This window comes from Cavia porcellus, unplaced genomic scaffold (assembly GCF_034190915.1).
Source record: "Cavia porcellus strain 051 isolate PalLab524CR breed Dunkin Hartley unplaced genomic scaffold, mCavPor4.1 scaffold_2, whole genome shotgun sequence".
In the NCBI taxonomy this organism is placed as follows: Eukaryota; Metazoa; Chordata; class Mammalia; order Rodentia; family Caviidae; genus Cavia; species Cavia porcellus.
This window is the reverse complement of record NW_026947485.1, coordinates 15,951,970-17,082,796: the sequence shown is the minus strand read 5'-3', so window position 1 is coordinate 17,082,796 and position 1,130,827 is coordinate 15,951,970. Positions and strand designations below refer to the sequence as shown.

The 1,130,827-nt window shown below is 39.2% G+C and overlaps 8 protein-coding genes, 1 long non-coding RNA gene, 1 other non-coding gene and 1 pseudogene across 22 annotated transcripts; 1 reads left to right on the top strand and 10 right to left on the bottom strand.

The window, feature by feature from the left end:
- Positions 1 to 100,394: 100,394 nt before the first annotated feature.
- LOC134473685 (uncharacterized) lies at positions 100,395 to 107,628 on the bottom strand. The gene is made up of 2 exons (XR_010044066.1): positions 107,232 to 107,628; positions 100,395 to 101,934 (listed from the first exon to the last, which is right to left on the bottom strand). It is a non-coding gene; the product is annotated as an uncharacterized LOC134473685 (long non-coding RNA).
- Positions 107,629 to 176,140: 68,512 nt separating this feature from the next.
- On the bottom strand, positions 176,141 to 222,428 carry LOC134472624 (ubiquitin carboxyl-terminal hydrolase 32-like). Its single transcript, XM_063234548.1, has 2 exons — positions 221,992 to 222,428; positions 176,141 to 176,603 (listed from the first exon to the last, which is right to left on the bottom strand). The coding sequence occupies exons 1-2, from the start codon at positions 222,061 to 222,063 to the stop codon at positions 176,415 to 176,417; spliced, it is 261 nt and encodes an 86-aa protein (XP_063090618.1). The 5' UTR covers positions 222,064 to 222,428; the 3' UTR covers positions 176,141 to 176,414.
- An 8,795-nt stretch (positions 222,429 to 231,223) lies between these two features.
- Arl4a (ADP ribosylation factor like GTPase 4A) lies at positions 231,224 to 233,514 on the bottom strand. 4 transcript variants are annotated; one of them, XM_005003621.4, is made up of 2 exons: positions 233,344 to 233,514; positions 231,224 to 232,231 (listed from the first exon to the last, which is right to left on the bottom strand). In XM_005003621.4, the coding sequence occupies exon 2, from the start codon at positions 232,139 to 232,141 to the stop codon at positions 231,539 to 231,541; it is 603 nt and encodes a 200-aa protein (XP_005003678.1). In that variant the 5' UTR covers positions 232,142 to 232,231; positions 233,344 to 233,514; the 3' UTR covers positions 231,224 to 231,538. The 4 variants fall into 4 exon arrangements, with proteins under 4 accessions (XP_005003678.1, XP_013007950.1, XP_005003676.1 ...); XM_013152496.3 differs by having other exon boundaries at positions 231,224 to 232,228; XM_005003619.4 differs by lacking the exon at positions 233,344 to 233,514 and adding an exon at positions 232,703 to 232,812.
- Positions 233,515 to 272,154: 38,640 nt separating this feature from the next.
- On the bottom strand, positions 272,155 to 355,684 carry Scin (scinderin). The gene is made up of 16 exons (XM_003469864.4): positions 355,399 to 355,684; positions 348,808 to 348,962; positions 344,005 to 344,166; positions 330,980 to 331,129; positions 298,306 to 298,398; positions 296,728 to 296,860; positions 296,307 to 296,395; positions 295,385 to 295,600; positions 291,960 to 292,081; positions 287,519 to 287,609; positions 283,376 to 283,546; positions 280,144 to 280,321; positions 279,775 to 279,896; positions 275,281 to 275,358; positions 273,560 to 273,620; positions 272,155 to 272,994 (listed from the first exon to the last, which is right to left on the bottom strand). Exons 1-16 carry the CDS (start codon positions 355,595 to 355,597, stop codon positions 272,867 to 272,869), a joined length of 2,148 nt encoding a protein of 715 aa, XP_003469912.2. The 5' UTR covers positions 355,598 to 355,684; the 3' UTR covers positions 272,155 to 272,866.
- Positions 355,685 to 392,800: 37,116 nt separating this feature from the next.
- On the bottom strand, positions 392,801 to 404,892 carry Lsmem1 (leucine rich single-pass membrane protein 1). 2 transcript variants are annotated; one of them, XM_003469865.3, is made up of 4 exons: positions 404,221 to 404,892; positions 399,810 to 399,941; positions 398,077 to 398,205; positions 392,801 to 393,885 (listed from the first exon to the last, which is right to left on the bottom strand). In XM_003469865.3, the coding sequence occupies exons 2-4, from the start codon at positions 399,934 to 399,936 to the stop codon at positions 393,755 to 393,757; spliced, it is 387 nt and encodes a 128-aa protein (XP_003469913.2). In that variant the 5' UTR covers positions 399,937 to 399,941; positions 404,221 to 404,892; the 3' UTR covers positions 392,801 to 393,754. The 2 variants fall into 2 exon arrangements, with proteins under 2 accessions (XP_003469913.2, XP_063094891.1); XM_063238821.1 differs by lacking the exon at positions 404,221 to 404,892 and adding an exon at positions 402,902 to 404,129.
- Positions 404,893 to 406,798: 1,906 nt separating this feature from the next.
- Ifrd1 (interferon related developmental regulator 1) lies at positions 406,799 to 427,860 on the bottom strand. The gene is made up of 12 exons (XM_003469866.5): positions 427,673 to 427,860; positions 423,582 to 423,686; positions 423,212 to 423,296; positions 422,140 to 422,264; positions 420,623 to 420,780; positions 419,196 to 419,246; positions 418,936 to 419,114; positions 418,739 to 418,847; positions 412,747 to 412,881; positions 410,039 to 410,167; positions 409,626 to 409,721; positions 406,799 to 407,662 (listed from the first exon to the last, which is right to left on the bottom strand). Exons 1-12 carry the CDS (start codon positions 427,764 to 427,766, stop codon positions 407,573 to 407,575), a joined length of 1,356 nt encoding a protein of 451 aa, XP_003469914.1. The 5' UTR covers positions 427,767 to 427,860; the 3' UTR covers positions 406,799 to 407,572.
- LOC134473681 (uncharacterized) lies at positions 423,633 to 428,013 on the bottom strand. The gene is made up of 2 exons (XM_063238832.1): positions 427,673 to 428,013; positions 423,633 to 423,686 (listed from the first exon to the last, which is right to left on the bottom strand). Exon 1 carries the CDS (start codon positions 427,966 to 427,968, stop codon positions 427,810 to 427,812), a length of 159 nt encoding a protein of 52 aa, XP_063094902.1. The 5' UTR covers positions 427,969 to 428,013; the 3' UTR covers positions 423,633 to 423,686; positions 427,673 to 427,809.
- Positions 428,014 to 550,322: 122,309 nt separating this feature from the next.
- On the bottom strand, positions 550,323 to 670,424 carry Znf277 (zinc finger protein 277). Of its 3 annotated transcripts, XR_001201292.3 has the most exons (14): positions 670,281 to 670,398; positions 633,587 to 633,712; positions 618,333 to 618,534; positions 610,490 to 610,578; positions 610,139 to 610,221; positions 585,562 to 585,653; positions 576,458 to 576,568; positions 574,450 to 574,582; positions 568,544 to 568,611; positions 566,937 to 567,033; positions 565,178 to 565,220; positions 563,388 to 563,562; positions 561,053 to 561,515; positions 550,323 to 555,376 (listed from the first exon to the last, which is right to left on the bottom strand). XR_001201292.3 is itself a non-coding variant. In XM_013152456.3 (13 exons), exons 1-13 carry the CDS (start codon positions 670,369 to 670,371, stop codon positions 561,329 to 561,331), a joined length of 1,497 nt encoding a protein of 498 aa, XP_013007910.2. In that variant the 5' UTR covers positions 670,372 to 670,398; the 3' UTR covers positions 558,796 to 561,328. The 3 variants fall into 3 exon arrangements, 2 of the variants coding, with proteins under 2 accessions (XP_013007910.2, XP_003469884.3); XM_013152456.3 differs by lacking the exon at positions 550,323 to 555,376 and having other exon boundaries at positions 558,796 to 561,515; XM_003469836.5 differs by lacking the exons at positions 550,323 to 555,376; positions 633,587 to 633,712 and having other exon boundaries at positions 558,796 to 561,515; positions 670,281 to 670,424.
- Positions 582,910 to 583,044, bottom strand: LOC111756882 (small nucleolar RNA SNORA70). Its single transcript, XR_002791270.2, has one exon. It is a non-coding gene; the product is annotated as a small nucleolar RNA SNORA70 (small nucleolar RNA).
- Positions 670,425 to 670,638: 214 nt separating the features above from the next.
- Dock4 (dedicator of cytokinesis 4) lies at positions 670,639 to 1,088,890 on the top strand. 7 transcript variants are annotated; one of them, XM_063238782.1, is made up of 53 exons: positions 670,639 to 671,016; positions 861,486 to 861,569; positions 863,862 to 863,902; positions 865,834 to 865,889; positions 869,692 to 869,788; positions 875,528 to 875,676; positions 879,923 to 880,007; positions 886,394 to 886,545; positions 910,937 to 911,018; positions 911,899 to 911,959; positions 915,435 to 915,567; positions 919,204 to 919,292; positions 936,023 to 936,148; positions 947,293 to 947,417; positions 948,521 to 948,683; positions 954,336 to 954,442; positions 968,595 to 968,751; positions 973,379 to 973,476; positions 973,583 to 973,666; positions 973,816 to 973,916; positions 976,456 to 976,537; positions 977,475 to 977,645; positions 981,940 to 982,132; positions 995,161 to 995,288; positions 997,531 to 997,665; positions 1,006,567 to 1,006,665; positions 1,015,354 to 1,015,448; positions 1,025,333 to 1,025,408; positions 1,027,240 to 1,027,340; positions 1,027,727 to 1,027,785; positions 1,035,495 to 1,035,643; positions 1,037,225 to 1,037,310; positions 1,041,975 to 1,042,001; positions 1,042,146 to 1,042,241; positions 1,043,086 to 1,043,146; positions 1,047,098 to 1,047,191; positions 1,053,213 to 1,053,361; positions 1,055,732 to 1,055,818; positions 1,057,553 to 1,057,657; positions 1,061,301 to 1,061,442; positions 1,062,552 to 1,062,718; positions 1,064,775 to 1,064,861; positions 1,071,511 to 1,071,687; positions 1,072,597 to 1,072,680; positions 1,074,340 to 1,074,459; positions 1,074,792 to 1,074,913; positions 1,075,240 to 1,075,306; positions 1,076,292 to 1,076,373; positions 1,076,546 to 1,076,742; positions 1,078,311 to 1,078,383; positions 1,080,126 to 1,080,239; positions 1,082,943 to 1,083,004; positions 1,086,293 to 1,088,890. In XM_063238782.1, exons 1-53 carry the CDS (start codon positions 670,980 to 670,982, stop codon positions 1,086,722 to 1,086,724), a joined length of 5,946 nt encoding a protein of 1,981 aa, XP_063094852.1. In that variant the 5' UTR covers positions 670,639 to 670,979; the 3' UTR covers positions 1,086,725 to 1,088,890. The 7 variants fall into 7 exon arrangements, with proteins under 7 accessions (XP_063094852.1, XP_013007881.1, XP_063094844.1 ...); XM_013152427.3 differs by having other exon boundaries at positions 670,640 to 671,016; positions 1,075,240 to 1,075,360; positions 1,076,546 to 1,076,655; XM_063238774.1 differs by having other exon boundaries at positions 670,640 to 671,016; positions 1,075,240 to 1,075,360.
- Positions 1,073,622 to 1,073,738, bottom strand: LOC111756900 (U4 spliceosomal RNA; annotated as a pseudogene).
- Positions 1,088,891 to 1,130,827: the final 41,937 nt, after the last annotated feature.

Genomic DNA, 1,130,827 nt, shown 5'->3' with positions numbered 1-1,130,827 from the left:
ACTTAAATTGCATCTACTCTTAACACCATCAAAAAAACCTTGCCAATAAAAGTAATTTATTTTCCTTCCATAACTCTCATAACACCTTTTATAGTCTTTCTTACCACGTATACCTTTTACTATAAGTACTGGGGAATAGGTTCTATTTCTCCTGCAAGACTGAAAGCAGAACCTGTTATTTCCTGAAACATTCTGGCATACTGTGCATCCCATAGTGGGAAGCCACTCAACCATTTGGAGAATGAATTGAACAAATTGCCTCATTTTCGAGAAACTGTGCAGCATTCGTATTTACTTTAGCAACATTATATACTTCAAAGATGCAAAGCAACCTGAATATAGTTTTTCAAGCAAGAAAATCAGTCAAACAAGGCTTATATTTGACTTGGCAAAGCAGCATTTCTGGGAAATCACATTGATTCAGGATCAGCAGCAGATAAGCCTGGTGTTTTTTTTACCAGAAAATTCTTGAGCAACGCACAAACATATCACATGGCCACACATCTGGCTCTGGAGGACAGACACCCCCAGATGAATAACGCTGAGGGACTAACAACTATGTGACGTGGCAGAATCTTATTTTCAGCCTTCCTCTGCTTATGTGGGCTAAGTATTAGGCTTTCTTTAATCAGATGTCTAAGCCTGTAAATTGAAGCTGCAAGATATGAGAATCTGACTGAAGGATTCATTATTGTATCAGGATTCCTGGTCAGGGAAGTGATTGTGTCTGCCCTGACATGTCAGGGATGCTGTGGTTCAAGCTTAGCAGTTGACAAATACCAGAAGCATGAAACTATAACTGATTTTCATCGTGCTTCACAAGAGGCATTCCTTTTTTTCTAAGAGAGCAGTTTACTAGATATTAGTCTTGAACAAACTTCCCTTTTACATATTCATAGTTCTAAATAACTTTAATATTTCTATTGCATAAACTTAAGGCATTAGGGGATGGGTCCAAGGAGGTACAATGCAGGTCACTCCTAGAACCTGCTCTGTGAGTTTTGTGTGTGTGTGTGTCTTCCTTAGGAGCCAGAAAAACCAGTATCTTTTCTGCGTTCTTATAATATGGGAAAATATTAATATTTATGCCCTATCGAACAAGAGAACATGTAAGTCCAAAGAGTTCTGCTTTATCGCTACTTCAAAATACAGAGAACAAAGATTCCATCTGTTCTTAAACTTAATGAGCTAAAGATCAAAGAGAAAACTATCTGAACCAGCCACATATCTAACTTCTGGCCCTATAAAAATGTGGGGGATGTGGATTATTAACTAAAGTGTTCCAGAGAAGGGCAGTAGTGCTCAGAAATATGATCCAAATTCATTCCATATAAAATTCTTTCTTTCGAAACCCAGAATGAAACCAAGGAAGACAAAAAGGATATTTGCTCTTCCAGTTAATAGCTAGGAGGTGGGATTCAGGACAACACTTTCTTCAAAACTCTCAGGGACAGTAAAGTTTGTATGTCTCACTTGGTTCATTTAAAGTGTGTTGCTGAAAAATGAATGTAAACTTCGTCTACTGCAAACATGTACTAATAAAATAAAAATAAAATCAGTTAGTGGCAAGATCAAAAGGAGACAGGGAAATTCTGATTAACTTCAGCTTGAAATAGTGTAAGAATGGCCAGCACAAGTCTCAGTTTAGACATACAGAAAAAGGCAAAAGCTTTATCCAACTTCCCAGTACACAGAATCCTCAACCTGATGAAGTGGAAGACACAAAAAAGGATGAATAAGAGATAAACCCAGAAGTCCAAGCTGTCTTGCAATTGCATGGGAAAAAGATAAAGAGAGGGTCTTGGTCACTTTCCTCATAGCTAAAGCACAATATTTGATACATACAACTGAAAGGAGAAGAGAAATTTTGTTCACAGTTTTAGTTCATGGTTGCTGAACTCTAAGGAAGAAACAGGATGGTGGAAAGGCACTATGGAAGGAAAAGTTCTCAACCCATGGCAGGCAGGAGAGACAAAGGAAGGATAGGGGATAAAAATAAACTTTTTCAGGTCATAACCACTGTTGGGAGCCACCACATTGCCGAGCCGCCGCATATAGCGATCATGCGGCCTGTGGTAAAGAGTAAAGCCTGAGTTAGATTACCCCTCCCATCGAGCACGTTAGTTTCCTGCTTACCGCGTAAACAACCCGCTCAATAATATGTTAGCCAATCAGCTTGCCTTGCTTACTTTAACATGATTGGACACTGTATCCGTATATATACTGGTGCCACCCCTGGGGGGAAGTAGAAGCCCGGAAGGAGCCGCGGAGAGCGGACCGGTAGAGGCTTCGGAGCGAAGCCCGGAAGGAGCCGCGGAGAGCGGACCGGTAGAGGCTTCGGAGCGAAGCACGGAAGGAGCCGCGGGGAGCGGACCAGAGGAGGCTTCGGCTGGGAGCGATCCCAGGGCAGGCTGTATGGAGAGAAAATAAAAGAAAAGGTTGTCCACTGCCAGACTTTGTCGTGTGTCCTTCCTGCCGGCCAGGAGCGACATCGACAAACCACAGTGAGCCTCCTCCAACAGGACCCACATCTTTGAATAGCATGATCAGCTATTGAACTCAACAATGGGTGAACCTGCTGCTGAGTACAGCACCACCATGCCCCAATCATCCTCCAAACCACATTCCATCCCTAGACTCAAGTTCATATCATCTTGTGGAATGCATTAAGTACATCTCTAAAAATAACCAAAGTCAATAGTTCCAGCACTGCTGAAATGTCAAAGCCCACAGTCTTCTGAGACTCAAGCAAATTCTTAGTGATGAGCCCCTTTAAATCAAAAAGAAAGTTAAATATAACCAACACACAATGGCAGAAGGTCAATATTCTAATGCTACGAGGGAGAAATAGGATGATTAAAAGGAATGAGAACAAAGCAAGAGCAAAATTTTTCAGGGCAAACAAATTCTGTAGCTCCATGCACAGCACCTGGAGTAAGCTGTGAGCTCCTTGGGGCTCAGACTACAGCATGTTGGTTGCAGCCCACACAACTTCTCTCTTGGTGTGGTTTTGTTCACTGCCATCAACTTTCCTTGGCAGATGTTCCATATTCCTGGCATCTCCAGTTGCCCGGGGTCTGTACTGCACTTTTAGTTTCATTCTCAAAAGCTTCACATACTGCCAGCTCAGGGGCACATAGCTTGACCTCCCATGCCTTCTTCTGAAAATCCGGGTGGAAACATCTTTGACCCCATAACTCTTGCATTCTGTATGCTTATAAAATAAGCATCACATGCATCACACTAAGGTCTGACCCTGTCTCAAGCAGAAGCCAGGCTACAGAGACTCCCCAAGTGCTATGATGGAGGAGCCTGTGAAATAAACCCCAAGGAAACAATTTCCTAAGCACTTCTTCTGCAGCAGAGCTCCCAGAGTCTCTGTTTTCAGATGAAAACTTTAAATTTTGCACTTTTGAGCTGGTGAAGTGGGGTCTTACTGAGGTATGAGATGCCTTTAAGTCATCTTTCCTGTTGTCCTGATGCAAACTATTTGGCTTCTTTATAATGCTGATCTTGTCAGCAATCATGTTCTTCTTTACCCTAACTTTACAGACACATCTAGAAAAAAAAAATTGCAAACTTTTCATTCACTGTCATTCACTCCTGGTTTTCTCTGTAGATATGGCTAAAAGCAGACTGAAATATGTATATACACTGGGCTACTTTGAAATTTGCTCCTCAGATTTATTAATTCATTGCCATTAAACTCAGTCTCCCACAAAGCCTCAGAACATGAGCAAAATGTAGACAAAATTTTGTCTTAGTGTAGCACGCAGGGCCTCAAGTCTAATTATCAGTGGAACCCTTGTTCCCAACTGAAACCTCCTGCATTTAGTTTTTACTATTCACACCTCTATCAGCATTCTTGTCTTCTGAAATCTAACCAGAATCTCCCATCAAACTTGGCTTATAATGTTTTAGGGTCTCTCTGGCTGGACTCTCCAAACTTTCCCAACTCCTCCTAGGAACCACTTCTAAAGGCTTCTGAACCACAAAATCGGGTGTAGCCACAACAACAACAAACCTTTCTTAGTATCAGTATTCTTTCTTAGTCAATCTCTTCATTCCTGTGACACAAGACCCAACCCTCACAATTTTTTAAAAATGAAGATTTCTTTTGGCTCATCATTATAGTCCATGGTTACCAGATTCCAATTCCAGGAAAGCAGAGGTGTATAACAGAAGAAAGGGTATTCAACCCATGCCAAGCAAAAAGCAGAGAAGAAAAGTTGTACATAGGAACAAGAATGCAATGTTTTGGGTCACTCCCCCAGTGACCCACCTCCAACCAAGCCCTACCTCCAACAGCATATTCAGCTACTGAACTCACTGAAAGATGAACCCACTGATGAGTGTATCCCTGCCATGACCCAATCACCACCCAAACACATAAAGCTGAGGGGTCACATTTTGCTCCCTAAGAGTCAAAACAGGACAAGGTAGAGCTCATACATGTATCCCAGAAACAAGGATGATGGGCTAAAGTATGTGATCACAGGGAAAGTAAACCCAGTTCATAAAAAGGATGCTCCTGAGCAGGACCAATGTAGTGGTTAAATTTGGTTTGCCAATTGGATTCACTTGGGATTAGTGTAGTATTAACAGTGCACACTTCTGGATATCTCTGGGTAGGTCATGGAGGGGTGACCTTAGGGTCTACATCTGGTCTTTCACCCATTCCTGTCATTGTTTCCGCACTCTGCTTCTAAGCCACTGGGAGCCAAATAGCTTTGCCCCACCATGTCTTTCCACAATGATGCTTCTACCCTAGGCCCATCTAACCATAGACTGAATTGCCTTAGAAGATGAGCCAAATTAAACCTTTTCTCCTTGTGAGTGTTGGGTATTGTGTCCAGCACCTGGGAAGATGACTAATTTAGCCAGTGTCCTCTAATGACTGCTGGTTCCTCAATGAAAGCTTGTTGTGTTTAGCTGCTCAGTAGACCCCACCACACACTTCCACCTCAAGGCCTGTGGTGTCTCAGACTTAAAGTAACCAGGCTAAAACAAGGCACCGGAACTGTGAGCCACAATAAATTTTTTAGCCTTTGAATTTTATTTTCTCAGGTATTTTGTTACAACAAAGTAAAGTAGCGTGGCATTTCATTCATTTATTTACCAAAAATATGAAAAAACAGCATTTACTGAGATACTCTAAAAGGAGTATAAGGCAGGAGTTGAACTCTCCACTGTCAGAACTGCAAAGCAAAAGCTTTCTTAAGTACTTAAATTAACAAACAGAATATTGTCAGTTACACCAAACTCCAAATATGCAGGTTGTTTCCAGAAGCACTGGAACAACTTCAACAAATATTTTCTTTGCTTTCACAAAGATAATACTTCATGAAAAAATAACCACAGAAAGAAAAATCAGACTCTATTTAGTGTTTCCTTTAGAAAATGTAAATGAATCCATTGGTGTAACAATTTGTAAAAACTGAGCTGAGATTTAATATTATGCTTCTATCCCATCTCATTATTTATGTATATATTTGTTTGTTTGTTTGTTTTGGATTGAAGATCAGACTCATGACTTTGTATTTAGCAGGCAGGCATTGTGCTGCTGTGTTGCCAACCTATATTCCCTGCTATTTTAACATTGTGTAGTGGCACCAACAAATAAGATTGAGCATAAATAGAAACAAGGAAAGAAAGGATGAGAGAAATAAATAAGAAAGAACTAAAGATGGAGTGGAGGAAGGGAGAAAGGGAAGAACAGAGGCACAGAAGGAAGGAGCAAGGGAAGGAAAAAGGCCACCGAGAGCTCTGGGCTGGTGTGACCCAGGAGCAGGAGCGCATGGCTGCCTGTCAGCACTGAGCTCTTCTCTCTCTTTTGAGTATTCTTCACACTGGGAGTCCCAGCTCCCCAAAGTAAAAAATAAATACAGAACCTCCGGTGTCTCTGCCCAAGCATTTTTTATCAGCTCCACCAAAAGGCTACAGGCCCAAGGGTGTTTATATGGAGGAAAGATCTTCGGCTGAGAACCCTCCTGGCTGCCTATCTCCTCACTGGTTCTTCCTAACATCTTATCTTGGTCCCCTGTACAAAAAGAACTATGATAAATTCCTGTGTGTTTTCTTTTGTTTATCCTTTTCCTGTGCCATTGCATTGAGGCTAGAGGAGCACACACTGTTACCTAACTCCTTCCTGCTGTGTAGGATTTCTTGAAAAATATCATAGACTTAGAATGCATGCTCTCCAGCCTCCTGCAATTTGAACACAATATTTCAGTATTTGTCCTAGTACTACATGCTGCAATGAGTACTCAATAAGCTAAGGTCAACAAAAAATAGATAATAAATCTATTTGTTACATGACATCAGATGGGTTATTTAAAGTTTGAAACACTATCCCTTCTCAGTGTTCTGTTCTGCTCCTCTCTACTTAGACTCAACCAAATAGAAATAATATAATAATTTACAATAGACGTATCTCATATAAGTGTATATACATGGATATATATATATATATGCATATATGTTACATGCATGTACATATTAAATAACATATATATCTTTGCCAATGTTTTCAGCAAACATTTGAGCAGTTTGGACGATTCAAGGGAATTCAAGCCATCAAAGTGGAAAGAAGTCCCTTTTACTTTCATGATCCTCAATTAAGGGGATCAATAAAATAGCTGTCACATTATGGAAGACCATTAAAATCTGCTAATTAGTCCAAAGTAAAGCTCTTCAAAGCTTGGGGTATATTTATTGTACTTCATTTTCTACCATTAGCAGTTAGGAAACTGAAAAGCTTTCATTTTTAATTATACTCATGTCTAATTAATGCAATACTGCCCGCGCCTTGTTTTTATCATAAAGCAGTTACACATAACACCCGCAATCACCAACAGTGGGAAGGCACCAGCATCAAGCCCTCCAGACTAAATTAGGACTCATCTCACTGAATTTGGAGCCATTATGTATCCTTGACCTCAGATGTTCTGAACTGTAGACAGTGTGGGTTAATTAGCAGTTTATAAAAACTCTGAAAAGAGAATTCTGCTATGCATGAGATAGTGAATATAAAGTATCAGTCAGCTAGGAAAATGGTTTCAGAGTCCAAAGGTTTTGCAGCAATCCTGTATTGAGGACTGCTGCTAATCCCCATACTTTACTGTGATTACATTCAAAGCTATTCTTTCATTTATATTATCTTTAGTGCTTCTCAAAAAAAAAAAAAAGAATATAATCTACATAACCCTTGAATTTTCAAATGTCTGAATGGAAAAACAAAAAAACTTTAAAAATACTTGTTGACCTTTTTCTTTCAGTAATACTATGAGCTCTAATTCAGAATTAATTTTTGAGTGTTGCCTCCCCTTTTATGCCATTTATCATAAAACACACACCACTATGCATTTAATTAACACAATCTGAAGTGCAAACTAGGGCCAAAGTGACTAGAAATACAATACTTAAGGGACATTGCCAAGTAACTCAGAAAACAAGCAAGAAAACCAACACAAGCAAAAATGAAGTATTCAAACTATAAAATGGCAATAAGAGAAAATTACCCCCTCCCTGAGTTGTCAAAGAGACTCTCACAGAGTTGTGAGAGAAGGTATCTCTAAGGTCTTTGATGAAGTCCTTGAAGATTTAGAAAGGAAAGGAGACCACAGGGACAATGATCAAAAATTACTAAGATTTTATATATATATATTCAGCTTCCAAAATGAATGTAAGTATTATATATCATAAATATATATCAATAAAAAACAAATTTAAAAAAATAAATGAACCAGCAATAAGCCAGAGTGAGGATGTATGGGTAGATGGTAGTCACAAAGACAAGGGGTTGTAAAACCCATCACATTTCTGCATATCACCATGCCACCTTTGTTATGGTCATTCTGGGAGACTGAACTCATCAAAACTCCACCTTTATCAAATCACAAAAGTTTGTCCTGAAAGTTTCACACTCAAATGTCTGAATTGTTTTTCTAACTCGTAAAAATACAAGAATCTGTGGATACATGGATTAGTTCATTTCCGCATTGCTGATACAAAATACCTGACACCAGCAACTCAAAGGGGAAGGGATATAATTAGGCTCTAGATTCAAGGGCTTCATTCCATCGTCAGCTGGGTCCCAGACAGGAACATCATGGTGGAAGGATGTGGTAGATCAAAACTACTCATTCAGTGAGGGTCAGGAAACAGAGCAAGCAACTCGATACAGAATCCAAAGCCACATTTGCATGGCCCATCCAAACACACTTGAAATTGTCCTTTACTAATCTATGCAGAGCCCAACCCAATCAAGTTGACAGCTAAGCTTACCCACCATACCTTGTCATATAATGAGGATGTGATACTTAAACTTGGAGACAGAATGCCAGCGTGAGTCCTTTGGAAGAAAACAATAATGAATTGAGCAGAGGAATGGTAATATTAGTACAGTTGCCTTATTCACCACCATGGATTATTGAATGACAAAAACAGAATAACAAAGCATTCATTATGGGAAGGAAACTGTGAGATATGTCTTTCACTACTATTACGTGTCCATTATGGGTTTCTGTACAAATTTTAACAATTTTTCTTCCTGAGGACTATGATCTTGCCTTGAGTCAGACAAGATGAGGCAGAAGTAAGGAAAAGGATCTTGCCAGCAACACAAGCCAAAGAAAAATATGTAAAAGACAGGAAGTGTAGGAGAGAAGAAATAATAAACTTTAGGGAAAAAAATGCCAAGAAAAGGTTTTTTTTTCTTCAATCTACAGACTAAACTCATAAAGTATGGTTATGTATTTAGTACTGTCCATATCAGAGGAAAACTTAAAAATGAAATCTATGAACACTAAACTAGTAATACAAGTTGTCAAAAAATTTCTAGGGACAGCTGAGTGTGTAATTCCAGCATTCCAGAGGCTGAGACAAGAGAATTGCCACAAGGTCAAGTCTAGCCTGAGCTACATAGTGAGTTAAATGCCAGCCTGAACAACGTAGCAGACTCTGTCTCAAAAAAGGAAACTTCTGGGAAATACTGGCAACTTAGATACTTTTAATTTTATATCCCCTTCAAGGACTTTTCATCTAATTATGTCACTTTCAGTTTACTATTTTAAAGCACAATATACAGTTAAAATAATTTTTCTTTTCCACTGAACCATATTTTTCGTGATACAAAATGGTACCTACCTTGTCCTTTATTTTGTGAGTTTTGTACTTTTTGATCCCATGAAAGTGTTTGTAAACACTATGCCTGTTACTCTATGGTTGCCATTGTCCAAATGTCATTTTAGTCATAATTGAAACGTTAAAAAAAAAGCAAACTTGGAGAAGCCAGATGTCACCCTGCCTTTCCTATGAGCCAGCAAACAGCCATGGACAGAGAAGAGAAGCAGGAATCAGCCTGCCCCTGCAAGCCACCAGCATGCGGGCTGGGAGGCAAGCAAAGCCCCACCCACCCCACCCTATGTACGCAATCGGCTGATTTGGAGGAATGCAGACTGGGATGCTAGCAACTGAGGCGCAAAAACAACTTAATGCTTGTACTGATTGATTTTGCAGGCCTGGGGCTGGTAGTGTGAGCATCTGTTTAGTGGTTAATGATATACAATATAGCAGCTATGGGGGATTTCCTTCTGCTGTGTTTTTGAACTCCAATATTATTCTCACTTTTGTTTTGTTCTATTTTATTGTTTTGTTTTATTTCCTTCAAAATAATAAAAAAAGAAAATAAAACCAAAACTGAGGTTAGATTAGCAAGTGCATAGCAGATCTTTCCTATTTCTGATTCAGAAATGTTATTGATACTTACCTATTATTTTATTATCCAGGAAGCTTTCTTGTAACTTTCATTTCCATGTGATTTTAATAGATAACTTTTAAAATAAATTCTGAATCAATGTAGAATATAATAATCTATGATTCAAAAGTTGAATTATGCTTAGAATGGGCTTGCCGGGCAGCATTTTGTACTATGAATTTTAATATTCACCTTAATTCAATAAGTAAATTAGCAAAAGTATATAAAAAGCAATTTTTAAAAGTAGCACATCTTTACCTAAATAAAGAAAATCAGTTGTCATTTCTATGTATCAAAGGAGCTGAAATGTAGATGCAGGTGTGTACTTACGTGTGTAAATGACAGTACTAGCATTTGTAAACATGGCTTTTGTTAAAAAAATAAGGCAATGTCTTATGACAGTTTTTCTGGAAGCAAGCAGACATTACTAAATACATATATACATATAATTTAATCTTAAAAGTTTTTTAGATTGATAGTGAAATTACACATATTTTAAAAATGACAAAGTCTGATCTGTGTGATTATATTACAAGACAGTGGTAGATTAGATACATCCTTGTGCTGTGTCAAAATATGGACACTAATCTGTTTCTTTTTTAAAAATTTTTTAATAAGTGTGTTTCAGTCTTTTAATACAGACTCAGTTTTAAGTATCTGGACTTCTGAGAAAGAGGTATTAGTATGCATAAACAGATTTTTCTTTGAAAAACAGATGATTGGATACATTAATTTTATTTTATTTTATTTTTTCAGTACCAGGGATCGAACTCATGACTGCGTGCTTGCAAGGCGGGCACTTATGCTGCTGAGCTAAATCCCCAGCCCCTAATTTTATTTTTAAAACTGTTTTGATGGTGAACAAAGCTGAACCTTTTCTTTTTCATAGATTTCATTGTTTGGCTATAGTTCTGCCAAGAAATTTTCCGATAATATGAAGAATGTTGAAATTTCTGCTCCAAGATTTTAAAACAGTTCAAGAGCCCAAATTTGTATCTTTAAATTATATTAGCATCATTTCATTGTTTGAGAACTCCATGGCACCGTCAGAGGGCTTAATGTCTTCTTATCAAGAAGCCAATAATGTTAAATAACATAAAAGCCCGAGTGACACACAAAAACGTGAACAAAATAAGCATCAATTTTGTGCAGATTTTAGTAAAAACTAAGAAACACAGTCTCAAGGGCCGAGAGCTATCAAAATATTTTCCTGGCTGAGCATGTACTGCGAGAGCTAGATTAAGGCTGAACAGACTGTGGAATATTTTAGGAAATGAAGTCCTTCTGGCTACAGCACATTGAGTGGGAGAGACAGAAAGAGATGAAGGCTAAGATATCATCTGTAGAGAGACGATGCTCTTTACCTTAGGAGCAAATGGAATCTGTTGAAGAGTTGTGGGCTGGTATGTTCAGATCAATCTGCCTAACATGAGAAGATTTGAACAACAGGGGAAAAATGGATGAGGAAACCAGACAGGAAGCTAGTGGTCTAAGAGATGAATGGAAATAGCGTGGAGCAGATTGGACATCAAAGAGGAGAGAGACCAACTCAGAAACTCTGGCTCGCCCTCCACAGAAAATGTTACCTTCGGGATGTCCATGCTTTCCATAGCAGATCAATCTTATGAGTATGCCATCGACCTTGGAATTTTTATTTATATCTTTCTAATCTTCCAACTACTACAGTTATGCCCAAGTCTGCCTTAGGTGCAGTAATGACCAGGTTTCTACGTGATCGTTTTCAAGGCTCTATCACAAGAGACTTCATCAACATATTCTGATCCTATCACTGCCTGTTTAGAAAACTTTCCAACAGGACTCTATGAGACATAAGGATTCTAATTACTTTGTGCTGTATGTTTTAAAACTTGTAACCCTCAACTTCATGTTACATCTGCGTTGAACTGTCCTAAAACCCTCTCCTCACACATTGGACAGTGTTCCTATTCGATCCCCCGCCTCGGGGTACACTATTCCCTCTGCCTGGATCACTCAATCCTTCACATGCCAGCTTCACGTGCAGGCTAAATGACTCCTACGAAACCTGCACTTCTCAGTGTCAGTGTCACTTTTGTCCTTGGGAATCCTTCATCTCTGGCCTCTATGAGTCACCTGTGCTTTGTTCTTCGTAAAACTCTGTGACTGCCACAAGATTTACCATCCTAAGTGACACTGCTCGTTTATAGTCCTAGCTTCTTGAAGGTGGAAAATGTATTTACTCATGCTTTTATGTTCTGTAGTTTGGCACATAGTAAACCAGTCAGAATATCTTGTGATGAAACACTATTTTGCTTAAATGGTTATGTTTTGACCTGCGCTGTTTTGATGTTATGCCCTCTTTTATCTCAATCTCCTTTTTAAAATTATTTACTTTTTTATTTTTATCTTTTTGATTAAGGGAAAAATAAAAAATAGCAAGATACATTATAGTAACCTACTTTGATTTCCTTTTAACATGATTTGAAACCCTGTATTGCCCTCACCATCTTGTTTTGACTGATTTTCCCCTATTCTGCTTAGCTTGATAGTACCAAGTTCGAAAGTATAGGCAACAACTGTAAAGACAATAAGATTCATTATGACACCCATTCTGGTTGACTATTATCTTCTTTTAAAGTCCTGTAATGTCTCCAATGTTTTGGTTTTATTCTTTACTGTTTTGTTCAATTTTATTATAACTGATGATATAGGCAATTCTTCTTAAGATAGCAAGAGGCAGTATGGTAATCATTGTTGATCACCTTGTATTTTGTTTTTACATTATGTATTATGTCCATCCTTTTGATTTGACTGACTCTGTTCTGATATGCTGCATTTGGTTTTACTCTCTTCAAAAAAAGTAATAAGAACTGTGGGAGTAATAAAACCCAAAATGTGTAATTGTCATTGTACAAAAGAAAAGAAAGTGCTCTAAAGGTTATAACTGCATATATGTTTAAGTGTATAAGATTGATAACCATATTACTGAGTTTTGTTGGATCATTGAGCAGAACTGTTTGCAGTCTCACTGTTTGAAAGTCCACTTTATATGCTTTAATTTTGTAACTTGAACATCTAGGTCTAAGATGAAAATATGTAATCTAATAACTAGTGATTTCTTACTGTTTATTTTTTAAATTTTGTATTACTTGTACACTTTTTCTGTTTTTTTTTCTTTTTCTCCTTAAATAAAATTTTAAAAAAAGAAAAACTTGATAAATGATGAAATACATGAATAATACCATGAAAACTAAATTTAATTGCAGATTTACTTCTTAACAGCTACACTGTCTTAGTCAACTCACCAACCAGCCTTGTAAACTTTAATTTCTGTACCCTTAAAAGTGAGATAATAAATTGGGCATGGTGGCATATGCCTATAACCCCATCACACAGCAGGCAGAGGCAGGAGAATCACTATAAGTTCCAAATTAACCTGGACCATGTAGTGAGACCTTGCCTCAAAATAAAAAATAAAAAAGAGACAAAAACACTTAAATCTGACTCAAAATTGTAGAACTGTCAATTGAAAATAAAGCAGTGAACACAATTTTGAAACTTTAAATGAATTAATATATAAGATGCACTATATTTACCTTCTTGATTACCTAGTTTCCTTTTCTGTAAAATAAGGATAATTTCAGAGATACTAGAATTTAATAGGTGCTAATAAATGGGTGAATGAGTGATACAATGAATGCCAAATAAATCTCTCTAAATTGTTTTCCTTCAGCAGTGAAACTTTGAAAGTATCTTGCTTGAGAACTTTTAAAACTTCACTACTAAAATCTTTATTACTCCATACTCTGCAAATCCTGATTGTTATCAGTATTACTCATTACACTGTAATTTATTCAACCTCAAGAACAGAAAAAGAAAACACTCTCATCTCTCCCTATTTGAAAATGAACTGCTTCTCACAAGTAAAAGCTAATGGCAAAAATACAATGCACCGTTCCTTTCCTGTGTTTTTTGTCCATTCTCTCCATCTAAACACCCTCTGTGCCTTACTTCTCTCATGCTTTCAAATATTCAACTTCTTGAAATATAACATACACCGCATAAAATATATTTGGCTAATTAACTAGCACAGCAAATATAAGAAAACAGCAGACAAAAATCATGTTCCACACAAGACACTGGCCAAATGCACAATCTAGAAAACAGTCTAAGGACAGAGGGTTGAGCTGCTCCTGCTCTGTTTGTCTGTAAAGCCAGCTTAGACATGAATTCAGCGGCATGTGTAAGGCCAGCAAGGGACTTCGACCCTGTGCTGGTGCCAGGCCTCTCCCATCAGCCACCCTCTGGTCCACCCAGTGACAGAGATGTGCTCAGTAAAGGAAGGCAGGGTGAGACACATTTCACGTGCTCCTGTCATCTCTGTTCACTCTGTGAGTGGAACTTCTTAGAAAGCTTGTAAAGACGAAAACCAACTTGCCAGTTTCCCTTTCCTTTCAGAGAAATGCCTTAGAGCACTCAGTGTTAACCACAATATTCATCACGATGCCAATTTACACATCACACTCTGTATTTCAAATTCTTAACCCAATTTTATACCTGTTTCCCACGAAACATGATTGATGTTGATTCTGTGTATAAACTACATCTTTGAATTCTCACCAGTTTCAAGAAACAATGAAAAAAATGTAAAAGAGAGAGAAAAGATGATCATCAGAGATAAAAGACTCCAAATGAACAATTTTTTAAAATGATATTTGCCATCATTATGCATCATCATGATGCATCTTTTAAAATACAGGTTCATTAAGACTCTCAAAATCCTGTAGGAGAGAAATTGTGTAAATATCTCTGTTTAGAAAAAGTCTAGATTAGCGGACTGAGATACAGGGAAAAAGAGATCCAAGAATTCCCCCTGCTTTCCCCAGGCTAGCTCCAAAGTCCACAAATGGACCCTCAGTTATTCACAAAATGCAGTTTTGTGCATTATCAGGCCTCATATGGGTTACACACAAGCTATCTTGGGAGGTGAGCTAACCTCTGTGTAAAATACCCATATATGTGTGTCTAGCTTTGTAAGACATGCATCTTTTAAATACTTATTTAATTCTGATAAAACTCGACTCACCTGGTTCAGACAGAGTAATAAATATATCAAAGGCCCAAGGATAACACCCATATTAATTTCAATATAACCTAATTAATTTAGCACATTTCTTGAATGCCACAAATTGACAATATTCCCTCAGAGAGATGGTTGAATATTCCCTTATTTTTCCCCCACTCACTTATGTTCACTCACAAAAATTGCCTCAGTACCAAATCTGCACTCCCTAAAGCGTACTCCTCTCCACCCACTAGACTGCTAACACTTACTTGTTCAACTCCTCCTCTGTGTTCTATAAAATAGCAACTTCTGTCTGAGTCTTTCATCCTCCTCTTGCTGCCCACCTGGCCTTGGCACTCTCTCCCTGGTTTCTGATTCATCATTACAAAACCAGAAAAGCCTGTCTAGCAAGCCAAGATGTTCTTTGGAAAATAAAGAAAAAAAGATTATCTTCTTTAAAGACCTGAAAGAAAAGACAGAAAAAAAACTCTGCTATGCAAATTCTTTTCTCCCAAGGAAATTCTTAAATTTTTCACCATGCAATAAGGGCAACCTTCAGTGGTGTTTGTGGTTGTAAATAAAGCTGTTTGATTTTAGGTTTTATGAGATAATTTGTATCTAGATAGAAAGTAAAACTGAAAGTGAGTAAAAGAACATTTAAAAAGTATTACACACAAAAAACAGTATGTTCTAAAAATAAATATAAAGGATGGGAAAGAAAATGAGTATTATATAAATTAGTATTAAAGACATTGAAAACTGAGAATAAGATGAAAAATTCTGGCTTCAGCTCTTCAGACACTTGCACTGAGAAGAAATAGGATACAATATCTTTGGCTTCAAGAGAAAGTGGCTGGAAACATTAGGGAAGTCAATAAATTCGGATATTAAAAGAAACATCACAATATAGTACTCTGAAACACAAGTTTTCTATTGGAAGTCGGTGACTTTTCCAACAAAGAAATAATTACAGGAATTGGAACCACTTGAAAAAGAGTATTACATACTTCACCCATGTGTGATTCTTAGTGATATAAACTGTATTTAGTATTCTTGATTTGATTTTGTTATATTATTCTTTGATTTTCCCCAAATCTTTTCCCCAGACTCAATTTCCAGAAAACCTAGATAGATTTCATGTTAATCACGTTTTGGGGGTGTTTAAATCTTCAGGCTGACATATAAGCCTTATAGGCAGATTTTATGTATATTTTATAATGAAAGTTTTGCATACAGAAACCAACACTATAGCGTTTACTTAAAGATTCTTCTTTTATTCCTGCCATATCATTGTAGTAAAAATAATTATGCAAGCACTCAGTAAAAGGAAGGACCATGAGGAGTGGGCACAAAGATGTTCGACCTCAAGAAAGACAATGCAATGAATTCATGGAACAATAAAACAGAGATCAAACTGCATGGGATCCCAGGCTCTTCCAACTGTGAACACTCAAGAGCTGGAAAAAATGAGTTACCTTATCTACAAAACAGGGAAGCTGAATTGCAAGCCACTAATCCATTTCTAGGGTGACCAGTTGGCCCCAATTTGTCTAGGACCATCCCATCTTTAACATGGAAAGTTCAGTAGCCCAAGAATCCCCTCAGGGCCAGGCAAATTGGGATGATTAACAAACAAGTACAAGGTTACACTTCTCAAAGCCACATATAAAAGCATAAACCACATTTGGATATTAAAAAAAAAATACAGGGATTTTTTTGCTTTTGGCACTGAAAAGATAAATTATTAATATTTTAAATTTATTTGTTCTTTATATTTCAATACCAAATAGCACAAAGCAACATAGAGTTCTTAGAAGGCATGCAAAGACAAAGAATATGTTGTCTTATGTGTATAACTGATAAGAATTGTTGGAAGAAGCCAAACTTTATGTATGGAACTAAAGGCTGCTTCATTATGCAATTTTATGTGTAATAATCTTTTATGAACATATAGTTGACTTAAATTTGATGATTATTAAAGGGATATAGAAAACCCTACCCACCTTGTTAAATGAACAAGTAGGAGCAACAGAAGAGGAGTGGAGGAGGAGACAGAGGAGAAGGATGGGCTGAGGGAAACAGAAATGAGAAGCATTATGGAAGTTATCAAGTACTCTTTGAACATGAGAAGTAAAATAATTCACTAATTCTTTGCTGCCTCTAATGTCTCAACTTAATTTTTTAATCTTAATTTTTTAGATAAAAAATAGTTACATACCAATAAAAGTAACTATGACTGTATAATTTTAAAAGTTTGTGATAAATTATTCAGACTATGTGAGTTAATTATTCTAACCTGTTTACATGTTTTAGCCTCACATAATTAATGAAAAGAATGTTATTTTTAGACTAATTCCTTAGAGATTAAAAAAGATCAAGGAATTTTCTAAAAACATTTACTACTTCAAATATTATTCACATGGTAATCAATGGCAAATTGTTTTTAACCTTAAGAATATTTAATAATCTTGATTATCTCGATAATACAGTGTGCTGTAGTTTGGGTAAAATTAACTTTGCATATTTATTTATTGGGGGACAGTACCTCATACATCCCAGGCAAGTGTTCTGCCTCTGAGCTATCTCCTCAACTCCTTAAAAGTTGAACAAAATCTTTTGCAATTGTCAATTCAATTCATTAAATATGAATCTTAAAAAATGTAGTAGTGTAATTTGGAAGAATTTCTCATGCATTCTTTCTTAAAAATTACAATTTTCATCTTGCACACACTGAACCACTGAATATTCACATAGTAGGCTAAAAATACATATTTTTTATCACACTAAAATGCAAGATGCTGTATGATCTATGGCTTAGATCATTAAATATGAAGCAGTTTCTTGCTTTAGATTGTTGCAATCACATATCTATTCAAATCTTTACCTGTGTCTTAATTTGTTTTCATAAATATTTGCACTGATATCCTATTATTTCTCGTGCCTGAGAATTTTCCATATTAAGTTCCCCATCTTGTCTAATATTCCACACCAAAACTAATCAAACTTGTTACCTCTTTTCTATAGGTAACAATAAAAAAGTGTTTTTTTCTTACTCCTTATCTTAAAAACCTTAGAAAATATAGTAACTCTAAGTTCTTAAAAAATATGGAAAGGACATTTATAATTCTTAAAACTAAAACAAGTTAAGCAAATGACCACCAAAAACCCCGTTCTTATTTCACAGAAGTAGTGAGATTAACAATTAATCCAATGCTACAACACCTCTTTTGCAACCATAAAAGGGAATTTGAATATATTCACTATTAGGAAACTCCATCGGCTTCATTTTATAACTGGGATAAATAAACAAGCCACAGTTGTCTGAGAAGTGACTCAGGTCCACAGTGCATGGCAATCTATTGACTACAGACTGTGGTCCCCCCCCCCCCCCCGTCCAAGTGCCATTTTTCCCTTTCCCAGAGCACATTTTCTCAAGGTTACCAATCCACTTAGCTTTTTTCCCCCCTCTAAAGACTGAATGGAAGAGTCTATTTCAAGGCTTTTAAAAACAAGTAGGTCATAGAACCAAAGCAAGACTCCAACTATGTCTGAAGGAAGATTGGAAAACAAAACTAAGGAAATTAAAAGTTTATCGGGATGGTATCTTCATTCTTCTCTTTCTGCATAGATGGGATTTCCCAGCTTCTTTCTCTTCATTGTGGGTATAGCTAACCACACTCCCAACTTTATGCGCTACAATCATGTGGCCCCACTTTGTTATCTCTCAATGGTACCTCCAATTCCTGCGAAGTAAACCTGGTTGGTTTTTTAGTTAAATTTTTCACTTTTTATTCAATTCAGTATTGCTACAGGAGGGAAAGAAAGTTGAAAGTAAAAATATTAGAGAATAAAATAGGTAAATAAAGGAGGCTCAAAGCCATGTAATTCTTACACGCTCAATATTATGATTATCTATGTGGGAGAATACGAAAAAGTTTTCCATTCTTGGCTACATTATAAACTCAACAAAGACAAATATATCTGAAATAATTAGAAAAAGCACTATGTAATTTGCAGTTGAATCATGGCATATAAATATTGTTTATGTGTTGTAAGACTAGGTATGAGGATAGATCATTTAGGATAAATCTTAATAAACAGAAAATAACTACTTAGGAATAATTCTGTTTTACTATCTACATGATGGTAAAAGAATACCAAATAATACACAACACACAGAACTAAACTTCAATAAAATAAATGATGTTATTTACTTACAGTAAGTAGCAACTGGATTTGTAAATCTATTAAATATCCATTAATATACTTCCTAACAATTCATAGCAAATTTGTACTCATCTGAAGTTACTTTGATCAGACCTGTTGATTCTTTCACCATTTAGAGTTTGTCATCTTCAGCAGATGGTAACTTTGCTCCCAGCATGCATCTGGTCCTGATTGTGCTAACATAAGGGATATGCTTTCACAGCTTTTTATTAGTGTAAGGCTCTGGGAGGATAATGATCTTTCCACTCCTAAAATAATCAACTAGATCATGAAGCATGGATCACAACAGGGAAAAGGACAGCTACATATCCCATGTTTAATTTAGTGCAATTAATTAAATAAATCTTAAAGGTTTTAAATGGCTAGGAAACACAGTATACTTGGCTCATGCTATAATGAGAACTTGTTTTTTCTGTTAGGCTGAGGAATATAACTTCATACTCAAAAAATATTTCATAGTGGTATTTTTTTTAAATCTCTGTATATATTCAACACTCCTTGATTACAAGAAATACCACTCTTCCTTTTTGAAAGGAAACACATTTTGTGTTTGTTTGGTTCATTGGTTGGCTTTTGTTTGTTTACTGTGTTTTTCTGGGTAATAGAAATTGAACTCAGGACCTCACACCTACCAGGCACTGCACAACATGTTCTGATTATATCAAAGAAAATACATTTGTTTTAAAATTGCTATTTAAGTGCTCTAGAAGCCAAGCTTGAATTTGTACATTCAAAAAATTGTATCAATTTATCAAATTATTAATCAGATTGAAGATATGATATATTCTGAATTGTAATACCAAGTGGGGTATGTCTTCTAGAACACATCAAAATGATTCTCTTGGTAGTAGTTTAATCTTCAATTTTCACACAACAATACAAAATTATTAATCAAGCTACTTCTCTAAAATGTTATACCAATTGTCCTTAAATACAGAAAGATGGTCATTGTTTTTCTTTTTATTCTGATCATATCTACTACATTTATTCCAATTTCAGTAATATAGATATAACTATTTTCTATTTTAAATGCACAATTTTAATTCTCAGACATGGTCTTTTCCTGTCACTTTTTTAGCTAATTTGTAAATTTGTATCCAATACAGTTACTAAAAATATTTTTTAAAAAATTAAAACTTAGATATTGATTCTGAACATCCAATTTCTTAATCACTGAGATGGAAAAAAGTATCAAAGAATTTTATAAATTGTTATTTTAACTTAACTTTGAGGTCATTATTTCCTGGGTAGTAAATGAATAATGGACAATTTTTACCATGAAAAAGCATTTATTTCATAGGGTATATTTCCTTGTAAGAATGCTTCTGAGTTAAGATAATCATTGAATGATTACTCTTTACTAATTTTCCTACTTATTATTACAAGTACAGCATTTTCAGTTCTTGGCAGTGGATTTCCTCTTAACGGATGAGAATCCTTTCATGAATACAATTCTTTGAATTTTCTATAGAGTACCTGAGACCCAGGCTGAGCCCCTGGTCACCTGCCAAGAGTTAAGGCACGGGAATGAAACAGACAGAGACCGAAATAACCATGCAATATGGGGTACTGGGATGGTCAAAGTCCGATGAGGACAGAGACCAAGAGGCTCTCGGTGCTGGTGCCAACTACCCTTACTGGAATTTCAACAGAAGTCATGAGCTTGGGTGGGAGGAAGGGAAATGCAGGCGCAGGCAGGGCTTGTGCAGTGGGCACAGCATTCTAGCATGTCTTCCAGGGCAGCAGCTCAAAGTTAGTAAGTAACCTGCTTAGCAGTTACTAAGGCTGTTGGTCTGGGAAAATAGTTCAGACGAGAACTGTACCTTCCTCAGCTGCAGTGTGTATCCAGGTTTGAGGCCCCAGGCATTAGAGGCTGTTTGCTGGCCTCTGTCCTGGCAAAGAGCATGGAGTGGGTTTCACCCAAGACACCAAAAGGAGCCTCTCCTGACCACCTAAGCCTTGGACTTTCTCTCTCATAGTAATATTTGCCAATTATAAAGCAATCACAGCCTTTCCTGATCAGCTTTGAGGTGGTCTCCTACAATACAGGAAAATTTTTAAAGAGATTAGCAAATTAGATAAAATTTATATGACTTCAGGTTTTCCTTTAACCACTTCACACTCTACTAAAAGTCTCCGTTACATGAGTAATGGCTACATTCGGACTCCGCTTACTTTGTAGAAGCCTGAGCGAGCCATTCAGCAAACAAGAAAATTTTTCCTTTGCTGCTTTCAAGTCTTTGTTCGGATCTGAATCTATTAGAATTCATACTTTGGTCATACTGCTGCTTTTTCTTCCAAGTTAGATCAGGTAGGCACTCCGATTATACAACTCAGAGGAGAGTTAAGGCAGGAAAATAACACACAGGATCATTTACCCGAAGTCCATCCATGTCTCTCTCCACTGATGCATGCAGCTAGCATTACCAGTGCCTGCTATGTGGCTTGCTGTGTGCTTGACCCTAAAACTGCAAAGAGAACAATTCAAGACATAATTCTGAAGCCAAGTAGAGTCAGCACTGAGGGCTACGTAGTAGGGCATAGAACACAGGCTAACCCAGGAGTGTTAAAGAAGGAGCATATAACCTAAAATCTGAAGCTTCAAACAAAACGAGCTGAAAAAAGAGTTAATATTAAAATAGAGGTCCAGGAAAGAATTAGTATGTAAGGTTGGCAGGGGAAACAGGAAAGAGGTGTAGACAGTCACGAATCAAGAGAAAACAGCGTAGTTCCTAGGGACAAATAGAAGTCCATTTGCCCTTAAGTTTGGAATTCAGGCAGGAAGTGGTCAGAGATAATGCTGGAGAAGTAAGCAGGCTGCAGATCATTCTGGGTGGTATTTGTCGTAGGAAGTAATTTGGTGGGGTTTTTCCCATTCATAACAAATCCACCCTGGGTTTACCTCAGTTTATTATATAGTTCATCACCTTAAACTCGATGTATTTTACCTAGAAACGCACGAGATCCTGCTGGAATGCTAAAAATTGCACTAAGAAATATTAAACCAGTATAAACTGCTCACCAGCCAGACTAAGCTGATTTTATATAGTAGACAATGTGTCCAGGGGTGGGTTAGTGCTGAAATTCCTTAAATCCAGAAGACTAAAGTTAGTGTGTACAGAGAATAATTATGATACAAAAAGGTCACCCAAAAGTCAGATGGGACAAGAGCATGGTAAAAGATACTTGGAAATTAAATATTAGTCAGTTCCCCCCCCCCAACAAAGAAAGATCTAGGTGTTAGAGTAGAAAAGTAAAATATATCCAAAAAATTTAGTAAAGGAGTACCTGTCTCTTAACCAGAGTTCTCCTAAAAGCATTGTTTGAGACAACTGTTTCTTGTAGATAAAAAAATTTTGGGAAATATCACTGCAGGGCCAGAAGAGCAGTAAAGGCAAAGTAAAATAGGAAAAGATGAAAAGTCCATAGAAGGATATGTTACCTAGTTGACCTCAGCTATATTTAACTGGTGATTAAGCTTGGAGAGTGGGGTGCTGCTAAGGAGAATTAGTAAAGGTATCCAGAACAGTCGGTCAAGGAGCCAAAAAGGAACCATTTATCCACTGGGTCTCTAATTAGTCAGCAATAGCTCCCTGGATATGAACTCCCTTACACATTAGACCCCCCATACAAGGGTTCCGAAAGAATCCCCAAGATTGTCAAGCACTGCTGAGTCAGAGAAGTGCCTGGGCAGAAGTGAAAGGCAGGTGTATGCATGATGCCAAAGTGCATCTCCCCAGAGCTGGGCGAAGCCTGGATAAAATTGTCTAACAAAAGTGATGCTAACATTCTGAGGTTAGACAAAGGGATTTGATATAACCAGAAATATTGACAGCCAATACAGGTGGGGAGCTTCATCCAAGAGGTACCAGTGATTGAACACAGCCATTGGCTTGGACCAGGCAGATGATTAGTGTGGGGTTCATACCAAGGAAGGGCTTGCAAGTTTATGAAATGGGGACATATGTTCTCTGGGGAGTTTGCTGTAAAAGATGCATTAAAATAAGCCCAGGAGTACATTTGCATTTAGGTGGAATTTGAAAAAATCTGATGCAAACAAGTGTAAAAAAATATGTTCAAATAGAGAAATATGTGCAGTAAGCCCGATAAGGAATAGCAAAGCACTGGCTTGATACAGCCCTTTGTGGTACCCCGGAAATAGCAGACAGCAGAGGGCACCACAGGAAGTAAACAGAGGGCTGAAGGGCAGTGTAGAGAAGATACCAGTGGGGAAAACAGTGGGGCAAACTGTTTGCTTCAAACCACTGCTTCAGCCCTAGACTGAGTGCACTGACGACGTAAGTGAACTTTGACATTATGACGCACTTCCTGACATTGCCTGGGATTTACTTGTCAGGAATTGAAGGAAGATTTGAATATCTGAAAGCATTTACTGCCCACATTAGCCAATGCCACCGATAAGATGGTTTTCTTTTCTTGTCCTTTCAATCAAAACATAAGCCATCTGAAGTAACAGGAGAGGGGGGCCTGGGAGAGGCTTTTGACAACCTGGGAACTCCTACTGTATTCATCTGTGCCTGCCGAACTGAGGCTTGCTCGGCTGTGCTTGCCCTCAGAGAAAGGCCTGTTAAACTAGAGCAGAGGGCTGGCAGACCTCACACATCACCGTCATGGCCTACTTTTGCTGCTGTGCTTGCTTGCCTGCTTGGCCTGCATGTGCTCAGGCCTCATGTCTGAATGTCACATCCTCACGGGGCCCTCATGCTGGGTATGAGTGCCAAGCCCTGCCTCATCCCCTGCTCTTGGGTTCTGTTGCAGACCAAGCCAGCTTCCCAGCTTCTCTCTGCCAAACTGAGAGAGGCCCTGCCTGTAAACCCTAGCTACACCTTCGTTTGTGCTGTTTGCTTGGGCTGCTGGTCTGGAACTTTATGTCATTGGCTGTGTTGGTAAATGTTTTATGTTCTGTGGGGCTTTTTAAGAATTAAAAGACTGTTTTATATGATGAAAAGGCGAGAAAATCACCAAATCAAACAATGAATTGGAGCATTTACCTTTCTGTGAGAAAGTCTCCGTAGTATTTGCATAGCCACAAAGAGATGCTTTACAATTAGATACAGGGAAAATAATCTGAAGTATATTTAAGAACATCTTGTAGGGCCAGGGATTTAGCTCAGCAGCACAAGCGCTTGCTTGGCAAGCGCAAGGTCATGTGTTCAATCCCTGGTACAAAAAAAAAAAAAAAAAAAGAACATCTTGAATTTTGTTGAAATTTGAGCTATTTTGAACTCTGAGTGAGAATTGAAGGGTCAGTTCAGTTTATTTGTCAACATAGCATTTAAATTGACAATTCTCTTCTTAACTTCCTCTTATAACTAATCCTCCCATTTAGAACATTGTGACATACAAGGTATCCGCTTATCAGCTAGGGCACGTGTCCTTTCTTCTGTATGTATTTTGGCCATCCCTTCCTATAAAAACTACTAGAATTAACCTACTTATCAAGGCTTCCAAATTTTTAGTTGCATCGTCTTTTTATTATACAGTTGTGATTATTATTTTAGATAAAAGTCTCATTAAATTTATGAGTTCCAAGAACTTGTCCAATGTTATGGGTTGACATTTCATGTTATTCATAGCATCTCTCAAAGAATAAATGTTTTAAATTTTTATATTGCTCTTTTGTTAAATTTATCTTTTTTGTTGTTTTTGCTTATGGTGTTATTTCTGAGAAACTATGGAACAATCCATGGTCACAAAACCTATAGATTATCATCTTTTCTTTTCTTTTTCAGTTTTAGCTAGACTACTTTTTGATTTGATATTTGTATCTGCTATGAAACTACCATTCAGTTGTATCACTTTATATATGAGTACTGAATTGTTTCAACAACACCTCTTGAACAGCCTCTGTTTCAATGAGCCACAGAGGTAATTCTAATAATGTATGTCATGTTTGGGGAACACCAAAAAGCTCCATGGTAAATATTCTCTTCAGTTACAGAAAGACCAAAGTACAGCAATGGGATGCTCCATTACAGAAAATTATTAGTGCCCTCTCAAAAATCATGAAGATCTGTCGGGGATTTAGCTCAGCAGCATAAGCACCTGCCCGGAAAGTTTGAAGTCATGAGTTTGATCTCCAGTACCAAAAAAACAAAATAAAACAAAAAAAAAAAATCATGAAGATCACTTAAGCACATATTGTATGTAACTCTACATTCATAGGCAGCAAAAGAATCAAAATAATTTTTTCATATATTCTTTCTGTATCCTTGCAAAGACAAATTAGTCTTATTTTGCAGTTCCTTATGTATGCAGCTGTTTTATTTAAGAGATAAATTTAATACTGTGAGTCAGCAAAATTCTTATGAAACCACTGGAAGACTGTTTATGCAAAAACAACAAATGTTGGGCATGTGAAAAAATACAATTTCTTCTCATTCTATTTCTTTTCGTCATTTTCAAAGAATAATGAGGGTATATTTTATAATTGAAGAAGTTGTGATGATGTGATGTCCCCCACAGCTCTATTATTATATTTTCAATCTGCCAGATTGAAAATGGATTATTTAAACTTAAATATAGTGATTGCCAAAGCCATCTGTTAAGCAACTGTGACGTTCATTAAAACAATTTTAAAATTTCTTACAATGTTTAGCATGTTGGACAGCTTCATTTAGCACCACATCACTGAAAAAAAAATAGCTTAGCCCATGTATTTCAATACTGGTACCATCAAGTGAATCTACTATATTGAAACTTAATTTTTCAATCTAATACAGTCTTAGGCAAATTTCTCAGTCAAAACTATTAGATAGACACAATGGCTTTTGCCACAAGTTCTCCCGTGATGAAAAAGGAATCTCAAAAACTGTAATTTATCCAAGGTCACAGAGCTAGAACTTGGTAACAAATTGGTCTTCAGAATCCAGAAGCCTGCTGCTTTTCACTGAGCTGGACAGTTTTGCCAAAGTGTGTTGTATTTATTTGTAATAAATCTATAAAAGTATCAAAGCAGGAAAATAGGCCCCACATAGAAATATAGGACAACTTTCTACATTCATAAATTACTTGACATAATATGCTCTACAAATCCAGTTTGCATTTTACATACACAGTTAATTGATATATATAGCAGTAACCATTTATTCCCTGAGCCAAAAATTCTAATGCAAGAAAAGGAATTCAGAGCGACAGAATAAGAGAAATGCCAGTCTCCATCTGGGCACAAAGGGAACATATTTCTCATTTATTTATCTAGGACAATCTTAATTTGCTTCTGTTGTCCAGCAAAATCACTAGCAATTTGTTCTTTACCCTGGAGACTGCACTGGGGTATCTAATGGTGCAGTGAGGTTGTCACCTCATCTGAACACAGGTAAGAGATGCACATCCTCCTCCAGGAAAGGGGTGACTACTTGGAACAGAAAGGCAGTGGGTCATGAGTGGGTGCTTGCCTGAGTCCTTTCCTGTCACTAGCTTCCTACAGGATGAAAAATATACCAGTCAAATTATTTGGGGGGATTAAGACATTGTGTCTCCTCATGACCAGAACTGGCAACAGCTTGGAATAAAATCCATTGTCAGGCATTGTTCTATGGACAGGTTGTGTATCCAAATATGATAAAATAATTACAGGCAGTCTGCAGGATAGTGAGAGTGCCTGAAAGGGCGTGAGCCATAGGTGTCGCCCTGAAGGAGCAAAGGGCATTTCATTGAGGCTCCTAATTAGTTTGAAATTAGCTGATGCAAACCTTCATTCTTCAACAAAGAATGACAAATTGGAGGACAGAGGAAAAGAAAGGTCTCAGTTTAGAATAATGGATGTTGATGACCATAGTGCTTCAAAATGCACTTGTGAGTTGCAAGAGGTGGTGCAAAACCTATAATCCTAGCAATTAGGAGGCTGAGACAGGTGGAGCCAGTCTGAGCTACACAGCAAAATCCTGGAGACAGACAGAGAGAGAGAGAGAGAGAGAGAGAGAGAGAGAGAGAGAGAGAACAAAAGCATTAATTGTGGAATCAGTACTACCTCTGCAATAGCATAGTTTAGATGGTAAACTAATCAGTGGATGACACTGCTTTCTTCAAAAGTCCTAACTAGAATACAATTAATTTCCTTTTAGAAAACTGGTAACTTCTATTAGGACATACTAATTAACTTGTTTCCCCATCTCTGAGTCTGACTTTACCCCAATAGCTCACTTAGAAAGCCAGCTTTTTTTTTCAGAAGACTAGGTTCCTAATGTTCCTAGAGAAGTAATTAGATGTTCTTCACTATGGCTACAGGCTGTTGAGGCTGAGCTGACTCAGAGGAGGCTAGTATTTACGGCTTGTAATTAGGCACACAATACAAGAAAATCAGAGTGATGAATCTACTTGTGGTGGCCAAAAGACATAAAGATGATCTATCTCGACTGAGCCTCAAAAAAAAAGCACAGCTAGCTTATTATTCATTCACTTGTTAAAAATGAGAACAAGTTATCGGGTTCCTCCTTCTAAAAACGCCAATTTTTTTCCTCTAAAGCAGCCAAGTCACAATTCCCCAAGGGAAGTTATAGCATTTGGGCTTGGTTTTCTGTAAGGCAAGTTAGGGCAGATACCAGAAGATTCCAGAAAACTGTCCTGGGACCACTCTCCCCTCCACTCCCTGTTGCTGTCTGTAGGAATCCTCCACCAGAGGAAAGCTGAATGCTTTGCTATTTCCTCTTCTCCTGCCTTCTCAGAAAGACTTAAAAAGCAGAAAGGAAAGTGGATACTTGCAGGTCTGTAGCCGCCTCCTTCAGCCCACTTTCTGTCACTCTTTTAAATTCACCAAATCTTTATCTTCTTTCCAAAGGTCACATGAATTTCCTCCCCTGCATCGTAGCTCTTTGTAAAGCTCTTTTCCTACTCGGTGCTTTGCTGTTTAAATGTACTTCTTATGCCCCAGTACTAAAATCTATACTAGCCCTCACTCCTGACACCTCTTAGAGATTGTGTGATCCAAATGGGGTGTGGTGCACCTCGGTAATGCCGGCGTTCTCAGAGGGCTGAGGCAAGAGAATCATGAGGTCATGCCCAGCTTGGACAACTGACCCTGCCTCAAAATAAAAAATAAAAGGGGCTAAGGGTGTTACTAAATGTGAGGGTCCAGGATACAGTCCTCAATACCACACACACACACACACACACACACACACACACACACACACACACCTAATGACCTCTTTGCAACAATAACGTGTTTTGTGGCATCTTTTCCCTTCACATAGTTGTCTGAAGAAATCACGATGATCTTTGCCCAGCTGAGGTCAGTACTAACATTCAATTATAAAAACAGCCAATGATGTAACACTGTGAGCCATATAATATTCTGACAGCTTTGAGTAGATTAGTACAGTCAGTCTTGTATCAGCCCTGCGTAAGGAGCTATTGATATCATTCCAATATGACAGGTATATTTGAGACAAAGAAAGGCTGTTTATGGTCCAACATGTCACAGACAGTAATAGTGTACAGTAGCCTCAATCTTCAGTGTGTGCTCTGGAGAGCAGGCTGCCCGTACTATGTCAGAAGAATATAATTTAAGTGATATATAAGCTTGCCATGCTAGAAGTCATGGCACTGTGATGCCTTTGCAATATATACATGTATTTAGATACATATCATCTACAGTGTCTCATGACTTTCCTCTTTTAACTGGCTAATAAAAAGAACAAAAAGTTCACAACATTATCCAACAAATTATGGTAGCAATGACAGACAAGAGATGGAATCTGTCTGGATCCTAAGAATAAATCTTTTTAATCTTTAAGTACTAATAAAATAGTAATAGAACTCTTTCATAGACATTTTATGTGGGCAACTCAGGAAAGTAAGAAATTATGTAAAAACAATGAAAATCTTTTCAAATTTAAATCTCCCATCAAGTCTTTCTCCTGACACATTCTAAGAGAATAACCTTATATTCTTTTTGCTCCCTTAGCCAATCTACTCAAGGCTCAAAAATGAAACAGTTAGTTTTTAAAAGGCACACTTGTATAGAAAAATGTATCAAATCTTCTGTATCACCATTTTAAAAAGTTTCATAAGGATATGTTACTTTTCAAAATTTCAAGGACTTGTTTAGCTACTACAATGACCAATATATGGAAAATTACTTATATGGTTTCAGAAAAACATATTTTTTCCTGAATGTCTTCCTTTTGGTCAAACTGTAAAAAGTGAAGATTATAAATTACGGCGATAATTATATAAAGACAAAAAAATTTCAAGTTAAACTTAGTTTTACTATGTCATGCTTGATCTCCTCCCTAAATTGTCTCATCTTCTAATTCTATATTCTTTGGGAAGAAATTTATTTAGTACACAGTGGCATTTATTTGTAAGTAGAAATGACCACATTCAATCTTAACATTAGCAAACTCACATATATTTATGGCATATCATACATCAGTTTGTACTTTTGACATTTTCATAAAGCAAAAAGCATTGAGATAAAAATATTTTTTCTCGGTTTTCCACCCACAGACTTATCTGCATGTGTTTCATAGGTATTTCCTAAATTAGCGAAATAATAGCACTGTCATTGGGCCAGATGGCCTTATTATTCTTTCTAAAATTTTATTTCTTATGTAATTTTTAACTGCATAGTTTGCCAATTTTGTAAGCCAGATTTTTATGAGCTGGGAAATAGAATCAATGTGAAATTTACTGAGTGGAGAAAAAATAGGGTTTCAGCAGAAGTTCACGATTGCTGTCGCTTGTCCAGAAGATGCCAAACATGTAACTACCGGGGACTTCTCAAAAAGCAGCCGCCTTTCTGCCAGAAGTCCAAGTCTTCTAGCAACCTACATTTTCATCCAGAGTCAAACACCTTTCAGTATTTCCTTCCTAAAAGGACAAGAAATGCAGCAAAATGAGATTTTAGAAGCGGAGTCAAAGCCAAAAACATTCAGAACACTGCAGCATCAGTCTGAGACATCCATTGACTAATGTCACATGCCCTCATCCAGCAGAAACCAAGCCATTCTGCCCACAAAAGATGAAAGCCTTTTGTGCCTGGGATGCTCATTGACTTTTTCACTCTTAAGACTATCACCAGCTCTGGTGTCTTGACTGAACATCCTCTAATAGCCTTCGAGGGTATCTATGACTTTCTCTGCTCAAAATCTCACAGATTCACTGTCTGCTGTGCCATGATGATGAGTTCAGTCTTCCATTTGGGGAGAAGTTACAGGGTGGCTGAATAGAGGAGGCCACACGTGGCCCTGCTTATCAAGAAGAACCAAAGCAACAAAGGAAAAATTCTATTTTGAGAAAAGTGATTGAGGACAAACTCTGGAAATTGAGGAGGAAGTAACAGGAAATCCTAACCAGCATGGAAAGTCAGAAAGGCAGCCAAGAGTAAAGAAAGGGTAAATAGCAACCCCAGCTTTCCGGTTGTGGGATAACTCAGCACCACCAGGAAAAGGTGGGCAGGAAAGAATCCCAGCCCCACCATGGCAGCAGACCGGCAGCCTTAACTGCACTGGAAACACATGGTCCACATAGCACTTAAGACCAACCTGGGAACGTTGGCTGGGCTGACAGTGACCACTCTGCTCCAAACAAGGAACTCATCTCGAACCTTCCCCAAGTTCCAAAACCCAAGATGTTACAACAGCCACTGCTACATGACATCCTCCTGTAGGGTCCGGCAGCCAGCCCCATGATGCCACCAGAAAACTTGGGACTTTGTGTGCCCAACTGGGTGTAGAAGGGCTCCATAGCATCCAGCAACTTCAGGATCAGTGGCAGTCATCACCATCACTCAAGTCGCACCCATATGTGCCCCACAGGAAATGGTACACAGCCTACAGCTGCAGACACAAAGTCCAGACTTCACCCACGCCTGTACCTAGGGAGCTCTGGAAGATCCTAGTTGTTTCCTGAAGCTCCTGGAAATCTGAGCGCATTACACTCACCCAGTCACCACTTGCACTCACTTACTAGGAAATAGGGAAAGTCTCTTTCAAAACTCATGGCCTTGGGAATGTGCCTCCTTGTTCCCAAGGCCATGCATCACCCACAGCTCTTCCTTGGCATCTGAGGTAGGTCCAGGCCACATCCCACAGCTCCAGAAACATAGCTACTAGTGCTCTAAACCTATGCCACCTGAACTTGCCCAGCAGGAGCCAGGAAGGTCCCCTCACAGCCTTAGGATTGCAGCAACTGTGCAAAATGTCTCAACATTAACCACACATGTCCTACAGCTCCTGGATAGGGGTAACTGACCCCCCAAATCTGGCACCACCTTCACCCACTCCATAAGCACCAGGGACAGAAGGTGTCATCTCCAGATCACAACCTTGGGACTGCAGCTCCAGGTAGAAATAAAAAAACTTCAACATCACCCATGCTTTTTCTTCAAGACCAGTTCCAACACTGTAGCTATCAATGTCACAAGCCTCAGCATTGTCAGTGTTTACCTCAAGTGACCTGGGGATGTTCTTTTCCACTGCCCACATTGCTGTACTACACACATCACAGCCACAAGACCCAGTACCATCTGCTCCCCACCATGGGGACTTAGGAAAGATCTCCACACCCTACATCTCCAGAAGCATGAATATCAGTGGCACAAGCCCAACCACTGCCAGCACGTGCCCCAGAATACCCAGAGACGCGCTCCTTCACAGCCCACAGATTTGAAGCTGCTGCTACAAAAAGACCAGCAACATAGCTCTTCTCCCTTGGGATCTGGGAAAGGTACCTCACGGAAAGAGAAAATCATGCTACACAACCCTGTAACACTTGCAGCTAAACCTTGGGACCTTGGAAAGGACTCCTTTGCCTCACACATTCTTGAGTCTGCAGTTATTGGTGCCACCGATCCCAGCATCGCACCTATTTATCCTGAGTGACCTGTAGAAGGTCCCATCCCATCTTGTGATTCTACAGCTATGACTTCTAGTGCCACAGCATTAGGAATTTCCTAAATTCATCTTGAGGAACATGGAAAAGCTCTCCTTTGTGTCATGTGTTTTAGGGACCATGGATGTTGGAATCACAATATTTGGTAGCATCTGCACTTGCCCTAAAGGACCTGGACAATCCTGTCTACATTGCACACAACCAAAGCAATGGGGGTTGCCACTCAAGCTGCAGTGCCTGAGGTACATGCATCTAGAAGCCTATGTCCATTGCCAACTTGTTCAGTGGCCTTCATGAATTCTTGAAGTCTAAAACTATTGAAGCACTCAGAGCCACTGGTGATATCAACCAAAATCAGATAAGGAACAACTGGAAAACTTAAGAAAATCAAAAATTTTTGAAACAAATGAAAATGACAACATAACATATTAAAATCTATTGGATACAACAAAAACAGGCCTGAGATAAAAGATGATTGCAATAAACGCACACATCAGATACACAGAAAGATCTCAAATGAGTTAAAAGTGCAACTCAAGAACTTAGAAAATTAAGAATAAACCAAACTCAAATTTCGTAAATAGAAACATGATGGGACACCATTTAAGGAAAAAATATTTGCATTATGGGAATTCCAGAATGAGAAGAGGAGAGGCATGGGGAAACTTTCATGACACAATAGACAGAAAATCCCAAGTTTTCAAAGAGATGACACCAAGATAGCAGAAACACAAAACACCCAAAAAAACTCAATCATGGAAATAGTAAAGTGCATAAATAAATGACTTAAAACTAGTAAGATAAATTAGAGTCATCATTCAAAAAGCCAGAGAAATAAAGATGCTCCAAACAAGTTAGATGTGTTTTTGAATGGTCACCTGGTGTAGACCCATTCAAAGAGGAAATACAGTGTTCACATGGGACTTTAGTGTCCTTAATATCACATGCACTTAGGCAAACATTTGCATTCCAAGTGGATGATTCCTTGCACAAGGAAAATACATCTTGGGAATCTTATTCTCCATTTTCCAGGCCAGAAATGTCCAGGTTTGGACATAACATTTTGCAATCAGAAGGCAGTAATCTAAAGGGAAACCTATCAACCAACAGCTGTTGACCAGTGGTTAACACCATGTCTACACTTAGAAGGAAAGAGGCAAAAGCATACTGTCCTGTCTTTCCCTGCCTTTCAGAGGACCAGGCTCTGTTAAGTGAGGCTGAATGACACCTGTGGACTGTGATGCATCCCTAGGCAGGCAGGAGGAGGACTCCTAAAAATACCTGTTTCTTCTTAGGAAGATCCAGAATTAATTGTCTACTGAGTTAGATATATGGATTGTCCCCCATGTATGTTAGTATGATTGAACCCTGAACTCATATTTCAGTGATTTTCTTAAACAGTTACAAGTTCCTAATTTTAAGAATCATTTAAATCTTCTTAAAACTGTTAGTGATTTTGTGTACTTGGTCTCCAGTAGCTTGAAGATTTTCAAACTGGATATGACTATAATTTTTCATTAAGATAACCATTGTTTTAATCATATGTGGGTGTTCTAAAACTTCTTCTGGAAATAATTAATCACTCTTAGATTTTTACTGTTAAGTACTATAAAAATTTTCCCCCACACTTAAAATAAATATATATGGCTGACATTTCTGTTTCCTTTGGTCATTATTATATTTTACTCTGTTACTTTGTAAAATAGATCATATAATAAATGTGCCTTTGAACTTGTAAAGTAAAAGTAGTTATTTTTAATCAAGGTAATACATTTACATAGTTTAGAAATAAAACATGACCAAAAAAAGTAGTCTACTGCCCCAACCCCTATTCCTAATTCCTTATCATAACTTTCAATTCTTTGAGGTTTTGTGGGTTTTTTTTTTTTTTGGTGTTTATATAAACACCAAAATGTATATACATTTTCTAAATAATTGCTCTTATTTCCTGGTTTTTGAATTTTGAGCATTATTTACTTATTTTATTCTATTCTACCTCTCTTAACATACACCCTCTCATACCACAAAAGATACATGTTTCTCGCTCCTCTAGCTTTCTAATACAATTAATTATAGCATATGTTTAAGTTAAATCCATAATCAAATTTACATTTTATGAATCTATATTTTATTAACAACTGTTGTGGAGTATAATAAAGCCACATTTGTTGTACAACTTTATTTCTGAAAAATTTATACTTTTCTCCTCTTCACCTATCCTCTATACACGTCATCAATGCACGCTAGTTGAGAAACACTCAAGGTCATATATCAAGTTAATTTGTTTCTGGGACACTTCTCGCAGGGCTCCTCTGCCCTATTACGATCTGGCCTAACTCTATCCTAAGTTACTGATTATCTACCACTGTGGGATCCACTGGCCCTCACCCTAGAAGTTCCTTTGCCTCTCTTTTGTCAGATTCCTTGTCTTTTTGTCCAAGGTTCTATGCTTTCCTCTTATTTAATGTCTTTTGTGTGAACTAATTCCAATTCTTTTAAAACTATGCCCAAAAGAAATGTAAATGAAAGGAATTTGATAAAAGTGTTTTGCAAAGTCATCACCACCCTTATAAAAACAAAGAGAGCAAGAATAACAGCGACAACAAAGAAGCACGACAAATTATCCGATGTAGAGCTTGTGGTCCTGTGGGAAAGGCTTTGGAGCAGATGCAAACGAGCCCATGAAGGATGGTGAAGGAGCCATTTCACTGACTCTACTGAGAGCCTGCTGGGCTCGCCCTCGTTTTCCTGGTTACCACAGACAGCACCAGTCTCCAGTGGAGCATGGTTTACACTTATTTTATTTTTTACTGGTACAGGTCAATATTACACAGTGGTGGGACTTGTTGTGGAATGATGGTCCATGCGTGTAGCATATCTTAATGAATTTCAAGCCAATTATACATCTCTTTCCTTCCCCTCCTGACACAGTAATCCCATTCCATCTCCAAAAGTCTATTTTGTGATTTCCTGTCATCTCTTATATATGTATTTGTTTGTTTGACTGGTTGGTTTCTCATATAAATCTTGTGATACTTGACATTTTGGTTTTGGCTAATTTTATTTAGTGTAATGGTATCTAATTTCATTCATTTTCCTATAAATATCTATGCTTCTTCATGGCTAAGCAATATTCTATTGTGTATATATTCCATATTTTTGTCCACTTATCTGTTGATGGGCTGTCTCCATAGCTTAGCTATTGTAATTTGCTCTGTGATAAATGTAATTATAGCATGCAGTCCTTCAGGAATATGCTCAGGACTGATTATATAGGTCAAAGGGCATTACTATATTTACTCTGTTGAAGAATCTCTGTGCAGATTTCTGTACTGATTGTACCAATGTACATTCCTACTAACAATGTAAGAGTTCCTTTCCCATTCATCTTCACCAGGATTCTTTGTTTTTTGTGTTTTTGATGATAGCCATACTGACCATGGTGAGATGGAATTTCAATATGGTTTTGTGTTTTGCTGGTGGTCAGAGATGTTAAACATTGTTTCATATACCTTTTGAGCTTCACAACTTCTTTTGAGAAATGTTTGTTCAGTTCATTTGCCAACCATTTTCTGGATTTACTGTTTTAGGGGTGTCAATTTTTGTTAGTTCTTTGTGTATTTTGAGGTATTAAATCTCTCAGAATTATCAAAAAAAATAGCTAGCAAAGATTTTTCTCCCATCAAGTGTTTCATTTGCCATGCAAAAGCTTTTTAATTTGATGTAGTCCATTTTTGATTTTTGATATTATTTCCTGTGCTTTTAAAGTCTTGCTCAAGAAGTCTTTGCCTGTGCATGTGGCTTCAAGTGATATCTTTCAGAAGTTTCAATGTTTCTGGTTTTACATATTTGACCCACTTTTATTTTAGTATGAGGAGAGATAGTAACATAATTTCAATTTCCTGCCTACTGATATCCAGTTTTTCCAACACCATTTCTTAAAGAGACAATATTTTATTCAGCATATATTTTGTCCCCTTTATCAAAAATTAGATGAGTGGCAGCCCATGGATTGGGTTCTGCATCTTCTGTCCAATTCCACTAGTCTACATTTCTGTTTTCATGGCAGTATCACGTATTATGTTGGTTCCTACCCTGGCATTATAGCTTGAAGTCATAACGCAGCCCAGCATTGCTCTTCTTGGTCAGTGTTGATTTGGCTATTTTGTGTCTTTTCTGATTCCATTTAAAATTCAGTATTATTTTTCCTAATTCTGTGAAGAATGTACTTTGATATATTTTATAAGGACTACATTGAATCTGCAGGTAGTTTTTAGCAACATGGCCATTTTCAGAGTATCAGTTTTTCCAATCCATAAACAAGGGACACTTTTCCATTTTCTAAAACACTGGTGCTATCCTTGAATTATATGGTATTACAAACTCATTTGTTCAACTCTTTGCAGAAAATAATATCCTCTGAGTTTAATTGTAATAACGTTTAAAAAGATATGCTTGCTACTGAATTTCTTTGGTGATATTCCTGATACGCTGCAAGAAGCCTGTGTAAGAGCTTGTATTATATAATATCTTTTAGGATGTGGAATGAGAAAGAAATTCTTTCAAAAGTGGAGATTCTCTTATTTGAAAATTAATTATAAAATCTATTTATGTCTCCTTTTTTGTTTTGGTTAATATGAAACACATCTGTTTTCGTTTCCCCCAGTAATCAGACGTATTAATTTCACCTTCAACAAAGTACAGATACAACTTGCTTTTCCTTTTTATATTTGACTAGCTTATGTAATAAATGTCTTTTCCAGTAAATTAACTCATACCCACTTTGGAAGTAGCTAATGATGAAAGAAATTACCTCATCTTCACACTGAGAATTCCTAAAACTATTTTTAAGATCCTAAACAAAACACCATATGTTTCCATAGCTGAAAAATTACATCAAAAGCCCAATGCTCATGTTATACTGTAGTAACATTTATTATCTACACAAGAGTAATCTGCTCTAAGTTTGTTTACCACTCAAATAATAAGAATTTATTTAGTTTTACCTACTTCTAGAGCATCTTAAAAATTACAGATACTCCACAAATGTGTTTTTCTAAGGACACACTGAATACTACCAATACAAACATGTAACATGCTTCCTGCATCTCCTGTCAGTCAAAAAGCTACTGTTGTAGACTATGTGTTTTCTTTTTTAATTTCCAAAAGCAAAATAGTAAAAAAGAGAACATTACAGGGTTTCACAAAAAGGAAATTAACACAAGTTAATATATTGCATATTGTTGTCTTAGAAGTATTTTTTCAGATTACAAGATTTAGGCATAAAAAGTGATCCGACAGTGAAAGCACGAACCGTTCCTTTTGATGAACTAATCGAGATTAGTGGTATAGTCATCTATTTTATATATATATATATATACATACACACATATTGTATTCCTACATATATATAATCATTTCCCTTCTTGCTTTTCTGCTTTACCCTACTCCAGTTGTTCTTTTGAGCACTTTCTTTCTCTTTCATTATCACAGCATTAGTTGTTTACAATAGGATAATCTGAAGCTATTATAGAAATGAGACAATGTTTACAACTTGTCATGAACCATTCTAGAAAAAAATACTTTTAAGACAAACACTTCAAAATTGTGTCACTTGTTTAACTTTTGCTAAGAGGACTTGGTATGAGCAGTTTGTAAACAGGTAAACTGTGCATTTTACATATTTAGCCCAGAAAGCTACAAGCAGTGTCACATAACCAGTCAGTGTCAGGCAGGTATTGCCTGTTATGTGGTGACTATCTCCCAGGTGGGTTAGCACCCACACTGAGGTTAGGCTGTAGGTACTAGTTGGGCAGGATCATTCAGCCACATCTTAGTAACAACCCTGAAGAGTTTCGTTTGCCCTGTTCATAATTTTACAGCTGAGTAAATGATCCCCATGATACACTGCACATTGCTTGATTCTTCCCAAGCTGCTTTAATTTAAAATGTATCAATCTCTCCTTCCTGCTTAATATTTGTTTTCCTGAAATTAATCTACTGCCCCAGTGGTGAGTACACTGAGTATGCTCAAGAGATGTGCTAACCCTTCAGTGGCCTGTGACTTACTGACCTGTTTATCCTTATACGACTTCCCCTTCAGGGAAGCTGGCTTGGTCGTTGCTCTTGTCCCTATGTGAAAACGCTGTTATAAAAGTTAAATATGGGAAAACATGGATGATTTTTCTTCAAAGAATAAACAGCAGCCTCCTTCACCAAGTTTTAGATTTCCTGAGAAAGTAAGCACCCAGTCTCCATATGCTTCTTTGAGGCTACCTGTGTTATTTCACTTACTCAGTCTTAGACCAAAAAAAATTTCCTGGCAGGAGAAATACCAGGTAAATCTTTCTTTTATTATTTTTTTATCCCCTCACATTTGCTGCTAAGTTTTTCACTCTATATAGGAATTGATTAAGTATTTAAAATGAAATTAATCGGACCATTTATAAATGGTGAAAATTTCAAATAGGGCAAAGAAAGAAATGCTGACCCTCTAAGGACTCAAGAAAACATAACACCGCTGCCCTTATTAGTGGGAGGGTGTTTATAAAGGAAAGAAAAACATTTCAACCTATTAAGAGGTGAGCTATCAGCGGAAAGGGTAAGAAACAAGCCACAGGAACTGACTGCTACTGTGGTAGGGAAACATGGGGTTGGAATTCGTAAGCTTGTCAGGAAACATGAAAATCCAAAGTCCTTTGAAACGCTGCCTTTTAAAAAGTACGTGAAATTCATGAGCACTGAATGAAATGTAAGCATTAAGAAACAGACTCTAAGTGAAGCATGTAAGAGCACTTTTCCTCCAATTCACTATTTTTAGTAAGGACGTTGAGATTAATTTGAGCTAAATAGATCTAAATTAAACTATGCCACAGAAAAGAAAGAGTCGTAAATGTGATTGGGAAGTATAACCACTTATCAGTTGTTGAGAGGATGATTTGAATCTAGCTTTTGAAAGTGTGAAATTATTTATTTTATCGGTACATTAAGATACACAGAGTAACATTCATCATACATCTTGCTTCTTTTTTTCCCATTCAACCTCTCTTCCTCTCTTTATTTACAAATCTTTATTTCCGTTTTTTCTTTTTCATTTATTTATGGAAAAAAAGACACAGAAAAGAAAACAAAAAGCAAAAGAGACAAATGACAACAACAAAACCAAGACAATAGCAGTATAGGTTTTCAAAACAAGATGGTAGGAATTTGACGATGGCGGTAATATTGCATATTGTTACCTCCAAAAGGATTGCTTAGAGTAACAAATATAGACATGCAAAATTGATCTGATCACACGAGTATTAATTTTTCTTTTCCAAGAATTAGTATAATTAGTATAGTCCTCCTAGCTATCTTATGTGTATATAAATATCAATGTACAATGTATATCTTTTTCCTTCTCCCCTCCTTCTTTCCTCATCCCTCCCCCCCAGTTACTTTTCCTCTTTGAGCAGTTTCCCCTTACACAATATTTATTGCAAATTGTGGATTGTATTTGCGCTTTCAGTTTCTTACAGGAAGACAATATGGTATGTATACGTGTGAGTTTGATTTATTTCACTTACAAGTATGGTCTCAAGTTGCTTCCATTTACTTATAAAAGCCTGGATGCACTCTTTCTTTATCGCTGAGTAGCACTCCACTGTATAATAATAATACCACGTGTTTTTTATCCATTCCTTAATTGATGGTTGTTTCTAAGACTTGGCTATTACAAACTGTACTGCTATAAACATGGGTACACATGTATCACTGTGGCATGATGCTTTCAATTCTTCTGGAAAAATACCCAGAAACAGGACAGCTAAATCAAATGGATCTATAATCCTAGATTTTTGAGTAATCTCCACACTGATTTCCACAGTGGCTACACTCACAGTCACAGTGGAGAAGAGTTTCTTTTCCCTCACAGCCCCTCCAACATTTATTATTGGTTGATTTCTTGATCTTAGCCATTCTTTCTGGAGTGAGGTGGAATCCTAATGTTGTTTTAATTTGCATTTTTCAAATGGCCAATGGTGCTGAACATGTTTCATATATTTATTTGCTATTTGTATTTCTTCAGCTGAGAAGTATGTATTCATCTCAGATGCCCATTTCTGGATTAGATCTTTGAATTTAGGGGGCATGATTTTATTTAATTCTTTATATGTTCTAGATAGCAGTCCTTTGTCTGAAGGATAGTTGGCTAAGATATTTTTGGCAATTCATGGGTTTTCTTTTCACTCTGTTGGAGATTTCTTTTCACATGTGGAAACTTTTTAATAAGATGATATCCCAGTTGTTGATTCTGGGAAGTATTTTCCTTTTTTTTTCCTTGTCCCTTATTGCCTTTCCCCCTTCTCCTTCTCTTTATTTCTCTTCTCATTTGAGCATTTTCTTTCCATTTCCCAATATCTACTACACATTTTGATCCTCATTTATACTTCTGATTTTTCACGTCAGAGAAACCATGTGGTATCTGAACATCTGTGCCTGATGTATTTCACTGAAGAGTTTGGTCTCAAAATTCATCCATTCAGCTAGAAATGACTCAAGTTTATTCTTGTTTGTGGTAGAGTAGAACTACTTTGTATTTTTTTAAAAACCCACATCTTCTTTATCCATTCCTCAGTTGATGGGCATTGGGACTATTTCCAACATTTAGCTATTATAAGCTGTGCTGCTATAAACATGAATGTGCATGTATAGCTGTGGTACAGTGCTATTAATTTTTAGAAGATATCAAGAAGAGGAATAGATACATAAATGGAATCTCTAGTCCTGGTTTTTAAAGGAATCTCCATACTGATTTCCACAATGTCATACCAGTCTGTACTCCCACCAACAATGAAAAAAAAGTTCCTTTACCCCCACCAGCATCTCTTATTGGTTGTTCTTGATAATAAATACTATTTCTGGAATGAGCTAGAATCTCAGAATTGTTTTAACTTGCATCTTTTAAATAATCAGTGATGTCATGCATTTTTCATATAGTCATCTGACATTTCCACTTCTTTATCTGAGAATTGTCTATTCATTTCAGATGGCCATTTTTTGATTGAGTCTTTAACTTTGGGAGTTCAAATGTTTTTGAACTCTTTATCTAATATCCTAGATATTAGTTCTTTGAGGAATAGCTGACAAAATTTTTTCCCTCATTGTAGATTGTCTTTTCACTCTGTTGGTGGTTTCTTCTGCTGTGCAAAAACTTATTAATAACATGAGATCCCAGTTGTTGATTATTTGTGGTATTTCCTGTGCAATCAGAGTTCTGTTAATAAAGTCACTGCCTACACCAATATCTTTAAGAGTTTTACCTAGTCTGTCTTCCAGCAGATTTAATGTTTTTGGTTTTAATATTTAGATGTTTGATCCATATTGAATTTATTTTAGTGCAGGGTGAAAACAATGGGTCTAATTTTAATCTTCAACATGTGAAAAGCCAGTTTTTCCAGCACAACTTACTAAAGGCTTCTTTCTTACAGTAAAGGTGTTTGGCTCCTTTGCCAAGGATAAGGTGGCCTTGTACATTTGGAGTTATTTCTGCATCTTCTAATCTGTTCTTTTCATTATGAATCTGGTTTTGTTTTTGTTTGAGGTTTTTGTTGTTATTGTTTTTCTGTTACTAATTGTGCTTTGTTTGTCGCAGCAGCTTTGTAGTGTAATCTCAAGTCAGGGATTGTGATACCTCCTGCCTTGCCTTTGTTGCCTACAATTGCTTTTGCTATTCTAAGTTTCTTCTGGTTCCAAATGAATTTTAGGTTGTTTTCTCTAGTTCTGCGATACATGCTAGTGGAATTTTGATCAGAATTGCATTAAATCTGTGTAGCAATTTTGAAAATATGTCTATTTTCACTGTATTTGTTCTTAATACCCAAGAACAAGGGATATCTTTCCATCTTCTGATATCCTCTTCAATTTCCTTTTTCAGAGTACTGTAGTCTTCAGTATAAAGATATTTTACTTCATTAGATTGATTCCCAGATATTTCATATTATTTGCATGCTATTGTGAAAGGTATTATTTCCTCCAATTTCTGTCTCAGTGAGTTTGTTATTTGTGTATGGGAACCCATTAATTTTTGAATGTTGACTGTATCCAGCTAACTGTCCTGCATTTGGTTATTAAATCTAGAAGTCTTTCAGTTGAGATTTTAGGGTCTTCTATGTTGAAATTATTTTAAAAGATACACTTGATATTTCTTGTCTGTAAAAGCCAGTAATGAAACAAAAAAAGCTTCAGTTAGAATAAGATGCAATATTTCTTCCAATTACTAATTTCAGTGTTCTGGAAAATATGCAATAGTTCAACTTGAAGTCATTCTTGTACATAGCTAACAGTCAGCTAAAAGAAGTTCAACATTTTTTAACTTTGAAGAATTTGTTCTACTTAAGGAGAAAAGACATGCTAAATGATAATCACATTTTTTTTAAAAAAAATTCAGTAGAAACAATGAAATTCTTCACGTGATGCCACTGAGACTACTGAAATCTGGCCCTTTTTTACACAAATCCAAAAATGGCTTGGTCTCACAGCACCTCCAAGGTCAACCAACCTTAAAGACTGCATTTCAAAACCCAGGGAGCTGAGCGATCCTGACAGGTTCACATATATTCTCTTGGATAACCCATTAACATTCCTACAAGAAGGACCTTATGATTTGGCCCAGGTTCAGGTAAGAAAGTGGAGCCTGCTGCAGGTTAAGGTCACATAGTATGAAACTGGCAAGACGAAGGAGGAGAACGAGACAAAGAAGCAGAGGAAGAGAAGAATAGAAAGAACAGTGGGGACGAGGGGGAGAGGAAAAGGGAGAAGGATGAGGAGCTGTCCAACTGAAAAGCCTCCGTACTTTCCAGTGTATGTTCTAGAATTTATCTCAGAATCCTACAGAACCAAGACAGAAATAACTAGAACTGGCAGAACTTTGGGGAGCCTGTTTATGAGGCCACTCATTATGGAGACTGAAATAATTCATTATATACCGATTTTAAAAATAGGGAAAGTTACATGCTATTGAGTCATTTTGTTTCACAGGGCGAGGCATGCCTGCCATATATAAATATCAGTGTATCATCTGTGTTTCCTTTTGTTTTTTTCTCGCATATTTGACTGATTGCTCACAGGCCAAAATAGCAGCATTAATCTGTTATTTTAAATTGAGCATTTATAAGTAGTAACAAAGTATCATCATTGAAAATTTGGGGATCTCTTGGGATATTTTAAAATGTCTTGAAAGACAGCTCAGGTGTTTTGCTCATCTAGCTTTCTTTCATGTTCTAAACACAAGAGTCAATCTTCTGCAAGCAGATTCTTGAAATAAAAGCATAGGTCACAAAAAGTGTACAAAGAAGTGACTTTTCTTTTGCTTGTACTACATAGACTTTGAAGAGTTCATTGATGTCAGTTCTTCAAATTCTCCATTAGTCAGGGGAAAAATTAATAAAACCATTGATGGGAGGGTGAAGACATTGTTTCAAAATGGAACATCACATCTTTGGGATATCTTCTTCTGCATGGAGAAAAGGAGATGCAACTGTACCCTTGAGGACAGGAACTTCGGTGTTTGTAATGGTTAATTTTCTCTCATTGAGACAAAATACCTATGCCCAAAATGAAGGGTAAAAAAGGTTCATTTAGTTTACAGTTTTTGGAGATTTCAGTCCATACTCAGCTATCTCCATGGCAAGGTGGTATGACTAAGGGGCAGTTCGTTCATGGAGGCCACAAGCAACATAAACAAGAAGGGCTAAAAGGGGAAAAGCATGCCTCTTTCCTTCCCTTATATTGTATTTTGGCTCTGCCCCTGGGGGAGGTGCAGCACTCATCCCACCAATCCCAGTGCTAGACAATGAACCAATCGCAAGCACTAGATTCAGCCACCTCCATAATTGCATGATGCTTAGGGGCCATCCAAACACAAACCTTAACAATGTTGAAGTTAAATGCAAAGAAGAGTCATCAGTGCCAGGCTCCGTGCTGGACACTACTGGAATTCAAAGAGGAATAAGATCTAAATTGCGTATGGAAAAACTCCTTACTTAAAAGGGACAGAAATTCAGATGATGATGATGATGATGATGATGATGATGATGATGATGATGATACCTGATTTGTTTAATTTTGAATTTATGACAATTTTGGGGAATTACAATACTGCAAAAAAATTTTGCCTACAGATATTGGTTAAATTACACAATTGAAATATGCTGTACAGTAGTATAGTATTATGCAATAAAATACACTGTACAAAAAAATCTGTAAGAAAAGAAACAGAAAATGTGAAAGTGCCAAGTTGAAATGACAATACATACTGAGGGTGATAACTTCAGCAAGCTTGGGAGAGGAGCAAGACGTGATAATGAAAGAAACTGAGACAGGTCAGTCCCGCAAAATCATCTAAATCCCACAACTGGCCTTAGGCATGTTTTGGCAGCTCTGAAGCCACATTCCAGGACAGTGGATCTCACATTAAAAATTCATGAGGATCATGAGTATGAAATAAATTGGAAGATTAAATAATATAGATTTTAAGTGAAACATTCTTACTTTCATATGTGTACACAAAACTTATTTTTAGTGTGTTTGGGGGAAAAAAGTTCTTTCTTTTTATCAGAGACCTTAACCAGAGGGTCTGAGGTGAGGCATCTGCCTTCCAGATACCACAGAGGTGAAGATGGTGCTGGATGACTGCGGAAGACACTTGGGTACACATCACCCCACCGCTTGCAAGTGAGATAACTTCTCCTGAGCTTCCGTAGCTCTAGTGTGACTTCCTGGAGGGAACTAAGAAAATAATACGGTTCCCAACACTCCTGGAAATGAATGTCAGCACTGTCTACAGGGACTGGGTGCAAGGGCTTTGGAAACAATCCCAAGGCTTGGAAAATATTTCTGCCATGTTTGGAATAGTAGTTCTCAAAATTTCTTACACATAAGAATCACTTAGGAAGACCTGCTTAGAAACACAGAAAGTTCCCCACTTGCTGATATTCAGAATCAGCCAGGCTCTATAAAGTCATAGGCTCTGCAAGTTTAATGTCACACATCAGTGATTCTCTCAAACACTAGAAAACATTTCTTTAATGACATCCTTACAAGCATTCTATACTATTAATATTCCTACCATTGTCTTGTTAGATATCATATCTGATTTATAGTAGGTCTGCCCTAAGTTACTTTAAGCTTCAATTGTACAGCCAGACACATTAAAATTCACAGGTAACACAAATAATGGATAAGTTAATCTAATTTGGTATTTTTTGCCTTCATATGCTGATCATTTGATATACAAATACTTTGCTTCTTCAGCATTATAATTATCTATCTAAAGAGTCATTTTCTTGATCACTGCCCTATAAGATTTTCAGGTAATTAGTGTGGGAAACATTTTCATTTATCACATTTGCTTCTCAGGGAGTCATGATCTCTAGCCAATTGGGGATTTGTTTCATTTGGGTGAAGGGGTGTCAATTAAGCAACCCAAGCCAATATTTAGGATCAGAATCTCAATTAGGAGCTATAAAACAAAACACAAAATGCAATGCACAGTGTCATAACTCACTTGTAAAGAAGCTTACAACATAATTAGATTGCTGTCTGCTCTACAGTGACTGTTTGTAAAGGTTGTAACTGTTACTAGAAAAATTTGAGTTTACCATTACTGTGCTAAATGAGAAGCCAGTGTCAAAGTATAATTTATTGAAAATAGATTATGAGCTCAAAAATTTATTCCATAAGCGACCTAGACTAAGAACCTAAATTGTGCACACACTACAGATGTGGTCTTTTGGGGCAGGCACAATGGCAGTAGGGCAGTGAGAACCCGTGTTCTTTCACCTGCCACAGTCTCCAGTTATCGCATAAAGAATTTATGCCAGCTGGGCAGAACCACGAAAGCAATAATCCTATCTGTCTTGTTCACGCCTCTGCTCAGTACCTAATATTGAGTCTGACATATATTAAGTATGTAATAAAACATTTGTCAAATCGTCCCCCAAAGACTTCAGAGAAGCAAAATGAGCATCATTTAGCCTCCCAGAGAGTGTCCCTGAGGGAGGAGGAGCTTATTCTCTTCTAAGAGTGAGTCTGATCTATTGGGGGGGGGGGGTCAAAACACTGTTCAGAGAAAAAGGCATCAAAATATTAGCCATCATACAGATTATTCCCTGGCATACAGCCTGGGGAAAAAAAGATTTCATTTACAGTGAATTTCACTCCAATTAATTTTATGGCAATTATGACTTTAAAAGTTTATCTTACAAACTTTACTTATAAAGTGATTTTTTTTACCAATACCATATCATTTTCCTCCACTCACTTTCAAAAAACAATACTTTGTATTTAATGCCTCATAAAAATGAATTCTTAGAATAATAATGTGATAACTTTATGGTAACTTATGTAGATTCTAAACTCTAAGTCTTTTTTCCTGTGTCACAGGGAATATATTTTATAGTAATTTATAAACCTTGATTATGTAAAGCGATCATATTTCTATTTATGAAAGCCAGAAAACTTAGACAACAGATATAATAACCTTTAAATTGAATAAAAATAATATTTGAGTAGTTGTCTTTGTTCAAGCTGCTATAGCAAAATACTGTAACTTGGGTAATTTGTAAATGACAGAAATTTATATCTCACAGTTGAGGATCCTGGGATGTCCAAGGGCTCTTGCTCGCCGTGTGTGTGTGTGTGTGTGTGTGTGTGTGTGTGTGTGTGTGTGTGTGAAAGAGAGAAAGAGAGAGACTCCAAGGTGATGTCTTCTGGCTGCATCCTCACAGAGTCCAGCAGTGAGCAAGTTCCCCTGGGGCTTGGTATCAGGGCATCAATCTTTCTGCCCTCAGGGTCTAATCTTTCCCGAAGACTCTGCCTCCTACGAGTCCCATTTTGGGAGTTAGGATATGAATTTTGGAGGGACACAGACATTGAAAGTATAGCAAAAGTGAAAAATAATAGTAATAGTATCTTTTCAAAAGCAAGCAAGCAAAACTTAATAATTAAGATAGTAGTGTAGGTCAATGATTAGGAATGTGCTTAACAGACATGAAATCCTGAGCTTAACCCACAGGACCAAAAATGTCTAGATATTGGTTCTCACAGAAAGTTAATTCAATAAAATTATAAGCTGAAATACTGGGCATTTATTTCTAGAGAGTGCGTTTTAGTATATATGAGATGAAAATTATATATTATTCCTGTTTTATGTGTCTATTGTTTTCAGCTACTTTTCTTTAAGATTTTAAAAGGATATTAGAATTTCCCTGATTTTGTTCCAAACTTGAGTTCTTCAATGGCTCTTTAAAATCAGGCAAAAATGGCTATTATCCAAGGCCTGTTACCTTAAAATTATAAACTTCCGGGCTGGCTGTCTCCTCCTGACCAAATGAGTCTCTTACATTGAGAACTGCTCTGCCAAGCACACCAGGGTAAGAAATTAATTTTTATAATTTTTGCAGAGTATAATAATAATATAACAAGAGAACAAAAAGGCATATTAATTTTGCCATTCATATTGCATATAGAAAAAATAAATGAATAGATCTAGATAATAGAAGTTGAATTTCTGAGTAGGTATAATTTAATGATAGAAATATCTGTACAACCTCTACAACCCTGATTGAGATTGAGTTCATAAGAAAATCGTCAAGATTTCTAAGAGTACTGACTCACTAAGATTTTTTCCATGCTTTACATGGCTTTAATAATTAAGACAACCTGTGGTATTTTTTCACAAATATAGAGTCAGTCTCCTTTGGAGACTTTTTAAAAAAGCAAGAATGAGCTTAATGAGTCATTGTATCCCAAGAAATTGATGCTATGTTTTAATCTTTCAAACCAGAACATTAGAAAAGACAGTACAAGGCTTGCTTTAAAACATAATCATTTACAAAATACTTATCAAAGCATTCAGAATTCTAATATCAATGACTTTGTGGAGGAAAGTGCAATACTACCTGTTATACTCTTAAAATACATTTCTCTTTGACTTTTGAAAGAGATAAGATGGACCAGTCAGATCTGCTGTGATTCTTACCTAAAAGACATGCACTGAAAATAACACTTGAGAGGCGGGGGATGTAGCTCAGCTGCATAGCAGCTGCCACACAAACACGAGGTTGTGAGTTCGATTCCTAGTACCAAAGAAAGAAAGAACAAATAAATTTGTAGCATAATTAACTAACATATTATTGTCCAAAGATTTTTGTAGATCATTATACCATGGGCTCTTAAAAAAAAAGTTTGTGAGTTAGAAGAATATGATACCCTTTGGGGGAATGTGGCAAGTAAAGATAAGAAATAACATCTTGTTCAAAAAAAGCAGGAGGGTTGGGGTGTTAGCTTGGTGGCCTGGAGAGCGCAAACTTGTGAGTTAGATCACTGGTACCAAAAAACAAAACAAAATAAAAAAGGAGCAGCTTGTTAAAGCAAATCTCAATCACTATGTTCTAACCTTTTAAAGTTACATATTAACTACTTACTCTATTCACAGCATTGAGTAACATCTATAAAAATCAAAGAAATAAATAAGCAAATAATCTTGGCTTTTCATATACCCTTATTAATTTTCACTTGATTTTATTCTTTCTTCTCTTCCATGTGGCTTCCCAACAATGAAAACACAATAGCTGTAAAAGTGAAGGACTGGATAACTTTGACAAAATATTAATTATTATTTGATTTTTAATAATGTCATATCAGTGATACTTCAAGTTTCATTTAGGAAAAAAAACATTTTAAACCAATAGATCCTAAACACTAGGACAAGAGTAGAACTCTTCCAGGTGTGCAATTAAGGAACACGTTCATTGGGATCATCAGGAAAACTGGACCTTAAGAAATAAGAACCAATAGATCTGCGACTGAAAAAAAAAGAAATATAAACCATATGATTGTGTCCTATATATAAATAATGTCCTACCATATAATTAAAAGTTCTACTGTTTAACACGGGACATTCACATTCAAAGATGATACCTAGTAAATCACTAAGGAACATCATCTGGAAAACTGTAATTGCCCTTTGTTTTAATTTAGTGTGCTAAGAAACAGCTCTACATGTTACTTCATTCCTACAAGCAATGCTACTTAGAATTGCTTGTAATTTCCCTCACAAATTCTACAAATGGAACTGTAGCCTGTTCCATAGTCATTTGAGTAGACATAAAATTCAAACTCTTGCAAAGCATAGCACATTTCTTCTTCAGTGAACTATGCTGGTTTTCCTAACAGAACAGTGATCAAGTGCTCCCCAGGAACTAAGCTTATTTCTTAAGAATAAAATCCTCATCTTGAGGCTTGTATAGGTAAATGGAGACAACCTGAGACTCTCTTCATAAGTGAAATAAATCAGACTCACATTTGTAAATATCGTATTGTCTCTCTAGTATAAAAAAATAATAAACTGAAAGAGTAATAAGATCCAAAGTGTATAATAGATACTGAGATAATGAAAGGGAAAGAAAGTGCTCTAACGGGTATACCTGTGTGTATGGTAAGTGTTCAAGGCAGGTAACCACACTATTTTTTGTTAGTTCATCAAACAGAATGGTTTATACTGTCATTGTTTGTCCACTTTTTATGCTTTGATCTTGTGAATTGAGCAATTACTTCTAAAATAACACGTAATTTATCAACTAGTGATTTCTTAGTGTTATTTTTTTGAATTTCTGTTTTATTTGTACTCTTTTTCTCTAAATAGAATCCTATTTATCTTCAAAAAAAGAAATAGAACATCTCCCTGTATATGTTTTCCACTCAAAAATTTTATCAATGTTGTTATGATTTAACAAATAAAAAATTTATTTAAATTTTTTAAAAAGGAATAAAATCTTCTGTCCAGAAAGCAAATTAACTATTTTCTCTGAAATGTTCATTCAGCAAATGACACCTCCACTGACAGTTTCTCCAAGTACACAAGAGTCCAGTTCTCCCAGGTACGTAGTACATGTGTACATCAAACAGGGAAAAAGGGCTCTGCTCATCACAGACTCTGCAGCCTGTTCGTTATTCCCAAGACACCTAAGAATATGCTGGGATGGAAACAAAATAGTAGAACCAAAAAAAAAAAAACAAGAAAAGAAGCAAAACTGTGTTTGGCAAAAACACTTCTAAAAATACAACTTCTGAAAGTTGTTGATATTTTACATCTCACTCAAATTTGAGAGGGAGAAACCTAGCTTTATATTCGATGTACTTTTTTATTTTAAAGAGGATAAAACCAAGGAAAATAAAACAGAATAAAACCAATCAAAAATAAACCAGTATAAGTGATTCAGGACTTCAAAACCTTACGAAACAGACAATACTTACCATGATGCCTTTTGTTGTCTTTAAAATAGCTACAAATGTTTTCAGACATAGTAAAAATCAAACAGAATGGAAACAATAAACTCAATGACTGCAATAAAGGACTTCAAAGCAGACCACTAGTAAATCCAAAGTAACTACCATAATATGTCTTGCTATCTTTCAAACAGCTGCTCTTGCCATCAGATTTAAGATAATTAAATAAAGCAAAAGAGAATAAAACTCAACCCAACAAAACAATGACATTGATACGGTTTCCCGGCCAGGGTCGCTTCCCGGGGAGGCCTGGACACCCCACCCTACCCCACAGGCCTGCCATGGCGCTGCCTCCCTGGGAGAGGCTTGGGTGTGCCCTCTCCAGCAGCAGCCAGGGCACGGCACTGCTTTCCAGCGGGGATCCCCTCCTGGTGGCCCCTGGTTCTCCCCCTAACCTCAGTCCCCGAACGGTGCAGTATTCAATGCACCCTGATAAAAGTATCCAACACTTAGGAGAGTGAATTGATATTGTTATTAGGAAAAATAAAGAGGGCATCATTTGCTATATTTTTGACTACCTACTAAGTAGCTAAGAACAGAAACTACTGACCGTGGTTTCTTTTTTTAATTTGTAGTAAATGGCCTGTTGTATGAGCACTGCAGGGTACTGTAAAATCTAGAAAGGTAATGTTTTAGTTCTTTTCATCTGAAACTTCTACTCCCAGTGTGTTTATTGGAAGCTTACTTCTCCCTTGATAATTTATTTTGGAAATTTAGCTTACAAATTTCTGGAGGTTAATATTCTGTGGATGGATTTTTTGGTTCTGCAAAGTCTATGTGTTGCCCTGCTTCCCATGACAATGACAAGTGAGATAAAAAGCTTTCTTTTGGCTCATGGTTTTCTGCTTTGTTCCTTGATCAGTTGACCCTGTTGCTCTGGGCCTAGGTCACACATCAGGGAGGAGAGGGAGGTTGAGAGGAAATAAAACTGCTCACCTGATCACCAGGAAGCGAAGGAGAGGAGGAGGAGCTGGGACCTCAGTGTCCCTCAGGGGCACCCCGCAGTGGTCTACACATCTCCCAGGAGGCCCCGCACCTTAGTGCTCCACCGCCTCCCAGTCACGCCCAGTTGGGCACTGAGTCTTCAACTCATGGGGCACGTGGTCCTCCATGCCCACACCACAGCTGTCAGGTGTAGCCAGAACGAGGAGCAGTTCCCTAGCTCCCGCAGCCCCTCAGCTAGCTCATTCTTGGATGGAGAAGTAACCGACAATTCCAAGACTCAGTCTCATCTAACGTCCAGAGCGGCAAGTGGGCTTCGCCTCTTTTGAGCACTCCACCTGACGGGCACTGGCTGCCCAGAGAGCCATGTTAGAGCTCCTGGGGACCTCATAAAGCCTCAGCTGCATGGGCAGACTTTTCCAGCAGTTTCACCTATCAGGTGGGAAGCATCAGGTCCTTGTCTAATACATAAAGAACTTGCTTCGAGCAGTGTGAATTTATTCCTTGCACTGAACAAACTCACTGCAAAACACAAAATCCTGTTTTTATAATCTGGTGAATACTTTAAAAGTTTGTATCCCTCAGATAGTGTTTCTCTGTAATTTGCAACTTACTATTTGAATAACAAAAAATAAGAGATAAAGCAGTAATTGATATATTTAAAATGTATAGAAATAAATCAATCAGATACTTAAATTTTAAGGATATGTAGAGATGGGCATGGTGGTATATGCCTGTAATCCCAACACTCAAGAGGCTGTGGCAGGAGAATCCCTGTGAGTTTGAGGCAAGCCTGAGCTACATAGTGAGTTCAAGGTCAGCCTGAACTACATGGCAAGATCTGTCTCAAAAAACAAAGAAACAAACAAGGTTAAGTATACAAAAAGTAAATTTATTGATATCAAACTATAGACAGGTTGTTAGTTTTCTATAATCTAATAAGGCTTAGGTGATCAATTAAAAACATTAATTCTGGAATTTACTTTCACTAAGTGGAAATCATTCAATCTTCTCTGTTAAAATACGATTTTTAAACTTTCAAATAAGTGAAATAATATATTTAAATTTTTTAAACTTAGGTAATAAACATGCAAACCAGTGTTTCTAAACCGGAGGTCATGCTTTTATTTATTTAACTTTACAGTGTTTCAGATAAAATATGGCTATGGCATTATGTAACTGCAATATTGTTATTGAAATTAACTATATAAGTACTACATACAAGAGAGGTAAAGAGATTAGAAAATTGTACAGAAAGTTTTGCTGTATTTTTCCTTAGTAAAAGCGGCGTTGAAAAATGTAATTTCAACTGTATAAATTGTAAATCCAGAAAATTGTCCTGATCTCATTTAAAGTAGAAATGTGACAGAAAACAAATCGCCATTTTTTTAATGAATGGAGGCTACACTCAGCTAATTAATAATCTCACTTCCATTAAAGTAGGTTAAGTGTGCTATTACAGTGATCATGAGTTACCATTTCTTTTGTTTAAGGGTTCCAATGGTGCAAATCCTAACTACCTGTCACTAAAAAGAGATTCAGAAATAAAAGGGATAGAAAAGGCAATAATCCAAAAACAGATGTGTCACATACTGGAGTGCCTATAAAGCTTAGTTCTGGGGTATTCATAAGAACGGTAAGAATGTTTACTAACTCGTGTCCTTACAAGGCATCCTGGTAGACATTTCCATGCAGGTTTACCTTAGTTCTCATGCAACAGCACAGCATGAGGTTCACAGGTAGGCATACTACAACATCCTATTCTCAAGATCACTCTGCCCAGCTGCTCCCCAATCAGCAATCATCATGAGGCCACCTCTCCCTGAAAACTAAATCCATAGGTACCAGTGCCAGGTCTACAGGCAAATCTGCCACAGAACCTTTAGAAACTTACTCAAGACTTTGTGATGCCCTAAGAATCCTCTCAGTAATTCTCCATGCCCATATTTCTCAATCATAATCTACTCTTCCTCAGTACAAGTGCTGTCAGCACTGACCTGCTAAGTGGAAAATCAAGTGCAAATCCAAACTTGAACAATAACAACAGAAGCAACTGATGCTCAGATTTGACATCAAAGGGGTCCTAACTGTGTGGACTCCCAGTTGCAGGATGAAAGTGGTTGGAGAGACACAGCCTAGAAATGGGAAGAAATGACTCAGTAAAACACGACCCTTGAGAAGATAATTCATTTGATCAAAGCATGGACTCTTGTTGAACCCCCAAAAAGCCTTATTCTCTAATGGACTTTATTAATTGACTGTAGGGTATGTTGGAGGTATTGCAGTAAAAATCTAAATTAAAATATAAAATTGGAAAAAATAGTCTCTTGTCAGCAGCATAAAAATACGAAAAGTAAATGAGATGATTACATAAAAGAGAAGTATAGAAACACCTTCAGATTGTTCGTGAATAAAAAGGTGTTCATTGTTATTCTTAGGAATAAACAGCCTGGAAAAACAGAACTCAACTATACAATAAAAACATAATTATGAGGCAAATAAATATGTGTCACCCCAGAAATACTGATAACCTATGGTATCAACAAAAACAATGCAGTTGAGTAGATGTGTTCAGCATTCTCCTCGTTGCTAAGGAAGAAACAAGTACGTAGCATGTAAATGCATTTTAAAATCTGTATGAGAAAATATTCTCTTGAAAGCTTACAGTGGGATAAGTATTGTTGATCTTAAAAAAAACCATAGAAGCTCCCCTTAAAGAAAATTAATTCATTAATAATTACTTATAGTCAAATACCAGACATTAGTAGAAAGAGATGGGAGTGCCACATGAATATCATATTTCCAAGATGTTTTAAAATTCTATTCATTGACATCCACATTTGTTACATTGTGCAAAATCTTAAGTTTAGTCCTGCGCACATTGTAACATGATCTAAAATCCTAGCCCACTCACATATATTAATAACTGCACTCCTCAAATTCTCTCTCTGTGATGCAGGGTATTAGCCCGATAATGGCTAAATATGGATAAACTTCTATACCAAAGCACTTCTTATGCAAGCAAACATTTTTAATTATAACATTTGTCTCCTGCATGCAAACTATGAATCTTGAAATAATAACAAAATCATTTTTCTCCCTTAAAATTTTCCTTCATGCTGTTTGTTTCTTGTTAGATTCACCAACTAAATTAGTAGCTCCCAAAGTTAAAGCCAAGACCAATTTTCCTTTTAAAGGGGATAGATTCTGTGCCATTATTTTACCATGGACAAAAACTTAATGCTTTTAACATCTGGTCATCCTCCTAAAAGATGTCGGAAGGAGGCTCAAGGAAAAAAATCATAAATCAGAGACTGTCACCCTGACCAATGCAACAACCCAAGAAGTCCCCTTCACCCAGTTACACTGGCTGTGTACAGTGCTGTCCTCTTTTATCCCTCCTTTCCTTCATTCTTCCCCTTTTCATTCATGTCTTTCTTTTGTATAGGTTTATATTCTGCTAGCGCTTTAAATATTAGAACAGGCTGCTTTATTACAACTTTATGGTATATCAAGGATGATATTCAGAATTTCAAGCTTGGTTCTAATTCATCAATCAAATATATAAATCATGAATTTTAGAATGTAATTGTTTTGTGTTGCTTTTAGAATACATACTTCAAGATCCAGAAAAATATCCCAGGATGCCAAAGAAACTGAAGGTGTAAGCTCCCAACCTATTGACTAGTGCCACGATTCTCTTCAAGGGTGGAAGCCTATATTCTTTATTTTATACTCTGTGTGAAAGATAAAAGACAATAAAATATTAGATGCTTGACAGGAAAGAAAAACCCCAGGAACATCAAATGTTGAAAAGAAATAGAGGCTGTCCCCCAAGAAACTCACCTACAGAGGGGTCACAGGAAACGTTCACACTCTCTGAACAATAATGTCTTTTTCTTTTCATTGTTTGTATAAGTGTTTCCCATTTAAATTGAGAAATGCTCCGTTGTCTTCTGGGAACCATGGCAGGGGCCCATTCTGTGTGCATCTCAGTGTCGCTGAACTTTGAAGGCGGCCATTGTGATCCAATATAAGGACATGGCTCACGTTCACCTCTGCTACTAAATTGCGTGATTTTGGGGAAAGAGCTGCTCCTGTGAACTCATTTCTTCAACATGAGAGAATGGTGATAACATTTTTGGAATTGCTGCAAGAGTAATTGAGAAAATGTGTAAATGTGCTCAACACACTTTCTGGCTCATAGCATGAAATTAATGTGTTTTTTTTTAATACTCTGCATTCAAGCACCATACAAGCCTTCCCCAAGTCTCTTCCCAAGCAATGTTTCCTCTCTGGAAATCATATGCTCAGTCTTGTTAAATAGTAAGATTTGCTCTAAGAAAGTTAACAGGTCCATGAATAATAATCAAAAATAAAGGGAGAATGGAATTTGTCTTCATCAAAAGTGTTTTATTGTTGACTAGTATAGAGTTGAAAAACCCATGTATATTAATTGAAAGGGTTAATAAAAATAATGGGAATTAGAACTCTTACAAGCTAAAGACATGTGACCTTTTCATATATATTTAGTAAGATTTAATTTCTATGACAATTGGAATGAAATTCAAAACATGCATATAATAGCAGTTGAATCCCTCATTCTGAAGGGCAGGTCCATGAACCCGTTTGTCTGCAGAACACCCAGAGGGACCTTTGTTCTAAGAAAAGATTTAACCATTGGATATGACAATGACATAAGGGAAGACCAAACTGTTATGAAGTAGCAAAGGTGGAATTTGTAATGTATATGAGTGGTCCACAAAAGATGGTAAGTCTTGCAGTACAGAATGATAAGAGACAAAGAAGCTAGACGATCAGCAAAGAAGCAACCAATGGGAAAAGAGAAGGAAACCAAGGGGCTGAGGATTTAGCTCAGTGGCATAAGTACCTGCCTTGCAAATAGGTGCTCGTGAGTTCAATCCCTGGTACCAATAAAAAGTTTTTAGAGAAGATAAACACTGCAGAAGTGGGTTTTCAGAGAATTTTTAATAATGAACCTTAACATGTTTAATTCATCTTTAAGTAAACAATCTCTTTATATATTTGGAAAATCAGAACAATCTAAAACAACTATATCTAATCAGACCCTTATCTGCTCCATGGACAGGTCTAACCCTCTCCAAGCAGTAACCTATAATCTAGGTTTTTAAGACTTTTTCTAGAGATAATTTAAACAAATATGAATACAGTCATTTTCTCTTTTATACCAGAGGTAACATATTATGAGGACCATGCTGAATCTTGATTTTTATTTCAGACATGCTTTACAGAACTTTTCATGTCAGTAGGTACTAAAGTCTTCCTTTTTTGTTTTCATAGCTGCACATTATTCTACCTTATGGAAGTGACATGATTTATTTTTCTTTTCATTGTTTAACTTGTTAAATAACAAGTTTTCAATGCATTGAAATGTGTCCAGAAAAAAAAAGAAAGAATTGTGTACAATCTTTTACAATTTCACATAACGCCGCAATGAATGCATTTGTACAAGTGACACATTTGCCAATATTTCTACAGGATAAACTCCTCAAACTGTAACTGGTCAACTGAAGTGTGTGTATCTTTACAGTTTTGATGTTTCTCGTTTTCCATTTCATAGTTACTTACGAGCTCCATCTGCTTTCTATTACTGTGAGCCTTTGGAAAAACTCTAGAATGCATGGTTGGGTTAACTCTTTTATGGGAAATTAAGTAATGGGTCAAGCAAAAGAACCGGTGTTTTCATCTTTCCTGATTGAATCTAAAATGTCAGTAACTCATGAAGTGAAGCACAAAATGCAACCCAGCTTCTAGGTGGCAGCGGGCAGTGAAGCCTTCAGGGGGGCCAGAGCAGCAGAGAAGCAGCTGCACCATCAGCTGAGGTGGGGAGAGCTGTGAAAAACATGTCCTAATCTACAAATATTCCGGAAGAGGAAGACCCTTGAAAGAGCACACAGGCTTTCTGTTTAAAGAGTACCATTAAAATAATCTCCAGATATGAGTTTATCGACATTCAATCCTTGGTTCTACACTTCTATTAATACAAATTTAAGAATCCCTTACTGCATGGAAACCTCCAGGCAGAAGGACTTTTGCCTACAAACCTTCATAGAAACATAATTCACCCTCCAGGAAATATATTCCAGAACATGATGTAAATGGCAGCAAACATGTATTTTTATGTGTGACAGATATGAAGCCTTGGGTTGCCATAATCACTAAAATGACTACAGTGTGGGTGTTTTCTTAGTAGGATGATGGCTTTATGAACATTTTAAAAAGTCAAAATCGTTAAGGGGACAGTAATGAACACCTATACAGAAAATCCTAATGCATTTTCTTGGAAAAAAGAAGATGCAGAAAAGGTAATATTAGTCAAGTAATTTGAAGTAAAATGCCTACTTCCCTGCACTCCATGCAATCAAACTAAATAAAGAGATTTAGGAAAGGTGTTGCCGAGAAGGCTTTAGAAATCTTTCCTTCCACCAGGCATGGTGGGACACACCTGTAATCCAAGCACTTGGGAGGCGGGGGCAGAAGGATCACAAGTCTGAGGCCAGCCTAAGCTATGTGACAAGTCAGGGCCACACAGGACTACGTAGTAAGACCTTGTTTCAAAAAAAAAAAATCTATTTTTCACTTTGGTATATTTAAAGCTAAGAGTTCCACAAAAGTGCTTCAAGGTTTCTATTACTGTTTGATTCAGTTTTCTTTTGTAAAAACATTTATATATTTGAGCTGCAATAAAAAGTCTTTCATAGCTAGTGTATACTAGAAGTCTTTAGTTACCAGAATTCATTAACTTATGATAGCAGGCCGATTATTTTTTTATTTTAAAGAGAAAAAAATGAAGAATAAAAATGATACAGAATTTCAAGACAAGATAATAGGAAATTAATAATGGTTAATATATTGAGTATAAAGTACTCAATATAACAATGGTTAATATATTGAGTTCAAAGTAGTTGCTCAGATTACAAGATACAGGCATATATGACTGATCAAACAATATAAATGCAAACGGTCTTGTTAATGAAATAAAAGAAATTAGTAGTATAACTATCTTAGCTATTTTTGTATATGGATATATTTTTTCTTTCCCCTTCTTTCTTTCTTCCTTTCACCCATCCCTTTTTCTTTCCTGTTAGCAGGAAATATCCATTGTAGATTTTGGATCTTACTTACTTTCTCAGTTTCTTACACAAGGGAGACAGTATGATGTTAGTACATTCGAGTTTGATTTATTTCACTTATTATGACTACTATCTCTAGTTGTAATCCATTTACTTATAAAAAGCTTCAAATTTATCCTTCTTTATAGCAGAATAGTACTCCATTATATGAAAACACCACATTTTTTTATCCATTCCTTAGTTGATGGGCATTTGTGTTGTTTCCAAGACTTAGCTATTACAAATTGTGCTGCTATAAACTGGATACACCTATATCGCTGTGGTATGATGTTTTTAATTCTTCTGGGAAAATACCCAGAAGAGGAATAGCTGGGTGGAATGGTGACTCTAACCCTAGTGTTTTGAGGAATCTCCACACTGATTTGCACAATGATCGTACCAGCCTACACTCCCACCAATAGCAGAGAGGGATTCTCTCTCTTTATCCCCAGAGCTCTAACAGCATTTGTTATTGGCTGATTTCTTCATGGCAGCCATTCTTTCTGGAGTGAGATGGAATCTCAATGCTGTTTTAATTTGCATTTCTCAAATGACCAAAGATGTTGAATATTTTTTCATATGTTTATTTGCCAGGCTATTTATTTTGTGATAAAGTTTATTTTGAATAAAGTTTATAATAAATAATTTGCCATTTCTCCACTTCTATGTGAAGTCTTATAAATATGTATCATTCAGTGGAATTGTTGTCAGTCTACAGCAGCTTTGTCTTCCGAATTCAGGCTTGAGCTTGCACTCTGAAAAAGACAAAATTGAGCACACCAAAACTCATACAATGTTTAGCTGAATACCAGGTATGGCTCCCATAAAACTGTTCATATGTTCAACCGTGGACTAATGTTCCACATAAAAGAGAAGCATATGTCTCATTCTGCTGAGTGAATTCTATTATGTGAATGATTTTAACACTTAACTGAGGTATTTCTCAAATGCTTTTTATGACTTTTTAATATTTTCTTCAGTGAAATGTTTCTTCAAACTAAAAGTCTACCACTCACTTGTTACTATGGTTACATAGACGTTATGTGTTATGGAGAAAAGCCTGAATTCCGGAGAAACTTTCAAAAATGCTGGTAATGGCCTGCGAACATAGAGCAGTGCAACAGCACTTGGAATCCGTGAAGTCCCAGGTTCTGTTCTCAGAGTTACAAAAAATATAGAACACCATTGATAGTAATATGTTTGTAGCATTTCCATTTAAGTCATAAAATGTGGGCTTTTCTGAGATAGTGATGTGTAAGAATTTCCAAGATTCACTTTACCAATCTAAAAGTCAGTGGTTATCTGTAACGAAAAGCTAGTCCAGATATATCAAATGGAATAAGATATCACTAGTGCTGTCTATCAAAAATCACACTGAATAAACACTATCATTATAGCATAGCTGCATTGTCTTCACTAACTGGCTAATAATTTTAATAATATGCCTACAATGTCTTATATAAATAAACTATGTTACAATGATTTTTGACTTTGGTTTTCAAAAAATAAGAAAATAAAAACAAACTTCTGGATTAAGTATGCAACGCAAAACAATCTCCTTCATTTCAAATTCTCTTAGAGACATGTCCTGAGATAATCTAAAACTTTTTAAATGATACACATAACACCACAAAAGGGTTTGTAAAATAATTTTAACCAAACAAAGATTTACAATGGATGAGAAATATATTCATGAACATTTAATAATTAATTCTAGCAGCTGTTAGATATTCTAACAGAGTCAACTTTGAAACTAACATATTTTATTAGTCTTTAAAATTCATGATTAGTATTATTTACAGATAAGCTGTCATAGAGAAACAATATATTAAAGTAAATAAAACCAAGCCAAAAAATTTTGTTTGTCTTGGATATCAGGTCGCCTGCATTATCTGTCTGGCTTGCTGTCTGTGTGGATAGTTAATCTCAAAGTTCTCTAAGGAAATCCACTCAAAGACCCACATTACTAAGCCATCAGCTTTACCAGTGCTGGAATGGAATGGAGGAAGTGTCACCACACCCAGCTCCAGAGAGTCTATTTTCACTAGAAAATTGTGTTCCCTCCTAAATTAACCTGGTGCTTAGCCAGGAAAGAGCCTCCTCTTCTTCTTTCAGTTCCCCGAGGATATCCACGCTTATGTGTTTCTTCTTCTGAAGGGCTAAGCCACACATTTTATTGCTCAGAGTTAGTCCCAGCCTGTTCTTGAGGTAGAGGCAACGACTCAGTTATGACTTGGGCATGGCGATCAGCTTCTATCTGAGAGCAAATTTGCAAAAAATACTTCTATAAACATATCAGGAGCTCTGCTGCCAGGATGAAGACTTTCTAGCTGCTATGCAAATAAAGCATGCAAGGTAAACTGGACAATGGGCTCCCTACAAGTGTAACTGTGAGTACCTTCACTTATTATCACAATACATAGAAATATCAAACTTTCCACTTTGATAAGCACCTATGCATAAGATCCCTTATTTATCCTTTTGTTAACTGATCTTCTCCCTATGTTTTCATTAAAAAATGAATGAGAAGAAAGCTGATAAAATAATAATGCAGATAAAATATCAAACCACCAAAAAATTGTTTTAAAAAGCCAAGAATTTAGCTCAGTAACACAAGTGCCTGCCTGGCAAGCACAAGGTCATGAGTTTGATCCCCGGTACCAAAAAAAATTTTTTAAATATCAAATCTCTCTGGTTGTATTCCAGGTTCTCATCTGATTAAATAGAAAATCAAAACCCAAAGCAGTAAAATATTTTCTCAAATCTCATAGATTTTAAAAGTATGAGTATTGTTAAAATATTTTTAGATGTTAGTCCAGATACCTTGTAATTATATAAATGCGTCACTAAAATGGTACACACAGCTAAGAAGAAATCACTCTTCTCTCCTCTTGAGTATTCAACTGAGAATTGAGCAGCAAATATGTGGAAAAAACTAAGGCTGGGGACTGAGAGAATAAATCACTCAAAAGAGTCCAATTCTCTTCCTACCTGTCAGAATGAAAAATACCTCAACATCCACAAAACCTCAGGTAAAAAGATAGAAGAGCTGTTACAGATTAATCCACTTATTGCTTCATGCTTTGAAGGCGTGAAGTGGTGATTTCCACTGAGAGGTGAAGGAAATTTAGAGGCAGAGCCGAGCTGCAGGGTCAGAGGATTCCATCTTGTCCCTTGGCTCCCTCTCTAATGAATCTATGTCTCTCTGTCTGTTTCTGTGTCTGTCCCTGTCTCTGTCTCTCCCCTCCCCATTCCCTTCCTCCCTCCTGCCTTCTCCCCTCTCCCTCTCCATGAGATGAGCAGCTGTGCTCCACCCTGCCCTCCTCCCAAGATGTTCCACCTCAGCACAAGTCTAGAAATAATGCAGCCAGGTGATCATGGGCTGAAACCTCTGAAATTGTAAGCCAAAATAAATATTTCCTCCTTTAAATTTATTTTCTCAAGTATTTGGTTGAGGCAATGAAAAGCTGTTTAGCAAAAGCACCTTAATCTTGGCTCGGTAGTAGACAAAATAGCCCAAGAATCAGCCATTACCGTTATCTTAGCTAACAAGTCTTAAAGTAAGACCCAAAAGAATCAGCTCACTTCTAACCAACCCAGAGCAAAGCTCAAAAGCATTTACAGAAAAAAATCATTTAGCACCTAAGGCATAAAATTCATACTGTCTGGATTCCAAATTTTTAGATTTTCAAAAGAAGCAGGAAAAGTAAATAAGTCATCAGTACTGATGAAAACACATGGATGTTAGTGTTAGCAGGAAAAGGGATTTTAAGAGATTATAACTGTTTTTAATATGTTCCAAAATTTAAGAGATATCTTGAAGATATTAAAAAGACACAAATTAAAATTATAGAAATAAGACCAACAGCGTGTATAACTCTCATACATTTTTGATATAGGATTTCTTCTTTGGAAAACAGCTTAGTGGGGTTTTTGTTTGTTCTAATTATTTGTTTTGCTTCAGTTTGCTGCTGTACTGGAGATTAAGCCAGCGCCTTCACACTGAGTTACAACCGCAGTTCTTTGTATTTTTTTTTTTTTTTTTTTTAATTTTGAGACACGGTCTTGTTAAATTCAACTTGTCTCAATTTGAACTTTTCTTCCTCCTGCCTCAGCCTGTTTCAGTGCTGGGATTACTGGCATGCAGCACCCAGCCAGGAAGTCTAGTGTGGCTGTGGGTACAAAATGTATCATAAAACTAAAACATTCCTCATCCTGTCATTCCGCTCCATTTGCCCAAGAGAAATAAAAGCCTGTCTCAGCATAAAGGCTTGAACATAAATGTTTGTAGCAACTTATTTCATTGTAGCCCAAAGACAGAAGCAACCTAAACATCTGGGAAATATTTAGTAAAACCTGAATGGTTTTACTGTAACTATACTATATCGATACAATGCAGCAGTACTCAGCAATAAGATGAACAACTGATTCACGATATAATGAAGAACCTCACATAACTGGGATGAGAAAAGACAAAAACTGAGAACGTAATATCTGATTCTGTATATATGAAAAACTACTGTGTAGTCACAGTAGAATCGTGGTTGGCTGGGAGGGAGATGTTGGTACGGAAGGCTACAGTGTGGGTTTCTGAAGGACAGGACAGGGAACTTCTGTGTGACTAGGATATGTTCATTAATCTGACTGAGATATTTTCAACAGGGTACACTGATGTCAAAACATGTCAACTTGCATATTTAAAAGACACGTATTACCTTGTATAACAATCATGCCTTTGCCAAATGATTAAAATATTCTAAATGAATATAATACGCTACTAATAATCAACAAATTTGTCCTGGAAGGCATTTCTAATTAAACATGGAGCAAAAATACTAGTTAAGACACTTGCTAAAGCTAAAATTGTGCACACAAAACAAAGTACACTCCACATGATGACATCTATTGCTCAAATTCTTACTTGTAACAGATTGAGGAATTTAAACATACATTTTATAGCAATATCAGATGCTAAAAGATCACCCTTAAAGATTATATTGTCATCCATGTGACACTTTGTTCTTTAAATGTTGCTTATACAATCTTGATACCTTTCATCCTATAGCACACAATTATCTAACATTGTATTTATTACTTTTCTTTTTTTTTTTTATTACTTTTCTAAGGAAAATTGTTTTATTTCAAGGAATGTTGATAGTAGTTATTGCAACATGGGTGGTTGTTATGATATCAGTTAAATTACAAGTAAAACTTACGCCAGTATTTCTGGGTAACCCTGACTATACTGTAAGACACCATGCTGTAATTTAAGACACTCTTATCTCAATCAGGAAGTTATATTGATTGTCATGAATCTTACCACATTATTTCTTTCTACATGTGTGAGATTTTGGTAAGTTTGCATATAATTCAACAAAAGAATGCAAAAGACTTAGTTTTTGAATCGCAAATAAATGAATAATTGTTTAACATTAGAAAAATGAAGAAAATGTTTTTTTTAATTCTAGTGTGAAAGCAAGTTATAATTCGATTTATGAGTCTGAAAATGAGTAACAATGATTAATAATAATTTATATATTTTCTTATTCAGCCTTCCAAACTTGTGTAGCAAAGGATTTTACAATTGATAAAAGTCAACATGATTTCATAACTCCTTCTGAAGTTTAAAAATGGCTACTTAAGGCCCTAAATTTATTATACTCTAGTGGCTCAGACCTTCATAAAATAGCTTAGATAAATTCGCTCACTTTTGTTGTTTTACTCAATCTCTGGGTCTGTCTCCTTGGATATAGACGGAGAGTCCTGAAATTGAAAGAAATTTTTTCACTACTTCATATATTTCACGATGACATACATTCTTACTCTTCATTTATGCCTCAGGTCATTTTTATTAAATTCATAATAATAACATTGATACATACATGGAAACATTCTCTAACATTATTTCATCACGATGTTTATTGTGAAACTGAAATCTGGACAAAGTCAGTTCATTCGTATGCCAAAAGGACTTGAACTTCTGTCTCTGTTGCACTCAACAGCACTTTCACGGAACACAAAACAATTATTTCATATTTTAGTCCTCATGAAAACCATGAAAGTGGTGGTATTATCCACTGCTGCCAAGAGATGAGAATGTGGAGGCTCTGAGATTCACTTGAATGACACAATTAAACAGCAAGCGCTAAAATAAGTGAGAACACAGCCGTCTTTCCTCCAATCCAACGCCGTGTTTCCTGCCATCTGCACTTACAGAAAGTTAAGCCTAAATTCAAATAAATTGCCTTCAAGGTTTTTAACTTTTTTTCCTCATCAACATCATAAAACTTACTAATATTAATATCTATTAGAAAGTCTGAAGGGCCCAGAATTTGGAAAACACACACAAAAAATCTGTGCTGCTCACACAAGTTCCTATCATTAAAATACACTTGGTTCTGCAGTATCTCTATTTCGATGAATTTCAATAAATATTTAAGTGGTGATAAAATGTTTTCAGTACAGATAATATAAAACGGTCCTTAGAACATAAGTAGAAATTATTACTCATTTTTCATTTGTTGACTAAAATTATATGTGTGGAATGTAACCCATTTCAATTTCATTCTCCTAAGGGTCACCTGGCATAATTTTTTGGAAAACAGTTTTCACTAAAGCCTTAAAATTGATCATATTAGTATTTAATAAATCCATTGCCTTACAATAAATTCATTTTCAAATGTATAATCATCATTATGTAATTTATAACATGTTTAAAGCATTTTGTTTAGTTTCTAAAATGGTGTTTCATATAAACATTTTAAAGAATTCTATTAAATAATGAATTATTGAAAAATTATTAAGAATGGGAAAATATTTCATTATTAAAGGGTCAGTTCCATCCCAGATGATTTGCTGTCTCCAATTGTACACATTCTTCTGAGGTCAATGATACTGGCATAATTCCTATTATGATAAGTACTCATCAATTTTTCTGTCTTTACTGCTTCAATAAAAATGATGGCACACTCTTAATGTGATTTAAGATTTCCTATGTATTTCATTCTTATCTGATAATCATTACTATATTGAAGATTGTGAGTCCACCATTGCTGGTTCTATCCTATTATTTTAGCTTTGCACCCTATCTTTTCACACATGGATACTTTGTACTCTAGACAGATTTTCATCTGTATTGTCTTAAACACCACATTCCGCCATTCAGGCTGCTCATCAACCATCTCTTGAGTACTGAAATCTTGTTCTGACACTTCCCGGCCTTGCTTCCTGCAACACTCTGCTAGGGAAGAAAAAAATGAAAGAAACGAACATCTGTTAATAAGAAATGTATTCTGAGCTAAGCGGTTACGTATATGAACTCAGCTAACAAAATTATATATCAGCATAGTTTCCCATTTCTACTGTGTACTTTAGTATTTTATATCAGTTTGTTAGATTGTTCTTTATAAACTGAGTTCTTGGTGCTACCACCATTATCAATTAACTCAGTTGTTCCTGTACTTTGCAATCTTTCCCAAACTCCAAAGTGGTTCTCACTCCCCTCCTTTGCAGTCATATAATCCTATTAGAAATATAAGTTCTAACACACCTACAGTAGCTTCTATTACTTGAGCAGTGTAAGTACGAATTGTGCTGAGAGCTAAACTGTCATTAGCCTAACAAAGATCTTATGGGACAGACATTACCATCATCCTCATATCACATCTGAACTATCTATGGCTGCAACAATTAAACAATTCCTCTAAGGTCACTCAGCTAGAAAACCCATGTTTATGTGACTCCAAATCATGTACTCTAGGCAAATGTGTGTTTAGAGCCCCAGATTTGCAAAGATCACCATGGCTATCCAGGAAACAACAGACTCAATGTCTACCAGTGCATGATACAGATTTCTGTAGCCTCCAAAATCTCTGAGGTGCCTGGAAGGCCACTCCCCACTGATGCCAGGGGTGAGTACAAATAAGCCAACTGCCTCTCGTATTCAACTTATACTTTGTGAGAGATTAAATTGACTTGGGGTACTTTTATCATTTATTATATTGACTCAACCTAAGTACAAAAAAGTGAATCCTAAGTCAGTGCCTCCCAAGAATTGGCCATGGTGAGACTAGGAGGAACCCACCAAGAAGCCAACTGGACAGCCTTTCTGGTAGGCTGTGCAAGCCATGCAGGGCCCAGGAAGAGAGAAGTCAGATAGCACCTCCCATGAGCTTTCTGGAAAGCTCATCAAGAACTCCCCTTGCCCTCATCCACCACCCAAGCAACCGGCTGGTTCAGAGGAGCGGCTGAAATACAAGAAGCAACTGAACACTTGTGCTGTTTGGTTGACTTTGCAGGTCTGGGCCAGCAGTCTGGGTATCTTTTGGGAGGATGGCAGTATGCAGTACAGCAAGTATGGGAGTTTCCTCCTATCTTGTTTTTGAAATCCAACACTGTGCTCACTGTTTAATTTTGTTCCAATTAAGTGTTTTTGCTTTATTCAGTGTTTTGCTTTGATTGGTTTTATTGTTTTGTTTTGGTTTTATTTTGCTATATCTGATGGAATGAACAACTATTGTGAAGATAACATGATATACTATGTACCACTGTTGTTTTCCTATTATCCTGCTTCAAAGTTCTGTGCCAGTTTCACTGCTTTGTTTTGGTTAGATTTGTTCTATTTTGTTTTCTTGGGTTTTATTATCTATAAAACAAAAAAGTGAGTCATAAAATAAAACATCCAAAGAGAAAAACAAATGTGCCTCATAAGTTAGAATTTATCTATTCATTAAAAATATTAATAAATTTACAAAGAATAAAAATACGGCTGTGTTTTACAAAGAATTTCAATATCTTTGAACAAAAGCCTCAAGCACAAACTTTCTTACTAAGAACACAATATTTTCCTTATCCTTTAATACAGAAATCCTATTGGGCTAAGGAAATTAGAATATAAAGATAACAGCTCAGCCCTCATTCCCAATTATGCCAGACTGCACATACAACATAGTTATGGAAACAGTAGACTACATATTTCAGAGTTATCTGAAGATCCTAAGACATTGACCAGGAATTCTAGGGAGTGTCTCAAAATAGGGAATCCATTTATTGCTTCTGGGAGAGAAAGAATAAATGGCAAAAGCTGAGTGTTTTAAATGAAAAGTTCTAGATCTGTGAGTACAGTTGTAAACTTTCTCCCCACGTCTCATCCATCAGAGTTTGCACATGTTGATCATCACTTTGTTTGCCTTCAAGTGCAGGCTAGTGACTTTTACCATGTTGGTTAGTAAAGCAACTCTAAATATACTCTATTTCACCCCAGACAAAATGGTTAATTCTTGCTACCCAGAGTACAAAAGCTAACCTGAATCCCATTACAGTTTCAGGGGTTGAAAGTGTAGAACCAACACTTCTCAAACCCACCAGAGCGTTGGAGAAGGAGTCAAACACCTAGGATGGGCCGTAAAGAAAGGCTAAAACTACAGCAACCAGGCCATGGAGCAATCCACAATTATGGTCAAGGCTCACCACTGAAAATCTTGTTCGTTGTTCAACTTTATGTTTATAAAGTTGTAACTTTATATTGCAAATAATGTGATCCCATGGACCTCATTGACTTTAATTCTTGGAAACCAGGAGAATTTGTCACATGACTATGAATAAGTATATGTTGCCAGATTTCTGGGCATGTTTCAGATATTGAGTTGTGATTCAAATATAGATGAATGTTTACATTTTTAGAAATTTGTCACAGTGTAAGATATGTTGCCATTAATTCTCCTCAACAGGTTCACCCTCACTTCAAACACATGTATGCTGTCATCCGTATTACTTGCTGAAACCAGTTTAAAGCCCTTTTCTGTGAGTTTCTTTTGGAGGTACCACAAAAATACAATGACTGCTGCTTCCAGGTGCCAGCCAACAGAACAGCAAGCTCTGAAACCAGGACAGTGTGTCCTCATCCACTTGACTCATCCAACTGCCATTGTGCAATTCCTGGCTCTGCCCCAAAGTCAAAACTACCACGTAAGTTAAATTCTTTGAATTGACTCAAGACATTGAGATATCCATGACAATACAACTAGTCACTCACACACACAAAAAAAAAAACTTCCAGAACTGCTCCAGAAAAGTGCAAGAATGGCAAGAAAAGTGAGATTTAAGAGAAGTCTGATGGGGAGGAGTATTTAGTAACAGTGTGCCTTTTACTGTGATAATTTTTGTTAAAGTCAAGAAGAGCATGGAGTGAAGTATTTCAGATCCTAAAGGAAAATGATTTCCAACCTAGACTGATGTAGCCTGAAAAACTGTCCTTCAAAATTGATGGAGAAATAAGATACTTCCATGACAAAGAACAGCTGGAGAACTTCATGATCACCATGCAAGCCGTGCAAAGAATACTGAAAGAGAGTTTAGATACACTTAGGAAAAAAACACTGAGCAAAGCAAACAATTAAACAGAACAGAAAGATAAAGATGCAACAGCATAATGATAACATGCTAACAATAAACCAATATATAACAGTTATAACCATTTGTGTAAATGGTCTCAATGCACCAAATAAAAGAAACAGACTGGCAGAATGGATGAAGAAACAACATCCAACCATATGCTGTTAACAAGAAACCCATCTAACCCAGACTGAAAGTCAAAGGATGGAAAACAATGCTTCATGCAACAGGAACCCCAAGAAAGGGGGGGGGTAGCTATTATGTTTGCAGACAATGTGAACTTCAAACCAAGAATGATCAGAAGAGATAAAGAAGGTCATTACATACTGGTTAGGGGAAAACTTCAAGAGGAAGAAATAACAATCTTAAACATATATGCACCAAGTTCCAGAGCACCCATTTATATAAAGCAACTATTAATGGAAATGAAAAACCAAATTAGCAACAGCACAGTTATAACAGGAGACCTTAACACACCATTGACACCAAGGGACGGATCAACCAGACAGAACATCAGCAAAGAAATAACAGAACAGAATCACACCTGTGAACAAATGGACTTGATAGACATATACAGAGTATTCCACCCAACAACATCAGAATACACATTCTTCTCAGCAGTACATGGGACATTCTCTAAAATAGACCATATACTAGTCAACAGAACATATTTAAATAAATGCAAAAGAATTGAAATTATCCCATGAATGTTATCAGATCATAGCACAATGAAACTAGAAATTAATGATACAAGATACTGCAAAATCCCCACAAACACGTGGAAACTGAATAACACACTCTTGAATAATCAGTGGGTCACAGGGGAAATTAAAGAAGAAATTAAACAAAACCTAAAAGCAAACGAAAATACAAATACAACTTACCAAAATCTGTGGAATGCAATGAAAGCTGTCCTCAAAGGAAAATTTATTGCACTGAATTCCCACATCAGGAAAACGGAACAAATACAAACAAATAACCTGATGCTATACCTCAAACACCTAGAAAAGAAGAGCAAGTCAAACCCAAAGCCAAAAGAAGGGAGGAAATTATAAAAATCAGAGCAGAAATTAATGCAATAGAGATTAAGAAAACAATCCAAAGAATCAATGAATCAAAGTGTTGGTTCTTTTAAAGAATAAATAAAATTGATAAGTCCCTAGTGGGCCTTATTTTAAAAAGGGAAGAAAAAGTTCAAATTCATGCCAAAAAGGAATGAAAAAGGTGAAATCACTACAGACTCTGTAGAAATACAGAAGATCATCAACACCTATCTTAAAAATATCTACTCTCATAGGTTTGATAATATGGAAGAGATTGACAGATTCCTAGAAACATATGAAGTAACAATGCTATGAAGTCAAGAAGATGTTAAACTGCTAAATAACCCAATTTCTATTAATGAAATTGAAAATGTAATTAAGTCCTTGCCTACAAAGAAGAGCCCAGCCCCAGATGGATTCATTGCAGAATTCTACAAGAAATACAAAGAAGACTTAATGCAAACATTCCTCAAACTCTTCAATGAAATTGAAAGGGAGGCAATCCTTCCTAAGTCATTCCTGGAAGCAAATATTACTCTAGCACCAAAACCTGAGAAAGACCCAACTAAAAAACAGAACTACAGGCCAATCTCCCTAATGAAAACAGATGCAAAAATCCTCAATAAAATATTGGCAAATAGGATGCAGCAAATCATCAAGAAGATTATACACCATGGCCAAGTGGGATTCATCCCAGGTATGCAGGGACAGTTCAACATAGGTAAATCAATAAATGTAATCCACCATATCAATAAAGCCAAAAGTAAGAATCACATGATCATTTCTATAGATGCAGAAAAAACTTTTGACAAGGTCCAACATTCATTCATAAGAACCTTACAGAAAATTGGAATAGATGGTCTTTACCTCAAGATGATAAAGGCCATCTATGACAAACCAACAGCCAGTATCATGCTAAATGGCCAAAAACTGAAGGCCTTTACCTTGAAATCAGGCACAAGACAAGGATGTCACCTATCACCACTCCTGTTTAATATAGTACTGGAAGTACTAGCCAGAGAAATTAGACAAGAGAGAAAAATAAAAGGGGTAAAGATAGGAAAAGAAGAAGTTAAATTATCATTATTTGTGGGTGACATGATACTCTACATGGAAGACACCCTAAACTCCATTGAAAGACTCCTAGATATAATAAATAAATTCAGCAATATATCTGGCTACAAAATCAATACTTAAAAATCAATAGCATTTCTATACACTAACAACAAAATCACAGAGAGAAATAAGAGAAGCCACACCCTTAACACTAGCAACCAAAAAAATTAAATATTTAGGAATTATTCTCAGAAAAGAAGTAAGAGATCTATATAGGGAAAATTATGATGCACTGAAAAAAGAAATTCAAGAGGATCTCAGAAGGTGAAAAGACATTGCTTGCTCATGGATAGGAAGAATAAATATTGTGAAAATGGCCATTCTTCCAAAATTGTTATACAGATTCAATGCAATCCAAGTAAAAATACCATCAACATACCTCTTAGATCTAGAGAAATCACTCCTAAAATTCATCTGGAACCAGAAGAGACCTAGAATAGCAAAGACAATTCTAAGCAGCAAAGGCAAGGCAGGAGACATCACAATCCCTGACTTGAAGTTATACTACAAAGCAACTTTAGTAAAATCAACATGGTACTGAAATAAAACCAGAGCCAAAGATCAATGGAATAGATTAGAAGATACAACCCCAACTACAAACAATATCTTTGATAAAGGGGCCAAACATGTTCACCTGGAGAACAATGGTCTCTTTAATAAATGGTGTTGGAAAAACTGGCTCTCAATATGCCGAAAACTAAGACTAGACCCATGCCTATCACCATGTACTAAATTAAAATCTAAATGGATCAAAGATCTAAATATTAAAACAGAAACACTAAATCTATTGGAAAACAAGTTGGGTAAAACCCTTGGGGACTAAGGGGTGGAGAGTTCATGAACAGGAATCAAACTGCATGGGAAATACTTCCCAGAATCAACTGGGATCATGTCTTATTAAAAAGTTTCTGCTATCAGAAGAAATCTCTAGCATAGTGGAAAGAAAACCTACAAACTGGGAAACAATCTTAGTGAACTATCCCTCAGACAAAGGTCTTCTGTCTAAAACATATAAGTAATTTAAAAAAAATCAGACCCCCAAAATTTAAGAATCCAATCCAAAAATGAGCATCTGAGATGAATACACAATTCTCAAATGAAGAAATACAAATGGCAAATAAATACATGAAAAATGTTCATCATCATTACTCATTAGAGAAATGCAAATTAAAACCACAGTAAGATTCCCTCTCACTCCAGAAAGAATATCCAGGATCAACAAAACTACCAACAACAAATGCTGGAGAGGCTATGGGGAAAAAGGAACTCTCCTGCACTGTTGGTGGGAGTGTAGTCTGGTGCAACCATTGTGGAGATCAGTCTGGAGATTTCTCAGAAAGCTGGGATTGGAGGTCCCATTTTTTCCAGCTATTCCACTTCTAGGCATATTCCCAGAAGAACTGAAAACATCATACCACAGTGATGTATGTGCACCCATATTTATAGCAGCACAATTTGTAATAACCAGATTTTGGAAACAACCTAAGTGTCCATCAACTGAGGAATAGATAAAAAGTTGTGGTATTTTTATACAATAGAGTATTACTTAGCTATAAAGAATGATCACATTGAGATATTTATAAATAAATGGGTGCAACTTGAGACCATACTCATAAGCGAAATAAATCAAACTCACATGTATAAATACTGAATAGTTTCCCTAGTGTAATAAATGGTAAGAATACATAAAAGTATGTGGTAATAATTCCCCATTATATTTCTTTGAAGCCTTATAATGTTTTCATTCATTAATTGGAATGATTTTATTCTGGGTTGCTTAATTTTATTGTCTGTGTTGGTATGAACAGCTATTTTGAGGCAAACAAGACATTATAATAGCTAGTGATGATTTAATATCATCTTGTTTTGAAGTCCCACCAAGCTTTTGTTCTTCTGTCTCCACCAATTTTATCACATTGCATCTTATTGGATTTCATTATATGTGATAGTATAAACAAAATATTTTATAGACAAGGAGATAATATAATAACCTTTGTTCATTTTCTGTTAGTTGATTCCGAATACCCTGTAATACTTTCTCTTGAATGATTTTACACTGTCTTTTTATGTTTGATACTATAGTATATGAAGGTATACTCAATTATTTCAAGGAAAGAGACACTATGATAGTTACTGTTATGTCAAATTGTCTTGTGGTAAAACACTATGTTTCTTAAACTGTTCTGTTCTGACTTGTTTTGTTATGTCCTCTTTTACCTTAATCTTTTTTTTTTAAAGAAAAAAAAAAAAAAACACCTCAGCTTCCCATGACACACTGTCCCCCTGCCCCAGCAGGGCAGACCCTAACATCCACACACTCAAGGCCACTGTCAGGGTGCTGGAATTCCCAGATAATTTGCTGGCAGCTGGTACACCACATGGACACTGCCTGGTGCCAAACTACCCAGGTTCTGTCCCACAGATGAGCCAGTTCTCAGGACTGCACCACAAGACAGAACAACTAAGGGAGGGAGGAGTTTGCTGTGACCTCTCTGCCCCTCCAGTGCCCACTTCAGCAGCATCATGGGAGGTTAGAGAAATTCAGGCTTCCTCATGGTTTTCACCTCTCCATGTGAGACTTCCCTTTCTCCAGTAAAACTCATCCATTAACCCACAGCATGATACAATAGGAAATTGTTTCCCAACTCGTGTGGCATGGCAGATAGAAATAGAGCACAAAAGTATGGGTTTTTCATGCCAGCCACTATTATTTACTCACTACATGTCACTTCGATTAACATTTATTAAACATTTACTAAATGCAAAGCTCTGGCTAAACAGCAATAGTACATACGAAGATAAATAATTTACTTTGATAAGTCAAAATCAGATTGTGCAGACTGAAAATCAGTGTTTTTAAAATTTTAGTAGTACATGTTTGCAGTAAATGAAGTATACATTCATCTTAGAAAGTAGGTACATGTATGTAACATAGTTTCCTTTTTCAAAAATCAGTATTTAATTAGCCATAAGAAAGCTCCTATTGAAAGGGGGAAAAGAGTGGGAGCTGCTGAGTCTAAATATCTAAAGGAAAATCTTGGAAAGCTTTGCCAAGGAAATTGATTTGAATTAAACATTGAAAAATAAAAAGAGAATAACATCATATAAGAGCATTGAAGAGTTATAAACTATCTCTGAACAGAAACACAAGACAGTTTATAGATAGATAGATGATAGATAAATGGGTAGAGGAGAAAATACATATTTCTAGAATAATGTCAGGATGTGGAAATCATGGATTGGTTGTATTTGTATATACACAGTCATATATTTCTAATAAGTGAAATACTTTTGAAAATGTGTCTCTAGGTGATTTTATCATTGTGCAAACATCACAGAGTATGCTCATACAAACCTAAAAACAGTATAGATCAGTAACTGATGGGGCCATAGTAAACACAAGATATATGAAGTTACTATAGCATAACACAAAGGCTTTCTTATATACAGCATAAATACATTCTAAACTAATGATAAAACAATTGGTGTAGTAAATATATAAACCAATAAAAATTGCTTATTACCAAGTTTACTGTACTATGAATAATTATATTATATTTTTATACAGTGGAAGCACAGTAAGTTTGTTTACATAAGCACTGCTACAAATATGTGAGTTATATTTGTATTAATGTATTTGTTCTACATTTGAATTCAATGTTACCCTGGTTATATTTCTAGGTGATAGGAATTTTTTATTCCATTGTGATCTTTTTTATTTTGAAGATAATAAAACCAAACAAAATAAAACAATATTGTCCATCAAAACAAAACACTGAAGATGATACAGGGCTTCAAAACAAGATAATAAGAAATCAATAATGGCTACCATAATATATTTTGTTATCTTTGAAATAGCTGCCCATGCCATCAAATGTAATAAAAGCAAATAAAACAAAACAGAATAAAACCAAACAATGAAAATAACACAGGGCTTCAAAACAAGATAATAGATTAACAATGGCACTGTTTTCCCTTTTCAGACATTTCCTTCCCTTTCACTTTCAAAATATCTATTGTATATTTTGGATCCCACAAACTCCTTTTGTTTTTTACACTAGGGAGACAACACAATGTTCACCCATGTGACTCTGAACCATTTAACCCAAGAGCATGATCTCAAGTTGTATCCATTTACCTACAAGAGCCTCAAAGTTATTTCTTTATAGCTGAATATCTTCCCATTATACAAAAATCCCATATTTTTCTTATCCATTCTGCAGTCAATGGGCAAGCTATCCCTACTGTTTTCTGGTTCCCTGTCACATAGAGTATTACTTTCTCTCTTTGACTTTCAGTCTACGTATTTCCTGTTGAGTTAAAAGTGTTTCTTGTATAAAGCATGTTGATGGATCATGTCTCCTGATCGACTCTGCCTGTGTTTCTTTTTATTGATGAATTGGGGCCACCTACCTTAATGACTATGGCCAACATGCACTGGCTCATCTCTGCCGTAATATTTTCCTGCTGTTAGCTCCCTACTTTTCTCCTCCATTCAATTGCTTGCACCACTTAGTGATCCCTCTCTGCCACTGTCCCTGGAAACATGGTCATTTTTTATCTCTCCAGAATGTCCTTCGGTATTTTTAGTAGGGTTGGTATGGTGATCATGAATTCCTTCAGTTATTCTGTCATGGAAGTATCTTGTTCTCCATTAATTTTGAAAGACAGTGTTTCTGGGTACATCAGTTACTGGGTAGACCAGTCTGGGTTGGAAGTTGTCTTCTTTCAGGGCTTGAAATAATTTACTCCAAGCTCTTTTTGACTTGATGGTTTGTGTTGAGAAGTCTGTCATGATTCTGATGAGTTTCCCTTTATAGGTGATCTGTTTATTTTCTATAACAGCTGTTGTGTGCTGAATATCTGAGCTCTTCACTATTAAATGTGTAGGTATAGATTTATTTTGGTTATGACTATCTGGAATTCTATATGCCTTGCTTATCTGAATAGCACATTCTTTTCCCCCATAAATAAATTTTTTATGTCATTTGTTGACCTCTGTTTTTTTTCTGCTGACATCTATCACTCTTAAATCATTTTTCTTTGTGTCATCTTGCAGTCATTGAATTGTTATTTCCTGGTTCCTTGTTATTTTTAAGAGATCTTCCCTTTCATGGTTACTATTAATTCTTTTACTATGTTTTATTGTGTTTTTCATTTCTTCTTTTACCTGAGATAGTATTTCTGTTTAATTTCTTGACTTCAGTTCCCATCATTTCAGAAACCGCAGGTGTGTAATTCCCAATGTCTTCTGTGTTTACATCTCATAGGCTTGCTTTGCATGGGTTGGAGGCCAGAAACTGCCTTTTATGTCTTAATCTTGACATTTCCCTGGGTTCTTCTGGACAAGCAGGTAGTGGAGGAATTGTAGCCAACTCTGGAAGTGTCTGGGACCCCACTCCCCACTTGGGGGCTGGTTCTCTTGCCAGTGCTGGCTACAGGTATCTGATGGTAGCCATTGGGTGAGCTGGTACAGGTCTGGCTGCTGCTTTTCCCAGCCAATGCTGGCTACCAGTAGGAAGTATCCCAGATGGTAGCAGGGCTGGCCACTACTTCCCAGGACTGAGCTGGTTACCCATTCCATTGTAATCTTACACTGGACCACTGTCATTTACGTTGTTCATCACAGACCAAAATGCTGTCCTCTTGACTTTTCAGGTCATTTATATTTCATACAAAATTTAATATTTTTTGCATTTTTTAGGCAATACAGAAACAAAAATAAATCCCTTCTTGCATAATACACTCTGAAAGAGGTTGCCATGTTTAGATTAATGTAACAATAATCATGATTAATATCACATGAACTATTTTTGGTTTAGGTCTAAATGTCCCCTAAAAGTCTCATTTGTTTGGAGGTAAGGCCTGGTCAGAAGAAGAAGGTGCTTAGGGATGTGACCTGAAAGGGTGTATTCTTGTTTCTAGTCCCTCCCTTCTCTCTTTGCTTCTTAGTTCCATGGGTTGAGCACCATTGCTCCACCGTGCTCCTCTGCCATCCCACTGCTGTCCTGGAGCTGCCCAAACATGCACTGAATCCACTGAAATGGTAAGAAAAAATAGACCTCTCCTCCTTCACACTGTGGGTTTCAGGTATTTTGTCCCAGTGATAGGACAGTATCTGTGTTAGTCACTTTTCTCTCATTGCTGAGACAAACTACACAACATCCAAAATTTAAGGGAGGAAAAGTTCATTTAGTTCACAGTTAGTAGAGGTTTCAGTCCAGAATCGTCTGGCTCCAAGACAGGGTGGCACATGGCAGATGGGCCATCATTCATGGTGGTAGAAGATACCAAAAGCAGCAAAGGAGGAGAAAGGAGAGTTAAGCCTCTTTCTGTCCTTTATACTGTATGCAAGGCACCCACCCTAGGGCAGTAGGTGTAGTATTCACACCCATAATCCCATCATTGGACCATGAAATCAGTCACAAACTCTAGATTCAACCACTTATGAAAAGCCTGGCCCTGTGATTGTATAAACCTTTGGAGGAAAATTTAGACACAAACCGTAATAGTATCTAATATAAATCATTAAAAACTGTTCCACTGAATCCAAGAAAAACCTTTTCCTTGAAAAACCAAATGCCAACATACAGTATCAAATAATTTTACCTCTTAAAAGTAACTGTAATCTATAACAGTTAAAATTAATATAAAATTTCTAAAGAGCAGCTTAGCATGCATCTACAAGCATAAACTGTTCATCAGTCTGATCTAGTAGCTCCAAACCAGAATTTTATCCTAAAAACATAATTAGAAGAATGCATTGAAATTTAACTATAAGCATAGTTGTCCATACCTAACTATAATAGCAGAACACAATTAAATATTCAATATTAGAACATGGTTAAGAATAACAACATATCCATACAACTGAGAACTATGCCTCTACTTTTTAAAATTAGATGTCTGAAGACTACTTAATGACATGTATAAATATACATCATATGGACAGGGATTCAATCTTGAACATATATGATTAACCTGATCATAAAATAGAAGAAAAGAAAAGGGAAAATGGTAAGAAAAAGAAAAGGAAACCAAAAATAAACATACATATGAAAAATATAAATAAAATACACAAAAGTTTGGTATTATCTTTGAGCTTTTGATTGCACAGGATTTTAAATTTTTGTCTATGTTGTGTAAGGAAAATTGCCTGTTGAAGTTTCTTTATACAGGATGAGTAGAATACTTTATCAAGGGAAGAGGTACACTGTTTAACAATACAAAACACTTAGAATATAAATTGACATTCCGTCTAGGAAGATGAGACTCCTCAAGGTACAGGAAGTCCCTGATTTAGGAATGAGTTCCGTAAGACAGATTCACTGGTAAACTGACAAAGTGAGGCTCACACAGTACACTTGCAGAAGTTCACAGCTCAAATGTTGTAAGTCAGGGACATCAAAATAAAAGGTATCAAAAATGGAGTAAGAGGAGAAGGGAAAGAAATAGATCAGAAATAAGGAAAGTAACAAGGCCCTGAGGAAGACGGTCTGGTATTTCCCAATGATGGAGCTGCCTGCAGAACTTTCTAAAGTTAACATACATTATTTGTACTCATTGCTCCTTGTGCTCTAGAGTGAAATCTTTGTTCTTTTATTCTGTTAAAATGTTAATAAAAGGCAGAGCAGCCTTGTCTGGGGAGAGACGGGATTAAGGATAATGAAATAAGCATGAAAGTATTCTATAAAAGGATTTCCAAGGAATCTTAGGACTCTATAAATATTAACTGTCTTTGAAAAATTTTCCCAGATCATAATGACACTCTTTCTCTGAGACATCATAAATGCACCTCTGCTGACATATACTGTATATGCACATCAGAGTTTGATTGTAAGGAAAGGCTTCTATGTTCTATGTCATAGTTAAGAGTCTATCAGTAGATTCCATAGTAAAGAAGCTTCAGGTTTTAGACTTACATTTAGAATTAGACCAAGATGCTAGTCAACCTCTCATCACTCAAAAGGAAGAAATAAGGTAGCTGGAATATGGAATTACATAAACACAGAAAGAACAAAAGAGTGTGAGCAAATATGGGGAGATTATAAAAAGTAACACACAGAAGTGGGTCAGGTTTCTGTTCTTAGTTTATACTTCTTTATAAAATGAAGTTTTCTTTGGACTCTTGAGACTGTTATATTTTTCCATGTATTCTAATGTTGCTTAACTATCTTTTGAACATTTTGTTTTGCATGTAAAATCAATTTAAGATAATACTTTTTATTTTCATGTTTTCAGAGAATTTCCATTCTTTTTATAATTAAACTATTTAAAATCTAGTTTTGGAGGCTTATAATTCATTGGATGAATTAAATCCTATGATGAATCAGACTATTTCTTACCTATCTCTGTGACTTAGCCTTAATACTGAAGTCTGAAGAATTTAGTAATAAATAGACCTGAATTATTCACCTGCCATTGAAGTAATAGTTGTTCTAAGAATCTTGTAATCAAGGACAGGTGATATAATCTAGTAAATGTCAGTTTTCTTATTAGTAAAATGGAAATACAAATGATAACTTAGGGGGAGTTAAATAAGAATAGAAAATAAAATCTTATGCAGAAAAACCTCTCCAAATATAGCTGCTACATCAGTTGTAACCATTATATTCAAATGTCCTATAAGAGACTGAATAATGGCTTCCTGAAGAGATTCACATTCTAAACCCCAGAGCCTGCAAACATGATTTTACATGGCAAAAGAAAATTGTATAGATATTGAGGAAGAAAAATACCCCTGGATTATCCAAGTGGCCCAATGTAGCCACGAGGGTCTTCCTAACAGGGAAAGTAGTAGAAAGAGATGTGGCAAAGGAAGCAATGTGAGTGATGCAGAACTCAGCCACACTCAGGGCATTCTGGTGTGCTTCAGAAGCTGGAAAAGGAAAGGAAACGAACTTTGCCTCAGATTCATAAGGAGGAAGCAACCCCGCACACAACTTGATCTTAACATTGACCTCAGACTTCCTAACATCTAAAGTATAAGATAAAAACCCAGGTTACTTTAAAGCATTAAGGTTTTTCTAATTACAGCAAAAGTCATAGAAAATTAGTATCTCCCTACCTCATCACCATAGCACACATTGTATCTTACTCTGAATGGGCTCTTAATAAACGTTTGTCAGAGATGAATCAGACACCGAGTCAGTACTATTGAAGCAAACTAAGCATTCAGGTATCTAAAAGGTAATCTAAGCATTAGCACTTTCTGTGGAACAGGTGGTCATTTTCACACTCTTGAAAATGGATATGAAAATGCTTTTCTATATATCAGATAGGGATGAGGGGAAGGTGGTAATTAACGCCTTTAAAGTATTTAGGATACCCAGTATTTTTTAGTGATGTCAGAAATCATCTCTTTTCACTTGTAATTTTATTGTGTATCACCTCTTCACATAATTATTTCTTGGGGAGTTGAATGCCCTAAGAAATTAGAGGAAGCATGGATTGTTTCGAGAAAATAGATAATATCATGAACAATATTTGTAAAGATATCAGAAAAAGTCAAAATTATTTGGCTTAAAAATCTTCCATGATCCAACATACAGAAGTACATATGTTTCATACATTTTCATGTATTCCTTAAACAATGACTAACAGTGCTTTAAAAAAAGAAAAACATGCCCTCTTAACCACCTTCTCAAAGCTTTCTAGATCTGTTTATAAGAAAAACTAACCTAGACCTTCATCCATGGCTTCTCCCTTCATATACTTCTGTATATTTTGTACCTCTTTGCTTTATTCTGTAATAGATACCACCTAATCATAATACATTAGGCTGCAATACTTTATTTTTCTCTCATATAGCAACTCTAAAATTTGCCACTTCCCTTCTAATCTCTCCTTTGCTAAGAATGATGCAGAACAATAATATGCTGATAATATACACATTCATTCAGTCACCAAAAATGTAAGTACTCAGCATTTACCAGGGACTATAGTACATACCTTATGAATTTAGTATTTAATCATATAAATAACATAAACTCATTATAAATCAAGTGAACAGTATGTTAGTACAAAAAGTCTAAATTCAGGGGATCAAAATGGCAAACTAGCAATCAGCAACAAAAGTCAGCCTGAAACTCAGAATCCAGACAACTAGGAAAAAACACGTTGGTGAAGAGAAAAAAAAGAATTAGATCTCTGGGAATATGGGAAGGAACTTCAGGAAAAGAAACTACAGAGAAGTTGGAGAAACAGATCACAATGCAAAGAAAAGAACAAAGCAGTCTGGAAGCTCATCCCAGCTCCCAAGGAGGGGAACCTGTTCCAACAGAAAACAAGATACATCCTCAGAGTTGGGTGCCCCAGAAAGAAACAGTGGACTAGGACAATAGCCCTACCCTAAGAAAAGCCTCCAGCTAGTGTTAAGTGCAAAAACAACATGGGATTTTACTCCAAAGTGAGGTTTTCTACACTGTTGGAAAGAGCTGGAGAAGGAATCCAGTGCAGTGCCTGCCATCATGCCAGACAGTGTTAAATCAGGCTGCATTACAAGCAGAGGTTGACTATTTAAAAGACTCAGACACAGAACAACTAAAAAACCTACTTCAAATTGGGGTTACCAGTGTAACAGTGCTGCAATGACTAGGTGAGAGACAGGCACAGCAGACAATCACAGAAATGATGCAGGCTCGGCTTAGACCAGCTGAGAAGTTTAAAGTCAGACCAGGAAGGACATAGTGCCACCCTTGGTGGTGAGAACCCAAGCCCAACTTGAGTGGCTCTGGAAGTGTCTGGATTTAAAAGTACTGGCATGAAATGCAGCAGTTTGCTTGAACACTTGTCTGGAGTCTCCATCACGCACAGATCAGAGGCCTGATTGCTTTCACCATCTACCATTGTAAGCAAGGACATGTGTCAGAGGTTGCTACAGCTGGGGTGAATGAACGTAGGGGCCTCCGGACCACAGGGGCGACCCAAAAACCCACAGGCCCTGTTTCAGTCAGAGGTTGTAGGAGAACAATTAGAATCATGTCACAGACTTTACATGATTATTTTATGATGGTCAAGCAGAGTTAAACACAAGAAAACGCAAGAAATCTGTCCACCACACTGAAGAGACAGAATATTCAGCCAAGGGCCTGGATCCCACAGCAATGTCCTTGAAAGAGTTCAGATGAAGACCACAGCCCATGACAGTGCCTCCCATGAGTCCAGCTGGAGGTCTACGCCAACAAAAAGGATTCCACCAGTCTGTTTTACACATCTGGGCTGGGAAGGCCCAAAGGTCAGCAGTGGAAGCTAGAAAGTCTATGCCAGTGGGGCGAAGGAGTTGAACTGGCAGGTTGAGGGTTCTCACGGGAGCCAAGAAGTCATGCTCATAATAAACACCAGGGCTGTCCTGAAAAGTGCACAGCCATCTTCAGCAACACAGAGGTCCTGAGCTCCTCCGATGGTAAGAACAGTTGAGTGCATGCCAGAAAGCCAGAAAGCCAGCATGACAAGCTTCTCCCGGAGATTAAACACATCTTCCCCTTTGGAGCCAGGAAGTGATGCTCGATGCAAGGACCAGAGCTGCCCCAAAGTGAACCATAGTCACTCTCAACAAGGTCCTGAGCTCCTCTGATGATAATGGTTGAACTCATATTGGAGAAACTAGTCATGATGAGCTCCTCCAGGAGAACCAAGGGCTCAAACAGCAACGCTTAGAGAACCCATAACCCTTAGCTCTTCTCCTCCACAACTCTATTGATACTGGCAACTTTCCCTAGGTGGGTCATCTATACTCAGCACCAATTTAATTCAGCTGGTGTTAAGCTGACCACCAGTTTTTAATCCATAACAGGCCCCAAGATGAGGCTGAGGAAACAGTGATTTGCTAGAGTCCAGAAGCATGGATCTCCATAACTTTTTCTCTATACCTATAAGTTATTTATCCAGAAGTAAGTTTTCATAAGTCATTAACACCTACCAACTTCTTTCAAATAGCCATTATATCCATACCAAATATGCACTTAATGTGTACATTTATATATTAATATAATGTTTGCTATACTGGATATTTGGTATTGTGTTACACATATTACAGAATACATTATATTTAATGATATTTTTAATAGAATATACTATACCATATAGAAGCAAAGCTGTAGGAAGTGGACAGAGATTTAAAATGTCTGTAGACTGAGTAAGCAATAGATTTAATCTAAGTCATCAACCCATTAACAAGATGTTGCTGATGTGTCCAAAATGGGTGATGTTTATGGAAGTCTTGTTTCCCAAGAAATTGCTCATTCCATTTACTTGGCTATTTTTATCTAGATAATAGACAATTACTTACTAAAGAGATTAGAAGTCATCTGTATATTATGAATCATTTATATATTAAAGCTACTCTAATGGAGTATATCATCAATCAGCAAGAGTATTAGGGTCAAACATCTATACTAATTTTGTGTAATACTGTAAGGAAAGAACTTCTTGATTCTAGTAAATCCTTTTCAGGATGACTTTTTTTTTAACTCTCAGACCTCTTCTGTAACAAAGGTCTGCAACACATATGTGAATGTTCAGACAGTATTCAGGCACTTTCAGATAGTGGGTGATATTTATCTCCACTAAATTAAAGGACTGTACAGAGAGATATCTTGTCCAGCATGCCACTATCAAATCTCAAAGAAAAAAGTAGGTGGAGAAGAGAGCACTCCATCCTAGGGGTTCCCTGAAGCAGACCTGATGTGTTAGGTCATCTTATTATTTCCTTTCTAAATCCTCAATGACATCTCAGAAGATTTTGAGAAAGCATGTTAGCATAAACAAAAGCATCCTTTAATCAATAAAGCATTTTTTCTCCTTCAGTATTTTCATTCACTTTTGCAGAAGCTCCTGCAGTGTAGCTGGAAAATAAGGTGAGTTTTGGTGAATATAACTGTGGTTCTGGTACTGGCGTCACTGGTGCTTCACTGATCAGTGGGACTATCAACTCTGGGAGTATTACCAAATTTATTGATTTGGAAGACATTTCTGTGAAAGGATTTGAAACAGAAAATCCTACGAGAGCTTTGTAGCCTGTAAAGTTGGTACTATTAGCAAAAGAAGCCATAATTCTACAGTACTTTTACAATTATTGTGCTTGTTACCAGGCATTCTTAATTACATTTGCATACCAAAAATAGCCCTGTAAAAATTAATTAAAAGAGCATACTCATTAAAATGCTTATAGAAAATATCCCAATACCTAATGTTAGTACTGCAAATATATATAAATAAAACCTAACAAAACATATATTACATACAAAGAACTTTTCCACACAGATGTTATTACACAGTGAAATTCTTTATTAAAATTCTTTATTAAAATTGTATATATCACACATGACTCAACTAGCTATAGAACTATTCCTTTACCTATACAATACCCTCAATCATTGTATATTAACAAATATAGAATTTTTACATATTCTGTTTTTAAAAACTATGAAAGTTTGATTTCCGTGAGGCACAAATTTTCTATTTTGTCATGAGTTTGTCATCATTCTAAAAGTAAATTAGTAATGTTCTTTTCAAAGACTGTTTTGGTGATTAAGTGAGATTAAGTTTCATCTGAAAGGACATGAGCAATATTGAAAAATGTTATTTTGAAGAGAACACCTGATTAAAGATGACTCTGCACTTACCTCACATGTAAAACAGAAGAGTAACGTTTCGTGATATATAACTTCCTGACATTCGAGGCTTTATGCAAATCCTTCATCTTGGGCTCTTCCGTGTGCATCCCACACACTGCGTGGCTGACATTTACAGTCTGTGCAAGCTCACGTGCTGCTTTAGGCCTGGCTGCCATTGCTCTGAAGGCTCTGCAGATTTTCCTCAGAAATGAAACCCACTGACCCGACTAACACCACCAAAAGACTATGAACTCATTATGTCTAAGGAGACCTAATAAACCAAATCAGTAATCCCTTAAACTATTTTTCTTCTCAGAAACTTTTGTTCCTAATGATTTAGCTTTGATGAAAGGTCATCCAGAATTATTTTCAACTGGGCTCTTTCAAACAAACCTAGTCTAAATGAAAGGTTTCTAAACCAGTGTTCAACTCCTCTTTCTTTGAAATTGGGTAATTTTTAAGTCTTTTTCCTAAAAGTGCTCTAAAGGATACAACTGCAAGTGTGTTTAGGGGTGTTAAATAGCTGACCATATTAATGTTTTTGGTTGGATCATTGAACACAACTGTTTGCAGTCTCTATGTTTGAATGTTCACTTTGTATGCTTGATACTGTGACTTGAGCAACTATCTCTAAGATGATAATGTGCAATCTATTAACTGGTGATTTCTTACTGGTTTTGTTTTTGTTTTTGTTTTTTTGTGGTTCAGTATTACTTGTACCCTTACACCGCTTTGTTTTGTTTTGTTTTTTGTCTTTTTCCTTTTAAATAAAATTTTTTTAAAAAGTCTTTTTTCCTGTGATTACTGAAGAAAATACTAAGGATGATCTTAACTTTCAAAATTCCCCTTTATTTTCTTACAAGTTATCCACTCCACGTTGGAAAATAACTCCACGTTATTTTCTGGACTGGACTGTTTTTCCATTTCTAATGGTCTCAGTTGTACCCCAGGTAATACATGCACTTCTGCTTTGTTTTCCTTTTCTTACTTAATGCACATTTTGCTTTGTTTCCTGTTTATTTAAAGCATGTCTTTTAAAATTCTACTTCCTGTTAGATCCTCAGATTCCAGGGATCCACATTCAGGTTTTCCTAACCCGTGGTCATCCTCGAATTAAGCATCACAAAATCTTTATCAACCTGGTCAGGAAGTGATGCGTAATAAAAATAATAGTAATTAATATATACTAGATGTTAATTTGTGTGAAATTCTCTAATAAGTGGTTTTCATTCGACTTCTAAGCTAGGTAAATTACTAGACAGGTGCTTGCTGTTAAGTATCAAAGAGATGAACAGATTAATGAGTAGATTATAGATACCATAAAATTTTCAGGATTTTCTCATTAGTATGTTTCAAAACCAGCAATCACTTCTCACTTACATTTGCTGAAGTTTTGTTACTATTCCATAAATCTGAACCAAATTTCCTGTCATGCAAACTTTCTATATCTAACTCTTAGAAAACAGTTGTGATACACATGTGAATTTTGAGAACTTGCTGGTAAAACGTAGCACTATTTGAAAGGGAAGAAGTTTCTGCCACTTTATTTTCAAAACCTCCTACCTACGGTGTGTGTATACACACACACTCTTAAATCCTACCCAGGAAGCAGGACCCTGGTACCCTAGACCTGAACAATTCTCCTGTCCCAGTAACCCGGGGGCTCTGAGGAAATAAACAGAGCTGCAATAACTGGAAATACATTACACATTGTTCTAGTTTTTGAAGCATAGGACTAGAGTCTCTAAAATAAGTCACTTACTGCTGGATCTAAATAGATACCCACCTTCTCCATAATTTAATTTCTCTACTTTAAGTGGCTGTAAAAATATCACTCCCAGCTCCCTTCTTATTTAATGTCACAGCTGCATGAAGTAACTGAGTTACTAACTCCTGATGCCCAAATCAGTTTGTCAGCCATTGTCCTGTATCTTCCAAAAGCAAACATGAAAAATGAGCTACTCAAGTAACAACATCAATATTTGTATTACTCTATTTCTCAAGTCTTTTTCCTATATGTATGGACTAAAGTTACATTTTCCAAAGCCTTCCTCATTTTATTTCCTCCCCAAAGTGGTAAAAGATGAGTTAAGCTGATAAATAAAAATTTCAAGAATATGACAAGTCAATGATGCTGCAGAATGGGCATATTAAAACTGAATTTTTAAAACCAACTTGTCATTCAACAACTCATGATTTTATGTCATCAATAATCTGCACATCTGACATTTGGAATCTTCCCTGCTTTTGAGCAATGACTCTTAAGTGACAGATGATTTTGTATCTCTGGAGACATTTGGCAATATCCAAAGATATTTTTGGTTGCTCTACATTGAAACCTTTAGTGGGCAGAGGACAAGAGAACAAGAAAGCTATTAACTATCCTACAAAGCACAATGCAGTCCTCAGTTACTAAGAATTGTCTGGCCTCAGTATATCAATGGTAACAAAGTTGATAAAGTCTGTGATTGGGGGAAGCTGGTGGCCCATGTTCAGTTAGATCCTATTGTTAGAAAACATGCAGGGAACTTAGTGAGTAGGTAGTGAGTAGATAGATAATGTCTTTCTACTTTTGCCTTAAAAGAAAGTAAAGAAGGAAGCGATGATCTGGGAGAAGATAAAATGGAGAAAATCTTGCTATATACACGTTTATCTAATTAAATCCACATGAGCACCCAAAGAAAAGGGGGTAAGATTGTGAAGTGATGGTTTAGAGCACTGGCTTCGTAGGCAGCCTCCTGTGCTCATAATCCAGCTGTTCACTCTCTGAAAGTATGACATCTGTCAGTTTAGCCTTTGTGCACCTCGGGTCCTCATCTGCCTGACAGAAATGATAATGGCATGTACCTCGTAGGATGTTGGTGCAGTTAAAACAAGTTAATTTAAGTGAAGCATCTTACAAGTGTTTGCTTTACGAATATTGTTCTCATTATTATTGTCATCACCATTATTTCATAGATCGGACTAAAAGGACTCAGAAAGATACAGCAAATAAATTATAGGGACAAATAAATTATAGGGACAGGGGTCTATGCGACCATCTGACTGCAGGCTATGAAACAGACTGATGCTAGCTTTTAAGTGGTTTTTACCTTATAAGCACTTTTAAATGTTTACTATAAGGACTATATAGTCTAATAAGTATAATTACATATCAGTAAAGGCAAAATTATAAAATTAAAATCATTCTGAACCCTATCATGATGGAAAGCAATTACCTTTGTAGAATACGTTTGTCCAGACATTATTACCATGAAAATGTTTGTTCATCAATAATTAAAGATTTAAAGTTATGATGACTACATAATATACTATTATGTAGTTATACTATAATTCAGTGTTTTATGAGGTTCGAGTCCACTTTTAAAATGTGACAAATATCCTTATATGAACACCTGTGTGTACCTTATCTGTAGGATAAATTTATCATAGAATTGCTAGGTTGATGACTGGGCACAATTACTGACTATTTTTGACATATATTATATGTTGGTTTTTAAATGAACCATATTCATTATCTTAGTCTAGAGGTGAGCTTTTAGATTTATACCATACTACGAAGTATTGTGTTTTTACAATTTTGTGATTTGAAGAAAAATTTTAGTGCAGATATTAGTTTAGTAAGTATAAAAGTTTAGTAAAGAATTACTCTGTGGTGAGTAGCTGATAAGATGTTCTAAGTAAATGAATTAGTGACTATGTTTGCTCAGTTATTCAGGAATGCAGTGTGCAATCAGTCAACATGATACCACCTACTGTATACTCTGTAGTATCAATGTATCCACATATCTCTCACATTTTTTGTGAAACAATTCATTGTATTGTTTGGAGCAATGATGCTCAGACCAAACAGAGTATGAAATTGGTCATAAAGAAACCTTAAGGAAATACAGAGGACTGGGCACAGATTTTTTAAAAGCTCCCTGGATGATGTTACCATGCAGCCCGGTTCTCGTACTCTCACCCAGGCTTTGCACCAGCCTAGACCATTAATTAGCACCTCCAAAGATAAGCATAAGCAACAGCATTTCCTAAAGTTTCACAGGAGAATACCATGTGCAGACCAGATTAAGAATCACCAAAAGAGATTTGAAATCATTTCTCTAGTCGTAAGTAATGCCCAGTCGCTCAATAGTCTTGTTCACAATTAAATAATCAATTGCACTCTGTCGGGAGCTCTACATTTACCATAGGGATGCGAAATCCAAAAAGAAACATCTTAAAAACACAAAGACATATTTCTGACTAACAAAATAAATGAAAATAGGGTATCTGTGTCTTCTAGAATAGTTAACCAATTGTATATCTATTTATTGCTTCCATGCTCTGATCGGATTATTTATTGAGTCCTCTTGGCCTGCCTCGAACCTTAGATGATTATGAAAGGCCTTTGAATTAAATCTGGGGAAGCCTTCAGACTATGAATGTTATACCCTTAAGTGGTCCTAGGCCCCAGTTATTGGTCCATTAGTATCTTACTGGCTAGATGTTAGCAGAACGAAAACAAGAGGAAAAGAGAAGATATATCTTTAGAGGACTGACTGTTCCGTGCTGAGTTTCCTGTGTGGAAAAAAATCAAAGGACTTGCAACTAATTGTGTGCAAGAGTCTTTGGCAGTGATGCCAACAAAAGCACTGGATAGTGTGTCTGCTCAAAGCAAAATACATCGAATTATGTATTCAGCAAATCCCTATTATCAGAACCTTAGTCACATGAGTTATTTCCTTTTAGTTATGCTTCAGAGGGCCCTTCCTGTGAACATAATGTCTGGCCTGTTAAACACAGAGCTGCCAAGACAGAGCCACAGGTGGCCAGGACTTGGCAAGTGATGAAACACCAGCTACACTCAACACAGCTAAAAAATGGACAGGATTTTCCATCTGGTTTTCTATACATATAGCAACCACAAAATTTTTTTCTTAGGGAAAATAGATTTACAATTAAAGGTAAGCCCAAAACATTCCCCGGTACTACCAAGCTCATACTTAAGATCTGGGAAATTTTTAAAGCAAAGTAACTGATTTAAACATCTATTTAAAGCCACTATTTTTGCTGAATAACGGGTGGCTACATTCCTTTTCCTTTTACGCTGCTAAGGATTCATCACTGATGTTTATACTCTAACTTTAGGCAAATGACATATAGAATGTGTGTAGTAGGAATTTTTCAAGTATATGGGTAAACTTTTCCTTCTGTTACACTCTAAGTCAAAATATGCAACTAATAAAATACAAAATGTTATCAATCTAGCAATACCAATTTTGCACTCATTCTCTCTTAAGAGTGTGTTCTTGGATTTCTTCATCAATCAATCTGATTCTCTCTGAGCTCCTAGGAGCCTCAAGTAAACCCAAAACTTACTGCAGTTACCTCTTTCTAATTTTATGCATACATATCAACACTATATTTCATGTCCTATAAATCATCCAAATGGATACACAAACACATATGTATGAATTATTACCACCTGTATCTGGAAGCTTATTTGCTACCTCATTTCCATGGGATTATAAATTCAGCTCCCAAGATGCAATATTTGAGAACTCAAGCCAAAGTGAGGGAAGCTGATATTATATAAACTAACCCAATGGAAAAATTTCAGAGCTCTTATTTTCTTCAACTATAAAAAAGAAATAAAATTTTATAGCCTATTGTCTCGAACTGCTAAGATCAAGTGAGCTAATTAATATACAGGCATTTTTAAAGGTGCACGATTGATATTTTGTGTCATAAAAAGAATTACTATATTTTAAAAATAAATGACTTCATAGCCAGGTGTGGAGGTGCATGCCTACACTGAGGCAGACAGAAAGATGAGGCAGGAGGATTGCCATGAGTTCAAGGCAGGCCTGGACAACATAGTGAGCTCAATGCCATCCTGAACCTCATAGCAAGGATTCTATCTCAGATTCTCCAAAAGAAATCCCCCAAAATTACCTTACAATTTAAAGAAGTCAATATAAGTTTGTCTAATGTACACTAAATTTAAAAATCAATTCTTATTCTCAGACCAATAGTCATTCGTTTTTTTTAAACACATTTATGTCTGAAAGCAACACATTCCAATCTTAGTGTGCATTTAAGATGTAAAAGTAATGCACTATCTCTGACTTAGTGCATAAGTTGACAAAATTTTGCAACAAAGATATACAGGAAGTAAACTGTTTCCTTGTTTTGGCTTTCCATTAACAAAAAAGCCTGCTTCATTATGTTCAAGGCTCGTATATAAAAACAACAATAACAGAAACTAGTACAAGACAGACCATATTTTCTGTTCTAAAACTTGACTCTGTACTCTGGGATATTAGAGGGTCCAGCTGGAGATGGTTTCTTTATTCAGCAAATCTAGATTTAACTAAAGAATGGTTAGGAAGAAAACTGACAAGACTATTAGGAGATCTTAGTGACTTTCTCGTTTCTGGGACAAACTACCCGAGACTCACAAGTTAAAGAAACAAGGTTTATTTTATCTCACAGTTTGTATAACTTCCAGACTGCAGGCAGCTGATTCCAAGACAGGGCGGCATGGCAGCAGAGAAACAGCTCATGGCGTGGCAGGCAGGAAGCAGGAAGACTTCCTTCTTATTTCCCTTTTTCTTCCATCTAGGCTGCAAACCTGTGATACCCACACCCAGGTGGGTCTTTCTTCTTCAACAAATCGTCATCCACACTCAGATCTATACTAAACCAATGATAGATAAATCTAATATCACACACCCATGACCCAGTATCATACACCATGATCCAGTCACTACCAAATACCCCTCCCATAAGCACATGAAGGTTTTGGGGTCATCTGTAGCAGAGGTTATTAGAGACAGAGGCCAAAAAGAAATTTTAACTGATTATGACTATTGAAGATTATGGTCAATTGCATATAAAATTGTGTTTAATATACTAATCATCCAAGATTTTTTGGATATTGCATATTAAGGTATAATTTATATATTAAGAAACACACAACGGAAATGTTACAAGAAAATAGCTGATAATACAAAACAATAATGTAGAACAACTTTAAGTCCTATTATAGTGAGTAAGAGTGACAGTGCAGATGACCATTTTAAGTAGTTGTTTGGCATTATCTGTTAAAACTAAAAATACTATGACCTAACAAGTCTAGTTACTCACGAACGATGAACTCGTTTTCCTTCAAAAGGTATGTGCAGCCGGGCGTGGTGGCCCACACCTGTAATCCCAACACTCAGGAGGCTGAGGTGGGAGGATCGTTGTGAGTTCGAGACCAGCCTGGGCTACAAAGCGAGCTCAAGGCCAGCCTGAACTGCATAGTGAGATCCCACCTCAAAAAAAAAAGGTATGTGCAGAGATGTAGACAGATTTATTTATAATGTTCAAAACTGTGTTTAACTCAAGTGTCCATCAACTGTAGAATGATAAATTGTTGAACAGTTATGCTACTCAGCAGTGAAGAACTTTAACCAAATCTCACAGATCCAGTGTTCATTGTGAGGGGAAATAGCCTCAAAAGAGTAAATAGTATATAAACCCTTTACATGAATTTCAGATATAGGGAAACTTAAGTCCTTGTGGTAGGGGTCACAGTATAAAGTTCACCTTTGGTGGGGGTAAGGGGTTGACATGGAGGGTACAGGTTTAACGGGGCCATCTAAGCTGCTGGAGATACTTTGTACTGGTATCAACACAGAAACATGGATCATATGATGGCTACACATGTCTATATTTTTAAAAATTAATTAACTTGTATATTTTTAGTTTTGTGCAGTGGCAGTATTGTGGCCAATGAGATGTATCCAAGGCTTGATTATTGCTTATTATGTATGTTTTTAATTGTACACAGAAAATAAAACTACCAATAGAACCATATAGCTTTAAAATAGAATATTCTGAAATATAACTCATCTAGTTAGGAAGAGATGCCAAGAATTTAAATTGAATTAATTACTGCATTTGCAGAAGAGATGTTCTATAAGTATGTGCCTTGGCAAAAGGAAAGTATCCTTAGCCTTTCTAAATGTCCCATGTTGCTTAATATAAGAGCCCATGAAAATGAGTTGGAATGATTCTAACTGATGGAAGTACTCTTCAAAAATAAACATATTTTCATAGCAATTACTTTATTTACTACCAAGTCATATTAGGTATAACCTGGGCCAGCAAACAAATTTAACTGAGAAGGAGCTGCCTTTCCAATTTGTGAAATTCTCAGACAAGTTTTATTTAAAGTATGTTATACCCCACAAGTGCTTGAAAGATGGACTTTCATAAAGAAAGCAACTGCTCAGAAAAGCACTTTAAGAGAACATGCCTGAGTAGCATGACTTCAGGAGCCTGAATCTCCAAGTCATGGGAATGGGACATGTTCTTGAGAGTCTTACTAATTCCCTGAGACAGATCCTTTTATTTGGGGGGATATAGGGAGCCTACCTACCAACTCACCTCTCTGCAAACTTAGAACTGCCCTGCCTGGGGCAGGGAGAGCCAAGCAGTACCACGATTGCTCTCACCCTTTCATTTACTGAAACAGTCCTGACAGCCTCTGCCTCCTTTAGAAGCAAGTACGAAAAACAAACTTTTCTGTTGTCAATCAGATAAGAACCAAAGAAAAATAAAGAAAACTACTGAGAACATCTGGGATGTTAAAATTCATGGAAGAAGCAAAGTAGAGAAAGACCGGAACACTCTGATCCCTTCCATGAGATGTCTTTCAATTAACAAAAAGAAAAGGCGATTGAGGAAAAGACAAAGAAAGGATTCTGCACAGAATCAGATGCTTCCACTTTTTATTATGACACCTTGACATTGGCTGATAGAGCATATGAGAAAAAAGAGGGCATTTCTGAGCAAGTTACAGAGCCAGCTCCATGGGAGAGGAGTTAAGTGACGAGGTGAGCAAGCTCAGCCTCCACCAGGAAGCAGGCTTTGTGTGTCTCCATTCAGCCTGTGACACTGCCAGCCTCGCAAAGCCCGTGCCTGCCTCTACCCCCCGCTGCAATCTCTGCTCCCCACGCCACCGTGGCCAAATGCTTGGGCTGGTTTTGGTTTTTAACAGAAAAGTAGATCCCCAGTCATTCTGTGAGGGAGGAGGGAGATGATGTTTTGGGCATGGTTCATGTACACAATAAATACATGATATTTATATAATGTAATAATATATATATTATATATATATGTAATATTTATATAATGTAATAATATTCGTATTATTACATTATAACACGTAGTGAAATAACTATGCTATTCACCATACTGCAGAACTGGCGGTAACCCTGAGCTTCTTTTCCTGCAACTAGACAGCCCCATCAGAGAGTGAGAGGAAACAGACACGCAGAGTATGTGGCTTGTGTTCAGTCTACCCTAGAGTCTCATTTTGATTGCCTGGCTCCCGACAAATCACAAGCCAGTGCCAGTCTGTGTCCTGGGATCTGGGGACCCTTGGCCTAAAGATACAGGGAAAGTGCTCTTCATGCAGAGTTTAGTCTAAATCTTTTTTTATTCAATCAACGTTCATTAATACTTAGTCTTCTATATGCAAAATAGTATATACTATTTAATACTATATTATTTAATAATACTATAATAGATCTAGGAAAAATACTATAAAGGGAAATAAAAGATCCTTTGAAAGAAAAGTAATGGAGGAAACATGAAAGGAATTTTTGAGTGATTATAGAATGATTAATTTTATATGGCAATTTGACAAAATTTATTGTACTTCACAGTTGTAAAGCTTTCAGTCCATAGTCTGCTGGCTCCATGGCAGGGCTGTGTGGCAGAGGGACAAGGCCGAGAATTACTCAGGCATGGGAGACAGGAAGTAGAGAGATCAAGGGAGAAGGAGGGAGACACGCTCTTCCAGGCCACGCACACAATGGCCCACCCATTCCCAATGGCTTCACCTTCCAGCATCGCACGGAACTGTAGACTTGTGAGTAGGCTAATCTGCTGACGAAGTCACACTATCCCCCAGATCCAGTCACCTTTCCAAAGCCCCTACTATGAGTGCGTGAGGTTTTACAGGGACCTCCATATATGCCATAAAAGTCCTTCACATAGATTATTTCATTTAGTTCTTAAAACAATTCTGTGCACTAGGTATTATTCTAAGCAGTATGCTGCATGTACAGAAACAGTATGGTGAAACAAAGTGTCTAAGCTCATTCATCTTACATAGAGCGGAGCTGGATTCAAACTCAGTGCTCCTGGTCACTTGCTGCTCAGATGAATGAGTTTACATGCAGAGTTAAGACTTCCTTTAAAAAAAAATGTGTTGTTTAACAATACCGTCTTTCACTCTGAAATAAGGATTAGATAGATCACTGAAAGCATAGTCCTAGCATGAAACTTTAGCATGATAAATTCATAACCTTTCAAATGTATGAACCAAAATTCACTTCCTGATTGACTGATTTATTGAACTATAGAAGTTCTCTTCTAATAAATTATTAGTAAACTATCAGAAACACTTTGTTGGCACTGTCTCAGCCACTACAAATGACACTCCTTAGATAAATTTACTATGTATATACACATGCTTCTGATTTATGTGTCATAGTCCTACTCCAATGTGCAGTATTTAACACAAGCATGCTTTCAATTTATCATCTTCAGACATCGTCCAGATAGGCTGTGCCACGGATATTTTGTTTTGTTAATAAAGAAAAAGTTCATCAGTATTAGATAATTTTGAACACTTAGCATGTGCTACATCAGGCACACTGCTGAAAATAACTCATGCATATTGACAATGGATTTATGAGGTATTGTGAAAGTTGCTGTCCTGCAGATAAAATCAATAAAGCAGTAGTAAACATTAAGGTCACAGAGCTAGAAAGCAACAGTGACAGATGTAGAATCTAGACTCCAGAGATACCTTTTAGCTGCTGCATGACACAGACCTTCACTTCCAGGGCCTTCAGCTTGCATCACTCATCCTTCCACTGGTACAATTAGTGGTAATTTTTCTCAGAATATATTGGAATGCAGCAATGGAATTTCTCCAAGACACAGAATAAGAGGTGGGAGTGGGCTAGAATTCTAAGTCACTGTCTATGCAGTACAAACATGGAGAAACCATGTCCCATGGATCGTTTTTTCTCCACCATATAAATCCAAAAATTGAACCCTTGGGTGACTCCATGTTCTGCCCTGCTACTCAATAGTTATAACTGAAATTCCGCACTGTGACATATAGAATAGTACAAGAGCTGACAAAACTGAGCATGGCTGTGGCTGGGAAGAGAATGGTAACAAGGATGAACATTCCCTTCTCAAGAATCGCTCCCTCTCACTTATCCAGTTGCACAACCATTAGTAATAACTCACTATTTACTACAAGATGGAGGTAGGATGGGCTAGAGAAAAGAGCAAAAGTATTGGGCTTAGACAAGCATGGGACACAGACAGGGCCCTGCCATTTACTTAATGACCACAATAAAGTGTTCCCAACTGTCTTAGTTACTTTTTACTCATCCCTGAGACAAAATACCTGAAGCCCAAAGTTGGGAAAGGAAAGGTTTATTTCTTACAGTTTTTGGAGGTTTCAGTCCACACTCAGTTGGCTCTAAGACAGGGGGGCATGGCTGGGCCGCAGGTCATGGCAGCTGCAAACAGCAAACAAGAACCAGCAAAAAGCAAGACACAACTTCTTCCTGCCATTACATCACATCCTGGCTCAACCCCTTTGTGGGTGGAGCACTGACACCATCAATCCAAGCACTAGACAATGAACCATCACAAATGCACAGTGCAAACTCATGAGGCCTGGGGGCCATGAGACACAAACCATGGCATTCCACCCCTGGCCCCCAGGACTCATGTACATCCTTTATACAAAAGACATTTAGTCCACCTCCAAGAGTTGCCAAAGTCCCAACAGTTTTAGCATTGCTGAATAATCCAAATCCCAAGTCTCCTCTAAAATATGGCAAACTCTTAAGTGTAACTCCCTGTACAAATGAAACAAGGTTAAACATTTCTGAAATGCAAAGGCACAAGATAAACATTACCATTCCAAAAGTTACAAACAGGGGAATAGAAAGCATTGGAAACAAAGCAAGTCCAACATCCAGCAGGGCAAACATTAAGTCCTAGAGTTCCATGCTCAGCATCTGAAGCAAACTGGTTGTAAGCTCCAAAAGGCTTGGATGTTCCAATACCCATGGCACTTCCAGGGATTTCAGCTCTCAAAAGCTTTTCTCTTAAATCCTCTCTGCTGGCTTTTTGCAGCTTTCCTTGGATGCGCGTTCCTGGATTTTCCAAACTTCTGGGGTCTCCACTGCACTTTTGGCTTCACCCTTATATCTTCACAAATTGCCCTCTCAGGGGCACACTGCTTGGCCTCCCAGACCCTTTGCAATCTAGGTGGAAGCCATCTTACCCTTGAACTCATGCATTTTCTTTGCACCTAAAATCAGCACCTTGTGGATGCCGCTAAGGTTTGCTGCTAGCTGGAGCAGGAGCCAGGCTTTTCTCTCTCTTGGCTGTAAGGTTCAGTTGTCTGGATCACAGGGCTCTGTTTACCTGATTGTGAGGAAAAGCTTCTCTATGTTGCTGCCATTCTAGAACCTCATGTGGCCTCTGTCACCATTCTGGAACCTGGTGCTCTGCAGCTTTCTCCTCTAGCAAATTTTTTTACCTTTGCAGTGAGGCTGCAAAGGGTAGGAACCCGATTCCTGGGATGCCCCGGGGCCACCTTTCTTATCTCTCTGTTTCCCCTCAACAATCAAAATCTCAACTCTGTCTTCACAATCCACAGCCTTCCTGGAATTTTCCTTCTGGCCAAACTCACAGCATTGTAAATTATCCTGCTGGACTCTTTGCTCTTGATTTACAATGTAAAGCTAGCTAAAAGCCTCCAACAATAGCCATGCCATAGCCTCAAGTTTCAATTGCTTTTTAATTTGTTTTTCAAGATAAATCAGTCCATTGCCCTTTATCTCAGTCTCAGGCAAAGTCTCTGGGGAGGAGCAAAATGCAGACAAACTTTCTGCTAAGCCATAACACACATCATGGGGAGTCCACCAACCAGTGCAGTCCTTCTTCCCAGCAGAAACCTCCCAAGCCTGGTCTTTACCATGAGGCTTTCTGTCAGCCTTCTGGTCTCCTACCTCTGACCAGAATCTCCTCTACAGAACAGCCTAAGCTGCTCCAGCTCGATGCATCCAGACAACATGTCCAAACCTTTCCAATCTCTGCCCACAAGCCATTTCCAAAGCTTCTCGAAAAACATGGTCAGGTATAATCACAGCAAACGACCTCACTCCTCGGTACCAAATTCTGTCTTAGTTACTTTTTACTCGTCACTGAGACAAAATGCCTGAAGCCCAAAGTTGGGAAAGGAAAGGTTTATTTCTTACAGTTTTTGGAGGTTTCAGTCCACACTCAGGTGGCTCCAAGGCAGGCAGGCATGGCTGGGTTGCAGTTCATGGTGGCTGCAAACAGCAAGCAGGAACCAGCAAAAAGCAAGACACACCTTCTTGCTGCCATTACATCACATCCTGACTCCACCCCTATGTGGGTGGAGCACTGACACCATCAATCCAAACACTAGACAATGAGCCATCACAAATGCGCAATGCAAACACATGAGGCCTGGAGGCCATACACATAAACCATGACACCAACCTTCCAGAATCTCTCTTTTCCCATTTACAAAGGAAAGATAAAAGCTAGTTTTAATTTTTTTAAGAAATTAACTGAAAGAACTGTGTAAACTTTAAAAGAACCACTCTAACATAAGATATTTTCATTATGGCCAAGCAACCAGATTTTCCTACCTTAAGTTGCTATACAAATGAATATAATATTTCACGTATTGATTATTGGAACATTTTTCTGTATAACATAAGTTATATTTCCTTGATATTTTTATTGGTAACATTATATCTTTATCTCTATATATCAATACCTAGAGCTATATTTTATCCCCCTAATAAATATTTCTTTATATTTTTATTTCCAAAATATATTTGGATTATTTAAGTTCTTTATGCTATTTATCTCTATTAGACTCAGTATTTTGACCCTAGCATCAGCATTATCTATGATATCTTTTTCTGGAAAATGTGAAAAATGTTGGGATACTAAATAAGATTGAGTGGATTAAGAACTGGTAGTCAGCTTTAACACCAGCTGAATTAAATCACCATGGTGCTGAGTGTAGATATACCCCCTGAAGAAAGTTGCCAGCATAAATAGAGACATGGAGAAGGAGAAGCTATGCGTTGGTGCATTGAGGCTTTAAGGTGTTGAAGCATTATAGGTTCTCCTACAAGTTGCTGTTTGAGCTGTTGGTTCTCCTGGTGAAGCTCTGGTCCTCACATCGAGCATTGCTTCCTGGCTCTAGCGGGGAAGACATGCTGCTTGCTCTCCAGGATGAACTCATCACACTGACTTTCTGGGATGTACTCAACTGCTTGTTGTTGGAGGAGCTCAGGGCCTCCTTGTTGCTGAGGATGGCTGTGGTGCTTTCAAGACAGCCAGCCCTGGTCTTTGTTGCGGGTATGAATTCTTGACTCCAGTGTAGAACCCTCACCCTACCAGCACAACTCCTTCACCCTGCTGGCACAGATTTCTTAGCTTCCAACATATAAGAGACTGGCGTGAGTCCTTGTTGTGGGCTCTGGATCTCCAGTTGGACTCACGGGAGGCACTGTCATTAGCTCTGGTCTTCATCTGGACTTATGTGGGACTTGCTGTGGGATTCAAGCCCTTGGCTAAATATTCTACGTCTTTGGTGCTGTGGATAGATTTCCTGCATTTTCTTGTGTTACTTCTGGGTGACCATTATAAAAATAATATTATAAACTCCATGTCCTGATTCTAATTGCTCTCCTGATAACCCCTGATTACAACAAGAGATTTTGGTGAAAATCCCTCACAAATGGAGCATTTGAATAATTTTTTCCCTAGACATTCATTATTGGGGACTTTGTACAGGTGTGTATGTCCTGGAAAACACAATGACAGCTTTGTGAAAACACAAAGCCTCTCTCCTGACTTTGTAAAATGATAATTACAGAAGCAAATAATAATGAATCAAAGAGTATTTATAAAATATTTTTTCAAGAGTCATTTATTTTTCCAAAAAATAGTTTTCTACAGACTTTACACTATAGACACTGAGTTTATAATTTAGTAACTTTTAGTTTTGTGTAAGGAAAAAAAATCATTATAGAGGTTTGAGAATTCTACTTCTTAAAAGAATAATTTTTAATGTCAATGGCTCAACAGACTGAAAATGATTTATTGTTTTAGAGAAAAATACTTTCCAGGTAAAATTTAAATGCAAGTAATAACCCCAGTGAAAAATTACTACAAGCTGACCTCCTTTTAAGAGCTTTGGGGATGCCAAATATAGGCTCTGACTATAGACTGAGGAGGCCTGGAAAGAAACACAGTGAATCAAGGTAACAGTCATCTTGGGAAGAGGGCAAGAAGATAATAAGCCCAGGGACTGTGACTAAGCTTTATCTGCAATAAAGAGATTCATTATTTTAATGCAGGGACATCTTAAGCATAACGATAAAGTTTTACCTTCATTAATTAGATAACTCATAACTTCAATTTTCCTTCTATATTGCCCTTAGTATTTTTGAAAACCACTCAGCTATAAATTCTATGTAAAAAAAGATAATGTTAGTGCATAACTACATTTTTAATATTAACAACAAAGCAAATATATAATTTTTACTTCCTTTTCATTCAACTGTGAAATACAGGCTTTGCAGTATTTTACATTGTGACCTATTTCTCACGTACTCTCTAAGTGAGGCCCACATGAAAATATTTTCAATATAGCAATACTTCTGGGATATAATATCAGTTTTAAAAAAACATGACACAAATCACTTTTGCATAATTTTTGTGTCTCTTGTTTGAGAGACACTAATTTTTCTTTAAATTTTCAAATAGAACACTTGACATCACAAAACAACATACCACCACATTTTTTATTGCAATAGTACCTCAAAAACCAAGTTTAAAACAGCACTTTTCACTACTGCTGGAGCTGAGAAGAACAACAACAAAAAGCACTTGATCTAAAGCACAATAGTCTCTAGTTTAGCTACCTGAGTACCATGATTGTTCAATAGCAGGAGCTTTCAAGATGATCAAACACTTCCATGACATCCGCGGGTAACTGTCCAAGTCCTGAAGCTTATTAGTGACTACACTGACCCTGTGGCAAAAGTACTATTTGCTATTCCTCTCTTGCTCTGCAGATTTTCTTGAGTGTGAAACTTAGATCAAACACTAATAGCTGGTAAATTTGGAGATCAGACTGTAGGAATACTTTGAAATAATAAAGTCCATGGGCATTTTAAAAAATTCAATTCATAGAAAGTTCCCTGGAATTATTTTTTACATGTTAGAAGCCTATTTTTTGCATGCGGTGTATTTTTAAAATTCCCTAGCTACTGTATTTTATATAGATGTGATTATTTATTAATCAATTTCAAGAAATTTAGTACTACTTCCAAATACCATTAAAAATACACCTGTCATATGTAAGTTAAAATCAATTTCTGGATCTAACAGAAAGTTATGATTAAGTATAGAGGAAAATAATGTCTAAGATACAAGAGTTTGTTTACTAGGAAACCATAGTTCATTTTAACTACCACTTTGGTGACTTTTAAAGGTAGCCCCTAGTGGACAAGATTAAATATCTATGAAGTAATTGCAGGACACTGTAAATGTTACAAATACTAAACAATAACATTGCTTATATCAAATTAATAAGATGCAATTAACACACCAATTTAAAACTTCCTCATGCAGAAATGTTTTTCATACATGTATATAGGTTGCACGTTCCTATGTAGTAATGACATGACTATTGCAAATAACAAAAACTTAGTCCCAAGCAAACCTCACATGTTTACATAAAATTACCATTTACCCTTTAGAGAATCATATCTTATCCTTAGCAAAATAAAAAATCACTTTAAATATCAAGTTCTAAACACTTTGCATAAATATCTTTATTCTCAAGTAACAATTACTTGAGAATCAGATAAAATCCTGGTGACTTTTTTTTAAGGAAATAATTTTTTTAAGGAAATAAAACAGAACAATAAAATGAAACAAAACAAAACAGTGATAAGACTGTGAATGAACAACACTGAGAGATTTCAAGATGATCAAATGTTACCAGGGAAATTCACAATAGTTACTACATTGTATGTTATTGTCCTCTACAGAGTTGCTCAGACTACTGGCTCTGGGCTTGCAAAGTCAACCAAACAGTACAAGTGTAAAGTTGTTTCTTTACTTCAGTTGTCATCATCTCAGCCTGTGTTCCTCTGAATCAGCCAGTTGCTCATGGTGGGGGGAGGTCCTTCTCCCCCAGCCTTCACTCTGCCTGGATGGTCTCCTTCCCGGTTACCCCAACAGGGAGAGCTGGTGGCTTTTAAATACAATTTGTGGCAATCCCAGGGTGTTTGATGGATAAATGTTTGCTTACTCAAACCATCTGTAACATTAAACAAAAAATTATAACAAGTGGAAGTTTTTATTTCAAAACATAGTATCTAAATGGGACAGAGTTTTCTGGAGAACAGTACAGTACAAATAGTTCAGAATTAGGAACTCTCTTTGATGACATATTTTTATACCAAAGTAGAAAAAAAAGGAAAATACAGTAAATAAAATAATAAAAAATTTTAAAAAGCATTAGAACTGAATGGATAGGATTTCAATTGACAATTACAACCAATTTAGCTTTACTTGTCATTTTCTGTATATTAATTTCAAATAATAATTTGCACTGAAATTAAGGATTACTCAACTTTTTAGTACCTATTTTTCTACAAATGTACAACTTATAAGACATTTCTGGGTATTTTTTGACTTCTATAAATTAAGATGAAATTACCTGGAAAGAAAGTCAAATGATAAATGATCAACAGGTGCTCAATAATGCAATAAATCCACCACTTTTTAGCAAGGCAAGAAATCAAGAATGTTTAATAACAGGGATCTTTCCCTATAAGGCCTATGGTTTTTAAGTCCTCAGGAAAGGTATATGTGATTTTATGGAAAGCTTTTCCTCTGTTACTTATTAAAAAGAGCATATTTAGGATATATACATATTTCATATAGCCACTATGCTTTCTGTTCTTCTATCATAGAAAATCACCTTGAAGTTATTTACCTGTAGTTGTGTGGTGTGCTACACAGTGCCCTGAGCCTTGACAGTACATTCAGTTCCTAGCAAAATGCATCTGGACATAGAAAAATAGTCTTCAAACAAAACTCCGACGTGGAAAAATCATGTTATCCAAATTCTTCTTTGCCTTGGACTTCAAAGGACTCCTAGATGGCATAAGCTTTTTGGAACACTAAAGGAAGAAAAGGCTTTGGCCAAGCATACAGGACAGGATCAAAGCACAATGCTACAAGGGGGCAGCAAAACGTGTTGTGCAGTCCAAGCTGGAGGCTTGAGCTCTCAGGGCGAATCACCCCACCCAGGCCTGGGCACCAAGCAAAGACTCAAGCAATGCTAACAGCGGCGGAGTGCAACCAATTCACTTAGTTAAGCATGAAGACAAACGTTTCTGTTCATTCAAAGTCAAGTAAACTGATAGATATTTTTTAATATTGTAGTGTTTTTCACCAGTAATTTTGAATGTTGGACTAATCATTCAGGTATGCCTGAGGCAAAAAAAAATCAACATAAACTTGTTTAGCTTTCAAAAATAAACTGATATTATACATATAAGATATGCCGGTCAAGTATAATTCACTGTGCTTATTTTACTTCAATATGCTATATATTTATTATTTTCATAATGGTACTATTGTTGAAATTAGTTTTGAATTCTCTTAATGAAATTTTAGACCCCTAAAGAAAAGTAGTACCATCTTTTAATACTTTCATCCTTTTAAATGAAAATATTTTTTTCACTATAAGCTAGTATCTTGCTTTTGCAAGATGTTTAAAAGAAAAAAATGTGGAAATAAAATGAAAACATCCATAATTTCTTTACTACATTAAATTTTTAACATATATTATGCCAGAATTTAGCTATAAATTTGTAATGTGAAAATAATATTTTACAAAATTATTTGATTCTATATATCTTTAATTTTACTTAATATATAATGCATGTTATATATTATACATGTACACATGGGTAATGTAGGCATAAGATACTTTTATAGTTACTTTATGATTATGTATATTGCTTTCTGTGATAATGAATATGCTTGTTAATTCTTTGTTAATATAAGTGTTTTGTTGAATGCATCTAACACAAATTACTTAATACTGGTTTTCAAATTATTTTCTGGAAAAGTCTTCTAGCATGTTCTAAATTTTGAGCATGGTAGGACTTTGGTACAGTGAAGTTAAAGCAATTATAAAGCATCTTAATTACAGGGCATTTGAGACTGTTTATATGTAATCCAAAATTGTGAATTTTCAAAAGCATAGCATATTATAACATTTCTGTACAACAAAATAAGCCATGGGAGTTTTTACATGGTAAAATTCTATGAATGTTTTAAATAACTCAAATTCTAGGATGTGTACTTCATCTAGTCACCTTCCTACTAATGGTTTTTTACACTTAATTTTATTGACCAATATTAATAATTATATGATAAACATTTTCAGATAATCATCTTTGGATGTTTATTTGATTATTTCTTGGAAATAAATTTTGAAACTCAGAATTACCTAGCTTATTTATACATTTAAGGATTTGATACATATCATCAAAGTGTCCCTAAATTTTTTATGAATTTACATTCCTCTAGCACTATTGGAAACTTTTCCCATAAGTCAACCAGCATCACTTATTTTAATTCCCTAAATTAACTTTTCTCCACTTCCTAATTAATACCATCCCTTGTGCACATAGTTAGGATACAGATGAGACGCAAGGAAGAAGTGAATCAACAGGCTCCCAAGAACTATCGTTCTCTTCTTCCCTGTTTCATTCCACGTCCCCCACACTGGTGGGCCCCATTTTGTCAATTTAATTTCTATAACACAGCTGCAAAGCCACAAGGAAGTCACACATGTCCAGCTTAAATGGCAAGATGGTCAAGTTGCAAAATAAATTAATAACAATAATTAAAATATATGCATATAATAGCGCAAGATTTTTCACTCTTTCAACCACTAAATTGAAATTGTATCATCTCTACCAATAATGCTGGGAGGAGCCCATATTTTAACAAGGAGTCTAAAGAAAGAGGGTCATGCCTCAACCATGAATTCAGGGAAAACCAGTACTATGAAAAACAGGTAATAAACTGCAGAGTGAAAAATTTTGTCTGATGAAACACAGGTAGTATATTTTAGAATACTTATTAAAGCATAAAAAGAAGAAACACTGAAAATAAACAAAACTAACTATGATATTTCCAACAAACTATAGAATAGGCACATCTGGAAAGATTAACATAGCAAATAAAACATTTAAAGATACAGAAAAAGAGCAAAACTTAAAATGCCATAAGAGGATAATATAAACAAACTCATACCAATAAAATTAAATAAAAGAAGGTTTTAGGAGACTATGAAGTAAAATTAGCTCAAGAGTTAAAAAAGAAAAACTGATAATATAGAGTCACTCTAGAAATTGAATCAGCAGGTTAATAGGTATGCGTTACATATGTACCATTGCAACATAGTTTTATTCTCGTTTCATCAAATTTATAGGAAGCAAGTTAATCCCTGCCTTAACCAATTGATCCAAATTATATCAAACAGAAAAAGATATCCAAACTGTCCTTTTTTAGCCTTTCTTGACACTAAAATCCAAATCAGACATGGACTGAACAAGAAAAGATTATTAGGAACACAGACTCAAAAATCCTGAAAAATATATGAGCAAATTATATATGACTGCATGAAAACAATTTAATATAATATGACTACAGTTTATTCAAAGAACATAAAGGTAGTTTTTGCATAGGAGAACATTACCATAATTCACTGCATTAAAATTTTAAAGGAGAAATTATTTTGATCATCAAAGTTAACACAGAATAAAATATTCAATAAGCTTTAGTATTCATTAATGCAAAACAAAAAAAACTTTTAGCAAGCCAGGGATAATAGGGAGTACATAACAGTGTGTAGCAAAAACAATTTGTGTAACATGAGAATCAAAACAAATTTGTTACTGCTAACAAATTCTTTAAATGCTAAAAATACTCTAGAGTGCGGGGAACCTGTCATTCTCACACACGTTCTTTGTGATAAAGGAACCTGGAAAATCTTCAGTATCTGCTAACCTAAGTGCATCCAATGTATGATTTGGCAATTTTCTATTTACATACAGAATGATACTGGCACACAAGATCAAAGGGGCATATACAGAGGTAGAAACTCCAACATCATTACATAATGGTTAAGAATTAGAAACAACCCAAAAATCTATAAACAGAGCACTTGCTAAATAAACAAGTATATTACTAACATATTCAATATCTCCACACATTTGGGGAGAAAATTAAAAACAAATTCTTGAGAAGTATTTGTACCATGCTATAATTTAAACTTTAAAAAGACAGTATCATGTATTTTATGATATAAATGTGCATGGAAATAGCCTACATGTGATTCTGAAAGAATCCTCACCAAACTGGTACAGCTGTCATTTCTGAAGATGGTTATGGGAGTCATGGTGAGTTTAAGCATCATCTGTAACAATTAGATGAGCCTATGTTTATATATTACATATTATTCATATATAAACACATTTTTAGTTTTTATAAGTTAATTGATGATATTTCCCAAGACTGATAAAATACTATTTGCTACATGAGTTTTTAAGGGAACATTTCCACTATGACAAGTGTTTCCTCATTTCTTAGAGAAATACTAGAGACCAAGTGATGAGACCACGCTAGCCTTATAGTAGAAGGTTAGTTACTAGAGAGATGTGTCAAAATGAGAATTAACCTTAAAATAAAGTAAACTCTGAGGAAATCTGCTGTGCCTCAGGTTTTCCTTAAACAGAGCTTTTTAATTCTAAAGGAGTGAAGATTATAATTTTCAGCTTCTTCTGTGGTTAGCATATGCAGCTACTGTATGTTCCTCAAATCTTCCTGGGGGAAAAACTCAGGATTTTCATTGTTGTAGTCCCCAGAGAGAAGCAGGGCACTCTAAGAAGATACAGGACTGGAGGCCAGCATGAAAAAAGTCCCTGCAGAGGAGAAAACCCAGAATCCTGCCATTCCAGTTCAGTGTTAGGGCTGCAAGGTTTGTCAAACCCTGATTTGCTCTGTAACTTGGTCAGGTCTTGGAGGTTCTTTCTTATTATCTGGAAAATAAGGGAGCTGGATTTATGAGCTCCTTTCCAGTGCCATAGTTTATTGACTTTACTATTAACTTTTAGCATGCATCTAGAAATACCATTATTTCTTCAAGATCTCATGGCAATAGATGCGTTGTCATGTTGGTGCACACACCTTAATCACTAACATAATTGCTAAATGTAAGTGTGTGGTTGAAAAAAACTACTTTTTGCAAAGCCACCTACAATTAGAAAATAATGTGAATGATGTACTTTCTGACAAATTTTCAACCACAAGCAGCAGGAGTATTATGCTTACATGCATTTTGATAGTTCTTCCTTTGTAAAGACTCATTTAAATAAGAGAAAATGTTTTTCAACCACTTTGTTTAAAAGCCTTTAACTGGAAATCTAAGAAAGGATTTTTGAACAAGGGTGTGGGTTACTTCACTCTCAGCATATCTGCCTTTATGTATTGTCAAAGAGAGCAGTGGTTTCATGAAGGGCAGGAACTTACCTGTCCTAAAATATTTCTTCCAAGGGCTTGTCGTGGCACTACCCTCCCCTCTTCCCTGGCTCCAAATCACCTCTGCGAATTCGGTTCATTACCAAGAAAATCAGTGTGAGTAACTGGGAAGCAAGCACAGTGAAATGAGTTGACACACGGAGCAGTGCTGAGGAAATTCTTGGGCTCTCAGAGGACAACGTGAAGTCCTGAACAGGAACACAGGGATCCCCAGGGAGTAGCACGCAGCCAACCTAGGGAACATGGGGCACAACCGAGGAAGGCAGGTGGAGCACAATGGAGAGCTTGTAAACCCTTGGCAAACTGCTTTGAGCTGAAGGAGAGACCAAGCAAGCCTCCTTGGCTCAGGTCTACACTTTGCCAGAGGTTGTAATTAATTTTAATCATTTCAAAAGCCATTTTTCTAATTTTTTTCTGCTTCACTACTTCTCATAAGCATTATTGATTCATCAAGATTAATTCCACCCCTGGTGTTTTCTGAGTTCTTTTTCTTAAATGAACAAGTTAACATCCTACAAAAGGACTTAATATTTGAAATAATCCCCATGTTATAAAGAGTGAACAAGCTTGCCAAAGTCCATACTAACCAACATGATCGCATCCTACCCACTAGGATATTAAGCGTAATCAACAGCCCAACCCCACCCTGCCTCTGTGATTGCCAAGGAAAATAAATTACAGCAAAATTACTCCCAGTAGTTACAATGCATGTAAAAGCAAGATGAAAATCTCATGACTAATCCCTAAAATAAAAGGAATTTGATGACTAGATAGACAGACATATAGAAAGGTGGTAGGGGGGCTCATATTTATTGAATTTTTGGACTGAAACTTTCTGTTGGTTGCCATAGGTAACTGAAAAAATATGCAGCTTAGAATCCAGTGTTACTCAAGTGAAGGCAAAGTTAATCTATGATGGATTGTTGTTGCTGACTTAATATCTTTGTAGTCCCAAGATAGCTGTCCAGAATCCATACAATCACACTTGAATACATAATACTGCATAAATGCTACTGACGGTGAAGATAAAAATTGATGCATTCAAACATAAAATCATTTACATTGAATTGCACCACAAAAAATTATCTCCTGAAGTCATTTTAAATGGTCTGGCCCTCAATTTGTATAGACCACCTTTATCTTATATATGTTAAACTGTATTTAGTATGTTTATTTCAATCATTAATTTTTGCATCATACAAATGTCATCATCCTCTTTCTTTAAAATTTGACAACTAAAGTTTGATCAGTTTTCAGAGTCAACTGTGTTCAAAACTGAAGGAGAAATTAAAGTGCAGTTAATAAATATATATGTCCCTTAAAAATATTTATGCTCTTTTTCTGTGACTACAAAGTTGGACATTTTGCAGTCTCCATATGTAAATGGATTAATTCTTTTTATCTGAACTTAAGAGTTTGAATCATAAATCCAGGGAAGAAAATAAAGGTAAGAAGAACTAACAAAATATATCTTACAAAAGTGGTTAAAATTACACTTATTTTTTGTTTTATTCTTGTGTCATTTCTAGTATTTTATTATTATTATTATCAATCAACTGGAGAAGCTTTCTGAATCTTGAGGTAAAATAAATCTGTTCTAAACACTTCAACAAAGAAGTGACTTTGAAATATGTATCAGAAAAAGGAATAAGATCTGTTTGGCATTACAATGTAATGAATAAATATGTTACAACCTGTTATCCAAATCATTTTTTAAATGAATGAACTTGATACATTAAAGACACATAAAGCCTTCATTTTTTTTCCAGTAGACCTTATCTGACTTCTCCTCTGTCAACACAGTTTTACAGAGAGAATGAAAACCTCAGAAGAAGGCTTTTTCCTTGTTCAGCATTCATTTATACATGTGAAAATTACACAAATACACCTATGCAAGTCAGACCTGGTGGCACATGCCTGCAATCCTAGAACTTGGGAGCCCAAGGGAAGAGGATTGCTGCAAGTTCGAGGTCTGAGTGGTCTCCAAAGTGAGTTCAAAGCCAGCCTGAACTGCATCGTGAGACTCTGCCTCAAAAATAAATAAATAAAATGACAAATATACCTATCCAGAAAGAAACTGGACAGCATCTTTCAGAAAATAACTAACTCAGTGTAGATCACAGACTTAAATGCAAGAACTAAAACTATAAATAAAAAACATATGGCATAAAGAAGTACAAAAATTTTTCATGTTTAAAAAAATTTTAGTGCATAATATATATGTGAAGAAAGAGAAAAACAATACACAGAATAGGAAAAACATTGTAAATCATATATCATACTCAAAAAAATGAAGGAGTCTTACAATTTAGTAATACAAAGACAACATCCAAACTAAAACTCACAAATACTAATTTAGTAGATATTTCTCATTAAAAGTTATAAAAAAAATCTAAGAACATGAAAATGATGTTCAACATTATTAATCATAGAGACCCATCTCACAACCATTAGGATGCTTATAATTTAACAGAAGCAGACAGTAGATTCTCGTGAGGATGTAGAGAAATCAGAACCGCAAACATGGTGAGGTTGTAAAATACTACAGCCACTTTGGAATGTAGCACGCTGATTCCTGAAAACATTAAATGTGGAGATACTACATGACAAAAAAATTGAAGTAACAAAAAGGGATCTGGGGATAGTGGGAGCTGAGGAGAGGAAGGGACGGGGAAGTAAAAAAGGACCAAAAAATACGCATATGGACCACTACCAGGCAATGAATGTGTTCATTGTGTATCACTTATACTACAGTGTAATATATCAAAATGTTGGTATTAATTACCTATGGCTATTAAGATTATGGCTAGCTTTTGCCTACTTTTTTATACAATTGTTACAAAGATCATGGACATTAAGAATGGTTACAATCAGAACAAAGGAAATTAAAATGTGTTTTCACATAGACACACACAAACATCCTCTGTACCTTTATTCACAAAAGTCAAAATTTGAAATAGTCCAACTGTCTAAAAGCTGGTGAGTGAATAAAATGTAGTTTATTCATATCTGTATAAAGAAATATTATTTTACCATAAAAAGGAATGGAATATTGATACATACTCTCATATGAATCAATCCAAAACACATTATGTTAACTGAGAAATCACAAATGACCGTGTATTGGCTGATTTATGAACTGCTCCATCTATGTGAGCAGTCCAGGCTGAGAAGGCCACTGAGACAAGAAGTTCATTAAATTATCTGCTGCTGGGGACAAGGCTGAATGCTAAAGGGCGCTGGGAATTTGGGGAATGATGAAAATGCTCTAAGATTTTAATATGATTGTGGTCATACAGTTCTGAGGCTACATTAGAATCACTAAATTCTATGTTTTGAATCATGAAGTATATGTCTGTAAATTTTCTCAATAAGTTATTTGCTTTTTTAAAAAAGCATACATTTAAAAGTACAGAAAAAATTATCCCATCATATTCTGCCTCTAAACATTACATTCTGACATGGTATTCTCAATTACACAATGTTATAAACATAGGCTCGTATTCTATTATGTGTCTGGTAACCCTAAAACTTTATTACTCCATAATGTATAAATTATTCTGCTATTCACTGTTAAGCAGGGCTAAAGACATTTGCTGTGGTATTGAAAATAAAAGACATATTTATTCCCTAATTATTGCTGGAGAAAATGGTTGAAGGAAATAAAAGAAAATTGATGTTATGGTTTGAGGAGGTATTACATTGGAGCTAGTACAGAGGTCTTTTTTTTAAATCCCCGAGTGGCATCCTACAGAGACTGGCACTAACTATCTTGCTTGCTTGCTTGCTTTTTTGTACCAGGAATCAAACTCAAGACCTCATGCTTACCAGGCAGGCACCTGCAGCCCAGAGCTAAACCCCTGGCCCTGGCACTAACTTAGCGGAGGGCACTTCTGAATGTATGCAGGCAGAAATTCACGAGCAGCTCCTTTAATTATGTTTGTATCTGTCAGCATCTCCACAAGATGCAGATTCATCCTGGCCCTGCTGGCGGGTCACTGCTTTGACCCTACAGGGAAGTGAGTTCATGGAAGAAATCTGAAAGCACAGGCCAGGAACCAAGAGTCAGGGAAGCAAGTGGACCAAAGTGCACCCTGAGTATACCCCCTTGCTTCTTTACCACCTGGTCACAGCTCCCAACGATTTGTGGCTGACATCTTTGACAGAGGAGACTGCAAGAGCTAGAGAAAACAAGCAGATCTGCCCACCAAGTATGGAATAATAAATGCTTTGGTCTTATGTCTTTATTTTACTCATCTGTGTATTTCTACCACCAAAATAAAGTGCAGAACAATGTATGTAGCAGGCCACTACATTTCTAAGAAACAAAATAAATATGTATATGAATTTGCCTAATATGCACAGAATAACTACAATCCATAAGAACTGGCTGTAGGTTGACTTCCATAAGGGGACTTAGATGACTGTGACACAGGTGAGAGGGTTGCTTTGTTTTGTTTTGCACTTTTCAGGTTATGTACTTTTAAGTAGTTGAACTATCTGACTATAATACTTGTTCAAACATAAGTTAAAAAGTTCTAGGGTGTTGCTTAGTGGTAAGAACACTAGTCCAACTTGTGCAAGTCCTTGAGTTCAATCCCCAACATGAAGAAAAACAGTTAAAATTTAAAAGGTTTACATAATACAGATGCACATATTTATACACATGTATACTTGTGTGTATGTGCATGTGTGAACATATCTGTGAAATTATGGTTTTTTTGAGTGAGAGTCATTGAGAGGAGCCAACTGTATACAATTATGACACGAGGACTTTCATGTTATCTTTCTACAGGGCCTCTCAATTGCCAGAGCCACTGTATGATGAAACATATGTGTTTGATAAAAATTTTGCCTTGAAGACAATGCAACAAATATCAAGACAGTGGAAATTAGGATAGTGGAAGTCTTGGTCATGTTGTAGATCACAAGGTGTAGATCACAATCACTTCCCAAAAATTTTCATTATCACATATATCCCTGAAACAACTCTATTTTCTTTCTGAACACAAAGCATCCACCTGAAACATTGTGAGATCCATAAGAGAATTTATGAATGTGGCTACTTATGAACTAACACAGATCAATAGCTTTCCTATATTTTAAAAGTATATAATGTAAAGAATAAACAATATGCTTCACAAAAGCAATATAACCATAAAGTAATACAGTAAATCCCTGATTTATGAACATTTGAGTTTTAAACTTTTGCAGATATGAACAGACATTACATATGGCTTTTTTATGCTTTACACTGCATATTTGTGGACTCACTTTTTCAGACCTTCAAATGAATCTGGATTATGAACTTTCTCCCAGAACGGAACTCATTTGTAAATCAGGGACTTATTCTAGAATAGGAAAGTGAACGAAAGAAAATGTTCTGAAAATGGGATTGAAGCAAAGAAAATGTTCTGAAATGGGACTGAGGTAAACAAAAGCTCAAAATTCTAACAAGGAATGCATAAATAGTAGTGAATCTTGTTCGTGAGTATAAAGATACAATGCTGTGGTGATGACAGATCCCTGTGAGTTAATACAGCACGTCAGTATGAGCACCAATAAAAATGCTAGTGAAATTTTGCATCTTTGGACTTGATAAGAACTCCATGTGGGAAGCAGAAAACAAAGAAATGGCAATACATATAGGTATGCTAAAATGGCCATGAAAAAAGCAGACTACTTTTTATCTTTTACTAAAGAAAAAATGTTGACAATACACAGTATCAGCAAAAATCTAGGAAAAAATAGGCACTGTCCCCACTGCTGGTCTGAAAAAGAATAGTGCAGCTTCTTCAGAGAGTTCTTCAACAATTCCAAAAAACCACAAATATTAATTATATTAGTCACTTTTCCACTAGTGGGACAAAATACTGACACACAAAATTTAAAGAAAAAAAGGATTATTTGCCTCAGGATACCAGAGGACTCCAAGATAGAAATGATACAGTGAAACAGGCGTGGCAAAGAAAAGCTGTTCCATGCATGGTAACCAGGAAACAGAGAGAGAAAGCTGGAGCCAGAGACGAGAATCCTTCCAGGTCACTGTCCAGGGACTCATCTCATCCAAATAGACCATCTACCCTAACAGCACATTTAGCTGTAAACTCATCAATGATCAGTACAATACCCACGATTCAATCACATCTCAAAACACATGGAAGTGAAGGGGGTGGGGCATTTTACTTCTCACCCATAACATTCTGCTCCTGGCACCCAAAGGCTCATATCCAACTCATTACCCAAAATGTATGTCTCTTATGATTGCCAAAGACTTTACATTCAATATTTCTGAAAAGCTCAAATTCAAAGTCTCAAGGCAGTCTCTTAGCTGTGAGCACCATTAAAAATCAAAAGGAAGATTCAGTATTTCCAACATGCACATTACAATGGCACGTTACAAAAGGGAGGAATATAGGGATACAAAAGAATTAGATCAAAGTAAAATAGAAACTATCAGGACAAATTTTAAATCCTGTGGTTTTAAAATCTAGGGCAGATTTTGATAAGATGTGAGCTCCAACGGGCTTAAGAAGTTGCTCTCATATGGCCTTGCCAATTGCAGCCTACATGACTGCTCTTGCATGGTGGCTCTGTTCACTGTCTGAAACTTTTACTCAGCAAATGCTTCAAATTCCTGGCATTTCCAGCTTTCTGGGAAGTTTATGGTATGTTCATCTCCCTATAACACCTTTATGTATTGCCCTCTCAGGAAAACATTGCCTGGCATCCCAGCTCATTTAAAATCTGGATGGTACCATCCATGTCCCAAAATTCTTGTTTTTCTATGTCTGAAAAAACAGTACTTTGTAAATCATGCCAAGCTCTGCCACCAGCTTGAGCAGTAGCTGAGCCCTCTTAGACCATGGCTGCAGCAGCCTCTGAGTTCGTGAATAGTTGAACTCCTGAGATACACTTCCCCAGGTGGCCCTGAATGACCATGGCACCCTAGAGCTCTGTCCTCAAAGCAGAATCTTTCCAAAGAGTTTACCTCTTTACACTCAATTCTGTGAAAGGTGGGGTCTGGCCAATTTCCATGATATCGTCCAAAATGATTTAGTATAAATTGTTTGGCTTTGTTTTAATGACATCACCTATTTTAGAAATCATGTTCTCCTTGTCACCAACTTTACTTGCACCACCTTTCTGGCAAAACTGCAACTGTTTACATCTTTCAGCTCTGCTTTGTCTACTAATGCTCTCTACAAATCTGATTGCAAGCAGCCAGCAGTACTCAAGTCACAGCCTGAACACTGGTTGTCTTAAAATTTTATCCATAAGAGCAGTCCGCCATCCCTAAACTCAGCTTCATATAAAGTCTTGGACATGGGCAAAATGAAGACAAGTTCATCACAAAATATAATAGGTATGACCTTCAGTCCATTTCCCAAGAGTCCCTGCTTCCATTTGAAATTTAGCAAGCATTGCCTTGACTATCCATCCTTCTGTCAGTATTCTGATCTTCTGAACTCGGACTAGAGTCAAACATGATTACTCTACTTACAACATTCTAAGACTTCTGCTGCTGACTTCTCCAAACCCTTTCAAATGCCTCTCACAAACCGTTACCAGTGATTTTGAAAGCATGTGGAATGGGATAGTCACACAGTCATCCCACTTCTTTCATACTCAACTTTTTTAGTCACTTTCCTATCACCAAGCCAAAATACTGACACCCACAATTTAGAAAGGTTTATTTGGCTCATGGTTTCAAAAGATTCAGTCCAAGTCTGAATCAGTGTAATAGAAGGGCGTAGTAGAGGAAGCTGCTCAATTCATGCCAGTCAAAGCAAGCTGGAAATAAGCACATGCCCCTCCAGGTCATGCCTCCATTTACCCACTCTTCTGACCAGACTCCACCTCTAAGAGCCCATTCATCTAGGAACTTATCAGTAGGTTAATCCAATGATAAGTATAACACCCCATGATTCAGTGACCTTTCCAGGTCTTCACCTCTGAATACATGAAATTTATGAGGAGCATTTTAGACCTAAACCATAACATCAACCAAAAACAGAAATAGAAGATACTCATCTCAGAATCTACTACACCAAATATTAGATAAAATGTGGGTGCCCAAAACATAAAATTGTTCAAGTAAGTAAATAATACACCACTGCTAAAAATAGATTCAAGAGTATATGGAAAAAATTCTCCAGACTAAATGTCAAATAAAAGTAGCAATACACAGAACACTGTGTATAACTCATTTTGGTTGATATAAAATTACCATTTATACATTTTTACAAGTGTTTCATTTATTTATACTAAGTAAATTGAAAGTTCTGGGAGAATGTTCAAGAAGCCACTAGCGATGGTTGCTTCTGGAACTGAGGTAGTTTTGGAAAGGCAGTGGTGGAGGGTGAATAGGAAATTGCCTTTTTGTTGTAGACACTTGTACCACTCAAATGCTTTTATCAACTGCATGTGCTTTTTAAATTAAAAATAACTATTTAAAAATACAGTGGTACTTCAGCTCACAAACTTGATTTATTCCACAATTCTGGGGAACACGTCTGCATTCATGTTCATGCAGGGAAAACAGCCACAGTCATACTGATCACTAGATCTGCAGTTCACAAATGGTAGTAAAATTTTGCCAAATGCTTCTGTCTGCAAACCAAATTGTTCAAAAGGGTTTGTGAACTGAAGTATGACTGAAAAGTATTTAACATTTGATAACCTAATAATATTAAGTTTTAGGCTACAATTTGTCATATGTTGTATTTCTGGTCACATATCTGCTTCTACCAAAGATGACTTAAAAGGTATTTTCAAGCAAGAAACACACCTGATCTTTCATGTGCCATTTCTATCACTTCAAAAGTCAAACTGAAAGGATGATGCCACTAAGCATGCCACTCAGCAGCTAATTTATGGACACTGGCTGAAATAGTCTCTTGGGTCTCTGATTGTTTAAAAAAAGTATGACTTGAGAATAGCTAATTCTGCAGAATGACTAAAGAAGAACAATTCAAAACTTCAAGTCATTGTTGTTACTCATATTTAACTGGGAAAGAGCAAGACCCACAAAAACATAATGTCCCTCCGCCTCTACTTATCCTGCAATCGTATGTACATAGAGAGTTAAAATGTGTTCAGAGTTATGCTTGTAAAGCAATAATCAAACATTAAGATCCAAATTAAGATGATAAATTGGTTAGTCCTGCTAACAAACCAAGCTTAATCCAAGCTTAAAGTTCAGGTCCATCTCCACAAAGAAAAGAAATTACTCTGCTTTTCCTATGGTTGTTTTATAAGAGCGGCACCATAGAAATCATTCTGATATAGAGACTTCTGGAACAAACTATTTGATTCTACTGCCTTAGGATTTCTGGAGTGGTCATGCCATAGATTTCAAACCTCATGAGGAATCTTCCAATAGTTAGATCCCTACTCACCTATAACACCAAAAAAAGTCTTAGCGAAGGGTATTCTAATAAAAAAAGATTATGTTTAACATAAAAAAGAAAAACAATAATAATATCCAAAAAGTAAACCACAATAAGGCGTTTATATGGTAGCAAGATAATTTATTTTATGATATTCATTTTTATTCTCTATAAATTATTTAGTATGTATATATGTTCATTTTTAGAAAAAAAATAGTGAGCTTTCAAACATTATGAGATGAAATTATGTGATGGTTTACCAAAAAGTACCATAATAGCAAGGCAGTCACCCTGGGTTCAGTGCTTAGCACTAAAGAAGAAAAAGTATCGTACTACATTTCTTCTGCTACTTTTTGATGATTCCACTTCTACATTGGTGATTCCATCTCTACATTATTTAGTTGTGAGCTGTAGTGATTTCCAAGAAGGTTAGCTCAGACCTCTTCTTTTGTACTTTCTTACACAGCACATTATGGGTGATTTATTGTGGTATCTCTCACTTCCTTCACACCGTAGGTTCCCATTTACCTGTTTTACATGTTAGAGCAATAAATAATTGAGTCCTCTCAATACTGATCCACAAAGAACCCTATAGTTAATATTCACCTATATAAAAGAACTATCAAAAAGTTACTGCATCTAATCATTATCACTATTTTAAAAGAAAACCTGATTTACTACTTGCTTACAATTTTAATTGAGTAAATGCTAGAATGTTTTACATCAAACATCCCTTTGGATGTCTACTAATATCTACGAATCCTCACCCTAGGGACAAGGGGAATGTATAAGAAATGTATTTACACATAATAGAGTAAATTCGTGTATATTGAGTAAATTGATACATTCATGTGATACGTCATGTGTTCCCATGAAGCACCTTGATCCTAGTAAAACCCATATTAAGACCACCTATTTGAACTACATGTCTGTTGACCAACAAATGTCTACTTCAACCTAAAGTTCTTATTAAAGGCTCAAAACACTTCTAAACATCTGCATATAACATAACCACAATATGTATACATAAAAGAAGATTGAAATGAAGAATCAATGAGCAAATAGATCCTCCCCAGAAAATGGAAGTTTTTTCATAAAATAGGTTTGGGAAATGGATATTTAGTAAAAGAAACAGTGATGTATTATTCTCTTTTATCATGCTGTCTTATAAAACAAACATTTCTGAAAAGTCATGCAAAAACTAATCTTTGCTCTTTGGATTATCTTATTTCACTTGGCATATACTAGGAAAGTTAGTCCTTTTCTGTGTTCTTGTATATGCTCTGACCATACTTACTTGCCTGGCAAAAACAAACTCTAGGGAATGAAGGCATACGGTGTATCCATTACTACATTTGTTCTATATTTGATTAATACAGTGTCAATCAAAAGAGAAACAACTGAAATATTGTCTCTTCTCTGTAAAACATGTACTGGTTCAAGTATATTATATTAACTGAAAAGATTGCCAGAGAAGAATAATGCATCTCCTGAAACGACTGAGATTAAATGAAAAATATAAGATAGAAAGATACTCAAAATAGAATAAAATTTTAAGCCCTGGGGAAATTACAAGTTGATATTTTTAACATAGCCTTGCCACATTCATCCATCTGTTGTTAAAGGAGAAAGAAAAACACCTAGAGGGTTTTTTTTTTTTTTAAATTCTGTTTGGCTCAATAAGTTTCTTCTTTTAAAAACTAAATTCTGTCTGGCTGCTTGGTTTTTAAGTTTGGGCCTAATAAGAAACTCAGCTGCTGAGCATCACTGCCTAACCCACACGTGGCCTTACTTCAACACCACCATCATTTAGTTCCCAAATGTTGTAGTCAGTCGAGAACAGAATAATCAGAGTCAGGACACAGAATTTATAATATTATTTTATGATGGTCACCCAGAGTTAATACAAGAAAGTGCAGGAAATCTGTCTACAACATTAAAGACATAGAATATTCAGCCAAGGGCCCAAATCCCACAGCAATGTCCTACATGAGTCCAAATGAAGACCAAGAGCCCATGATAATGCCTCCCACGAGTCCAACTAGAGGTTTAAAGCCCACGAGAAGAACTCAGGCCAATCTCTTTTATGGATCTGTGCTGGGAAGGTGCAAAGGTCAGTGGTGGAAGCTAGAAAGTCTATGCCAGCCGGGTGAAGGAGCTGTGCTGGTAGGTTGAGGGTTTTACACTGTAACCGAGAAGTCACAATCATAATAAAGACCAGGGCTGTCCTGAAAAGCACCACAGACATCCTCAGCGACACAGAGGTCCCGCGCTCCTCCAATAATAAGAACAGTCAAGTACATGACAGCCAGCACAAAGAGTTTCTGCTCGAGAGTAAACGGCACATGTCTTCTCCTCTGGAGCCAGGATGCAATGCTCGATATAAGGACCAGAGCTTCTCCAGGAGAATCAACGGCTCAAACAATAACACTTAGAGAAACTCACAATGCCTCACTTCTCCTTCTCCACATCTCTATTTATGCTGGCAGCTTTCCTCAAGTGGAATATCTATGCTCAGCATCATGGTGATTTAATTCAGCTGGTATTAACACCAATTTTTAATCCAACAACAAATATTCATTCAGTTTCCTTTTATATCTATGTCTAATCTCTTATCAAATCTCTCCAAACCAAACTGGAAAAGACCAGATACAACAGGAAGAAATGTATATTGATTTTCAATAATCCATAATGGGACTTTTCCAATATTCACTGTAAGGAATTTTAGGGAACTTTATATTCAGGCATGGCACTGAAATCAGCGAGCTCAAAGGTGAAATTTATGACAGATAAAGGGCACCATTGTAAAGAAAGATCCAAACATATTTCTATAAATGTCTTTCGGTCACTACATACATCTGTGTCCTTCCTGTGGACTTATCTTTCTGTTCTGTCTTTGGGTTTTTGCTTTACAAGTAACTGATGAAGCATTAAGCAAGACCATGGGGGAGGTTTAAATAATAACAGTTATTCAGGCACACTTCAAGTCAAAACATGTCCTACAAAACAGAACTATAAGCTTTAGAAGCCTGACATACTAACCTTCTGAACTTACATTACAGGACTTAGTCCTCTTCTCCAATTGCACTCAGTTTACATGGTGTATAAGTCAGGACTCCAGCAGGAAACAGATGGCACACTCAAATTAGGATACTTTGAGGAGGGTTTATTTACAAAAGGCTATTTACAGAGGATTGGGTGTAGGAGAATCACAATGGGTACTGCAAGAATGCTGAGCTGGTAGTCCATTCACACCCTTAGTTCCAAAAGGAGAAGGGAAGTGGTTATTGGAACCCAAAGGAGAGATTTCTCCCTGAGGAGTTTGCTTTGAAAGAAGTGACCCTTCAAGCACAGCATAAGAGCCCTAGGGGATCTGACAAACAAGTCACTCTCTTTCCTCCCCCTATTTTGCAAACCAAGAAGAAGCACAAAGGCATGGTGGTCTTGATCTCCCCCATCAACAGGGCAACATTGGGCCACCTCCCAAAAAACAAATATGTCTCCACCTCCTGCAGGGGTCCCCGCATGGCTAACCCTAAGAGTGAAAGGATAAGTTTGTAAAAGAGTCAGCTTTCTGGGGCAAAGATAAAGACAGAAAAATGAAAGTTCCATCAGAAGATACCAAACATACACGATTAAGTATAGGTGCCTACACTTGCTCTTTAATACAAAAATGTATTTGCATATATAAACTTGAATAGATTTTGCAAAAGAATTTGCTCTAGAAAATCCATACTTCCTTGATGTCTTTCATGCTCAAAATTTCCACCACCTCATTCTTAAGAGATTTAAAACTGCTGACAATCTTGACATGTTGGGCAGTATGGTAGTCAATTGAAAATAAGAAAAGGAAACTAACATTTTTCACAGTCTTTCACTTAATCTTAAAAAGGACCCTATGACTTACAATTACTATCCATGCTTTACAGATAATTTTAAATGAAAATAGTTCATATAAAGTGTTCAAGGCCACATGGAAAATACAAGGTAATCACTGAATATTTGATTCTGAAGTTGATTCATTTTTTCTGTTAGCACAGTCCTGACTGTTAACCTCCTGAAATTTAGTACTTTAAGCAAAAAAGGTTTGACCTTTTTCCAATATGAGATAGAGCAGGTAAGATTAACTAAAGATATATAATAGGAAAAAATAAATTTTCCAGGGTCTACTGTGTATCTGCTAGAATATTAAAAGGAGAATCCTGGGAGTAAAAGACATGGAGGAGTTAAGAAAGATTTGATGTCTAGGAAGAAAAGAAAACAAAACAAAACAAAACAAAAGAAAAAGAGCTCAGACACGGGGCATTTTTCCACCACCAACACCCCCATCCTGTTGAGCCAGCCCAGCCACTTCTCAGTGTCTACGGACTTTGCCCCTGAGGTTTACACGCTCCGCAATGTCTACAGTGATGCAATGCCTTAACCCTAATAATCATTTCACCTGCCTTCAATCATGCCCTCCCCCTACCTGCTGTGAGGCTGCAGCATGCAATGGGCCACTTGACTGTAGCTCATGAATGATTACCCTGAGGGCCAGTGACTCTCCTGCTGGCACCTGCCTTTTTCCACGTGTGCTGTCATAATAAAATTAAAGCACACCTACTAAGATAGGGAGGATGTTGTTCTCAAAGAGGTTACATCTTGATACTGAGAAATGAGACAGTGACTCAAGGCGGGCATAATGATTTCATAAGAAATTATAAGAAGAATGTGCTCCCCAGCTAGGGCGCTCACTTTGCATCGAGAACAAACACAGGAACCAAGTATAAGTGAGTCCTTGCTTTAAGAAGTCTGTCATCAACCACCCATACTACAAACAACACAATCCATGCCCACATCCCTTTTCCCGGAGGCAAAATGGCTGACCGGAAATGACCAGTGAGAAAGATCATAGAGATATTTTGCTCGTTTCCTTTTTTAAAGATCACACAGTGTCCTACAGTAGGCATTCAATGCTTTTTTTTTTTTTTTTTTTTTAAATTTTAAGAACAGAGCTAGAAATCTCTAAAAACAGAACACAAAGAAATAACTTCAGGGTTGGGCAGGCACTCCCTAAATTAAAAGGGAATCACCAGCCATGTTTTTATTTCTGACTCAAATTCCACAGTTGTCACAAGGCCAAACGTTCTCACAGCTTCCTCAATTTCCACACTGGATTCTGTATCACTTACTTGTGAATGTTCTTTTAACACAGCTAGCCTTCCTGCCTGAGCCATGAAATCGTTTGAGACAGCTAACTGGATAAGAAGCTTAAAATAGGATGGCCTCCATTCTTTATCAACTAAAAACTGCCAACCAGTCGCCAACTTGGGCTTCGGATATATGCAGAATCTCTCTCAAGCTATTTATATCTTCCCTACCATCCGCAGAATGATTTAACACAAAACTGACTTAAAGATATTGTAACATATCTAGTATTTTTTAGATCAATATCTAGTGTGTCTAGGCCCTCATTAAATTATTCAGATGATTCAGAAATTATGATTTTGTAAAGTGCTTGGGAAAAATTCAAAATATTATGTTTCCATAAAATTCATATATAATCATAATATACAATATTATGCAATATTTATATTAGGACCAATAGGTAGACATCTGAGTCCATGGGTCTTGAAGAAAGAGGCCCTGGTCTGAGACAGAAACACAGGTGATGTCTCTACTAGAAATTACCTGGAAATTTTTAGTAATGTCACTGAAACTCTCATGCCTCAGATACTTTCACTGTAAAAATAAAAATGTTGAACTAATCAATGTTCGAATCACATTCTGAAATGTATTCAGCTTTCTGAAAAGGTGACTCAGTGACTATTAGCAGAGGTGGCAGTTGAGTCTCCATCAAACCCATCACCATCAGAGCAGATCCATATTTTCAGATTTTGTATAAGATTTTGGTTTAAGACCCCTTCAAACTCTTGAGAAGTATTGACTACAGTGCATCTTGGATCAAATTCATTAAGTCTGAATCTTTATTTCCACCGACATATGAATGTGTCTCTGTAAAGCAAATATTACTTCTTCTGGTATATTGAGGAGTTTTTAAAAGGCAGTGTTCCCAGGAAAGTACACAGAACCATGATTATCTCATTTTGTCCTCTGAAGATGAGACAACTTATATATTTGAATAAAATTCTATAATCTTCCTTAGCTCGATGCTCTGTTACTTATATTTGAACTGTTTTAAGAGTCAGACTGTATGTTCATGTTTGTTGGGAACTAACAGTAACTGACAAACTGACATGTCTCTTTGAAATGACTGAACTCTTCCCTCAAAACACATAAAAGACACATATACACCCCCAACTTGTCTCAGTAGAAACATGGCAGCATTCAGACCACAAAACTCGATCGTAATCAAGAAGAATAAAGCGAGGTGGTAGAAACAGAGGAAAGGATTAGGAACAGAGGCTGATTTTTCTGATTCATCTCTCTCAATCAGGAGTAAAAATGGAGGAACCTGGTCCTCACTCAGTTACAGCTGCTTTGGAGGCAGCACCCGGATATGTGTGTGCAGGTAGATGGGGACAGAGCAGGGAGGAGGCACAGGAGCCCAAGGAAGAGCCCAAAAGGAGCATTTTTGCCATTAGTCCAAGAACAACGGCTGCAATTAGAAGGCCAAAAGAACTTAGGAGCCACTTGTCCCATCCTCACATCAAAGAGAGCACTGCGAGCAGATACAAGGTCAAGCCAGAATGCAAAAGAACTGAGGCACAAGAGGGTTGAAGATTTGCTGAACAGGAATTTCTTGGCCAGCTATGGTGGTGCATGCCTGTGATTCCAGCACTCGAAGCTGAGGCATGAAGACAGCAAGTTTGAGCCCAGGCTGGCTTAGTGAGACCTGGTATCACACACGTAATTTAGAAAGGGCTAGAGATTAGTTCAGTGTAAGGGTTATTTCACGTGACATAATTTTCTGGTCTGCTACACTGTTGCTGGACTGGAGTCCACAAACTAGCACGGATCCCATGGGAGATATGATCTCGTGGGTGTGGCTGTGGCTGTGTGCGTGTATACAAAAGAAGAAAGTGCAAAAGTGAACTTTTTCTCTACCATTTAAGATTCTACACCCAAATCCAAGCATACCTTTTGTTCTCCTCACTCACCACTATATGATTTCAGTTACTCTGACAATTTAATGCTTCAGTTATTAGTAGTAATTACGTATTTCAATCATTGCATGACATTTCTTTGGATAACAGAAGATGCCCTCCTGTCACATGAAACTTAAGAAAAATGCACTTTTTAAGTCATCTTCTAGAATCTTAGTCTAATTCTATCTCCTCTTAGTATATATTTTATGTTGTTTAAACTATGTCTTTCCAATTTAAATATTCCACAAAAATGCTAGCAGTGAATGGTTGATAAAATAATGCCAGTTTTTCATTAAAAAAACACAAGAACTAGAAAAGTGTTCTACTACTTCCTTAAAAAATATTTTTAAGATAAGAAAAATGTGGTCTCAGCCAAGTTCTGACTGGCACTTACATTTAAATAAGTGCATTAGCTTCTCCTCCTCTTGCAAAACAGTTTGAGAGAATATTTGCCTTCAGATGTGGGTTACATAAGCCTTTATTTATGGCCTCTAATCAGTCCTAAAAGTAAAAAGAGCTCAGACTTACCTTAGATCTCAACTGACACGCATCCAAGGGGTCAGTTATTAAGACTTTCACAAATTAAAATAAGATACGATTGGTTTTGGCAATTCATACAATTCATATATTTCCTAAAAGGAAATGTCATTATTCTCAGTATTAGTAACAGGTCTTAAGGAAAAAGCCAAAAATCACTTCAATGTAAGAAAATTAGCAGGAAACTGCCAAGCAGCTGAGTGATCTGTACCATAATGGGAGAGTGCTTAGCACTGTCTATACATATTTTCTTAGCTTGTGAACCAGAAACAAACCGGATTTTATCTACAAAGCCACAGGAATGTTATTCTTACATGATTTCTCGTATTCAAATGTAGAAGAGGTTGTAGTTTTTTTAAATCATGTAACTCCTCACAAAGATGTTGACTACCTGACAACCCGAAGCCTCAGTGGGACATCACTATGGAAGCATTCTTATCTCTATTTTTGGTAGAAATGAAAACTGAAATACTGTGCAACAGTCTGCGTCAAATTACACTCTTGCCAGTATCGCAGTGTCTAAATTAGAACTTCTAAATGGATTCCTTCAGAAACTACTCAGATCACACCATGAAAATTCAGCAATAGGACATTTGTACAATTTCAGTAGTCATTGGTGGTTCCATGACTCATTCGTGCATTTATACCTTAAATTATGCATGTTAAACATCAATGATTTTGTAACTAGATTTCAGATTTGCAATTTTATAATTGTTGATCATGAATGGATCAGAGTGTTTTATTGTTAAAGACCAGATAAAGGTCAAAAGCTCAAATTTGTGAATTTAAATAACCCATATTTCAAAGTAAAAATATTGAGCATGCATGAATATTTTAGATCAGGGTTGTCAGGAAAATGACTAAGGCACTGAAATTCATGTGTGGTATCTTTTTAGAAATTCTCTCAGGATGAACATCCATTAGAGAATGAAAGAAGAAGGATTGAGCAGAAGTTAACTTCAGAGCAGTAGCAATGTAAGTGTCCCAAGACCCAAAGGGAACTGGGGATCTAGCATGGCCTTCCAGGTAGCACCCAGCATCCACTATCATAATGAAATTTTTACAAAGTCTGTGACTGTTGAAAAAGGCATTTATGTTTAGTTTGGATAAAACAGCTTAAATTTTAGCAACTCTGGGAAAACAACATCACTGTCAGGCTCATAAATGGACATGAATGAAATAAAACCCAGGAAAAACTGAATGCAACCACTGTTGTTAAAAAGTAATGTATGAGAATCTACATCTTTAGGTCAGCACCAGTCAGGAGCCATAAGGAGGAGAACAAGAAGCCTGCCACTTCCTGTGAGAACCATGCATGAGCTACGGGAAGGACAATCAGGCTGAGAGACAAGAAAAGCCAAGATTCCTCCTGCCAACCTCCTCTGTGAACCACCAGATGAACCAGAGAGACAGGCTGAGATGATAGCTGTTGAAGTAAAATACAACATAATGCTTGTAGTGTTTAGTGTTTCACTGACTTTGCAGACCTAAAGCTGATAATTTGATCATCTATTAGAGGATAAAAATGTACGGTACAGCATCGATGGGGGATCTCCGTCAGAGGTGGTAGCCACTGTAATATCCTATTACCTTGTTTTAAAGTCCTGTACCATTTTCCTTGTTTCATTTTTATTGGCTCTATTCTGTTCTGTTTTGATTTTCCTATATCTGACAGTATGGGCAGCTATTTTGAAGACAACATAAGGCATTATAGTAACCATTGTTGATTTTCTTTTATCTTGTTTTGAAATCCTGTTCACTCGCATTGTTTTGATTTGTTTGCCTTTATTATGTTTTATTTTGCTTGGTTTTATTTCTTTTTTTAATGTGATTTTAATTTGGTTTTATTTTCTTTAAAATAAAAAATAAATTTTAAATGATGAACCAAGAAAAAAAAAAGAATCTAATCATCTTTAGTGCCATAAAAGACCCACCTAGCCATATCTTTGGACTTTGGTGTTGTAAAATCAAACTTAGGAACTTATCTGTGAGTCACCTAAGGACAAGAGCAATAAAAAGTAATCTTTGCTCCCTAAGGCTTTTTCACTTTAACCCAGTTCCTAATCTAATTCTGGAGCATAGTGTGTTCCACAGTATATAGGAGACTGCATGGATGGGAGCAGGTGGGAAGAATAGATGGAGCACACTGTATATACATTGTGATTCGACAGTGAAGACATGAAGTTCTCAGGGTCCTGGACAATCTCCTTTAACACTTGTGAGATAGAGTAACAGTTGTGTTACTTTTGAGCTCTTTTATTTTATTCTCTCTTAAAGTTGTATGTGTTAGCTAGCTCCAGAAAGACGGTGTTTAGGTGATGTCCTTTATCTTACAACAAACTAAACTCAGTAAATGAACTTTAAGAATAAGTAAGAACAAATATAAGCCATTTTCTAAAACTCATACTAGGAGTTCACAATTTGGCTTTGAAACAAAACATGTTGCTTTTGAAAAGGAAATTCACTTATCTTAAGATTACATTTATAATTTCTTGAAATATTTTCCTAATCTGAGAGGGGAAAAGTCATTTGCTGTGATGTACTAAAACAACACCTCTCAATGGAAGAATCCTTACACACCACACACACCAAACAAAAAAACAGAAACTTAACAGAACACTTGGCTCCAACATTCTAGAAAATAACAACAGGGCTGGAGATATAGCTCAGCAATACAAGTGCCTGCTGGGCAAACACAAAGTCATGAGTTCAATCCCTGGCACCCAAAAAAGAAAAATAAACATAGCAACAAAAACAATAATTGACTTTCACAAATTTTTAAGTCACAAATTGAGTCATGAATTAATTTCTCTGGCAGAAAAGTCTCTCAATTTCCACCAAGAAGTAGAGGAAGACTCTAACAGAAATTGCAGTGGTGTCAAGGAGCTTTTTTTATTGGGATGGGACATTTTTCACATTTATAAAGTAAGCTACATGTACAAATGACTTCTCAATAAAATTGTGTTAGCCCTGGTCAGACAGATGGTCCAAAATCTGCCCATCAGTAGCCTTTCCAGGTTAAAAAATTGATTTTCTGTCCCAGTGTCTCTTATCCTCAAGAACACAGATTCACACTAACAAAGATCACAGAGTACTAAGTATTTAGCATACATGCATGTGAGCCAGCAAGGTAAGATATCTCATCTTGATAGGCCAGTCAAATGTTCAGGCAGTGGCTGGACAAACATGGAATATGATTCATGCATAATCAGTGAAATCCAATTCACTGTAACAGACATAGGCTTCAATCTACACCACTGATATTTCTGAAAAATAAGCAGGAAATTTACAAGCTGGGCAGGGAAGCATCTCCCCTTAATAGAAAGTTCTTTGATGGAATTTTGGCAATAATTGTGCAATTATCCATTTTCTAGGATTTCATGACAGGTCCAGTTTGGTTAGTACAGCAGTTTACAACATAAGAGTCCTTCTTAAAAAATTATATATATATATATATATATATATATATATATATATATATATAGAGAGAGAGAGAGAGAGAGAGACAGAGAGACAGAGAGAGAGAGAGAGAGAGATAGTATAAAAATGACTATTTAGGATGACTAAAGAAACCACATGTACAAATTTTAAAAGTTGGCATATATAAAAATCACAAAATCTGCAGACACCATATCCTTGTCTGACTTTGATATTATCTGCCTAATTCGTTATTATATATTTTGATCATTTTTGCACGTGATAACCGTAAGATATTTCCACAGATGGATATTTGTCTTTCATCTAACAACACTATTATTTATCGTTACAGAGGTTTAGAAAGGGTCTCTCACATTGTTTTTGTAATGACCCACCTGTGTCTTCCTCCCGTCTCTTATTTGGTGGTAAGGAATGAAGGACTGACATCCCTGGAGAAGTTCAGCTCCTTGCTGTCACTTGCAGGAAGCCTGAGCAGCCCCACTGTCCCACCTCCCTCCTCGCCTGGGCTCCTGCAGTCCTGCAGGGAGGCCATAGAAAAGATCACCACAATCCTGGGGCCTAGCAGCCTCCCAGCTGTGACTCAGCCTCCGTCCCAATCTTTTCTTAGAGTCAGTTTTAACACCAGCACACTGTCCAGGGCCAGGATGTTGGGTGCTGGTAGCTGCGGCCCCACCTTCTGCTCCAGCACTAAACCACTGAACCCGCCCCAGTTAGAAGAGACCCGCTGCCCCTGCTCTGACAACACAGCTTTGGGGTGGGGCCGAAGCTTCTCCAGCATCTGGAAATCCTGCCCTCCTTCACTCAAGCTGCAAACACATCAGAGGGAATCAGTCCTCTTCCACAGGAGCTACCTGGGTAATGTATTAAACACAGGACTCCAGGCCTCTCCCTGAGGAGTCTGGGTCAAGGCCAAGATTGTATTTTTAATGAATGTCTCGGGGGATTCTTAAGGCTCTCTCACATTTTGGAAACAGTTTTAAGGCAACATGGCATCTCAACTTTGATGTATTGAGCACTGATTAAATACTTTAAATCAGAATAGACAATCTTATTCCCCTCACGTCAGAGTTCCTAAGGTGCAAATATGTGAGGCAGTGCATACAATGGTGGTGAAATGAATGTGTGTAAATTCATTCAAAGCAGAGTGCGGTCTGTGAAATGTGAGTGGTGTGTGGGGAGAGATTAAACGTGTTGTGTCAATGTGTATGGTGACTTTGGTGTGTATGTGTGTAGTATGTGTATGTGGTGTATGTGTGTGTGTGTGTGTGTGTGTGTGTGTGTGTGTGATCCTGCTGTGGAGTGCGTGAGTGTGGGTATGTGTGGACTGTGGCGTGTGTGCATATGTATGTGTCATGTATGAGCTATGTATGTGTGCTATATAGTTTGTGCCCATGTGGAGTGCTACAATGTACATGCATACCATGTGGGGTGAGTGTTTGTGTGTGTGTACTGTGACTATGTATGTGTGTGGAGTGATTTAGTTTAAGGTCCAAGGGAGAACAGTAAAATTTCACTAGTACATAAGAAATAAGTCCTTTGGGGGTGGGCATTTGGTGAAGGGTCGGGGGATGTTTTTTGCTCTTTTGTTTTTGTGTTTTTGTTTTTGCTTTGTTTGGGCAGTACTGGGGATTGAACCCAGGCCTTGAGCATGCCAGGAAAGCAAATACTCTACACAAGCTATATTTTCATTTTCATTTTGAGACAGGATTTCACTAAATTGCTGAGGCTTCCCTCCACTTTGTTATGATCCTACCTCAGCCTTGAAAGTAGCTAGGATTAAAGGCATGTGCCACTGAGTCCAAATACAGTATCTTAAAAAATATTCTCATTTTTACTGGAAATATATATCTCTCTTCTGAGAGAAACAATGAGATTTGAACTATACTTTCTTTATAAAGCTCTTTTTTTACATTGATAGTTTTCTCTTCTTCTCTGCATTTCTACTTATTACCAGGTTTCTGTGACTAATTGCTATTAATCTCATAATTAGGTTGAAAAAATACTAATATTGATCAAAAGAAAACTACTTAGAATAAAATTAGGAGGACACTATCCATAAACACCAATTTATTTTTTGCAGATACACTTTGATCTGATAAGCTGCAGAGCTAAACTGAAATCTTAAAAATCATAATGTAGCAATCTGCCTTTATGTTTCACTTAAAAAGCTTGACTCTTACAAATATTTGCTTGTGGCACTTCTAAAGAAACTACAAGTGTCTGTCCTTTTGCCCATTAATGATGCCCATTAATGATGAAAATGCCCATTAATGATGAAAAGTAAACCTATGAAATCATAGGTTTAAATTTTAGTTGCAATGCAATACACATTAACATATGTATGTAAATGTTTTAAAATTTATGCATACAACACTTGAAGTTATTACCTTCCATGTCACAGGAATACAAGCACATACTTCAGTAATCATTAGCCAAAACTGACTAAGTCTCTGGATTTGTCCATGAAAAGCATCTTGCACCTTCTGCTAATGACCTGTGCTCACAACAGTCTGCCATACATCTCCCTTGGCCCCAAATCTCTTTGAAGGTCCAGAGTTGAGCCATTACATAAATTCCAAGAAATTGTCAAAGCTTCCACATAGATAACAGTGCTTTCCAAGTAACCCAACCTGGTTCTGATGTGCAGTAAACATTATCTGAAGATAGCTTAGCTGCCTGGTTTATCTATGTGCAACACACAAGTCTCCCTATAGCAAATTCATGGTCACAGGCACCTGCAGTTCCAGAATGACAAATACCAAGTTCACTACATGTTAGCAGAAAGCACAATTTTTTTATGAGCCAGAAACAGCAATGCAGGGAAAGAGAAACAAGAAGCCAATTTACCCCTCCTGTGAGTCAGCGGGTACTGGGCTGGGAGACAAGAAGACATCCCCACCATCTCCCCTCCCCACCCCACTGTAAGCAACTGGCTGATTCAGAAGATCATAGGCTGAGTTGATAGCAACTGAGGTACAAAAACAACTCAATTCTTGTATTGTTTGATTGACTTTTCAGGCCTAAAGCTAGTAGTCTGAGCATCTATTTAGAGGATAACAATAAGCAATACAGTGACTATGGGGAATTTCCTTCTGTCTTGTTTTTGAAATCCAATATTCGTCTCACTGTTTTGTTTTGTTCTGTTTTATTGTTTTGTTTTCTTCAATGTTCTATTTTGATTTGGTTTTATTCTGGTCTGTTTTGTTTGATTTTACTATGTATGGGAGCAATCTTGGAGATAACAAGAGGCATTAACCATTGTTGATTTCCTATTATCCGGTTTTGAAGTCCCGTACCATTTTAACTGGTTTTGATTGGTTTTATTCTGTTTCATTTTGTTTGGTTTCATTCTCTTTAAAATAAAAATTTTTTTTTTAAAAAGTACAACTAAAATGCAAGAGGTTTCTTTTCAAGGTTTAATATGGAACATAATTTCTAGGCACTTACAAACAAATCAATCTGCTGGTTACCTTGAAGGTTAATCTGAGAGGTAAATACAGTAATTTTAATGCATTACACAAATAATTCTTACTTTGTGTTTGAAGTTGAGTGACAAGACACACATCAGGTTTGCACCAAAAGATCTACCAAAGCAGAAAATCCTTTAGATGGGAAGGATAGAAATATATATGGTTTTGTTAATAGGGCCATTGGTTTTGAACACCTGGTATTCTCTGAAAATAGCCAGACACTGGGGCATAAGTTCTGGGGAGTGGATTATGAGGGGAAAATTAGCTAGAAGATGACATTAAAGAAGTTACTGATGCTTTCAGGTAGTCATGTGATGACTATAATCACTATCAGCTAAAGTCTACAGGATATGGGAATCCCAAAATTCCTCTGGAAAATGAATTAATGGCTCAAATTAAACACATGAAACTCTAATCATTTCAAAATTAAAATTTTTCATCAATATGAAACATAATTTCATGTTTAGATATTAAAAGAATCTCATTTTGAGAAATAAAGCAAGATATAAGAACCATAAAAACTAGACTCCAGGAATTTCTTGGGACATGCCTGTGACTCCTTCTTAATCAATTTCTAAACTGTGACATTTTAATTGAGGAAGAGAAATCGATTCCATTTGTCACATTGAAACTCAAGACTGTGCTGGAAAATCTGCCAGCATGGACTTTTCAAGCCAATTCCAATTTGGCTCAAGAAAAGGCAAGCATTTAGAAATTCTAACCAAAAACATCAGGAAGAGTAGGAAAACTGTTCGTCATGTCAGCATACTCTGTGTGACAGGAACCAACATTATTATCCTTCCTTTCAAAAGAATTCCATATGCATAAAAATAAAATTTAAACACAGCTGTACCCTTTTCATTATGACAGATGTGTTTCTGAAATGTTAATCAAATATTTTAATAATTATATTTTACATGCACTAGAGCTGTAGTTTCCTGCTTTTTGTACCCTAATGACAAGTATTTATTTAAAAATTCTCTTTAAAAGAACTAAATTGGAATTTTAAAAAATAAAACAAAAATAAAAGATTTTAAATTGTATAAAATCTCTAAGATCTCTATCAGTTGATCTCTGTCGTATACTTTTTTTGGAATTGTATTATTTGACAGAGGTAATAATTATGTTTTTAAACTATTGAATCACCAAACTTTGCATATGTATTTCAATATTTTTAATTAACTTCTAAGAATTCTAATTAACTTCATATACTTGAAATATGCTGCATGTCTAATATTCTTAACTTTTTATTTTAAAATAATTAGAAACTCACAGGAGTTTGCAAAAAACAATGTACAGCAAGATCATGTGCACCCAAAGGAGACCCAACGTTAATATTTTACACCACCTTCTTACAAAATAAAAGCCAGGTAAATGTATCTTGCTACAACCATTAAGTATCTCACATTTTACAAGTTATCCATATACTTATGTGTGTGCTTAGTTCTACACAATTTCAGCATATGTGGATTCATGCAGCTACTGCTACAGTCAAGACATAAAACAGTTTATTCACTGTAAACCTTCCTGCATTAGTTCTTTATACCTATATCCACCTCTCCCGTCTCTAACCCCTAACAATCTCCACCCTTATCACTCATTATAGTTGCCTAGCAATTGTTATTAAATAGTATTTAGCAGATTACAACCTTTTGAGATTGACTTTTTCCATTCAATATCATTTCCTTATGGTTCACACAATTTCTTGAATGCATCTATAGTCCATTTTCTTTTATTGCTGATTAAAAACCTATGGGTTGGATATGCTACAATTGGTTTAACCATTTACTCACTGAAAAATACTTGGGTATTTTCCAGTAGTTAGAAATTACAAATAGAGGACTTCCGGAAGAACAAGGTGGATAGACAGCAGTAGCTACAGAGGCTGAGATACCCCACTTAAAATCCAGAAATGGTATGGTACAAGTAGTCCTAAGCAAGGGGAGATATACCCTGCCGACCCAGAAATGAACTAAGCTAAGAGAAACCAACTGGAAATCCAATCCTTTTGCTATAACAGGAACAGATTAAATCTCAGCGCCGAAGCTAGAACCTGCACCACTGGAAGCCTCAATTTGAATTTCCTGCTGCTGCTGCTGTGTCCAAATCTGCAGGGCAGGGAGAGAGACGCGCAAAAGCTCTGAGAGTGGGAATCTGCAAATGAAGTTGAGAGCGGGACTAGCAGGGAGCCCTACATCGACTTGCAGTGAGTGAGGGGAACAGGGACCCTTTCATAGATTAGGAAGCTCCAGCAAAGGACATATTGGGACCGGGCAGACTTGTAGGAACAGGGCGCTGCAGTAACTTTAGTTGCATATTCCCCTCTCAAGCAGGATTGGTGGGGAGTGCCTGGCCTGGGTGATGCCACTGAGACCCAGGCCAGGTCCCAGAGCCTGGAGGTGCATCCTAGCAGTGAAGCCTTTGGTAGGTTGACCTGGAGGGTGGGCCCAGCAGAGGCTGCCCAGGTCTGTGTCTCCCTAGTACACTGCAGTGGGCGGGAACACCTAGCAGGCGCAATTCAAACAAACTGTAACCGAAAAAAAGGAAAAAATTGGGCCTCCTACATTCGCTTGTATGGAAGGAACAAAAAGTATGGGAAGAGGAAGCAACAAGAAAGGGTCCTCAGTCCCCAATCATGAGAACACTGACCCAGGAAAGGGAAACGCAAAGGAAGACAGAAAACATGCAATATCAGACACGGCACCAATAGACATAAAGTGATATCTCCAGAGCCTCATAGACAAGTTTAAAAATGAAGTACTTAACGAAATAAAGCAAGATATAAGTAGAATAGTTGGAGAAATGCTAAGCACCGCCCAAGAAAAAACAGACAGTGGAATGGAAGAACAGGAAAAAAGGGGAGAATTGTTTGATGGAGAAAATAGAGAAAACATAGAATACATGAGGCAGGTTCAAAGAGATTACCAGGAAACTAAAAACTCTATTGAAAGCTGGCATAACAGCTTGAAAGAAACTAAGGATAGATTATCTGAATTGGAGGGCAGATTTGTAATATGGGAGCATGAAATGAAAAACTTCTCAAAAATAACAAGAAAACAAACAGCAGTAATACAAAGGCTAGAAGATGATAAGAGGATCTATAACTTAAGAATTAAAAACATAAAAGAAGAGGTAGGGACACAAACAAATGGACTACAAAAGCTATTCACAGAAATAATCCAAGAGAATTTCCCTAATTTAGCAAAAGGTAAAGATACTCAGATGTATGAGGCCTATAGGACCCCAGCCACCTACAACCCAAACAGAGCTACACCCAGGCATATAATAATCAAAATTCCAGAAATCCAATATAAGAACAATATTAAAAAACATCTGAGACAAGAAACAGATCACTTACAAGGGAACACCCATCAGAATTACAGCAGACTTCTCGGCACAAACCATCAAATCACAAAGAGCATGGGGGGAAATAATTCAAGCTTTGAAAGATAACAACCTCCAGCCAAGATTGATATATCCTGCACAACTGTCCCTAGAAATTGATGGAAAAACAAGGTGCTTCCAGGATAAAGAGGAACTAGGGGAATTTGCAACCACCAATTCAACTCTACAGAGAATACTGCAGGATATTCTAAAAAAGGAAAATACCAAGACTTCAGAAACAGTGACAGAGATGCGACAATGAATGGAGTAGAAAGCGAAATGAAGAAGACAAACTGACAACAAACGAGAGAAAGAGAGCTCAACAGAAATGAGGCAGAGAAGGTTGGATGGTAAGAACAGCTATTTTGGAGAAAACAAGACATCATAATAGCTAGTGCTGCTCATCTTGCTTTGAAGTCCCATCAAGCTTTTATTCTTCTGTCTCCATTGATCTTAACAGGTTGTATCTTATTGGATTTTATTATATGTGATAATATAAGCAAAAACTTTTATAGACAAGGAGATTATACAGAAACCATTGTTCATTTTCTGATAGTTGGTTCTAAATACCCTGTAATACTGTCATTCTCTTGAATGATTTTACATTGTCTTGATATGTTTGGTGCTACAGTATACAAAGTTATACTCAAAGATTTCAAGGAAAGAGACACTATGGTAACTACTTTTATGTCAAGATATCTTGTGGTGAAATACTATTTTGCTTAAATGGTTATGCTTTGACCTGCGCTGTTTTGTTGTTATGCCCTCTTTTATCTCAATCTCCTTTTTTTTTTTTCATTATTTACTTTTTTTATCTTTTTAATTAAGGGAAAAAATAGCAGGATACATTATAGTAACCCACGTTGATTTCCTATTAACTTGATTTTAAACCCTGTATAGCCCTCACCATCTTGCTTTGACTGATTTTCCCCTATTCTGCTTTGCTTGATAGTACCAAGTTCGAAAGTATAAGCAAAACTGTGAAGACAATAAGATTCATTATGACACCCATTTTGGCTGACTATTATCTTCTTTTAAAGTCCTGTAATGTCTCCAATGTTTTGGTTTTATTCTTTACTGTTTTGTTCAATTTTATTATAACTGATAATATAAGCAATTCTTTTTAAGATAGCAAGAGACAGTACAGTAACCATTGTTGATCACCTAGTATTTTGTTTTTACATTATCTATTATGTCCATCCTTTTGATTTGACTGACTCTGTTCTGTTATGTCACATTTGGTTTTACTCTCTTCAAAAAAAAGTAATAAGAACTGTGGGAGTAATAAAACCCAAAATGTGTAATTGTCATTGTACAAAAGAAAGGAAAAGAAAGTGCTCTAAAGAATATAACTGCATATATATTTAAGTGTATAAGATAGATAACCATATTACTGAATTTTGCCGGATCATTGAATAAAACTGTTTCCAGTCTCACTGTTTGAAAATCCACTTTATATGCTTTAATTTTGTAACTTGAACAACTATTTCTAAGATAACAATATGTAATCTATTAACTCATTAATTTCCTACTGTTGATTTTTTCTGAAATTTTGTATAACTTGTACCCTTTTTCTGTTTTTTCTTCTTTTTCTCCTTAAATTAAAAAAAAGAAATTATAAATAAAGCTGTGTAGACATTCATGTGCAAGGAACTTGATGAATATAAGTTTTCATTTCTTCAATTTTCATTGCACTATAAGGGTACAATGGCTGAACCACACAGTAAGTCCACTTTTACTTGACTAAGGACTTGCCAAACTATTTTTCACAGTGGTTTTGCTATTGTATACATTCACCAGTGATTCATGAATGAACAGTCACTCCATGATCTCACCAGCATTTGATGTGGCCATTTTTTTTTATAAATTTTCATCATTCTGAAAGGTGTATGCTGAGATCCTATCATGTGTGTTGATGTCTAACAGCCAATGATAACTGTCTTTTCAGGTGCATATTTGCCTCTCTGTATTTTATACCTATGTTTTGTCCATATTCTAAATGGCTCACAGGTTTTTAATAATGTTAAATTTTGAAAGTCATTTTAAAGTTGGGTGTTCTAGGGATAAGTCCTATTCAAATATGCATTTCATCTCAATATGTGACAGCTTTTCACTACCTTAATGGAAACTTTCACAGAGCAAAAAAGCTTTTAATTTTGGTACTATCCAATTTCTCTAATGTGATTCTTAGGAAATTTTTCATTTTCCACATAATATATGATATTAACTTCAGGTTTATATGTGAAATATTTTTATACAACAAATCCCACAAACTTTGAATTCAATGCTTAACTTTTGATATCTTGCAAATATAATCCCTGTGGATCTTTATATATCACACAATCTAAGGAGCATTTTTATTTATTATTATTATTTATTATTTTAATGAATCTGAACTGATTTATGAACTTGTTCCCCCATTTTTTTTCCATTTACTGTACTAATAAAATCTTGGAGCTGTGTGTACTAACTTGGGTTCTCTACAGGATTAGAAACAATGGAACATTTTAACAATGGAAATTTATGCAATTTTAAGAGAGGATTTATTAAACTGGCTTATACAACCAGAAGCCAATGGTCCCACTGCGGCTGTTTGCTGGAGAACTAGAGAAAATGTAGTTTGTTCAAGAAGCTGAAACTCTTCAGCATAAAGAATAACCAGTAATGTAGCTCTAGGCTGTGGCTGATGGCCTGGGAGCCCCAGGAGACTCACTAGCCTGAGTCTGCGAAGAGACTGGAGTGTGAGGTCCACAGGCCACAGCAGTGGCCATGGCAAAGACACACCTCTACTGGAGAAGAATCAGCTTACACACACCTGTAAGCTTGTCCCTCCGAGTTTTTGTTGCATCCGGACTTCCCAGCTTATTAGCAAATGCTGCTCACATTCAGGGTGGAGCTTTCCCCCCCTTATTCACTAACCTCAAGCCCATCATCTCTGAAAGCGCCCTCAGAGAAACACCCAAACGTGATTTACCAATTTCCTAGGCACCTGTCACTCCAGTCAAGTTGACAACCAAGCTTAACCATCAAAGCGTGCAAAGAGGCAGGTGCTGAGACCATCCCTGGGCAGCTACCACATTAGAGGATGAATGTCACTGGCTGATGTGAAGGTGGAAATTAAAACCAAACCTATGGCATGAAGTTACAGAGACAATCTTTAATCAGAAGATAAGAGAAAATTGAGGGATGGGGCTGGGCACAGTTCTGACAAAGACCAAGCTGGTCCCCCAAAAGAAATGAAAAGAGCACAGAAAAAGGGCTTCAGCTTGAGAAACTGAAGGGAGCATAGATTTGAAGAGATGAGCTGGCTACTAACAAGGGGCCATGGTGCCAGTGACCGGGATCCAGCTGATCATCACCTCAGCCCCAGCTTCATAGACCCAGAAGAATTTCACGATTTGAGCCACAATGTCAATTGCATCAGGCTCGCTCTGCTGGAATTTAAAGTTTCTGGCAATGGAGGCTTCTGAGTTTTGGGTGGTTTTGGTGTTTGTTTGTTTGTTTGTTTTTGGTACTGGGCATTGAACTCAGGACCTTGCACTTGCCAGATAGGCGCTAATGGAGATTTCCGAGCATAGATTAATGTCACTCTAACCTCAGTCTTGAAGGGGGATGAAATAAACTAAGTAAATTTAGAACAAATAACACTTGTTTTGGCAATTTTTCCTAAATGATTAACATCTAGTTTATGTTTTAAGGTAATATAGGATTCAAAAAAAAAGGTCAAGCTTTGGTCTACTCTTAGTTACCTACTGAGCATAGGTACACCCAAGTGAAGTCATAGTTTTTAGAAAAAGCTGCTCTTTCTGGCCGAGTGCCTCAGAAGAAACATGAATCATGCTTTTAACAAGTAACAGGTTCAGGAGGGGTTTTTATCCTTTGTCCCTGTCCCTGGTCTCTGTCTCACTGAAGCAGATTCAGGAAAGGAAGCCCAGCTTAACTCAGATGACAACATTCCCAAGATGATTCTAAAACTTGGGGGGCAAAGGGGTAATTGGGTAAAATGAGGGCAGAAATCATCTGTCAAGTGTGAAATAGGAGACTGCCCCTCTGATACATCACCTGTAAAGCAGAATGTCTTACAAGCTAAGAGAATCTGCCACAGAATGCAGTCTCTCTAAACAGGCAAAAGGTTACCTCCCGTCACACTGGGGGAAAGCACTACAGGGACCAACTGATGTTTAACAGTGAGAGACCTGAGCATAACTGCTGAGGAGAACTGTGGACTGACAGATCAGGGTTAAATTAAAACCTGTTCTGTAGTTGTTTGTGTATGGGTTAGGACTAGAACCAAAGAATCCATTTGTCTCTTGTATGAACTTTGAGAAAGCAACATTTCAAAACTAGATCCTCAGCCCCTATCACATACCCACTGAATCAAAATCTCTGATAGCATCAGGAATGGTCAGTGATTTCATTGCTCTCCCAAAGTCCGGTCATTTCTTGATTAATATAAAGTGATTTGAATCAGATTTGAGATTGTGGGTTTGTTTGTTTGTTTTTTTCGATATTAGGGGTTGAACCCAGGGCCTTTGCACTGAGCTTCTTTTCTTTTCTTTTTTCTTTTCTGTCTCTTTCTCTCTGTTTGTGTCTCTATCTGTCTGTCTGTCTGTCTCTCTCTCTCTTTCTTTCTCTTCCTTTAGACAGGATCTTACTAAGTTGCCCAGGCTAGGTTCAAACTTGCTATCCTCCTGCCTCAGCCTCCCAGAGTGCAGGAATTGCAGGTATCCACCAACACATCAGGTGGACCTGTCACATTTTTGAAACTATTAAAAACATTCTGATGTGAAGTAATCCAAAGTAAGCAAACTTCTGGAAAGGAGGCTACAATCTCTACAGACTCTTTTAGAATTAAAGGCACCAAGAGAATTAATTGGAATGATTATCCTGATTTCTTCAAATACATGGCACTCTGCTTTTATCTCTAGTTTTTTCTGTTTCCTCTATGAGGGACCGGGATGTGGGAGTGGGAAGAGGTCTTCTCAGTAATGTTTTTGTTTGTTTGTTTGTTTTTAAAGGCACCAAGAGAATTAGTTGGAATGATTATCCTGATTTCTTCAAATACATGGCACTCTGCTTTTATCTCTAGTTTTTTCTGTTTCCTCTATGAGGGACCGGGATCTGGGAGTGGGAAGAGGTCTTCTCAGTAATGTTTTTGTTTGTTTGTTTGTTTTTTGTTTTTATGGTCTGCCACCTGTATGAATGGAATTTTGACCTCTCATTGATCCTTTAGATGGAAGACATTACCACATCACACACTTAGTCACATACTTGAAAGTCAAGGTTCTTTTCATTATTACAGAATCAGTCTCTGAAAGACAGCAATTCAACTTAGTTCCTGCACCTTTTCCTAGACCACCAGAACACACTACCCTGCCCCCTGAGACACTTGGCCCTATCAGAAGTGCATATCTGAGCTCAGATTGAATTTGCCCTATTTTCAGTCATCTAAACTCCCTAACTGCTCACTTATATTTGACCTGGAAAACTTTGAACCTGGTTACTGTAAAAAAAAAAAAAAAAACCAAACTCAGTGATACATGTGTTAAATTTCAAATACAGACAGTTTTATAAAGATAAACAAGAGAAATCTGTTTTATGACTTCTAATAAATCCTTTCCTCAGTGGCAAGCACTTTTAAGTGGTTTTGGCATTTCTTTTGGATGCCTTCATATTTGCTTTTAAAAATATATGATTACTATTCTAGTCGTCTAGAGCTGCTGCAACAAATTACCACAAATGTCAAGGCTTAAAACAGCAGAAATTCACTTTCTCATAACTCTGTAGAAGATAAGTCTGAAAGGAAGATGTTGGAAGGAGTAACATGCTCTAGTCCAGGCTCCACAAAAAAGTCTTTCTCGCCTCTTGTAACGTAGCTAATTCATCTCCCTTATTTCTCCCCCCACCTCCCGCGGACGGCTTCCCTCTGTGTGTGTCTTCTCTGTGTCTGTGTTTTCTCTTCATAGAGAAATCACTTATTGGATTTAGGAAGTAATCTAATGCAATATAACCTCATTTAGCTTAACTAATGACATCTGCAAAGACACTGCTTTCAAATAAGGTCACACTCTGAGGTTCTTGGCTGCACATGAATTTTGGAGGACACTGTTTAACCCCGTTTCCTTCCATCACTTCTTCTTGGCTTTAGAAGTTGAGACATTTTCCACCAATCGCTGTAATAGCTGGGGATGACGTCACATAAACATCTGCCCCTGCCTATCTCCTTTCCACACACCGTGTGGAGCATCATTCTTGCTGCCTCCAAGGGTGACCTCAGCAACTTAAAACAACTGCACCTCTTGCCTCCATCTGCACTCAACTATTTCTGTGTGTCAACCTATGTCCTCGCTGCATTTCTTTCACAGTGATGACTCCTAACATTTATTCACTAAGTTTGAACATACGGGGTTCCATTATTATAGCCTCTCACATCATAGCAATGTGCTAGGTCTAAATGCCGTCATTCAGTAGAGAATGCACTTACATTAAATTCTGTTGGATGTCTTTTAATATCTATTAATTACATTTGGCACAACTCTTTTTTTTTTTTTTTTTTTTTTTGGTCTTTTTCCTTTTTATCGGGACCAGGGATCGAACTCACGACTGCCTGCTTACAAGGCAGGCATTTATGCCGCTGAGCTAAACCTCCAGCCAATTGGCACAACTCTTAAGGTTTACCAAGCACTCAATCGTAGTTTTTTTTTTAGTTATTATACTTTTCTTTTTCTAAGAAAGTTGTTCAAGGCTACATCTCTGCTCCAAAATGGACTAATTGTTTGCCAAATTTTTATAATTACCACCCTGATACTTCCCTTTACTGTTTGAAAGAAGACACTCCTTCCTGAATCTCATGTTTCCCTGTTTGTTTGGGTTTCTTTTGTTAAGTCAACTATACCGAGACATAATTTATACACAACATTGCACGCATTTTAATACAGTACAATAAGTTTGAGCAAAGATGCCTTTTTGAGACAAGATCTCACTCTGCAGTTCAGGCTGGCCTTGAGCTTTGTAGCCCAGGGTGGTCTCAAACTTGCAACAATCCTCCTGCCCAGCCTCTTGATTACAGGAGTGTGCTACCACATCCAGCTCAGGTTGAGCAAACATGTAAAACTGGAAAATGTATACAATGAGCAGCATCAAGATTTCCACTGCACAAAAACATTCTTTCATGATCTTAGCATTCAGCTCCTTGCACTTTCAGTCAGGTGAAACTATTTTATTTTACTACAGATTAAAGCTTTTATTCTATGAATTCACACAAGCAAAAGTATATGGTGCACATATCTGGTTTCTTTCTTTCACTCTAATAATTTTAAGATTCAATCACGTTTTTACCATATCCGTAGCTTTCTCAATTATATGCCTATGTCCAATCCAAAATACAGTCATGCCTTGGTTCACAAATGCTTCTGTTCACAAACAATTAGATAATCAAGCTGAAACATTTGGCAAAATGTTGTTTCTGTTTGAGAACGCCACAATGGGTGATGAACGTGACAGCAGCCATGTTCCCCAGAATTACAAAAAGAATTAAGTTAAAGAACTGAGGACCACTGTAATTGTGTCGCTTAACATCCAGTTAGAAATTGGCAGATTCTATTTACTTTACTGTGTTGCCACTCTCTTAATATTAACCATTCTATCTGATTACTGGCTGTCAGCCATTATGACTCTATTTTGCATTTCTCTAAAGATGAATGATGTTTACAGCCCTTTACATATATGCATTGGTCAGTTTGAATACATTTTGTCATTTTTAAAGGCAGAAGATTTATACAATCTAAAGAAAAACCAGAGTATTGCTCATTTTTAATTAGGTAGGTTGTCTTCTTGAGTTGTAACAATTCTTCAAATCTTTTAACGTTTCAAAGATACAGTATTCCCTCACATGGCTAGCCTTCCTCAGATGTTTCATTTCCCTCATTGCTGGAGTATATTTTATTGATACTTCCCAATAAAGAGAAAATGTTGGGGGAGCGAGAGAACATGGCAGACAGACAACAGCAACTACCGGAGGCTCTCTGAAAGGCTCGGCTCAGAGACCAGGAATGATGCGGACTAAGGAGACACGAACCGGTAGAGATATGCTCTGCTGACTCAGGAACAAACTGGGCTGAGAGAAACCAACTTAGAATACAGTCCTGGCGCTAAAATAGGAACAGAAAAGACTCGGTGTGGAGGCTCGACCCCGCGCCATTGGAAACTGCGATTTGGGTTTCCCGCCGCCCGGCGGCTGGCTGGCTCCACAGCGGCTCGGCAAGGAGAGACGCGCAGAAGCTCGGGAACGGGAGTCTGCGAACGGAGTCGGAAACAGGACGGACAAGGAGGCGTACACGAAAACTGACTGGTGGCGAGGTGAGTGAGAAACTGACCCCCTACCACAGTTTGACTCCAGCGGAGGACTTTCTGGGCTCGGGCAGTCCTGTAAGAGCAGGGCGCGGTGGCGACTCCAGCCACACATTCCCCTCTCGGACGGGATTGGTGAAAAGTGCCTGGCCTGTGTGACACTGCTGCCGGACTCCCTAGGCTGGCCTAACCCAGATCCCAGAGCCTGACGGTGGCCCGGAGGAGCGACTGACTCCCGCGTAGGCTGCCTCCTCCGCAACTCCCTGGTGTGCAGCGGTGGGCGGGAACAACTAGCCAGCGCAATTTGATCAGGCTGTGGCTGACAGGCAGGGAAGCCCGGCCTCCTATGTAAGCTTGCATTTTATAAGGAACAGATAATATGGGGAAGGGAAGTAACAAGAAAGGCTCCTCGGCCCCCAATTCTGAGAAACAGGCAATAGTGGACACAGCACCAATATACATTAAGCGCCATATAGAGAGCCTCATAGACCAATTCAGGAATGAAGTTATCAACGACCTGAAGCTAGAAGTATGCAGAATAGTTAGAGAAATGCTAAGCACCACCCAGGAAAAAACAGATGGTGGAATGGAAGAACAGAAAAAGAGGGGAGAATTGCTTGATGGAGAAAACAGAGAAAGCATTGAGTATGTGAAGCAGGTTCAAAGGGACTATCAAGAAATTAAGAAGTCTATCCAAGACTGGCATAACAGCTTGAAAGAAACTAAGGACAGACTATCTGAACTGGAGGGCAGACTTGTAATATGGGAGAATGAAATGAAAAACTTCTTAAAAATAACAAAGAAACAAACAGCAATAATACAAAAACAAGAAGATGATAAGAGGAGCCATAACTTAAGGATTAAGAACATAAAAGAAGAAGTAGGGACACAAACAAGTGAACTACAAAAGCTACTCACAGAAATAATCCAGGAGAATTTTCCTAATTTAGCAAAAGGTAAAGATACTCAGATGTATGAGGCATACAGGACCCCAGCTACCTACAACCCTAACAGAGAAACACCCAGGCATATAATAATAAAAATTCCAGAAATTCAATACAAGAACAGAATATTAAAAGCTGTAAGAGACAAGAAACAGACTACTTACAAGGGAACACCCATCAGAATTACAGCAGATTTCTCTTCACAAACCATCAAATCACGAAGAGCATGGGGGGAAATAATTCAAGCTTTGAAAGATAATAATCTCCAGCCAAGACTGAGATATCCTGCACAACTGTCCCTGGAAATTGATGGAAAAATGAGGTGCTTCCAGGATAAAGAGGAACTGGGGGAATTTGCAACCACCAATTCAACCCTACAGAGAGTATTGCAGGATATTCTAAAAAAAGAAAAATACAAAGAACCCAGAAATAGTGGCAGGGAGGCCACAACAAATGGAGCAGAGAACAAAATGAAGAAGACAAACTGACAGCTACTGACAGAAAAAGAGCTCAACAGAAATGAGACAGAGAAGATTGGATGATAGGAACAGCTATTTTGGAGAAAATGACATCTTAATAGGTAATACATATTTAGTACCATCTTGTTTTGAAGTCTCATCTAGCTTTTGTTCTTCTGTCTCTAATGGTCTAAACAGGTTGTATCTTATAGGATTTTATTATGTACGATAGTATAAGCAAAAACCTTTTAAAGACAAGGAGATTATACAGAAACCATTGTTCATTTTCTGTTAGTCGATTCTAAATACTCTATAATGCTGTCATTCTCTTAAATGGTTTTACATTGTTTTGATATACTTAATGCTACAGTATACGAAGTTGTACTCAAGGACTTCAAGGAAAGAGTCAATATGGTAACTACTTTTGGATCGGAAATATCTGGTGGTGAAACACTATTCTGCTTAAATGGTTATGTTTTGATCTGCCCTGTTTCGCTGTTATGCCCTCTTTTTTCTCAATCTCCACTCCATTATTTAATTTTTTATTTTTATCCGTTTAATTAAAGGGAAAAAAATAGCAGGATATAATATAGTAACCCACTTTGACTTTCTATTATCTCGATTTGAAGCCCTGTATTACTCTCACCATCTTGTTTTTGACTGAGGTTCCTCTATTCTGTTTTGCTGGATAGTATCAGGTTCGAAAGTTTAGGCATCAGCTGAGAAGATAATGAGATTCATTATAATGCCCATTCTCATTGACTTTTATCTACTTTTGAAGACCTACAATGTCTCCAATGTTTTGGTTTTGTCGGTTTTATTCTTTACTGTTTTGTTCAATTGTATTACAACTAATGATATAGGCAATTCTATTAGAGATAGCGGGAGGCATTATGGTAACCATTGTTGATCACCTTGTATTATGTTTTTATATTATCTATTATGTCCACCCTTTTGACTTGACCGATTCTGTTCTGTTATGTCACATTTGGTTTTACTCTCTTCCAAAAAAGCAATAAGAACCGTGGGAGCAATGAAACCCAAAATGTGTAATAGTCATTGTACAAAAGAGAGGAAAAGAAAGTGCTCTAAACTATATAACTGCATGTATATTTAAGTGTATAAGATAGAAAATGATATCACAGAGTTTTATTGGATCATTGAACAGAACTGTTTGCAGTATCATTGTTGGAATGTCCACTTTACAAGCTTTAATTTTGTGACTTGAACAATTATTTCTAAGATGGCAATATGTAATCCATTAACTAGTGATTTCCTACTGCGCATTTTTTTCTCCTGTAAATCTGTATAACTTGTACCCCTTCACTGTTTTTTTTTTCTTTTCTTTTCTCCTTAAATTAAAAAAAAAAAGAGAGAGAGAAAATGTTACAGTCCATGGAGGCCTAGAAACATCTTTATTTTCCCCTGCTCCTATTGTTGTTATGGCTTGTACCTAGATGTCCCTCCTGCCACGAATAGGGTCACAGTTGGGGCTTTTCAGAGGTGGCTGGATCTAGAGTATGTGATGCTAGGATTAAAGTTGTGTTGCTGGGATTGACTCATGGTGTGATGCTCCGATTAAGGGTGCCCAGCCGAGGTGTGAGTGCAACCTCTCCTCAGGTGGCTGTCCTGGATAGGGAATAAGGGACAGAAAAGGCACTGCTGTTGCTGCTGCTGCTGCTGCTGCTGCTGCTTGCTGCTGCTTTTGCTGCCTTCCGCCTGCCATGAAGTGTTTCTCCTCTGTGATGCTCCTCTGTCTGCCTCAGAGCTGGCCAACAATGAAATGAAGCCTCTACAAACTGTGAGCTACAATAAATCTTTCCTCCTTTATTGTCAGGTATTTTGTCTCAGCAACAAGAAGAGTAAGACATATGAAATTTTGATTGATTGTAGACTTCTAAGTGGAGCACTATTTTTTCAGGAGAACCTTGACTATATAATTAGTGCTGAAAACTATAATACCTGTCTGATTATTTTCCCATTTTTAGATGATACTTCTTAGTGATTTTTCCCTTCTTAAATACTTTCAGGTTTATGATGTTTCCTTGATGTTATGAGATTTTACTAATTATCTGTCCTGCTGGACTTTTCAACTACTAAACTAGACATTTAGTGGGTTCTGTCAATTTAAAGACTAATGTTCTTTGTCAATGTTTAAAAGTACTGACTATGTCTTACTATTACATTAGCTTTAGGCTACTAGGAATGGTTTATAACTTATCTGATGTGAAGATTTAATCAATAACAATTACATAAAATAAAAGAGCAATATGTTGTATCTATTATCATTTTCTGCAATTTGGTATTATTGGTAATATTATTAACATTAATACTAATCCAGTACTTTGTTTTTGATAGCATTCTCCCATGCATTTTTCTCTTTCTGGAATACCAGTTATTAATATGATGGATCTCTGGTATTTATTTTTTAGATAATTTGATCAGTTTTATCTTTAGAGATTAACATTAATGAATTAATACAATCGTGATGTGTTTTTAAAACTTTATCTGTCTGAGAGTATAGACAACTACACTGAAGATGACAAGACTCACTACAATACACATTCTGGTTTGATTACTGCCTGTTTTTGCAGTTTTATACTATATACAAAGTTGTGTTTTTATTAATACTGTTTTGTACTGATATATTCAATTATACTATGTCTGATGATATAGCCAATTCTATTGAAAATAGCAACAGACAACACAGGAACAATGGTAGAACACCTTGTACAATGGTCTTATATGTCTTTTCCATTTCATGTGTTTATAGGAATATGTTTTGTTTTGTCTTGCTTTGTTTTGTTTCTCCCTCTAATATAGAAAAGATAGAAAAGATAGAAATACGTGTTAAGACTCATGCATGTGTAGAACCTATAAACAGTTTATGAGAACTGATCTTAAGATACATGATGAAATGAACAAATACTTTGAAGAAAAAGAGACACTAAAGTACCCAGTGCTGATCCTGGAGTGTCATAATGTGACACCCAGCAATAGTATTATTCTTTGTTCAGAGTGATATTAGCCTGCTTGGGTTTATTCAATCTCAACATAATTGAAGATATGGATAACTGCATGTATGTTTAAGTGTATAGGATTGATAACCATATTACTAAGTTTTTGTTGGATAGTTGAACAGAACTGTTTGCAGTCTCACTGTTTGAAGTCCCACTTTATATGTTTCACTTTTATATCTTGAACAACTATTTGTAAGATGACAGTATGTAAACATCAACTAGTGATTTCTTACTGTTTATTTTTTCTTTGAATGTATGTATTATTTCTGCCCATTTTCTGTTTCATTTAGTATTTCTTTAAGTAAAATTTTAAAAATAAAAAAAACTTTAACTGGACTCAGTTTTCTGATTGCTCCTTTTTATTGCTCTTTATATTTGACTTGTAGGTACAATTTTCCCATAATCTAAGAATATATATTTAAGTTTTAGGGTTTGTACTTTCCTTCTTTTAAAAAAAATATCATTTAATAAATTTTCCCTTTCCTCCAAAGTAATTTTTAAAATTTGGGGGCTTTTTTGTGAGGTGGAGTTTTTTTATTGAGTGATCATGCATCAAATATATAGTAATGTTTTAGTTCTTATTTACACTTACTAAAACCCTAGAACTACTGATGGAGAGTTCTGGGTCTATCAGTAGAACTTGCTTATCAGTGCATTTGTTTAGCAAGGAGAGACGGACTGTCATGCTAGAAGACCTCAAATGCCTGAACAGGGCTTCATTCTGTAACACTGACATTAACTAATTGCACATATTTTTTTCTATTTCCTTTAAGGTAATCCCCTAATATTTTCCCCTGTGAATAAATGTTGGGTGGTGGCAGAGGTGGAGGGTATAAGAAAGATTCTTATTCTGTGCCCAGGTTGTATAACTCAAGGTAGCTTTAGATTTGCCAGCTTCCTGCCTCAGGCTCCCAACAGCTGGGATTGTAGGTCTACGCCAGCATATCCAACTCCGAGATAATTTTTCGGTGGGCAGTGTAACTATTTAGAGTTCCACTTCCTCCTCCTACCTTCCATGGTAACTGCTATTACATCCACGGTATTTTAAACAGATGAGCTCTCCACTAACTTGTAGCTCTTTTTTGCGCAGTGTGTGTGACATACTCCTCTACTCTTCAGCAAGTACCTCTTTTCCATACTCTGCCTGATTCTAGAAACTAGTAATATGCCCATGTTTTCCTCACAGTCACTTTATATTTAGCACAATAATGGTCACACGGCCACCTGGTATTACTGTGTGAGCTCACTACACTATCTGTTCTAACACCTGGGCTTTGATGCTTGTTTGCTTGCTTCTGGGTAATGTCATTTATTTACTTTTAATTTACTTCAAAACGCTGAGACTCAGTAAAAGTTGAAAGAGGAGTGCCAAAAACATTGTCACAACCCTTCCATTTCCTGCAATACATGCACATAAATGTGTCTTTTGCCAAACTTTTTGGGATTAGGCAGCACACATCCGTACACGGCTCTAAACTCTTCAAAATGAATCCTGTCCAAATGAAGATGTTATTCTATGTCGTGACATTACCATCTCCACTCTTAAGACCTCACCATTAACACACACATTATCCAACATTCCAAACCATTACTATAGTCCCCGCAATTATCAGAAAAATACCCACAATTATTGTAATCAAATTAGGTAAATATCTACTGTGCTTCCACAGAATCCTTCACCTAGAACACGCCCATTGTTCCTAATGAAACCGCATGCTTGGGAGAATTAAGGTTCTTCTTTAAAAATGTCTTTTTCTGTGTGTCTGCTTCTCTTCTAGAAGTAAGAACGTGTAGCAGTTTACTAATCTCCATCCTGAAACTTCCAAAGGCCTTTTTCTAAAAGTAAGCTCCTCCAACTATTTTCCTTCTAGATTCTCAGAGTAGTTGCCTGATCTTAATGAATCACAACCTTTCTTTAGGATCCTCGTTGTTTTAAGCATCATTAAGCCATTCTTGACTTAACATTCCTTGTAAATACGCCTAACCAAAGTCTCATTATCGATCTGCCTCTGACACCAAGACCTCCTTAGTTTACAGCTCACACACGTGCTAAAGCCCCACATTATCTTCCTCACATGCCAACAGTCTGCTGAGATCACCCCTTTTGTGACTGATCCCTGTATTTTGGCCATAGTCTTTCAAAATTATCACAGGGAGTCCACTTCACTCAGAAAATCTCACTGAACTCTTCTTTGAACAATCACGAATGGATTAGAGTTCTGGTACTTCATGAGAATTTGCAATAATTCAAAAGTTACTAATCAATCTAGTTGGTTTTGTTGTTGTTTGTTTGGTTGGTTGGTTGGTTTTATAGCACTGCAGAGAGTGAAGTCAGTAACCACATGTCTGTATTTAAAATACCTTTGAACCAATCACTGAACCATACTATGCCCTTATCCTCAAAACTAAATCTTAATGTTGGATGTAGATGGATGATTGCTTCATTTCTTGCCTAGCTCATTTCCCACTCTTACTCTGGGAATAATGTCAAGCCATATGCTCGAGAAGTAAATAATACGTTAGAAAACAAGTATCTCTATTATGACAAAACAGCAGCCACTAATGTTAATGAGATGACAGTTCCATACCCAGAAGAAAGAGAGAGAGTGATCTGGTCCCTGAGGTAAAGCTAAAAGCTTTAAGGAATTCCTTCTTCTGTCACCACGGAGAATACTTTTGACCATGGAATGAGCGGCAGTAAAATAATTTGGCACAATGAAGCCTCCCTGCATATGGTGTTTACTCAGAAGGGTGAGATGCCAAAGAGACCGTCAGCCTCAGCAAGTTGAACTGTCTCTGGCACAGGATCATGTAAAGAGCCGCCCCTGACAAAGCCCTAGTCTTTTGCGCCCATTAGACTCGGTGTGAAAGGTCTCCCTTCACTTGCCAGCTGGCAGTGGCCCTGTGTTATCCAAAAATGTGAACACCACAGCGCTGGCCTCGCGTTGCAACTGGAAACCAAAGCGGTGATTAATTATGGATGGAATGTGGCCAGGCGAGGCTGCAATTGTAATCAAAAGAGACCATGCTGAGGCAAAATAACATTTTCTCCTGCACTAGGTACCTCACAGATAGATTTATGACTACACTGCTGGTTGGAGATAAAGTAAAAATCAATCATATTATTCATAGGAGTAACATAAGCAAGTACTGGCGAAACATAAAATACACTTCCTACGATTGTGTTGTGGATACTTCATTTATACTCAGCTTTACTCGGCAGAATCACAGGTCTACAACTTTTTTTTATTTTTTTTAATGAAAGCTGAGAAATACACTATCAGCTGGCACTCTAATGGAGAGATCTGGAAACTTTTTACATTCAAAGGCTGGCTTGCAAAAATATATTACAATATTTCCTCCTTTATTGCCTTGTGCATATGTTATTGTGATAACTCGGTTGCATATCGAAATGTGGAGCCTGGAAGCAGCAGAATATCCAGAGACAACAAATAGAACAGCTTGCTAATTATGTCCATGAATAATCAAAAAGATAAAAACAATGCTATGCAGCTAAAAGCTAGAGAACATGTTTCTTTGGAAGCATGACTTAAATCTCAATCTAATTTTCTAGAGCAAGAAGCACGGTTAGCTCGACATTTCCTCAGAGAACTGGTCATTGATTGGAGGGTTAATTTGCCAGCTAAACAGAGATACTGCTACAATAAACCATAGGTAAATCAAGGAAATGTCTCATGGACCAGAACCAGTTACAATTTATCAAGTTATCTCTTGTTAAGAAAGAAAAATAAAATAGCCAAGCATAGCACATTCCTGTAATTCCACCACTCTAGGAGACTGAGGCCGGAGGATGCCAAGTTCAGGCCAAACCTGGGCAATTTAGAATTTAACAAGACCCTGTTTGCAAACAAAAACAAGCAAAAATCAAAAAGGGTTGGGGATGCAAAGGTGCTGTGTTTAATCTCCAGTACCACCCCAAACAAAAAGTTATCTCATGCACTTATGGTATACAGTTAGATATCAGAAGCAGAAATACCATGCTGTTTTTTAAAAATCTATACAGCATTTAGCACTTTAATTTCAATAATTAAAATCAAAGATGTATACCTATTTAACCCAAAACCTATGAAGTATCTAGAGAACTAGTTTCTTCATAGATTGGAGATACTTCATAGAAACTGGAGTCTGCCAGATCTTTAATTCCTCTTCCGTTTAATTCCTCTGCCCAAGTATCTATTCAATAAGAGTGTCCTGGAGGAGAGCCAGGAGATTCCAGCAAAAGAGCAAGGCTGAAAGGCACTATAGCAGAACATCGTCGCCGTCGCTGGACCAGCTACTCTACCACACTGCTCAGTCTCTGCCTCGCTTCCCCTCCCAGCCGACAGCAGTAAACACCAGACTATTCAGGTGACCAAACTCACTCTGGAGTCACAGTGTTTGCACTGAGCTCAACATTAGTGACGACAATGAGGAAAGGCACAGGCAGATGACTTAAATTAAAAAAGAAAAGCCTAAACACAAGAGCAAGGCAATTGCATTTGTGGTTGTCTACTTCCTGCTCTGGAAAAAGCTGCAGTTTGGGGTGTTGCTTCTAATTAAAGCTAAACAATAAATATTGACATAACAACAATGGCTTCTTGCAAAGGGATCTTTCAGTGTTGAGTTGCACAATCACTTTTTCTTTTCTTGGTTGTGTTGCTCCCAAAAGGAAGCAATTAGACGTTTGTTTACTTTTTAAATGCAATGTTTTACATTGGTCTATTTGAATTCAAGATTGGTTAACAAGGACACCACAAAGAGTTCCAGAAAAAAGATGCTTTAACTGTGCGTGAGAAACTCAAAACCTCACATTCAATTCCCAGTGCCAAAGAAAGAAAAATAATTAAAAATATAAATTTTAAAGGTGAATGAAGAGAAGCATCCTCACAACAGATCTTTCAAATGTGACTGTGAAAGTACCTCCTGGCAATCGTCTATAGAATTCCTTTGCTTGTGCAGAGGGAGCCACATGAAGGTGAGCACTTGTGCAAAAGTGACTAAAGTTTCCATTTCTTTCCCTGCGAGCTGATTCATTCCTTGTAATAGAATGACAGCACATCAGGATCCATTTATTGTGCATTTTCTCCTGATGTAAAAAGAATTCTCCAATATTGCAGAGTGTGTGTTTGTGTGTGTGTGTGTGTGTGTGTGTGTAAAAGTAAGCTATGTGGAAAAAAAAACACTGATACAAAAACACAGCCCCAATACTTGTCATAATGGAACACGTTATCATGATTTTGTATAAGAATGACCCTCAGATCGACAAGAACTGGCTTTACGTTACCTGGGTTCAGGCTCCTTTTGTTTTGTTGTTTTGTTTTCTAACCTTTACACTAACCTTAACCACTAACCCCAACCTTAATCCCCAACCCTAACCACTAACTCTAACTCTAATCCCTAATTAGACCATAACCCCCAAACTCTAATCTAACCCTAACCCAGATCCTGTCACCTCCTTAGGGAGCCACTAACTTTCTCTTGCTCTGAACATAAACAAAGGTCTCACCTGTGTCTCTGCACTGAAACTTAGTTTGCGTTCATGACATTGAATACTGAGTTATTTCTATGCATAGTGCCCGCCTCGCTGACCTACTGACCTACCACCCTCTACACAAATTTACTCAAAAGCGAGAGGTGACTCTTACCTGCTTTGGGGTGAATGCAGCCTGAAACCTAATAATAGGTCCCTAATTTGACAACCAATTTGTCAAATTGGTTAAACTTAAGATTTAAAATACATCTGAAGAAAAATCTCTGTGTATACATGACCAGTTCACATTGTCCTGTCATAAAAAATATATCTCGGAACACATTTGAATCTACCTAATTTTATTATCCTTTCAACATACCACTAGAAATAGCTATCAGGTTCCTGAAAAGACTAAAATTTATAGATTTATATTGTATATATATCCAATAACCTAGAAATATTGCATAGATATTCTAGTCTCTGTCCTCCGCTTGGATCTTCTGTTTTTTCTAACTTGTGTTCCTTTTCATTCATTCCTGAGCGATCTGTGCAATAGGTCAGGTCACTAGAGGAGTTTCAGGATATCCCAGACAGAAGAAGAAGGTGATATAATCTTCTAACTGCTGTATTGTACAAACGGCATTGATTCAGAGCTCACTATATGTTATTTTAGTTAATCTGAAAGCGTAAGTATTAATATCTGTTTCTACCTATAAGGAGACTGAGTCTCAGGAATTTTCAGTCACACTGAGAACTAAGCAGAAAAGTCACAAGTCAAACAATTCTTTTTTTCTGATTTTAAGCACTAAGGGATTCCTTTTCTTATGACCTTATACAGCAACTAAACTGTCTTTACTTAGGATTTTTATGGCATTTTTAATTAGATGAAAAATATTTCTTCTTTCATCAAGTACTTAGTGAGTGCCCAAATGACGGGCAGACACTGGCTTGGTACATATTGTATTAATAAGTCTTTCAAAATTGCTAGAAGGCAGAATTTTAAATGTTCTCACTACAAAGAAATGATAAATGTATACAATGATGGATGTGCCACGATTTGAGAGCACAATGTATATACATGTATCCAAACACCATGTGGGACTGGGTGTGATAATACATGCATATAATCCCAGCACTCTGGGAGGCTGACACAAAAGAAATTCAAATTCAAGTCCAACCTGGGCAATTCACCAACTTAGTGAGAACTGGTCTCAAAAGAAAAAATAAGAAGGGACTTGTATTCTAATAAGATGGAAAACACAGAAGAAATGGACAGACATATACAAATTAGGAAAACTGAATCAAGAAGTTATTAAATTTTTAAATAACCCAGTATCAGCCAGTAAAACTGAAAATGTAATTAAAAACTTATCAACAAAGAAAATCCCAGGTCCTGATGGTTTGCTGTTGAATTCCACAAGAAGTTTAGAGAAGAACTAATGCCACTGATGCTGAAACTCTTTAAGGAAATGGAATGGGAAGCAGCACTTCCAAAATCATTCCTGGAAGCAAGTATCACCCTTACTCTAAAATCAGAGAGCTCAACCAAAACTGAAAACTATAGGCCAGGGCCAGGGATGCAGCTCAGTGGCACAGTGCCTGCCTGGCAAGTGCAAGGTCCTGAGTTCGATTCCTGATTTTTTAAAAATAAAAGGGAAAAAAGGAAGAACAGAAACTACAGGCCAATAATGGACATGGATGCAAAAATCCTCAATAAGAATTCAGCAAATAATCAAATCCTCAATTAAGAGTGCAACAAATAATCAAAAAGATTATATACCATGACCAAGTAGGATCCATCCCATGGATGCAGGGATGTTTTAACATATACAAATCAATAAATGTATTATGTATTATACCACATCAACAGAGCCAAAGACAAACATCACATGATCATTTCAATAGATGCAGAAAAAGCATTTGACAAAATCCAGCACCCATTCATAATAAAAACCATACAGAAAATTGTAATAGCTGGTCTTTACCTCAATCTGATAAAAGCCATCTATGATTAACCGATAGCTAACATCAAACTAAATGGTCAAAACTGCAAGTTTTCACTTTAAAATCAGGAACAAGACAAAGATGTCCACTATCACCACTCATATTCAATATAGTTCTGGACACATTAGCTGGACCAATTAGACAAAAGAAAGAAATAAAAGGAATGAGAACAGGAAAGGAAGAAGTTAAATTATCATTATTTGTAGGTGACATGATGCTCTACATAGAAGCTCCAAAAACTCCACTAAAAGACTTCTAGATGTAAAAACAAAATTCAGTAGCATAGATGAATACAAAGTCAGCACTCAAAAATCAATAGCATTCCTATACACAATCAACAAACTCACAGAGAGAAAACTTAGGAAAACCACATGCTTCAAAATAGGATCTAAAAAATGAATACTTAGGAATTGACCTAAAAAAGGACATAAACAATCTATACATTAAAAATTACAGTACTTTGACAAAGAAAATCAAAGAAGATATCAGAATATGGAAAGATATCCTTTACTCATGGATAGGACAAACCAACATAGTGGAAATGGCTGTACTTCCAAAATTGTTAGACAGATTTAATGCAATCCCAATCAGAATACCATTAGCAAATCTCACAAAACTAAAGAAAACATTCCTAAAATTCATTTGAAAACAGAAAAGACCTAGAATAGCAAAAGCAGTTCTGGGCAACAAAGGAAAGTCAGGGGATATCACAATCCCTGACTTAAAATTATACCACAAAGCTACTGTAATAAAATCAGCATGGTATTGAACAAGAAACAGACCTGAGGATCAGAGAAGCAGAAGATGCAGACACAACTCCAAACACACTCATCTACCTTATCTTGATGTTCACTGGATGGAAAATAGCGTCTTTAATAAATGAGTGCTAGAAAAACTGACCTTCCGCATGCTGAGACTATAATAAGACACAACTATCACCATGCATTAAACTAAAATCAAAATAGATCAAAGATAAAAATATTAAAAACAGAAATGCTAAACCTACTAAAAGAGAAAGTAGATGTAAATCTTTAAGACACAGGAATAAGCAGAGACTTCATGAAGAAAACCCAGACCACATGGGAAATACTATGAAAAATCAACAACTAGATCTCATCTTATTAAACAGGTTTTTCACAATAAAAGAAATCACCAACAGAGTGAAAAGACAACCCACCCACAAAGTGGGAAAAACTGTCGCTAAGACAAAAGACTTAAGGAATTGAAAAAAAATCAGACCCCCAAAATTCAAAGACCCAATCCAAAACTGGGCCACTGAGGTGAATACACACTTCCCAGATGAAGAAATACAAATATCAAATAAATATATGAAAAAATGTTCAACATCATTGGTCATTTGAAAGATGCAAATTAAAACAACATTCCAGAAAGAATGGCTATCATCAAGAAATCAACCAATGACAAACACTGACAGGGTTGCGGAGAAAAATGAATACTTCTCCACTATTTGTGGAGCCACTGTGGAAATCAGTGAGATTTCTTTAAAAACTAGGATTAGAGGTCCCATTCAATGCAGCTACTCCCCTTCTAGAAATCTTCCCAGAGAATTAAAAGCATCGCATCACAGCAATGCATGTGCACCTGCAGTTATAGCTTCACAATTTGTGATAGCTAAATCTTGGAAATAACCCAAATGTCCATTAACTAAGGAGTGAATTTTTTAAAATGTAATCTTTTTATACAATAAAGTACCACGCAACCATAAAAAGGATAAACTTGAGATGTTTATTGCAAATGGATACTACAAGTCAAGACCATACATTTATGGCAAATGGATACAACTAGAGACCATACTCATAAGTGAAATAAATCAGACTCACATGTGTGAATATCATATTGTTTCCATAAATAAGATCCACTGTGTTTTTCACAATTGATATTGCAAAGTGGGAAGGAACTGTTCAAAAGGAAAGAGAAACTGGGGAGGGGAAAGGATAAAGGAAGGGAAAAAAGAAAAACCAAGTATGTACCTGATAGTTACACCGCTAGTTTCTCTTAGTCCATTTGAAAAGAAAGCTTTGTGCTCATATGTGTACAATTTTTCATGTCCATAGCTTGCAGTCTGAGCAAGTTCTCTGAAGATAATATGCAATGAATTAACCATCACTACTCTCCTGATATTTTGGCTTCAAATTTTTTTTTCTATATAAAATTTAAAAAAGGAAATATAATAGAGGGTAGACTTGAGGATAGAGCTCATTGAAAAAGCCCTGGGTTTAATTCCCAGAACCATGAAAAAATAAATAAAAATTCAAAAATCACACTATTCTGCATACATGGGCACAAGAGTATGTGTCACTTTTTTAAAAGTTAGGTAAAATAAAATTTGCACTGTGACCTAATCTCCAGAAACATAACTACCAAAAAAAAAAAAAAAAAAAAAAAAAAAAAAAAAAAAAAAAGCAGCAGGAGCCTGCGGTTTTGTGATTGTTTACTAAAAAAGTTATTTCTGAGTAAAACTACCAAGATCACAGAACAATTTCTTATAAACATACATCTAGGACCTTAGCCGTGACTTGATTCTTGGTTTAGTAACATAACACGAAGAATGATTTGGATCCGTTTTAGTCTATTTTAAACCATCCTCGTTTTGAAAGTTGGCACGACACTGTTTTCAGCTTGAGATCCTAAAACAACATGTATGTGTTCTCACTAGTCTATAATCATAGAAAACATTCGCAGGAAGAAAATGTTCATGCATTCCGTTTGAATAACGAAGCCCATTAGAAGCAAGGCGCGCGCCTCCACCGCAGCTGCCAGTCAACTGAAGGAATCTGAGACCTCTCCCGGCCTCGATTTTTGAACCTAGAAAACCGAACCACGAAACTTGTTCTCTCTCTCACACTCCTGCTTCCTACTCTGTACACAATGTTTATCTTGCCTCGAATCCTCTCTCCTCTGCCTTTATGCTATTATTTGGCTATTTACTTCCCACTAGTTTTTTTCTTCGGTGTGTTTAGCACAAACTTTCCCCTACGGATTCTTAACCCAGGGCCTAAGTTTAAGATATACAGATGCTTAAAACCACTGCAGATAGAATTTTTTCATTATACTTAGTAATACTGCTCCTCTTATTTGAGTCTCATACAATAGAAGAAGCTGGGGGAGTCCCTCCTTGGGAGTCCCTATAAGATCCTGGTCCACTTTAGATTGTAACACTCCACTTTGGGGGGGGGGGGCCTCCAATGTGCAAGTGCCTCCAAACAAGGACACAGTCTTCACGCTGTGTCCCTCCACCCATCTGCTACTTGCACACAGAAAGGGCACAAGATATTTGAGGAGCGGATGGGTATAGGACAGGAGGGATGAATCACATCCTTTCAGAGTGGTAACCTTAGCTATTCTGTGCTGTTCGGTAGCTCCATTCGATAGCTATAAAGGAGTAAAACTGGTGGCATAAATTATGATTAAACACCCTCTGCTTGGGAGAAATACCAAATATTAGATCTGATAAAAATAGACTATGATATGATGAACAGATTAGAGCCCCTGAGGATGGTCTGCCAGACTATTACTGCATCTCTAACCCTAATCCCAAATCGTAGCTCCTCCCCCACTGTCGCGGGGGATCACTTTTCATCACAGAGATATGATAGCTGACTCTTGCAGCTTAAAGGAAGAAGAGGTATATTTTGGCTTACAGTCTGTAAAAGTTTCAGTTCACAGTCTGTTGGCTCTAAGATGGGACAGCATGGCAAAGGAGCAGCTGCCCACTGAATGGAATGGGAGATAAACCTATTCAAATCATTCCCCCCAGACACCCACTTCCTCATAGCAAGTCAGCTATAAACCTGCATAATCCAATCAACCCTCAAAATCCGCACCTGTGAGCACATGACATCCTTGGGGGACATCTAGTTATAAACCATGACACCCACTTCACCCCAACCTGGTCCTGGAGAGGACAAATGTTCAGAGCCAAACTTGTGGAGTTCACTTCTTGGTGACCACTGTTTCCTAGAGACTGATTAGGTGTCCTTGTGACCCAGAGCAAGGCCTGGCCCCTAAACTTGACCACTGCACCTGGATTTGTTTTCTTGGTATCAATTTTTATTTCTAACAAATTTTACAATGGAAATAAAGGATCACAGGTCAAAGGACAGAAACTAATGTCTATTATATGTGTTGTATCTCCAGATGTTGCATTGCATGCTAATGAAGAGATTTTTTGTAGAATTATTTTAAAAGTTATGCAAGTTGTCCAACATTTTATAGCTATCAGATAGAAGAGTCTGGACTTGAACTCAGATCTGATGCTCTAAAAGCTAGTCTTTCCTTCTTGCAAAGGGATTTTATCTTCTGGCAGAATAGAATTCATCAAAACTGGCAGCCATAAAGCAATCTTGATGTCAATCAGTTCAGTGATTCCCCACACAACAGTATGCGTGACTGTAAGTTTTTCCTGAGTCTGTTGTCCGCTGCTCAGATAGGTCATTAAAGAATAAGAGAGTTCAGTGAGAGACACATGGTAGAAGCTTTATTCCTGCCTAGAGTACAATTTGCCTTAACTTCCAGAAGATATGTGTAGGATATCTTCAAAACAATAGGACCATCTTCCCAACACTTTCCCATTACAGTAAGTCTCTGACTTATGAACGAGTTCAGTTCCAGGAAAATGTTTCTAAGTTGGATTCATTCGTAAGACAGAGAAAGTGAGTCTTATATGCATTTGGCACAAATATACAGTGCAAAGCATAAACACACACACACACACAACACTATAGGTAAACCATTTTTACTTTTACAGTTAACTTAAAATGATGGTCCTGAGAAGTCCACAAATGGCTTTTAAAGAATTGCATGAATTAAACGACAGGAGGAAAGTCTCTTCACTTTTGTCTCCATGGTTTGCATGTCTAGCAGTCTCACCCGCATCACCACTGCTTTTCCTCTTGCTTTTGGACATCCTGGGCTCTGGCTGAGCCCCCAGGTTACTGTACACTCACACTGTACATAAGCACACAGCAGCACAACTGTGACAATGTCCAGCAGACACCTGAGCTACTTCCACGATTCGTTAACATCTACAAATGTTCGTAATGTGAAGCTCATATCTGTGAAAATTCACAGCTCAAATGCTCGTAATTCAAGGATTTAACCATAGCAGTTTATTGTTCTCAAGCAGTTTTTGTTCTCACTCTTCAAATTCTTAATTTCATTAACTCTAATTCACCATGAACCATTCAGTACCTCCCACTCAGAGTACAAATAATCCCCGTTTAATGACTGACCTCTTTAAGGACTATTCAGATTTATGGTCCATCTTTTTTGCACAGTTTTATATATCTTGTTGTTAATGTCTTTTTTGTACAGTATACCTTGTTCATATAGTACTGTAATTTTTTCTGACTATACAGTAGCACAGGTAATGTTGCTTTATGTTCTGTTACACGTTATAGTACTGCATATAAGAGTTAGGCAAAAAAGCAAAGTCATCAAGTTGGAACATCCTTTGACCATTTCTTTGTTCTGAATATTGTAATGTACATATTACATACAATGCCTCATTTACCATCCAGTTCGTTTAGCCACCTGGTCTCTGGCACGGAGCTTGGCTGTTAAATGAGGAGTGTCTGTACAACAATCCTGCTTCAAACATGTAAATATATGAGAAATGTGCTTCTTGGAATGACTCCACTATTGTGTCTACCGCACTAATCTACAATATTGTGCCTGTGACCATAATCTGCTGTTTGTCACCATTTGGAGCCTGGCATTGTTCTAATGCATGCTGGCCAGGCCCACCCTGGTAATGGTGGTACCTCCAGCAATCCTGCCTCCCGGCTGCTGGGAAAAGCATCTTAGTAACCCAAACATAGTCTTAGAAGAGGACTGTGGGTGACAGCTGTTAATGGCAAAACTGTCAACAAATAAGTAGAGGACTGGGAGCTTAGACCCAGAAAAGGATACTCATGGTTTTCTGGGGGAAGCAGCAATAGAACCAACATTGGGCATATTTGTTGCATAACTAACACAGGAAGGATAGGATTTCAATTTTTCCCATCATTACATTTCATATATCTAAGGTTATCTCAAGTATGTCTTGATCCTAAACTAAGATCATTTCATGAATAATCAGATAATTATTAACAACTTATAGTTGCTCTTAATATCAATTCTGTTTTACAGCAGTGTTTACAAATTAACTTCACTTTTTCAGGTTCATAGTTAATGTACGTCTTATTGAACAGTATGTAGCTTTTAGGGTATTTTCAGGATAATCTCTTTGCTTGTTTTCTGGTAGCTTCATATATAATAAGTTGCCTTGCTTCCTACAAAGTAGCTATACAACTTCTATCACTGCTGAAATCAGAGTAGTCATTAAACTCCTGAGACTCTGCTATGAATGTTTTTTTAACTTGAAGGATGTTGAAATGATCTATTTCTGTTCATCACGAAGGGGTGTGTGGGATTTGGCATCAGGGCCTAAAGATTTATTAAAGACTCTTTGCTGCAGTGGTATTCTGTGGTATGCCTGTAATTCCCTAGCCTGAAGGCAAGGTGTAACAAGGCTAAAACCAGGCAAATGTCTGGTTCCAAAGACAGTTCAACAGGATCTGAGAGGCAAAGATAATCAAATGGCAAATCCAAGGTCAATTACAGAGGCAGGCTAGAAGACACCAACTAATAAAGGAAGAGAATTAATAAAAACTGGATAAAAACCATGATTAAATGACGGAGCAGGAAATGGAGCTATAGAAAGACACTCCACCTTAACTCTGGCAGAGCAATTTGAAGGTTTAAGGTTCCTTTAAGATGTAAAAAGACACTTCCTCAGTTACCCAAGGCAGGGAGAGAATTTAAAAGCCACTGTCTAGGTGTGGATATGGCAACCTTTGCACTGTGAAGTTCTCGTTTCTTTATCTATAAAACACCATGATTCAGGGTCCTATTGGCACAATTGCAGGGAAACGCAGTCTATCTGGCAAGCAGGCGCTCCAGACAATGTCCCTGAGGAATGCCCAGTTAAAGAACAGGGCCCTAGCCAAACACTGACTTCTTGTCATTTTTCTTTAGCTTGATATCATTATTAAACATCATCTATTTAATAGCCCAGGAAAGACTTTTCAAAAAGTGTTGAGAATGTAGGTCGCCGTCTGTCCCTGCAGTCTCTCAGTGACTCAATTATCTGACATTCACTTGGTGCCCTTTGAATGACAACGATCATGGCAGCTGCTGGCTGAAGGGGAATTTTCCAGCCACACTTAAATAGACTGTTTATCTTCATTAGCTCTTTGTTAGGATTCACTCTGGACAATTGTAGAGGCTGTCATTCACCCAGTTCTTGAGTAGTCTTATTCCTGTTTTGTGTGGTTTTAAGGTCTGCCTAGCTATATCTTTGTTTTATTTCTTTGATGTTTAAATTTTCCTTTATATGATCGGTGTATTTTAATCCAAGTCTTTCTCTTTCATACTTTTATACCTTTAATTATAATCTATAACTACCACCTTTTACTCTGCATTCTCATTTAAGTAAGCAGCACATGTGTTTCTTAACTAGGATTCATATCACATCTGAATACCTTTGTTGGTGTGTTATAGAAGTTCTTTCTTTCCTTTGCATACAGCACAGTAAACTCTCAGGCAGAATGCTGGAACACTAAATCAGGGTAGTTAATTAACAATTTCCTCATGTAACATTTACCATTTGTAATTTGTTTGGGGCAGTGTTGAAGATAAAATCCAGGTTCATGTGCGTGCTACACCAGAGATCTACACCAAGCTATATCACCTGTAATTTTTTAAATGCCTAACAGTCTATTTTGAGTGATCTTTTTTGATCATTTAAATGATAAATCTCCTATCACGGCACAGGAAAAATGAAGAACTAACTAATAATAGAGATTTCTACTAAAAGCATGAAGGCTAACAGTTTTCTATATATGGCTGTATGGATTTCAGACTTAGAAAAGGTACTTAACAGCCTCCCATCTTTGAAATTTCATGTTGTAAGGTTGAATCAGATTCAAAAACAAAAAAAAATTTTTTTTTTAGTTGGAAAAGAAGCAAAGAAAAACATGCGGAGAACAGTATTCATAAGAATATGGGGATTCCCTATGAGAATTCCTGACACATAAACATTCGCACTGCTTTACAAAACTCATCACATCCCACCCCTTCTCCACTTAATTTTTTTCATTCTTAAATATTAAGATATATCTGTAAGTGGCTCTCTATATATGGAGGTGTATGTCCCACTTGTCCCTTCCCCATGGTATTAAGGACTAAACCCAAGGATCTAAATGCCACTTTAAATGCCCACCTTCTCTAAATGCCCATCTTATCTTATCTTATCTTATCTTATCTTATCTTATCATGAGTCTGGACTTTGTTAAATTGTCCTGCCCCACCTAGCCTTGAACATGCAATCCTCCTGCTTCAACTTCCCAAGTAGCTGGAGGTACAGATATGTGGCACCACACCCAGCTGAAAACAGCAATTTTACATACTATTCTGACTACTATATGAAAAGAAGTACTTTGTTAAGCTAGTTTTCTTTGACAGTATTGTTTCTAAACATAGCATTTATCATTTTTTGGTGCTTAGTATACATGAGGAACTGCTAAGTGCGAACCATCTTACAAAATGTGTTCCCACGTCAGAGTCTTTGTACTTGTTCTCTTGGTCTAGGATTCTCTTCCTCAGCTCTGAATAGCCATCTCTGACTCCCTTACAAATTTTAGTCTCTCCCTGGAACATATCAAAAGCAGAACTCTCAACCTATCTATAATTGTCACACTGATCTATTTGTTTATTTCAAAACATTCTTCCAAATCTATAAGTCAGCTATTCATTTAGTGATTAGCTGATATATATATATATATATATATATATATATATGCCTAACTTCCCATTCATGCAATAGAACTTCTATGAGAACTGGAACCTTGCTTTATACACCTGTGAATCCCTTACTCTGGTACATAATAAATGCTCCAAAAATATAGGTATGAAAATGTATGAATGTCTTATAAATGTTGTCTCATTTGATCCTCTAACCAATCTCATGAAAACCTACTAAGGAACCGAAACTCAAAGTGAAGAATCTGGCCTGAGGTTACATGAGCAGCCAAGCAGGACAGAATAAACCCATATCCTTCATCTTTAGGGGGTTTCCTGCCTCTTGTACTCTGAGATAGTCAGCTTGTGTCTCTGTGCCATGTACCTGAGATAAACAGAAGGGATAGGGTCTGTTCTGGCTCTGAGTCAGTACACAAACAGTGGCCTTGTTGCTCTGAACCTGTGGTAGCTCGGTGCATCATGGCAGATGCCTGTGGAAAAGATCTGTTGACTTCATGGCAGCGGGAAAGCAAAGAGGAAGACGAAGGGGAAGGCACTTGGGTCCCAATACCCCCTTCAGGGCCATGTCCCCAAAGGTCTAGCTTCCTTCCACTAGGCACCAGCTCCTGAAGGTTCCACTCTATCCCAATCATGGCACCACAAGCTGGGGATCAAACCTTTAGCACATGTAGTGAATTACCTATGGGCAACTTGGACCACTCAGCTGAACTGAGTTAGCATTGTTTTGGGTATGGAACCCACATGAGGATTGTTGCCAACAGCATAAAAGGAGAACTGGACAGGAAGGGGTGTGTTGTTGCTGGAGAAGCTTGTCATGGTGGTTTCCTGATAGGAACTCAGCCATTATCAGTGTTGGCGGACCTTGGATCCCACTGTTGCTGAGGATGGCTGCTGTTCTCTTCCAGGGAGTTCTGGTCTTTACTTTGAGTGTTGCTTCCTGGTTCCAGTGCACATCCCTCAGCCTGCCGGCACAGATCCTTCATCCCACTGGTACAGACTTTCAAGCCATCACCACTAACCTTTGGGCCTTCCCAGTGCAAATCCTTGATAGAAACTTGCGTGAGACATTGTTGTGGACTCTAGGCTCCAGATGGACTCATGCAGAAAACTGCCATAGATCCAGGCCCTCAGCGGGATTCTTATGGTCTCTAGTACATGGACAGATCTCATGCATTCCTCTGTGTTTGACTTTTGGGTGAATATTATAAAAGAATTCTATTTATTATGTGTCCTATATTAAATCTATTCCTTTGCAAACCCTGACAACAACAGCATGTGAGACACTCGATATTTCCAAGCCAAAGTACACTAATTTCACTTCACAATGCTATCATTTTTCCAGTACCTGAACTAGAAATCTGAAATCCACTGTAGGCCTTCTTTTCCATTAACATACCCACACAAATGTTACCGCCTGGCTGGTGGGTTCTTCTCCCATGCCAGAAAGAATTACAAGCTGGGAGTCAAAAGAGAGCTGAGCAAAAGTATTTGTTGTAGAGCAAAAGCTGAAAGCAGCATTAATTATAACATGAAAGTAAAAGGCTCCTAGTTATTGAACCCAGGAAGGGACCCAAGAGGGTTACCACTGGGATATAGATATGTAGATAGATAGATAGATAGATAGATAGATAGATAGATAGATAGATACATACATACATACATAGATACATAGATAGATAGATAGATAGATAGATAGATAGATAGATAGATAGATAGATATACTTGCATCTCAGCCAGGCTAAGATCAACCTATGGAGTTGCAAGCAGGAAAGTCTGACTTACCAGTTGGGCCTATAAGAATTGGGCAAGTGTACTTTTGCAAGCACTGGGAATTGTAACTTTTCTAAAATTAGCAGAACAAAGACATTCTTTAGAGAAATATGAATATCTTTATTTCTGGGAAAGAAAATCCCACCAATCTAACGAGGTTTTATTGCCTCAGGAGCCCTGGCCTTGGCTACTGTATTCTTCCCTGAATCTTCCCTGGCTGTCTGTCCATCTGAGGAGCTCTCTTTGCCCAAACATCCCCCACACTCGCCTCTCTTCCTGGGCCAGTCAGTGTCACTGAGAAATCTCACTTTCTCACAGGGTCCTGCTCATTCCAATATACATCAGGTTTTACATCACGTTAGGTTAGGAAAATGCTACCCAAAGCTTAGAAAAGGGACTCTGAGCTTGATCACACCTGTGGAGGGCTTCTGATTCATTCTTCCCCAAGTCTTTTTAGCTTCCTACTTCATTCCCCCTTGATTACATTGTCCATCTGCTGGTGGAGGAGAGATGTGGGGGTTTTGCTGCCTCCCTGTTTCACAAACAATTGGTTCCCAAGACCTCTGGTCCTCCAGACCTGGTTTCTTCTCCATGTTTGTCTGCACAGCCATACATTTGGCTCTTACCGTTTCTTATCACTTCGGCCCCTTTTGTCTCCCAGCTGGTCTTCTCACTGTTAGTGACTTCCTCCCTGTTCTATTCTTGCACAAGATGACCAGACAGATGTAACATTTCATTCTTCTGCAGGAATCACCTAAGGCTTCCCCACCTTCAGATAGAATTCACACTCCTGAGCTTTGCATAAAGCTACTTAAAGACTTAATTTCTGCTTTCCTTGGGCTCACTTCTGTGGCTGCCTATGCTAGGACCCCTGCTCAGTGCTTGAAACCTTAGCTTCCTCCATCTCCCTGTGATTTCAGACATGTTTGTTCTGAGACTTGAAGGATGTAAGATGTAGCAGACACATTTTGAAAGCCTTTAACTGATCTAACCCACAAGTGGCGGTTGCCACTAAGTCACATGGCCCTGCTCTGTACTCCCATAAAATCCAGAACGAGCCTGTGCAGTAACTCATATTTTGTTGTTTGTCTTTTGTTCTGTTTTAAACTGGCTTTCTTTTACAACCTCTCTCAGAGTATGTGCTGAACAGTATCTGGAATATTATACAGGAGTTGTTTGCTGGAACAGTGCTTCAAAAAGCAAATGTATTTCTGATCATGACTGCAATCAAATTCAATAAAGAAAATAAAGTGAGATGCGAATTGTAGGCATCTGTTTATTAAAATGCCAGTAGGTGTGTCTAGGAAGCAGAACAGATTCTGACACTGAAGAACTCTCCGGGGAGTGATGGTTCCTCTTCATTGCATGACGCAGCCCCCAAAGAGCTCCAAATACTGCGCTCACTGCCATGAAAGCCACAAGGATAAATAAGACATCCTGCTTCATAAGGGCTTTGCAAACCAATGGAGAGATATCATTTTCTAAAGAATTCATATGAACCGTGACTTCTTTTAACTCAAGAAATATGACTCATAAATTTACCTGAACTCATTTGACCTCATCTTTATTTTCAGCTAGAAATTGTCTTGAAATACAAATTGCCTGCAACAATTGATTCTCTTTATTTGTCATAAAATTTCTTCTTTAAAATGTATTTAAAGGATTTTTATTGATGAGAAATTTCATGCTTATAAATTCAGTGGCTACTTAAAGGTATGCTTTAATTTTTAAATAGTATTGGATTTTTTTTCTAATTCTCTGGGTTTGAACTTTCTGCAGAAAAACCTCTTAGTCATATTCATAAAATCCTATTTTGCAAATTTCTGATATTCATAATGCTGTATATACATTTTAAAGAGGGGTCCTAGTGAGCCAGGGTAGCACCAACCAGCTGAACTACTCAGGGGACACCACACTACAAATAAAAAGCAAAGTGGATTTTTTTTTCTTTCTGGTGGGCCTGAAATTGCTTTGCTTTGCCTTTGTCCGAGTTTCCATGGAAACTTCTCTCCTGGAAATGAGCAGGTCTTCAGAGCCCTTGTCCTGAATGTAAGCAAAAAACAGACCTGATTCCCTAATCCATTTCAGTGCTGCCATGGGGTGCAGAAATCAAAAAATAATTGTTATATTTCTTAGGAGGTCAGTCAACATGAAAATAAGAACAATGGGAAAATCATGGTTTGGATGATATCTTTAATCTTCCCTGTGCTTTTGAGTAAATATGATGTAGAGATATACAGACTTCTCACTCCCTACATGAAATAATGAACAGTGGAATAGCAGTGAGATTCAAAGACACCAGCAAGCAGTCCAAATCTTTGTTTTAAGTGAAAGTAAATAATATAAGCAGATGCAGAAATCACTTTGTCGTCTATAAGAAACAACTCAGGAGAAAAATCCTATTTTAAACAGAGATTTAAATAGTAAGGATTATGTTTTTAGTTCAGAAGCAGTATGATATTAAAGAAGTAAGCTCATGCTGTACATGAGTAGGACTTGCAAAGCAGGACTTCCCAAGTGGGAAATGTTACGAGAGTACAGTGCCATAACCATACCGTGTGAAGGACGCACAGATGTTCCTAAAATTTATGGAGAAACAAAACAAGGGAAAGGAAAATGCCAGGTTCCAGATAGAAGACAGTGTAGTATGTCACGGGCTGGGCTGCTTTCCACCTGTCAGCATTATTCAAGGATGTGCTGGGTACAGATGGAGGGAAAGAGGACAACACCGTCATAAACAGCAGAGTTCTTGGCTCAGGAAACTGATCTCCCTACAGTAGTGTAGCTCAGTGGTACAGCATGTGTTTAATAACATGTATGAGGGCTTGAGTTCAATCATCAACACCCAAAAACAAACAAAAAAATGCACGTTATCAATTAATATTGAATATGTTTTCCAGGCATCTTACTTCTGTGAGAAGTTTTTAGTTACTATTGTGATGACTTTACTCTGAGGTCTGATTTGAAAGGATTCAAACTTCCTTCTGCATGAAAGACTTGAGGAAGGGATGCAGTTTCAGCCACTCGGATACGACCTCTAATTTTCCCATCTCTCTAGAAATAAAATCTTTCACAAGTTCCAGCGATTGGGCAAGTTTTCTCGGCATTTCCCAGAACTGTAGGCTTTGTAACCTTAGAGGCGGCCTTTCCCCGTTGGTCTCACTGAATGCAATAATGAACAGCCGTGGACATGGTCTCTAAAATATGCTGCATTCTCCACTCTAATGAGACATGGTGCAAAGACCTTGTGCAATGTGAGGAGTATGGCCATTACCCCCGATTACCCCCAAAGCAGGTAGAAGCGCTATCATAGCCCTCCTGTTTTAGAAAAACAAGCACTAAAATAACATAAGCTGAATCCCTTCTTTAAAACCTCTTAGTGTAACTGATTTCCAACCTTTCCGTAGCACCTACATATGGCCCAAGCAGTGCCTATGTGCACTGAATCAAGGCACCCATTCTGCCTTTCAGCGGCCACAGATAACCTCTGTTAGTTGCAGAAGAACAGCTTCCTCCTCTGTGCCTCTGGCCCACAAGGCCCCTTCCCCACCCACTCCACCCTCAAAAACACAGAAAACTGCTCTTTTCCCCGAGACTTCAGTTAGGAGAAGAGTACAGTAAGCTTAACAATGTAAACACTGGCGACCAACTACCTCGAACACACGACCTTCCCCAATCCATCTGTATTTTCTGAATACATCCCACGGTCTCCAGACTTATCTGCCCCAACCGTGGACCATGGGATAACACGTTTTCTTGACCCTTAATCTCTCACCTCTAGAGATGAGCACTAAGAATACAATGAGAATCCTCTAATTCTTTTAAACTCTCCTTATAAAATCCTAGAAACCACAGAAGAACACAACCTTTTTCCCTAACATTGCCAAAATCCATCTTTCTTTCTACCTCTATTGATTTTCAGGTTCCTTTGTATATGAACATTTCCTAATGCATACTCTGCAGAGGAGTATCAGGTTCACAGCATTACCAGCCCTGTTCTGATGATTTTTCCCTTTCTAGTAACTGATCTTTAGTGACATTTTTTTCGCTGAGGTCCAGCCTCATGCTCTGCATCCAGGTATTGGGTTTCCATGTTCTCCCAACCTAACTGAGTATCTCCTTTGGCTTTCTGTCCAATTCTCTCGTACCAGGACCTCCAGGGAATTGGAATCAGGTCTCTGCGAGCAGTGCTCACAGTTGAGTCCTTGACATCTGCTATCAGTGAATATCATCAGCCTCCACGGCTCAAATTTATTTTTTTGAGACTTTCTATGATTCATCATGAGACTGTACAGGTCTCATTCTTGGATCTCAGCCATTTCAGTTTTCATCTGTCCTACACCAACCAAGCCCTAGTTGTAGAAATTCTCTAGTCCCTTAATTCCTAGAACAGCACAGTCCTGTTCGGTTTTTCCTTCTTCCTCTATGAAGGCCCCTTTCCCCTTTCCTTTATGGGCTTTATTTTTAGCTCTAGTTGCTTAAACAAAGCATACATTCAGGCATAGTCCCAGGCCCTGGGCATTTGTTTTCTTCACTTTCTCACTGGCAGCTCATTTACTGACAACACTTCAGCTACAGTAAAAAATATAACTCAGTGTTAATATGTTAATATTAACATGTTAATATTAATATGTTAATATGACATAGCGTTTACAAATATGCGAAGACCAAATGTAAACACTGTGAGTGAATATTCCTAAAGAGTATAGGAGATACATAAGCAACTTCAGTACAGGAATATACATTTGGAAAACAGAGGTTAATGATTATAAATAATATTGCAAGTGATTATTAAAATTTAAAGCATTCTCTATTTTCCATAAATATTTTGAAATATTTGTATCTAACATCTTTCCTCCAGAATGTGCAAAGTTTTGATTTCTGTCGTGTCTATCAAAATGTAGTAAAACTCACCTCGAAAGGTATTAAAATAAACACTCCAAGGGCTTGGAAGTGTAGCTCCGTGATAAGGTGTTGTCTAGCACACACAAAGTCCTGGGTCATTCACAATACCCTCATACACATCAAAAAATACTCCAAACAATATTGTGTAACATACAAAGATTGCCAAAAAACGTGTACACACTTTAGGAAAAAAAAAATAGTATGATGTTTTCTCCACAGATGGCTACCAGTTTGAGCATCTCTTATAACTGTAGAGACGGAACATAACTTGTTTCACTCTCATGATGTCTCAATAAATTTAGTATTAAAGTATTTACACAAGTTTTTTTGTGTGTACACTTTTTTGGTGGACCTATGTCTAAAGAAAATCAGGAGTTAAATGGCTTTCTTATGTAAAAGTGATGATTCACTAATTCGCTGTTAGAACAACTTGTTCTCCTTTGTAGTTGTATTGATGAGGTGTTTACAATGATCATTTATGATATGTTGTACTTTTCAAGTACTTCTAGGCTGTCTACCCTCACTAGAATCTAGTGAGAAATGAGTAGTACAAATTGAAATCTCTATTTTATAGCTTGGATATTCCATCACTAACAGTTTAAGTAACGTAAGTAATTTGTTTAAGATGACGCAATTATACTCCGTCAGAATCCAAACTATCCGAGAAAAACACTAACCACTACACATGAATTTTAAATGGTGCCCCATTTTACTGGTTAAGAAAAGTGAAACTCAGAAGTACAACTTGACCAGTTTCAGAGAGAAATAAAAATCACTGCACAACCAAGGTCACAGAGACATTAAAGCCAAAGCACAAAAAACTTAAATTCTGACACTTTTTTTGTATAGTGTCTTCAGTGGTTGCTGAGTGAATTTTCTGGTTTATTTTTCATTTCTAATGTTGAAGCTGAAAACGATTTGCAAAGCTAATTTCTAGAAGGAGCAAAATGATGTGAAGTGAGTTATTTATTGAGGTCAATCTTTTAATTTCATGTACTATTTAGAGGTAACTGGGCTAATAATGACTTTTTAAAATTTGTCCTTCATAAGCTTCATTTGCCCTTCCATGAAGCTATTATTGGTAACACAGTAGCAGTGATATTTGAAGTGAATATAAGCTCATAACGGATAAATTATGACAAACCAAAGATCATCTGATGTTCCCCTTAAAAATAACATGTTATGCTTTTAAAAGTGATAATGTTTTAAAACAGTCACAACCTATACTAGTGAAGAGTTCCATGGAGTTTATAAGAAATATACCTATAAATTTTTTCCTGTATCCATTACATTAGTTGATGTTCAGCTCAACCCTTATTCAGTGTGTATTAAAATTTATTACTTTAAGTTAAACAATCTAGCTTCTAACTTCATTAACAGTTGACCGAATTATAACATAGATACAACTATGTAAGAAAAAATCTCAAGTAATTGCAGTAATTAGAGACTGTTAAACATATGCTGACTCTGTCTCACAAATAGCAACAATATAAATATAGAAATGAGATAGTGATTAACCAATTTTCAATTTATATTTTCACATCTGAGTGAATATATTGGGTTTCAATGAATGTTTATTCTGCAGATCACTAAAAAACAGAAATGCAAAAACGGGTGTGACTTAAAGTATTAAAAAGAATAGAGTCAGATCTGAATTCTCATCTTGTTTCCATAACCTGGCTAAGGTTAGCCTCAAGGTCTTCATCTATAAACATGGCAAATGTCAAGTCCACCTGGAAGGCTTCCACAGGATTCAATATGTTAACAAACTGTAAACATTTCTTACCTTAAAATATAGGTAATGGTAGATACTTTGCATGTCATTTCTTACCTGTTTTTGCTTCTGTATTTCTCTCATAGGACCATATGTATTCTTAGGTATCTTAAATTTCACATATATGTAAATAAATTCTATTTTGAGTGTAAATGTATATATAAGGATGCTGTATTCACAGCTCCAACTTCAAGCATAAAGAGTATATTTTTAATTTGTTGTGGTGGCTCCTGGTAGTGTCGGTAATACAAAAATAATTTAAAATTTTTATTGCCTTTGCGAAGTTTATATTTTTATGTTCATAATTTTAACCACATCTTCAACTAAAACAGAGAATCTTTTGTTCTTAACTTTATGACCATATTACCCTATTGAAGTATTCATCCTATATAGTACATTTCAAAACTCAACTTGCCACCAATGTTTCTTCCAGTAATCCCTTTTATAAAAAATTTACAATACAAAATAGATCATAAGCGTCTATGGTCTGGAAAAAATAAGGTGTCTACCTGAATTCAATTTAAAACTATATAAGTGACTTCCTGAGAACATGGCGGACAGACAGCAGCAGCTACTGAAGGCTCTCTAAAGGCTCGGCTCAGAGGCCAGGAATGATGCGGACTAAGGAGATACGAACCAGTAGAGATATGCTCTGCTGACTCAGGAATGAACTGGGCTGAGAGAATCTAACTTATAATACAGTCCTGGCGCTAAAATAGGAACAGAAAAATCTCGGTGTGGAGGCTCGACCCCGCGCCATTGGAAACCGAGGTTTGGATTTCCCGCCGCCCAGCGGCTGGCTGCCTCCACAGCGGCTTGGCAAGGAGAGACGCGCCCACCGAGCTCTGGGAACGGGAGTCTGCGAACGGAGTCCCCGCGCCATTGGAAACCTTGGTTTGGATTTCCCGCCGCCCAGCGGCTGGCTGCCTCCACAGCGGCTCGGCAAGGAGAGACGCACCGAGCTCTGGGAACGGGAGTCTGCGAACGGAGTCCCCGCACCATTGGAAACCTTGGTTTGGATTTCCCGCCGCCCAGCGGCTGGCTGCCTCCACAGCGGCTCGGCAAGGAGAGACGCGCCGAGCTCTGGGAACGGGAGTCTGCGAACGGAGTCCCCGCACCATTGGAAACCTTGGTTTGGATTTCCCGCCGCCCAGCGGCTGGCTGCCTCCACAGCGGCTCGGCAAGGAGAGACGCGCCGAGCTCTGGGAACGGGAGTCTGCGAACGGAGTCGGAAACAGGATGGACAAGGAGGAAAACTGACTGGTGGCGAGGTGAGCAAGAAACTGATCCCCTACCACAGTTTGACTCCAGCGGAGGTTTTTCTGGGCTCGGGCAGTCCTGTAAGAGCAGGGCGCGGTGACAACTCCAGCCGCACATTCCCCTCTCGGACGGGATTGGTGAAAGGTGCCTGGCCTGAGTGACGCTGCTGGCGGACTCCCTAGGCTGGCCTAACCCAGATCCCAGAGCCTGACGGTGGCCCGGAGGAGCGACTGACTCCCGCGTAGGCTGCCTCCTCCGCAACTCCCTGGGGCGCAGCGGTGGGCGGGAACAACTAGCCAGCGCAATTTGATCAGGCTGTGGCTGACAGGCAGGGAAGCCCGGCCTCCTATGTAAGATTGCATTTTATAAGGAACAGAAAATATGGGGAAGGGAAGCAACAAAAAAGGCTCCTCGGCCCCCAATCCTGAGAAACAGGCAATAATGGACACAGCACCAATATACATTAAGCGCCATCTAGAGAGCCTCATAGACCAATTCAGGAATGAAGTTATCAATGACCTGAAGCTAGAAGTATGCAGAATAGTTAGAGAAATGCTAAGCACCACCCAGGAAAAAGCAGATGGTGGAATGGAAGAACAGAAAAAGAGGGGAGAATTGCTTGATGGAGAAAACAGAGAAAGCATTGAGTATGTGAAGCAGGTTCAAAGAGACTATCAAGAAATTAAGAAGTCTATCCAAGACTGGCATAACAGCTTGAAAGAAACTAAGGACAGACTATCTGAGCTGGAGGGCAGACTTAAAACATGGGAGAATGAAATGAAAAACTTCTTAAAAATAACAAAGAAACACACAGCAATAATACAAAGACAAGAAGATGATAAGAGGAGCCATAACTTAAGGATTAAGAACATAAAAGAAGAAGTAGGGACACAAACAAGTGAACTACAAAAGCTACTCACAGAAATAATCCAGGAGAATTTTCCTAATTTAGCAAAAGGTAAAGATACTCAGATGTATGAGGCATACAGGACCCCAGCTACCTACAACCCTAACAGAGAAACACCCAGGCATATAATAATAAAAATTCCAGAAATTCAATACAAGAACAGAATATTAAAAGCTGTAAGAGACAAGAAACAGACTACTTACAAGGGAACACCCATCAGAATTACAGCAGATTTCTCTTCACAAACCATCAAATCACGAAGAGCATGGGGGGAAATAATTCAAGCTTTGAAAGATAATAATCTCCAGCCAAGATTGAGATATCCTGCACAACTGTCCCTGGAAATTGATGGAAAAACGAGGTGCTTCCAGGATAAAGAGGAACTAGGGGAATTTGCAACCACCAATTCAACCCTACAGAAAGTATTGCAGGATATTCTAAAAAAAGAAAAATACAAAGAACCCAGAAATAGTGGCGGGGAGGCCACAACGAATGGAGCAGAGAACAAAATGAAGAAGACAAACTGACAGCTACTGACAGAAAAAGAGCTCAACAGAAATGAGACAGAGAAGATTGGATGATAGGAACAGCTTTTTTTGGAGAAAATGACATCTTAATAGGTGATGCTGATTTAGTACCATCTTGTTTTGAAGTCTCATCTAGCTTTTGTTCTTCTGTCTCCAATGGTCTAAACAGGTTGTATCTTATTGGATTTTGTTATGTACGATAGTATAAGCAAAAACCTTTTAAGGACAAGGAGATTATACAGAGACCATTGTTCATTTTCTGTTAGTCGATTCTAAATACTCTATAATGCTGTCATTCTCTTAAATGGTTTTACATTGTTTTGATATACTTAATGCTACAGTATATGAAGTTGTACTCAAAGACTTCAGGGAGGGAGTCAATATGGTAACTATTTTTGGGTCAGGATTATCTGGTGGTGAAACACTATTCTGCTTAAATGGTTATGTTTTGATCTGCCCTGTGTCGCTGTTATGCCCTCTTTTTTCTCAATCTCCACTCCATTATTTACTTTTTTATTTTTATCCATTTAATTAAAGGGAAAAATATAGCAGGATATAATATAGTAACCCACTTTGACTTTCTATTATCTCGATTTGAAGCCCTGTATTACTCTCACCATCTTGTTTTTGACTGAGGTTCCTCTATTCTGTTTTGCTGGATAGTATCAGGTTCGAAAGTTTAGGTATCAGCTGAGAAGATAATGAGATTCATTATAACGCCCATTCTCGTTGACTTTTATCTACTTTTGAAGACCTACAATATCTCCAATGTTTTGGTTTTGTCGGTTTTATTCTTTACGGTTTTGTTCAATTGTATAACAACTAATGATATAGGCAATTCTATTAGAAATAGCGGGAGGCATTATGGTAACAATTGTTGATCACCTTGTATTATGTTTTTATATTATCTATTATGTCCACCCTTTTGACTTGACCGATTCTGTTCTGTTATGTCACATTTGGTTTTACTCTCTTCCAAAAAAGCAATAAGAACCGTGGGAGCAATGAAACCCAAAATGTGTAATAGTCATTGTACAAAAGAGAGGAAAAGAAAGTGCTCTAAACTATATAACTGCATGTATATTTAAATGTATAAGATAGAAAATGATATCACAGAGTTTTATTGGATCATTGAACAGAACTGTTTGCAGTATCATAGTTGGAATGTCCACTCTACAAGCTTTAATTCTGTGACTTGAACAATTATTTCTAAGATGGCAATAAGTAATCCATTAACTAGTGATTGCCTACTGTGCATTTTTTTCTCCTGTAAATCTGTATAACTTGTACCCCTTCACTGTTTTTTTTTCTTTCTTTTCTTTTCTCCTTAAATAAAATAAAAAATAAAATAAAAAAATAAAAAAAAAATTCACTGGATAATAATTCCTATATCCATGCCAGAGGTGGCAAACTTATGGCATGCATGTGTTACTGTTTTAAGCTCTTGTTTTAATACTCTAATCACAGAACATTTTAGTTTGCATTTAATTATTATTAAACTTTCTTTTTTCTGGTACTGGGAATTAAACTCAGGACCTTGTGTTTGCCAGGGAAGTGCTGTGCCGCTGAGCTATATCCCTGGCCCTAATCTGCATATAAGTTGTTTGCATGCATTTATGGTCAGAGTATTTCATCTATTGCTTACATTAGAAACTCAAAACTGACAAACCTCTGCAGCTACTTCCCAGTCTGGTCGGCCATCGCTGTCCTTCAGTTCCACATACGGCTTCTCATGGACTCGGTTGAGATCTTCATGAAGACCATCCAAGAGGAAAGCTAGAAGTTCTTGGGAGTCTTGCTGCTGGAAGCCATTAAATCTGGGAGCATATTTTGCGATGGTCCACTATAAATATAAGGAGTAACAGCCATTATTTCCTACCTTGTAAAATTTGGAATATGACCCTTAATTCAACCAGAGACATCATAAGTAAATAATAGCTTTTGTATAGCATAAGTAAATCCGCTTTTGTTTCAGCAAAAAAATAAAAAAAAAATAAAACTATATAAGTAAAAGGAAGCCATTGTTCTATTTCCTCTCCTAGTAATAAACAACTTTGTTGTTTGAAATTCTTGCCTTGAGCTAAAGCTATTAGAACAAATAATAACAAATAATACTCCACCTAGAACTTAGCACGCAAAGGCTTAGATTTGTAATGAGCCACGCCATCTCTTTAGGGACCACAAATCTACAAAACTTTGCTGTGGGTCTTTTCTGGTTTCCTGGAAATGAAAGTGATTCAACCAAATCATGAAACATAACCTCTTCCACTTATATTGCAGTCCTTGTTCAACATTAGTTTGGTTAATTTTCACAATCTGGTTTCCTATTTTTCAGATTTACAAGTTATAATATAAATGTAACTCATGGAAACTGTCACAGGACCAGGTCCATCTACTCCCTGATGGAAAGCCAATGGCCAGGAGATGAGAGAGGGAGAAGAAAACCAAACTTCTTATGAAAGGGTTGGCACTCTGAGATTGAAAAGATGGGGAAACCTTCATCCTGTCCACTTTGAGTGCTTGAAAGGGCTTCTATATGGAGAGAAAGGACATGAGAGGGTGACAAGCAAGAAGACTATGTGCCCCATGGGGTCTTCATTATCCAGGATGCTTCACCCCATCACTGGGCTGGAACATTGCAATCAACCTTGACCTCTTGGGGCAAGTTCTTATAATTCTTTAAACAAACATATTACTTTCCTGAAATTTAAACATCACAACAAGTGATTTGCTTTGTGCTGGTTGACACACAGAATTAAAAGATAAGGGGGACATTACAAATTCTGATGTTATCTGAAGGTCACCAGATGTTCTAGGGTCTGTAAATCTAACAGACTAATCCACAGTTAACATCTTAATCTTAGTTATAGCTTTTCTTTATGATTTAGAATGCTGGGCAAAGGAAGACTAAGTCAAAAGATGACTCCCAACAGAGCAGCTACTTTTATAAAATCAAATTAGTGTTCAACAAATAGCATTTACAAAGTAAAGGAAAATAGAATGATGTAGCATTAAATGAACGTAAAGTAAAATACAAGATTGCCAAGTGCACCGCATACAAAGGAACAAACATTTAAAATTTTATTTTGTGAATCGCTTGTTTTTATTTAGGGTGATGCATGATTATGTGTGTGTGTGTGTGTGTGTGTGTGTGTGTGTTTGCATGTGTGTATGTTTGTGCAACAAACAAAATAGGCAGACATAAAGATTGATGGTCCATTATTTCTTCTACTAGCTCTAGTTTCATTCATCCTACACTAGCAACTTCTTGGCTGGTTTTGCTATTCTTTGTCTTACAAATATGCCTACATCAAAGCAGTAGATGAGGGTTGGTTATTATTACTAGTGAATTATTCAAGCTATTTACAGTTAGCACTGACTAAAGGGGACTGTTGCAAACACTGTTTAATAATTGGGCTATGTTTTGAGAAAATCACATAAAATTCTCCGAAAAAGTGAAACACTTATACAAAGTGAATTATTTAAGCTGCGTGCATGCCTGTAATACCATCACTGGGAAGGCTGAGGCAAGAGGATCAAGTATTTGAGACCAACCTGAGCTACATGGTGAGTTCAAAGTCAGCCTGAATTATGTAGGGAAACCCTTTCTTGATAGACAAACAGACAAACAGACAGATAGATAGATAGGTAGGTACATAGACAGACAGATAATAAAATGAAATATTAGAGGTTTTTTCTACTAAATAAATACTGACAACAGAGCCTAGCTAACTCAATAATTTTGACTCGTGTTGTTGGATCAGTTTTAAAAAATGAATTCCTTGATATCAATTTATTTATTTTAAAATTAAAATTTTTTATTCTGCTGGTCCACAGTCTCTTTCTAACATCTTCATCCAACTCTGAAGTTTTATTTCCTCCTTGAAATGTATTTCAAATATGTTTCCTTTAAGTAGGAACCAATGATGATATGATACATAGATCAAATGTTAAATGAAAACATTTTTAAGAAAAAACAAAGAATTTATTAAGCAGAAAAATTCTCAAGTAAAGGCATTAATAAAGTTCATGTAACTTGTTAAAAACACATTTCAGTTGAAAATGATATAAAGTCCAGCAAAGAAATTTTATATGCTCACATTTCTTTCCATTTTATTTCCAAGGAAAAATTGATCATCATTTACTCTAGCCTTTCTTTTTGTTAAGTAAATATAAAGAAGATTTGATAAGTAGCAGCGAAACTTGTGCTTTCAATAAAATGAGGTTTATTTTCTTCCATTCTTGGAATACACAGTCCTCAGAGAGGAGATGGAACATCAGGTGGATTTGAATAAGAAAACAGGGCACAAGCTTTGACCTAAGCCCTCAGCCACCGTGTGAATGAATTAGAGGAAACAGCTGCAGTCTCGGATCTCTCAATGAAGGGATGCAGGGATTCTGTGTAACCTGGCTTTCACATGTCTCCGATGGTCAGCCAGATTTCTTTGTTTTTCATGCATTTTCCGTGCTGGGAATGTTCCCCTGGCTTTTCATCCCTCTTCCAGACTTGTCACTCCATTTTGGGAGTACAGCAACTCTACTTGCCTGAGATAGTGACCCCAAAACAAGGTCTCCTGTCTGCCTTTTCTTTCACACTATAAACAGAGCTTCTACCTACAATCAAGCGGGTGAAGTGGCCCAGAGACAGACTGTTGGTTTAAGGAAAGTCTTTCCAGGATTTACTTGCAAATGGGAGCTGTGGTCTACACAGCCTCTAGGAGGTAAATTCTTGGAAACTCAGATCTTCTGCATCTGCATTTAATAAGAATTAGAAAGATGTGAGAATTCTGGCATGATTTGATGAAGCAGTAATCTTACTCCTCACGTGACCTTGTTACAGATGAAAGATAAGGAGTAATATCCCTTCTGTTCAAGACCAGACCTCTAATCCAGACACAAAACTTCAGGCTTTTCTCTTAGAGCCTCTTCTTTTATCACAAGACCTTTCTCTGTTCTCCGGGACTCGGTCCCAACAAAGCAATTGGAGGACTGGAGATCGAGATCCATTCTACACTGAGAATGAAAGCACAGGGATGCTTTCGAGGCTGTCAAGTTACTCTGCTGATAGACAACTCGGTGAATTTGAAGGATGGTAAATGGTTGCTGCTACTTCTTCCAAAGTACAAAGTTCCGGCCACTCCACATGCCAACAGGCAGACACCAAAAACTCTCACATGGTGTACGTCTTGGTACTCAGAAAGCACACAAAGAATGAGACTAGGTCGAAAACAACTCAGCCAACCACACAATCTGAGAGAAGGACACTTCCTGAATGAAAGGTGAAACCTTCACATGTCGGCACCTAGAAAAGGCAGCATTACAGACTCAGATAACCTCCTAAATCAATATTTTCTCCCATAATTTAGTTTGGAGACAGTGCAGAATCGATGCTGGTGTAGAATTATTATTCTAGCTTTTGGTAACATTTATGTTCTTTTCTATGTGATTTCTGGACATCATCCTTCCAAGTCTTCCTGCAGGCCTAAGTGGTTTCCAAACAGTTTAAATTATCCATTTCTGAGAGAGAGAGAGAGAGAGACAGACAGAGACAGAGACAGAGACAGAGACAGAGACAGACAGACAGACAGACAGACAGAGAAAGAGAGATAGAGGCTTAATCCTTCTCTAATTCTATGACCTGAATCTGCACTGTCAAAGTTAAATGGTGCTAATTAGTAGGACAGATTGGGAATATAAGGAGCAGGAAAAAAGAGCTTTATGCTTTATGCTTTAACTCCCTGCCCTCCTCCAACTTGTCTCTTTTCTGTTAGTAGTTTGTCTCTGAAAAGGGACTTTCAGTGTTTGTGAATTTTTCACTTTTACACTTTTCTAAATTGTAAACATAATCCAGGTTGAACTATTCTCATTCTCCATAATGCTAAAGAAAACAATTAAGCATTCTTAATATTACAGCAGCTTCTTTATATACATACTGAAATGTTATTTAGCTTAGGATAAATACCATGAAAAGATGTGCTTGTTTTCAGCTACTGCATAACAAATTACTCCAAATATAATAGCTAAAACAATGAACATTATTACTTCACCCACTTTCTGAGGATCAGGAACCTAGAAATGCTGCATCAGACTGACCTGGCTCAGGGTCCCTCACAAGATTGTAATCTGTAAACCAAGTTTTATTCTCAAAGTCTCCTACGGCTACAGGCTTCATTTCCAAGTGGGTCATACAGCTGTTAGCAGATCTCAGCTCCTCACTTAGGGGCACCTCCACAGGGCTGCGTGATTGTCAGGAAGACAGGAAGCCACACTCTTAGAGTGACAGTGCAAGAGAGAGGGGGCCGAGGCTGTTCCTGTCTCATCCTGAAAGTCCCACACCATCATTTCTGGCACATTCTCCTTGTTAGAAGCAAATCAACTAGTTCAACTCACAGTCAGGGGTGAATCCTTAAGCTTTACCTTTTGAATTTATGGACATATTCTAAAACAATCTCAGAGTGCAATTCAGTGTGCAGATTGCCTATACACTGCAAGTGTAACTCAGTGACAGAAAACAAGCCTGGAAAGCTCGAGGCCTGAGTTCAAGGGCCTAGCACTGCCAAAATAAAAAATACCCAACTCTCATCATAGTAGAAGACTTGTTTCATTGTTCTGAAACTAGAAATCCTGCCATATTCAACAACGTGGACAAACCTTGAGGCCGTAATGCTAAGTGACATTAGGTACAGAAGGACGCACTAGATGATTCCACTAAAAATTTCTGAAGAAATCAAGCTCACTGTTTGGAGCTTGATGCAGGAAATAAAATAAGAGGCTGGGAAGAGAGAAAATGAGGAGTTGTGGGTCACTGAGTTTAATGCATCTATTATCTAACAATTATGTATTACGAATAACTTCTAGAGATCTGTTGTACAACATCATGCTTAGTTAATGACACTGTACTGTACACTTAAAAGTTTGTCAAGAGAGTAGCCCTCAAATTATGTGTTCTTACTACAAAAAAATTTAACTTAATTATGTGTTTCCCAGTAAGAAGTACATGATACATACTTTGGTTTGCATATCATTTGCCCCTTAAAGTTTCGCATGGAGGAGGTTTAGTCACCACTGCAGCAATGTGAGAGGTGATAAAATCTTTAAGAAATGAGACTTTCTGAGAGATTGTTAAGTCACCGAGTGTGCTATCCATGAACAAGATTAAGGTCGTTTCTCTAGGACCATGAGTGAGGCCTCACAAGAGTGGGTTGCTATAAGAGCAAATGTGAATCCTGAGTGCTCTCTGGCTTCTGGTCTCGAGAGCATGATCTCTACCCCCACCACTGTAGTACTGCCCACCATCTGGTCTGTTATAGTTTAGATCTAGATTGTTCCCCAAAAGGCTCATGTATTCAGAGGTTGGGTTTGGGGAAGATAATTGGATCATGGAAGCACTGAGATAATTCATGCACTGATCATGAATTAATTCATGAGAAGTTTAGAGCTGAATTCTGGTGAGAAGAGCTGGGTCACCAGGGGGGAAACCTGGAAGGGGCCACCTCCCTCCCTGCCTCCTCCCATCTCTCTCTGCTTCCTGGCCACCATGATGTGAGCAGCTTTCCTCCACCAGACCCTTCTACCATACTGTTTCTGACTTTGAGCCAGCTGACTATGGAATGAATCCCTCAAAAACTGTGAACCCGAATAACCCTGTCCTTCTTTTAAGTTTAAGGGGTCAGATATTTTGTCCCCTTGATGAAAATAATTAACCCTAGGTCCTTACTGGAGCTGAACTAATGATGGTGTTATGCCCTCGAGCCTACAACACCATGAACTATATTGATTACTTTACTATATAAACTTACCAGGCCTCATATATTTCATTATAGTAATAAAAAAGACTAATACAATTCACAATAAGAAGTTACTCAAGATGATTTTTCTAATATAGCTATAGGATATATGTTACATATGTTACAACTACCAGATTATCAACTATTTTGAAAATTATTAACTGGATCTAACAGTTAAGAACTTGGCAAAAATATTTTCTCATGAAAATTCTTTTGTGAAGGAAAATTGAATAAACAATATCATAATTCTATGGCAGTGATAGCAAACCTATTAGAGCTTTCAGTGATACAAACAGTGTGCTGTAGCATAAGTACCATAGGTTCACCACTACTGGCCTATGGTATACCATCTTTTGAGAGAGATTCCTACCAATTTCATACATTAAAAGTAACAAAATCACAGTGCTAATAGACTCATTTGTTCATTCAACACTCAGTAAGTGTTAAATATGTACCAAGTGCTATCTTTGTAAGCTGTGAAGTAGATAAATTAAGTCTCACTCTTACCTAATAAATAAGTCACAAGATGTGACAGTGACAAGTAATAACTCAAAACTCATATAATTTCAGCAAGGTATAAGGAAGCATAAAGTTGTAGAAGAAAAACCTCTCAATGGGATAATATTAGAGTCAATCTGAAACAGACTGCGATGATTTAAATATGAAGTGTCACTCAAAGATCAGCGTATTTAGGGTACTAAGTTCATTAGTGGCTTAATCTGCTGTTGAAGTCATGACTAGATGGCCTATCAGGATGTGTGGCCCAGCTGGAGAAAGCAGGACACTGACAGCACACCTTAGAAAGGTGTGTATCCTGTCCCCAGCCCCTTCCTCTCTCTGCCTCTCTTCGTGCCCTCTGCTCCTTGACTGTCCTCTGTCATGCCCCCCACCATGACATTTATGTCTTGGAGCCAGCAGATATTCAGGTGAAGTCCCTGAAACTGTGACCCAAAATAAATATTTTTTTCCTTTAAATTGTGTACGCTAGATATTTTGTCCCAGCAACAAGAAAGCTGGCCAATATAAAAAACTGGGACCAAGAAGTGGGATCAAGGCTCTGTGATTACTGATCATGTGGTGCTGAAGCCTTTGAAATTTGTTTATAGGAGGAGCTTAGAGATGTGGACAAGGGAAGTCTGAGAATGCTGTAAATGGAGGTTTGTGGGATTCTGGTGTGAGTTCAAAAGACCAGAATGCTGGTAGGAATGTAAACAATATGCTCCTGAATTGTCCTAAAGAAAGAGAACTCTAGTGAGAATTATACTAGAGGCATTTTGTTCATGTCCTCAGACTTCGTGTGAGGCTGAATTTTAAAGTGGTAGGCTATTTAATGAGACAGAGGAAATTTCAAAGTTCAGACTCAGTCATCGGTCCTGCTGGCTACTTCTGGCCAGATTCAGGAGAAGCAGAAACAAACAACAGAGTTGAAAGATCTAAAAAATGTGGCCCAGAAAAGAACCTCATATGAAGTTGCGACTAAACTGAAGAAATCAGCGCTATTGAAAAGGACCAAGCCTGGTGTGGTGGTGCATGCCTGTGATCCCAGCAGTCTGCTAGATCAGGCAGGAGGATTGCCAAGTTCTAGCGAACTCCGGGAAATTTAGCAACTTACCAAAATCCCGCCTCAAAATTTTAAAGGTGAGTGGAGGGTATAGCTCAGTGCAAGGACCTTGCATATATTCCCCAGTATTTCAAAAAAGAAAAAAAAAAGTCAAGGAAAAAGATGCCTTGAGGACATCTGGAGAACTGGCCAGAACATACACATTATAGGGTCAAGAATATAAAAGTGCAAATAAACTGCTAAAATGACTTGTTTTGAAAAAAGAGCCCCAGAGTGTTTTGGTCACTAAGGGTTCAACCTTACAGGCAATTAAAAACTGCTGCAGCTATGGTCCAAGGGGGCTTGCCTCCTGCTCAAGCTGGCATCAAATCTTGGTATCATGCATGTGGTACAGGTTTTCCAAGAGTGCAGAATACAAGGGTTATAAGATCAGAAAGATCTGCATCTAGATTTTAGCAGAAGACTGGGAAACCAGGCAACACATGGTCCCTGCTGAAAGACCTGGAGAGAGCAATGCTTAAAGCTATGACAGTAAAGCCAAATTTGAAGTGGAGACCCCAAAAAGTTATACATGGCAGGAACATGGAACTTCTGCTAAGGAAGGCTTTGTGCAGCAAGTAAAGCCAGCCCACAAGGGCTCTAATCAGCAAGCCCATGGGGACAAGGATTCCAAGCCTTCTGAAGCATCTCACCACTGTGTGCCCTAGATAACACAAAGGGAGGTACAGGACCTGAAGTGTACCCCCTGCTGGGTTTTGGTCTTGTTTGGGTCTGATTCTTTCTATTCCCTAGTGGCTTTTTAGGAATGGAAATACTTATTCTAAGTCATTTTATGTTGAGATTATATTCACTGTTTTTGTTCTAGTTTGGTTGGTTGGTTGGTTTTGTCTATTTTCTGAGGTTCACAGCTAAGAGTTTCCTTCAATCTCAGAGGAGATTTTGGTTTTGGACTACTGCATAACGCTGGAATTGCTAAGACTTTGGGGACTCTTAGAAAGGAACTAAATTCATTTTGCATTATGAAATGGACATGAAATTTTGGGGACTAAGGCAGAATATTCTAATTTAAACATAAAATATTCTCCAAAAACTCATGCATTGAAGGGAGTAACCTCATCAGTGGATTAACCCATTAATGAATTCATGACCAAATGGGCTACCAGGAGGTGGATGCAGCTGGAGGAAGTAGATCACCAATATGTGCCTTTGAAGAGTATATGCTGCCTCAGTCCCTTTTCCTCTCTCTCTGACTCTTCCCACCTTTACTGTGTCCTGGATGTTACAAGGTACACAGCTTTCCTCCGCCCACACCTTCACCCTGAGGTTTCTGTCTTGGAACCAGCTGACCATGCACTGAAACCATAAGCTAAGGTAAATCTTTTGTCTTTTAAACTGTGAGTGTCAGATAGTTTGTCCCAGCAACACATTAATACCGATATAAATGAGATAGCCATGAAAAGGTTTTGGTAAAAAGTCGCAGGCAGTGGGAAAAGCATTATAAGGATTCAGAGGCAGGCAAATTTTGACCTGCTTAGTGGAGCAACAAACCCATTGTGAGCCAAAATGCGTTGGTGGTGTAGTGGTGAGCACAGCTGTCCTCCACTGTGAGTCAAAGCCAAGTCAGCCACAGCAAGGAGTAGGACACTGGGCAAGGATTTGTCCACGGATGGTTTCCAGATCACTGAAAATAGTTTGGCCTTTATTTTGAATATGGTGTGACGTCCTTGAAAAAAAAACTATGAAATTAAAATAGCTAACTTACAGTTTAAATAAATAGAAATCTTACATGAAGGATATACAGTAGGTAGGTCAATATAAAGACAAGATGACCAGGTAGGAAACTTTTGTGACAGTCCAGACCAAAAAGAGCAGTTGCTGGGATGACATGCTTGTCATGAAAGGTATGAAAAGTAGTTCAATTCAGAACATGACTCAAAGTAGGGCCAAAACACTAGCTGGTGGCTTGGATTAGACCAGTGAGGGGTAAACCTTTTAGAGCTTTCAACGATGCAAACATCCCACTGTGGCAACATGCCACAGGTGTTCAGCACCCCTGGACTAGACTATGAGAGAAAGAAAAAGGTAAAGCTAACACCTGGATTTTTGCCCTACGAATTTGAATGAACATAAGTACTATTTTTTTCATTAATGAGAAGAGTGACTTTTGAAGAAGGTGACATTCTAAAGTCGTATTTTACATATGTTAATTTCAAAATGCTAATTAGATCTCAAAATAGGAAGATGGGGTAAACAAACATACATAAGACTGTAGAACTCAAATGAAAGGTCAGTGAAGAAGATTTAAACATAAGACTCATCAGCTTTAAATGTTATTTAAAACCTTGAGACTAGATGAAGTCGCCTAGAAAGTATAGTTAAGACAAAGAAAATCTTTCCAGTATTTAGAAGGTGAGGAAAACAAGACTGACAGTAAATAAGGCCACAGAAGCTGCTCAGCATACTGGCCCCAGCCTATCAATCCTAGCTACTGTAAGACAAACAGGAGGTTCACAAATTCAAGGGTAAACAGATATTTACTGAGGCCTTATCTCAAAATAAAAAAGTAAAAGGCATGGGGATGCAGCTCAGTGACAGAGTGCTTGTTGGTCAATCCAAAAAAATAAAAATTCATGAAGGAACAAGCAGTGTATTAGAAGGAAAATGGTGAGAGCCTTGTACACCAGCAGGAGGCAAGTACAGAGAATTTGAGTAAGCACAAAGCAGATTTAGAGGAGTTGGTATCAGGGATTGGGAGAGACTGGGTCATAGAAGGATGGTATCAGGGACTTACACAGCAAGGACCTCTGGTGGAAACCAAGATAGACCAGACTGCTGTTTTGTTGATGGTATATCATAATTTGTTAAAGGCATAGAGCAATAATGTTCTTTTTCTAAATAAAATTGAGTTATGCTTAAGGTAATGATTGATTTTTACCATTAAAAAAACCCAATTTGTGAAAAACTTACAAATGGCACCCTTTTAGTTAACTAAATGCATTAACTAAACTTGGTTTAGTTAGTTAACCAAACCAACCAGGGTTTTAACATTCAAATTTTTCTCAAATATTGGTATTCAGTGTGCCACCATGTATATAATTGAACATAGGCCAATACTGTTTCTAACTCTTCTCATCTTGAATAACTAAAGACAACAATTGCATTGGGGACCACACTCACATTTGGATAACAAGGAAGAGGAGATTAAAATGAGGTCTAAACAGTCTTTGGATGGGAGGAAACAATTCAAATAAATATTAGGATAAGTTCTGGTGCCTAGAAAAGGAAAGAGAATTCCAATGTGACCCCTTTGGTCAGCACAGTAAGTGGCTGACCAACTGCTCCATGCACTAGCTGGCACTGCTCACTCTGATCAGATGACTTGGGAAAGGTCCAGGTGCCAAACACAACCACAGCCCTAAGGCCCTGCGGATTCAATGTGAAGTGACCAAAAGGTGACAGGAGGGCTTTTATCCTCTACCCCTCCTTTTGGGTACTTCTTATTAGGAGCTTACTTAGCTATCTTTTCCTATTTTATAAACATACACAAATAAACAAAATGTTAAAAGAACATAGGGAATACCTATCTGTTTTAAAAATATTTTTTCAGTTATGCCTACAGCACAACTAAACAATTTACACAAGGTGAGTTACTATTTAAAATTATTACAGAATGGTAGATATCATTGCATTAAATAAGAAATATAGTTATTCCTCATATAAACTGGGTTATAAATATAATAATAACCTAAAATGTTATTCTATCAGCATATGAAAAACATAGTCTTTTCATAGCCTATGAATTTGGGTTCTCTAAAATTTCACAACTTATATGTAGTAGCATAATTCATAAGTAATGGTCAATAGGTATCATCTAAAAATGACTTAAGATGTTCTCTTTTATATACAGTCTTTCAGCGATGGAACTAACATATCTTACTTACTAGATATTGCCAAATATGGCTTTATTTACTGAAGAAATATATTTTCTATACCCTGGAAAACAGTCAAGAAACAATTTATGCCACAGAACTTCTGTATTCTTCCTCAAAGTATTTTTGGTTAATCATGTTGATATTCCCTGGATATTAAAAATATCTTAACTGTATTTATTTTTGCCCTAATAAATTAGAGATCATAAAGGTTGACTGAATTAGTCATAGCAAAAACAAAAACGTGAATGATTTCCAGTTTTCGTTGTTCAGTATTATAGAAATCTCTATCATTGTGCTCTACCATGTTCCCCTTGGACCCAGCATCACCCTCCACTTCCACAAACACACTCTGACAATTCACCAATTCCTTCAAAATGAGCAGAAGGGCCAGAGATCTGTGAATGATAAAAGCTCAGTAAGGAATTACGATTCTGCATGTATTTTTGAAGGTATATTAAGTTTATTTTGTGCCCTATAAATCTAACTTCCATAAGCTTTTCTGGGAGAACTGCAGTATATTTTTCACATACCTTTAAAAGGTGTGTTAAAGACCTTTAAAAGGTCGTTAAAAGACCTGTTTTATCCACTTTTACTATGTCACTGAAGCACTTATTTTATCTGTCACTATTTGATTTACTAAAAATAGTAACGCCTTTTCCCTATTTTTTCCAAGTACATCCTGTGGTCCTACTAAATCCTACTAACTTAAACAATGTCTACATTCAACAATATCTCCTGGAAAAGTAGTTGATGGTATTTTTGTTTCTTACATTTTTGTTCACTGGGGCAGATACAAGGGAATATCTTTTTGTTTTCATGGTTGATTTAAAGCCTGACCATCCTCTTATGTTGGTAGTTAACAAAACTCTGTGTGTGTGTGTGTGTGTGTGTATGTGTGTGTGTGTGTGTGTGAGTGTGTGTTTACAAGTGTACCAAACACAGAAGGAAAAAAGACGTTATCTCTTCAGACTTGCTGTAGAGATAATTTGATCTAACTCCAAAATCACCCAGGAATTAAGAAGCAAAAAGGATTTTTACAGTCAAGAAGAGGAGAAAGGAAGTATACATTGCAGAAATAAACAAAGATATTTTTTTCCTGAATATGATTTCAAAGAACTCAAAAAAAAAAAATCTGTACTGTTCAGGCTTCTGGGCAACTTCATGTAAGAGAAGCACAACGACAGTGACTTGAGTAAATGAAGGTTTTCGTGTACTAGAACACTCCAAAGAGGGCAATCCAGGGCTGATGCATCAGCTTAAAGGTTTTATCAAGAAGCCAGACTTGGTGCCAGGGGTATATGACAGTGGTGGATACTTCCCTGTCATGGGTAAGGCCCTGGGTTCAATCCTCAGAATGCCAGGCTCCAACTCTGATGCCTGACCATTTTAATAAGTGCCTCTCAAACCGATGATGGCAAGATGGCTTCACCCTCTGTGTGTTTGGACCATAAATAGGTAAGAAATAGGTAAGAAAGTACAACGCAAAAACGAAAGTCAATCCTTTGATTTCTAATTATATTTCAGCCACAGGAATGTGCTCTCCACCCTGACTAGCTGGGGCTAATTTAGATTGAGTAAGATGGATCCACTCTCCAAAATAGATCTGGTAGTGAGTACAAGGGGTAAGCCTGCCAGGGAAAATATAGGGCATCTAGTTAACTTTGAATTTCAGATAAATATAAAAAAATGTAATATAAAGAAGCCTCACAAAACATACACAGTATTAGTTACATGGAAAAAATATTGTTTATCTGCAGCTAAATAAAATTAAAATCAAATTTAATTGTTTTGTCATTATTTGCTAAATCTGGCAACTCAAGGAGCTAATAATAATAAACGGGGAGCTAATATCGTCTGCTGCAGAACCCATGCAGCATCTCTCCATGTTGATCCTTTTCCTCTCCAAAAAATTTAACCTGAATGCTCACTTTGGCATTAAAATTAGAAAATTAACCTGAATATCTAACTTCAGAGACTAAGCAGTTGGTTTTATAATTGCCAACTGTGATGCTTAATTTCATGTGTCAACTTGGCTAAGCCATGGTATTTGGTTGAACAGTCTGGAAGTTGCTGTCAAGGGCTTCACTTTTTTGTTCTGGCTTGTTGTTTAGATAAGAGCAGCATATACATCGATAGACTTTGAGTAATGCAGATCACCTTCCAAAACATAGATGGGCTTTGTCCAATGAGGCAAAGGTCTTATGGGAAAATAAACTGAGGTCCTGAAAAGGAACAGTTAACTACCTCAACTGCATCTTTGGCCTTAAACTGTAGCATTAGCTCTTCCCTAGGTCTCCAGCTTGCACACAGACAGGGACCCACCAAGGCCATGAGCTTTCCTGAAAAACAGCTCCTTAAAGTACCAGCCTCTCATCCTTGCTTCACACTACACAGCCTTTGGCTCTGTTTCTCTGGAACCCTCATGTACTACCTGAGTCAAACACCAGTGAACTATTTCATTAAAGTGAAGAGGGCATGAGATATAACTCAGGGACATAGTGTCTGCCCCGGAAGCATGAGGTCGTGAGTTCAAACCCAGTACCAAAAGCAAAAAAAGAGCACTGTTCAGGTGAAGAATCTAAGCAGGCCTATAAACTGCCTGGGAAATACGGGAGCTGCTTTCCTGGACACTTTTCCATTGTGTGTGTGTGTGTGTGTGTGTGTGTGTGTGTGTGTGTGTGTTGAATTTAGACCCAGGGCTTCCTCTGTACATTTTACCAATCAGCTATACCCATGCTCCCTTTTTTCCCTAGAATAAAAATAATATTTATTTACTAGCCAGTTATTAATGTTTTTTCCACTAAATTCAAAACTTCCCTTTGAAACTTGCCTTGAAATGGCAGTTGGAAGTGAATTTAAAGACAGATTTCTTTTAAATCTGCACTCGTTTCACTTAGTCATAGATCTTTCAAAAACACTCGACTTTGAATAATCACACACATTCTAATAGCCTTTTTACTGCACCAAAATGAGGTTTACAAACTTCTCCACACAATTTCTCTGCTTCTAGGAATTAAAATATCTCAGAAGAATTCGCTGAAGAGTAAAGTTAGATGCTAAAGTGTTAGTGGTAATTGTTTAAAGCTTATAACAACGCATTCATGTGCACATATCTTCTAACAGTTTGCTAGACCTTGTGCTCAAAGAAAATATCTCTTTTCTGTAAAATAAAAGTTTCTGCCACAACACTTAAGTAATGTTTTGCTTTCCTTTAGCCCAAGAATGTGTCTGCAGTGACAGCTTTACCAACACTTTTAAGAAACTCCTCGGGTGTGGCAGGTGAGCGTGTCATCCGTAGAGGAAAAACTAAACGTTCTAAGGGTTACAAAGTACTCATTTTTTTCATTTATTACATTATGCTTTTAAAAAAAAATCTCTAGGATTTGACATAATTTTTCTTAAAATAGAAAATCAGAATTACCAATATTTCAATCAGACTATTCAGAATGCAGTCAATGATACTACAAAAAAACAGAAAATACAAAATAGGGGGGGAAAGATAAGAAAAACTGTGAAGACCAAGATTTCTCAAGTATTGTATTTCCCTTAGAAACCTTAGCATAAGAAGGAAGAGTGCTCCCTTTTGTTCTTGGAGGCCAAGTCGCCCTGGCCTGCATACAGTCAAAAGTTTCAGCCCTGTGCTGTGGTTTCCTCCCCTTGGGTCTCCCTCCTGCTGTTTACTACCAGAGACAGCATGTGCCCAGCCTGACATTCTCCCTCCGTGCCTGACTCAGGACTCAAGTTCCTGTGTAATGAATAACCTGGCCCTGGGCCACTGGAGCACAGGCTATGCCTAGCAGCGGGGAGGCTGAGGCAGGAGGATCATACATTAAATCCCAGCCCAGGAAATCTAGAGGGGCTTTTAAAATTTAAAAAATAGCAAAGAGCTAAAGATGTAGGTCAGTATGAGGACCCCGGATTCAGGGGTTCAACCCCTAGGAAGGGGTACAGGGGCTGCAATGGGCATTATGTACAAGGAACAGGACACCGCTGGGCAGAGCGCAGGACACCCACCCAATACAGCGGGCTGCACGGCCCCTCCAAACCAGTCTGCCAGGGCACCTGTTGTGGCTTTAAACGCAAAAGCCAGGAGGGTCACCTTGCTGTGAAAACTAAGGTCAACAGTGACACAAAACATGAAAAGAAAAATGTAGGAGGGACAGAAGAGTGAGCCAGACCAGCCCGGGAGCCTGGGAGTCAGGGCGCTCCCCCAACCCCAAGCACTGGCTTCCACCTCCCTCACCTCCCTGGGAGGGCTCTGAGCCTCCCTGCCAGACTCTCCCCAGGAAAAACCTTGGCACTTTTTATTTTATTGACTATCTGACAAGGTATGACAGTAGATTTGCGGCACACCGAGTGACACAAACCCATTATCTTCATACTTACAAGTTGTTCTTTCTTTTTAAGTGGTCCATTTTCTCCTTCCATCAATTAACCTCAGGGCCCTCGAAGCCGAGCCTCTGGAGAGCCCGTGCTGCTCTCTGCGTCTGAGTTCACCTGGTTTAGCATCCACTCATCAGTAAGAACTGGAGGCAGCTGTCTGTGCCTGGCTTCCTTCCCTCAGCACCGCATCCTGAAGGTTTATCCATGTTGTTGCAAACTGAAGGCTAAACAGAATTCTTTATGTATCTGTACATTTTCTCTTTTTCCTCATCCACTGGTGGATACTTTAGCTGATTCTCGGACATCGCTAAAATCTATCCCAGCTCAGACGGATGAGGTCTGGTTTCCCTGTTCTTCGGTGTTTTGGTAGCAATGGGTTAAAGAAAAATTACAGAAACAAGTAAGATGCAGTGGAAAGAGAACCGTCCTAGAGAACATAACAGGTGCATAGGCATTCTAGACATGGCAATTAGAAGCCATAGAAATTTAAGTATATAACTTTTGCTTTATTATAGTTTAGAGTAAAAAAAGAAAAAATGATGTTTAATGGGAGTGACCAGGTCTTATCTGTACGTCAGTTCATTCTTCTGTAAAATGTGATTTTCAAAAAATTTCTCACTTGGGGTAAGGATGGCTGGCTGTTGGAGGTGGTGTTCCCAGATGAAATGTCCCGTGGAAGGGTCCAGCACAACTGGGAAGCTAGAGTTTGGTAAATGGGTGGCTTCTTCCTTTTTCCTTTCTGAGAGGTTTTCTCCAGGTGTTGGAGGATGCAATAACTCATAAACTGAGTCTACACCCTCATGGGTTGTACATTCTAGAAACTGTAGATATTTGAGGAATAACGGAAATAACACATCAGAATAGTGGGTTAACCAAAGTGCTTTACATGGGCTGTTTTTTAAATTAAAATGTTTTCTCAAAAATTTATCTTTAGGCACGTGCATTTATCAGATGCCAGTCCTCTTCATGTTTGCTAATTCTATCCAAAGAAAAATACAAACCTGCTGAGAGACAATAAGACCTCAGAAATCCAGATATAGAAGGCAACAATTTTTTAATGTAATAAAATACCGATCCCCACACTAATTGTTTGAGACGAGTAATTTAGTCTTTAGACTATCATCCCAAGTCTACTGGCAAGTCTCTTGGAAATAACCAAAGAAAAACAATCAAAAAGAAAGCATCTATTTTTAGCTTTCAGTAAGCTATTTCTTGCTCTGCTGTGGCAGTTATTCCAAAATTGGTCTCAGTTTTATTTGAACTGCTCTAAGGGAAAAAAATAATAAACTTGTGAGATGTAATTTTAAATACACAGTACCAAATTCAATTGATTTTTAATATGAGTATAAGTAGGACAAACCAGGTCCAATATTTATTACCGATCACTATATTTGCAAAACAATCTGTCTAGCCCATCCTGGCCTCAACCTGCTGCTGACCCCACTTAGGCAGCCCGACACCCCCAGAAGGCAGGATGGGCTTCCTCCCCAACGCTCCCAGCCATGCTAGCCAGAGAACTGTCTGCCTAATGGAACCCTGGAACCCAGCCAGAGCGGCCGCCTGCCTGTGGTTTGGTGTTTTGTGTTTGTTTTAAGTGATCACACACATTTTGTGATTACGTGCACACACACACACACACACACACACACACACACACACGCAGAAGACAGAAGATAGCGTGGGGGTTGGGGAAGACTTACTTTATTTAGAAAAAGAAACCCAGAAAAGTCAGTTAGAGATGAAATTTTCAAATGTCACATGAGATTAACTAGATAAATTATTAAAAAGCATAAAATCACGGCAAAGAGAGAAAAAAAAGGAGAGTCAAGTATGTCAAATTTTACTGTAAGAAATTGTCAGAAATATCACCAGAAAATGTGTAAATTTAGGAATAGACACATATTTGAATTTTTTAAAGAATGTTTTCTTCCTAAAAATTGCAGAGAAATAAAAATGATTTCCTCAGAATAAATGTACAAATGCTTCAAGTTATGGTTTAAAAATGAAATCCAAAATCTATAAAGTGTATGATTTTGTTGACCGTCATATTTCTAGGCTTTTTAAAGTTTTATGAAGTTACTCTTTACACATACAGTGCATTCATGTGCACAAAATTTAATCACGTCAAAGAACTCACAGTTGCAAGCTCTGAAGCTGCCTCAAAAACATGATGTCAGTGAGCAAAGAAACCCTGCGTTCAGAGCTACTTGTTTTTAGTAAACCACAAAAAAAAAGGACTTCAGAAAAGCATAAGGCTGGCTGTCAGGAAATGAGCTTAAACAAAGGAAATGGGAGATGTCTGTTTCAGAGGATTTGAGAAAGGCTTTTACCAATGAGTGCTTTTGTTTTGCTTTTCAAGCTGTCAAGATACACGCCTTGTCTTTCACATGTACAAAGAAAGAAATACCACGTTGATAAGATAACATCTGGGACAGTACAAGAGCCATGGAGAGCTGCTCACTTGGGGTCCAGCGCTAGTCATGCTTGATCTGGGCTGAAACATTACGCTGGAAGAGAGGCGTGAACAGGCTGGGCGCTGATGTTTTTCATGATATGAAAATGGAAGCTAGGGCAACTAATCTCTAGCTAGGATTTGGCATTGGACTTTGAAAGGTCACACTGAGTCATCTGCCAGGATTCTCACACACAGACCAAATGTGCAGAGATATGAGAGCGTGCTCAAACAGGGAGCTAAAGCTGATGTTGGTAGATGGCCAGTTACAATGTTTGCTCACAGCCTCTGTCAAGTCCCATCACATTCCTGCCCCAGTTACCATACGTTGCTTTCCCTAAATCTTTCCTATATAGAAATTCTAAATTATTCATAGGAAATTAGTCTCCAGATATCAAAGAGCATAGCAGACACCCATAAAGAATCTGGGACAAGAGCTCACGTGGCTGTAGAAGGAATCAGTTCCCAACAAATGTTCAGTATGCACAAGACCAGCTAGTGCTCAGCACTTTTCTTTGTAAAAGTCAACAAGGTTCTTGTAAGAAAATTCCTAAACCACTCTTGCAAGCTTTTAGCTTGCAGTCTAATAATTTCTCACCACAATATGGTCTTGGGCATTGATAGGTTTTCCTTGGTGCAGGAGAGAAACAAAGGAAGGGGAAAAAAAAAAGAAAACCCTTTATTGCAGGCATAGGAGGACTGCAGAAGAGTGAAAGATTCTTCTGAGCCAGAGAAGTGGTGAGCTTTCATCTGGTTTGATGGGTTGGGGTTTGAAGGGGCCGGCAGAATGATGCACTGACAGCTGACTAGGGAATGCTGTCGTGTGCATGAAAAGCACGAAATTCAATTTTGGGCCTGAAAGAAAAACATAGAAGTCAACACTGGAGGGACAGGCTGTCACCCTAGGGCCCCGTATCATGTTGGGCAGGTACCACACTGAGGTTCATAGGCACAGAACCTATCATTCCCATCTTTTGGTTGTGAGGGGGCAATGACTCCTTTAGACTATTTTCTGCTGACAAGAGGCATCACGAGGGCTGTTGTAGTCACCAGGGTGATGGGTTGGGCCCATGCAGAAGCTGGTGCCAGGGACCTCAGCCAGGACAATTAGTTGTCTGGTAGTGAAAATCTACAACCTGGATTAAAGAAATCTTGAAAAAAGCTTAACTAGACAAAGAGCTATAAGCAAAACATAGCAAGTAATATGAAGGGGTCCACCTGGAGGAGCTGATAAGGGGGCCCAGCCTTAGGGAAGACCAGATGGAAAAAAAATCTTAGTGAGAGGCCTCCCTGGCTTTACAGGCAATATATTTGTCACCTATTCATCATAATACGTGACTGATTAACAAAGTAACAGTATTTTTTTCCTAGCATGGTAAAACTACCCCCTTTATATCTAACTTATGACATTATTAATATGATTATAACTTTTCTGCTGGATGTTTAAGACCAAGTTAAATTGAAACCTGTACTAATTAAAATTAACCTCTCACTGTCTGTTAAGGTTAGTTAAGTCTCCTCAGGATTCATCTTAGAACCATGCACAGAGTCTCTCGGTTCTTGACAGGGTCAGCCTTCTGGATGAGTCACGGCCACTGCTTGACCAAGTTAATTTTTGTGAAAGCTTGGGAGATTCTTTCTCTTGATGACTCTCCCTAAGCATACTATATATTATAGATCACTTTTCTCTGTGATCCTACAGTCTCCTAGATCAGAAGCCAGACACTATCAGAGTTATGGGATGTCTTTCCAGAGGTTCTCTTATATACTGGGTTTTCACTGACTTTGGAGAGCTGGAGTCAAAATATTATCTGGTCTCCTAACCTATCTATTCTTTTAGTTTTTGGTCTCCAAACCTCAGCTGCTGAGCAGTCATAAGAGAAGACTGATAACATTACAGTGTAATAAGGCAGTAAGCTTAACATTACTGCATTATCTGAATATCAGTCTCCTTAGAACATACAACAGAACCATTATTTTTTATCGACTATGGATGTCCTAGTATTTGAATTCCTGTATAATGTTAACAGTTACATATTTTATACAGAAAATTTGAAATCAAAACCATACATAATATTGTAGCATGACAATTATGACATTTTGTAACATTCTGAATTTCCATTTTGACATGAATTACCTCTTTTAGTCAATTATCCTATCTAATATATAAAAGCTTTTATCTAACTTGTTGACCTTTGGTGGGATGTACATCACATAAGTTTTTGTTAGAGGCAATGGTCAGAATCTGAAAAAAAATCTATCACCATAAATAATTCTGGTTTTACATTTTGAAAGACCTATAAATCTAGAGGCAGGAATACATTTAATCACAGCCATATGAAAATCCTGATTTTTTAAATTTGATTTTGTACCAAGAGCACCTTTTATGAAAAAAATCTTATTGTATTGCTTTTATAAAACTTAACCTTTTGATAATGACCAACGTAAAACCCAATTACAACATTTAACATAGAACGAGACTCTCCAGTCATAATACATAAACAATAATATACATTAAATTTACACAACCAATTGTATTATGATTTTGACCAGCTGGTAACTCAGTTGGAAGCATGTTTTTAGACCTACAACCCATATTAAATTTTGAATAAATGATCCAAAATGGAAAAGAAAAAAGAAAAAAAATTGCAGAGCTCAAATAAAAAACAGCTTTTTGTAGGTATGACAAAGAAACACATATAGACAATCTGTATAGATTGGACAGACAGAAAAACATACACAGACAAACACCTTACAAAATCAGTTCACTCAAATATATTTGATTATAATAACTCTTTTATTTCTGCATTTTATTTTGAGTCCCAAGTGCCATGGACAAAAATTGGCAGTTAAGTTTAGCTTGGAGTTTAGCTTTTTCTAGATCATTTTGTTTTTATTGTTCCTCTCTATTACTGAAAATACAAAAAGCCATGTCCAGGAGATCTCCTTATCGAGACTGACATCCAAGATCTGACTTCTAAAATCTGGTTCTGATGTTGGGTACCACTTGAGAGATAAAATAGGAATTAATAAGGATTACTCCTTCAGGTGACTGGGGATTTACACCAGTAAATTTGGTGATGGTCTCAGTGAGATGATTTTAAAATTCAGCAGGAATTTTATCAGCTTATTGAGACTGTTCCTGAAGTTTCTGATAATTAGTCTGTTTACCTGAAACTTTTTGGAAACCTGTTAGAATACAGTCAATCATTTGGAACATGCATCGTGAGCCATCAGCAGCGGGCGGCTCATCTCACTGGGGATCATCATTTAGAACTGCAGCTGGCACCCTCGGTTATGCAGCATCGATGTGATGTTTTTGGTCCACGACTGCTGGGGCTGGCTGACAGAACTCCAGTTTATGTTGTGGGAAAAGGGTAGAATGAGAATAACAGAGATCTTTGTGGGTCAAGTCATAGGATTGAATAGCAAAGCAAAGTTCTTTGATATAACTGTGGGGACCAGTAGCAAAGGATCCCATATGGTGAGAAATGTGAGAAATCAGAAAGGGAAAAAGGGACATGGACTCGGACCGTGGCCTGAGGACTGGCCACTTTGCAGGATAATCGAGGATGGGGCGAGTACCACTCTAAAGGTGGTTGGAGCTGAAACAGGGCAGCAGTGCAGGGCTGGAAGGCAGATGCAAGTGGGAAGAGGCACAGGATGGTAGAAGCTGGGCGGGGTCAGAGGATGATGGAGATGGGGTGGAACAAGACTGGGTAGGATGGACAGGCAAGGGCAAGGTGCAGGAGGCGCAGGATGGGGAAGGGGTGATGGAGAGGGGAAAAGAAGATGGTGATGGATGCAAATGGAGGTTGCACGGAGATACGGAGGAGGGTGATGCAGGCAGAAGGGACCTCATCTATAGGGTCAGTGGGGTCATCAGATGGAGGATTTGGTGGTGTGGAGTGGGCCAAAAGAGCTTGAGCCACCCCCATGGCTAAAGAGGGAGGGACATACCTGGACATAAGAAATCTCCATCCATTTGCCATTACGATAGCAGAAATTGTCTAGATTGCAGAGGGCGGCGCAATGGAAGGTATCCCCCTCTGGCCAGCAGTGGGCATTATCAAGCTTGTATTGTGGCCAAGCCATCAGGTAGTAAAGAGTCAGCTTTTTAGATTTGATAGTTTTTTTGGAAACTGAGTTTTCATGTGTCTTAACAGGCACCTGAGTGGTGTCTTTTGGGGGACAGAAAGGAGTGATTCCCATTGTGGCCAAATTAAAGGTGATCTGGAGGCTACAAAAGCCAAGTCACAATCCCTCAGAGAGTTATCATCCTTCTTAGGATTGTGTGAGATCCCTAACACTCGCCAGTCATCACTGAGGGAACAAGGGGGAGTCCTGAAGGATGTGGTCCCAAAGGATGGGGGGAAATCCTGTCATGAGCTCAAAGACAGGAACCCTGAAGCAAGAGGTGGCTCACCTGCGAGAACTGAGGTGGTTTGGTATTGGATGGAGACTAACAAGGGCAGCAGCAGAGATGAGACAAGAAGAAAAACAGGGCAAGAGAAAGCAGAGAGGCAGCTCATTGGTGGGGGCCGCTCAAACTGAAGGTTGCTCCCGGGAGACACTCACCCCATTGATCCAAAGTAACAGCACCAAAATGATAGGTTTCTCTGCACACAGTAGAGAAGCAAAGGCAAAAAAGAAAGAAAGAAAAGGCCTACATTACAGACACGAGAAGTCTCCAAAAGAGGGCAAGATTCTTCCGAGGCAGACAAAGAAGCTGCAGGCTTTTATTGGTTTTACAGGGGGTGGAGTTTGAAAGGGCGGACAGATGATGATTGACAGCTGACTGGGGGAATGCTGGTGTGCATGCAAAAAGTGGACAGTTCAATTTTGGGCTTGGAAGAAGAAGACAGAAGTCAGTATTAAAGGGACATGCTGTCATCCTAGGGCCCAGCACCATGTTGAGCAGGCACCATCTTGAGTTTCATATGGGTGGAACCCATCAGGTACAAGCCTGGTGGTCAAGCACTTGCCTAGCATGTGCAACGCCCTGAATTCTACCATTAGTGCTTAAGGAAGGTTAAAAAAAAATTTTATATATATATAAAATTTGGAAAGAATGATACGAATTATAAAAGCATGCTCAAGTGGAAACATTCATTCGATGGGAAACAGGAAGTTGGGGACATAATATCACTTTTCCAGAGTTCAGTGATTGCCCTTAGCAAAACTGGGAAGCACTTTATCTCCAAGACTAAGAGTTATGTTCCTGTGTGTCAGTTACCTCGGGCAGTGCCAGTTATTACAAGAGAATAATTAACATTTGTCCTGGAACTGTTCTCCCCAGGGTTCTACTCCAAAATGGAATTTCATGAACACCTTCATGCCAACCTTCACCCGTTTTCAGCCGCCCACTCACTCTCTCCTACATTATCTGCATTAAAAATGATATTCACTCATAAACACTAACGGTGGTGGAAGGAAAGCTAGTGACTAAAATGCTTCATGTGAGCTAAATAGTGGCAAGAAGCGTTAACCTTCCCAGGAAAATTAAATGGCTTGAAGTGATTTGTGAAGACAAAGGAGGGAATGTCTAATAATAGGGTTTCTGAGGAGGAAGTTTTGGCTGAAGACTTTCTTCATTTTATACTCTGTACAACCTGACTCTTCGTATGAACAAAGCCAGTTCTGAATAGACTTAACACTTCATGGAAGCACTACTTTGATGACACAGTACCTACAAGGAAGGTCACCTCCAAGAAAGGCCTAAAGAAGTGCAGAGTGATGGAGAAGCCTGAGCAGAGAAGAGGCTGTTGAGGCTGTCTGGTCGGTGTGGGGAGGGGCAGCTGTAACAGATGACAAATAGTGAAAGGGCCATTTGTGAGATCAGCCATTTGCAGAGGGAGCTGTCTTTCTCTCCACCTACCGAAGATAAGCAGTGAGGTAGCTTGCGAGGAGAACAGTATTCCAACCCGTAGAAAAGTCTGGGTCTGAACACCAGAGCCCACAATTTACTGTACAGGGAAATCTGGGAACATTACTTAATTACATTGATATGCAGTTTCCTCATTTTAAAAATATATAATTAGGGGATTAGAGATAGCTTCTAGTATATATTAGAGATTCAAAAATGGTAATATGTAAAATCATTATTTACATACATATACATTCTGTGAAAAGAGCTAACAGAGAGAGGCCTAGAGGGACCCAGAGAGGGATAAATGGTACTGGAGCCACAGGAACTGAGATTTATAACACTGTAGAGGGCTCAGTTTTTCTTTTCTTAACATTTTCTACCTAGCAACTATTTAGAAGTCCCACCATGATTATATTCCTCACCAAACTATACTTCTGACCTTCCACACAGCAATTCTCTAACTGAAGTGCACGTAGAAACTGGCTGCTCATGACCACCACCCTCAGTAATGAAACTTGGGTACTGAGATGGGCAGCCCACTGTAGGCCAGAGTTGAAGGTATGTAACTAGGAGGGTAAGTTCCAACGAGCTCCTCTCCTATCCATTCCAGGAGCATTGAGAAGCCAAGAATTGTTATGGCTTATGTCTAGCTGTCCCCCCAAAGCCTCATGCAATCATAAGTGGGGCTTTTTCAGAGGCGGCTAGATCCAGAGTGTATGGAGCTGGAACTGATTCATGGCAGATGGCTAGGTGTAAGGACACTCAGATTAAGGGTGTGAGTGCTGCCTTCCTTGAGTAGCCTGGATAAGATATAAGTGATAGAAAAAACTGTGGTCATCCCTCGCTTGCTTTACCACTTTTGCTTACCACGAATTGTTTCTCCTCTGCAATGTTTGTCTGCCATGCCACCCTGCCCTGGAGCCAGCCAACTATGAACTGAAACCTCTACAAACTGTGAGCTAAGTAAACCTTTCCTTCCTTAACTTCAGTTGTTAGGTATTTTGTCTCAGCAATGAGAAAGTAACTAAGACATTAGTGAAAAGCGGACCACACAAAATGATAAAGGCTTGGCTACATATAACCTGACAATATGCTGCAAACCAGGAAGAAAATTTCAACCAGTTTTGAACACCAGAAGTTATAGCCCATACTTGATGTACAGTTGGTAGCAGGTGTGGTAGTCCACACCTATAATACCAGCATTCTAGCTGGGTAAGGGAGGAGGATCATCAGTTTAAATCCAGACTGGGTGATGTAACAATTTAGTGAGACCTTGTCTCAAAATAAAAAATAAAGTTAGGCTGTAGTTCAGTGCAAAGGCCCTGGGGTTCAATTCAATCCCCAGTAGGGGTGGGAAGAAGAGAGGAAGTAGAAGGATATGCTAAAGATTCTCTTCATAATAAAATATAACTCAAATTTATCTGATATCTTAGAATGTATAATGTCTGTGAATTTATTTTTATTTTTCAATGAAAATTTTACAGAGAGATAAATTTCCGAGAGAAGTCTCTATTTTTAAGACATTGTTCTTCTCTTTTTTAAATATTACTATACTTCTAATAACCGAAATGAAATCAAAAATTTAAATGACATATACACAAGAGAAATGGGAAATGATCAATATTTTGATTGTCAATGACAATCAGTATCTTCGATAAGCCAGGCATTGAGGGATGCAGTTGCGAAGATAAAGACATACATCTCCCAGAATCAAAGAGAATAGAAACAATGGTCAAAGACTGAAATTACAACTTAAGTCAATGGTATAAAAATGAAAAACTGAATCAAAAAGGAGGAGCTCACTTTCAAGAAGTTTTTTTCCCCTAAAACTTATGGAATTTTTTTTTAAAAAGCCCTAAACAGATTCTTAAGCAGGGCTCATGGACTAGGAGTGGGGGTTAATGTGCCACCAGACAGGAAAGGACTTTAAGTGGCCATTAAGTGGGTACAAAAGAGAGGATTGTGCAGTCAAGCAATGAAAGAAACACGGAATAACTGGAGGATCCCATCAACAGGCAAAGAAGCAAAGGAGACAGAGGAAGTTCACAGACCATGAAGGGCCATGAAAGCCATATTTTACAGACATCAAAAGCCACAAAAAGTTTTTAGTAGAAATAGGACTTTTTAAAGATCACTCCTTTCAGGATGACTGAGGAGCTGAATGAGGGTGAGCATAACAATTTCTTGTGTGCTTGCTTCTCAGGTGACCTGCAAACTACAGAAGAATAAGCCTGCATTGCCTTGGGTCACTCTTCATGAAACTCTTCAAAGTAGGCGCTCTCTTATCTTCTTCCCATAGAAAAGGGAACCGAGGCTAACCCAAGACCAGCGCAGATTTTGAACACCAGAAGTTAGAGCCCATATCTGATGTACAGTGGGTAGCAGAAGAGCAGTTAGAAGCCTAACGCAGAAATCACTGTAGGTTAGCCGATACCATACAGGGTGTGATTAGAGAAATGGGAAAAGTCAAGAGAAACAACATGAATTCTGGTGAGTAGAAGTGAAGAGGAAGGAGACGGCTGACTCTGGGCTTGACAACTTGGATAAGCAAAGTTGCTTTAAAGTAAAAAAAAAAACGCACAGCAGAATACAAAAAGTTTGCTGTCGAACATGCCTGGGGAACTTCTGAAGGGGAAGGTCAAAGAGGAGTCCAAGAGGGAGGTCTGGAATGGAGACTGAATTTTAAACCGGTAGCAAATGGATAGTATTTGAAAGCACAGAAAGAGACAAAACGTCTAAGGTCATAGTTTTCAAATGCAGTGTGTCCAAGATTCACATGAAGAACTTCCGGTAAATGAAAACCTACGTGCCCATCTCCCTTGAAACGTCACTATTCATATCTTTCCTATCTCTAGCAAGGGGAAGGCAGTTGGCCCATTGAGCTTTGAGTTACTCTAAGATAAAGAGACAATAATAAGCATGAGTGTTATCTTAGTGAGAGCGCTTGTCCAGCATGCATGAGGCTCCAGGTTGATCCTGAGCAACACACGCGTACGTGTACACACACACATAGATGCACGCATGCACAAACACACACACATTCACGCACATACACACATACACACACACACAAGAGAATGAAGAGGCATCAAGAAAGGGCTTGATGAATTCTAACATCTTCTAAGTATATGAGGAACACGTACAAAATACACTGAAGATAAACAGCCAGGATGATAGGAGATGCCAAGAACTGTATCAGTATCCAATAACGTCAAACACTGACATCTTAGCACCTCTGTGGGCCAACTCTGTGCCTGCCTGAGGATCCCAAAGGGAACACAATACACATACAGTTATTCAGGACATCCAACTGTATTTATCAAACGAGGCATGAATTTTTGCTATATTTATTTCACTCTGCCTACAATGTATATAGATTTACATTCACTTAAACTTATAGTATAGCAAGTAATATCTGTATTAATTACAGATTTTAAAAATGATGTTTATTGGGATTCATGCATATTTCCAGACTTACGTTCAGACTACTGATAATTCAAACCCAGGCCTGTCTGATTCCAGTGGCACTCAGTAGCCTTTTAGGTACAGAATACTACTCTGTCTTTTAGTGTTGCATCATAGCCAGGAACTAGATGTTTAGGAAACTAAAAACAAAGCAGGGACACATTACTCAGAAAGGTGGAGACAGACATGTCAAGGAAGGTTATATAGGAGCTCGGCCTTGACCAAGAAGGAAATGGCCAATCACACAAGGCCAGGGTGTGTATCTCCAGCAAAACAAGTCTGTGCAGTAATAAAAAGAGAGAATGTGTGGACTCCAAGAAACTTTTGAAGCATGGGTTCATTTCTAAGAAGGAAGGAGGAAGAGCCAGAAGGAATTTCATGCCGAAGAGGATCCACTTAAATGGTGCCCATCGGGGCAGATTTGTGTAGAAACTGTGGCATTGGTGTGAAGGATGAATCAGAGGAAGGAAAGGAGGATCATGGCAGGCGGAGCAAGTGAGAGGGCATACTGTGGACTAATGGATAACAGAAAGAAGAGGGTGTGTCAGAGAGACCAGAAAGATACCATAGTGACAGCAGGTGGGAAGATCAAGAACGGGAATGTGGTGACAGAGAGAGACAGAGCAAAGGGGATGAACACCAGCTTCTGAACTGGACAACAGGACAGCGGATGGGAAATAAATGGGAGGAAAGGAGACCTACAGAGGAAGACCGAGAGTTAAATTCTGGCATTTGAATTGCCTGTGGCATTTCTAGGAAGTCCTGCTACCAAGGTGGCTAGAGACATGAGACGGGCCCTGGAACAAAGTTGTGGAACACGGCTGAGATCACACAGCACGTGAACACCAGGAGCCATGCAGGGAAGAATTTGTAACTGTCTTCTCCGACAGAATGCTGAAGCTGTATCATCCCCATTGTTTTCAATAATGGAATAACTACTAAAGAAAATAAAGAAAGTGGAGTAGGAGCTTCTATTGGAAACTCACAAGTGATTTTTATTATTCTGCCAGAGATTTTTATCAGTTTGGTGAGAAAAACCATTCGTAAGCATAAATTTCATCTACCACAAAAAAAATTATCTTATTTTTTATTCTCCAGTTTTTGTGTTTGTATCTGCCATAGCCAGTGACTTATTTTTCTCACTTTTGATGTGCAATTTGGGTTAAAGGGGGAAAGGTGAGGAAATTACATTCAAAACATATTTAATATTGTGACACTTTGAATGAGCAAAACGGTGTCTCTATCTTGTGAAGAATTCTGCTGTCAAACACAAGTTGACCCAGATGAATGGCAAGGACACCGGACTGCATGAAACAACAGGCTACCGAAACGCTGCTTTCACTTCTCTCTGGCAACAGTGCCACAGAAAAAGTCTCACATCATTTCTTCTTGGCGTGACACAAGTATATATTAAAAGATTCAGGGAGTAACATTACACAATTTTCTTACTGCTTCTAAAAGGGAATTTCCTTAACAATTATGTAATTACATGGAAACAGCCACATTGCTAGACAGGAAGGCCCATCCCAGGAAAAAGAAAAAAAATAATAATCAGTAGATTTCCGTTTGAAAATTACTACTAAGAGACTGTACTGGTAAGAAAAAGATGAATTATTCTAGCTCATGAAGACTAGCCTCTCTCCTTTCCTAGCATAAATGCTGGTCATTTTGAAGGGTTGGTTGTGGCATATAAACCAGCTGTCTATCAAGAACTGTCTTGGCCAAAAAAAGGTAAATCTTAATCATTGTTCAGCCCGTCATTGAATTATCAATGTTAAGGTTTTTAAAATTTTCTCTCACTGGATTTCTTCTCTTTTTGAGAACTATACTGTGTCACAATTATTACTGAGGACTGCAATTCCAGAGGTTATTATTTTAAGACTCTGATCAGATTCAAAGCTATTTAGTCCCCACAGTGTATTTGATTACCCCCAAAAGGCACACTTGGCAATGGTACGTTGTCTAAACTAGGCCTGCACATTCAAGGGAGAAATAAACTTGTTAAGCTGATCTTAGAGAAAGGTCTTATGTCAAGAAGGGTCAGGAAATCAAATACAAGTCCAAATTCTTTTTACTGAATAAGAAACAAAGACGAAATGATAGACCAGAAAAGAATATCTGTACTACAACCATGACCGACAGAAAACTGGATCCTTTCTATCCATATGCAAGTTAAGGGGATCGTGACTATCACACTTTTGAAAACTCAGCTTCCCAAGTACTGGGATTATAAGTGTGTACTACCACGCCCAGCTAAGAGAAGCAGTTTTGAGAGAAAATTAAAAGTCATTTTTTGTTCCTGTGATAATCACTTTAATCGTACATACAAAGGAAGAGGTGGATTAGATAATATGAATCGAAGGAGATGTCAGGCCTAAAGATAAAAGTTTCAGACTCATCAACATGGAAATGGTTTTTTAATTCCGAGTTAAGGTCAGCAAGGAATAGAGAATGGAGGGAGAAAAAGACCAAATCTAAGGTGCTGCAACATTTACCATTAAGTAGAAAGGGGAAATCTAGCAAAAGAGAACAAGGAGGAACAGAAAATGAAGAGGGAGGAAAAATCAGACAACTGTGTGGTCCCAAAAGCCATGAGAATAGTGTTTCTGGAAAAAGTAATCAAATCAGCTCACTTCTGCCAAATGAGTGGATTAATTAAATTAGATAGCATATCTTTGGATTTGACTAGGAAAAATCCTGAGATGTTGTAAATTTAATTACAAAGGGCCAGGGAATAGAGGAAAGAAAGGTGGGAGGAGGCTAATCAGTGAGGACCTACAGGTCAAAAACAACAACAGACCGCTTTACATTCTTGACTATATGTTAACTCAAACCCTGTTCTGACCCCATTAGGTGCCACAGCATCCTGTTTGCAGCCTCAGCTAATCCGGAGATAGTGATTGCTTCTCCTCCTTTAAACTGCCCACCTATCCCAGCAAGCCTCGCTCTTAGGGCGCTACCAGCCCTCTTATCAATAGCCAATACAAGTTCAAGGTCACACACTATGACTTCCTTCCCCAGATTTTCATTATGGCGGACTGTACTGAGAACATGTTCCACCTGCTACCTAACCCTTTTGCCATGACTGAGAGAACTTGTCTAGCACCAGGCCTTTCTTTTTGGCTAGCATGCATTATGGCTCAACAAATTTTAAACAAACATCTTTTAGGTTTTCTAATGAACAAAACTGGTGCAGGGTATAGGTCAGTGGCACAGCATGTGCTTAGCATGCAAAAGGCCATAGGTTCAATCCCAGCACCAAAAAAAAACAGAGGGACAGGAGTAGGTTGTTTTACACATGTTATGACTGAAATTGATCAAAGTGTAAGATTCTAAAAAAATAACATAATGAGTGTTTTCTGAGATTCATTCTGTAGAAGGGCTAGGATATAGTTTAGTTTGTTGGATGATCATAAACATCCATGCTAGGGAAGCACTGTATCATAAAAAAGGAGATTTCAGTAAATTCGGCTTGGCTACAGTGAAAATGATATTCAAAATTGTTCTAGGTAGTAAAGCTGTAATTAAACTATTAATAGTGACTCTGCCAAGGATGTAGGGGAGAGAGCTGGTTGGGCTACAGTACTAAAATGCTCAGGTACGCAGTAACATCTAATGACACCCCGTATTCTCACCTAAACAAAAACAGTGTACTTTCTAAGTCAGTACTTCAGAGCCAGTCTTCTGGGCCTCTGCTCTGTAATGAACACACTGAGTTTGAATCTTGGTGAGCACAATAGGCACAATCAGGAGGAAGGGCTAGAGAGGTTTATTGCTTGCAGCAGGTCAGGAAAGCACTGTAGATAATTGTCAAAGCAAGGTTTTCTCTTCAAAGGAAGCAAAGGTTTCGCTGAGAAAATATACACACGTGTACATATTTTTACACAGAAAACTCATCATCATATGCAGAGGTGAATCCATCCCTGAGTGCATTCAGTTTGAGGTCATAACCACATATTCAATAGGAAAGATGCCAGGCATATTATTAGCATAGGATTCACCATTATAATGAATAAACTTTTCTCCAGGTCCCCAGCAAAAAACGAGCCACAGTGACTTGGTGATTTAGGCCGGTTCTTGTAAATTTCTGTGAGGAGCTTTAGATAAAATAAAAATAACTCTGAAGGCACGATGCCAGTCTTTCAAAGGAGCAATAGCTTTTGCCCCTTGTACATATAGCAGTGTGTCCCCAAAAGTGCCTACCTCACCTAGTGGCTGAAAGTTTGGCCAGACTGGACCCCAAGCCCTCCTCTTATGCCAAGGCTAGTGTAATCAATGGACCAAATTCTTTTTAATAGTTAAGATCTCCAGCTCTGGAGATGACCAGATCTCATTAGAAGCTCATTATTAACTTGGCAACTTTCTATAGATTTAACACTTCTATGCTTCTCTTCCTTCACTGGTGAAAACTTTGTTCCACTAAAGTTACACAGAATAAAATGAGAAAGTAAACATGGTATTTAGCATAATGTATACAGTCATCACTCAGCAAAAGTAACTATTTTATTATTATTTGGGTTTATATTTCATAAGATCCATATAGGGTCATGACATAAAGACCATCATAAGGACAAAGGACAAACCCCTCGGCAAAAGCATAATTTGTGTTTTCTTCTGAGGCACTCAGAGACTTATAGTTCATTTTGGCTAAAAATTATGACTCATGAGGGTCTACAAATAGCAGGTAACTAAAAGTAGAACAGAGTTTGCTCATCATTCTATAAAACTCTGGGTCAAATCCTTCCAGCCCTGTGCAAAGGTATATTAGTCCTTTAGGCATTATCTTTCTAAACACTGGGAAAAAAAATCAATTAGCTTAAAATTCACCTAACCTGTCTCATTATGCTTCCAAACTGAGGACTCTAAGACAAGAGATTTACAGGGACATTAAGTTATACCTAGGGTCGCGTTGGATTCCAGCATAGCCTCATATGACTGAGATACCTCGAAAGTCATGACAGTTCCTCTCATGGGAAGCAAACTGTCCCCCAAGTCATGAGGATTCAACCTGAGCTACTCAACCAGGACTGAGATAATGATGGACCAGACCTAGTCCACCACAGGACCCTATGAAACTGGTCCCCATCCTTTTTCAAACAGATCCTCTCCATCAGAATGCATCTGTCTTCGTTACTTTTTACTCATTGTTGAGACAAAACACCTGGTACCCAAAATTAGGGAAGGAAAGGTTTATTTCTAACAGTTCTTGAAAGTTTCAGTTCACATTCTGTTGGCTCCACGGGATGGTGGCATGGCAGGGCCACCATTCACGGCCGATACAAACAGCAAGGCACAAAGTGGTAAGAGAGAGAAACAGACACACCTTCTTCCAGCCACATTGTATGTTGGCTCCACCCCTAGGCAGGTGAAACACTCACACCACCAATCCAAGCACTAGACAACAAACCAATCACAAATGCTAGATTTGGTAGAGTCTGTAATTGCATAAGGCTTGGGGGCCACTGACATAAACCATGACAGCTGGAGTCCTATTCCTGTATTTCTCACTTTTTCTTAGTCTAATATTTGTCAGCCAGCTCCTTGAGCTAAAGTTCTTTACCATTTTCTCTTACGTTCCAATTAAAGTCTTTTCCTATAAATCTGTGGTTTCATTTTAATGATCACTAAAAACAAGGGCCCAAACTCACCGACAGCCCTGTAACAGAGTTTAAGGAGAACAGGAATAAGATTAACATCTCCATGGAGATGCTTGTCCCGGACCCAGAAACAAGAGACTCAAGTTACTAGTGGTAGCTCAGTCTCAAAGTTCAGTTCTCCTACCACATCACTTCTCCTACAACTGCCTCTGGAGGTCATTGGTCATTTCCTGCCCTGAAATATATTGCTACAAGTGACTACGTATTATTAAAAAATAAGATTAGTGGGGTTTTTTCTAAATCTAACTAGTATTATTCCAGTTTTTCTATCAGTGAGCATGCATTTATTGATTTATGTTTGTATGTGTGTGTATATAATAAATAGATTGGGGGCCTTTTTACATACAGTGTTAGTCTGTTGTCCAAAACCTCACTAGCACCACGGTGAGCCTTTGAGCTACCAGTTGTAAAACTGCCTTACAGCACAGGGACACTCTGTCCACCCAGAACTTTACATCACAATAGACAAACTGCAGAGAGGCAGCTTTTGAAATTCCAAGGCTATGGTCAAAGTGTAGATCTCCTGAAAGGACAAAGTGTTCTGTTTCCGTAGCACAAGGGTGTGGCTTTTGTAGCTAGTAAAATAATCTGAACACAAAGACCTCCAGATCCTGCAGAGTAGTCTGCAGTGAACTGACTCAGCGGAAAGCGGTGGGAAAGGAAGCTAGCTCTTAGATTTCAGACCCTGCGCCTGCCCTGCTTAGTTCTGTGCCAGGCAACAGGAAGGAGCTTTTATCAGCTAACTCTCTCTCTCTCTCTCTCTCTCTCTCTCTCTGTCACACACACACACACACACACACACACACACACACACACACACACTACACAGAGCAGAAGACAGGACGAACAAGGGCTGGGGGAATTCCAATGGAGCCCGTGCCTGCTCCTTGCCTCCTCCACCAGCCTCAGCCCCTTCATCGCAGCAAAACCTTCCTCTGATGAGGGCCAGCCACCTTTAGCAAGCCTCTCTGAAAGAGACTGCAAAATGAAGCATCCCCAGTTAATGTCAGGTGGGCTTCTGAATATTGTGAAATAGTAATCACAGATGCTTTGACTGCCAGAGCCCACAGGAAAGCCAGGGATTGGGAAGCAAAATATTGATATATATGCAAATTAACTGGAGATTTTAAATCAATGAAAGGAGTCAATTGTGTACTTTTTTAGGTTATATAATTCTACACACACACACACACACACACACACACACACATCCTCACTATCACCAATAATTTAGGTTTCATGTACAGTGAATCTTAGAAGCTGTTATGTGATTCAAATCTTAGGATTCCTGGCAATTAATACTACAGATCTGGATGTTTCCTAATCAGTCCATGTTGACTAGAATTTTCCTCAGAATTGCTCAATGTTAATTTCACTCAAATCATTTTGCCTACAGACAACTTAGACAACGTTGTCCAAAGAGGTGGAAGCTTCTTATGCAAAAAAAAAATTATAGAGGTTCATTTCTATCACAGATCAAGGACCTATAAAATTCAAATGCCAAGAAAACATATTTAGAAAACATTTTACTAGGATGAACAGGAAACACTATATTGATTTACCTTTCCTTGAAATATCAGAAAGCTCAGTAAGAAATCAAAAGCAAATTTTTTTAAAAAATAAGAAGTTTGCCCAAAAAACCCAAATATATATATAATAAATACATATAGTAAACCTTAGGACAAACTAGTAAATAGTCTCCTATTACTTAAAATTTGATAAATTCCTTTTTGGCATTATTTAAATTTTATTTTAAAGAGGATAAAGCCAAGGAAAATAAAACAGAATAAAACCAATCAAGATAAACTAGTATAAGTGACACAGGACTCCAAAACTGTATGAAATCAGCAATAGTTACCATAATGCCTCTTGTTGCCTTCAAAATAGCTGGAGATACCTTTGGACACAGTAAAAATCGAACAGAACAGAATAGAGCAGAAACAGTAAAAACGAAACAATGAATGCAATAAAGGACTTCAAAATGAGCTAACAGTAAATCCAAAATGACTACCATGATATGTCTTGCTATCTTTTAAACAGCTGCTCATGCCATCAGATTTAACATTATCAAACAAAACAAAACAGAATAAAACCCAACCCAAGAAAACAATGAAAATGACATGGTTTCTCCTGGGGAGACCTGGTCCTCCCCCACCCCCTTCCCAGTCTGCGAAAGGTGCCGACTCATGCAGAGAGACTCTGGTGTGTCTGTCCCCCACTCCAGCAGTGGGCTGCTCCTGGAGCTGGTTTCCAGGTGGGGATCACCTCCTTGTGAGGCCCGGTTCTCCCCCACCCCCACAATCTGAGAATAAAATTTGCTAAGTTCTTGATGTTTTTAATGAAATTTTGAAAAGACACATATCTCCAAAAGACATGATGTCCTATCCCTGTGCCCAGATAACCAATTGGTTCTTTTTTAATTTCAGTTTCATTTACTGACAATGAAAATTTCAGTTTTGCTTTCTCTCACTGGATTATATGACTGTTTTAATTACATGAAAACGAAACTGCAGGAAAGGTGAGATTTCTTACAAAACCCAAGCAGCTGGAGAACATTTCCAATTGCAGTGTACTCTCCCTGAGGGTGAACACTTGTCTTTGGAAGACGGTGCTCACTCACTGAGAGGCTCTGGATATCTAGAGTGTACCCAAGGCAGTGCTCTGGGAAGACAGTGGGGAACCAGACAGACAGCCTGCTCTTGTAGGCCCTGCAGTCCAGGGGAGCTGGGCAGGCAGGCATTAAAAACATAAACAACTAAACAAACAAGCAAGTATCAAAGCGCAAGGAGACAATACAACAGAAAATGATACAAAGTGAGGTTGCTAGACATAGAAAATAAAAATATAGGCAGCAAAATTAAATTTAAATTTTAGATAAACAATGAATAATTTTAGTATAAATATTTCTCCTGAGATATTTGGGATATATATTTTTTAGAAGTTATTCATTATTCATATATATTTTTTTAAAAAATTATTCATTACCTGAAATTCAAACTAACTCGGCCTCAATACTTTCTCTGAAAACCTTTCCTGAGAGTCTTGTTAAATCAGAAGGCTGTGGAAGACCATATGAAAATATGATGTTGACAGAATGCTAGAAATCAGCGATATCAAAAGGCCTCAAACAGACAAGTGAGTGTGCCTGCTTTATAAATAACAGGTACAGAAATCACACCGAGATTTTAGGACAGTAGGAGCTGGAGTATTTTCCACCCAGCACCCAAACTGGAGCTGAGAAAAATGTACTGGAAAGAATGGGGTAATGGACCATGGAGGACCCTAGATCCTCTAATAACTCAGACTAGTTCCCCAGCAAGGTTTGCAGCTTCCTGTAAGTTCCTCATAGGAAAGGTTAAGGAGGAGGCTCTGTGAAACAAATGTGTAAACAGTGTGGGCTTCTTGGGAAGATTTTTAGGTCGTAGTTGATTTGGGTCTCTCAGGAAAGGTCCAAGGGACATAAATTTAAGTGGATCCCTTTCAAAATATAATCTCTTTTTAAAATTGCCTGAATTATTTAAAAAGGTAGGTTTTAGAGGAAGAAATGGAGCACATACTGAGCCAAATACAGAAATTTCAAAATGAGGAAAAGGACAGTTACAGAGAGGAAGTCTGGGTGATCCATCCATCCCATGCTTCAGAGCCCCCGTGGCACCAGGTGGGAGACCCCTGACAGAGCAGGGAGCCTCAGGACAGGCACAGCATGTGTGTGCTGCCCATGACACGCAAAATGCTGGGGTGAGATGGGGCTCCCAAGTATAGGCTCTAAGTTCTTGACCAAAATTTCATAAAACTACGCATCAGAATACAGTCTTTTAAAGTAGGAGACTAAAATGGTAACTGCTCTCTGTCTTACAGAAAGAATGATTCAGACACTTGAGATATAATTAATATAATTTATAAATAAACAAATTCAAATGGAATTGTTTATAACAGAAAACAACGTAAGTGACTCGTAATTGAGGTATTACTCTCTTACAGATGATTACACATCCATTAAAACTATGAGGTAGATGCATATAAACTGACTTAAGAGTTCTGGGTAGTCCACTTGTGGGTTTGTCTGGAGTTAGGGGTGAGGGTAAAGCACTTCTCAAAATCTTCAGTGCCAGAGATTCCCAGACCAGCCTGGGCCAGCTGGTAACTCCAGAAAGATCTCTAAGCTTGTCATGTGATGAAAGCAACTTTGCATATGTAATTTAAAAACAACTACGTATGCTTAGATGTATATGTATGTGCGTTCAAAGAACTGGAATTAGGGAAAAATGAGGACCATTGATGTTTCTTATTTGTGCCATCTTTATATTTTAAAAGAGTATGTCTTGCTTTCCATAGGGCAAGGAAGAAAAAGGAAAGGAACGTTTTCATACCTGTGGTCATCCCTCTCTGTTCCCCATGGCTGAAGATTGAACCCAGGGCTTCATACAGCCTAAGCAAAGGATTCATTTTGAGACAGGGTCTCACAGTTTCCCGAGTTAGCCTGAAACCTGTGATCCTCCCAATTCAGCTCTGAAGAAGACAGGATTACAGTACAGTGTCATCATGTCAGGCAGCTGGTGTATTTTCAAAGTAATTTTTAGAGTGGGTTTTTAGATTTACCACTATTCAGGCCTTCTTCAAATTAATGTTATTATCTTAGGATGTTAGCTGTTGGGAAAATATTGGACTGTACTTGGTTATATAATATATACAATGCAGTTGTATATGCAAATTGTATTTATATTTTTATATTTAATTATGAGATGACCAAAAATATGCCTTCGTATATATTTATAAAATGTACAAACATTATATATCAAGGTCCAGGACCCTCTGACAACACCCTTAACCCTTATATCACCTTCATACATATTTTTTTGCTATTAGTGAGGAGTGAATTTTCCAGGCCTTTTTCTATGTCTCCACAAGTGTGTCTGTGTGTGTATGTGTGTATGTACACGAGTGTGAGTGGCTGGGTATGTAACAGATGATAGATAAATAAATATGTAGAATTCAGAGCATAATACTCTGCAGGCTGTTCTCTTTAGGAAGTTTTCTTCACCTTTCCCTGACGCAGGTCACAAGACATTCGTGAGAAGAGTATTTCCTTATACTTGAAGGAAAGGAGCATCCCTCTTTCCGAAGACACAAGCCCCAGACAGGAGTCTGAATGAACAAGCCTTCCTAAGTGTCCCTGTTCATTATATCCAGCTCATCTCCCTCCGTCTTGTCACAGTTCTCTGTGACTTACTATTCTCCATCGATCCTACTATAAACACCAAAGTTTACCTGTATCTTTTTGGGGTCTTCATTTCCTTTTGATGACTCTGGTATCATATAAAACTTACACTAAATAAATTTGTCTACTTTTCTCTTGTTAATCTTTTTATTTTTACTGCTTTAGTGGTGCTGTGGCTGACACCCAGGGTTTCCAGTTCCTGTGATGATTAGTTTTGGTTGTCAACTTGTTGGGGTTGAGAGCCGACTAGAGAACTGGTGTGTCTGTGAGGGTGTTTCCAGAGAAGGGTGGAGGCCAGAGAACTCAACAGGGAAAACCCTACCTGATGAGAGCAGCACCATCGGACAGGCTGGATGCCAGGTGGAATGAGAAAGTTGAAAAAGAGGAAGCTTCTGGCTTGCACCTGCTCTCCCTTCTGAGCGGGTTTGGATTTTTGGCTGCTGACCCCCATGAACATCAAAGTTCAAACACAGACTCGCACTGGCGGACTTTCTGGCTGGCTTCTGCTCTTTGGCCTTAGACTAGGAGTGCATGCTGGGGATTTTCTCTTCTTGGACTGAACACAGGTTCTCCTGACTCTGCTTTTTAGTCTCTGATCATGTAACCCAATCAGATAGACAGACAGAGAGACAGATACCTATGGTTAAAAAAAGCATATGTATCTCCTAATGGCTTTATTTTTTCCAGAGAACCTTAACTTATGTTCCAAAATGTGCTACCATGACACAAAATGTTTTCAAATTTTTAATGAAACATGGCAAAAATCTGCCATATATTACACTAAGTCCTACTACTAAATTTGGGCTCAATTCCTTAGTAAACAAAGCAATAACATATTTTTTGTACAAGATCACCATGAAAAAATTACTGAGACATTAGTAAGTGTCATGAGCCATGCCTATTTGAGAATCTTTTTGAGAGGGATATCCTTAAACATAGGTTATGTGTATACAACATAAAAGTCTTTTGGTTTTGTGTTATAATTACATTTAAAACATTTTTTTAAATCCGTATTTTTGTTATGGTTGGGATCAAATCCATTGCTAATCTACTAATGTAAATAAATACAGACTATTTCAGACATTTCTTGATCATGTATTACAAAAGTTCAAATGAGCTGATTTACCAACAACCCATAATTTTATTTCTGGTATGTAGTATCCATGCCAGTAAACTTTAGCAATGATGAACATCATTTCAATGGGTTTATGCAACTGCTGGATTTCAAAAGTCTATCACTGGCATTTCATTTCACCTCTACAGAGGCAAGACACATGAGCCATGCCAGGAAGATGAGAAGCTCCTGGGAGGTTACTATAAAGTGTTCAAAAGAAAAGTTACCGTGTCTTCCGCCACACTTTAGAAACCTAACTATATATTTCCTAACATTTTAAAACCAACAATTCAATTATTTCCCAAGTCATTATCAAATGCCATTTGCTAATAAATCTGAGGGCAAAGGGCTCCCTAAATCATGTCACAAGATGTTTCTCCACAGGTTTCGACAGTTTGTTAATTACATGCATTACACAAGAGTCGTGTACATTACAGAAGGGAGGCCATCCTGCTAAGGTTCATTATTGCTATCATTACTGCTGCTGCTTTCTCAAAGACTTTCAGGAAAGGCTTGTCAAATGACTAGCTTGGCTGGAATTCAGTCATTACTTTAAAGGCACTTATTACAATCAGCCTTAATGGTTTCTATCACTAAATATAAAATAGGACTTATTAGCTATTTCCTGAGACTCTGCATGATAAGGTTAGTATTCCAGGTGGGTAAGTACTATGCTTGAGGAAATGATTCTGAAAATATTTTATCAAATACTAAAGTAATCCACCGAGAAATCTCAGAAGAGTATGTTTCATTAACAGTCTACAGAACTTATTTACTCATGTGGCATTTATCTTTTAAACCAAAGTTATGAATGAAACAAAAGGGAACAGTTGAAGACCCTAAAAAATGATTCTGATCCACTTGGTGACTCTAGTTTTAAACAGAAACAATGGGGAAACCACCTGGACCCCAAGCAAGTGCTGAGACACAACTGTACCCATATTAACGATTCAAAGGGACAGCTGGACAGAGTTTCAAGACAGTAAGAATGAATAGAAAACTGAGACCTAGGTACCCCTATGATGCAAATAGTTTTTTACAAGGCTACTTAACCATTTGAGTTTCTATAAATTGCCTATGAATTCTGTGAACTTGTAAGCCACAAAGAAAGTGTCACTGTGTTATGTCCAAAATAGAATAATAATAGGCATTTCATAAGTGCTCCACTGCAAATTGCAACCAGCTTTGAACAGGTCTGACATCCCTGGAGATGTAGGCCAGTATCCGTACCCCTTATCAAAATACCTGGGTGAGGTAGGTGTGGTGGCGCATACCTATAATTCCAATACCCTGGGACGTTGAGGCAGGAATGCATTCCAAGTATAAACCTAGCCCGGGCAATTTATCAAGACCCTGCCTTGAAATTTAAAAAAAAAAAAAAAATTAAAAAGACAGAGTGGAAATGCCCTGGGTTCAATTTGCAGAACAGGGAAAAACAAAAGAGTACATTAATGATTTCAATGGTATCTTCACAATGTAAAATACACAACTGAAAGAGAATGCTTTAATATTTAAAGTATTATCAATTTCTATAATGCAGAGATTTCATAGAATTTGTAATATTATATTACCTTTTTATCACCTCAAAGTAGATATAGATGTAATTTATTCATAGTAAATTTATTTTCTTTGAAAATTGAGTGGGTCAGTGCTGAGAAAACACAACGGCTTTCTGAGCTGGAATGTGAGACTCCTTTATTAGATCAGGGAGCATATTTCTCTCTCAGATAATTTGAACCCAGAACGACACAGAGGTTCATTCACCTGAACGTGTATATTCTAACTGCACCATGGAGTAACAGATCAGTTTCTCCAAGAGTCCTCATTTCCCCCACTGGAAGCCAAGGAAATAATGACTTTTCACTGAAGAGTGACAAACCAACCCACATTTCTGCATTGTTGAGATGCTTAACTGATAAGCATGCATAAGAGATACTTTCTGAATGGAGAATCCAATTGGAGAAAAACAGGGAAGAGAGAATAAGGGGTTCTCCTATGACGTCCCTTAACTATACCTGACATAACTGATTTTAAAAATTCCATAATCCTGACATTACTTGATAAGCAATTTTATAAAAGTAGTTTTTAAAAATCACTGAAATATATACACTAAAAAAGTTAATGGTATAAAATATGATAAAATTTAGATCCACTGAAAAGCCAGAAGCCACACTTAAAATGTGCCAAATGGCCCAAACTGGGGGCTTACAAGACACAGGCGAAGGAAGCCTGTAAGGGCAGTCAGGTGTCCACTTGCTCAGCAAGTGTCCTGACATGAAGAGAGACTTTTCCTTTGACCAGCCTGGTCGGCCCTCCTGTAGAGCCCGGAGAGAAGAAAGAAGGTTAAGAAAAAGTCCGAATTTGCAAAGTCAACTAGAAATTAAGTTTTAGGGAAATAGTTCTGTTAATGAAGATTATCCAGCTGCCTATGTCAAAATGTATTGATTCACCCCTTCCCTCCTGAAATGCTTTGTATTCTTCTCCTATAACTGTTATAGGAATTTTCTATACTGTTACAGCAATTGTTAACATGTCTGCTTGCCTATCCTATGCTGAGCTTGTAGTAGACTGACTCATTCATCTCTGTATGCCTAAAGCCTGTTACATGAAATGTTGTGAGTAAATACAGACAAAATATTAGACTATAGGCCAGGCGTGGGGGTACATGCCTATAATCTCAGCAATCAGGAAGATGAAGCAGGAGAATTATCTTGAGTTCAAGGCCAGCCTCAAGTACATAGTAAGACTCTGTCTCAAAAAAAAAAAAAAAATAGAATATAGATTCTAGATATAAAAAAGTTAAGAATAACATAGTTCATGAATCCTCAAAGATACAAACCAAATAAGTCTAATACTAAGCAATATGGAAGGAATGAAAGATATTAGAAAATCAGCAGTTTGCATCCAATGTAATAATCAGACAAGAAATGGTACTGGATGCTAAAACTAATGGGCAAAACTAGGCTGAAGAGAAGAATTTTACAGGCTCAAAATTTCCCCTCACAAAATAATTACTAACTCCAAAATATTTTTAAATGTATGGCTGGGGATGTGGCTCAGTGGTAGACTTTTTGTCTTGCATCCACAAGGCCATGGCTTCAATCCCTAGTCCACATACACTTGCTTGCAGACATACACACTCACACACACACACACACACACACACTCACAATAATAATAGTAAAATAAACATCTTTACAACAGAGAAATCTTACAGATACTAACAAGTAAAATAAACATCACCAGTAACAGGGAAAAAACTGTTACCATGTATCATACAACAGGATGTAAGGAAAATATGTAAAATTTTGTTTATAAAATGTATTGTCCAGATAAAATTATAAGGAAATATTAGATAAACCCAGAGTCATGGGTAGTTTCCAAACAGTGACCAGTAATCTTCATAAACAACCTAAGCATAAAAGTCAAGGAAGGAGGAAATTTTCCAGAATAAGTGAGATGACTAGGTACCACACAGATCCTGGATCACAACCTTGTGTCATAAAAGATGTTAGTGAGACAATTGTGCCTAACACAAGAAGCTTTTTTGGACTCTTCTTGCAATTATTCTGGAAGTGTGAAATTGATCTGAATCTAAAAGGAAAAAAACTTAAAGCACGAGTCCTTGACTATGAGTCCAGTGATCAAATGTCTTAATGGTCAAATTCATGTAAGAAATAATCTGATACATGTGTTATCATACAGTAAACACACAATAAATGAAGACTCACTAAATGCGTCACAGTGAATTATCAGGATTGTCATCATTAGTATTTAACATTCAGGTAGTGCCCACACTGCTGTACATAATATAACAAATGTAACAGCTCTTCACAGGAACTACTCTTCTAAAAAAACAAAAATTAGTATAAACATCTCCCAAATGCCATACTTATAAAGAACCAAGGTTTAGACCTCACAAAGGCAAAACTAGACACAGACTATTACATTCCCTTGTATTTCAGGGTAAAGGAGGCACAAATCCAGGTGTCTTTGTACTACCAAATTACTGCCCTGTAGTTTGAAAGGACTGACAGTGACATCCCATTTATGGTCATGGCCAATTTAGTGGTACAGAAGAGGTGTGAAATCCCATGCCATCAACATTTCATCAAAGTCGTGATGCTTATTTCTTAGGAATATTGACAACTTCCTGCACAAGCACTCTGCTCACCTGAATTTCAGTACAGCAGGGCTCAGTGGTATCAGCAAAGGCACCTGAACATACCTCTGGCTGGGGACTGCTCCAACCTTCAAAACAGGGCACCCTGACACCCCCCTCTACAGCCAAGAAGTCAAATTTCATCGCTCTTCAAAAACTCCCTTTAATCCTCTCATGTTCATTTATGCCAAAATCTACCCTTCCCTCATGCACTACTATTTTAACAAATGTTTGCTTATTAGCTTCTATCTATCAATTATTATTCAGACCACCAGATTTCAACCTACAGAACTGGTACAGATCAAACAACAGCATACAAGAGAGCTCATGCAAATTTTGAACTATTTCTGAAAATAACATTAGTTGGCAGAATGGCAGAAACTGGAGATAATCATTTATGCAAATATCACCATATCTGAGGCACTTCAGATAAAATAGGATCCCAAATGTACAATAGATACTGTGAATAGGGAAGAAACTATTCAAAAGAAAAGAGAAACTGTGATGGGGGAAAGGGGAAGGAAGGAAGGGATACGAAAAGAAATTTTATATATATATATATATATATATATATATATATATATATATGATAGCTAAGATGTTTATACTGCTAATTTCTCTTACTTAGTTCATTGAAAAAATTTGTACTAACATTGTTTGGACAATATCTCATGCTATGTTTTGTACGCTGATTAACTACTCTGAAGAAAACAATGTGCAATGTATTATAATTGTTACTGCCCTGTTATCTTGATTTGAAATTGTTTAAATTTCTTTGTTTTTAAAGTGAAAAAATATTTTTAAAATTTTATTGGTAAGTGAATAATAATAACAATAATATATTGAATGCTTACTAAGGGCAGGACAAGATTCTAAATATTTAAAATCCATTGTTTCTTGTAATAACTCCAAAATAATATATTATTTTTAATACTGTTTTACAGTGGGAATAATGTCGTCCATAGAGGTTACATAACCATTTCAAAGCTATGCTAATAAATTACAAGAAATTCGCATTTTTCCCCAGAAAGTCTGGTTTTTAGGACCCATGCTTTATAATAGGATACTTCTCTTTCTTAGTGAGCTTTTTTTTTTTCAGTGTGGTCTCTACTGCTCTGCCAGGGATCGAACTCACGACCACCTGCTTGCAAGGCAGGTGCTTATGCCACTGAGCTAAATCCCCAGCCCCTCTTAGTGAGCTTTTACAAAACATTGTTTCCACTTTCAGTGAGCTTTTTCTGTTCTAACAGGTCTGAAATTTTAACACTTCAAGTATACAAAACTCAAGATACTACAGGATATACAGAAAATTCATTCACTTAAAAAATGTATTAAGTAGGTTCAAATCACTTCAAGAATACAATATGTATTTGAAATGGAAACATAATCTGATAAGCATCAATGACACATATTGGGATTTAGATTAATGAGTAAAACATCAATAGCAATTTTATTTATAAAAAGAAGTGAAAAGCTTCACTTGCCCACATTCCCAATTCTTGCCCATGGTTACAGGATTATACCTGTCCCAATCTCTGGAGAAATATGTTGTCTTGGTTACTTTTCTCTGGTTGCTGAGAGAAAATACCTGACACCCAAAATGAAGGGAAGGAAAAGTTTGTTTAGCTTACAGGGTTTTTTGGCAGTTTCATTCCATAATCAGCTGGTTCCAAGGCTGGGTGGCGTGGCTGAGGGAAAGCCATTCACCATGGCTGCTGCAAATTCCAAAACCAGAGCAGAAGGGGAAAAAACAAAAAAGTGGCTGGAGAGCAGACCTCTTTCCTCTCTTATATTCTATGCGGGTCACCTGGCCCTGGGCGGTGCAGCACTCACACGGCCAATCCCAGCGCAAGACAAGGAACCAATCACAAACGCTAGAATCAGCCACCTTCAAAAGGTCCCACCCCTTTGCCCCCACTATGATCACTGACGTTTTGGGGGGACATGTAAATACAAACCATGACATATAACACATGTGTTTCTGAAAATATCCCCAAATGGCAAATTTACAAATATCAAAGATAGAAGCTGTAAACTTAGGACACACACACACACACACACACACACACACACACACACACGACAACTCTTTCTCTCTGAGATTTAAAACAAAAAAACTTTTGGTGCTAGAGTGTACATGCTTCACATGTGCAAGGCCCTGCGTTCAATCTTCAGTGCCAAAAAACTTAATTTTTTATAAGCATACCTATTAAATAATAAAAAAATTACAAACCATTTGATTATTATATCCTTTTTTTAAACTTCTAGTATGTTTATGTATATGAAATAAATTTAAACATTTTTGGTAAGCAGAATTCATATTCTCTGAAAGGAGATAAAAACAAACTTGAACAAACTTCAAAAATGAACTTAGTAACAAAGTGGCTCAGCTGTACTTTACTTCATGTTCCTTGTTTGGAAAAAGTCAGCTCTTTCTAAAATCTTAGCTGTGCACTGAGCCATGCTGGGGCTTTTCTTGGCTGAGTCTCTTGCTTTGTATTATCTTTTAGGAAACCACATCTGGAAAGATTGTTTTTCACTCAACATGATAACTTTTTCTGTATTCTTCTCACGCTTAACTGTCCTACAGAGAGGATTCATGGTATTAATATATGGACGAAAGAATGAATATACATTTATTCATGCTATGTTGGCTGAATATAGACTTGCTTGTCCATACTCAGGACTTTCTGATTGCATGATTTTAAAATCCTGAGTGCCTAGTTAAAAAATAAATAAATGTTCACAAAGCAAGTCTTTCCTGTGTGGCCACATTCTCAGTGTGGTCTCTACTGCTCTGCCAGCCCAGTCACTTAACTGGAAAGCTCCTTCTTTGATGATATTTAGCTCGTGACTTTGACATCAATGAGCATGAGCAACAAAAGTTTTAAACTTTTAATTACTACTTAAATCTTAATTGAATATGTGTTGCTAAGTTATGACATTCAGTAGAATAAGTACATCAAGTGTGTTTTTAACCTGTAACATTTCCAAGTTTTAATCGGGTATCAGAAGGTAACCCTAGTATTACATCAATAAACATTTGTACATAGCTATAATATAAAATAAGTGATCTAGCTTCTCAAATTAAAAAGGCCTAGATTCAACATGCCACTGTAATCGTGAGCAAATTATCACCTTAAGCTGATCTGCTTTTCTATAAAATTAACTACTAATATTACTGAAAGGACTGCATAATCATCTTTAATTTCTAAATCCAGACATAAAAGAATTAACACTGGTATGTTACAACAGCTTTCAGAAGAAAGTGAGATTTAAAAAGAATAATTCAGGCTAGTGATGAGACAGAGTTTATATCAGAATGGTAACAGCACAAATGTAGATGAAAGGAAACTTCAGATTTTTTTAGGGATAAGATGATAAAACAAGTAATTTAAGATCACTTTAAAATGGGAATTGGATTATGCTAGCACTTTTCTTAAAATTTTTTCACATTTTTATATTGTACTTAGAATAAAATTTATTTTTTATTCTGTTTCATACCAGTTTTCTAGGTGAGAGAAAATGGAAAATCTATACAATTTCTGTTCTTAAAACTGCTTGAAGCCATCAGAGAGCTACAAAGACAATGTAGATTTTGGGGGAAAGATCAAAAGAAGCTCAGAGAAATTAACCTAATCTTTGTAGCCAGCTGCAAAACTAAATTCTCTCAGGAGAAAGGTGACATTTGACAGAGTCATAAATCATTACTAAAAAAATTTTATTTACAATGTAGGAAGACAATTTGATAAAAACTAGAAAAACAAAGAGGCAAAGTTTGATTTCAAAAATAGAAGACAAAAAGGTCCACAGATATCCAGGTGATATCACCTGACAGGGGCTTCAAGCCACATATTTAAGATCTGCACATTCCTCACAAAAGAAAACACACATACACACACACACACACACACACACACACACACACACATACGGCAAAGCTAATGGAAGTTCTTCAGGCACAAGGAAACTAACCCTCGATGGCACCTTAAGATATTCAAGGAAAAGAGCAAAATAAATGTTAGATAATAGGAAGCAGGGACACGGGTCTTGGGGATCAAGAGATGGTGGGGAGGGCAAGGCAGAAGAGGAAGAAAGGATCTGAGATGGGTCATGTGCATGTGCCAGCTCCCCACGAGGAATGTGATCATCACATAACACAAACACGTAGTAGTAAAGATGCAAACTGAAAAATATTTACAAAAGAGATTCAAGACAAAACAGTACAGAAAAGATAAATATGCAAATAATAGTCATATTTTACAGGATCTTAAATGTGTAAATGTAAAAATTTAACCACAAAAGCTCGTATCACAAGGGAGGAAAAATGGGTTTAAAATGTTTTATATCTTTCTATTTTCCAGAAAGTATAACTGGTAGAAGTGGTAGTGTACATGCATGTTGTAAACATGATAACAAAATGAACAGCGAAAGAACTGATAACACTAAAGGGGAAAAGATTAAAGCAGTAACTCTAGCTGGAGATTTAGTGCAGTGGCATAAGCACCTCCCTGGCAAGTGCAAGTTGTGAGTTCAAGCCCAGGTACCGAATAATAATAATAATAATGTTTAAAAGAAAAAATATAAAATGGCCATGCCAATGGGAAAATATGATAAATTTAAACACAAATGGTAACTTTTAGTTAACTATGTAAAGACTAAATGAAACACATTCTCATTTAAGACACTATAAATAAATAGTCAATTCCTTATTTGGGTCTTTCAGCTTCATATTCTGTCATTTTCTCCCTTGGGTGCCACACCAATCTACCCACTTCTCTACTCCTTTAAGTGATTTTCCATCTCAGAGCCTCCAAACACAAACTTCTCTCTTCCTGAATCGCCCCTTCCTCTGTTTCTTTCCCAGGTCTTTATCAAAAGAAGTCAGTCCCACTGTTTTCTCCTCCTCAGCCTTTCGTTTCTCCCATAGCACTTTCCATCTAATTTGTTTTACTAACTTTTGTCTGAACGTCCTTCTAGAACTGAGCTCCACTCACTCATCATAGGACTGAGTTTGTTGTGCTCATCCGTGTAACCTTTAAAGCCAGGGGTATGACAACAATAAGCTCCCTGTCCTTGTGGCCCCACTTTCCAATGTAGGACAGACACAGCACTCATCTTTTTTGCTTACAGCTGAATCCCACACACTTGGAAGCATGAGACAGCCATTCAAATACTTCTGGAGTGAATGTTTACTCTATTTGCCAGAAACCACACCAGGTGACTTACAAAGCTGCTTGCATAACACATCCCTGTAAGAGGTAGTGTTGCCATTTCAAGGTGAGAAGATTGCCCAGTCTATTGGTTTAGGCCATTTGGCTCTGTCCATTATCTTCAAATATCACTACTACCATATGTCTTTGGACTTTCCCTTACCGTATCTGCTAGTTCCCAAAACCACTATGATTAAGATCACTGAAATCTGTAACCCTCAAAAGTTTCCAACAGGTGGTAGAAAAGCAGTACTGTAAGTCACTAGCTGGTACTTCATCTAAATCCGCGATGCTTCTCTACCTTTGGTGCAATGAGCAGAATCCATGTAAATTTCTAAGACATCACATACCTCTGAAGCATAAAGTACAGAACACAGAAAGTCAGAGGGGAAATGTCTATTCATATGGCTTTTTTTGCACTCATTGCAGATTTCCTTTGAGCCAGCTACTCTGGGACACGCACAGATCTGACAACCCAGGTCGGTCATAAATGTTAAGCCAATGCAAAACATTCCACTATGTAGAAGCAAAGGTATCTAAAATAGCCAGGGAAATTTTCAGTAGGATAGTTTATGATGTCACTACTCTTGCCACTTAAAAGTCTCATCTTCCTGGCATCCTTAGCCCCAAAAGTTTAAGTTCCAAAGAAAAGTTTTCTAAATCTGGCTGATTTAGACATGTTAAAAATCTTAGGAAGTGTTACAATATAAATTACTGGCCCTTTCCCACAGAGACTTGATTCCAAATGTGTGAAGCAAAGTCTAAGGATTTTTAAAATCTCTTGAAGCCATCCTGAAGTATAACAAATTTTGAAAAATGTCCCATAGAATACCGGTTTTTCAGTGACTCATGTATCTCGATTCATGATGGACTAAGGGAAATAAAACTAGTTTAACATCTAATACTTTTACTGAGTGGATGCCCATAATTTCTAATCACATGCTGTTTATTATTTCTGCATTAAAAAATACTGTAACAGGAAAAAATATTCATATTCTCTTTGCATGCGAAGTTGAAATGGGAAGAGTTCGTCCTCAAATATACTACTCTATATCAAACATCTTCTACACAAACTAGTTGAACCTAGATTTTCATACATTTCCACTGCTCAGTATAGTCTCACAGTGTTATTCAGCAAACATGCTCGTGAAAAAACTTTTACGAGTGTGAATTTCTGTAGTATTGGAATTATTTTAAAGTTTATTCTATTTTTTAAATTTTCAGGATTTCTTGTATGCATCCTAAAGATTTAACCAAGTGCCTCAAGCATGTATTCTACAACTGAACTGTAACCGCCATTCTATCTTAAAATTTTAGCAGTTGACTGAATTGTTAATCTGTAATTAACTTTAATAAATCTGGAGATCTTGTAAGACCACAGATTGGTAGGTTCAGCTCCAAAGTTTCACATTTCCAGGTCTGGAGGGGAGCCTGAGATTTTGCATTTCTAGAATGTTCTTAGATAACATTGATATTTCTGGTTCAGGGAAAACACTCTTGAGAACCACTGTGTTAACTCATTCCAATTCCGTCTAAAACAGGTCATACAATACATACCTGCACCAAAAGTGGACTACTACTCCAGGTAACACTTCTGGTTTAACACTGCTTTAGTTTCTTATTATAGAATCAGGGTAGAGACAGTTCAAGAAAAAAAGTAGGTTTTATGTTTCCCAAGGGTTTTCTACTCAATGTGCTTATATTCAATCCTGCCAGAATGGATAATCTCATCTATAAAACACAAGCAGAAGACATAAAAGTAAGTCCAAAAACTGGAAGTAACTGACTAGAAAATAACAGCACATATAGCTTCCTGCACACACAAATATGCACCATCATCCACAGATGTGCCCACAAATTCTGGCAACTTTCCATAAAAACATCAGCATACAGATTCTTGTTTACCATTAAATCATGAGTTACTGATAAAAATTTTGAGGCACTTTTCAAGTTCCAAATTTTTTTAATTCTACAAAATGAGATATTCTAATTTATATCTGTGCCCCCAATCCTATGATTTAAAATAGTTAGGGAAAGTATGATTATACTATGCCAAAATGGACTGACCCTTTAGAAAGGTAAGGAAATGACCTAGGTTTCAAGAGAATTCAGTATGTTTAGACTTTCTCAAGTTTGCTAAGCTCGTATTTTGTACTGTGGTAAACAATAAGAAAACAAATAAGAGCTTGTTCTATCATACCCCTATTCCAAAGGAATTTCTTCAGATATCTTTCAGAAAATATTCTAGCTATTAATAATGATCCACTAAATGTTATATCTCAGGTGTTTTGCTAAGTTTCATTTAATTCTTTGAATCTCCAATAGTAAGTATAATCTTCAGTTTTCAAATGAAGAAATTAAGGCTGAAAGCATATTAAATTCCCCAATATAAAAGTAGTTAAAGGTTGATTCAGTACTCAAATGTGAACTTTTATGGCAATTATCAATGATACCACAGGCTTCACAATATAGCTAATTCCTACTGACTAGTAAAAGGTACCATTTATTGGTTTTATGAATTGTGATTGTAGTTTGTACACATTATGTCACTCAATCCTTCCAAAGTTGTGGCAGTTTTCATTTTACCAGTAGAGCATTCCTACGTTTCCTTACTTGCTAAAAAGTCACCAAAATAACTGAGTCAGGAACGAGCTTCCTTCAAAGCTCACACTGCTGTTGACCAGTATTATTAGTTCCTCCTCCACCAGCCCTCTACTGGGTATTACTTTCCACTTGTACACATAGAATTAGATAAATAGTCTCGCTATGGTTTGTTGACACTATTATATTTGACTTTCAAATACCTTAACTTCTAATTTGTAGTTCGGCATTTTGTATTGGTTCACACGAAGGCTTTATTTAAACACCACACTATCCCACAACTCCACTATCCATATCCAGAATGTTCTGAATTTAAAACTCAAACCTCTAAAGGCCTCCATCTGTGCCTCCACAGTGATAACATATACAAGATTCTAGATGTACCAGCTAAATACTGATTTTTGTATTATTGAATTTGAGTATACTTTTTGGCATCTTTGATTTCCACTGATAAAATTAGTTTGCATAAATGATGAAACTACCAAGTAGACCCTTCAAACACTACCATGGACTCCATTCAAGGTCATTATGAATAAGTAAAACTCTTTTCCATTGTCAGACACCTCGTATAACATTTGAAGTCTATGCTTTGTTCTCTGCTCATAAGCCACTATCTACAGACTAGTCATTTTTCATTTACATATATTTATATGATTAACTACACTATTTGACTTCCAATAAGGATTTAATTCATTTTATAATGATTATTACTGAGCCTATGACATTTAAAAGTATACAACTGTTAGGCCATTTTAGAACAACTCTTGAGCATTTAAATCTCCTAAGGTGTCTGTGTTCTGTGTAATTTGGAGTTGTCTCATCCTAAGTAATTGCAAATGTAAGATTTTAGTAATTATCTTAGGTGCTGGGAATTCTAGATACCTATAGGTCTAAATATAAGCTCCAAAACAGACACACACACACACTCACATACACATACAAAGAGACAGAGAAAGAGACAAACAGAGAGATGGAGACTGGGCGGGTAGAGAGAGAGGGGGGCTGAGTTGGAGATGTGTACCTTTAAAAATCAGAAATATATATAGTATATATAAAAGTACTGCCTAAACAACTCCTCTGGGTATATTTTGAGATCCTTTATTATTAGCCTATGGTATCGGTAGCTAGAATAGGTGAAGAATGTGACACCAATTTTAAAAATCTTGTAAGTTTTATAAACTTTCATAAATAAAAACTTATGCAATGTTCATGCCATTTTTCTTTTTTCACTAAATATTAAAAATTCATGGGTTTGCTTATCAAATTACTAGGCTAGAAAGTAAAGGTCAATACAAATTTTCCAAACAGTCAATGCTGGGCTGGGGATTTAGCTCGGCAGCCTAACGGTCTGCCTGGCAAGCTCCAGGTCCTGAGTTCAACCCCAAGTACCAAAAAAAAAAAAAAAAAAAGTCAACGTAAAACTAGTTTACGTAGCAAGTAAAAAATTTAGGAAGGCAATAGTCTTTGATGTCTGATGTCTGTATCATCTGAGAAAATATGAACTATTATAAAACTAGCCCACATGATCAAAGTTGTTTTTACACAATTAAATGCATCAGCAAAAGCAGAAATATATACACACTCAAAATCAAACACTGTTACCCTAATTCCTCAAGTAGTTTATTGGTAGTTATTATCTACATTTCTATAAATATAAACATTCTAAATAATCATTACTAGTGCAAGTACATTTATATGAGAGCTCCACAGGAAGCTACTTTATTTTGTGTATAACAAGAACCAAGTTTCCAAAATTTCAAGTTGTGCCACTGGAAAACCAATAAAGCAGACAAAACTTAAACCCAAAATAAAAACCCAAAACCTGCTAACAAAGTGCATTTCTCTTGATGACTTCAGGATAAATAGCTGTTGGCTTTACAAACAGGAAATAAATACACTTACTTGCCAATATATGACTACTAGAATTAAGTTTCTCCCTACAAGAATTAAACAAAGATCTTCCCTTCTTATAAAATTTTGTTTTTATTACAATACAAACAGCACCAGTGAATCTTCGTAAAACAGCTTTGCTACTATTCTTATCTGCAGTACTGTGCCAATTCTTCCCATAATCAGGACTGCACAGGCCTAGCAATACTGTTCAGCTGGTAAACAAAAAATTAAAGCTCAGAACGCATATATGTATCTTACACTTTTTCATTCCACAGCATATCGGGTGTTGTTCTATAAAGATTTTGCTCTTCCCAAAATACTACAAAAATATATGAAAAAACACGTTTTCAGCCAGCAAATATTAACAAATGTCTTTTAGCTAGAGACTATTCATTTACTGTAATTATATCTTCTTGAGTGAATTCAATAATTGTTTTCTTTGTAAGTCCATATATGTATCTAAGCATATGTATTTATAATTAATCTATGTGCCCATATTTACTATATAAGAATCAAGCAGACTTTAGGTTATTCATATGAAAGTGCTTCTGACAACCAAACATTTCTCTATTAGCACCAAATCCCAAGAACGTTGTTTTAAAATTGTATAGGAAGATGCATAGCTATTTCTATAAAGTAAACTACACACCAAAACATGCTTTGTCAAAACTAGTCCATGCACTTGAAGATACCTCAAACATCTTATTTTTATTAAAATTAGATCAACATTTTTTTTTTTGGCTTTTTGAGACAAGGTCTCACTGTGCAGTTCAGGTGGTCTTGAGCTCACTTTGTAACCCAGGATGGTCTCAAACTTGCAAGGATCCTCCTGCCTCAGCCTCCGGAGTGCTGAAATTATGGGCATGTGCCACCATGCCCAGCTTAGACGAAGTTTTTAAAAAACTGTCTAAAGTTATAACATTAAATTATTTGATTCCAGAAAATGCTAACAACTATCCAGCCAAAACTTAAAAAAGCAAACACTTCCTCCTGTCCCAGCACAATCAATATAGATTAGCATAACTGTGTGTGTGCATATTAATCTACCTTAACATTTCCACTCACCAGCATTTTATTTTAACATACAAAGCCTTGTAGGCAATTTCTCTGCAAAGACTTCCTCCTAAAAGATACAAACACAAAAAACACTAAGACACACTCTTCAAAGTTTTATTTCATTAACTTCAGATCAAATTTCCACAACTATTTTCTGGTCAATTTACTATCTTGCTTGCCTTCCCAAAATGGTAGTACCAGAACACATGGGGTAGGAAGAAGAGACCTCTTTAAGAAGCACTGCATTTGCTCATCTTCCACAAGGAAACAGAGTTGGGCATCTGACTGTTCAACAAAACAAAGCTTTAATAGCATCCAGGAGGGCAAACAGGCAAACCAGGCTGTAGACACGCTTCCATTCGCCAAATTCAGACCAGAGAAAACCTACTTCACACAGATATAAAAGGTATCGAATTCATCTCTTCTTTTTCTGTTGCCGCAACATTTTTCTTCTTTTAATTATCATATCATGCAGTTTCTCAAGTCCTTCTTTGAGTCCATCACCTATGATTGCACAGGTGGGCTGCAAGTGCCAAGGAGTTGATGAGCTCAGTTCACCCATTGCTAACAATTTCTCGATTTCTGTGAGAGACAGTGAGTTCCTCAGATCTTGTTTATTAGCAATTATAAGAACGGGGACTCCTTGATTTTCAGATATCCTAGTTATTTTATGGAGTTCAGTTTTGGCTTCTTCCATCCTTTCAACATCAACCGAGTCCACAACAAACACTATGCCATCTGTGCATCTGGTGTACGACTTCCACAGGGGTCTTAATTTCTCTTGACCACCTACATCCCAGAAGTGAAAAGTGACTGTTTTAGAATTTCCCAAAGTTACCTTGATTTTCTCGGTGTTAAATCCTTTGGTTGGTACAGTATTTACAAATTCATTGAACTGCAACCTGTATAAGACTGTTGTTTTTCCAGCACAGTCCAAACCCAGAATAACAATGTGATAGGACTGAAAGGAAGGAAGGCTGGACAGGATAGACGTCTGGTCTGACAGTCCATTCCCCATTTCCAGGGGCAGTTTGAGGGTCCCAAACTGAAATACTTTCTTCCTACTGCTTTGGAATTTCTTTTCCTTGGTGATCCAGCTACCAGACTGCTGGGGAAGAAATGGACACGTTATTCTTGGGGAAGTAATATGCTAAAACAAGTCTTCTCTATTTTTCCTAAAAGAGCAATGAAAGGCGCCTGATAAAACTTGCTTCAGTAAACAAACCACCTGAGACAAAAACGTAAGCAGTACAAGGCAAACGCTGGAATAACTGTAACCCAAATTCTCAGATTCACTCAAATCGGTATAGGGTGTACTTTTGTATACTGCCCTCGGTCCCCAACCCTCAACGGACCTCATTCTGAAGACAACCCAGTCACCAGAATCTGGTCGAAGTCGCCGTAACCACGGAAGTCCAACCTTCCCGCAGCCTCCCTTTTTATTTTTTTCTTTTTTTTTATTTTTGGCAGAAAACTCATAAAGGTAATCTCACCTTAGAAAATCTAATACCACATGTTTAACAGCAGACTCAAGACCACTATTACACGCCCCATCCCATTTCAAAAAAAACGCTCTCACCTCCAAAAGCGGAGTCTGCGTCCCAACCAGAAAGCATTGGCAGCGTTTGCAGTGCGAGGGCAGCGCCCCACGTCCGCTCAGCTCAGACCTCCAAGCAGCTCTGGCAGTTACTGCGTTGGAAACCTTGGACTCACACTCCGGCCACGCCCACCTCTTCCGGCCCACCCATAATCTGCGATCCCATTGGTCATCCGCGCAAAAGCAGCCACGCCACCCCGCCCCCGTGGCCCCATTGGCCAGGGCAGCTGCCGCTCTCAGCTGGGCTGCACAGGGCTCTGGGCCGGTCCACAGACACCACCTGTTGCCCTTGAGTCAGGAAACCCGGCGGCCTCGGAGGGAGCGATAGGCGGCCTTGAGGTGGCGGCTGCCGAGGCTGTCAGGTCGCCCTGCGCACCTGCAGCGTGCCCCGCGGGCTTCGCGCCGCAGCCCTCACATCCGGGGCCCGCAGTGCCGCCGGCGCCGTCATTAACCCTTCGTCCGCCGGCTCGCGGGGCCGCGCCCGCCGCTCAGGCGCAAACCACCCACGCCGCGGCCGCGCCAAAAACCGCTGCCCCGCAGCAGGCTCCGCTCTGTCCATTCTCGCCGTACCTCGCTGGCCCGCGACCTCGCCCGGGCGTGACCGTCCCGTCCCCACCGCTCACCTGGGCGCTCGCCTCGTTGCCCGGTCGCGCGTCTCCCACAGCTGCTGGGACACCGGTGAGGCCCGGGCGGCGACAAGGCACAAAGCCGGCGGGCGCCGGCACCAGGCCGCGCCAACGGTGCTGCTTTCTTCCCGCCCGCCGCGGCCCCGCCCTCCCCGCGTGTGGGGCTGTGGCCGGCCAGTGGGGGGCGCGCGGGCGCCGCGTCGCCTAGCAACGACAAACAAGGTCACGTTCGAACCGCGCGGACGGCATGGAGCTGGGCGCTGCCGCCCCCCTCCCCCCTCCCCCCCCTCCCCCCTCTGCCGCCACGCGTAGCAAAATCGGTCGGCCTAGGCCGAGGGCGTCCTTGGGGGCGAAGGGCGCGTGACGTGGGGGCAGGGACTCCCGTCAGCACCGGACAGCGAGCTCCTTACATAAGAGGGTGACGTGGAGGTAGTTAAGAGCTGTCCCCAGCGGCCTGGTGCCTGGACGCGCAAACACCTGCAAACACAAGTTCATTTGCAGAAGCAAATGAACGTATCCTTACACGTGATTCTAGCTCCTTGGCCACGAGGTAGTGAGGTAAAAATATTTCACACATGACAGGAGGTTAAATGGATGTTTCTAATGATCCCAGAAAATAAGTGGTGGTGCTTGAATTGATAACCTGTCTACTAGTCATTAAATGCATAACACTTTCTATTGGATGATTCTCAATGTAATTGTGTCCTCTATCCATAAATTCACAAATATTGATTGAATAGGAGGCACAGTTCTGGGTGCTTGGAAATAGGATGGTTACCAAACAGACTGCTTTTATGAAATAGCAGTGTCTTTCTGAGCGACCAATAAGCCAAACTGTCTCATAAATTTACTTAGAAAATGTGACTGACTCTTGATAATTTCAAAGTGCTCATGAAAATACAGAGAGGTACTGATTTAAATTCTGGGGAAACATCAATGGAAAAAAAACAAGATTTTTTTTTATAATGAATGCCATATGAGATTGTAATTTGAAAGAATTTATATAGTGTACTTTTAACTAACGTATATTTTAATATGAATTGGAATTTCCCAGAGGAATTTCCGGTTTTCTCAAGATCTCTATTACAAGTGATAGTTACTGCCTTTAAGAGCAGTAGAAGAACGTGCAGACTCACCCCAATGCATAGTTTCAAAAGGATTAGTGAAATTTTGGAAATAAGAGCTAGAAATCTTACATTGCATACTTTATCAAATATTTATTGACTCTAGTATAAGCTTAAGATTGCCTTTTTAGTTATAATTCTGGAAACTCAGCCATTTACAGGAATTAGCAAAAAGATTATGAAGGACTTTTAGGGTTTATAGTAGCTTTGAAATCAGGCGGACCCTGCCAGTATTCCTTGCAAAAGTATTATTTTTTAAATCCTTTCCTGGGCTAGAAAGATAGGAAAACACTGAGAGGTTTCATCCTTGTCAAATCACTCTTACTGAATTGCACCTTAACGTTAAGCTATAAGCGTTTATCTAGAAACCCTGCGGGTCACACTCAGGAGATAATGATTTACATGTTTGAAGGGCAGAGGGAAGGAGGGAGAGAGAAGAAGGAGAGGAAGGGAAAGAAGGAGAGAGGAAGAAAAATAGACTATAAAGATCATCTATTGAGAAAAAGCTTCAAACATTTGGTCTCTCCCTTTTTACAGAGAAAATGTTCAGTGTGTCTGCCTATTGCATAAGCAGTAATAAATACATGAAAACAAGCGCCTAATGCATTGTGTAAAAAGTGATTAAGTTTATGGAACCCACTTCACTTTGCTGCATAAGCTCCCTATCAAAAGCCCTTTGAGATATTTTATTTAGATATTATGCCAGGAAAACGTTCCCTTTAGGATGCAGCTCAGAACCAGTGCAATGCTATATCCTGGGGTCCCTCAGGAAATTTCTAGGGATTCTGTGCAATAGTTTAATTTTTGTGAGGGAAACACAGTGACATCTATTGGACCATGTTAGAAACTACAACTGTTTGTACATTATCTACTTAATAAAGGAAACTGTAGGCTATGCCTTTTAGCTTGAGATGCTGTGAAAAAGTTTCATAGACACTGGGAGTTCTGTGAACCTGTATCTTTAATAATCATTTTCCAAATAATGAGGTTTTACTTGGAAGCTCTTGTAAATATGTAGGTTTCCGGGTTCCACATCAGACCTCCCAAATCACGATCATCAAAAGGGCCAGTAATTGCATTTCAAACAAATATTACAGGTAATTAATGATTAGACATTTTGAGCAAATACTATCTTTAAGAAACACATAAGACTTCTCCCTTTAAGCACCTAATTGACTTTGTTTTTATTTTTAATTAAATGTCAAACCCAGATCAAATCTAATGTCTGTAATATTCTTCCATAAGCCAGTTTTCTGCTATAATATTGAACATAAACATAGAAACTGGTATGTCCTCCTTTTGCCTCTCTCTGTTGAGTTTTTCTTTTCAAACATACTTCACTTTACTTGTTTCAAAGAATACATATTGGAATTTCCCAAACTGAAAATAGAGTAAGTAGAATGGTCTCTACCTGAAGCAAGCAGTCCAGCAGAGCTGTTAACACACACGTGTACATAATTGCTATAATGTGCAGTGGGGTTTATGAATTATAATTAGTATCAAGCCTATCTTTCATCAAACTTTACCTGACAATGGACAGGGTAGTTTAACAGACAAGTGTCATTTTTTTGTTGTTATTTAAAGAGAAGAAACAAAAACAGCAGTAAAAGGGTACAAGTAGTACAGAATTTCAAGAAAAAAAATATACAGTAAGAAATCACTAGTTAATAGATTACATATTGTCATCTTAGAAACAGTTGTCCAAATTACAAAATTAAAGCATACAAAGTGGACATTCATACAAAGAGATTGCAGACAGTTCTGTTCAATGATCCAACAAAAACTCAGTAATATGTTTATCCTACACACTTAAATATATATGCAGTTATACCCTTTAGGCAACTTTCTTTTCCTCTCTTTTTTACAATAACAATTACACTTTTTGGGTTTTATTACTCCTATAGTTCTTATTACTTTTTTTGAAGAGAATAAAACCAAATGTGACAAAACAAAACAGAGTCAGTTAGAAGGATGGACATAGTATATGATGCAAAAATAGAATAGCAGGTGATCAAAAATTATTACCATTATGCCTCTTGCTATACAAGTGTCATTTTTAAGGTTGGGATTAAGAGAACATCATCAGACAAGGTGAGAGGTCAGAATTGAAGGTAGAGGCATGAGCTGGCAAAGCACAGAGGCACAGTTTTCTGAGATGTTCAAGCAAATTCGAAAGACATTATGATTTCCCATGGGAAAAAAGAATGTGCAGAAATGGAGAATCTCAATACAGTACAAAAATGAATGCATCTTATGTCTGAAGGAATGTGTCAATATCATTCAGAAAGTTTTGTTGAAGTCCTATTCCTAATTGTCTCTTGAACAGTCCTCCTAAATGACCAAGTTGTTTCAAACTTATTTATTACGAATATATTTATCCCTTTGGCTCTGCCACAACTAAATATGATAAATGAGTAGTTTATAAACAACTAGGGGCTGAGGATTTAGCTCAGCGGCATAAGCGCCTGCCTTGCAAGCAGGCAGTCGTGAGTTCAATCCCTGGTACCAATAAAAACGAAAAAGACAATAAATAAATAAATAAACAACCAAAACATATTTCTAAGCATATTAAAGGTTGGGCACAGATCAAGGCACAGACAGATTCAGTGTCTAGTGAGGATCTCACAGTCAACACACTACTTATATAGTGGAAGGGGAATATACTTTGGGCATTAGGACTTTAACAGAAGAACCTCAGAACATTCAATCCATTACATGATACCATTATCAGCCCTGCTAAAACATGATGTAGGAGTTAAGTTTCATTGTATTAACTTGATTGGTCTGGGAGCCACCTGAGAAATTGGTGAGGCACATTTCTCTATGTGTCTGGGTAGTTCATGAAAGCACAGCCTTGGATACTGTGTCTGATCCCTGGCCTCTTCCTGGCCAAGGATCTGCTTCTCAGCAGCCATGAACTAAGCATCTTCGCTGTGCCATGCACTTCTACCATCAGTCAACCATGGGCTGAATCCCTGGGAAATGTGAGCTAAATTTAGCCTCATCTTTAAATTGTGGGTAATTGAGTGTTGTACCTCTACAAGGGGAAAACTAACATACTGTATAAGGTTACTCTCAGTCCCTATTTTGGTTGAAGCTAATTTAGTCATCCTAAATAGAAATCTCACAGCCAGTTAAAAATTTCTCTTATGCACACTAATAATTAGCCATCAATCTCCTTTTAATCCACTTTTCTCTTTTCATTCTCATTTTCACTATATATAATCTGTTTGTTTTAATCTCTCACTTCAACTAGTTAATTTTCCTGCTAAGTGACCTTTTAGCTAGTAAGCAAGAGACCAGAGATTTGTCCCGTTTGTGTGGTTCCAGAGTGTTTTATCCAACTGAACTCCAGGAGTTGATCCATCACAGTACAAAGCCAGGGTACAATTTTTGACAAAACTTTAGAAGGAGAATGTTAGAAGGAAAGCACAATCCAAAATTCCCTTAGAATTACTCCTAGATAGATCCCCTACCCGTGAGTCCAAGGACACTCTATGAACTCCTTTTATGGGCAGATCCAAGGACTATCTCCACTGGCTTCCAAGCCGCAGGACAATGTCTTTTCCTCCAGGAGGGCCTTCATGTGCCTCTCCGTGCCTGAGTCCAGCTGCACTTTTCAAAAGGCCCAGTGAGAGAACAGCTTCATGCCACACATACACAGTATACTTTCTATGTTCCTGTGTCTTGGCTTTATATCTGTCTCCTGGGATGGTTAACAATGAGAAAATCCAGGCTAACAGGGCCTCAGCAGGGCTGCACATCAGAACAGATGAGCCTTGATTCTTTCCAGTTTTAACCAAAAATTGTGGGTTATATTTTATTTCAGCATTCTCCTCTGCCCAGGCCTTTTGACATTTCTGTCTTCTTTCATGAACATTTTAATCCTTTCTGTCACAAGTTTTCGTGTCATCTTGGTGGTATGCTCTAAAGCTTAGTGCTTAGGTCTCCACCTCTACTTTTCCCTGTAGGTAATTTCATCCACTGCCTGAGGTTTAAGTCCAGGGATTTAGACCACCTATATTAAATTTGTCTCCAGTCTGGACTTCATGCCCAAGTTCTACAACTGTCTGGCAAATAAGCATCTCAGCTGCTAAGCCTACTGCTCAGGCTCCTCGCTAGTTCCCATCACTTTTACTGGCAGCCTAGCTTACCCATTTCTTAGAGCAGTAGCCTAGGCTTAAACTCATACATCACAATAATCCATCAGCAAAGCCAATCAAACACGTAAGTTCAAACTGACCGCCTCACCCTACCATACTGCCGTCCCTCTAGTTCACGCCCATCGTGGGCTTCGTCACCCATGTACTCTCTCTGCCTCTTGCCCAGGTATAAATGCCATGCCTCAGAGAGGCCTTCCCCTAATACCTTATTCAAAATGTCTATCTGCCTTCTGCACCATCACCATTTCTTACTGGTTTTTTCCCCCCTAAGCTTTTTGTTTTGGCTTTTTGTTTTTGTTTCTAGCACTTTCACTAGCTGGCATGACTTGTATTTGTTTATTGTGTGCCCTCACAAGCTCTTCTTTGCTACTGGTGAGTCTCAGAAAGTAGAGTAGCATCAATCTTGTGTGTTACTCTATCCTTAGTGCATACAGCAGTGCCTGCCCCATAGTATAAGCTTGGTGAATTATTCAGGGAATGTTTGATATCCTAAGAATACCATTCAAACAAACTAGAGATCTCCACAAAAACATGTAATAGTTTTAAAGGTACAATTCCATATAGCAAAAATGAAAAACAAGTTATTGTATCTCTTTATTCTTAAACAGGCAACAGTTCTGTAAAGAAGGCTTTAAATCCGCCATTATTACAAAATAGAATAAACTTGTCCATGTAAAACATCTGCATTAAGTTTAAGAATTATTTCACTACTCCAAGAATAATCTTCAGGTGCTTGCAGTGTTTTTATAACTGATGGGTCATTCAAGTTGTCTTCTTAATCTGAAGATCAGGAGGCCCCCCAAACCGGACCACACCTTGATTATTCCTGAGGCAGAAACTAATTATAATTTTGAGAAACATAATTTTCATCTACCTTCAAACCATTAGGGTTTCAAATCTTTTAACTCAAGTTATACTCACATTTTTCCATTTGGACATTTCTTATTTTGGCTCAGGATTGATTGATTGATTGATTGAAGGTGGTCATTCCGTAGTGAGAAGGGCAGGGCAACTATTAGATTGTATATAATTAACATTATCATATTGTAACCCTTGAACCATAAATGAAAAAGAAAATTACCATGAATGGAGAATAGATAGAAATCTCCTTTTTAAAGTCCACTGAAGGTATCCTTTGTATATTTATCTGTCTAAATAAAGCAAGATGACTTGTAGTTAATGTTACAGGTTCATGTGTGCATGATATAAAATATGCAGCAATCCTTCTTTAAATGATTGTTTAGAATAACCACATTTCTAATGAATTTTTTTAAAGGCTGCTGAGCATTAGTGGTACATGCTGGTAATTCCAGCTACTGGAGAGGCTAAGGCAGAAGAGCCTGGCCATTTTGCTGGTACCCTGTCTCAAAAACTAAAACAGGATGGGATGTAACTCAGTGCAAAAGCCTTAGGTTCAATCTCCAGTACAAAAAAAAAAAAATTAAGATCATGCAAATGAGTAACGATGGGTTGGGCCTGCACTAACTTTTAGATGTACTAGTCATTTGCCAATAGTTATTATGATGACTTCCCAAGGAACATCAGAAGGAAATTACTCAATTAAATGTTAATGAAAGGAAACCCACAAACTGGGAAAAAAATCTTAGTGAAATGTCCCTCAGACAAAGGACTTCTGTCTAAAACATATAAAGAATTTTTTAAAAAATCAGACCCCCAAAATTCAAAGATCCAATCCAAAAATGGACATCTGAGATGAATACACACTTCTCAGATGAAGAAATACAAATGGCAAATAAATACATGAAAATATGTTTATCCTCATTACTCATTAGAGAAATGCAAATTAAAACCACACTGAGATTCCATCTCACTCCTGAAAGAATGGCCAGGATCAAGAAAACTACTAGCAACAAATGCTGAAGAGGCTGTGGGGAAAAAGGAACTCTCCTGCAATGTTGGTGGGAGTGTAGACTGTACAACCATTGTGGAGGTCAGACTGGAGATTTCTCAGAAAGCTGTGATTGGAAGTCCCATTTGTTCCAGCTATTCCACTTCTAGGCATATTCCCAGAAGGACTAAAAACATCATACCACAGTGATAAATGTGCACCCATGTTTATAGCAGCACAATTTGTAATAGCGAGATCTTGGAAACAACCTAAGTGTCCATCAACTGAGGAATGGATAAAAAAGCTGTGGTACTTTTGTACAATGGAGTACTACTCAGCTATAAAGAGTGACCACATTGAGATATTTATAAATAAATGGATGCAACTTGAGACCATACTCATAAGCGAAATAAATCAAACTCACATGTATAAATACTGAATAGTTTCCCTAGTGTAAGAAATGGTAAGAATACATAAAAGTATGTGGTAATCATGATTCCCCATTATATTGCTTTGAAGACTTATAATGTTTTCATTCATTAGTTGGAATGGTTTTATTCTGGGTTGATTTTATTGTCTGTGATAGTATGAACAGCTATTTTGAAGAAAACAAGACATTATAATAGTTAGTGCTAATTTAATATCATCTTATTTTGAAGTCCCACCAGGCTTTTGTTCTTCTGTCTCCATCTGTTTTATCACGTTGTATCTTTTTGGATTTTATTATATGTGATAGTATAAACAAAAATTTTTATAGACAAGGAGGTAATATAGAAACCATTGTTCATTTTCTGTTAGTTGGTTCTGAATACCCCGTAATACTTTCATCCTCTTGAATGGTTTCACACTGTCTTGTTATGTTTGATACTATAGTATATGAAGGTATATTCAAATATTTCAAAGAAAGAGACACTATGGTAGCTACTATTGTGTTGTGTTGTCTTGTGGTGAAACACTGCTATTTAAATTGTTCTGTTCTGACCTGTGTTGTTATGTCCTCTTTTATCTTAATCTTTTTTAAATAAAAAAATGTTAATGAAAGGAATGTAGTTCTTACTAACAGTAACAGATCAATTTTTGGTGATGTTTTAAAAACTAGTGACCATCTTTTCTTCTGTGTCTTGGTTACCTTTCTCTCAGTGCTGGGGCAAACACCAGACACCCAAAATGAAGGAAGGAAAGAGATTGAGTAGAAATGTTGTACTCAATCTAGAGCAGTGTAGGATATCAAAAGAGAGGAAGCGACTAGATAAGAGTTTAATGTGGGCACGGAGAGAGTCACCACAAAGAAGGCTGTGGTGGCTCTCAGCAGATGAAGGGTGGGTGCTGCCTTAGATAGGTTTTGACAGGGTAAGGGCTTTGGGGACTGATGTATGCTAATTTATTTTGTGAGAGTGAAGGGGATTGGGTAAATCTTTACAAGCATGAGCTTTGGCGAAGACTTTTGGGAGGAAAAAGCCACAAGGGCTTCTGGGAAGAAGGACCTAAGCACCACGAGGATTCAGCATTGCACTGCTGTCATGATGACTAGGCAAATCCCAGGCAGGGCACTATCAGAAAGGTTTATTTAGCTCACTGTTTGTAGAGATTTCAGTCCATAGTCAGCTAGCTCCAAGGCAGGGAAGCATGGCACAGAGGCAGCACTTCAAGCAGCAGCCAGAGCAAAAGGTGGGGAAAACAAGCCTCTTTTTCTCCCTTATATTATACACAGGCCACCCACACATCCTAGTGTAGCACTCCCAAAATCTCTGTGCCCTCCTCTTGCACAGGATGAGGATATTTACAAAGACTCTGGCTCCCTGCTGTGTCTCAGTTAAAACTTCTAAACTTCTTAAGTTGACACAATGTATCAATTATAACACTATCTTTTCATCATAAGTGGGGTTAATATTTTAACAAAGTGCACCATGTTTATTATGGATTTATATACTCATGAAATATTTCTGTGTCTCCTTGAAGTTGTAATATCCCTTTGATAACTGTTTCTTGGCTTGTTGTTCAACCTGACTTGTATCTGTCATGGTTTGTGTCTGTATATCCCTCCAAAGCCTAATGCAGTCATGATAGTAGGGCTTGTTGGAGGCAGCTGAATCTAGTTTGTGACTGATTCATGATCCAATGCTGGGATTAAGGGTGTGAGGGCTACACTGCCCTAGTGTGGGTAGCCTGCGTGCAATGTAACAGACAAAAGGGTTTCTCTCTCTCTCTCTCTCTTTCTCTCTCTCTCTCTCTCTCTCTCCCCCCCCCAATCCCTTACTGCTTTTGCTGTCCTCTGCTGCTATGAATGGTCACTCCTTGCCATGTGCCACCCTGCCTTGGACCAAGCCAGTAATGAACTGAACTCCAGAAACTGTGAGCTAAATAAACCTTTCCTCCTTTAACTTTGGGTGGGGTGTCAGGTATTTTGTCTCAGCAATGAGAGAAAAGTAAGACGGCATCATTCCCTCTTTCCTAGCTGCCCATCCTTATTCCTGTGTGCTTTCCACATGGGGCAAGCACAGCATGCTACCTTATATCACTGTGCTTTTTTATTATATGTCCAGAGTGTTCCATATTAACCCCCTCTTTAGTTCTAAACCTCATCCAGCTGGAGCTCCATTATCACTGAATGTAAGCCTGTACTTTGGTGAGGCTTTTTTAACTTTTCTAACCAGAATAAATTAATTCTTTGTGCCACTTTTATTTAATGGTATCACCCCTCCTATAAGCACTCTGAAATTCATAATTGTCATTGATTGTTCCTTCTAGTGCAAGAGACAAGGAAAGGAGAAAGAAAGAAAAAGAGGCCTTTATTGCAGGCACAGGAGGGCTTCTGAAGAGGGATAAGCACCCTGTGTGGGAGACAAAACCAGGTTTCTATTTGGTATTGATGGGGTGGGGTCAAAGGAGCAGGCAGAATGACTTAATGATAGCTGATTAGGGAGTGCTGGCACGGGCATGAAAACTGGGAAGTTCAACTCTCTGGGTTTGCAAGAAGAACATGGAAGTCAGTGTTGAAGGTGTTGTCCAGTGCCATGTTGACTTGGAGCAGTGCACATGGGAAGTCATATCTAATTTGGCCACTAGACCATACGATCTGTCTTGCCTTAGAAAGACATGTACTCTAGAGCTAGTAAACCACCTGGAAAATAGGTTTTTTTAAAAACCTTTATGTATTGGAAATTTTCTTCTAGACAGAGTTGATCTCAGGGAAGATTTGAGGCAGAAAATGCTCCCAGTAGGAATTTTCCGTAAGAGAAGAGGGGTCTGGGTTGGTGACCTGGTCTTAGTTTGGAAAGAGATGGGAGAAAATCCTAGTTCTAGTACCGTTGGTAGGCAAATGCAAAAGTCCTTCGTCCGCTGTCACTCTGTCATGACGGATTTTCTGTGAATGTGGACTCACTTGTTCCTTGTGTTAGAATTGCTGCAGTCTCTGCAGAAGTCTTTACATGCAGTACTGCAGTGAGACATGCTTGGAAGGTTAGGTGCTGTGGCACAGCCCAAAACAGTGGATAGGAGAGATGTTGCCGCAAGACTGGTCATATTGTCTATACTTCTATCAAAATGAAGCATTTGGAAGCAGGAAATTAATTTTCCATAGGTGAGAAATAAGAGACCCCCAAAAGAAAAACACTGATCTGCCTGATAGCCTAGCATCTTAGTTACTTTTCCTGTTGCTGAGACAAAATTCCTGATACCCAAGGTTAAAGGAGGAAAGGTTTATTTAGCTCACAGTCTGTAGAGGTTTCAGTCCTTTTATGGTTGATATATTGTGTCAACCTGAGAAGTTTAGAAATTTAACTAAGATACTGAGCAGGGAGCCAGGAACCTTACTTTGTAAATATCCTCAGGCTGTGTCTGAGAAGGGGCAGAGTACTACACCTGCCCTGGAGGGGAGGATAGTCCACTTACATATAAGGGAGGGAAAGAGGCTTGTTCTCCCCTCTTTTGCTGGCTGCTACCTTGAAGTGTTGCCCCGGTGCCATGCCACCCTGCCTTGGAGCCAGCTGAACCTCCACAGTAAAATAAATAAACCTTTTCCTATTTCATTTTGGGTGTCAGGTATTTTGTCCCAGCAACAAAAGTAACCAAGACAAGTCCATAATCAGCTGGCTGTAAGGCAGAGTGGCATGGCAAAGGGGCAACCATTCATGGCAGCAGAAGATACAAAACACAACAGAAGAGAGAACCAGCCTCTTTCAGTCCATTATGTTGTTGGCAGGATACCAGCCCTTGGGTGGATGTAACATTCACACCTCTTAATCCCGGCTTAGATCATTAATCAGTCAGAAACTTTAGATACAGCCACCTCCTCAAAGCCCTCCCCCTATGACCATATGAGGCCTTGGGGGGTACATTTACACAAAAACTAATATTCTACTCTGGCCCCCCAAAGATAGATAGATAGATAGATAGATAGATAGATAGATAGATAGATGATAGATAGATGTGGCATGGCAGAGGGGCTACTATTCACAGCAGCAAGAGATACCAGAAACAACGAGAGGAGGATCTTTCTATCCCTTATACTGTATGCAGGTTACTCTCCCACCACCATGGTGGGTGTAACATCCTTAATCCCCACACTGAACCAAGAATCAATCACAAACTCTCACCCACCCCTGAAAAGCACCACCCACCATGGCCATATGAGGCTTTGGAGAGATATCCAGACACAAGCCATAATACTTGTAGTTAGTATTTAATGAGGTGACTAATTCAGAAAAAATAGGGGTTAGGATCTTCTTGTACTCCAAGCTCATGAGATGGGTCACACCAGTCACAGCATGGACAGTCATCAAAGATTTTTCTTCTTTATGAAGACTGCCAACCTCAGATCTGTGCTTGTAAAATGGGGAGATGGTAAAAATGGAAAGACTGGTTAGGACACTTGGTAAGACTTCTGGTTAGAGGTTATAGAAGCTCTAAATGACCATAAGTTAGAAAAAATACATTGACAAGGAAACAGAATAAATAGGAGAGGAGATTGATAGGACCTAGAAAGTTATTAGCTGTCTGATGCAAGAAAACAATCATCAGTTAGTTATTACTCAGAGTAACTATAAAGATGTTGGAATTTAAAAACTTCATTCAAATACTTCGAAGCTTTGTTAACGAAAAAAAAGGAATAACAAAAGGCACAATCAATCTGGTAGAGACACGACTCTAGAGTAGAGTATAGGTTTGAGATAGAATTGATATGGAAGTGCACATATAAACCCTTCTGACCTGCTGTTAGGTCATCTGGGTAGGTCAGTTTTTTAGTGCAGTCATTTCTATTAAAGCAGAAATTTTCACATTACAAGTTAGATATACTATTGTTGCTTAACCAAGAAATAAAATTTTAATAACTGTAAATTGTGATTGATTATAGTGCTATTGAATATGAAGTAGCAGGGAAAAATGATTAAAGATTAGAGCATCCAAAAGACATTTCCTCGGGAAACATATCTGTTTTGGGCTTCCTATGTTGATAATTCATAAATGTGACAAATTTCATATATGAATTCCAAAGATAGTTTCTTATAATAAAGGGAGAAAAGAGGGAAAATAATACATAGACCTGAGCCTGGGTCATGGGACAGTGACACAACTCCTGCCTGGCAAGCGCAAGGTCATGAGTTCAATTCCCAGTACCAAAAATATTAATAATAATAATAATAAATAGACCTATATGACATGAAAACTGGGTTTGCTTGGGTTTGTATCTATTTTATTCCACACTCACTGTTATTTCTATTAAGTCCAGGACAAACTAATGTATTTTTCTAGGTAACAGAAACTTTATAGCTTCCAATTCTTTTTAATTTTTCATTGAAATATTTGTTATAAGCACCCCCTGCAAGGGCCAGGAGGGGAATCGGAGCTCCTGAGGCTGGCCATGGTGGGACTCAGGCAGCTTATTCACCGCCCTCTTGCTAAGTGCCCCAGGGAGGGCCAGGAAGAGAACCATTGGCTCCTGTGAGCCTACCTGCCCGAGGGCTGAAAATCAAACACCCTTCCCCATCCCGCCGCACCACCTCCCCCACCCCCCCCACCCCCCACCAGCTACTGGGGATAGATGTCTCAGCATCTCTTGGGAGGATGACCATGTGCAGTATAGCAAATATGGGGCATCTATCTTCTGTTTGAAGGCAAAGTTGTTTTCACTGTTTTGTTATGTTTCTTTTGCTCTATTCAATACTCTCAATTGGTTTTATAATGTTTTGTTTTTAGTTTGATTTTGCTATACCGAATTGACTGTGAAGATAACGAGATATACCATAGTACCTTATTATTACCATCCCAGTATCCTACTGTGAAATTCTGTACCAATTTCACTGCATTGTCTCAATTGGCTTTGTTCTACCTTGTGCTGTTGAATTTTTATTACTTTCAAAATACAATTTTAAAAATATTTGTTTTAATATGTTACTCTGAAAATTCGAATTTCTTAGATTACAACTCTTAAAGTGATTGTCAAGGGAGTTTAGAGTTTTCTCACCCAAACTTAATTAGACCACCAAAGCTATAATAAAAATAAATGGAACAAGAAGTAACTGTAAATCATTGAAATTGAGAAGAAAAGTAGATGCAACATGAATTTCCACAGTTGCTGCTGATATAGGCAGAAAAATGACGGACTCCTAAAATTTAAAAAGAAGCGCTTTATTAGCTGAACTCAGCAGTGACACTGTCCCAGAAAAGCAGCCGGAGAAGTGTGCGCCAGAGCCAGGGGTGCAGGGAGTTATAAAGTAGCAAGCCACAAGGAGAGGGGTCAGGGTCCTAGAATCCGTTTGCCCCCATAAAAGGAACCAGGGAGGGGGAACAAGCAGTTACAGGAACCAGGGAGGCAGGGAGGGGTTGCATGGTGGGTATGTTACAAGGTTGCAACTTAACTGACAATTACACAAGTTGTATAAGAAGAGAACAAATTATAATAATTGCAGCACATTTTGGGTTTTTTAGCTTGTAACAGCTGGCATAGAGGGTGGATGATACTACTGATCAATAAGGGAGACAGAAATTTAGAGGAAAATCTATAGTTTAATGTTCATAGAATGCTTTCAAACCCCATTGCCTTGTATAGTTCTTTGATTCACCTATAGGGATTATAGGTCAGCCCTGGCACAGAAAGCTGCACTGTGGAAGTAGAATAAGCTTCTAGGAGCTTCTAGACCGGCGTGGCAAGTGTGCTTTCTCTAGGTTGTATAAGATCAAAGGAAGAACTTGAGTTCCCACAGTTCCTATGACTAGTTTCAAACCTGACAACTTATAGACTCAGAAATATTTGTAGGGTGAGTAAACACATTAAGTTTGCCTTAAAGTCTTTATGCCTCATTGGATGGTTTGAGGCCCTGAATGAAGTTACTATGAATAACTCTAACAACTGCTTGATAAAATAGTACTCTATGGATACATGATCATTTTTTCAACTTCCTGAAGATCATATAACTTAACAGCATTTTAATCATTGCAAATGAGAATTACAACTGTACTCTAAACTGCTGAATTTTTAAAGTTTTAAACAGGTAAACTAAGGTAAGACATGGCATAATTTCTGACCTTCTAGTGAACAGAAGAATAATATTTCTGGCTATTTGTAAGTAATTTAATGAAAAAATGAGACCTAAATTTGATATAGGTAAGTAAGTGCCATTTCTGTGAAAATCTATATATGTAAATGAATAAAGAGCTGTTAGGTTGCAAGATTATTTAAAAAGAAGTTGTTTTTCATATTTTATCAATTATCCTTAAAACTGTCCTATGAGGAAAGCAAATTTCTGTGATTTATTCCTATGTCAAAACGCAGAAATTGAGGCTCAATGAGGTTAAGTAATTTATTTGCTCATAGTCACTAAACTAGTAATTTTTGGAACTGTGACTTGGATGACTCTGGGCAGAGGGCTGTCCAAGAGCACGCACTGACTTGCTTTGGGACCTGGGGTACAGAGGGAAACGTGGAAAACACAACAGGGGAGGGGAGAAAACTCAGAGTCTCAACTCTAACAGATGAGGACAGTGACAAAAATGTGAAAGCATGGGCTTGTTTTGAAAGTACATTTCCTGTTTTTGAGACCTTAATCCCTCAATAGGCTTCATTTATGTTGCGGATATAATATATCAGTCTGGAATCTATTGAGAGTTGGCAGAAAGTTTATGACATTCTTCCTCTAAAAGATGCTGTGGTCTTCAGGCATCCAGATGTAGTTTCAAAATAGGGAATGAAATTAACGCCATTTAAAGTCTGACACTCATAACAGGAACACCTGATGTCCAGAGCTGTCCTGCTATATTCTGTTTAAAGGCATCACTGCCTATGAATCAGAAACGGTGATTATGTCAGGATCTCACTGGTCATTAAACCCATGGACCCTTGTATTTTCTTTAGAATAGCAACTCTCTGTGATAGAAATTGAAAACTATAACTGGTGGTTTAATGAACAGAATCAATACTGTTTTTTTGGAGCTTAAAAATTAAGTCAACCTAATAGACTGAGAAATCACTTCTGTTATAAATCATTAGAAATGTACAAGCCAGGCATGGTGGTGCACACCTGTAATCCCAGCACTCTGTAAATTTAGGCAGAAGGATCACTGTGAGTTCAAGACCAGCCTGGGCTACAAAGTGAATTTGAGGCCAACCTGAACTACATAGCAAAATCCTGTCTCAAGAAGACAAAAAAAGAAAGAAATGTTGTACAAAGCCAGGTTCTTAAACATTTAATTCTGCCGCTATTTTTTCTACAAGTATACTACATAGTAAGCACAATAAGGTAAAAATGTGTTTCAAGAAATAAAAGTAGGAGCCATAAGCTTGTTGCATGTATTATTTGTGTGTTGAAAGATTATAAGGATGACCAATATTCAGTTTGAAATCCTTCTATTATAACATCGCTTGTGATATACACCACCAAATAGGACTCAATCCTACTTTAGTTGTCTTACCTTAGAAAAAATTTCATTTCATTCTAACATAAAGATATAAATTGCAATAAACCACCAAAATATCTCCCAATGAATATGGATCTCAGTATGTGTAAATGTATTAAAATCTGACCATAACAATAGCAGGCAAACTATTAGTATTAGCAGATCAATTTAAAATGTAGTATTTTGTATAAGAAAAAATTATAATTATCTATTAGTTTTATTTATTTTTATATAGGTAGTAAGCATATCTGGAAAATGTTAAGAATTTTATATATTTAATTAAAATGGAAATTATCAGTGACAGTCATTGTTAATATGTTCTGCCTCCCGTAACTCAGTGGACTTCCCATTAATTACCGGGAGGTAATAGGAAGCAGATTAACCTGTAACACAGGGATGAATGGTTCACTTCAATTGTATCTTTTGATAACCATATGCAAGTTGTAAATTTATACAATATGTGTATTAAAACAATTTCTCTTTATGAAAAATAGATATTAAAATCAAGCTTATAAAAAATAATTACTGTTAAAAAACAAATTACTATTTAAATTTTTGAATTCTAAACTATTTTTCCTAACAGTTAACAAATTCCATTTGTTTATATTTTATTCAAATATTAAGGGATATTATTAAACACACATTCAGTTAAGATTATAAAATTATTTTGAAATTTAAAAGTCATATGCTACAGCTAATGAGACTGGAAAGCGGTGTAGTCACTGTAGAAGACTGGCACTTCTTCAAAAGTTTAAACATAGATTTACCATATAACTCAGCAATTTGACTCTGAGTACATACTCAAGAGAAATAAAAACATGTCCATTCAAAAATTTGCATATGAGTGCTGATAGCACATTTATTTATACTATCCAAAGCACAGGAAAGAAACAGACTATCTAAAAACTGATGAATGAATGAACAAAATGTGAATACCCATTTAAGAGGTATTATTTGATAATACAATCAGTTGAATTAGTGGTGCCTGCTATAACATGAATGAATGCTGAAAATCACAAAGGATCAAATATCACATAAATCCATTTCTATGAAGTGTTCAATATGAGAAAATCCACAGAGACCCTGGGTTGTATGCATGCAAGGCAAGCACTCTCCCACTGACCTAAATACCTGGCTTGAGACACAAAATATGGTCATGTCTACATAGTGGCAGGAGAGAAGAGAGGAGGGATGAGTGTTCTCAGAGTGTTAGACTAAAGTAGGTGGGCATGGTGGTGCACACCTGTAATCCTGGCCACTACAGAAGATGAGGCAGAAAGATTGCTGTTGGAAGCCAGCCTGTCTCAAAATATAATTTAAAAAAATGTTGGATCCCCCAAGAGCCAAGGACAGCCACCATGTGGAGCATGAAGAGAATCAAGAAGCCAAACCACTCCTTCTGTGAGCCAGCCAGTGCACAGCCTGGGTGACAAGAGCAAAACCACCACCACCACCACCATCGCTCACCTTCCATAAGCAACAGGCTGATTCGGAGGAAGTCAGGCTGAGATGACAGCAACTGAAGTAAAGAAAAATAACTTAATGCTTGTATTGTTTGATTGACTTTGCAGGCCTAAAGCTGGTAGTCTGAGCATCTATTTGGAGGATAACAATATGCATTATAGCAACTATAGGGGATTTCCTTGTCTTGTTTTTGAAATACAATGCTTTGTTCCATTTTACTGTTTTGTCTCATTCCTGTATCTGATAAGCTAAGCAACTATTTTGAAGATAACAATATGCAGTATCACAATCATTGTTAAATTCCTATCATCTTGTTATGAAAACCTATATAACTATTGTTGTTCTTTATTGTTATTGTTGTTGTTGTCATTTTGCTTTTGTTGTTGCTGTTTTATTTGTCTGCTTCTTGACTAAAAGCCAATGAACTATTTTTTAAAGACAATAAGAGGCTGGAAATATAGCTCGGTGGCACAAGTGCCTGCCTGGCAAGCACAAGGTCTTCATGTATGACTTCACACAATAACAAAATGCCTTTAACAGGTTCTGTTTAGCAGCATAAGAACCATGTGTTTTCATCTGAGTTCAATTTTTGGTACTTCAAAAAAAAAAGGTAATAGGAATCTCAAAACAAATGAACATATGCTTGTAGTCCATATTTCTTTTCATAAGATTTGCACATATAAAAGGATGTTTAAATCTAGCACATTTCTAGAAATAAAAATAATTTTTGCAGTACTCTAATTCTTTAGAATACATGTGCAGACTACTATTCATGTTGTGCCTAGAAGAACTGAAATTTTCACTGACTGCATGGGTTTTTTACTTCTAAGGGAAATGATCTTCAGGCTTTAAGCAATCTTACTGAGTTTTTGGATACAGTATCTGGTCATCTGAAGATTAATATGCTGTCAAGAAAATAATTAGCACATACTAGCTGTCTCGAGTTACATACATATGACTTCACACAATAACAAAATGCCTTTAACAGGTTCTGTTTAGCAGCATAAGAACCATGTGTTTTCATCTGGCAGACAATTAATTCCAAATAAAGTTTGAAATCACACCATTCCATCAAAGAAGGGGGCTGAAAAGGACTAAGGGATGATACTTGGCAATCCATTGTGTCAAAAGATAGCTGAGCTGTGTGCAGGAGTACGGGCAGAATATGTCACTGATGCTTCTAGTAGAGAACACAGTGATGCATCCTGATGGAACTTGGCTTAGAAATTCTTGTCTAGTGATTTTCATATTCTGCCAAAAGCTGGTACCTTGGTGATTTCTCAGGCCTGATTTTTTATTCTCAGCGCATAATTCTGTAGTTCTTTGCTAATCAATTCTCTTATGACATGTACAGATGATTTAACAAAGAAACCTTCACTCTTGACTGGACCTGAGGGACAAAATCTAGATAAATTATTTATGAATTAATGCTTTCTGAAAATTAAATAAAAACCCAGTTTCACACTGAAAGTTATAATTCAGGATATTTATATTTGCTGACTTCATTCTAAGTGTGACAGCCATACAGGAATAGGCTTTGAGGGAAATGTCCTATCTTTAAATATTTTCAAATTGTGAGTTTTCACTGTTACAAATAATGCAAAACACTGAGAGGTAACATCATCTGTGTGAAGCATATAAATTTTCAGCGAGCTCAGAAATTGTGGAAAAAAAGAATTTCAAGGCATAATGAAATAAATAATGGTTTAAACATCATAGTGAAATGACATTTAAACCATTATTTAAGCATCACTAAGGCACGTTGATTATCTGTTATGTTTAAGAAAATTTCCTAGGTTTTGCTAGCAAGTCGTTGCTCCCAAGTAGAGTATTTCTTAAGAAATGAGTTTGTGCATTCCATTATGTCAAAAGACTTTCCTCCCAAAAATAATAAAGGTAGAAGCTTTCTGACTTCCATAAAGCTAATACATTCTATTTAATATTTCTGTTTCATGTATCAGAAATTTAGGGAATAGTAAAAATGTCTGGAAAATTAAATTACTTTGTAAATGGTAGTTGCCAAACAGTAAGATAAATATTTTTTTTTAAAAAAAGGCAGGGAAGGAAGGGGGATGAAAGCATGGAAGGAGAAAAGGAGGAAAAGCAATTCATAAAGCTCTAAATGATGCTGAACTAGTTTGACTGCACTTCAGTCTCGTTCTTAGAAACTTTCAAGGACCTTTTTCATACTGAACTGATATAAAATCTCAGACTTACTGCCTGTGAGAGATTAAAACATAGAGAGTCCATTGTGGATGCGCTCAAGATTTTTCAAGGTATCTAAACAGCTCTCCTCCTCAATGACCAAGAGAGAGACCCTGAAACAGGCTCAGTCCTGGCAGATTGAAACTATCATGGTATAAGAGCACATTTTCATCCCTCTGCTCCTACCTGGAACCGCACTCTGTGTGTTCACCCTAAAGAAGCTGCATCAAAGCCTCGTGCAGGTCTGAGTAGAACGGATTAAGGTTATGAAGGAGAAGCAATATTATACATTCAGAGATACTGGGATTACCACAAGTGTGCAGAGTCGGGGGGAGCAGGCTCCAGAGTGAAAATCAGCCAGTTTTTACGAGTCTGTGAGCTGGACTACATTGAGGAACGTAATGTGCGAAGATTAATGTATCCATCTCTGCTTGTACTGCATGCACAGTTATATGGGGAACTTGAGTCAGTGTTAGTGTGTACCTTAGTTTCTTATTTTACTTTATACTAATACTGTTTGGAACTCTGTATGCAAGGAAATACACATTTACAAAATTATCTTTGAGTGTAATTTTTATTAAGATGTACATATCTGGCTCGGGTTTGTCCTAAAAAAGACTCGTGTGCTGGTTATTTGGTCTCCGTGTGGTGGTGGTGAGGTCAGGAAGCTTGAAAAGATGGGGCCTAGGATAGGGAATGAGGTCACGGAAGAACTGCCCTTCCTTGAAAAGGATTTGTGCTCCTATCACAGAGTAGGTTACTTCTCGTGAGAGTGGACTGTTGTAAAGAGTGTACATAGCCCCTCCTCGAGCTTTTGAGTCTTGTCTCTTCCACATCGTGGCTTCCCATTCCCACACACGTTCACCCCACTGTGATGTTATCTGCCCTGAGGCCCTCACACAGCCGAGCACATACTGCTCCAGAACTGTGAACTGCAAACAAATAAACCTCTTTAGATACTGGCGTAAGCAGATTTTACAAACAAAATTCCAATCACACAGGAGGAACTATCACAAAACTCAACAACTGGAATCTCATCTTACTAAAATGCTTTTTCACAGCAAAAGAAACCACCAACAGAGTAAAGAGACAACACAGAGTGTGTGTGTGTGGGGGGGGGGATTCTGTCAGCTCTACCTTATACAAAGGACTAATATCTAGATATATAAAGACTCATTAACTCATCAATATAAAAAATCAGACCCTCCAAATTTAATGACCCAATCCAAAAATGGGCATCTGAGATGAACATGTACTTCTCAGATGAAGAAATACAATTAGCAAATAATTATATGAAAGAATGTTCAACATCATTTGTCACTCAAGAGGTAAAAATTAAAGCAGCACTGAGATTTCATCGCACTCCAGAAGAATGGCTATCATCAAGAAATCAACCAATAACAAATGCTGGAAGGGCTGTGGGGAAAAGAAGCCCTTCTCCACTGATGTGGAAGTGTAGGCTGGTGCTAATACTGTGCAAATCAGTGTGAAGATTTCTTTAAAAACTAGGATTAGACATCCCATCTGACCCAGTTATTCTTCTGGATGCCCTCCCAAAGAATTAAAAATACCACATCACAACAATATATGTGCACCCATGTTTATAGCAGTATAATTTGTAATTGCTAAAACTTGAAAACAATCCAAATAGCCATCAACTGAGGAATGGATAAAAAAGGATGTGGCATTCTTTTATATAATAGCATACTACTCAGCCATAAAGAAGGATAAACTTGAGACTTTTATAGGTAAATCAATGCAATTGGAGACCACACTCATAAGTGAAATAAATCAGACCCACATATGTAAACCTCATGCTCACATCACTAGAGTAAGAATCTGAAAGAATAAACAAGATCCAACATATACAGTAGCTATTGTGAACAGGGACAAACTGTTCAAGAGAAAAGAAAAACTGTAATGAGAAAAGGGGAAAGGAAAAATATATATATATATATATACACACATGACAGATAGTTATACAGCTGACTTCTCAACTTACTGAGGGTAAAGTTTTGTGCTAGAAATTTTCTGGACAATGTTTCATGCCTATATCTTATACTCTGGATAACTGCTGTGAATATAAAAGTATGCAGTGTGTTGATTAATTGTTACTCTCCTACTGACCTATTTTGAAACTGTTTTATTGTCATTTTCTTCTTTTTTGTGTTTAAAATATAAATAAATAAACATAATTTCCTTAAGATGGACCATCATGTTAACCAAATTTTAAAAACCATTTTTGATAGGTAGTAGAAAACATGACTATTGATTCTTACTCCTGCACTAAGGGAAAAATATATTAAAAACCATTCTAAAGATATAGAGACCTGATAAAATACGTGAAAATATGGTAAATTATATACTGACAATGCAATGTCAATAAGGGACTCGTGTTAAAAAGGTGGTTGATTTTCACATCAATATAAAATATAAAAACATAAAACAAGTTGCAAACCATGACGGGAAATAACAACTCTGATTTGTTTTCCATTGATTGTATTACACAAGGAAATTGTTAATGAGTGTCTTTCTTTGCCAAATACCAAAAAGTCACTTAAATTTTTATATTATATCATTTAGTGCACAGATTAGTGTGTATTCTAGAGAGGGGAAGTTTTGATCATAGAATACACAGATGTTTGTTTTAATAGAAACTGACAAATTTCAAAGCCATTTTAACAGTTTATACTTTCACCAGCAGTGGTTGAGCCTCCGACAGCACAGCCTCCTCTCAGGCATTTTCACGTGCTATTGTCAAGTACAATCCTTGATTTTAGTCATTCTTTAGTAAACATAAAAGTCAAGCCACCTCTTACAGGCTTAATGACTACTTTTATATCATTCTTTGTGAGTTACATTTAAAAGCTGTATTTTTCTCTTGGTTTTTGTCTTACCCGGGGACAAGAACAATTTGGATTAAATGATCACTCTATACATGCATACATAGGCTTTTAAATTCAAGCCTGGTTCAAGTGAACGAAGTTTAAAGTACATATTCAGGGATCTTTCTGTGAATACAAAGTAAGTCTCTTTTGCTTTGTGCCATATCATTTACCCCTGGTCAACTATGGCCCCAAAATATTAAGTGAAAATTCCAGAGATAAATAACTCATAAGTTTTAAATGGTACATAGCTGTGAATAGTGGGACAAAATTTCACACTGTCGCGCAGGACAACTCCTCACTTTCTTCAGGTTACCCACACTATATACACTGTTCCTTAGTCTCTTAGTGACTATCTTGCTTATCAAGCTGGCTGTTGTGGTTTTGTGACGCTTGTGTTCAAATGATCCTTAACTTACCAAAGCCATGCAGCCTCCAAAGTGTAGTAATAGCACCTCAGTGAAGCACAAGGGTCTGAGCCACTGCAGGACAAATTAACCCTGGTGCTATGTGGCAGTGCTGCAGGACACATGGGAAAAATATACCTGCAACATACAGGACCGCATACTTCACCAATTTCCAGCAAATATCAGGAGTCTGGCACTGTAATCCCCAGGGACAAGGAAGATCATCATATGTTCGCAGTGTGCGGCTGTGGAGCATGACTCATACGAGAACCCCTGCAGTGACTCAGGGATGAGCTTAATGATTTAATTTCTACTAAGCGTCATCCATCACTGGGGCCAAAGCTTTACTCAAAACATAAAAATGAGGTGAGTCCCTTTAAAACACCTGTTACAAATAAAAGTTGGGAAAACTATTTGATGCACTACTGGAGGCAGGAAATGAGCATCCTAAAGGTTGTGCTTGAGTAAATACAATTTATCTGTGAACAGTTCTGCAAGGCAGGCGTAACTGCAAGACTTCCTTTGATGGGGTATGTGCTTTTGGAATCAGAGAGGAGGGGTGAAGCTGGCCTCTGCTGACAACAGACTTCCTGGGTCTTTCTGCACGTCCTTTCCTTTGATTATGTACTATGTGAATATGCCAACTAGCGTTTTGAAATATTAGCTTCTCTTGTATTACTAAATTTTCATTAGATCATTGAACAGAATGGTTTGCCCTGTGAATTTTCAGTGTCTGTCCACCTTTGATGCTTTAATTTTGTAACTTGAACAACTGTTTCTAAGAGGACAATATATAACTCATCAACTAGTAATTTCTTAATGTTAATATTTTTCTTCAAAACTAGGTATTACCTCTACCCTTTTTTCTGTTTTGTCTTATTTTCTTTCTTTAAAAAGAAAAATATTACCTTCCATGGGAACTTCATCCACTCTCTATATTGCATAAGTATTCAGTGACTATCTTTGATTTTAGATTAATACATATGTTTGACAAATATACATCTACATGTGTGTTTAACAGAAATAGGACTGTGCTTCAGATAAAAATGTTTGACCATTGTGCACACTCATTAACAGTGACTAACCTTGTGTCCCTGTACTTTGGTGACTACTGACATGATAGTATTTTGACATTTGCTGATCTGGTCATAGATGAAAATAGGATTCTTCCATTTTATTATGAATTTATTTAATAAGCATCTTAGAGAATCTTTTTGTTATCTATTGGTCACTTTTATTCTTTGCTGTGAACTGCCTGTGATAAATCAATTATTTGGGAAAAGAAATATGGGGAAGCACAGAGACCATTTCTCTGGCAAAGCTGAAATCTTGCTGGGCAGAAATTCCAAAGTCTCTCTCTCCAGCAGTGGGGTAAATTACTGGATGAACTTGGCTCTGTTCCTTAGGAATATGCCCCGCGCCTTGTCTTTCTGAGTCCATGGCTTTGCCCTGTGGGAAATTTTGCCCTGTCCACAATTCCCTGGGGCACATCCCTAGTGCATGTAGGAGGTATAATGTCTTCTGCACTTTAAATGTGGTAGCAGGCAAGGAAGCCGATGCTTAGAGTGAGCATGACACAAGTTTCTCAGCTTTCCTGATCCAGGATTAAGGTCTCAGAGGTGCTTTCTATGATGAATCACAAGCCTTTGTAAACTAGGTTTTCAAATGCTTTGACAATATTAAAGAAATGACAATCAAAGGGTTTATCTGGCTCAACCCTGGATATGCTACCAGGCCTCTCTCTTCTGAATAAATATCAACTGCACTGGGTGTGAAAAGAACGTCTTTAATCTAATTTTGTCTCTAGATTGGCCCCATTTGTGGTTGAGAACACTTAAAGAAAGGCCCTTGACCAAGGTCCAGAGTGACAACTTTACTATTACTTTGTTTGCAGAAACAAATGACTTTCCCAAGTTACTAATCCCTCTGTCAGTTTACATTGCACGGCACTTGCTGAGAACACGGCAGAACAGTATTTCTTTCATCTCAGCATTTAACTCATTAATTCTCCCCAGACTTCATCCGTATCTTAGAGCACACTGCTGAAGGCAGGAAGAAATAGCCAATGTGCGTTAGAATCCTGAATTCCCCTGACGCTTTTCCACAGTCTCAGTAGGTGCATAATCTGCCTTCTTAGTTACTGCTGATCTAATACAACTGGTAAAAATTTTATTTAAGGTTTTTATCATGAAAAGGATTGCTGGCCCCAGCCTCCAAGGTTTATTTACAGACTTTCACCACGCCTAATGTTAAAGCAGGGTGAAAATATCTTCAGAGTAAAACTCCAAATTTGATTCCAGTTTTTATATTAAGTTATAGGCTGATTTGCTCTTTTAAAAAGCTTTAAAATACAGTGGTTCATAGAATGTTCCTTCTTTCTACCTAGCAACCTTAAAATGATAAAATCAAGTTATAAAAGCCAAGAAAGCTCTAGCATCTGCTAAATGTGGCTTCTGTCTCTGAGCTCAAGGTGATTATTTAAGCTCTCATGACTTCTCAGCTAGTTGGAAAAAAAATAGACACTCCTTGTTTAACAACCGAGTTCCGGTTCAGTCCTGCAAGTAGGTCATTGGGTGAATCAGTTGCTAAGAGAGGAACTGTATATGTACATACACTATAAGGTTAGAACAAAGAAATGATAAAAGGAAACTCCACCTTGATGACTTTGCTTTTATTTGCATAACTCTTACGTGCAGTGCTGTAATCCATAACAGAACATAAAATATAATACTATACTATACCATACAATCAGCAAAACTTATAGTACTGTATAAATAAGGTATACTATACAAAAAAAGTGAAATTCTAGCAACAATTCTATGCAAAACAAAAAGGACAAGTTACAAGTCCAAGTTGTGAGTTGTAAGTCCAAACAGTGTGCTCAGAAGTCCAAACTGTCATTTACAGGTATGTCATAAAATAAGGAATAGCTGAACTAGGACTGCGGACAGGAAACAACTTTTTTTTTGTGCATGTCATAGTGGGGATCAAATCCCAAACCAAACACATCTTAATCAAGTACTCTACCCCATTGAGCTGCCAACACTTTTTCATTTTTTATTTTGAGACAAGGACTCAAAAATTTTCCCAAGCTAGCCTTGAACTCAATATCCTCCTGCTTCAGCCTCCTAAAGTAGTTGGGGTTACAGATTGTGTGCTACATGCTGTTTGTTATGGATATAGCAAATCTGCTCAGCAGCGAAAGACTGGGCTGAACAGGGAGACATAAAGCATGCTTAGCCACTAGATAAACTGAAGTTCAAAATCAGTTACACGATTTGATGAGTACATTCCACCCAATTAATTATGTTAAGCCCAAGGTTTTTTCCCATGGCCTTTGAATTAAAGGACCTATCAAGGACACTGCATATGCTATGTGTTATTGCTACTGGAACCAACTATACTGCTTTCAGACAAAACAGATGAAGTCCAGTAGCATCAGGAACCTGTCTGTTATGTTTCACTATTCAGTTTCATTGAGTAGGAATGCTCAAGAGAAGATCTGATTAGGCCAAGACTTACTTGAATAATTTATTCTTCTGGGGAAAAGAAATTATGTTTGTATAATTCAATGAAATGACACCCTTTTCCTTTTGGTATTACTTACTAATCATCTTAAAAGCCAGTAATTAGCACAAAACGCATTAAGAGAAAACAAAGAAGAAACTCATGAAGCTGAAAATTTTAGAAACAGAAATTTTTTTATAAACAATAAAATGCCCATAATGCTCTTTTGAAAATGGGACATAATTTCTATGTTTTCTTATTAACTTTCTCTGATTAAAAATTGGGAAACTCTTATTCTGTGGTCATTTTGCCCACATATTTTCTGAGCTTATGGTAGTTTTGGTGCTGGAGTGTACAATGATTTGTTCTTGTATCATTTATGAAGTTCATTTGAGAAGTATTTACAGTCGTATTTGGCAGTGATCTCTTTTCCTCACAAGCATTGTCATGGAATTAGAAGGAGGTCATGTGGATTCTACAGGGTCAGCTGGGCATAATATGAGTGGCCGATGACCTCCTGGTGCCTAACACAAAGGAAAGAATCAAATGCAGCCTCAGATGAGTAGCTGCTTCAAGGCTTATATAAGAAGATATCCTCAGAAAAAGTTGTCCTCAGAAAAAGTTCATGTAAAATAATGGTTAACCTTCTAAAGCATGACCTTTTCAGAAGCACTTTTACATTCAGATGCTGAAAATCTCAGCATAATGATTTGTCTTGTTCAAACCAGGCTTACATATTATGCAGCATCAGAAGACTGTTGGCTGACCCTCGCTGATAGCCTGCTGAAAATATTATCATTCTAGCAATGTTCTCACTGGCTCTTCAAACGCATGAAATCAAAAGACAGTCTATGCTGAAGAATAGAAAATATCACTCAAAAAAAAAAAAAAACGCACAAGGCTCAAAGTTATCTTTTACATTAGATTGTTAGTTGTTGAAAATATTTTGAGTCTGATTAAATGGAACTGAAACCCCCTCCCATCTCCCCATTCCCTGACCTCCACAGTTGGCTCACACTCGCTTTTGATTTTCCAGTAGCTCCTGTAACTGTGCAGACAGCCACAGCTTTTCCTAAGCCCAGGATGAGGGATTTCTTTTTACCTGAGTTTATAAAACTGTCAGCTTAAAACAAGAACAGCAATTTTATAAGGACAAGGGAAGAGATAAAAAGTTGTCTATATTCTGCCCCAGCCACAGTGTACTTTCCATTTTAGAAATGGCTATTTTAGGCTAAAAGTAGAATTAGTAGAAGAAAGTAGGAAAATGTATATATCTGCTTTTCGAGATCCTGGCTTTTTACTCAATATTCCAACTGTCTAGAGTATAGCTTTACCACATGCCTCTCTTCCCAGGGGGGATAACAGCTCTCCTAAATGTCCCCATACTGTGCCAAAGATGTCTGGATTCTGTGAATGTTTCCTGGCAAAGAAGACTTTTCAGATGGGATTAAACTAAGAACCTTGAGATGACGGTGAATGATAAATCTTGATTGTCATCTCCATTGGTTTGCGAGACACCTAGCAGGTTAGTAGAGCACACTTCTGGGTGTGTCGGTCTAAATTATGGAAATTAGACTTTGAAGACTACGCCAGGCCCTGAGGCTTCCTCTGTGGCCCTATCTTGCACCCTGCTTCCTGGAGACCATGAGCTGAGCAGCTTTCCTCAGCTGTGCCCATCTGCCAGGATGTTTCTGCCTTGGAACAAACCAAGCAGGAGCGAAATCTTCTAAAGTCATGAGCCAGAATAAACATTTTTGCCCTTCAATTGTGCATGTCGGCTGTTTTGGCCCAGCAATGAAAAAGCCAATCAATACAAGGGAAGTATTCTAGGTTATCCCCATAACCCAATAATCCTTTAGGCTCAGCGTCAGAAAAAAGGTCCGTACAGTGAAAGAAGAAAGCAGGGGAAATGCAGTCAAAGGAAGAGATGTGACTGAGGGAAGAAAACTCAGCCTTGGTTTAAAGCTACTGCTTTAGGTTATCCATAATTTGGTGATAAATGTCTGCTAAGCATCTACTACCACATATCATGGTGTTTTATAGGAAATTATCAGAACAGTGTACAGGACTGTTTTCTTAAAATTCGTACTCATTAGTGAAGGAGGTTGACAATCTCAGGAAAGCAACCTCTCCTGGACTCTTGCTTCTCTTGTTTCCCTGGGTTCTCCTCCTCTCTGCTGACTCCTCCTCATCTCCCACATGTTAAAAACAACTGAATTAATTATACAGAATCCTCTTTATTCTGGCAGATTTATACATGAATATAATACACTTTGATCGTCACCCATTATACATCCTCCCCTGACACCCCGCTTCTGATTCTGGTCCACATCTCTAAGTGTCTTCCTTCTACGTTCATCTCTCTTTTTAAAATATTTTTATTTTTTCTTGATTCCTCATATGAGAGAAATCATGTGAGTTCTGATTTTTTCTGAGTCTGGCTTATTTCCTTTAACATGATGGTCTCCAGGTCTAACCATTTTCTTGGAAATAACATGATCTCCTTCTTCTTTATGGCCAAATAATCTCTCATTGTATCTATACACGTTTTTTATCCATTCACTTGCTGTGAGGCACCTACACTGTTTTTCTGTCTTTCATATACTTATTACATATATTTCATATACTTATTAGCCATTTGTACTTCTTTTGGGAATGTCTGTTCAATTTGTTTATTCATTTATTAAGAGGGTTGTTAAATTTTTCATGTATTATGGATATTAACTTTGTATCAGAAGAGAGGCCAGCAAAGATTTACTCCTAATCTGTAGGCTGTCTCTTCACTTTGCCAATTGTTTCCCTGGTTATGTAGAAGCGTTTTAATATAATATAGCCATTTAGTGATTCTTGCTATGTTTCCCGTGTTGCTGGAATCCCATTCCACCCCTATCATTTCAAGTGTTTTCCTATGTTTTCTTTCAGCAGTGAGTTCCAGGTCTTATACCCAAATCTTTAATCCATTTTGAATTGACTTTATACAAGATGAGATATAGGAATCCAGTTTCAATCTACTACATATGATATTTCACTTTTCCTAATACCATTTGTTAAAGAGACTTTTTTTTCTGTAAAAATTTTTGGCCTTTTTGTCAAGAGTCGGATGGTCGTGGGTTTCTTTCTTTGTAGTCTATTCTATTCCACTGCTGTTTGTATTTTTTTGTGCCAGTACCATGTGGTTTTATTAATATGCTTTTGTAGTATAATTTGAAATCAGGTTTTGTGATAACTTCAGTGCTAGTCTTTTTGCTCAGAATTGCTTCAGTTATCTGGGGTCTTTTGGCTTTCATATGAATTTTAGAATTATATTTGCTAGTTCTGTAAAGACTGTCATTGGAACAGTATTTTGATGGGGATTGCATTTAACTGTAGATTACTTTTGGAACATGGCCATTTTAACAATATTTAATTCTGCCAATCCATAAGCATAAGAATCTTTCCATCTTTTGCTGCTTCTTCAATTTCTTCCTTCAGTGTTCTGTAAGTTTCATAAAAGTTTTTCACCTTTTTGGTTAAGCTAAAAAATGTATTCCTAAATTTTTTGGTGCTATTGTAAATGGAAATATTTTCCTGATTTCTTTCTCAGTGGATTCATTACTGGTGTACAGAAGTGCAATTGACGTTTGTGTGGTGGTTTTTTATCATGACACTTTGCTGAATTTGTTTATCAGGTCTCTAAGTCTTCTGGTGGAATTTTTAACAATCTTGTAGGTAAAAAGATCATAGTGCCACCTGTTATGGTTCTGCCTATGTTGCCCCCGCCCACCAGCCTCAAGCTGTCTTGGAGGTGGCTAAATCTAGCATTTGTGATTGGTTTGTTGTCTAGCGCTGGGATTGGCAATGTGAGTACTGCACCCGCCCAGGGGCGGAGCCAAAGCACAATGTAAGGGTGGGAAGCGGTTGTCCTTTGGGGCCATCATGAAGGGCTGCCCCTCAGCCACACCATCCTGCCTTGGCGCCAGCTGAATACTCCAAAACTGTAAGAAATAAACCTTTTTTTGTCTCATGTTAGGTTTCAGGTATTTTGTCTCAACAACGAGAGAAAAGTAACCAAGAATCTGCAAATAGAGATAATTTTTCTTCATCTTTTCCTGTTCGTGTCCCTTTATTTCTTTCTCTTGCCTCATCACTCCAGCTAAAACTTCAAGTGTTATATGGAACAGAAGTGGTGAAAGTGGACACCCTTTCCTCATTCCTGATTTTAGAGGAAATATTTTCATATTTTTCCCAATATCCTCATTTTTTTCCCATTCCATATAATGTTGGCTATGAGTTTGTTGTATATAGCCTTAAATTATATTGAAGTAAGAGCCTTCTCCACCTAATATTGCCCAAGGTTTTATCATGAAGGACATCAGATTTTGTCAAAGGTTTTTTATGCATCTATTTAGATGTTCTTGAGTTTTTTTCTGTGATGTGGATTGATTTCTGCATGTGGAATCGTCATTGTACCCCTTCGTGTCCCACATTTCTAAATGACACAACATCCCAGGACTTGGCTATCTCTCAGACTCCTCTGTCTACACTCGCAGCCCCCAGGTAATCACAACCACTTCTGCGGAATGTCCCTGTGCATTGAGTGACCCTAAGTGTACATGTATGCCAGTGAACTGTCTGTTTATCTTGAGCAACCTGCCACAGCTTTGCCGAACAGGATGAGCAGCTCAAAATTAGCGTACCCCGCTTCTGTTTTCCTGAGTCAAACCTTCACCCAGTATTTGCCTGCTCTATAAAAGGCAACTCCTCCAATAACCGATTTTTCTTCTGTCTTGCTTAGATCTGTGTCCTCCTCTTAGACTTTGTACTCTGAGCAAATCCTTCTCAACACCATCCATCTGTCCAGCCTGGATCGTACCCCAGACATCCTAACTGGCCTCCCCTTCCAGGATGTCCTCCTGCAGTCTCCTCTGTGAGGAACCAAAGCGACTCTTTAAAACATGATCCCAATGACTTCACTCCACAATCTCTGAGAAAATGAGTTGTACCAGCTCTGCATGGCCTGGGCTTCCACCACCTCTCTGGTTTTATCACCATCCCTCTCCTCCCTCTCAATCCCCCCAGCCACTCTGGCTTCCTCAGAATTCCTTGTAAAAGCCAACAGGCTTCTCCCAGGACCTCCCTCTGCAGGGCTCCTTCTTTCCCTCTCTTCGGGGCTCTGTCCAAACACCACTTTTTTGGAGAGTCTTGCCTGATCTACTCTATCCGAAATAGTATCCCTCTGCTCACAACCCACATCCCCTTCTGCTGTCCTAATTCTTCACACACAGCACTTACTGTTGTCTGACATGATACATATTTGAATATTTGCTCATTTTCTGTCTCCACCCACTAAATTACAGCTCCAGGAGGGCAGCGCATATTAATCTATCTGCTCTCAGCTGAGATCCCAGGAGAGGACAGCCTGACACGTAGCAAATACATAATCAATCTTTTATTGCACTCTACTGAATATCAACATGAGAAAGCAGCGTGAAATTCTTCTAGATTAAGAACAAGGCCCCGTTTTACCTGCTCAGAAGCACTACTGTTTTTTGACCCATGTGATTATAATCTTTGTAATCTTTTAGTGTTTTCAAAATGCAGTGAAGTATTTTTAATGCAAACAGCGCCCTCTACCGTGCTTGCTGTTCGGATGTACACATTGCTGCAGGAACAGGGCAGAGGGAATCAAAAATGATCAAGATGGTACCAATTCCCCCCCAAAAAGTGTAATTATTATGCATCAGAAGGATAATAAAAAAACAGGTGGTGTATTTAAACAAAAAATATAGTACAGTAAAAGACAGATGGTCATTAATTCCCCTGAAAATACCCTTCCTCAAACACATATCCCGTTGTTTCTGTCAGTTTCTCAAAGGCGAAGTCCTCTTTCCTTAGTTCCTTTCTTCAGCTGCCTCAATGTGCTGAGCAAACTCAAACTGTTTACCGTAATTTCTGTCAAACAAAAGCTTTATGGTGTTTCCTGCCCCACCCTATGTACTGGATCTGGCGCTGTGTGGCTTCTAGCTCTTCCCCAAAGTCAAAATGACCGTGGAAAGTAAATGTTTTGAATCCATTCAGGACTCGAGACAGCCATAAAGCATGACTAAAGACACAAAGCCAAGATAAATGAACTTGAAGTGGAGGAATACACTGAGGGGGATTAACAGCAGTACAAATTTTCCAGTAATCCATTTTTAAACATTTTAAATATTCACTATATTTTTATCACAACTTCTGTTAGCTTTCTGTCATTAGGACAAAATATCTGAGCTAATTGGATTACAAAACAGAAAAGTCTATCGTAGCTCATGGTTTTAGCTCAGGGTTTCAAAGGTTTCAGCCCGTGGCTGTTTGCTCCACTGTTTTGAGTCTGTGGTGAAACCAAGCATCATGGTGGAGAGTGCACAGTGGGACAGAGCCTCTCCCTTCGTGGCACCCAGGAAGCAAAGAGATAAATGGGTGATCCAAGCCCCAGTACATCCTCTTCGAGGACACATCACCGCTGGCCTCACTTCCATTCATCTCACCTCCAGAAGGTTCCCTCCTTCGCCACCCAGTAGGGACCAAACCTTCCATACATGAGCCTCGGAAGGGCATGAAAGACCCAAACCATACCAAGATAGTTACAGTCTTTTGGTTATTCTAAGCTTATGGAAATGTGTAAGACTGCTCCCTGGCAGCAAGGCGAGAACAGGAGCTGTGTCTGACTTGTAAAGGCTCTAGCCACAAACCTGACTTATAACAAACACCTGTGACCACTAAAGACCCCAGATGGCTTTACCAAGATTATTTACTTCCCTTCCCAACTTTGGACCTTTCAGATTGTTTTTCTTGCCTTATTGAAGTAGGTTACCAGGGGAGACAGTTTGGCTCTCTTTCCCTTTCAAAGCCAAGTGAAAACATCCAGAGACACTTGATTGTCACAGCTGGGGGCAGGTAGGGTGAAGCAGTACCACTCAGAACTAGTAAACAGGGGCCAGAAATACTACTGGACAGTCTATAACATACAGGACGGCCTGCCTGAAAAAGCAAGAACTGTCCAAATACTGTATCATTCTCGGAAGGCTGGAAAACTTTATAGATCAGCTGGGCGCTCCAGCAGAATTATGGAATAGAAAGGAAAAAACAAACACCCATATCTTAGCTCAGACCATAGCGAGAAATGTTCGGCTTTCTGCTCTTAAGCAGGCTGCAAGCTGTTTGCTTGTGTAGACAGCCCTTGGAAGTGAAGTTCGAGTCCTAGTTTGGTGAATTCTTTATTACTGTAAATGGTGGTTGAATTTTATCAAATGTTTTTCTGCATCATTTCAGATACTTTTCTTTCTTCTTTAGCTTATTAATATGGAAAATTACCAATTAATTTTAAAGGTTAAAATGAATTCCTGGGATGATTGATACATTGCTAGACTCAGTTTGATAAAATTTTTAGGGTTTTTACATCTATGTTGAGAAACACTAGTTTTGCACTTTTCTTATATTTATTAGTGTCTGTTTACAGTAACTAGCGATTGTGGGGAGTTGATACATGTACATAACACATCTCAATTCTTTCTATTTGCCCCACCCCACATTGTTAAATAGAAGTCACCAGTGAAGCTCAGCTTGGCCTAGATTTTTTCCTATCAAATGATGCTTATGAATTAAATTTCTCTGGTGTGTCTTCCAAAGAATTTCTCATTTCATCAATGTCAATTTGTTGGCACAAAATATATTTGTTTCTTACTTATCTATTTTGGGCGCTGGGGATTGAACCTAGTGCCTCTCATTTGTGTTAATATCCATAAAATATGCAGTGATACCCTTTAATCCTTGATAGTAATAATTTTTCCTCCCTTCTTTCTGTATTAATTGGCTTTTTATATTTCATTAATTTTCTCTATTCTATCATTCCCTTCTTTCTACTTATTTTGGATTTAATTTGTTCATCTTTTAATTTCTTAAGAGAGAAGCTTAGGTCATTGATTTGAGTCCTATTTATCTAATGTAAGCATTTGATAATATAAATTTCCTTTTGAGCACTAAGTTGGCTGTATCCTATATACTTTGATGGGCTATGTTTTAATTTTCATTCATATGAAAATGTTTTTCACTACTCTTGTGATTTTTCCTTTTACCCAAATATTTGGGGATTTGTCATATTATGTCTTTGCTATAGATTTCTCCATTAAGTCCGTTGTGATCAGAGACAACAGTTTATGCGGTTTTATGCTTTAAATTTGTTGGCAGTTGCTGTTTAGCCAAGAATGCTTTGTCTTGATGAATAAAGGACTCTTACTGGTGAAATGTTCAGTAACTATCAATTAGGTTAAATTGGTTGAGAGTATTAGTCAAGTTTTCTGGATCTTTACTGATTTTCTGATTCCATCAGTCACTGGGAAATCGTTTTCTGATTCCAAAGTAATTCCATTTTTTCTTCCATAATTATCATGGTTTCATTTTCACGTTTACATTTTTGAACCATGTGAGATGTCTTAGGAACACACAACTAGATGTGGATGCAAGTTCTTGTTTTTCTTCTTTCAGCATCAGTGTATTTCATCAATGTATTTCAGATAGCATAATAAAGATGGCTTGTATTTAAAACAAAATTATTTTAGGATATGGTTGGCACATAACAAACTTTTAAAATATCTAACATGTGTCCAAAACTAAAAAAAGAAGTCATAGGGGAGAAAAATAAAAAGATAGAGCAAGTGGGAAAAGCTTATTAAATTATGCATATCAGTCCTGTATATAACAGTGGTTATTAAATACTTAATAATAACTATTACTAACACTGTATTCTCTTCTTTTTTGACAAGAATTCCATCCCTATGAATAACCAGTTCAATATAGAAATATTCTTGAGGATAATTAGTTGCTCATTTTGCAAAATAAAACAAACAATAGGTAACACCAAAAAAAATACTGGTTTACTTTACCTAAGTACCCTGTTTCCAGGTGTTTTGCTCAAAGTTATGCCATAATCCTATGACATATTTGAGATTCCTGGTACGTTCTATTTATCACTAAACTATTTATTTGTTAATACTGGACTTTTCTGAATTTACTGAAGTATAAATGTGTGTGCTCTAGTCACAAATTTTACCCCAAACTGAGTACTCTGTATTGTTTGTGACAGGGAAAAGTCTGTAAGGCACTAGTATCTGTGCACAAACTTTTGGTTTTCTCTGCCCCCAAATCTGAGGAAAAACAAAGAGAAAAAAGAAATCTAATGTTTCATATTTAAAATTAAATACTAGCCCAAAGAACAATTCAAAAGTAATCAAGCAACTTACATTTATCAATTGAACTGTATAAAACTCCATTTCAAATCCCAAAGACACCTATAAGAGCCTCAAGATTATCCATCTTTATAGCTGAGTAGCTTTCCACTGTATTCATTCTGCGGTTGATGGACAAGCTACCCTGCTTTTTTCTGGGTCTCCCTCACATGGAGCATTGTCTTGTCTCCTCCAACATTCAGTCCATGAATTTTCTTTCCAGTCAAATGTGTATCTGGTATATAGCATATTGATGGATCCTGTCTGTGGACCTACACTGCCAGTATTTCTTTTTATTGGTGAATTGAGGCCACCTGCATTAACGGTTATGACCGTCACGCAGTGGCTCACCTGTGCCATGCTGTCCTCCAGCTGTTGGTCCCCATCTTCCCCCACCACCCGATCAGCTGTCTGCCCTGTTTAGCAAACCCCATCTGAAACAATCTTCTTTTTAGAAGATATGTTCCCCTTCCTGCTAATTTTACATATGGTTTGATTTTTTTTTTTTTTGAGCCATATCTACATTGGGTATATTGTAGTCAGGGGTTGTTAGGAAAGCAATTAGAATCAGGACACAGAATTTATATTATTATTTTATGATGGTCACCCAGAGTGAAACACAAAGTGCAGGGAATCTGTCCACAACACTAAAGACCCAGAATACTCAGCCAAGGGCCTGGATCCCACAGCAATGTCCTGCATGAGTCCAGATGAAAACCTAAAGCCCATGACAGTGCTTCCCACGAATCCAACTGGAGTTCTAGAGCCCACAAGAAGGACTCACGCCAGTCTGTTTTACTGATCTGCACTGGGAAGGCCCAAAGGTCAGTGGTGGAAGCTAGAAAGTCTATGCCAGCGCTGTGAAGGAGCTGTGCGGGTAGGGTGAGTGTTATACTGCAGCAAAGAAGTCACATTCAAAATAAAGACCAGGGCTGTCCTGAAAAGCACCAGAGCCATCCTCAGCAACACAGAGGTCCCGAGCTCCTCCAAGGATAGGAACAGTCTCATACATGCCGGAAAGCCAGAATGACAAGTTTCTCCTGGAAATTAAACAGTACACACCTTCCCCTCTGAAGGCAGGAAGCGATGCTCAATGTAAGGACAAGAGCTCCCCAAAGTGAACCACAGCTACCCTCACCAACAAGGTTCTGAGCTCCTCTGATGACAACAGTCGAACTCACACTGGGGAAGCTAGTCATGAGGAGCTCCTCCAGGCTCAAACAGCAACACTTAGAGAAACCTACAATACTGTGCTCTTTATACTGTTGCCAGTATGAATACTGTGTATTTACGCTGGCAGCTTTCCTCAGGTGGGCCATTTACAGGCAGCACCATGCTGATTTAATTCAGCTGGTGTTAAGCTGACCACTGATTTTTAATCCATAACAGGGTGTAAAATCAAAACAACCCCTTAGTAGCCCTTTAGAAGTACTTTTATAAATCCTATGCATCCCTGCTCGCCAGCAGCAGCTTTCAGTTTATTACTAAGCTGTCCATAGATCTTCTTTTCACAGGGCTTGTGCTACTGCTGCTGCTGCTGCTGCTGTCCCTTCTGTCATCATAGCCCTGCCCCGAGTCCCCAGCTTTTAGCTTTGGGAAAGCAGTTGTCACACAGCTAAGATTTAACAGAGCAGTTGTGCTTGAGGTGAAATTGCCTCTGGTCCCATAGTGACGGTAGGAGAGACCCCTCTAGGGTTCCCTTGTTTCCCTATCCTTGAGCTCATCTGTACTTGGTCCTCTTCTCCTGGGCAATACCATGAGGTTCACCCCTAACCTCTGCTGGTTTATTTTTACACAGCCCCTGCTCAGCCAGGTCTCCCCCGTCACCCTATTGAATCCGCACACTATTCCCCTTTTCACCTAGCAGGCTCTCACCTTCTTCCCTGTATTTTACCCTCCATAGCACTTACCTTCCAATTATTTTATATTTACTTACAGATTTTGTTTCTGTTGATCTCTTCCCTGTCATGTAAACTTCACGCAAGTTGGAGTTTTTGTCTGGATCCAAAGAACCAATAGTGCTTGGCACCGAGTGGTAAACTTTTATGCAATGAACAGTGCCCCAAGTGCAGCTTCACCAGCCTGTGACTTCATGAGACCATTTACCATTAAGGCCAAGATGGAACTGGTCCCTCTTCCCCAGGCCAGAGCCAATATGAATCACAAATGTCCCTCACTTTCCCAGAGAGAAGGCAAGACTTCCCCAGATCACTTCCCCGTTCTGTTCCCCTTTCCATGGAAGTGCAGCTTCTCCTCAGCCAGATCCCCCAACCCATGACCAAAGTTGGTTTCGCTTGGAGCTCTGGATTCCATCCCAGCCTTCTGCTGCCTGGAGCCCATGTCCCACGTGTACTATGTGATATTTAGAATCCATGATAATTGCCTAGCCATAGAAAAGTTATGCAATTTTAACTACTTAATAAGTTAAGAAATACTAGATCCACATCTTTTATGCATAAAAGCATCTAACCATTGCATTAACCAGATTTCCCATCACTGGGACAAAACTGACACTCACAACTTAAAGGAGAAAAGACTTAATTTGGCTCAGAGTTTTGGGCTTTCCATTCACAGCCAATGGACTCTGAGGCAGAAGTGGCATGGCAGAAGGGCATGACTAAGGAAAACTGTTCATCTCATGACATCCAGGGACCAGAGAGAGAATCGAGGAGCTAGGGAAAGTGATCCTGTTACCCTCCAAAGGCAGGCTCCTGGTGCCACTCCTCCAAATATGTCCACTTCCTAACAGAACAGTTACAGACTCATCAATGAATCAGTCCATCAATGGTCAGTGTATCAATGGATCAGTGCGTCAATGGATCAAGTCCACAATGGATCAGTCAGTCAATGGATCAGTGCATCAATTCCATGAATGGATCAGTGCATCAATGGCTCAGTCCATCAATGGATCAGTCCACAGTGTCCCCATGACCCAATCACCTTCCAGAAACACCACCTATGAACACCTGAGGGTTTTGCAGGATATTCTAGACCTAAGTCATAACAACCATACAATTAATAGTGTAATCAACACATAGCAAACTCAAATAAAATGTTATAACACAAAATGTTTCCAGAAAGATATATTTTAATGATAATTGAGCAATAGTAAAGTTTTCTGTGCATGTCTGTTGTAATAGTAAACATGTACTGTGGAATACATACAGCTAAACTGATAACCCAATTTGTTTTATCATGAAAAGACTGACTTCAAAAGCTATTAAAGAGACAAGAAAAAGAAAAATAAGAAAGTTTCTCTTGGAAAAGGACACTTAGCAGTTAATGGTAACAAAGTCACATTGACTAGAGAAGGCAAATAACACATTTTTAAAGCCATCTTGACATAAACCTTATTGCAAATATAAAATGCTTTTGAAGACAACACATAAAAAAGACAAAAACTTCAAAGGCACAATGGCATATTAAACAACAAGTTTGGCTAATGTTTATTAAATTATGAAGTCTTACTTGACAAATTCCCCAGAAAGTACAAAGCATTTTGTTTTCCAAAAGGTCATACATATAAAAAGGCATAAACTTGTTTCCAGAACAGCTAATATTGGCCCATAGCAAAAACTTACTTTAGGCTATTTCAACATATCAGCAGGACAGAAATTCCCTTTAAAAAGAATTTAAGCCAATACTAAGCATAAAAACAGCCGTTTACCTGAGGTTAATTTTCCGAAGCCAAACAAACCAAAAGCACAACCCTCCCCCCGCCCTGGCAATGGCACAACTGCCCTTCGTGTGCCTCCACTGCTTGTTTTTTTCCAAAAATCAGTTCACCACCTACTGTAATCCCAGCCCAGGAACCAGCCTGTGAAGGTGGGCGGCTCGTGGCCCTGTTTTATGATGACAACTGGAGTCCTCTTGTCTCTTCCAGAAGGATCCGTCTCAAGGTACATTTTGGCTAAAAAGAGTTCCAAGCATAGAAATTTGGTTAGTTTTTGTTAAACTAAAATAACAATGCAATAAAACTTTTCTAAGAAAGCTAATGAATCAAATTTTCATTGCCCCCAAATAGCCAAATATAAAAATTTCTTATTGATTTAGCACCATCATAAAGCCTCATTATTGCTTGAAAACTTTTCAAGTTTTATGAAATTATTCTTAAGGAATCATGATTGTTATACTTTTCAGTAAAAAGAACAGAGTATCTAAAAGAACAGTGTTACTTTAAAGGAAGATTCAAAATATCTAGGACATCATAGCCACCAAGGGTTCACCATCTTCATAACAAAATAGGGTTTGAGTGAATTGAAAATTTTTTAGAAATTATATGCTAAATTAGGTTTTTAAAAGATGTTTCTTGTGCTCATGGTTGAAATCCTTCAGTTTTAAAATATTTCATTACTTTAAGTCTGAAGATGATAGGTAAGCTACTTCTTGGTTTTGATGTGTATTTCAGGAAGAAAGGTTGAAAAAAACAAAACAAAACAGGTTATTGCCACAACCACCCACAGGACCTAGCTTACCAGACTTCAGTGATTCTGTTTTCTCAACTTCGTTGGCATCTTTGCCAATCCAAATAAATATCTGAAAAACAAAATAATAAGCACATGTGCTACTGTGGGAGCGTTTCCTTGCCAGGCCCTAGGCCAAGAGCTTTGCACGCACGGCTCATTTCATCTTTGCAACAGCCCCAGAAGTGAGGGGGTTCGCAGTGGGACCCACAGCAGGTCCTTCTCCTTCCAAGCGTTCATGCCCATTGGAGACACCTAAATTTATACCCAGCAATCTGACAATGATTTCATGCTCACATTTTATGTGTGCACAGTATTTTCTGCTTTATGATGTTTCACAAAAACGACAGGTTGGCAGTTTTGGTGCATCCGACCCTGGAGCGGTAAAGCAGACATCATTGCATTTCCAAGACGGAGGTCTAGGCTGGGAGGACATCTAGACTCTGGACTTCTTGCAGGAATCTCTGACCTAAGGCAGTGCTTTTCTCCGGCAGTGTTATACCCTATATAACTTTGATAAAGTGCTATGCTGTTTAGCATTTCAATAGCAAAGTTTTAAACTAATTTAAAAATTTGCATATATGTAATCTAGCTATATATTCTATATTCTTTTTTTTGTTGTTAAATCTGTGGGTTTAATTTTTTTCAGTACTATGGACTGAACCAGGTCTTCTGCACTGAGCAATATACCCAGTCCTTTTTTGGTTTTTTTATTTTGAAGCAGGGTCTTGCTAAGTTGTTAAACTGCCCAGACTGGACTTGAACTTGTGATCCTCCTGCATCAGCCACCCAGAGTGCTGGAATTACAGGTATTTGCCACATTCCCAGAGCAGGCTGAATATTTTTAAAACTGAAAAGTTCTCTTGAGTTATTTTAAACTTAAGTCATTTTAAAAACCACTCATTGGCTAAACGATTCTAGTCATACTAAGTTCCTGTTGTACTGTAATTTATATTAGAACTATTAGAATTCTTGTGTGTGGGACACAAAATTCACATGACTATATAATATCAATTAAAAGTATGACTTAAAAGATGTTAAATGGCAGAAGCTGGGACTAGATCCCCAATTCAGATATGATCATTGTAGACCAAAAGGCTAATGTATAATTTAACTAAATGATTTAGCCATTAGAAACAGACCTAAAACCAGCAGTCTGTGTGCTGATTCTAAGGCCCAGGCCTAATTCTACATTCTTGTTCTATATTATTTGATCCCTCACATATTTATTTTTCTCTTTTGCTGTTGTTAGTTTAGGAAGATTCTTTTTAGAAGTGACCAGATGTGTTATGTCAAATAACCACTGATGTTACCTAAATTAAGACCCATAAAACAGTAGCATACTTAACTTTAGATTCAAACCTACTGTGTATCTGCTTCTTCCCCAGGGAAGTCCTGATGACCTCTTGTCAAACACCAGAGGGAGTTTGCAATAATTTAGTCTCTCTCATAAAATTGTACCTTTTAATGTACACATTAATAAAATGAATGTATGAGAAAATCAGGTATATTTTACAAATAATTCATAATCAGAACTTTTTGTCTAAAATGATAAAGCCAAAGATAATAGCTGTGGAATTATTTCTGTAGCAAAAAACCCACTTGCCCTGAAATGTTTCTTTTCAAACATTAAATCCTGAGGCCCATTTATTACCAGATTTGTCATAGCTCAGAGCAGTCAGTTCCCATGCCATATACACATTCTCTCATTATAAAGATAATGTGGTTTCTACCTGTTCCCAAGCATCTAGCAGCATGACATCATCCTCCGCTAAGTCTTCCTGGGTAAACTCTCCTGGAACCTCTTCAATCTGAAATAAATTAAAAACTTCGTTACCAAACAGTACAGCACAATTTTTCCAATGTACAGAATATAAATGCATTGTACTACTGGAGGGCAGTGAAGAGCTTTGGTAGCCAATTTTTTTCTTCTTTTGGGGTAACAAGTGTTTAATTAAGTGTCACAAAAGATGGTGTAGTCTTCTCCATGCAGCATGCAACATAAACACTATTTCTGATTGCCTCTAGGAAAGGTTTGTACCGTCAGCACAATCCTCCTCCCCCAGTTCTTCATGGCAAGTGACTTCACAGATCTCGTCACCTGCCTAGTCTCTAAGATGCTTGACTTTATGGTCCACGTATTTAATTCTTTCATTGTGTAGGTCAAGATCATTTTAAAACAAGTCAACATATCTGGACATCTTAGTACATCAACAATTTCCAGTAAGGTGCCATTATTAAACAGGATTTTGCATGCAAATTTGCTTTTATTTTTGATGGATTAAACTATGTTCTCTGTAATTACCAGTAAATAATGGGTTGGTTTAACCCACGCAACATCAATAAGCATGTGTTAAAGTTCAACAGTACTACAGAAAATTCAGCAAGATGTCACCCCCCTGATTCTTAGGAAGGTTCTCAGTTCTTCCCTCCCCAGCCCCTGCTGCCAGGCAACTCTGCCATACAGTCAGACAACTACTGCTGGCCATGGCCTCGGCTCTGCCATGTTAAGGGGTATAACTAAGCAAGGGCCTTCTGGTGTTACAAGGTTTTGTCACTGACAAACTGACGTAAGCCCAGCCTGCAGCTCACAGGAGAAGCAGGCAGAGCCCAGGCTAGATTAACCTCATCCCAGGGAGCCACCAGATTTCTACGTGTAATTTGTGTTTACTGTACCCTTACAGGACCTGAAATCCTTATACAAAAGGCAGGGGGCGGGGAGGATTGAATATCCACAAAGAACAAGGAAACTATTTACGTTATCTTTTTACAAAATATTCACCATCACATCAAGGAAAAGGTTAGATAATTTCTAGAATCAAACAATAACTTTAGTAAACATATCAATCTATGGACATATGAATGCAGTCCTAAAAGGGAAATTTAACGCTGTGAATGCCCACATCAGAAAAACAGAACAAGTTCAAATAAATAACCTATTGAGGCGCCTCAAGGTCCTGGAAAAACAAGATGAATCCAAGTCTAATACTAGAACAAGAAGGAAATTATAAAAGTCAGAGCATATATTAATGAAATTGAGACTAAAGAAAACAGAATCAAAGAGCTGCGTCTTCAAAAGAATAAACAAAACAGACTCTTAGCTTAATCTTACCCAAAAAGGGAAAGAAAAGACCCAAATCAATGCAATTAGAAATGAGAAAAAGAGAAATCACAACAGACAACTCTGAAGTCCAGATTGTTAGAAACTACTTCAAAAACCTGAACTCCAAAAATTGAAGAATTCAGAAGAAATGGATAGATTCTTATGAATTACCAAAACTGACCCAAAATGGTGTAAAAACAAAACAAAACTTTGACTAAGCCAGTAACAGTAATGAAATTGAACCAGTGATTTGGGGGGAAAAAACACCAACTAAGAAAAATCTAGGACCCAATGGATTCACACTTGATTCCATGAGAACTGCAGGGAAGATATAACATTAATATTCCTCAAATTCTTTCATGAAATTGAGACGGAAAATATATTCCCAAAGTCATTCCTATAAGCTAGCATTACCCTGATTCCAAAACCAGACAAGAACCCAATCAAAAAAGAAAACTACTGACTAATCTCCTTAATGAACATAGATGCAAAAGTCCTTCTTAACAAGGTACTAGCAAACAGAATGTAAAAAAAATCATCAAAAACTTTACACATTATGATCAAATAGGCTTCATTCCTGGAATTCAAGGATGGTTCAAAATATGCGAATCAATAAATGTAATATATAACACAAACAGAATCAAGGACAAAAAAATCACATGATCATCTCAATAGATGCAGAATAGTTGACAAAACCCAACATTCATTCATCATTAAAAATCCTGAAGAAAATAGATATAGAAAGAAGACCTTATCTCAATCTTGTAAAAGTTATTTATGACAGTGATACTGCCAACATCCTAGTAAATAGGGGGAAATCTCTAAATTCAGGAAGAAGACCAGTCATATAGTATTATCACTCTTCTTTAATATGGTACTTGAAACATTAGCTAGAGCAGTTAGGAGAGAGAAATAAAAGAAGTATGTATAGGAAATGAAGACATCAGGTTATTTTTATCTGCAGATGACATGATCCTCTATATACCAGACCCAAAAAATTCTACTGCATACTTGTAGAACTAATAATCAGATTAATTAATGTAGCAGGATACAAACACACAAAAATCCATAGCATTTCTATACTCCAATAGTGAACTCACTTGACAACTAGTAAAATAATATCATTCACAATTGCATTAAAAAAATTAAACACATAGGAATTAACCTAACCAAGCAAATGAAAGACCTACAATGAAGGATACTGTACTTTGAAAAAGGAGATTGAAGAAGACATCAGAAAATGGAAAGACATCTATTATTCCTGAAAAGGCAGAACCAATATTGTCAGAATGGCTATTCCTGAAAAACTAATATACAGATTTAATGCAATCCCAATCAAAATACCCACAGCACTCCTCACAGAACTGGAGAAAACAATCTTAAATTTCATATGGGACCAGAAGAAGATCAAGGGATGAAGGGAGAGGAGAGGAAGGGGAAGAGAAGAGGATAAGAAAAAGAATTCCCATATGTCAGCTCTGGAAGGAAGGAAGGTAATCACTATGTGCTGCAAAAAAATACTAATAAAAATTGAAAAAGAAATTACCATTAAAAAAATTTACCAGGGGTTGGGGATTTAGCTCAGCGGCATAAGCACCTGCCTTGCTAGCAGGCGGTCAGGAGTTCGATCCCTGGAACCAATAAAAATGAAAAAGACAAAAAAAAAATTTACCAGTCATATAAGGGTTTTTAAAATCAAAAACCTTAAATATCACTGACCTGACGTCAAGCACTATTCCAGATTTTCTGTGCAATAATTAGTATTCACAACACCCATATTAGTGACTATAATTTACCTCAGTTTATAGACCAGAAAACTACAGCACGGAGACCATAAGGAACCATCCAAAGGTCACAGAGCCAATAAGTAATAGCACCAGGTGAGTGGAATCTCACAGTAGACTGGTTCTAAAAGCTGTGCTTATAAACAGTAGCTCTGCTGCCTTGTAGGGCTCTACCTGTCTGAAACCTATTTTCTCACGGTGATCATAAAATCAGACTCTTGTCACTAACAACCTTTTCCCTTAAGCTGTGAAGGAGAATGAAATGATTCCAAATATCGATCAAGAAAATAAGTACAAAGGAAATGTGCATTTCTTGTAAAGGCTAACACATTTGTGACAAAGACACCCACACACACAAATTGACTCAGATTTTTTTTTAAACCTCACTGAGAACAAAACCTAGATGCTTATTTTTAAAACTTCATCTTCCCTGAAAACAAACATTAATGTACAGCAATATTAGCAGATAATACTGATTAAAAAATTATGGACACATATACCAAAAATGAAGTTGTTTAGCTGCAAGACACAATTAATACTCAAAATGATAAAATAGTAGTTTTTCTTGTAACAGCTTTATAAAATGTAGCAAGTACAGGGATTTCCTACAAAGTAGGCAACAAACTACGATGCTCAACAATACAGTATCATGTCCACTACTAAGTATTTAATTTTTATACCAAACTACTTATAGGTTTTAAGTGTGATTTGTACATGGACAGTTCTCCAAATTTTATTTACTTATTTATTATTTCTAGCATTAAATGTGTCTGGGAATCACATACTATTTTTCGTTCCCTCAACATGGAGAAAGTTTTATTCCCCTGGGAAAGCAAAGTGTGAAACTTACAGTTGGATGAGAAGCGACTGCTGCTTAACAGAAAGTATCTAATTATTAAACTAGCAAATCCAATCACCTATAATTCATACTGCAGCTGCTGAATGCTAACACTGATGGACAGTAGCCACTGGAAGACCTCCTTGACTTATATACTGTTTTTCAATATTTTGAATGCTTTCACATGCACTGCGCCATTGACCCCTAGGCCACGCTACAGGGAGTAAAGATTATAGCACCATGGTTTGCAGGGGTCAGCGGAACCTGATGACCCCAGCTGCCCATGGCTGTGAAGGGTCAGAGCTGACATGAAATGCCTCTTTCTGTTGCTAGATTCCATCTCACAGCTTCGTTTTTCAGTTTTGGTTTTTATTAGCGCGTGTTACGACCACATTCATCATGGGGAGCTGGAATACGGACATAACACATCTTGACTCTTTCTTCATCTGCTTCCCTTCTTGTCGCCCTCTCTACCCCACCTCTTGGTCCCTTTTGCACTCACAAGGAATCTTCCAGTTTTGTTGGAGCAGCCATAAAGCCGGGGCGGATGGTCTTCGGCCTGCGTTTCCATCAGTGGTGAGGTCTGGTAGTCTTTTTTCCCTCCGAGGGAGGCCCAAAACTCCTCTGTGGAAAGCAGAATTATTCAGTGCACCCTCAGGAGCAGATGGTTGGTATTGTTTTATATTGACAATAATATTACCTGTCCTTAGCTTCCATGACAAGTTACTCAAATGTGCTAGATATCACCACTCGCTCTTGCCACCACTGGAGGGATTCACAACCCTCTTTAACCATCCAGAAATACTCCTTCCTTATTAAGAAAGGCAAGCAGCAAACACAGCCAGGTCAGTTCTGACCCCAGAGCACACACCTGGCTCCTCGCCTTCCTGAATCCTCGTGGTGCTGCACCCCAGGACGCTTGCCACATATTCTGCTCCCTTCTCCTCCTCCAGGCTGGCGCCTTTTCCTACCCAGATGTAGCCACCGTTGTGAGGCAGCTTCAGGACAAAAGCATCATTGGAATTCAATGAATTTGCATCAACATCAACCTAGAAAAAAAAAATAAGACGATGACTGAAGTTCACTGCTGCTCCTTCCAAGACGCTGTGACTGGAACAAACATGCATAGCTTCCGGCCTGCCCCAGGGAACTCAGCCAGGGCTGCACTGGGGCAGCATTAAAGCACCTAAAATGATGGAAGATGAGCACCTTGGTCACTGTCACTTGACCACCCAGCTCCCCTCAGACAGCAGCACACTTCAGTGATGAGAGGCACAGCTGCTGGCATTCTCAAGACATGGCCAGGGGTTGGTGACACTCGGGGAAGTGATGCTAAGTCCTCTCCCAGCAAGAATGAAGCCTTCTGGACCACACTTACAGGAACCCGTGAGATGTGACAATGGAGAATTACAGGAACCAGGTCTGGCTTTCAGAAGTCCTGATTTCTAACCCATGTGTCCCCTCATTGGTACAGAGGAAAATGCCCATGTGATGACAAAAAGCAGAGAGATCAGTGTTCAGACTGATGTGGCCCAGAGATGAAGCTCGGAAGCCTCATAAACAGAGAGCAAAATAAAAGACAGCTCACAGGAAGTAGGGAAATCTTTTTCCATTAGGAAGGGGACCAAGGGATGAGGGCATCAAGGAGATGGAGCTTGATGGGAAGGGGACCACGGGAGGGACCCCACAGGGAAGAACGGAGGATGAACACAGAACTAAGGTGTGTTACGTCTGTGCACCAACTCCCCATGATAAATGTAATCATTATGTACTACAACCACGGAGTAATAAAACTTTTTTTTAACTTTTAAAAAAATTTTAAAAAGAAAGCATTAGCCTGCCAGGAGAGGAAAACAGGAAGCTGTGTAAAGGACCCTGGCTAGTGCATTGTGCAGAAGGCTAGGAAATAGGGTGACTTTGTATGTGACTGATAGTGGTGCTGCAGAATGGCAGCTGGGGAAGAGACCAGGGGGATCTCAGTGCAATGTGTGGTGGCATCTTTCATCTGAAATCATCTGCGAGGGTCCACAGATGATAGTTTTACTATTAATTTCAATTTTTTTAATTCCTCACAGTTGTACAAACAAGAAGCTGATCTTCTCTTACGGATGAGATCAGTACCCGCGCCAGCACTTTAGACCAGGGACTGAAGGAGATCGCTGTGCAAGGGACCAAGACGGAAGCTCGGGAGCTCAGCTGCTCAGAGGCCAAGCAGAGGGAAACCAGCAAAACAGCTCCCAGCAGGAAGGTGGCAAGTCTGGGGAAATCACGGGGAGTGTACGCTGTCAACACCCACGGGGAAAGGGCGGTCAAGGGTGAAGGTGGACGGCAGCAGATGCCAGCAGGGAGTGACGAGACCTTTGTGAGCCAGGGCTGGGCACTGGCACACCAGATAAAGCCAGGCCCGGGGCGAGTGCTCCGGAGAGAGCCGGTGGGCAGCACCACATCTGCGTCGGGCAGGGGTGATGTCCACATTTCCGAGGATTCTTGGTCTTATGAAGGATGGAGAAATGATGACTTTCCTAAGACATCTATGGATTTCAAAGTACATGACTGAGGATATGAGAGTAAATCAGTGATACAGAAGAGAGAGAAGACTGTTGCCTGCAATCAGGGTGAATGCAGAGAGAACAACTTATAAAAGTATGTGGGAAAGCAGGAAAGCAGAGAAACCTGGACAGAGGTAGGTGTGGGAGGAAGTGGGCCTCAGCCAGGAGCCATATTTTATTCTATGTACTAATCATTTACTCAATTATATATTGACATGCCATTTTATAAAAATATATTATTTATTGCTAACGTATAGGTAATGTTTTGACATTAATAAAATAATTGATTATATGTAAATTGCTAAACATTAGTTACTAATTTTTTTAAATAGAAATAAAACTTTACATTTCATTAAATGGAAGGGGAAGAAATCACAGACCAGAGGGTGGAATTTCAGGGGAAGAGAGAAGGTGATCACACGCGTCTTCACAGCTAACGCCCAATCAGAATTACTCATAGGAAGGGGCCAGTGAGAGACCGGAGGACAGAGATGTGCTCGGAGGGTGTGAAGGATGGAGAGGGCTCGCGGATGTGGCCTCGGGCCTGCAGCATGGCCACAGTGCGCCCCTTGGAGTAAAGAAGCCAAAGAATGGGAGATGGTTGTCAGAGACCGAATGACTAAACCCATTTCTGAGGAGCCGCAGTTATTTCTCACCGATGGCAGGATTTATTAAACGGCCCTGCGAGGGTGAGATGAAACAGGGTCAAAGAGAAGATTACAGGGAGAAAGGCCAGAGGAAGCGACAGGGAGACCATGGCTGAAATCACCAAAACAGAAAAGAGAGAGGACTGGCAGCTCCACAGACGATGGCACAAGAGGGCTGCAGGGCAGGGAGAGTCAGACAAAAAGGACAGATGCCAAAGAGGCCGGGGTGAGCGCAGACAGTGCCCTGTCCAGCCCCATTCAGGTCCCTGGGAAGCGGGCACCGGGGGTTCCACTGGAGAGGGCCTTCAGGAAGGGACGTCCTCAGAGGACACACTCGGAGCAAGAAGGCAAGGGGGCGGGAGGCTTGGAGACACCGGGATGGAGGGCACAGGCTGGCCGCATGCTCAAGGATCCTCTGAAGAATCTGCTGTTCACAGGTCCAGTCTAGAGATGGGCAGGGAGGCCTGGGGGTGATTTGGGAGATGCAGGTTTCGACAGTGACACGGGTGATAAGATGTGCGATGTCCAGCATGGCCAACTCTGCTGCCCACACCTGTCACACTTGTGCACACAGGGCCTCCCTCTCCGATTCCCTGGATGCTCAGTCACCCGCACACCACCACAGGCCTTTATCCCAGGCTTCTCAAGACAGAAGGTCACCGTGTGCCTGACCTGAGAGAATGATCTGTTACAGGGGCCTTAAAATTCATGGGCTTGGCTTCAGAGATGGTAAGAAGCCAGTACCCGGAGTTTAACTTTTAATCAAACTCCCCTGGCTTTCAAGTTTGTCTCTTGATGTCCAAGTGGATTCATTATAGGAAGGCAGGGAGTCTGCCTGTGCGTAGTGTAAGGCCAGCGTTTGCTGGTGGCTGAGGAGCATTAACCAGGGCATGTTCCGAGACGTTACCTCCACAATTCTGGTGACAGATGCCAGGTTTCTCCGGACCTGAAAGAGGCGCACAGGCGGAGCCGGGGCCTGCCCTTCTCTCTTTGATGTCCCATTCTTGTAAATAATGAGTGGTTTGTCTTTGAACAAACTCAGCAGGTGAGCAGGCTCTTTGCCTTGGGAGACTCGGATCTGGGGGAGTGAGTAGGAGAATAAAAGAGGTGTCATAAGGCGTGCAGGGAAAGGGGGCTGCATTTCTAAATATGATCATAGTTTCATTTTTTTGCAAACAAAAAGTATACCAAAAGTCAGAAGCAGAAGAGATGATGATTAACAAAAACATAGGTTAGTGATAATTCACGGTCACCTAGAAATCTTTCATCACTTCGGTCACACTGTGCCTGCAACTGTTTCTGCCTTCAAGGAATGTGAAGATGTAAGCTTACCCATCTGCATCTCCAAAGGGGGAAAAAAAGATTGAGTCTGCAACCTTCTATAAAAGCTATGCTCCTTTCAAGAGCACTGGTATTTTATAGATATTTATGGATATAGTAAATCGTTATGTGTGTTGGAGCTGGTTCTGCAGGTTAAAAGATGTGCGTTCAAATGCTTCAAAAATAAGGTGACACACTACTGCATTATTATTGCTTTATGCCCACGTACGTGAGATGAAACATTAAAAATTGGCAAAAATAAACTGAATATTTGGCCTTCTCACATACTTACAGTAATCACTAAGTGTAAGATGTGTTTAAGCAGCCTAGCTTTACATGACACAAGGACTTTTCAAAGATGAGGAAACCAAAGAAAATAACTAGCAAGTTACTTGCTCGATTCCACCTACTGACACCCAATATTGAATTATATTTTCCAATTCTCACATAAACTATTGGTGCATTTTTTTTTTTAACATAAAGAGTTTAAACACTAGCTTTTCCTAGTTTCCCCTGCTTTTCGTAGTTGCTCTGCCGGGAGCTGAAGTGAACCGTCTCACCCATCCTGGCTGGGCCATTCCACATGCTGGCTACTGGGGTCCTGACACACTCACCATTCTAGGGAGACCCGGGCAGCGAAATAACTGAGCTCATAACTATGTTTCAGCCAGCAGGCATTCAATAAGTGAGAGACTAATCGTGAAAATATGTCCTCAGAGTCCCAGCACTGTGGACGAAGTTAGTGAGGAATATTTAAGAAAGACTGCTTTGTGTTTCACACAACCTTGAGGAAACTTCAACTGCCAGCACAAGGAATTGGGGCACTGACCAAGGCCCACGCTTTCTTGTGAAGAACAGAAAGAGAGTGACAGGCCGATTAAAACAGATTCAACACAATTTGAAACAGCAACACTTTCAGTTTTTTTGAACAGTATGTAAAATACTGCCATCTAGTGACTAACCTGAAAATTACCATTTCATTGTTAATTTAGGATGCAACAATTCACTGAAATTAACAAAATATAGGCCACATATTCTCCTATAAACTATGCAGTATGTAAGGCACAGTGAGTGTCTTCCCCTTTTTTAATAACTTAGTAAGGAGTAATTTTTTGGTGCCGGGAACTGAACTCAGAACCTCGCACTTGCCAGGTAGGTGCCATGCCGCTGAGATGTATCCCTGGCCCCTGGTAAGGAATACTTTAAAGACCAACTAAATAGCAAAGATAATGTCACTTCTTAGCTAGACGCATTCTATTAAAGAAATTAATGCAATCAACCAGAAGCAGAGTTGAGTGCATGTCAATAACTCAGTCTTTTTAACTTGCTAATTAATAAGCTAGCTAGCTAACTTCTTAAAAACAGTTTAATGTGTTTTTATACTTAGATCTACCTTGATAATACTTGTAAGTACCAAGATGGAAAGAAACTAGACAGAAGACCAAATTCAGTCTCCACATCTTATATTCTATGCTCTGAACTACCTGACTTACCTTAAATTTAATTATTACACCTGAAGTGTAATAATACATTTTAGAGATTTGAAAACAAGACAAAACAAAAACCTTGTATACAGCATTGAATTTTGGCTCACTCAACACCAGGCATAAGGAAGTTAACGGGACACACTCCTGCGGAGTGAACAGAAGCCTCACACAGCTCTCCCTGGGCTCACTTCCCTGGCCAAATCAGCACTGCTCTGTTCAAAGCCCAGTAGAGAAGGCATGTTTCCCAGCAGATATGAGCAGACACTGTCCCAAAAACTGGCCAGAGAAAACATAGTGCAGACAGAAAATGCCCAAGCAGCACTGTACGCAACTCAAGCTGTAGAGAAAAGGAATAAAAGAGAAAGACAGAGACAGAGATCTTAGACTAGCTATAGCAACAGGGAACAAGCATGTGTCACTCCTGGTTCCTGAGAGGAGACACACACACTGGAGTGTATTAGAGTAAACAGGGTCTCTTTGAACTTGGCATTTCATTTTTTATTAGATAAGGAAAATAACCAGCACAGACCAATGAATTCCCGTGCCTACTAATATAAGGATCCTGAAACAAACAGCAGATACTCCACCATACACGTAAGAAGAGGACCATTTGAACTTAAGATGAAACGTTGAGCCAGGCTGCAAAAAGCCTCATCAGTGAGGCAGTCAAAACGGACACTGGTATCATCTGATACTTGTACAATCAGTCAAGACACTATCTCTTTCTACTGTTTTCTGTTTGTATCAGTCTGTCTTTATGTACACATATATGTGTATATGCTGTAAACGTGTGTATACACATGCACACACAGAACTGGATTCATTTATTTTTATCTTTAATTGCTATTTTGAATTTGGGTTCAGTCATGATCAACAAGTTATTTAACAGAGAAAGAGCCCATTCTTCTCCTTCACTCCAACCTCTGCTTTCCCAGTTCCTCTCTCTCTCTTCTCCCTTTTCCCTTTATTTCTTCCCCGGAGTCTCCCCCACCCTTCTTCTCTGCCTGTCTACCTTACCTTCCCTCTCTTCTCACTTTTTCCCCTCTCCCTTCTCCTCCCATTTCTGTCCTTTTCCTCCTCTTCTCTCCCACCATCCTTTCACTTTTAGGTGTTGGACTTTGTTGCAGCCAAGATTCTGATATACGAAAAGGAAAAATAAGAAACAATGTTCTCTTTCAAGGTTAATCCCACTCTACCTGTGCAAAGCATAACTCAGATATTTTTTATACTTTAAGAGTATTTGTCAGGCATGATGATGCATTCCGGTAATAACAGCATTCAGAAGGCAGAAGCAGGAGGATCACTGAGAGCTCAAGGCCGGCCTGAACTTCATAGTGAGACCTTGACTCAAAAAAACCACCAAAACCAGAATATCTACAATGTCACTCTACTATTTATCTGTTAATTAGAATTACTCAGCTGAGTTTATTCTACACTGTTGTGGGGTTTTGTTGTTGTTGTTGCTGAATTATCATGCACATACTTATTATCTTATAATTCTGGAGGTCAGAACCCAAAATGAGCTATAGGCTAATTTATTCCCTGGGCTAAAATCTGGGGCAATTTTGTCAGACTACCCAATCAAGCTACAGTCTAACACAGAGTTATACTCCTCTCTTGAATAGGGACGAATTTTTCTCCTTGCCTTTTCTACTTTCTAGAGGTTTCCTGTGTTCCTCCTCTGGGACCCCTTCTCTGGTCAAAGCTGGCACCACCAGGTGTGTCATTCCCACACCGCATCCCTCTAACTCTGCCAGCCACTCTGCCTGACCCCTAAGGACTCTGGGTAATCCAGATCATCTCCCTACCTCGAGGTGCACTAATAGGGAAACCATAATCCTATCTCCAACCTTAACTCTCCTTTGCCTTTTAAGACAACACATTCTCAGGTTTCCCACAGACCATGTGCCCACTTGGGGGCACTGTTCTGTCTACAGCCACTTAATAGTAGGAAGTGATAACACAGGTAGAACCAAGGTTCAGTGTCAGATTACTGTCCTTGATATAAGACTCTTTGGGGCTCCTAAATCAGTTCTCAGTTAGTTGTTGCTTTTATTTGCTCCTCTCTTTCTAGGACTGAGAGAACTAGCATGGTACAAAACCAGGAATATTTGAATTTCAAAATGAAAAGAAGGTAATTTAAAGAAAATGTCTATTTCCCATACCAACATGGGTGGGAAGCTCTAGTTTGTAACTAAGCTAGCGAGCGATACTTGGACTTATGATGTTAAAAGCATCACAACCTGCACGGCCTCCCCTCCAAGGGACCGATCCAACTGGACAGTCAGGAACGCAGACATGGTCAGCTCATCTCGTGTGGCACTAGCTCCTTGCCTAGAGGAATGAAAGTAAAATACATTAGCTTGTATTTAAGTTTTAAGACTTTCTCATGCAGGCATTTAAAAAAAAAGACTTTGGTTATTATGGAAGATTAAGAAGAAACTAACCATTTTGAATATGATACAATGCTCTGTCAAAACTCTAGTTGGTTTCAAACCACTATGAGTGAGCCCTGAATTATCCAATGTGCTTTCTAGAACTGGACATGGCAGCCATTTTTATCCCCATTTTAACAAAATTAGGCCTTAGCTGCTTACATAACTTAGTCAAGCAACCTTCAAGTTGGACTCCCAAGTTGCTGCTTTCTCTCTCCGTAGAGAAAATAATCTGTCTGAGTGTAACCCCACAAGGCTGTTATTAGAGTCTTTTATTTTCCATGAGTAGTTAAGGAGCACAGAACCAAATGTCTGGAATGCAGAAAAATCAAGAAAATAATTACCAGAACTAAGCACCAGAGAAGCTCTCTTTTGCCTTACTGAAAATTCTATAGAGACTTATTAATGAAGGCTAAACTGTCAAGAGCCAGAAAGGGATCAATAAATCAATCCATCCAGTTCGTTTGCAACTGTTCTTTACAGGGTGGCTTGTGGCTGCAACCCTGCATCACCTTCAACCTTTGAGAGGCCTGCCTATTGGAAGGCAAAAAACAAAATAAAATCAAACACCCCAAAGCGTTTATTGGACATTGCTTTTAGCCAGGTCTGTCCTCTCTGACTAGAAGTTAGTAGAAAGAATATTAAACTTTTCACTAAAAATCATGACATAATACATTTTGAATCCTGTGTTTAGGAAAAAGCAATCCTCTGTGACATGATGTCTTCTTTATAGATCTGCGGTGCTTGGTGTTCATTCAAACTAAATGCTGGGTTAAAATGGAATGTACTACTCGACTCTTCTGTTGTCATTTTCCAATGTTTGTTCCATTTCAATTGCCTAATATTTCAGAGGAAAGATCACTGAGGAAATTATTTTCCTGCTATCCTTTCATAACTGACAAAGACACATTTGTGAACTCAGAACTTGATTTAATTCTAGACTTGCATCTCTAACGCTGCTTCCTGGACCTCATGTACTTCATCCCTATATCCAAATTAGCACATAAGCTGGAAATTTGTTTAATTTGAATGGCAGTCTTCAAAAGAACTACTTATTTTCTTCTTTTTTATTTTAAAAAGGATATAGCCAAGGAAAATAAAACAACAGAAAACCAAGCAAAACAAACCAGTATAAGTGATACAGGATTAGAATCAATATGAAATCAGCAATAGTTCCCATTCTTTTTTTTTTTTTTTTCTTTTTCTTATTTTCTAAATGTCTCTTTACTACCTTTATGGAAACTTTTGAAATTCCACAAACCACCCAACATGAATAAGTGTATACGTTTATATTTAATATTTGTGATTTTAAGTGGCAAAGACCTGAAACTCTCAAGTTCTTCTAATTCTCAACACTTCAAATTGGAAAGAAAGCTAAATGAGCCCCCTGCCTTCCAGAGCCGAGGCCAAGACAGAAACTGTTAACATTCTCATTGTCTTCCTTTCTGTTTGCAGAGCGGGCCAAGCTTGTCTTCCCAAGTTCCTTCCATGCACTCTCCTTATTTATGTTCAAACAAAAAGCCTGGGCATCACCCTTAACTTTGTCAAAGTCTCAGCTCCTCATAAGTAGTTTCTCTGATGCAGACTCCTGAACATAAAGTTTGCAAATCTGCCTCCCTCTCGTATCCCTGCTGCCATTGGGTACAGTGAATACGGGCCCCATTATCATTCAGCGGGATTTCTGCAACAAATCCCATCAGCTTAAAGTCCTGCCAGCCAATCCATTCCTGCCACGTCAAGAATAATTTCTCTAAAAGGAAAACTAATTATGTCACTCCTTTGTATAAACTCTAAGAGCTCCCAATTCCCTGAAACAAACTTCGCCCTTCCCAGCATGACTTAGCAAGCCATTCACAATCGGGCACCATCTAATTGCTCCCACCCTCCGTCTTTGCTAGGAGAGGGGAGCACACGTTTACCTGCACTGCTTGGAACTGTTCTGCTCCTTGCTGGTCTGACTACAGCAGCTCCCCTTCGCTCCGACACACAGGCCACTTCTAGGAGCCTTCACCAATAGCCTCGGAGTGCATGGAGTGTCTGCAGTTCCCGGCAGCTCACCTCACTTGCTCACATAGATGTGCCCTAGAAACGCCCTCTTGACTCACTTAGTCCTCTTCTGCTTGACCTAAGTGCTACTAGCAATTATATTTTGCACATTCAAAACAGAATTAAAACAAAGACTATGAAGCCAAATGAACAAAAAAGTTGCGTGGGAACAGCTAATTCATCCCTATAAATACTGTGCTCTGCACAAACACTTTTCTAATTAAAAATTTGTAAAATATACAGCTCCAGGCCCGAAATGCTGCTCCACCAGACACAAGAGTTGTAGCACTGGATTAAATTACTTTCCTATGATCCTCCTCACTATTTTTTATGTAAGAGCAATAATATATCAAATAACTAGCACTTTGCCGGCACCAGCATGTCACTCAAAAAAAGGGGGTGGAGTTCCCTAGACAACTTGACCATTGAATGAACAACCAAATGCATTTATCTTGGAAAAAATATGGGGGGCGGGGGTCAGTGGAGTCAGCAATGTCTCTGAGTATGGGTTCTCATTTAAGGAGTGTGTATCAGAAGCTCAGGAATCCCATCACCAGAGTCTGGTTTACTGAGCGCTCTTCCAATAGTCTAAAAGCAACACCTCAGGCAGTGCCTGTCAATCACTATAGTATCTACAAGTCCAGCAATGATCCTGTACCATCTTCCTTAGTAAGTCGAAGGTAGGGCCTGAAAGCCTAAATTTGCCACAGACCCACCCCCCCCCAATGCTTCTGGCTGCCAGACCACTCTGACTATCTCCCACGTATCTCCTGCACCTAACTGAACCTGAGGCACTGGGAGGCTCAAACAGTGTGACTGGGAACAGTGTGAGACTCACTGGAAGAAACATCACCATCTCCACAGAGTCCTGCTGAGTTTATTCCACCTTGCTATTGTCCCATAGGCAAAGGGAGAACCCTGCCCTGACCTTGTATTTTCTACCCACGCTTCTCAGGTGTAAGATCTTTTTTAAGTATAATTTCCTGCTTTCTAGTCTTCTCAGTAATATTCTATTTCACCTCATTTCACTTAATACAAACTTAGAGAATTGCACATTAGTATAGGATTTGTTTCACGGTCCCTATGTTTGAAATAGCCCAGTGGTGGGGGAGGAGGCATGTCCATTACTGGATTGAATGTCTGGTTCTTCATCTGGGTGCAGGGGCTCTGACCGAGTAAACCTAGCCTTCGAGCTACAATTGTGATGGAAAACCTTGTAGCAGGACACACTGGCATATTTTCCCCATCCCTGCTATCAATTTTATGGGAATGAAGACTAAAGATGCGTTAATCTGAGGCCTCTGGAGTATGCATCGATGAAATCACCAGTTATATCTCCTACTGAGTTTGCCTTACCACCACTTCATAGCTTCAATCCCGGTGGCCTACGTGAGTTTTCACAATAGAAAGTCAGCACCCAGTGCTGGCCACTAGAGTGTTTGCCTGCATAGGAAATGAAATATCAGACCACAGATCCAGCAGGAGAACACTACTATTTGGGATGTGAAAACCTGTTATGGCTTGGTTTGTGTCTTGATGTCCCCCCAAAGCCTCACGCAGTCATGGGTGGGACTTTTTCAGAGGTGGCAGGATCTAGAGTGTGTGACACCAGGATTGATTCACGGTGCAACGCTAGCCTCAAGGGCACTAGAATTAAGAGTGTGAGTGCCTGAACAAAATATAAAGGTTAGAAAGAGCTGTGGTCTCCCTTGTTGCCTTTGCTGTCCTCTGTTCACCATGAACTGTTCTCTGTGATGCCCCTCTGCCAAGCCACCTGCCTTGGACATGGCTATTACGGAGGACTGAAATCTCTACACACTGTGAGCAAAAAACCTTTCTCCCTTTAACTTTGGATGTCAGGTATTTTGTCTCAGCTACGAGAGAAAAGTAACTAAGACAAAACCTTCTTCCTAGAACAGAGAGGATTATTATCTCACTACTCTTGTCTGCAGACAGCAGCCATGAAGCAGTCAAAATCATGTTTAAAAGAAAACACTACGTGTATGTCATCCAAATCCCACAGGATTATGCTCCCCCATCCTGCAGAGAACTTAATACTCAACCATAATCTGGCCCCTGCAGAAACTGAGTTCTTGGGCTGGGGATTTAGCTCAGTGGCTTAAACGCCTGCCTGGAAAGCATGAGGTCATGAGTTTGATCTCTGGTACAAAAAAAGGAGCTCTTGTAGAATAAGTAGACTTACCATGTGTAGATAATCTTTCCTCTGGGATAAGTGTAGAGAATAATGTAGCAGTCACCACCATAGAATTCACCATAAGACTTTGGGTCAATCTCAACTCTACCATTGCTCTCTACCCGCCAAATCTAAGGGAAACATAATAGGTACACAATATTGAACATCTTCAATCTAATATTTCTTATAGGCTTTAAATAATTTTTATTTTATATTTATTATTAAACAACTTTTAAATTATTTTCTAGCCAGTTTACAAATCAAGCGAAGACCAGGCATGATGGCACATGCCTGTAATCCCAGAACTCTGGAAGGCTGAGGCAGGAGGATCACAAATACAAGCCCATCCTCAGAAATTTAGCAACTTAGCAGGATTCTGTCTCCAAATAAAATTTAAAAAATTTTAAAAGGGCTGGGGAGTAGCTCAATTCTGGATTTAATCCCCAGTATTTAAAAGAAGAAGAAGAAGAGAAAGAAATTTGATCAAACTGGCAATTGATTTGTTTTTCATGACTTACATTTCTTTTGCTTCTTCTACAATATTCAGCCCAGTTCTAATCCTGTTAATTATTAAATCTACTATTCAATCAATTAGTGAAAATAACGACACTCTGGTGCAATAAAAGACTAAATTATTCAACTCAGAAATATACCCATCTTTTAGAGAGTAAAACTTTTTCACTGATTATGAAATAACTTTTTTTCTTCTTCCTTTGGTTTAAGACATGAGACTATTACTTTCTGAGGCAAGAGCTGGTAGACTGTGACCAAATGTGAACCTTGCTTCAGTGGACTGAGTATCTGTGTCCCCCTACACCACTCAGTCTGAAAACTAAACCCCAAAGTGACTGGGAGGTGGGACTTTGGAGAAACAACTAGTCATGAAGGTGGGTTTGTTGGGAATTTGAGGGGCAAGGGAAAGATATAGAGAATGCCATGCTTAAGTCATACAGTAAAAGGTATACTGTCAAGAATATAAGTATGTTCACAGCAAGAAGGAAGAATTTCCAATCGGTTTAATGGCCATATGCCTTTTACTGTAACAAATTTTTGAATTTCAATATCCACCGTAGGTGATACCTTGGTTTATGAACTTAATCTGTTCTATGACTTGGGAAAGATGGCCGTGGCCACGTCTGTCACCCAGTGCAGTCTGTAAATAGAAGCAAAATTTTGCTTCTGAGGTGTGAGCGTGTTTTATGATTACCCACACTGTGTCCACCACCCACAGCAATTTCTGTCAAATAAAACATGACGTGTCCTCATCCACTTTATCTAGCAGATTCAGCATTATGTGACTTCTGGTTCTTCTCCAAAGTCAAAGGGACCATGAAAGATAAATGCTTTAAATCTATCAGGACATAGAGGCAGTTACAACAGTACAACTAAAGACCCTACCAAAAGGACTTCCAGAATTGCTCAAGAAAGTGTCAAGAATAATAAGACTGTCTGAACTGAATGCAAATATTTTGAGGGCCAGTTCATGGCAATGTGTGTTTTCCTGTGATAATTAAGAAAGAAAAAACTTTCTATGCATTTTCAATCACAAGGCATTTTCTAAAAGGGACCCTGAGAGTCCTCCAGCAACTTCTCCATCTTGTAAGGACACAGCAGAAAGATGGCTGTCTATGAGCCAGGAGACAGACCAGGACCCAACACCGAATCCATCCAAGTCTTAGCTTTGACTTCTCAGCCCTCAGAGCTGTGAGGGGTCAGTGTTTACTGTGTAAGCTGCCAGCCTGTGGTATTTTTGTTACAGCATCCCAGATGATGCCAACAACACGAATTCTATTTCTAAAAAGCACTAGCTAGGCATAAACCTGGAAGTGCTTTTATTCTGCTTTTATTCCTCATCTTCACTGCAAATCAAAGACACCCCGAGATGCAAGGATGAAAAGTGGAGAAACAGCAGAGTAACCCGTGAGGAAGGGGCTGCAGGCTCCATGTGTGCCTGGTCCTGAGGAAGAGCAGGGCGGCGCTTGGCTTTGAAATGCAGAAGTGAGGTGGAGAGGAGTGGTTCTGGGGCTCAGAGAGAAGCCCCCACGTGCCACCCAGTGAGCAGAGACACAGCATGGCCTTGCTAACCCAGAAGCCTAATACAGTCCCGGCTTTCAGCCGTAACAGGAGGCCACCTCACAGGGGCTGTGGCCTGAAATGGGGATCACTGCGGGATCCAGCCAGTGCAGAGAAGCCAAGGCGACCCCAAGGCCCTGTGGTACTGGTGCCTGTGTTGAGTTCCTAAAAGGACAGCCAAGCAGGAGACCCACCCAGGCCCAGAAGCTAAGAGCCCTTTGCTGGCAGCCCTGAGGGACATTTGTGACCTTGTCCCTTGCCATTTCCCACTCCATAAGCCCTGTGCAGCTTACATTCGCACATTGTAGCTTTGAAAGGGAATGTCTTTAATAATACAGTTTGGCCTAAGCACTGCGGTAAACCCTGGGAATGAAGCGATAAAATATTTTAATTCCTACCCTCAGGGAACTAGTGAGAGGCCTCGAAGAAATGCCCGGGTAAATGAACAATTCTATGGTAGTTACATGATAAATCCGTGGAAAATATCACTTATAAGTTGAACATCAAGAAGGCCTAGAAACGGCTTCTCACAGAAGTACAGATTATGATTGTCTGAGCTGCCACAGAGAGCAACAGCGTTAGTCAGACGGCAGAGGGAGAAATAGGAAAACCAGCCTGATGGTGAGGAAAGAGTCAGCCCTCAGGTGGGGGGCCAGCGAAATGAGGGGACCACGTCAAATCACCAAGGCCTCAAAGGCCTCGCTGACGGTAGGTGCTTTCAGGAGCCTCAGAAAAATTATAAACACTTTTTATAGACTGGGAAGTAATCTTACCCAGTTCTCATTAAATTAGCCAACTAAAGAGTGTATCGAAAGTGAAGAGATTTGAGTTAATGAGAATGATGAGGGAATTGTTAGCAATTTTAAAAAATCTAAAATGGAATAATCAACAAACTTAATTTGAATGCTCTGAAAAATCTGGTTTTAATAACACACATGCTCAATTTGCTTTCATGAATGCCTCCAACTCGTAAGGCAAGGAGAGGGAGTTTCTTCAGAACAACGGCCTCCCTGGACAACCCTCCCTCGGGCTCTCTGCCAGAAAAATTCTGGACCTAACACAAGATGGCCTCCTAAGGTCTCCTAAGGTGGTAGGTAGGCAACCTTGAATAAACTGCCTATCTTCTTAGCATTGCAACATACAAATCTGTGAAGTGGGCAGAGAAGATCGGACAGCAGGCCTCTCTTTGAGGCCTCAACTTCTATAATGTGGTATACAGTCCTGGACCACCTTTATTCCATTCTTCATCACTACATAAAATTTACATTTCAAAATGTCTGCAGTTTCCCGAAATTATATTAGCAAACACACTGGCATAAACAGGAAAACAAACAAAAGCAGGTATATGTATATATAAATACCTCCACTTTGCCAGAGCCATCATCCACCATATTGTGCTGGGCTGCCATCTGCGGAGAACTGTGTAACTTGGAGGCATCAAACGGAATTTGTTTTATCTGAGCCACTTTCTCTGTGACATAAACCTTTCCGAAGCCATCACTTTGATCTTTATCTTTCCAGTCCTTAAAAAACTGTTTAAAGATTGGTGTCTCACCTCCTTCTGGAAGAACCTGAATCTAAAATGTAAAAAAAAATAGTAACAAGCAAGAAAGTAAGAGATTGAGCAAAAATATTACTCTAGTAATGGAGAAAGAACTAAAGAAACAAAAATACTGTGCGGCTTCTGTGATTACAGATATTCATTTAGAACCCTGTGACACTAAAATAGTCCAACCCTGCTTTTCCTCAAAACTAAAGTAATTGCACTAGGTCTGAATGCTTAAGATAAGAATGAACTACTTCTGTGTGTTTGTCTTCCAATGTTAGGCTCATCAGAGATTTGTGACCTGGAAGAAATTATCTCACAGTGCTACCTGAGCCATGATACAAAGAAGAAAGGCACAGATGAGGCTGAGAAATCCAGACAGGAGAAGAGTAACTGACCAATGTCTAAAGTGATCTCAAGGAAGACGAATATTACCTTGGTACCAGCCCAAGTCTAAGATGTGTGCTCCAAGTTCAGTCAACCGCGGTAGATTATCGTGAGTTAAAGGTGTGGAGGAAGTGAGCAGGCTTTTTCTCATGATGCAACCCTAACAAAGTCTGATCTCAACTTTCTGCAAAATTGTACCCCTCACGGAGAACCAGGGACACAACACAAGACTGCACACACTGAAGTGGCGCTGACCCCCACACATGCATTTCTCCCTCACGGATTTTACAGGAATGTCACCACTGCCGTGCTTTTCACTTTCTTTCTGGCCAGTTCATTTTCCCACGTACCTGAGTATTGGCAGAGTAATTCATTTGCTGTAGAAATTGTTCCGCTGTTTTCATTGCGGCCTTCCTCTCCTCGGGATTAGCATCTTTACCTAAAGTAAAAAGTAAATTAAAGACAGACGAGGTGTCAGAGAGGAAAGGAATTTTATGATTAAAAATATTTGCATACCAAAAAATAAGCATAATTGAATTTAAATAAACCAATGTGAAAATGGCAAGTATTTTTAGAACATTTAAAATATTTCATCACAGTAATAAAGAGTATTTATGAAAAGATGCTTCTTCCATTGCCAAAATATTTTCTTTAAAACTCTCTCATCCCAGCCAAGTGACATGAGCAAGGGGAAGTATTTCAGGTGAGATTTTTATGGATTATATCTCCAAAGAGGTTTAATGTTTTCTTTACCCTCCCAAGAAATTTTACCTTTCCATATGAAAATTTTTTTTGCAGCACCATGGTCCAAAATAAAGCATTCTTCAGAAAGCAGCATTGCCATTGAGAAGGGATTTTCTTCTGCCACCAGAGTCACTTTCATGGAGCCACTTGCATCTGACACCTAACATAAAAACAAGAGCAGCACGGTTTCATTCTGGGAGGACACACGTCTTCCAAAATTACACTACAAGGATGGCCACGCAACCTCTAAGTGTACTAAGATTGACCTGCACCCTGGAAGAGCGTGAACTCTATGGCACGTGTTCGTCATCACCCGGGCACCGGTGAACCCCAGGCCCCTCCCTAGATCCGCAGTGACCTTTCAGCAGCAATCTGAATTGTGTGTTTTTAGAAAGTTAACACGAGGGATTCTGCTTTCACGTGTTTTTCTGGAACCCCAAATTATTTTCACTTATTTTATATGTTCCCTGTCCACGAGAGGGCGCCATGCCTCAGGATTAACATTTTCCATTGAAAAATAGTATTTTTTAGTCCTTAACCATGTCGATGAGGGAGAATAGCTTTGAATGGTAATGCGAATTAAATGATATTCATTAACAATAGGTTTTAGAGAAAGTAATGAAACCACAAAGTGCTCAGATAAGAATTTTTGTCTGAAAATATCAGACAAATATATAGCCATTTAGGAAGAATCCACTTCTTCATTATAAAAAGGAATGTATGTTACCCAAGTTAGCAACTCAATATTCATTTAAAACTGTATGTTTCTGAGCTAGAAAATCCTTGAAAGTGCAGTAACTACGGCTCCTTCCTGGTCCAGATGAGAAAAGTGCCACATTCTGCAGGGAACTTACTGCCTATTACACATCTCTTGCTTGGAAAGGGAAGGAACACATGAAGAATCCCAGTTTACCCATCTCTTTAACTGGGATGTCTTGTGGCGTTTGTTACCCTAACCAGCAATAAAAGCATAAAATTATACATGATTGGAAGGAAACTAAGTAATCATCTAGTGTTCTGTCTGTCTCTCTGCAAGCCCAAACTCCACTCTCTTCAGATAAACAAATCAAGGCTACGTCCTGCCCAAGGTCACAGAGCCAGTCATTCCCCAGACAGGTGCCATGGCACTAGGTCTGCCAGGACCCGGTGCAGGGCTGGTTTATCCTGCCTCCTTGCAGCTGACTGATCGAGGAGATTTTAACCCTCCTGTAACAAAGAAAGCCTTTATTATACCTACAGAAGATATTTTAAGCAAGGCAAAGATGTTGTAATCTTATCAAGACTTTAGAAGAAAAAGCTAACGAAATGTTTTATCTGATGGGCACATTTTATTAATTGAAATATATCAAAATCTTTTGGCTGCAAACTAATAGTAACATGATTTTTTCTGTAAGTTACAGCAAACATTTATTTATCATTTTCAATAAAAATAAAGTGATAAAAATAATTTTGACAAGTTTTCAGGAGAAAAGAACAGATCTTCCTATACATTTCTCTGTGACAGTAACAAGGAGTTATCAAGGACAGCAAAGAGAATCGCTCCCGTGCAGGCGTCCCCCACCACACCCCGTCCTGCAGAAAAGAGCCCGGGCCTGGCGAGCTCACCATGTACAGCTTCGCCATCTTCCTGTTACTGATGTCTGCTACAGCATCATCGTCATTGTCGCCATCCGGAAGCTCTGGCTTTTTCCCTAAAACCTAGAAAAAGTGAACAACAGATAAAAGATAAGTCTCATATTTAAAGGATGCAGAGGGGTTTTTTTTTTTTGTTTGTTTGTTTCAGATTTATTAAAACATCAGGACACACTGACAATTAAAACCACCAGCCTCATACATTTCTCATCAATTCATACAACATACACTGTTTCCTAGGGCCAAACCAGCCAATGACATTAAGCAAACAGTGAGTTCACTAGCAGTATGAATTTCCCAGAAGGCCAATCCCAAATTTGGAACCTCAGGTGTCTGGTTTTTGAAATCTTTTAGGAAATGAGTTATTCAAAAAATAGTAAGGTTTGGTTTTTTTTTTTTTTTGGTCTTTTTCCTTTTTATCGGAGTAAGTTCTTAAATTCAGTTCTGCAACAGAATTTATTCTGTGACTTCTGCTTCCAGAAATAATCTACAGTTTTTATTAATTTGTTGAACGAAGGCATCTGCCAAATGAATAAGCAAATGTATTTGTCTATTGTTCACGTGTGTGATACAATCCAAAAGCGTCAGTAAAGTATCAGGTAGAAAATACACGTTAATCTGCTGTTTAAAATATTAAACTCACCAAAAAATGTGTCTACAGACATTGTAATTATTCCATTAAATTAACTGACTCAAATACAATATGCAGATGTTAAAGATAAAAATAAAATATACTTCTTCCAAATAATGTGATTTTTATAAATATCAAGGTTCAGAAAAGAAAAAGAAGATATTTATTTAAATGCAACAGATATATAATAATTAATTTCTTATACAATGCTTTTATTCAGTATCCCTTATACTATATTACATGAAAATATACTCTGCTGAATAGCTATCAACTATTATAATGCCTACAACTAGCATTGCATAAATAAAGGTACAATCTGGAGTTAACTGTACCAGAACTCGCCCTCTGGGAGCATGACATCATTTTGTTTAGACAGTGACCAATAAAGAGTTTTAATTATCCACACCTGCTAACTCATAGAGTTTTTCTTTTTGGCTAAACGTAGGCTCATACCCAAAATTAAAGCATTTGCAAGCAAAGCTTTTTTTTAACATCTGTAGTTTGATAGAAGTACACATAACTTCTTCCTATTTCACAGTATCTATTGTACATTTCTGTTCTTACATGTTCAGTGTTTTACACCAGAGACAGAATGTGATATTTACACATGTGGCCGATTTATTTCATTTACAAGAATGGTCTGATGGCCCATCCGTTTAGTTATGCTGTTCAAAGGAAAAGGGAAAAAAAGGAGAGGAAAGAAAAAACAAGAAAAGAAGGATAAAATGAATACTGAGTTCTGCAAAAGGAGAGAAAGGGGCTTGAAAAGAGGGGATGGGAGTGGAGGAAAAAGAGGAATCAAGAGACAGCATGTACAGACACAAATTCCCTATGGTGAACGTGGTCACTCGGTATACCTAAATTGTACTGATAGCGTAAAACAAACAAACAAATAAATATTGGAGAAGAAAAAAAAAGTACACATAGACACACAGCTCATAAGAACCATCAAAAGTCTCCTCATGTACCCTTTCGGAATTCTGCTCCAACAAAGACAGTTGTTTGGAGTAAAGAATTGAAATTAAGAGTATATCTGATACTGAGTGGTCTCCCAGTGGGCCCACTGAGCTTGGATTTGGAGCATACTCTTAACTTAGTTTAGACAATTCCCATATCACCCAAATATCTTAGCCTCTCAAAGGACTATGACATAGCTAGGAATCGAACCAAAGGCACTCACTGTAAACAGGCCTAACTCCAGGGTAGAGGGTCAGGTATGTTGTCGGGTGCCCTACGGATCATTTTAAAACCCAGTTCAACAATTAAGTACTCACGCAGCATCTCACTGGGGAGTATAAATGAGTTGCCAAGCACCTTGCCCAACCTTGCCCAACCTTAAGGATTTTACAACCAGCCCAGAGAAAACACTTTCACTTTATTATAACTATGCCACATATTTTGATCTTCAAAATAAACTATCAGTCAAGTTCTTCCTTTGCTGCTAAGATCATGCCTAAATTTAAAGCACTTTCACTTTAGGTTAAGCGTATGATTGGCATTTAATTCATGCAACCTTCTGGATGTAAAATGATACCTATTATGACAAAACAAAGGGGTAAGAAAAGTCTTTTTAGAGAATCCTCCATAAAATAAAAATGTCATCAATTGCCCCAGCCAAGAACTACCTTTCGCCTCTTCCAATGCTTTCCTGTAAATTTTCGTTTAAAGTACCACGGTCTCATGAGTTTCAAACAGAACTTATTTCCCACAACACGGATCATTCTCAGTTCTCCAGCTGTGTTACCACAGCAATTCCCTTCTTACCCCTGACTTATGATCAGCTTGAACACTTCCTGTCCTCCACTCTGAATCTCCTGAATCTCCTATGCCTGGTCTCTCCACCCTTCGGCTCTAGCACTGTTCCCAAGCTCTGCTCTGAACTAAGCAGCTTCTCCAGGTCATTTCTGCTCTGCAGACACCAATCATGGTCTGAAACTGAGCTCATGACACTTCCCTGCTTTAAGTTGTGTGTGTTGAGTATCAGGTCACCTGGGAGAAAGCTGACTAATACAGGAACTCAGAGACTGGAAATACAATGGTGCATTCCAGGAACTGGCAGAAATCAGGAGGTAACAAGTCTCAGCTATATCATAGATAAGTTCAAAGATTTAATATCCAGCACAGTGATTATAACTAGTAGTAATTTACTGGGCACTTAAAATTTTCCAAGAGAATAGATCCCAATTCTCATCTCTCTCACACATACACAAACAGTAACTATGTGTGGTGGTGGGTGTGTTAATGAGCTGGATTGAAATAATCATTGCACAATGATATGTATATAAAAGCACCACTTTGCATAACTTAAACATATTTAATCTTTGTCAATAGCACTTCAGCAAGCTTCAAAATTTAATCAGAAAATGAAGCCTTTTATCTTACATCTGTCATAGTCATTCTCAAACTTCAGTGTGCTCAAGCAAAGTCTAGGCAAGTTGATAAAATACAGATTCACAATCACCAGCTCTAGGCCAACGGATTTAGGGTGAGGCCCTGGTACAGGCTCCCCACATGATTCTGAACCGGGTGTTTATCGTACAGAGCCAAAGCTCCCTGTCTGGATCCCAAGGCTCCCTTTCCCTTCTGCTAGTCAGGTGGATGCTTTCAGAGTCTCGTGGGCGAACTGTGCCCTTTTTCCTTCCCCCTGGGCTTTAGCTAATGCTGGCTTTAACTTCTACCTAACTTGGCAGGGTATGGCAGAAGCAAAACTGAGCAATTACTCTTTGGTTGGTTCAGTTAATTAAGACCATAATAGTTTCTGCTTGTTGAACATCTATGAGTCACACACTATATTAGGAGCTTTGGACACGATTTCATCCCAACAGGAGCTCCCGTGACCTAGACACAGCCAGCGTAATCTTACAGAAAAAAGGCACAGTTGTTTCTAGAGGTGAAATGGTAAGAGCTGGTGAGTGCTGAGGCTCTATAATGCCATTCCAATGACTCAAAATCACTGGTGGCACAGTCCCCTGAATCAAAGAAAACTGGGAAAATGTTTAAATGGTCAAAAGATTCTTTCCATCTAGGGGATCCAACTAGTGATCTAATAACATAAGGGTCTGTGTCTCTCCTCTGACCTGTTTCCTAGTTCAGTATAAGATGGGTAAGATCAAATAATTTTCAGTTCTAGAAATGCATATGAATTTTTTCTGGTGTAGATAAAAATAATTTTTGCCCTGAACAAGAGGTCAACTTTTCTATTAGGAAGTTTATTTCAACACTATTGCCCATCCATTTCTTTAAACTAGCTATAATAGTTTACTGGTTTCTTTATTAATCAAAGGATTAATACAAACTTTGACACTAGCCATTATATATTTGTATAAGATTCATTACTTTACTTCTTTGAAAACTATCCATGAGTATCTAGTACTCCTCTTGTCTCAACCACATGTACTGTAGTCTGTTTACATATTTATTACCTTTAGTTAGGTATTACATGTATTCAGTTAATTTTTTAACTGTGAACCCTAAGGTTTTATTTTTGTCAATTTTGAAGAGAATAAAACCAAATAAATCAAAACAGAAGAGTCAATCAAAACAAAAGGATGAGCATGGTACATGACTTAAAAACAAACAAACAAAAAAAAAAGATCAACAATGACTACTATAATGCCTCTTATTATCTGCAAAAGAATTACCCATACCATCAGGCATGATAGAATCAAACAAAATAGTACAGAATAAAAACAATAAAAACACAACAATGGAAATAGTATAGGACTTCAAAAGAAAGTAATAGTAAAAACCACAATGGGTATCAAAATGTATCTTACTGTCTTCCAAGTAATTGCCTATACCATCAGACATCATACTATCAAACAAAACACAATGGAATAAAATCAGTCAAAACAAAACAATGAAAGCAATACAGGGCTTCAATTCAAGCTAATAAGAAATCAAAAATGGTTACCATAATATATTTTGTAATCTTTGAAATAGCTACCCTTGCCATCAAATATAATACGACTACACAAACTGAAACAGAATAAAACCAAACAAAACAATGAAAACAATATGGGTTTCAAATCACAATAATAGATTAACAATGGCTACTGCCTTCCCTTCTTAGACAATTCCTCCCCTTTCACTTTCACAGGACATACTGTACATTTTGGATCCCACTAACTCCTTTAGTTTTTATACTAGGGAGGCAGCACACTATTCACCTATGTGACTGAATCTTTTTATCCCTGCAAATGATCTCAAGTTGCATCCATTTACTTACAAGAGCCTCAAGATTATCTTTCTTTATAGCTGAGTAGTTTTCCATTGTATAAAAGTGTCATGGCTTTGTAACCAATCTGCAGCTGATGGGCAAGCTACCCCTACCTTTATCTGGTTCCCTGTCACATAGAGCACTGTTTTCTCACCTTTGACGTTCAGTCTATAAACTCCCTTTTGGGTTAAACATGTTTCTTGTATAAAGCATACTAAGGAACCCTATCTCCTGATGCACTCTCCTGTGTTTCTTTTTATTGGTGAATTGAGGCCATCCATGTTAGTGATTATGGCCAACCCTCTCTGCCTCATCTCTGCCATGCTATTTTCCTGCCGTTGGCCGCCTACTTTTCCCCTTCATTCCATTGTCTACCCCACTCTGTGAGCCCCCTCTGCTACTGTTCCTGAAACCATGGTCTTATTTTTCTCTCTCTAGAATGTCCTTCAGTATTTTTTGTAGGGTTGGTTTGGTGGTCATGAATTCCTTCAGTTTTCTTTGTCATGGAAGTATCTTGTTTCTCCATTAATTTTGAGAGATAGTTTTTCAGCGTACATCAATCTGGGATGGAAGTTATTTTCTTTCAGGACTTGAAATACTTCATTCCAAGTCTTGATTTGGTGGTTTATGTCGAGAAGTCTGTCGTGATTCTGATGAGTCTTCCTTTATAGGTGATCTGTTTCTTTTCTCTAACAGCTTTTAATATTCTCTTCTTGTGTTGAATTTCTGGGATCTTGATTATTATATGTCTGGATGTAGATTTATTTTGGTTATGGCCACTGGAGTTCTATATGCCTCACTCATCTGAATATCACTTCCTTTTCCTATGCTTGAGAAGTTTTCTATAATTATTTCTGTAAATAGTCTTTGTATTTTACTTGTGTTGATTCCTTCTTTTTCACTCACATTTATTATTCTTAAATTATGCTTCTTCATGTCACCGGTGTAGCCTTTGAATTGATACTTTCTGGATCCTTGTTATTTCTAAGAGATCTTTCCTTTCATGATTACAAGCTGCAAACCTGTTTTCAAGGTTTGAAAGTCTATCTTTAGTTTCCTTCTAGCATTTTTGCCAGCTTCCAATGGAGTTTCCAATTTCCTGATAATCTCTTTGAATCTGTTTCATGTATTCTAAGTCTTTTTTATATTCTTCATTCAAGGTTTCCCTCATTTTCCTATGCTCCTCTATTCTTTCATCTATGTCCTCTTTAGAGGTGCCTAGCAATTTTTTATTATGTTTCTCATTTCTTTTATCTGAGATAGTCAGATAGATTTCTATTCTAATTTCTTTTATAGACTCATGAAGTTGTTTCTTTATTTCAGTCACCATTACTTCATAAACTTCAGATGTGTGGGCTGGGGATTTAGCTCAGTGGCATGAGCACCTGCCTGACAAGAGCAAGGTCGTGAGTTCAATCTTCCAGTACCGCAAACAAACAAACAAAGACAAGGTAGAAACTTCAGATGTGTGACTCTTGATTTCTTCCATGTTTACCTCTCCTGGACCAGAACTGCTTGGCTGGAGGCCAGAGACTGCCGTTTGCTTCTTCCTCTTGTTATATTACTGGTTTCTTCCAGACAAGGAGGTAGTGGGGTCCCCAGCACTTCCTGTGCTGGCTACAATTTCTCTGAAGCAAGACTGTTTGATTTTTCTAGCCAGTTCTGGCTCGGGATATCTAATGGTGACCATTGGGTGTGCTGGTGTAGGGCTGTATGCAGCTTTTCTCAGCCTGCTTTGGCTCACCAGTGACTGGTGGAGTGCAAGTAGGGGCAGGGCAGGCTGACACTTCCCTCCCAAGCTGGTTAACAGCAAGGAGCCCCCTCCACATAGAGTACATGCAGGGGGCACACCTGGTTGGGGATAGATTTCAAAAAAACCTCAGCAATGGCTGTTGGAACACACAGGGGCAGGACTCAGTCCAAGCAATTTCCACCAGTCTGTTCCCAGCTAGATGCTGCTGGAGGAAGCTGGCTGCAGTTCTGGTTCTGGGCTTATCCTGCCAGACTCCACAATGGCTCCCGGCCAATGGCCCTCTCCTGTGGGAGGACTGAGTCCTCTACACTCACTGCCAGCCAATACAGTTCACCAAGTCTGCTGCTCCCCTCCGCCACCATGTCTCTTTGCAGAGGCCTTCAAGCTTGCAAGCCACTACAATGAACATGCTGTGAACATGCATCCACAGATTTCAACAGCTCTTCTCACAAGGTGGGTCTGGCTCTAGGGGAAGGCACTGCCAGCTACCACCTTCTTTTTAATTTAAGTTTTTCTTTCTTCACTCTTTCTGTGGACTTCAATTCTCACTTTAGGTGCTTCCTGAGTCAAGGGGACCCACTTCTTTCTTTCTTGACTTCCCCATGATGCTATATTCCAGCATCTGGACTGTTGCTCTCAGAGAGGCTGTTTTCTCTGCTGCTTACTGTTCCACCACCTTCCTAGAAGTCTCCAGTCAATTTATATTAAGTCATTTCATTTTTTTATTAGTTAGCTTTCCCTATATTGAGACACAATACCAGTTCTCACAATTTAAAGGAGGAAAGACTTCACTTATGGTTTCAGGAGATTCAACACATGTGTGGCTGCATCCAAGGCAGAAACATCATGACAGAAGAGCAACCAAGAAGCAGAGCAGGGAAATAGTTCAAAGTGGAAGGAGTGAGAGACCAAACATAAACCCCTAAGGACGTACATCTACAACCCACCCAGACATACCAGAAGTGTGTTCCACCAAGCCCTAGGGCAGATCTGAAAGCCAACTGAGCTGAAACTCCACCGTAACTACCATATCTCACCCTTTTTCAAACTGGTACCCAAACACATCTCCTTAAACTATACTTAATCTCCCAGTGAAGACAATCACAAGTTCACAATTATGCCTAACATAATATAACAACCCCATGTACAATCATAAAAACAACAATCCCTTCTAAATTGCAATAGTTCCAGCATTTTTTAAAAATCTAAGTATGACTCAAACTCTTACTCATGCGCCTCGGTAAAAATCAAAAACAATTTATATAATCCCAAGTTAAAACAGGACAGGGTAGGGATGGAGCAAAGATGGCAGATAGATAACAGCAGGCTACAGAGGCTCCCTGAGATAGTCAACTTAGAATTCAACATAATACAGTGTGGGGAGCCCCAAACAGAGGGAGATGAATTCTCTCATCCCAAGAAGAAATTAAGGTAAGAAGAACCAACGAAACATACAGTCCCAGTGCGATTATTGGAACAGCTAAAGGTTCAGTGCTCCTGCTGCAGCAAGTGTCTTGCCGAGCCGACCAATGTCCCCCCACAACTTGCTGAGCCTGTCCCCCCACAACTTGCTGAGCCTGTCCCCCCACAACTTGCTGAGCCATCTGAGATCCCACTGCAACTTGCCTAGCCATCCGAGGTCCCTCTGTGACTTGCCTAACCATCTGAGGTCCCACTGCTTCGACTCACTGGAGGCGTGGTTACACTGAGACCAGGGGTCCGCAAGCGGAAGAGCAAGCTGAGTTGGCGGGATGCCTGCATCGACCTGTGGTGAGTGATGGGAGTGGATCTATTCCACAGAAAGGGGGGCTCCAGTGGACAACATTCTGGGACCAGGCAATGCTGGCAAGTACAAGGGGCAGCAGTGACTTCAGTCCGTTTTTCCCTTTCCAAAGGGGATTGGTGGAGTGAGGTAGGCCTGAGACCCACATGACCTGGCTGAGACCCAATAGGTTATCCAAAATCAAGTCCCTACCACGGTGGCGCACACTAACCACACTAACGCAGTGAAGCCTTAGAAGTTTGACTGATTTGGAGGGGAGGCGGTGCATAGTAATACAGTGCAGGCCACAGCAGCTTGACTGATCCAGAGGGGAGGCGGCACAAAGTAATACAGTACAGACCTCAACAGCTTGACTGATCCGGAGGGGAGGGGCCAGCATTTGCTGTCCCTGTATGCAACTCACTAGACATAGCAGTGGGAAGGGTCATCTAGCCAGAGCACTTCAGAAGAATTGTAACCAACAAAGAAAGAACCTGGGGCCTCTTGGAAGAAGCAAAAACAATGGGAAGAGGAAGCAACAACAAAAAGTCCCCAGGTCACATCCCTGAGAACATTGACCTAGGACAGCTAAATACAAAGGAGAATGAGAACAGCAAACGTGCAATATCAGACACAGCATCAGTGGACATAAAGCGATATCTTCGGGACCTCATAGACAAGTTCAAAAATGAAATATTTAGCCAAGTAAAGCAAGATATAAGAAGATTAATAAAAAAGATACTAAGCACCCCTCAAGCAGATACAGACAGAAGAAGGGAGGAACTCAAACAAAGGAGAGAACCATTTGATGAAGAATATAAAAAAATATAGAATACATGAAGCAAATTCAAAGAGATTACCAGGATATTTAAAACTCTATGGAAAGATGGCAAATCTGCTTGAAAGAAACTAAGGATAGACTATCCAAACTAGAGGACAATTTTACAGTGTGGGAGTATGAAAGGGAAAATTTTTTAAAAATAACAAGCAGTAACAATACAAAGGCTAGAAGATGATAAGAGGATCTATAACGAGAATAAAGAACTTGAATGAAGAAGCAGGGGTACATACAAAGGAATTACAAAGGTTATTCACAGAAATAATTAGGGAAAACTTCCCAAACATAGGAAAAGGAAATGATATTCTGATATATGAGGCATACAGAACTCCAGCCACCTACAACCAAAATAGAGCTATACCCAGGCATATAATAATCAAGATCCCAGAAATTCAATATAAAAACAGAATATTAAAAGCTGTTAGAGACAAGAAACAGATAACCTATAAAGGAAGGCCCATCAGAATAACGGCAGACTTCATGACACAAACTATCAAGTCAAGAAAAGCCTATAGCGAAATGTTCCAAGCCCTGAAAGAAAATAACCTCCAGCACAGATTGATCCTGCTAAACTGTCTCTAGAAATTAATGGAGAAACAAGATGCTTCCAAGACAAAGAGGAACTTGGGTTTATTCGCAACCACCAATCCAACTCTACAGAGAATACTGCAGGGCATTCTAGAGAGAGAGAGAAAAGTACTATGATTCCAGGAACAGTGACAGAGAGGCCTCAATGAATGGAGCAGAAAACAGAATGCAATAGATAAGCAGACAACTGATGGCAAAAAAAGAGCATAACAGAAATGAGGCACAGAAAATTTTATTCAAAACTGATATGATTGATAGTATCAAGTCTGAGAGTATAGGCAACTACACTGAAGATGACAAGACCCTACGATACAAATTCTGGTTTGATAACTGCCTGTTTTGGAAGTTCTAAACTATACACAAAGTTGAGTTTTTATTAATACTTTTTTGTGTACTGATATATTCAATTATACTATGCCTGATGATACAGCCAATTCTATTGAAGATAACAAGAGACAACACAGGAACCATGGTAGAACTCTTTGTGCAATGGTCTTATATGTTTTTTTCATTTCATGTGTTTATAGGAATATGTTTTGTTTTGTCTTGCTTTGTTTTGTTTCTCCCTCTAATATAGAAAGGATAGAAATACACGTTAAGACTCATACATGTGTAGAATCTATAAGCAGTTTATGAGAACTGATCTTATGACACATGATGAAATGAACAGATACTTTGAGGAAAAAGAGTCACTAAAGAACCCAGTGCTGATTCTGGTGTGTCATAATGTGAAACCCAGCAATAGCATTATTCTTTGTTCAGAGTGATAATTAGCCTGCTTGGGTTTGTTCAGTCTCAACATAATTGAAGATATGGATAACTGCATGTATGTTTAAGTGTATAGGATTGATAACCATATTTCTAAGTTTTTGTTCGATAGTGGAATAGAACTGGTTGTAATCTTACTGTTTGAATCCCCACTTTATATGCTCCACTTTACTATCTTGAATAACTATTTGTAAGAAGACAATCTGTAATCATCAACTAATGATTTCTTACTGTTTATTTTTTTTCTTTGACCCATTTTCTGTTTTGTTTAGTCTTTCTTTAAATTAAATTTTTAAAAAACACACTACATTACCCAGTGCTGATCATGGAGTGTCATGATGTGAAATCCAGCAACACTATTATTCTTTGTTCAGAATGATTTTAACCTGCTTTAGTTAATCTAAACATAAATGAAGATATGGATAACTGCATGTATGTTTAAGTGTATAGCATTGACAACCATGTTACTAAGTTTTTGTTGGACAGTTGAACAGAACTGTTTGGAGTCTTGCTATTTGAATTCCCACTTTATATGTTCCACTTTTGTATCTTGAACAACCATTTGTAAAACATCAACTAATGATTTCTTACTGTTTATTTTTTTCTCTGAATGTATGTATTATTTCTAAGTATTTTCTGTTTTGTTTAGTCTTTCTTTAAATAAAATTTTTTTAAAAGGGACAGGGTAAGCATTCCTGTTCAAAAAGAAAGGAACTATTGTTCAGAGGTAGCTGGATCTAGACTCTGTCATGCTGGGTTTAAGTGTGTGCTGCTGGAATCAAGGGTGTGTGATTACTAAATTAGCCCACTGATAGCCTGGTAGCCTGGATGAGATATTGCTATGCAAATAGGAACACTGAAACAACAGCCATAATTTGGAGGTAGACTTATTTTACATCAATGAGCACTGATCGAGGTCATTCCCAAAACATCAGGCCCTGATCCTTGGTAGCGTGGGGCTTAGAAGTAAGAAGTACAGAATCCAAGTATTTGACAGTTATCGATTGGTTCTTACAATATGCATCATTGTGACTAGTGGTGCATCACTGCCAGCATTTTGGTCTTCTGAGATTTGACCAAAATCACCTAAAAGCATTGAAAAGCTTATTTGGCCACACCTCCAAACCTTTCCAAACTCCTCCTGCAAACCAGTTCCAAAGTTCTATGTCATATTCATAGCAATGTATATTAAGAGCCATGACCCCCATTTTTCTGGTGTCAGTTTTCTATATTAGCTAGCTTTTCCATTGCTGAAACACAATACCTACAGTTTAAAGGAGGAAAGGTTTAAGTTAGCTCATGGATTCGGGAGCCTCAGTCCATGGCTGGTTGGCTCCAACACAGAAGCATCATGGCTAAAGGGCACATCAGAGCAAAGCTGCATAGTTGATTGAGAAGCAGAGCTAGGGAACAGTGTCAGAGGAGGAGGGGTGAGGGACAAGATATAGATCCAAGGCCATACCATTATGACACACCCAGCAATGTGCTTTATCAATCCCCAGGTCAAATCCCAAAGCCAATCAGTCCTAACCATCATATCTTCATGACACTAAAATTGGCACTGTTGCTATCCCAGGCACACATGATGCAGCAAGGCAAGTCATCTGCCCGTGATTACCCAGCTTGTGACAAAGTCAGAATGTGACTTCTGACTCCAGAGTATATGTCCATCAATATGCTGTACTTTAGTATCTCACTAGTGTGAGAAGCTGAAAATAACAATATATGTATATGTATACAAAAAATAGTTAAGATAGTTATATACTGATTTCTCTGAATTCAGTGAAGAGAAAGATTTGTGTTGGTATTGTTCAGATAATTGTAAGCAGATGTCTTGTGCTCTAGGTAAATGATCTCAGGATGACAACGTGCAGTGTATGTACCACTGTTGACCCTGGTAGACGTGTTTTGAAATTTTGTTTTAGTTTTTTTTCCCTTCTTCTTTTTGTTCCTTGAAATAAAATGGATTCAGAAAAAATATACTGTGTTTTCTCTAGCAATTGTTTTGACAATCTTCTCTGAAATTATGTAGGACTTATCTCTGGAAATAAAGCAAAAGTTGTTTCACGTTAGAAATTATACTGGAGCATTTTTAGTTCTCTCTTTCATATGAGACCACCACTAACAATCACACTGCACAGCACACAATCTACTCAAAATGCTTTCTTCTCCATATAGCTTTGTTTTTACTTTTCTCCAATTCCTATTCCTCCCTTCTCCCTTTCCTTCTAGATTCTGTCTACACTGTGACCACTGAAGGCTGAGATAGAGAAGCGCTTCCATCATATCAGAGTACTACATGGACAAGTAACCCCCAGAAGAACATGAAACAATGGTCAACAAACATAAGAGAACCACCAAAGAATGCAAAATACAGTAATATTTACCCATAATACTGTTAGAGATTAAAAGAAATCTGATAATACACAGTGTGGGCAAAGATTCAGTAATCTAACAAGCACTCTCCCATGAGAAGGAAAATACTGGCTGACTGGGGAAGATGGCGGATTGATAAGTAACAGGGTAGAGAGCCTCTCTAAGAAAAACAACACAGATGCTAGAATTTAACACCACGATTTGTTTTGTATGTTTAATTTTGCCCTCTTTAAAATGAAAAAAATTGAAAAGAGAAGAAAATACTAGAAAATGAGTTAGCACTAGCTAACAAAAACCTCAAAAGCATGCCAACTACTTAACCCAATAATTCTATTCTTGCAATTTATTCTAAGGAAATAATTTAAACATATTCAAAAAGTAACCTGATGAATGTTCACTACAAAACTTTACATTAAAAAATGTAAACCATCTAAGTCCCCAACATACAAGGGGCTGATTAAATAAATTATGCTATATTTATTATGACAATAATAACACAGACACTGAAATAGAAAAATGATACACTGAAACAGAAAAACTGCAATATTATGCAATGTTATTTCAAATAAAAATCAGACTGCAAAACATTTAACATGAACTCTTTCTCATAAAAACAGCGATATGTATATGAAAATACCATAGAATTTTTCCCCCAGAGTTGTGGCACAACTCAGAATCCCAGGACTCCAGAGGCTGAAGCAGAATCACCTCAAATTTGAGGGTAGGCAGGATTACATAGTGAATTTAAGGATAACCCAAACTGCTTAGTAAGACTCTGTCTCAAAAAAAAAGTAGAATTGTTTTTTTCCTCAGAAGTAAGAGGTGAAATGATTTCTTTATGGTTATCTATATTTCATTTCATAGAATTTCAGCAAAATATAAGGTTTTTTTAATAAATAGTCATAAAAATTTTATTAAAAATTACTTTTCATTTTTGTCATTTTCTCTTTCTCTTAGTAGACTTAAAAAAGGAGGTATTTCCTTACTTCAAAGGGAGCAATTATCACTTCATTTTAACTTACAATCTACCTTACACTTCCCAGATTATTCAATTCACATCAGGATAATAACTATTTTTAATGGATTCTTAACTATTCTAGGCATTTTAATCAAAGAAGCATTTGTAAATATCTGGATAGAAGTGACAATCAGTCTTCAGGGTAAACTTAAGTGATTTTTTTAAGACCCCAGTTGTTATGTTATTATAGGCATTATATAAATGGAAAAAATGAATAGGAATATATTTTTCATTTCTTCTGTTTCATAAAATAATGGAAATGTTTATCAACATAAGACATTATTATTACATTAAACACTGGAATCTGTAGAACTGTAATTTTGCTTTATAACTAAATCAGCTTTTTTTGCCTTCAGTAAGAACTCAGTCAAAATAATAAAATAAAATAAATGTTAGAAGAGATTCTTGTTACATACTTAACACTAAATAAGCCAGGTTGGCTAAAGATGGCAGATGGATAAGCAGCAGGATACAGTGCCTCACTAAGAGAGACAATTGAGATGCCAGAATAAAACGTCCTGAAGAGGTCCAGACAGAGGGAGATGAATCTTCTCAACTCAGGTGCAAACTAAAGGGAAAAGAGCTGGTCAAAGATGTAGACCTGGGGCTACCATTGGAGCAGCTAAAAATAGTGGCCATGGCACTCTCACTGGAGCCACCCAAACTTGCACCACCATGACTCACTGGAGCTGCAGTCATGCTGAAGTCAGAGGTCAGTGAGCCCAATGGAGAACAGAGCTGGTAAGGGACTTGCATTAACCTGTGGTGAGTGAATACGAATATAATCCTCCCAGGGGAAAGGGGCGACAAACTGGACAACATGTTGTAATCTGGCAGGACGGGCAGGAACAAGAAACAGCAATAACTTCCCTTGGATGCTCCCTTCCCAGAGCAGATTGGTGGGATCTAGTTGGCCTGGCTCACACCTTTGGCCAGGACCCAATAAGTCGTCCCAAACTGATTCCGTATGTGCAGCACACACTAACGTGGTGAAGGGCCCTGAAGATTGACTGGACCAGAGGGGAGGGGCCAGCATATACCACCCCTGATTGCACATCAATGATCAACAGCAAACTGGAGAGGGCAGAAATCCCTAGCCAGCACACTCAGAAGAACCATAACCAACAAGGAAAGGGGCTGGGACCTCTACTACACACCTGTGTGGAAGTCATCAAAAACATGACAAGAGAAAGAAATTTTAAAAAGCCCCCAGCCCCCAACCCTGAGAATATTGATCCAGGAAAGGTAAATACAAAAGAGACTGAGGGCAGCAAACATTCAATATCAGACACAGTATCAGCAGACATAAAGAAATATCTTTGGGACCTCACAGATGAGCTCAAAACTGAAATATTAATTCAAGTAAAGGAAGATATAAGTAGATTAATAAAAGAAATGCTAAACACATCTCAAGAAGACACAGGTGGAAGAAAGGAGGAACACAAAAAAAGGAAACAAACATTCAATGAAGAATATAAAGAAAACCCAGAATATATGAAGCAGATTCAAAGAGATTATCAGGAAATTAAAAACTCCATTGAAAGCTGGCACAACTGCTTTGAAGAAACTAAGGATAGACTATCAAAACTTGAAGACAGGTTTGTGATGTGTGGTCATGAAAGGTAAGATCTCTTAAAAATAACAAGGAAACAGGAAGTAACAATACAAAGGCTAGAAGATGGCAAGAGAATTTATAACTTAAGAATAAAAAACGTGAATGAAGAAACAGGAGTAAAAACAAAAGAAATAGAAAGGCTATTCACAGAAATAATTAAGGAAAACTTCCCAATCATAGGAAAAGGAAATGACATTCAGATGTATGAGGCATACAGAACACCAGCCACCTACAACCAAAACAGAGCTACAGAAATTCAATATAAGAACAGACTATTAAAAGCCATTAGAGCAAAGAAACAGATCACCTATAAAGGAAAACCCATCAAAATCACAACAGTCTTCTGGACACAAACCATCAAATCAAGAAGAGCTTGGAGTAAAGTATTCTAAGCACTGAAAGAAAATAACCTCCAGCCCAGATTGATGCACCCTGAAAAACTGTCTCTAAAAATTAATGGAGAAACAAGATGCTTCTGTGACAAAGAGGAACTGGGGGAATTCGTGACCACCAATCCAACCCTACAAAAAATACTGAAGGACATTTGAGAGAGAGAGAGAAAAAAAATACCAGGATTTCAGGGACAGTGGCAGAGAGGCCTCAATGAGTGGGGCAAATAATGGAATAAAGGAGAAAAGTAGACAACCACTGGCAGAAAAATAGCCTGGCAGAAATGAGGCAGAGAAGGTTGGCTATAATCTCTAACATAGATGGCCTTGATACACTAAAAAACAAACAAAAAAAGAAACAGGCAGAGTAGATCAGGAAGTACGGCCCACCAAGATGTTCTGTATAGGAAATATAACTAACCTGAAAAAGGGTTTATGGACTGAAAATCAAATATGAGAAAACAATGCTGTATGTAACAGGGAACCAAGAGAGGAATAGAGGCAACTCGACCAGCACCTGCAGATAGGTTGGAAAGACAAGATACTTATGTGTAGTAGTGCTCATCTGCAATGAGGGAAAACCTTGAGGCTTTTGTAGGTAAAGGAATACAACTTGAGATCAAGTCTAGGAGTGAGAAGGTTCAAAGCCACTTAGGTAAATAGCAGGTTGCTCCCCTCCAATCTAAAAACTGAGGGAGTTGGTGGGACCCAAAATACATAGCACCCTGTGGGAGTAAAGCAAGGAATAGTCTTAAAAAAGAAGGCAAAGGATATTGTCAACAGTGTATCAGGATTTAAAACCCACATTACTCATTCCACTCTGTTTAGATGGATTATATTCTGTTCCAGTTTGTCTATTTATACTAGACTTGAGGGCACTGAGAGCTATCCTGAAAATAACAGGATATAGTATGGTAATCATCTTTAATTTCCTGAAGCCCTGTATAACTTACAGCTTTATCATGACTGATCTTAGTTGAATCTGGTTTGTTACATTACTGTTTTGTATTGGAAGATTTTATTCAAATCTGTTATGATTGATAGTATCAAGTCTGAGAGTATAGGCAACTACACTGAAGATGACAAGATTCACTAGGATACCTGCTGTGGTTTAATTATTACCTGCTTTTGAAATTTTACACTGTCTATCATGTTTTGTTTTTATTAATACTGTTATGTACTACTATATTCACAATTATACTATGCCTGATGATATAGACAATTCTATTGAAGATAACAAGAGACAACACATTAACCATGGTAGATCACCTTATAATGTGGTTTTACATGACTTTTTCATTTCATGTTTTTATAAAACTTTGTTTTGTTTTGTCTTGCTATGCTTTGTTTTTCCTTCTAATACAGAAAGGATAGAAAAATCATGTAGAGACTCATGCATGCGTAGAACCTATAAACAATTTATGAGAACTAATCATATAACACATGATGAAATGAACAATTACTTTGAAGAAAAAGAGACACTAAGGTACCCAGTGCTGATTCCATAGCATCATCAGGTGAAATACAGCAATACTATTATTCTTTGTTCAGAATGATTTTAGCCTGTTTGGCTTTGTTTAATTTCAATATACATAAAGATATGGACAGCTATTTTGAAGAGAATGAGAGACGCTACAACAGCCATTGATGACTTCCCTATTGTCTGGTCTTGATGACCTAAAATACCTTCCTCATCCTGTTCAGATCAGTTCTATACTATATTGTTTCATGTCAATTCTCTGTATGTGAAGATATGGACAACTATTTGGAAGAAAACAAGAGACAATTATGATAGATAGTGAAGATCTCTGATTGTTTTGCTTTGAAATTTATGTCTCTTACATTGCTTTCTTATGTGATGCTTTATTCTGTTTTGTTGTGTAACTTTACCCTCTTTAAAATAAAAGAAGACTAAATAAGCCATCCTAGCTTCAGCAGTGCAATTCTCTGCCTCAGAATTTCTTTGTTTCTGTGACTTGTGTCAGGACCACTCTCAGGTTCTGGTTTGGTTTGGTTTGGTTTGGTTTGGTTTTCTCCCTACATCACCCAGGATATTTTTTTAAACCCAAGTCTTGTGTAAAAGTTTGCTTTTTCACAAAGAATAACCAGGCAGTTAAGAAGTAGTTCACAGTATTCTCTTAGTTCCTGGTTTTCACCACCTATTTGAATGTGAAATTCTCCCATTCACAATCCTGGTTCATTCTCAGAATGAGCTTTCCCTCACCTAACATTATACCTGTAAATCAAGGCATTTGTCCGTTTGACAGGAAGTACTTGAAATTCATCTTCAGAAAAGAGACCTACTAGATGACCTGGAGGAAGGATAGTGTATAAATCAGAACTGCAGACCATTCTGGATAAAAACATTTCACATTGGTTCCCAGCCCCCAGGTGTTAGCACAGAGGGTTCTAGCTGTGTCTCAGAAGCCTCTGAGAGACAAGCAGGACCTGTAAGTCACACACTGACTGCAGCTTGATAGATAAGGAGAATGAGGCCGAGGCAGATGGGTGCCTCAAATGCACCTCTCACAAACCCTACAGCCAAGGAGAAGACGCCAAGCCAACTCCAGCTGAGGCCGCCTTATTCAGAAAATATGTGTCCTGTTCTTATCTTAACCATCTCACTGTGAATAGCTCTGTTTTTACTAGAAGCAGCGTAAGTACTCAGGTTCCGAGAGCAAACAATTTTAAGTACTCGGTCATTTTTAAACAATCAGTAGGCTGCAAGCATATGGAACACAAAAATAAATTGTAAAGGAGAAGTAAGTCCTGTTAAGTATATTTACTTGTTGAAAAGCATTTTATGCTTAGATAAGACAAGTATTTGTTAAAAGGGATGATCCACAGAGATGTAAACCATGGGATTTCTGAGGAAGGACTGCACCCTCTTCAGCCAGTCCCACCCCATCGGGACACAAAACATGGACTCTGCACTTTCAGGGCGTGCGTGCTTCTCCACATCCAGGCTCTTTTATCCTTTTAATGATAGGCCAACTAAAGGGGGATGCTGCTATAGAAAATTTAGAGGAAAGAAAGCAAGGGACACACATGTCAGAATAAGAGGTCAAAGCTATGGCTGCATGTCAGAAAACAGAACTTTAAGTACAAGCTCTAGAGATTCTGATTTACGGACTGCACTGAAGATCCAGCACTGATATCCTGAGTCTCCTGGCCTGGTTTGGTGATAGGATGCAAGTGATCCACCGAACTGGCTTTGCTAGGTGATTCTTTCGTCTCTTCCATCAGAGCAACTCAGCCAAGCTTTTCTGATGCTCACTTTCACCTCCACTGTACATCCTGCCTGGATAAGCTATCACAGTCTGGAGGCCAGGAAGATGGCTCACAGCAAGTCTTGGGTCATCTGCCTTTGCCAGGGATTACTAAGCCTTTTTCTATAACATCTCAAACCCACACTGGACATTTTTATCTGATCAGTCCTTGAATGGACACTTCCAATATTTGCCTTTGGGTTTCCGAATGTCTACGTGCCCCTCCCTCGTGTTTGTGACACATCCTTCCCTTGGTGGGACCCAGCAGCCTAAGCTACAAGGAGCAGAGCTATGAGGCTCTGCGACTTTTGTTTCCACAGTGCAAGTGGTACAATGACTAATACCAGTGAATTACTGTACCCTAAATCCTTGGTTGTAAAATTAATTTTCTGATCCCACGTGTTTGACCCTTATCCTTTCCCCAATTCCTCCCAACAGCAGTAGAAAGGCTGAATGGTGACAACTGAGATGTAAAACAAAGGACAAGCCAGCCCGCGGCCGTTGTGCTACCAAAGCTATTAATTATGATATAGAATATATAAAATAAGGTAAATTTATCATAACTTTATAGGAAACAATTTGAAGTTATCAAATACCTTCACAGCAGATGGGATCTGCAATGCTCTGCACATCTAAGAATCTATGCTCTGGAATGAAGCCTGCCTGGTCTGAGTCATTGATCTTTTATTGGTATTCTTTTATTCTTATTCTTATTGTCATTCCCATTTGGGCAAGGTATGCAGCCTCTCTAGAAGTCACTTTTTTGTACACAGTTTGGATACAGAACGAGCTATTGGTGCTCTGAACATACCACCCTTGTCCTACCATAGAAGTCATCTGCAGATTGGTTCTTAAAGGTGAAAACCTTCTCCTGCCAGACAGCATTGCCCAGCATGGGCATGCGTGTGTCTGTGCGGGAGGTTCTTGGGAAGCAAAGGGAGTGACCTGCTTCGGCCTTCTATGAGCCACCTCTCAAATTTGCAGCTCGCAGTTTCCCTGAGGGTGCCTCTGGGACTGACCCAGGTGCCTGCAGCACTTACACAGCGTTGTCTCACTGTACTGCCAAGAGCGTGTGGCAGGTTCCAACTTACCCCTAAGTTCTTGTCCCAGAGTCATCTTTGGGAGTGATCCAACCTAAGACAGGCCATATTAAATGTACCCACCTCATAGGGCTACTGTAAAAATTAAATTAGCTCATCCAGTAAAGCCTATAAAAGAGTGTCGGTCTTACGGTAAGCACAGAATATCTGTCACAGTCTGTTGTTACTTCCTTTGCAGCAAATAAAAACCATTTCTTAGCACTTGCACAACATTAAGAAAAATACACTCAGAAAAATATGAGGTTGAGAACAGAAAATTCAGCCTACTGAGGAGCCATTTGTCATTAACCGTGTAGAATACGAGAAAATTTATGCCATCACCTAGCCAAGAGTCTCCATGACCAGGAATATCACAATCTAAATCCTAACACATTTGCTGCCTAATTCAAAAGTTTCTAGTCTACACATTCATCTCGTCCACACACACTCTATCAGAATTTATTACAGTTCACTTTCAAAAGTGACTTGCTTTTTAGTTTATTCACTGCACTAAAACATTGATATTTACTTTGTTAGTTATGTATGGCATAGGACTTCAACTAACAATGAATTTGCATGAATTTTGCTTTTTAGATATAGATACTAACATTTTTTTCTTGGTATGTTAGCATCTCTTTCATAATTAATAGAAAACATAAAATATCCAAAACAGGATTTCCTGTTGATTTTCCAGGGAACAAAATGCTGTATTTACATGAACAAAGCATGTACCCCTTATAAAGTCACTTTTGCATCCTTTCTATAATTATATAACTATTTTTTAAAACAATGCAACTATAACTGTTATAGACTAGATATCTTTGCAACCAGAATAGCAATCCTAGTAGCAAATAACACTGATTTGAACAAGTATTGTCAATATAATCCAACTCCAACACACTGCAACGCTTGACTCAGGAAACACTCCTTAGAAGCATGATTCAGATGCTCTCCATTTCAAGGGAGTTCTTTGCAATACGCTTATATACTTCTTCATGATATTACACGAATATTAATCATAAACTAAATACTAAGAAAATATGAATTACTACATCTTGAAGACTCATCCTTTTAATGTCTGTGGTTGGCTAATTTCTAGCACAAGATGTTTACAGGTAACTAATAGAAACAATATTATTTTTTATAACTATGCACTTAAAAACAAGTTTGTAAAATGAATGCAAGGCATTGTGAATTACTGAATAAATGATTTGTCCCACTGATACCCAAGCTTGGCTGATTCTTAGTGCTATGGTTTACATCTGGATGTCCCATACAAAACATCATAAGCTCAAAAGTGAAGTTTGGGGTGATTAAATTATGGGGCCTTATAATAGCTGAGTTGCTGTCAGGCCTGCTCAGATGAGACGGGTCACTGAGGATAGACCCACAAAGTCATATCTCCCTTCCTGCCTCCTCCCATGTCTCTCACTCTGCCTCCTGTCCACCATGCTGTGAGCAGCTCACTTCCGCTATGTCCTCTACCATACTGTCTTGCCTTGGAGCCAGCCAACTGTGGACTAAAACATGAGCCAAAATAAGTCTCTCCACCTGCAAGGTGCTGGTTTTGAGTACTGTGTCTCAATGATAAGAAAGTGACTCAGATATTTAGCATAAGATACAGGATGTTGACCTAAAATTATGAAAAAAATTACAGTAGCATTATTAGCTTTTATTACATGCTATCACTACAATTATACGAAGAGGAACACAAACAAAAGACAGTAGAAACATACAATTCCAGTTTAATGTTTGTATTAGCTTATCTAGATTAATATTTGTATTAGTTTATCAATTCAAATGTAGATACTGCTAAGCAAAGCTTAATTTAGCTGTCCTATTCATTAATAGATGTATTCTACCTGTCTTGGAAATGAATTGTCATATTTATAGGTTTCTCTGCTATTCTTCCCCTTCTGCTGAAAACTAAAGAAAAGATACTCATTGAGGAAGTATTGCCAAATTATATTAATTTGAGCTGATTGTATAAAGGCAGGAGCTTATCAGTAAGGTCATGAATTTTAATGCTGAACTTTGGTGTGACAAAGAAAAGGTTGTTTGAAAAGTTATCACTTGAATGAAGCATATGGTTGATTATGTCATGACTATACTTATTTCTTATCTTTGTTCAAAATATTTCAACTTCCTCCACGGGACACACTGTTGTGTAACAAAATGGTTATCTGACTTAAATGCTAGAAATCCAAATAACCAATTCGAAAATGAATTGTGCCTTGAACAGTGCTTGGCAATAAAAGAAGATAGAGGAAATAATTTAATTGTAACATAACAAAAGAAGAAAAGGACAAATTCCTATTTGCTGATGTCTCTGATATTTCATCTATTCTATACTCGTAACTCAGAGAGAAGGTGACAAATATTTTGGATCTCTTTCACTTACAAAGTTTGCAGTGGTTTATCTCTAAATGGGTCTCCTCTTCCTTCTGGTACTTGTAATAATGGAATTTCTATCAAATGACAAAGTCTGATAGAGCTAGGTACCGAGCACCATGCTACATAAATATTTGAGACACTGTTCAATTTCTCAAGAATTTTGAAAAGGTTCTAATAGCGAAAGAATAAACAAGGAATCTGATACTGCTTGAAAAGCACAAAGATAATATACTTTGTTTGACAGAAACTTTTTTGTTGGTTCTTAATGTTTAAGTGTTTACTGTGTCTATTTACCAAATTAATATCTCAGGCAACTCAAATTTCTATCCTTACAAAATAAGAATTCCGACGAACAATTGAAAAAAGGACAGGACAACAGAAAATAGTGACTAATTTGAATAGGTCAACCCACAAAACTGCCCTAGAACTTATGTTTAAGGTGCTCCAAAGATCCATGCTTGCTCTCCAGTGAAAGGCATAATTTTTATTCTGATTCATCTTGTTGTTCTACAAAGCTTTAGATCCCTTATGAATACTACACAGTAATCCAAGCATGATGGTGCAGGCCTATAATCTCTGAACTCCAGAAGGCTGAGGCAGATCAATAATTCAAGTCAACCTGGGCAATTTAGTGACTTAGTGAGGGCTTATATCAAAAAATAAAGGGCTGGAGGATTAGCTCAGCAGGCGTAAGTGCCTGCTTGGCAAATGCGAAGTCTTGAGTTCAGTCCCCAGTACCAAAAATTAAAATAAAAATAAAAATAAAAAGGCTGACATGTATTTCAGTGCAAGGATGTTTTACTTGGTATTTTTATAAGAGCTCTTCATTTTTATCATTGCTATCTTGGTTGACTTAGTATTATTCTACAAAGATAAATAGAGAATGATTTATCTAATCAAAATAATGATTCCTTACCTCTGTAGTACTATTTTTAAACAATCATGTTTGATTTCATGTACAACTATATTTTAGTAAAAAAAAAAAAATTAAAAGGTAATTCCATACAAGTCCTAGTAAATCCAGGAAAAAACCAATAGGTTAAGGGAAATTTTAAAGAATGTTGACCAAATTCTAAATTTCCTAATTCTAATCTGATTTTGTTTTTAATATTTTACTTTACATGATGAAATGTATGACTGTTCCAGTGCTTAGGTTACTGAAAATCAAGAACACTACTTTTTCTGTAAATGAATATTGCACAAGATCTTTAATAAGTAGCAGAAAGGTGCGCTGCCTTGCTGTTAAGTTTGAAAGAAGAGTAAGACTCACCCATATATCCGTTGATTTGAAAAATAAAGCTCCACATCCTTGCATGGTAGGAGATTAGGGTGACAAACTGGCTGAGCAAGTGGCCATGTCTGGCTAATCATGGAGACCCAGAAGACACATGCAAATTTGCACATTTGGACCAATCAGAAAGTGCTATCTTCTACTCTTCATTTACATCTAGTATAAAACTAAGGAAACCCTTGATAGGACAGTCTAGTTCTAACGTCAAGCCAAGTGAGCTTATGGTAGGATAACCATTCCCAAAGGCCTTGTTGGCTAACAGGACAAAAGCAATCTAGGAATGGGAGGGATGAAAGGCTCCTACCTCACATCTCATGGCCTCAAGTGAGCTTTCCTTAAGGCAGGCTTTCACACTGCAGAGCATATTTCTTTTTGGCCACTGTGAACTCTCTCACTGGCCTGCTCTCTCTCTGTAGAGTGTACTGCTTTTCTCATCTTTAATAAATATTAACCTTTTGTGCATGTCTTGTCCAGTTCTTTGTTCAGGACACCAAGAACCTAGAGTCTGCAGGACCCACAAACCCCCATAACATTTGGAGTTCACCGAGCAGCTCCAGTTGCCCCCTGAGCAGTGTGCAGTGACGGCCAGCAAGTCCCAAGGGTGGCACTCGGTCTTTTGGTCATAGCCAAGCAAAGTGGTCGCGGCCACTGGCAGCAGTGTTGCTGTGTGCCAGAGAATGAGAGAAGGACTCCACCTTCTCCCTTCCCTCTCCCTGCCCCTCTCCTTCACCCCTAGACTCTACTTCTTTGAGTGCTTTAAATTTCTGCCTAATAAATTCATTTGTCTCTTACTAACAAGGTCTGAAAATTCTTTTGTTGGGGGCAGAAGTCAGTGAACTTGCAAACATGTTCTAAGAGGTGGGTCAGGTTCCTTATCTCTGCCTTAGGAATCTTCTAGAACTCTGTCCAGTGATAGAGAGGTGAACTGACCTGTGAAAGGAGTTTACAGACGGAGACAGTCAACTAATATGCCTAAGTATATGCATTTTTATTCACCAAATAAAACCTACTAGTTCCCAGCTGCATATTTATTAGATCCCTAAAGTGTGGGAAAGTATTTCAGTAACAATCCATAGACTCAAAAGTTGGTTGCTACTTTCTAAGAAGCTATTGGTAACCACCTAGCTAAACAGAAAAGACTAGCAAAATATATGAATTATTCTTGCCTAAATATTAAATGTTCCTATGTAGGTAGAATTGGTCTTAAAGCTTATGTTAACCTATAGTATGGTTTTGTTTACACTCTCATTATCACTATCATCTAAAACACAGAGAAAGTTTTAAAGCAAAATAGCCTTCTTAAAATCAAAAACAGACTAGGTTTCTGGTACCACGTATTTCATGATTAATGGTCTTAATTATCCAAATAGTAATGAGCAATGTGTTAGAGCTATGAGGATTACACAAATATAAAGGAAGTGTCAGCTTCCAAGGAACTTGGCGTAGCACTGATTAAATGTTATTTTTATTTGGTAGACTACCTTAGAGGTAAGAGACTAAAATTTGACCCTTTGTCTAAATTAGCTTTGTATATACAGCTTGGAGGATAATTTAACTGAATTATTCAACTCCAGTTTTTACTTATAACATAGCCAGATCTGCACATTTTAAATATCCAACCAACTTGCCAAAAGAATAACTGAATAAATTATTTAAAATTGTCGCACCCCAATGCCTGTATTGAGAAATGCCGTGGAGGTTCACCTGGACCACACACTAATACTGAAAAACCTAAAATATGAGGTCTATCATGACAAGGCTTCTAACAAACTTGGCAACATCCCTCCTCTGGTGATGGAGTTTGAGCTTGAGGTAGAATGGAAGAAACAAAGTTAAGTAGAAAGGAGACAAGAAAAATCATAATTTTAAGGAAACCACAGCTTCAGAACACAAAAGGTGCTCAAAATTACAATGCTACTTTCCCTTCGAGGCAGCTCACTCAACAAAAAAAAGAAAGAAAGAAATTCTAAGCGAAACAATGTGCCTGTAGGTGAGGCCACGCTTTTCACCTCTCGCAGACCTCCATTCTCAGGGATAGCTCTCAATTTCGAACACACCTATGCAGTTTGCATCCTAACCTGACCCAACCCATGGGAGGCCTGATGGGCAGAAAGCACACATCTCCTAGATCGCCCATCCTAGGAAAACCCCCAAAACCACATTAAAACCCCAATCCCAGACTACAGTGTGTCCCTCCTGAGAGCCACTGGCCCAAGCGCAGTGCCTTACAAACCTTGTCCCTCACTGATGTGCTTACAAACTCTTCTATAACAGAATCAATTGCCCCACTGCACCCTCTCCCACAGCTGGGTAAACTGAAGTCCCCATGTCCTCTTTGAGGGACACCGTCAGACTCCACCCAGTGATATTGATGATGACATGGAGGCAGGGTGTGGCCCAGCTGGCTGGAGAAATGGAAGGGACTGATCACTTGCAAGATCCCAGGACAGCACCCATGACGCCCAGGACCCCTTACACAGAACTTCTCCCGGGCTCCCTCGGGATGTGGACGGCATCCCGGAGGCCACAGGCCACCAGGAGCCTCCTTTTGTGACTCCTCACGGAAACTCATGCTGTGTCTCCTTTTATTTTTGCTCTTTTTCCCTTTTCCTCTTTCTTTTGGCCCAAGTTCGCTCTGCAGAGCTAGTTTTTCTCTTACTTCTTCGGCCTTCATTTTTCAAATAAACTTTTGGCTCCATTTTTGACTTGTCTCTTCTAATTGTTTCTTCCAAGCAAGAAGGGCTTGGAATACTTTTCAGTAGCGAGCGATTCTTCAAGGCTACCTGACCACAGGACCTCGCCATCTGTCCCCACTTCTTGTGCACTCTTAGCTCTTACATCAGAAAATAAAATGAGCAGACTCCCAACTTCATTGGGATGTAAGCCAGTGCTCCATGAACACCAACTCAGACACAGGCCGGTGCTCTGACTTCCTTCCACTCTGTTTTCATGGAGCCTCTGAAACAATGATTTCACACATAATAACTCTTCAGGGACACTTACAGACATCTTCCCAACAGCAAGAAACCTAATGACTCAGCAACGCGACATCTGCTCACCACCCTCCCTGGGGACTTTTCAGTGCCAGGACCTGTCATCGCCTTCTTCAATGATTCTAGCCTTAGCACGCTCATTTTGTTTTTTAAAGTCTTTCTGGATTAGAAAAATCAAGTATTTCATCACAGTTTCAAACAATGTGCCCCATCTTTGTTCTCTTATATACAGCAGATGCTATCTTTTAAAAAATGAAAGTCTATAATAAGACAAATTCTCTTTTCCTTAGGGATCTTTTAGCTTCCCTATCAATGTTTAAAGAATAAAGTTTGAGACCTTAGGACTAATGAGATATTTAACTTTCCTTTACATTCATTGACGGGTTGGAATATGAAAAGAAAGACTCTAAAAGGGTTTTGCATAATTCATATGCAAACTTTCATGGTGAATGTTTCTAGCAAAGAGAAAATGACACAGTACTATGTGACTTTTAAGGCTCCAGTTCAACACCTCCCACATGATCATTTTCACAGCTTGCGAAAGTGCTAAAGATGCAGATCAGAGTGGGCAGCATCCTGTTTACCTAGATGGCCTTTTAGTATCCGTTCTTTCTGAGTCCTAGCTCATTCACGTTGATTTCACTCTATATAGCAGTTTGGTTTAAAGGATAAATTCATAGAAAACTCAGAGGTAAGGCACACTAAGATCATATGAAAATAACAATATGATCAATAGACCGCTGAAATGACTCCAACTAAAGGTAAGTTTTTCAAAAATCTCTCAGAAAACTTATTTTTCAGTGCTCAATACTTTTCAGTATTTTCAGTATTCAAAATATACAAGCACGTTAATGGGTTAGAAAGACATATTCAAACATTCACCACTGAACACACAGCGATGACGACTGGATCATTTAGTTGATTGAGAAGTCCTTGAGGCTGGGCATGGCAGTGTCTACCTGTGATCTCAACACTGTGGAGGCTGAGGCAGAAGAAACAGAGTTTGAGGTCAGACTGGGCCACATAGTGAGTTCAAGGCAACCTTGAACTGTATAGAGAGGACTTGTCTCAGGAAAGAAGGAAGGGAGGAAGGAAGGAAGGAAATCCTTGATTTCAAGCCATTACTAATATATGTGGGCTTTTAGGGATTTTTTTTAAATACTTTTAAAAGATCTTTATTACTAATAAATCACTTTAAAGGTCAAATTTTAAAAATATTTTGAAAGATGGTTAGATTTTTAGACTCTTCCATCACCAGTTACCTTAGTCTCAGAAAAATAACTGACATTTCATTATTTTCAACAAGGACACATGTGCAGTGTACATGTACCCACTGTGGACCACTTGTGAAGCCTACTGGGACTTTTTTTTTGGTACTGGGGATCCAACTCATGACCTCACGTTTACAGGGCAGGCGCCTCTGAGCTAAACCCCCGACCCCCTACTAGGACTTTCTTAAGAAAAGTATCTTTAAATGCACAAAAGAAAATACAAACTAATTCAAGAAAACTGATTATACTGCAGTAGCAAGTATCCAAACACATTTTATGAAACTTGATAAAGTAGCATGAGTTTTTCAATTAACCTGTCAAATGTTACTGAATAATAGACTTACTATTGTGATAATAATTGTGATAAATTACCAAGTAGCAATCACGTAAATATTTTGAGGTTATCTGCAGGAACTAGATTGTGTCCCCAAAAAAAATCACTAACTCGTGATCTAAAAAGGCTGGGGTTTTTATTATTGTTATTGCATTTAAAATTGGAGGAAATGCCACCTTTTTTACTTAAAAACCATTTAAAATAAAGTTGTAATTTTCCTACTTGGGGACATTTGTTAATTCTACCCTTATCTTATGCTCATAGCACTATGAAAATGTAGAAGTCAGTCTAGTTGACATAGGCTAATTCATCAAATAACCTCATACCTCTGTAATCAGAATACTAAACAACAGCAAAAGTCTTAGGGGTGTTTCTTTCTTTTATTTACAGAAGGCACTGAAAACTTTAGATCATTGTGTGAGCAAGAAATGCCATATATAAGGCAATCTGAAGTATATTACGTGCAGACACTAAATGTATTAAATAAAATGCAAACACTGACTGCATTAAATGTAAACACAGTAGATGTTTTGTAAGATATTTTAAAACCCAAAACAATAAGTCCCCGCTACATAGGACACTGGAGGCTTAGGTCCCTTCCTTACTATCTCTAATATTTTGAAAGTTGCATTTTTACACATTTTTCTTTATGCTCTCACTCGTTACATTTTTTAAACATTCTCATTGGTCCATGTTTGCAGGGCAGAATCATTATGTTCACCATGGGGGGACTGGTCCATGGACATAGCACGTCTTAATTCCTTTTATTTCCCCTCTCCCTCTCTCCAACTCTTGGTCCTCTTTTTTAATTTTAATTTAAAATACGGTACAATGTGTTGGTTGCCTTTTCAATTCTGTTTTTCAGGTCTCTGAATGAGATCCATAAGGATGTCACCCAGGGTGCGCACACACAGCTAAGCCCCTCAGCCCAAGCGGCCACGCTTTGGGAAACAGACGTGGCAAGAGATGTGTCAAGAGATGTAGAAATAAACACGACTCCGCGCAAGGGTTGATTAGGCTCCCAGATCACTAGAGTCAAAGGACCACCGCGGAGGCCACTGTGTCTAAACTTCCCCTTGCAGGTGGGGAACCAGAGACAAGGAGCAGTCTGGGAATTCGCCCTGGGCCCATGAACCTCAGAACAGTGTGGCTGAGGCCTGAGGTCCTCCAGGCCCTCGCTGCCCCTCCACAGGGCGAGTCCCTCTCCTGGCTCTGCCTCCACCAGAGCACAGCAGCCCCCTCCCCATAGTCTCCCTTTCTGTGGTTTCAGTTATCTGAGGGCCATCACAGTCCAAAAAACATTAATTGGAAAATTCCAGGCTTTCAGAGAGACCACAGTCAACCGTGCTGTGTATTATAGCTGTGTCTGCTGTATTACAGCAGACGATTATCTTTGTCCTCTTTTTATTGTCATTAATTCGTTAAGTAATTTGCAAACTGAACTCAACCGTGGGTGTGTATATGTCAGAAAGAAACATGATATATGTGCGATTAGCTCATTCCTGGTTTCAGATTTCCAGAGTGGATGCTGGGAAGCACCCCCCAGAGATACCGGGACCTCTGCTGGGCTCTAGAAACAGGGGGTTCCCAGCCATTATAAACACGCATCGTTGCGGTGGGGTGGCAACCACAGTTACTTGGGAGACCAAGGCAGGAGGATTACAAGTTCAAGATCAGCCTAACTAATTCAGAGAGATGTTTTTTCAAAATAATAAACTAAAATAAAGAGCTGGAGATGTAGCTCAGCATTGCTTGCGTTTAATCTCTAGTACCACAAAACAAGATAAAGAGGGAGAGAGGGAGAGAGAAGGGAGAGGGAAGCAGGAGAAAAAAATGCACCTTGCTTCCAAATATGTTGGAAGCCATTGAAGCTGGAAACTGACCACACATGCAAGGCTGAGGCATGGCCAGCCCAAGAACAAAGAGCACCCAGGTCAAACCCCAGGATGAAGGTGCTTCACCTAGCCCCAAGATAATCTGAACAGTGGGTTGCTAGGACAATGGGGTGTCACATGACATTAAGTTACTAAAATGTGTAAATAAATGCCCTTCAGTGAGGGGGCAGTTCCTTTCCTCCCATCAGGAAGGAAAAGCTGACCCCAGCTTTGTCTCTTCTTTATTTTCTCCTCTCATGATCCTTCACCCCAAGAACCTCAAGTGGGTCATGGTACACATGCAGGTTAGGAGACATAAATGTTTTTCACATGTAAGTGACTCCAAAGAATATTAAAGAATCAAGAATTTGTTTCGAAGAACTTTCAAAGTCTCATTGATTAACAGTATTGTTCCAACTACTGAAAAGCCAATAAACTATCTTTAATTTGATTTTATTGGATTTTTTCTGATCATGAAAGGACTAATATATGTTCATTACAATACACTTTGAAAATACAAGAACAAAAGAGGAAGAAAATGAAAAGTGGTTACATCTCAAATCAAAGATAATGTGGTACTGGGCGTGGTGGAGCACTCCTGTAATCCCAGGACTCAGGAAGCTGATGCAGGAGGCTAATTGTGAGTTCAAGGCCAGCCTGAACTGCAGAATAAAACCCTGACCCCTATCTCAAAAAAATATATAATAATAATATTGGTAATATTTCAACCTGTTTCCATACATTTAGGTCCAGTATATCTGAACAGACAACTACATACATATAAACATATATTAAGATAATAATGTGTGTAAAATATTGCAAACTATTTTTAGCATTATATCAACAGCATTTTTTTCCACTGAATTAAAATTATTTCTAAAACATCATTAACATAAAAGCCTATGGCTGAAGGTTATTAAATAAAGTTTAAAGATGCTACAATTACATGAAATTATCTCATAATTTTTGATCACTGAATCACTGTAACTTATCTAAACTTTATATCCTGTTTACAGGTACATCATGCAGCCAATGCAATTATGGCATTAAATGTAACTAAAGCATTAAATTGCTCTAAGTCAGAAACCTAAAACTATACTTAGAATCATTAGAAAAATTTAATGGTAACAGCTAAATATCATTGGGAGGAAATTCGTATCCTAGGAAATTAGAGAAATGAAATTCACAGCAGAACCACCTACACTGTTAAACGCTTAACATTAAAAAGGAATTACAATAATACATCCTGACAAAGCTCTAGAACATCAGAATGGAACACAATGCTTGTGCAAGGAACTAATATTTGGTACAAATATTTCGTGCCTGTTGCACCACAGGAGTTCAACAAATATCTGTCGTAATCTGTCAACCTACACCAAGACCTCTGAGTACGATTATACCCTTTGATAATCTTACTTCAAGGAATCTATATAGTATAGACATTAAGATCATCATTGCAGTTTCCTTCAAAGAGAAAGACTGGTCACAACTAATTGTCCAAGATTAGTAAATGATGTAAGTCTGTAGAACTATAGAAAGCTAATTTTCACATCAATTTAAGAACTATAGTAAAAGTATAATTGCCTTGTCTGTAGGACAAGCTACTTGTATTCATTGAAATATTTAAAATAGTGATGCATTTAATATCTTGGTGTAAGATTTTACTTCATACCTTTAACAAAATAGTTGTTAATCTTTAAATTGAAGAAAATGAATGAATGAAACATTTTCTTCCTTCCAAAACACATGTTAGGGTCAATCAAAAATGTTACCCATGTATTTGTTCTCAGTCCCAGCAGAAAATCAAAGTTTCTTAGTAATCATACAGATGGTGAGAGACAACCACCATGGCTTTCCACTTCCTCAGAAACATGACTTAAATAATCCTGACGGCTGTAATCCCAGCAGTCAGAACGCTGAGGCAGGCTGAGGCAACAGGATCACTGCAAATTTGAGCCCAGCCCAGGGTACAAAGTAAGCTCAAAGACCATCCTGAAACACACAGTGAGACCCTGTCTCAACATGCAAAAAAAAAAAAAAAAAAAAAAAAAAAATCTGACATAATCCTAGCATAGGCTCAGTATTAGAAAAATATATTCTTCTCTCTCTCTCTCTCTCTCTCTCTCTCCCTCCCCCCCCCACACACAAGGAGTTGTGGTTTAACAAGCAGCACAAGTCTCAGTACCTTAATAAGCCCTGATGGTTCACTTCCTTCTTCCACCACAATGAGCTGAGATCTTCCTTTCCTCTCGTTGTCTCGAATGCCAATGGCAACCTGGTTTGCTTTTAGACGCTCATATTTGTTGCAGGAGGAACCACACCACTGGTAAATTTCCTAAAAAAAAAAAAGAGAGAGACAGATCTTTGGATCTCAAGACCACATGGAGGCTATTCCTTCTTAGTATATTGCTCACTGTGATTAACTAGGAAAAAACAAAAAGGTAACAAGAAGAAAATCAAAATTAACTATTGTTGTGGTATGTATAATGGTATATGTTTAGATTACATCTCATTCTGTATCCTATTAATTTGTTAGCATTACAAAGAAAGTATTTTAATGGAAAATATAAAAGACAAAGATGTATTTCCTTGTTCCCTGAGTGTCTAGCCTACTAATTAAAATTTATGAAAGCAAACACATGGATTTTTTAATTTAAAATATATCTACCATATTTCAAAAAGATAGTCAAAAATCTGTTAAGGCAAAATACTCTCTTTTGTCTGTACGTTTTTTTCAGGTACAGGGAATCTAACTCCGAACCTTGTGATTGCCAGACAGGTGTTTAAGCCACTGAGTTAGATCCCACACCAGCAAAATACTCTTGATGGCCATAAAAATTTTTGTAAACCTATTTATCTGTCTATTTACACAAATATGATTCATTCACTCAAATGACAAATATTGTATATTCCATCACACAGAACAAGGAAATTTGAAATGTGCACACGTTATCGAATGTTTAAATCCAGCTAACTAACATATGCAAACAATTTAACAATTCTTATCACACAAAGAATTAGAACCTTTGACCCAGTAATAAAACTATATAAAACTTATTTTAATAAATTATTCATAACACCTATACAAGATTTTCTACTGCTTTATGATTACATTAGTGAGGCAGTACAGACATTCAAAGTTCATACAAATGCTATATAAATTTATAATACATAGAAAAAGTTTGACATTTAACCATTAAAATTACTTCTTAACATAGAAATGTACACAAATAGGAATCCAGGCATGGTGGTGCATGCCTGTAATGCCCACACTCGGAGGCTGAGGCAGGAAGATTGCTGTGAGTTGGAGACCAGCCTGGGCTACAGAGTGAGTTCAAGGCCGGCCTGCACTACATAGTAAGACCCAGTCTTAAAAAAACAAAATATATATATATAATATATATTATACATATGTTTGATATATTTTAAAGATTATATTAACTGCCATTTAGATTGAAATATTATATGTTTTAGATTTGAGTCCAGTGTTCAGAAGCTACACAGATATAAATATAAAATCAGAATAAATCCCTCATTTTACCCATAAAATACAATATAACAAAAGAAATAAAATGCTGAAAGGTACCCCAGCCTCGCGGGGCTGTGGGAACAGGCATGATCACACACAATTTGAGTGGTATAAATCTACATAAGATTTTCTGGAAGGCAATCTGCTATCAGATCAAGCAATGGAATGTGCTTTTAGCATAAAGAATTTCCACAAATTTATACTAAAGAAAGATTCAAATACAGTCTATACAACCAAGAAACTAAAGAAATGCCCATCAACAGATGGATACTTCTAGACTCCTCCTCAGGGAAAAACTTTAGAAAATCACTTGAGATATATCATTAAGACTAAAATAAAGCCACAGAATAACATGACTATGTTTAAATAAAAATAAAACACGCCTGTGTTTGTAGAAAGCGATCAAAGGGGGTACGAATATTCAGAAAGCCTCTAATGTGTCACATTCACTTATTAGGTCCCTATCATGAGGTAAATAATAAAGCAGCAACTTTGCTAAGGACACATGTGCACCCTCTTGGTGTTCATTTTCCACACTGTCTCACTGAATCAAGCACCAACAGGTGGTTTGCACTGTGGTTAGGTGTGAGGATGATGGGTCGGGACTGCCACTCTCTGGGTATGTGACAGCGTGTTTGCAATCTTTACAAAGAACATTCATAGCATCATAATGATACATAGTGCTGATAACTAATAATACACAGCTACTGCCATAGTAAAATCAAAGAGCATCTGTGCAATGAGAGAGATTCTTCTGGTCACATTTTCAATACGAACTCATTTCTTCATTCAAAAACAGTTGACTGTGTGCCTGAAATGGGCCAGGTTCTCCAGGACTGTTGGGGCATAGCTTGGCTTGTGACAAGCTCTCTGACCAACTACTTCACTATGGTCTTAATTGACCTAAGCTACCATCCTCTGTAAAAATAAAAACAAGATCTGAGGAATTCAAGTGTTTGTAATAAGAGGTGAAGAGTCTATACCTTGTAATCCCTTTAATTCTAGAATGTGATTTAATTATTGCATACAGTCAATGTGCGTTTCTTTTGTATTTCTAGCACAACACTGCACTCCTGTGATTGCCTGTCACCTCTCTTCTCCATGTGGGCATTGGAATAGAAGACTCGCCCATGAGGGCCATTTAAATACTATGCCAAAGTTAGCAGCACAAAGGGTAAAGCAAACAGCTTCCAGAGATTATTCAATGCTTAGTCACTAAGCATTAAAACCAATGCAGTAGGAAGGTAATTTTGTAAAATACAGAAACACACACCCTATCCTTAGGTACTCCTGCTGTGCTCTGGGAAAGTGCTCATTGAAGGTTTCCTGGGGGACTGTAGCATGCAACTGAGCTAGACCCATTGCTAATCAACGCGGGGACACAATCACCCTGGTGCACACAGCAAGGAATCTGTAATCTGTCATGATCCAAGAGCACCCGGCAGGACACACTACAGCCCAGGTCTCAGCTCAGATTCTTTTCTCTCCCTTGTTGGGTGATGTTTTGCAAATAATTCTTTCCTCTGCAGTCTGAGAAAGCAAGTGTCTAAGAGTCAGGTACTGTGTTACAGTGAAATACAGAAAATAGATCACAAGTTAGCTCCCTCTGGGTCTCAGCCATTGGCGGCTTCATAACTGACTTGCCCTGCATTTTATAATCATCTAACGGATGCTTATGTTCTCTTTAATTTAGTGGTGTAAACAACCTCTCATCTACTTCAAAGAGATGATATATAATCACATTGGATTTTATTAGCATCCGTAAAGCACATAGAAACTTGGCAAAATGTATTTAAGATGTTTAGTAAATACAATTATTTGATATAAAATTCATAAAAGTCTATGGATTCCAAAATAGTCCCTATAATATTACTTCAAGTAAGAAGCTTTTATGTGCATATTTATTCACAGGTAAATTTAGGTGTAGAAAATGTTCCTCACTGTTGTTTATGACCACAGTTTCTACATTTAAGACAGTAAAATTGGGGCTGGGGATTTAGCTCAGCGGCATAAGCACCTGCCTTGCAAGCAGGCAGTCGTGAGTTCAATCCCTGGTACTGATAAAAACGAAAAAGACAAAAAAAAAAAAAAAAGACAGTAAAATTACATGAATACAGTATTCATAAAAACAGTAAAACTTTTACAAGTGAAGTTTTCCTTTTAACTCGAAGATGACTAAATCAATAAAGCATAATAGAAAGTCATTCAGCACAAAATGAGTTATTTTTATTTTGCTCACTATTCTACTTATATCTTATTTTGTGTTACCATTTACATATGAGCGATAGATTTCTTCTTAGATTTACTTTGCCATGGCTGACACAAGAAAAGCACTAAATAATGATCTTAACTGTAAATTGGCAAAAGTCAGAATTAAGGGGCACATTCATTAATCACTGACTTCCTTTAATTAACTTTCTATGCAAATATAGCTTGTTTAATGGTGGGGGCAGCACATTAAAATTTGCTTGAATAAGTTTAAACAGAATTTTAGCGATTCATTAAATGTGAGCACTTACATTCCATCTTGTGTAGTGGATGTGTTTCACCAAAGCTCTGCTGTGTGTAGTACTATTAATAAACTGCTCTGCCCAACACACACCCTATTCAGAGGTTGTTGGTTAAGACTACTCACCGCTTGGTACACAGAAAAACTTTGTATCCCCTTGGCACCATGCTTGAAAAAACTCTCCTATAATTCAGCTTATCCTGTTTTTTAGAGGGAGCAGGCTTTAAAAAAAAAACTCTGCATAAAAACTTTTTCAAAGTCTGAATTGATGTGATGGTTTAGTATGTATTATTACAACACAAATTTTCACTATGATTTAAATTACTTTATTTATGATACTTTCACGGGATTTGGCTGAAAAACCTTTCAACAAAGTGAGTGTACCAGACACAAAATATTTTTAAAATGTGGCTTCAGAGGCGGCTATTTTACCTTCTAAGATCCTAGGACATTTTAAACTAATGTCAGATTTCTTTGAGGAAGGGGTGTAACAACTCAATTTGGACTGAAGCTTGCTTAAATTTTAGCAGGCAATCAATATGCATGTTGTCCATGCACACCCTCAGTAGAAGTCTGTGGAACTATAATTAACTCTTACTATTCTTGCTGGTAAAAGAAAACAACCTGTTACAGGAAATTAGTCTGGTTCACCAGAAACTAGAAATAAATGCAAGCAAGTGACAATAATAGAAGCAACCCCGTCTAAAAAGGGGAGACCTGTTTAGTGGTCTTCAATACGAGAGATTTCTATAATATCCTTCAAACCATGTGGTGTAAGTTAGCAAGTAAGACATCAAACAGCAGTCAAACATCACCAAGAGGTAAAATAAAAGCAAAAATAAGACAGTGCTTAATGATGGCACTGAAGGGAAGCGAGGTGTCGGAAGCCTTGTTTAAAGGGGAACTCAAAACAACACCAGCGATGTTGACTCACGACCCATGTGAAGAACACAGCGTGGTTGTGCTACTTTTTTGTCCTTTTTTAGAGTCATTTATTACCTAAATGCATCTAAACTGTCACAAAAGGAGAAGGGGCGCCCAGACTTCTTTCTCTTTCTCTTCCTCATGCCGACTGTCTTGATCGTGTTCAGCATTTCCTTAGATCTAGCTAACCAGACATACAAAGTCATTAAGGTACTGCTTTCGCCTGGAGTTTCTCTAAGCTTAAAAACAACGACTTAGGAGATAACTCCAGAGATCAACTTCTTTTCATTTTAGTAGTTTAAATTATGACTTCTTTAGTTTTGGGATAAGCAAATGTTTATTGAAAACCTGTTTGGTTCCTCAAAGCCAACCTGACATACCATCCCTCCATGGCCTGCGCACCTACTTTTGAACAAACCCCTCTAAATGAAGGGTGGACAATGAATGGAGTGACAGTGGGGCCGCGGAAGGCTTGGTGACCAGAAAGGAAGCAATTGTAGCCGAAAATCGCATGGCAGGGATGACAGAGAGAATAAGCAAGAGATAATCAGGAAGATCAAGCCTTGAGGGTTGGTCAGTGATGCCACTTGGCCACCGAGTGGAGGAGCAGGGACAGTGAAGTGGACCTGGACAGTTTCAGCTCAGCTGCTGCCCGCAGGGCCACACACCAGCCTCTTGGAAGGGTTCTTCTCACAGACCAGTGACAGAAGGCCAAACTACCTCCTCTCTACTCAAGGGCTTTGCAAACCAAACTAGGTTTACAGGCAGACTTGACCGGAAACCATTTCTGTGAGCTACATATGCTATGATTCAACTACTCAAATAAGTTATTGATTCTTCCCATATATGACCCTGAGTCGTGCAGCCCATCAGCCACTTCCTATACTGCAGTGGTGCTCAACAGTCACTGTCCCTTAGAGGCAGGGCTTACAAATTACCCACAGCAAAGTCCCACTGCCAAACTGAAATCAGAATCTTTGGAATCAAATTAGAAGAGTCAGCACTTGTGAAACTTCTTCCAAATGGTCCCAATATGAAGCCCTGGCTGAGAATTAAGGTGCAGATCTTCATATCCTAAATGTCATCCTCGCTGGCGCCTGGATCCCTTCACTGTCACACCACGTGTACTTCTCCTCCAGGACTTTCTCCTTCTGCCTCGTCACACTCTTGCTCATGCGTCTGTCTGTACTCTCTAGAGGACAAAGGCCAAAGACAATCTGCTGTTTGCTCCACTCCACTCACCAGTGCACCTCAGTCACACACTAAATGACATTTGTGCCTACTTTATTGCAGGACACCGTGGAGACACTAAGATTAGATTCCTCTCATTGCTTCAAGTTTCTCCTCTTATAAATGGAGTAAGGGCAAATTTATCCAGAGCAAAGATAAATTGTTCATTTGGTATTTAATTTTAAACTAAGCATGTTCAGTCATAGCAAGACAAAAGTCCAAACCCCAATATAGTTTTAATTTTTTTAAAAAAACTCAATTTTGCTAGAAAAGAACTTGAAGATAGGTAGAGTATAGGGATGCTGCCTAGAATATGGGTTTTGTATGTTAATATCAGAAGGTTGGCATTAGGTGCCAGGGTGTATAACAGGAACTGTCTACTAGACAAAAGAGTAAAATAATACAAGTTGAGCAGTCTGTACCAAAAAGAAAAAGCAGATTAAGAGAACCTGCAAAGCTGAGCAGAGGCAATGAACCCCTGAGAAGATTTCTGTGCACTTCTTCCCCCGCAGCCCAATGTACTAAAAGGCTTGGCCCCCAGCCTGTGGCACTATTTAGAGGTGGCAGAAATTTGAAGAGATGAAGCCTCATTGGAATCTTGTGGTCACATGGGGGTCATGCCCTTGCAGACATTGGGACCCCAGTCCTCGTCTGTCTCTCTCTTTTGCTTCACAGATCCCAAGAGGCAGGCAGCTTCTGCTCCCAGAGCAAGTGGGTCCAAATCAACCATGGCCTGAAACTGACCGTTTCAGGTGACTTGTGGCAGTAACACAAAGCCGACTGACACAGTCGTATGTTAAAGTGAAAGCAGCCGCCAGCAGCTGTTCAGACAGCTGGGCCAATGGGCACTGGTACGATGTGGACAGAGTGTCCCGTCTTTCCAGGGTGGCATGGGAAAAGCAAAACAGAGCTTCTGAGAGGAACAGAATAGTGGCCAGAAGAACCAGAAAAGGCCTTGCCGTTGATATGAAGGCACAATGTCAGGAAACCACAATAAGCTCAAGAATATCCTCTAGCAAATGCCTTGGGAAAAGAGGCCAGAGGCCAAAGCTCAAGAATGAGTCAAACAGCTATGACGGTTACAGGTTACAGGTGAGTAAGGATTAGCCAGACTGTCACTTCCAGCCTCCCCGCACCCCATGACTCCATGACCCAGCTGCAAGATCACATTTGCATCCTCAGCAACTAAAGGATAGGAAGAGAGGAAGGGGGATAAGCCTGAGTTACTTTACGGGTTAACAAAATTCATCTTAATAAGGAAAAAAATTACTTTTATTTTTAAGCTTCCTGTGGAAACAGGAAGTTAAGAAAACAGGTTAAATTTTAACTGGAAAAAGAAGATCACATCTCAGGACAAATGACTCCATGAGATGATATGCCTTACCCTGGAAAAATAGACATTTGTTCAATGATTGTATGCTCTGGGTCTGATAGTAGGAACCAAGTGGGTGAGGGGGACCAGGAAATGAATGGGCAACAAAGCTAAGAAAGGACCTGACTCCACAGCACAGGACACAGCAGGAGAAGAGGAGAAGCTCAGGGAACAGACTGTGAAGAAGCAACATGTGAGCTGAGTGTTTTAGCATGAGATGACACTGGACACGTTCAGGAGAAAAGTCACAAAGAGGAGTGGATTCCAGGCAAAGGAAAATATCCAGAAAGGTGAAAGCATGTGATGAGAAGAACATGCCCCATTGATTACTGAGACAGTGACAGTGGTGGGGTGGGGGAGGCCTGGGGACACTTTGGAGGCGGAACAGAATAGGACAATGACTAACTGAATGGGAGCTTTGGGAGGTTATCAGGATGACTCCCAGATTTGGAGTTGGAGAGCCCTAGTGAGTGATAATTCTATTAATAAAGTAAAGTCTGTGGGAGGAGAAGTGGCTTTAAAATGAGAGAGTCAATGGTGAGCTCTGTTTCCTGGACTTGGTGAGTTTGAAGATCTCCTGATACAGTTCAGCTGAAATATGTGGGAGGGAGGCAGTCTGAGCCTGACCTTGAGCCTGGCAGGAGGGCTAAGCTAGGCTGTAAAATGAGCTCTGCCCACAGATAGGAGGGTAAGACGTGGGGTTGAGTGTGTTTGCTCAGAAGAAAGGATGAGGAAGAGATAACCAATGTGGATCCTTCCCTAAAGACACTACTGAAGAGGTGGGCAGACTGTAAAGAGGAAAGAAGAAAAATAGCCTGAAGGGGAAGAAGATGAGAAAGGGAAAGAGTGAACACAAGGCACAGTGACACTGCAGCCCAGACATGGAGGGTAATGACAGAGGTGTCCTCTGGATTCAGCAGGGGTCACGGATGCCTGTGAGACAAGATGGCGGAAGGGAAAGTTAGACACCTCCAGTTGAGGACTGGAGAATGAGGGAGTGAACACTGCTTTTTCGGAATGACAGATCTAAACAATGGGGTACAGCCAGGAGAGCAGGGCACAGAGGGACAAGTGACCAAACGCATTCACAAAGAAACAGAACATGCCTGAGTCAGGATTTAGCAACTCACCACAGGAATTGCTACCCTCTGAGGCCTACTTCTCCACTAGGAACTGACTAACATGCATTTCTAAGAGTAAACCCAGACCTCAGACCTTCACAATGAGGGCTTCTCTCTTTTTTCCCATTTCTGTATTAAACATATATATTTTATAATGCACAATTTATTGACTTAAGTGTACGGTACAATGGCCTTACTTATATTCATAATGAATGCAAACATCACTACTGTGTTTCCACAACCTTTACAGCATCTCAAACAGATACCATATTGCATGCCCATTAAGAATAACTTTATTCTCCTCAGCCCCTGGTAACTTGTTTCTCTATGAACTTGAGGATTTTAAGTCTTTCTTTATAAGTGAGATCGTATTATGTATTTCCTTTTGTATCTGGCTCTTTTACTCAACATGATGTTTTTAAAGTTCATGTCTGTAAGTATCACGCATCAGAATTGCAGCCCTTTCTCATGGATGAATAATATACCGTGTGTGTTTATCTATTTATGTGTTAATAAACACTTGACCTGCTTCCACATTTCAGCTATCATGAATGGTGCTGCTGTGAACGCTGGTGTATGAGTATCTGTTTTCAGTTTTGGGGAGGGTATGTATCTAGAGTAGAATTGCTAAGCCATTTTTCCAGGTAATCTAACTTTCTAAGGAACTTCCAAAGGACCTTCATAGCAACTATATCATTTTTACATTCCTGTCAGCAAGGCACAGGGTCCCAGTTTTTCAGTGTCTTGACCAACACTTGCTATTTTCTGCTTTTTGATTATAGTGCTCTCTTATAGATAGATATAAACTGGTATCTCATTTTGATTTGGTTTTGTATAATGACCAATGATGTAAAAAATATGGGCTTTTCCACTGTCATTTACATCTTGCAGTTGCCAGCACTTCACTGTAATATCTTCAGATTTTATTAGTTACTTTCTCGTTTCTTTAAAATTAACGGTTAAACAATAATAAGTTTATCAAGATTAAAATGCATAGTTTGAAAGCACTTTCAGTAAAGTATGAATGGCTAAGATCTAGCCTTCTTCCAAACTGTTTTCCTGAAAATGCACTTACATAACATACAAATAATTTTCATACCTGTTTAACACCTGCTCAGATTCAGGACCAAAGAGCACTGTTTGAATTTAAAATCCACTGCTTGAACTTATGATCTGTGTTTCCTATTTTGCACATTCTGTACATTTTGTTGATAAAGACTCGGTGTCTTTTTCTGTATAGTACATCTTGTTCATGCAGTACTAGAGTTTTTTCTGACCGTACTGTACAGTACAATAATGTAGTTTTGTGTTCTGTTACATGTCACAATACTGCATGTGAGAGTTACGCACATAAAAGCAAAATCATCAAGTTGGAGCTCCTTTGACCATTTCTTTGCTCTGGATCTTATAATGCATGTACTTACATACAGTTCCTCATTTAGTGACCAGTTCATTTAGCAACCTAGTCACAGGAACTGACTTAATCATTAAATGAGAATGTCTGCATACATATTATTCTATAAAATATTCATGATTTCCTTAATCTTTATACTGGCTAACCTTATCATTATTTTGTAATCTGCAGCCTTGGGTTGGGGAGGTTACACTGTCAAATCTAGGGAATCTACTGTAGCCTAAAACCCCATAAAACAGTAAATGTTTCCAATGCATGTGCATATCATATTAATCAAAGTAAGTATCACAAAAGCTGACATCCCCTAAGCATTACTATACCCATAACATTAGTTTCGGCCAGCTGACTATAGCTGGATGGCAGCTTTAGAGATTTAACCTACATTTTTTTATACCTGGTTAATAAAACAAACTTAAACTGCTTTGGTTTCATTTTGTGTCATCTAACACAGAAAGGTGGTTTTTAAATAATTAACTCAATAACTGCTATTAAGATATGATGAGTCAGAAAGTTCTTGTTTATTGTGCCATACCCCCAAAATAAAGTTATAAGGATAATCTCAAGATCTTATCATCATTTAGAAATTTCTGGCAATGTATCAATTGATTAAAGGTTAGTAATACAAATGCAAATATTGTGGGTGCTTGTACAGTGCACAGAAGAATCCACACATTGATTCCATCAGACTGTCCCTTTAGAGGGTGAGAAACTTCTACAATATATGAGATCACTAAACACAAGGAACTGTGCAACAAAACCATTCCATATATCTCTCCTACGAGGCCTGTGAGCAGGAGGACACGTGTTATTACACATAATTAACTATATAAAATAAAGATGAATTACTCTTAAATAGTTGAATGCTCTGGAACTCATGTAGAGATTCTGTGCCTTTATCTGAGTCTGGATTGTGGGTCATTTTCCCAGTGTAACACCCCTACGGCGAGAGAGCATGCCTACCACAACATCCAATTATTTATGTAGCCCCTGTGGAAACTTAACACTCATTCTACAAAATAATAAGCGTTTTCCAGGAGAATTTTATCCAGATTAGACGTCAACAGGTCTGAAATGCCTACAAGACATTTTGCTTCCTCATATCACATATTATATACAAGTTAGCTTTGTATAGCAAGAAGACCTGGTGTCTCCCTGGTCACCACACAACTATTGTGAATGACAGTAATTTGCCTGCACCTTATCACTTTTTGATAACTGGAAAGATAACTGCCATGTCCCAGATGTGCCCGTGTGAATCACAGCTGGCTAAAGCCAAAAGTGGCACTGGAGACCAGTCCAGATGTAAAAAATAAGGAAACTAAAGGTCCAGAGGTTAATGATTTGCCCCATATCTCAGAATAGATAGTTAGAAAGCTGAATTGAAGTTATTCATGATAATTAAATGGATTATTGCATGTATATGGCAATTGCATGAAACAATAAATGTTTTAGGCAAGAAATAATTCCAAGTAGTGGCAGGTATGAGTTACATTACCACTAGCCAGTGTTCCTGTCACTTAGAAGCCCTAGAGATCCCTTAATCAAAACCTACATTTATAGATGAAAACCTAAAGTTACAGTAACTGGAATAAGTACTGAGCTCTCCTTTTTCTTTGGGAAAAAAAGGCATTTCATGTTTTTAAACCCTTTATCAATTATAAACGACTTCAAAATGAAATTGGTAGAAGTGAAAGTTGAGGTCAGCAATTACCGTGCAGTGGCTTTGAGGGGCTGCTGTCATTGTTTTATTTTTTTAATTTTTATTTTTATTAGTCGATGTTTACAGCACATAATGACTACAGTCACCATGGGCAGTTGGTGTGTGTGGACACAACACATCTTAATTCTGTTTATGTCCACGTCCCCTTCCCTTGATCACCCTCCTTCCACCACTGAGAACCATGTGGCTTAATGATTTTTGTGGGCATTTTGATTTATGTTTGGCGTAGCATAATGAAAGAATGGAAAAGTGGCTGTTTCGTGCCTAAAACTAAAGGTCAGGACTCAAATCCAGTGAAAAGACGTGGTAAGCTTCTGCCATTGAAAAGGACTTTTTCAAGAAATACACTGTGAGATGCAGGGTGAAGGTACTGCCATTCTGGGTGCAGGTGTCTCAGGATAGTACTGAGCATTGCACTTTGACAGCTAACGTAATTATGACCTGAACTGCTCATACAAGCTGGCATGATCCAAAACAGTAAGATTATACATCAGCAAAGTAAAACTACAAATGTCCCCTAACTTACCGAAACTGATGACCTTTATGCCTTGAGGTATTTTTCCAGACTAACTTTACTATATTTAAGGTCTGGGTTGTTGTCAGATCAATACTGGTTAAATAGAACTTTCATAATGTAGTCTCTATTTTCAGAATCCTTCATATCCTTCCCCTGTGTATGGAATAAACTTTTTTGGCTTTTTCTTGCTGCATTATCTCAAAATTCTATACTGCTAATACATTTCCTTGCAGTAAGTCTTCTCTGTCAAGATGCTAGTGATTAATAAGCTTATCTGACATTAGAGGAGCTTCACTTCTCAGAAAGAACATGGTCAGACATAATACACCATTTACTACCCTATTAAGATCATAGTGGATATCTGTACTTGTCTTTTCTTCTAAAACCCTAAGATTACTGAAAACTGCAAAATAATAATATATATATGTTTGTGTATGTGTTTAAATTTTTCCCCAAACTTCTTTAACAGGCTATTTTAGACTCACCCAATCCCCACATTAAATTCTAGAACCACTGACAGCTGAGGGAATCAATTTCCCCACACACAATTAAGGACAAAAATAATTAGAGGAAGCTCTGTTCAGAAAGAAGGGGAAATATATTGAAAATTACTGTTTCTGTTCTATGCTAGGAAGAACTAAATCACAACTGTATTCTACACCTACCAAAGAACATAAAAATTTGAATCCCCACTTTGTCCTCAAAAGCGTGCCAGTTACTCGTACAATACAATCGCCACTTGTGTAAACAATACGGGCTTCCAAGGGTGTGTGTGGGAGGAGTCACCATCACCAACGAGCCGAGCCGTGCACCTAGTTGGACCTGACAGCAGTTTACTTTGGAGTCCAAGTGTATGTGTGTGGATGAAACTTACGTGTCCAAGGTCCACGATGAAGCAGTCACCCTTGTTGAAACTGTCCCAGCTGAGGGAAACTTCCGTGGCCCTGACCACTCTGCGTCCCTTCACATGCAGGAGCCTCTGGGCGGACAGGTCATTGGTGAGAACATGGTTGAGTCCCGATGCCACACCTCCAGCCTGACCAGGGCAGGAAGACAGAACAGAGAGCACAACCATGAGGTTGTTTCCATGTCAGGAAACAGCTGTCCATGCCACAGCTGTGCACCACCATAAAACATCCAGCATAAAACAGCCACCCATGTGCACATGACAACTTAAAACATCACGAGAGAATTCCTTGGTAGATCAACAGGGTTGTTTCTGTGTTCTTTATTTGGTCTCTTTCTTTTAGCATTTCAATTTCAAACAGTGAGGACTTTCAACAAAGAAAACCCTGATGTAGCAACAGAAGAGAAAAGCCCATAGTTCTGGCCTTGTGGGAACTGGTGATTCACAAAAATTGAATCAGTGAGAAGGCAGACAAGAATTCCAGGGAAGAAGAGGTTGGGAGGCTAGAAAATCAGAGGTAACAAGCACAGATGTCAGCAGCACAGGACAGGGCACCCCGCATTCCCAGTGTCACACTTAGGACAGAGAAGGTGCCGTGGAGATCCAAAGATTGCTCTTATGTATGGTCTTTGGTTTTGCATGTATCAACTACATCTGCTTGCATCATCTGCAAACATATTTTGCCTTTTCATTTGTTTCTAACTAAATTTTAGGAACTATATCTTTACTTGCATAATTAATTATAGGGTACTTTGCATAATTAAGAGGCCGTATAAACAAAACCCTGTTATTCATAGACCAAAGACCTTCTACAATAATGGTAAGAGAAATTAATGATATTCAGTAATCTATAAAATAGTTTGACTTTCAAGCTTATTCAAAATAGGTACAGTGAATCCAAAATAATGGTTTAAACTACATGTGTAAACGTGAACACATTTTTCAATTTTACCTTGTCTGAATTTCTATGTTATCCAGGAAAAGATATCCACAAATAGAATGAATTAAATATTGATACAGGACAGTTCTAACTTCAATTTTCAAGAAATACAGACACTTGTCATTTAAGGTCCTAGTTACATTCTTGCAACTGGGTCACTAAATCAGTTGGTCACCAAATGAGGAACTGTAGATAGTATGTTCAGGACAAGATTCAGAACAAAGCAATGGTCAAAGGTAACTCCAACTTGATGACTTGGCTCTTATTTGTGTAACTCTCACATGCAGTACTATAATGTATAAAGAACATAAAAGTATAATACTATACTTGTGCTGTATAGTACAATCAGCAAAAATCACAGTACTGTATAAACAAGGTGCACTGCACCAAAAGAAAAAAAAAAGATATTGAGGCTTTATAACCAAGACATACAGAACTGTACAAAGCAAAGATGGGCGTAAGTCCAAATAGTGCTTCATAAGTCCTTAACAGCAAACCTTTGTTGTAAGTCATTAAGTGAGAGATATCTGTATATATATAATTTCCCAGACCATGGTTTTGCAAAGATTACCACACTTCTTTATTCTTTGCAAGAGCAGTGGTTAAACAGATAGATCATGAAGTGAGGCATGTCTGTACATAACTTCCCAGGTCATAGTTTTGCAAAGATTACCACTTTATTCTTTGAATAAAGTATTATTTATTCTTTGAATAAAGTAAGTATTATGCAATAAAATAAATGTAAGTTTTCATCTATACACTACTGTTTGGGGCCATTTTATTTTTAAATTAACAGAAATACATATTGTGATCTGATTTTTAAAAAACAGTAAATAGTGTCATATGAAAGGTTATAAAATACAGAGTACACTTAACTTTTCAGTTAGTCACATACATATAACCAGAGTGATACATAGTCTGAAAAATTAACATTATTGTAAAAGTAATCTTGTCTCTAATACTTAATGCCAAAATACACAAAGGAAAAACTACCTATTCCATAAATGTCGGCATCAGACAAGAAATATTTGTTCCATAAATATTCTGTGAATTAACACTAGAAATGTCCAGCCTTTCTCTGCTTTCACAAGGCAAAATCACAGCAAAGTGGATCACCTTGGAAACCATAAATAAGGTTTGCCAGCTCATGCTCACTGTCTACAATGCTAATTAAAGGCAAGATCTCATTGAGCTTGAGAAGAGTGTATCAGAAAGAAAGTTAAGGGAGGGTATATGGTTCAGCGGCACAGCACTTGCCTGGCAAGTGCAAGGTCCTGAGTTTGATTCCTGGAATCAAAAAAATTTAACGTAAGAGAGCAGGGTAAGTAGCAGTCCACTATAACCACACCCCAAGCTCCCAAAGATCTCAGAGAGAAATGGCAGACAACCAACCAAAATGAGGCAGGAAGATGATCTTAGTATTTCCTGTCTGAATCTTAGCATTCGGCAACTCATAATGATTTTCACAAACGTGCTAGTGACAGATTTTGTCAAATTTTGTCCATTCCAAATAAACTGATACAGAGAGTAAAGTTAAAACTAAAATCTTGTCCTGACATATGAATCATTATTAATATTAAGAGCACCACAGAATAATGATTACCAATGTAGGCCCTGGAGCAGATGGTCTCTGGGTCACACACTAGCCCTAAGCCCTGGTAAGTTACAGTAAGTGGCCTCTCCAAGCCTTATTTATCTTAAAAGAGTGGTAATGATGCTAACTGAACCATATGAATGTTTACATTAAGTGAGATAATATAATGATGTCATTAACATATTCCCATAAGCTTGAAGCTAATACACGTATTGGGATGAATGCAGTATAATATTTGCATCTTTCCTATATTGGGTAGAAAATTATCTCTGCCACCACATTTTCTCTTAAGTAATGCTGCAACCACACTGGCATCTGTTTTGTGTCACTAGCGATAAGACAGCCAAGTGATTATCTTGCTATAAATTTAATCTCCGTTGCCAAATATCCTCTTTCAGAAAAATGTTGATTTGCGGTGATCTTAATGTCAGTAATTAGGATATAATCCTCCAAAAACTGTGAAATTACTACTTCTCGTGTCTGGTCTTTAATATGCATGCAGAAGTTTGATTTCAAAGGTCCTGTTAATAGCCAGCAGGATTAACAATATGCCCTTGGGGGCTGGGGAGTTAGCTCAGTGGCATAAGAGCCTGCCTTGCAAGCAGGCAGTTCTGAGTTTGATCCCCGGTACCGATGAAAAGGAAAAAGACAAAAAAAAAAAATATATATATATATATATATATATATATATATATATATGCCCTTATTGATTCTGTACTGTATATATCTTTTGGTATTTAATTTGATCTTTAATCCTTATAATAGCTGTTAATCTTACCCATTATACACTTGAGGAAATCAAGACAGAAAGAATCTGCCTTAAGGCAAAGAAGTCAGATACAGAAAAAAGGGACCCTAAGTAGGACTAAGTAGTTGCCACAGCAACTACTCTCAAGTAACAATCTGTCCTTTCATGTTTAAAATGTTAGATTCATTCACATGAAGGGAGTTTTTGGATCATTTCTCATAAACCAGAGGGACTCATGTGAATGGAATAAGAGGACAGGGAATAGTCCCATGTTTATATCCTGGTATGAGATAAGGATTTCCAGAGAGGAAACAGAACTTACAGCTGTTTTGCCCTGATCTCAAAGGAACTGCAAAGTAGTCAACCAAGGATCCGACAGATAAAAGTACAAACGAACCAGGCCTATTAGTAGGCAAGTGAGTAAGCCGTGGGAATCCAGTTTAGCTGTGAGGTTCCGGGTGCTGGCGGGGTGGGAAGTGGGGTGTGCACAGCACCTGTTGAGCAGGCTGGGGTCTGGAGAGCTGCCGGGAGGGTATTCCTCAAGCTCACACCAACACCTGAACCAGCAGGGGAGGCCCTAGGGGAGGGCAGCCAGTCTGTGATGCTTGAAGAGGACTCCGGAAAACCAATTCTCCTTTACTTAAAGGGATAGAACCATCTAGTCATTAATGTTTGTTGTGTGTGTGTGTATTGGGGTCTGTGCGGTTGAACCCCACATATGTTCAGCTCAGTGGTTTCCTTTGTGTCTGTGTTACACTGCCGGGTAATATGCGTATAGTTCTTTGTAGGACCTGAAATTATAGTTGCCATAAATGCTGTGCTAAGGTACCCCAGAGAGGCTGAGATTCTGAAAGCTTGGCTTACTGGCAGCAAATTCAGAGATTCACTAGAATAGCAAAAATGAAAACGCTAAGAATTCAGTAAACAATGTTAATCGTTATTTAATAATCTAATTGTAATCTAAAGAGCAAAAATAAAAGGAAACAGGGAGATAGATAGAACTTTTCCAAATGGGAGGAGATCAAGGATGGAGAGAAGGAGAAGAAAGGGAAGAGCACAGAAAAAAACCCTAATCTGTGTCACATCCATGTACCAGCTCCCCAAGACTAATGTAACCATTATGTACTACAAACTGGCTAGCAAAAAGCTTGAAATTTCTAAAGTATTTAAAAAATGCTAACCACTAAAATAAGCTTACAATATATTAAAGGGTTTTCTCGTGAAGACAAACCAAGCACTAGTTTATCAAAATAAATTAAGCCTGCATGGTTCACACACACCATGGACTCCAAACACTTACTGAGCACCTACTGCGTCTCCAACAGACAGTGGGGATGGAGCAGCGAACAAAGCAGATCCAAAAAGACAGGAACAGCAAAAAGAAGCCCCCAAGACCCCCTCACTGAACTTGCATTCTCTGAAGACACCACGAGGGTAGGCTGGGAGAAACTGACACTGTCACAAGGAGAGTCCGAGAACAGTGCTCACCTTGTACTTCAGGCCTCCTTTGAAGTATCCCACAAAATCAGTGGACTCGAAGCCCTGGAGCTCCCTGCTCTGCACCGGCTTGCCCCCCAGGAAGTCATCCATCTGGACGGTGAAGATGGCAGCCGCTGTGCTCTCATCCTGGGAACACTCTTTTCCTACCGGGAGCAAATGACAGCACTTCAGTTAGCAGGCAAGCAACAGTATTAAGACAGAATTCTTGACATTAAGGAAATCAGAAACAGTCTCTTCGACTGTGTATCACTACAACAAACAGTCCTCTGTAAAATCTCTTCCAAAAGAAACAGCATAAAACATAAAATATTATTTGACAAATAACTAAACCCTTGGTGTTATTCCTGCATTTTCCAATTCCTTTAAAAAATTTTTTTACAGAAACTCTGCTGTCTGATTACGCTTGAGAAGATACAATAATATACTAAGATTTAGGAAAGTATCACTTGGTAGAGTCAATAACCTGGATAGGAAAATATTTTGGAATTGTCTTAGCCATTATTATCATTAAACACTAGGCTTCTTCTAATAATTCATTGTGTTAGTATGGGTCATAATCAAAAACCAGAAAATTAAGTGGTTTTTAAAATAGGAAATGAACTTTTTAATTTATACTCATTTTTTAGTCTGTTCCCATTTTACTGTCTTATTACTTTCGTTTGATCAGAAGGAAACAGGAGTGGAGGAGATAGTACAACATATAACGAATGTTAATGTACCTGTTACTGTCCCGGGAACTTAGCACATTAATATACACTTGATTTTCACTATTCTGAAACACATCCTACCCAGGCAACCTCACTGAGTGGAATAAGATGTTCTAGGAATCAATGTCTGTGGCATACAGGCGGGGGCAAGACAATCCCAAGAACCAGATTTTATCCAGTTTCATTTGAAAACCTTCATAAGCCAGGCATGGCAGGGAACACCTCTAATTCTAGCAGTCAAGAGGATCGCTATGAGTTCAAGGTCAGCCTGGAATACACAGCAAGACCCTATCTCAAAAAGAAAACAAAAAACCAAAAAATGCTTCAAAACCTTCGCTATCTCCAAACTGCACAAAAGCCACAAAGCATTCATTGTTTAATAGCTCAATGTCCTGTTAGTGCCTGGTCATGGGCACACGCCGTGCTAGTGTCTCACACTAGTGGTTTGCAAGCAACCTCATGCAGCAGAACCTGTTTTCTACCATAGTACATGGCTTAGAAGAGCTGAGTCATTTTTCTGAGACTCCAAGGTGACCTGTGGCAGAAAAGGACCAGGACGCAGGCTTGTGTGAAGGTAAAGAGCTGGCTCTTAAGGAGGCACATTAGTAGATTAATTTTTTAAACTACAACTCTCATTAGTAGTAAAGTTGTGTGGTAACCAGGATATATTCATTAACACAGAATAACTGATGCATAAACATTTAGACACTGTAATGATAAAATAGTTCACCTAAACAACTCCAAGGAAGTATTCCCCCAAACTTAAAAATCAGTGAGCTACAGTAAAGAAAGACTTCTGTTTCTTCACAATTCGCCTCTCACACTCAAAGGTGACTTGTGCAGCAAAGATCTCAAGCAACATTTCAGCAAAGAATACTAAACATGAGAACAATTTTGTCAGTTTCTTGATCAAAGCTAACACCAAAAATACATAATTTTGGACAGAAATGCTTTGACAGGACTTTAAATCAAGGCTATTAACAAAGGTGTTGAGGATAACATATTTGCTTTAAATATCATCACCTGACTGACTACAAGTTGGGCCACTGAGTGTATCTCCAGCCCTGAAACCCAAATTCTTTTATGTAGATGAAAATAGATCAGCATAAAGTTAATGAATGAACTGGAAATAAATTCAGTTATACTCCCATTTGCTGATGTTTATATATTTTGTTAGCCCAGTATGGATAAGCCACAGTTCTTGCCCAAGAGGAGTTGAAAGACCTTAATGAAGCCAAAGTCAGTCTTTGGATGTGAAAATTATCATCAAATTCTGCTGCATCATGATGAAACTCTACCAATTCTTCAGAAACATACGAACTCTGTATGAATTCTGCTTATGACTTTCTGTGGTTTTTCCCCTGTGAATTCTACTTACGACTTCATTTGTTGTTTTCCTAAGCTGATTTTACTGGCTACACTGTGTTATGTTGTATTATTTTATATCTGGCTATGTTGTTACACTTGTACATATACCCTAAACCTCATAAAATTGTTTGGGGCATGTGATAGCTTTGTATACAAAGCACAGATGAAAAAAGAGCTTTAAAACTAAGTCACTCCAGGATAATCAACACTTTAGGAATAAGAGAACATTTCCAACTTCGTAAGTAGCATCTACAAAGAATACAGAGCTAATATAACACTTACATATCTTTCTCACAAGATCAAGAACAGTAGGAAGCATGTCCACACTCACCATTCTTACTGAGCTAGTACAGGAAATTCTAACCACCACAGTAAGGTAAGAAAAGAAACAAAAAGCATGCAGGTTGGAAATGAAGAAATAAAAAACTGTCTCAATTTAGTGATCACAGGTTTATTCGCAAAGTAAACTTTAAGGAACCTACAAAAAAACCCTCCTGGAATTAACAAGTACATTCAGCAAGGATACAAGATAGAACAATAATAAAAATTGGTCACACGTCTATATAGAAACGATGAAGATACAGAAACTAAAATTTAAAATGCTATTTTTAATCGCTCTAAAGAAAATGAATTACTCGCTGGGCATGGTGGCTCACGCCTGTAAGCCCAGCACTCAGGAGGCTGAGGCAGGAGGATCATTGTGAGTTCGAGGCCAGCCTGGGCTACAAAGTGAACTCGAGGCCAGCCTGAACTGCATAGTGAGACCCTGTCTCAAAAAGACAAAAAAAAGAAAAGAAAATGAATTACTCAGGCATATATTCACCAAAACATACATAGGACCCATTGCTGAAAATTTCAAACTGGTGATGGAAAGAATCAGAGAAAGACCTACATAAATGTAAAGCACAATGTCCCTGTATTGGAAGAAATTCAACCTAAGAATGAGGTCAGTTCTTACCAATTGATCTATAGTCTTAATGCTATTCTTATTTAAATCATAAGAAGCCTTACCATACACATATGTAAGACATATACGTATAATTATGAAATATAGATGAAAAGGCACAGGCCCTGGTATGGTAAAATAGTCTGGACACAGAACCCTTGGGAAAGGAAACTCTCTCTACCTAGAATGAAGGTTTCCTATTGGTAAACAGACATACAGGTCAACACTCTCACGTCCCCTTATAATGGCATCTTATAAAACTGTGGTCTGATTTAGTATTCTAAGGTATACTAAGTTAGAAGTGCACATGTATACTTTCGCATAGAATCTCACAGTGAGGATATTCACGTTGATAAAATCCAGGTCTCTTGTTCACAGTTCTCTTTTACATGTACTCACTGATGTTTTTGTGTGCATTTTATTGTGCAAAATCTTACCTCCTGTACAAATGCATGACTCTGCCTTAGATGAAGTCAGGATACTGTCAAGTTCCATCACCCAAAAGATTGCTCACGTTCTCCCTTTAACGCTCCACCTGCCTCCTAATTGTGCCTCCTATTCGCCCTATCTCTAACCTCTGGCAACAAATCTGAAGTTTTCTCATTTCAAAACTATTGTAGAGATGGAATCCTATAACACACAACCTTTTAGCCCTTTTCCAAAGCCTAGCATAATTCTCTGGAGATTCATCCTAAATGGAACCCAGTAGCTTGATCCTCTTTATTGCTGGGTAATATTTCCTGGAAGAGATAGATCACAAGTTGTCAAACCAGTCACCAGTTGAAAGAGTATTCGATTCTAGTTTTTGGCTACTCAAATAAACTCACTATGCACAATTATGCATAGATTTTTTGCATGGAATGAATTATCATGAATGCAATTTATGGGTCACATGGCAGTTGCATGTTGAATTTTGTCTTTTTTGTTGTTGTTTTTGAGACAGGGTCTAACTATGAGGTTTAAACTGGTCTTGAACTCACTATGGCCTCAAATCCATGGTGCTTCTCCTGCCTCACCCTCCCTCGTGTTAGAATTACAGGAGTGTGGCTCCACGCCTGACCACATGCTTACTTTTGGAGGAACTGCCAAACCCTTTTCCAGGTGCTCTGCCAGGTTACCTCCACCTCAGCCCCTCAGCCCAGCAATGCTAGCTACCCAGTTTCTCAGGAGCCTTCCCGAGTTCCTTGTGTTGTTTACCATAATCAATTCCCAGCACCTTGCTCAGGCTTAACCAGGCTAGTCCTAATACATGTGCATGTTGCTTTAAAAACCGTATTTATATAAAGTGTAAAACTGGTGAGGAGAAGGACCGGGGAGGTGTTTGCAGCACAGACCAGGGACGTGGCAGGGACCCACTTCTGACTATTTCCCCTCACAAAATGGAAGGAACCAGAAGCAGAAGGTGAATGCATTTAAATTCCTAGGTACCAAGCTGAGCTCCTTTTTTTAAGGGTTGATGCAAAAACTTTTGCATTATACACAACAAATTCTTACTTTCCGTGCACTGAAACATGCAATGTCAACGCAAGGTGGTGTGTGGAAAGATCTGAGGTAGGCAATGAGGTCACAGACACGGGAGAGAGACCCAGAAAGGTGCCCCCCCCCCCGTTCTCTCTCACTTTGGGGCCCACTTCCTGTTCCCCTTTTTGTCTCCTCTTTTGCCTGTTTCCTCACTTCTGTGCTGTGTGTTTGCCTTTTCCACTTGACTCCAGCTTTACTGCTCCTCCTTTGATTGATTTCCAGATTTCTTTTCATCAAATGCGTCCTCCCCCTGAACTTTCAGTTCTCTCCCCTGGAATGTGTCGCCAGCCCTCTCTCTCATTAATCCTCATGAATTTATCTAAATTCTTAGAGGAGACTCTTAGACGGCATGTTGCTTAGGGAACGGAAGCAGGCAGTGCTGGACGACTCTCTCTTCCGATCCTGCAGGCTGTGCAGGTGATTTTCTCTTGCCCACAGGGGCCTTGTCCCCATTTCCATCCAGGCTCCTCATTCTCTCGCATGTTTTTCACACGCTCCTGGCATTCTCCAGGGTTCCCTCGCACCAGTATCTCCTGGCACCACTCAGATGGTGAATTCTCAGGAACGTCCCATCAAATATTCATCTCCCAAAATGCCTCCCACAGCACTATTTTGTTTTGAAATAGGTGAGTACTGAACGAGAGTTCGAGTGATTCTGCAAACCCCACCAAGCATGGTGGGCACTCACGTGTGTAAGAAAAATTCTACCCACTCGTAGAATTACAGATGTGTGCTCAAAGCCTTTTTCCAGTCTCCCGACAAAGTCAAAGTTAATTGCTGTGTACATATGTCTTTCACATTTTAATTCCCCCCAATGGCAAACAATGGCCCTTCCGGGACTTCTGCACCTCCAGACCCGCTTTCGGGATGGAGACCGAGGCTGCCTCAGGCATTCAAGCACACAGAACGCACACTGAGATTCTGCCTTTCTTTGGACCGCTGTGCACTGGAATGCACTAGCACAGAGACACCGCAGCGGGAAACCAGACTGTTTCACAATCAGCCGCAGCCTGCTGCTCATCACCTCCCGCAAGCATCACACTGAACACTGCGGTTCAAACTGCTATCTTCCTGTGATTCTTTCTCACGGGCGCCCGCCGGCTCCGGGGTGTTTGCAAAGGCTCAGAAAGTGGCTTCTCAGTGTTCTCCACTTGTTGACTATCTTCAATAAAAACGTCAGTTTTCAGACACGAACTCTGGCTGCCCGTGGTTGCGCGTGCTTTCCTCTGAACCCAAGAATAAAACTACAGAAACCCAAGCAGAAAAGAGGCCAGCCAGATGCAGAAGAAGGCACTCTGGCGCGGATAATCGGCGGGCTGTCAGCGGTGCGCGCCCACTGGCACCAGACGCACGGGAGGGCAGGGTGGACGCAGGGTGTTTACCAGAAGAGCGCGAGGCGGAGCAGCGGGACACACAGGCCCACTGTCCACCCAGCCTGGCGCGAAGGCAGCCGGTGTTAATTACCACCGTCCACACCAGGTCCCTGGTAAAACAGACTAATAAGTTAATGTAAACAGCGGCCTGTCTAAATAGCTCACCCACAGAAAGTTATTCATGTAACTAAAATCTCCTTTGCGCCCTGCTCAGCCAGGACTGTTATGCAGGAAGAAACTGGATTTTAAACAACCCGGACAACTGACCCCCGAAATTTAGAGAAATACAAGCACACACGGGACAGCCGGACGCCCGACAGCTGAGGCAGATGCGCGCAGATTTGTCCTACTCCCCTCCGCCCTAGCGAACCAGGACTGAACCTGCCCGCAGGGGAGCGAGCTGGGCCAGCAGGAGGAGGGGTCCCGAGGCGGCGCCCCGGGAATGAGAGGGGTTCGAAGGCGGGGAGGTGGCCAGGGCAAAAAGCCCTTGGAACCCACGCGAAAGCCTTGACCCAGGGCGAAGCCAGCAGGCAGGGGCCTCTCCACACCCGCCTGCCGCGGGTCCGCGGCCAGCAAAGGGAGCTGCTGCGATCTGAGGGTCTGCACGCCCCTCCGGCGCAGAGCCTGCAAATCCCTGCAATCCCGGCCGCCGGGCGCCGCTTACCCAGCCAGAAGTGCAGGCGGTAGACGAAGCCCCGGCTGGCGCGCGCGGTGTGCAGCACCAGGTAGGCGTCTCCCACGAAGAAGTCGCCGTGCGCGCCCTCGGGCACCGGGACCAGCTCCAGCTTCTCGATCCTCCAGACCTGCAGCCCCGGCTGCTGGCCCGCGCGGGCGAACTCGGGGTGGTACAGCTCTTGGGCCATGCTCCCGCTGCGGCGCCCGATGCCCAGACCTCCACGCCCCAAGCCCGGCGGAATCCAGACGGGCTGGAGGGAGCCGGTGCGCGGCGGTTTTATAGGGCTCCACTCGGGGAGGCGGGGCTCGGAGCGGAGGGGCCGGTGCCCGGACAGGCGTAGCCGGAGGAGTCGGCGGTTCAACCTGGAGCACAGCGCTGCGCGAAGCTCCACGCCCTCACGCCCTCGCGGGCAGAAGAGGAACTGGCGCCCGGAATCTGGGGCTCTGGAGGGGGTGCAAGGAAACGCCTGGAAAAGACCTTTTTCTATCGCGGTTCAATGCACACATCAGCCGCTCCCGCTAATCTAGTGACCTCTGGGTCTCCGAGGCACAGGGTACCCCCGAGTGGTGAGGGAAGAGCACCCCGGCTCCGCAGCGTGGACCCAGCGCTGCGCCTGGAGGAGCGAATGCAGAAAGGATCAAGGCCGGTAGCAACCCCTGCTTTTAGGACGCGAAGCCACTGAGTCTCTTTGATGTGCGTCGTTTTAAAATTCCCAGTCATCAAGGTCGCTGTTTCACTGGTCAGTCTCATCTCCTGATGACCCGAAGTTCTACAGCTTGAGCTTCTCATTTTGAAAATAGCAAGCCCATCAGCAGGGCAGAAGCCTGGGCACGGTGGCGCACGCTTGTAACCCCAGCTCTTGGGAGGCTGAGGAAGGCGGATCATTAGATCACACATTCGAGACTGACCTAGGCAATTTAGCGACATCCTGTCTCAAAATAAAAACTAAAAAGGGTGGTGATGTAGCTGTTGCAAAGACCCCGAGTTCAATCCCCAGTCCGGAGAAAAACAAAAACAAAAGGCATATCAGGTTTCTTGGAAAGGATAAAACCTGAAAAAACTACCCTACCCCTGGGGACACAGCCCTGCAAATTGCCCTGGAGTTCAGGAGCTAGGGTTAAGTTCCATGCCACCTGCCTCCTTTGGCCAAGAAAGTTTCTGGAAAAAAACAGCAGCCACCCTCCTGGGAGCTGTCAGGCAGGCTGTTTCCAGCTGAGCCTGCGTGTGTGGCTGTCTTCTCTGAATCACCTGGTTCAAGGCACTAATTTTCTCATTGTCTTACCTACAATTTTTCTTTTGCAGTATGGGCAAAACACTTTAGAATGCAGATGGAAAGTTACTCTTCGTTTTGCATTCATTTGACAGAAATTGGTACAGGACTCTCTGGTCAGTGAAAACAATAAATCACAGAGAAAGTGAAGAAAGCTGATTGTAATGCATATAAAATTTCTTGCACTCTGTTTCCCAAATTGCAAGAATCCTGAGAGGGTCACTAATAAGGTCACAAACAGATTTATTCCTTAATTATCTTTTAAAATAGGTCATATATGACCATATTAAAAATGCAATATTACAAAAATGTGTGCAACAATAATGTATCTGCATTTCACACTGCCACCAGGTCCCCTCCCTGAAGGCACCTAGGTCACCAGTGTCTTGTGCATTTTTCCAGATATTCTTTCATGAACAAGAATATAAGTAATATAGTGATTTTTAACAGACATGTTAAGCTACACTCTTGAGTGTGTGTGAGTTAGCTAAGATCCCCATAAGCTTGTGGCTTCAAACTTTAGCTCAAGAGAATATAACATACTCTTAGGGTGCTGATAACGTCTTGGGCCCATGTAGAGTTCAAACCATTGGTGAGGAGTTAGAGAAACCACAAGGTTGCAAAACAAACTAAATAGAGAAACCTATCTCAGGAGTAAACAGGGACCTACTGCTCCCTGTTGTAGATAAACACAGCCCATTTGATTTGTGCAAAAACAATAGTCAGAGATGACTATAGGGATAGAAAAAGAGATAGAACCCTAGGCCCTAACCTGCTGTCCATTAAAAACAAGATTTGTGTTTTTTCTTGGACAGAGACTTAAAAACCATTTTTGCTATGAACCGTAACTCTTCACTTGAGCCTACAGATGCCCAATAAGTAACTAAAAGCAAAATCAAATTTTATTTTCATGTTGTACCTTTCATGGCTGTAAAATTTGGGTCAAATCTCTTCTCAGTTCAACATACATGTATGTTAATCATTTAGGGAGCCTTGGTCTAAAATTGGCAAACCCAGATTGACTAGCATAATTTACATAATCTCACCCACCTCGAGGTTGAAGACATCAGGATGGACGGTTTCCAAGGGTATCCAACAAAGCTTGAGAAGTCATCAATCACAGCCCTGAATATGCCTTTCCTCAACCTGTGATCACCTGGGAACAAAAACAACCTCCAGCCACAAAGATTCCAGAACCATGACATCAGGATTGAGATGATAGTGATCAACTGGACCCCTCTTACCAGGTAATCCTTCAGAGTTGGTCTCTCTCTTTTTTGGATGGACCAGTCTGAACCCCTGAATCGGAGTGTGCCCCCTCTGGCTACCTAAGCTGGAATATTTCCTATCTTCCCTCTAACTTTCTTGTTACAGGTTGTTTCCCCATAGCTTTATGCTTTAGTTTTAATTTCTATCATTACTAAAAGCAAGGACCCACGCTGGCCAGTGACAATAGCTATCTAACTGTACCTGCGTATGTCAAGTTCAGCATGTCCACAACAAAGGCATCATTTCCTCCAAATGTGCTTCTCACACTTTTTTCTAATTTCCTTAGACACATTTCATTTTGACTTAGCAGTCGCACTTTGTCTTCACCTCCAATCAACAGAGCTGAATTTACCCCAACAGCTTTGATCTACAGTTCAATTCTTGATCTTTTCTTCTCCAGATGATTGAGCTGGGACAAGTCATTTAACATGACTGCATCTCTGCTTCCTTATCTGTAGAATGGTAATACTAATAGAAATTACCTGGTAGGTTTGTCAAAAAGAATTAAATGGATAAATACACATAAATTTGGAAGAGTACCTGACACATAAGAAGGGACAGTGAACTCAGCTGAAGTTGATGACTAAGTCACTTCTAATCAGATGCTATAGGAATAATGTTTCCAGGGTCTAATTTGAATAAGGCTACTCAGTTCTCACACAAAATAGTTTCTGAAATCTAATGTTGGTTTCCTTTCTAGCCCTTTATCGTTCCTTCCCAGTTTACTGAATGTTAATAATTTTCTCTACTTCCTGTTACGATCCTTCTCCCGTATCTGTCGATCAAAGCTTTGCTAATTCTTTGTAGCCTAATGAATGAGTCACATCTTCATCATTATTTTCTCCCAGAGTCCAGTAAATTCTCTCCTCGCCTTTCTCCCAATGTTCTCGATCTTCTTTTATAGTAAAGCAATTGCACACCCTGAAGTGTGTTTTCCTCACTAATTCCTAGGCTCACTTACAGACTTAAGTCTTACTATTTTATTCCCTGAGTCTACAGTAACACATGTCAAACATGAATAACTGAGTTGTTGATTTGAGATTATTACATTTTTTTGGACACATTATCAACCCTCTCAGCCCAGGAGATGACAATGAGTAGGTCAAAATACCAAGAGTCTGGGGGTTTGAAGTGTGAGACTTTTGGTGAATTCAAGGTAGGCATCCTAGTGTTAAAGTCCAAGGCAAGTATTGCACAATTTAATCCCTGAAATTATAATGATGTCAAATAATATAATTGATTCATTCTGCAATTCATCAGAACAGGTTGGTAAGAATGGGGTGAACTCAGCTGACCTGCACTCCTGAAGTCTTAGAGTTTCAAAATTGAGACAGGCACAGAAGCACATGCTAAAATCCTCAGCTTTGAGGCAGGAGGATTTCGATCAGAAGCCTGGCCTGGGAAATTTAGTAACATACCAAGCCCCTGTCTCAAAATAAAAAATATTTCTAAATGGGCTGGGGATGGATGTAGCTCAGGGGCATAACATCCCTGGATTCAATTCCCAGTACTGAAAAAAAAAGTTAAGAGACATCTTATTTTATTTCTATCACTACAGGATGGCTGCAGGATTACTGAAAATATGTATCAGAGTCAAGATGTGCAGTTCTTTTTTTTTTAAACTGGTGACAGAAATGTTTCAAGATTATGGATACTAAAAAAAATATATTTAAAATGCTATTATTTTACCAGTAGTCCTGCTAAACTGTAATAACTTCTTTAGATTTACCAAATGATTGGCTGGTATAAGTACATGTTATGGTTGATACACTGTGTCAGCTTGAGAAGTTCAGTAGTTTAACTAAGAGACTCAGCAGGGATCCAGGATCTTTAGCCTTATTCTGTGCAAAAGGAGGGCACAGAGATTTTGTGAGAGCTACATCTGGCCTGGCGGGGGATGGCCTGCATACAATATAAGGGAGGAGAAGAGACTTGCTCCCTACCGTATAACCAGTTTTGCTTTGACTGCCTTTGCTGGCTGCTGCCTTGAAGTGTTGCCCCTGTACCATGCCACCCTGCCTTGGAGCCAGCTGATTATGGACTGAAACCTCCACAAACTGTGAGCCAAATAAACCTTTCCTGCCTTCATTGTGGGTGTTGGGTATTTTGTCCCAGCAATGAGAGAAAAGTAACTAAGACAGTACAGATGTCAAAATCAGAAGACTTGGGTGTTATAAGGATTAAGAGATGATGTATGTCAGAGCCCTAAGCACACAATCAATAAACATGGTTAATAATCAACTATGCCCACAGCCCAGCACCTACCAAAGCTTCATAACTGCCATGGAAATGCATTCTAGGAAAGTGTGTTTACATCCTCTATCCCAGGGCACACAAGCTAAACTTTTTTTGTAAATCTCTCCCTATTTTTTTAAAAAGCATAAATCAAAATCTTGAACAATGACCTTTATGAGTGTGTTGTTTCAAGGTTACACATAATAGTGTAACCACAAAGGCATAATCATGGTTCAGTACTTAGATGAAAGTTTTACCCATCTTAAGTGTCCCGGCTATGATCATTATTTTTATTTTTTCTTACTTTATTTTTCTTTTCGGGTACTGGAAATCTGAAATTCTGAGACCACTAAGCAATACCCTCAGACATTTTTATTTTATGTTGAGACAGAGTCTCAGTAAATCACCCAGGCTGGCCTTGAGCTTACTGTACTCCTGCCTCCACCCCTAGTAGTTAGCATTACAAGTGTGAGCCACCTCATCTGGGTAATAATTCACTTTTTTGTAGACCTATTTATCATAGCAATTAGTTTATTTGGCACTTATCATTGTTATTATTATTATTATTATTATTCATTATATAGATTTGTTGATTACTTTCCTCTTGTTGTTAAATCAAAATATTTGACACTCAAAATGAAAGAAGGAAAGGTTTTCTTGGCTCACAGTTCATGGAGGTGTCAGTCCATGATCAGCTGGCTCCAAGGCAAGGTGGCTCATGGTAGAGGGCAACAGTTCATGGCAGTAGGTGACAGCAAAAGCAGCAAGAGCCAAAAGGGAGGCACACGGGAGAAGACTCTTTCTGTCCCTTATGTTGTATGTAGGCTGCCCATACGAGGGTGGGTGTAGCCTCACACAAATAATCCCAGCACGGGACCAGGCATCAGTCACACATTCTAGAAGCAACCTGCTCACATGACTGTATGAGGCTTTGGGTGGACATTCAGACACAAACCATAACAACAGGTGATTGCTAACTTCTATGAATATTACTGAGAGAAGATGTCATCATGCTTTGCAAGTATAGAATATTAAGCCACAATAAAAGTTGAGAACCATGGTGGTATGGAGATTTGTGGCTGAAAATGATAATTTTTCCTTAAACTACAATTTTGGCAAATGGAAATCAGGTGGTTTAAAAAGTTCAGACTCAGACTATGATAGCATCCCAATTTTTCCTTTTTTGCTTGATATTTCTATCTGTATCTATGTATTAATAATCACACCCTTTTATTCAGTTTTGTTTGTTGGTTGCCCTGGCTTTAGAAGAACAGAAGATATAACTTCAGATTTTTGAGGAGTATGTGAACAATATTTGAATGTCAGAAATGTGGAACTGGAGAAAATGCTACAAGTCAGACACAACCCGATTGTCATTTAATAAAAGGAAGTTTGTGGTAGCGCATGCCTGTAACCCCAGCATTTGGGGGGCTGAGGTAGGAGGATCATTGTGAGTTTTAGACCAGCCTGGGCCACAAAATTATCTCAAGTCCATCCTGACTGCATAGTGAAAGCCTGTCTCAGAAAGACCACAAAAAAAGGGAAGTTTGTTTTAAAAGTTGAGTCTGAAGATTACCTTCTACCAGACTGCCTTGCTCAGCATTCTTAGAAAACCACATAAAAGAGAACTTTTTTTTTTTTTTTGAGATAGTATTTTGCTACGTTGCCCAGGCTGGCCTCAACCTCCTGATCTTCCTGCCTCAGCATCCTGAGGAGCTGGGGTTTTGGGCATGTGCTACTGTTCCCCACGGATGGGGACTTTCTCAATAACGAACTGCAGCAAAAACATTAAATTGGAAAACTTTAGAAAGATTTCATTTAAGGTTGATTTAAAAAGCAAAAGGAAAAAAGTAATAGAAAAATCCACAGTCTCACTATTTCTCAACAAAAATCTCAGACAATGCAAAGTCCACAAAAAGAAATTAGGAATTTTAGGAAGAGTCAAAATTCAATATTTGTAGGCTATAATTACCATGTAAAATAGGTCAGAGAGAAGCTGTTGACATATGAAAGAGCTCCTGAGACAGTTCAACAAGCTGATCAAATGCGTAGAATAGTACAATGTAAAATTAGATATAAATTCAAAAAGATCTTGTGTATAAAATGTAATGCCTTTGTGAATTCAGAGGTCAGAAATTTCTTAAAACCAAAAAAGGAGAAGAAAAGTGTGAAGCGTAGGAAAAAACTGAGAGCTTTGAAAGCCTGACACTAAAGATGGATTTTCAAAAGAGGACTATAAAGTTCAAAGATGATTGGTGAGCGGTATAAATAGTACAAATCTGTTCAATTTTGTAAATAATCAAATGTATCAAGAAATCTTAGAGAAAAGTAATTACAGGTGTGGAGAATCCTGAATGTCCCTAAGTGCATGGAAGGTCCTGGGTGACCGGAAGCTCTCTGCTACTCGAGCAGCTAGAAGACAGCATCCGAGCTCCTGCTGTGGACAGGCGTCATTCTAAGTTTGTTTCAAATATAGTTGGCCTGACCCTTATAGCAACTCTGGGAGCTATGCATCATCTTGTTTTACAGACTAGGAAACAGGAACAGAAAGCTGTATAAGCAGTGGTGGCGGGGCTGGGGATTTAGCTCAGCAGCTCAAGTGCTTGCCTGGTAAGCGTGAGGTCATGAGCTCAATCCCTGGTACCAAAAACAAAAGATATTCGTGGTACTGAGAATATAGGCAGGGGTGCTTTGAGTCTAGGCACATAACTACCAAACTGCTGTGGCTCTACACCTTGGCTATCCTGGGCTTTGTGTTTTGTTTTGTTTCCTGAGACAAGGTAACACTACACTGTTCAGGCCGGCCTTACTTCATCATGTAGCCCAGGCTGGCTTGGATTCACAGCAATCCTTCTGCCTATACCACCAGACTCGGTATTTGTTATACCATTTTACAGCTATTGATTTGTTACAAACTATAGATTAGGCAGTTCTGTAGCATTAGAGGCTAATGATTAAGATATAAGGAAATGAAAAACCTCTTGTTTTTTGACAGGCATTTGTACCGTGCGGTAGTCACTTGGAAAATAATGTGGCAACGTTTAATGGAAACCGTAGGTGAATACTTTGCCCCCTCCCCCTAAATTCACTTTTCTGTGTGCTATTCACCGATTCGCACAGACTTATGTACAGTGCTGTCCACCAGGGCATATGGTGGTGGGAAGAAAGGCCGACAACCTGGGAGACCAAGAACAGGTAAATGTCTGACTAAGACGTGGGCACGAATATGCACGAGAGGAATAACATTCAGTGTCAGAGACAGCAAACCACACTGAAGGAATAGCAGTGTAGACAAATTTTAAAACTATACAGTTGAGTAAAATAGAAACAGAATGCAATAGCACATTTGCACTTAGACGCATACTCACAGAGAAACCAGAGTTCATGGATGTCCAGATTTAGGGTTGAAAGTAACTTTGAAGAAAAGTTCAGGGCTGGGGGTTTACTCAGAGGTGTAAGTGCCTGCTTGGCAAGCATGAGGTTGTGAGTTTGATTCCCAGTACCAAAACAAACAAAAAAATAAAGAGAAGAAAAGTGTAGCAAGGGTACCAGGGCTAGACAGGGGTTGATGATAGAGAAGTAAATGAGAATGATCAGGAAATAAACCGGAAGCGAGGGAGAGAGGTGCGCTGGTTGATAGTAAATGTCAGGCACGAACTAAAGAGTACCTCGATTCCAGTCTGTATCCTGAGATCCAATGTCCCAATGCAGAACAAAATGCAAATAGCAACAAACCTTTAAGAGCACTTTCTCCTTTATTTAAGTGATAGGTGTTTAAACATTAGTGTACCAATCAGTGAGTCATTAAAATTAGAAAAAATATTTAGGTCTTACAAAAATCTTCAAGACCTAAAGCATAGAACCAAGGGTTATAAGAGATCAATATACAGTAACTGTTCTAATTCCATTTTTCTGCACATTTACCTTACATGACAAAAAGAAGAATCTTTAATTCAGGAAGTTTTTCTCAGGTTGCTTGTAAACTGTTTTATTACTGTGTGGTTTACAAATGTGTAGGGGAAAAAAAATGTGTTCCTATGATCTGAAACCTTATAGTCTTATAAATAAAGTTTAAAAAAAGATTCCAATGAATGTTAAGGGTAATATGTTGCATTTATTTTGGCCTTTCTCCTTACCTAATGCCAAAGCTTATAGTAACTCATGAAGCATGTTTACTTATTGAACCCAGGAAACAGGAAGGCTGGGCATGAAGGCACACACCTGCAATCCCAGCATTTCAGGAGACTGAGGCAGGAAGATTACAAACTCAAGCCCAGTCTGGGAAGCTCTGTGACTCAGTCAGACCCTGGGTCAAAATTTAAAAAAAAAAAAAAAAAAAGGAAGAGGGCCTGGGGATGTAGCTCTGTGCAGAGCCTCAGTACCAAAAAAAATGGGGGCAGAGGATCCACAAGTAGGAATCTGCTTAGTAAGCATTCAGAGAAAGAGAAAGCAGACCAGGCCAAATGCTTCTTTCCTTTCCATTATGTTTTGTTTAAGGATCTTGTGAGCCATCTTCTTGCACTGGTGGCTTTTACTGAGTGGTGGTACTATTTATTTAAACAATAACAATGAAAAATTGTAACACAATTACTCCTTAAAAATAAGAAGCAAAGGACAACAGATCTCATTCTCCTGTAGATACTGTAAAATAACTCTGAGTAGAATAAGGCCTGAGACTTACTGTGCAGTACTCTGGGAATAAAGTTGAGGGGCGCAAGCTGCTCCACTGATAATAACTGTCATGTTGAGAGATTAGCATATGGTGATTCAGGATTCTCTTAGGTTAACTTTTGTGCAGGTTTAAAATTCTGTATTCTAAAAAAAATTTCTCTAGGCTAAAGAGATTTTATTTAAAATGGAATAAAGTGGGGCGTTAAAAATCATGGAGCTACAACTGTTTACAGAATACTCATGAAGTGCATAGAGCTCTTACAGTTGTGTGGCTGGATACATTTGCACTATGATGACACCCGACCACTAGGTCAGCCCTGCTTGGACCAGTGTTCGTAGGCTTTTTTCCCAAACCAACTGGCAGGTGCAGACGGCTTTCCCCTGGGTGAGTGCATATTGACAGCTTTTCTCCGGCTTTAGTCTGTGCAGAGGAGCTCCACAAATGTTGCTTTCCCTTCCCTCAAGCAATGCCAAGAGTAAACTGCCAAGCAGAGGTATTGTTCTGACCCAGGAATCAATGAAGAGAGAGGTTTTTTCTTTTTTGCATTTTTTTCAAAGATAACACAGAGAACAATTGTCTAAAAGGAGTTACATGAAATTGATTAACATCAAGATGCTTAAACTAACTAGTCTGGGGGAGAATTTTCCATATTAAAACATTAGTTGAATACTAACATTTGTGGTAATGATTGTGTACTAATGTAAATAAAAGGTTTTAAAACAGAATGTGAGAAGGTTCACCTTTAGGTCATTGTTCTTGAACAACAAACGTAGACCATTGTCCTTACTGCTTTAAATTTACAATAATTAATATTTTCACCAAACCCAGAATTAAATCAGCACTACCATGACTTTGATATTAAAAAAAAAACCCTGTGCCTATCACTTCCTCCAGAAGTTCATTTATTATCTAATGGATTATCTACTAGCACTTGCATTCATTGACCCTCCTTTGGATTCCATAGAGCTGTAATTAAGAATAGAAGTCAAGGGGCTGGGGATTTAGCTCAGCAGCATAAGCGCCTGTCTTGCAAGCAGGCAGTCGTGAGTTCAATCCCTGGTACCGATAAAAAGACCAAAAAAAAAAAGAATAGAAGTTAGCTACCAGCTAGTGGAGAAGAAAAGGCATCTGGTTGTTAATTAAAAGGCCAGAATAACCCCCAGCACGCTCAGGGATGGTTCAGAGGAGGACCCTGGGACCTGCAGAGCCCTCACATGTCCGCCTCCAGGCTGAACCTCCTGCAAGCCCCTTCAGCAGAAGGGTGAAGAGCTGCAGATTCTAGAGATCAGTTGCAGGAAACCACTTCCATCCACCACAACACCTGGATACATTGTGCTCCTTTTGGGGAAATAGTAACCTCTAGCCCATGGGGAGGCCTGATTCTAAAGATTCCTGGAGTCCATTCATGTACATTACAAAGCATAGGGCCTAGCACAAGTTAGGGACCCAGTAAATATTAGCTCTTCTTGTAGACACACAGCCCAGACATGTGTGCTGATATACGTGATATTCATTGACACATAGGCACACATGAATACACACATACATGTATGTGTGTGCATACATATATGCATCAAAATGGCATCTCTGTAGGATTTATCTTGCGATCTTTCCTTCCATGGGCTATTTTTTCAGATTAAAATACTTGTAATTATTTTTTTGAAACTTGCTTTCTAGTCCATTATACAAATGTACCAATTTTAAAAATGATTGTGATTGCTGTCCTTTTAAGTTTCCTTTCCAGGTATTTTTACTTCCCAAATAGACACATGTACAAATTTCCATACATCAGTTTTCATATGAGCTCTATTCTTTTTTTTTTTCTTTCAGTACTAGGTACTGAATCCAGAATTTTCATACTGAACTATCTGCCTACCTCTTTTTTTTATTTCTTATTTTTAGAGGAGGTCTCATTAAATCTCTGAGTTGCCCAGGTGAGGCTTAAATCTGTGGTCCTCCTGCCTCATCCTCCCAGAATGCTAAAATGATGGACCAGCATCACCACGCCCAGCAGAGTACCATTCCTCTTAAAGGATGAGAAATTGACAGCCCAGTTTATATTCATGTTTTAATAGATATTTCCAAAATATGTCATATTATTTTATGCTCCTAAAAGCTGTATATGAGACTATTTTATTGGGCCCTAGCAAGAACTTAACACTCACCATTTAACTGTTTCAAGCCTAATGTTTAAAATTGTATCTGTTTTCAACCCTTTGTCAAGTACCAGATGACTGAGGACACTTTCTAAAATCTTAACCTGAGGTGAAAGGAATATGCTAAATTTTCTAAAAATTCAAGATATAAGCAATTTTTTCCTTTGAAAAGACAAGTAGTTTGAAAGAAACAAAGAATTATCACACTAGGAAAGCAGGACATGCTATTGTACTATCTGTACTTCAGAGAGGACCCAAGGTGGCTGATGAGAGGGTGTGACACACAGAAGATACTCAAAGAAGAGTCACTGAAAATGCAGGTACTCTGAAATGAGGGAAGCAGTCAAACCCAGAAGCAGAAAATCAATCTGAAAAGTGACCCATGTGGATCAAATCAAGGGTTCAGATTGTTAGAAAAGGGAAGAGATAATGCCATGGCTGGTCTGCATCCCCCACATGGTCCAGGGAGCAGCCATTTTGAGAGGAACTCCAACAGCCTGAGGGGAGGAGGTGCAGATGCCCTGGGACAGACTCTTGCTAAACCAACCCCTCTCTCTCATCATTTCAGTAAACACCAGAGATTGCTACATCCTGGGGGCATCCTCTCCAGGACTCACTGCAGTCAAGACAGTCCCCCCGACTCTGGGCTGAGAGAGACTAAACATGGCAGATGGTGGGATGGCACCAAGTCCACCAGTAGGGACCTGAGGGTCACATCCCTAGAGACGGGGCAGACAGAGGGAAACTGAACAGTTGATCCAGAACTCTCTCTTGTCTGTCATTTCCACCAAGATCAGGAAAATGTGAGGTAGCAGGAAATTGTAACCAGGGAGTCCTTAAACCAGGCCAAGGACTGAGATTCTGCAAGCTGGAAAAGCAGGGTCAGTTTAGAGTCTGCGTGCAAAGGAAAAAGACAGGACAGCCTGAAGCAGGGGTCTTCTGATGACCTACTAGGTGAAAAATCTCTGAAACAGGAACACAGATTCCTTCGTTCAGTACCAGCCAAAGAAAGTAGGCATCGTAGGACACTAGCAGAAGGGGAAGGAGAGCTCCATGTCAGAAGTGTTTCACAGTCTCCTCTTCTCAAATTAATTGAGGTACGTGGATGATGAGACAGGAACAAAAGGGTGCAGTTAACCATGCTCAAGAAACTGACACCCCCTACCATCCCCACAAATAGCTTAGCACAACCAGGCTGGAAACTGGTGTGTCTGCCTGCAAACACATGGGCGCTAAAGCAGGGCACTGAGTGGACACTCGGGCTTTGTTGTACGTCCTCCTGCTGGAGTCCTGTGTTCCTGCTAGATCTTGTTTTTCCGGCGGTGGCGGTAGTGATGGTGATGGTTTTTGTTTCTGCTCACTTTCATTCTTTTTTCTGCTCATTCTCGCTTCTCTTTCCCCTTACAAACCTTCTGTCCTCCCAAGTCTGCTCTTCTTGCTCTTATTTTACCTGTCCCCCGTCACCCCTCACCTCTTCTGTGACTTTCCTGTGACATACACCTAACAGATGCCTGTACAGTATTTCAAAAAAAGTGAAGAGGAGCAGATCAGCGCTCTAACTTGAATGGTGCTATTCATGGCAATCTCACAGTGATTCCTCCCAGAACTGGAATTAGTGGATCCAAAGAAAATTAACCACAAATAAAGCTACAGGAAAATTTAAAACTACAGCCTGGTAGAACAGACATGTGGATCAGTGGGACAGAAAGGAGGGTGTGGAATCAACTGACGTCTTCAGCCACCTGATCTTCAACGAAGGGCCAAATCAAAAACCTTAAAAAGCAGAAACACTAACCTGCTGAAAGATAAAGCAAGAAAAACTCTCAAAGTCGCAAGTGTGGACGAGGACTTTCTGAACAGAACTTCAACTCTGTAAGAAATAACAGCAGAGTCAACAAATGTGATTATAACAAATTTAAAAACTCCTTCACAGCAAAGGAAACAACCAACATATTGAAGAAACAACCTACACAATGGGGAAAAGTTTTGGTAGCCACACCTCAGACAGAGGACTAATATCTAGCATATACAAAGAACTCAAAAAAATGAGATCCTGCAAAATAAAAACTGAATTGAAAATGTATTTATGTAGAAGAAACACAAATGACCAATAAGAACATGAACAAATGTTCAGCATCACTGGCCATTAGAGAAATGCAAATTAAAACAACACTGAGATTTCATCTTACTCTAGAAAGAATGGCTATCATCAAAAAATCAAATAAATGCTGATGAGGTTGTGGTGGAAAAGGAACTGTCATCCTACATTGCTGGTGGGAATATAAACCAGGATGTCCATTTTGAGAGCAATACGGAGATCCCTCAAAAAACTATAAGTATAAATTCCATTCAACCCAGCTCTTCTCCTAATAGGCATCTTCCTGAAAGAGTTAAAGACATCACGTTCTAGTGACACATGTATACTCACATTTACAGCAGCAAAATTTATAATAGCTAAGCAGCCTATGTGTCCATCAACAGGAAATGGACAGCAGATGTGGTATGTGTACACAATGGAACTCAACCCAGCTATAAAGGAAGATAAATTTGAGTCATGTAGGGAAGGGATGCACTTTGAAAACATAGTAAGTGCAATAAATTAGATGCATAAGCTTAAATACCACATGGTTTCTCTTGTATGAAAAATCCAAAGTATAAAAAAGAACAAAATAAAAGCTAGATAAAAGCAAATAGGAAGACAGATCCTTTGCAAATTGGAAGGGGACCAAAACCAGGAGGTATGGGAGGGCAGGGAAGATGTGTAAAAGAATTAAGATGTCAGGTATGTGGGGCCAGGGATATAGCTCAGTGGCAAAACACCTGCTTGGCAAGTGCAAGGTCATGAGTTCAATCCCCAGTACCAAAAAAAAAAAAAAAGTCAGGCACATACATTGACTGCCCACAATGAAGGAAATCATTACATGCCACGAACATTAACTACCAAAAAAATGAAAACAGAGGAAGGGAATCTAGAGACTGAGGGAGGGAAAGAGAATAGAAAGGCTCAAGATATGTTAAGTCCGTGTACCTACTCCCTAAAATGGGTATAAACATTATGTATTACAATACGTAATACACACGAACTAATAAAAATTTTTACATAAAGAAAAACACTTTTGAAATAACTAAGTACTGTTTTCTGAAACACTTTCAAACAAAAGAACATATACTTCTCATTCTTGGGTGTATATCACAGATATTCTAATACACTAGACTGTCAAAAAATTGACAACAAAATAAAACCTGATGGAATTAATAAAAGATGAAAAACAACATGAATGGAATCACAACTACTAAATATATTGAATTACTAATTGAACAATTTGTCTTTTAGAAAGTATTAGACAAGGAAAATTTCATAGCTAATTCCTACCCTAAATTCAAGAGATGTTAATCCCTACTGTAAAGGAATTGAACCAAAAATTGCAAAAAGAGGGGGACATGCCAGTGTATTGTAACAAGGCTACTTTCTGACTGCATTTCTTTGTGAAGATTTCTGCCTTTTAAGACAATTAAGTGAAGAAACTTTCCTAGCTTCATTTCAATTTTCTACTTCCTTTTCAACTCAAAAGGCCTTCAAAATTGTATTTTTTATCACTAGAATCAGAACTGCTCCTTTCTGCTTTCTATCGGTCAGATAAGACCAGTACAAAAGCCAGACCCACGAAGTCTTACTGGGAGAGGACACGAGTGGACTTTTATTGCACAAAAAAAAAAAAAAAATAGCATCCACACTCCTCCCCCATGGTAATGTTTTAACTTTTGATGAAGTAGTGTGTTCTTGTATTTACTTGTAAGATTTTTAGATGTATGTCCTTCCTGTCCCCTCTAGAAAACATAAACAAACATGCCCAGTGTAAATAAAAAGTATAAATATATTTGTTCACATGATGCATCTTCCCTTTTAATTTGCATAGTAAATGTTTAGTTATTTAATGCATTATGGGTTCAAAGAATTCACTCTTATGTTCTCTCTGCATATGGCATCGCTGTTAATAGCTCAAATTTTGCAGTAAAGAAGCATGGATTTTTGCTTTAGTCCTTTGGCAAGTTATGGAAACATTTTTACCTTTTTCTCTCTAACACAGAAAAGTTATCTTATAAAACTTTTGTGAAAATTAAATTAAATAGTAAATATAAAAAGGCTTAGAGTATTGACATAATAATTCTGTTATGTGTTAGTTATTATCTGTGCTATGATGCATGTTGCTAGAATAAGTCAATTATATAAGTTAAAAATTTAGCTTAAAAAAACACTAAATTCACTAGAAGAGAAAACATATAAAAATTTCAAAGACATAGGTATAGGCAGAGTTCATGAACAAAACCCAGACTGCAAAGGAAATATTACAAAGAATCAACAAGTGGGATCTCACTTTATTAAAAACATTTTGTAAAAAAAAAAAAAAAAAAAAAGTTTTGCACAACAAAAGAAATCATCAACAAAGTGAAAGGGAAACACACACAGTGGAAAAAAATTAAAGCCAGGAGTGCCTCAGAAAAAGGACTTCTGTCTAGAACAGAGAACTAAAAACAATCAGGTCCCCAAAATTCAAAGCCCCAATCCAAAAACGGGCATCTAAGCACTTCTCAGATGAAGAAATACAAATGAGCAGTGTATCAACCATTGTAACTGTCCTATTAACCTGTTTTGAAACTGTTTCATTGTTTATCTTTTCTCTCTTTAAAAACAGAAATACAAATGGTAAATAAATACATGAAAAATGCTCAACAGCACCGGTCATTTGAGAGACGCAAATTAGAACAACACTGAGAGTCCTTCTTACCCCCAGGAAGACTGGCTATTATCAGGCTATCACACTATCAAAACGTGCTCGAGGAGCTGTGAGGGAAAGGGACCCCTTCTCCACCGCTGGTTGAAATGCAGACTGGTACTACCAATGTGGAAATCAGTACGGAGATACCTCAAAAAGCTGGATTAGAGGTCCCATTCAACTCAGCTATTTCCCTTCTGGTTATCTTTCCAGAAGAATTAAAAATACCATACCACAGTAATATATGTGCACCCATGTTTATAGCAGCACAATTTGTATTAGCTAGATCTTGACATGCCCATTAATCAAGGAATGGATAAAAAATGTGATTCTTTTTATATAATGGAGTACAACTCAGTCGCGAAGGATAAATTGGAGACTTTTAGAGGTAAACAGATGCAACTTGAGACCATACTCATAAGTGAAATAAATCAGACCCATATGAACAAACACTGTATTACCTCGCTAGTGTGAGAGACTGAAAGAGTAAATAAGATTCAAAACGTACAACAGATATTGTGAATTGAGAAGAAACTGTTTAAAAGAAAAGACAAACTCGTTCATTGAAAAGAAAGGCTTGGAGACATGAAAATGGCAGCTTGCTAGGGGATCGGGCGGAGAGTCTCTCCGGAGAAATCATATTAGAAGCTAGAATATGACAACATGGAGAGGGCCAGACAAATGGATAATGATTCTTATTAACCAAGACAGTGCAGCTGGAGGATTTAAAGTCGTGCTGAGACTGTGAAGGCTGATAACGGGAGGCTGCAAATCCCACACCTTTAAATCAACAAACTGACCTGTGGACCCAACAGGAAAAGCTGTGTTGGCTTTTGGTGACTGCTGGAAACTGAGACCTGAGATCCCGAGAAGCAGCCAGGACTGCCCCGCTGCACCAGAGGAGATCGTGAAAGGCTCTGGAGCTCCAAAGCCAAACGCAGAGCACATTTCTGACCGTTCCACGCTGTGCCGGGAGTGCACGCTGCACGGATTTCTGACCGTTTCGCGCCGTACCAGGAATGCACGCTGCGTGGATTTCTCACCCTTCCGTGCTCTGCCGGGAGCACAGGAAAGGTGGGTAGCATGGACCCTGGTGAGTACTGGGGACCCCATGGCTGCTGGGGTTGGCCAGAGAACATCTTGGAACTGGGCAGTGCCCGCCACCATGGGGACATCAATAACACAGAGTCTGGTGGCAGACATCTTACAGTCGGGCAGAACCTACAGCTCGGTGGCATCACTGAGTCCCCCTGTAGGGAGGGCTGGTGGAAGGCATCTTGAAATTGGGCAGAGCCTGAGTACGCGCTGGCTTCAGCGTCATACAGAGAACTAGTGGGAGACATCTTGGATTTGGGCAGATCTGCTGTTCTGGTGCTCCTGTCACAGAGAGGTCTGGAAGAGAACAGCTGGGATTTGGGCAGGACCCTGTGCCATAGTGACATTAGTCAGCTGCTTCTGGTACAAAGAGAAACCACAGGAGCTACTGGGGCTAAACCAAGCCTCTGCTTGGGGCCCAATAAGCAGATACAAAATAGTCACAACTCAGTGACATCCAGAAAGTACAGCCTAATTTACAGATTGACTGGCGCAGAGGCTGGAGACTAGCCTGTACCGCCCCTGCATCCCAGCCTACCCCAGATAACAGCAAATTGGGGAGGACAGCAAAAACTCAAGTCAGCACGCTGCTGAAAGGCCCTAAGCAATTCGGAGAGGGCCAGAGAACCCCAGGACAGTCTGAAAGAAACCAGAAACATGACAAGAGATAAAAATTTTTAAAAATCTCCAGCTGCCCAACATGAGAAAATAAGCCCAGGAGAAGTAAACACCGAAGATAACAAGCACAGTAACCACCCATTGCTTGACACAGCATCAGCCGAAATTAAAAAGTACCTTCATGATCTCATAGAAGAATTTAAAGCTGTACTCCTGATTCAAGTGAGGCAAGATATAAAGAGATTAATTAAAGAAATGACAAGCCCCACCCAAGAGAACACAGATGGAAGAACTGAGGAAATCAGAAAAGAAAGAGAAACTTCTGAAGAAGAATTTAAACATAACTTAGAATGCATGAAACAGATCCAAAGAGAATACCAGGAAACTAAAAACTCCCTTGAACACTGGCAAAATGCCTTGACAGAAACTAAAGACAGCCTTCTGAAACTTGAAGAGAGATTTATGGCATATGATCGTGAAAGAAAAAGCCTCTTAAAAATAACAAGGAACCAGAAAGAAGCAATTCAAAAGCTGGAGGATGACAAAAAGATACATAACCTAAGAATAAAGAATGTGAGTGAGGAAGCAGGAGCAACCAAAAATGAAATACAAAGAATATTCACAGATATATTAAAGCAAAATTTCCCATATATAGCAAAAAGAAATGATATCCAGATAAAAGAGGCATACAGAACACCAGCTACCTACAACCAAAACAGATCTACGCCTAGACATATAATAAAGATTCCAGAAATCCACCAAAAGAACAGAATATTAAAAGCAGCCAGAGAAAAGATGCAGATCACCTACAACGGAAAAACTATCAAAATAGCAGCAGACTTATCAACACAAACTCTTAAGTCAAGAAGGGAGTGGGGAGAAATATTCCAAGTCCTGAAAGAAAATAATATGCAACCAAAGCTCATAGACCCGTCAAAACTCTCTCTCAAAATTAACGGAGAAATAAGATATTTTCAAGACAAGGAGGTACTGTGGGAATTCATGGCCACCAATCCAACCCTACAGAGAGTGCTGAAGGACATTACAGAGAAAGAGAGGAAGAGATACCAGGATTCCAGCAACAGTGGCAGAGAGGCCTCAGTGAATGGGGCAGACAGTGGAATGAGGGAATAAGGTGGACAAATTATAGCAGAAAAGTGGAGTAGCAGACATGAGGCAGAGACGGTAAGCTTTAGTCTTTAGTATAGACAGCTCTGAAACTCTATAAAAAAAAAAAAGAAGGGGCTGGGGATTTAGCTCAGCGGCATAAGCACCTGCCTTGCAAGCAGGCAGTCGTGAGTTTGATCCCTGGTACTGATAAAAATGAAAAAGACAAAAAAAAAAAAAAAAAGAAGAAAAAGGCAGAGGTCATTGTTAATGGTGTATAAGGATTTAAAAGACATAGTAGTCTTATTGACATATTTAGTTTGAATTTAATTTATACTGGGCTGTCCACTCATGTCAGATTTGAGGGCACAGACATCTTGACCCCAAAACAGCATGTTATACCATGGTAACTATCCTTACTTTCCTATTAACTTAAACTGAAATCCTACAATACTTACATTGTCTTACTATGACTGATCTTAACTGAATCTGAATCGTAAGACTATGGGTTGGCCTTGGCTGATTTTATTTGAAATTGGTATGCTTGTTAGTATCAACCCTAAAAGTAGAAGCAACTACTCTGAGGATGACAAGATGTAAAGGATATCCATACGGGTATTAATTAGTAACAGCTCTCAAATCCTACAATGCTGTCAAAGTTAAGTTTTTATAAAAATAGGTGATACTATGTTTAACTATAATAAGCCAGTGTTGTGGTCAAATCTATTGAAAATAACAAGAGAAAACATAGTAATTATGGAAGATCATCTATATTGTGGTCTTATATGTCTTATCCATTGCATGTTTTTCTAGGAAATTGTTTTGCTGTCTTGCTATGACTTGGTATTCCCTATAATACAGAGAGGATAGATATATATGTAGAAATTCACGCATGGGTTTTTTTTTCTTTTTAATTATTTACGGGAACAGATTATATAATGCAAGATGTAATGAACAGATACTCTGAGGAAGAGACGCTAAGAAACCTGAGGCTAATTTTGTAGCATTATGATAGAAATTCTAGCAATACTATTGTTCGCTGATTAGAATGACATTGGACTGGTTTCTTGAGTTCAATTTCAGCATATGTAGAGAGGGGGACAGCTATCACAAAGAGAATGAGAGATGCGATGGTATATACTATTGTCTTCCCTAATTTGGAACTTGAGGACCTAAAAAGCCTCCAATGATTTGATTAGTTCTATAATATGCAATAAGTATATAAAGTGGGTGAAGATGGGGACAACTATTTGTAAGAAACTAGAGACAATTACATAGACAATGAAGATCTCCAGTGGGCTTGCTGCAAAATCTGTATTTCTTTAAATTGTTTTTTTAACTGCTTTGTTCTGTTTTGATATGTTTAATCTTACCCTCTGTGAGGTGTAAAACAAATGTGTAGGACTGATAACCATATTACTGAGCTTTTGTTCAATCATAGAGCAGAACGGTTTGTAGTGTCACTTTATGAATGTCATTCTAAATACTTTAATTCTATAACATAAACAGCTATTTCTAAGATGACAATGTGTAACTTATCAACCAGCAATTTCTTACCGTTTGTTTTTCTGTAAGTTTGTATTATTTCTACCCTTTTTTTTAATCTCCATGTATTCTTTTGTTTCCTTTTCTTTAAATAAAAAAAAAAAGAAAAGAAAAGAAAAGAAAGGTTTGTGCTACACTGTTTTACCATATATGGTTATTCAGCATTTGAGCAGCTGGAATTCAAATGTGGTGTAAACCTAAAATGAGCAGGAGATTTGGGAGACAGAAACGAATCAAGAATGTAAAGTATCTCACAATTTGTTTCATTACATATTAAAATAATATTCTTGATGTATTGGGTTACATTAAGTTTATTGTTAAAAGTATTTTTTGTTTCCAAATCTATTTTATTTTATTTCAGGAGAAAAAATAAAATAAAATTTCAAAACATGTCAAGCGGGGGCAATCATAGTATATACATTGCACATTGTCATCCCCAAATCATTCTATTTTTCTCTTTTTTAATGTGCCTAACATTAAATAGTAACAATTTTTAAATTACCTATGTGGCCTAAATTATACTTTTGTCAGATGGAGCTGGGTTAGAGGAATGTAGCCTTGTATGACTCAGTTTACGAATGAGGCCTTGACTCTGAAGGTGCACCCTATGTGGCAGAGTTAATTCCCACACGTACCCACATGATTTCTCTCAGGGAGAAAACATAACCCTACAGGCTGTTATTCTATTGTCCTGAAGATTAAACGTTTTTGTAAATAACCTCGGACACTGAGATACTTTTCAAACATGTGTTTAAATACACGGAACTCAAATGATCTTTTAACCATCTTAGCCATTATCTGATTTCCTTATTCAAGAATTAGAAAATCTTCCCCATGGATTCACCCAGTGCTTTAATAAATGTAATTTAGAAGAGTTCATTTTCAACTGATACGCTTGAAAGTCTTTTTTTTTTTTTTACTTTCTGAAAGTTATACTTTAAGGGAGCAGAATCCTTACTATACGGTAAACGTCTATGAATTATCTTGGCTTTTACTGTTCATCTGTACACAAATGTAAGATATTTTTCCTAAAATTCAACAATGTCATAATTGAATATTTTTCTCAAAGTTATTTTGTAATTCACAATGCATAAACAATACATACAGAGAAATATAACCAAACATTTATTGCATGACCACTCTAAACAGTCTGCAAGGATATGGACACAGAAGTCCAGTTTTATGCTAATGTGGACCATTACGCTGCTTTGAGCAGTTAATCATTAATGTCTTCAGTGACCTGAAGGTTGTGTTCATATGCGTGTGGCTCTCTCTGAAAGAGCTGAACTTACCAATTTTAAATGCAAGCATTTTCCCAAAAAGTTTGACTTCTTACTTCATAGGCTGGCATTTCCATGGTAAGAGCAATGAACAACAAAATATTTTTTTTTGCTAAATGAAGTACACTTGTAGAAAGTTACTAATTTCTATTTTTAATATCTTACGATCCACAAAACATCCATGACAGGTGCACAGCAATGGAAGAGGATTCTACTGCAAAGAAATATTAACTTAGAAACCCAAGTTATTTCTTACCTAGATCACAATTAGTTCTCATTAACCTTAGAGGTCAGGGTTAGTTCCCATCAACTGCTAGTGGGTGACTTGGATCTTTGGGCACCTAGGCATGGGAACAAGCGCCTGGGTCGATGCGGTTTATGCAGTGTTCCAGCTTCCAGGGAAGCCATCCACTGAATATTTCTTATGCATCAGTATTACTTAGTACCATAGCACACGATAAAACCCCTGCATTGATGAAGTCTCTCTGTTAGTAAGAGGACACTAGTGATCGGAGAAAAATAAATGAGTGTGCTTATACTTCAGCAGAGAGAAATAACCCCCAGCAGATAACAAAGACCGTGTAGGTGTTCATTGTCTCTCTTCCTGCACCATTTTCTCTTATGCTTGATTTAATCTGCTCACCCTGGACCTAAGAGCAGAAGGCTATACACCAGGCAGCCTAGGTGTGTGGAAGGCTACACCATCCAGATCTGTGCAAGTGTATGGTATAGAATCCACACACGACTACCGAATCATCCAACAATACATTTCTCAGAATGTCACACTCTTGTAAGGGACACCAACCATATTATCATTAATCAGTGGTTGAATCAAGGAGCTACGAAGGTCTGTTCCAGTAGTGCATAGATGTCATCTCCCGTAATTACCCAAAATCTAAGAAAACAGTCTCAGAAAAGGTAAGCAAACCATCTAGGATCACACAATTACAGGTGAATTATTTAGAATTTGAAGCCAAGTGGCCAAACTGGAACCCTAACTCTACCTGCCAATCCCGAGCCCTCCCTTCCTCAGAGGTGACCAGGAGACGCTGTGAAGCTCCCCGGGACTGCCTCCCTGTGTGTAAGGACAGCCCACATCATCAGCACAGAGAGCATCACAGGGCAAGGCCCGGAGCAAAGGCCAGCTCTACGCCTTCCAGCACTCTGCAGTGTCTCCTGGTGTCATGGCTTAGGCTCCCTGGAAGGGGAAAAGGGACAAAAATTCTAATGAAACTAGCAATGATTCTCAGTAGTAAACAAAGTGAGAATGTTTGGAGGCACAAGAAACAGGAAAGCTAGAGAACCCAATAAAGTGCAGTGTCTACTGAGGCGAAAGGAGTTTAATCACCTGCACAGCCCTGGGGGAGGAGGGAACAATGACCTCAGTAAGGGCTCAGGGCTGTGGCCCAGACTTGTGACTGTGGTGGGCGGGTGCTCTTGCTACAGAAAGCCCTGGGGCAGCCTGGCTGCAGGAAGTCGGGGGAGAACCCTCTGTGCTAATAAATACTGTGGGGCTGTGGGCCACCGCAGTTTCTGAGAAACCCAGCATTACTGCACGGCTCAGTGCTGGTAGTTTTCCAGAATTCGTTCAAAGTTAGGATCTGGGTTCCTTGAGTCTTTGCTTAAAACAGTTTGAGCACTCTGCCTATACTTTAAAGTTCCTATCACATTAGAGCTGTGATAGGATAATGTAGGTTTTAAAGTTGGTTTCATTGTAACTGAATAGTAATTCTAAAGAGTTAATAGAGATATTCAGCAACAAATACTAAGTTTTTGGCTCTCTGACCGATGTAACTCTGGGTACAGTTTCTCCCCTGCATCACACGCCACCCACCTCGCCTGTCCCTGAAGGGACAGGACACAAAGGGAGTCAGCAAAAGCAAACAGATTACCCTCCATTGCTGATTTTCAAATGCCAATTTAATCATATTTGCTTAAAAGCTTATCTGCAGGCCGAATCTACAGCCTGGTTCTGCTTAGACATCAGAACTCACAGAGTTCACAGTATTTGTCTAGTGTGGACTTTGAGCCAGGATAAGCATAAATTCTTATTTTTTTTTATGACTGTATCAGTCTTGCTGTCAGCCTGTCTTACCTAAGTGCAATTCACCAGACTGCCTGTGAGCTCCCATGTGGGGGAGGGAGCTGGAGGAAAACATTCTCTGAGTAGTCCTGCTCAATCTACCATACCAAACTACCTTTATGTTATGAAAACTCTAGATAATCCACTGTTTGCACTTCAAGAGAAACCGGGGAGGTCTGCACAGCTTACTTTTAAAGCTAGGCCCCCCTTTCACTGTCCCTGTGACCATTCATTTAAGACTCCTCTTCCAAGTGTGCTGGGTGTCACAGCGCTGGAGACGTTTGCCAGCAGCTGGGTACGCAGCGGGGTTAATGGGCCACACGGATTCTGGTACAATTAGGTTGAGTCCAGCTACGGTCACTAGGCCTACAGGTGATGGACCTTGCTGTACTGTTCTCCGATGCATCGCCTATCAGTAACTGGCACCCACATGGTAGCTATACTAAGACAAGAAATTTAACGATGCCAGTTTCTGTTTGTGCATCTCTCAGATAGGTATCGTGGTCGGTGCCAGGATCCAGGGGTGGACAGTGCCGGGCAGTTTATAAATACAAATATAGATAAAACTTTACTTTCCCTTTCTGCCAGTTCTGCCACAATTAATGTTGTCCTGCTTCAAACCCCAATTCCAACGCCATCTTTTCCTTCTTCAGTAGCTCATTCTAAAGCATCACCTTCTCAGTAGGATTTTGTGATTTGGATGGCATATTTCATGTTCTGTCTTGTGTTTTATTTAGAAGATTCTTGAAGTCGGGGGCTGAGCGCTGTAAGGGACCCTGGCACTGGCTTCCACAAGGGTGGCTGAGATGCTCCATGTTAATTACACAACCAGGTAAGACTTTGTAAAAATAACCCATGCTAACTATATGCAGTCTTTGGGAATTTTCTTACTTTTATAATCACACAACTGTTTCTCATCTTGAAAAGAAGGAAATGAAATTTAATCATTGTCTTACCATAAACAGACAACCACTGGTAAGGTCTTCTGTGGCCTAGATATTAGACGAGAGTCTTCTCGAAAGGTGGGTGGCATCCTGGTAGTGTGGTCTCAGGCTATGAGGTGGCACAGTTAAGAGGTAGGGCCTAGGGACAAGTCATTGGGTCACTGATGCATCCGCCTGAGGGTTTATAGCAGTCCTCTCTGGACTCCTGTTGTTCCCACAAGAGCTGTTAAAAAAAAAAAAGAGTGAGTTGTTACACCACAGCAAGCCTAACCCCTGAAGTTTTCTGGCTTCCTCTCTTTCTTCCACATGGGCTTTTAGGATGAGTCCAACTACCATGTGGTGATTTAGCCACTGAGGCTCTCTCCAGAGCTCAAGATGATGGAGCCACCTGAACTTGGACTCAGCTTCTGAAACTGTAGGCTAAGTAGACCTCTTTTCTTCAGTAAGTTCCCAGCCTCGGGCACCTTCTTATAACAACAGAAAATACAAATATAACATCTTCCTGTTTGTTTTAACTGAGATATAATTACAATTTATAAATTTAGCATACATATATTATTTACTCTTGTCTAAATAAGCAATTCTGAATGATACAAATTAACCCTAGAAAACACTACCGTAGTAACAAAAATGGCACAGTTGTGCATATGAGTTTGTATGGTTTTATAATGTGCTTTTCATATGAGATTAGATTTATGGTTTACAATAATTTTATGATGTAGGTTAATTATCACCATCTCCATTTGGAATGGAGAAACCAAGAGATAGATAGTTCAGATAACTTAAGGCAATGAAGCTAAGATCCAGGGCGATACGGCTCTTATTTGTTCTCTATGCAGGACACACTGAATTATAAACCAAACTTTCAACAATTTGTTAGAAGTTGTAGGTAGCAAAATAAATTAAGTCACCATCCAATTAATTGACATTTTAACAATTTTACCACTATTAAAGGTGACAATTTTTAAAATCCCATGTTTTTAGTTATAGTCCTTTGCAAATATTGCTATTTATTTATATCATTTTTTAAAAAGCCTTTTTTTTACAATATTTATAACTTTCTGATAGCCTATACTTATAAGTTGTGCCCTAATTTTAATCTAAAAGAGTATGCCTCATAAATTGTTTGGTAAATCAAATTGATGCTACATATAAAAGATTACACTTTTACCAATAAATATTGCTCCTTATTTCAGCTGAAATTTGATTTTTCCCAGTTTTGAACATTTCCTGACAAAGTGCAATTTTGAGGATTTTGTTTTATCACTCAGAACATGTCTAATAAAAACATGTAAAGTATAATCTAAGACTCAAATGCCATAGACAATTCATTCCCTGCGAAAAAAGAAAAATTCAGTTTCCCTTGTGTGAATATCAGAAACACTCTTTTGTACAGTACAAAATTAAGAAACCTGTTTACATTTTGGCAACTTGATCTTAATCATAAATAAAGCTGCATTTTTTTTCTGAAATTAAATTATTTCAGGAATATGGCACAAAATAGTGCGCAAATCTAAATAATTTGTAAATCCAAAGATAGAGTAACTACTGACTATTTTTTTTAAGTTATAAATGTTGCAAGGAAATAGCCTGCCATAGTGCAGCTCTTACCTCTCACAATAGAAGCCAATATGGGCAAAAAACAAAACAAACAAACAGTTGTAAAGCAAAGTAGAATTTTGTGGGGATGGTTTAAATGGGCCAAATTGAAGAAATAAAATACCACAAATGTCTGAAATGCAACCATGCAGAGGCTGTATGAAGTTATCTTGGTAATGAGTTAATCCTTGTTGAGATTCAATTTGTGACAATACTGCCCTCTTGTGGTTGTAAGTGTATAATACTCTGTTTTGCAATTGACTCAACTATAGAAACATTAATTCCACCGAAATAACAATGTCTGCCGTTCCTCGACTTTAATTTCCCTCAATTGTATTCTAGTCATAACAACAAGACCCCAATAAACTAATAACATTTCAATATTTAGTTGACATCTCATCTCTTTAAAAAAAAAAAAAAACATGAACAGAAGTGTTGAGGTGCCCAGAACAAGTTAAAAAAAAAAAAAAAATTGACTGTCTTCCTGGTTTAGTCTGGTTTAGTAGTACAAGTTTCTCAACTTGTATCTTAATAAGCTAGATCTGGTTGTAGCTAATTTGCATACACTGTCTCCTTTATCACTTAGAATGCCTATGTAAAATGTAGCATTATTATCACATGGTATAAATGAGAGGCGGGTCCTAGAAACTTATGCAAAGTAATTAGAAAATAAAAGAATAGGGATAATCTAATCTTAGAAGTCATGCTTTTACCTGATTTTCCATATTTTCTTACTAGAATAAATTATTTTTTTTACTTCTTTGCATTATAAATCCTAGTGTTATTTCTCCCTTTGCCTAGCAAGAGCCCTGTACATGTATGCGTTAAGTCCAGACCCTAAGAGTCATATTCTAGTAGAACTATGTTTTCATCTCAGTTGCATCTTAAAAGTCCCTGCCAGCCTTGTAAATTATAAATCTAACTCTTGTCTGTGTATTATCTAAATTATTATCATCAGAAAGACCCATTAAAGTAATAGAACATTCCCTTTTTGGCAATTTTCACTGGTTCATATGTTTGTTCCATGAATATATTTTATTACTATCGCCTTATAAACTCCTAGCAACTAAGGTTTTTTTTCAATCACATCTAAATTCAAAGGGCTGTCTTAAAAGCTAAGAAATGGACAAACCACTGCCAAATAAAACCCCGTCAGAAACAATAACCATGATCTTACCTCTCTGAAACCTGCCTTTTATCCTGAATCTCAATTTTATTGTTCCATAAAAATAGACCAAAAGAGAGTTTAAAACAAAGATTTGGCCTGAGAGACAAAGAGGAACACAGTATAATGATAAGGTTACTTCCTCAGGAATACAGTAATGTGTACCTAAAATAGACTCCCCAAATATACAAAGCAAAAACAGAAAGAATTGAGGGGAGATGCATAGACAGTTCAATGACAGTCTGGTACCACTTTACAAACAAGGACAGAACAGAGAGACAGGAGATCAGTGAGGGACTAGAGGAGTGAACAGCTCTACAGATGACTAAACCAGGAAATGGCAGAATGCACATCCTTCTCAATTCGCATAAAACAGTCTGCAAGCCAGATCTTACTCTAAGATCATCAGGCTGTAAGCTGACATCATAGAAAGTATCTTTTTGTCTGTAGTGGAATGAAGTTAGAAGTCAATCGTGCAAGGAAATTTGGAGCAAATACATGCACAACATGGTAAGAAAACGAAATACGTTTCTCTCATGGGAAGAAAAAACAGCAAAAGGACAGCCAGCCCAGAAGAGGGACTAGGAAGGGACTAGGGTGGGGACTGGGAAGAGAGAAAAGAGGGAAACCCTCACAACACATGTGTGTGGAGAAAGAGCTCGGCCCGGTGATTGATTTGCATATTTAAATATGTTAATTTTAGCGTGTTGAATATGCTAATTTTTAAAAGGTCCCCCTCAAAGCAGACCGTGTGTAGTAGGGATGGGAAGAGCGCGGGTGGTGGAGGGAGGCTGGGAAGAAGGGTGACCAGGAGGAGCCGGCATGCAGGTGTGGAAATATCACGGTGACTCCCATCACGAGGTGCAAAGTCATATGTGGTAACAAAGGTAGATGGAAAACACTTAGCAAGGACAGGCCGGTTGTGGACAGGGTGACAGGGCTGAGGCGTGGGAGGTTAAGCTGCGAGAGGTAAGAGTGTCACCTACCATTCTGTGAAGTCCGGGCGGAAGAAGGGCAAGTCAAAAGGATCCGGCCCTGGGCTCGGTGGTGCACACCTGTCATCTCAGCACTCGGGAGGCTAAAGGAGGTGGTATGAGTTCAAGGCCCCCCGCGGTGTTGCCGTCAGGGGCTGTGAGGGGGAACAATGAGAGTCAGGACACAGGATTTATAATATTATTGAAGACGGTCACCCAGAGTTAACACAGAAAGTGCAGGAAATCTGTCCACAACACTAAAGACCCAGATTATTCAATCCAGGGCCTGGATCCCACAGCAATGTCCTGCATGAGTACAGATGAAACCTAGAGCCCATGACAGTGCCTCCTACAAGTCCAGCTAGAGGTCTAGAGCCCACGAGAAGGCCTCACACCAGTCTATTTTACGGATCCATGCTGGGAAGGCCCAAAGGTCAGCAGTGGAAGCCAGAAAGTCTATGCCAGCAGGGTGAAGGAGCTGTGCTAGTGGGATGAGGGTTTTACACTATAGCCAAGAAGTCACGCTCAAAATAAGAACCAGGGATGTCCTGAAAAGTACCACAGCCATCTCAGTGACATGGAGGTCCTGAGCTCCTCCAATGATAAGAAACAGTGCCAGAAAGCCAGCATGATGAGTTTGCCCTGGAGATTAAAGGGCACATATCTTCCCCTGTGGAGCTAGGAAGCAATGCTCGATGTAAGGACCAGAGCTCCCCCAGAACGAACCACAGCCACTCTCAGCAACAAGGTCCTGAGCTCCTCCGATGATAACGGGAGAACTCACCTTGGGGAAGCCAGCATGACAGGCTCCTCCAGGGGAACCAACAGCTCAAAACAGCCACACTTAGAGAAACCCACAATGCCTTGCTAGTCTTCTCCACGTCTCTATTTATTCTGGCAACTTTCCTCAGTTGGAACATCTATGCTCAGCACCATGCTGATTTAATTCAGCTGGTGTTAAGTTGACCATCAGTTTTTAATTCGTATCACAGGGCCACATAGAGAGTTCAAAGTCATCCTGAACTGCAACTTGACAGCCTACTTCAAAAAAACAAAAAATAGTGGCTCCAGAGAGAAATGGAAGAAAGGTTTAATAGGAGAGTCCTAAATGAGTGCCAATCGGTTAAAAAAAAGAGTCAATGGGAAGAAACATGGTCTCAAGTGGCTTGCAGAAGACCAAAACTAGACCCATGTCTATCACCACGCACTAAGCTACAGTCAGAATGGATCAAAGGGCAGTGGAACTTAGGCAGCTGAGCAAGAAAGCAATTTGTCTCGCTTCCTGGTGAGCACCCCTGGCATGAGCCAGGAGGAGAACCAAGCAGAGACTCCCAGCATGTGGGCTGAGACTCAAACATCCCGTCCTTCCTCCGCCCTCCCTCCCTCCCATTAGCACCTGGGGGCAGAGGTCTGAGCATCTCTTGGGAGGATGACCATATGCAATATTGCAAACATGGGGGATTTCCTTCTATCTTCTGTTTGAAGGCAAATATTGTTTGCACTGTTTTGCTTTGTTCTGGTTAATTGTTTTGCTCTACTCAATATTCTCTTAAGATTGGTTTTATAATGTTCTGTTTTGGGTTTGAGTTCACTATACCTAATTAACTGGACAACTATTGTAAAGATAATGAGATATGCTATGGTACCCATTACTGTTATCCCGGTATCCTGCTGTGACGTTCTGTACCAATTTCACTGCATTGTTCTGGCTTTGTTCTATCTTGTTCTGTTGTATTTACTACCTTCAAAATAAAATTTAAAAAATATAAAATATTGATCAAAGATCTGAATATTAAAACAGAAACATTAAATCTACTGGAAGACAGGGTAGGTAGAAATCTTCAAGACATAGGGATAGGCAGAGAGTTCATGAACAAAACCCAAACCAAACAGGAAGTACTTCAAAGAATCAACAGCCGGGACCTCATCTTATTAAAAAGCTTTTGCACATCAAAAGAAATCAACAGAGTGAAAAAGACAACCTACACAGTGGGAAAAAAAAAGTAGAGCCAATTGTCCCTCAGACAGAAGACTTCTATCTAGAACATATAAAGAATTGAAAAAAAATCACAGCCCCTCAAATTCAAAGACCCAATCCAAAAGTGGATATTGGAGATGAATATCCACTTCTCACAGGAAGAAATACAAATGGTCAGTGTAATGGTCAGTGTATTAACTAGTTTAACTGTCTACTAACCTGTTTTGAAAGTGTTTCATTTCTTTTTTTCTCTTTAAAAAAGAACTACAAATGGCAAATAAATATATGAAAAAATTCTCAACATCATTGGTCATTTGACAGATGCAAATTAAAACAATACTGAAATCATCTCAACCCAGAAAGAACGGCAATCATCAAAAAAATCAACCAATAACAAATGCTGGAGGGGCTGTGAGAATAAAGGGACCCTTCTCCACTGTTGATGGAGATGCAGACTGGTGCAGACACTGTGGAAATCAGTCTGGAGATGCCTCAGAAAGTTAGGATTGGAGGTCCCATTCAACTTAGCTATTCCCCTTCTGGATATCTTCCCAGAAGAACTGAAAACATCATGCCACAGTGAGACTCGGGCACCCATGTTTGTAGCAGCACAATTTGTAAAATGGGAAGAAATTGTTCAAAGGAAAAAAGGAACTAGGATGAGAGAAAAGGAAAAGAAAAAATACAAGATGGTTACATTACTAGTTTCTCCTAGTCTTTTGAAAAAGGTTTGTGCTAATATCCTTTGGAGAATTTTTTACCTCACATTTTGTACTCTGGGTAACTACTTTAAAGATAGCAGTATGCAATATATTAACTGTTGTTAGTTAATTACATTATTACATTACATTATTATGAAATTTTTTCCCTTTTTCTTCCACAAAATTAAAAAAGTCTCCAGTGGCTAAAAGAGAGTCCTGGCTGAGAATGGGACTTTGGAGTCCCTGGTAAAGAGCAGGCCTGAGCAGCCAGTGCACCTTGATCTGAGTTTTGAGCAAAAGCTAAACGCAGGGCTGAGAGTACAGGCAGAGAGAAAAGGAGGGTGCAGGGGGATGTGCCTTGTGGCTTAGTCTCCCTGAAGGACGAGTGACCCAGTGCCTCAGTTTACCTGGCTTTCCAAGGACAGTGGTCAGTATACCACCTGCCCTCCCTCCTCTGGCCCTTTCCAACCTCCATCCTCTGGGCTGCAAAACTGCCTGCACCTCATTATTTCTTAGTTTTGCCACCGTGTGGCAGACTTGGGTCCCTACTCAGGAGGAAAGCTCTTCTGCGTGGTGTCTGGTAAATTCCTGTTGCTTGGTGGGAAGATGCTCCCCAGTAAAGGCCAGAAAGTAGGGTTACCTCAGGCAGCCCCTCCTAAAAGTGGGATCAGTGAGCCCCCTTCCAGATCAGAAAACTACCCATCCTCAGTAATGCAGAAGAATCCTTTTCCTTGGCCTCAAACCCTGCTCTCCTTTCCTTTCTCTACAAATAAGAAAAATAATGTCCACTCTCATTCGTTCGGGTGCTCAGGCATCATCCTGCTCAGTCTTCACACAATCTTACTTCCATTTCACAGATGAAGCAATCAAAGCATGAAAGACGGTGTCCTGGCTAAGGTCACCCCGGGTGAGAGCCACAGAGCCAGACCCAAACACCGGCCCTTCCGTTCCACGGTCTTCTCCCTGTCTGCATGACCTCTGGCCCGGTGACCGCTATTCCAGACACGGCTCCTGGCCATCACATATGCCGCATCACCGAGCTTTATTCCTTGATCTTTCTTCCCACTGACCTCTTTCCTCTGAAACAGCCAGCTGTCACCAGGTGTCCCTCCTACCCTATTACTGAGCGCCACTGCAGTCCAAGTGCAAATCAAAGGCAATGCAGGCGGCCTGCCCTCACTTCCTGGCTTCATTTAATAAACAGTTCACACTGTTGAGTGGTGTACTATCCCCCAAGATGCTCAGATAAGAAACTTGTTCAAAAGGCACAAGTACCCAATCACAAGGCAAAACCTGGGAGGTTCCTATGAAGTTTCAGGCTCAAAGGAAGAGTAGATTGCATTGATTTGATAGGAAACAATGACAAAAACCCTTTTGTAACATCTACAAATAATATAGAAAGAACCTGGGTTTTCTACCAGCTGTACTCAATTGTGATTTTTTTTTAAAGAGGCCTTCAGTTGTACACCAAAGACTGCCAATGTTTATTTCATCACTTTCTTTCTGAGTTATAAGAAATGGTTTCTGAACCCGTAACTGGATGAATAGTAATTCAGGAATTGAACCCAGCTCAATATTAAGTAAGTTTGCTAGAGCTGAAAAGGATGCACAGTAGAATTCTAATTTAGTTTGTTTCCAGTAATATTACAAATCACTTTAGGGTATGAAAAAGCAGATCTATTTAGTGTTTGAGAAGCATAATAAACTATTAACTGCTTTCTTAATTGTTCGATCTGCTCCATTTGCTCATCAGACAATAAATGTTCTGTGGCAGTGGCACTCTGCTTCCAGAAAGAATATTCCTAGTGGAATAAGCTTGGCACAATCTGTTTCCTTGAGGATTCATGCATGAATAATGAATCATCTTTCAAAACTGAAAAAGAGGACTTGAGAGTCACAGAACTCAAGAACTAAAGAAAAATTAGGATCAGGCCTTCCTCCTGCTAACTCCATTCTGTGTGCCTCGCTGGCCATTCATTCTGCATCTGTCACCAACTATTTCACGTCTTCCACCATCTGTGAAGACCTCAAATACCAGAGGGTCACAGGCGGGCTCTGTGAGCTTTCTCTGTTCCTCTTCTCCTTCACACACACCCTGCTCTGGTGGCCCCAAAGCAAATGTCTGCAGGAAAGGTCCTACGTATTGTACTGGCAATGTCAACCATGAAGGGAATAGAAATAAAAACTAAAAGTTTCCTTCTGGCCCATTATGTGGTTTCTTATAGATCCAGGGTTTTTTTGTTTGTCAGTTTTGGTTTTTTGTTTGTTTGTTCTTCCGGGGTGAAGGAAATTTAGGGGAAACACAAGTTTTGCTACACTGAGTCTTTTGCAAACAGAAAGCCAAACTAAACGTGAGACAGGCCGCGTCCTCTCCACCATTTTAAAGGCTGCCCGGGTTGCACCGAGGTGGAGCCGCCCTTGCTTCAGTGTTCTGTCCTCCACTGCTGAGATGTGAATTCGTCTCGTACTGTATGACTGTTACTGCTTTCATTTGACCTACTGGTGAATATTCTGAGGCTGATGATATTTTTATCCTACTCATGCTAAGAGTAGAATTGTTGGAAAGTCTAACCTGTTACATAAGATGAGGGACATTGGACCACAGGTTCTCAGTCTTCAGGGAGCATCTTCTCCTACTCAAGGACCTACAAAATGTCTTCTCATGAAGACCTAGGCAATGAGAGGCCTCCACTCAAAACCAAGGCTTGGCTTCCTGTGTAACTGGTGTGGGCAGGTGATCCTAATGTACACCCACCCTGCATGGCCCTGAATGCCCCTGCCTTGCCCCTGTCAACCTTCTGGGCTCCCCTCTGGCCGCTTGTCAGCCCCCTCCCCACCACAGAGCCAGGGCCAGCATCCAACTCTGCTGTCAGAAGAGCCCCCGCCACCCTGCAAAAATACCTGGCGTGAGCTGGTGCATCAGCCAGGGCCCACACAGGAGCTCGGGACACAGGGAAAGTCCAAGATGGGGACAGAAGATGACAGGAAGAGGGGTGAAGAAGGAAGTTGTGTGCTCTTCTGAAGACATCTGAGAGTCTGGATGAGAGATCATTAATGTTCCTACATCACTCCCACCATTAGCATACAATTCAAGTTCATTTACCTTTTCAGTGACTGTGAACAGCAGAATGAAGACTTTCTATCGATTTCCATATTTTTGCCCTCTTTTATTACAGAGAAATAGCCTGAAAGTCAGAAGCCGAGGATTGTGTTCAAGGCCAAACATGTAGAACCACAATCTGGATCCATATCCACTACAAATCCATTTTCTGTCCAGCCACCCGAACAGCACCAGAACCCTGACGGCTGCCTCTGTGTGTGTGTGTGTGTGTGTGTGTGTGTGTGTGTGTGTATCCCCAACCCCTTTTCATTTTTTATTCTGAGGTAAGATCTCACTAACTTTTCCATGCTGGCCTCAGACTTGAAACCGTCCTGCCTCGGCCTCCAAATAGATAAGAGGGATGTGTCACTACCCACGTCTGACTCACGGAAGCTTTCTAAAGAATGAATTCCCTATCCTACCCCATGCCTGCCCATCAGGAGCCCTGAGTCCAAGAATGAGGGATTTGTGAAGCCTCCCACGCGATGCTGAGTTGGATGTTTGAGAAGCTGCTCTCTCTGGATCACAGTTATGGCACGTTACTGGGTTCTTACTCCAGCCTCCCTGCACAACGAGGACCCTCTGGAGCTGCCCACTGTCTCTGCATCCTGTGTTGCCCCAACAATAGGGTATCTTGGTGCGGCCCCCACTCCCCGGCACAGCACACCACCTTAACCCTTTGTGAACTAGAATGAAGTTTGCTCTGAATTGCTTTTCAAAAATTTTCCCATCCCTATAAAAAGTAGAATTACATTTTCAGCAATGTTCTCCCTATGGGGGAAAAATGTATACTAAGAATCCTTTACCAAGTAAAAATAGTCCAGAAGATACCAAGCACAACATTTTTATTTTTTTGGGGGTTGCCTTTTTTGGTTTTGCTTGTTTGTTTTCTGTTTTTTGTTTGGTTTTGTGTGTGTGGATAAACTTGCTGACTGAGGAAACATTACAATTCTAAGGCTCTTTCTGGTTTTCTCAGCTCCTTTTGGACCAACCCATTTCCAGAGAGGATAAATGATCAGCTTTTGCAGATGATATATTTCTTTTGCTCATCCTTCTCTACTGAATATAAATAGAGCCATTATTTTAAACTGCAATAAAATTACTTTATACACCTCAACTCAAGGGGATTTTTTTTCCCATAAAAATTTTTCTGCTAAGCAATAAAATGTAATAACACGATAGTCTGTGCAATAAATTCCAAGACAGTGCAATCCAAATGACACACTCACCAAAATTCTTCCTCTTTCCACAAGCTGTTGGTAGCAAAAATAATACAAGTGTTTTGTGCTCTTTTTAAACCTCCTGGTTTGCTTGGCAGTTGCCCAAGACACTGAAGCCTGGTGTCCTCTGATGGAGTCCTGGCCAGATGACCCTGGTCTGTCACCAGGGACAAGTTCCCTGTACTGCTGAAGGTGCAGCCCAGACTTTCTAGGAAGATGGGGCCTCCTGGTTCCCCCATAGCCCCGGATGTCACAACCAAGAGTGGTGGGTACGACTAGGCCAGGCTCACTACAGAGAGTCACCCAGGGAAACAATCTGTAAGAGGCCTTTGGACTTTGGGTCAGGTGTTTGTAACCCTTCCCACATGCCTGGCAACATCAAGAGCAATATGCAGGAAAAATGCAGCATGAGAATAACGTGTCTTTCTTAGCCTCCTTTGAACAAATACGAAGTCCAAAAATGTTGCAAAGCTTTCTTTTCCGATCAGGACAAGTCAGGTCGGTATGGTAGAGCCCCTTCGGTTTTGTTTCTCTTCCCTTGCCTGTAATGGAGGGGCTCCCTCCTCCTGCTGCATCCTGAAGTCTAATCATTTCTCAGTCCAGGGAAAAGAGGTTCCCCACTCCATCTCAAGAAGGAAAATGTGGGTCTCTGCAGCTCTTGAGGTTCTTGGGGTGAAGGACCACAAGGGGATGAGAAAATAAATGAGATAAAAGCTGAGGTCAGGTGAGCCCTTACTCTCCTGATGGGAGAGAATGAACTGCACAACCGCCATGACATGTTTATTTATACACTCAAGAGGAAGATGTCAACTTCAGTCCCTCTGCCTAGCAACTTGTTTGCCTGGCTGGCCTGGGCCCCCTGCCTTCTTGGAGCTGTTTAGGTAGCTTGTTTTCAGGGATGGCCTTGCTTTAGCCCCACACATGTGATCAATCTTAAACCCTCCTGCTCGTATGATCACTTCTTGCAACATGAGTTACTCTGCTGAAGTACCCTCATTCCTCCAGCCTGGCTCAGAGGAGAGGACAGCAGTGGTCCTGATCATAAACAGCACCACAGAAGCAATATTGGCCCTGCGTCCTCAGAGGAAGGCTGAGCTGCAGCAGTTTATTTCCATTATGCCACATGTACTACCTTTAGCAATAAAAATTATAGTAACCCTGCATTTTATTGTTTCTAATGCTGTTATTATTTCTTTTTGGTATTGTTTTCTTATCATACCATTTCTTTTAAGCCTTACAATACTACAAAATTGATTTTATAATCACCCAATTTTAGCTTTCCCAAAGTCACAGTAAGTAATCACACGAGGATTTGAACCAGGAAGTTGGATTCCCACACATGTTCTTAGCCTCTGCATTTGATTTCTACAAAACTGCGGGTACTCATCTAATACTTGTAAATATGCTCAGTGGAAAATGTTAACTTGTGAGCCCAAAAGCCAGGAGCTAACGTAGAATTTCCCAAGCTGTGCAGGTCTGAGGGGTCACTATCCCTCCGGCTGGGCAATGCAGGCCAAAATGAACAGAAGGAGTCACAAAGAACAGACTGAAGGACTTCCCCACTACACTTCGTGCTGTTAGAGTCACAAATCCTTCATAATGAATCATTTATTATTCAGCATTTATTCCTCAGCATTAAATATGTACACTGCATAAGTTGAGAAGGGAAAAAAGTGTCATAAGAGCAAACAGAAAGAAGTAGAAATTTTTAGAGTTGTTACATCAAATCCCTGGTAGCACCTGAGACAATTTTACAGCCCTGAAAATAAATACTTTATCAACAGATCAATAAGAATTTTTCAGTGAACACAAATTTCAGATTTTAAAAATGTTCTGCCTTGCTATCTAGTCTAAGAAAAAAAGCATGCAGTACAGATGTTTGAGTGGGAAAATAGGTACATACCATATTTTGTGTTTACTCCAGATCAATGAAAAGGATACTAAGGGAACATTTCCTTCATGAGAAAGTAAGGTTTATCTAATGCCATATGGGTCTTCTTCCTCCACACTTACAGGTGAGCTCCCCTAAAGAGGCGTGATTTGCACAAGCAGAGGCTCAATAAACGTTGGCTGAATTAATTCAGCTTTTCTGTTGATCCCTGGCCTGCCCGGTAGCCCTAACAAGCACCTATGTTTCCACCAGCAATCACTTCACAGCCGCAACTTGCAATGAAGCCCACCCGACTTGCTATGAAGGCTTTCACAGGAACCTGCAAAGGTGTGGGAGGTACCGTGGACCTCCTTGGCACAGCGAACTCTAGACCGAGCTCTTTTGAAAGAGACGTTGTATGTGACAGGACCCGCTTGCTTTCTGCTGGTTCACCCCCATGCTAGGCACCCCCCAACCCCATGCAAGCTGAAGTACCCTACCAGAAAATGAGGCTAAGTTCGCCCCTTTCCAGCTGCTGGCTCCAACCCTGCTTGCCTTGGAGCTGCTCACAGCCCTGACCCAGACTTGGTTTTGCTGATGAGATCATCCACTGCCTGGCGAAGTGCACTTTCTCGGTCCTTAACCCTGTGCTCTCCCAGGAAAGTAAAAAGCTCCAGATTTAGCAGCTTCAGTTCTGCTCAGAGTCCAGCTGGTTGAGTCGCTTGACGATCATACTGTTGATTTTCTTCAGGTCATCTATGTCCTTTCCCTCCGCTGCTAATCGCCGCGACACATCCTCCATCTTGTTTCCAGTCTGAACTTCAAAATGGAAAAGAGACCGTGTTACACTAGTGTGCAGGGTGCCCTGCTGAGCTCCTACCAGAAAATGAGCATTGGCTCTAGCTGAGTACTCAGAGGCACCATTAGCAGGTATCCCAGAGGCCCGAGAGAGAAACCTGTGAAGATTAATTATTTTATAACCTCCAGATGCCAGCCTAGACCACCTTTGGCAGCTCCAGACAGATTTTGGCTAAGAAAGACATGTCTTCTGATTTGGCTGAGAAAGACAAGGTTTCTTTTATTTCCCCAGAAGAGATTGTCATATCATCTTATCTTAGTCCCAGTGACAGAAAAGGACCTCAGGTCATCATTTGAAAATGACATTCTTTGGACTCTGGCCTATTTTGATGTGTCTGCTGGCTCTGAATTGCTGGCCCAGGATGAATGTGTGACTGTAATTCTCACACCTCTCCTGAGAATAGAACCCAATATTTGTTTTTCCAATTAAACAGAACCCTTGGAGTATGGCAATTAGGGAATGGAAGTCTTGCAGGTCTGGTTATCAGAGCTGAAATTTCCAAGAAACGCAGTCTCAAACCAGTGCCTTATATTTGAGCTGCTTTATCATTTCCACTTCAGGCAAGTTTTCTATAAGGTTATCTTTCAGGAGCTGATGGTGTTGGCAACATGCTACTGGGCTTAGCTGTTAAACTAACACAGGAAAGTAAACCAGATGTTAGAGGTTCACCTCCCGGCCTTGACAAATAGGACCAGCCTTTGCTTTTCCCTCACGTGTGAAAAATCCTGCTGGATGAGACATGGTCCAGGATATGGGAGAAAGAACTTTATTAAAGTTTGTTGCTCAGGTAGGGAGTGATAGATACCACTTCTTTCTCTCTCTCTTTTTTTTTTCTTTTTCATTTTTATCGGTACCAGGGATCGAACTCACGACCGCCTGCTTGTAAGGCAGGCGTTTATGCCACTGAGCTAAATCCCCAGCCCCACCACTTCCTTCTCTTAAAAAGTGTGAACCCATGCCATGGGAAATCATTTCCCCTCTTGGGACTCACTAGTACATTGATCAAGCCCAGAAGGAAATAGCAATCATGTTTACCTAAGTCTACTCCATAATACACTAATCCTAAAACAAATTCTATGAAAAGAATGTGTACAATGCACAAAAATGTTAGAGTAGGGCCAGGGATTTAGCTCAGTGGCTCAAGTGCTTGCCTGGTAAGCGCAAGGTCATGAAATTGATCCCCGGTACAAAAAAAAAAAAATGTTAGAGCAAAATTACATATCCACCTGGCCCTGAAGAGTCATATGAAGTAAAGAAATACACTGAGATTAGCAGGCCAGCGCACTCATGCTACAGAACTGGTATCCTAAGGAACACACAGCTTGGTCACTCTGCTGCCCAGGGCAGACAGGCAGCCACAGTGATCTGTTCTTACTGTCCATTATTCTTCGTTAGCACACAGATTATGACAAAATATAAGACCTGGCAGTTTGATAAAAATGTGATCAGTACAAACATTCTTGTTTCTCTTGTGTATAAATGTCAGAGTTTATAGGTTTGTGGACTTCAGTACAATGTTGGCACTGAAGCCCACTCTACCAACTTGGCTCCTAGGCAAGATTAAGGTTTATCTGAAAACCACAAGTAGATTTTGTTCTTAGTTCAACCCAGGCAGAGGAGCAGATTGGAGCTCTGGAGCTGGGCTGGCCGTGCTTTGAGTCCCAGGTCTGCACCCAGGAATGTAGAGGAAAAAACTCTTAGGGCACAGTCTTTCATGAGTATAATAAAAATATCAGACACCATTTCAAGGAGTGGAATTAGGAATTAATGAGTCTGGCACAAGGCACTCGTGTTTAATACAAAGACATTCCTTATGCACATCATCTTTCTTGTCACCCAGGGCAAATTTGAAATAAATCCTCTTCAAACAAGAGGAACGGAATGATGTTGAGAAAGTATGTGCTGTTTGAGGTCAGCCAGCATATTTGAGGCTGGATTTGGCTATGTGATTGTGAGCATGCGGGGCTTCCATTTCGGCATTGTTAATCCAGGACGATGATAATAGATCTGGTTAGATAATGAACACAGCCAACCTGAATTTAGGGTTCCAGGTGAGACCCCTGGAGTCACACCAAAGGAGAGTTCAAGTCAAGTTTATTGAGCTGGGTCTTTGATGGGTAGGGTTGTGGGGGGTGAGATTGGGGGAAGGAGGATGGCTGTGCAGGTGGCCATAGCAACAGCTAATGTTCTGTCACAGGTGTGCCATGAGGCAGCAGGTGGAGCAGGAGTACGTGCTGTGGCCCAGGCTCAGGTCATTCCAGGGACTCGAGCAGCTGTGGTATGGGACAGATGGGGTTGAACCTATCAGACCCTACACTACACAGTTGTCACGAAGTTTTTAACAAATGAACAAGTGAACATTTGCTAGTTGTTGTTATCATTTCACTTCATCTTGTCACCTCTCCCATTGAAGGCAGACTTTGCTTTGGGTTACCTTGGTATCTATTGACATATCTAGAATTTCCTACTAGTGACCTGGCTCTCCAGTCTTAGGCTTGCATGGCAGGGTGACAGGCACAGCATGAGTGTTCATTGGAACATTTCAGAAGACTGACCCATGTGCTCTTCCTGGCCCTGCGGCCTCAGTAACCAACCCTCCAACACCACTGACAGCTAATGCAAGCTCTGTTCTTATAAGGACAGTTCGCATGTTAGCTTCTCTGTGCCAAAGGGCTTCAAAGATTAGAGACAAGCAATTAAATGTCACCCTTTCCCACCAACCACCAAGTCTGAGGTAATGGAGGTTAGACCAAGGACCAAGCAGTCTGTCCGCATCTCTCCTCTTGTGACCATCACCACCTCCACCTCATCTGCTCTGGAATGAGCCAAAATGAGGCCTATTCCCAGGTTTCAGGACTCTGATGTGCACTCTGATGTGCATTTAGGTAAGCGGGAAAGGGTAGAAGAAATGACACATGAAAGATCACCAGGGTCACAAAAGGATATTGCTATGGTTTGGATCAGTGACACCCCACAAAGGGCACATGTGTTCCAGGTGGGGCTTTTAGAAGATGTTAGCTCACGGGGGCACTAATTTCATTAGAGGACTAGTCTATTGAAGAGCTCATAGCTGAATGTGCGGTTAGCAGGCATCTCCTCATTGGAGGAAGCAGATCACTGGGAAGGATGTATCTGTCCCCAGTCTCTGTGACTCTGTCTCTGTCTCCCCCACCCCTGTCTTCACTCTCTGGCTCTCTTTGCTTTTCTGCTTCCAGCCACCTAGAAAGAGCTCAACACCTTTCCAACATGGGGCCAGCCAAGCATGGATTGAATCTGTGAGATAAAACCAACTTCTCTTCCTTTAAGTAACAGGTATCAGATATTATATCCAAGCATCAGAACACTGATTAGTGCAGATTTCAAAGATGACTCCTGGCCCTAAGGTTCCTTGTATTTCTAAGTGATTTGGGAGAGAATGGAAATTGTAGATTATAATACACAGGGGAGCTGATAGAGAAACATATGGGCTCTGTAGGGCCACATGCAAGTGAGGACAGCACCACAGAGTGACCACACCCCTCCCCTTATCCAAGGCAGAGAGGAGATGGTGCTGACAGTCCAGGGGATCTCTAGGCTGAGGTGCTGATGTGGGAATGGCCAGGTCACAATCCACAGGTTAGACACTCTGCCAAGAGGTGACACGTCAGGTTATATCAGAAGCAGGACACCAGCCTGGACCGTGTCATGCAAGCGAGTGCCACCACTGTCACATACCCAGCGTCATTTTCTTCTAGTGTTTTTCATAAGCCTTCAGGTGCTTCAAACTGATTTCTGGGATAATATGAAGTATGAAAAACTGAGGAGGGAATTGGTGACCATATGAATGCAATAGAAAAATCTGTGTTCTGGTTAAAGAAAATCCAGAAATCACTAGAATATGTTGTCTGTCCTGTAGCAGCTAAGTGCTTCAAGGAAGAAATAAAGTATTGTATAAATACTTAACATCCGTGCTCGTGACCTTCTGGCACTATAGCTATATGCAGTCAGCTTGGGCTCCAGGGACCCCATCCTCCAGCAAAGGGGTTCACTCAAACCTTCACTCATCCCTCTTTGAGAAGCTTTGATGGCCAGAAAGCAGACTCCAGAAGCAAAGTGAAACCATCTATGCAAACCAGCTAGGAGTAACTCCATTCAAGTAGGTGAGTACTTACTTATCAGGAATATCACGAAGAAAACCAGTGTCAGGCTGACAATCAGCACAATTAGCAGCCCCATGAAAAACAGACTCCGGCTTCCGTTTCCTGAATTAGTGCCAAGGCCTGGGGCCTTCTCCTCTAGAGCTAACAGGAGATAAACAACAAGAAAAACGACAGCATTAGCATGCAGCAAAAGCAGGCAGCATCCCATTGTGAGAGATATGAGTCATGAATACATGCAGTTTCTGCCTGGCAACGTGGAAAGTGGCTTATGCTTTAGGAATGCCTTTGGACAAGAAAACATTTTGGAACTGTTTATCGTCTTCCATATTGGTATTCAAAGAGTGAGCAGGGTTAAGCCACCTCCTTAGACCTCTTCAGAACGTGTTTTGAAGACTGTGTTATTACTCAAGAAGCAAAACATGCTTTGTTCTTGGGGAGGGAATAAGAAGTGAAAACAGTGATAGAATCTCTGTGGTGTTTTGTTTTGTTTTGTTTTGTTTTGTTTTGTTTTGTTTTGTTTTGTTTTGTTCCTGAAGAAACTCAGGAGCAAAACAGAGCGGGGTGAGGGCCACCTTCCCTAGGTAAGGACTGAGTACTTGGAAGTATCACCAGAATCTCTTTTTATTACAGAAATTCTCAAAGTACAGTTACATACATAAAAACAAGAGGCTCTGCTGTACTTTGGTATCATAAGCTTATTTTCCAGAAGGAAATGCTCTGGAAGCAAGGTTCTCTTCTTTGTTCGTCAAACTGAATTGTCTGCATCAAGTCCCTGTTTTGTGACGCCTACATGCCTAATTACTGTCAGATTGGGCAACAAAGGTCAATGAATTACTTGTTTGAATACCCTAATCACACAGATTGATTATGGATTGATGAGTGGCTTATGTCCCATGCCTACTCAGTACATCCCCCGTCCACACTCTCAACAGCTTACTTCCTAAGCACAGAAATAGTATCTAAACACTTTTATTGAGTATGACTGCAATAAAAACAGGTGAAGATCTGAACTCATTAAAATGACAAGAAAAACATGAATTCAGAAGGTGAATGACAGGGACAATGAGTTTGAGTGCATCTGAAATAAGTGGCAAGTAGACAAGCTACATCCAAGTGCCAGGGCTTGACTAGAGGAGATGGAGATCAGCAAGATCTGACAGAACTTATTTATAGTATTTAGGGAGCAAGATACATATTTAGTATTTAATAGATCTGTGCTATACACACACACACACGTTTTCTACACTTTGGATTGGGAAATTTGTAAGTGGAAAATGAAGGGGTTTTCTCCAGTAGAATTTTAATATTTAAAAAAATGTGGTGAGCATGTTGAGAATTTTCTCATCAATCCACGATGGAACAAGACCCCTGGAGGAAAGTGGGCACTGGTGGGGACCTAGCTGTGGTCCCAACAGGCACAGGCACAGCCAAGAGGGCCAAGCCAGCCTCCGAGTCCAGCTCTGCAAGCTCCACACCTTCCTGGGGACGGAGAGCCCATGGGACTCTCAGAATTTCTGAAGACAAGCACTCAAAACTTGCTTAGGAGCCAAGAAAGACCCTAATCCTATGAAGTGCTCAGAGGACAAAAGCCATTGCCTAATGACAAATGCCATTTCCAGTGCCACACTATTGCTAGTGGCAGTGAGCCCTGCTCCCACCACACCCACAGAGCCAAGCTGGCTTGTGCTATTTTTAGGCAGCTGAGAGGTCAGGAAGGGGTGACAAGCTAATGGGGACACACATACGAAACAGATGCTGCGATCCGGCAGGGCAGAGGTTGAATTTGTTTAAGTCGTTTATGGAATCCACGACATACAGCTTTCCATCTTCGTGTATGCCACAAGAGCCAGTGTCCTGGAAAGAATGATTCATTGTTCCTGGAAGAAAATACTGACGATAAATAAGTGCCTGGGCTGTGGAGCTCAACAGTCAGGGCCAACAGGAAGCCAAAGGCAATTTCAACAAACATTACTTCCTTGGGTCAACAACTTTGTAATTATTCTTTTTATTTTGCTAGTGACAAAACTCAAGAGTCTAATGTGTGGCTCAGTTTTAAGAACCACAGCCCTTTACAACCTGCTTATTTGCATATTCTCTTTTCTCCTCAGATTTCTTCTTTTTGGGGGATCAAACTCACAACCTCAAGCTTGCCAGGCAGGCACTCATGCCGCTAAGCTAAATCCCTGGCCTCCCCTCAGACCTCCTAATTCTACTCTGTTTTCTCCGAGTCTACTCGTCATTACATAATTGATTTAATTTTTTGCCACTTGGATCACACTTTTCACATAATGGCAGACACCTCAAATTCTCTGTGCAAGAAGACTGGGTAAAAATATAAGGACAAAACTAAGGCAGTCAGCCTGTGGCCCTAAAGATTCAAAGAGAAGGAAATATTGTTGTGAACCATTATAATTGCATGAGGTTTTAACATTGTTATTTCATAATCTCCTTCAATATGGCACGTGACCTTATCCTCAAATGATTTTTTTAGCCATGAGAGGTTGGCTGGGATTGAAGCAAACTTGAAGGTCACAGAGAGGCATCCTGCCTGCACCTGGACCCTACCTGGCTCCTTAAGGCTGTGGTCATTTATGTAATAAGTATTTTATGTTGAGGTTTGCATATATGTTGATGACAGCAAAACATCAACACTGAGAAGCCTGAATACATTTAAAAAGAAAAAAAGGCCTTTAGTGAGATGTCCCTGTAGCATACTAGAGAACTTGTGGTCATTAAATTATATAAAAAACAGGTTCTAGGGCTGGGGATTTAGCTCAGTGGCATAAGCACCTGCCTGGCAAATGTAAAGTCATGAGTTCAATCCCTGGTACCAAATAAATAAATAAATAAATAAAATTAAAATTAAAATTAAAAAGCAGGTTCTAGAAAGAAAAATTTCATGGTTAAAAACAGTTCTTTTTCACGGTCATCTCTTTTCATAAGGAGGCTACAGATGATTTGAGAGTTGTTGCTGCTGCTGTTCTGTAAAGATTTTAGCGATTGTGATTTATATCTAAAATTTCCCTCCAAATTCTCATGTGTGGAAAGTGATTGAATCCTGGATGCTGTACTCCTCAGCAGATTCAGTCATTGATAGCTCAGAGCTGAATGTAGGTGGAGTCTGGTGGGGGCAGTTGTGGCCCGAAGGGATGCATCTTGTCCCCAGCTCTTCTGGTCTGGCTGCTATGGGTTAAGTACCTTTTCTTCTGCTGTGCCCCTCTACATCCTGCATCTGATCTGTCTTGGAAACAGTAGACCATGGACTGAAACTAAGAGCCAAAATAAACCTCTTTCAAGTTGTAGATGTCAGGTATGTTGTCCCAGCAAGGAGAAAGTGACTAAATCAGCCTGACTTGAGGGCCATCCTTTCCAATAATGAACATTTGTCTTGGTTACTTTTCTCTTGCTGCTGGGCCAAAATACCTAACACACAAAATGAAGGAAGGAAAGGTTTATTTGGCTCACTGTTTGTGGAGGTTTCAGTCCTCCATAATCAGCTGGCTGCAAGGCAGGGTGGCATGGCACCTGGGCAACTCTTCAAGGCAGCAGCCAGCAAAAGCAACTAAAACAAAAAGGGGTGAAGAGCAAGCCTCTCCTCCATTATATTGTATGCAGGGCACCCCCACACTCCCTAGGCAGAGGCATAAAATCTCTGTGCCCTCCTCTTACACAGGATAAGGATATTTACAAAGTAAGGATCTTGGCTCCCTGCTGAGCCTCTTAAAACTTCTAAACATCTCAAGTTGATGCAATGTTTTAAGCATAACAACACTGAAGGCTAATATCCAAAATCATGCTGTTAGCCAGTGGTAAAGTTGGAACTGGGCCTTGTTAAGTTCTTGTTTATCATGTCTTCCCTTGTGTTAACTTTCTTTCTCATACCCTCCCTAAGCCTCTCTCAAGACTCAATACAAACATCATTTTCTTGAGACCCAACCTCTTTCCTTTGTGTCTTGCTGGATACTATTTGTATTATTCTACCCAAACATTTATGACATTTGTTTATGTCTTTGACTTCCTCAGTAGGCTGAAAACTTTTAAGGTAGGGACTGATTCAATATCCCTTACCAGGTTTAGAAGTCAGGGACTTGTGTTACTAAGTTGGAACTTCTAGAATATTCATTGAGGATTTAATTCTATTTTTAAAAGAATTTGAGGTACTTCAAATATATATATATATATATATACACACACACACACACACACACACACACACACACACACACAGAAGATTGAGGGTAAAAACTCCCAAGGAGGTGACATCTACTTGAACTCCTGTACAGTCAATGCAATAAATATTGTACCTGGCTGAAATGGCACACAATTTTTACTTCCTGTTAGCATTTTTAAAAAGGCTAATAGTAGCTATGGAGGAAAGAGGATTATAATTAAGAGTTAGGAGAAACAGTTGGGGGTAATACATCTACAGATCTGAAAAAAAGTATCAGTCATTTACTAAGCCCTCTGAAACCCTCCTATAAAATATCAAACCTAACAATTTCCTAGTAAAACCACCTACTGGTACTCGTGGAAAATGTGCTTCCTGAAACCCTAGCTAAGAAACACAACTGAGCTCAAAAATTATGGGCTAAATTTTTTTTTTACAGTTAAAACAGAAAAGTGTGTTTTGTTTACTGTGAAACTTTAATAACAAGAATACAATTCTCTGAATATTTTAAGATATGAATGGATCATTTCAGATACTGGCATTACTGAATTCCAAAATATACTTCACAGAGCATTCCTAACAAGCAACTTGAAATAATAAAATTAAAAAACAAAAGCAAAGCAACAGAACAAGCCACAGAGCAAAAGCACTGGAGAGAGAAATTCTTACTCCTTTGCAGAAGAAAAACAGGTGCTAGCATTTACCGAAGCATGATCAGATTCCTAAACCATTCTTCTAGGAGTGTTTTATAGTTTATTGTTTCTTTATGCATTGTTATCCCAACCACTAAAGTTTGACCAGGAAAAGAGGCTGTATGGATCACATCACAGGATCCCCATTCTCAACAAGACTTCTGTTTCCGGCTGAGTGACTGATCTGTGGTTCATTTTCGTATCTCTGACTTAATATCTTTGAGCTTTAGTTAGCTTCCCTGTCAGGAATGTAACTGCTATTGCTTATATTTCATACCGAGACTTAATCAGTTAGGCTTACTGGTTATATAAATTATAGCTGAAAAACATGGAAAGGAGTACCTGGAAAAAAAAAAGACCTCCAAATTACTGGCCTCCTCAACTTAGTTGAAAGGTGGTTCCAAAACTAATTCAAAAACCTAGAGTAGGCTTTGAAGTGCTCTGAAAGAAAATTTCTTCTTTAGGGTAAAGTCACAAGTAGTAAATGCTACTTCCATATATTTTGTGAAATGAACTGCAACATGCAAACAGAAAATCAAGAATTAGCAGGGAACACTGAGGCTGGCCAGTGGCTAGGAGGAGGCTGCAAATGACTTGCAAGTGACTCTGCCAGTTAAGACAAGGTCACATGGCTGGGCAGCTGACACCCAGCTGACACCCAGTGGTTGCTATCTTTGGCATCTCCAAATGAGGACATCTGGGAACAACCAACAAGCTGGAGAAACCAGTGTGACCAGCAATTCTGTATCACACTAACTGGACTCTCTTTCTTAACTCTACTGTGCAAATCCGCTTATTCACCAAGATTGGCCAAAACAGTATCCCCCTAACAGAACACTTTCTACTGCCTTCAGTGGAAACACGTAACTAATTTCATTTTCCCCTGGCTTAAGTCACCACTAACGGCAGATGCTTTTCGTCACTTATGAATTATTTGACTACCTGCAAATAAATATTCTAACTGCAGTGGTCTACGAATAACACTTCGTACTTTTTCTCCCTGCAGGTGCCTAGTATCAAATCACAAAAATAACTCACATCAACAATACTTGCCACAAATCAGAATTGTTACAATGGGCTTAATTCAAAACTAATAAGGTTTATTGAATCATGGTAATTTGCTCTGCAATTCCATTTCAGAGTCACTGCCTCTCCACATTCAGGAAGTAGTTTTTAAAATAAAGCTTAAATTATTTCTAGCAAAAGTTAAAAGCAAGAAGCACATGCAATAAAGACTTCCCAGATTTGAAAATCAGGATTTAGTCTCAGTAAAGCAATAGCATGCAAATTACTTACAAAAATCTGAGCTTTGACTACTCCATTACCAGGAAAAAGCAACTAGTTACACAGGAGCAACAATGAAACTCTACAACTTCTGCAGTTCGTTGCCTCCCTTCAGCCGCAGAAGTGCTCTCACAGAAACACTAGCACAAAACAGTGCTCTTATGTTTAGTGTTAATTTAGCCAAGCGATGTAAGATTCAAAATACTGGCTTTTCCCACGTCTAAGGTTTTTAGTAAATACATTACTGAAACTATGCCTTAAAAAAAGGAACCCTGCTGCAGCTGGTAGCTGATGGTGACTGACAAGATTCTGACTGGACTGAAGGGTCTTATTTAGCTAAGAGCCTGTAAAGTGACACCGCATTTCCAACTCCTATGCCTCAGTATGCGTCAGAATATAAATATCCTGCACAGGCAGGAGCTGCCACTGTGACCACTAACCCGACAAGGGCTCTGATCCGACCTGAGAACTGCAATACGGGGAAGCACAGCTGTGACACTGTAACTAGCATGATGGCAGGCGTGTTCCTTTCTCATTACTATCACAAAACACCTGAACCAAGTCAATTTCAAAGCCGGAGAAAGGTTTATTTTGGCACAGCTTCAGAGGTCTCACTCCGTGGTCACTAGGTGCTGTGCCTTCAGGCCTGTGGCAGAGGGGACTATCAAGGCATGTGGCTGAGGATGTGGTGTGTTGTGGAGAGGGGTCCCCACATGCCTTTCAAGGGCATGCTGACAATGTCCCAGCTCCCTTCCACCAGGCCTCACCTCCTAACAGGTGTACCCACCTCCACCTCCACGGGCTGCTAAGCCTTTAGCACGCACAGTGGTTCTCAGTCCCTTTGGCTCAAGAGGGAAGGATGGTGCCCACCTTGGTGAGACTCTCACTGGTGAGGGAGGCTAACAACCCTGCAGAATTCAGGCAGGCTTAGCACCCAGAGGCAAAACCACAGAGCTAAACACCAGCAGGTAATGTTTTCCAAAAATAAAATGCAAAACAAAGAATGAAAAATTGTGCTAAAGAAATGCCCCAGAAAAAAAACATCAGTAAAGGCCCGAGGCTCAATTCCAAGCTCCAGTATATCACACAGCTCCACATAAAGAAGACGCCAGTGGGGAGAGGAAAGGTAAAAATTTGACAACTGGAAATTTTTTCTCAGATTGCCAAGCCCACCAAAGCACAGTATCATGCAATTTTTACAATACTGATGGCAGATTTTTAAGAGCAAAAGTGAGCTAAGATGGGACATAAAAACTACCAAATCTCACACTGTGCCAGTTTGAATACAGAACAGCAATGCTTTCCAAGTTCTACATGTGAATAGTCTAAATCCTGAATTTGATTTTCTACCTAGACCTGCATATACCAAGCATGCTATCTTTAAGAAATACGAAACCATAAGCCAATACACTAGCTGTGCGGTCCATTCCCAAGAAACTCCTGAAGGAAGCACTCTAACGAGCAGACATAGGATAAATGAGACATGGGGTCCAGAAAATGTGGGGCCAACTGGAGAGGAAAACACCCTAGCATAATAGCAAGTGATGCTTCAGGAAGAGTCGGACACTCAGATGAAGCACCAGTGTACACTGAAACAGTTCTCCAAATTTACATAGTACTGTGTGGGAAGAACTGATGATGAACATATTTTTAAAAGAAGACAATTATTAACTCCAGAACACAATGTTCTAAGAATAAAAGTGTTAAGTATAATAAACTAGCTCAGAAGTGAAAAATGTTAAGTCTGGTTTAAATTATGCAAGTGATAATGCTGATTTAACACGAACTAATGAAATACAAAAGGGGGAAATAGACAATCTTCACTTGTCACAGCAGGACACAAATATATAAAAACAATAAACTAAGACAGCTATACAGCTGGGGATATAGCTCAGTGGCATAAGCACCTACCTGCCTGGCAAGTACAAGGCTCTGAGGTCAGTTCCCAGTACAAAATAAAAGAAATAGCTGTACATTACTTAAAACATGAAACTGGGGTGTCAGAAAAAAGAGGCTGCTGAATGTCTCCTGGAATGGGAAAGGATTGATCGGAAGGCTTTTCCCTTATAAGCCTGCAAATACTATTAAATTGTAACTTTAGTAAAAATCCATTCTTATTGAAAACCTAGGGGGAGAAAAACCACTATTATTCAATCTCTTCATGGACTGAGCCTAGCTAGGATATAAAAAGTGACAACACATAAATTCAAGGTCTAGATTTCATCTCATCTCCCACTGTCCTAGAACAAGGGACAGAAAACTTCAGTGCCATGACAGGCCAGTGGTCTGCACCCAGTGGCTGGTCAGCCCTCCAGGAACTGCAGGGGGAAGAGGAAATCCAGTGCAGTAAAAATACCAGAAGCGATTTTGGTATTTTTGGTACGTGCTTCCCATGTCATGTCATTCTCCAAGCAAGAAAATCAAAAAACAAGTCTATGGAGTCCAAACTGCACACATTAAACAATATAACTTACACTTGGGCTTAATAATTTTAATACACTGCCAAAAGCTTATAACTTTTCATTAAAAAAAAAAAAAGACAAACAGTCAAGAAAACCACCAAACAGAAATAAAAGTCAGTAGCTAGATGCCAATTTTATATTGCTATATTTATTTTATTTGTTTTCAAACATACAACATTCCTACTTGGCTTGAGTATTTCGAGCTCTATACCTCTAAGTTATAAAAATGTTTTTTCTGAAAGAAAGCAAGCACTTTCAGTGTGAAATGATCTTTATTTCCAAGTGATAAGAATGTCTCACTCTGCAGATAACACGAGCGTGACTGCTGACAGGATCAGAGGAGCGACCCTTCCGGCTCAGGCTGCATGTTGCCAATCCCAGCAGCTGAAATGCATCAATGGCCCTTCAGGACAGCGCTTGCAAACTTCAGTGTGTAATGCCTTTGTTCACTCTACTGACAAAACTGAAATGGTCGCAGTCCATTTAAAATTTAAAACACAGCAGCTTTTCCTGAGGAACCAGCTTCTAAAACTTATATCCAAACCCAAATTTATTATCTTGTATGTGTGCCATTAAAATCGCCAACACTTTGACAATGACGACTACAGAAGAAATCAAACCCTTTTCAACATGAAATCAAGTGAAACACCATCTTTTTGCTCTTTTCTTAAATAGAACACGACCAAACAATTTTACCTTATTCATGTTTACTGATTATATTTAGAGAATATTTGATAATCAGAACTCATCATTTACAATACTGTACATTAAGTCAGAAGGAATATATAACCCACCCCCACTACAAACATGAGATAACTTGACTCAAGATAAAAACTGTCTAAGGCTTATATACATTAAAAATAGGAAAAGAAATTTAAAAAAAGTTATCAAGTGCTAAAAATCTAGAAGAATTCTCCAACATCTGCTCTCTTATCCCGACATTTGCTTCGAGCTTTTGTTCGTGCTTTGAAAGCCGCAGAGTTATATAAATGCTGCAATCAAGAAGAGGAAAATACACATGAATCAGTAGACAAGATGTTCTTGGAAAATAAAAAGATAAAATCACGAAAGAAATGAACTAATATGACTCTACCAGTATTTTAAATATTTGTAAGATACAAAGAATGAGGCAGAAAATTATCAGCACAGTTAGTGGCTACTCTATATTAAGAAATTTATGAACCAAATACATAAACAGTAAGTAAATGCCAAGGAAGGCAAAAATGATCAGTTAATCTGAAAACAAATGATTAATGTGGAAAAAAAATCCTGCTCAACCATCAATTAAAAAAATAAAAAGTGATAAGAGCCATTTTAATACCAATTACATTAACTTTTTTTTAAGATAAGAGTTCACTTTGTAATCCAAGCCCGTTTTTGAATTCACTGCCTAGCCTAGGTTGACCCCTAAACTCACAATCCTCCTGCTTTAGTCTCCAGAGTGCTAGGATTACAGGCATGTGGGATCATACCCAGCAGTTAACAGTCTCTTATAATTAGAAAACCTATCACTGTTTAAATCTCTGTATACAGCAACATGCCTTCATTCACTGCCAGAGACAATTAACAATGATAGAGCATCTTCAAAGTATTTAGCAAAAACCCATCAAATGTCTTCATCTGATGCTTTATTTCAGGAAGAATTATTCCAAAAGAAAAAATATGTAATTTTATCAGAAAGTCTTAAGTACTTCTCAATTATGTGACCACATCAGTAACTAAATATAAAAGCCCAAGTGTGATAGCACATGCCTATAATCCCAGCACTTAGGAGGTTGAGGCAGGAGGATCACTGTGAATTCAAGGCCAGCCTAGATTACACAGCAAAACCCTATCTCAAAAACAAACAAAAAAAAGTTCTAGGAGCCAGGGATTTAGCTCAGCGGCATAAACGCCTGCCTGGCAAGCACAAGGTTGAGAGTTTGAACTTCGGTACCAAAAAAAAAAAAAAAAAAAAGTTCTATGAAAGTATAATTAAGCACATCACACCCAGTAAGGTGGCTATAATTAGAAATTTAAACAGAGCAACAAATGTTGATGAGGCCTGGAGACTGGAATCCTTAAGTACTGCTAGTACTGATGCAAAATAGTACAGCAGCTACAGATAAATTTAGTGGCTCCTCAAAAAGTTCCATCTAAAATTACCAAAAGACCAAGCAATTCTACGCACAGCCATGTACCTCTCCAACACTGAAAGTTTTCATATGAAAATCTGTTTCAGTGTTCACAGTAGAAAGTCACAATGGCCAAATCAATTTAGACGAATCATGGTCTATCCATACAATGTAGTGTCACCCAGCACCACAAAGGAAAGACGTGCCAACAGAGCTGGCACAGAGGAGCCTGGACAACTCTGTGCTAAGTGGAAAACGACAAATGCAGAAGCTAACGTGTTGTGGAACTTCATTTACATGAAATACCCAGAACTGGTAAAACCACAGACAAGAGTACACAGTAGTGCTCGCCAGTGGCTGGAGGGACAGACGAGGGTGCTGCTTTTGGATAAAAAGACTTTCTTTTGAGGTGAGGAAAATGTTTTGGAAGAGGACAGAGGTCAGTGGTTGTAAAACACCAGGAATGTAACAAATGCAACTTAGCATTTCAAAGTAAAGTCTCCCTGTGTAACTCTTACCTCAATAACAAAAATTTAAAAATTAAGGATATTGGAAATGTTCACCTGAAACTCACAGTGTGTTAACGTGACTAAGTACAGTATCTCACACAAAAGGAACAAGACTCACAAATAATTTCCGTACTGAAATAGTATGGTCTCGGGTTAGTGCAATGAAGCTTCTATACCTTCAGTACAGCTAGTCTGTGTGACACACTGTGAGAAACTGAAATTACATGTTCTGGGTGACACAGCTAAGTTCCCATCACCAGGCAGAATCCAAGCTTTGCCTCCATTTTCATTCTGAACATTTAATTCCATTATGAACAAAAACAAAAACCTACCCTTTCAAAACGAGAAATCTTCATTGTCTTAAGCATTGAAGCATCAAGCATCACTGGGGGCCCAAGTTCAAACACATTGCGAAGGAATTCATTTGTCTGATGTGAGAGAAAAAAAATAAGGCTTCATACTAAATATCACAGGTTTTTTTCACTACATAGAATGAATCTGATTAACAAAAATTATGTACAACCAGTAAGTATGAACCAGTAAGAATGACTATTAGTGTTTCGCAGTATTAAAGTGAACTTGAATCCCAGAAAGCCACTGAAGCTATTTGCTTCCATCAAAAGTATCGGTAACATTCGAGTGAACTTATACCACCCAAAATGAAGTTTTATTTACTCAATTTCACATTCAACAGCAAATATACTTAAGACAGTTCCTTAAGCAAAGGTATAGAAACATCACTCACCTGCAAATGGTACTGCATCCCTGACCCAAGAATCTCTTTAAAGGTGTCGTAAGTGTGTTTTTTGACCCAGGTATCAATATACATGCGTTCGGGACCAAATTTAACAGTTTCTGTTGGAAAATCCCGTTCCTAGACAATGAAAGGGACAAAATCATCACAGGTATGAAATAGCCTGGCAAGATTTCACGGGAACACTTTTTCTAAATAAACAGATAAATGAGATGAATATTTTAACCCAGTACTTCCACAGTTGAGATGTGAAAAGATGCAGAATTTTTGTCCTACATGTGAGGCTGCAGAATCTGAATTTGGGTAAGTATGAAAGACAAAATCATGCTGCTGTGGACATTTTAAAATTTCAGAAGCACTCAAGAAACTTGAAAAAGGTGTTTATACTGATGTGGGATGGGGAAGGGAACAGTGAGAGACAAAACTGCGCAAGGCGAGAGAGAGGCTGGACAGTAAGGACCCAGGGAAGGAAGAGAGGCAGGGCCAACAGGGAGCCCCGAGCCCAGGAGAGAGCCGGCCAGCAGGAGGCCTCAGGGGTTAGGGGTGAAGAGAGAGCAGTCTGCGAAGCACAATGCAACCACCCGCCTGGTGTTTAACAGCTCAACTCTGGTCCAGCAACAATCCCGAATCTCGACCTCGACTTCACGAAGCGCCGCCACACCTGGAAGAACTCCGTTCCCAGCACCACCTGCACCCCCACCTGAGTGTGACAGACCCTGGACTCCCTAACCCAGGTGAGTCCCATCTCCCACCCATCATTTTCAAAGGCTCCTGTTCACTGGTTCCCCTTCCCGTGAAACTGTCTAAAACAAAGCACAAAGCAATCCCCCCTACGATCCAGCACTATGTGCTGGCCAGATTCTCTGTCCTTCATGATGCAACTGAGCTTTTTAACAGAGCTGAGGATACATCCAGTCCACGTCCTCACTTTCCAGCTCCACAGACGCTGCTCTAGAAAGGTCACCAATGACCTAAGCGCAGCTCCACTGAGGACTTCACTTCCTTTCCCTCCGCCTGTCTGCGTGTGGCGCCGGCCTCTGTGGACAGGCACAGCCCTGAGGATCACGTTTCAGTTCTGCCACCCACTGTTTCGGTTCCTGAATGACTGCTGCTCTTTTGTGTTTGTACTGGGATTGAACCCAGGGCTTTCACACTAAAGCTACATCCTCAACCTTTTATTTTGTGACACAGGGTCTTGCTGAACCACTAAATTGCACAGGCTGGGCTCGAAACCGTGATCCTCCTGCTTAAACTTCCCAGAGTGCTGGGATTAGAGTGACTCTGGCATCTACCTTTCCTGAGTAAGGAGGATCCTACTGCCTGAAAGTTGCCGTGGAAGTGAAACAAGGAAACCATATGGCGAAGCATCTAGTATACTAAATGTCAGTGGACTTACAGACTGTGAGCTTTGAGGAAAGGTCTGGGGCAACAGAAATTATGTGGCAGCCACTATGACACCTAAAATGTGTAATTCTCTCTGGCAGCTGGGCAACTTTGCTTAAAAGTCCCACCAAGGAAGCAGGATCCTCCCCAGACAGCTGGGTTCCTGTCATTGTCACAAGAACTCCTCATGTGGCAGAGAGGCCCTTCTTGAGTAGTACACGGAAGTAGAGGCTGCAGAAGAGGGAGCCAAACAGTAGGGCAGGGGAGGCACCGTCACCCCGGCCAAGGGCGAGAGGACAGGCAGACTGCCATGGCAGGGGGGTGGGGGAGCGGCCTCCGGGTAAGGGCACCTGACAACTCCAGGGCCAGGGCCGGCCAGAGCTGTGTGCGCCAGACTGGCCTTTTCTCCCTCAGGATTCTCAGTGCTGAGAGGCGCACAGCTGGCGTGGTGGACGGTGGAGGCTGACCATCGGGGTCGTGCTGACCACTTACCATCTATCTACCCCCCAGCAAGACACAGAGTCTGAAGTCAGGTCTAACCCAGGAAACCTAGGCCACGTCACCATCTTATCTCTGGAGACTACACTGTCCAAAAACAACAGGAAAAAGGTTTATAGGAGCTGGGCATGTTTACCCCTGTACTCTGGCTGCAGCGGGAGGAATGCCAAGTCTGGGTGAGCCAGTCAGGGTAACTCAGTGAGACCCTATCTTAAAAAAATGAAATAAAGGGGCTGGGGATTTAGCTCAGTGGCTTAAGTGCCTGTCTGGCAAGGGCGAGGTCATGAGTTCAATCCCTTGCACAAAAAAAAAAAAAAAAAAAACAAAGGAAATAGTTTAGTTATTTATTCCAGGAGAACGGCTTGCATACCTTAGGAATTCTGCCACCCTAACCATAAAACCATTTCATCACATGACTTGAGTGGCTTGGCAGATGACATATTTGCTTTTTGTTTTGTTTTGTTTTGATTTCTTAGCACCTATCCTTCCTAGAAAGATCACAAAGGTCTTTGAAAAACCTTCTTCACTTGTTAAAAATCTGCCTGGAGCCAGGTGTAATGGCACATGTCTGTAACCCCAGCACTTCAGGAAGCTGAGACAGGAGGTTTACAAGTTCAGATCCCACCTGAGCAGCTTAGCAAGACAGTGTCTCCACAAACTAAAAAGGGCCAGGATGTAGCTCTGCACGAAGGCCCTGGTTCAATACCCAGTACCACTTGATCGTGAAGAAATTCAATCCACCGAGTGACCCCACTGTCAAGTTCAGCCTAAAACAATTACAGAAAATAAGCAGCTGTTACAGCATTTACGAGGCCTACCTCAACCGCCCTCAGGACATCTCTGAACACGGAGCGCTGCTTTCTCTTGTCCACTTTGGCCCGGTGTTTATTTCCATCTGTAGCCAAAGCCCTCAGCATCTGGGTCAAAGATTCTATGTCTTCATAAAAAAAGTCCTGGGCACAAAAAGGAAGCAAGTTTGTTTTACTGGTTACTGGCTTCTCCCTTTTACAACCTCAAGTCAACAGAGTGCTAAGGCAAAAGGATCCAAAGCAAAGCTCAGCCTGGAGCATCTTCGCAAGAGCTGACCTACCAGACAGGTTAAAGGGTGCTGGGGTCCTGGCTCAGAGTGAAGACCTGAGTTCAAGCACCAGCACCCTGGGATCACCACCAAAAAACAAAACAAAACCAAACCACAAGAGGATTCACTTACTTAGCAACCTAAACTAGAGCAAATATTTCTTTTTTCTTTTTTTTTTTAAAAAGAGTAAGATAAAAGAGGACATAACACATGTCAGAACAGAACAATTCAAGCAACATAGTGTTTCACAAGACAACCTGACATAACAGTAGCTACCACAGTGTCTCTTTCCTTGAAATATTTGAGTATACCTTCATATACTATGGTATCAAACATAAAAAGACAGTGTAAAACCATTCAAGAGAATGAAAGTATTACAGGGTATTCAGAACCAACTAACAGAAAATGAACAATGGTTTCTATATTATCTCCTTGTCTATAAAAAATTTTATGCCATCACATATGATAAAATCCAATAAGATACAATATGATAAAACCGATGGAGACAGAAGAACAAAAGCTTGGTGGTACTTCAAAACAAGATGATATTAAATCATCACTAGCTATTATGTCTTGTTTTCTTCAAAATAGCTGTTCATACCATCACAGACAATAAAATCAAACAACCCAGAATAAAACCATTCCAATTAATGAATGAAAACATAAGGCTTCAAAGCAATATAATGGGGAATCATGATTACCACATACTTTTATGTATTCTTACCATTTCTTACACTAGGGAAACTATTCAGTATTTATACATGTGAGTTTGATTTATTTATAAATATCTCAATGTGATCATTCTTTACAGCTCAGTAGTACTCCATTGTATAAAAATACCATAACTTTTTTTATCCATTCCTCAGCTGATGGACACTTAGGTTGTTTCCAAGATCTGGCTATTACAAATTGTGCTGCTATAAACATGGGTGCACATACATCACTGTAGTATGATGTTTTCAGTTCTTCTGGGAATATACCTAGAAGTGGAATAGCTGGAACAAATGGGATTTCCAATCCCAGCTTTCTGAAAAATCTCCAGACTGACCTTCCCAATGGTTGCACCAGTCTACACTCCCACCAACAGTACAGGAGAGTTCCTTTTTCCCCATAGCCTCTCCAGCATTTGTTGTTGGTAGATTTCTTGATCCTGGCCATTCTTTCTGGAGTGAGATGGAATCTCAGTGTGGTTTTAATTTGCATTTCTCTAATGAGTAATGATGATGAACATTTTTCATGTATTTATTTGCCATTGTATTTCTTCATCTGAGAACTGTGTATTCATCTCAGATGCCCATTTTTGGATTGGATCTTTGAATTCTTTATGTTTTAGACAGAAGTCCTTTGTCTGAGGGACAGTTCACTAAAATTGTTTCCCAGTTTGTAGGTTTTCTTTTCACTATGAAGAGCAAATATTTCTAAGAAACTAAAAGTGAGCAATCTCTAGTTCTAGTTGTTTATATTTGACATTTGTTTGCAGCAGATGTAATAATCATTTAATTTACTCTAGTAAAATAAGTGGTTCTTATTCCTCATATTCTTTCAATTGTACACATAATTACATAATCTCAAAATTCAAAACTTGTGGAAAGTAAGCTTGAAATTAGTGGGACAGCTTTTGTTTCAAAATATAAAGACTTTGTCTACTATTCCAACAAACGTTTTCCTCAAATGTGTCAAATTTAACCTATGTCTGAGCTAGAAAAACAGTTACTTAAAAATCTATCATAAAGATAAATAAACCAGAATTCTAATGTTATCTTAACTGGTTTTAAGAACTGTGAACCACTGCCAGAGTTTTAACAGGGGAAGATCGTACCTCCCAGGGGACACTTGGAGACATTTTCGGTGGTGTTAACAGGGGAAAGGGGTGCTACTCACATCCAGGGGGTAGAGACACCAGGATGCTGCTGAATCCTTCAATGCAAGACAGCCCTCGGCAGCTTGACCGCAAAAACTTCTCCAACCCAAAATATCAGAGTGCTAAGGCTGAGAGATTCCAGTACGATCTTAGCCATGGAAAACACTCAATCCAGTTTACAGCAATAAAGTACTAAAACTTGGAAAAAGAAATGTCTACCATTTTAGGGAAAAGACTGCATAAGCCACCTGGGCATATATTATTTTAAAAAAAAGAAAAACAGAAAATGTAACACAACAAAAATAGCACTCAATAGTTCAGGATAATTATACAGTAAAACTATGCTCTGGAACAAAGCATAATGAAAAGAAAATAGCATAGTCATTCTTATACAAGAGGATCAAAGTCCTGGATTAGAATTTCAATTAATGGGAATGTTTTATCATCTTAAAAAGAGAATATCCACCTTCCTGTGTAATGTTTGAGGTATTAAATAATAAACTGCCCCAAAACATGAGCTGTTGTGTCAATATTCCAGATTTAGAGGATTTTATATAGAACTTTAAAAAAAACCTAGCAACTTACACCTAGAAGTTTAACGTCATATAAAACATGGATGTTTGCAATGAAAACATCTAAGTTTGTATCACAAGCATCCAACCACTTAGGTATGTACAAGTTTGGGTGTAATTACAATAGCAATTTGTGCCTCAGGTTCATCTTTTAAAAAATGAAAACAATACCAGGGGCATCTCACAGGTTTTTTTTTTATAAAGATATAAGTGAAATATATAAAATAGTATACCCATTAATGCATGGCATCCATTAATGAATGACAGCTCTTACTGTTCTGATAACTTCTCAAATTAACATAATATAAACTTGACAAACTGGCCCACTAACGACAGTAATTTCATACCAAAATAATGACTACACTAAATTAATGTTTTCCAAAGTTCAGCGAAGTTACGATGAAATGAAACCACAGAAAACTTCTGAAAGGGCTTGGTAGAGCACTGCAGCTACTCAGGAGGCTGAGCATGCAGGACCTCGAGTTCAGGGCCAGCTTGGGCAGCATGGAGAGACCCTATCTCAAAAACAACTTTTAGCAGAGTTTGCAGGTAAAATTCTTAAAATCAACCAAGTCGCTCCCCAAACTAGTATTTCTATATAGAACTCACTGCAGCACTAACTAAACACAATGATATAAGCTGCTCTTGAATAGCTAACGGTTATGAATACAAAAATCATGGCCCAGGATTGCAGCTCAGTGGAGGAACAATGTCTAACATTTGTGAGGCCCTGTGTTTGAACCCCAGCACTGAAAAGAAAAAAAGCAACATAAATCTTATGGAAGTCTAGCATCAGAATAGAATTTGATCCCTCCCCAATTCACTGCAAAGTACCACACATCTCTAAATGGTTTTATCTGAATCTACAAGCACAGACTCGTTTTTCCAATTCTTGTTATCATGGTAGAATACCTTTGTTAAGGGACGGAGGTATTTTTACACAGGGTCAGCTATCCTATAAACAGAAGTAAGAAGAAAATGCTGGCGTTGCTCCTTCTGAGGTATTGTATCTGTGGGGCAGCAGGCTTAGTACGGAGTATGTTGTGAATCTGAGTTTTTCTCTTTCCACATCACGGGATTTCCCATCAGGCCGATGGGGGACGAGACTGGAGAACTGGGGAATCCTTCCCTTCTGTATACTTTTCTGAGTTAGTCTTGCAACAGCAGCACATCACCCACCTCGTGACCTATAATTGTACCCACCTTGTAGCCTCTCTTGAGTTTCCCTAGAGTTGCTCTTAAGGCCACTAGTGGACTCCTGCTGGGAGACGAAGGCAACTCACTTCCGCCCAGCATGACAGTAATGGCTTCGCTGCACCCTTGTGTTCTCAACGACCGTCTGCGGAGCTGTTGTTTTCTCCACTTTAAAACCAAGGAGTGGGGCACAGGGAAGTTGCTGAACATCATCCCACTGGTAGAGGTACCAGAGACCTAAGAACCTAAACCGCAGGGCTCCAACCTCACTTCCCAGCACGCACACTGGAAGCTAGGACACTCTCAAAAGCGAGCCACACCACCTAACTTCACCCATTTCACGCTTAGAAAGAAACCCACCAAAATCTGCTCTTCAGAACCTTTTTCTAAGTCTCCTAGGCAGAGTTCTTCACAGTGCCAGAGGTACAAGTTACTAACATCTCAAAATCAGGTCAGCAAAAGGCTCTGAGTAAACACAACACTACTCATTTGCTACAAGAACTCCACATCCTGCGCATTTCATCAGCCTCCTGGTTTAAAATGTTGGTCCCTTTTTGTGGAGCTGGGGATCAGCCCAGGGCCGGTTGCATATTAGGCAAGCATTCTACCGCAGGGCTCCGCTCCAGACCGCCCTGGTCCAATTAAGTTTGAACAGCCGTAACTGCCCACACTCTGTAACTACCCCAACTACTCACAAGCAAAAAGTTTACTTAAATAAAAAGAGCAGAAGAGGTACTATTTGTAAAGCAGTTCATTTCTGTCCACGGACAAGGACTGAGTCATATTAAACATGTTTGGATGAGTTCTCCTGATTCTCCTTTACAATTTATTAAGTCAGAAAACAAAGATATGCAGTTAATGTGCTAAGGTTACATACATTTAAACAAATTTGAGGTGTAATTCAAACTGCATTATTACTTTTAGAATGAAATTTGTAAGAAAAAAAAAATTTAGTTTCTAGATATTAGAGAAATGTAAGATTAAAAACTGGGACACCTGGTTTCTGGGCCTTTTGGTTAAGGAGTCATAAACTATTAACTAACTCAGAATAATTAATTACTAAATTTGATTTCAATTTTCACGTAAGGAAAATCATTGGCTACTACATTAACTTACTTTCTGCTCCTGTGACCCTTCCAAAAGGACAGCAGGGAGCTTATGCAGATACTTCACACATACAAATTTAGAGCCTAAACATTTTAAGATACATATCTAGAATAGAAAGTAAATGATTAAACACCGCAGGTAACCCAGAACACTATTAATTCTACTCCAAAATATTCAATTCCTTAGCTTCATTTGCAGAAAACGTTCCATCCTGTAAATACTTTCTTCTTAGATTAAAAAGTACCTTAGTAAGTAACTCAGGGTAAAACAAATAGCTCTTACTTGCCTATTGCCCATGTATTTGGGTTTTTACTGGATCCCTCTACTTGTCCTCTTGACAGGTAAACAATGATACAGTCAATGTCTTAGACAAAGGATTTCCTGAACACAATACTTTCAGTGCTAAAACTGAAACAGTACCGAGGAAACTGGCTACAACTAGCACGAACTCAAACACAGCCAAGAACCAAGCCGAACTCAAACACAGCCAAGAACCAAGCCGAACTCAAACACAGCCAAGAACCAAGCCACGGTAACTAACATCTGTGAGTGGACAGTGGACTGCAAAGCACATGTACAACTCGAAAGGGCAGTCTGCAAGGAGGATTCAACCCAGCTCACCCCAAACCTACGCTAACCCAGTATTCCATCCATTTGTCTGGTTTTCATTACAAAACATCACATGCCTGAACTGCCTTAATGTGATGGGTATCCAAGAAACCTAAGCAGTTCTGAACGGATTATACCATGCACAACTTCAGTTCCAAAGACAGTCAAAGTTCAGTGGAACTATGCTCAGATTCTGTTCTACCAATTCCTATCAGTGTATGCCCTCTCAGCAGTGTATGCTTCAGTGCCAAGAAGCAGGACAGTCAGTCTGTCACCAGGTTCATCACTGGCCATCCTCCAAACCTACTCTCCAATTCTTAACTGTGGTCATACAATGGAATAATGACCTTTGAGGCACAAGCGTTTTCCTCTGCCCATCAGATACTTACATTCTCCATCTCTCTGGCCAGTTCAAACAGAAGTGCCAAAGATTCACCAGCAGCTATTCTCATGTTTACATCATCACAAGAAAGCAGGCTTGGAAGCTTATGGAAATGCCTAGAAAACAGTTAGTCGTTACTGTGTGAATGTGACCAGTTATGCCAACCAAATGCGCTTCTAAATATGAAACTAAAAGAACGCATACATCTCCAGCCTTTTCTTCACTTCACTGATTGGGCATATGGTCAGCAATAACGTCCACGAGAGAAGCGCGCTGATGTGCAGCACCGTGCAAGCGGTACTGCAAATACCATTGGTGTCTTTGTCTTTGAGATAGGACTTGGTAAAGATACTTTCCAAACAGTCCAGAGTTGAATACAGCTCCTGCCAGAAAGAAAATGCAGTAAGACAACCCCCTTAAATTAGAAATCACGGCACATAACTGGACCAAAGGTTTCTACTTACAGTAATGTCATCTGTGGCAATAAAAGAGCAAACACCAAAGCAAGTCGCACACTAAAAAAAAAAAATTATAAAATAAACGATATTAATGTTGGTAATTTTTTTTTAAAAGTCTACATCTGTTCTTGTAATTCAAAGAGAAAATTTGCTTCACTACTTGATTATATTAGTTTCCAATTACACTATACAGAAAGGAGAAAAAAATATTGGATCAAGAGTTAAGAGAAGTGGGATTTCAGCCCAAATTCTACCACCTAACTCACAATAATGTTTTAGGAAAATGACTCTTCTTCTTGAGTCTTCTTTTTATTAGTTCATAAAATAGGAGGGGATAGTACGTGCAAATGAATGTTATAATTTCTAAATGCACTCCAGCTCCATAGTCTATTATTTATTATTTTTCTTACTCTCCCTTTAATAAAGCATTTTGAATGTCACCTCACTGTTGACTTCCTATATGCAGCACCAATGCCTCGATCATTTGAAACTTCAATCCTAATTCAAAAATGGAGATATAAGCATCAACATTTACAATAAAGCAGCCCGCACTCCCTATTAAAAACATTAAACTACATTAAGATGGCCACCGTTTTCAAGGTTTCAAAACACCTCTGGGATTGGTGGTGTTTTACAGTTGTAATTCCAGCATATGGAAGGCTGAGGCAGCAGCATTTGCAAGTTTTAGAGCAGCTCAGAAAACTTGGCAACCTTGTAGGTCTCTCTTAAAAGAAAAGGGGTGGGGCTGGGGAAACAGATCAGGGCAAAGGACCAGGGTCTGATCCCAGTCTGCAAAAAAAAAAAAAAGTAACTAAATAAACAGAAAAGGAAACTGTTACATTTGTTGAGTTTTATGAAGACTCCAAACAGCTTCCAAGAAATAAGCACACAGAAGCAGGAAGCTCATAAAACTTTGGTAGTTATTTAACTACCAAACTACAAAGTATCAATTAAAGAATAAATAAGTGCTTTCTGAAATCTCTAAAGAGAAGTATATCAGAGTCCACAGTTTTAGAGATGCATAGGACAACCCAAATAACTTAGCTTTTTTATAAGGACTTATGTAGGACACAGTAGCCAAGAAAAAGAAAACAATTGCATTTTATGTAAGGATTTTTAAAAAAAAACAGCTATCAATTAACTTTAAATGTCTAGACCCGTCATTTTTTTCAGACCATTTCTTTAACTTCCAAATCAAAATTATTCTGCAATCATCCTGAATTACATGACCTTCAATTTCAAAGACACACAAACTTACTCCATATAGGAGTTGGGAGCAAGAAAATTTACTCGTTGGAGTAAGAAAATTTAAGAAGCCTGTCATATTACATCTAAACTAAGACAAATATGAATAAACTATTAACAAAAACCTATCTATGACTGAGTATGTCTTGCTTAGACAGATGTAACAAACTTAGAAGTCCTATACTTACCGTTTGCCTGGCCTGGATGCTAGCTGTTCCATCACAGATTATTTTCTTTAGGACCGGCCCGAGAGTTTTTAAAATCTCTTCGCTTTCAATGCCAGGGCCCAGCTGAATGCAGAGAACGGAGGCCAACACTGCGGCTGCGCGCTGCTCCTCGTTCTTCCCTAGGAAAGAGGCCAAGGCGCCACCGTGGCGAGTTACTGTCAGCTCAGACTTCCTCTTCCATAAAACGGAGGTTAATTATCCTCCTCAAAACAGGGAGCTTTGCACTGGCTCAACAAACGTGTCTCATGTTGCTTTCTGCTCTATGGTACTCACTATGGGTGTTCAAGTAGCCCCTGAATTAGTCTCCTAAGCATTTCAGATGTGCACAGCCCATAGAGTAATTTTCTGGGTTTTCTTCCGAAACTTTAACAAAATAAAGCATTAAACAGCAGATTCTTTAAGACCACAGAAAATGTATCCACATAAAGGTAAATTAGTTGTTTTGACAACTGTATGCACTAAGGAGTTTGGGCAAATACTAAACCTAAATTATCTTATAAATTAAAAATGCATGAATAAACAGATTGAAATGGAGTCTTTTAAAGTCATGTAGCCCAGCTAGATGGGAGAGTTTTGATCTGAAATACCTTTTAAAAAGCCATTGTGCTACCTCCAAAAAGCTGGCTCTGTATCAACTGTACCACATTACATAAGCGCGCAGCCAACTCACTCTCCCTGCACCTCTCCTCATTCTGTGAAATGTGGGGGTGGACCTCACCAGCAAGGCTTTCATTCATGACAGCTTTCACGCTGAGGCAAGATGAGAAAATAGAGACATGGCAAAGGTCTCGCAATCTGAGGAAAACTAAGCTCCCTATTTTTTGCAGTTAAATTTTGTTAATAAAGTGATAATGACAGACAGCAATTCTGCTTCTAATGTCCTTACCTGGCAAAATAGGTAAATGTGTAGGTAGATGCAAATGACTGTACTAACTGTGCTAGTTCCTACAACTCAAGTCTGGTAACCCTAGACTTCATCTTTAGGTCCCTTCATTCTTCAAAGTTGTGTCGTCATAACGACATGAATTCCAGGATTTCTCCCACAAAGTTTTAGAATTCAAATATTTCAAGGGTAATCCTGAAAACGATGTCATTTACACATACAACAGATGTTTTAAGTACATCAAACGAAAAGGAACTACATAATTCAAGTTTAGAAAAGAAATAGGGTGGCTTTTGAAATTATGCCTACGTTGTTGACAACTGACACTTTCAAACCTTTCTTGTATAACAAGGATGACGTTCACTTCTGATACAAAAAGGAATGGCAATCCAACCTCAACCCTTCCAAATTTCAACGTTACTATATAAAACAGTTTCTAAAAACCTCATTCTGAGTTTCACTGAGCATCATGTATATATACCCTGTCCCTGTCCTAAGAGTAAGCTAGTATTCTAGCATCATAAACAAACATTATTACAAAGAAGACAGCAAAGTTACTATTAGCTCTATACCAGTGACTCAAAAATGTTGTTACCTTTTTTCAGACAGCGTTCAACGCTATCGGTTAATGTCATTCTTCTTTCCAGAATAAATTCATAGAGCATTTTTGAAGCCAGTGTGTTTTTAATGCCTTCCAGAGCTGCCTGCCTTGTTTTTGCGCTGTGTAAGATAAAATGTAAGAGCAAGATTTAGGTGGAGTATGCTATCAGCCAGGGAGACTTCAAACAGCTTACTTCTATCTATACAACTTCTAATCCAACTGTCATCAAGGTCTAAGTATTTTTCAATAATATAATTTTCATCCATGATTTACCTAACACAGAAGCCTTTTAAACTCCTTTAGATCATACTATTTTTCTCTTTAGTAGCTGCACTGCCATGACTCAGTGATGACATGGGGATGTATAGTTTCAATGCACAAGATGTACTATGTATGTAAGTAAATTCACATTTTTAGCATTACAAAAGTCTAGAATTCATGTTTGCATCTTCTAGGCTTCTAAAAGCATTCTATTTATTTGATTCGATTCTAGAGCTACTATGAAGAAAAAGCATTTTTCATGTCCATAACAAAATTAAGTGTTCAAGCAGTTCAAAGTTCAGCTGTCATTTCCAAATGATGATTAACTTTTAACTCAGCACAACTATTCCAATTACAATCAAGTATAGTTCTATACATGCTATTATGCTAAAATAATGACCAGTTCAGAAATCTAACTACCGCTCCTGTTTTACTAACCACATTAAGAGGCCAAAGGAACAAGAAACAAATCATCCAAAGTAAACAAATCAAGCAGCAAATTACAGATTCTAGCATCATTAACAAGCATTATTAGAGAATTACACAAATGATACAAGTCAGGTAGCTTGTAGAATGAAGGGGTTTTCTTTCTTGTGGGACTGGGGGTTGAACCCAGGGCTTTCTCACTTCACTGCATCCTTAGATCTCTTCTTCATTTTTCATTATGAGACATGGTCTCAGTAAGTTGCCCAGGTGGGGCTTGAACATGTGATCCTCCTGCCTCAGCCTCCCAGAGTTATCAGAAATTATCAGTGTGTCCCACCACAACCAATCAGAATGGAGAGGTTGTAAAAGTATTTCCTACCTCTTGTCCAAGGTTAGGTCAATTAATCCCTTCAATTTGTACTCTAGGTCTTCTTGGGTTCCTTCCTCATCAAGGACCTCGGGTCCTACAAACAAATACTGCAAAGTAAGGCAGAAAGGCAGAGACCAAACCTATGGCACAGTGGGCCTGCAGGGGTTTCTCTGTCAGCACTCAGCAAAGTCACCCCAGCAGCCCAGCATCAGGTATTCAGGTTGAACTGCAGTGTTGTCACTTTGCAATAAATAAGTGGGATCTGGGGGGCAGTTTGGGCACTTAGTCTATAAAGGGTTCAACACTGCTGCCTTAGATATGACTTCCCCCACCCAAAACATTTTTTATGTAAAGCTTCAAATTCCAATTTAAAACATACCATCTTCAGCAAAACTGGAAGGATCGCTGTAACCACTGCAGTGGCTCATGGTTTCAATCGACGCATCTTCATCACTAAAAGGTTGAATATTTCGATGCTGGCCACCTAGTAGGTTAAATGGGAAAGAGGCAGACAATTTTGTTGCTATCTATACAAATATTTCACTTGAGAATTTTCAAGCTTAACTCAAATTTGCTTTTTAAAAAGGTGATGATATCCCACAAGTATATGCTTAAATATTCCTAAAGTAGGTCAATTCACCTAAATCTAATCTATGTTTCAGAGTACTAATTACAACAAAAAACAACTTTAGAAGTACATTAACTATATGAGATTGATGTTATAAAACCTGAGAGGATAAAAAAATTACTTCCACATTGTAATTTTAAATCATAAAGCTCAATGAAATACATCGAGAAATAGAGTACTGTCATAGATCATGGCAAGACACATGTACACGTCTTCTTAAGGTAATGACTGAGCTTAGTAAATATTAACCAGCACCTGTGTTTTCTGTCCTGCGTCACAGAGAACTAAAGACAGACACATGTCTATGTTAAGGAAGGGTAGTGTTAAAGATAAAACTTTAATTAAGAAAAAAGACTTTGGAACTTAGCTCAAAGGCTTAAAGCCTGCCTGGCAAGCATGAAGTCATGGGTTCAATTCCCAGCCTGCCCCCCATAAAGAGGAAGAAAGAAAAAAGACTTAAAATTAGTATGTCGGTTATCTGAGGATATAAAAGCCTAAATAAATGACCTCTAAAAGAAAAATTCCAGCATATCTAAGTGTTTGAAAGTATCAATGCTGTTATACTATTAAAAAAAAACTCTTTTGAAACTAGGAATCTCAACTTCATTAAAGAATAAACTCACAACTAACCATTTTGTATTAGTAAAAACACTATTCAGTCAAGTTACCCTGAGTTCAAATACGTCCCAAATTCTGTCCCCAAAGTGACCTTCAATCAACTGATCCACCCCTGAACCCAAATTCTGTGTCAGTAAAGTAAAAGATTTCCCCAACAGTCACTAGGTCTCCATGTTCAGAAGTCATATTTACTACCTGACTGCTTAGATTTCTCCAAGTTTAAGCCACTTACAGTTGGGTTATTTCTCTTTAAAATAGAGGAGTCTTTTTTAAAGCAGAATTTAGCAAATTTTTTAAAATTAACATAGCAAGCAAGTGGCCTTCAAACTTGCTTGTTTCCTGCCAAAGCAGCAAAAGAGGTAAAACCTAAAGAATATGCAACCAGGCCAAGATCCTAAAATGTCTTAATCACAATGCTTAGGGTAGAAATAAACAAAGATCCATGACATCATATCTTTTCTGAGTCTGTTTTCATAACCAGAAGTCATGGCAAATTGAGCATCATATGATTAATATTACATTTATTCACAAGTCAATTTACATTTCTTTCATACAGCCTATTACTAACACTATTCCTATGCAGCTGTTACTCAGCTTCCAGTTTCAGTGATTTCTTTCCAAGATTCAAGAGAAAGAAGAGCTTAAAAAAAACAAAAGCAGAAACTTTGTAGGACTGCTATCTAGGTCACAATTCTGATTCTAAGTAATATTAATGAGGTGGCACTAAACTTCTTTTTTTCTAAGAGGTCTATTATCCAGCTTTTTTCATAAAATTTCTACCTTCAAATTACAATAGGTGCTATGACAGCTATGCACACTGGTATAAATGAGCAATTTTCTTAACTTCCTAGAATTTGTATTAACTTAAAACTTTGACTCTAAACAGGAGGAAACTCATCAAAGTGATAAAGTTGGTTATTTGATTATACAGCAGTGATCTCATTTAAAAACCATTTCTTGGACCAAGGCACTTAGCTCAGCACAAGCACCTGCCTGGCAAGCGGGAGGTCGTGAGTTTGATCCCCAGTATCAAAAAAAGAAAAGAAATTTCTCTTAGATGTCACTAAAAAATATCAATATGGTATGTGGTTTTTAAATTAATGTGATATATTCCCATCATTTTTACTCCACTTTTATTTAATAAGCAAAACATTCATATAAGCCCAAGATAAAGTCACAAAATAGTCCAATCTCATCCCTATAACTTTTTCCTTTAGTCCATTTGCAAGAGGTAACCACAGTTCATAACTTATAATGAAAGCTTCCGAAAATATTCAAAGCATGTATAGTTGTGTAAACTAATCAAATATGTAATGCTGTTTCATTTGTCTACATGTTAAAACTGTTTAAGTGCTTGTACTGTATATGCTAAAATGAGGTGTTTAAAAGTATCTTTTCCATTAAAAATACTTTAAAAGACAGCACTAATAAGGCTGAGGATAGGCCATAAATGGGCTTTGATACAAAATTCCTGTCAAGTTTTCCCACCATCAGAGGCTGTACAGTAAGAACTACATGAAAGAAGCCTCGCCATGAAGCTTCAGGAAAGAATAAACATTTGTGTTTTAGAGGCCACTTTCACATTTCCATTTTCAAGACGACTACTTTGCTGCTTCTCCATTATTTCCATTTCATCATCAAAAAGTAAACTCAAAAATAAAGTTTAGACTTTAGCATTCAACTATTTCTGATACAGATAAACTGAAGCAGAGCCAAGATGTATCCTCCACTGACCCAGAGCAACCAGATGTTAAAAACTACAGATTTTACATCTTGAGAAGAATGAATTTCATGAACAGGGAAAATGGCCAATCAAAATAAGGAGCCATTTAAAGAAAAAGAATGCCATTTATAATTGTCTGCTCCTATTGCAAATTATTAAATGTTTAATACAAGAGCACAAGTTTTGGGATGCCATAAATTCTGTAGACTTTTTTACAGTCCATTTCTAATCATCTGTTTTGTTTGTTTTTTTTTTTTTTTGTTTTTTTTTTTTTAAGACAGGGTCTCGCTTTGTAGTTCAGGTTAGCTTTGAACTCACTTAGTAGACCAAAGTGATCCTCCTGCCTCAGCTCCCCTGTGCTGCACCTACAGCCGTGTGCCACCACAACTGGCTTCCTTTCTAATCATTTTTAACAAGATACAGTAACTCGATATTTACTTTTCTAATGAACAATGGGACATAGGATTAGAGTGGCAGCTTGGTGGACAAACACCTAATCTCTAACACTAACCTGATGTGATTATGTCTGTGGATGTCCAACACTCAACTCCACACTAAATGAGATAACTGTACCCAGTTTAGTACTACTGGACGTGGATTTAGTGTGTTGTCTCACAGCCGAGACTTTCTGCTCGCAGCATTTTCTTAACTTTATGGTTACTAAGTACAAATCTATCTTGAACTGAGTACCTACCCATGCAAGAAAAGCTTTTTCCTACTTTGCTGGGCAGATACAAACCCCCTAAACTTTCAGCCAACTGCAAGCTGGGCTCCTCACCACGCCTGCCTGGCCAGCAGGGAGCACAAAGGACAGGGCGCTTTCCGCGCCGGCGGCAGGTCTCCAGGAGAAGGGGGCGGTAGGGCTGGGGGCTCGCAGCTTCCCCAGGTGCCAGGTGGGGGTAGGAATGAGCACAGGGCGGGGCGCTGGCCCCTGCCTGCGACTCCCCCGCCCGGAGACAGAACCCCATGGACATGCGCGACGCGCAAGCCGGGCGGCGGGACAGAAGTCACTCGCGCTTCTCTGGTGCAAAGCCCGGGCCGCGTGACGCCAGAGCCAGCCGGAACCGGCCGGACGTCTTGACACTCCACGAACTCCATCATGGAGCCGGGGGTCACAGGCGACGGGTGACAGCCAGGACACCATCTGAGCTCGGCCCCACCCTGCGTCATGGAAAGAGCTTAGGACAGCTGGCGGCAGCCTCTGGAGACAGCTCCTTTCCCGCCCGGCTCCCTGCCCCCACCCCCACCCCCGATCTGGACACTCCCAAGCCCCCACCCACTCGTCCCGCCAGGCTGCAGGCGCCCTAGCCCAGCCCGCAAGCCAGACCCACATGCCAGACTCGCGCGAGGACGGGCGCCGGGCAAACTGGGAATTGTAGTCCGCAGGCGCGCCACGCGGCCCAGTAGCCCAAGCGTCAGAAAGGAAGCGAACTACAGCTCCCGTCGCGCCCCAGCGGGAGCCCGGCCGGCAACTCAGCGCCGGCGGCGGGGATGCCCTTACCTGCCGTCGCCGCCGTCGCCGCGGCTGCCCCTGAGCCACCGCTGCCACTACTGCCACCGCGGTGGGGCGCGTTCCGCTTCTTATTCTTCGGCATCGTGGGACGCCCGGTGCCGCCTAAACTGGGAGCTCAGTGAAGATCAGCCAATAGAGCTGCACTTTCTACTCGTGCGTCTGTGCAGCGGGCGGCTGAGAGGCGAGTCTTCGGCTAACAACAGAGGCGAGAAGCGGCGGGGGTACGAGTGGGCAGCGGCGGCAGCAGAAATCCCCGTGAAAAGCTGTGATCGGAAACGATACATGTTTCTCTCTAGCGCGGGAGCTAAGGCGGGGCGGGGCAGACCGCGACGCCTTAAGTAGTCAGACTGTCTCGTGATGTCACCAATGAGGGCGGGGATAGAATGTTCGGTAGCCAATCGCTGAAGATCTCCCCACTGGCGTCCTCCAGGGCGGCACCTGGACTCTGACTCCCAATCCCATGCCGCAAATCTATACTCCACGCCCGGGCCGCAGTCTTCGAGGGCGCACTAGACCTTGGGAAATGTAGTAGGCCCGGGGGTGGATCTGCCCAACCCCTCCCGGTTCCCCCAACAGCCTTTCTGCCTGCTAGCCTCCAAATCGTGACCCCACCCCTACCCGGCGCCGCGCCCACCTGGGGCGAGGACTTGAGCCGGCCTCCAGCCCAGGCTGCGTAGTCCCCCGAGGCTTTCCGCTATGCCCTTTCCCCTGCCTCTGCCCGGAACACAACCTTCCCCTCCTTGGGAACTTTCCCATGGTTGCCGTTGTGGAATCAGTGTAGCGATCGTCCAGTACCTACCATCCTAACGTGGTTCGGGGCTATGTTGCCCACAGTCCCTCCAAAAAAGTATGCTTTCATTTCCTTGAGTTGTGTCACGCTCCTACTCCAGGCCAGGGAACACCCAGCACATCTGGAATTCAGTGGCATAGATTTCTACCCAAGGACGCGCGTCCTTGACAACCCTACCTGGAATTAGAATTTCTGAGAACTTGTCAGCTGGCTGAACAAACATGAATCATAAATAACAGTAATTGCAGCAGGTTTGGTTTGGTTTCTCTGGGTGCTTCTGAATCGCTTGTCTTGTTGCATTTGTCCTGTACTTTGGACCTGTAATTAGGTCCACATTCTATGCTTATGACAGACCAAGCTCACTGACTCAACTCAGACTAGCTGACTCAGTCTCTACCCCACCTCTCAGCTAAGCTCCATTCTCTTATTTTCCCATTTCCACCTGACTGTCACACTCAGACCTTGACCTAACATCTGTAAACAAGTACAGTGCTTCCCTCTTCCTCAGGCTCCCCGTACTAGTGTCGTCCTCCCTTGCATTCACATTCCAACATTCAAGCTCACACAAGGTTCCTCTTTCCTGAGTGTCCCCCCAGAGCTGAAATTCAGGGCCTGGTCACAGTCACACATGGCCTCCGTCTTTCTGCCCGTGTTTCCTGCCCAGTGACACTGCGATGTTCACTCTTGTATCCTCTTTTTATTATCTTCTGCTTTAATGTTGATTAAATGCTGTGGTTCCCGGGTGCTGATATACATTTAATGGCAACCCCATAGGGTTGACCTTGATCCCTTTCTGCCCTCCTACGTTTCCCCATTAGGTGTCATTCTTCAGCTAAGTGGGGCTGCTCTTCATTTCCAGTACACAGCTCTTGCGCTCCCACTCCCCTTTCACGGAGCACGGCTTTATATTCTTGCAATGCCTGTCCCTCCATTTTCACCCTAAAAAATCTTAGCCATCTTTCCAGACCTACCTCAAATGCTGCACCTTCTTGAAGCTTCCAGAGTCCGTCCTTTCTCCCAACTCTTCCAATGTTTTTCATAAGATAACACTTAAACACCCCACAGGCCTACCATTCAGAGGATCACGTTTCTCTATTGCTTTTATTTTGTTTAATCCGGAAGCAGCAAATAAACAGCACAGAGCCACATGTGACAGGAGGGGACGCAGGTGGGCAGACAGGGCTCCCACTGATTGCTTTGTATCTGATACAAGACCATCTGAAATTCAGCAGTGTTGGCAGAGGTTTTGGAGGAGCATAGAGTTGAAGGTTATCTTTTATAACCCCAGGTTCTCAGCCATGCAGAATCAGCATATGACATCCGTAAGACAATCATTTTGCTACTTTCTAAGTCCCATCACCTAAGTCTGCTGTCTGGCTTCTAATCCTTCACATTTGTCCTTTGCCTGAATTTAGGGAAGATAGTTTATTTCTGCAACTTTACATGTTCTCTCACAGACTGTTCTTGGGCAGGACTATGCAGAGCCTACCTCGTCATGTATGTAGTTATATTTATTTGTGAACACATCTGTCATCTCACAAAATCATGAGCTTCCTCAAAACAAAGTCTTGGTTCATCAGTTCTGTATTCCTCATGGAACATAAAGAATTGTTATACTTTTAATTAGTGTCAGTATATGTTAAAGAACAGTGTACAAAATATTTTACAAAACAACTGATTTTTAAAAATCAAAATAAGACAAAAACTTTCATTACGTATCCAGAGTATAAATTTCAGTATAATGAGTTCTAAGACTAACTTTTGATACAACACCTTATAGTTTTACATCCACAGTGTACCTCCAGACCAGAACAAGCATCAACTTAGCCCTATGCGTCATATGATGGTGGTTTCCCACTAAATATATTTTGTTCCACATTTAAAGGAATTACAAGACTCCAAACATTGAGTCAACAAATAATTACAAATGCAGGAAGAAAGAAGAAGCACAACAGGGAACAGGACAAAGGCCATGCAGGCTCTGCCTTCTGTTCAGGAAATCACATCCTCCCAGGTGCTTCTGCCTCAATCTGCAGAGCTAAGACCAAGTCATGTGACAATCCCTGGATGCAAGGCAGGCAAGAGGCAGGTGTATGTAGTTGGACTCATTGGCAGTCAGATATGAAGTTCTGTTCATAAGAATGAAGGGGAAATCATGGATATAAGGGAGACAATCAGCAATGTCTGCCTCTGAAACTGAGACAAAAGGTTCTTTATGCTTATAAAAAAAAAGTCTGATGTATTTGTTACCAACTTGACATCCTGTGCTACCTCTTACCTGTTAGTATTCTGTAAGATGTATTCTCCTCCTCTAAAACACAAGTTAGTTAAATATTTCATCTAACAGATACTACCATCATGATAAATACATGAAAATGTTGCAAAAATGATTTAAACATTAATCAGAATTGGGGGGTACTCTTAGACTTCTGTATAGGAATTGTCAGAATCTAGTTCTCGCTTATCTCCCAAATCACTTCTCACCTAACACAAGCTCTTCTGCTATATCAGACTCCCAGCAGGTTTCTGGGCTCACATGGTTTTGGCACTTGTTCATTTTGCATCTCACCTTCCATCCCTTTTTTCACTGCTGCACCTCAACCACACCAGCTTTCTTGGCTAGCTCAAAAGCACAGAGTTCATTCCCTGCTTAAGACTTTTGCAGCAGCTCCTCGCTGCCTGATTTGATTAGCATGAGCTTCCCACAGTTGCCATTCATATCCTAGCTTAAATGACACCTCTCGGAGAGGCCTCCCACTCTCCATCCTAAAGTAGCAGCCTCGCACCACACCACCACCACTACCTTGCTTCTGCTCTTCTCCGAAGCAATCTTGCTACCTCTGACTTTTCTAGTTCAATGATTATCATCTCTCTCCCTGATGAGAATATTAGAATTATCAGGAAAGAGATCTTTTCTACTTTATTCATTACTTTATCTTCAGTACTGGAACAATAGATAGCACTTAGTATATGTCTTATTTTCCTCATGGCTGGGACAAAATACCCAACACCCAAGGTTCAAGGACGTAAGATTTATTTAGCTCACAGTTTGTGGAGGTTTCAGTCAATAATCAGCTAGCTCCAAAGCAGGGTGACACACAGAATAGGGACAACAGTTCATGGTGGTAGAAGATACCAAAAGCAACCAATGAGAGCAAAAGAGGGGGAAATGTGCCTCTTATGCCCCTTTTATCTTATCTAGGTTGCTGGGATTTGGGTGTGCCAATCCAGTCAGTGGGCTGATCCAACAGTCAGCTACCCTTAATCCCAGCACTGAACCAAGAATTAATCATACACTCTCAATTCAGCTCCCTCCAACAAAGCTCCATCTAAAAGCATGAGGCCTTGGGGGACATCTAGATACAAACCATAACAATAGACATTCAATTAAAATAACCCAAGAAGTAGACAAGTAATTAAACACTCCTTTTCCTAGAACACCCATCCCTCAAAGTCTCTCCCTCATCCTTTAAACACAGAGCCTGAGACACCCAAATTATCTGATTTAAATCTGTCTTGTTCCATCCTATAATGTCTTCTCTAGAATATCAGTAATTGTATGTATTGCGATTTTTGCTCTTTTTCTATTTCCCTATCAAATACAAGCTCACATTGGCAAAGTCCAAGTTGGCCATTTCTGAAATACATGCTGGGTCTTTATCATCTCATGTAGCACCTTTGTGTGAGTTCCAAAAAGAGGACCCCCAGCCACCAGGCTGAAACTCAGGCCCTACTCTCCCTTTGCCAACAAGCCACACAATGTTTCTATGAGTGAAGGAGTGGATTTCCTCTGTATCTAAACAGTTTTCTTGAAAGCAAAGAAACCATCATGAGGAAAGCATACAAGTGAGACTGACGTTCATAAGCAGCTCACACTGTCATTGTGGTCAAGTCTTTTCACGTATCTCCTGCAACACTCACACCAACCCTAAGCAAGAAAGATTAGTTTTACTTATGGATAAAGAAATGGGTCCAGAGGAGTTATGCAATCTTCCTGCAGTTGCGCCATTGATAAACAGTGAGTCAGTGATTAAAACCCAGGGCCATCGATACCAAGGTTGTCCTTGGCCTACTTTCCACAGTGCAAGCTGACTTATTCCCAGGAGACACGGTTCATATGCAGTCCTGTGAGAAAAGGCCTATATAGACAAAATCTTGTCCCATTTTCCTTGTTTTTAGTGTCTCTGGGCCACTAGTGTCAATATGTAAGAGATGTTCAAGTGTTGACTGCCTGATGATTATTGGACAGATTTCAATTTTTTGGATATCTACAAGCTTATAGAAGAATCTATCAAATAGTCATGTTATTCAATCAAACTTTCTTTTAAACGATCGCCACCTGTTAAATTTCAGGTTGCATTGCTTTCTTAACATGTTTGCCATGTTCGTTTTATTACAAAGAATGGTGATAATGCAACATGCTAAATTTGAGAGCCCTTTTAGGTTAAGAAAGGATATCATGGCAGATTTTGTTAGAACTCCTTAAGACTTGAGTATATTTTGTTTGCCTTTTTTTTTCTGTTGTACAGGAGACTTGTGGGTGTGTGGTTTTCAGTTTTAAACGTGCATGAACTTTCTCTAGCAAAAATAATATTCAATTGTCTTCTAAAAGTTGTTCATTTCACCAACATGTATCAATATCAGTAACACAATCTGAGGCTGTTGGAATAGCACTGTTACAGTAAGTTCAACAATAGATACAGCAAGACAGTGCTGTTTATGGTACTGTGCTGAAAAAGATTTTCATGGTAACAGTACACACACGGAATTATCTTTGACAATAAAGAAGGCCATTAGCCCTTTTCATTTAGATGTTCTTTGACACTTTATACTGGACAATCAAAATTGAAGTGTTGTGTACTGGTGCCTCTGCCTGAGTTCCTAAAACCAGCTCTCTTCCCAGCCTTCTCTAGGCAGTAACGCCAGTCTTCTGGCCAAACAACTACAGAATCTTAACTTTGAAAAAGACTTGAGAGGTGATCTATTTAAAATCCTGCCTCATCTAGGAAACCTTCTGACAACATCATCAAGACCTACATAGGTCTCTAACTCAGTCTCCCAGGTTCAAATCTGGACATACCGTTCACACTGGGATCCTGAGCAATCTTTTGACCACTCCACCATGTCTTGGTGTCAATAAGGATAATGATCCATGTGGTTGGATCAAAGAATAATTGACACATTGAAAGCATATAGCTTAATACCCAGCATAGTAACACAAACAAGCATTAGCCATTAACGTCAGCGCGTAGATATTTATTTAGTCTTTCTCAAACTATGGCAGGTCTGGGAATCGTTAACTCCTCAGGTCACCTCATTCTAGCACTGCATAATGATTTTTAGAAAAGCCTCATATCCCTCCAAGAGACATTTGTCATGTGCCTGCTATATACCCAGGTCTGAGCTAGAACCTGAGGAAAAAAGATAAATGGTAACAGAGATCTGACCTTGTGAAGACACCAGTTTAACAAGCGAGCTTGTCATCAGATGGCCTGTGGTTTTCCAACTCTCTCAGTTTGGAAGTGATACTCTTACTTTTCTCCTAATCAGTCAGCCTCCACCACTCACTTTCTTAGGATGCACCAAAGGAGGCCCTTCATCTATGCCCTAAGCAACCGGTCCATAGGCTCCCTGGTCTGTTGAGCCCTCTCGTTGGGAGCAGGTCACCTTGCCTCTATGAATCTCCATTTTTTTGATCTGAAAATTAGGTGCAAATCTTTGCTCTATTGATGTGACTAGATTGTCATAAAAATAAAAGATCATTACAAAGGTGTTTGTAACCTACCAGGTACTTCATAATAATTAGACATTCTAAACCAACAAAAGAAATGACTCTTAGTTATGGAATTTTAGACATCAGTCAGAAAAGGAGTATCTTTTAGCTGGGAGTTGATATTCCAGGAAAGAGAAATAAATTTACCTAGCACCCGAATCAGACAACAGTATCAAACTAAGTCCAGCAGCTCATCCAGCATCACTCCTGAAAATCTCGTTGGTGAACACATCCAGGTGTTAGATCTGGATCTCTACTCAAAATGCCATCCTGACCACTTAGTAGTTTGGTAACTTTATACAAATTCCTTAATTGAAGATACTATTTCTTTAAATCTCTTTTGTTCGCAATTCAGAATTAAAACCAGAGACAGAGAGGCTGATCTAGTGTTTTGACCAAAGAATAAAAAGCAGCTACTCTCTGCCCACCAGGGACAGGAAGTCGTGAGAGCCCCAGTTTGCAGTGTTGAGGAGCAGATACGCTAGGTGAACTACGCAGCTCCTTGGGGACATTTTCTTCCAAGTGGCAGAACAGTAGAGACTCAACTGAAGTCATGCTTTCAGGCTCCAGGGACATCCATGAATTTTTAAAGTGAACTCTTTATGTGTGTGCTTATGTTAAATCAAGTCAGCTTCTCTTTCTTGCAAGCCAGAGTAGGCAATAGATTCTTCACCTGCTTTCTGGACCTAGTATGTCCTTGGTGTGTTAGGAGAACTGTCCAGGAACTGGCAAGTAGAATTTAAAAAGCTTATTTTTTATGCTCTGATGAAAGTCAGTAAAAGTTGGAAGCATGTTAGCATTTTTTTAAATTATGGAGAACATTTACAACTGCCAACTTTCACTTGTCATAATGTGAACCAGCCCAGACAAAAAGAATTCTGAAAAGACACTTTAAAAACCTAAACTAGACTGAACTGGCCATACCAGATTTATCACTTTGAATTACATTATATAGGTCTAAAATCACAATTATTTTAATAAAAGCAAAAGAGAAAGCCAGGTGTGGTGGCTCATGCCTGTAACCCCAGCCTAAAGCAAGAGGATTAAAAAATTTGAGTCCACCCGGGGATGCTTAGCAAGAGCATGTCTCAAAATAAAAAGAACTGGGGACGTAGCTTGGCAGTAGATTGCCCCTGGGGCCCATCCCCATAGTGGGAAGGAGACAAGGTGGGAAAAAAAGAGATGCAAACATTTGAATAACGTGCCAAAAGATCCATAACCGTACTAATAAGATACATTTGGTGAATATTTTTCACTTCACTCAAGAGAGGCTTTTGTGATTAATTTGTTGCAGATGCCAGTGATTGCCAACCGTAGATCCACTTTAACCTCTTCCTCATTCTCAGAACCCCAGTTTTTCTCAGGTTGCCAACTATCTTTGAAGGGCCATGTGCTTTAGGGAAGGCTGGCTGCCCCTTTGGCTCTGAAGTTGGGCCATGATTGACTCTTCCTATAAATGGTTGACTAGACAGGGCACAACGTGAGTTTAGCCAATGAGGTAAGAAATGAGAGTTAACAGGCACAGGAGAAACATTTCTCCTTCCCAAGAGAAATACAAATGCAGAGGTGGTCTTCTCTTTCCTTAGATACTATCATTTGTAATCCTTAGGCAAAGCACAGAACACACCAGAAATGGCAAAATGTTAAAAAAATAAATTAAAAATAAATTAATCACTTAATTAGTCACTGAATTGACCAACAAGTACCACCCACCATCGTCAGACCACTGATTGTATGAAAGGGCAAATGCTTTTAATATTTAAGTCAATTTTCAATGAAGGTTTCCATGACTTGGGGCTGAAAGCATCTCCACTGTCTTAGTTACCATCCTCATCGCTGGAACAAAAAACCTAACATCCAAAAGTAAAGGAAGGAAGATTTATTTTTAGCACAAAATTTATAGAGGTTCAGTCCATAGTCAGCTGGCTCCAAGTCAGGGCAACACAGCAGAGGAGCCTGACAGCGGAGAAACAGCCCACGGCAGGGCCGCAGAAGGCAGAAAGCAGTGACCCTCCCTTTTGTTTTTATTCCACTCAGGCTACAAGCCTATTGGTCGGTGCCACCCACACCCAGGTAGGGCTTCTGTCTTCAGTAAATCCAGTCAGCCACACCCAGAATTATGCTAAAACAATTGATGGATTAATCCAGTATCACACATCCTTAATCCGAGTATCACACACTTATGATTCTAAAGCCCACACTTAGGAATGTATAAAACTCTAGAGTGACATTTAGATATAAGCCATAACACCAGGTAATACTGTTACATCCAACAAGCTCTTTAAATGATGGTCCCACTTGGCAATTTCTAGCTTTCTCATGTCTACAGAATGAGCTCAGTACAAATCAGCACCCAACCACTCCCCACCACCCTTAAAAGTCCCATATGCTCCAAGAAATAAAATGTCTTTGAAATCCTCACTCCTGTCATCTGCTCTTTTGTACGTAGAATGTAGCAACACAGAGCCACTGCCCACTTTCTCCCTCCTCCACAGAATTCTGTCCAAGGACACCCTGCTAAAAAATGCTCCTATTTGGAGAATTTCCTTCCCTCCACACCCACTATTATCATGTATGACAGTTTAAAGGGCTGTTTTTCACTGTCTTTCTCCATCTTTGGCATTCTGAACTAAGAATTTTCCTTTCCCTTGGTGGAGTTTAACAGGAGTTTTGCTATTGTTATTGTTATTGTTATTGTTATTAATTGGAAAACAGAAATTTTTTTAGCTAAAATATCTTCCAGTGGGAGGAACCCTTTTTCTGTGAATGGTATCCCAGGTAGCTAATGTTCATTATGCTAAAGTTGACTCATGAATGGTTAGTTTCCTTCTAAACAAGGGTTGTGATGAAAGGTGAGTCATGGCACCTTCTCTATATTCCCAATACTCATGGAATAAAATGTACCACACCCACACGATCCTGGAGTTAAGTCAGTATAGGCCATGGCTCTTACTTCCTTGAAGGTTATTTATTTGTTGGTTTGAATTTCAGAGCCTTGACTTTTTTGAAACAGGAGATGGAAGTATCTTGTAGTCTCAAATTATTCCCATTCATTTATCAGATTTCTCTGTGTCTCCTGGTCCTGTTTCTTACAGTGCATTTTAAGAAGCTCTGATAAAGGAATTCTAAATATAGCAATAAACCAACAACTTTTTCTATATGCTTAAGGGATGTTCTTTCCCTGAATGTTCTTGTTCTCCCAAGTTCTACCTTGTCCCCACAGCCTAGTGTTTTTCCCCTTCAAGTTATACATAATGTTTCTCTCTCTCTCTCCCTCTCTCTCTCTCTCTCTCTCTCTGTTTGTTTTTGGTTTGGGAGATTTTTGCTCTGTTTTGGTTTATTGGCTGTTGTTTTTTCTTCTTTGTTTTTTCAGACAGGGTCACAGGGTCACATAGCCAAAGCTGGCCTCGAAGTCACTGCTATCCTCCTGCCTCAGCCTTCTGAGTGTTGGGATTACAGACACTCACCCTACACCGGCCTTATGTACAACCTTCCAACACCACTTTCATACCATACAAACCTGCCTACATCTTTGCTTTTAAATAAGCCGGTATATTTTGCAAGCTTGACTATTTTCTTTCCTGTGGTATTATTCATTTTTTATATCTATCCCTTCATTTATTTGTTTGTTTGTTTGCTGTGCTGGAGATTGAACCCAGAGCCTTGTGAATGCTGGGCAAGTACTCTATCATGAGCCATATCCCAAACCCTTGTTGCCACTGTTTAAAAGTAGAATAGATAGTTATCTAACCCATTAGTGAGGTACAGATAATTAACTAATGGACTAGTTTGAGACTGTTTGAAAATAACACACTATGCATCCATAGCTTTGATTTTAATCTTCAGCCACAGAACCCCCTATTCAATCACCGATTTCCCCTTTGCTATTCTCCAGATTCCTCAGATTCAATAAATGAGTGCTCACTTACACAGCACTCAGTATCAAGCCAGAAACCTAACCTTATCCATGCAGCGGAAACATCTCACATCTGAAATCCTTCTCCACTCTATCTCCTCCTTTCATTTCCCACTATAATTATCAAGTGTTACTCCGACTCAGGAGCTCTCTTTCCCACTTCTCACCCAGCTGCAAGTTGTCAGAGATCTTCCTTAAGGGAGAATCCCACCACCGTGTCTGTGGAGAATTCACAGTCTCCAGCTCTGATTCTCCCAAAGCAGAGGTCCTTTCTGGCAGCGCTTTGGACAGTGCCTTTCTGTCCAGTGCCTTGGACAGATTTCAAAGCCTTTATTGGTAAAAAGGTGCATTTTGTGGACTCAGACAATTAGCATTTAAACCCTGGCTTCACCAATCGCCCCGGTTCTCCAATTTCCTAGAGAGGTGTTAAGTAAGAGAGTATGTGTTAGCCCTTAGCACATGCCTAGCACAAGGTAAATATGCAGTGCATGTAAGTTACTATTATAGGACATCAATGACTGTCAGTAACTCATTTATATCTTTTTTTAAACTAGGCTTTGAGTTCTTTGCATCTAATCCATCTTTGTAACCCAGTTTCCAGCCCTGGCATGGAAAGCAGTGGACAATCCATATGCATCTTCTAAATTGAACGATCACTTTACTGTTTTACTCATCACCCTTTGCTGGCTTCTTACTTGTAGAAGAAAAGGTATAAACCTCAGCAGGATTTATGAAACCTCTGAAATCTGAAGCCAAGTCAGCTTCATCCACTCCTCCACTCCAGCTAAACAAGATCACTTGCAATCCCCCACAGACGTCTCCAAGCAGGAATGTCTTCCAGGTTTCTTCCTCAAACCTGAGGAGCATCTTTTGAGGTTCAGGGCCAGTATCTTTTCCTTGGCAGTTCTTCCTATCCCTTGTAAAGCTAGCCACCAAGCCTAGATGCACAGGCAACTACATAATAAGTGATTTGTAGGTGCCATGCTATAATTCAGGATGAAATAATGTGTCCTCTTTGCCAGACTTCATGGCTGCTCCCAGAGTTGGAACTGAACCCTGCCTCCTTCCTGCCTTTTACCTCCTTCCTGAAACACTGATTACCTGGGATAGAATAGCACATACCAGATTCCTTGCTCAGCCCCATGGCTCAACCACCCAAACCTGTGGTTAACGCAGAATAAATAAAATATCAACATGATGGTTGAGTAAAAAATGTCCACCTAATTTGGCTCAGCATAGTACTGGGTGTGAAAAACCCACTCCGGGAAAGATTATGGGCAGAAAACAAAAGGGAAATGAAGAAGGAAGGCTGTTTCTGTTTCTTTGGAGGAGCTTCGGTCTTCACTGTCACCTTGGATGTTACTCTTGGCTTTCGGCGCAGACTCTTCCTGCACAAACCCTTCGGCCTTCCAATACGGACTCTCATGGGACACTGCCATGGGACACTATCCTGAGCTCTGGGCCTTCAAGCGGATCCTTCAGATCTGAGCCCTTTTGTACTCTTCTCCCTAACTCTGTGGGTGGCCACTGCAAGCCAGTCTTCTAAATTCTTACTTATCTGTACATCCTGTGTTAAATCTGTTTCTCTAATAAGCACTGAATGCTGCAGTCAACAAATATTTTTGGATCACCTTTGTATAAGACAAGAAAAACTGCTTCCATTTAGCCATCAATAGTGGACATTATTGACCTAAACCTCTGCTTTCCATAGTCACTCCCATCCTAGGCGCTCTGGGGTTAGAGGAGTGGGACTCTGGGGCATGTGCCTCGGTGATCGCATTCTGCATTTATTCCATTCAATTTTCATTCATGATCCAAACATGTCTTCTTTGACAAATACTCCCATTTTTTAAAAGGAGAAGTTTAAGGAAAATGTTCTGCTTTCATCAACAGAGAGTAAGATGCACAAAATAGTTCAATATCACTACACCGAAATATGAATGTTCATATTGGTGATAGCCAATTAAAACTTAATAGAAAGCTATTATCCAAACTGACTAGATTAAATACATTGCTGTGAAGGTCACCATTAATTTCTCCTGGCTGATGGGATTGATGGACGTGGTCATAGACAGAACATGTACCATTTTTTACAAGGAAACTAGTAAAAACATATGTGCATATGCACACACACACGCACACACACACACACACACACACACACACACACGCACATGCACACATGCACGCGTGCTCACACACACAACTGCAGTAAATTTCCACTGGCTCAGTTTTGGATTGGTAAATTCCAACTAGGTCTCTTTTCAACAAAGTGTCCAAAGAAACGGCATCCCTTAAAGATGATATCCAGCCAGAAAAATAAACGCTAACCATGACAGCTTCATGACATAGTCTGTAAATCTGAGGACAGCCTCAGGCTAGTGAGGATAACTACATTGTCAGAAACATGTTTTACAGGGGAACACTGGCGGGCTTAACAAGAGAACCATTTCAAGGTGCTCTCTGCTTTAATAATGAATCGTTGTCCCGAGAAACTTCACTCTCAATGAGAATAAGCCCTGGAGTAACTCATAATTTGATGGTCACTATGACAACTCTGAAGCTTTCAGAGAAGGTTTGGTTCTGCAGGAGGTTATGCCATTGAATCTGATTTTGAGAGTGCTGTGGAGCTTACGGTAAGGGCACTAGCACTCGCTGAAATCTAAAGTGCAATCATAACCACCCGATAAAATATTCCTCTTTGCACCATTAACCCAACCTATACAGGGCATCTTGCAATAGGAGCCCTAATGAACACTCATTCACAGTACATTATCATCCAAAACTGGGAGCGCTGAATTGATATTTGAAGCCTCTCAGAGAAGTTGTTCAGTGATATGGGCTGATTTTTTTAAAAAAAACTGAACACTTCCAAAATGTATTACAGATTTAATGTCCCTTACCCAAAGTGCTTGGAACCAGAAGTGTTTCCAGTTTGAATTTTTCAAATTTTTGGAATGTTGGCATGGGTTTTACACTCTTCTAAAAATCTGAAATATGGATTGCTTCAAGGATTTGGGATTTAGGTGTTAGAGATGGTCAACCTGCACTCAGAAACCAGGTAATCGATCATGGATGAGCCAAACTGTGAGTGATCCTCTTAACATGCACGGAAAGTGTCAGGTTCTGACAGCATATTTATGCATTTTAAGTGTTCAATTCTTTTAAAATCAAACTGAGCAGGTCACCGCCAAACTGGAACATACAATCCACAGCCCCTTCCTCCATAAGCAACCAGCTTAGCCAGAGAAACACAGGCTGTGATGATAGCTATGGAGGTGAAATGCAATTGGATGCCTGTGGTGCTTTGGTGTTTCACTAACATTGCAGGTCTGGGGCCAGTGGTCTGATCACAGATTCAGAGGATAGAGGTACGCAGTGTGGCTTCTAGGGGGGATCTCCTGAGGGCTGCAGCCACTGCTGATTCTCTGTGTTCTTGTTTTGAGGTCCTATGTTGTTTCCATTGTTTTGTTGGGTTGGGTTTTATTCTCTTTTGTTTGATTATATCAAATCCGATGGCAGGAGCAGCTATTTCAAAGATAGCGAGATATATTATAATAGCAATTTTGGATTTACTATGGGCTTGTTTTGAAGTCACTTATTGCATTCATTGTTTTGTTTTTACTGTTTCTATTCTATTCTGTTCTGTTTGATTTTTACTATATCCGAAATTATCTGAAATATTTTGAAGACATCAAAAGGCATTATGGTAACTATTGTTGATTTCAGAATGTTTTGAAGTCCTGTATCTTTTACACTGGTTTGTTTTGATCGGTTTTATTCTGTTTTATCCTCTCTAAAATTAAAAAAAAAATCTGTACAAAAGTATGCACATGTAATCTAAGGTCCAGTGATCTCCCAAAATGAAATTTAGGTGCTATGTGAAATCCCTGAAGATATCTGCAAAAAATATTGTTTAGCTGAGCATTGAAGCTATTTAATTTTATCCTATATTAAAGTTTATCTTTATGTAATAGACATAGAATTAATAAAAATTTTACTTACAGAGTTTACAATGCTGTTATAATTACTTAATCATTGGATTCATCTTAAACGAATTTAGAACTGAATAAACTACAGTTTTTACAAAGTCTGGTAGACATATAAAAGCGATGTTAAAGTACACTACAATCCTGGTCACACTTTGATATTCCCATCCCTTACTGTGGACCCAGGGCCACTGCTAGTCATAGAAAATCTCTTTCAAATTCACACGAATTTTAAAAGGATCCTTGATTCCATTCTTTCAGTGAGAAGGTGGCAGTTGTGTAAAAAGGAACACTTTTCTTCTTTGAGTGGTACTGGGGACTGAACACAGGGCCTTTTCACCAACCTACACCCACGGTCCTATTCTATTTTTTATTTTGAGATAGGTCCCTCTACGTTTAAATTATCCATGCTGGGCCAGAACTTATGATTATCCTGCCTCAGCCTCCCAGAGTGCTGCGGTTACAAACATGAGCCACCACACAGACATCTTTTCAGCATGTGGAACACAGAGTGACCTTCAACTCGGCCCCAGCTCAGCTGGGTCCCTTTCCACAGCACACAAGACATACTACCGTATACAGTGACTCTGCAATACTTTCACTAATTAAAACACTGCAACAGAGAGCAAGACAGTTTTCTGTTATGAACACAAGAACTGCATTTAGCTGATTTTAAGATACAAATTCTAACATGTTTCTGAAATTGAAATATCTTACATTCTTCCACCTATTCTGCTACCTTTGATAAATTTTATAAGCTGAAGGTGCTCATGGGACAGAACCACACAGAACACCAAGGAAGTAAAATAGTCCCAAATTCTATTTATTGTTTCCACCCAAACAAATAGATCTCCTTCTACTTAAAATGCGATTACATATAGATCTATGACATCGAGTGTTTTCCCTTGTCTTTTGATTTCAAAGACTCCTTAGACTGAAGCGCTCATCCTTGACCCAAAATCAGCTGGTTTATACTCATTTTGTGGCCTGATGATGTTCTGTTTTGTACTGAATTGCATTTCTCTTTTTTCCAAGTACTCAGAGTATACCCCAGAGCCTTTGCACTGAGCTACTTGCCCCGTCCCTTTTTAAATATTTGAATTTTAGATAGTGTGTCATTAAGCTCCCCAAGCTGGATTTAAACTTGAGATCCTCCTGCCTCAGCCTCCTAGAGTGCTGGGACTATAGGTTTGTTCACAACAGTCAGCAATGTTTTTTCCTCCTGCTGACCTGAGATCTCCCACAGCCCAGAAACTGTGGACCTCTCTGCCCTGAAACCCCAGACAGCAAAGCGATCAAGTGGAGGCATTCTGGGCTCTGGAACTGAATGGATGGGCATTGAGATCCTGGCTGTCCAACACCTCCCGGCCCTGTGATCTTGGGGAAGTCGCTTTATCCCGCTTAGCCCCATTCCTTCATTTGTAAAAGGGAATGATTCCTAACTCCCAAGATTGGTGTGCAGGTGAACAAGGAAGGGCCCGGGCTGTGAAGCTCTGACACACAGCAGTTTCCTCATAACCAACCATCACTATTTTTTGGAGGCAGCCTGGGTTCTAGAATCCGATAGAGTCACTCCTAGCCTGCTCACTCACTGCGTCCCCTAATTGCGGTTCCTTCTGGGTGCCTCAGCTTCTGGGTGCCATGCAGCAGGGGGATCTTAGCCGTCTTGTCCACCGTTAAAGGAGCCCATGAATGACTAAAACGCAAAAAACCCCATCACCACACTATTTCAAGAGTTATGAAAAATATGCTGCAACTACCACTCACTGTGACAATGCTTAGCATGCAATAGCTGATTTTTAAAGTTTTATCTTATTTTTATTTTTGCAGTGCTGGGGATTGAATCTAGGGGCTCTACCAGGGAGCTGCGCCCCCGGCCCTGTTAATCTTTTGAGATAAGTTCTTGCCATCTTCTCCAGACAGATCTTGAACTTGCAATGCTCTAGCCTCAGCCTTCCAAGTAGCCGAGATTACAGGTGAGCACCATCGTGCCCAGCTACAGTGACTGAGTTTCAAAGATCTAAACAAATGGGTCACGAGCACTCACTAGTGCTCCTGTAATTGCACGAGTGGGCAGTCAGAAGGTCTGGCTCATGGCTGGCTGATGACTATTATCTTCTAATATTCAATGTGTTCATAACTACAGCATAGTGTTATTATAGGCAGTGAGATCATTTGTTCATTTAGTAAACATCTACAAGCATTTAAGAAGAGAAGGATACAAGAATGGATAAAATATATGTCACCAAGTACATCTGTGTTAGGAACAAGACATAAAGGAGGTTCCAAAAATATCATAATGAGTAGAAGAGACACATAGGAATCCTTTTCCTGACTTGATTTAGATACTTTCCTAACTGTGACCTTTCTGCTTCCTCTCCTGGAGGCAGAGGGGACACTCCCACAATCTGTGCTTACAAATGCGATGGTATAGAAATATGTACAAAGGTAGTTATGTTTACACGGATTTAAATATTACACAAGGTGTTTGTGAATGAGAACATAAGCATGCATTAAACTTTATGTTTTATGCATCTGTTCTAAAAATAAATTTTAATTAATAAAAAGAAAAAAGAAACAGGTTAAACATGTGAGGAAAGGGGCGGTTGCTACTGTGCTGGATATTTCTTCGCGGTTGTTACAATGTGACAAGGAGGAGGACTATCCAGAGATGGGAGTGGGTGGCGGGAGAGTTCACAACAGTTGGGTGTCTACAAATAAATGATTGCAGACCCTAATGCCAGCACTGTGGGATGATCATAAATTCAAACCCAGCTTGGGTAACTTACAAACTAGTGAGATTCTGTATCAAAATGAAAGTTTAAAATGAGAAGCTGGGGATACTGTTTAATGTGAAAGCCATGGGTTTCATGGCCAATACTGTAAAAAATAAATATATGTATACATAAATGATCACATCCCATTTGTAATCTGGACTTCTAAAACATTCCAAATTGATGTGTACCCCAGCTCAGCCACACAGACAGGAGAGGAGACACCAGCACTACAGTCTGGGTCATCAAACGGAAGAGCATAAGACCCTCATGCTGAATTCTCCTCTTGAACTTTACTGACATTTATGTATAGTCTGAGATCAATGCATCTTAATTCAAAACACATAATATGACATAGAGTTAAAACAACGTTGTATGTCCTCACTTAACAATTTTTAGGCAGAAAGCTCTAAGCAGTAACCTCCCGGCATAGCATTAGGCTTGCTCAGCTCCCTTTGTGCCCTCTCAGTCACTAATGATGGGAGCAGATTTCTGGCCACCACAGGGAATGCAGGATGCGGGTCAGCAACAACACAGCTTGAAAATAATGAGCAGAAAATGTCCTGGGATCAAGGACACAAGATAAGAACAAGATGCGAGGGAGGGAGGGAGGCAGGGAGGGGGGAAGACGAGAACCAACAAAGAGAGAAAGGAAAGAAATAGCAAGCCAGTGGGTCCCTCCACCTCGGGGATTAATCGCGCCCCACCCCGGCCGGCCGAAGGAGCTCTGGGCTCCCTCTCTCCTCACTCTGGGCAGCACCAATTAGATGGGGAACACGATGCTGATCTAACCTCAAAGAGGACGCTGGGAGAATCCTCTGCTTCACGTGCTGGGCTACATACAAGAGGCCAGGGCTGCCGGGGGCAGGAGGTGGAATTAAGCTGCAAGCAGGTGATGTGTGTCCCCCACTTCGTCCACCCAAATGCAACAGAGACAGAAAGTGCATGGCAGGATGCTAGCAGTGAAGTGAGGGGAAAAGATAGGAAATCAGCCCAGACAGGGGCTCACTGGGATGCACCATGGGTAGACCAGATGTGACATGTGTCCATTCTCTGGTTTCCCAAGGCCGACAAAGACCGGAGGTCTTGCCACGTGTGACTGAATGACAGCTTAGTTTACCAAGTTCTCCATCCCATTCTCTAGGCACACACCTGCCCTGCGGTGCTGCTGTCCCCTGAGGTGATAGCCTGGAACCAGACTGCTCTCCAGGTCTTCACCTGTGGGGTCTCACAGTCCTCTTTCCTGTGTGACTGCCAGGCCTCCCTGTCTGCTCTACTCCAACCCCCAACACACAAGCATCCCCGCACCCCCAAAGCACCACAAACATCCAAAGGCTTGAGGTAACCAATAAGAAGCAAGAGGAGGGAAACAGTGCTTTCCCCAAAATGACTTGGACCCCAATTTCTTCACCTGGGAATGCTTTGTTTTAATAATGATGTAATACTGATGAGCAGCCCCAGGTCCTTTTATCCAAAAGGATCCCCTGGGTCTGGGCCGGTGCCATCAGCCACACTGCACCTCTGACTTCTATGCATTTCAGAGATGGGGAAACTGAGGCAGGACAGAGAAGAAGGGGTCTGAGGAAAGTCTAGTAAGAGACACCAGTACTGGGTACCGAGGCTCAGAAGAGCATTCTAAGAGTAACGGTCTATTTTATTTCTGTAACAGCTTTTCTCATAATAGGTAGGCCTCTTACTAGAGACACTGAAGGACTCTCTGGAAAATGTAAGTAGGCTGCAATTTTTGTAATGTGAGGTAGAAGAGCTTGTTCTTTTTTGAAAGATACCAGCCCTGCCTAATCTCTAAAGAAAGAAGAATGCGGTGGGACCGCCTCTTTCTTGAGACTGCTGAGATAATTAATTGATGCTATAAGTCTTATTTTAGTGTGTCTGAGCGATAATCTGTTCAAACAGAGAGGACATCATGGGAGGAGAAAAGCTTGAAAGTGAAATTAGATTTTTCATACATGGGGTAGCAGCTGCTGAAATACCAGAAAATCCTCTGGAGTCATTTATCAGGTGACAATGCAGCGAACAACAAGGAACAACAACAGTGCGACAGCTTCCAGATGACAGAATGGTCTGGGCCAGCTCGATGACCGCAGATGAAACACGTAATATTCCAGATATTACAAGTACTAAACAACGAATGTTCAAAGATTTGTTTTCTCAAATCAAACTGCCTTAGACTCCACACTGCACAAAAACAGACTTTTACAGTGTGATCACATGCTCAATGTGCCCTGCAGCCACAGTCAGGAGTGAAATTTGCAAAGGCCAGAGGGTTTCTGTAGGTATGCGATGTCCCAAACCATAATCAACACTGCCTTTCTCCCTTTGAGATGAGACAGGTCTTTAAAGCCACAGTTTCTAAAAACAAAGCAAGACACTGGATGGCAAAGAAGAAAATTCAACAGAATAATCTAAACTAAAGCAGCTCCCTGACCATCCGGATCTTCAGTTTAGTAAAGATCACAAATTTAAAACTTGGTAAATGGCTCTTTGATAGAGAGGTTAAAATTATCTTCCTGAAACTGTAAATGACTGCTGCAAAGTTAATTTTAAAGAGAAGTAAAGGGCAGCCTCAAGGCAAACTTGTCAAGTAGGTAAAGGCCTTGGCTGTGACCACAGTAGGTTTGAGGAGAAGCCAAGTCTAATTTCTCGTTTCTAGTTTCTTCACAGCAAATGCCCCAGGAGTAAAAACAGCAGAAGCCACTGGCCTGTCCCTGGGGTCCAGCCATCCATGCTAGAACCCCAGCGATCATCCTGCTCTTACGTCCTCTCCCGTCACTGTTACTTCATTTCCTAAATGCTTCTCCAACCCACTTTTCCTTAGTGTTAGCACCAATAGCTGAGACCAGCCACCTCGTCCTACTCCACCACAAACAGTGTCCCAAGTTACTTCCTGTATCCACACTGCTGACCTCGCAGAAAGTGTGCTTCACCCAAGCAGCCGGACCGCTGTGTCTGTAGGTGGATCTCACAGTTCTCTGAGTCTGGTCATGCCCTTCATTAAGGGAGAAAGCCCAGTTCTCCTTCCACAACCAACACAAGACCCCGCCAGCATCGGCTTGCAGCTCCAGGCGTGGTCCTTTTCACCCATCAGCATCATGCTGCTCGCAGTCCTCTGCCAATATCTCTGAAGCTCTCAAGTCTAGTTTCTTGGCTCCTGGATGATCTCTTGGTTTGGAATCACTTCCCCTTCCCCTCAACCCTTCTCATTTATACCTCCCTTGAAAGACTCACGTTCTCCTAGAAACCTTCCTAACACCTGCCCCTTCACCCCGACTGCGCCAGCCAGGTGTCTCCCTCCGCAGACTGCGGGAGGCAGCACACTATGGAAAAAGCACTGGTTTAGAGCTGCCTTCCCTCTCTCTCCAGCTGTGAGTCCCTTGGAGGTGGAAGCCACTCCGATCCATTCCTGTACCCCAAGCACTTAGCAGAACAAGATTACAGACAGGAAAACAAGGCAAGAAAGGAATAAGGAAAAGAATTTTTGGTTGTCATCTTTCTAGTTATCAACAAGTAAGTTTCTATACAAATGCATACTATCTAAATAAGACCCCATCATAGAATGATGAAACTACAGTACTTGTTTATTTCTTTCCCGTGGAGGACTCAGAGGTGACCAGTCCAGGGCTCCCCAAGCAGCCCCACTGCCCTCAACAAGCTGGCTTTGCCCTCTTCACAGCCATTTCAGACATGACTCCAGAGACAGGAGACAAGCGCCCAACCCTCCCTAAGAGATATTTTTATTTTTCTTCTGTGGGTGCCCCAAATGCGTGGTAGTCAGGGTGACTGCATCACTGCCCCAGAGGGACATTTGCTCTGGCTGGAGCAGGCTTCGGACATGGACCTATTCCAGGTGATCCTCCGGCATCCTCTCTGGATGACTCTGTACCCTTCCTCGGTTACAACCACAAGGAGCCCCTTCTCCACCCATAACCAAGAGAAAGTACTATTCACATATGAGCCACCTTTTTTCCTTTATGAAGAACCTCCTCATGACTCAATCTGTATACTGTTCCCCCTTCAAGTTTCTTTCAGATGGCACATTTTTGCCTAGTCATTATTTCTATTTGAATAGAGCTGGTATACTGAGAGCTAGTAACACCAAAAGCTGCTGGTGCCAAAAGACGATTACCAGCAGGGGACAATGGAAGTGATAAAGAACTGCCAGCAGCTGTCATCTCCTGTGGCCAGATGAGTTCCAGAGGCCACGCAGCAGCTGCTTACTCCAAGAGGTGCTAACACTAAACAATTCGATAGCCTTTGGCATTCAACACTCAATGCTGACACCACCAGAAGAGCTGGTGGACATTGGTACTCAAAGTCCAGAGCTGTTTACATTGAGCAGAGCAAGAACCCTCCTAAGAACATTTCAGAAGCTTACCAAGAGACCCACCACGTCCACACTGCCCAAAGAAGGGGACAGTGACGGTCGTCAGCAGGCTGCAGAACCAGTCGCGTCTGATTTCTGTCTTACATGAAACCAAGAATCCACGCTACCTAATGACAGTTCCAAGCAGCAATGAGAACAGAGAACAAAAGAATAACAAAGCGAGCTATTAGCCTTAGGGAGCTCTGAAGTTGCTCCTGGCCAGATGCCCACACCCAGCTGCAGGGCAGGAAGTCTCTAAGTGAGGATCCGTATGCCCAGCAAAAACTTGGAAGAGTTTTATCCATAAAAGGAAGAAGGGAGAGAACTACCATGGACAGTTAATGATCTGATGTAAAGTTTCAGAGAGAGACAGAACTTTTAGTCAAGTAGAAGTAAGAAAAGCTAGATTCCTGGGATTCAAAGCTACCAGGCAGCAAGCACATAGAAATAGAAAAGTACAAACCATTTATTGAAGTTTAGCGATAACATGGAAGAATATAAGTAAGGTGGCAACTAGAAAGAACCAGTTATAGAAGAGTTTCACTTGTTTTGTTTTTCCCAAAGGTGGACTCTCTGAGCTTATTTGCAGATGACAGAGAGCAAGATTTAACATGCCAGAGGCCTAAACCTGGAGATGTCAGCTTTGCTAAGTCAGGAGGATGCTCTCCTTGTGTAGCCGGAAGGGAGGAGCAGCGCACAGTAGAGAAACAGTGCGGGGGAGGGGGGGGGGGGGACAAAGTGAGAGTGGGAGAGTGATAATACCAACCAGCTCCCAATATGGGGCCCCAAGTCCCAAACTTTCCCATTCCTAAGCCTGTCACAGAAAAAGAATTATAAAAATTACCTATGCACCGTCCCCCAAATGACGGGTGAACTATTCCTCTCTGTCTATGACTATCTAAGTCAATGGATCAGCTAGACAAGAGAAAGTGTCCAAAAAAAGTATCCATGGAAGAGAGACACCCTGCCTCTCCTAATCTCTTTTGTTTATTTACACACTCTTCATTCAGTGCATACACAAAGCTCACCTACTCAGTTCTCATAGTTAAGGTTATAGAAGCTAACAAGACCAACTGTTTGTCTTGGTGGAGTTTGACTTTAAGGACTGTGTACAGCTGAGCAAAAGCCTCCTCAGATAATGCCCTGCCTGTGCTGCTTTACACCAGGACTGGGAGAGGGACACTTTCCGGGGGAGTAGGAGACAAGGTACACAGTATGACTCACCCCTCTCCACACATACTGGGTACACTCCAGTCCCCCAGGGGCTGGAAGCATCCAGATTCAAACCATAAATCCATAGATCATGTACATGCCAAGTGGGGATAACAAAATGTCCCATTGAAGAGCTATTAAAATGATCAACAATCCTCGAGATAGTGCCTTAACATCCATGCAAGGCCTGTATTCTCAGCTACCTTGATTTTCTGTAAAGGATATATGCTACCCTCCCTGTATTTTCTCCTCCTCATCACCTCTTTGGCCCATTGTTTGCTTTTAATTTTCTCCACATTCTCTTGTATGTGATCAGCAGGATGAGAACGTGAACTCTTAGGTCAAATAGTTTCGAGCAATTTTTACCTCTAAGGTTCTGTTTCTCAACTGCAAATGAAGAAGATAATCCTTACCTTGCGGTCAGCTTCTGAGAGTTACAGAAGGTGTCTACAGAAAGTTCTTCACATAGTGTTGGTGCCCAAAGATCACCAGTCAATGTTGATGATGACAAGACAAAGCTATCAGATAAAGAATGTAGCATCAGCCCAAAGCCTGGTGGTTTCTAGCTATGAGCTCAAGTAAAAAAAACCCGAAGCAATAAAGGTACGTCAAGTTCTAGAATGAGTTCTGCACACCCTTCTGGGACAACCTTTGTCTCTACACACCTAGAATGAATCAGGAACCAGAAGGACAGCAAGCCTTTGGAGCCTCAGTCAGCCTAGGTAGGGCCCCTGGGCTTGGCCTTCATAATAATAGGAAGTGCTGAATCACTCTGCCTCAGGGGTGGGGTGGGGTGGGGCGGGGTGGTGGCCTGGGCCTGTCTCCCGGAGAGTGTTCCAGCGCCTGCTCCCTCCCTCTGGTCTCCTGACCCACTTACTGCTGACCTTCTCTCTTTGTCTCAACCCTGTGTGTGTGTGTGCTCCAGGCTCTCCCTCTCTGGTCCAACTGGTTGTTTTCCCGCTCTGCGCAGAGCCTCCTGGTCTCAGCTCCTGAGGCAGAGCTGGAGGAGCTAGTGTCCTCACAGACACGAGGGAATTTCCACCTTCGAAGCAGGGGCTGCCCTGGGCAGAACAAGTGCTGAGTTTCCCTGAGAATGTTGCTCAGATTCTTTTATACGAGTCAAATGGCAGGGAAAAGGAAGCAAACAATAGACCTACATGAGACAGATGAAAATGAAGTCAACAGGGGAAACAAGGTGTATTTTCTAGAAGCTAAATGGAGAACAACATCTGAATTCTTCTCTCTCTCTCTCTCTCTCTCTCTCTTTCTCTGGTCTTTTTGAGACAGGGTTTCACTATGCAGTGCAGGCTGGCCTTGAACTCACTATGTAGTCCATAGTGGCCTTGAACTCACAGCTCACAGAGACGCTCCTGCTCAGCCTCCTGAGTGCTGGGATTGCAGGCGTGCACCACCACACCTGATTTAATTCATTTCTTGACCTTATCTGTGTTATCCACGGGAGCTGACAGAGTTCTAAAGATGACCTGCCATCTAGCCTCTCCTGTAGGTTCTCCCTATAATGAATAACAGTTTGGGTGACAAACAGACTCCCACTCTATACCATGGAGATGTGAGATGAACCTGAGTTTTTAGGCTGCTCAGCTCCACGGCAGACAGCAGACACCATGAGCTGGTTAGCACTGTCGAAAAAGAAGCAGCTGGGAACCTGGATGAGCAAGAAAACTTAGCTTCTGTGGTCTTGCAAGTACCACTTCCGGCCCCAAGTTCCTGTCCTGTTTCCTCCCCTGTGAAATGCTGAGTTGTCGGAAGGCTGAAGGGTCACAAATGGCTGCACTGGCCCTACGGCTCCTCTCGCAACCCTGTCCACAACCCCCCACCAGAATGGGAGGGGTTGGGTGCTTCTGATAGCACCAACCACCGTCTCAACCGCTTCCTTCCTCCTCTGGGTGCCAATCTCTGCAGATGCACTCCCTGGGCTACTGGGTGTTTGCTACCCTCAGGTGAAGCAAACACCACTTTCCGGGACACCTTTCTCCACGCAGGTCACAGAGCAAGGCTGTGGTCTGCCTGAGCATTTTCCCCTCCCTGTCCATGTGTGTCCCTCTCGCTCCTTTTGAGACAGTCAGAGATCACCATGGGCACAAAGGACAAGTACACTTGTGTTCCCATTAAAAGTGTGCTATGCATTCTTTCCATCCTTCACTGTCCTGGACAATCCTAGTGACCTCAAAATCCAGGTGTGTCATGGAAGCGAGGCTATCTTCACCATGGTGTCTCCAAGAATAAACGAGATGAGTAAATAAAATGTTGGGGATCATCATGGGGAGATACAGGACAAGCCAACTCCTGGGCCCTTAACATATTGCTAGCATGATTTGTGCGCTATTTTAAGGCAGCCAAGAACTTAAAATCTGCTTTTGCTAAAAAACAATGACTTTCCCCTTGGCCTACACATGCCCAGTGGACAAATAAAAATAAGACAAAACTCTGTATCTCTGCCTTCATTTTATGTCTCTTTATTCCCTTTAAGCTTTGAGTCAGATCCCTGTTCTGTGCTGCATATACATATATTAGTACTTCCAGGAGGATCTATTTTAAGACAATTAGGTTTTGTTAGCTATATGTTTGTCTAATTTATATCATTCCCTGTGAAGACTAAGGACAACCAGATAAAAGATTTGCTGAGATACTCATCACTTACATCCTCTGGAATGGGTCCCTAGGGTCACCAGGCATTGTCTTAAACCAGTATTCACCTTGGATTCTAGCTGAGCTTCTGCAGAACCAAGGCTGCTCTTCTTCCCCATACACCAGCCCCCAGCCTTAAGCAGAAGCAGTCATCTCATGGAAAGTGGTTCGCACTGATCCCTCCAGCCATAAGGACTTCTCTGGAGCAGTACAACCAGAACTGAAATAATGACTGACTAAACCCTAGCACACCTCAGCAACCTCACAACAGTGACCTTGACCCTTTATTTAAGGACCAATTTGATCTTCTCCATCACATGCCCCTACCACATACACACATCAGCTTTTCTTCTCCTGAAGCTGAAGTCCCTGACCCGTGTTCTATTACTTTCCAGTTCAAGCTGCTGTCTGTAAATTCATGCTGTCACCTGTTTCAATTTCCATTATCACTGAGGCAAGGACCCACACTCCCCAGTGACACCTTGAACAGGGGACTTTCCCAGCAGAGAGGAGGATCTGCTCTGTGGCTCACAGAGGCCACTCTGTTGGCCAATCCCTTATCTCAAGATTGTTTTTCTTGGTCAACACCTTGTTTTTTATTTCTGTTTATTTATCTTTTTATCAGTATGTGTTTGTAGTGCATAATGGTCACATTCCTCATGGGGAATCGGTGCATGTACAGAACATGTCTTAAATCTCTTTCATCTCCTTCCCTACTCCTCTCTCCTCCTCCCTCCATCTCTCGGGTCTCCCTCCCATTGCAAAAGATCACTTTTTCGTACTATCTAGCCTTTTTTTGCCCTTTATATTTTGGTTTCTCATATAAGAGAAACCATGTGATATTTAAGCTGATCTGTCTCATTTATGTCACTTCACATTATGGTCTCAAGCTGCATTCACTTTACTGGCCAACACTTTAAAAGTTTGCCATCTGCTCATGAGCTCCTGTAAGTTTTAACTTCAACACTTGTGCTAAAGATCAGGCCCTTAGTTTAAATTCTGATTCATATCTGTTTGGAGACTAACTTTTTAAAACTCTGAGTCTACGTGCTCGTATGAATTCCTCCTGGCTGACAATGAAATGAACTGACACAATTTCTTTTAGTTTGATTTTTGCTGTTAGCTATTGTTGAGAAACAGGACAAAGCTGTGGAAGGAGGATTGATAATGTTCAGCTACTAGAGATTACACAAATTATTATGTTATTAATAATTCTGACTTTAAAGCTACTATAGAGCCATTTTACAAGTTATAAGAGTCCAGAAAGTTTACTCACCAAGATGAAAAGCATGGTCATTTTATCACCCAAGGACAATGACTACACATTTCCATGTATTTCCTTCTGATCTTGTTTCCCTAGAAATTTTAGTAGAAATAATGAGCCTGTTTTTTGCTAATAATGCCCTTCAGGAAAGAATGGGCATTGCATTGGGAGCGTGACATACATATTTGCTAATATTTAAAACAACGTAAAAGAATAAGAGATGCTGAAATTGTGGAAACTGAGTCCCAGATGGTAAGTAGTAATTTGTCTAAACAGGATTCCAGATCTGTCCCATGCACAGAGCAAAACTCTTAGAGAAGTAAATGGTAAATCAAAGACTTTAATATATTTTATGGGGGAAAATGAAATGCACAGAGAGAGGGGCTGTGGGGAGGTGGATGCTATTCTCAGCGATAATCAAATCTCAGTTTATCATTAACCAGATCTGCTGAAAGAATTTCCTTCATCTCCTGCAGCCATTTTAAAAGAGATTTATTTCACTGAGCATCCAAAGCACTGCTGCCTGGTGTTGTAAGCTGACTAGAAAGGGATGGAGAGATACTTCTGACAGACAGGGCCACAAGGCAGCGCAGCTGGGAGCATACTAAGGAGAAAGGAGAGTAAATCTCTGGCACTTGCGGCCACTTTAAACTCAGCGGGAGCCCTGATAATGTCTTGGGGGCTAGGGACTGCCAGCTGCACAGAAGTCACAGCAGCAGGGGCCAGGACCATGGGCCGTACTTGACTAGTGAGGACAGAAATGTACTTGTGCTTCTGCTAAAAACATCTGTACTTGAATACAAATGTGTATTAGGCAGTGTCTGTACCAGCCCTGTGCCAGAGCTTTGAGGATTCAAATACCTGCATATGAAAACCAGTTTCCTTGCCTAGAGGAGTGTCCTTTATGCATCGTGTATTTATTGAGCACCTACTGTGTGCTGGCCATTGTCTAGGTTGTATGGATTGATCAGTGATGAGAACAGACAAAATCCTTGCCACGTGGAGCAGACCATTACTGAGGAAGGAAAGACAATAGGCACGGTTGAAGAAAGCTGTGCAGATTACACAGCCTCCCAGCGGGGGAAGAGAAAGCTCAGGTAAGGAATTCACACACAGAAGTCAACAAAACAGGCCCCCACTCTGTGCTCATTTTCAGTTCACTGGTTCCCCATGGCGCTTCCCCTTTTCCATTTCTGTTTCATTTCGTTATGTTTAGTGGTTCAATTAGCCAAACATTTACACTGATCAGTGGATTTAAAGAAATGTCACCTCCATCCCTTCTCAACTCCTCTTCCCGTCCCTCTTTGAAATCTCCTGCCTGCTGATTGTTAATATATACCTCCAAGGCTTTCACTTTTGACAAAAATAAGGAAACAGTCTTATTTCCCCTCCTTGCTTACACAAGATTGCTTTCTATACATATCTTTTATTTATTCATCTAATCGTGTGTTTTGAATCTGGGTCTTTAAGTGAGCTTTTTGTTTTTGTTTTGTTTTGTGTTTTTGGTGTTTTATTTTGTTTTGTTGGGGGGGCAAACCTACTACCTTGACCATCAACTGCCCTTTGTCCTTTTTCTTTTCATAGCTATTCCATTGTCAACTTTGGAAATGCAATACAGCTAATTTCACACTCCTAGATTTTTGGATTGTTTTGAAGAGACCAAGAAAGCTCATTCCATCTGCTGCTTCCCCTCCCCTTCTCCCTTCAAATCCAACTAGGTTAAGTTTTAACTTCCTAGAGGCCATAAAACAAAGGCCTGAGGTAATAGCTCCTGACATCCTGGGTCTTCCCTATCCAGAAGCCCCATCACAGCCCTTGTGTTAATTACATCAGATTGTATTAGATTGTACATTCTTCACAAAAATAGCTTCGTTTATATCATAGTAATACCTGTAACTTGGTATTGTATCACAGTAATACCTGTAACTGTAAATGTGTGTCTTCCTTTTTCTCTGGGTAAAAGATTGATATGTTAATCAATGCTCTCTTCTGTAAAGAATTGTAAAATCTTACCTAATTGATATGCTAACCATTGTTGCCCTCTACAAATAGAACGGTTGTGGTGCTAAAGTAAGGTAATTAAGGTTGTTAATTGCTGTTAGACTTTTCTATTCAGGAGGCCTTGTGGTGCGAGTTTCGAAACTATGTGCAGCTCCACCCCCACAGGAACCAGTGTTCTTAAACAGTTAAGACAAACAGTCTTAACCTAAGGCAGATCTCTCAGTCATGAGACAAACGCCCATTCCTAAGAAATGCCACCCCTTCTAGGGAGACACTCCCTTGCCCCACTAAAAAACCCAATCCCTTAAGGACAGCTCACCATCAGCTCTGCTCTAATCGCTATGATTGGCTTCTGTAACAATGCTTGCTTGCTTTGCAGTTTTAGGCCTTAAAAAGCACAGCCCTGCTCGAGTAAGGGGTTCTCCGTTTCCACCTGTTTGGAGGACCCCGTGTACACGGAATAATAAAAACCCCTTTGTTTTTTACATGATAGCGAGGCCCTTGGAGTCTTCCTTGCGACATCGGTCTAACAGTTTATAACCTTATGCTCCTACAAATAATGTCACAATGAACAACTGCCTCTCATATTTGTTTTCAATTGCAGAGACTTTGGAAAGTGAACTGCTAAGTCAACAGGCAAATGCAAATGTTTTATTATTCTGCCCCCAGAGCGCACACCATCTTGCATTCCCACCAGCAATGACACAAGTTTTCCACCTCAACAGCACAGGGGATGCGCAAATTTTGAGTTTTGCTAATCAGATAGGGAAGCAGTAATATTTTTAAATACATTTAACTTGCTTTTTGCTTAATGTAAGCAAGAACGAGTAACTTTCCAGATATTTAAGAATCACTTTCTCTTAGAATGCTTTCTTCTCTGAAGGGCCAATTCTTATCTTTTTTTTTTTTTTTTCCCCGTTAAGCCTCTTTGCAGGAAAGTGGTCCTGAAGGTTTTTGCTTGTGACTTTTTTCTTATGTGCCCTCCCCTTCCCATCTTTTTGAGATAGCGTCTTGCTATGCAGTTCAAGCTGGCCTTGAGCTCACTTTGTAGCTCAGGCTGGTCTCAAACTTACAAGGATCCCCCTGCTTAAGCCTCCTTAGTGCTGGGATTACAACAGTGTGCCACCACGCCCAGTATCTTACGTGCTTTAAAGGAAATGTTTCTTTATCTAGAAAACGCTAATGGCTACTTTTAAGTTACAACAAACCTGGATATTAACTTGGTGAGAATTGGCATCTCTATGCCGCCATGTCACCTAATTCAGATGCAGGGCACATCTCCCTGGTTTCATGCCGCGTAGGAATCTTTAAAACTTTCCTCATATCTGGTTTGTACATTTCTCTGTGCTCATTTAGCAAAGTCACAACAGGATGCAGCTGACACAGCTGCAGAGACGCCTTGATCACGCTGACCGATGTGACTCTAAATTTATTACCACAACCGCAAGCCGTATCTGGATGCCTCTGCACAGTCACACTGCGTGGTCCTTCGTCTCCCGCTCCTGGGGACAACTGGGGACATCCTCTTCTCCCTCCACTACTCACTGTCTTACCGAGGGAAGAAACAAAACCAGAAATGAGAACTTCTGCCGCTTCCCTATCAGATAATAAAGCCAGCCACCCAAATTGGAATCTTGCCACACACCCACTCCCTGAAAAAAAAAATATGGATCAGCAAAAAAAGAAATAAAAAAGAATAAAAGCATGTACCTTCAGGACATCCAGCAGACGGAATGATAAAATCACCCATCGGACTCTGTGGGCACTGCTTCCAGGACTACCACAGATACCAAAATCTTTGCATCATCAAGTTCCACATATAAAAGTGGTTGGTTATTTGCATATGGCCTGCATACATCTCCCTACATGACTGATTGCTTAATTTTTTTTCACTATGTAGCTCAGGCTTGCCGCAAACTCTTGGTGATCCTCTTGCCTCAGCCTCCCGAGTGCTGGGATTATAAAAGTGTGCCACGATGTCCAGCCCAATCTCCTTATATACTTTAAACCATCTCTAAATTACTTATAACACCCAGTGCAATGCAAACACTGTGTCAACATTATTGTATTGTATTGCTTAAGGAATAAAATCTGTTCCTGGTTGGTAAGAGGCAATCTTTTTTCAAAAGATTGGCAGCCATCCACAGTTGGTTGAATCTGAGGCCGAGAGAACCTTTGTATAAGCACCAGCTGGACAGGTTTGGATGCAAATAGGGTGGCAGAATCCCAAGAGAAGCAGCTGCTGCAAATCTTAGACATCAGGCCTGTGCGGATTCCATGGGACAGGTCAGAGAGCAGCAGGGCACAGCCCGAAGATCCTCTGCCCCCTACACCTCCACATGCCCCTAGGAAAGGGCAGGCCTCACCCCATGCATGCGCTCTGTCCTGACCTCTGCATGCGGCTGGGACGCCCAAGAATCCAAGGACACCTCAAGCAAGCCAAGCAGCACCTCACCCAGCAGGGCCTTGGGAAGATGTGGGCTCTGTTCCACAGCGAAAGCCTCCTTTGCATCCCCTTGATGATAGCAAGGTCAGTGAGCCCACAGAGATGGCGGTGGCACTGGAAACACCAAGCACTTCCTAACCAAGACGGTATGCGATGCCTGGTGTGTACGCACTGCTAGGGTAACTTGTCTAATTATGTAGTAGAGCTAATTCAGGAAGAGGAATAGCAGGATGCAGGGGTAAATTCAAAAGGTATTGGAGATCAGACAGATCTCAGGAATTAGAGCCATCAGGCAACGCAATACAGGGGAAAGAAACACCCAACCTGCTGGGTGTCTGCTAGGAGTTCGTCTTCTCTAAAATTGAAGAAAGACCTTTAGGAACAACGGAGGTTAAAAGAAGAACATATTTGGGGGGGGGGCGGGAGACAGCTTCAGCCTGGGAGAGAGACACAAGGGGCTCTCAGTTGCTAAGAACCCTGCCTTTTCCAGGGATTTTAGAGAGCAAAACCATAAGGGGAGGTGGGTTGAAGGGGAGGAAAAATGGGCAGCTGCAATGTGGCAGGCAAGCATGAATGTAGAACAGAGATCCTTCTTGGAAGGATTGCATAAGTGGCTCTTCCTGGCTTCCTTTCAGTGATCAATACCTATTTAGAATAGCAATTCTGATGTTTATGCTTAGGAAGTTTGTGGCTGCATTGGTTTCTTCTTTTGTCTTGAGGTCTGGCCCTTAGCTAGATTGTCTCCCACAATTGCAAAGTATCACCTCTTCTTTACTGGCTCCTTTGGGGCCCGGCCCTATCTGCTGCCCATAACGTTTCTATCTAACTTAGCTGTCTATGGCAAATGGACCGCTTGCTAAGGGTGGGCGCAGCGCTGCGGGCCCTGAAGCTAGATTTTCACTGTGGCCTGAGCGTTGTTAAGGAGACGTTTGCTGGATGGAGCAGGATGGAGGATGCACCTCTGTGACCACGAGGGCATCCAACTGACAGGTTTCCAAAGGGCTCAGTGTGGCCACCAGAGGGCAGGAGAACACGGAAACCATTCCAAGATCTATAGTTTTTAAAATGTTTGGATTAGGACAGTGCAGGAGTCTTTGCAAAAACAAGCCATAAAAACAACTATGTATGTGCTTTTTTGGAAGAGTGTTTTTTAAAACTACATGTCTAAAGTAGTGACTGGTTCCCATTAGCACTGCAACAAATTCTCTTCCCTTTTAATAAAAAGTCAGTGTTTCTCTGTTGCTGTTTGTTTTTTTTTTGGTCCCGGGGATTGAACTCACAACCTCGCACCATGCCAGGCAGTCATTTATTCCACTGAGCTAAACCCCCAGCAAGTTAGCATTTCTTTCAATTGCACATGCATTTCTTTCTAGATCACTAAATACTGGGCAAAAATACAGGAACGTGTTAGAATACTTAACCTTAACTTTTTAAAAAAATAAAGAGATCCCACAAAAATAAAAGAAAATTTCATAAAAATAAAGTACAGGAAACATCCACAACACAGCAGAAATTTATCTTCAAAATCACAGTAGGCTTCTTTAAAGAATGTGAAAAAAATAAAATAAAGAATGTGAAGTGGGTCAGGATGTAGCTCAGTGGCACAGTGCCTGCCTGGCAAGCTCGAGGTCCTGAGTACGATTCCCAATAAAGTGTCAAAAAAATAAAGCTAGTGTACATTTGGCATGCAATGACATTCATTAAACAGACTAATGATCAAAACAAACACGTGATTCATCTATCACATAAGGAAACCCAGGGGAGGAAAGATACAGAGCATGGCCCTCTCCAGTTAATAAAGGGTTCGTGCAGGTGGGTAGAGCTCAGCCAGGAGCCAGGGGTCTGTGTTTTCCACTGTCCTTCAGCTCCTCCTTTGGTAGCACATTCCCTCTGTTCCTGCTAAGAGTAAACTTGTTATTGAAACGAAACTGCAAGCCTGGACTCCAGGCCCAGCTAGAGAAACTGCTGCAAGGCTCCTGAGCATTTAAAATACCCTGTTTGCCCTGGGGCAGAGCTCAGATGACAGCACTTGCAAGGCCCTGGGCTCCGTCCCCTCCCACCGGAACACAAAGCAGGCACTTCTCATATGCTGAACTGGGAGGTAGAACGAACTTGAAAATCAGGCAGGCTAGAGATGCAGAGGCAAGGACTCTGGCTCTGACGTGTGCGTCAGCTGTGAGAACTACGCAGCTTCTATGGCCCAAGCTTTTTGCTCTCTAAAGATCTGAGGCTAGGTGATCTCAAAGACCCCACCACCAGCACCGCAGATCCCAAGATTCCAGTCCCTCTGTCCTCATCTTAAAGTTCTCTGCCTCGGGTAGCACGTGAGCTGATGTCAGCATCAGGTGCTTGTCTCGCTTGAGAAAACATGTAATTTAAGACATTAATCTCTTTTGGATCTGAAAACAGGTAATAAGAAAATTCTCTCTTTTTTTCTTTTATGTCAGACGGAGGATTTTGATGTCCTTCAAACACACCTTCCAAGGCCTGCTTCAGGTTGCTTTTCCACAACTTTAGGTTTTAATAAGTATATTCCTTAGGATTGTCAGGGTGCTATGCAATGAAAATAGCCACTAAGAGACTTAGTAGAAGGCAGGATGGTCACACACCAATACTCCTCCAGGCAGCAGTGCCGAGAAGGAGGAGCCTTAGCTCCAGCCAGACCGAGTGGCTGAAATGCCATCAGCACTCTCAGATTATTCAACCACAGACAGGGGCTTAAACCTCCAGAAAGGAGAAGTTTAGACTTAGGCTCTCCGGTGTGGCCAGTCCTCAGCTTCTCAGTACAGAATCAACAGCATGTGGCTCCCAGGCAGCAGCCATAAAAAGGGAGGGACAGGAGTGGCCAAACACAGCTTTCTTGTTTTGCAGTTTCTGCTCTTATCAGAGATGGATCTTTCCCCAAAACAACTGCACTTTATTTCTTGGGCCAGAGACTTGTCCAAGACCACTCTTGGTTCAGATCAGTCCTGGCTTGGACCCTGTGGCTGCACATGTGTACTTAAATTATTTCCGGTACCAGTGGACACTGGTTTGCTCTGAGCAAATGAAAGGGCAGGCTTCTCAGTGGCCAGTCAACCCTGTCTTCCCAGGGGTCTCGCAGAGACCAGGGTCAGTGCTTCTCTTGGGAGGCAGAAATAGCAGTCAGGTATAAACCCAGAGTACCGCTGAGAGACAATAAGAAGCAGCTGTTGGTGGAGTGATCAATAGTCCTGTTAGTCTCATTGACTTGAAGTCAACTAACCCGAAGTAGCCTGAATCCCTTCACAGCAGGTTTCATAGATTTCATTGGTGTTTTTCTGGTTTTGTTTGTGTAGTAGAAATTTGTGGGCTGGAAGTTGATTCTCTATCAACTCTCTGCTATTAGTGAAGGAAGAAAGAGCCTAATGAGTTTTGGTGAAAAGGAGCCAGAGAATAAGACTCTGTGAGAACAGATGGGTCTGCAAGAAGGCATGGATTTTGATTCAGGACACATTCATTTTTTCTTCTTCTCTTTCTTCTTCTTCTTCTCTTCCTCCTTCTTCTTCTTTTTCTTTTTCTTCTTCTTCTTCTTCTTCTTCTTCTTCTTCTTCTTCTTCTTCTTCTCCTCCTCCTCCTCCTCCTCCTCCTCCTCCTCTTCCTCTTCCTCCTCCTCCTCCTCCTCCTCCTCTTCCTCTTCCTCCTCCTTCTCCTCCTTTTCCTCTTCCTCTTCTTCTTTCTGTACTGGAGATTGAACTCAAGGCCTTAGTACCAAGCTACAAACCCAATCTCTTTTATTTTTTATTTTGAAAAGCAGCTTCTAAGTTACTAAGCTGTTTGAGCTGGCCATGAAGCACGTAGTCTTCCTGCCTCAGCCTCCCAGAATGTGAGGTCACAGATGTGTGCCACCACGCTCAGCCAGCACACATCATCTTCAAAAATCAGAAAATCAAACAAACACATTTCAAAGACCTCTTCTTCAGTACCATCCTGTATTCTCAGGAATCTTTTGACCTGAGAGAAATTTAACCTTCAAAAACTACTTATAAGGACCTGAGTAAAGGACAGTGTAAAAAGGCCAACTCCCAGGATGTGAGCCATGCTTACAGCGCATTATCTTGCTCCGCAGCCTACCTGGTAAACGCCATCCCATCTACCCGGCAGTGGTCTGTGCATGCTCACACAAGTCTGGGGAGACCGCCAACACCCCAACAGAGGGAAAAACCCAGCTCAGACGTAGGCACCAATAAACATTTATTTTTCACAGTGCTGGCCGCAGGCCAAGTCCAAGGCCAAGGTGCCAGCCAGGCTGCGTCGGTGAGGATTTCTCCAGGGTCTGCAGACAGCACCTTCACATGCATTACACAACCTCACGTGGAGAAGAGAGAACCCCAAACTCTTCCTTTTTCTTCCTTTACTGGTGAGTCGAACCCAGGGCCTTCACACTGAGCTACATCCAGCCTTTTTTGTATTTACTTTGAGTCTTGCAAATTTGCCAAGTCTCCCAGAAGAGGCTCAAACTTGCATTCCCTCTGCCCCGGCCTCCCAGAGTGCTGGGATCTCAGGTGTCACCCCGTACCTGGCTTCCTCCCCTGTGTATGAAGGCACTAACCCTGCTCCAGAGACTCCATCTGTAAACCTAAATCGCTTCCAAAGGCCCCCACTTTCAAATACCACCACAGGATGGTTAAGGCTCCAACTATCACTTGGGGAGGACACATTCAGTCTACAACCCAGCAAGCGAGTTCCAAAATCTTGGTTCCCCTCTTCCCGCTTCTTTTGCTCAGCTTACTGTGTTTCTGCAGCCCCTCTGTAGAAAGAACGAAGTCTCCACCAAGAGGTTGGGGTTATTCCCAGGGACTGCCAGCAGAGTCCTTTCCCGGGATTTGGCAAAGCGGCAGAGCCGGTGCATTTCCGCGCTATACCCATAGAGGGCAGCAGCGTACCGCTCGCTCCCTCCCGGGACAGAGGGCTAGGAGTTGTCAAATTAACTTCTTTCCAAAATGGGTAACACAGTTCATTCTGGGCTTCTATCTGCTCAACAATTTAAAGCCAGAACTTCATAGAAAGGGATTTTAATTGCATGCTGATAAAAGGTCAAAACTATTGTGCATAAAGTAACTGTGCTTTTTTTTACTGTAAAAATGAGTCCAGGATTACGAGAGGGATTTGTCCCTGTGAATGAAATCTATTTTGTAACTCATCAGAAAATCTTCCACCTAGGAGCAAATTTTTATAATCTCCTCTATGACCCACTAGACCGTGTCTTCCTCCCTTTGGGGGAGCATAATAATACAATGTGCTAAAACAAGTGGTCTGTAAATTTGGTTAACCCGTTACTGTAAGTGGTATTTTTTTTATGATGAAAAGAGTGATCATTCAGGAAAGGTGTTTATTTTACAGAGCACAGCTGTTATGCTTCGTGTTAAACCATGGAGAGCTGCGTCTGAAGGTCACCTTCTCTCACGGTCTTTTCCATTTTAAAAAGACACCAAGATGTGGCCTGACTGCCAAAGCCATCAGTGCGATACAGAGGGCTCCAGGTGAAGGTAAGTGTTTTAACCAAGGCATGGGGCCCCACGGGCACCCAGGATGGGGGGACAGGACTGCTAAGACACAGCAGGATACCTAGAAATAATCACCTTTGGAAAGGGAGGTTTTTGTTCCCATAGCATGTTCTCTGAAGGAATCACTGGTGACGGTAAGATACAAAAAGCCAAAGACACTTGGCCTGTATTTAAGAAATAGGGCAACGCATGTTTCCATTTGAGGTGGTCCAGCCCCCCTCGCAGTTAGTTTACTCTGACTCCTCCTGACTTCAGAATGTTATATGTCTCCCCTTCAACAAAGCCAAAATTTCTAAACAGAAACAAACACCTGACTGTTTCCATCTCACGCCACTGGGGCTCCCGCAATGCAGCTGGGAGCCTGAGAAAACCTCCCCCTCCCGCCACACTCCCCAGGCACACAGAAGCTGCCTCTTGCCTTCGGTGATGGCAATACAAAGTTGCAACACAGTGTCCCCGCTGTGCTATGTCCTCAGCCAGGAAAGAGGCTCCCCGGTACCCGATACCTGGTACCCACACGTAGTCCTCATCCTGTCGGGGCTGCAGAGAAACTAGGGCTGGGACAGGGTGTAACTGTCCACGTGTGATCAACTCAAGAGGGTTAAATACACTTTCTCTCAAAGCTCAGCAAACTTATCAAGAAGTGCAAAAATATCAAGAGCATAGTTTGATGAAGAAATACTATTGAGGAGACCAATCAGAGGATCTACAATTAAATGTTGTAGCAGGGAGAGAAGTCAGTAAAAATCATGAGTCACAGGAAGACACCTTGGCACACATCCCCTGGTTATCAAAAGACAAAACTACAACAAGTTTGAGGATGTGTGTGTGTGTGTGTGTGTGTGTGTGTGTATGTGTGTGTGTGTGTGGTACTAGGGACTGTACCCAGGGCCTTTGCACTGAGCTATATCCTCAGCCCTTCTAATTTTTTTTTTTTTTTTTGAAATAGGGCCTTGCTAATTCAGTGAACTGTTTAAATTGTGCTTGACCCTATAATCCTCCTGCTTCAGCCTCCCAGAATGCTAGGGTTGTAGGTGTACACCACCACATCTGGCTTTTTATTTTTTTTGAAGTCTCATATGTTGTCCAGGCCTGCCTGAGCTTGAGAAAGGCCCTGCCTTGGATTTTCAAGTAGCTGAGACTCTAGGTGCACAGCATCACACGAAGCTCTATAAAACCTAATTGGCCTTTATCAGTGGTTCTAGAATCAGTCAACACCTATTTCATAAAATAGAATGAGAGCTCCAATGAGCTGAACACAGGCGTTTGCAGGCAGAAAAGGGCTAAAGAGAGCAGAAACAAAAACTGTCCTCGTAGGAGCAGAGAGGACCTAGACCAGCTAAAAATGGCTTAAGATTTGACTCTTATCCCGCTCCTGACATCTCTGAAGTTCAGATAAACGGCTTAGTTTAGTTGCATGGGACTTCAGCGTAAAGCACTCTGTTTTCGTTTGGTCTGCTGGGCTTAGCACAGCTCAAACCAGTGACTCCCTACACATTTCCTTTAGTGGAAGAACCTAGAAATTGGTGTCCATTCTCACTCGTTCTCACATGTGTGAGACAGAGTGAAGCCAGAGGGCAAGAAAAGACAATCCTACCTGGTGTGTCTGAGGGCGGCTCGTTCCATAAACTGGCCCATACGTTTGACTATTCATGGACAGTGGAAATCAGTCTGTTGAATTTGCAAAGTTGGGGATGCTTTGATTCATCAGCAGGATTTTGAGGGTGATGATGAAGCTTTTAAGAACAGGGGATGTCAAGTTCTTCCTGGAACTTCAAAGCAAAAGAGATTAAAATGACATATTGCACATCTTTTGTTGTTGGTGGTGTTTTGCGGTGTTGCCTACTGCGAACCAATCCTGCCCCCTCATTCTCCTGAGGCCTAAGATCACCACGCCCAGCTAGCTTGGACATCTTAGTCATTCTAAGGTGACCAGGTTCTGAGTGATGTAAGAATTGTGAGATTTATGGTACTGAGAAATGAACAAGTGAAAGAGCTTGGGATGCTAAATTTGAAAAAGACCTAAGAGGTCCATTCTGACAGCTGAACCCTGACAGTCATCCTGGTGTGTGCCTCAAGATGCCTGGCTGTCTTCTAGGAGGGACTTTACCCTCAGGCCCCCAATGCTAGGTCATTTCTCTGGGGAGCTGCCTCTGCTGTGCAATTTCCAGTGGTAACAAGTGAGTAATTTCTCAGACTTGAAACTAGAGCTCAAAGGTGGGCCAAGAAGAAGGTGAAGAAAGCACCTGTGTGTCTCGGGACATTGTTCTGCTAGGTGAGCACGCTAAGGAAGGTGGCATCCAGAAACTGGCACATGGCACTGAGTGGGTTACGATTATGGCTTCCAGTGCCTGGTGAGGTTAGCCAGAGAGGAGAGGATAAAGCTTAGCAAATCTAAAAAGGCCAAATAAAATCTGATTTAATCTTTGGAAGTTTTTCTCAAGGCCCTGAGTTCCCATGACAGCCTCTGTGTTGAAGATTTGGTCCTTTGTCCGTGGCATTCCTGGAAGCCTTCAGTGAGTGGGGCCTAGAGGAAAGGAAGAAAGGCCAAGGAGTGTCCTGCAGGGATTCCCTCTGCCTCTCTCTGCTTCCCATCTGCCATGAAGTGGATAATTTCCTCTGCCACACACTCACAGCATGAGATACTGCTGTCCCAGGAGCCCTAAGAAACATGACCAAGCAACCATGGACTGACACCTCTGAAACCGTGAGTCGAAACAAACCTTTTTCATATATATGCATATTAATTTTATAAAACATTAGGCTCAATCATAGCATTTTCACATACCAGTATAACATTTGTGATCATGTCTGTTCCCCCAGTACCCTTCCTTGTGCCCTCTAGACCCCCTTCTAACCTCATCTCAGCTCTGCTTTGTTTTTAGACTTCACATATTAGGGAACTGTGTGAAACTTGTCTTTCCCTGACTTTGTTTAACATGATGATTTCTAGTTGCATCCGTTTTTCTCTGTTTGTGTTGAGTTTTCTTAAGTATTCATCACCACAGTGGAAAGCTGCTGATGTGACCATCTTGGAACTCCAAAGGGATGCGAGGCTTTCTGGGCTAGTGCTTTCTTGGCCTCTGGGGGCTGATGGTCAACAATAACCCATCAGCAGCCCTGGAGTGTCAGGCAGAATCCTTTGCTTCTCATCACCAGCCCTTCAGCTACTTTCAGAATGTCACCCTCGAGGCCAACAGCAAACAGCTTTAAAATATAAATCAAATATCACCAAAACTCTTCGGAGATATCTCTGTGAAGTAATATCTTATATCGCATTCATCAAAGAGGTTCGCCTCCCACTTATTTTTCATAGCCTCCAGAGCAAGCTTCAAGAGTTGGCATGGAAAATAGACTTCTTGCACTGCCTTTAGAAGAATCATTTCAAAATCTGCAGGGGAGATTGACAGCAGCGATGTAAAAGGCACCGTCCATCCTCACTGGTATTCTGCCCACCTGTACCAGGGTGACGCCCACCGTTATTGCAAGACCTTTGAGCTGATTTTCTCCCTTTGTCATTAGTGATGCCTTTAAGCTCACCCACTAAACACTCTGATCATGGGCACATTTTACAAGGCAGTCAGCTAAGGGTAGGAGAGTAATCAGTCCTTTGAGGAGAACAAAACCACATACATGAAGAAGCAATAATTATAAGTAATTTTAATTGAATGCTTAGCATGTGCAGACCCTGTTCTAATGCTGTAGCCACATGCACATCTGCATTAATTATCGCTGATGTTTACTGATTAATTATCGCTGAGGTAAGAACTCAGGTCCCTCCTTGCCAAGAACAAGGCACCCAAGGCTCAGAGACGTTAGGAGCCTACTCCATAGCCGACCAGTGATGCTGCAAAGCAGGCTGTAAGGTTGTGCTAATTAACACTGTGTCCCCATAATAGGACTCTCTACGTGCCACTCTGAACCTTCCCCAAATTCCTATTCCTCCTGCCAGGCATTAACCTGCTGAACACAGCCTCACAGAGCCGAGTGGGTCTGATTCTCTCAGGGACAGCTGTGGGAAGGAATTCCTGGTCCCCTTCTGAATGAGTACACTGTTGCTTGACCATTGCCTTCAAGTGACGGCCACAGCTGTGTTTTAAGAGAGTATAATGGTACATGACTCCTTTTTAAGACAAATGACAAGTCCAGAGGTGTCGGTGCGGGCTGCTGAGGTTCCTTGTCCCCTCCCATGCCCTCTCCCTTTGTTGTTGGTTCCAGCCGCGGGAGCTTCACACTGAGCGCTAAGGATCTCCTTGCCCGGTCCACGTGAAGATTCCTTCTTTCCTCTGTCCACGTCGCTGGGTTTGAGCCAGGGGAGGAGGCACTGGCACTGTTTGAAATCAAGTGGGATAAAGGTAGGGTGGAGAATCCGCCTGTTAAAATCAGATTTCTCCAATAAGGTGGAGAAGCAGGCTCACCTCCGTACTGTGGGCAGGGAGCTCGGCGTTGGGGAGAAGGGTCGATGGCCAGAATACCATGAGATGGTGTTTTACTCTTGTTCCAAAACCTTCTATTAAAATTAAAAGGAAAAATACTAGCTATAATGAATGATTGTACTGTGAGTAAAAACATAAAAATTTACTACTATAACCGCTTTAAGGGTGTAACACAGTAGTGTTAACTGCATGCGTTGTTTGATTGTTGAGAAGGCTCTCACTATGAAGTTCAGGCTGGCTGCTGAACTCACTATGTAGCCCCAGGCTTGCCACAAACTTGCAGGGACCCTCCTGCCTCAGCCTCCTGAGTGCTGGGATTATAGCCATTATCTATGCATCTTGTACAATAGATGTCCAGAACTTGATCATCTTACAAAACTTAAGCTCTATGTCCACTGAACAGCAATTCCTAGTTCCCTTTCCTCCAGTCCCTGGGAGGCACTATTTTCTTTTTGCTTAATAAGAACCTGACTGTTTTGGATACTTTATATAAGTGAAGTCATGCAGTATTTGGCTTTTTGTGACCATCTTATTTCAAGTAGCACAATATTCTCAGGGTTTGTCCATGTTATAACATGATTGCCAAAACTTTAAATCAAATTATAGGACTATAATGGATATTTTAATTTAAAAAAATATTTTATTTTATTACTAATCACTATTAACCTTATTTTTATAAAAATTATTTTTAAATTTTTTGTAGGAGCCAGGTGTGGTGGTGCATGTCTGTAATCCCAGCACTGGGGAGGCTGAGGCAGGACCAGCCTGGGCTACTATTTTGAAGATAATGGTATGTAACATAATGATTGTTAAGTTCCTATCATCTTGTTTTGAAAACCTGAATAGCTATTGTTGTTTTGATTTGCTTGCTTCTTAGTTTTTTCCATTTTTTCTTTAAAATTAAAGACAAAAATTGGGACAGAGAGATACCTGAATGGTGCAGCATATGCTTAGCATGTGTGTGGCCCGGGTTCGATCCCAAGCACAGCTCCCAAGACCACATACACATACGGTTCTTCCTAGCCATGGAAGTGAGCCCCTTAGATGGCTCTTCAAAGAGAAAAGGGACCATAAAGTGTGCTGTTACTGCAGCCTCCAGCCACAGAGACTTTAGGATCTGCTTCGTGTCCAAGCTGGGGCTGTGCCCTTCCCAGGAAGAGGCTTAAGAACAGAGCCAGGGACCTCAGCCACTTCCCCCCTGTGCAAGGCAGCTCTACTCCCAGTGAACCTAGGAGCCCCCTGGGTTGGCTGAGAGTCCCTCAGGGCTATGTTGACCTCAAAAAGAAAATTGTGCCTCCCAGGGACTAGAGGTAAGGGAAATAGGAATTGCTCTTCAGTGGACATAGAGCTTAAGTGTTGTAAGATGACAAAGCTCTAGACATCTATTGTCTACATTCACACTCACCTCCGTTCACAAGGGTGAGACCTGCGCTGTGATGGGAAGGCTTCTCCTGGACCCTTCTGATCTCTGTACCTTGTATTTCTCACAAGCATTTCCCAAATAGATCTTACAATTCCTGCACTGAAAACCTTGTTACAGAAGCCTAAGTAAAAGGTTCAGGGTAAGTGAGGCATATAGAATTCCAATTAGCCCTGATCAAAAAAAAAAAAAAAAAAAAAAAAAATCCACACTGAAGCATATAGTTGTCAAGATTCTAGAAATTCAAAACAGAATATTAAAAGATATTAGGCCAGGGATACAATCCAGTGGCACAGTGCCTGCCTGGCAAGTGTGAGGTTATGAATTCAATTCCTGGTACCAAAAAAAAAAAAAAAAAAAAAAAAAAAAAAACTGTTAGAGAAAAGAAACGAGTCACCTATAAAGGATAGACCATTAGAATCACAAAAGACTTCTCAACACAAACCCTCAACACAAAGTCAAGGAGAGGTTGGAGTTGAAATCTTTTAGGCCCCAAAAGAAAATAACTTCCAACCCAGATTGATGAATCCCACAAAACTATCTTTCAAAACTGATGGAGAAATAAGATACTTCCATGACAAAGAACACTTGAGGAAATTCATGAACATCAACCCAGCACTCTAAAATGTTCTGAAGGACATTCTAGAAAGAGGTAACAAGGACTACGTGAATCCCCACAGAATGAACCCACCAGGAAAAGCAAGTAATTAAGGGGAAAAAAGGGGTCAACAACAGGAAATAACATAACAAGGAGAAGTCAATACATATCAGTTACAATTGTCAAAGTTCCTAGTCTCAATTCACCAATCAGAAGAAGCAGTCTTGCAGAATGGATCAAGATGCAAGATCTGACAATATGCTGCATGTAAGAAACACACTTAACTTGAAAAGAAGTTCATAGACTGAAAGTCAAGGATGGAAAACATTACTCTATGCAACAAGAACCCAGAAAAAGACAGGGTAGCTATTGTATTTGCATAAAAAGTGAATTCAAGACAAGCTGATTAAGAGAGACAAAGAATGTCACTACATTCTTGTAAAGAGACCTATATTAGCAAAAGTGCTTCTAGGCAACAAAGGCAAAAGGCAAAGTAGGGGGTATTACAATCCATAGATTGAAATTACACTACAAAGCTACTGTGATAAAATCAGCATGGTACTGGCAAAAGAAAACCAGACCCAGGGAACCACAGAACAGATTAGGAGATGCAGAATCTGCTCCAAATATATTCAGCCACTTTTCATTTGATGGTCAAACAACTTCACTGGAAGAAAGGTAGCCTCTTTATTTTATTTATTTATTTTTTTACCATAATATGTCTGGTTATCTTCCAAATAGCTGCTCCTGCCATCAGATTTAACATAATCAAACAAAACAAAAGAGAATAAAACCAAACCCAACAAAACAATGAAAATGACATGGTTTCTTGGCTGGGACTGCTTGCTGGTGAGGCCTGGATCTCTCTCCCCACACACAGTACGGGAATGGCACAGACTCATGGAGAGAGGCTTGGGTGTGGCTCAGAAGGTAGCCTTTTGAATAAATCATGCTGGAAAAACTGGCTTTCCACATATTGAAGATTACAATTAGGTCCATGTCTTTCACCATGCACTAAACTAAAATTGAATGGATCAAAGAGCTAAATATTAAAACACCAGCTTTGCTGGAAGACAGAATAGGTAAAACTCTGAAAGACATTGATATAGGCAGACTTTATGAACAAAACCCCAACCACACAGGAACTATCACAAAGAATCAGCAATTGGGATACCATCTTATTAAAAAGCTTTTGCACAGCAAAAAAGCAAACAAACAAAAATACACCAACAGAATGAAGAAACAACTCTCAATGTGGGACAAAATTTTTTGTCAGCTACACCTTAAAGGACTAATATCTAAAATATATAAAGAACTAAAAAAATCAGACACCCCAAGTTTAAAGAACCAGTCCAAAGTAAGGGCATCTGAAATCAATAGACATTTCTCAAATGAATACATATAAATGGCAAATAAATACATGAAAAAAAGTTTTGACATCATTCGTCATTCAAAAGATGCAAATTTAAAAAACACTGAGATTCTTTCTTTAAATAAAATTAATTTAAAAAGCAACACTGAGATTCCATCTCACTTCAGAAAGAATGGCTATTATCAAGAAATCAGTCAATAACAACTCCACAGTTGGTGAGAGTGTAGACTGGTACAACCATTGTGGAAATCAGTGTGGAGATTCCTCCAACAACAACTAAAAGTTTCATTTAACCCAGTTATTCTGCTTCTAGGTAACTCCCTGAAAGAATTAAAAGCATGATACCACACCAAGATGTGTACACCTACGTTTATAGCAGCACAGTGTATAATAGCTAGGTTATAAAATCTTGGAAACAGCCCAAATGCCCACCACTAATGGATAAAAAAGAGGTGGTTCTTTTATACAGTGGAGCACTGTCCTGCTCTAAAGAAGAATAAGCTTGAGAAATTTTCAGCTAAATGGATGCACCATGGGACCATACACTTAAGTGAAATAAATTTGGCACACATGTTCAAATATCACATGGTTTCTCTGGTGTGAGAAACCAAAAATGTAAATAAAAACCAAAATGTATAGTAGATACTGGGAAATGGGAAGAAAATGGCCAAATGAGAAGAACAAAGAAAGGAGGAGGGGGAAAGAAAAAAAAAGAACAAGAAAAAATAGAAGGAAAAAATGGAAAGAAAGTTTCAGTAAATAGGACAATGGGAAGAAAGAAGCAGCAGAATATACCACGTGCAGGTACAAACTCCTGATGAGTGTTATCACTGTGTTTATATAAAGTGCACTAATACAAGAAAAAAGAAAAAGATTATTTTTAGCATGTCTCTAATCCCAGCACTCTGGGAGGCTGAGGCAGAAAGATCACAAGTTTAAGCCCAGCCTGAGAAACTCCATGACTTAATAAGACTTTGTCACAAAATTTTGAAAAAAAAAAGTACCACAGAAAGTTTTAAAATCTTAGAACCACAAATGAAAACCGTTTGATGCAATATAATACAATGTCTAGGAAACACAGAGAGAAAAAAGGCCAAAACCCACACAATGCCTCAGTGACTGTGACCAATATTGAGCACCCAACCTATGTGTACTTGGAGTTGCCCTCAAAAGGACAAGGAGGCTGGGTATTTAGCTCAGGGGCATAAGCGCCTGCCTGGCAAGCGCTAGATCGTGAGTTCAATCCCTGGTACCAAAATAAAAAAAGGACAAGGAAATTTATTTGAAGATCTTACGATAAAAATTTTCCAAATTTGATGAGCACTTCAGGCCCACAGAACCAAGAATCTCAGCTCCGAACAATACACATAAGGAAAACCACACTGAGACAAATCAGGAAATACCATGCTCAAGGAGGGACAGAATGACAGGGACTTCTCACCAGAAAACTCCGGCCAGGAGAGGCTGAGGCAGTGCCCTTAGGGTACCAAGAGGAAAGACTGTAGGCTGGTGACTTCATCCAAAGGAGGCTACACAGGAGCAGGAGCTGGAGGAACCCATCGCTGGTACACTCACACGCTGAGTGACATTAAATGACGTCATTTAGGCAGAAAGAAAACGACCCTGGTTGGTGTGATCATGGCCCAGCCCCTGTTAACTAACCCAGACTCCTGGACAGTAAAGTCGTGCACACTTGTATACACACATACTCATGCGTGCATACACTTCATACATCATAGAAAACGTATATGACTTTGAGCTCAGCCTAGTCAATATGCAGTGAGTCAAGTTCTCACCAAGACAAAAATCAGAAGTGGGAATTGGTTTACTTATTAATTCACTGAAAGAGAATTTGCGAAGGAAATGTATTGCTACAAAATAGTAGGGGGACTTTGTGGGCCTGCAGGTAGGTCATGAAACCTAAATAGTGCTAAATACTTTGAGGATTATAGCAGAGTCTTACACTCGCAGACTCACTGTATTAGCACATAGTGCTACGTAGTGCTGTGATTTATTAAAATTATGACCCTCTGCCAAACAATTACTTCAAAAATATAAAACTCCAGGCCATAGTCACAAGAAGTGCTGCAATAACCCATCATGGCCTCTGGATGGCTGATACCCCTGCCCTGAGTGCTCCCTTTCTTTGAGTGTTGTTGGGCTTACCAGCTCATGACTACTAATCAGAATATGGCAGAAGTAATAATGTGGCATTTGACATCGACATTTGACATTGTAAAACAGAGTGGCTTCTGCTTTCCTGTCTTCCTCGTTCATGCTCTCTCACTCTCTCTCATTAGCCCTTGGAACTGCCATGCTCTGAGTCAGCTCCGTGGAAAACCCTACAAGCACCACATGAATGAGCTCCTCAGCTGACCTTCGTGCCCCACCCATCGAGCCACTGGATGAGAGGACGAGCTGTTGAGCTTGATTGTAACTCTAAGAGACAGCTTGAGCCTGAGGCACCCAAATAATCTACATTCAGGGTTCTGATCCATGGAATGATTTCAGCTTCTAAGCATTAGGAGACTTTTGTTACACAGCAATAGCCAACTGTTACAGCTACCATCCACCAGTTTAAATATCTCATTCATGAAGAAATTCTGAAGACCCTGTCTGCATAATGTAAAGGAAAACCATTGTGCACCAGGGTATTTTTGAGGATCAGCCAACAAATGGCAACCAATCACATCCCAATTCAAAACTTGAGCCATTCAACACCGTCACCGATGACTCTCATGTAATACAGGAGGCGGAGGTTACTAGGAACCTAAGGAACAGTCCCATTTTTCCAACTCCAGCTACCACCATGAAAACTTAGAGAACTGTTAGCTTCTATTAGAAGAGGTCCAGAGCAATATCTTTGATTGCTTCTGCAGAGTTCGAGTTAAACTACTTCCTACCCACACAAATGGGTGGAATGACAGATGACTCACTGCTTCTCCCACCGAGCAGAGCTGTGCACAACCCTTCTTGACCATTTGGCTAAGGCAGCACCTTGGGGCCAAAAGCGTCAGCTTCCCTGGGACACAATAATTACAGCAGATGAACCCACGTGACTCCTGATGGCTGAATAACCACATCTGTGTTGCAGCCACAAGACAAAGAGGACAGTGGTTAAAATAACAGGGGCAGAGCTGCCTAAAGTTGATAATAGTATGTCTCACTGACAGTTGCACTCGCTTCTCACCATTTGCTTCTCGTATGCTAGCTGTTATTTTTGTTACCAGCCTGGTTTACCATGCTGTCTTCTTTGCCATGTGTCTAAGATGGGGTTTTGATAACTTTAGAATTCAAGGACAATTTGCCAGAAACAGAGTAGCTGTTGACCCCTGAGCCATACAATGCTGCACAGCAAGTAAATCTTTCCATCCTGATGAGAAAAACCTTAGTGCCCTCTTCCCTGAGCCTACCTTCTATTCCACACTGCTTGAGACTTTTTTTTTCTGGTTGCTTTATTCTGGCTTAAGAGCCAAATTCTCTGGGCCAACAGCTGCCTTTCCCCACCAGCCCCATAAATGAAATTGGCCCTATCTGTTATCGGAGGAGGAGGAGACCTAGGTGAGTGGTAGTGACAGCCTACTGGGGAATTTTCAGCTCCCACCGAAGTTTATGGCCCCCTTCACTGTGGCAGCACAAGCCTCCCAGAAAAAGCATCAGCAGGTGGTTTATTTCTGTCTGGAAAATGATAGGTAGCCAGGGGTGTGATGTGCGCATTCTCATCTGCTGAAAGCCGGGTGCCAATGAATCAACACTCTCTCTGTAGTTTTCACAGAAAGGTGGAAGCTGCCGTGAGTGGCCAGCCTTGGTTGTCACACTGCACTTTACTGAAATCCACAACTCAACCTGCCACAGCTTCGTTTCCTGCTCAGCTATTTGCTCCCAGTTCTCCTAGCTCTGATGGCGTAGGGTTTGTGGAACAAGCTATCATGGTTTTAAGAATCCCCCAACTGTGTTAAACTGGTGTCTGTTCCTTGATGGCAACCAGGTATTTTTCATGAGTGTTTTGGGTTAGGAGACAGTGTCCTAAAATGGGATGTTTTGGCATAGATCACAAAGGATGTCCCAATTTCCATTCTATTATGTTTCTTCTATATTAGAACTCTTGATTTTAAGCTGGGCATGCAGCCATCTGAAACAAAACTATTTCTCAGTGGCTTACCAGGCGACGTAGCCAAGTATCTAAGTTGTGATCAATGAAATAGGAGCAGAAGTGCTATGTGCAACGTCTGGGAAGTGTCCTGCTGGCTGGAATACAGATGAGATGACGGGAGCACAAGCAGCCAACCTAATCCATGAGGTAGGATTTGTATGCAGAGGACTGTAGAGCAACAGGACAGAGGAGCATGACCCTGGCACCTTGGCATGATAGTCAGACCATCCCTGAACTACCTCCAAACTTCATGTACTAATTTAGATTTCTTGTCACAGAAGAATTTAATTTTAATAAAACGATGTGGTGTTTAGGCCACGTGTGTGCACATGTGAGTGTCGGGTCCAGTCAGCCAGCCTCATTTTAGCTTCATTCTGACTTCTGGCAGAGAACTGCGCCTCCCCCTGTCCCGCAATGTCACTGTGGTGTGACCCTGGGGAGGGCACCCGCCCTCTCCTTGGTGGATTCAAGGAGGCATGGGGAGGTTCGTCCCCCCAGGTCCTCCTCTGTCTGCTTCACTAGAGAAGGACTTAAAGCTTAGCCTCAAAGCCTCTCTGGCTCTCCTCCCTGCTCCCTGACACGGTTTCAGCTGCTTCTCTGCACAGATGAGTGAAACACAAGCAGTGAGCAACATGCTCGGGCGACGACAGTGCTAGGCGGGGGCAGGCACGGTGGTCATGAGGGGTTGCTTGGTGTTGTGGGCCACGCAGGGGTGCAGCCAGGACCTGCAGAGGGTCGAGGGAGAGAAGGAGGAGGAGGACAGGGAGGAGGACAGGGAGAAGGGGAAAGAACAGGAGGAGAAAAGAGGGGAAGGGAGAAGAGGAGGAGGTGGAAGAGGAGGCCAATACCCAGACAGAAGCTCAGAGGAGCCTCGGCCCGGAGGAGGAGGCCAGAAAGGCACAACCCCGCACCCGTTTTCTGATCCCTGCCTTCAGCCACCCAAAGCAGAAGCCAGAGCACCCCTCGTGATGCTGTGGGCCACTCAGGCTGCACAAGCCTGAGGGTGGGGGGGATCCTGGAGAGGCCAAGGGCACCTGCGGGCCACCCCGCATCTGCGGCCTGAGGTGCCTTAGACGGGTCCTGGGTCCCAACACCTCGAGTTCAGCAGGCCCTGAGTCACCGGGAGGCCCACCCTTCCCCAGTTCAGCTAGCTAAGTCCATTCCCAAATGGTACCCTCACCAACGTGTTTACACAAATCAGAAATAAATGGGACGTGATTTCTGATCACTGTCTTTCCCTTTCCACCCGAGGTCCATCTCCAGCGGGTTTAGCTAATTCTATAAAATCTAAATCAACAACACAACACAAAACAAAACAGCGCCTGTCTCAGCCAGGCCCGGGGATGCGTGTCCAGAATCCCAGCACTCTGGGAGGCTGAGACAGGAGGATCGCAAATTTCAGCTGAGATCTGGGGACGTAGCTCAGTGAGGTTTTGAGTCAATCCCCAGTACTGGAAAAGAGATTAGGGGTCCTCTCCAATGGTGCTTTGATTTTCCAGGAGCGAGGGCCAGCAAGGCTGGCTGGGCAGCATGCGGAGTGGTCCCCACCACCGGACAGCTTCCCTTCAGTCCCAAGAGCACCGAGCCTCGCGGAAAAGCCACTTTGTGCGTAGCTTAATGAGCATTGCCGCTGCTGCTTGAACAGAGCCTCAGCGAATAAAATGAATGTTTAAAGTAGAAATCTACATACAATGTACTTTGCTGCTTAGCATGCCATTGTTTTTAGAATCTATGGGGCATTTGAAACTCTTCTCCATTTTTAAAACATCTTGTCCAAAAAGGAAAGAAGAAAGAGAGAAAGAAAATACAGCCAGCAGATAGAGGTGCTGGAAACTGTGAAGACAGTGGACAAATGCTAAGTTGGGGAAGCAGTTCTTAGGTGATGGAGAAAGCGCTTCTTCACGCTCAATAGTTCTAACTTTCCTCTAAAATGGTAGGTTTCCTGGGGATACAGCTCCTGGTGTAAGTGCTTGTCTGACAAGCACAAGGTCCTGGGTTCGATTCCTGTTACTTTATTTTATTATTAAAGTGAGAGATTTGAAGGAATGTTCACAGATGGCAGTGCAGAAGCGGATGGCACCATGGGAGGGAGGGAATGGAGGAGGGGCAGTAGGTGGCATTGGACCCTACTGCTGTAACCATGCGGTCACCACCTGGGGGAGCTGGGCACTGCCAAAAGGGCAGGGGGCACAGGAGGCACCAGGTTGCTGGGCTCCGCAGTGTCTAGGGAGCAGGGGGAGCAGAGACAGTCACTTGGGCTTCACCAGTCCCTGAGGGCTTCACATGGTCAGCAGGCGTCCTCCAAGCCCCTGATTCCATGAGCTGAGGACAGGGCCCGGCGACATAAGCCAGGTACAGTGGAGCAGCACGTGAAGCCAGGCCTCCCCCGGTCACCCTGGTGCCTGTGCCTCCCCTTCCCACACAGGCCGCTCTCTGCAGCTGACACTGCCTGAGCTCCAGATAGCACTCGAGGTAGCGGGGATTCGAAGTAGCGCGGTACGGGCACTGCCCCAAGGGGCTGGCAGCAGGAAAGGAAAGCAGGCAGGTGTGTAAGGGCATTGGGGTGCACGGTGGGGGGAGCAAACACCCCAGGAAGCGGAGTCCAGGAGACAGGGGCAGCTCTGCTGGCTGGGACTGAACAAAGGAAGGACCAGGCACTGAAGACTAGCCGGACACCCAGGACCCCGGCCAAACGGGGGGCTCATTTTGATTTTGTCAGCATGTTTGAGATAAGAGCATCCACTTCAGCAGGATTTCCAGGATGTCTGTGGTGAGTCGGCTGCTATTCTAAACGAGAGATAAAAGCAGCCAACAAAACCGGCAGAAACCCCTGCTCCTGCAGAATTTATACGCCAGACAGGGGACAGGTAACAGATGATCAAATAAATAACAGTGCGTGATGTTGCTAAGTGCTGTGGAGTAAAATAAGGCAGGGAGGCGGGTGGAGGCCTTGTGGGCTGTGTTTAAAAGGGAGCCAGGGGAGCCACACCAAAAGCAGGTGATCTGAGCAGAGCCCAAGGGAGGTAAAGCAGGCTGCGAGGATGTACAGTGACATCCGGGAAGAGGGAGCAGTATGTGCAAATGCCCTGAGGCAGACACATGGTGGCATATTTGGGGAACAGCAAAGAACGGTATGGATTGGGCAAGGGCAGTGCAAGAAAATATGACAGAGAGTGAAGTAAGTCAGGTAAAAAAGTTACATAGGTGGGTGGGTGAGTTGAGCAGGTTAAGTCAGAGTCAGAGAGGGCTGGAGCCCCAGTAAGGAGGAGAAGCCTTTGAAAGGTCAGGAAAACGCCAGTGGGCTACTCAGAGCCGGAGCTTGAGTGAGGGGTTGAACTGGGACCAATCGTGGGCAGGTGGTGTGGCGAGCCGGGCAAGGGACATGGCCAGCATGAGTGCTGCAGAGGAGAACAAACGGGGCCTGCGGGGGCGCGCAGATGAAACCTGGGCTGTGGACGAAGAAGGGTGGGAAGGGAGGGGCGAGGGGGGAAAGGAACCCCAGGAAAGAAGGGAGGCCAAGGGCGTGCAGGACCCTGGGATGGAGCGAAGGAGCGAGCGACCAGCTCTGTCACAGGCTGCTAATGGGCCAACGAGATGAGGACAGACGTGGCCACTGGACGGGGCCTCAGACAAGTGCTTATCAACTTCAGCAAGATGGTCTGGAGGGAGCAAAGCCTCCTCCCCAACAGTTCGGGAAGGGAAGACAGGAGGACAGGAGGACAGCACCGGGGGACACACACAGTTACTTTGAGGATTTTGTAGCTGTACGGGATCCTGAAATCTAAGTCTTCATTCAATTTTTTTTTTTTTTTGGTCTTTTTCCTTTTTATCGGTACTGAGGATCAAACCCACACCTGCCTGCTTGCAAGGCAGGCGCTTATGCCACTGAGCTAAATCCCTATTCTGTTAAGATGAGGCTATTTTAGCCTCCTTATCCAAGAGAACGGAAAACGTTGGCAAGATAGGAAAACCGTAGCAAAGTCTTCTAAGTAGATCACTGTCTTAGGAAGGAAAAGAGAGGAATGGAAGAAAAGCACATAAAAATATTTGGTCTTTGACACATTCAAACGATCAGAAAATCCCTAGTTAGCTCTTCATTGTTCAGTTGAGGTTTCCCGCCCTGCGCTCCAGCACCCCTGTATGTTTGTAATGGTTCTGTGTATGATTCATAAAGGAGCAATCCCAAACCACCGTGCATGTTGCAATTTTAAAAATGTTTATTAGTGGGACACATTGCCATTAATTCCACTCAGAATACTCAGCTTCAAACACACATATCCTGCCATTCATGCCACCTTCTGAAGCAGTTCTGAAAGTCCTCTTTAGTGTCAGTATGAGGTTGATCAAAAATATAGTGAATGCAGCTGCTGTGGAAAGGCGGGCTCATACAAACACAGTGGTGTGTCCACACGTACCTTAATGAACTGGCACCATGTCCCTTCTGGCCCCCCCAACGTGAGGCAGGGGAAAGCGTTCTTCCTAAATAGTCCCGGATCCCACCGTATCTAGATTAGGACAGTCAAATGGGCTTGGGAAATGAAGCTTTGGAAGTCTGTGTTCTTTTGTGTGACTTTTTGTTTTGCCCTGGAGATTGAACCCAGCGCTTTCACAACCTGTTTTTAATTTTTAATTTTAAGACAGAGTCTCACTAAGTCACCAAGTTGCGAGGTAGCTTCCCAGTCAGGGCCTGGTGGGGCACGCAGGCCGGAAACGGCTCAGTGCAGCCCTGAAACCCTCTGCCCTCAGACACCATGGCATGCAGGAAATACTCATCCTTACAGCAAGGAATTTTGAGAATGTCTAAGGGAGTTTCACAGCCCAGCCCGGGCATGAAGTTTTATTTTTAACTGCTTTGTTGGGGTCTATTTTATGTAAAGTCACAGTCACCCACTTAGATATACAGCTCCATGACTTCTGACAAATTTACAGAGTTGTATAATTGCTGAGAAAACCCAGTTTCAGTGATTTTGTTGCTCTAGAAATCTCCCCCAAGGTTCCTGATGGCTCAGGCCCAGTCCTACCTTCCGCCCTAGGCAATCACCCATCTTCTTTTCTCCTGTAAAATCGCCTTTCCTGCACATTTCCTAGGAATGGATTCCCCTCGCCTGTTTCTGAGGAGCAGCCTCAGTGGTGTGACGGGCATCGGGACTTTATGCCACCGTTGTTGAGGGTGTTTCGGTGCACAAACATTTTCTTATCCATTCACTTCTTGACAGATGTGTGAGTTGCTTCTACTTTTTGGTTACCATGAAAAATGTTGCTGTAAACATTCCCATGCGTGTCTCTGCATGACGAGGTTTTCATTTTTGGTGAATAGAGATTTTTAAATGTACCATTAATCCAGTGGCTTTAGCACAGTCACGGAACTGTGCCACCATCACTACCATCTAAATCCAGAACATTTTCAGCATTCCAAACAGAAATCCCACACCCATTAGTAACCACTCCCTATTTTGCCTCCCTTTCATCCCCTGGCAACCACGGATCTATTTTCTGTTTCTATGGATTTATCTATTTTGGACATTTCAAATAAGAGAAACCCTGCTATATGTGTCCTTTTGTTATAGGCAGCTGACTTAGATATAATATTATAGGCAGTCAGACGGGCCTGGGCCCTTGAAGGAGCCCATACAGAGGGCCAGATACTTTGCACCTATGGGGGGAAACAAACACCTCCTGCTGCAGGCCAGATCTCAAAACAAAAGATAAAACAATTGCAGCCACAACCTAAGGATAAATATCAGGGACTGATACTCCAGATGAGTACTGGTCACCTTGAGGAAGCCAACAGGAGGCACTAACCCCTACAGGCAAAGGCCCTGTTTGGTATTTATGCTCACTCGCTACATGGCTCACTTCCCTGTTTGCTCCTGATTTAGTTAATCTTACCGAGCAACCACACCCATAATCTTATTTGGTTGAGCATGGTTCTATCCCACCTCATGCCCACTTTGAGATTTACCATTTTCCCCCATCTTGGACCCACTTTACCTAATAGTTTTGCTCTATAAAAATCTCTAGAAAGGGTGGGGTCCATGGCAACCCACTTGTGATCCCTTCTGTCTCTCTCTTGGACAGCTCTGTTTCCCTCAATAAATATATTCTGCTCTTAACCTCCTATTTGGTCTTTGTATGTATGTTGCATTTGAACTAGTTATTAAATTTACTGGTACTCCTTGCCTGACTATTTAGACAATAATACTAGAGAGGGTAATATTAGAACAACCCTAGTAGACTTAAACTACTGTAAAATGAGTCTTCTTAAATAAAATGTAGCTCAGACTTACAAAAATATACATGCCTATATGAAATGTGGGACTCCTTCCAACAATTAAATGACACTCGGTCAGTGAGCCATCCTTCAGACTTAGAGAACAGGCAGAGTAGATCAGGAGGTAGGGTCCACCAAGATGCTCTCTATAGGAAATATAATCAAGCTGAAAAAGGCTATGAAAATCAAATATGAGAGAACAATGCTCCATGTGACAGCGAACCAGTGAGTAATAGTGGCAACTCAACCAGTATTTGTGGATAGGTTGGAAGACAGGCTTTAATAGGTAAAGGAATACAACTAGAGTCAAATTCAGGAGGGAGAAGGTTCAGAACCACTTAGGTAAATAGCAGGTTGCGCACCCCCAGTTTAAAACTGAGGGTGTTGGTGAGACCCAAAAATGCACAGTGCACCCTGGGGGAGTGAAAGGGGAGGAATAGTCTTTAAAAAGATGGCAGAAGATATTGTTAATAGTGTATCAGGATTTAAAACCCATATTATTCGCACCACTCTGCTTAGATAGATTTTATTCTGTCCCAGTTTGTCTACTCACACTAGATCTGAGGGCACAGACAGCTATCCCAAAAATAACAGGATATAGTATGGTAATCATCTTTAATTTCCTATTAACTTAATCTGGAGCCCTGTATAATTAATACTGTTTTATCATGATTGATATTAGTTAAATCTGGTTTGATTGCTGTTTGGTATCGACAGATTTTATTCAAAACTGTTATGATTGATAGTATCAAGTCTGAGAGTATAGGCAACTACACTGAAGATGACAAGATTCACTGCAATACCCAATCTGGTTTGATTACTACATGTTTTTGAAGTTTTACACTATCTACAAAGTTGTTCTTTTTTTTTTTTTTTTTGTCTTTTTCGTTTTTATCGGTACCAGGGATTGAACTCACGCCTGCCTGCTTGCAAGGCAGGCGCTTATGCCGCTGAGCTAAATCCCCAGCCCCAAAGTTGTGTTTCTATAAATACTGTTATGTACTGCTATATTCAGTTATACTATGTCTGATGATATAGACAATTCTATTGAAAATAAAAAGAGACAACACAGTAACCATGGTAGAACTCCTTGTACAGTGCTTTTATGTCTTTTTCATTTCATGTGTTTATAGGAATATATTTTGTTTTGTCTTGCTTTGTTTCTCCCTCTAATATAGAAAAGATAGAAATACATGTTAAGACTCACGCATGTGTAGAACCTATAAACAGTTTACAAGAACTGATCTTATAACACATGATGAAATGAACAAATACTTTGAAGAAAAAGAGATACTACGGTACCCAGTGCTAATCCCATAGTATCATGATGTGAAATCCAGCAATACTATTATTCTTTGTGCAGAGTGATTTTAGTCTGCTTGGGTTTGTTTAATCTCAACATAAATGAAAATATGAATAACTGCATGTATGTTTAGTGTATAGGATTGATAACCATATTACTACATTTTTGTTTGATAGTTGAACAGAACTGTTTGCCGTCTCACTGTTTGAATCCCTACTTTGTATATTTCACTTTTGTATCTTGAACTACTATTTGTAAGAGGACAATATGTAATCATCAACTAGTGATTTCTTACTGTTTATTTTTCTTTGAAAGTATGTATTATTTCTACCCGTTTTCTGTTTTGTTTAGTCTTTCTTTAAATAAAATTTTTTAAAAAAGACTTAGAGGACAGGTTTCACTGGCACAGACTGGCTCTAATCCTCCTCTACATGCTAGAGGAAATGTGAAGCCTGTTCAGCTTCAGTTTCCTTTCTCTGGTCTTATTCTAATTTTTTCTCACCACTTTTTTACTTTCCTTTTTTGAAGCATGTGAAGTTTGGAAAGAAAGAACTCTTGGAAAGAAAGAAAGCTCCAAATTTTCATCCTAAATAAAGCCCACAGAAAATGAGCATTTGCTAATGACAATGCCTGGGAAGTCATCTTAGATGAGGGACACATACTCTGTCTCTGGGTCAGATGAGACATCAGAATTTTGCCCATCCAGGAGAACACACATAAAAGTCATGTCCCTGCTTAGTGCTCTGGGCAAGTCTCCTTTGGGCAACTGAACCTAACTCATAGTGGAAAGAACCGACTTGTGGGTGGAACCCGAAGGAGCTATTTGCAAAAGCACCACACTTAAGGGACCAAAATACCTTTAGACTAAGGGAGGCTCTCCAGCCTTTCATTTATGAGCTTAGGAAAATGGTAATAAATTGTGGACCTTAAACCCTTTACTATAAACTTATAAAGCACTAGGTAATGATTTTGCTCGACTTTTAACTATCCCTTATAGAACTTTGACAAACAGTAGTTGCTCTGCCAGCTAATTAAACACTTTTGGAACAACTGCCACTCTTAAAAGTAGAGGACAGATTTACCCAGCATCTCTTTGGTGAATCCCCACGGAAGCCAGTGGCCAATAGAATATTGATAGACAGCTGGATTCTCTTCTGGAGATAGATCTCTGGTTGTAAGGGCCATTAGAAACTGAGAACAACTGAGCAGTCATGGCCAGGATACTCGAAAGTTCCTCAGTAGAAACTGGCAGACAACCACAGAAATATCTCCACTTCTGTATCGTACTTATCTCTCTGCTAGTAAACTAGAAACTCTTCCTATGATTTTCTGTCAGTTTTAAGATCACTTAGACTACTCCTTTCTTCAGAGATTAGGCTGAGATAGTTTGCAACAGTTGTTTACATTTCACAGTAGCTAATAGGGGAATGATTTGCATTTGTGCCTTACATATGTTAATATTGGAGTAGTCACTTTTTTCTTTTCTGTGTGCATAAAAGACTGATATAACTTTATTAACATATAAACTGTGATTACTAGATGATAATTTATAAGTTTCACCTGTGAGCTTCAAAGATATAAAAATTTAAATAAAGCATGGTCATGTCCTGCTGCTAGGAAAGATTGCCTAATTTATTAGATGGATAACACAAGTGTCTTGGGAGCTTCTTTGCCCTAGACCCAGGGCAGAATTCTCCAAGTCATTTCTTGCCTTTATCTCAAGAGAGGATCTCCTCAGTGCAGCCTGAGAACTTCTTTACTTTCAACTCACCTTTTTGTGTCTGCCCTCTTCCAATGAACAAAATCAATAGTTTATTATAAACTTATGCATCCTTCTGTAAACATTTGTGTCACAGTTAGGATCAACTGTAACTTAAGCTTATAAACATCTTACAGAAACAAAGTTCACAAGCTACCTGGGAAGATAAAATTGCCCATGCCAGTTGAAGATGGGATAGACTGGTATAATTTTGCCTTCCACTCTCTCCAGATGGCATCTCCACTCTACCCACCCTGGTGTGAAATCAATTCAAGGGATACCTTGAGGACATTATCAAATAGAAATAAGAAAAGGATGCCCAATTATTTCTTTTTGCATAGATAGGTGGCTCTGTGTCAAAATCTCTACTGTTTGGGGGTACATTCTTAAGCACTGAAAGATGTTCAGCCCTCATACTTTGTGCTTTTTACACTTCAGACATGGGAGTTCTTTACTCCTTTGAAAGGCATTCTTAAACACTAGACGATGTTTGACCCTTACATGTTGAAAAAGAGCCATTTGATATTTCCCTGTATGTGTGCATGGTCCACCTACCCCCTAGAGACAAAAGGGAAGTATTAATTATGATGTTCTTTTACAACTAGAGGAATATTGTGACAAGGAAGGAAAATGGTTAGAATTGTCTTATGTTCAGACTTTCTTTGCATTAAGAAATAGTCCTTGGTTATATTCAAAATGTAAATGTCAGCCACAGGAAAACCAGGCACCTTAGGTCTTTAAGACATTCACTAGCCCAGACTGTTCCTCCCCACTCTTGAAACCTGAGGACAAGCCATCCTTAATCAAAATCTCACCTACCATTACGGAACCTGAGGTTGCCCCTATTTGCCCTTCCAGCCTAGAGAATGGGACTTGTACACCAGCTGGAATTTAGGCCTGTACAGGACCACACCTATCCTTAGCTGAGTTTATGCAAGCTCTTCAAGGACAATACCCTTCACAGGAAGTAAATGGAAAATTTGGAGCTTCCAAAATTCACGTGCCCTTTTCTTTCAGTGACTAAAAACAGAATAAGTTAGACCTCTGAAAATTTTCCCGGATAAGTACACGGAGGTCCTTAGAGGACTTATGTAGACCTATGTGCTACATTGAAAAGATGCAATGTCACTCTTAAATCAAATTTTGACTTCTAATGAGAAATAAACAGTATTACAACCTGCTATTACATTTGGAGACAAATATCGTGCTGTAAATTTTAGACAGCATTTAGAAAATCAACAGCCAAGGGAACCACTAGTTCCCACTGCACAAGCAGTTCCCACCCAAGACCCCTACAACAGATGGAGATTGGAGCAGGAAACATTTTCAAATGTGTATTCTTGAAAGTCTAAGAAGGACAAAAACTGAGACTTTTGGATATTTTAGATTGTCAGCTATTCAGGACAAAGATGAAAATCCCTCTGACTACTCAGGTAATTTACTAAAAGCACTAACAAAACACACTTTCCTAGATCCTGATTCAATAAAGGGACAAATTATTCTTAAACATAAGTTTATTATCCAGTCAGCCTCAGGTATTAAAAAAAGGTGGAAAAGATGGCATTTGCTCCAGATAGTTCACTTGATATTTTAGTAAAAATTGCCTCCTCAGCATTTTATAACCATGAGGAGGAGGAGGAAGCTAAAGAGATAAAACAAAAAGACCAGGAGAAAGTGGCTGCCTTTGTTACATCATTAAGAGAAATGGGCCCTAAGTCTGATTCTTGTAGCTCCAAGAAGAGCTTGATGACTACACTCACCTGTTATCACTGCCACAAGCCAGGCCACCTTAAGAGGATCTGCCTTAAAGAGCCCCCTGGTCCAGGCTCTGAGGGCTAAGGTGACCACTGGAGGTTGGACTGCCCTCTGAGGTCAAGGCCCCAGAGTTTGGACCCATCCTATCAGTTGGTCCAGAAAGACTGTAGGGCCCTGGGGCCCTCTCTGCCCTTTTCTTGTGGCTGGACCGTCATCCCCCCAGAGGAGCTCCCAGGTAATCATGACTATAAAAGGAAAAGAAACCAGCCAACTGCTGAACATGGGTACATGTCCCTTTGTCCTTCTCCTATCTGACCTTCCTTCTAGGCATCATACCTAATAAAAACAGGCACTGAAAAATACCTTGCATAAGCTGTAACTAGGATAACTTTCTCTTCATGCATTCCTTTTAGTTATGCCTAAAAGCCCAACTCCCTTCCTGGAGAGATTTTATCCTGTCTAAAGACTGTAATATGTATCCTGCTTGCCAATTAATCCATGAGGCTGAGACTCGTTTTTTTCATATATAGTACCTATTGTTGTTCATGTACAAAAACCTTTTTAAAAGAAGGTTTTTTTCACTGGTCAAAATAATGTATTAATCTAGTTCTTCATATGTCATCAAAAATTTAGAGATAATTATAAGCAAACTACAGGGGCTTATGAGAAAATGTCACACTCCATCAATAAATGGGCCCCAGAGCCAGTGGGTTATAATTTCTATCCCTTAAAACAGCTTCTAAAATTTACCTGTCAACTCTAATGCTCATATTTTGATTATATCTGCCTTTGTATACATACCTTGTTTAAACATGTTTTGATTAAAATTTGTTCTAAAGGATGCCAAACCCCAAGTAATCATACAGATAAAACAAATATGCTACATTTTGTTTAGATTCTTTTTACTGGGATCAGACAGATCTTGCCCAGAGAAAGTTATATGACACATATCAAAGCCTTAACTAACTTTAACCAGCAAGCCTTAAATGACATAGTACCTGGTCTGTCTCTCCCAAAAGAAGAAGCAAAATTAATGAGACAGGCCATCTTCCAAAATCAGATGGCATTAAACATTCTAACAGCATCTGCTCAAGTTTTAGAGGACGGATTGATGACATGTCAGACTCTAAATTCCCTGTGCCTTATCCTTATCCTCCTATGGAAAGCTATTACTAACTCCTCTTGGTGGGAATCTTTGTCAGTTGTACTCATAATTACCCTGTTTGTACACTTTATGGTTTCTTTGCTTTTGTCTCCCCCAGACTTAAAGCTGTATGCCTACTCAAGATGAAAATGCCTGGTCTACTGAGAGCCTTTAGACAGATGCCCTGTAGAGGATCCCTGACTGCTGATCAACAATTATGACCCCTTCAGCCTGAAAAAGCCAGATTAGTCACTGACCATTACTCCTTCATGGAAGTCAGGGTATTTCTTCAGAGTGGGGAATGTCACAGGCAGCTGAGTTAGATTATAGGCAGTCAGATTAGGGCTGGGCCCTCAAAGGAGCCAGTGCAGAAGACAAGATACCTTGCAACTATGGGGGAAAGCAAACACCTCCCACTGAGGGCCAGATCTTGAAACAAAAGATAAAACAAATGCAGCTACACCCTAAGGTTAAACATCAGGGATTGATATTCTATGTAGAGTATCCATCTCCTTAAGGAAAACAGAAGGTGCCAATAACCCAACTTACACAGGCAAAGGCCTTCTGTGTTCATGCCCACTTGGTATGTGACTTTCATTCCCATTGGCTCCCAGTTCAGTCAATTTTACTTGAGCAATTATATTTGTAATCTTATTGGTTGACCATAGTTCTGTCCCATCTCACGCCCACCTCCCAGATTTCCATTTTCCTCATGGTTTCGGTGTATAAAAATCCCTGGAAAAGCAGAGTCCTTGGCAACCCACTCAGGAATCTGTCTGTCTGTCTGTCTCTGTCTATCTGTCTGTCTGTTTCTCTCTCTCTAACAGAAGCTTTGTTTCTCTCAATAAACATATTCTGCTCTGAACCCCTATTGTTTCTAAAATTCATTCTTCAGTTTTAGAGAACATGAACTCATACTGGACAGCTAGTAAGTTGGAAGTTTCTTTGTCCTATATCATTTTTGTGGCTGACTTCTTTCAGTAAGCACAGTGTTTAGCATTTTCAAGATTCATCCATGACATAGTGAATGGCAATACAGTGCCTCATTTCTTTTTAGTATCAGATAGCTAACCCTTTACTATATATACCAAACTTTATTGAGTCATGACTCGATGAACATTGGGTTGTTTCTACTTTCTCTGTTGTGAACATCTGTGCACACCTTTTTGTCTGGACATGTGTGTCAATTTACAGTTCACTTGGATATCTACATATGTAGGACAGGATTTGTCATATACAGACTCTACATTGTGCATACTTTTTGTTTGTCTGTTTGTTTTGAGACAAGAGCTCACTGTGTAGCTCAGGCTGACATTGGGCTCCCAGTGATCCTCCTGCCTCAGGCTGCCAAATGCTGGGATTATAAGCATGCACGACCACACCCAGCCCTCTATTTTACTTTTTGAGTAACTACTGCACCGCTAAATTTTTTCAGTGACTGCACCACTTTACATTCCCACTGGCAGTATATGAGGATTCCAGTATTTATACATCCTCACCAATACTTTCTCGTTCTCCTCTTCCTCTGGTCCTTCTGCTGTTCCTCTTCCTTCTCCTTCTGGTAATGAGAATTGAATTCAGAGCCCTGCATAAGCTACAAAGTGCTCTACCATTGAGCCATACCCCTAACTTATCTATTCATTTATGTATTCATTCATTCTTTTTGGAGGAGGCAAGCTCTTGCTGAGTTGCCACGCCTGGGCTCTAACCTGGGATCCTCCTACCTTAGCCTCCTGAGTAACTGGGAGAACATTTGTGTGTCACTGCGTCTGCCTGCAGTTCTTTTTTTCCTATTACTGTTGGAAATTGAACCCAGGGCCTCATACCCACTAGGTACTACTAAATACATCCACAGCCCACCAACACTTCTTATTAGTAGTAGTTTTACTTAGCAGCCATCCTAATACATGTTAAATAAGATTTTGATTGAGGATGTTAAATAAGATTTGATTAAGGTTTGGTAAAATTAAATAAAACTAATACTTCCAACAAGGAGGAAATAAACAAATGTCCAGGATTGATAACAAAGTAAAGAAAGAATTCTTGTGTGGTGCATATTTGACTGTAAAGCAAAATTCCCAAATAGTTGCGCCATAAGACTGTGGAGAAACAGTCACAGTATTGTTAGGGCACAATTATAATGTAAGAACACATTTACAAAATAGCAAACCTATAGGTATTTCATGATACTAATTATAGAGCAATTAGAGGTCTCTGACCAAGTTTCTGCTGAATTTAATTGATCTTGACAGTGTCTAAAAACCCAGCTGCCTACCTCCAATAAGCACTGAGTCAGAGTAACTGTAACTTAAGACAGACTGATAGTCAAGGATACTTTTAACTATGCTCACCTATAAGGGCCCCTCCCCTTGATCCTGGAATATTTCTGTATTATGATAAACAATTCCTCTTTTTCAACCAATCTGTGTAAGACTAGCCACCTGTCAATATATGACTCAGTGTGTGTAAATAATCATGCAATGTTTGTCACTTGCTTTGTACTTCCCACTTCTAAATGCTACATAAACTAAACTCTGTAATTTCAGGGCTGTTGCCTTTGGGAATGATCCTGCAACAGTCCACTGATATTAAAAATTAAATGCTGTCTTCTTATCTCCATGATGCAAAGAGTCTTCCTTTTGGTTTGACTTGGGAATTTTCCCACAACAGTACAAATGTGGCTTTCAATGTGACTACTTAGAAGGGCAACACCAATGTCTCCTACTTCTGTTTTTGTGGGATTATCCCCAGAACTTTGAGGATTATATAAAGCACATATGAAAACAAAATGGTATGACCTCTTTGGACCATGATTTAGCTACCTAGCTTTAGAAGCCTTAGACCTAATGAGTTCAACTCCTAGAATTTATTCTAAGAATCAGAGATACACTCAAAGTTTATTCACAAAGATGTTCATCACAGTAGTGTTTATAAAGACAGTTACTAAACACTGAGCCCTGAAATTTTTATTTTTCCCTATATTTATTAAATACTTTATGGTCCCTTTGTATAATTAAGCTAACTCAGAATAAATGTTCTTTCTTTAAAAACTCTATTCAGTTTTGAAGGTCTGACTCAAAGCTATATCTTTGTTAGAGATGTCTTTAATCATCTGGTGGTTTCTCATCCCTAGCACTTCACGTCCACCTATGGCTGGGTCTGAGGCACTCTGAGGGATTTATTGGTCATGACAAAGATATATGAGCAACAGTAACAGCATTGTTATTATTAGTGCATATTGGTCATTCTGAACAATGGGTTTCATTTTGGCATATTTGTACATGCATCTAACATACTTTAACCATTTCCTCCTTTACTCTGTTGCTCTTCTCTCTCTTGATAGTCTTTCTCTTCTCTAATAATCTTTATACTTTTATGTTATTTATCTCTTATTTTCCATGAATAAGAGAAAACATGTCTATATTTCAAAAGCAATTTTTTAACAAATTTTTATCCATTTCAGAAACCATGATCTCATATTATTTAACAGTTGCTTCTGAGATGATCAAATAGGAAGAAATTCTCTCTTTTCCAAAAGTAGACCAGGGAATTTACTTTCAACTAGCCTAGAAAGGGGTTTGCTGCACCTAAGATCCTAAGAACCTAAAGTAACAATGTTTTTAGGCAGAGACTTTAGGTTTACTTCTGGTTTACTACTGTAACTGAGGAGATAAATGATGCAGACTGTGATCCAAAATGCAAAAGACTCTTCTGAAGAGAACTAATCAAATAATAACAACTTGTGGTAATTCTTACACTACTGTAGTCAAACAGCTTCCCAGAAACTGCTTATTAAAGCTCAGGGCATTTACATCTACTCCATGATTTTCCTGCCCAAAGGAACAGTATCACTAAAAAATGCTATTGATTCTGTAGAACTTTTGCCTCTTACAGGGAGGAACTCTGTTAAAAGAAATTGAATGTTTATATATAAACATTTATACATACTCAGTTCTTATAGAATTTGACATTTTGACCATCCACACCAAAATGCCTAGGCAGACAACCCAACACCTTAGAGTATATTTGCTTTCAATCCAAATAAATAACAATAGATGATTTTAAAAGAGCTAATTATATGGAATTATAATTAGTACTATCTATTTTTTAATATTAGCACTATCTAAATATGAGGTTGCTATATTCTACATTTCATGTGCTGTTCAATCAGCACTTTAATTATAATCATGATGATGTTTTCTACAATTATAAAAGAAAAATTTTAGATCTACCACTGAATTACACCAACAGGTATAATAATGTTAAGCAATAAAATTTTGAGTATAAATCCCTTTAGAAAGTTAGTATAGGGGCTGAGGATTTAGCTTGGCAGCATAAGCACCTACCTTGTAAGCATGTGGTCGTGAGTTTGACCCCCAGTACCAAAAAAAAAAAAAAAGAAGAAGAAGAAGAAAGTTAGTACATACCATAATCTAAGAATATTTAAGAAAATATAATATCAATATATATTTGATGGCCGTTTAGGGTCTAATGGATCTTGGAAGAATCTCTTTTTGTCTGTCAGGAGCCCATGTGAGGACTGGTCAATGTTCTTGTAACATGGAGAAGATTTAAGAACTACTGGGGAGGGGCTGGGGATTTAGCTCAGCGGCATAAGCATCTGCCTTGCATGCAGGCGGTCGTGAGTTCGATCCCTGGTACCAATAAAAATGAAAAAAAAACAAAACAAAAAAACAAAACAAACAAGAATTACTGGGGAACTTTCAGGAATCTCTGAGATTTGGCATCCAGACACTGACAGAGAAGTGAAGAAGAGAAGGAGTAAAGTGGTTCCTCAAGACCCAGGAAGAACATGAAGCAAGAACTGAAGTAGATGCAAAGAGAGATTTCAATGAAGAAGGAAGTGGCAGGCGCCATTTTCTGCCTGAGCCCCAGCTCCCTGTATGGGAGGGGTAGCTCGAACCTGCAGGCACACTGTGATGACTGGCAACCTCAGAGGCTTCCACAGAGAAACTCAAGGGTGGAATGGAGCGATGGACATGGTAGGCTTCAGTGCCTGCTGAGTTATTCAGGTTCAGATGTCCCTAGGAGACAGTGACTGGACAGTAGCCATCTTGGAGAAGGGCCAGTTGAACTCAGAACCCAGAACAGCTGTGAGCTAGCTCTGTCTAAGGGGCTCTCAGTGATGGGGTCAGGGAGCTGAGTTCAAACTGCAGGAGGTCAGGAAGCCGAGTTTGAGCTGGCAAGGAGCTGAGTTAAAGCCGAAGCAGGTGCAGACTGCTGTAGGCTGAGCAGGTCTGGTTCAGCCTCACAGCCAGAAACCAGCCTGAACTTCAGGGGAACTAACGGTTCAGGCTCTCTGGGATTATCCGCTGCTCCACTGCATTGCTGGCCTCCTGGATTAATCAACCCAGATCGGTCCTCTGTCTGCCCCGCTATCAGTGACAGTAGGACCGTGCCTTGAAGTGGACATTTCTTTTGTTTTTCTTTCATTTTGTCATTTGTTCTTGTTTAATGTGTGTAGAAATGCTTTCCAGTTTTTTGTCGCTGATATTCTGTTCTTTTTATTTCTTCCTTCTCTCTTTCCTTCCTATGTTCTTCACAAATTTCCCAAATTTTGCATCATCTTCCTGTCTTCCAGCCTTGCTTCTGATCTCCTCCTTTTCTTCTATCTCACCTTCTCTTCTGAGGATAAAAATCACCATTCAAGGGCTTATTTACTGAATACAATTTTCTGGCTTATTTTAACCACAAATCTAATTTATATGGTTAAAGGTACCAAATTAATGGTTACCAGTTTGTCATTTTCTAGGCTGGGTTGATGCTATTATTGTTGTTGATTTTACTACTCTAGCCAAAGTGACATAATTGTTTTAATCAGTTGTTCTTCCTAGTATACCAAGACTGAGATTGCTTAAGGGTCATTGTTGTAGTTAGGGGTTGTGTACAGAGAACAATTAGGTTCCAGACATGGAGTTTATAATATTTTTATAATGGTCACTGGGAGTTAACACAGGAAAATGCAGGGAATCGATCCACAACACCAAAGACATAGATTATTTAGTCAAAAGTCTAAACCCCACAGCAATGTCCCACATGAGTCCAGATAAAAACCCAGAGCTCAGAACAACGCCTCCACAAGTCCACCTGGAGGATCCTGAGCCCACAAGAAGGACTCATGCCAGTCTCTTTTACAGATCCATGCCGGGAAGACCCAAGGGTCAGTGGTGGAAGCCAGAAAGTCCATGCCAGCAGAATGAAGGAGCTGTGCTAGTGTGATGAGGGTTCTACACTGGAGCTGGGAAGTCACACTCACAATAAAGACTGGGGCTATCCTGAAAGGTACCACAGCCGTCCTCAGCGACACGGAGGACCCGAGCTCCTCCGACAACAAGCACAGTCGGGAACGTGCCAGGAAGCAGCGTGACAAGTTCATCTTGGAGACCAGGCAGCACATGTCTTCCCCTCCAGAGCCAGGAAGCAATGCTCGATGTGAGGACCAAAGCTTCTCCAGGAGAACCAACAGCTCAGACAGCAACTCATAGGAGAACCCACAATGCCTCCTTAACACCTCAACCCTCCACATCTCCCTTCTTCTCCACCTGTTTATCCTGGCAACTTTCCTCAGGTGGAGCATCTTCGCTCAATGCCATGCTGATGTAATCCAGCTGGTGTTAAGTTGACCACCAGTTCTTAATCCATAACAGTCATAAAAAATACTATCAGCCAGTACCAAAGAATGATATATTTCAAGTTCTGAAAGAAAATAAGTGTCAACCTAGATTATAACATCTAGCAAGACTATTCTTTAAAGTTGAAGGGAAAATAAAGACTTTTCAAGGTAAACATAAAGAAATTCATGATCACTTAGTAGCATTTCAAGAGATATTTAAATTCTACACAGAGAAGAGTTTTAAATCCTACACAAAGAAGACAAAGAGTTGATACTGATAATTAGAAAATAGTAAAATATTAGAAAAACAAAAAATGGCAGGAATTAATACATATCTTTCAATAATAACACTTAATGTAAGGAGTCTTAACTTTCCAAATAAACAATACAGATTGATGTATTTAGTTAGAAAAGACTCAGCTCTTTTCCACTTGCAAGACACACAACTCACTAACAAAGATATATTTACACAAGTTGAAAGTTAAAAATAGAAAACAATATTCTTTGGAAATAGAACACAAAAGCAAGTAGGAATAGTTTTATTTATATCTGACAAAGTAGATTTCAAGACAGAATTAGTCAGATGAAACAAAGGACAGTACATAGTGTTGAAGGAAACAATCCACCAAGATATAACAATTTTAAATATACATACATTGCACACTACCACACTCAATATCATAAAACACTACAGGGTATAAAGGAAACATAGGACCCAATACAATAATAAATGCTGGCCTCTATATTTTACTCTCATCATATACAGGTCTTCCAAACCTTGTCCCCCAAAATCAACATCAGATATCTACAGAATATTCTTCCTAATGATTACAGACTACACATTCTTCTCATCTCTTGAAATATTTTCCAAAATAGACCATACTTTAGGCCATAAACCAACTCTTAATAAATACAAAAATTGAAATAATATTTTGCATTTTATCAGCTCATAATTGAATGAAAGTAGAAATCAACCACTAGAGAAAGCACAAAAAGTATACAAATAGGGCTGGAGATTTAGCTCAGCAGCATAAGAGCCTGCCTTGCAAGCACACGGTCTTGAGTTCAATCCCCAGTACCAAAAAAAAATTTTTTAATTTTTTATGATTTTGAAAATAAAATACGACAGAACAAGACAGAACAAAGCCAATTGAGACAGTGCAGTGAAATTGGTACAGAACTTCACAGCAGGATCCCAGGATAACAGTAATAGGTACCATAGTATATCTCGTTATCTTCACAATAGTTGTCCTTTTAATAAGGTATAGCAGAATCAAACCAAATACAGAACAAGATAAAACTTATCAAAACAGAGTATTGAATAGAGCAATACAATTAATCAGAGCAAAGCAAAACAGTAATAATAATATTTGCCTTCAAAGAGATGGTAGAAGGAAATCCCCCATATTTGCTATATTGCATATGGTCATCCTCCTAAGAGATGCCCAGACCTCTGGCTCCCATTTGCTAATGGGGGTGGGAAGGTGGGATGTTTTATTCTCAGCCTGTGCGCCGGTAGGCTCATGGCTGCTAACCAGGGAGGCGAGCTGGTTGCCTGGTTTCCCAGTACCCTAAGTTCCAACATGGCCCAGGTCTTGGGAGACGCTGGGTGGTGCTCTCCCTGAGGCAGCCTCAGCTTGCCTGAGCCACAGCTGCTCACCAAGGAGGCAAGTGGGTTGCCTGGTTTCCCAGCACCCTAAGTTCCAACATGGCATGGATCTCAGGAGACACTGGGTGGTTCTCTCCCTGGAATGGCTGCAGCTTGCCCAAGCCATGGCTGTTTAACAGGGAGGCGAGAGCTGCCCCCCCCCCCAAATTTCTTTAAATTATACAAATACATGGAGATTGAGTAATTCCCTTTTGTGTGTGTGTGTGTGTGTGTGTGTGTGTGTGTGTGTGAACTCGCTGCGTAGCCCAGACTGGCCTCAAACTCACAGAAATCCTCTTACCTCAATCTCCCAATTGATGGTGTTAATAGCATGTGCCATTATACCTAGATAAATAATTCACTTTTGAATGATCAATTGATCATTGAAGAAATCATGGAGAAAGCTTTCAAATTCCTAGAATCAGCTTAGACATTCCGGTCAGCACAGTAACTGACTCCTTCTCTGCTCTCTTCCAGGTTCACACAGTGTCTGAGGGAGCTTTCTTACCAGATCCTCAAATTCATGCATCACATGCAGGAATCACAACAGGATTCAACCCAATTAAATTAAATAGACTGAAAGATGCACAGTACCCCTGGGAAAATAAAGGCAAAAACACATCACTGGAAAACAGAACCTGAGAAATCTTCACATCAACAACAAACTCTCTTCACTCAGCCCTCAGTGCTCTCTCTCTCTCTCTCTCTCTCTCTCTCTCTCTCACACACACACACACACACACACACACACACACACACACACACGAGCATGAAGCAACAAAATGCCCCCAACAGACTACCAACTATTCCAAGGCAGACCCCAGGGGCACCAGTAGAGGGGAAAGTGAAGATGAGACAAGTAGGCTGCACAAAAATGATTAAAGAGGAAACAAAGGAACTCAGTGAGCTCACAGAGGACACAACCCAAAGGTCAGTGAAACTGTCACTCAAAATGACAAATACGGTTATGAGAGAAACAAACAAAATGTTACAAGAACTGATTAAAATGGCTCAAAACACAAATGATAAATTTACCAAAGATATACACTCCACAGAAAGCTGATGAACAGGAATCTGGAAGACAAAGAATGTATGAACAGCAGAAATAATCAACATGATAAGAGGGTTTCCGAACTCAAGGATAGCTAGGGATTTAGCTCAGTGGCATAAGCACCTGCCTGGCAAGCACGAGGTCATGAGTTCAATTCTTGGAACAACAACAACAACAAAAAATCAAGGATAAAATGGAAATACATGATGGTTTATTCAGAGATGCCTTAAAAGCAGTAAGAAAGCAAGAAAAATTCATCCAACAGCTAAAAATGACGCTAAGAAGACTAATCTAGGCAAATTGGAGCTAGAGATAAATTAGAAAACAGCACAGGTGGAATAAAATATCTGTTTACAGAAATCATAGCAGAAAACTTTCCAAGTATGAGGAAACAACTCAACAAACGGGTAGGTAAGGCTCATGGAAAGTGAAATAATCACCATAGAAAAGCAGTTCTCCACAACACATTATAATCAAAGTTCTAGATGCCCAACAAAGAAATAGAATCTGAAGAGCTATCACAGAAATGCCAAAAATCATCTTTAAAGGTAAATCCATTAGGACTACAGCAGACTTCTCAACACAGACTTTAAGGACCTGAGAGCTTGGAATGAAGTGTTTGAAACCCTAAAAGAAAACACCTTCCAAGTCACATTAATATACTCTCAAAACTGTCTTTGAAAATTGATTGAGAAATAAAAATATTCCATAACAAGGAGCATCTTAAGAGATATGTGAACACCAAATGAGCACTGCAAACAAATTCAAGAATATTGTAGACAGAGACAAGGAAGGCAATGATGCCAAAAAGTCAGACAGAATAAATACATCAATCTATGAATGAATCAAAGTAAGTCTTTCTCTTTTTAAGTGATTTATCTCAGATATTTTGTTATAGCAGCAAAACGTTGACTTATATGTGTGTCCATAATCTGCATCTAATGGCAGAGGGGTCTAAAAGGTGAGTGGTCATAAGTGCTCTGTCTGAGAGTTCTCTCCTGTTGGATTTCGCTTCAGGACCTTACTCAATGCAGTACATTAGGCAGCCACTAGCTGGAGCTGGCCTCCACGATGACACCTACTTCCCACTTCGGGCCAGTTCAAAAGAATGACCTAATCAGACCATCTTCCTATGCGCACAGGGTTGAGGTGACATAGCCCTGGATTATATCTGCCCTGGGATTCTTTTGCCCATGGGGAAGATTCCTGAACTTTCTCCTTTGCAGCTAGTGCACAGAGATCCAGGAAGCTCCTGAAGAAGTCTGGTCCCTGGAGGAAATGATGAGAAGCAGATAGGTTTTCCAGTCACAGGGGCTGGGGCACAATTATATGATCAGTAAAGGCACAGTTATAAAATAACAAACTCACAGACATGTTGTAGCAAGTTAAAATTGAATAATAGCCTCTGTCTACACTGTTGCTGGTTGGCATGTAGCTAGCCTGGTAACTTCAGTCAGCCTTGACAGTCTGGGTCCAGCTGCCTTTCTTCTTTTTTTTTTTTTTTTTTTTTTTAATTTTATTTAAGGAGAAAAGAAAAAAAAAGCAGGGAAAGGGTACAAGTTATACAGATTTACAGAAAAAAAATGAACAGTAGGAAATCACTAGTTAATGGATTACATATTGTCATCTTAGAAATAATTGTTCAAGTCACAAAATTAAAGCTTGTAAAGTGGACATTCCATCAACGATACTGCAAACAGTTCTGTTCATTGATCCAATAAAACTCTGTGATATCATTTTCTATCTTATGCACTTAAATATACATGCAGTTATATAGTTTGGAGCACTTTCTTTTCCTCTCTTTTGTACCATGACTATTACACATTTTGGGTTTCATTGCTCCCACGGTTCTTATTACTTTTTTGGAAGAGAGTAAAACCAAATGCGACATAACAGAACAGAATCGGTCAAGTCAAAAGGGTGGACATAATAGATAATGTAAAAACATAATACAAGGTGATCAACAATGGTTACTATAATGCCTCCCGCTATCTCTAATAGGATTGCCTATATTGTTAGTTATAATACAATTGAACAAAACATTAAAGAATAAAACCAACAAAACCAAAACATTGGAGACATTGTAGGTCTTCAAAAGTAGATAAAAGTCAACAAGAATGGGCGTCATAATGAATCTCATTATCTTCACAGCTGATGCCTAAACTTTCGAACCTGATACTATCCAGCAAAACAGAATAGGGGAACATCAGTTAAAAACCAGATGGTGAGAGTAATACAGGGCTTTAAATCAAAGTAATGAAAAGTCAAAGTGGGTTACTATAATATATCCTGCTATTTTTTTCCTTTAATTAAAAGGATAAAGATAAAAAAGTAAATAATGGAGTGGAGATTGAGATAAAAGAGGGCATAACAACGAAACAGCGCAGATCAAAACATAACCATTTAAGCAGAATAGTGTTTCACCACCAGATAATTCTAACCTAAAAGTAGTTACTATATTGTCTTTCTTTGAAATCCTTGAGTACAACTTCGTATACTGTAGCATTAAGTATATCAAAACGATGTAAAACCATTCAAGAGAATGACAGCATTACAGAGTATTTAGAATTGACTAACAGAAAATGAATAATGGTTTCTGTATAATCTCCTTGTCTTTACGAGGTTTTTGCTTATACTATCGTACATAATAAAATCCAGTAAGATACAACCTATTTAGACCATTGGAGACAGAAGGACAAAAGCTAGATGAGACTTCAAAACAAGATGATACTAAATCAGTATTACCTATTAAGATGTCATTTTCTCCAAAATAGCTATTCCTATCATCCAATCTTCTCTGCCTCATTTCTGTTGAGCTCTTTTTCTGTCAGTAGCTGTCAGTTTGTCTTCTTCATTTTGTTCTCTGCTCCATTCGTTGTGGCCTCTCTGCCATTATTTCTGGATTCTTTGTATTTTTCTTTTTTTAGAATATCCTGCAATACTCTCTGTAGAGTTGAATTGGTGGCTGCAAATTCCCCCAGTTCCTCTTTATCCTGGAAGCACCTTGTTTTTCCATCAATTTCCAGGGACAGTTGTGCAGGATATCTCAATCTTGGCTGGAGATTATTATCTTTCAAAGCTTGAATTATTTCCCCCCATGCTCTTCGTGATTTGATGGTTTGTGCCGAGAAATCTGCTGTAATTCTGATGGGTGTTCCCTTGTAAGTGGTCTGTTTCTTGTCTCTTACAGCTTTTAATATTCTGTTCTTGTATTGAATTTCTGGAATTTTTATTATTATATGCCTGGGTGTTGGTCTGTTTGGGTTGTAGGTAGCTGGGGTCCTGTATGCCTCATACATTTGAGTATCTTTACCTTTTGCTAAATTAGGAAAATTCTCCTGGATTATTTCTGTGAGTAGCTTTTGTAGTTCACTTGTTTGTGTTCCTACTTCTTCTTTTATGTTCTTAATCCTTAAGTTATGGATCCTCTTATCATCTTCTTGTCTTTGTATTATTGCTGTTTGTTTCTTTGTTATTTTTAAGAAGTTTTTCATTTCATTCTCCCATATTACAAGTCTGCCCTCCAGTTCAGATAGTCTGTCCTTAGTTTCTTTCAAGCTGTTATGCCAGTCTTCTATAGACTTCTTGGTATCTTGGTAGTCCCTTTGAACCTGCTTCACATATTCTATGGTTTCTCTGTTTTCTCCATCAAACAATTCTCCCCTTTTTTTCTGTTCTTCCATTCCACCGCCTGTTTTTTCTTGGGTGGTACTTAGCATTTCTCTAACTATTCTGCATACTTCTAGCTTCAGGTCGTTGATAACTTCATTCCTGAATTGGTCTATGAGGCTCTCTATATGGTGCCTTATGTATATTGGTGCAGTGTCTGCTATTGCCTGTTTCTCAGAATTGGGGGCCGAGGAGCCTTTCTTGTTGCTGCCTCTTCCCATGCTGCCTCTTCTTCTCTATTCCTTATATATGCAAGCTTATATAAGAGGCCCAGCTTCTCTCCCAGTCAGCCACAGCCTGATCGAATTGCGCCAGTTAGGTGTTCCCGCTCACCGCTGCGCACCAGGGAGTTACGGACCAGGCAGCCTACGCGGGAGTCGCCCCTCTGGGCCACCGTCAGGCTCTGGGATCTGGGTTGGGACAGCCTACCAGGTCCGCCGGCAGCGTCACGCAGGCCAGGCACTTTTCACCAATCCCGCCCAAGAGGGGGATGTGTGGCTGGAGTCGCCACCACGCCCTGCTCCCGCAGGACTGCTCGGGCCCAGAAAGTCCTCCTCTGGAGTCAAACTGTGGTAGAGTGTCAGTTTCTCTCACTCACCTCACCACAAGTCAGTGCACGCCTCCCTGCCGTTCGCAGATTGCTGTTCTCAGAGCTTCTGCGTGTCTCTCTCCTTGCTGAGCCACTGTAAAGGCAGCCAGCCGCCGCGCGGCGGGAAACCCAAATCGCGGCTTACAGTGGCGCGGGGTCCAGCTCCACACCGAGGCTTTTCTGTTCCTGTTTTAGCACCAGGACTGCATTCCAAGTTGGTTTCTCTCAGCCCAGTTCGTTCCTGAGTCAGCAGAGCATATCTCCACCTGCTTATGTCTCCTTAGTCCGCACCATTCCTGGCTTCTGAGCCGAGTCTTTCAGAGAGCCTCCGGTAGTTGCTGTTATCTGTCCGCCATGTTCTCCCGGAAGTCAGCTGCCTTTCTTCTGACAATGTACTGGGCCAGTTTGACTATTCTCAGCTTACGTTTCCCTTCAGTAAGAAATTATATTTCTCCTAACTGGCTTCAAAGGCTTTGGTTGGGGCAAAGTAACCCAGTCAAAGATGTTTTTAACTCTGCTCCACTTGAATTCCCTCCCCTCATCACCAGGATGTTCCTGTGTTATGATAAACAATTCCTTTTAAGCAAATGTATTTAGAATTAATTTACCTGACAATATATGACTTAATTTAATCCATGTAACCAATCACGTCATGCCTTGTATTTCCTGCTTGTAAACTGTATTTAAACAGAATCCAAAGCACCTCAGTGCTTATTTGGAACTGAGATTCTCATCAGCCTTCTAGCATAATAAACAGCTGTCTTCAAACTCCTTGCTACAAAGAGTCTTCTATTTGGCTTGGTATTGGTTTTCCTGTAACAATAGTACCATAAGAAGAACTTTCAGTGAGTTTTTTTTTTTTAATCAGTATCAGGCAGGGATCAAACTCACGACTGCCTGCTTGCAAGGCAGGTGCTTATGCCACTGAGCTAAATCCCCAGCCCCCTTTCAGTGTGTTTTAAGAAGCTATCATGTGTCTGTCACAAGCAGGGCTGCTCCAGTACAGCCATGAGCATTCTTGAAATATGAAATGCTCCTTAGCTGTTTGTAAATGCCTACTAGTCAGAGTTCCCTGGAGATCCACTCCATCTCCATATGCTGCTGCCTCGGGGAGCCCTCATAGACAAAGTGGGACAGCCCTGGAAGCAAACAAGTCTTCACATCCTATGTCCTTGTGTCTTCCCTCCTCCCTTCATCTCCCACCCTCACTGCTTCTAGAGAAATTTCAGACACCAGGATTTCTGGGGTTGTCCTTCTGTAGGAAAACATGCCCAGAACCCACCTGGCTACCTGTCTCTTGGGAGAACTGTGGACCATATGGTTGCAGTATTTTTAATATCTCCAAAGTCACAACCATCTTACCCTGCCCCTGAATCTCTGGCATTTTCACAGAGGAGACACCAAGGGTTATACTTGCTGAGATGTCCTATAAGGGACCACAGTTTTGTTACTCTATACCAATCTTGTACTGTCCGCTTGACCTAGTTGAATTTCCAACCCACTAGAATCTTATTTATCTTTAAGGACAGGATGACCACAGGTCAGTTTCCTCTTCATGTGGGGCAGCCAAAATTGGTTGGATCTAAGGTTGTTGCCAGTGACCACCAGACAACCTCTAACTTCATTGGTCCCATCAGTAAGCTAAACGCACCCACAGTACCTTGAGAGGTTGATAATTGCCATGACAGAACCAGAAAGAATCAAAAATGAGCAAAACAAGGTGTCACTCAAATTCCTGGAAAATCTTCATCCATACCCAGAAAAGACACAAATACTCATCCTCTTCATTAGCCTATTCTCCTTCATGTCTTTTATTCTATATCTATAACCCTCAGATCTAGAAAAGATCAAGAATTTCATTCATGAATTTTTTAATTCTGTCTTTTATTCTTGATCAAGAGTAAAATTTTCAGGACTCCGTCTCATTGGCTCCACGGGTCTGAGAGGGGGGAAAAATGCAGTGTGGGGTCCAAAATTGGTAATAATAACACTTCTCCATGGTTTCCTAGAAATATTATCCCCAGATGATCCAGAACTGACAAGAACGGGCGACGCTAGATTATAGGCAACTTCTTGGTGCTTTGCCCTCGTCAGCTGACTCTCCCTGAACCAAGCACCGTGATCCTGAGCGGCTGAGACCATGGTATCCTTCTTCATTCCCTCCGAGTGCACATCTAAGACAACTGAGATTTACCAGAGAGCAGCTCGCCACATCATACACGACACCCTACCCCCCAGAGGGGTGCCTGATCTCAGGTTCAAAGCACTCAGCCACACATAGACGCCCTCATTATTGCTTTAAAGCCTGTGTCAGAAAAAGACAAAATTTGAAAGTTTCCACCTTAATACAAGAAGGGCTACCCAAATGTTTTCTGACACATTCACAACCTGCTGTGTTATTTCAGATCCTCAGTGGTGACAGTGCCTTTGAACTTTATTCAGCAATGCAATGTATGATGACTTCTGCAGCGTGCTGCTGAGCTTTTGCTAAAGGCAGTCTGCGTCTGCTTGCCAGCCGGTGGAGATTTCCTTCTCTTCCAGTCCATTGGGCCCTAAGTGAAAATAACCCAGTAGATTTTCTCACTCTACCACTTCGGAGCTGCACCCCCTGGGGAGCCACTTAGGGCCCCCACTCCTCAGCTGTTTATCTGAAACCAGGTTGGTGTGAGCTTTTCAGGAATGTCAGAGGCTCAGCCCCACAACTAACATTTAACAAGGACTCAGTCACTGATTATTTTTCAAACAAAAAAAAGTAATGCTCTGTGGTATCTGAGTAAGTCAAGGGGCTGCATCTAAGAAAGGAATGGGGTACCAGTACCTGGAATGGTATAGGGGAAGTTTAGCCTTTCTGTTATCTAACCACGCATGGTATTTTGCTAGGGAGGCAGTCTTTAATAACTTCTTTAGAAATGCAAGTGTTTCTGGGGGTGCACTTCTTGAAACCATTAGCACTAATTTATGCTAATAGGGTATGTGTGATTGGGACTAAAATCTAGTGAGTGCTTGTTCGGTCCCTCCTCCTGGGATTAGCTATACACATAGAGCAAGCAAGAAAGAGATGGTCAGACAGACAGAAGACGACACGGGGGATTGTGGCGGGACTGTGTCCAGGAGCATGGTGATGCTTTGCCAAGCGGGTGTCAAGTCTGGGGATTCACTCTGAACAGTGTGGAAGGGGAACAGGCCCTTGGAGACAGTACTCAAAAATCAGGAGCAGTTAAAGTTTAGCAGACGCTTGATGAGAAAGTGGGAGAAAGAGCCTCCGGGGAGCATGCTGCGGCTCACACACTCCTCCTTTCCGGGGAGCTTCTGGTAGTAGGAAATGCTAAGCTACAGTTCAGGTCGCCAGAGGTGGATTTGCAGCCTACATCTACCACCAGAAGCGGGTGGAGCAGAAAGAAGCGCTGTGCAGGGCTGACGAAGCCTCCAGCCACCTGCAACCTGCTTGTGATCCTGCACAGCATCCGCCTCTCCCAGTGACACAGGGGAACGACACTCCCGACCTACTGTATGTGCGGTACGAGTTTGTGTTCTCTAAAATCGAAGAATGAATTTTAGGAACAACAGAAGTTAAGAGCACAATATATTTATTGAGAGAAAGAAAGCTTCTGTCTTAGAGACACAGACGGGGTCCCAAGTCGGTTGCCAAAGACTCTTTTCTAGGGACTTTTATAGAGTAAAATCTTGTGGTTAGATGTGTTCAAGGTGGGGAAAAATGGGAACTCGCAAGCTGGCATGCTTAACTGCAGTGACTCTCCTGTAGGATGCTGACTCCTGACTCCCTCAGGATGATAGAGAACTATTTGGACTGTGGATCCTTAGCATGTGGCTGTATTTGCTTTGCCTTTTGTCCTGAGATCCAGCCCACAGCAGGAGGTGATTGTCTCTTCCAAGGCTGCTAGGTATCTGAACTTCTGCTCTGGCTTTGAAGGCGGGGCCCTGACTCTCTATAATATTTCTAACTAACTCAGCTGCCTATAACACCTGCAGGCTGGTCCCAGCAGGCCCCCCTCCGTCCACCTTCCTCAGTCTCCAGATTTGGGCTCCCTGGGGACAGGGAGTGAGTCACCTTGGTGGAGCAGTGTCTGCAGCATCGGGGCACATGCTGAGGAGCTGACACCCTGAGTGAGGCTCTGGAAGTGGGGTTGGGGTAGCAGCCACATTCCTGAGCTCATTTGCAGTGCAGTTCATTACCCCATGGGCCTCACTTCTTAAAGGAATATTTGTCTATGGGCAAACTACACCCACATGTGCTTTGGCTGGTTGCAGGTAATAGTCTCTGTCTTTCACTGACCTTTCTATGTTCCCTTCATTCTCTGCTGACCTCATTAGCATACCTAGAGCCAAGACCCAGACAGACCTATATTCCCAAAAGACCTGAGGGTCTTTTCCCCACACCCTTCTTAGGCTTCTTTACCTGTCCCTTAGCAGCCACAGTTGGGCTACCACCTGTGCCCCACCCCAATTCTTCCCAGTCCCCATTGTAGGCGGCCTCCTCCTGATGGTCAGCAGCCATTACTCCTGCTAAGATGTTCAATTCTCTTTCTCCGGCTGGTCCATGGACACAAGGAATGCATACTTGCCTGAGTAGAATGATGCCTTCCATCATTCAAGGAATTCTTGCTCTGTTCCCTGGCAAACATGTTTCTCTTTTGAGTGACAGGTCTTCTGACCCTGCAGAGTCCAGAACTGAAGGAACACAGTCTCTCAGTATCCAGGCTGCTGAGTGGCTCTACTTTGCTTCCATCTGGGTCTCCTGGGCCCACCTGTTTTGTTGTTGTTGTTCTGGGAGGCAGAGCGCACAAAGGTCTTACATCAATGCTTACACTGCATCCTCATGCTTAGAAGTCTGTGACTAAGATGTGCCCAGGTGTTGGGGGTCTGTACCTAGACCTCCAATCTCCCAAATGGGTGCGTGGCGAGGCTCAAAGGAATGAGACACGGCATGTTTTTTAGGGCTGCAGGAGGAGTGAGATCCTTGGCAGAGCTTGTAACTCTGCTAGCCGACTCACACTAGGCAGCCCGTATTTAATCAGAACAAGCAAGGAGTTGAGTGGACAATGGAGGAAACCTGAACAGGATCTTGGGAGGGGGTTCAAGGACCCCTCAGAGTAACAGATGATGCTAATTAAGGAAGACTATCCATCAAGTCTCCAGGTGGCCTCAGCTTGGTCTATCTTGCCCTGAGGTGTCTCCTCATTCTCAGTTCAATCACATCTGGGCCATGCCACAGCCCTGCATGTGTATTCAGCTTCAACACTCTCCAACACATTCCTCTTTTTTGTTTTGTTGATATGCAGGGTGGGTGGTCAGTTGAAGCTGGAGAAGCTGTGTTAGGAGTAATCCCACAATTTAAACTCCGCATATTCCATCAATACATAACATAACAGTAGCCAGTTACCAGCATAGCCAGCAATTGTCAGAGGATGTTAGTGATCCAAGCCTCCCTTACAGCCAACATCTTACATTGTATTATATCTCCAGAGGCCACACTTTTCTGCAGGAGGTTCAAGACCAAGCTAAGGTGAGTCCGTTTCTTACTTCCTGTCAAGGTCAGTTAGGTCTCCGGAGGAATTATGTTAGAACCATGCACAGCGTCTCTTGGTTCTTTTGTCAGTGTCAGCCTTCTGGGTGAGTCATGGCCATTGCTTGACCAGGTTGCTTTCTGTGAAAGCTTGGGAGATTTTTCTCCTGGTGACTCTCCTTAGGCATACCTTACATCAAAGATCACTTTCCTCTGTGGTCTCATAATCTTGATCAGAAGACCAAGGACTGAGTATTTTAGGATGACATAAGCAGAGCATATGTCCTGGGTCCCCACTGACCTTGAATGGTTGGGGCCAAAATGTTGGCTATCCTTTTAGCCCATATGTACCTCAAATGTTTTAGTCTCTAAACCTCAGCTGTTGACATCCAGAAGAAAAGATAACAATACAGAATAGCAGAGGCAGGAAGCTTAACATTACTATCTAATCTAAACATGAAGCACCTTAGAGCATTAAATGAAGCCTATTCTCTACTATCCATGGATATTTTAACATTTGAATACCTACAGAGTATTAATAGTTATGTATTTTACATAGGAAATCAAGAATTAAAACTGTACCTATTATTGTATCATGACAATCATTGGCTATCATTATTTTATTTTAAAAAAGATTAAGATAAAAGAGGACATAACAAAACATGTCAGAACAGAGCAATTTAAGACATAGTGTTTCACTACAAGAGAACGCGACATAACAGTAGCTACCATGGTGTCTCTTTCCTTGAAATATTTGAGTATACCTTCATACCCTATAGTATCAAACATAACAAAACAGTGTAAAGCCATTCAAGAGAATGAAAGTATTACAGGGTACACAGAATCAACTAACAGAAAATGAACAATGGTTACTATATTATCTCATTGTCCGTAAAAAATTTTGTTTATACTATCACATATAATAAAATCCAATAAGATACAACATGATAAAACCGATGGAGACAGAAGAACAAAAGCCTGGTAGGACTTCAAAACAAGATGATATTAAATCAGCACTAGCTATTATAATGTCTTGTTTTCTTCAAAATAGCTGTTGATATCATCACAGACAATAAAATCAAACAACCCAGAATAAAACCATTCCAACTAATGAATGAAAACATTATAAGGCTTCAAAGCAATATAATGGGGAATCATGATTACCACATACTTTTATGTATTCTCACCATTTCTTAGACTAGGGAGACAATTCTGTATTTATGCATGTGAGTTTGATTTATTTTGCTTATCAGTATGGTCTCAAGCTGCGTCCATTTATTTATAAATATCTCAATGTGATCATTCTTTATAGCTGATAGTACTCCATTGTATAAAGATGCCAAATCTTTTTTATCCATTCCTCAGTTGATGGACACTTAGGTTGTTTCCAAGATCTGGCTATTACAATGCTATAAACATGAGTACACATATATCACTGTGGTATGATGTTTTCATTTCTTCTGGGAATATGCCTAGAAGTGGAATAGCTGGAACAAATGGAATTTCCAATCCCAGCTTTTTGAGAAATCTCCAGACTGACCTCCACAATGGTTGCACCAGTCTACACTCCCAGCAAGAGGGCAGGAGAGTTCCTTTTTCCCCACAGCCTATCCAGCATTTGTTGTTGGTAGTTTTCTTGATCCTAGCCATTCTTTCAGGAGTGAGATGGAATCTCAGTTTGGTTTTAATTTGCATTTCTCTAATGAGTAATGATGAGGAACATTTTTTCATGTATTTATTTGCCATTTGTATTTTTTCATCTGAGAAGTGTGTATTCATCTCAGATACCCATTTATGGATTGGATCTTTGAATTTTGGGGGTCTGATTTTTTTTTAATTCTTTATATGTTTTAGACAGAAGACCTTTGTCAGAGGGACAGTTCACTGGATTTTTTTCCTAGGTTATGGGGTTTTTTTCCCCCACTATGCTGGAGATTTCTTTTGACATGCAGAAACTTTTTAATAAGATGTGATCCCAGTTATTGATTCTGGGGAGTATTGTCCGTGCGGTTTGAGTCCTGTTCATGAATTCTTTACCTACCCCTATGGCTTCAAGGTTTTTACCCAATTTGTCTTCCAATAGATTTAGTGTTTCTGTTTTAATATTCAGATCTTTGATCCATTTAGATTTTAATTTAGTACATGGTGATAGGCATGGGTCTAGTTTTAGTTTTTGGCATATGGAGAGCCAGTTTTTCCAACACCATTTATTAAAGAGACTGTCGTTCTTCCAGTGAACATGTTTGACCCCTTTATCAAAGACAAGGTGGTTGAGTGTGTTTGTAGTTGTGGTTGTATCTTCTAATCTATTCCATTGATCTTTGGCTCTGTTTTGATTCCAGTACCATGTTGATTTTACTACGGTTGCTTTGTAGTATAACTTCAAGTCAGGGATTGTGATGCCTCCTGCCTTGCCTTTGCTGTTTAGAACTGTCTTTGCTGTTCTAGGTCTCTTCTGGTTCCAGATGAATTTTAGGAGAGTTTTCTCTGGATCTGTGAGGTATGTTGATGGTATTTTTATTGAGATTGCATTGAATCTGTATAACAGTTTTGGGAGAATGGCCATTTTCACAATATTTATTCTTCCTATCCATGAGCAAGGGATGTTTTTCATTTTCTGAGATCCTCTTCAATTTCTTTTTTCAGTATATTATAATTTCCCCTATATAGATCTTTCATTTCTTTCATGAAATTAATTCCTAAGTATTTCATTTTCTTTTGGATGATAGTGTGAAGGGTGTGGCTTCTCTTATTTCTCTGTGATTTTGTTGTTAGTGTATAGGAATGCTATTGATTTTTGAGTATTGATTTTGTATCCAGCTATATTGCTGAATTTATTATATCTAGGAGACTTTCAATGGAGTTTTGGGCATCTTCTATTTAGAGTATCATGTCATCTGAAAATAATGATAATTTAACTTCTTCTTTTGCTATCTTTACCCCTTTTATTTCTCTCTCTTGTCTAATTGCTCTGGCTAGTACTTCCAGTACTATTTTGAATAGAAGCAGTGATAAGGGACACCTTTGTCTTGTGCTTGATTTTAAGGTAAAGGCCTTCAGTTTTTGGCCATTTAGTATGATACTGGCTGTTGGTTTGTCATAGATGGCCTTTATCATATTGAGGTAAAGAACATCTATTCCAATTATCTGTAAGGTTCTTATCATGAATGAATCCTGGACCTTATCAAAAGCTTTTTCTGCATCTATAGAAATGATCATGTGATTCTTACTTTTGGCTTTTTTGATATGGTGGATTACATCTATTTATTTACATATGTTGAACCATCCCTGCATGCCTGGGATAAATCCCACTTGGTCATGGTGCATAATCTTCTTGATGATTTCCTACACTCTATTTGCCAAAATTTTATTGAGGATTTTTGCATCTGTGTTCATTAGGGAGATTGGCCTGTAGTTCTCTTTTTTAGCTGGGTCTCTCTCAGGTTTTGGTACTAGAGTAATATTTGCCTCCAGAAATGACTTAGGAAGGATTGCTTCCCCTGCAATTTCATTGAAGAGTTTGAGGGGTGTCAGCATTAAGTCTTCTTTGTATTTCTTGTAGAATTCTGCAGTGAATCCGTCTGGGTCTGGGCTCTTCTTTGTAGGTAAGGACTTACTTATGTTTTCAATTTCATTAATAGAAATTGGGTTACTCAATAGTTTTACATCTTCTTGACCTAGCTTTGGTACTTCATATGTTTCTAGGAATCTGTCCATTTCTTCTGTGTTATCAAACCTATGAGAGTAGATGTTTTCAAAATAGGTGTTGATGATCTTCTGTATTTCTACAGACTCTGTAGTGATTTCACCGTTTTCATTCCTTATTGTATGAATTTGAGCTTTTTCTTCTCTTTTTTAAATAGGATTGGCTAGGGGCTTATCAATTTTATTTATTTTTTCAAAGAACCAATTCTTTGATTCATTGATTCTTTGGATTGTTTTCTTAGTCTCTATTGCATTAATTTGGGCTTGACTTGCTCTTCTTTTTCTAGATATTTGAGGTTTAGCATCAGGTTATTTATTTGTATTCATTCTGTTTTCCTGATGTGGGAACTCAGTGCCATAAATTTTCCTCTAAGGACTGCTTTCATTGCGTCTCACAGTTTCCGGTAAGCTGTATTTGTATTTTCATCTGCTTGTAGGTATTAATTTTTCCTTTAATTTCTTCTGTGACCCACTGATTACTCACGAGTGTGTTATTCAGTTTCCATGTGTTTGTGGGATTTTTGCAGTATCTTTTATCATTAATTTCTAGTTTCATGGTGCTATGATCCAATAACATGCATGGGATAATTTTGACTTTTTTGCATTTATTTAAATATGTTCTGTGGGCTAATATATGGTCTATTTTAGAGACTGACACATGTACTGCTGAAAGAATGTGTATTCTGATGTTGTTGGATGGAACATTATATTTGTCTATCAAGTCCAATTGTTCACAGGTGTGATTCAGTTCTGTTATTTCTTTGCTGATTTTCTGATTTTCTGTCTGGTTGATCTGCCCCTTGGTGTCAATGGTGTGTTAAGGTCTCCTGTTATAATTGTGTTATTGCTAATTTGATTTTTCATTTCTATTAATACTTGCTTTATATAACTGGGTGCTCTCAACTTTGGTGCATATAGATTTAAAATTGTTATTTCTTCCTTTTGAAGTTTTCCTGTAACCAGTATGTAATGACCTTCTTTATCTTTTCTGATCATTCTTGGTTTGAAGTTCACATTGCCTGCAACAGAATAGCTACCCCTACTTTTTTTTTTTTTTTTTTTTGGTTCCTGTTACATGAAGTATTATTTTTCATCCTTTGACTTTCAGTCTGTGAGTATGCTTTTGGGTTAGATGGGTTTCTTGTGGATAGCATATCTTTGGATGTTGTTTTTGATCCATTGTGCCAATCTGTTTCTTTTAATTGTTGAATTGAGACCTTTTACATTAATGGTTATAACTGTTATATATTGGTTTATTGTTGACATGTTATCTTTCTTCTGTTGCATCTTTATCTTTCCATTTTGTTGAATTGTCTGCTGTGCTTAGTGGTTTTTTCATAAGTGTTTCTAAACTATCTTTCAGTATTCTTTGCAGGGTTGGCTTGGTAATCATGAAGTTCTTCAGCTTTTCTTTGTCATGGAAGTATCTTATTTCTCCATCAATTTTGTAGGACAGTTTTTCAGGGTACATCAGTCTAGGTTGGAAATCATTTTCCTTTAGAATCTGAAATATTTCACTCCATTCTCTTCTTTATTGTTTGTGCTGAGAAGTCTGATGTGATTCTGATATGTTTTCCTTTATAGGTGATCTGTCTTTTCTCTCTGACAGCTTTTAATATTCTATTTCTATGTTGGATTTCTGGGGTGGTGATTATTATATATCTAGGTGTAGTTTTATTTTGGTTATGGCTATTTGGAGTTCTATATGATTCACTGATCCTGATGTCAGTTTCCATTCTCATGTTTGGGAAATTTTCAGCTGTTACTTCTCTAAATATCCTCTTGATATCCTTTGTGTTGTCCCCTTCTTTTTCATTTATCCCTATCAATCTTATGTTGTTTTTCTTTGCATCATCTTACAGCTGTTGAATTGTTATTTCCTGATTTCTTGTTATTTTTAAAAGATCTTTCCTTGCTGGGAGAACATGGCAGATAGATAGCAGCAGCGTCGGAGGCTCTCTGAGAAACCCCACTTAAAATCCAGGAATGGTGCTGGGCAAGAAATCCTAAGCAAGGGGAGATATACTTTGCTGACCCAGGAACGAACTAAACTAAGAGAAACCAACTGGAAATGCAATCCCAGGTGATATAACAGGAACAGATAAGGTCTCAGCTCAGAAGCTGGACCCCGCGCCACTGGAAGCCGCAATTTGAATTTCTTGCAGCTGCTGCTGCGTCCCAATCAGCACAGCAAGGAGAGAGGCACAAAAGCTCTGAGAGTGGGAAGCGGTGAACAGAGTTGAGAGCGGGACTGACCAGGAGCTCTGCATCGACCTGCAGTGAGTGAGCGGAAAGGGGACCCTTCCATAGAGTAGGAGGCTTCAGCAAAGGACATACTGGGACTGGGTGGGCTGGCCGGGACAGGATGCTGCAGTGACTTCAGTCACATATTCCCCTCTCAAGCAGGATTGGTGGGGAGCGCCTGGACTGCATGACACTGCTGACTAAGACCCAGTAGGCTAGCCCAAACCAGGTCCCAGTACCTGTTGGGGCACCCTACCAATGAAGCCTTAGGTAGGTTGACTTGGAAGGGTGGGCCCAGCAGAGGCTGCCCAGGTCTGTCTACCTAGTACACTGCAGTGGGCAGGAACACCTACCTGGGGCAATTAAAAAAAACTGTAACTGACAAAGAAAGAAACTGGGCCTCCTATATACACTTGTATAAAAGGAACAAAAAATATGGGAAGAGGGAGCAACAAGAAAGGGTCCTCGGCCCCCAATCCTGAGAAACATGCAATATCAGACACGGCACCAATAGACATAAAGCGCTATCTCCAGAGCCTCATGGATGAGTTCAGGAATGAAGTTATTAATGACCTGAAGCAAGATATAAGTAGAATAGATAGAGAAATGCTAAACACCTCCCAAGAAAAAACAGCTGGTGGAATGGAAGAACAGAAAAAAAGGGGAGAATTGTTTGATGGAGAAAATAGAGAAAACATGGAATATGTGAAGCAGGTTCAAAGAGATTACCAGGAAACTAAAAACTCTATCGAAAACTGGCATAACAACTTGAAAGAAACTAAGGAAAGATTATCTGAACTGGAAGGCAGATTTGTAATATGGGAGCATGAAATGAAAAACTTCTTAAAAATAACAAAAATACAAACAGCAACAATACAAAGGCTAGAAGATGATAAGAGGATCTATAACTTAAGAATTAAGAACATAAAAGAAGAAGTAGGGACACAAACAAATGGACTACAAAAGCTATTCACAGAAATAATCCAAGAGAATTTTCCTAATTTAGCAAATGGTAAAGATACTCAAATGTATGAGGCATATAGGACCCCAGCAACCTACAACCCAAACAGAGCTACACCCAGGCATATAATAATCAAAATTCCAGAAATCCAATATAAGAACAGAATATTAAAAGCCATCAGAGACAAGAAACAGATCACTTACAAGGGAACACCCATCAGAATTACAGCAGACTTCTCGGCACAAACCATCAAATCACGAAGAGCATGGGGGGGGGGGGAAATAATTCAAGCTTTGAAAGACAATAACCTTCAGCCAAGATTGATATTATCCTGCACAACTGTCCCTAGAAATTGATGGAAAAACAAGGTGCTTCCAGGATAAAGAGGAACTAGGGGAATTTGCAGCCACCAATTCAACTCTACAGAGAATACTGCAGGATATTTCAAAAAAGGAAATACCAAGACTCCAGAATCAGTGGCAAAGAGGCCACAATGAATGGAGCAGAAAGCAAAATGAAGAAGACAAACTGACAACAAACGACAGAAAAAGATCTAAACAGAAATGAGGCAGAGAAGATTGGATGGTAGGAACAGCTATTTTGGACAAAACAAGACATTATAATAGCTAGTGCTGATTTAGTTCATCTTGTTTTGAAGTCCCATCAAGCTTTTATTCTTCTGTCTCCATCCGTCTTAAAAGGTTGTATCTTATTGGATTTTATTATATATGATAATTTAAAGCTTTTATAGACAAGGAGATTATACAGAAACCATTGTTCATTTTCTGTTAATTGGTTCTAAATACCTTATAATAATGTCATTCTCTTGAATGGTTTTATAGTGTCTTGATATGTTTGGTGCTACAGTATACGAAGTTATACTCAAAGATTTCAAGGAAAGAGACACTATGGTAACTATTTTTATGCCAGGATACCTTGTGGTGAAACACTATTTTGCTTAAATGGTTATGTTTTGACCTGTGCTATTCTGTTGTTATGCCCTCTTTTATCTCAATCCCCCTTTTTTTCAAATCCCCCCTTTTTTTTAGTTATTTACTTTTTTCTTTTTATCTTTTTAATTAAGGGAAAAATAAAAAAACAGCAGGATACATTATAGTAACCCACTTTGATTTCCTATTAACTTGATTTGAAACCCTGTATTGCCCTCACCATCTTGTTTTGACTGATTTTCCCCTATTCTGCTTTGCTTGATAGTACCAATTTCGAAAGTATAGGCAAAACTGTGAAGACAATAAGATTCATTATGACACCCATTCCGGTTGGCTATTATCTTCTTTGAAAGTTCTGTAATGTCTCCAATGCTTTGGTTTTATTCTTTACTGTTTTGTTCAATTTTATTATAACTGGCAATTCTTCTTAAAATAGCAAGAGGCAGTATGGTAACCATTGTTGATCATCTTGTATTTTGTTTTCCATTATCTATTATGTCCATCCTTGTTGATTTGACTGGTTCTGTTCTGATGTCGCATTTGGTTTTACTCTCTTCAAAAAAAAGTAGTAAGAACTGTGGGAGTAATAAAACCCATAATGTGTAATTGCCATTGTACAAAAGAAAAGAAAGTGCTCTAAAGGTTATAACTGCATATATGTATAAGTGGATAAGATAACCATATTACTGAGTTTTTTTGATCATTGTACAAAACTGTTTGCAGTCTCACTGTTTGTAAGTCCACTTTATATGCTTCAATTTTGTAACTTGAACAACTATTTCTAAGATGAGAATATGTAATCTATTAACTAGTGATTTCTTACTGTTTATTTTTTAAATTTTGTGTTACTTGTACCCTTTTTCTGTTTTTTTCTTTTTCTCCTTAAATGAAAAAAAAAAAAAGATCTTTCCTTTTCTGTTGACTAGCTGCAATCTTGTCTTTGAGGTCTGAAATTCTATCTTCACTTTTGTTGAGGTGGTTTCGACAACTTTCAGTGGAATTTTTGATTTCCTATATATCTCTTTGAATCTGCTTCATGTATTCTGCTTCTTTCTTATATTGTTCATCCAGGGATTCTATCTTTTTGTTTTGTTCCTCTAATTTTTTAACTGTGTCCTCTTTAGATATATTCAGCATCTCTTTCATTACTTGTATCATTTCTTCTTTTACCTGGGAGAGTATTTCTAGTTTGAATTCCTTTAAAGTTTCCCAGAGTTTCTTCTTTATTTCAGTTGCTATTATTTCAGGTGTATGGTATATATTTTCTTCTCCCAAGTTTTCTTGGGATGGGCTGGAGGTTTGAGATTATACTTTGGTCTTTCATTTTTTTCATTTTCCTGCATTTCCGTGTTTCAAGTGTTGTTCCAAGGCTTCCCCTGGGCCTGTTGGAAATCATCTTCTATGCCCTCAGCTCCTGGGACTCTGGCTGCCCAGTTCCTCAGATTGAGAGAGGGTCACTGGGGGTGGGGCAGGCAGGCCTAAGAGCTGCGGAGCCAGTTGAATGTGGCAGGAAGCTGGGAAGTTCCTTGTCTGGTGGGAGCAATGATCTTAAACTCCCCGGGCTTGGGATGGTGCGGGGACATTCACCTCTAATTGCTCAGTTTCCAGGATTGAGGGTGCAGGCAGGCCCAAGATCCACGGAGCCAGCTGAGCATGGCAGGAAGCTGAGAATTTGGCACAGGCAGGCCCAAGACCTGTTCAGCCAGTCAAGTGTGGCAGGAAGCTGGAAATTTCCTTGACTGGTGGGAGCGATGATCCCAAACTCAGGATGGTACATGGACACTCACCTCCAGCTGCCTGGGTAAAGTTGCTCCTCTGCTGGTCATGGACCAAGAAATGCAGATCTAATACAACTTCTCTGCCTTGTACCCAGTGAAGAATCTGCCTTTGTTCTCCAGGGTTTCTCTCTGCCATTTTCCAAGTAGCCACAGCTGTCCATCAAGGCCATTGAAGACATCTACCTCGCTATCATTCTTACAATAATCTGGATTTCTGTTTTGACATAAAATATCACTTTTAGTCAATCACCGTTATCTAATACACAAGAAGTTCCTATCCAACTTATTGACCTTTAATAGAATGTGAATCTCACAAATCTTTGGTAGCAGCAGAGGTCTGAACATGAAACAGAAGTCTGTCACCATAAGTAACCCTCGTTTTACAGCGTGGGAAACCTATGCATCCAGAACCTTGATTATATCCATTACATCATGAAGTGGATAGCAGTCAACTGTTATAGCCATAGGAAATCTTTGCACAGGAATTTTCAAACCAAAAATATATTGTATTGTTTCTTTTGAAAAAAAAATGTGAATATATGACAATAATATATTTTATAACTTTTAGTTAGAGTGTCTCTTACAAGGCAATGGAGATTACTAAGATCTCTGATCAGTAAACAAGAACTGGTTAAAAATGTTACCAGGCAGCTGCTTTCTTATTTATCAGTCAGAGCCTTGTCCAACAATCCCAACAGCAAAGGATTTTGTTGTTTATCCTAATATTATTTTCCTTTTCAAAATAATGAGATTTTCAAGTTCTTGATAAATAACATATTATACCTATATACCCAATCTTTGTATGATTTGAACCAGCCAGAATCCAAGGTAAAAAGCATGCTTTGTAAATTCATAATCCAAATGGATTTTTGATCAAACAATCCAAAACTGGAAAAAGTAAAAAATTATTGAGTTCAAAATAAAGGGAACACCTGTTCACAGAGCAGACAAACGGATAAACGTAGACAGACTGATCTGTACAGATTCAAATAATCACAGAAGCAAGCACATAGCCCATTGGGATCCATGAGAACCCTCCAAGTTCCCCAGGGGCTGTTTATGTACTTGTTCCTATGCCCCTTTGCTAAACTAGCTCACTTCCTACACCCTGTGATTTTGGGGCACATCCCAGGTGTCCCATGCCACTTGGGCACACTTGTAGTGGCAGTTGTGATTTTTGCTCCACACATATGAACTGTCACTAGCTCAGCAGCTCCTAACGACTGCTCACAAACAGACTGGACAAACAGGTAACCGATACCGGGACAGACCGACAAACATCTTACAAAATCATAGTACATTCAAGCAATCATAGTATATTCAAGCAAATCCTTAATCATATCGAATTACAGTAACTTCTTACAAACTTAAAATTTACAACTATAAACTGACCAGTTGGATTTGTTATAGGCCAACTAGCGGAGATCTCATATGAAAGGATCCAAGGTGGCTGGGCTTGATTCAGGGAGAGGCAAAACTGTGGAATTTGATTGTGCAATCTGTGGTGGCAACTCATTCTACACAGGGTGAACACAAGTAGGAACCTACACGGGGCCTGTTGAAATAACATGGAGGCATCTCCTCTTCCCTTGGTCGGCAGGGCCACCAGCTCCTGCCCGCCTGGGACTGGGGGCACTTTATACAATACAAAAGGCTTTAGCAGAGGTTCATCCCAGTGAAAATGTATTTGAATTGGGGAAGAAGAAAGTCTTGTTAGGGAAGACTAGTGATTTAAAGTAAATAGCACCATGGGCAGAATACAGCGAACCTGTGCAGGGGTGCACCCTTCTCCTCCAGTTGTTCAAAGAGAGGAGACCTGAGTGCACGATGAGCTCATTCAGCAACCGCCTGACCAGTGGGATCATAGTGGAGCCCAGTGACATAACAAATCTTCCGTGTGGAACAAAAGGAAGCAAGAGCCTGTGAGGTATAGGCTGGACCATCATCAGTTTCAAGGAAGAAAGGTACCCCCATGGTGGCAAATGTGGCCAGAAGATGTTGAACTACGTGTTGGGCAAATTTGCCACACAGTGGCAAAGCCCAAATGAAACCAGGAAAGGAATCCACAGAAATGTGAGGTAATGAAAAAGATGTTAAGGAAAAACAATGTGTGACATTTATTTGCCAAAGGTCTTAGAGCAGAATCCACGATCACTGACAGCATCAAATGGAAAAGAGTGAGGCATGGCAGTGCAATGCGGATAGGCAGAAATGGCTTTAGCTTCAGAAAGGAGAATATGAAACAATTTATGCAAGGAATGAGCAGGTTGGGGAAAACAGGCATTTTAGCATTATCAAAAAGAGGGTAGAGAATACACAGTGCTTGCTCAGCAATAGCATTACCTTGTAAAAAGCTGAGTAAGGCTGATGTGTACAAGAAAAAGAGGGGCATGAGGAGTGCAAAGAAAAGCCTGTAAATGTGAAAAAGAGAATCAGGTGTGGATCTATTGCCGTAGGAGAGATAACAGCAGAAGATCAGTGTAGGACATTATGTACATATAGAAAGAGTCAGTAACTAAGTTAACAGCTGGGATGAAAACACTTGCAAAGCAAGGATAACAGCTGACTACATTGAACAGGGGTTTGTAATAGAGAATACAGGTGTTTCCAAGTATTATCAACCAAGTATGTTACAACTCTATGATGGGGGACCCACCAGTGACGACAGTGAGAGTGCCCTTTATAAAATTTTGTTTTAAATTTTATTTAAAGAAAAGAAGAAAAAAAAACAGGATACAAGTAATACAGAATTTCAAAAAAATAAACAGAAATCACTAATAATTATATATCAACATCTTAGAAGTAGTTGTTCAACTTACAAAATTAAAGCATACAAAGTGGACAAACAGTGAGACTGCAAACAGTTGTGTTCAGTGATCCAACAAAAACTTAGTAATACAGCCTATCTTACACACCTAAACACACTTGCAGTTGTATCCTTTAGAGCGCTTTCTTTTCCTCTCTTTTTTTACAAAATTTTACACATTTTGGGTTTTATTACTCCCACAGTTCTTATAATTTTTTTTTGGAAGAGAACAAAACCAAATGTGACAAAACAAAGCAGTCAGTCAAAACAAAGGATGGACATAGTACATGATGTAAAAACACAATACAAGGTAACTAACAATGGTTACCATAATGCCTCTTGCTACCTTAAAAAGAATTGCCTATATCATCAGTTATAATAAAATTGAACAAAACAGTACTGAACAAAACCAATAAGACCTAAACATCAGAAACATTACTGGACTTCAAAAGAAGATAATAATCAAACCAGAAAGGCATCATAGTGAATCTTATTGCATTCAAAGTAGTTGCCTATACCCTCAAAATTGATACTATCAAACAGAACAGAATAGAATAAAAGCAGTGAAACCAAGATGGCGAGAGCAATACAGGCCTTCAAATCAAGTTAATAAGAAATCAAAAAAGTTACTATAATATATCCTAATTTTAAAATTTTTTCCCTTAATTAAAAAATAATAAATAAATAAATTTTTTTAAAAGGGGGAGATTGAGATAAAAGAGAACATAACAACATAACAATACAAGTCAGAACAAAACAATTCAAGCAACATAGTGTTTCACCACAAGACAACCCAACTTAATAGTGGTTTCCATAGTGTTTCTTTTCTTGAAATATTTGAGTATAACTTCGACTACTATAGCATCAAACATATCAAGACAGTGTGAAACCATTCAAGAGGATGAAAGTATTACAGGGTATTTAGAACCAGCTAACAGAAAATGAACAGTGGTTTCTATATTATCTCTTTGCCTATAAAAATTTTTGTTTATACTATCACATATAATAAAAACCAATAAATAGAACATGATAAAACCAATGGAGACAGAACAACAGTTTGATGGGACTTCAAAACAAGATGATATTAAATCAGTATGAGCTATTATAATGTCTTGTTTTCTTCAAAATAGCTGTTCATATCATCACAGACAATAAAATCAAACATCCCAGAATAAAACCATTCCAATTAATGAATGAAATCTTTATAAGTCTTCAAAGCTATATAATGGGGAATCATGGTTACCAACCACATACTTTTATGTATTTGTATCATTTCTTACACTAGGGAAATTATTCGGTATTCATACATGTGAGTTTGATTTATTTCACTTATGAGTATGGTCTCAAGCTGCGCCCATTTATTTATAAATATCTCAATGTGATCATTCTTTATAGGTCAGTAGTATTCCATTGTATAAAAATACCACAACTTTTTTATCCATTCCTCAGTTGATGGACACTTAGGTTGTTTCCAAGATCTGGTTATTACAAATTGTGCTGCTATAAACATGGGTGTACATATGTCACTGTGGTATGATGTTTTGAGTTCTTCTTGGAATATGTCTAAAAGTGGAATAGCTGGAACAAATGAGACTTCCAATCCCATGTTTTTTGAAAAATCTCCAGACTGACCTTCACAATGGTTGTACCAGTCTGCACTCTCATCAACAGTGCAGGAGAGTTCCTTTTTCTCCACAGCCTCTCCAGCATTTGTTGTTGGCAGTTTCTTGATCATGGCCATTCTTTCAGGAGTGAGGTGGAATCTCAGTGTGGTTTTAATTTGCATTTCTATAATGAGTAAGATGATGAACATTTTTTCAGGTGTTTATTTGCCATTTGCATTTCTTCATCTGAGAAGGGTGTACTCATCTCAGATGCCCATTTTTGGATTGGATCTTTGAATTTTGGGGGGTCTGAGTTTTTTAAATTCTTTATATGTTCTAGACAGAAGACCTTTGTCTGAGGGATAGTTCACTAAGATTTTTTTCCCAGGTTGTGGGTTTTCTTTTAACTATGCTGGGGATTTCTTTTAATGTGCAGAAACTTTTTAATGAGATGTGATCCCAGTTATTCATTCTGGGAAGTATTTCCCATGAGGTTTGAGTCCTGTTCATGAATTCTCTACCTACCCCTATGTCTTCAAGGTTTCTACCCAAATTTGTCTTTCAATAGAATTAGTGTTTCTGCTTTAATATTCAGATCTTTGATCCATTTAGATTTTAATTTAGTACATGGTGATAGGCATGGGTCTAGTTTTAGTTTTCGGCATATGGAGAGCCAGTTTTTCCAACACTATTTGTTAAAGAGACTGTCATTCTTCCAGTGAACATGTTTGACCCCTTTATTAAAGATAAGATGGTTGAGTGTGTTTGTAGTTGTGGTTGTATCTTCTAATCTATTCCATTGATCTTTGGCTCTGTTTGATTCTAGTACCATGTTGATTTTACTACTGTTGCTTTGTAGTATAACTTCAAGTCAGGGATTGTGATGCTTCCTGCCTTGCCTTTGCTGCTTAGCACTGTCTTTGCTATTCTAGGTCTCTTCTGGTTCCAGATGAATTTTAGGAATGATTTATCTAGATTTATAAGGTATGTTGATGGTATATTTATTGGGATTTCATTGAATCTGTATAACAGTTTTGGCAGAATGGCCATTTTCACAATGTTTGGTCTTCCTATCCATGAGCAAGGGATGTCTTTCCATTTTCTGAGATCATCTTCAATTTCTTTTTTCAGTGTATTATAATTTGCCCTGTATAGGTCTTTCACTTCTTTCGTAAGAGTAATTCCTAAATATTTCATTTTTTTGCTTGCTAGTGTTGAGAGTGTGGTTTCTCTTATTTCCCTCTCTGTGATTTTGATGTTAGTGTATAGGAATGCTATTGATTTCTGGGTATTGATTTTGTATCCAGCTACATTACTGAATTTATTTATTATATCTAAGAGTCTTTTAATGGAGTTTAGGGGGTCTTCTATGTAGAGTGTCATGTTATCTGCAAACAATGATAATTTAACTTCTTCTTTTCCTATCTTTACTCCTTTTATTTGTCTCTCATCTAGTTGCTCTGGCTAGTACTTCCAGTACTATATTAAATAGGAGTGTTGATAAAGGACATCCTTGTCTTGTGCCTGATTTTTTTTTTTTTTTGTCTTTTTCAGTACCAGGGATCAAACTCATGACTGCCTGCTTGCAAGGCAGGCGCTTATGCCACTGAGCTAAATCCGCAGCCCCTTGTGCCTGATTTAAAGTAAAGGCTTTCAATTTTTGGCCATTTAGTATGATGCTGCCTGGTGGATTGTCATAAATGGCCTTTATTTTATTGAGGTAAAGACCATCTATTCCAATTTTCTATAAAGTTCTTATCATGAATGAATGTTGGACCTTATCAAAGGCTTTTTCTGCATCTATAGAAATGATCACGTGATTCTTACTTTTGGCTTTGTTGATATGGTGGATTACATTTATTGATTTATGTATGTTGAACCATCCCTGCATGCCTGGGATGAATCCCACTTGGTAATGGTGTATTAATCTTCTTGATGACTTGCTGCATCCTATTTGCCAATATTTTATTGAGGATTTTTGCATCTGTGTTCATTAAGGATATTGGTCTATAGTTCTCTTTTTTAGTTGGATCTTTCTCAGGTTTTGGTACTACAGTAATACGTGCTTCCAGGGATGACTTAGGAAGGATTGCTTCCCTTTCGATTCCATTGAAGAGTTAGAGGAGTGTCAGCATTAAGTCTTCTTTGTATTTCTTGTAGAATTCTGCAGTGAATCCATCTGGGTCTGGGCTCTTCTTTGTAGATAAGGACTTACTTACATTTTCAATTTCATTAATAGAAATTGGGTTACTCAATAGTTTTACATCTTTTGACCTAGCTTTGGTACTTCATATGTTTCCTGGAATCTGTCCATTTCTTCTATCTTATCAAACCTTTGAGAGTAGAGATTTTTGAAACAGGTGTTGATGATCTTCTGTATTTCTATAGAGTCTGTAGTGATTTTGCCTTTTTCATTTCTTATTGCATGAATTTGAGCTTTTTCTTCTCTTTTTTTTAAAAAAAGTTTTTCTAAGGGCTTATCAATTTTATTTATTCTTTCTTTTTTTAAAATTTTATTTAAGGAGAAAAAGAAAAAAAACAGAAAAAGGGAACAAGATATACAGAATTTCAGAAAGAATAAACAGTAGGAAATCACTAGTTAATAGATTACATATTGCTATTTTAGAAATAGTTGTTCAAGTAACAAAATTAAAGCATATAAAGTGGACTTTCAAACAGTGAGACTGCAAACAGTTTTGTTCAATGATCCAACAAAATTCAGTAATATGGTTATCTATCTTATACACTTAAATATATATACAGTGATATTCTTTAGAGCACTTCCTTTTCCTTTCTTTTGTACAATGACAATTACACATTTTGGATTTTATTACTCCAACAATTCTTATTACTTTTTTTTGAAGAGAGTAAAACCAAATGTGACATAACAGAACAGAGTCAGTCAAATCAAAAGGATGGACATAATACATAATATAAAAACAAAATACAAGGTGATCAACAATGGTTACCATACTGCCTCTTGCTATCTTAAAAAGAATTGCCTATATCATCAGTTATAATAAGATTGAGCAAAACAGTAAAGAATAGAACCAAAACATTGGAGACATTACAAGACTTTAAAAGGAGATAATAGTCAACCAGAATGGGCATCATAATGAATCTTATTGTCTTCACAGTTGTTGTCTATACTTTCGAAATTGGTACTATCAAGCAAAGCAGAATAGGGGAAAATCAGTCAAAACAAGATGGTGAGGGCAATACAGAGTTTCAAATCAAGTTAATAGGAAATCAAAGTGGGTTACTATAATGTATCTTGCTATTTTTAATTTATTTTTCCCTTAATTAAAAAGATAAAAATAAAAAAGTAAATAATTTTAAAAAGGAAATTGAGGTAAAAGAGGGCATAAAAACAAAACAGCACAGGTCAAAACATAACCATTTAAGCAAAATAGTGTTTCACCACAAGATATCCTGACATAAAAGTAGTTACCAGAGTGTCTCTTTCCTTGAAATCTTTGAGTATAACTTTGTATACTGTAGCACCAAACATTTCAAGACAATGTAAAACTATTCAAGAGAACGACAGTATTACAGGGTATTTAGAACCAACTATCAGAAAATGAACATTGGTTTCTGTATAATCTCCTTGTCTATAAATTTTTTGCTTATATTATCACATATTATAAAATCCAGTAAGATACAACCTGTTAAGACCCATGGAGACAGAAGAATAAAAGCTTGATGGTACTTCAAAACACGATGATACTAAATCAGCACTAGCTATTATAATGTCTTGTTTTGTCCAAAATAGCTGTTCCTACCATCCAATCTTCTCTGCCTCATTTCTGTTGAGATCTTTTTCTGTCGTTTGTTGTCAGTTTGTCTTCTTCATTTTGCTTTCTGCTCCATTCATTGTGGCCTCTCTGCCACTGTTTCTGGAATCTTGGTATTTTCCTTTTTTAGAATATCCTGCAGTATTCTCTGTAGAGTTGAATTGGTGGTTGCAAATTCCCCTAGTTCCTCTTTATCCTGGAAGCACCTTGTTTTTCCATCAATTTCTAGGGACAGTTGTGCAGGATATATCAATCTTGGCTGGAGGTTATTGTCTTTCAAAGCTTGAATTATTCCCCCCCCCATGCTCTTCATGATTTGATGGTTTGTGCCAAGAAGTCTGCTGTAATTCTGATGGGTGTTCCCTTTAAGTGATCTGTTTCTTGTCTCTGATGGCTTTTAATATTCTGTTTTTATATTGGATTTCTGGAATTTTGTTATATGCCTGGGTGTAGCTCTGTTTGGGTTGTAGGTGGCTGGGGTCCTGTATGCCTCATACATCTGAGTATATTTACCATTTGCTAAATTAGGGAAATTCTCTTGGATCATTTCTGTGAAACAATTCCATTTGTTTGTGTCCCTACTTCTTCTTTTATGTTCTTAATTCTTAAGTTATAGATCCTCTTATCATCTTCTAGCCTTTGTATTATTGCTGTTTGTTTTCTTGTTATTTTTAAGAAGTTTTTCATTTCATGCTCCCACATTACAAATCTGCCCTCCAGTCAGATAATCTATCCTTAGTTTCTTTGAAGCTGTTATGCCACCTTCGATAGAGTTTTTAGTTTCCTGGTAATCTCTTTGAACCTGCTTCACATATTCCATGTTTTCTATATTTTCTCCATCAAACAATTCTCCCCTTTTTTTCTGTTCTTCCATTCCACCATCTGTTTTTTCTTGGGCAGTGCTTAGCATTTCTCTAACTATTCTACTTATATCTTGCTTTATTTCATTAAATACCTCTTTTGAACTCATCTGTGAGGCTCCGGAGATATCGCTTTATGTCTATTGGTGCTGTGTCTGATATTGCATGTTTTCTTTCCTCATTCTCCTTTGCATTCACCTTTCCTGGATCAGTGTTCTCAAGATTGGGGACTGAGGACCCTTTCTTGTTGCTTCCTCTTCCCATACTTTTGTTCCTTCCATACAAGCAAATATAGGAGGCCCAGTTTTTTTTTTTCTCTTTGTCTGTTACAGTTTGTTTGAATTGTGCCGTCTAGGTGTTCCTGCCCACTGCAGTGTACTAGGGAGACACAGACCTGGGCAACCTCTGCTGAGCCCACCCCTCCAGGTCAACCTCCTGTAGGCTTCACTGCTAGAGTGTACCTCTAGGCACTGGGACCTGGTTTGGGCTAGCCTACTGGGTCTTAGTCAGGGGCGTCACCTAGGCCAGGCACTCCCCACCAATCCCACTTGAGAGGTGAATATGCAACTGAAGTTACTGCAGCGTTCTGTTCCAGCAAGTCTGCCTGGTCCCAGGATGTCCTTTCCTGGAGCATCCTACTCTATGGAAGGGTCCCCTTTCTGCTCACTCACTGCAGGTCAATGCAGGGCTCCCTGCCAGTCCCGTTCTCAATTCCGTTCGCCGATTCCCACTCTCAGAGTTTTTGTGCATCTCTCTTCCTCCCGTGCCGATGTTGGATGCAGCAGCAGTAGCAGGAAATTCAAATTGCGGCTTCCAATGGCACAGGATCCAGCTTCCATGCTGAGATTTTATCTGTTCCTGTTATAGCACTGGGATTACATTTCCAGTTGGTTTCTCTTAGCTTAGTTTGTTCCTGGGTTGGCAGGGTATATCTCCCCTTGCTTAGGATTCCTCACACCACCCCATTCCTGGATTCTAAGTGGGCTATCTCAGAGAGCCTCCATAGCTGCTGCTATCTATCTGCCATGTTCTCCTGGAAGTCTTATTTATTCTTTCAAAGAACCAACTCTTTGATTCATTGATTCTTTGGTTTGTTTCCTTAGTCTCTATTGCATTGATTTCTGCTCTGATTTTTATAATTTTCTCTCTTCTGGCTTTAGGCTTGACTTGCTATTCTTTTTCTAGATATTTGAGGTATAGCATCAGGTTACTCATTTGTATTCATTCTGTTTTCCTCATGTGGGAACTCAGTGCAATAAATTTTCCTCTGAGGATGGCTTTCATTGCATCCCACAGCTTCCGGTAAGTAGTATTTGTATTTTCATTTGCTTGTAGGTATTGTTTAATTTCTTCTTTAATTTCCCCTGTGACCCACTGATTACTCAAGAGTATGTTATTCAGTTTTCATGTGTTTGTGGGATTTTTGCACTATCTTTTATCATTAATTTCTAATTTCATAGCGCTATGATCCAATAACATGCAAGGGATAATTTCAACTCTTTTGCATTTATTTAAATATGTTCTGTGAGCTAATATATAGTCTATTTTAGAAAGTGAGCCATGTGGTGCTGAAAGAATGTGTATTCTGATGTTGTTGGACAGAACACTCTATATTTGTCTATCAAGTCCATTTGTTCACAGGTGTGGTTCAGTTCTGTTATTTTTTTGCTGATTTTCTGTCTGGTTCATCTGTCCCTTGGCATCAATGGTGTATTAAGGCCTCCTGTTATAATTGTGCTACAATAATTTGGTTTTTCATTTCTGTTAGTACTTGTTTTATATAACTTGGTGCTCTGGAATTTGGTGCATATATATTTAAGATAGTTATCTCTTCATCTTGAAGTTTTCCCCTAACCAGTATGTAGTGACCTTCTTTATCTCTTCTGATAATTATTGCTTTAAAGTTCACATTGTCTGCAAACTAAATGGCTATGTCTGCTTTTTTTTGTGTTCCTGTTGCATGAAGTATTGTTTTCCATCCTTTGACTTTCAGTCTGTGAGAATCCTTTTGGATTAGATGGGTTTCTTGTAGACAGCATATGGTTGGATTTTGTTTCTTGATCCATTCCTCCAGTCTGTTTCTTTTAAGTGGTGCATTGAGACCATTTACATTAATGGTTATAACTGTTATATGTTGGTTTATTGTTGACATGTTATCTTTCTGCTGTTGCATCTTTATCTTTCTGTTCTGTCTGCTTTGCTTAGTGTTTTTTTTCACATTATCTAAACTGCCTTTCAATATTCTTTGCAGGGTTGGCTTGGTGATCATGAAGTTCTTCAGCTGTTCTTTGTCATGGAAGTATCTTATTTCTTCATCAATTTTGTAGGACAGTTTTGCTGGGTACATTAGTCTCGCTTGGAAATCATTTTCCTTTAGGATCTGAGATAACTTCACTCCATGCTCTTCTTGATTTTATTGTTTCTGTTAAGAAGTCTGCTGTGATTCTGATAGGTTTTCCTTTGTAAGTGATCTGTTTTTTTCTCTCTGACAGCTTTTAATAGTCTATTCTTATGTTGGATTTCTGGGATTGTGATTATTATATGTCTTGGTGTATTTTTACTTTGGTTATGACTATTTGGAGTTCTATATACTTCTCTGATCCTGATGTTGGTTTCCGATCTCATGTTTGGGAAATTTTCAGCTATTACTTCTCTAAATATCCTCTTGATATCCTTTATGTTGTCCCCTTCTTTTTCATTAATCCCTATCAGTCTTATGTTGTTTGTCTTTGTGTCATCTTGCAGATGTTGAATTGTTATTTCCTGATTCCTTGTTATTTGATCTTTCCTTTCCTGTTTACTAGCTGCAATCATGTCTTTGAGGTCTGAAATTCTATCTTCACTTTCATTGAGACAGTTTTTAACAGCTTTCAATGGAATTTTTTATTTCCTGTATATCTCTTTACATCTGCTTTATGTATTCTATTTGTTTCTTATATTGCTCATCCAGGGATTCTATCTTTTTGCTTAGTTCCTCCAATTTTTAAACTGTGTCTTCTTTAGATATATTCAGTATCTCCTTCATTTCTTTTATCATTTCTTCTTTTACCTGTGAGATAATTTCTAGTTTAAATTCCTTTAAAGCTTCCTAGAGTTGCTGCTTTATTTCAGTTGCTATTATGTCCAATATTTCAGGTGTATGGCATATATGTTCTTCTATGTACATTGCTCCTAAGGTTTCTTTGGATGGGCTGGAGGTTCGAGATTTTGCTTTGATCTTTCATTTTCCTATATTTCTGTGTTTCAAGTGTTATTCCAAGGTTTCCCCCGGGTCTGTTGGAAATCATCTTCTATGCCCTCATCTCCTGGAACTCTGGCTACCCAGTTCCCCGGATTGAGAGAGGGTCACTGGGGGTGGGGCCACATGGCTCAGGCCCAGCCTCTGACTTGCTTAGAACTCCATAGTCCACCAAGTACATCCAGTAGTGGGGAGTTGGAGTAAGGGTGCCCTTTAAAGTGGTATGAACCAAACAAGTTTGAAGAGAAAAGGGAAGTAGGGAAAACAGAGACAAATGAGGATCACAGGGCATATGAAAGAATTGGAATCAAGGTAGTCAGCCAAGGCGACCTGCAGAGAAATAGTAGAGGACAGCAAAAAGGAAAAGTAAGCCTTGACAAGTGATGAAATCATATCAGTTAACTCCATTCCAGGGAGTATAGGTGCTCTAGCTTGTCCTTGAGAGATGAGAGAGGAAACAGCACTGACAATGGGAAAGAAAGTATTGCCAGGAGTAAATGCAACTATTCAACATTAAATACCTTGCTGCTCTGGATGGCAACAGGAGCCCTCATGGGTAAAAGGGCTGAATGAAAAATGAGCAAGGAGAGAGGGCAGTCCTTCGGGACTCAATCCACTGTAACTATGGTGAGTGCTGTAGAGAAGGAGAGTCAGAGATCACATCAGCAGGATCTGTGTCTAGCAAACCTGAAAAGGAAATGTTGTCAATAGTTAAAGAGAGGCTTGGGTGTTCATTTCCCAGAGGAATAGCTGCAGCCATCACAGTAGAGCCAAATCCCTGTTTTCCACTAGTAGCATCATGAGCTTTAGGGAAGATATAAAGCAAGGCAATTAATTGAGCTACAGATTCAGAAATAATTAGTTGAATGGATAAGACAGATCACAGTTAAAACAAAAATATTCCAGTATAATCAGCATCAGTGATGCTGGGAATCACCAAAATGCCTCTTTCTGATGCATGTGAGTGGGGAAGAAGTAGGCCGATTGTCCCAGGAGATAAAGGACTGTGAAAAGCAGTAGGAACTTTATAAACCATACCAGGCATTTCCAAGGCAACAGCAGGTTTTATATAAATATCTTTTAAAGCATTTCTGCAGTCTTGGTTTGCATTTTTGTATGCTAATTGCTTTAACAAGATAGAGGCTGTTGCTGTATTGTCCACCTGGCTCAACAGCTTTATTAAACCTATCTATAAAGGTAAGGAAAGGTTCAGTGGCCTCTTGTTTAATAGTACTATGGGAACCTTGTGCAGCCGCTGCTCCAAGGATTCTCTTCTAAGCTTTTAAAACAATTTGAGCCATTTGAGGGATAAGTATGGGTGTGGCAGAGAATTTGTTAGCAAATATCCAAAATAGCTCCCTCATCCCATAGTGCAGTGGCTCCTATGGGAATATTGCAATCTAAATTTTCTATAGCTTGTGTGTCCGCAGCATCATTGTATTCTTGGAGCCACATCTGGTATTGGATTGGAGTAACAATGGTACGCACTAAGGCTTTCCAGTTGAAAGGGGTCATCTCATAAATATGACCTCAATAATGCCAATTACAAAAGTACTTTTAAGTCCATATTCCTTAACAACCATTTTAAACTCTTTACACACAGAGTATTGCAAACTTTTAAAGTGAGGCTTTTGTCCTTGTTGACATAAAACAGAACAAGCAATTAATTCCCCATGTTGTTTGGCTTCTTGGGCTAGCTTTTGCATGGGAGTTAGAACTGGTGGGGAGTTGCCCAGAGTTTTACAGGGCCTGCATGTTGTGGGAGCAGCGGCGTGAGGGCAGAAGCATTGAGGAAGGTGTAGAAGCAGCAGAAGCGGCATCCCCAGGAAAACCAGGGGGCCGACCATGCGGTGTTCCATCTGCCGCCAGCCAAATGTTGTCACAGTATCCCAGCAAAGATACCAGATGTGCAAGACAGAGTTACAAGCTTGAGGCTCCTCATGCTGCAGTTTGCTTATCTTGTCCCAAGCCCCCACAATGAGCGTACCCACCTCAGGATACCAAGGGCACCGATGATGACTTTCCAACAAGAGTTGCACCACACTGTCCTCGGAGGTAACATGGCCTGCCTTCCTGAGAAGGGAAAGCAATTCTGCTCTGTGGTTCTGCTGTGCTTCAGATAGAGAATTCCTCATGACTTACCTGATAAAAAGATTTTCCAAAGAAAATGAGGTAAGGTGAAATAGATGTGCATTGGGGCCGTGTTTCACCCCAGGAACTCAGCGAAGGTAAGTCACCCCCTACAGCAGGCATCTCCACTGTAGAGTCCCTGTTCAGGTACCAAGCTGTTGGGGTCTGTACCTAGACCCCCAAACCCCCAAATGGGTACATGGTGAAGGCTCACAGGAATGAGTCACATGGCCTAGTCTTTAGAGCTGCAGGAGGAGTAAAATCCTCGGCAGCGCTCATGACTCTACTAGCCAGCTGGACGACTGACATTAGGCAGCCCGTATTTAAGCAGAACAAGCAAGGAGTTGAGTGGACAATGGAGGAAACCTGAACAGGATCTTGGGCGGGGCTCAAAGACCCCTCAGAGCAACAGATGATGCTAAAGAAACTCTAAAAAGTCTCTAGGTGGCCTCAGCTGTGGCCTATCTTGTTCCCTGAGGTGTCTCCTCATTCTCAGTTCAGTCATACCTGGGCCACATCACAGTCCTGTATTACACACTCAGCTTCAACGCTCTCAAAAACCCAGGTCTTATGCCCCTGGATGGCAGTCTCTGGAGAATGCAGGATGTGCTACAACTAGTGGGTCCCACAGTTGTGAGCTCACTCCTGAGCCTCCCTCCCTTGCTGTGAAGTGGAGCTGATGCAATGGTGTAGGGGCTCTCACACTGGTGGCTCCGATACCCTGCATACCCTTCGATGGGAATATCAGCTTTGGCTGCAGGTTGGAAAGGTGGTCTGTACCCAGACTCTTGAGTATGTTCATGGATTGCTTGCCTTCCCAGGATTGAAGGGGTGCAATTGTAGTCATTTGCTACCAAGCTAGCCAGGTGGTTTTTTTGAGGGGACAGTATCATGACATGAGTTTCATGCCAGTCTCTGGCTGGACATTCAACAATGGCAATAGTCCCATTAAGCCATCCCTTTTCCCATGAAGTAGATAGACAGTAGCAAGAGCAAGTCTGGTGAGTTACCATGCTGCTTCCCACATTGCCTCCCCTGTTCATCATGGTCACTTTGCCGTGTGTCAGTATTGGGACAGCTGATGACAGAGGCTGGCAGACATCTACTGGCCTGGTTGTTTTGCTTGGCTGTTGCCTCTTTTGGGATAAACATTGTCTGAGGTTATAAAGATATGAGGCTCTTCACACACAGTGTCCATTTTTCTAACCACATGCTCTCCCCTAAGGATTTTTTTGTCCCTAATCTTCCAGGACCCTGGCCAGCTGGCGGGCTAATTTGATGCCACCTGTGAGTCCTTAAGCATTCTAACCTTGAGCCGTTTCTCTTACCAGGCAAAGTAGATAGTCAGTTTCACCCAAAGCTCTGCCTGTGTGGGAAGACAAGAACATTGCCTTGCCCCTGTCTTTTGCAGCCACCCTGGAGTGAAGCTGAAGGGCCTGCTGCGTTCTCATACTGAGCTGACCCAGGTATGAATGAGTCAGAGCTTTCCCTGCCCACTTCAGGATCCCCACATAGCCACACTGTGAATAGAGGGTCCCTCCAGGCAGCATGGGTGTTGGTGCAACACAAGTGGGCCAAACCACCTTCTCACACAGCTGTTTACATCTCAGATCCTATCTGTGTTCAGTCTTGGATACAGCTTTGTATTTTGGGAAGGAATGTTGTTGAACAGATCGGATATTATGACTCAATGAGTTCCGCGACATCCAACTTATGTTTTTTTGTCTTCTATATTTGAGATTTTATTGGTTGTGTTGACGTTTCGCTTTGTGCACAATTCTTAACACACGTAAGTAAAATATAAAAAATCATGTATTGTTTTTCAGTTATTCCGGTGACTTTCCAGCTTCAGATCTGGAGGTAAATTTTCCATAAAAGGATTAAGAACCAGTATCTTTGAATGCTGATAAAATGTTACTAAGTCCCACTGACTCGCAATTTCATATCATATACACAATATACATACTCAAATTTTCCATCTTGCATAGCACATTAACAGAATTAGGCAAACTGGATTACCATGACCAAAGATGGTACAGAGCACATGTGATTCTGACAGAGCAATGACCAGGAGATAGTTTTCTTTAGGAAACAATTCTACTAAAAACAACATGTGAACAAAAGCCATTTTAATACCCAAGACAAATTAAATGCATGACTGTGGTTCCAAATTGCCTTTGAGTGTGCTTTGTGCTGCAGATTATACAATTAATCCCTATCTATGTAATGTAAAACTGACACCCAAAATCATCAAAGCCTGCCATAATTCAATATCCCACTGATTTTCTGATTGTACCAAAAAAAAGTAAATGATTTAAATTCTAAAACAAAACAAAACAAAACAAAACAAAACACTAAAATGTGATGAGGTGGAAGTCTCTCCTTTTTAAAAATGTTCCTAGAGCTGCTAAAAAAAACTTGCATTTACAAAATAGGTGACAAAAATATTCCTCTGGATTGCACAGGAAGGGAGGCAGGCAATCTTCCTTGGTTCCCTGACTAGCCACTCGGGTCTGTTTTGCCTTTGCACTTCTTTTCCCTTTTGCTTGCGCCTTTTTGTCCAAAGGTTTATCCTTTCCTGCTGCCTTTTTTGGCTTTATTTCTACTTTTGCAGCACCAGGTTTAGCTGACCACCTCGACAATCTCCTTTGGGTCTCACCCTTCACTGCCACTCAGGCCAAGCTGACCTTCCTCTCGTGCACCTCGGCTGTTCCCAGGAGCCTGCAGAGCTATACTGCTGGGACCTGTAGTGAGGGTGGTGGGAGAACCGGGTCAACATCCAACCTAGGATGGCCAGTTCTAGAAGTTTGATCACTGGGTGTCCAAGGATTAGACATTCTTTCTCTACCAGAACCCAGGAACATGCCAGCGGTTGTTGATTAAAAGGCCTGGCCTTGCTGCTGAGCCCCAAGGACCCCTGTTGTGACTCCCACAGGCTCCACACTGCTTCTCTTCCTATCTTTGGATCAGGGGACCCGACAAGAGGGCTGCTCACACTGCAGCCTCTCATCTCACTGAGCAATGGGTCAGACAAATATTTCTCACTATATGATTTGGTGCCTAGACAAAACAGAGAGACCCATTAGAGATCCTTCTTCACAGACAGAGGTAAACAATGCAATTATTTGTCTTTTCTTTAGGAGGGGCTGCCTACTGCCTCTGACCACTGGATCATACCGTTTGAATGGATGTAGCAGGCCATTGTATAGTCAAAGAGTTTGGGTCTCACCTTTTGGATCATCTGTGTCCTCTATCATGCTAGTTACATCTTAGTAACATGTAGTATCATATTCTCTAGAATGCAGGATACCCAGATCTTTTCATGGCATAGCTATCACATCAGAGGCCAGAAGGTTACACAGCTCAGGGGCAAAGCTGAACATGTGTATTGTGGTTCACTTAATGTGTCAACCATTTCTGACCCCTTCTCTTAACTATAATAGAAAGTAATGTACTCACTAAGTCATCATTCACACACCATAAATCTGGGGCCATGTGATTTACTTAGCCGGGAGGTGTAACAGGGACTACTTAGTGGCTTTCATTGTAGTTTATAGCCAAGGTTGGCCTGAGACCCACGTCCACTTCTCTGCCTATTTTGGTAAGCAACATTTTACTGCAATGCAGCCTCATGTACCTATGCCTGCTCTCAGGCTACAACAACAGAGCTGAATAGTGGTATTGGGAAACTCTATGGCCTGCAAAATTGAAAATATTACGATCTGGCTTTTTATGGAAAAAAATTTTTTTCCTGGCCTTTAGCCTATATTAATCTTACAGGATGATTTCTGCAGGACTTGACTGGCAAATTAAAGGGTAATCTCCTGGGGTCTCACTCCTCTGCATCTTTTTGAACCCAAGGATAGCACTAATCTGATTCTTATCCCAGTACACAATATCATTGCTTTGAGATGGAAGGCAAGAGAGAGCTAGAGCCTTCCAGCTGGCCTTTCCTGCCATGATAGCCTTTAGCCTATAGGCAGCAATGGAGGAGTCACATCAACTGTCACTTGTGTCTCCCTTAGTTGAACATTTGGTGGTAATGCATTTGCTGTGTCCCTGATCACAGTAAACCACTACGCCAGAATTTGGGCAGGATTTCAGTTATTATCTCACCCACTCCGATTATCTTCACTGTGATAGGTAGGTTATGGCAATGCTTCTGGGCTCTGGGTATCAATATTTACTCAGATCTTGTTTCCGAGCATCCTTGAAATACCTAGGCATTCTCCTTTTTCGATTGCACAGTTATTCAAATCAGTGCCACATGGTCCCTTGAAGAGGGAGAGATACTATTTTCTGAGATGGAGCTAATAGATGGTACTTTCTTATAATAGTGTAGGTGTGATCTGTTGGCTCAGTGAGTTCAGAGGAGTCTGGAGAATCAAAATCTTTAGGGGCCTTGATTGGGTATTTAACTGCTCTGAAGCTGGCCCTTAGCTTTCTCCACCCTCCTAAAAGAGGAGAAAACTTCCTTGTAGGCATCTATGAGGCTTTCTGGTTTTTATACCTGGCTTTCAATGGTCTATTACTTAACTTTTAAATGTTCATTATCTGGCACTTAGCAGGCACCATCTAATACGCCTACCCGTGCAGCTGGGATTTTCTCTATACACTGCAAATGCCCGACGTCATTCCAGCTTGCTGCTCCTTTTCCACCATTTACCCCCCTAACTCACCACAGGTGACAGCTTTAACAACTGGATGTCACTTAGTGCATCTTAGACTCCCACCTCGCTCCTAGTTTCTCCCTGTACTAGTGATGGGCTTCTTGTCCTCACTGCCAGCCAAAGGGACTGATGACTGAAATAGTGATGGAGAAGTCAAACAAAAATGTCACGACTTACACCTTCAGAGAAGCGAGTGTATGGGTTAAGCACAAACAAAGAATCTTCTTTGGTAGTCCCCTTAGTGCTCACCTCATCCAGTCCTCTTTCTGCACAGTTGACCTCCTGCAGTTTTGTTTCTTTCTCTTGGTAATGACAGTCTCCTGTTATCCAGTTAACTGTAATATATACCTGTTAAGCGAATAATCAAAATAGTAAATTCTTTGTCTATGGATGACATTCTAATGCAGTCCTCTGCGATATTATAATTTTGTATCAGACCCTTGCTGTTGTATTATAAATAGATGACCAACCACACTCTCAAGGTCATAGCTACATGAATGATCCAGAAACATAGTAAGAAGAAATTCAAGTTCAATAATCTCCTCTATCACATTCTCCAGGAGACTTGAGACTTCCCTCGCTATAGTAATTCTTATTGGAGAATATTTTATTGCCTACATCATGTATCTGACTTAGATGACTGGTTCAGGTTGGCCTTCGTGCTCTTCGAAGTTCTGTGAAATTGCTCCTTCAGTTTTGTTATGAATTATATTATGCTGCCCATGTCATCATCATCGTCAATTCCTTTGTGGTTACTCTTTTTTTTCCATTGTATTATCAATCTCTATATTAATGATTAATTCTTTATGATAGATGCTTTCATACAATTATAGCTTACTTTATTTTGATTCACATTATTTTTCAATTTAAAGAAACAATGGTGTTTGTACTTCAGGAAGACCCAGGAAAGTTCTAAGTCCTTCGACTGGGACTGAAGGATGTATGCTTATTCTAGCTTCCTTCATAGTATTCCAGCACGGATACTGTCAACATGAGAAAAATTTAGCTATATAATTAGTGATTTTGTTGAATTGAAGGCAAGAAGAGGGGATATATGAGCAAGTATGAAATGGATCATGAACGACCTGTCTTTATGCTATTATTCTTAACATCTCTGGACTATGAACAGACCACCCGACGCACAAATAGTAATGTAATTCTATAATGTTTGATGTTTTGCCAACTTTCACATCTTATTCTTTCTAAAGAAAGTTTATCAAAAGAGGCGACGAGAGGGCTGGGGATTTGGCTCAGCAGCATAAGCACCTGTCTGGCAAGTGCAAGGTGGTGAATTCAATCCCTAGTAGCAAAAAAAAAAGAGGAGAAGATAGCACATTTTTAAATAAAAGTCTGTTACCTTGATTTATAATTTTTAAATGTTTAAACTTACTGAATGTGTTTCCCCTTTTGTACTTTGTGTGTTTTTGGTCCCAGGCTCCACAACCTGGAGAGGAAGACCTGCTTAAATACCTTAGGGCTTTCCTCGGTGCTGGATTCACTAAAATTACAAAAATATTTGTGAAAATCAAATGGTGAAAAGCTTTGTTGCTATTCTAACTCCATCGATTACATTCTCATGCTTTCCTGCAAACCATTGCCCAGATATCACATTTATTTATTTAGTTAGTTAGTCAGTCAGTTAGTTAGTGGTGCTGGGGGTTGGACCCAGGGCCTTCACATGGAGCCACATTCTTAGCCCTTTTTATTTTCCTTGTGTTATTTTGAGACAGACTCTTGATAAGTCACTAAACTGCCTAGGCTGGTTTTAAAAATGCAATCCACCTGCCTTAGTCTCCCTGAGTCCTGGGGTTATAGGCATACACTACTATGCCTGACTTAGATAATTGCATTTATTAAAACACACACATATACATATATATCTTTTCATGGATATGTGTAGTATGGCAGGTTGGCAGTTTTTTCACATTAGTACAAGAAGCAGCTTTTAAAATAACCGCCTACTGTTCCAATTTGTGGCTATACTAATTATTATGTAACTAGTCCCACGTGGAGAAGAGCATTTGTCTGAGAAACAAAACCGAATTGAATACACTTCTAGGTTCATCATTTTGTTGGTGCGCAAGTGAGTCTGAGGGGCAGCGAGGCGTGTCTGCAGTGTGAGGAGGGACGCAGACCGCCCTGCCTCGGGGTCGCCTGGGTGGGGAAGCTTCTGCTCTGACCGCGCTGCGCCCTGCGCCCTGCTTCCCTGGGCTGCTCTGCACTGCTGACTCCAGCCGCCGCTGTCACAGAGCTCAGCTCCGTCCTCTGTCACCTTCCAGCAGCCTCTGTGCAGCAGGAATGACGCTGGTGTCCCCCGCATCCGTATTTGTAATTTCCTTTGTGTTTGTAACCGACTTGCCTAACTGTATTTCTGCTTGTAAGTTGAATACTATAGTCATTTTCTGTGGCTGTTGGAACACATTGTCACACACTTGGTGATGGAAAACAGTGGAGATGTACTCTCGAATTTTGGCAACCCCAGATGCCAGAATCCTGGACTCAAGCTGCCCGCAGGGCCACACGCTCACTAGAGGCTCTGGGGGAGATCCTGCCTCTTTCCTCTTCTGCCCTCTGGCCCTAAGTGTTCCTTGGTCTGCGGCTGTATCACTCTGCTCTCTGCCGTGGTATTAGTTTTGAAAAGAAAATTAAAATTATACTGCAGTACTATTTTACCCCAGAAAGAATGACCATCATTTAAAAAAAAGTCTAATCATGACTAATGCTGGTGAGGAGGTGAGGAACAAGGAACTCTATTACACTGTTTGTGGAAATGGAAACCAGTACAACCACTATGCGAGTCAGTATGGAGGTTTCTTAAAAACTTAAAGTGGAAATTCCATTGGGCCCAGCTATCCTCTTTCTAAGTATCTTCCTCAAAGAGTTAAAATCGGTATATTGCCAGGATACATGCATACCTATGTATATAGCAGCACAGTTTATAATAGCTTGATCTTGGAAACAGCATATATGTCCCTCAACAGATGAGTGATCAGGAAAATGTGGTATTTCTATACAATAGAATAGTAGGCTGCCATAAGGATAAATTTGAAGCATTCAAATGGATGCAATACAAGAATATAACGTTACAACAAATAAATCAGACACACAAGATCAAATATAGCATGGTTTCTCTTAAGTGAAAAAATACTATAAATAGGAAGTAAGGAGAAGTTTAAATACTTCCCCAAGTTACATATTACATTGTTTAAAAAATATTTCAATATATATTCTAAGTTGTTTCATTTACATGAATATTTTATCTTAGTTCATTAGAAAGAAAGTTTGTGTTATTATCTGTTTATTTCTTTTTTGTAAGAATCATTTTTATGTCTTGTACTGAGTAACTGTTTGAAGATAATGATACACAGTGTAATAATTATTATTCTCTCATTATTTGGTTATGAAAATTCATTTTATTTTTTCACAAAATAAAATAAATACAATCAAATCAAGTGTACAAGAGGGGCTGAGGGTGTGGCTAACTGGCAGAACACTTAGCATGTCTGAAGCATCAGGCTTGATCTTCAACCCTGCAAAAAGGAAAGAAAAAAGAAAAGAAATTTTTTACAAAAGAAAACTAAGTCAAATTATAAAAATAGTTTTAAAGTGTAAGATTCAGCATACATGCATATGTCTATTCATGCATTTATCCACGAGTCCCAGTGGTCAGTGAGTTCTGAATTGGCAATGGGTGTAATGCTATTTTGAGAAATCTGCAGTAGCTGAGTGCGATATGAATATTTTGGTGATTCTTTTCCGCAAAGCCAGTGCTAATTCTGTCAGGATTTGTTGCAGTGGAAGGAAATGCCAAATTTTAGTTTGTGGAAATAAAGATGGAGTGTCTTCCCATTCACAGCTGGGATTCCTTGCAGTCTACATGGGCCCTGATCCCAGATTGAGCCCTAATTGACACAGGAGCACAGACTCAGCCTTGTGTGTTGCCACGTTCTTCTCTAAGACCTCCGGATGCGGTCTTCCCTGAATTCCAGTGTTGAAATCATACCAGCAACTAATGCCACTGTATGTGCATCTCTTGCAGTGTGGTAAGGGAGCCCACAGAAGTATCCTTCTGGTTTTTATCATGGCCTGAATCATGAACCAATTCTTGGGCAAACAGGAAACTCTCCTGATCATGTAAAGCTCCATAGGAGATACAGGTTGCCCTTAGGTACACAGAATGGAATAACATACACAGAGGAACCAGGCACTTGACAAAGTGACAGCTCCTTGGGGCAGCGTGTAAGTCATCGACTGCCTTGGACACGAGTCCGTAGAGCCAGACTGTAATGGGATCTGTCTGTCATGGTGCTAATAACATATGATTTAGAGAATGATTGCTACCTACTTCTTAACTATATTAGGCTGATTAGTGTGTGTATACATGTGTGCATTGTGTATATGTGTATGTGCATGTGCGTGTGCATGTGTGTGTGTATGTGTGTGTATGGCTGAAGATGAAACCCAGGACTTCACACTGAGCTTCATCTCATCGCTTCCTAGTTCTGATGGTGGTTGGCATGGTAGTGGCAGTTGGTTGGTTGGTTGGGACAGGGATATCTTCCTAAACTGCTGTGTTGCCCACTATGAACTTGCAGTCTTCCTGCCTCAGCCTGCCAGAGTGTTGGGAGTACAGGCATGCACCACCATGCCCAGCTAGGTTGATCAATTAAAAATCATCTTTGGTAGAAAGTAGGTCTAAAAACAGGCCACATTTTGGACCTGGGCCTTTAAATAAAAGTAGGCAGCAGACTTTGACAATGGCATGAGTGGCTGAACTGAAGCTAAGGCCTTTGCAAAATGAAATAAAATTCAAATTTGCTCATTACCACTTACTATATTTAAATCACAGCTATTATTTCATGGGAGAAAGAAGTACACAGCTTTCACCTGGGACGCCAAATAATGTCGCACTGAGAGAGCATCAGCACAGCACGCTGGAGCAGTTTCCAGTAAACTCTGCCTGATTCTCCCTGAGTTCCTTCAGCTCCCCAGAAGTGGTTTTAGCTGGAGGAAAACGCATGCCAAGGCCACCTCTGTGCTTTCTGCTCAACACTTGATTCCTCGACCTCGGATCTGCTGTGGAACTGGCTGGATGAAAAAGTTCTCCTTCACAATGTTTATTTGACTATTTCATTCTCTGTGCAGATGCTGAAATTTCACCTACCAATGTGGCATTTAAGAGTAGAGACCCCACTAGGGCTATCAAGCCCTGAGACTGTATAAATCCTCAACAAGAACATGGAGGAGTCTGTCATTGGCTTTCAAGAGCTACAGCTTTGCCTGTAGACTCACTGACTACTGTTGTCTGCCCAGCAAGCAGTAATACAGGGCTAAAGATAGACCCTCTTTTTTCTTTACAAAAATATGTCATTAACGTATGTTTGTAACATAGAATGGTGATGTTTGTCTTGGGGAATTGGCACTTGCATATAATATATCTTGATAATTTCCAAACCCTTTCTTCCCTCTCCCTTACCCCAATTTCCTTCCCCAACTCCAAGAGCTTGGCTTGTTGTTTCCTGCTGTCTCTCCTTTATGATAGTCATTTATTTATTTATATTCTGGGTTTCTCATATAAGGCAAACCATATGAGATTTAATTTTCAGTGTCTAACTTACTCCACTCAGCATTGTGGTCTCCAGTTCCACCCATTTTCCTTCAAATGACATTTCACTCTTTTTCATGGCTGAAAAGATTCCATTGTATATATATTCCATTTTTTTTATCCACTCAGCTGCACCAGGCACTGGGCTGTTTAAAGAGTTTTAAGTATTGTGACTTGTTCAACTGCACACATGGGTGAGCATGTGTCACTATGGCATGATACCTTTCACTCTTTCTGGAATATACCCAGGAGAATGAGGTATAGTTGAGTCAAGTGTAATTTCCATTTTTGTACTTTTTAGAAAAAATTCCACCCTGGTTTCCATACTGGTTACTAGTTTATATTTCCACCAACAGTGGAGAAGAGTTTGTTTCCCCCTCAGCCTCACCAGCGTTTGTTAAAGAGACTTTTGTTCAGTGTATGTTTTTGGTCTCCGTGTCAGAAGTCAGATGGTTAGAAGTGCACTCTCATTTCATCCAAACCCCGAAGGTAGAACAGGTTCTGAGCCCTTGAGACCTAATCAGTTGATTAGGTCTCCCTCACTTCATATCTGCCTGTATTACACTTCTCTGTCTACCTAGCTAGTTCAGCATGCTTGCAAAAGGTAAAACCTTCAAAGAAAGAAAGAAATGAACCTAAACCAAATGACTGACATCAGTGTGTAATGTATGAAAAATAAGACAGAAGAGAAACTGCTAAATATATTCAGATTTAAGATGATGATGATGATGATGGTGATAACTGATACACATCCATTAAGCACTTCCTAACTTGCTGTTCAGTTTCTGGGTTCTTTATTCTGTTCCACTGGTCCAGAGATCTGTCTTTATGCTAATGAATGGTACAGTGATTTTATCATTGTAGCTTTGTGATAGTCTTTGCATTCATTAAGTGTGAGATTTCCAACTTTGTTTTTAAATTGTTCTGGCTATTCAGGTCCCCAGAGATTTCTTATAAATTTAAGACTTTTTTTTTTTTTTTTGGGTCAGGCTGCTCTTGAACTCACTATCTAACCCAGGCTGGCATTAGACTCACAGTGATGCTCCTGATTCAAACTCATGAGTGGTGAGATTATAGGTATCTGCTACCATGCCCAGTTCCCTTGCTTTTTTCCCCTTTCTTTCTTTTCTTTTCCTTTCCTTTCTTCCTTTCTCTGCTATCATTAATTTATTATGATTATTTTCAAGCAGTTGCAGGATGTAGAAAGACTAGAGCAGAGACTGAATTCACTGACTTTTAACTTTGATTGAGTTACTTAACTTTTTTGAGCTTCTGTTTTCATCAGAGGGGAATAATAATATCTATCTCATACATCACCTCAGTGGGAGGACACCATCAACATTATTTATTGTATCAGGCCTAGGTGATATTGTACTATTTATGTTAATGTAATATTATATTTGGTCACAGTAAGAGTAAATTTCTTAGGTACAATTTTTTTGTCTTTTTGAGACAAGGCCTCATTATCCAGTTCAATCTAGTCTTTAACTCACTTTGTAGCCGAGGCTGGCCTTAAACTTGCAGTGATCTTTCTGCCTCAGCCTCCTAAGTGCTAGGATTTCAGGCATGCACCACCACACCTGATTTAGTACAATTGTTTTAAAATTGCCTTTTCTTCAGATTTTTTCTTTTTAATTTTAAAAAGTTTTATAAGTGCATGTTTGATTGTGCTAATATTCATTTTCTATTTATGACAGGACTTCTGAGTTTGGGTTGACTACACGGCCATCCAATTGGGGACTATGTGTCCCAGGATACCTTTTGGGTAAGTGTAATTATTTGACTCATTTCCCTCTAACAAGGCATGAGCGGAAGTGATTTGTACACTCATGTGATTCTGTGGTACCTTCCCCAGTTCCTCCTGGGATATAAGTCCTATGCAGTAACGGCCACATAATCCTACTACCCTGCACCACCAAGACTGCCCTGGGAAAGAATCCTGGTTAAGCCATGTGTCCTCGGGTCTTTTTGTTACAGCAGCCAGCCTAAACCTTAGTTAATAAATACTGAGTTTCATTTTACATATTGGAAGTTCAGCAAAATGAGACTCTCAAACATATATCTGAGACTAAAATATCACTACATATACCTAAGCTTTAGTGATTGCTAGTATCTGTTAACTTTCTTAGTGATTTTCAAATTATGATTTTCAAATTATGCTTATTAACTCAGCACTTTTTAATAAAGATTTTGGATATGAGCTGTGAAAGTTAGATGTATGCTTTCAGTACAAATGAATGCTTATGTTTCTACCTTCTTTTTATGGGTTCCTATGATTATCTGCTTCCATGGTGAGGATGCCTGATTGAAGTTGGGAATTTGGCCCTGGGATCAGGGACAGAGTTTGACTAACTGGGTCATCCCACCAGTGAGGCTGTGGGCAGCCCAGAAACACCAGTTCTAACAGCTTTGGCAAACCAGTGTTATATGTGTGGATGACATGCCGACGTGCTTCATGCTAGGGCCAAGCGTAAGGCTCATACCTTCTTCGTATTGCTGCTGCCAACAACTCTTCCAGACCCTCACGCATCACAGGCTAGGAGCTCAAGGCGTGCTGCCTGAAATTCACTGTGCAGGTGTGAATGTCACGTGGTAGCAGAGCGCTCCACAGGAAAGAAATATTTGCAGTTGTTCAAGTGAACATTGACTTTTTAGAACTTTTTAAATTAAGAAAATCTTCAACATACTCGTAAGTAGAGAGATTAGTATGATGAACATTCATATCCACTAAAGTTTTTAGATAGATAAAATCAGGTTAAAAAGAATATTAAAGGCTGCTTTGAAGAGGAAAAGAACATTAAAAAGAACAAAGAAGGGTATGATAAAAAGAAGGGCCATTATCAAAGGCTCTTTAGAATATAGCCAACGCAACCACAGCTTAAATTGCCCTGAGAATATTCTAGATAGCTCTTGCAGGATTTAAGAATAAATTAATCATAGTAAAAATTAACTTACAGAATCTTTTCTACGTGCTAAGCACTATTTTACAAGTGTGTGAACTCACCATTTTTATTATCCCTTTCTGTAGAATTTTAAGTTGAGGCTTTGAGAAGTTAACTTTCTACAAGCTCCATAGCTGATGATGGGTAAGGATCTGAGCCAAGATTTAAACAAAATGCTTTTGACTCAAGAGCCTGTATGCATAACAAAATACCTGCATAGATTAAGTCTCATCTACGAGCATTTTGACTCAAAATCACTTGAAACACTGGTTACAAAGGCAAACTGCTCACCCACCCTCTTCCACATATCTCAGAACACCAAGGTGTGAGGTCTAGGAGCGTCTGTTTGAAAAACTGTTTGAAGTCCATCAAAGTTTGAGAAGCATCTCACCGTTTGATTTAGTGGCATTGTAGTTTCTATCCAAAGTTGTCTGAGCTTTTTGGGCTTTACACTTTTGTCTGTAAAATGTATAACAGTAGTTTTTCTCTGCTTTCTCATTCTGTTTCTAAATTACATAAGGCCCTCTGGATGTGTGTGTTCTCTATCGCTGGACTCAATCAATCAAAGTTGAAGAATATTTGGAAAAAATAACCTGCATCTGTACTGATATGTACCAACACTTTTGCATGTCATTATTCTCTAAACAATTTAGGCTGATGACTACTTGAATAATTTTAACTTTGTATTACTATAAGTAATCTAGAGATTATTTAAAGTACATGGGAGGATATGTGTAGGTACTAGGCAAATATAACCTACATGGATTTTGATAAACTTAAGGGGTCCTGGAACAAATCTCTCATGGATACCAAAAGACAACTGTGTGTCTGCTCTTTCTATGTTATAATTTAATATGAAGATACTGGTAGTCTAATGGACTATATATTTTAAAAATGCACACAAGTAAAGACTTTAAAAAGACTCCTCTTGGTATATGCACACCACCTCATTTTTAAGAATACTGGTCTAAACTGGGCATGGTGGCTGCAGTTCCAGTACTCTGGGAGATGAAGCAGAAGGATCACAAGATCGAGTCCAGCCAGGATGACTTAACTACTTGGTGAGGCCCCGTCTCAAAAAAAAAAAAAAAAAAAAAAAAATTACATAAAGGTTGGAAATGTAGCTTAGTGTAAAGGCCTCAGGTTTCATCCCAGTACCTCACACAAATAAAATGGTCTAATTTCCACAGAATTCCCAAATTTTTATTTTTTTATTGACAATTTGAATTTATTATTGACTATCTGAATTTTTAATTTTACCATGTGACAAATACCAAACTAGAGTTAGTCCTGAGGAATTAAAAGCAGGAAATTTCCCTTTAAAAAAATCTAGATTTCTGACTCTTTTTTGAAAAGCAGCAGCCTGACTTGGCCCGGGTTTGAGATGGACTGTCAGGGCTGCCGAGGGCAGAGGCTCCCTGGGACAGGGCCTCTCAGTCACTGCAGAGCTCGCTCGCTGCCTTGCTCTGTCACACTCATTCCCCAGCTGGTGGCCACCGAAGGCACCCGCGTCAGCTCTGCCGCCCACACAGGCAGGTTTCTGATGGCAGCCTAACTGAAGACAGTCCCCATCATGGCCTGGTATGCGTGCCAGCTAATTTTTTTTGTTTTTTGCAAATTAATCATCTTTGACCCATACAAATTTGTCATCTTTGTAGACTCCAAATTTTCAAAAGAAAGGAATTTTCCAGAGTTTAACCTCCTCTTCAGACTGTGATTATTGTGTGCACGATGTGGTAGCTTGTGCAAATGACCCAGGTTATTGTGGTGTCTGGGGCGAACGTGCCGGTTAAAAAAAAGAATTTTGTCAGCCAAAGTGTTTCAAGAACTTGGGTGACATCAGCCTTGGTTTCAAGGAAGATTTAAAATTCCATTTTGTCAGAGATGAAAGATATTCTAAAAATTAAGCTTGCTCCAGAGTTTAAGTCACTTATCGATGGTGAGGTAGGAATTTGGAGAGACAAAAAGAACTATTTCATTTCATTATTGCTTTAGAACTTCAGTAGAAAAAGGAGCCACAAAGCTTATGTTTATCCATTTGTCACCAAACTATCAGTCAGTGGTCCTGTGGCCTGCCACTTCATGGCATATCCAGACAGGACACCACTTAACTGCCAAACCCTCACCAATGGATTTTTTTTTTTATCAGTACCAGGGATCAAACTCACGACTACGTGTTTGCAAGGCACTTAGGCTGCTGAGCTAAAAGCCTCAGCCCCTCACCTATGGATTTTTATGAAGAATTTTTCCCCTTAGTCATAATAAATTTTACTAGAAATAATAATCTCCTAAAAGAAAAGTGATGGCAGTTATAATTTCACACTGAACAATTGGCTAGAGATTGAAAAACAAAGGTCAAATGGTCTGGACAGAGTTTAACTAGAAATACATATCCAGGAAAATTGATTTGATGAAAACAATGGTCACAGAAGAAAACTGAGCCTGGCAGGAGGTACAGTGGACACAGTTTGACAGTCATATTGAATCCTTCCTGCAAAATTTATACAAACAAAATTAGTGGAACTCAGAGAATCAGGGAATTACACAGGATCCTGGTGAAACACCCATCAGGTGTGAATGGTCCGCTTCACTCTGGGGAGAGAGGGCCCAGTTCCCACTAGACAGTAGTACTCTGAAACCAGGGCAACTCAGGCCCTGTATGAGACAGCACGCACATAATCAGGCAGGCTGTCATTTAGTGCAGACCTGCCTGGGCAACACCATTTCTCCAGGCATCCCTACAGCTCCAGTCAAACTGGAGGATTTCCCCAGCTTGATTCCTTATTCACATCATGTTTCTTGCCTAACTGGTCTTCCCATTTCCAAATTTCTAGGCTTCAAGATGCGGGTCCAGCAAGTCCTTTTTGCCTTTTTTCTTTTTTCCAGACATTGTCTTTCTGTGTAGTTCAGGCTGGGCTTGAGTTCACTATGTAGCCCAGGCTGGCCTTGAACTTGCAGTGATCCTCTTGTCTCAGCCTCCCCAGTGATGGGATTACAGGTGTGTGGCACCACTTGTCTTCTTGTTACTTTTTTCGTGGCCTCTTATTTCCCTGCAACTTGGGCCTTGCCTCTCTCCGTAAATTCATCCTGCTAACATCCCTGCTGAGCTCTATGCTGCCAAATCCGTGCAATATTGTGATTGCTTTCCCTATCCATCACTTCCTATCCCTGCTGACCACTTCTTCCCAAGTTTCCGTGATCCCATCTAGCTCCATTCAGTCAAGCACACAGCAAGGGACCTAGCTGTGGGCCTTATCTACCTATAGCCAGGCTACTCTGGGAACAAGTGCCTCAGTCCTGAAGGAAGGAGTGGGGCTGGATTCACGACGAGCCTCAGACCCAGCATTTCCAAAACCGGATTCTTTCAGTTCCAGCCATTCTACACCCAAATCTTTTCTTCATGGCTCTACTTGAAGTTCTCATCCTCTTCTGACCAGACTAAGGTGCCAGCCTTCTTGGTTGGCTTGGGCTGTCACCTCTTCTTCACAGTCACCAAAGTAACTAGTTTTTTAATTAAAACATTTTTTTGTGAACATTAGGTGACAGCTAGCCATTCTCGCTTTTGCCGGCTCCTGGGAAGGTGCATCTCCCTGCCTGCCTCCTCCCTGCTGTCTCTGCTTCCTGGCCAACATGACATGGGCAGCTTTCCTCCACCAGCCCTGCCACCTCAGCTGCCTGCTGTGGAGCCAGCCAGCTGTGGACCAGAAACATGCACCAAAATACTTGTCTGCTCCTTTCAGGTGCTAATGTCAGGTATTTTGTGCCAGCAATAAAGGAAGTGACTAATACACTTCCTTTAAAAAAATTCCTCAGTAAACAGAAGTTAGGAAAATGGCTAGTTGTCACCTAATGTTCACAAAGTTTCTGTTTAGGTTAATGAAAATGTTCAATAAATGAATAGTGATTAACAGCTGTACAACATTGGGAACTTAATTTACATCACTGAATTATACCTTCTAAAGTGGTCCAAATGGCAAATTTTTCGTGGTGTATGTTTTTACGTAACATTTTTTTAAATTAAAAAAAAAAAACCTAGGGAGGTTTCATATTTAAAGAACAGAAAAGGTTGGGTGCCTGGTGAAGAGGCACTCAGGAAGATGTTATAGGACAAAGTTGGGGACCTATGGTCATGTAAGAAGTTTAGAGTTGGTTGTGTGTCCACCGGGAAGCCATTGGTGTTTGCTAGGAAGCTTTGACTGCATGTATTAGAAGTCTTATTTCAAGGCTTTATCTAAACAATAAAGCAGATTTATTGGCTTGAGTAACCAAAAAGCCTGGAGGGTTGCCTTTAAAGATGGAGGTTCTGTGTCTTTTTCAGAAATTCTCTCTGAAACTCCTTGCTTATTTTCTCTTAGTGCTGCAAGATAGTTTTGTTACTATCCAACATAGTAACAAAAGATAGTTTTCAAAAGGAAAGACCACTTCTGGCTCATCCAAGTAATTTACAAAACCCAACTTCCCTGTTGATTGGATCAATTTGGACCAGTCAGTGACTAGGGACTTGCTATGCATTTTTAGTTGAGGTTTAGTAACAGTCTCTCCCTAAGTCAATTGCTAGAGTGAAAGGGAAATTGTAACTCCAATTAGAACTCTGCCCTCCTTGGAGCTAGAGTTGGGCTAAGTCCCAGATTGCATGGTTGTGTTGTTTGAGAGTAGGTCTGCATTCAGATTTTCCCTGTAGCAATGATATAGGTAGTGGGGTAGGTTGTGGTGACAGGAAGAGATTAATAATTTTGTTTTTGACTTTTCCTTTTTCTTTTTTGTTATGGTTGTGTCTTGATTCCCTCCTCCCCCACAAAACCATGTGGGCATGGGGGCGGGCCTTCTGGAGGCAGTTCAATCCAGAGTTTGTGATGGTTTCATTTTCTAGTGCTGGGATTGGGGGTATGAGTGCTGTATCCGCCTTAGGGCATGTAGACTGCATACACTATAAGGGAGGCTTGCCCCTCCCCGCTTTGTTCTTGTTGCTTTTGCTGTCTTCTGCTGCCTTGAATTTGTTGTCCCTCACCATGCAACCCTGCCTTGCAGCCAGCTGGAATCGGCTAAAACTTCTATAAACTGTGAATTAAATAAATGTTTTTCTTCCTTGCTTTTAGGTATCAGGTATTTTGTCTCAGCAAGGAGAGAAAAGTAACTAAGCCACTCCTTTTCTGTTCAAGTCACAAGATTATTTTTTAAATGTATCACAGCACATTATTTTGTTTTAGTACTTCCAAATAAAGAAACATCAAAATCACAACCTATAGTTTTTAGTTTGATTTACATCTCAGCTGGTATCCAAGTTAATTGAGAATATCCTCAACAATTTTTTTGGTAGTCTAATTTTATTTTATTTTTTAAAATTTTATTTAAGGAGAAAAAGAAAAAACAGAAAAAGGGTAAAAGTTATACAGAATTTCAGAAAGAATAAACAGTAGAAAATCACTAGTTAATAGATTACATATTGTTATCTTAGAAATAGTTGTTCAAGTTACAAAATTAAAGCATATAAAGTGGACCGTCAAAGAGTGAGACTGCAAACAGTTCTGTTCAATGATCCAACAAAACTCAGTAATATGGTTATCTATCTTACACACTTAAATATATATGCAGTTATATCCTTCAGAGCACTTTCTTTTGTACAATGACAATTACACATTTTGGGTTTTATTACTCCCACAGTTCTTACCACTTTTTATTGAAGAGAGTAAAACTAAATGTGACATAACAGAACAGAGTCAGTCAAATCAAAAGGATGGACATAATAGGTAATGGAAAAACAAAATACTAGGTGATCAACAATGGTTACCATACTGCCTCTTGCTATCTTAAAAAGAATTGCCTATATCATTAGTTATAATAAAATTGAACAAAACAGTAAACAATAAAACCAAAACATTGAAGACATTACAGGACTTTAAAAGAAGATAATAGTCAACCAGAATGGGCATCATAATGAATCTTATTGTCTTCACAGTTGTTGCCTATACTTTTGAACTTGGTACTATCAAGCAAAGCAGAATAGGGGAAAATCAGTCAAAACAAGATGGCGGGGGCAATACAAGGTTTCAAATGAAGTTAATAGGAAATCAAAGTGGGTTAGTATAATGTATCCTATTTTTTATTTTTCCCTTAATTAAAAAGATAAAAATAAATAATAATTAATAAATAATTAAAAAAGGAGATTGAGATAAAAGAGGGCATAACAACAAAACAGCACAGGTCAAAACATAAGCAAGAGGGCATAACAACAAAACAGCACAGGTCAAAACATAAGCAAAATAGTGTTTCACCACAAGATATCCTGGCATAAAAGTAGTTACCATAGTGTCTCTTTCCTTGAAATCTTTGAGTATAACTTTGTATACTGTAGCACCAAACATATCAAGACAATGTAAAACCATTCAAGAGAATGACAGTATTACAGGGTATTTAGAACTATCAGAAAATGAACAATGGTTTCTGTATAATCTCCTTGTCTATAAACATTTTTGCTTATATTATCACATATAATAAAATCCAATAAGATACAACCTGTTAAGACCCATGGAGACAGAAGAATAAAAGCTTGATGGGACTTCAAAACAAGATGATACTAAATCAGCACTAGCTATTATAATGTCTTGTTTTGTCCAAAATAGCTGTTCCTACCATCCAATCTTTTCTGCCTCATTTCTGTTGAGATCTTTTTCTGTCGCTTGTTGTCAGTTTGTCTTCTTCATTTTGCTTTTTGCTCCATTCATTGTGGCCTCTCTGCTACTGTTTCTGGAATCTTAGTATTTTCCTTTTTTAGAATATCCTGCAATATTCTCTGTAGAGTTGAATTGGTGGTTGCAAATTCCCCTAGTTCCTCTTTATCCTGGAAGCACCTTGTTTTTCCATCAATTCCCGGGGACAGTTGTGCAGGATATATCAATCTTGGCTGGAGGTTATTATCTTTCAAAGCTTGAATTATTTCCTCCCACGCTCTTCATGATTTGATGGTTTGTGCCAAGAAGTCTGCTGTAATTCTGATGGGTGTTCCCTTGTAAGTGATCTGTTTCTTGTCTCTGATGGCTTTTAATATTCTTATATTGAATTTCTGGAAATTTGATTATTATATGCCTGGGTATAGCTCTGTTTGGGTGGTAGGCGGCTGGGGTCCGGTATGCCTCATACATCTGAGTATCTTTACCTTTTGCTAAATTAGGGAAATTCTCTTGGATTATTTCTGTGAATAGCTTTTGTAGTCCATTTGTTTGTGTCCCTACTTCTTCTTTCATGTTCTTAATTCTTAAGTTATAGATCCTCCTATCATCTTCTAGCCTTTGTATTATTGCTGTTTGTTTCTTTGTTATTTTTAAGAAGTTTTTCATTTCACGTTCCCATGTTTCAAATCTGCCCTCCAATTCAGATAATCTATCTTTAGTTTCTTTCAAGCGGTTATGCCAGCTTTCGATAGTTTTTAGTTTCCTGGTAATCTCTTTGAACCTGCTTCATGTATTCTATGTTTTCTCTATTTTCTCCATCAAACAATTCTCCCCTTTTTTTCTGTTCTTCCATTCCACCATCTGTTTTTTCTTGGGCAGTGCTTAGCATTTCTCTAACTACTCTACTTATATCTTTATTTTGTTAAATACTTCTCTTTTGAACTCATCTATGAGGCTCCAGAGATATTGGTTTATGTCTATTGGTGCCGTGTCTGATACTGTATGTTTTTTGTCCTCATTCTCCTTTGCATTCACCTTTCCTGATCAGTGTTCTCAGGATTGGGGACTGACGACCCTTTCTTGTTGCTTTGTCTTCCCCTACTTTTTGTTCCTTCCATACAAGCAAATATAGGAGGCCCAGTTTTTTTTTTTTTTTTTTCTCTTTGTCTGTTACAGTTGAATTGTGCTGGCTAGCTGTTCCCGCCCACTGCGGTGTACTAGGGAGACACAGACCTGGGCAGCCTTGCTGGGCCCACCCCTCCAGGTCAACCTCCTGAAGGCTTCACTGCTAGGGTGCTCCTCCAGGCACTGGGACCTGGTTTGGGCTAGCCTACTGGGTTTTAGTGGCATCATCAGGCCAGACACTCCCCACCAATCCTGCTTGAGAGGGGAATATGCGACTAAAGTCACTGCAGCGTCTTGTTCCGGCAAGTCTGCCCAGTCCCAGTATGTCCTTTGCTGAAGCCTCTTACTCTATGGAAGGGTCCCCGTTCCGCTCACTCACTGCAGTTGATGCAGAGCTGCCTGCCAGTTCCGCTCTCAGCTCCGTTTGCCGATTCCCACTCTCAGAGTTTTTGCATGTCTCTCTCCCTGCCGTGCTGATTTGGACGCAGCAGCGGCAGCAGGAAATTCAAATTGCAGCAGTGGCGTGGGTTCTAGCTTCCGTGCTGAGATTTTATCTGTTCCAGTTATAGCATCAGACTTGCATTTCCAGTTGGTTTCTCTCAACTTAGTTTGTTCCTGGGTCGGCAGGGTATATCTCCCCTTGCTTAGGAATCCTTGCACTGCACCATTCTTGGATTCTAAGTGGAGTATCTCAGAGAGCCTCTATAGCTGCTGCTATCTATCTGCCATGTTCTCTAGTCTAATTTTATAATCCAAAAGGAAATAGCTCACTTGATTCTTAGAACACTGTGAAACTACTGTGGAACGTTTTCAGTTTGAATTAACAGTCTTGCTATGCCATTCAATCTAGCAAATTGCTATGATCAGAAATTGAGCATGTTTAGCTTTTCAAAATACCAATTACAGGCAAAAGAGTTCAACTGCTGCCCCTGGTTTAATCTTCTAGTTATCCATCATCTAAAGCTACTGAAAGAGTTGCTATTAAGCTTCTGGGATATTAGGTGGCTATTTTTGCAGACTCAGCAAACAATAGCTGTAATTTGATGCCTTGGGAGAAGTGGCCTGGGTGTGCAAATTCTGCATATTTATTCCACAAAGCTCTTACATTAAAAGATTCATTCTTAATCTGATTTCAAATTCTTCATCTGTTCAAAAAATTGCTTTTAGTCCATTCACTTAAAAAGTTCAGGGCTTGGCTTTGTCTCACTGTAAATTCTCATTATTATTTGTGGATATTTCTTTGTGCTTTCCACCCCTGCCCTACCCCCTTTGGTTTTCTTATCCTTTTTATCCTGATGGGAATAAAAATTCCTGCCTAGATACCTCGAAATATTGTGTTTATAGTGTCAAGTGAGGGAATAAATGAAAAAGATGAGTCACTAAACTTTTGTGGCCACACAGCTAGAGTTGTAGTAGTGTCATTCCCGGACCACATTTATTGTTTTTGCACTACAGTTTCCTCACTATTTATGAGGGCCTTCTTGAGGCTCCAGGCTTGCTAGGCCAATGTGCAAGACAGACTGCATATGGCAGAAATTGATACTCATGAGAATAGCCCTCATCCTGTGACCAGTGAAGCTGGTGGATAAATACAAATCCTAGCTTTTTGGTAGTGGGTTGGGAGCAGGGCAGGCAACTTACAAAGTGCTCTGTGCAGTTTTTTTGACAACTGCTGTAAGGTTGAGTCCTAGCTCAGACATGGGTAACTTCATTATTGTGTATTCCATTTTACCTTTTCAGTGAACTGGTATTTCTTAGTTTACCTCCTAAGTAAATGAACTATGCTGTAATTCTTGTTATAAGGTCTGCTTCTGGTGGAACTCAATGTAAGACTCCAGTTCTGAATCCAGCTAGTTCACTAGTGATATTCTGGCCATTGTTCCTCTGCCTATATTGCCTAATCTTAGTGTCACAGGGAGTGAAATCTAATTTACTTCTTGACTGACTGGACAGTATGTGCAGTGGTTATACCTAAGCACTGATTTTCTAGCAATCTTTGCCATATAGTCCTTCCTTGATTGGCTGGATACCTTCTAGGTGGGCTAACAGATAAATGGTCAAGGAGAGATGAGATACTACCTTTATTGCTAATGAAGATGACATTGGAGACAATGGCTTGCAGCTGTGGGCAAATGAACTTTTAGGCAGTGACAGATAGTGCTGGGCAACTTCTGGCTTTCAACTTGTGGACAAAGCCTGCAGCTTTACAACTTGCAGAATAAAGGAGCAGAAAGGGGTGTGTTCACCCCGCACACAGGCAGCCCCCAAAGAGAATGAGGAAGAAGCTGAGGCACGGAGGCCTAGTTCCTGGTTTCTCAATTTTCAGTCAGAGAATTCATCCATCTCCCTTCCAGCAGAGAGAAACCAAATGTGCTATATATTTCCCTTTGCCATGGAAACAAGATGTTGGGAAACGAGGCGTGTCCTTTCGAAACATTGTTGCTCATTTTTGCTCTTTGCTCAGTGTGCTCCAGTATTAAGCTCAAAGTCAACCATCTTCACAGGACAACAATCTGAGTACAATGTCGTTCTCACCTTCATTAGTGTATCCTTGTATTAGGATTCTCTGGAAACACAGAATATCAGAAATATGTAATTATACAAGGGCGTGTATTACAGAGGTGTATGATCAGAGATGGGAATCCACAATGGCTGTCTCTGGGATCAGAGGCACAAGAATCTAGCAACTTCTCAGCAGAGATGGAAGCTAGAGAAGAGAGATCAAGGATGCAGCTCCAGTCTAGAGTCAAAGGCCAGAAGCTTGCTGGAGCTGCTGATGTACGTCTGTCCTGTCCCTTCTATTAAGTTCTAGTTTGAGATTTAACTGTAGAAATTTCTTAGGGATGCTTTTTCTGGGAACATGTGGCACTTATATTTTTGTCCATAATTTGAGGGATATATGGGAACCCATCCCATAATGCCTTGAGTAACTTAACTTCTTGAAAGGTTATTGCCTTCCTTTGTGGGATTGTTTAATGCTATGACTTAAATGGGCTCTCCAAAATTCCTGGGTTCAAGATGATCCACAATGCAAGTTGAGTAGTGAGACCTTCACAGCCTCATGAATGGATTGATGCTGTTACTAGGGAAGAGGGTTACAGAAGTGGTTATCTTGGAAGTGGGTTCTTGACAGGAGGAGTTTGGCTTTGTCTCTGTTGTCATTTGTAGCCTTTTCTATCATGTTATAATGTAGGAACCAAGTACCAGATGTGGCTTCTCAGTGTTGGATTCCAGGACATGAGCCAAATATATTTACTATAAATTATTCAGATTGGTATTGTTACAGCAGCACAAAGTGGATAGTCACTCCAGTTTGGGAAGTCTGTTTTCTAAGGGTAACTTCCCTTTCATTCCCTCATTTGTTTCAGCTAAAAACATCTACAGCAGGTTCTGTGTTTCTGAAGCTTGAATCTGTAGGATTAAGTTAAATTATGAATAACAAAAAAACCAATATAACAGTGGGAAGGTAAGGCTTTCCTTTCTCATGAATGTCTAGGCCAGCATTCCAGGGCCAGAGCAGCCTTCCAGCTTCAGGGTTTGTTGCCCCGCCACGCATGGCTTTCATTTCCTTGTTTCCTACATGGATAGACCCATCCTAGGAAACAAGAGGCAGGATGAGACAAAGAGTGAGGCAAGGGATGCCTGGGTCCCGTATCCTAAAGAAGACGCTTTAAAGCTGCCACAGACTTCCTGCTTCCATCTCATTTGCCATAGACACCTGAGTATTCTGAACTGAGCTGGCCAGTCTCTCATCCTCTGGGTGAGTGTATGGTGAAGGATAAAAGACAACAGATGAAAGTAGCAGTATGGTACACGTGGGTCCAGGAAGGTTGGAGCTCATGTGGCTACAACCCTGACTTCTCTGAGCTATTATTTATTGCGTATATTGAATCAGGCAAAGTGCAGGGAATAGCTGAGGCACAAGGCCCGAAAGTGAGGGAGCCTTGTGACAATGCAACAAGGACATTCCAAGAGTAAATCTTTGCTTAATGAGAGATCTATTTAATCTCTAAGGTTGATTGTTATTATCCTGGAATTTGGAGTGAGATTTAGTGCCCTGAGCTATGGTGTTATTTTATCCTTAGAGAAATCAGTGTCACAGCACATTAGCTGTGACTGTTGGCATGGAGAGCTCTGTTTCTGCGTGCCAGAGGCTGGCTCCTTGGGCAAGTCACTTAGCCCTGGGACAGACTTTTAAGTCAGTACAGACAGCCAACTGACTTAACTCTAAAGCCTGCTCAGGCCACCTCAATGTGGTCTTCATCACTGAACTGTGATAGGCTGGGGAATGCAGTCTTCATCTAGGCAGCCATACACCATCTAACCTTTTTATCCATCGTTACTGGAGAATGAATAGTACCCATGACAAACGGGCTACAGACTCTTTGCACTGGGATATGGTGAGGGCAGCTGCTGCTACCAAGCCCTTCCTCAGCATGTCACTTCTCTTGCTCTGGTCTACATGTCCTCTTTCCTGCCTTTTTTCAGCATAGTAGATATATCCCAGTGCTTGACTTCCTTCCACACTTTCTATGAAGGAATGGCTATTTGTCACAGGACAATAGGAGTTTCAACATTGATCCCTTTTCTTCCTTAACATGTATGAGCCTGATGCTGCTTGGAGGATTTTATTTATTTAACCATTTTATTTTCAGGCCCAAGCATAACACTTTGTTCTAGGTCTTATCTAAATGGGGCCTTCCATCATTAAACATGTCACTAGGTTTGGGTGGGAACAAAATCAAGCACTGTGCAAAACATTCACAGCCACTTCCGCTTTTCTGAGTTAGGTAATCCTAACCTGCATGTATTTTGATTGAATCTAACACTTAATCCAGGCTTAGATCTATTTTATCCCTGTCCCGATTGTCTTGCTATATTTTACTTTTCTTATTATTTTCAAGTCTTAATTCTAAAAATTTCTTGGGCATATTTCTTAGGGTTCAAGTAGCACTCATGTTGTTATCTATAATTTGAGTGATATCTGGAAACTCACTGAATAATTCCTTAGGCAGTTTACTTCCTTTTGATTAACTGTTCCCTCTCAGATCAGCCAGACTGTCAAAGAACACTTGGTGTCTCTGTCCCAGCCTGCAAGGACATGTGAACTGTGGTTCTCACTGAGGAGTCTCGCAGTAGTTTGGCAGCATGGCCCACAGTCTTAATCTCTGGGAGAGCAAGTTTAAACTTTTGCTGATAATTTGCTTTTATTCTTACTGAATTCCATTTGGTCCAAATTGCCTTTTCTGTCCTAAAATAAATCCCTGGACATCTACACACTCAAAATAATCACTCTTATATGAGTAAAGCTGCAAGTACACCACATTTTCCCTTTCACTGGTCTGTCCCTCAATTTCATTCTTCCTTTAGAATCTCATTTTGTAAGGTGTCATTTTTCTCTCTAAAATCTTTCTCCAGCTGGTTATTTTGGTTTACTTTGTTACATTCTTCCACTGCTCCTATTTCTAGACGAAGGAAGGAACAGTGGAGAAAACACTGATATTCCTGATTTCCTGAACAAATCTAATCGTTAGAGACTGTTCTAGGTACAGGACATTACCTTTTAAACCTTTCGCTTTAAAACAGTTTAACTGAGTTTTAGTTAGGCATTCATTATAATAAAGGGACTCATTTCCTTGACTGGTTTTCAAGAAAAGCTTGCCATGGGTGTCTGCAGTACTAGAGACCTGAAAATCTAAAGCCACAGACAGAGCCGATGTGATTTACAAATCTGTTCAATCTAGCAACACCTGGAGGGACTAAAAACACATTTACCATTTATTATGAACCTGGGGAGAGGTCATGTGATTCCAAGATTAGTTCTAATATACTGAAAACTGGAACCTCAGATTTTAGAGCAGTGTAGCACATACAATGTATAAAAAACCTGTAAGAATTTCAAAAACCATCATTTTACATCCTTTAAAAAAATAACAGATTAAACAATAGTTACCAGTTTTTACAATGATGGACAATGACAACAGCTGATGCAATGAGCATTTCTTCCTCTTTTATTTTAATTTTATTTTTTTTTATATGGGGTCTTGCTATGTAGCCCAGGCTGGCTTCAAACTTGGGCCCAAACCACTTGCTCCAGCCTTCTGAGTATCCTGACTACAGGTGCGTGTCACTGCACCCCAATGCACTGAACGATTCTGTCAACTCCAAAAGCAGTGCATCAGATGTTATGTCCCTGATACAATACAACAGGAAGCACACAAAAGCATTCTTGCAAAAAACATTTTTTTGGAGAAGTTTCACCATGCAATGCTGCCTGGCCCTGAACTCACTGTGTAGTCTAGGCTGACCCTGCACTTATGATCCTCTTTCCTCGGCCTCCTGAGTGCTGGGATCCCAGGTATATATACCACTGTGTGTAGCTGCAAAACAAAAAGTTTGTGGCCAGATTTAATGAAGCTTCTAAATTGACCAGTTTTTGCAGGAAAAACTGGTAAAGCAAGAACATGTTAAATGATATAAGGTTCAATTATAAAAATTCAGAAAGACAAAGGATAATTTCCTTAATAAGTAAGTGGCATGTGAACTGCTGTAGATGAGATCTTTCAGGACCACAACAATCAAATGCAATCTACAGATCTCTCCTGGAACTTAATTCAACCAACTATAAAAGGACATTCTGAAAGTCTTTTCATTTTGAAAATCTTTTCGTTTCTGACAGAAAAGTTGCCACACTACTAAGAATTCCACAAACACTTTACTCACTAATGTCTTACCACTCTCTTTATATATCCAGGTTAGTCTTTGGATAGGCAGTGAACTTTGTTCCTCTAGCCACAAACATTTCAGTATGTCTTTCCTAAAAACAAGGACATTCTCATATACAACCACAGTTTGATACAATACCATAACATCTACTACAGACTTATTCAACTTCTGTCAGCGCTTCCACTTTGTCTTTTTCTTTAGGGCTGACAGTCAAACCCAAAGCCTCGGCAGTGCCAGGCACATACACTCTCTACCGTGGAGTTAGAACCCTGGCTTCACCCACTAATGCCTGAGGAAGCAGAAGGAACATACTTTTCTCACAGTCAAGTGTTCAATCTATCCACTGTGCTTTGTTTAGCCCTCATTAATAGATTCTAGTCTGTATTTTTTATGACCATAACACTTTTGAAGAGTAAAGGTAAATTATTTTGTAGACTGTCCCTCTACTTGAATTTGACTGATATTTCTTCATTATATCCCGAAATCTAAAAAACAGATGAATTCTCTTCACAAACAATATTTGTGCTGTAATGGATAAATTGTAAAAAGACATTTTTGAGACAACTGGGGAATACATGATACTAGCAAATTACTATTAATTTTGTTAGGTGTCATCATGCATTGCGGTTACATTTTACTTTATTTTTCTTTATGGTACTGGGAATCGAATTTACAACCTCACACTTTCAAGGCAGGCACTTAAATCTGCTGAGCTAAATCCTTGGCCCTGTGGTTACATTTTATAGGAATGGTACTCATTAGTGAGATACAGACTGCAGGTAAAAGTGTTATTACCTTTACATCCATTTCTAGAACATTTGGTAACTCCAGAGAGAAAGCAATAATGAAAATATAATCAGTTTATTGGTTTAGATTTTTTTAAAAGATGGGGTTCATTATACAGTTCAGGCTGGCCCTGAACTCAATATGTAGCCCAAGGTGGTCTTCAACTCTGGTGATCTTTCTGCTTTGGCCTTCTAAGTATTGAGACTACAAGCATGCATCACTATGCCCACTCCTTGTCCCTCTGCCATGCCACTTTGCTTTGGAGCCAGCTGACTATGGAATGAAACCTCTATAAATTGTGAGCTACAACAAACCCATCCTCTTTTAACTTGTGGGTGTTGGGTATTGTGTCTCAACAATGAGAAAAGTAACAAACCCTTGGTTTTACCTGTAAGAGGGTATTTTAAAAATACGTTTTAAAAATGTTTTGCTTTTAATGAGATTTTTGAATAAAGGATAAAAGAAGACACAGAATTAAAGTTTGTATCTACTTTAGTAGATATGAACTTTAATTTCCTTTTTTTTTCCTTTTAGAAACAGAGTCTCACTCTGCTTATCAGGCTGGCCTTGAACTCAGTTTGGAGCCCAGACTCTTGAACTCACAGTTCTTAGCCTCTCGATTGCTGTGTGGTATTACAAGTTTGTGGCTGATTCTTTTTTTTTTTTTTTTTTTTTTTTGTCTTTTTGAGACAGGGTCTCGCTATGGAGTTCAGGCTGGCCTTGAGCTCACCTTGTAGCCAAGTCTGGTCCTCAACTCGCAGCAAACCTCCTGCCTCAGCCTCCCAAATGCTGGGATCACAGTCATGCACTACCATGCCAGGTTGGCTGGTTCTTGTGTGAAAATAGTGTTCAATTTGTATCCAGATCTTTAACCAGTTTTCTTTTCTTTTGTGGCTTCTTACACAGTTTTATTCACTAAGGACTAATCCTTTGCTGATACTAAGATTTAAACTGTTCTTCTGTGTCTAGCTCAGAAAATCATGAGAAGTCACTTCTTCAGTTTCTTCTAGTTTTTCAAGGACTCTTGAAGTAGCAACTGGTTCAAAATACTGCTTTGTTTCAAAGCCTGCAGTTTAGATGTGTCTTCACTGATGATGGGGACATGTTCATTATGTTCCTGAGCTGTCAGGTCACTTTCACTGTCAGACAGTGTACACAAGAGTGTGTCATTTTCGTAGGTTGGAAAATAGTACCTGAAAATAAAGCACAGACACACTGAATAACCAAACTAATGAGCCAGAACATTTATAAGTACCTGAATGGACACATTACTGTAATTTTGCTAGGTTTCCTTACCTAAGTTTGGAGAGTTTTGTGAAAGTTGTACGGAAACAACCTCTTGAGTTATTTTTACTGTGATGCTGACTATCTGGTACCAGCCTTATGAGAGCTAGTGTTGCTAGATGGCCATTCAACCTCTGCTTCGTATCTTCCAAGATAAGAAACTCACTTACCTTTAAAGGCCACCTTCTTCAATTCTGGGGAGCTCTAGCTGTTAGATAACATCTCCTTCATAGGAAGCTAAATATGGCATCCCTTCCATTTCTACTCAGAAGTCCTAGTTCTCCCCTCTAAGTTAACAAAGTTCCAAATAGATACTGTTTCAAACACAAATTCTTCAAATACCTGATGAGAACAAACATGTTTCTCTTTGTGTTTTGTTTCATAACCCATTAACCATTACAAGTTTCTTCACCTGTTATCTCTAAAAGAACAATTTAGGAATAGCAACCCAATTTAGGCAACAGTTCAACCCAGGTATCTTGGCTCTCAAAAGTCTGAGAAATTTTGAAGAAGGAGAGCTAGAGCTTTCTGGCTGGGGTTCTGGGTGGCCTGATTTAATATTCTCTGAGAGTAGAGAAGTCTTTGGGCAATGAATATTCCATAGCCTCTTAGGGGTTGCTTCAAGTAGGGTTATCAAGAAAGATGTGAAGCTGGGTGTGATAGTGCACATTGGTAATCCAAGTGTGCTGGGAGGCTGAGGCAGAAGGATCATAAATTTGAGCCCAGTGATTCAGTAAGATCCTGATTCCAAACAATAAATAATGATGGGTCAGGGATGTAGTTCAGTGTGAAGGTTCTAAGTTCCATACACAGTACAGTAGGAACATAAAAATGACAGGAGAACCAACCCAAAAGGGTAACATTGGTAAGATAGATGGATGTCTGACAACACCTCAATAGGTACAGATAAGATGACCAACTGTTTCACTGGTTTTTTTTTTTTTTTGTTACTGGGGATCAAATTCATGACCTCATGTTTGCCAGCCAGGCAACTTATTTCGCTAAGCTAAATCCTTGGCTCTGTTTCATTGTTTTTAAAGTACTAATATGTAATATATATATCAAAAGCTCTAGCAATATGCAAATCTTTATTATGTAAAGTCTGTTTAAATAGATTGCGTGCAAAAAAGTATGTATATGATATTTATGTTACTATTTATAATAGAAAAAGGTAAAAAAACAACTTAAGCATCAACAAATTGGGGTACATCCATATAATAGGTTATTTGGCAAACATTAAAAATGATATAAAACCCAGGTGCACACTTGTAATCCCAGCTAGTAGGAAGGTGAGGCAGAATTTGAGGCTAGCTTGGTTAAATAAATAAGGAAGGAGGGGCTGGGGCTGTAATTCAGTGGCAGAGCATACGAACATGTGCAAGGCTTTGGGCTTTGTGTCCAGTTACCTCCCTCACCCCAAGATGTGACAGATGAGCATCAGACAGGCTTGCAGCCTGGATGGCATAAAAGGGGAAGGGAGACTTACTGATTGCTACTTTCTGCTGCCTTGCCAGGGACTGTTTTTCCTCTGCCTTGGAGCCAGCTGACTATGGAATGAAACCTCTACAAATTGTGTGCTACAACAAACCTATCCTTCTTTAACATGTGCGTGTTAGGTATTGTGTCTCAACAATGAGAAAAGTAACAAATCATTGGTTTTACTTGTAAGAGGGTATTTAAAAAATAACGTTTTAAAACTGTTTTGCTTTTAATGAGATTTTTGAATAAGGGATAAAGAAGAAGACAGAATTAAAGTTTATATCTACTTCAGTAGTACTTACTCCAGTTGATCCCATATCTTTCTTTCAGGAAGTAATGAAGTGTGTTTATTTTCTTCCATGTGAAACCTTAAATCTGCTTTGGAACTGAACTTCACACAGCAGCCATAACATCTACCTTGGTGAATCTGCCTCCGAATAAAATTGACCAGTTTCACTTGTTGATAGAAATTTAATCCTGAAAATGATAATATACAGGTTAGACAAGTGGTTAAGATAAATATCACCTTTTAGAAATTGTAATAGCACCTGCCTATAATCCGAGCTAGCAGGGAGACTAAGTGTGGAGAACCATGAGTTTGAGATCAGTTGCGCAACTTACGGCCTTTCTTAAAATAAAAACAAAAAGGGCATGGTGTATGCAAATGTAATCCCAGCACTCTTGCAGGGTGTGGTAGAAAGATGGCAAGTTTGGGCCTAACCTGGGCAATTTAGCAATTTAGGGAGACCCTGTCTAAGTAAATTTTTAAAAAAGTATCTGAAAATCTAGCTTAGTGCAAAGGCCTTGGGTTCAGTCTTCAACTCAACTAAAAAAACCCTGGAGGTATAACTCAATGATAGTCTATTTGTGCAGCATCGTGAAGCCTTTGTGTTTATCAGAGGTTAAATATGGTTTAAGATGTGTTTCAGTATCAAGTTGACAAGGAGTGGGTGGTTAAGCTTGACTGTGTCAACTTGATTGACTTGGACTCTTTCCAGGGAACTGGCGGAGTACAATTCTGGGGTGGTTTGGGTGGGTCATGAAGGCGTGACCTTGGGTGCTATATCTGGTCCCTCACCTCCTCCTCTCTAGTACTGTTCTCCTGTTCTCGTTCTCAGCTGCCATGAACTAAGCATCTTTAATCCATCACATCCTTCTACCATGTTGTATCTACCTTGGAATCAGCTGACTGTGGACTGAATCTCCTTAAAACTGAGCCAAACTGAACCTGTCTTGTAAGTTGTGGGCACTGTACCCAGCAATGGAAAAGCTGATATATACATATTAATATACTTAATGTTTACAAACTGTGTCAGATAATTAGCATTACCTTATGCACACTAGATATCTGGAAACTGTCCACAGTTTTACAGCTAGTAAGTGGAACAGTCAGGATCTGATATCAAGCTATTGACTCTGGAGCCCTTACTCTTGACTACTAGGCTAATTACATACACAATGTATAAATACACATGTCTGTAGCAGTAAAGCGAAACAATATATCCGAGGCTATGAAAGTAGTGACTGACCTGAAATGTGAGAAGCTTTTACAAAATTATCTGAGATCTGTCAGGAAATTTTCTGTCAAGGTCCCTGACTCTTTCATGCTACCATTGCTGAAAATGATTCAGTTGGGCACATTTACAATAATGCTAGTTAAATTGACAGGCAGTGTAGCAGGTCTTTTATAAACTTGATTCACTCCCTATGTATTATTCTGACCTTAGGCCCAAAGTCACATAGCCTGTAAATGCTGGGGCTGAAATATGAACTCAAGTCTGACTTAAAAAAGGAACCTATTCTTATGTTAACCTCACTTTATGACAGATATTAGCTTGTATTTATTTAAAGTACTCATGTTCATACAGAAGTGGAAGAGAGGACTATGTAAAAAAGTATTTGAATATATCAATTCAAATGGTTGAGAATCATTGCTTCAGAGAGTTCTGTTAAGACCATCTGTACAGAGACACATTTTGGCTGTGTCCTCTCTAATCACAGCTATTGAACACAGGCGTCATTTACAGAACAGTTGATTAAAAAAAAAAAAAAAAAAGCCCCATCATGGAAACAGTTTCTGAATCAAACGTACCAAGTTCTGACTTTATTTTGGGGAGATCAAATTCATGTGCATCCTAAAAAAAATAAAATAAAAAATAAATAAATAAAAGGACTGAATACATTTGTAAGCGCATGAATTATTTAATCTTCCAGGCTGAAGTTCTAAACGGCCTCCTCCTATTTGTAGGAATTTGAGTACTTCAGAAACTCAGTCTGAGTTCATCATCTTCTGCTTTTGAAGTTTTCTAACTACTTCCTTCCATTCTCAACTGCTTTCTAACACACAGTCCACACAAGTCATGTCAATCACTTAAAACATTTTACTTACTTGCTGCTTATAGCTGCAGTTTTTATAGTTTACTATACTTGAAATATGTAGTCTGATAAAGGCATGTAGGGAAGATATAGCTCTACTGTGCTATACAACTGGACTGAAATTATGGACGTAGGTTTTTTGCTGCACAGCAGATTGGTAATTTTACACGTTCAGTTTTTCATTTTATGCAAATATGCTGCTTAAACTTTCAAGTTTCTCCAATCTTTCCATAAACTACACTTTCTTTCAGTTTTCACAATGCAGAGGTTTTATTCTGCTCTGTTCCCTTCCTTCAGCTGTCTGTGCAAATGATCTAACTTACAAGTGCATGGAAGAGAAAGACCATCACATTCACTGTGAAGTCATTCAGTGCAGCACTACCCTGTGCAGGATCGTCAGGAATGCATGATGGTCTTGAATTATCACTGAAAGTGACCGATGAGAGGTTAAAGACACCTATCAAACATGCAGAGGGGAATTCCTACACAGCTTTAGTACTAAGGTTTTTTTTCTGTTCAGAGACATTAGGATATTATGAGTTTAATTTGAACATAGAACACTGAAACTATACACATATGTTAGTGGTAATGTGTTTCAGGCAAACAGATTCTCTGCTATCATAAGAGCAAATGCCTATGGCCTTTCTAATACCTTCCAGGTAGTTATTTTACTGAACTAAGAACAATGTCTCTGAATGAACAGAAGTGAAGGTAAGTGAAAGCACAGCCAGTTCACTACTAATGGAGAGAGTGGAGGAAAGGAGGGAGAGAAGATCAGAATGATCCAAAAATATTTTTGTGTTCTACTCACCCCTCCGTCCCTAAGTTGTGACTGTCATAGGTTATTAGGTGCTGGCTTCCCCACCCCAGCATATAGCTGTGGACCAGAGATACAGGGAGTGTGCAAGTACACTGGGGTGAATAAAGGTTAACAATTACTACTAGCTTTACTGTAACATAAAAAGTGTACCACTAGGGAAAGTGGACTAGGAATGCTCTTACATTTCTTTTGTCTAAATGCTGGTACTTAAAGAGGCTGTGGAAACACCTTAAATACTGTCCACTCTCCACCCATATTCCCCAGGGTCTTTGTAAATGGTAAGCTTACTTCCTGCTCTTCCAGTCATCAGTACAGGAAGCACTGGAAGAGACACAGACTTGTCACATCTGAGTACTGTTACTTATGACTACAGATCTGAACTTCTGAACTAGAATGACCTTATAAGCATCTCAAAGGCGGATGAGCATCAGTGGTCTGTGTAATCCCACACTAACAGTTCACCCAGCCAATCGTGCTACATAAATTGCTCTCCTCTCTCGTCCTCTGTGACAGACACGGCCTGTCTCTTCTGCTTTACCTGATACACTCTTAGGATTGAGATCATGATTGACAAAACAAAAGCAAATGAAGGTGCAATGCTTATCAGCTTTCCCGTCAGAATAAAACAAAATGAAAATGAATAGAAGTATCTCACCTCCATGTGAACATATAGTTTCTCAATTGTTTCTGCTTGCTTTTCACAAAAGAGACAGACAGCAGAGGCAGGATGTTCTTCCCAATCAGACCAGTCACTGGGTTAAAAAAAAAAACAGAAAACTCAGAGATGCATTTCATTGAGAGTGTACTACATAGTGACTTGGTATTCCTCTCTTTTTCAATTTTGACATTCTGGGAGAGACTGTCACATTATTATTATGATTTTCTGATACAACTTTTAAATTCAAAGCACCACAATGAAATTAATATAAATAGCTGTCCCATTTTCTCACATTTGTCATCCTTCTAAGTTGCTATTTCATTACTGTGCTTTCCTGAGATAACTACATTTAGTTTGTAAAGGAGACAAATCAAGGGATGTGATTTTCTCACACAACTGGTAAGCACACACCCTGTGAGGTGCAAGGTTCGGAATGTGTTTTTGCATGACGACTAGTACACTAAAAGGCAAACTGTACCTTTCCTGAGAGGAACAGTGATCATTTTACACAGGGCAAATGTTAAATCTGGTGGTAAACAGAGAAAACAAACACATGGGATTTCTTTTGCCATTTCACCTCATTTTCATGCATTTATTTAATAAACATTCCCAACATCCTGGCATTCCCAAGAGTTGTAGAGACAAGGAACTACCCATTAAAATCCAAGCAGAGGCACATTTCACTTGGCAAGTTCTGACATCACCACTGTCATGCATTTGAAGATCAGCCTAACCCAACTGACACCAAAGCTTCCACATCAGAAAACAGTGAACACTTTCCCTCAGCCTTTCCTCCAGGCGGAGTCGTCAGCCCATCCATTCCAGGTCGTGGCCATTATTGTGTATATGCTGTTGTGTCATTACTAGTATTTCCTAATGGGAAATAATGTTTTGTATTCTAGTTTAGAAGACTCCTTGTGTGAATCTTTCTGCATCAAGGAGACTTAACAAATGGAAACTTCAACTTTGGACTTTACTTCACTACTAAAGTAATATAAATCCAAAATCTTAGAAGAGGAAAAAAAGCTGGACAGCTATGAATAAAAAAGAGAAGACTAACAGGGAATCCTTTCAGGTTGAAAAGAGTATTTCTCAAGCTTTTAATTTTAAGCAAGTCGTTAAGCAAGTTTTAAATTAGTCGTGAGCTAAAGAGAGAACAAGACTAAATTCATTTCTGTTATATTCTCTTCTCCAATAAGAGTGCACAGATGACATCATTCAGGGTGCAGGAGCCACTGAGAAGGCAACGCATTTAAAGTGTGTCTTTTCTCAATTATGCATTATGGTGTGATCATTTAATAGCTTTAATTTTATTGGAATAATAGTATCATTAATGAATTTTATGTGAAAATTATTCTGAATTCAAGTTCCTACCACATTACTTGAAAATGAAGCATGGTTCAAAGAGATTTTATTTTCTCTTTCCAATGACTCTATTTTATTTTAGTTTTGGGGTACCAGGAATTGAACTTGTGACCTTGTGCTTGCCAGGCAGGTGCTTGTGCCACTGTGTTATATCCCAGGCCCTTTCCAATAATTTTAGATCAAACTAACTTTCCTCCTGCTATTGATGTGTTGTAATTAGCATTAGTGACAAATCTTACTCTTCCTGATGATCGAGCAGCTCCTGGTCATCTTCCAATTGAACTTCTTCCCATGATTTTCCCAGTTCCTTTATAGGAAGAAAATAGAAGGATTAGAGAGATTGAAAAGAGAGGATGTGAGAAAGAAAACAGACGCAAAATTTAAAACCAACCCAAATCAACAATAACAAACCTCACTCCAATGGTTTTTGAAACAATGCAAGCAAGATATATTGAAAATTGCACTTCAGTGGTATGGACTGACATATCTTGAGATGTTTTTAGTAAGTTTTTCTTTCTAAAGAAAGAAATACCAATCACTCAAGTTCTTCTCTCTTAAATTTAAATCAGTGTTTCTCTAGACTGGATACATATAAAATCTCGTGGATCTTTAAAAAAAAGTACTAGTATCTCCTGACAGATCCCTGAAACAACCGCCTAAATGATTGCTTCTCTCAGTGCTCTCCTGCTATCCGTTCCCTAGATAGCAGTCACAGTGGCCTTTCTAAAGGACACTTCCCTGCATGTAGAAACCATCTCATGGCTTTCCTTCTTATTCCAAAACTAACAGTCCCCCAAAACAAAACAAAACAAACCAGGCCCCCATGGCTTGTAAGACCTCGAGCCCTTCCCTGGCTCTCTCTCCACTCGTATTTTCCATTTCTTTGTCTCAATTTGCTCTAGCCAGACTTCTTTTTGTTATACCTGGCATATGTAACGCTCACCTCCACCCCGCTACTTTCACATGGGTGACGTCCTCTGCCTGACATTTAGCTTTCCCATGTATGTGCACCTGCTTAGTCATTCTGGTCTCTACTTAGCCTTTCTTTCAACACCCTGTCTAAAACAATTTTCCTCTTCCAGGTTAGTCTCTATTTTTCTAACTTGTTTCACTGTTCTTCAAATCACTGACCATTGGGTATATTTGCTTTTTTCTTTGTTATTTATCTCCCCTACTAGGATGTCCACCCTTTGCTGTATGGACTTTGTTCATGCTTATATTTTCAGAGTCTGGCACACAGTGGAGACTAGAACATATTTTTTTTTTTTAGTTAAATGATTACAACAACAACAACAACAACCTCTAAAAATTTAAGGTCAGTATAGATCTTAGCTCAAAAGGATTTTATAAGACAACTAAATGGTGTTGATAAGGTACACATTACTAGGAATGATCAGGTACTCAAGTATCTTTGCAAATCCCTTTTATCTTTTACAGTTAGTAGCAAAGTTCCAAGTCTTGGGACTATGTCTGACAAGCTATCAAAATTTCAGCCAAGAGTACAGAATGATGAAAAAGAAAGATTTCTCCTGGCCAAACCATTTCTTTCAAGCTCTTTCTTCACCTCTTTGGTCCTATCCTATCTCTCTACCCAATCTTTCAAAGATGCTATGCATAAGCAGACAGTGTACTAGAGACCAACGAACATTAATGGTCATCTTTTCAAGTAGCAACAGGGTCAGGCAAGCCCAACCTGCTATAAGCAGAGCTGCACTTATTATTCAATACCCTTCTTTTGGAAAAACATGGCCCAAGTTTGGTTCATTATGGACATTTTCCCCAATTAATTTAGCTAAAAACAAAGAACTATGAGTGTCATTATGATCCAGAGGGAAAAAGAAAATCTATCATTCATGAACTTAATGAGAGGTATTGAAGCTGTCATTATCTGTCAGCTAAGTGATGCATAAACTCAGCCACACAGACATCTGCCATTATGTGACCAGAGATACTTTAAGTTAAAGTCTATAATATACCTCCCAGAGTCATCATGAAGGGTCTCAACCTCATTACAGGACATCAATGGCTTCAACACAGTTGACAGTATCTTTGTGAAAATTTTTGGCAATGACTTAAATTTTCATGCTTTACATTGTCTCTCTGGACTAAGACTTATGGCCATACTTTTATTGCTATATGATTCAAGGATGGATCATCTATGATATTATCATTCTGAATGATGCAGGCAAATGATGCTTATCAATAAATGTTTCGAGCCAAAAGGAACAAGAAAAAATTTCCCACTATCAAACTCCCAAACTGAAACCATAATTTTGGAACTTCCTCAGTATTCATTATAACATGGAGAAATATATTTATGTAATATATATTTAATGAATTATGAAATTTTGGAGGAATATGAATTCTATGTTCATTAGTACATTAGGAAACAAGCAATTTGCATGTGACAGTGGACTATATTTTTCTAAAGTGCGCCGCTTTGGTGCAGTTAAACAGATGATTTATTACAAGAATAAGACCTAAAGAGGAAAAAAAAACCCCAAAAGCTCAAAACCAAAGCATATAACTTTCTAATTAAGATGCTTTGCTACTAATGAATCATGTCAGGAAGGCAAAGAATGCAAGAAAAACAAAGTTTGGAAGGCATGTCAGTAAAGATATTTCCAAACACCCCCTCAAACCCCTGCATCAGATGGTTTATGAGCAATGGGAGAGTGGAAAAAAACAAAAAACAAAAAACAAAACAAAACAAAACAAAAAAAACCACAGGGGAAAACAAAAGATCCCTTCACCCAGAACCCCTCTACTCTAATATTTAAATATTTGTACATGCTCACACAATAGATCCATCAGAAATACAGGCAGAGAAGCATTTTAAATGCAAACAAATTTGAATGAATTATTCGAAAACTATAATAGGTTAAGAGAAAAAACTTTACAAATGATAAAGCCATGGCAAAAATAAGTCCACGCAGAAAAAGCTCAGGGTTCAAAATATAAGCCTCTTTGGAATACACAGCAGAAGCCCCTGTGATGTTAAGTAGTAGGCAGGGGCATCTGAGTGGCACCTTGCTCCTAATCACCCCACCACCAACTGAACCCTTCTTCATTTGTGGAAAACAAAGCAATAACCTGAAGTAGACAATCCAGACTGTGGGAAGGACTTTTGCAAGTCTGTTGTTGAGAAACTGATATGAATTACTAAACATGGGAATTATCTTACTGAAGAAAAAAGGAACCTGTCAATTTGCTGAGCTCAGAGGGAACAGACAGCATCTTCTGTGTGCTGACTCCCTTTCTTGGATGACTACAGAGTGCACCTGGCCAGCACATCCTGGATGCTCCCATCTCTGTGCTGGAGTCCACAGTGTTTGAAATGAGGTGAGGAATTCTGTGTGGGATGACTCAATTCCTGCATATACAGCTGCTCAAGAAGTCAAATATTGACTGTGCCCACACCATTACCAAGGGGTTCACTCAAACAGAGTCCTGCATCTGTCTCCCATACCAAACTCTGAACTCTGAGAGAGGTAATCAAATCAGGTACAATATCTTTCTTTCTGTTTTTGCATCTGGCCCTGGAAGGCACACAAATGTATGCAGAATGTACAAAGCCAATGAAGTGGATGTATAAACACTGACTATGAACACAATTCTGTCTTTTCTCCTCAGACGAATAAGTCAAGTCTCTCATTTTCTTCTTCAGTTTTTAAATAACAAACCTCCAACTAAAATGATGCAGAGAAACTGTTGGCCCTCATTTTGCTTTATACATTATTACTACTTGTAAGAGTCTCTCATATATATTCTATGTATTATCATACTTTTTTTTTACTATGATACTCTTTTTTTTTTTTTTATCGGTACCAGGGATCAAACTCATGACCGCCTGCTTGCAAGGCAGGTATTTATGCCGCTGAGCTAAATCCCCAGTCCCAACTATGATATTCTTTTGTGTGTATATATATGTGATACTGGGAACTGTAATGCACTGAACTACATTTTCAGTCCTTTAAAAATTTTTGTTGTTGTTTTTGAGACAGAGTCTTGCTAAGCCATTAAGTTGCTCAGGCTGGGCTCAAACTTTTGACTCTTTGGCCTCAGCCACCCAAGAGTGCTGGGATTATGGGCATGTGTTACCACACCTGGCCTACAACAACATTCTTTCAGTGTCATTAAGGATATACCGCTGTTGCGCACTCCTCTAGTACTCAATGTAGCTGTTGCGTCACTTTCACGGTGCCAAGGCGTCCAAACACTTTACCCCCATCCCCATTCCTAGAGTTATCACTGGTTGCATTCCCCATAGGAAGCACACAGGACTAGGGCTGTGGATAAGAATCTTAAAGCACACATGAAAGTTAGCTCCAATATGACGTTGGCACACTGTCTAGTTATAAAACAAAACAAGCAAGGGTGTGTGCATATGTGTGAAGAGATCATTATGAAATCATCACCACTACTTCACTAAAAAACTCAACCCAAAGCATAAAATGCATCATCTGAACTGTAAAACGAAAGAAAAGGATACAGATGGTAAAAAACTTGCCCTGTGTGAATCTGGGAAGATTATTTCTCAGTGCCTCAGACTTGTGTTTTACAAATTGAGTTTAATTAACTAAGTAATGCAGGTCTTGGGAGGCTGAGGCAGGAAGACTGTTGGAAGTTTGAGGCCAACTTGGGCTACATAATGAGTTCAAAGCCAGTCTGAACTACACAGCAAGACTCTGTCTCAAAAACAAACAAAGAAAACCAGAAAGTTCCTAAATCCAATAATAATATCTGCATCATAGGGATGTAAATGATTTAATGTGATACCTAACACAGTACCTGTCCTCCAGTAAGTGCTCTAATAGCTGCTAGTAAAAACAAAAGCGTGTCAAAGCTAATCTGAAGCTGTCATTAAATTTATATCTTACATTTATTAAAACGTTTATATTCTCTTTAGCCATGGTTACTATAGCCAAATTAGACAGTGAGGCCAGTATAGTCCAGCATCCTAAGGACAGTCCAGCATCCTAAGGACAGTGGTGCTTGAAGATGATTTTGGTTCTGACGGTCATAGTATTCCTGAGACTGAAGTGTCACACTTTCCTGAAAGTACCAGCAGAATGAGCATGCAAACTTTTGAAGTCTCCTCTGAAAGGTAAATTCTTCCTGCCATATAATGCTCTGCCAAGCCCAAACTCTTGAGTCTTAGCATAAAAGAGCACAGGAGGAAGAAGCATGAAATCACCTGCATAGCTTGTTGTAGAAGTCGAATACTTCTTGGTGCTAACTCTGAAGTCCATTCTCTAGGGACTCAAGTGGGCCCTCATGCAGCATTTGGGGAGTAATGGCAGTGATTTCAAGAGAAGACTAAAGGACTGAAACGGTGGCATTGCCTTTAGCTAGTTGTAAAACATTTGCAGCAAACCATGGCAACCACCCCAAGTCAATCTTCAAACACATGCTCGATTCACTTCTCAAGGGAAATTTCAGTTTAACATTAGATAGATTAGTTAAGACAAAAATTCCACCCCAGAATGGAAATTCCCATGTTGTTACCCAACAGATAAAATGGCTGACTATATTTAGTTATCCTTAATTCATTCATATCAAGGGGAAAAATAAGCAATTTCTATTTACTCAAGAAAGCACCATTCAAAAATAGCTCCTCAGCTTTCTTCCCATTCTTCTCCTTTCAGGAATTAGTCAACCTCTTTCTCTGAAGAGTTTTCTTCCTTTGTTACATACAATTAAAAAAGTCAGTGGATGGAGGGCAGGACCTGCAGTACTGCCTTGTCATTGTGTCAACCCAAAATCTCCCATATTTCTGTAGGTTGCCAGACTGACATCGGTCTCCAACTGAATACCACTTCTCACCAGAAAGGGACTGTAATCTACACAGGCCAACAAATGGTACTGAGGTTTCCAGGCAAGGACATCCAAATGTTGAAGTTCTTTAATGCTTGGTTGTCATCACTGTGAGTTCTACTGAGAGACCTTTTTTACCATCTGAACAATTGTCAAATCAAAGACAAATCATTTTGTAAATCAAATGCTCTGGAAATCACCACGAACTGCTGCTTGAAAGTGCCCCTCAGTTGCAGTTGTATTAATTTCTTATTTGAACACCAGCTAGCTTTTAGGAAGACTGTCTGTATTACTGCAGGCAAATTTAAATAATGAGAACAAAGCTTACCAAATAATTAATGACATAAAATCGGTCATATTCTTTGTTCTTTGGATTGATTCTACGATGCTGTTTTTTTCTCATGTGATCTTTGAGTGTGTTTTTATCTCTGAAGGTCTTCTCACAGTACAGGCACTGCAAACTAAAAGAAATACACAGACAAGGTTGAATAAGTCTTGGATAACAGCTGTGAGAACTTGAATTTTGCATATATTCATTTTCAGTCACATCAAAATCTTCAAATGGATGCACCATCCTTGTCTGAATCCTTCTTGCTTTATTCCTGTGGCCCTGCAGGATGCGTGATGTGGTTCATTTTGTAGTTGGCTAAATTGGCCAACTCGGTGAATTAGTTAAAATGTGATGTGACAAGGATAGCTAATGTAAAAACATTATCTTGATGCTTTGCCAATAGAACTACATTTTCTAAAGTGAAAATGCAGATGATATATTCTTCAAGTAACAATGATGACTAACCCTGATGCCCCGACTACATATAACAATAGTACACGGTATAGTAGATTCTGTAAGCTGATATGCAGGTTTTTAATTCCTGGGCTCAGTATCTACTACCTAGGAAACTTGTCAAAATTATTTGGCTTCTCTGTTGTCATTTTCTGATTTCCAAATGAAGATAACACCCAACATTTTCAGAATTTTTATTATCATTTCATACATTTATTGAGTATTCATTATGTATAAGGTATGCTAGATATTTTATTCATATAGGTAAATGTATGAATAGATATGACAAAATAAATGCTAGCTGCTATTATGACATTTTCATATGCCTTCTGATTAAATATTTTTAGTTATGGAGAATTCAATACTTAATAAAGTTGTAATTATCAGGATTGAATAGATTACTGACCAAATGATTTACTCCTAACTAAACCTGACAGATGATACTGCATGTAACTTACAGCCCCAGTTAGAGTCACACAGAGTAAATCTAATCTAGACTGTAATCTAGAGGCATAGAGTTAGGTCTAATCTCTTTTATATACCAACTCTCAAGTGACTACAATCTGCTACTGTTTCAGTTTTGAATTCCTTTGAAAAAATCTATACACATCCTTTCTCTTATTTCTTATGTATAGAAATAAGTATAGTCTTTTATAGCACACAAGTATCAATAAGCTGATTATTGTTATTCATTACTGCTAATCTTATTAGAAAGCACGTCTGGTCATATTTTTATAACTGAAGGGTCATTTAACAAAAAAGTAAAGTGATTCACTTGGACATAATATTGATACAAAAATTTCAGTTGGCTTTTTAAATTACTGATCAGCATCACTTGGTACTATTAATATTTTAATGTTATTGCCCTTAATGTTGTGTGCTGAAACACTAGACTTGTCAGTATTATATTTAAATGTATTCATCAAAATTGGGTTCTAAATAAACTTGAAAGAAACTCTTAAGCCTTTTTCTAGAAAGAATAGTGCACATACTTTGAAAGCCACTTTGGTGACTCAAGAGAATTTCCTTCTTCATCTCAATAGGTTCTCAATACCAAGTTGTCAGAATCCGGTCCCAGACAGGGGAGTGTTAGTGTAAATGAGGATGGAAAGTAAAGAGTAAAAGAATGCATACAGAACGCCATGTCTCACAGAAAGCTGAGTAACACACAAAACTCGACAAAATATTTGCCTTATTAAACATGTAGGAGAATTATTGTGAAAAGCAAGACATTATAATTGCAAAACTAAGAACAGTGATTTCTGGGGAAACTAACAGAGAAAAGCACACAGGGACAGTCAAAGAATTATTACGGTTCTTTCTTAGGTGAGAAGGGGGGCATGGTCTTTACACACTACTTGGTATATGATGTATTGTCTGTACATTGGTATAAATGACATTTTAATTAAAACATAATAGTAAAATATAATCTAGATAAAATGAAGATTGTTGTAGAAAATGCAAACGCCTATAGAAATAATTTTTTATTTAATTGTTCCTATTAATTTTTTAAAAATTTGCAACAAAGTCCAAGATTAAAATAGAAACCTACTTGTCAAGTTTCTTCTGTAAGGTACACAGAAATTCATTGCAGTTTACAATGTTGTCAGGCAATCCGATGTTGAAAGCATGTTCTCTGGCCATGTGGTTCAAAAGAACAGATCTATGAAGAAATGTGAGTAATTTGTATTATTTATAAATCACCTAGGAACAAATCATGCTAGGAATTGCATTCAGACAATAACACTAATTGGAAGCATGAGCAAGTATTAAGCACTGACATGAGCGATGAAAGAGTGACATGTTATATAGAAAGTATAGCCACATCTTTAAAGAGAGGCTGAAATTCATTACATTATCTGACACTGGAGAGTTGCATTTTTAGGAGTATCAGGTCTCTGCCCTTTGATCTACTATAGGAAGTGTGCTTTTGCTTTACAATTCATCCTGAATATTATGGTTAATTTTAGGTGTCAACTTTACTAGATTAACTTGAGAACTGGTAAAGCATTCTTTCTGGATATGCCTGTAAGTTGTTTCCAGAGGAGACAGACATAGAAGTTTGAATAGGCAAAGGGGAAGTAATTTGAATAATGTGTATTATTTATAAATACAATGTGGGAGCGTGACATTGCCCTGACTAGTTTAATGGGGAAGAGACAAGAGAACTGCCTACCAGAAAGGTGACTTGCTATGACTTGGGATCCTAGACATTCAGTTTATCACTGGAAGACACCTGAAACCCACAGTTAACAGATCTAATACACAAGACAATGCAACCTAGAAACTCTGACAGCTTATTATTTTATGTAAAACTGGGGAGCTTTGTTTTTTTTCACCATTCAAATTGATTTTCAACTGATACATAAACACATGAAACTGGACCTATTTATGAACTACTGTGTGATATTTTGATACATGTATATGTATAATATTTAATTCAGGTTAATGTAAATCCATCCCTCAAACATTCATCCTTTTTTTCATGGTTCCAAGTATACAAACTCCTTTCTTATTCAATTTTTTTTTTTTTTTGGTACTGGGGATCAAATTCATGCCCTAGTGCTTGCCAGGTAGGCACTTACACCACTGAGCTAAATCCCCAGCCCTAAAACTCCTTTCTTTTTAAGTTTTTAAAATATATGTTGCAATGTCACGTTCTTTTGTGCAAAAGCACACCAGAACTTCTCATTTTTCAGTGTAACTTAACACCTGCTGACCAACCTGCCCCATCTCCACTCTTCCCATGCTCTGGTGATCACTGTTCTATTCTCACTTCCATAAGAGTGATATTTTTTAGACTCCATATATGAGCAGAGTAATGTGACTCTTGTCATTTAGTGACTGGTTTATTTCATTTGACACAATGTTTTCCAGCTCCATCCACAGTGATGCAAATAACAGGATTTAATTTTTTTATATAGCTGAATAGTATCCCATAGTGTGTACGTTCCATATAAAACTTTTAATTCACATTAATTTTTATACAGCAAAAAAACATATGTAGGTAGTAATATTATCTTACTCAGATTTTATCACAACTTTATTTCATAAAAGAAAGGTGACAGTTTCAGGGGACACAGAAGTACATATAACATTGGTAAGATAGGGGTGGTGACACATTGTACAGTTACTTTATACAGCTTATTCAAATACTTGTCTCCCTCCAACTGTTCTTAGTATTTTCTTTGAGAAACTAAAATAAAGCAAACATCTCTAAAAATTGTGACTATTATTTTTTTTTAGCCATGAAGGAGCTACATTTATTGACCTGTGGGTAACATGCTCATGTGTCCATCTGCTTAGCTATTACTAATAACTTGGACTGAAAGTACTCCCTGGGTAATCTGCAGTACTTTTGGGTCTATACCAGGCTTCTCCAGGGGCAGCCCAGACTGAGGTGGGCTTAGTTTCTAATCAATTTAGGTTTCACTTCTGGGAAATTAAATGCCTGCCAGTTTCATGAAAATGTTTTTTAATCATTATATATTTTTGCGAGACCCCATCTCAAAAAAGACAAAAAAAAATCATTATATATTTTCACACTCACAATGATCCTTAAAGACTTGTAATACTTATGAATATGATTAATACTTTCTGGGTTCAAATGAAGTTTTACTTAAATTATTACTTCATGTACTTTTCCTTCTCAAATATTTTTTTCCTCTATAATTCAGAAATGAAGTTTTCCCTACATAGTTCTCTCCAGATTGATATTTTTCCTTAGTTTAGCATTTTATGTTGTCAGAATCTCCGCTGAACCTACAAATGTGACTTGGACAAATGAGATTAAGCTAAAGGAACAGCTTTGGGAGAATCAATTTTTGCAACGATTAAGTAAGGACCTCTGAAAATATGTTTTTCCATAAAAGCAATGCAGACGCTGGCAAAAAAACGTCAAAATAATTCTTATTTTGGAGAACTCTGGAAATCTACCACAGGTGTATGATAATCCAAAGTATATTTATTTAAGAAAAATGATCCAATTGTGCTAAGAATGGTGAGCTTGGCTGTGTTTTACTTTCCCCTATCCATTTCTCACTCTTCTGACAGATTTCTGGTGGCACAGACGGTCACACACAGGTGTAAGTTTGAGTGGAGACATGGGAAAGACAAGAGAAGATCCTAATCCTCCACTTTTGGCTAACTATGAGACTCTATTCAACTCTGAAGTGTAGGTAAGGCAGAGCTGTAAACTGATGTAGGATCCAATTCACATACAGAATCCCTTGACAAACAGCAGATGATACACTGGCTTAAGGCATTAAAGGAAATCTTTATGTTATCACCAGTTTAAAGCTAAGCTAATTGGATAGAGACTTCAGTGGACACACTGTTTGAAGAAATAGCATAGAAAAACCACTACCCCTATAAATAGCAACAAAAATCCTGGTGAGACAAACAAAAGTATTTGATTTTCAGACTTGGTGCATTGTAAAAGGTGCATTTTAATAACAAAATTACAATACATGCACAGAGAAACTATGGGTCATATTCATGGGCAACAAAATCAGACAACAGAAATTACTTCTGAGGAAGTTCAGCTGTTGGACTTATTTGACAGAGAATTTAAGTCTGTCTGCAATGGTCTCTTTCAAACACCAAAGTCATATCCAACATTTGGAGGCAAATTTATTTATGTCAACATGCACAGATCAGGATCATTCCCAGAATATCAGGCCCTGATATCTGGTGGTCTAGGGCATATATGGAATAAGCAAGGTAGGGGCACAGAGGAAGAACGGCTTGTCAATGGGGATTGGTTCTTATAATGTGCATCACAGTGACCAGCTATGCATCATGGTGATGAGCCATTTCCAAGAGACAGCAGCAACAGGAACTGGAACAGGAACTGCTACCTGGGCAACTAACAAACTGAAGTATACTGGTGGAGGTGGTAGTGGTGGCATTTTTCTGCCACAAATTACTATAAATACGTTCAAAGAACTAAAGGCAACCATCTCTAAAAAACCAAAGTATGAATATATCACATCAAACAATACCAATGAAAGAGTCAATTTTCAGTACTGAAGAAAAATCAAGTTGAACCAAACGAAACCTTGCCAGGGTCTCAGAAACCATCAAGTCTACTAACATACAAATACTAGATTTCTAAAAGTTGGGGAGAGAGTAGCAAAGACAAATACACAGTTTTGAAAGCAAAAAGAACAGATTCATATACAAGGAATTCTTTTTTTAAAGACTTCAAAGCAATATAATAGGAAAACTATGATTACCATATTATATCCTATTATATTCAAAATATAAACCATCTGACAGCATAAAATCTAACAAAAGAAGACAGATCAAAGCCAAACCTAACAAAACTGTGTAAATAATGCAAGAGTTCAAGGTCAGACAATAAGAAATTGACAGTAGTTTCTACCTTTCCCTCCCAGGTATTTCCTCCCTTTGCTCTTATAGGGTTCACGTGTATGAACTGCTTCAGCCATGAACATGACCTCCAGTTGTGTCCATTTACCCACAGGAGACTTGAGATTATTCTACTTTATAGCTTGGTAGCTTTCCACCACATGAAAGTACCTTATCTTTCTCATCCATTCTACGATTGATGGGCTAGTTACTTTTTTTAAGTCTCCTGCCACATGAAACAATTTTTTTCACTCCTTTGACTTTCAGTCTGTGAATTTCCTTTCCAGTTAAATGTATTTCTTGTATACAGTGTATTGATAGATCTTGTTTCTTGATCTACTCTCCCTGTGTTTCTTTTTATTGCTGACCTGAGGTCATCCACATTAATGGTTATAACCAGCATACATTGGTTTGTCTCTGCCTTGCTATCCTACTGTTGTTGGCCCTCCACTTTTCCCCTTCATTCATCTGCCTGTCTTGTTTGGTGATCCTCCTCTGCTGCTGTTCCTGGATCCATGGTCATCTTTATCTCTCTTTAGAATATCCTTTAGCACTCTCTGTAGGGTTGGTTTGGTAGTCATGAATTCCTTCAGTTGCTCTTATTTTTCCATCAATTCTGAAAGATAGTTTCTCAGGATAGATCAATCTGAGTTGGAAGCTGTTTTTTTTCAGGGTTTGAAACACTTCACTCCAAACTCTTCTTGACTTGATGGTTTGTGTTGAGAAGTCTGCTGTGATTCTGATTGGTTTCCTTTATAGGTGATCCATCTCTTTTCTCTAACAGCTTTTAATATTCTATTCTTGTGCTGAATTTCTGGGATCTTGATTATTATATGTCTAGGTGTAGATTTACTTTGGTTATGGCTAGTGGAGTCCTATATGCTTCACTTATCCGCATGCCAGATCCATTTCTCAAGTCTGGGAAGTTTTCTTCTATTACTTCAGTGAATATCCTTTTAATTTCATTTGTATTAATCCCTGCTTCTTTACATACACCTATTACTCTTAAGTTATGCTTCTTTGCATCATTTTGCAGATGAGCTGTTATTTCCTGATTCTGTGTTATTTTTAAGAGATCTTTCCTTTCACGATCACTAGCTGCAATCCTGTCTTCAAGGTTTGAAAATCTATCTTCAGTCTCTTTCAAGTGGTTTTGCCAGCTTTTGATTAACTTTTTAATTTCTTGGATCTCTCTTTGAATCTGTTTTATGCATTGTAATTCCTTTCTACATCATTCAAGATTTCTATCATTTTCCTATGCTCCTCTTTATTGTCTATGTCTTCTCTAGACCTGCTGAACAATTCTTTCAGTGTTTGTGATTTCTTCTTTTACCTGGGACATTATTTCTGATTTGGCCGCTTTTACAAACTCATGAAGTTGTTCCCTTACTTCAGTTGCTATCCTCTCAGAGATTTCAGGTGTGTGACTTCCATTTTCTTCCATGACTGTGTCTCCCATACTTATTCTGTGCAGAATAGAGGTCTCAGTTTGCCTTTTGCTCCTGTGTCTTTACATTCTCCTGGGTTCCTCCCAACAAGCTGGTTGTGGGGCCCCAGACACTTTCTATGTTGGCTGCCCCTAGGCAGTGTGGGGGATGAGATAGGCACCCTGGGTTCCTCTAATTCCAGATTTACAGGGAGACAGCAGGGCATGGGACAGGCTTCTTAAGATCTATGCAGCTACACTGTGGCTTTGCTTCTCTCAGCCTGTGTGTCTACACTGGGACTCCCACGATGGTGGCAGATACACAGGAGTGTGTTTGTCAGATTCTGCTAGTGGGTGATGGCTGTCTGAAGGAACCAAGGGCATCAAATGGAGGCCTACGGATGCACAGGGCTTACGTGGCTGTGTGTCCCCACTCCTGCTGGCTGCCTACAGGAAGAAGCATTCTGGTGGCAGCTCCCTGAGGGTAGAGGCAGATCTGCTGCTTCTCTCTGCCCATATTGGCTGCCTGCAGGATGTGGCCTTTTGGTGGTGGCGCAGGGTAGGCAGATGTAGATCTGTCTGTCTCTCTCAGCCCTTGCTGGGTGCTCAATGGAAAGGGCCTTCCAGTGGTGGCGCTCAGCAGGTGGAGGCAGATCTTCTGGTTTTCTCTCCCTGTGCTGGGTGCGCAGAGGAAAGGGCCTTCGGGTGGTGGTGCCTGGCAGGCAGAGGCAGACCTCCTGGTTTTCTCTCTCTTTTTTTTTTTTTTAGGGCAGAGATAAGATTTATTCTTGAGTTTGCTATGGGGGGCAGGGCAGCGGAATCCTTCAGGAGTGCAAGGCCCACCACTTGTCCAGGGGACCACGATTCGGGATATATTTCACCCCACAGGCATCAGGAATGAGGTGCTTCTTGGTCACCATGTATTCAAATTCATCTGCATTGAACTTTGCGAAGCCCCACTTCTTAAGAGACATGGATCTTCTGGTGCCCAGGAAACTTGAACTTGGCCCTGCGCAGAGCCCCAATCACATGCTCCTTGTTCTGCAGCTTGGTGTGGACAGACATGATGACCTGTCCAATGTGAACCCTTGCCACTGTGCCCTTGGGCTTCCCAAAGGCACCCCTCATGCCAGTCTGGAGCCTGGATTGGGGGTGGCAGGTGGTCAGATATGAGAGAATATCCATCTGTCAGAACCTCCAAGGTTCTGTGTCTCCAAGGTCCCTTGGGGCAGCCCATACCAGCAACAAGATGCATACACTACCGAGGACGTTGCTGTCTGCAGCCGCTGCACACTGGGCACCCACCAGCCAAGGCGCCCAGTCAGCTTAACTGACTTCAGTTCTCTCTCTCTTTTTTTTTTAATGTTGTGACATTTATTTTAATGGTAAGTGTCAATGTCAGGGTTTGGTTTTTTTGCTCTTGTTTTGTTTTGTTTGTTTTGGTACTGGGAATTGAACTCACAACCTCATGCTTGCCAGACAGGCCTGTGTGGTTGAGCTACATTCCCAGCCCCTTAGAAGGAATTCTTAACAAGGCATCTGACCTCTCATGGAGAAATAATGCAAACAAGAAAGTCAGTGGGATGTTATGTTCAAAGTGCTGAAAGACTTTCAACTAAGAATTCACTGTCCAGTAAAACTACTCCTCAAAATATGGAAAAACAAATCAACAAATAGAAACTGAAACAACTCTTTGCCACTGAGTTTGCTTTATAAGAAACTAATGAGTTCCTTCAGGCAAAAAGGAAGGGATATCTGAGAGTAACACAAATCTAAATGAAGAAGCCAAGAATGCCGGCAAAGGTAATTATAAAGGTAAATATAAAATATGTTGTTTCATTTATAACCCTTTTTTTTCCCTCATATTTGATTGATATAAAAGACAACTACATAAAGCAGTGATTGCTTATAAAATGTTTTGTGAACTTATGTATAAAGATGTGATAATGTATGACGAAAAAAGAGGGGGCAGGGAACAAGTTAACACTAGAGGAAAGTTTTCATACAGAACTAAAATTAAGCTGGTATTAATCTGGATCAAATGGTTTTAGGTAAAATGTTAACTGTAATCTCTATGATAATCACTAGAAAAACATGGTAAAAGAAACAAGGGATTAAAATCATACTCTAGAAATATCTATTCAACACAAAAGATAGTAGTAATGGAAGAGAGGAAAAAAGACGTAAAATCTAGAAAACAAACGGCAAAATAATAGAAGTATATCCCATCTTATTAGTGATTACACTAAACATAAATGAAATACTTCCAATTAAAAGGCAGGACTGACAATAAACATGGTCCAACTTACTGTCCATATGAAATATGCCTCACATTCAAAGAAACAATGGGTTGAGATAAATAGCTTCTATATTTTCTATTCTACATTTGTTATTATCTACTTCTTTTGTGTTTGTATTCTTTTTATATCCCGATGCTGGGAGAACACAAATGTAGGTCTACGATATCACTCACATAGTAGTGACGGTGTGTTGGGTGAGATGTGTGATAGTGATAGTGTCAACATCATAGAGTGTACTTACACAAACCTAGATGCTCAACATAGCTGCTTTTTTTCTTTTAAAACATTTTTATTTTAAGGAGTGTACTTACACAAACCTAGATGCTCAACATAGCTTCTTTTTTAAATTTTATTTTAAGGAGAAAAAATAAAACAGTTTCAAAATATGACAATTAGAAGCAAACAACAAAGCTTCTTGATAGAATCAATAAATACGTAACACTGAGGTGGATGAGGCTGTTGGTGTAACACAGCCTGAAGTTTCAGGGTTAGTCCTTTTGGAATAAGAAGGAATATATCCAAAATGATGATTAAAAAGTGCAGTACACTACAGTATGTATGACTGAAGGCTGGGACTTGAGAGCCAGCCTGATTTCCAGAAAAGAGACCTGAGACTGAGTTCAATGATTTCAACAACTGCATCTATGTAATGCAGTCCCAATAAAAACTTAACATCAAAGCTCAGTGTAATTGCTGGATGGTGAACTCATTCATGGGCTAGGCGGGTGACCGGTCCTGATTCCTTGGCGAGAGGGAAAAGAAACTTTGCATTCAGGAGCTTTCTATACCTTGACCTATCTTTTCTTTTGGCTCTTTCAAGTCTGTATCCCTTTAATGAAATTGCATTTGAAACACAGTATTTCCTCAGTTCTATGAATCAACTAATGAATTTCAAACTAACAAAAATTATTAGTGAGAACCTCTGACTTTTTATCCAGTTAGTCAAAAGTTCAAGTAAGTAGCCTGAGAACTCTTTAAACTGATGGTTTAGTGTCTAAAAGTGGGGTAGTCATGTAGGGAGTGAGTCTTTAAGGCTGCATAGTCTGACAGTAACTCCTGGTGATCAGTGTCAGAATTAGACTCTAGTGCAAAGGTGGTTTTGGACTGATCAGAGTTGGTGAGAGAACTGGTAATTCTCTAACTCTCTCTCTAGTGTCTATCATTTTCAATACTCAAAAATGAAAAACCAAAAAATTCCAGACATTTAGAGTTAATGAAGCTAGTATGGAGAGGTACATCTGCAATAGTTTGTTGCATATGGCCTTGCCTGTCAGCCAGTTTTAAAAGCCTTATGGTATTAAACAAATTTCTTCATGGCATTTTAAGAATTTATTCCCTTGTTCTGCTTAGAGCAACCACAGTTCATCTTTTAAAAAAATACTATTGATATGGAAAAAAGTGCTGGATCAACCCACAGAATTCAACATATATGTGTGTGTGTGTGTGTGTGTGTGTGTGTGTGTGTGTGTGTGTGTGTGTATATAAAGTAGTTATAGGTGTTTTGATGAATTTTCAGATTAAAAAAAAAGTTACATTTAAAATTGCATAATGGCAAACCTGTTTCCGAGGAATTCCTCACTACAAAACATACAAATGCCATGAAAACTGGTATCATTTCGTTCTTGCTGCTGTTGTTCCAGAATTTCTTTCTGTAAAGCAGAAACAGACTTATATTACCTTTCATAAATACAGTTAATGAGTGAAAAATGTAGTTTGAAACAGAGAAAGCTGGGATAGAAGCACAAAGGGAATAGTACATGAACACTGCTAGTATTTTGTATTTCTCCATTCTTCTCTTTGTACCAAACTCTAACATTAAACACCTATAAAATACTCACTACAGGAAATTACAAGTTAACAGGTCTTACCATCTTTCTTCTGTCTTTTCAGTTATTTCTTATCCACAACTTTCTCTAAATAAGAAATGTGGTTTTTGACTTGCTCCTGCCTCCAAATCTCAGTTTAGTTTGTAATCAAGGTTTGAATACTTTTCATCAAATTATATCACGTTGCCCTGTCATTTCCAATGCCATCACCTTGAATCCCGTTTTTATTTAGTTATTATGGAATTACTATACTTAAGTCTTTTAAGTGGTTGCCCTGATTAGAACCCCTCTTCTATGATAGCCATCTTCTTTTTTCCTGCTGGAGAAACTTTTCCTTTCCAGCTACCTTGTTATGCTTCAACTCAAATAATTTAAAATATACTCTGGTTATGTTCTGTGGTAATGACAGTGGTCCTATATATTGTCTTCTTGGAAGTAATTTTATTTCTCTTTGATTTTTCACTTTTACAGAGCTTTACCTGTTTATCAAGATCCAATTTGATTTTCATTTCTGACTCCAGCATGAAGTTAAGAACTCACTAAAACTGAGCAGAATTGGATTTGAAATCTGGGTCTTACAATTGATATACTGTTTAGCATCTTTAATCCTCAGTTACTTTCAATTTAAAATAAAATATTGTCTTACAGCACTATTTATTTATATTATTAAGTGATTTGTGTGGAGTTCAACTGTAAATGGATTATTAAATATTGGATACTACTATTCCCCAGTATACATAAATTCCTGTTGTATATTACCAACTATCTCTGGTTAAATGTTGCCTATTTTGTCTTCTCAAAGGAAATAAAGTCTTTTAAGTTGAAAAATAGTCTTTATGCTGTTCTTATGTTACATCTTTATACTGTAGCTTCTCTTATAATATGGAACTCAAAATACAAACTTCACAAAATCTATTATTGATTTTGTTTGATCTGTAGAACAGCATAAAAACAAGCCAGTTGTCTAGAATGTTAATATATATCCTTTGTGGAATTCCTGAGAATGTATCATAAAACATCTAGTAATATTAATCCATTCAAGAAAAAGATTAAGAGACTACTATAATGAAAATCAGTTTAGAGAAACCTATTTTCTGCCACAATGGAAAACTAGATATAAAACTTAGTTTTTTACTGTGAACTACTTAGAAAACCAATTGCTCTGTATAGTTTATGCTTTTGGATACTGAATAAGGGCACTGGGCTGTGATCCTGGAGAGAAAAAAATGTTTTCTGCTGAAGAATGTCTTCCAAATCACAACAAAGGAAAGTTGCACACAAATGAAGAGTAGCTACTTCACTGGGCAGAAAGTGAGAAAAAAAAACGAAGTTCAGGATGGTACAGCGGGTAGAACTGTGGTAACAGGAGCTACAGATAAAACAGCCAGAGAAGGAGCTCAAGAAACACGTGTTAAGATTCTTTTAATATCTGCCGAATACTAAGGTACACACATATAAGGCAGGACTCTGTTAGGTTTGACAGAGGAGTTTCTGGGGGTTATGAAGCTGAACGGAGACTCTAGAAGTAGCAGTAGTGGATATATCAGAGTTCTGACAAGCAGATCAGAAAGGCCAGGCTCAGTACTTCACGAACATAGCAAATCTAAAAGAACACTCTTTAGTTTTGATATGTTAAGGTTTTATGGTGGTAGTAAGTTGTCAGATTAAAAAAAGGATGGGGATGTAGCTCATTTGATGGTCCTGGGTTCAACTCCTACTACTACCAAAAAATAACAACCACCCTCCCCCCACTCAACAAACAAAACAAACCAAACCAACAAAAAAGCCAAACAAAATGCGAAACAAAACATTCGGTCTCACATTTCTTAAGCTCATGATGATATAACTCTAATTTTATCCAGAGGAAATCTTAACATTTCCTTGATATTGATTCAGCACAAATAAATGATTTAATGACTTAAAATCAGAGCGATACTAAGGTGTCTAAGGTTTTCTTTTCATCAAAACACTTTTTTTTTTTTTTTTTTTTAATCGGTACCAGGGATCAAACTCAGGGACTGCCCGCTTGCAAGGCAGGCGCTTATGCCGCTGAGCTAAATCCCCAGCCCCTTCAAAACACTTTTTTACTAGTACATGTTTACAGAACAAAATGATTATATTCATTGTGGGAAGCTGTAAAAATTAAGTTCTATTAGTTGAATTGAATTGCAGAACCTAAATGGGTAGAGTGATTACTCTTTAGTAAGCTTAGACTACACTACGGTAGAGGCAGTACAGGAGTCATGGCAACAAACGTCAGAAAATGCTGGGTTCACAAGTCCTAAGAACATTGCTGTTACTTCGCGCTCTGGTTCTGGAGCAACTCACACACAACGTTGAGAGGAGATACTGTGGATTCTCAGCTCGGTCATCCACATTAGCTGCAGCCACAATGACAGACAACGGTTCTGAGAATATGTGAGTTTTCCTTGACCTTGCATGTCGTGCATAATTATAATCAAGCAAATTTCCTCAAGACTGTACTTCGCCCAATCTCTTTACACCTTTTTAAAGAAATAGGGTCTCACCATTATTCAGGCTGGCCTTGAACTCTTGAGCTCTATCTTCTTGCCTCAGTCTCATAAAGCTGAGATAATAGGTGCAACCACTATGCTTGGGACCACTCAAACTCTTTTACATCCTTCCCAGACCTTTCTACATTGGAAGCAACTTAAACCATTTGTTCTCCACACTTAATCCTCTCAGTTTATTACCATCAGTGAAAACAAGGGCAGTTATTGGGAAAATCAGACGTGAAGGCACAATAGTTTACATCCTGTTGTATTTGGCTCTTGTGGTTACAATCATGTAAATGCTTTGCCTAGCCCTTCCTGGCTATTTTCCCAGTGTCTCTCCATAAACGTATTCTATTTCTACCTGTCTGCAACTACTCCCGTAAGATTTCCTTTGTAACCACTACTTTGAATACTAACTTATCAGAACATCTGAGCTGAAAGTGACCTCATGAATATTGTCTACTAACTACTTGTTAAAAGATGTTACAGTGGCTTGTGTAAAGCTACAGTTATTTGCTATTAAAGCTGGTTTCATTATATACATGCCTTCTTTTGCCTTACACGGTAACCACTGCAGCACTTGTAGATATAGAATTTCTAACAGTGATCTTTCTACAAAGTGAAAAGACAAGTTCAGAATCTAGGGGATAGAGATCTTGAGAGGTAGAGCAGTACTAAAATCTTCTTACAAAACAATCACACAAAAGCTTCATTGAAATGTATCAAATATGAATGAACACTGCAGTATCTGGGGCTTTAGAAAATACTAAAGTAACAGAATTTAACATATACATAATTATAACATAATTAGGTCTTATTATTGTTATTATTTTTGTCTTTTAGAGACAGAGTCTTGCTATGCATTTCAGACTGGGCTTGATCTCTCACTCTGTAGCTCAGGCTGCTCTCGAACTTCCAAAGATCCTCTTGCCTCAGCCTCCTGAGTATTGGGATTATAGGAGTGTGCCAACATACCCGGCCTTGATTTAATTTTTAGTAAGTATTCTACATATGTATATTTTCTAGATCATAGCAACTTTAACTCAGCCTGTAAAAGGTTAAGTTTCATACAGGATGCTTTCCAAGTTCCTTCCAACTTTCTCTGCATTCCAAATTCAAGACGCAATTTAACTTGCTTTATGATATATGGTCCTTGCTAGGAACAAGAACTATCTTATTGCACTGCAATGCCAAATATAGTTTACTTTCAGGATCTCTTTGTCTTGTCTAAATTCTGTGCTTTCCTTATTGGATTTTATACTTTTGTTTATGGTTTTTGTTTATTTCCTTTTATTCACTGAAGCTTTTTATTTTAGTGGGTTCACTTCTGCATCCAATAATTGGTCTCCCCCCATCTATACCTCATTCCAATTTTCTATCCTATGTCTGGGCCTCCTGTTTTTCCTTTTAACCTGGACTAAAAGTATTCCAGGGTCTTCCAAACACTGCTAAAGAAAAACAAAAAGTCTGATTTTGAGAGTGAAAATCAAACTAAGTCAAGATTGGGCTTGGTGGTGCACGCCTGTAGACTCACCAATCTGGGAGTCTGAGGCAGAAGGATCACAACTTCTACCCCAGCGGGGCAATTCAGTGACTTAGAACTAAGTCTGAAACAAAATGAAAAATCAAAAAAGTGCTGGGGAATTAACTCAGCATGAAAGCTGCAATCCAGTCCTCAGTACCAAAACAAACAAACAAACACACAGAATATTTGGTACTTGGGAAGCAGCAGCTCTTGCCTTCTTCCTTGGAGGGATTTGATGAGAATTACTATCATCTGATAGAGATGATGTTTCTCTTACTTCTGGGTTGTCTGCAATTCTAATATTCTAAGATTATCAGGTATGAGAGAAATGAGTTTATAGGAAAGACTTTCCTTGTATGTACATAAAGGGATATACTTGCAGGAATATAGCTCAGTGGCACAAGTGCTTGCCTGTCAATCTTGAGGTCCTGAGTTCAATTCCCAGTACAAAGAAACAAAGCAAAGCAAAACAACAACAAAAATATGCTTGTCTGAGGAATGCCCAGAGGGAGAGAAGACAAAATCTGATTTTACATGTACTTTTAAAGAAGTACTCTACACTTAGGTAGTGAGCACATGGTATTCAAAAGTAAAACACTGAAACTAGTACTCAACAAAACCTGAAGTAATACACTGAGGGTTATTTTCAATGGGCTAAAACCCATAATCTTTAGCACAAAGTTCACAGAGCTCCAGTACCTGATCCTAACCTGGGTTTTTAAATTCTTTCACACTGCTTCCCCATGTAAGTCTATGCTATAGGTAAATCAAGTACACATACTATAATTTGTGTATTATTCTTAATAGCAGTCATCAACTACCTATTGTGATTCTTTAGGCCACTAATGGCTTGAAATAATTCACCATGTGCCTAGCTTTGCTCATCAGAGTTCTCTACCCTTATCCTTCAAAGTGCATTTCAAGTGCAGTGTCTCTGTAATGAGTGGGAAAATCAATCGGCCTTTTTCTGAGCAAACAGCGCTACATATGATCTTGGGCAAAATCCTTCACCAGGACTCAGTTTCTGGTGATCTTCAAATTGTCCACAAAACTCCCTCTTTCAATTGACATCTACAATGCTTGGTCTTCAGGAAAGCTGTGTCCTAGCACTCTACACTGCTAGAAAATGAGCTTTCTATGTTCTCTGCACACAGTACATTAGAGGAAATTCCCAATATATGCATGACAGCTATATTTATACCCTCAATACACACGCACATATATTTCATATCCTGAATCTTGAAATGGTCTTCTGAAAGGAGAAGATTTATAACACACTTGACTGTCCCTTTCCGAAGTAGCGTTAGCACTTACTTCATGGTTTGTATTTCAAATGCATGTAAATTAGAGTTTTCCATAGCAAGTTGATAATATTTGTTTAAACGAAAAATAATAACCTGCCATACATGTAAACTCCTTTAACAAAAGGGATTTATTGTTAGCTGTGATTTTAATGGTCTTAAAGTTTTTTTCAAAAAAAATTATAATTGACAAGTTTTAGAAATACAGAGATACAGAACATTGTCTACAATGTATGAGGTAGTGATTTGGGGGACATTTTTTCAGAAAAAAGAAACTTTTTACTTTTACTACTATTCATATAAATAACAGCAATGTTTTTAAGATGACTTTTTAAAGCAAAACTCCTAGGAGGTATTAGCAAAGGAAATGAATGGTGATAATTATTAAACCTAGTAATTAAGGAAACTAACTTTATTGTTATAAAACATAATCACTTATTTTAACAACTGAAATAAGCTGGGGATAGTGGCACATGCCTATCATCCTAGTGCTCTAGGAGGCTGAGATAGGAGAATCACAAGTTAAAGCCTAGCTTTGGCAACTCTGTGACTTAGTGAGACCTTGTCTAAAAAAAAGAGCTAGAGATGTAGTGTGATGGCCCTGGGTTCAACTCTCTATTATCATAAAACAAAAGGAAACAAAAACAAAACAACTCACCAGATCCAGCCTCAGTCCCTGATGTGGAAAAGAGCAATTCTTTTCAAAGTAAACCTTCCAAAGTGTATGGATGAAGCTAGGGAAACCTTGTTAATTGCTATTATCTTTATGTAATCAACTACAAATGTCCTCCTCCACAAGCTCTAGGCGGGCAGAAATGTTTAATTTCCCTTTGTGCACCCACCGTGCTCCTAGATGGGGGAAGTAGGAGGGGAACTGCTGTGCTTCCTCTGGCCCTTGTTTCTTCAAATCCTCTGCATGGTAGGAAGAATCGCGGTAGAAGATGACCACATCTTAACTGTGCCCTAACATCTTTTTCCCATTGCTGTTTACCTGCAATGACAAAACTGAGCTTTAAGTTTTGTGCTTCTGTCTTCTGGAGCAAAGCTGTTGACAGCTACTGATCAGCATTACTGAGGAAGACACTGAGTATAACTACTTGGATAATCAAGAAAAGTGTTTTTGTTGTTTGCTTTCCTTCTCTCTTCCTTTCCTTTCCCTTTTCTTTTCCCCTTTCACCTCCCTTTCCTTTCCTTCCTTTATAAAGCTTGGAATTTGATAGAATTAGTTACAGCATGTTTGAAGTCATTTATGAACAAAAAATATAGAATCAGGAGACAATTCATAGAAAGTACTATAAAGACATGCAAATCAAAGCCTGATTATCAGTTTTATGGTTTTGTTTCCAAAAAAATTCATGCTAGACTATATGCTAGGCTTTATTGAAGGATTTACAGAATGCAGAGATGAAATGCATGTCACAGGTATTATGTGCTGGAATTTATCAAAGCAGCTGATAAAAATCAGATAATAATTTCATTGCAAAAGAGGCTTGAATAAAAACCACAGTTGTAAGAATACAAGATCAACCTACATACTAGGCAATGAGCATGTTTTATGTTTTCCTAATTGTTATAAAATGTCAAGTATGGTAGCAAAAGGGTCAGTGCCTAGTCTTTCATCTTTATTCATGAGCTGAAACAGCAGATGGCACTCAACACAATCACAGGGGATTAACATGTAGGTATTAAAGGAAAATGTGAGTTATAGTGAACATTATAAAAATAAAAATCAGTCAATTTAAATTGAATAATCTGGAAGATAATGATTTAAGTATGACATGTATACAGAAAAAACCTAATGCTTAAAATGACAAACCTACTGAACATAGCTTATATAAACACAAGGACATTAAACTAAGGCTGATGTTATTAACCACCGATATCAATAGTTTTTGTTTTTTGGTGGTACTGGGGATTGAACATAAGGCCTTGTATATGCTAGGTAAGTGCTCTATCACCGAGCTACATCCCTAGCCCCTTTTCTTTTTTGAGATAGATTCTTGCTAAATTGCTCAGACTGGCCTTGCACTTGTGATTCTCTTGCCTCAGCCTCCTCAGCAGCTGAGATTACACAGGTACATAAAAGCATTTTATGGACATAGGCAAGTAATAGATTTGCAAGTTTCCTGACTGAGTAGATATATAAGTGACTATGAGAGACACTTCCTAAGTTTCTTTCTCAGTCTAACTAAAGGCAATAGCACAACCGGAGCTGCTAGGAATTCTGTCTCTGTGGACACTTCTCCAACAAAGAACACAACAGGTCTCTCCACCAAAGTTTACGGCAGTGGTCCAAAAGCTCCACAGAAAGCAACAGAATCTCCCATTTCTTCCCCTTTTGATTCTAGAATTGTGGATTATCTCTGAGGTTTTGTGATTATTTTAGGTGTATCTTCCCCTGTTCTAGTAAGTATTTCAGGCAGACATAAAACACACTAGCATAGAAATGGAAGATAAGAAAGGGGACAGGATGGGCACATAAACAAACTGCTCCCTGTCCCTCATTCAAATTTCAAGGTGGACCCTGACTTTGGCTTTTCAGTTTTCCTAGTTGGCTATCAGCCTTCCCAGAAAAGGAAAATATTGGGCAGAGGGCCTGTGTACTAGAGAATTTGGCAGGCCACTGTTCTCTGTGCTTCATAAAAAGCTTCAAAGAACTGTGGAATTTCTGGCCACTAGATTATCTTTGTCTTTCATGCCGGGCCCCTGGATTACAGATGAACAAGATGACTCAGGATTGAGGATGGCCAAGTCAAAAAGCAACCAAGTGATAAGGGGACTGGGGTTTTGTGGTATCAGTCTGACCTGTGGCCAGTGATTTAATCAATCATGGCTACTCAGTGAAATTTTAGTAAAAACTCTGGACACCATAGTTTCAGTAAGATTTCCCGGTCGGCAATACTCAGAGCCTGAGGGATGAGAACAGAGGAGGAGGCAAAATATCATATGTTGTCAATTAATTAAAGAAAGACTTCAATGTGTAATACTATCATCTGTTAGGTCCCAGACCCAAACCTCACAGAGTACAGTGACATCTTAAGGTTACGCACTGTGCACATTCCTTCTGATACCTGGCCAGCTGGTATCTAACTTGGGAACAAGGCATACTGCAATTCAGGTGGTCAAAGCTTATAGACAGTAATAGGAAAGTTCCTTAAAGACCCACTTGTCTTGGGGGGGGGGAATCTGGTTTAAATTAAAAACTTATCTTTTGTAAGTCTCTCACATGATTAAACCCCGAGAAAAAGGAACCTCTATAAAGCACAGGAAGATACTTTACAATTCTGAAATAACTTTTAAGTAAAAGTTAATAGGCATCATAGTTAACCTAGTTCCCTGGATCCCCAGAGTAACTTTTGGGTGCGTAAATACCTATCTGTGTACTCACTGAAGAAGCCTTTGTGGCACTGCCTTCCTTACAGTTTGAAGGTGTAATTCTATATCTATTTTTTTTTTTGTCTTTTTCCTTTTTATCAGTACCAGGGATCGAACTCACGACTGCCTGCTTGCAAGGCAGGCGCTTATGCTGCAGAGCTAAATCTCTAGCCAATTCTATATCTACTTTACAATAAATCCTACCTATACTTCTGCAGTCTTATGTGTCTTGAATGAATTCTTTAATTATGGGCACAAAAGAATGAAGACCAGAGAAGCAAAGGACTAACTCCTCACTGTGCTTTTCTCTAAAATAACCATGGGTAGCCAGTGCCTGAAGTCACTGTGGGTACCCGACTACACTATGTGATAATAGTGGCCAACAGACAGAGCAGAAGGTTGTTTCTTGTATTGATTCTAAAAACAAATTGGTTCTCATGTCAGAGCATATCCAAAAGAGTGAAAACAGCGCAGAGATGTGGGCTATGAGTTGCTGTGACACACTACAAATCCTTGCTCTTTAGTGACTGGATGTGGAGAGTTTAAAACCATCTAGAAAATGTATGAACATCCTTAGGCTTCCTTTCGTGAATGTGATTTTTGCAAAGTATCGGTTGGCTACATTAAGGTTCAGGAACAACACCCTCTTGAATATGGCCTTTGTTGGCATGCTGAGCAATATTTCCTAAAGAAATTTAAAAGGCTTACAAAGTAGCTCAGAATTTAGGTCTTTGTAGCCTCATATTATTTTTCCCTTTCAAGCACAGAGACTTTCTACAAAGTCCATGTATCCTGTATCTGTCTAAACCCCAGATCTGCCAAAGAAGAGAATTTCCTCTGGCCCTTCCCCTGAACTTTCAGTAACTAAATCACAGGAAGAAAGACTCAAGTCTGGAGAGATTTCTGTCCTTTACTATTGTCCTCTATTTCAGTCCCATAAAGAACAACTTACAATCCATCATCTATTCTGCAAGCCAAACAGACGCTGTAAAGGTTACTGTATATATCCTTAAGTCCATTGGGTTTCCCTTAAAGTTATTTAATAGTCTCCTAAAAACTGCCTTAATTTCTCATTCTCCTGGTTTGAAAGAAAAAAAGCATAAGTTGCTGAATCATGTTGAACTAACAAGTAATTATACTTCAGTGATTTTTCTCCTTGTGCTGTGACTTACCCTTTTGCTTATTAATAAATTTGTCTTTTTCCTACTTCACCAATAGTTTGATCCAATTAACCTTGTGAGGGCAGAGAAACAATTTACCTTTGCACTTCCAGTTCTAAACTTGGTTTTGTCCTTTCTCCAGTTAAATCACTAAAATATCTGAAATGCTGCATTTCTAAGCACCCCCTTGGACAGAGTCAGGTCTCAGCAGATAACCAACACAACATTCTTATAAAAACCTCATGGTCCCTGATAAAGGACATGCTACCAAAAAAAAAAAAAAAAAAAAAAATCTGCCCTTGGTATTTGAGAGAAAAGTAGATGTCTCTTCTCTTCTTCCTCCTGAGGCAGATCATAAAAACTTCATTTTAGGGGTGCCTTCCTTCTAAAGAAGGGGTGGAAGAGTCCTCATCTCTGAGATGAAGGTCACAGAAGGGTATGAATGAACACGTCTTCCTAAGCAAACCTGCTTATCACTATTAAATCACTATCTCATCGAACTTGGCACAAAAATGCACAGGTTTTTTTGTTTCTTTGGTTCTCCATTTTCTTACAAAAGCTCTCATGTTAAATGACATGTTAAACAAATTTATATGCTTCCCCCCCTCCCTTTTTTTGAGATAGGATCTTACTATATAGTACTGACAAGATTTGAACTCCTTACTCAGTCTAGACTGGCCTCAAATTTGCTGACTCCTGAGAGCTAGGATTACAGGAATGTACCACATGGCCAGCTGCTTTTCTCTGGTTAATCTGTGGTATGGTCTGGATTAGGCTGTCCCTCAAAGGCCTCATGTGCTCACAGGTGAGAGCTTTGGAAGGTGACTGGATTAAGAGGGTACTCACAGCTGGCATGCTGCTAGGATGAGGGGTTTGGTCAGAAGAGATGTGTCACTGAGGATGTGACCTGCAAGTGTACACTCCGTTCTCTCAATGCTTTCTGGCTGCCACATGAGCAGCTTTTTCTCTATTACTTCCCTCTGCTATGCCATTCTGCCCTGCAGCGGGCCAGGAACTGTGGCTTATAACTGTGAGCCCAGATAAACTTCTCCTTTTAGCTGTGAGTGCTGGATATTGTAGTTCAGTGACAAGAAAGTGATTAAGACAGAGTTGGGTGCTAGAGATGAAGTCATTGCTGTGACTGTACCTGAACATGTGGTTTAGAAGTCTTTGGAACTGGATGAGTTTAGACAAGTTTGGAGATCCTGCCTAGAGATGCCCTAGACCACTGTAAACTGAGTTCAGAAGACCAGAATCCTGTTAAATATATACAACAGCTACATGCTACTGGGAGAAGGACCTGAAAACTGCCTTCACACAAGGCAGAGGGCCCCTGGAGAAAGGGACTAGAGTACTGAGAAATACCATAGTACTTCTGAATTCTTCCTTTCCAAGGTACCTGAATGTGAAGCAGTGTTCTGTGGAATAGGACTTGGAAATAAACACGGGCTGGAGAGCTCTTAACTGGTATTCTGTTAAGCAAGGTCTGCAATGTACTTTTCTTAGAACATGCAATGAAAGTTATAGAAATGTATTTGGTGTAAAGAATTCAAATACTAAAAAATAAACATCTATGAAAATGAAGGTCTGTTTTTTTTTTCCCCCGGTACTGGGGATCGAACTCAAGACCTCCTGCTTGCAAGGCAGGTGCTTATGCTGCTGAGCTAAATCCCTAGCCCGAAGGTCTGTTCTTTTAAAAGTTGGGGCCAATCTGGTCATAGTTCTAGTCCATAGTCCATAGACAGCTAGAAAACGTGGGCAGGTGAGGAGACCTACAGTACCAGCCCTTGGTCTTCTTGCTCCCAAACACATCTAGGGACTATAAAGTCTAAAGTGCACTTCGTCTTTGGTTACAAGAAAAACCATGAAACAGCCTCTCAACAAAAAGAACAAACACGTGAGCATTCAGGATCTCAGAGGAGGAAAAAAACCTGAAAAGGGATCAATTCTGGAGCAGTTTAGACTTTAGATGAGAATGGATGTATTTAGAGTTGTAAGGTCACAGACAGTTTTGAATTTAGGATTTTCTTATCTTTTCAGCTGTCAAAAGTTCAGAATAAAAAAAAAATCTAATAGCAGATGTTCAATTAAATGGGAACTTGAAAGTAATAAAAATTAAAAATTTGATTAAGAACGAGGAAAAGGTCAGTACCACTGAAACAAATGACACATAAAGCACTACCTTTCTTCTGAAATAACTTATTTATAGCACCAGAGCCCAGACCGCAATTCACATGGCAGAGCCCTGGATACATACAGAATGCTACTGGCTTTCTCTTTAAGAGAGTGTACATTGGCAGCTTCTAGCAGAGGTACTGTGGATTTAGAATTGGCTTCCTTTTGAGGACCTGCCACCAACACACGGACAGCGAGGTACACAGCTGGCAGTGTTGCAAAAGAGACCACAGGTGTCTGCCTGCTGTCCATTCCCCATTTTCATCCCTCCACACACAAAGAAACGAAGGAATTTAAAAGAATATATAGATGTGTTTGTTTTTGGTGAAAACAGTTGACTTGGATACCCCAATTGGCTAAACCAAAGTCACACAGTCAACAAAATTTTCCCAAAAGTTAACTAAAAGCTTGGTATTTAGGCTTTTCAACTTATGATTTCTACTTGGTCATACTCCATGCTCTTTAATCCAGAAAAGGTGTAAATCTTCCTCACCTATTGAGAAGCAAGTTGCTAATAAATTAACCAGTCAATATATTCTTATATGTCTACTCTCTAAAACACTGCAGCTGATGGCTACTGTTAATTTTCCAGCAAAGATGATTTTTCTAAGTCATTTCAAACATCTGAAATTACTCTAAATGTCTTTATCTTTTAAAAGCACTTCCAAAGCACCTATCTAAATTATTACTCTTGAGATTCACCTCAGATACCACCTTCACTAAAAATTCTTCCTTCCACTTTAGAAAGATCATGAAAATTTTGGACAACATCATTAAAAGCATGCAAAAGCCTTGGGACAAAAGAGCTTGTTCTATTTGAGGAACTGAGACATGGCCAGTTTAGCTGCAGTAAGGGGCCAGGAGAGGCGGAGAGAGGCAGGTACCAGATCCTCTAAGATCCTGAAGATCCTGGTAGCAGTATGGAGTATGGATTTTCATTGTCAGTAAATCTGAAAGTACTGGAGAATTTTAATTATTTAGAATTATATGATTTGAAGATATGGACACTGTACAAATTATTGAAAGTCTTCAAATTGTTTCAAACTGAGGCAGGTTTAATGATACCATTTCCTCTTGTTCTGCTATTTTTTATTTTTTTAATAGAAAGATTATACTTTCACTTTAATCACATTCAACATTATGGTTGACGTTTATTTTTTTTTAAAATCACACTTTTTCTTCTATCTCACACAGCATTCAAAGTAAAGAAATTACATTAAAAAAAGCTAAGTAAATTCTTAATTTAACAATTATGAAACAAATCTGGTTAACAAAGTAAAATAGAAACACAAGCAAATTTTGTTTCCAGATATCAATGTGTAGCTTCCGCAACTTTCAGAAAGAAATCGTCTAGTAGTTTACTTACTTCTGACTAGGGTTCAGTGAAGAATTACTCCGTCCTCTCCACCTCCTTTTTTAAGTGTCCAAATGTGATGAGTAACATTGGGAAAGACTAAACTGCTCACCAGAATTTGATAACTTTAGTACCATATGCATAAAATACATTTACTGTACTTAAGAAACATATAGAGGCAGGAACAACTGTACCAAAATAAAGATTAATAACGTCATGACATACATTCTTAGAAACTTTCAATAAAATCCACTTTCCTCAGTACTTGATGAGACAGTGGTAAGTTAACTTAGTCATAGTATCAAGGATCTTAACAAATAAGAAAGCAGGCTCCGTGACATGTGATTACTGTCTCAGCACTCAGGAGGCTGAAGAAGGAGGATCACTTTAGTGCAGGTATTCAAGACAACAGTGATAGTATACCTCCACACACACACACAATATCATCCATATCAGTGGCCAAAGACAGTAAAACGATCTAGAGAGAAATTTCTGTTTTTTCTTTTTATTTATCTGTACTACTGAGGATTATACTTGGCCTTTCATGTGCCAGGCAAGTGCTCTCTGAGACAGAGTTCTGCCTCTTAGAAATGCTTCACAAAATGTTATACTCCTCTGAGTCCATGAGATTTGATCTGCCTAACATTTCACCTCCTTGAGAGACATCAGTACCTCCCACCTTTTCTGAAATTGCAATTATAAAGTCAATCACCATCTGTTTGCTACAATGTATAGACAGACAGCATTTTGTTCTGTTTTGACTTACCCTGGTTAAGTTTTGAACAGTAAGGAAGACACAGAACAGAGCATTTTAAAAAATGACCTAGAGCAGAAAAAAATAAGATATGCATTTGTCTAGAAAGGAAATGTAAGAGTTAAGACATTAGAAAAATCAATTGCCTATTTTTATTAAAGATAGAAGATCATCTAGCTTATGTAAGTAGAGAAATTTAGAAAACTGAATAGGTAGTTGTGAGAAACTGCAAAATCTTCACGTTCTGGACTCAAGATGAAAGCAAGCTATCAATCAGCATGGCATGTCTTACCATATTACCCCACTGAAGAAGTCTCTTTCTGGATAAACTTGGGGTTGGGTAGACCCCGAAAAGTAAGTGTTTCTTTAAAGATACAGGAAACCAAAAAACAGTACCTTCAAGTTTTAAAAGAAAATAATAAAAAGTTTAGGCCTAAAAGATTAAAAAACTGCTATCTACTATTTACCTAGGAAAATAAGTAGATTTTCTTAAGACATTATTAAATGTTACATACCTACTTATGTGTTGTTTGGTTTTTTAAATTAATTCCAAAACATGTAAATTTAGAAAGTGTCACATTTGCTTAGGAAGGAAGAGCAAATTTTATAAAGGATCTTGCTACAATTACAACCAGGCTGTGCTTTGCGTTAGAAACAAGAGTCTGATTGGCTTCCCTTCCTATTTAATACAGGGTACAACTCTGTCTGCAGGAGTGTCTCCTTAACACCTCTGCCCTTGCTTGACAATGATACTGCCTTATCTCTCATAGCCGATCTATATAAAAACATGTCCTGTAAACTTGTAAGTCCTTGTAGAGAAGTTTAAAGTGGTAAACTTCAGGATTCAGCTTAGCACTTTTTCCAGGCTATGTTTACATTTGTTTCCTAATGTAAACATTAATTAATTAATCTGAAGATTAAAATCACTCATTAACTCAGTAACAATCTCTGTTAGATTGTTAATATTGATGACATTTAATGGGGTGAATCATCTTATATTCAGGGAACATTTATTCTATTTGTAGTACTAGAAACTGTTATGCTACAAGCTAGAAATTTTGTAAGAAAGGTATAACTATAGACTGATACTGTACGTTGAAGTGATTGGTGTGCAATAATTTTTATTAAGTCTCTAAAATTAATAAACAAAAGTTGCATGAGAAAGAAAAACCTCAGTAGGAGATATGCCTTTTTCTTGTTGCTTTATTATGGGATGAAATCAGAAATATGGAATAGAATTAAAAACAAAAATATTTTCTCTTCAGATGACCAAACTGTTTCATGTGTTGCAATTTTCGTAAAATATTTATAGATGTCATGAATGTTTTGTCAAACTGACATTTATAGTAGCACTGAAAATAAAACTACTTCTGTACACTTACATGGACGTTTCCCTTTACTCCAATTTAGTTGTCACATCTTGCTAGTGAGAGCTTATAAATGTCTACACATTTTTTGCTGTAGGCAAATGGAAAAAAGTTTTTTTTAAAAAAAAGTTTCAATGAAAAGTGTAACTCTGTGATTAAACATGTCTATTGGCTATTTTATATCTCTTTCTTAAATCAGAAAGATCTGACTGTGTGTCTTTATAAAAATATCAGCAATATTTCAGGATTAAAATTTCAGGCTCAAGAAGACATGAAAGTGAACATAATAGTCCTAATCCTCAAGAAGCATCTAACCTAATAAAGAGGCAGTTTTTAAGCAACTAACTAAAATTAAAAAGGCAAATAAAATGGAAATGTTGTAAGAGTTTAGAAGAGGTTATTCTGAAAGACAGCTTCAGGGATTATTTTTCTGCCCAAGACAGGGTCTTGCTATGTAGTTCAGGCTGGTCTTGACTTGTAGCAACACTCTTGCTTCAGCCTCCTGAGTGTTGGGATTACAGGTGTGTTCCACATATACTGGGCTCTTCTCTTTGTTAAGACAGTACTACTATTTTATCATCAGACAAGATTGGGTGCATTTGGGGGTAATATGGCTGTAGACTACTAATTATTATTAGCTAATGTTTATCCAGTGCTTTTTATATATCAGGTATTATTCTAAGTCTAACACATGCATTCTTTCACTTAATCTTCACAAACACTACAAGATGTTCTATAATTATCGCTATTACTAAGAAAATACATTTGGCTTTTTTTTTCTAACTAAACCATACACCTTTTTAAAATATTCAAGAGAATAAAACCAAACAAAGTAAAACAAAACAAAGCCAATTGAAACAAAACAATGAAAGTAATACAGGACTTCAAAACAAGGTAATAGAAAAAAAAAGGTAGGGACTTCCGGGAGAACATGGCGGACAGATAACAGCAGCTATGGAGGTTCTCTAAAAGACTCGGCTCAGGAGTCAGGAATGGTGCAGAGTAAGGAGACATAAGCCGGTGGAGATATGCTCTGCTGACTCAGGAACGAACTGGGCTGAGAGAAACCAACTTGGAATGCAGTCCTGGTGCTAGAACAGGAACAGAAAAGCCTCAGTGTGGAGGCTGGAACCCGTGCCATTGGAAGCCGCGATTTGGGCTTCCCGCCGCGCGGCGGCTGCCTCTACATCGGCTCGGCAAGGAGAGAGACGCGTGGAAGCTCTGAGAACGGGAATCTGCGAATGGAGTCGAAAACAGGACGGGCAGGGAGGCGTGCACTGACTTGTGGTGAGGTGAGTGAGAGAAACTGACACTCTACCACAGTTTGACTCCAGCGGAGGACATTCTGGGACGGGACAGACTTGCGGGAGCAGGGCGCGGTGGTGACTTCAGCCACAAATGCCCCTCTCAGGCGGGATTGGTGAGAAGTGCCTAGCCTACGTGACGCTGCTGGCGGACCCAGTAGGCTGGCCCAACCCAGATCCCAGAGCCTGAGGGTGGCCTTGAGGGGCGGCCCGGTGTAGGCTGCCTGGTCTGGAACTTCCTGGTGCGCTGCAGTGGGCGGGAACACCTAACCGGCGCAATTCAATCAGACTGTGGCTGACAGGGAAGGAAGCTGGGCTTCCTATATACGCTTGCATATATAAGGAACAAACAATATGGGGAGAGGCAGCAACAAGAAAGGCTCCTCGGCCCCCAATCCTGAGAAACAGGTAATAGCAGACACCGCACCAGTAGACATAAAGTGCCATCTAGAGAGCCTCATAGATCAGTTCAGGAATGAAGTTATCAATGACCTGAAGCTAGAAGTAAGCAGAATAGTTAGAGAAATGCTAAGCACCACCCAAGAAAAAACAGATGGTGGAATGGAAGAACAGAAAAAGAGGGGAGAATTGTTTGATGGAGAAAACAGAGAAAGCATAGAATACATGAAGCAGGTTCAAAGGGACTACCAGGAAACTAAAAAGTCTATCGAAAACTGGCATAACAGCTTGAAAGAAACTAAAGACAGACTATCTGAACTGGAGGGCAGATTTGTAATATGGGAGAATGAAATGAAAAACTTCTTAAAAATAACAAAGAAACAAACAGCAATAATACAAAGACAAGAAGATGATAAGAGGAGCCATAACTTAAGGATTAAGAACATAAAAGAAGAAGTAGGGACACAAACAAGTGAACTACAAAAGCTACTCACAGAAATAATCCAGGAGAATTTTCCTAATTTAGCAAAAGGTAAAGATACTCAGATGTATGAGGCATACAGGACCCCAGCCACCTATAACCCAAACAGAGCAACACCCAGGCATATAATAATAAAAATTCCAGAAATTCAATACAAGAACAGAATATTAAAAGCTGTCAGAGACAAGAAACAGACCACTTACAAGGGAACACCCATCAGAATTACAGCAGATTTCTCTGCACAAACCATCAAATCACGAAGAGCGTGGGGGGAAATAATTCAAGCTTTGAAAGATAATAATCTCCAGCCAAGATTGAGATATCCTGCACAACTGTCCCTGAAAATTGATGGAAAAACAAGGTGCTTCCAGGATAAAGAGGAACTGGGTGAATTTGCAACCACCAATTCAACTCTACAGAGAGTATTGCAGGATATTAAAAAAAAAATAAAATACAAAGTATCCAGAAATAGTGGCAGGGAGGCCACAATGAATGGAGCAGAGAACAAAATGAAGAAGACAAACTGACAGCTAATGACAGAAAAAGAGCTCAACAGAAATGAGGCAGAGAAGATTGGATGATAGGAACAGCTATTTTGGAGAAAATGATGTCTTAATAGGTAATACTGATTTAGTATCTTGTTTTGAAGTCTCATCAAGCTTTTGTTCTTCTGTCTCCATTGGTCTAAACAGGTTGTATCTTATTGGATTTTATTATGTACGATAGTATAAGCAAAAACTTTTAAAAGACAAGGAGATTATACAGAAACCATTGTTCATTTTCTGTTAGTTGATTCTAAATATCCTGTAATGCTGTCATTCTCTTAAATGGTTTTACATTGTTTTGATATATTTAATGCTACAGTATACGAAGTTGTACTCAAGGATTTCAAGGAAAGAGACAATATGTAACTACTTTTATGTCAGGATTATCTTGTGGTGAGACACTATTCTGCTTAACTGGTTATGTTTTGATCTGCGCTGTTTCGCTGTTATGCCCTTTTTTATCTCAATCTCCACTCCATTATTTACTTTTTTATTTTTATCCTTTTAATTAAGGGAAAAATAAATAAAAATAGCAGGATATATTATAGTAACCCACTTTGACTTTCCATTACCTTGATTTAAAGCCCTGTACTACTCTCACCATCTTATTTTTGACTAATGTTCCCCTATTCTGTTTTGCTGGATAGTACCAGGTTTGAAAGTTTAGGCAACAGCTGTGAAGATAGTGAGATTCATTATGACGCCCATTCTCGTTGACTTTTATCTACTTTTGAAGACCTGCAATGTCTCCAATGTTTTGGTTTTGTCGGTTTTGTTCTTTACTGTTTTGTTCAATTTTATTATAACTGATGATATAGGCAATTCTATTAGAGATAGTGGGAGGCATTATGGTAACCATTGTTGATCACCTTGTATTATGTTTTTACATTATCTATTATGTCCACCCTTTTGATTTGACCGACTCTGTTCTGTTATGTCACATTTGGTTTTACTCTCTTCCAAAAAAGTAATAAGAATCGTGGGAGCAATAAAACCCAAAATGTGTAATAGTCATTGTACAAAAGAGAGGAAAAGAAAGTGTTCTAAATGATATAACTGCATGTATATTTAAGTGTATAAGATAGAAAATGATATCACTGAGTTTTATTGGATCATTGAACAGAACCGTTTGCAGTATCATTGTTGGAATGTCCACTTTACAAGCTTTAATTTTGTGACTTGAACAATTATTTCTAAGATGACAATATGTAATCCATTAACTAGTGATTTCCTACTGTTTATTTTTTTCTGTAATTGTGTATAACTTGTACCCTTAAAAAAAAAAAGAAAAAAAAAGTTACAGAAAATAAAAAATGGCTACTGTAATATATATTGCTATCTCCAAAACAACTGCCCATACTATCAGACATAACAAAATCAAACAAAATAGAATAAAACCAAACAAGATAAAATAATGAAAATGATACACTTCAAAACAAGATAATAGGAAATTAATAATAGCTACCATAATGCCTCTTGTTGTCTTCAAAACAGCTGTGCAGACTATCAGACATAGGCATGTAAAATTATCCAAACACTAAAAGAACTAAGTTGCTTCTTTACTTCAGTTATCTTTTTAGAAATTTCAGGTGTCTCGCAAACTTGTTCTGTGTGGGCTGGAGGTCTGAGATTATATTTTGCTCTTTCATCTTGACATTTTCCTGTGTTCCTATGAATCAGCTCATTGCTATGTCCCTGTTGCTTCTTGCATTAGTTGCCAGTCTCCTGTTGTAGGATTGGACTAGGTTCCTTTAATTTGGGGTTCCTGAAGCAGTGGTACAGGGTGGTGGTTCACTGATGCTTTCCACATGGCTGCGGGCCTCAAGGTGTGGCTTCTTCCTATTAACTCCATTTGTTCATGGGTTTCGTTCAGCTCTGGTATTTGATTTTTCTCTGTAGTTGATCTGTCTCTGTGACAACGGGGTATTGAGGTCTCCTATTACAGCTGTGTTATTGTTCATTTGATTTTTCTATGTCTACCTGTAACTGTCTTATATAGTTGAGTGCTTCTATATTATGTGTATGTTTATGTTACGACATTTGTGGAGTCTCTAGCTTTCTCATTGACCCAAATCAATCTTACATTATTCTTCTTTGTTTTGTCTTATAGCTGTTGGATTGATTTCTCATAATCTCTTGCTATTTTTAAGATAGCTTTCTTTTAAAGATCGCTAACTGCACTTCTGTCTTCAAGATCTGAAATTCTATTTTTTCCTTTGTTCAATCTGTTGTATATATTTTCAATGGAGATTTTCATCTCTTGGCTCTGTTTGGATCTGTTTGATGGATTCCATTTCTTTCCTATTTTGCATATATTTTATTTCTATCTTTTTCTAAGCTCATCTATTGTTTTATTGGTGTCTTCACTAATATTTTTGATTTTAAGTATCATTTCTTTATGCACCTGAGAGATTATTTTTTCTATAGCTCTTTACACTTGTTTTTCACTTCTGTTGCTATCACTTCAGAAAGTTTCAGTGTTTGGTTTTCAACTTCATCTATCTTTTTGAGTTCCAGGCCTGTTCTGGGTGGGTTGGGGGTCTGGGACTGTACCCCATCTCTGCATCTGGCCATTCTTCATCTTCTTTTTTTCTTTTTCTCTTCTATGTTGATGCCCATTAACCTTCCATGATGTGTAGCTCTATTACTAGCATTGAGGTCTCTCTCAAGGAGGAAAAGAGATGTCATTTCTCAGGGATGTCCTTCAGATGTAGTTGGTTCTTTATAGCTATCTCAAGAATGTACCTTCTTCTGGTGTTTACAGTGCTGTAATAATGCCCACATTACAGGTGCTACGCATGGAGCCAATTCTAAATCTTTTTAATGTTCTTCATTGAATGTTTCCCTCATTTTTCTATGCTTCTCTGTTCTTCCATCTGTGTCTTCTTTAGAGGTGATCAGCAATTCTTTTATTATGCTTCTCGTTTCTTCTTTTACCTCACACAGTATTTTTGTTCTAAGTTCTTTTATAGCTTCTTGAAGTTGTTTCTTTATTTCAGTTGCTGTTACTTCATAAACCTCAGGTGTGTGACTTCTGATCTCTTCCGTGTTTACATCTCCTGGACCAGTACGCTTGGGTTGGAGGCCAGAGACTGCCTTTTGCTTCTTCCTCTTGTCATGTTCCTGAGGTCATGTTTCTGATTTCTTCTGGACAAGTGGGTATTGGGGTTCCTGGCACTTCCTGTGTTGGCTACAATTTCTCTGAAGGAAGACTCTATTTTCTTTTTCTAGCCCATACTGGCTAGGGATATCTGATGGTGACCGTTGGGTAAACTGGTGTAGGGCTATTGGTGGCTGCTGGAGTGCAAGCAGGGGTAGGGCAGGCTGTCACCTCCCTCCCGGGCTGGTTAATAATCAGTCCTCACCATGTATAGTACACGCAGGGGGGTGGAACTGGGGATAGCTTTAGGGAAACCTCGGAGATGGCTGTTGGAATGTGCATAGGGGCAGGACTCAGTCCAAACAATTTCCACCAGTTCACTCTGAGGCAGGAGTGGCTGGATGAAGCCGGTTGCAGTTCTGGCTCTGGGCTTATCCTGTCCAATTTCAAAATGGCCTCCAGCCAATTGTCCACTCCTATGGGAGGACTGAGTCCCCCACACTCGCCGCCAGCCAGTGCAGTTCTCTAGTTTGCTGCTCCCCACTGCCACCATGTCTCCCTGCAGAGGACTTTGGGCTTGTCAGCCACCATGCCACCTTCACTGTGACTACGTCTCCAGGTTTCAACAGCTTTTCTTGCAAGGTGGTTCTGGCTCTGGGAGAAGGTACCACCAGCTACTGCCTTCTTCTGTTTAAGATTTTCTTTTTTTTATTCTCTCAGTGGCCTTCAATTCTCACTATAGGTTCTTCCTGGCTCAAGAGGACCCACTTCCTTCCTTCTTGTCTTCCCCATGATGCTATATTCCTGCACCTGGACTGTTTCTCTCAGAGAGGCTGTTTACTCTGCCGCTTACTGTTCTGCCATCTTGTTCTAGCTCTAGGACTGGTCTTCTGTTGGTAGAGTTCTCCAAAGTCCAACTTCTGTGTCCTTGATGCTGCTTCAGATGCTTCCACATTACTGGCCTCACTGAATTCTTCACCCTCCAGGAGAGAGAGAGAGAGAGAGAGAGAGAGAGAGAGAGAGACAGAGAGAGAGAGACAGAGAGAGACAGAGAGAGAGAGACAGAGACAGAGACAGAGACAGAGACAGAGAGAGTGTGTGTGTATCAGTGTGCCAGGCTATTATTCTGGATCTTGGGGTTCCCATTAGTCTTATACTCTTCCAGTCAGCTCTGCTGTTGGTAGGTTACGGTTAGGCTTAGCATGGAAGAGGAATGAATCATGAACTCACTGTCTTCTAGCTGGCCCTGCCCTATAGGATGTAATGGAGGGGTGCACAGCGCGAACTCATCTCTTCTAGCTGGCCTGCCTTCCGAGATGCAATGGAGAAAGCCTGGATCACAAATGCACTGTCTTCCACCTGGCCCCACTCTATGGATGTAACAGAGGCCTAGAGTGTAAACTCACTGTCTTCCAGCTACCCTGCCTTCCGAGCGGTAACAGAGGGGCACAAAGGGCAAGCTCACTATCTTCCAACTGTCCCAGCCATCTGGGATATAAGGGAGGAGGCACAGAGCAAGCACAAATGCACTGTGTTCCAGCTGGCCCACCATCAGAGATGTAACAGACAAACAATACACTCATAATATGAGTTATGCCTTCTACTTACATTTTCATATAGATTTATCTGCCATAATGCATGATTTCACGAATCTATCACTGTCAAGTTATAAAGTCAACAAAGTCATCTAAATTTTGTAGATACCCTTAGGACCTTGAGTCTCTCTGGATCCGTACACTTAGGACTGCATACTGAGCAACAGCAGCAGTTAAAATAGTAGGGTTTCAGTTCTTACAAAAAATGCCTTGGAGGTACTAGGATCATGATGGCTCATTCATGATGAATAAAAGTGTGAAAACTGATGGGTATGAAAATTATGGGGTGAGGAATATAGCTTAGTGGCACAGTGCTTTTCTAGCGTATGTGAGCCTCTGGATTCGATTCTTAGTGCCACATTAGGAAAAAAAAATAGTGTAAATAAACAGAACTCATAAAATATGGCAGTAACTTCACCTCTGTTTTGTAGATTGTGACAGATGCAGCTACAGGGAGATAAGGGAGCCTATTACTTCATGTGAATTATTGTACCGGAAAAAATTTTCCTTACATGTAACCAAATGGTATTGTCTTCCCTTTATTGGGAGAAATAAGCATTTGGGATGTTTATTAAAAAAACAATGTTCAAGGGAATTTGTCAAATGAGATGATGATGGTGGTGTTACAGGACTTAGGTCTCTAAAGGATACAGTATGAACATTTAAATTACATCTTTTCACAGTGCATGTAAGTCTCTAAAGATACTAGGAAGACTTATAAGACATTGCTAAAGAAAGAGTAAGTCAATCTCAAATTACATAAAATAAATCACAAATAATGGGAAGTTGAACACTTTTAAACAAAATTAATTATTTAAAATTAACTTATAGAAATGAAAACTTTCACATCTTCTATGTACTTTTTAGATAATCAAAAAGGCTATTTTCAAATTAACTTGCCTACAGTTAAGAATGAAAATGAGACTAGTTATCATGTTGATTAAACCATATGCTTAATTCATAAAGAAATATAAAATAAATGCTAGTGTATAATACATTGTCGTGAAAAGGAGAAAAAAGGTTAATCAATTCAATTCAATTTTAGATGAAGGCATTTTTCCATAATTGCTGAACCCTAGCATGTGTCAGGTAACTAAAATTACACTAAAACGTGCAAGCTCTGTTATTATCTTAGAGATAATCCAGGAAGCAAATAAAGCCAAAAATTCACTCTGAATTTTTAACACGAAGTGCTTTAGTCTTCTATCAAGTATATACTTTTTTTGTTTTAAGATCTTATATCTTGTCTCTTTTGCATATATTTGAAAGTTTCCATAATAAAAAGTACAAAAAATTAACAGTAACAAAAATGATTTTGTATGTATTTCTAACACATCAATCACCCTTTAATACTTACCAGTCTCTGTTTCTGAAGCTCTTCCCTAAGAATTCTATCTTCTGGTAAAACATCACATAACAAAAAATAATTGTCTTGTTCTTCTGTTGAGAGGTTAGGAAAATAAATGAGAAGATAAGTATTTATCATTTTCCAGAAGGATTTATTTTTTTAAATCTGTATACATGTACCTAGGTAACAGACAGGCCTGGGTTTATGTCTGTTGTAATACATTCTGCTTAGTTTTATTCAAGTTAGGCAAAGTAAGCACAGAAAAATTTAGATATTACTAAAGGAAGAACAATTATAATTTAGGGTAGCAAGATTATTCCTTTGAAATATGGAAAAGATGTAACCAAGACATGTACTTACCAAATGGAGCTGTGGAATTAATTCTTATCACACTACAAAAATCTGTGACGGGCTGTTCACTGAACCTTTTTCTCCAATATAAAATGTATCTTAGAATAACAATTAAAAAAAAAGATAATGAGAAGACCATACAATAATGCTAATGCTATGCAAGAACACTTAATTATACCAGAGCAAAAAAAATCAAATGTTGATGAAAACTGGTAGAAATTTGTGAATACAAAGGCAGTGGAGCATTACAGAGGTATGAAATAAGTATTTAATGAAACGAAATCATTTGTAAAGGCATGAAAATAATTAGACATTATTTTCCCTGAATTCAATAAACAGAAAAGTTTAATAAACTGTTCAATAAACAGAAAACAATAAACAGGAAAGTTAAAATACATTATTTTAATGTGACACTGAAGCTTTCTGGAAATAACATCTAAGTTTGTACATATTTAAAATGTAACAAATAAGCTTATTACACATTCTATAGTAACGAGCAAGTCAAGAGGTTATCTTATTTATCAAAAGAACAGGGGTCACAAGAATAATGCAGTGAGAAATCAATCTACATTCAGTATGTATACAACAAGACAACATTTTTATGTTCATGTTGTGCCTGAACTAAGTCAAATCTGGCCTTTAGAAAAATAGCCGAACTTATATATCTTATCAATACTGAGAAGAGTGAGAAGGTAAATTTAAAAGCAAACCATAATCCCCCCAGGACTTGCGTACCTAATGGAAAAAGAAGTAAGATGACAGGACTCAACAAGATGTTCCTTTATCTAACAAGATGTCTACCGGCAACTGCAATCTCATTTATCAAACGAGATAAAGAGTTATATGGAGAAAGGAAACAGGCTGACTCTACACTGACACTTTATTGTGCTATGCAACTTATGGATAAAGAAGTTTCTAACACCAAGGAACCAAGTTCTATGAACAAAATGAGACTAGGAGATTGATGAAGTGCATGGACAATATAGGAGTTTGGACTTCTAAAGTTGCTGACATAGAACCAGCAGAATTTTGTGTATAGTAGATCCATGATAAATGTTTTAAGGATGTAGAAGATATTGGAAGAATCCTGTATATTTCTCTAAAGTAGCCTCCAATGCCAAATATTTGGTCTCCTCTTTTATTCTTAATTCCCTTTTTCCTAACACTGATTTCCAAATTTGATGGTGCTATGTAGATAGGGCATTAGTGTATCAGAAAAACATCTGTGCTGGTGAGAGATCTGAGAAACTGAGAACCATGAGGGAGAAAGAGAGTAGGGAGAAAGACAGAGGTGACATAAAATATAAATATGAATGGATGACATCACTGAATTAAGTAAAAATGTTAATGAATAATGTATAAAAACAGATCCACATGTTTTAATTCTTTATTCTACTGTCAACCTTGCTGGGCAAGAGGAGAACCCTTTTCTTATAGAACAGTGCTGGATTGTATCTCAACAGATTGGAAAATGGTAGTCTTGAGTTGCAGCTCAGCCTCAAATATTACAGATAATACATGGTTACTCTGTGGCTAACTCACTGGCTTCTGTATTACCCATCTCAGAAGCAGAATACACAGTGTATCCATCAAAGCAGATGAAATGGGAATATGTGTCTATAAAAGGTCATACACTGGCCAGCTTCAGCACCTTCCCTGTCTCAGTATATTTTACATAGCCCCTCCTTTACTCTCCACTAGTTTCCCCCCCCCCCCCCGGGGGAAGAGAGGAAAAAGGGAGAAAGAAAAGGCAAGAAGAGGCTTCAGAGAGTAAAAATGTTATCTTATCTTTTCTTATTCTACACTCAGCATTTCTTTAATTACACAGCGATGTGAAGGATGAAGAAACATAGAGATATATCAGGATTAGAAGATATATTGTTCTTCCAAATGGAAATATACAAATATCCACTTTTACAACTCATCAAAATCACCTATGGTAGAATCAGGTGCCAAAATAGCTGACACATGGGCCAAGATGTTTTTGGAGTTTGCTCACGCTCACAATTAGGATATATCGGGGAGAGGTCTGTCAGTCCTGGCTAAAATCTTCTAAAGAAAAGGAACAACAGCAATCAGTCCTAAATAATAATAGTTCCATGCTAGCTACTGCTGTCAAAAAGCAACAATAACTACTTGAACATATAGGCTGTTAGTACTGGCAAAATTTCAGAGTTAGGGGACAATTTGTGTAAAACAAAATGATCAGGTAAGTGTGTGAATGCTAGTAACTAGACTGCTTTCAGAATTATTACTGATTTATTTTTTTAAATGAAGAGTCAACACCACTTCTACCTGCACAGATCTTATATTAAAAGCAGTTTTGCTATTTAAACAAAGACTGGTTAAACACTTATAGCTCATGTATTAATAGAGGACGAGGGACATTGCATTCAGGGAAATGAATTTGAATTTAAAGTTACTGAATCGGGGCTGGAGGTTTAGCTCAGCGGCATAAGCACCTGCCTTGCAAGCAGGCAGTCGTGAGTTCAATCCCCGGTACTGATAAAAAGGAAAAAGACAAAAAAAAAAAAGTTACTGAATCTTCCTGACACTCAGTTTATGCATTTATAAAACGAGTTGCTGATCATTAAATTCAATTAAATTGGACTCTGCAATGTAAAGTAGTGTCCAAAATCCTGGGTACTTGCCTGGCAAGCACAAGGTGGTGAGTTTGATTCCTGTGACCCCACCCAAAAAATTTCCCGGGTACTTAATAATAGGTAATTATTATAAGAAAAAAATAACATATTAAGACTAAGGTACTAAGGAATTATGTTTATCCCAGGGTAATAACGGGTGCCTAACAGAGCAAAACAACATTTCACTCTTTAAAGAAAAGGAATAGCCATAGTGGCATGTACTGAGGTGAGAGGGCCATTTGAGAAGCCCATGAGTTTGAGAGCAGCCTGGACAACAGTGAGAGGCGATTAAAACAAAACAAACACAACAAAATAAATCTAACCCAAACTCCCCTAATGTCTTCAAACAAAAGCAACAACAAAAAAATGCAAACTCAAGAAAACAAAAGGTAACATTTCACTAAAACCAGTTACATTAACAGTGTCAGAGGGAAAAAAAAAAAAAAAAAACCAACAGTGTCAGAGGGCACACATAGAGGGCTAAGTGTGAAAGGTGCTCACAATTAGAAAGAGCCACCCATTGATGTGTCCTTCCTTGCCTAAAGCCACACAATCAGAATGTCAGAAATGGCACCTGAACTTGGTTATCTCTGGCTCTAAAGCCCTAAGTTGGAATCTGTACTATAGAAAAATGAAAGGCAGGGACTGGACCAACCAAACCAAACCAAACCATCCCTAGAATTGTAATTGGAAATGGATATTTGAAACATTTTTTTCCCTTCAGAGTCAAGTAGGTTGCATAGGATTCTCCTCCATAAGGCTTCTGCACGGGGTGCACAAAGTCTGAACGGGGTGGGAAGGTTGGTGTTCTTTCCTGAAAGTATCCAGTACTATCAAGTGGTAGTCCTCAGTGTGAGTACTAACTTTCTAGTTATGACTGAAGGCTGACAGCAGCTGTTGTGGCTGTTGATATGGAATCACTTGGATAGGCAAGAGATACAAAGTTCTACTCAGAATGACCTGATTCCAACAGTCAATGAGTCAGTCTCCAAGGACTTCCATATTTGGGTACTCTTTTTGATTTCTCAACAGAAGGATCACATTATAAACTTAACTAGTACCAGAGTTTACTTCAAGGCCACAAGCACAGAGAAACAATTATTAGCATCAGCTAGCTTCAAGTCAAGGGGAACTTCTGTCTAGGAGAACCTCAGCTATCTTCTTTACATAGAAAGGGAATAGCTATTGCTATATAATCTGGAAATCTTATTTCGCTGCTCTATTAACAAGTAGCCATGAATTTTACAAATGTGTTTTTCAGATACTATCTTTAGGGATCCATCTGAGATGTCTGTTAATAGGTGCTTTTGAGGGCAGAGAAATACAGCACATAATATATTTGTCTCATAGGAACAAACTTGTCTTTTAATATTTTCTTCCTAACCAAAGTGTGGGTGACAACAGCATCAAAGAAAAAAATCATCTGTCATGATCACAAAAAACAGTGATGATTCATCAGACAGCTTAAACACATAAAATTATGCATCATATCTTATTATGGCATAATTAACAAACAGAACTCAGTTGCAATATACATTTGACCTATGTAAATTTGAATTAAAAAACACTATAAACACTAGTACTTAGTTTATAATTAGAAGTATGAGATGTCAATATAGGTTTCCTTGTGGTTAGCACAAGGACTAAAGTAGTTTTAAAGTTTAGAATCAGAAGTATGAGGTGTCAATATATCCATTTCCTTGTGGTTATCACAAGCACTTTATAAGCTGTATTCAGTTGAGAGTGCAATGACAGCAGATCTCCAATACATGTCTGGCAATCTTTGTGACATTTTTTTTTCACCCATTAGAACATATTTTTCAAAGTTAAGGGATCATTTAGTACTTCTTGGCTTCATTTTTCCTCCTACATCTTTATTATTGGTAAGTCATCAGCAAATGCTTTTTTCTTTCCAAAAGACCTTAACATCATGTCTCACAGAATTATCTATTTTATTTATTTATGTTTTGGTAGCAGGGCAGGTGCTTACGCCACTGAGCTAAATCCCTTGCCCCCAATTTTTTTTTTTTGTACTGAGAATCAAACTCTTGAAATCGTGCTTGCCAGGCAGGTGCTGTGCTGCTGAGTTGTATCTCTGGCCCCTCAGAGAGTTCTTAAAAAAAAAAAAAAAAAATCCTGGTAGCAATAATTTTCCTGCCCCCTCTAACTGGGATATGGTTGTTTACTAAGTAACAGTGAATGAGTGGAACACATAAAAGGGGCAAGAATAAGAAGTTAACATTTATTTTCTGAAGCAATTTTATCCACTGAATAAAGCTTGCCGCTCAGTATGAACCACTCTGTTAAACGGGCTCAAAGTGAGAATTTTTAAAAAATTTCTTCTTCCTCAGGAAGTTACATTGTTACTTTGCTTCAATAAAGAAAATGTCAAATATATTTACTATGAGAATTTACAGCTTGCTTCTTAAAAAGCACAAGGCAAGTGTATCTCTTACTGACTGATCATCTTTATGACTTACACTCAGAAAGAAAACACCTGTGAGCAGCTGAGTATCCAAGCCAAATGACCTCTCACTGCTCCTCCCCAGGGTGCTTCCTTCCCAACACAAGAGATGAGGCACCCTCCCCACCCCAGGTTCTGATTTGACTCTGATCACAGTCAATAGTTGTTTTGAGAGGAATTTTTAGTTTCATTAAATAGTGACAGGAGATTTGATAGAATAAAACATATTTTAAAGCAACAGAGTTTACTCTGATACACTGCTGGTCAGTTTGCATTATTCTTCATTTTACTGCTTGACAATGAAAATTTTATATATTAGGATGACAGCTGACAAGAAAGATGTAGGTCAAATTTAAAAAGCATATTAACTACACACTTTGAAAGCACTCACATCAGATGTATCTTCTTTAATTAAAAAGCATTCATTTTATTGTGTAACTGTATTTTGAGAGTGATTGATCACATTAATTATTGATTCTTAAGCCCTGAGGCCTATTAAGTAATTTGATTTTCTTGCCTACATATGGAAGTCAGATTAATATTAATGATAAAAATAGAGACTGATCAGCACAAATACACCTACTTAAGTATCACGTACACAAAGAAAAGACAATTCTGATTTAGGTATTCCTTAGAATTTTAAGGGCAGATGAGAAAGAAAAATCTTAGTACTGGGAAAAATCTTGTCATGGGGAAATGATTATGTTTTTCTTAATTTCATGAGTGATAACACTTATATGATGAGAGTAAAAGAATAGTTTTAAAACAAAGAAAGTTGGGTAACAGAAGAATTACTCATTTAATTGTTCTATCAATGGTTAGTTAGGTAAAATTGGAAAATATTTATCCTAAAAATGTCTAAGACATAATTACTAGATTTGACTACATACTGTAATGAGGTATCATATATGAGAAAGTTCCTAGAATACTTCAAGAATGTAAACAGGCATATTCATGCATATACTTTAACTAAAACAAAATTAAATTAAAAAATGATAAAGAAACAGACTGCCTCTTCTTAAAGTATGTAAGGAATTAATTTATCAGTTGATGATGTTATCGCCTTCATATAACTCTCCTCCCTTGCTCTGGTCTACCTGCTTATGGGCTACCAGCACCACAATCTACTCAAAATCAGAAATGCTAAGTGGATATATAGGGTCACACATGTACCGAAGGCACATCACAGACACTCAGTGTCAGTGCCCGGCAGTTGGGAAGAATATGGACACATGTTCAGTGAGCAGGGCTACAGAACAGCTAACATTACCCCTGTGTGTATGTTGCCTAGTCCAACCTAAATATGAAATGCTTTCTTAGAAACACAAGACTATTTAGCATGCTGAATGGAATGCTATCAGTTTTAAATTCTACAAATGATAAGTAGATTTTCAAACCAGCATAAATGTCCATTCAAAATTCATGTTACAGTTGTAGAAAACTTGGATTCAATCTTTAGTCATAAAAATACGAACAAAATTTTTACTCTCATATATCATCCACATACCATGTCACAGACACTAGCAGATGTTTTATTTCCCTTTTTATATACTATTCATCAACATTACAAAAGCTGCTGTTACTCTTATTTTATAGATAAGAGACTGATACTTAGATTAAATAGCTTGCTAGAAGTCATAAGACAGGAAAGTTCTGAAGCCTGACTTCACTGTAGCCTACCCGGTTTCAGATTACTCTTCATAATACAGTCTGATGCTTTGGAATATCCAAATATAAGAAAGAAAGAAAGAAAGAAAGAAAGAAAGAAAGAAAGAAAGAAAGAAAGAAAGATAGATGCTTGCTTGGAACTATGTATGTGATCTATGCGATGTAAGACATAGAGATAAGATGCAGGGATATAATAAGTCTGGGCCTCTCTAATATTTCTGTGTGTGAGTGAAATAAGGACAGAATAACTCAAAATGAGCCTTCACCAGATATACCAAATTATATGTTTACTGTGACTACCATGTTTGACCTAATGATGACATGAACATAACTACTCTAATACAGCTGCTCCGAGAAGGTATTTCTATTGGGCAATTACTTCCACAAATTATCAATTGGGAAAAAGAGAAAAATTGTCTAATTACCTATTTGGTGGCACATACTAAGCTCAGGTTCCACTCAGACAGAACATTCCGCATATGTCCAATGTTGGCACTCCCTCAATCATTCATCTCTCTTTGTTGTTTCACATTCCTCATCCTCTTCCTCTTAGTACCTCAGTCACTAACTTCCTTCAATAGCTGTCTACTGTTGTGCCTCTGGTTTGTTGCATGATCTGCCCCCATCCCTGGTTTTTATCTATCACAGAACTGAACTGAAATTTCTTGAACATCCTCTTGGTGTAAAAGGTTTCAAGGATCCCTGTTGCCAAATACTGCCAAATATTTTCTGGGTGCTCTGAAGGACCCACTCAGTTTGAGAATGCCTGTAGCCTAAAATATGAAAAGAACAAATCTGAGACACAGTAACAATGTCAACAATCTCATGGACTATGCCAAAGGGAGTACTATCTGCTCTTTGGAAAGCTAATGAGTTTACAGAATTTGTAGGAAATTCAGTAGTATTTGACACTTTAAATACAGCTCATACAGTTAAGGGTTAAATTAAAATTTAAAAATCTAAGAAGAAATCTCAAAATACAAATTTGCATATTTGTGTAGGAACTACTTTATATATTGTATGTCATTTTTCTAATGAATAATGAATTTAGTTCTTTGTAAACAAAATTAAAACTTACCTCTGGAAGTCAGCAACCAACTTAACATCAGCAATGACAATCTTATGCTCAATAATCATGTGCTTCAGAAGTTTGTCTTGTTCAGCCACAGGAAAATGTTCTTCACAGAAAATACAAGGCACAGATGGAGAATCTACTGAAGTGGTGGTGCCACCTGGACTTTCTGGCAGGGAAAGTGGCTCCAGGATACAATCCTTACTGTCTGGGAGACAGAAAGAGAGAGAGAGAGAAAAAAAAGCTGGAACCAACTTTTTAGATCTCTTATCTCTTGTATTAGAAGGATTCTTAAGATATTTACATATCTACAAAAAGAAAAATACATATTCTACAAGAATATTATAATTTCAAATGCTTTTGCAACTCAGGGGTAGGGAGTATCGCAGAGTAGCTCAAACATCCCACTTGCTTGTTTGGGGAAAACCCATTTGTCAGGGCAGTTGTTCAAACTGTTTTTGTAGACACTGGCCAATGACACCAGTTCCTTAACTTGCAAGAGAAGAGCCTATTACATGCTGGTTTAAGGTCCTAGATGTGAAAGTCATCATAAAAAGGCTATTGGCCAGCCTGTCTTTTAGGCTGCTTGCCATTAAATGTACAAATGCTTTCCTACTTTTGATTTGTCGAGAAGACTGTTCTTATATTGGTTTGACACAGCATATGCTGGGTAGCCAAGGTGTCAATTTTCTAAATTAATCTGCTTATCATTTGTTTATTACATAATTATGTATCACAACTGAGTCTTCTGTGAACAAAGAGATGAATGCTCAACTATGAGATACTAATGGTAAACATTTTTTCTTCAGTGTCCTTTTCTTAGTATCACCTATAGTATCTCTAAGCATTGAAGTGTGTAAGGTCTATGGAAATGTGCAGGACTCTTCTTGTGCTTGCTGGCTGTTCTGCGGACTGGACCTGTTACTTACACAGCCTACTGACCAAGCAGTAATCAGGAAACTTAAGAAAACCAGGGTAGCAACTGGCATTTGTAGGAGGATAGTGATCTTCTTCCGAAAAGCTGGCTATTCCAAGGACCACACAGTCTTCTGAATTAGGTTAATATTAGTTCTCCCTGTGACATTTTATTTATTTTACCTTATTATTTAAGGCATTTTAAATTGACTAAGACTAATTAATTGTATCAGCCTCTGCTACCCTGCTGCTGAGAGCTTAAGCAATGAATAAGTGATACAGGAGGAAAGCATCCATTTTTCCCACTTTAGAAAAACAACTTAGTACCTATTAGTTGCTAGTCTTTTCTGTTCACTGTTGCATGACATGATGTTTATCACCAATAATAAAGTGCTCATAATTTGTGTGGAGGTATAAATCACTGAAATGAAAAAGACAAGGAGATAGTGGATATAGAGAGTACACGTGAGCAGAAAGAAGGACCACATAATAGCCAGCGAAGAAAGGTTTCCCTTTGGGGAGGATCTCTAGTACCCTGCACATATACTCTATTCATATAAAAGAATGCTAAATCAAATTGTTTACCTTTATTCATAGTGAAAACATAGGCTATAATGACGGTACGGAGAATAATTAAAATACAAAAACACATCAGAAGCATAAAAAAGAAATGGGTGCTAGCAATTTATATTTATTAAATTAGGCATTGGACTTCTTCAGTTGTATTCTTCAGCTGAAGCTTAAATTTTGTAGGAACCTAAATGCACATACAAAAATAAGAAAGAATGGGAGGTAAGTAATATACTTACAAAATCATAGTACGATAATATTTTATATCACTAGAATATGACAACCAAAGGTAGCATACTATAAATAAAAGTAGCATGAAATGAATAAATATTACCTGCCTAATAGGAAATACCAGGACCATATTACATCCTTTGAATGAGATATATGCCAACTTATTTTTTAATGGGGTAAAAACTATGATAATAATTACCAAGAGTAACAAGTGACATTTATTGATGCTCACTATTTGTAAGTTACCAGCATAGTACATTAGGGTCTTTTCTCAATTAATCCTTTTTTATTTGGTAATGTTATTACAATCCCAACTTTCAGATAACAGAATTGAGGCTAGAAAAGTCACATAATTTTCCAAAGTCACTATGTTGGTAAGTGACATAAGCATAATTAAGTTCTGCTAACCTCAAATATTATATTATGCTGCTTCCAATATCAAAAGCCATTTCCTAAATTCTGTTTCTCCTTTAATATATATTTCATTGCTGTTTTGCATTAATGTATATCTATAAGTTACTCTGCATTTATAAGCATTCAGGCAGTGTCCTGTATCTCTTTTAGCATTCTTACCCAAAGCTTAGTAACCCGTTTTTTCCCCCAAATCACTGTAATATATAGCTCCTTAGCATCATCGTTTTAATTTTTCCCTGAGGCTTTCCTACAAATTTTCTACTATTCCTCTTTGGTTCATTTTTTCCTCTTTTGTACATCTAATGCCTATTTTTTCTTCTTTCAAGTTATGCCTAAAAGAACAGACAAAAATTCTCATATACTACAAATACATTTCTTGTCATTGAAAAGGGACAGAAGAACAAAATCATGAATACACTAACTGTGGTTTGGGGGAAGCTTGAGTTGCTATATACTGCAGAAAATAAAAGTTTTAATACAACCTTTTTAGATAGTTAAGTTTTTGCTCTTACTCTAGCTAGCCACCTTTCTCAAAATGGTAATAGCATTTATCAGATGGAGCACTTTGTTTACCTATATATTATTTTTTCTCCCACTAGACTGTTAATTCTTGCAAAGTAAAGTTAACCCTGGCTGTTTTAATTATTTGGTATCTACATTCAAAAAACCTGTATGCCTACCACGACTAGCATTGCCATTGTATGGTTACTTTGTACGAGGCACTGTTAAGCATATTAACCCTCGTAGTACCCTAATGCAGGAGGTTTTGTTTTGATCCCTATTTTATAAATGAGGGAACTGAGAAGGTAGTGACCTGTGTTAGACAGCTACTGAGTGATGGAGAAAGAATCTGAATCCAAGCAGTCTGGCTTAAGCATTTAACTCTGAACGTATACCTAACATTAAGGAGTTTAGATTTTTTTTCCTATTGGAAGCAGGCCCATGTCCATGTTTTAAACTGACATGAGGAGATTCAACTGGAAAAAGGCAAGTTTCAAGATGGAGAGAACATTTGGGAGACTACTATGGATGTCAAAGTCTTGAGGACTTGTTTGGAGCAGCAACATGAGCTCTTGGAGGGGTGGCGAAGAGACAGAGGAGAAGATACAGAAATCAAACCGACAGCTCTTAATTACTGACTGGGCACTGGGAATGAAGAAAGGAGAAGAGCGGGAATGTTTCAGGCTGAGAGGACTGTACAAACGGGTGTGCCAGTCAACCTAGGATTATAGATAGAGAAGCAGGTTGGTTTTATAAATGGAAAGGATATTGAGTGTGTTTTAGGTGCATTTGGTTATCTGTTTAGAAGTTAACTGTTCCTCTTATTGCTGGTGGATAAAAGTAGCTGAAACTGAGGTCTCACGTGAAGCATTTGTACTATTATTTTTGTTAGGTTCTTCTCTGGTTCTCCTATGACTTGACCCACTCATCTCTTCAGGCCCAACATGAGCAAGATTCACTGCTGTAAATAACTATATACAGCTCTCTACCACTATGCGACTCTATGAATAAATGGTCTTCATATGTCTCACATAGTGGCTGGAACAAAATTGGTACTTAATATGTGTTTGTTAAATGAAGGTATGAAAAAAATGAATGAGCCAGAGGTATTTTCAACTAGAGTTCTAAGATCAACTTAGTTTCTAGGAAAAGTCCTATTTTAGGCAACATCTGTTATCTGTCTTTAGGGAAATTTTCTTTTTGGAATTGAGGGTAAAGCAGATTTTATTTACAGCAAGATCTTTAAAGTGGGCTTTGATGCAACCAGCCCAGTGGTAATTAATAAATAATGACATAAAATTGTACTAAATATCAGATGATATATTATTGAATCATGTAGTACAGGTATGTTAGATTTTATTAGGAATTTTTAAATTCTGTTTTTATTTTTTATGTAAGGATACTGTTCTGTGAACAAAGAACAGGTAGCATCTGGAATACAGGGTAAGTCACATGATTCTATTCAAGGATTTTTATATGGAAAAGAACTGAAACTCAATATACATTTTAGTATACCACAATAATTTCCAGATCTGTTTGAATTTCATCACCTGTGTGCTGCAGATTAAACTCTGGGTCTTGTGCAATGGAGATCTTTTAAAAAATACTGAGTTTAGGACTTTACTTTAGATGGAGGGGTATGCAATTTATATTGAGTGGCAGCCTAGATGAGACTTAATAATGTCATTCCCAGACTGCTATGTGGGATTTGACTATTCAGAGGATGGTCACATGCCAACTGTGAATATCATGATCAAGGAGACTATTATGGTTATCTTAGACTTATGGAAAACACCATGAAATTCACTGACAAAGCCAGTGGCAAAACTTATTTGACAGTCTGTTCTGTCCTACAGCATGTTTCCAAAATGCTAAGTGTTGGAACAGTAGATATAACTCATTTATATGTCTAAGACATTATTCATTTCCAGCTGCCACTGGACTATGTATGTTTAAAAGACAATGGATATAAAAATATACGATGCTCTACTTCAAAGATTTTGAAGTCTAAAAGGTAAAAGAAAATAAATCACATCTAGCTTCTCTTAGCAAAAAGGAAAAAAAAAGGCATCTTGGAAATTCTGTTTTGGCCCAAAATTCACTTCACATATGTGTTATAAATTAACAACAACAAATCATCTGCTTTAGTTCTCACTTTGAGCAGCAACTTGCTCAAATGAATGAAGAAAATAACCCATGGAAGCTGAGTTTCTGGGGGATCCTATGCTATTACCAATTATACAAATTCTAGGTAAGATCAACAAAATGTCAAACTATTATCCTCAGACAGTGCTTTTCAAAGTTTAATGTGTGTGAGTCGCTTGGCAATATTATGAAAACATTCAGATCCAGTAGGTATGGCCATGGAAATGTAACATTCCAGTCTCCTGCTGCTATGGGCACAACAGACAAGAGGAGCTAAGGTGTAGTGCTCTGAAATCCCATCTGCGCTGAGGCTAAGCCTCCAACAGGCTGCTCTGAGTCAGTGACAAAGGATCCCTAGCCAATATACATAACTACTGGGGTCTGTACCTAGATCCCCAACTCCCCAAATGTGTGCACGGCGAAGGCTCAAAGGACTAAGACATGGCATGGTCTTTAGAGCTGCAGGAAGAGTGAGATCCTAGGCAGAGCTCATAACTCTGCAGGCCGACCGATGCTGGGCAGGTGTATTTAATCAGAACAAGCAAGGAGTTGGGTGGACAATGGAGGAAACCTGAACAGGATCTTGGGAGGAGTTCAAGGACCCCTTAGAGCAACAGATGATGCCAACTAAGGAAAACTATCCAGAAAGTCTCTAGGTGGCCTCAGCTGTGGCCTATCTTGTCCCCAGCAGTGTTTCCTCATTCTCAGTTTAATCATGCCCAGGCCACACCACAGCCCTGCATATGCTCTCCAACACATAACAAACTCAGGCAACTCAATAACAAAATAAGAAACAGCCAGATTAAAAATCAGGCAAAAGGACCTGAATAACATTTCTTCAAATAAGATATAGGAATGGTCAACATGTATATGAAGTACTCGACATCATTAATTATGCAAATCATTACCACAATGACATCTTACACTTGTTATGATGACTAATAAAAAAATGTTCGCAAGGATGTAGAGGGATTGGAACCACTGTGCTTTGCTGGTATAAATGCTTTTAAAAAAAGTATGGAGGGTCCTCAAAATATAAAAATAGAACTAGTTTTTACAGTATTCGAGACTGAACCTAAGGCATTTGCACTGAGCTACATTGCTGAACCCCTTCTCCCCTTTAAAATTTTGAGACAGGGACTCGATAAATTGGTAAGCTGCCTACACTGAGTTTGAACTGGCAGTTCTCCTGCTTTAGCCTCTCAGAGAGCTGGGATACCAGGGGTTCTGCCACTCCCAGCCTAAAACTGAAATTATCATATGATCCAACCATCTTACATTATTTACCTAATGAAGTGAACATAGCATGTCAAAGAAGTATTTGTACTCCAATGTTCACAGAAGCATTACTCACAATAACCGTGGAGTGGTGACAACAAAAGAATGGATGAAGAAAAGATGATATGTAAATATGAAGAATACTATTTAGTCTTAAAAAAGAAAACATATATCATAATGCTATGACATAGATGAGCCTTAAAGGCCTTTCATTCATGAAATAAGTCACTGACAGGAAACTAAATACCAAATGAGTCTACTTTCATGTGGGATCTAAAGTAGTCACACGCTGAAGCAGAAAGCAGAATAGTGGGTGGCAGGGCTGAGAAAATGAAAAGAGGAATTACTGTTCAGTAAGTAGGTACAGGGCTTCAGTTATGCAAGATGATCCGGTGCGAGAGATCTGCTGCACAATAGTGTACACACAGTAGTACTGGGTGTTTAAACATTAGAGAGATTTCATTTAATGTGTGTAAATCACAACTGTAGAAAAAGGGAGAGGGGAGAAGAGCCAAGTGGCTGAAGTCAAGGTTAGCAGAATCATTATCCTTTTTACTCCTGTTGACCAATCAGGAACAAATTACTTAGCATCTCTTAGCCTGTTTTCACAACATAAAATGCATTAATCACAATTCCTCTGAAACAGTTGTCAAAAGGGCGAAGTGAAGAAATTAATTTAAAGCCAATGAGTGCCAGACACACACAAGCTCAATAAAAAGCTAGCTCCTGTTACTGGAGTACTAATAATGAGGATGGCTATACGAATGAGGTCAAAAGGAGATGGGTGTCTTCTGCACTGATATGTATTAGGAACGCCTGTGAATTAACTGGAAGTAAACATTTCAAGGTTCTAATAGATTTAAAGAATTAAACCACATGAGAGGGGAGCCTAGACTTCTAAAGAAAACTTAAGTTCATTTTTCAAATACTGTATCTATTTACTTTTAAGTCCTCATTACATTATTGAAACTCAAAAGCTTCTGCATTCTCTTGATCACTTTGTTATTTCTTCTAACAGGAAGAGACAGATGAAGGAGAAAATATAATACATTTGATCTAGAATCAAGGAAAATTGAATTTACATTGATAACCTCAATTTTTTGCGCAAGAGATAGGCCCCACTCATACTATAGACAAGGACTGAAATAAATGTGGAAAACATTTAGAACTACTATCACAAGAATGTAGTTGATAGATAAGATAAAACCCAATGATTATACAAGTCCTGAAAGCTTAGTTGATGTTAGCTGGCTACTTTGCTTATACATTTATACTTTAACAACATACATATAGCCTGTGCTTAAAGGGCTTGGCTTCCTTACAACATGTTATATGATCTAGTTTCCAAATTATGCAGTTCTACAAACATGAATAACATAGAATGGGATTTCTGAATAGAATATATCAGAATTACCTGACCATCTAAAAGAACCTTCTGTGATGAACAGAATACTCTACAATGGCTCTGTCCAATAATGGTAGCTATTAACCACAGGCAGCTACTAAGCACTTGAAATGTGGATAGTGAAAGTGGGGAACAAAATTTCAATGTTATTTAATTTAAATAACCGTATGTGGATAGTAACTACCATATTGGATAAGAAAGATCTAATTAGCACAGATATTCTTATTCAGGGGTCTAGAGGCACTTAGGTAATTCACAAACTCTAGGTCTTGTGGAGCTCAGACTGAAACTGTATTCCACATTAAGAGTACATGACATCTTCCAGGAAGGCCTTTAGCTTCACAAGTTCTTAAATAGTCCAGGGAATTAAAAACAGTTTGAAAAATTAATGAATTCTGTTCCTTATATTTTCTATAATTTGGTCTATCATTTTTATTTATGATGTGTAAGTGACTAGTGTCATTAAACTGGGATTCCAAGTAACCTCAGAAGTTACTAAAACAACCACTATTCTAAAGCAGAGTTCAAAAGATTTCACCTTATAGCCAGGGCAGAAGAAAGACTATGCAATAATTATATATGAATCTATAGACACAACTCTGAAAAAACTGTGTTTTTGTTTTCTTCCTTTTTGAGACAAGAGTTTCACTATGCAGTTCAAGTTGGCTTTGATTTAATTTTTGTAACTTATGCTGGCCTCGAATTTGTAGCAATCCTCCTGCCTCAGCCTCCTGAGTGATTAATACGGATTATAGGTATAAGCCACTATGCCTGGCTTAAAACTGTATTTTTAATGTGAGTATCACAGTTCTCAATATTATTACCACTGAAGTTAACCCTTTGCACTATAGTTTCTGGATGTAAAAATATTACCTTATTAAATTGTATAAATACAGCAATTCATTAATGATAATCACTATAATTAGTTAAATGTAATTTATATTACTAGGAAGGAGTCCTTACCCAATGGGGATATATATTCTGGGCAAAAAGGACATATGACTACATATGTCTTTAAGAAAGTTTTACTTAAAAAAAGCAATATGATTTTCCATGTAGAATAAATAAAAACGATGCTTTTGTTCCCTAAAGATTTTCCTGCTTATATTTTCATTCTATAAAGAAGTCTGTTTAGGTATGAATTTCTGAACCATCTTTTAGTACCCAGTCATTTTTAGTAAGGCAGACTTGTTTGGTTTATATACAACATTATCAATAACAAAGATGGGTCAGGGAAAGTAGAATGACAAGTGAAAATTATACTACTGTAACATTAAAGCTAGATGTTTAACCTTTTTAGAAATGCCAACACATTTCTTTCTTATATATCCCCCCCCCCAACACTTTCCATCTACTGAATTTGGCAGGATGGGCTGTGAAGTTAGATATTTGTAGATGATCTTGTCTAGAAAACTCTTCTTGAGTTCAGGTAATATTTCAAAAAACACACTTAGGAGCAAATCATTTAAACAGATTAGAGGCGAACCTCTTTGTAGAAATAGTTTGATTTTCTATCCATGTTACTGGTTTCATTTTTTTTTTCTTTATCGGTACCAGAGATAGAACTCACGACTGTGCGCTTGCAAGGCAGGCGCTTATGCCGCTGAGCTAAATCCCCAGCCCCTGGTTTCATTTCTTGACTGTTGATTACTTGTGTTTCTGGTTTATATAGGAAACTGTTTTACTATTATCTACTCTTTATAGAGGAATCAGTACTGTCTACTATAACAATGTGAAAATAACATTTATGCAGAAGCAGCAGCTGTTTGAAATGTTATAAACCTATGACATTTTAGAGGGAAATAAAACCTAGAAAGTAAAGAGATAAAAACAAATCCTTCCTTATGAATAGGATGAATGGCTGATTTGTTTATAGATTTAAATCAGACAAGATTTCTATTGTTAAAATATACATTTAAGACATATACAGTAAGTATATTCAGTTCCCTAGAAATATTTTCTCTAATTACTGTTAATAGGAGATTTAGACTAAGAAGATGAAGGACCATATTCTGTATCTATATGATTATATTAAACATTCCCTCATATCAAAGATATTCCCTCTATGGCTCCTATTCTACTCTTTTAAAAATACCTCACACCACGCATGATGGCACCTAATTATAATCCCAGCACCTGGCAGGCTGATGCAGAAGAATTACCCCAAATTCAAGGCCAGCCTAGGCTGCAAAGTGAGTTCAAGGCCAGTCTGGAATAAGTAGCAAAGCCTTCTCTTAAAACATAAATAAGAGAGAATTCTGAGAAGTTAAAATAAGACTATGATGAATTATTATTTTGATGGGGCTCAAAGTAGGGATCCTGGGGCCCTATTTGGAAATCAAGGCTGGATATGCATTTCATTCTGAGAAGTCAAGAATACTTAATAGGAACTAAGTCCACAACTTCACCTCCCTTTTACCAGTAGAGTGCAGAATGATTTTCCAACATTTAAAACTGGAAATAAATAAAAAGGCACTAAAATCTTAACTCTAGTTAATGGTAAACTTAATTAATCAGAATAACATTAATTGCCATTAATGCTGATGATCCCAAAAGGAGGGCCAATGTAACAAAAGACAGACAAACCAAAGGCTTTCATGCAAGATGGGGAAACCGAAGTGACTGCTCTTATTTACTTGGTTTTAGAGAAAAGATGCAAAGGAAGGAGAGGCAAACTCTGATTCACAAAGACATGGCTGGTTATTGGCCTGTCTCAGACTTTCTATTCTCTCCTGTCCCTTCTCCCTTTTTTTGGTAGTACTGGCAATTGAACCAAAGATCTTTGCACTGACCTACGTTTCCAGACTTTTCAAATTTTTTATTTTTAGACAGCTTCATTAAGACACTACATTGCCCAGGCTGGGCTTGAACCTGTGATGTGCCTGCCTCAGTCTCCCAGTGCTAGGATTACAGGCATGTGCCACTAGGCCTGGCAAATGCTTTCTATGTAAGTGGAGCCCAGTGGAAGTTGCACAGTCATTATTTTAGAATTAGTAGCCTCTCAATGTTTTAATGAAATGAATTGGCTGGTAGCAAAATTGTAAATTATCTATCTGATGCTTCCTATGAAGTATAATTAGTGTTTTTGATAGAATCATTAAGTTTCTCAGTTGTGGAACTAATATTCTCCATTGACAAAAGCAGCTGGGTATGTCATTTTAATTTTAGTGCTAATATTTCAGTTCATATGAATTTTCCAGTAAAATAAAACAAACAAACCAGTTTTTGTGGAACAGGAAAAGAATGATTTTGGGAAGGCCTCCCCTCCCCGAAATCTATGATACTAAATAACAGACTTTCAAAAGTACCACATACAGCTGGGCTTAGTGTTGCAGGCCTGTAATTCCAGCACCCTGGGAGGTTGAGGAGGAGCCTTAGTGAGACCTACTGTCATGGTTTGCATCTATATGTCACCACAAAGCCTCATATGATTACAGGTGAGGCTTTTGGAAGGTAATTGGATAATGGGGGCATTAAAGCTGATTTGCTGTTTGGAGGGGAATAGGTTGGAAGAGGTGGGTTACTGTAGCCCAGACCTGGAAGGTTAATTTTCTTGCTGGCTCCTCCCTGCTTTGTGGTTGCCTAAGGTAAGCCATGCCCTTCTGCTTTGGAGCCAGGCAATCATGGCCTTCACCTCTACAAACTGTGAGCCAATATAAATTTCTCCTCCTTAAAATGTGCATGTTGGATATTGGGTCTTGATGGCCAGAAAAGTGACAAGACTACCCATTTCAAAATAAAAATGTGAGGTCATGTAGCTCACTGAGAAAGACCTGACTCTCTCAAACAGGAGGAGACAGCCACTGATTTTACTTCTTGTTTTCGAACATCTGAGTTTCTCAAACTCTTTCTCTCTCTCCTCTCTCTCCCTCCTTCCCTCTCACACACTCACTCACACACAATATTATCAACTAGTTCCTTGAAAAAATCTGTTCTGTCTTTCTACTGAATGGGCAGTACTGTTTTTGTTGACAACTTTACAAATATATTTTTCACTTTATTTTATATCCTAAACATATTCATAAATTGGAATACAGCCAAGTAGTGCTTTCAAGTTATCATCTACGCTGAATAGATTTTTCACTTACAGAAAAGTCACAAAATATAGTCTCTGCCCTTCTCTTCTGACAAATAACTTTAGCTTAATCTGAAAATAGCAAATACCACACCAAATTCTAAAATTAAAAAAAGTTTGAACCAATTCCTTTTTGATCAGTTGGTGAGATATTAAAGTTAGCAACTAATCTAACTTCTTTAGAAGACTAGTCATTAACACCTAGGAATGTGGCTGTTAGTGTTTACTGAATACCACTGGGTGAGTCAGTTGAGACTCTATTCATCCAGCAGAACTGCTGAAACAGCCTTCTTCCTAAGTTTTCTCACAAGCAGCTTCATAACAGTGATGTTCCTGGTTGTGAGTATCCATCCATTTAGTATGGTTGGGCCACACTGACTACGAATGGACTGTTTGGATGCATAATACAGTCAATGTCCAAGTAAGAGAACTCTATTTGATCTTTTCCTGATGAAACAAATGTATCACTATCTCCTTCCATGAAAGTTTAATAATCAAATAAGAAATCTTACAAGTCTGCTAAATCAAGCATGTCTTCATCAGCATATATACACACACAGGAGGGTGAAGTATAATCATCAGTAATTGCTGTGTTTCATTCACCAAACTGCACAAGCACATGTAACATCTGATACAAGTAGGTTGGGTTTGATTGTGTGTGATGGGAACAGGACGCAGAGCTGGCACTACACTGTGCCCTCCCTACAGAGTTCTGTTATCTCCTAGCGCCCCAGCACCGTACCACTGAATCATGAAAAATACTGCTAAAAATCACACAATGTTAGATGTTTATGATTTTATAGGGCCATGTCTAGGACTACACACAGCTTGAGGATGAAAAATAAGAAATTGTTTTAAGCCTTGGTATTAAAAGAAGCTTTACTAAAATCAGGTAGAACTTTAGCTGAGCGCTACTGTATAACCACCATGTTCAGGAATCTGTTTCCCTATTCCTAGGAAGACATTCTTCTTGCTCATTTTCAGGTCAAAGCTGTGGTGGATACTAAAGAGGAAATGAAGAGAAGTAGAGCTGGATTCCTGAAGGAATTAACTAATGTAGATGGAGAATTTGCATCTTTTTCATGTTCACCCACACATCTAACATAACCTAGAATGTCAGGAGCACCAAAAAAAAACTAAGAACAAAGTAGAATTTTAAAACAGTTCCGATACAAGATGGTAAAATATCAACCCACAGAACTACATTCAATGCTAGTCACAGGCTAACCTGCCAAGGCAGAGGCCTGGCCTTTTTTAAGGCATTTAACAAAACTTCTTCTGTAAGTTACTTGTTCCTGCTATCATTGGGCTGCTTTTATAACAATATACTATCAGTACTCTTTTAAAGCTTCCGTGAAACACTTGAGTCAGTCATAGTCAGAAGAGTTTTACAACTATAATTTTTCAATTTATTCATCTACTGACAATGACTTTATTCTTCAGTGAAGTTAGGTATCATAAATCCTACTACCATGATACATAATCTAAAATTTAGTATCAAAGAACCTATCTCCACAATAATATAATCTTTAGAAAACATCTGACCATATCATAAAAATCCCTTCTAAGATGAAGGATAAGGAAGTAAAATAATGTAGGGACAATAAACAAGACACAACAGAGTTTAGCTCCCACTTCAGACATGGTCTATTTCCTATGCTCAGCTGGGCATGGTGGTTTACACCCATAATCCTTGCATTCTGGGAGGCTGAGTAAAGGGGACCACAAATTTGAGCCCAACTTGGGCAGTTTAGCAATTTAATGAGAAATGGCCTCAAAATATTAAATCAAAAAAAGGGGGCCTGGGGAGAGACCTCAGTGGTAAGGCCTTGGGTTCTTAGTACTGACAAAATGTTTTATATCACAATTACAGAAATGAATCAAAAAGTGGTATAAATCTTATCTGTAAAAGAACAGGGGTTCTAGTTAACCTAAAAGGCATGCTGCAGATTACTCAGGTAACGCGGTGTGCCAAATTTCGCCAGCACTTAATCTGACTAGCACTCATTTTCCTGGAATGTCTAAACATGTTATTAAAAATGACATGCTGATGAATACCTTTAGATATTTTCAGGCAGTAGTTCTCAACCCTAACAGTGAACATGAATCAACTAGGAGCTTTCAAAACATGCTGTCATTTTTTTACACAGACATTCGAATGTAATTTCTCTGTGGTGGCGGGAATATGTTTTATGTGAAGCCACAAACCACTGTTGTAATGAGAACCTGTTATGATTAATTTTATGACTTTATCAGTAGAAGTATAAAAAAATATGCTGTGAGAGATGAGTATGCTTTTAGAAAAAAATCACCTTTTCTATAGGTTTCAGAAGATAGTTTGTGAAAAATAAAGTTATATTTTGTACTTGCTAAACTAAAGAAAGAGAAGACTATAAAAGTAATGATATTACAGTCTTTACTGATGCAAGCTTTTTTTAAAAATGTGTGTTGGTTCAGGACATTTGATAAATTGAAAAAGTTGTATTAGTTCATATATATTTTTTCTAGCACTACCACAGTTTGAAGCAATTATAGTTTTTTTTTCATTATTCCAAAAAAAAAAAAAGGTTTACAAGCACATAAATCTCTGAATTCTAGCAAAATTCTACATAAGACTTTTCTTTAATAAGGACTTCAAGAACTATTATACTGTTAAAGCTATATCAAAAAGCTGAGAATTCAGGAGCACAGATACAGAAGACACATATTTTCTTCCTATGTTTCAAAAGCATCTACCTGGTGGGGTTATTTATATACCCTTGGTCAGAATTAATTTTTTGTTTTTCAATACTGGAGGACTGAATCACTAAACTAAACTAGCCTTCACACTAAACTAAGTCCTCAGTCCTTTTTATGTTTTAAGACAGGGTCATGCTACATTGCCCAGGCTAGGTTTGATTTTGTAGTCCCTGCTTTACCCTCCCAGAGTAAGGATCATAGGGATGTAACAGGTCGCCTGGCTTAAGAATTTAATGTTCATTTAACTCCTTTTCATTCAAAGTAAATACCCCCTGCAAAGATCCATGTTCCAAAGGAAGGAAAAACTAAAAAAATAAAAAATTCAATAATGCAAATGATCAACTGGACTATTATTCTATATTTTGATGCAATACAGATCTAACCATGTTGTAAAATTTTTTTTTTTTTTTTTTAAACAAGGATTGCTCTGGTTACAAAAACTCTCTGGTAAAGCGTAACAGTGGAGGGCCAAGGATTCAGTGGCATAAGTACCTGCCTTGTGGTGTGGAAAGAGAGGCAGTTCCTAACTAGAGCTGGATCCTCAGCTTCTTCATATAGCTTAACAGTGGGAAGAGTAGCAGTGCCTAGCCCTGTTTCCCCTCGTAAGTTTTTCAAGAATTCATATATGGTAATAGAACAGAAATATAACATACTAGGACAGGTGAGGGCATCTCCTAGACAGTTCTCCAAACATAGCTCAGCTTCCAAGTACAGGTGGGGACCCCTAAGGAGCCTCTGTCTCCCCACCGTATGCACACGTGCACACCTGACACAGTACAGAAACAGTGGCAAAAGACAGCACGGTGACAGTTACTGGCAGAGAAGGGCATAGGCAAGGGAGGGCCAGGCTGCCACGGGGTGACCCCGGCTTGGGCGTCCTATGGGTTTCAGGCACTGGGTGTGTACCGTAGCACCAGGCAGCTGAAATTGTTCTCCTTCAGTGAGAATGGACAGAGACAGAGACAGGCAAGACAGATTAGCTGGTACCTTCTCTATGGACCCGGGGGCAAGGGAACAGGCCACTGTGCATATGCTCACTATGGCTTGACACTTCTTGAAGAAGGAGTGAGACCTGTGGGCATCCTTCAGCTGGGACAGGCAGTGGTTTGTCACCTGAGGGGAGAGGGGCCAGGTCAGTGATGTGGGGACCTACAGGTGGAAGCTGAGTGGGTAAGTTACAGAAGCAGGCAGTGGCTGGGGTGGGAGGACGGGCATAGCTCAGCAGGGGCGTGAGCTTCGGGGTATGTTGACTGCCCTGCCTTCGGGCCCAAGCTGGCTTCTTTATCCCACAGCTGCCCCAACCCACCCTGAAGTGCAAGGAGCCCTCCCCTCGGCGGGGCCCTTGAAAGCAGTTGTCCACCACCACTCCTGTCTGTAATACGGCCAAAGACTACCACAGTGACTATATGCAGCCAGGCATCACAAATGCCTGGTGCTCAGGGAGGCTAAGGCAGGAGGACTGCAAGCTTGAGCTCAGCCTGAGCAAGTTAAAAAAAGAAAAAAAAAAGAAAGAAAAAAAAAAAAAAGAATTAAGACAATGAATTTCAAAATTAGAAACAAATTCCAAAATACTAAGCCACTAAGTTATGTGAGTACATGCACAGGCATGCTCTTATCTATCTATCTATCTATATCCTCAAATCTAAAATGAGCTTTCTTCCTTGAAGGTCAACTTTCTTTCCTTTCTATTTTAATGCTTTTACACATGATCACTTTTTTTGGTCACTGGGTGAAAGGACTGTGCCTTGAGTAGTAATATCTTGATTTACATGAAAATTAAATTTGCCTTTACAGCAAATGATCATGAGTTATCTTTTGAATTTCGAGAAAAAGCACTCAAACTCTTTAGGATCCTCTGAATGAATCTTATACTGGGCCAGAGATAACAAAAACTGCTGAGCTTAGCTATCCCAACGGAAGGAAAGGTGGACACCAGAAAATCTTGAGAAATTCTTAAATTGTTTCACAGGATTTATGAGGTACAAAGAGAGGAAAACAGCAGCAGTCTGGGAGAACCTGCTGCATTGTATCAATGTTTGGACTGTATAGAAAGGGATCATTGTGGCTTCTAAGTCCAGGCACCTTCCTATTCATTTCCCTTTGTCTTCAAATTCCAAGATATATTTCTGTTTTCTGTCACATATAGCTATTTTTATTGGTATCACCCAACATTCTGCATAAAACCTATGTAATCAGAGGTGAAGACTGACAATCTGTCTTTTTGACCAGAAGTAGTTAGAACAGCAAAGTATCAACCTAAATGAAGCCTGACAGCCCAAGAACTTGTACACACACAGAAACAAAAGTATCTGGGAAAGTATTCACAGCTTTTCACCAAGTTCTTAATGAGAACTGAGATGATTATAATGCTAAGAAATAAAACCAAACCCACCATCTAGAAAGCCAGTGTTATCTATTCAAAAAAGATACACACTGTGTAAAATGCTGCCCTGTGTATTAAGTATATCCACAAGTACAAATTATAGCATGTACTGTTGTAACACTAGGGAGCAAGATAAATTTAGGAGGCCTTATTTCCCAGTGTGATGTTCTCAAGCTTTAAAAGCTGGGGCTTTCATGTGAAGGGCTTGACTCTAATCAAGGACAGATGGATGAAAAGGATGCCTTATTTCTATTAGTCTTTATACTAGGAAGTTTACAAGGCTGGGCGAGGAAGTCTGTAATCCCAGCCCGTGGGAGGCTGAGGCAGTAGTAGTTCAAGGCTAGCCTGGACTACAAAGGGAGTGCAAGGTCAGCCTGAACTGTAGAGTAAGACCTTGTCTCAAATAAACAGATACACACAAAGAGAGAGAAGAGAAGAAAAAAAAAGTTTATAGACATTCTCTGATTTAGTTACCAGAAATGCCCTGCAAGGAAAGCCTTTTGGTCACTGTTAGGCTGTCAAAACCACAGTTTTAAACTTATCTCAATGGGTTAGTGACAACTCAATTACATTACTACATTTCTGCAATGGTTTCATTCAGTAACTACTACAAAGTCCATCAACCCCTATACACTCCTGCCTCTGAGAATCTCCACAGATCCCAAAACTCTAAATAAAATTAGCAATCTACTTTTTAATCTGGAAACAGTATGACTTACAAGTTGGTCTCCACTGTCCACCAACAATAAATACATTTTATCTAAATATCACATGTAACATTTTACCCCAAATCCTTAAATTTTTTTTTTGACATTCAAGTCCCTTTAAAAATGTCTGTTTTTATGAGTTTATTCATAATTCTCTGTTAAAATGACACTAGTGCTCATTTGTTTAATCCTGTTGAATATAAAGCTTCTGATCAGAGAACTGGTATCCTTCCATGCTTTCAGATGTTAAGTACTGGGCTTTTCCTTGACAATGAGGTTACATATCCAATAAGGAGTCTAGAAGATGGAGCTCATGAACACTGACTCTAGAACTCAGGCTTCAAGTCATTTTATTGCTCAAGAGCCAATAGTTGGGCCTTGGAGTTATGATTATGATGGAGGTGTCTGCCCCATTCTCTTTCTTGGCTGTAGGAACACTGTTTAAATACAATACATGATAATTTACTATTGCTTCACTCTGTTTTTACTTTTTAAGGATACTAAGTCTCTAAAGTTGGGCAGTATTATTCATTAACTTTTATAACGAAAAGGTTTTCGTATTTTTATTTTCTTTTGTCTTTTTCCTTTTTATCGGTACCAGGAATCGAACTCACGACTGCCTGCTTGCAAGGCAGGTGCTTATGCCGCTGAGCTAAATCCCCAGCCCCTAGGTTTTCGTATTTTTAACTGAAAAAAATTTACAACACAACTTCTTAATTGATAGCCATTGAAAAGTTTCTTAATATAAATAATAGCATATTTTTATATTACTGAGACCGAATATTTCTCTTAAAAATATATTGCTTACAGAACAGTGCTTTTATATAAGTTAAAGAACATTAGAAACCAAGGATGTGGGGCTGGGGATTTAGCTCAGCGGCATAAGCGCCTGCCTTGTAAGCAGGCAGTCGTGAGTTCGATCCCTGGTACCGATAAAAAGGAAAAAGGCAAAAAAAAAAAAAAAAAAAACCAAGGATGTGACCTGATTTGGAACAAATGGAAGTTTCAGGTCACCCACCTTGTTTTCTAGACTCCTAATTGGATATGTAACCTCATTGTCAAGGAAAAGCCCAGTACTTAACATCTGATAACAGCAAAAAAGGATTAAATGAATTACAGAAATTATGCAAGTCAGGAATACTGTTAAATGGGAAAAATACAACCATATTTACAGTATGGTCTCATTTTTAAAAAGTTAGAGCTGTAGCTTTATCTGTATATCCCAACAAGGAAAACAAAAAAAAAGACAAACCAGAAGGAATTAGGGAATTACTTTTGTCTTTTAGAAGCTTTTATATTCATATGTCAGGAAGAATGCTTAACAGATGAACTTAACCATTTGGAAATTTTTGAAGATTGTTTTTTACCCCAATGCATTTCTATTTCAGAGATCGCTTGATTCATATTACCCATTCATTAATTTGGCATCTTGGATATCCAGGTCTTCTGCACAGAATTATTTTATTCCATTTCTAGAAAGCAAACACTACAGGCTGAAAGTTCAAAATGAAGACAGCCTGGTTTGTATGAGTTGTTACTTTTGTGCACCCGTTAACATGTTTCTAACTTTCCCTCCCAATTTCAATAAAACCCTCAACATTAAAATCTTGCCCCCCCAATATCTTAAATAGTATAAAACAAAACCACAAAAAGCAAATAAAAAACCCCCAAAACACTAGGTTCTGAATTAACAGTTCTTATATAGAAGATGTATCCTTTATCAAAGTACTGAAAAGAAAATCTATGGTCTACACTTGTGCCTGGCTTTCCTTTGTAGATTTGAGGATCACAACACCTTTGTCCCTACTACACTTTATTTTTATGCTAATTACATTGAGAACAGGGAAGTTTCTAATATTTGAAATGTATTTTTAAAAAACCCTATTAACAGCCTCTCATAATATATGACAGAGCAAGAAATCTTGACTTACTTATGCAAAAATATGAAAATGCATTTTATTATTATCTGGGGATAATGAAACAAAATCAGAGCACATGCTGGCATTTTAACTGTGTTAAATCCAACACTTACATGAATCAATTTATTAGCAATAAGCCAGTCTACTACCTCATCAATACAGATGGCTAGTATCAGGAAAGGAAGAATAAGAGAACCTCAGAAAACACAAAAACAGTTTCAAAGCAACAGAGGCATCAGTGTGAAGCATATTTAAAAGAACTTAGAAATTAGTTTCCCAAAGACTAAAACCAAACTCAATTTGCAAACATAAATGGAAGACACTTATAAAAGTAGTTTTAAAAAGTCACAAAGGTAAGTTGGTGCAGTGGGAATGAACATTTATTTGCGCCACAGACAATATATTTGCACCAAAATTATAAAATGTAAAAACATTTTAGATGTTTATACACAAAGACTAATGTTTCCTCATAGATACTCAGATATTTTAACTTTCTCCTTGAAGATCTGTTCAACTTGGCATGTAACAAACAATCAAAAACTAAATTAATTCTTTAAAATTATTAGTAAGAAAAATGATTAAACATTACATCTGTGCATAATCACTCATGTGACAACTCAAAATAATTGCATAGTGCTGGGAATAGGGTTGCTAGATAAAACATAGTATTCCCAATTAAATTTGAATTACAAAGAGTATTTTTAAAAATGTAAGTATGCCCCAAATACTGTATGGTAGTATACAGTACAAATATATCCTGTATAGTATTTCAGATATGAACAAACAAAACTACTGTTAATCTGAAATTCAAATAAAACTGGGCTTCATCTTTTTATTTTCATTTGCTGAAGTACTAAAACAGAAACACTCTACTTTGTACTCCATCTTTAAACGTCATTAACAGACTCCTATGGAGCAAGTCTTCCTGTGTTCAGCCCAGTGGCCACCACTTCTCTGCTTAGCTCACAGCAGGCTCAGACCCACAGGACCCACACACTGGTAATCCCCATACCAATCCCACCTTGATTATTATGTATTTCATTTGCTATGTACATTATTTTATTTTCAATTAGCTATCAGTATTAAAATGGAATGAACAAACATTAAAAGCATAATTCCAGATGCTGGCTTGTTTTTTCCTTTTTAAATACGGGCAATTCTGAATGCACTTGGAACACACCGAGTTCTGGATGGTTGTTTCCTTAGTTGACATAAGTGTGTTCCTGTTTACTGCAATCCTTATAATCCTGTAATCCTAACACCGAACTGAAGATAGTAGTAATTTAAAGAGACTATAGTATTAGTAGATGAAGTGTAAATACTACTGTCATTAGACTTTATTTAAATTCACTTTGCATTCACTTGCCTCATTCTTTTACCTGGTAAGTCTCTCACAGGCTGAGTTCATGTCCTGGGTTTTGTTATACACACTCTTTTTTATATGCATTATTTCTCTCCTTATAAACTAGTACACGGAGAAGAACAGAAACAATCCCTCAGTCTATTTTCCCTATCAGTTTTTAAGTTTAATGTAGGGAGGGAGTTTGTCCATTTTGTTTATTCCCCTGTTCCCAGTTACTTAGCATAGGAGATGCTGGCTAAATACCGGCTCGACTAGAGAAGGAGAAGCAGGAATTATGAAAACAAACAAACAAATAGCATTTAGGATTATCTGGTCTGAAGTCAGTAAGGCAAAGTGTACTGAGTATGTTGCCAGTCATCAAAACATGTTTGTAATTTGTGAAGTATGCAACGTTTGAAAAGCAACTACTCAACATAATAATCTTCAAAATCTGGTAAGCCCCTTATACAAAACATACTGTTGGTTTGTGATATGTCGCCAGATACATTAAAGGTCATTATGACCCATTACCCAATGGAACAAACTTAGAATGTTTTTCCATTTCCCAATTCTAACCACATTTCCTCAGTAGTTGGGAGTTTTAAAGGAATATGGAAATATAAAACAAAAGAAATAAAAAGCATAGATCTGTTGTATGAACAAGTTGGCCCCAATATCATGGAATTACATCTTTCAAATTGACCCAGAAACACTCTTATTCTATTCCCAGTTTTAAAATTCACAACAAATTTCCTTGGAGATTTTCTTCCTTAAATGTAGAGATGCAGTCTCTACACTTTCCAGGTCTCTGATGAAAGGACTTTGGTTATTTCTCTGTGTTAGACATTTAGGAGATAAATGTGAGGAAGGAAGATAACTCAAAAGTTGATGAGAGCTGAGAAAAAAGGACAACATATTGCAAATCAGAATTACTTCAGAAAATCTATTGTTTGCCAGGTTAATTATACTTAAAAATCTCTTGTCTATTCACTCCAAATATCACATATTTACTAAAAACCAATGTTATTAAGCATCAAGCTAGGGCAACGACTATATGGATGAGGACATGGATCCTGATCTCAGACTGCAGGCAGACACTAGCAATTCTAACACACAGTATTTCTTATGAATTAAGGTATGTGCAGGGAATATGGAAAACCTAGAAAACAGAAGAGCATCTAAGTTTGCCTGTCGAAGTGTAAGAAGTGACTTTCAGGGTGAACACAAGTAGTACCTGGAAACAGCAGACCTAGATGGGGAGAGCAAAGCTGCCATAAAAAGCAACTGGCGGGAGGTCACAAGGCAGCATGTGAATATTGTTAGTAATCAAGGATCTGCTCCCACCATGAAGCAGTTACAAAGGCTAGGTGACGCATACTAAAGATCTGAACTGAAGCAGTGAAGACCATGAGAAAGGAACAAATGGCAGGTGCTTAACTTAGTAGGGTGACTGGCTCACTCTATGGCTGTTTCCTTGGACTAACTGACCTTTGGATTCCTGACCAGAGAAATCATAACTTGTCTTGATTTCTGAACCTTGTTTAGCTCTATTATAATGCTGATGATCTGGCCTTCAGGTCCAGGCAGACCACCACCAACACAACTTCCTTAGGCTGTTTCAACTTCTTGATATATAGATGGTTCAGTTTTAGGAATGAAATACTTCACTTAATGGAATGTTCCTTTCCGGCTCAACTTTCTGCCTGGATCTACAAGTTCTGAGATCTAGCTGCCTCTTAAAACTTTACATGTCATAGGTTAACTTGTCCTTTTTGCAATTCCCTATTATATCTGTTTCCTATTTTGCTCTGTAAGTTATGGCCTCCAAAAGAAGCTTGTTTCCAATGCATGTTTATGATGTATTTAATGATAAAAAGGATAAATTACTAACCACAGCAAAAAAAAAAAAGCACTAATTAAAAGACTTCTTTCAAAAATAGATGCTTGTCATCACTTACAAATTAAAAAAAACCTACATATTTTTACAGTCTGAGTCATTACCTAATACTATAGATTTAATAGCAATGATTTGGCTTTTTCTTATGATTGTTAATGAAAGGTAAGTAAGCATTAGGATATATTCATTTTTAGTAGCTGAAATCAATTACACTGCATGCCTTATTTTATCTTAATGCAAAATTATATTCAGCTAATATTTCATTTAAGAGGTATCAAAAACACTAAAGCAATTTCTAATCATGTTAGCACAACCAAGGACACATAAAAACTGTATGTGATGTTACCCACTACACCAGTTTACCTTACATACCAATGGTTCTGTAACTTTAATGTATCTAAATTGCCTGAAGGAGTTGAATAGCTGATGCAGTTGGTTTGGGATATGGCATGTGAATAAGGATTTCCAACAACCTCGTAAGAGCTGCTGTTGCTGGAAAACCATATTTTGAGAACCACAGCTGTACACCAACCTGGGGCATGAATGAGGGAGAGGAAATGCTATCCCAATTGTGGTTTACTGTCATCTAAAAAGCTTCTCTAAATTAGATATTCCAATTCTAGTCAGACAGTTTGGGAAGTTAAGACTTGGTCATGGGAAAGAATCCAAATACCAATCTCTTTCAAGGAGAGAAAATAAGAAATGCAACTGTGTTTCATGGCTATTTTCACAGAGATGCTCTGTGGGAGAGCTTAAGATGTTGCAGTTTCATTAGCATTATCCAGTGTTGCTATGGGGACCAACTAGAAAGGCATCATCAGTACACAAGTGAATGAAAGAGAACTGATGAGTAACAATAATAAAAGAAATTTAACATTTCTGAGAAAATAAAGCAAAGTAATCCAGAACATTTTCTCGCATTCATATAAAGGTTTAAATTATTCTTTAATGATGACATACAGTCACATACAGAACTCTCCATCTATAGTGATGTTTAATCTCTTTGAACATCATGGATGAAACCACAATCAAAATCCTTTTATAAGGATGAGAAGGAAGTGGCAGAACTCACATTGTGGGATATTTTATTAAGTATAGTCAAGCAAAATGGCCCCCAACTGGGGGCTACATAAAAGGACCACCTTATTTGCTCACTTGGTTTCAGTTTTGCATAGTATCTAGGATAAAGAGTTCAAGGAGCATAATACACAGCTCTGGGGAGTAAGGAAAGGAGATGCCTAAGTGTCTGGCTTGCTCTCAGTTTTTCAAATAATGAAATTAGGAAGAGACAGCAAGTAAGAAATAACTATAGAAATAGATTTAAAAGAGTTGAGGGGGGAAGTATTATTATAAATTGCTTTTAGTGGCATCTGACTATCACATTTGCTTAAGGTTTGGAAGGTCCTAAAAGTCTAATATAAGCTAATTTTAGCAAAGATGACAGTCTCCATGGAAGTTTCTCCACATTTTTATTTCAAAATTCAGTTATTTGATTTTTATAGCAAATTTCTTAAGTTAATACATTTATATGACAATGAACCAAAATTTATCATAACTGAAATTTCGTGCTGAATGCCTAGCAATATAACTTTTTTTAAAAAAAATTTTTTATTTTGAAAGTATACAACAGAACAAGTCAGAATAAAGCCAACTAAGATCGTACAGTGAAACTGGTACAGAACTTCATAGTAGGTTACCGGGATACCAGTAATAGGTATCACAGTATATTTTGTTATCTTTCAATCACGTATATCAAAATGAGATGAAATATAGAACACTATAGAACTTATCAAAACAGAATATTGAATAGAGCAGTACCATTAATCAGAAAAGAGCAAAACAGTAATAAAAATATTTGCCTTCAAAAGCAATATAACTTTCAAAATAATCCCTTTTTGAAACCTTCTTCATTACAGACTCCTCTTTGAAGACTTTAATATCATAACCTTTCCTTTCACAAGACACCATTTACTAAACAATTTGTCATTTTCTCTCTATAGGCCTGCTTCTTCTCTGTGATTTCCTCGAGGACAAAAATCATGTTTGCTTCATGATTATGAAGTACCTAGTAGCTAGGCTGGCTCCTCAGACAAACAACTCAGGTGTTAGGGAGTGCTCTGGTGCATCTGTTGCTTTGTTCACTCCACTCATGGAATTAAAAAAAAAAAGAAACAGAAAAAAAGGTAGAAATAACACAGAACTTTAAGAAAACAGTAAGAAATCAACATGAGTTAGTGTATTACACATTGTTATCTTAGAAGTAGTTGCTCAAGTTACAAAATCAAAGTATAAAAAATGAACAATCAGGGGGCTGGAGATTTAGCTCAGCGGTATAAGCACCTGCCTTGCAAGCAGGCGGTCGTCTGAGTTCAATCCCCAGTACCGATAAAAAGGAAAAAGACAAAAAAACACAAACAAACAAACAAACAAACAAAAAAACAATCAAACAATGATAGCACAAACTATTTGTTTTGATGAACTAACAGAATTAGTGTGGTTATTTATCTTGCACACTTAAACATACGTATAGTTTTATGTGTATTAGCACTTTCTTTCCCTTTCATTATAACAATGTCTATTGTACATTTTGGATCTTATTAGTATTTCAGTTTATTATTATTATTTTTTACACTAGAGAGAGAATACGATATTTGCAAATGTGAGTCATTTATTTCACTTATGAGTATACTCTCAAGTTGCCTTCATTTACCTATAACTCATGGAATGTATAATGCCTGAGATGATATCTTTGGTGTCATTTTTTTATTTGTTTGTTGTGACTCTGGTATCTTTTGTTGGATCTCATGGTGAGGAACTTAAGCCACATAATGTCTCTGGACTTTAATACAAAGGCCTTAGCACTCTCATTTGAGTTCACTTCATAATTATTACTGCTCAGATAAGGAAACAGAAACAGGAAGCTATTAGATGTTTTGTCTCAGGTAAAGAACACCGCAGATTTCCAGCATCTAAGTTTGTTGGTTTTACTCTGCCAGATTTTATGAACTAAACAAAGCTCTTTTTATTCTATGGACATTGTGGGCATGTATGCATAATGTGACTTTTCACCAGAGAAGAACTTTGTAAGTTTTTCTTCTTCCTTTCTCAGTGACTCAAAAAGAACCATAGGTCTATCCTTGTACAGGCCACAGGAACAATAGTACTGTGCTCTCTTGCTCTGTTCATTCACTCTTTTAAGGAAATGCTTAAAGAACAGCGGGGCTCTATGATGATGAAGGCACTTTATTCTCAGTACAGTATTCCAATCATTGGTCTTACCCTTCTACTTTTTAATTGCAGTAAGTTAAGCTCTTACTTCTCTAATGTAGTTGTAATCTAATGACAATAATATATCAATGAGTTTCTCATTAGCTATCTATGTTTTACATAACCAGGCAAGTAAAACATAAATAATGGGTCTTTGCTATGCATGCAGCTCCAGAAAAGATTACCAGTTTACATTTATGATCAATGTACAAAAAATTATATAAGCCCCAATGGCATGACTAGTACTACAAAATTACCTATAATCCCAAACCTGGATCAATGTCACAAATTTAAGTGGCCTGATTCTAAGGGCATTGGAAAGGTCTCCCATTCCTTAAAAACCCACGTTTTACTGTTGACACAAAAACTCCTATCTTCATCAATGTATGTTTTGTGTTACGTGCTATCTTCTGCTATGACCTCTCTTTAAAAATGAGATATATCCTGTCTTATTAGATTTTACTGTCTGATGATATAGGCAGCTATTTTGAATGGGATGTATTATGATAATCATGATTGGCTTCCTATTATCTTGTTCGGAAGTCCTACAATGCTTTCATTCTTTTGTTTAATTGGTTTTATTCTATCTTATTTTGAATTTATTATGTGTGATGGTATGAAAAGCTATTTTGAAGAAAACGAGACATTATAGTAACCATTGTTCATTTCCCGTTATCTGATATTGAAGTCCTGCAATGCTTTCATGTTTTGATTGGTTTTAGTCTGCTTTATACTATTTGATTTCATTGTACATGAGGATATGGATAACTATTTTGGAGAGAATAAAAGACATTATGATAGCCACTGTTGATTTCCTATTGTCTTGTTTTGAAGTCCTCATAATGCTCTCATTCTTTCGTTTTGATTGATCTTATAGTATTTTATTTTGTTTGTACTGTGTGTGAAGGTATGGACAACTATTTCAAAGAAAACAAGAGACATTATGGTAGCCACTGTTGAGTTCTTATTGTCCCATTGTGAAGTCCTGTGTTGCTTGCACTGTTTTGTTCTGATTTGCTTTGTTCTGTTTTATTCTCTTTACAATAAAAAAAATTTAAAAAAAATAAAAATGAAAGATATTAAGAGGCACTACACTCTCTTAAAACTTCAGTATGAGTTTTACCACATGATCTGTAAAATAAATTAAATCATAAAGCAATGAATAGAATGTGCTCCTTTTACTCAGCACTGAACCGGGTACAATGAGGGAAAGAAATGATTTTTAAGACATTTTCAAGTGCATTTTATGAGACAAAACATACACAAAACAGAAGTGCAGATAACACTCGTTCGCTGACATCATCAGGTATACTGTTAAGAGAGCAACACTTACCAAAGTTTTTTCTTCAAGCAATGGAATTCTTTTCTAAGTTATATCACACAAATTCTATCATGAATCTTATAAAAGCAGGTTCTTTTTAGGTGAAGATGAAGGAGGGGAAACTAGGGGAGCATCTATTCTGATCATCTTTCATCCCCAGTTTTTGGTTTAAAAAACTCAATTTAGCTCATAACAATGGGGTAAATTAACTGGAGGAAAAATCCAGGATGGGTCTTATACATGGAGGAAACTCCAAGGAGGAATTCTTCTCAAGTTGAGTTTTGAAGTTTGGTAGGACTTACATGGATGAATGAAGCAGAAACAAAAAATATAAAGAAAAAGTACTGAAAATCTGAGGGAAAGTGAGAAGTGGGCAGAAGTGTAAGCCACCTCAAGAATTGAGATTCATTGAAAATAGGGAAGCACTAGGATTTTAATTTTTGGAACTGATGTGATGACAGCAGAGCTGAAGAAGTGAGGCTGGGCATGAAGATGCCATGGGGAAGAAGACAGAAAAGTCACTGCTGTCCCCTGAATCTGCTCTGGCTGGGGTCTTCACCGCCTCTGTCTTCCACACAAACTATTGCTTCACGCAGACACCACACTCTGCTTTCAACATTATAGCTCCTCTCATCAGAATGCCTTCCCTTCCTGTGTGTCATCCAATCTCAAGCACAGCACAAGGTTTTTTTGTAAAAAAAATCAGTAGGCAAATTTTCAAAAGATAGTAAGCAGCTTAAACTACCAATCAGATGACTCTAAAAAAAGTTTGTGTTAGGGGCTGGAGATTTAGCTCAGCGGCATAAGCACCTGCCTTGCAAGCAGGCGGTCGTGAGTTCAATCCCCGGTACCAATAAAAATGAAAAAGACAAAAAAAAAAAAAAAAAAAAAAGTTTGTGTTCAAAGAAGTGAAAATTACCTAAATAAATGAAACAGAAAGCAAGAGAGTAGTTAATATAATAAAAAAGATGTAGTCTGATAAACATAAGAACTTAAAACCCCTGAATATTGTGTCTTTATCAAAATATAGTAACTATGAAGTCAATTTCAAAACCCCAACCAAACTGACCAACTATTTTAAGTACCTCTGCTTTGAATCAATTCTGCCAGCACTGCTCCTAGGAATGGATCTATGGAGCTGTATAATGGCAACTAAGAAGAAACAGATCTAGGGATTCCATTGATAGTGCTATTGCTAAAAACTAGTTTTACGCTATGTTTTCTACTTCTTAATTTGCTCATCTCCTAAATGTTGCTGAGCTGATATAAACAGACTAGGCATGAGATGATGCTCCAGGACATATGAATTGCTAATGGTGTGGAGAGGACTGTAGACAGAAGCAAACACTGTATGGGCTCCTTGAAAGCAGTAGCTTCCAGGGGCTAAGAGGGAAGAAAATTGGAAGAGGGGTGCTTTACCTTAGCAGTGGACACACAGCAGATAAACATCTAACCTCATTCAATTGACAGTTGTCAAGAGAAAGAACATCATCATTTATTGGGCATCCAAACATAAAATAAAAAAGCAAAGTATATTCTAGTCACAATTCCAATATGGGAATTGAAGTAAGAAACTGACTGGAAATAAAGCATTAAGAGCAGAAAACAAGTTAGGCACTTTGACACAGGCCTGTAATCCTAGTAACTCCAAATGGTGAGGCAGGAGGACCAAAAATTCATGGTCAGCCTAGGTAATTTAGTGAAACACCTCCATGTGTCTGGCTGCACCTCAGGGGCCCACTGGTTTGGGTGGTTCCATGACAGGATGGCACTAAGGAGCTAAAAAAAAGTGTGATGGGGTTTCTCATGAGCAGAAGGATTGTGGTGGGATGTTTATAATGGTGATGATTACCAGAGAATATGCACAGGCATGTTGGGGGGTAGTGAGGGGGGTGCAGAAGGCAGTGGAGCCTACCAGCTGGGGAGACAGATGGGAAAGAGGGAGACAGAAACAATGAAGATAGAGCTAGGGAGAAAGAGATGGGTAGGAGCAAATATAAAGAAATAGGGAAGAGACTGAGATGTGGGGGGCAGAAATAGAGATGGGGAAAGACAGGGATCAGGAGAAAGACAGAACAGGGAGAGAAATGGGGAGAAAGACAAGGTAGAGACAGAATGAGGAGGGGGACCGGCATGGGTAAGAGGCTGAGCGATAGTGATGAGAAACAAAGACCATGAAGATGGAGAACACAGGGACAGAGATTGGGACACAGCAGAAGCAGAGACAGAGAGACAGATGGAGTGACAGAGTCAGGGAAGATTCGTGGGCTAATGGTGGAATGGATGGATGAAGAAATGAAGGCTCCCAAGCACCCCAACAAAGTCCACAATCAAAACCAAACTGAGCTCTGAAAACATTCCCAGTACTAGCTCCCACCCAGCACACATCAGATGACCGGACTCCACGCTGCTCCATCTTCTCACTAGCCCAGCCCCTGGGGTGGTGACTCAGCTCTCAGAGCCTGGTTTCCTCATCCACAAAAAGGAGACAACTGTGCTCTCCATGACAGCTGAGCTAAGCAACACGCACAAGGAGTGCTGAGTACCCAAGAAAATGCAGAGATGACTGGGTTGGGGGCCATACTTTAGAAGGTCAGACAATACATACTTTCAGTTTTGTGGCTTGCCACTGTTAATTACCTGCCTGCTCCATGAAATGACAGGGAGTATCAAACCCTATTTATACCATGTTTTTCCTAAATAGACTTCTGATAAATGCCAATTTACAAATTAGCCCCAGCTAAAGATTGACAGTAACATAATAAAATAGAACAATTATAACAAAAAAATTTAGAAAGGGGCTGGCAAAGGAGCCCAGAGGCAAGTCTTTGCCTCGGCTCAACTCCCAGTGCTCTAAAAACAAACAAAACAAAAGAAATAGCAAGGAAATGCTTGCTAGCTTGATGGCTACTTAGGTATAGGAAAAGAGCAAGAACATTTCACTGAAAAGGTGAAAGTAAACTTAAGTCTTTTCTTTTTTTTAAAGACAAATTTTCCCTATATAGTCCAGGTTGGTCTCAAACTAGACATCTTCCTGCTTCTCTGCCTCCAAGGGCTGGTATTACGGGCATGTGCCCCACTTACTAAATCTAGAGGAGTAAGCAGAAGTTTGCAGGAGTGGACAGGCAAAGAAAAGATATTCTAGGCAGAAACATACTATGAAATTGCACTAGACTGGTTAAAAGTTGGCGCATTTTTTTCAAAATACACAGATACTTACTGGGAGTGGATCACTTGAGTAATGGTTTTTGGAATCTTGCTCTCACACTCCAAGGAGTACAAGATACTCAACTTGTTGACAAAACTGCTGTGCAGCAAAGTTGACAGGATAAGAACAGCATCACTAAATCTTGACTTAGACAATATCACATTTGGTATACAATCACTTTAACAGTGAAAATGCTACTAAGTCGCTATCCAGATGCTCAAGGGCTCTGGAGGAAAGGACATTCCAAAGAGCAGCCAGTTCCAACACTTGCTCATCTCTTAATGCCTACATTACCAACTGCTAATGCATGTTATTGTTTGTGTACAAACATGTAGGAACACTTGAGTATTCTGAAGGAAGTGCACTGATTCTTATTACTCATTTGAAATATGGATTTCAAATTAATTCACAGTGGGCAAATCAAATCAGATTAGGTTACCGAAGAGGAACACTTGAAAACTGTTACATGCACATGTCAATGTTTAAATTATGGTACAAAAACCACTTTGTGACAATGCCGCCAAAAGACACATGTAACTTCTTTCACAAGATTTCCTCTACTGTCTAGTTGATAACTTGTTCCTTTTCCTGCATTTACCTTCTATTTTGCCTTCCAAAATTTTAATCCCAATTACATCGATACCTAATTCCTACTGTAATTCTAAAGATCTCATTATTTATCTCTACAATCACCTCTCCAGTCTTTAAAATATCCCACTTATGGGACACGGGTTTTGCAATCACTTTCAATTGAGTTTTTTTTCTTTCTGGCATTCGCTGGTGGTTGCTATTTTCACAAAGGGAAATAGATGAGTGGAAAAGTAGTACACTTTAAATTGATACCAGTTTTCTTTCCAAATGAAGTGGAAACTACTATTTTTGTCTACTTTTCAAGTAACAGACTAGATTCCCCTCCTTTCTCACAGTGAACTCTTTTAAGTAAATACACTTGCTAGTAGGAAATAATACCTAAATTGTCCACTGGTCAACTGAAGAACTGTTTGAATTCGAAGCCCTCCAGCTGTCTTTTTTTTTTTTTTAATCAGTACCAGGGATCGAACTCACGACTGCAGGCTTGCAAGGCAGGCGCTTATGCTGCTGAGCTAAATCCCCAGCCCTACAGTTGTCTTGATACCAGTGTTCAATTTAAAATAGTACAAGATGGTAAACTTCCCCATTTTCAGAAATGAAAGGAGACATCATTTATGTCAGGCATAAAGTAACACTTGTAATATCTTACTAAGATGGGAGGAAGATAGGTGATAAGAAAAATAAAGTCTAAAAAAATCACAATTTAACTTTAGGGCCAGATGGCATTCACCAGATAACTGAGCTCCACACAAACAGTGCTCTTTATCATTAAAAAGTATCACAGTTGTCATTAAAAAGTATTTAATATTGATTAAATACTCCTGATATTTGCATAAGGGTAATTTTCAATTTATCAATGATGCTAATCCAGAATAGAAGATCCTGTCTCTATGTGTATAAATTTTCAATAACAGAAAATTCTAGTGATAAACAAGCACTTATATTTTCTAGATTATCACAGTAAACTTCACTCCATCACAACTATCATTTTCAAAGTTTTAAAAATTTTATTCATACATACATGCACATGCACACACAAATTTTCAAGACACACTATCATTTCTCTCCTCCCAAATCCCAAAAGACATCAGGTCTTGCTTGAAAATTCTTATATCTGAGCAAAATCTGGAAAAATTTATTATTGATCAAAACAAAAGCACAGAACTGCATGGCCATTTTTAATCATGAAGAAGTATCAGTTGTGAAATTTCTTAATGTTAAAGTATACCTTTAAAAGTTTTTTGTTTAATAAAATGAAGGGAATTTAAAAATGCAGATTTCCACATAACAAAGTCAAATGTACACTCAATGAGTAGGCTTAACTCTTTGATTTATGCCTCTTAAATTAATCTAATGTGGGATCATACCTGAGGAGTTACAGATAAGAGAGAAAAAGAAAAGCCTCAGTTCTCTTTGTGGTTGAGAAGCAGCAGGAGCTTAAATTAGTGGGGCCAATTCAGGGGCTCCTGGATGAGACATGCTTTCATTTTGCACATTTTCCTACAGCAGAGAAATCATTACTGGCGTCTGAGCTGAAAGGTTAGATGATGCTTTTCACATCTTTACTTGGCTTGGTATCCAGCTTGAATTGAATAAGGAGCATGTTCCATTAAGAGGCTCCTACTGACCCATACTGCCCCTATATCCATTTCCATATCCCTAAGGACAAAAGGCCACTTCTGTCCAGCAAATCTCATACATATTATCCACCTACAACAGCCCATCATGCAGGGAAAACTTTACCCTCACGGCATAATACTGAGGTAAAATTGTAATTTTTGTTTTAGCTCTGAGAAACAAGTTCTGGAAATATGATTTATTTAAAATCCCACAACTATTAAACACACTTGATTCTTTTGTTAACAATTCAGTGTTTTTTGATTCACACTATGCTGTCAATCTCAGCATGGAACCAAACTCTAGGGGCTGCATGCACCAAGGACAAATTTACAGTTCTCTGTTAATGAGCAATTGGTGTATATAATCTTTAAGTACCTAAGACAATAAAAGATAAGCATGGTAAAAAATAATAGTGATGAAAAAGCCACACCATTAAAAAAAAACTATATATATGTAATAAGCCCTATTCCAATCCCTAGGAGTGATTTCCTCAAGAGTTTAATAAGGTCAATGCTTAATTTCCAATGTCCATAAAGTCAAGCTGCAGACCATCTGCTACAGAGAACCAATAAGCAAAAAGAAAAAATAGATGCCAACTCCTTAATACATACATGAATGAGATCATGCTCTCACCTGGATACACTCACTGGCCAGATGAGAAATATGAGTACAGCATCTGGAGATAAGGGCCATATATTCAATAGATGTAGTTGGCTGAATGATGACATACAAAGATATTTCACTTAGTACTTTCTTGGAAATAGAGTCTTGTAATCAATGATCTTGAGTTGAGATCATTGGGGATTATGATGAACCCTCAGTCTACTTAGAAATGTGCTTAAAGAGACAAGAAAGGAGAGGAAGAGATACACGAGAGGATATCACATAAAGATGGGGGTAGGAGACTAGTTACATGGCCACTGGCCAAGAACACATGGTAGCTTGAGATGCTGGAAGAGGTCAGGACAGATTCTCCTTTAGAGCCTTCAGATTGAGAGTGTGGCCCTGTTGGCATAATAGTTTTGGACTTCTAGACTTCAAAAGTGTGAGAAAATGAATTTCTGTTGTCATTTTAATTTGTGGTGCTTGGTTTCAGACAATCATGGGAAATATATACAGTATGTAACAAGCTGAACTGGCAAAATTCAAATCTATCTCTCTACAAGAAGATTAATGGGATTCTTCTAGGTAACTATGCAGTTTCTGACTAATTCTACAAAAAATGCAGAGCTCCTTCAACCTAGGGTTCTGGAATGGTTTCATATAAAAGGGGACATTTATATTAAGATCTGAAGTTCAGTATGAATGACTTTATGAGAAAGGGAAAGACATAAGGTAACACATTTACAATAAGTGTTATAATAGTTACAAAGTACAACTTACGAAGGATATTCTTTAAAGAAACTATATGTAACCCATAAACATAAAAATGTGTTTGAATTTTCACAAATATGAGAGAGTTTCATGGTAGGACTTAAAATCAGCAAATAATGATAAAGATATAATTATTTTTGATAAATAAGGCATGTTTAGAATGTAATTCATTAATGAATTGCCATAAATTATATATAAAATGTAATTTTAGGAAAAGATATAACAAAAGAAAGCAATCTAGTTGTATCATTTATAATCCTTATTCTAAAGCAGTCTACTATGAGACCACATTTCAAGTAAGTGAATACTCTGAAGAAATGGAGATTTGCCAGTTGGCTCAGAACACTGCAATAGAAGAGAATAACAATGGGACCCCATGAATCACGTTGAAGTTGTTTTAAATAACCTTTCACACACACACACACACACACACACACACACACACACACACTCCTCTGCATCATACTAGCTGTGAATTTTGTATCAAAGAGATGCTTGGATCTGTCATTTAATTAATAAACAGTAATAAAGAAGCTGATATTTGTGACACTGATGCCACACACAAAAAAAATTGTAACTAATCTACATTCTTGAAGTCAATGAAAGCTGAGAGAGGAATGTGAATAATTTATAATCTTAAATAATATATTAAATAACTATGGTTACCTGACTTAATCAGAAGCACAGGCTTGAACATTCTGGTACATTAGATCAGAAACTAGTTACTTAAAAATTTTTCTCTTTTCACCATTCAATATTTAAATCTTAAGTCCAATGTGTTAAGGAAGTAACATTAAAATGAAGCTGAAAGTGTAGGTAAATGGTAGAGTATATGCTTAGTATGTCCAACAGTCTGGGTTCCATCCATTCTACTAAAAATAAAGAGAAAGAAAAAGAGAGGGAGAACGAGAGAGACAGGGAAGACAATGATAAGCAAATATTCTCATATATGGCAGGTTTTACTTATATCAGTAATTTGATAATACCCTGGATAATTAAAAAGTCTTTGGCTTTCTGGGGAGAATGCTCTTCAAAGGATGCCACATCTCAGGCTGGCAAACAAAAACACCCCAAAAAACAACAAAAAAAAAAGCACTTAAATGTTTCTTGGATTGACCTTGTCCTTAACATCCTGTACTTATTTTCTTCCCATTAAAGGTAAAACAGGAAAGGTATAAAGGTGAGCCAGGCATGGTGGTGCAACCCTGTAAGCCCAGCACTGGGGAGATTGAGGCAGGAGGATCCTTGCAAATTCGAGACCAGCCTGGGTTACAAAGTGAGCTTAAGGCCAGCCCGAACTACAAAAAAAAAACCAAAACAAACAAAAAAAAAATCACCAAAGTATAAAGGTGAGTAACAATAGTTATTATTATAGCCAGGTGAACGATCTCTCTTGGAGATATTTATAGATGGCACTATTTGTGATGTCTATGGTTATTTTACCTCCAATACTGGGGACTGAATCCAGGGTGTCTGCACCAAGGTACATCCTCCATCCTTTTTCAAATATTTGAGATGGGTCCTTGCTAACTCACTATGCTACCCAGGCTGTGTTTGAATTCAAGATTCTCTTGTCTCTGGCTCCTAGAGTGCTGAGATCATAGGTGTGCACTGATTCACTCAGGCTGGGACATCTAAATTCTTAATAAATAAGGGGAAGATGCTCCAAATTAAATCCATGAAACATTATCATTCCATAAAATGTTAAGTGTTAAACTGAGAAATAGAAAAAAATAAAATAAAATAAACTGAGAAATAGATCATTACAATCAAATACTTGGAAAGCTGCATACAGTATTTCTGTATTGTATAGTCACAAAAAATAGAATTCCTGAAGAAAGCTATGTAAAACTTCTAACTTAGTATTTGCAAAATACTAAAATTTTTTCCGGTACCAGGAATTGAACTCAGGACACCTTGTGCTTGTCAGGCAGGCACTTATGCTGGTGAGCTATATCCCCGGCCCCTGCAAATTGTTTAGTCATACAATTCTCTTCACTTATAAATGCATAATAATATGTTTTGCCAATTTTTTACTTGCTAATTCTATGGACTCCGGGAATACTGTCTCTAAAACAAAAATGACAAACTAAATTATTGTTGGCCCTGCCTACTTCAATCCTGTATTGAACAAACAAAACATAAATTTCTATGAAAACATCCTTAAAATCATAATAACAAAGAAGTGAATTTCTTTTTAGTCCATTACCTAAGGATTTTAGTTCATGGCTGGGTGAACTCTGGATTTAGAAACAACTATATTTATAATCTAAAAATAGCAGATGAACAAGGGGCAATTATTAACAATTTAATCTGTTCAGTCAATAAAATCTAAGGCATTTCACAAGGGAAAAAAATCAAGAACAAGACTCTCTGCAGCATCAAATTCCTTGTACTAAGGAGTCATGAAAAAGAAACAGTGCTATCACCTTATGCTTGAGAATCATATTACAACGGGCTGATTATTCAGAATTAATGAGCTCAGGGTTAGGAGTTCAGCGGCCATATGGGCAACCATAATGAGCTGCTGGGATGAAAGCAGGGGCCCTATGACCACCACAGGTTGGCTGTGTACCAGCAGGGAGCGCCTTACCCGGTGTTTCTATCAACTCAGTTTTCTCAGTCCCATCTCCATCTGGGTCTCAGGTGCTAGGGCTGGGCATGTGACCAGTTTCTTGATAGCAAACCCTACCCTGTATTTTTTTCCTAGCGACTGAATTCTCAATCGATGTGATTCTACAAACTGTTTGACTTGATACCTCACGGAGAACCCATTTTCCTATAAATTTGCTTCTTCATGGTCATTTCATGATCTGAGTCCTGTCCCTAAAGCCTAGAATATTATGTCCTTCATACTGACAATACTTTCCTTGAGTAAATTTGGGTCCTCTTCCCTGACAGATGTACGTATCTTGATTTTAGCAAGAATCCCATTAAGTCAGGTGAGAAAGACTCCACCCTTTGTATCTTATCTCCCTTAGAGTCTGATGAAACCCTTCATTCCTGATCAGCCCTCTGTGCTATCTGATCACTGTGGCTGCCTTCAGCAAGAATCTCCCTGTATCCGTGGAAGTTTTCTCTTCGTAATTTTCTATAACCTCCCTCCTTGAAGTTTTCTCTTCGTAATTTTCTATAACCCCCCTCCTTTAATCTACTTTTTGGTTATGAATTCTCATTTCCCTTGTATTTGGAACTGAGCCCAGTTCTAAATTGATTTGGAACTAACCCTCGCCCCCTCCAAATTACTACCAATTTTTACCAATTATTACCAATTTTTCAAACTCTTCCAAAAAAATTGAAGGAGTGGGAATACCTCCAAACCCACTTTTTGAGGCCTGAGACTAGTGTGTGTGTGTGTGTGTGTGTGTGTGTGTGTGTGTATAACAACTTCCTTGCTCTGGTTTTCCTTCACATTACTTGCTCCATATCTTTCCACCTGGCTATCTTCTAATGACAGAGTATGAACACAAAAACAGAATCATAAATTATAATCAGCTCTGGTCCAAAATATTTTTCTCATCTGAAGAATCTACCACAGGACTAAGCTATTGTCTGACTTTGTGGACAAGGTCATTGTTTTTCCTTTTGGATGCGACATAAATTTATTTTTGAAAACTTTCCAGTAACTAAGGTTACCTTGATTCCTAGTTGAGAAAATTCTAGCAGAAAGTTTAGAACTGTGTCAACAAACTGGTAGAATAGGAAAAGATTCCCAGCTCATGTACACCCCAGCTCCCATGAAAAGTTATTTCCCAGCTGCCCAAGAATAAAAGTGTTTTTGTGAACTGTCGGAATTCAGGCAGGAGTCTGTGAACCCCATGAAGCCCAAGACCTTGCAGGGTCACTTGAGAGAGACGTACAACCAGGCAGCAGACTCAAAGGCTGTGGTCTTGCCTCAGAGATAGAAATGGCCCCATTCAAATCACACTGACCTTTGGGTCTCCACCAAAATCACCCACCAAGGGACTCATGCACATCACTGCCTTACTTAAGAGACAGACCTGCCACACTGGTCTTGGCTGTGGACCCTGAAATGAATGACCCTAACTTGGCCGCAGTCCCTCTCTGCTGTGGTCCTAGATCAGCCTCACTTGAACAAGGATGCAGGGGGAGACGCATCCACCTGAGTCCCCTAGGCAGGCTTGCCAACCTCAGTAGGACAGCAGATTCCAAAATGGTTCTGAATCTGGGCCCTTGCCCCATTCGGCTGGGGACCAAGAGCAGTGCTGGCCAGCTAAGGACCAGCTGTGAGATGTGGCTGTGCATGGTCTTAGAGTGGACTTGGTGAAATCAGTCCCACATCAACAGCTAGAAAAACAACACACATACACACACACACTCACACACATAGAATCAACAAAAAAACTAAAATTTGGGAGAAATATATATACAAAATTGACCAGTCTTACATACTGTGTGATCCTACTTATCCGTGGTTGACTGAGTATGGAGGTGAAAATCAGTGGGTAAGAGGAAAGGTAACAGGGCACATGTGGAAATTTGCAAAGGAAATGGATTTGACTTGTGATAGATCATAGGTGTGAATGTAAAATTGATGAAAGTATATTCTTCAAAAACATACAGCTTATTGTATGTCAATTATACTTCAATGGTTGAGTGTGGTGCCACATGCCTAAAATCCCTAGCATTCAGAAGGGTGAGGCAGGAAGAGTCCAAGTTTGATGCCAGCCTGGGCTACATAGTGAGTCCAAGGTTAACCTAACTAGAGAACTACATAGTGAGACCTTGTCTCAAAACACGCATATACCCACCCTTAAGTAAATTTATTAAAAACAAACAAGTAAACAAAAAACCTTCAAAGCCAGTTGTGGTGGTTGCACACCTGGAACCCCAATATTCTGGGAAGCTGCAGTAGGAGAATTTCAAGCAGTTTAGTAAATTAGCGAGACTCTGTCACAAAACAGTTTTTAAAAAAGGGCTGGGATATAGCTGGCTGAGTTCTAGCTTTAGTACTACCAAAAAGGGAAAGAATACCAAAACTTAAAAAAAAAAAATGTTAAACACTTAGCTAGACTAAGTAAGGCTATCTAAGAAATAATAAGAGGAGATGGCTCAAATAAAATAAAAAAGGAAAGACAGTAGAAATGATACCAGAGAAATATAAGGATTGTAAGGAATATAGACAAAAAGAAGCTCACCAAAAATATCAGTAAACTGAATTTCACAATATATTAAATGATCCTGGATCATTCACCAGGGTCAACTGAGACTTATCCCACAGATACAAGACTGATTCAACACACGCAATTCTATAAATGTGATATACTCACTAACAGAATGAAGGATAAAATCTATATGATTATCTTAATAGATGCAGAAAAAGCACAGACAAAATTTAGCATCCTTTCATGAAAAATTCTCAACAGAGTAAGTATAGAACAACTATAACCTAATAAAATGTTATACATGAAAGTCTATAGTCAATAGTAAAAGGTTGATAGCTTTTTCTCTAGGATCAGAAATAAGGCAAAGATACCTACTCCCAGGCACTTCTGTTCAACAATATTGCAAGTCCTAGCATAGCTGTTAGGAAAAAAACACCCCCCCACACACACATGCACGCACACACGTGCATACACACCAAACAAAACAAAAGAAGAAAACTCATCCTAATTAGAAAGGACAAATCTAAATTGTGTGCGTATAAACAACATGGTTTTATTATCATAGAAAACCCTAAGGATTTTATCAGGAAGAAAACCAAAACCAAACCAAAAAACAAATAAATAAATTCAGTAAGAGTTATAGTACATAAAATCAATAAAAATCAGAAACATGTCTACATATTTATAATGTACTATCTGAAAAACCAATGAAAACAATCTCATTTACAATAGCACTAAAAAGGCTTAGGAATAAACTTAATCAGAGCTCAAAGACTTGAACACAGAAAACTATAAATTGTAAGACACTGATGAAAGAAACTGAAGACACAAGAATTAAAACTTTCTATAGTATGCATTGGTACACCATTTGCCTAGCAGATGTGAGGCCTAGGTTCAATTCTCTGCTCTGCAAGCAAGCAAATAGGCAAGCAAAATTTTTGTATCACCCAAGATGATGTCTAGATTCAATATACTTCTTATCAAATTCTAAAGACCTTTCTCAGAGAAATAGACCAATTTTAAAACTGATAGGGAACCACAGAAGACTGGATGTCCAAAAGAACAAAACTGAAGGCCTCAGACTACCTCAAAATACACGGCAAGGCTTAAAACAACTTATGTGTGGCATAAAAACAGACAGAGACCAATGGAAAGAAATGAACTCAGAAATAAATCCACTCATTAACAGTCAAGTGATCTTTGACTAAGAACAGAAAATAAGAAATAGAATCTTTTTAATAAATGGTGCTGAAAAAACTGAATATCCACAAACAAAAGGATGAAACTGGGTTTCTACCCCAAACACAAAAGTCATTACAAAATGGATTGAAGACTTAAAACAAAATACCAGAAAAGGTAAAATTATAGAGGAAAAATGATAAAAACTTGATACTGGTTGGGGTGAAGGTGATCAGTCAATGAATGTGAAAAGCCAGGAAGCCTATGGGAAAATGCTCACTATCATCCATCATTATGGATCAAATTAAAGCCATAAAGAAATATCTTCTCATACTGGTTAATGTAGCTCTTATAAAAAGGATAACAGATAACAACTGTTAGAATGTGGAGAAAAGAGAAACCTTTCACATTATTCATACTGATGTATAAATTAGTACAACCATTGCACAAAGTAGGTTGAAGACCCTCAAAAATTGGACAACTTAAGATTTTGTCTCAAAGTAAAAATAATAAGGGCTGGGGACTGTAGATCAGTATGAAGGTCACAGATTCAATTCTCAGTCAGTACTGCAAAATAAAAATGAAAAAAAAAAAAAAGAAATAATTCACCAAAACAAAATACTACTATATGACCCACAGGTCTACTGCTGGTTATATATCCAGAGGAAATAAGAATCCAATTTGCATTCCGATGTTTACTGTCACATTACTTACAATAGCCAAGATATGCAATTAACCTAATTGTCCATCAATGGATGAATGGATAAAGAAAATGTGTTATAAAAATACAATGAAATATTGTTCAGCTTCAAAGAAAACAAAATCCTCTCATTTGTAGCAACATGGATACACCTGGAAGATATTATGGTAAGTGCTATGTATATAGGCAGGTATGCAAACGTATACACTGTATGGTGATGTCATTTATATGTGAAATCTGAAAATCCCACCTGTACAGAGGCAGATAATACAATGGTGGTTATCAAATGTGGGGAGGATTGGGTGGGACTAGGGAGATGCTGGTCAAAATACAAAATTTTAGTCAGATAGGAATAAATTCAGATAGATCATAGGACACAGTGATTATAATAACAATATATGTATACTGTATGTGAAAATCGCTACGATGGTAGATTTTAAAAGTTTATTTATTTTTGTTTTTTGAGAGAGGGTAGCACTGTGTAATTTAGGCTATGCTTGAGCTTACTATGTAGACCAGGTTGGCCTTGAACTTGTGGTGGAAGCCTCAGCTTCTTGAGTGGTGGGATTACATGTGCCACCAGGCCTGACTGAAGAGAGTAGATTTTAAATGTTATTAAAAAAAAGTATGCAAAGTAATGGTGATTTAGTTATTCCACAATGTGTACATATGTTACAGATGATAAACACATAAAAATTTTGTCAAAAAAATTTGAAACAAAATAGAACAAAGTCATAGTATTAAAATCTAGTGTGGTTCTTCACTGCCTCTTGCTTTAGCCAGTATTTAGGACTCCTGACTCAACTTCCCCTTTCCAGGTCCTGTTACCTCATTAAACTTCGATCTTGTCATTCTCTTCCTTCAAACCTATAAGCCTCACAGACCGCAGAATCAAGTTCCAATACCTGAGACTGCATGACCTAGCTTCAACGTATTTCCAAACTTCTTTTCCATTGCTCCCGTTTACCTATCATTTTCTCTAGGCAGAATAAATTAACTTGATATACAATACCTGTTCTAGGTTTTTCTATTGCTACCTACATTTGCCTATGTCTATAATGTCTTTTCCTCTTATGTGCACTGGTATGGCTTGTATCTAGATGTCCCCCCAAAGCCTCATGTGGTCATATGTAGGGAGTTTCGAAAGAGGCTGGAGTAGGATGTGTGGATGTGGATTAAGGGCATGCATAATGGAAGTTCTACTCTAGGTATGGGTGGCACCAATCAACAGGCTTGTAAAGGGAGAGAGGGAAGATAGGCTTGCTGCTGCCTGCTACACCATGAATGGTTTTCCTCTGTGATGTCCCTCTCTCATGTTGTCCTGCTTTAGAGCCAACCAACTATGAACTGAAACCTATATGAACTGTGAGCTGGATGGAATAAACCATTTCTCCTTTAACATGAGGGTGGGTGTTGGGTATTTTGTTCTAGAAATAAGGAATGTAACTAAGACTCACATGGTCATTCTTATTCTCCAATGACCAGTACCATCTGTTCATAATAATCTCCTTTCTATTTAACTTTGTATCACTCTGATGTTCCTTTCTACCCAGACCTGTAATATATTTACATGCTTCTTACATCTTCTCTACTAGGCCACAACATCTTTGACGGCAAGATTAAAGCTATTTTGCAAGGGTGTCCAGCCTGAGGCCCACAGACTGCTTGCTTTCTCTCTTTTTAATGTTACAATAACAAATACTAAACAATAAAAGAATTTTTGTTACTTATATAAAGTATGTATATGTTTTATATGTGGCCCAAGACAATTGTCTTTCACTCAGTGTGGTCCAGGCAAAATCAAAATGTCGGACACATTGAATAAATTTAAATATAGCACATGCTTCATGAAAAAATATGAATGAATGAAGCCTGTTTTATCAATAGCTCTGTCACATTTTTATACTGTATTACAATGGAAAGGAGAGGGGATGAGATAAGATGGGATGCACACCACTGATCCATCCATACTGTCTGGTAGTAATGAATTCTATAAGATAAGTCATACATTGACAGTGGTTTTCTGCTATGTTTCAAACTCCTTATACCTAATTAATGACCTCACATGTACAACTGATTTTTAAGGAATTACCCATTTTCCCCTTTTTCATAGATCCCAGAGCAGTGATGGAAAATCCTTTAGAGCTTTTAATGATAACAAACAGCCCAGCTGAGGCATGCTGTAGGTTCCCCACCACTGCTCTAGGTATGTATAATATGGGCTCCCTAGCTGTAAAAAACCTATTCCTCTGTTTAAATTGGTATTTGGAGATGTAGTTGAAAGGATGTTGACATAATGTAGCTATCATTTACAAACCAGGAAATCTTGACCAGGATTACACAGACTTCTCTAAAAACGTGTCAGAAGCAGAAGTGGGAATAAAATTCATGTTTTCCCATGCCTTGTTCAGTGAGCTTTTCACTAAACCATATTTTCTATGATCAGGATTGTTGGAAAATACTTTCTGAGCGGGCATATATCTAAAAGTTCAAAAATTACTAAAAACCTGGTTTGTAAGAAATTCTAATGAGGTTTCCCACCTTCTTTCTCTTTCCCTCTTCCACTTGAAGAAATTAGTTTGCATTATGCTTTAGCAAAGATTGCTTGATTGTTGCTGTGTTACAGTTCAACAACAGTTCCTGCTATTAATTGCTTCATAATGGTAATTACGATTTGCTGTGTACAAGATATTTTTTTCTAATTGGCTATTACTGGTGAATAGCAGCTTGTTACACAACAGAAAAATGTGTTAAATAACTACAATTAACATTCTGAAATCTTTTTGGTAAAAGAAAAAAACTATATATTTGATAAAGACATTAACTTTTTTTAAGGGCAGGGTTCTATAATTATTTTGGGGGGGGTGGTAAATTTTATCTTTCAGTGAAGAAATAACAGGAAATGAGGATAGTGTTAGAGAACCAGGGAGTGAATTATGAGTTTTCTTTAAAAAAAAAAACATGTTAAATAGTAAACACATCAAAAAATTGTAGTATACTTATCTCCCAGGAGCAATAAATTTCCCAGACTGAAATACACCTTCTTCTTTCAGGTGTAATAGTCTCCTATGTTAACAGTCACAATTCCTGTTTAGGTCTAGTAAACACTGAAATCCTTCAACGCATAGAGCCAAGGCTTCTTCTTCACCCAGCTTGCAGCTGGTGCATAGTCACTACTTACACTACACTAAATATCATCATAGCATGGCATTATGTAAGATTTTCTTTAAGGCATTTACATATGTAATCAGGTACTTGTCTTGATTCCAGCCCTAGTCCTTTGATTAGTCTGTAATCACTTTAAAGTTACACCCAGATTATGGTACTGCTGAAGCAACAGTAGAAACGGGGGTCATAAAAATTAAGAAATATGGTATGGTTGTACAACGTCATTCATCTTTTAACTGATAGCTCCTTTTGATTTGTTTGTGTAATTCCAAAGTTTGTGCTTTGCCTCTTGTGACAGACCTTCATCAGCAGCATTATTCATCTGGATATTTTCACTGTCTCATAGGGTATAGAGTGCTTTCCTAATACTACCTTATTCAACTGCCTAATAACAGGAATATATTTTTTTCTGATGAAATTAAGGCTTAGAGAGGTTAAATGATTTTTTTCCAAGTACAGACTGTTTGCTATAATGCAGATAATGTTGGATTAAAATTCAAGTCTTTTGACTCCTATTTCATTTTTCCTCCCCATATATTTTATTTCTTCAATATAATTATTATTTATAACATGCTACACAGGAGAAAGCTCAACAGTATTCAACAATTAAAATATTCAACAATTTTCAATTGTTGATTTCTCCTATGCCTACTAATGAAAGGTTTAAATTCAGTTTAGCTCTAGAAAGCTTAGTTTTTAAGGCTAATGATAACATCCAGCATTCTCTGGCTATCTTGCAAATGAATGCCACTGGTCACAAAGAAGATTGGTTGAGATGTAGAGAGGGAGAAAGATAGAATTCATCACTCTTCTCATCTTTGGGTCAAATAGGTCAGTAGATCTCACATGTTTGAACAAGAGATGGCAAGTCTTTAAGGTACTGTTGGTGAAATGTCAACTCATTCAGTGTTTATTAAATATATCACAGCAACATTAAACCCTAATCCTATGACAAAGTTCCCCAAGAACGCTAGAAGAAATTCTTAAAGATTGACCTGTTGGAAATAGCAGTTAATATACACTGTTTCTACATACCCATGATTTACATTTAGAAGAAAATATCATATCTATTAAATAAATCTGATGAACATCTTCATAGTTTTTTCAAGATGCAATTACATGAACATGTGTTGTGAACTGTCAATACAAGTGTATGTAAATTCAGTGTCTGACCTGAAAGTACATACCAAATAGCTCAACAGAAACCTGATTTTCAAGGGGAAAAGTCAAATCAAAATCATCACCTGCAACATCTGTGAAATACATATCAAAAATGTGTCTATAATTATCACTGAAATAAGTCACAATTTACTGAAGATCAGACCTTTATTCCTACCTTCTTACCAAATCATTTCAACATCTCAGCAAGCCAGACATGAAATGACTCTTATGGTAGAAAAGATGCTGGGGTTCAGAGGTTAGCTAGCCTAGGCTGGTAGGTAATCAGGATTTCATCCTAAGCAGGCCTAATGTAATTTCTTTTCAATGTACCATACTGTCTCACTATAGTAACATTAGTTTCAGACCACCTCTATGTTCAAGAGTCTGTCTCAAATTTCATCTAAGACAATATTTATGTTTAAGAAAGTCTGTTTTAAATCTCACTGAATGGAAGCTAGGTTGTAAGGCAAATCATTAAAATAGCACGCAGGATAAAAGTCCTCTTTCCGTTACTGTGTGGCCCTGTGCAATCCACTATAGTTTCCTTATTTGAAAATAAAAAAGGGATAAGAAGCCAGAGTAGTATGAGGATTAAATGAGATGAGACATGTAAAAGCATTTGAGACAGTATCTGGCACTGTTAGGACTCAATTAATGTTAGTTACCATCAATATTAATACCTCTCTTTTTATACTAGGAAAGAGAATGTTCTGTAGAAGGTCCTTTCTTTCCAAACATTACACAAAACAAGATTTACAGAACTATAGTTCTTGGTTACTATAGGTTTCTATAATTCTTTTTCTGACATGATATTCTCTGGCCTATACCCTTCCAGGCCATCCCAGTATACCAGGCTTGAGCTTCTTGAGGAATCTGAGTGTCAGTGAATGTGTGTGGGTGGGAAGCTGTGAATGAAGGGGGCAGAAGTGGGTTAGGGTGATGGAGGATATAGAAGGTAGCAAAGGGCTTTAGAGGCATAAAGTTGCAATACGGACACTAACAGATATCCTGACAGCCCCCAAATTTCAAGAGCGTGCTAGTCACATACGCATCTATCACCAATACATTCCTAAGCTTCCCCTAGGTTATAACACAATCTAGGTTGCTTCTTAAGTGAAGAGTATCAGGGAGCAGGCAGTTTTCAAGTTCAGTTAGGCATACCTCTAATGAATGCAACTAAAAGTTAATTAAAGTCCAACTTTATAAGACATATGCAGGACTTTCATAAATATGTAACTCACAGTAATTCTGTAGGGTATGTATTTTATGTACATTTTCATTAACGTGACAACACATACAATAAACCTATGTTGAACAGCTATTAAATGCTTCAAACTTGAATATAGATTTTCCAAAATAGGATCTAATCTTTCTGTCATGTCAAACATATGACAGCTGTTATAATTTAGATTTAAAATATCCCCCAAATTTTCATGTCTGTGTATGATGAGTCTCATCAGTGGATTCAGTCTTGTGAGTTTAGTAGCTGAATGTACTGTTAGGAGGTGGGGCCTAGTGTCGTGACCTGGAAAGGTGTATTCTTGTTCTTGGTTACTCACTTCTCTCTCCTTTTTCTGGCTGCCATAAGGTTCAACAGCTTCACTCCACCATGCCCCTCTACCATGTCATTTCTGCAACGACTGAAACCATAAGCAAAATAAACCTCACTTCCATTAAGTTGCAGGTGTTGGGTATTTTGTCTCAGGGATGGACATGTGGCTAAGACAGTATTCTTAATGCGGGTTTATGGAAATAGGATAAGAGTTCGTGGAAAACCGAATAACTGCCATACAGATGATGGAAGACAGATTTCATGGTTTGTGGTTCATTCATTTGTAGGTTATAAAAGCTAGATCTAAAGTACTCTATAAAATTTAATGATTATCTAAACATTAAAACTTCATTTGCAAAAAACTGAAAAACTAATGCTAAGACTAGTTCTGATAGAATATCATTTCCCTGATATTTTGCAGTTGGATACATATTTTCTAGTTGGATCTATACCTTTCACAAGTATAAAATATCTCAATTTTTCATTGTACTTCAATTCCATTGATTGAAATAGCACCATTCTAAATACTTGAATAAATTTCAAAACAGATTCTAATCATTAAACTGTTAGAATGTTTACTGCATGAAGCACCAATAAACACTGGATATATAAAAGTAAAATGAATTAACCCTTGCCTTCAAGACGTTCACAGTTCAGTGCACTAAAAAATTGCCAACAAATTAATGACAGTCTGATATGGTAAGTGGATAATAGAGATATTGGAAAGGAAGCAGGGTGACAGATGAGGCAAGAAAAGTTAATTACTTGTCATACAGAGAATTATACATGCAGCAGAGTAACAATGATAGACATGAATATATGTCTTAGAAATGGATTAGAGTTAAGATTAAGAGTCAGCTCAATCAACTGCCCAGGCTAGAATACTGTTATGGTTAAGACTTTACTAAATAGCAACAACATGCCAAAACCAGGAGCAGGCTGACTAAAATAAATATGAGGTTTTTATTTTCAAGAGCACAGAGTAAGGTGTTCAGGACACAGGTAATTCAGCAGTGATAGTGAGGATTAAAAACAGAATCAGAATAGCAGTTGTAGAGATGAAGAAAAGGAAGAAATTCAACATATTTCAGGTCCAGAAAAATAACACTTCATCACTGATGAAATTTAGGACTTCAGGGCAAGTTAGGAATCAAAGATGCTTCCTAGTTTGCTAACTTAGAATTCATGTTACCTTCTGAAATAGTAAATACAAGAATGAGGAGTTAACTCCACCTGCCCCCTTCCACTTCTTCCAGGGACACTGGATATATAAAAGTAAAATGAATTAACTCTTGCCTTCAAGAAGTTCACAGTTCAGTGTGCTATAAAACTGTCAACAAATTAATGACAGTCTGATAAATGATAGGATAAGGTTTCCATAGAACAAACATTACAAATTCAAACATTAATATGATCATTGGAGAGCAAGCATTTTGAGGAAAAAAAGTTGTGCCAGAATATTAAGATATGGAAGTACAGGTTAACAATGTGGGAAGAAATCTCCCCAGTAACAAACTCCTCCTAAAAGTTTGATCAGTCACTAATTTATAGATGTACTATTGACAAAACAAAACAACAAATATTAGTAATACAAACCCAACTGTGAAAAACATTGAATTTATTATCTCTCTCCCTTACTTTCTAGTCCAGTGCTGGTGACTGAAACAAGGGCTTTGCAAACTTTATGTAAGTGCACTTCTTTCTGAGCCATATCTCCAGCCCCAATTTATTATCTGTTCTTAATTTCAGGGTACACTGTGAGAGCCTGGTTTCTGTTCTCATGTATGTAAGCAGTGTTGGGTACGACTCAGCTTGAGACCAATCAATGCAGGAATTTTCCTGGAGCGGGATGTGGCTGCAGAAAGTCAGGTAACAGTGGTCTCAGCGCTGCAACTAGGCATTCATTCATTCTAGCAGAGCTTTTGTAGAGTTGTATCACTGCCTAACTCTCTGTTTTTAAGCAGTAAACACAGAGAGACATTTTAGAGATAGAGGGAAACTTCTCATAAGAGGCAGTTTTCTGTAGGACATGGTGGAATGCAGTTTTAATCTAAGCTAATCTAAAGAGGCTGAGGCAAGAGGCACCGAAGTTTGAGTAAAACTTGGGCAATTTAGTGAGACCCTATGTTAAAATAAAACATTAAAAAGGGCCAAGGATGGGGCTGGAGATTTAGCTCAGCGGCATAAACACCTGCCTTGCAAGCAGGCGGTCGTGAGTTCGATCCCGGGTACCGATAAAAAGTTAAAAAAAAAAGGGCCAAGGATGTAGTTCAGTGGCAGAACAGTGGCCTAACGTGAGGTCCTGGGTTCAATCCCTAATAATGGAAAAATAAAAAGGCAGATTTTCAAGAAATTAAAATGGTACTGCATATGTATTAGTTAGCTTTTCCAATTCTCCAAACTTCCAAACTCATGCAAATCAATTTGAAAGGTTTCTAATCTATGTGGTCAAGTATAAACACATTTCTCTAGTATCAATTTTCTATCTTCATATCACAACTTAAGGAGGAGAGGTTCAATGGCTCATAGTTTCAAGTGATTCAGTCCAGGGCAGGATGGCTCCAAAGCAGAAACACCATGGTGGAAGGGAATGGTGGCACAAATATGCTTAGTTTATGGTGGCTAGAAAGCAGAGCAGGGCAATACTGCCTGAGAGGAAGGGATGAGGGATATAAACTTATACACAAACTTATACCTCCACAACCCATCCTGACACATTCAGCATCATGTTTTAATATCCTACACAGTTCCCAAGCCAATCAAGTTGACGTAAGTCTAACCATGACAGTGTATGATTTTTGCTGTCTGACAAATAAAAATATGAATATAAACTATTTCCACCTGAAATTTGCTTAGTACTTTGCTGGCTTTGCAAATAATTCTGACAAAGTAAAAATGATACAGGTATTATTAATTCTTTTTTTCTTTTTTTTGTTTTTTGCAGCAGTACTGAGGATTAAGTAGAGGTCCTTCATCCTGAAAAATTTTTTTGAGACAAAGTGTTGCTAAATTGCCCAGGCTAAGGCTGAACTTGCAATCATCTTGATTCTGTCTCCCAGAGTACTGGGATTATATGCCTGGTTTAAAGGAAATATTTACTGACACTTTTCCTTATAAGAATGATATAAATTAACTGCTGCTTATTATTTTTGCTCAAAACAAACTGGTACTAAAAATTATGCTTTTAATTACTTAATTCAATCCAGTAGCCATATAAACACTGGCCCTGGGTTAATAATTTTCTTATAGTTGGAGATTTGAGGAAAAGAATGCTCATATTTCAGAGGTGGAAATGTATGCTGCATTTCTTTTTTTTTTTTTTTTTTTTTTTTGTCTTTTTCGTTTTTATTGGTACCAGGGATCGAACTCACGACTGCCTGCTTGCAAGGCAGGCGCTTATGCCGCTGAGCTAAATCCCCAGCCCCAGTATGCTGCATTTCTTTAAAGAGGGAAATATGGATTTACTAAGATTTTACGCGTGCAGAACTTTTGATTTAGCAATTTCTCAAGGAATGCACACCTGGGAGCCAGAGGTATATGTATGTAAAACTATTCATTGCGATTCCATTGAAAAAGGAAAATCACACTACATATTTGTTAATAGGGTAATTGTTAAAGTATAGAATGTCCATATACAACAGAACATGATGAATGCAGTCCTTAAGTGAAACAACAAATGTACTGGTATGGAAGAATGTCCATTACAGATCAATTAGAGACAGAAAAAAAATCTATTGACCTTTGAGTTTACTAGAATTATCCTTTTCTTATTTAAAAAAACCAAACCAAACCAAACCATACAGATATGTATCATACAGGATTATGTCAGAAAAAAATAGCACTAAAATGTTAACACTTATAATTTTGGAGTGAAACAATGTGGTGGAGAAATTTATTTTTTATTTTATGCCTTATGGATTAATTTTACTTTATACATTTACGGATTAATTAATGTTTACAATAAAAATTTTTATGCTTTAAGGTAACTAAAGGTTTTAAATGTTTTATGAATTTGAAAGATATAGCCAAGAGTGTTTGAGTTAGTTAAACTGTGAGAAATATTCAGCAGGGCTCATCTTTAGCTCTTAAAACAGGTAACCCTTTGGAAAAGGAACCTTAGTAGTCTGTTACCATCAGATAAGAGGTGAGTATACGGTCAAACCAATGATAAATGGTGTCGAAAATAGCTATAACTCAGTATTTAACTCAGAAGTCTACGAAAGCTTTCTTTAGGTAGGGGTACTGAAAGTAATTTCTGGGTGGGGTGTTCTACTGAAACTACACTTAACGTCTGTGCTGAGATAAAAGCTTTGGACCAAATGTTAACTTAACTCGGAGCAAACAAGGGAAAACGACTCAAGACTGAAAATCAAATTTAAACCGCAAAACATATCCAGAAGAGAAAGAGAACACGCTGTACTAAATTACACATCATGGCAAAAAAAGTGGTGGGGCTGGAAAAGACTTAAAAAGCAGTCCCCCAGGAAACTTACCTACAGCTTTTAAAGGTTGATTTTGAGCCCTACCATGGATTAGTGGACAACACGAAAATCACAAAAAGACAGCGTAGCGGACGGAGATGGCTTTCCTAACTCCCTTAAATGTTCTCTGAACGAGTACAAATTACCACTTTCTCTACCTAGAACCCAAGGCCTAAGATCGCCCAGATTCCACATTCAGTTCTGGAGACTCACAGGGTAGTCAACCCGCCACGCGGCGGTTGCGAGACGCACACACACTTTTTCACTGGAGATCTTTCCATCCAGTAAATGGCAAATAACAGTGTGCCCAATCTGCGACTGCAAATCCGCCCCAAACCACACAAAACACATGTCTGAGACCAAACCCAAGAAACCGAGGCGGAGGCACGGGGAGGGAGAGGAGAAAACATAATAAAAAAGACACGGTAAGCCCAGTTATTACCACACCAAACGCAAAGCGGCACGCTCAAAGAGAAAGACAAATGCCCAGGAGCTGCCAGGGGGCGGGCAAGGCCGCCCCATCCACTCTCCGCCTCCCGGGACAGCCGGCCTCGTCCCGCCCGCCACCCCGGCGCGCCTAGGTGGCCTCAGAGCCAAGGGCTCTAGAGTCAGACCGGCGGTGAGTGCACTCGGACCACGGGGAAAGGAAGTCTAATGACCCACACCTCTGCTGCCCCATACTTACCTTCATAAGCAACACCCTCCACCCCGCTACGGCTTCTGCCACTTTCTCCCTCCATTCCGGCAGCAACCCCCTGAGTCTTGGAAGCCGCCATAACTTCGTCGAGGAGAAAAGGGAGGGCCGCGGGGCGGGGGCGGGACAGGCGCGGGTTCGAACCAATAAAAACGTAACTGGGGGAGAGCTCCACCCCAATAGGGACGTTCTTCCACGCCTACCTCATGACGTCACGCTCTGGGCCAATAGGACGCAGCAAACTCAGTCTGACCCCGCCTCTTGCCACTCCCTCTAAACGCCCTTCCTGAATGGAGAAGTGGAGAACTACGATTCCCAGCGTGCCGCGGGCACTGTGGGCTGGCCGCGCTGGAAGAGGCGCTGACGGGCGGGGGTGCGCCCGAGAGTGCCCCGGCGTGTTCGCTTAGTTCAGTGAATCAGAACAATGACTGCGCCGCCGGGTCCCCGGGAACGCGTCGGAGGACAGTGAGCAGCCGCCGCCGGGGAAGCTGCGGGCGGCGCAGGCTCGGTGGCGCGGTGTCACCGCCGGGCTCGCGAGCTTCCAGCGCGGACCTCGTCGAGCGCCCGCCACCCGTGCGGAGCCGCCGGGCTCGGGCGCCGCAGCCGCTCTTCGGGAGCCGCGCATTGTTGTGAGCCTGTGGAGGGGCGCGGGCTCTACAAAGCCTGGAGACCCCGGCGCCCCTGTCCGCCATGTGGATACCTACGGAGCACGAGAAATACGGCGTGGGTGAGTCTGGGCGGGGAGAACTTTTATCCGCGCGTCTCTGTCCCGGCCCCAGCGCCCCTCTTGCTGCGCTGCTGGGAAGGCGCGGCGGGTCGGGGGCTGCGCCCGACCGGCCCCGGGCGGGTCTGGGCTGTGCGCGGCTCGTTCCTCGCCGCCCCTTGGCGCGCCCGGGCCCCGGCCCGCTAGGCTCTGCTGGCGGAGTTTGGAGCGGCGGCGGCGGCGGCGGCGGCGGCGAGTGCGGTGTCAAGTTGGAAGGGGAGACGAGTGGGGCTTCTTTCCCTCCATCCCCTGCTTGTCCAGAGCTGCAGGGAGATGGCAGTGGGCTGTGATGATTCCCTTGGGGTGGTGAGGGAGACCTGTGAGCCAGCGACGACAGCCCCAAACCTTTGAGGGCGCAGAATCCCGCTGGCCGGCCGGGGTCGTCTTTCTCAGAGTGCAGAATGTGGCTCAGCTCCATCCGAGCCCTTCAGACGGGCGAGCCGGGCTCCAGCCGTTGTCCTCCCTTGCTTCGCGGGTGTCTGGGGGTGTGCGGGGGATGGGGCAGGGGTTCGGTGCATTTCAACATCTGCGCTGCTTTGCTCTTTGGTCTTTGGAGGGGAACCGATATTTCAGCAGTGTTTTTACTTCTGGCCACCCTCGCGACCGGGGTGAATGCCTTGGGGGCGGAGGTGCAGGACGGCCAAGCGAGTCTGATGGAAGAGGGGCCGGGAAGCTTGAGTCTTCAGCCAGGAGGCAGCTTCTGGGAACACACCACCCCGACTCTGTGTTTGGAGAAAAAGGAACAGGATAGCGTTCGCTATTCTGTGCAAAGGTGAACAACAAAGGACATTAATGTTGAGTGATGAATACAAGAGTCTCCCTTCCTTTCCCTCCTCCCTTTTCTGGCGGATTACAGTTCCCGTTTTTGTTGTTTGATTTCAGCTGGGTTGCCCCTTGACAGTTACTCCTTTTTAGGGTTGAGATTGTTAAGAAGCCAGGCTCTCTGACGAGCCTGAAGCTGCCAGATGCAATTATAACCTCCCAGAAGGTCTAACAGAAAGCATTACGGATTCTACTAACAATCTTTATTTTCTATAATGCCCTGTCCTGCCGACTGGCGCACTTGTTTTTACTGGGGACAGAGCTAGTAATTTAGATGATGTGGAGATAGCTGCTTATGTTCTCGGTTCGTTTTCTTGCGATTTAAAGAAATTAGGAAAGCCTTTTCAGGTGGTCGTAGTCACAAGGGATTTTTTTTTTTCAACTTCGCAGACTAGGACTTTGGAGTCCACCAAAAGGACTGTAGGATTAAACAGAGTCATTCCCATGTTTGACATTAGCTTCCGTTCTGGACTGTGACTGGTTAGTGAGACAATAGTCTGTCCTGACCCACCTTTTAGAAGGATTTCCAGCTTTCTATCTCTTCAAAGTGTCAAGGGAAGCCTTTGCTCTGCGGGCTACTGGGAAAGAGTGCTTCTTATTCTTCTGTTTTGGGGGCTGCTTTAACCCTTGCTAGGAAAAAACTACCTCTGCTCAGCTAGTGAGGACGAAGGCATCTCTTCCTGACTGGTCTCTACACCCAGTACAGCTCTACCCAGAGAGAACCTGCTGCCCTGCTGGAGTCAAGTGTTGCCTTCTTCCAAGTGTTAAATTATACAGATTATGGATGGGATTTATTTTCTTGGTTTCTTTTTGTGCCAGATCACAGCTGGGTTGCTGGTATTACCGTTCGTTCTTCTCTTGCGTTTCTTGACAAGCTGTGGGCAGAGGCTTAAAAAAAATCACTCTGGGATTTCCTGGAATGGCAAACCGGTATTACCAGTCAAGTGTTTGGGGCTGCAGTGGACACCTCAGTTTAGGGTGGTTGTGATTTGGTTGCATAGTAGGGGGTGGTAGAAGATGTGTGATTGAGTTGAGACAGTGTGAGGGCATGGAGAGGTCTTCTGTCCCACATTATTGCTGCTGTTCACATTTATGCAATATAACCTACAGGAATGTTAATCATCTTTTATTGTTAAATTTTGAGCATTTGGTTTGTGGAATGCTTAGCTGTTTTTTAGAGTCCATCTGTTAGGCATGTGTGTGTGTGGTGATAATTTTGCTAGGATACTTACTCGTGGACTTTATTTCTCACCATAGAGAGTACTATTTGTAGCTCCTTATACTGCAAGTTATTTTTTTTTAAACCTTAGTTGGTATGTATGTTTCTCTCACTTAGTTCTTATAAATATTAAAGAAAAGATTTTATGGGCACAGATGTTCGGCAAATAGCAGGTATAGACAGTGGTAATTCAGTTTTCTCATTCTTTGAAATAAATCATTCTTTGTAACTGAGAATAGCTGAAGTAAGATGCGCTAGGTATATGTACCAGTTGCTCATGATGTGTTTATTATGTGTAAACATATATTTATTAGTAAATAAACAAATGACAAATAAAAAGGGGAAAGAATACCTGAAGTTTCCATGTAAATTTTGTGTTTTTGCAGTTGTCTTTTTTTCGTTATTGCAATACTGAGGATTTTTACATTGAACTACATCTCCAGACATCCCTCTCCCCTCTAAGTTTTAAAATTGTGAGACATAGTCTTTTAAGTTGTTGAATTGCTCAGTCTGAGTTCAAACTTGTGATCCTCCTGCCTCAGCTTCCCAAAGTGCTGGGATTACAGGTGTGTGCCATCATGCTATGCAGTGCATTCTTTATTTACCATCTCTAATTATGGGCTACTTATGTCTATAGTTTATTACATTTCAAGCGGTATGCTATACATATAGATAATGTTACTTAAAATTTGTACTTATATATGTATCAGAGACAGATTCATTTTAGATTCTGATAAACAGGCAATTGATAAATGATCTTCAAACAATATATACTCAGTCATGTTCCTGAATAGCCTGATTTTAAGGAAAGATGTAATGATAAAACCATCATCCTGATTGATAGGGAACCTTGTTATATTAAAAATACTAATAAGCACTGATGATGAGCTGGTTGATAGAACACTTGTCTAACTTGTGTGAGGTCCTGCGTTTGATCCTTAGCACCACCAGAACAAACTTACAATAAAACGTATTGATAAGGACAAAGTTAGACATATTTATCTTAAGCAATTCTGACTGACTCCTGCCCCAGTCTAGACACTACTGCCATATGTGTGACCTTAGTTTAGGCCACATAACCTTTCTGAATTGCAGCGTGAGGTTCTCAGCAGTATAAGTTCTGTAGAGTGCTTCCAACCAAATGTGTCCTCTAGTAAGAAAGCATCTCTATTGTGTAGAGATTGCTATGAGAGAAACACTGTTGTAGCACACCCCACATAGTTTCAAAGTAAGATCAGAGGTAAGCGAGAGAGACCTGGCGAGCTACCAGAACCAGGGTGATGGTTGCTTGCTTCTCAGTCTGTTTGATTCTCTCTCACTCCAGTAGGAGGTCCGTGGACAGTGACTAAAGCATTCTTGATCTCCCTCTCACAGATTTCCTTACAATCACCATGTACCTCTGTGTGTCCTCTTCTACCACGTGCTCCCCTTCCTTAAACTGCTGGGAATTATTCACTGAGGAAGTTAAAGCCACTGCAGATATGTTTGTGTCCCCTTGACCAGCAGGTGCACATGCATGGCATTCTCAGGTGCGCCTGTGAGTCCTGTAGGCACCTGCAGTCCCTCAAAGCTCCAAGGAAATCCAGGGAAAAAAATTCATGAACCTTACAAAAAACAAAACTGAGATCAAACTGATCTGAAGGACAAGAGTGTCATTTTCAAAATAAGGTATTAAAGTCCCAGTATCAGTAAGTCTTCATAAATATTCCTGGCCTGTATTCTCTAAAAGTGGATTTTAAACTCATGCAAATAGGATCCACATTCATTTTTTTTTTTTTTTTTTTTTTTTTTTTTTTTTATTTAAGAGGAAAAAGAGAAAAACACAAAACAAAACAAAGCAGTGTAAGGTTACACATAATACATAACTACAAAAAAAAAACATAACAGTAAGAAATCACCTGTTAATAGATTACATAATATCATCTTGGAAATAGTTGCTCAAATCACAGTATCAAAGAATACAAAGTAGACATTCAAACGGAGAGACTGCAAACAGCTGTGTTCAATGATCCAAAAACATTAATATAGTCAGCTATTTAACATCCCTAAACACACTTGTTGTTATATCCGTTAGAGCTCTTTTTTTTTTCCCCTCCCTCTCTTTTTTATAACAAAATTTATACATTTTGGATTTTATTACTCCTCAGTTCTCATTACTGTCTTGGGGGGGAGAGAATAAAGTCAAATATGGCAAAACAAAGCTGTAAGTCCAAACCAAGGATAGACATAGCACATGATGTAGAACAGAGTACAAGGTCATCAACAATGGTTATCAACATTGTCTCTTGTTTCCTTAAAAGGAATTGTCCATCTCATTAGATATTATAAAGCCGGACAAAACAGTGGAGAACAAGACCAATAAAACTTAGGCATTGTGAACATTACAGGACTTCCAAAGGAGACAATAGTCAAACCAGAATGGGCATCTTTGTGAATCTTATTGCCTTCAAATTAGTTGCCTATACCCTCAAACTTGATACTATCGCACAGAATGGAACAGAGTCTAATCAGTCAAAACAAGATCTTGGGAGTATTACAGGACTTCAAAACAAGTTAATAGGAGATCAAAAAGAGTTACTACTATATATCCACATTCATTTCTAAAACTTCGTTTTCTCTAGGGGCAGAGGTGCTTCCTCCTTTTACTTAGGATATTTAGAGTCTGTTTTCAGAAGGCTGCTTTAATAGTAGCTCTTATGGAAGACAGTTTAGAGGGTAAGTACCTTTACTCTTAGCTTTTTTCAGTTTCTTAGCTAACTGTTTCTTTAAAGTATTTTCTATTTGTGGTACCATGTTGTACCTAGATAACAAGTAGACCTAAATAATGATGTGCTGCTTGGGATTCTTTGTGACATTTAAAGCCTGACACAAAATTCTGAACTTTTAAGAAGACTGCTTTATATTTCCAAGTAAAGTACCACCAGAGGGTTGTGCTGATGGTAGGATGGGACCTGATGTTCTTGATTCAACCTCCCATGGGGATGGTCCTATAACAATGTTTCCCTTTTTTGGTCATTCTCCTAACTGGTGGTTCTTTTACAAGGTCCCCATGGTAACATAAAGGTGCTGCCATTCCTCTCCAGTCTTGTCTGCCTCCCTCTATCTCCCAGGCTGTTTATGGTAGGTATCGCAAAGGAGATAATGATTTCAGGAAATTGAGGTTTTTGCACCTCTAGCTGCACTCATTACCAAAACATGGTAACACGTTGGTACAGTAGGTCTGCATTTCTAGCATAGTGACTCATGGGCATGAGCAGGAGAGAAATATTTAAGGAAATAAACTGAAATACTGATAAGTATATTATCAGTGTTTCACGGAAGAAATGTGAACTTATTTTATTTGAGTCTGTCCTCAAAGTGGGATGGTAATTATCCAGTTAAGAGATGAGGAAGCCCCTCCGTGGCAAGCGCTGTGTCTTTAGTTCCATTCCTGGTGTCAAAGTGAGTAACAACAGCAACAATGACAAAAGAGAGATGAGGAAATACTTTCACAGAATTGAGTAACTTATTCTAGATCAGCAGTTTTTGTCTCATTTGACTCTCATTGCTTATAGAAGTACATTTAAATTCCTTACCTAGTATGTACACAGACACCTCCAACAACACATATGATTGAAATTGTGTTTGCCTGTATTCTGTGTGCAGTGTTCTGCTCTTTTTCATTAAAAAACAAAAGTGGTCACTAAATTGATTCCTTAACCAAATAGTGGGTCCTGACCCACATCAGTAGATTTTGAAGCACTGCTGCGATTGGGCGTGGTGGCTACAATGTAATCCAGCACTCTGGGAGGATGAGGCAGCAGGAGTGTAAGTTTGAGCCTGACCTGAGCAAATTAGCAAACTAGAAAGAGCCTATTTCAAAATTACAAAAAAAGAGCTTGAAGTTGTGCAAAAGCCTCCATACCTCCCAAAAAAGAAAAACAAAGAAAGAACTCTAAGTGCCCCATGTGTAATATTTGAAGGGCTAGAAGTCAGACCTTGTTAGGTTTGTGTTAAGTTTCCTTCATGATATTGGCAGATGGCTGATTTTTTTAAAGTCACATATTTGTGTTTATTTTGACTTGGAACTTAATTATCATACTTCTTTCAATGTAAACGAAAGTCCTATCTTTCATGTATAATATTTCCCATTAAAGATGTGACAACAGTTGACAGCCATCACATAAAATTGTGTAAGTTGTTTCTTTATGTTTGTGTGTGTATCTTTAGGATCTTTTTGCAAGGATTGAGATCAACTGTATAATGACAAATTTTGGACTGTTCTCTATTATTTCCTTTGACAATGCTGTCTGATCAGTGTAACAGAAGAAGACATATAATCAATCTAGTGAGTTGTATTGCCAATTGTGGATCACCACCTACCATTCTTGGTATATTTTTATAGTGTTGAGTATTTTTGAAGTAGCAAGGTGGCTTGTATAGCTTCTGTTCTTAAAAAAAAAAAATGTCTGAACTGGTAAGTTTATTTGGCCAGATTGTTATACCCCACCAAAAAAGAAGTACAATTTTCAAGTTCCCCAAACCTATCTTCATTTAAGCAATTCAAATTCACAATCATATGTAGGCTTGCATTAAAAAAACTGCTAAGATGTCATTGATGCCTATTATGTTAAATAAAAATTACCAAAAAAGTATTCATGACTTTTGGTAACTTAGTTGCAGTACAAATGATAGGCAGTACCCTTCTGGAAGTGATATATACATATATATTGGAATGTATATTTTAGTTATTCTATGAAATTTGTAGAGCACCCATAACATTCCAAGCATAGTTCTAATAGCTTGTCTTATATTGTGATTTAGTCCTTGTGACACTGCATGAGAGAAGTTTGAATTACCACTCATATTTCACAGGAAACTGAACCCTGGGGCCCAGGGTAAATAACTTGTGGGTCACACGCCTTAAGAGGCTGGAACCCGAGAAGTCTTGTGCAGACTGCTGCCTTAGCCATTGCACTGCCTGGGCTGTCCTGGTAATCATGGGTGGAGATTTAAATTGGTAACCCCAGACCTCCAATTTTACACTGGAAAAAGAAAAGCAGCATAGAAACAAAACACTTCATGCCTAGTTTGTTACTTGCCATTTGTCTGTGAAACAAAGTAAAATGACTGTGTAGTAGTTTAATCAATTTTGCATGTGAGCACATCAAACGATTGTACAATCTTGAAAGGGGATAAATAAGACTTATTTCCAAAATCTTTTCCAAGTATCTCGTGGTAATTGATGAAAGAAATCAAAGTAAATAAAGACTATTATTGAAACTACATAAAATGTAGAGTTATAGAGAAGAGGTGGTTGCTACAGGAATGAGAATATTTCTTTTTTTAGAACATTATCTGTAAATTCTAAGCAGTATTAAATTTTAAATATCCATTGCTGCTTCTGAAAAAGAAGGTAGTATAAAAATGAGAGAAGAGTTATTGCAGTAAGAGATGAGAAATAAGTGCCTGAACCAGGTTAGCAATCTGTGGTCTGGTGAAATGTGAAGGGATCTGAGAGCTTTAGGAAATGAAAGCAGCAGAGCCTGATACGTGAACATGAGAAGCTGAAGGAAAGAACTTGAGGATATTGTCCCAGTTGGCTCATACTACAATAACAAAAGTAGCTCTGGCTGGATAGTTTGAACAACATAAACTTACTTCTCACTGTGCTGGAGAACCAAGAAGTCCAAGATCCAGATGTTGACTGATTCGCAGCCTGATTTTCAGGTAGACAACTATCTTCAGATGGTGGGAGGGCTTGGACAGAGAGAACTGTCACTTTTCTCTTATAAGGGCACTAATTCTGTCACAAAGACAGAATTGCCACCCTCATGGCATGTACCTCTCAAAGGCCGCATCTCTAAGTACTATCATACCTTAATTTTGAGGGCCATGAACATTACTCAGCAGCAGACAGCCCTGGTTTCTGGCTTGGGCACGTGTGTGATTTGGGCACGGATGCCATTCTTTCAAGAACTGAAAGTGTTTTTCCTTAGCGGGGAGAGATTTATGGTGTAAGATTGTTTGGCCACCTTGAATTTGAAATACCTACAAAACATCCAAATGGCATCATGTAGGAGACAGTGGTTCTAGAGCAGGGGTGAGAAGCTCTGGGCTGAAGAGTGATTGAGCCTCAGGGTTTGTGTATGATGACTGAATAGATGAGACTTCTTAATTGTTTTGACTTGGATATACAGTCTGTCTGTGCTTTTCAAGTTTTAAAGTAACAACCTCCAAATATCTAAAGAGCAGTCATCTCGAAGTATTTTATTAATATGGGTACAAAGGACTCTTAAATTGAGAAATATTAGCTATCGGTGTAGAGTTGGTACTAAACTAAATTTTATGGTCTTGTTTCCCACTAGTGCATTACCTGGCTGAGGAATTAGTTATTTCTACTTCTGTGACAGTCTTGTCCCAAATAAATATTTCATGTCAGATATTGTTTGAGATTTCCTCAAAAGGATGGTGAAAAGCAGAATGTACGGGCTGGGGATTTAGCTCAGTGGCATAAGCGGCTGCCTTGCAAGTGTGTGGTCGTGAGTTTGATCCCTGGTACCAGTAAAAAAACAAAAACAAAAAAACCAGAATGTACAAATAATACTTTAACAAACAAGGTTTATGCATTCCTTAAGTGGCATGTGAGTGCTTATACATATCCAAAAAATGAGAAGTGCTTAAATGCCCAAAGCAACAGCTTTGTGCATATAAATATGTGTGTGTGCGTAGAGTAAACATGTAATGCTTCATAAGATCCCAAGATCAAATTTAGAATTATTAAAGTTATACTGCTGCAACAGTGTTGCAAGGATGATTAGAAGAAATAAATTCCAACTTAGAATAGCAGTTGACTCCCATGTGTAACACTGTGTATAGCCTCTTATAACTAACAATTAAAATACCAATAAATATACACAAGGAGGCAAACACTGACACCTAAAAATTATGTCTGATAGTAAGTCTTTTGCAAAAATTTGGGAGGTGTTTCCTCACAGCAGGTAGAACTGGATTAAGAAAATTAATTGCCTGAAGCATGGTGACTGAAGTTTGTAATGTATCATGCTTAAAATTTGCTAGGAGAGTAGATCTTAATTGTTTTCACTGCAGGGGGAATACGAAGACTTTGTGAGATGGTGGAAATCAAAATTAGCTCTCTGTGGTAGTCATATCAAAATGCTTATGTATATCAAAACATCTGTCATATACCTTGATTATATGAAATTCCTTTTTGGCACGTATACCTCAATAAAACCGAGGAGAGAAAGGAAAGTGAAGCTGTTGGTGGATTTTCTCTGGTAAGTGGAGGGGTCTTAGTGACAGAACATATTGCGGGAAGGTCTGTTGGCCCTCTCCCACCAGCTTAGGAGTTGGGTCAGGACATTCAGCTTGGAGCCTCTCTGCTCTTTCTCTTTCCATCATTTTCCACTGAGAAAACGGGTTCTGGAAAGTGGGTGGCTGAGTGGAAAGGAGTCTGCAGAGGATGCTGCTGTATCTTTGAGAAGTGTGCCATGGTCTTCCTAAGGAAAGTGATTATGTTGGGTGCCTTGAAAGTGCTGGGGTAACAAAGCTTCCTGGGCATTGCACTTTGTGTATGGTCTGTTGGTGACAGAAAAAGAAACCGTGGGATAAGGCATGATCTCATTTGAATTGCCCCCAAACCTTGGTCCATAGTATGTGATGATCGATGACTAGGAACTTTGGCTTGGTGCTGTGCACATCAACTAGACTTTGAAGGAAGACTTGAAAGTGGGATTGGACACACACCTTTGTTTTTAGCCCTGTGCTTAGCAATGCAAAGAGGTTCAAGACACAAGTTGCATAGTGATCATGCTTACATTCATTCCTGTGGAAGAGGGAAAAACATCTAAATCTAGCAACAAGAATCTGTCACTTGGTAATGAAGGAAAACATAGTTTTTTCTCAGCTGGTAAGGAAGAGAGGGGAGTGTGACATTTCCATGAGCAGCATTTGAAAACTACCAACACATGTACATTTGTTCTCCACCCCCACTTAGGTCCTCTGTGAGGACGCGGAGAGAGTGAGGCTGGTGGGAGGCCTGCTGGTGAGAACCCTTCTGGATACAAAATCGGAAAGTTTTCTTGGGTGAATGATAACTATTTCTCAATTTGTGAGACATTTTTGTCAACCAAGTACTTCATTTTCCAATTTTATTAGACTATTAATTGAATTAAACTAAAAATATTTCCCTGAAATCTTTTTGCAGAAACACAGAGATTTGGTTCCATGTCTTTTTTTTTTTCACCCCTTCTTGTCTGTCATTGGCATTTAGAGGTAGACAGGTTTGGGAACATGGGGACACGTGTATGTGGGACAGCTAAAAAGAGCCCCACCTCAGGTCCCCAGTAAAACATTATTGTTTATTTGGGGGCCAGTACAGAGCCTGCTTGTCATTCCCTTGAGGCAGGCAAAGTTGATTGAGGAGTTCTGTGACCCTTTTGGTAACAAACTCAAGGTTTACACATGCTCTTGAAGAATCAGGAAAACCCAGAACTCAGACAGGCAGTTCTGTGAGGAATAAAAACAAACCTCAACCTTTTTCTAGAAATCTGCACGAATAGCACTAAACGTAGGATAAAAAGAATTCCACAGAATCGCACACACAATAAATATTAGCTGCTTCCCCTATTTAAAGAACTGAGTTTATGTTAATTGTATGCAAAATTTCTTTTAATATTTCTGCCCGTAATTTATAGAAATTGATTCAGAAGATTAAGTGTCTGTGTTCTTAGGCTCGTTAGAAGAGGAAATACAGATAGGTATCATGAAAATTATGGGAGCCAGGGTTTAGGTCAGCGGCGTAAGTGCCTGCTTGGCAAACTCGAGGTCATGAGTTCAACCCGCGGTACCAAAACAAAACAAAAATTGATTATGAGTTTAGAAATGGGAAAATACTTATAAAAAAGAAAGAACTGGAATACAGAGTACGTGTTACAGTGTTGTTATAACCCGTAGTTAAAATTGATGAGTTTTTTTCATTTTTATGTTTTAATAAGTTTTGAAGTTAGAATGAATTTCTCTTCTAATAAAAAAAATTGTATAGACCCTTTTATAAGCCAACCACTAATCCTGTGCAGGGTTTTCTCTCAGGATTAGCAGCCTGCGAGTTACCAGTTGAGTCTGGATGGCCTGAATTTAGCTTGTCTTTTATGTCTAGGAAGTCGGCTGCTCCACAGTTTTAAAGTGGCCTTTCTTGCTCTGCCAGGTTGATGGCTTGTGATGTTTCTGCCCTCTTGATTTCCCAGCAGTCATTGTGAAGCTGTGATTGAGAGGGTCTTGGGGCATAAGTCTTTGAGTGAGAGTCCTAATCCTTGTTTGAAAAATAGCTTCAATTGAATCCATCTAAGATAAAAATGCTGTTCTCTTCATGAAATGCTTGCTCCAGAGACAGATGTTGGTGTTACTTCTCATTATATTTTGTTCTTGGAACTCTGTCCTTTGAGACTGGAGACCCTGGGATAATTTATGCAAGAGAAACCTTTCAACAAAGACAGCACCTTGAAGACACTTCTGGGGGATAATTGCTTATTCTTGGGTTTTACTGACGGAATGTTTCCCTCATATTCTATATTGAAGTCCTAAAGCTTGGTGTGGCTTATGTTTGGAGAAAGGAAGTAATTAAGTGAAGTCACAGGGGTGGGGCAAGCTCTGATTAGATTAGTGTCCTCTTGAGAGGAGATGTGGAGAGCTTGCTTGCTGTCCGTCCATCTACAGTGCCCAGGAAGGTCACCTGAGCACCCCGGGAGAAGGTCATATAGCACAAGGCAGGAAGGGAACCCTCACTAGGAACTGACCTTGCTTTTTGCCTTCTGAATGGTGAGGCAATTTGTTTCTCAGTATTCGCTTAGTAAAGCAGTACATACACATACCACAGAGAAATCAGTGTAAAGATTGAGGCAAATATTTCCCTCTCAGACTTTAAAGTGAAGTTAAGATTTGGGATGGTGATACTGCTATTTACTTGTGTGCCTGAGGAAACAGCCTGAGGAGGGGATGTCTCATATCCTGAAAAACTCAGAATTTATACAAAAGAATAGAAGTTTCATTTTAAGATCTCCCCATAGGCATGAGTCACCAGCTGCTTCAATTGTCCCATATAAACACCTGAGTAGAGCTATACTTTAAATAGCTGTGAACTCTTCTTCCCCTTCCTTCTGGGTGATTTCCCCCTCCTCTTTCCCTCGCTGCCCCTATTCTTTCCTGTCACCTGACCACTGTTAAATGTTTTGGACATTGGTTTATCTTTTTTGGTGGTTTTGTTCTAAGACAGGTCAGAAGAAGAAAGACAGATTCATATTGATTAAAGAGATTTTGTGAGCTAGAAGTAAAAAAAACTATAGTACATATTTGAATGATAGAAAGTGAAGAGTGGTCAAGCAGAGGCAAACTAACTTAAGATGAATACTTATCAGGCGCTAGGCCTGATGCTTGGTGCCATGCCTGTACTGTACTCTGAAGCTCCATAACAGTTCATTTATTTAAGTGGATCCAGCTGGGAAGGGCAAACATTTAGCTATAAGTCTGTCATTAAGTTAGAAGCTGGGGCTCTCTCTTGGGAGCACACTTGTATATGTACACGAAACTCAGAGCCTAAATCACAAGTGATAACTCCAGAATTGGGAATTATGTGAACCGTAGTGAAACAAGTTGGTAACCATTCTGTACTTTTCCACAAGGTGCTGGTATTAATGCCAGTATCATGTGAAGCAAGTCCCCATCCATTTTTATTATTATAATGTCTTTGTCATACTAAAACTCAGCAATGTTGAACACACCAGACATTGAAGGGGCTACTAGCAGGTTCAGGGGATGAACATGGTATGGAGGGAGAGAGACACAGGGTAACAAGACCCAAGAACCAGACAGGGTATAGTGACCTGAAAGCAAAAGAAATGTTCATTCATGAGACAGGATGGACTTAGCCAAATGTGACCAGCAGCAGAGGAGAACCCTGGCATAAGAAGTGAGTCCACAGTACGAGGGAGATGAGCTAGAGGGAGGGGTGGCCACCATTGACCCAGCAACCATGGAAACCATGAGTTTGGAGACTGTGGTTCTGATATTGGAAACTCTTGCTCCAGGGAGACCTGGAGCTTCACATGCTGCCCTTGTGTGCTGAGGGAAGCCTCATTCTGCACAGCCCAGGAGCTGGTATGCCGCTTGGATGCTGGAGAGTTCCCCCTTTTGTCTGAATTCTTGTTCTAGCTTTTAATTTATCTCCTTCCTTGTCTCCTGGGTGTAATATGTATTTCTCAAGGAAGCCCCAAGTGATCTTTTCCCAAAAACAGATTTGTCGAAGTGGATCCACTGGGTAAAAGGAAAACAAAACATTGAGTGTTTCCTTCGCAGTGAAATCTAGAGTCCAGAGTCATTTCATGTCACACAAAGCCTTCCTGAACTGATGCCTGTCTGTATTCCAGTCTACTGCTGGCCAGCTCTCCATTCTAGACCCACTTACCACTTTCAGAGGGGTCATGCTGCATCAGGACCATAGGTCCGTGTTTGCTGGAATTGTACCTGGGCTGACCATTGTTTCCTTAACCATCCACAAAACCTAACTGCAGTGTCTCCTCCGAGTTTCCTCTTCTGACTCTTCTCACTGTAAATGAACACTGCTGTCCTCCTTTCCTCATCTGTGGCTTTGCTGTTTTCCAACTGTCGACCCTTGCCGGAGGCTATGAAGACTTTGAGGCCAGATGTTCTGTCTTGTTCCCCCTAGAGGGGAACACAAAGATGATCTCTAGACTCAGAAAGTATGGAATCAAGGACTAAATGTGTTCCTTGGATGAGGGAGAAAACTCTTAAGCTCAGGATGTTGTAGTTGCTTTTTAACATTATAAACCAGCTAGTCCAGAAAGCATAAACCAGGCTGCTTTGAGTTTATGAGGGCTGACTGGCCAGAGCAAGCTGTGATTCATGTCCCAAAGTATAGACTGCGACAGACAGATGTTTGTCAAAAACGTGATGGAATTTGTTAAAAGTATGTGAAATTAGTTATGTAAAATCTGAAGCATGTATCATGATTTTGTTCATTCTATGACCATGTGAAATTGCCATTAAAAAGTCCAAATAGAGAATAAAAACAAAAAGGCTATGATTGCTATTTCATGCAAAAATCTGCTGTCCACTGAGTTTCATGAAGTCAGTATTGGAATTTAAAAAGCTATTATATCTTTAGTTTTTAGCATATTTTCTACTTATGTTGTAATTTTTTTTTTTTTGTCTTTTTGAGACAAGGTCTTGCTATGCAGTTCAGGCTGGCCTTGAGCTCACTTTGTAGCCCAGGCTGGTCTTGAACTCACAGCAATCGTACTGCCTCAGCCTCTTGAGTGCTGGGATTATAGGTGTGCTCCACCATGCCCAGTTATGTAAGTTATAATACGTTTATAATTAAAAATATAGACTTTTTATTTGCCTCAGTGTGTTTGTGTCTGAAGTTTTACTGGCATATTTACAAGTGAACTTGACAACAGCATGTTTCTGCTGGACTCTTATTTAAATGCCAGATGATGCTCCAGCACATCTGTTTGTTATACGCTGTGGTCACCATGTAATTGTCAATTGTAGAAAATCTCCTGACTAATACTAAATCTTAGGCATTTTTAGTGCTTCCTGCAAGTTTTGGATGCTTTTCCAACTTTGCAACAAAAACTTCCTATTACTGTTTATTTCGGAATGTCCTGAGATTGCAAGTTGTACTAGTCTCAAAAGGCAGAGACAACTAGATATGGCGTGCATCCCTGTAGTCACAGCACTTTGGGAGACTGAGGCAGGAAGATAACAAGTTTGAGCCCAACTTAGGTAATTTAGTGACACCCTTTTCAAAATAAATAATAAAAGGCTTAGAGAGTATTTCAACACAGATGCCATAGTATTTATCCTCAGTACCATGAAAACAAAACATAAGCCCATTAACAAAGCTCCTGCCAAGCATCATAGGTAGCCATTGATGAGAAAAGGTCTTTTCATTCTACTGGGAAACAAACAAAATATAAAATAAATGCCATCCTAGAGAACCAGAATACAACTGATAGCTTCCATTTTTTATTTTATTTTTTCTTAGGAGGGCCTTATCCATTGGAACATTTTATTAGGAGTGGTCTATTGTGCTACATGTGTGGTATTGCAAGTGTTGCTGTGTATGTGATAACTGGCTTCCCTGGGACTAAGGGGGACCTTCTTCGTCTTTTACATAGTGATGTGACATGGATTTATAGGAACTCTGATCGCTGTTCTCAGTGACTCAGTACTGAACACACAGGAAACTGAAAATGTAAAATCAGGTTATTGGGATCAAATGTTGCATTTACATTTTTATCCCATTTTACATTTTGAGGGTTTTGTTGTTGTTAAGAATCAAACTATACTGTGGAACTCACAGTTTGAAAACTACTCAATTGGTGGAATGCATTCAAATGAGAAGAAGTACTGCAAGTAAAATATTAAGCTCTGTTGCAGATGCCTGCATTTTCCCAGTGAACTAATGTTCTGCTTGAAGTATTGGTGGATAAATCTTCCTGTTTTGGGGGATATGAATTGTCATGGAGTTTTTGGAAACCCTTACTCCAGGGATACTATTAAACTAGGCTTAGCCACCAAGGAGACCAGGGGTGGTGTAGGGCAGGAGAGGGGCTGTATTTAGTGTTATGTCTTATATCTAGATGTTCCTCCAAAACTTAATGCCCTTACAGCTGGGCTTTTTGCAGCTGGCTGGATCTAGGGCATGTGATATTGAGATTCAGGGTGTGTGGTACTAATTTAGTCCACTGGTTGAAATGAGCATAGTTTTGGGTGCAGATAGTGGAAGCTGAGCCCTGGGTATGGGTTGCATCAATCAATAGCCTTCTAGCCTGGATGAAGGATGAAGATAGAGGGAAGGCAGGCTTGCTGCTGGCTGCTTGCTGTGCACTACTTTTTCTCTGCCATGTCCCTGTGCTGTGCCACTCTGCCTTAGAGCCAGCTGATTATGGACCAAAACCTCTACAAACTATGAGCTGAAATAAACATTTTCTCATTTAACTTTGGGGGTCAAGTATTTTGTTTCAGCAATAAGAAAAGTGACTAAGACAATCAGCATGGTCAGGCAAAGACAGATAAAGAGATCCAAAATTTATCTTCAGGGCCTCGGGGCTTTAATAGAAAAGGGAGACAAAGGTCAGGCGTGGGGGTTTTTATAGTAGTTGGCAGTGTAGGTAATATCAATCAAGTCCTGGCCATGTTGATCAGTATTTCAGGACTGGTTCTCTGAGATTCGGGAACAGCCATCCTCTCTAGCATGGACAATTTGGTCCCCATCATGAGATGACGGCTTCTGTTTGGGCAGTCTTGGTTCTGTCAGGGGCAGTGGCTCCTACTTGGGGAGCAACCTCTTCATGGGGTAGTCTGTGCAAAGCTCTGTTTTTCTGGACTACAAGGTGACTGCCGTTTAGGACAATGACTGGAGACTTGAAAGCATCACTCTGTGGGCCTGGACCTGGACACTGTAAAAGCTAGCCATTGGCTGTCCCTCATCTCATGCAAATTACTTCAATTCCTGTTATGTTGGTGTCCTCAGTGTTGAAGGGGAATGAGACTTGTTAAGGCTACACAATTTTATGTGACAGACCCTCCTGATTGATCACCATGCTCATGTTTAGAGCTGAGCAGGAATCTGATCCCAAGTTTTAAGGGACTAAAGGAGGCAGATATCAAATGAAGGCAGAAATACTAAGCATCTGCCTTTAGTTGCCGTTAGGCACTTCTGGGTCCAGCCCCTAGATCCGTGTTAGAGAATTATTGCATTTCCAGAACGCATCACCTGGTGGAACAAAGCTGTTTATTTCTGAAAAACATGTCTGATGCCATCATTTTACAAAGTACCTGCAAAGGTTAACCGGAGTTTATCTTATGAAACTAAGAGTTTAGGGTTCTAATTTTGGTTCTTAAATAATAACTGTATGAAGTCAGGTAATGCATTTGTCTTCTTAGGGCCTTAGCTATAAAATGATAGAGTTGGATGAGGTGATTTCCACGTTCCTTCAAATTCTAAAATGTATGTTAGAGATTTCTTTGGGTACTGTGACCCAGGTGCCAGTGAAATGTCTAGGACAGTGGTGGTAAACCTGTGGCATGTGGGCTCCATGCAGCAAAGGCCTGTTTATAGTTGAAAACTAACATACAAGATGTTTACTGTTTGTGTGGGTTTCTTCTATTGGGCAGTTTTGCTTTTGTAGCTGTATGTGTGGAAGCTCCTGAAGTTCTTTGGCAATTTCCTGTAGAAACTGGTTCTGTGATTTTTGGTATTTGGTAAATCTGGTAAGTCTTCCTATCCCTAATCAGGCTTTCCCAGTGTCATAGGCTTTTCAAATAACTAAACTCTATTCTCCTTTTTTTGAGTTACATTGTGAATTCAAAGAAAGTACTGGTTAATGGGGGTCAGATTTGGAAGTAACTTAGTTTCTTTTTTGAAAGGTTTCTTTTTTTTGTTGTGGAAAAAAGCTCAGGGATGAAAATATATTGCATTTAACTGTCAAAAGAAAAAGAATCAATTTAGAACTCATTCCACATTCAAATTATAGTACTCAGTGACCATACTGTGCAAGATTGGTCAGATTTCACTGGCTGGTTGCATTTACTTCTCTAATTGGGAAAAAATTAGGAATATTAATCATTGTGACACAAGGCAAAATGTCATCATGGCATGACATTCTTATTTTCCACCTGAGAGATGGCTTGTGAGGGTAAAATCTCTTTTCCCTGCTGTCCCTTGCTGTTTCTTTCTGGTCATGTTTCTCTGAAGGCAATCAGACAATGACCTGCAAAGAAGACGGGGATAGAAATAAAAAAGAGCATTTCTTAGTTTTATTCCACAGAAGCAGATGAGAAAATGAAAATGAGATGAGTGTAGAAGAAAGACCCCCTCAGCTAAGGAAACGTAGCTATTGTATAAAAGCGTTTAAAATTATTTGCATATAAGTAATTGATGGAGGGAAAGCCTTTCTTGGGAACATCAAACTGACTCAACTCGCTCCTTTCTGTTTTTCCTCTTCTAGATTAACTCAGAAAATGTAAGCAATTTACTAGGATTTTCTATAAGAATAATATTTTTTGGGGGCTGGGGATTTAGCTCAGCGGCATAAGCACCTGCTTTGCAAGCAGGCGGTCGTGAGTTCGATCCCTGGTACCGATAAAAAGGAAAAAGACAAAAAAAAAAAAAAAAAAAGAATAATATTTTTTAAAGCTAGAAGTAATTGTGATTGTAGCACATGAATTATTTTGGCATTGAGTTTTGTAATTTGTGTTTTGGGATACTTAAAATTTATTTGGTCAGTTGCGTGTTTTAAGCAGGATTTGAAGGAAAAGGTTGACAAATGGTAATCTATGTCATGTTTTTTTGAAAACATTTTTTCCCCAAGTATCCGCATTAATTGCTTTCTGAAATGAGAAAGGAAAAACAGTATGTACACAAGAATGTCTTGGAGTTCCTCCTTTCCCTTGTCTATTTTTGATAATCATATCAAAAATATTAAGCATATTTGCTGAATGGCTTTGCATAATAACTTCTTGTATATGTCACCAAAATTTTGTCACCCTGAAAAATGGAGTTCTTGGAGAACATTTTTGTATGTGTCTAATATTTTGAAGAACTATTGGGACGTATTTAATGAACACTAGATTCAAATGGTACCCTTTCTCTGTTTCACTCAGCACAATGGGAAGATTTTTTTTTTTTTTTTTGTGGTCCCGGGGTTCGAACTCATATCTCACACTTGCCAGGCAGGTGCTTATGCCACTGAGCTAAATCCCCAGCTCTTTTTAAAGAAATTTTCTTTTCTTTTTTTTTAAAGGGAAGATCCTTGCATTTACATTTGTATTAACTACTGCTGTTAATTTGACTTCAAATTATTCATGCCATCATATTTTGTGATGATATAAACTCTTATAGGCAATACCTTGATTTATAATATTAGGAAAGCTTTACTGAACTCTAAGTTAGTGTGTGTCAGGCAGTGGGCCAAGGTTGTGTGTCTATCATTTCATTCAGTGCCCATGACAACTGCGTGGTATGGGTACTGTTCTTATCCCCATTTTCTAAATGAGAAATTGAGGCACAGAAATGTTACAAAACCTGTCAAGATCACAAGTATAAGTTGTGGAGCTGTGATTTGCTGTCAGATTTCAAGCCCGATGCTTTGAACATTGTATTATAGCATTTCCCCAGCAGTGTTTTTGTTGTTCATTTGTTTCATTTTGGGTTGGTGCTGGTGCTATGGGACTAGGAAGTATCTGGAGTGTCCTTTACCATAAAGCCAAGTATCGATAGAATTCTTACTAAGTATTGTGAGCACATTGCCTCTTTTTAGACCAGGCACTTGCACTGGATGCAGTAATGTAACTACTAATACTAGTTGGAGAGTGTATGATTTGACTGTTCTCTGTGGAGAACTCTAGTGATGTTCCAGCCTCTCACTGTAGCAGGGCACATCAGAGGGATTATAGGCTGGGACTCAGAAGAGCAGGGTGTGTTTCCAAGAAGCTGGGACTCCAGCCACCAGTCTTCAGTGTGCAGCTGGGTGGTCCTTGCTGTCTTGCACTGGAGGTTGTCAGGTGATCTGTGAAAGACTGGGTGCCACTTAGGAAAGCTAGTTTAGGACTGTGCAATCTTAAAGTGGGAAGGAGCGGTTTGTGAAAGTAGGACACAGAAGGACAGACCTCCCTGTCCTTCAGGGATGGGTCAATGGCAGTACAAGGGACAGCTGACAGTAATACCATTGTGCAGTTTTCGTGTCACAGTCAGACTATGTCTTTTATTTCAGTTGACCTTTGTCTTAGATAGCTTATTGGTAGTGACACAGTTCTGACTCCTTGTGAAGGAAGCACAGGCAAAAGATGACTTGAATGCTTAATTGTCACTTTTTTCATGTAGAATGATAGCACTCTATTCCATTTATACAGGATGTTTCACTATTTAGAATGCTTTTTTACTTGTCCTGTTTGAACCTTTTAGCCTCTTATGAGGTAGATGGAATAGGTTGTTCCTTTTTAAATGATGACAGTTAAGGAACAGAAAATGAAGTGACTGCTGGAGCTCAAATAAAATGTGACAGGTCAAGATAGCCAAGCTCTGCTATTTGTGTGAAGGACTATTTAGTTTTTTCTGTGTACTTATTGTCCATATCTGCAGTATACCATATGATTTGTTCATGTGCTTAGCCTCATCAAGTAGTGAATCCAGTCAGATCCTGCTCCATGGTCTCCATCTTCAGCTGAGAACAGCGGTGTGTGGCCCATACTTACATGTTGCATTCCTAAGATCAATTGCAGTGTATACTGATTACTATCTAAGTACTGCAAGTTTTCCTGTGGAGTCTTTATCATTTCTGAAGCCCTCATCAGTGTTTAAAGTAGGAAAAGAGTTCTAAGCTTTAGTGTCTTGCTCTGTGAACAGGGATAATACTACTTGTCTTATTTATCCACAGTGTAATTGTCATCATTAAGTGAGATCATTTTTATGAAGCTGTATAAATGATCGAGTGCTTTATAAGCATACAGAATTATTACAGAGGACCTTGAGTTCAAGATGGAAGTTGTACCAATTGGTCATGACATCATTCATAACCTTATCTCTAAAGACCCTCTATAATTCTTTTGGGATATGGGTTACACAGATATTCCTGGGGATTGTGAAGGAGTGGAAAGCCTTCTTGAGCCCCTCAGGAAGTACCTCACAGGGCTTAGAACTGGCTCACACTTCTGGGAATCAATGTATAAGTGTATGTCTGTTGACACAGAAACTCACTGTCAGGAAGGAGTCTCCAGCTACCCAAAAGAAACTAGCTAAAAGAGAGTAGCTTGCATCTGTTGTTTAAAAAGTAAAGGAGAATGAAAATGAAACACAAATTGGAGAGTATGTGTTATTGGGCCTCAAATTAGATTAAATTAGTCAAAGGACTATACTAGCATGTCTTATGCAACACTCCTGTATGAGGTCCCAGTGGAGACCACAGTGCTGCTTTGAGGGGGCGTTGCCAAAGCAGTACCTATGGGAGGTTCCGGTGAATCAGGAGAGGACCAACTGGAAAAACTTGGCCCTGCTCAGATGTAATAACAAGTGGTGGTCGCCCTTGTCACTATGCCTGTGCAGTATTTGTGGATGTGGGAGTTTGTCCTGTGTGCCAGCATGGTGCTAGGCTCTCCAGTGGGGAGTGGAGGGTTCTCAGACCTCACAGACCTTAGAAACTCATTCACCTGTTAAATATGGTTAGGGTCTGTGCAGAATGCTGTGGGGGCAGGCATGACTGGGAACTCCAAAGACCTCAAATAAGATCACTGATTATGGTCCTAGAAGATGCAGATGTATTTTAAGTTTCATGACGAAGGGCCTCCCATGCCTGGGCAGACACCTATGCCCTAGGTGAGTAGTATCTGGAAGGAACTGAGAAAGGATTGTCACAGTTAAGTAGGTGGAAGAAATGGGAGAGGGCATTCTTGGATAAAGAAAGAGCATAAGGGAAGCAGAGAAGGCTAAAGGTATGCATGGAATGTCTGGGGAGCATGTGGCTTATTTCCTTCCATGGAAGACTGCTATCTGTAGCTGATGCATTCAGTACAGTCCAGTGCAAATCAGTGGTTCTCAGTCAGATTGGAGCCCACGCTATACCCCTTTCAGGCATATACCCCTTTTGGCAGTGTGTTTTGCTGGATGAAGAGTCATTGGAAAGTCCTACTGGCATTTGTTGGACAGGAATGCTACATAGCCTTCAAAAGGATAGACTACACCATGCCATGTGCTCATAACACCCTCTTTAGGAAGCCCAGGTTTAAGTGCTGGGACACATAATTCCATTGGGTGACAAGACAATAAGCATGTCTGCTGTTTTCAGCTAAGGCAAGACAGCCAGGATCACGTGGCTTTTCCATTGTTAGTAGATGCTGTAATGTTTTTCCACCCGTACCGTTGCTTAAAATTTCTTTTGCCCCTTCTGGTTTGCATGTTTTATTGATAATCCTGCTTTACTAAAGGTCTAGGTAATACTTTTTTCTTTATAATGCCTTTGTTAAGAGCTCACATTTGGTTTCCCATCTTCCTGTTCCTAAGGGGAGGAACATTACAGAAACACTTGTGGCCTGTTTTCTTCCCTTCTCTCCCTCCTTCCTCATGTTATTGGCAATTGGCTGGTGAGTGTGAAAGATTGGCTGGACTGGCCTGGCTTTGTCCTTTCTGTGGAAATCTGCCATCAGCAGAGGGGTTGCTTGCAGATTTGTAAGATTAGTGACAGTGCAAGAGGACTGCTAGTGACCTAAGCTTAGTGTAGGGGATTGCTAGCCAGGCCCTGTGTATAGTGATGTGGTTTGTGTACATCATGAAGGGAGCAAGTGGCAGCTGGAAGCCAGCCAGAGCTCCACTGGACCCAGCCAGCTGTGCTAGGACCCAGGCAATTCTTTTGTTCATTTGAACAAGGGCATTGTGTAGTCCCGTGACTGTCTTGTTGCACAACTTCAGAGGACACTGTTGTGTTTTCTCTGTCTCACGTTCTGGATCATGCGTGCTCAGCCTTGATCCTGAGACAAATGTCTGTATACTTCTGTTCTTACAAGTGGAGTTACTGGTCCCAAATCTGGCATTTCAATTGGACATGCTTCCTTTACCACTCCAGTGGGTGAAAGGGGTGTTACTTATTGCTAGACTAGATTCCTTAGTGAAGGGAGGCTTTGGTGCTTGGTGGACTCCATTTTCTTTCTCCCATACATGTGAGCTTATACATGTGAGCTTATACATGGTATAGAGGAATGTAGAGTATCAAACCATCTTCTTCCCCCCGTCTGGTGCTTTCTTTTTGTAAATTTTCTTTGCTAATACTTTTGTGGTAGACCTTCTTAGATCCTTTTCTGTTGATGTATTTTTAAAAATGTTATTGCAGTATTTATGTTCTGTAACTTAAAAAACACATTATATCATGAGACACCTTTCTTTATAAGTGCATTAAAAATCCAGTTGTCTTTAAAAATTATTTTAGAATTAACTTTCATGAATACATTATATATAAGTTAATAATGATAATACTTAAATGTGAGGACTAATGTGTTCCATGCCTAAGTTCTTTACACATATCACAACAACTCTCGGAATTAGGCAGGGTGAATTCTATAGTTCAGCTCAAGAAACTGAGATACAGAGGTCAAATAACTGTCGGGGATCGTCTTGGGGAACAATGTAAAATCGGTACTTGAAGGCAGGTCGTGTGTTTTCAACATCTACACTCTAAAGGGTTATACCGGACAGCACGCAGTATACAGCTCAAAAGGTGTCAAAGGGTAGTGAGGTGACAGCTACAGTTCTGCTCTGTGCCCTCACGCCTCAAATTCTTTTTTTGTTTGTTTTGTTTTTTTGGTGGTACTGGGGATTGAACGCACTACCTTGTACTTGCCAGGCAGGCACTTATGCTGCTGAGCTAAATCCCCAGCCCATGCCTCAAATTCTTATCCCAGAGGCACACCTGTTACTTTATCATAGGCCCTTTGGGCTCTCCTGCAGTCCTTTAACACAGACTTCTCAGGGAGTTAACATTCTTTTGTTTTAATTTTCTGAGATACATGTGCATCTACTATTCTGTCCTCTTCAACCCCATGTCTTGCTTCCTATTTCCCTTTCTTTTTACTAGTTGAATACTTATCCACAGTATTATACTTCACCTTCTTGTTTCCAATATCCTGTTATTCTGAACAGTGCTTCTTCAAATTTTTGCGTCTATATCACAATTACACATGGATGAGTACTCTGGAAAAAATATTTACTGCATTGCTGGGTCACATAGGGTTCAAATTTAAAATTTGGGAACATCGTATACATTATCTTCTCAAAAGGTTGTACCATTTTATACTCCCGGCAATGTACTTGATTTTTCACTTCAACGTTAGATGCTATTACCAGTAATGTCAGTATACCTTATGAACAAAATCAGCAATACTTGGTGTTAATGTTTTAGTTTATGTGGATTTGCTAATACTTACTTGGTCAAGAAGAAAAATTATGTACAAGATGTCATCCTGACTTTCACTGCTTTTATGTAAGAAATGTCCCATTCTTAAATTAGCTTTTCCATTCCTGAAAATATCTGACACATGACTAAAGGAGGAGAGGTTTAGTTTTGCTCTTGGTTTTGGAGGTTTACTCCATGGTCAGCTGCCTACTGGACAGCTATCATAATGGAATGGCATGGCAGAGCAAACTTGGTTGATTCATAGTGGGTGGGAAGCAGAGCCATGAAGTACAGTGCCAGAGGGGTCAGGTACCAGATATTGTCCCCAAGGTCACACTTCCATGACTTACCCAGACACACCAAAAAGAGTAATTTAGTAATGCCTTTGATGGCTCTCAGCCTATCAAGTTGATAGTCCAGCTCAACCTTGACAATAAAAATGTGACTATTGTAAACCATTTTTATCAGTTTCAGGAAAATAACTGCCATCTCACCATCATGAGAATATTTCCTAGAGGGGCAAGAAGTTATGAACTGGAAATCCATTTTCTGTGCTTTAATACATAAACCAGTGCACTTTACCAGCTCTCCCCTTAAGATGCACAGTACCTACCCACAAATGCTGGGTGTCACTGTGGGGACCCTAGGAAACTGTCATGGGGACAGTGTCTCATGCAGACTGTTAGGAATTCATGTTAGCATCGTTGAATTGACAGAGCTTCCCAAGTGACTGTAAAGCTTGTGCTTTTATCATGGTCCTTGTGCTTCTCTGAGGTTGTCCAAGGAAAAGTCAGGGTCCTAACTACATGGATATAGATTTGATTTCTGTGTGCTTTGAAGTCACAGGATCAACTTGCACTGTTTTTTAAGCTGGGAAGAACAGCATTTCAGTCTGTAATTTCAGCACTCTGAGAGGCTGAGTACGAGGATCACAGATTTGAGCTCAGAGGGACAACTTTAGTGAGACCCTGTCTCAAAATTTAAGAAAAGCCTGGGGGTGTAGCCCTGTGCAGAGGCCCTCCGGTCCTAACCGGTGTGGGATTATTTGCTGAAGGAAGAGGATAGAAGGGGTGCAGTGTCTCTGCTTTCCTGGTCTTTGCTCCTCTGTTGTTTGGTAGGGGAAGAGTCTCTAGGATCGTTTTCACAGCCTTCAGGAGTTCTGAGTGGAGGTGTGCTGCTGCTGGCTGCTTTCTTAGGAGAGTTCTGTCGCTGTCCAGCTTAGGGCTTAGCAAATGAGGTTTCTTTTTGGGAATCAACTTTCTAAATAAGGCACTGTTGATATTTGGTACTGAAAAATGCTGTGTGGTTGACTTCGAAGCTATCGAATTTTAGTTTTAACGTGGCGTTTGTTTGCCAATTGTGTTCCATTTTAGACTTTTGGACTTGCTGTTATTGCAGAACTCAAAACTGCTGTTGTGTCCACCCCCTTCCCCAGGGCACTCTCTTTAGAACCTGGATTGACAACTTGTCGGCTCACTAACAGCATGTCAGAAGTTCATATAATATAGTTACTCTGATTTGAAAGTGTTTATGCTGAATTGATATGAGCGTGTGTTTAATATTCATCACACCTTTGACGTGTCTGTTTCATTGGTTTTGTTCCTGATGTTGAAGGATTTTAAATAAAGCTATCATAATCTCCTAAATCTTGACAGTAGAACTGCCATTTTAATTTCCATATTTCTAGTTAAGCTGTTTTTTTTTTTTTAAATTGGGATTGGAATAAAAAGTTTTGAGGTGACCTTATGTGTCGAAAATCATGAGCAATTCAAGAAAAACTTTTTTTGAAGTGATCATATTCTCTGAGAGAATTCTTTGAGCACCAAATGGATTTAATTTGCTTCTGAATTTTTGAATTGATGTATCTGGGTCCTCCCCTCAAAACCAAACAAACGAAGCAAAACTTTTTATGCTGAATATTTTTACTGAAATTCACTAATAAACAATGATATATTAAGACTGCATTACTTGATGTGTATAAGGCAGAGAGTTGACTTAGTTTTTCTTCTGTGAGCATTTCTATCTATCTTAAGTAAACATTTTGAGTGCTTCGTGTAATAACGTTTGAGAAGTTTGCTAAACACAAGCATAGTTTTTCTTTTTTTAAGTGGGCTGGAGGTTAGTTTAGTGGTAGAGGGCCTTCTCAGCAGGAACACAATCTCCAACACAATAAAAAAATACTCTTCATTTTAGTTATGATAGTTCCATTTTTGTCTGAAATTGCTGCATCTTCAGATACGCTTTGTGTCCTGATTTCCTGTTGCTGATTTAGCATACTGGGATCTATACCAAGGTTTCTGGGTTGGGAGTGGTGATGTCAAACTGTAATGCCAGCACGTGGGCATCTGAGGAGGAGTATCACCATGAGCATCATGCCAGCCTGGACTGCATAGTGAGACCTTGTCTCAAAAAAGAAGTTTCTGATTTGGCAGCCAGCTTCATGAGCATACTTACTCTGCGTCTTATTGAGCTCTTCTGTGGTTCTGAATGGAGGATGAAGGGGAGTGTGATGACTGAGGAAATATATTTTATTTTTTAAATCTTTTTTTTTTTTTAAAATAAAGGTACAACATCAGGTATTTCTACAGGAGAAGCTACTACTAGATATCCAGTAATGCTCTGCTACCAAAGTTTAGGAAGCTTCTTTGTGAGACTGGAATGCAGTGTATATTAGAGTGTGTCTGGTACTTAGGAAGGATGTGAGGAAATAGTTTTCAGTTGAGGTTTTTTAAAAATTTTTTTTATTGTTTTGCTACTCTTTCCTGGCTAATAGGCAGGGTAGGAAGTGAGGAAGAAGGTGCAGAGTTTGACAAAGTGAGACATTTGCCCAGATGTGACTGGGACAGAAAGTTGCTAGCTTCTTTTTTTGTGTCTTGGGTTTTGTACACACACTGCCCACCCCCCCCCCCCTTTGTGGCTGGGATCCTACTGGGGCCTCAGGCGTGTCAGGCACATGCTTTATCACCCAGCCACACTTTCAAGCCTGATTATATTTTTTGGTCTCACAATCCTTTTCTGCTCTCCTTTTTTTTCCTTCCTAATTCTCTTTTGATAGAGCTCTTCATTCACTTAACCATGAAATGACCTAAGAAAATTAAAAATCTAGGGGCTGGGGATTTAGCTCAGCGGCATAAGCGCCTGCCTCGAAAGCAGGCAGTCGTGAGTTGGATCCCTGGTACCGGTAAAAACAAAAAAGACAAAAAAAAAAAGAAGAAAACTAAAAATTTAAAAAGAAAGGTGTATCTGAAGCCTCACTTCAGAAGTACAAAACTCCTGACATCTGGGAGTAGAAACACTATGAATCCTTCGCATGGACCTCTGTAACGCAAGATTGCATTTCATCTATCATTGTGGTGGATGAAAATGTGAGTACAGGCAGCCTTCAGGAAGGTTTTGGGGAATGAGAGTCCTACTACTGTCGAGCATTAGAGATTCTCCCGTATCCTGGTGCTGGGTACTTAATTCAGTTCATTCATTAGCTGGGTCAGGGCCCCACAGCCATGGTACTTTTGTCCTGAAAGTCCAAAGGGAAAAGTGTCTCAGGATTTGTTGTGTGCGTGTATACTCATGCATGCATGCGCATCTGCAGATGAGGACTGGTGCCCAAGAGACTACCATATAGCATGAAGAACATCATTGCTGCAAAGCAGGTGTCCTTTCCTTCAAGGGAACCTGATGCTGCATTAATAAAGATCTCAGTTTTTTCAAGTGAGTGACTGTTGTGTTTAACTTTGTGAAAGGACTTACTTAAAATTTCTGTGGGAAAAAATATTGAGTAATTGACTAATGTAGTCAACATATCTATGAATTGATTTCCAAGGAAATAAGTTTGCAAATGTATGTGGAAGCTTAACAGTAACTGCTTACTATTCAGCCAATAGTTCTGTTCACCAGTTACTAGGCTAAGTGCTTTCAAATGCATTATTGGCTGCTCTGCTCCTCATAATCACCTCATGAAATAGGAGCTGTTATTATCATTCCCGTGCTTTGGAAGCATTGTCTTCAACTCAGAAGGGCACATAGGGCACATGTGTACAGTATGTGCCCTTCAAAGGGCACATAGGTACAGTATGTGGTGATATAGTTTTTGAGCGTAGGACTCTCTGACTTCTCACTGTTACCAAGTTTTAGAAAAAACACCCAGGCTGCAGGGTTCCCACCTTCCAGTCGTGACCACCTGTGCATAATGCTCATTAAGGAGAAGAGCAGTACTGATGGGCAGGAAAGGAGCTTTAACTAGCATGGCCATGCTGGGGAACAGAGATGAAGAGGTTCAGGATTCATCTTTGAGAAGCTGACAGAAGCATTGAGGTTTTATAGACTATGGGAAAAAGATCAGGGGATTTGCATAGCGTGGGAGTTTGTATAACTGGCAGTGTAGGTCAGGTTGATCAGTATCTCAGGATTAGTTCTGTGAGACTCTGGGACAGCCATTCTCCCCAGAGAGGACAGTTTGGTCCCCATCATGAGGTGACAATTCCTGCTTGGGCAGCCTTGGTTCCTGTCATGGGCAGTGGCTCCTGCTTGGGGACCAACCTCATCATGGGGTGTCTGCAAAGCCCTGCTTTACTAGACTATGAGATGACTGACAATTTGGGACAGTGATTGGAGATTGAAAGTATCACTCCATGGGCCTGGACCTGGACACTGTAAAAGCTGGCCATTGGCTGCCCCTGCACCTCAAGCAAATTACTTCAGTTCCAGTTATCTTCGTGTCCTCAGTCTTGAAGATGCCTGAGATAGGTTCAGTAGACTTAGGGCTGATCAACTTTGTAAGACAGACTCTCCTGGTTGATCAACATGCTCCTGCCAAGCAGGAATCTGACCCACTTTCAGGGGAATAAAAGAGGCAGATGTAAATAAAATGAAGGCTGAGCTACCAGTCTTCACCTTGCTTTTGGTAACCTTTGGGCATCTGCAGGACCAGCCTCTAGGTCCCTGTTACAACTCTTCAGTTCTTCAGTCTCAACTAACATCATTAATGGTGGGACTGGTGCTACTTTTCAAGGACCATACTGATTTCCAGTCTCTTCTCAACTACTTGTTCTGGCCATGATTGTGTGCCTGGAGCTCGGCTGTTGGAAAGTGATGTCTAGAATTAGAAATTGGTTGGCAGGAGAATTATTTTCCCTTCCATTCTCACCCAACCTCCCTCTTTTTGTAAGCCAGGGTAGTTTAGGTCAGAAAAGGGCAACCAAGGCCAAGCTTTCGTTATTTCTTCAGGACTGGGGATTAAAGCCAGGGCCTCTGAAACACTAGGCAAGTGCTTTGTGTTTGAGCTATACTTATAAGCCTTTTTAAAAAGAAGGTGTTGTCTAGTTTGGAATTCTTGAAATTCTCCTGCCTCAGCCTGGAGAGTAGTTGACTGTATAGGTATGTTTGGCTCAGTCAGGTTTTTGAAAGTGGTATGCAAGACTGCTTACTTCTAGTTGACCAACATCTGTGCACAGATTCTAGTAAAAAAAAGTCAACCAACCAACCACCACTATCACTGGTTTTTGTCTGTGTGCAATCTCAACACTGAGTCTACTATTCTTAGTGCAGATGCACTTGGTAGAAAGAGAAGTAGGTACTCAGGAGACAGCTTATGATAATGAGTCAGTTCTCATTGCAACTGAGCAGGACTTGGTTATTGGAAGATTCTCAGGGGTAAAAATTGCCGTAATTAAGATAAAGTAATTGGCGGATTTGTACAAAATACAGTTTTTTCTGTTTTGATTTTGCTGCAGCAAAATAAGGACATTATATGTATGAGATTTTTTTTCCAATGCATTTTTCCACACTAGTAAATTGGGCCATTAAAAGTTTAGTATTATTATCCTACTAGGAAGAGAGGTAAGGCAGATAGGATTGCATTGCTGTAGGAGAAAACAAAGCTCATTGCCCTGCGCTCTTTAGAGCACTGTAGGTTCAAGTGGAGACCTGCAGACAGAGATTCATGGACCCAGAGACTTTCTGATGGGTTTGTGCTGGGAAGAATAGTAAGGGAATGGATAGATTGAAAGTATTTTCTTTCCTGATCCCAATTTTAATGCCTGCATTACTCTCCTTTCTTGGTAGACCTTCTGTCCCTTGACAGGAGAAAAGCGCATCTCTCCTACATCCTTAATCTTTTCGGGTGTTCTTTAGTCTCTGCAGTAGAAAAACATGTGAACTCCAAACAAAGGAAAGATTGAAACAGAATTCTTGGTGTTGATGAAAATTAATGACTCTAATGACAGGATAACAAATACTTTTTGCAATTCAGGTGGCATCCACTTTTTTATTTTCCACAAAATTGAAAGAAGACTTAATTGAGTTGTCAGTTGATCATTAAAAACAATTCTGGTGATAGATCACTCTGAGATTTATTTTGGCATGTGTCCCAGAAGAAATTCAAACTATTGAGGCAAATTAATATAGCAGACTTAAATTTCCATGTAGTTATTTGTTTGAACAAGCTTTCTCATTTTTTAGATTCAAAAGGGGAGTAGTCAGGTAGGAATAAGATTGATGCACATTTTAGAACTGTTATTCTACAAAAGCAGAGTTTAATTGGAAAAAGTACCTCGTCTATATTCTTAAGAGTTGCACAGTTTATTTTTATTCTTAATAATCATTTATAAAATTTATAGTATTTGTTTTTATCAATTATATGTAATAACAAATATAGATCAGCCCATCTAAAGAAATAATGAGTTTTATAGTCACAATAAACTAAAAATATTTACATTTACATTTTTATGTATATGAATTTAAAAAGTTTTTTGTGAGAATAAAATATTTATATGTAATTTTTTTTCTGGCGTCATGATATTTACATACATATAATTTTCAATAAGTTGCATACATTTTTTTATGTATACCTAATTTTCAGAGATATACGATAAAATGATTAATAAAACTTTCAAGCATAAAAATATTTTACATTAAAATTCTCTAGAGAGCAAATAGGGGAATGGAAATAATGCAAGAATGATGGGAAATAAGGAAAGTATTTCTGTAACAGATTTTCTTGGTGTGTGTGTTTTTTCCTTATGTAACGTGTGAAAGAGCAGATAGTTTGCAGTTGATACATGTTAGATAACCATATTAAGGTTTAATTTTCAAGTGTTGTTATTTGATACGTTGGGAATATAGGCCTTTACAAACGTACAACCTCGCACTTGCCCAGCAGGTGCTTATGCCACTGAGCTAAACCCCCAGCCTATAGATCCTTTTTTCACTGTTTAATCTTGAAATGAAAAATATTATTCAGATGTCAACTTTGAAAATGTACAAGGCGAAACGTAATTTTTTTTTTTGAAACGTAATTGTTGTAATTCTTTTAATGGGTATGCAAACAAAAAAACATTTTAGAGAGCACTGAAATAAAGCATCATCTCGTGAGGTGAGAAACTAGTCATCTGTACAGTATGGAAGTGAGAAGTAGCCTTACAATTGAGTACAATTACAATTGCAAGTTTCTGGAACTATTAAGGATCACAGTGAAGAAAGATATTGGGAAAAGCACAGTCCACTATCCTAAGATAATGGTGAAAGTTTGTAATAAAAGACAGTAATTATAATTGCTCTTAAAAAACCTTATTCCTGTTACTTGCATGTGTATGTGTTTGCATATGTGACTGTGTTTGTGCATATGTGCGACGAGAAAGGGAAGGATTTTGGTTCTTTTGCTAGATGAAGGTAAAATTCAGTGAGCTTGTCATTTTGTATGAGATGGCCCCTACATAACCTTTTCATGATAGAGTGTCAGTAGCTGAGATTTGGGAGCTTCTGAATTAGCAAAGCCCTTGGGATTACACAGTTCAAGGCCAAGTGTGTTTTGAGGACTGGGCAGTCCTTTCAAGCTTGGGTGTATGTCAGCAATTTGTTTTTAGTGATAAAAGCCGTATCAGGTTGTGTAACTTTTATCTGACCGGAACTACAGAGTCTCAGAATGGACTGAAAGTTGAAGGTCTTCAGCCAGGAAAGGGAGAGAGTTAGGAGATGGCACTGTCCTGGCCATAGTCCAAACCCTGCCTGAGGCAGAGAATGATGCAGAATGGGGAATCTAGAGGGCGGTGGTGCAGAGAGGAAATGGAGGCAGGTAAGGAGAAAAGAAGAACCTAGATAGGAAGGCCACAGGGTCCGCTCAGAAGCATCCTGGTGAGTCACCTGCTTGGGGCTGTTGCAGGAGATCCTGGTCTCTTCCCTTTGCCCTGGGCCCCCCGTCCTATCAGCGCCTCTCTGATACCTTTCTTGCTGTCCTGACTTGCCTGTTTGGTCCCTGCATTGTTGGACATAATGCTGCTTAGGTAGTCTTTCTCAGAAACTATTCTTCCCTTGGAATAGCCAATAACATGTCTGGCTCAGGGGTTTTGCAGCTGCCCTTGAGCATTTCTAGGCTTTCTTTCAGCTGGCATAGATTTGACCAGGGTCTCCTGCAGTTCTTTTTAGTATGTTTAGAGCGTGTACTAGCCTTCGGGAGCAGGTGTGATTCCTAAATATTGTTCAACTACTATTTGGGAAACCAGCCTAGATCCCAGTGGAACCCTTTTGAACTAGCTGCTGACTGCCTTTGAAAGAGCAGCGCAGGCTTCAAAGCCACTTCTGTTTGGCTCTGTTATTAATCTCTTTAGGAAATGATTCCTTAGGGAACCAGGATAAGGGGGGCTGCTGCCTACAAAACAGCTGCCTCACTGCTAAGTCTTTAGAAAGAGACAATGGAAAATAATCTAGTACAACATGGGCTATTATCCGGAAGTGACATTTCCCTCTTTCCCTGGAGTTGTGTTGAAACATGGAGAAGTAATTATAAATTGGGGAGGGGGTAGGGAGTCACCTTTTTTGCTGTTTCTTTGTCACACAGTGAATGCATGAGGGAGATTATTTTATTTAGCAGGGATTTTTGTTGTTTGTTTGTTTTTTCCTTCCTGGATTCTGGACAAAATGTAAAATCTGACACTGCAGTAACAGGTGAATATATAGAATGTCAGAGAGATTACACTGGATTCTATGTAATCATTGGTTGGCCTTTTGAGCTGTTGATGTGCCAGATGTCTGTGGTGTCAGTGATATAAGTGTTCATTCAGACTGGTCATCCTGAAGGCTCACACGACATTATTAAGCTTGCTGTTTAGTTTGTTCAAATTTGAGACTGTGTCCTCTGGGTTTTTAGCTACCTATGGGAAGATCTCTCCTTTACAAGAGATTCTCATTTTTACCTTTGCATTTTATAGGAGCAAATAAATGCAACACTAATTTAGAAATATCCAATAGCATAAAGAAAAGTATCAACATCTATTTGTAAGGTCGCTATCAGAAATAACCTATTATTCTTTAAGGTGTTTTCTTCCTATCTTTATGTATTTGATATATTCTTTTTTTTAAATTCAGTCTTTTTTTTTTTTTTTTTTTTTTGGTACGGGGTACGGGGATCGAACTCACAACCTCATGCTTGCTAAGTAGGTAATTATGCCACTGAACTAAATCCCCAGCCCCGTGTATTTGATACATTCTTACAGTAACAAGACTATATAATATTTACCATTTAGTGTTACGATTTTTTCACGTAATGCCAGATTATTCATATACTTATCTATTGTACAGTATAAATACTAAAAAAATTAAGAATTACTATAATTTTAAGTAATAGTGTCTAGTTTTGGAGAAAACAGTTGCCCTGATTCTGACCTTTGTTTCTAATACTGGCAGTTAAATACCCTATTGAATTCACTGGTTCTCTTTCTACATGAAAATGGAGGGGCTGGGGATTTAGCTCAGCAGCATAAGCGCCTGCCTTGCAAGCCTGTGGTTGTGAGTTCCATCCCTGGTACCGGTAAAAATCCAAAAAAAAAAAAAAAAAAGAAAATGGAGATTACCTGTCCTGTCTCTGGGATCAGGCATTTCCAGTGGTTGACTTGCTATAGAGAGGACAAGGCCCCTACAAGATCTCCCTTCTTCCAGGTATGTACTGTAGGACCCTCAGAGAGAGGCTGGCATTAAAGCAAGCCTATGCAGTAAGGAGAATGCATCTAGCTTTTCTTATTCTGGGAATTTTCTTGTTTTTGCAGTTATTTCCTTAGTTTGGCCGACTGACTGCTAGACTTCTGAATAGAGGATGTTTCCTTAAATTGTTCTGAAAAATCCCAAAATGCATAGAAAACTTCCAGGAATATTTGTTTTAAATTTCAAAACAAATTCCAAATTTGTATTTTAGAATTTTAAACCAAGCTCCTTGGGATATGACCATATTCGGTGATAGGTCCTTTAAACAGGTGACTAAATTAAAAAGAGGCATTTAGGGTGGGCTTTCATGTAGTCTGTAGTCTAGGCTGATGGGTATCCCTACTGGAAGAGGATGTGGGATTTGCATGCGCAAGCACCAGGGTTGTGTATGCACAAAGGGAGGGCCATGCAAAGACACAGCCATGCGTGTGACCACCTACAGGTAAAAGAGCGATGCCTCAGAGGAAACCACATTGATCGTGGGCTTGTAGTCTATGAGAAAATGAATTTTTGTTGTGTAAGGTACCCAATATGTGGCAGTTGCTGATGCAGCCCTAGAAAACGAGAACAAAGCTAGAGGAATCATCTGAGATATTTGGGAATTTTTTTCCAAGTGTAATAATATGGAAACATTTTCAAGGCATATATGAATAAAATGCCTTAGAGGGTAGGGGCTGGAATAGTGATCTATTAATCTATCTAATCTATCTAATAGTAATTAATTGGATGCAGGGTTTTGGTAAAGTTCTAGCTCCTGGTGCCTATGGTCAGTTCAGTGTCCCATTATGTTGTTATTCTTTGTAACTTACACCTATGTAATGTGTGATTTTTTTTGCCTTCCTCTGTGGATCAAATATGCTAAAAAAGAGGGAAGACCATAAATATACAAAAGGTAAAAATACATGTTTACATGGGTTTTATTTAGTGAAATAATATGACATGTTCAAAATTCTTACTGCTATTCATTTTTCCAGATTTTCTTTTTCATTCTATGAAACGGGTTGTAATTATATTTATTGGTTATTTCTTTATGGGAAATAGGTTAATTATTTTTCCATTAAAAGGGGAAAATTACTATCAGAATTGAGCCATTCAGCCTTGCCAGTGTGTATGTAAGTGCAGAGGCTTAAGCCATTGAGGCATGATTCTGAATTATGTGTGCTTTGAAGGAGGGTCAGGACTGTTTGTGAAAGTTTGTCTAACATTTAAAGTTGAAAGAAGTCATCATGTCCTTGAAAATAAGTTGGAGAGCTTTTAGTGGAAGTGATTCTGATCCACATTCAGGTCAGTATACCTTTTTTTTCTTTGCGCTGTGACTGTAGAGGTTTTTCCTGTTGCCAACACACATTTTAAATGCACGGCAGCGGTAGTAAGGTAGAATGTGTAACTGGATCATTGTGGCAGAAACGCAATTTTTTAATTTAAGCACAAATGATGTTTAAATACTGCCAATACAGTACTTATCTATATCTCAGTATTTTAACATTTATTTATGGAGAAACGTTTTGGCTTTCAAATATCTTAGATTATGTAATTCATTACTTCATTAGGTTTTCTGGATACCCAAAAGTCTCCTTTTAATACTCCAGTTAAATTCATTTTTAAGAGCATTGTAGAAAACGTTAAATATCCTTTCCCTCCAAGACCATTGTGTATATACCCTAATCTTTTGTGTAAGTAACTGAGGTCCTCATTACAAAGGCACTGCTTGTTCTGCAATGTCTTTGGAGATACTGAGGTCTGCATGTTTTGATCCTATACTAAGTAACTCTAAATGTATCTGCTATACGAAATCTTTCCTTTTTCTTTCCCTTTTTGTTTTCACACCATCAGTTATAATTTTCTTTGTGCTTTTTGTAGTCCCCTTTCCCTTGTAATTTGCTGCCTCTCTATTTTGTTTTTGGGACTGGAGATGATAACAGATATGTAGCAGTTGTATATAAATTAGGGGCTTAGAAACCTAAGAAAGTTTATTTCAGGAAAAAATTGTTGATAGAATTTATTGTAGCTAATTGACTTACCCAGCTGTGCAAATTAATATAGCTTCTGTTATGCGCCTGTAGTAGGTGAGCGTGCCCAGTGCTGGTGTGCTTCCTGATCAGGCTGCTGAGTGAGCAGAGGTAGTTTATTGTTCAACCCCTATCTGATGTGGCCATTTTGTTTGTGCATTGAGAAGTACAAGTATCCACTTCTCCCACGATCAATTTGTAGTTTGTAATTGAGGCCAGAAGTCTCATCAAAGGCCACAGCAGAAAAGGGAAGGAAGGCGCAGAATGGTCCTCAGATGAGTAATTGGCATTCATCTCCTACTCCTGCATTCCTTGGGTATTGGATGAGATTTTCAGAAATTTCATGAGGCAGCCACAAAATAGTTTATAATCCCCTGCTTCATAGAAAATGCTTTCTTTTTAAAAAACCCAAATATTTGGATTGTAAAATTTTCAATTTAATCTTTCTGAGATTTAAATCATCCTGTTCTAAGTAGTACTTTAATTTTTGTGTTTAAAATTGTTTCCTTCAAGCTGTGTTGCTACTAGTTGAAAGATTATAGCTTTGGAGAGATAGAATACAAATGTATGTGTGTGTTTTTTCCTATGCAAGACCACACAGGGTGCTGGGGGGGGTTTGTTTTGTTTTTTGATCTGCAATGCTTAAACTGTAATTTTTCATGGACTTCTGACCCAAACTAGGACAACACGTACCTGATTTTCCCCCTCACTTACTTACAAAATAGTTGTAAATAGAGTTCCATTATTACTGTCTTCATCAGCTGTGGTCAATGTTTACCTTTCATGGTTCCCTTATCCTTAAATTCATATTTTTAAAAGAAGTTTATGTATGTGTGACAGCAGATTATTGAAAAGGGATGACTTGGAGACTTTGGTATATATAAATCCAAACAGTATGGGCAAGTGACAGCACAGATACCAGAGTAAGATGGGATGGAAGTAAGATGGAAAACATTTATCTCTCATTCAGTAGAGTCCAAATGAGAGACACTTTACATTAAGTTGTAATCAGTTTCCAGAACTCATTTTAGATTGTTTTACAACAAATTTAATGATTGAAAGGCAGTTTAAAACTTGATTGATAACTTGATTTTTCCTATCAGTTAGTAGTTCAAATTGAGAGAATATTTTAAATACTCTTGGGCTGTTGTATTTTTACACCAAAATGTGACATGTGGTGTGTTCAGTGTTTCAAGAAAGTAATGTGGTTTTTCAAATTATAATGTAGATAGGATTATGATCCTTATTGGTTCAGACATCTAAACTTGCAGGGCAAACTGTTACCTAAAGTTAAAGAGTGAGAAGGGGCTGGTGGGACATCTGAGAGCACGGGAGAAAGGGAAGTAGATTTAATTGTAAACGATAAAATTAAACGCTTTAAAGGGATCTTAAGAGATTATTTAGTAGGTACTTCATTTTTTCCCCTTAAATAAAAATTAAGGCACAGAGTGGGTAATTGAATTACTTAGATTTATTCAGGTTGGGTTTAAGCAAACGCTACAAATGCACAGAGGCACTGAATGACCACTGAGAGTGGGGATGGGTAGTTATTGATAACTTAAAACCTTGATTATATGTGACTTCTCTCTCACCAAATAGTGTGTGGGTGTTTTCTTGACTCCTCTGTTTGCCATGAACATTTTAAGTTAATGGACTGATATCCTAATGAATCTTACTACATTCATGCATTCTGTAATAAATTGAGCATTTCTATGTGATGGCTTTTGTGGTTTTTCATGAGCACTTCTTGTAAAGGTAGAATTGGCTAGTGTACAGCTGTGTTTTGGGAAGACAGTGGTGACTTTAGCCAAGACTGAACTTGGGGTATCTGCTGAATTCAGGTGATCTGGCTACTGATTGGAATTGTCAGCTTAACTGCTTGACCACCTGATTCTGTCTTTCTGTTCACTTTCAAATGGAAGATGTTTGCTCTTCTTCTGGCATCAACATCAGTTTAAAAATAATCTTTTGGGACAACTTAGAAAAAAAGTTTGACCCAGGTGTAACAGTTTTGTTCCATTAAGAATAGTCTTAATTGAGATCTTGGGACTTTGGTCCAGCTATATACTATTGTCCCAGTGGAATTTTATCTAGTGATGTCTTTTTTTGTAGTTGAGAACTACTGGAGAGATACATCTGATAGGAACTTTGGAACTTATACACCATTTTACCTGCTTTTTCTTTATCCTTTTCCACAAACATACAGTGGGTTTCATCAACATGATGAAAATTTAACACAGAATTACTAGAACTCTTCTAAGCAACTACTATCACCAAACATTTAACCTGTGTCAGTGGTACTACTATTATTGAAAACATGTTAGGAAACCTGACAGCCCAACAAAGTCACTTTCCTTTTATTATATATACTTAGAAAGGTTCTGCTGGATTGCTGTATCTCATTTTCTGGAGAGAACCAAAACTGGAAGTCAAATACGTTCTTAGAGAATTCGATTTGAAATACAGTAAAATGTTGGATTGCTGGTAACTTGTTTGGTTGGGTGTCCTACAAGATGAGCAAACATTTCTATTAAGTTTTAACTTGACAGATGTGCAGTGTCTTGCAGTAGGAGTAGTACGTAATGGTAAATGACACATGATCATAACTGAGCTAATGGTTTTCACTCTGTTACATTACTATAACTGAGCAGTGGTTCATCTTTCTCTGTCACATGACCCTAACTGAACCACTCACTTGTCAGTGATCACAACTGGGCCAGCAGTTCTTCTCTTTTTCTCTTGCTTTGGGATTGTGGGTGATCGTCTCCCAGCAACAAGAGGCTATAGAAGAGGAGGAGGAGGGATCCCTAAATTCAAATATGACTGGAGAAATGTGTAGAATGTAGGAAACACTGCCAAATTTTGTAGAAAAGCATCTCTCAAATGAGGCTGTAGCAGTGTAAACAATGAATTTGTTTAATGACAATGCAATGTCACATTTCTGCGAAATCCTCCAACAGTGGATAGGTTTCTTCTCAGAGCTGCATGAAAATAAGAAGAGTCCACTGAACCAATAGAGAGCAGTGATTCTGTTCATGATAGTGAAAGTCTTCCTACATAATAACCCTTTTCTTTTGTCTCCTGTGAAGCCACAAATATTTTCAAAGGTATTAATTTGTGTATTTTTCTTCTTATTTTCTATTTGCTTGATTATTTTGTGTCATATTGCAGTATTGTAATCATTTTTCTATGACTGTTTTAGGTTATAGAATGAATCATCTGAGATTCCATTACTTCTTCTGTTGAAATTGCTTTCACATATAAGGGCTTTGGATTACAAGCATGTTTCCAGGATGAATTATGCTTGCAAATGAAGATTTTACTGTATGTATTTAGAGAACACCAAGTGTGCTGTATAACTATTAAAAATGTGCAGGATAATCTTAGTCTGATTAGAGTAGGGTAATAATTTTTACAAAACTGTTTCATTGGCTTACATGACTTAAATTGATAACTATTTATAAGTACTTAGGGAAGTATCTGTCTTGCCTATACTAAGGTCTGTGTAAAGTGTTTGCTAAATAAGTGATTAAATAATAATGAGCAAATAAATAAATGGGACCTCTCTTTGGCGGTTACTAAGTGTGCCAGGAGTGGGCACGCAACCCAGAGACAGCCACCATCCATCAGCTGACACTGGCAAGATTTTGGTCTAGCTCAACAAGAAGAGCTAGGCCAGATTCCTCTTTTAGGAAGTTATATTTGGAAAGTAAGAAATTAAATCAATTAGCTGTGAGAAAGGAGATTCACAGTCCGGTGAAAAGGGTGGCCGTTAAAGGATGCGTGTGATAGGGGATGCCATAGGCCAGGGCAGTGATGAGAGTGGAGCCTGTTGTGTGAGGAAAAAGGGAGAAAATGCAGACGGGGGGAGGATGGCAGAATGCCGGGTGTGGGGCCGAGTCGTGTCAGAGTGGGCACCCCCATTCTGTTCTTTTTGTGTGTTCGTCTTGTAACTTGAGTGCAGCTCTGTTCCTTGTGAGACAAAGGACATGTTGTGATTAGTCATTCACGACAACTAGCTTGGCATGTTTTAATTTATTCCCTCTTGGTAAATGGTTACTTTTGTTTAGGAGAAAACCCACCTGTTATTGTAGGATGTGGCAATAGAGGCAGCAGCAGCTACAACCGCAGCTACAAGAGAGGACAAATTGACATGTGGCTCTCCATGCCCAGGCAGTGATGTGTTGCTGACAAAATGAACAAAGAAATGTTACAAAGCCACTGCATTTGCCTCTTTAATGGAGTCAAGTATCCTTGGGTAATTCAATAATGCTTGAGACTATCTCATGTTTTAATGTAAGTGACTAGATCAATAAGAAAAGGTTAAATTGTGTTTACTCTGGCTGTTATTTGCTTTTGAACTAAATGCCAGTTTAATCAGACGAATTTTGAACATGGTATGAATTGGTGTTCTTTTTAGTTGCAAATAATAAAACCCACCTCGAAAATGTTGGCTCATGTAACCAGTAATGCAGGGACTGATCTGGCTTTGGGCAAAGCAGAACCTCAGGAGGTGAAATAGACTGTCTTAGGACTCTGTCAGTTTTTCTTCAAGTCTACTTGGTTGGAGATTTGGAGAGAGAAAGGAAAAAGACAAGGACAGACAGGGACGGACACACCATCTTCCTCCCTCCCAACATCCACAGACAAAAATAAGTGAAAGAATGCAGGTCCTGCTTGGGTCACATGCCTACTTCCAGATGTACCACTCTGTCCAGGGCAGTGAGGCTGGAGATTGGTCCAGCCCGGTCATGTGTTTTCCTCAGAGACAAGAGGACCAGGAGGGGCAGCCTGTGGGGGAGGAGTGCTGGCAGACAGAGACAACACTTCCACTCCAGGCAAATGAATGGTAGCGTGTTTGTTATTCAGGAAACCACTCCTTCTAGAGTTCTGCTCTCTTGATGCCAGATAAATGAGGTTTCACACTCTTTGGAATTGCTTACTCTTTGGAAACATGCAAAATAAAAATTGTGTTTCAGAAAATTGCACAATATAACTTTTAATCAGTTTTATAAAACATACTTTATAAGGAATCAGAACTTACTTTTTTGGCTAGCATTTTAACAACCACAATAGTAATAATATGCCTCCATAAATACCCTCCAAATATCAAGCTACTCTAGATGGAGCCTACGGACTGAATTTGGAACATTGTTCAGTAAAGATCTTTTTTTTTTTTTAAATCATCTTTTACTTATCATCACAGTGGAAAAATTACTTTGATTTAATGGTTTCCTAGTTTTGATATGGCACATTAACCAAATTTTGAAATATCATAAATGAACTATTGATGTTGCTTAAGCAGGCAAGAGATACTGTTTGTGATCTCAGCTTATCCCCAGGAAACCTTAACCTACCTTCTTTCCATAAATTAAAGCATCCCTCAGGCTTATATACATTAGCTTATGTTCTACACAGTCATCATGGAGTGCATTTTTTCCTCACTAAAAGACTGTTGCTTGAAGGTTAATGTTAGGTAAAAATAACAAGTTAAAACAAAACAAAACAACAAAACAAATTTTGCTTCTTGGAATTAGAATGCTGATAGTAAGCTGTTTTGTGTTTTATAGGTTGGTACTGTGTTAAAGACAGATCCTAGTATCAAAGAAAAATCCTCTGATTATTCTTTCTAGTGTAATTAGATTTTGTAGGAAATGTAGCATTCTATTAGTTTGCATGGCAGATGTGTGTACAGATTTGTCTTTTGTCCCTGTTACTGCGGGACTACCTAGATTACAGTATAGATTAGTCTAAGAGAATGTATGACATTTTCTTACTTAAATTTTCCAATAGGAATCTGCCTTATTCAATTTTTAAAGCAAGTATAGTATAGCAAGTTAAGTACTTCATAGAAGTTTTTTTTCTCAGCTTCTTCATTCATACTGTACTTTGTAGGTCATAATAAATGCAATAAATGTAGAAAGATGAATGTATGTTAGGTTAAAGTTTAGCAAATTAATTGTTTTTCCCTGCTGAAGGAACATTCTCTTTGCTCCCCAACCTCGGGCTGGGAAATGGTGATACCTACTTAAGGAGACCACCCAGAGGTGTTCAGATTTCTGTTTAACCTCTGACTGCCACAAGTAGATTCTTGATGGTTTACTAAAGAGCTTAAGATACATTTCGGAGAGCCTGGGAAGGCTTGGTGGGCTTTCTTTGCCCTAGCAGGCTTCCTGCCTGGGAGCTTACCTCAAACCATCTTTTCCAGGAAGAATTGCACCTCTAATCCCATATAACCCACAGTGGTCTTTGCTGCCTTTGAATTCCTGTGGCGTTCTAATACTCTTAAGGCTTGATATCATCTGTTAGGTCTCAGTTCTGTGTGAACTAACAGTTGCTTCCCCAATTTCATTATCCTACCAATTCAATTTGTAGAGTGTTTTGCAAGGAAAAATTTTATTATCTTATTTGCTGTTCACAAAAGCCCTTTGAGAGAGGTGCAACTGGATCTTTCATTTGCAGGTGAGCTGAGTCACAGAGTCAGACAGTTATGGAGCATTTTCTGTGACCACAGTACGTTGAGGCGGACCGATGAGTACTAAAAAGTATAATTCTCAGTCCTTGTACAGAAGCTTAGTCTTGCCAAGGAGGGAAGCTACACACAGTTGCCCTGCATTATTTATATTATATAATTGTTGTTTTTTTGTGGAGAGAATTGCTCTTGGCTTTGGGACACCTTCTGGGAAGGCTGGACATATACTTATCCCTTGGTTTCCAAAAGGGAACTGGTTCCAGGACTGGGCCCCACCCAACCTGAGGATGTTCAGATCCTTTATATAAGAGGTATAGTGTTTGTATATAATCTGTACAAAAAGTTTTTTCCCATATACTTAAATACTTCTAGATTATAGTAACAAATACAGTGTAAAAATGATATAAATAGTGGTTACACTGTATTGTTTTATAGGACAAGGACATGCTAAAAAACTCTGTGTATATGTAGGAATCGAATGGTGCAGGACCTTGGTTTCCAGACAAGATTTTGGCTGGAGCATATATAAATTTGAGGGAGTAAGTGATGGGATAAAAGTGACAGCAGAGAGTAGCTAACTGGAAAGGAGGCTAAGGGGACGGGACTGCTACAGAGGGCTAGGTACCAGTACTTGAGCAGAGATATGGAGAGCAAAGGGAAGAAATGCAGACCTGAGAGATCCTGGAAGAGGAAAAAACAGCCACAGTCAAGTAATGTGCTAGTGGTTGGTGTCTGTAAACTGTAGAATGGTGTACTTGAAAAACGGTTGGAGTGTCCGTGTAAGAGAATATAGAACATTTCTAGAAGGATGTGTTCGTGCCACTGCACCAATAGGTAGAATCTAGAAGGTTTTATTACAGTCACAGGGATAAATTGTGACAGATTTTGTCTTTGGCTACTATTCCTCCATAGCAACCAACAGAGCAGGCCACTTTAAAAATACTTGCTGACTGCAGTAAAGGGATTCTTTGAGTTGCTTGTAGTTACTTAGATGAAGCTGCAACTGAATCTTACCTTAAGTATAAAGCTTAGAGTCTAGTGATAATAGATAAGAATCGGCAGGAAACATTAAAAATACCTATGAAAATGAGTGCTGTCAGGAGATCAAGAAACACTTGTTTGTAACTAGACAGTTGAGAAGCTAATTAAAGATGGTTTCCTACCATTTATTACAAAATGTTCTCTAAAGGCATAATAACCCTTTGAATTTTTTTAGCGTATTATGAATGATAGTTTTTTTTTTTTTTTTTGACATTTTCAGTGCTTGGAACCATAAGTGTTAATAATGAATAAAGGAGATTCAAGCATTTTAACTGATTACCCAACTATATTTTGAAAAATAAATGCAGGCTCTAAGCATTTGTTAGCATAGAAAAAATGTATCCTGGTTACTTCATAATTTTCTGAATCTTACCAATACTTGCAGATTAGATCATAATAGATTAAATCAAAATAGTATAATACATTGTCTTTAAGAGTCCCAAGATACATAGAAGAAAAAAATCACAATAAAAACAAAGATAAATCTTATCCAAATAAGTTATGTCCTGAAATTACTATTGTATCTGTATTCCTACTTCATTTGTTCAAAAGTATTCATCCTCTGCACAAGCAGTAGGTTCTGAGGTCACAGAGATAAATAAGACTGTTAGTGGAACCAAGTTCACCCTGTTTCTAGCTGGAAAATGTTTCCTAATCTCTGGCAGCACCAGCAGCCTTTGGATATGAGGAAGGGCTTTGGTTTTAACCTGCTGCAGGCTCTTACCCTGGGCTTCCATGGAGAGAACTGTTTCTCAGTTTTGTTAGCATCTTTTGAATTTTATTTTATACAGTTAAAAACACTTTGAGAAAGATTTATAGGTCTCAGACTAATCTTTCAGCTTAGTCTCTACAGCTGTATTCTTAGGTACTAATCACTAAACTCCTTAAAATTACTAAATCATTGGTCACCTGGGATCAAAGTGTGACCTTGTCTGCCTTTCTGGGAATGCTGTTACGCTTTTCAACGCTTGCCCTGGCCTCTTCTCTCTTGGCAGAAGTTATTCTACCCTTCCCTGACTGCAGCCTGGCGCTGAAGCCTGTGCAGTGGCTGCTCTCTCCATCTGAACTATTCTTCCCATCTCCCTTGCCTGTGAACTTTCTGTTCATCCTTGTTTTCTGTAACCACCTGCTTCAGGCAGACTTAGGAGCTCTATTTTCTGAGCTTTTAAGATTGTCTCTTGGGTATGTCACCTCCACATAATTGTTCCAAAACGATATGACCAGTGATTTCACATTTTAAACATCTTTGGTACAAAGTGACCTTTGGGAAGGATTACTTCAGTGTGTGGTTGCTACTGTTCTTTCCTTTAATGTATAAATATTCTTACCTCTGTGGTTGCAAGCCAACAGCTGGTGCAGAACCTAGCAGACAATATATTGTCATTCAGGGAAGGAAGGAGAAGATGATGGCTCTGGCAGCTGCCGCAAATATAGAGGAACCCTCGGTAATTCCTCTTGGTTCCCAAGCTGCTGGGAGCTGAAACACACTTGAGGTGATCATAGTGGGGCTCTTGTTTGTGAGGTGCTCTCCAGTGATGGGATGTAGGATGACCGGGTCAAAACCAGAGTAAATGATTCAAATTGTTTGGAGCTTACTTGCTAGAAGAGTAGGATAGAACATAGGAAAAAGTTACAGGAAAAAAGTTACATATTGATTGGTCTGCTAATGAAAGTAACATTTTGAAAACCTTTTCCACATACATTTTTAAATTTTAAAGTGGAAATCAAGCCAAGGATTTAGCTCAGCAGCAGAAGTGCCTGCCTTGCAAGCACACAGTTGTGAGTTCGATCCCCAGTACCAATAAATAAATAAATGAATGGAAGTCAAACTATATAATTCAGATATTTTACTTTTTTACTATAATATGAACTTTGTTCTTCATAAGTATAATTCCTCACTAAATTACTGTCTATGTACATATAATTCTAATATATTAATATTAGAATATTAATATTAATATTAAGGTGGTTCGTAGGTAGAGCTACATTGAATATATTGAATAATCTGTGTGCAGTCTTCTGATTGTGTACATAATCAGGTATAAAATTAAAATGTCAGTAATTGCTCTTGAATTTTATCTGTCTTATAATTAAACAAATGTTTATTTAGAACTACAAAAATGGTGAATAGCTTGTCCCCTTATACAAGAATGTAGGGAGTCTCCAAATCTGCTACTTGTGAAGAAATCATATAAAGTAGTATTTAAACAATCTTACAAGATTTTCCATAGTCTCTGTTTTAGAATGTCATGCCTTTATGAGCTGAGAGAAGAGCATCCTTTTATATTTCTGGCTTACTGATATAGTTATAATTAGCCAAATATAAAAAATGAATACAATTTATAATTTTTTAATGCCATAAATGCTCACCAAATTGAAATGTAAGCCTAGGTTTATTATTGTTATTTCTGAAAAACTCAAAAAACTTTACAGATTGTTCATGAAACTGTATTTTATAATTGTCTGGTGCATTCCAAGTGCACCGTTCTTTTGCCTTAAGGATGGGGGTGTGTAGAGAGGAGAACTGTTGTTTTACAGAGTGTCTTATGGCCCAGACACACTGAGAGGCAGCCCTCTCACCATCCTGAGATGTTGACACTGAAATTTTCATTGCAGAGATAAGAATATAAGGTTCAATAAAATAAAATTTTACTATTAGGCTGTTGAGAAAGCGATCTGTGTTCTTTTTGTTCATGTGGGACCTTCAGGGTCTGTGGGGCCTGTGAAAAGAAACCTAGCTGTAATTCCTGTGTGCACTGATAGCCTAGTTTAAAGCTTTGCCATCCACATGTAGTTCTTTACATTTACATTTAAGTTAATTAAATTTTAATAGATTAAAAAATTAATTTCTTCACTGCACTATATATATTTTTTCATTGCTCTATATTGTAAGTGCTCAGTAGTCACATATGGACACTGGATTGTACAGATGCAGGCATTTCCATTGTCGTAGAAAGTTCTATTGAGTTGTGAAGGGCTGAAATGGAGGCTACCTTTGGAACAGGCCTTCCAGGTTACTGTTCATTGTTTTCATTAACAGAGTCAGTCACTTCCAGAAGTGCTTTGGAACTCTGATTTATATTCATTCTTTATTACTCATGCATTCTCTCATCTTTTTGAGCTCTGGAATTATCTCCCTTCTGGAAACTCTTGATTGAAAAAGGAGAAAACACTTTCAAAATCTGGAAATTGCAGAATGTCCATAATATTGGTTTGTATGCTCTGTTAACCAAAAATAGATTTTTAGGTAGGAAAGACAGAGAGAAATGCTTTCTGTTTCTTTGTGTGATAAATGCTAAACTGTCTCTCCAGTATTAAACTATTCTTTTATATTTGTTTAATGTTTACTCAGTAGAGTGTCTCAATTCATTTGGGGGGAAAGGATGATCAAAATTGGAAGGAATTTTTAAGAATCCAGGTTGAAGATGTACTCCGGTGTATTTGGAACTTATGAAGTTCATTATTCTTATGTAACTTTTATGATACCAGGAGTAGAGTTTTTTAAAGGATTTTTTCGAGGAATGTGGAAAAGGAGTTTTAATTTACTGTGAATGTATTTTGTTATGGTATTTGTAAGAAGTTGATAAAAGAGATCTGTTAACTTTATCAGTTTATCACTCTTCATTGATAAATTTGATTAATAAGATTTACCTTGTTTGTCAGAATCATTAGAGGTGTTCAAAATGTTTCAGATTTTGGAGTACTTTTTTATTTTGGATGCCCAGCCATTAAAATCTATGTTAATACTGTGATACTCAAAAAACTCTGAAATCTGAAAATACTGTGATATTCAGAAAATTCTGAAGTCTAGTCCCAGGCATTTTAGATAGGAAACAATACATCTGTGTATCAAAATGTTTGGGGAGACCATCAGTGCCATTCAAATGTCACAGTGTTTCATTGACCCTCTCTTTTCTGTACTCATTTTAAACCTGAAGAATAGCAACGTATTAGGTTTTGTCCAACTGTCCCTAAGTGTTCCCTGCTGTTGCATGCCTCTGATCTGGCACCAAGTTGCAGTGATGGATCTTGTTCTCAGTAAAGGGTCTGTAGTGATGATATTGACATTGTGGAAAATATTTTGAGCAGTAGTCCCGATGCCCTGAGCTACATGAGCTGTCTGCCTTTTATGACCTTGTTCATACTGAGGTGGCTGGTGTTCCTTGGATAGTTTTTATCTAAAAGAGGAGTGAACATCAGTGCCTTAGTGTGTCTACAGCAGAATAAATTGTAGACAGTCTACATTATCTAGACAATTCTAGATAAATTGTGGACAGTACTTTATGTATCATCTGCCATATATCTCTCCTCATGCTAGAGCAAATTGTCTAATACTTTTACTAGTTTGGCCTAGAAGAACATTGTGCATAGTAGAATTTCACATTAATCAATATTTTAGAAATCAAGTGCAAAAGAAAAGGAGTCATTCAAACAAAATCTATGAACTATGAAGACATTGCATTGTGATAGCAGTCTCTTGACGAGTGATTATCACCATTCTTAGTCCTATAAATTTTTTAGATATGATGTTATTTAAAGTTTTGTCTAAAATATTAAAAATTTGATACATCATTGAATTGTTTCCTCAGCAAGTTTACCACCTCTGTCATAGTCATCCATATAACCTGCAGCCTATGCCTTGTACACAGTGCTTGTTCAATAACTAGTGTTGGTAGACATTGGAGGATGAACCTTTTGTTTTAATAGGACAGTGTGTCCTTCACACACATCCCACATTCTATGCTGGAACTGGCAATTAATTTTCTAGTTGAAATAATGTTATAAATAATAGTTGGTTCCCAGAATGGTCTACCAGTTAACCCGTACTAAAGCTTAGAGGATGGAAACGCATGCATCCTAGAATATGAAGGTGCGCTCACAAAATGACTTTAATACCAGTAAGCTAACTTTTATACTAGTAAGTGGTTACGTTGGGAGTGGCGTACTTTATAACGTAAGTCTCAAATAGCTGCATATTTGTTTAAGTGATTTCTGACTTCTCAGTGTGTAGACTTTCTCCCTTCATAGGAACTTTGACCTTAAATTCAAAACTAATAAAATTTAGCAGCTGGTAGAAGTTTGACTATTTAATTTTACTTGCTTATTTGAAAAAGTTTTGCTGAGTTTTAAAAATCAGTGCTGTGCTTTTAAGGCTTTTTTTGTTTAATTAAATGTAATTTTAAAATGGTTTTGTTTGATTAACTTACCCTGGTTTTCCTTTGTCATGAAGAAAATTAATTAAAAACTGAACAAGTCAGTACATGGTGATAACAAAATAGGTCTAAAATTCTTTATGCTACGTCTTATAAAGGTAAATACCATTTATTGTAAAATAATGTTGAATTATGAAGGCCGCAATTTAATGTTATCCGTCCGCCTTTCCAAAATGTAGCCTTTCAGTTACTGCTGAGAGTGACATTAGCATCTTGTGTGGTTACTGATACTGTTACATATATTTGAAATGGTTAAACATAAAAATATATTTAAATTCTTATTTTGTAATATACTATACATTTACCCTTACGCATTTTAGTTTAAAGGAATGTAGGCATTACTTCATTACTTCAGCTTGGGATATATAAACTATAAACATACTTTAAAGAACCAGACTCTGGTATGTTTTGAATGGTAGATGAGTTTTGATTTTGTGATTTAAAATCTATTACTTGGGACATTTGGATTGCATATACCCTGTTTGTTCATTTTCAGGGAATAGAACCTTCTCAAAGCGGTAAGGTGAGAATGACTCTATGCTTTGCCTTTCTCTTGGGCTTTACAACTTACATGCCTTCACAGTTGTGTCTTTAGGAAAGGATATGTATCTTTAGGAGGCATGCTGTGTAGCACGTGGGCCCAATTATCACCATGACCATTTCATTTGGTGGAAAAATCTGTGGTAAATTAAGAATATTAAGTCTGTTAATATTAAAGTCCTTAGCAGCCAGCTGTGCTGAAACTGTCATTTATATTTATAGAAGAGATAAAGATTGCTACTTTCTGTCGTGGAATGGTCTCATTGTCTATTTTCTGAGTGTTTTACATAGTAAATGGAAAAATTATCTTTCCTTAGTTCTTCTAAAATTGAATTTGAGCATGTTCCTTTGTGTAAACATTCTTTTATAAATAGAACATTGAAGAAAACTGCATTCATTATTCATTCATGTTCTTCAATGAGTTTCAGTTTGTTTGTTTTTTAGTTTTTACCTTTGTCTCAAATACAGTCAGACAGCAAACTCCCAGTTTTTAATTTTTTTTAGAAATGAGCTATGTTTTGGTGCTGCACTAAAAGATACATGGTTCTGCACCTGCAGTTGTGTATCTCTGCTGTTCCCTTAGACATAGTTTCTATTTTGGATAATTTTTATAGGTGATTAAATCAGAAATATTTTTTAAAATTTAATTTTATTTTAAAAATAAAAGCCAACAAAACAAAACATAGTAAATCCAATCAAAACAAAGTAGTGAAATTGGTATAGAACTTCAAAGCAGGACAGTAGGAAAACTGCACTTACTACTATCCTGTGTCTTATCTTCCCATTAGTTGTACATTCCATCAGATATAGCAAAGTCACACCAAAACAAAGCAGAAGAAAACCAGTCAAAACAGAATATTGAATAAAACAATTAATTGGAACAAAAATAGTGAGAACATTATTGGATTTCAAAAATAAGATAGAAGGAAATCCCCCATATTTGCTATACTGCATACCGTTATCCTCCCCATAGATGCTCAGACCCCTGACCCCAGCCAGGCCTGTGAAGTCAGCCAAACAATACAAGCCCTCAGCTGCCCTCTGTACCTCAGTTGCTACCAACTCAGCCTGTCCTCCGGAGCAGCTGGACACCCACCACCGGTGAGTGTGTGTGTGTGTGTGTGTGTGTGTGTGTGTGTGTGTGTGTGGGAGTTGATTATTCTCAGCCTGCATGCCAGGAGACCTAGGGGAGGCGCTGTGATTTTTCTCTTACTGGGCCCTGCATGGCTTGTATGGCTTACTAGAAAGGCTGGCTAGTTGACTTGTTGGTCTGCTCCTCACAGTCCCAGCATGGCTGGTTAAATCAGAAATCTTTTAAGTTAAAATATACTCACCTCATATCTACTTCTTCCTGAATTTTCTTCATTATTGCAAAAGACTTTTGTTTGAATGGAACAAACAAACAAACAAACATAAAAACCCCAAGCTCTATTAGCAAAGCAGTCAGACACCCATGGTAACAGAACTTTGTTTACCAGATCTTATCTCAGCTTCAAAATCGAGTTTGGGAAAGGATGCTCCACTTCAGAGTGTGACTCAGAGGTACCACAGATGGTGAGTTCCAGGCACAGTGCTGTCCCTCTGATTTTCTTCTTTGCCTACCTTCATGTTGAACTAAACAGCTTGCTCTGCAATTGTCTTTGTTACCCTTGCTGGGTGACAGTTGTGCAGGGTGGACCACTGAGTAAACTGTCCTTTTTCTACTCCTACTAAATAATAGCTGTGTTTTGAGCATTCATCATTTTGTGAGGTACATGTGCAGTACCTAACATACATTATCTTATTCCCACCCTGTGAGGTATTGTCATTATTGTTAATGTTCTACATGTGAAGAATCTGAGGCTCAAAGATATTATTATTGCAGCAAATATGGGCCATCAACTTGGGTTCAAATGTCACAGCCACAGGCTTTTAACGACTCAACTGACCTAGCTACAGGTACAAATCTTCTCTCTTATAAAACTGCTTCAGCCATGCTCATTACAGCTTATCTCCTAGAAACTAGCTCCAGAGTGTAATAGAAGTACACAGAAGTAAATTATGTCCTCATCACTGAAATTCGTTTATCTCATATTTGTTGTGCTTGGTGGACATAGTGAAGTACCGTTCCTACCTTCCACTTCATAGCCCGAAAGTCCAAACTTTCTCAGCTCTTTTGGTATCTCCAGTCTGGCTGAGACCATGTAGTGCTTTATGATTAACTTATGGGGATTATGCTGGTCTTGATTATGTTTCTAAGAAAGTGGGTAGGAAATGTCATCTGAAAGTATGGACACCGTGAGAAAAGGTCCCAGTCATTCCTGCCGGGACTTTGAGAGTCCTGGGGAGATTGATGGTGGTTTCTTCAGTCACTGTGTTGCTTTGAGCTGAGAGGAGCTGGAGAATGGGGGCTGTGGGAGCTGTGTGACACACTGGGAGAAAGAGATGGCAGTGGGAAAGTGAGCAGACGCTGTAGAGTAGCTTGAGGTGGACCCAGGAATGGGAACTAGGATGTTGGACAGTCTGACTTCAGCAGGCTTGGGAGAGGGAGCCTGGCTGACTTTCTGTTGAGTTGATCAGCTTTGTTTCTGGTCTTGAAGGAAACAATGTGCTGGAGGAGTATATAGGATAAAAAAAAGATGGGCAGTGTTAGAATGAGGGGCAAGAGACTATGAACAGCTGACTCAGAATCTGGAATGGGGTGTGGACAGAGAAAGACTCAGTCTCGAAAGAAGGAACACCAAGAATACCCATAAATTACTGAAGCACTGGATAAATGGGCCTTGATATTTTTGCCATCTGTAATAGAGTACTCATTGACACTACAGTTGCATTGGGTATTTGGGAATATGATTTGTTTAGAAAGATGATGTTAAAGTCTTTGGAGGAGAAGTTTCTTAGGCAGAAAGGCATTTCAAAGCCTGAGCTTTGGAGTCAGACCTCGTTTCCAATTTTAGCTTAGACTCTTTCTAGTTTTGTTATTTTAGGCAAGTTACTTAATTTCTCTAAGCCTACATTTCCAGTTGTACTGAGTCCAGGAGTTAGGCTTCTGATGAGGAATGAATGTTCTTTTCATAGCTTATGTAAATTTGCGTTCTCTTGTTTATAATAGGATGGTTGATCCCTTCTTTGGTGGTCTTTTATTTTCTGCAAAATAAAGATATGCTGTGTGCTTTTTGTAATGTTGCTCTCTCTTTTTCTTTTAAAATTTCTCATAAGTTGTTTCTTCATGAAGACCCTGTATTCAGAAGGGTTACTAGCCCATGTTGGCACAGTAACAGAAAAGTTACCCTGTGTGCTCTCAATCTATACTCCGAAAGGCACGTTTGCTGAAAACATGATTGTCTTACATGTTTTTCTCCTTATTTCAGCACTAAGGAGGGTTCTTTGCTTGTGCATAGAAATAGTGATATATTCAAGTGGGAAGCTAAAGAAAAATAATGACAAAGGGAAGCCAGTGACACCCTCTTCCAGAGCCTTTAATGGTCTTGCAGCTGCACTGTCTTTTACTTCATGGATGTTAATGAATCTTAAGTCCCTGTTGGCTGGCATGAACATTTTCTAAGGAGAGTTTCTACAAATCCACATGCTAAAAAGTGATGTGGAACAGAGCACAACTGGTAAGAGAGAACACAGACTCTGTAACTAAACTGTGTAGGTTAAACTGAGTTCTGGGTTAGTGTGGTAGTTGAATGACCTGGCCATACCCATTCAGCTCCTGCATGCCTCTGTTTTCTCATCTATAAAATGTGAACATTAGCTACTCTTAGGTCTTGAAAATTAACTCAGTTAATTTTACAAAGTGTTTAAAGTGATGCCTGGAAGTATATAAGTGTTTATTAAATAGTAAAATAAAAGGGGAATTTGCTAAGCTGGCTGACTGGCATGTTTCTGTAAGACTAAAATAACATAAAACATTGATTAAATAAATTACCTGAGGTATTCCATGAATGCATAAAATCTAAGGGCAAATATTTTGCAACTTTAACATTTCCCTTTCAAGTATCTTCCAACCGTTGTACAATATTCACATACTGTAATGCTGGTAATAAGATAAATTCATATACTGTAATAGTGATGATAACTGAAATCATTTTTAATTCAATTCTAAGTCTGAGGTATTTCTTCACACATTTAAAAAATTTAAAATTTGTGTATGTCTTTAAATCAGTAGGTACATGGATACATTATTCTTTTTAAGAAATGATTTTTAAAGTGCTACAAGTAAACATAAATACTGTACACATTAGTAGGGCACCAGTTTTCCATACACACATACACATATATATGTTGCATAATGTTTAAATGAGATTAAATGTATTTATTTCCTCAAATATTTGTCATTTCTTTGTTGTGGAAACTTAAAAAACCTTTCTTCTGACTTTCTGCAGTGTTCAGTACTCAGTGGATATACTTAATGTAATGTTTGCTCGCTCTACCATAATCTTTTACTTAAGCAGGACTGCAGTTTATTAAATCAGTGCTGTCCCTGGATAAGAAGCATATAATTCACAGTTCCATACAGAGGAGGTTATATGATTACATGAAGCATCCGTGTCTGGGCCTGAGGGATGCCAATCCTGTCTGCTGATGGAAGGAGCAGTGTCTCAGTGGCGAAGCTTCACCAGAGTTCCAGAATCAGACTTAGGCTGTCAGAGCTTCCTTGTCCTCAGACTTATTGGTCCAGTGCTTTGTGTGCTCCATCATCACTAAATTGGATTTATCATTGAATTAATATTGGCAGCAAACTCAGGTAATTATTTTAAGAAATCTGATCATTTTAGCATTTGGGATGAATTATCCAGTAGTTCAGGCTCTTAACCAAGAAACCCATTGGTAGATTTCAAGGGTCTTTAAACTTGGCTGAGAAAAAAAAATTTTTTTCATTAGCTTGTAAGTGAAATTTAGCATTCTTTAATTATGAATGATGATAGCAAATCATGGTAATAGTTAGCACTAGAAATTTTGGTAGTTTTAAAATATGAACTCATTGTGTTAATGAAGAACCTCAAATGAGGTTCTCAGAATTTTTTCTTAATATTTTGATAGCTATGTTTCAATTTAATTCTTTTCCTTCATGATCCCCTATGATTTTTATGCTTTTAATAACATTATTCCCAGACTTTAGTTAGATTGCTAAAGGGCATCCAGGGTTAAAAGTTATGAACCCTGTCTAGCATGTTATTTGGCTCTGTATGTGTCCTGGCTCTCAGTTCTGACAACTTCCCTGCCATGCCCCTCCCTCTGTACCATGGAGAGCTAAGATCTGACTTTCGAAAGGTCCAGCATCTGTCCCTAGATCTGAACTGTGTGCTTGATTCCAGCAATGAAAATTCTTTGGTTATTTTTGTCTGTGTGATTTGCAAGTGTCAAAGGAGGTGACTTTCTTTAGCTTTTCTGCCTCTCTAATACAATACTGTTTACCCAGCCTTTCAGTGAAAGGTGTTGATTCAGCCACAGTTTACTAGAAAGCTAGATGCTGTGAAAGCAAGACGCAGTAAGCAGAGAGCGTGAGGGAGAGGTGGAGAAAGTTTGTGCATGTGCCTGAGGGGAGAGCTGGTGGAGGCTGTGCAGTGAGATGGGAATAATGAGTCAGGAGGAATAAGAAGGAAATGGAGAGGTAATTAAATTGAGGCTTTCAAGCCTACTCCTGATGGAGGCCTCTCTGTATCAGAATCTTTTGCTCCTGGGAACTGTTCCTGTGTAGTTAAGGATAGATTTTTCACCCTGTTTTCGATTGCTTGAATTCAGTGGTGAGGTTTTGCGACTCAGGGCTGGCCTCCAAGATAACTTCCTTAATTTTGTTAAGGTTTTGGCCAGAATCTTCTGATGTGGTGAGACTAGATTTTACATTGTAGAGAGGAAAGTGGGCAAACTGTTTACTTTGTAAGAAATACTTTTGAGGGTATATTTGGTGGTTTTGGGCAAAGTGAAAACATTTCAATAGAGAATACTTTTAGGTAAAATATCTTTTCACTGCAAGAATGTTAACTCTTTAAATCAGGAGAGAAATGTTATAGGCGAAGTGGATCCAGGACAGAATTTAAGGTGGCAAGCACAAACTACTATAACTATCAGTCTCTGTGGTTATAGTGTAATTCTAGAGAATTAAAAAAAAAACGGTTTATTTTGGTACAAGTAGAATCTAGGTTTGGAACGCCTCAAAAGTTTCCAAAATATATTTTATTTACCTTTTGAAAAGATAGTTTTAATGAGTAACTTTTGGATTTATGTGAATTATTGTCTCTAAAATATAAAAAATTACTGTTTACCAGTGTATGTTTTTAATGACAACACTGAATTTTGATGGAGGATGCTCTATATTATGGACAAGATATGTAGTATATATATATATATATATATATATATATACACACACACACTATCAAGCACGAACTATATTGCATTCAGATGCTTAATAACTGAGTATAATATAACAAAGTGTTGCCTACTGTATCCTCCTCTAAGAGTCCTGCTTTACCAAGTAAATATACCTGTTAGGTTTTTGTGTTTAGGTAGATATGTTTATAAAGTACTTTGAGACTTTTTAAGAGTTTCCTATCTTAATTAATTAAAAGAATTTTTGTTTGAATCACTGTTTTTCCAACCATATCTTTTTTTAAAAAAGAGAATGGAAATAAATTTCAGGTATTAATAACTTACCTAAATTTTCACATATATAAAATAGCTGTGTTAATTTAATAAATTTTTAAGAATGGAAAGAAAAAAAGCTGATTTGATGAGGTTTTTCTGGGGAAGCATTTAGGATTAAGCTACTTTCCAAAAGTAAGACGCTCTATGAAGTCACCTTGATTTGTACTACAAAAACTGATCAATTTGATGAATGCCGCCACATTGTGATGTCAGATCCTTGGATAAGTTGGCTGGACTTACAGTTATGAGCAGCATTTCATTCGGTCAGAATATTATCTCTTCCAGCCTGTTTTTCTCATTTTCTCCATCACAAGTAAACACTTGAGCATGTTCTAATAAAGTATGCAGCCTAAAAGAAGTTAGATGACATTGAGTAATAGATTGTCACCAGCGTGTATTTTATAAACTTGTTCTTATGCACCATTCGTGATGCTGGTATTGTTTTTGTTCTTCTCTCTCCTCTTAATGCCAAGTTCAGGGACTTAAATGTGTGACCTGGACACTTCAGAGAAGTCAAGTGAAAATAGTATATCCGTGCAGTTGGGTTTCAAAAGTCATCCCCTGAGTACATGTGTGTCTAGAGGAATGCAAAGCTTATGAGAAAAGGATAAAATTAAGTGAGCCTGAAGGAAATGTAAAAATCCTGCCTAACGATCCTGTTAGGTTTTTATACAGATTAACTGTTAATAAGCGAGGAATGGTAAGCCCGTCTGGATTTCTCGTCTTCTGAGTAGCCAGCTTTAACACTATAAATTGGAAAAGGCTTCTGTTGTATCTCTGAATATATTATATTACCATATTGCAAGCCCTGAGGCCCCTTTCCTGAGCAACATATGCTTGCTTTTATGTGAGCTAAAGCAATCGTAAGTCTAATATGGGAGTTTATTACTGTGTGTATGTTCATATGTTAAGAGAGATTTTAGAGTCTGGAGTAATGAGACATGACCAGTTAAAAGCCAGCCATTGCTTAGGGTGGTAGCCTAAGTCTGAACACTAATGCTTATAAAGTATCATCATTCCAGATCTTGAGACAAATTGTCTTTGATTCACACTAGCGTTTGTTTTCTGTGGGGCTCATCTGGTGCTTGCTACTTGCCTTCTCTGGCACCTAGTAGCTCTTTACCTCCTAAGGTACAGGTCTCTGCCTTGAAACCGCATTCAGCTGTCATTTTCATAATAAGGCATTGCTTCATCATGTAGGGAGCTTCTCTTACTGAAGGCATTATGTTAAATGAAATAAATCAGACACATAACCTAAAATACTGTGCGGTTTCTATCATGTGAGAAATTCAAAGTGTGAAGAACAAAATGAAAGACAGATAAAAGGAAATGGGGAGATAGATCTTCTGCGAATGGGAAGGGGTCCAAGAGATGGAGGGTAGGAAGGAGAGAAGAGAGGAGGGGGACATGGAAAGAATGGAGATGTGTGTGCACATGTAGCAACTACCCACTATGATGTAATCATTATGTGTCACAAATATCAACTAAAAACTCAATGAAAGAGGAGGAGTGGAATCTAGAGATGGAGTTAGGGAAGAGCAATGAGAAGCACAATGAAAAAATTAAGGAATGTTAAGTACATAGACCTACTCTCTAGATGAATGTAAATATTATATATGCAAGTATGTACTAATAAAAATTAATTAAAAATGTAAAAAAATCTTCAATATTTAAGTGTAGCATTTCAAAAATGTTAACAAACAAGTAGGTTTTTTATAATCCAGTAGGAAGAATGTCTGAAAGTAAAAGCTAGAAGCATTCTTGGGATGGAATCCTTCTTATCACACCTCTCTGCTCACTTCGTGCTCACTGGTAGTTTCCTCAGTGTTCTCCCGAATTCCATGCAATGAGCCTGCTACAGTGTACTTCAGAAGTATGGCATTTTGGGATGGATACCGATTACAGGATGCTTGTAATGGAAAAACGTTTGCAAAACCACCAGTGTTTTGTTAGCTGTGCCAGAAGTTGCTGTGAGCATTAGAGTATTAGCTTTGGCATCAAAATGCTGAACCGCATGGCTCTGTTGCCTCTGTGCTGGCTCCCTGCTGACCTGGCATCCTGGGAAACCCTGTTTCTCCTAGTCCTGACTCAGGCTGTGACTGTGAACTAGGTGCCCAGTGCCATCCTCCTCAGCAAATGTGGGAAGTGCCAAATGGCCTGGCAAGTTTTAGCGTGGCCTTTGGATCTTCGCTGAGCCAGATGGTGCTGAAATGTCAGACTGTTCCTGAGTGGGGGCCGTGATTGAGGAGGCTAGACGGAGAAGACACGCTTCAGATAACTGATCTGCTCAGGCTGTTTTTCCCTGGCCGGGGGCTTGTGGTCCTGACACTTTAACCATTGTTTATTGAACAGTGCTTAGTTGATGGTGGTCCACTTACAAAATGAGAAGTACCAAAAACAAAGCAAAACAAAACATTTCTTCTTGAGATTACATCCCTCTGGGGCCATGTATCTTGTATGTAGCAAACTTTCAGTACAAGGTAAAATGAATGGACAGTTTATAGATAGAAATTAATGGAAAGAAACTCTCTCAGAAATTAAAGAGAGATGAGGGAATTGAGTTTTCCCAAAAGAGTGTAAGTCCTTGCTTATAGTACAGAGATTATGAGAAATGAAGCCTTTTTCTCCTTTTCATTTCAGCCTCTATTATATTCTGGCAATTGCTTTTATTGATGGTTTGACATAATGCCTTGAAAAGTTTACAATCTGTGTTTGAAGAGAAAACATAATAGGGCTTTACAGATGATCCCAATCAAAACATCCACAAGTGCTAAGTGATTGAGGCCAAAGGGAATGTGTAAGTCTGAAGGGAGAGAGGAGGGGATGAGTGATGTGGTTCGGATGAGGTTAGCCCTGGCTGGCTTCCTCGAGGAGATGGCTACGTTGGGTTTGGCCTCTGTAGCTCTTCTCAGTCCTACTGTCTGGGGACTTGATATAAATGAGTTTTTCTTCTAGCACAGAGCGTCTGGCTAGTGGGGAGGTACTGGAGGACAAAGAAGACATGTTTACATTGAGATAGGTCATCCCTCACCCTGGTCCTCATAGCATAGACACACTCAAACTTTTAAATGTGTTCCCTCCTGAATGTATGGAATTAGAGAGGTGGATGAGATTCAGTTTCAGTTGATGAAAAGGTTCATTTCATGTATTGCATGGGAAAATGCTATAGCTTGAGAGACATTTTGGCTCTAATGGATCTTTGTTTTCAGTTGGAATTACTTCTTTCTATTGTGGCTTATAAATATTGAAAGAATTTCTTGGAGTTTGCTTGACCCTACTTATCCATACGTGAGCTCAGCGATTTGCGGCATTCCAAAGGCCCAGGTTCACATGGAACCGTCATGATGTTTCTGGGATTGAGGGCCCTGGAGCCGGCCTTTTCCTGTTTCCGCTGCTGTGAAGGACTCCCCTGTACCTGGAATTTAGCTGAGAGCTTTGTATTCTTGTAGGGACTTACTTTGAGTGGCTCGAAGGTGATGCTCTTTTCCTATTTTTTAAATTTTTTAAAATTTAAAATTAGTTTTAGAGTATGCAAAGTATCTTCATATCCCTTACTTACCCATTTCTCCTAATGTTACCGTTTCATATAACCCCAGTAAAACTGTTTCTTCCCTACCTGCAGAAAAACTTCACATTTATCCACAAGAAGATGCATGTAAGAACGTGCTTTGCTGCCTTGTGCGTAATGCAGCCTAAATTGGTAAAGGGCCCGCCCCATTTTCATACAGCGGAGCACTGTGCAGTAGTAAAACTATATGTCCTGTGCGTAGAATGTTGAAGAAACAGGATCAAAGTATATAAATTATATGCTACTGATTTCAGCTTTAAGGACATGCAGAACAATACTATGTGCTGTATATCTGAGCTACATCCTGGTCTAATGCTTGCCCTTGAATGGGAAAGATCCACTCAAAGAGTTGTGGATCCTGGTTCCTTTTGTAGATTATGGGTGGTCTGTCCTATTGTACTTGCAACATTTAATTTTCAAAACTGAATAGCAGGCACTTTAGGATTCGTTATATTATTTTCAAAATTTTTTCAATGACTAAAATATGTTATTTTAAACATAGTAGGTAATAGGAATGCAAAATCCCAGAAGGACTACTCGTCAGTAGTATGCAGTAGAGATGAACTCACCTCAGAGAGGGGTATGCCTTCAAAGCTGGAAGACAAAGGGTAGAGACCCCACTTAGGTGATTGCCGCTCCTACCTGAGTGAGGCCCTTGACATGTCATTGGTTTTCTGTGTCACATTTTCTTCTGCCTGTAACGTTTCCATGAATGGCTTGAAGTGAGAATTAAGAGCTTTAAACTTCAACAAGAGAATGTCCGACAAAAGTATGCGGTGTTGTATGATGTATGTGGGTTCCCCACTTTCTACTCTTGGAGCTATGCCACAGTTTCTTCATCTGCAGAAGGGACATAACCACAGTGCCTACTTTACAGAGCTCTGTAGTGTTGAAACACATGGAAGACACAGAGTATCCTTCCTGTCCCATCTGGCTCACCCTTGTGGAGTACTAGATGCTTTGAATTTGAATTTAAAAGGATGAAGAATAGAGGGTACATTTTAAAAGAATGACTTTCTGTCTTCTCCTGAACAGATGGAACATCAAGTGACCCATTCTCCCACTGTAGACTGGCAGCACCTACATCTGCGTAGATGAAAGTGTCCGTAGTTCAGTGTTGCTCCTAGCATTCTCGTGTCGTGGACACCCAGGACACTACTTCATTGCTGTTTATTGTTCAGCAGGCACTTGCCCCATTATTTTACTTGCCTAGTTCTGATTGGCATTTGAGTTTCAACTGCTGGGTTTTTTTTTTTTTTTCTTTTTTTTTTAATGTACCGGAAATAGGACTCACAACCTTGTGCTTGCTAGGCAGGCCCTGTGATGCTGAGCTATATCCTTGGTTCTCCAATTGCATTTTAAAGAGCACAGTAGAAATGCAAAAGGGGAATTGGGTTGTGTGTCAGTATTCAGGATTCTCTGGAGAAACACAACCAATAGGAAATCTTATATATGTATATATGATATTGAGCATATCATATATATAGGGGAATCCCTGCGCAGTTTTGATGCTGCAGTCTTGGCAAAGCATCTTCTGGGAAACCTCATTTGCTTTTAATGCCTTGCAGCTGATTAGATAGAGCCCACCCACATTATAAAGCATGATTGCCTTTCCTTAGAGTCAGCTAATAGTAGGTATTAACCACATTTTTTGAAGTGCCTTCACAGTAACACTTAGATTAGTGTTTGTTTGAACGGTGGGGTATCATAGCCTAGCCGAGACACAGTAAACCAATCATCACTGATTGCAACTTTTCTAGTAGTCTTATGATATCTAGTGGCACCTATGGACTTTTTTCTATCCTTTATTGTAGAGGATGGTGGTAGGATTGAGAATTTTTTCAAGAGTTGAATATAAAAAGCTCTAAGAACCATGGAGCTTTGCACATCAAGCTGCTGTGTCTGTGTCTAGTCAAGGTTTTAGGAGGCAGGATGCTGATGTCAGGTTGATGATGCAGGATACTTCCTTTGAGAAGAAGGTGATGGATGCTGGACTTGGTATTTCTGGCTGTGCAGTTAGAGTCGGGAGCAGTCTTATGCCAGGTTTGGGAGGATGATAGCATTTAGGAAGAATAGATTGTCTTTACCAGCTGCAGTGCCTTGTGCTGGCTAGGTATATAGATGAGACCTATGCCTGCTCAAGGTCAGATATTAATGCAGGTTCCGAAAATGTATTTCCACCGTTAGCCTCTTGTGGCTCTGTGCATTGGAAGCTTACAAACAAGAAATTCTCCCAAAGCTGCCTTTGTTTCTCAGAGATCTGTACAGAGTTGCTATAAGAGAGGCTGAAAGGCAAGGCCTCCCCTCTCCCCAATACTTCACATGCGTTTATCTCTTACTATTTTTAATGCATCTGATAAGATGATTTCTGAGTGCTTATTATTAGAGTTTTTGTGTTTTTTTGGAAGAGGAATAAAGGTTTGAATAAGACCTGAAGACTCCATTTCTATGTCTTGAGAATTCACTACAATTTAAAATACCGAATGTTGTCTTACTTTCATAAGGCAATAGACTGACCAGAAGCTCAAGAATATTAAGAACTGACACCAACAGTCCAGCAGTTCAGTCTCAAAGCGTTATTTTCAAAAAGTATGTTCTACATTAGGGAAATACTTAAGAACATTGGAATGGACAAGACATTTTTGGGTAAGATGCCAAAAGCACGGGAAACAAAAGTAAAAGTTATCAAACAGGATTTCATCAAACTGAATAGTGTTTGTACGGCAAGGATAAGAAGTGGAGAGATAACCTACTGAATGAGATGAAGTATTTGTAAACTGTACTTCAGATGAGAGTTAATAACCAAAATATATAAGAAGCTTGAAATAGCAAAACCAACAATTGGATAAAAATGAATGATTGATCTAAATTGGCACCTTTCAAAGAAAAAATAGGCAAATATCAGCATAAACATAAAATTGTTCATTATCACTGATCAGGGAATGCAATTAAAACTTTTAAGTGAGATAGTAGGTTACTTTATTTAAAAATGGCTATTATCGAAAAGGCCAAAGGTAACAGGTGCTGGTGAGGTATGGACAGAAAGTGGAACCCTTGCTCACTCTTAGTGGGAATGTCAATTAAAATAGACTTGACCAAAAATGATAAGTCGATTCCTCAAAATTAAAAATTGACTTACTGCACAATTCAGCAAGCCCACAACTGTGAGTGTATTTTTAGTTTGTTGGAGAGGTATCTGTGAGCCATACTGTTGTAGTACTATTCACAGTAGCCAAGAAAAACAGGTAATTTACAATAAGTATCAACTAATGAATGAGTAAAGAAAATATGCTGATGTGTACATGGAGTATTACTCAGCCATAAAAAGGTAGAGTCTTTTATTTGCAGCATTTTAAATGAAATAAGTCAGGGAAACAAAGGTAAGTACCATATGTTCTCACTCACATAAAACCTAAAAAAGCTACTGTCATAGAAATTGGAAGTAGAAAATAGTTGCTCGAACCTGGTGAGTCTAGAGACCATTGAGAAATAGGGAAAAGTTAACTAACAGAAGCTCAGTTACAATTAGTAGGAGAGGTTCTTGTGCTCTATGCAGCTTCTTTTTAAATTTTTTGTGGTGCTGGGAATCAGGACCAGGACCTGATCATGCTAAGTGATCTACACTCTCACCACAGTTGGTTGTTTTTTTTTTTTGTAGAGTAGGGGACTAGTGATAATAATAATGTACTGTTTCTTTCTTTTAAAGGTAGAAGAAAGGCTTTTGAATGTTTTCAACTTAAGAAAGAGGTAAATGTTTGTATTAGTCAGGGCTTTACTAGAGAGAACAGATGTAACAGGAGATATACAGATGTAAAAGAAATAACAAGATTGGCTTACGATGGTCAGCCACAGAGTCGGATGAGGAAGCGTGCAGAGGATGTCTGCACACTGGAGCGCGAAGGATTCAATCCTAGGTCTGCAGTTCACCCTAGTGTCCTGTGCAAGTCCACACCAGCAGGCTGATGGGTCAGCGACAGAAGGCCGAAGGCTCTATGATGAAAGGCTGAAGAGTCTATGCCTGGAAAGCTCAAGAGTCTACACTGGAAGCCAGGAGACAACATCTAAACCAAAGGTGAAGAAGGCTGGAGCTTCTCCCAAGAATAGAAAGCATTTGTCCTTCCTCCTTCCCTTTTATCTCTCCAGGTGATGAGCCACCCTAGGGTGGGTCTTCTTCTACACCATTGGGTGTAGAGTTGTTTTAAATCCATTTAGTTAAGCTTCTAAACATCTCAAGTTGACACAATCAGTCAACCACTACAATGTTTAACGAGATAGATTTGTTCTGATTGGAATATTATACATATATTGAACTGCCATATAGTACCCCATTAGTATGTACAACTCGTGTTGACCATTTCAAAATGTATCTTGTTCTTGAGCGGGTCGCACTGAAATAACTATAAAGAGCAAACATGGCAGGTTCATTGGCGCCAGGTGTGATGTGACATTGCTGCAGCAGAATGAAGATGCTGTTCTATAGGTTAGAGGTTATGGGCATCAACACTTCCACGTTTCAGTTTCATTTTTTAGAAGACAGCATAGAATACACATTGTTTGTTATTCTAACTGATCTTTTACTCCTGTCCATCAGGACTATGCAGATTGGCTCTTAGCTTTTCTTGGGAGGATTCCAACTGTGCTGTTTCATCTTCTTGGACTATGTACAGAGTTTTGGGAGAGAACAGCAGGTAATCTGGGCTTGGGAGTTCTGATACCCATTGTTGGTTCAGTTGGTACCTTATCTTTGCAGCTTAGCAGGGCCTTTTTCCTTGTGTTAACTGGGGGGAGGATTGATAGGATGGTAACTATAATTCTAGAGACATCATGTTTTATTCTTTCTATAAATTATAGCTTAGTAAAAAACTTGTAGCTTGGATAGAGCCTTTCACTGTCTCTTGATTTTTCTACTTACTTTTTAGTCACTCTTCAGTGATGATCATGGTCCATGACGTCAAGTGTCTTGCTCTGTCCCAGTCTCCTCCTCTGCCAGCTTCCTGTTCCTCTAAATGACTTTACCATCTTTTCTGTACATCTGGATTGTTGTTTTAGTTCTGTTGCCTTGACTTTTTTTCTCCCCAGCACAGGAAAACTTCCTTATCACTGTTTGTAAAATACTTATTGTTTTGTCACATGTGGTTATAGAAGTTTCAGGCTGTTGCTGATTTTGTTCATTTCATACATTTATCTTTTCCTGTCTTGTTTTAGGTTAGATAAAATGATATTTTGTTTTCACATTTTTAGAGGTTCAACTTAGATATTATCTCTTTCCTGATCTGTGCCTGGTTCACTGGTTATGTTTTGTATTTGAAAAGTTATATTCTTTTTATTTTAAAGAAAATAAACCAATAAAATGAAACAAAATAAAACAATGAGAACGATATTGGATTTCAAAAACAAGACACTGGAAAATCAACAGTAGTTACTGTGTTGCATTTTGTTATCCTCCAAATAGTTGCTCCAACTACCAGATACTGGCTTGCAAGATTAATCAGACAGGGGCTGGGGATTTAGCTCAGCGGCATAAGCGCCTGCCTTGCAAGCAGGCAGTCGTGAGTTCGATCCTCGGTACCGATAAAAAGGAAAAAGACAAAAAAAAAAAAAAAAAAAAAAAAGATTAATCAGACAATATAAGCACTAAGTTGTTTCTTTACTTCAGTTGTTATCATTTTTGAAATTTCTAATTTCTTTTGTGTCTATGTCTTCTGGACTTGTTCTGGGTGGACTGGAGGTCTGAGGTTGTCCCTTGCTTCTTCGTCTTGACATTTTCCTGTGTTCTTCCAAATCATCTGGTTGCTGAGTCCCAGGTGCTTCCTGTACTGGCTGTCCATTCCAGGTGCATGGGATTGGGCTAGATACCTAGGTTCCTCTGATCTGAGGTTCCCAGGGTGGCGGAGAGGTACAGAGCAGTGGATCACCAATGCTCCCTGAATGACAGAGGGGTCTTGGGGTATGGCTTCTCTTCCTTCAGGCCCAAGATGGGGTGGGGGATTGAGAGTGGGGGCTCACCAGGAGGCAGCTGCCCTGATGGTGGTTGGGCCTGGAAAAATTACATTCTTGATGCAAATACTACACAATAGACCAGTGGGAGATCCTGTTGGGTGTTAGTGCTTCCTGCATCAACCCCCCCCCCCTTTTTTTCCTCTCTGACCATTGTGTGTTGGGGATCAGTTTTTGATCAAAGGGATTAACCCTTCTTGGGAATATATTTTTGGGCTTGTCACTTAACAGAAGATAGCTTTTCAGTTAGTTTTGAGATAAACTCTACTATTAGCATTTGCTATCTAGACTTTAGCGATTGTGCTTCTGTATTGTGGAAGTTGGTTGCTAGAACTTTTGCTGCTGTTGATGCTACCAGCTTCTTATTTGCTACTTGACTGTTGATAACAATTACTGTCATAGTCTGCTCAGACAACTATAATAAAATATTGTAGAACAGGTGCCTTCAACAATAGACATTTTTCTCAGTTTTGGAAGTTGGAGCTCCAAGATCAAGTGCCTGCAGATTTGGTTCCTCACTGAGGGCCTGATTCCTGGCTTGGAGAAAGCCACTCATGTCTTTTTCTTGGGGGAATGAATGATCTGCCTTTTTTTCTTTTCTTATGTGGGCTCTACTTTCATCATGGGATGTCATTCTCATGACTTGATTAGAACCTAAATACCTAACAAAGTAGCCTCACTTCCAAACATCATCACATTGAGGATTAGCACTTCAATCTATGATTCTTGAAGGACAAAACATTTACCACATAACATGGAACAAGCAGCTGCCATCCAGTTGAGTGCAAGCAGGGCAATTATGATCAACTCCTTCCAGAATATGGACATGTTATGTATTTTTCTGACCTTTTGGAGTCGGCAATCATTCTTGTCTTCTTCCCATAGCATTCTGCCATTCTAGTACTCCTCCTTGGTTTCTCCAAGTGTTATCTGATATATAAATCGTTAAATTTCTTCTGCAAAATACTCTTGATGGTCGTTTTACTTAACCTATACTTGAAGAATATAACCATAGCCCTAGTTTCAATATCAAGACTAAGGGCAGTGATTGTTCTGCTGAACCATATGTACGCCAAACCATTGGGAGGATATTGAACTTATTTGTGGACAGAATTTTTGTTAGGAAAATGTTGACAAATTGAAGTGGAGTCAAAAGTAAGCAGGAGCTTTAGAAACTATGTCATACGTAGGATGATTGTTGAGAGAGGATTACTTAATCTAGACGATAAAAGAGATTAGCATTTTACTGAATATTGATTGTGACTGTGATTATGCAAAGAGTTTTTTGCATAGTTTGTCATACACAGAAGCTGTGAGGCAGATATTGTTAGCTGTACTTTACAGATAAGGAAGCAAGTATAAAGAAATGTGACCATGCTTTGGGTCAGCCAGCTAGTTAAATAGGAGACTGTTGCTGGAACAGGGAATATGGGCCTTTGTGACCTGGGTTTGGCACCTCTGCTTTCGAGGGGAATTGCCAAACTGGGAGAGAGAGAGATTAGCATTGGAGGAAGATTAGGCCAAGCTTGTATAAAATACTATCTTAATGTGTTTCATTGCATTTGTGATACCACTAGTTATAAAATCCATTGTTATTTTATTTGCTTCTAAGAAAGAATTGCTGCCAATTAAAATTATAACACAATCAATTATAAGACTCCCTATGATTTTCTAATTGTTAAAATGTGAAGAAGAGATGTCTTAGAATAGATGAAAAATGTTGTCTGGTAGTCCTCCAGCTCTGGGATCAAAGGACCAAGCTGCAAGGGAGATTTTAGCTCAAAGAAATGCTTCCCGACTTCTCAAGCACCTGAGAAACATAACCTTTCTGACAGGGGGTGTGACTCAGCAGGTGCTTGCCTAGATATAAGTATTAATTCTGGCCACAGGATCTTTGTGGGATAGTCTAAAGGATTTATTCAATTGAGTAGAATGTGAAAGAAGTGATCTTCAGGACTTTTAATTTTTTAAATGAAAAATAGCACATGATACCACCTGAGCAATCATAAAAATTTTAAAATGAACTCGACAATTATCTGTACTAATAATCCATAGCAGTATTTATGATGCCAACTCTGTTGTTTGCTCTGTTCATTTTCTCTTTTCTTCTTATTGACATTCAGGGTCATGAGGAGTAGTTTTCTGTTTTTCCCTCTAGTAAAGTCCAGATATTTGGGCTACGTGTTGGAGGTCCCTTACATTTTCACCTAACCAATCTTCCCTGCCTTTCTGCTTTTCTTGAAAATCCTATAGCTGAAGCCCTCTGTGCTTCCCCATTGAAAAGAAATGGCATGATGTCATAAATAAAAGCTTATAACACAGTGCTGACATACACACTAGCCTTCTGGGAAATGTCAGCTCTTGCACTCTTCTCATTTTTCAAATTATCCATCCATCTCTGCTTTTCAAAATCCCGCCCATCCTTCAAGACCCAGTGCAAATTTGGTTTCCTTCAAAACAAACTCTGCCTGTTCACGTAAACCGGTGTTGATTTCTGCCTCTTCTTGACTGCTGTTTTGTTTATATCCTCTTGATGATATTTACCACAGTTGACCTTGAACTTTAGTTATTTGTGTCTGATCTTTTGTTGTCCACCTCATTACAAGCTCTGGGCACAGTGACAATCTTTATTCACCACTTTGTATTCTAGCAAAGGGCCTAACACATATGACGAGTTCCATACACGTGAGTGGCTAAATGAATTATGGTATTGTGTAGTAGATTTATCTCTTTATAAATGTCTGGACTAAGCTAATAAAGCTCATTTTGTGCTCCCTAAGTGCGTTGTGCTTATCTATGGGGTTGGGAATTGTGGCATGACTGTAGACTGACTGATTTACAGTCCCACCTGGGAAATAAACTACAGAGAGATAAGTCAACAAGCATATAATGGGTTTTTAAAATGTATTGCTAGTCTTTTGTAGTTTTTAAATTTATTTTTATGTTAAAATACTTATTAGACACAAAATGAACAAAAAACAAAACAAAACACTCTGATTAGTTCTTGGTGATTACGTAGTGGCCACTGGCTTTTGGCTAAAGATTTAGATTCTTAATTTGTGGCAGGTATCCTGGAATTAGGAAGAAGGCAATCAGCAAGGATGGCTGGGTTTTCTTATTATTTTCTGTGCCTACGGGCTTTTCAGATACGGGGAAAGCAAACACACTAAGATTTTCATCATTAAATTCTGCGTATAATTCATAACATTTTGTGGGAATAATGACTAGAATGTTACATAACCCATGGAAAAGCCATAGAAAAGGGTACTGGGCATGTTTTTGTTTTGTTTTGCTTTCTAAGTTGTTGTTGGTTAAATTTCTATTCTAGATGCCCTTTAATTCCTTGAATAATCATCTGCAGGCAGCTCAATCAAGACAGCAGGATGTCAGTTGAGTTGATGTAATACTGTATGCTTGGATTGATGGCTTTCTGTTGATTAAAAGAGGTAGGTTATATAGCTAACTTGCTATAAGGCATGAAATTTAATAAATAAATTAGGCTATCATTGGCTATTCCAGGAAATTTAACTTCTCATGCAATTATTTTATTTAGAGTACAGTTTTCCCCACAATTACTTACCAAATATGATACTGGGTCAAGAAAATATATAAAGATACTTTATGTCTATCTTTACATCTTTTAGACAGATGTGCTAGTTTAGACAAAAAACATAAAAAGACAAAAGATTAAATTATAAAAAATATATGCTTTTGTAGTCTTAGCTATTTTTAAATGCCTTACAATTCAATCCATCTTTGTCAATAAGGGTGAATCCTACTTATTTGAAAAATATACCCACTTTCAGTTTGTAATGTAAAATAATTAATTTAAGGAGCCTTAATTGGGATAAATATGTTTTAGCAAAAGAAATCATGTCTTAATTGAAACAAAACTGAACTGGCCAAGAATTTAAAAAAAGCAAATTGCACAAAAGGACCTTATTGATTAAACAAAATTTATTTTTACTTATTGTTTGTGTAAATGGATTTTAATATTGCAATAAAGAATACAGTAATCAAAGGTGAATACAGAGTAAGAAATTTACTGAAATAAATTTATTTTTTAAAATATGATGTTACTTCCACTCTGAACAATGGAGTGTACCCTACTGAGGCATAGCATTTTGTTATTAAACAGGATAACACATGAGAACTTTTGAAGCTCGCCTTGACTTATGTACAGTGTCACTATAGAAGCTATTTTTGTAGTCTTAGGTATTTTATCTACTATGACTTATACGTGTTACTTTAAAATATTAGTAAAACTTCCCTCTGCAATTCATTGGGTTAACTTACTACATTTTAGTTTGATGTCTGTGGAGCAGAATAAGAGATGCAGGGTCTTTATGATATTTGGGTAGAAGATTTACCTTTCCTCAAATTGCTGTTGTCCCTTTAGGGTTTCTGTGCCTCAGAAGAAGTGATGATGTTATGGTAGGAAAGGCTTAACCCAGTTGACTAATTGTCTTTGTCTTAGTCTAAATTATAAAGACTCTGGGACTTCCTGTAATTATAGTTGAAATGATTTCAAAGCAATAGAATGGGCTGAAGATTCCTAGTAATAAGAGTACTCTTACATTTTTCAGAATGTCAAGTTGACATCATAGTGCCCTCCCATCCTGCCACGTGTGAGGTGTACTCCAGTATTTTCTTTTCCTTTCTACTCTGTTTGATCCTACTCCATTTCGTTCTGTGTAACATGAAAGAGACTTCATGACCCATTTTTGGAAACCATTAATGAGAGATGACTCAGTTCACAAACCCTGGTCCACTTCCTAACCACCTTACTTGGTACACAAATAATCCTATTATTATTTTCCTTTTTCTACCCTGGAAAGAGTATACCAAATATATTCACATTTATTTTCTGTCTTTCTTTTTTCCGAAAACACTGTAGCGTCTTTCATCGCTATATGTATTCGAAGTCATTTCTGGAGGACCCATTCTACGTGTGTTAGCTTTATAGTAGGCCAAGACACCTTGACTCCTGGTTTCAAACACAATGGAAAGCGGATTGATGCTGGGACAATCTTGTCACAGCACTAGTCAAGAATCAAGGCCCACCTTGGATTATTTTTAATAAATACACAAAGTGTATACAGAGATAACAGTTTTAAAGACATAAAAAAAAGGGTTCTATTGTATGATCCTAACAAATTAAAAAGTGTGACAGGTTGGGTTGCCAATAAGCTGCTAATAAATCCTTTATAGTTATCCTAGAAATCAAATTCATTCGAAATCTTCCATAAAAAATGTTTTGTTAATCCTCAGATGGTGCTCAATATACAGTTTAACATTTCTGTTCAATGTTTTTTTGGGGGGATTACTTGTTATCCAGTCATAACCCCTGTCTGTACCTTATCATTTATTGTTAAGGACTTTAACTGTTCATCTTCTTCAATTTTTCTCTTTCTTGACCATGTTTGATAGTTCTGTTTTAGTTGGAGTTGGTATAGATTCAAAACTGTCCTTCCCAGTGTTTCCAAATGACATGGAAGAAAGTACAGGCAGGCCCCTGTGACCTGGAGATGCAAATGACTTAAATCCCTCACCAAGTGAAGAAAATCTACCTCCAAAGGATGGAAATCCACTGAAGGCAGAGTACAAAGAGCCCATACCATGGCTTCTGTTTTGCTGGGGACCTCTTTAGTACATAGAAAAGAGTTGCTTTTTGTAGTGGGAATCGACCTCAGGACCTTGCACTTGCCAGGCAGGTGCTTTGTCACTGAGCTAATCTCCAGCTCCACAGAAAAGCTTTTAAACGGGTCTTTTAAGAAGGTGAGTAAAAATGGGTCCGTCCCACCAGAAAATCCCCTGATGAAATCATCTGTGTTCTAGAATGTGGAGCCAAACTCGGACTGCCAGAATGCCTGCCTCTTCTTCCATTGTTTAACCCATCTTTGTTGTATTTGTTATAGATATCCTATTTTTTCAGTGTCACCTCATATGCCTCACCTGCTTGCTTGAATCTTTTCTCTGCTGCTCTTTTATTTTCAGGATTTTTATCCGGCGGCAACTTTTAGTGTGTTTCTTACGCATTTTTGATGTTCTCAGGCGAGACATGTCTCTGCATGTCTAGAACTTCACATTAAGCCACACAAAGTTTTAACAGGTTGTTGGAACAAGTCCAAGGATATAGATGACCAGTAGCAGAAAGAAGATGGGGAGCTAGTCCTGGCTTTCCTGGAAACAATCTTATTCTCTGTTTGCATACGTCCTGCTTAACCAATGTGTCTGCCGCCCTGGGTTGAATGTCCAGCGTAGAAAAGCAACCACTCCCCCAATAAAACAAAACAAAACAAAACACCCAAAAAGGTACCTACCTTTTAAGAATACATCCATGCAAGTTTTTTGTATTATTTTTTTTCATTCCCATAAAGAGTTGTAAAATTTGAGTGCATAAATACAAGATAAAATAGAAGGTATAGTGTATTTATTTGAAGCTCATGACAAAAACAACATTAGTGGAAAAAGAAATTGTGTCTCGGTGGTTCTGGACTGTGTTTTAGTTTTTATCTGGTTAAAAAGAAAGGCACCCAGGAGCGCCTGTGCAGTGAAGGAGCCTGGTGACTCTACCAGGTATGTTCGAGACTACCATCATTGCAGTCTGTCACTTGCTCTCAAAGCTCCTGCGAGAACCGGTGTGACCTGTGCCTCTATTTCTGGCATTTAGGTTGCAATAAAGTCCTAAAAGTGTCAGAGGGTCAGAAAATTAGAAAAGTAGGTAATTCTAATGTAATTTATAGGTATGTGATATTCCTAGAATTTGAGGTTCTAAATTCTAAGGAAGCTGAACACAAAACTTCTACTATTTCACTTCCCTTCATTGTCAAGTGAAATTCTCGAGTGAAACTTAGAACTCCTGGTGAAAAGTCAGGATCAGTGTGTGAGGGCCTTCTTGCTAAATGGACCCTGCGTGGAAGGTGGGTTGATCAAGTTGTGGACAGGGTTTACTGGGAAGTAAAAATCAGGAATCTTTTTCCTTAAGGCCAGAGAATATTCTGTTTCCTAAATAATCTTTTTCCATGGGTCGTGTGCTCCTGCTTACTTTGTAAACAGAGATTTGCCCTTAGGTGAAATAGTAAGACAGAAGGCCTTTCCTCCTATCAAAGCGCCTTACTGTCTTGCCCTGTGGAAGCAAGCCTGTTCTCTGCAGTTTCCTCCTCTCCGGTCCTGTTGGGGCAGGGATGCTATCAATCTTTGTGCCATTTCCAGATACCATCTCTGCATGAATGTTTGTTGATTCTATTTTTAACATTGCATCCTTTGTGCAAGCTGCTACAAGGCTGGGATGACCAAATGTCCTGTTTTTCCTCCCAGGTTTTTCCTGATTATGTTCCATTCTTTTGTTTATGATCCCTAGAAATGCTTTTGGGATGGCAGTCTGTATTTCCGCCACTCTGTTGAACCTAAATTCAAGCAAAGCATTATCTTTAAAACTGTACGGCATAAGCCCTCCTCAGGAATCCCTGTAGTTAAGACTAAGTGACCACAGAGAAAATGACCTCTGGCTCTGGCTGGTTGAGACGGATTTAAGAGATCCTATCAAAGTGAGAGCTAACTGCTGTGGCAATCCCGCTTTCCTGATGGTCAGAGCACTGCCACCCTCTCCTCCCCACCCCCCTTTTATCTCAGCCCTCCACACAGATATTAATAAATCGGCCCCAAAGGAAATGAGATTGTGAAAGCTTTTCAGGTGCAGTTTGACAATGAGCATGCGACAGACCCCTTTTGTCTGACTTGGTCTTTTGCCTCCAGACCCTGCATTTTCCCCCCATAGGGACCCTGGCCTCTTCCCAGGAGTAGAGTTTAAAAGCATCTCCTCCTCAGCCCTGCACCAGTAGATCTATTGAAACCTGAGTATACTGTAACCCTACTTGGTTCTTTTCCCTCCCTCTTTTCTTGTGTCATTAGGGTTCACATGTCTGTCCTGTTATTACATTTTTCAGGGCAGAAACTAAGATGTATAGCATTTTTTTGTTGTTGTTGTTGTTCTCATTAGCTAGTACCATGTTTGGCTTATCATAGACAATAAATGTTGCAACAAAAAATAAGTGAATAAAATAATGTATGTATCATCTTATTTTTCTTGTATCTTATGTACAATCATTCCATTATTTATTCATTTAGTCAAAACCCCTTATTGAGATATTACATTAGAGACTGGTTAGAATAAAGCATAAAATGTAGTTCCTACCCTCCAGGAGCCCATGGCCTATTACATGGAAAGGTAGTTGTTTTCTTCCATATCTTAGAACCTATGAACAATTAAGTACCTTGTGTGGGCAGTGACACCCCAATTTCCTGCTGGAATCTCTCCCCCGTCCCCTGTAGACGGGGTCCAGTGACTGCACATACTTGGGTGCTTTAGTTATTGAGGAGTGACTGATCTGTCATGGGCCATAGCACATTTTAAAACAATCTCAAATGCTGAAGGAGAATTGCTCTTGACTGGTGTGTAGTGTAAGTCTCATGCTGAGAGTTTTAGGTTACTTCAAAGAGAAGGAGACACCTCAAACACTTATAAGAAGCAGAGTCAAATTTGTTAGTTTTCAGACATATTTATGACCTGTAGCCTGCCATTTCCTTGATACTGTATAGATTTTCACTATTATAAGAGCCTGCATATTTTAAGACTAACTTGACATTGGGAGAAATGGCTGTATATATTGTTCAAAGATGGTGGAAGTCAGATGGATTTATTTTGGGTAGCTGTTATTGATGTAATGATGTGACATAAAGACCATATTCCAGAGATTGTGAATTTACTGCCAGTGTAAATTCAACTTTGCAATACCATTAATATTTTACTGCCTCTGTGAACAAAGTTGTTAAATTCAAGTAAAAAATTATTCATTTCAGTAAGATGCCTCAGTGTTTTAACTGACTTGCCCTTAAATATTTGATTTTTTCCCACATTTACCAACATGTCTTAAATTTATTTTGTGAGTACAGACCAGCTTTGAGAAGGGCAGATTGAATCAAAATACATGTTTTGGCATGACCCTCATAACCACAACTGATGTAAACACTACATGTCATAACAGGACAATTAATATCAAGTGGTATGAAAAAGGGGATGAGGAACCGGTAAGGAAGGAGGAGCACCAAGGAAGAGGAAGGAATTAAAACAGAATGTAATATGGACGTGTAACCATTCCCAAATTGAGCGTAAACTGCATGAACTGCAAATATGTACTGTTTGAAGTGTGTGCTGTGTGTGATCTCTTTAGCATTTGTATAATACTTAGGCTAGTGACAGCATTCATCATGAGCTTAATTTTATTTCCCCACAAGAATCTCCTTGCTTTGCTTAGGCAGAAAACAAATAGACAGAGCATCATTTGCTATACTTACTGGGAAAATTTTTAGAACCCTGCTATCCTGTTTATATGAACTCAGAAGCACCATGTGAGGAAGAGAAATAAAATGTATGTTCTTAAAATGTAAAAGGAAGTTCCAGGAGACATCCTGTCATTGGTGGATGGGCGGTGTATGTAGTCCAGCTTTGAGACTTACCTATTCATAGCCTGGCACTGCAGGCTTCTCCTCCGGCCTCCTCCCACTTTTCTCCCCAGTGCTCCCCGCCCCATCCTCCCTTCTCTCTGAACCTGGGATGCTGTCCCCGGCCTGTGGCTTCCTGGTTTGCACTTTCCTTCCACCTCTGCCAGGTGACCTCTTACACAGTGTCCAGTCTGCTCAAATTTCTCTCAGTGGGAGTAGCCTTCCCTGACCTTTCCAGGCAGAGTAAAGTGCTTCCATGTCTGGTTGTACTGTACTCAAGACCTTGTTCCTTTGAATCAAGATTCCCAAGGGCTTGACACTGGGGGAGCGGCTTTACTGAAAGCCTAAAGCTATTAATATGTGAATGTGTTTGTTTTTTGTGCGTTAGGTGACCTGAATCCTGGTGTCTAGTGTGCTGCTAATTTGAGTAACCTGATGGATATCACAGCCTCATAAAGTGAGGTTTCTGCATTTGGTTGAGCTAAACAGTCAGTTGGAGTCTTTTGTATTTGACTTCTATTTTTTTTTAAATAAGAATCTTTAATAAAGAATCTCCCATGAGATTCTTTTCACATGAAAATTCCCTAGCACCCTTAGCCCAGCTTATTTACTGGTGACATCTTACATAGCTGTAGTGCAGTATCAAGAGCAGGAAAATGATATAGTACTATTAAATTAGACTATATGACTTTTCAGTTTGTATCTGTGTGTGTGTGTGTGTGTGTGTGTGTGTGTGTGTGTGTGTGGTTTTACCAGTTTAATCTTATATGTAAATTTGTGTAACCACCACAATAATCAGGATGCAAAACTGTTTAACTGCCATAAAGGACCTCTCAACTGAAAAGTACTTGCCCAATCTGTTTTTGGTGATTTTGTTATTTTTAAGAGTGTTATATAAATAGAATCATACTGTTTAACCTTGATATTGCCCTTTTTCACTAAGCATAAAGTCATGAGATCCATTCAAGTTGCTATAAATAATTCATTCATTTGTGTCACTGAGTGGCATCCTATAGTATGACTGTACAGTTTGTTTAACTGTTCACCTATTGAAGGGCATTTGTGTTGTTTGCAGTTTGGGGCCATAAAAAATAAAACTAGTACAAATATTTGTATATTCATTTTTGTGTGCACACAGCTTTTCATTTCTGAAGGGTAAATGTCCAGAAGTATAAGCTAAGGTGTCTTAAAATAAGTACATGTTTTTATAAGAAACTACCAGACTGCTTTCTACAGTAACTATTTTGCATTTTCACCAGTAATATATGAGAGAGATCAGTTTTTTTTTTTTTTTTTGTCTTTTTCCTTTTTTTTCAGTACCGGGGATCAAACTCACGACCGCCTGCTTGCAAGGCAGGTGCTTATGCCGCTGAGCTAAACCCCCAGCCCCGAGAGATCAGTTTTTAAGGTGATAGTAATTTAACATTGGGAAGGTCATCTTTAGCATTTAGAATCTCCTAGGGCTGAAGGAGAATGATACTCGAATCTCCCTTTGCTACGAGATATTAAGGGGGCACTCTGAATTACATGTTCATGGTGCTGAATGGTGAATGGTGTTTTAAATAAATGAGTCATAAGTTTAAGCTTTTTGTACAGAGACACATGCACACATACTTTCTGGTGATATAGCTTATTTTGTTGTTGCTTTTGATGTTTTTATTAGTGCACATTTAATGAGAGACTGCTAGTATCAGACACTAAAGGGGCAACATGATCTATTATAGGAAATTAGAAGTAAGGGAAAAATGTAGAACTCCCAGCTCTTACTTATTTTAGCTGTGGGCATTTTTTTCTAGATTTTTAGCTTCTCCAGATATGGAGATGATAATACCAGATCCTGTAGCCTGTTTTAAGTAGTATAATTATGGCCCTGGATTTAGGTAAATACTCAGTGATCCCCTGACCTTGAACATCTCAATGTTAGGGTTTTTTTTTTTAAATTAATTTGTATGTTGAATAGAGCTAGCTAATATTTCCAATGGTTTTTAGGAGAAGCCTCTGTTGATAATTTTGTAATATGAGTTATGATGAACATACTGAGTACAATACCATGTTTGGTACAAATAAATAACCTGTCTCTTTTAGGAGTCACAGGAGATCCATGGCTCTTATAATACTTATTTTTCAGATAAGGAGAACTGAGGCTTAGAGAGTTAATTAACTTGATAAAGGCCACATATCGGGAGAAGCTGGAATTACAACCTGGACAATCTGTCTCTGGTGGTCTTATTTTAATCATGAACCTGTGTCTTTCCCTAGGTGGGTTGCTCTTTTGAATGCAGTTCTCTACATGGTATAAACTGTAATTGCAGTGGCTCTGTACTAACTAAGCACTACCAGATATACTTTGTGCATTCACCAGGAGCCAACCTACCAAGAAGTACAATTGAGTTTTGTCCAGTGGTCAATAGAAGCAACCACACAAACAAAATGACCTTGCATTTCAAAAAGCAAGACTCTGACTAATGGTATTTTTTAAATTGCTGTTGGGATTTTTGAGAGGCAAGATAATTACTCTTAATGACATGATAGAGAAGATTTTGGATCATCCTGATCGGGGGGAATAGAATTGTCCCTAAAACATATGATTTTCCACACACTGTAATTTTATCATACAAAGTAGTCAATATTACAATTACCTAAGAGTGAACTGACCCATCCTTTCATCAAGAACTTTTAAAATATATAATTCAGTATTACTTATAATTTCAAATTTGGTAAAACTTTGGCATTTCAGGTTTTTTGTTTTACTGAGAAGCCTCAGTTAAGTCAGTTTTTAGGACTTTCTCCCCTGTGAGTCTTCCTTAGAAGATCTTTGTAATACTTGGAAAGGAAATACACTTTTTAGTATCTATGTCTATTGTGTATGTCTTATCACTTCTCAGTCCATTAATAGATTCAAATGCAGACCATATTTAAAAACTGAAGCAGGTTGTAGGTAGGAAAATGGCAGACAAAAGAAAAGAAACCAAAGATTTGTGTGAAGTGTCAGTAAATGGGTTGCTTTAATGAGTGTGGACTGATTTTTAGAATTAAAGACAGGCATTTGTCTGAATGTATTTTTAAAAGCATCACTGAATGAGTACCTATTAGCGGTTAGGCAGTAGGCCAGATGGTTGATGATACATGATTTTATTTTATCTTTAAAATGACCTTATGAAGTAGTTGATGATCCTATCATCATGGAAGTGAACAAATGCGATTTCTGCTCTTCTGTTTCTAAGCCATTGTTGTCCCCGCTCCTGTCCTGGAGAAGGAGAAATAGAAGTGGGATTTGATCCTTGGTTGGGCACAGCATCTTTAAGTGTGACTCTGAGCTCATGGATTGAATACTCTAGTCAGTTTCTTTTCTGCTCATGTGTAAGTGATAAAGATGGGTCCATGTTAGCCATTTTCCCCCGTGTTTATTATGTATAAGAATAAATTAGAATGAATTCTATTTAGTATGTATAAAAAGAGTGCATGTGGGTTTATGATGTCACTTAAAATGTTCTCTCTAATCAGGAAGACAGTACTTTGTTATCATGATAAAGTTTGGGTTACAGTTAGTGCAGGACTGAGTAGTAGGGATGCCATATGACTTTGATCCTCTGTATTTAAAAAGAAGAGAACCTGGTCTATGAGAAGTAGCGATCAAGTATACTTTTGCACCAGGAAGTTCTGCAGTGGCTTTGGTGAGTGCTGTGTTAGTTTGCGAATGGGCCCAGCACTATCTCTGGAGTAGAGGAATGAAGGGAGCTGGAGAGGGCCCGAGTCCCTGAAGTGTATGCACATCTTTGAGTCTCGGGGCCTATTTTCTCCACTGATGTGTATGGACACCATCCTGATTTTAAAAGATAACAGCATTAAGTATGTTTCTACTTCTCTCACGCTGGGGTTGAATGAAGGGTTGATGGACAGGTGTGATAAAATAGAGGTGAGAAACCTGGGAAGAAAAGTTGGGCACAGTCCAGGGAATCGAACCTAATGCCAAGAGGTCAGTGGTCATGAAAACAGTGACACAAAAGAGAAAGCACTTTACCCTCTGTGGATTCCTGTGAAGCTATGACAAACATTTTGTTTACAGAGAGTAAATGAGGATCTTCTTAAAAACTAAGTTTGGGTGTGGTGTTCACAACTGTAATCTTTGCACTCTGGAAGGTGGAGGCAGGTAGATAGCGAGTCTGAGCCCAGCTTGGGGATGTAGCTCAGGGTGAAACCCCAAGTTCAGTCCTCAGTAACCTCCTCGCCTCGCCCCATAAGAGAGAAGCACTAGTGACCGCTGAGCTCAGCAGAATACATATGAATGTATGGGATTGCATAACAGGGTGGAATCCTTACTAGAAGGAAGAAGACTTCTGAGAACAGTGACAGTGAACCTTTCAGAATTTTCTGATACAAACAGCCTGTTAGAGCACCCAGGCCTTAGGTTCGCCATCCGTGGGTTAGAGATTGAAGACTCCAAGGATACAGAAGATACCGTATATAATGGAAAAGTGCCATTTGAAATGAAAAAGGATGAGATTTATGGTCAGGCTGACTTAGGTTCAGATCCTGACTCTGTCATTTTCTCCTTATGTGGTGTTAGGCAGTGGTTTAATGTTGCAGTTTTATATATGGGGACATATAAAACACCTGCCACTGGTTCTGGTTAATGAATGTCTCCATACACTGAGATGACTGTCTTAGATCATGGAGTGGATTCCCTGGATGCCAAGCTACTAGCCAAATTCTCTGTTCCTTAAGAGTGAAAAAATGTAAAACTGTTTTTCAGTCTTCCTACAGTCAAATGGCTAGAGTAATCTAATAACTAGATTTTCAGGCTTTTGAATGTCCAAAAATGTCTCAAAATTTTGAATAATTCTAAAAGTTTGAAGAAACCTTCAAGATTAAGACATCTAAGCTTCCAATATGTTTTTAGTAGATTTTTTGCATTTGAGCATCTTCAATGATAGATTTCATCTACTGATACCAACCTAAATCCATATGTGCATCAGAATATCTGTATGGGTGTACATTTTTAAATATGTGAGCTGTCATCAATGTGAATAATTACAAGTTAAAGTTAGATGTGTGCACAAAATGTGTTCTTTTGATGTGTCCATTAGTTCAAGTGTGATTAGTAAGAACAGAGGGGTGTTAGTATCTGATTTATTTTATTTTGAAACTAAGTTGTTGAGGTCAGAGTTGAATTTGTGATTTTCCTGCTGCATCCTCCCTAAATCCTGGGATTACAAGCATAACACTACACCTCACTCGTGTCTGGTTTTAAATATTACAAAGTACTGGATAACCAATTTAGAGAAGATATAAATTTCACTAAAATCTTTTGAAAATTGGGACCAGATTTTCTTTTCATGATGTTACAGTATAATTTTAAAGTATTAGTACAATTTGTTCCATCCAAAAATTCCAGCAAAAAACATGTGATCCACTGGACAAAAGTTTTTCTACAATGAACTTTCATTTACTGTAAACTTGTGATGCTGTTTTTTTTAAAGTAATGACAATTTTTATGTATAGGCTTTGGGGTAAAGAGACCCAATTAGGAATTCACCATAATCACCTAGTACCTTCATACAATCCTTACAGCAGCCCTATGAGATGGGTACCATTATCACTCCTGTTTTAATAGATAGGGAACTGAAACTGAGCAAGGTCAGTGATTCCAAGACCAGAGAGCAGTGTATCTGGGATTTGAATCTAGATAGTTTGACTTTAGTCTTGCTCACAGCCCATTTCTGTTTCTTGTTGAAAGGCTGTGTTTACAGGGCTCATTTAGGGTATAGGTGCTTGTATTTGGCTGCCATGGAACCCATAGTCCCTAAGTTAGGTTCTTGGGCCAGGCTTGATGTGTCTGAGGCCTCTAAGTGCGAGCTGCATTGTGGATCCTGAAATTACTCTGAAATCATAAGATGGTTTAGGTTTTTAAATTTTGTCCTCTGCAAACCCCCGCCCCCATGTCGTTGTCTGCCATTTCTACCTGCTCCTGCATACCTCCACCTGCTGCCTGTACCACCGTAATGGTACGAGGACAGTGGCTCCGAGCTCTGAGTTTTGGTGAGGTGAGGTGGGATTTCTAGCAAAGCCCCGGGAATGTGCAGTTCATCCATCCCTTTTCCCTCTTCCCCTCTTCCCTTTTCTTTCTCTGAGTTCTGCTTCTTGCTTTGCAGTGTGATGCCTGCACTATACTCTAAAAATGTCCTATCTCTTTTACTGTGAGTCCTTAACGGGATGAAGTGACTACTCTGCTACTGTCTAACAGTGAGTTTTACTGCGAACAATGGTTGGAAACACAAAGCTAAAGTGACTAGTTCTGGACCCATCCCGGTTTCTCTTTTCACATAGTTGTGGTTTCATTAGGAAAAGATGAAGATACATAGCAACTATTTGTAGGCCTTGCATAGTCACACTATGTTTAGGGGAAAATGGAGTTTTCCATGAGTCTTTGGTAGTTGCTGGAGGAACTGGGCTGGCTCTGTGTATACCCCAGAGAGAAGGTTTGGAAGCCTTAGCAGAGTGGGCAGGGAAGCTGAAATTGTCTAATGCTTCCTTCTCTCCTTGCCACAGCCCTCTGTGCCAATCAGGTGTGCTCGATTTGAGGGTTGAGGACTAGGCCTAGGGCTGGTGTTTTAAGACTTAGAAGGGAAGACCATCTTAGCATTGTGGTCTGCATTACACAGGGGAACAAGGTTCAGAAGGAAGGCTCTTTTGGTGATTATTTCTGTATATACTGAATACTTGAGGCTATATTTTTGCATGAATTATGAGTTTTGTTTGGTGGCTTATTTGGCCAAAATATTTATGTTCTTCGCATTTTTTAAAATTTAATTTAATTTAATTTAATTTAAGTAAGATTCTGCCCAAAATACAGTACTATTGCGTAAGGAAACTAGTAGTTTGATAATTTATGAAACGATCTCCATTTTCCACAAAAATCTCTGATCTGCCTATAGATCTCTTATTTATAAAACAAGGACAACAGAAGCACAGAAACAAGATAAAAGGAATACTTTCTTACAAATCTTAGGTAGTTAGTATATCGATTTTCTCCCTTGTGTATTTTACAACATTTATAGAAATTGTTAAATAATGTATCATCACATTAACCAAGATTTTTTTTTTTAATTTTTATTTAAGGAGAAAAGAAAAGAAAGAAAAAAAAAAAACAGTGAAGGGGTACAAGTTATACAGATTTACAGAATAAAAAAATGCACAGTAGGAAATCACTAGTTAATGGATTACATATTGCCATCTTAGAAATAATTGTTCAAGTCACAAAATTAAAGCTTGTAGAGTGGACATTCCAACAGTGATACTGCAAACAGTTCTGTTTAATGATCCAATAAAACTCTGTGATATCATTTTCTATCTTATACATTTAAATATACATGCAGTTATATAGTTTAGAGCACTTTCTTTTCCTCTCTTTTGTACAGTGACTATTACACATTTTGGGTTTCATTGCTCCCACGGTTCTTGTTGCTTTTTTGGAAGAGAGTAAAACCAAATGTGACATAACAGAACAGAATTGGTCAAGTCAAAAGGGTGGACATAATAGATAATATAAAAACATAATACAAGGTGATCAACAATGGTTACCATAATGCCTCCCGCTATTTCTAATAGAATTGCCTATATCATTAGTTGTAATACAATTGAACAAAACCGTAAAGAATAAAACCGACAAAACCAAAACATTGGAGATATTGTAGGTCTTCAAAAGTAGATAAAAGTCAACGAGAATGGGCGTTATAATGAATCTCATTATCTTCTCAACTGATGCCTAAACTTTCGAACCTGATACTATCCAGCAAAACAGAATATAGGAACCTCAGTCAAAAACAAGATGGTGAGAGTAATACAGGGCTTCAAATCGAGATAATAGAAAGTCAAAGTGGGTTACTATATTATATCCTGCTATATTTTTCCCTTTAATTAAATGGATAAAAATAAAAAAGTAAATAATGGAGTGGAGATTGAGAAAAAAGAGGGCATAACAGCGAAACAGGGCAGATCAAAACATAACCATTTAAGCAGAATAGTGTTTCACCACCAGCTAATCCTGACCCAAAAATAGTTACCATATTGACTCCCTCCCTGAAGTCCTTGAGTACGACTTCATATACTGTAGCATTAAGTATATCAAAACAATGTAAATCCATTTAAGAGAATGACAGCATTATAGAGTATTTAGAATCGACTAACAGAAAATGAACAATGGTCTCTGTATAATCTCCTTGTCTTTAAAAGGTTTTTTCTTATACTATCGTACATAGCAAAATCCAATAAGATACAACCTATTTAGACCATTGGAGACAGAAGAACAAAAGCTAGATGAGACTTCAAAACAAGATGGTACTAAATCAGCATTACCTATTAAGATGTCATTTTCTCCAAAAAAAGCTGTTCCTATCATCCAGTCTTCTCTGTCTCATTTCTGTTGAGCTCTTTTTCTGTCAGTAGCTGTCAGTTTGTCTTCTTCATTTTGTTCTCTGCTCCATTCGTTGTGGCCTCCCCGCCACTATTTCTGGGTTCTTTGTATTTTTCTTTTTTTAGAATATCCTGCAATACTTTCTGTAGGGTTGAATTGGTGGTTGCAAATTCCCCCAGTTCCTCTTTATCTTGGAAGCACCTCGTTTTTCCATCAATTTCCAGGGACAGTTGTGCAGGATATCTCAATCTTGGCTGTAGATTATTATCTTTCAAAGCTTGAATTATTTCTCCCCATGCTCTTCGTGATTTGATGGTTTGTGAAGAGAAATCTGCTGTAATTCTGATGGGTCTTCCCTTGTAAGTGATCTGTTTCTTGTCTCTTACAGCTTTTAATATTCTGTTCTTGTATTGAATTTCTGGAATTTTTATTATTATATGCCTGGGTGTTTCTCTGTTAGGGTTGTAGGTAGCTGGGGTCCTGTATGCCTCATACATTTGAGTATCTTTACCTTTTGCTAAATTAGGAAAATTCTCCTGGATTATTTCTGTGAGTAGCTTTTGTAGTTCACTTGTTTGTGTCCCTACTTCTTCTTTTATGTTCTTGATCCTTAAGTTATGGCTCCTCTTATCATCTTCTTGTCTTTGTATTATTGCTGTGTGTTTCTTTGTTATTTTTAAGAAGTTTTTCATTTCATTCTCCCATGTTTCAAGTCTGCCCTCCAATTCAGATAGTCTGTCCTTAGTTTCTTTCAAGCTGTTATGCCAGTCTTGGGTAGACTTCTTGATTTCTTGATAGTCCCTTTGCACCTGCTTCACATACTCAATGCTTTCTCTGTTTTCTCCATCAAGCAATTCTCCCCTCTTTTTCTGTTCTTCCATTCCACCATCTGCTTTTTCCTGGGTGGTGCTTAGCATTTCTCTAACTATTCTGCATACTTCTAGCTTCAGGTCATTGATAACTTCATTCCTGAATTGGTCTATGAGGCTCTCTAAATGGCGCTTAATGTATATTGGTGCAGTGTCCACTATTGCCTGATTCTCAGGATTGGGGGTCGAGGAGCCTTTTTTGTTGCTTCCCTTCCCCATATTTTCTGTTCCTTATAAAATGTAATCTTACACAGGAGGCCCGGCTTCCCTGCCTGTCAGCCACAGCCTGATCAAATTGCGCTGGTTAGTTGTTCCCGCTCACCGCTGCGCCCCAGGGAGTTGCGGAGGAGGCAGCCTACGCGGGAGTCGGTCGCTCCTCCGGGCCACCGTCAGGCTCTGGGATCTGGGTTAGGCCAGCCTAGGGAGTCCGCGAGCAGCGTCCCTCCGGCCAGGCACCTTTCACCAATCCCGTCCGAGAGGGAAACGTGCGGCTGCAGTTGCCACCGTGCACTGCTCTTACAGGACTGCCCGCGCCCAGAAAAACCTCCACTGGAGTCAAACTGCGGTAGGGAGTCAGTTCCTCGCTCACCTCGCCACCAGTCAGCCTTCCTCCCTGTCCGTCGCGTTTCCGACTCCGTTCGCAGAGTCCCGTTCCCAAGCCTCTGCGTGTCTCTCCTTGCCGAGCCGCTATGGAGGTAGCCGGCCGCCGGGCGGCGGCTAACCAAGATTTAATTGGACTGCATCAAATGAAAATCATTTTGAGAGACTGCCAAGATGATGACCATGAGGAAGAAAGATTTCAAACTAATCTGGAATGAATGTGGGCATGTGGCACATGCTTATAATCTGAGCTACTCAGGAGGCTGAGACAGTAAGATTTGGAGTTCAAGACCAGTGTGCCATTAAGATAGATAACCATATTACTTAGTTTTGTTGGATCACTGAACAAAACTGTTTCCAGTCTCACTGTTTGAAAGTCCACTTTATATGCTTTAATTGTGTAACTTGAACAACTATTTCTAAGATAACAATATGTAATCTATTAACTAGTGATTTCCTACTGTTTGTGTTTTCTGAAATTTTATATAACTTGTACCCTTTTTCTATTTTTTTCTTTGTCTCGTTAAATAAAAAAAGACAAAAATATATGTCTCTGTTTCCTATGAATTTTTATTATTTTTTAAAATTTATACATCACGATTCTTAGATAAGAGAAGTTATGCAATCTTTAGGCTTGTGTGTCTGATTTATTTCACTTAATATTACGATCTGAAGATGCATCCATTTCCCTAAAAGTGAGTCAAATCTGATCCTCCTTACTGCAGAGTAATATTTCATTATATGAAAAGCCTTTTAGGAAATGCAGGGCATTTTTTGCTTGGAGGCCCCAGGGCTGATTCAATGTAGGCGAAGAGGCAAGTTATGAAGAGTGGTCTTGGATCTCAGCTTCTGTTTTGAAGTAAAGACCTTACGTCAGTGCTGCAGAAATGTCACTGCTACATTCTTAAAATTACCATGCTGCACAACATTGCACAAGGGAAACCACAGTATTTGTGAGGAAAATGGAGATAGAGACCCAACGTTCAGAAACGTAACCAGCAACACGTTAAAAAGAAAGAAGAGGTGGGAAGTCAGTAAGAAGGATGGCACTTCTGTTTTTCTTTCTTTTTTTTTTGGAGTCAGGGGAAACAGGAACTTGATGGGTAGCCCAGGCTAGCCTCGAACTCCCAATGATCCTGTTGCCTTGCCCTTCCAAGTGCTAGGTTTATAGGTGTAAGCCACCATGCCCCGCTTTGGTTTTATACATGTTAAAACCATAGGTAAGAAAAATGTATAAATACTACTGTAAATGTGGCATTTTAACTTAACAGCTGTCAGTGGCTGTGTCTGTCAGTCAGCGAGCACTACACAGGCAGAGACCTGATGTGGTTGGTCAGTGTTTTATTATATATTTACTTCTCACAGAACTGGGAATTGAACCCATGGCCTTTTTGCTCAGCTACAACTGCAGCCCTCCTTCTTTATTATTTTGCGACAGGATCTCCCGAAGTCTCTAAGTTGCCCAGGCTGGGCTGTTACTTGATATTCTTCTGCCTCAGCCTCTGGTAGGATTAAGGGAGGGCACGCCATGCCCAGCTTGGTCAGTGTATTAAAGTGCGTTCTTGCATGTGTGGGTTGAATGTGTGCTTATGCAAGCGTGGTTCAGCAGTGTGTTTGCCTCATGTTTCTCTCCGAGGAAGACGTGATGGACGACTGTGAAGTTTATGTTTGCTCACATCACTCTTTTCTATCAATTGCATTGCAGCCAGTTCCATTTTTAAAATGAACTTTATGTTAAAACTGACTGCATGATGTATCCTTTTGATTTTGTTTGTTCCCAGTGTTTTAAAAATATAGATGGAAATCCATTAATGGGTCTGAAAATATGCCTTTCCTTGACTTAGTGCCAGGTAGTCCTTACATTCTGACCAGGGCACATGCTTGCTGCTAGGTACAGTGTGAGAGTTGAAGTCATCTGCTGATCATGGATTTTTGTTGGCCATTTCCCACTTGTGACACATTTTCTTTGTGGGAGGGGATGGGATCGACAGGTACGCTTCTATGATGGTTGATTGTGAGGTGAACCTTTTGAATAAAAGCATGTGTTTAAATGTGTTTCAGTGGATGAATGGCTAAGCAGCTTGTTTCCATATACTAGAATATATTTAGACATTAAAAGAAATGAGAAACTGATACAGATTACTGTCAGTGAAATAAGCCAGGCACAAAAGGTCACATGTGAATCTGTATAAATGAAGCATTCACAGTAGAAAAACCCAGAGACAGAAAGCAGATTCACTGTCTGCCATTTAGGGTGATGAAAAGTTCTAGAACTAGACAGTGGTGAAGGTACCTGGTACCACTGAATTGTACACTTTAAAATGGAACATACCTTACTTGGAAGAATGGTGACCCCACTGGCAAGAATATGAATTTTGGAAAATTTGTATCTGCCACTGCAAACATAGCATTATGCCAATACTTTATATACTTTGCTGATGGTGTTTTGTGATATTTTGACATTATATAATGAGATGCATCACTGCTAGGAGATCTGCATTACTAAGTAAACCAAGATTTCCAGTATTAGTCATTGGCAATGGCTTCGTCATAAGGGCTTGCCTGGGCTGTGGACAGCTCAGAGAAATGGGGTGGCACGTCTCATCACGATTTCTTTTAGAGAGCACAGCAAGGAAAGTGAATCTATCGGGGTTTTGGCACCCGTGAGGTGGATGGTTGGATGAAAATCTAAAGAACCCAGGTATTTTTTCCCCTCTTGCTGGGGTTTGAACCCAGGGCCTCACACCTGCTGGTCAAAGCCTATACCACTGAGCTGCATCCCCAGTCCTTTTTGCTTTTAAATTTTATTTTGAGGCATGTTCTTGTGCTGGGCTTGCCATCTTTCTGCCTCAGCCTCTCCAAAGTGAGTGGCTGAGGTTATAGGTATATACCATGTGATAGTGAAACACAGAATTTTTTTTTTTCTTTTTTAAGGCTGATGGCTTTAGAAAGCAGTGGTACTTTTTCAAATAGGGGAGCTGGTTGTGGGGGAAGGTGCAAAGAAGAATGATATTTTTGGCTAGGTCTTGTTATTAATTTTTTTAAAATCACATAAAATCTTTTGAAGTGTTAATCTCATTAAAATTTGTGTGTTATAGAGTAAGATATAGAAAAACCAATTTTCCAAGGTGATTTCTTTCTTCCTTATTTATTTTAATGATCATAATTTTCTTTTTATTTTTTTGTGGTCCTAAAATTAGCCAATTCTGGGCTACTGGGTTTTGTCAGAATACCAGGACTCCTGTGCTTATTGTCTTCTCCTTCATAGTCCAGCAATTTTATCAGGGCCATAGTTTTGTTATTCTTACACACTAGAGATTTGCTTTCTGATTCTGGTCTTTGTATTTGAGAACTCAGGAACAGACCCATCTTTATGCTTTAAAACTACTAAAATTGGCCCAAGTCACACTTTCCCTTGGGAGTTCCCTAATAATGGTTCCTTTCACGGTAGCCTGTTCTCATTTGTTACTGTTGTTTATTTGTGTGCTCCTTTTTATTGAATATGCAGTAGCATAATTTTTTTTTTCCTTCATAAGAATTCACTTGGCCTTCTAAGGATCCTCGTTAGGAAACTAGTTTTACTGAGTACTTAGTGAACTGTCGTAAAATGATAGCCCTCTGCATCCTTGAAGAGAACGTTAAGTGCTAGGTGATGAACAGGAAACTGTGAAACTGAAACAGAATGTAATTTTTCTGCATAAGAAAAAGAGAGATTAGAGGTCCCTAGAAGGTTCCCTCCCTTAGGAGAGAAAAGCCATTGAGATTCAGATGTCTCTCATGGGCAAGCAAAAGGAGGGTAGAATTTAAAGAAAGAATTGTCCTTGCTGGGGTACAGATGCCTTTTGCAGGTAGGCAAGGTTGCCTGCAGAGAGTGCCTGCTCTTGTCACAGTAAAGAGCTGACTTGCACTGCCCCTATAGCAGGGATGTGAGCCACCCCTCCTATTGACTGCAAGTCTGAGCAGTGAACACTAGGTGTGTGGTGGGACTGTCAGAAAGGAGGCCCTTAGGGCAGTTCTTGCTGGGAATGGGGAGCCCCTGGTCTGAAAGGCTACAGGCAGGGAGTTCTCCAAGCAGAGATGAGGTTGCTCATGAAAAGAGAGCCATTTTTTTAGCACCTAGATGACTCCTAATCAGAGTGATGCTTGGAAGAGTAGGCATTGACCCACCACAACCTGCTAATGATTGTGGTTGATACAATATGGCAATTTGGGAAGTGTAGTAGCATAACTAAGTAACTCAGGAGATCTACTTCCTAAGGGTTAGAGGATATGCCTTTCTGCTCTAGGATGTTGTCCACTTGAGAAGTTTACCTAAGTGACTCAGCAAAGGGCTAGGGTCCTTATTTTGTAAAACATCCCGAGTCTGTGCAGGCGAAGGGTAAGGAGATGGTATGAGTGTTACACATACCCGAGAGCGAGAGCAGGTAGCCTGCTTACAATACACCAGAGGAAAAGAGGGTTGCTCTCCACCCTTTTGCTCTTGCTGCTTTGAAGTCTCCTGCTGCATTGCCATGCCCCCTGCCTTGGAGCCGGCTGATTAGGGACTGAAACCTCTGTGCAAACTGTGAGCTAAATAAGCCTTGTTTTTCCTAATTTTGGGTTTCCTGTATTTTGTCTGAGCAACAAGAGAAATGTAACTAAGGTATGGCCTGAAAATCCTGTTGAGACTCCTCCTGGGCTGCCCAGTGTTGGGCCACCGGTGCAGGAGTGTGCAGTATCCTATTTAAATTCTTGGCAAGGCTTGTCATGTCTTTGAAGAATAAGGCCCTAAGATGGATGGGTGAGTAGTAGAACTATAAATACCTCTTGCTGGTCCCCATCCACCTTGTGATGAAGGTCACAATCATGCCATTGCATCTGTCTGTATGAAGTATGTATTTCCTTGGGTTTTTATTTTAATTGTAATTGGCGTTCTGCAAGTATTAATAAAATGTTTTAACAGCAGATTTTCTAGTATAGAATTTTTAAAACTTTTATTGGATAGTTATCTGTCAATATAATATATTTTAATTTTAAAAACACTAGGGGACTTAGAAGCTCCTTTAGGTAGTTGGCAGTCCTCTGGCTTCTCTGGGAGAACATCCACAAATGCCTTTGCTTTTTGTGCTCAAAGATGATTTCACTATAGCTTAACAACAAGACAAAGTAGAGGTGTGCAGAGATATGCGGCCTGTTCACTCATAGCTCTGTAGCATTTGTTCAGTGAATGTGCATCACCCAAACTTCCTTAAAATCCAAGACCCTTGCTTTTCTGCTGAGGTACAATACTCTCAGAAAAATCAATACATTCTTATTTTTAGCTCTGTAGTTTTACCTTGAGAGAGCAGCTGGCCTAGGACTTTCTATCATGAAAGCCAGCTGCATTTATGTGAGAGGTGGATTGCATGGCTTTATATAGCGTTTTCTTCAAAAGAGTAGTCTTGCTTTTTATACTTTACGCTTCCCATATATAGTTTCCCTTCTCTGTGTCTCACTGGGGGCTGCAGAGGACTTAAGTTGGCCAGTGTTTCTGCCACTTTGCAGTGCTGCCTCCTCCTGAGTCCTTTCTGAAAGGGTTTGCAAGTGCCTTTACCCTGCAGGAAATGGCACTTGGGGAAGTGTCCTCTCCACTTTGCTCCCTTTGTTCTGTGCCTGGGGCAGTATCCTGGGGAGAGGGTTGGTGGGAGCCACTGCTCTGCACTAACGTGGAGCCCACCAGTGCTTCAACTGCAGTAGGGAGCACTGCTCTCCAGGCCTTGCCTCTTGGATGTCACTCCCTTTCTGCTCTGGGAAGGAGGCTTGTCTAATTGGGAGAAAGGCTGTAAGCAGGCAAAGACACTTGTCTCTTACATCACTCCTTTGAGATTGGGTTGGGACAGGGCCGTTTATTTTATTCTTTACTCTACGACTGCTCTTGTCCTCCTCCCCAAATGAAACTAGTCCGAACACTGGAAGTGATTGGTCACCTTTACATACCTGAACCCTAGTAGTGTTCAGAAAAAAGGTCTCTGGCTTTATTTACTTCAGATTAACCCCTCCTCTTCCTTCTACTAGATTACATCCCCAAGGAGTAGGATTACAACATCTACTTTCATGGATTTCTTAACAATCCTTGTGTTTCCACTGGCATTGAAATACTGTCCTGTGGGTATTTTGACATTTGTCTTTGATAAACAGAAAGGATGTAATTAAAGGTCAGATCCTGAAATGGGTTTTTAAGTTTATTTTGATGTCTGTGGAAACTTACTGTGTTTGGCGACATTTTTTTTAATGATCTAAGTTTTAAATACCTTTTTAATTATCTAAGTTTCACTGAAGTCTGCAAGTTAAGGTAGTATAAATAAATGCGTAGTTGCCAGGAGGGTGACATAATAGTATCCTCAGCCGTCGGTTAATAGTGGTGTAATTAATGGAATAAAATATTACACTATCTTGTTTATTAATGGGCGTAAGAGCTTTAATTCAGAGCAGAACATCTTAGCTTGTACTATCAAGTTTAAAGGTATAACAGGGTAAATTGAAGGTTTTGTTTAAATTGATCACTTTTTTCTTTTTTTCCCAGTACTGATGATTGAATTCAGTCCTTTGTGCACACCGGGCAAGCACACCACCCCTGAACTACAGTTCAACACTGGGGACTCACGACATTGTCCAGTCTGGGTTCACTGGCATGTCCCACCACACCCACCTATAGAGCAGTCACATTTTACTCAGTTCCTAGAAGGACTGTACCACTCTAGAGTTATGTAATGAATATGAATTTAGAATTTAGGTTGATATCCTTTTTTAGAGACTGGCATTTATTTTTGCAGGCTCTTCAGAATTTGGATTAGTTTGCAGTGAAATATCTTTCAACTTATATATGAGTATGCAATCTCAGAAATGTTTATGGTACACTCATCTTAACATATTATAATACATTTACATTTAGAACTTTTCTGTGCCTGTGTCTCTTTTTTTAAAAAACTACGAAACTTTTGTAGGTTCATTGCCCTGTACAAGGCAGTTCTCTGTATTCTGTGAAACAGTTATTCTCATTGTGCCTGTGGGCTGTGTAGTTGTTAATTTGTCTTCTGTGCACACTCCTATAACCACAAAATTCTTAGGTTGACATTCATCCCTAGGTTGTATGGTTTTCATAGACTCTACCTTCCCCTGCTCACCGAAGGTCATGGCATCACCAAACTGGACAGCCTGCTACTTTCCAGGTGCATTACTCCTTGCTATCCTGCGATCTTGGTTCTTGGCTCATGCCTGGAATAATGTTTCCTGTTCTTTCTTTATCCTTTTTAAAATCTTATTTATTTGTTTATTTATTTAAATTCTCATCCTCCAGGGCCAATCACAGAATCTTCCTTGTAGTCTCTTCTGATTCCTCTGTTAAATAAAATGTCACTTTTGTCTTTTGGAATGGATCATCAGTTCCTCCAAAATGATTACATTAAGTCTGCTAGGGCTGCCATAATAAAGTACTAGAGACTAGGTGGCTTAACAGGAATTCATTATCTCACAGTTCTGAAATCCGGAAATCCAAGACCAAGGTGTCTGCAGGGTTGGTTTCTCCTGAAGCCTCTTGTTATGATTTGCAGACAGGTGGCACTCTGTCCTCGCGTGGCCTTTTCTCTGTGTCCAGGTCTCCCTGGTATCTCTTTCTTCTTTTTAAAGACATCCTTCAGACTAGGCAAGGGCCACCACATAGCCTCATTTAACCTTAGTCACTTCTTTAGAGGCTCTTTATCCAAAAACTCACATTTTAACATGGTTAGAACTAGGACTTCAGTGTGAGAATTTTGGAGGAACACAATTCAGTCCATGACACTATTTGTACACATTATGTGTATTTTCATTCCTTTCCCTTATTATATTGGGCATTTGAAAGTCGGGCCTTACACAAAGCTTATTAGGTCTTTGTATAATGCTTTATTCCGAATGAATAGTCACTAAATATCTGTTGAATTTAATTTTAATTAAATCCATCCCTCAAAAATTTAGTGTAGTTATTAGAATTTTATGGAATTGATCAATGGCCAAACACGGCACTTAAAATTGCCTTACAGATTTGGCCAAATCCTGCCAAGAAATTTATTAAACAACACATTGCCAGAATAATAAGTTACTCTTCTTCCTTTTTCCTTCAGACTTCAGTAATGCTCAGTGTGCTTGTGTATATATCTCCTCTGATTCTTATAAACTCAAGGTGAAGAAGAAGTCAGGGCAGAGCTTAACGTGTCCACCTTTGGGACCCACACGGGAATCTTTACTGCCTTTGGCAGTCATCCCCTGCGTTCTGTTGGCAGGTGTTCACTAACGGCTGGGTGTTATAAGCCAATTCATTTAGTTCACTGAGGCAGTGACATTGGAGTCGTCAGGAGTCCACACGATCTGAATTTGGATGCTCCCAGGGAGCATTTGTGAAGCAAACATCGTCTAGGTTTGGAAAGTGAACTGCCACTCTGAAATGCGAGGCTCAAACGCTTTGTCCACCATGGGGTAGATTCCTGGATGCTCATACACACGTGAATATCAGAGCATTAAAAAGAGTGCATTGCATAGCCTTCCTCTGCATCTGCCTCTGTGTGGATGCTTTGTTCTGAAAGGTCTGGTTCAGTTCTCACTGTGCCTGACAAGGTGCTGCCCCACTATCTCGTGGACTGTGTTTAGAATACCAGTTGCTAGAGGGAGATGGGAGTGTATGTCTGACTTTCTGACAAACAGCTTTTGTTGGAAGCCTGTGAAAGAGAAGAGGCATTTAGTATGACATCCCTGGAGAAGTTGCATTCATTCTAGCTTGTAGGTACCAGGTTTCTCTAGACTCCATTGCCACATTCCCAGAGCAGGAGTTAAATATTAGGGTCTCTTCTCTTGCTAGGAACTGCATGAGGAGCTGCCAAGTTGAATCTGCTGTGGAGTCCATTATACATTATACACCTTACCAGCACTTCATGAAAAAATAGCTTCCTGGAAGAAATGTTTTTAGGATTGTGTGGCTGTGTCCTCTGACATGAAGGAAGCTTAGAGTCCAGTTTGAAACTTAGTCATAGTTATTCAGCTTAACTCATAAAGTTAACAATGTGTACGTTTTTATTTTACTCTATAATTTTTTCTTTAATTTTTCAGTACTATTAAAGTGTAAAAATAGTAGGTCGAGGTCCTATTACTTGTTACTCACATTCTCATGATATCTGCTTTTTAAAAATACTAATTTACAAGAATTTCAAAATTAAGTATCTTTACATTTGCTTTTTAGGTGTTTTCCTACATGTATTCCTATGTTCTTTATTGTAGTTTCTCACAGCTTGTTTAGAGAAAGGTTGAAAGTAAATACTGTAAAAGCTAATTATTAAGGGACGCTAACTTAGCATCTTGTCACCTGTGAGCTAACCTAGACATGTCTCACATCACCTTCTGTGACAGTGACGAGTTTTACTACTGGATTAAAGAGCAGAATATGTAATGTTCTTTATAGTTTCTAACATGTTTCTGATAGTGGCTGATAGTTTTCTGTTTTTTGTGATCCCTGCAGCGTGTTAAGCTTTTAGTCTTTAGGAGATAATCTAAAATGATGCTTTAATCCCTTTCTTAAATCTGAGTAGTTACTCTCAAACCTGTCATCCTGTAGCATTACTTATCTCACTCTCATTGGAGCCCATTTACTGCTTGTGGTGACTATCTCATGATGTAGCGTTGGGTTAATTACATACTACTTCATATTTTTCTATCTATTGTTAAGTTTGTTCTCCTCGTTCAGATTATAAACATTTTGCAGCCTCCCCTTTACACTTTTATATTCTATTTGTGCTGTATTCCTTAGCACAAATTTAAAATGTGGCAGTTCATTTGGATATTTCCCCCCCCTAAAAGTGGTATTTCATACTTAAGCAAATATATGATTTGTCTACTACAAAAGAACAGAAGTGGGGATGGGGGTCCTTTTGATAACTGATTTTTAGAGCTTGGTAGCAGCCAAGGTTAATTTTGAATTTTGGTGCTAGCTTCGCATTCAGACAAATTTTAGGAACCATGCCCTATAATAATGTTTAAAGAAGCTGTCAAGGTTCCTGTTTGGGACCCCCTTTCCCCCTTTGAGGGCGCCCTGTAATGATTAGCTTGCTTATGTGAGAAAGTATGAGTAGTTAATGAGGCATTCTGTTTTAGTGCTGTACTTAAAAGTAATTCAGTAATAATTGCCTCCTTTTATGGTTCATATTCTAGAACACACAAGAGCAATAACATAACTGTTTTGAAGGTTCTGTTACAAGATTGAGAACACATTAACCTTCCTAACCTGTGTTCTCTAATGACTGCTATTCTAGAGAGAAAATCAGAATTTTCCTGCAGAGGCCTGTGTAGCTGGAAAAACCTTAGTCTTCAGCAGAAGGAAAAGAGTCTAAGAATACCATACGGGACCTGTATTTATTCATCTTTGGGTGGCGAAGTTCTGCCCCCACTTTGGTGCTCGGCAAGTTCAGTCCTGAGAAAATGAGTGGGATTGGGTCTTAAAGAAAAGGAAGTTGTTAAGGACTGCTCTTCCAGAACACAGAGTGGTTCATAATTTTAAAAATTCTGATAATGTTTCATCTTTCCTCAGTCTACCCCAACTCAAGACCAGATCTTTGATTTTTTAGGGGCCAAGATCAAATGTATTCAGCTCTGATTCCTGCGAAACCAGAATAGTTGCCCAGGAAAACAGATTTTGCGGTTTGGTTTCTGCAGGCCTTGAGGAATAGGGCTGGGGCTAGACAAGGAGGAGGGTGGTGCTCTGGCCATGTGGTTGTCACTTCTCTTTTGGCTCAAGTACCTGTTTGTACTGTAGGACCTTTGAAGCTTGTTTAGAAAATTCTACCTTGGTCTGACTTTTCATCTTTTCTCTAGTCATTTTGGATATGAGAATTCAAAACAAAACAGAAAACCTCAACCAACTCTTGTGCTGTTTACCTATAACTTGAGGGTAAACTGAGTATAATTCTATGGAACTGTTTCACATAGCTGAGCTAACTTTGTGGTTTTGTTTGTGTTTCTTTGTTTTTGTGGTGTAAGAGGTTGGACCCAAGCCTCATACAGGCAAGGCAAGCTCTCTACCACTGACCTACAGCTCCAGCCCTTTTTAAATTTTGGGGTAGAGTCTGCATGATTTGTCTAGGCTGCCTTCCCGTTTGCCAGTGTCCTGCGTGAGCCCCTTAGTTGCTGGAATTACAGTCAGGAGCTATTGTGCCCAGTGTTGCAGTACTGGGGATTGAACTCAGCATTCTTTGAAGTGAATTCTGTGTAGTAACAGGTAAACTCAGACATGTTTAAACTCAGACTGTGGGGGACCGGTGGCGGCTGAAAAGATAAGTAGTATGAAATATAAATGACCTTTATTTTGAGAATGCGGGGAGAGACACCCTGATCCCCTGGGGCGCGGCATCTCCACCCCGGGGTCGGTGATCTCTCCATGGAACACGTGGAATGAGGCGCATAAGTAGCCTCGGTTTGGGCTGGAACCTAAGGGGGCATCGGGGATGCAAGGGTAGCACACTGGTCTTTGGCACAGAGGTAGATTCCTAAGGGTGGGGGAGATAGGAGCTCTTTGGCTTTACTGGCTACAGTGTCCTGTCTGGGCCAAAACTTTCAGTGTACTCAACCAGAGATAGGGACCTGGCATCTGTGGGTTTGCTTCCATTTAATGAGAAAAGTCTTTAAATGTATTTTAAGCTTATTAATAATCTAGAAAGTTTTATTACTATAAACAGGATTTTGAAGGGGCTAATACATAATGTAAATGTTAGTTTCTGACAAGGTGTTGGGGATATTTAAAGACATTTGTCTGAGTGTTTGGCTTATATTTTAGTTCAATTATCCCTAATGACAGGATAGTCGTCCAACTTGACATTGTCCATTCCAACTGCCATAAGACAGCACCATAGCCTGGTGGTTTAAACAAGAAACAGTTCTGGAGGTTGGGAAGTCCAAGATTAGTCTCTGGACAGATTCAGGGTCTGGTGAGGACTGGTTTCCTGCTTCACAGGTGGCATCTTCTCTCTGTGAGGGTCCCTTTTAAAATGAGAATTTCTTAATCACTCTATTCTCCTGGCCTCCCAAAGGCCTCACTTCATTGTAATACCAACACATTGGTGTTTAAGGTTTTAATATATGAATTTTGAGGGGCGACAGGTGTTCTCTTCATCAGGGTTCCTTTCCTAAGCCCTCACAACTAGAAAATGGCAGGACTAGATGTTGCCCTCTGGCAATTTTCTCTGGAATCTTACCTCTTAATGTGTGTCTGTCTGTCTTCATTCATTAACAGTTTCTCAGTCACTGGATCATCAATCTTTTGATTTTTTAGTTAAAAAAAAAAAAAATTTTTTTTGGAGTGGGGATTGAACTCATGACCTTGTGCTTGCTAGGCAGGCTCTTGTGCCTCTGAGCTGTATTCCCAGGCCCAGGATCATCAGTCTTAACGTTTATTGAGGCTAATGTTAATTAGAGGTTCTGATCTAGTTATATATCCTGACCCCAAAAGCCTCAACCCGAAAGTAGGAGACAGACACGTAGCAACCACAGAGTGAGAAGCTTGCTATAGAGGAGGTTACAGCAAGAAGTCGTGGGGAGGTTGATAGAAGGGGCGGACGCTTCCTGCCTGGAGAAAGAGCAAGTGAATCTCAGGAAGGACTTCGGGCAGCAGCGTTAAAAGGGTAGTGGAGGGTGAGGGCTGAACCAAAACACATCGTAAGGAAAGGGGGTCAGCCTGTGTGGAATGACCTACAGATCTACTTCAGGGCAAAGGAAAAATGAGTGAGTTTGTCCTGATGAAAAAAACAGTAAAGCAGTTAAGCCTCAAGATGAGGTATTGGTGTTTAAAAATACCAGCGGAGAAAGTTCTGAGGAATTTCATTGTGTGAGAAATCATAACAATAAATATCAAATTAAACTAATAGAATTGCTTTGGGAAGTTGGCACTGGGTCATGACTTTTCTAGGTCTGATTTGTAAGAAGCTCTTTTATTGGTCTCATTTGTCTTTTTTTCCATACAAATACTTGATGCTAAGCAACCACTGTAAAAATCATGCCTTTTATTCTTTATAGCATATATTTTACTCGTTTGGGGACCAGAGCTGTGGCATAGGCAGGGTCACTATCTCTTAATTCAAAAGACATTTTGAGTTATATATTATGGGTGAGTTTCTCCACTAGCATGTGAAATATATAGTAAATCATCATGACCTTACACTGAGATAATGGGGCAGAATTTACACTGACAGTCTGTCTGCCTGTGATAAAGTTGCTTGTTAATTCTGAGGAGGTGACTTTTCTTGGGGGGGGGTTGTTGAACATAATAATTTTCACCTTTAGAAGTGGTGCCCACAATGGGAGTTTCACTGCGTGTGTGCCTCTCCCCCAGCACCTTCCACAGAATGGTCGAGATTCAATTCCTAGGAGGCTCTTATCATAGATTATTGCCTATTCACCAAAAACTTTTTAATGTTGGCTGCTAACTCAGTTGTTAAAATCTAAATGCAAAGTTCAGGGTTGGGAACATAAAGTATTCTTTAAAGGAGAACTTCATTTTAAATGTTTCCCTTGGTGCACCTGACTTTTGAATGATATCTGTGAATATTTCCACCCATCTCATCTCATCTATGTATCTGGATACCTGGCTATAGAATATGTGGGAAGAGATACAGAGTTTATTGGTCTTGATTTCTGATCTCACGTTTGGCTTTTGTAATCATCTAAATGTCTACCGTGTGCTAGATCTGGAACACAGTAATGAATATGGTGTGGTCTTGAATCTCTGAGGCTATGGGGGAGGCGTAAGTGACAGTGCATTTTGAGTTGTGCAATCTTGGATGCTGAGTGGGAGTAGGAAGTGTATAGCCTCTCTGTTTTGTGGAAAGTTGGGAAAAGCTTTCCCTCCAGGGATGGGGTTAAGGTGAACCCTTTAGGCGGAATCTTAAGGAAAAGAGCAGTTTTCCAGAGAGGATTGGTGGTGAGGGTAGGGTTTCTTCTCGAGGTAAAACACTGGAGTGCTGTGCTCACTTCCTCTGTAGGTGACTCCGCAGGCTGGCAAACTGTTCGAACTCAGCCTGTCAGTTCACTGAACCTTACAGGAGTGTCAGAGATCTCAAAAGAGGAATCTCCCAACTAATTTATGTACAATTGTTCCTTGGAGTTCTCTAATTCCAGCAGTCAACTCTCACATAGTTTATAATATCTGAATTGTAACTATATTAGACCTATGCAAAATTTCTTCAGGAATAATACAGTATTCCTCCTGTGCAGTTGGAAGTAAGTATGATAGCTGGCATATGTAAGTTTGGAGTAGAGCCCATTTTTATTGCCAGAATTTATTTTTGTTATTTTGGAATCTAAAAATAAAGATAAGCTTTAAAATTATAATAACCTTCAACATTAAGAAAGTAAAATACTACTGACGAGTCTTTGTTTTGCAAATATGTGTGCTTAATTTGTGCAGTTAATCCACAAAAACAAAACCTGTTCATTATTTTTTTCATTGAATTTTAATTTATTATAGGCTACTTATAATTATGTCATTAGCAGTATGTTAATGGGCTCAAATACCAACAAATGTAATAAATATGAGAGACAAAGTTGTTCTATTTTCTGTTGTGTCTATCTAGCTAGTTATCTTATTACATCTATTGTTTTTCTTATGTATACATGTAGGATTTTTGAGTCAGCTTCATACCTGGTTGATTTTTCTTTTGTCTTTTTTGGTTTTTATATTTTCTTACTTTTAAATTTTTCTGTTTTGGGGAGAATATATATATTTGGTTTATTGAAAAGTGAAGGTTTTTTTTTTTTTTTAAATGAAGTATGATGTCTCTGAACCAGAGAGAAAACATTGTTTATTCATAAATGCAGTCAATCAACCTCTCAGTTTTAATGAATGGGTCCCACGTGCTCTGGTAATTGCTGAGCGGTGAACCGAACTGTTACCTTCCCTGACCTCGTGAGACTTACAGTGAAATACTGGGGACAGCCATTGAATAGTAAACAAATAAGTATATAATTATAAATTGTGATAAGGAATACAATAAACTATTTTAATCTTGTTAGAAAGAATAAAGGGCTACTGTTAAAACTAAGCATGTGTGGTGGTTTTGACTACAGATACCATTATCATAGCAGCTTCTGCTGATATTTCTGTGGATGCATATTGATTCCCCTTAGGGGATGTACATGGAAGAAAAATATTTTATATTTTTATTCTTTATTATTTGAAAATATTTTATGAGTACATATTAATACATAAGCCTTCATTGTGTGGAGTTTATCCATATTTGTATTGCATGGTAATACATTTGATAATTTAAATTTCTTCTTGCTTTGTGTTGTAGAAGTATTTCTTGGATTATTTAAAGTTCAGTACATGTTAATTGAAGTCTAGTATTTTATCTCAAACTGTTCTATTTTATATATGTTAAATAGAAACTTCACTAGTAAAGGAAATTTTGTGTAATTTAACTTTATGTAATAAAACATAAAAATATATAATTTCTTTAGCAATGAATAGTTCATTTTTATGGAATTTGAACAGAAGATTGTACATTGTCTTTCAGAGTTTTAGTGTTTCTGACTTTTTGTTTTGGTGCTGACTCATACTTATGCTATTTCTAATAATTGTGCAGTACAGGAACATTTGTGATGCCAGACAAGAGAAGGAATATATATCTTGAGAGATCATGCACTTATATGTAGTGTTTCAGAGTCATGGGTATGTAACAGTTTTTGATGCTGAAATACACAGCACAATCCCTTGAATTCCACCAAGAAATTTCAGCAAACCCTCTGATATCTTAGATTCAGGATTGGGAGTCATTCTTTCTGTCCTTTATCATTGCCTTCTACATCTCACACTAAGGATGGGAAAGTTGCTGATAAACTGTTCTTACAAGCCCAGAAATGACCTTTGTAGAGTTTCCCCCATTCGTGCACCTCAGTGGTCATTAGAAACACTACTGATTAGAATATCAAAGTACGCGTGACTAAGCATGTTGCAGACAAATTATTGAAAACGTGGTTAGCCTATGGAAAGCCGATGTCAGATACCGTTAGGATAATCAGAATTCTTTTCATCTTTGTAATTAGAGCTTTTTAGACTTTTCTGTATGTTTACATCTTCCCAAGGATTTGGAAGCAGTCCTACCAGCTCAGGAAGTTTAAGAATCTTTAATTTGTTGGCTTAAGGATTAAGACTCCTCTGTTCCTTTTTCTTCTCCTAATTAGTTACTTAGTTCTCTGACTCAGCCTCTCTTCCTTTAGACTCAGAGCTGATAGTGGCTTGATAGTGGTGAGCAGGTCTTGTGTTACGCTCCGTACTATGCCTTGGGATGCTCCATCTCTGACATTAGGGTCTTATTTTCTGTACTCTGTAGGGTGAGTCCCCCACCCTGAATGAAGTTCTATGAACCCTCGCTCTCAACTCAGTCTGTCACGCAGACTGCCTACCTCTTTGCCAGCAGGTGACTTTTTGTTTCCATGTTCCCCAGTGCTGTGGCCTGTGGTCAACTGCCACATGTCCAGTTGCCCCTCTCCATTCTAGCCAGCAGCAAATTTTATTTATTGTGGAGTCATTTTGGAGTTCATTGACATTTAACACTGTCCTGGCTTGCAAGTACATTCCAAAAGCATTCTTTTTTTTTTTTTTTTTTTTGGTAACTGGGAATCAACGACTGTGCACTTACAGGGCAGGCATTTATGCCACTGAGCTAAATCTCCAGCCCCAAGGCATTTGTTTTTTGTTGTTTTGTTTTTTACTAAGTAGACATTTATTGAGCACCAAATATATGTGAGGTAATGTTTTGTTTGTGGTGAAAAGATGAGTGAAATTGTAAACCTTTATACTTCTAGGTGCTACATATTCTTTAAGGGAGCAAAATAAAATGCATGATGGAGTTCAAGAACAGCCTAAAAGTATCACACTTAGCTAATCCTCCCTTTATGTACTTGAACCCCTCACGCCTCAGGTTTTCTGGGTACACCTAAAATAAAAAATCTATTTCTTTACTTTTCTTAAGGGAATTTGGTGAAATGTTTTCATTTCATGGTTTATTTCTTAAAGTTTCTTGCTTTCGTTTTATCTCACTTTGCATCAGTGATCTCAGTGAAAGTAACTGAAATTAGCATGCATGGATTAGACAAAAATGAAGCCATTTGTTGTGGAGTTTTCACTCTAACTGGAGAATTTCTGTAAATATTTGCTGAATTTTTTATACAAAGGATTCAGAGTCAGATAACTTCAACAAATGTGATGAGTTAGTTGTATATTCTGCCTCATAATACATTAAAATTTGGAGATTCAGCTCCCTTTTGTGTCCTGTTTACTATTTCTTTTTTTATTTTAAAATAAATTGGAACTTAAATATTTCTTATAGCAACTAAAATATTTTCCTGTCTTCTTCCCTTGGAAGCTGCTGCTGCTTTTTTTTTTTTTTTTTTTTGGTAACTGAAAATTTTTATTAATGATTCTGTATTAGGTTCTCATCTTAGTTGTATTGCCTTTCACTGACGTCAGCCTGTCTGTATTCCATAAGATAAAAGGGCCTGATGTCATGCCTGTTGAAAGCCTGGGCAATGATACATAAAGTAAGAGAATCATTTTCAAGATTGCAAATTATTTTGCTCTAAGAAAGTTCACTTTTGTAATTGAAATACACTGTTAAGTTTTCAGTTTCAGAATGTTCTTTGTTATTGAGTCCATCACGGTTCTGTCACATGTAAAAACATTGTTTAATCTCTTGATACACATCCTATTTTAACAGACAGTTGTCATGTTTCTGTCGTTCACACTGTGTATGACTAAGCTGGCGTAATTTTAAAAGCGTCCTTTTCCAACTTATTGTACTGATAAGTCTCCCTAGATATAAACCCTAAACCCTTGGAAGGTATTTTGACCTCCATTTAGTAGAACTGTTTTTTGAGAAGGCATGGGCTTGCTGAATTTCAGCTGTTTTTCATCCCTACTGTGTAACTTGTCACGGTGTCACAAATGAAAATTCACTGTGGCTCATCCCTGAGCTTTAATATGATTAGCACTGGAGTTTTTTTTTTTTTTCTTGTGATGACTATTAGATTATCTCATGACATACCAGTGTTATTGAGGTAAGCGATATCTTTTCTAGGGAATTAAATAATAAATTTGTCTTTGAGAGAAGCATAAAGACTGTGCTTTTGAAAGAACCTGTTGACATACATTTTAACATGAATATTTGACAATCAGTTGCTGTAACTTTAGTACATTTTTATGTGTACTGTAGGTTAATGAAATGCTCTTGTACTTAAGTATAGTGTGTTTTTCTAAGAACTAAATTTCTGTCTTTAAATTTTAACTATTTTAGACAGTTTTTTTCCTTATCTGTCAGAGAGTCCTTCATTTTTTAAAAATAAAGATCTAAAATCCTGATGGATCAATTTTTTTTATCAGTATAATTTTTAAAGACAAGCTTTCTAAAGCTGTTTATATTAGTTGGGCAGAGGACATTCTGTTCTTGAAGAATTAGGATGAAAACTGCTGGATTTTTCCCCCTACTAGTCATTGGGGTGATGTATTACAGTAATAAGAGTTCCCTTACAGAAAGATAGTTTTGCTTATACAGCATTTCTTATTTAAAAGAAATAGCATCTTTGCTGAGTCCCAGCTCTGCTGCAAGAATGTTTTGAAACATTTGTGTTCACATTATGGTTTTTACAGTTGTTGGTTCACATGAAGCAACCACTGGATAAAAATGTAGTTATGTCCTTTTAAACATGTGATGACTTTAAATTTAATCTGCAATATTAGTGAGTTGGTTATTTTCATGAAGAGTATATTAATAATGATTTGTAGGCCATCTTAAGTGATACTTTTAAAACGTTAACTGCCCAGGGAGAATTAGAGTGTTAATAGGAGCAGTGATTTGTGGGGGAATGGGAGATGACAGGGGAATTGGGAATGGGCATAAGGGATTGGAGTCACTTAGTGTTTATTTGTGACCAGGTGGCCTTGGCACAATTATTGGGTAATGTTGTGCCCACTTGTATCCTTTCAAGCAAGGCTCTGTGCCTACTTTAGAATGCAGCAGCCCACCTCAGCCATGTTCAGCTTACTTTGCTTTTTACTTCCCGATGTAATTATCTCCACATGTCCCCAAATCTTCCATAATAATGCTCATATATGAAAGACAAAAAGGGCAAATCCTCTGTTGATAAACTGCAGTTTGATTCCCTGTGACACCCAGTTGCTAGCTGTAGAGATTTCAGTATTCTGTTCCCACTTTTTCCAGATACCCACTGAGAGCAAAACAAAACCTCCCTGACATCCGGAGGTGTGTGGGGTGTAATTTACTGGTGCCCAGAGCCAACTGCCTGTGCTTTTCATTTTGTCCTCCCAGGGAAGAGGACAGTGCAATTTCAAAACTGGAATAGTGATTATGGTTTTCTGATCTACTGCTGCCTGTTGGGCATGTTAAAAACGTAAAGGAAGAGAAGCTGAATGCGAATCCCAGCCTTTTTGAGGCAGGCTCATCTTTGGCTGTTTCACACTGCAATAGCCTTTGGAGAAACTATTTTTCACTTGAGTTCTTTTAGACATCTCTTTGAAGAAACTTGACGTTTCAAGCCCAGAGTCCTCATAAAGGCCCAAGGACAAGCAAGAACTCAGATTCTACCCATTCAGGTAGAGAAAAGCTGTTGCTTTGTTAACCAGAGTTTTCTAATGCTTGACATTGAAAGTATGTACATGCCAGCTCTGCAGGAACCTGTCTTGTAAGCATGTAACCTTGATGCATTAGAAAATATTGGTAAAAATATCTCATAGGGATGTTGAGGATGTTAAAAAATTAGATGTGAACATCTCTAAAATTATGATTAGTACCTGGTAGGAACTTCACAAATGTTGATTTATTATTTTTGCAAATGACAAAGCAGTCTTACTTTGGGGTGGATAAGCAATAGGCAGGCTATGTGTTTGCAGTGTGATTTGAGGTCAAGAAAAACTGTTCATGACAGTCCCTTGGATCTTCATATAGTAAATACTGTGAAGACAGCCAGCCTTGGTAGAGGTGTGGGATGTTGAGATCAGGTCTGAAAGTAGTTCTGACTGTGGTAGTTTGCTGGCAGAGTACTCACCTGCATGTATCTGTGTATCTTTAGAAATACTGAGGGCATCACATCTAGTAAAAAAGCAACATGGATTGCTAACAGTGTCCCAGGAATGTAAAGAGAAGTTTGAGTAGATTGGCTTCTGGCACACAGAAACAGATACCCAGTTTATGGGTGAGGCCTTACAAATGGGATGCTTTTCAGATCTTGATGTTTTCAGAAAGTGCAAGAAAGATTCTGGGTAAAAGTTATGATGTCAGATCTTGAGAGCATCTGTATTGTTAACTAGGGCTTTGACAGGTAGAGCTTTCCCCACCCAGTTAAGGTGCAGAAAGACCTTGGCAATATCCTGAGAATCTCCTGTGCTCTTTTTAGAGTTGTAGAATTGCTGGGTGTCTCGAGTTTTTCCTCAGATCGAACCTTGCGTGTTGTTTCAGCATGGAGGTACTGTGCTGGGTGTGTGGGAAGTTGTAACCATTCAACACTGTGATTCAGTCTCTCTTGGCAGTGCCCAAACTGCAAGATCATCTATTTTAGGAGGAAACTGTGAGTGTTATAACAGCTTGCTTTTAGTTTAGGAATGTACGTATATTATGCCTGTTTCTAGAATTCAGATAGGTCCAGGCATGTAGGTAGGGCTTGGTATGCCCAGACAGCTCTTTTGTTCTTTGCCTGATCTACCCTCTAACCCAAGCTACTATTCCTCGGATTTGATGCTCAATGTTATGTATGTATGCTCTTCAGTTGTCATTTTTCCTCTTTTTTTTTCCAGAGGGTATTAGGATTTTCATGGATAGTTTTATGTTACTTTTTTCCCATGAAAAATTGTCTATCTAGTCTTTCAAAATGAGCTCATAATTTAACCATCCTTTCAAAATCTTCCCATTTTGTCTTTAATACAATGTAGAGGACTGTTTTCAACTTTAAAGAGATCAGAGTCTCTTACTTTTTCAGATTATAAAATATAGTTGCTTGCGTATTCAGATGGCTGGATTATTTCAGACACAGACCAGAATCAAAAGAGAGATTGGGATGTTTTGGAGAAGAATTGACTTTTTAAATGTGTTTGCACATATGTTTTACTCTATGAAGATATGTTATATAACAAGACTATTATGACAAGTGTTCCCGACTTCACATTATGCAGAATATCCTTTTTTCTTTCATGGTGCTTTGTTTCAAATCCAGAGCTTTGTATATACTAGGCAGTGCTCTTTCACTGAGCTTCACCAGCTTTAAAATACATGATTCTGCCCAAAATGTTTTATAATCCAGATCTACAAAGCAGGCAGCATCAGGTTTTTTTAGATTTCATTTTAATTTTTTCAAATTTTAAAAACAAAAAAGGATAATGATACAGAATTTCAAAACAAAATAGTAGGAAATTAATACTAGTTAAAAATATATTGCATATTGTTATTTTAAAAGTAGTTGTTCAGATTAAACAATTTAGGCATGAAAAAATGATCAAACAGTAAAAACACAAACTGTCCTTTTTTGATAAACTAACAGAGAATAGTAATGTAATTATCTATCTTGTATGTATATACATGCACACACACATATATACATATACATATATGCATATAATCTCTCCCCTCCTTTCTTTTCTCCTTTCCCCTATCCCAGTTATTCTTTTCTTTTGAGCACTTTCTGTCTCTTTCATTTTCACACTATGTTTTGTACATTTTGGATCTTATTTATTCTTTCAGATTTTGTTTTACAGTAGGGAGACATTATAATATTTACATGTGCAAGTCTGATTTATTTCACTTATGAGTATGGTCTCAAGCACCCATTTACTGATAAAAGCCTCAAGTTACTCAGCCTTCTTTATGGCTGAGTAATACTCCATTGTATAAAAATATCACATCTTTTTTAAATCCATTCCAAAGTAGATAGCATTTGGGTTATTTCCAAAATTTGACTATTACAAAGTGTGCTGTTATAAACATGGGTCAATATAAATCTCTATTCCATGATGTTTTCAGTTCTTCTGGGCAAATTCCCAGAAGGGGAATAGCTAGACAGAATGGGACCTCCAATCCTAGTTTTTGAGGAATCTCCACACTAATTTCTACAATGGTTGTACCAGTCTGTACTCCCACCAACGGTGGAAAAGGGTTATTATTTCAATTTTTGTCTTGTTAGAACCTCCAATAATATGATGTTGTTCCTTATAGGACTTTTCACCTGTGATAATTACGTATTTATTTGTATGATCAGTCCATGTTTTCTCCATGTTGAGACTAGAAGCTAAAATGTAGGTCTCAGAGTCCTCCTCTTGAAAGATTATTGACTTCAATAGACTGTGATCTGGGAATTTCGTGTAGGAAAAACTAATGCTAGTTTACAAAGACTTGGAAGAGGGCCATGCATTTTAACACAGAATGATAGCTTAGTCTTTGATTCTTATAAGTGAAAGATATTTTCAAGCTTCATACTCTTAAAGGGTCATTTAGTGAAAAACTGTAACTAAAATATTTATAGAAACTGCAAAACTGATGGATATTTGTTGGCAATGTAGTTTGCTTTCTGTTGTAGGAAGTGGAAGGTTGGTGGTGTTAGGTTGAAGCACAAAAATGGGTAGTTTTTCATATTAATTAGACATGATACAGGTATTCTTTCTCTCTCTCTTTTTTTTTTTTTTTTTTTTTTTTGTGGCCTTTTTCCTTTTTATCGGGACCCGGGATCGAACTCACGACTGCCTGCTTCAAGGCAGGCGCTTATGCCGTTGAGCTAAATCCCCAGCCCGATACAGGTATTCTTAAGTTCAGGAAAAACTAATTTATAAGCCTAGGAAAGAGGGAAAGTGATGGATCTCTAGTTTTAAGGATTAACTTTCTAGAGCTGCCCTGTCTAGCAGAAGTAAAATGTGAATCACACTTAAGAGCTTAAAAAATTTTTTCCTAACATTAAAAATGCACAAGTAGGGGCTGCCCTGTCTGTGCCACAAAAGATAGATTTCAGAATCCTGAGGTTTTCTTGGTTTATTTAATTGACATTTCCTCCTCCTTGTCCAGGATCAGTATGCTGTGTTAATTGGTTAAAGCCCTGTTTTTTGTTTTGTTTTTTTTTTTGGTTTTTTTTTTTTTTTGCTGTTACTTTGTCTCCCCCTCCCTCCGATGGTGGTGATGATGGGTTGGTGGTGATGGTGGAATAGTCCAGTCCTCCTGGATGATTGTGCTTTCCTATTCTGGTGCTACTGACCATGAAAACTGTGACAAAATCCCCTTCTAATCTGTGGTTACTCTTTATTTTCCCAGCAAGTGCTTTGCATTAACATTCAGTGAGTTTGGGTGTGAGAACCTTGGCTCAGAATGAAGCTTGTCAGGATCAATTCCATGTGCCTTCAGAGTTGGGTTTTATTGACCTTTTGCATGCCATAGTTGATTTGGAAACTTGCCTTTGGTACCACTTTCTTATTTCTGACCCTAAAGAAAAGCTGAAACTTACGAGGATTTTAGCAACCGCTGCTTTAACAAGAGGGATCCATGTCATAGACAGTAATTATCCCCAGAGCCTTGAGTTTTGATGCTATGGAGAAATTAGGTATATAGTGAATACTTTTTGAGTGAATGAATTTTGGTTCTCTCATTTCTGACATTTTTTTTTAATGTGTTGTCTTCCACTGACCCTCATGTTGTAGAAGACAGAATCTCTCCCCCATTTTGTTTAAAACAAAATTATAATTCAGGAAACTAAAGTGAAGAAGAAGCAGGCAGTCATGTACTGAAGAGTTACTAATAGGTCTAAAAGACATATGGTGGGTTAATTTTTCTGGATTTCCCCTTTTGCCTTATATTGTGAAAATCTGTGCATACATTTACATCTATTGGCTTTATTCTATAAAGAATTGTTTATTTACTGTTTGATTACATTGAAATGCAGTTTGTACAGACAAGACAAGATATATACTTGATTCTTTTTCTGTTTTCTTTTTTTAAAATAACTTTTGGGAGTAATAAATCTGTCTTCTGGCCATCTTTAGTAAGGGGTAATTAAAAATTTCCCATCACTTGGATTATGAACTCAGGAATTTTTATATATTGGATGGCTTTTCAGTCCATTGCAGTCATGGTGATGATGATGATGATGATGATGATGATGATGATGATGATGTTGTTCTGGCTTCCCTGTTGTAGGCCACTTTGACTCCTGTGTCTTTGACACAGCTACATCAGTTTGTGACCAGCTATGGATTTTAAATCTCTAATCTTGTTGATTGATTTTTGAAGAATGTGTGAAATTGCTCTCTTAGCATCATGATAGTTTGACTCAAGGAACAATTCAGGGGTGGAGGGGAGGCTATGAAGTTTTTCTTCAGATGTTATCATGTTAGAGCTTGTCCTCATTTTTTAGTAGGAAAGACTAGAATTTAGCTTCATGGTAAGATCTGTATGACAGTTTCTGCTATTTAGATGAATGCCATAGGCTAGGATGTGGGTAAGAGCACAGTCTGAAGTCAGACAGCCCTGGCTCCAAATCCCTGCTTGACCTCTTCTTGTATTACTTACACTCTTTATGTTAGAGGTTTTTCTGGTTTTAATTCTCCAAAGTGCAGATGGTGGAAATACTTACCTTTTAAAGCTGTTGGGTAATTTAACTTAAAGTGATCGCGGTAAAATACTGAGTACCAAATCTACCACATGATAAATGCTTTGTCAATGATAGTATGAGGTAGCAAGTAATATCTTTGTGATTTGACATTAGATCTTAGGGTCTGGTTTTTCATTCAGTGCAGACATGAAAGGGGATTTTTAGAGAAAATAAGGATTTTCTTTCATTTTCACTATGGAGATCTTGAAATGTGCTGCATTGGTTTATTTGTGGGAAGTGAAATAAACATTTTCTCAGCCCACAGCACCATGTGACTATTTCTTATTGCTGGTCAGCACTAAGTATATTAACTCAATGCTTGTACAGCTGTTCAGCAAAGCTAGGAAGACTTTATTTAAAGAACACATGCGTTCTCTTTTTCTGGATACACAGCTTACAAGAGAAATGGTGAAGAGTTAAGTTGTGGCTTTGGGATGCTGTGCATATAAATAAATTTTCCAGTCATTTGAAACTTACTCTCTTCAAATGCTAGACTTTAAATTGTTTTAATAGCTAATGATATAAATCTGTACTCAAAATGTGACTGTTTTAAGCAGAGGCTATTTAAATGACACTACTTTTTCCTTATGCCTACATCAGTTTGCAGTTGCTGTGTAACAGACAATCCCGTAACTCAGTGATCTAAAATAATTGTGGCTCACTGTCATTCTTTATGCTGCAGATTTCCTAGGAGTGACCTTGGCTAGGATTGACTACTTTATGGTGCAGGCTTATCTGGGTTTGGGTCTTCACTCTGGATTTGGCTTTGGTGTATTCCACAGATATTTATCCTGGACCAACTCTAGAGAGAAATAAATCAGGGAAACTTTTCTGATGGCAGTGCAGGATTTCAGTTTTAGCATGGATCATATCTGACCATTCCTTTGGTCAAAGCAAGTCAGCTACTACACCCAACATCAGTGGAGCTTTATAGTATACTTTTTCCTTGAAGGTGGGGAGGGAAGAGGGAAGTATCTGCTAAATTAATTTAATTTGCCATAATATCTAGGCTCATTGGTATAAATCTAACAAGGTTTTAAGTTGTATATAGTTATTATTCATTCCATTAGTGTCCCTGCCATAAATCTTACCTTTCACCTTGTTCATGTTATGCCACAGGTAACCATGTTTTAGGAATTGTGTTTAGGGAAGGATAGATAAGTTCTATATAGAATTTAAGGCCTTCTCCTAGGGAGTGAACCCTTTTTTCTTTCTATTTTAGGTGGATGATAGCCATTTCCTTTACTTTTCTCTATATTGTTTGCACCCAAAAGAATCTGATGTTGCCATAAATTTGACTTTTGGATGTAAGGGGTAACTTAATGAAGGTAAACTTCTTCTAGAAAATAGAGGTTAACTCATTTCGTTATAGTAACAGGGTCTTGAAATATAATACCAAGTCTAGATTTCTTCTGTCTATAAGCAAGTCAAAGAACAGTCTGGGGAGAAGTTGTCTAATCACTTGTAAATAAAACAAATGGAGGTGGTAGATGTGTGAGTACTATTATTTCAGTTATATTAATATGAAATTCTATTAACTCCTACTTTGTAATCTACTTAGGTGGCATTGATATTTAGTTTAGTGCAGGTGATGGAGTAGAGCTTATTGTTAAAATTGGTGCTGTGAATCCCCTTGAAAAAGGACCTTATAAAAATGAGAACATTTATTTGAGGATAAAATTGAAGCTAACTTTAATTAGTGCGAGTTTCAAATGTGCTTAATCTGTTCATGACACAGACCCAGTGGACTTCAACTTGATTAACCCTATAATAATTTAAAGGGAACAAGTGGGTTTTAGGCAGGTATAGTGGGGCGTGTCTATAATCCCAGTACTATGGAACATTGAGACAGGAGGATCTGAAGTTCCATCCCAGCCTGACTGACTTAGTGAGATCCTGTCTCATAATAATTAATCAAAAAAGAGCTGGGGGTGTAGTTCATTGTAAAAGCTGAAGGTTCAATCCTCAGCATTACACAAAATTGGCTTTTGTTTTAGTATATTTAACAGTAAATGATATTTTATTAATTCAGAATATATTTCTTACATGTGGGTTGGATTTTACCATGTTTATATAATTATATAGTTTTAGATTTGTGAAAAACAGTACCCACATAATATAATGGTTACTTTTGGTGTGACTGTTTTGGCAAGTGCTTGGTGTGGTTAGTGTTTTGCTCTCTTAACCCTCCACCCCCACCCCATACACACACACACACACACACACACACACACACACACACACACACACACATTTGTAGCCTTTCTTGTTCCCTTGGCTTTCTTTGCTATGGAATTACCTACTCCCTGCCTGACCTGTTCTCATTCATTGTTATACAAATTGGGGTGTAGTGGTGGCTCTTAATTTTTCCACTGACATTACTGCACCTTGCAGGTACTTCAATCTCACTAATCATGTTTCCATTAACATAGATTTCCTACAGCCCAATCATGACATAGGCTTTTTAAAAGATGTGTTTTATGGCTCGATTTACCATTGCTGTTTCCTTGTTAACACCTATCTAGATTTACTGAGTGCATATTCCTTGTCAGGCATTGTGCTGAGAACACTATGTATATAATCTGATGTGATATCCAGGACTCTTTGCACTAAATGCTATCAGGCATCTGTATGTCACACAATGATTCTGAGGCCTGGAGAGCATCAGCTGTGTGCCTCGTTGGTCACGTAACTGGAAAGAGGCAGACCAGGGCTCACCATCACGTGCATCTCTTGGTAGTCTTGGCACTCATCAGCACCATGTTGAATCACCTCAGTGCTCAGGGAGCTTCTTGGTCTTGATATTGGGGATTACGAAACATTAGCAGTTTTCTGTTTTCATTCTTGAGTACCAAGTTTAGTTGCCATTTTTTGGGGGGGGGGGCTTCCACAAAGAACAGATAAGAGTTATGTAATTTAATCAAATCTATTAAATATCAACTGTATATGAAGTAATAGGAACTGAGGCTGCAAATAGTTGTTTATTGTTTATTACCATGTGTGAAACCTTAAAGATAGACGATAAAGTACATAAAATAGGAAAGGGGTAAAAATAAGTTATAAGACTCTTAAGACATAGTGCCTTTCTTTAAGAGAGCATGGTAGTAAGTCCCACTTACGTGTGATTCTTTGGTATCCTTAATTTGGAGTATAAGACGAATTTTGTCATCAAGGTACATAAACGTGGGTCCACATGTATTCTTTTTTTTTTAATTTTAAAAACAAAAAAATAAAATGATGTAGAATTTCAAAACAAAACAATGGGAAATTAACACTGGTTGATATATTATGTATTGTTATCTTCAAAAGTTGTTCAGAGTACAAGATATAGTCATGAAAAAATGATCAAACAATTGAACATTAAAAGCACTTTTTTTGATGAACTAACAGATAAGTAGTATAGTTGTCTATCTTGTGGGTATATATAATTCCCACATTTATTCTTTAAAATATTTTTATTGATGATAAATTTTAATTTTATGGGTTTTCTTGCATTAAATTTTATGAATTTTCTTATATTTTATGAGTTTTCTTATATGAAACAATAGGTACTTAGTAAACTCACAAAATACATAGTTTTTAATATTTGTTCAGTGTTTATAAAAAAGCACAAAAATTTTCAGCATTGACTTGTTTTTGGTGTATGAAATCTGAAAAAAGAATACCAGAAATAAATTCTAATATGAACTACAGTGAAAAAACCAATAGCAGTCTACAAAAAAAAAAAATCTTAATTTGAATTATTGCACCTAAGGCAGTCTGCACACATGACAACAGCATGTTTCATACACCTGTATCGCTTACAGTGACAGCACATGTCTTTTGCAGGACACACTTGAAATCTCGGTGGTCTTATAATATAGTGTGTAGTTTATAGGAACATAAAATATCAATAAAATATTGAATTTTTAATATTATTTGTGCATTTAGAACAAACATCAACACTTTGATATCAGCTGACTACTTGGTTACAAAACCTAAAAGATAACATCAGAAATAAGTTCCTATATGAACTACCATGGAAATATCAGTAGAAATCTACCACTTTAAAAATAAACTTTGCTTCAGCTGTTACACCCAAGGCAGCATTCACGCAAGACAACTGCGTGTTTCATACACGAGTTATCGCTTACACTGATAAGTATGTATGTTTGTTTTCTGTACTTTCTGGTAGGGCACAATTGGCATCTTTTTTGTTTTCTTGTTGTTGTAGTAGGTCTTTGTGGTGCTGTGTCTCCCCATTCACCTATCAGCTCACCAGTGTGCTCCATAATTTTTTTGCATACTTCCTTGGGCAGACACATTTTGTTTTCCCTTTGATGTAAATCATTTGTTGTGAACTCTAGTTCATATCCTCCAAGAAAATTTCTCTGTGACATTTTGCACTTTTTTTTTTGTTAATCTATTAAACTATTTATGCCACACAAACTATTTTATGTTTAGGAGTGAATAAAACACAACGATTGACCAATGCTTTGTATTAAAGTGATATAGTTGCTGTATGACTCATCAACAACATCTATTCACATTTGGTTTTGTCATAGAAAGTTTCCACCCTGGGCTTCCGTTTTGGTGAAATTTCCCTATCAGTATTTCCAGTGTGGTAAAATGTTGACATCAGAGTACCAGTTTACTTTTCTTTGCCATAATGTTTTATCTTCTGAAAGATTATACTATACTATTCTCTGTTTTGAAATTGCAACATTTCATTTGGAATTTCTGCTTTGTTCCCGTGTATAGCTCCTGTGCTGGTTAACTTGTGCTCTATAGCAAATGTAACATCAACTGGGAACCACTAAGCCACATATGGAATGTCACATTTTGATCAGTTTGGGAGATGGGAGCAACAAGTCTGTTCACAACATCGTTTGGTTTATTACTATATGAATAAGGACCTAATAACTGAGTTCCAGGAGAAATGTCTAAATTGAAGGCATAATAAGTTTTCACATATACAAGGCCATACATTTTTATGCTATATTTTGACCCATCACTTTTTCATAAGTCTTTTACATTCCTGCGATCACCTATGCACAGATCACTTGTTTTTCATGTACAAAGTCTAAAAAAGAATACCAGAAATAAATTCTTCTATGAACTACAGTGAAAAAGCATAAGGAATCCGTGCTAAGTACAGCAGACCTATGAATGCTTTTGGTTCAGCCAGTGAGGTGTAAGAATAAATAATTTTTGAGTATGGCTATTGGTGCATACAGAACATTTTACTTGCATTTCAGCCTTTGTGTGTTTCACAGCATCTTTTTTAAAAAGAAGAAAAAAAAAATTTCAAAACAAGGCAATAGGAGAACAACAATAATTAATACATCGCATATTATTATCTTCAGAGTAGTTACTCAGGTTACAAGGTATAGACATTAGAAACTGTCCAAACATACTAGTCTTTCTAATATTGTTTGAATATGTTTTGAATACAAACCTTTCTCTTCAGTGAACTAAGAGAAACTAGCAGTACAATTATCTTTTTTATACATATATATTTTCCCCTTTTTCTTCTTTTCTTTCCATTTCCCCAGCACAGTTTCTGTTTTCTTTTGAACAGTTCCTTCTCAATTCATGATATCTATTGTACATTTTGGGTCCTGTTTACTTTAGCTTCTCACATTAGTGAGACCATGTGATATTTACATGTGTGGGTCTGATTTATTTCAGTTTATGAGTATGGTCTCAAGTTGCATCCACTTACCTATAAAAGTCTCAAGTTTACCCTTCTTTATGACTATTATTCCATTATATTAAAAAACACATCTTTTTAAATCCATTTGTCAGTCACATTTCCTCTGTTAAAATTTCCAGCATTGAGTGACAGTGCTGGCATTCTATCTAATACTTTTCTTGCCTACCAAGACCTTTACTATATGTTCAGATATACTAGTTCTCACATTGGATCGTTCCATTTGGTTTGTCTTCCCATTTCACAACATTTCAGCTAGTCAAATATGTTAATCACATTGCTGTTTTCTTTATCATCCAGAATGAGATCTGTATTCCCTGTGTCTGTATCAGTTAATTCTTGTTTCATTTCACATCACAGGAACTTTGACTCACATAGCCTTTGTCAAAGTTGTCATTGTCATCGTCATCATCATCATCATCATCCTCTTACAGCATTCTTCTGTTATAAAAGTATGTATTTTACCATATGTATTCTACCATAGTGGATCATCTTCATCATTCATGCATGTGTGTTCTGATGATTCACTTTTGATCTCCTCCATAACTTGCTAACCTAGTTTTTCATATGCCATTGTATTGAATTAGGTTACTTCTACCAGAAAAATTAAAAGAAAGCTCCCCCCCCTCCTTTTTTAATAAATCCTCGAGTGGAGTGGGTCTATTGGACCCTTTGTGATGCTCAGGTAAACATACAGAAGAGCAGTGAGATGGGTCAGAAATCCCATTTTTACACTTTTGAATACGTGTACACTTCTTGTCATTTGTCATACCAAGTGGGTAAACACATGGATTGCTTCCTGTATCCACCAGGGGAAGGTACTGAGATACATAGCTGGCTACTGTTGCACTAATGTACAAATTTATGGTAGAAAAGTAAAGGATGGGCCTGCTGAACTCAGTCATATGTTGTAAGAGTTTGTCTTCCTGGTCAAAACATTCTCATCCTCATGTTCCATTCCAGATTTCTGGAAGGACTCTGTGTCCACCCTAAGCCCTGGGTGCAAGCTACACTGATTCACGACCCTGTTGTAGAGCAGCTCCCAAAGATTTTGTAATGTCCAGAAGATTTCTACAAGAATTGTTTTGTTTCTGGTGAAATACAGTATAATGTGAGAAGTCGTCTCCTTGTGGGAACTCGGTGATCTAATGCAGCTTCCCCACACTGCGGCTCCTCCAGACCTCACTACTTCCTTGAACTGCCCACAGATCTTGCACTCCTTTTGGACTCAAGGTTCTTGCTTCCTGTTTCAGTTCTTCTTTCATGGCTCTTTGCTCCACCCCCCACCCTCATGTCTGTTTCCCTATTTTTGTTACTAGCATTTCCCTTCTTGTCCCCTCAGATGTGATCTCCTATCCGTGTTCCATGTGTTCACTGGTGGATCCTTTGGAAATGTGCCTCAATATTCATGTCCTTTCAGAATTTCTTTCTGGCGTGACAGTGCTCAACTGTAATCTCATTACTCTGGGAGGCAGAAGCTGGTTGATCACAAGTTTGAGTTCAGCCTGGGCAATTATGAAGACCTTGTGTCAAAAAAATAAATAAATTTAAAAAGCCGAGGGTAGCTCTGTGCAAAGGCCTTGGATCCAGTTATTAGTGTCACAAGAGATAGATGGGTAGGTAGATAAAAAATTTTTTTATGTTGTATAGGAGGTGCAACAGTTGCTTAAATTTACTTTCCTATTCCTCACATGTCCACAAATCATCAGAACAAAGATTTAATAAATGACATAAATTTAAGCATTTTGGAAACATTAGAATGTGTCTTGCTGACTCCATCCAGTTGCTGTAGTGTTCAGGTGATGGTGGCTACATTTGTACAGCCTGAGAAAAATGACCCAAGCTTATTCCTTGACAGTGATTATGTTACATAGTTGGACACATTAGTTGTGTAACTGTTCTCCAGTACCCAGTATGGAGGAACTATGTCATGCGTTCTAACACAGAGGTGAAAATGAAAATCAACATAATGTCTGTCTGCTTGCAGCCAAATAGGAAGTGGTGTTCTGCATGTTGCCACGAGTTCATAGCTGATCATAACCTCTTCTTGAGCAATTCAAGCTGGCACAGGAAATCAGAGACATGACTAAATGATGTGTCAGGGAGAAAAAGTTTCTGAAGTGTTGTTTAAACAAAAACTGGCAGATCTATAACATTTTTCTTCTATCAGTAAAAAAATTAAGAAATGAAAAGAGAAGCTCAAAAAATTTGTTCATATAAAAACATTTTTCAGTATGTTGAATGTTGTTAATATTTACCCTGTAATGTTGAGTTGCTAGACTAAGCAAATACAAGTTTAGGACAATGGATGTTTCAGGTAAATAACAAATTTTTAGTATAGGTATGGCCCCTGCAATATGAGGAGTATACTTATACTAAATACTTACTGGTTGTTTCTTTGAAACTTGTATTTAGCTGGGTATCCTAAGTCTGCCCTCTGGAGGATGTAGAAAATAATGAAGATAATATTATAAATTATAGCCTTCTAGCAGTCATGGTGGCTCATAAGGACATTCCCAGCACACTGGGAGGTTGAGATAGGAGGATTGCAAGTTTGAGCCCAATTAGGCAACTTAGTGACTTAGTGAGACCTTGGGCCAAAATACAAATTTAGAGCTGGAGATGTAAGCAGTTCAATCCCTGTTCTACCCCCATATCCCTCACACCACCCTCCCACCCCACCAAAGGCCTTCTTGATCCTTCCTTCCTCTTTTTCTTGGCTTGCCTTGCTTGTGTCAGTGTCATGGCTGAAAGTTACAGGCACACGTGACATGCAGTACAAGCAGGGCACAGTAGGACTGTAATGACATTTGCACCAGATACAGCTTTCTTAGAGTGGGCCCCACCATTACATGATGGTTTTTGTTAGTATAGTTTCAGGTTAGGATGACTTTCTCCTAACATACGCAGATTAAACTTTTGTTAATTCTTTGAAATTGATACAGTAATAGTACATAGTTATGGGCAGATTGTGGCATTTCAGCACAAACACACAAGTATAATTATCAGGTCAGGATAATTGGCATATACATCAGCTCCAGTATATATTATTTCTTTGTCTTGAGAAAATTCACTACCCTCTCTGTTAAGTATTTTGAAATATCCAGTTAATTTTTGTCAACTGTAGTTATCCTGCTGTGCTGTAGAACATTAGAAGTTACTCCTATTACCCAGCTTGTACCTCTGTACCCATTAACCGTACTGTCTTCCTCTCCCTCCTCCTACACCTTCCTAGGCTGTGGTGACCACCATTTTGTTCTTCTTCAAGATCAGCTTTCCACCTGCCAATGAGAACTGTAATATTTGTGTCTCTATGTCTGACTCACTTCATTTTCTCCACTTGGGTCACATTTTTTTTACGGCTAAATGACAATCCATTTGGATGTGTAATACATGTTTTTTCTGTTTCCACTGATGAACACTTAGGTCCACTCCTTCTCCTGGCTGTTGTGCAATAGACACGTGAGTACAGATATGTCTGATGTGCTATTGTCATTTCCTTTGCATTTACACTCAGTGGTGGGACTGTGAAATCACCCGGTTGTTCCGTTTCTAGTTTTCCGAGCAGCCTGTATACTGTTTCCTATAGTGGCTATACTAATTTAATTTCCTACCAGATGTGTGTGAGTCTTCCTTTGTCTGCATCCTTGCCAACATTTGTTATTTTTTCGTCTTTTGGATTATAGCTATTCTACCTGGTATCTCCTTGTGGTTTTGATTTGCATTTTTCAAGTCATTAGGAAGGCTGGAAGTTTTTTCATGTACTTGATAGATATTTGTATGTCTCCATTTAAAATTGGATTATTATTATTACTATTACTATTTTGGTAGCTGGGGTCAAACTCATGATCTCACGACCTCGTGCTTACCAGGCAGGCACTTGAGCCACTGAGCTAAACTCGCATTCCCTATTTGGGTCCTTTTATTTTTATTTTGCTCTGTTTTTATAAGTTGAACTTGTAGCCAGGTAAAACTGGTTCCTAGGTTTTCATTTACACAAAACATGAGTTAAATCAAGTTTCTTTTGGTTTCTTCACATGCGCTTTGTTTCTTAAAAGGAAGTGCAGGACTTCCCTGATACTTGTATTGTTTAGAAGTTTTGTTTACTGTCCTCTTCCTGCTACCGTGTTTTATAATGCTTTGTGACATCATGGTAGAACCATTCATGTTCAGAACAAACCCACACTCAGCAGGCAGGTGAACGGATATGAGTACCCCTACTCTTTCTCCCCAGATCTTCCCGACAGTGCTGCCCTCTTGACATGCTGAAGGTTGATATGTGTGTGTGTGTGTGTGTGTGTGTGTGTGTGTGTGTGTGTGTGTGTGGCAGGGTCACATCAGTGTATGTCCTGACTGAGGAGCTTGTTTTCAGAGAACAATCTTGCATTTTTTCTCTCAACCGAACAAACTCTTCAACCATCTTCCTTTGATAAAGTGTAGCAGTTCATATTTATTACTCCTGAATAATCATCCCTTTAGGTACTCTGCTTGCAGCTGTATTGTTTCTTCTCTTATTTCACTCATTAAGTAAAATAGGAATGAGTTACTAGTAGGAGAAAATATTAGCCTGGGGAAGTATCGATGATTTGTTTTCATGAAAGAAAAGCTGATAGCTCCAGTAGTACTGAATGTAGCTGGGGTGGGATATACTCGGAGAAAATGAACAGAATGTAGTGAGAAAAAAGGGGTTTCCTTGTTTTTAAGGAAAGCTAGATTTAGCTATCAACTAATTAGCTATCAACTAATTAAGCATCTTCCAATGTGTTCTAAGGAGTGAGAGATTAAAACCTATTTCATATATATTATAATACTAAAACTTCAAGAAAGACTTGAGGGGCTGGGGATTTAGCTCAGTGGCATAAGTGCCTGCCTTGCAGGCATGAAATCATGACAATCTCAGGTAACAAAAAAAAAGAGAGAGACTTGATATCTTGACTTCTACAATGTAACAAATGTAGTAGAAAATTTTCTGTATTTACTGCTATTATTAATAAGTATAGCATTCATGCAGAAGTGTTCAATAAATGTGACAATTTTATTCAGGGTCAAACTTTTAATAACTACCACAAAGTAATTGGCCCATACTTTCCCTGATGTTGCTTTGCCATTCCCTAGGAATCTTATAAACATTAAGTTTGCTTGTTATAATTTTTATTTCCCAAAGGTATTGAAATGAGTAACATTTTATAAAATCTAGAGCTCATTATGTAGAAAATTGAAAGTATTCAATGCTTTTCAGTATCAACTTTCAGCTTCGCATGTTGTCACGATATTGCAGATACTAACATTTTTTAAAATAAACACACATACATAAAAAGGTGCTCTTTGAAGGTAACCTGTTATACATCATGGCTTAAAAGGTGGGATGGTACTACAACTCAATGATTATAAATGACTTACTAGTGAAATACTTTTTCTTAGTATGTATTTTATTCCAAGACTATAGTAGAACTGATTCATTACTTTTTGTTTATAAACAAAGCATATTTAAAAATACAGGCTAGTTTTTGTAAATATTTAAAAATAATGTTCTAGTGTACTAAGTATAAAATGAAAAATATTCAGATTTAATTTGTCTTTGCTATGTTGTAGATGTAAATTCTATTTACTTTTCCCCCTTAGTATTGAAAAGGAATCCAAATAAGTTGTAATTTTTGTTAGTATGATATGGTTAATTTCTGATTTTTTTCTTTTTTTTTATAACTTAATTTGCCATATTATCATCTACGTAAAAGGGTGGGAAAAAGATTTGCCCCAAAATTTGCTTTTAGCAGAAAAGTGCACTGGTATAGAGATTTGAACTTAGGACCCTTGGCAGATATTTGTTCCCAATCTGTTGGCATTCAGTTGTTCTGTCCCTGTGCCATCAACTTTGTCTTCCTATTTCCTGCTTCTCACTGAATAAAACCAAACATGTCCAGCCTATTTACTGCACATACCTTGCTGTTTACGTGTAACACATTTCCTGGAGTAAAGAATCTGCATACTATACTGCCTTCATTTTGTACCGTTAGAAGTAATTCTTTTCTTTTTTGGTCTTTTTCCTTTTTATCGGTACTGGGGATCGAACTCACGACTGCCTGCTTGTAAGGCACGTGCTTATGCCGCTAAGCTAAATCCCCAGCCCCAGTAATTCTTTTCTTTAACAAATAGTCTATTTAGTTGTCCTCTGCTTAAATGTAGTATTCTTCCTGAAAAATAAACTGTGTAATATGTAGTTCTTATCTATATTATATTCGGAAAAATAAGTCATCACAAATTGAGTGGTTGAAAACAATTTCAATTTTAAATTGAAAAAATGATTTTTAAAAATCTCATTTTGTTTCTTAAAACCCTTTATTAGAATTTAGTACTCTTCCATAGTCATAAAGGAATAATAATTGGACTGCCCAATAAGATGAGCATTTGGGGAAATGGGAATTAAACCAGCCTCCCAGAGAATGTCCAAATATTGCAAAACATTTGAAAATATCAAGTGGGCCTTAGGCTGAAATTCCATAAATAACCAAAAAAGCCAGATGTCTTTGATCATCAGATAATCTGTGGAAGTATGCCAAGGTATCTTAAGCTTTCCTCAGCTGGTTTTTAAAAGATACTCCATTTAACATGAAAATGGATTCTAAAAAATTTAAGCATTTTTGCCAAGTCCAATTTGCCTTTATTAACTTTGGTTGTTCAGACTCAAAATTAATGAATGATAGTTTCAAAATGTTTTAGAGACCCTAATTTCTCTTTCTTAGTCTACTCAAGTCAGCAAATATTTATTGTGTATCTACTGTGGACAAGGTCTTATGTTCCTTTCCAAAGGATAAAAAAATAAAATCATAGTATTCACCTCAAAATACCAGGAACAGTTAACTAGAGTTCCAAGTAATATTTATTATAGACTTTAAGTGAATAGCTGAAAATACTTCATTGTAAGCTTAGTCAATAAACGTTTTAGAAGGTTTTTTTTTTTTTTTTTTTTTTGTCTTTTTCGTTTTTATCGGTACTGGGGATCGAACTCACAACTGCCTGCTTGCAAGTCAGGTGCTTATGACGCTGAGCTAAATCCCCAGCCCCCCATTTTAGAAGTTTTCATTGTAACAGATTCCAGGAGAATAATAGAAAAGTGTCAAATATTGTACTTCCTTTTGTCAAAGTAATTTTTTATGATCTAGCCTAAGAGAGGATAAAGTAACAGTGTAAGACAAAAGTAAATGATAATTATATTGAAACATTAAGTACTGTAAACTCCACAGTGAAATGATGAAAGTTGAAATCAGTACTGGCTCTATTATTTTGGCACTTCTCTTAAACCGAAAGAGTTTATTCCTATCTGTTTATTTCTTCAAGAAACTTTTTCTTTTCTTCTCTTTTCTTTTTTTTAATTTTGGACTAAGAACAAAATTTAGCTGCACTTCTGTTTCCATTGTCACAGCTTCATTACTAGTGTGTGGAGCAGAGGGGGCAGTGGTTGTGCCTCGGTGGAAGGTCGGTTGGTCAGTCTTTCTTTTTTTCTGAAAAGCGTTGGTTCAGAAATTAAAGTTAACATATCAGTGTGGGACACAAGTAAGCTAACAACATTGCTTCCTGCCAGCATGCATGACTCAAAAATTTGGGAACCACTTTATATTTAATTATACAGTATTTAATGACTTGTGTCTGAATTTCCTGATGAGTTATATAAATTTTTAGAGGAAAGGCTGTGTTAATATTATGCCTTATATCTGATCTCCAAGTTCTTTCTCCCCTGTTATTCCCTTACACATTATGCCACTGGAAGCAGGGACATGTGTAAGTGTTCTAGTAGTTATCTATTATTAGTCGAAAACATTTCTTACCAACAGCAAAATACCTGTTTTCCAACTTTGCTTCTCCTGTCCTCTTACAAACAGACCCAGCATTCTCTTTGTTATTGCTATTTTTTACCAGAATATCCCTTTCTCTCATTTTCTACTGGGTTGATTTACCTTGTAAGGTTCTGGCCAATTATTAGCTCTTCGGTATCTTTCCCTGGCTCTACCGTTAGAACATTTCATTCCATAATTTGTGTTTTAATAGTGTTATAGAATATTGCACGTCGTTTACTAGGTGGAGTTCACTTGGATGGATGCCAGTTATTGAAATAAAGATACATTAATATAAAGGATGATTAGGTAGGAGGGTGATACCGAGGTAACTGATAAGGCAAGAAGAAAACCCTAAAGGATCAAAGCTGTTGTGTCTTCAGGGAAGAGGTGTAGAATTGAAACAGATGGTAAGTGTGTGTGTGTGTGTGTGTGTGTGTGTGTGTGTGTGTGTGTGTTTGCGCATGTGTGTGCACAGCTCCACAGGCACTGCTGTAACTGAACTTAGAAGAAAGTACCTGTAGTCCTGGGACCCAGCTCTGTAAGGAGGAGTGGCCCAGCCCCCTAATGCTGAGATTTAGGGGCACAGTGAGGCTGCTGTGCAAGTGTGGGAAAACTGGCCAACTAGATTCAGATGCTGCTAGAGGGATCTGCTGTTGCCCAGATGAAGAAGCTTTGCTTGATTAACACAGGAGCAGCATGCAGAAAGCATGCAGTGTGGACAGGAGTGTGCCCTTTTCCCTCCTTGGCTGTGCCATCTCCTGCTGTCAGTCCTACCAGGACCCAGGGCAGCAGTTGGCAGAGCTGAGTGGGATTTGCAAAGTGTTACCCCACTATCACAGAACAGGATGAGTTTGGAGCTGCTAGACAGTGGCATAAAACTGACATGAGGCTAAATATCTCCCTGTTTAGGTATGATAACAGATATAAAACTCCTATGATAACTTTTATCTTACTGATTTGCCATCCTCAAATCTCAAATATCTAAAATCACATGTTGCTCCAAAAAAACAAAAACAAACAAAAAAAAAACACCAAGATCTCTGACTGGACACTGATCCAATCTGCATGAGAAGGGTGATATATATGATGCATGACCTGAAGAGAGTTTTTTGTTTTGTTTTGTTTTGTTTGTGGTACTGGGGATCAAACTCATGACCTCGTGCTTGCCAGGCAGGCGCTTATACCATTGAGCTAAATCCCCAGCCCCCCTGAAGAGTTTTTTGTAAAATACATCTGACCCAAGTGTATCAGATTGGAGATCATGGATTCCAAGTACTTAATAAGTTTAGAAAAGATTCTATGGAGTAAAAACAGACTGTTTCCTAGCTTGTTATTGTCATACTTTTTTTTTTTTTTTTTTTGCACCAGGGATTGAACTCACAATCTCGTATTTATGCCACTAAGCTCAATGCCTGGCCTTTGTATACTATTTGACAAGGTAGTAGCTCTGGTTGTGGATAGGTTCTGTTACATATGAGAATTACTAGAGGTGATAAATTTATGATCTATTTGTGTAGAAGACCATGTGAACCACTCCTTGAATGCAGAACAGTCACCTCTACATTAGTTAAACGGAGCCCTATCTCCATGTCCTGATATGTAGAGAGCTGGTTAAGCTCTTTCCTTCCCTCTTCAGTGGCTCTGAGCGATGTAAGTAGGGCTAACTGAGCTAATGATTTGTAATCTTTGAGCCAGCCAAGGGTTTCCTGTTTAATTGTATTGTGTCACCCTATCAATGGTTGAGCACAGTGGGATGGTAGAGCCATGTAGCTCCAGGAATGTCAACTGGGTTTGAGCGTTAAGATGAGAGGCTATGACTTTCCAGGGCACAAAAGTTTACATATCAGAAACTGAAGTAACAGCCTCCTAAACATTTAAATGCTACCTCAATTGAGTTATGTAGATTGGGGTTTTTTTTTGCATTCTCTTCTGTCTGCATATTGCAGAGGTACTTTCTGGCATCCTAGCTAATCCTAGTTCACAGTTTCACCATCACTCATTCTTGAAAAACTCCCTTCTTCATGAGTTAATAAATTCTGGATGAAGCCCTGGATCAAGGCCTTCATTCTGTGAATCTTCACCTGGACCGACTCAGGACCCCTTGGCTGCCTGCAACTATAAATGTGTCTTAGCGTCTTTATTTTTGCTGTGGATTGCACTGGAGGTGGTAGATTGAAATTAATTCACTGGGATTCCAGTAATGTTTCAATGGATTACCATTATAAACTTACTGGATTGTGAAGCAGACAGGAAAAGGGATTACAATATTTAGATTATAATATCTTCGTAGATACTGAGTATGTTGGAAATACCTATATTCCACAAATTCTTTCATTCAACCTATGAGGAAGAATAGAAGATGCTTTGAAATCTCAGGAGCCATTGTATTGGAGCAGGTTATGATTCTGGAAATAATTTTCACATTAGTTTACAGTAAAATAAATTTAGCAAGATGAAGAGGAGTGTATTTTATTTCAATCTATAAGAATGAAGAAATTCCTCTCAAGTTGTACATCATTGGAGAGACAAGTAATCTGGACTTTCATCAGTCTGTCTCATTTTTAACTATAGAGATATAAATGAAGGCTCTACCCTTTCTTTGACAAGGATAAGATAGTAAATTCCAAATAGCTTTGTATCTGTCAGCATTACATATTATTACTCCTGGTACATTTTTAGTTTTTCTCTGCTAGGGGCAACAACATGCAAGGAAGAAGATAAGAATTTGGCAGGTAATTGTGGATAAAAATAAATTTAAAGGCTAGAAAATATTTGCCTATTACACTTACATTCCTTTGGATAGATAGATTGAAGATACTCTGAGTTTTTAATGCTGTTATCAGTTGTGTGGCATTCCTATTGAAGTAGATTATTTCATTTATAGAAAAAAACTTTAGATTTTTGCATTCAAGTAGTGACATATAAAGATTTATAATTTAAGATCCGTTAAATGTCATCCTATTAACCTTAATAGTGTTGCTTAGAGCGATGGGGATTTAGCTCAGTGGCATAAGTACCTGCCTGGCAAGTGTGAGGTCGTGAGTTCTATCCCTGGTACCAGAAACAAACAAACAAACAAACAAACCCAAACAACATAAAAGGAGAAAAAAATAATGTTGCTTAATATACTCTGTAGGTGTTATGAAACATACAAAAGGAAGAAGTCCCAGATCTTAAAGTATTTTAAACTGCCAAGTAATAATCATTAAGAATAGTAGAAAAAAAATGGTGTATTTGTCAATGTTTACGAAAGTCAGAGTGAAGAGATCTGTGCATGGCAGAGATCTGAAGAATCGAGCCAAAGGTGTAAAGGCAATGTCCTGGTGCACCAGGAGGCCAAGGAATTCACAGAAGACTGAAGGATGTGCACCAGAAAGTGGGAGGGCTGGTCCCTGTGCTCAGGCTGAAAGGCCATGCTAATAGCAGAAGAATCCCTGGCCAGAACCAGGAGACAATGCCCAGGGCCAAAGGCTAAGACCAGAGCTCCCAGCCTGAGTGTCTCTACCAAGGGCTAGTAGACAGTGCTGTAGGCAAGGACCAGAGCTCCTTCCCAAGAGGATACCAGCCATCATGGGGAGTATTGGAGCTCCGAAGGGAGCAGCCTGCTGCTCGAGGGAAATCAGCATAAAGTCCTGCCCTCCTGCTCTCCTTTTATACCTCACTCCAGAGCATGCTAATGCAGCCCAGCTGGGCATTTCCACCCCAGCTGATCATCAATTCATCAACCACCACAAGTGCTTTAGTAGTTGTTACATTCATTGGCAACATCATATATCAGCAAAAGTACCAGATGTCTTGGGAAAGAGTTCTGTTTTAGCCTGTGATAGAGGTAAATCAGATTATGAACCAGTGCTATTATTTTAAAAACAAAGTGGTTTTGTAGAATCAATTGTTTTCTCTTTGTGTCATGTAACTGAAATCAGTGTTGATCCTGCTTTCAAGAAATTCTCTGCAGTAATCCATCTTCTTCCAACTGCTTTTCTTTAAGCATTTGCCAGTAGGTGTTTTTTGCTTTAAGGTAGGAAGGCATTGCCCTTGGATGACCCACACTTTTGGACTTCTCCTTGGGCAGCAGTTACTGCTGCCTCGTGCCCTCTCAACCTGGCCATCTGCATGACACCAGCTGCTGCTTAAAATTGTCACCTGAACAAACCCCCAAAGCTCCAAGGAATCATGAAGTGGATGGGTTAGGCTTCTGTGCACAAGATGTCCCCCATTCTCCAACATTTAGGAGATTGATTTTTATGTTTACATCCTCCCTTGAGCCCTGTCTCATGACTTTGATTTATTTTAATTTTATTACTATTTTTAGTTCATTTTAATTTAACTTGGCTAGTAAAACAAACCATGACTTTAAATACAGTTTTCAAATCCTTGTTTTGGGAACTCTTCCCTGAATATTGCCAGTTTCTTATTCTATAGGATCTAAAATTTAGCATGACTAAAATTTAACTCCTTTCCTGTTCTTCAGAAGGACATCATTAGTCATGATTGCTATCAGTTAATGAATTCATCATTGACGTACTTGTTTATGCCTGAAATGGTGCAATCCTCTTATTCCTTTCTCTTGCCCTCGTGTCTCAGGGGTTCCCATTTTCTTGTTAGTCTTCCAAAATGATTTCTTAATCTCCTCCTTGGTCTCTGACTTTACCTTCCCATGCCCCCAGTACAAGGGACCCTTGCCCCAAACTATATCCCTGTCCACTTTTATTTTGAGACAGAGTCCCTGAATTGTTCAGGTTTGAACTTTGATCCTTCTGGAGCCTCCCAGAGTGCTGGGATCACCAGGCATGTATTGCCACATCTTGCTGCTGCTTTTTTTTTTTTTTTTTTTTTTTTTGGTGCCGGGAATCAAACTCCTGACCTCGCGATTGCCAAGCAGGCGCTTAAGTCACTGAGCTAAATCCCCAGTCCCTATCCTGCTTTTAAATCTTTTGTCTTTATAGCAATTTGACTTGCAGATTTCCTGCCTTGCTACTATAGCAGCTTCCTCGCTAATCTCACTATCTTTCTTGACTCATGTAACCCATTTTCTACACGCCCATTAAAATGAACTTATTCCCTTGTGATTCACATTTTCAACTGCTTTAAATCCTTCAGTGGGTCACCATCACTGTCTAGCCGAGAGCCAACCTTCTTCTGTCAAAAGAATATCCACTTTTCTTTCCTATTCTTGTGTGGCCCCTGTCCTCAAGTTTGCATTGCCACTTAACTAATTGCCTTTGCCTAACCATGCCTTACAGTGTGAATTTTCCCCCTTTGCTGTTTTCTGATCCTGACCTGTTGGACATTTTCTAGGTAGGTATCTCTTTTCCCAGGTATTGTTTCCTATTACCTGCCAGTAAATTGGCTACTTTTTATCTGTGATCACTTCTGAATTTGAGACATTAAGCCCATTTTCCAACAAGTCATAGAGATTCAGTTAAATTATTCTAACTGTAGAGTGCTGCCTTTCAGTGACAACACCATGTTCTTCCCTCATTAGGCTGTGGGGCCCCCGAAGGCAAAGACCATCTTTAATTGATAGTTCCTTGAGTCAGTGGTTGAATGAGAAGCTGAGCAAAGTTATGGATATATTTAGCCTACATCACCAGAGATAACTCACTGTCAGAATAAAAGTATTGAGCTATCATCTACCCAATGACAAAAGTTTGTTTGCTGTATTAATTGTCTGGCGGTGCCAATGTCAGGCAGCAGATAATCATGTGGGCGCTCAGAATAGCCAGTTAGTGTTGTTGAAGGTACTCAAGGTACATTTTAAATGTCAGGCACATTCACTGCTCTGGGGGAGGCACATTTTGCGGAGGAGTGAAGAATGAGAGGTAGAAGTTGGGAAGCTATCCTAATCATCTTATTCATTAATGTTTCTCTTTTTTTGTTGTTTTTCAATGTTTCAGTTGGGTACTTTCATTTTAACTCACAGAAGAAGTGGTACCTGGTGAATCACACCCACGGGGACAATCAAAGGAGGCAGAGATCCTGCTTCCATTCCAGGGCTGTGAATCTACGAGAAAGAATTCTTGGACCATTAATTCAGTCACCATGTGGGCACCTATGAAGTGAACTGCTGGAGGTACTTGAGGTGTAGGGATAAAGGAGACACTTTCCTGTCTCTGGAAAGGCAAGTCTTCGTCCAGTCAGTGTGGAGGAGCTAAGTAGACATGTGTTGCTCTTGCAGATTTCCTGTTGAATGGTGGATGTTGAAAGCAGGGGTAATAATCATATGCATTCCCAGTGTGTCCACCAACCAGTTGATATGAATTCTTTTGTTTAATTTTGGCAAAAGGCTTAGGAAGTAGATCGTATTATCTGTGTCTTACAGAGGAAGAAACTGAGGCTTAAAGAGATGAAACTACTTACCCATATTATATGTCTGGAAAGGATTCATACACAGAACATTATGTGCTTAGTTATCATGGTACAGCACCTTCCTAGCTGACCCAAAACAATCCCGGTGAGTGTCATGGTCAAGGTCATTACAAGGTGTTCTACTATAGTTTGATCTTTTCAAAGAATCCACTGTAGATTCAGGCACTATTCTCATTTTACAGTTGAAGAAACTGACCCAGAAGAATTGTGCCTTGACCAGAGTCCCTTTTATTGTTAGCTGGAGAGGAAGAACCATGAAAACAGCACAGTCCATTCTTTGTGTAACTTCCTAGTAGCAAGTAAACAAACCTGAGCAGTCAAATTAAGTAGGAGCAAACATTTGGAGTTTGGTATATTTCTCTTCAAACACATTTTTCCTTTTCTTTATTGAGTGGGACATGCATAATATTTTTGGCTCTGTGTATAATTACATACCTGCTTTGAGATGAGTCTAAGTGCGATGATTAATGGGCTGAGATTCAAGGTAGTTGCACTGCAGTCTGAGCCTTTCAGTCTTTTCACCCGAAATGCTAATGATTAAAGTGCTAGTGGCAACAACAGCCGGAGTTCAAGCTGATAGGTGTCTGCTACAGTTTTCCTGGGCAGTAACACAGCCAGCATTAAAAAAAAAAAAAAAAAAAGAGTTCCTCAGGGATTTAAGTGGTAGCCTTTGAAGGCATGTTTCGTACATCCGTTCTGCTCTGGGGAGTTTTCCTGTTCCCCACAGGTATTGGAAGCAAGTCAAAGCTATCAATTCCAGAAGAGCTGGCAGGAAACTTATTCCTGCCTGTTTCCTACAAGTAATGCTGTTTCAAAACAGGCAGCAGGCCCAGTACTTCATGGTGTCATTTATACTTTTTTTTTTCCGATTTAGCCCTCTGTTTATCACCCAATAAGAATGTAAGAGACTTATTTTCTGTCTCAGTATATTTTCCAAAACGTGTGAGACTTGGCTGAAATCAAATCTTCTCTGGGAGCACCTCACTGACTAACTTAGACCCTTGTGCCTGCCTCTTGACTGTCGCAGGGTGGCCAGGCATTCAGGAAGAAGCACCCCACCCAGATACCCTTCTGACCTGTAGGATGGTAGTGGGGGTTGTTTGGTATTGTGCTACTATCCTGGTTGGATCTAGGAATAGAAATCTTTTTTCTTCTAAGCGAACGTGATTATTCTTCCTATTTATAAATATAATAATATTCATTGTGTAACAATTTTAAAAGATAAAGAGGAATATGAAATCATCTATGAATTCACTGCCTGGAGATAATCAGTTTATTTGCATTCTCCAGAGAGACAGAACCTATTAGTTTCATTCATATATATATATATATATATATATATACACACACACACACACACATATATATACACTTTTTTTTTTTTTTTGACAAGATCCAGAGAAGGGAATGAGGAGAATGTAGGAGGCCTTATTAAGCAGTTGTTTAGGTGACTATAGAGGCCAAAAAACAGCATAACAGACCATCTGCAAGCTGGAGAACCAGTGTGACTCAGTCCAGGTTTCAGTTTAAGACTAAAGGTCCGAAAGAGAGAGAGAGAAAGAGAGAGAAGAGAATAGGGAGAGGGGAGACAGTGTGCTCTCCATTGGGGCAAGGGATACAAAGTTATGATGTCTAAAGCCAAAAAAGCTGTGGGGTGCCCCAGCTCCAGCGGTTAGAGGGAAAATTTGCATGTTGAACAGGAACAAAATCAACTTCCTCTGTTCTATCTGAGCGCACAGCCCTTTGGGCATTGGCCACCCACACTGGATGAGGGTGACTCTTCCCTGTAGAGTCCATTTATTCAAATGCTAGTCTTTTTCAGACAAGCTCTCACAGACATACTCAGATATAATGCTTCACTAGCTGTGTAAGTGTTCCTTAATTCACTCAATGAAGTTGACACCTAAAAGTAGCCATCATAACCAGAGACAACATATTAGGGCATTTACTTTTAATCTCAGTTATAAGAGTCTGTGTGTGTGTGTGTGTGTGTGTGTGTGTGTGTGTGTGTGTGTGAGAGACATCCTTGGACAGAAGTTTCATTCTGGACACATGATCTTCTCTCAATTGGTACTGTAATGGTTCTCCCTTACTGTTTTTTGATCCTTGGACAGAAGTCCCATTTTGGACATCAGGTATTATACCATGTGGTGACTGATGTCAGTAATTATCTCTTCCATGGATAATACTTGTTTTATTTTAGAATAACTTATCTGAAGAGTTAGGAAAAAATCACCATGACAAATATATCCAGATACTATCTCCTGATAGGATCATGGAGATGAACTAGTGTTGACACAGACTTGCTGTTGGGACCAGGAAGAAAATCTGAGTTAGTTTTTTTGGATTAAGAGAACCCCAGAGGAAACAGAGATTGTTTTGTGTCCCTGTGGACTGTAGTACAGATGGAGAGGTGGTGAGCAGTGAGGAAGTGGCTTATGAAGTTTTCTCTTCACTGGCTGGGTTTCTTGGCAATTTGAAAGCCTTTCTTTTCTAACAAATCCTGGTATCTGCCAGGGTTCTTCAACGCAGACAATACATCCATCCAAGCTGACTTAAGTGGTATTTATTATGGGATATTAGGTGGTTTATAGGCTCCTTGAAGGGACGCAAAAACATGCTCAAAGCTAAATTTCTATGCACATTTCCTAGAACCACCCCCACAGGATTAGCCTGACAAGGAAGCTGTTGCCACTGCCAACCCCAGAACCACACTGCATCTGCTGTGAGCCACAAAGCTGGAGCATTTCTGCCTGCAAACCCCACCTCACTGCTGTCACCTGTGTTAGCACAGTGACTGCCTAGGGCTGGTCAGATTTTCCAATCTTTTCCAACCTCAAATTTGCATCTGATGGTGAAACCTGGCTGACATGGCAGCATTGTACCTGCAGAGGGGTCCTGGGAAGGAGGGAGTCATGGTAGGGGAGCTGTTAGAGAAGGGAGCTTTCTACAGAAAAGAAAGAAAAAGATTTGAGGAACCCACAGATGTCATTAACCAGTGTCTTTTGCCATCCCTTCTTTTAAGATAGGCTCTCATGTAATAGCTCCTAAAGCTGCCCTGGCAAAATTGTAAAACATGAGCAGGGCCTGTAGTCATTGCACATTAAATCCTTGAAAGGATACAGATAAGACAAAAAGAGCATGCAGCAGAAGAAAAAGCATGGGGATTCTTAGAAGTCCTGTCAGTAATTGTCCTTCTTTTTTCATAACATTGTATAGAGGAAGACTAGGCCATGAAGGAAAGTGTCATGTGTCTGCCTTCGTGATTCCTTGGGTTCTGTCTTGAGTCTCCTTTTAGCTATAGCTTTCATATCTGAATAATAGTCTTTTCTAGTTTGGTTGGTTAGAATGGGAAGTATTACAGATATCTTGTCCAGCATGGTTTATTTTAATCTGTAGGATTCTAGGTGCTTTGTGGTCTTTTTTTTAAATTTTATTTTTGAAAGAATAAAATAAAACAATAAAACCAATCAAAACAAATGACATAGATTTCAGAACAAGGTAGTAGGAAATCAACAATGGTTACCATAATGCCTCTTGTTACCTTTAAAATAGCTGCCCTTTCTTTCAGACATAGCAAAATCAAACAAAACAGAAATAGAATAGAACCAATAAAAACAGAACAGGACTTCAGAACAAGTTAATTTAAATCCAACGTGGCTACCAAAATATCTTCAAAATAGCTGTCCATACCATCAGATACAACAAGATAAAACAATAAAACCCAACCAAACAAAACAATGAGAATGATACGGGATTTTGAAACAAGATAATAGGGAATTAACAATGACCAACACCTTCAGAAGAATGTCCCTCATATAGCTACATTGCATATCGTTGTCCTCTGAAGAGATGATCACACTACTGGCTTTTAGGCCTGCAAAAGTCAGTGAAACACTAAACACCATAAGCATTAAGCTGTATTTTACTTCATTAGCTATTATCTATTACTGCCTGTGTTTCTCCAGATCAGCCAGTCGCTTGGGGGAGCGGGGAGATACTGGCTCTTGTAATCCTGCGTGGAGACCAGAAGGGGCTGGTATCTGGCTCCTCCTCAGTCGGTCCGCACATGACACTGATTCACAGGAGGTCTTAGCTTCTTGTTGACTTTTTGCTCTCCTCCCCCACAGTCCATGAATGGTACAGATTCACAGGAGAGGGCTGTTGTCAGGCTCTCTCCCAGTCAGCCTGGGCATGGCACTGACTGAGGGTTCTATTTTATTTTTTTGTTATATATATTTTCCCCTCCCTTCCTCCCTCCCTTCCTGCCTCCTTCCCTCTTTCTTTCTTTCTTTCTTTTTTTCTTTCTTTCTTTCTTTCTTTCTTTCTTTCTTTCTTTCTTTCTTTCTTTCTTTCTTTCTTTCTTTCTTTCTTTCTTTCTTTCTTTCTCTTTCTTTCTTTCTTTCTTTCTTTAATACTAGGCTTGAACCCAGGTTCTTTTCACTGAACTACATCCCCAGCCCTTTTAAAAATTTTTTTATTTTGAGACAGGATTTCACTATATCCCTAAGTTGCCCCCGTTGGTTATGAACGTGTGATCCTACTGTTTCTACTTCCTGGAATGCTGGGATTACAGGTTTGTGCCACCCTCTCACACTGCTTTGTTTCTTTTAGATGAGGTCTACGTTAGTTTTTTGCTTATAACTTCTCTGTTTTGAGGGAATTGTGTGTAGTTACATGGCCATGGCTGAGTTATCACATAATATGGAGGTAGTGACAACTACTGTATTATCAAGAAGGACACACCGAAAGTCATAGGGTGCATACTTGTATTTGTGCATTCATTTACAAGTCAGTTTGTTTACAGTGCACCCTCCTCTCCCACTTATCTTGTCACTGTTTTGATGCTGGAAATAATGGCAAAGATAAATATTCATTAGCACATTTTAATGGTTATTACAGTATATTCATCAAGAGATACAATATAAAATGATAACTGAATACATTAATGTTGGCAACTGTCTTCACTTAGGACTATAAGATTTAATAAATTAGCATTATTTTTACTTCAGATAAAATAGTCCCTTTAGACTGTTTTATATTTTCCATTTGTATGACCTGCCTTACGTTCTTTTGAAAACTTTACTTAATACAAAGTAAATTTCACAGGTGGATGTTCATTGTTTTTTTTTTTCTTTCAATTCAAATTTCAAAAAATATAAAGATGGCTGGAGGGAAGATGGTGGTGATAATTAATCTTCAGTGTTATGACTAGGACTCAATACATGTTAAGAGTCTTATACTGTCAGTCAGTTACAGTTTACCAACTCAGTGAATGAAAAAAAAATGAATGAAAAATATACTTTGGAGTCAGACTTGAGTTCAGGTTCTTCCTCTGCTATTTCCTAGATGTTTTATTACTGTGTCTCTTTGTTTCTTCAACTGTATATTGTATAATTGTGCCTACTGCACAAGTCTATTTTGAAGATTAAATATCTGTTAAAAAAATTTGATGCTGGGCTGAGTGTGGTGATGCACGCATGTGATCCCACCACTTTGAAGACTGAGGCAGGAAGATCATTTTGAGTTCGAAACCAGCCTGGGTTACAAAGTGATTTCAAGGCCATCCTGAGCTCCACAATGAGATCCTGTCTCCAAAAAATAAAGTAAAATAAAATAAAAGATGCTGTTGCTCTGGCTTCAGTTGAAGGACTCAGTAAACATTGCTATCACCACCACCATCGTCAGTGTATTCCCCTGTGGTAGTTACCAAGCGAAGATTAATGCAGCAAAGATACTGGGAGTTTTTCTGAGCAGAAAAACTCATTGATATTTAAAAAAAAATAATATATGCCTTTTTTAGTGTGGAACATTAGTAATATCCTGCCACAATAATGTTCCAAAAAACAGAATTTGGAAAAGCTGCTACTAATCAGTTATAATTCTTTTCAAAGGAAACATTTGGTGACTTATTTATTTATTTTTTCTTTTGAAGTAGTGAAATACAACAGAACAAGACAGAACAAAGCCAGTCGAGACAATGCCACGAAATTGGTACAGAACTTCACAGCAGGTTACCGGGATAACAGTAATAGGTTCCATAGTATATCTCATTATCTTCACAATAGTGGTCCTTTCAATCAGGTATGGTAAAATCAAACCCAATACAGAACATCATAAAACTTATCAAAACAGTGTATTGAGTAGAGCAATATAATTAATCAGAACAAAGCAAAAACAGTTATAACAGTATTTGCCTTCAAAGAGATGGTAGAAGGAAATCTCCAGTATTTGCTATATTGTATAGGGTCATCCTCCCAAGAGATGCCCAGACCTCTGGCTCCCATTTGCTAATGGGATGGGTTGTGGGGAGAATGGAACGTTGGATTCTCAGCCTGTGTGGTGATAGGCTCACAGCTGCTTACCAGGGAGGCAAGCGGGTTCCTTTGTTGCCCAGCGCCCTAAGTTCTAGCATGGATCTTGGGAGATGCTGGCTGGTTCTCTCCCTGGGTTGCCTACTTCTCACTCGAGTCACGGCTTCTTACTTACCAAGGAGGCGAGCGAATTACTTTGTTGCCCAGCGCCCTAAGTTCCACCATGGTGGGGATCTTGGGAGATGCTGGCTGGCTGGTTCTCTCTGAGTCACCTAACGGTGACTTTTTTTAAAGACCTTTTTTTGTTTGTTTAAGTGACCAGCATTACCTTAGAAAGCATTTGCTGGGTGTGCTTATGGTGCTTGTTCCTTATTGGATACAAGGGTGATGAGACAGTAGAAACAGGTGACTGTGCCTCGGGCTAAATCTCTTTGGAGGAGCAAGCCCTTCTTGGCTTCCTGTTCCTAGGCACAGCGTAGGACTGCCCTGTGAACCAAAGCCTGGCGCCCTGGACAAGCTTTTCCAGGGTCCGAGTGTGAGTCCCGGGGGCTGCCTGGTCAGGTGCTCACCGCTGCAGGACTGAGCAGGCCAGCCAGGACAGGATGCAGCTGTGGATGAAACTGCAGTGGTTTCTGTGTGTGGGGCTGTAGCCTTGAATTTCATCCAAAGTGGTAATTACTGGAAATGCTGACTGATGGACCTGTGATCTTCACTCTGTGGGAAAGATACAGATGGGGAGGAGTGGAGAGTAGTTTTTAACTCCCTCTTTTTCTTTTAATTGGGAAGTATTCATATGTGTGAATTAGAGGAATGTAGAAGGTGAAAATGGAGCAAATAGGACGTTAGGGATGATGGTTATCTCAAATCACTATCAAATGCATCTCTTTTTTTTCTTTTTTGTTGTGGAAAAATATACAGTTTAGCATCTGAGCTATTTTATATGCATGATTCAGTGATATTAAATGTAAATATTTCTATCATCCACCCTACAACTCTTTTCATTTTGTAAAACTGAAATTCTGTACCCATTTAACAACTTCACACTTCCCCACCCTCAACTTTTGGCAACTGCCAATCAACTTCTATGTTCTTTGGTGTCTCAAAGAGCTCTGACTACTTTCAATGTGTTATACAAGTGAGATCATGCAATATTTGACATTTTGTCCCTGGTTTAGTTCACTTAAGAGAATATCCCCAGGCTCATCCATGTTGTGGCATCTGGTAGAAGTTTCTTCCTTTTTCTGGCTGAATGATATTCCATTCTTTGTATATAGCACATTTTGTTTATCCATTCCTTTGTTGATGCTTACCTAGGTTGTTTCCGTTAGTTACTGTGAATGCTACTGCTATGAGCAGGGACCTAGAGATACCTGTTTAAGACCTTGCAGTAAGTTTTTTTGGACCACATCCAGAAGCGGAATTGCTGGCTCATATATATTTTATTTTTAATTTTTGATAAAGTGCTATACTCTTTTCCTAAGTGGTTTGTACCATTGTGCATTCCTGTCCACACAGCACTAGGGTTCTAATTTCTTCATATTCTTGATACCAACATTTGTTATTTAGCTTTTTTGGGTGGGGGTAGGGTAGCTATCTTCATGGGTATGAGATGGTATCTCATAGTGGTTGGCTTAGTTACTTTTCTCATTGCTGGGACAAAATAGTATTCACAAATTAAAGCAGGAAAGGTTTATTTTAGCTCACAGTTTTTAGAGGTTTCAGGTCATGGTTAGTTGGCCACAAGGCAGGGTGGCATGGCAGAGGGCATGGTGCAGGAGCAGCAGTCCCTGCTGCGGTAGGCTGGCAGCAATGAGCAGCTAGCCTCCTTTCCCTTTCATGCCCTTCAGGCTACAGACCTATTAGTTGGTGCTGCTCACATGCTGGGTGTGTCTTCTGTTTTCCATAAATCCATTCAAACACACGCAGAACCATGCTAATCTACTTAGAGGCCTAATTCAGTGACCAGGCTCTTAAGCCGATGTCACTTACGGTCTAGCCATTCACAAAAGCCCCACCTATGAGCCTGTGAGATTTTGGAAACATCTAGATACAAACTGTATCAGTGACTCATTGTAGTTTTGATTTGTGTTTTCTTAAACTGATGAACTCAACCATGCTTGTTAGGTTTTGCTTTTGATCTTTATACAATTTAAAAATCAAGGACCAAGAGATGGAGGAGCAGTGTGTGTGGGGGATAAAAAGACATAAGATATGTTATGTATATGCGTGAACTCCCATATTGAATGTAATCATTATGTGCTGAAGACAAATGCGGTATTAATAAAAATTTCAAAAAGGAGGAAACATCCATTTTCTTTTCGCTTCAAGGTAATGGGAATGTAGTCATCTCTTCATAAGAGTTGATGCCCTTTACGGAGTGTGATTTCTCTCTGCCTAAAAACTTGTGTTATATGAACTTCAACAACAACAACTTCTTCCTCTTCCTCCTCCTCCTCCTCCTCCCCCTTCTCTCCTTCCTCTTCCCCCTCTTCCTCATCTTTCCCCTCTTCCCTGTCTTCCTCCCGAGACAGGCTCTTTGTAGTCTAGTCTGGTTTTGAATTCCTGAATGCTGGGAACCCAGGTGTATACTACCACACCCACCCCCTTTCTTGCTCTGAATTGATAGGGACTTAGAGAACAGAAGTTGTGAGTAGCTGCATTTATATAGTGACCATCTTTAGTACATGCAATCTGAAAAGGAAAAGGAAGGATTCTCAGTTTGAGAAAAAGCTATTAGTGTCTGTGTAACTGCCTATCAATCTTCACATTCGAAAGCTTTCATCTTTTTTCTTTTGACATATTTACCTAAGATTTTAAATTGATGTTTATATTAATCTAGAGATTATTGCATTAGTCAAGTATCTTTGTTAAATTTGCTGGACTTTTTTTGAGGAGGCAAGATTAGGTAGTAAGGGTTGTTTATCTAGAATTTTTTGTGTTATGTTATATCGTGGGTGGGTGAAATAATTATATATCATTTTCACTGTTAAATGAAAATGAAGGAGAATACAGGGTGATTATTATCATCACACCTTTCTTTGACAGGTAAAAGAGAACGAGCTTTTAAATTCTGCCTTGATGATTTTATATTCATTGCATTTGAAAAATTCTGAAACATTACAGTGAAATTTTATGAATGTGTACTTGGTACATGTGTTTTAAAAACATTTCATTGGTTTCATTTGCCTCTGGATATCTTGAGTGGTTGAAACAAGGTTGTCCTCCTGAACTCTTCTGACATTTAGGCCAGGTCAGATGAGAAAGCCCTCAGAGTCCTTAAAGTAGAGTTTACTCAATCACTCGGATCTGCTTCTTCTCCAAAGTTTTGGTCTGGCAAGAGCTTTCCCCTCCTGGCAACTGTGGCTCCCAGCCATCCTGTGCAAGTTCCCAAAAGATCAGTTTCTAGGATAGTGCCATCCTTGGAGGAAGAGAACATCGGCTTTGATCTTTGCCCTGAGGCCCTTGAAACCCACTGCCAGAAGCCCCTTTACCCTTTCCCTTTCTCTGGCTTTCTCTGCTTGCTTCATTGTCTTCCTGCCCATTATCAGATCCTGACCCATTTGATAGCAAACAGACCAGTAATCAAGGTTCCTACCTGATTGAGGCTTTGAGAATTGGCTGCATGAGGCGTTTCTTGGCTCGAGGGACTCTATATTTAATGTGTTCATGATGGGATTAATAAAGCCAGGAGCAGGTGGCAAATTTCATCTATGGAAGCCCCTTTCAGGAGACTAAGCATATGAAAAGGCTGAAGAGAAACACCAGAGATTCTCATCAAGCAAGATGGTTTAGATGAAAGGTCACAAATTAAATTTAATGTGAATTAAGCCGAGGTAATTAATGTTAAGAAAATAATTTAGGCATATTCTATTTTTATGTCGTGTCCTTGGTGCCTGTTTGGAGTAGAGAAAGCAGTATTTGCTATTCCTCTTAACAGAGGTATTTTAATGATATTAAATGTTTAATTACCTCCACATACATTTAAAAATACATTTGCTGTGCTGGCGTAGAGGTAGAGAAAATTTAAAAAGGAGAGAAGAAAAGCAAAAATAAGGTGCATGTCACTGCTACAAGAGTGGTCTCTTTTCAATGCTTATCCAAATAATATTTTTACTTTATGCAGATCATACAGTAACTTCTCTTAGTAAAACTCCATTGGTAAAAAATTGGAGTCTGCACTCCCAAAATATGTGTTTTTATGTGCTATTAGTATCTGTATAGTATGTACTCTTATTAAGTGTAATAAAAAGTATAAAAGCAAACATTTAATAAAATGAGAGTAAAGCTGAAATAAATTATTGCTTAACTTTTTATTAGTGGTATAAAAGTTTTTAATCATTGTTTTAGTGAGAGCAACGTGATTATTCTTTTTATTCTTAGTTTAAATCTTTGAAATACAGGGATTTAAAGGTTGTTGTTAGGTAGTGTTTTTTTGTTTTGGCTTTTTTATATAATTTATTTACATTAAGTTGCAACTGTCCTAAAGTGTGCATTTTGATGGGTTTCAACCTAAGTACTTTAATATTTGATTTTAATAACATATATATTATGCAAGATATAGTTGTGACTCTTCATTAGTGACAGCAATTTTTTAAATTTTTGGTAGCAGGGATCGAACTCATGACTTCATGCTTGCCAGGCAGGCACTTATACCAGTGAGCTAAATCTCTGGCTCTCATTCTTTATTAGTGATAATGGATATTTCAAATAGTTTTCTTGATTATTTCAAACTTGTCTGATTTATTTTTTTACCTTTTTTTCAGAGCTGCTTATATCTTCAGTTTTTCACCAATAAGGTGGCTGATTAAAGTAAAATCATAAAAGTGTCAATTTTACCATTTTTTGTTTATTTGCTCATACTTATATTATCGGTGCTATCTTTAATCCATGTTTCTTTTGCAGGAATCTTTTTAAGCCCTTTACTCATTTTGTAAATACATTCAGTTAAACTGAGATAATCTTATTTGTAAATCCAGGTAGGCACAGGTGCACTGCAATCTTTGACATGCTGAGCATGAAAAACTGTGTGAACTATCCTCTGGGATGGAGTACCCCCCTTCTGTCTGAATGCCTTTTAGTTCCCTTAGTTAAGGATTGTCCAGGTGAAAATTCAGGTTACAGGCTTTAGGAGAGCTTATTTTTTAAAAATATGTTTAATATATTTTTAACATTTTAAATATTTGTTTTTATTTTGTATGCATGTAATGCATATTTAACATACTTAAATATGTACTTTAAACAGAGAAAGTCACATATATCTGTGTTCAGTGGCTGATCTTATAACTATCAAAGTTGTCAAATTATTTTTAAAATACAGCTCTAGAAAGTTGGGGTAGTTCAGTGAGTGAGTTGCTATGCAGGGTGGGTGCCGTGAGTTTTATTCCCTATACTGCAGAATTGAATGAATGATTGAAAATTATGGCATTCTCTTATCCAAATAATATATTATGGAAAACTAAGCATAGCTGCTCCTTTTGAAAGGTGCTAGAGGAGCTTCCCCATCTCTCAACTGCCTGCCTCCTGTTTTTCCAGTCAAGCTTGCAGAGTAGTCCATTGAACAAAGAAGGGAAAACTGCTCTCTAATCTTAGTATGTGGTAACAACTGTGCTTCTCTCTTGCTAGTGCTTTTTTTTTAAGTCTTATAGACAGTGAGATTCTTATCAGTGCTCATATTTCTCTTTTTACCTCTTTGGGAAAAATTTAAAAGCTTATTCTATTAGGTTGTAGCAAAACCAACCAGTAAAGCCAGCCACATTAAAAAATTTTTAAAGTGAAAGCTTATTGTTTCTGGCACTTGTACACCTGAGTGGCCAGTTCCATAAGTAGAGGCCAGACTTAGGGTGAGGAGAGCTTTTATACAGTGCAAGAGGAGTTATGCATGGGGGTCAGCAATTGGTCTGGAGGAGGGTTTTTTTCAGGAGGTGGGCTGGAGTGGGGCTCAGCTATGTTTCCTGAGTTAAGGCCTGAGTTGGTTGGTCAGTGACAGAATCCATGTTCTTACTGACATTCCACACTCCTAATAGTAGGGAGCAAGGTCATTAGTATCTCCAGAAAGGGTGTCCTGGAGAGGCTTGATTTCCGAGTCAAGTCTTTGTTGAGAGGTTGAAAGGAATATTGATTGGGTCAGGACCATTTGAGCAGCCTGGAAGTAGGTTGCTGCATGATTATGATTTTGGACAAATTGGTTACAAGACAGGAGTTGTGTGAGGCCAACATTAAGATATAGGACAGAGGAGGGTAAGGAAAGGGCCCAGGACTTGGTGTAGCCACCTTCCCAGGATGTAGAAAGCGGTGTGAAATTGTCCTCTCCATCCTCATGGTGGATCCCTGCAGCCTGCTCAGCAAACTTTCTCAGACCCACGGATTCACACAGAAGCAGCATTCTTCTTGCGTGAATAAGTATGGCAGTGATGAAGTGAAATGCCCTCTTGTTTTGTAGTACAACCCCGGCCTAGGGAATCATGTTGCTTTTGTAGGCTGATAACCATAAAAGGCTATATTTTTTTTTTTTTAGGGTGTCTGCTAGTACTGTAGAAAGCTGGTGAAAGTGTAGGAAGGAAGTTGTTACCTGTCCCAGGGGTTGTCAGAATCCCTGATCCCTAGAAACTGTATATGATTGATGGAGGCATGGTGATGGAGTATGTGGTAAGTATATTCAGAGTCCATGTAGCTGTTGATTGGCACTGATTCTGTTAGGGGTAGTCCTCTCATGAGTGCCTTTAACTGCATCAGTTGTGAAGTAGTTCACAGAAGAAAAGGACAGGATCCAGGGATTTGATCAGGGAGTGCCACTATAGAAGAGTGGATAGTTTCTAAATGGTTGTGGAAAAGATCATCTTGATAGTAGAGAATGTCCAGGTCTGGTAAAAGGGTAATAGGGTAAAAGGAGACTGTTTTGCCCAAGGTAATCTGAGGGTTAGCATGAGGGAAAGGTGGATTTCCTGGATGTGAGAGGGAGAAGGAAGTTGGTAACATTAGTTGAAGTAAGTTTCTGGAGGGAGTGATTACCGTGGATCATGATGGACTGGTCCAGGGTTAGCTTTTTGCCTCTTGGGCAAGGAGAGCTGCTGCAGCCAGTGCAAACATTCATGTCAACCACCCTTCATGGTCTGATCAAGTTGTTTAAATAGATATGCTACTGAATGAAAGGTCAGTCTTCAGAAGACACAGGGGGTAGCTGCTCATTTTCTGTGATGTATAGGGTAGAAGGACAGGAGGAATTTGGAAGGCCCAGGGCTGGCACCTGCAATGCGGCCCTTTTTAAGCCTGAAAGGATGTTTTAATGAGGATTCTGTGATCTAGGGCTCAGTGATGGGTCTCTTAAAGGTCTGATAGAGGGGCTTGACAAGAAGTTGGAGACTCATACCCTGAGGAACCTTGCCAGTCGAGGAAATAAAAGTAGCTATTTTTTAGTTAGTGGAGTATTCACTGGATCAATTAAATCTTCTCACTTAGGGGGTGATCAGTTTTGTAGTGGGTAGGATTCTCAGGCAAGTTACTGAGGTGGTCACCAGTTGGGCTTTGGTGGCTGACACTTGATACCTGTACTGGGAGAAGAAAGTTACAAGATGGTCAGTGTCTATTTGGGAGGTGTCTAGGGAGGGCTGCAAACGAGTAGGTCATCTATGTATTGGAGACCCTTGTTGGTAATGGAGAGGCACTATCAGGGGCTTGGAGCTGACTCCCGTCCAAAGAGATGGTGGGGGGCATTCTAAGTTAATTGAGTGGATCCATGGGTATCAGGTCTGTCTAAGTGAAACCAGACAAGTTCTAGGAGTCACAATGGACTAGAATGGTAAAGAAAATGCCTTTGAGATTGACTGCTGAGAAGCATGTTGTGTTGGAGGGAATAGTGAAAAGAATATAAATATAAGGGTCTGCGACCTCTGGGTGTGGTGGCAAATGATGGCTGTGTTGATTGCTCAGAGGTCTGAACCAACTTGAAAGTCCTGTTGGGCTGTCTGATGCAGCAAATGGAGGAATTTTAGGGAGAGAGAGGACAACACCCTTGGCAAGAAATGTAGTGACTAGGAGTTGGAAACCACAAAGGTGTACAGAAGAGATAGGATATTGGAGAATATTACAGTAAGCAGAAGGGTCTTTCAGTTTGACTTGTTGAAGTGGGTGATGGGAAGCCACAGATGGGGTTTCTGTGTCCCAAAATCTGCAGAGAACTTTAAGAGGGATTTTGTGGGTAGTCTAGAGCCAGGTCATGGAGTAGAGTATGAGTAGTAGGGAAGTGACCACTGGCAGTGGTAATGGGCCCCTTAGGGCTATAGATGTCCTGAATTTAGACAAAGGATTTTAGCCTAAAAGGTGGATGAGGTACTAGGACAGCACCAAAAGAAATGTATAAAGAAATACCTTGCCAGGAGGCAGATGAGGGAAAGGGTCTTCAGAGCTCTGAAGGATGTACCCTCAACCCCAAGCCAGAGACCTTGGAAGGGATTTGTCTGATATACTGGATCAGGGAAGACTATGTGGCCTCTGTATCCGTCAAGAATGAAATGGATTTACTGATTTGGAGAGTTACCCTGCCTCAATAGCATAGGGGGCTCAATGTCCTTGGACACTTGAGTCTTTGGCAGAGTTGTAGTCTCAGGATCTGCTGGAAAGGAACCAGGAGGAAATGACTTCACATCCTGAGTGACTTGGGGGTCTGTCTATCTTCCGGTGTTCTGGCTGCAGTTAGGGAATGGTTTATTCAGTGGTTTTGGGTCAGAGGAATTGCTTTGCCCAGTGGCCCACTTTTCCACATCACAAGCATGTCTGAGGATACGGTAACTTATCTCCTTAGGGTTTAAAGGCCTTAGTTTGAGAGCCCTTTGCATGAATGGAGGCCAGCCTCAGCAAAAGTGTTTTATATCAGCCTTGACCTCTTCTTGCCTTACCTGAGAAACCTTTTACAGCTGTGGACATTAGGTTGGCTAAGGTAGTCTGCTACCCATCTTTAAATTCTTTAGTTTGACCCAGATATCTGAGACTGCTAAAGAGATGGAGTAAATCTTAAGAAACAATTAGCCTTTTGCCAAGTGAGGGTCAAATCTTATAGTAAGCCTTAAAACTCTTGGTATGACAGGCCATGAGCAGGGCTGGATTTTCATTGGTCTCTTGATGTATTTTCCTAATTTTGTCAAAATTTACTGTTGAGGGGTGCCTGATATAGAACCATTAAAATACAGTGGACAAAATCTGAATCCTAGCATCTCTGAGATGGATCATTGGCCCAGTGGGGATCTTCCTGGGGCACTGTTATAACTCCTTAGTCTTTTTTAGATTCTCAAGCATGGGGTTCCTGGCCTCTTGTGCTGCTGCCTTCCCTTACCCTCTCCATCTCCTACATGTAGATGAATGACTGGCTGGGTAAGGTCAGATGATTGGGTTATATATTGAAACTCTTTTATGTAATAGTAAGGACGAATAGAGAAAGATACAAGTTGTTGTGTGTGTCTTTTTTTTTCAAGTTGGGAAAAGTCAGCTAAAGAGAAAGGAACATGGGACCTGGGTAGGACCACTTGACCCAATCACCTTGTATAAGGGAAGCATGGTAGAGTTAGGTTGGGGAGGAGCCTGGGTTTCTCTGTCATGAAGGTGGGAAGAGCTATAACAGGCAGAAGAGAGCGGAGACCTTCAGGAAGGGCATGATCTGGCCTTGAAGCACAAGTAGATGGTTGGGATGGTTGGAGAAGGGGAGTCCATAGTGCAGAGAGAGGGCTACTCTACCATGTCAAAGTTTTGAAAGGAATCAGGGTCTGTATCTTTTATAACTGGGGAATCAAACAGATGGTAAGGAGGGTGTTGTGGAACCTTAAGGGCCTTGGAGTTGGAAAGGGCCACCAGAATATGGAAAGTGGGTCAGTTGGAACACAAAGAAGGTGGAGAGCAGAGAAAAAATAAGGCCTTACCTTTGGGAACCTCTCACTTTCCAGACTAGTGTAAAATATTGTCAAGATGGGTGAGGCTGATGAGATCAAAGGACCCATCTTCTGGCCCTTCATCTAGTTTGTATCAGGTGCAAGCAGAAATACAGAAGAAAATAAGCTATTTAGGACTCGTGTACCCTTGAAGCCAAGGTTGGTGGGCTTGGCTAGTAGGCACTGTAGAGGAGTCTCAGTTTGGGAGGTGATGGAGAGGTACTCATTGTCTTGGCTACCTGAGGGGGTGCTGCAAAGAAGTCTCACCTACGGAAAGGGATTCTCTTCCCCTAAGGAGAGGCCAGGAAACATGAGGGATGGCAGAAGGCTGCTTCTGGCAATTTTGCCTATGCCCCAGGCCCAGTGACCAAGAGTCAGGCCTAACATTAGGACTTTCAAGATCTGACTGAATGGACAGCACCCCTGAAAGTAGCAAGAGACTACTTACCTCATTTGTAGATGGGAAGAGGCTGTATGGTTTCTGTTCCCAGAAATGAGGGGTCAGTATAGGATGAAATAACAGCATGTGGGTCAGAGATTGGTCTCGGGGGTCATGCAGGAGGTGGGCTGGGGTGGGAGTCAGTGAGATTTCACTTCCCTGAGGTTTTGAATTTTCTGGAATGGTGTCACTCTCCTGAAAGGGAAAAGCACCGAGTTCTCACTTAAAGATCTTCTGTCTCATCTTTTACAGTATGTAGAAATGCTCAGAAAAAACTTAGGATGCCAGGCCTACTCCTGGCCTCATCTGACTCTCATACTTTTATCTATTTATTTACTTCATATTTAACTTACATTGCTTCTTAAACTAATTAAATTTATTTCCACTATTTTAAATGTATCTTAAATTATATTTTAAGAATCTTTTGAATAAATATGAAGCATTTGAAGATAGATTCTAATATCATTGATCATAAATTAACCTTGATATTTTTGGAGAAAAGTTCTAAATAAGTGTAAAATACATTAATGCTAGTAAATGCGGTAAATAAGTTAAGTATTACATGAAAGATATATTTCTCTCCCCCAAAGAACCGGACACTACATAGTTCTCTTTCATGATTTTTGTAGGGTATTTTTGGTCAATAATTCCTAGGTCAGAGCCTATTTAGAAAAGAAGAGCATCAGCAGCCTCAGATTCTAAGTGGAAGTCAGTTAATATAACAATGATTTTTGAACTAGTTTTGGCAGCATAGTCAGGATTTTAATCCTGGGATTGCATGGAGAAGGAGGTTCTTTTCTCTGGAAATTGGCATTAGTTGTGGCAGGCCTACATGGGGATTTGCAAAGGTGTGTAATTATTTTGAAACTGGAAGCCAGCATTCATAACATTTATCCAAGCAATACTGCATATGGTCTTATAGTCTCAAGCCCATTGCTGAGTAAATCATTATTTTGTGACCCAGTTTTGAAACAGGGGTACTCATTCTCTGTGCCTCACTGTTTAAAATGTGTTAACATGTTGTTTAGTCCTGCTTTCCTGAGAAGAGTGCATCCTAAGCAGCGCTCTGAGACATCACGCAGCAGGGGCCGGAGGAGCACCGAGAGTCACCTTTTTGAACGCGTGTTCTGCCTCTCTAGCAGATGTTGTCCTGTCTTCCAGAGCAGTTGATGTCTTCATTTGGCAACTTCCGTGGGGTTGGGGCTGGTCTCACCTCAAATGATTGGCTTGTTGTACGTTCATGGTGACACTGCTGGCAGTGCCTTTCCTTAGGACTTCACAGGTTCTGATAGGTGGACTGGTTTTCAAAGACCTTGTTATCCCTGTACCTTTGCATAGGAAGGCCAGCACATTTTTAGTCCGTCTCCCTTTTAAAAATTATTATGATGTTTTATAACACTTGGTAATTAAATTGGATGGTGGCTTGTTGGAGTTACAGAAATTAGTGGCAATTTTCTGAGAGGGATCGAGTTACTACTTGAACTTATGAGAAATAAAGATCAGAGTAGAGAGGATATGAAGGGAAATAATATTTTTTTAATCTTACCAAAAATTCCTTTTAAAGTCATGTGTATGCACCAAGTTATTAAAATGAGACAGGCAAGGATTTTTTTTCTACTTGTCTTGTGTTTGGTCCTGTGGTCTGGCCTGCCCAAGCAGTCTGATTGTGCCACCTTGCTTGTCCTCTCCTTGAACTTCAAACCCTTGAACCTGATATGAGGAGTTGGATATAAACAGCACCCCAGGGTCTTGCATGTGACCACATATTGTGCTATAATTAGTAAGGTTTATGGGCTGTTGTAACCTTTCCCTGAATGATGCCTGGGCAGCAAGAATAAGTGCTTTTATTAGCTCCAGACTTTGAGTGGTTAACCAAATTGAGTCTCATTACTTATGGGCCTTTTGAAATAATACTTGAAATGAATAAACATAGACTAGGTGAAAATGTAGGATTTAATTGGCTTTCCACTTTTTTAAAAATAATTTGGGAGTTTGGTGAGTTATGGATTCTTGTATGTTCTGTCAATGGATTGTAAGACAGATGGACTTCAAATTTTTATAAATTATGCAGATTTCCTTAGATTTTAGTTTGTACAACTATAAAATGAAAATCTTGAGAGGACAGATTACGAGCTCAATAAGATAGGGGGGAGTATAAAATAATGTAGGGACATATCAAAGGGAGGGAGAGACAAATGTGCAAGCCCAGCTGCTTGTAGCATTATTATAGGTACGTGAGAAAGAGGCAGCAAAGCTTTCTGTTTATAGTTCAGTATAGTTTAGATGAAGATGGTAAATTAGTTTGCCTAGGAATCCTTCTCTGAAATAACATAACTTTCGAATGAATTTCAAATCCAGCACCTAGAATCTGTAATAGATTATATGTCTAAAAGGGACGAAAGAAGGAAAAACAGGAAAGAATGTTGAAAGTACAGTAAAATAGCCTATCAAATCAGTGTTCTTTGTAATTATAGAGCTTTCTGTAAGATGAGTATTGGGATTTGGATATTAAAATATAGCTTCAAACATATATATATATATATACACACACGCACACATACACCAAATATGTATGTTTATATGCCTAGTTATATATAATATAGTATATATAAATACATATGGATGTATAACATAGGTATCTTTTTAGCTAGACGTTTTTAGATTTAGTTGAAAGTAAGTCTTCTGAGAAATATATTGGAATTGTCTCGGAAAATTTTCAGAATTTTTTCCCCTTTTGTAAAATGCCAAAGTATTTTTCATAACAGTATAAAAGTCATCTCATATTATATAGTATCAACTGAGCAGCTCCACAGACTCTCTTTCATGTTCCCAGGTTTTAATTGAAAAAAAATACTTGCAGCCAAGAGCAAATTACATTTTTTATTATTAGAAAATGTCATTCTTTTCACTGATTTCTTTCTGACCTATTAATGACTTCTCTAAAAGTGATTGCAATCATTTTTAGATAACATATTTCTGAAATTATCATCAAAAGGTATTGAGCCTACATATTCTTTTCCTAACTCCTTTGATCTTCTTTGCTTTTCTTTTGTTCAGTAAAAGCGATCATTTGAAAAGAGTCCGTAATCTGATAATTCTCTGTCTGGGAAGGATAACTAGTATGCATTTAGAAACTTTAAGGCCTTCTGTAATCTGGTACCACTTAACCTGCCCCCACTATAGTATTAAATGTGCAGTTAAAGTGTGCTACGTCCTCGTCTATGGGGGTTTTTGACTGTCCGCCCCCAAAGCGTTGATGAATCATAACTCATTCATAAACCTTGGCAATTCTCACCCACTCAAATCTTGCTATTCTGTTTGCCCTTGCGTACTGAACCTTGAAATAATACCTTATTTTTAGCATTGCGCTCGTTGTTCTATGTGTAAACGTAGAACAGTATAGTACAATGGTATTGTAGAGCATTAATACCAATGTATGCCTCACTCTCGTTTATTTTTTATGGCTATATTTTGCACATAGAAATATGTACCTGATGACCCATATTGCCAAGACACAAAGGTTTCACAGTTCATTGTTTTACTTGTAAGTATGATAATCAGAGATTACTAACATTAAAATACTAAGCTGAACAAGACAGCCCATAGATGTTCTGCCTTCAGAATTTGTATTTAGTAATGCTTGGCAATTTAAAGTTGTCTTTACAGTATAAAAATTAAGTATCTGAATACTTTCAGATGAGTTAGAAAACCACCAGAATTGAAAATAGCAATTTCCTTAAGGTGAGAGTTAATTGTGAAAGAGTAAATATACATTGGAAGCTGGAGGGTGCCCTTTTAAATGATTCCCCATGAGTTTTAACATTTGACTTTTGTTTAAAAAATTATTCAGACCACTGATATAAGTCATTCTTATCTGTGACTCCCTTTCATCTTTCTGCGTAAATATTTGACCACCTGGAAGACAACTGAAATCCGGTACCTAGGATTTTTTTTCTGGACCAGTGTAGTGTTATATAACTTACGTGGTTTAGACAATACTAAAAGCATTGTTGAACAAGTGAATACCACGTTTAGGATTGTTCTGTTTTGTGCACAGTTCATTTAAAATCAGAGAATGAGCCCCGTGACCTTAGCATTGGGTAGCAGCTTAGCTTTCACCACAGCCATGGGAATATTTCTTTAATTTCAGAAGCCTCTCTTAAAATTTAAACAAGGGTTGTATAAAATGATCTGCATTTTAAATTCTTTTAGGAGAGGACTTTTTAAACTGTGAGGTGAAAAACTAGGTTTTATTTGTGATGCTGAATCCCTTGTTTCAGAAGGAAAACTAAAACAGACAGCATGACATGCAAAAGGTGGAGCAAACAACCAATTTCTAATATGCTTTTTATCAGACATCATGCTGATGTAGAGACAAATGCTTTTAAGTCCTTAAAATAGCTGCCTGGTTTGAGCACACGTACTGAATGAGTGAAGACGTGAAGCATTTACCTTGGTCACAAAATTAGCATCAGCGAAGCTAATTTGTTGGGGGGGGGGGAGTTTCTGGAGAGCAGACCTACTGGGCTGCTCATGCTAAGTAGGCGTGCAATGTACCACTGAACTGTTACCCTCAACCCAGTAATCCTTTAATTTAAACTTCTGGGTCTCCAATCGTCACTCCATTTCTAATACTTCTGACTTCTTAGAGCTGTAATTAGATGTATTTTGAATCTTTTTTATTATGTACATAAATATTTAGGATTGTTAGGTCCTCTTGATTAATTGACTCTGCTCATTCTGTAATGATCTTCTTTGTACTAATAATCTATTTGTTCTACATTATCTCTTGTTAATATAGCTACTTCAGCTTTGTTTTGGTTAGTGTTAGCGTGTTAATGTTAATTTATGCCTTTATGTGAAAAGTGCTTTTCTTACAGAGAGCATATGGTTGAATCTTGTTTTTTTTTTAAATCCAGTATAACAATCCTTAGATTTTAGTTCCGTTGCTTAGACTCATTTGCATTTAGTCTAGTCACTGATATAGTTAAATTTTAATGTCATCTTGCTATTTATATTCCATTTGTTTTTAAATTCCTTTTCTTATTTTTCTGTCTTCCTTAGCAGTGAGACTTTTTAAAATGATTGTACTGTGTGTTCCCTGTTACTTTGTTGATTGTAACTATTTTAATATTTAATGGTTGCTTTATGGTTTTAGCATACATTTTTAGCATCACAATCTACTTTCAAGGAATATATAGCAAGCATTTCACATGTACTATGGCAACTTTACAATAGTATGTGTACTTTCGTTTCTCTCCACCAGGTTTTCCTGCTGGTATAGCTTTTATTTTACATATGCATTCTAATTATTAACTAGTTATAAGATCTTCAGAGTTGTTTTTAAACCTGAATGTTCATGACTTGACTGGAAAATAATAGCAAGTTTTCAGGATGAAACCTGTAATCACAGCACTCTAGGAGGCTGAGGCAGGACTTTGAGCCTGGCCTAGGCTATTTAGCTACTTAATGAGACCCTGTGTATCTGTCTGCCTGCCTGCCTGCCTGTCTATTTGTCTGTCTGTCTATCTATCTATAAATAAGGATAGAGATGTAGCACGGTGCAGAAGCCCTGGGTTTAATTTCTGGTACTAATGCATAATTTCAAAAATAAAATGAAAGAAAGAAATGAAAACAATGAAACTTGTTCAGTGTTTCCTGATGACAATTTCTGATGCCCTAGAACTAATTAGTTTGCTATCTGAAGGTATTTAATCACTAGGATGAGCCAAAGTGAAGCCAGGCATTCTCACATTCCCGGTATCCAGAGTTACCTTTTTTGTTTTTTAATCCCTGACATGTGCATCTACTGATGCTTATAATTGGTTGGTAATAGGTTCTGCTCTTTTCATTATTTTGCTTTTAAATTGACTGGGGTTTTTTTTAGTGGTTTATTTTCTTATTAAATATTCATGATTCTGTGACACCTCATCCTCTCCATTGATGTCTTCACAGATACGTTTTTAACAGAGATGTGAATCTTGCCTTTAACATTTTAGGCCGTGCAATGGTTAGCTGCACTATAACATCATTTTATGTTATCAGTGCATCTTTGTGTACTCCTTAAAACAAATCAGCTCTTTTTTTTAAGACCGAATCCTTTCTGGCATGAGTTGATTTGTGGGAGTTTCCTGAGGGTAGAAGTATTGAACGCTATGATTTGTAAGTGAAGTTGGTAATTTTTGCAGAAGAAATAATGAAATTATTGATTAGATTCTTTTTAAATATAAACAACATTTAATAGTATAGTTTCAGTCAGTGCATGAGAAATCTGTCTTTATTTTATTGTTAGGGTTAAGTGTTAATCCTCAGGTAAGTAAAGTGCATTATGATCCAAAGATACCGGTCATGCAAATATTAAGAAGTTGGACACTGAAAATTTAGTTTTGTATAGATTGTGCGTGATCAACTAAAGACCATTTTCCTCTGATGTATTTGCTTTTTAATTTCACTTGGTATTATGGAATTTCACATGATATTAGGTATTTCCTCTTAGCACATAGTGGTCTCCTAGTTTTCTCTTACGTAGTTACACATTTTATTTCCCTTTACTGTCTTTGATGTGAGTTTTAGCCAATATTTTGTAATTTCTCGACCTTGTTTTATTCTTTGTGGACCAGTATCCTCATTGACACTTTTGACATGGTCTTCCTGCACTGAGGCAAATAAGATAAGTGATTGAACCACATATCTTATATTTTCATTTCCTGGTTGTTGATTTCTCTGAGCCACAAGGTGCCTGACCTACTAAATTAAGTAGGGTTTACTTCATTACCTTGTGCCTGGCTGTGATTTGCTTTGCCCCAAATGACTGGAGAATCTTTACATTGGCAACTTAACACCCGTGAGCCTGTAGACTAACACTATAAATCAATGGGGTATAACCATAGCTCATCTGTCCTCAGGCATCCCAGGGCACAGTCTAGTGTCTTCTCTTCGTCTTATAATCATAGATTTTAGGGCTGAGATGTCATGAACTTCATGTAGGTCTGGTCCTTCATTTTATTGATGAAGAAACTTATATATAAGAAGTGTTTTTGCCAGACTGTAAGCTTATAGCAGAATAGGAGCAATAATTAAAGCATCTTTTTAGTACTGTGTTACCCTTATGGTGAAGTAGGACAAGAAGCAGAGTGATAGGATAGAAATAGTATTGTGTTTATAATCTGATGATGTGGATTTTATGCCAGGATTTATTGTTCTATACTACTTGTATGATTGGGAATAATTATCTTCTGTCTTTCAAATTTGTTTTATGCCTATATTATACGTTAGGTATAGAATATCCCCCTTAAGTCTCACATGTTCAGAAGTGGGGCTTTTAAAAGCTATACTTATCAGTGCGCTGACCTATTGAGAAATTCGTAACTAAAGGTGCCACTAAGAAGTGGGGCAATATGTATGTAATTATATATATGTGTGCATTAAATATGTATGCATAAATATGCATGATTGGAACCAGTGTTGTCATTGGAAGCGTGACTGTATACTTCCTTCCCTGGCTCCTCCTCCTCTCTCTACTTTCTGGAGTCATGAGCAGTTTCCCTCCACTGTGTTTCTACTTTGGAGCCTGCCAGGACTGAATCCTCTAAACCATGAGCCAAATTAAGCCTTCCCTCCTTTAAGTTGCATGTGTTGGCTGTTTTGTCTCAGCACCGGATAAAGTGACTGATACATCATGGGATGGTGAATTTGTCACAGGCCTTAACCTTCATCTGAAATGTGTTATATATTTTATACATTGAAGCATAGCATATTTTGTACTTACAATCTGTTCAGGGTTGCAGTTTGATGGAAAGTACTGGGTATGAAAATACCCCATGACCCTTTTTTTGTTCTCTCCCCCATTTCCTTGAGGTCAGAGGGAATGTATATTTTTTTTACCTCCTTTAATTGTGTATTCTTATTTTCTGTGACAGCTATACCTCAGGGTCTTACCTTTCTGGAAAAGAATGATAATAATTGGGCATTCTGTGACCTTCCTGTCACAATACATGGGTACTTGAGACTCTGGAAGGATTTTTATCAGCAATGTTCATCAGTGTCTCTGTGTTAAACCCAAGGAAAATAATTCAGAAGATGTCTCAACTAATGGTTTCAGCTTGAGGTTGCATCTCAGCCTGACCTGATGTATTATCATTGCCTTATCAAAAATTATATTGGATCATTGTTAAAATATAAAAAGAAGAGAAGCATGTTACTCCTTATAAACCTACCACTTGGGAGTAACTACTCTAGACATTGCATATTCTTTGTCTTTTGAAATGCATGTTTATAAACTCTCATATGTGCATGCATATTTAATGCATACATATATATAATTACATACATATTTTAAGAGAATAATGCTTCATGCACTTGAGAATATATTTTCATTTAATGGCATTTCTTGATTAATTTTTCATGTGGTTTTCTTCTACAGTGTTTTTCTTAATGTTGCCTACTGTTTTCTTTGTGTAGAGCACAATGATTTATTCAGTTAAACTCTTGTCACTGGACTTTTTAAAAAAAGTAGTTTTCTGTTTATAAAGGAAGATTTGGGTGTATTGAAACTGGAAATTTAATCTCTAGCCACTTGAGAATCCTCTTGGGGAATTTCCATTTAATCACTTTGTGAGACTTAAAATTGCTTTTATTTAATTTTCTTTGTAAAACATTATGACCTTACTTAAAGTTGTCTTAATGTACATGTATAGTTAGATTTTATATTCCAAGATAGAGAGCTATTTGCAAGAAAAGACAGAAGTCTGTAACCCAGATCACTCCAATTTTATTAATAAAAACAGAAGTATAATAAAGTAATTAGAATATGCATGGTATATGATATGGTGATGGTTCAAATGCTAACTGGCACCAAGTAGAATAGAGATGATTGGATGCAAGTAAAAGGGGTAGAGTTTATTTCCTTTTAAATTTTTCCTCCCTGTGCTGTAGATCACTTTTAGGGCCTTGGCTAGCTAGTCCATCTTTCTACCACTGAGCTACTCCCCCAACCATAGAGACAATATTTTTCATCTAAAGGAATCATCTGTTAAATACTTGACATAAACTAAGTTATTCAGATGAGAAATAAAGACTTAGAGGAAGTAGTTTTTTTTTCCTTGAAAAGCTGAAAATTATATGTATTGATGAAAAAAAGCTCCTTATTCAATGTTGGCAACAGTTACAATTATTCTAAAATACATTGTGGGCAAAGAGATGTCTGTGGATCTAATTTTACCCACAGACCGAAATGAAGATAGTTCTGACAGAAATGGTCAGCAATTTGAGTCAGAAAATTCTTCAGAAAGAGAAAGCTTTCCCTATATCTATCTTTTTAGCATTACTTTAAAATAGGTATAATTTGTTAAATACCAGAAGAGTTCAAGTAGGCAATTACTTACGGACTGAAGAGAAAAAAAATAACAATTTTAAACTAAATTTATATATTTCTAAGGCCCCAAGTGAAATCCTTTTTAAAACCTTCAATTTTAGCAAATACTTGGCAATCTATCCTTATCAGCAGAAATTATGGGAGAATTGATCAGTAAACAGATTTCCATTGAAATAATAATGTAAAGATTGGAGATAATTTCAGTATTATTTGCACTTAAGTTTGCATTGAATTTCTTTTTTTTTTTTTTTTTTTTTTTGTCTTTTTCCTTTTTATCGGTACCAGGAATCGAACTCACGACTGCCTGCTTGCAAGGCAGGTGCTTATGCCGCTGAGCTAAATCCCCAGCCCCTAATTTCAAATATATGTGTAATGCGGATGATGATTCTGGGAATCTTGGAAGTTTGTCTATATCATACCACAGGAATGTTGTCACTGTTTTTGTCATGCTTTCCTCATCTAAATCCCTTTTCAGTGACTTTTTTTGTACCATGAAAGGACTAGAGCACCTCTTTGAAGCAAAGGGAACCTACAGCGAACTTGGCCTCCTCCACGTGGGTGAAATTGCTAAGGTTCTTAGGCCCTGAGGGTAGAGATATTGCTCTAATATGCTGTTCTTTTAAAATGTTCATACTGTGAGTAGACACCATCCTGTGGGTAGCTACAACATTAGAGTTGGTAGCTAAATATCAGGGTTTTATATCAGCTTCAGCCAACTCCAAAGGTTTTGTCTGCTGCTTAGAACCATCTCTGATAGAGGGGTATCTCATTTCTAATTAGGATTTTACATTTTTGTTGCCTTTGTCACTTGGAGAAGAAACATAATCCACTCTTGTTGGTTTTGAGGACATGTGACAGTGTAGGAGGGAGCCTATTCCAATCGAAATTGAAGCTCCATAGCCAGAGGTAGCATTGGAATGACGGTATTATAACCCCTGAATTATCCCTTCTTGGTCTTGCTTAACATATTTTTTTCTGGTCCTGATCCTACTGTGAGGCAGGATTGCTACCTTTCAGCATCTTCCATTGTTCCTTTCTACAGTTTTTGTGGAGTCAAAAGTCCCCCAAATAGATAAATCCCTATTATCAATATTCCTGTTAATTTTTCAAAAGCACTTTGATCTTATTTCTCTCTAGTTTCTCTGTGTGCCATTATGTATCTTCAGGGCTTCCCATCCTACTAAACAACCAATATCTTTATAATTTTTTAAAAATATGAGACTTGCTTAGTTATGAAATCCAAGGAATATAGAAAAAATACAAAGCAGACAGTTGCAAATCATCTCCAAATCTTATTTACCAAAAATAAAATGTTATCATTTAGGGGATATCATTCTCTTCATCTATACAGACAGAAGGATTGATTAATGGATAGACGGATATGAATAATTGTTCAAGGGGAACAATGTATATGCTATTTTTATAGCATTACATTTAATAAAAGGAAATTGAAGGGCTCTTTAAACTTTATAAAGTTTCATCATAAAACCATTAATTTCTCAACTAATGTCTGAAATGTAAGAAAAAGATCTATTAGGTGTGAACCATTATATCAGTTCCACTACACACATTAGAATGATTGAAATAAAAATACTAAAAGTACACGTTATATGAGGATGTGGAACAACTGAAATTCTTCTATATTCTTGGTGAGGATGAAGAATTAAAAGAACCCAATGGGAAAATGTTTCTTATAAAGTTGTGTGTACTCTTATCAGTCCTGTGATTCCATTTTTACTCAAAAGAAATGAAAACTTTGAGTAGGAATGTTTACTTCAGATTTATTCCTAAGCATAAAACAAAAATTACCTAGAAACAACTTACTCAATGTCCCAATTATTTTCCTTATCGATGGGACAAATACTTGATATGCACAATTTAAGGGAGGAAAGATTTTTTTTTTTGCCTCTTGTTTCAGACATTTCAGTTGCATGGTTAGCAATGCGGTGAAAGAGCCTGGTTAAAGGACAGCTGATCACCTCATGGTAAACAGGAAGTAGAAAATGAAGCAGGGAACCAAGAAGGGAAGGGTATCCTTCCAGATAATACCCCCAGTAACCCATTTATTTTGACTGGACTCCATCTCTCAGTGCCAACTGTAGCACTTCTTTAGTCCAATTACCTCCCACTGAAGTAGGCAGGACTCTAAGAAGAAATTAGTTTCCCCAATCTAAGCAAATTCCACTTTAGACTTGTCCCTCCCTATAGCTGTTGTTATTTGTTCTAATACAGATAAAAACAGTAACATTTGTCCCCAAAGCAAAGTTTTATAACCTCCTGTACTCATGACATCCCTTTATACCCAAGCAGGGTCACCAAGGTATGCTAAGTTGCAAAGCTATCACATCTTGACAGACTGCCTTTGTTCTCTTGCAAACTTGCTTTGCTATCTCCAAGTTTTGTACTATTAGACTAACCCTCTCAATCCTCTCAACACGTATAAAACTGGAGGCCTTCCTTTGTTCCAGGCTTAGCCCTCTGGGCATGAGTTCCTTGAGTCAATATACACCTAAAATAAATAAATCCTCCTATTTCTTCTGCAGTCTCTCTGGACTCTTCAATTCTGCAACATCATATTCCTGTCTCTGAGTGCATGAGGCTGGGTGGTGAGGGAGGTTATTCAAATGTAAACCATGGCACTTAGAATGGTACATTCATGCAATGGAGTAGTATCTGACAATAAAAAGGGATGTATATTATATTCACATAGAAGACTTTCACATCATATTGAGCAAAAGAAGGTATTAAAGAGTTGGCTTTTTGTATCTGCAGATTCAACCAATAGTGAATAGAAAATTCTTTAAAAAATTGTATCTGTAGTGAATATGCTTAGATTTTTCTCCTGGCTATTGTCTCTTACAAAATATAACATAGCAGTTACATTGTACTAAGCATTATAAGTTATCTAGAGTGATTTAAAGTATATGAGAGGATCTGAATGTTTTGTGCAAATACTACACCATTTTATAATGACCTTGGATTTTGGTGTCTGAAGGAATCCTGAAATGAATCCACCACAGATAGTGAAGGATGATTATATATGTTGTATAAGGCCATTTATTTGATGTTCAAGGACAGGCAATGATAGAAGTCAGAGTAGTGGTTACCTGTGAGATGAGTGTAAGGAAAATTGACTAGGAAGGTGTAAGAGGAAACTTTCTGGGATGATGATAGTTAATGTTCTGCATCCTAAATGGCATATTGCTTAAAAGACTTTATGTGTACTTTTTTGAAAACTATTAAACTTTATACATTTTAGATCTGTGCATTTTATTACATATATTTCGCATAAAAGTCTAAAAATAAACTAAATTTAAGCATTTACAAAATAGCTCCTGTCATGAAGCAAGAAATGAACGTATTTGTGCTTTTTTCCTTGTCCCCTTTTGTTGCTTGTATTATTTGTTCTTCTTCAGGTTTCACAACATTTATTCTCTGATCTGTAACCATAGTCCCACAGTTGTTTAGTCTTCGTTCTATATTTAAATACATTCTCTGCTCACCATGGATCCTTATGCAACAGTTTTTTCCATGTCTGAGTTGTTTCTTTTGATTCATGTCTTGTTTATCCCAATTTTATTGTCAAGTACTTTTTTTGGTTTGTTTATTCTAAGGGAAGATGCATGGATTCTCTGTTTCCTGAGTTTTTAAGTATTTGCAAATGTTTGTCTTTAACTTTCATACTTGAACCATAATTTAACTGGGTTTAATATATTTAGGCCACACATGTCTCCTTTTTTAAGGACATGGCCACATTACCTTCTGTCATTGAATATTACTGTAAAGATTTCTGTCTAGTAAGCCTGATTTTTTCATGCATCTTTCTCCCTCTAGTAGATGACTTGCTTTTTAAGCTTAATGCCTGAAGACCTTTTTGTTCTTATGTTAGTAAGTTAATCAGACTGTAGCTTTATCGTATATAATTTCTTTAAACATGAATACTTTTCTCTCTGTCTCTCTTTGTATGCTTCGGTTCAAGAACTAGCATCTTAACATTCAATTATCTTTATTTCTCGTGTCTCTACTTTGTTTAATTTGTCTTTTCACGCTAAACTTTGTATGATTATCTCTTGTCTTGGTTTTATACTATTATATTTTGGTCTCCTCTACCATTTGCTATCTCTAATTTGCTTGTTAATTGCGTACTATTATTCTTTTATTTTCTATTTCCTCCTTTCTGTAATTTTCTTTACTTTTGGTCTTCTGCTCTTCTTTACATTTTGGTCTTTTACCCCATTCAGTTAAAACAAAGTACTCTTTGTTTTACTGAATTTGTAGTCTTACGAAGTTTGATAGAATATGGCACTCACTGAAAATGATCTGTTTTTAGGGTAATGTCCTTTCCAGTTGTAATTACACATTTATCTTTTGCATACTAGATTTTTCTTTTTAAAATTTGAGTGTATCTTTGTAACGGAGACCTAGAAACTGGGCTTGTAGATGTCCAAAGGCAACTAAAAGCAGAATGAGTCTTAGAATCTCCGCCTTCATTTTATATCTGCCTCCTTTATTCCCTCAAATCTTTGGGTTAGATCCTGCTTAGCCCTGCACCTACCTGTCAGTCACTTGAGGAGTCTCTGTAATAATAAAATTCATTAGATCTAAATTTTCCCATCCTATCTCATTCTCCCTTCAGGACTGAGGACACCAAGTGTAACAAATCTTCAGTATTTGTATGGATACCTAACTGCCAGCTTTCACAATGTCTAGTTTCAGATTCCTTGAAACAGTGCCTACAAGTCTCCAGTCGTCGTCCTAAATCAGAAGTCACCTTGCAATCAGGAAAGCAGAGTCTTGTAGATCACTCCATGATGAGGTTGGTCCTCAAGTAGGAACCATTGCTAAGGGGGTTGGGGGTTTAGCTTAGCGGCATAAGCGCCTGCCTTGCAAGCAGGCAGTTGTGAGTTCGATCCCTGGTACCGATAAAAAAACAAAAACCAAAAAACAAAACAAAACAAAAAACAAAAAAAGGAACCATTGCTAATGACAGTCATGAGCTTAAGCAGTAGGTGTCATCTCATGGTAGTGTAATGGTTGATAGACTGTGTCAGTTTGAGAAGTTTAGAAGCTTAAGTAATTCAGCAGTTGTATGTGGTAAACAGTTTATTCACTACAGATACAGTTTTTTTTCTTTTTTTTAGAATTTGCTATTCACTGTTAGTTGAATCTGCAGATAGAAAAGGGTACATGCCCTAGGGTGGCTGTTTACACTCTAGGATGTTACAGTAGTTGATTCATTGCATCAATTTGAGAAGTTCAGAAGTTTAACTAGACAATTCAGCAGTGATCCAGGCTCCTCACTTTGTTAAACATCCTCAGCCTGTGCAGGAGGAGAGAGCATGGAGATGATGTGAGTAGCCTGTTTACAATATAAGGGAAGCAAAGAGGCTTGCTTTTCTTCCTTTTTGCTTTTGTTGCTTTTGCTGTCTTCAGCTATCATGAACTGTTGCCCCTCTGCCGTAGCATCCTGCCTTGGAACCAGCTGCTATGTACTGAAACCTCCACAAACCGTGAACTAAATAAACCTTCCTTCTTTAACTGTAGATGTTGGGTATTTTGTCCCAGCAAGTAAAGAAAAATAACCAAAGCCAGTAGAAATTAAATTGTCCATTTTGAGGGATGATAGCATTGTCAGAACCTCTCAGAACCAGCAAATTGCAAACATGTACTAATAAAAATGTTTAAAAATATTTATTTTTAAAAAGCAGTCAGTCCTGAGATACCAATCAGCTGGACCACATTTGGCTAGAATGCTACACAAACCGTCAAACCTTGCCTCTGTTCCCCTTTTGTATAAAATCTGAAGGTTTCTGGCAGCCCCTGAGAGACAGAAGTTGAACATATCTGTCTGTGCTTTCCAGGGTGGGTATGTTGATTGAAGCTTGTTTTCTACTCTTCACAGCTGCCTAGTTGGCCTTGTGAGACAGGTGGTGCATCTGAGCCAGGGCGTTTGACCCCAAATTCCAGTAACATTTAAGTTATCTTTATTTTATCTTACTCATGCACAGTGGCATTTGCTCTGATCAAGTACAGGTGAATTACTTTGATCCTGCTTCTGCTTTATTTGTGACTAATTTAGCTCTTGCAGTTCAAGGGCTGACTTTTAGCTTCAGTGCAGCATTCTTAATACAAAGGCATGGAGTGGGGAGAAATTACTAGGATGGTCCGGTTTCTGTGGGACCAGGAACCTGGATCCAGATGACTGATCATCCTTGTGTCTGGGACTTGCCCAAATTTAGCACTGAAAGCTCCACATCACATAAAATGGCCTTAGTCCAGGGTTTACTGGAATGCCTGATTATCTTACCTAGATCTGCTTTCGTTTCAGACCTTTTTTAGATATCTTAGGACCCTCCTCATTCCATGTAGCCTTAGGTGGTCTGCTTGTTCCAACTCTGTATGTCATCTTATATAATACAGCCAGGACACTGTGGTGAATGTAGGGTGCTAGTCTTAGAGATTTGGCCTCTGTCTCCTGAGCTTCCAATTCCAATTTAGCTTCTGTCCAGTTTAAGAATTTAATTGGTGCCTGGGGTTTTTAGCTCAGTGGCACAGCACCTGCCTGATAAACACTGGGTCAGGAATTTGATCCAAAGTCCCCCCCCGCCCCCCCCAAAAAAGAAAGAATTCAATTGGGAATGTTCAAGGTTTAGTCAGGTCACTCTTTTCTTCATTGTCACATGTTGGGCAGTTCATGATCAGCATTCAGAACCATGCTACAATGTTACTCTGTTCTTTCCCTTGCCAGTTTTCCAAAGATGGCATGTACTGTAGTTTTTTTTCTCCTTGTTTAGTTCCATTAAATTTTATTAGCCATTTGAGGACCCAGATTTAATATCCTGTTTAAATCTACTGTAGTGATCCAGTTCATAATAAAACTTTGTTTGCTTAGGTTGGTCAAATGATTTGTTATTCTATTACCTTTCTTTATCTTGCCACCAAGTGTGCACAGGAGCATCTCTGTCCTTCCCATACGTGTTTGCAAATGAAATATTTGGCCTTTTAAATTAGAATGGAAGTTTGGGATGGAGTTGAGAACTGGAATCTAATAAAAAGCACAATAGATACCTCATGAATTGGAAACGCATTGTTTTCTCCAGCATTTGTAAAGTAAGATGCCTTCGCTTGAGACTTGTATTTCTAGGGATTGCTTCAGAGGCGCTCTGTATTTAACCCTGAGATGTTGATGCTGGTGTGGTTTTTATATTGGGGTTTCTAGTTCTCTTAAGATTTGCTCCTTTTTTAAAGAATAAAATGGTGATCCCTCAACAGGAAAGTGGTAGCTCAGATTTCTAAGGATCGTTTTACTTGGGGCAACAGATATGAATGTAGGAAAAATAAGGTTGACCCTTTCCCTCCTTATCCTCAGCAGATCTGCATCGGCAATTTAGTGATCTTGAAAGCTGCTCACATAGTCATCCCTTAACTTACCAAGAAAGATACACCCACCTTTGTGGACAGGGTCAGCAAAACATAGCCTAAAAAAAGAACAGGACTGAAATTTGAATGGTGAGAAATCATTGCAAATCAGAAAAAATGTAAAGCATGTGTTAATACTACAGGGTTTATTTAGAGGCTCTATGCATGTGAAATCAGAATAAAAGGCATCTACTCCTGCTGTCTCTGAAGAAGTTTTTATTTTGTCTTCAGGAATGGGAGTATTAAAATATCCAGTTATAAATTTGAAATTTTGTATGTATATAGATTTTTTTCTTCTTCAAGCCCCTAGAACTAGATAACAAGAGAAATGATCATTTTTAGATCTGCTACTGTTAGCCTATTTTTTCTTGTCTATAATGATAAAGAGGTTTGACCTGTTTTTGAATTGTACCTCATTTGTCTGGCTGCATGTTGTATCTCATTCAGAATTACTTGCTTTCTATCGAACTTTCTAGTAATATGTGTGGGGTACAAACTGATTAAAAATTCAGTGTCTATCACATTGGATTGCTTTACTTGCTTAGATTTATAACTGCTAAAATGAACTGTATTTAGTGCCTGAAGTCAGAAATGATTATTAGAAGTTTTGTTTTGTTTACATTAATGAAATAGGTAAAGGAGGACCTTCACATCCATGTACTCTCTTTTCCTATGGGAATATTATTGTTTTAGGAGGACCCCCCCCCCCCCACTTCCCAGCTAGAATATTTCTTCATGGAAAGTACAAAACATTAGAGAAAATTATTCAGTTAATAACTAAAATACAAATGTGAAGCTGTGAATAAAATGGCAGTGCATTTATTTTTACCATTTCACGTCCCCTTCCCTCCTTTTAGACCAGCATGGGGCATTGGAGGAAATGAGAAAATAAAATAAGAAATATAGGGTCACAGTGGTATGGCTGGAAACAATATCTAGTCTGCCTTTCAGAAGCTTCCTTCCTTGCTGTTTTATATAGTATTCACATAATACATGAGAGTCTGCTTGCAGTAAAATACAGTGAAAAAAAAGATTTCAGAGTAACACAGATCATTGGTTGCCTTACAGTGAATACCAAAATACCAATGAAAATATTTTGGAAAATAAACAAGTGGTCCTAGAAATGGAAGCCAAAAGATAGCATTCGTGTGAGATATCATTGTAGTGTATGTGAAAGACTTTTAAGAATTTAATCAGTGTATTTACATAAATAACTTGTTAATTATATTTAGAGTTTTTAGCCATTTCTTAGGATGAGCACTTTAAAAGTCAGCAGCACCTTGAGCCTAATTAGTTACCAACGCTTTAGTTGAGGATGGTGCAGAACTTCTGTTAGTTTCTTTGATAGAATAGGTATTTTGGTACATTCCATTTCTAAATATTTCATAACGTTAATGCAGCTGAGATTTGGTCAGAATAACAAAGTATTGACTTCTCCTCCAAAGTGACTTACACATTGTCATCAGCCACACTTTTCTTGCTGTCAAAATTTTCTGAGTTTGCTATGACCTACTTAAGGGTTTTAAGAAAAGATTAAAAATTCTGGTGAAGTTTGTGTCGCAGACTGCAGTGGATTCAGCATTTGTACTTGTGTTTTGCAGCCTTGTTCCTATGGAGATAATGGCCAGCCTTGTCATGCAAACCCACTGGCTTCTTTTTTTTCAGTAGACAGGCTTTTTAATTTGACTCAGGAAGCAATATCTTTTGATTTGGCTGATTTGACTTTGTAATATACCCTGTGTGTATCTTGGGGTATTTTGTCAGGAGACATTTTAATGACATGTTCACCTCACTTAAATTCTGGTATGTCAGCATTTCCCTTATAAAGTCTGTATTTTTCAAGGGTTAATCTAATAGTTGTAATAATGTTCTGAGGTGGAGCAAGCTATCATCTTGTAGCAATGAGATTAATTTGAAGAGGATTGAAATGGTGAAATACACATAACAAATTCTCTTTGAAAAGAAGTCAGTTCCTAAATTACAACTCTAGAAAGGAATGAGGAGGAATGTGGAAAGGAATGAAGGAAGAAGCTCCAGTTCAGTTACTGTTTAAGAAGCCATGTACACAATGGGAGGCCATGCAAGCTAGGTCTTGTTTTCCTGTCAGTTCGTAGAAAGGTGTGATCATCTTAACTAAGTAAAGCATTTATTTATAAGGAAGAATAAAAAGATAGGAGGGGAAGAAAAAAAGGGAGGGAGCAGACAGGCGACAGAAAGAACTGTAAAGCGTGAAAGTGTAGAATTACATTTCCCAAAGAAAAAAGCTCTGTGGTGTGACCTCTGAGATAGGTGAGAGCATGAGGCTCAACCCACTGAAGCCAGCAGACAGGAAGGGGGCCAGGCAGCTCCATGAAGCCTGTCTCAGTTGGCTCAGCAGTAAATTGGGGCCACCTTTATTTGCTGGGGATCTGAACCTCCCTCTATCTCAGCATCCTGGGATCCAGTGTCACCCTTTATCTCTTCATGGATGTTGGTGTCTCTGATCTTTTCACCTAGTTGTTGGCAAGTAATGGCCATGGTTTTGTATTGTTCCCATTGTCTGGAAAGTGCTCCTGCCATTTCCCCGTCTGCTTTACACCAATTCTGTGGCAGTGAATGAAGAAGGTAAAAGGACCTACATGTGCCACCATGAGTGCAAGATGCAGGAGAACAGAGCTGAATGACTTGTCTGTGTAGGCTTCATCCTCTGTCCTCTACTGCATCCCATCTTGAGTATTTGTCACAGAATATGGCCAAGTACTTTATGTTACAAATGGTAGCTCCCCAAAATTCAAACGAGCTAAAAAATTCATAAAGTGGGGTCTTCTAGGCATTGAGTCTTGGTCCAGCTGCTGTGGGGCCCAGGAATTTACTGTACTGTATTCATTCTTATCCAGCTCAGTCCTGGTAGCTTTTTGCCTTTTACATGTTGGAAACCTTTAAGTCCCAGAAGACTGAAGATCTTTTTTTTTTTTTTATCACCTCTGGCTAAAGTTGGAGGGATTAATCTGTTAAGACTTTACTCATTCACCCAGTGGGTGTGGCTGTAGAATGTGTGAGGTGTGTTCACTCCAAACTATAGGCAATGAGTGTAATGATTATTAAAGACAAAAGGCAAACTGCATTGATAATGAATGTTGGCCTCAGCTACCTTGTTCCTGTTTCATGATTTTTGTAGGTTCTTTGTGATTTTGAAACACTTAAAGAACATTAACCCATTGTTTAACTGCATTAATTGAGGCAGCAATAACAGTCAGGTGGGTCCTTTGTGGTTGTTTGGTGTATGCATTTATACATGATTTGTATCTCTCAGATTGACTGTTCATCATTCAAGCCCAATTTGAACTCTGATCCCAGCCATTTTCTTACTAGAATGTGTGTTATCCTTAGAATGTATTTTCCTGTAAGGCTTGCTGTTACATGTCCAAATGGTAACTTAGGCTTCAATATTATTTTTGCTTTCTGCAAAATTGAAATCCTGATCTTCTATATTGGTCAGCATGAAACTGAAGCTGACATTTGAATCAGAGGTATGACATGCTGGGAGCACAGTTGCTGACATTAGTAAAGTTTTACCTGCATTTGTAATGGCTCACTTACTTACTGCTTTTTTTTTTTCAATTAAGAAAGTGAATTCAGCAAGTCCTTCTGAATCAGAAAGTTTTTCTATTGTTTCTTAGATATTTAGATCTTTTCTGTTATAGCTGTTTAACTGTCCTGAATGTTTAGAATACTGTTTCATTTGAGCCATCTTCTTACAATTGATTTCTTTCTATGATGCAGTCGTAGTTTACTCTTATACCTTCAAGGATTAACTGGGATCATATTGGTTTGTGTTAATGTCTCCTGTCAATGCAAAGCAAGCCACCCAGTGAGTGCAGTTACCATCTCCATTAACACAGCTGTCTGGTGGAACTGATGAATTTTCATGTAAGTTCAAGAATGACTGCTGGCTGACATTTCAGATTATTTAATAAGAATGACAAGTTCTGTCATTCAAATTAGGGTGGAAGTTCCATAGTTAATAACTGTTCTCATCCAACGTCAGCTTGATTTTGAATAAGATTTTGCAAACACCAGTTGTTGGTCCTGAGCTGAAATATAGGAGTGATCTGCTCCTATAGTCTCTAAAATACTCAGGAGGCCTCAGTCCTATGACCAGGTAAATCAGACAGGCTGGAGGGAGGATGAGTCCTTGTTCTTCACACAGAAGATGTAGTCAGAATTACTATGAGAATAGTTGTTTAGCATTTCTGTGTTGCATTTTCATAATCATTGACTTACCAGTATGCTTTTTATCTAGTGACCCCAGAGATAGAAGAACCAAGAAATGAACAGGTATATTTCGAGCTGTAAATTCCTCAGTGACAGGTTCTTCAAGGGCAGCCAGAAGGAGTCCAGTGCTGAGAGATTGAAAAACAAAACATAACAAAACATAGAATGTGGTTCAGATGTTGCAGGGCCAGGCTTGCTCCTTACCTGATTTCCATTTCAGGGAATCAGTAGGAAAGTACTATTATGTTTAAACAGAAAAAAGATCTTAAAATAAATCATAACCCTATGAGCAGGATTGAGCTGTTTTAGGATTCAGGATAAAATGCATCTAGTGCTGCTGGAGAAATGGATGAAGGGAACCCAGTGATTTTTTCTTAGTCTTTCTGTAGCTCATCTGAGATTCTAGCCATCTCTGTCTGCGTGGACATCAGTGCAGCTCACTGTGCCAGAGAACAGAATGCTGCTGTCTAGCTGCGTACATAATACTGGGTGGGGGTGGGGGTGATCATTCTTCTCTTAGCTTTCATTTCACTTGATCCAGGTTCTTTAGGAAAGCTGTACTTCTGGGTTGAAATTTCTCCATTTGATTTCAGCCCTCTAATGACTCTTAAGAGGAGAGATTAGCCAGATCTTTTTAAGGGATTATCAGGCAATTACAATTCAGCCAGTTGCTTGTAGTGATAGCCTTCAGGCCTGAGCTCATGCTGAGGAGACTTGTACTTCCGTGTTAGGAATAATGGGGTAGTGATTTTCAAAGAAATGTTGGTTGGTCCTTTGGATGCATACACTCTGGCCTCCACCCTGCCAACAAAATGCTTTCACTCTTGGCAAAGTGCATATGTTTTTGTAAAGTTTTAGGAAAACATTGGAATCTGTTATTATTATCCTTACCTATTAGGTTCTCAGCCTTCAAGGGACTTGGACATTCAACTTATTCCCTTTGTTATAAATGCTTCAATTTTGTCTTTTGAAAAAGTCAGTTCACCTCCTGCATTGTTTTCTTGTCTGTCTGGAATCTGTGCTTCATGTTCTAGGGATACTTAGCTACTTGTGGCTCCCTAAGTGGTTTGCTGACTTTTCCTTTGTCTCTTATAACCCATGTTATATTTAAAACTCAGTGCTGGTATTGCCTTCACCATCACACCTCTATTGTCTCTTTCCCAGATGTGTCATTTGTCCTCCTTTTTGTACTGCTCTGTAGTCACTTGGGGTCCTGTCTTTCTCAGTCTGAATTGTAACTGTTGGCTTTTCACTAGACCATGAGTTTGGAGAAAGGATTATGATTTTTACTTATCTTCCTTTCAGATTCATGCTTAAGAAATGAGTGTTGAAGAAAATTGGGATAACTTCCTTTTTTTCTGTCTCCTTTTTCTAGGTCTTATGTGTTTATGGCTACCTGTAATCAAAGCTTTTTGGCCCAGCCCAGAGTTCTTAGTACATGAATCTTCTATTTATTTAAGTACATTGAATCTTGTTTGACCAAAATAACAAGATTTACATGAGCTTTTATCAGTTTACTCAAGATTTACATGAGTTTTTATCAGTTGTCTAATGTGATGCAAACCATTTTTTTAATTTGGCTAATTTAGATGGAACTCTGTAACAACACGAGAAGAAAGAACCACAAAAGTTCCTTTTTATGTGTTTTGAGGCTTGAGACTATAGAATTCTGTAGCATCAAATTTCTCCAATATGTTTGAGAGGTCGTTATCTTATTATTAGCCATTTTCAAGTGCTAGTATTAATGAATAAATTAATCTAAGGCCTTGCTGTCCTCTGCTGACCCAGTTGTGCATCTTCTAAGGTACAACTTTATGCTTAGCAACACACTTATTTCCACCTCAAGACTGACGTCTGATTCCCTAGTAGTTTCAGTCATCATTGGCTCCCTTAGTTTGAATTTTGTTGCATTTCCCATATGAATTCAGAGTGCTCTTGAGATAACTGGGATAGTGCCAGGCAAATCAAGTTGTAGAGCAGAATGGAAAACTGTTTTGTAAATGTCTAGGTAGTAAATATTTTAGCTTTAGGGCTGTGTAATCTTTGTTCATACTACTCAGCTCAGCCATTATAGCACCAAAGTAGGCTAGTCAGAATTTGAATGAACATAGTTATCTTTTGCAATAACTTTGTTTATGGGTGCTAAAATCTCATAAGTTTCCAGGTGTCACACAATATTACTTTTGATTTTTTATCTAAGCATTTACAAATATTTATAAAAAATTTTAGTTTTACAAAAAGAGGTGGGAGGTTGGACTTAGCTGATGAGTCATAGTGTGCTGACTCCATTCAGTGGGGCAAGTGTGGAGGCGGAAATGGGAGCCTTGTTGTGTGGGCATCTCTATGTCTGAGATGTTGTACTGTATGTTAGACAAAGTTCTAGGAATGTAAGTTTATGGGGCTCTCTGATGTTTGTACAAATACAGAAGTGAGTGCAATGAGAAGGTTTACATTGAGTATCATGGGAGTACAAAAGCAAAATACTTAATTGAGCCTTGAGGTGGGAGAATTAGCTGTACAAGGGTAGGCAGGAAAGGCTTCCTGGGGGAGATGACACCCTCTTAGTTGATCTGGAGTAAACCATGCTGTTGAAGGGACTGAAGGCTGTTCCTAGCAGAGAGATCCACATGAGCAACTATGTGTTGACAAACCACATCGTGAGTGAGAGGAGCTATAGGGTGCTGGTGTTGTTAATGAAAATAAAGACAGTAACATGGTCAGCTGGGCCAGGCCGTGGAGGACTGGTGAAGGGTTGTGTGGAGACACCCGACTGACTTGGTTTGGGGCAGACTGTGCTGGCATCTGCAGGAAGGAGGAATCAGAAGGGCTGACCAGAAGCCATCATTAGACAAGCTGTGGAGGGAGTGTATTGTATGGATGGAGTAACCTAACTTGTTCTCTCCTTGCCTGACCTGATAACTAAGCACTTTGAACTAAGACTGAAAACCTGAGAAATCTTGTAGGTCTCTCTGCTAAAATAGCTTAGGTGATAGTATTGAGCTGCTCACCGCAAGATCAGAAGCTGGGACTATTTTATTTCCTGTCCTCATTCAAGGTGCCTCTCAGCCTGGAGTGACTTTACATGCATGAAGTTTAATTAGAATCTCTGTGAAATCTGACAGAACTCAGTACTGATAAGATAGAAATGACAGCTGTAAAAAAAATCCATCATCTGTCAGGGACCCTAGCACCCAGCATGCCGCCCATGTTTGATAGGTGCTGAGTGAATGTTGAAGATTTGCCGTATGTCAGCATTTGGAAGACACCTGTACTATCATCGACATCATTAAATATTTTAGGTTGGTCTTCAGCGTCCCTGTTGATTTGTGCTTTCTCAGTAACCAGCTGTATTATGCAAACCAAGTTTCTCAACTTGGAAATGTGGTTTTTGTGAGTATGTTCAGTAGCATAGTAAGAAGAAGGAGTCATCCTTTCCTCAGAAATTTTATATTTCTAATAAAAAGGTAGGATATTGTGTCACCATATTGATTATACAAGACTTAATTATATAAGAACTTGATGACAGCATTATTTATGAGAGTTTCAAGTTGAGAGAAACCAAAAATGTTTCTCAAAGTACAGTGGAGGACAAAATTGTACTGTTTTGCACTAAGATATGACATATCCATCTTGAGTTGTAGAAGAACTACTCCTGATGCTACATGGAGAACTGAAAGTCTATGTTTCTGAAGTAGGAAGCACTTTAGGAGATGTAATAATCTGCATTAGTGATGGTGGTGGTTTTCCAGTTGGGTATTCATGGAGCGGCAAGAAGGTACTGGATTATGGACATATTTTACAAGTAGAGGACAGGTATTGCTGGCGGACTGGCCATATGATGTAAGAGAAAGGCAGCAAAGATGACTGCTACATTAGTGACCTGAACAAGTGAAAGGGTGCGATATCTACTCCCTGAGATAAAATGCTAGCTATGGAACAGATTTTGTTTTGGGTTAGGATGGAAAAGGGAGTTTTGGAACTCACTTTTAATGGAGGCGTTAAACAAAAAGCTAAGCATACTAGATACTATACTAATCTGAAATAGGAGGAAGTCTCAACTAGGATTATCAATCTGTTATTCTCAGCATTTAGGTTTAAAGGTTTAAAGGCTGAGTAAATTCACAAAAGGCCTTTGTGAATTATTAAGTTTTAACGTCAGTTTGATTATTTTTATGAAGTGATATATTAGGAAATTGGAAGTATACCATTGATCATATCTTTTAAAAGATGGAAACATTAAAAATGCTTTCTTGAAAATAAGATGGAAAACAGGACTCATGTGTGCATGATTTTTTTTTCCTCTGAAAGCCATAAACACAGCAATTTAAAAAGACATCTAGTGGCCAGTATTTTTGATTGATAAGTCACAATAAAGATGTACTTTTTCTGTCCTGGTATCATTAGTCTCTTGGATGGCAGTTTATGACAACAAAGTTTTATGTATGTTTTAAAGGTATGGAAAGAGCTAGGGCACAGATTGGGGAGTAAGAATTTGAGAATTACTTTTGTTAATTCCTCAGAGACGTACCATGAATTGCCAAGTTGATGCTTTTCTTTGTAAATTTTGAAGTTGCAGAAATAATGGTACACAAGTTACACGCTGTCAGCTCTCAGGAGATAGATCACAAAATGCCTGCCTCTCTTTCATTAGTATTGTTGTAGTTGGATTCCAGAAACAGAGTTTAACTGATTTAAAGAATAGGAGAGGCATGGGAACATTCTGAAACCTCTGGTCTCTGATCCTGTGGGAAGATGTCATCTAGTCTTGTGCTTTCCCTGAGAAGTAGATGATGTCTCTCTGAGGAAGAGCACAGCTTTTTCCTGTCACCCATCCTGGTTTCCTTGGGCACTTGCTACAGCTGGAGAGGGAGCCAAACTTGGATCTTATGAAAGAAGCAGGCCTTTGCTAAGCTCTCTGTGGTAACTCAGCCCCAAGTATGGACTGTAGCTCAGTGCTGTAGTTTCTGTGGGCTTCCTTCAGCTGTATGGAGCTACTCCACAAATCCTGTCGGCAGGCTGCTGAGAAAAGGGATCTCAGTGATAAAAAAACGATATTTATAATTTCTGGGCAGTTTGTAGACCTCTGACTTTGAAGGCTTTGGAAGTTACAGCTAAAAAAATCACAAAGGATAGAAATCACAAAGGATGGAAAGAAATAAAAGCATTTAATCAGTGAAATGTATCTTTTAAAATTTTTAATTGTATAGTAATTGTACAATATTGATGGACTGTAATGGCCAGTAAGACTAATTAGCATATCTTTGTGTTGGGAACTTTCAGAACCTTCTCTGCTAGTTACCTTGATACTGTGACACAGCTCATATGTGTTTGCTGCCCAGGTGCACCAGTACTGTGTCAAACACCTGCCTTGACTTCTGTGGAACTCATCCGGTTCCTACAGAACCCTTGTTATGGTTGTGTCTGGATGTCTTCCAAAGCTTCAAGTGGTCATGGGGTGAGTGCTTTTCCCAGGCGGCTACATGTAGTTTGTGGTTGGTTCATTCTCTAGAGCTGGATTTGAGGTGTAAGTGCTACATGCAGTCTAGGACAGCTAGCCTGCATAGAACATAAGGGAGGAAAAGAGGCTTGCTTCTTCTCCTTTACTGCTTTGCTCTTTTCTGCCACCATGAGCTGCTGTCCTTTTGCCTGTGTATCAGTCTGCCTTAGAACTAGCTCATTATGGACAGAAACTTGTGCAAACTGTGAGCTAAAGAAAACTTTTCCTCTTTAATTTTGAGTGTCCAGCATTTTGTCCCAGTAATGAGAGAAAAGTATCTAAGACAATCCCTGAAGCATCCTCTGCTATAAAAACCCAGGTTTACAATTAGAGAAAACTGAGGCACAACAAAGTAAATACAACTTGCTTGTAGTCTCATGTTTAGTGTTGAACCCACTGGGGCATAAATCTATGCCATGTTCTTTGCACTGTTCCAGAGTAGTCACAGCAGCTGGGACATCCATTATCTGTGGACCAGTTTTGAGTTTTATAACTTCAGGCAAAATAACTTAAATTGTCTGGACCCATCTTTCTTTTTCTATAAAATACAGATAATATTTACCACCAAGAGTCATGGTGGGAAATATTTGGAATACACTTGTAGATACTTCTGGCTCAGTAGATAGAGTGGGCATTTATTAGTCCTAGGTAGAAGTTTGATATATATATATATTTTTTGGTCTTTTTGAGACACAGTCTTACTATGTGGTTTAGGCTGGCCTTGGGCTCACTTTATAGCCCAGGCTGGTCTTGAACTTGCAATGATCCTCCTACCTCAGCCTCCCAAGTGCTGGGGTTACAGGAGTGTGCCCCCATGCATGGCTAAACATTTATTGAATGAGAAATTATAATGTGCTAAGGTCATAACATCACTGTGCTGGGTGGACCCTGGGTGCAGACAGAGAAGATGGATGTGATGAGTGAGGAATGAAAACGTCTGTCAAATGAGAAACCTAACGTATAAAGAGCTTGAAGAAACAAGCCAAAAAATAGACAATAGGAAACAGGGAGATAGATCTTTTGCAAATGTGTATGGAATTTAAAGATAGAGAGGGACAGGAGGGAGGAGAGGAGAATGAGACTAAAAAGTATTAGGATATGTTAGGAACATATCCCTACTCATAAGATAAGTGTACATGTTAGGGACTACAAATCCGTACTAATAAAAAATTTTTTTAAAAAAGACATTTTGTACTCCCCTAAAATGACAGGGACTTTCTTAGGCTTGTACCTGGCCTGGCCTGTCACTATAGATGGTGGGGATCCATGGGTTTATTTAAACTGGGGAAACACCCATAGGTAGAACCTCGGTGCTTTTAATTCTTGGCCATGTTTGACAAATGAGACTGGCAAGGCAGTCTTCTGAAGAGATGTGATATTAGAGCTCTCCATATAAGTAAATATAAAGATGTAGACTCTACGAAAGCTGCTGGAGTTGGAAAATTTAGCTGACAGAGTAGACATGGGAGAATTGATGGAAATGATGGGCTCCTGGTGGATGTTGTAAAATGCTTAGTTCAACACTCCAGACTTAGGGGTGGATTAGGCTCTTTGTGGGAGATGTTGGACTTCTTTCTGTCCTAGATTAGTCCAAGGATAAGTAGGTAGTGATTTTTTCCTGATTTTTATTGGTACTTGCCCTTTTTCTTCACCTAGGACGGGTTCCTTTGAGCACAGGCATCTACTATCATACACAGACACAGATGTACATAACATCATATCTGTGTTCACTTTCCCAACATAGAAATGACAGAGAACTAAGCAGCTCATGTCTAAACAAACAGAGTAGATTTGTTGAAGTCTGTGCATCCAAGCTTGTAGTACTCATTGGTAGTTTATTAAATATTTTTATGCCTACATCTAGAGTTGATTTCTGGACCATAGTAATGTAAAAGAGAAGAATTATACAGTGACTTTTGCCTCCAGCATTTGCCCTCTGCACACCTTCTGGTATTTGGTCCCTACCATGGGTCAGACTCCATGGCTGCCTCCCATCCTTACCTGACCTTTTGCTTAGCTCTAGGCTTTTGGTCCTCCCAAATTCAGTGCAGACTCTATCCAGCTCGGCCTTTGGGTTGTGGACTTCAGAGCATCTGCACAGCTGGCAAGAGTATGTTTCTATAGTCTCAGCTTCCTTCTGCCCTGTCAAGAGGAAGAGATTGTCCTGTGGGAAGGGAGGGAGGTTGACTAAGTCAGACCCAGCCCACTAACTATATCAGGTGCTATTTCCACTACCATTCCACTGCTCTAAGCCTCACTGGCCCTTCCATAGTTCAGCGGAGCAGTGAGCACAGACCCCTCTGCTTTGAAGTTGCCAAATGCACCTAGAAATCTCTGCCCAATCTCTGTGCTTTTTTTCTGGGCCTTTACCTTCATAGAATACCAAGCAGGACCTCTGTCTATGACAACTTCCTGGTTCCTCTTTCTTCCTCTCCTCTTCTTCTCCCTCCTTTTTTTCTCTACCGTTCTAAAGTGGGAGAGCTTTTCTCCTTCCTGTGAGAAAACCATTCTGTGTCTTTTGTGCTCTATAGTTTACAGCAGAAGCATTCTCCAGCTTCTAATTCTTCTCTAGCCGCCATGCTCTGGCTGATGAAAGCCTTTGCAAATGGACACCTTCGTTTTCACAACTGCTGACTGGGAAATGAGCAAGCCTGCTTGGGAAGTAAAAGGCTGAGTCCCTTTTCCTTTGTTCTGCTGTCTGCTAAAATCATGTTTACTTCTATGAAAAGCATGAGAAATTACTGTGAATGAAAAATGAAAATGATAATATGAAACATGTTGTCCAGCTACAGAATCAAGTGTGGGTGGGAAAATCTAACACTTTTCTCTTCCTGTTAATTTACTGATGTTGATCTTTACTATTGGGGTATTCTGTTGAATTGTGGAAGTGTAGGACAGAGAGGAGAGCAGGACCCTAGAGGACAGGGTGTTCTTTTTTATTATATGAACCAATTCTAGCATTTAAAAACTAAACTTTTTCCTAAAGTCTTCAAGACCTAATCTCTGGAGATTGTGTTGTTACAATTTTTCCACTTTTCTCAGGAGAAATGGGTAGGGGAACAAAGTACAAATAAAAGTGATGGGTTGCGGAAGGATCATCTGAAGCCAGGTCATAGTGATTAACAGTGACTTTTCCTCTCTCCGACTCATCATCTACCTTTTGTTCAATTATTACATTTCCTTTAAAAATATTCTTGTGGGGTACAAATGATTCTTTGGCATGGAAAGCAAACCAAAATGAATTTCAGCCTATATTCTGTGCCATGTGATCCTACAACACACTCAGATTTTGGGGGACTGAATGGTGTGTTCATTTATACCAAAACTAGTCTTTAAGAAATTGATTGGTGTTTACCTCTTTTATAAAAACAAATGTAAGTTCAGAAATTTATTTTTCACAAGATCAGTTGGTGTAGTCACAGCTGTAGACTAAATGAAGGGCGCCAGGTGCTCAGACTGAAATGGTTATGTTGCTTTGTTTTAACAAACAAATGGACCTGCCATAGCTGGGAAAAATGTGAAGCCCATTGTTTTCACCGTGAGGGTTCAAGATTGAAACCTTTGGGTAGCTCGACATAGGTTACTTCTAGCAGGACCAAGCTAGTCTTTGGAAAGCTGATGGAGTGATGTATTATTTCTACACATATGTTAAGAACTAAAGAAAGGCTCAATTTTATAGCAAAGAAGGAAAATACTAGCTTGTACCACATTTCTTTTTTATGGGATCTTGGTTAATCTTTCCTGTTTGCTTGCTGTGTTTGTCAGAATTGAGGTTGGTGTGGGCTGGGAAATGATTGAGAATACTGTCATAGTTTTATGAGGAACAGAGAAAAAGAATTTAAAAATTCTATTCTCTAGGTAGGAAGACTGGCTATTTCAGATTCATTAAAAAAGATTAAAAATGAACAGATATTTAGTATACTAAAAGAATATTTTGAAGCTCAGTGATTAATAAAAAAGTTCAAAATATACCTTGATTTTTTTTACTAACATTTTACTTAATTATAAAGGGTAGATTTAGAGAAGATGGCAGTAATATGTGTGTATTTATATTTCATAAGAAGATGATAAATTCAGGTTTTTAAATATAATAATTGTGATTTTGATTCATTCACTTGTTTAGAAATTGTTGTAGTTAGGGATTGTGCACAGAACAATTAGAATCAGAACATGGAGTTTATAATATTGTTTTATGATAGTCACCTAGAGTTAACACAAGAAATTGCAGTAAATCTATCTGCAACACCAAAGACATAGAATATTTAGTCAAGGGCCTAAATTCCACAGCAATGTGCCCTGTGAGTCCAGATGAAAACCCAGAGCTCATGACAGTGCCCCACAAGTCCAACTGGAGGTCCAGAGCCCACAAGAAAGACTCCCGCCAGTCTCTTTTATGGATCCCTGCCAGGAAGGCCCAAAGGTCAGTGGTGGAAGCCAAAAAATCCATGCCAGTGGGGTGAAGGAGCTGTGCTGATGGGATGAGGATTCTGTGCTGGAGCCAAGAAGCCGTGCTCATAACAAAGATCAGGGCTGTTCTAAAAAGCACCATAGCCATCCTCAGCAACACGGAGGCCCTGAGCTCCTCCGACGACAAGCACAGTTGAGCGCATGCCAGGAAGCCAGCGTGACGAGCTCATCCTGGAGACCAAGCGGTACATGTCTTCCCTTCCAGAGCCAGGAAGCAATGCTCGATGTGAGGACCAGAGCTTCTCCAGGAGAACCAATGGCTCAAACAGCGACTCATAGGAGAACTCACAATGTCTCAATGTAGTAACACATCAACACTTCTCCTTCTCCACCTCTCTATTTACGCTGGCAACTTTCCTCAGGTGGGACATCTTTGCTTCGCAGCATGGTGATTTAATTCTGCTGCCATTAAGTTGAAACTCGTTTTCAATCCATAACAGAAATAGCTAAAATAATCATTTGTATAAATCTTTTTTTTTTGGTCTTTTTCGCTTTTACCGGTACCAGGGATCAAACTCACGACTGCCTGCTTGCAAGGCAGGCACTTATGCCGCTGAGCTAAATCCCCAGCCCATAAATCATTTTTAATTTTAAGACTTCTACATTATCTTATATTTATTGTTAATAGTGAAGCTTTATGTAAGTTGTCAATGGTTTGTTTGTTTATTTATTTATTTATCTTTTGGTACCAGGGATTGAACTCACGAACTCGCATTTACTAGGCAGGTGCTTTTGCTACTGAGTTAAATCCCTAGCCCTGACAGTGCTTTATAAACTAGAACCTAACATATGGCTGTCATCTGAGGCTATAAAACAAGATGACTTTAGTTATAGTCATTAATAAAAGGAGAAGTCAGATCTTCTATGTGCTTTTCATGTAAATACATTTGTTTTTTAATCCTTGCTTAGGAATTTGAGCTCCTGGCTTTTGTTACTGAGAGTTATCTGTAAATCCCCATGCACTTGTAGAAGACTGCTTGCTACCCGTAAGTTAGTTTCTGTACATTGAAAATACTGTTGGAATTTTGACATTAATCTTTCAAAAGATAAATTATTATGTGATTAAGTTTTTTTAAAAAATGTTATTATCAGTGAGCACTTTTTTTATATCTCTCCACCTAGGCTAGAACACTAATGCTGCTTGTTTTGTGTATTAGGTGCAAGGGCACAGACATTGCCAGCTTTAGTTCACTGGACAGATAGGAGTCACTCACTGATGGTCAGAAAAATAAAAACAAATGCAAATTAGTGTCTGAACCAAAGAACTGCATTTCTGCAGTAGATGGATTGTTCCTGATTAACGTATTGTGAAATAAGTGACTGTTTTTGGCCCGGATACCAGACCCTTAGTCTGTTTTTGAAGATATTTTGGAAAACTTACCTAATTTGTTTGGCAAATTTCATAATAGAGGGAAAAATAAATATTTATAAGGATTTAACCCTAGCTAAGCACAGGAATTTTAACTTTCATGGCAAAGGCTGTGTGTGATACTTTTAAATAATGCAGCTCTTTGCAAACAAAGACAATCCAGATTTCAGTGACTGAAGGTAAACATCTGGGATCAATAGTTATCTGAAATTTGCAGTGAGAAGAAAGGCAGGCAAGCCAACTGCTTCATTAGTTTATAGAATTAGAAGAGGAGAAGAACAGAGGGCAAGATCCCCAAGGGGACTTAATGCCCTCTAAAAATCCCGAGGAAGAATTTAGCAGTTCATTTACAAATGATAAATGATGAGTTGGTAATGTTCATTTTTATCTTGGGTCCTTAATTTGGCTATTACATTTTCATTAGTTTTGTCTTGTCATTAAAATCTCTAAGCCAAACTAGCTGCATTTATTTTCTTCAGTCTTTTTCGTTTTAAAATAGCCATTGAGGGGAAGCCGAAACATTTTACAGATAATTTATAAAGTGGAAAAGATAGCAGAGTTCTATTAATTTCCTGGATAATCTGAGCCACATGAATACCAGGTCTGCAAGTACCACATGCACAATGATGCAATTATCCCCACAAGGCCTTTCTAGTTCCAGAACTATACTAGTACAAAGAATGACCTGAGCTTGCCTCACCTTCCCCAAGAAGGTGTTGAACCCCTTTGTTCCCATTGGTCAGGGACTACTGTGTGTACCTTGGAGATTGAGAAGGAGTGGAGTTGAATGAGATTGGTGTCCATCCTAGTGCCACTGTCCCCTAAGAGAAAAAGAAAAGATGGAGGAACAGGTTCTATTTATAATAATCATACAGCCTTTACTGTGGGTCCCATGCTGTGACAAAGCTGTGGTTTGGTGGCTTCTTCTGGGATCAGACTAGTATCAGAAGCATGATACTGGAATGGAAGGAGCTCATGCCCATTTCTTATGCACATTTGCCGAAACCTCTCTTATACTATACCACCCTTGTCACTAGTCCCACCCAACTGCATAATTGATTACAGAAGCTATTGTGAGATAGCTTGAAGATCCAGTCACAGATTCTAAATAACCAACTTTATAGAATCTCCAAAACGCAAATCTTTTGTAAGATACTCACTATAGTTTATAGTCAGTATCTTTCATTAAAATTTCAGCAATCCAGTGCAGTATACAACAGAATTAATAACTCTTGATAGCTGCTGTGAGTTTAGTAAAGCCTCAGTACCTTAGTTAAAAATATGTTATTATGAAAAGTCTAGATTCCTACTATGATATAAAAGAAAAAATATATTCTTTTATAAAGTACTAATTGCAATGAAAACAAAGAGTTTAACTCAAACTTACAGATGGTTATAGTTAATGAGAAGGCCTATCCAGTTTTCTTTGAAAATGTTGACTGAAATAGTTTAAAATTTTTTTTTACCTAACATGCATGTTCAGATTATTTATTTAAGGAAATAGTATCTGAAGAGTTCATGCAGTATACTAAAAAATTGGGCAAAAATGTTCATGTGTAAATCTGAAACAAGTGAAAAGTTTTTTTAATTTCCTGAAACATGAAATTTTGCATTGATATGTGATAGTAGTGTTAACTTTATATTTAAGAAATCAAGACAAAATTCAGTATATCATGTCACCAAAAAAAATCCACTGAAGGTTTCAATTGCAGTTAAAATATTCCAACTGTGTCTGAATAATCCTGTGAAACACATTAGCATTAGAAATGACTAAGGTTGTGGGAAAGAATTATTGCTGAATGCTATGAAATATGATGAAGAGAGTGTATTTGCATGGTTTCAGAGTACCTCCCCATAACATACCTGTTAATTAAAAAGGAAAAATTATTGACTGAATGTGGAGAATTTTGGCAAATACCACCTGAACCAAATGATGGTGATGAAATCCAGTGATGAAATCCATCCAGTGATGAAATCTAGAAGTAGCTGTCAGCCTGTGTGGGGTCATTGTTTTGAAATGCTTTTTGGTAGGAAAGAACATCAGCACACTTCATTGCAACGTTTGTGTGAGCTAGGCCCTGTCTTTCAGTTCTTTTCAGAGATATTTGCTGAATTTGTAGCTCCTCACTTGAGGCACTCTGCTCTCTGGAGTATGAACTCCACAAAACAGGTGCAAAGGGTGCCCATCGCCTCTGCCTTCTTTCCTTTCCTTCCCCTTCCCCTTCCCCTTCCCTTCCTTCTCTTCTCCTGCTCCTTCTCCTTCTCCTGCTCCTTCATCTCCATATCTCTCTCGCTCTCTGTCTCTGTCTCTCTGTCTCTCTGTCTCTCTGTCTGTCTGTCTGTCTCTCTCTCTCTCTCTCTGTCTCCCTGTCTGTCTGTCTGTCTCTCTCTCTCTTTCAGATTTCTGGCTCCCAGAAATACATTTCTGTCATTTTATTTTATTTATTAATCTGTTTTGTACCAGGAATCAAACTCAGGACTTCGTGCTTGCCAGGCAGGGGTTGTGCCTCGGAGCTGCACACCATTGCATTTCTAGTTCCCAACACCTTACTGCCTCATAGAAGGTGACCACTGTATGCTGGTTGAATGCATGAGTAAACTACCCAGTGTAGTGATTTTATTCTTCTAACTCTTCGGCTGATCATTTGTTGAGTAACTACTAGGTGTTAAGTATTATGCTAGATGTTAGGGATGTAAAGGACCCCCAAACCTGCAAGTGGTGAGTGCAGTAAGGAAGAATGTAGCAAAAGGAGTAGGGGAGTTAGCCTTCCTCTAGGAGGGTGCTGGAGTTTTGTTTTGTTCTGCTGTACTAGGGATTAAACTCGGGGGCACACTACTGCTTAGCTATAGCCCCAGCCCTTATTTTTTATTTTGAGACAAGGACCCAAACTTATGATATGCCTGCCTCAGAGAGCCCCTCTCCAGTGCTGAGATTCCAGGCAGGCACCTCCAGCCATGATTTTAAATTGTTTCCAAGAGCAGCAGGAGGCCTCAATCCCAAATATTGCAGACATACAGATAAGAGGAAGAGTGTGACTGTTGTACAGATTTGTGTAGGATGAAATTGGAGAGGTGCCCAGGAGCTAGATTTTCAAAGAACTTTGAACTTTGTTCTTGCAGTTCTCCACTGAACTGTTCACTGGCTCCCTATTGCCTTAAGAAATTGCTTTCGACTGGTTGTCAGTGGCCACATCCAGTTGAAATTAGTTTCATGTTTTTCCAAATTGGAAATTGATTTAGTTATGAGATCGGAAGAGAGTAACACTAGGCACTTATGAATCTGATCTGCTCAGAGGAGATGTTATGTAACCTCTAGGTGCTCTTTAGATGGGAGGCGTGATCAGCAAAATAAGCTCTTGTAGTGAGAAAGAATGACCAGGCAGGAGATAGTTTGAGTATTAGGTTGGGGAGAACTTTAGAAGCAGCAGGAAGAATCGGGGACACTCTCTGTATCGGGCCAGGTGCTGAGTCCCAGCTGTGCGGGATGAAGATGCAGAAATGGTTTGCTCAATAGAGCACTTTGGCTCTACTGTGCTATCTGTATTGTGATATTGAATATTAGTATACGGAGACAGAATTCAGAGCAAAGAGCACTGAAGGGCAGAACGGGTTATTTTTATTCTTCCCCTTTAGAAAAACAGAAACAAAAACAAAATAACTAAAACAAAGAAGTCAGTAGACTTAACCCTATGTTTCCTATTTACATGTTATTATTTCAATATTAATCTCACATTGGGAATAGGAAGTTTTTGTTTTTGTATGTGTTTGCTTTCACCAAGCACTTGGTGGTAGAATTAATACAATAGATCAGAAAATGGTATTTTACTTATTAACAAACAATTTTCACTTAGGTTACTGTGAAAGCAATTACTGTTTTCTGCAACTTCATTCTGTTTTGTGAGGTGAAGACTGTATTATAATCTTTTCCCTCCTAGTGCTATTTATTGTCCTGGGCACAACTGTAGCACAGTGAATGTGAAAAACTAAATGCCCTTCTTTCCTAAGTCTATGTTGGCTTTTAAATGCATGTCAGATTCATAGACACCCTCCAAATTTCCAGTAAGCAATGGTAAAAAATAATGCCTTGTGTTTACATACACTTATGGACTTACACATCAAGCTGTTAAACATTTGTTTGACATCTTGGTGTTTAGGCCAGGCAGGTGGTGGCATCCTGGAATAGCAAATGGCAGAGCCAAAGTCTACAGGGTACCTAAGTGGTGCAAATGGATCCCAGGCCTCCATCTCTCTATTTAACATGGTGCCCTTTCCTGTGTGAGAGATAACTTTTGAGATTTCCTTTTGAGATAACTGTTTAAACCCTCTCTTCTAACAGGCTCCTCTTGACTGGCAGTTGGCCAGAACCATAACCTTTTCTGTCATTGTCAGTTGTTTTTAAAAGTACTGATAGGTAGATACAGTAATTACAGTTTTACTGTTTTGACCTTCAGTTCTTATAGCCACTTAGGAAAATGCCTTTGCATTTGGATCATGAAAACCAGGGTAAAGCATGTGCTTATCACTCTGTGGGGAATAAAACTGGTTCATTTCCTGTTACAGTGACAGTGTTATCAAATAAATTTTAATGTAGAACTCTCTCATGCTAATTTATTTCCTTATTTCCTTATTGTTTTTCTGTCTCTAAAATGGGAATCAAAATGTCTAATCACAGATTAACATATAAAGAATTGGGAAAGTGTTAAGACAAATTAATAACACAATAATTCCTCTAAAATTAGGACTTGAAAATAAATTGGGCAAGAAGTAAATTCTAAGTGGAAAAGTTTTAAAGCTTTTAACAGATTTAAATGCCTAGGAAGCAAATGCTGGACTGGAGGTTAGTTTGTTCAGAATTCAGGAAATGTTATTGGGGTTCACCCCAGGGAGGAGGAGGAAAGAAACAGAAGTAGGCAAAGGAAGAAGCTGATCCTCAGCGTAAGCCCAGTGACAGCCGTGGTCACCCGCACTGGAATGGCCCGTGGGAGCTGCACCAAGCTTAGTGGGAGAGCCTGGCTTCATTGGATGTGTGCTCTCCAAGGAAGAGGGCCGGGTCCCAGGCAAAGCAGCTCTTTGGAGGCAAGGCTGTCCTAGATGGGGCTGTAGCTGAGCGTGGTCTGTGCCAGCACTCCCAACACCAGGGAACATAAGTCACACATTTCTGGAGAGGAATCTAGGTAACACATCCCAGTGCCTAGCACTTTTCTTTTCTTTTCTTTGCCTTGAGCCCACATGGCCTTGCAAGCCATGTGGCACATGGTCACACAGTTCAAGCAGGGTGATGTTCCATATTATCTGGTCAGACTATCCTCGGTTCCAGTGAAGGACAGCAGTATACCTTCTTCAGGTGATTCTTGTAAAATTCAAAGCTAGGTTTTATTATATGCTTCTGAGTTTTCAAAGTCACGTAAGGCCCAAAGAGGATTGTGTAACGTCCCAAAGGCTGACCGTGGAAACTGTGGCATAGAACGGAACCCTTTCGGTGTTAACGTGTGTGTGTTCATGTCACTTAGGCAGGCCTGCTGCAGGGTGTGTGGGCCCGTGGCAGACACGGTGCACTGCCGGAAAGAGTGGATCCAAGCATGTGCAGATCTGAGGCTCAGAAGATGGGGTACAAAACTTTAAGCATCAGCAGTGTCCAGCCAGTACCACCTGATCACCTTCTGTCCCATTTCCTTTGATTGTTTTGGTTTTCAGTTTTTCTAGAGCACCTGTCCCCATTGCCATGCTATGACATTGGTAGCCTGGTGGGAGCCCCTTGACTTTAAGAATAAACACCTTGCTCCTAACTCATCCTTGAGGGGGTGAGGAGGGAGAACAAAGAAAACCCAACAAAGAATAAGGGAGAGAGACAGTTACACCTTGCACTTACAAACTGGTGGTAATCTCCAGATGACTTCCATCCTATCTCCTCTCCAACCCTGCCACAGACTACTGTAAAATAAGGGGTGCTTTTGATGAGACTCTTAACTTGGCTTCCTACCACGTTTTGTTTTTCCCTACCAGGGCTTTTTATGTATGTGCAGAAGAGGTCCCTTTTCCTCTTCATTACAGTTCACCATTTCATGAAATGCAGTACTTGTAAGGAATTTAGTGTCCTTAGTTTCCTTTCTCTTTTCTCTGAATCCTCCAGGTCTTTAAGGTTCTCTGGGAATTTTCTTCTCCCTTTTTCTTGAGAGCCCTTCTCCTTCATAATCCCCATAAACTCTAATACAGTAAACCTAAATGTAGATATGTCTGTGACAGGTAAAAGCAGGATATTCCAGGTGACATGAAGATGGCCATAGTGTTTTGAGGGGCACTCGCACTGCTGTAAAATGTCCATGATGTCAGCACCAGCTTCTTGCTGCCTTCTAATTAGCTCTACTGCACTTTGAACATCAGCATTAAAGGTTATATGAAATTGCACATTTAATTTCTGGTGCAGTCATAGCTTGCTTTTGTTTTGTGATGTTGGGGGGTGGGGCTCAGTAGCATCAGGTTCTGTGTGGTAAGCAGTCAGTTCTTAAGTGACCTTTTAGACCACAGCTTGTTCATGAGTTGGAGATCTATTTACCAGAAAGATGAAGCCCAAATTCTGTCTTAGAGAGATGAGTTTCCTTCCTTTGTGTCACCATGGACAAAGCATTTTCATTATTTTTCTGATCTGTGTTCATTCATCTTAGATTGTCAGCCTATAAAGGGTAAAGGGCAGCATTTGTTGGGCTGAAATTGAATTGTGGCAAATGGAATCATTGTAAATGTTATTTTGACAGTGATAGTAAAGAATGTTATTGTTTGTAATTTAGAGCTGACTTACGAAAGATTTTAATAATTTGTTCTGATTTTCAGTTTTTAAAAGTTCTGGAACTGAATTTCTCTGTAGTAAGTTTAAAAACTTTATGCATTTGTTCTTTACATAAACGAATGACACTGTTGAAACTAAGAAATGAGATCCTATTTCAGGGCACTATTTTACTTTCTTTTACCTTCCTCTTGGAAAATATTTAGTAACAGTGTTTGAGACTGTTTCTCGGAACTATTTCAGTTTTAATCAACTGTCAGCAGGTACTGAACTGATATAATTATGGGAGAATGAAATTATATGTGATAATAGGAATATGTGATTATTCTTTTCAGGATGGTTTTGCTGTAAATTTAGTGCTTTGACGTTGCATCTCCCTTTTAAGGACTTGAATATAAAACTTTATATATACATTTATTAATCCAAATAAGTTGTACATAGTAATGAATGGGATAGATGAACACACTGGCATACAGTAGTTTTTATGTGCTGTTTAAAATTGTGCTCCCAGAGACCTTCGACTAGAACAGTGGTATTGGGCCTTTGTATTTCCAACTCTACCAAGGTTAATTCTCTTATACTAAAGTTTGATGAGAAAGTGTTTAACTTATGAGAAAACAAACTAAAAAGAGAAATCAAGGTACAAGTTTCTGGTCATGTTTACTTTGTGAAGCTCAATATTAATTGAAGAAAAACTACTCTAGGGAAGTGATCAAGGAGTAGATTTTTGTATAATGAGATAGCTACTTTCCATCTAATGGCAAAAGTGAACTTCAACTACAGATGTTTTTGTGCAAAAATACTTTGGGAGGGCCTGGGGATTTAGCTCAGCGGCATAAGCGCCTGCCTTGCAAGCAGGCAGTCTTAAGTTCGATCCCTGGTACCAATAAAAACGAACCCCCCTCCAAGCCCCCCCAAAAAACACTTTGGGAAACTTAAAGAGATCTAGTTGCAAAGTTGTTTCCAAAACTGAATCTAAAAATGGCCTATACTATGAGTGCATTTCATAGAAATGCAAGTTGAGACTTCATTAACGTGTCTGTTGTCTTTAGGTCTTTGCTAAATTAGTTTCCTTTAGTTTGTTGTTCATTGTATTTGCTACCAAAACAAACATAAGTCAATCATAGTCCTTTATTCTTTTGCCCACAGAAGCTTTTGTCTTTAAGTTTTTTCTTGTAATCTGAAGCCTGTATATCTTTCTTGAATCTAACATTCATTAGTACACAGCTAGATGAGTTACCTGTCTAAAATCAAAGATTGAGAGCAGCTTGCCATTTCAGAGGGTAAAGATCAGAGTTGTCTCTTGAACTACATCCTGAAAGAGTTCTTCCCTAAGTGCATCTACAGTTAAGACTTACTGCTTAGATGTTATGGTAGGTGTCCTTCAGATTGTCTGAATCTGTTAAAACCTGGGTACGATTTCTCAGTGGCATCATTCATCCGTCCGTCCATTCATTCCATGTGTTTGTCATACTCCATTCATGCACTCTGACTCTCATGCTGGGGCTCTTTGTGAGGTCTAGTCAACATACTCTAGCAGCACAGTTGAAGGAGTAATTAGTAATCAGACAAAGAATATAATAGCATCAAAAATCTTCAAGAAGATTTACCTAAGCCTTAAAGTAAGGCTGCTTTGGAGTTCTCAGTGTAGGTTTGGAGGGGGCCACATGTCAGTAATAAACGTAAGTACATTGACATTGTGAGCAACAGGTGGAGGAGAATTTGGGGTGGGGAGCAAACTGCATTGTGTGGAGAGCCAAGACATGAACCTGGGAAGGTGGATGGAGAAGACTTGTTAGAGGCTTACATGAGATGCTGAGAGTGAGTAACTGTCCTGCAGCTTTAGCCAAGAGCTGGTACAGGTGCACAGAGATGTCCTTTGACAGATGAGGCTGCTTTGGGGACAGTTTTTAAGTAAGTCTTTTGTCATAGCAATGCCCACCTCCAAGCCTGTCTCAGATTTAGAATTTCAAGTGGGCTGAAGCCTTTCAGTGTTTTTTCTGCCCTTTTGTTTTATAGAGGAGGCATTTGTAAGCTATGAAAGAGGAAGAAGTTATTAAGTGACCTTTAATGGTTATAGGAAAAGCATTCCATCAGTTTCAAATAGCTCCTGTGAGTGGATGAATTTTCATTCATTCTTAGGACTTTGAGCACCCTCTTAAATAGCATTCCCTGTAATAATGGAGCCTGTCACTAGAACATGTAACAGGAAAGGCCTGTTGCTCTTTCATTCATTCAGTGATTACTTCCGGAGCTCAGAGTGTGTACTAGACTTTGCTTCATTGAGTGTAGAATTAGGAGCTGACAGCAACGGAGTGCTTACACCTGGAGCTTAGCCTGTCTCAGGAGCCATCATTAAGAAACTTCTAGAAATAAAGGGCATAATTAAGTGGTATCAGATGCTATGGGTACATATAAATTGAGGGGACAGTATATGCATCAAGGAAGACCTCTCTGAGGACAGGACCACTGGGCTGATGCTGGGCAGTTGCATTTGGGTTAACTTGGTGAGGAGGGAAGGGAAAAAGGATTTTGCAAGAAGCAAGTGATGCATGAAGTTCTTTGAGGCGGGAATATAACAAGCAGGGTATTGGCAGAAGCGGAATCTGAGTTCAGATGTGCAGGGAGAAGGCCGAGGCAGTGATTTTTCTATTACTCCTAGACCACTGGCACTTTTAGGACAGGTAACATCAGCTAATGTGCATGTTAAAGGCTCTTGCTTATTGTGTGTGAAATGAGCTGGAGAGGGGTCTAGGGATTGCTCCAGAAGAGCCAGGAAGAGGGGAGAGCAAGGCTTTCATGGTGGAGGGAGTAGACATGTTGACAGAACATTTAAGAAATGAGGTCATTTTGATGTGGTAATGGTTTAACTGTACGTGTCAGGGAGTGTGTGGGTGACCCTGGGTTCAGAGGATGATGGAGGTGAGCCAGGCGTGGAGAAATCTACCGATGGTATGAGCTGTCCTGTAGCAACATGAAAGATGAAAATGATTGTTTGTTAAACAGTTATTCCATACTGTATTATGTATTTTATTTCTTTTTTTAAAAAGATGTTTCCTGATGCCACATGCAAATGAGAAAAATGAGCACAGATGGTAGTTTGGGTTGTTTTTTCTGTCCTATGTTTTGGTATCTATTGTTAATTTCGTTTTGAGATCATAAAAGGACTCCAGACAGAAGGCCATTTATTTACTTGCCCATTATTTATTGATGTGTTTTGAGTTTCTTCAGACTTTTAAAATATATTCCCAATAGTAGTGGAAACTTACTTTGGATGTTGAGGTTGTATCTAAACATTACTATGTGAAGTAAAATGATAAACAATTAAAAGATTTTTGCCTTTGCCCAGTACTCTGGGAGACTGAAGTGAGGGGATCACAAGATTGAACCTGGCAACTTAGTGAGATAGTGAGACCCTGTCTCAAAATTTAAAAAAAAATTTCTAAAAGATGAAGGTGCAGTATAGAATGTAGCTCGGTGTGAAGGCCCTGAGTTCAGCCAGTGCTTGGGAAAAAATCACCTTGAAAAATTCCTTTTGAAAAAATATCCCTTTTGTCTTCTGTGGGTTTTTAGTTGATTTCAGGATACATAGCATTTCATAGGACATACCTTTTCACTATTCCTAAATTCAGATATGTTTTCTTTAATCTTCCTTCCTTGCCTCCTCTGTGACTCAAGCTTTACTGTCCAAGGGAAAACTTAAAGCTCTCTGTAGCTTTTGGAGTTGCCAGGAATGACTAATCTATGCGCATATCCTGCCTGTGGTACAGCCCAGTTCCACCCCATCTTGTAAAAAGTTTGTGAAACCAATTAATGTAAATCCTTAATCTGTAAATAATGGTGACTTTTATCGATTCCAGATAGGAGAGCTAAAACATGTGTGTTTATGAGAGAAGGGTACAGTTGTTACTAAATAAAATATCATTGGTAATACCACAAGAAGACTGCTTTATGCCACAAACTTGGCAAGGTCCTGGAGACATAATAGCGTGGCCAAAAAAATGCAGTCTTTTCTCTTAAGAAGTCTAGGGAAAAAGAAATCCACTTCAGACACTATTGAAGAAGGGTAAACTATGAGAGATTTGAAGTAGAGTGATAGTTCTATTAATGGTGTGATTGCTGTATGCAAACTAAACTAGATGGCGACAAGAAGTGAAGCCACACACTGTAGAAGTTGACTTAGTTACTTTTTTTGTTGCTGAAACAAAATACTTGACGGTCGAAGTTAAAGGAGAAAAGGTTAGTTTTGGCTCGCAGTTGGCTGGCACGGGAGAGGGCCATCACAGAGCAGAAACAGTTCATGGTGTAGGCATAAGGCACAAAGCAGCAAGCAGCTGGCCTGCCTTTCTCTTTTTCCTATGCTGGCTGTCCACCTTTTGTGTGGCGCCACCCAGAACTGAGCTAATTCCCATTAGTGGACTAATTTAGTACCAGACATTCTTAACCTCAATATCACATGCCCTAAATCCAGCCAGCTCTGAAAAGCCGTGCTTAGGAGCACATGAGGTTGCTGGGGGGCATCAGGATACAAACCGAAGCTAGTAACTGGTAGGAAGTGTGTTACTCTCCTGTTACAGGACATGTGCCTGGATGCTGGGATAACTGTAGCAGTACTCAAGGGAGACAGTGCTTCTTAGATCTCTTCAGGCAATAACTTTTGTTCCTTTGTTTATATATTCAGTTGCATAGTATTCTTATAACAGCAATATTCTTGTTATTTTCTATATTGCTTACAGTAAATTTCACATTTTTGCAATGCATGTTTATAATATTTACTTCAAGAAGCTAGTTGGCAAAGCATATGAATTTAATGATTTTTTAAAAATACAAGATGTGTTATGTACATGTACCAATCCTACACAAGGAATGTGAGCATTGCACATTATAAATACATACCAAAAAATAAAAAATAAAAGGAAAGGGACCGGGCAGGGGATAGAGTAGAGGGAGGGAAGGGCAAGGGGATGAGAAAAAGGAATTAAAAAGTTTAATTACTTGGATTAACTCCCCACAAGGAATGTAAACATAGTGTCTTACAAACGTACTAATAAAAATATAAACGGCTATATAAATATACACTTGCAAATTGACAGCAAGTTCTAGCTATAAAAGTGTATTTCCTATTCCCATTCTTTTTTTGTAGTTGATAACATTTAATTGCAAGCAGTATAAACTGGCTATAACTGACAACATTGCCTTCACATGTTCTGTATTGTTTTTTACAGTTATTGCCAGTTTTCGAGGAACCGTCCCATTTGGCCTGTCACTGGAAATTGGCGACACAGTTCAGATCCTGGAGAAGTGTGATGGTGAGTGGCCTCATGCGGGATTAGTTGTGGTTGTGTGAATCACCTCTTTGATGTAGGACTCTTCAGAAAAAAATTTTTTTTCCTTTTTCTTTTTTATCAGTGCCGGGGACCGAACTCACGACCGCCTGCTTACAAGGCAGGTGCTTATGCCACTGAACTAAATCCCCAGCCTCCTTCCGAAAGTTTATACATTCTGTCCTGAGCACTGTTAAACTCTGGACCTTATCCAGTAATCACAGCAAAACATTTTCTAAGGAACTTGTTCCTTGTGTGTTCATGTTTGGCTACTAAAACAGCAGTTTTGGTGTTTTTGAGTTAGTCGTTTTTCTGATATTATGTGTTTATTGTCATCACGTGGCAACATAGAAAGCAAATGAAGTTGTTTTATGTGTGTGTTCATGACATAGTACCTCTCTAGAGGGCTTTTCTCAAAATCTCAAGAGTCCTGCAGACTCCTCTTGGCTCCTCCCTGGATGGGAAGAAACTAAAGTCTGGCTGGATGACCTGATGCTTCCTAAAGGGCTCCTGCCCTGGTCCTATGTACTCTGATCTTTTTGTTTTTCTCTTTATTTTGGGATAAAATTATTCAGTGCATTTGAAATGTTAGTAGAATATTTTATATGATTGTGAATGATTATTGTTAATTCATATACTAGGTAATTCTTTTAATGTTACTTAATATATTCTCAAATGTTTCTATGCCTTGAATATCTTTTAAGTTCTATTTTTTTAAAAAGATGAAATTACTACTTTTCTAAAAAATTCTTAACAGAATGACTGTATTTTACAGTGCCATTCATATATCCAGAAGTACTCATTTTTCTGCTGGACGGCTTTTCTCACTAGGAATTTATAATACGATAACATCGTATCTCATCAAGTTTCATCATAGATTAAATTGTGATCCCCCAACAGAATTACTACATTAACTAGAGCCTGACACTAAATGGTGGTGCTATTTGGATGTTTATTCTGCCCACTGCATTTGAGTCCACTAAAAATATAATAAGGTTTCCTATGTCATTAGCAGATGCATTTTGTTTATTTCTACTATGTGTACAGGTGAACATAAAATTGATTTTGAATTGGTACATGCCCCAATGTGCCCCATATCTAATAGGAAGTGTTGCGGAATCTAAAAACTTTTCTCTGTGGTGTAATTTAGATAGAACCTCTCTAGGACATTTCTATAGTTTCCAAAAAGTTGTGGTTTCTGCTAGAATAATGATTTACAAGTGAACATATTTCTTGGATCTGTCCTTGTCAGAGTGTAATAAACCCTGAGATATAGAGATTCTGATTTTCCATTCATTCTCCTTTCTTCACACTTACTTTAAAACTATTAAGGGGAAATATTTTATAACACTGTATTGTATATCCTTTTAAGAAAATGTTTTATGAGGAATAAAAATGTTTAAGTACAAACTTCAAATATTTATTCTTAAAAGTTTAATTAGCCAAAAATTCAGTTAGAACATTTATTGCATAGCAAAATAATTCCTTGCCACTAAGCCAAGTAGTGTCTACACTTGAAAGAAAATGTAATCTGAGAATATTACAATTAAATTGAGCTATATATTAGTCATATATAATTAATACCATGTATTTGTTTTAAATTATAAAGAGACTTGTTCCTCCTTAATAGAATCATAAAACCTAGCTGAAGTAGTAGACATTGTACAGAATACAAATTACGGGGCACTTGGCTGCTGAGACGTGGTGCTGATGAGGCTGATGAAGGTGTGCCAGTTAGTTCTGGGGGTCAGGAGACCGGGCTTTGCTCTTCCTGTGGTACTGATCCTAACTTAAGATGCTGGGTGTGGCGATGTGCAGATGCATTGAATAACTGCTGGCCTAGCACTATTATTTGATGGTAGATTCTGTGCTTTTTTAGTTAGGTGAGCAGATTTTAGAAATGTAGTAAATATTGTGTGAATTCTTGAATTTCCTTTAAAAATAATATGAGCTAATAAAATGGGAGGAAGTGACGCTCAGAGAGGTCATGTAACTTGCGCAGAAGTAAATACCAGAGCCAGAGTTTGCACTCTGATTCTAAAACCTTCTATTTTGTCTGATTTTTAAATGTAAATTTCTGATAAAGTTTTGCAAACAGTGTAATAGTAAAATCAAGTAATAACTTGAGCTTTTATCTAGCCTTAGTGTAACAACTACTATGTGTATGCGTAGAATATTTACATGTATGATAAAATTACATTGGCAAAAGATATGTTAATTTGTTATCTTTAAAACATTATGTTTTATAAAAATGTAACAGTGATTATTTTTCCACAGGCTGGTACAGAGGATTTGCCTTAAAAAACCCAAATATCAAGGTAAAGCCTGCTATCTTACAAAAAGTTAAATTTTAAAATTACCTTACTATACAATTGAAATTAAAGTTGATACTGTTAATTGAAATGCATACAGATATTCATAATTTTGGAAATTCCTTTGAACTTGGAATTCAGTTAAAATGTGCTACTCAAATGATAATCTTGTATGGCTCTTAAAAATTGTACTGAGAAAACCTTAATAAGCTCATTATATATAAACAAAATCTTTTTGAAGTATTAGTTTCTCTGAGAGCTGAATTAAAATTCAGGCAGGGGAAATATATATATATTTGAAAAAAATATTGAATAGAAATATTTAATCTTAACGTTTTTATAGCATCATTTATAAAATGCTGATCTGGAGAAACAAGTTTATTTTAATGGCATGTTGAGTCCTTTTGCATTTGGGCAACTGAAACTGAGAAATCCATATTAGAAAAATACCCATCTCTCCTACCATTCTAATAGATACTAAGACTCATTATCCTTTATATATTTATATAAACCTTCAGGATTTATAGGAGAAAGTAGTATGATTTTTGTTTTATCTTTGGCCTGAATAGCGTGTGATTTTGACACTAATCCTTCCTAGTATCTTTTTCTACTCTTAATTGCCCCCAGTTTCCATCCATACTCCCCTCAGTCTCTAACTTTTTTTACGTTATATTCATTTTGAGTTTAATATTATCATTAAAATTATAGATGAGGAATCATTTATCATGAAGATATGTTGTAAGATAGCAACTTTTTTTCTTGTCTCTTTTCATAAGTATAGTTTTGCTGGAACATTCACGGTGTTTACTTCATTTCATTATTTTAGATTAACCTAAAGGAGAGTGTAAAGGACAAAAGTATATGCAAATTTTAATGTTAGCCCTCATTTAAACTTTTTTTGGGCATCTGCATGACATAATAACTTCAATATTTAAATATTCATCGGGAGTGTTTATTATAATTTCTCTGTTACTACACCCATCCTTTAACAAGCCTCAAGTTCTTTCCTCATTAATTATAATTTTGTTACTTTCAACACATTGAAGTAAATTTAAAATTTTACAAAAAACGATTTTTATGGAAAAATCTGTATGTATGTTTACTACTATTGAATATGTAGAATTTATCTCACTAAATTTTACTTTTTACTTGGATACACAATAGCAATAACATGTGTGAATGACATTTGTTTTCATAAATATTTAATTGAGTTTGTCATTTGATTATACATCAGAAATTCATCAGAGGATATTGTCATTTAATAGACAATAAAATTGATGCTCATTTTGTTGTTGCTGTTTCTTTCAATTTCCCATTTAGAACAAAGGAGCAATTTTCTTGCCCTATTATTTTCCCGCAGTACAAAGCTTTAGAGGAGCATGGCTTCTTTTGTTTAATTTTCATTCCATCAGAATGGCAGCACAGTGATTAATTGCTTCTGTGTGTTGTCATCAAAGATCTTCTGTGACACGTACAATACAGCTATTGTCTCCAAATTCATTGGATTTTTAAGTATATATTTTTAAATAGAATCATGAGTGTTTGGGGAAGAAGGAAAAGAATAATTAAAGTAAACAAAATCCAAAAAAAATCTGCCTTTTAAAACTATGCAGTATTTAAAATTTCTCATTTAGGTGGTTTTTACATAGAATTTCTTGGATTTTTGGGTTTTGTTCCACAAAGAATATATTTATGGTATGAGACTCAATTTTTTCATTTATGTGTATTTTAGGGAATCTCTAATTTTGTAAAGGAGTCAGTAGTAGAAAAAGAAGAGAGTAGATGTGAGGCACAGGAGCTTTCGCCAGAGGATGTGGGTGTGCTCTTCATCACCCCGCTCCGTGCTGTCCTGGCTGTGACTGTGCTTTGCCCATAGCACTGCTGAGCCCACCCTGCCTCACAGCACAGCTCCATCACCTTCATCTTTTCTCTTTTAGGGTATATTTCCTTCCAGCTACGTTCACTTGAAGAATGCCTGTGTAAAGAATAAAGGGTAAGAAATAAGTTTTATTAATATTGGAGGATTTTCATGGAACCATCACCTATTTTGGAATGTGAGAGACTTAGTAACTGTTTTGAAAAATGAACTGTGCAAGATCCTACCATTGTCTGTGCTGTTGATGAAAAGATGCTAAAACATTTGGGGGAGAGAGAATTAAAGAACCCATCTGTGTGTGCTGGACAATGGCAGTCCCCAGGGGCACTGAGGTGTCTCAGTGTCCACAAATCATGGAACTAGCTGAATCTTAAGCAGGAAGAGTTGGTTTCTTTTGGTTTCCTGCTGTTTAGGGAAGCATGGCAGTGAGGCCCGTAAAATGGTGAATCATACTGCCTCAAAACCCAGGAATTTCCTCAGTTCCCCGCTAATTATAAGAAGCCATGTGTGGTATTTTCCAAATGACCATCATGATGCAATATCCTTGGGTGACCAGTTTATAAAGCCACTGTTCTTTAGAAAATCACCTTGTTAGATTGAGCCAACTGATCACTTAGATTACTTACACACTTAACCCCCCATCTATTTCTAAATAATTGGAAGCAGCTCTCAGGATAACATCATTTAAATAAGATATTGCTGGACAGAAGAGTAGAGCTTGCCTATTTCAGTAGTTAATATGAACAGACCATTCATTGTAAGCTTTGGACACAGACATTTGCCAATGTAATGAAGTCTTTTCTGGATTATCATATAATCTTCATTCTTCTTTTGTGAGGGTCTTTACGAGGTGGAATTGAAGCTGCTGCTGAGTGACATCCAGTGGACAGGCAGGCTTATAAAAATACTGCTGTGTGCCCTCATCCACCTTATTCCTGGCTTTCCCATGTGACTTCTCATTTGTTCCCCAAAGCTCCCATGAAAAATAAACATTTGAATCAATTCAGTACATTGAAGCAGCCAGGATAGTGCAACTAAACGACACACAAAAGAAGACTTCTAGAAATGGCTCAGAAAGTGGCTAGAAAAATATATTCAAAGCCCATTTGGAGTATTTTGAGAATTAATGGCAGTGTGTTTGTCACTGTAATTTTTTAAAAAATTAAACATTCACCACAGTTTTTGATCACACTTTGTATGTTAGCTACTTTAATATTATTAGTAGTAGTATAATTTTTGAAATAGTTTAAAAGTATAATTCTAGTAATAGTATTCACCACTGGTACCAGTAACTTCTTTGTAGTATAAAAGCTGTAAGTCACTAGAAGTACAGCAGTGTACTGGTCCTTCTGGAAGTGTCCCAGGCTAGTTTTGTCTCTGTTCATCTGCTCTCTAGAACTAGAGAACAATTCAGAAATCATTTTAGCCAATGCTGACTCTTTGTTCTGACCTTTCTGCTCTGGGATTGTCTGTATGAACACTCCAGATTCTGCCTCATTCCTTAAATTGTGAGCAAGCACTTCTAGCCCCATCTTCCTTGTTGTCTTTACCCATGACCATCCTTAACCTCCCTCAAGCCTGTTGAGCTTTGGGCAGCCCAACCCCATCATACTTTCTGAGAAAGAGAAAGAGAGAAGGCTCTGCTCTAAAAATGATGTTGTTGGTTGAACTCTACCCTTGAAAGTCAGTTGAAATGGAACATATTTTAAAATAAGTGCCTTCTTTTTTCCTTTGTCATTTCTTTTCCTTTTTTTTTTTTAAAAAAAACTTATATCTGGTTCCTTTCCATAAGCCCCCCAAAAGTTTAATTGTAGCAAAAATGTCTCCAAATTGGGTTGTGTAAATTCAAGATTTGCTTATGGGTTCTTTGCCTCACACCAGGCATAGATGAGCATTTTACAGCAGAAGAACTCTAGGTCAAACTTTACTTTCTAAAACAGAATTTCTGGAGTTGATTCCGGCCCACATTTCCAGGACTGTTATTGGAATAAAAATTTGGGCCTAAAAACATTTGAGGCTGTGTATTGCCAGATACTTGTTTTCCCAGAGAGGAAATCTTTGGATTTTGATATTACCAGTCTTATCTTAAGTGGATACCCAATGACTCTCCACTTTAAAGTTGCTGCAAAGTACGACTCAGAGTAACTGACTGGGGCAACTATTTAAGACAGACTGTTTGAGCTCTGGTTTTAGTTTTTGTGTGATTAATAGGAAATAGCTGCCTTGCCTAAAAAATGACAATTTTGTGCTTAAAAACTTACAGTTTGTTTGAATAATCCCTAAGTCAACTTCCTTACAGATCCAATTATTTTTTCTTGGATGTTCACAGCAAACAGGACTGATGGGGATCCTTAAATTAAATTACATGTTGTGAACAGTGAGGCCATAGCTATATTGTTCAATTCTTGCTGAGATAATATATATCACTATCAAAATGTTGACTAGGATGTCGGGTTTTCCTGGAAATTCCTTGTTCCCCCCATGAGATGGGATAGGATCAGTTTAGAATCTCTATCTCCAAGCATTCATCATTTAAAGTGCAACAGCTGCTTCAAAAGTGAAGTAAATGTACTATCTTTGGAAAATGTCATATGCAGATTCAATAAAAGGTCCTGTACCTCTTAACAGTTCATATGTTATGTTTACTTTTATTTCAAGTTCTGAATTCTCATTTTACAGTTTTAGCAGTGTTTAAGCTCAAGAAATAAAAATATTCTTAGGGCAGGTATCTTAGCAGAAATGTAAATGAGATAGAGCTGTACTAGTAAGGGAACAGATTTTGGTTCTGTAAGAAGATTATACAGAAGACAGTTATGCATGCTTTGACATAACATCAAAAAGGAAATAGGAAGCAGTTATTAGCCTCATGCTAAGAAGTAATTTTCCCTTGATCAGTGAGACAACCTAATTCAGTCTCCAATAGGCTGTTATCTTTTGCATATTAGACGTTGTCCTTGAAAAAAAATTATTGAAATTAAGGCAAAGCACCCATAAATATAACTGGGAGCATTCTATAGAGATGGAGTGGCACTGTTAGTCATTTAACGACATTAACTGATGTAAAACTCAAAAAGGATTAAAAGAAAAAAACTAAAGATGAAGAAGAGAGGAGATCATTATATATGTCAAAGGCAGGGTATAAAAGGCAAATTAAAACTTCCACTTTTTTTTCCTTATCTGAGTTTCTTTTCAATTCCCTACTAAACATTGGTAGGAATAATTTCCAAGTATAATTTCTTACTTTTAGAGTAGCAATAGAAAGATTGTATTACCCTTATCACTGAAATAGTTTGGAGTAAATATTTAAATATCTGTTATGTCTTAAGCCTTTAAAATAATACGCTGAATGATATCATTACTAATAATACTGATGATTTTTCATGGCCCTTCTCACAAATATAATGAATGAAAGGTTAATGAGCCCAAGTGAATGTTCCATGTCACAGTGTCTAGTTATTTATAACACTGAGTTAGGTTGTTCACAGCCGTTGCATCCTGGTAGCTCAGCAGTTTGTCTTTTACTTAAGTTCCGTGGTCATAGCACTTGAAAGCAAATGTTACCTCAGAGTTCATGTCACCTAGTTACTTGGTGTTACAGATACAGGCTTTTGAGTTTGAAAATTTTTAAAAGAGTTGCTATCTAGTGTCCAAATGTCACCAGATCAGAACACTTACACTGTTCCTTTTCCCCTGCACTGTGCAGACTAGATCTGCATAAAGTGGCTGATCCCTTAGGCACTACACCACAGTCATGCACATGACAGTTTTCCTACAAGCTCAAAATCAAATCCTGGTGATTGTTTGCAGGAACCAAAATAGCCAGACTGCTCTCTTTCCTATTTTATCTTTAGAGTGTTAAAAAAACAAAATCATTTTGTATTATGTTTGCATATATGTTTTTTCCCTTTTAATTTCACAGACAATTTGAAATGGTTATTCCTACTGAAGACTCTGTTATCACAGAAATGACATCTACGTTAAGGGACTGGGGGACCATGTGGAAGCAACTCTATGTGGTAGGTAGTTTTCAGTGGTGTGGTTCTCTGAGAAGAGAATTATCTTAAATATTTGAATGTGAATAAAAGCATCAACAAGAATTTGAGCACCTGCTCTGATTTACTAATACTCCTTAGGGAGTCAGGGATATAAATGTTAGTGAAATTTAGTCTTGCTATAATCTTGGTATCCCCTGAGTATTAATTTTATACATTATTTTTCAATACAACATGCATGAATGGATTATTTATATAGATCTAGTGTCGGGCTTCATGAAAATTTTTAACTTTTAAATACATAAACATATTTAATACAACTTAGTTGTAATTTATCATATTTTAACTGTGTAACTATAATTTAAGCATCCTGTAAATGACAACTGTTTAATGAGAATCAGTAAGAATATTCTAAATCTATTGAAGAAAAGAATAGCTCTTAAAAACTATGGGTATTTTGTACATAAATATGCTTATTTATGTGCTTATGACTAATTATACTATTCAGCACTGTATTGGTCATTTTTTCTCTTGCTGGGACTAAATACCTCACACTCAAAACTTAAAGGGTGAACAGTTTAATTTGGCACATAGTTTCAGTGGTTTCAGTCTATGGCAACTGGCTCTTAAACAGAAATAATCATGGCATAAGGGTATGGTAGAGCAAAGCCACTCAGGTCATGGCAGCTGAGAAGCAGAGCACTGGGTAAGAGCACCAGTGAAAGATGCATTCTCCCAAAGACATGAGCCCAGTGACCTCCTCCAACTGGACTCCACCTCCTAATGGTACATTCAGCTGTGAACATTAGGGGTTTAGCTCATTGGTAAATATAGTGACCCCAGTCAAGTAACAGTTGAGATTAAATGGTACGTGCACTTATTATCAGGCAAATCCTGTGGGAAGTACTCTACATACAATATTTCATGTAATCCTTATAACCATTCACGGTAATACTCACTATGGTCATCTCCAGGTTTCAGATGAGAAGAGTGAGAAAGTGAAGTTCTTGGAATAGACCAAGTACAGTGGTCCCACCTTACTGTTAAGGACATGAGTCTAGAACTCTGTGGAGCCTCAAATGATGGATAGTATAGAACCCTACATAGACATACCCATGGCAAAGTTTAACTTATAAATTAGGCACAGTGAGAGAATAACAATAATTAATTAAAAAGTTGAACTTGATTATAATAACATGGGATAATGAAAATTATTTAAAACTTACAAATTATTTAGTTTTTGAATTTTCCATTTCATATTTTCAAGCCTCAGTTGGCCATGGGAAATTGAAACCTTGAGAAACAAAACCTCAAGAAGCCCGTGTTATTAGAAAGTGGCTGAGCTGGGGTTCAGAAGCAAATTATGTCTTTTCTCAGAATCAATGTTTATGCAGAAGTCTGGGGGTGATGATATTGTAAGGAAGATAAATGTGATTTTCTTCTTTCGTTGTCAAAGAAATTTTTGAAACAGCTTAATCACTGGAAAGGATCTATTCAGAATATAAAGGTGTATTTATCCTGACAAAATGATCTGAAACACCCATCAAAAAGAAAATCCAAATTATTGAGGTTTATTAGCACAGAAAGATGGTTTATATTCGTTTATTTCTAACTTGCAAGAGGGTATTTCTAACATGCAGTAGGGAAAGATAATTTTAAAATGTTGCCATTGGAAATGCTTACCTGGCCATACCTTCCTGGGAGTTGGTGGCTTTAGGACTCATGAAACAAATCCACAAGACAGTCTTAGGTCTCAAATGAGTTTTCTGAGTGAAGTCTTTGCAAACACAAAGTCAAGACAGCTGACCCCAAGATTCTGGTGATGGACACTGCCATAACAAAGCAGACCTCCCCTTTAAATATTTTTAAGATTATGTTGTAAAGCATATAAAATCTGAGTATTATTTCACTTAAAGTAACATTGTGCAAGACACTACCACAGACAGTAGAAAGTATGTAAAATATTTGAACCATTGCATGTGAAACACTCAAATATAAGAGAATTATAAAAACAATGGTGTAAGTATTGTCCATTAGTTGAGTAAAAGGACCTGAAACTTTCCTTCCATGTAGTGATTAGTGGAGAATAAAGTTAAATTCCTTTTTTCACTCTGTCTTGTGTAGCTATTTTTACCTGCTTGTGGGGTTGACAAATATCTCTTTTTGGGACAGACTTGTTTGAACATGCTATGAACTCTAAAAGTAACCTCTTTTCCACTGTCCTGAGTAATGGAGAAAGCCCAAGTATACTCTCAGTTTCCCTGGCTACTAGAGAGCAGTTATATGAGCAGCAAATGTAAAATTGAACCCAAAGATATTAGAGTCTTAACATTGGGAATGAAGTCAACATGTGATATTGGACATTTTGACTTCTCCTTTCCTGCCACAAATACTTTGTGCCACATGTTTAGTTCAGATTCATCATGCTTGAATATATTTGGAGTATTATCCATGTTCTCTTCTAATAGTTTTAAAGCAGCTACTTTCTTCACTGAAAGATGCTTGATGAAGACAATGTATGTGAGATTATATGGGTCAGGTGCTTTGTATAAAAGTATCTAGTAATTGCTTGAGAAATGCGAGTTTTCTTTTAAATGACTTTGGAGAGAGCCTAAATCATGCCCTTTAAAAAAAAACCCACTTAATAAAATATCAGTAATATTATCACAAAAGACTCAGGAGAAACATAACAGTCATCTTTTCCCAACTACTTTGATGAAGGTCCTGTGCTGTTTTACATCTGTTCCCTGAGGCTCTGCCAGGTAGTTTTTATTCTTGAATCTTACAAAAAATGATTTATCCAGAGTCCCATGCAGAATACTAAAACCTCAATCTAAATCTAGGTCTACTGCCTAAACCAGTGCTTATTCATTTTAAGGCAAATAAAAACTTACTCTTGTCTATAGTATGAAAATACAATTAGTAGCTGCATCTCTGATATATTACAGGAATTTCTAGATATTGTCTTATTTCAAGTGTTAATATTGTACCTACCTTTTCATTCAATACTAAGTCAAAAATTTTTGTATATTTCTGGTTAGCGGTCAATATTTCATGGCTTTTAAAGCTATCAGTTTTTCAGATCCAATTTTTGTGAGCCATAATTTTATGACCAGATGTCCAATAGGTGTATACTTTTGTATACAATAGCAGGGCAAGTTTGATGGAAGGCCTGTAATATGACAGTGACCCTTCACCTCTCGGTTTTCTTCCATAAAGAGGAAGCTGGCCTGTTTGTTTTTATTTTTATAAAGGTTCTGACTTTCTTCTTAGCATTCTCTTAAATTGAAATCCTAGGGCTGTTGTTTAAAAAATCAATGCCACACTGCTGGTCCACTGTAGAGTGCTTCCCTAAGAGAGGCACATGACCTTCTCACTGCCACAGTCTGTTCACGTGGGGGCTGGCTCTCTCCTTTGCTGCGTGAGATTTGAGTTCTATCTGTGATTTTTGTATGTAATAATTTGACTCAGTGGATTTCTCCTTACCACTGATTTTCTTACAGGGTCTTCTGTACAACCTATACAGTACCAGCCTCTCGGGGTTTTGAGAAGTAACACAGATAAAGAAAGTTTTCATTCATTTGTTCTCCATCTGCAGGGGCCAAAAAGGCAGGCACAGCCGCTGTGGTTGGGAGGTTAGAGTTACATGGAAGATGCATACACTGAGTGATTAATTACAGGAGCGTTATGTTACAGTGCCCTTGTAATGGCTTGTACGGGAGTGCATAACATGTGGAATGAGCAGGAAGTAATAGACATGCTCAATAAAGTGCTTTAGGTGTTGAGAGGTGAGCAAGATTATTTATACCTCAGAGGATTGGGGATGGCATTCTGGAGGATGCTTCTTGTTCCTCTGGCAAATTTGTCTGACCTAGATGGCATGTGAAAACCCCTCAAGACACTAAGTATTGATGAAGCAGAGAACAAGTCACTTTGCTGTAAAAGGAGAAACTGTTTTACAACTGAGTATCTTTACTCCTCACAAAAGACCTGATATTTCTTGTACTTTATAACCATAGAGAGCTGTAGATGGATCATATCCTTGATATTTTCATAGCACTGTGCCTGTAAGTCTATAGCAATAATTTTTATAAAAAGTAAAAATATGACTTCTCCTAAAAAAGATGAGGGATAAATAATTGTATAAGGTTTACCTTAATGTCTTCAGGGTAAGAGATAGATCCCTCTGTTTTGGTTAAAAAAAATCTTTCTGAAGAAAGATTCTTAGTATATTAGTATATTCTTATTGAATATACTAAGCCCAAACTGTGATAAGCACTAGGAACCACTAATACTTGCATGATAGTTTTTCTGGACCAGGCATTGCTTTCAGAGTCTTCATATATTAATTTATTAATCCTCAAAACCCTATGAATTAGATATTGTAGTACCTGTTTTACAGACAAGAAAACAAGCACAAAGAAGTTAATCATATTACTAATATGTTTAACTTTGTAGCACCCATATTGCTAAAGGTTTGTAGCCAGTAAATGAAAAAATTGGAATTCAAGTCAAAGCAAAGTCATTTGACTCTAAGATGTGCTCTTTTCATCAAGCTAAGTGGGATCTTCACATATGTTATCAACAAACTAAAAAACTCTATTGGTCAGCTTTTCTACTACTGGGATACAGTACACTGATAGCTCCAGCTTAAAAGAAAAGTGGTTTAATTCACCTCCAAGGTTCAGAGATTTCAATCTGTTACTGGTGGGCACCAGCGCAGAAATACTATGGTATAAAAGCATGATAGAATAAAGCTGATTGGTTCATGCCAACTGGAAAGCAGAGCAGGGTAACGGTGACAGAAGAAAAAGGGACAAGGGACCTTATCGAGGTCTACCTGGACACTAGAAGTGGGCTTGACTAGTCAGTCCCCTAGGCAGCTTCGAAGCCGACCAAGTTGACAGTTAATCTCCACCACCACCACAACCTTGCAGTAGGATACTACTGCACTGTTGCACAGAGGACAAAACTCATTCTCCAAGTCCATGAAACTGAAGTGGCAAGATCAAAGTTTAAAGCCAAGAGTTTAACTTACCTTTTTTCCACTCAGCCATGGAGCTCAATGAATTTCATGGGAGAATATTGTGAATCTATATGATTACTAAAAAGTAAGAAGTGTACCTTTTCTTACTTTTAAGGTCTAAATTGAGCTGATAATGGCAGTGAAAAAATCAATCTATAAGAGTCTGAGTCCTCTGTGTAACCAACTTCTGCTGGGAAGTCTAAGAAAGCATGAGGACCAGTATGCAAGAAATAGTTGGACAACAGGATTTTCTGTTTTATTGGCTCTGTTTCTGTGCAGCCATAACAGAGAAGGCAGGAAGGAACGGGGGAAGGTTTCTTAGGCAAGGTTGGCTGACGGAAGTGAAAGGCAGGCTGAGCCCTGAAAGAGGGTGGAGTGTGCATGAAGCACAAGAAAGGAGCACACGAGCTGGAAAGAGAGGCAGTGTTCACAGAGGGCGGGGATGGGGCCGAGCCCAAGTGTGGAGGTGCAGTGAGAAATAAGGGTGCGCTGTCTGTGTTGGGGAGTGGGAGAAGTGATGTCAGCTTCTTGGAGAAGAGAGCAGCGTTGTGAAACTTGGACGTAAGTAGGCAGAGCAGCAAATGTATTTGAGGACAGTAAGGAAGACTTCATTCTGGGCAGAGAATCTGTCCACAGCAACACAGCCCGCTAGAGCTGCCCCTTCGCCTTCCTCTCTGGTTACCCTACAACCCCTTATGCGGACTGATGCCAGATCTCCACGTTTGTGTGTTTCTCAGAGGAATGAAGGTGATCTCTTCCATCGGCTGTGGCATATCATGAATGAGATCCTGGATCTGCGGCGACAGGTGCTGGTTGGCCATCTCACCCATGACCGGATGAAGGATGTCAAGCGCCACATTACTGCTCGCCTAGACTGGGGCAACGAGTGAGTACTATCCATTACAGGTGCTCTCTGGGGGCGAACACAAGAGAAGGGAGTTGGGTGAGAGCCTGTACATGGTAATGTCCATGGGAGAAATCATGGTTTTCCTGTTTTCCCAGTCATTGATAGAGCCAAGAGCCACACCCTGTAGCCTCTGGTGTGGCACTGAGGTACTATTGCTGTCTGGTGCCCACTGTGTGGCATGATTGTGTGCTCATAAAAAGGGAAATGTTCAGAAGGGTTTGTTAGCTACAACTCCTGGCTAAAATGGGTCCTGTTCTCCAGTAGTCTAGGTCTGGCATGTTTATTCACTTATAATGTATACGTCATCCATTCTGGGGGATAGGTCACCATGTAATCCAGAGAGAGACAGTGATGTTAGCAGCTTGGAGTAAAAGTCTGATGACAAGTGCACCCCTGGGGCCTCTTGTCATCGCCACAGTTAATTCTATGCATGCATGTGAGCCACTTGGAGAAGCTGCTTGGAAGATTAAGAATCGCTGTATCTGACCAAGATTTACTCTTTTTTTAAAAAAATATTTAGTTTTAAATAGAAATGTGAAAATTTATTTAAAGTAAAAATCAAGCAGTTAAGTAGTAAATCTAACTATTGGAAACCCTGACCAAAACTGATATTAAGCACAAGTATTAATGAAAGAATGAAAATTTAGAATCGGCTAACTTCAGCCAACAATCAGATCCTAGTGTTGATTAAAATATAAATGTAAGCCAGTGAAATAATTGCTTATCCTCCCTTTCTTTCTTCCTCCCAAGCCACCATTTGCTATTTGGACTTTCATAGAATCCTAGGGCAGCAAAAAAAAAAAAAAAAAAAAAAAAAGAGAGAGAGAGAGAAAGAAAGAAAAGAAAAGCAGACCACAGTGGAGACTATAGCAGGGAGGGAACCATGCGTAACTTTGCCTATTATTAATTGGTGAAAAACTCCTTTCAAAGTAGAATATTTCTTCTCCTGACCATTTGAAATCACTTTATCAGATGCCAGTTTGATTCCTGCTAGGATATCAAATACTACAGGTATTTTAAACCTCCGTCTGTCCCCTAAGTACTTCCATTATCTTGTTGAATATGATGTACTATTCTTGTTTTTACAAACAGTGATAGCATAGCACCATTTATTTTCTCTGGGGGTATCATCCCTTTGAGAAATACAGCAAGTATAAGCATAGAGGGGGACAAGACACTGGACTGGGAGTTCTACTTTTTTAAAGACCAGAAGCACATTCTTGGAGTGCTCTTAACTTTCAGTCTTCATCTGGCAAGGGAGTGAGCTGCACTAGAAGATCATGGAGTGTCCTTAACTCCAGCGTGAAGTGATTCAAAACATAGTGCCACCTGGAGCATTCGGTGCCAGCACCGAGGCTGCTGTGTGCATCACATTTGTGCCGGGAATGGAGGCTGTACAGGCTGCTGGGAGTCAGCCCTGTTGAATCCCATGTATTTCTATATTATTTTGAAAAAACTTAAGAGTCTGCACTGAACTCTAATTGGCCTCTGGTCATTACTATGGTCCTCATTTAAAAACAAATGAGTTTGTAAATAGTAATGAAGTTGGGTGAGGTTAACTTCCAAAATTAACGTGGAAATACAGAGCAGGCAAGAAAATGATGTTCTTCCATTTAGCGAAGGAAGTTGATGGTGCAAGGAAAGAAGGAAAATCAGTAATTATGACTTGCATGAGCTCTAGCTTGTAGGTCTTCGGTTAGTTGTATGGCTAAATGACATCAGGTTTCCTGCAACTATATTTGCATACAGATCAATGTAGGATGGACATAAATTAAGAATGTGTTCAATTCAATATCAACATGTGTATCAAACTGGATGCAGGAAGCTTTGTGGAGGAGGAGATCACATCTTGTTCCCCAATGAGATCTGTAAAAAGCAGTGTTCTCACTGGTGTCCTCAGGATCATGAAAGTAATGGTGCCTGTTTCTGTCTCCCATAAATGTCCTTTAAGATTATATGGGAGGGAGAATCCATTCATCTTTTTTTTTTTTTTGATATCAGAAAATGGTTTAGTGACTGAATTGACATAAAATTTGACCTTTTCTCCTTGACTAACTCCTGACTTTCCATATCCTGTGTGATCTTCTTCAGTCTTGTTTCTCCCTGTCTTTTCTCATTTCTCCATATTCTAGGTAAAGTGTGGCTCTGTGAGTGAAGAAACCTCTAACAGGGTCTGGTTAATCCTAAAATTATACCTAGGAATTGACAAAGCCAAACAGAAACAAATGAGAGTCTTTCCATACAGCTGGGATTATAGGAAGCCAATAGAAGTTAAGTCAAGCTTTAGACAAGAAAGAAACTTGTATAGTACCCATTCCCTTGCCTGAAAGTCCGGGAAGGTACTGGAGCCCACATCTGTTCCAGACCTGCTGGTGCTGGAGTTTATCCTTCATCATTCTGCAGTGATGTCAACTGCTCTTCACATATCTTATTTTTCATGCCACATAACTAACGCCTTGTGAATTTCCAAGATCAAGTTCACAAAGGAGGAATCTCATTGGCAGCTAATAGCTATTACTCCTTATTCCAGCCTCTCATAAATTTCAGTCTAGCGCATGGTTGAAGTATACTGAGGGCAGGTGACTACCTGTGGGCCAGTCCAGTGAACACTGGGAAGGGAAGATGACTTGTGCCCTCTGCCTTGCCTTTCTAGGGCAGAACATGAGTGGGCCAGATTTGAATAGAAGGAGCTTTGGGGAGCCAAACTCTGTGGTCCTGGTGTGGCTATATGGTCTCTTTCCTTTGCTAGATAATCTTTCATCAACAATGTGGCACTGCCATTAAATGATGCTTTACTGTTCGGTACAATGCTTCTCTCATAGGAGGGAACAGCAGTGTGAACAGATCCGACCAGCATCCGTGGGGAGGCATAGCTGGGGAGGACATGAATATTTTGCAAACAAATCACTGTGCTTGATGTGATTTGAAAGTTGAACTAGAGGAATGGATGTGTGACATCTTTGAATTTCTCAAATAGTAACATAATTTAGAAAGATAAAAGTGTTTTAGTAACTGAAAAATAATGCATGCTCTCAAGGAAATGACAGTCTTCTCATTTTAAAAACAAATATCTGTCAGGGTGGCTTGACTTGAAGTCGATGCTGAATGAATAAATTTTACTTGTAAAAACTTTAATGAGATTTTGAGAAGGGCATAAAATTTAGGATTTTTTTTTTAAATACTGAAGTAAGAATCCTTGGATCTATAATTGGAAGTATAGTATAAGAAGGCTTCTGTGCTGGAGTGATGACCAGAAGGAAGGAATATGGACTAAGTTATCCTCAGGGGACTGAGCATGAGCCCTGGAATGAGGTAACAGGAGTCTCTGGTAGACCAAAGGCATTTTGGCTTTGGTTTACAAAACATTAGAAAAGCATAGTGAAGCCACTGGGAATGCCTGTGCATAGTTAAGGAGATGAAGAGTTTTATGCCATTGGTATCAGTGTCGAATAGTTGGTCTCCTAAAGAAGAGTGTCATTAAGTTCCCCAGAGGGAAACTGCCTAGAACAGGCTTACAGTCACACTCCCCTGTCCTCAGTAAATCAGTTTCTCTGCCCTAAATCAATTGCTATGCTTGGTCCCTGTGAAGTTGGGTATAACCTTGGGATAATTCTTGGCATGGAAAGCTACATGTCAACCAACAGTACTTCTCAGAGCAGATTAAGCTATTTTTTCTACTGCAGACCTAGAACTGTTCTGCTCCAATTTCTGATTTCTGCTTTTACTAGGCTTCTCTTAATGTCTGACCCTAGAACTTGGCATGAATGAGGATCTCTCGCGTAAGTCGCCTGAGATTTACATTGGGCAGGCTGTTTTAGAGCCAGGTCAAATCCCAAAGACAGATTTTCCTCTCTCAACTCCAGTTTCCAGAACTAAATTATTTTCAGATTTATTTCCTCCCTTCTCTAGGGTAGGGGCTACTCTGGTAATAGTTTGTAGGTGCTGAAAGCTCCCACCGAATAGTACCATGGACCCCTGGCAGGCGCATTCATTCCAGCCAGTGCCAGCCCCTCTCCCCCCACCATTTACTTACCTTTGGCATCTTTTGCTTTTTGAAGTATGCTCTGTGTTCAGCCTAGTAACTTTTCTACCCTAACTGTATATCAACAAGTTACACGTGTTAGAGCTAGTTAAGTAAGGGGTCCCTATCAAGGTGTAAAAGCAGTTATGTTACATGTATTTCACAGAGGTGACTTTTCTCACACTTTTACAATTTGTTTTCTAGACAACTGGGACTGGACCTGGTGCCTAGGAAAGAGTATGCAATGGTGGATCCAGAGGACATCAGCATTACTGAGCTTTACCGATTGGTGGGTACAAGAAACATTGATTCATAGCCTCACTGCTAATTTCCCAGTTTCCATGACACTCTTCATACCTGCTTGATTTTATAAGAACAAGATGTTCCAGGTTAAATTAGAATAGAATAAAGTGAATTGGGAGCTGAGGTTACCATGCCCCAGGTATAGACCAAGACACTTCCACTGTCTCAGAGTGACGTGGTATTCTCTACTGAGCTATCAAGTCCTGGGCACTGGAAAGTAAAATCGGTTAAGATGTTTTGCAAATCTTTGTACTTTTTGCCTCATGTAGTGAAATGCCTACAAGTCACACGTACCTGTGATTTTCTAACTACTAATGGTCTCTAGCCACTGTTCACAGTCACCTCACTGCCCTGTTGTGGTTAGAAACTCCCGCTGTGGCAAATGTCTCCTCCTTCATCTTCAACTCCTGACCCCAGTCTATTCCTAAGCATTAGATACCATTAATAACCAAAGATACTTGATTGTTTTACCCATCACAGCATCACCTACGACTTGAGTTTTGTTTTATTTATTATTTTCTGGTTTTCTGTGGGGTTAAAGTCTAGTATTTTGTATGTGGTATCTAGATTCTTGAGATTTGGTCTAGTCTGCTTTGAATCTAGCCTCGTATTCTTAGATACTTAAATACAGTGCATATAAGTTTGTAACATTAACTAAGCTGTCTTCACCCCTAAATCAGAGAGGAAGATGGATAAGAAGGACGTTACTATAGGCATCACTTTACTGTGATCTCCTTAGTACACTGATGTTCCTAGGAAGAATGCCCTTCAGAAATGCAGACTGCCATTTAGATAATCCTGACTCTTTTAGGGTAGCATCCAGTATACTGAGCACCCAGTACACTGAGATTAGTGGGGCATTCTTACCCAAAGCATTATCCATATCTGTAAACAATGAGTAAAACTCATCAGTAAGTCTGACAGGGCTTTGTTGGATTTTGAGAAGCTGGACACAGTATTTTTCAGTTTTTTTTTTAATTAACCTAGATTGTCTGTATGTCTTTATGCTGGAGGAGGAATACAAATCCTGTTTTTATAGAGGATCTCTGAGTGCCGTGCTGTCTGCGGCCTGCTGCATGCTAAGCAGAGTGTCTGGCACACAGCAGGACAGTTAAAGGTGAATGGCAGGAGGAGAGGAGGGAGTAACGAAACAATAGTGTTCCCTGTTAATGGCATCACTGCTTTATGAAATTGGTGGAGCTCATCTGTCAGTCTCATCTTCTGATACGACCTTGCCATCTATAGCTTATTTAACCCATTGAACATATTTCCTTTTTAAATTTCTGAATTTTGTTAAATTTCTAAATTTTAAGCTTCTCCTGCTTTCTATGTTATGAGCACAGTGATCTTGTCCAGTGATTTTGATTTAATAAGTAATGCTTTTTGCTTTCATTCATGATACTAGAAATAGACCACAGATTGGCTCCAAACAACTAGAGCAGGCTCTGTTGGCTCTGTGATCTTGCACTTACTATTTAATTTCTCTGAGCCTCAGTTTCTTCATCTTAACAAATGGGGAAATAATACTTCTCATGTCTGTTATGGTTAAATAAGAAACACATGTAAAATGCCTGTTGTTGACAGGTATGTGCAAAACACGTAAGCATTCAGTTAGTGTTCCTCCTTGTTTCATCTGAGTGAGAGAGGCAATAAGACAAGAATAATCGTTACCGTATATGTTAAGTCTTAAGTTTAAATTTGGGTGTTTTTAGTGAAGTAAATAATAGAACCTTAGGTGTGGTAGAAATTAATTCTTAACATGTGTAAGCTCTAGAAGCAGGAAATTCGGAGTCAAAGTTTCATGGGATGAACAGGGATAGCCGCTCTTATCTTTCTGGAAGAGTAGCACACTGCTTCCACCATCAAGTACACCTCAGAGTACAACATGGCTGCAAGAGTGGTAGCATCTGTGCTTCCGTCCCTCCAAAGGGCAGTTCCCAGGTTCAGCTGGGGATGGCACATATTTGATAAGCAACTAATAATGTCTGGCACAAATATATTTTATTTTCTCCAGGTCGATTTTCTATGTTTGCAATTTCACCTCTGTTCTTGTCAGTTAATATGACATATAGAGTGGCAAATTGATTTCACCTTCTTAGAACACTGTGGTTCATTGGTGATGACTGCTGGGCATGCAGATGGCAATAAGAATCTAGGCTTCATGACTGATTTACCATGTCTGCCATTGGTGGGACAGAAAAGAGCGGGTATTTTAGTGTTTTATAGCTCAGATTATAGTCCAAACTTATCATTTTTCAGATGATGAAAATAAAACAGTGTGATTTTACATGAAAACTTAATTTCTCCTCATTAGCAATTACATGTTACTATTTCTAAAGCAAAGACCCAAGAAAAACCCAGGGCTTATAAACTTCAGAAGGACATATTTAATCTTTCAATGCATCTTCTTTTTGAAGTTCCTCTTGTATCTTGGCCTTGCAATAGTCAGAGTTTCTGCAGCCCTAGGTTTCTTTCCTATGTAATATGACAGTGATGATTGTATTGATTTCACTGGGAAGAGTTGGGAGTTTCACCAATTTCTTGTTGTTTGGGAATTTATCATCACTTTCGGATCAGGGGCTAAAATGCTCCAACAGAGGATGTTTTACTTCTTTCTTATCAGAGTCATATTTGAAACATAAGCATTTGCATCTTTATAAAGTTGAATTTCATAAAGAGAAAAAGATGTCTTTGTTTAGGTATTTGCTAGCCGTGTTAGCGGATCTTTCACCTAATTATGCTCAGCTAAGCAGTAAAAGTGCTAAACCTCATAGTGTTAACATATGTCCACTTAGAGACTCTGGTGAAGTGCCAAAGGCCAGGTGTCAACCCTGCAATAAATAAAGGATGCTAATTAGCTGGATTTGGGCCTGCAGCATGTCTTTTCAGGAATCTTTTATGGTTTCACAATATCCTGTTGTCTCCTTGCTTTGTACTTCTTAGTGGGTTAGACTAGTGGTTCTGGCATGGAAAATAGTAGTTCTGCAAAGGCATGTCTTCCCCTGCCCCCCCCCCCCCCCCCCGTCCCCCACTCCCCCTAATCCTCTCACTCCTACTCCCTACTCCCCCCACCCCTGACCTAGGACTTTGACCAAAGACATTTTTTAGTTGTCACAACAGGGATGGGGGGTGGGGGGAGGCGGCCAGAGAAAGGTGCTAAACATCCTTCAAAGCCTAAGGCAGCCTCACAATGAAGATGTATTCAGCGAGAATTGTTAGTAGTACTGAGATTTGAGGGGCCCTGGTACAAAAAACTCATCTGCTAATGGATGAATTATCTGAGGATTGAAAATTTAAGTCAGTAAAATTAATCTTAGGGATGCATCTGTTTCCTAACCCAAGCTCTAGTTAAACTGTAAGCACGTGTAAAGTAGTTGGTAGGTACATTTGTAACCATTAATTATTTCCAGATAGATTTTTGCCTCTGTGTTGTAACTACCAAATTATAGCTCTTGAAGTGTGAACATGCCTTTTTAATTGTTATTGCAATAATATTTTCACAGAGATATTTTTAGCAGTTCCCTAAAGCAGTGAATTAGCAAGAGATAAGCAAATAGTTATAACCTACATAACTCAAATCTGTCCCAGGCCTGAAAGAATGGCAAGTGGGTGGAGGAAGAGGGGAGCTAGCATTGAGAGAGTATGTCAGACACCAGGCCTATGCTGTAAGTGCAGAGGGCACAACCGACAGGCTTATTCTAGTATCCATGCAAAGACCATTAGTTCTAAGGCAATTATTCAAAACATGCAGCAATACATTTTTCAGTTTGCTGTGATTTGCGGCTCTCTACATATGATCTTGATTAGGGAATCTCAACCCTCATTGCCCATTAGAATCACCTAGGGAGCTTTCAAAACTACCACTCTGTGCTCCCCCATCCCTTTGAAATTCTCATTTAATTGTTCTGGGATAGGACCTGGGCATAAGTATTTTCTGAAAGCTCTCTTGGTGGCTGTAAAATGCAACCAAGGTTGAGAACCACTGATCTCAATATATTGGATTCTTTGCATGAGTAAGGGAGCTAATTTTTTTCCATGAGTTCTTAAGTGAATGTTATGACTGATGCTGGAAACCTTGTACTTTTTGAAGTAAGAGCAGACAGCTCCTTGAAATCAGTTCTTTTCATGAGTTTGTGTCATACTTCTGTTTCTCCAGCCCTGGCCTTTGGTGAGCATTTATTTCTTCAGTATCTTGTGCTGTGTTATCCTTTTTCATGTACACATTGTTGAGCATCTAAAGGAACTCAGAGAGTAAGATACCATTTCTAGGGATAAAAAAAAGACTTCTTTGTGAAATAAATAAAAATGTACTTTTATGAATATATGATGCTTTTTTGCCATAGTAAAAAATTTTAAAACACCAAGTGAATCAACCTACATATAAAGCAAGGTGGATTTATGACATAGTTAGAATATTTTGTCCCAGGAACCTTTATCTAGTAAAATAGCCAAAGCATACCATAATGCTAGGACTCACTTTTTAAAAATTGCATTTTTCAGATTTACAGAGAATGCCCACTGTATCTATTGAGCACACAGTGATTACAGATGCATGTAGTTGATTACATTGTGTTAAACTTACTTTTCAAGTAGTTCAAAATAATAACTAAAAGCATGAAAACGTTCTGATGATTTTGTGCTGTTGTACTTACAACTGCAAATTGTAAAGATGATATTTGGCCTTAAAAAGTTATTTATTCAGTAATTATTGAGTTCTACTTAGAAGCTTAAAGAAATGGCTAATAAAGAAATGGGTCTATAAAAGTTAACCACCAACAAAGGATGTGGCTCTATTACCTTGAAGTTAAAAGCCTTGAATTATTTGAATTGTCCAGTGATTTGAAGCACATGGCAAGCCAGGTGTGGTAGCACACCCCAGTAACCCCAGCACTTGGGAGGATGAGGCAGCAGGATTGCGGCTAGTTTGAGACCAGCCTTGGCTACAAAGTGAGTTCAAGGCCAGCCTGAACTTTGTAGTGAAACCCTATCTCAAAAAGACAAAATAAAACAAAACAAAATGAAAACAGATGGCATCATTAGTAGTCTGTGACAGGAAAATTATAATCCTCCGCTTCCTGAGCACTACTCTGTTAACCCTCGTATTGTTTTTCCAATCTTCTTATCCTGAATCGTTGCCTCTCAGTGTGGTTTCAGCTGACTGGAGTGTGAACTGTTGATAGCTGGGCTAAGGGAAGAATGACAAGGAAAAATGAAAAACTTTTCAAACATTTTGACATTGTCGTGGATTTTTTTTCTGTATTTTATGACAGAAGTATCAGAGTATCAGAGTATCAGAGTATCTGGTTCTGAAGGGTTAGCGCAGGAACAACTTGGTCACTACTAGCAGTTTAGGGAAGTTATAATTCCTGGTCCCTCTGATTCTCAGCTGCAGTGTCACTTTTCCAGGAAGCCAGACCCAGATGGAAGTCAAAAGCCCTTTGCCAGATAGTATAGGTCTTCCCTCCATGATTGTGCGTGTGTGTGTGTGTGTGTGTGTGTTTATGTATGAGAGAGAGAGAGAGAGAGAAATTTCGCTGATGTCTGCTCCCCCTAATAGATACCATAGGCTGTCTCCATATTTTCTCACTATTGCATTTCCAGTGCTTGGCACGCAGTAGATGCTTAACAGATGTTGAATGAGTTGAATAAGCAACTTTATCCGTGTTACTCTAACCCTTGGATCCGTAGGTGATTCCTCTCCTTGAACACAGGAGAGTTCTCTTTCCTGACTCCCTGCCCACGTTTAGCCCCACCAGCTGCATTGAGGAGGAGATGAGTGAGGTGGTCACAGATGCTTATTTCTATCTTTAGATGCCTTCATGGTGTTCCTGGGTCTGTCTCCACGTACTACCACAGCAAATTAGATATATTTTCTTGCTTTAGTGAATATCATTTGTTATAGCCTGTCCCTCCCCGCAAAAAAACCACAAGACTGTGACAGTTTTGCAATTTAGTGTAATGTTCAAAAGAACTTTAATTATGAGAAATACTAAGTCATAACTACATTGTTCAGCTATCATCAGTGGAACAATCAGTAAAATAGTCTTTTTTTTTTTTTTAAATGACAAATTTATTCTCATCCTGGGAATTGACAGAAAGCAACAGAACTATTTTAGCTCCCTACTTCCTAAATCTACTTCATGAATTGGTAGCATTTTAGCAAAATCTTAAATATTTCTTGATGATCTACTAATTTCATAGTTTTTATTATAGATGCTAGAAGGAAAACTGAGCTTTGGATCCCGAGTCTGTAGTGAACAGCTTTTAGTGGAGGACATCATGCTCACGCCATAGCTACTCACCTTGTCAGGTGCAGTGTTCCCTTCAATTCGTGCTGATTGTGTTGCTGCTTGGGGTGGGGGTGTCGTGCAGATGGAGCATCGACATCGGAAGAAAGACACCCCGGTGCAGGCCAGCAGTCACCACCTCTTCGTCCAGATGAAGAGCCTCATGTGCTCCAACCTGGGAGAGGAGCTGGAGGTCATCTTCTCACTCTTTGACAGCAAAGAGAACAGGCCTATCAGGTGAGTGACTGCACCTCGAGGTAGGAGTTGACTTTCTCAGTGTTAGAAGGTGGACGTTTGTGATTGGGCCGCTTTAAGATACGTGATCTTGTGCACATCTATGTTGTTAGACTCCCATCTCCTCCTTTGTAGAAGTCTTCAGAGTTTCTAAGGTGCCTGCCCTCTAGATGTTTCCATGAAGGTTAGATAGGTTGATGTGTGTCAAGTTCTTTGAAAAGGGCTATAGAATTGTTATAAACAACATTAAATACAGGTATGGCCTTGGTGTTAAGTCTTCTATTCATGTTAGTTACATGTATTACATATTGCAAAGAAGACATAGATTTTCTGCACTCTGAAGTTTGTTGGCCTTTTAAGGTCAGCACTTTGTATCTTTCAGTTTTTCATAGGTTATTACATTATTTGTAACCTGTCAGGATCAACTGGTACCAAGGGATAACTAAATATTTGAAAATCTTTCCAGTAAAATTTTAGAAGTGTGAAGTGATGAAAAGTTTTCACATACTTCTTTTTCTTTTTCAATGCTATGAGTTTTGCCTGTTACAATTTTCCTTTGGCAGGCTTTTACTTTTAATATTAATTATTTTTCTATGCTGTGGATTGAACCCAGGGCCCCTCACATGCAAGGAAAGTGCTCTACCACTGAGTCACATCCCCAGCCCCAGTTTTAATTTTTAGGAAAAAACTTAACGGTGGATATATATTTAGTTGTTGTCTAATTCAATTCCTGTTAAAACTTTTTAATTTAAAAAAATAGTGTTTATCTTAGAGTGGAACACAAAGTATGCCATCTTTTAAATTAAAAAATTTACATTTCAATTGAGAATTAAACTTGAATCTCTGAAATCACACTTAATGACCCAACTGTACCATAGTTTTTAAAGATATATACTTATAAAATACATACTAATAATGTTTTAAAGTGCTGAACCATATATGATGTTTCATAAAGTAATTTCAGAATATTGCTTTTCTGATACATTATTTCTTTTAAGAAATATATTAATTTTTTTAATGAATGCATTTATAACCATAAAATACTTGGTGAATTAGTTTATGTGTTAGTCACAGCTACAAGTGTACTCTTCAGTTTCTTGACAGTGATCTGAGCCTATAGAATTTAAGATAGTATTTTTTATGCAGTAAATAAAGAATATATGAGGAATTGAAATAACAGTGGTAATCCAGTTTCAAATCTGTGTTACACACTTCACTGTTGAAGGAAATGAATCAGTGTATTAAGTGACCTTTTCCCCTTTACAAATCAGCACCATTTAAAAGGGAAATTTAAAGGCTAGAAAACTGACCCAAGATATAGCTCAGCACTTACTTTAAAAATGTGAAAGATTGGGGGCTGGGGATTTAGCTCAGCGGCATAAGCACCTGCCTTGCAAGCAGACAGTCGTGAGTTCGATCCCTGGTACCGATAAAAAGGAAAAAGACAAAAAAAAAAATGTGAAAGATTATTTAGACATAATACCTGCTTATCTGTTGAAGTGTTTCTGGTTCATGAGTAGTTTAAGAAAATCTTTGTAACATTTTATATGTAATATATGTTCTGTTTAATGTATTTAACTAGCTGTATGGAATATAAAAGGGAGAAAGGGTGATAGTCTTGGTCATTACTGTTGGTCTCTGATGAAATGTGAATTTCCCTTGGCCACTAATGCTTTTTTTGCATCAACATAAAATTATATGGATTCATGATTCATGTTAGTTTTTGAATTTTATCTTATTATAGACATTTTAAAGTTTTCTAAAAAGGCCTTTTTTAAAGTATTGAACCCTAGAATTTCCTTGTTTTATTTCTTTTTACTTGGTGAAAGTAAAGAGATAATCTAGGTGAAGAACCCTCAAAATAATGTCCTTATATAAGGTACGCAGAGTTGAGCTAGCAGCCCGGCATGTTTCCTAGTCTGTGACGTGCTTGGCTGCTGCACTGTCTGTCTCTCCCTTCCTTCCTCCTCACCTCTGTGGCCCTCCTGACCCCTAGGAGCCCTAGGAGCAATCCGGACCTGAATGCCTCTTTGCCTTCTACTCTCTGATGTTGGCCTTCTGTACTTCTCACCTGTCAGGCTCACAGTCACTCTAAAGGTTCTGGCAAAAGAATGAATAAGAACCACAACTTATGCTCACTGGGTATTTGGAACAATCTCAGAATTATTTTATTGACATTTCTGAAGGCTCAGACAACATATTTGTTCTTTTGGGGAGTGTTTAAAACCTTGTGAAGAGTGAGTGTGGCTCACATTCCAGCCACGTGGGGCAGTGTCCCTGGTTAAGAGGCTGAGGGATCTTGTTTTTTTAGTCCGTATTTGCAGTCTATAATGATTACGTTTTGCTGTGCGGGAGTTTAATTCTTTTTTCATATACTTCATCTCCCAACCTCCCTGCTCCGTCCAACCCCTTGCCATTTGCAAAAACTCTTATTTCCATTTTATCTTTCAATTCTTTTTTCATGACCTTCCCTCCCATTTTATCTCTTACAACCCTTCCCATTTGAAAAAGCTCTCTGGACTTGCTACTGTCTTTTATTTTGCTATTTATATTTTCGGTTTCTCACATAAGAGAAATGATGTGAAATTTAAACTTGTGTATCTGATTTATTTCAAGCATCATATGGTCTCGAAGTAAGATGCCAGGATCTTAAAACTGGACTTGGTTCCTGTTTCTGGAGTGGACTGGACACAGTGCCCTGGCTTCTGTAGTACTTACCTCTGTCTGTCTTCATCATGAATCTGCTAACAGTTCTTGTCTCTTCATTCCTCCTGATACAGCTAAAGCATATGGAGTTCGCCTCATCTCAGAAAAATATTATAAATACATCATAATTTTAGGACTTTTCTGTTTCTTCCTATATGGATGTTTTAAAATCTTTTGTGTGTTTCTTTTGAACTTTTATTTTAGAAAATGTTAGATTTTGAATGAAGAGACTAATGTAAGGAGCCCTCAGGTCCGCACCCCTAAAACTTGCACAGTTACCAGCTCAGGACTGATCCTGTCTTAAGTGTGTCCCTTTTCAGTCTTCCTTTTTGTTTGCAAATTGTGGCAAATCCCAGACTTGTTAGTATTTTCTCTTTTTGTGTCCTTTTGTTGTTTGTTTGCTTTTGAAACAGGGTCTCACTATGTAGTCCAGGCTGGCCTGGACCTCGTCTCTGTCCTTCTGCCTCAGCCTCTTTCAATGCTGAGATTACAGGTCTGCACCTCCAATTGCAGCTCCAAGTCCAATGCTAAGCAATAAAAGTTAGTGGAAACAGATGGCATAGTTAAAAGAAGGCTTTTGTTATAACTATAATTTATATGAAACAAAATACAATGTAAAAACGATATTTATGGCAATGCCTTGACCATTAATGACAGGAAGTTACCTTGTCCCAGTGTAGGCAGAGAGACCAACATGGCAGGCCTGTGGAGGAATGCAAAGGAAAGGGGGGCGGGTGTGTGACCAAAAAAACCAAACGAATAGAAACCTCTCCTCAGAGAAGCAGGCAGCCAGCATTTGTGGAACACTAATCTTCTGAATTCCAAGGGCTGTGAGTTCTTAGGACGTAAGAAGCCAGGTCCCAGGCAGGGTGGGTCACAGTGCCTGATCTTATGCAAGCACGAAAGGCGAAACAGGGCTCAGAGCCTGCTCTCTTAACCCCAACTCTGAGGGCCTCATCACAATTACTCTCTAAGTGCTTTAGTATTTGTCTGAAAATTTCGCACGGTTTTATTGGCCAGAATGAGAACTCAAAGAAATGGCCACAAATTACTGATAAGGACAATATTGAAACAAGTAAAAGGCCTCAGAAATATTGTAATCCATGTTATAGAAATTAGTATTTGACGTTAAGTCCTTCTCAAACCACTTTAAGCAAAGTAGCATCAGCTTTTACTATATCCAGTGATCAGAAGTCTTAGATTTAGTGCTTAGATTTAGTAAGTATTGATTGCAAAAGGAACCATTACGTGAAAATACCCATCTTCTAGATCACTCAGTATAATGGGAAGCACATATTATTTCCCCAGTATCAGAACACATTTTTCAGAAAATAAACGTCCTTAAAAGAAAAAGAGCAAACTTAAATCACTGAACCTTGGCCATATTTAGAAAGCCTGTTAATTTTATCTAAAAATGATTACTGAATCTGCTAGACTATTAGGCTGCCGTTGCATATTGTGGACCCTGTGGCAGAAAGTGTCAGGACGGATGCAAGCACAGCTGCTAGTGTCCCGATGGTGTACGCCTAGCCCACGCTTCTGTCCTGGTGTGGCTTCCTCACCTTTTTGTGTACCAATAACAGCACAGAGGACCCTCGGTGCTGCATGTTGGACTCAACAGTCTTCAGAAACAACACATTTTTTTTTAATCTCTTTGAGGTTTCTATACTCTCGATTCAGTTTATCCCAATGAAGGACAGTTATTAGCTGAAAAAATGAGTTTACCAAGAGCAGAATGTATTTGGAGAGTATTTTTGTGACTAAAAGTTTGATTTACCCAGTTCAGCTGGGTAAGGCAGAGACTCAGTTCTTGGTATCATCTATAATTGTATTATATTCATTTAGTAAACACTTGTATAATGGGTGCCATATGCCAAACTCTGTTTTAAGCTGTTTTAAAAATACTAACTTACATAGCTCTTATAACTGCCCTATCAAGTAGATGCTACAAATATTCCCATTTTAATAGCTGGGGAAACCAAGGCACACAGACGAATACCTAGCCCCGTGTAATATAGCTGAGATGTAGTGGGAAGTTGGTATTTAACGAGGCAGTCTATTGATGAATCAGTGTTCTCAGTTACTACCTACTACCATTCTTATTATCTGTAATGCCGGTAACATGATTTATTCTTTCCCAATCAATTTTTACTCACCAGTAAAGGAACTCTATAGGGTTTATTCTAAGAAACTTGAGTAGGAGAAATGTGAACTCATTAAGAATTGCAGGAAGGATACAGTATTGAGGAGGAGGGCACACCTAGAGAGAAGGAAATCACTGATGATTGAAGGTCCCTTAGGAGAGGAGGGTCTAGAAACAGACTTGAACTTAAAGATGGGGAGATTAATCATGGGCTATAGGAAGGAAGAAGGGAAAGGGTGTGCATGTGGACTAACTGAGCAAGAGGATTGGGAATAGGAATTTTCATTATACTGAGAAATCAAAATACTTAGCATTGTGTGCTATAGTTCTCCTGTCTTACATTTAAAGCTGCCTCTTGCACTGCATGGTAATAGAAATAGCCGTGGTGTTTGTGCTTTCCACAGTTCCATGGCTGGTGATGTGTGTATCAGTGTGTATCTCTCCTTGGCAGGTGCCAGTTAATCTTCAACAGACTGCAGATTATATGGGCCAGTGAAAAATGACATAGTTCAGTGGTTGACTTCCTCCATTATAAATTTCATTACATTGTTTATTGATGTATTCTAAGGCTTCATTAATTAAAGTTGTAAATTTGTCTTGGGGCTAATTCATTACTTTATTTCATTTTCATCAAGAACATGTTTAACAGAACTTGAGTGCCACCATTTGGTACTCAGCTTTTGTAGGGCTGTTCAGGCTTGCAAGCTGCCAGCAGCAGGATAGCACTTGTGGAAAAGTCATATCGTGGTAATTAAATACAGATAAGTTTACCTTCTGCTGGTAACTTATTCATATACTTTTCTGAAATTAGGGTTTTTTGGATTTTTTTCCTCTGTCATTATGCAGTTAAACCCTCATTTTCCTTGAAATGCTTCATTTCCATATAAACTTTATCGTGCCTATAAGTACCTTTTTTTCAGTACATCATTCCAGTTCTACATTTAAGGAAATGATAAGTATTGAATATATTTTGTGAGGCAAAGACTTTTAAAAATATGGAGTCATATTGAACTACATATGTGAATTTCTTTCCATCCAAGAACCAAGTATCTTCTGGCAGTTTTGTACATTTTTTTATTGTCTAAGTGGCCACACTCTGCAGTTAGATGACCCGGGTTGAAATCTTGGGCATCCTATTTGATAATATTGTCAGCTTGGCAAGACAATTCCTATCTTTTCTGGCTGTTCACTTGTCTGGTAAGAGGGATAATAACAGTACTTTCTCTGTGGAATTATTTGAGCATTAACTTCTTAGTGTAATGCTTGATATCTGGTAATTGGTCAGTAAATCTTAGTTATAGTGAGGAGGATTTTAAAAACCAGACAAGGAAGTACCTTTGATATAAGTGGGAATATGTGGTAGTTGCTCTTGACTGCTTATGAAATCATATATTCTAACAAACTGTGAATTGTTTTAGGTGCATGATGTAACAGTTATATAAAATTTAGAGAGATCTACTAGTTAACAGATAAAATGGAATTATGGGTGTGATTTGCTTCAAATTACTTCATCAGTAGAGAAAGAAATCATCAATAGAGAGGAAGTATGGCAAAATGTAGTGGTTGTTGATACCCTGCGACAAGGTTTTGGTTCTTGCTTTTAACTTTTAGCGTGTAGCTTTCACAATTAGCAAGTAACTTGCCTAATGTAATTTAATGTCTTCTGTATGTGGCCAATAAAACAAAGAAGGCAAGCATTTTTTTTAAACTCTCTTTAAAGAAGACTAAATTATTGGTTTTGTCTACTATGTAGCCTTAGAGATAGCCTGGATTCCACTCTACCTAGAACAACATAACTGGGTTCATATATGCTAAAATAATATATTTGGTAATATGTTTGACAGAATGTAAGAGGAATGTTTTCCTGATGGTCAGAAGCATAATACTAGTGCCTTTAAAGCATAAGCTTTGGCTCACATTACAAAGCAAACTAGTTGTTTTAGAAGATCCATAAAGATACTATGAGAGAAAATGCTTTATATTTTAATCAAAATCCTGTGTCTAGAGAAGAATCCTCTTAGAACTCTAAACCTTCATCTTTTATTTGAAAGGATCAGTTTTGGGAAAATATTTTCAAGAAATTATGAAAGAGAGTGATCAACTACAATAATTATCTGGCTCAGACTAAAAATAAATACAAATATTTTTGGGTGCAGATTGTAGTATGTAATCAGTTAAGAGCACAGATACGGTTTTTAATTTTTTGTGCATTGTGCTAGCATTTCTCATTTCATATATCATTTACAGCTTACCACAGCATGATTACACAGATCAGCATCTTTGTTTTTACATAAAATGAGGAACATTTATTGTTATAAATGTTGAAACATTGTGGGCATAGATCTCATTTTCTACTCATGTTATAAAACTAGCTAAAAATTGTAAACTCTTCAGAGCAAAGTAGCAGCAATGTTGGACAAAGTTCTGCTGATCAGACATGCCAGGAGCACAACCCTGAGAACAAAAATAGATGGAGAAGACCTTCAAAGACCTTCCTTGAATTGTGGCAGTATCGGCCACCGCACACAGCCCAGAGCACTTCCTGCTGTGTCTAGACACGCTGGCATAGATTTCGCTGTGGGTGTCTGCCGTCCGTGACCCCCAGCGACCTTCCCCTGGGCCTCTTGTTGAAAGGCACTGCTGCCTCGCGCCCTCCCTCTCCATGTTTTGACTGTTCTTGCAGGTACATGAAAATTGGAGTCATTGTCACTTCAGAGTTAATCAGATCTGTGGTTTACTCCCCATTTGGTCACATGTCTGAATCACATTAAAAAAAAAAAACAAGAATATATAATTGCTCTAGAGCTATGGCGATGTCTTTATATTAGGAAAGATACTGTAGAAATCAGCTGGGAGGAAGATCTAAATGAAAACCAACAAGCAAAGAAGTACTGAGAGCAGCACCCAAGGTAGCACTGGCCCGCTCTTTTCCCTGAAGCATTTTAAAAGCCATACGGTTCCAAGTATTTCTGAAATTACAAATTGCAGTCTTATAATAATAAGTGACTACAATTCAGAGTTGCAGAAAACCAGTAGCTCCAGGATGGGTGGCCTCAGCCATGGTTTTCTAGTTTCTGTTAGTTCTAAGCATTTGCTTGGGTGACTGGTCACTTTGTACTTAAATAGTGAAGTATTTTAGAAGGTTATCAGAAAGCCTTTTGGCATATGTTTCCGTGTTTTAAAAGATAACTGTATTGTGGTTTGCTGGTTTTTTTTTTTTTTTTTTTTTTTTTTTTGCCTGCTAGGATTCTGGTCAGCTCTGTCTTTTTTCTATCCTCTGATTGCTGCCTGTAGGGAATTCAGAATAATTCAGTTTTGTAAGTTCTCTGCAGGAAAAGCTATCATCACACATAGCAACCACCTTACAAGGACTTCTTTGGTATTCAGTGCCATTTCTGTTGTAGGATGATTCAACATTGACAAAGGAATTATTAATGATGTGGCAGTACCCTCTCATCATCTTTATGTTTTCAGCACCTTGCAGAGTGCTTGATACAGGGTAGGGAATGATGCAGTTAAAGGAAGCTTTTAAGCTGTTGAGGGGAAGCATTTAGAGATCACACCATTAGTGTCTTAATCTTTGCTATCATCTTTCCACTCCAGGGGAGATGTGATTCTACATAAGGATGGGAACTCAAGGTGTGGTGTGTGTCAGAAATGTTTATAGAGTTATTTCATGTTCCCTGCTGTGAACCAGAGCTGTGCTCTCACACCTGTCTCTGGGGAGCCATCATTTGCAAACACTGTCATGCTAAGAAAAAAAGTATGTAACACATGCCAGAGAAGGGGATACATCTTCCACTAAGTACTTCCATTTGGAGATTTTTGATTCCAACTTAGAAACTGCACTCCTTTTCACTCCACTTAAGCTTCATAAATTTCACACCATTCCTGTAGAATTACCATGGTTTGCTCAGTCATTCTTTCATTAAGCGAGCAATTGTTGCTCTCATTCGCCTGCAGCCTCACGGACTGGGGGAGACATCACTGAGTGAAGGAGGAAAGTACATACCCAAACAGATCGTATATTCTCCTTAGGTTTATAATGTAGAGAAATATTTTTAAAGTGAGAGATTCTATACTGTCCTTTTGTCTAGTATCCAGTACAGAATTCTTATTTTGCAAAAGCATTTTGTCTCTCAAATAATGATTCCTCACCTTTGCTCTGCTTAAGTGCACTGTAAGGTTTTGTGTAGGTTCCCCTTTTCACCTCATCTAAACTGACCTTAGTTTTCCTATCAATACGCAGCCTTTACAGCTACTGATTAAAAAGCACCTGACCTTCAAAATGTATAGGTATAAATATTATACAGTTAATATATGTTATTTAATGGCAACTTAGATAGGTTTCCATTTTTAACTTGTAATGAATATAAAGAATTTATCAGTAAGCTAATCTATCAGTAAGGAAATTTGGTTTTATTTTCATTGAAAATAGAATATCTTTTTGAGATAATAAATACATGAAAAGTTTATTACATCCATTGTTTTTGCATGGCCTACACAATGCATTTTTATTATGTATTCTGTTTTTAATTTAAGATTTCTTTGCCTTTTTAAAAAAATGTATACTTTAAGTTAGAGTACTTGTGAAGGGCTTGAGTTTACTTTAGTTTCAACATTTCTTATTAAGCAGCTTTTTTTCTTTTACTTTTTGAGACAGGGTCTCTCTATGCAGTTCAAGCTGGCCTGGAGCTCACTTTGTAGCCCAGGCCAGTCTCAAACTCACAACAGTCCTCCTGCCTGAGCCTTCCTAGTACTGGGATTACTGGCATGAGCCACCATGCCCGGTTAAACAGCTTTCTTAACAAAGAGTTAAGTTAGAAAAGTTAGAATAATTACCATTTATACATCAGAGTGATTCCTTTCTAAATTTTTTTTTTATTTTACCGAGAAGGAAACAAAAGAGAACAAAGCAGATAAAACAATGCAATAAACACAGGATTTCAAAACAAGACAACAGTAAATCAACAGTGGTTACCACTCTTGTTTTCTTCAAAATAATTGTCCATATCTTCACATGCAGTGAATTCAGAAGAGACAAAAATAGTGTAAAACCATTCAAAACAAAAGAATGAAAGCATTACAGACTTTTAAAACCAGACAACAGGAATATCAACATTGGCTACCATAATGTCTCTTGTTCTCTTCAAAATAGCTGTCCATACCTTCACATATTAAATAATACAAAGCAGACAAAAATCAATCAAAACAAAGAATAAAAGCATTACTAAGACTGAGGATTTGGTTCAGCAGTTTAAGCACCTTTCTGACAAGTGCAAGGTCGTGAGTTCCATTGCTGGTACAAAACAAAACAACATTACTGGACTTCACAACAAGATGATAGGAAATCAGCAATGGCTACCATAATGTCTTGTTTTCTTTAAAGTAGCTGTTCTTAGCATCACAGGTAGTAAAATTCAATTCTTGTAAACACTTTTGGAGAAGTTATAGGCATGTATAAGCCTATTCATGTACATCTATCCTTTCTGCAGAGAAAAACAAAGCAAAACAAATTATGAGAAAAACAAGAAACAGAAGAGATAAACCACAAAGAGCCAAAAACAAAGACAACATAGGCTTTCAAAACAAGGTGGTAGCAACATAACTAAGGTTGTTATTTTGCAGTTATCTTGAGAAGAGTTACTCAGATTATCTGATATAAACATGTAAAATTAATCCAATCCTATGAATATTAACTATTTTGTTTCAAGAACTAATAGAATTAGTAGCACAATCATCTTAGCTATCTTTTGTGTATATACAAATTTACATATTTTTTCTTTTGCTTGCCTTTTCTCCTTTTCCTTGAATTATTTTTCCCCTTTGAACAGTTTCTTAGCTTTTTACAATATTTATTAAAGATTTTGTATCTTACTCTTTTTTTCTTACGCTAAGGGAGACAATATGATATTTATACATGTGAGTTTGATTTATTTCACTTACGAGTATGGTCTCAAGATGCATCCTTTTACCTATAAAAGTGTCAATGTGATCTTTCTTTATAGCCAAGTGGTACTCCATTGTATAAAAATACCACGTCTTTTTTATCCATTCCTCAGCTGATAGGCATTTAGGTTGTGTCAAGATCTGGCTATTACAAACTGTGCTGCTCTAAACATGGATGCACATATATCACTGTGGTATGATGATTTCAGTTCTTCTGGGAATATGCCCAGAAGTGGAAAAGCTGGTCAAGTGGGACCTCCAACCCTAGCTTTTTGAGGAAGCTCCAGACTGACCTCCACAGTAATTGCACCAGTCTACACTCCCACCAACAGTGTAGAATACTTTTTCTCCACAGCCTTGGTTATTGGTGGTTTGCTTGATCCTGGCCATTCTTTCTGGAGTGAGATGGAATCTCAGTGTGGTTTTAATTTGCATTTCTGTAATGATCAATGAAGCTGAACCTTTTTTCATTTATTTATTTGTCATTTGTATTTCTTCAGCTGAGAAGTATGTATTCATTTCAGATGCCCATTTTTGGATTGGGTCTTTCAATTTTAAAGTTCTTTATATATACTTGACAGAAGTCCTTTGTCTGAGGGACAGTTGACTAAGATTTTTTTTTCCCAAATTGTGGGTTTTCTTTTTACTATGCTGGAGATTCTTTCAACATACAAAAACTTTTTAATAAAATGAGATCCCAGTTACTGATTCTGGGAAGTATTTCCTGTGCAGTTTGATTTTTGTTCATTAATTCTCTGCCTACTCCTATGTCTTCAAGATTTTACCTACTTTGTCTTCCAACAGATAAAGTGTTTCTGTTTTAATATTTAGATTTTTGATCTATTTTGACCTTAGTTTAGTGCATGGTAATAGTCATAGCTCTAGTTTTAGTTTTGGGCATACAGAAAGCCAATTTTTCCAGCACCACTTACGAAGAGACTGTCTTTCTTCCAGTGAACATCTTTGGACCCTTTGTCAAAGATAAGGTGGCTGAGTGTGTTTGCAGTTGAGGTTGTATCTTCTGATCTATTCCCTTGATCTTCAGGTCTGTTTTTATTCCAATAATATGCTGATTTTATCACAGTAGCTTTTTAGTATAAATTCAATTTAGGGATTCTTATGCCTTCTACTTTGCCTTTGTTGCTGAGAATTGCCTTTGCTATTCTAGGTCTCTTCTTGCTCCAGATGAATTTTAGGAATTACTTCTCTAGAACTGTGAGGTATGCTAATGGTATTTTGATTGTAATTGCATTAAATCAGTATAAAAATTTTGGAAGAATGACCATTTTCACAATGTTTGTTCTTCCTATCCATGAACAAGGAATGTCTTTCCATTTTCTGAGATCCTCTTTTGTTTCTTTTTTCAGATATTGTAATTTTCACTGAATAGATCTTTTACTTCCTTTGTTAGATTGATTCCTAAGTATTTCATTTTGGGGGGTGCTATTGTAAAGGGTGTGTTTTCTTTATTTCTCAATGAGTTTGTTGTTTGTTAGAGGAATGATATTGATTTTTGAGTATTGACATTGTATCCAGCTACATTACTGAATTTGGTTATTACATCTAGGAGTCTTTCAGTGGAATAATGGGGGTCTTCTATGTAGAGAATCATGACATCTGCAGATAACGATAATTGAACTTTTCCTATTCTTACCCATTTTATTTCTTTCTCTTGTCTAATTGCTCTGGGTAATCTTTCCAGCACTATATTGAAAATAGGAGTGGTGATAATGAACATCCTTGTCTTATTCCTGATTTTAGAGTGAAAGCTTTCAGTTGTTTTTTTAAATTTTTAATTACCATTTAATATGATGCCGGCTGTAGGTTTGGCATAGATGGCTTTTATCAGATTGAGGTAAAGACCATCTATTCCAATTTCTGTTGGTTTGTATCATGAATGAGTGTTGAGCCTTATCAAAAGCTTTTTCTGTGTCTATTGAAATGCTCATGTGATTTGTATCTTCAGGTCTATGATATATTACATTTCTTGATTTGTGTATGTTGAATCATCCTTGCATTGCTGGAATGAATCCCTCTTGGTTGTGGTGTGTGATCTTGAGGATTTGCTGCATTCTGTTTGCCAGTATTTTACTGAGAAATTTTGCATCTATGTTCATTAGGGAGATTGGCCTGTAGTTTTCTTTTTTGATCGAATCTTTCTCTGGTTTTGGTATTAGGATAATACTTCCAGGAATGAATCAGGGAGAATTGCTTCCCTTTCAGTTTCAGAGTTTGAAGAGTGTTGGCATTGTCTTTCTTGACTTTCTTGTAGAATACAGTAACAAATCCATCAGAACCTGAGCTCGTCTTTGTTGGTAAAGTTGTAATTACATTTTCAGTTTCATTAATTGAAATTAGGTTATTCAGCAGTTTCACATTTTCTTGATCCAGCTTTGGTAATTCATATGTCTCTAGGAATTTGTCCGTTTCTTTTGTGTTATTAAATCTATGTGAGTAAAGGTTTTCAAAGTAGGTATTGATTCTGTATTTCCATAGAGTCTGTGGTGATTTTGCCCTTTTCATTTCCTTATTGCTTGAAGTTTAGTTTTTCCTTTCCTTTTTTTAAAATAAGGTTGGCTAGGGACTTTTCAATTTTATTTATTCTTTCAAAGAACCAACTGTTTGATTTGTTAATTCTTTGTACTGTTTTCTTAGTCTCTATTGCATTAATTTCTGCTCTATTCTTTATGATTTCCTCCCTTCCTTTGGCTTTGGGTTTGACTTGCTCTTCTTTTCTAGATGTTTGAGGTACAGCATCAGGTTGTTTATTCTGTTTTCATCAGGTTGTTTATTTGTGTTTGTTCTGTTTTCCTGATATGGGAGTTCAGTGCAATATATTTCACTCTGAGGACTGCTTTCATTGCATCCCACAGGTTCCAGTAAGCTGTATTTGTATTTTCATTTGCTTGTAGATATTGTTTAATTTCTTCTTTAATTTCCTCTGTGACCCATTGATTGTTCAGGAGTGTATTCTTTAATTTCCATGTGTTTATGGAGTTTTTGCAGTTTCTTTTGTCATTAATTTCTGGTTTCATGGTACTATGATCAGATAATATGCGTGGGACAATTGCGATTCTTTTGCATTTACTTAAGCATGTTTTGTGGGCTAGTATATGGTCTATTTTAGAGAATGTTCTATGTGCAGCTGAGAAGAATGTATATTCTGATGTTGTTGGGTGGAACACACTATGCATCTACTAGGTCCATTTGTTCACACATTTGATTCAGTTCTGTTATTTCTTTGCTGATTTTTTGACTTGGTGATCTGTCTTTTTGTGTTAATGGAGTGTTAAGGTCTCCTGTTATAATTGTGTTATCACTTATTTGACTTTTCATTTCTGTTAATATTTGTTTTATATAACTGGGTGCTCCCGATTTTAGTGCATATATGTTTAAGATTGTTATCTCTTCCTCTTGAAGTTTTCCCCTCCTAGTACATAGTGAACTTCTTTATCTCTTTTGATCTTTCTTGGTTTGAAGTTCACATTGTCTGTAAACAGAATAGCTACCTCCTTTGGGGGAGTTCTTTTTGAATGAAGTATTGTTTTCCATCCGTTGACTTTCAGTCTATGAATTTCTTTTTGGGTTAGATGGGTTTCTTGTGTACTGCATACAGTTGGATGTTATTTCTTGATATGTTCTGTCAGTCTGTTTTAATTGGCGGATTGAGGCCATTTACATTAATGGCTATTAGCGATATATATTGGATTATTTTTGTCATGCTATCTTTCTGCCTTTGGTTTTTTATCTTTCCCCTCTGTTTAGTTGTTTGCCTTGCTTGGTGGTTTCTTTCTGTTGATGTTCTTGAAGTTGTAGTTATTTTTATTCTATCTAAAATATCTTTTAGTATTCTTTGCAAGGTTGGTTTAGTGGTCATGAAATTCTTCAGCTGTTCTTTATCATGGAAGTATCTTATTTCTCCATTCATTTTGAAGGACAGTTTTGCAAGGTACATCAATCTGGGCTGGAAGTTGTTATCTTTTAGGATGTTAAATACTTGGCTCCATGTTCTTCTTGACTTCATTGTTTGTATTGAGAAGTCTGCTTGCGATTCTGACGGGCTTTCCTTTATAGGTGATCTGTCTCTTCTCTCTAGCAGCTTTTAATGTCTTGTTCTTATTTTGAATTTCTTGGATGTTGATTATTATATGTCTGATTGTAGATTTACTTTGGTTATGGCTAATTGGAGTTTGATATGCTTCACTTACCTGTATGTCAGTTTCTATTTGCATGTGTGGGGAATTTTCTGCTATTACTTCTGCAGATTGTCTTTTGATATCGTTTGTGTTATCACCTTTTCATTTATACCTTTCAATCTTACATTGTTTTCCTTTGTATCATGTTGCTACTGTTGAGTTGTTATGTCCTGATTCCTTGTTTCTTTTTAAAAGGTCTTTCTTTTCCTGTTCACTAGCTGCAGTCTTGTCTTTGAGGTCTGAAAGTCTATCTTCACTTTCATTCAGGCAGTTTTGCCAGCTTTCAATGGAATTTTTGATTTACTGGATATCTCTTTGAGTCCGTTTCATGTATTCTGTTTCTTTCTTTCTTATAATGTGCATTCAGGGTTTCCATCTTTTCAGCGCTCCTCGATTTTTTTATGTCTTCCTTAGATACAATCAGCATTTCTTTTATTTACACTTATCATTTTTTGTTTTACCTGAGAAATTATTTTTGATCTAAGTTCCTTTTCAGCTTCATGGAGTTGTTTCTTTACTTCAGTTGCTGTCATTTCAGATATTTCAGGTATATGGCTTACATTTTATTCTTTGTCCATATCTTCTAGGCTTGTTTGGGATGGGCTGGAGGTTTGAGATTGCATTTTGCTCCTTTTTTTTTTTTTTTTTTTCATTTTCCTTTATTCTCCTTGAGAAGCTATATGCAAGGTCTCAGTTGCTTCCTGGATCAAGGATATCTGTCATGATGCAGGAAACTTCTCCAGTTGAATGGAAGTCTTTTGTCAGGCCTTACCAGGTCCCTAGTGGCACTCAAAGGCTCCTCAAATGTAGGGAGTATGCTGGGCAGGCCGTCAGCACACTTGATGGGGTACTGTGGAGCTTTCCAGCTACTTGAGCTTGCTGGGTAAGACTCTCACAGGTTCTGAGTGGCATACCAAGGCTGAACAGCTAGACATAGTACACTATGCAGGCCCTCAGGTCATGCCACATGGTATACCAAAGCTCTACATCTGCTTGGGGATGATGTGCAGGGTCCTACCAGGTTTTGAGCGAGATGCTGAGGTTGCATGGCTGGCTGAAGTTTGCTGAGCCTGCCTTTGGCTCATGCCACCGAGCTCAGGTGATTCACCAGCCACACAGAGTTGCTGGGTGGGACCCAACCAGGCCCTAAGGGACCTACCTGAAGGTCCACTGCTGATTGGGGATGCTGAGCAGGATCCTACCAGGTTCTGAGCGAGTTGCCGAATTTTTGCCGACATGGACAGCTGCAGAGTGATTCCTTTCTTGTTAATTATCAGCTATACAGTGTGTCCATTGATCAAATTATGTAAATTTGCAGGTCTAGAAGAATAAGATAGTCTGCTAACACTCAGGGCTTCTTACTTTGTGGTCCTGTTTTTCTGTTAACCTAAATCCTGTCAGTGCTTAGTTCTAGCATCTTTCCTGACAAACTTTCTTTCCAGTTAAATTCTTAAGTATATCTCTGGAGAGGAACTCGACCAAATAATCTTAGTAGTCATTTAGTTATGCAGTATTCCTCTTTCTGAGGATTTTACTGCAAGTGACCTGTGAGGTTTGTAGACTCCCAAGCATTCTAAACTTAAGAGTCATTATGCTCTTTCTTAAGCCAACAATCCAAATCATTTCTTTAATTCATTAGTCAATTAGCTTGGTAATAGCTCTGGCAATAAGAAACATCAATTGATACGCACATCATTTATTTATAATTTTAAGGGAATGTTGCATCCCTTTTTTCTTTGTCTTTTTCGTTTTTATCGGTACCAGGGATCGAACTCACGACTGTCTGCTTGCAAGGCAGATGCTTATGCCGCTGAGCTAAATCCCCAGCCCCTGCATCCCTTTTTTCCATGGAGTTTACTTTCCTAAAATTATTTGTATTTCAGATACCTTTAATCTCTGCAAAATAAATAATAGTAGTAGTAGGAAATGGTTTAAAATCATCTTGGGTAGGAAAAAAGAATTGCCTTGATATTCCAAATTGGCAACAGACATAGCTTTAGCCTAAAGGCTTGTCTCCTCCTTATGTCATGCAACTGAACCTGCCCTTTACTGTCCTAATAGAGTCGTCATTATTTGTAGTTAGTGCTGCAGCAACACAGAAGTACTCGTGAAACAAATCTGGATGTTAATATTAAGAAAAGAAAACATAATCTGTTTCCTCCTTAGGTAAACAAGGTATCCAGGGTCTTCCTCTTTCCATTTCCCTTTAATCAGAACAGCTTATGACACTAATGTGGCTTTGTTTTAAAATTAGAAAGCACATTAACAGCTATATCTAGGAATCACGGCTTGAGGAGCCCTTTTCATTTGCTGCCAAGGAAAATCTTTTGTCATTTGTGTTGATAATGTGGTTTGAGAAGAAAGGAGAAGTCTTTGACGGTAAGATGTCAAGGGCTTCTTGCCTGTTTTCAGGTAAATATGACACAACAGTCACAAAGACAGTAATTCAGAGTTTTCAGGACTGGGGCTTTGGGATTAAATAGGGGTTCTGTAACATACTTGAATCTTTAAACATAGAGGACTCTTCAGTCTGTCCTGACCTAGTAAATCAGGATCTTCCAAATATGCCTGGGCTTTATGCAGCAACTCAAGAGCAGGTAGACATCCTGAACGAAAGATAGTGAGTCCCTTGTGTTAGCACTGTGTTTCCTGTGCATGTGGGAATCACAGTGAGCACTAAAGCCTGTGATTTGGTGGCCACACCAGAGCTACCAGCATGCCTTGTACACATTTCTCTCAGTGTCTTGCCTGACCTGAGGCATATAACAACTTTGTGTCATCGGCTCAGTAATTTATGGTGCTGTTCAAGCTTTTCTACTCTGAGTTGACCTATATTGCTTATTCTAGGAAGAACACAGTTACAGGCCTCTTCTCAGCTCAAACTTGTTTTTCCTCAACTCCCATATATTCTCAGTTGGAACAGTCTCAGAGAAAAGCTTGTTTATTAACATGTATATTTCATGTATACATGGGAGATATTCAGGGAATGAGCAGTTATCAAAGAAGGGACTTTGAATTCCAGCTCACATGGCATCTTTAATAAACAATGATACCTTTTTAGAGAAATGGCAGGACAGAGGGAAGGAATTATGGTGTCCCTAGGAGCAGCCATTCAAGGTAGGCAGGCAAATAAATGGCAAAAAGTATCTAGTAAGAATTGTTAATATAGGTACCTCTGGTGCCATGTCCAAGCCCACAAGAATCTAAAGTTGTCTTCATTGGTTAACTTTGTTCTCTGAGGTAGAAAGATGCTAGAAACCCTTGGTCTTCTTTTTTTTTTTAATTTAAAAAGGAAAAAAAAAAAAACAGAAAAAAGGGTAGAAATAATATAGAGTTTCAAAAAAACAAACAGTAAGAAATCACTAGTTGGTAAGTTACATATTGTCATCTTAGAAATAGTTGTTAAAGTTTCAAAATTAAAGCATGCAAAATGATATTCAAATAATGACACTGCAAACCATTCTGCTCAATGATCCGATGAAAACTTAGTAATATGGTTATCAGTCCTACATACTTGTTCTTTGTCTTAAAAATGGTAAGATTAAACATGTCAAAACAGAACAAAACAGTTCATAAGGAAACAATTTAAAGAAACACAGATTTCAAAGCAAGTTCCCTGGAGATCTTCACTGTCTATCTTATTTCTTCCAAATAGTTGTCCCCATGTTCACACACATTGAATATATACTGAACATTATAGAACTAATCAAATCATTACAGGATGATGAAGGCTTTTTAGGTCTTAAGCTCTGATTTTGGGGAAGTCAATAATGACTACCATAATGTGTCTCATTCTCTTTGAAGTAGCTGTCTTTATCATTACGTATGCTGAAATTGAACATAAGAGACTAGACTAATATCACACTGAACAGTGAATAATAGTATTGCTAGATTTGATATCATAATGCTACACAATTAGCACTGGGTTTCTTAGTGTCTCTTCTTCTTCAGCGTATCTGTTCATTATATCGTGTATTATATAATCTGTTCCTGTAAATCGTTTAGAAATTCTTCCCGTGTGTGAATCTCTACATGTATATCTATCCTTTCTGTATTTTAGGGAAAAACAGATCAAAACAAGACAACAAAACAAATTCCTAAAAAAACATGAAATGACAGAGACATATAACACCACAATATTAGATAATCTACAGTAGTTACTATGCTTTCTCTTGTTATTTTCATTAGAATTGTTCACATCATCAGGCATTATATAGTTAAGCATAGCATTACATAGCTATTTTTATAAAATACATCTTTGGACACATTGTAGGACTTCAAAGCAGTTAATAATCAAAACTGGAATGAATATCTTTTACATCTTGTCATCTTCAGAGTAGTTGTCTCTACTCTTAGACTTGATACTATCAATCATACCAAATTCGAATAAAATCAGTCAAGGCAAAATAGCGGTCTAAATCTGTGTCCTGTTTTTAGGCAAATAGAAAGAGAGCAGAGAGACTTCCTGCATGTGCAGCTTCTTAATTGCCTTTAACTCAACAGTGCTTTATGCCAAAGAGGCATATTTGGGGGCAGTACATTCTCATCTCTACTATGGATTGTTGGAAGCATCTGGTACTTTGAATCCATCAGGAAGCATTTTAGAAAATGTAGGAGATGCAGTAACACAAAAGCTGTTCAGATCCCCTTATATTTGTATTTCTGGCCTTCCAGATTGGGGTTCCAGGTCAGGACTGTTGAGCCACCCTCTTGCCCTCCTCAGTTCTTGGCCTCTTCCTTGCACCCGCTCTTCCTCCTAGGCTTCTGGTGTGCCTCCCTGTAAAACAGATAGTCACGGTTGTCCTTCACACACAGCATGGTTACATTTCAGAGATGTGACTTGGCTTTGCTTTGCCAAAGTTGCTACATGAAGTTTTATTTTATTTGACAAAGCATCCCCCCTCCCTGCTGTTTTTAGACAGGCTGTCACCATGTGGTGCTGGCCTTGAGCTTGTGAGCCTCCTGCCTTAGCCTCCTGAGTGCTGGTGTTACAGGCAAGTAGCACCAGACCTGGCTTCACAGGCATTAAATCACTACAGTTTTGCTTTCTATTTTCTAGGTTGTAGCGAGATAAATTTGAGTCTTTGCAGGGAAATTTAAAAAGTCTACATGAAAATCTTTAGACTATATATGTTACATGAAGTGTCAACATCTCTGGCATTGGCCATTAGTATGTTTAGTTTTAGTGTACTTTAAAGACAACAGATTTCACGGTGCTGTGGATGTAGCTCAGTTTAAGCTCTTGCCTGGTAAGTGTGAGCTTGTGAGTTTGGTTTTGAGTTAAAAAAAAAAAAAAAGCAACAGCATGGTCTTCCTACTGCAAACTGTTGCATTTATTAATCACAGTGTCTGAATTTTACTAAAAATACACAAAAACTCTTTGATTCCTGTGTTATGTGTAATCTTGTTTTTCCTAGTCCATTGCTAAAGTGCTCCATTGGTCTAAGGACAGGTCACATTGTAACTGAGAGCCATAGTTGGACAGTAAATGTTAATAACCTATGTCCTTCTTTGTCCAGTTGGTACATTGACAGTTGTACATTCAGGCTAACTTACCTAATATCTCGAGCCCCAGCTTCTGTATGTGTCAAATGAGACTATTGTCATTTCTGCCTCATGGGGTGACTGTGGGAATTAAATGAAAAGATCCTCAAAAGCATAAGTCACAGGATCGAGAACAGAGTACATACTTGCCTTTGTTACTTTTCCTGATGAGGCACCGTGCCACTGATGCATGTTTATGTTCTATTTTATTATCTTGCTTTTATTCAAATTCTTGTTGAAAGAAGATAGGTTATAAAAAAGATAATTATGATTTGTTATTTTCTTATTTCCAAAAAAAGACTGCTCACTATTGATTTATGATGGCTTATACAGAACTCAGACACTAAATTTCTTCTGCAGCGAAATTTTCTCTGAAAGAACATGACAGTATATAAGGAAGGCAAATAATGGTTTTTCTCTGCTGATAATAATTTCATTTCTCAGTGTGTTTAGAGATATTCTGTTGACTTAATCTTTAAGCAGAAAGAAGCATTTGAAAATACTGTTACTGTAGATTTTCCACTCCTATCTGTTTAATATTATAAAGATAAAAATATATAGAGACATACCTGACATGACTTAGGAAGCATGGAGTTTGTTAGGGAACTCCCACATCTAGCAGTGAGGTACCACTGATTGAATGTCTCTTTGGAGAATTTTGTACATTTGTTTACCACAAAGTAAAGGACACTGTGAGAGAGAGAGAGAATCTTGGGAAGGGTTAAAGCTTTTCAGTTATTTTAATGTTGTTTCCCTAAAAGACTAAATTTCTTTAGTCTTGTCACAGCCTAGAAACTATTAGGAAAGAAACAGACAAAGCTCCTATGATTAGGAAAAAGGTATAGATAATATATTGAAGGAATGGGTATCTTATAATAGGACATCTTTTAAGTTTATAAAAATTAGTTTTGTTTCCTGTTCACTATAGTAGAGTTGCAGTAGAAACAAGCTAAGATAGAGCATCGAAAATAGATTTGTGTCTGGCCACAAAATTTGACAGGAGATAGTTGGAGAATTTTAGAGGATGTGCCAGAATGAAGTATCATTAAATTGTTCAGGCATATATTCTGCTATTCTCTAAACCTGTGAGCGTGGGTGGGTAATTATAACCCAAAGATTCTGAAATACATCACTATAAGCCTTTGTTTCCTCCAAAACCATTTGCTGGTTAAGTAGTTGCTATATTAGTAAAACTGAAGAGGAATTGATTGTGTTTGTTTAACAACAGTATGTTACCAAATGAATAAAAATGGTTTTAGTTGGTCACAGAGATTTTTCTTATCTTCCCTTTTAAAAACACTCTGGGTTTTAATAAATTGCACATGACTTGTTTCTTCAGAGTGTTATCTTCAGTCTATTTCCATCTCTCCCTTAGGGCACCCCAAAGCCTAGTGATACGTCATGGGTTTGGTACATATTGATATTCTTTCTCAAATGGGATATGATATACTATAATACATGCATAATTAGGATTCTGTCTAGACTAGTAAAATTGAATAGTGACAGAGCAAAAAAGGATCTTCCTCTGAAATAGAATATTTTAGAAAACAGGTTTTTGTTTTGTTTTGTTAACCAGACCATTGATGAAACTTGCAGATAAGGAATAGTATTTTGTAACAGTGTGGAAATTTGTGTTTTAATATCTAAAATGTTGGCTGACTTTTATATATTAATCGTGTTGGTATTCATCATTGTAAACTGATCTGTCAGAAGATAGTATGGCGGTCTCAAATGTTTCAGTATGCGTACAGAGAGACCTCACAGAGATGCAGATCTCAAGACAGGCAGTGTGGCTTCTACTGCCAGTGATAGATGTGATGGGAAGCTGTTCACACAGCTTGTGTTTTGTAACTAATAAACTTGTTAGCAAGTGCTGGCGACTAAGAAATAAATAGGTTGAAGCCTTAGTAGTTTTGAGGAAGTAAAATTAAATTCTTAAATGTTTCTGGAGTTTCCTTAGTAGAATAATTTCTACTGAGGGCTGTCCTGAAGGATTTTAAGTCAGAATTCATGTCTTTCATTTCTGTTATCCGAAGAAGGGCAACATTTACCCTGAAATCTTGGGACCTGGCTTGATAAGGTCATATGAGTGGCTCAAGTACATGAATGACTGTGTTTTTATCTCAGTATTCTGGGAATGTTTGCTCATTATTTGTATATAGCAGAAACAATTTTCCTGTAAAATTCAAATTTCAGTTGCTATTTTGGAGAGAATCTTTACTTAGAAATATTCCAGCTTTGTGATTTTGGGCAAAACTATTTTTATCTTAGATTTCCCATCTATAAAATGGGTCTGTACTATAATAGTACCTACTGCCTAGGAGCCTAGTGAATATGAAAGAAATTAATCCATGTGAAGTCCTTGGCAGAGTCCTTCTCAAATGGTGGTTTGCCAAAGTATTACCTTATGATACGACTATTTCAAATGTAATTGTTTTATCCCACACTGAATTATTATATATATATATTTTCATCATACTTTAAATCAATATTGAATTTTCTTCAACTATAATGGTAGCCTACTGTCCTTTTTGTTTAATTATAGTAAATGACAATTGCATGAGACTAATTAGCTTTGCATCCTTGGTTGAATCTGTCATTGCCAGCTCCTGTCTCAGAATAATACCATGTGGGAATTGAACTTCAGTTGAGGATCCTTGCAACAATTTATATTCACATCATTCATACCTGATCAGCCACCTGCTTTGTAGAAAAACCTGGGTAATAGGAATGAAAATGGCCTTATAGAAATATGAATTGGTTACCCTTTCTCATAAGAGAAGTCAGAAATAAGCATGATAAAAGAAAAAGATGACGTTTAGCCAGTTAAATCTGTTAAATATATCTGTCTAGATTTAGCTCACAAAAGAGAACAAAAGTGTTCCAAAACAGCCATGAATTCAGATCCATATGCCTCCTTAGAGATCTGTTTATGGTTTTCATTTTTCTCTTTGTGTATATTTAGATAGAGAGCCCCATTGTTTAAGGCAAAGATCTAGTGATGAGTGACACAGAGACTGGGGAGCTCCACGCCTTTTTCTAAGGTCCTGCACCCTGTGCCCCTCCATGCCTGCTAGGCCGAAGCAGCTAAGCAAGGCCACACCGTGTGATCATTTCATGTTCAGTGGATATTGGTTTTGTGTTCTTTGCCCGCGGCAGCCGCTGTTTGATTCTATCTTGGGCACCAGGATATTGAAATTTTGTTAGAATTCAAAGCTCATGGTAGCCGGTAGATTCATTTTTCTTGAATTTGTGAATCATTTCATTTTTTAACATACATGTCATACATTACTTTGGCTCTAAACACCGTTCCTCAGTACTTACTGACTTGAATTAGCATCATTTGTGTTTACATTAAATGTATGTGGCACTGTATTTTCAAATGCATGTTCAGTTTGAGTTCTGCTTACTTACAGACTAAAAAAAAATTCAAGTGTTACTTTTCAAAATTCTGTTTGCATTTTGAATTACAGAAGTCCATAAAAATATAAAGGCGTGTGTCCTTACTTTTAATTAAATAACAGAAAATCTTAGGTATACACAAAGAAATTAGGCTGCGTTTTCTCATTTTGTACATTGGTTTCCACTTTTAAAATAATATCAGTGTTATTAAGGGCAGGGAAACCTATCCTGTTGTTTTAATAGATAATTATTTTGCAGCTATATTTTGCTGCTCTGCCAGTTTTATCAGAAGTGGAGCAAATGATTATTGTCATCAATACTCCCTTAACTTATATAAGCAATTTTGTGAATGGCCTAATAAATGTTGAGCTTAACTCTTAGGATAAAGAGCAATTATAAAAATGGATAAATATTAAATCATGTTTAAGTATTAAACTTGTTTTCCCTCTTACAGTGAGAGATTTTTCTTGAGACTGAATAGAAATGGGCTTCCCAAAGCTCCGGAGAAACCAGAACGACACTGCTCTCTCTTCATGGTGAGTGGAGCTTGTTTCACCCATGGGTCACATCCTCCCGGTGATACAGATGTTGTCCTGATGACTCACCTGATCTGCCACTGTTCAGACTTACGAGCATGAGCTGCAGTGTGGTCTTTTGGTGGCTTCTTTTATAGTACAGTACTATAATTTTTGCTAATTGTGCTGTATAGTAAATTGAAGCTTTGTGTTCTATTATGCATTATAGTACTGCATGTAAGAGGTGTACAAATAAAAGCACAATCATCAGGTTGGAGTTTCCTTTGACCATTTCTCTGTTCTGAATATTGCAGTATACATACTGTATACCATTCCTCATTTAGTGACCAATTAAGCTAACCACTTATTGTCAAGACTAGAACTTAGTTATTACATGAGGAGTATATGTATTTCATATTAATTAGGAGATATTATTGTGAGAGAAAATAGTGGATTTGCTTATTAACCATTGTAAATAACACCCAAATTACATCTCTAGCCAGAATTCTAAATACCACCATTTATAGTTAACCTTGCTTTCTTTAGCATATTATTTTAATAGTGTGTTTAATATTTCCATTAATGTAATATTGGCCCTATTATACTTTTACCAAAGTATAGTAGTGACGGAGCTTAGCGTGGGGCCTTATATTTAGTAAGTATTTCATAAATGTTTAAGGAATGAGCAATTGAGGGATTGAATCAATCTTGGTCTTTCTTTTGAAGTATTTCTTGACAATAATTGACTTAAAGTTGATATTTTTAAAGTAGAATTTAAATGCTTCTGCTACAAACATTATATTAATCTCTGTCCTCTATTTATGAAAATAACGTAATATGCTTTTTAGGTGCTGCCATATACATTGTGACTCCTATAATAACCCAGCTTTCTTTTTGGTAGGATTTGGGTAGCAGCGAGTTACGAAAGGACATCTACATTACCGTGCACATTATCCGAATCGGTAGGTACAGCACTTGGCACCGCATTAGGACAAGTAGCTGAGAAGTCTCTCGGTGGATGTTTTTGTTTGGATTTTTGTGTTTTGAATTTTGGTTTGGGCTGTCTGCAGCTTCATTTGAATCCAAGAAGCACAGAGCTTATTAGTTTTTCTGGCCTTTGCAACCTCACGTATAACTTTTTCATTCACCATAAATACACTTTGTCTCTTTCAGTATAAGTCATTAAGTAATTTATTAAGTAGTGCATTTTGTTTTATTGGACCTCCTAAACAAATCTCATTCAAGTATTTTGTATTCTTTTTTTAAGTTCCCATTTCTGGTAGCATAAAATAAGCTTTCAGGAGGTGAGTTCATAAAAGCTTTACACCATCCAGCCTCTTCTAAATGTACAGTAAGTACCACAGAGTGCTGCTACCCAAGATGCTATAAGGAAAGAGGTCTGAGGCACCAAGTACTGTATGTGTTATCTGTATGGTGTCATCAGTTTATTAAAGGCTCTGAGAAGCCCCACAAGGAAAAACAAATATGCATTTCTAACTTTTTTGATCCTAGCATTCCCCAAATTTGATTTTACCATGAAAACATTTATGTGTAATGTACCATTAGGTAACATTTTGCAGAAAAAACTTGGTGTTCTCCATATTCATCAGAGTCAGAATATGTTCCTTCATTTTCCACATGAAATGCCTCTAAAAACAGGTGTTTTATAGCAGAGCAGCAAGGCGAAATGACGAATAGCACAGCCAACACGGTTTTTCTATTCAGGCCAACCAGTTGATCTTGGGATTTGTTCCACTTCTTCACTATCTGTGTTGCATTACTTGCTTGGGAATATGTCTGCAAGAGTTAATAACACTCTGTGCAGTCCTGCGATGTGATCTTTGTTTTTATATTCTTTTGTTTTATACATATAGCAACCACCTTGTACCTAGAGAAAAATATAAAATATGTCACATTTCCAACATAGATAATTCCCTTGTTTTTAATTTTCATAAATGAACATGTGAGGAAAAATAAAAAAAATTATTTTAAAATATTGAAAAATTTGGAGCCTAGGCTTTCATGTAGCTTTGCACTAAAACTTTGGTCTGTTCTCGGTATACAATATTTTATGTAATTTTCTTTGTTTATAATATGTTATATAATTTTCTTTGTTTTTATTCAAATTCGTATTGCCAGTTGTTAATATAAAATGTGGTTCTGTATATCTTCATGTAACTATTACTTAAATATAAATATAATATTCTATAGCACTGAGGTAAATATAAGTCACTTTTGCTTACAGAACTTTGTAGGCTGTATCTGTAGGTTTGAGCAATGACAAAACATGAAAAAGTGATGTTTCTTCCTAAGGTTTTTATGCTCATTCAGTTGTCAGAAAGAATGTTGAACCAGAAATTACCTTCCACCCTAAATTTGGTCAAATGAATACTTTCCTAGGATTGTTGCAGAAAATTTGCAAGACTGACTTACTGGCTTGGTACTTTTGAGACTGAGGAGAAATGAAATTTAGGTAAAACACTGTAAAAAAGGTTAAACTTAGTTTGCCAGTTCCTTTGAAGCAGTGAAATTAAGGAGTGAAAGACTGTTATGTTAGGGACAAGAACTTCTTATTTTTGTATAGAATGTCCCTTGTACCTGCTTTACTGGGAAAAGGACACCGTGACCCTCACTGACTGCCGGAAGCAGAAGCAATAATACATCAGTTCTGCGAATTTATTCCCAGATTTAGAAAAAAAAGGGGGATGGAGAAAGAGAAATTAATAGTTGCATATTCCTCTGTACATTCTGAGTTATTGAATTCTTTCAATGTGTTTGCCTCCTCGTTTGGCTTCTGACTGATTGCTTCATAGTTTATTTTCCCCCACTCCTCCCACGTTCCATCCTGCTTAGAGAATTTTCCTAGAAATTGGACCAGTACTATGCATTCTTACTAGTCTTAGACTTGGGTACACCAAGGCTGGCCTCATGTTGTCCTTTTGGTATAGTAATTAAAACTGAGGCCTTGGTATCCACGGTGCCCACAGAGCCAGGAAAGAAAACGTAGAGCTGTGTGTGTCGTTAAGCCTCACAGTGTGGGCAATGACAGAGCTACCAGGAGAGGGTTCCCATGCGGTTCTCAGAGCAGCCTTCTTCCTGAGCACTGTGTCATGTTGGGTCTAAAAAGGAATGACTTAAAAAATTGTTTTTCAAAGTCATTATATTGATCTAGATTGTAGTATATTTCATGTTAATGTAATCAAAATAATCATTCAAAATAGAGTTAAATAGAACATTTTTTAATGTAATGAGTGACTAGTATTTTAAATTTGTTTAAATCAGTTCTGTAAGTAAAAGTATGGTTGGTTGATAGTTAAATTTAAATATGACATTTCAAGGTGTTTGCTTTGCAGGCAGAAATTATACTAAAATTACAAACATTGAAATTTAGTCACAGAAAACAGCCACAGATCATAGGACGGTGATGTTTAAAGTTCTTACATTTTCATCATCTAAAAAGCAACTGACTATTTTTAGTTTTGATTCTATTCATAAACTAACAGGTTTTCAGGCCACTATTTATAAATATTTCCCTAAAGATGACAAATTGCAGAGATGTTTTTCCTTTATCAGTGGTGAATGGAAAACCAAATTGGATAATGCTATCCTTCTGTTTGTTTCATTATCCTATTCAACATTAGATTTTGGCAATGCTGGAGACATCTTGATGTGCTTTAGAATTTTTCTCTGATGGAAACAATTTATGAATCTGTTGACAAGCATCTGGAGACAAATTGGCAGATATTTTTCCCATGTTAATATGCTGTATTTCGACTTTAGCATACTTATTGCTTTTGGTTTTCAAAATAATCCACTCACTGATAATTAATTTGCAAACAGGAAATTAAAATACTATGTCCATAGCATGGTTTAAAGCATTCTACTTGAAACAAATTTAAGCTTTTCTAATGGTCAAAATGATGCCAGGAGGGATGAGCGATCTGAGTTGTGAACTGCCTGCTCTATAAGGCAGGAGCCTGCTCGTTTCACCATCTGTGCTTACTTGGTGTATTCAAAGACTCTCCACTTCTTTCAAAAGTGAAATTTTTGAAACAACTTTTAATTACATAATTTATTTTTAAATAGAAAACGAAACAGTTACCATCACTATGTTTAATGAGGTGAACCTCCTGGTCTGCCTCCATGAATCCTAGGAGCAGGAAGGTGGTTCCCAAAAGTGGGATCAGCTCCACTCTTTGTGTTCTACAGAAAACACTGCTACTGAGAATGCAAGCTGCTTGCTCAAGATCATATAGCCTTGTGATTAGAGCCCTTGTGATTAGAGACTGAAACCGAGTTTTCTGTTGCCCTGCACCTGTGTCCTTCCGGGGACTCCGTTACAATTTGTCTGGCTTGTCTTGTCACTCTGTGTGGCTGTATTTAAGATGCATCCAATCAGATGTCTCCATGGGTCACATTTACTGTTTAATTGGACAGGTCGAATGGGAGCAGGAGAAAAGAAGAATGCCTGCAGCGTGCAGTATCGGAGGCCCTTTGGCTGTGCAGTTCTCAGCATCGCTGATCTGCTAACAGGAGAGACAAAGGATGACCTCGTCCTGAAAGTATACATGTAAGACGCGTGCACAGGGAGGGACTGGCTAGGCCCAGGGTATGTGTGGATCCAGTTGGGCAAACACTACTTTATGCAGTAATTGAAGAACAGTGGATGGATTAGATTTATAAGATGTTTGTGAGCCCCATGATCAGTTGAATTGTTATAAATGAGCCTGCAGGTCACTATTTGCTGGTCAAAGGAATATGAAATCAAGAGCCAGTGAATACATACAGTTTAGTAATTAGATGATCTACCATCTAGAGTACCTCTGACGAATTTATAAACCTAGTATTTATTCGCCTTCAAACAGTTTGTTCTTTGAAGGAGGAAATGCTGTATTTTTAATATAAATTAATTAGAATCAGGAAAGGGAAGCTCAGGTGACGATGTTCTTATGCCACGTATACGTTTGTTGGATCTTCCATAACAAAGTACCACAAACAGCATAACAGTTGAATGACAATTTACTGAGAGTCCTGGAGGTCAGTGAGTGGCAGGGTTGGCGCTTTGTGTAGCTGTGAGGGAAAGTCAACTTTGTGCTTCTGTCTTTGTGCATCTCATGGTTTGTTCATAGCGTTTGACATTCTGAGGCTTATAGATGTGTCACTTGATGTCTGCTTCCTTCTTGACATTTTGTTCTCCCTGTGTACATGGCCATCTCTGTCCAGATTTCAACTTTTATGAGAACACAGTCACATAAGATTGAGCTTCTCTTCAGTGATCTTATTATAACACATACTTCTGTAAGAACACTTTTCCTAAATAAGGTGATATTCTAGGATATTGGATATTAGGGCTCAACATTGTCTTTTGGGAGAGTGCAATTTAACCCATGATACTGTATTAAGAACAAACTTGATTTGGCAAATTGCTTGTCTTTTTTTTTCCCAAAGAGTGTGCTGATACCCCCTACACATACTGCTATTTCTTTTTCATATGTAGTGCTAACACTGCTGGCCCGCTGACTATGGGACGTGTACTTCAAAGTGCTTTTTGACCACTGTTGCATGATTCATGGATTTATGTACTCTCCACTTTGTGGGACCTCTCAACATGTTTAGTAAATAGTTAAAGATTTATCCATAGACTGTGGATGATGCCTGGGAATTCACTTTATTCCCAATAAGAGGAATAAAACCTTGACCTTGACTGCAAACTTGAAAATCTCTTTGAAACTAACGGATAACAGAACTTGTTACTTTTGTATTAGGTGGCAGCACCTCATTTGTAACCATTGGCCTGTAGTAATCTTCTTTGTAGTAGCCATGAAACATCATGTATTTACTGTATGCTTAATCCATGCATGTCATTTTCTCCACACAATAAACCTCAGGAGCAGATGCTGTGAGCTCCCCTTTATATGTATGAGGACAGAGAGTTCAATGACTTGCCTAGAATTACCCACAGCTAATGAGAAAGGGAATCAGATTTGCAGTTAGGATTATCCAACTCCAGAACTTGAGCTCTCTGTTGATCAGGCTCTGTCTTCACAGATGTTATTTCACACCACTGCATAATAATGTGATGATGATGTTTTGTGTCATTGCTCATTACAAAACCTAAAATTTTTTGCAAATGTAGTCCTATCATATCTTAGAATAGTCTTTCAGGCATGGGTAGTGAGCGTCATATTTATCTTGCCACAAGGAAAATGGAAGGACTGACAGTTACCTGCGTCACCCTTGATTAAGCAGCTAAAGGAGATCCATGAATTCCAACTCTGCCTCTCATAAAAATAATCATGTTGCTCTTTGTGGTATTTTATTGTCTTTTTTCTTAAGCATCAAATAGGTTTTAGATAATTCTCTGTAGAAGAGAAATTCCTTAAAAATGCCAATTCAACAAACTGTGAAGTCTGTTGAAAAACTGGTCAGAATGGTCACTGTCCATAGGGAAAAACTGAATTTAGTAAGACACTGTAGAAGGGTGCTGGTTAGAAACAGTTTGGAAGAAGTTTCTGTTTGTTGAAATGACTAAATCCCTAACCCATTTGGGACTTAGAGAATAGTAACAAATACCTTCGCTGAGACTACAAGATATTTCAGTTGCCCTCTTTAGGAGCTTTAATTTTATTCGGAGTTTTTAATGAAAGATATAATCTCTGAAATCACTCAACTAATAGGGAACAGACTATTTTTCTTCCTTCCCTGCTGGGAAATAAGAAGACTGGAGTCATAATATTGTAAGTAGCAATTTGATGTCTCAAAATAAGAGGTGGGATTGTTTCTTCCATCTTAATTTCCTATGCTCTCAAGATTTTGGGCTCAGTTTGATATGCCATTGTTAACTGGCTTGGAAAAAAACCTCTCATGTTCATCCTGGAAAAGCCTGGGTTAATAAAATTAAATATATGTTAGATCTCCTAATATAGATAATATACAATATATCTCCTAATACAGATAGGATACATCTCCTAATAATTGTACATTATCCGCCCCAGACATAATCACGAGGAAAAGAAACTTGTACTGTGGGAATGTTTGAATTTATTGGATATAAAATCTTGATACTTAGGACACATGGAAAGGAACATTTGTGGTATCTTTCCATTCACCCATATCTCCACCCATCCATCCTCTGATGTTAAGTCACCTTTCATTGTACTGAAGACGACTTGGATAGCAGCCAGCCTTAGGTCCAGTCCTCAATAACCTTCCTTGTCTGCTAGATGCGCTACACCATGTAAACAGAGGTAACATGAGCCAGCAAGCGAGAAGAGCTAGAACAGGCATAGATAACTATGGGAATAAGAAGAGGGAGACAGCATCTTCCGAAGATGTGGAGTACTTCAGTGCTCTTTGCTAGATCTTGCCAGCATTTTGCTATTGTTAAGCTGTGTTAATGTCACTTTTGTTTTATTTACTTGTTGACCTTTTCTTGCTGGCCATATAAGATAGAGACTAGCTACTTACTGAGTAATAATATTTATTGAGCACTAAGTACCCTACATGAACGAGATAATTCTAGACTCACGTTTAATGTTGTAGTTCAGTGGTGGTGAACCTGCATCCTGAGTGCCACAGCCAGCAGTTTATTGTTGAGAGCTCTAAAAGATTTGCCGTCACTGTTCTTGCATATTATCTCTGTATCATGAGGAAATCAAGGCACAGAGGCAGTAAGTAACCTGCTTAAGGAACGTAGCTCATTTAATCATAAGATTTCAAATCTAGTTATAAAACTCTTTTTAGTCTGCACAGCTTTATGCATTCTTCTGTGAGTTTTTTGTTTTTTTTTTTTTTTTTTTTTTTTCTGTCCTAGGGCCACTTTAATCTAAGAATCGTTCTCTCTAGCCATGCTGTTGTTAGGTAGGTGAGCAGGCATTATCAGAGTGGGCATTTCGGGGCTGGGGATTTAGCTCAGCAGCATGAGCGCCTGCCTTACAAGCAGGCAGTCGTGAGTTTGATCCCCGGTACCAATAAAAAGGAAAAAGACCAAAAAAAAAATATTAGCAGAGTGGGCATTTCTGCTCGTCTTGGAGGAACCATGCTAGAGCTGACAGTCATATGCAGTAGGTTCCAGGGAAGTCTAAGGAGATTTAGGGAAGAACATTATCACTATAATTTTTATGACAAAAAGAGCAAATGTACTGTTAAGGTTATTGCTTGATATCATGCATCACTGAAGCTCATCCAAGTGATACTGTTTTCATAGGTGTAACACAGAGAGCGAGTGGTACCAAATTCACGAGAACATCATCAAAAAGCTGAATGCACGCTACAACTTGACTGGCTCCAATGCAGGTAAGAATATGGGGCAGGCTTTATCTCCATACACTTCTGTTTCAGGCCAGAAAAGTACACATGAAATGAAAAAATGATGAACCTTTTTATTTTTTTCCTCTCTTGTCACTGCTTAACTTTAAAAATGATCAGTAAACATTGTGGTATGTCTCTGTATATTGTGACCGAGTTTTATATAGTTCTCCAAAAAAATGTGTTCAATTCTGGTTTGAAACAAAACAGAGGACCAGAATTTGTTCAGTGGTACCCTTACCAAAGGTTAAAAATTAAACAACAGATGTACCAGAGTTTTGTTACTTTTAGGTCAAAATGGGTTTGATAAATGGAAATGTGTCAGTAAAGATCATGAAAAGCATGCTTTACCCTCTACAGTTCACTGCAACAGACTTTAAAGACTTTACTTCCTGGATAACAAATACACACCTTCACATAGTGAAGTTAACTAAAGAGAGTGATGCTGATTGGAGGTTATATAGAGAAAATGTGTGCACACTGATTCACAAAGGAACTGAAATATACCACTGGACATTACATGTAAAATATATATGTTTATGTTTATGTTATGTTAGAAAAGTATGTTTATGTTTATGTTATTTTAGTAAAGTAGCATATAATAGAATATGTGACATTATATAGCTTATGTAGATTATCTAGCATATGTAATGATGTCTTTTAAGTTTGATTAATAGCAAAATTTAGTTAATATTATTTATATCCTGTGCTCTTCAAAGTGACATTGAAGTAGAATTGTATGTAGTTACGTGCTTCACTTGATCTAGTGATGCTTTAAATTAAATGAACTGTTCCTTAACTGAATGCATTGTTTTTAAAAACACCCTGTAGAGGGGATATCAGAGAGACAGAGAGACAGACAGAGGGAGGGAGGGAGGAAAAGAGAGAGAGAGAGAGAGAGAGAGAGAGAGAGAGAGAGTATCTAACTTGTCTGACAATTAGAAGAACCAGATTTGAGCTCAGATCATGTTTTTATCAGCTTCATGTATATCTTGCTAGGCCAGACTTGCCCATGGGAAATAACTGCAGACAGCAGCTCTGTGGTTCAGTTTAGTTACAACCTTGAGTGCCACAGCTCATGCATGGCAGCCCTTCTAGCAGAATTGACTGCTAAGCTCACTTCTCTTCTTCTTCTCCCAAGAATTAACCAAGTAACTTGGGTTTATTTGATGCAGATGGATTTTATTTGCTTTGGACAGAATCCTACATCTACCACTAAATAAGACAAGAAACTTGAAACACACACTATTGAGGGCAGAGTCCTTTTAAGACTAAGAGGAGATAATAGGATAGGAGGACATGAAGAAAAAAGTAAAATTCATAGAAACTGAAATATGTGCCTATCTTCTCTTTTCCTGTGAAAGAATTATGACAGTTTTGATTGTGTACCGATCAAGTGAATTTATTTCATTGCATCCTCAGTAAGATGGCAGAGCTACTACTACTTTTTTGTTTTTTTAAAACTTAGTGACTGAATTCATTGGCTTCCAGCCAGATCTAGTAGTTCTGTCCTGAGTCTTGGGTTTTCCTTGATCCCACTGACGATTATTTGCTCATTAGAGTCACTCTGGACTTGTACTCCAGGCCCGTAGGCATCCGCCCTGTGTGGCTGTTGAATGCTGCACAGGAACCGAATGCAGCATAGAGGCTGAGGGTACTGTCACTAGACCTAGACACCAGGTTTTGAAGGTTGATCTGATAAAAGGCATGTAAAATATCCCATTAAAGTCTGGTTATTTGTTAAAATAGAACATTATGACTGCATTGGGCTAAACAGAATATATGATTAGAAATAATTGTGATTTTCTTTCTGTAGCCAATAGAAAGTTTTGATTTCCTGGGTAAGTCATATGGTGTTCCTCTGGGCCAGTGTCCAGGGTAGCATCCCAGGACGTGCATCCCATGCCTCAGGACATGGGCAAGAAGTGTGCATTGTCCTGCAGATCCATCTCATGTGTCATAAACAAATGCAGTCTGCCTTTACTGTAATCCCGTTTGAGACTGTACCAGAAAATGAGACTTAAATCACCTTATTTCTTGAGTTTCCTTTTTCTTTTCATAGCCCTTGTCATTATTATGAGAACTGCTTGTTAATGCCTTTCTAAAAGGCAAAAGAAATCATGGCACTATAGAATTTTCTATGAAGGTTTTCTCCTCCCTTTGGTGGGATCCATCCCTGTTTTCTCTTCTGCCTTACTACTATTGTGATTTATAGACAGCCAAAGGTTTGGCTCATTTTACGTGCTTCTGCTGCTCTCTTGCCCTTAGCTTTCCTCATCCTTTTGCCATTCTTCTTCTTCAGCCAGTCCTATGCAACCAGCATCTCTATGCCTTTCAGTCACCCGATCCCTACTAGCCTTTTCAAACCAAGGCCAACCCGGTCCTAAGCCTCATCACTGTACAGTACAGCTCCAGAGGGAGAAAGCTCAGAACACAGATTTTAAACCAAGAACTATGCTTCCCATAAAAGTTTGGACCCTGCAGTCTTGCTTGAACATTGATCTGTTTATGTTCTTGAGGAAACGGGGCTGTATGCCCAGTAGACAAGATCTATATTCTGTTTTCAGGCTTTACTATTGAAGGGAGAGGCTCCCGTGACTTACTTAAAAGTACAAGAGGCAGCCCAAGCCTAAGAAACTGAGGTGGGAAATTGGGGGTACCTGATGCTCAGCTCTCACAGTGGTTGATACCCTGACTTCCACTCTTTTCTCCTTGGAGCACAGAATTGTTGATTAAAAATGGAAGCAGTGCAGTCAAATATTTTGAAGGCAATCGAGTTCACTCTTAAGAAGTATTTTTCCTGTTTTCCCCTGAGATTCCTTAGTCATTGGTACTAAAAAAAGAAGGAAAGAATAACTTTGAAATTACTTGGGAGACAAATTCTACCAGCTATTTCCAGACCTTTTATGCTTCATTGATGTCCTCCTGTTTCTTGGAGTTGTAATCTTTTCTCTTTAATAAACCAAGGGATTCATCGAGTTAACTGGGTTTTTTTTCCCCTTCTGACCAAAGACTTTATGTTGCAAAGATATATTAACCACTGTCTTTGAGTTTAGATACTGGGAGAAAATTGTAAGTGATTCATTTTAATTTTTAAAGGTAAAACTAATTGAATATATCTCTACTGAAAGATTGAATTAAGTTAAGTAATTTGAAATCTTCAAAGTGGTGCTGTTTAAGAATTTTACAATCCAAAAGCAATGCTTCAAGAATTTAAAATTCTTAAAATAGTCATTAAAATGAGCCATGTTTAGGCTTTATACAGCATATGATTATTATAAACTTCACCTCTGGTAGATAGCAGTTGAATTCTAGGAATGTGATATTAGGCAAATTCAGTTCTAAAGATTGATATAAAGTATGCAAAAGCCATTGGCAGTGATTTAGTCTGTCCAAAGAAGAACTTCAACATCTTTTCATATCATCTGCATATTTGTGAGATATCACTTCCTGTAGTTGTACATGTGGCTTACAACTAGAAGAAATCATATTTAGTAATTATGTAAATTTTCAGAATCTTCCTTTTGCTTTAGTAAGATGAGCAAAGGTGGTTATTTTTTTATCCTGTACTTTTTAATTACCTTATTAAGGGCCCTATAGCATTTAGGGAAAACAATTTAGGAAAACAAAAAGAACACTGTTCTTATTTAGCTAAGGTGAAAGGAGACTTTTGGAAGTGTTAGATTGCATTTTGTTGTTAAGGGTCCTGTTCACACTTAGCGGTGTCCTCAATTCAGTATTGCAGAAATAGTATAAAGCAAAAGTATTTTTAATAAGTGCCTCTGATTTTTGAACACTGCACTTGAAACGTGGCTTTCTTGTAGGATTAAAATAAACGAAGTACTTACTGGCACCACCTATTGGCTAGAAATGTAGCATGTTATTTTGCTTATTTTTGGAATTTCCTAGTTATTAAACCATGTTCTCTTTTTAACTCATTTTACATACAGAAAAGTTATAATAATAATGCTAAAGATTGCTATTCCCAGAAGGTTTAACATTTTACATTTGCTTATCCCCCCTCACCACATATACACATTTAATTCAGTATTGCTGAGTTGGTATAATTCTTTTTTTGTTTTTTGTTTTTATTTTAAAGAGCAGAACAGAAAAAAGGATAGAAATGATACAGAATTTCAAAAAAAAGTAGAAAAATTCTTAAAGATTATATCAGTGCTTCTGATTCTTACAAGTATGTGTATTAGTATATACATTTATACACATGCATACATTCATATATACATATATGTACATACATGTTTGTCACATGCAAACGTAGTGCATTTCATTTCCTGAACTTTTTCAAAGCAAATTGCAGAAATGATGTCCCTCTATATTTATTTCAGGTCATGGCACCATAGCTACAATATAATTGTCAAAATCAAGAAATTAGCACAGACATAGTACTGCTATTTAATCTGTAGACCTTCTATTCTTACTATCTTCTATAATAGAAGAAAAGCTAGGTTATATTGTTTGCAGTTGTCTTATCTTTTTAATTTCCTTTTTTTCCTAAACTATTGTCTTCTGTTGACAGTGAAAAAGTGTAGTTCAAGCTATAATACTAAGTTATACTCAAGATACTTTTTAAAGATACATGCAGTATTAAAAATAAAAAAACCTAACACCAAATTATAAGGTAAGCAATATAATGATTTACACTTATTTTCTAAATTAATTATCTTTGTCTAATTTTGATGTGACCATTAGGAATACTGTTTGGGAAATTTGCTAGCTATAAAAATATGCAAGTATTTTAATAAATTATAAATTAGCAAATTACAGTTACACATGCTATTGTAGTGGAGGAAAAATATCTTTTCCCCCCTCATTCTTTCATTACTAAGCCTATTATGAAAAAAGGTTAACAAGGGAAAAGCATGCAGATTTAGTTACGTTTTGAGTGACAAGGAAACCTTAATTAGAAAATGAAGACCTGAAGAAACAGTTAAAATCTAATATTTTGTAGTAATCTGATGACAAATGAGGAGCTGCAGAGAAGCCCGGGTGGCAGAATGATGGCCTCGTGGTGATGTAGTGGGGCCTGTTCTTCTAGGTTCTTCTCTGCAGATGCCTCCATTTTCAGAGATGAGGATGTTCTTTCCCTCTGCATGTAGTGAGGGCATCTCTTACCTGAGGGTTTAATCATCTTCTTTAGGAAAAAGAGCAGGGAAGGTGAGCTGGACTTTTCTGCTCGTGACGCCTTTCAGAGTGTCCCATGCCAAGCTGCTGTGTGTTGGGGCAGCGCGTTCCCAGCACCCTCACTGCACTCTGTGAACGTTTTTATGGAATAGCTTCTGCCGGTGGATTCCTATGTTCTTGGTGCCGTAAAAGTTACAAATAATGAATCATATTTACAGTAAAAATGAACAAACGCACAGGTCATTTTCAACCTTGGTGTAATCTTCAGTGTGTACCACTGAAACGTTGGTATCCTAAATCAGAGTACAAAGAAGACTTTGAGGTGAAAGATCCCTTTTAGTCACAAAAATATTAAGTTCTTTCTGAATGGCTGCATCCAGTCCTATAAAAATTTCACCTTCTACCAAATCTGGATGGACTTCTCGCCAGCCCTCATCTCTAATCAGTGATTTTCTTCTCAGAATAAAGGTCAATAACAATAAATAATTCTAGATATCTTCTGTGCCTTCTTTTGATACTCAATTACTTATTTATTAATCCAGTCTTATTTTCTCTATAACAGTTAGCCATGGGCTAACTACTTTCTCATAGAAAATGTGAAAGCCTTCCCAAAACTTTGAAATTCAGAAGTAGGTGATCAGGGACCAGCAAATTATGATCACAAGATTCTTTGTTCATGCTCATCACATCCTTTACATGCTGGAAAGTCTGTGTCCTTCCAATCGATGGTGTAATGTGCCAAAGATCTTCAGGATATGGGCCTCAGAAAGTAATCCTATCATCAGACCCTGTGGATTACCCTCAGTGGTGCCAAGTCCATGTTATTTAAGAGTTTAGTTTATGGAAACATCAATAGACATAGCCACAAATTGAATAATACAAACTGAAAGTCAGAAATCAAGGTGTAACTGTTGAGGAAGGAAAACATTCTTTTCCTCCCCTTACTGCTCTTCTCCCCTTTCTTTTCACTCTCATTCTTTTTTACTCTTTTTAAGTTGATTTTGAAAGTACATCTGAGAGAAAAAAATCATCCCCAACAAAATAATAGAAACATTTTAGTATTATGTGCTGCCAGAGCAGACACAGCGCTGGTCCCATGAAGAATGGGTCTCTCTTTTTGGTAGTCTCGTCCAGCTGGGCAAAGGCTTTCAGCAAGCAGGTTCCCTTCATTGTATAGTGGGCTCATACATTATCATTCATGGTTCCCAGCTTACCATTTTGATTACATTTTCTAACCTGGCTCATTTCTGCACTCAGGGCTCTGAATCTCAATTTTGACAATCATGTTTTGTTGTTGTTGTTTTGTACTGGGCATTGAACTCATGACTTTGCGCTTGCCAGGCAAACACTTACGCTGCTGAGCTAAATCCCAGGCCCCTTAGTCTCAGTTTTCCTTGTAGTCATTGACTCATTTTCCAACAGCTCTGTCTTACTTGACACCATTTCCCTGCTAGACATATGACATCCTTTCTTTGCTTTGCTCCATAGACTCTGAGACCCAGTCTATACCCTCCCTATATTGACACCTCACTGAATCCAGCCATATTTTGCTGTATAGTAGTCAAAATGTACCTCTGAAAGTTCTCCAGCTCTGACTTGGACCCAAATAGGAGGCATAGCTTCTTGTGTATTTCTTTTAAAAATAATTATTTTATCTTATCAATAGACCATACAACATTTTAGTATATTATATAAAACTTAAATAATTTTTAAAATCATATGTGTAATAGAGGAAATAGAAGAAAAGTAATCTCAGTACTCTGGGAGGCTGAGGCAAAAAGATCGCATGTTAAGAGTCCAGACTGGGAACTGGGGATTTAGCTCAGCCATATAAGCACCTGCCTTGCAAGCAGGCAGTCACAGGTTCGATCCCCGGTACTGATAAAAAAAGAAAAAGACAAAAAAAAAAAAAAAAAATTGAAAAAAAAGAGTCCAGACTGGATAACTGCAACTTAGTGTGACCTTATCTCAAAATAAAAAAATTTAAGAGTTGAGATCCTGTTAAGCTCTCTTTCTTTCCATGTGGGAATATAATAGAAGAGAGACTCAGCATAGAAGATCTTCCTTCTCAGAATGCAGCTATGATGACACCCTAACGTCCAGTACTGTGATACATAAATACCCTTGTTTATATGAGCCACTCTTGGAAGCTATGAAGATTTTAAGTGACCAGAACCTGAGGAACACTATCAAGCACACAAAGATTCATAAAACTGGAGCACCAGAAGAAGAATGGAGATGAAAAGGAGCTGAAAAAATATCTGAAGAAATATGATAAGGTTCCCAGATTCGTTGAAAAATAATCTGCACATCTAGGAAGTTCAGTGATTGATAAGAAACAGAAAAAATCCACAACCAGACACATCTTATTAAAAATGCTTCAAAACAAACAGAACTGAAAACAATAGGAGAAAAACTAGTTATTACATACCAAGGAATCCAAATAAGATTATCTTCTGATTTCAGATAACAAACAACGGAGTTGAGAAGACAGTGAGATGAAATTGTCTGTTGCATGAAAAAACAGTTAACCAAGAATCTTATATCCCACAAAACCTTCTCAATTTCAAGACAAAATTCATCTTCGGAGAGACAAAAGCTGAAACAGTTTATTCCTAATAGACCTGCCTTGTAAGAAATACTGGAGTGATTTTTTTAAACTAAAGCAAGTAGTCCCAGAAAATAATCCAAATCCTCTTAAAAAATTAAACAAACTTCACTAAAAGGTATTTGTTTATAAAATATGTCAATGACTGCCTTTCCTCCTTTGTTTTCTTCAGTAGTCTCTGTCTCTGAATGCAGAGTCCCATCTTTTACCCCTTTCTCAGCTCAGATGAGCAGATGCCTTCTGTCCATCCTCATTTTCTCTCATCCCCCAAATCTGAATGTAGCACCAAGACATACGATTTCTGTATTCCCAGGACAGCTTTGTTTACCACTTTTACCCATCTCTGTCGCCCCCAGTTGGTGTAAGCCTCTGTTATCTTTGCTTCCGTAGCTGAGTAACCATTAACTGGGCTCATCATGAATTCTATTCTCTGCCTTCATAGCACCATTTTCCAAGCAGCCTCAGGGATACGCTCTGAAAACATCGATTGGTTCATGTTCCCGTTACCTGAAATTCTCCCGTGGTTTGTTGTTGCACATAGAGGAAGCACCTTTGCCCTTTATTCTGGCCTCTACTACTGCTGCTTGTCTTGCCGGTCCCCCTCTGGCCATAGCTGGCTCTGCTTCGGATTCCTGTCCCCCCAAACTCTTCCCTGTAGCAGGGCTCTTGCACACCTTCTCTCTGCATGGAGCACCATCTCCTTCTTCCCACCACTCTCTTCTTTTCCAGAACTTGAATATTATCTTTAAAGAAATGCTTTTTTTTTTAGCCAATTATCTTTTGTTGTTTCTACCTCATTCTGTGGTTTAAGTGTTGTCATGACTAAAAGGAAGAAAATACTGGTAGGATATACAAGAAATTAAAAACACTAATTCTAGCAAATAAAAACTCAGAAAAATGGGGGAAGGGCAGTACATTTCCTACTCTAATAGATGTTTTCTACAATGCAAACTATTTATCATATGCATATTCTAATTGAATTTTTTTCTTGTTTAGTTAAATTTATAATGGCCATTGTTTAAAATGCCCTGGTGCTCAGTCATACTCACCCCATCCTACCCCCAGAACTTCAACTTAGGAAGTTGTTTGTGATTACTTCTGGTTTGTAAGGTAGTCTTTAGATCTCTTTCTTTTGGAATTCTTTTTACAGTATTAGCAAATCTATCCTTAGATTAGATGTTTTTAGCACATATATTTTTAGAAGATATTCCTCAATATCCTATAATTTGTCTTCTAAACTTATACAGAAACTCAGGACAATGAAAACACACACACAGCCTTAAATAATTTTCATTTTTGTTTCTCAGAACAATATTTTCATTAATATTGTGATTTTATTTTACTCTTCAGTTTGATACATTTTAAAAATATGAGCAGAGAATACTTTTTAATTAAGTATTGATAAGATTATCCATAAATACCATGTAATTGGAGTAATTTTTGGGTTGGTTCATGCCTGTTTTTAATTACAGTTGAGTTGTACATTAGAGGAACCGTGCTGCTCTTGCCTTGTGACCATTGTGTTAATTGGAAAACATTAGAAACTTTAAGAATTTCAAAATAAGATGCCTTTCCAAAATATGGTGAATTCAACTATTGCAACCATCTTTCTGCTATGTGAAAATGCTGTTTAAATTACAATCAAGAACAGGAAGACAGGAAATTTAAAGAGATGTCAGATGTAAATATGAAGCTGCAAACCAGAACAGTGTACTCCAGTAGAAGCTGTGGTAAGGAGGGAGGGCAGGCGTTGAAACGATTGCTGAGAAGTGGAGCCTGCAAGTTTGAGTTGTCCCTGGAAGGCACCATATAGCCTGCGTCTGTTCAAGTGGCACCTAGAAGTAAAGTCCTCTACTATTGAACCTTGACAAGCTGTTTAGTTTTCACAAGGTACGGAGTGAGTGATTCTCCCTGAAGCATTAGAACTCTATGTGTATGCATTCATCTGAATCTATATTAACTAATGTTTTGGAAAAATTTATAACTGTGAAATTCAGTGTTGTAGGCCTTGGTCAGGAGCCTGAAAAATCTCATATCATTACTTCCGCACCTGTAGTGCATGGCGTTCTTGTGAACAAAGCATGCTCACTAAAGATAAGAAAATGATAATAACAGTCAACTTCAGATCATCAGCAGTGAGGCAGAATAAACAGATGAAACAATTGCAAATCATGTCCTAGTTTTAAGCAATCAACTGTTGTGAAAAACTTAAGATGGAGCAAAAGAGATTCACGGTGAAAACAATAATGGAAAAAATAAGGAGATTTTACAAATTTGTGCATTAAAAAAATATTAACTGAGCATCTCTTTGTCTGACATTACTCAAGGTCTTGGTGTGTAGCATTTAACAAAGCAAAGGAAAAGCCTTTTCCTTGAGTGCTTGCATTCAAGCTGTCCTAGAGAGAACTAAATCAAATTAAAATTCCTTTTTAAGTGCTATTGAAATTTTTTTTAAAAAGAGGTCTGGTTAAATAGGAAATGAGCACATTTGAAAAATGAATCAGTAAACTGAAAATATAGCTTAATATATCAGCCAGAATGCTACAGAAGGGAACATGCAATGGAAAAACCTGAACAAACACTTAAGAGGCACAGATTATTAAATGAAAAATGCCAGCATATATCTAATAGGAATTCCAGAAGAAACCAATTGAGTACATGTGAAGGCTGCAGTATTTGAAAAGATTGGGATTTTGCAGAACTTTTACAGAAGATAAATGTTCTCAGATAACAGAAGTAAAAGTTATAAACAGGATGAGTACACTTAGAGGCATATGTACAGAAATTATAAAACTAACAACTACTAAAGCCCAGCTAGAACTCAGAAAGAAGATAGTATTATCTTAAAAGACATAGTCACCTTAGCAGCAGTTATGAAGCTCAGAATGTCATGGAATATTACCTTAATATTACCATGGAAAATGCCAACTTTGAATTCTGTATCTGTCAAAATGTTCTTTCAAAGTCCAAATGAAGTAATTAAAATTCCAAATAAAGACTTAGAGAATTACCGTCTATATACACTGAAATAGCTAGTCAGAAATGATCATGAGAGAAAAAGAGTTGACCCCAGAAGGAAAGAAACGTAGAGGCCAGGGTGTGGAGAGAAAATATAAACTGACAGTAAATCTTCGTATGTACCGACTATAAACAGCACTTAAAAATGGATCATCATGATCAGAGTTGCAGAGACCCACATTCCCCAGAATTGCTCAGAAAGAGAGACTCAAGCTGTTGATTAGTGTCCTGAAGTCAGCTCTTTATGTTAAACATTGAAAAACTAGTTTATATAATTTCTAAAATAGTAGAATGAAAAATAAATGAAATAATCTGATCTGCTTAGAGTCTAGAAATGAGGACAAAAAAATGAAAGAAAGAAAAAAATTACGGTAACTGAAAAAGTACAAACTAAGATAGTAGGAAGGCCTCTTCTCAATGAATTACGCTAAACACCTTAAGGGATCAGAATTTGTCCCTTATTTAGAGCTTTGGTTTGTTAATGCAAGAATCCCCCAAATCATTAAAATGTAACCATCTTTCGTGTACTTGTATACATTGCCTGACTGTATTTGTCACTTACCACTTTGTCAAATTGCATAGTGTGTGTGTGTGTGTGTGTGTGTGTGTGTTATACAGGGTCACACTGTATAGCCAGCCTGTCCTCCAACTCAGGATCCTCTTCCTTCATTTTCTCCTGTGTAGGATTACCGGCATGTGCCACCATGCTAAGTTCAGAACACTGATCTTGATAGCTAGTTTTCCCTTTGAAACCTCCTCTGAACTTAATTGTAATACTTGGCTTTAACTGAAAATCTGAGGTCAAGCTACTAAAGGTAATGTTTTCTTTGTGGGTGACACTTAGGGAACTCTGGCCATTTTTTAATGGAAGCTAATTTGTTAGTTTTGTGGTGGAAGGAACTGGAAGGGAAACCATGGCATAGTATTAGAGTAGTGGCAGCAGTGGTGGTAGCAGCACAGCTAACAGTCCTGAATGCTTTCTTCATGCCAGGCACTGCACAAAGAGTGTTGTGTCATTATTACTTTTATTTCATAGATACAGGAGCTGAAGCAAAGAGAAGTTAACAGTGAGACAGAATCTTACAGCTGCTTAAACTGCACGTTTAACAACGACTTGTATTTAGAAAGTATATTGGCCATAATTTTCCATTTTTGCATTGCTATACAGCTACATGTTATTTGGTTCATTAGTGGCAAAAAGGCTGATGTAATCTAAAATTAATTTTGGCTGCTGCTTATAAATCATGCTGTGCTTGTCGTTTTTAATATAAAAGTGCAGAATTTTCATAAATTTAAAAAGAATCATCTTATAGAGTGAGTTGGTTTTAATTTCCATACAATTGGAACTACCAAATAATCAATCACATTTGCCTTAACAGATCCCACACCTTTCATTTCTACATTGATGCTCCTTACATTGAGCTTAATCATGACTAGTATGCTGTTTGTGGCAGACTCCAAATTAATTGATGACTAAGCTTTTGTTTAAAATTAGATACCAAGTTTTAATAATTAGGCTTAAACGTGTAGGCTGATAGAAAAGTTCAGTGTAATAACTGTATTTCTTCTGAAAAGGGAACTTTCTTTCACAATAAGTTCACATTTGTTACTCTTACTAGAAACATTTAATACAAGATAAGCAGATACAAGGTTTTACAACATAGGCCAGCCCCAGAGTCAGGTGTGGAAGAGTGCAAAAGGGCTGTCTGTACGCTGGAGATCTGAAGGATCAGGTCAAAAGCCTGGCGCTCACTGCATTCGCCTCTGAGAGTCCATGTCAGGAGGCTGCAGGATCTGCGCCAGACGCCAAGAGAGGATGTCCAAGGTAAAGGTGAAGACTGGAACTCCTCAGAAGAAGAAGCGGCCTTCCTCCTTCCTTTCCCTTTTTATTCCATTCAGCTGGCAAGCCTGTTGTTTGGTGCCACTCACACCCAGTGAGTTTGGTAAATCCCTTCAGCCACACCCTGAGCTATGTGATCCATTTTAGTTTCGTGTTTCTTACTCAAGTGGACACAATCAATTAACTATCACAGAACTTATATCAAGGGCCAGAAAAAGTGATTGTAAAATGTTGTTTATATTAATAAAATAAAAAATTTGACCTCATTCTTTATCTTTTTTATTGCTTATCATTAATTCTTACACAAAATTACCCCTCAACTTTCAAATTGTCAGTAATAATTTTTCCTTAATACACCCTGCAAACATTGACCCATTGTACTTCCTGTTGTATTTATTTGTGTCTTTTTATTGTTAGATGTTCAGTCCCTTAGGACAAGGAACCCTATGGTTAACATCCTTCTATTCTGCTTCCTTCTACCTTTCAAGCCGTAAATTGTTGCTGTCTATAGTTTGAATAGTTTGAAGTGTGGCAGGAGTGAAATAAAGTGTGCAGACCAAATTGTTGAAACTTGTCCCACCCCAGAGATAGCAGACTGGCCCAGACAGTGCAGTAGGTCGACGAGAGAAAGAAAAGAAAAATAATGGTCTGTGTAATAAATGACTAGACCTGATCTTCAGGTCACTGGGCTAGATGCACAGCTGTCTCTTTTTCTTTCTGACTTTATTAACATATAACTGACAAAGGAAAATTATGTATGTTTATGGTGTACAATGTGATGTTTTAATTTGTTTATGCATGTGAAATGAAGCTAATTAACACATGCATCACTACACATTTTCTTTTTATGGTAAGAACCTGTAAGATCTCTTCAGCAATTTTCAAGCACATACAACTGAAATACAGTACTGTTATATTGCTAATGCATTTTAATGCATGTAACTGTAGTCACTATAAGATCTCCTTGTCGTCCTAATTGAAATCTTATATCCCTTGAGCAAATCTTCCTATCTACGCCATTCCCTTCTCACTTTGAGCCCTCCTGGCAACTATCACTCTACCCTGCTTCAGTCTGTGAGCTCAAGTTTTTAAGAAGGAAAATGTAAATATTTGTCAGGGTTCTCCTTTGTAGTAATGAGTAGCTTCATAGTCTTGATATGTTATTGCTTATTGTTCTGATGACTCACTTATCAAACCTCTTGATTATGGTCCTAGTAATTAAGGACTAATGTAAAATAGGATCAGATTTTATCTGATTGAAAAACAAATAGAATGCAATAGATCTTTTCAGACGTGCACCTCTGGACTCACCAGCAGCATTTTTTCTGTTCTGTGTTGTTTGTCTTATTATAAGTATATCCTCTTCACTATAAAAAAAAAAAGTTAAGTGTTGTAGTGCTTAATGGTGAGAGGAGACGACTGAGCAGAGAAACTGTACTGTGGTCAGTCCCTCCATGCAGTGACCTTGCCAGTTTTCATCTGAGTTCGTCATTCTGAAGCAACTGGGTCAACTCCAAATGGCAGTACCTCCTCATACTAAGTATTAACACTGGCTTTGGTAAATGAAATTAAAACATCTGTGACTCTAATTTGTACTTCTCTAAAAATTCGAGCTGAAATCTATCGGAATTTTAGGCTACAACCTAAAATTTAGGATGCCCAACTTTTCTCTACACTGCTGTGCCTGTATTTCCTGTGCCTTCCCTTGTCTGCTAGCTGGCCACCTCTGCTGTCTCTCCAGTGGTATTTGTCTTTCATACTCCCTCTTCCTTGGTTCTTGCTGTTTAGGGAACATAGATGATTTGTTGTTATTGTTCATTATTACTTTCTCTCTACTCGTATATTTCCCTAACACATATTTTTTCTCCTTTTCATGTCTTTTTAAATTTATTTCAAGATTGCTATTGTCTCTGACTAAATGCCTTTCTTGTTACCTTATTCTCTGGAGAGAATCTGCATTATATAAAGTAAATCACTGCTGGTTAAGTGGATGTTGGCTTCCAGAAGGCAAAACAAGCGTCCTCATTTTCCTTGCTCTTGCCCCTATCCTGAATGACATAATCTTTGTTTTTGCATTACTGTTGGCTTTTTGCCTTCTTCTTTCATATATACCATGTAATGTTGCAAATGTCACTGATCAGATTCCTTCATGGGAAGTCCCAGCAAAGTAATCTTCACTTGCAAAGATCATGGGATCACAACAACTGTGTTAAGTCCATCTTTTTCTTTGTTTGAAAGCATTGCTTCTATATCGCATTGGGATTGTTGAGCAGCATTCTCCCCAGCAGAAGGAACTGCTGTTCTGTACCATGTCTGGCACACACTGGTATTCTACAGATACCAGCTCCCAGTGGTGCTAATGGTGATGGTAAGGGTGTGGGTGAGTATTTTGAAGGAAGAAGGACAGAAGTGGGAGGAGAACAGGCACCAGTGATGAGGCGGAGGTAGTGGGAGAGCATGAGCAGGAAGACGTGGCTGCTGGGCAGATGGGTTATAACGTGTTAGTCTGTTTTCATTCTTCTGCCTGTGGGTTTTAAAAGGAACCAGTAGTGCCACCCAAAGTGGCCCAAAAGCTGCACCAATAGTGGGCTCCATCAGATCATCCTGATGGTTTATTCTCCCCCGCTGCACCCTCCTGGTTATGGAAGGACAGACACTGATCCTCCAGGGCATTGCCTTCATTCACCCAACTCCAAGTGTAAGAAGCAAGGTGAGGTAGACAAGGGACAGTCGGATAGTAATGGGTACAGATTTAAATACTGAACATGTGCAGTCTTACTTAATTCTCACCAGCACTCTCTGAGACAAATACTCTGTTAGAGGCACACAGAAGACAGGGAGGCCGCAGTCCTGTCGTGGCACCCCTGTCCTTTGCTGTTATTGTTGCTCCTGTTAAAAAACAGGCAAAACAATGGAAACACTGTTTGTATTGTTATTATTTATTTGCTGGTATTATTAAAGCAGTAAAAGGAAGACTTTGGTCTAAATGTGTGGCAAAGAAGTTTTTCATTGCATTGTGATTGCGTTTTATTTTTAGGGAGTGTCATAATGCTGTAAAGTAGTGGTTGGAATAAAAACTTACATATAGCAAATACATGAGTGATAAGTATTGGTTGGATTGAACATTTTTAAAGGACAGATTTATCATCTTGACATCACCCACCAGATTCATTTTTAAATTGAGTTCAAGTAAATGATGACAGTGTTTTTAAAAATAAATTACTTTTGACTAGCTCATTTTCTATTGCTAATATGTGTGAGCGACTTCTTTGTCTTGTCTTAAAACAAGAGATAAAAGGACAAGGGAATTAAAAGCTGAACAAGAAGTAGTGTCTTTGCCATATAGACACAAACATTCATAAAGATGACAGTAATTTCTTTTTTGTAGCTCTTGCCTGAAAATTGGGAAAATGATATATGAAAAAGCGTACCCCACTGTGATAATGTCACTATAATTGGGATAAAAAAGGAAAACAGATAATTTTACTATTTCGCTGACTATAGTCCCTTTGTTTGTCAAACTCTCCTCAGTAGAAAATAATACTTCATGAATTTCTGTATATAATAAGAATGTAATTCAGGTTTTGTTATAATTGCCTTTATTGCTTACATTTCAAATAATAAATTTCCATCACTATCCTTAAAATTCTTGAATTATATTTTAAGATTTATGTTCTTGCTTCTGATATTTGATAGATCATTATTCACAAGCCTAAAGAGTCAGATGAAAGTTACAATTCCAGTTTTCATGTCATTGTCTTCCAGGATCAAGTGCACATTGTATGTTGTTGGAAGGTGTTTTGGTGTAGGGGTGAGGTCCATCCAGCTGGGGGTGAAGGGGAGACCTTGGGGACTCAAGCCAGGCTTCCCCCTCTTAGCATTCTGCTCAAGTTTCTCCAGTTGCCATGAGCTTCCTTATAAATGGGAAAACTCTAGAGGCGGGAAAGCATTGTCTATCTATTATTCCTGCAGTTTCTAGTAATTTTGTGAGAACACTAACCCTCAATTTAAAACTGCTACAGAAATTTGGGCTTGGCGGAGCCATCGAGGTCCTGTTCATGCTATTTCTTTCTACTTGGTTGTAATGTGGGTGTCTTTTGTTGGTTTTAGGGTTAGCGGTTTCCCTCCAGCTCTTGCATGGGGACATTGAACAGATTAGAAGAGAATACTCATCAGTGTTTTCTCATGGAGTGTCCATAACAAGGAAGTTGGGTTTTTCTAATATTATCATGCCAGGTAAGTGACTTTGGGGTGGAACAAAATGATGACATATGAGTATCTTATCTATTTTGGACATTTGAGGAGTTTTTCAAATTTTCACCTCTGAAGAGTTCCACAGGAGCCACTCCGAAGGATGAACTGAGGTATGTGATAATAAGAGAAAGATCTTTATGTTCTCATTATCTTAATGTGGGTGACTTGTGGCAGCCAGGGCTTCATTGAGTAATGGCTGTAATAACAACAAAAACTGACGCAGCATTCAGGAAATATTTTACCCTTTATTGAAAAACGTCAGTCTCTTAGAGTGTTTTTCCTTGTAGATTTTGATAAGAACACTTACTGAACCACAGCTGGCCTGTGCCATGGGATTTTTTCATTGTGAATATGTATCTATGTATGTAAAGAAGCAGTTATGTGAAAATACCATGTTTTTCAATACCTTTTTGAGACTTATTTGTGTACAGTATATGATTCAGATTTATATTAGCACCTAAAAAAGACTCCCTAAAAGCATTTGTTTTGTAAGTGGAAAAAGTGGGGATGAAAGAGAGTCACCTTGAAGACCCAGTGCCAGGTTTATTGAAACTGATAAATTTGGCAGTGAAACAAGGATTTCCAAGCCTAGCCCTGTGTAATCTCACAGTAGTTTAGGCTTCACAGAGTACTTTTATGCACAGCCTGAGGTGCTGGGCGAGAATGGTGGGGTCTGCGGGAGAGGAAGGAGCAGGCATTGCTGGAGCATCAGCGTGCTACAAGGGACCCGGAGTGAAAGGATTGACTTCTTAATCCTGCAGATATCTTTTAGGGCTTTCTGTGGGCCAAGATGTGATTCCAGGTACTGAGGATACAGTAGTGAACCCAACAGAAAAGAAATCTCCCTCTGGAGCTGGCTGTCCCATGAGTCAGGTGATAATAAGTGTCTCAGTGAAATACATGTGTTCAAAGACGACAGACGCTGAGCTAAGGACGGGTTTGGTGATGCCAGAAGTGGTAGTGGTTTGAGGGATTGAAATTGTGACCAGATAAGAAATAGATGAGAAGGAAGTGAGGAAGCCACTGGGCAGGAGCATTCCAGGCAAAGGACACGGGTGCAAGGGGCCTGAGGCAGGGCAACACCAGGAAAACCAGCTTGGCTGGAGTAGAGCATGGCAGGGAGAGTGGGATGGTGCCTTTTTGATAATCTTTATTCAGATGGAGGAAGGGAACAAGTAGAGAGTTTCAGACAGAGGTGTGACATAATGATTTGCACAGTCACTTGAGTCGCCCTGGTTGCTGTGTGATGATGGGACAGGATAGAGGCAGGGAGACCAGAGCAGAGGCTTTGGAAGGTAATTCAGGGAGCCTAACTATGGCTTGAGACAAGGTATTAGCAGTGGAGCAGATGGGAACCCAGCCTGTTGAAACCCTCGGAGGGTTATAGTCCTGGGAAGACTCCAGAGAGAACCAGAGGAGCTACAGAATCCTTTTCTTACTGATGATCTCCTGAAGGTGTAACCTGGCCAGCACCTTCAAAGCTAAAGGTTCCAGGCCCATATCTCCCAAGTCATTGTCCTCTGTGCTATGGTAATGCAAGCCCTGCTCCCTTATGGAGAAAGAATGTGGTCCTAGCCGGCAGCTCCACCTCCCAGCTTTGACTTTCTCAGCTTCAAAGTCAGGCCTCCAAATCTTACCTCTGAAGTGGACTAAGCTTGTGAATCATTGTGGGTTACATTTTGTAAAATTTATGTGACATAGTTTATTCTTCTTGTCACAAACCAAGGAAGTAAGTTTTATCAGCCACCAGATTTTATTACAAAAGGACCTCTTCCATAGGAATGCAGCTTCAGACCGTTTGTCTGTTAGATGATGACAAGTAGGGTGTTAAGTAGTGGCTTTCCATGCTTCATATCTCTCATCCACAACCAAGAAAAGGGAGGAAAAGTAGACCAAATAAAGTAGTCTGAAGTTGTTGACAGTATTTTTAAAAAGTAAAATTGATACGAAATCAGTCTAACAGATCGTAACTCCCAGACTGTTAGATGTCAGATTTGCTGAGTGTGTGGTCTCATAGCGTTGAGGAATGAAGTTATGAACCAAAGGAGAAAGTTAGGAGAGTTTTATTGGAAAAAAGGAGCGAAGAATGACTCCCAGATTTCTAGCAGGTATCTGGAGTGGGTGTCCACTGAAACCCTTTTTCAGGGGTAATTTATACAGCAAAGTCACAACATGGGTACAATGTGGGCCAAAGTACCATCAACTTTTAGGGTTATAAGTACTATATGGCCGCTTGGCTCATGATCCAGTAGGAAACAAGCATTGCAAGAGGGTATGTGGAAAGAACAAAGGCATTTTGGGGAAGGGTACCTATGTGTCTGGTGCCTTACTGGGCCCCCTGGACCAGGTGGTGCTAATATGGTATAATCTCAAGTCGCTGTTTATTTCCAGGGAGGCGTGCAGGCCTAGGTCTGTTCACAATCCCGGTGTTTTATTTACTTATTTATTGTTTATTTATTAGCTGACTTCCTTGAGGGCCCACTTCCTCTCTGACTGCGTATCTAATTCAGCTGTCTATGATAAGATGCTCTACAATACTGTTTAAATCCCTCCTATAAAAGCAAGCAAAGGCCCCTGGCACAGCCATGAGATTCGATGGGAGGTCTGCCACAAATGAGGGTCTAAAATGACCACATTGTCCACTGTGCCGTGTCATGGTCTCTTGGAGTTTGTTTATGTAGGGGAGCCTGAGAAAACAGCCTGGAAGTTTCCCTGAGATGACCTGGCTTGGCCCGGTGACCCAGTCTGCCCCAGCAGCTCATGCTATGCTTGCTGAAAATGACTGTTTATAGATCTGTTTACTTGGTGGCTTGCTATTCATAGCTCTTGTAACCATTCATTATTTCCTTCAGTTGCTATAAATAACTGGTATTTCCTCTTCAACAAAGGACAAAAAATTTCATCCCACTGGGAAGCAAATTGATGGGCAAATCTAATATAAAAAACATATTTTAGAGCGGAACGCAGCCAGCTGCTAGAAGAATTCCTCGTCTTGGTCTCTGGGCAGTGTCACTGTGAAATGGAAAACTCTAAAGCAAGATGACACTTCACTGGCCAAGTAATTATCTGGGAGGTGCCATGCTCAAGCAGCTTTTGTCTGGCTTAATGATGGAAATGAGCTTTCCAGGAGTGAGACTTGCTTTGGTCCCTGTCTGGCACCACGTGATGCCAGGTTCATCCTGCCCAGGAAAACTACTCTTTTTGACACAGGTCTGCTTTGCTAGGCATTGGAAAAGAATTATTAAATGACTCTTTGTTCTCTTTCTCCTCTCCTTTTCTGCTTAGTCTTTCTTCCCAGTTAGATGGAGAAAGGAGAGTAAACAACGGAAAGCAAATTTAATCCTCCCTGGAAGTTTTTCCATTGGGAAACACATAGTCATTGTTCTGCTTTCTTTTGTTGTTTTCAGACTCATCAGTTACTTCTCATGAGTAAGTGAAATTTTGAGCTGAGAAATGTTTGTGAATAACATTTCTGGTCATTGTGATAGCTTGCGAGCACATTTTCCCCCGATTTTGTAGACTTGTCCTTCTGTAGTGTGCTGGTAGGGGTTGGGACAGATGAGACAAAGGCTTATTCCAGGAGGACTAAGTTCTCCCACGTGGTCTCTGCAGTGTGAATTATCTGTGCTGTTGATGTGGAGAATACGTAAGACCGTCTTTAAGGATTCCAAGATATAACAGTGCTTAACTCTTTGAAATGGGAAATCATGAAGACAGACTCTTCTCTTTGTTTGCTGTTGTGTGGGCAGATCTCTAGGTTATCACCTGGTGTGAAGAAAGGATCTGGCTTTGCTTTTGAGCTGTCATAAAGTCTCTTCAGTCCTTCTCTGGACTGAGAGAATTCAGCATTTTATGTCTTAAGGCATCATTTCCAACTAAGAAAAGCCATTTTCTGAGAAGCTCTGTCTCTATGATCTACAAGCCATATAAGTCTGAAGGCATTTCTCTGGTCTGCTCTTTGAATCTGTGAGCAGGTCTGCAGCAAAAATATTTAAATCACCGCTCTCCCTTAGAAATATAAGTGAGCCGCAAGTGTAATTTATAAGTTACTAGTAGCTGCTTTATTTAAAGTGAAAAACAGAGGTGAAGTTAATTTTGAGAGTGCATGTTATTTATCCCAATACATTCAAAATAGTATCTTGATAAATAATCCCTATGAACAGTTTCTAATGAGTTATTTTCACTGTTTTCAGCCTCTGTCTTGGAGAGCTGGTGAGCATTGTGCATTTACAGCCAAGTGCTCAGTTGCCACATGTGTCACCAGTTACCGTACTGGACGACCTCCCCCTAAATGGCCTAACAGGCTGTGCAAAGCAATCCTACGCCATTGCTGAGTATCAGAAAGGTCTTGTTTCCATGCACAAAGCATCTCAGAGCAAAGCTGACTGATGTGGTGGGGAGGTCATGGAAGGCCTGACTGCCCACCTCTCATCTTGAACATCCAGTCTTACTCTTAAATTTAGGATTCTTTCTAGACAGAACTTTGTCTCCATTGTGATGATGTCCCTGCCTATGCCTTATTCCCTTGGTTGGCTTGCTCATAACCAACATAGCAGTTGCATACACTGTCGCTGTTAGGAAGCTTGTCGTGAATGCCTTCTGGTATTTTTAGTGGGTCTTTGAAGCTTGTAATGCTAAAAGGATTATGTGGAAACAGCACAGTAAGAAGAGGAAGGAGGAGAACTGAGATTTGGGAGCTAGTTTTGATACTGACCTCATGATGTACTGAAATTTTTTTGCAAGTAATGTGTCTCAGTAATGAATCCTAGGGGTGAGATGTAATAGGATGTCTGCCTCATGTTTCAGGAGACAGATAGTTTCATTCTTTTAAATATAAATATTGTTCTTTAGTACTTATGATAGAGAAATGCACATTAACAGATGGAGTTAGTCCACAGGCTATCCATCTTGGAATAGATAGTAAATAGTATGATATGACTTAAACACCCATAAATATAGTATTTAATCTAAGTAACATTCTTTGCTCTCTAGTCCAAGTCAGTGAGCCTCCACCAAGTATAGCAGGAACCATTTAGCTTAGCCCCAAACCCAGGATCTCGGGAACAGAAGAGAGATGGGGACCAAGGTTCCATCACCCGACCCTGAGGTTACCTCCCAGCCCCAGATCAGAATAGGGAAGGGGATGGTGCCTCCCAAATTGGGAAGCCTCAGTCGCTCCAGGGCCTAGGGTTTTCCCCACTCACCTTCTGCATCTCCTGCATTGCCGAGTGTGAAGGCCACGAGGGATGCAGCCCACCCCGCCACTGTCTCTGTGCAGAGCGGTCCTGCAAAGCCTGTCATGGGTACTGCTCTCTTAGTTACTGTTCTCCCCTTGACTGTCACAACCAGAAGTTTAAAAGTTGCTCCCCAAAACTTCAATATCTTTTTATGTTCTCCTACAAATGAAGAACAAATAGAAGCAGCAGAAAAAAAAAAATAAAAATTGATAGATTTTCCTGGAGTATACTCTATGAGAAGCATAAAGGATAACATTAGCTAATATTTTTTCAACCCAGCCAGGCATTTTCTCCATCTATGGTCCACGTTATTCTTCAGTTATCTTGCAATCTTAAACCTTTCCCTTTCGGTTCAGGCTTACAATGCTCCTGCTTCAGCCTCCTGGAGGGATAGAATTGCAGTCCTGCACCACCAGGCCCAGCTCCCTTCCTCTTCCTTGAAGGCTTCATGAAATGATAGAAATGTGAGTGTGAAAAGCAGGTCATACTCATTTCCTGTGAGTGTCTTAACAAAGCACCACAGATAATACAAATGCTTCCACTATAGTCTGGAGGTCAGAGTTTGCTGAAGTCTCACTGGGCTAAAGTCGATGTATTGGGAAGGCTGCATTTTCTTCTGATGGTGTGAGGGAGAGTTGGTTTCCTAGCCTTTTCCAGGTTCTGGAGATTCCTGCACTTCTTAGCTTGTGATTCCATATCATTCTAACCTCTGTACCCTCATCAGATTCCCTTCTCTTGACAGCCCTGCCTTTCTCTTTTAAAAATCGTTGTGACTGTATCCAGGTCACTCCAGTAATCCAGGAGAACCTCTCAGTCTTAAGATCCTTGATTTAATCACATCATCAATGTCCTTTTTGCCATGTAAGGTCATGTATTCATGGGCTTCAAGGATTAGGATCTCGTCATCTTTGGGAGAAGATGTGGTCCTCTGTCTGCCACACACATGAAGAACCATCCAATCAAGCCATGTGTCCAACATGTGGATTTGTTCCTCAGGGTGCCTGGTAGTAGTTTTCTGCTTCATACTTGAATATTGTAATGACCCAGAGCACGCTATCACGTCACCCTGTCTCTATCCAATGAAGGTTGTCCCGTGAACAGAAGTCAGAATTTCAAAACTGATCCAACCAAAGCACAGTAGCACATTACTGTCCTTGCTCAAGTCGTTTGTGGTGACAAAGGCAGATTTGCAGTAGCTTGTTTGATGGCTGTTCTCACTCTGTTGAAATGTATTTTTTCATAGGTAAAGTGGAGTTACTCAATATCTTGTATGTATTTCTTACTTTGAAGTTTCCTTGTCTATAAAAGACATATGGTAGTGCCTTCTCATAAAGTGGATGTGAGGATCTAACAAGAGGTTCTACTTCAGTGCTACACAAAACATTTAGCAGGTACTCAGTGCATTGCTGCTGCTCTTGGTTCTAAGACTACTACTTCTAGTTGAGTAGCTCTTGTCTAAAATCACTGGGAATAGGAATGTTTCCAATTTCAGAAGGTTGTTTTTTCTTAATATCAAAAATCTTCACAGACTTTACTAATTGAGCATCCCTAATCTAAAAATCCAAAATTTGAAACTCTCCAAAATCTGAAACTTTTTGAGAGTTGTATCAGCACTTAAAAAGTTCTGGATTTTCATATTAAGTATGTTCAACTTATAATACTATAGTCATCTTTGCAGTCATCTTCACAATCATCAGTAGTCTTTTAAATTCCTCCACAATTCTAAATCATTTATACTGTTTCTTTTGCATTCTGATTAAAGAACAGGACTTTTTTTTTTTTTTTCAACTTTGATGAACTGTAACAGCGCTCAGATCAGATTCTGGCTGTGTGGCTGGCTGTGTACAGTGGTTTACATGATGTGGTGATCACACATTCTGTGCCTTCATCCAAGGCATTCACAGGACAGAATCAGGGATCAAGACCTTCATCTCTTGGTAGAACCTCTTGCTTGCTTAGGTTAAACCATTAATTGTTCCATTTACTGCAAGTCACTGAACTCCTTTGACTTTGTTCTCACAGATGTGGCCTTTGCTTTATCTTGTCTACAATATTTTGAGGAGCCTTCATGTGTCTACAGGCTTCCTAGCCAAAGAGCCTGCTAAAGAGAGGAGTGTCATACACATCAGATGCACAGAATAATGAATTTGAGAGGTGTGATGTATTAATAAACACTGCCAAGAAAATAGCTTTTCACACTGGTGCTGTGACTCCATTTGATACTCACTTTATGGCTTCTCTCTTAATTACCCAAGATGCTTTCCTAATACCATTTGGGCTTATTAGTTTTCTCCAGAGCCCATCAAATGTGTTGATTTTAATTAGCACTTGTTTCAGTTTTTTCCTTCTGCGTATTTTCACAAAACATGGCACCTTTGCAGTAGAAGAACTAGCAAGCTCAGTATTCCTGGAGAGAGGCATATGTAGAATGTCATCCAGAGATGGTTCTTCTTGTCATGTATTCTCAATGCAAAGGAAGCTTGATTTAATCTAAACCATTTGCAAAAGATAAAGAAGGTTACAGGAATGATGAGGCATGGGAAAGAGAATACTAAAGCTTCTAGATGAGGTATTCTAACTTATGAATGTGCTTTATTCCAGAAGATCTGCAAATCATAGGAATGGCATAACATGACAAAGTCATCCTAACTTTTACACCACCCCACCTGCCCCATTCCTGTTTTAATAACAGAACATTTGAGCTCCAGAGGTTTCTGTTGTCCTATCTGGGCTTATGTCTCACAATAGCAGTAGCAGAAACTAGAAGCTAGATCTCCCTCTTCTGATTGTTCTGCCACCCTACAGCTTTCAGGCCTATTAAAGTGCAGGGTATCTTTCTTTAGAGAGAGAAGAATGCAGCTTCGTTATAAGCTGAGTGCTGTGAGTGCACTGAGGACCTGGTGTCCTTTATGTCTTTGCTCCTTTGTCAAAACATGCCACAGCTTACTCAGGTCCTGATGTGAGGCCTCCGCCTGTTAACCTGGTGAAAGTTAAGACTCCTCTCTCCTCATTCAATTATTCCCTATCCCTCTTCTTTGTCTTTTATCTACAGTATTAGTCATCATTCCATATGCTATATATTTTTCTTGTTTATTGATGACCTACCTCTATAAGAATCTGTAATTTTTGCTTTGTTTACTGGATGAATCTTCTAGACCTAGAATAATACTTAGGAAGAAGTGCTCAAGAAATAACTACTAATGAATACATGGGAAAGAGTTTCTTGACACTGGCTGTGCTCATGCGTACTCTCCGTCCTTTGGCCTGGCCTGTGGATGCCGGGAAACAGGTTACCTTGTGAACCTTCCTTGTTCCTCTCGGTTTTGTTGAAGTCAGAGCAGGGGTGGGCTCCAGAGGGTCGGCTGCAAACCACCTAGCCACGGAACACTCAGTCCTCATCTTGTGCCCCTACTGACCTCTATATGGTTACTCATTGTGAGAAATTCCTAAGGCAAAACAGGGAAAAAAAGAATATATTTATACATGGGATCGTTATATAGCTAGTTTCTCTTAGTTCATTGAAAATACAAGTTTGTGCTAATACTGTGTGGACAAGCTATCATGCCTATATCTTGCGCTCTGAATAACCACTAGGAAGACAACAATATACAATATATTAATTATTGTAACTCTTCTACTGACTTGTTTTATTATTTTTTCTCTCTTTAAAATTAAAAAATTTTTTCTAAGGTAAAAACTCCAGTGGTTAAAATTGTCATTAATCAGTGTACATGCAGTATATAATTCATTTGTAAGATGTGGCCCTTTCTCCACAAAGCCAAAGAATTTTGCCATTATTAGCTAACATCTTCTGCTGCAAAGTTCCTTGATTTGAATTTTTTTTTTTTTTTTTTTTTGGTATGGGGGAATTGAACTAATGACCTTGTGCTTGCCAGGCAAGTGCTTACACTGCAAGCTAATCCCCCGCCCTGAATGTCATTTTTTTACCTGACAAAAGTTTGCCTGTAGGAAAACCATCGTTAAGTCTCCTGCCAAGCCTCTACTTGGATTAGCTTGTCTGTAGACCGTTAATGTACTAGGCACTTTTGTTCCGCAAAGTTGCTGGATACAGAAGACAGAACTTGTGAGTTTTTTGTTCATCATATAATGAAAATTTTTCAGTAAATAATATTAAGTGTGTGTTTCTGTGTGTATCAAAATACGTACACATAAATTATGCCTGCCTTGAACATATACTCTTGTTATTACTCAGTAAACAATTCAGCTATTTATGTAACATTTGGCATTGTATCAGATCTTTTGAGTAATACAGATATTATTTAAAATATATAGGAAGATATGTGGAGGCTATGTGAAAACACTGTGCCATTTTATATGAGGGATTTAAGCATCATGAATTTTAGTGTCTACAGGGAGTCCTAGAAATAACCTCCCATGGAGACTGAGGGACGTCATATAGTAATAAAGTGAAATGAGCTATTTATTTGAAAGAATATGTCAAATTTATAGTATTTCTAGGGCTATCCACTAAAATTTTTAAAAAGTTTAAAAAGTGTTAAAGCAAAGAACTTCCAAGGCACATAAATATAATCTTAAAGGTATTTAAATAGGTCACTTTTCTCTTAGATTTCTAAGTTCATTGCTTTTCTAAAGTTGGTTTTTATGAGCTTCTGAAACTAATGAAATTTTGAAGTCAGAGACTTCTAAATCAATTGTTCCCACTAATTATGTTCTGTATACTCTAGGTGAGGGTTTGTTAAGGTTTAATCCTTTTTAGAATTTATACACTTCATGGTTTATGCCCATCTATTTTCTAGTCGGCCCAGGTCATTTGGGGATGATGCCATTACAAAGAGTTGGCCTTGTAAAGAAGCTGATGAGGCACCTGCTGTCTCTTCTTGGTCATGGAGAGCTGGGTCCTTTCTTGTGCACACTTTGATCAGCGAGTTTTATAAATCTTACTTGTGGACACACGTGTATGGTCATTTTTCCTTCTAGTGATTTGCTCCTTTATGGGAGGTTTTGTAAAGTTAGAATACACAGACTGTTACTTCTGAGTTTTCAAATGTCAGAGATACACGTTAAATAAAAGTGAATTCAGCCAGGCCTTCTCACCAGCACTGACCTTCAGAAAATTTCAGATATTAGCCCACTGCTTACTTATTTTTCTCTGTTCTATCCATTTGCCACTTAATTCTCTTGAGAGGTAAAAGCATGCAGTTAGCCAGCTTTGCTAGTTGGCATCAAGTTTTTCTTTCTTTCTTTTTTCCTGGCAACAATAAAAAGGGGTAAGATTAAAAGGCATTCAAGTTGTATAAATCACCAACTGAGAAAATATAAATGGTTTAATGTGTGCCTAGAAAATGTCTCATTTGTTTTATAGTTTGATGATACGAAATATTAAGTCAAGTTTGTCTGTATGGCTGAATTATTCTACATCTGTGTTCATAAAGCACTAATCTGGATTCCTCCAGCAGTGAGATCACTTTGTCTGTGAATTTTGGAAAAGATTTAAATTGCAGTTGGACTCTTTGCAGTCCTGTCATTTTATTCCATGTAGGTATTTCTTCTGTTCTCAAGTACTATGACTGTAAAGCAGTAATACTGCTTTATGTGAGCCACCTCTGCTAGACTGTCATTTTGTAATCACACTTCATAAACGAATGCAGGAAATACTGAAAAGTGGTGAGACATCACACCGCTTTCTACTCAGCCCCAGTGTTCACCACCTAATGTACATTTGCAGTATTACAATCCAGACTAGCAGAAGCTGGCTTTATTCTTCCTGCGCATTGGCAATGAGGGTGGGTACTCTTTTATAAAAGAATAAACATATTTGTACTTTATAAGCTTAGGTTTTTCTTGATAGAGTAATTTATTACACTTTCTCTGTTATAATACCATGTTTCAACTTTCTTTTTCTAATAGGCGAAATGAGGAATGATTTATATATCACCATAGAAAGGGGAGAATTTGAGAAAGGAGGGAAGAGTGTGGCCAGAAATGTGGAAGTCACCATGTTCATTGTAGACAGCAGTGGCCAGACCTTAAAGGTATGTTGAAATTGAAATTTTTTTGGTAAAATAATTCTACATAATTGCTGTGGCTTCATCTTTAAAGTAATCAGTTAATTTTTCTTTTGTAGTATTTTCTTCTCCACCTCATGTAGTTTAAAAAAAAATCATTAAAAAAATCCCAGATAATAAAATAGTAAAGCAAAAAAGCTTTTTCCATTTTGCTTAATTGTGTCAACAATTTCCTAATAGTAGTTATTCTTTAAATGCAGTATTTTTTGTCATTTGATTACACTTCCTTTCATCTACCATAGTTTTACAGATGAATCTTTTTTTGGAAATTTGTTTTAAGAAAATAATAAGAAGAAGAAGATCATTTTTGGGGCTGGGGATTTAGCTCAGCGGTAGAAGCACCTGCCTTGCAAGCAGGCGGTCGTGAGTACGATCCCTGGTACCGATAAAAATGAAAAAGACAAAAGAAAAAAAAAAAGAAGATCATTTTAAATCTATGTATTACATTAACCAGGCATGGTGCATGCCTGCAATCCCAACACTCAGGAGGCTGAGACAGGAGGGTCACAGCAAGTTCAAGGCCAGCTTTACATGGTTCAGTGTTAGCCTGAACTACATAGTGAGACCATGACTCAGAAAAAGAAAAAATTCTATGATTTATTTTTAACCACAATAGGGTATGAACACTGGGGTCCTACTTCCCAAGTGGGGTGCTAGTAGTGGGATCCTATGGAAGAGTATTTTCTGTGAGCTGCTTCTTGGTGGAGGGACACATGTGCCTGTTCCATTACAGGGTTGTCCCCAGAGCTTAGTGAGTCACTCACTGAAGCCCAGTGCAGCCTTTTGGCCTCAGCAGGATGAGAGCCTTGCTGCCTACCTGAACTCCCAAAGTGACAGAAATTAGCCATCTCTCACAGGTCTCCACAGCGCGGCCTGGGAGTTCAGCATCAGAATTCAACAAAACACTCTTATGTGTAGGAGCAAGAACAGAAACGGTGCCACAAAGGGCAGGGAGGTGATTTCACATGAGGTGCTGATTGGGAAACAGACAAATACAGCATAGTTGCTCTGCATTTCCAAAGCCAATTTTTGGACGGAGTTGTCTTTAATGCACATGTTTTCTTTGTTAGGATTTTATCTCTTTTGGCGCTGGCGAGCCACCAGCTAGTGAGTACCACTCGTTTGTGCTTTATCATAACAACAGTCCGCGGTGGTCTGAATTACTGAAGCTTCCTATTCCGGTGGATAAATTCAGGGGCGCACATATCCGCTTTGAATTTCGCCATTGTTCCAGTAAGTTTGGTGGGATTGGCTCTACGGCTTTGGGCTGGGTGGCTGCTTGCTGAGCTGTGCTGAGGATAATGGGGTAGTCTGCAAAAAGGGCGACACAGGAGAGACTTGGGGAGGGAGGATGAAGCTGAGTGAGAATTCTAGCAGGGAAGTGGGCTTACTTTTCTACAGGCTAACAACCTCTTTGGAAACAGAGAAGGTGGGGAATACTTCTGTAGGAAGGGTGCAGGTTCTCTTTAAATTGATTATTACCATAAAACATCAGCTCATCACTTAAGAATCTAGACAGGAAGATAAGGCAGAGAGTTAAAAACCTGGACTAGTTCTGGAGGTGTTGGGCAGCCTTGACCACAAGTCTGGTATCACTAGGAGCTGAGCCAGCTCTCAGATAGAGGGAGAAAACCCACTTGGAAATTCCTGGGCCAGTGAAATCACTAGGAAAGCCTCTGGCAGGCTAAGTTTTATATGTCTGATTTGCACATATCTGCATCATTGTACCATCTTACATGATGCTGAAACAAGAGTCAAATAATGTCCTCAGGAAAAGGCCTTACAGATAACTTGAAAGAACTGCCTTACTTTAAACAGCCCAAAATATAGAAATTTTATGGGATTTGTTGATGTGTGTGACTGTCCATAAGGCGGTCATTTGTCAGTGTCCCTCTATTTTAATTCTCTTGCATGCCTTCCTCTGTCAAGCCCCTGCTCCCTGCCCCACCAATCCCAGCCTGAGTCTCCTGATAGTGCCTGTGTCACCACAGTATGCCTGGGACTCTACAGATTGTCTATTGTGCTCGAAGTTTCTGGTGAATCTTGGTTTGGGAACAGTGTATAAAAACCCAAAAATACAAGGAAAATCACATTATTGGAGAGAAGCAATCTCCTCTCCACTTTGGGAGGTGCTGGCGCACAGCCAGGAGATCCATGGTGGCTTTGTCTGAGTAATGTAATTTCCTAAGCTTCCAGTAGAGGACTTTGGCCACGGCCAGCACCATGGCGTCTTTCAGAATGCGCCCACAGAGCTCTGTAAATGATACTTCTGAGGCCATCTCAGTGCAGAAAGGTGGCTGGCAGGGTCTTGCTCTTCATCCAGACCCCAGAACTCTATGTGCAAGGCTGAAGTGGGGAAGCATAAAGGACTTTGCTGAAGTTCTGTTCCTTCCACCAGTCTTTGCTATGAATTCCCATTTGGACCTCATACAGGCATTGAGATTTAAAGTAAGAGAAAGGAAAGGAAAATAAAGGCAAAACTGCAGGGAAAAGAAGAAAGAGCACTTGGCAAAAAATTGTTATTATTCATAACTTGGAAAGCAGAACAAAGGCTATGTTCAGTAAAATCGGTTAAATCTCTGCTCTCTCATCCGTCCACTTCAGAGTTCATTCAATTTCTTTCTTTTTTTTGAGCATGCATTGGTAAAATTCAAAAGAAATAGTAAAACAAAGTAGGAAAAATTCCCCATAAATTCCACAAACTCCAGATACCCAACAAGAGTTTTATCACATAGGCTTCCAAATACTTCAGTGTGCATACATTTTCATTCAGAAATATTTATTCATGAGGTGACTATTACTGAATACTCACCATGTGCCAGTTACTTTCTTGGATGCTGGAGATGCATCAGCAAACACAAGATGCCATCTCTCACAGAGCTTTCAATCTTGGGATGAAAATCAGACAAATGAGCAAGTAAATACACAATTCCACTTGTCCTCAACTCCCCTTATCCATGGCGTTATTTTTTGTGTTTTCAGTAACTAGCAGTCACTGCAATTTGAAATACTGGAAAATTCTAGAAGGACACAATTCAGAAGTTCTCAGTAGCACACGATTGTAGGTAGTGGGAAAGTCTCACACAGGCCCACTCTGTCCCAGCTGAACTTGTCCAGCGTACCCATGCTGCGTGTGATCCAGCCATCGGTTCAGAGCTGTGGTATCACACTATTTATGTTCAAGTAACTCTTACTTTATTTACTAATGGCCTCAAAATGTCAGAATAGTGATATGCCAAAAAAAAAAAAAAAAAGCATTAAACTGAAGCATTAAACTTTTGAGAGAACAGGTATAAGTTCTTGACTTGTATCATAACCTGAGACTGTAGGCATACAACTTGCTGTTAATCTCTCCCTGTGCCTAATTTACAAATTAAGCTTTATCACTGGTAGGTACATATGAAAAACTATAATATATAGAGGCCGCATGCCTGTAGTTCAGACACTGGCTTGGTGTCTAGGCACACATGCCCTGTGGACAGAGACAGGGGACTACTTTCTGTCAGGAAGTTGGAGGGCGAGTTCAGTGAAAAGGACTAAATTGAGTTCAGGCGCTAGGACATGACAGTGCTTATTATACTGCCGTCGTACATGGGGTCGGCAGGAAAGACGTCTCTGAGAAGTAGACATATCGTAGGAAAGTGAAAGAAGTGAAAGCCAAAGTCATTGTCGTATCCGAGAAAGAATAATCCAGGCAGAGAGAACCGTAAATACTGAAGACATGAGGTTGAAACATGTCCGGCATTTTCAAGGCCTAGCGAGAGAACAGAGAGACAGCGGAGGAGTCAGAGATCACACTGTTATGTACCTCACAGTGGGTTTTTTGGGGGGTAGCAAGGAGAGCCAAGGGGACTTGGGGTGAAGCATCTGGCTGCTTATGGATTGTAGATGGACCGGTTGGGATAAGAAGATCATCTGGGAGGCTTTTGTAGTTCTTCAACTAAGAGATGAAAACAATCTGTCTTAAGATGAAAGTGGTTTAAGTGTTTTTTATAGATTGACAGGTTAGATGTGAAAGAAGAGTCAAAGATGACCCCGGAGATTGGCCTGAAAATGAGGTGTTCATTTAATGTAAAAGTGGTGGTAGGAAGAATGTGTTTAGGGAACAAACATCAAACATGATGCTGTTTTATACATTTTATGTCTGTTTGGCCATCCTTACGTTACATGGGCAACTGAATGAGATACAGGTTGGAAACTTAAACTGGTGAATGAGAATGGATAGCTCTTTGGTCTGCTATCATTACCAAATAAACAGTCCTCAGGTGCAAGGCCAGGGTTCTGATCTGCAGCAGTTGCTGACTCCCATGGTATAAATGCTCCAGTCATGGCCAAGTTGAAACACTTCCGTGACTTCATTGAATGTGCAGCTGGGGAAAGATCCATAGTCTCAGCTTTTGTGATCCAGTACAGCTTTTGTGGTCCTGCTACAGCATGCCCTTGCTTCTGATATTTGTAAAGCTATGAATTAAGATAGCACAAGAATGATTCTACAGCAGTCACCACATGCACAGGAGAGGAAAAGGGGCCATTACGTGACATTAAGAAGGACTGACCAGTAGGTTGAAGGATAATCAAGGAAAAAGAGAATCTGGCAGACTATCTGAAGGCAGTTTTTCAAGAGAGAAATGATCAGGCATGTCAGGTGCCAGTGAAAAGTCAATGAGAACAGAGAAACTGTAATTTAATTTGACATCATAGGAATTATTGAACTTGATAAGTAGTTTTAGTGGATTTGTGGTGATGGCTGTGAGCTCAGGAATAAAGTAGAATAAAGGAAGAAGAAATGGTGAATATAGGCAAATCTTCTGTTTTACTATACAAAATATGAAAGTCTTCTTCATGGATAGAAAGAATATTGTCAAGATGTCAGTTCTTTCTGAGTCTACAGACATGATGCAATCCCAGTCATAATCTAATCCTAAAGGTTACAGTGAAAAGCAAAAAACTTGAAATAACAAGCACTATTAAAAACATACAAACACAAACAAAATTAGAAGAATGATATTACTTGACTTTAAGACTTACTGTAAAGCTAAAAGATTGAGATATTGTGAAGGAAGAGACAGATAAATCAGCACAACAGAAAAGAGAGCCCAGAAATAAATACCTATAGGTATGGGCCCCTGATCTTTGACACAGAAGCAGGGGCAAGGGAATGGAGAAAGGTATTTTTGTCAATAGATGGCACTTGGACAACTGGACATGCATATGCAAAAAAGGAAGCCAGGTGTAGACCTAACATCCTTCATAGCACTTAACCCAAAGTAGGCCCTCAAAAAGCCAAAAGTTTATTTTGTAGCAGAATCTTCATGGGCCAAGTGTGGTGGCACACGCCTGTAATCCCAGCACTGTGGGCACTAAGGCAGAAAGATTGCTGTGTGTTAGAGGCCAGCCTGAGCTACAGAGTGAGTTCAAGGCCAGCCAGAACTGCATGGCTAAACCCTGTCTCAAAAACACCCCCACCCTGAAAAAAGAATCCTGTATTTATTAATTTTATCTTCTTGTGTTTGCTAATTTTGTTACAGAATCTTTTTTTTTCCTAAACTAAATGCCACAAACCACACCAGAGATAATCAAATAGAATTCAGAAATTACTTCTAAATAAATCTTCTTCCATCAGATATTCTGAGACTATTATTGCAGAAGTCTTTCCCAGGAGTCGTCACTGAAATTTTGCTTAACTTTAAGAAACATCAATTCCTCCCCAGCCCAAGTTTCTCTTTGGAGTCAAAATTTGTGTTTTTAGAAGAAAAGCCCTTTACCATCACACTGTCAGGGGTGTCCTTCAGGGTCCAAGTCCAGCTAGCCAAAAAGCATGGTTGTCTGCCTCATCCTCCTCTTCCTGGTTACTGGCCAGAAGCAGCCATCAGGAAGGATGTGTTGCCAACTGCGGTGTCTAATTTTCAAGGTCACTGCACTGACTCGTCCAATCAAGTCTCACTGCACCCCAACGTTGGCTCCACTGCCACACTTGTGTAGGACAAAATAACCAGCCAACACTGGAGAGATCCTCCCCACACATCCAAGTGCCAGGGCTGTGTCAAGTTGAACAAACCTGGTGATGTTAAGGCTTTCTCTATTTTTGGAGAAAAGAAGTCTGGTGGAAGAACTGGTATGGTACCCAAAAGTTCTAGAGCAGGTTCTCTCACATCTGGAGTCTCGATTTTGTTGTGTGCAAATAATAGCTAAAGAACCTCTGCATTTCTAGCCACTGTACTTCTTCTTAATTAGGTATCTGAAAACCTCATTGGCTCATTTATGCATTGCAGAGTGCTACTGCTGGCAATTCATTAAACTATTGCTGGCAATTTATAGTTATCTTCTAGCAGACCTAACTTACTCCAAACCAGTGGCTTTGACACGGCCCTGTGTATTTACATATCTGAATGTAGGGAAAGAAGTTCTGGCATGGACCGAGGCAGAGTTTAGAGATTCCCTTTCCATGGTTGATACTCACAGCGTACACTTACTCCACATTCACTCATTAATCCATTCTTTTATTGAGCATACCTTTATTGAGAGCTTGCCATGTTCTTGGCACTCTTTTAGAAAATCAAGCAGGTAAGAATCCTGCCATCAATAGTCCTTGAGATAGAAGAGTGAGATAAGAGACTCCACAGTTTTTAAAAACAATTTCAGATAATGAATGCCATAGACAAAACTATGTGAGGAATATGACTTGAGAGGGAAAAGGACTTGAGAGAGGGGAGCAGGGCTGTGGGGTTCATGGGTGGCCACCTGAGATAGATGTCCTGTCAGGACAGCGGCTGAGCGCTGTGTGGAGGAGTGTGATGAGGCATATTTATTGATGTCCCTCTAGCTCAGATGTGTAAGCTGGGACTCACATGAGCAAGTGATCTTTTCCCCTTCCTTTGTTTACAGCGAAGGAGAAAGGCGAGAAGAAGTTGTTTGGTTTCTCTTTTGTGCCCCTGATGCAGGAAGATGGTCGGACTCTTCCAGATGGCACACATGAGCTCATCGTGCATAAGGTACTTTCAGTCATGAGTTGTTTTGAACTGCAGGAAACCAGGCACAACAGTCAACTCACACTTTCACCATTTCTTTGGGCAACAAAACAAAAAGACTGAAAAGAACACTGTTCCCTAAGGTCGCTGGCAGGGAATGTCTTTCTGATGCTATTGTTTCTATATATGTACTCTGTCATATGCTAAACATACTTTAAAGATTCTTTGTGGTCTGTGTGTATTGGGGGAGTGATCCAAGAGCCTCTGCAGTGACCTATATCCCTAGCCCACCCACTGCCTTTATTAAGGTTTTTTGAGAAAGGAATGGGGTCCATTGCCAAGATGCGTAGGTTGAGCTCAAATTTGCAAAACAGCTACCTCATCCTCCCTTAGTGCTTGGATTACAGGTGTGTGCCACCACCGTGGATTTTTTTCAGTTTAAGTTAGGGCCAGGTGTTTGGGTAAATCTGGATATTGACCTTAAAATCCTTTCATTGCTGTGATAGCATTAAGTAAACCTTACAAATCACATTAAGTACTGGCAAAACTTTCTTGTATATTTGTTTGACCCCTGAATTTTTTGTTTGTTTGTTTTTTGCTATACACTTTGTCATGACAACTTTTGCAGATTTTTTTAAGTCGAGTTGTCATGAAAATATTTGAAACAAAGTGCTGTTGTATGTATCAGCAAGCAAATTCAAAAAGTGAGCACCTCATAGAAATGATCCGAGAATGCTGACAATAATGAAGTATAAAATAAAAATATATTTTGAATACACAGCCAGCATTTCTACAGTGTATCTCTCCATTTCTTTGACTTTGTGATGGTCCAGGCTTTAAGGAACTCTCATCTGTGCTCATTATGGGTCCACTGACCTGGGTGTTAACTCCTCAGGTGCTAGTTCTACCCAGACTTCAGGGTGACCTATCTACAATGCCAGGCCACCCAGGTCACTTTGTAGTTCCGGAGCTCTTCAGAGGCTCCTCCATGGTGCAAGAAACAATCCCAGGCTTCTTGGGATGTACCACTGCTTACCCAAGCTTCATTTCTGCCATTCCTTAACTCTTCGTGCTGCAGCCACACCGGGTTCTTTCTACTTCCTTATTTCTCCCTGCTGGTTCTGTCACACCTGCCCTGGCCTTGAACTCCTGAAGTGATGCCTTCCTCTGCTGCTCCTGCTCACTCTTTCCTGCACTTCCTCTGATGCTCGCCTTCACCCCAGCCTCCCTCAGGAGCTGTACTCCCCATGTTCACAGCAGTGCTCTCTTGATCTCCCTAAGCTTCTGCCTGTATTTCTTACCATTGTACTCAGTGCACTGTCCCACATTCATCTGATGATCCTTCAGCTTAGCCCAGTAAGTTCTTTATAAAATCGTGGTACTAGGGATTTAACCCAGGACCTCTGCACTGAGATACAGCTCAGTAAATTTTTGAGATAGGGTTTTTCTAAGTCACTAAGTGGCTCAGATTGGGTTCTGCATTAGTCCATCAGATTTCCCATTGCTGAAATATAGTATCTGAAATTCACAGCTTAAAAGAAAAGAGTTTTAATTTATCTTACAGTTTTGAGGATTCTGTCCGTGTTAGCCAGCTCCAAGGCAGGAGCATTATGGCAGAAAAGCATAGGGAAAAGAAGCTGCTCACCCCCTGGCAGCCAGGAAGCAGGGAAGTGGGGAGGCTGGGACAGGGGAACCCTTCCAAGCTGTGCACCCAGCGACCTCAAACCCTACTAGGCTCCACTTCCTAGCAGCACATGCAGTCGAGCGCTCAGCAAGGCAGAGAGAAGAATGGTGTTCACCAGACACCTAGACCTTTGTATCTGAGGTGCCTTTGTAACAGGTAAGTAATGTAACAGCAGTGTCTTCAACCACTGTTTTCTGAAAGACATAAATGATATAGATGTCCCTGACATTAAGTCTTGACTCAGAATAGTCAGGATATAGTCAGGATAAGGTAGTTAAAACTAGGCTCATAGAAGAGTGGATCAGTCTTTTATCACATGTCACATGTGGACACAGTCGCTGTGGGCTGGAAGATGCTTCTTTGGCACAAGCTTTTTCTCAAGGCAAGCGCTGGTTGACTTCTCTCGGTGAATATGAATGATACTATGATTGTCAGTTATTGATGAGAGAGACTGTGTGCTTCAGTGCCAGACCTTGAATTCCTCTGTGAGCAGGGGTCTATCAGTTCTGACAGAGGCTTATCTACTCCCTTGTCAGACACCAGTCAGCAAGGCCAGAACTTTCCGCAGCAGAGCTCTGAATGAGCTCAAGCCCCTGCCCTGAGTATTTGGAATTCTGATCCATGAAGGGAAGTCCATTTGAGGTGAAATAGTTTAAAGGCAAGTATCCCTGTAATTGTTCTCAAATACACGCAGGGCTCAGGGTGGTGTCTATAGGTGTCTAATGGTGCCAAGTCTATATTGTAGGAACCCCAGTGTTAGTGCCACAGCACCCCCAAGTAGCTGTTTTTCTTATAAATGTGGCTAGTGTTGCCTGAGGAGTTACAAAATACTTGCCAAGAGCAACAACTTCCGTTTTTAGCCCGGTTGCTGATGTGGTTTTCTCTGTCATAGCATTGAGCCCAGAAGTTTACTTTCATCATAAGGCCGCTTACAGTTTATCATATTACCAGCATAACTCTTGTCCTTAAGGAAGCACAGGGTCTGCTGATGATTATAGTCTTAAATTTGTTAGTGAAAAAGAAATATAGGGGAGAAGTAGATTTCAAATCCTTGGCTAAAACTGAGCACATTCAGTAAGTGTTTATATGACTGTGTTGGGGGGGGGCAGTTCCCCCTTCCTCCTTTCCAACTCAACTTCATTCATTACAAGTTTGGAGTGGTTTCCAGTGGAAGGAAACTCTTGAACCCTACAAAAATCTGAATGCTGTTGCTCTAGACAGGTGAGTGAAATACTGTGACTTAATCACGCCTCTTCCCAGATTTTGTCTCTCTAAAGCCCCTTTCGAAGCTCTCCCAGCATAGGTAATGTCCCCAATTGGCTGGAGAAGGGTCTAGAGCTTTCCTTTGGAGTTCTTAGTTACAGCATTTAATCGTAGAAAGTTTTGTTATCTTATTGCATTGCTTAGGATTATATCTTCCTTAACATTATAGAGGTCTTTTTGCCTATCTTCCTCTCTTTACCTGCGGGAAAAGAAGGTAAAAAGAGACAGACGCAGTGAGGGGTAAAGGAATTCACTCTCCAAAAGCCAAGTCTCTTTAAAGAGAATGATACAAGAATCCAGAAGGAGGCTAGGTACAACAGCTGACTGTGCACTGGGCTCTGTATTCTGACTGACTCTCCCGGAGGACTTTGAGCCACTGGAAGTACATTCTGAAACATTCTCAGGTGCAGCAAAAATAAAAACAATGCTGTCTGCCTTTAAGAAATCAGGGTGGTCTTCATCAGTGTTGATTGTCTAACACCACCATGGCTAAGATGGCCCAACTCAACCAAACTAGGGTTTTGCTTAGTAGAGGGATTTATTGAGGTCCTAATCCAGTGCATCTAGAAAGGAAATGGGCCAGATAGGCCAGCCGGATAGAGGATTGATACTGTTTCCTGGGTGGACAGAGTCAATTTAATGTGATAGCCCATATTGCAAAAGTCTGTTGCAGGTTATTTATGTTTGCTACCTAAAAATCTGTCCACAAACCTCTGTGGCCCACGTTTTTGGTTCCTACAGGTTTTCAGTCTTGTTCCCAGCTTCTCCATCCTAGTCCAGCACTGCCTCTTTTCACTGGATACTGGCTTTGCAGTGGACCTCACAGACTCCTTGGAAACTTGATCTCCTCTTACCCTGAAGTTCAGGGTAGCCCTTCCCTTCATATGTTTGTATTCCTAAATAAAATTAAAAGACAAAGGGAGTCTGGAACTTTAGACCAATATATTTGCTGCTAAGCTTACTGGCTTGATTTTTCTCACTGCTGAGACAAAATACCTGACACCCAAAGTTAAAGAAGAAAATGCTTATCGTAGTTCATAGTTTAAAGGTTTCAGTTCATAATTGGCTGGCTCCCAGGCAGGGTGGCATGGCAGAGGGCATCATGGAGGAGAAACAGTGCATGGCAGGCGGAAGGCACCGATGCATCACAGTAGCAAAGAAGCAGCAAACAATGCAGCAGCCTTCTTTCTGTTCTTCAGATTCTTTCCAGGCCGTCTGCACTGAGGGTAGGTAGCTCTCATGCCCGCACTGAGCCTTCCCCTTATTCACACCCAGGACTGTGTCAGATCAATCAGTGGAGTCATTTAGTAATTACACATCCTAATCCCAGCATTGCACACTTAATTCCAGCATCATACGCCCTAGCTCCAGCTGGAAGCCCCACCTGTGACCACATGAGGCTTTGGGGAGATGTCTACACATGCACTGTCGTGCTCACTGAACATGCTACGCTGAGAATTCTGAGAGATTACCCTGTAAACATGATCAGTAAATGTTAGACAAGCAAGAAATATACCCATCCACCCCAGGACTGAGGGTGGAGTAATTGATCACTTCACCCTTACTTCAGGACACACCGGGAGAGAAATTAACAAACAAACACATGCAAAACTTTTTAAAAAGTAATGTCCTAGGAGGTCTAGCATAACAGTATATCCCAGATGACCACAGAAGCTAACCAGAAAAAGAAACACAAGATATCTTAATATGCTAACACTTAGGGCTTTGTTTATGTGAATCCCGAAAGCCTCCTGTGCTTGCTAGTTCACACTGCCTCATCCTCCCCAAATGCACTACTTTAAGCGAAACCTTCTGCCCTCTATGGAGAGGGCTTCTGTGTAGTGAGCTTGTCTTCTGAAGCCTCGGGTCCACTGCTCAGGGGCCAGCTGTCTCCAGATGCCCCCGTGCCTTTCAGAAGTACCTACCAGTTCCCCATCCTGTTGCGAAGCCCTCGCCAGCCCTCTGCAGGGCTCAGTTCTCACCCAGTGTGCTGAGGCCGGTGAGGAAGGGGTGGGGATGGGGCGGCAGCTGGCGGGTTCCTTTGCAGTCAGCCTAGCCTCTGGTTCACGGTCTCACTCTTCTGGTTGACCTGTCCAGTTTTGTGAGCTCTTATTTCTTGGCCATTTCAATTCTAATCACCTTCACTTGCATTTTACTTTGCTGGGGCTACTCTTTGGACCTTGCTTCATCCCCACCCAACAGGATCTCTCATGTGGATGTCAAGTAAATACCTGGTCCCTGACTGGACACACAGATGAGTGGATGGGTTAACTGGATAGGCTCGGTTGCAAAATTCATAAATCCTTAATATCCGCACCGATCTCTCAGCTTTCCACGTTTCTATCTATGTCTGTTTTTCAGTCTTACTCTCCTCCAGGAAGCCCCTGCTGACTTCCCTTCCTTTCCTTTCTTACTCAGGGTATCCTTGATGTTTAGTTCTGTTGTGCCTGCATGGGAACTAAAAAATGGTCCCGCAGCAGCAGTCTGTCAGCATTGCCTCCTCTGTGCCCACGACACTGCTAGGGGAAATTACAGGTTAGCACCAGCCTGAGTGGTATAGATACAGGAGCACCTACACTGCAGGCCGACCCATCGACTCCCTCTGTAGTTCCCACAGGAACTGGTGACAAGATCTGATGATCTCCCTAGCCTGCCACTTGCTGTCTACTTAACAAAGAAAACAGAAGCCATCCGACAGGAATTCCTTAGCTTCCTGCGCTCTCCCGGGCACCTGCAGACTTATCTGCATCCTTTCCTTGCTTCCTGCTTCCTGTCTCAGGGAGGAGTCAAGATTCTCTCTGATGCTGAGTCTTCCGCCTGCTGCGCTCAGGACCTTCCTGCCTCCTGGCTGCCAGGACTCCGCTCCTCTGCCCCCTGCCCCCACCCGCCTGACCCTCAGTAAACCATTTTCTGTGGCTTCTATTGTGATTTCCTCTACAGAGACACCATTCACTCAGAGTACAACGTGCGTTTTTCCTAAAAACTTTTTTTTTTAAAAGCCATGGTCCTCCCTCTTCTCCCATGAAAACCCAGTCTTGCTCTCTGCCTCCGCCTCCTTCCTTCCGCAGGCTGATTGTGCTGCCACCATTCAAGTGATTTTTTGCTCCTCCAATACCCTGATGCCCACTAGACAGAAAAATCTTCCTGCACTTGACTCCCTGTCACACGTGGTGCTGTTACTTATCCTTCCTGAAAACCCAGCCTTCTGTCTTCTTCCTGATGACTTTGTCCTAGTTCTGCTCTTCATCTTCTTTTAGGGCTTGTCTCACTCTCTGTGCACTTTTGTGTTTCTGTGGATTTAAATCTCAGCTTCCATATTTGTGCCTCATACCCCTAGAAGTTCTCCTCCACTTCCGTCGGTGACCTTACCTACCTTACCACATCTAGGTACTGGCAACACCAGACCCATGTTCTGAGTCTAAAACTTTTGACAGCCCACTGAACAACTTCAGTGGGTTCACCCAGAGACACTTCAAAATCAGCATGTCTAAAACTGAGCTTTTTAATCTCATCTCCATCCACTCCTGCCACAGACTGCTCAGTTCCACCTCCTTGCTGTGATGATCCAAAGAATTAAAACCAGAGCTGAATGTCAAGAGTTACCTGGAGGTTCCTTATTTAACAGATTAAAAAAGAGAAATCTGGAGTAGTTGTTAAGGCTTATTCGGTTGAAAATTCCATCCCCTCACCTTACTAAAGTACATGTTGTCATCTGAATATGCCTGCACTTTTATTTTAAAGGTTATTTTAAGATATTTTGACTACAGGAATGTTAAAATTTTTCCCATGTACCCTTTATCCAAGTCTACGTACACTAACCTCTTACATGAAACTGTAGCACATTTCTCAAAACCAAATTAATTGTGGTAAAATACTACTAGCATAAAATTTATTTGGATTTCACAATAAGTTTTCCACTAATGTCATTTTTCTGTTCTGGAATCCCACATTATGTTTAATTGTCATGTGCCAGTGATCTCATACACAAATTCGTTCCAGTACCATTGCATGCATTCTTCCTTCCCTTTCTTGGCTTTTCCTCCCTTGCTTGCTTGGTGATTCCCCCTTATTCTCAATGATAAAAATCAAAAAGCAGTTTTCACACCAATCCCTCCTTCCCAGCAGAGCTGATATACAATGGAGTTGTTTTTGTTTTTTGGTCTGGTCTGGTTTGGGTTTTGGTGGTGGTTTGAATTCACTATATAGTTCAGGTTGGTCTTGAACACACAGTGGTCCGCCTGCCTCAGTCTCCCAGGTGCTGGGATTGCAGGTGTGTACCACCATGCCTGCCTCTCCAGGGGTCTTTATCCCAGCTTTGTGTTTGGTATCAGTGCGAGAGTGTGGCGGTCAGATCAGACATGGAATGATTTCAAGGATAGCAACCATATCATTTCCTTGCCACATTTTTGTACTGAATTGAAGAACTGGCTAACAGTGGGAATTTAAAACAGATCGTAATATTCAGAATGATTAGTGTTACCCAAAAAGTCTACAAAAGAAGATATTTTGCCACCAAAAACTACTGAAATCTGGTTTTGATTAGCCAGTATTATGGAGTTCCAACTAGATTTTCTAACTTACTGTATTTTTAAAATTTAATCCTCTACTTCCCACAAATTACAGGCCCCTTATTTGATTAATATGCCATGAATTCTCTGCTGAGTTTTTTTCTGAATAAATTATAGATATTGTTCATAATGACAGATGTTACATCTCTGGACTGCTCTCTGTGACTGACCGCTGTGTCTGTTTCACATTTAAGATAGTGGCCAACTAGTTGGCTGCTACATAATGCACCAGTCATTGCTGTGCCAACGGATTGTTTGTTTGTGTTTTGAGACAGGGTCTCACTATGTAGTCCAAGCTGGCCTTGAACTCACTATGAAAGCCATGCTGGCCTCAAACTCATGGCAGTCCTTCTGCTTCAGCCTCCTGAGCCATGGAATCTCTGACATGCACCACCATGTCTGGCCCCTACCAACAGATTTTAGTTCTAAGAAAAAGACTATCAGCGAGCTGTGTAATCTCTGCTACCACAAAGTCTACATTTTAATACTCCCTTGGGAGTCTGAAGGAGCCTGTGTGTGGGGTCAGATCTAGTTTAATACTCAAAACTGGTAAAACAGAAAGCTAGTTCTCATGTCCTGCTCTCAAATTTACAGTAAATTAACTCCATTTCATTTTAAGATGACTTGTACAAGTTCTGACCTCTCAAAGCAAACACTAACTATCCTTAAGGCAGTGGCAGATTTATTCCCCCAGTCTAGTAGCAGCCTCAAGAGAACTTGTTTGTCCTAAAAAGAGCAGCTCAGTTAATTGTTCCCTCCCCACTCCACCACTGCCTGTGTACCACAACACCAGCAGCAAGGTAGCTATGTCACATTTCCCACAAAGCACAAGTTCTGTAAGAGGGACAGTGTCTTCTTCTTCTTCTCCTTCTCCTTCTCCTTCTCCTTCTCCTTCTTCTTCTTCTTTCTTCTTTCTTCTTTCTTCTTCCTTCTCCTCCTCTTCCACCTCCTCCTCCTCCTCCTCCTCCTTTTTCATCCTCATCATCCTCCTCATCATCATATTGCCTGTCCATGCATATTCTGGGCTTGATGGAAAAACTTCCCTCGGCCAAGCCAAAACCAAGCCAGTTGATACACAGATGTTTTTCAGGATGCAGAAGATCCTTCTGGGTCATATGATCCCTCTAGTTCCCTGTGTGGTTTCAGAACATAGACTACATTTCACTGTACAAGAAATAGGTCTGGTTCTTTCAATAGTATTTCAGTTCCACACACTGCCTAGAAATCTCTTCCAGGCTGTCTCCCATGTATATCCCCTTTTTTGAAAAATGAGCATTTTTTTGTTCTTTCTTAACCATACCTAAAATTCCATATTTTGTCTGTATCTTGGTTAATTTTAAATTCATTGGTGCAGAACTCAGAACTTTGTTAAAACAGTGGAGAAGAAGCTGTGTTCCACAGTAGTTGTGAATACAAAATGTAGTTCCTATGCTGTTACTGACTCTAACTTGTAATATTGGGGAAGTCACAGGAGTGCCTCTGGTACAGGGTCCTGCCTCCTTGGGTCGATGTGAGGAGAGGGTACCTGCAGCTTTCAGCAGTGCTGACATACGAGGTGCATCATGAATGGTTCCTGCCAGAATTGCTTTAAAATTTCTGATGTTTATTTATTTTATGTGCCTGAAACCTCAAGGAATAGTAAAAGATGCTGTATTTCTGTGTACTTTCTTAAATATTTCAAAAATGGGTTAAAATTTCTCCAAAGAGTGATTGTATATGCTTGTATTTACTGAGTTAACATGCAAAAAATTCTTTCTCCCCACTTTCACCCCCCCCCACACACACCAGTGTTCTTGGTGGAAAATGTTGAAGTAACTTTTTTATGAGGTGTTGTTTGTGTTACTGTTTTGTACTTACGTGGTGGTGATGGAGTTTACCTTCAAGAGGCTATCAAGTTATCATGTCCCAGCCTCAGATGCTGATGTCCTAGTTTTCCTAGGATGGAGGAGAAGTAAAAGGAACCAGGGTTATGGGATGCAGCGGCCCAGGAGAAGGGTGCTATTCACAGTGCCCCCCTAAGGACACGACGCAGCTGTTACATCTGTAGTCACAGGTGATCAGTGCCTTGACAACCTGTTGCGCTAGATGAATATATCAAGCAGGAATTCCAAGAAGCTTACAGACCAAGCCAAGAGCCAATTAGCTCAGAGAGGGGGAGCATAAGAGATATAGCTACAGGACCAGATTTTTGTGAACAAATGGAGCATACCAGACTAGGGCAGGCTCCAGCTTGTGGGAAGGAGGCCTGGAAATAGCTGGGCAGAGTGTTTGCGCTGGGTTTGGCATGAGATTTAGTCACAGTGGAAGTGGTGGTTGGGTGTATGGAGGACAGGTCAGGCTGTGGATGGGAGACCGGAGCATGTTCCTAACCCTGCAGACCAGCTCCAGTGAGGAAACAGGATGGATGTAGGGTGCTATGACTGGCCGTGGCTCAGGGCCTGATAACAGGAATAAGACCAAGGGGAAGGGAAAGTGGTCTAAGATTCTAGAACATTGCTTTACCTAAGTATCTTGTCTATAGAATGCATTTGAAGTGTTTGCTTTATAATTATGCTTTAAACCATGCATGTGCACTTTATGCCATCTTTTCTCTATATGAAATCTCAAAGCAATAAAGGAAAGCATTTAGAGTCTTAATACCAGAAGAGAATTATGGAGGCTGTTTGTTTCCATTGGTGTTCCTGCTGGGGAGCAGGCCTGCTCGCCATAACATCTTGTAATATTCTGATTAGGTTTCTTTACTCATGAGAGGGGTCGTTCTTAAAGACATAATCAAAATAAAAGTAAATCTTGTGAATCATATGAAATAGTATTCAATACCAAAGGCTTCTGTGTTTAAATTCCTTTTACCAGGTCACTAAGATTAAAAATATTTTAACAAAGTGAAGAAATACAGTTCATATGAATTTTGAAATTTATATTCTTAATAAGCTAAGAAATATTAGATCTGTACCTATTTTTTTCTTGAAATGTTAAGATAACTATTGTGTTTTTAAAAACCAGTATACAAATAAACCAAAGTAAAATAAAAGCACTCCTCTCAGTGTCCACAGGATGTTAACTGTTATTCTCTTAGAACATATCTGACATGTTCGTTCTTTCGTTTTTGTACTGGAGATCAAACTCATGACTACACGCTTGCATGGCAGGCACTTATGCCACTGAGCTAAATCCCTGGCCCTACATGTTATTCTTTATGTATTTTTAAAAACATAACATGCATTTATTTTTGTATTCTTTTTTTTTTTTTTTTGTCTTTTCCTTTTTTATCGGTACCAGGGATTGAACTCACGACCGCCTGCTTGCAAGGCAGGTGCTTATGCCACTGAGCTAAATCCCCAGCCCCACATGCATTTATTTTTAATGTACTGTTTTTGTAGACAGTGGTTTTGCCAGTTATTAAATTGTTTCTATATGAGTTACATTGATTTTGTTTTTGGTTTTTATGTTTTATTGGTACATGTTTGTACTACATAATGTTTATATTCTTTGTGGGGAGTTGTACATGAACATAACTCATCTCAGTTATGTCTTTCATCCCCTTTCTCCCTCTGCTGTTCCTCCGTCCCTCCTTCCTCTGCTTCCATTCAAAAAAGATCTATCTCCCTACTCCCTATTTTCTATCTTTTCTATTACTCTTTATTTATATTTTGGGATTCTCATATAAGAGAGACCACACATTGTTAAAGCTTGTGTGTCTGACTTCACTTAACCTTATGATCTCAAGAGGCATCCACGTTCCTACAAATATCTCAGATTTATCTTTCTTTATAATAGAGTAGTACTGCATTGTGTGTAGATACCACATTTTCTGTATTCAGTCCTCTGTTATTGGAAATATAGCCCAGTCTGAAATTTAGCTATTATGAACTGTGCTGCTAAAAACCTGGGTACACAGGGTATCACTGTATTCTGATGTCTTTAACCCTTCCAGAAAGATGCCAGAAAGGGAGATAGCTGTGTCAAATGGACATTTTGGTTTCAGCACAGAATCTCCATGCTAATTTCTTGAGTGGCTGTACTAGTTTATCTTCCCACCAACTGTGTAAAATGGTCCCTGTTCCCCTCAGGCTCAGCAGCATTTCTTGTTTCATTTTTTTGACAATAACCATTCTTCTGGAATAAGATGGAATCTCCACATTGTTTTAATTTGCATTTTTCTAATAACCAGCAATATTGAACCTTTTTTCATGTATTTATTTGCTATTTGTACATCTTTTGAGGAGTGTCTGTTCATATCCCCATTTTTAATTGGATCTTTTATTTGGGAGAAGTCTTAACTTTTATATATATATATATATATATATATATATATATATATATATATATATATATATATATTTCTAGATATTAGTCCTCTGAAGAATACCTAGCAAAGTTTTTCCTGTTTTGTAGCTTTTCTCTTGCCTCTGTTGGTTGTTTCCTTTGTTGTACAGAAGCTTTTTAATTTGATATATTACCATTTGTTGATTTTTGATACTATTGTTTGAGCTATTGGGATTCTGTTCAAAAAGTCCTTCCCTATACCTGCATCTTCTTGTGCCTATTTTATCTCTCAGCAGATTAAATGTTTCTGTATTAACATTGAGATCTTTGATCCATTTTGGTTTTACTTCAGTATCTGGTAAGATATATAGGTCTAGACTTATGCATATGGATGTCCTATTTTCCAAGCACCATTTATTAAAGAGCCTATCCTTCCTTCATGGTATGTTTTGTACCACTTTTTCACTGATCAAATAGCCTGGGGTTGTTTCTGCAGACTATGTTGTGTTCCATTGATCAACACATCTAATTTTGTGGGAATATCATGCTGTTGTCACTTAGCTTTGCAATATAATTTCAAATCTGGGGTTGTGATGCCTTCTGCTCTGCTCTTATTACCCAGAATTCCTTTTTCTATTTTGGGTCTCTTCTGGTTCCATCTGAACTTTAGAACTATCTGTGTTTTAGTTTTGGAAATATGGCCATTTTAACTATATTTGTTGCCAAGCCAGGAACAGGGGATGTCTTCCCATTTTCTTTTCTTTTCTCGGTACTGGAGATTGAACTCACGACCATGCACTTGCAAGGCAGGTGCTTATGCTGCTGAGCTAAATCCCCAACCCCTTGTCTTCCCGTTTTGAAACTAGTGTAAGCAAGTGAAAGATCTACAGTGAAACTCTGAAAAGTTTCATTGTAGATTTTTCACTTGCTTAGTTAGGTTAATTCTTAAATATTTAATTTTTCTTGCTGCTGTTATGAATGGTATTATTTTCCTAATTTCTTTCTCAATGAGTTCATTATTGGTGTGTAGAAATGCTATTTTTTTTTTTTTTTTGTCTTTTTCATTTTTATCGGTACCAGGGATCGAACTCACGACCGCCTGCTTGCAAGGCAGGTACTTATGCCGCTGAGCTAAATACCCAGCCCTAGAAATGCTATTGATTTTTGTGTGTTGGTTTTCTGTCCTGCTGCATCATTAGGTTTGGTTACTAATTCTGCAAGTCTTTTGGTAGAATTATTTTGGGTCTTCTTGTATAGAGGATTATGTCATCTGAAAATGATATAATTTGACTTCTTCCTTTTCTACATATACCCCTTTTACTTCTTTCTCTTGCCTGATTGCTTTGACTAATGTTTTGAGTACTATCCAGGTCACTAACTTCTTAACCAGAGCTAGGTCAGTTTACAGATCAAAAGCAGAAGTTTGAAACGATCATCAGGCTTGTCCAAAGCCAAGACTATGTGTTGCATTGGGTCATCAATCTTCTATTGATTAATCAAGAGCAATCCTTTTTTTGTCAACTCTAACTGGAATGGGTGAGACCACTAATCATGCAGACAGTGTCATGTTTGGTACATCTTACTGCTTTCCTGTAGGGCAGGCAGCCTGTTAGTACCCTGTGCGTCCTGTGATGTAGATGGGTGTCTCTGCATTGCCTGCATTGGTATGATGAAAACCTGATCGGTTACATTGTCCTCTTGACAGTAGTAAGTAATCTGTGTGTTGCCACATCAGATTCCTCATCAACAACTCTCCTGCTGATATGAGCAATAAATGATAATCCTTGACTAAAGAAATAATTACGGTAGGGATTTGAAATTTTGTTTTCCAAATTTGTAATTCCTTTTACATTTGTTAGCTAACCCTTTCTGTGAAGTAGTGATCTCCTTCACTACTGAGGGAAATAGTGGGTGTATTAGATTACCTGAAATAACCATTTCCTTAATGGCCAGTTTTCAAAGTGAAAACAGTTCAACAGCTACCTCAGAGGAGATCCTGGGGGAAAATCTAAGCATTTAAAAATATCATGTGGTCACTGCAAATATGATCTCTTCAGCATTTCCATGTATCAGGAGTTATGTTAAAGGCTTTGTGTGATCTGGTTCTTCTGATGAGACAATGAGGTTTTACAGGTAGACTGCCAGAGCCCTAGGTGACTAAATAACTTACACAGTCACAAATATTGGAAATGACTGAGGTAGGATTTAAATTTATATCATTCTAGATCCCAAATCCCAGTTTAATTCTTTGTTGCATTTTACTTAAAAACCAAATTGTGCTTATAATGCTCTTTAGAAAGTCTCCACTTCATAAACTCTAGAAATGGAAATGATGCTGAATAACTCTTACAAGTTCTGTTTTCCTTGTCTTTTGTGTTTTGAATATTTTGAACAGTGTGAAGAAAATACAAACCTTCAGGATACTACCCGCTACCTCAAACTCCCCTTCTCCAAGGGCATTTTCCTTGGGAATAATAATCAAGCCATGAAGGCCACAAAGGAATCTTTCTGGATAACATCTTTCCTCTGTTCCACAAAGCTCACACAAAATGGTAATGTACAATACTGTTTTCCTTGAAAGGTTTTATACCTGAGGGCATGTGTGAATTTGGTAGACATACTCAGTGAATACTGAGGTTTTATTTAAGAACTTTGCTTTAGAAAAATTAATCCTTCGTTTAAGACAGTCAATAAAATGGAAATAGTGGTGACCTAATGCTCTGTTGAATGCATGAAATTTAAGGACTTGAAGATTATTTCAACATTAAAAACAAGTACATGTATGGCCAGGGATTTAGCTCAGTGGCGTGAGCACCTGCCTGACAAGTATGAGGTCATGAGTTTGATCCCTGGTTAAAAAAAAAAAAGAGGAAAGAAAGAAAGAAAACAAGTATATCATTCCTCAAATAAACTATTAAAACCCAACTTTAAAAAAAAAGACAAAAAATACCACCACTGTAATCTCTTGTTTTATAGCTCTATAAACAGCCCTAATTGCAGGCTTTAGAGTAAAGCCTGTTTTTTGTTTAATTAGATAGATATTGCTTTTCTGTTCCAGCACTACTTTTTATGTCAGTGATTGTTTAGCAAGTTATGATTAATAAAGCAAGTTCTTTTCCTTAGCAAATTGTTATTAAAAACACCGCCTATAATGAAAGAAGTAAATTAAATAATTTTGAGTTTTTCATGGTTGCCATATAAGGCTTTTGGTCCGCATCTGGAAGGTTATGTTAATAAGTCAGATTCATTATGTTGAGAATCACTGCATAACAAAGTACTGTGTTTCATAGGAAACTCCTGTGCCTAAAGGTATATATGTGTTGTTAATTCTTTCTTTTGTGTTATGAAATAGCATTGGTAGAAAGAAACATTTATCTTTGCATAGAACATAGTATCAAAAAAGAAGCAAAATATAGCATAATTATACTGACCATTTAAAAAATTCCTCTCAATTGCAGCATGCGGTACTAATATGCTTACATAGGACAGTAAATTATATTAATTTTAGTGTTCATCAGTACTCAGTGGTTAATTCTTTTGTTTAAACAAAACCTCCATTGACATAACTCATTGATTAAAAGGCATTTACCAACCTCAAGTCTTTCTTATAGGGCCAGTCTATCCTCGTAGAGGTTATGAAGAGAATAAAAATCAACCTTTTCCTGACACCTTACATAGAATTTACCTTCTTCAATGTGGATTAGTTACTTGTCTGTTACAGAGCTTACGTTCACATTTCATTGAATGCCCCCAATAGAATATTGCTTCTGTAACAATTAACATAGAATTATTGGGTTCAAAGAACACAGATGTATTGCTCTATGGCTCTGGAGGGTAAAGGTCTAAAATGAATTGCACTAGGCTAAAATCAAGGTGTTTGCAGGGCTGTATTGCTGCTGCAGGCTATAGGGGAGGTCCCTTTGTTTACCTTGTGGAGCTTCTGGGGGCTGCCTGCATATTGTGGCCCATGTCTCCTGCCACTTCAGATCTCTCTAACTATGATTCTGTTCTGTATTTTAAGCAATAAGATGTATTTGGTCAGAAAAATCCAATGGATTTTTCTCTACTGTAAGACCTTTAATTACATCTGTAAAGTCTTTTTTTGCCATTAAAATAAGTACACTCACATTCACAGCTGCTAAGAATTAGGTTGGGGACATTTTGTGGACCATTACTCTGCCTACCACACAGCTAAACCTAACAGCAGAGTCATGGCTGTCATAGTATTTGACCCTGCATCCCAAATTTATTCTAGTTCTAGAGTTAGGATATTAAACAGAGTTATGTGCAGAAGATAGAGAAACCCAGTTCCTGAACTTAAGTGTTCCTACTTTATAGAAGCAGAGAATACTTTCAGGTAAATATGGAAAATAAACTATTCATGAAATCATTGTGCTAAACATCTTACTGTCTGGAAGACAGGCTCAGGACTCCATGCAGTGTTAGGCTCATTTTTGAAGGTTGATACATATTTCATTATCATTTTGATTTTGATTAACCTTGTCAGAGTAAGTCAGCTCAAAAATGAGCCTGGAAATGAATAGAGTGTTTCAAGAGATGAGAAAGGGGAAAGAAATCAGTTGATTTTTCTGAAATTTATATGCTAGACACACATCTCCGTATAGAAATAATCCAGTTTCAAATTGAAATTAAATTGGTGTGTGTTCATTTTACTTGAATTGGAAAATACACAAATTCAATTACCACTGCAATTGGATATTTATCAAGTGTTGGGGTCTCTAGTAGCAGTTTCCCAGATTCCTGAAGTGTGTCTGTCTGCATTGTCTGTCTATTTATTACATAGCCTTTTAACAGATAGTGTGCTCAGAGTAAAGTGGTTGTTGGGCATCTGTGATTGTCAGATCAAATATAGAGTTTAACATTCTGAAGACACGGCACCATGTCATCCACATATTTCTTAACTTTCAGTAGGTAATGTCTTCGATTGACTAAACCAGACTTAGAGATGACAATTTTGCCTTAATGATGAGTACCGTACTTACTCGAGACAAGCATAACTGTTCTGCTCTCCCATTTGCTCCGTTATGGGCAGTCCTGAGATTCTTTAGCCTTCCTGCAGGAAATTCAAGCATTCTATCCTAATGCGATCATCGGACCACTGTCCCCATTTCTCAGCTCTGCTCAGGAGCTTCCTATTCCTGGTCCCCTGCTGTTGCCCCATCATGTGGCTTCCTGAAGAGCAGAGCCACCCCCTCACTCCCCATGCTCCTCCTCTCTGGCAGGACCTGCGATGTCCCTGCAGCTGTCTCCCTCTGAAGGGAGGGGAGAGAGGGCGAGGGGAAGGGGGGAGAGAGGGCCAGGGGAAGGGAGGAGAGCAGGAGTGGTGTTGGAGGGGAGTTGAAGAGAAATGCATGGGAGGGGGGTGTTAAAAGAGAATGCCAGGGAGGGGAGCATCCTAAGGTTAGGTGAAGGAAGACAGAAAAGAGGACTAGAACTTGGAGAATAATAGAGCCCTGCCTCTGTCATCATGGTCTCTGGAAAAACCTGACATTCCAAGTATAACCAAACATTTTTAACAAGGTTTCGATTATACCCCCAGAATATCTCAATTAGACATCAATAGTAAACAATTTCAGGGTTTTGTTTCTGTTATTTTTAAAATGCAAATATAAGTAATTTAAATTTTTCTTCATTTTGCCATTTTAAACTCTTGTCCTCTTATTTCTGTTGTAGATGAACATTCCTATTTAGTACAGGCTGAGCATCTCTTATCTGAAATGCTTGGAACCAGAGTGTTTCATATGTTGGGGTTTTGAGGATTTTGGAACATTTACATGCTACATAAGATATTTTGTGGATGGGACTCAAGTTTAAACCAAAATCTGCTTATGTTTCATTGTACACTTTATATTTTTAAGTATATTTTGAGACTGCCTGCTGCTTGAGTACTATTTGCTTGCTGAGGCCACGCATGAATTTTCCACTTGCAACATCACATCAGTGCTCAAAGAAACGCTTTGGAACACTTGGGTTTTCAGATTAGGAATGCTTACTTTGGACTAAGGTTCTTACCATTAAGACCTTGATGAAGTTTGTTTCTGAATCTTAGTCTTGCAGATTCCTCCTCTTTCCTTTCCAGATTCATCATACTTTTATTTCTGTTCACTCCATCTTTGCCTCCTCATCTTAGAACTACTTCCTGAATATTTTTTATTTCTTTGTTGGTCTTTATGTCTCTCAGCAAGACTCATTTGAGTTTCTCGTGAGACAAGCTCTTTGAAGTGAATGCTTCACAGGTTAGCATGGAAGAGCCCACTGAGCCCAGACCAGCCCTTCCAGTTTCCTGAGAGTCCTTGGTGCGCCTTGCTAGCTCATCTTGCCTTCACTGGCTTCCACGGCCACCAGCCTTCAACGCCCAGTGCCCTTTGGAGACTAAAGAAGCTGAGACACCATTTCCCCAAGGCTTTCTAAATCTGCCCTAGAAAGATGAAGGAAGAGTTCTTTTCTCCCCAAGTGAGGTTCCTAGAGGACTTGTGGGAGTCAGGGCGCCCACGGCAAGTTTCAGAGAGGAAATTGAAGAGCTGGGTACTCTACTTTCCAGACTCTGGGAAGGAAGCTGGATTGTAAATTCTTGAACCAGATGATATGCCAAAGCACTTGTGAAGTTGTTCAGGAATCACCTGTGATAGGTGGCTCTGTGGCTCTGGAATAACTCAGTGGGGTTTAGGCTTTGTAATGTGGAGTTTAAAGAAAGTCAGTGACTTCAGACTTTTAACTTTTAACTTTTCTTCGGTTAAAAGAAAATCAGTCACTTTGTATTTCTAAATTCCTAGAAGCCTGGAGGTATGGGGAGTTGTTAACTAATTTAAGATATTCTACCTAAGAAGTTTCTTTGCTGAGAATTAAGGTTTCTTACCTTAACCCTATCCTTTCTACTGTTTTTGCTTTTGCATTTCTAAGCTTGACTAGCTATATAGCTTGAATTAATTCTTAAGTTGGTGTGTGTGCTATTTACTCTGTAACCACTGGACTCTGATTGTAGGCCCTGTCCCTTACTGGCTGCCTGCTTGAAAGCTAAATAGTATCCTGCCTTTTACACAGTGAATGGCCAGGAGAGGGGAGCTATGTGTTGGAGATTTCAGCTTTCACCCTTGAACACTCACACACCAGGAGCTGCTGACTCTAATAGCAATTAATCCTCCTTTTCTGTTTCCAAAGGTGATATGCTTGATCTTTTGAAATGGAGAACCCACCCAGACAAGATCACAGGCTGTCTTTCTAAATTAAAAGAAATTGATGGCTCAGAGATAGTAAAGGTCTGTATACTATTCCATTATCCCTCTTAAACTCAGAAAAAAGAACACTTGGAGGGAAGAACAGACAATATTTTATTTATTCGTCTACTACTTCTTTATTTAACAGTTTCTGCAAGATACACTGGATACTTTATTTGGAATTTTAGATGAAAATTCCCAAAAATATGGGTCTAAAGTTTTTGATTCTTTGGTAAGTTTACATTCACTTAATTATAACAATTTTTATCTCAGTTTCGATTTTCATGATCGATAATATAAGAAGTTCTTTGATAATATAAGAAGTTCTTTTAAAAAGCCTCCATTTGTATGTGGTTTTGTAAAGCTCCATCTTGTTTTTAGGTTCACATAATAAATCTGCTGCAGGATAGCAAATTTCATCATTTTAAGCCTGTGATGGACACTTACATTGAGAGCCATTTCGCTGGGGCACTTGCGTACAGGTAAGTCTTTTAGCTTGGAGCTGGTTTACAGCAGGATCTTCTTAGCATTTGTAAGTAAAAGCAGTTATAGAGGAAAATTTAGAAGAGGGCACAGGAAGGAAATGCAGCTCAAAACTGAAGTGTCTCTTGGGACAGTATCTTTCCCCCTCACACGCCTTCATTTGTTTAATGGCTACAACTTACTTTGATTAAAAACAGAAGTAAGCAGAAATATTCTATTCATGGTATATAAAGCATAAAAATATTTTCCTTTCTGTGTCTATCCCACTTTGTGTTCTTTGGCCTGAAATGTCTGGTTCTTTCATTTGCTTTCTTTTTTTGCTGTCAAGGACCCCCTTTAACCCATGTACTCCTTCATTACCATATATGGCTTGAAGAATGAAATATGAATGGAAAACAGGCTTTGCTCTCCTTTACTCAAAGTAATTCAGTCATTCAGTTGTGAACATTTACTGAGTGTCACACTGCATGCCCAGTGCTATCCTTTGTGCTGCCAACGCGAAGACTTGTCCCCCAGCCTCAAGCAAGTCATTCAGAGGATTGTCCTTCCACGGCAGCTGCCAGTTTACCTGCTCCTCCTTCCTCCTGCTCAGAGTGTGCAAATCAGGCTGAGGGCGAATGAGTAATGTGGAGCTTCAGCTAGTGCCTTCGGCCAGCCGGCCTAGTTGCTGTTTGCCAGAAGGCAGCAGCTTCTCTCTTTCAGTCCTGTTAATAACATCCTTGCAGTCTTTTGCTCTGCTTAAATCCGGTCCTGCCGTGTACCCGATGTCCTGTCTCCCCATTCCAGCGCCATCACTGCTTTTCTGCCCATATTTCTACTCTGTAGCTTAGGCAGCACCCAGCGGGGTGTACATGCACAGTCATGTGTTCCCAGGAGTGAGACAAAGAGCTTCAAATCAGATTTCTCCCCCTCTCCCCCATGTGTGTGACATATAAAGGATAGTAGTTACCAAGCTTTAGATCGACTCACATATCCTGGCCATGGCAGGTTAATATTTATGTCAGCAACGTTAAGTGAAGGGAGGTATTTTTGTAATACTTGACCTTCCATCATGCGAGGTTTTGCCAAAGGTGAAGTGTCACAGCAGGAATAGTCTGAAACGCTGTCCTGCTCCTTCTGACGGTTTGGATTCTGGGGTGAGGATGTCACTACCTCCAGCCGAAATTGTCACTGGAAGCTGGGTAGCACAAGTATAATTTCTCATGTTTCAGATTGGCCAGGAAAGAAGGATAATCCACCATCACAAGACACATACAAAGTCTGTGGAATCTTCTCAAGGTGTGGGTGGTCAAAAAACCCTAATACAGAGTCTTTAAAATGCCTTTCCTAGCAGCACCTGCTGCTGGCACATCAGGTATTCTTTGTTGTCAAGAGACTGAAGGTGCTGTGTGACCTTTTCACCAAGATGTTGCTAGCGGTGAAGATATGAAAGCAAAGGCTTTGAAGACTCAGAAGGCAATGCTGAAAAGTGTCCACCGCCACAAGAAAAAGATCTGTGCCATACCTCACACAGCTTCCACACTGTGGCTCTAGAGGCGGCCCAGATACTTCTTGAAGAGTGGCCCAGGATAACACGCTTGGTCACAGTAGTATTAATTTCCTCCTGACTACTAAATCTGCCTTTGAGGAAGGCAGAAGATGACCCATGTGTAAGCATTGTGGAGGTCAAAGCCAGCAAGCGCCAGATCAAAGTCTGTGCACTGGCTTGATGTGGCGAAGGTGAATAACCCAGTCAAGCCTGATGGAGAGAACAAGGCACATTTGATGGACGCTGATGATGTTTTTGATAGTGCCACAAAATTGGGATCCTCTCTCTACCTGACTAACTCTAGATTCATATTTTGATTTTCACCATGAAAAGAAAATTTATGCTGTGAACTTTTTCCTAGAAATTAGGACCTGATCAAGATTCAGTGGCACAAATATAATCTTAAGAGTTACAGGGTTGTTTTTTTGTTGTTTTTTTTTTTTTTTTTTTAACATTTTTGTCCCTTAAACGACAGCTTTACTCTCACAGAAATGCTCCTTCAAAGGTTTACTTTGGATGTCTCATGGGTCAGAGAATTATCTGTAGTGTTGGCCTAGAGTGGGAAGCTATTGCTCACACCTCTCTAACCTGCTTTGTGCCTGCTATTGAAAGCTAATTCATCCAGCTGTTTTTACGTGGTCAGTGCGGAAGAAACTCCAGTTAGCAATTGTCCAAGGTTTACCGTGACAGTCCTGCTTCTAGTACTTGCTTGATCAGAGTCCTTTTCTGCACTATTTGAGGTTGGAAGGTGCTGTCAGAAACAGCAGGGTCAGTGGAATATGCCCAAATTGAGGGAAATCCCTGTGGGAGGCAGTGTTGTTTCTCCCTTAAGCTTTAAAGAAGGTAGTGTTGATCTGCAGGTTTAGTAAAATTATTAGGTAACAAATCAACAGAGAAATATGAGAATTTATGGGGAAAGAAGCTTCTTCATGATAATATGCATCGAATTTGTTGGCATTTAATTGAGAACCCTGCAGTTCTTCATTCTGCACATTTTCCCTGTATTTTAGAGATCTCATCAAAGTGCTCAAGTGGTATGTGGACAGGATCACAGAAGCAGAGCGGCAGGAGCACATCCAGGAGGTGCTGAAGGTAGTCACATGCCCACTGTTGCCCAGCAAAGCTGCTGCACAGTGCTGCTTAAACTAATTGGTTTCTTCTACGCAGCCAGTAATTGGTGGTGATATATTACTGACGCCCCATTTAAGGATCTTAATCAGTTTGTGGTTGCTCCAAAGCTGGTAAAATTTGAGAGGCACTTTGTCAGCTTTGTCTGTTGGACCTTGCTCAGGAATGAATCTTTGCTCCTCTGGGCACCAGGACACTTGAAGCGAAGTCCAGGGTTGGCAAGAGTAAGAATCTAAGAGAAAAGACAGCAGATAGACAGCTGTGCTTAGAAGTTCCTAGCTCTTGCTTCTATCCACCCAGCTTTGAGACCCATATGGTAGCTTAACAGGGATCCCAAAGAGGATACCTAAGTGTTTCCTGGGTCTCATGGTGCGGCACGGCCCGTATCTCTGGGCTCCTGTGCCGAGATGTATGTGGGGATGGTAATCCCTGACTTGTGGCCAGGTTGAAGACAAATACAAAATCTTCCAGGCGTTTTCCAGTCCCCGCCCAGATGGTCTTCTGTTTCCCAGGGAGTGCCATTCTCTGTGGTGTCTGAAATAATTGCATATTTGGTCTGCATGAGTGCTATTGAGACTTCCTACTAGAGTATTTTCTAAAAAACTGTTATTTGTTGACTAAATTGAAAAAAAGCCACTTAAGGATCAAAAATAGTGTTCTGACTCTTCAGAATTATAAAGAATTTTAAAATATTTTTATACATTTTTCATAAGGCATCAAGAGAAAAACGAATTTCCTCCCTACAAGTAAATACCACTCAAAAATCTCACAGGATTCTAGTGTTTAAATCAATAATTTAAAAGTCTAATGCCATGCCATAGTTTCTGTGCTGTCATTGTTATATAAGTGTAAATATCCTTGGCTTCCTTTGAAGCTAACTTTTTGACTTTCTTGTTTTAAGGCCCAGGAATACATTTTTAAGTATATAGTTCAGTCCCGAAGGCTGTTTTCTCTCGCCACTGGTGGGCAAAATGAAGAGGAATTTCGCTGCTGCATCCAGGAGCTCCTGATGTCTGTCCGGTTCTTTCTGTCCCAAGAAAGCAAAGGGTCCGGAGCGTTATCTCAGTCCCAGGTAAGGTCCGTCACCTCTGCCCAGCAGAGGAAAATTGAGAAGTGAATGCTTTCTCCATCAGAAACCCAGAGCTCCAGTTTACATTCGTAGCTCATCAGTGGAGAGCAGGCTCTTTGAACGCCCCCACCCGGCTCTGAGCAGAAGTGGGCTGGCTGCCTTTCCGCGGACCTTGCTTCTCTCGGTGTGGAGAGGCTGCTGCCTTGTGTCCAGTTTCTAGAACGTTCTGGTCATGACCTGACACTGCCCCTGTCGGCCTTGAGGACGAGTTCCCCTGGAACCATTCTGCAGCAGTGTTTCTCCCCGAGCTTTGCATTGCATTTTAATTTATCACCTCTGAGAGTCTTGAGGTTGGACTCCACTAAACCGCTTGTTGGTTTTGTTTTATTTAACTTGACTGTTATCGTCCTGGGACTGATCTTGTAAGACGGCCACTGAGCTGATGCTGCCAAATTCTATTACCAGGCGCAACCCAACTGTTGTTTAGTTTGTTCATTTTATTTTTAAAGAACAAGATCCATCCCCTTTCCAAATAGCATGGCCTTGGATGTGTTCTGAGAGATGATTCTGAATTTCTGTCTCTATATTTCTTGTACATTTTTAATTCTAGTGATTTGGTTAAAAACTTGTTACATGAAGAAGCTGTCTGTCACTGTCCCCTGGACACTTGAGACTTATAATCATTGAAAACTAGGACATAGAAAATGGGAGATTAGGCCAAACAATGTTGATAGAATTGGGAGCTGTGTGGAATTTGGAATGCATAACGTATAATTGCAAAACCTCAGAAATGCACCACCCTCTGAAAACAGTGTTGTAGTTTTCCAGCTGGTTAGGGAGCTAGTCCTGTCATGCTGTTCCTTACAGATGGAGACTCATTTTACATCTGGACAAGGGTACCACCCAGGCTCTTTTAAATGAGCTTTTGACCTTGTCATCAGCCGTACAGTTACTGCACTTGAGGAATATGCCAGGGACCTCAATGTCAAGTTGCCCACAAGCCACGCCCTACTGGCAGAAGTTGGTATTTGAGGAGACTAACCTAACAGGTTAACCATGCATTTCGTTCTCATAAGTTTGCTGCATCTGCAAGACCAATTCATAATTTGGGTTTTTGTCTTGATATTTCTGTTGTTAATCTTTACTATTGGAAGAAAATGTTTCTCTACCTCACTTATATTTCCACTAAATCCTAGTGGTCTCCTTTGGTGACTTAGGCCATTGTGGTACTGCAAAATAGAGCAGTTTTATTTTTGTTTTTTAACATACTGATTTCTACTGTCTTGATTCTAAAAGTTCTCTTCCACCATCAGGTTTTAAGAACAACTTTAGCATCTTCAAAGAATCCTATTTGATTTTTTTTTTTTGCCCATAACTTGAAATTGAGATAATATATTTTTTAAATGTATACAGTTTCTGAATATCTTCATAAATTCTACTGAATTCATTCTTTATTATTTTGTGAAGTAGCTTATAAATTTTGATAGTTTTATTTTTAGTTTATTAAGAAGTCCATATAAGTAATAGAATAGGTAATTATTTTAAATTAAGCAGGGAGAGCATAGCCCATTTATATTTTGAGAGGAAGGAGGTTGCCATATCAGGCATCCCAGTACCAGATTCCCTTTCGACCTCACACTTCTCAGAAAAGCAGGGTGACACTAATCTGGTTAATCCACTGTATTAGGTCTCTAAATTGCTGATAAAAAGTGACTGTCAGTCAGTGGCTTTGAACAGTGCTCATATAATAGATCACCATTCTGAAGGTCAGAAGTCTAGACAAACTTCAATGAGTTCGTTGCTGAAGGTTTTCCAAAACCAAATCAGGGCATTGGCTTTGATGTCTCATCTAGAGGATCTAGAGAATAATATGTTTTCAAGATCGTTCAGACTGTTGGCAGAAACCTGTTTGCTAGTAAGACTGAGGTCTCTATTGTCTTGATGCCTATCAGGTAGGACCGGATCAAAAGGAGATTTTGTTGGCTTCTGAAAGTCACCTGCATCCCTTGGCATGTGGCCCACCATCAACAGTATGTTGTGTCCTTCTCAGGTTTTGAATCTCTCCAGCTACTTCTGCTACCAGCCAGTCTTTAAAACTATTTTAAAGATTTATGAATAGTTTAGACTTACCTCTGTAATCTCCATGTTTTAAAATCAACTGGTTGGTATAACCTTTATTACATCCATATAATCCCTTTTTCTATATAACAAGATTCCATCACATGAATACCAAAGTCCTCTTAGAATTGTGCCTACCACATCCAGAGCCAGGGATATCCATTAGCCCAAGTTTTCCTGGGAGACTACATTATAGGCAGAAATCCAATTTATTTGCCTTCCCTTGTATGGGCCACACCTCAGGAAAAATCCTGTTGATTAGAGGCAGAGGAAGCACACCAGCAGTCTGTCCCATTGGCTCAGTGGATGGCTGTCCTACGAATCTGTCTACACTGGTACAGTGGGAATGTTATTTAGTCCTCCTGGCCTGAAACTCAACTTGGCAGTGACGCTGTCCTGGGCAGGATCAGGGACAGACTCACCTGATGTTGCAGTGGTTTTTAGTGTCCAGTTCATGGACAGACCATTGTGCCAGGATCCCTGGAAAATAAAACTAATGACAGAGGAATAAAGGTCCAAGACCTTGCTGTGAATTCCTAATAATTATTCTTCCCTGTTTTTCATGGTTACCAGGAAGGTCAAAGCTAAATTGCATGTTTATTGTTATTTGCAATGAAAACTCTTTAACATGCCCTAGTTACAAATATTTTTCTGTCCTTGTCATAAATGTCTCTGTTTCTTTATCCTTTTACATAGTCTTATTATATGTATATCTTTTTCTGGAGGCACATTTAGATACTTTGTTGAAGTAAAGAGATATAAGTAAAAAAGAAAAAACTAAGGGATAAATTAAAGGATGTCTGAGGGAAATCAATGTATTTGACCTCACAGTAAGAAAACTACATTTTATTTATCTTATTTCTGTGACTCAGCTCTTTGCATAGTACAATGAAGGTTATATAAATATAGTCTCTCACAGAATACCAAGTTATTAATTTTAAGTATATTCAGGTGAACCTACAATTTTGAAAAGTCAAAGAGCATAACTGTTGACAAGAAGAGCCTTAAGCATTTTGTAGCTGTCACATCAAGAATAGACCTTTGGCCTTGTGGATATTTTTGCTGCACCTATCTAGGTAATACTGAAATCCTTGAATTTGAATTTGATCCCATGCTGGAATCATCAGCACATGTAGACTCGACCCCCTCTCTGAGGATGTCAGGTCACACTGGTAAGCAGGCGAGCACTGCAGCCCCAACATCTTGCAAACATGCACCCCTTCCTTCCCTGGCTGCACGTGAGGCCAGTGACACCGCTTTCCTTTGACCTGCTCTCCATGGAATTTTTAAAGGCTGACTTCGCTTGTTTTCATGTACAATTCTTCCCCAAATTTTAAATTGTGTCCATAGGAGTTTGATTTAGCATCTGTTTATTTTCCATAAAAAATGGTAATGGACTGGAAAAGCAGATGTATGCAAAAGGCCCTGTACCACCCCCCCCCCACACACACACAAAAATAAATTTAAAAAGAAAGGAGGAAAAGATTAACAGATTTCTTTATATATTTTTTTTTAAAAACCAGTTTTTTAGTCTTTCCACACACTTCCTGGTTTACAGCAGGTCTTGAAGCAACATATTGTCCCAGTCATGCTTTTACTTTGCAAGTGCTGAAACAAAAGGCTTGGAGTCTACAGCGACTTTCCAAGTCACAGCATTGACTGGAAGCAAAGCTAGCACCACATACAACCTAGGTCTTCTGTTGCCCTGTGCCAAACTTTCTCTGCAGTTATAAACTGAGTGCTTTAGGGAATTAATGTGTTCCGTTTCTTAAAGATGAATGTGATTTAAGTGAGCAGTTCACAGAAATTTCTTGAAAAGGAATGAAATCTAAGTGACCACTTAGATTCCAGGTCTTGGTTGAATATTCTTTCTGTTTTTTCATGCTTCATTTAGCTGATTCTACAGGGGTTTTGCCAGTCATTTTGCTAATGGCAGTGATTTTTCCATTAGATTCAGGTATCATTATGTTGTTTCTTTGCAAATTTCTTTAAAATTTTCCTATTCCACCACACACTTTTGGCTTTAAAATTTTTGCACTTTTAACTTGAGGTAACAGAAACATATTCATTTTCCTTACATTTAAAAATACTTGTCACAATCCTTAAACTCACCGACAATTTACAGCTTATTTCTCATGGCTTACCTGGGAGTTGATTTCAATTTCTTCTGCTTTTTCAGGCTGTGTTTCTGAGCTCCTTCCCAGCTGTGTACTCAGAACTCTTGAAGCTCTTCGATGTCCGGGAAGTAGCCAACTTGGTGCAGGACACTCTGGGTAGCCTGCCAACCATCATGCATGTGGACGACTCCCTGCAGGCCATTAAGCTGCAGTGCATCAGCAAGACTGTGGAAAGCCAACTCTACACCAACCCAGGTAGGGTGGGAAGTGGCTTCGAGAAAATACTGGGGTCTCCAAAAGGCGTTGCTTACATCTTAGAGGCAGTGCTTAGCAGAAGCAGTGAAACACAAAAAGCTGGGAAGTACTTTCTCAAAAGCATGGTGGTTTGGATGGCAAGTATATTTACTAGTCAGATGTAAAAGGGCGGGCCGGGTTCAGTGTTGTTCAGTGTAGTCCCAGCTACTTGGAAAGTTGTAGCTGAAGGATCACTGGAGGGCACAGGTTAAAAGACCAGCCTGGGGGACATAGCGAGACCCTGTCACAGCAACACCAACGAAGAAGAATGGAGGCAGAGGGGTGAAAACTAATGACCAGATTATTTATTCTAACCATAGTAATAGTACGGGACATGCTTTTTTACTTTCGATTTTTTTTTTTAATTTTCAGTAAAAGTTTAGCATTTTCCTTTAGAGATACTTAGATGCCTGATGTGATCTTTGTCTTGTTTTTCAGTTTTTGATTGAGTGTGTTCTAAACATATATGAAAGCTTTGTGTACTGTCATTTTTATTTTATCCTAAGAGCAAGTAATTACTGAGTTGATTTTGATATATCTGTTATTAAACAGTGCTTCTTGATTTCTAGTCTATCCAAAAGAAAATAGTAAAATACCCATTTCATGTAAACATTGACTGAAAACTTTCCATCAGCCTCACCAACTGAAAACATTTTTTAAAATAGATTGGGCTAAGAATTATTATTCCCTATGAATGTATAAGTACATGAATGTGTATATAACCTTTTTTTATGTGCTCATTCTTGTACACAGAATTTTAAACCTAACTAGGCTACTTATAAAACAGTTAAAACTACGCAAAAATGGAAATGAATAAATTAACAAATTTTAACATTATCAAGTATTGCTTTCAGCATTTTAGTAAGAAATTCATGTATTTTCTTTCTTCTTGCAAATTTCTGTACTATCAGAGATTCCAGTTCCCCTGTTTTATGCCTTTGTTACATAAATATAAGAACAGGTTTTCCAATTTTTCCAATTTTTCTCCTTTTTTTTCTTTGTATTGTATTCTTTGGAGCAGTCTTTTTAATTAATACACTTTTATATTTTTATATGTCAGGCTAAATATAGCCCTAGTTCATTCTTTTTTTTACTATTGAATAATATTCCACTGGGTTAATACATCGTGGTTAGTTTAGTTTTTCTCCCATTGATGAACTTTTGGCATGTTTTCAGTGTTTTTTCTGCTGTAGTCAGTAATCATTCAGTCAGTGTAAAGTCACACTCAACCTGCTGATTTCTCCCTATCTTAAAAAACCTGATCTTAGAGGAAAGTGGTGGTTTTCAAATTCCAGTTCTGCTCCTCTCAAGACTCTTAACTCAATGGTGTATGCCAAGTCTCTCTTGCTGTAACTTAATGCATAGGTTCTGGAAAATTGGGATGTGGACTTATTGAGGAGACCAGTATTTCGTCTTTCACACATGAGTGGAAGAAGCATGTTCAAAAACAGCAGGATGGCTTAGCTTCATATGCAAAGCTAAAAATCCGTCCAAAATCTAAAACTAAAAAACACACACAAAAAAGTGCTACAATTACTTGGGTGTACACATCCCACATAGAGGACAGAGGATGATTTGCTGATAAAAATGATAAAGGTAAGGAAGTAATAAGGAAAAACAAGGTAGCCACTGGGTATATGTTCAGCTAAGGACCAAGCCCCTGGCCTAGCCTGGTGGTGCACACCAGTAACCCCAGCTACGGAGGATGGAGGTGGGAGGACTGCACATTGGAGGCCAACCTGGCTAACTTAGCAAGACCCTGTCTCAGAATTTTTAAAAGCAAATAAAATAATAAATGGCACAGGAACACTGCTCAGTCATCAAATGGCTCTAATCTCTATCTCAAAAAAAAGGACCAAGTCCAGCGGTACTTCAGTTTGCAAACTTGATTCTTTCCATAATTGTTTGCAAACTGAGTCGGATGAGAACCGAATCCAATTCAGTGGTAAGGTTCATTGTTGACCTTATGGTGAAATTTGATTCAGTTTGCAACCTGGTGAAAATTGAACAGAGGCACCACTGTGCTTAATTCTTGATCTCCCCTTATGATTGTTGCATTTCTCCAGACAGAGAATGGCAAAGGCAATTGGTATTCTTAATTTACTTCTCAGCTTCTTCTTGATCAGCAAAGAAGTCTGAGTGATGATACAGAAGAAACAAGGATCTGAGACAATGATCTTTTTTTCCACGAGGTTCATATTAGCCAGAGAAGGAAGTAAAGAGCACAGTTGGCTTACAGTTTAACAAAGTACATTTCAGTACGTTTTGGAGAAAGTGGCCTCCAAAGTATAGGCCCCCACGGCCCTAAGAAATTCTAACAGTTCTAACTTTGTCCTAGAATCCTGTAGTAGGCATGGTCTTCCAGAGAAACAATTCATAGAATGTGTGCATATATAGAGTGATTTATTGTAAAGACTTGCCTCATATGATTACAGAAACTGAGAAATGCCAAAGTCTGTGGTCAATAAACTAGAGACCTGTAGGAGGCAATAATGTGGCTCCAGTCCAAGATCAACAGTCTGAGAAGCAGGAGAGCCTTGCTGTAGATTCCAGTTCAAGTCCCAGCCATGGGCAGGACCCCAGTGTCCTTAAGACAGACAGACAGACAGACCGGCTCCCTCCTCAGCCTTCTTTCCCTTCAGGCCTTCAGCAGCTTGATGAGACCCACCCTGAGGAGGGCACTCTGCTTTCCCCTTCCAGCATTACTCGCATCCAGGAACATCCTCCCTTCACACCCAGAAACGTGTCTAACCAAACACTGGGGTGTTCTGTGCCTCCTTCAGGTTGACACATTAAATTAACCGTCGTAATCCCCAGGAAAAAGAGCGAAGAGCTACGCAAAGGAACCAGTGGGCTGGAAAATAGAAGAGACCTGTGCTAAAGTTAGCAGCCAGAAAGGGAGCGAAATGATGTCCCAGGGCAGTGTAGGCCCCAGTGAAGCACCACCGCTGAGCAGTGTCATGGCCTGAAGACCAACTAGCCCTGGCCCCTCCCTGCTCAGAGTCTGGGGTGTCCGACCCATCAGGAGGACATAGCTAAAGAGTGGAACCTCAGTAGTTTGTATTCAGTGTCTAAATCATCTGATGTCAGGCAGACCTATGACATTACAAATTGGCAGCTCCTATTTCCTTTTCTCTCCTCAGCTCTGTTCTTCTTGCTTCCTGAAGACCAGGAACAGAAGGGCCTAAATAATTTTAGAGAGGACAAGAAAGGAGACTGAGTGCAGAGAGGGCAGAGAGGAGTCCGAGACAGAGTCTCCTGGACTCTGCAAGGTGGCATTTGGCTAGAACTGAGAGTTTAACGTTCGCTTTGCATTTGTCTCCATTGCTTGGCACATGATGATTTGTTTTGCAGAAGTTTGGTGTCATCACTGATCTATTTTCTTGTAAAGAAAAAAATTATATTGTATGTATTTCTACTACTGTATTACTGAGCGGTTTGTCATACAAAACCCGGTGCAGATAATAGAAGTCAGTACAGAGACCCAAATGCACCTCCCGGGTATGCCAATAACGGGAAGTGCACTGCGGCTACTGTAGCCTAGAAACTAAAGTCAAATATTTGAAGGTAATAATTTCATCAGAAAGTAATCAAATGCAGTTTTTCTTTCAGGCAGAAACTCCCCTGTTGCCATTTGTAATTTTGTGCATTTGATAGAAGTGTACAGTAGAAAATAATAAAGAGGGTGGAGAGGGAGGAAAGAAGAATATTTAGCTCTTGAAGCGTACTGTAGGAAGTACTGCCCCCTTTTGTGTTCAGGCCACAGTGTAAGGAAAGAACATTTGATGAGGTTTATCTGTTAATTTGACAGTCTGTAAAATTTTGCTGCTATTGGTGGGTGGCTAGTAACTTTCACTTCTAAGAACTATAGTCTAGGTGTAGTTAAGTGCTGACTTTTCCTATAGTGCCAGTGATAAAATGTCTTTCACAATGTCCTTTGTTAAAACTTGCTAACATGGCTTGAGAAGCAGAAGGTGGGCCTTACTATAAAAGCTAATAAAGTCATATATATCAGGAGTTCTCTTCTCTTTAGAAATAGAACAGTAACGTAAGACCATTAGACAAGGTCTGCAGACCTTAGAATTTTTTTTTTAAATGGAGTCTCCTTATTGATTATCTGTTGTTAATGTATATTCTGAGACACTTTCTGGAACCTCAAGTAACTCTTGGACCTAGCATGGTGGCACAAGCCTGTGATGTCAGCCTTTCAGGGAGCTGGGAGGATCATAGATCTGAGCTCACCCTAGGCAGTTTAGCAATTTAGCAAGACCCTGCCTCAATATACCTTCTTCTAAGTGGTGGGGTGCATAGTATGAAGGCCCTGGACTCCATCCCCAGTGCAGAGAAGGGGGGAAGGCGGAGAGGGGAGAGCCCTTAGTCACAGAGCGTCAGCGCACCGTGCCGTCGGTGCTGTTTCCATTCCAAGCCCTCTCCTTGCCCCCCACCATGTCCCCTTCTGTTCCTTTCCAGGGTTTTGCAGGGTGAACACACGCAGGTTGAAGGCCTCTCCAGGTGTCCTCATGTCACTGAACTCTCAGAGCCCCAGCTGGAGGTTCGAAGTTTTTGTAGTCGCTCAGGCTTCACTCTTGGATTTTAGTAAGGATTTTATAGATTCACCCACATAATTCTGTATTTTTTTTCACCACTAGTGGGTATAGAACCCAGAGCCCTCATTCTGAGTTACATACTCATTCTGAGTTACATACTCAGCCCCATGACACAGGTTTTCACTAATTCACTAAGTTGTCCAGGCTGGGCTTTGACTTGGGGTCCTCCTGCCTCAGCCTCTCAAGATGCTAGGCTTACAGGCAAGGGCTGCCATACCCAGCTTATGGTTTTAGCTAAACTGTGTTTAAGTGTGGATTCTAAATGAGCCACTTGAAAAGGAGTTTCTTTGGGAAGAATGGTTTCCACATTTTTGCCTATGGGACAGAATTTAAAGAATTTTAAGCACTACTTCTCTGTGAGCACAGACCACAAGATGAAAAATACGTGTCACAAAGATCATAGTGGGCCCTAGTTGTTAACTGTGGTTTTGAAAATCAGTGGAAGGTCACGGTTGCCAGGCTACCACGGTTCAGTTTCCACTTTCTTCTCTGATCTTGCAGTGGAGCTTTTCAGCACTGATTGGCTGTGGCCGGCTCACGCAGGGCAGAGGGTGACACCTGGATGTTTTCCCTTGCATGTCACTCATGCGCTTTTGCACAGATCTCAGGGGTGAGTAGCAGGAACAGGATTCGCACCCCAAGCAGCTGCTGTGTGATAGGCATAGCTGTGTCCACTTGCTCCAGGGCCAGCACGGCAGATGGAGTCACTGGACTCTGGGCTGCCACTGTGTGCCTGGGGCTCTCTTCCCATCAAAGCTGTATAAATGAACAGAGATGCTAGGCTCTGTTTTGGTTACCCTTGTACCCATTAGAACTCACAGAGAAGCTCATGCATTCATTCAGCAAATATTTATTGTAGGGTTCACCCCTCCTGTTATGGATTCTTTCTACATGTTCCCCAAGAGCTTCCTGCGATCATAGGTGTCGGTGTCACTCCCGGCCGGCAGGAAGGACACACAACAAAGTCTGGCAGTGGACAACCTTTTCTTTTATTTTCCTTCTCCGTACAGCCTGCCCCGGGAATCCTCCCGGCCGAAGCCTCTGTTGGTCCGCTCCCCGCGGCTCCTTGCGTGCTTCTCCCTACAGTCTGTCCCGAAGCCTCTACCGGTCCGCTCTCCGAGGCTCCTTGCGTGCTTCTTCCTACAGTCTGTCCCGAAGCCTCTACCGGTCCGCTCTCCGCGGCTCCTTCTGTGCTTCTTCTGCTTCTTCTGCTTCTTCTTCTTTTCTTGGCGGGAGAGGCACTCACTTTTATAGGGTTACAGTGGCCAACCAGTTCAAAGCGCGCGATGCGGGCTGATTGGCTAACATCAGTTGTTGCTAGGCAGACTATCTTACAGGGCGGGTTGTGAAGCAGGAGATCTTACAGGGCGGGTTGTTTACCAAGCAGGAAGCAGGAGATCTTACAGGGCGGGTTGTTTACCAAGCAGGAAGCAGGAGATCTTACAGGGCGGGTTGTTTCTTACAGGGCGGGTTGTTTACCAAGCAGGAAGCAGGAGATAAGCGCCATCTTAGCACACTCGATGGGAGGGGTAATCTAGCTCAGGCTTTGCTCTTTCCTACAGGCCTCACGTCCGCCAAGTAAGGCGACCGGGCTCGGCCGCGGCTCCCAACACATAGACAGGTGTTGTATTTTGTTTTGCTTTGTTTTAAGACAGGTTCTTGCTACGTAGCCCAGGCTAGGCTCCAACTCAGTGATCCTCCTGCCTCAGCCTCCCGAGTGCTAGGATTACAGGTAGGCATCACAGTGCCCTGCTGGGCATGGCTTTTGGAAGGTGATGAGAATATGGGGTTCATAGCTAAATGTGCTGTTAGGAGCTGGGTCCTGGGCAGAAGAGGCCGTCGCTGAAGGTGTGGCTTGAAAGGGTTCATCACCTGCCCTTGCTCCTGCTTTTGCTGTCTGCTTTCCCACCATCATGCCATGAACAGCTCTCCTCCACCTTGGCCCTGTGCCGTGCCATCCTGCCTTGGTGCCAGCTGCCTGTGGACTGAAATGTGAATTATGATAAGTTCCCTTCAGCTTTGAGTGTCAGGTATTTGGTCTCAGTAAGGAAAGTAACTAACACACCCTCCCCCCAGTGTTAGGTAAGAACGGAAATAGTATAGCAAATTCAATAGGTAGTCCCTGTCCTCATGCGTATATCAATCACAAAAGCAGACATGGAACAAAATTGTGGTATTGTAACTGTTGATCATGAATCAACCTGACTGCATGAAGACAAGCCTTGCAAACTATAAAAGACCACTTCTAGATGTCTCTGGATGGGTTAGGCATGATTTTGTGTACCGTACTGGATCCCTGACCCTTCCTCTGTGCCAGTCTTCCCCTGCTCAGTCCCCCAGCTGCCATGAAAAGATCAGCTTTATTCTGCCATACCCTTCTGCCATGGACTGAAATCCCAGAAACCATGAGCCGCATTGAACCCTTCCTCCTTTGAATGGTGAGTGTTGGGCATTGCGTCCCAGCAACAAAAAGCTCATCAGTACAGGGATGATGAAGTTTGACAACAGTTTTGATGGGGGAAGTTTGTAGGGTACAGTAGAACAGATCTGAGGGAATCCTGAGCAGCAAGATAGTGTTCCATGTGCTGGCACAGCTCCTAAACTTGCATTTCTAAGCTGATTTCTCCGATAACTCCGAATCTAAATACCCAGTTGCCCTGTCAGCATCTCCATAAGGATCTCACAGGTTCCTTGAGCTCGGCATGTCAGCGATGGAAGGCCCAGGATTCTTCTGTTTATTCCTCTATGGCCTTGTAGGTGGCAGCACTGTCCCCCTAGAAACCTCAGATCATTCTTGAGGTGTCCCTCTCCCTTTAGCATTTTGTCTGCACCCATCACCCAGGCTCCGGTGTGTCTCCCTGACACCTCCCATGTGTGCCCCTTCCCTGACCCCACCGCCACATCTCCAGCCGTGCTGTGCCAGCCCAGCTGCCTCCCCCCTTTCCATACTGGCGTCCTCATGGCTCCTTCCTCCTGTCCATGTGTAGCCAGCCTCACCTTTGAAACAGCAGGCGGTGCTGCTCCCCTCTCTCTACTCACAGCATCCTCATGGCTCCTTCCTCCTGTCCATGTGTAGCCGGCCTCACCTTTGAAACAGCAGGCGGTGCTGCTCCCCTCTCTCCACTCACGTCCTGCTCTGTGTTCTGTCTGGGGGACGTGTTCCAGAAGTGAACTGGGCCCGGGATCTGGCCCTGTCCCTGCACTTCCTGCTTCCCTCTTGTCTGGAATCCACTTTCTCCAGGCTGTGGATCCATTCAGGATCCCTCCAGGACTCCGTTTAGCTCTGCTTCTGTTTACCCCACCCGCGCCATTACCAGTGTCATAACTTACTGTGTTTCAGTGCTTTTGTTGTTCTGTTGTGTTGTGTTACATTGTTCTGTCATGTTGTGACGAGGTCCTGGCCGGCCTTGCTAAGTGGCCCATGCTGGCCTGGGATCAGTCATCCCACCTCAGTCTCCCGAATGCTGCGATTACAGGAGGGCCCCTGACTTGTCTTGTTTCTTGCATCGCCTCACACAACTCTTGACTAAATAAATAACTGGGCACTCAGTTGTTCAGCGTCCTCCATCCCCCAGCCTGCAAGTCAGTGCTTTATCCCCTCTGCTCCCAGTCTATCTCACTTCCCTGACAGTGCCTGGTGCCCACTGGGGGTTTCATACATATTTTGAATGGATACTGTATGTTAAGGATCAGGATGTAGCATCAGAAGCTATTAAAGAAATTACATGTTGTAAAGAAAGACAAGGAGGTTCTGAGCTCAGGTTCTGAGCCTGAGCATGAAAACAGCAGCAGCCGGGCTAGGAGGCCCCTGCCAGCAGAGGGAATGACGGACAAAAGAAGGGAGTGTGGGCTGCACCCATTTGGCATCCACTGTGGGACTCAGACCAGGGGGGCAACGTGTAAGCCTGGCACAGGGATCATCCTTATCCAGCACTGTTTCCCTTTGGGATGGGCATTGTCTTCATCGCCATGCTCTCCACTAAGAGGGTGCTGGCTGTGCCCCGTGTCTGAGAGGCCTAGTCACAGGCTTCGTGGCTGGCTATGACTTTGGCGGTCCATGCCTGGGCGCTTCAGTCTGGTCTCAGGCTTGCTCCCGTCTGGCGCAGCTCTCTAACACTGCTGTGCCACAGCTGCCAGGCCTGGGGCCCAGTCTGTGTGGCAGGTGACTGGCAGTTGTTTGTGACTCAGAGAATTCACCCCCTGGGGACAATGTTGACCTCAAGGATCCTTGCCTAAAGCTTGTAGACTGAGGCGGTGAAGGTGTACTCACCCCAAACTTAAGCTGAAGGAGGAAGCACGCCATCATTTCTTAGCTCCCCTCTTCCTTCCTGGTCCCCAGCCCAGGAAGAATTACGATGGGGAGCCGGCTTTATCCACTTCAGTGTTACAGGCAAAGCCAACAAGAAATGGAATCGCTCCTTTATACAAGGTGACATGCAGTGCAGCCACTTTACCTGAGATGCAGTGTGTGGGCGAAGTGACCCTTTCAAGGGCAGCGTCTACCTGACAGCTCTATTGTTAAATGTACCCAGAGTTGGGCCGGGGATGCAGCTCAGCAGCATAGCACCTGCCTGGCAAGCGCAAGATCCTAAGTTTGATTTCCAGGACCAAAAATAAACCCCAACAGTACTCAAAGTTAGTATATGTTCATCTGTAAGAGAATTTGTTTTTGTTTTGTCTTTTAGTTGAGAGGATCCTATTTAGTTGATCCACATGCTATATTTTATTTTATTTTGGTATCTGGAATTGAACTCAAGGCCTCAAAGTAAACAAGCAGGCACTATGCCACTGGGCTGTATCTGTGGCCCCACAGATTGTTTTTAAAGTACATATTACCATTTCTACCAGTCAGCTTGTTTGATATTTACTCACTGATTCTGTCGTTTACCCTGGCTGACACTAATGGAGCAAAAGCAAATCTGTAGTGTAGTCACGTTATTTCATTCTTTAAAAAAAAAAAAAAAAAAAAAAAATATATATATATATATATATATATATACATACACACACTGTTATGTAGTACATATTTTCTTAAGAGTTGGTTGTAAATTTATTTATTTATTTTTTTTACTGGAAATCTAATTCAGGACCTTGCACTTTTCAGGCAGGTGCTTATGCCACTGAGCTATATCCCTGGCCCCTGCAAATTGAATTTTTAAAAATCAAATCCTACTAGTTGCAGGAACATATCAGATACACTTTATCTTCGTTTCTAATTAAACAGCACCAGGCAGAGTCATTTCTGGCTCTTCAGCTTTCAGTTTCTTTTCCCTGGTTCTTTTTGTCAAGTAATTGCTTTGTAAATAGCTAAATTTCCCTTTGAGGCTTGCTGTTTAAAGGAGGCCTGCAATGAATTCTTTTACAGGTTGGATTTTACCAGTATTCATTTTCTTAAATGGTAAAACGCCTTTGCCTTACATCTCTGGGTTTTTCAGGTAAAGGTAAGGCCAGATTTCGTATTGGAAGCCCATTGGCAGGCATCAGACTCTAGATGTTAACTCAAAAATTTTTTAAAAAATTAGAGAAATCATACAAATGCTGGTCAAGACAGTTACCCAGTTGTGGATACTTTGCATTCCTTATGACTTTTATTAGGGTATAGAATCACATTTTTTAAAATTGCAAATGTAGAGAAAAGCTAGAAAAATAAAGAATAATCATAGCTTCTAAGCAATCATTCTTCTCCAAGGACTGTCAACTCATGAGGTGACAGACCTAGGGTTTCAGACTGTCCTAGGGGATACCGTTGTTATCCCCATTTTACAGATTGCAAAATTGAAGCACTCAGAAGTTGAGTTGTCCACTGTCACAGAACTGGGATTTGAGACAGCTAGAATCCAAATCTAAGCATTGTGATTCTAGGTTCCATAACAGAAAGAAAGCATCAAATAAAGACCTTGAATAGAGTCAGTCTTATAATTCTAATTTTATATTTGTATGGATTCCAATTTATCACTTACCTTTTTTGATATTCTCCACTTTTTTGTACCTCTGTAAGAAACCTGCATTTAACTTGGGGTCACTAGGATTTTCTCCTGTGTTTTCCTGTACGAGTTTTATGCTTTTAGCTTTTGCAGTTAGGTCTATGATCCAGCCCAAGTTAATTTTTGTATTCGTATGAGGTAAAGGTAGAGGTTTATCATTTTAAAATGGATATTCAATTGTTCCAGCTCCAAAACCTATCATTTCATTTCTTTAAGGAAAAAAATATTCATTAACAGTGTCACATGTTTTGTTGGCTTTTTCTGTGTAGTTCATGTATGCTGTTGTAAAGTATTTACTCTTAATTTTAGTTTGATTGTTGCCATTATATAGAAATGTAATTGATATTTATATTCTGACCTTGTATTTTCAGACACTTTTAAATTAACTTTACTAGTTCTAGTAACTTTTTAGATTCCATAGAATTTTCTTTGTTGATAACCGTGTCTTTGAATAAAGACAATTTTATTACTTCCTTCTTATCTACAAGCATTTTTTTTCTTGTGTTTTCTACTTTTAAAAAAATTTTATTTTAATGACCAGGATCTTACATACATTGTTGAAGCAAAATAATACATTTGGAGGTTGTTACCTCATTTTTAATCTTAGGGAAAAGTCATTTAGTCTTTAAATCTTGTGACTAAAGGTAGGCATTTCATTAAAGTCTTTTATCAGTGGGAAAAAAGAAACTTGTATTCCTATCTCCTTGATAATTTTTGTTGTGATTGGTCACTGACTTTTACCACATTTTTTTCTATATCCAGTAAATTGACGTTGATTGGTTGACTTTCCAATATTAAACTAATTTTCCATTCCCAGAATATATTTTATTAGATTCATTTTGGTAAACTTTTATAAGAATCTTTACATCATTCATGAGGAATATCAGTCTTTAACTTTCTTGTCTTGCAATGTCTTTAGTGGATTTTGGCATCTGTAATACTGGCCTGCTAGTGAGTTGTAGTTTCTGTCCTATTGTCTGGGATATTTTCTTCTATAAATGCTTGATAAGATTCACCAGTAAAACCATCTGCACTTGGAATTTTCCCCAAAAGAAAACTGTTAACTAGATTCACCTTCTTCAATAGGTATAAAGCTGTCTAAAAAGTTTGAATTCCAAGTGAAATAACCATTAGCAATCACCTCACTCTGGTTACTTAATACCTGAGCCTCATTTGTCTTCTAAAATAAAAGGAACCTAGCTAATTTGTTGTTTTTAGGATTTGAGATTATATTCTATGTGAGAAGTCTGAGGGTGTGTTTCTGGATAGCCTTTTAGTTTTCACTTGTAAAGAGAAACAGACAAGGCAGAGTCCAAAGTGAAGACACAGAAAATAATAAGGTGAAAGAAAAAGACCCCCAAATTATCTCTGATAGCCCCAGATAAGATAATGCACCCATCCAATAAGAATGGGAAGCTGTGAAAAGACAACAGCCAGAGAAATAAAGAGGAGTGTCTCCATAATGGAAGTGCAAAGCCTATGGTGATTAATTTAGTGAGAATTTAAAGATGGCAGTGGAGCACTTATCAAAGTGTGATACCTTTCAGAGATGTGTGCCACTGCACAGATTGCACATGCGTGGCACTTTGCCTGAGAGTACGAAAGCTCTTGGAGATGAAATATATAGTAACAAAATAGGAAAACTGAATAGAAGAGTTGGAATGTAAAGGAAATGCAGAAAATTCTACAAAAGGGCGGGTAATAAAAGGTAATAAAAAGAAAAACAAAAGGTAATTCAAGAGATTTACAGTGTAAATATATTTGACACCTCACAGGACCAAAGAAATAGAGAAGGAAATATCAGTAATTCAAGACAAATTCCCAAATTGAAGATGCTGAGTTTTTAGATTGAAAGGGCACAGAAAGCATTTGGTATGGAATGTTGAATTCCCATGTATAAAGATAATTTTTGAACAGCAGCAGACACAGAAAAAACTAAGCAAGAATCCAGTAACGTACAGAAAATTAGATGTAAGAATGAGAGTAAAACCACAAAGTTCATTTCACTAGAAATTGTGGTATAACTATTTGGAGAGACGGGAAAAGGGAAGGAGATAAGAAGCTGAATCCTCATCTCTGCTGGTAAGAAATTAGCAGATCATCTGCCTTAATGTGAATCAGGAATTAGCAAGAGAAAGATTTGATTTAGAAATCTGGAGGTAAAATAACAACAAAACCTACTGCAATTTTTAAAAATCAGAGGCCTCTGGAATGCAGGAATCATGTCTTTGGGAAAAGACCTACTGTTTTTAATTATCAACCATGTAGAGCCGGTACTCTTGTAACTACATGTATTAACAATTTAACAATTAAAACGGAGCTAAAAAGTAGATAAGGATTCACCGGAGGTTTGCGTGGGACTCTAACAGCTGTGACACTAATGATTCTTCTCTTTCAGATTCCCGATACATTCTCCTGCCTGTCGTGTTACATCACCTCCACATTCACTTGCAAGAACAGAAGGACTTGATCATGTGTGCGCGTATCCTTAGCAACGTATTTTGTCTCATCAAGAAAAATAGCTCAGTAAGTAAATACAGGTCACAGTATGTAGTTCTCATCAAATGGCTTCTGCAAATAAAATTTTAAACATCTTTAGAGAAACCACACTCCAGAGGAACCCTTTGAGACTCACTCTAGTTTGCAGTGGGGCTAGACTTTCTGATTTCTCTTGAAAAGAATCTTTTAACCTCATGGGATTGCTATCACTCCAGATAACCGGGGTTTCCTAAACTTGTGTTTCAGGGAATAACTGAATACCAAACAAGGAAGTGAGACCCCTCCAAGCCTCCCGTATCTCTAATCTTGCCATGATGGAGGCTCTGGGGCAGGGATAAATGACTGCTTATGCAGTGAAGGTGCTGGGTCCTTTCTGTGAAGGGCTGCAGAGCGATGCCCAGACCCAGCCCTGTCCCCTGGGCCTCATCCCATGGAGCTTGCAGAAGCAGGGAACAGCCCGGAAACAACCATGACTCAGCCCATCTGTGATGTCTGAATTGTCACGGCTTTGGGGATTCCTTCCAATGTGCAGGACTCTTGGCGCAGTGCAGTTTTGTTAGCGGGGCCAGTGCACAGTAAGAAAATGATATGCTTGTGGTAAACCAGACCACTCATGGTCCAGACTCATGTTCTTAGCTCAGGGGCCTGGTGTGAAACCCACATAGATAAGATGCCCTGTTCCACTTCTGTCCACCTGTGGCTGTTCATTAGGCATTCTACTCATTGGGAGCAGTTTGGCTGCGAGTGCTGAGATTCCCATTTCTCTGCTTCTCACTTCTGTGCTATTGTTTCCCCATTTTTGTCCCTATTCTCACCAGCTTCTGAGGAGCTGGAATGGGACCCCAGGGGAGTGCAAATGGAGTTGGCGTTTGAGAGAAAAAGGCTAGCAGCTCTACACCTAATTGTCAGAAGAGGCACCTCCCTAGAAAGGATGATTCTGCCTGAGCCACCTCGTGACCAGGCTCTGGGATGACCTGAAACTGAGTGTAGCACTGTTGACAGGGAGGAGCCGTGTGTTCCATTTCATCACTCCCTCCCTACCTGGCAACAACAGATACGTAAGCCAGCCTGGTTAGCAGGTGTCTCCAGATTATAACTGCTGGAGGTAAAAAGTAAGCTGGAGGGAGGGGAGAGGAAAGAGAAATAAAAAGTACTAAGATGTGCTACATTACATGTACCAGTTTCCCATGGGTGAATGTAATCATTATATACTGCAAATGTATTAATAAAAAGAAAATTAAGGGGAAAAAGCAAGCTATGTAAAACTAAGTCTCAACAATAAGGGATGTGAGTTTTTTGTATTTCTCCTTGTCTGTTTGAATTTGGAAGCTGTAGTCAGATTTTGGATTTAGCAGATTAGGAATTCAGAGCAAAAATCATTTGATTGGCGAGAGAACCTTTGTAGTTTTCTTGTAAGTATAAGAAAGTTTATCATAAAATTATAATCAGAAGGTTCTTTTGAACTGTTTCTAACAGTAGGGAGCAATCTTCTTTGTAGGGAGTGTTTTTTACAGCGTTGTGTGTGCTGTGGATGTTATTAACCATGCTTCAAGAAAGCAGCTGCCGCAGCTGCAGCCCTAGCCCCTAACACCGCTCAGTAGCTAAGGTTGTCATGTAGACCGGTGGCTGCTTCCTAATGTTTACATGCAGGAATTCTTTTTTTTATCGAACTCATGACCATGCACTTGCAAGGCAGGCGCTTATGCCGCTGAACTAAATCCCCAGCTCCTTACATGCAGGAATTCTAAAAGAATCATTTTATAGGCATAGTCTTTTGCATGTAAACTCAAGTTTTGAAAAATGACTTGTGTGACTGCAGTGCTGAGAAAAGGAAATGTGAGCACCATTGGGAATCAAGGAAATTCAGACTTTCAGAGTCAGGAGAAACCTTCGGGAAGGAGTCAGGCTCAGAGGTGAACTGATTAACCCAAGATCACAAGCCCTGTGCCAGGCACAGCTGGCAGTCTGGATTAGTCAGCCTTGCTGCTTTCCAGGGCATCATCCTTGTTTGTTTGTTTGTTTTTTATCTGTACCTCTGTTGCCCTGAGCACAGCTGAGTGATGTGTCTTGAGGTAGCTGGTAACTTCTCTGAGCCTTTGTTCTCCGGAAGGTGGTCAGTCTTGGTCAGTCAGTCACTTAGGTGATGTGTGGTGTTTCAGAGTCTTTGGTTTTGCATTTAGAAATCGACTTTCACTTTGCCATTAAAGAGAGATTAAAGTGAAAATTAAGCCAGAATTTCTTGCATCCATTATTTTTTTTTTCTCTTAAGGAAAAATCTGTGTTGGAGGAAATCGATGTGATAGTGACCAGCCTGCTGGACATCCTACTGAGAACCATCCTGGAGATCACCAGTCGCCCTCAGCCATCCAGCTCTGCCCTGCGGCTCCAGTTCCAGGATGTCACTGTAAGATCATACAGTAAGAGATACCCAGAACAGGGCTTCGTGTTTTTGAAAGCTTCAGTGGCTTTTGGGTGGGCTGCTGTGAGAATCTGAGTAACCAGGCCCTGAGACAGTGATCTGTGAGCCCTTGAAATATAAGTGAGGCTGTCTTCAGTTTCAAAGAAAACTAGGAGAGGAAGCCTATTTGTTCAAAGACGGCAGCTTTTAATTTCAGAAAGTCAGTTTGGACATCAGTTCTTATTTTGCCCAGTTTGATGGATGACTTTATATCTCTAGCCAGCTTGGTAGCTTTCCATTGTCAGCTCAAATATCTACTTGCCGAAGAACCAAGGAGAGTGAAATAGAGTAACAGCAGCCAGAGGCCCTGAGTTCTCATTCTAGTCAGGAGCTTCCCTCTTCCGGACTTAGGTATCCTCAGCTGTGAAGTGAAATGAGTTCTCAGCGAGTAGATTCTAAGGGGCCTTCAGGCTTCCCTGTCTTAGGAATTCAGTGTAATGTGACTCATGTGAAATGTTAAGAAGTAATGTTACTGATAGGTTTCCATATGCACCTGTATGAGTATACACATACATGTTATTTACTTATTTTTGTGCTAGCGATCATTCCCAGGACCTTGTGCATACTACGAAAGCCTTCTACTACTGAGCTTACACATACACATTACAGGCTACCACACACACGTATTTTATTTTAAAACTCATTTTCAACTGATCAAAAATACTTTTATGCCTTTATGAAGAATAATATGCTTTCAAGTAAGTAGTATCATTTTCAAAAATGGCAATAGATGCTGAAGTATTTACAAAAGTGTTGGCCTTTTACCATCAGTTTTACCAGCCGTCTTCTATGGTTGGCTGTCCCATGATGTCCACCTGGTAATGCAGTTCATCTGTTTTGAATGCTGAGATTTTCTTAAAAGAACTGAACTCTGGTTTGGAGAAGTAAAATTAAACAATAAACTCTTTGAAACAATACAGAAAGGCTTCCTCTGTAGTAGCTGCACTGCCTCATTTAAAGAAAAGTAAATTACAGCTTCTCGTTGGTCTGACAGGATTTCATCTGTAAAACAGTGCCCACCTCAGTTTGTGTCCTGTCCTCAGTGCCTTACCTGATCCACAGTAGATGCCCCCACATAGTGTCAATGTTTCTTGTATCCCTGGAGTTTGTGGGTTTAAAGGTTTGGAGTTTCTTGTTTTCAACGTTTTGTTTTGCTTTTCAGTATTTTTTAACCTATAATTTTTTTTATTTTGTGATAAATTTAGAATTACTCCAGTAGGAGAAATAAGGTAAACATGTCCTCCTGCCTTTCTTCAGTGCTGATCTCTTGCAGAGTTAGAGATAAAATGGTATCACAACTGGGACACTGACACTGATAGAGTCAAGGTGCAGACTTTGCCTGCACCACACCAAGAGTCCTTCATGGTGCCCTTTGGTTGCCAAACCCAGTTGCTACCTTTGTCTCCTTCTTAAGTCCTGCCAACCCTAACCCTGTTCTCCACTTCTGTAATTTTGAAGTAGCAAGAATGTGAATTTATATATATGTTCATCCAGTATATGACCTTTTGTGATTGGCTTTTTTAAAAATTAGAATAATTCTCTGGAGAGCCATCTAGGTTGCAGTATGGATCCGTAGTACTTTTTTACGGCCAAGTATCACTCACTGGCACAGATGTACCACAGTGGGTTAAGCCTTCACCCAATGAAGACCAGTGGGATTCTTTCTAGATGTAAGCTATCATTAATAAAACTATTAGAAATGTTTATATGTAGGGTTTTATGGGACATAAATCTTCATTTCTGTTTTATAAATTCCCACATAGTAGGTAAAATGGTAGTCTTAATTTTTGTTTAAGAAACTGCCAAACTTTTTTTCCTAATGGAAGATATATGCAGTATGAATGTTCCAATTTCTCAATACCCCTCATCAGCATTAGTGTAGCCATTGTATTTTAGGGGAAGTGCATTCTGATAGGTGTATATAGCAATATATTATTATGATTTTAATTTACCCTTCCCCAATGGTAGTGGACATCCTATATATCTTTCACATAATTATCTACCTATATATCCTCTTCATTGAAAAATGTCTTTGTGTCTTTTACCCATTTTCTAACCAAATTACTTTTTTACTGTTGAATTTTGAGAGTACTTTATATATTATAGGTTTTATGTAGTTCATTCCTCAATGATGTGGCATACAAATATTTTCTCTCACTCTAGCTTGTTTTTATCCTCTTAAAAGGGTTTGCAAAATCAAGGTTTTTGTTTTTTCATTTCAATGAAGTTATATTGGTCAGCTTTCCCACTGCTGGGGCCAAATGTCTGACACCCACAGCTTTCAGAGGAGAGGTTTATTTGCCTCTCAATTTCAGAGGCTTCTGTGCATGATCAGCTGGCTCCAAGGCAGAAACATCGGAGCAGAAGGATGTGGCAGAGCCAAGCTGCTCACTTCATGGTGGCAGAAAGCAGAGTACAGGGAAAGAGAACTAAAGAATGGACTAGGAACCCCGTATAATTCCAAGATCACAACCCTGTGACCCACCCACATACTCCCTTAAAGTCTGCTCTACTAATCTCTTAAGCCAATCAGCTTAAGCATCCACAAGTTCAGTTTATTAAAATTTTTTGCTTTATGGATTATGCTTTTAGTATCAAGTCTAAGAACTCTTGTGGTTCAGTCCTGTATCCTGAAGATTACCACATCATTTTTTCTTTGAAGCATTGTAATTTTATAATTAACATTTACTCTATAAACCACTGTAAGTTAATTTCTGTATAACATATATCCTATCATTTCAGTACTTCTTTCAGCTTACTGTTAACATCTGAGGATGGTCTTTGCATGTTCAATTTGAGATCTTGATTCTCCGTGTTATGGATGACTTTCATTTGAAAGTTAAACATTTCTGTATTGTAAGATTCTATATTTTATTTAAGCTGTCTGACTTAGCTGACTGTATGTGATATCACTTGCCTGTGGAAGTAGAGGATGTCAACTTATTATGGCCAGATCATGGTGTAATCCCAGGTTGTCCCCTGGCCTTCCGTTGACCCGTGGGGGAAATGGGCTTGCTGGGATGCTGTTCGGGAAGGAGAGCTCTGGTCCTGCACATGGTCTCTGCTGACACCTTGACTGGAATGGCCTTAGTAACTGTTGAGCAGAAATGACTCTCCACCAGGCCTCCTCTGATGCCACCCAGTGGAGAAGGGAAAGTGTGCTTTGTTCCTGCAGTCCAGGCTCACCACGTTGTATTCACCACCACTGCCCACTGAGGGGGAAGGCACCTGCTCCCCATCAGGCTTCCTCTGACCGAGCTCACAGCCTCATGGGAGTGGAAGTTCAGCCTCGCACTTCACTTTGAAGATGTGTGTGTCAGTGAAGCCGGATTGGTTGTTTAGTTAGAGACAAGCAGTTATTACTAAAACTGTTGTCTTCCTCTCCTCCTTCTTTCCTGGTCCTTGGGCTACAGAATAGGCTTCCATAGGGCTTTTCTAGTGGGAAATAAAAATGTTGGTATTTTGGGGTTGCCCTCTCCTTCAGCTCCTAGTCTGGGATAAAGGAGGCAAAAAGAGAACCTAGAGAATTCGACACCATATCCGCCCTTGCATTCCGTGTTTCTGGGACAATCTGTCTTCTCTCTTCACTTTTCAGCCTTCTGTTTGTGATCTGAAACACCCAGTTGGTTAATTGTGCTTAGCAGGAATTGTACGAAGAAGTCCGCTTGTCCTTTCTTCCCAGAAGAGAAAGGAAGTCCCCTTCATTAAAATAACATTTTTAATGGTTTAAAGAGCTTAGATAATTCTGAAATTTTAATAGAGCAACAAACAGAGTTGTAGGAAATGCTAGACAGGGTTAAAGGCTGCCTGAGGTCATGAATGACAGTACTTTTTCAAACTGCTGTGTCCACATTGCAGATGTCTTACATTCCTATCTACAGTGTGATCGTCTTTAGGCCATCACAGTGTAATTCATAACACGTACAAGGCAAGAGACCCAAAGAGGGCAGGCAGTCAGCTTCCTGGTGACATTGGAGAGTGGGCGGGCAGGGTGGCCACACGGTGGACTAAACTGAAGAAAAATCACATCAAGTCCTTCTCCACACAACTCTGGTCCCTTGTGAGACACTCGTGAAGGATTGTGAGATGGAGCTTTTCAGGAAACACATCCAAATTATTTGGCATCTTTAGTTTTATGCTTTAAGACTTCCTCAAGCAGTCCTGGTTTGATTTCTGCTTTTCTTTTTCTTTGACTGTAGGGTGTTGCTCAAGTTACTAATATCTCTAATCGCTGTCTCTTTGTCTTTAAAAGAGAAAATAGTTGTTCATATACCAAAGTTAACATGTGAATTTCATTGAATTTGTGAAAATTTTTCAACACTCTCTGGTCTAATGAATAAATTTTAGCCATTAGTTATTGTAGTAACATTAGTAGTCACATTGATAGTGTCACTGTTGAAGAAGTGATAGTTGCGTTGTTATAATCATAACTAATTCACTGGTGAGAGTATGCATGGTTCATTCACAAAGTCAGTTCTCTCTGGGCATAGTCTGGTTTCCATCTCACTTTTCCCCAGAGAACAGGCTTGCTGAACCAAGGCTTTTTACTTGGTAGTCTTACGGAGCATGTTTGGCCTTTACAGGCATAATGCATCTATATAACATGTATAACATATACACATCCATGCTAAGTGGACTCACTGTGAATAAAAGCACTTCCCACAAGCCTGTCATGCTGAATTTTTCCAGTACTGTCCCGGAAACCTCAGTGCAAGGACTAATTTCCATTGTATCGTAATTCCAGATAGCAGTAGCCATGTTTTTGCTATTTAAAAGGATTATACTTTTTATTTTTCTACCAAGTGTTATTTAAACTTTAAAACACTCTTGCCAGTTGGGAGGGAAATGACATTGTAATCGGTTCCTTTCGAAAATTTAATTGTACGTAGAAGCAGACTGCATAAAGCAGCATAAAGAGCCATTTGCTTCACACCCTCAACTAATTGGACCCTAAGTTCCTTACACTTCATGTAAGTGCCTCTTTTAAAATAATTCTCCTGGTAACCCTTGCAGAGCAGGTGAGTCAGCCCAGCACAGGCGTGCCCCAGAGACCCCTCTGGTGTGCTGCCTGAAGTCTTCATGCACAGTGGCTTGTGGTTAGGGGAGAGGCAGGAGTGCAAGGGAATTTTGTAAGCAATATCTGGAACAAATCATGCATCGATATAATGGATGGTTTCTTAAAGGCTGTCAATGTAGTCATCTAATACTCTTGACAGTTATTGATAGAAATGTCCGTTATACTCAGTCTGTACTTAAAATGGTGCAAAGCCTTGAAGACCATGCAGTTTTAAAGGTAATTTGTTAAGAAACTGCCCACTTGAACCAAGTGGATTTTATCCAATGATGTTTTTATACTCATTCTTTATAAGTAATTGTGAGTTTAGGATTTTCTTATAGACATATTCATAAAATATCTTAAAAATACATTATAGTTGAAAAATGCATCAGTAAAATATTGGACATCTAACTCCACTTAATAGGGTTGAGTGTTCATGGAATTTCTAAATAGACTAAATGAATAAATAAAAGTGAATTGTGGAGGAAGATGTTGAGATTGACCACATGTCATTAATGTGCCAGCAGTTGTATATCAGAATTATGTTACTTGCAGTAGGCCTAAGCCAGATAAATACCTGGTTAATACCTGAGAGTCAAAGAAATATTCACATATATACAGTAACTGAAAGTTCATTTGCTATTGAGGTTTTTCTTACTAAAATTACTAAAATAACATAGTGTTTCAGACTCCAGAATGTCTCACTATTCATAGTATGCTGGGTTTAAACAGTTAAGAATATTAATCTAGTAGATGTATTAAAAATTGTATGAGTAGGATATGTAAAAAGTAAAAATGATCACTAGATGGGTTCCCGCAACCTAGATTTGCATTTTTAAATTGAGATACAGTTAATATATTGATAAATATGAACCGTGGTTATCAGTAGAGCCTAATATACTTAATGTATATTTAATTATAACCTCAAAGTACATTTCTTCTGTAATGTCTTCTGTAAAGTCAAAACAGTCTGGGAAGTAAGAAAGAGAGCTACTGAATCACAGAATTGTAGAGCCAGAGACAACTTGATTCTCACCCCAATTTTGTCATTTTCTAGCTGCGACACTTGGGATAAATTTCTGAACCTTAATAGATAATTACCTCTAACTTGAAGCTGATAATGTCTATCCAACATGTCTGTTACAAAGAATGACTCCACAATGGAATCAAAGCATAGTAACTAACAGTGTCATTCTATAAATCAGTGTTGTCTCATGTCTTTTTATGTCTATTTATGTATAATTATAGTAAATTGTGTGTTTAACATGTACTTTTTCATATGTTATGATACACATCAATGTACGTACTTGTGAGCCACCATAATAATCAGGATAATGAATGTGTCCATCACTTATAAAAGTTTTGTTATGTCCGTTTTTATTCCCTCTGCTTTGCTCTTCTCTAGCACTGAATGTCCATGCACTGAATGTCCATGCAACTACTGACCTGCTTTTTTGTATTAAATTACCTGTCACTGTAGCTGTTTGCATTCTCCATGTTGAATAGTATCATATAGAAAGTTATTATTGTTGGAGTTTTAAGCTTTTGTTTTTCCTTGGCAGAAACCAGGGATATTATGGTTTATTTTATACAACATCTTTATTTGAGTTTCATCTCTGAGGAGCGTTCCATTGTGTACATGTACAGTACTACAGTGTCTGTATTCATTTATCTGTCGGTAGACATCCAGAAAGTTCCTCAGTCCGACTGTTTTGTTCCACTTCGGAAGTTTTTGTTTTTAACACTATTAATAGTCTTCCAAGCTTGTTTCGCAGTAAGTCTACATCCCCAGCACTTTTGTCTTACTTTTAGAAGATAGTTTCACTGGATAATAACTTCTGAGTTGATAGTTGTCATTATTTTTCCTCCTTTTCATTACTCTAAAGATACTGTTTTACTGTTTTTTTCTCTGGTGTTAACATTTTCTCCTTCTCACTGGCTATGAGCAATTAAATTATGTACTTTAGTGTGATTTTCTTGTTGTTTCTTGTGCTTGGGTTTATAGAGCTTTTTGATATTTATGTGGATAGGTTTCAAGCAATTTGCAGCACCCCCCTCCATGTCTTCAATTACTTTTGGAATCACAAATGACATGTATATTCTCCTTCTTAACGTTGCCCCTTTATTCACTGACTTTTTTCCTCTCTTCTTTTCCCTCAATTTTCTGTGTGATCTAATTTAGAGAATTTCAAGTGTAATAATCTATTATCTGCAGTGTCCCGTTCGGTGAAGCTTTGTCTCACACTGTGTGTCTGTTTAGCTTTATTGCCAGTCCTCCGTGAACGCTTGGTATTGTTCTTGCTCTTTCAGATAGTTACTTTCTTAGTGTGGGTGGTTTTCTCACACACATGCACTAAATTACTAATAATTTTCTTCAAATTTTACATTTGTATGAAGTATCAACCTGTTCATTAGCAAGATAATGCATTGAACTTTGGGGATAGTTTTACTGGCCCGTATGAGTTAGTATTAACTAACTAATTAATTAATGTACAAGAATAACTATACCTTATGTCTGTCCATTGCAAATTACTGTCCACATGCAAAGAACCAACCCGATCTTTGCTTGCCTGACGTGGCTATGATGTTATATCTTTGGGATACCTGTGGCATGTGATGGACATGTATTTCACTGTGACAGCCCATAACTGTCTCTGTTGGAAAAAATCCTACTTCTCAGAGTTTTTAGTCTTGAAATTCATGTGTGAGCCTATTGTCTCTTCTCATGTAAACTCAAAAAAACTAATTGCCAATTAAACTGCACTTCGTAAATGTACAATTAGTTACCACCGATTGCTTCTCCTATTGTGTTCGTATTGTTATTACTCTACTTAAAAGTAGATGAATTCTGTACTGAGTAAAAATGGCTATACTATAAACAAAAGAATTTTAGCAGATACAGTCATGCATGCCTGTAATCCCAGCACTCTGGGAGGCTGAGGTGGAAGGATTGTAAGTCTGAGTCCAGCCTGGACAATTTAGCACCTCAACAAGACTCTGTTCCAAAATTTAATTAACTAATTATTAATAGAACTGGAAACATAGTTCAGTGTGAAGTCCCTGAGTGCAATCTCTAGTATTACACAAAAATTTTTTAGAAATTACATGTGTATTAAGAAATGTAAGTGATAAAAATTTTATGTAAGCTTTCACATCTACAGAATTCTGCACATATTTTTTTTTTCCATCTTAGGTGCTTTGTAGGAGCAAATCACATACAGTTGAAGCACCAAGAATAGTTTAACTTAAAACTGTTTTCTAGAGAAAACTGGTACCAACATTCTGTACTCTGATGAGTTGTAGGTCATGGGAATTAAAAATGGAGCATAAAGTTATAGGAAGAACTTCGTAGTGAAAAAGACCTGGGGATTGATAGCTACAGTCCTGCTGCTGTGTAGTCACGTGATTTGGAGCAAGTCTTGTGGCCCTTTTGAACCTAAGCATTGACATGAGGCTTAAATTATGCAATGAATGGAAGTATTTTAAGTGCTCAGTAAGTGGTCGTAAACTGTGTCCATAAGTGTTTGGAGTTACTTGCCAAATGAAAAAACTTCTGGCCAAGTAAAAACACCCATCTTAAAAATGAACATGCATATATCCCAGGTAAGTGGTGATCACTGCAGGGAGAAATTTTGGCTGTGCTATTTTAAGTAATTTAAATTAAGACTTCACAGGATGAATTTGGATCACAGTGACTTTTTTGAAGTATTTTCTTTGAGCATAGTCCATAGGAAGTTACTGATGTTCATTTATGTCCTTCCTCAAAAACTTTGATTTTTTTTTTTAATTAGGGAGAATTTGTGGCCTGTCTCCTGTCCCTATTACGACAAATGACAGACAGACATTATCAACAACTTCTTGATAGTTTTAACACAAAGGAAGAGCTAAGGGTAAGTGACATTTTAAGTTACTTCCTTTAATGTATTTTTCGTTGTTGTTTCTCTTGTTCTTATTCATACTATTCAGATAGTTTCTTGACAGTTGTTGTGTCTTCATTAAATTCTAAACTGTTTTCCTCGGCTTCAGTCACAGATCTGTTCATCTATCTGTATTGGTTCTGTAACATTTCTGTACTCAAGCGAAGCAATTAACTCTTATTTTGGAGAAGGACATAGGATTTGAAATACTTACCATAAAAGTTCAGCAAACTACAAGCAGTGACAGAGTGAGGAAGTAAAAAGCAAGTAGGCTAACTCTATGTAGGTTAGAGCTGTTACCTTAATATAAAGGGAAACCGTGTAACCATATTGGCTGGTTTCATCCATTTAAAACCATAATAGGAAGTTTTGACTACAACTTTCTGTCTAGAGATGCAGAGTTGTATTTCATATTCTTTATCAACCATCATCTAATCAATATGCTATGCTAGTCTGGCAGGCTGACATTAAATAGAAAATAAGAGTGTCTAAAAATTCAATATTTGCTGAAATTTGGAGAATTGTAGTGGTTCCTTTATCATATCCCTAAAAGCTTAGAAATTGATTATCCTTAGTCAGAGAAATGACCTGTCATCTGCCCTTCCTTACTTTTATTTCTCTTTAATCTCTTCAGTTTTCCAGACCCTTTGCATATAGAAACCATTGTGTTGGGAGGAGTGCTTAAATGCTGAGAGGTGGAGAATTATAGACAAGAGCAGTGATGCTGCAGTGTTTGCTTGAGGGGAAGATCTGTAGATGTTTCAGGTAGATAGCGCACAGGGTCATTTAGTGATTTTTAAGTGCCTGGAAGATACTGCATGATCTCAGAAGAATCTTTTTATTACCTTGGAGATGTTGACAAGCTGAGTTATATAAAACAAAGAATGATTTGGGGCAAACACAATCTTTCTGCCATTAGCTAATTGGCATATGGCATCATGTCTTTCATTCTGATGTTCAATCTTGAGTGTAGGATTAAAAATACATAAAAGGCCTTAGAACTTACCCACTCTGAATACAAAACCCCATGCATCAAAAGGAAGATAATTTTGTGGGTTACTTTTATCAAAAACTGACTGTTTAACACAGTTAAGGAATAATTAGTTTGTGCTTAAGAAGTCTATGCCTTCATATTTCAAAATTTCCCATAAAATGAAGTACATATTTTTATAGACCACAAGAATTAAAAGGTAGGAAAAAACATAAATTAAGATGTTTGGTTAACCTAGGTATTGAGTTTTATGTTTTATTACTCTCGCTGTCAGTACAGCAAGGGGAAATAATGAGTGAAGTATTTCATGTAGATTTCATTTCACTCTTCCAGCACACCTTTTCAAAGGACATCTGTTTCCTTCTCAGAATTAGCTGGGCCTTCAGATGAGAGTTATTCCATGATGCTAAATTATTCATCTGAAGATCAAAATTCTTCCAATTCCAGAAAGAGAGTATGGTTCATGTACTGTATATGATAGTATAGTACTCGCAGTAGGATCTACAGAGTAACCCTGGGAAGGCCAGAAACTACTCATATTCAGATCAAATTTTCTTGCCAAATAGATAATAAGACCAAAAAATTATAGAGCTACTTTGGACTTTGGTGTTATTCAGAAATGGAACTGAGAACCTTAACACTAAACATTTTATGTATAATTTAATATGCACCAGGCACTATTCTGAATAGCCGATTAATATTAGCACGTTTACCTCTCAGAAGGACCCCATGAGGCAAGCGCCCATTACTGTATGATAGATGTCAGTTAACCGATTCAACATTCATTAAGCATGTTGCCTAGATAGTGGGACTACCAAGGCTAATCAAACAGTCTCTTCCTAAGTGCATCTAAATAGTGAAGTTACGAGGATATTGCAAGATACAAACTTTGGTGATGATAGTTTATAGTTACACAACACTTCCCTACCCCACCCCAACTACTGAAAGCTGGATATGTGGTAAACACTTTTGTAGCATGCCCTCCTGTGAAGATTGATTAATGTTGTTATCCTGAGTCATTGGAAAACTAGGAATTCTTTTATCTTGAGCTCTTTGCTCAGACAACTAAACTCACCCTTTCCCCTGAACTTCCCTAAACCAAAATCTTTGCCATCAAATTGTGTAACATTTCATTTGTCAAATCTTTAAAGAAAATAAGGCATTTCTTGTTATAGAGGCATCTGAAAAATGCCAAATTAGTAGAGGGTGGTTTTTGAAGATTTTGATATCTACACTTAGGTTACAAATTAAATAAGTAAAGAAATTATCAATAAGGCAAGATATAAATTATTATAGTGATAGTTAATGGAAAAATAAAATTGGTTTTAGGATCAGACACAAAAAACTGAACAAAACTGTACTATTTTTAAAAATAAGTCAAAGTATACATGTAACCTTTTTTCCAATGCTACAAGTCCTAAAGCGTGGTGCCAGGATCTGCTTGGCCTCTGGGCGAGATCCTCAGGCTGCTGCAGTTCACGGTGAACAGTGGAAGTGCAAGTGGGCGTGTGCAAAAGCCAGAGCGCACACTAGGGGTCCGCTTGCTTTGTAACCCGCCCACTCGGGAAGACCACTTCCGTGAAAGGGCCCTGAGCTGTGTGTGAATGCTCTGCCTCTGAGACCTGAGTACTTCCCACGAATGCCACTTGGAGGAATTCAGATTCTGACACAGGAATTTTGATGGGGAAGCTATTGTTAATGCTTGGCCATGTTTCTTCTCAACTGCTCTCTGTGTGCCATCCACATCTAACCTTGGTAAAAACAGTTTGATTCCATTGTTCATATTGTTCTGCTCCTTTCTTTCCATGTGGCAATGTCTCTTGAATATTACATATTCCAGAGCCTCATTTTTCTGAAGCTCATTAAAAGCATGGTCCATAATTTAACGATTCCCATATGACGAGCATTCAGGATGTTTCTGGTTTTTGTCACTAGAAAGGGTCTTGCAGTAAACATACATATGCATAGATCTCTATGGACTTACACCCTTTTTGTTATAGAACAAATGGCCAGAAGTAGAATGGTTGGTCAGAGGATATATACATTTTAAGTTGTAATTGATACTGATAAGCTATATATAAAGATTTATATTTTTTTGCTCTTCACCATTAGCACCACTGCTTTTTCCTTTATCCTTACTATTTCAAAGAAAGATTTGTCAGCCTTTCCTAGTGGTTCACTAAATCAAAATAAATTTTGAAAGTATAAAGTTCTCACATACCTACAAAGACAAATGGTGTTTTAACTCCATTCCTGCTTGAAGAACCTGGGGGCCTGTAGGGTCACTGTTGATGTGGCTTCTGGCTCTTTGAACAGTGAGCTCTTTCTTCTCCCTGGCCCTCAGGTACTTGTGTGTGAGTGGCCTTGTCGCAGTGTCAGGACACGGTTGTGTGGGAGTGAAGAGCCGAAGGCTGGCACTCTGTATTTAATTTTTCCTTTCCTAAAGTTCCCATAGAACTTTCCATTATTTTAAAATGAACAAAAGCCAATTCAAGGTAGTGATTAAGTATTTTTTTTCTCCTTCTGTAGTCAGTCATGTTTTATTATACACCCACTGTATTCTGGGGGCTAAAGTTTTGTCCCTGTCGTGGGTATTTTATGTATATCCAGCATGAGACTCCCTGTTCTTTGTTTGATTATGACTTTTCATATAGAACCGTGGGGAATCTTGCTGTAAGTGTGAGATTATACAAATTCTGGAAGTAAAGCACTGTTATAATTTTTCACCATCTGCCATATACTGGCCCACGAGCCTTCAAAGAATCATACTTGATTAGAGCTTAATCCAACTTTAAAACTCTGAGCACTTGCCGTTAGCTTCAGGGCAAAGTACAGTCTCTGTCACCTTGTCCCCATCCTCAGTCCATTCAGCTGTGTTATCCTCCAGCCCCTTTCCAGCATTCTTCACCCCAGCCACTTAGGACCACTCACATATTCCTAACAAATCATTATATGATTTTTGGTTCATTTTAATAATAAATAATTATTAAAAATACCTATTCCACCACAACTTCATTTTCAAATATGTAACCCTGTTCATCTTTTACCTAATTTCTGCTCATACTACAAAATCTAGATCAGATGTCCCTTTCTTGATGAAGCCTTCACAGGCTGTAGTCCACCTTGTCTGATATTTTACCGCAGTACACTATGATTATTTGCTTGAGTTTTCCATGACTGTGGGCTCCTTGAGAGTAGGGAGCATGTCTTTGTAAAGCACAGAAACCTAGAACAAAAAATCTTTGTTGCATGAATGAGTCCTTTTAATAAAACTCTGCCTGCTTCAACAAAAGCATATTTTCCTATATAATTATTTTGACATACTGTCTTTGTTTTAATGTATCAATTTAATAAAAATAATTTATCGCATTCAAAAGATTGAAGATCATTTTAGAATTATTTCCAAGAATAAAGATTCAATTTTAATGATGTAGATAATAATTACCAATTCTATTTAATTGACTTTGAACCTATATCTAAGGTATTACACATTTAAATTTTATAGCATGTTTTAAAAATAGCATCTGACTGTACTCTAAATCATAAGTAAAAGGAATGTTTCCGGAAGACTCTCTTCTGTTGATTGCTCTTGCTCTGTCTACCTGCCTCAAAATACTTTATTTTATGGACATCTTAACTCACATTTCATGGTCTAACAGTTCCTCTTTCTGTGTTTTACCAATTCGGACTCATAAACCCGATTTCTATCTTTTGCCAATTTCATATCATGGTATCGTCTGTAAGTGCAAAACCCTTTTTATGTGGTACTCAGAACAACACAAATATGAGCCTCTACACATCTGCACATCTACCTAAAACTCCTCAATGTTTCCATGTTGCCCTTAGGGTAAATTCCCCAACTTCTTATCATAGAAAAGTTTGAAGTTTTTTTTTTAGCTTTTATTTATACCTCTCTACTTACCGTGTGTTTCTTTGAGCTCTCTTTGTCTTTGTCCTCATTTATCTTTCATTTTCCCCTAATCATCTTCCATCCTTTTTCTTGCTGATCCCCATTGCAGTACCCCTTCTCTGTTTGGAAATGGTTTGCTTCTGCCTCACAGAATGATCTGAATCCCTAAGTGTGCATTTAGCTGTGTGGTTAGCGAATTCACACTTGTCTAGGCACAAGCTCCATGAAAGCAAAGAAATCGTTGCACTGACCTGCATGGTGTGTCTTGCCACAGGCACTCCATAAATATTTGCTGTGCTAGTAAATAAGGGAATGTTTTCTGCCTTACCAGGCATCCCCAGCATCCAACATGGTGCCTGGCGCGTGGTAGAGCACTTGGAATTTATAAATGAATAAATGTCTGTGGTGATTTCAAGAATCATAGCAACTACTCCTGCTGTTTTGTTTATTTGAAGATAGGGCTTTTGGGGGGGTTTTGGAAGACTTTCACAAGAATTTCTTACTTGAACCGCTTGTGCTACAGAAAAAGTAATTCTCCAAAGTAGCACCTCCTTTTCTCTGTTTTGAGTCCTGATTTGAAGAATACAAGTCATAAGGTTAAGTCACAATGTTCTAGTGCATAAACAAACAGAAACTCATTCCCAGGTTGTCAGTTTTAAAGTAGTGGCATGTGAAGCACTTACTTTTGTTGTGGAATGTTGTAGCCATGGATGTGTTTTTGTGCTATCAAAAGAATCTATAAATTAAATGTGCAAAATAATTGTATCTAAGAAAAAGCATACATGTAGTGAAATGATCAGGGTTGAAAAGTACATAAAGGACAGACGAGGAAATGCCAGGTTTGGGGCAGGGAGGAGATGCTAGGAATGCAGCATTCAGGTCTTACTAATTGATTTACAATTTTAGAACAGAGTGGAAAATGAAGCAAATGCTTCCTAAACTGAAGTATATGTAAGTATCACATTGGAAAGTATTTGTGCTTCCCCAGTGTGATCCAATGAGGTTTGTTTGTTTGTTTTGTTTTTGGTACCGGGGATCGAGACGACCTCACACTTGCCAAGCAGGTGCTTATGCCTCTGAGCTAAACCCCCAGTCTGATCCAATGTGATAGTAATGTATAGTGTAGAAATAAGAAAAATGGGAAAGTACACCATGAATAGGTAAATGATCATACTGATTTTTAAATAATTTCCTCAGGATGTGAGACCTTAAAACCCTCATCTTTTCCAAGAATGAGAGCTTGGTTCCAAAAAAGTTAAGTAAGCTGCAGTGGTCACTGAGGTAGTTAATTGCAGCGCCAGAATTAAAATCTAGATTTTGTGATTCTCAGTATAATGTTGTTCGTTTTTTGATTTGGTTCCATAAAATAAATTTAAATACATAACTTAGAAAACTTGACCCCAAAAAGTTTTCTTGGGGGAAATAAAAATTTATGTCAATATAGGCATGTGTACAAAGTCAGGTACTGTTATATCCTTTTTTTTTTTTTATATGATAAATGGGAATTGGAAAAAGAGATGGCACAGAAACATGTTATCTACCTCCAGGTCCCACAGCTGGAGTAACGTTTTCTTTGTCCCTATCATTGGAAAAGAACAAAGTTGCTGGTCCATAGGCTAGATGTTGCCTCTGGTAACCATTTTTTTTTCAGCCGGTTTTGTAACTGATGTCTCATTCCCAGCCCAGCCCATACTTATAAAACCTATAGCACCACTAAATATGCTACCTCTGGTTTCCAGTGCTGGTAAAAGTTGAGGGGCCAGAAGATGAAACGTTACTACTTTAGAATTCATTTAAACTCCCTGATTGAGCACTGAAAAACTAAACCACTCTCTGTTTTCATGATTTTTAAAAAATACCTATTGAAGCAAATACTACAAGATAGGAAACCTGATAGGGGCCACAGGTTTAGCTCAGCGGCATAAGTGCCGGCTTGGCAAATGTACAGGTCGTGAGTTCAATCCCCAGCACCAAAAAAGAGGAAACCTTTCAGAGACAAGTGCAAGCTCAGTTTTTACAGAACTTATATGTGTTCATGTCTGAGGAACTCCAAAAGAATCAACCTAAAAACCATTAGAATACCTTTCAGAGGCGCAGGATTTGTACTATCTCAAGGGGTAGCTAGAATGTAAAGTGTTCCCACAGTGGGGCAGGAGTGTGAGTATGAACCCAGGGCCTCAGGCATGCTTAGTGCCTGCTCTGGCATCTCAGCCCTCAGATTATCTGACTCCGGCAGTGGAGTATATTGGGGAAACTGCTTCTGCTGCTTTTCGAGACACGTTCTGGAGACATGGGCGTTTCAAGGCAGATGACCTAGTGGGAATGTTTCCATATGTCGCCTGCTACATAGCCACGTATGGTGCTGATGCCAAAGAAGCTGAAATAAATTCTTGTCAAAATATTTATGAGCTTGATGGAAGCTGTTAGAATGTGTAAAATAAAAATGAAAGAAAAAAACCCAAAAGCAACCACATGGTCCTCAGTTTAAATTCTTTGTATCTTCTGTGTTTGTGAGTGACAATCATAATCTTATATTCAAGCAGTTTACACATTTAACATGTGTTGTTGAGTTTGATAAATAAAAATGTTGTGTTCTGAGTTTTCTTTAAATTGGCAAACAACATTATACCGTTGCCTTCAGTCAGATTGTTAGAGAAATATATTTTCCTAGGATCATTTAAGGTTATGGAAGAATCTTCACGTTTTCTAGATAGTGAATCTAAAGCAAAGCCAGGTGAGCCAATCGGTTTTAGACTAGGGAAACCTCCATTTCACTTACTGCCTGTGATCCACTATCTCTTGTTTTCACTTAAGTATCATGTGCTACAAGATTGAAGGCCTTGTCTCTTGTGGTGTTTAAAGAAGTGATTTTTCTATGTGTGGTAATAGCTTCTTGTCAAAAGTGTTTTTGTACTCTCACCTCAAAAATATTAACTATGTCAGATACCACTTGTTGATTAGCTAGATTCACCTGTTTCACAGTGTATATACCCTTCAAAATATTAAATGGTACAGGGTAGAACTATACAGTGTTATCTGTCAACTTAAAACAAATAAATGGAGAGGAAGAAATGAGGGGGGAGCACTGTTCCCAGCCAATCAATTTAAAAATCAGACCTGTGTAGATACTGCTCCCCACTAGCATGGTGTGTCTGTGAGAACTATATCATACAGTCACGGCTGGTAGGCACTCGCCTGAACTTAGCTTAGCATGTACCCTCATTTCGATTTTGTCTGCATAGCATATGTGGGAAAAGTCACTCGGGTTCCATAGCTCTACACGCATCTTCGCAGTACTGTATTTCAAGAACATCCAAAAAACAGATTTTTGTAGAAGGTGTGTTGTGATGAACATGCCTCTCTAAGTTTTGACACCTCCTTAGCTGAATCAGGACAATTTGTTGTTTTCTTGGATTGAAAAATTTTGTAATTTAAGACACTATTATAAAAAAGGAATGTGTTTGCCTGCTAATCATCTTTAAGTTTTCCATTTTGTTTTCACATTCTAAATTCTTAGAACTTACAAAGAGAAACGAAGTTGTTTCCTCTGCGTGAGGAAGTAAAGTAAAAGGGAGTTCTTGGGATGGTCGGAAGTCTGTGTTTGGGTGCTGGGAACAGGAAAGGTAACGTAGATTATTAAAGTAAGATTCTTGTCGTCTCTGTAATGGTTTGGGAAATGATAACAGCAGCACTGTGCGTGTGTGTGTGATGTGACAGTTATGTGAAGTCAGTAAAATGATCTGTTTCCTCCTTGTCCAAGGATTTCCTGCTGCAGATATTCACTGTGTTCCGAATACTGATACGCCCGGAGATGTTTCCGAAGGACTGGACTGTGATGCGCTTGGTTGCTAACAAGTAAGACGTTTTAGTTGACGATAATTGCAGCTCAATGTATAGGGAAGGACAGAAGTACAGAACGAGCTATTAGTTTCATCTCAAATTTGAAACCTCCAACTCATATAGACTGGTTTTTTTTTGTTTTGTTTTGTTTTTTTTGCTTTGGCTCTGAATTAACTTTTCTCTTTTTTGATTTTAAATTACTGTTTGTCTTGAATTATGATTTGTTTTGAATGTATTGCCATCGTTCAAAACTCAAACCATATAACTAGTATGCGTTGAAATCCTGTCCTGCCTACTTTCTCTGCCTCCTGCTCTAGCCGGTAGCGGTGGTCATTATTTTTGTTGTTTCACACGATCTTCCCCCCGTTTCTTTATATGTACTCTAGCAGGCAGCACTGCTTTCACTTAAAAAGCCTGGCAGACAGAAAGCCTCTCATTCCCTTATGCTTTTTCATTGCTTATACAGCTGAATCATCTTCCATTGGATGGTTGTACCGTCATCCTCTGTTGCTGGACATGGAAATCATTTCTCATCTTTCTTAATTCTTTTTTAACTCAACAAAATTTATTAAGCTTCTACTATATGCCGAACATGAACCTTGAGTGGGACACATGAAAAGTGGACTTCATTTTATTCATCCAAGTAATATGGTCAAGAAGGAGCTGAAAATGTGCTCCGAGTGAAGTTAAGATAAAGACATTTTAAAAATAATTGAGAGAAAGTTCATATCTGAGTCTCTGGGAGTTGATAAAATTAGCTTCTATAAGCATATCCAGGAAAAAAAGTAAAGATGTTGTGAGATCAGTGTCTGTAGGAATAGGAGGCTAGAGGAGAGATGAGGTGCAGTGAGTGTGGCCAGCACCATCCCAGAGGGGACAAGGTCAGGGACTTGTGTGTCTCTCGGCCTCCTGTGCCCCTGAGAACACTCAGGGTGTAAATGAAGATGAAGTGTATTTAGGAAGCTTGCCTGGTCTGGTCTTTGAAAATCCTTGTTTACCCCGCATCCTAACACTCTCACTTTCTAAGCCCGTGCTCCCTTGTGTTCCCCACCTGCTCTGCAGAAGCTGCCAGTCGTAGTCGTCATGTGCAAGGTGAACGTTAGAGTTTCGTCTGTCTGTAGACCAGGGTCCCCATATGTCTGCCCCAGATGCCTGGGAACGATCGTGCGAGAGGCCGAGGAATGTAGAATTCGGTTTTGATGAGCCGTGTTAATAGGGCTTCTGCTGCGGTCTACATTTATAGACTTAGAGGTGTGAACATGATGTGTTAAAAACTCAGTGAAGTAACAAATAGCATAATATGGCATATTGTATTTTACATAAGTACAGGAGCAGCTTTTCCATTTTGAAGATTAATTGAGACTACTGAAATCACTTTCTTTAGAATTTAGCATGTATTGTTTGTTAACTGTGAGTAGAATCATGTGTCTGTTCCTCTGAATGTCTGAATTCTGCAGATTTAACATGGACCTTTTGCTCACCTACCTGGCCTTTAATCAGTGATCATATCCTGGATCTAGAGAGTGGACAGAGCTGTGAAGTGACCCAGGAAACCACATGGATAGGGTCTAGGCTGCTGAGGTCATCGTCACATACCATCAGCCTTTGGTCATTCTGCCAGCCCCTCATGCATGCAACATGTTGGCTTCAATTAGAATTTTCAGTGGCAGAGATTGATAGTGAAAGCAGATTTAACACTGTCTTCCTTAGGTACAAAGGCTCTGGTTGAGGTTGGTGAAAACCATAGTAACAATGTGGCCTTTCGGCACATACTGTCTGTGCCCACCTGAAAAATTCCCTTTCCATTAATGAACACTCTGATGGTCACATGAGCAGACAACAGGCTATGAAAGTTTAAGATTTTGTCTACAGTGTTAACCAAATAGGAATACGATTTTGTTGGAGATGAGAGCTCTGTAATATATTTAAATGGAAAATTTCTACCATAGCACAGCCAAAAGTGGGCCCCCAGCCTTTCCTGTGTGCCACCACTCCAGTCCATTGCCACCAAGTAAGTGCTGATGACAGCCTGGCTTTGCTTGTCCGCTGGCCATGGCAGCCTCATTCATGTGGTCAGCACTCCCTGGGTGGGACACCTGCCCAGCTGGAGCAGACTGCGTGCCGTGTGCTCATCCACTTGCCTCTCTTTCCCCTCCCTTCCCTCCTCGCTTCTCTTCTGTTCCTGCCTGGCCATTTTTCATTCAATTTTTGGAAACATAAGAGACATGTCTTATTTTATAAATGCCATGGGGTATGTTCAGAAATGAGCGCTCAGTATTTGTCTTTATCTGTGACAATTATTAACCTCTCTGAGACTGATAGAAAAGTAGGATTCTGAAAGGTGTTTGGTTTTTTAAAAAGTTTTCTCTTAAATGTGTTAAAGAGCATACACTGAGAAGAAGGTATTCTCATTTTGCGAAACGGTGGAGACATTGCAGGTGTTAGATCTGTGTCTCTGAAATTGAGCATCTCTTCTTCCATAGCATTAGTATTCTTGGACAACATTTAGCAAGGCGTCTTCCTTCAAAGAGGAATTTTAACCTAAACCTCCTTATTATTAACCTGTTCATGTGCTTGTAATATGTCCCATTGACAGCAGCTAGCTGAAAGGCCACCACCGCCCAACCCTGGAACTCAGGAGAATAGTTCATCCCTCAAAAGCATGTTCTTTTATTATGTTTTGGTCTTTTGTTCCTTGTTTTCAAGTGAATAAAATGTTTGACTTTCGTGTCTGAGGATTTTATCTCAAGTCTTGTAGCTTTCCTGCTGTATGCGAAGTCCCACTAAAAGCTGTGACCAGATTCCTGGCGTTTTGTGTGGGTTTTGTTTATTTCTACCTGAACGTTGATGTTTTGTAACACAGCAAGTGTGGCTAATCTAAATTCCACAAGAACAAGACATTGTCTCGCTCGCTGGCTTGCTTGCTTCAAAGCTCCTGAGACCTGTGGCCGGTCTCTGGGAGATGCTCTGAGGACGGTAACAGCTCAGTCAGTCTGAGAAAGGAGGAACAGAAGGAAGATGGAAATGCAGTGCCAAAAATACAGGACAGTTGGAGAGAAACTTCTCTCCACCCCCTTCCCATACACATTGTTAAAGAAAAGTACAAAAATAAAATCACAGCTTTATATATTTTCAAGGAGCTAAATCTTACGGCACACTTGTCTACCGAGGAGAGCAGAACTTCCTGTGCCGTCGCTTGGAATTTCAGGTTCTCTTTTTGTTGGTCTTCTATGCAGGTTGACCTCAAACATACCTTAGCCAATTAAAGTTTCAAATGAAACCTACATAGCCAATGAATTATTTTATTGAAGATTCTTAGGGGAGGTCATTCCTTCATCTGCTAACCCAAGTATTTAGCAAATTTTTCCAGTTCCTAATATGTAAAATAATCACTGTAAAGACAGAAGAGCACAAGTCTGTGAGGGTGTTTATGAAAGGATCTTCATTCTAACTGGAATAGGAAAGATCTTGCATGTGGGGTTGAAACTCAGTCAAACATGTAGACAGCAAAGAAAAAGCATTCCTATCAGCAGGAAAAGTATATCCAAAGGCCCTGTGGTCAGAGGAAATATGGCCTTCCTGAGGAACTAAGAGACTGGTAGTGTGGGGAGGAAAGGAACCAAACAAAATGGGAAGGCACGGCCCAGGTATTAATGGGTAGAGAAACAAAAGAGAGCCCAGAGAGAACAGTTAGGAGCTCAGCACAGCCATTCAGGTGAGAGATGCTCATACCTGGGCAGGTGGGTAACGGTGAAGGTAGTGAGAAGATCAGATCCAAAGATAAAGATGATGAAACGTCCAGGTGACCGGCCTGTGAATAGGGGTAAAAAAAGTAACTGAAGACGGTCTTACAGTTTTTGGTCTTAACAAAAAATAAAGTATGGCGTTGTTCATGTAGGTAGAAAATATAGAGTATTAGGGGGTTAGGAGTGGCAAAATGGAAGAATTTGATGTCAAACATAAATTCAATTCTGTATCCAGGTAGAGACATAGAAAAAAAGCTAAATGTGGTCGACCACAGCCAGGGCAAAAGTCGGGGTTGGAGTCATTTTGCTAGGCCATAAGTGTCTAGGATTTGAGGCCGTGGAACTGAAGGAGAACAGTTGAGTAGAAAGTGGAGCGTGAAAAGAGCAAGGACTCCGGCCTGAGATCTGTGCGTGCCAACATTTAAAGGTGAGGGAGCAAGGCCCGGTGCAGAGGAGAAGGTGAGATGGAAGATGCGGTGGCAGGTGAGAGCCAGCGGAGCGTGCTGTCCTGTGAAGGAGCGTGTCAGGAGGAGTCGAGAGCCGGGCGGTCGGGCAGGGCACGGACCAGCCCTTAGCCCTGGATCTGGCTGTGCGCTAATACCGGGACCTTGCCAAGCGCTGTTTCCGGAAGCGTAGAGATAAAGGCTGAGTTCAAGAGCAGATAGGAAATGGTACTTGTGGGAAGCTCTTTGAAGAATTTTTTCATAAAGGGGCACAGAAAGAGAAGGGTGTGTTTAGAAGATTGGAGGACTTGGGTTCTTCTTGAACTATGGGTTATGGTAGCATTTGATTTACTAGAAGGGATGGCCTTGTAAGTATAGAAACATTAATGAGGCTAAAGAAAACAGCAAATGTAAGGAAGAACATCCTTGGTAGGCAAGAGGAAGTGGCACTGGAGTCAGTGTTACTATGTGTGACAGTCCGAGAATTCCCCATTTCCTACCTACGATGACCCTGCACCTGAAAATAAGCCGATTGTGCGAGCCTGGCGTTGGTTTTCTCTAAGTTTCCCCGTGAAGGAGGTTTACCACACTTACTGTAGCATTGACCTGGCACTCACCAAGAAAGCTGTGCCTCCACTAGGAGCAGCGACCGCATGTCCATAGTGCCAGGAAGGAAGACAGGCTTTGCAATAGCAGCCCCAGAAAGTCCAAGGGCACAGTGGGTGAGCATCCACTGGTACACTTGCTGTGTTGTCCTTGTTCAGGATGGTTATCCTGAATAACCTAATGAGGGAGCATGGGAGGAGTGAGATACTGATTTTTATCAAAACTGATGAGTGTGTCAAATAGTTACTCCACATGCCTTATGCCAGAATTGCGTGCCTGTTGCATCTCTGGGTGAGTTGGGAGGAGTTCACGAGGACACCTGAAGGGGGACTTTCTTAGGGTTGGGCCTATTGCATCAAAATAGGGATTGTTGTCACCGGGCTAATGTGCTGCCAGGACCTCCTTTGCGGAGGGCTGATGACAGAGTTTCAGAATCCCTCATCTCCACCTTCACCATTCTCTTTGCCTCCCTTGCCCTGCTTATAGACAAAAAGCAAAGTCACTCCCTTTCCTAATCCCATCCAACCACCTTTGCCTGTCCAATTACAATATGTCCTTCAAACAAGCTTCATGTTGTAGAATTATCTAATCCGGTAAAGTATGACAAAACACAGATGCAAATGTCCTAATGAAACGACAGCCATTCCACAAACAGTAAACTAGGCGCTTCGTAGGTGACACTTACTTTAATATACAAGGCCGGATTCCTCAGATAACATTGTTCTCTGCATTCTGGTCCATATGTGTCTTGTCATAGTTTACTTTCTCATGTGGAGATACAATACCCGACACCCACAACTTAGAGAGGGCTCATGTTCTTGAGGCCTAGCCAGCTGGCCCCAAGGCAGAATGGTGTTGTGGAAGGATCTGGTGGAGGAAAGCTGCTCACATCTTCGTCTTGGCAGCCAGGAAGCAGAGAGGTGAGAGGCACCCTGCTGGGTGACACCCCAGTGACTGCCTCTTTGGACCAGGCCCCAACTCCTGACAACATAATCCAGTCACCTTCCAAGCACGTCAGACTTTGGGTCCCACTTTAGATCCAAGCCATTATAGTGTCTTCCCTTCTGTCTGTAACTTAAGTCCTCAAAACGAAAAGGACAGATCACGCATCAGAATGACCTAGTCAGGCCCTGCCAGAAACCCACCACTCCATGTCCAGTGGTGAGGCCCTGACACTTGCATCTCCAGGTGGTTCTTACCCCTGCGAGAAGCACTCCAGTGGATGAATTCCCTCAATGGCTGAGATTTCCCCTTCCCTAAGTGTCTTTGAACCCACTTCTGTTGTCCCCACCTAACCCACCAGGTTGTTGTGAAGTTGCACCCCAGGTTTAGATGTTCTGAGTCCTTCAGTGTGTGAACATCAAAACTGTTGATACTCCATTTATCCACAGGGTGTTTCTCTTGGTCCATGGATGAGTTGTTGGAGCTGACTGTGCTTAAGCAGATGACCAGACAGGAAGAGCTTTCCAAAGAACAAATTGCAGCGGAGGAGTTTTCTGTGAGGCATGGAGTTAGCAGGGAGAGATAGGGTTGACTGAAGATAATTCCTAAATTGAAGAATGAGGTAGCAACTGGAAAGCCATGAATAATAATTTATTCCCTGTGCACTGGTTCCTCTTGCTTGTTTTATTCTGTGCGCATAGATTATGGTTGTCACAAATAATCCTTGTGTCTAAATTTCTGTGGCAGAAAGCATTCATGGTAGCAGATTGCAGACTTTGCTCAGCTATTAAGTTGGAGCCCTGAGATTTGAAATAGCCTGGTATTCAGAAACTGAATCAGGAGAAAACGGATGAAGCCAGAGGAGGGAGCCACGTGGTTTTAGATAAATTGGAACAAACAAAGTCTCTCAGCTCCACAATTACCAGCACAGTAGAGAGGCAGTAATACATAAATGCCTTTAGCTGGCTTGGGGACCTGTGAGAGGTCCCTTTCCATGGCTGACTTACTGTGGACACTTCAGAGCTGCCTGTGGGACTAGGCGTGAAACTTACAGGCATCAGTGAAGCACTTGAAGTATGCAAGTGTGAGGTCATAAGTTTGTTCCCTGGTGCAAAAAAAAAAAAAAAAAAAAAAAAGAGTCACTTAAGATCTTTGTAGCCCTAAGAAGTCTTATTTTTGGATGACCTATTCCTCATAATATCAGATATATTAAGTAGATTTACCTGCCACAGTAGATATTTTTGCTTAAGAAAAAAATTAAAAACATTTTTTACATTTTTCTGTTAAATTATTGGCTTGTAGAGAAATCATTTTATTTTGCTCGATTGTGATTTCTCAGCATTTATGCGTATTTAAGAATTCTTGTGAAGTAACCAAAGGTAAGTTGTAATTGTCTGACAGAGGAAAAAGTGTGTGAATATCAAACTGAACAGTTCAGAAAATTCAGCATTACATCTTATAGAATGTTTTTTAGTTTTTATTTCACAGTTGTAATTTGGTTTTATAACATTTCTTCAGGTCTCAGTATTTTCCAAAGCCCCTGAAAAGCTTGTGGGCCTATACTGTGGGCCTCTTTATATACAATGAGGAAGCAGCCCTGGCTAGAGCGTGAGGTGTTCAATCTAGAAATAAGGTCTGCTGGTCAAGTTAAAGAACCATAGAAGTCAGAACCTCCAAAAGTCAGAAGAATGTGGGGAATATGCTAGAAGGTGGTTGTTTCTTGATGCAGGCCTCCCCAGGCCTTGCTCTTCTGGCACTGGGCTGGGACCCAGTAGCATTAGCATCACCTGAGGCTTGCTAGCGATCCATACTCTCAGGTCTCAGGAGCATTAGCATCCGCTGAAAGTTGTTAGACACAGCAATCTCAAGTCTCAGGATCATGATTAGGTCACAGGTGCCTGTTAATATCGGAGAAACAAAGGTTGCCATCTCTGGGTACATGTGAGAGTCATCTAGGAGCTTCCACAAGCCTCAGGTCTGGTTTTTACCCCATACCAGCCCTCAGGCTCTCTGTGGTGTGATCCAGATATCTGTATTCCGAAGCCCAGTGATTCTAGTGCACAGCCCATTTGAGACTCACAATTCCGGAGCAAGGCCTCAGAGGTTCATTGTTCCCCAGCAAGTGTGTTTCCTGAAGCCATGAATATTATGTGTGTGATTGGGACCCAGTGTATAAAAACCAGTTTGATAATCCTGGAGCAGAATAACTTCTCAGTGGAGAGCTTGAGCTTGTCAGCGCCCTTCTAGGACCTGAGGCCCAATTGTTTAAATCCCAGCTGTGCCTTGTTTCACTAATCCTACAGGTTATTATTTCTGAATAACAGTCCAAGCCAGTGTTGTTGGCCAAAAGGTGGAAATCCAGGCATATTGGGATTGTGTTTATTTCCTTTGAGCATCAAAGTAGAAAGTATGTGCTTACAAACACTAAAGGATACATTTTTCCTTTTCCTTTTGTTTTTTTTTTTCAATGCTCATGGTTGAACCTGTGCCTTACACGTGCTAAGCCATGCTCTACCACTGAGCAACCACGTAATGCCTTCAAAAATTTTATTCTTTAAACCTACAAGTTCAGTGATCTTTTATTGGATGGAAGGCAAAAGAACCACTTCCTTGCCTGATAGCATTTCATTTTGTAATAATTAAGATTTAATTTCACATAGTAAAACTTGAGTACATTTTGGGAACTTCAATGATTTTTTTTCAATTATCATTAATTTTGCTAGAGTCTATGGAAAATTGCTACTTTGTACAGTCATTTGCAAAGATTTATCTCTTTAATATGAAATTAAGATGAAATCTGCTATTTTGGGGGCTGAAAACACCGCAGGAATCCTCAGTCTCAGGGATTTTCTTATACAAAACTTTCACAGTAGGATTCTTTGGAAGATACAAATGACACCTATAAAATACGCACACATATAACATAGTTCCTGATCATGGTGGACCAGGTATGCCAATGAATGTTATTTCCTTCTCTTCCCCTTACCTTGCTGAAACTCTGCCTTCAGCTACCCGAATCCTTAGCTTTCCTAGTGTTTTCTTACCCACAAAAGGATTTAATAGTGAATTTTCCAGCAGATGATAGCAGTAATGAACGTTTATATATCCTTCAAGGTCGATAAATAGTCTTCTAATAAGTAAATGTTCATCTTCTCTCTATTTTACTAGTATTATAACCAAGGAGCATACTCTTGTTTTGTTTTGTTTTGTTTGTTTTATCTAGGGTCATACAACTCTACCCTTCAATCCTAAATGCTATGATAAGAACTGGGACTCTTTGCATCATAACCCCGTACTGTGCATGCATCTCAGAAAATGCCAAAGAAGTGTTAAATACCAAGCATTGTGTATTGGTGTTCAGTTTATAGTAGTGGTGAGGGGTGACTTACCTTCTTTCAGTATAATGTATCTCACATTAAATTGGAAACATTCAGTTTTGAACGTACTGTGTACTCTTATGGCTGTAAAAATGAGCAGCTTTTGAACAAATCACAGAATTTTAGAACTAGGCAACCATGCCCACCAACCTCCCAAGAAAAACACATGGCTGAGGACAGCCACCAGTTGGGCTTTCCTCTGTCCTGTCTTGGCGCTACCCCTTTCTCAAAATGCCTGTGCCACGCATGGTTTCATGTGGCTTGGTCCTGGGTTAGAGACAGTTTCGGTCACTGCTGTTTCTTAAGCAGCAGTCTTGTCACCCTGGGAGATGGCCCTTCTCCCCTAGCTCTGATGTCCCCCAGTGCCTTAAATGGGGGAGAACAGCAGGAACACGTCTGCTAAACACACGGTGTAGTCTTTCACTTTGTCCTGTTTCATCTTAGGCTACATTGCCTTCATGATAGTCAAGTACGGAGTTTTAGGTTGGTATTAAACATTTTGTTTTGTTTAGATATTAATAAAAATGTGCAAGATGTCAGGATATTAATGCATTTCTGAGTCTTGTAATTTCATATAGATCTTTCTATGTATCATTTTACAAAGACACTGACTTCAATAATTTTCTTTTTTTCCTTTTTGCTTGGTGCCTCTTTTGAATTATCCAACATTCAAGTGCATACTGAAGGAGGTTTTCTTTTATCTCACTTGCTTTTGATTCTTATCTATTAAATGATTTTCACTAAGGTGAAGTTTTCGACTTAAAATGTATTCTTTTTATCTCTAGTGTTATTATTACTACAGTTCTGTACCTCTCGGATGCACTTCGTAAAAACTTCTTAAATGAAAACTTTGACTATAAGGTAAGTATCCATTCTGTCTCGGGCTAAAAGATTCACATAGTACTTTAGGAAATTACCAATTTTTTTCCTGGGCTATATTATCTTAACTCTGAATAACACTAGAACAGTTCTCATGATTTGGGGGAACAAGATAGGGCTATAATAATGTTTCTCAGCCTAGTGGAAATTGCTGCTTGAAGGAAGATAGGTCTTTACTGTTAATATAAAATGTAATTCTTGCTGTTTCCTGTATGATTACAGTGCATGACAGAGGCAACTTAGAACACAATATTTTCAAGACTTTTTAAAAATAGAATTTATATGAAGAAAAGTTTACAAACGCTTTTCTCCCTTCTTTAGCGTCCAATTTTTTAGACTGAATTAATGAAAAAATATGCAGTTAGTAAGATTTAGAGTTCTCTATATAGTACCTATGATGATATACCAGGGAGTCTACAGATTCTCAATTATTGTATTTTTAAATGCCAAATGATAAGTAGAAAACAAAGGGGTGGGGGATTTAGCTCCTCAGCATAAGCACCTGCCTGCCAAGCATGAGGCCTTGAGGTCAGTCCCTCACACCCCACCTCCCAAAAAAACGAAGATCCATAAGGGTTCTATTGTGGCATTTTGTTCCTGATTCTTTTTTGAACAACATTTTTCATACATCATGTAATAAAATTTGCTAATTGGTTATGTAGAAAATACCAAAAAAAAGGTACAATAAAATGGAATTTTAATGGTTACCTGTTTCCCTGAAGTATAACTTATAGTGATATATCAAACAATCAGAGCTGTACTTTTTGATACTTGTTTTTTTTTCTTTTATTTAATCTTATAAATTACCCTTTTTATGTACATCCTCACAAAATTAAGCTTGGCATATGTCCCTAATTATCTCTTCAGATAAATATTTACTAGTGAGATTGTTGACTTAAAGGTTGTACAAATTATATTTAACTACCTGTTTCTCTGCATCTACACAAACACAAGAAGAAACAAGTTTTTTGTTGTTCTTGTTGTTTCATTTTTGTTTTTCACAGTTGTAGAAGGGGGAAACTATTTCCCCTTTAATTTGCATTTACTAATTATTAGTTGTTAACTGGTTACTAGTTATTGACTAAAGCTCATATTTTACAAATCGTATAGGTTTTTATTTGTAAGAGCACTTTACATGTCACAGCCATTCCTTGTCATATTCTAGTTTGTTTGTCTTTAATTTTGTGTGGTATCAGTATAGACACCATTTCCTTCTACTATGTCCTGTATGAGTTTTAGTAACTTTGTATAAGGAAATTTCATCCTGATCTCTTTCTGATGTATCTGGAATAGAAAAATATAGACTCAAAAGATTTGGGCAGAGAACTTTTGAATACTGTCTTAAGGCAACAAACATATCCAAGGAAGCATATACATTTTTTAAAGTTTTGAATTGAGGGGAGCTCCAAAACTGACTTTACACAGGAATAAAGTAATCTATCTTATACCTACGCCTACCTGGAGATACTCAGACATGTTACAAGAGGAACAGAACATTTTCCATTGAGCATATAACAGAACGCTGATGGAGTCTAGGACTTTACTTTGAAGAAATATTTAAATAGCTAATGTTCATTTAGTTAGTTTACTTCTCTGCTATAGAAAATTCAAAGCATATATTGTACAAAAGTAGAGAAACTAGTATAATGATCACTTCTGTATTCATGTCTGGCCGCGATGTTTATCAAGTCATGGCCAGACTTGTTTCAGTTTAACCTCCATCCACTTAGGACTTTTGAAGCACAGAGAAGCCACTTTACATGTAAATATCTCTGTGACACAGTAGTGTTGAAATATCTTGTTCTCATTTTAGATCTGGGACTCCTACTTTTACCTCGCAGTCATTTTTATAAACCAGTTGTGTCTGCAGCTAGAAATGTTCACGCCTTCCAAAAAGAAAAAGGTATTAGAAAAGTAAGTACCGGTATATAATCGGGTGGGAAATGTTGCCTTTTAAAGAGTGTTTATCCAAATGAATCATAGATCAGAATGTCCATAATTGGAAATCACATGTGGAAAAGCAGTGGCCAAAAGGACAGCCAGCAATTTTTATGGAAATCTTTTGCCCTGAATCTTTCAGGACTCAAAATTAGTATAGCAACAACAACAAAAAACTATGAAACATCTGTTTCACTGAAATGTTTATGTGAATATCTGATTGAAAGGCGTCACAATAAAAATATAAACATTTTAAAAATATCTTGTCATTTAATCCAGAGTATTAGATTGCATTCTAAAAAAACACGAAAACTTCTTTGTTCTGGAGGTTTGTGTCAGGCTTGGCTTCTCTTCTATTACAGGTATGGTGACATGCGGGTAACAATGGGTTGTGAAATTTTCAGCATGTGGCAAAACCTAGGTAAGTGATGAGAAGACACTCCACCTCCATTGTGCAGTTAGTCGTACTTTTAAGTGAAGAAATAAAGGCCAGTTTACCATGGCAACATTTGAACCAAATGTCTAAATCAATACAGATGTCTGTAAAAAGTAATTGATGTTATTGCATTGAAAAAGGCTATAACTAATCTTTAAATTGACGTCTGTCTGTAAAATCACCTTTGTATATATTTCATTATTAATGATAAATTTTAGAATCTAGCATTACTCCAACGTTATGCATATCATTTCTAGAAAAGAGCTAACCTTTCAGAATTTGGGACTGTAACAATTCAAAATTTCTCAAATTCTGATTGAGGCTATGAATCATCATCAATTTAGTTAAAGCTTCATGAAACATTAGCTGAAGCCTCACCATTCTAAAAAAACCTTCCAGCCACTGACCAGCATCGTAAAGAGTATAGCCAAAGGACTTCAAAAGCATCTGCAGTTGCTAAGAGACTATTAGATCCAATTTTGTTAAGCTGCCACAGTGCATGCAGCATATTATTCTAGCAAATAATGGTAGAAGTTTGGTTGCATAGAAAAGAAAAATATTTGAAAACAATTAAAATTAAATTTGTTTAAATTGTTTTAAAATCCATTAGCATAGGGTCTCTTTCTAGAGATTGGTAGTATTTAATTTGATATATTAACTGTACAAGTTTAGAGGATTTACTATTATTGCATTTTAATTCCTCTGTGATTTATTAAAGCGATCGACCTACTTGGGTTGTTATGTAATGACATGAGTGTCCTCTCTTGATGTATCCAAGCACAACTTGGAGATGCTAGGGTTTGTTTTCTGTGAGTGAGCAATGAGATGGTCATTTGATTCTTTTTATTCTGCTGAGGATAAGTGGGGAAAAGCACATTTTACTTTAGTGACTTAACTTCTTTTAAACATAAAGTTGAAGGATTTTGAAATCTGGTCATTACATCTCACACACTTACCTGTGACCACCTTGCTAGCTGTCTGAGACCTAGAACTGCCTGGAACTTCCTGTGTTAGTTTTTAACCATAGTCATCTAAGTAGTAGACATTGAATTGTGTGTGCTAGAGACAGAATTCTAAAATTGTATGTCAACCTACCTGTAGTACTAAAGGTGCTTTTATAGTAACTGTTGAATTATAAAAAGTTTAAACCTTTTCCTGAGTAAGTAAATATTTGGATCTTTAGTGTGTAGTAAGCCCAGAACTCAGCCAAGTGGTCTAACTGTCTCTCCTCTTAGTCTTGGATCTTTTGGGCAGTCATGAGAGCCCCTTTTCCTTTTACAGGGATCAGTCATTGGCTTTGCTACTTTATGTTTCAGCCCCAGTAAGATCCATCTGCTGAGGAACAAAGGCCTCCGGGTAGACAAGGCAGGACTTTTCTCCCCAGAGAGACCGCAGGGAATCCTGGGGACAAAGTCTTGGGTTCTTTGTTTAAATTTTGGGCTAAGCCACTTGTCCCCAGCGTATATGGAGCACTGGGAACACTGTTCTTTTCATACACTTAAAATAATAAATTTTTAAAAGTTTTTAATTGTGGTAGCATACAGGTGAGCTTTTACCATTTTAACCATTCCTCGATGTACAGCAGCTGTAAGAAGTAGTCTCGTCAGCATCCAAGCTCTGCCACCACCATTATCTACAAAACCGTTCATCTCGCAAAGCCAAGTTCTATACCCACGAAATAATGCTTCCCTGTCTCTCCCGTCCAGCCCAGGAACCACCATGCTACTTTCTATCTCAATAAATTTCACTACTCCGAGTACCTCAGAAATGGAAAAATGCAGTATTCGTCTTTTCGTGACTGATTTATTACTTAACAAGATGGCATCAGGATTCATCCATGTTTGGAGTTTCCTTCCTGTTTAGAGTTGAATCGTGCTCCGTCATAGGGAGACATTACTGTCTTTATCCGTGCGTCCATCAGTGGACACTTAGGTTGCTTCTGCCTTTCGGCCGTTGTGAATAAAGCTGCTGAGAAAACGGATGCACCGAAACCTGCTTGAAATCCTGCTTTCAGTCCGTTTGGATGTATGTTCACAAGTAGGGTTGGTGCGTCATATGGTGATTCCACTTTTATTTTTTGGGAAACTACCATACTATTTTCCACAATTGCTGCACTGTTTTACATTCCTAACAACAGAACATAAGGATTCCTGTTTCTCTGCATCCTGGCCAATGCTTTTTACTTCCTGATTGTTTATGGTCGCCAGTTTAATGGGATAATACCTCATTGAGGTTTTGGTAAAATCTTTTATTTTTGACGAGTAAAGACCAACTAGTAATAAGTGAACACCCTTTCTGAAGTGAGTCATTCCTCAGATTTTTATTATCTAAGTCAAAGGGCTAGAAACATTCTGTTAAGAGGAAAAGGTACCTATTTTCCCTGCTAAAATTTTACCAACTTGTGCCAATACCTGCAGACTCATCTGCAAAGACGGCGGTTGGCCTTTACAACCATGTGCCTGCTTTGGGGACACATCTTGTGGCAAGGATAAATTTTTCCATTTTTGGGTGAACTCACGTTCTTACTAAATATAAAGTGGGCTTTCTGTGCTACATTTGCAAACACAGTGTCTTGAAACTGCTGTAGAGAAATCAATACATCCCTAGCAGGCTGTTCTGTGTGCATAAATATAAAACTCCAACAGCCCAAGTAGCAGGTGCCCTAAATACTTCAAAACAAGACCATGTGGCTGGCAGTTAGAGATGAGGAAAGTGTACTGAATCTCTGGTTTAAAAAGAAATCATTTAAATGAAGTTTAGCTTGCCGTTGCCATACATAGCTCAAAATTTTGCTTCGCTAGTTCAGTAGGAATTAAATTTTCCATGGTCAGGAAGCCTGTTCAGGTTTGCACAGAGTCTGTGTTCCCAGCAAGGAAGGCGGTTTCCATACATTCTTGCACCATAATTTAAATGAACGTGTGGTTTCTTATGGCTTCTTCCTTAGGCTATGAAATATATGGACGTTGTTTGGATTATGATTAAAATAAACAATTATAAATTATGTGTCTTAAGCTACCAGAGAAATTTGAATATTGACTGCATTTTTAGTTAAGAAATTAACATTCAACTTAAGATAAAGACACTGGGATTCTTATATTCATAAAGTGTCCTGTAGATTAAAGATGCATACTGATGTACTGTACAAGTAAAATGGCATGCCTGAGACTTGCATTAAAATCCTCTAAGGAAAAAAAAATACGGTGTTAGGTAAAACAGAATTAGCAAAAATCTTCATAATTATGAACCTAGATGATGGGTTTGTGTCCTTGTTTTACTATTCTCTGTAGTTCTGTATACATTGAAAATTACAAAAAGATTGGATTGTAAGATGTCTGTAAACAAGAGATTTTTCTGAAAGGAGATTCAAAATTCTGAAGCAAATGGTGGTAAACAAGGTGCATACTAATGATGAATCTTCATTAGACAAGCAAAGGATGCTCGAAATGATTGAAAACGTAAAATAGTACCATAGCAGCTCTGTGGCTCATTCTACCAACTGAGCGACAGGAGAACTGTCAGGACTAGTTGGAAATTTATTTCTTTAATCAGCTATCATAACGATCATGTTCATCACAGGGAACTTGTACCTGCAGATGAGGTCTTAGTTTCTCCTTTTTTCCCATTTCCTTCCCCTCCCTCCAATTCCTCTTCCCCTCCTTACTGACAAAGCTTTGTTATCTTTTTTTTTCTCATTGTTTCTTTTTCCTTCCATCTCCCCTTCATTCACCTTTCCCTTTGAACAAATTCTTCCTATTTCACAATATCTATTAACATTTTGGTTCTTATTTATACATTCAGTTTCTCACACCAGAGAGAGAACATGATATTTACATATATGTGTCCTGTTTGTTTCACTTAAAAGTATGGTCTAAAGCATCATACCACAGCAACAGATGCACACCCATGTTTGTAGTGGCAGTTTGTAATGGCTAAATCTTGGAAACAGCCCAAATGCCCATCAGCCAACAAATGGATAAAAAAGATGTGGGGTTTTTTTTAGTACAGTGGAGTACTACTCAGTCATAAAGAAGGTTAAATGGGAGACATTTATAGCTAAGTAGATGGACTTTGATACTATATTCTTTAAGTGAAATAATTTATTGTGTATTCCTCCTTTTACTTTCTTTCCCATACATCCAAAATCTGCAAAATTTCCAGGGAGCAGAGAGGCCTGCCGAGGCTGCCAGTCAGATGCTAAGCCAGCCTTTGTCCCTGCATTCTGCGGGGCTGGTTGTCAGCCACTCCCTGGGCAGCGTCACGGGACAGCTGTGAGAGCTGCTCACCCTCTTCCAAGGACTGGCCAGTCTTTGTGTGTACAGGAATCTCTGTCTCCCTCCGCCTTTCTTTCTCTCACTTGAATAAATAGTGGGTTTTGGCTTTTACAAGTGACAGCAAGAGTGACTGAGCTCAGGGTGCTTCCTGCCCTGACAAAAGCAGCTGAGGGAGGAATTGCAGATGCTCACTGCTGGTTTCCTACTTGAATCTGTGTGCTGGGAAGGTAGGGGTGGGGGTGGGAACAGTGAGTTGCTATTTCAGTGAGTATGTGGGTCTTAAAAAGCATTCTTTTTTGAGAAAAACAGATTAACAAGGAAGTTCTTTTGAGGTGTTCTTGCTCTGATGTGGATAACAAAGCCGTCTTTTGGGAAAGACAAAGGATGACCTGGGTCAAAAATAAAGGCAGGAACTCACCGGAATGATAAGTTTCTTCCCCATGCACAGTGGGTACAACAAGTAATTTAGAGATGGAAAAACAAATAAGTTACCACTGATGAAACTCAGTGAGACAGGAAAGCATTGTGTGACTTCGGAGTGGACATCAAAGGGACTTGCAGGTGGGCAGGGGCCTGCAGATGGCTGCAGGGCTGAATCCCTGTGTGGGCACTCAGAGCCCTTTGTCTGAGCTCTTTAATTCACACTGAAACTAAGCCCAAGGTAAAAATCCCTGTGGCTCTCGGGTGTGCTAGAGAGGTGACTCCCCGCCAGGTGAGGTCTCAGTGGGCACCCTGTCCTGAGAATCAGGGACTCACAGACGGCTCAGGGTGCTTCCACCAGGGCCTCAGTCCTGTAGGGCACTCAGGACGAGGAACAAAGGCAAAGAGACTCGGTTCCTATTGAAACAGGAATCTCAGGGCTCTGGGGCAGCGTCACTGACCGTGGTCAGGCCTCTGGTACAGAGTTCCGGAGGTGTCTGTAGTAGAAGGTCCTTCAGAGTCAAGTGCAGGAAATGCCGAGCGAGGGCTGCGGGTATAACTAGGCGGTACAGTGCCTGTAAGGCAATCGAGAAGCTGTAAGTTCAATTCCTGGTACCAAAGAAAGCGGGATGCAGAAACGCAGAGGAAGCGGAAAGCCCCAGAAGCATAGAGCCTTCATCTGCACTTTGCCATGTTGGTTTCCAGGGCGGACAAGAGGCCGCTCAGCAGATCTTTGATAGACGGGACCAGCTTCTGTCCTAGCTGGGGTGTCAGACCTCCCTCTGCTAGGTGCCTTTCACAGAATCGAAGTCCAAAATACCCACAGTAAACTCATGTTTAAGAAATGCACGATCTGTGTAGCTGGGAAGCCTCCGGGTAGACCTGGCTAGGGACATGAGGGTTTCTAGAGAGACCGTGGGGCTCACTGTTTCCAAACTGCCTTCTCCGTGCACTGCCTGAGCTCAGTAGCCTCTCCCAGCCGTGGGGAGAGTTCCTGTTGGCGTGAGCCTGTCTCCTCTTTAAGGGCCGCACACCGGCCCCACGGGGTGTTGTGCTAAAGGATCTGGTCCCTAGGCCAGGAAGAAAGCCCCTGTTTACAGGTCTCCTCCTGAGGCCAGACAGGAGAGTGAGGACTTCCCATCCCCATTCCCAGCCGCAAAGAATGACAGATACTTTCCCCTGGTCAGGTGGCCTATGGGACTCATCCTCCCCTCAGAAAGAAAGCAGTCCCTCTGCCCTCCCACCGAGTTCTCCTTTGCTTCCTCACCTTGGCCCTCACACAACTATAATCTAGAGGAAAAATCATCAGTCCTTGCCAGCTGTTTTCATTTCTTTTACTCTTTAGTCCCTAATCTGACTCTTCTGCCAGGCCTAATGGCCCCCGTGGAGTCCCATCCACAGGAGAGTGACCAGGGAGTCCCCCCAGAGCCAGCTGGCTTAGGTCCTCATGCTGGCCACCGTCGTCACTGGCTGAGGGGCTGTGGGCAAGGTGTTTCACTACCCGGGATCTGAGTTCCCTTGTCAGTGTGGGAGGGAGGCATTGTTCCTACCGCCTGGATTTTTTGTGGGGAAGAAATGAAATTACATGTGAAAGCAGCCAAAGCAGTGCCTGCCGCAGAGTGACGAGTGTCCGCTGTTACTGTTATTACTAGTGAGTCACCTCCTTTGATACGCTGGTCCCTCCCACCTTCGGAGTCCTGTCTCAGCCCCCATCACTGCTTGACTTCCCCCCTCGAGGAGGAAATGTCCTCCTGCCTTAAGCCAGTTTGTCTTCTGCTCGGCCTCCCAGCTTGTTCGTGGGGTTTTTATTGGATACTTCAATGTCGTATACGTAGACATGAGCTAAAGGTTAGCTCTTAAGAAATGTATTTTTCATGGCAAGCACATTGTGTGTGTGTGCATGTGTGTGTGTGGTGTGGTGTTGGCGTGGTGTGGGTGTGGGCGGGTGTGTGGTACTAGGATTGAACTCAGGGCGTTTTGTGCTGAGCTACATGCCTCAGCCCTTTTATGTTTTAGTTTGAGGCAAGGTCTTGTTAACTCACCAATTCCTCAAGCCAACCTCAAACTTAAGATCCTCTTGCTTCAGCCTCCTAAAGCACTGGGATGACAATCTATACCACCATCCAGATGCCTTATTCTTAGTATAAAAATAGAAACTCTTCCATGAGATTTAACCTAGGAGGTTAGAGCAGTGGGCCTCATGCCCACCTTCTGCATGAGATTATCTGTGCCCATCCTGCGCTTCATCTTCCTTTCCTGTGAACGCTGTCACTACCACACCTGCTAGCACTTAGTGACACAACATTTTGAGTTCACTATTATTCCGTTTTATGCATTTCAGAAAACGGTTATACTCTTTGGAGCTGCCATTGAGCTTTTTATTTAGGTTGTCTATTCTGTTTGGAAGACAGAAAAATTATATAATGTTGCTAAGGGCCACCTATTTTTTTCCATATACAAAAAGCAGTTGTAGCCAGGGGTGGTGGCGCATACCTGTAATTGGGGACGCCGAGGCAGGAGGCTGGTTATGAGTTCAAAACCAATCTGGGCTACATAGTGAGACTTGTCTCCAAAAAAAATCACTTGTAGTCATACTATCCGGAGATAATGTCACTTTTTACCATTAAGGGGTATAATCCTCTAAATATATGAAAATATATAGTTACTGAAAAGGTATTCCTGTATATATTTTATTGTACCTTGCTTCTTCACTTCATTATATTGAAAACCTTCACATGTATCTTTTTTGAGCTGCATTTCTAATTTATTTTGGGCCCTCCCCCGCATTTTTAATTTATGAATGTACAATAATGTACCTAACCAATTCTCAATAATTTATATGTAAATTTCAATCATGTGTCTTACAGATTATTGTCTTGTATTTTCTTACTTGGGGTGATAAACTATATAACTGAATATTCTTGTGGCAAGAGTTTTAAACAAATCTTAGGACATTTTATTAAGATGACTTACACTGAAACTCACATTTTGTGTTCAATTTAGGAGAACACAAACTTCATTTCATCCCAGCCCTGATCGGCCCCTTCCTGGAAGTGACCTTGATTCCCCAGCCAGATCTCCGGAACGTCATGATCCCTATTTTCCATGACATGATGGACTGGGAGCAGAGGCGGAGCGGCAACTTTAAACAGGTAGGTGTTCCAAGAGTGGTCGGCACAGCTCTGCTTCTCTCCAGGGATCCCTGGCCACCTCCATTCCTCCGGGGCTGGGCAGTGGACACTGGCCAGCAGACCTAGATTCTAGGCCACCTGTCCTATGTTACCCGGAGCCTCCAGAAAAGTGCTGAAAATCCACTTAATTCCTTTTGATTGCCCAGGTCTGTATTTAAGAGCTTACAGAGCTTTCTTTGCTCCCAGTTGGACACAGCACAGAGGCATCTGAGGGTTAATGATTCTTAAAATCATTGAACTCTCAATGGTCTGCATGTTGCAGTTGGTGAATGGCTTAGCATTGAGCATTTGATTCACAGTATGTTTTGTTGCTCTTATCTTGAAGCATAGAGAATTAATTTAAAGGATAAAGCAGTGTTGAAATTCTCACAATGGAAATTTCCAAGGAGCAAACCTCCCATTTCTCAATGACTTAGTTTCCAAGGATGCTACTCCCATTCTAAGAAGTCAGGCTTGTTACACGCCAAGCCCTTAGATTGGAGATCTAATCTAAGGTGTCTGCTGGGTCTGCTGTCCATCCACGGATTCACTGCACTGACCTGTGTGCCCACCAATCACTTGCCATCCTTTGAACTTATAATGAAACCTTGCTCAAACCTTAGAAATCCTTGTCAACCAGCCATACGTATGTATTGCATACATAGAACCTTAAACATGGGCATATTAGTGTATACATTTATTTTCAAGAGAGCTAATAAGTGATTAAAAGGCTTTTTAAAATTGCGCTTGATAACGGGACCCACTTTTCTTCTTCGTCTTTGTCTCTTGGTTTCAGTTTAATCTCCAGGAATAATTAGGCCCAGTCCTTCATCAAAGTCAGCTCCCCCTCCCAACTCCTGATTCTTTGAACGCTCAGGCCATATGAGGGTTTCAGTTTCTCTCCCTTCCCCTGCCTCAGATAGATGAAGGGATATCTTTCCTTTTCTGATATTCCAGTTCCAAAGAATTTACATCTTTAAAAACATAAATGTTTTGACTACAGTTTTCAGGAAATATGTCCTTTCTCTCTCCTACTGCTTACTGCTGACTTAGAACATTTCTATCTGCCTACCATCTGTACATGGATAGGACAAGTTCCCAACTTCAGCAAAGATTTAGTGCAGCCTCGAACTGTTTTAGGAAGGAAAACAGATATAAAACACACCAAAGATTTAAATTAATGTATGTGGGCATCCTAGTTTGCTGACGCTCTTATATATAGTGATGTAAAGAAAAAAGAAAGAGGACTTGCCAGTTTTCATAGTCCTTAAAAAGAATTCAGATGTTTAAATAGGATTGCAAGCATTTGTGTTTAAATCACAGATAGATGGATGTCTTTGGCAGCAGGAAAAGCTACTCAGGCAGGAGTCTGAAGTCATGTTAACGCCATCTAAATTAGCCCCCTACAATTCCAAGGCGATGGCTGCCATTAACCACGGCTGATGCCACTTTCGCAAAATATACTACAGCTTTTCCCCTGGCGTGAAGAAATATCTTTCAATTTGCCGAGAAATCCTACTCATGGAGGGGAGGAAAATGAGAGTAACGCGGGGTATGTTTCAGGTGGAAGCCAAGTTAATTGACAAACTGGACAGCCTGATGTCAGAAGGCAAAGGTGACGAAACATACCGTGAGCTCTTCAACAGTATGTGAGTAACATGTCTGTCTCCAGCTGCTGCTTCTGAGGGGCTTGGTGTTAGTCCTCAGCTGCTCTGCACTGCTGCGGCTGATTGCTGCAAGGACAGCTTGAATCTCACAGGAGTGCTTTGTCTTTGCGGGGTGTGAAATAAAGGATAATTGCCTAACTCTGGCAAAATGGATCTTATTATGCTGATGATTAGATGTGTCTCCTTATTTTAATCTCTGATTAGGGCAGGTCATGAGTGTTACATAACAAATCTCACTCTTTTCCTGCCTAATAATGTAAAAAAAATTGCAGCAATATAATGATTTTAAGTAGGGTTGTGAGTGGGAGAGGAGAACAGGGGGGTGTGATTGTGATGTTTGTCTACAGTGCTTTCCGATGTAAGAGCTCCTGGGCTGATTAGTTGTTGGAAAATTAATCTCGTTTGTATCTGTTCTTCAGCACCTGATTTAATCCAGCAATATTGATTGTTTGCTCAGTCTTACTAACTGCTTCTTAAATATTTGTTACTAGACTATTGGAGAGGCAAGTAATTTTTAGTAATTATGTGTTTGGGATTTGTACGGAGGAGAAAGAAATAACAGAATACTGCAAGGAGACTGAAGTGGCTCCCATCAGTATAATGCAGTCATACACCTGTCCCAAGTATTCACCCCTGTAAGAGCAGCCAGAGGACACGAGGGAAGGGCTAGGTGCTTTGAAATTACTCTCTGGCACTTGTTTTCGCTATGATTCCCTCTGGATCTTAGTCATTTTCAAACCTGGTATGCTGACAGAGTATTTCTTCTTGAAGGAAGGATTGACTCCCTGAGCCTGGGAAATGTTTGCAGTGCCTCCAGAAGTTAGAATATAATTCAGCAATAAGCTTTTCTGTTAGAAAATATACTTTTATTTGTTGTTATGCTCAGTTATCACCTAGAACTAGAGATCAATGCATTAATAGAGATGACCAAATTCAAGATTCTATAACTTGTTTTAGGATCATTAATTTGCAACAGTGGATATTAACATACGGGCTTGAAAAACATTAGTGCCTGATAGGTTGGCTAGATCTCTCCTTGCCTGATGCAGAGTCATTCTTGAGGCTTTTGGGAAAATAACATTGAAGGGAAAAATCAGGAAGGGGTATAGAAATTTCATGAGGCAGTGGTGGGTGATAAAATGTATACTTTGTACTGAACCCTGAACACCACCAATTTCTTCTGATATTATAATTAAACCAGAACTTTTAATGATTATTCACCCAGCCCTTGTTCATTCTTGTGTACAAAGTGTCTTGTCTTTCATGACAGCTGGAGTTTAGCAAGAATTCTCATTAAAACCTCATCCAATATAATAAAATGCTTTTGAAAAATGCTGTCATTTCTGTTACTAGTGCTTGGTTTGAACAAAGAACTAAAATGAGAAAGCGCTCAATGAAATGAATCTCTTGAGATTTTTGTGTTTAATTACTTAAAATAAATTCACAAGATTAATAAATACAGGCATAGTTCTGAAATGCCTTTACCTACTTTAATAAAGGCCTGATAGCATGCAATTTGGATTGCTTGTGTATAAATGTGACTTTGAAGTTGAAGATGTACCTTGACATTAGAATCAAACCAATAATTAAAATATTAAGCCTCTATAATTAGGACTATTTTAAGGGACCTGATTCATTCAGTGGAGATTTTTATTCTTTTGTTGACTTTTAGCACATTACTAGAAACACTACTATAAATATTTTTATTTCATGTTTTTATGATCAGCATATTGAGAATTTGTCAAATCTAAAGTGATAATTAAATATTACTACCTGGGCTCAGAAAAGAGAGTGAATAACTATGTTTCAAAAAACAATAACATCCATTTTGGCTATAGAAATCACAGTGAATTAGTGCAATCACAGTGAGTCACTGCACACATTATGAATTAGGAATCCATGCCGTTATGGTACAGATTCACATTATTCTCTGTAATTCATGTCTAAAATTTCTTTAAAATTTGTTCAGAAGCTGAAAAGGCTGGCCGTAGTTCACTGCTCCCTAAAGTGTTGCGCTTGCCAAAATAGCCCCCTGAGAGTGAGATTTTAAATGTGTATAGTACCTTCCTTCCTGAAAATTCATCTTTCCCTGACTCCTACCATTGTCTTCATTTGTTCATACTGTATCTTTTCTAAATCGGTTGAACTTACAATTTTTGATAACCCTGAAATTGTAGATCCAGGCCACAATGTGAGCATCAAAACTAGATTCTGCTTGGCCCTGTGTCACCTGACTCCCTGTTCCTCTGGATGTGCTGAGCATCCCCCATGCCAGGCACTTTGCAGGGCTGGGATGCAGCAGTGACTGTGCTGCGGGAGCACGTAGTAGGGCTGCCCACGGGCTAGGGGACCTGTAAGGGTTTGCAGAAGATGTAATATCCATCTCAGTTCCTTCCTCTGCCCTAATTCAGTGACTCTACATTATTTCAGAGACCTTTTTTAATGATCACAGAGTTAAGATCCGTTTGGGGGCAAGTGTTCGCAACCGCACACGGTGCCTTACAGATCTAGCTGTCTTCTTTGGACTGCTTGAGAAGAGTATGCGCAGGCACTGGTGCATGCTGCAGAATGATGGTCTCAGCTTACTCCTGTTACTGAGAATCAAACCTATCCCACTCTCCACCTCCAATTCTATTATGGAGTAAAGACCCAGAAAGCAGCCAGGTGTTGTAGCACAGGCCTCTCACCCCAGCACTCTGGGAGGTTGAGGCAGGATGAGCTCAGCTTGGGCAATTTAGTAATTTTGCAAGACCCTCAAAAATAATAAAATAAAACTAAATAAATTTAGCTCAATGCAAAAACCCACTTAACCATCAATCCCCGGTATGGGGCAAGGGGTGCTGGTGAAGAACATCATGCTGCAGTGCTATGGTTCAGCCTGTTCCCTAAAGTGTGGGGTCCCCTTGCATGTGCCAGAGCAGCCTAATTAATTGGCAGTGAGAAATCACTTCTTCATGTTGTCACATGGGGTCCTGGATGTAGTGAATATAGGCACAAGGGCATGATTATACACTGAGTGAAAATATTTGGACATACCCAAGCTATCTAGAAATAGTTTCCACCTATTGCTGAAAGCCTGTCCTTCTCAGTGTGACCTGGGAAACGGCAGACTTCCTGGGAGAAGGAACAGTCCTGGTTGAGAACACAGATGAATTGGGTTCTAGACTCAGCCCCAACATTTGGTCCTGGAGTCAGGAAAACAGGCTGTGCAGAGCTTTGCTGCTTCTTATCAGAGAAGTTTGTAGCTATGATTCCTCACTGCAGTGGGCGGCTCTGTAAGTTAATGAGACTCATAAAAAGAAGAAGTCTGTGCATTTTTAGAATTATTACTTACCTTGAGTTCTTTGTTTTTTAGCCTCTAAGTATATAGGTGTGGGCTGTCACTTGGAAAGATTTCTACATCATCCTGCATTTGCTACATCATCCTACATCAGGCAGATTTTTACTTGAGGACTTGTTCAGTACCATTTTTCCATTTAAGCTTAACACAGGTGCTGTTCAGAGGTTTTTAAGAGAAAATATTTAAATAAACAAGAGGGTCTTCCTTCGGACAGCCAGTGGGAGCAAGTTCTATCTGTTCCCTGTGCAATCTGTATACCCACCCACCCTTAATCCAGGAAACAGTGCTGACGGAGCCAGAAGAGCAAATGATTAGAAACACGGAGGCAGCAGATGAGGAGACCAGACAGGAGCCTGGGCACTGAACGGCAATAGAAAGCGAAGAGGTGGGATGGGCAGGAAAATCAGGCGAGAACGTAGCCGTAGACAAATGAAAGCTTTGGCGAAGTAGCTTGTTTTCTTTAATGTTTACTTTCTCCACTAAGTGTATATATGATATGCTTCATTTATATTTGTAAGATATGTTTTCTCTCGATCTTATTTCTGATATCAAGATGAAAGGAAAACAAGATTTTAGACAGAAATGATCGTTAAATTCAGAGGAGTAGGAAATATCCTCATATTACCATGCTGGTATTCTTTCATCTTTAGGGAAAGTTCAGTCATGAATCTCTTGCCAAGTACCATATTAATTTGCCAGGAAGGGAAGTGAAAGTAAAACAGATCCTCATTATTATGGCTGTTGACTTTTATTAGTTTGTGTTTACATAGTGCCTCTGCTCCAAGGTGTTTCAGATTAGGGGAGATGTAGGAGGAGAGATGTGGTTCAGGGCTTGTCATTAATCTGCTGTAACAACCACTTAGCAAATCCTGTGATTAATGACAAAATGAATGAAACTGTTGAGTGAGCGCACAGATAGTACAATATGTATTGAGTGGGCAAATGTTAAGTGAAAGGAAAAAACGCAAAACGTCATACCGCCTGTACAAGGATTTTCCTGTAGCAGTTGCATTGCAGTAAAATTGCTTGGATGAAGATGCATTCTGCTGAGAGGTAGGAAAATATTTTTATGTGAATAAAGCAAGGTCTTACTTAAAAGTTAACTTGGAGGTGCTCCTGTTTTCGCTTTGTGCAGTGTTATTTGATGTGGTAAGGCGCAAGCCTCAGTGTAAGAGAAGCTAGGAAAGATTGTTTTGAGCTGCAAGTTACTTTTATATTTTGAAAATCTGATTATATGCATGTATTCCTATTTTATGACCTGGATAATCTGAAAATCAATTTGCTTTGTCAATGCTTCCTGGATTAGAATTCCACTATTTGGTCCCTATCCTAGGTAAGACATTGTTTGCAAATTGTGCTACTTGTGAGATGTTGCAGTGGTTGCTAAGGCATTTAAGGTACTGATGAAAGTAAAATGGTTGTCATGGTGACTGATAAAAATAAATGTTGAAAATGCCCTGGGTTCTTTCTTTTCCAGTTTACTAAAGAAAATTGAGCGGGAAACATGGAGGGAAAGTGGCGTTTCATTAATTGCCACTGTAACTCGTCTAATGGAGAGGTTGTTAGATTACAGGTAAGGCAAGTTTCCCATTTTCCAGATATGCTATGCTCCCATTTAGAAAATCAAATACTAGGATGTAGTCAACATTTCCGTTGGGTTAATCACTCGGCGAGTTGATAATCAGATCCTAGACATCCAACCAGCTAGGTCAGAGTTTTTGCTTTGGGCTTTCATGTTTCATTCTGTTGTGTTTTTGGACAGTTCTTTCAAAGTTTTGCTGAGCTGGGAGGGCTTCTAGCATTCGTGAAAACCCTTATGAAAGAAAAAAAACAGCACTCTTTTTGAGTGTGTGCAGATTCACCTCCCTTCCTTGGAAAACCCTCTGGGGCTGCTGCATGTTAGAGTGAAGACTGTAGACCACCGTTTTATGGCGAGGCCCCTGTGACAGGATTGTACCACTGTTCACTGTGCTGTTTTCAAAAAGGAGCAGGGAATGAAACTCACACTGTTACCTTAACTAGATTTAATTTTTTGATGTTCATATCACATAGACTTTGAAAGCCATTCATCCCACTTACATGTATGGTGGTTGTGTTTTTATTTGAAAACAAAATCCCCAGGCTCATCCTTGGGCAGCCTTAGTGGCCGCTTCTCCCTGGTGTGGGAGGTGTGTGAAGAAACACACGCTCGCTCTTGGGGCTGCCTGGGCCCGGGAGGGATGCTGGCTGGATGGTACCACTCTGCGCAGGGCACTGCTCAGGAGTCTCTGGTTCCCATCTCACATCAGTCCCAGAATCATTCCTCTGAATTAGCACTTTAAAATTGCCTCTGCCGTCTGACCCTTGTGAATGTGTGTGTCTGTGTCCCCATTTCCTTTAGAGAGTTCTGAATTCTGACTGTTGCTTTTTGTTTTTAGGGACTGCATGAAAATGGGAGAGGTAGATGGCAAAAAGATTGGCTGCACCGTTAGCCTTCTGGTTAGTAGTCTCTTCTCCTTTCCTCCTTTGATTGGAACATTTCTTTTTTCACAGAAATATGGGCTTTGATGTTTTTAATGGGAAATACGCTTTTTTCTCCCTGAATGTTTCTTAGAAGAGTTCAGAAATGGTTTTAAAAGAGAGGTAGCAAACTGCAGGTTGAATGAAAGCCCGGAGAGTCCTGCAAGGGGCCCGTGACCAAGGTGTAGCTGGGGCCAGGCTGTCCATGGGCTCGGGTGGGTGGCAGAGGGGTGCCGGCTTCTCCTGTCACCCTGCTCACCCTCTAACAGCCCTCTGCTGCTCTCTGAGACAAAAGCTCAGCAGCCCCGGCTTGAGGTCCTTCTCCTCCAGGCTGGCAGTTTCTCTCTGTTCTTCTCCTTCCTCCCAGGTACACGCATGCCACATTTAGTAAACATTACTGAACTCCTCTTTGGGGAACTCCTGGGAGTGTGCTGTTTTACAGAGTCATTTTCAGTCATGGCTTCTTTGCAAATTGATGTCATATTAGCACTGTTGTTAAGATTTGCACTTTCACTAGCTTGACCATATAATTTATCATCCAAGCAAGACATTTTTGAGAGTAAAATTAAATATGATGGAAGAATAGCAGTCCAAACCAGAATTATACTGCACAAATCAAAATTTATACAAAGTATATCATCCACCCAGTTATTAAATAGGATAGTATTCCTATAACAAAGGAATGACTGTACACATTGTTCATATTTTAATATAGAGTAAATTAATGTTTTGATATTATGGTCTATTCAACTTTGAAATGCAAGAAGAGTGAGTGCCTCCAGTTCTAAATTTGTGAATCTCGTGGTTTCTTTTTCTTACATTTTACGGAGTAGATAAAACCTCGCCATCTATCTATTCTGAGTTGTTTTTGGTCGCAGTCTGATCATACTGTATTGGTCTCTCTGCCTGCTGCACCTCGAAACTTTGTTCTGTCCCCTGCTTTGATTCAGTCTTGTCACGGTTCAGAGGCTTTTTCTTTTGATTTTGTTTTGTCTGTCTCTCTTCAAAGCTCGCAACTTTCATTTTCTTGTGACTTGTTTTCCTAATTTTCTGCTGTACAACTTTTCATCTCTGAGTCTGATTTGTGTGCTTCTTTATCACAGCCACCTCTTCCTTCTCATTTGTGATTTAATTGTTACAGCTCCACCTCCAATATTAGTTCCTAAAAACAGAGAGACCTCTGCAGGCTACAGCCTGTTCATGTGTTACGCACTTACTTCCCTAAATTTTGTCATTAGACTCAACTGTGATGTTCAGGCCACGAGCCGACTCCGTGCATCCACCCTTGACCTCTCCCAAGAAGTCACTTGTAACCTTGAGCATAGTTGTCCCCTACGGTACATTTCCCACCTCGCTCCACTTTTTGCCTGCTTTGTCAGTCATTCAACATGGTCAAGATCCTCAGCCTCCATTTTTCCTGTGTGTCCCTGGGATCAGTAGCCGAGCGCTCTCTGTAAGCTGTAGACTGGTCCCCACCTCCAGGCACAAAGTCTCCCAGATAACCTCAGAGCAGATCCTCGGCTTCTTCCCAGAGGAATTCTCTGCGGTTGCCTTCATTTTCTTTCACAAAGGCCTTCCATTTGGAAGTAAGCAAATCAGTGCAGTCCTTCAGTTAGTATAGAAAGAAGAGGTAGTTTCCATGGGTGAAAGAACTTTGCCCTAAATGTATTGGATGTAGTCTCCAGCACGAATAAGCCAGAAGCATAATAAAATCAGTGGTCCCATCAATAATCACTGGAGATGAGAATTTACACAGCTCCTTTCCAGCCCCCAAGAGTAGGCTTCACAGTTGGGCATAGTAGTGCCTGCCTGTAATTCTAGCATTTGGGAGGCTAAAGCAGGCAGATTACAACTTCAAGGCTAACCCAGGTAGCAGAGCAAAAGAAGAAAAAAAATGAGAAAATGTTAACATTTTGAAAGATGTTCCAATTTCAAACCAGCATAAGAATACTTATTAAAGGACCAAATATATATCAGTTTGAAGCTAATCTCCTAAGCTTTTACTCCATATGGAAAGTTCTTGATGTTTTCTAACAGCAATATGGTTCTCTTCAACTACTCACTTCCTTTGAGAGATTTTTCTTAACTTTTTGGAAGGATCAGTTCCAGATCCTCTTCCAGAGAGCTTTGGCTTTCCCTAAGGATCAGTTAAACTCTAGTGTTAAATTGGCAAAAATGCATCATATCTGACATGACTAATGACTAGGAAATGTGATTATTATTTTGTTTTATGTCACAAATGTTGCAAGGCATATGTGAAAGATCCTGACCTGCTGATTGGATTTTTTTTTAAAGAAGAAATACTTATTTACAGAGAGATTGCTTATTTTTGTTCTGAAAAAAGCAGCTTCTTACCAGAAAGCTATTAGAGCAAATCATCCTTTAATAATGTAAAAACCTGCTGTGGGGTTGTTAGACTATGTTTATGGTGCAACAATTCTTGCTAATTAAAATTATTTCAGTTATAATGAGAGAGATTTGAATAACATTATTTATTTAGCTTTTTAAAGAATGCCAACATCCTCAAGAGACTAAAAAAAAAGTATAATGGTACAAACTGGAAATCTGTTTCCATCTCTATATCTCTGTATCTGTCTATATCTCTATCTCTAGAGAGATCGTTGTCTCTCTAGAGATAGAGAGAATGCTTTTTTATGAGGCGTTCGGTTGAATATCAGTTCCTTTAGGTTATAAAAGTCCTCAGACTGAAGGAAGAATGGACAGAAGTGCATTTGATAGAAATTATCTGGTTTCAGCCCAGATGCAACCTCAGTAGCGACATTGGCTGGTTTGGACCTTCCCAAAGCCCTGCTTCAGAAATATTTAGTATTGCTGGCCTTTTCACCTTGAAAATCTTACATCCTCCACTGTTCATTTTCCTTCGTCTGTACACCAGTCAGCATCAGTCAGAACCCCAACAATAAGTAATGACAGCAGTTTAGGTGTTGTGAGCAGGGAATTCATAACATACAGTGATCCCCGTAAAGTGTCTCACTTGGGGACTGCTGCGTCCTACTTTTGCTGGAATTCAGCTTCATATATGTTTGCTCCTAACTTTCTAAGTTCATTGAGGACTAAGGTACTTTTCTAGTGTGAAGAAGGAGTAGGGATACCTTAAAAATGTTGGCCGATGTGCCCAGCTAAGTGAAAGTGTTGATAACAATTGTTAAAAAGTTTTAGAAAAATGTTGTAAGACCTAGATTTTTAACAACTAGAGTGTTTTGGGGGCTAGGGATTTAGCTCAGCAGCATAAGCACCTGCCTTGCAAGCAGGCGGTCGTGAGTTCGATCCCCGGTACCGATAAAAAAGGAAAAAGACCAAAAAAAAACCCCAAATAGAGTGTTTTAATAAGCATGCCCTGTAATAATAACTGGAAGCTATGATTGCTTTGTGTTTTAGACATAAATTAGAAACTTTTATGCTTGCACACAAGTATAAAGTGCAGAGGAGCAACTTTAACAATAAAAAGAATTATCACTTACTCATTTTTAGAGAATTTTCCAGGACTGTGTTTGCTTTCACATTGTTGTTGCTCATCCTTATGTATATGCGTTAGACTTTTTACTTTAGAGCAAAATGTATTTGAAATCAAAAGTTTAATAAAACGCTTCCTTGACTATATCAATCAGTAAACTGAGTAAACAGATTAATCATCTATTTTTAATATTTTTAGTTCAAAGAACTGACTGTACACTTGCTAGTTAAACTAAACAAAAAATATTAGAAAACAGTAAAAGAGATGTAAATCAGTCAGTATAACCCAAGAGTTACCAGCTTACCTACTAACTCCTAGGTAATATTTAGCATAGGCAACATTTAATTGAAAATCTGTCATTGGGCCTCCTTATTTCATTTGTTTAAATGACATAAACATGGAAAAATATGTGGAAGCTTGATTGCTGGGGATCACACTTATACTCTTTCTCGCAGAACTTTTATAAGACTGAACTGAACAAAGAAGAGATGTATATACGCTACATTCACAAACTCTATGATCTGCATCTCAAGGCACAGAACTTTACAGGTAATTCCATGTTTGTCTCAGACTAGGGGAAGCACTGTTGGGAGCTATGCAGCCACGTAGACCCCATATCCTCCCCATGTTGTGTTAGATATGTCTTGTGTATTATATGTGCCTACATTAAAAACTCTATCAGATGTCATTTTTAAAAATTTTCAATAGTCAAACCCATTTTAAATATCCAGTGTCACAGGTTTTTATTTCAACAGTTAAAACCTATTTTAAAGAAATTGAAAAGGGGCTGTTATATTTACCCATGTACTGGCCATTTCTGTTACTTGTTTTTCTGTTCTTTTCATTCACCTGAAGAACTTTAGTGTTTCTTTTAAAGGAGAACTAATAATGAAGAATTCTCTTAGTTTTCTTTTATCTAAAAATGTCTTTATTGTACCTTTTGTTATTCAGTTTTCCATTTCTGTAACAAAATACCTTTGATAACTTAAAAAGCAGAAAGGTTTGTTTTGGTTTCCAGTTTTGGTGGTCTCCATCCCTGGATGGTTGGCCCCATCGCTTTGGGGCCTGTGGTGCTGACCAAGGCAGCACTTGATAGCGGGAAGCAAGTGGCAAACCAGGACAAAGTCCTTCACCTCAGGACCAGAGCATAAGAAAGAAAAAGGAAGATATCCTACAGTTCCCTTCAAGAGCACACTTCCAGGGGCCTGAAGTCTTCACTCAGCCCCACTTCTTAGAGTTCCCATCAGTTCCCAGGAGGACCAACCTGGGAATCAAGCCTTCAATGCCTGGCCATTTTCCAGATCCATGTTAGAGCAGCATACATCTGCTGGGTACAGAATTCTAGGTGAAAAGTTTGGTTTTCAGTACAAAAGCATTGTTCCATTGTCTGCTGGACTCTATGGTTTCTGACCCAAAATACAAAATCATTACAATGGCCTATCTAATGTCATGTGTATCTGCTTTCTGATTGCTTTCAAGAATTTACCTTTGGTTTTAAGTGATTTCATTATATATATGAACCTGATTTCCTTTCATTCAAACTACTTGGAGTTTGCTGAGCTTCCTGGACCCTTAAATTCATTTTCTTCACCAATCTAGGGACGTTTCAGGCATTATATTCGCAAATATATTTTCTATATCAATTCTCCTCTCTGTTGAGACTAAATGGCGTAATTATTAGGTCTTTTGATGTTGTCTCATAGATTCTGGGTACTGTGTTCACTTATTTTTTCCAAATTTTCTTCTTCTCCAGTCAGCTGTTGCACCCTTTTAGGAAATATTTTGGGTTTTTTTTTTTTTTTATTACTCTGTCTAAAATTCCCAGGTTTTTTGCTTCAGTTTCTTTGCATTGAATTTCTATCAGTCATTCCAGAGTGTTTACATACACCACATGCAGTGTGGCTACAACAGCTCCTCATAGTCCTTTGTCTCTAATTCCAACATATCATGAGCCATTTTGAGGTTGGAGTCTATTAATTGCCTTTTCACTTTGAGAGTTGTTTAGTTTCCTGATTTCTTGAAGGTCAAGTAATTTTGTATTATTTCCTGACATTTGGAATGTTGCAAGACTCCAGATTTTATTAAAATCTTCCAGAGAACGTGACGTTTCCTATTTTATTAGTTAGTCCAGTTATGGTAAAATCTCAAGTGTGAACCCTTTCTGCGGGTTGGGATTCCAGTGTCAGTTTGGTTTTTAAAGGCTTCGATCCACTCTTCTGGCTTTGCTTGCATGTGTGTTGCCAATAGTAGTTCTGGAACCTGACTGGTATACACCAATGTTCCTGTCTCAGTTTTGGTTATGCCCAGCATGATCCATTCTACACCGGGAGATGAACTCAAGAGTTCACATACAAAATTGAAATATCCTTTTCTCGAGCTCTGTCCTCTCTGGGAGCCTCCCTGGTACCCATGTCCCAGGTACTGTGTTTCCTAGCACTTTGGCTGTAAACCAAGGCTAGATCCTTTCAAGCCTTGATGTACTCCCTACAATTACAGCCACCGCCACTGCTCCCTCCCCGCCACCACTGCAGTGTACAGCTGTGTTCCCGGGACTCACCCTGGGAGGGTAAGAGGCTGATGGTCTCCATCCCACAGCAGGTCTACTTGTGAGTTCTCTGACTAGGGAAGCTTGTCTTTGAGCCTTTGCTGACTATTCCCATCTGTAGTTGTGGAAGATGGGAAGTCTGAACCTGGAGATGCAGGAGGCAAAAAATGAACACAGAACTCAAGACAGCACAATCATTCTTTGATTGCTAGATTTCTCCCTCGGACTTCCTGCTCTTATTTCCTGTTCAGAATCCTCCAGTAGTTGCACTACATTTCCTGTCAAGAATGTTTAACTGCAATTACCAGGAAAGACAGTGAAATGTGCTTGTTCCACCTTAACAAGGCCTATCAGTTGAATTTAGGAGCTATAAACTTTATTTTTGCCATACTTTTTCCCACAGACCACTTGAATCAAGCCCCCTCCCTCAGCTTTAAATGAGTAAAGGAATCCCTTCCTTTACTAAATAAGAGTGCTCCCCAGAATTTAAACATGCCCCTAGCTGGGTTCCACTATCTCAATGAAAAGCATCTCTGTTTACTTAGGCTGATGTCCTTGATATGATCCTTGACTCTTCTTAATCTCTCTCATGAGTTTCTATTGGTTCTGTTTCCTAAAATGTCTCAATGTCATTTCTAATTTGTATTCATTCACCCTGCCTTGAACCTTCATTATCTCTGGCCTAGACTCCTTCTTAACTGTTCCTGGAGTTCCTGTAGATGAGAGATCAGTGACCTACCACCCGCAGGCCAGCCAGCTCTGTGCACCTAGCGAAATGGGCCACTCTGGTGATAGAGCAACTTGCGCAGCGTGTACAAGGTCCTGAGCTCAGTTCCCAGCTCTGCAGACACAAGCATACCGAGAACTCAGCCATGCCCACTAAGCTGTGTGTTGTCTGTGGTTGCTGCAGTGGCAGAATTGAATGGTTTAAGTGCCCATGAGCCTAATTATTTACTGTTCGGCTCTTTTAGGAAAAAGCTTCCAAGTCCTTCTCTAACTGTAACCCCGTTGTTGGTGTAGATTCCTTACAAAGTGAAGTTCAGGTTCTTCTTTTGAGTCCTGTCATAATTAAACCAACGCCCGTCTCATCTTGCCCCCTTGAGCCATGTGCTTTCTCTTTACTCTTTAGGACCAGCTCCTTTGTCCCCCCTGGAGTTCTCTTTCTTCTCTCCCTTACCAAGTCCATGCCCAGTGCCCTTCCTTCAAGGGCTGAGCTGGTTGTTCCTTCTCATTTTTTTTTCTGTTCCATTTTGTTTTCAGATTTCCATGAAAGCACTTATTGCATTATTTTCATTATTAGTTACCTATCATATAAGGTACATATGTAGGTAATACAGAGAGACAGATGATCACCAGTAAAAGAGTGAGTTCTCTGAGAATGTAGATGATCTTTTCATGTCCCTAGTTATCTCAGTTCTTAAAATAGTGTCGAGCAAGGTGAGATTTAAATAAATATATCACCAATGCATGCACTCATTCATTGAATTTTAGCACCTGATAAGCAAATTTTCCTTAATCACGAAGGAAACAACCTAGTAGACTTGTTTTATTTTAACGACCGTAAAATAAGAAATGATAGAGGAAACTGAGGACAAGCTGTTTCTGACATGGAAGTCATATATTTTGGTTCTCTCAAACACAGTCCAAATTTGTCTGATAGTTCAGGAATGGGCCTTTTAAACTTTATGTACTGAACTTGCAATTTTATGTTCTCCAAAGTCATAAGTAATAAGTACTTTCCCCAAATAGCGTTTTATACTTCTCTCTTGTGTCCTTATTTTTGTGTCTCCTTGGAGAAAGTAAAATCGATGGGAAAACTTTCTGTTTAAATGACTCAGCTCTTTTCCAGCACTTGGCTGATGCAGCCTCCCATCCTTAATTCATCTCCTCTGTGTTACTTGTTTTTGCATATTGGTGTTCTGACTGTACACCCTCAAAATAATGCAGTGGTCCATATTTATTTGTGTGGTGATGCCTTTTGTTTAAAATTATAAACACTTTTTAAAAGAGTGCATGTTGAAAATTCTTCCCTCCTTAGTACATACTTACTGTCTTCTAAAGAAGAGGCTGAGGAGATAGCTCAGTGCTACAACATTTGCCTAGCATATGCAAGGCCCTAGGTTTGAGCTCTCTCACCTCCAAAAACAAAAAGAAAAAGGAAAAAAGAGGGAGAGGAATAAATGTAACAGGGTTGCACTAAGACATTTAAAAAGTACTAATCTTATTCAAAATTGGCCTCATTATTATCTGTTATTCACCCCTCAGAGGTACATTATGTGTGCTTTCATTTAGTAAACATTTTCTACAGTGTCCTCCACATTTGCCATTTCTCTCAGACATATGTCATCATTTTCCCAAATCAGATTTTGAGGCTATTGTCATTTGTCTTCACACTTTCCTTGGGCCCCTGTTGAGCCATTTGTCAGCTGCCTGTGGCAGCCTGCCCAATGCTTCCTTACTTTCCAGGCTTTCTCCGACAGAGCTCAACCCTATCTGACCTTCCCACCAGCCCCAGACTTCCCAAGGACACGCGGGATTGTGAAAGCAGCACAGGGACTGGAAATCCTTATTACCATGCATGGTAAAACATGCATGACATCTAACTCACTGTCTTAACCTTTTTTGAGTTAACAATTCAGTGGCATCCAATGCATTCGTGTTGCACAACCATCGCCACCATCTACCTCCAGAACATTTCTTATCTTCCCAAACTGAAACTCTGTGCCTGTTACACACTAACTTCCCACTCCTCCTCCCCCCAGATCCCCCACTCTACTCTCTATCCCTGTGACTTTGACCTTCATGGTCCTTTAAGTCACTCCCTCCCGGCTGCTGAGGGAAGACATTGCTCAGTCCTCTTAATCCTGTGAAATTATCATGCAGTCTCTAGGGTGTTTTCTGAGTGCTCAAATGTTAGGAGGGACATCAAAGAAATATGAAACACAAAGACGGTAACTCCTGGCCTAGGTCATTATGAGAAAGTCGAGCCATTCAGGAGCCAAGGGGAAGGCTTGCGGGAACAGGTGGTGGGGGCCACGCTCATCAGTGTGTGTTCAGTGCATTCCAGTGACGGGAGCAAAGGGTGTAGATGAGGGAACAGAGCAGCACGTGGTACATAAGGAGTTAAATATCAGGAAATCAGGGGATCTCAGAGATTGAGAATATAGCCCGGCTCTCATGAGCTGGGTGTTATTCCGTGCAGTCAGGGCAGTCTTCCATGGCAGCCAGCAGGGTGGCGCTGTGGCTGTGTCTGCACCCCAACAATGCACTGACCGCCAGGTAGCAGGATGCCCTCTCCATCCGTCTCGTCTCACGTGCAGTCACCACAAAGAGGTTGTTTGGCAGGTATTCATGGAAAGGAAGTTGTCGCTGTCCCTGCAGGCAGCTTCACTGTGTCAGCAGCCTCTGGATCAGGAGGCATCTTCCTTCATTATTCAAAGGCTGATGATGGGGTCCTGGGACTCCAGCTGTGAGAGCCAGAGGCCTAGCAGCTGTTGAGGCTTCTTGAACCCGACACTGACTCCTTCTTCTTGTTCTCGGAGGGACAGTGGAGAGGAGAGGTTGGTAGTGACCAGGTCATAACAGCCTTCTTTCTTGGGAAGCCTCAGTTTATTGTTTCAGCTCCTAAAAGTCATCCACAAGGGTTAAGCAGGGGAGAACTTGATCATTTACCCTGCAGGGAGAACATAGCTGTAACAGCAAGCAGACTTTAAAGTAGATCTAATCACTTTCCTTGGTCTTTTTACTAATAAAATTAATAAAAAGCCGCCCAATGTGACAGGCATGCATGGATCACCAGTGGTAGATCAAGCTGACAGGAACATGGTAAACACCAGTCTCTGATCACAGCATCACCCAGGGGAAGTCACCATTTGTTAACCCGCAGCTGCATACATTCTGGACATTTTTCTGCTGTGCAGTGAATTCAGAAAACAGTATTTTCCCTATTTGGGCTGAATTCAGCCCCACTGAAAGAGGAGTACTGCGGGCTCTCATGTCATCCCCTGTCCCCCCTCGGCTTGCAGAAGCTGCCTACACTCTGCTACTGTACGATGAGCTGCTCGAGTGGTCTGATCGGCCGCTCAGGGAGTTCCTGACCTACCCCATGCAAACTGAATGGCAGCGCAAGGAGCACCTGCACCTCACCATCATCCAGAACTTTGACAGAGGCAAAGTAAGTGCTGCTGCCCACCCGTGGGCTCTCCTGAGGTGACAGCCTTGGAGTCCCTTCTCCTTTTGTTTCTAGTGTACTGATGCTAACCCCCCCAGGAAAGGGCCCTCCCACTGTAACGTGCACTAGAAACAACCAAGCTCTGGTTAAAATGCAGATTTCCAGGCCCTACCCCTAGACAGTCTGATGAAAGTGGTGTGAGATGGGGCTTCGGGATCTGTGATCTTGAACAAGGATTGCAGGAGCTTCCCACACATGTGAACTTTGCTTTACACTTCCATAAACCCTGGTCTTCAGGGTTTTGCAGCTAGGCTTAGTCCATTCCAGCTGCTATATCAGAATACATAGACCAAGTAGCTTGCAAATAAAGAGAAACACGTTCCAGCTCTGGACACTAAGAAGTCTGCCGTCAGGACCTCAGCAGGTTCAATGTCTGGTGAGGGCCTGCATCCTCAAGGCTGGCGCCTACTCCCCGAATCCTTGCTTAGTGCAAGGCACTGTCTCACTCTAGAGCTTCTCAGATGAGGGTATTTATGCCACTGACGTGGCTACACCCTTCTGACCTTACACTTAATATCGCCTTGGGAATTAGGATTTCAGCATAGGAATTTGGGGGAAACACAAACATTCAGACCACAGCAATCAGTTGTTTTATTCTCCGAGAAATCATGATCACTCTTCATCTGTTCCCCGAACTGGCACACGTTTTGCACTATCCCATTTTTTTAAAGATAAAATAAAGGAAACAGGATTTATTAAAGAAGTTTGGGATAGCCCTTCATTTATTCTCCAAAAGCTCAAGAAGTTTAACGCTGTATTTTCCTAAGCAGACTGTTCTGTTTGCTTTGCCGTTAGAATCAAACAAGTCCCTGTCCTCACATCCTTATTCTTTGGCACTGTGAACATTTTTGTCATATTATGAGACAGGAGGTCCAGCCCCAGCCACAGTGTTCATCTGGAAGGGTGCTTTAAAAGCCTCCCTGACCTAATAATGCACGTCACTTCCGGTCCTGCTCCCATGCCTGCAGTTCTCTTTTTAAAACAGTTCTGAATCTGACCCACTGTTTGTTTCATTTGCACCCTGTAAGCTCTGTTGATACATCTTAGATTTGTATATCTCTTCCAAATTGTAAAGGTTAAACAGGAAATTATCATACAAGCAGCGGCTGTCATTTTTTACAAAACATAATTGGGCGTGCTTAAAAATGTGATGCAAGGAAATTGCTTCTTTCATATCCTCCTTTATTATTTATCTACCTACACTGAGATAGCATTTATGTTAATAAGAAAGGAAAATGTCTTTGTGCCTTCCTGCTATAAAATTTCTGCCCATAAAACAAGAAGCTATAACATCTCTGACTTCCTACAATAAACTGTCCCATTCCCAGGAATTTGTGTTAAATCAGGGAGTGGAAACTGACCAACAGGTCCCAGTGCCTCACCGCCTCTTTCTTTGTAACCTACAAGCCACAAATAGCTTTTGTTGTTAACTGGTTGACAGAGATCAGAAGGTTGATAGTATTTCATGGTATGTGAGGGTTACGTGAAATTTACATGTGTGCCCATAAATTCTCATTGCAACACAGTCATATTCATGTCCACAGCTGCTTTCAGCCTGTAACAGATGAGTAGTTATGAAAAAGACCATATCATCCTCAAAGCCAAATCTGCTGACTGCCTGGCCCTTTGCAAAAGAAGTCTATTGATACTTATGTGAGATCAAAGAATTTTGCATTCATTCTGGGAGTAACCAGCTGGGTTTGACCTTCACAATTTACAAGTGCAAGTCACTAAGCAGGGAAATCAGGATACCAGCCACGGATAATTGGGCCTTGGGGTCCATAGTGATTGCCACCTCAGCACTAGGTACCTGTGTGCATACACTACTTAGCCAGTGCAGAACTCCAGTTATTTCAAGATGATTTTCGAACAATACCAGGAAATATCGTTTCTGCACCAGACATTAAGGAGTCTTATGGTGGGTTGTCATTCCCAATTTTCTAAAGATTTTCAGTTCACATGTTAATTACATGGTATTTTCATGCTTAAAATTGCAGTGACAGGGTATGTTATAAAGGCTAAAGAATAAACTGGGACTGTGGCATACACTTATAATTCAACATTCTAGGAGGCTAAGGCAGGAGCAATCTTGAGTTTGAGTACAACCTGACCACTTAGCTACTTTTGAGAGACTGTCTCAGCGTGATATAGAAAAGGGCAGAGATGTAGTTAAAGGCCTGGATTCCATCCCGAGTTTCACCAAAATAAAAGACTTGATGATCTGAAAGCAGTTGTATTCTCTCGTTCTGACCTTTGGGTGGAAGTGAGTAACTGCTGCTGATGGTTAAATTTGCATCATTCCTGTGTCTGCAGTGTTGGGAGAACGGGATCATCTTGTGCCGGAAGATTGCAGAGCAGTATGAGAGTTATTATGACTACCGGAACCTGAGCAAGATGAGGGTAAGGTCCCTGCATGCATCCTAAGCAGGCTGTGGTATCCCTTTTTGATTAAGGTTCCAGTATGGTCCTCAGAAATCAATTTTGTGATCATCTCGATATGCCTTGCAGACACCTTTTTAAAGATAAGTGTTTTCTCTGAAGCATGCTCAGCTATTTATACAGAGAAATAGCAAATTGATGTATGTAATACTTTTGATTTCTAAAACACCCTATCAGAAGTACACAAACTAATCCAGGATTAATGTCTTAAATTTATTGTAGAAAATCTCCGCAGTATTTGAAGAGCTTCCCAATTACACACAAATCCCTGTAACAAATACCATATTTAGTACCATAATCTGCAAAGCCGACTAGCTGGCCCATTCACTGTAACATAAATTAGGTCCAAATTTGAGCTTTTAGAAATAGCTTTTGCTGAAGCTAAATCAAAGTTTTAGTCCCCAAATCTCAAGAATAATATTCTGTTTTCCTGAGCCAACCGTTTTGTCTTCTTTGCTGTAAGATTCAAACAAGTCCATGTCCTCCAGGTCTTTGTTCTTGGGCGTCGTGAACATTTTATGTCGTGTTGTAAGACATGAGGTCCTAATGCATGAGTATTCTCAGGATTTTGAAAATAAGATCATCAGCTCTAATACATTACATCAGCTCTCACGCATTATGTCTCCTTTTTTGATGTAGCCATGTTAGAGATGATAGCATGAACTTTTAACAGCTTACAAGACCCCTTACACCATAGCAGGCAACACATTCACCAGCAGGAGGGGCCTGTACTTTGGCATAGTAATTCATGTTAGCAGCTCATTGACATTCTTCTAGCCTGAAAATCAAAGAGAAAAATCTTGTTTTAACCTCGGTTCATCATGCTGGCGCTGGCAGCCACTGCAGTTTTCTATATAAAAACACTGCCGCCCTTCTCTTGGCATCCTGTCCCCGTAACAGAAGTGAGGCTACAGTGTTTACCCGTGAGAGCCCTTGGGTGCCATAGTCACTTAGATTTTATAAACCCAAAGCATAACACTTCATACCAACTGCTCTTTGGGGTGCTGTTAGCAGAGATGGGGAGCGTCTTCAAGTGTAATATTAGTCTTTCTCTGGACACCCTGGGGATGATAATATCATGAAAGGGAAAGTATAAGCTTTATAGGCTTCGCATTGAACATTGTCAAAGACACACTTAAGAGCTTTCAGCTCAGACAGCATTTTGCACTGTGAGTCTCTGTGGTCTGGTATTTCCGTTTATCCCGCCCAACCTGAGCAAGGTCACACCTGCTAAGGCCCTGAATTTTCCCGTGTGAGGGAGAGGCACAGCCACAGGTGAGTGCGTCTATAGCACGACTTCCACAAGAAAGTTTTGCTTCTATTAAATGTTAATTTCTGCTTAATTATTTTTAAACTTTTCCCCCATAGGAATATGCTCTGGTGATGACATATAATAACACTTGATCCTTAATCAGGGGCAGCACACTGCAGCCTGTGGACCCAGCAGAGTTGGTAGTGGTGACAGCGCACGTGGCTCACAAAGAGTGAAATATTTGCTGTGTGCATGTGTATAGAATAAGTTTGCTGGGTTTTTTTTTTTTTTGCCCTAAATCCTAAAAAAGGGAATCCAAACTTCTTATCTGCAAACTGAATTAAAATGACAGTCTCTCTTCTATAGAAGAAATATGTTCCTCTATCAATTTTGGGGGCTGAAAGTAAGATAGACTATTTAGAACACGTCTGATGTTTTCCTAGATGATGGAAGCTTCCTTGTATGACAAAATTATGGATCAGCAGCGACTGGAGCCAGAATTCTTCAGAGTTGGATTTTATGGGAAAAAATTTCCTTTTTTCTTAAGAGTAAGTAGTATTCACATAATTTACTTTCATTCTTCTAATGCAAATATCTCAATCAAGGAAACTAAGATATTAATAGTATTTTATGATAATGACATAGGTTAGAATATCATAAGAATTCTTTTTTAACTTTTTGCTTAGTAAATACCTTTTTTTTTTTCTCTAATACTGTGCATTAAACCCAGGATCTTTCCACTGAGCTCTAGCCCCAGCCCATTTTTATTTTTTGAGACCAGGTCTCACTAAGTTGCCCAGGCTGGGCATGAGCTCACAGTAATGAGCCCCCACCTCCTAGAGTACTGAGATCGCAGGAGTTAGCCACCACTTTCAACCTTGCCATGATGTTTTGAATAATTTCCCAAAAATCAACCTATCCCTAAGTTAACGTTATAAACAATCTTTGTGTAATTACAGTTTCTGCACTATAATATTCACTGTTTTAGCCAGTCTATAATTTCTGTAGAATTAGCATTAGAGAAAAAATAGGGGAGGGGGCACTGAAAGGGCTGGAGGTTGCAGACTGTATAAAGCAGTCAGCTTCACATTATAAGGAAACTCTGCTGCCAGAACTATATGAAGAGTGTTGTTGGTCTTTTTATTGACTTTATTAAAAGGCAGATGTCACCCAGCAAAGAGACCCAAGGTGTGGCTAATATAAACTACTTCAAAAGGAGATTTCTAGATTTTTCTACTAGATGATGAAATATTCAACTTTTCTCATGTTCCAACAAATAAAACTTTATATATGTTTTGTATATTATGCATTAGGTAATACTGAGTTATCCATCTATACCAAACCAGTCATACAATATAATTTCAATATTTTTTATGGAAAAAAGGACCCATGAAAGCAAAAGTGCTTCAGGTCCATAAAAGCCATGATGTAGCTGAGCCTGCTGGCACACGCAAGTAATCCCAGCACTTGAAAGGCTGAGGCAGGAGGATCACTATGAGTTCAGCACCAACATGGGCTTCATAATGAATCTAAGGCCACCATGAATTACAGTCACACCTGTCTCAAAAACCAAACCAAAACAAACAACAAAAGCCATAATGTAGCCCAATCTGCACTGAGTTTGGCTACCAAGTAAATAGTAAGGAACCTTAGCAATGTATATATTATATAGTTATTATGAGTTAAAAGTATAAGTTTAAAAATCAAAAGTAGCTGAGCAGAAAATTGGAAAATTCCATTGGCTAATACAGTAAATTTTGTTTAAAAGTCATTTCAAATAAATCAATCTCTGTATTATCAGTCTTTAGAAAAATGCTTTTCTGGAGGTATTTGACTCTGTCTTCAAAATGGAAGAGACAGGTCACCCTCTCTTGGTGCTAAAGGGCACTGCATGCCAGGAATCCCCTGGCTGACCTTTCGTTCAGAAATCAGTTTCTAGCCGGTGTTTTTATTTTTTAAAGCATTTAAAACTTCCTTTTGTTATTTGATCAATTTAAAGATAACTTTGAAAGCGCAGGTTAGTATATGGACACAATTATATGATCTAAGTATTTTTTTAACCCTCATAGAATATGGGTTCTTTAAAGAGTGGTGATCAATGTGTCCTCGCAGATCTGCTCCTAGGTATTTACAAAAGAAATCTGAAAACATGCGTCCACACACAGACCTGTACCTGAGTGCCTATGGAAGCATTCGTCTCTGCCAAAAAAGGAGAAAGACCTTGAATATCAATTAACTGATGGATGCATTAAAAAGTACTATCTGCAGATCACGGACTGTTACTCAGCAGTAAAAAGGAATAAAGTATAGGCAAGTGCCACAAGATAAATGGGCCTTGAAAATATTATGCTAAGTGAAAGGAGCCAGTCACAAAAGGGTTCGTTGTGTAATTCCGTAATGACTAAATCTATAGAAACAGGAAGTAGTTTGAGGGTTGCCAAGACCTGAGGGAAATAGAGAGTAATAGGAAGTATTTTAGGGAGCACAAGGTTTCTTTATGAGATTGTAAAATTGTGTTGATGGTTGAGCAACTCTGAATATTCTAAAAACCACTGAATTGCCTTTTGTTTTTGTTTGTTTTGTGTCGCAATACTGGGGATTGACTTGAGGGCTTTCAGACTGAGCTATATCCACAGCCCCTTTTTTATTTGGAAACACTAAGCTGCTAAGTTGCCCAGGCTGGGTCATACTTATCATTCTGCCTGAGCCTCCCAAGTAGCTGGGAGTACAGGTGTGTGCCACCACGCCTGACAGGACTACTATGATATGTAGAAGCGAATGTATTGTCTTTTATTCTGTCAAGAAAATGTATTGTCTTTGAAGTGAACTTTTTACATGCAACATGTGGCACACAGTTTTTCTGTGTTGGAAGGTAAACTTTTATCTAGAAAGTGTTGAATATAGTCTTCTATAAATTTCTGAGAGTCCTGATTTCTTAGAGTCTACCTTAATGTACATTTTCAGAGGTTCATAATTTCTTTAGGGACTTTGTGGAAACTGAGGTAGGTGTCTAAAGGGTACTGTTTTTTCCAGTTGTCTGCAGAGAATTGTTCCTAACTGTCGCTGGGGTCTGGAGTTCTTCCTTTGGGCTTTTCATGTGATGATTGGAACCTCAAAGAGCAGGAAAAACCCTTGAGCCTCGCAGCTCCCCACACCACTGACTGTTTTCTTCTTTTTCTTGAAGACGACGTACTCTGACGACCTTTTATGGTCTCTGTTGCTCCCGGCAGTTTTTCCTGAACATCGCAGGCTGTGATTTGCATGTTGTACACATAGACTGAGTGCTGAGAGTCTTTGAACCTCAATTCCCCGAATATGAAATGGAGTCAGAGTGAGCGACTCCCTCTCCAGCCTGTACCAGTTAAATAAAATCCCTGCAGACTGCCTCCCAGCGTCTGCCCAGCGGCTACAGTTTCACAGGCATTAAGCTGTCAAGTAGGCTTCGCTTCTGTCTAACCAAGTGATTAAGGTACTTTTTGTATACCATCTTCCCAGCTCTCTGGGCCTTCTGCAGTAATGCCCCTCAGCATTCTTAGCTGTGTGAGAGACTGCTGACCCACTGATACTTACTGTATGGTAAAAACATGGGCAGGAATACATCCAACATTACCAAGATCCTAAGACTCCCGAGGCCCGCTCCAGCCAGCTGAGCCATCCTACATAGGGCTCCCTGCGTAAGGAGCTTCCAGAGCTGGGACTCAGGTGGCTCGGCCTGCCTTGCCCTGTGAGTCTGTGGACACGTCCAGGCTTTTAGGAAAAGTGCATTTCCACGGAAATGCAGTTGTAGTTGTGGCATTTAGTTCCTTTTCTTCTGAGTAGTGAATTTACGTGCATGAGTTTGACATCTGGCTTCTAAGACTCATCTGGAACACGTGCGCACTGACAGTGAGAAGGAATGGTGGCTTTGCCTTTGCGCATCGTCAGTGCTCTGGGAATCGGACACCGCTGCACCCCTGGGGGCAGAGACCTCTCTCTGTGTTCCAGGAAGTAACAGAGTGAGGTTCGTGACCTTTGTCCTACAGATTTAACATCTGGGCTCCGTTTTCCGGCTGCCCCAGGATATGCCGCGGCTGTGATCGGGTGCTGATTGGGCGCATGGTCAGCGCCTGCCACTGTCAGTTTTTGGTGTCTCTGTAATAAACGCGCTCCCTTACATGGTTCTGATTTTTGCTGCTGTTGTTCCACGCCCAGAATAAGGAGTTCGTGTGTCGAGGGCACGACTACGAGAGGCTGGAGGCCTTCCAGCAGAGGATGCTGACCGAGTTCCCCCACGCCATCGCCATGCAGCACGCCAACCAGCCCGACGAGACCATCTTCCAGGCGGAAGCGCAGTGTATCCGCCCCGCGGCCGGCCAGCGTGGTCACAGCGCCCTCGCCTGGCCCTGGCCCTGGCCCTCGTCCTCCTCTCTAGCCTTCTGTGCTGTCCCGCATTCTCCTCATCCTGATTTTCGCTCAGCTCCTCCTGAAACGAATTTTATCTTTCTGTTTATTAGGACAGTGTCAGTTGAAAAGATTAAAGATTCTCAGAGGTTCTGTAAGAGAACTTTACCCCTTTTAATTAGAACTCCTCTATCTCTGAACCCAGCTTTTAAAGCTTTTTGGTGGTTTCCCTTAAAATAACTTGCCACTGACATACCCCATGGAAACTGCTTCGTTTTGAGATGGTAGCATTATGTTTGCTGATGCATATCATCCACTCCTCTTTCCTGTGATACTTTCATTCTCAAATGAGGGAGGGAAAAGAAAGGCACCATCTTTGGGGGGCTCTTAGCTGTGACATCCTGGGCATGTGATCATTATCATATAATTCACATACCCAGTGACTGAACACAAACAACTGAAATTGTGTTGATGTTTGGGACCACAGTGATTTGCTCCAGCATGCTTCCTGAATCTCTGCCTGTATCTGAAACCCATGGTCTCAGTGACCATTTCAGAACAGGAATCAAAACACAAAACAAAAATATTACGTGAAAAGAAAGTATTTTGCTATTTTTCTTTGAACTAGTAAAGAAAAGTTAAATTATATGAGTAAACATGATGCTCGTTTATTAAGATTTTAAATCATAAGCTACATTTAAACACTAGCACTAGCCAGTCTGGGAGAATGGACGTCACAGAGTACCCAAGAGTCAGACTTTTCCCACCTGCCCCCACCCAAATCTGTGATGCATGAATTCACAGGTGATGGATATTTCAACCTGCCACATTGCTAGAATCACCTGGCTAGAATTAGTTCAATCACCTGGCTAGAATTAGCCTGTCATTTGAGACATGATTTAAAGTGTGTTCTTTGCATCTTCTTGGCAATTTTTTAAATGACTTCAACCGAAATGGAAACACCAGATTGTCATCCATCCTCCTTCCTCTGCACAGCTCAGCTCGAGCCAGGCTGCTTGAAGTCTGCCAAGTTGGGTTCCCTCCTTGACTCTTTAATCCTAGATTTGCAGATCTATGCTGTGACTCCCATTCCCGAGAGCCAGGAGGTCCTGCAGAGAGAGGGTGTCCCTGATAACATCAAAAGCTTCTACAAAGTGAATCACATCTGGAAATTCCGCTACGATAGGCCATTTCACAAAGGCACGAAAGATAAAGAGAATGAGTTCAAGGTACTGTGCTGTACTTACTGTATTCACCTAGACCATGCATTTTGGGGGGCAAGACCCTTGGTAAATATTTACTCAGAATGGTATCTAGTGACAGAACCAGAAGGGTCTTAAAAAGCCTTTAGTCTAGTGATTCTCCACCTCTGCTGTATATTGGAGTGCTTTGTGACCAAGCAAATTTTTGGCCCTTAGTCCAGGAATCCTGACTTGGGATCTGGGAGCAGTACAGGAAGTCACTTCTTTTGTGACAGTTCTACAGCCAACAACCATTGCTAGCTCTGTTTGTTCCCTACCAAAAAGGGTAAGAGTCTCCACCATCCTGCTGAGGGGAAGGAGCTAGAGGGTTCAGCAGGTAAGTTGTAACCTTCCCTTTCCATGAAAACAGAGACACAGTGAGACCGGACAGCCAGTATTCACATTGTGACTAGGAAATGCGAGACCAGCTTGTTACTGGCTTAGCATCTTTCGCCACAGATTCTCAACTGAAGGCAGGGGCTTTGACTGCCGTCAGCCCTGTCTGAGTGTCGGTTCCAGTGTTCACCGCAGTACCAGGAGTTATTCACAGCCAAGTGATCAGAAGGGGAAGCTGTGACGGTTTTACAGAGTTCTGAGGGCAGCTGAATACAGAGCAGGCCTGTGTGCAGGAGATTGGTGGGTTAAGGAGCAAGGCAGAAATCGCGTTCCAGTCCTTTCTGGATACTTTTATTTTACTTTTTGTCCTCCAGAATCTGCCGAAGATCTCCTGGTTTATGACACAGTCCTCTTTGCAGTCGCACTGGAGTGAAGCAGTGGACTTGCTCAGTCCTGTGCCGATCACCAGTGGGCCCAGCAGGGGAACCCACGGCTTCCCGCTCCTCTGCTCCTCTTCGTACTGAAGCACCTTTGTTTGTGGCCATTGCTTTCTCTCTCAGTGATACAGCAATGTGTCCAATGGGAGGAGCAGGGAATAAATCTGGCTCTCCATTCCTGTGCTCACAGCCCTTGGAGGCTAACTCCAAACTGCCTCCCAAAACCTGTCTCTACAGCAACCCACTCAGCCCCCACCAGCTCCAGCGACGCCCAGCTTCTCTTCCTCTGTCACCGTGCCCTTTCACAAGCCTCGCCATGCCTGTGTGGCTGCTTCCTCCTGCCTGCACAGCTCCCCCCACTCTCCTACTGGCAAACTCCTACACACTCTTCAGAATTCAGCTCACATGTCACCTCCACTGGGAGCTGCTGTCCTCCTCCCCCAGCTTGGCACCACCTGCATCCTCTGTGCACCTTTGAACCTCCCCTTCTCTGGCCTCCCAGCTCCCTTACCTGCTTACCTTCCTGTCACCACTGGATCACTGCCAGCTTTGTCACAGGGTCTCTATCAGGAGCCCTTGGTTGATGCAAAGAAAGCCTTCCATTTGGGGGGTGGTTGTTTTTGTTTCAAAAATGGCACAATTTCAGGAATTTGCAGCTTCTTATTCCCTTGGGAATATGGTTTTGGTAAGAAAGATGAGGCGTAGACACTGAGGTCAGGTTGGCAAAGGAGGAGCCTGTTGTCAGCGGTGTCTCAGACCGAAGCAGCTGTGGCTTCACAGGCATGAGAAGTGTGGCACAGTGCATGTGGCTGTGGAGAGGGAGTCAGAGTCAGAGTGGCACTGCAGGGATCACAACAGTTTTTGAGCCGTCTCTTGGAGGCTTCTTCAGGACTTTGCTCATGAGATTTTTGTTGACTCACTCATACCATTAATCTCTAGATCAAAATGTCTAACACTGGAGGAGCAAAGATAGCTTAAATTAGAATCTTAGAGAAATAGCAAGGAGAGTAATGCAGAAGTCGGTCTTCCTGTGTGGAAGCTTGCTCGCTGAAGGCAGAGCCTGTTTGCTCTATATAGAAACAAATTTCAGGCAGCGTGTGGTTGAATTATTGCCACAAGCTGCAGCAGTATTTTACTGTGATGGTTTCATGAGTGATGAAAATGAAGATTAAAGAAAAGCTGACAGGAATAAGCAAACCTGATCACATTCATCATAACGATGCCACAGAAGTAGAGCAGCTTGGAGACTTAATTTGTTTTGTGTTTCTTAGAGTCTCTGGGTGGAGAGGACGTCATTATACTTGGTGCAGAGTTTACCTGGCATTTCCCGCTGGTTTGAAGTGGAAAAGCGTGAAGTGGTAAGAATCAGAGCTTACTTTCAAGTATTTTCTCATCACAGCTGCTCACCTGGGGTCATGCCGAATATTAATTGCTTCTGCTGTTGCCTCAAAGTCCCTGGATTCTCTCATAGCAAGTTAGTGAATATTTATAATTCTGGCTGCTATTACCAAGGCTGGGATGGTGAACATTAATATTGTCCTGCTCTATCCAGCCAGAGGAATTCCTTGAAAACTATGATTGCTGCATGTAAAAATACTACTCAGGCCCTTGGGTAAGAAGAAATGGAATTCCAGCTGTCGACTGCTTCAGGTTGCTATGTCTCCGTCACTGTAAATGCAACAGGCCAGTGCCTGGAAGGCCTCCTACCCTGTCTCATCTACTCATCATATTGGAGATACAGCGTGTCTGTTCATTCCCAGTTTTCACCAATTTTAACAGGAGGCTCAAGGGCTTTGCCAAAGGCCATATAGCAAGGTGTTTCAAAATGATAGACTCAGACCCTGAGTTTTCTGACTGCAGAGTTAGTTATATTAATGTCTTCAAGCCTTGGTTCCCTTACAATCAAAGTGAAGCTAATGTAAGCCCCAGCACCGTGTGGGCCACACAGGACGGCCACACTGGTTTAGCTGGCAGTGGGGGGAATGTGTATGTTTCAGTAGCTGAGCAGTTAGAGATGGAGGCCGGGTTGGAGATCAGCAGATACCATGACAGATAATTGCAGTGCTCAAGAATGCACCCTGCCTCCACCCAGCTACACCCAGTGGAGAGGAGGGAGGCAGCAGGAATAGGCAGCTGTCATTAGGGCGGCATGATCTCGGCCTGCCCCCACCCTCAGCATCCCTTCTCTGTCCTTGGGCACATCCATGATGGCTGAGACCAGTCCTCTGACTCAAGGAGAATGCACTGATTGTGAAGATACACAATCTGTAGGTAACAAGCCTGATCTTCCAATGAATAAGAGCAGTTCCTGCCCAACTTGTCTCTAGGCTGCCTTATCCTACTCAGAATAGCTCAGCATTCAAACCCTGCTTGTCATGTTTGACTCAGCGAACGATTTAATGGGATTTTCATTTTGCAGTGCCACAAAATACAGTTTCCTAAGCAAACTGAGCACAGTGGCCCCCCACGCTGGGTGTGTGTATAATGTACCCTGGAGCCTTCCCTGGATGACAGGAGGCTGCCACACAGCGCTCACGAGTCTCACAGTTGTGCTTTCTCCCTAGCAGCCTGGGCCAGATGTCGAGGGGGTCTGAGTCAACCATGCTGCACTTCTTATTCAGTCTTTGAGATCAAAGGACACAGGTGTTAAGTTCTGTGCAGCCTCAGCCGTGGTCCTTGCCCCCGACACACTTCCACGCACACCCTGCTATAAAAAGCAGCAAGTTGGTAATGATGAAAGGAGCATCCTTTCCAGCTTCGGATGGCTGCTTTTCTAGAATATGCAGTCCTGTGTTCTGTCAGAACGAAAATCAGACTTAGCTGTTTTGTCCCCTGAGCACAGCGCACTCTTCACAGCCCTTGCAGGCTTTCCTGCTACCTGGAATGTCCCTCTGTCTCTTGACCCCACTTCTTTAATTCCTGTTTTGTGGCCTCTGCAAGAACAGAGGTACGTGCTAGCTGCTCAATAAATACTTGTCAGAATGAGTTGAAATTCCTTGTGTGCAGTGCCAGAATCTGAAAACCAAAAGACATTTTCATAAGTTTGGTTTTAAAACTCATTTGCTCATACACCTATGTTCTTCTAGTATGAGACCACTGAGTGACTTTCTTTCATTTCGTGTGAATGATCATTCGCATCACTGCAGAATTATCAGCGGATTTGGTTAAAGGAAACTGTCCCAGCCCCTGCGCAGATTACATGGTAAACTGCATATGTTCTGTATCACCTTTTTAAAATCTGAGAAGCTCTAAATTATGAAACATTTGACATTAAAAGTTTCACATGAAATTTTGGGCCTTTATTTTCTAAACTATACACCCTGGATATAGTAATAAGATTTCTAAGCATTTGAACCCATAGCTCCTCAGCATTTCAAAAAAACATTTTTTATTCTATTTTTCTTTAATTTTTAAATTTTTATACAAAAATTGAATTTGAATTTGAATTTGAATTTAGACGCCATAAGTAGTGACTTTTAAGCCTATCTAAATTGTCACAGTACAGGACATTACCACCCCTCAGCACATCTGTCAGTCTTGTTACTTTAAAAAAGCACCAGGCTGAGCTGCTATCAGCAGCCCCTCTGGTGGCGCCACCTAGTGCCTCAAGCCGGAACTTGAGTCCAGGACAGACCCGAGACGTCGCCTGCTCCTGTCCCTGGCTCAGGCAGCCCCTTCTGTACACAGCAGTCAGTGACCCTTTAAGCTCAAGTTATAGCACATAAAAACCTAGGACTCATACAGGGAGCCTTATTTACTTCTCATGTCACTTCATCCTCTTCCAAAAGACCAACTTTGTTTTACCTGCACTTTATCCACTCCTCACACTATTTTGAAGGAAATCTCAGATGTAACATCTTCATCTGTATTTCAGAACGTACATTTATAAGACAACATAACCACAGTCTCATTGCCACATCTCGGAAAGTAACATGAATTCTTTGATCATACTTCTTTCATACTTCACCAAGACTTTTAACTCTGTTGTTCTACTGTAGGTCTAAATAAAGGCGACCCATTGCATCCTTTTTTTGTTTTTCTTTTTCTTTTTGTAATGCTGTGGCTTGAGCCCAGAGCCTTTCCACTGAGCTACATGCCCAGCCCTTTCTAAATTTTTTTTAAAATTTTGAGCAAGTTTCTCTAAATTGCTCAGGTTAAACTCGCAGTTCTCTTGCCTGTGCCCCCCAGAGTGCTGGGATCAGGGCAGGAGCCACCACACCTGGCAGCTTGCAGTTGTTTGAAAGACCTGTTAAATCTTTTTCCATCTGTAACTTCTCCCTGCATCACTTGCTGCCCTTGAACTTGTTATTGTTGATGTTGCAGTTGTTACTGTGGTTGCTCAATAAACTGGATGATTTATCCTGCTGTGTTTCAAGCCTGGATTTTGCAGCTGCAACTCTGTGGGGTTAACATGTGTGTTTGTCGCCTGCATCACTTGTAGATTGGTACTTAGAGCTAGGGTTTGGAACAATGTTGCATTTTGCTGTTTTTGAGATACTGCATAGGAGGTGTGTGCTCCTGCTACCATGTTGGCATCTGTTGATCTTCCTTGCTGGAGTCATATTTAAGACTAAAATATGATGATAGGCTTAAACTGCCTTTTTTCATTGGACCACTTCTATAAACAGAAATGTCCCCTACCAACTATTTGATTACCCTGAGATGTAGGAAAAGAAGTACAATACTCATTTCCCCGATTTCAGGTTTTCAGAATGGTAATGTGAAACATCCAAACAAAACCCACAGATCACTTTTGTTTAGTTGGCCCTCTTGATGTTAGTAGTAGGCCAGGGTTTTTAAAACATGTTCGTTTTGTTCCTAATCCATGGCAGTTATTAAGTTATTCTTAAACTTACTAAATTGTTTCCTCTTCACCTTTTGGGAGACTGCCCAAGTCTTCATCACTGAGCTGATGCACAAGATCAGATTGTCACATCAGACATACACAGCTCAGCGCCCTTCCCACCGTGAGCTTTACTAATACGTTCAAGACTGCATGCTCAGTTAAAGCGGAGCAACTCTGAGACGTCAAATGTCACCTGCCAGATCCTTCTCTCCATCTCAGTAATAACAACTTGGGATAATAGATGGGCTCTCTAAATGAGGTCCGTGGGGTTCCTCATATAAGGGGCACACTTAAATTACAAAGTGTAAACTATGAAACATCCCATTTTGTACCCCAGGTGGTTCACTTTAAGCCCCTCAAGGACATTTCCCAGACATGCCTCATGGGATCCGGATTTAATTATTTTGAGAAATCCTTTGGCTAGTGAGTTCCTGCTGAAAGTATTCCACAGGAACGTGTCTTCTGCTAGCAATACTCTTAGCTGTTTACCTGAAGGTTCAGTTGACAGGGAGATAAAACACAGTTTTCTGTCCCCCACGAACTCTTCCCACTGAAAGGGTGTGGGAAGATCACCGTTCACATCTGGAAGCTAGAGAAAAGGATGATTTGATGAGCATTCCTCGTACACGTACCCTTGCACACTTCTTTAGCAATCCCCTTAGAACTGTTTTCCCACAAATGAGTAAACCTACCAAAGGGTATCCCCAGTTGAACCTGTGACTCACAGGTCCATGGTGGGGTGTATCCGTCTATGCCCTGACTGGAAGGGATAACTGTTCTTACCCCAAAATAGTAATTGTCTCCAAGACTGGGTGTTCTGTATTGCTTTAATCATTCCAAATATAGACCAAAAATGATCTTACTAAGGTTGATTTCTCTTTTTTTTTTTTGCATTTATTGAATGCTAGTAGAAAGGATATATTTGCATATATTTGTCTTTTCTATTTTGTGATCATACGTTACACTTCTTTACTATTTAATAAATATTAATATTTTGTCTGGAAATATTTTTCCAACTTGTTATTCTTTTCCTACATCTTGTTTTGTTTGCTTTTTAGAAATTCTCACCTTTAGAAAAGGTAAGCAAAACATTCTCACTTTTAGGAAAAAGTAAGCAAGAAGGTGGATGTTTTATTTTATTATAGTAGAAAACAGATAAAATCTGTTACCTTCCCCATGTTCAAGTGAAGAGTGTTAACTGTTCGTAGTTGTCGTGTCAGTGAGCTCTGCTCATTTTTCCTCTTGGGAAACTGAGAGGCCCCATCCATTAAGTAGCACCCGCTCCGCAACCCCTGGCCACCACCAAGTACACTGCCTTCTGAGACACTGTACTTTACTGGTGCTGACCAGAGTTCCCAGGCTTTTCCTTTATGGTGCAGCTTTGTGTACATAAATAATTAAAAAGCAAATTCCCGTTTACCGACATGCAGGTAAGAAGGAATTGCGAGTAGCATCCTAGCGTCCCCCATGCACCCCTTCCCAATCGCAGGTCCCTCTCTGTGCCCTGTCACCTGACTTCTATGATACCCTTCCCTGTGCTTAGTCTATCACTATTTACACCTCTCTAAACAAGTCAACTTAGTTTGGCTTGGTTTTGAACTTTATGGGATAGTATCAAGCTGAGTATTTTCTATTAAGATGTTTTGTAGTGTCTTTTGTGGTATTTTTCCATGTTATTACATACGACTGAAGTATTTCTTCATTGTTGTATGCTAGTCCATTATATAAACATACCTGGTATGACCATGCATTTTGCTGTTGATGGACTTGCAGATCTTAGAAACAAGTAAATGTCTCTTTGTCACATGTTACACATCTCCAACTTTTCCTCAAGTATATACTAGTAGTAGAATTTCCGAGCCATGAGATGGATACGAATGGAAATATGGCTACAGAAACATATCACAGAAACAGTGACTTCAACTGTTTTCCAAAGTGAGTGAACTACTCTGAACTTCTAATAGCCAGAACTGAAATTCTATTATATTCTCACTTTCATTTGCTACTATTGTATTTATTTTTACCAGTACAGTGGATGTTTAATAGTATACTACCATGGTATTGTTTTCCACAGCTTTGATCACAGATGAGATTCAGCGTCTTTTAATCTACTTCCTGGCCATTCGTATTTCCTCCTTTAACTCTTTTACCTGTTTTCTTATTGGCCTGTTTACCTTTTTCTTACTGGTTATATTCTAAACCTAGACTCTTTGATGGTTGTACATGTTAGAATGTCTTCTCGTTTGTCCTTGTCTTCCTCCCTCTTTAGAGTATCTTTAACAAATATGATCCTTAATTTCAGTACAGTCAGATTAATCTAGCAATTTTCAGTGTTAGGTTAGGATGATCTAAGTGACTTTAATGCTTGATAACTCTTTTTTTTAGCTGAAAGAACCAGCATTTACCCGTGCTTAGTGGGAGCCTAAATTACTTGGCAGCCCTTCTCTTCAAAGAAAATGTCAGTGACAGACACCATGTCCACTGCCGACATCTGAGAGCACCGCTGTCGTCTGCACAGTTAGGTCCCCTGGACAATGCAGTAGGCCATTATGGTCCTGTTTGGCTCTCCTTCAACAAATAGATCGTGAAATGTATATAATTACCTGGTTTTCTGTGACCCCCGACTGTGGGCCATCCTGTATCACCGTACGGTGCTGTGACACATGCATATGGCCTCTCTCCCCACCTGGGCCGGAAGCTCTTTGACACATGGTCTAGAAATGGCATCGTCAGTGGTGCTTTGTATCAAATACTCATCTACAAAGGCGATTACAGCATTCAAAGGCCCTGAAGATTTAGCCCTTCAAAAGTAAAGCAAAGCACGAACTTCTTGGATATTACTTTAGGGAGTAACTTGTTGCAGCGCTAATGTAGAAATGATAACTGAGGATTATCCAAACCACAGTTCAAATTGTGGATATGATTACCTGCCTGTTCATTAGCTGTTTACTAACAACAGCTAACTTGACTTACACATTCCCTGTCTGTCCTACCAAATGGTTTCTGGTGAGCATACGGTCAGAGGAGGCCAAGGGGACCACAGAAGGTTCAGTGTGGAAGTCAGTTTTGTCCTCCCCTCCTCCTTCCTCTTCGTTAAAATTTTATCTTACTTCTTGAATGTTACAAATTTGAATATATATTTGTGCTTGTCGGCTTCTCAGGTAGAAATGAGTCCTCTGGAAAATGCAATTGAAGTCCTGGAAAATAAGAACCAGCAACTGAAGACTCTGATTAGCCAGTGTCAGACCAGACAGATGCAGAATATTAACCCCCTGACCATGTGCCTCAACGGGGTCATCGATGCCGCGGTGAATGGTGGGGTTTCCAGGTACCAGGAGGTGAGCATTAGCAATTGTTGTTTGAGATGAAGTGCTCAGTTGTTATTTCTTAAGAGTTTTGTGAGAGTTTTCTCAAAAATACATACCCATATCATACAGATGACCACAACTGACATCACCAAGGTGCTTTATGAAATAGAATATGTAGTCATGTGAGGTCCACTTATTCCATTTTTCCCGGTACATGATATTTTCTGGATTAGTGTGTATGTACTGGGCCTTGGATATAGCTCAGCAGCACAAGCACTTGCCTGGTAAGTGCAAGGTCCTGAGTTTGATTCCTGGTACCTACCCCCCCAAAAAAAGTTTGCTTGTATATTGTGTGTGTGAAGAAAAATAGTGATAAGGTCAAGCAGGATTGTTGTTTTTATTTTTGCTTTTTTGAACCAGCAGTCTAACTCAGGATGTTGAGCTTGCCAGGCAAGTGCTTTTGCCACTGAGCTGTATCTCTGGCCCCCTAGAATTGTTTAATAAATGTCCAAAATAATTTCCCTGAGAAGAGATGTTCATGGGCATAGAAAAGTCTGCCCTTGTTCAAAAGATGCTTTAAGAGGGTTTTGCTTCGGCCCACTTAGTCTTAAACAGAAAGGTGTGGTAGCCTGGAAGATGAGGTCATCGTCACTGAACCCTAGGCAGTCGGCTTTAGGATGAAGCACCACATGGCTTGTAGACTTGAACTTGCTCTTTGTTTATTTTACCAGATATACTTATTGTACAAGTTCTGGTCTTCCTTTACCAGTCCTTTCCTTGTGTTTCTTTCCGACCAGACACCCACATAGGAATCACTCTCTCTGTCCCCAAATGTGGTTTATAATCATGTCATTCTCTAAAGAATGCCAGGTCTTTAAAAACAACAAGTGTTCCTTTCACTTCCCTGGTAGCTCACTAGCCTGTCCTTGATCTTCCTAGGCTTTCTTTGTCAAAGAATACATTCTAAGTCATCCTGAAGATGGGGAGAAGATTGCACGGTTAAGAGAGCTGATGCTTGAGCAGGTAAGGACGGTGGAGTCATCACCCTCTCTGCCTTGTCTGGCCAAGTGCTCGCTTGCTCACCCTGGACAACTCTGATAGCTCAGTAAAGATCCAGGGCGTCCTGGGTTTGGTCGAGCCTGGATCTCTTGCCTGGGCATGCAGCTTCTTTTTCTACCAAGTCTTTCTTCCGCTCCATCCTCTGGCAGTGGCCCCAAAGAGAATTCCAGTCTCCATGCCAAGGTCTACTTCTTGGATGACCCGACTTGGAACGTCATCGGAGTAACAGGGTGGTTGCCCCACAGTAGTGTTTCGGGTGAGAAGAGTAGCGGCTCTGTATTTACTCAGCTCTGTGACCCCCGCCCCATCTCCTCACTCAGGGGTCAGCTCTCCCTTTACACCTCAGATGTGCATTGCACTCCATCTCTGCCTCTCAAAGGTGTATTTTATCAGTGTGTTTTTCCTTATGCAAATGTGTAGGCATGGGGTGGGTATCCAGACCGGAGTTGTCACAATCTTGTCTCTTAGGGAAGATTCTGGATATTGTACTCCACAAAGGTCAGTCCTGTTTGACCTTGAGCTTCCATCCTAGATTTTTACAAGCTACAGAGGTAATAAGACCTTCTATTGTTTTCCTCCTACAAAGTTGGGGTTTTTCGGAGCACTTTTTTTTGTTGTTGTTTTTGGGTTTTTTGTGTGTTTTTGAGACAAGTCTTGCTGTGCAGTTCAGACTGGCCTTGAACTTACTTTGTAGCCTAGGCTGGCCTCAGACTCACAAAGATCCTCCTGCCTCAGCCTCCTGAGTGCTATGATTACAGGCATATGTCACCACACTCAGCTAAACATGAAGGCATTTTTCAAATGTAGAGCATAGCTGTCATTCAAATCAGAGGAATTATACACTGTTGATATTTACATAAAGGAAAGCTGCATGTTTATGTTCATTTTGTTTTGGGTCCTCACAGCAAGAAAACTTGCACTTAAATATGGTCTCCTTTCTTGTTGCATTATAAGTTTCCAAGTAGCAATAATCTTGCCACGGATAAACCTCACTGGCTATGATACTGCCACTGGGCGAAGCTCTCATGTTGTTAGAATGAACAAATATAATATCTTCAAACAAAAATAAGAAACATAACAAGTGTTGTGGGATACTTGTACATTGTTCCTTCATCCCTGATGGGTGTTGAAAATCTGTGAGAGGGATGAGACCCACAGGAGAACCTGTGGGTTCTTCTGGAGGAGGGGAGGATAGCATGGCATGGGTGCCATCTGGAGAAGGGCCCCTTAGAGACACCTGCTTGATTGAGCCTCCTAACAAGGAGGCAGCACCTGCCTCCATCCCTGGTCCCATCCTGGGATGGGCAGCGAGGGGCCAAAGGATTAGGAAAAGTTGTAACTAAAGATATAAAATAGTTGGGAAGGAATCTGGGCATCAACCCAAGAGGAAAGTCAAGGCTTTGGGAGCCAGACCCAAATATTCAGATCCCCCTTTACTACTGCATATGCGGGACCTCTCTGATTCTTGATTTCCTCGCCTGTAATATGCTAACTGTTCCTGTCTTGTTGGATCCAGCAGATTGGCAATAATGCATGAAAAATGCCTGGTACAGTAGTTGGACGGAAACAAGCCCTGCCGAGAGATAACCATTGATGTGAGGTTTTTTCCCTTATGTTATTAAGGCACAGATTCTGGAGTTTAGTTTGGCTGTGCATGAGAAGTTTGTGCCTCAAGATATGAGACCCCTTCACAAAAAGCTGGTGGACCAGTTCTTTGTGATGAAGTCGAGCTTAGGAATTCAGGTATGTACTCCGAGTGTCCACAGTGGGGCAGTCTGCCCACTGCCATTTGCTTTTTCTTAGGGGGAAGATGAAGTATTCAACAGCGACATCTTTTGGTTTTTCTGCCAAATTACAGCATGTACCAGCTACGACAATTGCATGGCATGCCATTTGCCATGGTGGCTTTTTATGAAAACAAAAATGTGAGAGGCTTACCGATACTAGAACTTGCTCTAATAGATGCTGTGTAAAGGTTTCATGACATTCATGCTGTGCATCTAGTAGGTTAAACAGCACATAAGTTAAGCCGCCCATACCCCTATTGTAATAAAATGTTTTCTTCATGTCGCTAGGAGTTCTCCGCTTGTATGCAAGCCAGTCCTGTCCATTTTCCTAATGGAAGCCCCCGAGTGTGTAGAAATTCAGCGCCTGCTTCCATGAGCCCAGATGGTACTAGGGTAATTCCTAGACGTAGGTAAGTCATATTCTGAATTACTTCACGATTTGGCATCCCCACAAGATGATCTGGAATGATCCTCTCATTCTGTGTGGCACAATTTGTCAAATATGCTATTTCTTAATGAAATAATTAACCTGCGGGGCAGCTGCAGACACCTGCCACCGGTGAAACAGCCACAGCGAAAGAAATAAATAAGCTCCAACATTGGAGTCTGTTGAGGCAAACAGGAGAGAACAGAATGGGATGTGTGGTTTTTCCCCCGTTGATTTTATTCCATGGCAGCAGCTGATAACGGACAGTTCAGAGCCTGAGTTAACGACCATCTTTTCTCCCCGAAACAGCCCATTAAGTTACCCAGCTGTCAACCGGTATTCTTCCTCCTCACTGTCCTCCCAGGCTTCTGCTGAAGTAAGCAATATTACAGGGCAATCAGAAAGCTCTGATGAAGTCTTTAACATGCAGGTACTTTATTAGCTTTTTGTCGCTCACGTTCCTTCCCTTTCTGTCTCCATCGCGACGGTGTCTGTCCGTGCTGCTGGGCCCATGAATGGACCTTCAGGCAAGAACTTGAGTTCAGGACAAACCTGTAATCACTTTGCTTTACCGGGTTTCCCTCCAAGCTGCCGCCCCTGTAAGGAGACAGGCCCGGGTGGTGGAGAAGCGGGCAGGCTGCACAGGCGCAGCTCTGAGGGTCACCTTGGTTGGCTTCCCTGTCCTGGACTCTCGGGGGGGATCCACACACACATAGCTGCTGCTTAGCATTTCCTGCATCGCCTCCTGAAGAAGACCTGACCAGAGAGGGTCCTTCATAACGTTTTCTTTACTGACACATGTATCAGAAGATTCCCATGATAAATCATTCTTTAAACAGCTAGTTTTTAGGCATTTTAGAATGAATGTAAGTCTTGCAATAAAACATTTTAAGACACTGATAAGGTGGCATTTTGGATAGTTCAGTAAGACTAAGCTGAATTTTTCCCACCCGTCTTTGGAAAAGGGGTACAAAACGTATTCCTAAGTCTGCTTGGAGCACATTTTAAATAATGTAAAGGCAGGCCCTCTACCTTTCAGAAGTGCGGGCCTGGCCTGGCCTGGCCTAGCCAAAGTCTGTCTGACCATACCGGTCAGGGAGCTGCTGTGGTTACAGTGCAGGACTAGGCTGCGCGTGTCCCCGTGGCAGTGTTAAAAAGCTCAGATTCCTGGTGAATTGCAGGGAGGCCCCCTTACCAGTCTGTACTCATGGACTTTGCTGTATTTCTGAATGACCTTTTCACTGTATGTTTTTCATTTTTGTTGATTCGAAAGAAAGATTGTGGCAATTTTCTTGTAAATACATCAGCATTGTGTGAAACTTCTCAACTGTGTGCGCTAATGGCTCCCTGTGTATTTCCAGCCAAGTCCGTCTACCTCAAGCTTGAGTTCCACTCACTCTGCTTCACCTAATGTGACAAGTTCTGCTCCATCAAGTGCCAGAGGTCAGTACAGGATGTGGGGGAGACTGAGGGTCCCAGAAAACCTGCCAGACCCCAAGAACGGTGGCTTCAGTTTCCCGGACTATGCCAACAGCCCCAACACTCAGGCTTTCTGCTCTGGACAAGCCCAGTGCTGTCTCCTGGCTAATGATTCATCCTTGCTTTCTCTTCCCAGCTTCTCCCTTGTTGTCTGACAAACACAAACATTCCAGAGAAAACTCCTGCCTGTCCCCAAGAGAGAGACCATGCAGTGCCATTTACCCAACACCTGGGGAGCCTTCTCAGGTACACCTTGCCGGTGAAGAAAGTTGGAAACGGGAAAGTCTGGGATTACCTCCACAGCCCTGCACAAGCGCGCTGCAGCTGCCCAAGGTACCCGGATGGCAGTGTCAGACCACAGCCGGCTGGGTGAAGAGTCTAGTGTGTTTCCTGCCTGTTGTCAGGGATTTCTGTGAGCCCCGTGTCTGGTAGGGGTCTGTGGTTGTTCCCCAAGCAGTACAGCTGAGGGGGAAATGGGAGATCTCTGTAGAGTCTTCAGTCTGACTCTGTATTTCATTGTTGCCTTGTAAACATTGCAAGAGGGAGCTGGTGAGTGAACTGCCCGAGTGTGTTTGCATGTGACTGTAACAGACGTCTGGGGGAGTCTTATGTTAGCAAAAGACTCTGGAGGAAGAGCATGTTATTGCCCAGCACTCTTTCTTTGTGCCCATACCTACTGAGACAGCTTTCAGTTCCTTTCTGACGTCCCCAGGAGGGCAGGAGCAGTCTACTTGCCTTTGGCTTTCTTCTCTCACACACTGAGGGCAGAGTGGCTGTGTGCCCACGCTGCCCCTGTTCAGGGGCGAGGGAACATGGCCATCACTCCCCACCAAACTAGCCTTTGAAATGACCCCTCTTAGCCTGAGTGATGGCAGGACTGTGCACTTGGCCCCTTGGGCGCTTTGAGAACACTGAAGGGTGGTTTCAAAGTTGAAGATTTATGCGTCACCTTCAGCTTAATGGATTATTTGGGACTAATTTAGGAGTGGAGAAAAATAGTACCTTCTGCTCCGTCTGATGTCTCTGTTTCTCGACACCGTCCTGGCGAAGGCTGTATCTGCACCTGGAAGCAGATGAGAGCGAGTGGGGTTTGGCTTGATTGGTTTCTCTTTGCTGATTGCGTGATCTTCCTGAAACTCCCAGGAAACCTCCTCTGTGCAACACTGATGTCTGCAGAAATTATATCTGAGTGCGTGCGGCTGAAGTGGCTCACAGTTCTGTTTCCCTGTGTCACTCGATGTTGTGAGGGGATTTCACAATTGGTTCCATCTGCTGGGGAGGAAACCTTCCCCGATTAGCCTCCCGAGTGTTCCGCTTTGGGTAAAATTTGAAGCGATGTGTGTGTTGGCTGAGTCATGATAATGTATAGTGCTAGAGTGTGTCTACTTCTGAGGACTTGGCATTTTTTCTTTTAGCACATTAGGTAGAGACGTGCCAAACTGGCATTTTTGTAGATTAAAAATTATAGAATGTTAACCATTTCATGTTTTTTTTTTAGCCTGACATAGGATTTGAAATATGCAGACGTTAAAGCCTGTTTGCTGCTGACTGAGCTATTGTTTCTCCTTTAATTTTTACTTGCATTTCATTTTGCCTGACTGGCAGTTTTATTTATAAAGAAAACCATAGCTCTACCCCTCTTGACAATTTTTCTCCACTTTTTATGAACATTTATATGTAAAATGAGGCACAAACTTCTAAAATACGATGTTCTCCTTCTCAAAACCTAAGGCTCTGCTTCCCTTACCTCTTTCAGTGTAAGCAAACTCTTTGTTCCTAGGCTCATCATACCATATAATCAGTATGTTGAACAAAGTGCTTCAATAAGGAGATAATCACGTCATTTCCTAAAAGGCCTCAGGTATATTGTATCATAAAAACAGACTCTTGTCCCTTTCCAGAGGATGCTGTTCAATCATATTGGAGACGGAGCCTTGCCACGCAGTGACCCAAACCTTTCTGCACCTGACAAAGGTGGGTACAAACCAGCCCCTCTTCGGCCTGGGATGTTAAGGGTTTGTCCTGTCCTCATCTTCTCCCGTCTTCTGTGTGTCATGTGGAAGGCTGGGCTCCAGGTCCTTAGTGATCAGGGCTGGTTGCTCTTTAGGGAATGAGTGGAGGACTGTTTTTCATGATCCATTCATTACTTGTTTGCTGTCAGATTTATCTGGAAGAATGTGAGCATGTCAGGAACACCTCTGTGTAGTGACTCTTTGTTGTCATTCAGTGAGTCACCCAGGCAATGCCTGTCTTCCTGAAACAAAGATGCCAATTAGGCTATTTTTTCAGCACAATGAAAATTGAGACTTCCCAGAGTGATTCTTTGGTCCCCATCTTTTGTCTCCCTTACAAAGCACATTCAGGTCTGTTGTTTATGTGACTCAGATATGCCTCTTGTAAAATTAAATACTGTTTAAGAACTGCAATCTAGTGCACAATGGAATGCGCACTGCCTTGAGGTCACACACACACATGAATGAGAACTGAATACACATACAGCAATAAGTAACCAATTAGCATCAGTCTTTGCAACACAGCCGAAGATGAAGAGCAGATTAAATGTCATTTCCTTAACTGTGAGGGGTGGGGGCTCACAGCAAGTCACCCATTCACCTCTCTCAGGGTCAAGCCTCAAAATTAGGAGCGGTCCCACAGGCCAGTGAATCAAGAGTGCCTAATGAAATGTCCCAGTAAAGTGCACTTTAATTGCCTTCATTAGGAACTAGACTGTACTGTCATTTGGCTACACTGATACATTAACATTAAAACTTTCCAAAGGGAGATGGAAATTAGTGAGACTGTAGCCAAAATTATTTTCAAGCACTGATTTAGCCTTCATGTTATAAGCATTGATCTCTGCCAGTAGATCACAGGAATATGCTATTTCTCTCACCCCTTCTACCAAGAAAAACCACAAGGTGAATTAAAAAAGGATAGCCAAAGTGTTTCAAGAGTAATTCCGCCCCATTCAATCCAGTAGTAAAATGTGGGACTCCTCCACTTGTCCATGAGATGGCAGTGTCTGTCCAGACCACGAGCTCCTGAACTCTCGGGCTGGATGTTATCACTTCATCATGGCAGTGACTGTCCCTGGCCTTGCGTGTGCTGCCCTGACTCCTAGAGGGGCTGCATCTTAATGAAGCACAGAACAGATGGATTCTAAATAAGAAGGACACTCAGTATTCTACATTATTTTCTTAGGACATGCATCAATGGGATCCATCAGTTTCAGGAGCAAGAGTCCTTTCTTCAAGGAGTTACCATCGAGATGGTGTGGCGGGCCATTCTTTCCTGGTAGTTCTGCCAGACAGTTGAAATAATGGCATGTCATTGCCTTCTCCCTTTTTAGGTACCACAGTGCAGAAATTTCCAGTAAAAAACAAATTTCAAAGTAGCCCAGTGACTATCTTCCATCTGTTCCCTATTATCTAAACACATTTGTGATTACCAGCAAGTTTCTACACTCTGGTGTGGAGTTTTGTAGTGCATTTGACAGCTTGAGGGAAATGAAAAGATATACTGTAACCCAGTTAAATATCAACTCTGTACATAGCCAGTTTAATAGAGGTTTAGTGTTGAGCAGATTTCCTGTTGGGTGGTTCTTGTTTTTTAATCCAGTTGATCTTTTCATTCTGGATAATTCTTTCTCCTAAGAGCTCAAGCATTCGAAGGGCGAAGCTGGACCATGTGTTTTTAGCTGTGTTATTCCCTTCCAGCTATGAACCCCACCCCTAGCAGCTGGAGCCTGGACAGTGGGAAGGAAGCCAAGAACATGTCGGATAGTGGGAAACTTATCTCTCCCCCTGTCCCTCCAAGACCCACACAGACTGGTGGGTATTTGAAGCATTTGAACAATCACTTTTATAAAAATAACTTTTATTGACCGCTCCAGCTTGTCCTGAATTCCTCAGACAAAGGTAGGCATTTGATTTCTGAGGTAAAAACTCTGGTAGCTTTATAATTTGTTTACAATGTTCTCCCGTTCCCCAGCCTTGTGTCCCATGGATTCACACAATAGTCTGTTCCCAGTAAACTCTCAGGCAGACACTGTATGGCGCTGTCCTCCGGGCCCCATCTTGGCCTCTCCCAGCTGGGTCACTCGCATTTCCTGTCTCTGCTTGCGCCACCTGATTCTTTCCAGGCTCCGCTAACTCAGCTGCTTTCCTCAGCCCTGTTTAAGACTGCAGCCAAGGCTTGAATTGCTGCTAAACAGAAGTTAACTAACAGTGACTGTGATGGGCAGTTATCTGCTGCTTTGAGAGGTCCACATCCGAGGGTGGTGTCTCTCAGAGGGCTGATGGCAGGCACTGCATCCCCTCGGGTCATGACAGAGCTGCAGCGTAACCTCAGACCTAGTGAATCAGAACTTCAGCATTTCTGAAACATTTTTGCCAAAGTCTACAGGTGATTCTTCTGCTCACTAGCTTCTGAGAAGCAGATTCCTCCGAGGGTGTAGCTCGGTGGGAAAGCACGTACTCAGCATACCTGAGGCCCTCAGTCTGGGCCTCAGCCCCCAAAAGAAAAGAAAATGAAACTGTCTTTGTGACTTTATAGCACTACGGTTACAAGCCGTTGGCTTGATGGCCTGGTGTGAGGCAGTGTGCCTTGACCCTGCCCGCTCTTGTGACAGGGAGAGTCCTGTCAGCGCTCACCTGTGTCTAAAGAAGCCTGAAGCTTTACAAACCACAGCTGGCCTAAAAACAAGAGAAAATATGACACTGTTTCCTTCATGGGTTTTTCAGGCCTGATCATTCACATTTCGTTTGCTGTCCTCTTAACATCTCCTGTTTTGTGTTTCACTGAGAAAAGAAAGCTGATTTTACCTTTTTAAAAATAAACTACAGGCTACCCAGTTTGTTCTAAACTCACCAAACTTAAAAGTGGAGTTGCCAGAAGTTTAGACAGGTCTATGAGGTCTTTAAACAGAACAAGAAATAGCTAAGCTTGTGGATCATCTGCATTACTGTCTCAGTGTGACTGCAGGAGATTAAGATTCACCTGCCAAATTATTATATTTCATTCATGACTTACATATATTCAACCACCTCCAATTTAAATCTGTTTGTATCTCTTAAGTTGAGAACTAAAAAGGCAGTTTTAAAGAAACAGTATAGATAATTATTGTTAAGCAGTAATAATATTGATAGTAGTCCTGTTCCTAAGCTAGGAAAACAAGGATACTGACAGAACTATTTTAGGGCTGTAGGAAAATACTATTCCAGAGAACTTTCTCTGTGAACATGTGTGTGAGTCTGAGACGCTGTAAGAACTGCCTGCCTCAAGGGGAACAGGAAACTGGTTCTCCACCACCATGATGGCAGAAATACAGCTCCCAATCAGGACTGGCTTCTCCATACATACAGGGTTTCCCCCATAATCTGCGCTCCCAGTTGGTAGGGCAGGAGCACTTGTGCTGGTGTCAGAAGGTGACACGTCTGACAGTGGCCCTAGCATGTCGAGTAGAGACCTCACGGCCCCGAAGCATGATGATGGACCGACCCTCCCTCCCTCCCTGCTCCCGTAGGATGCAGTTAACCTGGCAGGCCTGGCGTCCCTTCTGCACTGATCGCTCTCGTAGTCTGTCCTATGCCATCCTCTGTGGTCACTGTTGTGGAGCTCTGTAACCGTCTGTCTTTCTGCCTTCCAGCCTTTCTGTAGTTTTCCCATGAGTTATAAACCTCACTGTGACAGTGCGGTGAGTGGCAGCTAATCACAGAGCGACAGATGCTGCATTTCCTGAAGCCTCGCTGTGTGGATTTGGGAAGTGTGGCTTTACCATTGTCTGGTGACTGTGTCCTGGGTGGCTTTGACTCTACACAGCTACATGTTAGAGAACGGGATTTGATCCTTCACCAGTGCTGGTCCCAGGGGGAAGGCTTGACTGTCTAGTGAGAGAAGCAAGGAGATCACTTTTCCTTGCCATGATGATGACATACACAGTACACCAGCAGGTGTCAAAGGCAAGGCCGAGGATAGGCCTTTAGGGGGAGAAATGGAAGAACCACTCATCTCTCATATGACGTGGCCAAGGCTTTCTAGCTTCCTGCCTGTTTTGAGAGTAGGGGGTGAGGGTGAAAAGGGAGGCTGATTAAATCTGTTCCCATGGGCCTGTTCTGAGCTGCCTGTCTGTTTTTCCAGTGCTGCCCTGGCCAAAGCCAGCAGCTGTCTCTCATAGTCCTCCCTGGCCCCTCTCGCCTAAAAGCACCTTGTAATACAAGAAATCAAGCAGCAGAAAAACATTAGGCCTTGAGGAAAAAGAAAGGACACTGGGCCAGTTTAGGGCTCTGTCACTTTGGTCAGAGCATCATGTGTGAAACCAGTAGCTTTCCATCAGCTGGCCCCTGTCCTGGTAATCCGATCCTTCCTGGGGAATCTTCAGAAGGACATGGTTTAGCCTCTCCCTGTCCTACTCCCCAGCCCTACCCCACTGCCTGACATAGGAGGTCTGTACCCACCGCATCATCTCTCTGCATTGCATTTACAGATGGCCAGCACAGTGACTCTTAACCAAAATGTTCTCTCTTCGTCCACAGCTTCACCAGCGAGACACACGACGACTGTCTCCCCCTCACCTGCTGGGCGGTCTCCACTGAAGGTACAGGCTCTTGTGAGGCTGAAACCAGAGCCTGATCCAGGCTCCTTTTTTGTCTTAGACCCAGCCCAGGTACACTGAGAGGTACTTTCTGTTGTGTAGATGACACAAAAGAGAGAGGAGAAGATGGCAGGAAGAAAACTCTGGATTTTTGCCTTGAGGATCCTTCCCTGGGGAGGCAGCCATTCTTTGGATTTTTAGTCTCATTCTCCAAACTGTAGCAGCGAGACCCTAAAACTTAGAATCGGTTTATATACTGAATCAAGAAAGAAAAGCTTCTATAATGTCATTCCTAGGACTTTTTCAGTCTAGTCTTTTGGTTTAAAGTACATCTCAAGCACACATACACTTAGACTGAAAAAAATCAGTAATCAAGATTCACTAAACATTCTTCTGCAAGGTTTTTATTTTTGCTTTTTTTTTTTCTTCTGGCCTTTATCTAGTCTTATCCATTTTGACAAGGCCAAATTCAATGTTCTTCCAATATTTTATACCAAGGATATAATTTATATTAGAAATATGTACTTGATCATGAAAAGCAAGATGATAATGGATTTAAAAATTTCTGGGGAACAAAACTGGAAAGCTTTAAAGGTCAGATATTTGGTTGGCAGGCAGATAGAGGCTGTTTAGCATCTCTAAACACACAAATCTCTCCTGAAGATAAAGAATAATATTTAGTCTCCATCCAAATTGAATCAGACTGGCTGTCGGGCTTGTCAGAAGCTCTGAGAGATTGGCGTTTTGAGCTGCAGTATCAGAAGCAAATAAGAGGCTGAAGTAAGTGTTGAAAGAAGGACTGCTTATCCCTGAGTGACTCAGGATTTACATGCTGCATGTCCTTGATGATGAGATAGTTCTAGCAAATGTGAAAAAGACAAATTAGCCTCCGCAAATACACAGGGGCAGGTTGCGGTCTGATACATCTGTGCTGTTTAGGGTAGTTGCCGGTAGAAATTAAGAATCTGGGAAGCAAAACCAAAAAAAAGGAAATCGCAAAGAAATGTGATTTCATTTGCATAACCCACATATCTAATGTAGAAATTTGCTAGTAAGTGCAACTTATTTGCTAGTTTTGTTGTCGTTCTGCATTGCAGCTGTTATCATCGAGTATACGCGACAGCGTTTGCTCTGGAAGCCACTGCTGCCATCCCCATGCGAGGGAAGGAGAGCAAGATGGCTTTTCCGCATCTCTGCATTCACTCCCGTGCAGAGAGCTGCTTGCTGCCTGTTGTCACAGAACGATCACCTGTGCTTTTCAGTTTGATTTTGTAGAGTAGCAGTAAGATAATAACTGGTCTAAAGGATTAATTCTTAAAAATAAAAGAACCCAAGGGCTGAAAATGTTCAGGGAACTCTCGTTAGCAAGCAGATGTGTACTCTCTGCAGACCTGCGTGTATTATTTTTGCTGGCCATCGACAGTCTTGTAGCCATTTGAAGGAGGAGAAACAAGCCTGAACATTTGTGTTGTCACTCATGGGTTATATTAAAGGGCACACTGCTGCCTTTGCCATGATGAGGATGCAGTCTGCTGCCAGAATTGATCCTTTTTTTGAACAACTGAAAGATAAAAGTTCACCCTTTAGAGAAGACTGAACTTACCTGCTTTATTCTGAATGTGAAGTCTGATTTTTGACAAAGATTGCACTGAGTATGAATCTCCTAATTAGCCATGTTTAATTCTACATTCCTGTTAAATGAAAGGATTTGTGTCTGTCAGTGTTGTTTTTTCAAATGAAAGACCAAAGTGAAGTTAGCCTATGTGAGTTAGCATTTCTCAAAGTGTGTTCCACAGAACTTTTTGTTTTGTTGTGACACAGGGTCTCAATATGTAGTGCAGGCTGGCCTTGAACAATTCAGTTATATAGCCCAGGATGGCCTCAAATTCACACTGATCCTCCTGCCTCAGCCTCCTGAGTGCTGGGACTACAGGCATGCACTATGATGCTGGGCATGAATGTTAGCTTTTTAGGACAGTAAATGCTGAGTGAAGACTTGGTCTGTGGTCACATAAGTTTAGAAAGCTCCAAGATTAGCAAAGTTACTCTGGTTTCTTTTTTGTAAAATGTAGTGCGCTAATATTTTAGCATTTAGCATTTCCCACTGGGAGCCTCTTCCCCACTATCTCTTAGGACTTGTCCTTAGTCCAGCCAGTTGGGGGAGCAGCTGGTGGCGCCACACCGTGACAGGTATATGAGTGAGTGCAGGAGGCTACAATGGTGACAAACTGAGACATGTGGGTCTCAGCTAAAGTGGACAGATCTTTCTTGCTGTGAAAACATTATCTCTATTCAGAGAACTCGTGCCGTTACTGGAAAACTGCAAGTTCTTTATGAAATGCCAGAAATCTGGAGTTTTATAATGAAGTTTTCCAATTTTAAAAAATTAGCCACTGAATCAATTTTAGTTTTGTTTTAAAGCACAACCGATGAAAAAGCGCTCATCTGGGGCTGCAGCCCTGGGGTCACCAGTGTGCAGCCTCAGCTCTAGAGTCCAAGCGCCAGGGTTGTCCTCTGGTGGGAGGTGATCTCCCCGGCCTCTGGCCACCTGCTCCAGTCCCAGTGGCAGTCCTAGTCCTGAGCTCCGCCCGTGGGCTAGAAACGCGCTAAGTGTCCCTCCAGCTCTCCTCCCAGGTCCTCCCCAAGACGAGGCCTGGGGCTCTTGATGCACCTCTACACTTGCACCTTTTTTTTTTTTTTTGGCTTTTTCTTTTTTATCGGTACCGGGTATCGAACTCACGACTGCCTGCTTGCAAGGCAGGCGCTTATGCCGCTGAGCTAAATGCCCAGCCCCTTGCATCTTTTTTTTAATCTGAAAATTAAGGAAGGCGCGCGGAGCAGGGAGTGACCCATGGAAGAAGGCTGGTGCTGAGGGTGCCGGATGCATTCTCAGTGCTGTGCATGACTGCATAGGTGACCGTGGTAGTCAGCTTTGACTGCCTTACAAAACCCCACACTGGGTGGCTCAGACTGCAGAGAGCTGCCGCCCCCGACCACGGGTGCCAGTGACGGCGATTACCACGCTCGGTTCCCCCAGGCCCCTGCCTGGGGCTGCAGTGAGCGCCTCTGCCCCGTGCTCACCCGGGAGCAGCAGGCCAGGCGCAGCCGGCCTGGGTTAGGGTCGTGCTGGTCCCTCGCTTTAGGGCTCTGTCCCCAGTACTGGTGCCTGCCGAGGGACTGCGGGGCTGGGGTGGGCGGGGAGGGCGCAGGGGACGAAGCCCGCAGGCCCTGACTCTGCCTTGTCTGCCTTCTCCTCCCGCTGCCTGCCCTGCCCGCCGCCGCCGGGAGCAGAGCTCGGTGCAGTCCTTCACGCCCTCGCCCGTGGAGTACCACTCCCCCGGCCTGACCTCCAACTCCCCGGTCCTGTCGGGCAGCTACAGCAGCGGCATCTCGTCCCTCAGCCGGTGCAGCATGTCGGAAACCTCAGGCTTCGAGAATCAGGGGAACGAGCCGGCCACGCCCGCGCCAGCGCCCGGCTACAGCGCGCCCGAGGAGCCGGCGCGCAAGGAGAGCAAGACGCCGCCGCCCTACAGCGTGTTCGAGCGGACCCTGCGGCGGCCCGTGCCGCTGCCGCACAGCCTGTCCATCCCCGCGGCCGCCGAGCCGCCCGCGCTGCCGCCCAAGCCGCTGGCCGCCCGCGCCGGCCACCTGGAGAACGGGACGCGCAGGACCGAGCCCGGCCCGCGGCCGCGGCCGCTGCCCCGCAAGGTCTCGCAGCTCTGAGGCCCGCCCCGGCTCCGGCCGCGCTGCTGCCTCGTGGCCGTGTACGGAACGTGATGCCAAGTGTGATGCGAAGACACGTAGCGTAGGCACTTTAGTAACGTACTCAGAGCTTTCTTTCAGCGAATGGAATTAAAACTTGCTTATTAATATGATGTTGCACAATATTAAACGTTAACTGATCTAAAACGCCAGATGTTGCAGGAAGCACGGCCGAATCTCATTAAAACGTTTCTCGGTTGACGGTGGTAAATAGTGATAAAGACTCCTTTTGTATCTTTTTATGTTCACTTTTTTTACGTAGTTTAATCCTAAACCCAATACAATATTGTCAAACAATGCACTGTGTGATAATGTTGTATACTTTCTACTGAATACTTGATACTCCAAGAAAGCTTGTTTGTCGATGCACATCCTAACACAGTGGTCCTTACTTTCGAAGACTTCTGTAAAGAAAGCAAGGGTTCCTACTCTTACCGGAGCAGATGATCACTGCAGAATTCATCCTCAGAATTAAAGGTGAAAGCCGCCCATTTAGACAGCATACTTAAGGGGTTGCAAGGATTGAGACTGGAAATTTTGTTCTTGAAACAGGATGCTTTTTTAAGGTTGCTTTTGACATTTGACAACTGTCTACATTCTTAAAACTCTGCTTTCTAAATTGGTTGCTAAATGCTTTAGTACCCTGACGCCATGCTATCTACTGTATTTCTTTTTAAGGTGCAATTTGCTTTCTGAGTTCCAATCAGCTAGATAAAGTAAGAGACCCCAGAGGAATTGTTTACTTGAATTTTGTGCTTCCTTACTTGGTAGTTTCTTATGTAAAACGTGTTCACTGAAGAAGAGCCAGATGTTCAAGTGTTAAATAGGCACAAATCATTGTGCCCCGTTAATGAGAATTCAAGAATCAATACAGGACAGTATTCAATCAATAGCATAAATGAAGAAAAGAAAATCTTAGCGACACTATGTTAGCATGATTAAGTGGCAGAAGGACATCCAGAAGACAAGGACGGTAACTTTTGATCCTGCACGATTAAAGAATTCTCCTTGCTTGCTAGTGGAGCTTGTCTTCCCAGCTGATCCTGTGGTCATTTTGGAGGAGGAGGGTGACTGTAGATGGTTCTAGCGTGATACTGCAGCTTAGCATCTTAGATCTAGGTAGGCACACGGATGCCCCAGTTGTAGGAGTGTGGGAAAAAAGCACCTTGTATGTAGTAATGTATTTTGTATCTTTGTTTTATCTTTTACTGACTGTTTATAACACTGAATTGACAATAGATATGAACTCTTAAATATTTTTCCCTCTTTTGTTGGGAAGCTCATTTTAGTTTAACCGTGTTTGTTTTTGTTGATAGCTTACCTGGAAGGCAGTGACCACTTTTTTATATTCTCTTAATGAAACCATTCAGCAGGCATAATGCTGTTGAGGCTGGTTATAGAGGTTTTTCTATAATAAATGTTCAAGTATTTTTGTACATAACTGGTTAATTTTAATAAGATATACCATTATGTGTAAAAAAAAGAAAAAAACAGTTGTGGATGCAGTATGATTGTTATAATTATGCCAAATACTTTATGTATGGAAAAAGAATATTTGTACATATGTGCTTTTAACAATAATTCTGCCATATTGACTTTACAATTTTGAATGTCAGAAAAATTAATATATGTTAAAATATTTATGTTTAGTGAAAGTATTCATAATTGAGGAAAAGAACATAAGAATTTTAGCTTTGTATCTTGCAAGTTTTGCAGTTGGAAATTTATTCAACTAGCTTTTGCTTTTGATTATAACACTTTGTGTTTGTAATCACATCCTAAAATATATATATATATATATGTATGTATGTATGAAGCTCCATGTTTCTGTTGCTTTAAAGAAGTAAAACCTCCCATTTAAATAAGAGACAAAAATAACAAAACTTCTTTGATTTCTTTTTCCTGTGTAATTTAATAGATTTCTTGATTAGTGCTTTGGCACAGATAAATCAGTGTTATTTGCTCTTGAAGCCATTTTTTAAAAAATTGGCAATGAACAGTTGAATTTATCATGTGTGTATTTCTAAAGCAGCTACATAGCAGAACATTTCAGGAGATTTTGTTAGATGTTCATGTTGGTTGCTGCTGAATGGTAAATATTAAATAAAGTTACCAGATTAATCTTAATATCCCTGTCTTTATTTCTGTTGTTTACCTAGACTAGCAGCTGCATAAATCTCTTGGTCCGATCATAGTGAAATTGTTCCGCTTCTTTGTTGATAAATCCTATTTTGTTGTTGTGCTGCTTTATCTGGATTGTTGCACTTTTCTCTTCCTCCAGCTCATTTATGCCACAGAGAACAGTGTTAAAAAGGTAAAAGTTTGAGTTACTGTCCTGTGCGAAAGGTGACATTTACTTGGGTGGCTGAACATTAATTGGCCTAACGAGAGCCATTTTAACAAGTCAAACCATCTACGTTTGTTTGTATTAGAAAACCAGACACAAACCTGATAACTCCTAGGCGGAGAGGGAATGGTCAAATGCTGCCTTTGCCAGCTGTGACAGGCTCATCTGTATGCCAGCTTTTCTCCCCGAGTTTCACAAAATGATAAGAAATACATTTGACAATGATGACAAACCCCGACTACAAGATTTCTATTAATATAAGCGTGGCTTTTAATTTTGTGGGATTGTGTCTGTGCTGTTAGGTTTGCAACATCTGTGTAACTAAATGCTAAGGAAGCCACTGTCTAAAACTCCTGTCCTGTTAGAGCCCATTTAAAAGTCATTGCGATGGCCAGATTGTTTCTCAGCATAAAGAGATTTTAGAGCATTTTTATTACCATTCAGACCAGTACTCTAAGTCTACAAACATATAGCTCAGTTTCCTATGTGAGCGTCTCTCTGGATTGTTAGTGATTATTCTACAAAAGATAAAGAAGCCTAAATTACCCAAATTTGGCTTTATTTGTCCATTACACACTGAAAAGTGGCTTGTACAGCATGAACTCTTAGTGATTAAAGTATATCTTGCTCTCATGAGAAAGCCATATCAAAATTTTTGAAAAATGCATAGAATACCAGCCTGTAACAAAATATTTTTACTATTCTTTTTGCCTTTTTTCTGAATACATACATTGTGTAGTTTTTCTACATCATTGATTGATTTCCCAAATATTACTAGAATATACAGAGCTGAGCATATTGCTCTCTGCTGTACCGAGCCCCATTTGACAGAGATTTATTAATGTCTCAGAAGGATAAAATCCTATTTTATTGAAATCTTGGGGTTTTGTTTAAGGTGGGTCTTTTGAATATCCATTAGTATTAAGATTATGATGTATTGTTTAGAGTAATCTTTAGTTCTTGTAATAATAAATGCTCTTGATGTGATTTTCAATGTTGTCCACAGGTCACCAGGTGTTCCAAACCCTCCTGATTTCTGTAAACCTAAAGAAAGATTACTGACTAGGAGGTCTGCAACTGATATTGTGCTTTGACCTTTTGCTCATTGGTCTCAGGCAAGGCTGATTTTATTGGCTGATTATTTAGGGAGCAAAGCGCCTCGGAGTGAGGCAGACAGCCACAGGGAGACAGACTTGCCCAGAGTAAGGTGACCCATTCCTAGGTTTCAGTTTCAGTTCTCAGCATACACATTTTGCATCACAGCAGTCATAATGAACCTAGAAACACTACCCTTGTTTTTTGTTGAATGTTTAGTGTTTGTTTTCATTTTATTACATCCACATAAAAAGCAAAACATATTCCATAATTTATATAGCCATTCGCCCATGAATGGACATGATTTTATATCTGACTTTTAGTACTACAAATAGAACCACTGAGACCTCATTGCATAGAGCTATTTCCATGTTTTGCATTGTTTCCTTAAAATAGATTTGACCAAAATTGCAAGGGTAAATGGATAATGAGTAAGTCAGATTAAGTAGAGAAAAACAGAAGTCTGCTAACATGGATGTGCCATGTGCGTGGTGGAGATTCCAAGATAGAGTGAGTAACTCAGAGAAGTGGCTTACAAAGAAAAAGAGGTACAAGAAAGGCAGGTGTGGGGCCTGACCCAGAAAAAGTACACAAGAGCTAACTTTGTTATGTCGATTGGAGTCCCTGCCTTTTCCACTGTGGAAAGTTTCTGATTTGCTTTTTTCTTTCCGGCACAGAGAGAGGACCCTTACAAATGGAGATTCACTTTAAAGGAGTAAGTTTCTCTTACAAAACAGTAAGTTCTTTTCTGTTCTCAGAGCATCTCCAGTGTCTGCTCATCCTTGAGATAATCAGCTCAAAAAGTAAAACTTTACCACAGAGCCCTTTTGCCATGTGATTTATCCTGATGTCTTATGGTCGTATTTTGGAATCCTGTTTTCTGTATTCTGATCTGTACGTGAACAGTGGCGAATCATTTCCCAAAAGCATTAGAATTTGTGTGACAATTCTTTTTTTTTACCAGGGATCGAACATAATGACCTCGTGCTTGCCGGGCAGGCACTTTGACCACTGAGCTAAATCCCCGGCCCAGTGAACAATTCTTTTTAAGATTAGAAACCAATGCAATGTTTTCTTTAATTTTGCTTAGTATGTGGAAGAAAATATTGCTACCTTACGTAAACTTTGCGAAGATATTAATAAATCAACTTAATGTTTTATGAAACCTGTGAAAGAAATTGATAACCCTGGCAAAGAATAAAAAGGTAAGATAAAATGTAATAAGCATTAAGACATAGGCTAGCACCTCCTGAAAACGCCTCATCCTACAGAAGAATTTGTTCAGAAGACAAATGTAGAATTTGTCTCTGTTTATGTAGAATTTCAGGCAGTCCACAGCATCCTGAACACATAGACCACCTCTGATGCAGAGTTTCTCTCTGTCATTCACAGCCTGAGAAGGATGCGCACATATGAATGAGACCCACAACCCTGGTAAGTACAAGTCTGCTCACTGAGTCCCAAGAAGGTAAAGCTGATGGAGTGGCTCACGTGTTTGAACTTACTTCAGAGAAACTTGCAGTTCTGTAAGATTGTTGAAAAATGGGTAAGAAAGACACCGAGAAAACTCTATAAATGAAAGAAAAGATTCATTCCAGAGAGAATGAAACCATGTTATTTGAGAAAGTAAATAACTACAGTATTATACTATGTGAGCTACAATTACATGGTCATAGAAGTGTAAAACATTAATCCTGCCCCAAACTAATAGTAACGGTTATACTGGAAGTGGAGCAGTTACCGTCATACATGTGGAACCCATTGTTTCTCCAAGTCCAAGAATGAAATCGCGGACAGAAAGGAGGTTAAAAGGGAAGTGTTTGTTGGAAACACAGAAATAAAAAAGGCTGTAGCCAGAAGGGGTTCCAGAAAGTGAAATGCCATGTAATCGGGGTCGAGAACTCCTCATGGGTAAGTAGTGCCCAGGAATTGGCTCAGTTGTTTACTGGCCCCCTATCACAAGTGGCTCCGTGGGTGAAAAGTGACCAACCGAAACTCTGGCTCTCTAGACCAGTTACTCAGTTTCCAGAGTTTAAAAGACACTGATTTTAAAATAAGCAATTTTTTTTCTTTCTTTCTTTTTTCCGGTACTGGGGCTCGAACTCATGACCACCTGCTTGCAAGGAGAGGTGCTTATGTGGCTGAGCTAAATCCCCAGCCCCAGAATAAGCATTTTTAAGTTTCTAGAAACACAGTCTTAAAGTGTAGAGGGGCCTGCAGCTCAGCCCTGAGCATAGGGAAGCCTGGCGTTGCACATAGACCAAGAACCCGTTTCCTGGTCAAAGTCCTAGTTTCACTGCCTATTCTTCCTTTAATTTTTATATTGAGTTGATTACCCAAATCTACCTCAGGCCCTTTCTCCAGCTGGCTGCTTCTTTGTAAGCTAACTAACTTATCTTTTACAGAAAGATGAGCGGAAGGAGGAAAGTGATGTGTGTACAAAGTAACATACTTATTCCCCTTCTGTGTATCCGAACACATCTGGATCTGGCCTTCTCTAAAGCATATACAAAGCTTGCAGCCAGTGTCTACCTAGAGGAACGTGTGTGCAGGTAGGAGGGGAAGCAGACGTGTCTCCTGGTCTATGTGAAAACTGCTGGAACAAAGTGATCGGCTGTGAGACCAGCCAGTTTTAATTGCGTTATGCCCTTTTGATGGGTTTAGTGGGCTTGCTTCTGCTAACCCTGCTGTTAGGAGTAGCACTAGCCAGCCAATAGAAACAACTGTTAGAGAGTTCTAAAAGGAGCTCTGCTGTGTTTCAAATGGGTTGCATAGATTCAGAATGTTCCGTGGTTTTCATGGGCCGACAAGTTCTTGTGTCATTACTGTGAATTCCTTTATTGTGGGGTAGGTAACCACAGGTCTTGGTGTGACTGACTGCGGGATTGTCACCTCTGCCGGGTTGTTTCCCTCAAAGGGGAGAGAGTAGTTAATGTATGGTGAGCATTGAGAAAGAAATTGGCAAAAGCTGTCCTGCAAACCAGTTCTCCCTCCCGCGGTCTCTGTACGTGGCACTCCCTTGGCGCAGGCCTTGACACAGCCGCTCCCCCAATCTTTGTTCTTAAGCAGAGGAAGAGCTGCTGTTCTCGGCACTGAGCTGCCTGGCCAGAGCCTGACCTCTCTCGTGGGGCCTCTGTCAGTCCTGGCTCACTAGTGAAGAGATCAGGAGCGCCGTCTCGCTGAGGACCCATTTCAGCAAGCCACGCTGGGGGCGAAGCCTGATGAGAACTCCTCCCTGACCTCAGACTGTGAGGCGACTTTGTTTTACCCTCTTTCCTTTTTACTCACTTTTGCTTAGCAACTTTCTGAGCTTACAGATTTATAAAAAGCTAGCAGAATTAACAGGGTTAAATTTCAAAACTTCTGCAAGTCAAAAAAGTTAAAGGAGCAAACAAAACAACATCTTTGGCAAATAGGACATTAATATCTTTGTTTTTAAAGAATGCATCCAAATGCATTTAAAAATAAGATACGTGATTAAGATACATGAAGATGCACACTGTTAGAAAAGAAAGGAGAAAATACGTTAAAAAATAAATTGATAATTTACAGAACTATAAACAAGTATGTGGCAAACTAGTTAACCATCCTACTAATCAGAAAAATGCAACAGCGAAGTAACGTTTATTTATTATGTCAGCTAATTGTGTAAAATGATAGCACTCAGCTGTAGGAAGAATATGGTGAAAACTGTGTGTAGGGATACAGTTAGCCATAAGTTATGATAACCTTTCAAAAATCAGTTGGCAGTTGGCAGTGTGGGCCAAAAGTCAATATTGTTACATCCTTTGAGCTATCTAATTCCATCATTCTACATTTATGTTAAGAAAATATTCCAGAGGGGGACATGAACATTTGGAGAATCAGGCAAAATTTTCAAGTAATAAAAAAGTAGTATGGAATGGCATATAAGACTGTGAGAAAATTTTTAAAGATTGGTAACAAGGAAAACTAGCCTGAACTGCAAAAACAAGGTGTATGTTGTGATGGATCTACATTTTGAAAAGTGTGTACTTTACATTTTTGTTGTATTTTCAACAAACTGATAATACTTATAAGCGAAATGATGGTAGTACCTGTTGTTAAATTTTCTATATTTTTGAGCAAAAAGCTATTATCAGCTATTATGTCCTAATTTTTTTCAAAAAGTTAAAATAGAAATGGAAAGACAAGAAGTCCAAGCCTTTCTAGAAGTGAGAAGACCCTAGGCGGGGAGAAGCAGAAGCAGCCTCAAACATGGAGCAGGGAGCCGCGGGAGCAGCCGGCGCTGGCAGCATGGGAACAGGCTCGAGTGTGTGGTGAGTGGACAGCGTGGGCTGCTCTTTCCTCTTCCCTCCCTCCCACTCAGTAATGCTGAGACTCCCTGGGAACAGGCTGAAATCGGAAGCAACTGGAAGACAAAGCCCGTGGGAGGACAAATAAAAAGGTGCTGGTCCTCCGTGGAATCAGAGCGCCATGAACCAAAGGAGAGGCCAGCAGGAGAAAGAACTGGAGGAGAAGTCCGAGCTAGAGTAAGCAGGGAGGCCTGGTGCCTGGGAGGGGACTGGGGGTCCCAGAACAACAGGCTGAAAATAGAAAGCAGTGCTTGGGGCTGAGTGTTTAGGAAAAGCAGAAAACATGCTGTGCTGGCAGGCAGGAGTGTTTCCCAAATGCCAGTGTCGGCCCCATAGGAGATGTTCATGCATCTTAAAATGAGAAAAATAAAAATACGGATATATGCATTATGATAAAAATACTACAGTGAGTATTTACAGTTTTAAAATATTATTTAAAAAGTCTCAGTATACCTCGAGACAATAGGGTTAAGTAAAATAATTGAGACTCACAAACATCATATGACTGTTTTGTGTGAGAAACCCAAAATATAGAGCAAAATAAAAGACAATAGGAAATAAACATAGTAAAAGACACACTGTGATTAATTCCCCTCACTTCCAAGCACACTTATCCCATAATTCTGAAGCATGTCTGCAAGTTCTCTTTCATGAGTGTCTTTAGTGACGCTGTCATGGCTTCCTCACTGCGCTAAATTGAATCAAAGCTTGTACTTTCCATGATTATTTTTACTTTGGGGAAGAGCCAGAAGTCTCATGATACCTGGTCCAGTGAATAAAATAGATGAGGGTGTACCTTAATTTTTTTACAAGTCTCTCTTTCTTTTCAAACGCACTCAGCAGTAGCATTCACTGAATTTTTTTTTTTTAATCATACACTGAAGGACATTCACAAAAGAAGATCTCCAGAGCTGCTTCAGAAAGTGGGAAGGATGATGGGATAATGTATCTGAAGCAAAGGAAAATATTTTGAGAGGACTAATGGCAATGTGTTTTTTACTATAACAAAGTTTCATTGAAATGTAAACATTCATTGTACATTTTGATCATCCCCTGTATATAAGTCTTAAATTCTTAGGAGTCCTAAGCCAAAAAAACTTTGCTTTAGTCTATCTTAGGATATTACAGTGTCCTCTGTTTTTGAACTACTGGTGACATAGATGAGGGTTTTTTTTCTTACAATTTCTATATTTGCACAATTAAAACAACCCATAGCTGTTCTCCACTTTTTCATTTCACAGCATCATGAAACCTCCAAAGCTGCGAAGCAGGGGCAGGAGCCAGTTAGGTGAAAGCCTGACTCTTTGGTGCCCAGTGTGGGTAAGGACCAGGAGCCATGGGCATTGATGAAATACGTGGCACATGTGCAGAAGCTACCCTAATACTTCGTAAGAGTTGAAACATTTCACAAGCTGCTTAGTTATAGTCTTGGCCTCAAGTACATATAATTTCTTAGTAGCGGCACTGTAATTTTACATTTAGAACCTTTAAGCCTGTTTTATTACTTCCTTTCTACCTCGTTTTTAGCTGTGATTTTGGACATTTTAGGCTAACGAGGCTGGGGTTCATCTGGAACTCGGATCCTCAAGTGCTTGACTGCTGCAGAATTCAAGTCAAAAGCACTTGGGAAGCTCTGCTGCCTGGTAATGGCTCCCAGACACTATAATTTTGTCCCAAATTTGTATTACTAGCTTTTAAGTAAAATCCTGATATTCTCTAAACTTTGTGGGGACCTATATGCCATTCAGAAAATGTGTTCAATCAGATGCATTAAATATTAGGAACATACTGCTAAAAGAATGATTGATTTGAAGGCAGGGTCTCTGTGGCATTAGCAAGCACATGTTTACAAGAGGTGCTGAAATGGTCTTTGACTTGTACATGAGTCTTAACAATACCCACAGGCTGCCTCAGCCATGACTGCCCACTGCCTGCCATCCGTGAATGATGCTAGGCAATCAAGAAACACCTTCAACTGAATGTTAGGAATGTGCCATGTGCCTTCCCTAGAAAGTGGTTAATTCCCATATTTAGGCCTTTATCAGAGGCTGAAACAGTAGAATGAGGCTTTGGACAAAATGTCTACCAACACTCAATAAAATTTATTTGACCCAGAAATTCTATTTGAAAGAACTTATTCTAAGTAAATATCCTTATAAGAACTGTGCATGAATGTTTAGGCATAATTATTGCAACATTGATTATAATAATTATAAATGATTTTAACTAGCTAACCATAGGGAATGGTTCCAATAAAATATCCATGTAATGTAATACTCAACAGCTATTAAAGTTATGTATTTTATACACAGAGGGAGAAACAGAAATAACACTATTAACTTTTAAAAATTGACAGAAAATAATATGTATAAACCCATTATCAAAGAAGCATATACTATATTCATGTATATGTATTTAGACATACATACTAAATATATGCCAAAAGTGAATATGGGTTAAGTCTGGGTAGAACTAGAGATTGGTTTTCTTTCTCCCTGTCTCCATCTGTCTCACACTCTCCCCCTCTTTGTCTGTGTACTGTTTTTGTACAGTTATTTTGAGCAAAGGCATAAATAGCAAAATACATGAGTAAAGGATAAAAGCATGGTAAGAACTAGAAGGACTCTAAGGAAGCATTTAACCTAGAGTAGGATATAATAGAGTGAAGTAAGATAAAGAAGCCATCACAGAGGTGAAGACTCATTATGAAAGACCTGAAAAATAACCCGGAATGATAAGGCAGGACCAAGACGTGCCAGGCAGAGAGACTAGTGCAAGCAGAGACCTGTGAAGGAGGAGTGTTTGCAGGATAGTATTTGGATTCTGATTGCAGAAGCATCAAATAGCATACTCAGATGACAGAGAAACAGAGATGGAGAGGAGCAGCAAGCTAAGTTCTGAAGGCATGATTTGACACACTTTTCTCCCAGTGGTGATAAGGAACCTATAAGGTTAAGAGAGGTTGTGGAAGCTTATATTTTAGAAAAATTGCTACACAGGACTACTCATAGGTGATGAAGAGGATAGATTGGAAGAAGTAAAGAACTGAGGCAGGAAGACCAGTAGGGGGTCCAGTAGGCATGTGGTAAGGATGATCTGACTGAAGACAGGGTTGTGGAAAAACAAGGACAAATTCAAGAGGTCTACCTGCAATAAAAACAGATGTGTGTAGAAGAAAACAGTTGTCTTATGAAGTGTGTGAGAATGTTCCTGAGAATGGAAGTAAAATCTAGAACAGGAAGAAGGAAGGATGCTTCTTCTATTGGAGTTCTTGCTGCTGAGCGTAGACCATTGTCTTCTAGAATTGTGATGTGAGTTTAAGAGTTTACTCCCAGGACCATATTTTACCCCAGGAGGAAAATTAGTTGTGGATAGAATAGTTACTTCACAGTAACTATTGAGGAGAGTTGTAAAGTTTGTGCCAAATTTGTACTGAATGATGTCTCATTCACCTATAAGAATTTCTGGACAGTGTAGGGGTCAACTAAGATGGAAGATAATGAATTTATGATAATCAGTCATTGCGTCTTTTTTTTTACTTTGCAGCAGCAACCAGTGGCCAAAGTTTAACCCCAAGGAGGCAGATTAAGGATGACTTCTTTTTGGTACTGTATTTGGATAAAACCAAAGAGGGGAAAGTGGAAAAAGCACATGGTGAGTCAAGTGTGGAGTATTGAGCATCATAATTTTAGACCAATTCTGAGTCATCAGTAGTCCAATGTGTGCAATGGAAGAGAGTGACTAAGGCTGAGGGCAGATGAAATCAGCAATCAAACCAAATAACCATAATATTTCGTTAATAGCCCTTGATGCACTCATCTTTGCAATACATTTGCTTACTATTTTAACTGGTTTTTTTTTAATTATTACTTGTAGAGCTGGAAGTCTTTCTCCACTAAAATATAGAGTCCACAAAATATGTGTACATATCAGGAAAAGAAAAACGTATAAATTTTTTATTCTAAATTTACTGAGACATCATGAGGTCAACACAAGTTACCTTTTGCCTCTACAATTACAAGAGGTGCTCAGAATCATGGCCATTAGCTTCCAGACATTTATTAGTATAACAAACTGCTGAAATCTATATACATTTCTTTGGTGGACTCTGTAGTATTATTCATATACTTAAGAGATCTTTTATATTGGTGCTGGTCAAAATACTCATTATTTCTCTTAATTTTATAATGTCATAATCCTTTTTAAGAAAGGAAATCAGGGACCCGTCCCATCACCCTCAGTAGGCAGGTAAGAGCCTAGGTGATCCCTCCCACCACCTAGAGGACCTCTGTGACTGGCAAGGGCCCAGGTGAGCCCTCTTCCTGCCCAGAGGACATTGGCAGGCCCATGAGAGAACCAACCACCCCTCCTTCCACCCAGAGGACCTCAATGGAGCAACAACAGTGCAACCAAGCCCTCCCTCTGTACAGATGACCCTGGGTGAGTCCGCAAGATCCCCAGTGACGCTGTATGGCCATGGCTGGGGTATATATCATGGACAGGTATGTTTCATGGCCTAGAAAAGTCTGTAGCAGTAGTAACAGCATGAGCCAAGCGTTGGTTCACATCAATATTCCTAGGCTAATCAGTCCAGGGAGAACCTAGGATTCACCCAACTGACCCCAAAGGAGGAATTCAGATGACTGGCCCTTCCCTTATACTGTGGGACCCAGCAACTGGGTGAGTGTCAGCCATACAGTACCACTCTGCACAAAGGAAACACAAGAACAGCAAGATAGAAAAGACTGAGATACAAACTAAGAAGTGAAAATGACAAGATGAAAAAGAAAAATACAACCTCAGAACTCCAGTCCATCTGGAACAAGTACAAGAGACATTAACATAGAATATATTCGAAGACACACACCAGAAATTTCTGAAAAGATAGCAAGTGAAGTAAAAAAAAACAAATCCACAAAGCTATAGAAGATAAAAAATAATCTCAAGTAAAACAAAAGAAATGACATCCTTAATGAAGGAATTGATTAGCATAGCAAAAGAAGACATAGATTTTTTTAAAAATACAGGAACATGGGAAAATGATGGGAACCCCGAATGCACAGCATAGGAAAAAAATAGAAGGCATGAAATATATTCAAAGAGATCTCCAGGAATTAAGGATTCCATTGAAAGCTAGCAAAACCACTTGAACAAAAAGACTGTGAAACAACAATTCCACAGCTCCAAGATGATGCAAAATAATAATAATAATAATAATAATAATAATATAAGGCTGATAGGTGTCAATGAAAAAGCAGGAGGTAACACAAATAACGTAAAACTCTTTGCAGAAGTCATAGCAGAAAATTTTGCAAGCGTGGAAACAGAATCTGACGTAAAAAAGGCATATAGAACTCCAAACAGCCATAACCAAAATAAATCTACATGCAGATATACAATAATCAAGATCTCAGAAATTCAACACAAACACAGAATATTAAAAGCTGTTAAAAAAAAAAAGAAAAGAAAGAAAGAAACATTGCCTATTAAGGAAAGCCAATTAGAATCATGGCCAACTTCTCAACATAAACCCTGAAGTTAAGAGCTAGGATTGAGATATTCCAAGCCTTTAAAGGAAATACCTTCTAACCCAGATTAATATACCCTGGAAAACTATCTTTCAAAATTAATGGAGAAATAAGATACTTCCATGACAAAGAACAACTGAAGAAAATCCCGTCCACCCAATCAAGCCTAGAGATTACTAAAAGATACTCTAGACCGAGGTAAAAATGACCACAATTCCCGGAACAGCAACAGAAAGAAACCATCAGGCAGGGCAAATAGTTAAACAGAGAGGAAAATTAGAGAACCAGAAACAGGAAAATAACATGACAATGATAAACCAGTGTACATCAGTTATAACCACCAATGTAAATGGCCTCAATTCACCAATCAATTGAAACAGACTGGCAGAATGAATCAAGAAACAAGATCCAACAATATGCTATGTACACTGATTAATGGTACTGCTCTATTCAATATTCTGTTTTGATAAGTTCTATAATGTTCTGTATTTCATTTTGTCTTGATATACGTGATTGAAAGAACAATTATTGTTAAGATAATGATTATACTGTGATACCTATTACTGTTATCCTGATAACCTGCTGTGAAGATCTGTACCAATTTCACTGTATGATCTTAGTTGGCTTTATTCTGTCTTGTTCTGTTGTATTTTACTACTTTCAAAATAAAATTTTAAAAAACATAAAAAAAAAAAAAAAAAAAAAGAAACACATTTAACTTAAAAAGAAACTCATAGACTGAAAGTCAAAGGGTGGAAAAAATACTCCATGCGACAGAAACCCAGAAAAAAGCAAAGGTCACTGTTCTGTTTGCAGACAAATGTGAACTTCAAGAATGATCAAAAGAGATAAAGAAAGTCACTACAAGGGAAATTTTCAATAGGAAATAATAATGATAAATTTATATATACCAAATATGGGAACACCCAAGTATATAAGACAAATATTAATAGACATGAAAAATCAAGCAATAACACAGTTGTAATGAGGGACCTTAATACCCCATTGTCACAAAGAAATAGATCAACTAAACAAAAAAGTCAGAAAAAAAATAACAACTGATTCAAACTATAGATAGTGGACTCAGTAGATGTTTAGAGTAGTCCACCCCACAACATCAGAATTCTCAGCTGCACACGGGACGCTTTCTGAAATAGGCCATATACTAGCCTATAGAACATACTTAAGTAAATGCAGAGGAACTGGAATTATCCCATGCATATCATCTGACAATAGTACAATGAAATTGGAAGTTAATGGCAAAAGAAACTGCAAAAACTCCATAAACACATGAAAATTAAATGACTCCCTTCTGAACAACCAGTGGGTCACAGATGAAATTAAAGAAGTTAAACAGTATTTGCAATCAAATGAAATGCAGATAAAACATACTGGAGCCTGTGGTATACCATGAAAGTAGTCCTCAGAGGAAATTTCTCACATCAGGAAAACAGAATGAGCACAAATAAACAACCTAATGCTGCACCTCAAGCTTCTAAAACAAGAACAAGTCAAGCCCTTAGCTCATATAAGGAAAAAAATTATAAAGATCACAGGAGAAATTAACACAAGTGAGACTAAGAAAATAATACAGAGAATTACTGAGTTAAAAAGTTGGTCCTTTGAAAAAATAAACCGAATTGATAGATCACTAGTCAACCAAAAAAAAGGAAAGAAACAACTCAAATTCACATAATGATGAATGAAAAGAGTGAAATCACTACAGATCCTGTGGAAATGGAAGATAATATGTACTTCGAAAATCTTTACTTGCATAGAATGGAAAACATGAAATGGACAGATTCCTAGAAATGTATGAATTATCAGAACCAAATCAAGAAGGTACAAAAATTTTGAATAACCCAGTATCAGTTTATGAGATTGAAAACGTAATTAAAACCTTACCAATAAAGAAAATCCCAGATCCTGATGAATTCTTAGCTGAATTCTACAAGAAATTTAGAGATTTAATGTGAATAATCTCAAACTCCTTAATGAAATTGAAAGGAATCCCTAACTCATTTCTGGAGGCAACTATTACTCTGATACCAAAACCAGAGAAAGACCCAGCCAAAAAAGAGAATTATAGACAAATCTCCCTAATTGAACACGGATGCAGAAACCCTCAGTATAATACTAGCAAGCAATGCAGCAAATCAACAAGAAGATTATATGCCATGACCAAGTGGGATTCATCCCAGAAATGTAGGGATAGTTCAATGTATGCAGATTAATAATGTAACACACCATATCAATAGAGCCAAAAACAAAAATCACATGATCATTTCAATAGATGCACAAAACTTTTATACAGATTTAATGCAATCCTGATCAAAATACCATTAGCTTACCTCGCAATCTTTAGGAAGCATTCCTAAAATTCATTTGGAAACAGAAGAGACCTAGAATAGCAAAGGCAATCCTGGGGAACAAAGGCAAGCAGGAGGTATTACAATTCCTGACTTGAAGTTATACTAACAAGCTACTGTGATAAAATCAGCATGATATTGGCAAAAAAAAAAACAGATATGAGGGTCACTGGAACAGATCAGAAAATACAGACACAACTACAAAGACACTGAGCTACCTTATCTTTGACCAAGGGGCCAAATGTTCACTGGAAGGAAGATGGCCTCGTTAATAAATGGTGCTGGGAAACCCGCTTTCCACATGCTGAAGATGAACACTAGGCCCATGCCTATCACCATGCACTAAAGTCAAAATGGATCAAGGATCTAAATATTAACAAAGAAACACTAAATCTACTGGAAGACTAGGTAGGTAGAAATTTTGAAGGCATAGAGGTAGGTGAAGAGTTCATGAACAAAACCCACAGTGCATGGGAAGTACTTCAAAGAATCAACAACTTGGGTCGCATCTTATTAAAATGTTTTTGCACCTCAAGAGGTATCACCAATATAGCAAAAAACCCCACAGAGTGGGAAAATTTTTGAACCAATTGTCCTTCAGACAAAGAACTTCTATCTAGAACAGATAAAGAATTGATAGACATCAGGACCCAAAAATCAAAGGCCCAATCCAAAAATAGGCCTCTGAAATGAATACACACTTTTCAAATGGAGAAATACAAATGTCAAGTAGATATATGAAAAAGTGTTCAGCATCACCAGTGATTTGAGAAATGCAAATTAAAACAACACTGAGATTCTGCCTCACTCCAGAAGGAATGGCTATCATTAAGAAAGCAGCCAACAATAAATGCTGGAGGGGCTGTGGGGAGAAAAGGAACCCTTCTCTACTATTGATGGGAGTGTAGACTGACACAACCCCTGTGGAAATCAACGTGGAGATTCCTTCAGAAACTAATATTGGAGGTCCCATTCGATCCAACTATTTCCTTTCTGGGTATTTTCCCAGAAGATTTGAAAACATCATACCACAGTACTATATGTGCTCCTATTTTTTTAAAATTTTATTTAAAAGGAAAAAAAGAAAAAACAAAACAAAGCAGTGTAAGGGTACAAGTAATACAAAACTACAAAAAAAAAAAAAAAAACCAGTAAGAAATCACCAGTTAATAGATTACACATCATCTTAGAGATAGTTGCTCAAGTCACAGTATCAAAGCATACAAAGTGGACATTAAAACAGACTGCAAACAGTTGTGTTCAATGATCCAACCAAAAACATTAATATGGTCAGCTATTTAACACCCCTAAACACACTTGCAGTTGTATTCTTTAGAGCACTTTTTTTCCCTCTCTTTTTTATAACAAAATTTACACATTTTGGGTTTCATTACTCCTTAGTTCTTATTACTTTTTTTTTTTTTTTGGAAGAGAATAAAGTCAAATATGGCAAAACAAAGCTGTCAGTCAAAACCAAGGATAGACATACTACATGATGTAAAAACAAGAGTACAAGGTTATCAACAATGGTTACCATAATGCCTCTTGCTTCCTTAAAAAGAATTGTCTATCTCATTAGGTATTATAAAGTTGAGCAAAACAGTAGAGAACAAGACCAATAAAACTTAAACATTGTAAACATTACAGGACTTCCAAAGGAGATAATAGTCAAACCAGAATGGGCATCTTAGTGAATCTTATTGTCTTCAAAGTAGTTGCCTATACCCTCAAACTTGATACTATCACAGAGAATGGAATAGAGTCTAATCAGTCAAAACAAGACAGTGGGAGTATTACAGAACTTCAAGTCAAGTTAATAGGAAATCAAAAAGTTACTATAATATATCCTGCTAATTTTTTTAATTTTCCCCTTAATTAAAAAAACCATAAAAAATAACTAATTTTTTAATGAATAAGGGAGAGATTGAGATAAAAGAGGACATAACAACATAACAATACAAGTCAAAGCATGACTGTTTCAGCAACCTAGTGCTTCACCACCAAATAACCCGACTTAATAATAGTTCCATAGTGTCTGTCTTTTTCCTTGAAATATTTGAATATAATTTCATATACTATAGCTTCAAATATTTCCATATCAAGAAGTGACCGGCGCAGCTCCAATGAAACAGGAGACAGGAGATGCTTTTGTGGACGACAGTTAACTGCTGCTTTATTTACGCGGGCTCTGGTTTATATATTTGGCCGTGACCAATCACAGGCTGCCACGAGGAAGCAGGGCGGGAATGGGATGTAGGCTCCGGCTACTATATCCAGCTGTGGCCAATCAGGAGTTGCCACAGAGTATGGAGTGAGCACGAAGTGCACACGGGTTGGCTAATTTAAAGAGGGATGTAGCGCATTGCGGAAGCTGGCATGGTCCTTAGTCCCGGGTGGGGTATGGTATGTTGAGCGCCTGCGCCCAACATCTCCCCCTTTCTTTATAACTGACGCAGGGTCTCCAGAGGTCGGTGCCCCTCGTGAGGTGTCACGCTGCAGTCATGACAGTGCCTCACTACTCGTTGGTGCTCTTTTGGAGGGGGCGGGAGTATTGTTTTATGAGCCCAACCCACATGCTCACCGACATGGGGACCGGGGTGTCTCCTGGCCAAGGATGACACCCCCTGCGATGCTTTGCTCCACACCTGCGTCACAGCATGGCGAGCCATGCTGCCAGGCTTTGACCAGATTCCATGATCAGCAATGCTTGTTTGATACTTTGTCCCTATTCCTTTGTCTGCGAATCCGACAGAGCAGAAGTAGACTGCCGAATGCGGCAAGTGTAGTTATGGTAGCCAGAGCCCCTGTTCCTGCCCATTCCTTTATGAAAGCCAATTGGAGAGTTGGCCCGAGCTGGATCACAGGAAACTCGTCTGAGTCCGCCATAACTGGAATCGGTACGAACTGGAGTACCTGCATAACAACAGCTGAAAGTGTACTGTTATCCCAACATTATAACATATAGCAGGTTGCAGTGGAGTAATTTAGAAAAGTCATTGGCTGCAAGGACCGTACGAGATGCAAGAAGGAAGGGAAAAGGAGGCTACTAACCAGGGGAGTTGGCCAAGGTGCCATGGTTAATGGGAGTTGTGGGTATACTTGCTTGGTCTGGCTTGTGAGGCTCCTGTTGGTTCCCCTGTTCTGTGGTTGACGTTTCCTCTGGGTCGGGGTCTGGTGGTTTGCAGGGACGTATCAGGCGTTCCGGGACCCAGACAGGTTCGCTGCCTTCTTCCTGTGGGAAGATACAAACCGCCCCTCTCGCCCAACTAAGTACTGGGCTGGGGCCTCTCCACACCCCATGCAGGAGGTCTTTCCAGCGTACCCAACCATGTTTGGGTGCGACAGGGTTGGCATGTAGCTGTGCTGGCGTGGATCCTTGTGGGTTGATGTTTACAAAATTGTAAGTGAAGAGGGCGAGATTTAGTCTGGCCCTAGGTGTCATGCCCTGGGCAATACCCTCCTTTTGTTTAAACAGAATAGACTTGAGGGTTTGATATGGCCTAACTTTAATTGCTCTTGAATAAGTTTGGATGCGGCTTTTGCTTTGTCTCCTGGTAGGGGCAGTCAACAATGGCAAGCCCTGACTCCTGCCAAGTTAACGAACTATACCTGGTGCTGACCCAGAGCAGCTGTGAGCTGCTTAATGAGCGGCATGGCTGTCTCTGTGTCTCTAAAAACTCTCCCTGCTGCCTCCATCATGCGGGCCACAAAATCTGAAAAAGGCTCGCTCGGGCCCTGCAAAATTTTTGTCAAGTGGCCTGAGACTTCTCCCCTAGCTGAGACCCGTTTCCATGCTTGTATGGCTATTCTATTTATCTGTGCATATACCTCTTGTGGAAATATCAGCTGGTTATTGAGATACTGCCCTTGTCCTAATAACATATCCGCGTTCCAGGCGGCCTGATTGTTCTGGGCATTAGCTTGGGCCTGTTCTGTGGCAAGCTCAACATTCCAAGCTTTCCAATCAAGATATTGGCCTGGGCTGAGCACTGCCTTGCACAAACTGGCCCAATCAGCAGGTGTCATGGCATTTCCTGCCAGGGCTTCTACTAGGGACAGGGTATACGCCCCATTAACACCGTACATGGTGCTGGCCTCCTTAAGATGCTTTATCGCCTTCATCTCTATAGGCAGGTGGGCTCTGTTTCCCTGAGCATCTACAGCAACCGGAAAAGCCTGGAGAAAACGGCCCAGGCCTCCTGGGTCCTCTCTTTTGACTTGATGCCAAAGGTCTTCCTGGAATGTCCCAGGGGACGTCTGGACCCGTTGCGGACAGCTACATAGCTGATGGCAGGGTCTCCGGTGAGCATGATAATCTGGTGGGTCGGGAGGTAGAGCTGTAGGTCTTATACGGGGCGGCCCTGGGATCCCGTACTCACTTTCATTGACCCATTTACTCTGAGAAATCCTGCGTTGCAGCTCATTTATGGCCTCAGAGTAAGGCCCTCTCGACTGCGTGTGTGTGACTTCCCCTCTTTCGGTGGTGTCTGCATCCACCATTTTGTATACTTCTTCTTCCTCCCCCTCATTATCTGACGAGTCCTTTGTTTCTGGGTTGGGTGGGGTCACCTCGCCTCTGGCACTGGACTCGCGAGATTGCTCGCGGGAGGATTCTGCCTGATGGTAATCAAGCGCCATGGCGCCAGCCCTTATATGGTCACGACAAGAGGTGTCTGCAAGGCAGCTTCTCACCACTGCCCAAAGGGGTCTGACTCCTGGCTCCAAGAGGCCATTTTCTGCTGCAAAGTCAAGATCTCTCCCTAATTTATCCCAGCTGGGGATGGTAACGGACCCCGTGGGACCAAACCAAGGTGCTACCTTATCGACCTGATCGAGGAAGTTTTGAATTTGTTCTTGTTTCATTTGTAATCCCTTTTCTCTCAGTAAGTCGCTTAAGGCGACTGACAGTGGCTGAGTAGCCGTGTTACCCATGTTAACCAGAATTTCAAGAGTTTCTTTTTATTTATTTTATTTTTTCTTTTTCCTTTTTTTTTTTTTTTTTTTATACAGGGACAGCTTAGTCCCCACGCCCCTTTACGGCGCCCCCAAAACCTGCCTCTTTACGGCCCCCGGAACTCTCTTTACGAGTTCCTGACCCTTGCGACGCATCCGCCCAAGGTTGCCCGATAGCCCCTGCTATCCGGCCCACAGCCCCCGCTGCCTGTTGCGTAGCCCCCGCTACCAACGTTGAGCAGTTTAACCTGTCAGCCCCCGCCCGCCAAGTAGCCCCCGCTATTGGCGCTTGACGGTTTTACCTGTTAACGTCTCTGTTCCGTCGGAGAGAGAGGTTCGTTCCTCGTACTGTCGGAGAGAGGGTCTCAGCGTTCCGGGCTCCCCGTACGGGCCACCAGTTGACCGGCGCAGCTCCAATGAAACAGGAGACAGGAGATGCTTTTGTGGATGACAGTTAACTGCTGCTTTATTTACGCGGGCTCTGGTTTATATATTTGGCCGTGACCAATCACAGGCTGCCACGAGGAAGCAGGGCGGGAATGGGATGTAGGCTCCGGCTACTATATCCAGCTGTGGCCAATCAGGAGTTGCCACAGAGTATGGAGTGAGCACGAAGTGCACACGGGTTGGCTAATTTAAAGAGGGACGTAGCGCATTGCGGAAGCTGGCGTGGTCCTTAGTCCCGGGTGGGGTATGGTATGTTGAGTGCCTGCGCCCAACAAAGAAGCCCAAAATAAAGCCATTCCAATTAATAAGTGAAAACTTTATAAGGCTTCAAGGCCTCATAATGGGGAATCATGATTACCATGCTCCCATGTTTATAGCAATGCTATTTATAATAGCTAAATCTTGGAAATGACCCATGCCTACCAACCAAGGAATGGATAAAAAAAAATGTATTTTTATACAATGAAGTACTACTCAGTTATAAAGAAGGATAAACTTGAGGCTTTTATAGGTAACTGGATGTAATTTGAGACCATATTCATAAGTGAAATAAATCAGACTCACATGCATATATATTGTATTGTCTCCCTAGTATAAAAAAGTAAAAGAGTAAGCAAGATCCAAAATGTATAATAGCTAGTGTGAAAGTGAAAGGGGAAGAAATTGCTCAAAACAAAAGAACAACTAGAATAGGGGAAAGGAGAATAGAAAGAAAGGAAAAGATATTTTATATATATATTATATATATATATATACATACATACACACACACACACACAAGATATATACTACTAACCTCTGTTCATCAAAAAGAATTTTTTGTGCTTTCATTGTTTGATCATTGTTTCATATGTGTTTTATAATCTGAGCAGCTTCACTGCAGATAATCCACAGTACATTAACCATTGTTAATCTATTATTTTGTTTTGAAAATCTGTATCATTTTTATTTTTCACTTTAAAATAATTTTTTAAAACCTTTTTTTTAAAACAAGGAAGTTAGGTGCTGTCTTCTGGCTCGTTCAGGATAAAGTAGACCTCTGCAGACCTGAACCTTTATTTGAGGGTTCATTTTAATGCCTTCGTAGATCATCCCAGGAATCTTTAGATTCTAAAACACTTCTTTGGTACAGTTCAGATCTCTTTCTCAGTAGAGAGAAGTTGAATTTTCAAACATTTCTGTCTCCAAAGAACAGACCATGAATTCAGTAACCAGTTATCCACTGGCGAGAGCAGAGGGTGAACCTCTGAGATACCTTTCCCAGTTCATTGTCCTTAGTGAGCACTCTCATGTAATTCTTAGGTTTTAGGTGGCATTTCCCATTTCCTCATTCCGTATTTTTCCTCCCTTTCTTGGTGCTGGAGCACTTTTTCAGTGACTAGCTATCACTTCACACATAGTGAGGAAACAAGTTGATGTTTCATTAAAAACTACAGTGAGAAACTCAAATGTCCCTTCTCTCTCTGTAGTTTTTGTTTTGTTGTTTTGTGTTTTTAAGCACCAAGGAGGCTTAGTCTCCCAACTTCGGGAGCCTCACCAAGTGTAACGAGCCAACAGACAGATGGTGAACCAGAGCCAGGGCGTTAGACCAGGGAGCAGGCCCGGCAGGCACCCGCAGATGCCAAGTGGCAGAGTTGCTCCCCAAAGCCTCCGAAGGTGGACCTTTGCACAGAGCGCCTTTCATATTTTTTTACCATGAGTAGTTTCTAGATCACTGGTGCCATAGCTGGAACTGTTAGCTTAAATGTTATGAAACCTTTTTTTTTCCATGGAACCACTAGCTCTTAGTGCTACAAGTGAAACAAGGCACCACTGGAAAGAATTTAAGATTTCCTAAATCCTTATAGTTACAACCAGGCCAGAATCCCCACAGCTGCTCTGAAGACAGAAATATGAAAAGAAAGCTCTGTTGTTACTCTGGCCTGCTGGTTTCCCTGGTCTCAGCAACCAGTTGTGCATACATTCAGCAATTATGAGGACCTATTCCGTGGTCATAAGTACCCTTCCAGAGTTCATTTTTTAAATTTTAAAGGCAAACTCACCATCCCTCACAGATTCAGTGGTTTTAGGACAAACCAGAAAGCCATGCCTTGAAGACAGAAATTGCGTCATGAAGCAGAGGCACTTACTTTCCGAGAACCTTTGGATTATTACGTTATTTTTTTCTATCAAATTTAGCCCGTAGTACCTAGTAGTTTAGAATGAATGTGTGCAGTTTGAATTAGAAAATTGATGCAACTTTGTGGGTAAAATTAAATCTTGTTTTCAAAGGCTTCTTGTTGAATTTTTGTGCCACAGGAAGCATTCACGGGTAGACATGGATAAATCAGAACAGACAGCTGGCATACTTTTTACATGTGCGTGAAAGTCTGTTTTCGGTGAGGCATGTCTATGTGTGTATGTGGTAAAAACAATTAAAAATATAATGCCTTAAAATACTTTTTTAAGATTACCCTTTCTTCCCAAAAATGTAGGCTGATCTAATTCATGTCTCAAGCCATTCAGACCTAATATAAACACTTAAAAGTGATAGCAAATGAGATACATGGTTGACTTGATAGAGAATCAGTCCACTGGTCAGAAGGATTTTTGTCTGAAACATTCTTTTAGGATACACACAAAAATTGAACAGTATGCCTAGCAGACTTCAGTTTTTTAGGGAAGGCTATGACCAAGAACCTATCCCCTTGCCATCTGGGGGCTTTCCATGGCTAGCACATGCTCTTCAGTGGATGGACCTCTCCTCTAGACACACCGTGAGTGATGGCCCTGATGACTGTGTCTCAGGCAGCTAGCACGCTCTAGCTCACCTCCAGATTTCACCTCCTGTTCTACTGGTGTGAAGACAAAGGGTCAGTGAGAACTTAGTCAAGGTCCCCCAATGGATTGTGTCGACCAGTCCTGTATTAGTCCCAGACTTTCCTTGGCCTTCTCGGACTGACTCCCAAATGTTGCCATGAACCTTTGTGGATCTCTGAGTTCTTTCCTGAACATTCCTTGACTTCCTGGTCTGCCTTGATGCTGTGTCCTCATAGCGCACCCTTCTGGCAAGCAACAGCTCTCTGCAGTAGAAAGAGCTTCCCTCTTACACATCAGGGGCTTAGACCACAGTGTATTCTATCAGGAGTCCATCCGTGGCACTTTGTAAACCTCCTTCCAAGCTCAAAAATGACTTCCTTGTCACCAAATCTGAAATCATTTCTCTGTCTGGACTTTACACAGCTTCTCAGCAGCATTTAAAATTCGGAGGCATATGCTCATGATCCCAGCACTCTGGGAAGCTGAGGCAGGAGGATCATAAGTTCAAGCCTAGCCTTAGCAACTTAAGGAAACCCTGTCCTACTATGCAACAAACTTAAAAATAGGTAAGGTGGATTTCTCCAAAGTTGAAAACTGTGTCTCACAAGGAACCACTAACAAAATGAGAAGGTAGCCCATAGAATAAAAGAAATTATTTGCAAACCATATATTTTCCAGAATAAACAACTCTTACTACTAAACAATAAAAGACAACCTAATTAAAAATCAGCAAATAATTCATATAGCTCTCCAGACCAGATCTATAAATGGTCAGTCAATAATGAAAAAAGGCCCAGAATCATTAGTCTTCAGGGAAACACAATCTAAAACTACGACAATATAGATACCTTCTCACACCAACTAGGATAACTGTCAAAGTCACAGACATGGCGAATGTTGACAAGGAGAAACTGGAGCCCCCAGAGCTGGGTGGTGGTGGGAATGTGAATAGTGCAGCCGACTTGGAAGATGGTTTAGAAGTTCCTCAGATGATTAAACATAAAGTTACTCTATGACCCAGCCATTCCTCTCTTCGATAGAGAGTCAAAACTGGAAATATACCTCCATAAAACATGTATTTTGGTTTATTTAGAATAGCCAGAATATGGAAACAACCCACATGGTCACCAGCTAGTGAATACTAAGAGAATGTGGTACATCTACACGATGGAGTATTAGCAATAGGAAAGAAGGAGATACCATGCCTAATGCCTCCATAGGAGGAATCTTGAGAACATGTGAGAAAGAAGCCAGTCACCAAGGGCCGTGTGTCGGATGGTCCCATTCATACTGATGACCAGGACTGGCAGACTCAGAGACCTAATGTGTATTAGAGTTGCCAGGATCTGGGGAAAAGAGGGTGTGGTCTGACCAGTGACAGAAACATAGTTTCTGTCCTGGGAGAGGGGAGAGATGAGCAAGTCCTGGCATTAGATAGTGGTACTGGTTGCGCACATCTGAATTACACATTAAAGGTGCGATTGATGGTAAGTGAAGTATATGTCACCAAAGCTGTTAAAAAGCCCCACGGTCGCCGCTCACCTTGTCCTTCCCGCAGCACTCTGGTACCCAGATGTCACACACTTCTGGTTCTCTCTCTCTCGTCTCTCTCTCTCTCTCCCCCCGGTTGCTCCATGTCCATCTGGGCAGGCTCTACTTCCTGTCCCAGAACTCTGGCATGAGGCACCCATGCGTGTCTCTAACCCTCTTCTTGTGTTTTCCTTCCTCCATAAATGACTTCATCCATTCCCAGATTTCCATCGCCCTTTTATGCTAACACTCACGTTTCTTCTGAGTTCAACCCAGTTGATAACACTGACCAAATGTCTTATATAAACATTTCCATTTTTGCTTTACCAAAATCAAACCATCAGAGTAATTTTGGGTAGCAAAGAGGAGTTGGAAGAGATGACCATAGAAAAAAGGAAATAGAAAGGGCCCTAGAGATGAGCAGGGAGCACTCCCTGGTCAAAGAGTGCCCCTTGACTGACTGCATGGATGTGCCGAGAGTGAACACCCAGAGAAACAGTAGCCTTAGCCATGCTGTCCAAAATCCAGTGCATAATAGAGCCACAATGTCTCTGTCACCCACTGAGAGACAAAGAGAAATGTGGATTCAGTCTCATGGCAGAAAATTCACTCTGGACCGGGTCCAGTATTTGTTTGCAAGCAAGTTTTTGTGACAGAGCTGTGTAATTGGAGTATTCAGCAAGCAGACTATGGAAGAGATTTTCATGTACAGTTTTTACTAGGGGACTCAGATCATGAGGGGTGAGGGGGTGAAGGTTAGGTACAAGGAGTTGGACTGAAGTGCTCTTGATGAAGCCTCAGTTTACCCCACAGCAAGCTTGGGCAGAGGTGGCCTTCCACGCCTGGCCCAGGTGTGTGATGGACCTTCTTGGCTCTTTCATCATTGCAAAGCAGCTGCTGGGGGCCTAGGGAGAAGCAAGTGGCAGCAGTGTCACACAGGGCGGGACAGCTCCTTTTAGCTAAAGACAGTTCCTAGGTGGGCGGAGAGGCGGGGACCCCATCTGTGAGCCATTTCTACCCACACACTTGGCAGCTAACGCCTCAGTACTGAAAAGGACCAAGTACCCTGCCTGGGTTCACTGTCGTCAGACCTCAGCAGTATTACTGTCACCAACTGTCACAGTAAAATACGTATTTTTAGACCTCAGAGTTCTTGATGTGAAGTTATTGTTGACTAAATAAAAGAGAACATCTACTCCCTTCCGTTAAGAACAAGAGTGGAATTGTCTAGATCCTCACCAACTGGTTTTGGAAAATTGTTTTCTTGTTGTGGAGCTGTAACAGCCTCTCAGTAGGCACTCAACGACCGGCTTTCCAGACAGATGAACCTCAAGCTCTGCACAGGCCTGGGTGCAGGGGCTGGCACCTGGGAGGGCTGAAATTTCATATGCAAGGAAGGGACAGCTCTGCCCTGGAAGAGAACTGACAGCAGATGGTGAGGTCAGCTTGTTAGCTCTATTTATCTAATTAAAGCTCTTATATAGATTGTCAGGTAAAAATCAGCTGTCAGAAAGTCCACCTGGCCATAATTGATCATCATTAATAAGTCCGTCCAACCATCGCTGCCAAAAGCTTAGTTATGATCACATGATTTCAGTTAATTAAAAACACAACTCAAATAACTGAGCTTGGCATTCCTTTCCCAAACTGAAGCACAGCGTGAGGGGCAGGGCAGAGGAGGACAGGGCGAGTTTGTTTTGTGAATGCATTGGGACTCCGGGAGGCGCCAGCAGGCATCGGGAGCTGGGGTCGGGCCTTTCTGCTCAGCCTGAGTTTTCCCAAGACCTCTGTATCGCGAGGCTGCACATGTTAATGAAAACAAATGTGTCTGGAGTTCCTGTTTGGCCTTTGAAACCAAATTCGGTTTGGGCCATTCTCTTGACCTTTATTGAGACTTCTTCATGTGAAATACCAATTTGCATAAATCCATTGAGTGAAATTAGTTTGGGCTTAGAGACAAGCCTGATTCCCGGTTGCTGTTTGGAGAGGTAAGAAAGAGCCACGAAGCATTTTCATTGAAAGGAGTTGCCAGCACCGCTGGGCTGTAGTTCAACAGTCATTTTAAATATCAAATAATTGCTGAGGTGTTTTGGTACTTTAAACACATATCAATACACTGTTAGGATAATTACACCTATTACACTGTGCGGTTTCTCAGGAGTGTGGCATCCAAACTCTTCTTAAAATCTGCTTAAACAGTTGATGCAAAAAAGGAGAGACCCAAATGCAAACTAATGTGGCAGCTGCATCTATCCGTTGATACGTAGTCCATCAGAATTTTCAAACATGAGGGAAGCGGAGAGGAGGAGGACAGAGAAGGGGCAGATCACATAGGGTAATACGCTTAAAACCCTGACCCTGTTTCTGTGGCAGGCAGAACTCCTTTTGAAGTCCAAAAGCGTTTACTTCCCTAAAAAGCAAAGGATTTAGTTCCTAAGGAAGAGTGCATGAAATGCTGTTAGTTTAAATTAGCTCTCTGTGAGGAGAGTGGCTGTGCCTATAATTGGCTTTGTTATATAAAATCACCAACTCCGGCCTTGCAGTGCTTTAGCTTTTATTTTCTCGTGAAGCAAATTTCTCAGCCTCTGGGCCGGTCTTTAACCCCATTGGGATGGTTTTGCTATTTCCGGTGGAAGTTTTACCGGCAAGTGACACATACTTAAGTAAAATATCAAAGTTTACCTAACATTTGCAAAAACGACCTCAAAGATGTAGCATAGTAAATAATTCTTACTGTTGCTCGCCCACTTTTATTTTTGGTCAGCATGTGGCAGCAAATGTGAAACATTCAGGTGCTCTGCTTAGGCTTATATTATTTGCCCACAAACCAACGTTACAGCTTAGGAAGTGCACATGAAATGTCTGGCCGTTTTACTTCGTTGTTATTACAGGAGGGATTTTGAGAGAAATGTAATTATAATAGATCTCTGTCACAAATGTGAATTCCTTGACATCTAAATCACTTCACTAGTATTTGAGCCTATATTCTACCCCCATGGGGAAAGCTGTATCTCAAGTCAACTTTGTGATTCATTAATAAATCTAATATTGGGGATTACTCTGTGCCAAGTACTGGGAAAAAACCTGTCACTCAGTCCTCTGAGTGCTGCCTTTGGGTTAGTTTGGTTATTATCCCTGTCTTAGCTTTCTATCATGAAATACCCAAAGCACGTAGCATAGAAAGACATGGGATTCATTTTGGCTCACGAATCTGGATTTTGTAATCAACCACCAGGCAACCTCGTGGCTTTGGACCTGTGCAAGGGCAGCACATCATAGTGGGAGCATGGCAGCACCAACCACTTCCATCACGAGCCTGGAAGCAGAGAGAGGGGCTCAGAGACTGGGATCCCACAGTCCCCTGAGGAGCACATGCCCAATGGCCAGACAGTCCAGACCCCCACCCGGTACAGGACCACAGGCCTTCCAAGCTTTTAACACATAGACTTTTGGGGGACACTATTCAAATCATAGCAATCCCTACTTGACAAATGAGGGAAAGCAGGGTGTGAGAAAGTCAAGTAGTTGCCAAGGTCACTCAACTATTAAAACGTCAGGACTTGTCTCCTACAGCACTGCTGCGTTGGGATCACAGGCAGCCTGAGTCTGTGCTTCTCTGTGAACCACAACCACTAAATAAGAATAAAACCTCAGTGGCAGTTAAAGCGTGTGATAAGTATGATCCATCAGAAAGTTGGCCGTCTGCACGGACATTTCCATGACTTCAACTCTGAGGACAGAAAAGACCTCAGTGAGTCTTTACAAATACCAAGGCGTGCTGCATTGCACCTGTTTGTTTTATTTATTGCTTTTGATTTATACAATTTTAAAAAGTGTCATTCAAAAGTTGTTAATTTTAGCCAGCCATAGTGATGCACACCTGTGATCCCAGGTGAGGCTGAGACAAAAGAATCATGAGTTTGAAGCCAGCCTGGACTACGAACTGGGACCTGTCTCAAACAAACAAAAAGACACAGTCAATTTTTTATTTATTTTTTTGTCTTTTTTTTGAGATAGGGTCTCGCTATGCAGTTCAGGCTGGCCTTTAGCTCACTTTGTAGCCCAGGCTGGTCTTGAACTCGCAAGGATCCTCCCACCTCAGCCTCCCGAGTGCTGGGATTACAGGCGTGAGCCACCACGCCCAGCTAGTAACACAGTTAATCTTGTTATTGTTGTGAATTTAAAGAAGTAGAAACTAGCAGGAAATTCATTTATATACATTACCTCATTTCCAATAATGCCTGTCTTACTAGTTACCTTCTCAGTCACTGACACACAAGGCCCTGCACCATAATTTAAAGGAAGACTTCTGTTTTGGCTCACAGTTTGTAGAGGTTCAGTCCGTAGTCAAGTGGCCTCAGGGCAAGACTGCATGGCAGGGTGCACAGGAAGCAGAAAAAAGCCAGGAAGGAGATAAACCCTTCTAGGCCACGCCCTAGTGAACCAGTGCTGACCCCATCTCCTAACTGCAAGTCAGCTACCAACCCCCAAAATCCAATTGCCTCCCCAAAGCCCCAACTATAAGCACATAAGGCTTTGGAGAAACATCTAGATAAACCAATATCAATATTAAAATACCCCTCATGTATGTGCTTACTAATATGAGTAGCAAAAAGTAGGCAGATATGTCCAGGCTTCTCTGTTTTATTCGCTGTTTGAATTGAGTTCCGTCAGTGTAAGTTAAGCCAGCATCCTCACTACACAAGGAGCTGAGTAGGGACAGTGTCTAATACGCAGCTGAATGAACGGTTTTCAGCCTCACCATTGTGTATCTGTAGAATAATGACTAAATAAGAAGTGACTCATAAGTACGCTCCTGGTCCAGTTTAGTCATTAAGGTGCTGAGAAAGCAAAATGTGGTGCAGATGCAATCAATTGCTTGTCAGTTGGTGGCCGATGTGAATGCAGAAGCCAAAGCAACACAGTGGGCCTGTCTAGCCATATGTAAGAGACAGCTGAGCTTTTATTTTGTCCCCTGATTTTATCCTAGATAAGGGCAAACTAAACTGGGGATAAAATAAATAAAATTGGACTGATACAGACCTGAAAATGAGTAGTTGGCTTTTACTAGGGCTTGGTCAGTAGCCAGGGCAGCAAACCTTCGTTTCCTGGGAACCGGACGGCCCTAAGGAAGGAGACCGGAGGGATGGAAGCAATTGCAGCAGGAGAGAGATGCTGTCTGCATCCGCCAAGCCCCGCTCTAGATGCCTGCTGTTCCTTGGCAGGCGTCAAGTATAGAGGTAGTTTGTATTTAAGTGTAAAAAATCCTATCTTAATGTAGCCCACACATCAAAGGAGTAAAGGTTTTGTCTTCTAGATCTCATAAAAACCACCTGAGGCTTAGAAATGAGAGAGAGGGTTGGAGAGAGCTCAGTGACATAAGCACCTACCTGGCAAGTGCAAGATCCTGAGTTCAAGTTCTGGTACCCCAGAAAAGAAACAAAACAGAGAAACAAGAGATGAAACTAACATTAACTGAGTGTTCCTGGGCCTTATGCTCTGTGTACAATATTCAACTCTCAAAACAGTCCTGTGAGTTGGAGATTTGCTTGAAAACATTCGGGGGTCTCTTCTCACTTCATTGGCTGCTCCATCCCTCTGAGATCTTTCTTCTGCCTTAGTGTTAAGACCCTGAGACACATTTCTCCCACAGGCCATTGGCTGCTGACCATGCAGAGTGGACAAGGACACCTGATCCAGCCCATTCAGACTCCACCAGGAACCAAGATCCCTGGCGATGGCTCTGAGCTCGCCCAGAAACCTGTGAGGCACCATGTGGAAAGGCCAAGAATCAAGAATGCTCATCTCAGAGGAAGAATGAAGCCAATGGGCTCATGAAGAGTGTGAGACAGAGAGACTCAGACCCAGGAGGGTGGAGAGAAATGGACAGTCTGGTCACTTGCCCGGTCCGGGTTCCATCACAGTTGACTATGCTCCCTGCCTGTGAAGTCTGTGCAGCAGCTTTGTTAAAACTGTGGCTTATGCTGGTTTGAAGTAGATTTCCATCACTCAGTCACACAAGCCTGGTTCCCTGAGCAGGAGGTTACATGGCTCCAGCTGCGGAGGCCACAAGGCCATGATGTGAGGGCACCATGTTGCTTCTCACACAGAGGACTAAAAAGAAATAGTTCACCCCGGTCTGAGTCACATTAGTATTTATCACAGAGCAGAGAATGAACAGAGTGAGTCCTTTTTGAAACTTCAGCGCTTAAGTGGAATAATTTGTTAATTTAATTGATAAGTCTTGTCGTTGAGTCGATGAGTTTCAGAAATGAAAGAGGCCCTCCTGTGATTTTTCTAGCAGATGGTCACCAGAAACTCAGCTCGCCCCCTTGTGAGACATCGTATTCTGTTACGAAGGAGCTCTGAGTACTTGGATAAAACCCCACATAGGCTTTCTCCATACGACATTAGCTCTCACATCCTGGTTCTTTGAAACATAAGCCTCTCTCTTCCCAAAGACCTTTCTTCATGTGTTTGAAGAGAGCTCAGGCTGTTTTATATCTTACTGAACTTTCCTTCAAAGTTATGATATATCGTGGATTCAGGATCATCTACCATCTGGAGGCAGGCTCTAGAAGTCATTGTCCAACTCCAGGTGATCTGGGAGGATCTGAGGTACCGTGTACAGCTGGCCACATTTTGAGGAAAGTCTACTACTTAATAATGATCAGATCTCCACACATATGCTGCCTAGACTACCCCAACTGTGTATGTGTTTTATTATAGTAAAAGCCACATAACATTAAATCTACCCTCTTCAAAAAATTTTAGTGCGCAGTACAATATTGTTAACTGTAGGCACAATGTTCTAGAGCAGATCTCTGGAATTTTCCTCTTGCATGACTGAAACTCTGTACCCTTTGATGGGCAGCTTCCCATGTCCCTCTCTGTCCTACCCCTGGAAGCTCCCATTCTGTTTTTCTCCAAAGAGTTGAATGACTCAGATAAATAATTCATGTGAGTGTGATGAAATGTTACTCAGCTACATAAAAGAAGGAAATCCTGTTGTATGACAGTAATAAAAATTGATGTTATGCTAAGAAATAAACTAGTCATGGAAGGATAAATACCGCATATCCAGATTTCTTTTAATTGTGTGGAATACTCTACATATACGAGCATACTTTTTATTTACTGTTTCCTAAGTTGTAATAGCGTCTATGGCATGAACTTATACAGTCATGGAATTAATCAAAATACAAATATCTGCACACCAGAGACCTCATTAGCCAGCTTAAGAAGAAACGTTTCTAATGCTTTTGAGGCCAATGCGAGCCATTTGCAGACTGGACCCTCTCTCTCCCACCAGAGGGCGCCACTGTTCTCCATTTTGTATTTGTCATGGCTTTGTTTTGCTTATCAATTTTGTATAAAATGCGTGTCTTTAAATCGCACATTGTATACATTAGCCCGTTTTAAACTCTATATATAAAAATCATGTTTATCATTTTTTCTGAGGTGTATTTTCATTCTGTATTGTTTGAAATTTTCATCTACAGCCCTGTAGTTTTGTTAATTTTAACTGCTTCATAGATCCATACCTACCCAGTGGAAGGTATTTCAAGGTGTTTCCAGTTTTATGCCTTTGAAGTTTGTTATGAACATTGTTTCACCTGTCTAAGATTTCCTCTAAGGAAGATACCTAAAGAGCCACAAAGTAAGCACACGTTCATCTTTACCAGAAATATGTTACTTTTCCAACATTATTTTACCAATATGCATTCTCGTCAACAATGTTTAAGAGGGTTGAAGTTCCACTGTCTTGCTATGCTTAATATTATAAAACTAATTGGTTTTTCCAGCCTAATGGGGATAAAATGGTGTCTTGCTGCGATATTAATTTGTTTTTTCTTGATTACTAATGAGGCTAAACATCATTTTGTTTGTTTATTGGTTGCTCTTGTATCCTCCCTGTGAGATGCCTCTTTGCTATTGAGTTGAAATCTCTTTTTCTTATTAATGATTGGCTACATTCACATACTCTGCATATTAACCTGCATATTAACTTGTCGTGTTAATGTATTACGTATACCTTCTAATTTGTACCTTGTATTTTCTCTCTTCTTTAGGTTGCTTTTGATGATCAGACATTTTTAATTTCAGTGTAGCTCAGTTTACTAGTATTGTTTCATGAGTGGTTCATGAGGGGTGTTTGTTTTATTTAAGAAATCTTTCTGTATCTCAGGTACAGAGGTGGTGTTCAGAATATATTCTTTGCCTTCACATTGAAATTTTTGACTCATCTGGAGTTAAAGTTTTATATGGTGTATGCAAGGCTGTATTTCTACCTTTAAAAATTCAGATAATCAATTGTTCCATGCACTGAATATTTTGTTTTGTTTTATTCGTTGATCTATAGTGCCAGTTTGATTACAGTTAGGAGTTCTCCTTTCCATGGTTTGCTTTCTGAGGTTTCAGTTACCCACAGTCCATTGTAAGTTAGAATAGTAAATGGAAAAATTTCATGAATACATAATTCATAACTTTTAAACTGGGCTCTCATCTGAGGAATGGAATAAAATCTCACAGCCTAGTTTATCCTGCCCAGAAAGAGAATCGCCCCTTTTTTCCAGCAAATTCATGGTTTATGCTACCTCTGCTGGTCACTGGGTCAGAGTGAACCTGGCAGTGTTGCAGTGCCTGTGTTCAAGAGCCCTTTGTGTCACATTGCTCAGCCCCAGGGCTCACCACACAGGTGCTGCACCATCTCCATCACCACAAGAAGGGCTGTGAGTAGAGTGCGGTCAGGTGCGTTCAGAGCTGGATGGCGTTCACAGAAATTTTATTACAGCATCTTGGACTCCACCGTGGGTATGACTGCATAAGAAGAAGCAGTGCACAGGAGGTTCTGTACCATCCCCAGTTCCAGGACCCGTGAGCACCTTGGAACACATCCGCGGTGGATAAGCAGAGTCTGCTGTCCCACAGCCACGTGTGGACAGCTGTGTTCCTGGTTTCCATCTCTTCCCCTTGACTATTTATTTATCGTGGCCTGAACTAACATCTTACTATTTTCCATTTTGTAAGTTCTTAAGACACTACTATCAGTAACCCTTCCTGGCTTTTCTCCCAGCATGTCAGGCATAAAGACAATAGCAATTAATTATTTCTAAAACTAAATACAAGGCTTTAACTTCAGCTCTTTCAAAGTGTCCTTTGCTTATTTGGACTATTATTTCAGCACCGCGAGTTCATTTGGCATCGTAATTTTGTCATCTTTTATATCATCCAGTCCTCATAACTTCCAATGCTTTCATCTTGTTTCTTGATAAAATCTAGAGCAAGACATGGCCCATTTTTCTACGAGTCTCTAGAGGGGACACAACACCAAGTCATTTGATCAGAAATAAAATCATCACTTGTGCGTAATAAAATGATGTGGCTCCTAGTGAGGGTCCAGGCCCACACTGACCATCCCAGGCCGAGCCTCCCTAAGCTAGCTTTTTGGGTCTAAAATGAGCAGCAGTGAGAGAAGCAAACAGATGAGAAAGACAGGGGCACATCTCTTGGTGAACATAATGGGTGATGAATTTTAGGATCGTATCAAAGTGATGTATAGAGTCTGTCATACAAAATAATTTTTAATCTCACAGGCTAAAATATTAAAGAATATTACTGACATAAAGAGATAAAAGTATTTCTTGGAATGCTTTAAAGTTATTGTTCTTGATGACTTTACCTTCTACATGGCCATCAGACCAGGGCTTCGTCAGATTTCTGCCTCGTGTCCACCTAAGGTTACCAGACGCTTGTCACAGTCTGGCTCTGTCTCACTGTCCTCCGGGAAAATGTGTCTCTCCTCCTGTCACAGATCTGTCTGCTCAGTTCCTTTGCAATCATGCTGCATCCTGAACCCTCATTTGTTCCAGAATGCTCTGTCTTTCCCTCTACCCGGCTCCATCCTCTCCGTGTCTAAAGCAGCCGCCTTAATCTGAAATGAGCAGCACTAAACAAAACAACAGCAGATCTCCTTGCTCTTACATCAGCTTACAGCCAGTGTTTGAACGGCTTTCCTCCTTTGGTTTGTCTGTTTATTGTATTTGGCTGGAGCCAGGGCTGTGCTCTGCAGTTCAGGCTGGCCTTGAACTCACTTCGTGACCCAGCCGCGGCCTGGTAACATTGTCTCTGTCCCTCCGGTGCCCTCTTCCGGCCTCACAGTTCACTGTCATTGTTCCTGGCTCCAGTGGCATTGCCAGTTTCCAAGTCTTGTCCTCATTTCCATTCTATTAAGTGGAGCAGTATGAACACGCAGCCCTGGTCGCCGCTCCTTTTGTCTAGAAATGCTGTCGTTTAACTTCCATGTTTATATCTAAGAGTTTTTGTTTTTAGTTTTATTTTTGATTTCTCCTTCTCAGTTCCTTTCATGGCAGCTCTTTCTCTCCCATCCTGAACATCATGGACCCCGTTTGTTCCCTCTTGGCCTCACTCTCACACCCCTGCTGATCAGTCTCATTTTAAATTTGTCCCTGTCCCTAACCTTTTCCTGAGTGGAGCGTTCTGCTTCGTGCCCTGCAAGCCTCAAACACCAGAGCAGTTTCTTCCTTTCGACATTTTCTATCTCACTGACCACTCCACCCTCAAACCTACTTATTTTAGGCTTCTCAAGATACACAAATGCATCTAAAGTACACCTAATTTATTTTTAATTTTGCTTGTTTTCTTCCTGATCCCTCCGTGACCTTGAACTGATTCTGCCATTCTGTTGTGGATTGGATAGTGACCCCAGTATGGTGCGCTGGGGGTTCTAACCCCGGGTCTGTGTGAATGTGATCTTATTTGGAAATAGGGTGTGTGCGGATGTAACCAAGGGAAGAGGAGACACAGAGGCACAGGGCAGAGGACCAGGTGGTGATGGATTGGGGTGGTGGGGCCGCACAGAAGCTCCCAGAGCTGGAGGCAAGGAAGGGTTCTTCCCTTGCATTTTTGCCGGGAGCACGGCTCTGCCAGGATTAAGAGCTAGTAAGATTCCATTTGTTTTAACCACCCAGTTTGATGGCTGCCTCCTGGTAGCCCTAGGAAATTAGAACACATTCATTATGTATCGCTTAGATTATTCTATTCACATACAAGCCTTCCATCTCATAGCCAATATTTATTTTCCATATTTCCAATGTGCTCTTTCTAAAAAGAAAATGTTATCCTGTGGTATTTTCCATTTTTAACTTCCCAGTCCCTCCATTTTATCAACTATAAATAGTTGTTTTACTTCATAAGGGCATTGAGAGGATTAAGTGACAGTTGCATGGATAATGGTATAGTTACCTGTTTATTTTTATTTATTTTTTTAATCAGTACTGGGGAACGAACTCACAACCTCTTGCTTGCAAGGCAGGTGCTTATGCCGCTGAGCTAAATCCCCAGCCCCTAGTTACCTGTTTAAACACAAGCATTTTTTTTTTTTTAGTTCTGCTTAAGATCAAAAAGCCAATGAAATACTACTGGTACCAACTGTTTTACATAGTGAGTGAATGCTCTAAATCACCCCTGTCCTTATAATAAAACTTTCCATATTGACAGAAAAAATATATGTATATGCTATAGTAACACAAGACACCTATGGCTGCTGAACCTTTGAAATACAGCTAGTGGAACTCAGGAACTAAATTTTGTCCTCTGGTTTCCAGAGGACAAACGTTGGCACAGAGGAGAGCTACCCAGGGTTCACCCTAACGGGTCCCCTCCCAGGAGGGCTGGTAGATGTGCCATACTGCATGACCTCAGTGACAGGCTGAGGCCATTCCTTTCCCTGATAGAGGAGTGCACAGCTGCTAGAGCACAGGCACAAGACAAGTGAACTGTGGTCTCAGGACCCTGGTGCAGGGTCACTGAGGAACATCCAGTGATGATATAAAGCCAGGTTTGGACTCCTGCTACACCCGCAGGGCACCAGCTTCTAATCTCAACTGCATCAGTCAAGTAAGACCTTCCTTCAACAACCTCGCCTTAGAAGGGTCCAAAGTGGTAGAGATTAAGAAAAAATGGCCCAAGGGAAAAACAACAAACAAACCACGTCTGCCTTTCCCCTGCAGCTGCCCAAGATTTAAGTGCATTCACTGGAAAACTGAGACAGCATTAGATTGGGAGTTAGAAGGTTGTTAAACTACTGGAGGTTTTATTATTATTTCAGAGTGGTGAAGAAACCTGCCTACATTTTCCCGGGGACCAAAGGAGGATTTTTTCAGCAGCGCAGGGTGACTGAGGAGGGCTGGAAGATACAAAGGCCTCCTTGTCGAGTTGAGCTCCAACTACAGACCACTAACACGCGAAGATTTCTTAGTAGTGTTCAGGGCTGGTACCTACTCCTCCCCAGCTGGACATCGTCAGCAGATCTTCCACAGCCCTGGCTTGGGCCCAGGCATCTGTGACTTGTCACATGTGTCTTTCCACATGTCCTGTCCACTCCCTGAGGCTCTTGTGGGGCACCTCGTGCAAACCATCAGCATGTATCATGGATAGGCAGTAATTGTCCACACAGGCGTGATGCCAGAGGGACAGATGTCCAAAACCAAGGCCGTGCTTTATTTATAATTTTACACCCAGACTCTAGCATAGCAAATGCCTTAGAAGACTCTAAATGTTTGGTGGATGAGTAAAAACCATTTGTGCCTTTAGCAAGCAGAGAAAGAGTGTGCTGATAGGATACTCTAAGGTGCTCCTTTGTTAGTATTTCATAGCTTTTGACATTTTGTACTGTGTAGAGGTGTCCAAGAATTTGTGACTGGGCTTTTAAAACCAGCTGTCTCACAGGCCACAAACATCCATCTGATAAATAGTCTTCGTTTGCTTCCGACCCAGAGGAGTTCAGGGGTTCAAAAATGTTCCTTCACGTTATAGTTTCTCTCCCTTTGATCTCAAACTGATACAGCTTCTTTAAGATTTATAAGAGTTGTTTGATTATCCACGAGTACCACACTGCATTAGACACCCTAGTAAGCAGAGAGCTCAGTAAGAAGTCTTTCTGGTGGGCTTCCTCTAAGGCTGCTGTGGAAAAAACTGAGAGCCTACGAGTTTGTTCCTCTGTCTCTTAGAAAAAGCATTTGATGGAGCATGTCTACAAGGCACATCCTTAAGAATTTTGGAAATTTATGACTGAAAAGCCTTGTGTGAGGCCCCACCTTAACATTTTGTGATATCAAAACACAGGTGTATAAGTTGTACTGTGAGCCCCATCTTTCCCTAGAGACGCCATTTTTCTGATAGCTTCTAGGTGTCTGTCTGTCTGTCTCTCTGTCTCAGTGTTTCTTGATTAGGGCTTCATTGGGTAGCCCAGGTTGGGGTCAAATGTTTGATCCTACTGCCTCAGCCTCCCAAGTGCTAGGATTAGAGGCTTGTGCTGCCACACCTGGCTCTGAAATTTGATTTTTATCTCGGAGTCTTTTCTTACCTTGAGAACCCTTTGCTAGTTGGAAAAGTCACTCATGCTTATTTAATTTTTTCTGATTTCTATTCCTCAATGCATTACTTTCTCACTTTCTATTGGAGCAGAGGGACGAAGTCAGGAAACACCTTTAGTATTCTACTGAGAAATTTCTTCTCTGAGGGCCCGAGGGTACCGCTGAGTGGTGGAGCATATGCTTAGTATGTCAGCACCAATCTTGGCACCACTACCCCCCTCAAAAAAGAAAAAAAATCTATTTTTCTAGGTATCCCATTAGGTGTATCGCCTGGCTTTTGTGCGTGGTATTGCAGGTGACGGTGTTACCAAACCTCCACTACACCAGCACGGGGCCACTATCCTCCAGCTTCCCCCACAGTGCTCTCTGCCTCTTCTGTCCTTCCTCTCATGTTCCTGAAAGCCACGAGCCTTTCACCAGCAGCCTGACTTTAAAATCAGTGCCATGGTTTTGAAGTTTCATGAGGAAGGCACCCTTTTCCAGGCACCACACAGTGCTCTGATTACCCCTCGGTAACAACCCCCAATTCAAAGGCATAATATTACCCCAGCTAGTTTATTTTCTCCTGGGTTCTGTGAGGGATGACTTCAGAAGAGGGGTGGTGTCCTTTTATAATGTCTGGGCCTCGACTCCGTGATTGCTCACGGCGGGCATTTGTGGGGAGGGTGGAAGGCTGGCCTTGCCCAGTCTGCTGGAAAACTCAGTGACGTTTCCCAGCCTGCTCACCTCCAGGCAGCCGCTTCTTACACGGTGAATCAGGCTCTAAGTGTTCTAGCACACGAGCTGTGTGGTCGTTTGTACACTAGTGTTACAGATGGCTCAGTGTCACTTCCGCTGAGTGAAGCCCGCCAAACCTGCTCAAATGCAAGGGGAAAGGTCAAGACTTTGTCTGGATGGGAGGAATGTCAAAGAAAGGGAAGACCTGCTTTTATTTTATGCAATTTGTTTTCGTTGTTGTTTTGAGACAGGGTCTCACTATGCATTTCAGGCTGGCCTTGAGCTCACTTTGTAGCCAGGCTGGTCTCAAATTTGCAGTGATCCTCTTGCCTCAATTTTTTTTGTTTTAAAGAGAAAAAAAATAAATAAAACAAAATTTAAAAACCCAATGATATAGAACTTCAAAAACAAGCTAACAGGATATTAACAATGGTTAATATATTGCATATCATCTTTAAGGTAGTTGTTCAGGTTACAAAAAATAGGCATGCATAATTGATCAAACAATATAAAGCACAAACCTACTTTTAAAACTTTCAAAAACAACTGCATTTTAGAAAATGCTATCAAGTTTGCCATATTCAGAGATGGAAGCCTTCCAAAGTTTCTGTCCTTAACTAGCATATACACCTATTTTGAATCATATTTATTAAAAGTAAATATTAAAACTATAAATGGAGTTTTGTGGAGTTTCAAGTGAACAATATCATCATGCAGCTGGGGAAAACAGTTCAAATAACTGGAAGAAGCTACTGAAATTAGATCTTGACACAACATTAACCTCGATAAAAATGATATATTACTTAGGGAACAATTGTATTTAACCTTATTTAGAAAGATCAGTGCAATTAAAATGAATATTCTCTTGAGGTTGCCACATGATTTCAGCTGTCTCTTATTTCATGTGGCCTTTAAGAGCACTTAAGGAAAGCAAAACTCTCAAAGAAAATACTATACTTTTAAGCAGGTAAATTTGGTATCCAGAGCTAGCATGGCCTCCTCCTTCTCCTCTCTGTCCTCTTCCTTCTTTTTCTTTAACCAAGAATTGATATGCAAATAGTAACCACAGAACGTTCTGGGTTTTAGAACTTCACTCTCTTAAATTATGTGTGGGTTTTTTGGGGGCAGGAAAAAGTGTTGTATTTTCCCATGGTACAACACCAAGAAATCAAGAATTTTAATTGTAGCCTTAATATATATGTGTTTTCCCTCCTTTCCTGCCAAATATATCCTTTATTTATATTATTAAAACATCATTTCAAGGGAAAATTTTTTAAATGTTTTCTTTGGGTGGAGATGACCACACAGCACAGCCTCCTCAAACACTGCTTAAAAGTCCTTGTAAACTCATATCCAGGACCTACTTAAAGTTAAAAAGGAAGAAAAATTATGTAAGGATGCTTTAAAAACCATAGATAAAACTTTTAAATCACTTTTATTGAATTCTAGCCTGTGAGTTAAACAGTGAATTTCTTAAGACAAACAACCCAAATTATTTTTGAACCCTTAAGCTAATGTTCAAACTTAGGAAAAAATTTTATCTGTGAAATTGAAAATGGATTATGTAGTACATTTAATATTGGACTTGTTCAGTAAGAGGCAAACAACTTTGGAATTAACAGTCACAACCCCTAAAACTGGCAAAACCTAATTATGTACTTTGTGAAATTTATTTTTAACAGATTATAAAATCTAATGCAGGCATACAGTCTTCCTGGCAATGTCTGTGAAGTCTCTGTGTTCGTTTATTTAATGTCACCTTAGGCATATAGATAACGTTGTGCTAGGCAAAGAAAGAAAATAAAGTTTTGCGGCACCTTCACACAGCTGGGTTCAAATTTTAAAACTTAGGGAGCCAAAGAAGTAATATGAAACCTGGGCACCACTAAGCCATGAATACGGAAAGTGTGGAGCATGTAAGCGCTAAGTGGAAAATGACTGAACACATAAGTAATTCCCGAAAAGACTGTACCAAGCGTGGCTTAGTGCAGCACTTGTGCCGTGGCTCCCTGCTCCAGAGGCGGTGGGAGACATTTCTAATTAATCATCTTCTCCTGCCAGCCACAGCAGTGTCTGATGCAGAGCTCCATGCAACTGCTGCTTCTTGTTGGCACTGGCATTCAGATGAAACCTATCCGCCGTCTCTAGATAGAGTGGTCCTGGGGAGCCCCAACTGGAAATGAGTCCCAGGTATCACTGATTTGATTTTCAGTACAAGGAACATAGCACAAAGAAATCTGAGCCAGTGTTATGACAATACTCAGCCATGATGTGACCACCAAAAAAACTAGCCTGTTCACAGAAGATGCCCAGGACAGGGAGGAAGGACTCTGCCATTGGATCTCTCAGTCTGTCATGTTCAGCAGAATTTCCACATCCGTAAAATAGGGATCGTGATACCTACTTCTTAAGGCTTGTTGAATAGAATAGGCCATGTAAGTTACTGTACAATAGGTGCTTGCCATGTGTCAGTCCCAAATGATAGCCATGTGATTTTGAAAGGTACACAGTCTTAGAGGAGAGCTTCTGAAGGGATGGGAGGGGTTGGAAAACAAAACCAGAGAGATGTTCATCAGGACTGTTTACGGTACATAAAGGAAAAATTAGGAATTCCTGTTTAACACAGAGCAGTCAACACACTGACAGGACATTTTCATCTGTTGTGAGATTGAAAGCTGGAGCACCACCACTCAGTGCAGGAAGGTACCAATTTGGAGGTGGCTGCTTCACTCTTTGGACCTTATTACTGTCTCCTTTCACATGAGTCTAGGATTATAATTTCAAACACAGCCTTTCGACCCATGGGAAACAAGCGCGTAATTGAGAGGGAGCCCCTGTAGAGACAGCCAGTCTCCAAGGAGGAGGGGAGGAGGGTTCTTTGAATTCTTCTGTTTTCTAAGGATGAAACTGTTTTCCCAGAGGCCGAGAATTTCTTGTCATCGTTTTTAAGGTGAGCTTTGGCTCATAACAGATAATACTGGCTATGGTTTAATTCAGTCATATAAAGTTTACTTTTTGTGTGTTCATTAATTAAACAAGGACTGCATAAAATATTAGCAATGCAAATGGTTCAGGGTTTATAAAAAATATATGGTAATGGTTGAAAGTTAGGAAAGAGCAAAGTAAACAAAAAAAAAATGGAGAAAGAAGTCTGGGCAATGAAGGCTGTCTTAGTTGCTTATCTCTTCACTGAGACAAAATACCTGACACCCAAAATTAAAGGAGGAAAGGTTTACTTAGCTCACGTTTTGTAGAGGTTTCAGTGCATAGCTAGCCGGCTGCAAGGCAGGGCGGCATGGCAGAGAAACAGTTCATGGCAGGCAGAAGGAAGGCACCAAGCTACTAGTGACAAGCAGAGACCCTCTTTCTGGCCCTTACGCTTTATTCAGGCTTATATTTTATTAGGGTGGGTACACTCATACCCAGGTTGGGGCAACCTCAATCCCACCCAGAACTATGTCCAAATCAGTCAATGGACTGATTTAGTAATACACACGCTTAATCCCAGCATCACCTCCCAAAAGCCTCACCTATGACTTTTTGAGGCTTTGGGGGGACATCTAAATATAAACCATAACAAGGGGCAAGAGAAGACAAATGGAGATCTCCTTAAGGAGCACTCTTCTCCAGAACCTCTGTGACATTGTGACATCTGCAACTCTGCTATAATGCAGCACCCAGGAAGGATGTGGGTGACTCGAAACTTTCAGCATGGTCACTTTAAACAATTATGAGATCACTTAATTCAATTGCTCTCTCCCTTTAATTAGGAGACAATTCAGTCTTTGCAATTTAGTCCCTGTGACATTTAATTAGTGCTTCCAATCTGTGAAGGGCAAGTGCTATCAATCAAGGGAGAGTAACAGCAATGCTCATTCCCACACAAACAGCACTGAGGTGGTATTGTCACAGCCAGCCCGCTCTCACTCTGGGGTCATTAATCAAGCATGGTTTTTTAACTTATTAAGTACCTGTGCAACAGGCACCATGCAGCTCAGAGTGGATTAGTTTTAACTATTTAAGGTGAGCAGAAGGGGAGGGGAGTGATGAAAGCAGTGTGGGGTGTTACGACTTTTATTTAGATGTCCCCCCAAAGCGCCGTGCACTCACAGGTGGGGCTTTTTGGAGGTGACTGGATTAGTCCTCTGGTTGAATTAGCACTGCTCTGGGTGTCGCTGAGTGGATTTACTGAAGAGAGAAGGCCCACCCGGGGATGGGTGGCATCGATCAATGCATCTTCAGCCTGGATGGAGTAGAAAGAGACAGGAAGACAGCAGGCTGACTGCTGCCGCTGCTCTGCTTCCTGTCTGCCCTGCCCTGGACTGTTCCTACTCTGTTCCTCCGCTGAGCCTCCCTGTCTTGGAGCTAGGGCTGAAATTTCTATGAGCTGTGAGCTAAAATAAACCTTTCTTCTTCTTTTATTTTATACAAGTCCTTTTTATTTTTTATTTTTTAAATTTTATTTAAAAGGGAAAAGAGAAAAACACAAAACAAAACAAAGCGGTGTAAGGGTACAAGTAATACAGAACTACAAAAAAAAAAAAACAG

What these genes read in the sequence shown, in the direction of transcription:
- Arl4a (XM_005003621.4), bottom strand. Translation starts at nt 232,141, where the DNA reads ATGGGGAATGGACTGTCAGACCAGACGTCTATCCTGTCCAGCCTTCCT.
- LOC134473681 (XM_063238832.1), bottom strand. Translation starts at nt 427,968, where the DNA reads ATGTATCGTTTCCGATCACAGCTTTTCACGGGGATTTCTGCTGCCGCC.
- Ifrd1 (XM_003469866.5), bottom strand. Translation starts at nt 427,766, where the DNA reads ATGCCGAAGAATAAGAAGCGGAACGCGCCCCACCGCGGTGGCAGTAGT. An exon ending in GACCTAACCTTGGACAAGAG is followed by an intron (nt 422,265 to 423,211) that starts GTAGGAAATACT and finishes TATCTTACACAG; the next exon opens with CGCAAAAACAAGGCAGGCAG. An exon ending in GTGAAGAAAAGGCTGGAGAT is followed by an intron (nt 418,848 to 418,935) that starts GTATGCGTTCTT and finishes ACTGTTTTCTAG; the next exon opens with GCATTTCCATAAGCTTCCAA.
- LOC134472624 (XM_063234548.1), bottom strand. Translation starts at nt 222,063, where the DNA reads ATGGCTTTCCCTCAGCCACGCCACCCAGCCTTGGAACCAGCTGATTAT. An exon ending in TGAAACTGCCAAAAAACCCT is followed by an intron (nt 176,604 to 221,991) that starts GTAAGCTAAACA and finishes TTATATTTATAG; the next exon opens with TGGACCATCGCAAAATATGC.
- Scin (XM_003469864.4), bottom strand. Translation starts at nt 355,597, where the DNA reads ATGGCCCAAGAGCTGTACCACCCCGAGTTCGCCCGCGCGGGCCAGCAG. An exon ending in CTGTCACCAGAATTGTGGAG is followed by an intron (nt 280,322 to 283,375) that starts GTAACGTCTCGG and finishes TTTTTTTTCTAG; the next exon opens with GTTGATGTTGATGCAAATTC. An exon ending in ACAAAACTGGAAGATTCCTT is followed by an intron (nt 275,359 to 279,774) that starts GTGAGTGCAAAA and finishes AATTTATTTCAG; the next exon opens with ATTGAAGAGGTTCCAGGAGA.
- Dock4 (XM_063238774.1), top strand. Translation starts at nt 670,980, where the DNA reads ATGTGGATACCTACGGAGCACGAGAAATACGGCGTGG. An exon ending in GCAGTGGCCAGACCTTAAAG is followed by an intron (nt 947,418 to 948,520) that starts GTATGTTGAAAT and finishes TTTCTTTGTTAG; the next exon opens with GATTTTATCTCTTTTGGCGC. An exon ending in AGAACTTTGACAGAGGCAAA is followed by an intron (nt 1,053,362 to 1,055,731) that starts GTAAGTGCTGCT and finishes CTGTGTCTGCAG; the next exon opens with TGTTGGGAGAACGGGATCAT.
- Lsmem1 (XM_063238821.1), bottom strand. Translation starts at nt 402,932, where the DNA reads ATGCTAGCACCTGTTTTTCTTCTGCAAAGGA. An exon ending in TGTTTTTCTTCTGCAAAGGA is followed by an intron (nt 399,942 to 402,901) that starts GTAAGAATTTCT and finishes ATTTTCTTCCAG; the next exon opens with GAACAATGAATCATTCTTTC. An exon ending in CGGATCGCAGCATCTGTTTC is followed by an intron (nt 398,206 to 399,809) that starts GTATGTGTGTCC and finishes ATCTCCTGTTAG; the next exon opens with CTCTAGAGGAGAAGGCCCCA.
- Znf277 (XM_013152456.3), bottom strand. Translation starts at nt 670,371, where the DNA reads ATGGCGGCTTCCAAGACTCAGGGGGTTGCTGCCGGAATGGAGGGAGAA. An exon ending in TAATTCCACAGCTCCATTTG is followed by an intron (nt 610,222 to 610,489) that starts GTAAGTACATGT and finishes ACCTCTCAACAG; the next exon opens with AAGAACAAGACAATTATTTT. An exon ending in AAGATATGGGATCAACTGGA is followed by an intron (nt 561,516 to 563,387) that starts GTAAGTACTACT and finishes CTTTATTTTCAG; the next exon opens with GTACTATTTTCCAACCTACG.